At 36.9% G+C, this 1,097,117-nt stretch overlaps 1 protein-coding gene and 2 pseudogenes across 1 annotated transcript; 1 reads left to right on the top strand and 2 right to left on the bottom strand.

The window, feature by feature from the left end:
- Positions 1 to 136,711: 136,711 nt before the first annotated feature.
- KHDRBS2 (KH RNA binding domain containing, signal transduction associated 2) lies at positions 136,712 to 826,186 on the bottom strand. Its single transcript, XM_019931400.3, has 9 exons — positions 825,843 to 826,186; positions 727,869 to 727,996; positions 610,085 to 610,201; positions 507,370 to 507,516; positions 416,214 to 416,341; positions 410,630 to 410,828; positions 208,870 to 208,952; positions 161,984 to 162,042; positions 136,712 to 136,809 (listed from the first exon to the last, which is right to left on the bottom strand). Exons 1-9 carry the CDS (start codon positions 825,931 to 825,933, stop codon positions 136,712 to 136,714), a joined length of 1,050 nt encoding a protein of 349 aa, XP_019786959.1. The 5' UTR covers positions 825,934 to 826,186.
- LOC101323092 (SS18-like protein 2 pseudogene) lies at positions 228,502 to 300,263 on the top strand (annotated as a pseudogene).
- Positions 439,675 to 441,279, bottom strand: LOC101336695 (CAP-Gly domain-containing linker protein 3-like; annotated as a pseudogene).
- Positions 826,187 to 1,097,117: the final 270,931 nt, after the last annotated feature.

Here is a 1,097,117-nt window from a genome sequence, read left to right as displayed (position 1 = left end):
TCCCTGCTAGGTGCTCATCCCTCAGCAATCGTCGGTGAGCAAGCCAAACATATAGGAGGACTGGCCCCAAGCTAAGGTACCGTTTTGTTTCGTCCACAGATAGGCAGGCAACAGGTTCCAGGCAAGGCGTTTGTCAAAGCGGTACTTTAAGTGTAGGAAGCATTTCTGGTGTCTTAGGACAAACAGGTCTGCACTGGGATCCAAGGATAACACGAGGGACTGCCCGTCGCTTCTAGAGCTGAGAGCAGTGTTCGGCTGAGGACAACCATATGCCGAAAGAAGGGCAGTAAAGGCCTTCTTTTGCTAAACATCTGCATGTGGTAAGTGAAACAACTCAGTATCTCCGTTCTAAACGCACCTTGGGAGTACAAACTAGAGAAAGACAGAGCAGGGTGAATGCTCTGTGGGTCCCTTTTGAAAGTAATGCTGCGAGTGAAACTTTATTTTCCTCATCGGGATTTACAGAGCCGCGGGCTCAATTCTCCCCAAGAAACACTGTTGCTGCACAGCTTCTCTTCGTAACACAATTGCCCTCGTGATGACGTGAGTTTCTAGGCAAGAAACTTGGAGGTTGCCATCCCTTGGTAGGTGGTCAAACTTCAGTAGTCTTCAGGAATGGGCCCACCACATGGGCCTCTAGCCTCAAGCTAACGTCCAGGTGTTCTCATGACAGACTTAGGGAAGCAACAGATTGCATAGAGCCTTAGTTCCTGTGGTTCTTGAACTCTAGGAAACATATCAGCTCTCTTTTGGACTCGCGGTCAGGCTAGATTCGAAATGTACTGAGAAAGGACTGCCTGTGTCTTCGGGAGCCTGAACCATCTACCGTCAGGAACAGCTAGATGCCGACTACGGGCAGGGAGGGCTTCGTTGTGTAGACATCTGGGTTGCGATAGCTTGAAAGCAACCCACTTATCAACGTTCCATGCCTTCCTTCATGCAAAGGGTGTCTGCGCTCTGGAGGAACCCTGAGCTGCACTGGAAAATACAATTAGCCTACCACTGCTCCTGGGAGCTGCTCCATGACGTCTGACTACCTCAAGCGGCAACTACACTTTAAGTCCGCTTCAAAACCTACAGGTTTTCCCGAACTGGTAGATAGTCTAGAGAAGTACTGTCACCTAGGCCTAACTAAGCCCTCACCTTGATATCCTTACACCACAGTCAGGACTCCCGCATGGCAATGGTGACTAGTGTCACGAGCCACTGTGTCCACGGGATGTACAAGAGAGAGTCCGATGCGACTTGTTAATACGCTGCTTTGTCCTGCTGGAAAATGAGGCTTCCTGGGAGTGTTGATTTTCCTCATTGCAAAGTAGAGAGTTTGCGGCCTCAGGGTTACCTGGTAAACACTGTTGTTGCCCATCTTCTCTTTGCTGCACAGTCGTCTTTGGAGGACTAGTTATCTTCCATGAAAGAACACTTGGCTTTCAATTCCTGCCACGTCCTCATCCCTCAAAAATCGTTCGTGAGTACGCCCACAACCCCGGACGACTCGCCTCAAGCCAACGTTCTACTTCTCTCATCACAGACATAGGCGGGCCGCAAGCTCACGGCAGCATTTGTCAAAGCGGGTGCTTTAAATCTAGGAAGCGTTTCTGGTGTCTTAGGACACGGGTGTCTGCACTAGGATCCAAGATATAAAACGGACTGCCGTCCTTTCTGGGCCTTGTGAGCAATGCTCAGTGAGGGCAAGTATAGGCTGAAAGAAGGGCTGTGAAGGGCGTCTTTTGTTAAAATGCTAGGATGCGGCAAGTTGAAACGACTGTAGTATCTCCGTGCTATGCGCACCTTGGACGTGCCATGGAGAGACGGAAACAAGGGTGAATGCTCCGCGGTCCATTTTGAAACTAAGGCTTGAAGGGAAACTTTATTTTCCTCATTGGGATTTAGAGAGCTGCGGGCTCAGTTCTCCCTGGAAACAGTGTTGTTGCACAGTTGCCTTTGTGATGACAAGTGAGTTTCCTGGAAGGAAATTGATGTTGCTGTTCCTCGGTAAGTGCTCCTACTTCGGTTGTCCTCAGGGAAGGGGAGAACCACACGGGGCCTCTGGCCTTAAGCTAATGTTCAGGTTTTCTCATGAACGAGGTAGGCATGCAACAGACGCCATGCAGCCTAAGTCCCTGTGTTTCTTGAACCCTAGGAAGAATATCAGGTCTCTCCTGAGTTGCGGTCTGCAATAGGATCTGAAACGGACTAAAAGGGCCTCCTGTGTCTTCAGGGAGTTGTGAGCAATGCACCGCTGGCAGGAGCTAGATGCCGAGTCATGGGCAGTGAAAGGCTTCGTCGGAGAAACACCTAGGTTGGGATAGCTTAGAAACAGCCAGCTATCAGCGTTCTGTTCATTCCTTCATGCGAAACGTGTCTGCTTTTCTGCCGAACCTAGAGCACACAAAACGTACAGTGATTCGACCCCGCCTTCAGGGAACTCGCACGTGATGGAATTTAGCCCAGGCGGCCACAGGACATTCAGTGTAGCCTGAAAAATTTCAGGCTCTCCCTTGAAAGCCAGGTATTCCGGTGATACATTGTACACCCCAGCCTTCCTAACCTGACTTGCTAATCCTTTCACCATGATCATGACCCCGTATCACAAAGTGTATCACAAGTTTACTCACGAAGGGTCTAGGTGGTCAGCTGAACGTCCAGTAGGGAGTCAGGAACTGCAGCATAAGACGCTGTGCCCTCGCCTTGGAAACTGAAGCGTGATGGGAACTTTATTTGGCACACTGGAATGTCGACACGCGACGTACTCAAGGTTACCTGATGGACAGTGTAGTGGCCTATCTTTTCTTCATTGCAGAATTGCCTTTGTGTGGACAAGTGGTTTCCCCCCCCCCCACCCCGTGAGGCACACGTGGCCTTTCACTCCCTGCTAGGTGCTCATCCCTCAGCAATCGTCGTGAGCAAGCCAAACATATAGGAGGACTGGCCCAAGCTAAGGTACCGTTTTGTTCGTCACACAGATAGGCAGGCAACAGGTTCCAGGCAGCGTTTGTCAAAGCGGTACTTTAAGTGTAGGAAGCATTTCTGGTGTCTTAGGACAAACAGGTCTGCACTGGGATCCAAGATGTACACGAGGGACTGCCCGTCGCTTCTAGGAGCTGAGAGCAGTGTTCGGCTGAGGACAACCATATGCCGAAAGAAGGGCAGTAAAGGCCTTCTTTTGCTAAACTCTAGCATGTGGTAAGTGAAACAACTCAGTATCTCCGTTCTAACGCACCTTGGAGTACAAACTAGAGAAAGACAGAGCAGGGTGAATGCTCTGTGTGGTCCCTTTTGAAAGTAAGGCTGCGAGTGAAACTTTATTTTCCTCATCGGGATTTACAGAGCCGCGGGCTCAATTCTCCCCAAGAAACACTGTTGCTGCACAGCTTCTCTTCGTAACACAATTGCCCTCGTGATGACGTGAGTTTCTAGGCAAGAAACTTGGAGTTGCCATCCCTTGGTAGGTGGTCAAACTTCAGTAGTCTTCAGGAATGGGCCCACCACATGGGGCCTCTAGCCTCAAGCTAACGTCCAGGTGTTCTCATGACAGACTTAGGGAAGCAACAGATTGCATAGAGCCTTAGTCCCTGTGGTTCTTGAACTCTAGGAAACATATCAGCTCTCTTTTGGACTCGCGGGTCAGCGCTAGATTCCGAAATGTACTGAGAAAGGACTGCCTGTGTCTTCGGGGAGCCGTGAACCATCTACCGTCAGGAACAGCTAGATGCCGACTACGGGCAGGGAAGGGCTTCGTTGTGTAGACACTGGGTTGCGATAGCTTGAAAGCAACCCACTTATCAACGTTCCATGCCTTCCTTCATGCAAAGGGTGTCTGCGCTCTGGAGGAACCCTGAGCTGCACTGGAAAATACAATTAGCCTACCACTGCTCCTGGGAGCTGCTCCATGACGTCTGACTACCTCAAGCGGCAACTACACTTTAAGTCCGGCTTCAAACCTACAGGGTTTTCCCGAACTGGTAGATAGTCTAGAGAAGTACTGTCACCTAGGCCTAACTAAGCCCTCACCTTGATATCCTTACACCACAGTCAGGACTCCCAGCATGACAATGGTGACTAGTGTCACGAGCCACTGTGTCCACGGGATGTACAAGAGAGAGTCCGATTGACTTGTTAATACGCTGCTTTGTCCTGCTGGAAAATGAGGCTTCCTGGGAGTGTTGATTTTCCTCATTGCAAAGTAGAGAGTTTGCGGCCTCAGGGTTACCTGGTAAACACTGTTGTTGCCCATCTTCTCTTTGCTGCACAGTCGTCTTTGGGAGGACTAGTTATCTTCCATGAAAGAACACTTGGCTTTCAATTCCTGCCACGTCCTCATCCCTCAAAAATCGTTCGTGAGTACGCCCACAACCCGGACGACTCGCCTCAAGCCAACGTTCTACTTCTCTCATCACAGACATAGGCGGGCCGCAAGCTCACGGCAGCATTTGTCAAAGCGGTGCTTTAAATCTAGGAAGCGTTTCTGGTGTCTTAGGACACGGGTGTCTGCACTAGGATCCAAGATATAAACACGGACTGCCCGTCCTTTCTGGGCCTTGTGAGCAATGCTCAGTTGAGGGCAAGTATAGGCCTGAAAGAAGGGCTGTGAAGGCGTCTTTTGTTAAAATGCTAGGATGCGGCAAGTTGAAACGACTGTAGTATCTCCGTGCTATGCGCACCTTGGACGTGCCATGGAGAGACGGAAACACAGGGTGAATGCTCCGCGGTCCATTTTGAAACTAAGGCTTGAAGGGAAACTTTATTTTCCTCATTGGGATTTAGAGAGCTGCGGGCTCAGTTCTCCTCCCTGGGAAACAGTGTTTGTTGCACAGTTGCCTTTGTGATGACAAGTGAGTTTCCTGGAAGGAGATTGGATGTGCCGTTCCTCGGTAAGTGCTCCTACTTCGGTTGTCCCTCAGGGAAGGGGAGAACCACACGGGGCCTCTGGCCTTAAGCTAATGTTCAGGTTTTCTCATGAACGAGGTAGGCATGCGACAGACCCCATGCAGGCCTTAGTCCCTGGGTTTCTCGAACCCTAGGAAGCATATCAGGTCCTCTCTTGAGTCGCGGGGCTGCACTAGGATCCGAAACGGACTAAAAGGGCCTCCTTGTCCTTCAGGGAGTTGTGAGCAATGCACCGCTGGCAGCAGCTAGTTGCCGAGTCATGGGCAGTGAAGGGTTTCGGCGAAGAAACACCTAGGTTGGGATAGCTTAGAAACAGCTATCAGCGTTCTGTTCATTCCTTCATGCAAAACGTGTCTACTTTTCTGCCGAGCCCAAAGCACACAAAACGTACAGTGATTCGACCCCGCCTTCAGGGACCTCCCACATGATGGAATTTACCCCAGGCGGCCACTGGACTTTCAGTGTAGCCTGAAAAATTTCAGGCTCTCCCTTGAAAGCCAGGTATTCCGGAGATACATTGTACACCCCGGCCTCACTAACCCATGACTTGCTAATCCTTTCACCACAATCACGACCCCATATCACAAAGTGTATCACAAAGTTTACTCAATAAAGGGTCTAGGTGGTCAGCTGAACGTCCAGTAAGGAGTCAGAAATTGCAACATAAGACGCTGTGCCCTCGCTTTGGAAACTGAAGCGTGATGTGAAGTTTATTTGGCACACTGGAATGTCGACACGCGGCCTCAAGGTTACCTGATGAACAGTGTAGTGGCCTATCTTTTCTTCATTGCAGAATTGCCTTTGTGAGGACAAGTAATATTCTCCCCCCCCCCCACCCCGTGAGGCAAACGTGGCCTTTGAGTCCCTGCTAGGTGCTCATCCCTCAGCAATCGTCGGTGAGTAAGCCAAACATATAGGAGGACTGACTCCAAGCTAAGGTACTGTTTTGCTCGTCACACAGATAGGCAGGCAACAGGTTCCAGGCAGCGTTTGTCAAAGCGGTGCTTTAAGTGTAGGAAGCATTTCTGGAGTCTTAGGACAAACAGGTCTGCACTGGGATACAAAATGAACACGAGGGACCGCCCGTCGCTTCTAAGAGCTGAGAGCAGTGTTCGGCTGAGGACAACCATATGCCGAAAGAAGGGCAGTAAAGGCCTTCTTTTGCTAAACATCTAGCATGTGGTAAGTCAAACAACTCAAGTATCTCCCTTCTAACGCACTTTGGGAGTACAAACTAGAGAAAGACACAGCAGGGTGAATGCTCTGTGTGGTCCCTTTTGAAAGTAAGGCTGCGAGTGAAACTTTATTTTCCTCATCGGGATTTACAGAGCCGCGGGCTCAATTCTCCCCAAGAAACACTGTTGCTGCACAGCTTCTCTTCGTAACACAATTGCCATCGTGATGACGTGAGTTTCTAGGCAAGAAACTTGGAGGTTGCCATCCCTTGGTAGGTGGTTATCCTTCAGTAGTCTTCAGGGAATGGGCCCACCACATGGGGCCTCTAGCCTCAAGCTAACGTCCAGGTGTTCTCATGACAGACTTAGGGAAGCAACAGATTGCATAGAGCCTTAGTTCCTGTGGTTCTTGAACTCTAGGAAGCATATCAGCTCTCTTTTGGACTCACTTGTCAGGGCTAGGTCCCAAACGTACTGAGAAAGGACTGCCTGTGTCTTCGGGGAGCCTTGAGCCATCTACCGTCGGGAACAGCTAGATGCCGACTGATGGGCAGTGAAGGGCTTCGTTGTTTAGACACCTAGATTGCGATAGCTTGAAAGCAACCCAGTTATCAACGTTCCATGCCTTCCTTCATGCAAAGGGTGTCTGCGCTCTGGAGGAACCCTGAGCTGCACTGGAAAATACAATTAGCCTACCACTGCTCCTGGGAGCTGCTCCATGACGTCTGACTACCTCAAGCGGCAACTACACTTTAAGTCCGGCTTCAAAACCTACAGGATTTTCCCGAACTGGTAGATAGTCCAGAGAAGTACTGTCACCTAGGCCTAACTAAGCCCTCACCTTGATATCCTTACACCACAGTCAGGACTCCCAGCATGACAATGGTGACTAGTGTCACGAGCCACTGTGTCCACGGGATGTACAAGAGAGAGTCCGATGTGACTTGTTAATACGCTGCTTTGTCCTGCTGGAAATTGAGGCTTCCTGGCAAAGTTGATTTTCCTCATTGGAAAGTAGAGAGTTTGCGGCCCCAGGGTTACCTGGTAAACACTGTTGTTGCCCATCTTGTCTTTGCTGCACAGTCGTCTTTGGGAGGACTAGTTATCTTCCACGAAAGAACACTTGGCTTTCAATTCCTGCCACGTCCTCATCCCTCCAAAATTGTTCGTGAGTACGCCCACAACCCTGGACGGACTCGCCTCAGGCCAACGTTCTACTTCCCTCGTCACAGACATAGGCGGGCCGCAGGCTCACGGCAGCGTTTGTCAAAGCGGTGCTTTAAATCTAGGAAGCGTTTCTGGCGTCTTAGGACACGGGGGTCTGCTCTAGGATCCAAGATGTAAACAACGGACTGCCCGTCCTTTCTGGGCCTTGTGAGCAATGCTCAGTTGAGGGCGAGTATAGGCCGAAAGAAGGGCTGTGAAGGGCGTCTTTTGTTAAAATGCTAGGATGCGGCAAGTTGAAACGACTGTAGTATCTCCGTGCTATGCGCACCTTGGACGTGCCATGGAGAGACGGAAAGCACAGGGTGAATGCTCTGCGGTCCATTTTGAAACTAAGGCTTGAAGGGAAACTTTATTTTCCTCATTGGGATTTAGAGAGCTGCGGGCTCAGTTCTCCCTGGGAAACAGTGTTGTTGCACAGTTGCCTTTGTGATGACAAGTGAGTTTCCTGGAAGGAGATTGGATGTTGCCGTTCCTCGGTAAGTGCTCCTACTTCGGTTGTCCTCAGGGAAGGGGAGAACCACACGGGGCCTCTGGCCTTAAGCTAATGTTCAGGTTTTCTCATGAACGAGGTAGGCATGCGACAGACCCCATGCAGCCTTAGTCCCTGGGTTTCTCGAATCCTAGGAAGCATATCAGGTCCTCTCTTGAGTCGCGGGGCTGCACTAGGATCCGAAACGGACTAAAAGGGCCTCCTGTGTCTTCAGGGAGTTGTGAGCAATGCACCGCTGGCAGCAGCTAGTTGCCGAGTCATGGGCAGTGAAGGGTTTCGGCGAAGAAACACCTAGGTTGGGATAGCTTAGAAACAGCCAGCTATCAGCGTTCTGTTCATTCCTTCATGCAAAACGTGTCTACTTTTCTGCCGAGCCCAAAGCACACAAAACGTACAGTGATTCGACCCCGCCTTCAGGGACCTCCCACATGATGGAATTTACCCCAGGCGGCCACTGGACTTTCAGTGTAGCCTGAAAAATTTCAGGCTCTCCCTTGAAAGCCAGGTATTCCGGAGATACATTGTACACCCCGGCCTCACTAACCCATGACTTGCTAATCCTTTCACCACAATCACGACCCCATATCACAAAGTGTATCACAAAGTTTACTCAATAAAGGGTCTAGGTGGTCAGCTGAACGTCCAGTAAGGAGTCAGAAATTGCAACATAAGACGCTGTGCCCTCGCTTTGGAAACTGAAGCGTGATGTGAAGTTTATTTGGCACACTGGAATGTCGACACGCGGCCTCAAGGTTACCTGATGAACAGTGTAGTGACCTATCTTTTCTTCATTGCAGAATTGCCTTTGTGAGGACAAGTAATATTCTCCCCACCCCCACCCCGTGAGGCAAACGTGGCCTTTGAGTCCCGGCTAGGTGCTCATCCCTCAGCAATCGTCGGTGAGTAAGCCAAACATATAGGAGGACTGACTCCAAGCTAAGGTACTGTTTTGCTCGTCACACAGATAGGCAGGCAACAGGTTCCAGGCAGCGTTTGTCAAAGCGGTGCTTTAAGTGTAGGAAGCATTTCTGGAGTCTTAGGACAAACAGGTCTGCACTGGGATACAAAATGAACACGAGGGACCGCCCGTCGCTTCTAAGAGCTGAGAGCAGTGTTCGGCTGAGGACAACCATATGCCGAAAGAAGGGCAGTAAAGGCCTTCTTTTGCTAAACATCTAGCATGTGGTAAGTCAAACAACTCAAGTATCTCCCTTCTAACGCACTTTGGGAGTACAAACTAGAGAAAGACACAGCAGGGTGAATGCTCTGTGTGGTCCCTTTTGAAAGTAAGGCTGCGAGTGAAACTTTATTTTCCTCATCGGGATTTACAGAGCCGCGGGCTCAATTCTCCCCAAGAAACACTGTTGCTGCACAGCTTCTCTTCGTAACACAATTGCCATCGTGATGACGTGAGTTTCTAGGCAAGAAACTTGGAGGTTGCCATCCCTTGGTAGGTGGTTATCCTTCAGTAGTCTTCAGGGAATGGGCCCACCACATGGGGCCTCTAGCCTCAAGCTAACGTCCAGGTGTTCTCATGACAGACTTAGGGAAGCAACAGATTGCATAGAGCCTTAGTTCCTGTGGTTCTTGAACTCTAGGAAGCATATCAGCTCTCTTTTGGACTCACTTGTCAGGGCTAGGTCCCAAAACGTACTGAGAAAGGACTGCCTGTGTCTTCGGGGAGCCTTGAGCCATCTACCGTCGGGAACAGCTAGATGCCGACTGATGGGCAGTGAAGGGCTTCGTTGTTTAGACACCTAGATTGCGATAGCTTGAAAGCAACCCAGTTATCAACGTTCCATGCCTTCCTTCATGCAAAGGGTGTCTGCGCTCTGGAGGAACCCTGAGCTGCACTGGAAAATACAATTAGCCTACCACTGCTCCTGGGAGCTGCTCCATGACGTCTGACTACCTCAAGCGGCAACTACACTTTAAGTCCGGCTTCAAAACCTACAGGATTTTCCCGAACTGGTAGATAGTCCAGAGAAGTACTGTCACCTAGGCCTAACTAAGCCCTCACCTTGATATCCTTACACCACAGTCAGGACTCCCAGCATGACAATGGTGACTAGTGTCACGAGCCACTGTGTCCACGGGATGTACAAGAGAGAGTCCGATGTGACTTGTTAATACGCTGCTTTGTCCTGCTGGAAATTGAGGCTTCCTGGCAAAGTTGATTTTCCTCATTGGAAAGTAGAGAGTTTGCGGCCCCAGGGTTACCTGGTAAACACTGTTGTTGCCCATCTTGTCTTTGCTGCACAGTCGTCTTTGGGAGGACTAGTTATCTTCCACGAAAGAACACTTGGCTTTCAATTCCTGCCACGTCCTCATCCCTCCAAAATTGTTCGTGAGTACGCCCACAACCCTGGACGACTCGCCTCAGGCCAACGTTCTACTTCCCTCGTCACAGACATAGGCGGGCCGCAGGCTCACGGCAGCGTTTGTCAAAGCGGTGCTTTAAATCTAGGAAGCGTTTCTGGCGTCTTAGGACACGGGGGTCTGCTCTAGGATCCAAGATGTAAACAACGGACTGCCCGTCCTTTCTGGGCCTTGTGAGCAATGCTCAGTTGAGGGCGAGTATAGGCCGAAAGAAGGGCTGTGAAGGGCGTCTTTGTTAAAATGCTAGGATGCGGCAAGTTGAAACGACTGTAGTATCTCCGTGCTATGCGCACCTTGGACGTGCCATGGAGAGACGGAAAGCACAGGGTGAATGCTCTGCGGTCCATTTTGAAACTAAGGCTTGAAGGGAAACTTTATTTTCCTCATTGGGATTTAGAGAGCTGCGGGCTCAGTTCTCCCTGGGAAACAGTGTTGTTGCACAGTTGCCTTTGTGATGACAAGTGAGTTTCCTGGAAGGAGATTGGATGTTGCCGTTCCTCGGTAAGTGCTCCTACTTCGGTTGTCCTCAGGGAAGGGGAGAACCACACGGGGCCTCTGGCCTTAAGCTAATGTTCAGGTTTTCTCATGAACGAGGTAGGCATGCGACAGACCCCATGCAGCCTTAGTCCCTGGGTTTCTCGAACCCTAGGAAGCATATCAGGTCCTCTCTTGAGTCGCGGGGCTGCACTAGGATCCGAAACGGACTAAAAGGGCCTCCTGTGTCTTCAGGGAGTTGTGAGCAATGCACCGCTGGCAGCAGCTAGTTGCCGAGTCATGGGCAGTGAAGGGTTTCGGCGAAGAAACACCTAGGTTGGGATAGCTTAGAAACAGCCAGCTATCAGCGTTCTGTTCATTCCTTCATGCAAAACGTGTCTACTTTTCTGCCGAGCCCAAAGCACACAAAACGTACAGTGATTCGACCCCGCCTTCAGGGACCTCCCACATGATGGAATTTACCCCAGGCGGCCACTGGACTTTCAGTGTAGCCTGAAAAATTTCAGGCTCTCCCTTGAAAGCCAGGTATTCCGGAGATACATTGTACACCCCGGCCTCACTAACCCATGACTTGCTAATCCTTTCACCACAATCACGACCCCATATCACAAAGTGTATCACAAAGTTTACTCAATAAAGGGTCTAGGTGGTCAGCTGAACGTCCAGTAAGGAGTCAGAAATTGCAACATAAGACGCTGTGCCCTCGCTTTGGAAACTGAAGCGTGATGTGAAGTTTATTTGGCACACTGGAATGTCGACACGCGGCCTCAAGGTTACCTGATGAACAGTGTAGTGACCTATCTTTTCTTCATTGCAGAATTGCCTTTGTGAGGACAAGTAATATTCCCCCCACCCCCACCCCGTGAGGCAAACGTGGCCTTTGAGTCCCTGCTAGGTGCTCATCCCTCAGCAATCGTCGGTGAGTAAGCCAAACATATAGGAGGACTGACTCCAAGCTAAGGTACTGTTTTGCTCGTCACACAGATAGGCAGGCAACAGGTTCCAGGCAGCGTTTGTCAAAGCGGTGCTTTAAGTGTAGGAAGCATTTCTGGAGTCTTAGGACAAACAGGTCTGCACTGGGATACAAAATGAACACGAGGGACCGCCCGTCGCTTCTAAGAGCTGAGAGCAGTGTTCGGCTGAGGACAACCATATGCCGAAAGAAGGGCAGTAAAGGCCTTCTTTTGCTAAACATCTAGCATGTGGTAAGTCGAAACAACTCAAGTATCTCCCTTCTAACGCACTTTGGGAGTACAAACTAGAGAAAGACACAGCAGGGTGAATGCTCTGTGTGGTCCCTTTTGAAAGTAAGGCTGCGAGTGAAACTTTATTTTCCTCATCGGGATTTACAGAGCCGCGGGCTCAATTCTCCCCAAGAAACACTGTTGCTGCACAGCTTCTCTTCGTAACACAATTGCCATCGTGATGACGTGAGTTTCTAGGCAAGAAACTTGGAGGTTGCCATCCCTTGGTAGGTGGTTATCCTTCAGTAGTCTTCAGGGAATGGGCCCACCACATGGGGCCTCTAGCCTCAAGCTAACGTCCAGGTGTTCTCATGACAGACTTAGGGAAGCAACAGATTGCATAGAGCCTTAGTTCCTGTGGTTCTTGAACTCTAGGAAGCATATCAGCTCTCTTTTGGACTCACTTGTCAGGGCTAGGTCCCAAAACGTACTGAGAAAGGACTGCCTGTGTCTTCGGGGAGCCTTGAGCCATCTACCGTCGGGAACAGCTAGATGCCGACTGATGGGCAGTGAAGGGCTTCGTTGTTTAGACACCTAGATTGCGATAGCTTGAAAGCAACCCAGTTATCAACGTTCCATGCCTTCCTTCATGCAAAGGGTGTCTGCGCTCTGGAGGAACCCTGAGCTGCACTGGAAAATACAATTAGCCTACCACTGCTCCTGGGAGCTGCTCCATGACGTCTGACTACCTCAAGCGGCAACTACACTTTAAGTCCGGCTTCAAAACCTACAGGATTTTCCCGAACTGGTAGATAGTCCAGAGAAGTACTGTCACCTAGGCCTAACTAAGCCCTCACCTTGATATCCTTACACCACAGTCAGGACTCCCAGCATGACAATGGTGACTAGTGTCACGAGCCACTGTGTCCACGGGATGTACAAGAGAGAGTCCGATGTGACTTGTTAATACGCTGCTTTGTCCTGCTGGAAATTGAGGCTTCCTGGCAAAGTTGATTTTCCTCATTGGAAAGTAGAGAGTTTGCGGCCCCAGGGTTACCTGGTAAACACTGTTGTTGCCCATCTTGTCTTTGCTGCACAGTCGTCTTTGGGAGGACTAGTTATCTTCCACGAAAGAACACTTGGCTTTCAATTCCTGCCACGTCCTCATCCCTCCAAAATTGTTCGTGAGTACGCCCACAACCCTGGACGACTCGCCTCAGGCCAACGTTCTACTTCCCTCGTCACAGACATAGGCGGGCCGCAGGCTCACGGCAGCGTTTGTCAAAGCGGTGCTTTAAATCTAGGAAGCGTTTCTGGCGTCTTAGGACACGGGGGTCTGCTCTAGGATCCAAGATGTAAACAACGGACTGCCCGTCCTTTCTGGGCCTTGTGAGCAATGCTCAGTTGAGGGCAAGTATAGGCCGAAAGAAGGGCTGTGAAGGGCGTCTTTTGTTAAAATGCTAGGATGCGGCAAGTTGAAACGACTGTAGTATCTCCGTGCTATGCGCACCTTGGACGTGCCATGGAGAGACGGAAAGCACAGGGTGAATGCTCTGCGGTCCATTTTGAAACTAAGGCTTGAAGGGAAACTTTATTTCCCTCATTGGGATTTAGAGAGCTGCGGGCTCAGTTCTCCCTGGGAAACAGTGTTGTTGCACAGTTGCCTTTGTGATGACAAGTGAGTTTCCTGGAAGGAGATTGGATGTTGCCGTTCCTCGGTAAGTGCTCCTACTTTGGTTGTCCTCAGGGAAGGGGAGAACCACACGGGGCCTCTGGCCTTAAGCTAATGTTCAGGTTTTCTCATGAACGAGGTAGGCATGCGACAGACCCCATGCAGCCTTAGTCCCTGGGTTTCTCGAACCCTAGGAAGCATATCAGGTCCTCTCTTGAGTCGCGGGGCTGCACTAGGATCCGAAACGGACTAAAAGGGCCTCCTGTGTCTTCAGGGAGTTGTGAGCAATGCACCGCTGGCAGCAGCTAGTTGCCGAGTCATGGGCAGTGAAGGGTTTCGGCGAAGAAACACCTAGGTTGGGATAGCTTAGAAACAGCCAGCTATCAGCGTTCTGTTCATTCCTTCATGCAAAACGTGTCTACTTTTCTGCCGAGCCCAAAGCACACAAAACGTACAGTGATTCGACCCCGCCTTCAGGGACCTCCCACATGATGGAATTTACCCCAGGCGGCCACTGGACTTTCAGTGTAGCCTGAAAAATTTCAGGCTCTCCCTTGAAAGCCAGGTATTCCGGAGATACATTGTACACCCCGGCCTCACTAACCCATGACTTGCTAATCCTTTCACCACAATCACGACCCCATATCACAAAGTGTATCACAAAGTTTACTCAATAAAGGGTCTAGGTGGTCAGCTGAACGTCCAGTAAGGAGTCAGAAATTGCAACATAAGACGCTGTGCCCTCGCTTGGAAACTGAAGCGTGATGTGAAGTTTATTTGGCACACTGGAATGTCGACACGCGGCCTCAAGGTTACCTGATGAACAGTGTAGTGACCTATCTTTTCTTCATTGCAGAATTGCCTTTGTGAGGACAAGTAATATTCCCCCCACCCCCCCCCCCGGAGGCAAACGTGGCCTTTGAGTCCCTGCTAGGTGCTCATCCCTCAGCAATCGTCGGTGAGTAAGCCAAACATATAGGAGGACTGACTCCAAGCTAAGGTACTGTTTTGCTCGTCACACAGATAGGCAGGCAACAGGTTCCAGGCAGCGTTTGTCAAAGCGGTGCTTTAGGTGTAGGAAGCATTTCTGGAGTCTTAGGACAAACAGGTCTGCACTGGGATACAAAATGAACACGAGGGACCGCCCGTCGCTTCTAAGAGCTGAGAGCAGTGTTCGGCTGAGGACAACCATATGCCGAAAGAAGGGCAGTAAAGGCCTTCTTTTGCTAAACATCTAGCATGTGGTAAGTGAAACAACTCAAGTATCTCCCTTCTAACGCACTTTGGGAGTACAAACTAGAGAAAGACACAGCAGGGTGAATGCTCTGTGTGGTCCCTTTTGAAAGTAAGGCTGCGAGTGAAACTTTATTTTCCTCATCGGGATTTACAGAGCCGCGGGCTCAATTCTCCCCAAGAAACACTGTTGCTGCACAGCTTCTCTTCGTAACACAATTGCCATCGTGATGACGTGAGTTTCTAGGCAAGAAACTTGGAGGTTGCCATCCCTTGGTAGGTGGTTATCCTTCAGTAGTCTTCAGGGAATGGGCCCACCACATGGGGCCTCTAGCCTCAAGCTAACGTCCAGGTGTTCTCATGACAGACTTAGGGAAGCAACAGATTGCATAGAGCCTTAGTTCCTGTGGTTCTTGAACTCTAGGAAGCATATCAGCTCTCTTTTGGACTCACTTGTCAGGGCTAGGTCCCAAAACGTACTGAGAAAGGACTGCCTGTGTCTTCGGGGAGCCTTGAGCCATCTACCGTCGGGAACAGCTAGATGCCGACTGATGGGCAGTGAAGGGCTTCGTTGTTTAGACACCTAGATTGCGATAGCTTGAAAGCAACCCAGTTATCAACGTTCCATGCCTTCCTTCATGCAAAGGGTGTCTGCGCTCTGGAGGAACCCTGAGCTGCACTGGAAAATACAATTAGCCTACCACTGCTCCTGGGAGCTGCTCCATGACGTCTGACTACCTCAAGCGGCAACTACACTTTAAGTCCGGCTTCAAAACCTACAGGATTTTCCCGAACTGGTAGATAGTCCAGAGAAGTACTGTCACCTAGGCCTAACTAAGCCCTCACCTTGATATCCTTACACCACAGTCAGGACTCCCAGCATGACAATGGTGACTAGTGTCACGAGCCACTGTGTCCACGGGATGTACAAGAGAGAGTCCGATGTGACTTGTTAATACGCTGCTTTGTCCTGCTGGAAATTGAGGCTTCCTGGCAAAGTTGATTTTCCTCATTGGAAAGTAGAGAGTTTGCGGCCCCAGGGTTACCTGGTAAACACTGTTGTTGCCCATCTTGTCTTTGCTGCACAGTCGTCTTTGGGAGGACTAGTTATCTTCCACGAAAGAACACTTGGCTTTCAATTCCTGCCACGTCCTCATCCCTCCAAAATTGTTCGTGAGTACGCCCACAACCCTGGACGACTCGCCTCAGGCCAACGTTCTACTTCCCTCGTCACAGACATAGGCGGGCCGCAGGCTCACGGCAGCGTTTGTCAAAGCGGTGCTTTAAATCTAGGAAGCGTTTCTGGCGTCTTAGGACACGGGGGTCTGCTCTAGGATCCAAGATGTAAACAACGGACTGCCCGTCCTTTCTGGGCCTTGTGAGCAATGCTCAGTTGAGGGCGAGTATAGGCCGAAAGAAGGGCTGTGAAGGGCGTCTTTTGTTAAAATGCTAGGATGCGGCAAGTTGAAACGACTGTAGTATCTCCGTGCTATGCGCACCTTGGACGTGCCATGGAGAGACGGAAAGCACAGGGTGAATGCTCTGCGGTCCATTTTGAAACTAAGGCTTGAAGGGAAACTTTATTTTCCTCATTGGGATTTAGAGAGCTGCGGGCTCAGTTCTCCCTGGGAAACAGTGTTGTTGCACAGTTGCCTTTGTGATGACAAGTGAGTTTCCTGGAAGGAGATTGGATGTTGCCGTTCCTCGGTAAGTGCTCCTACTTCGGTTGTCCTCAGGGAAGGGGAGAACCACACGGGGCCTCTGGCCTTAAGCTAATGTTCAGGTTTTCTCATGAACGAGGTAGGCATGCGACAGACCCCATGCAGCCTTAGTCCCTGGGTTTCTCGAACCCTAGGAAGCATATCAGGTCCTCTCTTGAGTCGCGGGGCTGCACTAGGATCCGAAACGGACTAAAAGGGCCTCCTGTGTCTTCAGGGAGTTGTGAGCAATGCACCGCTGGCAGCAGCTAGTTGCCGAGTCATGGGCAGTGAAGGGTTTCGGCGAAGAAACACCTAGGTTGGGATAGCTTAGAAACAGCCAGCTATCAGCGTTCTGTTCATTCCTTCATGCAAAACGTGTCTACTTTTCTGCCGAGCCCAAAGCACACAAAACGTACAGTGATTCGACCCCGCCTTCAGGGACCTCCCACATGATGGAATTTACCCCAGGCGGCCACTGGACTTTCAGTGTAGCCTGAAAAATTTCAGGCTCTCCCTTGAAAGCCAGGTATTCCGGAGATACATTGTACACCCCGGCCTCACTAACCCATGACTTGCTAATCCTTTCACCACAATCACGACCCCATATCACAAAGTGTATCACAAAGTTTACTCAATAAAGGGTCTAGGTGGTCAGCTGAACGTCCAGTAAGGAGTCAGAAATTGCAACATAAGACGCTGTGCCCTCGCTTTGGAAACTGAAGCGTGATGTGAAGTTTATTTGGCACACTGGAATGTCGACACGCGGCCTCAAGGTTACCTGATGAACAGTGTAGTGACCTATCTTTTCTTCATTGCAGAATTGCCTTTGTGAGGACAAGTAATATTCCCCCCACCCCCACCCCCTGAGGCAAACGTGGCCTTTGAGTCCCTGCTAGGTGCTCATCCCTCAGCAATCGTCGGTGAGTAAGCCAAACATATAGGAGGACTGACTCCAAGCTAAGGTACTGTTTTGCTCGTCACACAGATAGGCAGGCAACAGGTTCCAGGCAGCGTTTGTCAAAGCGGTGCTTTAGGTGTAGGAAGCATTTCTGGAGTCTTAGGACAAACAGGTCTGCACTGGGATACAAAATGAACACGAGGGACCGCCCGTCGCTTCTAAGAGCTGAGAGCAGTGTTCGGCTGAGGACAACCATATGCCGAAAGAAGGGCAGTAAAGGCCTTCTTTTGCTAAACATCTAGCATGTGGTAAGTCAAACAACTCAAGTATCTCCCTTCTAACGCACTTTGGGAGTACAAACTAGAGAAAGACACAGCAGGGTGAATGCTCTGTGTGGTCCCTTTTGAAAGTAAGGCTGCGAGTGAAACTTTATTTTCCTCATCGGGATTTACAGAGCCGCGGGCTCAATTCTCCCCAAGAAACACTGTTGCTGCACAGCTTCTCTTCGTAACACAATTGCCATCGTGATGACGTGAGTTTCTAGGCAAGAAACTTGGAGGTTGCCATCCCTTGGTAGGTGGTTATCCTTCAGTAGTCTTCAGGGAATGGGCCCACCACATGGGGCCTCTAGCCTCAAGCTAACGTCCAGGTGTTCTCATGACAGACTTAGGGAAGCAACAGATTGCATAGAGCCTTAGTTCCTGTGGTTCTTGAACTCTAGGAAGCATATCAGCTCTCTTTTGGACTCACTTGTCAGGGCTAGGTCCCAAAACGTACTGAGAAAGGACTGCCTGTGTCTTCGGGGAGCCTTGAGCCATCTACCGTCGGGAACAGCTAGATGCCGACTGATGGGCAGTGAAGGGCTTCGTTGTTTAGACACCTAGATTGCGATAGCTTGAAAGCAACCCAGTTATCAACGTTCCATGCCTTCCTTCATGCAAAGGGTGTCTGCGCTCTGGAGGAACCCTGAGCTGCACTGGAAAATACAATTAGCCTACCACTGCTCCTGGGAGCTGCTCCATGACGTCTGACTACCTCAAGCGGCAACTACACTTTAAGTCCGGCTTCAAAACCTACAGGATTTTCCCGAACTGGTAGATAGTCCAGAGAAGTACTGTCACCTAGGCCTAACTAAGCCCTCACCTTGATATCCTTACACCACAGTCAGGACTCCCAGCATGACAATGGTGACTAGTGTCACGAGCCACTGTGTCCACGGGATGTACAAGAGAGAGTCCGATGTGACTTGTTAATACGCTGCTTTGTCCTGCTGGAAATTGAGGCTTCCTGGCAAAGTTGATTTTCCTCATTGGAAAGTAGAGAGTTTGCGGCCCCAGGGTTACCTGGTAAACACTGTTGTTGCCCATCTTGTCTTTGCTGCACAGTCGTCTTTGGGAGGACTAGTTATCTTCCACGAAAGAACACTTGGCTTTCAATTCCTGCCACGTCCTCATCCCTCCAAAATTGTTCGTGAGTACGCCCACAACCCTGGACGACTCGCCTCAGGCCAACGTTCTACTTCCCTCGTCACAGACATAGGCGGGCCGCAGGCTCACGGCAGCGTTTGTCAAAGCGGTGCTTTAAATCTAGGAAGCGTTTCTGGCGTCTTAGGACACGGGGGTCTGCTCTAGGATCCAAGATGTAAACAACGGACTGCCCGTCCTTTCTGGGCCTTGTGAGCAATGCTCAGTTGAGGGCAAGTATAGGCCGAAAGAAGGGCTGTGAAGGGCGTCTTTTGTTAAAATGCTAGGATGCGGCAAGTTGAAACGACTGTAGTATCTCCGTGCTATGCGCACCTTGGACGTGCCATGGAGAGACGGAAAGCACAGGGTGAATGCTCTGCGGTCCATTTTGAAACTAAGGCTTGAAGGGAAACTTTATTTTCCTCATTGGGATTTAGAGAGCTGCGGGCTCAGTTCTCCCTGGGAAACAGTGTTGTTGCACAGTTGCCTTTGTGATGACAAGTGAGTTTCCTGGAAGGAGATTGGATGTTGCCGTTCCTCGGTAAGTGCTCCTACTTCGGTTGTCCTCAGGGAAGGGGAGAACCACACGGGGCCTCTGGCCTTAAGCTAATGTTCAGGTTTTCTCATGAACGAGGTAGGCATGCGACAGACCCCATGCAGCCTTAGTCCCTGGGTTTCTCGAACCCTAGGAAGCATATCAGGTCCTCTCTTGAGTCGCGGGGCTGCACTAGGATCCGAAACGGACTAAAAGGGCCTCCTGTGTCTTCAGGGAGTTGTGAGCAATGCACCGCTGGCAGCAGCTAGTTGCCGAGTCATGGGCAGTGAAGGGTTTCGGCGAAGAAACACCTAGGTTGGGATAGCTTAGAAACAGCCAGCTATCAGCGTTCTGTTCATTCCTTCATGCAAAACGTGTCTACTTTTCTGCCGAGCCCAAAGCACACAAAACGTACAGTGATTCGACCCCGCCTTCAGGGACCTCCCACATGATGGAATTTACCCCAGGCGGCCACTGGACTTTCAGTGTAGCCTGAAAAATTTCAGGCTCTCCCTTGAAAGCCAGGTATTCCGGAGATACATTGTACACCCCGGCCTCACTAACCCATGACTTGCTAATCCTTTCACCACAATCACGACCCCATATCACAAAGTGTATCACAAAGTTTACTCAATAAAGGGTCTAGGTGGTCAGCTGAACGTCCAGTAAGGAGTCAGAAATTGCAACATAAGACGCTGTGCCCTCGCTTTGGAAACTGAAGCGTGATGTGAAGTTTATTTGGCACACTGGAATGTCGACACGCGGCCTCAAGGTTACCTGATGAACAGTGTAGTGACCTATCTTTTCTTCATTGCAGAATTGCCTTTGTGAGGACAAGTAATATTCCCCCCACCCCCACCCCGTGAGGCAAACGTGGCCTTTGAGTCCCTGCTAGGTGCTCATCCCTCAGCAATCGTCGGTGAGTAAGCCAAACATATAGGAGGACTGACTCCAAGCTAAGGTACTGTTTTGCTCGTCACACAGATAGGCAGGCAACAGGTTCCAGGCAGCGTTTGTCAAAGCGGTGCTTTAGGTGTAGGAAGCATTTCTGGAGTCTTAGGACAAACAGGTCTGCACTGGGATACAAAATGAACACGAGGGACCGCCGTCGCTTCTAAGAGCTGAGAGCAGTGTTCGGCTGAGGACAACCATATGCCGAAAGAAGGGCAGTAAAGGCCTTCTTTTGCTAAACATCTAGCATGTGGTAAGTCAAACAACTCAAGTATCTCCCTTCTAACGCACTTTGGGAGTACAAACTAGAGAAAGACACAGCAGGGTGAATGCTCTGTGTGGTCCCTTTTGAAAGTAAGGCTGCGAGTGAAACTTTATTTTCCTCATCGGGATTTACAGAGCCGCGGGCTCAATTCTCCCCAAGAAACACTGTTGCTGCACAGCTTCTCTTCGTAACACAATTGCCATCGTGATGACGTGAGTTTCTAGGCAAGAAACTTGGAGGTTGCCATCCCTTGGTAGGTGGTTATCCTTCAGTAGTCTTCAGGGAATGGGCCCACCACATGGGGCCTCTAGCCTCAAGCTAACGTCCAGGTGTTCTCATGACAGACTTAGGGAAGCAACAGATTGCATAGAGCCTTAGTTCCTGTGGTTCTTGAACTCTAGGAAGCATATCAGCTCTCTTTTGGACTCACTTGTCAGGGCTAGGTCCCAAAACGTACTGAGAAAGGACTGCCTGTGTCTTCGGGGAGCCTTGAGCCATCTACCGTCGGGAACAGCTAGATGCCGACTGATGGGCAGTGAAGGGCTTCGTTGTTTAGACACCTAGATTGTGATAGCTTGAAAGCAACCCAGTTATCAACGTTCCATGCCTTCCTTCATGCAAAGGGTGTCTGCGCTCTGGAGGAACCCTGAGCTGCACTGGAAAATACAATTAGCCTACCACTGCTCCTGGGAGCTGCTCCATGACGTCTGACTACCTCAAGCGGCAACTACACTTTAAGTCCGGCTTCAAAACCTACAGGATTTTCCCGAACTGGTAGATAGTCCAGAGAAGTACTGTCACCTAGGCCTAACTAAGCCCTCACCTTGATATCCTTACACCACAGTCAGGACTCCCAGCATGACAATGGTGACTAGTGTCACGAGCCACTGTGTCCACGGGATGTACAAGAGAGAGTCCGATGTGACTTGTTAATACGCTGCTTTGTCCTGCTGGAAATTGAGGCTTCCTGGCAAAGTTGATTTTCCTCATTGGAAAGTAGAGAGTTTGCGGCCCCAGGGTTACCTGGTAAACACTGTTGTTGCCCATCTTGTCTTTGCTGCACAGTCGTCTTTGGGAGGACTAGTTATCTTCCACGAAAGAACACTTGGCTTTCAATTCCTGCCACGTCCTCATCCCTCCAAAATTGTTCGTGAGTACGCCCACAACCCTGGACGACTCGCCTCAGGCCAACGTTCTACTTCCCTCGTCACAGACATAGGCGGGCTGCAGGCTCACGGCAGCGTTTGTCAAAGCGGTGCTTTAAATCTAGGAAGCGTTTCTGGCGTCTTAGGACACGGGGGTCTGCTCTAGGATCCAAGATGTAAACAACGGACTGCCCGTCCTTTCTGGGCCTTGTGAGCAATGCTCAGTTGAGGGCGAGTATAGGCCGAAAGAAGGGCTGTGAAGGGCGTCTTTTGTTAAAATGCTAGGATGCGGCAAGTTGAAACGACTGTAGTATCTCCGTGCTATGCGCATCTTGGACGTGCCATGGAGAGACGGAAAGCACAGGGTGAATGCTCTGCGGTCCATTTTGAAACTAAGGCTTGAAGGGAAACTTTATTTTCCTCATTGGGATTTAGAGAGCTGCGGGCTCAGTTCTCCCTGGGAAACAGTGTTGTTGCACAGTTGCCTTTGTGATGACAAGTGAGTTTCCTGGAAGGAGATTGGATGTTGCCGTTCCTCGGTAAGTGCTCCTACTTCGGTTGTCCTCAGGGAAGGGGAGAACCACACGGGGCCTCTGGCCTTAAGCTAATGTTCAGGTTTTCTCATGAACGAGGTAGGCATGCGACAGACCCCATGCAGCCTTAGTCCCTGGGTTTCTCGAACCCTAGGAAGCATATCAGGTCCTCTCTTGAGTCGCGGGGCTGCACTAGGATCCGAAACGGACTAAAAGGGCCTCCTGTGTCTTCAGGGAGTTGTGAGCAATGCACCGCTGGCAGCAGCTAGTTGCCGAGTCATGGGCAGTGAAGGGTTTCGGCGAAGAAACACCTAGGTTGGGATAGCTTAGAAACAGCCAGCTATCAGCGTTCTGTTCATTCCTTCATGCAAAACGTGTCTACTTTTCTGCCGAGCCCAAAGCACACAAAACGTACAGTGATTCGACCCCGCCTTCAGGGACCTCCCACATGATGGAATTTACCCCAGGCGGCCACTGGACTTTCAGTGTAGCCTGAAAAATTTCAGGCTCTCCCTTGAAAGCCAGGTATTCCGGAGATACATTGTACACCCCGGCCTCACTAACCCATGACTTGCTAATCCTTTCACCACAATCACGACCCCATATCACAAAGTGTATCACAAAGTTTACTCAATAAAGGGTCTAGGTGGTCAGCTGAACGTCCAGTAAGGAGTCAGAAATTGCAACATAAGACGCTGTGCCCTCGCTTTGGAAACTGAAGCGTGATGTGAAGTTTATTTGGCACACTGGAATGTCGACACGCGGCCTCAAGGTTACCTGATGAACAGTGTAGTGACCTATCTTTTCTTCATTGCAGAATTGCCTTTGTGAGGACAAGTAATATTCCCCCCCCCCCCACCCCGTGAGGCAAACGTGGCCTTTGAGTCCCTGCTAGGTGCTCATCCCTCAGCAATCGTCGGTGAGTAAGCCAAACATATAGGAGGACTGACTCCAAGCTAAGGTACTGTTTTGCTCGTCACACAGATAGGCAGGCAACAGGTTCCAGGCAGCGTTTGTCAAAGCGGTGCTTTAGGTGTAGGAAGCATTTCTGGAGTCTTAGGACAAACAGGTCTGCACTGGGATACAAAATGAACACGAGGGACCGCCCGTCGCTTCTAAGAGCTGAGAGCAGTGTTCGGCTGAGGACAACCATATGCCGAAAGAAGGGCAGTAAAGGCCTTCTTTTGCTAAACATCTAGCATGTGGTAAGTCAAACAACTCAAGTATCTCCCTTCTAACGCACTTTGGGAGTACAAACTAGAGAAAGACACAGCAGGGTGAATGCTCTGTGTGGTCCCTTTTGAAAGTAAGGCTGCGAGTGAAACTTTATTTTCCTCATCGGGATTTACAGAGCCGCGGGCTCAATTCTCCCCAAGAAACACTGTTGCTGCACAGCTTCTCTTCGTAACACAATTGCCATCGTGATGACGTGAGTTTCTAGGCAAGAAACTTGGAGGTTGCCATCCCTTGGTAGGTGGTTATCCTTCAGTAGTCTTCAGGGAATGGGCCCACCACATGGGGCCTCTAGCCTCAAGCTAACGTCCAGGTGTTCTCATGACAGACTTAGGGAAGCAACAGATTGCATAGAGCCTTAGTTCCTGTGGTTCTTGAACTCTAGGAAGCATATCAGCTCTCTTTTGGACTCACTTGTCAGGGCTAGGTCCCAAAACGTACTGAGAAAGGACTGCCTGTGTCTTCGGGGAGCCTTGAGCCATCTACCGTCGGGAACAGCTAGATGCCGACTGATGGGCAGTGAAGGGCTTCGTTGTTTAGACACCTAGATTGCGATAGCTTGAAAGCAACCCAGTTATCAACGTTCCATGCCTTCCTTCATGCAAAGGGTGTCTGTGCTCTGGAGGAACCCTGAGCTGCACTGGAAAATACAATTAGCCTACCACTGCTCCTGGGAGCTGCTCCATGACGTCTGACTACCTCAAGCGGCAACTACACTTTAAGTCCGGCTTCAAAACCTACAGGATTTTCCCGAACTGGTAGATAGTCCAGAGAAGTACTGTCACCTAGGCCTAACTAAGCCCTCACCTTGATATCCTTACACCACAGTCAGGACTCCCAGCATGACAATGGTGACTAGTGTCACGAGCCACTGTGTCCACGGGATGTACAAGAGAGAGTCCGATGTGACTTGTTAATACGCTGCTTTGTCCTGCTGGAAATTGAGGCTTCCTGGCAAAGTTGATTTTCCTCATTGGAAAGTAGAGAGTTTGCGGCCCCAGGGTTACCTGGTAAACACTGTTGTTGCCCATCTTGTCTTTGCTGCACAGTCGTCTTTGGGAGGACTAGTTATCTTCCACGAAAGAACACTTGGCTTTCAATTCCTGCCACGTCCTCATCCCTCCAAAATTGTTCGTGAGTACGCCCACAACCCTGGACGACTCGCCTCAGGCCAACGTTCTACTTCCCTCGTCACAGACATAGGCGGGCCGCAGGCTCACGGCAGCGTTTGTCAAAGCGGTGCTTTAAATCTAGGAAGCGTTTCTGGCGTCTTAGGACACGGGGGTCTGCTCTAGGATCCAAGATGTAAACAACGGACTGCCCGTCCTTTCTGGGCCTTGTGAGCAATGCTCAGTTGAGGGCGAGTATAGGCCGAAAGAAGGGCTGTGAAGGGCGTCTTTTGTTAAAATGCTAGGATGCGGCAAGTTGAAACGACTGTAGTATCTCCGTGCTATGCGCATCTTGGACGTGCCATGGAGAGACGGAAAGCACAGGGTGAATGCTCTGCGGTCCATTTTGAAACTAAGGCTTGAAGGGAAACTTTATTTTCCTCATTGGGATTTAGAGAGCTGCGGGCTCAGTTCTCCCTGGGAAACAGTGTTGTTGCACAGTTGCCTTTGTGATGACAAGTGAGTTTCCTGGAAGGAGATTGGATGTTGCCGTTCCTCGGTAAGTGCTCCTACTTCGGTTGTCCTCAGGGAAGGGGAGAACCACACGGGGCCTCTGGCCTTAAGCTAATGTTCAGGTTTTCTCATGAACGAGGTAGGCATGCGACAGACCCCATGCAGCCTTAGTCCCTGGGTTTCTCGAACCCTAGGAAGCATATCAGGTCCTCTCTTGAGTCGCGGGGCTGCACTAGGATCCGAAACGGACTAAAAGGGCCTCCTGTGTCTTCAGGGAGTTGTGAGCAATGCACCGCTGGCAGCAGCTAGTTGCCGAGTCATGGGCAGTGAAGGGTTTCGGCGAAGAAACACCTAGGTTGGGATAGCTTAGAAACAGCCAGCTATCAGCGTTCTGTTCATTCCTTCATGCAAAACGTGTCTACTTTTCTGCCGAGCCCAAAGCACACAAAACGTACAGTGATTCGACCCCGCCTTCAGGGACCTCCCACATGATGGAATTTACCCCAGGCGGCCACTGGACTTTCAGTGTAGCCTGAAAAATTTCAGGCTCTCCCTTGAAAGCCAGGTATTCCGGAGATACATTGTACACCCCGGCCTCACTAACCCATGACTTGCTAATCCTTTCACCACAATCACGACCCCATATCACAAAGTGTATCACAAAGTTTACTCAATAAAGGGTCTAGGTGGTCAGCTGAACGTCCAGTAAGGAGTCAGAAATTGCAACATAAGACGCTGTGCCCTCGCTTTGGAAACTGAAGCGTGATGTGAAGTTTATTTGGCACACTGGAATGTCGACACGCGGCCTCAAGGTTACCTGATGAACAGTGTAGTGACCTATCTTTTCTTCATTGCAGAATTGCCTTTGTGAGGACAAGTAATATTCCCCCCACCCCCACCCCGTGAGGCAAACGTGGCCTTTGAGTCCCTGCTAGGTGCTCATCCCTCAGCAATCGTCGGTGAGTAAGCCAAACATATAGGAGGACTGACTCCAAGCTAAGGTACTGTTTTGCTCGTCACACAGATAGGCAGGCAACAGGTTCCAGGCAGCGTTTGTCAAAGCGGTGCTTTAGGTGTAGGAAGCATTTCTGGAGTCTTAGGACAAACAGGTCTGCACTGGGATACAAAATGAACACGAGGGACCGCCCGTCGCTTCTAAGAGCTGAGAGCAGTGTTCGGCTGAGGACAACCATATGCCGAAAGAAGGGCAGTAAAGGCCTTCTTTTGCTAAACATCTAGCATGTGGTAAGTGAAACAACTCAAGTATCTCCCTTCTAACGCACTTTGGGAGTACAAACTAGAGAAAGACACAGCAGGGTGAATGCTCTGTGTGGTCCCTTTTGAAAGTAAGGCTGCGAGTGAAACTTTATTTTCCTCATCGGGATTTACAGAGCCGCGGGCTCAATTCTCCCCAAGAAACACTGTTGCTGCACAGCTTCTCTTCGTAACACAATTGCCATCGTGATGACGTGAGTTTCTAGGCAAGAAACTTGGAGGTTGCCATCCCTTGGTAGGTGGTTATCCTTCAGTAGTCTTCAGGGAATGGGCCCACCACATGGGGCCTCTAGCCTCAAGCTAACGTCCAGGTGTTCTCATGACAGACTTAGGGAAGCAACAGATTGCATAGAGCCTTAGTTCCTGTGGTTCTTGAACTCTAGGAAGCATATCAGCTCTCTTTTGGACTCACTTGTCAGGGCTAGGTCCCAAAACGTACTGAGAAAGGACTGCCTGTGTCTTCGGGGAGCCTTGAGCCATCTACCGTCGGGAACAGCTAGATGCCGACTGATGGGCAGTGAAGGGCTTCGTTGTTTAGACACCTAGATTGTGATAGCTTGAAAGCAACCCAGTTATCAACGGTCCATGCCTTCCTTCATGCAAAGGGTGTCTGCGCTCTGGAGGAACCCTGAGCTGCACTGGAAAATACAATTAGCCTACCACTGCTCCTGGGAGCTGCTCCATGACGTCTGACTACCTCAAGCGGCAACTACACTTTAAGTCCGGCTTCAAAACCTACAGGATTTTCCCGAACTGGTAGATAGTCCAGAGAAGTACTGTCACCTAGGCCTAACTAAGCCCTCACCTTGATATCCTTACACCACAGTCAGGACTCCCAGCATGACAATGGTGACTAGTGTCACGAGCCACTGTGTCCACGGGATGTACAAGAGAGAGTCCGATGTGACTTGTTAATACGCTGCTTTGTCCTGCTGGAAATTGAGGCTTCCTGGCAAAGTTGATTTTCCTCATTGGAAAGTAGAGAGTTTGCGGCCCCAGGGTTACCTGGTAAACACTGTTGTTGCCCATCTTGTCTTTGCTGCACAGTCGTCTTTGGGAGGACTAGTTATCTTCCACGAAAGAACACTTGGCTTTCAATTCCTGCCACGTCCTCATCCCTCCAAAATTGTTCGTGAGTACGCCCACAACCCTGGACGACTCGCCTCAGGCCAACGTTCTACTTCCCTCGTCACAGACATAGGCGGGCTGCAGGCTCACGGCAGCGTTTGTCAAAGCGGTGCTTTAAATCTAGGAAGCGTTTCTGGCGTCTTAGGACACGGGGGTCTGCTCTAGGATCCAAGATGTAAACAACGGACTGCCCGTCCTTTCTGGGCCTTGTGAGCAATGCTCAGTTGAGGGCGAGTATAGGCCGAAAGAAGGGCTGTGAAGGGCGTCTTTTGTTAAAATGCTAGGATGCGGCAAGTTGAAACGACTGTAGTATCTCCGTGCTATGCGCATCTTGGACGTGCCATGGAGAGACGGAAAGCACAGGGTGAATGCTCTGCGGTCCATTTTGAAACTAAGGCTTGAAGGGAAACTTTATTTTCCTCATTGGGATTTAGAGAGCTGCGGGCTCAGTTCTCCCTGGGAAACAGTGTTGTTGCACAGTTGCCTTTGTGATGACAAGTGAGTTTCCTGGAAGGAGATTGGATGTTGCCGTTCCTCGGTAAGTGCTCCTACTTCGGTTGTCCTCAGGGAAGGGGAGAACCACACGGGGCCTCTGGCCTTAAGCTAATGTTCAGGTTTTCTCATGAACGAGGTAGGCATGCGACAGACCCCATGCAGCCTTAGTCCCTGGGTTTCTCGAACCCTAGGAAGCATATCAGGTCCTCTCTTGAGTCGCGGGGCTGCACTAGGATCCGAAACGGACTAAAAGGGCCTCCTGTGTCTTCAGGGAGTTGTGAGCAATGCACCGCTGGCAGCAGCTAGTTGCCGAGTCATGGGCAGTGAAGGGTTTCGGCGAAGAAACACCTAGGTTGGGATAGCTTAGAAACAGCCAGCTATCAGCGTTCTGTTCATTCCTTCATGCAAAACGTGTCTACTTTTCTGCCGAGCCCAAAGCACACAAAACGTACAGTGATTCGACCCCGCCTTCAGGGACCTCCCACATGATGGAATTTACCCCAGGCGGCCACTGGACTTTCAGTGTAGCCTGAAAAATTTCAGGCTCTCCCTTGAAAGCCAGGTATTCCGGAGATACATTGTACACCCCGGCCTCACTAACCCATGACTTGCTAATCCTTTCACCACAATCACGACCCCATATCACAAAGTGTATCACAAAGTTTACTCAATAAAGGGTCTAGGTGGTCAGCTGAACGTCCAGTAAGGAGTCAGAAATTGCAACATAAGACGCTGTGCCCTCGCTTTGGAAACTGAAGCGTGATGTGAAGTTTATTTGGCACACTGGAATGTCGACACGCGGCCTCAAGGTTACCTGATGAACAGTGTAGTGACCTATCTTTTCTTCATTGCAGAATTGCCTTTGTGAGGACAAGTAATATTCCCCCCACCCCCACCCCCGGAGGCAAACGTGGCCTTTGAGTCCCTGCTAGGTGCTCATCCCTCAGCAATCGTCGGTGAGTAAGCCAAACATATAGGAGGACTGACTCCAAGCTAAGGTACTGTTTTGCTCGTCACACAGATAGGCAGGCAACAGGTTCCAGGCAGCGTTTGTCAAAGCGGTGCTTTAGGTGTAGGAAGCATTTCTGGAGTCTTAGGACAAACAGGTCTGCACTGGGATACAAAATGAACACGAGGGACCGCCCGTCGCTTCTAAGAGCTGAGAGCAGTGTTCGGCTGAGGACAACCATATGCCGAAAGAAGGGCAGTAAAGGCCTTCTTTTGCTAAACATCTAGCATGTGGTAAGTCAAACAACTCAAGTATCTCCCTTCTAACGCACTTTGGGAGTACAAACTAGAGAAAGACAGAGCAGGGTGAATGCTCTGTGTGGTCCCTTTTGAAAGTAAGGCTGCGAGTGAAACTTTATTTTCCTCATCGGGATTTACAGAGCCGCGGGCTCAATTCTCCCCAAGAAACACTGTTGCTGCACAGCTTCTCTTCGTAACACAATTGCCATCGTGATGACGTGAGTTTCTAGGCAAGAAACTTGGAGGTTGCCATCCCTTGGTAGGTGGTTATCCTTCAGTAGTCTTCAGGGAATGGGCCCACCACATGGGGCCTCTAGCCTCAAGCTAACGTCCAGGTGTTCTCATGACAGACTTAGGGAAGCAACAGATTGCATAGAGCCTTAGTTCCTGTGGTTCTTGAACTCTAGGAAGCATATCAGCTCTCTTTTGGACTCACTTGTCAGGGCTAGGTCCCAAAACGTACTGAGAAAGGACTGCCTGTGTCTTCGGGGAGCCTTGAGCCATCTACCGTCGGGAACAGCTAGATGCCGACTGATGGGCAGTGAAGGGCTTCGTTGTTTAGACACCTAGATTGCGATAGCTTGAAAGCAACCCAGTTATCAACGTTCCATGCCTTCCTTCATGCAAAGGGTGTCTGTGCTCTGGAGGAACCCTGAGCTGCACTGGAAAATACAATTAGCCTACCACTGCTCCTGGGAGCTGCTCCATGACGTCTGACTACCTCAAGCGGCAACTACACTTTAAGTCCGGCTTCAAAACCTACAGGATTTTCCCGAACTGGTAGATAGTCCAGAGAAGTACTGTCACCTAGGCCTAACTAAGCCCTCACCTTGATATCCTTACACCACAGTCAGGACTCCCAGCATGACAATGGTGACTAGTGTCACGAGCCACTGTGTCCACGGGATGTACAAGAGAGAGTCCGATGTGACTTGTTAATACGCTGCTTTGTCCTGCTGGAAATTGAGGCTTCCTGGCAAAGTTGATTTTCCTCATTGGAAAGTAGAGAGTTTGCGGCCCCAGGGTTACCTGGTAAACACTGTTGTTGCCCATCTTGTCTTTGCTGCACAGTCGTCTTTGGGAGGACTAGTTATCTTCCACGAAAGAACACTTGGCTTTCAATTCCTGCCACGTCCTCATCCCTCCAAAATTGTTCGTGAGTACGCCCACAACCCTGGACGACTCGCCTCAGGCCAACGTTCTACTTCCCTCGTCACAGACATAGGCGGGCCGCAGGCTCACGGCAGCGTTTGTCAAAGCGGTGCTTTAAATCTAGGAAGCGTTTCTGGCGTCTTAGGACACGGGGGTCTGCTCTAGGATCCAAGATGTAAACAACGGACTGCCCGTCCTTTCTGGGCCTTGTGAGCAATGCTCAGTTGAGGGCGAGTATAGGCCGAAAGAAGGGCTGTGAAGGGCGTCTTTTGTTAAAATGCTAGGATGCGGCAAGTTGAAACGACTGTAGTATCTCCGTGCTATGCGCATCTTGGACGTGCCATGGAGAGACGGAAAGCACAGGGTGAATGCTCTGCGGTCCATTTTGAAACTAAGGCTTGAAGGGAAACTTTATTTTCCTCATTGGGATTTAGAGAGCTGCGGGCTCAGTTCTCCCTGGGAAACAGTGTTGTTGCACAGTTGCCTTTGTGATGACAAGTGAGTTTCCTGGAAGGAGATTGGATGTTGCCGTTCCTCGGTAAGTGCTCCTACTTCGGTTGTCCTCAGGGAAGGGGAGAACCACACGGGGCCTCTGGCCTTAAGCTAATGTTCAGGTTTTCTCATGAACGAGGTAGGCATGCGACAGACCCCATGCAGCCTTAGTCCCTGGGTTTCTCGAACCCTAGGAAGCATATCAGGTCCTCTCTTGAGTCGCGGGGCTGCACTAGGATCCGAAACGGACTAAAAGGGCCTCCTGTGTCTTCAGGGAGTTGTGAGCAATGCACCGCTGGCAGCAGCTAGTTGCCGAGTCATGGGCAGTGAAGGGTTTCGGCGAAGAAACACCTAGGTTGGGATAGCTTAGAAACAGCCAGCTATCAGCGTTCTGTTCATTCCTTCATGCAAAACGTGTCTACTTTTCTGCCGAGCCCAAAGCACACAAAACGTACAGTGATTCGACCCCGCCTTCAGGGACCTCCCACATGATGGAATTTACCCCAGGCGGCCACTGGACTTTCAGTGTAGCCTGAAAAATTTCAGGCTCTCCCTTGAAAGCCAGGTATTCCGGAGATACATTGTACACCCCGGCCTCACTAACCCATGACTTGCTAATCCTTTCACCACAATCACGACCCCATATCACAAAGTGTATCACAAAGTTTACTCAATAAAGGGTCTAGGTGGTCAGCTGAACGTCCAGTAAGGAGTCAGAAATTGCAACATAAGACGCTGTGCCCTCGCTTTGGAAACTGAAGCGTGATGTGAAGTTTATTTGGCACACTGGAATGTCGACACGCGGCCTCAAGGTTACCTGATGAACAGTGTAGTGACCTATCTTTTCTTCATTGCAGAATTGCCTTTGTGAGGACAAGTACTATTCCCCCCACCCCCACCCCGTGAGGCAAACCTGGCCTTTGAGTCCCTGCTAGGTGCTCATCCCTCAGCAATCGTCGGTGAGTAAGCCAAACATATAGGAGGACTGACTCCAAGCTAAGGTACTGTTTTGCTCGTCACACAGATAGGCAGGCAACAGGTTCCAGGCAGCGTTTGTCAAAGCGGTGCTTTAAGTGTAGGAAGCATTTCTGGAGTCTTAGGACAAACAGGTCTGCACTGGGATACAAAATGAACACGAGGGACCGCCCGTCGCTTCTAAGAGCTGAGAGCAGTGTTCGGCTGAGGACAACCATATGCCGAAAGAAGGGCAGTAAAGGCCTTCTTTTGCTAAACATCTAGCATGTGGTAAGTGAAACAACTCAAGTATCTCCCTTCTAACGCACTTTGGGAGTACAAACTAGAGAAAGACACAGCAGGGTGAATGCTCTGTGTGGTCCCTTTTGAAAGTAAGGCTGCGAGTGAAACTTTATTTTCCTCATCGGGATTTACAGAGCCGCGGGCTCAATTCTCCCCAAGAAACACTGTTGCTGCACAGCTTCTCTTCGTAACACAATTGCCATCGTGATGACGTGAGTTTCTAGGCAAGAAACTTGGAGGTTGCCATCCCTTGGTAGGTGGTTATCCTTCAGTAGTCTTCAGGGAATGGGCCCACCACATGGGGCCTCTAGCCTCAAGCTAACGTCCAGGTGTTCTCATGACAGACTTAGGGAAGCAACAGATTGCATAGAGCCTTAGTTCCTGTGGTTCTTGAACTCTAGGAAGCATATCAGCTCTCTTTTGGACTCACTTGTCAGGGCTAGGTCCCAAAACGTACTGAGAAAGGACTGCCTGTGTCTTCGGGGAGCCTTGAGCCATCTACCGTCGGGAACAGCTAGATGCCGACTGATGGGCAGTGAAGGGCTTCGTTGTTTAGACACCTAGATTGCGATAGCTTGAAAGCAACCCAGTTATCAACGTTCCATGCCTTCCTTCATGCAAAGGGTGTCTGTGCTCTGGAGGAACCCTGAGCTGCACTGGAAAATACAATTAGCCTACCACTGCTCCTGGGAGCTGCTCCATGACATCTGACTACCTCAAGCGGCAACTACACTTTAAGTCCGGCTTCAAAACCTACAGGATTTTCCCGAACTGGTAGATAGTCCAGAGAAGTACTGTCACCTAGGCCTAACTAAGCCCTCACCTTGATATCCTTACACCACAGTCAGGACTCCCAGCATGACAATGGTGACTAGTGTCACGAGCCACTGTGTCCACGGGATGTACAAGAGAGAGTCCGATGTGACTTGTTAATACGCTGCTTTGTCCTGCTGGAAATTGAGGCTTCCTGGCAAAGTTGATTTTCCTCATTGGAAAGTAGAGAGTTTGCGGCCCCAGGGTTACCTGGTAAACACTGTTGTTGCCCATCTTGTCTTTGCTGCACAGTCGTCTTTGGGAGGACTAGTTATCTTCCACGAAAGAACACTTGGCTTTCAATTCCTGCCACGTCCTCATCCCTCCAAAATTGTTCGTGAGTACGCCCACAACCCTGGACGACTCGCCTCAGGCCAACGTTCTACTTCCCTCGTCACAGACATAGGCGGGCCGCAGGCTCACGGCAGCGTTTGTCAAAGCGGTGCTTTAAATCTAGGAAGCGTTTCTGGCGTCTTAGGACACGGGGGTCTGCTCTAGGATCCAAGATGTAAACAACGGACTGCCCGTCCTTTCTGGGCCTTGTGAGCAATGCTCAGTTGAGGGCAAGTATAGGCCGAAAGAAGGGCTGTGAAGGGCGTCTTTTGTTAAAATGCTAGGATGCGGCAAGTTGAAACGACTGTAGTATCTCCGTGCTATGCGCATCTTGGACGTGCCATGGAGAGACGGAAAGCACAGGGTGAATGCTCTGCGGTCCATTTTGAAACTAAGGCTTGAAGGGAAACTTTATTTCCCTCATTGGGATTTAGAGAGCTGCGGGCTCAGTTCTCCCTGGGAAACAGTGTTGTTGCACAGTTGCCTTTGTGATGACAAGTGAGTTTCCTGGAAGGAGATTGGATGTTGCCGTTCCTCGGTAAGTGCTCCTACTTCGGTTGTCCTCAGGGAAGGGGAGAACCACACGGGGCCTCTGGCCTTAAGCTAATGTTCAGGTTTTCTCATGAACGAGGTAGGCATGCGACAGACCCCATGCAGCCTTAGTCCCTGGGTTTCTCGAACCCTAGGAAGCATATCAGGTCCTCTCTTGAGTCGCGGGGCTGCACTAGGATCCGAAACGGACTAAAAGGGCCTCCTGTGTCTTCAGGGAGTTGTGAGCAATGCACCGCTGGCAGCAGCTAGTTGCCGAGTCATGGGCAGTGAAGGGTTTCGGCGAAGAAACACCTAGGTTGGGATAGCTTAGAAACAGCCAGCTATCAGCGTTCTGTTCATTCCTTCATGCAAAACGTGTCTACTTTTCTGCCGAGCCCAAAGCACACAAAACGTACAGTGATTCGACCCCGCCTTCAGGGACCTCCCACATGATGGAATTTACCCCAGGCGGCCACTGGACTTTCAGTGTAGCCTGAAAAATTTCAGGCTCTCCCTTGAAAGCCAGGTATTCCGGAGATACATTGTACACCCCGGCCTCACTAACCCATGACTTGCTAATCCTTTCACCACAATCACGACCCCATATCACAAAGTGTATCACAAAGTTTACTCAATAAAGGGTCTAGGTGGTCAGCTGAACGTCCAGTAAGGAGTCAGAAATTGCAACATAAGACGCTGTGCCCTCGCTTTGGAAACTGAAGCGTGATGTGAAGTTTATTTGGCACACTGGAATGTCGACACGCGGCCTCAAGGTTACCTGATGAACAGTGTAGTGACCTATCTTTTCTTCATTGCAGAATTGCCTTTGTGAGGACAAGTAATATTCCCCCCACCCCCACCCCCTGAGGCAAACGTGGCCTTTGAGTCCCTGCTAGGTGCTCATCCCTCAGCAATCGTCGGTGAGTAAGCCAAACATATAGGAGGACTGACTCCAAGCTAAGGTACTGTTTTGCTCGTCACACAGATAGGCAGGCAACAGGTTCCAGGCAGCGTTTGTCAAAGCGGTGCTTTAGGTGTAGGAAGCATTTCTGGAGTCTTAGGACAAACAGGTCTGCACTGGGATACAAAATGAACACGAGGGACCGCCCGTCGCTTCTAAGAGCTGAGAGCAGTGTTCGGCTGAGGACAACCATATGCTGAAAGAAGGGCAGTAAAGGCCTTCTTTTGCTAAACATCTAGCATGTGGTAAGTGAAACAACTCAAGTATCTCCCTTCTAACGCACTTTGGGAGTACAAACTAGAGAAAGACACAGCAGGGTGAATGCTCTGTGTGGTCCCTTTTGAAAGTAAGGCTGCGAGTGAAACTTTATTTTCCTCATCGGGATTTACAGAGCCGCGGGCTCAATTCTCCCCAAGAAACACTGTTGCTGCACAGCTTCTCTTCGTAACACAATTGCCATCGTGATGACGTGAGTTTCTAGGCAAGAAACTTGGAGGTTGCCATCCCTTGGTAGGTGGTTATCCTTCAGTAGTCTTCAGGGAATGGGCCCACCACATGGGGCCTCTAGCCTCAAGCTAACGTCCAGGTGTTCTCATGACAGACTTAGGGAAGCAACAGATTGCATAGAGCCTTAGTTCCTGTGGTTCTTGAACTCTAGGAAGCATATCAGCTCTCTTTTGGACTCACTTGTCAGGGCTAGGTCCCAAAACGTACTGAGAAAGGACTGCCTGTGTCTTCGGGGAGCCTTGAGCCATCTACCGTCGGGAACAGCTAGATGCCGACTGATGGGCAGTGAAGGGCTTCGTTGTTTAGACACCTAGATTGCGATAGCTTGAAAGCAACCCAGTTATCAACGTTCCATGCCTTCCTTCATGCAAAGGGTGTCTGTGCTCTGGAGGAACCCTGAGCTGCACTGGAAAATACAATTAGCCTACCACTGCTCCTGGGAGCTGCTCCATGACGTCTGACTACCTCAAGCGGCAACTACACTTTAAGTCCGGCTTCAAAACCTACAGGATTTTCCCGAACTGGTAGATAGTCCAGAGAAGTACTGTCACCTAGGCCTAACTAAGCCCTCACCTTGATATCCTTACACCACAGTCAGGACTCCCAGCATGACAATGGTGACTAGTGTCACGAGCCACTGTGTCCACGGGATGTACAAGAGAGAGTCCGATGTGACTTGTTAATACGCTGCTTTGTCCTGCTGGAAATTGAGGCTTCCTGGCAAAGTTGATTTTCCTCATTGGAAAGTAGAGAGTTTGCGGCCTCAGGGTTACCTGGTAAACACTGTTGTTGCCCATCTTGTCTTTGCTGCACAGTCGTCTTTGGGAGGACTAGTTATCTTCCACGAAAGAACACTTGGCTTTCAATTCCTGCCACGTCCTCATCCCTCCAAAATTGTTCGTGAGTACGCCCACAACCCTGGACGACTCGCCTCAGGCCAACGTTCTACTTCCCTCGTCACAGACATAGGCGGGCCGCAGGCTCACGGCAGCGTTTGTCAAAGCGGTGCTTTAAATCTAGGAAGCGTTTCTGGCGTCTTAGGACACGGGGGTCTGCTCTAGGATCCAAGATGTAAACAACGGACTGCCCGTCCTTTCTGGGCCTTGTGAGCAATGCTCAGTTGAGGGCGAGTATAGGCCGAAAGAAGGGCTGTGAAGGGCGTCTTTTGTTAAAATGCTAGGATGCGGCAAGTTGAAACGACTGTAGTATCTCCGTGCTATGCGCATCTTGGACGTGCCATGGAGAGACGGAAAGCACAGGGTGAATGCTCTGCGGTCCATTTTGAAACTAAGGCTTGAAGGGAAACTTTATTTTCCTCATTGGGATTTAGAGAGCTGCGGGCTCAGTTCTCCCTGGGAAACAGTGTTGTTGCACAGTTGCCTTTGTGATGACAAGTGAGTTTCCTGGAAGGAAACTGGATGTTGCCGTTCCTCGGTAAGTGCTCCTACTTCAGTTGTCCTCAGGGAAGGGGAGAACCACACGGGGCCTCTGGCCTTAAGCTAATGTTCAGGTTTTCTCATGAACGAGGTAGGCATGCAACAGACCCCATGCAGCCTTAGACCCTGTGTTTCTTGATCCCTAGGAAGCATATCAGGTCTCTTTTGAGTCGCCGGTCTGCACTAGGATCCAAAACGGACTAAAAGGGCCTCCTGTGTCTTCAGGGAGTTGTGAGCAATGCATCGCTGGCAGGAGCTAGATGCCGAGTCATGGGCAGTGAAGGGCTTCGTTGGAGAAACACCTAGGTTGGGATAGCTTAGAAACAGCCAGCTATCAGCGTTCTGTTCATTCCTTCATGCAAAACGTGTCTGCTTTTCTGCCGAACCCAGAGCACACAAAACGTACAGTGATTCGACCCCGCCTTCAGGGACCTCCCACATGATGGAATTTACCCCAGGCGGCCACTGGACTTTCAGTGTAGCCTGAAAAATTTCAGGCTCTCCCTTGAAAGCCAGGTATTCCGGAGATACATTGTACACCCCGGCCTCACTAACCCATGACTTGCTAATCCTTTCACCACAATCCTGACCCCCTGTATCACAAAGTTTATCCACTAAAGGGTCTGGTTGGTCAGCTGAACCTCCAGTACGTAGTCAGAAACTGCAGCATATGATGCTCTGCCCTCGCTTTGGAAACTGAAGCGTGATGGGAAGTTTATTTTCCTCACTGGAATATCGATACACGGCTTCAAATTTACCTGATGAACAGTGTAGTGGCCTATCTTTTCTTCATTGCAGAATTGCCTTTGTGAGGACAAGTGATTTTTTCCATGAGGCAAACGTTGGCTTTCGTTCCCTGCTAGGTGCTCATCCCTCAGCAATCGTTGGTGTGTAAGCCAAACACATAGGTGGACTGGCCCCATGCTAACGTACTGTTTTGTTTGTCACACAGATAGGCAGGCAACAGGTTCCAGACAGCATTTGTCAAAGCGGTGCTTTAAGTGTAGGAAGCGTTTCTGGTGTCTTAAGCAAAGAAATTCTGTATTCTACACAGTGTTTTTTTTAAGAATACAAGTGATAACCATTCTATGGTGAGTGTATTGTTGAAAAAAATGAAATTTTCCTCTGCCGTTCTAGGTTCTTTTGGCTGGTCTTAGAATTTAACTGACATGAGACAGATTAACAGGAGAAAATGATACGGAAGTTTAATAACGTTTATATACGGGAGAGACCCAGGAAAACTAGGTAAATTTCCAAAATGGCTGAAACCCTAACCTTAGATATCATCTTGAGCTGAAGTCATAAGAAGTTGTCAGTTGTAGTGGTTTAACATCATAAAGGGGAGGAAGGCATTTGTCGTAGAACTGGAAAAGAAAATATTTGGTAAACAATTTTTTTTTGCTGGGTCATGAAAAGACAATGGGATGAAGAAGAATTTTAATACAGACTTTTCTAGGTTCTTCTCATCTATATATCTAATTTAACCATTGTTAATTATGGTGATACGTCTGTTCCTGGTAAAGGTCCTATATCTAAATTCTTTAGGCAGATGGGGGATGGTAAAAATGTCTTTTTGATTTGATGGCCCTGATTATTTTCAGCTCAAAATGATCCACATGCTAGAAAGATATTTAAGGGTGGCAAATTTGGCTCCCCTAGTATAGTGAAGTGTTTAACAAAACTTTGAATAGAGAGTTTCTTAAAAGGTGTTTGCACAATATCATTGCACTGAGTCCAGGAGATACCCATTTTGTGTGGTTTACCTATTGCATTTAGTAAAGTCTTTTAAAAACCTCTAATATAAAGTTTTTACAAATAAATTCCTCACTGTGTTCTACATATAATCTCTTTGCAAATGCAATTGATACCACTCCCACCCCCCTGGCCTGAGTGAGCCTAAGCCCCCTAATCAGCTACTCCTTTAACCCCATACTGTCTGGGGGGGAACAGGCGCCCTCAGGCGACCTACACACAGAGGTGGGGCCAAATCCAAAGCTGACCCCAGGAGCTGTGCGAACAAAAGGTGAAACGGAAATTTATCCCAGCCACATTAGGAGAAGTGGATTAAATCTCCACTGTCAATTTGATGTACCCTGCATCTGTGGAATACCTGAATAGACAATGAATCATCTTAAAATTGAGGTGGTGGACTTTGGGAGCAACTGTACACTTGGGGGTTGCTGTATGCAACTGACTGGTTTCTGTTTTTAGGTTTATGTTAATTTAGTGTTCAGAGTTTATCATCATTGGTAGATTTGTGTATTGATTTGGTTGCTGTCTTCCCTTTAAAAAAATATATAGACTTTTTTTTGCTTTTTCTCTTTTTGTGAGTGTATATGTGTATGCTTCTTTTGTGATTTTTGTCTGTATACCTTTGCTTTTACCATTTGTCCTTTACCTCTAGCCTGAAATAATGGTACAGTTTTTCTCTCTTTTAAAGCTAGATGTTTTAAGCATTCATTGGACCCTGAGAAAATTCAATGGTAAAACACTGTTCTAGTGTTCCCCATATGCCTGGCTCACTATGACTTCCTCTCCCTGGAAACACACAATGTATCAACTGTGTTTCCTGTGCCTTGCAAGAATCTAGAGAAATATGCTTTGCGACCAAATGTTTAAACATGGATAGACCCGTCAATTCATAGATTTTATTTTCAAAGCTAGAATATCCCAGTGTCAAATCTACCTTTAAAGTACAGTTATTTCTGTCTAATGTTCACTGCATTGCTGTGCACTTGTAGTGAAACTACTTACACTTAAGTGTGTTCTTTCCAGATATTTGGTAATTTGAATTTTTAGAGTTGTGATAGGGTGGGTTGGATGATGTTGGTTCTTTTTAATATCTAAATTATCTCCTGGTATAGTTGGATACTGAAATATTAAATACTGAACATTGCCTTTCTTTTGCAAGGAAGTTAAATGTGTCTGGGGCTATGTTCGGTACCACACTGATGTTTTTTTAAAAAAACACATGTTTTTAGAAATAATTATTGGTATTTATTTGCTAAAGAATGTTAATAGTTTATAATTGCTTACTTTGTTTTTCACTAGAAATTAAGGCTTTTAAGAGTTGAGGATTATAATCTAAATATGCAATTAAGGCTACTAAAACAATAAAGAAAATATTTCAGTATACAGCAGGAAAGTAAGACATGTTTTGAATTGTTTAGAAAAAGGAGTTTTATACATGGTCAGGCTGAGATTAGATTAAACTTAATTAGGTAAATGGATTTTGTTATTAAAAGTAGGCTTATACAAGACTTCATTTGGTCCCTCTCTGCTATGAGAACAAGTTTACTTAAAATTCTGCTTTTGATAACAGATTATGTGGACTTCCTTGCCTTTAAGTGATCTGTATTTCCTTTTGAGATCTCTTCTCACATTGGTTAAGAAATAAGTATCTTACAGTGACTTATGATCCTATTTTACCAATTTTTTGAAAGTTCTTGACACACTTCCCAAAGGTCAAATTTTAATTAAAGTTCTTTTGACCCCTGGGTGTCTTTGGGATGCTTTAGAGGGCCCCTGAGGCATCTCAGAGAGTAATACTTAATTAGTATTATTTGGTATGTTGAATCACACAGAAAGCATTGCCAAATGAGTGATAATCCTCTTCAAATTATATGGTATGGATAAATGTCACTATAGGTATTCTAGAAATTATATAAAATTTCTGAAATGTTGATATGTCCTAGTATAATGGTATCAGTAATAAATCTGGTTGTCATTTTAAAATGTTGTATATCACAGCAACTTGATCAAGCCTCTTTTTCAACACATTGTAATCAGTTCTTTAACCTTGCCTTTTTGACTCTAACAGACGGTTAAGTTGATGCTTTTCAAGTGCTTCATCTTCAAGAAGATTCATAGGAAGGACTTTTTGACAAGTGCATGTCTCTGATAAATTTCAGATTATATCACTGAACTGGGTAAGTAAACATCCTAATGGAAAACTGATGGCTTCATAAAAGGTTAACAAAAGCGTTGGTTACTGAATGAAGTGGTGAATATCATTAATAATATTTATGGTTTTTGTCTGGAATATTACTGGTTTTGATATGTGTTTTCCAGCTATAGGCAAGCTCTTCTCCTCAAGTTACTCATGACTTACAGCAATTTGATAAATTATACCTTTGTGAGTAAACTTGAAATATTTTTCCGTTCTCTCTGGCTGGTCCCTCCAGAAACTGGAGACTCTTTTGTTCTGAGCAGCCTTATCAGGTGAATGGGAAAGACTGTCTCCTGGCATCTCAATATTTGGAGAACTGAGAATTCCACTGTGGCAGAATATGATGGCAGGATTTTGGCATGGATTTCCTGGCCTTGAGAGGCCTTCTGGGAATTCAGTCTGAGACTTCTGAGGAGTTCCACCACAGCCAGTTTGGAGAAGCCTAGGTAGTCAATTGACCAGATTTATTTTACAAACAAATTAGTCTTGATGTGGTGTGTTTGTGGAGATGAAGGTAATGTTTTAGAGAACAAAAGATTATGTTTTAATAGACATTGAATTCTAGTTCTCCAGTTTCTGGAAGTCTGTATTTATGAAAATTACTGTGTTAGCCACACATTTGCCCTGATGTTCAGTAGGAAAGGAAAATTATCTAGCGGAGTTGTCTCAGAGTGTAAGCGGAGTTGTCACAGAGTTTAACTACTCATGATGTATCACTGTCTTCTTTAAGTCTATTGCTGAAAGCACATATACAATGCTTGTGTGACAATTAGGTATAAGTGGTAAAATGTATGACTTACAAAGTGTTTCCCCATTAACGTACCTCTGAGCCTCTTGACACTATCTGATCAGTTTTCCCACAATGTGAATATCTAGGTAAATATAAGGGAGGTTTAGCACCAAGAGACAAGATCTAGATCTAGGGCAAGCAACTAAAATACCCTCACATTGAAAGGAATGTTTTGGTCTGTTAAATCAAAAGGGGAAATGGGAAATCTGCATATATTTTCAGGTATGGTGAAGTCGTTCTGGCTGATACATGGTTTAACTTGAATTTTACTGACCAGAGTGGCTTTTTTATGACTGTTTGAACATGCATTTTCCATCTGCCTTGGACATTGAAGAGGATATTACATTTGAAAGTCAAAAATGGAATAGCTGTGGTTCAGACATCCGAGGTAAAACTAGGTGGCCATGGTGGATGTGATTTCAGATGCATTCCTGTATTTCTGAGAACTTGAGTTTTCTGAGCTGTGTCATACTTTGGATGCCACCAGCCATTCTCAAAGCAATGTCTGCTGGCAGATGGCAGCTGCAACATTATGACCTCAAGGTCTCGTCTTGTAACAATTAAATTTTTAAACAATAAAGTTGTTTTAGATGAGATGTCAGCAGAAAAAGATGTGTTGTGTCCAAAACTCCTGTTATCCATATGTTAATACCAAATCAGAAGTTAAAACCTACTTAGATTAAAGTAGACAACTGGCTACCTGGCAACAAGTCTCCGCCAAAGTGCAAGGTCCAGACTGGTTTTCAAGCTTATTCTCCTGAATTCCTCACGGGATGAGATCTTTATTTTACAAGACTCAGACCCAGGATTTGGAATTTGGAAATATTTCCCACTTGGTGTCCACTCACCAAATTGAGGTAGGACAACACCCCCATTTCAGCAGGAAGTAGCCAGAGCAGTTGTTACCCCATTCCCTGAAAGAGTTGGGGAAGGATGAAACAGGATTGGAAGTTGAAACTGAGTCCCTCTAAAACAAAGTTCCTCTGCCAAGTTTATGATTAACCTCTCTATTCAAAACATTATTCCCCTTCTTGTCCAACACCTGTTCTCCTCAAGATTGAGGAGTATCAAAGAAAAAGGGACATTGTAATAGGGAAGAAATCTGACTCCATATTAGATCTGTTCCTTTTACTTTAACCTTACTTTAACCTTTGTGCTCTGTTGCCCGTGCTTAGTCATGCTGGCTCTGTACATTTTGTAAAAGAATGTTGCGTATAGCTTGAAATATACAGGAACATCATGAGCTGAACGTGACCTGACCTGAACAAAGAACATCATTTTTCTTGTTGGAATTATGCACAGAAATGTCATGACCTGACCATGACATGATCCACATGGACAACTGCAAGAACAAAGACTTTTACACTAATAAATTTGCAACAACTAACTACATCCCTCCTTCACCTTGCCTTTAAAAGGGCTTTGCTGAAAGCCTTCGAGGAATTCAGGCTTTTTACGGTATAAACAACCTCTCTCCTTTCATGGCCCTGGAATAAACCTTCTCTGTTCCAAATTCCAAAATTTTGGTGTTGTTTGACCTCACTGGGCATTGGACACACAGACTTGCATTCAATAACAATTGAGTATTGAGATACATTTAATTTCTGATAAAATAATATAGTTCACAGATTAAATGATCTAATTTAGTACATGGCATAGCTGTCTCATGGCAAGTGGTGAGTCAATGATTTTATTGTTAACATCATTGACATAACCTTCAGGAATCCAAAATAGCTTCATTAAAAGAGTTACTGCAAAAAGCTAGTAAAAAGTTAAAGAAAAAATGATAAAATGATAGGTCTGACTTGACCCCTACTGCTTCCCTCTTTCCTTTTAACCTGAATACCCATGTTTTACCTAGTCTCTGTCTGAAATTCTTTTCTACTGTGAAGAAGGTATTACTACACAGTAATCATTTAAAATAAAAATAAGTTTACAGACAAACCCATTAAATTGTCTTTCACGCTTAGTCAAAGTAACTTCTAGTTGTCCCATGTTGCATCCCCCTAAAGGACCATTATCAAAACGATGGTCCAAAGATAAATGACTCAAGTGGGACAATGGAAAAGAGATTGCCCTCAAAGTTCTTTGGCTTACAAGTCTGTTAACCACTAGAATTGCATGCATCACAAAATTGATATGACTTGGGATCACTTAAAAATAGTGTGGTATGCAGTTTACAGGAAGAAGGTAAGAAAGACTTTCTTACAGTTTTTTTAACACTACATTAGGCACATCACAAAATGTTTACCACCTGCATTTACAGAAGGAACACTACATAGAACTCAGTTAAAAATTAGCTTCTAAAGCACTTTTGCTTACAAAGCATGTTAAATGCTTCTCCAGGAGTATCACAGATACTTGCATTCACAAGTATGCTTGCATTCACAGAAAGAACACTGTAGGGGATGCCGTGGAGGAGAGTGAAACTTGTCTCCCCCAAATGTCTCTTTGCATGTGGATTATTTTGAGCTGAAACTATCAAGGCCTAAACAACTAAAAAAGAAGCTGACTTTTCCCCAATTGCCTAAAGAATTTACATAGAGAACATGTTCCTGGAATAGCGATATCACCAGAGATATCTGCAAAGAATGTGGATTAGGTATAGTGGAGGAAACTCAACAAGGCCTAGAGATCAGAGTCCACTGTGTCCCATTGTCTCTGTTTGGCCCAGCAAACATTTATTGATCAAACATTTGCTTTTCATTTCCATATTAGTTGCCTTCCTCCCTCTTTGAGGTCCTAGACACTGACCCCCAACATCTTTTTTCTTTAGCTGAAAATGGTATTTAAGATGCATTTTGGTGAGTTATTCTCAGTTTTCCTAGGTCTCTCTCTCTCTCCCATGTATACATGTTATTAAACTTTTGAGTGATTTTCTCCTGTCAATGTCTCATGTCAATTTAATTCTTAGTCCAGCCAGAAGAATATCCTTTATAGTTACTCTGGTGGGACCCATCATTACTAGCTAGACACTACTTGCACCAAAGCTGCTGCAGATAAGAGATCCTGGGACACCTTATAAAAGCCTTCAGGAGGTGATAATTCTTTTTTCTTTGGATGTGTCATGTTTGAGGGGGATATTAGTTCCCTGATCAGGGATCGAGCCTGTGCCCCCTGCAGTGGCAGCACAGAATAATAATGACAGGACCATCAGGGAAGTCCCAAGAGGTGATAATTCAGTCAGTCTCCAGAACCTCTGCCTGCAAGGTTTGTCAAAAATGAAAGTGGTAAGATATATTTTTTTCTTTTCTAAAATTATATCAAGAGGAAATATTTTTGGTACTAGCTCCTTGAACTCGGAGACTCTTGGTTTGTTGATCTTTTTCCTCCCAGAGATGCTCATTATTTTTCTTTGTCTCTGTCTTTTGTGTCCATTGTCCTTTTGTGTCCAAGGAGGAAAACCATTGGTCTGATTGGGTTTTCCTTTTGTCTTGTTCTATATCTTGAGAGCCTGACTTTTTAACCAGTCTCTCTAGTCTCTGCCATCAAGAAGGTACACATACTGATGTAAATTTTACAGCCAGTCAAATAGACTGGAATTCAGAGCAGTTAATTTGTCTGGCCATGCCAACTCTCAAGGGAATATGTTATAAGTGGTCTCAGTCATAAGGGATCTTCATTGTCTCAACTTTTCTTGCTTTATTAGCTATGCAACAAAGTCTTTACTTTCTGACACTATTTTTGGAAATGAGCCTTTGGATCATGGGGTTTATATCATCTGTGTCCTCACCAGAAATGCCTCTTGTGTCCATGGTACTAAGCCTGGAAAGTAACCTCTAGGTCTTTCCATAAGAATTTGAGTTGCTATTGATATCCTACTTGTCAATGGCCAGACAGTGGATCCTTTGAATTGAAAAAACTGCTAAATTGGTAAGAATTTCTGAGAGCACTCATCATAAACAGCTATTTTACTTGTACTGATGGAAAGATCAAATTAAAAGGTAGATACAGAGAAATATAAGAGCTGACCTTAAGAACGCTTGTAAATTAAAAAAAAAAGAGTTTGGGGGCTTCCCTGGTGGTGCAGTGGTTGGGAGTCCACCTGCCGATGCAGGGGACATGGGTTCGTGCCCCGGTCCAGGAAGACCCCACATGCCGCGGAGCAGCTGGGCCCGTGAGCCATGGCCACTGAGCCTGCCTGTCCGGAGCCTGTGCTCCGCAATGGGAGAGGCCACAACAGTGAGAGGCCCGTGTACCGCAAAAAAAAAAAAAAAAAAAGTTTGGGAAACATTATTGAATTTGTGGTCTCAGTTTCCCCTCAATGGGTCTATGGGTGCTAATAAAACCATCAGGTTAATTAACAAGAAAATAGGAAGAAAGTGAGTGGAAAGTCAAGAAATTCTTCCCAACAAAGTGGAAGTTCCAAAGGGTTATTTTTAAAAAAGGTAAATAAAGCAAATATTAAAAGTGACAAAATAAAGAGGAATTGAAAAGGGAAGAAACACAGAACTTATCCTAAAAGGATGGAAATATTCAGATAGCTAAGAAATGAGATAATTAAAACAGACATTTATAGGGTTAAAACAATAGTTTTAATACAACAATACCTATGATGGGGTGAGCCAGCATTTGTCCCTCTAAAGTTAAAAGGCCCCAGATAAGTCTGCTCTGTTTACCCAAGTTTAGAAAAAAATTTTAAAGTCAAAAGAAAAAATTACATTGGGAAACCTGACCAGCAATTACGCAGTTGCAACACGTAGGCAAATTAATCAAGGTAAGGATTGACAAAGAGATCTGGGTCCCTTGGCTTGACACCTCACCTGGGACCCAAAGTCTTTTACACAGGACTGGGTAAATGGCCAGGAGATTAAAAGAATAAGATTCTGGAACTCCTTGTAAGACTAAAACTTGTTGATGTGGCCTTAATGGACGTGATTGATAAGAGATAAAAGAGTTAATAGAATTTAAGTGAAAATTGATGTATTTGAATGGGCTTTATAAATGATTGCATCGCTTTTCCTGATTGTATTGTGGAAATGGACATTGCTTTACATTGGGAAATATTTCCTCTGCATGTATTGTAAGACAGAGTATGTAAATTCTACCTTCAGGCACTGTTAATTGAACATGCTAAAAGAAGAAAATAGGGTTGCCTGAACCCAGGCAAATGTAAAAGTTGGGGGCTAATATTTGGGGCTAATATGGGCAAGAGTGGAAGTTTTTTGTCCCTAAGTTGAATTGGTGTAGAGTTACTGTGTGTGCTCAGAAAGAGGGCCTCCATGTCCTGGCTATTGTAAATAGAGCTGCAATGAACATTTTGGTACAGGACTCATTTTGAATTATGGTTTTCTCTGAGTATATGCCCAGTAATGGGATTGCTGGGTCATATGGTAGTTCTATATTTAGTTTTTTTTTTTTTTTTTTCGGTACACAGGCCTCTCACTGTTGTGCTCTCTCCCATTGCAGAACAACAGGCTCCGGATGTGCAGGCTCAGCGGCCATGGCTCACGGGCCCAGCCACTCTGTGGCATGTGGGATCTTCCCGAACCGGAGCACGAACCCGTGTCCCCGGCATCAGCAGGTGGACTCTCAACCACTGCACCACCAGGGAAGCCTTATTTTTAGTTTTTTAAGGAACCTCCATACTGTTCTCCATAGTGGTTGTGTCAGTTTACATTCTCACCAAGACATGGAAGCAACCTAAGTGTCCACCAACAGCAGAATGGATAAAGGAGATGTGGCACATATATACAATGGAATATTAGCCATAAAAAGAAACGAAATTGAGTTATTTGTAGTGAGGTGGATGGACCTAGAGACTGTCATACAGAGTGAAATAAGTCAGAAAGAGAAAAACAAATACCGTATGCTAACACATATATATGGAATCTAAAAAGCAAAACAATGTTTATGAAGAACCTAGGGGCAAGACAGGAATAAAGACACAGACCTACTAGAGAATAGACTTGAAGATATGGGGAGGGGAAAGGATAAGCTGGGACAAAGTGAGAGAGTGGCATGGACATATATACACTACTAAATGTAAAATAGATAGCTAGTAGGAAGAAGCTGCATAGCATAGGGAGATCAGCTCTGTGCTTTGTGACCACCTAGATGGGTGGGATAGGGAGGGTAGGAGGGAGGGAGACGCAAGGGGGAAGAGATATGGGGATATATGTATATGTATAACTGATTCACTTTGTTATAAAGTAGAAACTAACACACCATTGTAAAACAATTATATTCCAATAACGATGTTAAAAAAATAAAAGAGGGCCTTTGTTGAATGCCACATGCAAATTTTTTGAAGGCATGATACATTGAACCCTGAAGTTCTAGAACACAGAAATCTAGTTGGAAATCTTCCTGACATAAAGAAGCAAATTAAAGAAAGTGTAGTTGGGCAGATTAATCTTTTGATATCATTTAGTAGGCAGCCCAGTTCTTTGGAGAATTGAAAGCAACTGTCTTTGTCTTCCAAATCTTTGCAAAATCAGAAATGTAGACACAGCCCAAGATGGCCTAAGACTGAGACAGGTGGAACATGAAACCAAGTGGAATAAAAGGGCAGAAAGAGGTATTTTTAAAAGAACAACTGCTGGAAAGTTTCCTTCACCCAAAATCTAATTCAAAGATTCCTTAAGTGTTTATCAGGGACAAATACAAATCGTAAGTGTTTCCCATAAATAGTAAAATTCCTTAGCCATCTCAGTTGGTAAATGTAACTTATTCCAACTGTCACTTATAAGCTAATGAGTTCTCTATTGCAATACCTGGTTCATGACAAGTTTTAAAATGAAAGTTGTGAGATCTTAGGTTATGTTTATCTGTATGTATGTACATTATAGATATCATATTTTTATACCTCTGGATAATATTACCAAAATTAATTCATAAAAGAGTTCTGTTTAATTGGTTTAAGAGTATGCTTATGAATTAAATGTTTTGAAACGTAATAGAAACTAACTCAAATACTTCTCAAGTTCATGTGATGTAGGATTAATTTTTAGTAAATAAAAGTATATTTAAATTTACTGGTTAGGGACTTCCCTGGTGGCACAGTGGTTAAGAATCTGCCTGCCAATGCAGGGGACATGGGTTCGATCTTGGGGCTGGGAAGATCTCACATGCTGCAGAGCAACTAAGCCCCCATACCACAACTATTGAGTCTCTAGAGGCTCTAGAGCCTGTGAGCCACAACTATTGAGCCCACATGCCACAATTATTGAGGGCTGTGTACTCTCAGGCCCATGCTCTGCAACAAGGGAAGCCACTGCAATGAGAAGCCTGCACACCACAATGAAGAGTAGTCCCCACTTGCCACAACTAGGAAAGCCTGCACACAGCGACGAAGAACCAATGCATCCAATAATAATAAAAATAATAAAAAGATAAAAAATAAATTTATTGATTAAATTAAAATAGGCATGTCTTTAGAGTTATCAGCATTAAATATAAAACTTTTATTCTACCTACTTTTACCAAAAATCAAATAAGTTCAAGTTATCTCAAAGAGAGATATCAAGCTAATTAGGCTATTTGGTATTTTATATTATACAGTATGCATTGTCAAGTGAGTAATGATAAACCTTAGGTTACATTGTATGGGTAAATTGTATTACTATAAGTGTTCTGGAAATTATATGAAATTCTTAAAATGAGGATATGTCCTGATATAATGTTATCAGTCATAACTCTAGCTATAATCTTAAAAAGTTGTAAATCACAGAAATAACCAAATTTATTTGTTAATTACTTGTGATCTTGACTTGAATGTCATATTTGAGAGGAACATGCAGAGAGTCAGGTTAAGGAGCTAGGGTTATGTTATGGAGCCAAAAAACCCCTTGGAAACACAGGCTGGTATTTGTTTACAGGGTTCCCAGCAGTCTTGCCAGGTGATTTGTAAAGGTCGCTTCTTGGTAAATGCAATAAAACTCAGGATATTTTGGAGAACTCAAGAAAAAAGGAATTAACCCAAATCTATAGGTATTACAAGTGAGTCAGATGGAAAGTTTTGCTCTCCTACAGCATTAGCCATTAGCTTGCAAAATAATTTTGCTTAAAATTCTTGTTAAACACTTTACTTCCATGTATAATAAACTGTGGATGGCTTGGATTCACTTACACAAGACAGTATAGTATGACACTTACAAGTGGATTGTAAAAAATATTTTACTTCAAGTTTTGTTAACATGACCTGGACCATCACAGACTATGGCCTGTAATCACAGGAAAAACACTGTATAGAATACAGTTAGCAATTAGGTTCTGAATAACATTTGCTTACTAGTATGGTTAAACACTTCTCTAGGTGCATAACAGTTTATTTTTTTAAAACATTATTAGGTACATCACAGGATGGGTATTGCCTGCATTTACAGAAAAAACACAGTATAGGATGCAGTTAGAAATTAGCTATTAAAAATTATTTGATTACAAGTCTTGCTAGACACTTTGGTTCCATGTATTTCAGAATAGGTATTACATGTTTTCACTTATAGACCACAGTGTAGTACACAGTTTGCAAGTAGACTATAAGAACAATTTTACTTCAAGTTTTGTTGACACTTTACTAGGTCCGTCACACATGGGTATTGATGCGTTCACAGAAAGAGCACTGCATACAATGCCGTCAGCAATTTGCCTTTACAATACCTTTTTCACATCTTGTTAAACACTTCACTTACACATATCACAGAATGGGTATGATTTAGATTCATTTATAGAACACAGAGTAGCATCCTGTTTAAAGATAGATTAAAAGAAACATCTTATTTATTACATCTTGATAAACATTTTACTACCATCATCACAGAATGTTTACCCTTGGGTTCACTCAACACAGTTTGCAACTACTTTGCAAGAAACAAATAGAAGTCCTGTCAATAGTTAACTACATGTGTTGCAAAATAGATAAAGGCTGCATTCATTGAAAGAAGACTGTATTGAATGCAGTTTGCAACTGGCATGTAAGAAACATTTTCTTACACTCTTGAGAGTAACTTCACTATTCATATCACACAATGAGTATCACTTACATTCCCAGAAAGAAGTCTGTGCAAAATGTAGTTAGCAATGAGCTCCTAATAACATCTGCTTGCAAGTCTTGTTAAATACTTACACATATCACAGAATTATTATGGTTTAAATTCACTTAAAGAACAGATTTTTAGAAATATTTTATTACAAATCTTTTTAACATTTCACTATATGCATCACATAATGTCTATGACTTGGATTCACTTAAAAGCACAGAGTAGAATGCAGCGTGCAACTAGAATGTAAGACATTTTCTATCAAATATGGATTTTCACTACACACATAGAGTGTGTATCGCCTGCATTCATTTGAAGACACAAAATTTGGTATTCAGTTAAGTGTATTAAGAAACATTTTCCTGTAGGTCTTCTTAAATATCTCATTACAAGTAACACAGAATAAGTATCAGCGATTCTTATTCTGATTCCTATCCCTAAGACTAGGAATCAGTATAAAATGCACTTTGCATCTATATTGTAAGAAAAATTTATTCAAAAATTTGTTAAACTCTTAATTACATGTCTCACAGAATGGGTATCTCTTGGATTCACTGAAAGGACATTGTGCAGAATTCATTTAGCAACCGACTTGTAAGATACATTTTGTTACAAATCTTGTTAAACACTTTACTACACACAACTCAAAATGGATATCACTGGATTGACTGCAGGAGGCAGTTTGCAACTAGCTTGTAAAAGACATTTTTATAGTTTTCCAACACTTCACTACATGCATCACAGTATGTATATATAACACTTGCATTCACAGATAAAACACTGTAAAATGCAGCTAGCAACTAGCTTCTAAAATAATTTTATTAGTGGTCCTGTGAAACACTTCATTTTGCACATAACAATGAATAGCACTTGCATTCACTTAAAGAACACAGTGTACTATTCCATTTGCTTGTAGATTCTAAGAAACACTTTCTTACAAGTATTGTTATTTTGCTACTCCAATCAAAGAATGGTTATAGTTGCAGTCAGAAAGAACACGTGTAGAACTCAGCAATTAGCTTCTAAAAATCATCTGCTTACAAGCTTATTGAACACTTCCATAAACACATCTCAGAATGGGATAACCTTGGATTGAATTGAAGCACCCTGTGCAGAATGAAGTTTGAACTAGCTTGTAAGAAATATTATATTAGAAATTCTGCTCAATCTTTTATATACCCATCACAGAGTGGGTATCCTTTGGATTAACAAAAGGACATGGTGCAGAATTATGATTGCAGTTAGCTTAAGAAATACATTTTTACCAGTCTTGTTTAACACATGTGTCTCAGAATCAGTACTGTTTGGATTTACTGAAAGAACCCTGTGTAGAAAACACTTTGCAACTAGTAATAAATATTTTGTTACTTACAAGACTTGTTACTTCACTGAACTCATTAGGGAATTGGCATCATTTGCATTAAAGGACAGAAAACTGTAAAACACATTTAGCAACTAACTTCTAAAACATTTTGTTAGAAGTCTTTTTGCCCCCCCCATTTCTTTCCTCCCCCTACCCCCTGCCCTTCTGGCAAATAGCTGCCTATGTTTTCTTCTAGATGTTTATGGTTTCAGTTCTTATTTTTAACTCTTTAATCCATTTTGAATTTATTTTTATGCATGTTGTGAGAAAGTAGTCCTGTTTGATCTTTTGCATATAACTGTCCAATTTTCACAACACCATTTATTGACGAGGCCGTCTTCTCCCAATTGTATATTAAAGTCCCTTATTGTTATTGTGTTACTGTCAATTTCTCCTTTTATATCTATTAATATTTGCTTTATGTATTTAGGTGTTCCTATATTGGGTGCATACCTATTTACAATTGTTTTATCTTCTTCTTTGATTAGTCCCTTAATCATTATGTAATTACTGTTTGATATCTTGTTATAGTCTTTATTTTAAAGTCTGTAAAATTTCATATGGAATACCTTTTCCATCCCCTCACTTTTAGTCTGTGTGTGTCTTTAGATCTGAAGTGAGTCTCTTGTAGGCAACATATAGACATTTTTTTGTAATCCATTCAATTATTCTATGTTTTTTGATTGGAGCATTTAGTCCATTTATATTTAAAGTAATTATTGATAAGTATGTTCTCATGGCCATTTTGTTAATGGTTTGGGGGTTGTTTTTGTTGTTCTGTTTTTGTTCTTTCTTCTTCTTTTGCTCTATTCCCTTGTGATTTGATGAGTATGTTTACTATTATGTTTTGATTCCTTTCTCTCTTTCTTTTTTGATTTTTGTCTGTTTATAATAGATTTTGATTTGTGGCCACTGTGACTTTTATATACAGCAATATATATATATATAAATATATATGTAATACACACACACATATATATAATATGTATATATAATGTATATTTTGTTATTTTAATTTGCTGATCTCTTAAACACAAATACCTTTCAACAATCTTGCATTTGTACACCACCTACAATGTTTACTGTTTTTGACATCATATTTTACATCTTTCTGTTTTGTGTGTACCTTAACTGCCTATTTTGGTTATAGATGATTTGACTCCTGTTTTTCTTTTAACCTTCCTTCTAGCTTTATTGAACACTTGATTACCCACATCACACAATGGGTAACATTTGGTTTCACTTTAAGAACACAGTGTGTATTGTATTTTGCCAATAAATTGTAGAAAACATTTAATTAGATGACTTGGTAAAACATCACTATGCACAACACAGAATGATCATCAATTGCATTCACTGAAAGAACCCTGCATAGAACACGTTTTTGACTATCTTGTAAGAAACATTTTATTAGAAGTCCTGTTAAACACTTCATTGCATGCATCACAGAACTGATATCACTGGTATTCACAGAAATAACACCGTAAAACACAGCAATTCTCTTCTAATAAACCTTTGCTTACAAGTCCTGCTTAACACTTCATTACAAATATCACAGAATTGATATGACTTGGAATCACTTAACACAGTGCAGAATGTATTTTGTGACAGGTTTCTAAAATATATTTTACTGCAAGTCTTTCTAAAGAGTTGACTATACCCTTCACTGAATGGCTATCGTGTAATACCTGTAAGAAATGTTTTCCTAAAAGACTTGTTATATACTACATATATTTCAGTATGAGTATCCTTTTGATTCACTGTGCAGAATAGCTAGCTTGTAAGAAATATTGTCTTTCAAGTCTCTTTACTTTATGCACATTAGAGAATGGGTATTGAGCACTCATTTAAGGACACAGTGTAGGGACTTCCGGGAAGATGGCGGAAGAGTAAGACGCGGAGATCACCTTCCTCCCCACAGATACACCAGAAATACATCTACGTGTGGAACAACTCCTGCGGAGCACCTACTGAACGCTGGCAGAAGACCTCAGACCTCCCAAAAGGCAAGGAACCCCCCACGTACCTGGTTAGGGCAAAAGAAAAAAATAAATGGAGACAGAAGGATAGGGACGGGTCCTGTACCAGCGGGAGAGAGCTGTGAAGGAGGAAAAGTGTCCACACACTAGGAAGCCCCTTCACGGGGGGAGACTTCGGGTGGTGGAGTGGGGGAGCTTCGGGGGCAGAGACTGCAGGTGGCGGAGTTGGGGAGCTTGGGAGCCGTGGAGGAGAGCACAGCAACAGCGGTACGGAGGGCAAAGCAGGGTGATTCCAGTGCAGAGGATCGGGCCGACCGGCACTTACCAGCCGAGAGGCTTGTCTGCTCGCCCGCCGGGGCGGGCGGGTCTGGGAGCTGAGGCTCCGGCTTCTGTCGGAGCACCGGGAGAGGACTGAGGTTGGCGGCGTGAACACAGCCTGCAGGGCGTTAGAGCACCACGGCTAGCCGGGAGGGAGTCCGGGGAAAAGTCTGGACCTGCCGAAGAGGCAAGAGACTTTTTCTTCCCTCTTTGTTTCCTGGTGCACGAGGAGAGGGTATTAAGAACGCTGCTTAAGAGAGCTCCAGAGACAGGCACGAGCCGCGGCTAAAAGTGCGGAGCCCAGAGACAGACATGAGATGCTAAGGCCGCTGCTGCCGCCACCAAGAAGCCTGTGTGCGAACACAGGTCACTATCCACAACCCCTTCCGGGGAGCCTGTGCAGCCCACCACTGCCAGGGTCCCGGGATCCAGGGACAACTCCCCCGGGAGAACGCACGGCACGCCTCAGGCTAGCAACGTCATGCTGGCCTCTGCCTCTGCAGGCCCGCCCCACACTCCGTGACCCTCCCTACCCCACCCCACCCCCTCCCGGCCTGAGTGAGCCAGAGCCTCCGAATCAGCGGCTCCTTTAAACCCACCCTGTCTGAGCAAAGAACAGACGCCCTCTGGCGACCTACACGCACAGGCGGGGCCAAATCCAAAGCTGAGCCCCTGGGAGCTGTGAGAACAAAGAAGAGAAAGAGAAATCTCTCCCAGCAGCCTCAGAAGCAGCGGATTAAAGCTCCACAATCAACTTGATGTACCCTGCATCTGTGGAATACATGAATAGACAACGAATCATCCCAAATTAAGGAGCCCTGTGGATGAAAGGCTTTTGGTGCTGCAGCCAGGAGTCAGGGCTGTGCCTCTGAGGTGGGCGAGCCAACTTCAGGACACTGGTCCACAAGAGGCCTCCCAGCTGCACATAATATCAAACAGCGAAAATCTCCCAGAGATCTCCATCTCAACGCCAGCACCCAGCTTCACTCAATGACCAGCAAGCTACAGTGCTGGACATCCTATGCCAAACAACTAGCAAGACAGGAACACAACCCCACCCATTAGCAGAGAGGCTGCCCAAAATCATAATAAGTCTACAGACACCCCCAAACACACCACCAGACGTGGACCTGCCCACCAGAAAGACAAGATCCAGCCTCATCCACCAGAACACAGGCACTAGTACCCTCCACCAGGAAGCCTACACAACCCACTGAACCAACCTAAACCAGTGGGGACAGACACAAAAAACAACAGGAACTACGAACCTTCAGCCTGCAAAAAGGAGACCCCAAACACAGTAAGATAAGCAAAATGAAAAGACAGAAAAACACACAGCAGATGAAGGAGCAAGATAAAAACCCACCAGACCTAACAAATGAAGAGGAAATAGGCAGTCTACCTGAAAAAGAATTCAGAATAATGATAGTAAAGATGATCCAAAATCTTGGAAATAGAATAGACAAAATACAAGAATCAGTTAACAAGGACCTAGAAGAACTAAAGATGAAACAAACACTGATGAACAACACAATAAATGAAATGAAAAACACTCTAGATGGGATCAATAGCAGAATAACTGAGGCAGAAGAACGGATAAGTGACCTGGAAGATAAAATAGTGGAAATAGCTACTGCAGAGCAGAATAAAGAAAAAAGAATGAAAAGAACTGAGGACAGTCTCAGAGACTTCTGGGACAACATTAAATGCACCAACATTCGAATTATAGGGGTTCCAGAAGAAGAAGAGAAAAAGAAAGGGACTGAGAAAATATTTGAAGAGATTATAGTTGAAAACTTCCCTAATATGGGAAAGGAAATAGTTAATCAAGTCCAGGAAGCACAGAGAGTCCCATACAGGATAAATCCAAGGAGAAATATGCCAAGACACATATTAATCAAACTGTCAAAAATTAAATACAAAGAAAGCATATTAAGAGCAGCAAGAAAAACAACAAATAACACACAAGGGAATCCCCATAAGATTAACAGCTGATCTTTCAGCAGAAACTCTGCAAGCCAGAAGGGACTGGCAGGACATATTGAAAGTGTTGAAGGAGAAAAACCTGCAACCAAGATTACTCTACCCAGCAAGGATCCATTCAGATTTGATGGAGAAATTAAAACGTTTACAGACAAGCAAAAGCTGAGAGAGTTCAGCACCACCAAACCAGCTCTACAACAACTGCTAAAGGAACTTCTCTAGGCAAGAAACACAAAAGAAGGAAAAGACCTACAACAACGAACCCAAAACAATTAAGAAAATGGGAATGGGAACACACATATTGATAATTACCTTAAAAGTAAATGGACTAAATGCTCCCACCAAAAGACACAGACTGGCTGAATGGATACAAAAACAAGACGCATATATTTGCTGTCTACAAGAGACCCACTTCAGACCTAGAGACACATACAGACTGAAACTAAGGGGATGGAAAAAGGTATTTCATGCAAATGGAAACCAAAAGAAAGCTGGAGTAGCAATTCTCATATCAGACAAAATAGATTTTAAAACAAAGAGTATTAGAAGAGACAAAGAAGGACAGTACATAATGATCAAGGGATTGATCCAAGAAGAAGATATAACAATTGTAAATATTTATCCACCCAACATAGGAGCACCTCAATACATAAGGCAAATACTGACAGCCATAAAAGGGGAAATCGACAGTAACACATTCATAGTAGGGGACTTTAACACTCCACTTTCACCAATGGACAGATCACCCAAAATGAAAATAAATAAGGAAACACAAGCTTTAAATGATACATTAAACAAGATGGACTTAATTGATATTTATAGGACATTCCATCCAAAAACAACAGAATACACATTTTTCTCAAATGCTCATGGAACATTCTCCAGGATAGATCATATCTTGGGTCACAAATCAAGCCTTGGTAAATTTAAGAAAATTGAAATTGTATCAAGTATCTTTTCCGACCACAATGCTATGAGACTAGATATCAATTACAGGAAAAAATCTGTAAAAAATGCAAACACATGGAGGCTAGACAATACACTACTTAATAACGAAGTGATCACTGAAGAAATCAAAGAGGAAATCAAAAAATACCTAGAAACAAATGACAATGGAGACACAACGACTCAAAATCTATGGGATGCAGCAAAAGCAGTTCTAAGAGGGAAGTTTATAGCAATACAATCCTACCTTAAGAAACAGGAAACATCTCGAATAAACAACCTAACCTTGCACCTAAAGCAATTAGAGAAAGAAGAACAAAAAAACCCCAAAGTTAGCAGAAGGAAAGAAATCATAAAAATCAGATCAGAAATAAATGAAAAAGAAATGAAGGAAACGATAGCAAAGATCAATAAAACTAAAAGTTGGTTCTTTGAAAGGATAAACAAAATTGATAAACCATTAGCCAGACTCATCAAGAAAAAAAGGGAGAAGACTCAAATCAATAGAATTAGAAATGAAAAAGGAGAAGTAACAACTGACACTGCAGAAATACAAAAGATCATTAGAGATGACTACAAGCAACTCTATGCCAATAAAATGGACAATCTGGAAGAAATGGGCAAATTCTTAGAAAGGCACAACCTGCCAAGACTGAATCAGGAAGAAATAGAAAATATGAACAGACCAATCACAAGCACTGAAATTGAAACTGTGATTAAAAATCTTCCAACAAGCAAAAGCCGAGGACCAGATGGCTCCACAGGCGAATTCTATCAAACATTTAGAGAAGAGATATCACCTATCCTTCTCAAACTCTTCCAAAATATAGCAGAGGGAGGAACACTCCCCAACTCATTCTACGAGGCCACCATCACCCTGATACCAAAACCAGACAAAGATGTCACAAAGAAAGAAAACTACAGGCCAATATCACTGATGAACATAGATGCAAAAATCCTCAACAAAATACTAGCAAACAGAATCCAACAGCACATTAAACGGATCATACACCATGATCAAGTGGGGTTTATTCCAGGAATGCAAGGATTCTTCAATATACACAAATCAACGTGATACACCATATTAACAAATTGAAGGAGAAAAACCATATGATCTTCTCAAAAGATGCAGAGAAAGCTTTTGACAAAATTCAACACCATTTATGATAAAAACCCTGCAGAAAGTAGGCATAGAGGGAACTTTCCTCAACATAATAAAGGCCATATATGACAAACCCACAGCCAACATCATCCTCAATGGTGAAAAACTGAAAGCATTTCCACTAAGATCAGGAACAAGACAAGGTTGCCCACTCTCACCACTCTTATTAAACATAGTTTTGGAAGTTTTAGCCACAGCAATCAGAGAAGAAAAGGAAATAAAAGGAATCCAAATCAGAAAAGAAGAAGTAAAGCTGTCACTCTTTGCAGATGACATGATACTATACATAGAGAATCCTAAAGATGCTACCAGAAAACTACTAGAGCTAATCAATGAATTTGGTAAAGTAGCAGGATACAAAATTAATGCACAGAAATCTCTGGCATTCCTATACACTAAGGATGAAAAATCTGAAAGTGAAATCAAGAAAACACTCCCATTTACCATTGCAATGAAAAGAATAAAATATCTAGGAATAAACCTACCTAAGGAGACAAAAGACCTGTATGCAGAAAATTATAAGACACTGATGAAAGAAATTAAAGATGATACAAATAGATGGAGAGATATACCATGTTCTTGGATTGGAAGAATCAACATTGTGAAAATGACTCTACTACCCAAAGCAATCTACAAATTCAATGCAATCCCTATCAAACTACCACTGGCATTTTTCACAGAAGTAGAACAAAAAATTTCACAATTTGTATGGAAACACAAAAGACCCCGAATAGCCAAAGCAATCTTGAGAATGAAAAACGGAGCTGGAGGAATCAGGCTTCCTGACTTCAGACTATACTACAAAGCTACAGTAATCAAGACAGTATGGTACTGGCACAAATACAGAAATATAGATCAATGGAACAGGATAGAAAGCCCAGAGATAAACCCACGCACATATGGTCACCTTATCTTTGACAAAGGAGGCAGGAATGTACAGTGGAGAAAGGACAGCCTATTCAATAAGTGGTGCTGGGAAAACTGGACAGCTACATGTAAAAGTATGAGATTAGATCACTCCCTAACACCATACACAAAAATAAGCTCAAAATGGATTAAAGACCTAAATGTAAGGCAGAAACTATCAAACTCTTAGAGGAAAACATAGGCAGGACACTCTATGACATAAATCACAGCAAGGTCCTTTTTGACCCACCTCCTAGAGAAATGGAAATAAAAAAAAAAAATAAACAAATGGGACCTAATGAAACTTAAAAGCTTTTGCACAGCAAAGGAAACCATAAAGAAGACCAAAAGACAACCCTCAGAATGGGAGAAAATATTTGCAAATGAAGCAACTGACAAAGGATTAATCTCCAAAATTTATAAGCAGCTCATGCAGCTTAATAACAAAAAAACAAACAACCCAATCCAAAAATGGGTAGAAGACCTAAATAGACATTTTTCCAAAGAAGACACACAGATGGCCAAAAAACACATGAAAGAATGCTCAACATCACTAATCATTAGAGAAATGCAAATCAAAACTACAATGAGATATCATCTCACACCAGTCAGAATGGCCATCATCAAAAAATCTAGAAACAATAAATGCTGGAGAACGTGTGGAGAAAAGGGAACCCTCTTACACTGTTGGTGGGAATGTAAATTGATACAGCCACTGTGGAGAACAGTATGGAGGTTCCTTAAAAAACTACAAATAGAACTACCATATGACCCAGCAATCCCACTACTGGGCATATACCCTGAGAAAACCATAATTCGAAAAGAGTCATGTACCAAAATGTTCATTGCAGCTCTATTTACCATAGCCCAGAGATGGAAACAACCTAAGTGTCCATCATCAGATGAATGGATAAAGAAGATGTGGCACATATATACAATGGAATATTACTCAGCCATAAAAAGAAACGAAATTGAGCTATTTGTAATGAGGTGGATAGACCTAGAGTCTGTCATACAGAGTGAAGTAAGTCAGAAAGAGAGAGACAAATACCATATGCTAACACATATATATGGAATTTAAGGAAAAAAATGTCATGAAAAACCTAGGGGTGAAACAGGAATAAAGACACAGACTTACTAGAGAATGGACTTGAGGCTATGTGGAGAGGGAAGGGTAAACGGTGACAAAGCGAGAGAGAGGCATGGACATATATACACTACCAAACATAAGGTAGATAGCTAGTGGGAAGCAGCCACATAGCACAGGGAGATCAGCTCGGTGCTTTGTGACCGCCTGGAGGGGTGGGATAGGGAGGGTGAGAGGGAGGGAGACGCAAGCGGGAAGAGATATGGGAACATATGTATATATATAACTGATTCATTTTGTTGTGAAGCTGAAACTAACATACCATTGTAAAGCAATTATACTCCAATAAAGATGTTAAAATGAAAAAAAGAAAAAAAAAGAAAAAAGAAAAAAAAAGAACACAGTGTAAAAAAATCGTAAAATTTGTATGGAGACACAAAAGACCCCGAATAGCCAAAACAATCTTGAGAAAGAAAAACAGAGCTGGATGAATCTGGCTCCCTTACTTCAGACTATACTGCAAAGCTATAGTCATCAAAACTGTATGGTACTGGCACAAAAATAGAAAAGTAAATCAATGGAACAGGATAGAAGCCCAGAAATAAACCCACACAGCTATGGTCAATTAATCTATGACAAAGGAGGCAAGATTGTACAATGGAGGAAAAACAGAGTCTCTTCAATAAATGATGCTAAGAATACAGGACAGCTTCATGTAAAAAATGAAATTAGAACATTCTTGAATACCATACACAAAAATGAACTCAAAATGGATTAAAGACCTCAATGTGAGATGGGACACTAGAAATATCTTAGAGGAAAACATAGAGAGAACACTCTGACATAAATCCCTGCAGTATCTTTTTGATCTGTCGCCCAGAGTAATAGAAATAAAAACAAAACTAAACAAGTGGGACCTAGTTAAACTCAAAAGCTTTTGCACAGCCAAAGAAACCATCAACAGAATGGGAGAAAATATTTGCAAATGACGTGACCAACAAGGGATCAGTCTCCAAAATTTACAAACAGCACATGAAGCTTAATAACATCAAAACAAACAACCCAATCAAAAACTGGGCAGAAGAACTAAATAGACATTTCTCCAAAGAAGACATACAGATGGCCAAGAGGCACATGAAATGATGTTCAACATCACTAATTATTAGAGAAATGCAAATCAAAACTACAATGAGATATCACCTCACACCAGTCAAATGGCTATCATCAAAAGATCCACAAACAATAAATGCTGGAGAGAGTATGGAGAGAAGGGAAACCTCTTATGCTTTTGGTGGGAATGTAAACTGCTACAGCCACTGTGGAGAACAGCACAAATATTCCCTAAGAAACTAAAAATGGAGCTACCATATGATCCAAGAATCCCACTTCTGGGCATATATCCAGAGAAAAACATGTTTCGAAAGGATACATGCACCCCAATGTTCATTGCAACACTCTTTACAATAGCCAACACATGGAAGCAACTTAAATGTTCAATGACAGAGAAATGGATAAAGAAGATGTGGTACATATATACAATGGAATATTACTCAGCCATTAAAAACAATGAAACAATGCCAATTGCAGCAACATGGATGGACCTAGAGGTTGCCATACTGAGAGAAGTAGATCAGACAAAGACAAATATCATGTGATATCACTTACATGCAGAATCTAAATAAGAATGATACAAATGAACTTATTTACAGAACAGAAATAGACTCACAGACTTAGAGAATGATCTTATGGTTACCAGTGAGGAAGAGTAGGGGGAAGGGATATTTAGGGAGTTTGGGATTGACATGTACACAGTGCTATATTTATTAAAAATAGATAACCAACAAGGACCTACTGTATAGCACAGGGGAGTCTGCTCAATATTTTGTAACAATCTAAATGGGAAAAGAATTTGAAAAAGAATAGATACGTGTATATGTATAACTAAATCACTTGCTGTACATCTGAAACTAATACAACACTGTTAATCAACTATACTCCAATATAAAATAAAAAGTTAAAAAAGAACACAGTATAGCATGCAGTTTGTACGTAGACTGTAAAAATATTTTATTATGTTTTGTTAAACCTTTAACTGCAGGCATCATAGAATGAGCATCACTTGGATTCAATAAAAGAACTCTGCACGGAATGCAGTTTATAACTAGCTTCTAAGAAACAGTTTATTAGAAGTCTGGTCATGCACTTAACTACATGAATCACAGAAGAGTTATTACTTGCATTCACAGATAGAGCACTGTATAAAACACAGCAATTGGGGTTCCCTGGTGGTGCAGTGGGTGGGAGTCCGCCTGCCGGTGCAGGGGACACGGGTTCGTGCCCCAGTCTGGGGGGATCCCACATGCCGTGGAGCGGCTGGGCCTGTGAGCTGTGGCCGCTGGGCCTGAGCATCCGGGGCCTGTGCTCCGTGGCGGGAGAGGTCACAGCAGTGAGAGGCCCACGTACCGCCAAAAAAAAAAAAAAAAAACAACCCCAAAAAACAGCAATTGTGTTAGAACATTTTATTTGAAGTCTTTTAAACATTTAACTACCTGCGTTACACAATCAGTAACACTTGCTTTCATGTTAAGAAAGCACTTTATAATGCAGTTTCCAAATAATATGCAGGAGGAACTTAATTAGAAGACTTTTGAAACACTTCACTACATGTATCACAAGTGGATACAATTTGGATTCCCTGAAAGGACATAGTGCTGAATGTAGTTTGCAGCTAGCTTTTGAGAAACAGTTTTTATAAGTGCTGTTACTTCACTACATGTGTCATAGAATGGATATGACTTGGATTCACTTAACACAGTGAAAAATTCAGATAATTAAAACATTTTATAAAAGTTTTTTAAACACAACTACAGGGGTCACAGAATGAATATTGCTTACATTCAATGATAGAACTTTATGTAAAACACACTTTGCAATTAGCTTGTAAGAAATATTTTATTAGAAGTCTTGTCAAGCACTTTACTATATGCATCAAAAAAGAAGTATCACTTGCCTTCACTGTGTAAAATGCAGTTAACAACTAGCTTCTAAAACATTTTATTAAAAGTCTTTTTAAGGATTTTATTACTTGCATCACAGAAAGGGCATTACTTGCATTAATAGTCAAAATACTTATAAAATGCATTTAACCACCAGAATCTAAAAACATTTTATTAGAAATCTTCTTAATCACTTCACTACATGCATCACTGAATGGGAAATATATTGGTTTCACATTAAGAATTATCTATATAATGCAGTTTGCAACTAGCCTGTAAGAAACATTTTATAAAAAGTCCCAATGAACACATGAGTCACAGAATGGGTATTACTTGGATTCACTGAAAATATATTGGGCAGAATGCAGGAGGAAACTCACTTGTAAGAACCATTTTGTTACAAATTATGTTAAACACTTCCCTGCACACATCACAGAATAAGTGTCACTTGATTTCACTGAATAAAGCTGTGCAGAATGCAGTTTTCAACTACTTTGTAAAAAACATTTTATTAGAAGTCTTGGCAAATACATCACTACATACATCAGAAAATGGGTATTACTTGCATTCACAGAGAGAAGACTGTGTAAAATACAGTTAAGAACTAGCTTCTAAAACAGTTATTAAAAATCTCGTAAAATTCTTCACTACATGGTTTATAGATTGAGTACTGTTTGGATTCGCTAAAAGTACCTTGTGAAGAGTGAAGTTTGCAACTACCTGGTGAGAAACATAATCCAAGGAGTCTTGTTAAACTTTACATGTATTTGAGAATGGGCATCAGTTAAACTCACTGTAAAAACGCTGTGCGGGATGCATTTTGCAACTACGTTGTTAGAAACATTTTCCCACATGTCTTGTTACTGTACTACACAATCACAGAATGGGTATTACCTAGATTCATTTAAAAACACAGCATAGAATGCAGTTTGCAAGTACATTGTAAGAAACATTTTATTAAAAGTTTTGTCAAACCCTTAATTAGAAGCATCACAGAATGGGTATAGCTTGGATTCAATGATTGAACTTTGTGCAGAACATAGTTTGCAACTAGCTTGTAAAAACATTTTATTAGAAGTGTTGTCAAACATTCAATTCATACATCACAAAATGGGTATAACTTGCATCCATAGAGAGAACACTGTGTAAAATTCAGCTACCAATCAGCTTCTAAAAACATCTTATTAGAGGACATGTTAAACATGTCACTACATGCATTACACAATGGATGTCACTTTAATAGACTGAAAGAACATGTGTGCAACAGTTTGCAACTACCTTTTAAAATATTTTATTAGAAATCTCCTTAATCACTTCATTACATGCAACAAAAATGGGTATTCCTTGGATTCTCTGAAAGGACACTGTGCAGAATGCTGTTTGCAACTAGCTTGTGAGAAACATCTTCCTACAAGACTAGTTAAATTATTCTGGCACATCACAGAATGGGTATTGCATCACCTGCATTCACAGAAGTGCCATTGTATAGAATACAATTAGCAATGAGTTTCTAAAAAACATTAGCTTACAAGTCATGTTAAAATTTCAAAAACATGTATCAAAGAATAGGTATCGGTATGACTTGAATTCACTAAAAGAATACAGTGCTGTATGCAGTTTACAAATAGATTATAAGAAACTTTTTTTTACGTCTTGATAAACATTTCGTTACAGGCATCAAGGAATGGTTATCTCTTAGATTTACTAATAGAACCCAATGTAGAATCATTTTACAACTACATTGTAAGAAACATTTTCATAGACGTCCAGTTCACAATTCAGTACACCCACCACAGAATGAGTATTGCCTGTACGCACAAAAAGAAGTCTGTGTGTTATGCAGTTTGCAACCTGCTTGTAAGATACATATTTTAACAAATAGGTTAAACACTTCACTTACATATATCTTAGTGTGTTACTTGCATTCACTTAAAAAGAAAAACAAAACCTGTGAAGAATGCAGTTAGCAATTATATTCTAAAAACATTTTCTTACAAGTCTTTTTTTTTTAAACATCTTTATTGGGATATAATTGCCTTACAATGGTGTGTTAGTTTCTGCTTTATAACGAAGTGAATCAGATATACATATACATATATCCCCATATCTCCTCCCTCTCATGTCTCACTCCCAGCCTCTCTATCACTCCCCTCTGTGTAGTCAAAAACACCGAGCTAATCTTCATGTGCTACGCAGCTGCTTCCCACTAGCTATTTTACATTTGGTAGTATATATAAGTCCATGCCATTCTCTTACTTTGGTGCAGCTTACCCTTCTCCCTTCCCGTGTCCTCATGTTGATCCTCTACGTCTGTGTCTTTATTCCTGTCCTGCCCCTAAACTTTTTCTTCTTTTTTTTACATTCCATATATATGTGTTAGCGTATGGTATTTGTTTTTCTCTTTCTGACTTGCTTCACTCTGTATGACAGACTCTAGGTCCAGCCACCTCACTACAAATAACTCAATTTGGTTTCTTTTTATGGCTGAGTAATATTCCATTGTATATATATGCCACATCTTCTTTATCCATTCATCTATCGATAGACACTTAGGTTGCTTCCATGTCCTGGCTGTTGTAAATAGAGCTGCAATGAACATTGTGGTACATGACTCTTTTTGAATTATGGTTTTCTCAGGATATATGCCCAGTAGTGGGATTGCTGGTTATATGGTAATTCTAGTTTTAGTTTTTTAAGGAACCTCCATACTGCTCTCCATAGGGGCTGTATCAATTTACATTCCCACCAACAGTGCAAGAGGGTTCCATTTTCTCCACACCCTCTCCAGCATTTATTGTTTGTAGATTTTTTGATGATGGCCATTCTGACCAGTGTGAGGTGATACCTCATGGTAGTTTTGATTTGCATTTCTCTAATGATTAGGGGTGAGCATTCTTTCATGTGTTTGTTGGCGATCTGTATATCTTCTTTGGAAAAATGTCTATTTAGGTCCTCTGCGCACATTTGGATTGGCTGTTTGTTTTTTTGATATTCAGCTGCATGAGCTGCCTGTAAATACTGGGGATAAATTCTTTGTCAGTTGCTTCATTTGTAAATATTTTTTCCCATTCTGAGGGTTGTCTTTTCATCTTGTTTACGGCTTCCTCTGTTGCGCAAAAGCTTTTAAATTCCGTTAGGTACCATTTGTTTACCTTTGTTTTTAATTCCATTTCTCCTGGAGGTGGGTCAAAAAAGATCTTGCTGTGATTTATGTCATAGTGTTCTGCCTTTTTCCTCTAAGACTTTTACAGTGTCTGGCCTTACATTTAGGTCTTTAATCCATTTTGAGTTTATTTTTGTGTATGGTGTTAGACAGTGTTCTAATGTCATTCTTTTTCATGTAGCTGTCCAGTTTTCCCAGCACCACCTATTGAAGAGGCTATCTTTTCCCCATTGTATACTCTTGCCTCCTTTATCAAAAATAAAGTGACCATAGGACTGTGGGATTATCTCTGGATTTTCTATCCTGTTCTATTGATCTATATTTCTGTTTTTGTGCCAGTACCATACTGTCATCTGCAAACAGTGACAGCTTTACTTCTTTTCCGATTTGGATTATTTTATTTCTTTTTCATCTCTGCTGTGTTAAAACTTCCAAAACTGTGTTAAATAATAGTGGTGAGAATGGAAAACCTTGTCTTGTTCCTGATCTTAGAAGAAATGGTGAGGAAATGGTTTCAGTTTTTCACCCTTGAGAACAATGTTGACTGTGGGTTTGTCATATATGGCCTTTATTATGTTGAGGTAACTAACCCCTATGCCTAGTTTCTGGAGGGTTTTTAGCATAAATGGGTGTTGAATTTTCTTGAATGCTTTTTCTGCTTCTATTGAGATGATCATATGGGTTTTCTCCATCAGTTTGTTAATATGGTTTATCACATTGATTGCTTTGTGTATATTGAAGAATCCTTGCATTCCTGGGATAAACCCCATTTGATCATCATTTATGATCCTTTTAATGTGTTGTTGGATTCTGTTTGCTAGAAGTTTATTGAGGATTTTTGCATCTATGTTCATCAGTGATATTGGCCTGTAGTTTTCTTTCTTTGTGACATCTTTTTCTGCTTTTGGTATGAGGGTGATGGTGGCCTCGTGGAATGAGTTTGAGTGTGCTCCTCCCTCTGCTATATTTTGGAGAAGTTTGAGAAAGCTCGGTGTTAGCTCGTCTCTGTTTGATAGAATTCACCTGTGAAGCCATATAGGTCTGGGATTTTGTTTATTGGAAGATTTTTAATCACAGTCTCAATTTCAGTGCTTGTGTTTGGTCTGTTTATATTTTCTATTTCCTCCTGGTTAAGTCTCAGAAGGGTGTGCTTTTCTAAGAATGTGTCCATTTCTTCCAGGTTGTCCATTTTATTGGCATAGAGTTTCTTGTAGTAATCTCTCATGATCCTTTGTATTTCTGCAGTGTCAGTTATTTTTCTTTTTCATTTCTAATTCTATAGATTTGAGTCTTCTCCCTTTTTTTCTTGATGAGTCTGGCTAATGGTTTATCAATTGTGTTTATCTTCTCAAAGAACAAGTTTTTAGTTTGATTGATCTTTGCTATAGTTTCTTTCATTTCTTTTTTATTTATTTCTGATCTGATCTTTATGATTTCTTTCCTTCTGCTAACTCTGGAGTTTTTTTTTTTTTCTTCTTTCTCTAATTGCTTTAGGTGTAAGGTTAGGTTGTTTATTTGAGATATTTCTTGTTTCCTGAGGTAGGATTGTACTGCTATAAACTTCCATCTTAGAACTGCTCTTGCTGCATCCCATACATTTTGGGTCATCATGTTTTCATTGTCATTTGCTTCTAGGTATGTTTTGATTTCCTCTGATTTCATCAGTGGTCTTTTGGTTCTTTAGCAGTGTACTGTTTAGCCTCCATGTGTTTGTATTTTTTACAGACATTTTCCTGTAATTTATATCTAGTCTCATAGCATTGAGGTCAGAAAAGATACTTCATACAATTTCAGTTTTCTTAAATTTGTCAGTGCTTGATTTGTGACCCACGGTACGCTCTATCCTGGAGAATGTTCCTTGAGTACTTGAGGAGAAAGTGTATTGTGGTTTTTGGATGGAATATCCTATAAATATCAATTAGGTCCATCTTGTTTAATGTATCATTTAAGGTTGTGTTTCCTTATTTATTTTCTTTGTGGATGACCTGACTATTGGTGAAAGTGGAGTGTTAAAGTCTCCTATTATTGTTGTGTTACTGTTGATTTCCCCTTTTATGGCTGTTAGTATTTGCCTTATGTATTGAGGTGCTCGTATGCTGAGTGCATAATATTTATAAATGTTATATCTTCTTCTTGGATTGATACCATGATCATTATGTAGTGTCCTTCTTTGTCTCTTTTAATAGTATTTATTTTAAAGTCTATTTTGTCTGATATCGATTTGCTACTCCAGCTTTCTTTTGATTTCTATTTGCACGGAGCATCTATTTCCATCCCCTCACTTTCAGTCTGTATGTGTCTCTGGCTCTGAAGTGGATCTCTTGTAGACAGCATATGTATGGGTATTGCTTTTTTATCCATTCAGCCAGTCTATATCTTTTGGTTGGAACATTTAATCCCTTTATATTTAAGGTAATTACTGACATGTAAGTTCCTATTACCAGTTTTGTAATTGTTTTTGGTTTCTTATTGTAGATCTTTTCCTTCTCTGTGTTTCCTGCCTAGAGTAGTTCATTTAGCATTTGTTGTATAGCTCGTTTAGTGGTGCTGAATTCTCTTAGCTTTTGCTTATGTGTAAAGGTTTTAATAGCTGTGTAGAGTAATCTTGGTTGTAGGTTTTTCCGTTTCATCACTTTAAATATATCCTGCCACCCCCTTCTGGCTTGCAGAGTTTCAGCTGAAAGATCAGCTGTTAACATTATGGGGATTCCCTTGTATGTTATTTGCTGTTTTTCCCTTGGTTGATTTTGTTATTTTTTCCTTGTATTTAATTTTTGATAGTTCGATTAATATGAGTCTTGGCATGTTTCTACTTGGATTTATCCTGTATGGGACTCTCTGCTCTTCCTGGACTTGATTGACTATTTCGTTTCCCATTTTAGGGAAGTTTTCAACTATAATCTCTTCAAATATTTTCTTAGTCCTTTTCTTTTTCTCTTCTTCTTCTGGGACCCCTATAATTAAAATGTTGGTGTGTTTCATGTTATCCCAGAGGTCTCTGAGACTGTCCTCAATTTTTCTCATTCTTTTTTCTTTATTTTGCTCTGTTGTAGTTATTGCACTATTTTATCTTCCAGGTCACTTATCCCTTCTTCTGCCTCAGTTATTCTGCTGTTGATTCCTTCTAGTGAATTCTAAATTTCATTTAATGTGTTTCATCATTGTTTGTTTGCTCTTTAGTTCTTTTTGGTCCTTGTTAAACGTTTCTTGTATTTTCTCCATTCTATTTAGAAGATTTTGGAGCATCTTTACTATCATTATTCTGAATTCTTTTTCAGGTAGACTGCCTCTTTCCTCTTCATTTGTTTGGTCTGGTGGGTTTTTTTACCTTCCTCCTTCTTCTGCTCTGTGTTTCTCTCTATTCTCATTTTGCTTCACTTACTTTGTTTGGGTTCTCCTTTTCCCAGGCTGCAGGTTCATAGTTCTGATTGCTTTTGGTGACTACCCTCAGTGGTTAAGGTTGGTTCAGTGGCTTGTGTTGGCTTCCTGGTGGAGGGGACTAGTGCCAGTGTTCTGGTGGATGAAGCTGGATCTTTTCTTTCTGGTGGATAGGACCATGTCCAGTGTGTGTTTTGGGGTGTCTGTGACATTATTATGATTTCAGGCAGCCTCTCTGCTAATTGGTGGGGTTGTGTTCCTGTGTTGCTATTTTTTTGGCATAGGGTGTCCAGCACTGTAGTTTGCTGGCCGTTGAGTGGAGCTGGGTCTTAGCATTGAGATGGAGATCTCTGGGAGAACTTTCTCTGTTTGGTATTACATGGAGCTGGGAGGCCTCTGGTGGACCAACATCATAAACTCAGGTCTCATACCTCAGAGGCACAGGTTTGACACCCGGCCTGAGCACCAAGACCTTGTCAGACACATGGCTCAGAAAAAAAGGGAGAAAAAAATTGAAAAAAGAAAGATAAAATAAAGTTATTAAAATAAAAAAAATTTAATTATTAAAAATAAAAAACCTTAAAATGAATAAAAACAGAAAGAAGAGAGCAACCAAATCAAAAAAACATACCTAATCTACCAATTATAACAAGTGCTAAAAACTATACTAAAAAAAAAAAAAAAAAGGACAAGCAGAACCCTAGGACAAATGGTAAAAGCAAAGCTAAACAGACAAAATGACACAAAGAAGCATATACACACTCACAAAAAAATAAAAGGAAAAAATATATATATACAGTAAAAAAAAAAGAAGAAGAGAGCTACAATATCAATAAACAAATTTACCAATGATTATAAACTTTAAATACTAAACTACGATAAACATAAAACCAGAAACAAATTAGATTCAGAAGAAAACCCCATGTCTACAGTTGTTCCCTAAGTCCACTGCCAAAATTTTGGGATGATTCGTTGTCTACTCAGGTATTCCAGAGATGTGGGGTACACCAAGTTGATTGTGGAGATTTAATCCGCTGCTCCTGAGGCTGCTGGAAAAAATTTCCCTTTCCCTTCTTTGTTTGCACAGCTCTTGGAGTTCAGGTTTGATTTGGTCCTGCCTCTGTGTGTAAGTCGACTGAGGGTCTCTGTTCTTCACTCCGATAGGACAACCCTGTCCTATAGCAGCAACTGATTAGGGGGTTCTGGCTCACTCAGTCTAGGGGGAAGGAGAGGTAAGGAATGTGGGGAGAGTCTGCAGTGGCAGAGGCCGGCATGATGTTGCAACAGCCTGAGGTGCGCCAAGTGTTCTTCTGCTGAATTTGTCCCTGGGTCATGGGACCCTAGCTTTGGTGGGCTCCACAGCCTCCTGGAAGAGGAGGTGTGGATAGTGACCTGTGCTTGCACACAGGATTCTTGGTGGCTGCAGCATCAGTCTTAGCGTTTCATGCTCATCTTTGGTGTCCATGCTGATAGCCGCAGCTCGTGCCCATCTCTGGAGCTCATTTAGTCGGTGTTTTGAATCCCTTCTCCTCACACGCCTGAAAACAATGGTCTCTTGCCTCTTAGGCAGGTCCAGACTTTTTCCCAGACTCCCTCCTGGCTAGCTGTGGTGCACTAGCCCCCTTCATGTTGTGTTCTCACAGCCAACCCCAGTCCTTTCCCTGGGTTATGACCTCCAAAGCCCGAGCCTCAGCTCTCAGCCCCACCAGCCCCGGTGCGTGAGCAGACAAGCCACTCAGGCTGGTGAGTGCTGGTTGGCACCAATCCTCTGTGCAGAAATCTCTCCGATTTGCCCTCTGCACTCCTGTTGCTGTACTCTTCTCCATGGCTCCGAAGCTTCCCTTCCACCCAACCCCCTCTCCACCAGTGATTCTTAGTGTGTGGAAACTTTTCCTCCTTCAAAGCTCCCTCCTAGAGGTGCAGGTCCCATCCCTATTATTTTGTCTCTGTTTTTTCTTTTTTCTTTTGCCCTACCCAGGTATGTGGGGAGTTTCTTTCCTTTTGGGAAGTCTGAGGTCTTCTGCCAGCATTCAGTAGGTATTCTGTCGGAGTTATTTCACTTGTAGTTGTATTTCTGATGTATTTGTGGGGAGGAAGTTGATCTCCACATCTTACTCTTCTACCATCGTTTTTTTTCTCACACACACACACACACACACACACACACACACACTGTATTTTATTTTTACAAGAGATAAATAAACTGACAGCAAGCATTGTAAATGGATGACCACAACAAAAGCAACAATGATTGCAATTACCAAACAAATCACACACTCATACTATGCCATAATATTGACATTCAGTCCATTAGTCCTCCACTGTAACAGGTCGTTTACTTTGCAGTGAAAATTGATGTGTATTTTTTGCCTCTGAGTTCTTGTGGAATTTTTTTTAATTCAAACAAAAAGTCACAAAAATTATAATCATCCTCATCAGTTCACTCAGTCCCATGTAATTAATTTATTTTAAATCTTGATCTTTTGTTAGCACTTTTATGAATTCATCATCCTCTAGCATCTTGAAGGTCTCTCTCCTTACAAGTTTTGTTACACACTAAACTTACATCTGTCACAGCATGATTATGTCTTAGATTCACTTAAAGAGCACAGTGTGATATAAGAAACATTATTTTACAATCTTCTTAAACATTTATACCAGAATCAGAATATCACTTGGATTCACTGATAGAGCTCTGTGCAGAACAGTTTGAGCTTCTTTGTAAGAAATATTTTAATACGTTTTGTTAAACTTCACTGCACACCTCAAAAAATGGGTATCACTTGTATTCACAGAAGGAAGCCTGTGCAGAATGTACTTTGCCAGTATCTTATTAGAGACATTTTCTTACAAGGTTTGTGAAACAATCCACTGAGTGCATCTCAGACTGGGTATTGTCTAATTTTACAGAAAAAAGCCTGTGAAGAATTCAGTTAGCAATTAGCTTCTAAAACACATTTGCTCACAATTCTTGTTAAACACTTCACTTACAAGAATCACATAATGGGTATGACATGGAATCATTTGAAGAGAAGAGTGGTCTGCAGTTTACAACTAGAGGATAAGGAAATTTTTCTTACATGTTGTGTTAACACTTCACTAAGCCCATCACAGCATGTATATCTCTTGGATTTTTTCATAGAACCTACGCAGAAAGTTTACAAGAAACATTTTAAGAAAAATTCAGCTCCCACTTCAGTTCATGCACCACAGGATGAGTGTGTTACATTCATAGAAAGAAGCCTGTGTAGAACACTCTTTGCAGCTAGCTAATAGGAAACATTTTCTTAAAAGTCTTGTTAAACACTTCACTACATTCCTCTCAGAATGGGTATCACTTGGATTCACAGAAATTACATGGTGCAGCTGCAATTAGCATGTAACATCTAAAATATATTGTTAGAATTGTTATCAAACATATTATACACTCATCACAAAACTGGGTATCACCTGTATTCACAAAAAATACCTCTGTGTATAATGCATTAGCAATTAGCTTAAAAACTTGTTTTCTTAAACCTTTTGTTAAACTCTTAACTGCAGTTTTTATAGAATAGATATATCTTGGAATCACTAAGTACCTTGTATAGAAAGTACTTTGCAACTAGACTTTATGAAACATTTGCTTACAAGTCTTGTTAAACACTTCTCTACTATATCAGAGAATATATCTCATTTGGATTCACTTAAAGAACACAGTGTAGAATGCAGCTTGCAGTTACATTGTTCAGTCCTTTTAAACACTTCACTGCATGGTTCGTAGCATGGGTATTGATTGGATTTGCTAAAAAACACTGTGCTGAACGAAGTTTGCAACTAGCTTGTAGAAAACTTGCAAAAAGACTTCACTACACAATTCACATAATAACTATTGCTTGCATTCAGTCAAAGAACATTGGCTTGTAAGAAACATGTTTACTAAATTCTTATTATACATTTCACTACATGAACTACAGAAGACATATGGTTTCCATTCCCTGAAAGAACATTGTGCTGAATGAAGTTTGTAACTAGTTTATGTTTCTTCATTACTGGATTTGTGAAACCGCTCAGTGTATGTATCATAGAATCAGTATTACTTTAATTCCCTGAAACAACACTGAGCTGAAAACAGCTTGAAAGTAACTTTTAAGAATCATCTTTATTATAAATTTGTTAAGTGCTACACTACATGTATTATAGAATGAGTATAACTTCCATTCACTTAAAGTTAACTGTGTTGAATGCAGCTTGCAAGTAGCTTATGTTAAACAAAAAAAACACAGGTCCCAAATGGCATCTGTGCTAAAACTCATGATACCAAACTTAAACTTAATGCCTAACCTAACTAAAGTTTCAATCTTCACCAGAAACATAAACTTAATTAAACATTCTGGAATTTTTACTGGCAGCATTAATGAGGTAATCTGCCAGGTAGGCCCTCTCCATCCTCCAGAGGAAGAGGCAATCTGCATGATCAAACTATGCCCTTCCTTTCCCCTTAAAAATATATCTTGGGCTAAAAATAAACCCTGTCTTTTGTTAATAGCCCCTACCCTTCTTCCTGTCAACATCTTTCTTTTTGTATAACCCTTTAGAACACCCTTCTGGATGGGATGCTGGTTGATTCATGTATCATCTAAAAAAGCCCATTGGATCTTCACATTTGCTTTGGTTGAATTTTTTTTTTTAACAGATGGGCAGCAGCAGTAGGATGAAAAGTGAACATGCTGATACAACAAGAAACACAGTTCACTGTCTTTCTCACCATTTAGAGGGCTTTTGATATGTATCTCTCAGTTGAACGCCACTGTTTCTGTGTACTAGCTCTTTATCTAACTGGCTTTTTAGACCACAATTCCCCGGTGTAGAAACCTAGTCCTTAGATCTGTCCCTGGATTCCATTTTCCATCTGTGTGGAACACTTCCCCTGATTCCACATTGGGAACTGTTTGTGTGTCAGCTACAGTTTTCCAGTTGTGTGGAACCAGTCTTAAGTTCCTGTTCTTTGATGTCTGCTGGTTTAACCCTTTCCCCCAGTCCAAAGTTCCATGGGAACTGTTGGTGATTACCAGCCAAAGTTGGACTGCATCCAACTTAAGAACCAAACTGGGTCCAGGATTGAATGCGGTTGGATTTGAGCTGGACTCAGCCCAGTGGGAGTTCTCAGGTAGATATTAAATAAGGGATAGTTGCTACTAGAAATCTCAGATAAACCTGGGAGCTGATTAGTTTGGCTCCAAGAATCCCAAAGGTCTAGCTAAAATAAAAGACATCCTTTATATCCAAAGAATTAAGGACAACACCCCGGCACACCTGCTTATTTTATGTTTAGCAATTATAGTTGCAACTATCTAACAAGATGGCAAGATTTTGATAAAAACAACCTAGAATTTCAGTGGCCCCTATGGGGATCAAATAAAATTTTTTTTTAAAGAAGTGCACTTGAGAGTAAGAGATCCCAAATTGTAGAGACATGATAAATGGAATGCCTACTTTAATTGGTACACAGACACTTACAAAAGGCAAAACAGTCTAAAATAACTTCACTACATGACACAAAAGGACTTAAAAGATGACAGGAATGATGTGACCCCTACTGCTCCTCACCTGACTTTTTCACCTGAGTACTCATGTTTTACTAATTCTGTCTGGATTGCCTTTCTATTTTGAATAGACTGTTACACAGTTAACACAGTTAAAATAAAACTACTCAATGTTGCAGACAAACCTTTTCTGGTATTTTTCACTCCTTGGTTAAAGACTGAACTAGGAGTTATAGTTAAAAAACTTCCTAAAGGTAGGTAAGAGACCCAAAAGCTTTTTGAAGAGTTTAGTGTTGTTTTGGAGACCTATGACCCCAGGCTGCTAGATCTTTGTCAGCTTGTGCACACATTACTAGGACCTGGGAGCTTAGAAATTCAGTGGAGAGGGAAGTCCATCACAATTAGTGGAGCTGAAGCAATTCACCTGGTTGTCTAATTTTGGGAGAAGAAAATGTAGGCCTGGTGTGAAAACATCATAAATTCTTGGCAAGAGGCCATGGCCTAGGACTGGAAATGGAAAGAATTAGAAGTAGTGAAGACAAGGAGGTCTGGAGTAGAAGTTTGTGGAAGATTTTTGTATCATAATTCAATGCCAACAAGAAATCCACTGCAGAAGCACAGAATTATCAAGTAGACAAAATGACTTGGCTAATGACTTTAGCCATTCCAGAACTGGCATAATGGACATATGAACAAAGTAGTCACAGTAATAGAGACAGAAGCTGTACACTGACCCTATAGCAGGGATTCCCAAAGGCTGATCTGCCACCTCTGAAAGTTTAGCCCCCAGAAACAGATAACAAGTGAACAATTGTTGACAATTCAATTACATTGGGGTTGCTCCATGCAATAAGGGCCAGGATTTCACCTTCACAAGGATAGATACCAATTATGAGTATTGGTATTCTTATGGGTTTGACTTTCTTTTCTACAGAGTTTTAAACAGTACCACTTTCTGGAGGTTTACTAAAAGTCTGATCCACAGGTATGGAATCCTTCATAACAGCATCCAACAGGAAAACCTCTTCACAACAAATGTAGTGTAGACGGGCCAATGACCCACTGATCTACTGATTGAATGACATCACTCACCCTTCACAGGCAGCTGGTGTCACAAAATGTTGGAATAGCTTTCTAATGGCATAGCTGGATCACTAACTTGATGTCAGTACTGTGCAAAGATGGATTGCCATACTTCAGGACATAATATACACACTAAGTCATAGGTCTAAACAAGAAGAATATATGGACCTAAGAAGCAAGTGGTAGGAAATGAGTCATGACACTTACCATCTAGTATTACTCCTGATGACCCACTGTGGGACTTTGTGCTTTTCATTAGAGGTCCTAGTCTGAAAAGGGACAAACTCTTGCCAGAGGAAACAGTAGAAGTCCCATTAAGCTACAACTACAGCTGTCACCTGGATAGTTTAGATGCTTCATGTCCAGAAACCACCAGGTAAGGGGAGGTATCACCATCTTTGCACAAGTGATTGAATCTGATTTCCAGAATAAGGTAAGCCTGCTTTTGCCATAAGAGGGACAGAAAGGAATACGTGTGGAATCCAGGTGATCCAGTTTGATACTTTGTGATGTTCCCTTGTTTAATTTATATAGTGAGTGAACATATGCAGCAATCCTAGTTTGATAAAGGTATGATTTCCTAGTGCTTAAACCCATCAGGAATGAGTTTTGAGGAACCTACACTTATCACTCAAAAACTGACTGTAGAGACAGGGCTAAAATTTGTCCTCCTAATGTCCCAGTTTTAAAATTTCTGTCAGCAAGAGACATACACAAAAATCATGGGATACTTCCTGAAAATCTCTGGAGGAGAGACTTTATGAGACATACAAAGGGTAGACTGTGATGGCCATGGAGGTGTACACTCAGACATCCCTTCTAGAAAACCTGCTGCAAGAAGAATAGTTGGCAAATAACCTCTAGTTCCTACACATTTAAGATTCACCATAGTGTTCATGCTCTTCCTGGGCTTCCCCTGGCCCATAACTGAGAACAACAGAGGTACTAGATCTAGGCAATTCTTGCCTTTTGTAGCACTCTACTTATGGGAAATTTTAACTTTAGCACCGTACAGCTCTCTTACCCAGCTTTCTTTCTTCCTTCTCTCCTTTCACAGATGTCGGACATATATCAGAATCTGCAGGCTTTTTCTGATCCTGCTTTTCCTCTTTATCTTCTTCAGTCATTTCCCCCAGAAAATAATGTATGCATCTAATTCTGTCTTATCATCTGTTTCTTACAGGATTAAAACTGAGACATTAGATAATGTCTGTGGAAGTTTAAATCATTGTGATTCAAACTAAGCACTCAAAAATGTTTTAGGAGGATCAAGATGGCAGAGTAGGAGAACACTGGGCTCACCTTCAATCATGAACACATCAAAATTGCAACTATATATAGAATGATTCTCGTGAAATCAATCTGGGGACAAGGGAAAAGTTCTTCTACAACAAAGGCTGTAAAGAAAGATCCACACAGAGTCTGATAGGAAGGGAGGAGAAATGACCTGTTCAAGACCTACACCACTATTGAATATCACAGGCGTAGCGATCCTCCCTGGGGAATGAGATGTTTGAGTCACAACTTAGGCACCCCAGCCTTGGGACCTGACACTGGAAAGTTGAGCACCCTTAACTGGTTTGAACACCAGTGGGGCTTACTGGAGGACTGTAAGAAACCAGAAGCCCTCTTGAAGAGCACATGCATACACTTGCTTACTCTCAGTCACAGTGCAGAAGCAGCAGATTGAAAACTGCCTTGGGCTCTGGCTGGCTTGCCAGGGCTGCCACAGCGTGGCCCCCAGCGTGCACAGGGGCCCTGCGCCAGGTCTTCTAGCTTCTGTACTGCTCCCCACCAAGGGGAGATGAGAGTGTGTACACTTGGATAAAGCAGGACTGGCTTAGACCCAGGCCCTGCCTTTGACAAAGGGCAGGGGCAAGTATTGCCAGTTCATGCATCCCTGCACACCCTTCAGAGAAACTGAAGGTAGCTCCAGGGGGGAGATTACCATTACCAGAGGGCAGATCCCTGTGCACATTTGGGAGAGAGTGGGGCCAGCTCAGTGGTGGTGTGGCACCAAACCCTCTGTCCCAGACCCAGCCTCTAACCAAGTTGAACACACCAGGGAAAAAGTGAAAATAACACAGAAGTGCAGTACCAAGTCCTAAGGCCCTGTTCACATACCAAACCAAGGTGGAGACTGCCTTCATGCTTGGGAGAAACTCAACTCCCTCAAGGCACATGTTCTAGACCTTTGCCCCACCACCACCATCACCCCCAATAGGACGGTGACAGGCATTGAACACAGGAGAAGCCCCAGCTTACCTGACTGTGGCTGTAGCCCTTCCACCTCCAGCCCTACCTTCCACCAAGGCAGTGGTTGCTAGCACAACCAGGGAAAGATGCAGACTGTGTGCGCTTCAGATCCAGCTCTCCTAGCATAGCCACTGAGACATGAAAATGACATAGGGATGCTCCTATACAAGGATATGCCTTCATGACTGGGAGAGGTAACTGCATCACCTAATTTCATAGAGTAAAATAAAATGAGAAAGCAGAAGGATTTCCTTCAAACCAAAGAGCAAAAACAACAACAATGAAAAAGCCTGAAAAAACAACTAATAAAACTGAAAAATAATTGACCAGATAAAGAGTTCAAAACATTAGTAGTAAGAATGCTAACTGAATTTGGGGAAAGAATATATAAATACAGTGAGATTTTAACAAGAAATTAGAAAATACAAAAAGAACCAGTCAGAGCTGAAGAATACAATAACTGAAATTGAAAATACACTAGAAGGGGACTCCCTGTTGGTCCAGTGGTTAAAACTCTGCCCTTCCACTGCAAGGGACACAGGTTTGATTCCTGGTCAGAGAACTAAGATCCCTCATGCTGCATGGTGTAAGAAAGAAAATTTTTTAAAAAAGAAAGAAAATACACTAGAAGTAAATAACAGTGGACTAGGTGATACAGAAGAATGTATAACTGATCTGGAATATAGAATAATGGAAATTACCCAATCAGGAAAGGAAAAAGAACAATTAAAAAAAATAATAGTTTCAGGAACCTTTAGGACAACATCAAGCATACTAACATTCACATTATGGGGGTCCCAGAAGGAGAAGAGAGAGAGAAGGGAATCAAAAATGTATTTGATGAAATTATGGCTGAAAAACTCCTAAACCTGAAAAAGGAAACAGATATCAAGGTACAAAAAGCAGAGTCCCAAACAAAATGAACCAAAAGAGACCCATAGCAAGACATGTCATAATTAAAATGGCAAAACTTATTGAAAACCACAAGGGAAGAGAGTAAAAGAAGAAAAAAAGCAATAGAGAAGAATTATGAAAAACAACCAGAAAACAAATTTTTAAATGGCAATATGTACATAACTATCAATAATCACTTTAAATATCAGAGGACTAAATGCTCCCATCAAAAAGATATATGGTGGCTGAGAGAATAAAAAACAAGACCCATCTACGTGTTGCCTACTAGAGACTCAGTTCAGAGCAAAAGATACGCATAGACTGAAAGTGAGGGGATGAAAAAAGATATTCCATGCAAATGGAAATGAAAAGAAAGCTGGAGTAGCAATACTCCAGCTTTAAAAGGAAGTCCATAGTAAGAGAAATAAGGGACTTTTTACTCGTTAACAAATATGCACCTAGTACTTGTTAACAATTATGCACCCAATACACAAAGCAACTATTAACAGCCATAAAGGGAGAAATAGTCCATAACACAAAAATAGTAGGGGACTTTGACACCCCACTTACATCAATTGTCAGATCATCCAGACAGAAAATCTATAAGGCAACACTGGTCTTAAATGACATAATAGACCAGTTAGATTTAATAGGTATCTCAGGACATTCCATCCTAAAAAAGCAGAAGACACATTCTTCAACAGGGTATGTGTGATTTTTCACTTATTTGTTTGAATCCAAATTTTCGCACCTGAATCTCCAAAGTCAACAAAGGCTCACATTTCCCACAATGCAATTAAGCCAAAAGTGCACTTGCAAGCATAACAGGGCAGCCCTCACTGTTTCTAAACAGGGAAGGAACCATGTCTCAAACACTATTTAAGCAATAGAACATTTTAGGCAGTTTACAATCCTTAATTTGGCATATCTTCTTATCTTACCCAGTGCCCATATATAATTGAAAACAAAATATTGTCATTCTTTAAGTTTCTTATTTTGTGGCAAAGAGAAGAAAAACAAGATTCCTAGCTCAGTAATCAAAAATGATACACAATTTAGCATTCATTTAACAGAGAAGAAAATGCTTTGGGAAGAAATAGCAATTTTGCGAGGAAAACAAAAAAACCTTAAGAAACCTCAAATCCTAGAAGTGATGCAGGGAACTTTCTAAGCTTTTCAGGCAAATGGGTTCTGAGACATTAGGTCTACACTTACTTTAAAGAGGTTTGTATGTTCTGAGACAATACTGCAAAACTTGGTTGTTATAAAGCTGAATTTTAAAGTACAGCCCATAAAATTTGTGAATAAAGATGAATATGCTTGAAAATAAAGATAAAGGGAATAGTGAAAACTTATTTCTCTGAAAAGTATTATCTAATAAATTTCAAATTTTTACATAAGAGTCCATATTATTTTTACTCAGAGTCAATAGAAATACATTTTTACAGATGTTGCTTTGTCAACTATAGTCTTGTAGTGGTTCCATATTTCTAAACCTAGGTGAATGATTCCTCTCAAATAGTACTTTCATTTACAGGTCTGTGGGTAAATACACATTAAAAATCACTCAGCAGGATTTAAAAAAAATAACTTCCATCAACTCAAAGGGATAGCAAAACTATGTAGTGATATAATGGTCTATAAAATGAGATGGTGACTGAAACGTTCAGTTATTTTTACTTTCTTAATCTTGCCCCTTGAATTAGTGTTAAGCATTATATTGAGCTGGTAAGAAATCAGACTAGTAGAAAGAAACATAGACATGTACATATTTTAAAAACCTGTTTATTTTCAAATTTTACAGATGTATGATACTGTCTGGTAAATAAAGATCATATGTGGACAAAAGTTAATTTTAGCAGTAAAAGACAGAGCCAAAACAGGTGAATGACTGCTTTCTGGTGAAGGTCTCCAGCTCCAACTAATGGAGGTTCACAAAACCCCTATTCTGGCTTATGCATTCTCCTAGGCAGTCAACTCCTGGAAAATGGGGAGCTCTGTCTTATACACCCTCATGTGCCCAGTCCCTTGCATTGCACTTAACACATAATGTATCAACAAATGTTTGCCAAATGTAAAAATGAGGGGAAAAAATTGGAGCCCATGGTCAAGTCTTTATAAATAGAGTATATATTAATGTATAGATTGAGATACTTTTAAATTAATCAAGTGTTTAACATAGATGAATATGGTCACTGATTATGTTTAAATATCCTTCCAAAGAGAACTTATATAAAACTCATTTTTATCACCTAACAACAGATGATAAAACACTCTCTCACTTCATCCCAGCTTACCTTTGGTAGTGTATATATGCCCATGCCACTCTCTCACTTCATCCCTGCTTACCTTTTGATAAGTGAACATCTGGATTATTGTAGCAGTCTCTTAACTTGTCTCAATTATTCAAGTTTCTTTTTATTATTATCCATTTTATATCTAACTGCTGAAAGGAAGACCTCTCTTTTTAATTTCCACCATATTTAATTCCCTTTTATAAAAAACTAGAGTTTGATCATTTAACAAAATCAAAATTCTTGTATGCCTGAGATTATATTTTCTCCATCAATTTCCCAAGGTTTTCATTTATTCAGAGCCAGTTATTCTCTTATTACTTCACTGCATCTGTATTTTTCAAAAACTACATTTTAATTGCTTACCAAATGTAGTTATCTTAGAAATGTAAGGTTAAGTATTTCCGAAATAAATATACTAGCCTGTTGACAAACAAAAAATAGAAGGCTTCCGTGACTTTAGAAAATGCCCCTTTCTTAGATCTAGGTCAGAGGTGACTTTGGGCAAGAATGGAAGAAGATGTGGGTGTGAACAGGTCTCTCTGACATTACTTCCTTTTCTCCCTATTTTTAATACCATATCATCTGTACATGCAAGATTTTAATGTTCAAACAGATAGTAAATCTTTTCAGAGCAAATGAACAGTGTAGTTCAAGAGTACATATTTTAACCCTTTAGATGGTGTTTTCAGGGATTTTTAGTATTACATTTGTATATCATGTGAAATTGAATTATGTTCTGTCCTAACATTATATGTTCCAAATGGAGATAACATTAGATCAAAACTCTCAAAAGTTATAGGAAAGGTGAAGAGACATTTAAAGTCTACTTGTGTGGTGAGAACCTCAATGTGTATAAAAGTCATTCAGCAGACAAGTACTGAACACTTTCTCTGTGCCAGGCCTTGGAATTTGATTACTTTTCTTCAGCAAAATTATTTAAATTCTTTGATTCATAATTTATATGTCACTGTAGTTATTTTGAGAATATCATCTTTGTCTTCACAACTCTGCAATATCAGTTACAACTTTCCAGTTCATGGATTCTAGAGAATCGAGGCACATCTGCCAATCAGTTCTATTATGAAGTGTCCACTCTACTGTGAGAAAACAATTTCAACAAAAATTTTTGAGAACAAACACAGAAACAAGTTATAGAGTTTACTTCTTTTCTTGATTTTCCTCTTTCATCCCATGTTGGGAAAAACATATGTCACAAATATTTTCTCCAATTTCTGCCAAATTATGTCCTTAGCCAGACCAAAAATAAACTCTCATTTGCCCGTCATTCTTCTCAGAACTGTCATATTAACATTTCCAAACTGATACTTTTTTCATTTCACCTACATATTAAAATGGCATCTATATGAAATGAAAAGCATTCTCTTTATTTTATATTCAAGGACCTCTATAATTTGATTGCTTTTTATTTTAGCAGTATTTTCTCTACTAACCATCTCCTGATCACCACATGCTATGTGACCCTTGAACATAATTTATACTTATTATCTTGGCTTTCCATCTCCAGGTTAGCCCCTTTCTCATTATCTTCTCTATCCCTGAAGTACTCTCCTCTTTTACACTTACTCATATTAGCAGCCTGCTCCTCTGTGGACTTACTTTCGTTTCTCCAACAAGAAGTTTTTTCACTAGCAAATTGCACATGGGACTATACATTGGTTCAAAACTGCAGGTGATTTTTCACTGAGTCCTCAGGGGACATTTGGCAATAAGTGGAGATATTTTTGTTTGTCACAACTGGGATGGTGCTATTGGCACTTAGTGAGTAGAGGTCAGGGATGCTGCTAAACATTCCGCAATAACAGGATGACTCCTTACCATTAAGAATTATCTGATCCAAAATGTCAATAGTGCTGTTGTTGGAAAACACTAAATCTACTTTGACACCTCTATTGTAATCCTATTATTTTACTTGTATATGTATATGTTTAATCATTTGTACTAGAATATAAGACTCTGCAATACCAAGACCACATTTTATGCAAAATCATATTCCCTCAAAGGCTTAATACAAAGTCTGGTATATGTGGGCACTCAAAAGTATTTTAAAAAATCTATGATATGGAATACCTGGATCACCATTTATTAAAGAATAAGTATGCAAGAAGAAAATGCTTACCAATCAAACTACGTTGTTTGATGTATACTTTCTTGGAAGGGTTTGGTAATTCAGCTCTCATGTGAGGATTTTTAATGATGAAAATCAATTAGCATTGTATTGGTAGAGAGAAAATTTATGTGTTAATATACATTTATTGTTGATAGGCAACAAAACAGACACATTACAAAGTGTATTTTCATAGCAGATGAAAAACAGACTTTGAGGTTTGCAGAGCTAGTGTTTTATATATATATATTTTGTATATATATATATACACACAAGTACATGTACATGCATATGTATATAGATATATATGTATATATACATATATATGTATAAAGATACATATAGTAGCAAACAGAATCCAACAGCACATTAAAAGGATCATACATCATAAGCAAGTGGGGTTTATTCCAGGAATGCAAGGATTCTTCAATATACGCAAATCAATCACTGTGATACACCATATTAACAAATTGAAGGAGAAAAACCATATGATCATCTTAATAGATGCAGAGAAAGCTTTCTACAAAATTCAACACCCATTTATGATTAAAAACCCTGCAGAAAGTAGGCATAGAGGGATCTTTCCTCAACATAATAAAGGCCATATATGACAAACCCACAGCCAACATCGTCCTCAATGGTGAAAAACTGAAAGCATTTCCACTAAGATCAGGAACAAGACAAGGTTGCCCACTTTCACCACTCTTATTCAACCTAGCTTTGGAAGTTTTAGCCACAGCAATCAGAGAAGAAAAGGAAATAAAAGGTATCCAAATCGGAAAAGAAGAAATAAAGGTGTCACTGTTGGCAGATGACATGATACTATACATACAGAATCCCAAAGATGCTACCAGAAAACTACTAGAGCTAATCAATGAATTTGGTAAAGTAGCTGGATACAAATGTGCCTCTTCAATTGAGTTACTTCACTTATAATCCCTTGAACAAATCTCTTACTTTCTTCACCTCTAAGGTTTATGTTATGTTTCTCCAAGTTTTTCTATTATATAATGTACTCTCTTTACCCCTTTCCCAATGCAACTGCCTCTTGAATCACTTGTCACTGCAAACCATCCATCTCACATGCCAACTTCTCTAAAATCACTCCCTTCATCTTCCAAACCATACCTCTGCCTTTAAAACTATAGCATTTTATACCACTTAATTAACTTCTTTTGCAATGTTGTTGTGTATTATTATTTTTCTTTTTCCTCCAGATTGCAAAGTTTTAGCAGTAGAGACCATGATTTACTGACATCTTTGAATCACACTCAGCACCAGCACACTGTCCTATGCATAGTAATTGTTCATTATGCAGTACTTGAAAAAATGTTGAGTGAACTGTGGTTTTGCTTTAGAAGTAGAATATATTGTGGCCACCTGGTTATAAAATATGAAATTTGTTTTTCTAATAAACAAGTGTCAAGAAAATGAAAAGAGGATGATTAAAGACATGATAACCAAAAGTGATGTGTGGACCTTGTTTGGATACTGGATACTGATTTGAACAAACTTACTGTAGAGGAATATCTTTGACATAACTGGAGAAATGTGTATATGGAATGGGTAATAGATGATATTAAGGATATAGAATATGACAAAAGTATGCTCATTATGTCAAAAATTATTATTAGTTAGAAATGCATACTGAATTTTTTACAAATGGTATGTTTGATATTTGATTTTAAATACTCTAATAAAAAGTATGAGAGATAATTTAAAACGTTGGCAAAATTTGGCAAAACACTGATCATGATTGAAGTAGAATGATGGATATGGAAATAAACTTTCAGTCATTGTTACAGTAGGAAAGTAATCTTTCAGTGATTTAATATATTAACTATAAGAGACTCTATTCACCTGAATAAATTTTCATTTTACAGTGTTTAACTCAACACTTAGAAACAATTCAACATGTAAAATATCACTTTAGTTGTACAATGTCCTACCCCGTTTTATTGCACAGAAGACTATTGGGTGCTTAGTGAGTCTGGCTTTTTCCACTTCTCTAAGAACCCATTTTTTATTATTCATAACTCTCTAGCTTGAAGGAAGTTAGAGTCAGCATAATAGCCAGCCACTGACCCCAACTATCTTATTCTCTTATCCTGAGAATGGCCAACAAATCTGTCAAAAGCAAAGAATACTTTTTGTTTTCTTTGCCAACTGAACTGGATCCACTCATTCTCAATGTCATGGAAGAGAAATAAGTGAAGAAAACTTTCCTTTAATAGACATACCGGGTATTAGGGAAGTAGATATAGAAATTGTGGGCATTACCAAGTCGTAAATACCAAAGAAAGATGGGAGTCATAGACAGAAAACAGATGGATTGGTGATTTTAATACTAGAATTTGCCATTGTCATCTTTCTCTCACACTTTTTCTTGTTTTTCCATCTTTGTTGTCATTTTCTTAAATAAGCTTCTCTTTACAAATCCTTCAGGTGATGATTCAAAACTTCTTGGCCTTGGTTACCTCAATTAGCATGTCCAAAACCACCCCCAAAATCATAAAATCTAAGTTATATTTTTGTGCGTGTTAAAGTGACACAACCTCCAAAGAAGTCCTCTCCCATCCCAGCTTTCAATCACCCCACCTTCCATTGTCAAAGGTGCACTTTCATTTCCCTGTGGGTTACTTCAACAGCTTTCCTATTGTTCTTTTTCTTCTATTTTTATCTTTCTCCAATAAAGGTGCTTCCAGATTAGGTTTCCTAAAATATGGCACTTATCATACCACTCCCATGTTCAAAAGTTTTCAGTGGCTCACTACTTCCTATCAAATAAGGTCCATTCTTGTTCACCCAGCATTTCAGGCCTCACAGTCTGGAGTTTACATTCTAATTGTGATTTCTTTTAAGCCCTTGAAAGTATAAACCAATGGATCTAATTTCACTTTCCTGAAAATACTCTGTACTTTTGGATTTCCATTCTTTTAACTTATTAATGTTCCTATTATTTTCAAGCATCTCTTTACATACATTTCTACTTGAAACCCCTGCAATTCCTCCTTCATCATCTCTTAGCATAAAGTCTTTCCTGGTCCTTGTTAGAATCAACCTCTTTCTCTGTAAAGTTTGACAGTGCTTCTTGTGTGTCTTTCTTGAGATGTTTCCTCTCACCGATTTTCCAACATGGTGTGAGCTCCATTCATCCAATCAGCCATAGCTTTTGAGAACACAACTTATCTATTTCATCTTTTCATCCCTAATCTTTGGCTCCCTAATCTCTGTACTTAGGATATGTTTAGTATATGTTGGTTAAAGTGTTGGTAGAAATCATACTAAAGCTTTATGCAGAGGCAATTAGAGATCAAGGCAAAACAGTGCTTTCACAAATTTAAAAAATTATGTTTTTTATTTAAAAGAATTTTTTTCTCATTTTTATTAGAAATTATTTTTTAAATTTCTATTTATTTACTTTTATACAGCACATTCTTATTAGTTATCTATTTATACACATTAGTGTATATATGTCAATCCCAAATTCTAAATTCATCCCACCACCACCCTTCCCCCCCACTTTTCCCCCTTGGTGTCCATACTTCTGTTCTCTATATCTCTATTTCTGCCCTGCAAACCTGTTCATCTGTACCATTTTTCTAGATTCCACATATATGCATTAATATATGATACATGTTTTTCTCTTTCTGACTTACTTCACTCTGTATGACGGTCTCTAGGTCCATCCAGTCTCTACAAATGACCCAATTTCATTCCTTTTTATGGCTGAGTTATATTCCACTGTATATATGTACCACATCTTCTTTATACATTCATCTGTCAATGGGCATCTAGGTTGCTTCCATCTCCTGGCTATTGTAAATAGTGCTGCAATGAACATTCGGGTGCATATGTCTTTTTGAATTATGGTTTTCTCTGTGTATGTGCCCAGTAGTGGGATTGTTGGACCATATGGTAATTCTATTTTTAGTTTTTTAAGGAAACTCCATACTGTTAACCACAGTGGCCATATCAGTTTATATTCCCACCAACAGTGCAAGAGGGTTCCCTTTTCCCCACACCCTCTCCAGCATTTGCGGTTGTCGATTTTCTGGTGATGCCCATTCTAAACCTGTGTGAGGTGGTATCTCACTGTACTTTTGATTTGCATTTCTCTAATAATTAGTGATGTTGAGCAGCTTTTCATATGCCTCTTGGCCATCTGTATGTCTTCTTTGGAGAAGTGCCTATTTAGAACTTCTGCCCATTCTTTGATTGGGTTGTTGCTGCATGAGCTGTTGATATATTTTGGATATTAATCTTTTGTCTGTTGATTCATTTGCAAACATTTTCTCCCATTCTGAGGGTTGTCTTTTCATCTTGTTTATAGTTTCCTTTCCTGTGCAAAAGCTTCTTTAAATTTCATTAGGTCCCATTTGTTTATTATTTTTTTATTTCTATTATTCCAGGAGGTGAGTCAAAAAAGATCTTGCTGTAATTTGTCAAAGACTGTTCTTCCTATGTTTTCCTCTATGAGTTTTATTGTGTCCAGTCTTACATTTAGGTCTTTAATCCATCTTTAGTTTATTTTTGTGTATAGTGTTAGGGAGGGTTCTAATTTCATTCTTTTACATGTAGCTGTCCAGAGTTCCCAGCACCACTTAATGAAGAGACTTTCTTTTTTCCATTGTATATCCTTGCCTAATTTGTCATAGATTAGTTGACCATAAGTGCATGAGTTTATCTCTGGGACTTCTATCCTGTTCCATTGATCTATATTTCTATTTCTGTGCCAGTACCATATTGTCTTGATTACTGTAGCTTTGTAGTATAGTCTGAAGTCAGGGAGTCTGATTCCTCCAGCTCCGTTTTTTCCCCTTGATATTGCTTTTATTATTTGGGATCTTTTGTGTTCACATACAAATTTTAAGATTTTTTTGTTCTAGTTCTGTAAAAAATGCCATTGGTAATTTGATAAAGATTGCTTTGAATCTGTAGATTGCTTTGGGTAGAATACTCATGTTCACAATATTGATTCTTCCATTCCAAGAACGTGGTATATCTCTCCAACTGTTTGTGTCATCCTGGATTTCTTTCATCAGTGTCTTATAGTTTTCTGAGTACAGGTCTTTTACCTCCTTAGGTATGTTTATTCCTAGGTATTTTATTCTTTTTGTTGCAGTGGTGAATGGGAGTGTTTCCTTAATTTCTCTTTCTGAAATTTCATTGCTAGTGTATAGGAATGCAAGAGATTTCTGTGCATTAATTTTGTATCCTGAAACTTTACCAAATTCATTGATTAACTCTAGTAGTTTCCTGGTGGCATTTTTAGAATTTTCTATGTATAGTATCATGTCATCTGCAAACTGCGAGTTTTACTTTTTCTTTTCCAATTTGTATTCCTTTTATGTTTTTTCTTCTCTGATTGCCATGGCAAGGACTTCCAAAACTACACTAAATAAAAGTGGTGAGAGTGGACATTCTTGTGTTGTTCCTGATCTTAGAGGAAATGCTTTCAGTTTTTCACCATTAGGAATGATGTTTGCTGTGGGGTTCTCATATATGACCTTTATTATGTTGAGGTAGGTTCCCTCTATGCCCACTTTCTGTAGAGTTTTTAGCATAAATGGGTGTTCAATTTCGTCAAAAGCTTTTTCTGCATCTATTCAGATGATCATATGGTTTTTATTCCTCAGTTTCTTAATATGGTGTATCACATTGATTGATTTGCATATGATGAATAATCCTTGCATCTCTGAGATAAATCCAACTTGATCATGGTGTATGATCCTTTTAATGTGTTGTTGGATTCTGTTTGCTAGTATTTTGTTGAGGATTTTGGCATCTGTATTCATTAGAGATATTGGTCTGTAATTTTCTTTTTTGTAGTATCTTTGTCTGGTTTTAGTATCATGGTGATGGTGGCCTCGAAGAATGAGTTTGGGAATGTTCCTTCCTCTGCAAGTTTTTTGGAAGAGTTTGAGAAGAATGCGTGTTAGCTCGTCTCTAAATGTTTGATAGAATCCACCTGTGAAGCCATCTGGTCCTGGACTTCTGTTTGTTGGACGGTTTTTAATCACAGTTTCAATTTCATTACTGTGATTGGTCTGTTCATGTTTTCTTTTTCTTCCTGGTTCAGCCTTGGAAGGTTATACTTTTCTACGAATTTGTCCGTTTCTTCCAGGTTTTCCATTTTATTGGCATACAGATGCTTGTAGTAGTCTCTTAGGATGCTTTGTACTTCTGCGGTGTCTGTTGTAACTTCTTTTTCATTTCTAATTTTATTGATTTGAGTCCTCTCCCTCCTTTTCTTGATGAGTCTTGCTAAAAGTTTATCAATTTTGTTTATCTTCTCAAAGAACCAGCTTTTAGTTTTATTGATCTTTGCTATTGTTTTCTTTGTCTCTATTTCATTTATTTCTGATCTGATCATTATTTCTTTCTTTCTACTAACATTGGGTTTTGCTTGTTCTTCTTTCTCTAGTTCCTTTAGGTGTAAGTTTAGATTGTTTATTTGAGATTTTTCTTGTTTCTTGAGGTAGCATTGTATTCCTATAAACTTCCCTCTTAGAACTGCTTTTTCTGCATCCCATAGGTTTTGGATCTTCATGTTTTCCTTGCCATTTGTCTCAAGGTATGTTGTGATTTCCTCTTTGATTTCTTCAGTGATCTCTTGGTTATTTAGTAACGTATTGTTTAGCCTCCATGTGTTTGTGCTTTTTACATTTCTTTCCCTGTAATTTATTTCTAATCTCATACTGTTCTTGTTGGCCAAGATGCTTGATATGGTTTCTAATTTCTTCAATTTACCAAGGCTTGATTTGTGAACCAAGATATCATCTATCCTGGTGAATGTTCCATGTGCAGTTGAGAAGCAAGGGTAATCTGTTGTTTTGGATGGAATGTCTTATAAATATCAATTAAATCTATCTGGTCTATTGCATCAATTTAAAGCTTCTGTTTCCTTATTAATTTTCTGTCTGTATGATCTGCTTATTGGTGTAAGTGAGGTGTTAAATTCTCCTACTATTATTGTGTTACTGTCGATTTCCTCTCTTAGAGCTGTTAGGAGTTGCCTTATGTATTGAGGTGCTCCTATGTTGGGTGCATATATATTTATAATTGTTATATCTTCTTCTTGGAATGATACCTTGATCATTATGCAGTGTGCTTCCTTGTGTCTTGTAACATTCTTTATTTTAAAGTCTATTTTATCTGATATGAGTATTGTTACTCCAGCTTTCTTTTGATTTCCATTTGCATGGAAAATCTTTTCCCATCCCCTCACTTTCAGTCTGTATGTGTCCTTAGGTCTGAAGTGGGTCTCTTGTAGACAGCATATATATGGGTCTTGTTTTTGTATCCATTCAGCAAGCCTGTGTCTTTTGGAAAGAGCTTTTAATCCATTCACATTTAAGGCAATTATAGATATGTATGTTCCTGTGACCATTTTCTTAATTGTTTTGGGTTTGTTTTTGTAAGTCCTTTTCTTCACTTGTGTTTCCTACTTAAAGAAGTTCCTTTAACATTTGTTGTAGAGCTGGTTTGGTGGTGGTGAATTCTCTTAGCTCTTGCTGGTCTGTAAAGTTTTTGATTTCTCTGTCAAATCTGAATGAGATCGTTGCCAGGTAGAGTAATCTTGGTTGTGGTATCTTCCCTTTCATTGGTTAAAATATATCATGCCACTCCCTTCTGGCTTGTAGAGTTTCTGCTGAGAAATCAGCTGTTGACCTTATGGGAGTTCCCTTGTATGTTATTTGTTGTTTTTCCCTTGTTGCTTTTAATAATTTTTCTTTTTCTTTAAATTTTGTCAATTTGATTACTATGTGTCTTAGTGTGTTTCTCCTTGGGTTTATCCTCTATGGGACTCTCTGCACTTCCTGTAGTTGGGTGGCTATTTCTTTTCCCATGTTAGAGAAGTTTTCAATTATAATCTCTTCAAATATTTTCTCGGGTCCTTTCTCTCTCTCTTCTCCTTCTGGGACAGCTGTAATGAGAATGTTCGTGCACTTAATGTTGTCCCAGAGGTCTCCTAGGCTGTCTTCATTTCTTTTCATTCTTTTTTCTTCCTTCTCTTCTGCAGCAGTGAATTCCACCATTCTGTCTTCCAGGTTGCTAATCTCTTTTTTGCCTCAGTTATTCTGCTATAGATTCCTTCTAGTGTATTTTTCATTTCATTTATTGTATTATTCATCTCTGTTGGTTTGTTCTTTAATTATTTTAGGTCTTTGTTAAACATTTCTTGCATCTTCTCAATCGTTGCCTCCATTCTTTTTGTGAGGTACTGGATCATCTTCACTATCATTATTCTGAGTTTTTTTTCTGGAAGTTTCCTATCTCCACTTCATGTATTTGTTTTTCTGGGGTTTCATCTTGTTCCTTCAACTGGTACATAGCTCTCTGCCTTTTCATCTTGTCTATCTTTCTGTGAATGTGGATTTTGTTCCACAGGCTGCAGAATTGTAGTTCTACTTGCTCCTGCTGTCTGTCCTCTGGTGGACGCGGCTATCTAAGAGGCTGTGGAAGCTTCCTCATGGGAGGAACTGGTGGTGGGTAGAGCTGGGTGTTGCTCTTGGGCAGAGCTCAGTAAAACATTAATCTGCTTGTCTGCTGATGGGTGGGGCTGAGTTCCCTCCCTGTTGGTTGTTTGGCCTGAGGTGACCTAGCACTGGTGTCTGCAGCCTTTTTGGTGAACCTAATGGCGGGCTCTGGGAGGGCTCATGCCAAGGAATACTTTCCAGAACTTCTGACTACTTTGTGTGTGCCCTCCAAGAGTGGAGTCTCTGTTTCCCCATCCAGTTAAAGTCCTGCAATCAAATCCCACTAGCCTTCAAAGTCTGAGTCTCTGGGAATTCCTCCTCCTGTTGCTGGACCCCCAGGTTGGGAAGCCTGATGTGGGCCTCAGAATGTTCACTCCAGTGGGTGGACTTCTGTGGTATAATTGTTCTCCAGTTTGTGAGTCACCCACCCAGCTGTCATGGGATTTGATTTTATTGTGATTGTGCCCCTCCTACCATCTCTTTGTGACTTTTCCTTTGTCTTTGGATATAGGGTATCTTTCTTGGTGAGTTCCAGTGTCTTCCTGTTGATGATTGTTCATCACTTAGTTGTGAATCTGGTGCTCTCGCAATAGGGAGTGAGCGCCCATCCTTCTACTCTGTCATCTTGAACAATTCTCCAAATCATTATAGTTTTTAAATTCTAGTTATTAAATAAATTATCAGCATTTAATTAGGCATTAGGCTAGTGCATTCTTTCCATTGTCACATTGTCTCAATTCAATAACTTTCTAGATGAGGAAAGTGAGACTTAAAGAGATTTGGTAACTTCTTTGTACATGATTTTTCTGGTTCAAATTCAGGTCTACTTGCAGTTAAACCTCATCACCTTTCTATTATTAAATGTTTCAGGGAAACCCTAAGGTTTAGAATACATAACCCAAGGACACCTCAAGAGACGAAAAACAGACTCAAACAGATGATACTCCCCTTCCCCATTCCCTACTTCAATATCAGAAGCTTCTCTGGCTTTTTGTTTTTACAGTGAATGTTTTTATTTTTACCTACAAGGTGAGACACTCACTTTCTTATTTTCATTATTATCTGTTTTTCTTATACCCAAGGATTTTACATATTTAATTTGCTTGAAGGCATTAAATATATAACCCTCACTTAATGTAACAAGTTTTATTTACTTCCCCAAAGAAGGCAAGTCATGAGCCTACATGCATATTTGACTCCATCATATTCTAATACATATGTTCTAATCCACTTTCACACTGTTCTCAGAACCAGTTTCTAAGTCTCTTAAGAAAATCAATTTCATTACTTGATAGTCTCAATTTCAACTTGCTCCAAAGTGTTTTGATACATTCCAGAAATTCTTCAACCTTAAAAGGATGAGAGCATCATGAGGATTCTTAAAACATATTTATTTATTTATTTTATTTGAGATATAATTAACATACGACATATTAGTTTCAGGTAGACAACTTAGTATTCAATATTTGTATATATTGCAAAATGATCACAGCATGGTAACTATAATTAATAATACTGTGTTGCATATTTGAAATTTGCTAAGAGAGTAGATCTTAAACGTTCTCATCACAAGAAAAAAATCATAGCTATGTAAAATGTAGTTCTTTAATCTTTAACTTTAAAGCCAACTCCAAAAAGAAATTAAAAAAATTATTTGGGTGATTCATGGTTCCTCATTGGTGGCCACTTAAAAGAGACTTTATTTGAATGTGTGAATTCTAGTGTGTGTATTCTGATATGTATACATATGTACATATGTATATATGTGTATATATATATATTTTTTTTAAAAAATATATAATATTTTTTAAAATTCATATTTCCCTGGTTACAGTTATATCATAAAAATCAACTGACTACTATATATCAGAAAGTTTAAAAATGATTTGAAAAAGGAAATTTCTTCTGGGGATAAGGGAAACAGGAAAGTTTCCATGAAGGAAATGTGGTACTTGAGTAGTCCATGGAGCTTTGGCATAGGTGGATGAATAAACTTAGGATATTGCAGAGTTAAGGTTTTCCAAAGCATTTCCTAGAATGCTCTTCCCTTAAGATGCTATTACATGCAGAGTGTGGCAGAAGGGAGAGCTGTGATCAAATGTGTTGGGAAAACTACATCCCCTCCTGGAGACTGATGGAGTGTATCAAAGATTCAGAAACACTTGTCAGGAAAAAATGTTTAACTTTTTGTTTCCAATTCATTTGATAATGCATCACCCATATTTTCTTATATAACCTTTGATAACACCCCCAATATCCCATGTAAGCAGAACTGAGCTACTTAAGCTGATCATTATGATATTCCTTCCAATAAACACACATGTTTTTGTGCCTTGAACAATTTCCTGTGTTTTTATTTAGCTTAATATTTATAAGTTGTATGATTATGGAAAGTTATTTGATCTCTCTGAGCCTCAGTCTCCTTATTGGTAAAATAGGGATACCATAGTACCTATATCATAATACCTGACCTATTGAGAAGGTTTTGAGAGGACTGAATGAGTCAGTCCCTGCAAAGTGCTTAGCACCGTGTTCAGTCACTCAATAATGGCAATGATATTGGGTGATTCCTATAGACCAGCTAGGAAAGAGTAATTCCATACAGTTGCAATCTTTCTTTTCGGTAGTTTCCAGTTTCAGGAATGTTATGTAAATGAGCACACAGAGCTGTAAATAGAGGTATTAATTCCTACAATGCACACTGAATAAGCTCCCAGAGCATCAAGTGCCTTAAAACAGTTTTTATTCTGAGGAGAAGGCAGGTGTCTTCAGGACCAGACGTGCACAGTGTCTGTGCCTCAGAGGACGACTATCCTTTTTCTCCTTTCTGTGGGTTAAAAAAAATACATGAACTTCTTCTCACCTCTGGAGGGTCATTTATTACTCAAGAAAACAAGAAATTTATGTAGGCATTATTCTGGGTGTGCAAAAACTATAGCATTTGAAAAATTACAGAGAAATGATGCAAAACATATTATTGATTTGTCCATTATTAAGAAGATAATTATTCTGGTTTCTTGAATTTATAAAGTTGTGGCCTTTGTAGTCTGACATTCACATACATTCAGAAAATTCCCCGATGTTCCTTGGCAACCATAATTCCAACTTCACTTTCCAGAAAAACACACTTCATTTACCTATTCAACCAAAAGGTTTATTAGGTATTTGGATCTTTTTAAATTTTTTATCAGGAAAGAACAAGTAGAAAATGAGTGTTAAAATGTGCAATCTCTATTGCCTTTATAACCTCTACTGTTTTGGATCTAAGGATAAAATAAGAATGCTGAGAAATGATTGCAAAAGCATTCTGTAAATGGAAAATCATTATGAAATGTGTTTACTGATAGCAACAATAATAATTAGTGTCTGGGGATTTTCCTACTTAAGTCTATAATTTTACTTGTGGGGATTTTCTTACTTAGGTCTATAATTTTACTTATTTTATATGAAAGGAGGGATCAACCTTAGTCAGTATTTTCACAGATATCAATAAGTAAATAAAACATAATATTTATGTAAGTTAATATGTAATTACTTACAGTTATATATAATCATAGATAATTACATAATGTAAATACAGAATTCTGAAACTTTTTTAACCATTGCTTCCTGCCATAGAAATGAATTTAGTTCAGTAGTCAGTTGTGACTCACAAGGTTTTTTTTTTTAACATCTTTATTGGAGTATAATTGCTTTACAATGTTGTGTTAGTTTCTGCTGTATAACAAAGTGAATCAGCTATATGTATACATATATCCCCATATCCCCTCCCTCTTGTGCCTCCCTCCCACCCTCCCTATCCCACCCCTCTCTGTGGTTACAAAGCACCGAGCTCATCTCCTTGTGCTATGCAGCTGCTTCCCACTAGCTATCTATTTTACATTTAGTAGTGTATATGTGTCAATGCTACTCTCTCACTTCATCTCAGCTTACCCTTCCCCCTCCCCATGTCCTCAAGTCCATCTTCTATGTCTGCTCTTTATTCCTGTCCTGCCCATAGATTCATCAGAACCATTTTTTTTTTTTAGATTCCATATATATATGTGTTAGCATTCAGTATTTGTTTTTCTCTTTCTGATTTACTTCACTCTGTATGGCAGATTCTAAGTCCATCAACCTCACTACAAATAACTCAATTTCTTTTCTTTTTATGGCTGAGTTCCATTGTATATATGTGCCACATCTTCTTTATCCATTCATCTGTCGATGCACACTTAGGTTGCTTTCATCTCCTGGCTATTGTCAATAGTGCTGCAATGAAAAACCGTTCAAAGACAGACTTATTCAATTTAAAATTTTGAAATCAGGGTGCTTCTCATAATCAATGTCCAAAAATTGCAGCTCTTTCTCTTTTATACTGAAAAGCTTTCTTGAATTTTGTTTCATAGTTAAAGAAGTAGAGGATGTTGTACCACCACATCTAGAGAACTTTTGTGGATGTAATTTTATATTACTTGATTGGCCTCTACGATCTTTTTTTTTGTGGTACGCGGGTCTCTCACTGTTGTGACCTCTCCTGTTGTGGAGCACAGGCTCCAGATGTGCAGGCTCAGCGGCCATGGCTCATGGGCCCAGCCACTCCACGGCATGTGGGATCTTCCCAGACCGGGGCACAACCCGTGTCCCTGCAATGGCAGGCAGACTCTCAACCACTGTGCCACCAGGGAAGCCCTCTATGATCTTTTATACAGTCTATTTTTTCTATGAAGTATTTATGAATGCTTATTCTACCTTGATCATTAAGTTCTGTGAGGTCACAGACATTTCTAATACTAGTTAGTCTTTTTTTTCCAAAGGCCAAATTGTGAATGATGAATATGTCTCTTAGTAAAAAAATATATGGAAGCAATGATCTAACAACTCCATACATTCTTGAACCAGCTTTGTGCCCTTAAATGAAAGTGAAAAGCAAAAGCACTGAAGTCACAAAAAGAGAATTTAATGAGAATGGAAAACTATCTCAAAAGTGACTCAGATTCAGATCTTATACAACGTGACCTAAAATGCCATTTTTTCTTTTTTTCTTCTAAAGAAGTAAAACCAAATTAATATAATAGTATTATAGGATGTACTTTAAACTGGCCCAAAATATTGTGTCATCTTGAGTTTTTAATGGAACTAGCTGCATTTCTAATTACTTGAAATATTTTCACATTACTCCTTTATGTCTACATATGGGTCCTATGATACAATACATATGAGCCTTATGTCTTTACTTAGGGTAAGAGTTCAATTAACTTCAGATGGAGAAAGAGGAACAGACAGCAGTACCATCATCATGAAACGAAAGATGCCAGGCATGGGAAGTCCTCTGTGACCACCACATGAGAGTCACCCTTTTCACTCTAATACAGATTATGTGATTTGTTCATTTGTTCAGTCATTATTTAGAACATATTTATTGCTCTGTGTCAGGTGCTGTGGTAGATCCATGGAATTTAGAGATGAACACATGTTCTGCCTTCAAGGACAGCCCCCTGTGGAGACAGACGAATAATAAACAGATACATTCAATAACGTGTGGTATAGCAATAATATAGGAAAACCACAGGAGCATAAAGAAGTCAGTCATTCTAGCGCAGCATGGCTTAGCAGGGGAGGAGGCAGGATTTTGTCCTATAGGAACCAGTGTCTGGACTTGTTGCTGAAAGCCCAGCCTCTGTTCACCACTGCCCAATAGAAACGCAGAGACAGGGCTTTGGAGGAGTAGAAAAGAGTAGCTTTATTGCTTTGCCAGGCAAATGGGGCCATGGCAGGCTCACACCTTCAAGACTGTGCCCTGCTTCCTGGGAAATAGGGAGGGGTCTTGTAGTTTCAGGGTGGAAAATAGGGCTGTAGATAAGGATCATGGCTGTTTTGGTCTTGCACTCTTCTTTCCTCCTGGAGACATTGAGATTGCCAGGGCTGGCGTCAGGTGGTTCCAGAACAGGTTCTGGTGGTCCCTGAGGTTATTGTTCCAAGATCTTATTTCTGGAATGAAGAATGCTCACAAAGGACAGGAGTGTTAAGGAGTGTGCTTAGTTAGCTAGAGGGCAATCATTTTCAGAGTGCAATCAAGCAAGAAAGAAAGGGGGAGAAAACATCTGTAGGAGACCAGTTGAATGGGTGGAAAGAATAAGGGCTGAATAAAAGCTAACATAATGGCGGTGTCTCAACTAGTTTCTGCTACAGCCTGAGTGATAGAATAAAAGAAGGAATTGACCAAGTGGTTACATTTGTATGTTTCCTCCCATTTACCAGATTTCATATTTTGTAATTTCAGATTTAGTTCTGGGCCCTCCTGCTTTATTTCTATATACTCCTCTTGTAATAGTATCATTGATTCTCATCACCTTAATGCCATGTCTATGCTAATTATTTCCAGGTAGACTTCTGAAGGCAGATCTTCCCTTTAAGCTTCTCTAGGGGGTTGCAGGTGATTTTGCAAGGAGATAGATATGACAAGAGAGATAGGACAAGGTGGCAGTAGCACACAAACTTTACTGGGAGCTGCTGTGACAGGTTCACAGGTGAGAAAGTCCTTCACAGTAGTAGTCTGTCCAGAGAAGAAGGCTCAGGGCTGCTACTCAGAGGAAATGGAGTCAAGGGAAATCCCAGGGGACAGAGTGCTGGAGAGGTGCTTCCGTGTGTGGGTGGTGTCATCCAACAGCGCTGCAGGCAGTCTCTCTCAGTCAGAGCTCAGAGGGCAGCAGTGTCTTGGTGTCTTTAAGGCTCTTTTAGAGCAAAGAAGATGGAATAAGCATGATCTTCATCATTAGGTATTTAAAAGGTATAGGAAGAAAACATCAATTAGGGTAAGAATTAAGGAAAAACTTTATTAAGAGGACATAACAAAATCCTAGATTCTTGACTTTCTACTATGCCTTTTGTTTTTTCTAATGCACCTATGACTGCATTCCCCTTTCATACTTAATGTTATTTATGTGTACATTCTCTATTTTTCCCTTGCTCAGTCTTAATGAAAATTTATCCATTCTACATTAGAAGCAAAACTGTCTTAATTTGGATATGGTGGCAAAAATAATAATACAAAGAATAAGAATATGATTAGTTAACATTTATGAGTGTTTTTTACTTGTGAAGCATTATGCTAAGGACTTTACATGTTCTAACTAATTTAATCCTAATAAGTTCAATGAGTTAGGTACTATTATCATCTCCTTTTTACAAATGAAGAAATAGTAACAAAGCAAGACGACCTAACTCTCCTGTGATCTCAGTGCTAGAAAACAGTAGACCCAGGGCTTGAAACCAGGCAGTGTGGCTCACAGTCCTTGTCAATTCCTGCATTCTGCAGCTACTTCTATAGTTACGTCCCACTCTTTCTTTGTAGACCTCAGAATTTTTATTTAGGAGAAAGACATGCACATGCTATAAATGTATTCTAAAGATAATATGTTTGTGCTCATATAGAATAAATAAAAGTAAATAGTAAAGCATCCAATTCATTTATTGCTACATTATTTGGAAATCATTAGCTTTTTGCTAAAATATCAGTAGTTTTTATTAGTGAGTAGCATCAACAATGGACAGCAGAAAATTTCTTGCTTTTCTCTTTTTTCCTCTGTAGATAAAAACAAATTGAGAAGTCTGAGAACCTCTTTCTCAGAGGAGACATTATAAACCTATGAAATTTTGAAGTAGAGAAAAGAATATTGACTTAGTTCTCTCCTCTTTTCACTTTGTTGTCAGTAAACTTAAGATCTGATGTGACTAAAATTGGAAATAATTATTTGCTTTCATATTTTCATTTGGGAATGAACATTCACACATTATTTATTCAACAAATATTTATGAGTACCTACGAGATATGTCAGGCTTTGTGTTACGTTTGGGTGTTAAGCGGTGAAGCAAGTCATTTAGAAGAAAATCTGTGGGGGTAAGAAAAAATGAAAACATAAAACACACACGTATGTACACAAACACATGGGTGTTTTTGTATATATTACTTATACATAATAAGCATATATTTTATATCTACTATATATTTTACAAATTTATGTAAATTTAACTTTATTTATCTTGTGTGCTTATTCTACACATACTTCCTATTGTACTAATTATCACAAGTACCATGAAGGAAATGAATAGGTTCAGCGACAGAGAACAAACTATGAATGGTGGGAGAAGTAGCTTAGGGACATTTCTGGTTCCTGGTCTAAAGTAAAGTGGCAAAGGATCTTGAAGTCTTTGTGTGCCCAGTCCACAGATTCTGGTATGGAATGAAGGAACCATTCAGAGCTGTGTCCTATGCGGGTGACTAAATGCCCATGAGTCCAGCTGCACAGTGAGCACACCAGCGTTGTCATTCAATGAGGAGCTAAAAATATTAGCACAGATATTGATGAAATTAGGAAGACATTTAGTCCACAGTCCTACATTGTGAACATGCTATGAGGAGATGGAAAAGAAAAAGTACCTCCCTCTGCCAAGCTCTGAGTCTAATTGGGTAGAATAAGCAGATGCCTGAGAAATGACACCAGAGTCAATGGACCAAAATGTGTAAAGAGAACCACTATAAATTGAATAAACAGAGCACAGTTGAGGTCCTTTTCAAAGGAAATTAGTTAGAGACACGGTATTTACTTAACTGACAGTGGAGGCAATGGGAATATACTTAGATGGACACTGAAAATAAGGGCTTAAATTTAGGAAGACACAGAAAGAGGATGCAACTTCTAATGAAGGAGAACATAAACAAGAGAAAGATTTGAGAATTTTTGTTCTAAACTTGTTAAAGTGCTATGTTGGACTTCGTGGGAAGAAACAGCACCAACCTCCTACAAACTTGCATCTTTATTAAGTGTTCTCATACATCTGTAACTGCATTTGGTGCTTTGTCTCAGTTTTAGACAATTCCTCAATCTCCTTTTCCAGTTTATATATATCCATAATATTCTTAGCATTCTCTTCTTGGATAATTCAAACTATTTCCCTAGTTATCAAAGTTGTTCAACAAAAGTGTAAGTACTTCTATATGTGGGGCACAAACACTAGGCATTTTGTGACATAACCCCTGGCTATTACATGTTGTTAGTAAAATATTCCTAGTATAAAAAATCAAAGCAAACCTTCCATTCCAAGATCCAAATATTAATTTTTTGTCCAGCATGAGAAGCCTTGGAACCCTTAGAGTATTGTTCAGAAACAGTTAAATATGTTTTGAATAATTCCTAAGTACCAAGGAAGTTACAGAGCACTAGGTCTACAAAGATGAAACAGTGCTTTCATTATAGAGCTTAAAGTCTAACTGGAGATAGAGACATAAATACATTTCACACAAATCATTTTGGGGCATGAACAGGGGTTAAGTGAGTAGGAAAGTTCAGAGAATACTCCTGGAAAGATGGTTATTTGATTGAGAATTCATAGCAAAACAAAAGAAAATAAAAGGAAAAAGAAGATCATTTCAGGAAGAGGGAGCAGCACAGGCAATGCATTAAGATGGAGTGTAGGGAAACATGTGAAAAATCTTTATAAAATATTATTTTTAGAAACTCAGCATTAATGTATGTTTCAGAGTCCAAAATAAGTTAAACGAACGCATGGGCGTATAACCCTAGCTTGATACTTTTGGATTAAGAGTAGATTTATAGAGCTAATTTGAACTCCCTAAGACCAATTTAAGATATGGAATTGTTTTGTGACCCAAATTTACTTCCTTGAAAAGAAAGCAGAAGGGATATAATTTTAGAATGGTAACAACTCACAGATCCATATTCTAGTCCTATCATCACATACATGGAAACTATCTGGAGATTCTGTCATCATTTGTGACTTTCTAGGAAGGTTACTAATATCTGAGAGAACTGCCACCCATAAGAGAATTTGAGGGGTGTGGCCTGAAGAAGGGGCAGGCTAGGCTAACAAGTGTAATGGCTGAGGGTCTTGTGACACTGATGTTAGCAGAAACAACAAAAATTACTTTTTCTCTGCCTCCATCTCAGAGATCTGGCCCAGAGCAGGCTCGAAGTAGAACGGTCATTTAACTAAAGGGAAAGAGCTACAAAGGGAAGAGTGACTGCAGGAGTTCATGCTCCAGAAGGGCCTTTGAGACCTTTGTGATGGGTACAGAGGAACTGCACTTTCAACAGTGTCACATGCCTGAGAATTCAGTTGAGCAGGTGGCCTGTGTTAGATCTTGGGCCAATCAGGGTCCAGTCAAGGTGAACAGGATTCACCTGGAATACTTAAATGTTGGCTTCTCAAGCAGGGAACTGATTAAAGCACAAAACAGGTGCTGAAAGAGATAGATGAAGCCAAACAGAGAAAAGTGAGGCAACTCAGAAATTAGCAACAGGGGCAAGCCGTAACCAATCCCAAGCTGGAGGGACAAAAGGACCAGGAGGTGCTACCGCAAAACAGGAGCCTTGGGTTACCTGATGAGAGCGGCAACTGTGCCAGCCTCCAGCAGTGGGAAGTAGAGCATGAAAGAGACATAGCTGCTGCCTGAGAAGGTGCAGGAGGCAAGCTGGCTGTTGGGAGAAACAGCCTGGCTCCCTGCTTCCCCCCCAAACCTTTAGTCTTGCACCATCGCCCCAACCCCCAGCCCCCATCAGCAGAGCCAGCTTTGGGGGAGAGGAAGCCTCAGGGATCAGATCTCCCTCCCCATCACTGAGCCAGGGGATCCTGGCAAACCTACCCAAGACTCAATTAAGAGAGATCACAGGACTATGTGGCTGAAGAAAGGAAGCCTGCACTCCAAAGACTGGGTTTCTTAGAAGTTTTGAGTGTAAGAAAATATATTTAAAACACGTTTCCTCTCTTTTTCTGCAGTGCTTGGCTAGAAGGTCAACATAAAATGGGAACATCTGCATGTACACCCCAAAATTGGTTTTAATTTGCCTGGAAACAATCATCAGAAAAGATAAACTAATTTTTTTCTCTAAAAGAAATTGCATTTTAATATCCTATTTTGCAAAACTTAGTCTACATGTAAGATTTTCTGTTTGTTGTGCTAGTGCAGTCTACAAATCAGAAGATCCTTGAATTACCAAACAAAGGCTTATTTGCCTAAATTACCATACTGGCCTGACACTGAGATGTGATTTGATTTGATTTGAGTCTTTGTACATTTAGTGACCTGCGGTATTTTGATAAATGCCATTGCCTAAAACTATTCAGTAGGAGGTTTGGGCACCATCTGTGTTTGTTTCTCTAGGAACAGTAACAACCTAGAGAAAAATCTGATGCTCATTTCAAAGATGCAGTATAAACAAAATTCAAGATGATGCCTTTTACATATTATTCCACCTTTCATTACATATTGCTTTATGCATTTCAAAGTGATTTGATGTGCTTTCATTTAACTGATCCTCACGAAATATTTAGAAGGTGGGTAAGGGCTTCTAAAAGATACAAAAGCTCAACAAAGAAAAGAACACAATTTAGGCAGCCTTTTATGCGAGGACTGTAAACAAACATATAGTTTCATCTCCTGTTAATACTAATTGAAAATACTTATTGAGCACCTTCTCTGTGCTGGGCACTTTCTAAAGTGCATCACATATATTAACTCATTTAATCAGCAGAACAATTCCATGAAGTAGGTATTATAATGTTCTCATTTTAAGGGTAGGAACACTAAGACACAAGGAGGTTAATTGATGGCTAATAGCAATGTGAGCCTTGACAGTCTAACAAAATACCATTTCTTTTAAGCAGTGTCTTTAAATATTTACCCAGCAAGCAATATTCTTAATTACAAAAACGTGTTTATATTAGGTCTCTTCTAAAATGTGCATGTAACTCAGTGGTTTGCTGGTTAACTGTCTCATTGGCTCTCTATAAAATAAAAATAGAAAGCCCTGATTTGCAGAATGCTATGGTCTGAATATTTGTGTCCCACCCCTGCTAAGTTAACTTATTGGAATTCTAATGCTCAATCTGATGGTGTTAGAAGGTGGGGCCTGTGGGAGGTAATTTGGTAATGATGGTTGTACCTTCTTGAATGGGATTAGAGGTCCCACAGGGATCCTTAGCCCCTTCCACCACATGAGGATACAAGAAGTTTGCAACCTGGAAGAGGGCCCGCACCTGACCATACTGGCACCTGATCTCAGATGTCCAGCCTCCAGAACTGTAAGAAATAAATTTCTGTTGTTGATAAGCCACCTAGTCTCTGCTATTTTGTTATAACAGCCCAAAGGGACCAAGACATCCCATTTGCCAATTTCTGTGGTATAAAATTCCCACCAGGGTCCACTTCAAGCTACCAAAGTGAGGTGACTGAAGGCCTGGTTGAGGAAAGATGCAGGTATTTGGATGTCATGGACCTGTGGCTCCAGCACACCCCTGTCTAATGAAAATTACTGGTGTACCCAAGATGACATGTAGGCCATGAATGTGATGAGCCAGTCTTGAAATATTATTAAAACATAAATTCATTTTACTTTCAGCTGTTTTGTGAAACTAAATGTGAATTAAACTGTTTAAGATATATTCAGTTTCAATCCTTATAACTAATTATGTAATCATGTTTATTTTTGATGTTTTTCACTGATGACAATGAGGCTTGTCTGGGATGAGGTGATCATGAGGCAGCTGGAGGGGCCAAAAAAGTGCAACAGTATGATGGTCAGTAGATATAGATATATGACTTGAGCCAGGTACCAGACATTTTCAAAATCATAGTTCCTGAGGTCATTTTGCAGCCAGTATAGTTACTAAGAGTCCAGTTAGTAATTTGGAAGTCTTGAGTTTTGGTCCAACTAAGAATTCCACGTGTTTGTTATATTGATAGAATGTAGTCACATCAAGAGTTCATTCAATAGTTCTTTAGGGAAAAGTGGCCATTTGTTTAAGCCCCTCCAGCTTACAGCCATGTCAACTGAACCATAACCGGTCAATGGGACAATGCTGGACTTCTCCTGAATGACACCAAGGCTGAGCTCACAGGCATCCTGTATTGTGACAGCTGCTTCTGCCCAAGCTCCCTCTTCTGGATGCTACCCCTACTTTCTCTAATACCAGCATGAGTGTTTATCCTTATTATTAAAGCTGTCTCATACTAAACATATTTTACAAATACATGTCCATAACTAAACACTGTATGATGCCTTCCATTTTCTTCCCCTTTATTCTCCAAAACATGTATATGAATAATAGAATCAAAATCTTCTGTCAACAGCTTACCATACTCTTCTTCCATCTGTGTATTGTTTTCTGTCCATTCTTTCTTCTTCTCCTTATTTTTCCCCCATGAAACTGTTTCCAAAATCATTTATAAAATTACACTGAGGAAATATGAATATCTTCTGGCATTTTTTTCTATAACAACAACGGCACTGAGGAGATGTAATGCAGCAAGATATTCTTAGTGACCTTTCTGGCTGTCATGCCTTTACAATTCTATTAACAATCCAAACCAAAACAATGACAAAATTGGGCAAGCTGGGGAGGCCTTGCTCCTTCCCGTTGACAGGTTGGTGACTTTGCTTGCTCCTCCTTCTGGAGAGACTGGTCTGAGGAGAGGGTTTTGACAGTTGGTGTAGGCATACACATGGATGGAGAACTCCCCTGGTGTTAGCATGCTTGGAACTCTTTTGCCTTTTCCACTTTTCTTCTTTCCCTTCAGTCTTTTCATTGGGAAAGAAAAAGCCTAAAAGCTAATGGTTGTTGAAAGTCTTTGCCAGCTCATTGGTTATGGATCAAGAAAGAAACAAAGAAACCAAAACCTTTATAGGTAAAATTCTTGATCTTGCAAATGGAGGTTATTGAAATCTGCCCCACAAACAAGATGGAATGAATAAACCGAGTAAATCCAAATATTTAATTCATTCAACAAATATATGTTATTCATCTTCTAGATATCAATCCCTATGTTAAAGATCTAAGAATCCAAATTTGAATAAAACACCAAAAGGCAATTTGTATTCTAAAATGCATTTACTAATTGTGATAAAAATTTTGAAATTAAGATATTAATGCTAATCTATAGAAATTTATGAACTTTTAAGCAAGCCTTTTACCTGAGTTTCATGTAACCATATCATGGATATATTAGAAGATAATTGAACATTTCCAGGTATTTATTGTTATAAGTTTTATTATCTACTCTAGATCAATCCAATTAGGAATCTGAAATGTAGAAAAAATCCTTAAAGGCACTTTTTTATTTTGAGCTAAAAAGTAACAGAAAAACATCTGTTTCACCTACCTTCTGTCATGTCTCATCTTTCATTCAAATCTCATCTCTTCTATGAAGCCATCTTTTAAAACCTAGCTCAAATGAACCTCTTCTTTTTTAATCTGCATAATTAACATATTAATGTTAATCCAGTGGTTGTTATTCATAGTGCATTTCAGAATCACCTGTGGAGTTTAAAATAATTCATTTCCTACCTTAGAAACTTATTTGGTCAACACATGTATGGTCCTGGAATCTGTATTTTAAAAACACACCATGCATAACATATTCTCAGTTAAAAAGCACTGTTCAACTTATACTCTACTATTTGGCATTTTCTAATAGTACCTAATCTATATTTGTGCATTTATATTCTTGTATCCCCACTGAACTGTGACCATTGTTTGGGTACAAGCACAGACTCATATTTGCTTTGTTCTCTGCAGCACACAGAACTTACTCTGCACTAATGAGAATTTCCACGCTACTTGTTTGAAAAAGTAGCCAGGAATTTCCTTTCAAAAACCTCTATATTATACTATCACATCTGTTTTTCTATGCATGTTATTTATGCAGTGGTGGAACAAATTATATCATGAGCAAACACTATTTATTCATTTATATTTAATATTGATTTTCAGAAAGGTTCCTAAATTAGGGCAAATGCTAGAGAGTCAGAGAAGGATACTTTCTCTATCATAGTGGAGTTAAATTTACATTGGCTCAAATTCAGATTCTCTTATTTGGCTTATGGTGAGGAAAAAAACAAAAAAATAAATAAAAGTTTGTAAAATGCATGCCCCTAGTAAGCACTCAATACATGATAGCTAATATAAATATAAGGTGTCTCTGCCCCCAAGAATATTCCTCAGCATCCAAATTTTATGCCTTATATACTGATAATCAGTTACTCCCAGAGAATCTAATCTAGTCAGAGTTGGAGAGCCCTGCTGAAATTATTTAATCCCCCAGACTTCATTTTAAATCTCCGAAACAATTTTGGGCTAAAGAAATTCATACACATTCATTGGGTACAGATGTTCTGCCTCACAGAGCTGTTTTAAGGGTCAGTGAGAGAACACAGGGAAAATCCCATGTGCAGTGCCTGGCATAAACTAGTTACATAACAAACCATTATTATTATCACTAACTTAGTAGTATACTGAACTACAATCCAGCTGACTTTTAGTTCAGTTTGGTACTCTTTTTCTGCCTCTTAAAATGAACAGTAGTTATAAAGTATGTTTATAACAGCTAGGAAGTATAACAAATTAGAAGTATTGGTAATCTTTGAATGTATTAAGTAAAACCAAATTAATCATATCAACCAGCAAATAAGAAGATAGTATATCATCTTCTGGCATATGTTGTTATAGAATCAGACCTTCGTCTGGTGTCAGGTTTGCCTGCTATGAGAAGAAGCCATGCTATTTAATTCTATCCATGTTTTATCTCATTTTTTCCTCAACTGTGAAAACCTCTTTTACTGGGTTATTTAAAAGAATTCATTATACATGAAAGCATTTCAGTCTGACAAATAGCAAGCGTCCAATAAAGGTTATTTTATTAGCATTTCATTATTATTTATAGATAAAGTTACCATAATTTGTCATCTCTACTGGGACACCTCTGAGAGTGAAAGGTGGTGTTATTAATAATTACACTGGAACAGGATGCATGGTCACCTTATCTACAATATATTTTCTAGCTCAAAACAAACTTCTAAAAGAGTGTTATATTATACAGGAATATTTACATGAGACTCTTTAGAAAGATGTTATGTCTTGTTCAGATTCAAGATGGGCACAAAATATGGTGCTGCCTCCTTCGAAACTCCTCTGAGACATAATGGAAGGAGGTGAGATAGTTCTATAGTATTTATAACTTAGCCTTTCCTTTTTATAGCTTAGTCTTTCCTAGGGTATCTTTAAAGGTCAGGTCTTGGGAGATACACTTTAATTTTAAAAAAATTAAGTACTTTCAATGAAAATTTCTGAAATCTTCTTTACAATTTCCTGTCTCACTAAATGAACTATAATTTATATTTTCTAAATAAGTTCTTTTTTTAATAAAAATATGTATAAAGAGGAAACAGAAACTTCTAGTGTGAATCATCTGTATCACTGACCACTCATCCAACCATCTATTTATTTTTCTTTATTAATTTTTAGAACAAATTAGGCTTTTAGGAGGGAACAAATATGCATGGTCCTCGTCTATCATGTTCTTTTCCACTCTGCTCTATTCCAACCCATTTAATTCTACAAACATGTATTTGGAAGCACATTGTATATTGACCCTCTCTCCAATAAAACTAAACTTTCCCTCTAATACAAAAATGGCATATTGGGAAGGATGACTATACTAACTCTTTATACAAAGGCTCCATGAATATCTATCAGGTATGGTGGATGAAATTTCCTCTCTTCAGGAACATTTTGTCTCCTACCACCACTTATTATCAGAAATAGTGTGAATATTCATCACGTTCTATCAAAAGTATATTTTCTTATTAATTTTTTTATTTTTACTTTAATAAAGAAATTCATAACCTCAAGTTCTTGTGATTAAGACATATGAAATCATGTGCATATAAGAATCAATACATTACTGCCATGTTGCTACAATGTAGAATGTAGAATAAAACTAAATGTTTCTCACTTGTTTGACATTAATTTAATGTCCATTTATCAGATATAAAGAGATGCTTCATCCATTTAAGCATTTCTTTTCGGGTCCATAAGGAAATGTTCAGTACCTGTCTTGTAAAACAGAGTGCATACATGAAATCACAAAGTGATAAGGGGACTCACCTCCACTGTCAAAAACATTGAACCTCCAGTTAGTGTCAGATTTATTCCAGCTTTTGGTTTTTCTATCACACATCTTCACCTATATTCCCAGATGAGCAGAAGAACTTTAAAGCATCATGCAATCACACATACAGGCATCTATTCCCATATGGAATATCAATTAGGTTCATGGCAAGTTTGACGAGTAGCAGTTGTCAAACATAAAACAAAATAAATTATTCATCCAACTTCTTGTACTAAGTGCTTTTTATATTCTGGCTTAGAAAACCGGTTTAAGTAGTATTCTAGCTATGATTGGTCTCTCCTGAGGAAGTATTTTATGAGATTGATGAAGATAATGACAAACATCAGTCACTGCCATTAGCATAAGGCATGAGGCACACTATAATATTAATAAGCAGCTAAGCCACGACAGTCAAAATATGACTTCCTATACCCCAGGTAGGCTTCTGAGCACAGCTGTCTGCTATTCAGTGAAGTGTGCATCTGGGCTCAGTCTGGTAGGAACACAATTGATGGCATATTCATCATAAGACCTAATTGTTTTTGACCACAGGGTCCCTATCAGCCAAAACCAAACAATCTTACTGCTTAGTGGTTGTTGAATTAATTTTGTGTTACTTTTACACCCTGAATTATTTGATGGATAAACTCTAAGAAGCTATTTGAAAACTAGGTTTAATGGAAACTCAATTATTATTAAAAATTTCCACGTTCTAGAGTAGCTCAAACTATCAACTAGGGACTATAGAACATACATAGATATTCAAAAATCTTCTATTCTCCTATAAGAATGACAAGTCAAAAGTTTGGAAGGAAATGATCCATGTAGCTTGAGCCTTGCTGCCTTCAAATTGAAGATCAAAATAGGGTTAGAATAGAAATGGCCCAGTCAAACCAAGTCAAAATATGAAACTTTGAGAAAGGCTCAGCTTTTGTATTTCAATTGCTTTCTTAACTTTTAACTTCACACCTATCATATAAGACTTAGCAGAAAGCACTATTTGATTGAATGTATTAATTCAACACCCTTCCTTTGGTAGAAGTTTTGTAAAATTACTGAAAATATATTTTCACTGAAGGATTGTCATTTTTGAAAAAAAAAATGACTTCTGGCCTTTGTAGTTATTTGGATATAACAGTATTATATTCCTTCACTATTTTTCATTCTAATATAAGAGCCCTGATGTCTCTGACACAAGGGCAATTAATTAGTAGTGTCCCTTATTGTCCCAAATTTGTTGGGTACCACTAGACACAAGAAAAAGAAAGAAAGGTTTAAAAAAAAGAAAAAGAATTCAGGAAATGAGAGACATCACACATTTCCTATTGGAAATTAAGGGTCCTTTTATTCCATGCATGATATTTGCAAATGCTGATGTATATATTTTCATAGAGCTGTGGCTGTCCTCTTCTTCCTGTCCTACAGTTTAACATATCAACATGAGGTTCATAACCAGCGATAAATGAGATAGTAAGTTTTAAAAATGTCAACTGGTCCTGACAACTTCCCATTAAGAACAAGTGAGACACGACAAACTTGTCACCTGGTTGTTTGAAATTTAAAGCTCACTGCTTTTGATTGTAAGGTGATGAATCTTTGATTTTTTAGCTTGTGATTCTTAAACACTCTTTCACTGAAATGTATGTAATTGAATTGGTTTGAACTTGATTATTATTGGTAATAAATAAAGGTGCTCTATGGTGTAAAAGCACATTAAGAAACATTTTAGCAGAGCAATCGATTTACTTTCATTATCATTTAAAAATGTATCAGTACTTGATATTGTAATCAAATATATTGCAACTTAACTGGATACATTTTTCTAATTCTACATATTGTTAGATACTAATATTCTAATTAATGTCTAGTTTAATTTTGAAGCCACTGAGCATGTGACAGAAGTAACATGTTATGTAAAAATTTGAATGTGTTGGATGGGCTTTAGGTAGATAAATGATTAGGAATGAAATAATAAATCCCAAATTTTACTTCCAATTAAAAATCCATATGGTATGTTTCCCAGTTATTTTATAGCTGATTTTCATATGTCAAAAATTCAAGTAGAGGAAAATATTTTTGGAAATAGAACAGTAGTAATAAGTCTTGGGTGTTATTATGTTAATATGAGGCATAAATCATTGGTGTTAAGTGCAGTCAGAACTATTACATGATACTTAAGTGTTTTGTGTTATACATATTTTCTGTTAACTCCATTATAAGGGTATGTTTTGAAATGTGAGAGGAATTGCATCACTTATAAATAATGCTTACATTCTCCACAAATGCAAAGTGGAGAAGAGAGTTGACAGCTTGTTGGGTAATTTTGGCAAAAGTCCTATTTTGGATGGCTTATCAGTTCAGCAGGTAATACTTATTTCTAAACTTCATTGTTTTAAAGCAGAAAATAAAATAAATTTTCTGAACTGCTCAATTAATAAAATTGGAGGCTGGGTAAGTATACAATATGGAAAATAAAAAATGTACACAAATTCAATTAAAGTCTGAAATAAGACTCATCTATTTAAGTTCTGATAAGATTTGAATATCTTTTGAAGGAACAAGTATACTCAGAATTAAAGATATTGTAAAACTTATATTTTATACAATATAAGCAAGACTTTATTTTATTATTTTTAAAAACCATAAAGATGATTCATAGTTTATGTTGTGCTCCAGTAATTTGATTTTGAAATTTAATTTCATCATAATACATAGTCATTGACAAATTAACAGACTGGGCTTGTCCTAAAGCTCTGCTCTTAAATTCTGCTTTCTTGCCATTTATGGAGCCAAATCCGGCCTCTGTACCTGACACTGAATTAAATCTCAGAGACAGAGTTTTGGATGAAGTAGACAAGAATAGCTTTATTGCTCTGTCAGGTAAAGGGGACCACAGCAGACTAATGCCCTCAAAACTATGTCCCAACTCAGGGTGGGTTATGAGGAATTTTATAGTCAAGGGGCAGGGTTGCTGATAACGAACAGGATGCATGAAGGGCCCACATTCCTTCAATCCAGAGATATCTGGCATCAGGTGTTGATGGGCAAACTATGACCTTCTCTGGAATGGAGTGCTTCATCAAATAGTAAACATCTTCCATTTGTGGGGGTTTTAATTCTACAGAAGAGCTCAAACATACTGTTATGTATATCCCTTGAGGGGGAACCAGGACCCTGCCCCCAAGACTGCACTATTGTTTCTTGACTGCTCTTCCCTTTTCTCCATATCCCCTCCCTTCCCTACTTAGCAACAGTTTGAACCTGCCCTTTGGAACTCAGGGAAGGGGACACAGAAAGGCTTTTGTGCGCAGGAGCTTCACAGGGTCCTGCTCTGTTTCAATATCCCCTTTTCTCTGATACTCCTCAATCATAAGGAAAACAAGTGTTGGACAAGAAAAGGAATAATCATTTTGGATAGAGACATTAATTATAAACTCATCAGAACTTGGTTTCAGGGGACATAGTTTCAATTTCCCCCCGTTTTTTTTTTTAACCTGCTCACATCTTTCAGGAAATGGGGTAATGCTTGCTGTGGTTATTTCTTGCTGAAATGGGAGGTAATCCTGCCTAAATTTGGGGGGAATGGATACTGAAGTAGAAATATTTGAATTCCAAGTCCTGGATCTGAGTCTCATATGATTAAGGTCTCAATCCTTTGTTCCACCAATTTTGGTACAGCAGATCCAGTTAGAAGTGGTTGGAGGAATGACAACTGGAACTTTAAGAGGCAAAATAGATCTCATCCCTTAGTAATTCAGGAGAATAAGCCTGAAACCTAGTCTGGACCTGGCACTTCAAGGTAGACTTGCAGCCAGGTAGCCAGTTGTTTAATTTTACCTGAGTAGGTTTTAACTTCTGATGTGGTATCAACATATATATAATAGGAGCTATTGGCCACTACACATCTCCTCTTTTTGTTAATATCTGATCTAAAGCAGTTTTATTGTCTAAAAGTTTAATAGCTGAGAGGAGACCTTGAAAATGTAAGGTTGCAGCTGCCATCGCCAGCGGACACTGCTTTGAGATTGGCTGGTGCTCTTCCCTGGTCTGACACAGCTCAGAAAATTCGAGTTCTCAGCAATACAGGAACGTGTCTGAAAATCCACAATGGCCACTTTGTTTTACCTTGGAGGTCTGAACCACAGTTAACTCCATTTTTGACTTTTAACTGCATTTCTCTCCTGAATGGCCAAAGCAGATGTCAATGTTAATGATTTCAGTGCTTTTCTGGATATGAGAAGATACAAGAATTTGGGCTCATAAAATCTTTTCCTGAAAGTTTCTAACTACCTGAAGGTCTGTTGTTCCAGTTTTTCCCAAAGCACAGAGTGCCTCCTTCCTGATCTCCACCCTGAACTCCTTTCAGGGAATGTTGGTCAGTGGCTGCAGTGACCATTGACTTAATCCTTGCAGAGGTAGATGGCAAATGCTAATTTTCAGTTGGCAGGACCCCTTCAGGGTCATAATTTTGACCATGGTGTGGGAGGCATTTCATGGCCATTTTGTCCCATGGTGCTAGGAATGCTCATTCCCAGGTCTGGCAAAGATTTTGTTGATAGGTCACTCAATGTGCTATTATTACTGGACTAGGCCTTTTTAACAGTAGCCAAAAGTCTCCAGACCACCTGTCTAACTAGTCTCTTATGGTCCAGGAAAATATTCCCTCTTGTTGCTTCTTCCCATATTTAGAGTTACATTATTACAGTCACTGATCTCATATGGAACTATATATCATCATTTTATCAGGGACTCAGCACACATTTGGTAATGCAAGAAACAGCAATTTTGTGAAACAGGCAATATAAAAAATAATATAACTAGCAGTGTTAGTAAGGTCACAAGAAAGAATTTAAGTCAAGAACTTACATTAAATTCAGCCCAGTATATTCCAGATCGTCTGACTTAGTCTGTTCTATACCAGTCCTTATCTTTAAGGGAAATTATATACTGGCATTGTCCATAAGGCACCCAGCTTGCTTTCCTACTGTTATTAGGCTGGTTATCCATAGTATGGTTTAACTGTTCCCAACATAAGGGAGCCTTTAAATTTAAATGATGATAGACAAGTGTTAATCTCCTGGTTGCAGATCATAGAGCATCTGATCTTCATCCATAGAGAGATTGCTGAGTTTAGATACAATTTTAGAGTGTACTTTCAATAATTCAATTAAACTCTGCAACAATATAACAGCAAGGAACTATCTGGGAAGTAAATCTTAGTGAATACAGACCTCAATAAACAGAATTAGAATTTAACATCCACTGAAACATAATATTGTTCTCTCTAAAATTACCCTCATCTCCGCCAATCACAGCTAATCAAATCTAATTTGTTTGCAAAATATGTCTGGTTAATTGACCATATAGGCTCTTCCACATTGGCTGTGGTGGAATTCCTGAGGAGTCTCAGACTGAATTCCCAATACGCCTCTCAAGGCCATGAAAGCCATGCCAAAGACCTGACATCTGGCTCTGTCTTGGTGGATTTTTTCTAGAGGTCCCCCAAATACCGAGATTCCTGCACATGCCAGGAGACCGTCTTTCCCATTCAACTGATAAAGCTTGTTGAAACCCAGGAGCCCCCAATTTCTGGAGAGCCCAGGTAGAGAGAAAAGAAAAATGCTTTAATCTTACCCACAGGTGTAGTTTACTAAATTGCTATAAATCATAACCAACTTGAGGGGAAGGGCTTCCCTATCTGGAGAACACAGATCAAAACCATGATGAAGCCACCTTAATGAAGCCATCAGATTTTCACTTAGGATGATTTAATTTCTTACTCAGTTCCCCAGTATAATCTGAGATTTATCAGAGTACAATGATAATTGCCTATAAATCACAGAAAGACTTCAAAGGTCACAGTTAAACATTTGATCACAATATAATTGACAAAAGAAACAGCTATTGCTGTGACATACATTTTAAAATAACTGCAATTATGACTGATAACATCTTATCAGAACATACTAGACTTTTAGGAATTCCATGTAATTTAACATGCTAATTAAATATTTCTCTCTGAGGTGCCTCAGGGGACTTCTAAAGCAACTCAAAGTTAGCTGGAGGTCAAAAGAACGTTAGAATCCATGAAAGGATTACAAAAGCAAATACAAGTCACTTAAAGACAAAGAAACTTTAAAAATCTGTTATCAGGGACAGATCAACATTTTAAGAAAACTTGTCTTCTTAACTGATAAAAGTCAAATTCAAGTTTTGCACCAGCTTACTTTTAAAATTCATTTACTCAATTAAATTTATTCTAAACTTAGCCAGTCTCAACCATACCCAAAACTCTTTTCTCAGGGTCCACTTCCCACAAGTCTTCCATCACATTCTGCATCCATAGTAGCCTGTCCCCTATTTTTCCACCCCAAAACAACCAACTCCAAGACAGACTCACTTTCTTTTTCCTAAATGCAATGCAGTTCCATTCCTCATACCTTCTTTTACTGAAAACATGCATCCTACTTTCTTTAAGAAACCATGAACTGTCTTCTTTATCAACACTCTGTAGATTGGTGAACATAAATACCAATCATTTCTAAAAAATATGTTCTTTCTCATAAAGAACATCTTAGGGTGGCACTGAACACATTCATCAATAGCCCTAAATACCCTTAATTTCTCTGCAAAGGGAAGACAATGTTCAGTAATTAATGTTTCAGTATCTTATTTTATTTGGAAATGACCTATGTATTTAATAAACTTCCATCATTTAACTTAATTTAACAACTCTAAATTTTAAGTTACCAAATATCTGGGTAGATTATTCTTAAGTAGACATTCCTAAAATAGTTATTCCTAAAGAGTTCACCCAAAAGTCCTTCACTCATCTGCATGTAATTTATAAGAATTTCATTATATCAAGTTAATTATTGTTTTTTCTTTCTGCTGAAAATAAGAATTTCGTTAAGAATTTCATTATATCAAGTTAATTATTGTTTTTTCTTTCTGCTGAAAAACTCTGCAACAGGAGTGACATAAACTTATTGAACTTCAGTAAACCTAGGTACAATATATATTAATTAAATCAACTAACAAGACACCTTTTAATAGCAGATATCAATTCAGTACTGAATATTTCCCAGATCCTGTGGGCCTGAAACTCATTTCAGCAAGTTTCCTAAATAATTATATTAAATTTGTAACCACTTTTAAGTCAATTAGAGTTCATTTACAAATTAACCCCAGCAATATTATCCAAGGCAAAGATACATACTAAGACATACATAAATCCATAAATCATTGTTTCATCTCAACCTATTTTCTCCAGAGTCTAAAGAATACTGTGGTCACACAGTGTTCCCTATTCATAGGTTCATAGCTATAGGTGTACCAGTCTGTCAGAATGTTCCTTAAGGGGATATCAGATGGAACTGAAGAAGCACTTCATATATCTGATTGAAAAACACTCACATGTGGACTGAGAACAAACCAGAACCCCTACCAACAGGTGGAAGCCTTACATCCAAAAAACACAGACAGCACAAAGCTCAGAGTGGCCAATTCCAAGTCCCACTAAGCCAGTGACCTTAATCCAAGTGGTGCCTTATAGGTGGGATTTCCAAAACAGAAAATCCCCAGAAAGGAACTGAATGTTCCCCAGATGGAACTGAAAGTTTCTCAGAGGGACAAGGTCCAAGGGGTCTCAGACTATATGCCAAAGGATTTACCCAGGACAAGGTCCAAGGGGTCTCAGACTATATGCCAGAGGATTTAACCAGGTTCTGGCAGCAGTGTTGCAACATCAGACACTATCTTTCTCCTTCCCCCAGATAATTCCTCAGAGTAGGAATTTCAGGCTGGCTGAGACAGGAGGAAGAAGGGCATGTCCTCAAGCCAAAGGTGGCCTTGGCAGCTGCAAGGATGGTCCATCTTCTGCTTCTTACTCCTGCCTCAGAGTTCTGACTACCAGGATCAGGTATGACCAGGACTTAGCCTTTCCAGGCAAGGGTCACAGGTGATCTGCCCTCTAAAGGAATTCTCCTACTCTCTGCTCCCTCAAAAGAGGCTGGTGTGGAGAAAACCTCGGGGCATCCAGTCAAGCCAGGGGACCCTTCTGGGGCCATCCCTAAGTCAGCCCCATGTTGGGTGCCAAAATTTGAAGCCAAATCCAACCTCTGTACCCCTACACTGAATAAAATCTCAGAGACAGAGTTTTGAGTGATGTAGTAAAGAATAGTTTTATTCCTGTGCCAGGTAAAGGGGGCAGGCTAATGCCCTCAAAACTGTGTCCCAACACAGGAGGTTTTGTGAGAGGTTTCATAGTCAAGGGGTGGGGTTGCTGATGAGGATCAGGGTGCATGTAGGACCCACAGTACTTCAATCCAGAGGTCATCTGGTGTCAGGTGATGATGGGCAAACTGTGACCTCTGGAATGAAGAGTGCTTCATCAAGTAGTTAACATCTTCCATTTGGTGGGGGCATTAGATGTGCAAAAGAGCTCAGATATTGTTGTGTGTATCCCTTAAGGGGGAACCAGGACCCTGCCCCAAGGCTGCACTATTGTTTGTCAGCTGCTCCTCCCTTGTCTCTGCATCCCCTTCCCTTCCTCATTAGCAAATGTTTAAACCTGCCTGTTGGTACTCAGGGAAGGTCATGAAGCTGAATGAAGCCTATTTCCTGTAATCAAAGAAATGAGGGACACAGAAAAGCTTTTGTGCCCAGGAGCCCCATAGGGTCCTGCTGTGTTTTATTTGTACATTGAAGGCAATTAAAAATAAATAAAACAACTACTATATTAAGGAACAAATAATCTGATAAATTAATTATATTTTTGTGTTGTCTGTGGTCTTACTAAGAATAAAAATATTAGTTATAAATACAAATCATTTAAGAATTGAGGTATGTGTCATTTCTATAAAATTTCTATAAAATTGACTAAATACAGCAGTGATATATTAATGCTAACAATCATGGTTACTTTGAGTGATAAGGTATATTTCTACTGCAGTAATAATGAAGTCTAGTTAGAAAATAAATAAAATGAAGCATTTATAGTATATCTTAGCAAGCTAAAATCAAATTCAGCCAAAAAAGAGAAGGAAACAATGCTCAATTGATATTTACTAAATATCATTATCAAATAATCTATCTGTATAAATAAATACATGTCTTAGAAAAACTGCAGCATAGCGTAATTTTACTTTTTTTGGTGTGGGCATTGCAGATATAATTAAGGTCATCTCTCATTTATTCTGCATTTCTAGACCCTTCTTTCTTTTACATTGGGGGAGGGAGGCAGCAAGGATCATCTCATCACAAACATATGTATTCAGTTCACTGTTTGCAACTTTGGTGCCATATCTCATTTATATAATGTGCACTAATATTTTAATTAGTCGCTTATGCTTAATAAAAAGGTGCATTTCCTGATCTCAGCAGTGCACCAGAAATCTGCGATGTCTGAACACACCACAACAGGAAGTGTATAACACAGGCCAGCTATCTGACCACAGAAACAAGATTTCAGGAACTCATATCAAATTCAGGAATGAGGTTTGACCTGAAACAGAGTAAGCCTAAGACTCTCAAATATGCTGGTATTTTATTGGAAAAGTAGTTAGAATATTTTCTGTACAATATAATGTAACAGATTAATTGAAAAACAGTAAAATCTGTACTGACTGGCCATGCATTAAAGGAGTTAGAATATTTTCTATACAGTGTAATGCAGCAGATTAATTGATAAACAATAAAATCTCTGTTGACTGGCCATGCATTACTTCAAGAGTGGGTCTGTGACAAAGAGATATTCCTGGGTCCATTCAGTACATTTTAATAATAAAGGTGGACAGAGATAAATTGGACCAAATATCAGAATCCTTCAAGATGACTACATTCTATGGAAGAATCCCAACTCTTTGCACAGTTAAATGAAATTGTTTATTAAATTAAATCAAGATCAACTGCTGAGGGAGACCTTCAAGATGGCGGAGGAGTAAGACGTGGAGATCACCTTCCTCCCCACAAATACATCATAAATACATCTAACTGTGGAACAACTCCTACAGAACACCTACTGAAAGCTGACAGAAGACCTCACACGTCCCCAAAGGCAAGAAACTCCCCACTTACCTGGGTAGGGCAAAAGAAAAAAGGAAAAACAAAGACAAAAGAGTAGGGACAGGACATGCACCTTGTGTCCTGTGAAGGAGGAAAAATTTCCACATACTAGGAAGCCCATTCACTTGCAGACATGGGGTTGGGGGTGGGGGAAGCTTCAGAGCCACGGAGGAGAGTGCAGCAACAGGGGTGCAGAGGGCAAAGCAGAGAGATTCCCGCACAGATGATGGGAGTCAACCAGCACTCACCAGCCTGAGAGGCTTGTCTGCTCACCTGCCAGGGCAGGTGGGGGCTGGGAGCTGACGCTCGGGCTTCCAAGGAAAGATCCCAGGGAGAGGATTGATGTTGGCTGCCTGAAGGGGGCTAGTGCACCACAGTTGGGCGGGAGTGTGTCCAGGAAAAGTCTGGACCTGCCTAAGAGGCAAGAAACCATTGTTTCAGGGTGCGCAAGGAGAGGGGATTCAGAACACCCCTAAATGAGCTCCAGAGATGGGTGCAAGCTGTGGCCATCAGTGCAGACACCAGAGACAGGCACGAAATGCTAAGGCTGCTGCTGCAGCCACCAAGAAGCCTGTGTGCAAGTACAGGTCACTATCTACACCTCCCCTCACAGGATCCTGTGCAGCCTCCCACTGCCAGGGACCCATGATCCAGGGACAACTTCCCCAGGAGAACACATAGTGCGCCTCAGGTTGTTCCTACGTCACTCTGGCCTCTGCCACTGCAGGCTTGCCCTGCATTCCGTACTTGTTGCTCCCCACTGGCCTGAGTGAGCCAGAGCTCCCTAACCACCTGCTACTTTAACCTAAACCTGTCTGAGCGAAGAGCCTGCACCCTCAGGCGACCTACACACACAGGTGGTGCCAAATCCAAAGCTGAACCCCAGGAGCTGTTTGAACAAAGAAGAAAAAGGGACATTTCTCCCCGCAGGCTCAGGGGCAGCAGATTAAATCTCCACAATCAACTTGATGTACCCTGCATCTCTGCAATACTGTACAGGCAATGAATCATCCCAAAATCGAGGCAGTTGACTTTAGGAGCAACTGTAGACTTGGGGTTTGCTTTCTGCCTCCAATTTGTTTCTGGTTTTATCTTTATCTTAGTTTAGTATTTAGAGTTTATTGTCATTGGTAGATTGGTTTATTGATTTGGGTGCTCTCTTCCTTTATATATATATATATATATATTTTTTTATATATATATATATATTTAGATATATATATACCTATAGATATATATATAGCTATATATTTTTTCTTTTCCTGTTTCTCGTTTTGAGAGTGTGTATGTATATGCTTCTTAGTGTGGTTTTCTCTGTATAGCTTTGCTTTTACCATTTGTCCTATGTTCTGTCTGCCTTTCTTTTTTTTAGTATAGTTTTTAGCACTTGTTATAATTGGTGGATTTGTTTTTTGGTTTGGTTACTCTCTTCTTTCTTTCTTTCTTTTCATTTATTACTTTTTGATTTTTTAATTTTTAATAATTTTTTACTTTTTATTTTAATAAATATTTTAATTTTTCTTTCTTTCTTTCTTTCTTTTTCTTTCTTTCTTTCTTTCTTTTTCCTCCCTTTTCTTTGGAGCCATGTGGCTGGCAGTGTCTTGGTGCTCTGGCTGGGTGTCAAGCCTGTGCTTCTGAGGTGGGAGAGCCGAGTTCATGACATTGGTACACCAGAGACCTCCAGGCTCTACATATTATCAAACAGCAAAAGCTCTCCCAGAGATCTCCATCTCAGTGCTAAGACCCAGGTCCACTCAACGACCACCAAGCGACAGTGCTGCACACCCTTTGCCAAACAACTAGCAAGACAGGAACACAACCCCACCCATCAGCAGAGAGACTGCCTAAAATCATAATAAAGTCACAGACACACCAAAACACACCACCGGATGCAGTCCTCCCCACCAGAAAGACAAGATTCAGCCTCATCCACCAGAACACAGGCACCAGTCCCCTCAACCAGGAAGCCTACACAAGCCAATGAACGAACCTTAGCCACTGGGGGCAGATACCAAAAACAATGGGAAATACGAACCTGCAGCTTGTGAAAAGGAGATCCCAAACACAGTAAGTTAAGCAAAATGAGAATGCAGAGAAACACACAGCAGATGAAGGAGCAAGGTAAATACCCACCAGACCAAACAAATGAAGAAGAAGGCAGTCTACCTGAAAAAGAATTCAGGGTAATGATAGTAAAGACAATATAAATTTTGGAAATAGAATGGAGAAAACACAGAAACGTTTAACAAGGACCTAGAAGAACTAAAGAGCAAGCAAACAATGATGAGCAACACAATAAATGAAATAAAAAATTCTGTAGAAGCAATCAATAGCAGAATAACTGACATAAGAATGGATAAGTGACCTGGAAGATAAAATAGTGGAAATAACTACTGCAGAGCAGAAGAAAAAAGCATGAAAAGAATTGAGGAAAGTATCAGAGATCCCTGGGACAACATGAAATGTACTGACATTCGAATTATAGGGGTCTCAGAAGAAGACAAGAAAAAGAAATACACTGGGAAAATACTTGAAGAGATTATACTTGAACAATTCCCTAATATGGGAAAGGAAGTAGTCAATCAAGTCCAGGAAGTGCAGAGAGTCTCATACAGGATAAATCCAAGTAGAAACATGCCAAGACACATATTAATCAAACTATCAAAAATTAAATGCAAAGAAAAAATACTAAGAGCAGGAAGGGAAAAATAACATACAAGGGAATCCAAATAAGGTGAACAGCTGATCTTTCAGCAGAAACTCCACAAGCCAGAAGTGAGCAGCAGGACATATTTAAAGAGATGAAAGGGAAAAACTTACAACCAAGATTACTGTACCCAGCAAGGATCTCATTCAGGTTCAACAGAGAAATTAAAACCTTTAGAGATAAGCAAAAGCTAAGAGAATTCAGCACAACCAAACCAACTTTACAACAAATGTTAAAGGAACTTCTCTAGGCAGGAAGCACAAGACAAAGAAAAGACCTATAATAACAAACCCACAACAATTAAGAAAATGATAATTCGAACATACATATCAATAATTACCTTAAATGTAAATGGATTAAATGCACCCACCAAAAAGCATAGACTGGCTGAATGGATAAAAAAACAAGACCCATATATATACTGTCTACAGTAGACCCACTTCAGACCTAGGGACACATACAGACTGAAAGTGAGAGGATGGAAAAAGATATACCATGCAAATGGAAATCAAAAGAAAGCTGGAGTAGCAATTCTCATATGAGACAAAATAGACTTTAAAATAAAGACTATTACCAGAGACAAAGAAGGACACTACATAATGATCAATCCAAGAAGATATAACAATTGGAAATATTTAGGCACCCAACTTAGGAACACCTAAATATATATGGCAAATGCTAACAGCCATAGAAGGGGAAATCGACAGTAACACAATCATAGTAGGGGACTATAACACTCCACTTTCACGAGTGGACAGATCATCTAAAATGAAAATAAATAAGGAAACACAGCTTTAAATGATACATTAAACAAGATGGATTTAATTGATATTATAGGAAAGTCCATCCAAAATCATCAGAATACACTTTCTTCTCAAGTGCTCATGGAACATTTTCCAGGATAGATCATATCTTGGGTCACATATCAAGCCTTGGTAAATTTAAGAAAATTGAAATCATATCAAGTATCTTTTGTTACCACAACGCTATGAGACTAGATATCAATTACAGGAAAAATCTGTAAAAAATACAAACACATGGAGGCTAAACAATATGCTACTAAATAACCAAGAGATCACTGAAGAAATCAAAGAGGAAATCAAAAAATACCTAGAAACACATGACGATGAAAATATGATGACCCAAAACCTATGGATGTAGCAAAACAGTTCTAAGAGGGAGGTTACAGCAATATAATCCTACCTCAAGAAAGAAGAAACATCTCAAATAAACAACCTAACCTTACACCTAAAGCAATTAGAGAAAGAAGAACAAACCCCCCCCAAAATTAGCAGAAGGAAAGACATCATAAATTTCAGATCAGAAATAAATGAAAAAGAATGAAAAAAACAGTAGCAAAGATCAATAAAACTAAAAGTTGGTTCTTGGAGAAGATAAAAAAAATTGATAAACAATTAGTCAGACTCATCAAGAAAAAAAGGGAGAAGATTCAAATCAGCAGAATCAGAAATGAAAAAGGAGAAGTAACAACTGACACTGCACAAATACAAAGGATCATGAGAGATTACTACAAGCAACTCTATGCCACTGAAATGGACAACCTGGAGAAATGAGCAAATACTTAGAAAAGCACAACCTTCCGAGACTGAACCAGAAAGAAATAGAAAATATGAACAGACCAATCACAAGCACTGAAATTGAGACTATTAAAAATCTTCCAACACACAAAAGCCCAGGACCAGATGGCTTCACAGGCAAATTCTATCAGACATTTAGAGAAGAGCTAACACCTATCCTTCCCAAACTCTTCCAAAATATAACAGAGGGAGGAATGCTCTCAAACTCATTCTATGAGGCCACCATGACCCTGATACCAAAGCCAGACAAAGGTGTCACAGAGAAAGAGACTACAGCCCAATATCACTGATGAACATAGATGCAAAAATGCTCAGCAAAATACTAGCAAACAGAATCCAACAGCACATTAAAAGGATCATACACCATGATCAAGTGGGGTTTATACCAGGAATGCCAGGATTCTTCAATATATGCAAATCAATCAGTCATAAACCATGTTAACAATTTGAAGGAGAAAAACCATATGATCATCTCAATAGATGCAGAAAAAGCTTTGGACAAAATTCAACACCTATTTATGATAAAAACCCACCAGAAAGGAGGCATAGAGGGAACTTACCTCAACATAATACAGGCTATATATGACAACCCCACAGCCAACATCATTCTCAATGGTGAAAATCTGAAACCGTTTCCTCACCATTTCCTTTAAGATCTGGAAGAAGACAAGGTTGCCTACTCTCACCATTATTATTCAACATAGTTTTGGAAGTTTTTCCACAGCAGTCAGAGAAGAAAAAGAAATAAAAGGAATCCAAATTGGAAAAGAAGTAAAACTGTCACTGTTTGCAAATGACATGATACTATACATAGAGAATCCTAAAGATGCTACCAGAAAACTACTAGAGCTAATCAATGAATTTGGTAAAGTAGCAGGGTACACAATTAATGCACAGAAATCTCTTGCACTCCTATACACTAATGATGAAAAATCTGAAATAGAAATTAAGGAAACACTACCATTTACCATTGCAACCAAGAGAATAAAATACCTAGGAAGAAACCTAAGGACACAAAAGACCTGTATGCAGAAAGTATAAGACAATGATGAAAGGAATTTAAGAAAATACAAACAGATGGAGAGAATGACCATGTTCTTAGATTGGAAAAATCAACATTATGAAAATGACTATACTACCCAAAGCAACCTACAGATTCAATGCCATCCCTATGAAACTACCAATGGCATTTTTCACAGAACTCAAACAAAAATTTTCACAATTTGTATGGAAACACATAAGACCATGAATAGCCAAAGCAATCTTCAGAAAGAAAAATGGAGCTGGAGGAATCAGGCTCCCAGATGTCAGACTATACTACACAGCTACAGTAATCAAGACAGTATGGTGCTGGCACAAAAACAGACAGATCAATGGAACAGGATAGAAAGCCCAGAGATAAACCCATGCACATGTAGTCACCTTATTTTTGATAAAGGAGGCAAGAATATACAATAGAGAAAGGACAGTGTCTTCAATAAGTGGTGCTGGGATAACTGGCCAGCTACATGTAAAGGAAAGAAATTAGAACACTCCTTAACACCATAAACAAAAATAAACTCAAAATGGATTAAAGACCTAAATGTAAGGCCAGACACTATCAATCTCTTAGAGGAAAACATAGGCAGAATATTCTGTGACATCAATCACAGCAAAATCCTTTTTGATCCACCTCCTAGAGGAATTGAAATAAGAACAAATATAAATAAATGGGACCTAATGAAACTTAAAAACTTTTGCACAGCAAAGGAAACCATTAACCAGACAAAAAGACAACCCTCAGAATGGGATAAAATATTTGCAAATGAGGCAACTGACAAAGGATTAATCTCAAAATTTACAACCAACTCATGCAGCTCAATATCAAAAACACAAACAACCCAATCCAAAAATGGGCAGAAGACCTAAATATACATTTCTCCAAAGAAGATATATAGATTGCCAACAAACACATGAAAGGATGCTCAATGTCACCAATCATTAGAGAAATGCAAATGAAAACCACAATGAAGTATCACCTCACATTGGTCAGAATGTCCACCATCAAAAATTCTACAAACAATAAATTCTGGAGAGGGTGTGGAGAAAAGGGAACCCTCTTACACTGTTGGTGGGAATGTAAATTGATACAGCCACTCTGGATAACAGTATGGAGATTCCTTAAAAAACTAAAAATAGAACTACCATACGACCTAGCAATCCCATTACTGGGCATAAATACTGAGAAACATAATTCAGAAAGAGCCATGTACCACAATGTTCATTGCAGCTCCTTTTACAGTAGCCAGGAGATGGAAGCAACCTAAGTGCCCATCGACTGATGAATGGATAAAGAAGATGTGGCACATATATACAATGGAATATTACTCAGCCATAAAAGGAAACCAAACTGAGTTTTTTGTAGTGAGGTGGATGGACCTAGAGTCTGTCATACAGAGTGAAGTAAGTCGGAAAGAGAAAAGCAAATACCGTATGCTAACACATATAAATGGAGACCAAAAAAAAAGTTTCTGAAGAACGTAAGAGCAAGGCAAGAATAAAGACACATACATAGAGAATGGACTTGAGGACACGGGAAGAGAGAATGGTAAGCTGGGACAAAGTGAGAGTGACATGGACATATATACACTACCAAGTGTAAAATAGATAGCTAGTGGGAAGCAGCCGCATAGCACAGCAAGGTCAGCTCGGTGTTTTGTGACCACCTAGAGGGGTGGTATAGGGAGGGTAGGAGGGAGACGCACGAGGGAGGAGATATGGGGATATATGTATACGTATAGCTGATTCACTTTGTTATAAAGCAGAAACTAACACACGATTGTAGAGCAATTACATTCCAATAAAGATATATAAAAATAGAAAGATCAACTGTTGATCTCTTTAATTTAGGCTCAGATAGTCTGGAATCTTTTCCTCAAAACAAGGTGCTTGGTTTCAAATTATGAAATTTCAGTGACTTTTTGGTCTTTGCAAACCAAGCCAAAATTAGATTTTGAAACTCGCATGGCATTTAAAAATCTCAATTATCCAATATTCATAAAGTCCATTTTTTTTTAAAAAAAGTAAGATGGATGGACGATAATACACTAATTCTTATCTAGTGGTGGAATAATTACTCATTTTTTTGTATTCAAGTTCTTAGAATCAGAGATGTTAAGGAACTGGAGTCCTCTTGATATATTATAAATAAAAAATTAGAATGCTTCTATTGATTTTTCTTAATTTCAATCCATCCTCTTCCAACTAAAATCAGAAAAATCATTACTTAATTTCAATATTACCAATTTACTGTACACTTTTTTATCCATTAGGCTCTTGATTTTGAGTAATTTCATATGCATCAGACACCAATATGCTGTTTTTTAAATTATTTAATATTTTGGCATGTTTTTAGGAGAAGACATCTAATTGTTAATTATTAAAGTTCTTAGTAAATATTTATATATAGGTAAATCTCAAAAATTTTGGTTATGTTAGAATGTGTTTTATTAAAAGATGCTTAATAATTACTCCACATGAGCAGTGTCCTCTCTCATACAACTCGATCTCTCTTCCACCACTGGACACAACCACTTACAAAAATGAGATGGTTAGTTATTTTGGAGAGGTTAATGTTTCAGACCAAGTCATGTGGTTTTGCACAAACCTCTTAACCCATCGAAGTTTTATTTCCTTATATTTAAAATAAGAATAGGAAAATTTGGCCTGTTTTCTTCATAGAGCTGTTGTGATAATTAAATCTATATTATCTTAAATTTTTTAAAGTAGCAATGAATATAAAGGTAGATATACATATGTATATATGTACATATGTCATATACAATATTAGCATTTTACAAATAAATCAATATAATTTCCATATATCATAAATAGTACATAAGAAATATGATTAGAAAAATATAGAAGCAAATTGATATTTATTCACTTAGTTGTATTTACTAAATGCCTCCCATCTATTTTGGATCAACATATTAGATTGATCCAAAGATTAAAAAGTTAAGCCTTTTCTTATGAGGGCTTCAATTTTTGCTACAAGAGAGGTAAAGCCTGACTGTTCTTTCCCAATATATTTCTTGAACATCTTCAAACCAGGATGCTGCACTTGATGACAGTTTTTCTTTATGAGGCAGCTAGCAATGCACGTAGCTCCGTGGACTATTTGGCATTCACTGAATATGTTTTAGCCGTAAATTGTCATAAGGCCACTTTCTTTTGAACCTATTTCATTTAGTCACAGGCTCTAATTTCTAGTCTCATTTTCAGGTAAAAGTGTTTCCTTGAGGGATGTAATTAACTGGTAGATTTAGAAATGGAAAACTATATGGATTTGGTAAGTCATTTGGATATTACTAAAAATACAAAAACACCTTGGACTTAAATCCTGAAAGAATTAATTAACGGTCTTCTCCTACTTCTGAGCAATCAAATCAACTCATGACCAAGTTTTAATTATTAGTAATTAATGTGTATGATGTCCTATTTTAGATATCTCCCTAACAATCTTAATACAAGAAACAAACAATTCTTATTGAGAAAACATATGCTTCCAACAGGGTCTATTGTTTTGCTCATAGTAGATAGTATACCAAACTACAGATTTCTTAAAATATAGGTTGAAAGACAGTATCTCTCAAACATCAATATGTTTGAGAGCAATGTGATAAAACTATTTTGGCATACCCTTGAATTATAGATTTAGTAGTCCTATTTTTTTAAATATCTCTGAACAATTCTAAAGCTCCATATATGTAATTTGTAATTTTCTAAAAGCACAAACTGGTACAAATTTTTGTTCTTTACTCAACATTGGACACATAGAAGTTTTCTTGAAGTGGTAAAAAAAAAACTCTGCTGGTGGAAGTGAAGGGAAAATGCAATAGTCCACAAGGGTGACTGTTATGAGACAGACAACAGACATTTCAGACACATGCAATAGCTAAGTATTCTGTATTTGCTGTAGAAGCAAGGCATGTTTTTAATTTCTAGTTACTGCCTTATGTGATAAATTGCACATGATTGTGACATGAGAATTTTCAGATGTCAAGACACTCCATTCTTTAAGGTTATAAGGGGTGGGTTATCTTTTGTTTTTCATGTTGCTAGCTTTTTTGTCATAGCACTTCTAATGGGTCTTTCTCAGCCTTTCAGCTACATTTCTTTCTAAATCTATTTTTTCCTTATTCTCATGTTCATTTTCATTTTGGTAACCTATTATTAAGTTTAATAAAATATAAATACATTATACATTTAAATGGTATATATCACCTATATAGGACAAGATATAGTAAAGGAAAACTACATTTTATTTTTGCAATCACACAGATTGAGACAAATCAATACAATAGAGCATGCTGTTAGTAAACAAGTAAGTGACCATGACTATTTTTCCAGTTTATTTTCATTTTTCATTGAAGTTTTATGTCAACCTCCATGAAGGCTACATTCTATACTTAGATACACATAACTTCCATTTAATCAATGGTAAGATGTGCAAATAAATATAGTCAGGCACAACCTATATAGAGTTAAAGTTATTATGCAAGACACACTTTTTAGATTATTCAGGAAAAAGAGATATTCTGAATATTTTGGCTTATGCATATAGAACCATTTAGAAATTTATCATCAGACTTCAAATTTAGTACTGATCTTGGCAGTATTCATAGAAAAAGGGTTTATTCTAATTCCTTTTTACTAGCTTGATGAATGAATTACATATCTGCATTTTGGTTTCCTCTAAAATTTAGTTTACTACATAAAATGTGGTCAAAGTCAGAAGGGACAGTAGAGTGTAGGAATTGAGGATGAAATCTCTGGGTTTAGAGTCCAAGCCACTGGCCAGTGTGACCTTGGGTGGGTTACTTTGCCTCTCAGGCTCGGTGTCCTCATTCAGAAAATGAGAATGCCCTAGAACTTATATCATAGTGTTGTTGAGAAAATATATGAAGTAATTCCTAAAAATACAGTGTTTGATGTGTATTATGTATCCATTCCACTTTTGCAAATACCTCTTTATTCACATTATTCTTACTATTGAAACAGTTATACAAACATGGCTAGTCTTTTGTTTTTAGCTGTATTTCAATGTGAGCAATATATGTACAACATTATAATAAGATTCTTGTGTATAAACATATAATACGTGTGATGAAGATACCCAATACATGCTTCCTTATGACTATAATGATGAGCATTTTTTTTTTTTTTTTTTTTTTTTTTGCGGTACGTGGGCCTCTCACTGTTATGGCCTCTCCCGTTGCGGAGCTCAGGCTCCGTATGTGCAGGCTCAGTGGCCATGGCTCACGGGCCCAGCCGCTCCGCGGCATGTGGGATCTTCCCGGACCAGGGCACGAACCCGTGTCCCCTGCATTGGCAGGCGGACTCTCAACCACTGCTCCACCAGGGAAGCTCCTGTTACCAATTTTTAAGATGGCTCATTCTGTACTTGTTTTTGGTAAAGGCAGAGAATCTAGTTGTTGTTAAGACATCCAGTGGTGTATGAATCAGACAACTTCCTCTCCTATTTTCTCAATTTCTCTCACAGTAAAGTGTAAGAGACTGAGATATAGAACAGCATATCAAGAAGAGTGACATTATTACCCACTGTAAATAATCTTTTGAGTACCAATTAATCAATTCTAAGTAAAGAGACTAGAAAATTAATCTTCATGATGGATATTGAAGACCCATGCCTGCCAGTCAACAAGAACAACTATCTTACTGTTAACTCAGATATGTTAATAGAAAACTAGAATGTTCAGGAAAATGCCACACATTATATTGACAACAGGAAATGCTTTGTTTTAAAATATTTAACATTGAGTGATAGCCTCACTTTGTGTTCTTAACACATGACTGCATGGTTTATACAAAGATATTTCTGATTTGGATTGACTCTCATACTTTAAAGCAGAGTTCTGATTTACAGACTGAAGAATAAAAGCCTGAAATTTCTTTTATGCTTATTTAACCACATGAGGGTTTTTTAATGTTAAAATAGAACTTAGATTATAAATGAATCCATTTGTTTTACAAAAGACTGTAGCATTCACCTCTATTTTCTATAATGGAACTTTTGACAGAATGACAAATTTGAGGAAAGATCAAAGTAGATGAACTTCAAGCTAAAATACTTTATCATATATATATATATATATATATATATATATATATATATATATATATATAAGTTAGGATTCATCAAGTTGCTACAGAACAGAAATTATGCTATGGCTACCTGAGATTTTAGATTCACTTTTTTTTAATATATCTTTATTGGAGTATAATTGCTTCACAATGCTATGTTAGTTTCTGTTGTACAACAAAGTGAATCAGCCACATGCATTCATATATCCCCATATCCCTTCCCTCTTGAGCCTCCCTCCCACCTTCCCTATCCCACCGCTCTAGGTTGTTGCAAAGCACCGAGCTGATCTCCCTGTGCTATGAGTCAAATTCATTAAAAGTTGGAAATCATGATAGCATTTTGGAAAATGTATGGGTTATAAAATTTTGTTTTAAATATTGGTTTTCCTATATACTAGTAGTGTGACATTAGCTAAGCCTCTGAACTTCAACTTCCTCTTCTATAAAACAGGGTTAACTGTGCTTCCTTTGAAAGCTTGTTGTAAGGATTACAGGGGTTCCATGTATGTCTTTATGTGAAAATTCTAGTACCTTGCCTGGTATGTATGCTCAGAAAACTGATGGCTTCATTATTACTATTGTTATTATTCTTTGGCCTCATACAGAACACAAATAATATAATCAGTTTTGTAAATTACCACTCAATTGGATATTTGCAATTATTCACTGCATTATTTTTTGCAGTAAAAATTAAACCTTTCAATGGAATCTGCAAGAGTGGCAAACAGATGAAGTTTTCAGTTAACAGTTTTTTGATATTGAAAAAATACTTGATATTCAACCAACTTGACAGATTACTGATCACTGTTTTGTATTCCCTTTAAAACCCCCAAAAGTAGACAAACTTCTATATTACATTAACCAAGAGACACAGAGATAAAGATATAAAGAAAATGCTATATAATTAAAGGGTTACATTTTTAAGGGACATTTGTGGTTTCAAAGTATAAGCCTATATACTTTTAAGTGAAAAACTAAAGAAACAAGAGTAATATTTTAATAATATAGTTTAAAAAGCAATTTCCTTTAAAGGAATTCATGAAAACCTTTAACATGTCATTCAGTGACAAATTTAGTTAAAAACTGTTAGTGCTTCAATTGTTATTAAGCTAAATGGCCTTAGTTCCATTAATATACTGAAAGTGAAAATTATCTAAATACTAAAAATAAGACCTAAAAGTACTATTTGGTCTCATAAATGGCATCAAACTGGATCTGATTTAATCATACTGGAGTGTAATAAAACTTTTTTTGGACATATATAAGCAGGCATAAAGACTTTCTTACTCACTAATGTCTACTGTCCAAACTAGTGACCTTTGTTGAGTTCCCTGTTGTCATAGGATCATTATAGTATACCAAGAGCTACAGCATTATCTGAAAGAATGTCTGGAGTATGCACACGAATAACGTCAACTGCAATTTAAAAACCTTATGCCATGTAACTTGCACAGGTGAATGTCAGAAATGAGAATATCTATACAGACACTGGCTCTAGAATTGCCATGGTACCTGTTTCTGCCATCTTTGGGAGCCAGCATTTTGAAATTAGTTAGAGGGGACATGATTTCATGAAGGGATCCAATGGGACCAGTGTCACTGACAAGAGAAGAAAGCTCCCTCCAATTGAGCAAATGTTCACTGTTGGGGCCACACTGAACAGTTTTCATCCTATCAAAGGTTTCTGCTGAGAGGCCACTAACTTTGGGAAATTCTCATTCCCTGTTGCCAGAGAAACCTACTGTATTCACTTCTGATTATTTTATGAGTTGGGAAAGTTATGAAATAAATGACTGCAATGTATACATAATTATATTTTTCTATACCTCAACTTGATTTCAATCTCAAGTCCCCATACTGCCAGTGGAGAAAAATTATCTGAGCCAGTTCAGATTAATTTTGGTCACGGGTTCCCTTGTCAACTCAGGAATTTATTTTCCTCCTCTCTTCTTTTCTGGGTTGGATTTAAATTTTGGAGGTGTTGGTAGCAGGGAGCAGCTGATCTTCTCACCTCTCCACATATATGTCTGCATTCTGGTCAGTGTTGGTCCGAGCTGATGCTACTGCTCTCTCCCCTGGCTTCCTGCAGAGGGGACTGTGAGTGGTTCTCTGCCACATCTGCTCCACTCGTGCCAGCGTGGAAAAACATTCTATAAAAGCATTTTTTCTACAGGATTTCACCTAGAACACACTGAGGTGGGGGAATTCAGTGAAGCCTCCCCAGGCTCCACTTTAGACAAATATTCCCTCTGTGTTCTAAACCTATGGGAGGCTTTTATTGGATAATTGATTTAGTGTACAGACTCAGACTCAAGACCACACTAATGTCTGACACTAATATCTTAGATATTGTTACCTCTTGAACTTTCTTCTCAGCCTGAACAATGTTTATCTTGTAGATATATGGAGGCAGGTGGACAGGAGTCTTTATTTATTTTTTGATAGGAGTCTTTTAAATCTACCGTTTTGTGTCCTACTCAGAACCTACTCAAAACACAAGCTTCTGAAACTCAAAATCCCCTTTCTCACAAATCGTGGTTATTGAACTTCAAAAACTCTTAATTTAAACTCAATAGCCAAGAATGTTCTCTTCTCTTATTCAGCACTGGTGTTTCTGCTGTGATAGCCCTGCTCTGAGTTAATGCATTGAAAGATTGAGTCTGAATGGTGAGAGACCCATGGGTTATAAAGCAACAATAACAGAAATGATAAAATAATTACAATGGACACAAAAACTTATAGATTAATGTATCAAAATAGTAACAAACTGCGAGTGATTTCTCTGTCATTGCTATACAAGATCAAGCTTATTGTTTAAAAAGGATCAAAGGAGAATAGTAAGCAGGATACCTGGATTACAGGTTTTTTCTCCCCTTGGAGCCTGCTTCCTGAACTGTTTGGACTCCAAGACCTGACTCAGCCTGTTCTCTTGCCCAGGCGGCCCTCCCCTCCACCTCCATGCATAGGCTGCTCCTCTCAGTCCATGGTTCCCTCAGTCTCTGGCCTCCCTGTAGTCATGAGGAATCTCCAGGCTCTCTCATCTCTCTCCTACGGCATTTGTTTAACTCTACACTGTATTAGGGATATCTGTGTAGTGATAAGAGGACCAGACCTAGAAGGAGAAAACTTGGATTTTATCCCTGTTTCAAACATCCTGGCAAGACTATTTCAATTCTCAAGTCTGTCTGTGGATCTCATAACTGCCCTTGCATTGTTGTAAGTCTGAGGTTTATTGGCTAAAGTTTTCAACTCCTTGTGTATAGAAATCAAGTCTCAATTTCCAGTAGTGCTTTGTACTTAGTAAATATTTGCTGAATCAAATAGAATGGCAGATGAGAAACAAGGAATTTACTGATAAATCTAATGGGATAAATGGGGAAAATAATGATAAGTTTATTTTAGTTGACTAAATAAATATCATCTTATTGACAGAGGGTAGGCAAGGGATTGGTTATGAGGCTCCCTTTCCCATCCCCTCCATCTCAGTCAACAATTGTGATTTCCTTTTCTTATGTCTGCAGAATAAAAGTTTTAATACTCTTTCTCTGCACAATTAAGAAGACGTAATATATAGTAGTTCATTGCAAGGAAAAGGGCTGCAGATTAACTATGAATTCACCTTTCTGAATAAGCTCAGAAAGCCTTGCCAGGTAAACACCAAGTTAGATCACTTTCTTTAAAAGAAGATACAAACAACTCAGTTTCTAGACAACAATCTAAACCTTTTTAGTATTTCAACAAGTGGCATTTGGTGTTTTAGCTTACTACATAGCTTCATGTTGCTAAAGATTATCTATGTCAAGATAAAAATAAGCTTACCTCTCTCCTTAGCCCATCACACCTGCTATTCAATTATGTGCTCTTTGCTTGTGGGTACCTGAAATAGTAAGAAAGAATAGAACACAAATTAAATATAACTCAATAGCATTTTGTGAAAGGCAAATATTACAAATTTAATTGATGACAGACACACACCTCATAAAACTATTAGCATGCAACTCCAGCTGCAAAAACTGAACAACAATATGCCTAAACTGTTTAGCAGCAAAAAAGTAAACCAATTACATTGACAAAAGCCACCATAAACAAAAAACTGTATTTAAAAGATGAACAGTTTTGGCATTCATCCCTACCATCGAGTCTTTCACATTCTTTTTTCCATCAAAATTTAGCTTACGTTTGATGTTAGCAAGAATTGCATTACTATTATTGCTAATTTTAGTTCTGTTTATTACCTTGAGGGTTATATATTGTAAAATAATTTTGGTGCCTCTAGTTAATGTTAATTAGTTGTTTTAATAACCTATAGACCTATTTGTTATGTTTTTGTAGGTTTACTTTTTTAACTATCAGGAACTTAATAACTGAGAATATTTAACATTACTGTTGCATAAGCAAAATTACAGAGTTACTATTAGTGTTACCTGTTTAACGTTTAGTCATCCTTTGAGTCCTGCGACATATTTCCTTAACAATCATCAGCCATCAAGTCTGATAGTCTCAAAAGAATTATCAGCCCTCTAAACTGCCTTCAAGGGCGGTGATATTTAGCACTGAAAATTACAAATAAAGTTTTTGAGGTTGAATAGCAACAACTGGCCAGTGACACTGATGATTTGTTTGTCAAAACAAATTGTTATAAACTACGCAAATGAAGTCCACACACTCCTTTGAGTGAAAATAAAGTGAATCTACACAATGCTTACATGTTGGATGGGATATTTAATGTGCGGGAAACTCAAAGGTTGAAGAACTAGGCATTTAGACAGTGGTAAGTGGTAATCTTACCTCTTTATACTCCATTACTCTTTCTCACGAGAGACATGCTAATGCAAACAAGTCAACCAGAATTTGTGTTTAGCAAGATAAAGCTTAGAGGATAGTTTAAAATCCATTTATTATTCTAAATCCATTTTTTTCCATTAACATGTTATACATTAGTGTTTACTAACCATGATTCATGTAACAGTTTAGTTTGTTAACTTTTAAATTATTTAACAACCATAAGTTATTAATACACTTTTAAAGTATTACACAAATATCTTAAAACAGGCTTGGGTTCATTTTTGTAATTTTTAAATAGAAAACATTTTAGGCATCTCTTGAAAAAGAAATAAAGCAGGCATTTAAAGCTAGAAAACAAGTAATTCCAAATTTAGTTTTTACAAAAGTTTTCAGCTTTATTGACAAATTATGGCAAACATATTTGACAAAGTGTGGTTTCCTATTTAGAGAAGCTTACACATGGAACTTTATGTGTGTGTGTTTTTCTTTTTTAACAAATACAGGTTAAAACACTAAACAAATTCAGTTAGCTACATACATACAGTAGCTGCTTGTTTTCAACCCCATTAAAACAGCATTTAAAATTAAATTTACAAATTTAATATCGAACAGCTTCAACTAACTAACAGTTATTAAAAGACAGGTTAAAACATCTTATCTACAACTTTATTATAGCTAGTTCAAATATCGTGTTACAGTTTTTTAGCAACCCTAAACAAAGTTTTTGCTAGTTGTTAAGACTCAAAATCTGTTAACAGATTCATGCTCTTTCTTTAAAAAAAAAAAGAGAGAGAAAAAAATGATTACACACAACAATGAAAACAACCAAGAGAATATCATCCTACTGAATGGTTTGTAGACAATGCTTGCCAATGCTTCTTTTAGTCTGTTTCATAAAATAATACTAGTGTCAGTGTCACGCCAACAGTATCAGGGAAATACAACAAATATATGGGAGCAACCATGAGCAGTTATCCCTAGAATAGGAACAAAAAAAAGGACTATTACTTGTCATGTTGCTGTTTATGTGGAGACCACAGGCTATGAATTGTCTTTGAGGTGAGGTCACAGGCGAGGAGAACCCTCAGTATCTACTATAGGGGTGCTCCCTGTATCCCCCTCGGGCTGACCTTGGTGGTGGTGCCTTCAGGCTGGAGCGGGTCATGGCCCATTCTTCTGGTGCTATGAACAAGAGAAAGACAGTAGCATTCACTTGGCTTCACAGTTATCAAAAACAGTTGTTTAAGATGCAATAGCCGAAAAGAGAATAAAGGATCTTAACACTGAGGGCTCTAGACTTACTACATTTTCCATATGGTGAGATCATACAAAAAAGTATATATTTTGAAATACAGCCACTTGGAATTAAACTTGCAGGGCATTTTTCAAAGCAGAGAAAGTTAAAGTCCATTTATTATGTGTTAAATAGAAAGAAGAACATCAAGGTAAACCGCCCCTCCCTAATCCTTTGCACAGACTCCTAAAAGAAACTGGATATAGGAAACCAGTGGTTCTCAGCCCTTGATTAACATAGAAACTCTACAGGGTGAGACCTAGGGTTTGGTATTTTTTCAGTGCTTGCCTAGATGACTCAGCGTCCAGTGTTGAGGTTCATTGTGCTAAACTATCCAAGTCAGTGAGACAGAAGAGGATATGGAGTAGCAAAATCAGTAAAGAAAAATCTATCAGTTTTTTGAAAAACAAGTTGGAAAATAAAGAGGTATTAGTACACTAGGAAAATTCCTCATTTACCTGTTAATCTGACTTCCAGTAACCTCAATGCTCTGGGACCTGGCCAACAGACAAGAAACAAGCAGCCAACCTTTTGAGTGTTGTGGAAAATAGCTTTCTTAAAGTCTATGTATTCAGAAGGGAAATGTAGTGCTCCTTCAAAGGGCCAAGTGGTTTATGGTGACTTAAGTGGTTCCAGAAACTAGGTTATCTGGGTCTTTCAATCAGAAAGAATTCAGTTCTTCATTAGAAAGCAGATTTTATGCATTGGGCTACGGAGGGAGGAAGTATGGATATAAGAAAAGGGATTACTAGAAGTAGACAAACTGACATTGATAGCTGGTGTACAAGGTGGTGGTAATGGAAGTAACTGTAAAATCACTGCAGATTGAGGCCACTGATGTAGGGCATATGCCCCTGGATAGTTCAAGTGCCTCTAAGAATGTTTTTAGCAAAAACAATAAGAAAAATTTAAATTGTACTTACTATACTATAAGGAAAGGAATAATGATCTATAATATAGAAAAATGAACAAAAGTTAGATCAATATAGGGGAAAATAGCATTAAAGGGTGAACATTAGGTTTCTGAGGATATCCTTCAACAGGATACTTTTATTACAAGTGATATCTGATGATAAATGAAAAATTACATCTCTTTCACTATTTAAGGTACATGCTTATGATTATTTCAATATATGATAGGACACAAAATAGAAGTGAGATCCTAAATAAATATGAGACGTGTTACCTTCAGTCAGAATACAGATCTACTTAGATCAGGGGTTGGCAAACTAAGGCCTTTGAGCCAAATTTGGCCAGCCGCCTGTTTTCGTAAATGAAGTTTTACTTGAATACAGGTATGCTTACTTATTAACATATTGTATGTGGCTGCCTTCACTCTACAAAGGAAGACTTGAGTAATTGTAACAGAGACCATACTGCCTGCAAAGCCTGAAGTATTTACACTCTGGGCTTTTACAAGAAAGGTTTACAGGACCCGCTCTAGATCATGTTGCCTTTTTTGGGGGGAGATTATAGATGTTGGTCTTTTTCATGTGATCTCTTGAAGACAGCAATTTACCCCTAAGCTGCTAGACTTTCTCAACAGAGACATTTTGGAGAAGAATTTTATGTATGTACTTGACTGGAAATAAAGAAAAGTTTCTCTAATGTACTGGAAGGGAAAATGGATCTTGTTTGAAAGCTAGAAAGTACCTTGTCAGCCTTATATAATATGAATTTTACACTTTGTCTATGAATAATCAAGAATATGTCAGTGCCTTTTTCCTCTTGGAGGTAAAATCTACCCCGTTTTATTACTAATTTTTAGCAAAGGGAATGCACCACTTTTTGCTTCATTTGTTCTAGAGTGTTAAAGATCCCTGGGTTGCAATCTATGGGCTTTAGGAGCTGCAATGATATAGGTTTCAAGTTTTCCCAGGGGATGGAAGTCCTGGATTGTTTCTGAGATCTGAATGTTCCTGTAAAACAGTGAAACAACAGTAGGCAGAGTGACAGCCTTACCTGCCACATTTACCCCCAGATTTGTCAGAACTTTTAAACTGGCATAATCTTGGGGAATTGCCACCAAGCAAATAAATATGCCTAATGAAAACTCACTGACTTGGCTTTATTTGACTTTACCTAAAACTCCAGGGCAGCAAATTGATGGACTAAAACCTTACTTTTTTTTTTGCTGTACGTGGGCCTCTCACTGTTGTGGTCTCTCCCATTGCAGAGCACAGGCTCTGGACACGCAGGCCCAGTGGCCATGGCTAACGGGCCCAGCCACTCCGCAGCACGTGGGATCTTCCCGGATGGGGGCACGAGCCCGAGTCCCCTGCATCGGCAGGCGGACTCTCAACCACTGCGCCACCAGGGAAGCCCAAAACCTTACATTTTTAAACTGTTGACCAACATTAAAATGGACAGTGACACTGTTCACTGCTGTATCCCCAGCACCTGGAAAAATATGCAGTGCATAGCGGATCACATAATCCACTAAATGTGGGAAGTAGGAGGCATAAAGAGCTTCCAATGACAATCTTAAAAACACTAACAGTTGGGGCTTCCCTAGTGGGGCAGTGGTTGAGAGTCGGCCTGCTGATGCAAGGGACGCGGGTTTGTGCCTCGGTCCGGGAGGATCCCACGTGCCGCGGAGCGGCTGGGCCTGTGAGCCACGGCCGCTGAGGCTGCGCGTCCGGAGCCTGTGCTTCGCAACGGGAGAGGCCACAGCAGTGAGAGGCTCGCGTACCGCAAAAACAAAACAAAACAAAACAAAACCACTAACAATTGAGCTGAAGAAATTCAACATTAATTTTAAAAGTTCTATAAATAGGAATCTTATATATTTGTTATGAAGTCAGACTTCTTACTCACGAGGTTTAGTTAGCTAAATATCAAAAGTATTTCACTATTAGATTCAATGAAACAATCATAGCGGAGTCCTATTACAAAAAGTGTTAAAACTTTTTTCATTGCACAAAAATATGCTCTTTCATAACTCTCTATTGGTATGTGAATTAATACTATGCTCTTTCCTCCTTGCTGAAGGCTAGGGAAATGGGAAATACTATTAGCCCAGCATAATAGTGATACTGAGCAGGGCCCTGTGGGGCTCCTGTGCCACAAAAGACACAAAAGCCTTTTGTGTCCCCCATTTGTTTGACTACAAGAAATAGGCTTCATTCAGCCTCCATGGCCTTCACTGAGTTCCAAAGGGCAGATTCAAGCAGTTGTTAATTAGGGAAGGGAGAGGATGCAGAGACAAGGGTGAAATAGTCAAGAGAAACAATAGTGCAGCTTTGGGGCAAGGTCCTAGTTCCCCATCAAGGGATACACACAGCAATATCTTTGAGCTGTTTTGCAGATACTGAAACCCCCACGAGGTGGAAGAAGTTAATAGTTAAAGATGGTATGCTGCCCACAAGCACATAGACCCCAGACCAGTTGGAACCTGAATGTTGATGATATTGACTCCTACTTACCTCACCACCAACCAATCAGAAGTATGTCCACAAGATGATCACTCCTCTTGGAACCATTACTATAAAACTTCTCATTACCCTCTCCAAGTTGGTACACACAGTTTTGAGGGCATCAGCCAGTTGTTGCCCCCTTTGCCTGGCAAAGTGATAAAGCTATTCTTTTCTACTTCACCCAAAATTTGTCTCTGAGATTTAATTTGGTGTCGGGGTACAGAGGCTGGATTCAGCTTCAGTAGTAACCAAAAAGGCAGCTAAAATGAATTCCTAACCAAGCAAAGTAAGTTTTAGATTTTCTAAGATTCCTTACCATTAGCAGAGGAAATAAAGGATTAATTTCACTTAATTCAGATCTTGGGCCCATTGTTTACATGTTCTCAATAATAATTGAGATCAGGGAAATACTATTTCTATTTGTGCCAAATTTCCTTGGTCTATATTTTTCCTAATATCATAATGTTTATATTTAGACACACATTTAAGTCACCACATTACAATACAAGCCAGCTTCTCTCAGTGAAGTTATGGTCTTTGTGTCTGGACTGGAGAGCACTGACTCGAATGTTTTTCCTTTGTCATGAATCTTATAGTGTGCCATTGAGCTTGTGTGGTCAGCCAATATCCTCACTGCTCACCAGAAGCTCTTGGATTACTTCAGAGATAGAAGTGATTCTTAGAAATCCAGAGGGATTCTAACTTGAGTCCATCATGGAACCTTGCACATAGGAATAGACAAATCATTATAAAGACTTGATGATGGGAATTCTCTAAAATGTGAAGTTATAAAGGCCCAGGAATGGACTTAGAATTTATCTGTCTTCTTGGGCTTCAACTATTCAGCAAAGTGTATTTAAATGTTTTGGGACTTCATACAAATTTTGGAGTCCTGGCCAATTGTTTCTATTCCCATGAAGGACGTCATTAAAGAAATCATTACAAACAATAAGGTTTAGAGATATTTCTTTTTACTTTCGGAAAATGATGAAGTAAGATTCTCTCAGTATCAGGATGATTGTCATCTGAGAGACACTAGGTAGTCTATGCATGTAAACAGAGCAAATAAATACATTATTCCTTAGAGAAGGTGCAAAATAACTGTTTGTCAAATTGGAAATTACTGGAATGGTTTACAGAATTGTGGATCTGGAAAAAGCAAATGAAGATATGAAAAATAGAGTTCAACTGACTTGATTGAATTTCCAATTCTGGGTTTCCCAATCCAGATTTTAATGTGCCATATGGTATATGAATAGGAAGGAAAGGGGTCAAATAAAACATTCATTAGATAACATTTTCTTGTTTTTTCTTCACTAAAGATCTCCTATACCAGTCCTTGTATTAAACCCTGCATATGAAGATAGTTTAAGGAGCCTTAAGGAGATCACAGGACAACACTAACATGAAATGTCATAGATTATAGCACAATTGTAACTGATATTTGAAGAAAATGCTGAGGAAAGCGTAGAGAAGGGAGCTACTAACTTCCATCATTCAATTGAACTTGGATAGAACTCTAACACTGAATCATTTCAAAGAAGTAATTTTCTGAGCAAATATATGGCATAACTAAGAATTCAGGTACTGTTTAACCTATTTAGGAGAACTCACATTCTTTAGAAACTTTCCTGTATTAATTATTTTGTATCATCTGGTCTGGTTTTTTAAACTGGATTCTAAGATCTATGAAAGGAAAGACTTTCTACAGTGACAAAGAAGTAGTAAGGACACCATAAATACTTGTAAGCTACGTATAAATAAATGATGTTATTAACTAAAAAGGAATTTAAAAATCAGTTATGCAAAATAAGTAAAACAGGACTCATTCAGAAACACATTGTTAGAATTAGGTTATAGTGTTTTATATATTTGAAATATATCAATATTTCTTTTAAAAAATTATCCCATCTCTGTTATTTTAAACTCAGACTGATTTTTTTACCCAGTTGATTCAAGTTTTACGGAATGCATAGTGTGTAATCTCCATTACATGCTAATAAGCATCATCGAGGAACATTTTATTTTGATAAAGTGGTGTAAATTACCCAGCTAACTCTTCTTGTGCATTAAATGTTACTCTAGTGACTTAAAAAGCTATTGCATTTCAAATATTCTGTTCTCAGCAGAATCAGGACTATTAAGTGGCATTTATATCTCAATGTTCTCTCATTCCTGCCATGGGACTAGATACTTTGGGGAGCATTCAGAGTGGGAAAGAAAAATCTTGATGATTTTTAAACTTGCAAAATGGTGTTCTCTGAGTGCTCCAGAGATACTATAAACATTGAGGTTGTTGGGGGAGAAAAAATGAAGCACAAGAACAAGGCACCAATTTATGAAAAGTCAGCATTATTTATCTGGAAAGCAAACTTTTAATGCTTATCTATCTCTCTGGAAATAGGTTTAACATGCCACCTTCAAAATAAACTAACTTTAGAGAATAGTTCAGAAAGGATATGGGGTGTCATAAAGATTACCGAGGACATAGCTCTTATGCTCACACTTTGCTAGACCTAGATAGCTAGTTATTTATATTTCTGAGATCTGAAAAAGAATCTCAAAAAAATTTTTTTAATCACACTACAACAAAAAAGGACAGCTCTTGCTATTTATTTTTGGTATACTGTAAACCAATTTGCAAAAAACACAACTAATGTAAGAAATCTAAATTAATCTCTACTATTACAAGCCACTAGTGTCTTTGGTTTTAATCATTTAAGAGCATTACAACAGGTTGATTAACGTTCACACTGGCTCTGAGCCACTCAGTTTGTTGGGCTCAGGTTTCTCATTTCTTAGAAAAATATCTTTCTATTTAAAAGCATATTTCAAATATTTAAGTACATGTTGCTTTATGGCTATTTATTCCCAAAGGGAATATGTTAGGTTAGATGTTTTGTAGTTGCTGTTGTAACTCACTGAAATAACAATGTCCATTTTCTTTAATTTTAAAATACCTATCCTACCTCAAAAATGAAGATACTTCTAGGTGTCAAGCATACTGCTAGGCATTTTATGTGTATTATTAGCTAATAAAATTTTCTTCCAAGATGGGTGCTAATGTTGTCTTCTTTTTAAAGATGAGAAAACTATAGCTCAGAAAGTTTAGTTGTTGGGAAAGCCCAGAATTTTTATTTGTAATTGTCTCACCATCTTTCCACTATCCTTTTCATCTGAAAGAAGCTGCTGATTTCCACTCTTTTTCCTTTTCTTTTCTTGGTTAGAAAATAAGACAATTTATTTTACTCCCTTCTGATTATATAATAATTGGTGATGCCAGGACTTTTCTGGTGGGGCAGTGGATAAGAATCTACTTACCAATGCAGGGGACATGGGTTCAATCCCTGGTCCTGGAAGATCCCACGTGCCACAGAGATACTAAGCCTATGCACCACAACTACTGAGCCTGTGCACCTAGAGCCTGTGCTCCAGAAGAGAAGCCACCGTAAGGAGAAGCCCAAGCACCGCAATGAAGACCCAACACAGCCAAAAGTAAATAAAATTAAATCTTAAAAAATAATAATAATAATAGTTGGTGATTCCAACAACAAACAATTGATTAGCTAAATCAGGAGATTGTAGCTTTAATTTTGTTAGCAAAAATGTAGGCTGCTTGAAGTGAATTTGCTAAGGTGCAAATCTAAGTGTTTAAAGTGGAAGGCAGGGTTAACTGATCTGCTCTGAGCATCTTTAGATATTAATGGAATATTAGAACCTAATGGTTCAACAATTTCATCCACACAATTTGTATTGTCACTATATGTAATTGCAGAGTTTATTGTTTTACGATGCAAAGGGTAAAACAGAATAGTACTGAAGGAGAAATATGGATGATCAACATTTCTTTTCAGAGATGAACATAATGAGTTATGTTCTAAGAAGAGTGAAATTTCAGTTCTCTATCATTTATACTCTCTGAAAATTCAGGCAGCATCTGGGAAGCAATTACAGCTATTACCACTGTCACGAATTTTTAATTAGACATTCCCTGTTAGAAACAAGTAACACTTGAGATAACCCATTTAGAGAATAATAAAGGACTGTACTCCATTCCCAACTCTGGAGTTTTAAGACACACATGACAGGTACTCAGTAATTACTTATTGAATAAATTAATTAAATTTAAATATTTTACATCTTCATTTTGTACACAAAAAGAAGTTGTAGACCTCCCTCAGATGGATCCCTTCAGTTTGAATGGAAGTCCTATGAGTCCTATAGCCAGGAATGCTTTTGAGTTCTAGTTCTGCCTCTTTCTTGTTGAAAGGCCTCTTTGGCAAGTCAGCAAGTCTCTTCATCTACATACTGATGGCACATTTTAATTGTCAGAAACTATTCTGAGCTTCTGACATGCATATCTAAATGCCTGTGGGATATCTCCTCAAGTTTCTCAAACTCAACTTTTTCAAAATTAAACATCTTTTTCTCCATGCTACTTAATACTCTAAGTTTCGTATTTCAGTGAATAAGGCTATTACCTACAACTTACCTAGTTATACATCGAAAACCCTTGGCATCTTCTCAATTTTACTCAGTAGATCTAAGCAATAATAAAGTTTTTCTTTTATTCCTTAATATGTGTTTCACTCACTCATTTCTTCCTATCTCCACTAATCCTATTCCCTGGCAAGCCATTATCCTCTTTGCCTAGAGAACTCAGCTACCTTGTTATCTTTTGTGTTTTTCTATGATTTTAAGCATATATACACATATATATGTATATATATATGTATATATATGCCATAATGTATATATGTTCTATTGTACATATACATATATATATTCCCTACTGTGTGTGTGTATATACATGTGTGTGTATGTATACATTCCCTACTCTTCTCCACCTTCTTGAGAGAGGAACTTGTCCAAATGCAATTGATTAGGCCTGTTCACTTGCTCTTGTAGCATACTCAAGATCAGTCCAAATTTTTTAACAAGGAATTCCACACAAGGCCTAACATGGTCTGAACCTTGACTTCATTTTAGACATTAGAGTTGATGACTGGTGATCATCTAAAGTACAAGTATTCTATGTTGTTTATTGAAAAAAATTCTTGTGTTTCAAAACACAAGTAATGTTGCTGATAAATTTAAGACTTCAAAATCTTTTTCTCAAAAGGAAGGTCATCTTATTTTTGCATGGAAATGGACCAATTAGGAGAAGGAACCAGTAAAACAAACCAGTTTAAGGTTTCAAGTACAAAAGACCCAAACTTTAGATACCTGTTAAATTTTGGCAAATTAATGATTTTACACTGTTTAACATACTGAGAAAAACTTACATTTTCCCTAACAATGAGTAAATGCTTACGGATTAGATTTTTTGATCACTCACTATTTTGATTCATTTTAAGAATGATGATGTTTTCTGGTAGTGCTCCCACAAGCCAGAGATGGGTTTGGTCATTGGGACTTTTGAAGTGCTTCTCTTGGTTACTGGGGAACTTGTCCTAAATACCAAAATTTTCCTCAGAGTGGTGAGATCCATTTTAGTCCTTGAAGATGTTCTTAGGTGAAGTCCCTAAGTGGCTTTTGAAAGTATGTATTTCCAACCGGCTATATGGACCATGAAACAAATAAAATCTATCTCCAAAGTCCAAACTTAACATAAACAACAAATATGAATGTTTAAAATGTGGTACATATTGAAAATATACATGGGTAAATTCAGAAAGACAGTTGATAAATATATGAATAATCTATAATGAGGAACATTGTAGAAACTTTGAGAAAAAATTCTGAAATACATTTGTGGCCCAATAGTTCGTGCTTGATATTTCTCTATTAACTTAAATTCAGCACAATGGAATGTGTGTCTGTGGCCATGGCTGGTTTTTATAATATGAGAATTAAATCCTCTTCCAGTTTCTTTTTTCAGTCTAGATATGGAAATCCTGGGGCATTTTTCTTAACTTTACTGCATTTTTATACATACCCTTGTTTAGTACCCACAAACTTACTTCATGTATATACCTAATTTCCAAATAACAGTGTGGTTTTGCAATTTTATCTTCTGTGACTAAGATTAAGTTATTTGAACTACTGCTATTCTGTAAGCTCCAGGAGGGTTTAAAAAAATGCCCAACAAACTTAAGGCTGTGCCAAGAAAGCATTCCAAGTAGTTTAACATGCAATGAGTGTTTTTTACAAGCTTGTATGTTACCAGGTGAGGCCACCACAATTTGAAATAAGACTCACACTGTAATTTAAATATGCTGTGATTAGTATAACACTCCTCTCTTTGGTGGTGGTGCTATTTATTTTTATTTTATTTTTTTAATTTATTTTTTTATTTTTTATTTTATATTGGAATATAGTTGATTTACAATATTGTGTTAGTTTCAGGTGTACAGCAAAGAGATTCAGTTAAATGTATACATATATCTATTATTTTTCAAATTCTTTTCCCATTTAGGTTGCTACATAATATTGAGCAGAGTTCTCTTTGCTATACAGTAGGTCCTTATTGGTCATCCATTTAAAATATAGCAGTGTGTACATATTAATCCCAAACTCCCTAACTATCCCTCCCCGTCATCCATCCCTCTGGTAACCATAAGTTCACTCTCTAAGGCTATGAATCTGTTTCTATTTTGTAAAAAATTCATTTTTATCATTTTTTTAGATTCTGCATATAAGTGATATCATACAATATTTCTCTTTCTCTGCTGGACTTACTTCACTCAATGTGACAATCTCTAGGTCCATCCATGTTGCTGCAAATGGCATTATGTCATTGTTTTTAATGGCTGAGTAATATTCCATTGAATGTATGTACCACATCTTCTTTCTCCATTTCTCTGTTGATGGATATTTAAGTTGCTTCCATGTCTTGGCTATTGTAAAGAGTGCTGCAGTGAACATTGGGGTGCATATATCTTTTCAGACCATGTTTTCCTCTGGATACATGTTGAGGAGTGGGATTGCAGGGTCATATGGTAGTTGTATTTTTAGTTTCTTAAGGAACCTCCATACTGTTTTCCATAGTGGCCACACCAATTTACATTCCCACCAACAGTGTAGGAGGGTCCCCTTTGCTCCACACTCTCTCCAGCATTTGTTGTTTGTGGATCTTTTGATGATAACCATTCTGCTGGGGTGAGGTGATATCTCATTGCAGTTTTGATTTGCATTTCTCTAATAATTAGTGATACTGAACATCTTTTCATTTGCCTCTAGGCCCTCTGTATGTCTTCTTTGGAGAAATGTCTATTTAGGTCTTCTGCCAGTTTTTGATTGAGGTGTTTGTATTTATGATATTAAGCTGCATGAGCTGTTTGTAAATTTTGGAGACAAATCCCTTGTCGGTCACATCATTTGCAAATATTTTCTTCCATTCTGTGGGTTGTCTTTTCGTTTTGTTTATGGTTTCCTTTGCTGTGCAAAAGCTTTTGAGTTTACTTAGGTCCCATTTGTTTATTTTTGTTTTTATTTCCATTACTCTGGGAGACAGATCAAAAAAGATATTGCTGCGATTTATGTCAGAGAGTCTTTTTCCAATGTTTTCCTCTAAGAGTTTTACAGTATCTGGTCTCACATTTAGGTCTTTAATCCATTTTGAGTTTATTTTTGTGTATGGTGTTAAAGAATGTTCTAATTTCATTTTTTACATATAGCTGTCCAGTTCTTCTAGCACCATTTATTGAGGAGACTGTCTTTCTTCCATTGTATAGTCTTGCTTCCTTTATTGTAGATTAATTTACCATAGGGCATGGGTTTATTTCTGGGCTTTCTGTCCTTTTCCATTTTTGTGCCAGTACCATACTGTTTTGATGACTATAGCTTTGTAGTGTAGTCTGAAGTCAGAGAACCAGATTCGTGCAGCTCCATTTTTCTTTCTCAAGATTGCTTTGGCTATTCAGGGTCTTTTGTGTCTCCATACAAGTTTTAAGATTTTTTGTTCTGGTTCTGTGAAAAAATGTCATCAGTAATTTGATACGGATTGCATTGAATCTGTAGACTGCCTTGGATCGAATAGTCATTTTGACAATACTGATTCTTCCAATCCAAAAACATGGTGTATCTTTCCATCTGTTTGTGCCATTTTCGATTTCTTTCATCAGTGTCTTATAGTTTTTGGAGTACAGGTCTTTCGTCTCCTTAGGCAAGTTTATTCCTAGGTATTTTATTCTTTTTGTTGTGATTCTTTTGTTTCCTATTGAAACAAACAATAGAATTGTTTCTTGAATTTCTCTTTCTGATCTTTTATTGATTTTGTACAGAAATGTAACAGATTTTTGCATGTTAATTTTGTATCCTGCAACATTATCAAATTCATTGATGAACTCTAGTACTTTACTGGTAGCATCTTTAGGATTTTCTATGCATTGGATCATGTCATCTGCAAACAGTGACAGTTTTACTTCTTTCCCAATTTGGATTCCCTTTACTTCCTTTTCTTCTCTGATTGCCAGGGCTAGGACTTCCAAAACTATGTTGAATAAAAGTGGTGAGAGTTGGGCTTCCCTGGTGGCACAGTGGTTGAGAGTCCGCCTGCCGATGCAGGGGACACGGGTTCGTGCCCCGGTCCAGGAGGAACTCACATGCCGTGGAGTGGTTGGGCCCGTGAGCCATGGCTGCTGAGCCTGCGTGTCCGGAGCCTGTGCTCCGCAACAGGAGAGGCCACAACAGTGAGAGGCTCGCGTACCACAAAAAAAAAAAAAAAAAAAAAAAAGTGGTGAGAGTGGACATCCTTGTCTTGTTCCCGATCTTGGAGGAAATGCTTTCAGCTTTTCACTGTTGAGTATGATGTTAGCTGTAGGTTTGTCATATGTGACCTTTATTACATTGAGGTAAGTCTCCTCTATGTCCACTTTCTGGAGAGTTTTTATCATACATGAGTGTTGAATTTTGTCAAAAGCTTTTTCTGCATCTATTAAGATGATCAAATGGTTTTTATTCTTTGAATTGTTGATATGGTGTATCACACTGATTTCTGGTTATTGTAAAATTCTTGCATCACTGAGATAAATCCCATTTGATCATGGTGTATAACCCTTTTAATGTATTGTTGGATTCAGATTGTTAGTATTTTGTTGAGGATTTTTGTGTGTATGTTCATCAGTGACATTGGCATGTAATTTTCTTTTTTTGTGGTACCTTTGTCTGGCTTTGGTATCAGGGTAAATGTGGCTCATAGAATGAGTTTGGGAGTTTTCCTTCCTCTGCAATTTTTTGGAACAGTTTCAGAAGGATGTGTGTTAACTCTTCTCTAAACGTTTGATAAAATTTCCCTGTGAAGTCATCTAGTCCTGGACTTTTGTTTGTAGGGAGTTTTAAAATCACAGTTTCAATTACAGTGCTTGTGAATTGTCTGTTCATATATTCTCTTTCTTCCTGGTTCAGTCTTGGGAGATTGTACCTTTCTAAGAATCTGTCCATTTCTTCCAGGTTGTCTGTTTTATTAGCATACAGTTGCTCATAGTATTCTCTTATAATCCTTTGTATTTCTGTGGTGTCTGTAGTAACTTCTCTTTTTTCATTTCTAATTTTATTGATTTGAGTCCTCTCTTTTTTTCTTGATGAGTCTAGCTATAAGTTTATCAATTTTCTTTATCTTTTCAAAGAACCAGCTTTTAGTTTCACTGATCTTTGTTACTGTTTTCTCCACCTCAATTTATTTCTGCTCTGATCTTTATGATTTCTTTCCTTCTACTAACTAGTTTTTGTTTGTCCTTTCTCTAGTTGCTTTAGGTGTAAGTTTAGGTTGTTTATTTGAGATTTTTCTTCTTTCCTGAGGTAAGATTTTATTGCTATAGACTTCCCTCTTAGAACTGCTTTTGCTGCATCCCATAGGCTTTGGATCATTGTACTTTCATCTTCATTTGTTGCCAGGTATTTTTTTATTTCCTCTTTGATTTCTTCAGTGATACATTGTTGTTTAGTAGCATATTGTTTAACCTTCACGTGCTTGTGATTTTTACATTTTTTTCTTGTAGTTTATTTTTAATCTTATAGCATTGTGGTCAGAAAAGTTTCTTGATATGATTTCAGTTTTCTTAAATTTACCAAGGCTTGCTTTGTGACCCAGCATGTGGTCAATCCTGGAGAATGTTCCATGTGCATGTGAGATGAATGTGTATTCTGCTGCTTTTGGATGGAATGCTCTATAAATTAAGTCCATCTGGTCTAATGTGTCATTTAAGGTCTATACTTCCTTACTGATTTTCTGTCTGGATAATCTGTCCATTGTTGTAATTTGGGTGTTAAAGTCCCCCACTATTACTCTGTTACTGTCAATTTCTCCTTTTATGGCTGTTAGTATTTGCATTATATATTGAGATGCTCTTATGTTGGGTGCATAGATATTTACAATTGTTATATCTTCTTCTTGCACTGATCCTTGATCATTATGTAGTGTCCTTCTTTGTCTCTTATAACAGTCTTTATTTTAAAGCCTATTTTGTCTGATATGAGTATTGTTAGTCCAGCTTTCTTTAGATTTCTATTTGCATGGTTTACATTTTTCCATCCCCTCACTTTCAGTCTGTATGTGTCCCTAGGCCTGAAGTTGGGTCTCTTGTAGACAACATATACACATGTCTTATTTTTGTATCCATTCAGCCAGTCTCTGTCTTTTGGTTGAAGAATTTAATCCATTTATATTTAAGATAATTATCAATATGTATGTTCCTATTGCCATTTTAATTGTTTTGGGTTTGTTTATGTAGGTCTTTTTTCTTTCCTTCCTCTCCTCTCTTGTGGTTTGATGACCATCTTTATTGTTGTGTTTTGGTTACTTTTTATTTGTATGTGTGTATCTATTGTAGTTTGGGGGTTTGCTGTTCCCATGACATGTTGACATAGCAGTCTATATATGTACAAAGATTTTTAAAGTTGCTGGTTTCTTTCCCACCTAGAGAATTTCCTTTAGCATTTGTTGCAATGCTGGTCTGGTGGTGCTGAATTCTCTTAGCTTTTGCTTATCTGTGGAGCTTTTGATTTTGCCATCAAATTTGAATTAGAGTCTTTCTGGCTAGAGTATTCTTGGTTGTAGATTCTTCCCCTTCATCACTTTAAATATATCACCCCACTCCCTTCTTGTCTGCAGAGTTTCTGCTGAGAAATCAGCCAATAACCTCATGGGAATTCCCTTATATGTTATTTGTTGTTTTTCCCTTGTTGCTTTTAATATTTTTCTATGTCTTTAATTTTTGTCAATTTGATTGCTATGTGTCTCGGCATGTTCCTTCTTGGGTTTACCCTGCCTGGGACTCTCTGCTTCCTGGGCTTGAGTAACAGTTTCCTTTCCCATGTTAGGTACATTTTCAGCTATTGTCTCTTCAAGTATTTTTGCAGGACCTTTCTCTCTCTTTTTTCCTTCTGGGACTCCTATAATGTGAATATTGGTAAGTTTATTGTTGTCCCAGAGGTCTCTTAGACTGTCTTCATTTCTTTTCATTCTTTCTCCTTTATTCTGTTCCATGGCAGTGATTTTCACCATTCTGTCTTCCTAGACACTTAACCGTTCTTCTGCCTAAGTTATACTGCTATTGATTCCTTCTAGTGTGTTTTTCATTTCAGTTATTGTATTGTTCATCTCTGTTTGTCTGTTCTTTAGTTCTTCTTGGTCACATTTCTTGCATCTTCTTGATCCTTGCCTCCATTCCTTTTCTGAGATCCTGGATCATCTTCACTATCATCATTCTGAAATCTTTTTCTGGAAATTTGCCTATCTCCTCTTCACTTAGTTGTTTTTCTGGGGTTTTATCTTGTTCCTCCATCTGGAACATATTCCTCTGCCATTTCATTTTTTCTTTCTCTGATTGTGGTTTCCATTCTGCTGGCTGCAGGATTTTATTTCTTCTTGCTTCTATTGTCTGCCCTTTGGTGGATGAGGCTATTAAGAGGCTTGTGTAAGCTTCCTGATAGGAGGGACTTGGGGGTGGGTAAAATTGGGTCTTGTCCCTCTGGCGGCAAGGCCCTGCTCAGTAAAACTTTAATCCACTTGTCTGCTCATGGATGGGGCTGTTTTCCCTCCATGATAGTTTTTTGGCCTGAGGCAATCCAGCACTGGAGCATGCAGGCTGTTTGGTGAGGTTAATGGTGATCTCCAGGAGGGCTCACACCGATGAGTACTTCCCAGAACTGTTGCTGCCAGTGTCTTTGTCCCCACAGTGAGCCACAGCCATCCCCCCACCTCTGCAGGAGACCTCCCAACACTAGCAGGTAGGTCTGGCCCAGTGTCTTATGGGGTCACTGCTTTCTTCCCCTGCGTCCTGGTGCACACAAGACTTTGTGTGTGCCCTCCAAGAGTGGAGTTTCTGTTTCCCCCAGTCCTGTGAAAGTCCTGAAATCAAACCCCACTGGCTTTCAAAGCCAGATTCTCTGGGAACTCCTCCTCCTGTTGCTGGACCCCCAGGCTGGGAAGACTGATGTGGGGCTCAGAACTTTCACTCTTGTGGGATAATTTCTGTGGTATAATTGTTTTCTAGTTTGTGGGTTGCCCAACCAGTGGGTATAGGATTTGATCTTATCGTGATTGTGCCCCTCCTACCATCTTGTTGTGGCTTCTTATTTATCTTTGGATGTAGGGTGTCTTTTTTTGGTAGGTTCCAACATTGTTTTTGACAATGGTTGTTCAGCAGTTAGTTGTGATTTTGGTGTTTTTGTAAGAAGAGGGTGAGCTCACATCCTTCTACTCCACCATCTTGAGCTAATCAGCTGGTGCTATTTATTTTTAAACTGTCTAGTCTGTTTAACTCCTACCCTGCACATTTTACATATTATCATATTTAATAATAACTTGATTCTATGTGTATTATTGTATTTCTAATTATCACCCCTTGATTATCATCCCCTACAAATTGCATATGTAGCTTGAAATTTTAACTTATATTTTATTCTTGACTCTGCTGTACAATATCTTGCTGCTGTAGACAAATAAAGAAGTTCTCAATATTTTAAATTAAGTTTGTAATGTTTTTCTTTCTTTGGAGTTAAGATCCCATCTAAATTAAAAGGAAATAAATAACCCAGTTAGAAAGATTTCCAAAAAAACAATGGTGAATGATAATTGGACACAATGTAGAAGCTTCTCTGACATGAGCCAAAAACAATACTTCAATTATTGTTGAATAAAATTCTGAACCGATCAAAACCTGCAGAATTTGGTCATAAACTTTTTCTTTTAAAATGCACATAAGGGCTTTATGAGAAATAATGGAAGGAAGAATAAGAATGATGATAAAAAATAATATTTTATGATCCTTTTCTCAAAGAAGTCCAATAACGTCTTTAATTCAGTGAAGACAGTGGGCTTGGTGGCATACCTTTGTAGACAGAGACTGAACCTGTAGTTTCTGGATTTCCTTACACATGCCACCCCCCACCCCCACTCACAACATCTGTCATTTCTATACTTGATAATAGAAATGAGCCCAGATTGTATTCTCAGACCAACTACAAGTTTGGGGAGTTAAAAATACAAATCAGACTTTAAACTCAGCAGAATGCTACCCTCACTGCTTGACCAGCTCTGGCTCCCTCTGATTTTGCCCCACAAGCCTCTGCCTGCTTTCTCAGATTGGTGCCCTCATCTCAACACTTGTATGAAAACAATTTTGGCCACCTTTGTCCCTGGTTACCACAAGGTAACCTTTAAACTCTGGAATTTCCTAGAGTAAGTGGAGTGTCTTGGTTATGCATGGTGCACCCCTCTGACCACACCTGACCTGATAGTTTATGCTAACAAGATGACTCAGGCTGGGGGGTGGTCATGCCAGAAAGATCAACTATGAGATTAGAGGGTTTGGGCCTTTACCATGTGACACCAGTCCACCCTGGGGAGGATACGAGGCTGGAGATAAGATGATCTAATCCATCATGCCTATATAATAAAACTGATAAAAAACTCTGGGCACTGAGATTTACATAAGCTTCCCTAGTTGGCAATACTTTTCATTGCTACACATCAATTTTGCCAGGAGGATAACACTGCCTTGAAGGTTTTGAAAGCTTCACATTTGGGATCCTTCCAGACCTTGCCCTATGTGTCTCTCCCTTTGCTGGTTTTGCTATCTCTCCTATTGCTATAATAAAGTTAACTGTAAGTATATCACTTTCCTTAGTTCTATGAGTTATTCTGGCAAATTATCAAACCTAAGGAGGTAGTGGGAACCTCCAAATTTGTAGCCAGCTGGTCAGAAGTAAGGGTGACCTGGGGTAACCCAAACTTGTGTCTGTGTGTAAAGTGAGGACACTTTTATGGAGAACTGTGCCCTTAACTGGCGAAGTTTGGCCTGACTCGGGACACCCACTCTAGTCTCTTTGTTTGCTCTTCCTGGTCTTCTCAGCAATGTGAATCTTAGCTCTTTGCCCATGACTGGACCTATCCCTGCTGGAACTTCCAAATGCTGAAAGCCTCCTGGGTGTCTGTCAGTCCCCTGAGACTGAGGGGGTTGCCCCTGAAATCTTCTTCGACAATGACCAGACACCAGAGAGATTGACCTACTCTTTTTTTCTTCTTCTTGGCATGTCTTACAACTGAGCTAAATGTTTGGTAAGGTACCAGTATGGTTAAGTAATTTGTTCAATACAAAAAGACATCAGTTATTAGTCATCAATAATTAAAATTACATTTTCAACAAATGGCATAGTTTTTCAGCAATTCATATATATCAGTTCCCATTGAGTCATTCAATAAATTATGACATATTTGATAAATGAAGTGTAACACACTTATTTTAGAACAATGTATCTTAGTCTTTTTTATAAATCCATGCCCTCTTTTAATAAACATAAAATCTCCCTAAACTCTGGAAATTCTATGAAGACACACTAAGGTGGCATAGCTCCTGTATGTATATCTTCCTAGTTGGTGTATTTCCATGTTGGCAAGAAAATGTTCTCCCAGCTTTTAATTTTATACTCTGTACTTTGTGTTTTTTAAAAATATTCTTTTTGTACATTCGAAACACAAATCTATATCATATAGAATATATTTTTTTGTACGTGATCAGTTCATTTCAAGATTCTGACAATAAATCACTCAACTTTTGCCTCCCATTCAGTTAAAATGATTGTATTATTAACTTAGCAGAAAGTTAAGTAATGAAAGAACTTTCCTATGACTTGTTTTATTGGCTCCTCAAGAGAGTTGTTAAATGCATGTGGATTATAATTTTTTGTGGACTTTCGATTAGGTGAATTTTAGACAAAATCAAATTTGAGATTTAACTGTTTAAACACACTTGTTCAAAAAGGCACTGTTTGTTCAAAAAAAGGCTAAATTTTATTTTCCATTATTTAAACATAGTTTTTTTTTTAATGAATTTAAAATGCCTGGTTCTATAACACAATGTTTTCTTATAAAATCCCCACTGTTCTAAAAGTAGACTGTACATAACTTGTGTGTTGCCTTCAAGAATGCAGATGGCTGGCACAGTTTTGACCTTTCATATTAAGACTGTAGGCCGCTTATCAGCATGCTCCCATGTATCCATCTAAAACTTATTCTCAACCTGAGCGTCCAGGAAGACCACCCAGGAACTTTTAACTGATGCCTAGTTCTCATCTTCAAAGATTATGATAGAGCTGAATTGCGATGGTAACTGGACACTAGTATTTTTAAAAATTCACCAGGTGATTCGAAAATGTATAATTAAGGTTAAGAATCTCTGATCTAGGGACTTCCCTGGTGGCGCAGTGGTTGAGAGTCTGCCTGCTGATGCAGGGGACACGGGTTTTTGCCCCGGTCAGGGAAGATCCCACATGTCGCGGAGCGGCTGGGCCCGTGAGTCATGGCCACTGAGCCTGCGCGTCCGGAGCCTGTGCTCTGCAGCGGGAGAGGCCACAGCAGTGAGAGGCCTGCGGTAAAAAAAATCTCTGATCTAAAATACTGAAATGCAGGTTCCAGTATTATCTAAAATTGTTGAACTCAAGAGTGCATGATTTAAAATAAAATTGAAACCACTGTTAAGTATATCTAACTTCAAATGAGCAATGCAAGTAGTGAAGTGGTGGTGCCATGCTCATTTTGGCTGTTTCTTGCTGAAGCAATATAATCTGAATTTATTATCAAAACTAGCTGGATTAGATATCCATTTCATTGCAACCTCTGAAATAGTAAAGAGCAGAAAATTAGCTTCTCCTTAAAGTAAGTTTACAACTGGCTATTAAAATACTTCAGAAGCAAAATTTCTTTAGTTCTTCTTTCATTAAAAATAAAGTTTAGGGCTTCCCTGGTGGCGCAGTGGTTGAGAGTCCGCCTGCTGATGCAGGGGACACGTGTTCGTGCCCTGGTCTGCGAAGATCCCACATGCCGTGGAGCGGCTGGGCCCATGAGCCATGGCCATTGAGCCTGTGCATCCGGAGCCTGTGCTCCGCAATGGGAGAGGCCACAACAATGAGAGGCCCTCGTACCATAAATAAATAAATAAATAAAGTTTAAAAATCTATTTTAAAAGCTAAATTGAATACATCACTGTGATTTTTTCTCAATATTTCTCAATAACAACTTTGATATTAATCCTATGATAAATACTTTGTATACACTACTATTAAAATTGACTGATAAATTCTTGCCCATATTAAGAAAACCCATCTCCATTTGTAAAATCAATTTCCTCAAATTTCTATTTCTATTTACTATTGCAGATGAACTGTGTTTGCTCTTGAATAACATGGTGGCATGATTGCCAGGTAGCTTCATTTTCCTTTGCTGTTTTCACAGCTTAATCAAAGCAGGGCTTATTTTCACATGGGGATAATAATCATTCCAGCTCCTCATCACAAAATGAACGCATTTGTGTTCTGCAATCAACTTGAAGTGACGCACTCAAATGCCCTAGAATAGGGTACAAAAATTCTTTTTGATTTCATTCATTTCAAGACAGTGTATTAATATTACCCTCCTTGATTCCACACATGTGTCATCTAAAATGTCACTACAGAATAGACCTATAATTAGCTCTTCAGTTCATACATTAAATACATTTTAATAAACAGCTCTCTTCTCTGACAATAGACTATTACTGTCCATTCTTAGCTATCAATCTCAGATTAGAGGGTGTTTCTTATTTGAAGTATTGATAAGACAAGCTGATCTGTGCACTGTACTTAAAATGCACCCTTATTGAATTATGAGCTATTCAGACTTATCCAAAACAGTTATAATGACTCTGATAAGGTAGGAAATATTTTAAAACTGCAAAAACTGATTTGGGATTTCTGTAAGTCAAATATTCATGTTCCAAAAAGTTTAAGTTATCAGAAATTTAATACTTAAATATTAATTTAATAATAATTTAACATTAATGAAATGTTTAATAATCATTAATACAATAAATAATATAAGTAAATTATTATATATTATATTTTATATATGAAGTAAATATAATTGTATCATATTTTCATACTATTTATTTAAAATACTTAATATTTAAAATTTTATATTTACATCATTGTAAGAAAATAGTTTAATATTTGATATTAAATTTTACAAAAATAACTTGAATAATTTAATTGCAATGAAGCCCAAAGGGATACATGATATTCACAGAAGTCAGCATATTTGTTACTTCACCATGAATTATGGGCCCAAAAGAGACAAATACAATTTCAATCTGGTGATACATGAAACATGATGTATAAAGATTCAGATTGAAGTGTCACACTGAATGACTGGATTTTTACTTCTACTGGTTTATTTCAAACTATTTTTGAAGGAATCCTGAATGAGAGATTCCATCCATGAGTCTTCGAATGCAGGACACCGTTATTCTGGAGAGCATTCCCTGTTCCTCTCCCACAGCTCTTTCCTGAAGCCTGAGCAGCAAAGGAGGTTCTGGGGCAGCTGATTGTGAGCCTCCTCACACACTATCTAAGTCTGGGTGCTCCCAGGAAACTGAGAATTGGAGCTGTTTGTTTTATAAAAATACAGATCTGTATCCATGGCACAACCAAAATGTAACAGAGAGGAATTAGTAATTCAAAATATAAGTGAATAAGCAGAGATACAAGATTTACAATTTGGAGTAAATGTTATTAATTTAAAAGATTGTGCACAGTTCATTAAAGATAAGCTATAAATGGATACTTGTTAACATGTGAGGTATGGAAAATTAGTGAAAAACATCAATCTATAATTGACATGAGTGGGTCCTCAAATCACTGCTCCACGTGCATATTTAAATGTTATCATCTGCCCATTTGGACGTGACAGGCTGAGCAACCTATGGAGCAAGAATCCTGAACTTAAAGTACCCTTTACATAATCACCTAATACCAAAATCTGAGGGCATATAATGCATATTAATTTAATTAGGCTTTATGATGCTGAGCTCTATTTCTCATCATTTGACCTTTTTCTATTTTCTGTATAGAATATGGGAATATGGACACTCCCCAAATTTATATATCATGACTATACAGATTTAAATATCCATATCCATATTTAAATATCATGACTATATGGATTGACATGCAAGCAGTTTCTTATTTTCTGTTGCTATAAAAGGAGTGTCCCTTTTCAAATCTACATATTTATGGTTAATTATAATGGCACATATGAAAATATATTAAATTCTGCATTTTGTCAAGGTATTATCCTAATGATTAAGAACTGAAAAAAAAACTTTTATGGTGGAAAAATCTTATAGGAATTTTTATAAAGCAGTCTATATCTTTTTAAATAAGATGTGTATCATGATGGATTTAAAACTTGGTAAAATATGTAACAAACAGTAAAGAATGAATGAATATAGGAGTGTAATTTAAATTTCCTTTTTTTAACCTAAATTTTCTATAGTGTATTATTTTTAGAGTAAGAAAAAAAGACTTATTTTTAGATTAATCATACCTATGTATCTACTTAGATTTCTTAACACCTGTGGCAAAAAAAAAATTTTTCTAAAAATATATAATTACTTTCACATGTGCATCATTTAAAACAGTCGCTTTTGTTCAGAGTTCCTGACTGCATTCTGTGGCCCAGTGTAGCAGAGATGAGTCACAGTGAGCAGAGAGGATTATGGGGTAACGGAAGGGGCCCTGGGCTGCTGGTGGAAGGGGCCCTGACTTGTGAGCAGCCTCCTTGCTGAACTCCACTGTTTCCTATGAGCTGCACCATGAAAAAATGTTGCAATGTGTTGGTTAGATTTCTTTGCCTCTGTCCCTGGAATGTCACCTCCTGACCCCCATTAAATAAGTAAATAAATTCTGTCCTGAAAAATTACCCTTCTGATGTGAAAATCAAGAGGCACTTTCCAAATCAGAATGCATAGAGGGCTGATATATCAACATTTACAAGCAAAGAGTGAAACCATCTTGAATGTGAAGTGTATTCTTGAATTAATGCTTGCTCAATGATGCCAGAAAATGGCCACAGATCCTGGTGGCCAAAGAAAAATTTAAGACCCTAAAGCGAAGTCTACTTGTAGGCATAAATGTGTCTAATCTTTCAACATTAAGAATATGGCCAATTTGGCTGAAATTTTAGGTAGTAAAAGTTATTACTTAAAATTTCCTGCCTAATATAATTCTTACTCTGTCCAGACAGTCAAACCACTATCCACATTTTCTTCATTACTTTATTGAAAAGATTTACCAACTGCTTTCTGTGTGCAGAGAATTGCTTGTTGGTAAATTTTAATTTAACCCAGAATAAAAGCTAGTGCTTATGAGCAGGAGTAGCTTATAAAGTGATAGAGGCTGTCTCTAGACTTGGCAGCAGCAGAAGAGCTCAACACCCAGGAAAGCCCACAATAGGTAACAGAGGTGAGCCCAGCTCTCCTTATGATGACTCCTGTACCTCCATTAGAAGGTCTGAGAAGTAATAGTTTGTATTCACACATTTTTCCCTATTGCCTTAATTACATGGCATTAACATTTTAAATGTAAATAATTGAGAAATAGATTGCCTACATGGGAAAAGAATCTAAAAAAACCCAAAGAGTGGATATATGTATAACTGATTCACTTTGTTGTACACCTGAAACTAATACAACATTGTAAATCAACTATACTCCAATAAAATTTTTTTTAAAAAAACAAGAAAGAATAAAGAAATATGACAACTAAATGCAATGTAGTACTCTTGATTGAACCGTGGGACAGAAAGAAAATATTGATGGAAAAAGTAGTAAAATCTAAATAAACTCTGGAGTTTATTTAAAAAAATAAAAAAAGAAATATACCCTATTACCAACTATGCAGTCAGATATCATCAAATTCATCCCTGCCATTGATTTCAGTGCATGCAATTCTGTAGAGTAAAGCTCATAGGGGATTTCCCTCAAATTTATGTGCCATGTGTAAAAAACAATGACTGTATTTTGCAAATAAAAATTCCATTTTAAAAAGTGATTTATAAATAAAAATATATCTTCTCATTAGAATGTAAGCTTTAAGTGATTGTTCACTGCAGTATCTCCAGGATTGAGAACAATGACTTACATGTGTTAGCCATTACACAAATATCTGTTACATGAGTAATGTTCTCTGACCTTCTACTGAATCACATGGTTTATAGTCTGGCACAATTTTTATATGTAGGAATATGTTTCTCAACAGTAGACAGCAGGAACCAGGGAGGGACAATATCTATCATGTACACCATCATATTCCTGGAGACTGACAATACCTTTGCGCACAAAAGACAAATGTGCATTTTTACTATAAAATGGAGATAAAATACTTCAAATTTCAATATATTATAAAGAAAAAAATAAGAAAATATACGTAGGTACTCAGCTTATGGATAGCAGTGATTGTGATGGTGGCTTATTTTTATGCTCCTACTTCTGAGTTGGCCTCATGAGAGTCACCAGAGAAGTGAGTTGATTTAGTACCTCTGGTTCCAAGTAGGGTGCACTACTTTTTCTCTGATGTCTGGACCTTCCCTTCCCTGTCCTGATGGAGCACTACACCATCATGTGGAGACCTGAACACAGGAAATGTTCATCATCTCCTTTACTGCTCCTCATAAAGAGGAACAGAGTGGTCTTGGTATTATTTTAATAAAAATCCAGGACTTGGGAACATTTAAATGAATGTTATTTTTCAAGGCAGTCAACTGGTGATGCTGCACATATATTTTCAGGAACCAGAAACTACACTTCTAGAGTGATGTACTATATTGATATATCATAGGCACTCAATAAATCTTACTGAATTGTTAACTTTAAGTGGTTTTTAAATTAAACAATGTAATTTTGAAATTAATTTTATAGACTGATATTTTTATTGACTATTAATTCTTATGAGTCAATCATTATTTAGCACTTTCAGGAACTATACATGCTATAAAAATAACTTAAAAGTTACAATTTCTGCCCTTCAAAGTTTTTAAATCTTTTAACTGTATGATCATTGTGATAGCAGAAAGACAGCATTGCTGTCATATCAATGAGTCAGACAATGGACACAGTGAAACATCTAAGAAAGACACTACTCTTAACGTTCACTGTTGCTGTTGAAAGTTTTCTATGATTGTGATTAATTGCTTTTGAAATTTTGATCAAAATGGATCAGTCCAAGTTTCTGCCCCTGGCTCTCTACATCAAACCTCACCCTGGAATTACATAAATCACTGTAGTCTAGACTTCTGTAAAAACTGGGGGAGAGAAAGATAGAAGTAATTTCTGAGTTGTCAGTGACTGATGGATGTTTTGATTTCACAGTTTTAGTAAAGTAAAGGTCTTACCGTAGCTGTCATAGGCATCCTCACTTACTCCATGACCATAGTCATAGTACTCAGGCACACTGCAATAGATTTAGACAGCGATCAATGTTACTGTATTCAGGAGGAGTCAACCCAAAAACTTATACGGAATTTGAATGCAAAATGTGTGCTAAGGTAATATTCCAAGAATCTCTAGGCATAAATCACATATTTGAACATAAATAATAATAGAATAATATCGAATAATAGAATTCAAAGAAGAATATTCAGTAAGAAAAATACAGGTAATTGACAAAGAGTGCTATGATTTTCTCACCCCACCTCAGTACTTTATCTCTATCCTCCAATTATATAAATCAAATTTCCTCTAAAGCACAAGTATGATACTTTAAGAGGAGAGTTATAAAAGGTCTATTTCCAAGAAAAGTGCTACATAAGATGACAATCTGGTCAATTGTGTATGGGTTTTAATGCAATTACCTTAAGAAATATACATCAATTTCATCTTCACTTCCAAACACTGAAATTATATTTATACTCCCTTCCAACTCTTCCACAGTATGTCCCTAGGCTTCTCAAATACATAAGCTATTTCTTCTCACTTAATATCTTGTTAGATGCTTAGCCTAATGTTACCAAGTCATAATTTTAAAAAACACTATACAAAGAGTGGAAATTATTTTAATTTAGCTTAGTATTTGGATAATTAATGCATATTTTAATTTTATTTAGGGATCTACAAATATTTGTGATACACTGTATTTTTCACTCAAATAAGCTCATTCATTTAAAGTTCTCTACCTCATCTATACAATGGAATATTACTCAGCCATAAAAAAAAGTGAAATTGAGTTATTTGTAGTGAGGTAGATGGACCTAGAGTCTGTATACAGAGTGAAGTAAGTCAGAAAGAGAAAAACAAATACCATATGCTAATACATATATATGGAATCTAAAAAAAAAATGGTTTTGATGAACCTAGGGGCAGGACAGAAATAAAGACTCAGACCTAGAGAATGGACTTGAGGACATGGAGAGGGGAAAGGGTAAGCTGGCATGAAGTGAGAGAGTAGCACTGACATATATACACTACCAAATGTAAAATAGATAGGTAGTGGGAAGCAGCTGCATCACATGAAGAGATCAGTTTGGTGCTTTGTGACCACCTAGAGGGGTGGGATAAGGAGGGTGGGAGGGAGATGCAAGAGAGAGGGGATATGGGGATATATGTATATATTTAGCTGATTCACTTTGTTGTACAACAGAAACTAACACAACATTGTAAAGCAATTATACTCCAATAAAGATGTTAAAAAAACAAAGGAGATGACTCCAATGGAATAAAAAGAAAATGTTCAAATTCTTTTACAAAGTAATTAAAACAATGAATCAAAACCTGACAAAAGTGCAAAAAAGAAATGGATAGTTCAAATCAGAATCTGATCATATTATTGAATTCACTGGACTATCAGAAAATAAGATGAAAAGATGATTAGTTAAATTTTTTTTTTTTTTTTTTTTTTGCGATACGCGGGCCTCTCACTGTTGTGGCCTCTTCTGTTGTGGAGCACAGGCTCCGGACGCGCAGGCTCAGCAGCCATGGCTCACGGGTCCAGTCGCTCCACGGCATGTGGGATCTTCCCGGACCAGGGCCCGAACCCGCGTCCCTTGCATCGGCAAGTGGACTCTCAACCACTGCGCCACCAGGGAAGCCCCTGTTTAATTAAAATTTACATCCATTCTTCCTTTATTTTATTTTTTTCTGGATTTAATGAGGTATAATTGACAACTAAAAAATTTTCTAAATGTAAGTTTTACATCATGATGTTTTGATTATATATACATATATATGTTGTGAGATGATTACCAAAATTAAGTTAATTAACATAGAAAAATAAAGTTCTCTGCCTGAACCTTATTTATAAGCTTATGTATTTATACATATATATTTACATATATAATTTGTATATATAAATTTATAAATTATATCAAGATATACTAATTCCTCTATGTATATAAAAGTGTGGCAAGAAAATGGCTTAATATCAAATTGTATAAGGGCTGAGGGTGGGTGATAGATGCCAAAGAGTTAGGTTGGAAGGAAGAAAGAAAGGTCTAAAATTATTTGGTTGTTATTATCCTTCAAGGCAATCCCATATGTCTCATTATATTAAATACTTGAGATTTCATTGATAGTAAGGAAAGAGAAGCAAAAAATAAAATAAAAGTCTGTATATTAGAGATGAAAAGAGAGATGGACAGAAGTTTGGCCATTTTTATCTTTCTGGGAGGCAATTGATAATGCACTAATTCAATTTCAGTGTAATGTAGCTGGGATAAAAAAAGATAACCTGGGCTTCATTGCCCAGGATAATTATATAGAAATTCTCTAAGAAAAATATGGTAGTAAGTTTTTCTCTCCATCTTTCTAAGACTTGAGATTGCAGAAGTCTAAAATCATTGGCTGGTGGCTGGATGTTTATCTTAATAGAAATGATGCAACCCAATTGAGAACCCTCACATATGTATAGCCAAGTCCTGAAGTTTTTTCACTGATTTCCGGGATGATCAAGAATTGGCAGTCATGAGAATGTGATTAACAAGCAGCATTCCCATGTATCAGGATGAAGAGAAAATGAGGACACTGAGAGTAGCTGTTCCCTGCCTTCCTCACAATCAGTAAATTTCTCATGAGTAAGCCTGATTATGTTTCCCAAAGTGTGTTGTATGAACACCAGTAGCAAAAAACATTATCTAGTAGCATTACTATGTTTCTAAATGGATTTCAACTTTCATTTCAATTGATGAAGCTGAGAGGGAAAAAGAACAGTAGTGAGAAAGATCATGACAGGGAAGCTGTTATTGTCTACCATAAATGATACATACACACCAAGAGGGAATTTTAAATTTCAAAACTCTAAAAGGGGAAAATGAAACATACAAGACATTTGTAAAATAATGGATAATGCAAAATAATGGATAACAATCTTAATGGACTCTTCCAGAGTCCATACCTTTGCTTATCCAAATATTACTTCTCATTTCTCCCAGAAGAAAATATTTTATGTGGACAAATGGCCACACAGTGAGTGAAATATACTCCTCAGCCATGCTTGCAGCTAGCTGTGCCCTTGTGGCTGTGTCAGGAAACACGGGATGTGCACAGAAGTGAGGGTATCAACCTTGAGTTCATTTCCAAATGAAGAACAAGCTCCTCATCTTGGACTTGTTCACAGTCACCTCTTCAGATGGTAAAATGCACTCAAAGTGATGATCTAGTATCTACCATGCAAATACAGATAATGCTAGAAAGTCCTGCACTGTAGCATGGGAGGAACTTGTGTCTAAATGGTCACGTTGGAGCAGACTTACTCTAAATCACTGCCTACCTCAGGGATTGTTATGAGGGAAAAAATAACTTTTTCTCTTTTTTGAGTCACTGATTTTTGAATCTCTGTTACAACAATTTAGTCAAAAATAAAAATAAGTATGTAGGGGTGTAGAACTGCCATTAAAAATCTCAAAATATGGGCTATTAGTTCACTGGGAGGGTGGAAAGTGTAAGGAAAAAAAATACTGTAGGATGGAAAGCTGATGACTTTTGTCATGCCATCACCAGTGAAAACCTGAAAGGCAGGCTATAAGCCTAGATCTATTTTGGCACTATGGGAAAAAGCTGGACAAAGCCCAACTGTTGACAATCCTTGCTGCTTTTAAAAAAGGTTTAAAGAAGTTATGAGCTCAAATAAGAATGGGCCATTTTTCCAGAAGAAACAAAATTGAATAGAGCTTTGCTAAGGGAAGTTATCTCTGCCTAATTTATGTGTTAGTTCTATAATTTAAAAATGGGAGAAGGTTCAGAAATTTAGGGCTTAACAGGATTAGAGAAGTCAACTGTTTCTGCATTCCAATAGCAAGAGACAATGAGTGTTGTTCAAAGATGCCCTTACATCTTCCCATTAGACTTTGCTACAATATACAATCCCAGGGGCAACCCTCAGGTCCCCAAACATGTATGGAAGCATGTTGCAAAAATTGTGAAGTCCCAATGAAGGCATGCTCTACTTTAATCATTTCAGATATGCCCAGAGATAAGACCATTTATCCATAAGGATAAGGAAGGACCTTCTGCTAAATCTGGCTTAACTCCCAGAAAAGAGAACCAAGATTGCCAGATGTACTCACCAAAAAATTTGTTTCAGTGCTGTTGCTTAGATGCTTCTTAACCTCTGCTTAGCAGGATTTTGTAACTGTTATTGCCTGTGGAGTGTTTCCCAAAGGACCTTTCTATTGTAGTTATTCTGTTCCTTTTACACTAATTTATATTGCATATTTTGTATGGGGAAGAAGGTCAAGAACAAGAAAGATATTCTGTCTATCATTTTATAGGTTGTGAGACTTGAAAGAACCATATGAAGACCTAATCTTCCCAGACTCTAGATTTTGATCTGGTTGCAATAATTGGAATTGAACTTGGATTTTCTCTTTTAAGCAGAATGTAGGTATTTTTTTTATGTTTCTTTGTTTGAATGAGAAGACGGGTATTCACTCATATTTGGATGATGAGAGGGCTGGGCCCCAGAAGACTTCAAGCTGTTCCAAAATCCATTTGGCTCTTCTTTCAATAAGAGAGACTGACAATCTCAAGACTACATTTTCTAGTATTCCTTACATTTGAGTGTGACCATGTGCAGAATTATGTATACAAATTATTCATGATTTTCATAAAGTTAAATTCACTGTCCTCTACTTCTTCTCAGCTTTCATGTAACTGGCTGCAAACGTCAATGATTGGAGCCACTTTGGAAGACATTAACGATGGTGTAATGGACAGTATCTTACTATTTTCCAAAATTTGTTTGTTGAAATCTCAATACCCATTGTGATGGTATTAAGAGATGAGACATTTGGGAATTAAATTAGATATGGAGGGTGGAGCCCTAATGAATGCATTAGTGCTCTTAAAAAGCGGGACCCCCAGAGAGCTCTCTTGCTCTCTTTCTACCATGTGAAGATACAAGAAGACAGCAGTCTGCAACCCAAAAGAAGGCTTCACCAGAACCCAGCCATGCTGGCACCCTGGCCTGGGACTCCCAGCCTCCAGACCTATAGGAAATAAATTTCTCTTGTTTATAAGCCACCCAGTCTATGGTATCATGTTATAGCAGCCTGAACTAAGACAGATGGCATTCCACTAACCTGGAAGCCTGAACGGTGTCATGGAGTAAAGTCCACCTACTTGCCTTGCTTTATTATGTGTGAAGGAGATAAATGTTTCTCTTGTTTGGGCCACTGAATTGTGGATCTCCTTATAATGGAAGCTTATCCCATATCCCAAATAATACAGTTGGCAATTAAAGCAATCACTTGAAGATGAACAGTTATTCAGTAAATATTTGTTCAATGAATAAATGATTAAATAAAAGAATTCAAAATAATAGAACATTTTGCTAAAATATCATTATAAAATTTTGTGTACGCTTCAGAAGTGATGTTTACCTACATCAACAACAATGGGAACAATAAAGAAGAAAAACAAACCACAGGGACAATAGCCAAGATATGGAAGCAACCTAAATGCCCATTAACAGATGAATAGATAAAGAAGATGTGGTATATATATGCAATGAAATACTACTCAGCCATAGAAAAGAATGAAATTTTGCCATTTGCAGCAACATGAATGGACCTGGAGGGTGTTATGTTTAGTGAAATAAGTCAGACAAAGACAAATACTATGTTTTCACTTATATGTGGACTCTTGAAAAAATTTTTAAAAAACAAACAAATACAACAAAACATGAACATACTCACAGATACAGAGAAAAGACTAGTGGTTACCAGAGAGGAGAAGCATGGGGTATAGGCAAAATCAGTGAAGATTATTAAGAGGTACAAACTGATGTAAAATAAGTGTAAAATAAGTTACAAGAATGTAGTGTTCAGAAGATGGAATACAGTCAATATTTTATAACAACTTAAATGGAGTAAATCTATTAAAATATTGAATTACTATGCTATATATAAATTGAAATTAATATAATATTGTAAGTCAAATATAATTCAGTAAAAAAAGAAAAATAATCGCTCTTGTTTTCTGATATGAATGAAATTCAGGTTAAAAGTTTAAAACTATTGTAACTGACGTATGCATGTGTAATTTTTATATTGTTATATTATTTTCAATTTTAAAAGCATATATGACTTGGCTAGAAAAAGTAAACTATGGTATTAGCTCTATGACTTTCATTTCAATTTCATAAAGCCATATTGCCTTACTTTTGTTTTAATTTATCATGTTATTTAATTATGTTACGTACAAGTTAAAAGTGGTCAAATGAATTCAAACACAAGTTATTTAATTTGAATGGACATTATTATTCCATTTTATATTTTAGAAACTATAGCAATCAAGGTTTGTAAACACACTGTTACAATTAGAGAGGTGTTAATTAAAATTATGACAATTATTTGTGGTTTGGAATATAATTACTCTGGTAGTTAGATATAATTTTCCTAGGAACTGGTGTATATATATAAAATCAGGATAGAACACGTTAGCTGCATTAACTCATTAATCCATGTCTAGTTATTCATAAAAACTTCTACACAACATTTTGGCTTTTTGAAATCAAGACTTAGACACTAATAAACATTTGGAAAAAATAAATAAAAATTTTGGCAGAAAAAAATACCAGATTAATTAATTAATGATTGATTGTAAAATTTGAAAAAATCAGAGATGGAAATTTTCAGTTCTTTTTTGGAAGAAGGGCATTTTACCTTAAATAGGCTATGTTAGCAGTTTACTAAGACAACTAATTAAATGGAAATGAACACAATAGAAAAAACTAGAATGAAATTTGGTTTCTAGGAAACCAAATAATACCTTCACCATAATCAAGCTATTTTTGAAGAAAGTGAGTCTGCCTGTGCCATGTTGACACTGCCATTTCCATCATGCTTCTCATCCAGCACTTGGTGCTCATGTTTCTGTGGTCACAGCACTGATGTTGGGACAGACCTGTTCACAGGTCAGTCAGACTAACCAAGCTTGTAAATGAAATCTTTTAGATGTTCAATTATTGCAAAAAGAGATATTGGCAGTAATATAAATGAGATCTCTGTTCCATAGGATGTGCTCATATAATCAAACCAGTTAGACCTATAAAGTGTGGGGGGGGAACAGAGGAGGCAATTTGTTAAACAGCAACACTTTGCTTAATTTTTTTTAACTATCTACTTTGGTAGCATATAAAAATTATCAGGGATGATTAAACACTTTACAAATACACCAGAGATTGTTGTGGCCTGGTAAGATTAAAACTCTCACATTAATAGTTTCCAGTTTATTTTGTTTATGCATTGTGTCCTTCATTTCAACCTTTTTCTGATTCTTGACTAAGCTGTAGATTTTGGGGTATGAAAGTAGGACAAATAGATGAGTGTGAGTTTCAATTAAAGCTTTATTGATTATTTTCTGAATTGAGGAGAAGTAAAAATTACAAAATAATATTTCAGAGGAAAGGATAAAGGGATTTAATTACTGTATTAATATGAAGGAAACATAACTACCCAACTATTCTTAGCACTTAAGTGGGTTCTCTTAATGTTTGTTCTCTTAAGCATTTGATCTGCAACTTTGTTATACTGTGCATTTACACTGTATTTCCAGAGATATTTGTTAAGTAAAGATAAATTTACAGCCCAGCCCCCACCCTCAAATTGCAAATTGATAGTTCATTTTTTAAATCCACTTATATGATGATCAAATCCTTCTGTTAAATTTCATAAATCTTCATGAAAGTTCCATTTACAAAGCTGGGAATCTAGTGTGTAGATTAATGAGGGCAACACATAGGTTCATGAATCACCACCAATGAATCACCACCAATGACAACCTCCCTCAGTGTTATTCAGGACATTAACCAAACATTGGTGGGAAGGAGGCATGAGAGACCCTTCACCAAACAGCTCAAGACTCCACAGCTTTCTTCAATGTCATGTTACCTACTAATTCTCATAGCTGTTCCCAGATCTTCCCTGGGGGTAGGGGAGACATCTCCTAATATTACCAGCACTGAAAGTGAAGCTTGCCAAAATAGGATCAACTTTATGCTTACATTAGAGAATATGACCTATTTTCAAATAGGTTCTTAAAAATGATTTTCATTTGTCCATATTTTCTAGGACAAACCTTACCTTCCCATAGAAACTAGCTGCATTGTCTCTCCTCTCTCACTTCTCAATATATTCTTTCATTTTCATTATTCCTGGCTACACATGTAACAGTACAATAACGATTAAAAACACAGCAGATACATATAGATATTCAGTCTATTTTGTAAAACACTAAAACTCAAACAGGTGGCACTGAAGTAGCCCTCATGGAAATTACAGTCAAGCAGAAAAGCAATTACACAAGTGATAAGGAGTGACTCACTTTTTTTTCATTCATCAAACCTTGAAAAGAAAGAGAAATTAACTACTCAAGTGAAATGGAATGAAAAAGACTGACAGGTATGGCATCAGCACTAATCAAGTCTCAGAGGCAAGAAAAAGCATGACCTGAGCAGCTACTACTTCAGAGCAGGAGGGGGTGAGTGTGAGTGAGACAGGACTCAACAACAGATATGATAAATAGGCAGGGGTCACATCTTGAAGGACCTTTATTAGTCATGGTCAGGAGTTTGGATTTTACCTTACAAGGCATTGAAGACAAGGAATGATTTAAGAAGGAGACAGGAGGAGCTTCAAGATGGCAGAGGAGTAAGACATGGAGATCACCTTCGTCCCCACAAATACATCAGAAATACGTCTACATGTGGAACAACTCCTACAGAACATCTACTGAACCCTGGCAGAAGACCTCAGACCTCCCAAAGGGCAAGAAACTCCCCACATACCTGGGTAGAGCAAAAGAAAAAAGAAAAAACAGAGACAAAAGAATAGGGACGGGACCCGCACCAGTGGGAGGGAGCTATGAAGGAGGAAAGTTTTCCCCACACTAGGAAGTCCCTTTGTGGGCAGAGACTGTGGGTGGAGGAGGGGGGAAGCTCTGGAGCCATGGAGCAGAGGTCAGCAACAGGGGTGCAGAGGGCAAAGCAGAGAGATTCCCGCACAGATGATCGGTGCCGACCAGCACTCACCAACCCGAGAGGCTAGTCTGCTCACCTGCCGGGATGAGTCGTGGCTTGGAGCTGAGGCTCGGGCTTTGGAGGTCAGATCCCAGCGAGAGGACTGGGGTTGGCTGTGTGAACACAGCCTGAAGGGGCTAGTGCACCACAGCTAGCCGGGAGGGAGTCTGGGAAAAGGTCTGGAACTGCCAAAGAGGCAAGAGACTTTTTCTTGCCTCTTTGTTTCCTGGTGCACTAGGAGAGGGGATTAAGAGCACTGCTTAAAGGAGCTCCAGAGATGGGAGCAAGCCGCAGCTATCAGTGCAGACCCCAGAGACAGGCATGAGATGCTAAGGCTGCTGCTGCAGCCACCAAGAAGACTGTGTGCAAGCACAGGTCACTATCCACACCTCTTCTCCTGGGAGTCTGTGGAACCTGTCAATGCCAGGGTCCCGTGATCCAGGGACAACTTCCTTGGGAGAACACATGGCGTACCTCTGGCTGGTGCAACGTCATGCCAGCCTCTGCCATGGCAGGCTCGCCCTGCACTCCAAAACCCTCCTGGTCTGAGTGAGCCAGAGCCCCCGAACCAGATACTTCTTTAACCTCGTCCTGTTTGAGCGAAGAACAGACGCCCTCAGACTACCTACATGCAGAGGCAAGGCCAAGTCCAAGGCTGAATCTCAGGAACAGTGCAAACAAAGAAGAGAAAAGGAAATCTCTCCAGCAACCTCAGGAGCAGTGGATTAAATCTCCACAGTCAACTTGATGTACGATGCATCTGTGGAATATCTGAATAGACAACGAATCATCCCAAATTAAGGAAGTGAACTTTGGGACCACCAATATATATATACATATATATTCCCTTTTTCCCTTTTTGTGAGTGTGTATGCATATGTTTCTGTGTGTGATTTTGTCTGTACAGCTTTGCTTTTACCATTTGTCCTAGGGTTCTGTCTGTCCGTTTTTTATTTTGTGTTTTGTTTTAGTATAGTTTTCAGTGCTTGTTATCATTGGTAGATTTGTTTTTTGGTTTGGTTGTTCTCTTCTTTTTAAATTATTGAAAAAAATTTTTTTTAATAATTATGTTTTGGTTTTTATCTTAATAACTTTTTAATTTAATTTTATTTTATCTTTTTCTTTCTTTCTTTTTTGTTCCTTTTATTCTGAGCTGTGTGGATGACAGGCTCTTCGTGCTCCAGCAAGGTGTCAGGGCTGTGCTTCTGAGGTGAGAGAGCCAAGCTCAGGACATTGATCCACCAGAGACTTCCCAGCTCCACGTAATATCAAATGGAGAAAATCTCCCAGAGATCTCCATCTCAACGCCAAGATCCAGCTCCACTCAACGACCAGCAAGCTACAGTGCTGGACACCCTATGCCAAACAACTAGCAAGACAGGAACACAACCCAACCTATTAACAGAGAGGTGGCCTAAAATCATAATAAGGTCACAGACACCCCAAAACACACCACCAGACGTGGACCTGCCCACCAGAAAGACCAGATATAGCCTCATCTGCCAGAACACAGGCACTACTCCCCTCCACCAGGAAGCTTACACAACCCACTGAACCAACCTTAGCCACTAGGGGCAGACACGAAAAACAACAGGAACCACGAACCTGCAGCCTGCAAAAAGGAGACCCCAAACACAGTAAGTTAAGCAAAATGAGAAGACACAGAAACACACAGCAGATGAAGGAGCAGGTAAAAACCCACCAAACCTAACAAATGAAGAGGAAATAGGCAGTCTACCTGAAAAATAATTCAGAGTGTTAGTAAAGATGATAGAAAATAGAGTGGAGAAAATACAAGAAACGTTTAACAAGGACTTAGAAAAACTAAAGAGCAAATAACAATCATTAACAACACAGTAAATGAAATAAAAATTCTCTACAAGGGATCAATAGCAGAATAACTGAGGCAGAAGAACAGATAAGTGAACTGGAAGATAAACTAGTGGAAATAACTACTGCAGAGCAGAATAAAGAAAAAAGAACGAAAAGAATTTAGGACAGTCTCAGAGACCTCTGGGACAATGTTAAATGCACCAACATTCGAATTATAGGGATGCCAGAAGAAGAAGAGAAAAAGAAAGGGACTCAGAAAATATTTGAAGAAATTATACTTAAAAACGTCCCTAATATGGGAAAGGAAATAGTTAATCAAATCCAGGAAGCATAAAGAGTCCCTTACAGGATAAATCCAAGAAGAAACACACCAAGACACATAGTAATCAAACTATCAAAAATTAAATACAAAGAAAAAATAGTAAAAGCAGCAAGGAAAAAGCAGCAAATAAAAAACAATGGAATCCCAATATGCTTAACAGCTGATCCTTCAGCAGAAACTCTGCAAGCCAAAAGGGCCTGGCAGGACATATTTAAAGTGATGAAAGGGAAAAACCTACAACCAAGATTACTCTACAAAGCAAGGATCTCATTCAGGTTTGATGGAGAAATTAAAACCTTTACAGACAAGAAAAAAACAAGAGAATTCAGCATAACCAAACCAGCTTTACAACAAATGCTAAAGGAACTTCTCTAGGCAAGATACGCAAGAGAAGGAAAAGACCTACAATAACAAACCCCAAACAATTAAGAAAATGGTAATAGGAACATACATATTGATAATTACCTTAAATGTAAATGGATTAAATACTCCAACCAAAAGACATAGACTGGCTGAATGGATACAAAAACAAGACCCATATTTATTCTGTCTACAAGAGACCCACTTTAGACCTAGGGACACATACAGACTGAAAGTGAGATGGAAAAAGCTATACCATGCAAATGGAAATAAAAAGAAAGCTGCAGTAGCAATTCTTATATCAGACAAAATAGACTTTAAAACAAAGATCATTACAAGAGACAAGGACACTACATAATGATCAAGGGATCAATCCAAGAAGAAGATATAAAAATTGTAAATATTTATGCACCCAACATAGGAACAACTCAACACATAAGGCAAATACGAACAGCCATAAAAGGGGAAATTGACAGTAACAAAATCATAGTAGGGGGCTTTAAAACCCCACTTTCAACAATGGACAGATGATCCAAAATGAAAAGAAATAAGGAAACACAAGCTTTAAATGACACTTTAAACAAGATAGACTTACTTGATATTTTTAGGACATTCCATCCAAAAACAAAATAATACACTTTCTTCTCAAGTGCTCATGGAACATTCTCCAGGATAGATCATATCTTGGGTCACAAATCAAGCTTTGGTAAACTTAAGAAAATTGAAGTTGTATCAAATATCTTTTCTGACCACAGTGCTATGAGACTAGATATCAATTACAGGAAAAAATATGTAAAAAATACAAACACGTGGAGGCTAAACAATACACTACTAAATAGTCAAGAGATCACTGAAGAAATCAAAGGGGAAATCCAAAAATACCTAGAAAAAATGACAATGAATACATGATGACCCAAAACTTATGGGATACAGCAAAAGCAGTTCTATGAGGGAAATTTATAGCAATACAATCCTACCTTAAGAAATAAGAAACATCTCAAATAAACAACCTAAACTTACACCTAAAGCAACTAGAAAAAGAAGAACACCCCCCCACAAAGTTAGCAGAAGGAAAGAAATCATACAGATCAGATCAGAAATAAATGAAAAAGAAATGAAGGAAATGATAGCAAAGATCAATAAAGCCAAATGATGGTTCTTTGAGAAGATAAACAAAATTGATAAACCATCAGCCAGACTCATCAAGAAAAAATGAGAGAAGACACAAATCAATGGAATTAGAAATGAAAAAGGAGAAGTAAGAACTGACACTGCAGAAATACAAAGAACCATGAGACATTAATACAAGCAACTATATGCCAATAATGGGCAACCTGGAAGAAATCAACAAATTCTTAGAAATGCACAACGTTCTGACACTGTACCAGGAAGAAATAGAAAATATAAACAGACCAATCAAAAGCACTGAAATTGAAATGATTAAAAATCTACCAACAGGGCTTCCCTGGTGGCGCAGTTGTTGAGAATCTGCATGCCGATGCAGGGGACACGGGTTTGTGCCCCGGTCCGGGAAGATCCCACATGTCGCAGAGCAGCTGGGCCCATGAGCCATGGCTGCTGAGCCTGTGCATCCAGAGCCTGTGGTCCACAACGGGAGAGGCCACAACAGTGCGAGGCCCGCGTACCGCAAAAAAAAAAAAAAATCTACCAACAAAGAAAAGCCCAGGACAGGATGGCTTCACAGGAGAATTCTATCAAACATTTAGAGAAAACTTAATACCTATCCTTCTCAAACTCTTCCAAAATATAGCAGAAGGAGGAACACTCCCAAACTCATTCTAGAAGCCACCATCACCCTGATACCAAAACCTGACAAAGATGTCACAAAAAAAGAAAACTACAGACCAATAACACTGATGAACATCTTTGCAAAAATCCTCAAAAAAATACTAGCAAACAGAATCCAACAACACATTAAAAGGATCATACACCATGATCAAGGGAGATTTATTCCAGGCATGCAAGTATTCTTCAATATAGGCAAATCAATCAATGTGATACACCATATTAACAAACTGAAGGAGAAAAACCATATGATCCTCTCAATAGATGCAGAGAAAGCTTTCAACAAAATTCAACACTGAGTTATGATAAAAACCCTGCAGAAAGTAGGCATAGAGGGAACCTTCCTCAACATAATAAAGGCCATATATGACAAACCCACAGCCAACATCATCCTCAATGGTAAAAAACTGAAAGCATTTCCACTAAGATCAGGAACAAGACAAGGTTGCCCACTCTCACCACTCTTATTCAACATAGTTTTGGAAGTTTTAGCCACAGCAATCAGAGAAGAAAAAGAAATAAAAGGAATCCAAATCAGAAAAGAAGAAGTGAAGCTGTCACCCTTTGCAGATGACATGATACTATACATAGAGAATCCTAAAGATGCTACCAGAAAACTAGAGCTAATCAATGAATTTGGTAAAGTAGCAGGACACAAAATTAATGCACAGAAGTCTCTTGAATTCCTGTTCACTAATGATGAAAAATCTGAAAGTGAAATTAAGAAAACACTCCTATTTACCATTACAACAAAAAGAATAAAATACTTAGGAATAAACCTACCTAAGGAGACAAATGACCTGTATGCAGAAAAATATAAACACTGATGAAAGAAATTAAATATGATACAAATAGATGGAGAGATATACCATGTTCTTGGATTGGAAGAATCAACATTGTGAAAATGACTCTACTACCCAAAGCAATCTACAGATTTAGTACGATCCCTATCAAATAACACTGGCATTTTTCACAGAACTAGAACAGAAAATTTCACAATTTGTAGGGAAACACAAAAGACCCCGAATAGCCAAAGCAGTCTTGAGACAGAAAAACGGAGGTGGAGGAATCAGTCTCCTGGACTTCAAACTATCCTACAAAGCTACAGTAATCAAGACAGTATGGTACTGGCAAAAAAACAGAAATATAGATCAATGGAACACGATAGAAAGCTGAGCGATAAACCCACACACATATGGTCACCTCTCTTTGATAAAGTAAACAAGAATGTACAATAGAGAAAAGACAACAGCTTCAATAAGTGGTGCTGTGAAAACTGGACAAGTACATGTAAAAGTGTGAAATAGAACACTCCCTAACACCATACACAAAAATAAACTCAAAATGTATTAAAGACCTAAATGTAAGGTCAGATACTATAAATCTCATAGAGGAAAACATAGGCAGAACATTCTATGACATAAATCACAGCAAATCCTTTTTGACCCAGCTCCTAGAGAAATAGAAATAAAAACAAAAATAAACAAATGGGACCTAATGAAACTTAAAACTTTTGCACAACAAAGGAAACCGTAAACAAGAGGAAAAGACAACCCTCAGAATGGGAAAAATATTTGCAAATGAAGCAACTGACAAAGGATTAATCTCCAAAATTTACAAACAGCTCATGCAGCTCAATATCAAAAACACAAAAAACCCAATCCAAAAATGGGCAGAAGACCTAAATAGATATTTCTCCAAAGAAGATATATAAATTGCCGACAAACACATGAAAGAATGCTCAACATCATTAATCATTAGAGAAATGCAAATCAAAACTACCATGAGATATCATCTCACACCAATCAGAATGGCCATCATCAAAAAATCTACAAACAATAAATGCTGGAGAGGGTGTGGAGAAAAGGGAACCCTCATACACTGTTGGTTAGAACGTAACTTGATACAGCCACTATGGAGAACAGTATGGAGGTTCCTTAAAAACCTAAAAATAGGACTACCATAAGACCCAGCAATCCCACTACGGGGCATATACCCTGAGAAAACCATAATTCAAAAAGAGTCATGCACCACAATATTCATTGCAGCTCTATTTACAATAGCCATGACATGGAAGCAACCTAAGTGTCCAGCGAGAGATGAATGGATAAAGAAGATGTGGCACATATATACAATGCAATATTACTCAGCCATAAAAAGAAACGAAATTTAGTTATTTGTAGTGAGGTGGATGGACCTAGAGTCTGTCATACAGAGTGAAGTAAGTCAGAAAGATGAAAACAAATACCGTACGCTAACACATATATATGGAATCTAAAAAAAAAAAAAAGTTCATGAAAAACCTAAGGAGAAGACGGGAATAAAGACGCAGACCTACTAGAGAATGGACTTGAGCACCCGGGGAGGGGGAAGTGTAAGCTGGGACAAAGTGAGAGAGTGGTAGTGTATATATGGATATATATACACTACCAAGTGTAAAATAGATAGCTAATGGGAAGCAGTTGCATAGCACAGGGAAATTAGCTCAGTGCTTTGTGACCAGCTAGAAGGGTGGGATAGGGATGGTGAGAAGGAGGGAAATGAAGTGGGAAGAGATATGCGGATATATGTATATGTATAACCGATTCACTTTGTTATAAAGCAGAAAGTAACACACCATTGTAAAGCAATTATACCCCAATAAAACTGTTAAGAAAAAAAAAGAAAAAAGACAGACATACGTATATTTTGCCTTAAACAAATTCTTCTGTTGGTGGTGTCTTTTGTTTTAGTTGTTGTATCATCAGCACCACCTACAGTATCAAGCACGTATAGGCACTCCACAAATAATTATTGGATAAATGAATGCATGTAGAATGGATATTTCTCTTCACAATTGCTGTCTTCCTTGTGTTTTTCCATCTCTATTTCTTTTATATCCATGAGCTTGGGTTTTTCTGTTACATGAAAACATGTGTGAGCAAATTCAGATATTAAGATAAATTATTTGAACATAATTCACAATTTATTTCATTTCATTAGATGTCACATTCAGTATCTGCAGTCTGAACTGCTAAATGTGTAACTTTTTTTTTCTTCCAACTTTGTAGAGATTAAAAGGAAAGAAAAGAGGATAATTATGGGTTAACCTCAGTCAGCAGTTTAAAAAAGTATTTTGGAAGATTTGGTGGATCTTGAGAGCAATACATAAATTAAATTGGACGTTTTGGAGGCCCAAACTCAAATGCATAGATTATAAAGTAGCATGACTTGCTTAATTCCCTTTTTGCTAATGTTTTGATAACATTTGCAGTGAAAGACAGAATCAGCATCTATTAAATGCTATCAATATTTCTTTATTGATTTAAATCTTCTTTTCTAACTTCCTCACCACTTCCACCACCTGATTTTTAGAACTGAGACATTTAAAATGGAAAGGGGCCTTAAACAAGAAATTAGGTCCTTTGTCTCTTTGAAATTCTTCTCCTACCTCTCCCTCCCAAAGGAATAATGACTCTAATAACCATAAAAACATACATCTAATACTTTTGTAACACTTAATACATTCCAAATACTGCTAGGAGTTTACATACCTTGTCATATTTAATCATCACAACAATTTTTGAGTTGGTGGTGTTGGGCAAAATACAGAATAGGAAATCTAGGTTTATCTGATTAAGTTACTTGTCCTAAGCTAACCAGGTCTTTGGTGGTAAAGTTGGAATTTGAACCTTGGTGTATCTAATGACAGATCTCATGTCCATTATATCTATTCAAATAATCATTATCAAATTTATCTACATAATACCAGACAAAAAGAAAGGAAATAATTTACTTAACATATTTTGATCTTGAACTAACTGTGATTAGGAAGATCAGATGCGTTATGAGCACCCCTCTACATTTACCTGTCCTCCTTCTTCTCAGAAAAATCCCAGCTATGGTCAAGAACAAGAGCCTGACCCAAGCACACTAAATTCTTGATGCTCTCTTCATCCCCTCCTCAATTATTTCCTCCTCTAAGAAGCATTCTCAGATCCCAAATAACCCTACGATGTGTTCTCACAACTCTATTTACCTCTCACATATAGCACTGTCATTTTTGCAATTTCACTTTTATATGTGCTTTTATTTACTTGTCTCTCTTCCCAATTAAGATATGATTTCCAATATTCACGGCTATTTGGACTATTATGTATTTACAGGGAGTAACCTAGTGCCTGACTCATAGTAAATGCTCTAGAAATGTTGGCCAAATGAGTGAATTGATGTCTTGGAACTGATGAGCTTTATCTTCATTCCAATTTAAACAGCTACCTTCTAACAGGTAGGCATCATCCAACAATCCATTGCATTGGTTACCATTAATCATTCCCTGTGTACTCACCCCTTGACTCCCCTTTCTATTTGGAGAACCTAATGCTATCATATTCTACTGAGCCCTTAGCATTCAGCTCTATTTAGAACAAGGTCTCCAACTTCCTTTACCAATTTCCTTGGTCCTTCTTTGACATAACTTTGATTAGAGTTTATCTATTTGTCTATCTATCTATCTATCTATCTATCTATCTATCTATCTATCTATTTATCATCATCTAGCTATATACCTAAAGGTTTTGAGAGGTTTGTATCAGGAAAAGTAGATTTGGTGTTTACTTAGAAAACTTCTAGGTAGCATAATAAAAGATTCTACTCACCTACAAAAGAGTAGAACACAGGTCAGGGGACTTAGATATGATGACTTTAAGCCATGCTAGTCAGTATAAGCCTGGGGTTTTAAATTATAGAGATTTTGAGTTTATTATTCTTCTTTTCAACTTCTTATGGGACTGAGGAACAAAAACGTTGCCTTCTATTTACTTAGAAAATTATGACTACATGAAATCATTCAATAAATATTTACTGAGTACCAGTACCATCCTGGGGATTCAAAGAGGAAAGTTACATTAACATATTACTTAGATATGTCATAATAATAAATATAAGCACTGCAAGAAAGTATAAATAGATCAATACTGTGGATATTTTCAACCTACTTTCTCTCCATTTATCAAAAAAAATCTACTGAGAACTTATCATGCACCAGGCACTGTTCTAAGTGCTAAGGAATACAGCAGTGAACAAAATAGACAAAGAGGCCTGTCCTCATGGAGTTCAGAAGTAAAATAAAGGCTAAGTTAAATAATTACAAGTGCCAAGGAGAAAAGACTAAAGTGGAAGAAGAACAGCAAGTATTTGAATAGGGGATAGAGTTAGAGTTAAAGTGGTCAATAAAGGCTTTACTGTTACATCAACATTGAACAAGCACCTGAAGGAGATAAAGGAGCAAGACAGAAATTTAGGGGAAGAGGATTTCAAACAATAGGAAAATATAAAGACCATGAAGTAGGTGTGTGCTTAGGGCATTTGAGGAATGGCAAGGCAGCCAATGTGTCAGGGCAGAGGCAAGTTTCAGGAGATGAGGTGGGAAGGAACAGGTTCATACTCGCCCCTATATGTAGTCTTTCCTAAGGCTGTCTCCTGAGCTCACTTCCTTGTTTTCTAGATTCCTCACTTTTACTTCAGATCCATTCCCAAGACTCCACTGATCACAAACTAAATAATGTCTATAAAGAAATTCATAATATAAAAAAAGCGATTGTTAGAATCTCCACATTAACATCAAGTAGCACGACTGTTTTAAAGTATTAGTTATAATATCGTAAAGGTTAAGATGTATATCTTCATCCAAATATTAAAAGCTAATTATTTAATTTATATGTAAAGTAACATAGTGATTTAGAGAAGGCATTATTTGAAAGCAACAAAATGTGCTTGAATTTTGATAACAAACTGTATAAATGAGTGGTGGTCTTGGAACTCACTATCGTGAGTAATACTGTAAGTAAATAGGAGTGAAGACATAATATTTATTGCGTTGCTACCAACTAATTTCAAGATTTTAAAAATGAAATACTCTTAATTATTAGAACAGATGTATATAAAATAGTTTGATACATTCAGTCATAACGCAAAAGAAAGCATAGAAAAGAAAACATACACCACATGTAACTGAAAATTATGAGGGAATTCATATATAGTTCAAAACTCTTAATCTCACAATTTTTAGAATTAAAATCACAGGTACCAATACCATTGGAGTTAGTAAGAGATTTAAATATGAAAATTGTAGAGTTTAAATTACTTAGCCACCATTATGTGTACATATTTTATACATGTCATTTTCCATTCAAGAATTTTTCAGCTTAGAAATTGGCCTTCATTCTGAGGACAACAGGAGAATTAAAACATACAAATTAACCTTTCTGAAACTAGAAATTTGTGTTCACAAATATGACTGTTTTCTTTGTTGCAACTTCACTATCAAAACTTGGTATAAATATAAACCATATCAAACCCTTAAACTCTTCTGCATATCTTTTATTTCATACATTTTATGTACAGAAATAATCAAAAAAGATTTTTCAATGAAACTCAAAATACTTTTATTCAAAAATTGGAACATGTTGATCATTTTCTATGTGCACTCAAAATATTAAATGAAATATATTCCTTTTTGTAAGTCTGCATTTCAGCTAAAATGCAAATACCCTTTTCCACATTCTAATATCATTCTAATTTTCACAGATTTCTAACATAGGGAAAGAGCAATGTCTTAGATACTATATTTCTAAAATATCTTTGAAAATCCATCAATATTCCATAAATAGTTTTAAAGTATCTTTGAAATTTCCATTGTATTATTTATTTGTTTATTCATTGCATTCAAACAATAGTGTTACACAGAAAACAGTTATAAAGCAGCCATGTTTGTGTATAAACATAGTATAAATTTGTGTCTTCTAAAATTAATCAGTAAACTAAATACATTAAACATAGATGTATAACACATAGATAGATAACACAACAAAGCTCTGCAGTTGTTTTTCTGACCAGTTTGTTTTAAGAAAGTCACGGCTATCAGTATGCCACTCAAAGGTAACTCATCATGAGACAGAAAAAGTCACAAATTTAAGAGTATAGAAGAGTGAGGTATCCATTCTCTGATCCATTTGGAGGAAAATCAGTATGTCTTATCAAAAATGATACAGAATACAGAAAAATAAGATATTTGAACTGCAAACCAAGAGCTACTATTTTTCGTTCTTATTGAGTGTGTCATATTGGACAAGTCAGTTAATCTCTTTGAACTCCAGTTTTTTCACCTTTATGGCAATAATGATATTTACCTCAAGTATTAATAAGAACCTGTGACAGCCCCATGATAAGTGCCTAGGACATGGCAGGTGCTCAGTAAATACTAATACTGGATGGTTGCCCAATCAATGAAGGCATAGATATAAAGACCCTCTTTTTCATATTCATAAATGTTACAGTGCTGATAGAGATTCCATCTTCTTCAAATATGCTGAAACATGAAATAGCCACATATACCCTCTTAAGTTTCAATTGATGGTGTTTACTGTTCACAGAGTAAAATATAGGATGATTATTCATGAGGGAAGTGACATATTTGTTCTGCTCGTAAGTTAAGATAGATGATATATATAAGGCATCTAGTGTAGAATTATGATCAGCTTTGCAATGATCCCCTTTATAGAAAATGGATCTTTTGAGAGTGCAGCCTCATGCCCCAAATGAGAGAGAAAAACATTTAGATAATATTCTTTTATTTTCATGATTCAGCTCTGTGCATAAATTTGTGCAAATGGTCTTTTTTATACACTCTTTAATCATTTTTTTTCTAATTCAGCTTATATTTTTGCTTACTTTGACCCTTTATTACATAAATGAGGGGTGAGAAATTTTGTAAAAAAAACATTAATCTTCTGTTTTATTGTGTGGAATTATCATTAGAACATAGCAATTATTTTCTATAACTAAGACCTTCAACTGACTAATTAGGCTCAGTGATACATGATATTAATAAATGAACTGTTATATTCTTTTGGTACAAATACACAGAACCCTAGCTTGAAATGGACATAATTTTCACGGTACACATTTATTTTTTGGTTGAATCATAATTCATGAATATCAGTAAGATTTCAGTGTTGTAAAAATCAGTATAATTTCTAATTATTTCAATCCTTAATCTAGTTGACTGAGACAGAATTCAGTAGTGTAAGCTGCACTATGGTTATACATTAATGATGATTTATATTCTTCTCTACTCAAATCACAAATGAAATGGTACTTGCTTTGTGTAATGTTCCAGGACAACTTGATACTTATTAAATTATTTTCATGCACCAGACCTTGGAAATTCAAATAAGTAATAGAGTCTGGGGAAAGACTATATGAATTGATAACAAGGATTCTACTTTTACAAGTCTTTTCTTTACATGAGGAAGCAAGGCCACATTCATCCAGAAACTCTAAGCACATAACATAAGTGAGGTGCTGTCTCCATGCACCATCAGTGTGGCATGCTTTAAATTGAATTATAATTATGTATTTTCATGTCTTCCTATTCTCTAATTCTTAGACTGTGTGTGAATGGAAATTCCTTAGCACAGTACACAAGTCCATTTTCTATCTATGTTCTAATGATCTATGCAGCCTGTTCCCTATTACCATGCCCCATAACCTGACATGGTAGAGTGTCTCCCAAAGTCACAAATCTTTTCAGGACTCCATGCCCCTGACCAGGGTTATTCTTCTATCTAGATGAAAATTCCTCTACTTCTTCACATAGGAAGGTATTCATCCTCTTCCTGGGATCCAGTTCAACAGTCAGCATCTTATTAAAGCTTTACTCAAACTCCCAGGCAAGGTGTCAGCTCTCTCCAATTGCCTTCTGTAAGAATTTCCTCACATCTTCATGTAGAACAACTCTCATTGTGCCAGAACTCCTTTTTTTTTTTTTTTTTCAGATCTCTCTGTTTCTTCCTCTAGCACTATGGTTCTCAATATCTAGTGTGCATAAGCATCACAAGGATATTGTGCTAAAAATGCACAGTATGAGCATATTATGAGCCCCATTCTTCATATTCTGAATCAACTGGCCTCAGCAGGGGCCCAGAAATCTGTTATTTCACTTATAGGTGTTTCTGATGCAGAAGTCCAGGGTCACACTTTGTAAACAAACAAAGAAACAAACAAAAAATACCTACACTAATTGTGAATAAATCAACGTCTAAGCAATGTTATTTGTTCTGAATACATAGTTCCAGAAGAGTAATGTTTAATGACTGTTCATTGAATAAATGAATGAGTAGTTTTAAAATACTACATAATTTCTTTGTGAATAATTTGTAAGGTACTTGACAATACAGCCATGTAGTTTCGTGGCTATGTCTACAATTGTTCTCATGGAGTTTTAATTAGTGGTCAATGTCAACTTAAAGTGTGTTACTGAATTTTTGTCCTTGGCACCGTATGTTTTTCCAAATTTTTTTGAAAAGTACTTAATAAAGTAATACAAGATGTGCTAGGAAGTATAACTAATATGCTGGTTTTAAGAATTAGTGTTCAAAAAAGTAGCTAAAAATCAACAACAGAAGGCTAAAAGCAAGGTGAACAGTCACAGAGATCAATGTACATTTCTGCATTTATTAAAAAAAATTAATTCCAAAGATGCAGGATGGTGTTAGAACTGGCTCAACAACAGTTCATTTAGAAAGAACCTAGGTTTTCAGTTGAAAACGAATTCAATAAAACCCAGTAATGTGACATAGCCACTTAGGAAAGCCACATGGTCAGATGATGTTGAAGAGCTTTAAAGCAAAAAGCACAGGATATAATAACATCATTTCTTTGTACCAGTCAACTCTCATCTAATAAAATGTACCTCAAGATCACTGTGCCACACTTTAAGATGAACACTTGGACAACAAGAATGTTTTCAGAAGAGAACAACTAGGGTATTTGGTGAAATAAGAATCATGATACACAAAGAGCAATTGAGGAAAACATGCCTGTGTGGTGGGCATTCATCCTGGATACTGGCGTGTTACTGGTACGATAATATTGCTTAACAAACAATCATAAAATGTTAGCTTTACACACAAAAATAAGCAATTATTTAGCTCTTGTGTTTTGGCTTGGCTGGAGGTTTGCTGCCCCTAGGCTGGACTTGTTGGGAGCTCTGTTCCAAGTTGTGTGTGCGGCTGGGCTTTGCCTCCCTGAGGTCTGGGCTGTGTGTGTTCACTCTGGAGCTCAGACTAAGGGCACAGCAGTTACCTGGGGAAGCTTTTCTATCACAGCAACAAGAGGGCAAGTGGGAAACACACAGTCCTCTTAAGGTCTAGGCTTAGAAATGTCATTATTCTGTTAGACAAAGCAAGATACATGATGGTGAGGAATCAGGAAAACGTATTCTGCCACTTTTTTGAGAAGGCCTGAAAAATCACACAGCAAAGGGTGTGAACACAGGAGGTGTGAAGAACTGTAGTCAAGAATGCACTCTGCTACACCCTGGATTGGATATCATTAGAGGAACATTATCTTCATAAAGAAAGGCTGAAATGTGGAAGAAAGCTAGATTCACTATGTGTAGCTTCGCAAAACCAACTAGTGATCAGTGAATATAAATAGAGATTACAGGATAGGAGATGTTACTTCAGTTTAAGAGTTTCCTAATAAGCTGAAATGTTTAAAAACTGGAGTTAAAGGGAAACAATATGGCATTAGAATAAGGGTCCAGTCTTTGGAATTGAACAGGAATCAGTTCAAAACTTGGATCTTTTGGCTATTAAACTATAAAGTCCTGGGAAAGGTAAACATTCTGAGTCTTAGTTTATTTACAACATGAAGATAAAACTATCCACCTCATTCACTAATATTTATGTAGTACCTAATAGAGGCATCTACACATAGCAACTGCTCTGTATTGTGGCTATTATAATTATTATTATTAGAGTCTTACTATCTTTAGAAATGGTCAAGTGTTCCTTGACTAGCCCTTCGGACTCTTCTCTTGCCTCTTTGCCACATCTCCTATAATTCAATATTACTAAATATTATACAATATAAGAATACAAATCCACAATTACACTTGAATTCTAAATCCAAGAGCTTTGACATCAAAATTTTTTTCTTTAATTGGGTGTGTGAAATCATTAAGTAACAAAATTCTGACCTAAAATAAAATCTATTTAGAGCCATTTATATCCTGCTAAGTTTAGTTATTCATATTTCAATACAATAATATATTTTTGGCCTAGCTGTCACTGGGGGTGATATGCAATATATAGTACATGCACTGTATTGCCTTTTTAAAATACAAACAATTCTGAATATGAAACATCTGGTTCACAGAATTGCAACTATAGGATTGTGAACCTGTATTTAGATGCACCAAATTGTTTACTATTCTACTTCCAGCACCTAGAAAACAGCAAGTCCTTAATAAACACATTTAATGAAACAATAAAATAAGATATTGCAAATACTATACTAATTATGAAAAATGAATAATATCTATATCTTATTTTAACTCTATTTCACATGCATCTGAGATAAATTCTATTCCCTTTTCTGAAGTCTTCCCAGGATCAAAAGTGTTTTGTTTTTGGTGTTCCCACCCTATAACAAAGTTCACAGATCCACATTTTTTTATCTTGACCATGGTATTACAAGAAAAATATCTCCCTTCTTTCATTACTAGTGTGCAAGTGCAAAAGATCAAGACCTGGAAGGTTTTTGTTTTTGTTTTCTTTTAAGTGCAAATTGACTAAGAAACCAAAGAAAGCAATGAAAGAACACAAACGTTTTTCAGGAAAGGGGCAAAATAGCAACAAATGGAGAACCTACTGACCGTAAACGACCAAATCAGCCTGATGTGGAAAAAGGATGATCATAATTTTCTCCAAAGTTGACTAACTTCTAGATTTGATGACAAACCCAAATTCTAACCAAATACCATTCTTTTCTTATTTCTATGTGCCATATCCAGGCTTTCCTGTTCCCTTTCTATCATATTAGCTAAATGCCCTGCCACTCCCAACTATTTTATAATCTCACCTGAAGGACATGTGATCCTTTACTAATAAATCATATTTTCATTTCTTTGTCTTTGCACACAAGGATAACCTTGCCTGAATAAAATTTATTTCCCTGGTTAAATGGCAGCTTGGCATCAGTTCTTCTGAGAAGACTTTTGGTACTTTTTCTTAACCCTACAGTTAGATGGCCTCCTATGTACTCTCAAATCCTCTGGCACATCCTTCTAGCATAGTACTCATTACATGCTATGCATTTATTTGCATGTCTATCTTCCCTAATCGTCTCCAAATAGACCACTCCTGGATTTTAGAACATCTGTGAACAGACCATATACTGCTCTCAGTTAGCCGTTCTGAAGGACTCCGTGTTACTGTGCCCTTGGAAGCATTTTCTGGATATAACTTCTTCTCTATCTTGATTATTTGGCATAGAGCAGAATTTAGAAAAAATGGCCATGGCTACCTAACACTAGTCTCTAAAGTGTTTAATTTAAAAACATTAGTTGCCAGCATGTAAAAATTAGGAAAACATGATGTGTCAAGCTATATTTTCTGAAAATGTCCACAATAAAATTTTTCATCCTTGAACCATGCCAGTAACCATTGTATGGTGATGGCTAACACCCCTTCTCTTGAATCTGGCTGGACTTGTGACTTGCTTGTAACTAACAAGTAACAAACAAGGATGAGGCTATGTCATAAAAGGCAATGTAACTTCTATTTTGTTCTTTGGAATACTTATATATGCTGCTCTGAGCTGCCATGCTATGAGGAAGCCTACGTGACATGGAGAGCACTAAACATGAGTATTCCAAACAGCAGTTCCAATTAAGATATCAACTGACATCTTGCATCAACTGCTAGGAGAAGAACCTCCAGATGATTTCAGCTCCCAGCCATTGAATTAACCTTACCTTTTTAGACTTCCCAGCTGAGGCTCCAGACATAGGAAAGTAGAAAAGGTCACGCCTATTGTGCCTTGTTAACATTCCTGATGCACAAAATTCTCAAGCATAATAAAGATGGTTAACTTGTACCACTTGGTTTTGAGGTGGTTTGTTATGCAGGAATAGTAACAAGAAAAGCTATATTTCCAGATTTTCTTTGGGGGAAAAAAAGAACACTACTAGGCCCTTTACCGAATGTGGACTACATGGCTACAATATCCTAAAGTTGAGCAGAAGATAGTTGTTTTAGGCAGGGCACACACTTTCCAGTTTACCACAGGCTTATTTTAATACCTTGATAGTTACATACATTCATGAACATTCATGACCCTTAAGTATGTTGATTAACTATCTGTTAAATATATTTCTTTCTTTTGGTGGAACTAAACTTCTTTATCTACCATGGAGTCAGAATTTCATGTTGGGGTCTTTAACTCGCCTTAACACTAGGCCTTTTGCAACATGTCAGGTCCTTCAAGAGTCTAAGGTGATCTAACACTACCCATTTCTGAAGCTCTGATTGTATGTGATTTGCCTAATACTTTCCTGTTTCCTGTTGAGGGGTGTCTACAGATCTAAACGAATTTACTGAGGAGAAATGCTGTCATGTCCTGATCTCAGTAAATAATTGAGCAGGTTTCAGTTACTAACTGGACACTTCTTTAAGTTCTTTTTTTAATGTATTAAAAAATTCTTTATCGAATTTGTTACAATATTGCTTCTGCTTTATGTTTTGGTTTTTTGCTGCGAGGTATGTGGGATCTAAGCTCCCCAATCAGGGACGGTACCTGCACTCCCTGCATTGGAAGGTGAAGTCTTAACCACTGGACCACCAGGGAAGTCTCCCTTAAGTTCTATTGGAAACTTGTCATTCAAATGATCAGGGAAAATGATTTTTCTAACTCTTCTTATTAGAGTCTTATAAAACGTACTTTAATGTATATTTTTATTTTTTACTTATTTATTTTTAGCATCTTTATTGGAGTATAATTGTTTTACAATGGTGTCTTAGTTTCTGTTTATAACAGAGTGAATCAGCTATACATATAGATATAACCCCATATCTCCTCCCTCTTGCATCTCCCTCTCACCTCCCTAACCCACTCATCTAAGTGGTCACAAAGCACAGAGCTGACCTCCCCGTTCTCTGCAGCTATGCGACTCTGGGACTACTTCCCACTAGCTATCTATTTTACATTGGATAGTGTATATATCTTCATGCCACTTTATCACTTCATCCCAGCTTACCCTTCCCACTCCCCATGTCTTCAAGTCCATTTTCTATGTCTGCATTTTTATTCCTGTCCTGCCCCTAGGTTCAACAGAAGCATTATTACTTTTTTTTTTTTTTAGATTCCATATATGTGCATTAGCATACGGTAGTTGTTTTTTTCTTTCTGACTTACTTCACTCAGTATAACAGACTCTAGATCCATCCACCTCACTACAAATAACTCAATCTCGTTTCTGTTTATGGCTGGGTAATATTGCATTGTATATGTGTGCCACATCTTCTTTATCCATTCTGGAGATTAATCTTTTGTCAGTTGCTTCATTTGCAAATATGTTTTACCATTCTGAGGGTTGTCTTTTCATCTTGTTTATGTTTTCCTTTGCTGTGCAAAAACTTTTAAGTTTCATTAGGTCCCATTTGTTTATTTTTGGTTTTATTTCCATTTCTCTAGGAGGTGGGTCAAAAAGGATCTTGCTGTGATTCACATCATAGAGTGTTCTGCCTATGTTTTCCTCTAAGAGTTTTACAGTGTCTGGCCTTAAATTTAGGTCTTTAATCCATTTTGAGTTTACTTTTGTGTATGGTGTTAGGGAGTGTTCTAATTTCATTCTTTTACACGTAGCTGTCCAGTTTTCCCAGCACCAGTTATTAAAGGGCTGTCTTTTCTCCATTGTACATTCTTGCCTCTTTTATCAAAAATGAAGTGACCATATGTGCCTGCAATTATCTCTGAGCTTTCTATCCTGTTCCATTGATCTATCCATCTGTTTTTGTGCCAGTACCATACTGTTTTGAATACTGTAGCTTTGTAGTATAGTCTGAAGTCTGGGAGCCTGATTCCTCCAGCTCCGTCTTTCTTTCACAAGATTGCTTTGGCTATTAGGGGTCTTTTGTGTTTCCATACAAATTGTGAAATTTTTTGTTCTAGTTCTGAGAAAAATGCCATTGGTAGTTTGATAGGGATTGCATTGAATCTGTAGATTGCTTTGGGTAGTATAGTCATTTTCACAATGTTGATTCTTCCAATCCTAGAGCATGGTAAATCTCTCCATCTGTTTGTATCATCTTAAATTTCTTTCATTAGTGTCTTATAGCTTCCTGCATACAGGTCTTTTGTCTCCTTAAGTAGGTTTATTCCTAGGTATTTTATTCTTTTTGTTGCAATGGTAAATGGGAGTTTCCTTAATTTCTCTTTCAGATTTTTCATCATTAGGGTATAGGAATGCAAGAGATTTCTGTTCATGAATTTTGTATCCTGCTAGTTTACCAGATTCATTGATTAGCTCTAGTAGTTTTGTGGTAGCAAGTTTAGCATTCTCTATATATAGTATCATGTCATCTGCAAACAGTGCCACTTTACTTCTTCTTTTCCAATTTGGATTACTTTTATTTCTTTTTCTTCTCTGATTGCTGTATCTAAAACTTCAAAACTATGATGAATATTAATAGTGAGAGTCGGCAACCTTGTCTTGTTCCTGATCTTAGAGGAAATGGTTTCAGTTTTTCACCATTGAGGATGATGTTGGCTGTCGATTTGTCATATATGGCCTTTATTTTGTTGAGGTAAGTTCCCTCTATGCCTACTTTCTGTAGGGTTTTTATCATAAATGGTGTTGAATTGTGTCAAAAGCTTGTTCTGCATCTATTGACATGATCATATGGTTTTTCTCCTTCAATTTGTTAATATGTGCATCACATTGATTGATTTCTGTATACTGAAGAATCCTTATATTCCTGAGATAAACCCCACTTGATCATGGTGTATGATCCTTTTAATGTGCTGTTGGATTCTGTTTGCTAGTATTTTGTTGAGGATTTTTGCATCTATGTTCATCAGTGATATTGACCTGTAGTTTTCTTTCTTCGTGGCATCTTTGTCTGGTTTTCATATCAGGGTGATGTTGGCCTTATAGAAGGAGTTTGGGAGTATTGCTCTCCCTTGTATATTTCAGAAGAGTTTGAGAAGGATAAGTGTTGAGCTTCACTAAATGTATGATAGAATTTGCCTTTGAAGCTATCTGGTCCTAGGCTTTTGTTTGTTGAAATATTTTTAATCACAGTCTCAATTTCAGTGCTTGTGATTGATCTGTTTATATTTTCTATTTCTTCCTGGTTCAGTCTTGGAAGTTTGTGCTTTTCTGAGAATTTGTCCATGTCTTCTATATTGTCCATTTTATTGGCATATAATTTCTTGTAGTAATCTGTCATGATCCTTTGTATTTCTGCAGTGTCAGTTGTTACTTCTCCTTTTTCATTTCTAATTCTATTGATATGTCTTCTCACTGTTTTTCTTGATGAGTCTGGCTGATGGTTTATCAATTTTGTTTATCTTCTCAAAGAGCCAGCTTTTAATTTTTTTGATCTTTGTTTCTTTCATTTCTGTTTCATTTATTTCTGATCTGCTTTTTATGATTTCTTTCCTTTTGCTAACTTCAGGATTTATTGTCCTTCTTTCTCTAGTTGCTTTAGGTGTAAGTATAGGTTGTCTATTTTAGATGTTTCTTGTTTCTTGAGGTAGGATTGTATTGCTATAAACTTCCCTTTTAGAAGTGCTTTTGCTGCATCCCATAGGTTTTGGGTTGTTGTGTTTTCATTGTCATTTGTTTCTAGACATCTTTTGATTTCCTCTTTATTTCTTCAGTGATCTCTTGATTATTTAGTAGTGTATTGTTTAGCCTCCATTTGATTGTATTCTTTACAGATTTTTTCCTATAATTTTATCTAGCCCCATAGCATTGTGGTCAGAGAAGATACTTGATACAATTTCAATTTTCTTAAATTTTCAAAGGCTTGATTTGTGACCCAAGATATGATCATCTATCCTGGAGAATGTTCCATGAGCACTTGAGAAGAAAGTATATTCTCTTGTTTTTAGATGGAATGTCATATAAATATCAATTAAGTCCATCTTGTTTAATGTGTCATTTAAAGCTTGTGTTTCCTATTTCTTTTCATTTTGGATGATCTGTCCATTGTTGAAAGTGGGGTATTAAAGTGCCCTACTATGATTGTATTACTGTCAATTTCCCTTTATGGCTGTTAGCATTTGCCTTATGTATTGAGGTGGTCGTATGCTGGGTGGATAAATATTTACAAGTGTGATATCTTCATCTTGGATTGATCCCTTGATCATTATGTAGTGCCCTTCTTTGTCTCTTGTAATAGTCTTTATTTTAAATATATTTTGTATGATATGAGAATTGGTACTCCAGCTTTCTTTGATTTCCTTTAGCATGGAATATTTTTTTCCATCCCCTCACTTTCAGTGTGTCAAGTGGGTCTCTTGTAGACAGAATATATATGGATCTTTTTTTGTATCCATCCAGCCAGTCTATGTCTTTTGCTTGGAGCATTTAATCCATTTACAGTTAAGGTAGTTATCGATATGTATGTTCCTATTACCATTTTCTTAATTGTTTTGGGTTTGTTATTGTAAGTCTTTGACTTCTCTTGTGTTTCCTGTCTAGAGGAGTTCCTTTAGCATTTGTTGTAAAGTTGGTTTTGTGGTGCTGAATTCTCTTAGCTTTTCCTTGTCTCTAAAGGTTTTTATTTCTCCATTGAATCTGAATGAGATCCTTGCTGGGTATAGTAATCTTGGTTGTAGCTTGTTCCCTTTCATCACTTTAAATATGCCCTGTCACTCCCTTCTGGCTTGCAGAGTCTCCTGCTGAAAGATCAACTGTTAACCTTATGAGGATTCCCTTGTATGTTATTTGTTGTCTTTCCCTGGTGTTTTTGTTATTTTTTCTTTGTGTTTAATTTTTGATAGTTTGATTAATATGTGTCTTGGCATGTTTCTCCTTGGATTTATCCTGTATGGTACTCTCTGTGCTTCCTGGACTTGATTGACTATTTCCTTTCCCATATTAGGGAAGTTTTAACTATAATCTCTTCAAATATTTTCTCAGTTCCTTTCCTTTTTTCTCTTCCTCTGGGACCCCTGTAATTCAAATGTTAGTGTATTTAATGTAGTCCCAGAAGTCTCTGATACTGTAGTCAATTCTTTTCCTTCTTATTTCTTTATTCTGCCCTGTGGTAGTTATTTCCACTATTTTATCTTCCAGGTCACTTATCCATTCATCTGCCTCAGCTATTCTGCTATTGACTCCTTCTAGATAATTTCTAATTTCTTTTATTGTGTTGTTCATCATTGTTTGTTTGCTCTTTAGCTCTTCTAGGTCCTTGTTAGATGTTTCTTGTATTTTCTTCATTCTGTTTTCAAGATTTGGATCATCTTTACTATCATTACTCTGAATTCTTTGTCAGGTAGACTGCCTATTTACTCTTCATTTGCTTAGTGTGATGGGTTTTTACCTTGCTCCTTCATCTGCTGTGTGTTTCTTACTCATCTCTTTTTGCTTAACTTACTGTGTTTGGGGTCTCCTTTTCACAGGCTGCAGGTTCACAGTTCCCATTGTTTTTGGTGTCTGCCCCCAGTGGCTATGGTTGGCTCAGTAAGTTCTGTAGGTTTCCTGGTTGAGGGGACTGGTGCCTGCGTTCTGGTGGATGAGGCTGGATCTTGTCTTTCTGGTGGGCAGGTCCACGTTTGGTGGTATGTTTTGGGGTGTCTGTGGACTTATTATGATTTTAGGCAGCCTCTCTGTTAATGGGTGTGGTTGTGCTCCTGTCTTGCTAGTTGTTTGGTATAGGGTGTCCAGCATTATAGCTTGCTGGTCATTGAGTGAGCTGGGTCTTAATGTTGAAATGGAGGTCTCTGGGAGACCTTTTGCCATTTGATATTTCATGGAGTCAGAAGGTCTCTGGTGGACCAATGTCCTGAACTTGGCTCTTGCACCTCAGAGGCACAGGCCTGACACCTGGCTGGAGTACCAAGACACTGTTAGCCACATGCCTCAGAAGGAAAGGTAGAAAAAGAAAAAAAAAATAAAGTAAAATAAACTTATAAAAATTAAAAAATTATTAAAAATTTTAAAAAAAGTAAAGAAAGAGAGCAACCAAACCAGTAAACAAATCCACCAGTGATAACAAGTGCTAAAAAATTTACTAAAGCAAAAAAAAAAAAACAACAAAAAATGTACAGAGAGTACCCTAGGACAAATGCTAAAGCAAAGCTATACAGACAAAATCCCACAAAGAAGCAGACAGATAAACACTCACAAAAAATCGAAAAAGGAATGAAATGTATATATCTCTCTCTATATATATAAAAGGAAGAGAGCAAACAAATCAATAAAGAAATCTACCAATGATAATAAACTCTAAATACTAAACTAAGATAAACATAAAACCAGAACAAATTCCATGTAGAAAGCAAACCCCAAGTCTACAGTTGCTCCCAGAATCCACCATCTTGATTTTTGGATGATTCGTTGTCTATTCAGGTATTCCAGAGAGGCAGAGTACATTAAGTTGATTGTGGAGATTTAATCCACTGCTTCTGAGGCTGCTGGGAGAAATTTCCCTTTCTCTTCTTTGTTCACACACCTCCTGTGGTTCAGCTTTTGATTTGGCCCTGCCTCTGCATGTAGGTCACCTGAGGGTGTCTGTTCCCACCCAGACAGGACACATTTGAAGGAGCAGTTGATTAGGGGGCTCTGGGTCACTCACACCCCACGGGGAAGGAGGGGTACGGAATGCAGGGCTAGCCTGCTGTGGCACAAGCCAGTGTGACATTGCAACAGCCTGAGGTGCACTGTGTGTTCTCCTGGGGAAGTTTTCCCTGGATCACGGGACCCTGATGGTGGCGGGCTGCACAGGCTCCCAGGAGGGGAGGTGTGGATAGTGACCTGTGCTTGCACACAGGCTTCTTGGTGGCTGCAGCTGCAGCCTTAGCATTTCATGCCTGTCTCTGATGTCTGTACTGGTAGCCGCAGCTCCCGTCTGTCTCTGGAGCTAGTTTAGGCAGTGCTCTGAATCCCCTCTCCTTGTGCACCCTGAAACAATGGTCTTTTGCCTGTTAGGCAGTTCCAGACTTTTTCCTGGACTCCCTCTCAGCTACGTGTGGTGCACTAGCCCCCTTCAGGCTGTGTTCATGCAGTCAACCCCAGTCCTCTCCCTGGGATCTGACCTCCGAAGCCAGATCCCCAGCTCCCAGCCCCCACCTGCCCTGGCAGGTGAGCAGACAAGCCTCTCAGGCTCGTGAATGCTGGTCAGCACCGATCCTATGTGCGGGAATCTCTCCACTTTGCTCTCTGCACCCCTGTTGCTGCACTGTCCTCTGTGGCTCTGAAGCTTCCCCTCCACCACCCCCCATCTCCACCAGTGAAGGGGCTTCCTAGTGTGTGGAAATTTTTCCTCCTTCACAGCTTCCTCCCAGAGGTGCAGGTCCCATCCCTATTCTTTTGTCTCTGTTTTTTCTTTTGCCCTACCCAGGTACATGGGCAGTTTCTTTCCTTTTGGGAAGCCTGAGGTCTTCTGCCAGCATTCAGTAAGTGTTCTGTAGGATTTGTTCCACATGTAGATGTATTTCTGATGTATTTGTGGGAAGAAAAGTGATCTCCACCTCTTACTCCTCAGCCATCTTGAAGGTCTCCCCTTAATGTATATATATATATATATATTTTTTTTTATAATAAGAAAAGAGTTTTATTTGAGCCAAACTAAGGACTAGCCCAGAAGCCAGCTTCCCGTATTACTCTGAGAAGCTGCTCCAGAGAAGCATGGTTTCCAGCACAGTTTTATATCTTGTCAGAACAAAGAACATTAAACAAGTCAGGGATACATTTCTTCAAGGCTTCAAAAAACAAAACAAAAAAACAAAAAAAAAACACCACCACCAACAAAAATCACACAGATAAGCATTTATATAGCAAGTCAGCATGGCCTTGGCATCTGGGAAGGGAGTCTTATCATCAAAGGAGGAGTACTAGCACTCGTGTCCTGGGAAGAGAGGAATTTAAACTTTATTTTTAACATGGACATTCTTTACTTTTGGTCAACGTGCCCTTTTCTTTAATAATTAAAGCAGATGTACAATGTATGTTTGATAGGCCATAAACAGGATATTTTAGTTAGCATAAAATTCAAGTTAACTCATACATAAGCCAGAATGGCTTCTCTGTATCTCAATATGTGAAAATTTCTTTTATCACCCCTCAGAGTGGCATTTAACTTCCCCATGTGTGTCTAGTGATCTAGCTGTCTAGAGACAGCTCTAGTGACCTCTCATCACCAGTGGAATGTGGGAGCAGCAATGTGCCTGACGTGGGAGAGGAGGCCAGAAAAACCCATTCGGTATTCTCCTGGTTCTCTTGGAATGCTCAGTCTTTCCTGGGACCCAGCGGTGAGCTCTGAGAAGCCCAAGCCACATAGGCCACATGCCGGCCCTTTGGTTGACAGTCCCAAACAAGCACACCTCGAGCACCAGTCATGAGTGTAGAAGACTCTGGTCCAGGTTCCGGTATTCTGAGTCCTCCCAGCCGAGTGTCCTGTCCCAACTGCTGACGCACACCCCGTGAGCATAACTAAACAATGGTTGGTGTCCACAACCCTTTCTGTGATGCAGCATGGACACCTGAAACAGGGCCCATGGGCTTCATCAAAGTGGTCCAAGGCAAGAGCAGTTCTTAACTACAATATTTCTTGGCTGGGTCTGGAGATGCCAGTGCTGCTGTCTTGACCTTGCCACCCTTAATGTATATTTTTAAATACAAGTTGACTATTTAGGCAAGCAGTTAAGATGTCATCAAAATTAACTTTAAATTAACAAAGAATCAACAAATACAATGAATGTCTAATGAATAATTTGAAGAAACACATTGTTTCTTTCTAAAACTAACAGTTAACTTAGATACTTAAAATAAGTATGTCAAATGAGAATAAAAAAAGAATAGTGTGCATCAAGAGCTGAATTCCCACTCTGTTAAGGTATCTTCAAATAATACCAAATCCACTATTTGTGCAGAGGTCTGTGGATGTGTGAGAAAGTCACAAACTGAACTAGTAGATTAACTATGGAAAATATCTCACATCCAATAACCATCTGCAAATTCAATCTCATCATTGACTATAGCTTGAGGCATAAGAGAATTGAATCACAAAATGAGGGTGAATCACTTTATAGCAAGTTGTGACACTTAAATGAATAGGACAAGATGTTATATTACAACTATTATTAAATTACTGGGTAACTGCAGTGCCTTATATGTAAGTTTACATTAGAATTGTTTTTGTAGACTCTTAGTATCAAATACAAGGGCTCACATTAAACTTATCACCTAAAATAAATAGTTAAGTAATTTCTTTTTTTTTTTTATCCTGCCTAGATGTATCCTTTGGTCAGAGACCTTTGAAAAGCATGCATATAACTCACTACATTTTTATTACATTATATTATATTATATTCCCTCTGGATTGTTCAGGTATATAACAAGTCTGTTGAATCAATAAATCTATTTAGATTTTTCAGACAGTATTTATTACTGTTGAAGTCTGAGGCCTCTGGAATTAACAAATGTGATTTTGAAGCCAATGTTTACTACTTGAATGAACATGAGGAAGTCATTTAATATTTTTAAGCTTCAATTTTTCTCTGCCTCAAATGTTATTGCAAGGATTAAATGAGATAAATATCCTAAACAATTAGCATAGCGGCCAGCACAAAACTAATGCTAGTTACCATGAAATCATTAGGGCCAAGCAGCCTCTGAACAACAGAGCAGTGTTTCCCGCTGTGGGGACTCTGACCCTCAAGGACCTAATTTATGTCAGGGTGTCCAAGAAGCTATCTCTTCAAAAATATATATTTATATGTTCATGTATATTGTAACTTTTTTATTATAAATGCTTTCTCATTAATGAAATACAAATTAATTTAAAAGCACTGCTGTTTCCATAGCAAATGTATGTCATTTTTTATATCTTCAAGCAACTGACACTAATATGTACAATGACTGGTCACTGAGGTTTGATAATTATTTTGGATGTTGTGCAGGATCTCTTTCCATTTGCCTTCCCACTTCCACCCTTCTCTCCAGCCTGCTCTATACCTGGAATGACTAATCGCAACTCCATCTACTCAATTTCTTGTCCTTTGCCTCCTAATGGGTTCAGCCAATGGGAAAAAAGTGAGGTCGGGGTATTAACTCCTGAGATTCCTCTTTGTGGGCTGGCCTCCGCTACCATTCTCTTTCAAAGGAGAGGCCTCTTTCTCTGTCAGAAGGTCTCTGACAGCTTTCTATCTTCCTTCCATTCCTAGTTTTTGGTGATAAACACATTGCCCCAGGGATACTAGCCCTGCGCGCTACATTTTCCCTTGTGGTTTCCTTATACTCTGAAAAGAGTTCCATTATTAAACTCTCTTCAAATTATCCTAATTTAAGAGTTTCATTTTTCACCTGCTGTGTAGACCCTGACAATTATAGATATTCCAAGAGAGTCTTCATTCTAGAAAACTTTGGGAACTACTGCCTTATATACAGAAGGACCTTTATCTTTCCTCCCCCTAGCACATTCCTCCATTAACATACAGAAGAGAGGATTATTTTCCAGGTTGTGTGAGTCACACACCTGATTCATGCTTCAAGGGAAGTGAAGCCTTCCTTTTTGATATTTGTTTATTACAAATCTGCAGTTAGAAATTTAAATTGGAAAATTACAAATTCTTAATATTTCACATCCAAGTTAAAATCCTGTAAGAATCAAAGATCAGAATTGGTCTTTTGACTTTCATCTGCAATATTACTATTTGTCTCTAAGTACATGAAAGTCACTTTTTTCTATGTTTATGATTTGGATTGGTATAGAGTCTTGCATTGAAAAGAAACAATTTGTTGGTAAAGACTTGAGAATTTATGTGATTTTAGAAGATTGATCTCTGAAAATGTTAATGACTTTGAGCAGTACATAAAAAAATAGGATATCAGAACATGAACCGAATTTAATATTTGGTCCAATTAAAGGTGTTTATCACAAGATGTAACTTGTCATAAGCCAAAGACTGCCCTGCAATTTAAAAGTTGCATAATAAACTCATCAGTCTATTTCATTACTTTTTCTCCTCATAGACACAGAGCAAGAGAAAAAGATGGTCAGAGACACCTCATATCATTGTCATCTTTACCAGTCCTTAATGTGTCATTTAGTTGAGCTGCCTCCTAAGGAATTTTCAGCAAAGTCCCTTTTCTGATCCATTTGAAATTTTCCACAACTATCAACACCTTACAAGACAACTGGGGATTAATTAAAGTTGTTATAGTTTCTGAACTCTAGGTGAACCTTTGTAGGGTTGTTACCTTGTGAACTTCCTTTAGACTATTAAAGATGAAATAATTATTCCATTTAGACACCTGCCAGATCCTACTTTATAATTTCCACAAATTCTGTATTCACTTGTGCTGACAAACTAGTCATTTAAAGACCCTTTTTTTTTTTTTTTTTTTTTTTTTTTTTTTTTTGTTGTTTTTTAATACAGAATCACATTTTTTTTTTTTAACATCTTTATTGGAGTATAATTGCTTTACAATGGTATGTTAGTTTCAGCTTCACAACAAAATGAATCAGTTATATATATACATATATTCCTATATCTCTTCCCGCTTGCGTCTCCCTCCCTCCCACCCTCTCTATCCCACCCCTCCAGGCGGTCACAAAGCACCGAGCTGATCTCCCTGTGCTATGCGGCTGCTTCCCACTAGCTATCTACCTTACGTTTGGTAGTGTATATATGTCCATGCCTCTTTATCGCTTTGTCACCGTTTACACTTCCCCCTCCCCATAGCCTCAAGTCCATTCTCTAGTAAGTCTGTGTCTTTATTCCTGTTTCACCCCTAGGTTTTTCATGACATTTTTTTTTTAAATTCCATATATATGTGTTAGCATACGGTATTTGTCTCTCTCTTTCTGACTTACTTCACTCTGTATGACAGACTCTAGGTCTATCCACCTCATTACAAATAGCTCAATTTCGTCTCTTTTTATGGCTGAGTAATATTCCATTGTATATATGTGCCACATCTTCTTTATCCATTCATCCGATGATGGACACTTAGGTTGTTTCCATCTCTGGGCTATTGTAAATAGAGCTGCAATGAACATTTTGGTACATGACTCTTTTTGAATTATGGTTTTCTCAGGGTATATGCCCAGTAGTGGGATTGCTGGGTCATATGGTAGTTCTATTTGTAGCTTTTTAAGGAACCTCCATACTGTTCTCCACAGTGGCTGTATCAATTTACATTCCCACCAACAGTGTAAGAGGGTTCCCTTTTCTCCACACCCTCTCCAGCATTTACTGTTTCTAGATTTTTTGATGATAGCCATTCTGACTGGTGTGAGATGATATCTCATTGTAGTTTTGATTTGCATTTCTCTCATAATTAGTGATGTTGAGCATTCTTTCATGTGTTTGTTGGCACTCTGTATATCTTCTTTGGAGAAATGTCTATTTAGGTCTTCTGCCCATTTTTGGATTGGGTTGTTTGTTTTTTTGTTATTAAGCTGCATGAGCTGCTTATAAATTTTGGAGATCAATCCTTTGTCAGTTGCTTCATTTGCAAATATTTTTTCCCATTCTGAGGGTTGTCTTTTGGTCTTCTTTATGGTTTCCTTTGCTGCGCAAAAGCTTTTAAGTTTCATTAGGTCCCATTTGTTTACTCTTGTTTTTATTTCCATTACTCTAGGAGGTGGGTCAGAAAGAATCTTGCTGTGATTTATGTCATAGAGTGTTCTGCCTATGTTTTCCTCTAAGAGTTTGATAGTTTCTGGCCTTACATTTAGGTCTTTAATCCATTTTGAGCTTATTTTTGTGTATGGTGTTAGGGAGTGATCTAACTTCATACTTTTACATGTAGCTGTCCAGTTTTCCCAGCACCACTTATTGAATAGGCTGTCCTTTCTCCACGGTACATTTCTGCCTCCTTTGTCAAAGATAAGGTGACCATATGTGCGTGGGTTTATCTCTGGGCTTTCTATCCTGTTCCATTGATCTATCTTTCTGTTTTTGTGCCAGTACCATACCGTTTTGATAACTGTAGCTTTGTAGTATAGTCTGAAGTCTGGGAGCCTGATTCCTCCAGTTCCTTCTTTCGTTCTCAAGATTGCTTTGGCTATTCGGGGTCTTTTGTGTTTCCATACAAATTGCAAAATTTTTTGTTCTAGTTCTGTGAAAAATGCCAGTGGTAGTTTGATAGGGATTGCATTGAATCTATAGATTGCTTTGGGTAGTAGAGTCATTTTCACAATGTTGATTCTTCCAATCCAAGAACATGGTATATCTCTCCATCTATTTGTATCATCTTTAATTTCTTTCATCAGTGTCTTATAATTTTCTGCATACAGATCTTTTGTCTCCTTAGGTAGGTTTATTCCTAGATATTTTATTCTTTTTGTTGCAATGGTAAATGAGAGTGTTTTCTTGATTTCACTTTCAGATTTTTCATCATTAGTGTATAGGAATGCCAGAGATTTCTGTGCATTAATTTTGTATCCTGCCACTTTACCAAATTCATTGATTAGCTCTAGTAAAGACCCTTTTATCTAAACCTTTTTCCTTTTATCTCAGTTCTGCTAAGTCACACAAAACATATTGTTTTACCTTCAAGTTTCTAAATCAGTATATCTTCTGATTTGACCACTTTAATGTTGAAATAATACACTGTTTGTAAGTGATGGAGAAGTTTTATGTTCACATATTTCTCTTTATTTCACTTCTTTAAAAGCTTTCTCCATTTCCCTCCATAAGTCCAAATAATACTTTAAAAAGTCCAATTAAAGAACCACCACTTGAAAAAGAAAAAATTCCATACTGATTCTTGTAGAAAATAAACTTTCTTTCACTTCTAATTCCTAATACTTGATTACTCTATCGTAGTTGTTTTACTTAATTTAAATATACATGCAGCTTGCATATATGACTCCTCCACCAACAAATTATTAGGAGAAAATGTTAAAATATATTTAAAAATTGAAAAATATGTATTGTGACTGTATGGTGAGCATACTCTCTGGCACAAGTAATCATTTAATAAGTGCTTATTTAACTAAACTGTTATTTACATCTTCTGTTGTCATAGTTGGATCAATAGAAGTAATCTAAAAGTAGATATTTAATTCATTATATAATAAATTTTCTCAGTTTTTATCTATTTCTATTACAAATCACTATGATATTTAAACATTTTTCCTCACAGAGTTTTCTGAAATAATAGTGCTAACTTCATTCATTCAATAATGCATTCATTTATTTTTTATTCATTTATTCAATAAATATTGAGAACATCTTGCATGCCAGACCGTATCCTAGTATTGAGTATATGTTTTTACCAAAATAGCATCTTATAATTATTATAATATAGAGTATTAGTATTGTTGTAACTAACTTCATGACATTCTTTCTTTATCCCTTCTGCTTTAGCACGAAGATACCTCAGAAATAAATATATATTTTGTCAGTAAAAATGATATATAAAATTCTGAATATTGTATTCTCTTTGAGTGATGAGGCTCTTATTTTTTTATCCCCATCATGTAGGTACATATTAGGTCTGACATTCATGCAGTCAATGATCATCTGTTCAGCACATACCCTATGAAAGCCTCAATGTTAGGTGCTGTGAGGGACATGAGGGTGTATCAGACTAGGATTCTGGGCAAGTTAAGGTTGACAAGGGACAAATACACAAATTATTCCAACACAAGACAGAAAAATAAAGTGCCGTAGAGAAATAAAGATATGATGCTGTTGGAATTCAGGATAGAAACAGATTATTCACAAATATAGGATTAAGGAAAGACTTTCAGAAGAGTTGGATTTTGAGGTGGATTTAGGAGGATGGGAAGAATTTAGTCACAGAAAATTGAATGGATAAGAAAGGGAAAAGAGAAGGTAGCAGAGTGCATAGAAAATATACTTTTACATATAAATTATACTTCATTAAGTCAAGATAAAATGTGTTTTCCAGATTATTCTATAACACCATTAAATTTTATACATAATTATGTTCAAGTATCCTAGTATTCACTTTTCAAATATTCAAGATAAGTTATTGTAATCCCCAATTTTTCCTTAGGGTGAATCAAACCCAGTTAAATCTAACCAGAATAAAGATGCAAAAAATTCCTCACTTTCAGAAAATTATTCCCAAATCTCTACAAATTGAATGTAGCTCTAAAGCTACATCAAGAAATGATTTTACTCTATTCTAGCAGTGCTTGTAGAGTGTGATAATTGTGTTTCTTCCAAATAGTTTCTGAAGCAAGTTACAGAACTTTATTATCACTATTTTTATGCACTAATATATAATGATGAGATAGAAGTTTGATTGAAAATATTAACAAATGTTTTAAATACATAGCCAATTTGCATACTGTACTCTATTAGTGTCTGTGATGTGACACAAAACTTTCCTGCATCCTAAGTAGCTGTGCTGTGTTCCAATATGTAACTGGAACAGTTAAGAGAGCAGAAGCTCTTGGCTTTTTTATTTACCCTACTACAAAGTAACCAAAGACTCAAAGTAAAATGTTCATTTCCATAATTATATCTTAATTTATGCTGAGCTTTAAAGGTATCTGTTCACATGAGTTTTTTTTTTTTTTTTCTAATTGCCTAGAGTGGTTTCCCTAAATAGAATTCCCTTTCACCCCTTTCACTATGCTGTCCCCCAGGCCATGAAAATTTCACACTCATGCAATATGATGTATAGATGTCCTACACTCCATAATGACCTTAAAGTGGTTTCTTTCTTTGCCAGTTCTCTCCTCCAAATATTACTTAATGCATTCTTGTTGGCATCTTTGGGTGCCAATAAGTTGATCAGTAAATGGTCAATGTTATGATTTTGTTTTTGTGACAATTAGTCCTATTGGTTTCTGAGAATCACATATAGGGGCAGATCATTTAACTAATTATCACATGGGTTCCTTTCCTATGAAATATGTAACTTATTTTCAGAAAAAATACTTAGGCAATTTATTTTTCTAAAGATGTATTTGTTTTATGCCGACTTTATTCATAATAGCAAAATATAGGAATAACTCAAATGTCCTTCAACTGGTGAATGAGGAAACTGTGGTACATCCATACAATGAAATGCTACACCATAATAAAAAGGAACAGAATACTAATACACACAACAACATGAATAGATATGGAATTCATAAGAAGCCAGACTGAAAATGCTACACTTTGTAATGTTTCTACTTATATGACATTCTAGAAAAGGCAAAACTATAGTGGCAAAAAGTGAACCATGGTTCCCAGGGCCTGGGGTGGAGGCCTAAAGAGCAATAAGGAAACATTTGGGGCTGATTAAATAGTCCTATATCATAATTTTGGTGGTGGTTACATGATAGTTTGTATTGGCCAAACTTATACAACTGTACCCTAAATGGGCAAATTTTACCATATGTAAATTATACTTCAATAAATCTAAATTTTAAAAAGTAAAAATTCATTAGTATCACAAATTTTGAGCCTATATAAATTTATTCAATAATCTCTGAGATCCATTAAGAAAGGAAAGAAATTTTTTTTTGCTTTTTTCATTTGTAATTCACTTTTTTTTTTTTTTTTTTTGCAGTACGCGGGCCTCTCACTGCTGTGGCCTCTCCCGTTGCAGAGCACAGGCTCCGGATGCGCAGGCTCAGCGGCCATGGCTCACGGGCCCAGCCGCTCCACGGCATGTGGGATCTTCCCGGACCGGGGCACGAACCCGCATCCCCTGCATCGGCAGGCGGACTCTCAACCACTGCGCCATCAGGGAAGCCCTGTAATTCACTTTTATCTTTGATGATCTTCCCCCACCTTCATACCATATTTTATGAAAACATTTTGCTTCTATATAAGGATTGCAGGTGGTTTGAACTCAAAAGTGAGGAAGAAGGGCTTGGAGAAATATGATTTTCATAGACCGAATGTTTGTGTCCTCCCAAATTTCATATATTGAGCTTGTAGTTCACTTAAAAAAATTTTTTTATTTTCTACTGGAGTAGAATTGATTAACAACATTGTGTTATTTTCAGGTGTACAGCAAAGTGATTCAGTTATACATATACTTATATATATTCTTTTTCAAATTCTTTTCTCATTTAGGTTATTGCAGAATATTAAGCAGAGTTCCCTGTGTTATACAGCCTTGTTGGTTATCCATTTTAAATATAACAGTGTATACATGTCAACCCCAAACTCCCAATTTGTCCCTCCCACCTGTGCCCCTGGTAACCATAAGTTCATTCTCTAAGTCTGTGAGTCTGTTTCTGTTTTGTAAATAAGTTTGTTTGTACCACTTAAAAAAATTTTTTAACCTATTTATTGGAGTATAATTGCTTTATAATGGTGTGTTAGGTTTCTGCTCTATAACAAAGTGAATCAGCTATACACATACACACGTTCCCATATCTCTTCCCTCTTGCGTCTCCCACCCTCCCACCCTCCCTATCCCACCCCTCTAGGTGGTAACAAAGCACCAAGCTGATCTCCCTGTGCTATGTTTCAACTAGCTATCTATTTTATGTTTGGTAGTGTATATATGTCCATGCCACTCTCTCACTTTGTCACAGCTTACCCTTCTCCCTCCCCATATCCTCTAGTCCATTCTCTAGTAGTTCTGTGTCTTTATTCCTGTCTTACCCTTAGGTTCTTCCTGACCTTTTTTTTTTTCTTAGATTCCATATATATGTGTTATATGTGTTAGCATATGTATTTGTTTTTCTCTTTCTGACTTACTTCACTCTCTATGACAGACTCTAGGTCCATCCACTTCACTACAAATAACTCAATTTCATTTCTTTTTATGGCTGAGTAATATTCCATTGTATATATGTGCCACATCTTCTTTATCTATTCATCTGTCATTGGACATTTAGTTTGATTCCATGTCTTGGCTATTGTAAACAGTGCTGCCATGAATATTGTGTTGCATGTATCCTTTCAAACCATGGTTTTCTCTAGATATATGCCCAGGAGTGTTGCTGGATCGTATGGTAGCTCTATTTTTAGTTTCTTAAGGAACTTCCATAATGTTCTCTATAGTGGCTTCACCAATTTACATTCCCACCACAAGTGGAGGAGAGTTCCCTTTTCTCCACACTCTCTCCAGCATTCATTGTTTGTAGACTTTTTGATGATGGCCATTCTGATCTGTGTGAGGTGATACCTCATTGTAGTTTTGATATGAATTTCTCTAATAATTAGTGATGTTGAGCATCTTTTCATTTGCCTGTTGGCCATTTGTATGTCTTCTTTGGAGAAATGTCTATTTAGATCTTCTGCCCATTTTTTAATTGGGTTGTTTGTTTTTTGATATTGAGCTGCGTGAGCTGTTTGTAAATTTTGGAGATTAATTCTTTGTTGCTCACTTCATTTGCAAATATTTTCTCCCATTCTGTGGGTTGTTGTTTCATTTTTTTTATAGTTTCTTTTGCTGTGTAAAAGCTTTTAAGTTTCATTAGGTCTCATTTGTTTATTTTTGTTTTTATTTCCCTTACTCTAGGAAATAGATGGACAAAGATATTGCTGTGATTTATGTCATATAGTGTTCTGCCTATATTTTCCTCTAAGAGTTTTATAGTATCTGGTCTTACATTTATGCCTTTGACCCATTTTGAGTTTATTTTTGTGTATGGTGTTAAAGAAGGTTCTAATTTCATTCTTTTACATGTAGCTGTTCAGTTTTCCCAGCACCATTTACTGAAGAGACTGTCTTTTCTCCATTTTCTCCATAGTCTTGCCTCCTTAGTTGTAGATCAATTGACCATAGGTGCGTGGATTTATTTCTGGGCTTTCTATCCTGTTCTATTGATCTATGTTTCTGTTTTTGTGTCAGTACTATCCTGTTTTGATGACTGTAGCTTTGTATTATAATCTGAAGTCACACAACCTGATTCCTCCAGCTCGATTTTTCTTTCTCAAGATTGCTTTGGCTATTTGAGGTCTTTTGTGTCTCCATACAAATTTTAAGATTTTTTCTTTTAATATTGATTCTTCCAATCCAAGGACATGGTATATCTTTCCATCTGTTTGTGTCATCATCCATTTCTTTCATCAGCCTCTTATAGTTTTCTGAGTACAGGTGTTTTGCCTCCTTTGGTAGGTTTATTCCTAGGCATTTTATTCTTTTTGCTGTGATGATAAGTGGGATTGTTTCTTTAATTTCTCTTTCTGATCTTTCATTCTTAGTGTATAGAAATGCAACAGATTTCTGTGTATTAATTTTGTATCCTGCAACATTACCAAATTCATTGATGAGCTCTATTAGTTTACTGGTAGCATCTTTAGGATTTTCTATATATCTGATCATGTCATCTGCAGTGACAGTTTTACTTCTTTTCCAGTTTGGATTCCCTTTATTTCCTTTTCTTCTCTGATTGCCAGGGCTAGGACTTCCAAAACTATGTTGAATAAAAGTGGTGAGAGTGGTGGACATGCTTGTCTTGTTCCTGATCTTGGAGGAAATGCTTTCAGCTTTTCACCATTGAGTATGATGTTAGCTGTAGGTTTGTCATATATGGCATTTATTATGTTGAGGTAGGTTCCCTCTATGCCCACATTCTGGAGAGTTATTATCATAAATGTTGAATTTTGTCAAAAGCTTTTTATGCATCTATTGAGATGATGATATGGTTTTTATTCCTTAATTTGTTAATATGGTGTATCACATTGATTGATTTGTGTATACTGAAGATTCTTTGCATTCCTGGGATATATCCCACTTGCTCATGGTATATGATTCTTTCAATGTATTGTTAGATTTGCTTTGCTAGTATTTTGTAGATGATTTTCGCATCTATGTCCATCAGTGATATTGGCCTGTAATTTTCTTTTTTTGTGGTATCTTTGTCTGGTTTTGGTGGCCTCCAGAATGAGTTTGGGAGTGTTTCTTCCTCTGAGATTTTTTGGAATAGTTTCAGAAGGATAGGTGTTAACTGTTCTCTAAATGTTTGATAGAATTTGCCTGTGATACTGTCTGTTCCTGGACTTTTGCTTGTTGGAAGTTTTTAAATCACAGTTAAGAAAGGAAAGGAATTCTTGATTCCATAGTATGTTTAAAGAATTTTCTTCTTTTTAGAGCACCAATAACATTTCCCTATCTTTTGTTTTAAAAATGAAAATTATGTTTCTGGGGAAAAAAATCCACACTGAACAAGTGCTTTGTTTTTATTGTTATCTTAATTATGAATTCACCAAAATAATATCTAAAAATAACAGTATTTTTATTAAATACAAGCTTGTTCAATGAGTTGATTGGTTATGATAATCATCTAGTCTTAAAAGAACACACTACTATTTCATTATTAGCAATTGCAAGATTATTATATTTTACATCTCACAGTCTAGTAAGCAACTGAGTAATTCAGAAGGACAACGAATAAACCCAGTGCTAGAAACTTTCACATAATGTAACTGATATTCAGATACAAGAAACAAAATAGCAGAATTAGAAGTCATCCTGAGAAGGATGTGTTAAACAATGTATACCTTACCTTTGTGCTTGGGTGGCATAGCTATTGTCATAAGTCTCATATGTCTGGTCATCGTATTCACCCCCATAGCCATCATCATAACCCTGAAGCAGAAAATGGTAGAAAGATGGATTAGCAATCAATTTAAGTAACTATGATCTGTTTTTGATTAATGAGATTTTATATCACTTTTCTTTTTTTTTTTTTTTTGTAGTACGCAGGCCTCTCACTGTTGTGGCCTCTCCCGTTGTGGAGCACAGGCTCCGGACGTGCAGGCTCAGTGGCCATGGCTCATGGGCCCAGCCGCTCCGTGGCATGTGGTGTCTTCCCAGACTGGGGCACGAACCCGCGTCCCCTGCATCGGCAGGCGGACTCTCAACCACTGCGCCACCAGGGAAGCCCATTATTGAGATTTTATATAAGGTGACCTTAATTTAGTTTTTATGTGTGGTTACTCTGCATCATATTTTACTAGATTAACAATTTCCATACAACATTGAATAAAATTTCATCTCTCAGATTTTAATATTTAATAATTAAACTCAGCATATCATTGAAGTAGCAATACCTACTTCTGGATTTATTTAGAATTTTGAGCAATACTAATGAAAACAATTTTAAAATTTCAAAATATATATTTTTTGAAAAACTATGAGTAGATAAGAATAATTATGATAACCTAATGGTGACACTAATCTATTTGTTACAACCCTACTGGGATTTTTTTCTTCCTTAATAATAATCAAAATCATAATTAGGATTGTAACTAAAATCTGGATTCCTCAGTAAAGAAGATGTAGTAATTATTGTTTGAAAAAAAAGAAAGGAAAAATGTAAAGAAGAAAAGAAGGAAGAAAAGGGAAAAGGAAGGAAGAGAGGAAGGAAAAGGAATGAAATAAAGACTTTTCACTTAGTTGTGCGTTCTACGGCTTTTAAATCTCATGAGTAAAATTATGTTGTGTGGTGGTTTAGTTATCTGACTAAATTCATGCTAACAAAGTTAATGCAGATTTGTGATTCTAGAATGTGCAAGCAAGCTAGCAAATATACACTCCAGTTATACATTGCAAAACATTGATTTAGTTTTATTTCCCTTTGTGGTCATTGACTTTATTCTTAATCATAGCCATCCATCTTGATTACTCTCAACTTCTGAGAAAACCTTTAGCTCTTCTGCTTCTGTATCTTTGTTGTTGTATCGCTTTCCTTGGAATGTACTTCCGTCCCACCGTACCAATTCTGTAATTCCATTTCAATCTGGAGGCTTTCAAATCTCTCTCACTGTGTTCAGAAATTTAAAGAGAAAAAAGTGCAGATGTGAAAGTTTCCATATTAATTTTGACTAAGACTTTTGAGTCCATTTAATCTGAAGACTAATATTTTTCATCAACTTAAGGAAGTTTTAAAAATGTTACTTCTTTATTACTTCCACATATGGTTTACCCATTATATAATGTTATTTTGAGATTTTCTGTCTAACCTCATTTTCTTGTATTTTTCCATTAATGATTTCCATTTCATCATATTTTTGCTCTGCAGTATGGAACAGTTTCTCCATTTGATCTTTGAATGTTCTAATTAAGTTCCTATTGATGTTTTAAAAAATTAATCTAAACTTAATTTTTGTATATGAAACTATTGCATAGAGATTATTTTAAAAGAGTACTGAAAGGTTTATGTCCAAAAATCAGCAGCTACTTGTCTTGTCCCTCTCCAACTTCCAGTTCTCATTTTGCATTTTTATCTATTATTTTAGTAGTATTTAAGCATTTATTTTTGTGTTATTAAGTAATATGTTTACATTTATGTTGTTTGATTTATGAATTTTAGTGGTCTTTCTATTGACTGGCAATTCATGTTGTGAAGGATTTAGTTCTATTGTAGACTCCTCCCAATATGTCTCCCTATAACTGTCTTCCTAATATAGTTTCATCATAATTTTTCATTAACTAGTAAATGTCTACCTTGTTACTGAGTAATAAATAATTATTATTCATAAATGATCCAAATAGATTAGTATAATTCTGTTTTATTTTCATATCTTTTTGTTTCTCCTAAAGTTTGTAATTGCTCATTCACTTTACTATTTTCTTGGTTTTCTATATTAGAATTATTTGTCTTCTATTGTCCCAATAGTTATCCTAATCTAGCAATAATATTTCCAAATATTCCAAAACATCAGATAATCTCTCACTTCCTTTTGTGCTTCATAGAGACCAACTCCCACAGGACCAGATCATTGCACTGGTCTAGACTGCTGAACTCCTGGGCCTGAAGGCAGAGTAGTTTTTCTCAAACCTCCCACCCACCACTGTTTGCATGGAATTCCCTTTTACCAAATTCCATCTTCTGCTTGTTCTCATTTCTTCCTGAAACATCTCTTTCAGTAAACTCTATTAAGAGGTATATTGGAGAGAAATATTTACATTCTCTCTCTCTCTCTCTCTCTGTCTCTCTCTCCTCTTTAGCTTCACTCTCCCTCCATAACTAGCTTCTATATTTTACTTTTTTGGGTGAAGAATTTAAATTATACAGAAAAGTTAAATAATAGTACAATGAATTCAACTACTCTTCATCTAGATATGCCAATTTTGTCCCACCTACATTATCTCACTATATATATGTATGTATATATATATATATGTGTGTGTGTGTGTGTGTGTGTGTGTGTGTGTATGTATAAATATTCTAAGCCGTGTGTAAGTCTGCTCCAGAAATATATTTCATCACTAAATAGCTCAGCTTGCATCTCCTGAGTATAAGGATATGCTCCTACATAGATACAATATTATTACTCCCTCAAAAAAGTTCACAATAATTTCATAATATCATTTACTGTGAAGTCCATAATTAAAGTTCTGTTATTATTGTCAAAAACAGGACTTTTATAGCTTTTAAAAATTTATTTATTTAATTTATTTATTTTTGACCATGTTGGGTCTTCGTTGCTGCACACTGGCTTTCTCTGGTTGTGGTGAGCGGGGGCTACTCTTGGTTGCGGTGCATGGACTTCTCACTGCGGTGGCTTCTCTTGTTGTGGAGCACGGGTTCTAGGTTCATGGGCTTCAGTGGTTGTGGCATGTGGGCTCCATAGTTGTGGCTCACAGCCTCTAGAGCACAGGTTCAGTAGTTGTGACAAAGGGCTTCATTGCTCTGTGGCATGTGGGATCTTCCTGCACCAGGGCTTGAACCCATGTCCCTTGCATTGGCAGGCGGATTCTTAACCACTGAGCCACGAGGGAAGCCCCTATTTTGTTTTAAATCAAAATCCATTCAAGATTCATGAATTGCATTTAATCATTATATATTTAGTCTTTTTGGAACTAACATAGTCTTCCAGCCTTTTATTGCTTTTCATAACACTAACTTTTTGTGTAGTCTGGACCAGTGTTTTTGCAGACTGTCCCACATTCTGAATTTGTCTGATTATTCTCATAATTACATTCCCACTGAATAGTTTTGAAAGAACACTACATATGTGATATTGTGTGGAACATTTACAAATTTAAAAATTCTAGTTCCACACGACTGATTGGTTGAGTATAAAAGTTGAGGCTGAAGATTATTTTCAATCAAAATTTTGAGGGCTTTGATTCAATGTTTTCTATCATTACATACCTGTGGTCTTGAGAATTCCTGCTACTTGTATGTGACCTAGTTTTGTTTTGTCTCATTTTATTTTTTCCATTTCTAGATGTTTTTACATTTTTCCCTGATGTTTTGAAATTTCCCAATGTTGTGCCCATGTGTGTGCATTTCCTTTTATTCCTTGTGCTGGGTACTTAATAAGCTCTCTCCACTAGTGAGATGTTGGATCTTCTGGATTGGCGCATTAATTTTATCTTTATGTCCTATGTGATATCTCTTATTTTTTATTTTACTAATGAGAGAATTCTATAAATTCATCTTCCAACTATTCTATAAAATATCCACACATACGTTCTAATAACTATTAGGGTGTGGAGAGGAGATTTCCTTGTATCAGCATCCTATCCTCATCCCAAGGTCTCATCTCCTCTCGGGTAGAATAAGAGTTAACAATGCAGTTAGAATTCTCAGTGCTGCAACTGGCAGTGCCTGTTCCCAGCTCTCTATCCTGGGCATCCACCTGGGTCTGTAACTGGGGAATTAATGATATTTGCCACACGTGTCTCTTTTCTAACACCCAGGCTATTGTTCTTCTGCCAAGTTTGGAAAAATTTAGCTTCTTTCATCTCCACGTCCTACTCAGGACTCAAGAGCTCTAACTTCCAACAGGAGGCAAGCAAGTTTTGTTTTGTCTTGTTCCTTTTTTTTTTTTTTTTGCAGTGTTTGTGTTCTATAGCAAAGGGATAGAATAGCCATGAGTGGCAGGTGCAGATCTTTGAGGCCTTCAGCCTCTTGAATTCCCTTCCTTTCTCCTATTTCTATCTGTTAAAATGCTACTGATTTCTAAAGCCTATTTACATTACGTGATTTCAGGAAGATTTTCCTGCTTCTACCAAGCATAAGGTAACCCTCTGCCCTCTGAATTTAATAGCCTGTTGTTTTCTTCTCACTGTTACCCACAATGTCTAAACATATACCATATTTATTTTTCTATAATTTTCTCTTTTTAAATGTATGCTCCTGAAAAGCAAGTTAGTCCCTTTTTGGTGCCTTGTGATGCTTAGCATAGTGTATTCCATAGAGTATTCATTCAATAAATATGTATTGAATTGTTAAATTAGTACAAAGGAGACTATTCTCATCCAGTGTAGATATGGATTGACTCAAATCAATCAATATTCCCTGAAAAGGGAATATTACAAATGATGGATAGAGAGTAGTATTATATCTATTTATGAAGAATAGTTTTACCATTTGGCCTGTGGAAGAGTATTACATTTTCTTTCCTCATTTACACTTTCACTTTTTAAATATTAACACAGAAAATCCACAGAATAGGTGGAAATCTTTCCTGACAACCCACAATTTCCTAAAGCATATAGTGAAGTTGTCCATAAATACTTGTACTTTTGTAAAAGAGAAAGTAAATGTGGATACTGATACTTAATCTATTATTGTTTTCTACAATTTGATGTAAATATTTATTTGGTTTTCTTAGGACAGGTAAAAATATAGATCATGCTGGTGATGTTCTAAGGTAAATCACTAAAATAGATATGCTTCCAAAAGGACCAGTCACTATCTGCAAGAGATTCAAATTAAGTAAGGGTATTCAACTAAAATATCAAAGCATAAAAGATCAAAAATTCTAAAAATTTTTCCCACTTTTGCTCCATTGTTTCTGCTGTTTCTTTTGAAGAAATTACTGGGGTATTATGTCCCAGCCTATTAACACATTTGTACTAATAAAAAGACTATTTTAGAAGTTACTTATTCTATCACAGTCTCAAAGTAGAATTTCCTAAAGAATAGAGGGTACATCTGATGTCCCAGTGAAGGAAAAACCTCCCTCTACAACTAAAAGTTTTAACTCTATTTCCTTCTAGTTGAAGACAGATGATTTGGCATCTCTCACAAAAAAGAAAATGCTCAAGGCGATAAGGTTCATTTCTTTTGGAGTCATGAAGAATATCCCTATTATCTAGAATTTCTTCATATTTATGAAGTTTTAAATTCTTTAGTTTTCTATATTTGAGCCAAATAAAAGCAGATCCTCATCGGATCTTGGCTATTTTCCAGATCTTCACCAGGTCCTGTGCAATTTACATAAGGTCCAATATAAAATGTAGACCTGACATGAAGGCGTGAGAAATAATGAAAGAAGAGGACAAGTTCTCTGCAGTGTCCTGTGAATTTTAGATCACTTTATACATCTGAGTACTGGGCACAGCAACATACAGGATACATGCGTATTACTATAAACACATGTTTTACAAATCCAGCCCTTTTCAAAGCTACTTTGGAAAATGTATTTCTTGGCACAAATATGCCTACTAGTTTTTTTAATTTAAGGAGGTCATTTTGATCTAAACATCCCTTCCTGAACTATAATTTCTGCACAAATTTTGGGTTTTCAAAAGGAAATAATATTGGCTCTACAATAAGCTTAAAATAATAGTAATTCAGCAGACTTTATAAATATTAACCACTGAATTACCTATTATTCCTAGCAATAGAGACAAAAGAAGAATAAGACATAATTCCTGTCTTTTAGACATTCTCAACCAGTGATGTTTGAAAAAATTGTATGCACGTGTATGTATGTGTGTGTGCATGTATAATGTTATTATAAATTTTAGTGACATAAAGCGCAGTATTTACAAATAAAAACAAATACATTTAATTTATATTTAAAATTTATATTTCATTTACATTAAAAATAAAATTTATAGCACTCAATTTAAAGATAAAATATAGAATTTATTGTAACTTCTGTACACATATAACTTCAGTGTGACTTGCTATTTCTTGAAAAATTCACTATCAATTTTTATAATTCTGTTGTTACAATAACACCACTATAAATCACAGCACAGATAAGATAAATACTTGATTACTCTTTGATTCATCAGAGACAGCCCTGTATTGATGAACATGTATAAATCTGACATTAATGTCACTTGAAATTTTCATTTATGTTGACAAGCAAAATGAAAAGGAAGCCTCAAATATGCATGTCAGAACTTTACTCATTTGTCATTTTTGTGAGCAACTTTGTTCTGAATTGGACAATGTTTTTTACACACTAGAAGGATATTTCCTCAATTTCGTGTTCTGATCACAATATAAGGGCTACAGACATAGCAGACTTTTAAGTTAAATCTGCTTTATTAACATTTTCTCCATCATTTTCTTGTCTACATAATCACAGTAACAAAAAATCAAGTCCTGGTTTTTAGCATTTGCCAGTATCTGTGGTGTAAATATTCTTTCTATGGCTGATTTCAAGATAGCAATATGATATCCTTAAAAAGAAATTTGGGAAGAGGTAAACAGTAGCACACCATATATTATTTCTGCCATACAGAACAACAGACATAACCTTAAGCATAGAGTGTAATGAAACAATTAGATAATAATGAGCTTTTAAATATTAACCCTTTGTCTTTAATATAATTTATTTAATTTTAAGTTTATGAAATTTAATTTTTAATAATGGCTGTGTTTAACAACCAATTCATGAAATTCCTGGAAATTTTACAAGAGATCTTGTGAGCCAGCACAAGTCAGCTCTAGCACAGCGCTGCTCTCAGCTTACTAGAGGAGATCAACTGGTATATAAAAAAAAATTGAAATAGAAGTGGAAAGTGCTTCAATAGATTATATAATAGGGGCTATGACATCACATTGGAAGGAATGCATAAATCTGTCTGGAGATTTTAGGTGGAAATTATCAGGGAAGGCCTTATTTGAGATGGTTATTTGTGGATAAATATATTTTCTAGAGGGACAAGTGGGTAGTGGCAGAGCATTCCAATTTCCAAGTGTGAATGCATGGCAACATGAAAGAAAATACTGTTTGGTGAACCACTAGCAGTTGGATCTAACTAAAACACAAATGCCTAAGAAATGGTAGGCAGTTGGGCTAAAGAAGTAGGTAGGAGTCAGGTCTGAAGTGCTTCCTATGACACAACAAGGATTTTACTTTTTATCCTATAGGGAAGAAAGCCATGGAAAGATTTCTTCCCTATAGGCCATGGAAGAAAGATTTCTTCCCTATAAGCCATGGAAGAAAGCCATGGAATGACAATATATAGATCTATCTGCATTTTGTTACATTCATTTGACTCTTTAAAAAATTCCAAGTCTTTTGGAACTAGGCTCCATTTTTCCCATTTTCTTGACTAAGTTAATCATAGTTACTATAAAACCCCTGGATGATAACTCCAATGTCTGAAACACTTGTGTCTTTATTTTTCCTCTTGGTTTCCTCATGCCTTATAATTTTATTTACTGAATTCTTGATATTGTCTATGGAAATTTGTGAAGGGTTTTGCCTGATAATATTTTCTTCCAAAGAGGATTAAGTGTTCCCCTGGCAGGCAGTTAGGATAGCAGCAGATAACCTTGATGCCATGGAGAGATGGTTTTAGGCAATTGTATAGAGAAGTTGGAAGCTTAGGCAGTCTGGGCTAGAGATATAGCTCTGGAAGTGATCAACATACGGATGACAGTTGAAATTACAACCGCTATTCAGGGTGTCTACTGAGAGGAGAAATTTAGGCTACACCATGCCCTACATGAAGCCAGTGTTACGAGAGCCCCCCTTCCCATGTTTAATTGTCCTTTATCTCACTAGGAAATAAAGGCACAAGCTGTTATAAATATAATCCTGTTTTCTTCAAGAAGATCCCACTTTAGAAAGAAAATCAATCTTGAATTTATAAAAAGATATGATATTTCCCTAAAGGCCTGTTGTAAAATCCCCATGCCAGTGTATGTTTTGGACATTAACCTGTAAGGATCTCTGGCTGTTCCTGGGTATACATTACCACCTCACAGATACCAAATCAAAAATTCTTCCAAAAATGGAAAAATAAACAGAATATGTATTAAATTTCCTCTAGATACAGAGTTTTTCTAATCAACATGCATTTATGAAGTTTTTGAAGATTTTCTGTAACTAAGAGAATCATCATACAAAATAGTTCAGAACATTTCTTACCATATATTCTGGAAAATGCACGTTTCCAAAATATTATGTTACTGAGAGTTTGGCTAACTGCTATTGTACTGGATTTACCTATGTTAAAAGTTCAGTTGGATCATATAAAATTGCCATTTTTGTAGATACAAAAAATATGTATTTGAACTGTAGTTAAACCTAATACTAACACTAGAAACTATAAAACTGACATGTTTTTGTCAACTAAAGAGAAGCAAAAATATCTTGTGATGCTAATAAGTTATTGTGGCTTTCAGAAGAAAATTTTTTTTGAAATTTAAATAATATGAAATGTCATCCTGACTCTGCTTTGTGCCCACAGTTTCTTCAAAGACTTTTCAATTTAATAGGCCTTGGTGACAGGTTTAGAATTTGGTCATTATTTTCATTTGGGGTTTTATTTCTGTAAAAGGTCAGCAGGTATTAAAAGAAAATAAATGAAAATAATGCAGAATTTTCTAATAAAATTGAGAATTCAGCAGATATTAAAAGAAAATAAATGAAAATAATGTGAAATTTTCTAATACAATTGAGAGAAAAAGAAAATAAAGTCGAACATGCAATCAAAAACCATAAAGTATTCCAGAATTAAGTAATTTAACTATGAGGGTCAAGATCATAAATTTGTCACCAAAATCTAAAATTCTAGGCACAGAAGAAATTTGCAAATGCTGCCCTTTAACGTTATTGAATACAATTAACAGGTCATATGAGAACTTGACATTTAACTTTCTTTATGAAGTGTGGTTAATTCTTATAAGCATATGTTCCTTTCTGGATGAGTTAAACCATAAAATGTATAGCATGTCCACTTCATATATATTTCTTGTTACTACAAAAGCACTTCATGGTAATAATTCAAATTAAAAAAACATATCATGAAATATTAAAATAAAATCTGTACATGAAATGTCAATATTTTAATAGTCAATATTCTCTTAGCATGTAAATGATCAGTGTTTATGACACGTATCTGATTGATCATGGATTTTTATACTTTCTCATGTTTCTTTTCTTAAAGGTTTAATTTTTATGTGAATATCTCCCTACATTTTTATCATACATTCTCTGCTTGATATATGGATGAGTTTCTTGTAAAATAGAATGATTTTAATAGTATCTCCCATCTCTTTTTTCCACTAAAAGAATAGCTTCCTATTATGGATTGCTGTCTTGTGTGGAACAGTGTGACAATGGATAAACTGCCCCCCCACCCCCAGCTTTTGTTACTGATGCAGCTTGCTCACTCTCTGTGGGAAATCATTATCTGTTCAAAACCATCCTAAGCCTGAATGTGTCCACACAGTGAATGGGGAAACACTAAAACTAATAGTCTAGCTTTACAATGTGGCAATACTTAATTTTCTGAAAGTTTTATATGGAAAACAATAAATAAGTCTCTAATAAATGGGGAATGTATTCTATTATAGCTTCATCTGCTATGGGGTTGCAGATATGTGTTTTATATTGCTATTTTAGGCTACAAGAAACCAAAGCATGAAAAGTCGTTAACATCATCATAGCTATCTCATTCAACCTGTGCATGGCAGGGATAAATTAGAAAAACAAAACAAAACAAAACAAAACAAAATAAAAAAGAATCCAATAATTCAACTTCCCATAATGACTCCTGCCACACTTCTTGGTAATATTATTTTTGTTGCTGAAACAGGGATTTTATAGTTTGTGCAAGACTATGATGGCATGATGTATCTATTTAATATTTTTCAATATTTCTTTCCCAAAGTATCTTTACTGGCACTTTTCAGTTAGAAGGCAATTTAAGAATCCATCATTTTACATTCATAAATACAACAATTTTGGCATTTTGTTTTACATAATTATCATTTTCTAATAAATTATGCATCAGGCAAATGTATATCAAAATGAAATAATAATTTCATATAAACCAGTTGAGTAATCTTCATTCTTACAATGGCTTCTTCCCTGTTATATGGTACCATATCTAACAAAAATTCCTTTATTATCCTGAGAGGAAGACATTTCTGATCTCTTTGCAATTTCTGTGATTAGAAAATACTAAGATATGACAATGCCCTTTATTCATCTTTAACCTTTTGACTTACAAGTGAAAAACATGAGTTGTCTTTTAAAACTTGGTCCTGCACTGAGTCATGACAGCATTACTAATTTTATTTTTCTGGAATGTTTCGTTTCAGTAGTGCTTAGTTTCATGGAGAAAATGTAAGTATTCAAGTTAACTATGTCATTAATAATTGTTTAATTCAAGTTAACATCGTTTGAATAGGAAGGGGGGTCTCATTGCTAAATTAGGTTTAGTTTTGATTTTTAATCTTCTTTTGAAACTATTCTCTCCTACTCTAGTCAGGGCCTGCTTTATTTGTTTGTTTGTTTCCACATAGCTCAGGCTCTCCCGTGGGGCTGGTGACTCAGGGCTTCCTCCAAAACCAGCAGCCCTGGAGGCAGGCAGTACGAGCAGGGAGGGACCCTTCATCTCTACTGCAACCACACAAGCTATAGTTTAAGTTTACATGAGATTTATTTGAAAAATTTAGTCTAAAAATGTTACAAATGTGTTGGTGTACAGCATTCTGCATTATTAAACAATTTTACGTGTTCTATTATTAAAACTAACAAATGTAAGCTACTGAGGCCAGAAATATCAGTTTGCCATTTAAAACCCCAAATTTCCATCAAAGGATAATTCAAATTGCCATATTATTCTATTAACTATTCATTTTCTCTGTGGTGATTCATTTCTTTCCAAATTTAATATTGTGTTGGCTTATAATGTTATAGCTCCTATTGTATTTCCTACATGGAGGCTTCATACATACTAGGGCCATGCAGTCCAATAGATCTTTCTGTGATGATGGAAGTTTCCATGTTCTGTGCTGTCACTGGTCAGACGTGGCTTTTGAGCACTTAAATGTGGTTAGGGTAACTGAGGAACTGAATTTTTAATTTAATTTAATTGATTTAAATTTAAATTTAAGTAGCCACATGTAGCTGTTGGCTACATGGATGCTTAAGCACTTGTGAATAAACATATTTGAAATACTCAGCTGTCCAGAGATTTTTTACATGTCTTTTTTTTCAGTTTGAGACAGGCTGGGACCTGGGACACTTTGCACCTGGACAAACCTCTCCTCGAGCAACAAAATACAAAGAAACTGTATGGGACTAAAAATAACTGCATGCATGTGCAGTTGGGGCAAATTATGGACAAAAAGATACAAAAAGACTAAAAATAGTCAACTGCCACTTCTGAAGATCCAGGAGAAAAAAAAGGGTGTTGGGAGCAAAAGCAGGGTACTACACATGCCCTCTGCACACAACACCACCTAAGGGGTGGGCAAGCCACCTAAGCCACCTCTCCAGCCCAACCCCTGGACACACCCCTACCCTCACCCCATATAAGGAACAAGCTCACTGCCCCGCCCAGCGAGTGAACAATCAAGTGAACCTGTTGTTTGTTCTCGCTTCCCCCTTCTGCAGGAGGGTTCCCAATAAAGCCTTGCCTGAATTTCTTGTCTGGCTTCTAGCCAATTTCTGTTGACTAGGGAAGGCCAACAACCCTGGTTGGTATCAGATTTATGGCACCCAATGTGGGTCAGTTGTCCCCTTCTTGGGAGAGGATCTGGGTACCTCCAGGACCACCAAATAAAGCTTCCCCATGGGTGACAAGTGGCCACCTGAACCTCTTGTTTCAGTGTCACTGGATTTGGTAAGTCTGCCTTCCTGGCCCCTGGGGACCTCAGTACCCTCATTCAGACTACACTTTCCCCTCCCCCTTGTCTTTTCCCTCTCCTGAAATCTCTCCACTTCTCCTCTCTCTGTCCTCTTCTCTCTCTGTCCTCTCTTACCTCTGTCCCCCGCTTCTGAGAGACTGGATATTGGCAGCTACAGCCTCACTCCTCTCAGCTTGTGAGACCATGCTCCCTCTGGCCGGCAAGGGCTCCCCTTGATGGTTACAGAGGTGGGAGAGGCGTGCCTCACACCGTGCAGACCCTGGTCCAGCAGCCTCTCCCTGATAGGAGATTTATGAGAGTGATAGGGGGTTAAACCTCATATCATGAACTGGCTGGATGTCCTATCATCCCAGTATTCTCACCTGTATTTTCCTGCTGTCTCTTTCCCTTTTTCAGTCTTTTCTGTCCCTCCCCCGCTTCCCCCTCCCTGGATCCTTATACCTGAAGTCTCTGCCAAAATTGTGGGCATGGTGGAGCATTTAAACCTTGAAATACAAATGCAGTGCACTTTCCCTGAGATTCCATGCTTGGCTTACTTGGTGGGATTTTAAAAAACAAAAAAGAAAAGAAAGGAGCTTGCATTTTTCCCTCCTCTGCTTTTGCAGTGTAACTATTCTTTCTGCCTGAGCTCTAAGGTCTTGCATCTGTCTCTTCTGCTTTGTAGTGTAACTATTCTGCCTGGGCTTTCAGGAACTACCTGATTCATCTGTAGTCTCCCAGACCAAGGGAAAAAATGGGCCATTTTAAATTCAAGTGGGAAACTATGAGGTCTCTGGTTCTGTATTTATGGAAAAATTAACTTGTAAATGATCTGTATTTAATTGGTTTAAGGAAATGGAGTGCTTATACACATTCTCAGAAACATAAAGGAGGCTTACCAGAATACATTTTGGGTTAATGTGATCTGGGAAATATTCAATATCTAATTAATCTCTAGTATTAGACATAGCTTAAGCTTGTGGGTTTAATTAATGCAAATCTGTCTTTAGAGTCATCAACATTAAGTATAATACTTTTATTGTACCTATGGTTTTACTGAAAGTCAATAAGTGCATATTGTTTCAGTTATAAAATCTGTTAATATGGAAAATAACCTGATATGATTAAACTTTTAAGTAAATGTTACTGAGACAAGAGCGTTTTGGTAAACTCTATAGGAATAATTATGTTTTGGAAACGTCCATTTAAATAGTCCCTCCAAACTTTGTAACTTAAAACTAAATTAAGTTAAATGATAGGAATTCATTGAATATCCAGGCCATTTCAAATAAGATAAAATATTGGGAACATTAATTGTTAAACAGGTCTAAATTTACCTACTTTTGTCTTCTTGTGAGAGAGAAACTAAAGTTATTTGGTGTCACCTTGAGATGTTCTCTACCAATTTATAGAATGCTAATGTAAATGACAGTTCATGGTTGCTTAAGGAAAGTAGGATGTGTGTTTTCAGAAAGAAATGTATGAGGAATGGAAATATATTTTGTTAATGGAAAAAGGGTGAGTTTGTTCCAAAGCTGGTTATTTCTGAATGGAAAGAATAAGAGACTTTCTGGCTACAGAAATTTGCAGGTTTGTGGAAGAGGAGTATTGAGAAAAGCATTTTGTATGTGGTCAGGACTTTCTAAGGTGGGATTAAATTTAATTAGGTAAATGGATTTTATTATGAGTAGGCTGATGCAGGACTGGATTTGGTTTCTCTCTCTCAAAAGAGAACAAAGTTTTCCTGGAATGCTGTTTTTGATAACAGATTGTATGAGTTTCTGTGCCTTTAAATGATCTGTATTTACTTTTGAAATCTTTTTTTTTTTTCACCTTAGTCTAGGAATAATGGTTTCACAGCCACCTATGATTCTAACTGACCAAGTGTTTGTAAAGCTTTTTGAAATTTTTGACAGACATCCCAAGTATCAAATTCTAATTAAAGTTCTTTTGAGCCCCCCCACCAGCTAACTTTGGGGTGCTTCAAAGGGCCCTTGGAGAATCCTAAAGAGAGGTCCTAAACTAATTGGGTTCATTTTGTATGTTAAATTACATGGGAAACATTGTCCAAACTCACTGTTCCTTGTGTCAGATGGAATCATCAGGCTCTCCCCAATTTTTATCACAGCTGCCAAACAAATAGGAGATAGGGTTTTGGGTTCTTCTGCTGTCTAGTCTCTCACCTTACTCTATGCACAAAAAATCCCCTGTGGGAATACTCCTACCTCTAGGCCCTCAGGTCCTGACCCCTGTGGCATTTTCCATTGCGCCCAACTCCAATTCCTCCAGGAGTTCCTTTTTGTACCTCTAGGACCCCCTTCACTCTAGGCCTTGGCAGCCCATACCTCCTTACAGACTACCTATTGGGCTGGCCACTTCCAAGCAGCCCACATCCTTTAATAAGGCTTCACAGATGCTCAATCTCGAGGAATACACCCTGACATAGGAAAAATTGTTATAGGACATAAGCATTATGGACACCAGATCTCCATCAAAGAGAGTCCTGTCAATGCACTGGCACTGGTTCAAACATCCCCTATCGGGGTCCCCTTGTGCGAGGGACTGGGTTAACCAGAGATGTCTGGTTAGGCTATGGGAGAATAGAGGGCCCTCAAAATCCCATTAGGTAAGATGAGAATTTGGAGGACACTCTAATCCCCTTCTGACAAAAGCCTCCTAATAAATGTCTCTGAGATTACAGACTTCATTTCTAGGAGTGCTCTTGGTTGCAGGTTACTCAACATAGGAGGATCCCCTTCTAAGCCAGAAGAAACACCTCTGGAATATATTCTTAAAAATTGGAAATTTAAAGAAATAGAAGGGCTGGAAAGGGAAAATTTTTAACTCTACTAACACTGCCTGGCCTTTATATAAGTTGGGGGATAGAGAAAAATGGCCTGAAAATGGGTCTCTAAATTACAGTACCATCTTGCAATTGGATCTTTACTCTCATAAGATGGGAAAATGGACTGAGGTTCCCTATATCCAAGCCTTCACAGTCCTTTACCAAAACCCCACTCTATGAGGCTCCTTAATCAAAAGCCAGGGTAATCAGAAAACACTCCCAACATTTTAGATGATCTCCTTCTAATCTTCCCCAATTTTCAGGGAGGGGGGAAATCAAGTTTCCCCTGCTTCTCTAGAGCCACCTGATTCTCCAGAGCCACCTACTTACCTGGAGGCACCTACTTCTTCAGATCCCTCTGACCAATCTCAAACTCCACCTCCCTATGTCCGTTTATACCCTCCATTACCCTAGGAGGGAGAGACAGGTCTCTCCAGGGTAACTCATAGTGGAACTTCCTATCACCCAAGATCAGGAAAAATAGGCCCTATTAGGGAAGTGGTAAATGGTGAAGGGACAATTAGAGTACATGTGCCCTTCTCTTTAACTGATTTAGCCCAAAGCAGAAGAGACTGGGCTAATTTTCTGAAGACTGTAGTATGTTTGCTGAAGGGTTTCAGACCCTAACTCAGGCCTTTGATTTAACTTGGAAGGATGTCCAAATAGTCCTGTCTACTTGCTGTAACCCTGAGGAGAAACAGATTTGGGGCAGCAGCCCAGGGGCACGGTAGCCAGCTTGCCAATCTCAACATTTTTTTAAGGGTGGAGACGCAGTCCCAAATCAGGAGCCCTGTTGTAATTATAATTCCCAGGATGGAACAGAGGGCAGGAAGCACATGATCCAATGTGTATTAGAAGGGATGAGAAAGTGTATCAAAAAGCCAAAGGGTAAAGGAGTGACCCAAGAAGAAAAAGAAAATCCAGCCCTCTTTCAGGGATGGCTTGTGCAGGTTTTTGAAAATTTACTAACATTGAACCATCCACTCCCTAGGGTCAATCCCTGCTGGGAAAACATTTTATCAGCCAGTCTACCCCTGATATTAGGTGGAAACTCTAAAAGTTACAATTAGGCTCACAAACACCAATGCCCCAACTTCTAGAGGTGGCCTTTGGGGTATTTAATAATCGAGATCTAGCTGAGGAGGAAGAGAGAACCTGACATGAAAACAAGCAGGCCAGGGCTCAAGCTAAACTCATGGCCACAGATGTCAGCCATGCCTTGAAACCTCAGGACAACCCAAGGGGGCCAAGGAAGTTTAACCATCTGCCTGGAGGTAAAGCCAGCAAGGGAGGATGCTTCAAATGTAAGTCAACTTGCCACTGGGCCCAAAAGTGCCAAAAAGAGCTCTCTGGCTCATGCCCAGTCTGCAAACAAACCAGTCATTGGAAGTGGGAATGCCCTCCATCCTGAAGGAGAAGGGGGGCTCCCAATTCCGAGATGGCCATGTTGGGTGACTGACATGGCTAGGGGATTCTGGTGGCTTCCCCCCATGAGATGTCTATCTCCATCAAGGAGCCCTGCATAGTCCTTGATGTGGCAGGTAAGAAAACCATTTTTTTAATTGATATGGGAGCCACTTACTCTTTCCTGGTCTCTCATGCTGGGCCTCTTTTCTCCAAAAGCTGTACTGTGACTGATGTCAACAGAAAACCTTGCACCCATTTCCTCACTGGGCCTCTCACTTGCCAATTTGAACAGCGTTTGATCTCACATGGCTTTTTGGACGTGCCTGAGTGTCCTACCCCACTACTGCGGAGAGACCTTATGGGCTCCCTTGGAACCACATTACAATTAGGAGGCCCCAAGCAGTCCTTTTTCTTGACTCTGACCAAGACAAATCAGCTGGAAGAACAAGGGTCTATTCCCAACCATATTCTACACACAGTAAACCCAGCAGTTTGGGACAAAGGAATCCCTGGGAAGGCTATAAGTGCCTAACCTGTAAAAATTAGCCTTAAGCCAGAAGTCACTTATCCTAACAAGAGACAGTACCCCATAAAGTTGGAAGCAAAAAAAGTTTGCAACCTCTCATAGATAAATTCTTAAAACATGGCCTCTTAGTGCCCTGTCAGTCTCCATGCAATAACCCCTATTCTGCCGGTTGTTAAGCCAAATGGGAAATATCGAATGGTACAAGACCTTAAATCAGTAAATGATGTAGTGGTCCCTATACATACTCTTGTGGTCAGTCCTTATAATATATTAATCCAGATTCTTGGAGATGCCAAATGTTTTACTGTGCTTGACCTCAGGATGCCTTCTTTTGCATCCCAGTTCATCCCTCATCACAGTATCTGTTTGCCTTCGAGTGGACTAACCCCCGCTATGGACAAATGCAACAATATACCTGTACAGTATTGCCCCCAGGGGTTTTAAGACAGCCCCACTTGTTCGTCCAGGCCCAAGGAAAGAGCTAAGGGAAATACACATAAAAGAAGGGGCCATTCTACAATATGTAGACATATTAATATGTAGTCCCACCATGGAGGCCTCAGCTCAGAATACCATTGAAGTCCTTAATTTCCTTGGGGCCCAGGGCTACAGTGCCTCCCAGGGAAAAAAAAAAAAAGCACAAATCTCAAAACAAGAGATTATATATCTGAGATATATTATAAACCCTGGAAGTAGACAGTTCTCGCCAGATAGAGAACAAGCTATTTTAGGCCTAAGCTCCCAAAAGACAAAATAAAACTTTGTACTTTCTTAGGCATGGCAGGATTTTGCAGAATTTGGATTCCAGGATTCAGACTAATGGCTAAGCTTCTATGCAAAGCCACTAAAGGCCCAAATACAGAACAATTACTTTGGACTGGAAAACAAGAAAAGGCTTTTAATAATATCAAACAGGCCCTCACCAGAGCTCCTGCTCTGGGTCTCCCCAATTTAAAAAAAACCGTTTGTGTTGTACATAGCTGAAGAACATGGAACAGTTCTGGGGGTCCTTGTTCAAAAGCTAGGAGAAGTTCCTCAGCTTATAGTCTATTTTTCCAAACAACTAGATTCCGTGGCCTGAGGTTGGCCTGGCTGCCTCTGGGCAGTAGCTGCCACTGCTTTATTAGTGGAAGAAGCTAACAAACTTACCTTTAAATAGCTGCTGGAAGTCCAGACCCCTCATCAAGTACAAGGGATTTGGAGATTAAAGGCCACCACTGGTTAACTGGAGGCTGCGTTACTAAGTACTATGCATTACTCCTTGACTGTCCAAAGGTAACCCTCAAAACTTGCCACACCCTCAACCCAGCTATAGTAATGCCCACAGAAAGCCCAGAACTAACACATTCCTGTCTTGAAACACTTGACCTGGTTTATGTCTGCAGGCCTGATCAAACAGACCAGGCCATAGAAAACACTGAGGAAGAATAGCTTATTGATGGCAATAGTTTTGTTAAAGATGGAGTCAGGAGGGCAGGGTGTGCTACTGTGAGTGTTCATAGTGTTATGGAAGCAAAACGTTTGTCACCCAACACTTCAGCCTAGAGGGTTGAGCTTACAGCCCTAACTTGAGCCTTAACCTTAGGGAAAGGAAAATTATAAATATATATACAGATTCAAAATATGCCTTCCTTGTTTTACATGTCCATGGAGCTGTCTGGAAAGAAAGAGGACCTTAAAATGCAAAAATTCCCCTTTAAAATATGGGGCTGAGATTTTACATCTCATAGAAGCAGCTCAAAACCCAGAACTAGTAGCAGTCATTCACTGCCATGTGCACCAAAAGGAAAATTCTCAAATTACCCAAGAGAACAACAGGGCAGATGGAGAGGCAAAGAAAGTAGCCCTGATGCACATACCATGTAGAAACCAACATTGACAAAATTCAACAACAAGCCATTTGGCTTCAGCAGACAATTAACCACCAATCCTCGCTAATCAATATGGGCAGGGAAATTGAAAACGGTTCTCTAGTTTGTTCTCTTGGAACCCACAAGGTTTAAAAAACTTTCTGACAGGAGGTTTTCATTTTATTACCCTTTTCTTTTCAGTCATATTTTTTCTAGTACTGCATTGTCTTCCCTACTCTTGTAAACTTGTGACTAAGACTTTTTGGTCCAAGAAGTAGACCTGGGACCAATAGGTCCAGACCTTTCATTCGGAAAATAGAGAAACATATTAAACATTAACCCTGAGATTAACAAAAATATATACCCAAGCAGAATGGCTTCTTGGCAGGAGTAACATCGCCTCCTCTGTCTTGTCAACAGTTAAAGAAGCCCTCCCAAAGTTAACCTGGTTCCTTCCCTTTCTAGGCCCTTTAATGGCTATTGTTTAGTCTTTTTTTTTTTTTTTTTTTGGCTGTGCAGCACAGCTTGTGGGATCTTAGTTTGCCAATCAAGGATCAAACCAGGGCTCCCTGCAGTGGAAGCAGAGAGTCCTAACCACAAGACTGACAGGGAAGTCCCTTTAATGGCTGTTGCTGTTCTTCTCCTTTCTAGCCATTGTTTTTAACCTTTTTATTGAGTTTGTGTCTTCTAGGCTCCAACAGTTTGAAGTAAGGCTCGTGATGGCTCAAGGAATTCAGCCCATTCCAGCAGAGAGTGCCCCAGGTCCCTACAGGTCCTTGGGACAGTCAGCAAGGTACTTCTATGCCTCTGAGGCAAGCTAGGGTCTGTGGCCCCTGTCCAGCAGGAAGAAGTGTCAGAAGAAGAGACCTTCAGCCCCTTACTCCTTAAGAATACGCGTGTAGAGTCTCTCAGGGGCGCATGAGACAGGCTGGGACCTGGGACCCTTTGCTGCAGTGCTGCAGTGCTTGCACCTGTACACACCTCTCCTCAAGTAACAAAATACAAAGAAACTGTATGGGACTAAAAATAACTGTGTCCATGTGCAGTTGGGACAAATTCTAGACAAAAGATACAAAGAGACCAAAAAACCCAACTGCCACTTTTGAAGAGCCTGGAGCAAAAGCAGGGGGTTGAGAGCAAAATCAGGGTATAGCACATGCCCCCTGCACACAACACCACCCAAGGGGTGAGAAAACCACCTAAGCTACCCCTCTGGGCTGACCCCTGAACACATCCCTACCTTCACCCCATATAAGGAACAAGCTCGCCCCCTCAGGGAGCAAGAAAGCAGGGGAACCTATTGTTTGTTGTCACTCCCCCAATGCAGCAGGGGTCCCAATAAAGACTTGTCTGAATTTCTTGTCTGACCTCTAGTCAATTTCTATTGACTGGGGAAGGCCAAGAACCCTGGTCGGTATCAAGTTCATAACTTAACCATAGATGGAGAAAAAAAAACTATGGACTTAGATTTCATAAATGATGTCATTTTGAGAGCAAAAGGAATATGTATTTTGAATCTGCCATCCACTCCCCCTTTACCTTTGTCCCCTTGTGGAAATTAACTTTGATTTTCTCTTTTGTGATTTTGAGTGATGTTGCTTTCCAATGAATGGGATGGACTGGAAGCCTGGAAGGCATTTTCTGTAGACTACTTCCTTGAGAGTATTTGAAAATACATTAATGTGACATTAATGTCACAATAAGCTTTAACAGTTCTGAGAAAATTCCAATATGCAAACTTCCAAACAACAGTAATGAACAATGAAATTAGGTAAAATGAAAAATACTTCTTGACTCCGCACTTATCCTTCTTATTATCATTTTAAAGAATCAACAAAGGACAAATATGCCAGAATCTTTGATGATTTAAAAACTGCTATTTTAAAGTAGAATCTTATGTTGTCAGTTCTGCTTTATTGTTTTTTTTATAAACTAACAAGTGACCTCTGGGCTTTATGCTTAAGGAGGATTTCAACACTCACAAAAATTGATCATGAAGAGTTATTTTAAGAATATACAAGATTGCTGTGTGGAAGAAGGTAGAAGACACCAGAAACATTTTATGTGTAATTTTATCCTTTTTTTTTTTTAAAGAACAACAACAACAAACAACATTATTGTCACAAGGAGTAACTTAAATATAGGAAGAAGAAAAGAGGGACTTAAAAAAGCCTCACAAGAGATGAAAGGTCAGTGTTTCAAAGTGTGTGGTATCCTTAAATCTGAGGTCAATGAATAAAGACTTACTTTTGTTCCAGTGACAAACACTAACAGAAATGAAAGAAGCAGAATGATGGTGGTGAGGCTTATACACAATCAGTCAATACAGAGAAGCACAAGCCACAGTCTACATGTTCAGGCTCTTTCTGCTTGGATTTCCATTAACCTTCCTTGATTAAGACTCTTCTAGCATGTAGTACACTGTGGGCTTTGTCTTTCTGAACTTATGCTGTTCTTCACTGTCAGTTACGCCACTCACCTTGCTAATCCACCAGTGGTATTCTGCTCACCATCTCTACCTCACCTCTTTGGAAAGCAATCAAGTGTTCCCAGACAAACCCTCTTGTGATTCTAGCTCTATCACTCCTTTCTAAGCTGTTAATGTTTCGGTATTTCCCTCTCTCATATTTTCCTTGTTCACCAAAAGGTAACTGCATCTCTTCTTCTCATTTACGATCAAAAGAGGAAAAAAAAACAAACTAAGAGGCAATAAATTGTCACAGGGAGAGTCCAATTTGCCAAATGTTATAGTTCTTTCCAAGGTCGAATTCCTATGTTTCTGATTTTATCTGATTTTATTTTATCAGAGTAGCATTGCATATAAATTGTGTAATAATATGTCTGTATCAAGAACAAGGTAAACAATGTTATTAATTATAATGTTTTTGCTATTATAACCATATACAACCCAAAATATACAAATATATAATTTTATATTATGTCATAGTATAGTAAACTAATTTTGAGTGACATATTCTGGGACCTGTGCAAACACTTTACATAGATTATTCCATTTATTATTAGGAGGCAGCCCTAAAGATGCAATAAATGCACCATTCATGTCTTTCTTCTTCACTCTGTCCCCCTGTCTCTCTCTGTCTCTTCCTTGGCTTCTACTCTTTCAATTTCTCATCTCTGTTTTTCAGGCATCTCCACTCAGCAGAGAACATACCCACCAGCTGCTCTATGGTCACATTACTTAGCTAATTGTCTAACCAAAGAGAGAACAAAGTTTCTCTCTCAGCTTCAGCTTTCAAACTCCCAAAGAAGAACTGTGATCAGCATACATCACCTGGTCCTCTTTGTACCTTTCATTATTGCACGGGGAGGGGGTAAGGGGTCATGACTTGAATGATTTGACACCCCACAAACTACATGAGCCCTTCTCAGAAAGAAGAGGGTGATATTTTAGACAGGTAAAACTGTCCAGTAAAATGGATATAAACATCTTTAAGCAGAGAAAAAAATGTAACTCATGGTCAGCCCCATAGTCAATAATGGTCATGCTAAACAAATTGTGGATTTTTGCTTATATGTGTGTAGTGTTGGGACTTTTATTTTCTTCCCCAGGGTTATATGGAAAGAGAAGAAATTATGGAGACAGGAGGGAGGATAGTGATAGAACAGACATGCAGAAAGGCTTCCAGTCTGTGATCTAGCCCTACACTTAACATGTTGTAAAATGGTGTGGTAGGCTGCTAATGCCCAGAGAGATGTCCATGTCCTAATCCCAGGAATCTGTACATGTTCCTTCATTTGGAAAGAGGACTTTGCAGAAGTAATTAAGTATCTTTGAGATCAGGAGATTGTCCTTCATTACCTGAGTGGACCCTAAATACCATCACAAGTGCTTGATAGAGACAGAAGGAAATCACAAACACACACACACAAAGCAGAGTATGATGTGAGCAAGGATGCAGAGACTGGAGTGATGCAGTCACAGACTGAGGAATGCTGGCGCCACTAGAAGCTGGAATAAGCAAGGAAAGATTTCCCCCCCAGAGTTTCTAGAGGAAATGAAACCCTGCAGACTTCTGGCCTCTAGAACTCTGAGAGAATGAAGTCCTATTGAAAATACCAAATCTACAAACTACCTTCCACAGGACATTGCTCATGGTTTTTACAAATCTTTGTAACTGATCATTGGAAGACTCTTTTCTTCAATGTCTCACCTGTTGTTAATAATCCCATACAGTTTTTCATCTTACATTTTGTAATTATCATATCTAGAAGTTTGATTTATGTCTTTTCTTGTAACTTTCATGTCTCCACCTTATGTTTTAAACAACTATAATTTAGTTATAACAATTGTTTTTACAATTCTAACGTGTCAATTATGGGTAAGTTTTGATTAGTTATTCTCTTTTATTACATGTCATGTTTTCCTATTTCTTTGCATACCTGGTATTTTGATTGGATGCCATGCATTGTGAATTTCACATTTTTAGATATTATGTATTTTTGGTTTTATATAAATACTCTAGAGCTTTGTTCTGGGATTTTAACTATATTAAAAACATTTCTTTTTCTTTCCTCTTGCTTCTAGTATTTGTTAGGTGGGACCAGAGAAGTGCGCATCGTAGGGCTCATTATTCCACATTACTAAGTAAGATCTTTGCATGTACTCTACTCAATGTCCCATGAATAATAAATGATGTTTTCCAGTATGCAAATTGGGAACAGGCACTATTCTTGTCCTGCTTCAATGTTGGCACTATTACCACTGATACTTTTTTTTTTTTTTTGGCCACATTGCACGCCATGCGGGATCTTAGTTCCCCGACCAGAGGTTGAACACAAACCCAGGACCTCAGCAGTGAAAGCATGGAGTCCGAACCACTGGACTGCCAGGGAATTCCCAATCACTGATGCTTTTAGGTGGTGATCTTCTTCCCAAACTCAGGTATTTTTCTTCACATATACATGCTAATAAATATGCTGCGGATTCTAGAATTCTCTGTGTATCTCTCTCCTGTCCAGTACTACTACAATCTCTGGCTGCCTTGGTCCCTCCAGACTTTCAGCTCTGTCTTCTCAGTTCAGGGAGTTTTCTGAGTCCCTTCTCACCATGTCACAGCCTGGAAACACTCTCGAGGCTGTGAACTGGGGCAAGTCAGGACTTAGCTTATTTTTTTCCCTATTTCTCAAAGATCACTGCCCTTCACTCCCTAATGTCCAGTGTCATGAAACTGTTTTTCATATATTTTGTGTGCTTTTTGTTGTTTTAGATGAAAGAGTAAATGTAGTTCATGTGCACTCCAGCTGGCCACGAACATGTGCTATCTGAACTACATTCTGCTTGTAAGGTAATCTTGTATCTCTCTCTTTCACAAGATCGTGAGTCTTGACAGGTAGATTCTTTGTGGGTTTTCATCTTAATCTCTGCCCCTCATTGTTAACACAGTGTTTTGTATATATTAAGCATTTATTTAATATTTGCTGACTTTTGAACAGCTAAACAAAGCTCCAAATTGAGATTTGTTGAATGTTGTACACGTTTCCATAAATTACAAAGATGGAAATTTAGCTTCCCTCACCCCTTAGCCTCATTTTATAACTATGGCAGATATGGCCCACAAGGGTCCTTTCTAATACTACTTAGAGTCCAACATAAAATGCAGTTCTGTGTTTGACTTTAAGAAAATTACTTAATCAGCCTGTGGTGGATGGTTTACATCCATCTATAAAATGGATATAATAATACTGGCTGTAAATAAATGACTGTTGTGTGGCTAAGATGAAGACTCAGTTTGTGGGTAATAGAGTACCCTCAGCAACTTTCTAAAATATTAATGAAAACAATAATTTTGCATATAAATAGTTTGAGCAAAGGATTCAAATGCTTTCAAAGAATTCAAAGGAAAAAGCATAAGAGAATAGTCACTATTTCATGTTCAAATGGAAAACACAACTTTCTTAACTAAATATCTGCTGTATATGCAGGTCATCAATGTTTATAACTATGATGATGATATAACCAACACAGCTAACACTGCTACCCCAAAAGACTCATACTCCCACACTGCTGTATCCATTTTTTGTGTGTAACTCCATCCGTTATGTGCTTCTTAAAAACACAAAAGTTAAAATGCTATGCCCATTCCTCCCATATAGTACTTTTCTAAATACATCACAAAAAAAGCAGTTTTAATAATAATTCTTACCTTCTTTAAGCTCATAATTTAAAATATTATAAAAATATTATTAAAATGGACTTACTGTCCTAATTCTCTTTTTCATTTTTTTTAAAGATAGATAAGAATTTTGTTTAGTCTGCTAGTATTTACAGGTACCCCAAAAGTTAGCCAGCTCTCCTTCTAAGTAAAGATGAAGTCACTAAGCCACTTGCTCCAAGGTAGTAACTTCAGCATTTCTAAAACACCAAACTATTTTGGAAAGTATAAGAGCTCTTTCATTTCCCCTAGTAGCACACTTCAGCCTCAAGTTATGATAAACAGGCAGACAACAAATTAATGGGCATCATAATGTTAGGATTTGGCTAATCAACAAAAATTAAATGAACACAAGCAGCCTAAAGGAAGCAGAATGTGTGCAAAGGATTGTCATTTCAGCTTTAATTAACTTGGTCTTCACACAGATCATGCTGTCTTTTAAACCTGGCCAAACTCTTTTAAAGGTCTGAAGCTTTGGACTGGCTCTAAATGGCAAACCTGATTTACTGGAGAAGATTTCAGTTCACTTGCACTTGTTTACTTATTCAGAAAATAAGTTGAAAAAAAACAACATGCACATAAATTTTTAAAAAGTCCTAATGTTGAACTTCATCTAAAAAAACGATGAGCTATTTAAAATGCATGTTATATTATTTTTAATTGGAAAATTCAATTATACATGGTCTGCTTAAACATTCTGAAGTTATTATAGGTGAGAGAAATTCAATAAATTTATACTTGTTTTTCTGAAAGCATTTGTATTGTTCCCTTAGAGAAAGTTTGTAAACAAGTGTGGAAACAACAGCGAATAAGGCCTCAAACTGTTCTTGACACCAGTAAACCAGTACTCTGGAGAGGACGATTTCTGAAGGAAAAGTCATTACTCACAGAATAGAAAATGATAAGTTTTAGGACTATCTTACGACACTCCTGGTTTTAACTTATTTCATATGGAAATAAGGAATCATGGAAATTTATGGAAAAGGAATAATTTGGCAGAGCACTGCCACAATAAAATAAAAATCTATAATATGTTGACAGATATAACGCAAATACCAAGTGACACCTTGGGAAGTGCCATGGAGAAACGCTTGAGTAGTTTTAAAATTTTCTTTGATTATTGAGGAGCAAAGATTATTGTTTTGAATCATATGTTATTTATTGTTAATATTAAAGATAATTTGGTGGTGAGATTCAGACAAATGGGGTTGAAAGGTAGAAGAAATGACATTTGCAGCAGCTTTGCTTTCCGAATATTTTTCCTAAGTGTATTTTTACAGTGGACCAGTTTCATATGCTGTCAAAGAATAGCTACTTCTGTTGTCTTTTAGGGAAGGCTTTCCAGAGAAACTGCTTTTAAGCTTTAAAATGTGTGGCCAGTGAAAAGATGAAATGTCTGTATAATGCAATAAGGATGCAGATTAGAGAAAGATGTCAATCACAGTGGCTGGCCTGCTTTGGGATTAATCAGGCTGGTTAGGTTTGAATTTAACTGACATTTTGACTGTTACATATTTTAGAAAACAAGTACATGTCTGCTTAGCAATTCCTATAAACACCTATTTGACTTTTGTGCCACTGACACAACAGTATTTGTTTATGTTTCTATTATAATAATAATATGCTGGTGATACCAGTTTATTAAATTCTAATGGTTCATTTTAATCTGTAAGATTTTGTATATTCCAACTAAGTGGTATATATGTGTCCCTGAATACCTAAAAAACAAATTTTCAGATCATTACATTAAGGTATTTGGAACTATTTGTCTGAAGACTAACACTTATAAGTGTCAAATAAAGATCACCTAGCACAGATTCTTTCAACCTGCTGATGGAAATTCTATGAAATAAATGCATATTTAAATGGAACTATCATCGCACATGCAGGTTACAAAAAGTTTGGAAGATTAGCATGATGCACTAGAAAACTATGACTTTAAAAGCAGATTAACTGTTTGAATTTTGGTTGTAACATGTTTCTGTTTTGCCAAATGGTGATACATTGTATTTTGGTGGGGGAACCTCACTCACTACTTTTTAGATTTAGGTGGAAACCTTACACCATTTTATGATTATCCTTCCAAGATAAGTGCAGATTAGAATTTCTACGCACAACTGGGTGGATAGAGACTATCTTTTTGTTCATACTTCTACATCATACTCCAGGTGTGCCTTGGTTTGCTTAAAAAATTTCAAAAACTTAAAACCTACATTAAATTTAATTTTCAAAAAACTAGATTAAATGTAATTAATAAAAGGAGTAATTTAACTTTTTTAAAGTTTGTAATTTAACTTTTTTAAATTAAAAAAGTTATTTCTCAGTTGTCAACGAGAGTACAGAGAATTTAATATGGTGAACTCATTAGTTTTAAAATTTGACTGAACTAAAGAGAATTTAGAAGGAATCTAATTTATTTTTAATTCAAATTTTATATGTTTCATTCTCCTCTGAAAGTGAAAGAGTCATATTGCTGAAACTCTCCTTTCTTCAGTCTTTGGTGGTTTTTATTTATAACAAAGATAAATGCTCATATAAAAGGCATGCTATATGTAACGATTTTTATAGTTTGATATGCTGCTTCATTTTAGGTTGAAATAAAATATTTATGATTTAAAAACTATACTGGGTTTGATAAAATATAAATTTCTAGCTTTATTTTTAGAAGAGGACCTGAATAAAGGGAGGAAGAGTGTATCTTGCCATGCTGCACTGTTAACCCACTGACAAAGATGGGTTAGAAGCTGTTAACACAGAAAGAGAGTAGTGAAGTTGTTTTGCTTATTTTGCAAATAAATACTGAAGGAGAGAATGCTGAGAAACCATGGGAAAATATTTTTTAAAGTTTATTCTATTACTTACTCAACTGGGAAAGAACAGAGTGGAATTATAAAGTGACACACAATGAAAGTATCCAGAGAGATACATGTGCAGAGGAAAAGAAATTACCTAGGATGTCTATGCTCTCTGGTGATAGAGACCTCAAGGGAAATACCCTCTTCAATTTGGGAAAGAGCATCACAACATATATTTGGTATCTTTCTGAGATTTCAGCTTTCTTATATTAAGGAAATGAAATATAATAACACACAGCTGTAAAAAGAGAGATTGTATTTAAATTTTATATCAACTGCCATATTGTTTAATACAAGTCATTTACCAGTGTATGTGTTTGAGACAATGAGCAGCTATTAACATATTGAATATATTAACACCAGCTCCAAAAGTCAGATTTTTGAGGATTTCTTTAACTTCATAGACACAGGGCCTGGCACTAAGGCAGCTGGGTCAAATTGGTACTACCTATTGTGCCTGGGACAATGCGAGGTGGTTTCTCATCCTTCATCTCATGTGTAACATCCTATCATAACTTGATGAAACAAGTTATTTCTTCCCTCAAATTACAGCTGAAGAAATTTAGAAAGGTGGTGATAATTTACCCCAGACCGCACAGCTGGGTAATCTGACAGTGAATTCAAGTATGTCTCTCCAAACAGAGTGAATATGACTTACAGAAGAGAATATTATAAAATAAAATGGGCAGCTAAAAATAAAACAAGAAAAGCCAGATTCTATGGATGGAGGTGTCATATCTCTAAAGGACAGTTTTCTAAAGTCAGACACAGCACTGGCGACTCCTCTTTGCTGAGACACAACCCTACCTGCGACAAGTTGCTTTTCTGTGCATTCCTTCACTCCACTGTCAGTCCTAAATGAAACACTCCACCCCCTCATGTCAAGAGGCATTAGATTATATTTTTGATCTCTTTGTTCAATCAGTTTAAAGGACAAGATGTCAGAAAGATTGGCTATTGACTGGAAGCCCAAACCTTCTGCCTTGATTTCGGACCCTTAGCAATTTGGTTCCACCTATTTTTGTAACTGCACTTCCCAGTGCTCTGCTCACCAACAATCTACCACTCATTTCCTGACTAACTCCTATTCATATCAGATTCATTTCCACATTGGTGTTTCTATTCCCCCTGTTAAGCTCATTGACCACATGTGCTCCAGGTTCTAACCACTTTAAGAAGGAGAAAGGGGGTGCTTAGTTTACTTGGCAGTTGGGATATTGTAGACATATTCTCAAGCACAACTTCAGCATCTAAAAATATCTACCCATCCATCAACAAGAGTAGAGCAAATTCCTCTATTTAACAACACTAATTTAAATATATAAATGTAATATGAGAATTCTTTTTAATTTATTTTTTATTGAAGTATAGTTGATTTACAATGTTGTGTTAATTGAGAATATTTTATTTTAGTGACACGAAAAATATTTATATAATCTTTCTTGAGTTCACCTCCTAGCACCCCACCCACTAATATCTCACTAATATCTAAAATCCCCCAACTCAGAACTCTCCTCCATGGGGACCATAAAAGTTAGACTATGGTGTGGCATAATAAAGCTAGAAATTTGTCTTAATAAATATGTAGCAATAGGGACTTCCCTGGTGGCCCAGTGGTTAATAATCTGCCTGCCAATGCAGGGACATGGGTTCAATCCTTGTGGGATTGAACAATCCACAATCTTCCTTCAATCCAGGAAGATCCCACATACCATGGAGCAGCTAAGCCTGTGCGCCACAGCTACTGAGCCTGTGCTCTAGAGCCCGTGAGCCACAACTACTGAACCAGTGTGCCACAACTACTGAAGCCCACCTGCCTAGAGACCGTTCTCTGCAACAAGAGAAACCACCTCAATGAGAAGCCCATGCACTGCAACAAAGAATAGACCCCGCACAGCAACGAAGTCCCAACGCAGACAAAAATAAATAAATAAAACATAAATAAATTTATAAAATAAAATAAAATAAATGTAGCAATACTATAAGGATGAAGACAGTATGGGAACATCTGAATTAAAAGTGCTGATTTTTAGATGAGACAATTTTAACTAGCATCACAAGAAGAAAAAAACAGGGTAATCTGTAGAAGATAGTGGCAAACAATACTTTTAAAAATTATTTATTTATTTATTTGTTACATATTTGGCTGCACTGGTTCAGGTCTTAGTTGCAGCACATGGGATCTTTAGCTGTGGCACGCAGACTCTTAGTTGCAGCATGCATGAGGGATCTAGTTCCCTGACCAGGAATCGAACTCAGGCCCCCAGCATTGGGAGCGCAGAGTCTTAATCACTGGACCACCAGGGAAGTTTCCAAACAATACTTATCTTGAATGGATTAAATTGGGAAATAAATTAAAGAGTAATTAATTGACAACAACATTTTACCAAAAAGTTTGTAATATGCTTTAATTTTTAAACCACACAATGGCAATGCAAACGACAAGTGAGTTAGACTTAAAATTTATATTAATACTAATAAAAACTAACATTCAATGGATATGGTGTTCCAGGCCCATTGTTTACTTTAACTATCATAGTTTACATTAACTATCATAATTTGTTTTGACTGTAACCCCAAGATGTAGGTACATTCCCATTTTACTCATCATAAAACTAAGGCAACAAAGTCCAAAACTACACAGCTAGAATGTGTCCAAGCTAGGAACTAAATCCACGTCCATCTGACTCTAAAGCTGATTGCTTAGTGTTCATAGATAAAACCCAATTACAAAATTCTATTGAGAAGAAACTCACCAAACTTTATTTCCTCTCCTGGGTTACATTTCAGTACACTTACTCCCTGTACATCTTATAATAAGAGGCAACATGTTAGAGGTGTTTTTAAATGCATGATGTAGCCTCTGCCCATTTTAATCTATAAAATAGAGAATTTTATTCAATCAATGAGATGGAACCTGTTATGATCTGACTTTAAATCCTCTTAGTGTCTCACTACGGAAACTTTTTCACATCAGGGAAAGAAATTAATTTTATCCAGGGAACACATACATGATACTGAGCACTAAGAATTTCTGTGTGCTTAATTTAAGAATTTTGGACCAATGTTGGGAGGGGCACATTGAAGGATGTATCTCCAGGAAGGGACATTAGAAAGTGTTTTTTGGTTGGTTGGTTGGTTTGTTTGCCTGGTTTTTTGTTTTGTTTTTATTTGTTTAATTTTTTTAGAGTTGAAAATACAGAGTCTCTATCACATATTAGGAAATCAAAGTCTCTGGCTACTATTGGTTGTGCTGTTTGTCTGATAATATTTGGGCCCGTTGGGCTGGGTATTGTATAGGCAACAAGCTGCCTCTGCTTGTTTTTTCCAGGAAGTGGTCTTGCTGTCTAAACAAAGCATCAGTTAATCACTGTTTTGGCAGGATTGAGATTTGTACCCCTGTCATCAGCTTGGGTGGCCAGGCCAGAATTTTTCACCTTATGAGTTTCAGATCAATCAATTGATTTTAGTTGCTAGTTTTATTCTGTTATATACTATGAAAGGTCATTTCTGAAGAGCCCCAATATAAGCTTTCTGCACTAGAACCTTTGTTTTTTTAGTGCCAGGGGAATTACATGAGAGTTTAATATAATTTATAAAAATTTAGATAAAGCAAATTCTCAAAAAGATATTATTTAAAGTTCAGATAAAGTTCTTTCCTCCATTCAGAATATTCGTGTTGACCACCAACATGGCAGCACTGGCATTCAAAATTGTGTATTAGTAGATATTGCTGCATTATAAACACCACAAAATTTCAGTAGATACAACAATAAGCACGTGTTTCACTCAGTGTCCATAAGCTGTCTGCATGTGGGCTGCTCTGGTGGGAATGGCTGGGTTTACCCCAAGCTGAGATTTGTGTTCACATGTGTCTCATCTTCCTTGGCCCAGAGGGCTTCTCAGGCCGTATTCTTCTCATGGAAATGGCAGAAGCATAAGAGGAGGTAAGCACATTGCATGCCTTTTCTTACTATATTTCCACTATATCACATTGGCCAAAGCAAGTCACATGGCCAGGGCCATAGTCAAAAGATGGAGAAGTATACTCTGTTCTCTACACTATGGTAAAAATATGGATGTATAATGCTACTACAGGTGAGTGAAGATTGGATACATAACTTGAGATCGAAATGAAATTTCTACAAAATAAAAATAACTTTGTTGGAGAGAATAAATATCCTCAACCTTCATCATCATAAATTTGTTTGTAATCAACTGCTTCCTATCACTCATTTCCTGTTCATTCCAACACCTGGCTCTTTCTCCTAGAATGTTTTGCTTCTTCTTCTTAACCTGATATATTTTTACTCATTTTTTAAGCTCAACATATGCATCATCTTTTATTAGCAATTAAATTCTGACCATTCTGGTTGAGGTCAGGTACACATTCATGCTCCCCAGCATGACACTTACCATGCTGCACTGTGATGATACATATGCCAGACTCCCCAGAAGGCTGAGAGCTCCTTTAAATCTTTTGTTTCTAACATTGCACCTAGGATGTAGCAAGAGCTCATTATACATTTATTGAATGACACAAAAAATGAAAACAAAAGAAGAAAAGACAAAACGAATCTCTGCCTTCAAACTTCTGTCCTATGCTCTAAAAAAATATTTTTTCCCAATAGTTTTATGCAAGTGAATTTGATTTAAGAAACTTATATTCTTGCAGAAATGAAGTAACATAACTATTACATTCCATTTACTGTTATCACCTTTTAAACAATGCAACATGTATTTATTCTCTAAAACTAATTGCATTTTTGTTTTACATACAACTATGTGTAAGAGATCAATATGAGTAGGCATTACGTATACAAGTTTGGGCTTGGTTACTAATCATATGCAAACAACTGAATTGCTACACTGGAAAGGAAATACATCATTTAATTATTATGAGTGGCTGTTAAGGACTACTTGATAATATCAGGCATCATTCTTTTAAATTATAAAATGGGAATCATTGAAGCAATTAAATCAAAGTACTCAAAACTCATTAAAGAAGTATGAAAACAAACCTTAGAATGACTCTATCAAGTAAGTTTCTTTTATTCAGTAAACAAAAACAAAACAAAACCTGTTATTAAATCTAGCAATAAGCATAGATTTCCCAGCTAGGAATAATTTTTGAAAATAGTTATCTAAACCAGAATTACGTTAATATTTAGTCCCAGAGATTTACTAAAATATGAATCATGGGAGGGAAGTAATGGCACCGGGTGTGAATGTTGGTCTGGAGACATTCAAGATGGTGGAAGAGTAAGACAGGAGATCAACGTCCTCACCACAAATACATCTACATGTTGAACAACTCCTGCAGAACACCTACTGAACACTGGCAGAATACTTCAGACTTCCCGAAAGATATATATATATATATTTTTTTTCCTTTTTCTCTTTTTGTGAGTGTGAATGTCTATGCTTCTTGTGTGATTTTGTCTGTATAGCTTTGCTTTTACCATTTGTCCTAGCATTCAGCCTGTCTGTCTTTTCTTTTGTTTGTTTTTTTAGTATAGTTTTCAGTGCTTGTTATCATTCATGGATTTCTTTTTTTGTTTAGTTGCTCTCTTCCTCCTTTCTTTTTTATTACTGCTTAATTTTTTTTAATAATTATTTTATTTTAATAACTATTTTATTTTATTATGTTCCATCTCTCTTTCTTTTTCTTTCTTTCCTTCATTCTTTTTCTTTTTTTCTCTCTTTTCTTCTGAGCCTTGTGGCTGACAGGGTTTGGTCCTCCAGCCATGTCAGGCGGGTGCCCCTGAAGTGGGAGAGGTGACTTCAGGATATTGGACCACCAGTCATTTCCCAGTTCAACATAATATCAAGTGGCTAATGCTATCCCAGAGATTTCCATCTCAATGCTAAGACCCAGCTCCACTCAATGATCAGCAAGCTACAGTGCTGGACACCCTATGCCAAACAAATAGCAACACAGGAACAAAACCCCACCAATTAGCAGAGATACTGCCTAAATTCATAATAAGGTCACAGACACCCCAACACACATCACCAGATGTGGTTCTGCCCACCAGAAAGACAAGATCCAGCCTCATCCACCAGAACACAGGCACTAGTCCCATCAACCAGGAAACCTACACAACCCACTGAACAAACCTTACCACTGGGGGCAGACATCAAAAACAATGGGAACTACGAACTTGAAGCCTGCAAAAAGGAGACCCCATACACAGTACGTCGAGCAAGATGAGAAGACAGAGAAACATACAGCAGATGAAGGAGCAAGGAAAAACCCATGAGACCAAATAAATGAAGAGGAAATAGGCAGTCTGCCTGAAAAAGAATTCAAAGTAATGATAGTAAAGATGATCCAAAATCTTGGAAATAGAGTGGAGAAAATACAAGAAACATTTAATAGGGACCTAGAAGAACTAGAGAGCAAACAAACAATGATGAACAACACAATAAATGAATTAAAAATCCTCTAGAAGGAATCAATAGCAGAAAAACTGAGGCAGAAGAATGGATAAGTGAACTGGAAGATAAACTAGTGGAAATAACTACTGCAGAGCAGAATAAAGAAAAAAGAATGAAAAGAATTGAGGACAGTCTCAGAGACCTCCAGGAAAACAAGAAACACACCAAGATTCGAATTATAGGGGGGTCCCAGAAGAAGAAGAGAAAAAGAAAGGGACTGAGGAAATATTTAAAGAGATTATAGTTGAAAACTTTCCTAATATGGGAAAGGAAATAGTCAAGTCCAGGAAGTGCAGAGAGTCCCATAGAGAATAAATCCAAGGAGAAACATGCCTAGACATATTAATCAAACTATCAAAAATTAAATACAAAGAAAAAATATTAAAAGCAACAAGGGAAAACAACAAATAACATACAAGGGAATCCCCATAAGGTTAACAGCTGATTAACTTTGGCTTGTTGAAACTCTGCAAGCCAAAAGGGACTGACAGGACATATTTAAGGTGATGAAGGAGCAAAAGATACAACCAAGATTACTGTACCCAGCAAGGATCACATTCAGATTCAACAGAGAAATTAAGACCTTTAGAGACAACCAAAAGCTAAGAGAATGCAGCAACACCAAACCAGCTTTACAACAAATGCTGAAAGAACTTCTCTAGGCAGGAAAAACAAGAGCAGGAAAAGATCTGCAATAACAAACCAAAAACAATTAAGAAAATGGTAATAGGAATATACATATTGATAACTACGTTAAATGTAAATGGATTAAAAGCTCCAAGCAAAAGACATAGACTGGCTGAAAGGATACAAAAACAAGACCCACATATATGCTGTCTACAAGAGACCCAGCGACACATACAGACTGAAAGTGAGGGGATGGAAAAAGATATTCCATGCAAATGGAAATCAAAACAAAGCTGGAGTAGCAATTCTCATATCAGACAAAATAGACTTTAAAATAAAGACTATTACAAGACACAAAGAGTGACACTACATAATGAACAAGGGATGAATCCAAGAAGAAGATAAAACAATTGTAAATATTTATGCATGCAACAGAGAAGCACCTCAATACATAAGGCAAATGCTAACATCCATAAAAGGGGAAATCGACAGTAACACAATCATAGTAGGGGACTTTAACACCCCACTTTCAACAATGGACAGATCATCCAAAATGAAAATAAATAAGGAAACACAAACTTTAAATGACACATTAAACAAGAGGGACTTAATTGATATTTAAAGGACATTCCACCCAAAACAACAGAATAACTTTTCTTCTCAAGTGCTCATGGGAAATTCTCCAGGATAGATCATATCTTGGGTCACAGATGAAGCCTTGGTAAATTTAAGAAAAATGAGATTGTATCAAGTATCTTTTGAGACCACAACACTATGAGACAAGATATCAATTACAGGAAAAATATCTGTAAAAAATACAAACACATGGAGGCTGTACAATACACTACTAAATAACCAAGAGAACACTGAAGAAATCAAAGAGAAAGTAAAAAACTACCTAGAAACAAATGACAATAAAAACATGACTTCCCAAAACCTATGGGATGCAGCAAAAGCAGTTCTAAGAGGGAAGTTTATAGCAATATATTCCTCCCTCAAGAAACAAGAAACAACTCAAATAAACAACCTAACCTTACACCTGGAGCAATTAGAGAAAGAAGAACAATAAAACCCAGAAGTTAGCAGAAGGAAAGAAATCATAAAGAGCAGATCGGAAATAAATGAAACAGAAATGAAGGAAACAATAGCAAAGATCAATAGAACTAAAAGCTGATTCTTTCAGAAGATAAACAAAATTGATAAACCATTAGCCAGACTCATCAAGAAAAAAAGGGAGAAGACTCAAATCAATAGAAATAGAAATGAAAAAGGAGAAGTAACAACTGACACTGCATAAATACAAAGGATCATGAGAGATTACTACAAGCAATGATACACCAATAAAATGCACAATCTGGAAGAAATGGACAAATTGTTAGAAAAGCACAACCTTCTGAGACAGAACCAGAAAGAAATAGAAAATATAAACAGACCAATCACAAGCATGGAAAATGAAACTATGATTAAAAATCTTCCAACAAAACAAGCTCAGGACCAGACGGCTTCACTGGCGAATTCTATCAAACATTTGGAGAGGGGTTAACACCTATCCTTCTCAAACTCTTCCAAAATACAGCAGAGGGAGGAACACTCCCAAACCCATTCTATGAGGCCCCAATCACACTTATACCAAAACCAGACAGAGATGTCACAACAAAAGACAACTAGAGGCCAATATCACTGATGAACATAGCTGCAAAAATCCTAAAAAAATACTTGCAAACAGAATCCAACAGCACATTAAAAGGATCATACACCATGACCAAGTGGGATTTATCTCACATATGCAAGGATTCTTCAATATACGTGAATCAATCAATGTGATAGACCACATTAACAAATTGAAAGATAAGAACCATATGATCATCTCAATAGATGCAGAAAAATCTTTTGACAAAATTCAACACCAATTTATGATAAAAAACCCTCCAAAAGTAGGCATAGAGGGAACTTACCTCAACATAATAAAGGTCATATATGACAAACCCACCGCCAACATCATTCTCAATGTTGAAAAGCTGAAACCATTTCCTCTAAGATCAGGAAAAACACAAGTTTGTCCACTCTCACCAATATTATTCAACATAGTTTTTGAAGTTTTAGCCACAGCAATCAGAGAAGAAAAAAAATAAAAGGAATCCAAATCAGAAATGACGAAGTAAAGCTTTCACTGTTTGCAGATGACAGGATACTATACATAGAGAATCCTAAAGATGCTAAAAGAACCTCTTGCAAAGTTCCTTAAAAAAACTAAAACTAGAACCACCACAAGACCCAGCAATCCCACTACTGGGTATATACCCTGAGAAAACTGTAATTCAAAAAGAGTCTTGTACCACAATGCTCATTGCATCTCTGTTTACAATAGCCAGAACATGGAAGCAACCTAAGGTGCTTTTTCCATTCATTGACAGACGAATGGATAAAGAAAATGTGGCACATATATATAATGGAATATTTCTCAAACATAAAAAGAAACGAAATTGAGTTATTTGTAGTGAGGTGGATGGACCTAGAGTCTGCCCTACAGAGTGAAGTAAGTCAAAAACTGAAAAACAAATACCATATGCTCACACATATATATCGAATCTGAAAAAAAAGAAATGGTTCTGAAGAACCTAGGGGCTGGGCAGGAATAAAGACGCAGATGTAGAGAATGGACTGGAGGACACAGGGAGGGGGAAGGGTAAGCTGTGATGAAGTGAGAGAGAGGCATGTACATATATACACTACCAAATGTGAGATAGATATCTAGTGGGAAACAGCTACAAAGCACAGGGAAATCAGCTCAGTGCTATGTGACCAGCTACAGGGGTGGGATAGAGAGAGTAGTAGAGAGACACAAGGGGGAGGAGATATGGGGTTATATGTATATGTATAGCTGATTCACTTTGTTCTAAAGCAGAAACTAACACACCATTGTAAAGCAGTTACAGTTCAATAAAGATGTTTAAAATAAAATTTATACGGAGAAAAAAAAATTTAAAAAATTAAAAATAAATAAAAATAAAAATACTTTCACAGCACCATCCAGATATGTTTGACCAAATACCTGGATACTGTGGCTTAGCCAAGTTGACACATACAATTAACCCTCACAATATCTGAGCCATAAAAATTAAATACCATTGGCCACATTGGGAGAGAAAATTGTGCTGAATAGGAAGGAAAGATTTGTTAGAAAATGCTTAACATTTCAGAACAAAACTTTAACCATGGTGATGCCTCTGATTTACCACAATTAAAACTATGTCTTAAGTGTTATGTTTAAATTGTTCTTTTCTCCTAAGAATCTTGAATTTACCCCAGTGTAGTCATACCATATGTGTATTGTTCTTTGTTTTAAAGGTCATTAAAATGAGTACATTGCTTATAAAAAAAATATGTCATGTAATTTAAAAACATATATATGTAACCCTAAAGATTTTCAGTGTTTTAGCAATCTTAGCTTCATGTTTGTGTCATAGCTTCTCATTAAGAATTTGAAAAGTATTTATTACTTTAATCATTATAGTAATCAAATAATAACTTTAAAATTTTCTATTTCATTTGACTTTATCAAGAAATGCACATTGTTATTCAAGTAATTCTATGAAGATTATTTCTGTTCAATTATTTTGAAGTAATAAAATAAAAAAAATCTATACCAAGAGTATACATGTGTGAAAAATAACTCAAAATATAAGTTTTTTAAATCAGAATATGATTCCTTTCATCACATACCAATTTTGTTTTATAAATTGATTTAATCTAGAATTTAGCATGGTGGGTATTGTACATCTTTCAAGTAATAAATGGTGTGAGTATTTAATACACTTAAATGAGTATATATGAATTGTTTCACATTAATACTGTTCATATAACTTTTCTTGAATATATTAGGTTGAACCATATGAAGTTGATAGTAACTGTTGAGTTTTTTCACCTACAAAACTGACAATTTTACATGGTTTAACCTATAAAAATGTGTATTATTAGCAGAACACTATACATGTATGTATATCCATACAGGAATGTTACTGTTTCATTTTCTAATTATTACCAATATCAGGATTTTTAAGTTATTATAAATTTTACAAGCTTTAAAAATATATGCATCAACAGGCAATCAAAGAAAATAAACTATAAATGCATGTAAGAGATGCTACTCTAAATCTAATATTCAGAGAAAGACAAATTTTAAAACATGAGAAATCATTTTTATTTGTCTTTCACATCAACAAAAATTGCAAACAGCTTTTACTATTCATGATGTAGGAAAAGTAATATTCCTTTTCTTCGATTGTGGAAGTACAAATTTGTATAACAATTTTAAAGAGTTGTTTGGCAACATTTATTAAAATTTAATATTGTGCATACCCTAGGCATATATATATACCTAGATATATCTATTCCACAACTTTCATTAAGGTGAAAGTGCAATTGGACACTTTTTTGGAAAAATAAAATTCGTATATATGTGTATACATACAAAAATCAGAAAGATGTAAAAACTGTTAAAACTAATGTTCTATGGCATTTGTATAGGGAAGAAATTTTCTTTTTTAAATTATATATTCCAACCAAAAGCGAAAATATTAGGATCATTTAGCTTCTTACTTTTTTGTTTCTGTTTAAAAACATTGTCTATATTGAAATTGCTTTAGAACATTAAAAAAATGTTACCCATCTGCCAGCTCCATAGGCAAAAAGGGAAAAGAAGGGTATATATTTTGTGACTATATAATAGCAGTAACAGTATGGACTGAGCTTCCATTATCTGATGTGTTGAACCTGTTTCTCTCCTCTCAATTTTATTCAGTTGAACATATTCATGTAGATAAAACCACTAATTACTTATATTTGTTATCCTGCTGGCTGTATTGATAAAATCAAACAAAGGCACACACACACACACACACACACACACACACACACACACACACACATTTGGAATGCACACTTTGCCACAGAATTGTTTAGCACAGAAATAGGAAATTATTTTGATTGATCTTAATTCCACAATAAAAAAATCCCAATAAAATTATTATTTTTATTTTTTAAAGACTGGAATATTTATATTAACATCTTTCCATATAAATAACCCAAGAAAGTTTAGTTGCTTTTTTGGTTTGTTTCTTTTTTTATACTGCAGGTTCTTATTAGTCATCAATTTTATACACATCAGTGTATACATGTCAATCCCAATCGCCCAATTCAGCACACCAGCATCCCCACCCCCAACATGGTTTTCCCCCCTTGGTGTTCATACGTTTATTCTCTACATCTGTGTCTCAACTTCAGCCCTGCAAACCGGTTCATCTGTACCATTTTTCTAGGTTCCATATACGTGCGTTAATATACGATATTTGTTTTTCTCATTCTAACTTACTTCACTCTGTATGACAGTCTCTAGATTCATCCACGTCTCAACAAATGATTCAGTTTTTTTCCTTTTTATGGCTGAGTAATATTCCATTGTATATATGTACCACAACTTCTTTATCTATTCGTCTGTTGATGGGCATTTAGGTTGCTTCCATTACCTGGTTATTGTAAATAGTGCTGCAATGAACATTGGGGTGCATGTGTCTTTTTGAATTATGGTTTTCTCTGGGTATATGCCCAGTAGTGGGATTGCTGGATCATATGGCAATTCTATTTTTAGTTTTCTAAGGAACCTCCATACCATTCTCCATAGTGGCTGTATCAATTTATATTCCCACCAACAGTGCAAGAGGGTTCCCTTTTCTCCACACCCTCTCCAGCATTTGTTGTTTGTACATTTTCTGATGATGCCCATTCTAACTGGTGTGAGGCAATACCACATTGTAGTTTTGATTTGCATATCTCTAATAATTAGTGATGCTGAGCACTTTTTCATATGCTTCTTGGCCATCTGTATGTATTCTTTGGAGAAATGTCTATTTAGGTATTTTGCCCATTTTTGGATTGGGTTGTTTGTTTCTTTCATATTGAGATGCATGAGCTGTTTATATATTTTAGAGATTAATCCTTTGTCTGTTGATTCGTTTGACGATATTTTCTCCCATTCTGAGGGTTGTCTTTTGGTCTTGTTTATGGTTTTCTTTGCTGTGCAAAAGCTTTGAAGTTCCATCAGGCCCCATTTGTTTATTTTTGTTTTTATTTCCATTACTCTAGGAGGTGGATCAAAAAAGATCTTGCTGTGATTTATGTCAAAGAGTGTTCTTCCTATATTTTCCTCTAATAGTTTTATAGTGTCCTGTCTTACATTTAGGTCTCTAATCCATTTTGAGTTTATTTTTGTGTATTGTGTTAGGGAGTGTTCGAATTTCATTCTTTTACATGTAGCTGTCCAGTTTCCCCAGCACCACTTATTGAAGAGACTGTCTTTTCTCCATTGTATATCTTTGCCTCCTTTGTCATAGATTAGTTGACCATAGGTGCGTGGGTTTATCTCTGGGCTTTCTATCTTATTCCATTGACCTATGTTTCTGTTTTTGTGCCAGTACCATATAATCTTGATTACTGTAGCTATGTAGTATAGTCTGAAGGCAGGGAGTCTGATTCCTCCAACTCTGTTTTTTCCCCTCAATACTGCTTTGGCTATTTGGGGTCTTTTGCTTCTCAATACAAATTTTAAGATGATTTTTTTCTAGTTCCATAAAAAATGCCATTGGTAATTTGATAGGGATTGCATTGAATCTGTAGATTGCTTTGGGTAGTAGAGTCATTTTCACAGTATTGATTCTTCCAATCCAAGAACATAGTATATCTCTCCATCTGTTGGTATCATCTTTAATTTCTTTCATCAGTGTCATAGTTTTCTGCATACAGGTCTTTTGTTTCCCTAGGTAGGTTTATTCTTAGGTATTTTACCCTTTTTCTTGAAATGGTAAATGGGAGTGTTTCCATAATTTCTGTTTCAGATTTTTCATAATTAGTGTATAGGAACGTAAGAGATTTCTGTGCATTAATTTTGTATCCTGTAACTTTACCAAATTCATTGATTAGCTCTAGTAGTGTTCTGGTGGCATTTTTAGAATTCTCTATGTATAGTATCATGTCATCTGCAAACAGTGACAATTTTACATCTTCTTTTCCAATTTGTATTTATTTACTTCTTTTTCTTTTCTGATTGCCGTGTCTAGGACTTCCAAAACTATGTTGAATAAGAGTGGTGAGAGTGGGCATCCTTGTTTCATTCCTGATCTTAGAGGAAATGCTTTCAGTGTTTCACCATTGAGAATGATGTTTGCTGTGGGCTTGTCATATATGGCCTTTATTATGTTAAGGTAGTTTCCCTTTATGCCCACTTTCTGGAGAGTTTTTATCATAAATCGGTGCTGAAATTTGCCAAAATATTTTTCTGCATCTATTGAGATGATCATATGATTTTTATTCTTCAATTTGTTAATATGGCGTATCACATTGATTGATTTGCATATATTGAAGAGTCCTTGCATCCCTGGGATAAATCCCACTTGACCATGGTGCATAATCCTTTTAATGTGTTGTTGGATTCTGTTTGCTAGTATTCTGTTGAGGATTTTTGCAGCTATATTCATCAGTGATATTGGTCTGTAATTTTCTTTTTTGTAGTATCTTTGTCTGGTTTTGATATCAGGGTGATGGTGGCCTCATACAATGTGTACGGGAGTGTTCCTTCCTCTGCAATTTTTTGTAAGAGTTTGAGAAAGAAGGGCTTTAGCTCTTATCTAAATGCTTGATAGAATTCACCTGTGAAGCCATCTGGTCCTGGACTTTTGTTCGTTGGAAGATTTTTAATCACAGTTTCAATTTCATTACTTGTGATTGGTCTGTTCATATTTTCTATTTCTTCCTGGTTCATTCTTGGAAGGTTATACCTTTCTAAGAATTTGTCCATTTCTTCAAGGTTGTCCATTTTATTGGAATAGAGTTGCTTGTAGTAGTCTTTTAGGATGCTTTGTATTTCTGCAGTGTCTGTTGTAATTTCTCCTTTTTCATTTCTAATTTTATTGATTTGAGTCCTCTCCCTCTTTTTCTTGATGAGTCTGGCTCATGGTTTATCAATTTTGTTTATCTTCTCAAAGAACCAGCTTGTAGTTTTATTGATCTTTGCTATTGTTTTCCTTATTTCTATTTCATTTATTTATGCTCTGATCTTTATTATTCCTTTCCTTCTGCTAACTTTGGGTTTTGTTTGTTCTTCTTCTCTAGTTCCTTTAGGTGTAAGGTTAGATCGTTTACTTGAGATTTTTCTTGCTTCTTGAGGTAGGCTTGTATAGCTATAAACTTCCCTCTTAGAACTGCTTTTGCTGCATCCCATAGGTTTTTGATCGTTGTGTTTTCATTGTCATTTGTCTCTAGGTATTTTTTGATTTCCTCTGATTTCTTAAGTGATCTCTTGCTTATTTAGTGACGTATTGTTTAACCTCCATTCATTTGTGTTTTTTATGTTTTTTTCCCTGTAATTCATTTCTAATCTCATAGCGTTGTGGTCAGAAAAGATGTTTGATATGATTTCAATTATCTTAAATTTACTGAGGCTTGATTTGTGACCCAAGATGTGATCTATCCTGGAGAATGTTCCGTGCGCACTTGAGAAGAAACTGTAATCTGCGGTTTTTGGATGGAATGTCCTATAAATATCGATTAAATCTATCTGGTCTATTATGTCATTTAAAGCTTCTGTTTCCTTGTTTATTTTCATTTTGGGTGATCTGTCCATTGGTTAGGTGAGGTGTTAAAGTCCCCCACTATTATTGTGTTACAGTCGATTTCCTCTTTTATAGCTGTTAGCAGTTGCCTTATGTATTGAGGTGCTCCTATATTGGGTGCATATATATTTTTAATTTTTATATCTTCTTCTTCAATTGATCCCTTTATCATTATGTAGTATCTTCCTGTCTCTTGTAACATTGTTTATTTTAAAGTCTATTTTATCTGATTTGAGTATAGCTACTCCAGCTTTTTTTTTTTCCATTTGCATTGAATATCTTTTTTCATCCCCTCACTTTCAGTCTGTATGTGTCCCTAGGTCTGAAGTGGTTGTCTTGTAGACAGCATATATATGGTTCTTGTTTTTGCATCCATTCAGCAAGCCTGTGTCTTTTGTTTGGAGCATTTAATCCATTCACACTTAAGGTAATTATATGTATGTTCCTATAATCATTTTCTTAATTGTTTGGGTTTGTTTTTGTAGATCCTTTTCTTCTCTTGTGTTTCCCATTTAGAGAAGTTCCTTTAGCATTTGTTGTAGAGCTGGTTTGGTGGTGCTGAATTCTCTTAGCTTTTACTTGTCTGTAAAGCTTTTCATTTCTCCATCGAATCTGAATGAGATCCTTGCTGGGTAGAGTAATCTTGGTTGTAGGTTCTTCCCTTTCATCACTTTAAGTATATCATGCCACTCCCTTCTGGTTTGTAGAGTTTCTGCTGAGAAATCAGCTGTTAACCTTATGGGAGTTCCCTTGTATGTTATTTGTCATTTTTCTCTTGCTGCTTTCAATAATTTTCTTTGTCTTTAATTTTTGCCAATTTGATTACTATGTGTCTCGGCGTGTTTCTCCTTGGGTTTATCCTGTATGGGACTTGCTGTGCTTCCTGGACTTGGGTGGCTATTTCCTTTCCCATGTTACAGAAGTTTTCAACTATAATCTCTTCAAATATTTTCTCTGGTCCTTTCTCTCTCTCTTCTCCTTCTGGGACCCCTATAATGCGAATATTGTTGTGCTTAATGCTGTCCCAGAGGTCTCTTAGGCTGTCTTCATTTCTTTTCATTCTTTTTTCTTTATTCTGTTCTGCAGCAGTGAATTCCACCATTCTGTCTTCCAGGTCACTTATCCATTCTTCTGCCTCAGTTACTCTGCTATTGATTCCTTCTAGTGTATTTTTCATTTCAGTTATTGTATTGTTCATCTGTGTTTGTTTGTTGTTTAATTCTTCTAGGTCTTTGCTAAACATTTCTTCCATCTTCTCGATCTTTGCCTCCATTTTTTTCTGAGGTCCTGGATCATCTTCACTATCATTATTCTGAATTCTTTTTCTGGAAGGTTGCCTATCTCCACTTCATTTAGTTGTTTTTCTTGGGTTTTATCTTGTTCCTTCATCTGGTACATAGCTCTCTGCCTTTTCATATTGTCTGTCTTTCAGTGAATGTGGTTTTTGTTCCACAGGCTGCAGGATTGTAGTTCTTCTTGCTTCTTCTCTCTGCCCTCTTGTCCAAATAAAAATTTTAAACAAATTTCAATACCCACATTTTCTTTTACATAAATCTGTATACATTTATATATAATGGTTATATATATATATATATATATATATATATATATATATATATCAAGCAAGCTATTTTCCTTTTTTTTTTTTTTTTTGCAAAGAAATAAGATTTTATTTGGGGTATGATAACTGCAATTTAACTTGCAGTCAAAAATGTATTCCATGGAAGAGAGAAATGTCAGTGGTTTATAAAGACAAAGAACTGCAACATTGCAAAACTTCTTTTAAAATTTGGTGCTGGCAAGCCAAAGCTATGCTTATCTTTATATGGTTGGTTGCTAAATGCTATCACTAGCGGGAGGTGGAAGTCCAGTACAAGTTACAGGTGTTCTTGAGTTTCCTTGGCATTGTTTTTCTTCCAGTGTTATTGAGATATAATTGACATACAGTACTTTTTAAGTTTAAGGTATGCAGCATGATGATTTGACTTGCATACATCATCAAATACATTAAGTCTAGTGAGCATTCATCATCAAATATAGATGCAAGATTAAATAGATAGAAAAAAAATTTTCCTCGTGATGAGAACTCTTAACATTTGCTCTCTTAACAACTCTCATATATAACCCACAGCAGTGTTAATTACATGTATCATATTATACATTACATCCTGAGTACTTATTTATCTTTTAACTGGAGACATACTTTTTGACTACTTTCCTCAAATTCCCCATCCAGCCACCTCTTGCCTCTGGTAACCAGAAATCTTGTCGCTTCTCCTATGAGTTTGTTTGTTTGTCTGTGAAGTATAATTGACTTACAACACTAGGTTACTTCCTGATACACAGCATAGTGAGTCAATATTTCTATACATTTCAAAATGACCAGAACAATAAGTCTAGTTACGATATGTCACCATACAAAATTATTACATAGTTATTGACTATCTATATTCTCCACACTGCACATTTATACCCATGATTCACTTATTTTGCAACTGGAAGGTTGGATCTCTGAAATATCCCTCACCTATTTCTTTCTTCCTCCCATCCCCCTCCCCTCTAACAATACCTGTTGCTTCTCTGTGTCTGTAACACTGTTTCTCCTACGTTTGTTCATTTGTTTTGTTTTGTATTTGTCTTTCTCCATCTGACTTATTTTACTTAGCATAGTATCCTTTAGGTCCATCCATGTTTTTGCAATGGCAAGATTTCATTTTTTATGGCTAATATTTCATTGTATATCTATACAACATTTTATTTATCCATTCATCTACTGATGGGCACTTAGGTTGCTTCTGTATCTTGACTATTATAAATAATGCTACAATGAACATAGGAGTGCATATATCTTTTCAAATTAGCAATTTCAGGAGTGGAAAGAATAGACAGAATGGTAGGTTTTTGTTTTTGTTTTTTAAGATTTTGAGGAACCTTTGTACTGTATTCCACAGTAGCTACACCAATTTACTTTCCCACCGACAGTGCTTGAGTGTTCATTTTCTCCACATCCTCACCAACACTTGTTATTTTATGTATTTTTGATAATAGCCATTCTGACAGGTGTGAGATGATATCTCTTGTGCTTTTCACGGCTGGCCCTCATGTACCTTACACCAGGCACCAGAAAAGGCCCTCACTAGGGCCATATCTTACATCCAAGGCTACTGGCTTCCCTGTGCATTTGGTGTCACCAGGGCTCCCACCATCCAAGCAGTCATGCCACCTCTGCACCATGTCCTCCCTGGGGCAAACCCAAGAGCTCCAAGGCAGCCTCAGGACTAGACCCCTGTGGGTGGACCACAAGGAGAGGTGGGGATAAAACCAAAGCTGAACCCCAGTGACAGGGAGATTAAGGAAGAGGATTGAAAATCTTTCCATCAGCTGTACAAGCTCCAGATTAAATCCCTGTGATCAGCTAGACCCTGCATCTATGGAATATCTGAGTGGACAATGAGTGTTCCCACAAATGAAAATTGTCTTGCTTTGGCAGCTGTGGACTTTGTGGGCAAGCACACGCAGGAATTGGGCCACATCAGAGTCTGAGTGGTGTCCCAGGGCCCACAGCAGGTCCAGAGACCAGCCCAGAAGCAGAGCAAGACCATTTGGGGAGGGCTGTGGCTCACAGCATATGCAAAGACACTTACAGCTGAGACCCCAGGGAAATATAATTATTACTATTAATTTTATTGTGTTTTGATTCATTTTGTTGTTGGTTCTGGCTTTTTGTTTGTTTTGTTGTTTTAGTAATTTTTTATTTGGTCTTTTGGGATGTTTTATCACATATTTTTTATTCTTATTTTTTTATATATTTCTCTTTTTACATTGTTTTTCTATTATTCTGCTTTCTTTTCCCTTATTTTTTCTTCTTTTTCTTGAACATATTTTAAATTTTTTTAATATTTCCATTTCTAATTTGCTTTTCTGTTGGTCTGTTTTTTTTTTTTTTTTGTGGTTTGTGGGCCTCTCACTGTTGTGGCCTCTCCCATTGTGGAGCACAGGCTCCGGACGCGCAGGCTCAGCAGCCGTGGCTCACGGACCCAGCTGCTCCGCAGCATGTGGGATCTTCCTGGACCAGGGCACGAACATGTGTCCCCTGCATCGGCAGGCAGACTCTCAACCACTGCACCACCAGGGAAGGCCTGGTCTGTGTGTGTGTGTTTTTTTTAATCATTTATATCAGTTGTTCTCTTTCCCTGCTTTATTTTTCAGTTGCCACACTGCTTTGGTTTTGTTTTTAGGTATTGTGTCTCTGTTAGTTTTGATTCTAATTGTTTGATTTCATTTTTGGGTTCTTCTGTTTGTCTGGTTGTTCTCTTGCTTTTTGTTTTATTTGGTTCAGTTTTTTTTTCTTTTGTGTGTGTGTGTGTTTCCTTGTTTCTGTTTTTGTTTGTCTGATTTTACTTTTTACCATTTTTCTGGGGTTTTGTTAAACTTTTTTTTTTTAATCACCTTTATTGTTTGGACAAGATTTGTGCGGTCTTGGTTCCTTGACTGGAAGTTGGGCCTGAGGTTCTGGGGTGGGAGCACCAAGTCCAGGATGCTGGACCTCTAGAGAATTCCTGGCCCCAGGGAAGATTAATTGTTGAGAGCTCTCATGGAGGCCTCTACCGAAATCCTAGACCTGGGTCCACACAAATGCCTGCAGCTCCCAGCACTGGATACCTCACACCAAACAACAAATAAGACAGGAACAAAACCCAACCATGAGCACACAGAATACCTAAAGTCATACTAAGCTCACAGACAAGCCGAAACAAACCACCTGACACAGCTCTGCTCATCATAGGGAAAAGACTCAGCTCCACCCACCAGAAAACAGGCACCAGTCCCTCCTATCAGGAAGCCTATGCAAGCCACTGGAATAACCTCATCACCAGGGGCAGAGAACAGACGCAAGAAGAACTACAACCCTGAGGCATAAGGAAAGGGGACCTCAAATACTGTAAATTAAACAAAATGAGAAGACAGAGAAATATCTTGCAGGCAAGGAAGCAAGATAAAAACCCACAAGACCAAATAAATGAAGAGGAAATAGGCAAACTACCTTAAAAAGAATTCAGAGAAATGATAGTAAACTCAGAAATGGAATAGAGAAAATACAAAAAAAAATGTTTCACAAAGACCTAAAGAACTAAAGAGCAAACAAACAGTGATGAACAACATATAACTGAAATTAAAAATACTCTAGAAAGAATCATTGCAGAATAACTGAGGCAGAAAAATGGATAAGTGAGCTGGAAGATAGAATGGTGGAAGTTACTGCCACAGAGAAGAATAAAGAAAAAAGAATGAAAAGAATGGAGGAGACTCTCAGAGACCTCTGGGAAAATGATAAGTGCACCAGCATTCAAATTATAGGCATCCCAGAAGAAGAAGAAGAAAAGAAAGAGTCTCAGAAAATACTTCAAGAGATTCTAGTCGAAAAGTTTCCTATTATAGGAAAGGAACTAGTCAATCAAATACAGGAAGTGAAGAGAGTTGCATACAGGATAAACCCTAGGAGAAACACACCAAGACACATATTAAACAAACTAACAAAAATTAAAAACAAAGAAAAATATTAAAAGCAGCAAGGGAAAAGCAACAAATAACATACAAGGGAATCACCATAAGGTTAACAGCTGATCTTTCAGCAGAAACTTTGCAGGCTAGAAAGGAGAGGCAGGATATATTTAAAGTGATGAAAGGGAAAAACTTACAACCACGATCACTCTAACCAGCAATGATCTCATTCAGATTCAATGTTGAAATAGAAATCAAAAGCTTTACAGACAAGGAAAAATTAAGAGGATTCAACAACACAAAACCAGCTTTACAACAAATGCTAAAGGAATTTCTCTAGGCAGGAAACACAAGAGAAAGGAAAGACCTATAGAAACAACCACAAAACAATTAAGAAAATGCAAATAGGAACATACATATCAATAATTACCTTAAATGTAAATGGATTAAATACTCCAACCAAAAGACACAGACTGGCTGAATGGTTACAAACACAAGACCCATATATATTCTGTCTACAAGAAACCCACAGCAGACCTAGAGACACATACAGACAGAAAGTGAAGGAATGGAAAAATGTATACCATGCTAATGGAAATCAAAAGAAAGCTGGAGTAGCAATATTCATACCAGAAAAAAATAGACTTTAAAATTAAGACTATAACAAGAGACAAGGAAGGACACTACATAATAATCAAGGGATCAATCCAAGAAGAAGATATAACAATTGTAAATATCTATGCACCCAACATAGGAGCACCTCAATACATGAGACAATGCTAACAGCCATAAAAGGGGAAATCGACAATGACACAATAATACTAGGGGAATTAAATACCCCATTTACACCAATGGACAGATCATCCAAACAGAAAAGAAATAAGAAACAAAAGTTTTAAAAGACACATTAGACCAGATAGACTTAATTGATATTTATAGGATATTCCCTCCAATAATAACAGAATACAATTTCTTCTCAAGTACGCATGGAACATTCTTCAGGATAGATCACATCTTTGGTCACAAATTAAGCCTCAGTAAATTTAAGAAAATTGAAATTGTATCAAGCTTCTTTTCCAACCACAACACTATGAGACTAGATATCAATTACAGGAAAAAAAACTGTAAAAAATATAAACACATGGAGGCAAAACAATACATTACTAAATAACCAAGAGATCACTGAAGAAATCAAAGAGGAAATCAAAAAAATACCTAGAAAAAAATGCCAATGGAAACACGATGACCCAAAACCTATGGGATGCAGCAAAAGCAGTTTTAAGAGGGAAGTTTATAGCAACACAATCCTATCTCAAGAAACAAGAAACATCTCAAATAGACAACCTAACCTTACACCTAAAGTAATTAGAGAAAGAAGAACAAAAAAAACCCAAAGTTAGCAGGAGGAAAGAACTCATATAGATCAGATCAGAAATAAATGAAAAAGAAATGAAGGAAACAGTAGCAAAGATCAGTAAAACAAAAATCTGATTATTTGAGAAGGTTAACATAATTGATAAACCATTAGCCAACTCATCAGGAAAAAAAAGACAGAACACACTCTCCAACAGAATTAGAAATGAAAAAGTAGAAGTAGCAACTGGCACTGCAGAAATACAAAGGATCATGAAACTACTACAAGCAACTATATGCCAAAAAAATGGACAACCTGGAAGAAATGGACAAATTCTTAGAAAAGTACAACCTTCCAAAAATGAACCAGAAAGAAATATAAAGTTTGAACAGACCAATCATAAGCACTGAAATTGAAACTGTGATTAAAAATCTTCCAACAAACCAAAGCCCAGGGCCAGATGTCTTCACAGATGAATTCTACCAAACAGTTAGGGAAGAGCTAACACCTATCCTTCTCAAACTCTTCCAAAATATGGCATAGGGAAGAACACTCCCAAACTCATTCTATGAGGCCACCATCATCCTGACACCAAAACCAGACAAAGATGTCACAAATAAAGTAAATTACAGGTCAATAACACTGACGAACATAGATGCAAAAATCCTCAACAAAACACTAGCAAACAAAATCTAACAGCACATTAAAAGGATCATGCACCATTATCAAGTGGGGTTAATCCCAGGAATGCAAGATTTCTTCAATATACACAAATCAATCAATGTGATACACCATATTAACACATAGAAGGATAAAAACCATATGATCATCTCAATAGGTGCAGAAAAAGCTTTTGAGAAAATTCAACACCCATTTATTACATAAACTCTGCAGAAAGTGGGCATACAGGGAACCTACCTCAACATAATAAAAGACACACATGACAAAACCACTAACATCGTTCTCAATGGTGGAAAAACTGGAAGCATTTCCTCTAAGATCAGGGACAAGACAAGGTTGCCCACTCTCACCACTATTATTCAACATAGTTTTGGAAGTTTTAGCCATGGTAATCATAGAAGAAAAATAAATAAAAATAATCCAAATTGGAAAAGAAGTAAAACTGTCACTATTTGCAGATGACATGATACTATACGTGGAAAATCCTAAATATACCACCAGAGAACTATGAGGGCTAATCAATGAGTTTGGTAAAGTAACAGGATACAAAATTAATATACAGAAATCTCTTACATCTGTACACTGACAATGAACTATCAGAAAGAGAAATGAAGGAAACTCTCCCATTTACCACTGCAACACAAAGAATAAAATACTTAGGATTAAACCTACCTAAGGAGGCCACAGTCCTGTATGCAGAAAACTATAAGACACTGATGAAAGAAATCAAAGACGATACAAACAGATGGAGAAATATATCATGTTCTTGGATAGGATGAATCAACATTGTGAAAATGGCTATACTACCCAAAGCAATCTACAGATTCAAGGCAATCCCTGTCAAATTACCAATGGCATTTTTCACAGAACTAGAACAAGAAATTTTACAACTTGTATGGAAACACAAAAGACCCCAAATAGCCAAAGCAATCTTGAGAAAGAAAAACAAAGCTGGAGGAATCAGGCTCCCTGACATCAGACTATACTACGAAGGTACAGTAATCGAGACAGTATCGTACTCACCCAAAAACAGAAATACAGATCAATGGAACAAGATAGAAAGCCAAGAGATAAACTCATGCATATGTGGCCACCTTGTCTTTGACAAAGGAGGCAAGAATATAGAATGAAGACAGCGTCTTCAATAAGTGGTCCTGGGAAAACTGGAGAACTACATGTAAAAGAATGAAATTAGAACACTCCCTAACACCATACACAAAAATAAACTCAAAATGGATTAAAGACCTAAATGTAAGGCCAGACACCATCAAACTCTTAGAGGAAAACATAGCAGAACACTCTATGACAAAAATCACAAGATCCTTTCTGACCCACCTCCTAGAGTAATGGAAATAAAAGCAAAAGGAAACAAATGGGACCTAATGAAACTTAAAAGCTTTTGCACAGCAAAGGAAACCTTAAACAAGACCAAAAGACAACCCACAGAATGGGAGAAAATATTTGCAAATGAAACAACTGATAAAGAATTAATCTCCAAAATTTATAAGCAGCTCATGCAGCTCAATATCAAAAAACAAACAACCCAACCCAAAAATGAGAAGACCTAAATAGACATTTCTCCAAAGAAGATATACAGATTGCCAAGAAACACATGAAAATATACTCAACCTCACAAATCACTAGAGAAATGCAAATCAAAACTGCAATGAGGTATCACCTCATACCAGTCAGAATGGCCATCATCAAAAAACCTACAAGCAATAAATGTTAGAGAGGTTGTAGAGAAAAGGGAACCCTTTTGCAGTTTTGGTGGGAATGTATATTGATACAGTCACTGTGGAGAACACTATGGAGGTTTTCTAAAAGACTAAAATAACACTACCATAAGACCCAGCAATCCCAGTACTGGACATATACCCTGAGAAAACCATAACTCTAAAAGATTCATGTACGACAATGTTCATTGCAGCTCTATGTACAATAGCCAGGATATGGAAGCAACCTGTCCATTGACAGATGAATGGATAAAGAAGATGTGGTATATTCCATATACCATGGAATATTTCTCAGCCATAAAAACATATATAATTGAGTTATTTGTAGTGTGGTGGATGTACCTAGAGTATGTCATACAGAGTGAAGTAAGTCAGAAAGAGAAAAACAAGTACCATATGCTAATGTATATGTATGGGATCAAAAAACGGTATTGATGAACGTAGTGGCAGGGCAGAGATAAAGACACAGACATAGAGAATGGACTTGAGTACACAGCAGGGAAGGGGAAGTTGGGACAGAGTGAGAGAGTAACATTGACATATATACACTACCAAATGTTAAATTGATGGCTAGTGGGAAGCTGTTGCATAGCACATGGAGATCAGCTCCATACTTTGTGACAACCTTGAGGTGTGGGATAGGGAGTGTGGGAGGGAGGTTCAAGGGGGAGGGGATATGTGGATATATGTATACACATAGCTGATTCATTTTGTTGTACAGCAGAAACTAACACAACATTGTAAAGCAATTATACTCCAGGAAAGATGTAAAAAAAATAAAATAAAGAGGTATTTTATGAAGCTAAAAAAAAAGAAGAAAAAAAAAGAATTAGAAAGAGAAGAACAAACAAACCCAAAACCAGCAGAAGGAAGAAAATAATAAAGATCAGAGAGGAAATAAAAAAGAGATGAAAAATAACAAAATAAATAATCAAGAAATCCAAGAGTTGGATGTTTGAAAAAATAAATGAAATTGACAAACCTTTGGCCAGGCTCACCAGGAAGAAAAGATAGAAGACCCAAGTAAACAAGATAAGAAATGAAGTGGGGAAATAACAACTAATACTGCAGAAATTAAAAAAAAATAATTAAAGAATACTATGAACAGTTATATGCCAAAAAAATTGGAGAACCTAGAAGAATGGAGAAGATTCTAGAAACATATGGCCTGCTAAAACTGAGTCAAGGTGAAACAGATAATTTCAACAGACATCACTAGAAGTAAAATTAAATCTGTATTTTTAAAAGAAGTTCCCTGCATACAAAAGTGTGGTACCAGATGGCTTCAGTGGGGAAATCTACCAAACTTTCAAAGAAGAACTAATACTGATCCTGCTCAAAGTATTCCAAAGAATTGAAGAAGAGGGAACACTCCCAAATTCATTCTATAAAGCCATCATCATCATGATACAAAAGCCAGACAGGACACTAACAATAAGAAATTTACAGACCAATATATTGATGAATAAAGATGCCAAAATTGCTCAAAAAATATTAGCAAACAGAATCCAACAACACATAAAAACTATAATACACCATGATCATGTTGGATTCATTCCAGGGTCAGACGGATGGTTCAACATATGCAAATCAATCACAGTGATCCACCACACTAAAAAAAGGAAAGGCAGAAACCATATGATGATCTCATTAGATGCAGAAAAAGCATTTGACAAAATTCAACACTTATTCATGATAAAAACTCTCACCAAAGTGGGTACAGAGGGAACATATCCTAACATAATAAAAGACATTTACAACAAATCCACAAGTCAACATGATACACAACAGTGAAAAGCTGAAAGCCCTTCCACTAAATTCAGGAACAAGACAAGGATGCCCACTCTTACCACTTCTAGTCAAATAGTAATGGAAATCCTAGCCACAGCAATCAGACAAGAAAATGAAATAAACATTATCCAAACTGGAAGGGAAGATGTTAAAATGGTCACTATTTGCAGATGACATGATACTCTATATAGAGAGTCCCAAAGTCTCCAGACAAAAATTATTAGAACTAATAGATAAATTCAGCAAGGTAGTAGGATACAAGTTTAATATGTAGAAATTTGTTTCATTTCTTTACACTAGTAACAAAATATTGGACAGAGAAAGTAAAAAAAAAAATCTCATTTAAAACCACACACAGAAAATAAAATACCTAGAACAAAGCATAACTAAAGTGAAAGACCTGTACCCTGAAAACTTACAGAACTTAACATCTTATGGAAAAACCTGAACGAACTTTTTGGCCAGCCCAATATAAAACACAGATAAAGGAAATTGAAGATGATTCAAAGAAATTGAAATATATCCCATGCTCTTGTATTTGAAGAATTCATAATTTAAAATAACCATAATACCCAAAACAATTTACAGATTTAATGCAATCTCTATCAAAATACCCATGACATTTTTCACAGAAGTAGAACAAATAATCTTAACATTTATATGGAACCATGAAAAACAGAATTGCCAAAGCAATCCTGAGGAAAAAGAACAAAGCTGGAGGCATTAACCTTCCAGACTTCAGACTATACCACAAAGCTACAGTTATCAAAACTGCACAGAATTGGCATGAAAACAAGCATATAGATCTATGGAACAGAATAGAGAGCCCAGAAATAAACTCACACTCCTACAGTCAATTAATCTACTACAAAGAAGGCAAGAATATTCAATGGAAAATTGTGTCATACCTTATATTTAGGTATTTAAAACATTTTGAGTTTACTTTTGTATATGATATGAGGGAGTGTTCTAATTTCATTGGTTTATATGTAGTTGTCCACCTTTCCCAACACACCTTGTTGAAGCGATTGTCATTAAAACATTCTCTGACATAAATCATTTCAATATTTTCTTAGATCAATCTCCCAAGGCAAAAGGAAGAAAAGCAAAAATAAGCAAATGGGAGCTAATCAGTGCAAAAGCTTGTGCACAGCAAAGGAAACCATAAACAAAATGAAAAGCCAATATACACAAAGAGAGAAAATATTTGCAAGTGATGCACCTGACTAGGGGTTAATATCCAAACTATACAAAGAGCTCATACATCTCGATATCAAAAAAAGAAAAAGAAAAAAAACCCAATCAAAAAATGGGCAGAAGAACTAAATAGCCCTTTTTCCAAAGAAGACATACAGATGGACAACAGGCACATGAAAGTATGGTCAACATCACTAATTATTAGAGACATGCAAATCAAAACCACAATGAGGTGTCACCTCACACTGGTTAAAATGGCCATCATCAAAACAATCTACAAATAATAAATGCTGGAGAGAATTTGGAGAAATCCAACTGTTTTGGTGGGAATGTAAGTTGGTGCATTCACTATGGAAAACAGTATGGATGTTCCTTAAAAAAATTTAAAATAAAGCTACCATAAGATTCAGCAATCCCATTCCTGGGTATGTATCCAGAAAAGATAAAAATCTAATTTGAAAAGATACATGCATCCTAATGTTCATAGCAACACTGTTTACAATAGCCAAGACAAGGAAGCAACCAAGTACCCATCAAGAGATAATTGTTTTAAGAAAAAATGGTGTATGTATACTATAGAATATTACTCAGCCATAAAATAAGAATGAAATATTGCCTTTTGCAGCAACATTGATGGGCCTAGAGAATAATTTACTTACTGAAGTATGTCAGATAAAGACAAATATTATATGATATCACTTATATATGGAATCTAAAAAATAATACAAATGAATCTATATACAAAACAGAAACGGACTCACAGACATAGAAAACAAACTTATGATTACCAGAGGGGAAAGTGGGGGAGGAATAAGTTAGGAGTATTGGATTAACAGGTACAAATTATTACAAATAGAATAACTACATTCAATATCTTATATTAACCTATAATGGAAAGTAATCGTTTTCTCTCTCTCTAAAACTTGATATAAAAAGTTTTATACATATATAAAGCTTTCACTTTGCTGTACACCTGAAACTTACTCAATATTGTAAAACAATTATACATCAATTAAAAATAAAACAGTAAAATCCTACTACTTTTAGCTGTTAGATGAGATTCAAGTATTATTTCTAGTCATTATCATTTGAAACAAATCTTTTGCCTAATACCTTTGTATTTTAAAGAGAGTGGGAGAATAGTCTTTTTTTTTTTTCTATGCTGGAGCTGAAATGTTGCTTTATTTTACTGTGAAAAATATCAGCATGAGAACAATTTTTTGGTATACATTTGACATCTGTGTGGTATTTAGGTAGTATCTCAAACACATTTCTATTTTGCTTTTGTAAAAGAGTCTTTCATGCTTTATGCAAATACAATATTCCCTTGTTCTAAAAAATAGACAGTACATATCTAATTAAGTAAAACTCTATTATAGATTAAATTCAGATGGGATAATTTTATTTAAATTTAAATATCCCAATTTATTTTTTTTATAACCTTGCATGCTGATTCTAGGAGAATAATTTTCAGTTAGAAGTTTTACTAAAATCAAATTGCCTGGAGTTTATACAAAATATCCCATTCCTGATAAGCAAAATGTTCATAGATTATATCTGCTGAAATCATATATCATGATGTTTGAAAAGAAGCACATGAAATTTTCCCTTAAATATATTTTTACATATTAAACCCAATATACATGTAAAATTTGTGAAGACAAATTAGAGATGCAGTAAGTTGAATTTAAGAGTGGTGTTTCTAAACTCAGAATTCTTGGTTCAAGTCACAGATACCACTTAGTTACTCAGCAAGTTCTTAATCTCTCTATGCCGCAGTCTTCTGAGCTGCAAAGTGGTTAGGGAGTAGTGTTTTGTTTTGTTTTTTTTTTGTAAGTTATATAAACAGAACACTGCTGGACATCTTCAATAAATTATGTTACCATATTAGTAGTAACTTATTTTGAAAAGTTGCATATTCAGTTATTAGTTAATATTTGTTGAAAACCCAAAGTATAGAGTATTGTAGATATCAGCAATTTACAAAGATACATTGAAAAGGCAAATCTTGAGTATGTAAGTTTAAAAAGGTTAGTAGGAGAAACGCATGGGCATAGTGAGAAAGTAGATAAAGTTATTAAAGCAATTGTCAGTGAAGGCAAAATTCAAAAATATATAACACAGTCATTTTATTAAATATGAAAGATTAAGGAAATGAATTTAAAAAGTGAAACTGCTAAGCACACAGACATGGAAAGAAGGAAAATACAGTGTCTTAGTATTTTGAAAGGAATTATCTGTATAGGCAGGTAACATATGTTTTGAAGACCTATGTATGATGATTAGACAAAAGAAAACTCAAAAGAATCAAATAAATTAGATACCCTGGAAATTATGTTTCTAACATTTTATTTTGACACACAAGGCAGGCTTTTGGACTGCTCTTATAGGAATGGTGCTGATATGCTATAATTATTTTACTCTTAAATGTGATGAGGAGAATAACTTTCAAGATAGTTCTTTGGGGTTAGAGTTTCAGCTTACTTAGTTAATGGATGCATGATCACATCTACATTAGTAACCAGTGAAATTTTACTTAAACACATTTATCTCACGGGCATCTGATAAAGGCACCATTATGCTTATTTTATTGTGGAGGAAACAAACTTATTTTCTTCATGTGCTCAAAGCCCCAAAGTGGCAAAAGAAATATTCTGAAATCCTGTCTGACTTCTAAGTTGATCCTTTTTCTTTGGAAATCACACTGTCTCTATAAAACTTGAGGAAAGACATTAGATAGGGTAGATATCATAGGGAATTAGAAAGGAAAGGGAAAAGGAAAACATTGACAATTTTATAAACAGTTTTCATTTGAAACAAATGCATAGATAAAAATGCATGTGGTGGAGGCACATTTTTTTTGAAACTCTGAAGAGAGGAGAGTGTTAAATAAACAAAAAATGCAGCCAACAAAATATTTTAGTCATCATCCACTTCCATAAAACAAAAAGAGTAGGTCCCATTGTTAATTAGGAGTTGTAAACTTCCATGAGATTATTACAAAGTTAATTGAAATTCTTGAGAAATGATATTTTAGAAAGAGGGAGTATGAATAATTATCTATTGTTCATGTTGGTCTGGGTATTACTGAATTGATTCAGGCATATATCAACACCTCTTGTAAAATCAATGGCATTTCATATTCAGAACAAGACTATAGATTTTACTGACCAAAGTGAGTAATGCACTTTCAAAAAATATCTTTATTAGAAACAAAATACAAATACTTGTAAAAGTAAAATACTACCAGGATTTCCTCACTAGGTGCTCTTTATATTTTCCTCTTCTTATTTTGAAGTTTTTTGCCCTTTAGTTTCATCAAGATTTCTAATCCATTATATTTGAAAGATGCGTATGTGAGTGAAATGTAAAGCAGCAATTGTTAAAGAAATTAATCAAAGCTCTCACAATACCCCTTACTTATGCTAAGAAAAAAAAAAAAAAGGCAGAAACAGACAACAGCCTGAACCAGCAAGAATATTTTGTTTTAAGATTTTTTTTTGATGTTGACCATTTTTAAAGTCTTTATTGAATTTGTTACAATATTGCTTCTGTTTTATGTTTTGGTTTTTTGGCCAGGAGGCATGTGGGATCTTAGCTCCCTGACCAGGGATCAAACCTGCACCCCCTGCATTGGAAGGCAAAGTCTAAACCACTGGACCACCAGGGAAGTCCCAAGAATAATTCTTCAACAGCAATTCAACTTAAAAACACCCTGTTCTTCTGCACTCTTCCACCTAGTCCTCAAAATAACTCCAAATTAATAATTTGAATTTTTTCCTTTAATCTCTTCTTCAGATGAGTTCATTCATTGATTTTTAAATTAAACTATTCTGTGTTCTTGGGATAAACCTAATTTTTCCATGGTACATTTTATTTTAAGTTACTATTATCATTGCTACATAGTTTACTGATATTTTGTTTAGGATTTTTTGCATCTGTGCTCCTCATGTCAAAAGTCTTCAGTAATTTACCTTTCATGCATTGCCCTTTTCAGGTTTTGGTGTCCAAGTTATACAGTCAAAAGATAAATTCTTGAAAAGTTTCTGAATTTCTATACTCTGGAATAGTTTGTGTAAACATTGACATTTGTTCTTTGAATGTTTCATATAAAACACCAGAGGAGGCTTTATATTAGAGAATTTTCTCAGCAGTTTTCTACCAACTGGTGCTCTTGCAATGCTTTTTTTTTTTTTTTGGTTGCATGGCATGTGGGATCTTAGTTCCCCAACCTGGACCAGGGATCAACACTGGACCACCAGGGAAGTCCCTATTTTTAGTTCTTGAGCCAATTTTGTCACATTATACTTTTCTGGGAATTTGTCATTAATGTAAAATTTGACATTTACTGACATGGAAGTTGTCAATAATATACTTTTTTATTAGCATATTTGTGAGTTTTGGTAATTTGTGAATTTTCTCTCTTTTATTCGTTATTTAAATCAGAGACTTTCCAAATTTATTACCCCCCCTTTTCTTTTAAAAGGATTAATTTCTGGCTTTTTTGCTTTCTTTTGAGCCTCTCTCCCAAATGTTTCTGCTTCATCAATCTGTTATTCTTCTACATTTTATCCTGGGAACATTTTTCTTTCCTTTCTCTCTCTCTATCTTTTTTATTTTTTTATGTTTGCTTGTTCCATTAAATTTTAGCCTATATTCTTTATTAATATGTTTTTAAGGTTCTACATTTCTTTCTAAATACTACTTTAATTACATCCCCAAGTTTTAATTTGTAGCATTTTCATTATCACTGTCAATGAATTATAGATATATTTTTTAATATTTATGATTTCTTCCTTAAAACATGGATAAATCAAACACATTTCATATTGCTTTGTAAATTAAATACAGTGATGTCAGAGAAAATTCTCTGTAGGTTCAGAGTTCTTTGAAGTAGAATGGATTTGTTTTAGAATCTTTTTGCAATAAATTTTTATATATAATCTCATGTGTCTAAAAATAATGTAATCTTGCAGTGGTTAAGTATAATGCAAAAATTTTAAATCATTACAACTTACAGGTGAATTGATGCTTTTATTAAGTTACCCAGTCTCTAGTACTTTTTTTTTTAACCTGTTGCTCTGCTCAGGTGTTAACATAACTGTGTTTTCTTTAATAAAAACAACTTATATATATTTCCATCCTTTCCCTTTATGATATTTGTCTTTTCATTTAGTCCATTTATACTTATTATAATTATTAATATATTTGAATTTAATTTCTACCATCCTATATTGTTTCTTGATTTGTCCTTTGTGTTCTGTGTGTTCTTTTTTATTCTATCTTAAATTGGCAAAAAACCTTTTTTCTCCTTCCATGTTTTACTCTCTACTAGTTTGGAAATTAAATTGCCTGCTTCTAGTTATAAAGTATTTAATTTGTCATAGTGCACTTAATTCATCAAAGTCTAAAGTTAATAACTATAAATTTCTTAAAAAATTGCACATAAAATAATTTTGTTTATATCCACTGGTCCAATGTCCAGATGCATATGATACTCATTTAACTCATTTATATACAAAGTTATATTTAGATTTAAACATTATACATTATTTTTATTCACATAAGATATTATGTCTTACATAGTAAAATTTATTTGCTCTCTTTTTTTTTTTTTGTGGTATGCAGGCCTCTTACTGTTGTGGTCTCTCCCATTGCAGAGCACAGGCTCCGGACATGCAGGCTCAGTGGCCATGGCTCACGTGCCAAGCTGCTCCATGGCATGTGGGATTTTCCTGGACTGGGGCACGAACCCATATACTCTGCATCGGCAGGCGGACTCTCAACCACTGCGCCAACAGGGAAGCCCTATTTGCCCTCTTTTTAAAACATATTTTAATATTTTAACCATTCTTGAAATTAATTTCCATCTGGAATCATTTTTTAATATTCCAAAATTTTATTTAATGAGGATCTGCTAGTGGATATATCGATTAGTTTTACTTTGCCTGATAATCTGGATCTCACATTTAAAAGATTAAATTTGAATTTCTATACAGTATATATAGGGCATATAGTTCTAGACTGACTGTTTTTTACTTTTGGCACTTTGAAAGTATCATTCCTGTCACCTCACTTGCATTTTTTCTGATGAAAAATCAGAATGAAAACAACTAATTAGAAAATGTAGTAAAAATTTAAAATACTCTTCCCATATCTATAAGCTATTATCTATAGCAAGGAGTAAGTATGAATGTAGTATAGAAAATTCTAAATGAAATAATATACAATGTTCCTGAATATAAATATTCAATATCATAAAGATGTCTGTCCTCCTTAAATTAATCTATAAATAAAATATGATTTTAATCAAAATTCTAAAAGTTTTGCATATAACTGTAGGTAAATTCTGAAATTTGCATGGTGGTATAAACAGACAATAATAGCCAAGAAAATTTTGAAGAAGATTAAGAAGAGTAGTGTGGGGTTTTCTCTACTTATTTTCAATATTTATTACAAAATTTGGGTGATTGATATCTTTGAATTTTTATAGGGGTAAAAAGACCTGAATACATTTTTTCTGAAATAGTGAAGGCTATCATATTCTACTATCATAGAAGCCATGAATGTGAGATTGTTCAAAAGGAAGTGAAGGAAAAAGAACCAATGACATAGCTAGTGGCTAAGAATATGGAATTTGGAATAAGTGAGAATCTCAATTTTTGTCACTTTTAACTGTAACCTCAATTTTGTTCCTCATTTGGAAAATGAAATTATAAATAAGGTTGCTCTAAGATTAAATAATATTTAAAATCCCACTTTCTGGAACATAGAAAATACTAGTATTTCATAATTCCACTAATTTACTGAGATCCCCATAATTTGGCTTTTTATTATTTCAGAAGTGGTGTAAGACAAATAAGTAAGCTTGAAACATGTTATTCAACTCTTTTCCACTAGAATAAATAGATAGTTGGCTTTCTTTGCAGCGTCTGAAGAATTTTCAAAATATGTAATAATTTTTTAATGTAACCTATAGTATTCAACATATATCTTTCAGTGTTTCATTTATTCAACAAATATTAACTGAGTTCCTATTATCAGCCAAGCATGATTCAAATGATGGAACTTGGTATTAAACAAAGCAAGCATAATTTTATACTTACAAAACTTGCTTTTGAGTCTATTCCTCTTAAAGTTTGAATTAAAACAACATTGTAAATCAACTATACTCCAATAAAAATTTTTAAAAAGAAGATGAATTGGTATATATTTACAATGAAATACTACTCAGCTATAAAAAAATTAAATAATGTCATTTGATATCACTCATCTGTGAAATCTAATTTTTAAAAATGATATAAATGAACTCTTTTACAAAACAGAAAGACTCACAGATTTTGAAAACAAACTTATGGTTGCCAAAGGGGAAACATGGAGTGCGGGATAAATTAGGAGCTTGGGATTAACATACACCCACTGCTATATATAAAATAGATAACCAATAAGGACCTACTGTATAGCATAGGGAACTCTACTCAATGTGCTGTATAACCTACATGGGAAAAGAATCTGAAGAAGAATGAATATACCTATCTGTGTAACTGAATCACTTTGCTGTACACCTGAAACTAACACAACATTTTAAATCAACTATACTCCAATAAAATTTTAAAAAATAGAAGTTATTAGTGAGCAGTTTTATATAAACAAGTAAAATAGTTATATAATTTAAAAAATAATATTGTGTATAATGACAAAAGAATCCAGACAAATGCTTAAGGAACTTGAAAAAATTTTAATACATAGCATGGCTGTAGTTTAGGTTATGTACAAGATTACTTTTGGGCTTCCCTGGTGGCACAGTGGTTGGGAGTCTGCCTGCCAATGCAGGGGACACGGGTTCGTGCCCCAGTCTGGGAGGATCCCACGTGCTGTGAAGCAGCTGGGCCCATAAGCCATGGCTGCTGAGCCTGCACATCCAGAGCCTGTTGCTCCGCAACAGGAGAGGCCACAATGGTGAAAGGCCCGTGTACCGCAAAAGCAAACAAACAAAAAAAAACAACATAAAAAGATTACCTTTATACTTAGAAAGCATATTGGATTTATTTAAAAGGAGCCAATATACTCAATTTCCATAGACTTTTAAAAATGTACCTTAACACCGTATATTGTATGCTGAAGTAATAGTTTATAAGAACAGATGGTCACATTTGAAAATATGTCATGGAGTATGAGGACTGCCCATTATTTAATGAGAATTCATTACTCTATAAAATGCAGATAATGACCTTGAATTTCCAAGCTACTTATATTTTATGTTTCCATATAAACATATATGGAAACATAAAATATGCAGAAGAAAATCACTGAAGCTTTCTAAATTATATAAGTGATAATAAAGAATAAAACTAAGAAGTTGCTTTTTATAGAAAGAAGCTTCTGCTTTAATATAGCATCAGATGTAAATGTAAACTGTAAAGTAAGAGAAAATTAAAAATAGTACAAGGGTGGGGCCTTCAAGTAGGCAGAGGAGTAAGATGTGGAGATCACCTTCCTCCCCGCAGATACATCAAAATTACATCTACATGTGGAACAACTCCTACAGAACACCTACTGTATGTTGGCAGAAGACCTCAGACTTCCCAAAAGGCAAGAAAATCCCTACATACCTGAGTAGGGCAAAAGAAAAGTGAAAAAACAGAAACAAAAGAATAGGGACAGGACCTGTACCTCTGGGAGGGAGCTGTGAAGGAGGAAAAGTTTCCACACACTAGGAAGCCCCTTCACTGGCAGAGACAGGGTGTGAGTGGGGGAGGGAGGAAGCTTCAGAGCCATGGAGGAGAGCTCACACAGGAGTGCAGAGGGCAAAGTAGAGAGATTCCCACACAGAGGATTGGTGCCGACCAGCACTCACCAGGCTGAGATGCTTTTCTGCTCACCCACCAGGGTGGGTGGGGGCTGGGAGCTGAGGCTCAGGCTTCGGAGGTCAGGACCCAGGGAGAGGACTGGGGTTGGCTGCATGAAGACAGCCTGAAGGGGGCTAGTGCACCACAGCTAGCCAGGAGGGAGTCCAGGAAAAACCCTGGACCTGCCTTAGAGGCAAGAGACCATTGTTTCAGGGTGCCCGAGGAGAGGAGATTCCTTCCCTGTCTGCCCACAGAAGGCAGAGCACCACCTAAACAAGCTCCAGAGATGGGTACAAGCCACAGCTATCAGCTCAGACACAGAGAGGGGCAAGAAACCCTAAAGCTGCTGCTGCAGCCACCAAGAATCCTGTGTGCAAGAACAGATCACTATGTACACACTTCCTTGTCCCCAGGAGCCTGTGCAGCCCACCACTGCCAGGGTCCCAGGACCCACAGACAAATTCGCCAGGAGAACACATGTGTTTCTCAGGTGTTGAAACGTCAGGCCAACCTCTGCCACCACAGGCTTGTCCCACATTCCAATTATAACTACTGTACCCCTCCCACCCTGCGACCTGAGTAAGCCAGAGGCCCCTAATCAGACGCTGCTTTAACCACCTTCTGTCTGCGTGGGGAACAGATGCCTAGGGCAACCTACATGCAAGGGTGGGGTCAAAACGAAATATGAACCCCAGGAGCTGTGAGAACAAAGAAGAGAAAGGGAAATTTCTCTGTGCAGCTTCAGGAACAGGGAATTAAATCCCCACAATCAACTTGATGTACCCTGCATCTGTGGAATACTTGAATAGACAACAAATCATCCAAAAATTGAGGTGGTGGTCTTTGGGAGCAACTGTAGACTTGGATTTTGCTGTCTGTGACTGATTTCTTTCTGATTTGTATGTTTATTTTCGTGTAGTTTCTAGTGCTTGTTACATTGGTGGATTTGTTTATTGATTTGATGGCTCTCTTCTTTTATTTGTTTTAATTATTAATAATTTTTTATTTTCTTATTTTAATAATATAGTTCAATGTTTTTAAAATTAATTTTTATTTATAATTATTTTTTCTTTCTTTACCTCTCCCTTTTCTTCTGAGCTGTGTGGTTGACAGCGTCTTGGTTACTCTAGCGGGGTGTCAGGCCTGAGTTCTGAGGTGGGAGAGCCGAGTTCAGGACATTGGACCACCAGAGACCTCCTGGCCCCACATAATATCAGTTGGCGAGAGTTCTCCCAGACATCTCCCTCTCAACACTAAGACCCAGCTCCACCCAATGGCCAGCAAGCTACAGTGCTGGAAGTCACATGCCAAACAACTAGCAAGAGAGGAACACAACCCCACCCAATAGTAGAGAGGCTGCATAAAATCATAATAAGGTCACAGACACCCCAAAACCCACCACTGGACTCAGTCCTGCCTACCAGAAACAGGGAATCAAGGCCCACCTAACAGAACAGAGGTACCAGTCCCCTCCAAAAGGAAGCCTGCACAAGCCACTGAACTAACCTCACCCACTAGGGGCAGGCACCAAAAGCAACAGGAACTACAAAACTGCAGCTGGCAAAAAGGAGGCCCCAAACACAGTAAGTTAAAAAAATGAAAAGACAGAGAAATATGTAGCAGATGAAGAAGCAAGGTAAAAACCCACAAGACCAAACAAATGAAGAAGAAATAGGCAGTCTACCTGAAAAGAATTCAGAGTAATGATAGTAAAGATGACCCAAAATCTCAGAAATAGAATGGAGAAAATACAAGAAACATTTAACAAGGAGCAAGAAGAACTAAAGAGCAAACAAACAATCATGAACAACACAATAAAAGAAATTAAAAATTCTCTAGATGGAATCAATAGCAGAATAACTGTGGCAGAAAATGGATAAGTGACCTGGAAAATAAAGTAGTGGAAATGACTGCCACAGAGCAGTATAAAGAAAAAAGAATGAAAAGTATTGTGGACAGTCTCAGAGACCTCTGGGACAAAATTAAATGCACCAACATTTGAATTAAAGTGGTCCCAGGGAAGAAGAGAAAAAGAAAGGACTGAGAAAATATTTGAAGACATTATAGTTGAAAACTTCCCTAACCTGGATAAGGAAATAGCCAATCAAATCCAGGAAGTGCAGAGAGACCTATAAGGATAAATCAAAGGAGAAACATGCCAAGACATATTAATCAAACTATCAAAAATTAAATACAAAGAAAAAACTATTAAAAGCAGCAAGAGAAAAGCAACAAATAACATATAAGGGAATCCCCACAAGGCTAACAGCTGATATTTCAACAGAAACTCTGCAAGACAGAAGGGAGTGGCAGGACATATTTAAAGTGATGAAAGGGAAAAACCTACAACCAAGATTACTCTCCCCAGCAAGGAACTCATTCAGATTCGAGAGAGAAATTAAAACCTTACAGACAAGGAAAAGCTAAGAAAATTCAGCCCCACCAAATCAGCTTTACAACAAATCCTAAAGGGACTTCTCTAGGCAGGAAACAAAAGAGAAGGAAAAGACTTACAATAACAAACCCAAAACAATTAAGAAAATGGTAAGAGGAACGCAAATATCTATAACTACCTTGAATATAAATGGATTAAATGCTTCAACCAAAAGGCATAGAGTGGCTGGATGGATACAAAAACAAGACCCATATATATGCTGTCTACAAGGGACTCACTTCAGACCTAGGGAAATATACAGACTGAAAGTGAGGGGATGGAAAAAGATATTTTATGCAAATGGAAATCAAAAAAAGCTTGAGTAGTAATTCTCATATCAGACAAAATAGACTTTAAAATAAAGACAAGAGACAAAGGACACCACATAATGATCAAAGGATCAATCCAAGAAGAAGATATAACAATTGTAAATATTTATGCATGCAACAGAGGAACGCCTAAATACATAAGGCAAATGCTAACAGCCATAAAAGGGGAAATTGACAGTAACACAATGATACTAGGGGACTTTAACTCCCCACTATCACAAATGGACAGATCATCCTAAATGAAAATAAGGAAACACAAGCTTTAAATGACACATTAAATAAAATGGACTTAATTGATATTTATGGGACGTTCCACCAAAAACAACAGAATACACTTTATTCTCAAGTGCTCATGGAACATTCTCCCAGATAGATCATATCTTGGGTCACAAACTAAGCCTTGGTAAATTTAAGAAAATTGAAATCGTAGCAAGTATTATTCTGACCTCAAGGCTATGAGACTAGATATAAATTACAGGAAAAAACCTGTAAAAAATAGAAACACATGGAGGCTAAACGATACTCTACTAAATAACCAAGAGATCACTGAAGAAATCAAAGAAGAAATGAAAAATACCTACAAACAAATGACAGTGAAAATATGATGACTCAAAACCTATGGGATGCAGCAAAAGCAGTTCTAAGAGGAAAGTTTATAGCAATACGATCCTACCTCAAGAAAGAAGAAAAATCTCAAAAAAACAACCTAACCTTACACCTAAAGCAATTAGAGGAAGAAGAACAAATAAAACATAAAGTTAGAAGAAGGAAAGAAAGCATAAACATCAGATCAGAAATAAATGAAGAAGAAATGAAGGAAATGATAGCAAAGATCAATAAAACTAAAAGCTGGTTCTTTGAGAAGGTAAACAAAACTGATAGACCATTAGCCAGACTCATCAAGAAAAAAAGGGAGAAGACTCAAATCAACAGAATTAGAAATGCAGGGTTTACCTGGTGGCGCAGTGGTTGACAGTCCTGCTGCCGATGCAGGGGACATGGGTTCACGCCCCAGTCTGGGAAGATCCCACATGTCATGGAGTGGCTGGGCTCGTGAGCCATGGCCACTGAGCCTGCACGTCTGGAGTCTGTGCTCCACAATGGGAGAGGCCACAACAGTGAGACGCCTACGTACCGCAAAAAAAAAAAAAAAAAAAAAAAGAAATGCAAAAGAAGAAGTAACAACTGACACTGCAGAAATACAAAGGATCATGAGGCACTACTACAAGCAACTATATGCCAATGAAATGGACAACCTGGAAGAAATGGAAAAAATCTTAGAAAAGCACCAACTTCCGAGACTGAACCAGGAAGAAATAGGAAATATAAACAGACCAATCACAGCCCTGAAATTGAAACTGTGACTAAAAATTTTCCAACAAACAAAAGTCCAGGAGCAGATGGCTTCACAGGCGAATTCTACCAAACAATTAGAGAAGAGTTAAAACCTATCCTTCTCAAACTCTTCCAAAATATAACAGAGGGAAGAACATTCCCAAACACATTCTATGAGGCCACAGTCACCATGATAGCGAAACCCGACAAGGACATCACAAAAAAGAAAACTACAGGCTGAAATCACTGATAAACATACATGCAAAAATCCTCAACAAATACTATGCTCAAGTAGGGTTTATCCCAGGAATGCAAGGATTCCCCAACTTACATAAGCCAATCAATTTGATAAACCATATTAAGACACTGAAGGATAAAAAACATATGATCATCTCAATAGATGCAGAAAGAGCTTTTGGCAAAATTCAACACTGATTTATGATTAAAATCCTCAAGGAAGTAGGCATAGAGGGAACTTACCTCAACATAATAAAGGCCATATATGACACACCCACAGCAAACATCATTCTCAATGGTGAAAAATTGAAAGCATTTCCTCTAAGATCAGGAATGAAACAAGGATGTTCACTCTCACCACTATTATTCAACATAGTTTTGGAAGTCCTAGCCACAGCAATCAGAGAAGAAAAAGAAATAAAAGGAATGCAAATTGGAAAAGAAGAAGTAAAACTGTCACTGTTTGCAGATGACATGATACTATACATAGAGAATCCTAAAAATGCCACCAGAAAACTACTAGAGCTAATCAATGAATTTGGTAATGTAGTAGGATACAAAATTAATGCACAGAAATCTCTTGCATTCCTATACACTAATGATGAAAAATCTGAAAGAGAAATTAAGGAAACACTCCCATTTACCACTGCAACAAAAAGAATAAAAGACCTAGGATTAAACCTACATAAGGAGACAAAAGACCTATATGCAGAGAACTGTAAGATACTGATGAAAGAAATTAAAGACTATACAAACAGATCGAGAGATATACCATGTTCCTATATTGGAAGACTCAACATTGTGAAAATGACTATACTACCCACAGCAATCTGCAGATTCAATGCAATCCCTGTCAAACTACCAATGTCATTTTTCACAGAAGTAGAACAAAAAATTTCACAATTTGTATGGAAACACAAAAGAACTCGAATAGCCAAAGCAATCATTAGAAAGAAAAACAGAGCTGGAGGAATCAGGCTCCCTGCCTTCAGACTATACTACAAAGCTACAGTAATCTAGATAGTATGGTACTCACACAGAAACAGAAATATAGATCAATGGAACAGGATAGAAAGCCCAGAGATAAACCCACACACATATGGCCACCTTATCTTTGATAAAGGAGGGAAGAATATACAATAGATAATAAACAGCCTCTTCAATAAGTGGTGCTGGGAAAACTGGACAGCTATATGTAAAAGAATGAAATTAGAACACTTCCTAACACCATACACAAAAAGAAATTCGAAATGGATTAAAGACCTAAATAAGGCCAAGCAGTATAAAATTCTTAGAGGAAACTATAGGAAGAACAGTCTTTGATATAAATCACAGCAAGGTCTTTTTTGACCCACCTCATAGAGAAATGGAAATAAAAACAAAAATAAACAAATGGGACCTAATGAAACTTAAAATCTTCTGCACAGCAAAGGAAACCATAAACAAGACAAAAGACAACCCTCAGAATTGGAGAAAATATTTGAAAATGAAGCAACCGACAAAGGATTAATCTCCAAAATGTACAAACAGCTCACACAGCTGAATATCAAAATAATAAACAACCCAATCCAAAAATGGGTAGAAGACCTAAATAGACATTTCTCCAAAGAAAATATACAGATTTCCAAAAAACACAAGAAAGGATCCTCAACATCACTAATCATTAGAGAAATGCAAATCAAAACTAGAATGACTTATCCCCTCATACCAGTTAGAAGGCCATCATCAAAAAATCTACAAAAAATAAATGCTGTAGAGGGTGTGGAGAAAGGGGAACCCTCTTGCACAGTTGATAGGAACATAAATTGATACAGCTATTGTGGAGAACAGTATGGAGGGTCCTTAAAAAACTAAAATAGAACTACTACACGACCTAGCAATCCCACTACTGGGCATATACCCTGAGAAAGCCATAATTCAAAAAGAGTCATTCACCACAATGTTCATTGCAGCTCTATTTACAATAGCCAGGACATGGAAGCAACCTAAGTTTCCATTAACAGATGAATGGATAAAGAAGATGTGGCACATATACACAATAGAATATCACCTCGCCTTAAAAAGAAATGAAATTGAGTTATTTGTAGTGAGGTGGATGGACCTAGAGACTGTCACACAGAGTGAAGTAAGTCAGAAAGAGTAAAACATATACCATATGGTAACACATATATATGGAATATAGAAAAATTTAAAAATGTTCTGAAGAACTTAGGGGCAGGACAGGAATAAGATGCTGACATAGAGAATGGACTTGAGGACCTGGGGAGGGGGAAGGGTAAGCTGGGACGAAGTGAAAGAGTGGCACGGACATATATACACTACCAAATGTTAAATAGCTAGTGAGAAGCAGCCACATAGCATAGTGAGATCAGCTTGGTGCTTTGTGTCCACCTAGAGGGGTGGGTTAGGGAGGGTGGGAGGGAGCTGCAAGAGAGAGGGGATATAGGGATATATGTATATGTATAGCTGATTCACTTTGTTATACAGCAGAAACTAACACACCATTGTAAAGCAATTATACTCCAATAAAGATGTTAAAAACTATAGCAAAAAGATATCTAGCTGAATATATATTTTTTATCATAAAAAGAAGAAAAACTCAGTGTGCTGTTTCAATGTTGCATTTGGGCGAGGCAAGAAGGAAATTGAGTGAAGGGGGAAATGTTTGTTGAGCCTGAGATGACATACCCTGCCACGCACAGCACTACAGGATTCCCAGGTGCATAATAGCACATCCCATGTGTCTGAGATGTGTCTTATTTCAATTATTTTTATCAAAACCCAATAAAATAGGTATTCATATTTCCATTTTAAAATATTTTATTGAGGTATAGTTGATTTACAATGTGTTCATTTCTGCTCTACAGCAAAGTGATTCATATATATATGTATATATATAGATATAGATAGATAGATAGATAGATATTCATTTTCATATTCTCTTCCATTATGGTTTATCTAGCAGGACCTTGTTTTTTATCCATCCTTATATAATAGCTTGCATCTGCTTATCCCCAGCTCCCAATCCTTCCCTCCCTCACCACTCCTCCTCTTCCTTGGCAACTACTTGTCTGTTTTCTACGTCTGTGAATCTCTTTCTTATTTTTAGATAAGTTCGATTGTGTCTTATTTTAGATTCCACATATAAGCAATATCATATGATATTTGTCTTCCATTGGCTTTGCTTAGTATGATAATCTCTAGGTCCATCTATGTTGCTGCAAATGGCATTATTTCATTCTTTTTCATGGCTGAGTAATATTCTATTGTATATCTAAATATATTCATTATATATATAAAGATATACAGTATATATATATATATATATATATAGGTATACATTATGTGTGTGCATGTATGTGTATATATATATATATATATATATATCACATCTTTATCCATTCAGTGGATATTTAGGTTGTTTCCATTTCTTGGCTATTGTAAATAGTGCTGTTATGAACATAGGAGTGTGTGTAACTTTTTGCATTATTGTCTGGATATACACCAAGGAGTGGGATTGCTGGATCATACAGCAACTCTATTTTTAGATTTTTGAGGAACCTTCATACTATTTTCCACAGTAAACTGGCTGAACCAGTTTACATTCCCACCAACAGTGCAAGAATGTTCCCTTTTATCCTCACCCCCTCCAGCATTTGTTATTTGTAGACTTTTTAATGATGGCTGTTTTGACCAGTGTGAGGTGACATCTCATTTGGTTTTGATTTGCATTTCTCTAGGAATTAGCACATATCTCCATTTTTATCCACAAGGATATATAGGCTCAGTGCCTTTTATTGCAAGAAATGAAAGAAGCATGAGCATGCCTGTTTATAAAGAAAAATGGTAACTGATCTTTAAGGTTCAATCATGTTCATTCCACACACATATTAAGGCACCTGGCAAGCACTGGACATGTTCCCAAATATACTGTGCTCTTTCCTTTCCACTGCTTCTCTTTGACCTGTCTGGTTCAGTTTAGGAAATGTCAATTCCTTCCCTCATTTGTTAAACCTCATATGCATTATCTAACATTGCCCGGTTTTAACATAATTTTATCCTAAGTAAGAACAGCTCGATGACCTCACAAAATAACCTGATGATAGCATGTCAGTAATGGACACACACACACACACACACACACACACACACACACACACACACGTAACTACTTAAGATAAAAGTGCCTAACTTGGTAGAGGGGATTTCAGTCTTTTCCCTGAAATAAGAAATATCTCATGCCTTGAGTAGGGAAAATATCTCCAGGCAAAGTGTTCATTTTGTAAAATTGAAATATAGCATTGTGTAAGTTTAGGGTGTGCAACATGTTGATTTGATACATTTATATATTGCAGTATGATTATCTCCTTCGCATTAGTTGGCACCCCCATATCATCAAATAATTATCATTTTTTTGTAGTGGGAACAATTAATGTCTAGTCTCTTAGCAACTTTGAAGTTTATAACACTGTACTGTTGACTATGATTATTATGCTCTGCATTGGCTCCCCAGGACTTACTTATCTACTACTCAGTTTGTCCCCTTAAACAACCCAACCTCAATCCCCCACGACCAGCCTCTGGTAACCACCATTCAGCTCTTTGTTCTTATGAGTTTGGCTCTCTTGATTATACATATTAAGTGATATCATACAGTATATGTCTTTCTCTGTCTGACATCTCACTTAGCATGAAGTCCTCAAGGTCTATCCACGTTGTTACAATTGTCAGGATTTCCTTTTTTCTTGTGGCTGAATAATATTCCATTGTGTAAATATACCACAACTTTCTAATCCATTCATTCATTGATGGACACTTAGGTTATTTTCATGTCTTTATTGTAAATAATGCTGCAATAAACAAGGGAGTGTATATAGCTCTTCAAACTTCTGTTTTCATTTCCTTTGGATATATAGCCAGAAGTGGAACTACTGGATCATATGGTAGTTTTATTTTTAATTTTTTTGAGTAATCTCTATACTGTTCATAGTGGCTGAACCAATTTACATTCCCACCAACAATGCTGCCCAAGTGTTCCCTTTTCTCCACATCCTTGCCAACACTTGTTAACTCTTGTCTTCTTGATGACTGCCATTCTAATAGGTGTGAGATAATACCTCACTGTGTTACATATTGGCCATTTGGATGTCTTCTTTGGAAAAATGCCTATTTTGTTCCTCTGCCCATTTTTTTTAAACCAGATTGCTTATTTTATTGTTATTGAATGGTATGAGATCTTTATATACTTTCTATATTAACCCCTTATCCAATACATGTTTTGCAAATATTTTCTCCCATTCTGTAGGTTACTGTTTCATTTCTTTAGACTGCTGCTTCTTCATGGTGCCTTTTGCTATGAAGAAGTTTTTAATTTTGATGAAGTCTCACTTGTTGAGTTTTGCTTTTGTTGCCTGAGGTTTCTGGTGTCATATCTGAAAAATAATTGCCAGTCCAATATCAAGGATTTTCTTCACTGTTTTCTTCTAGGAGTTTCATGGTATCAGGTCTTATGTTCAAGTCTTTAATCCATTTTGAGTTAGTTTTTGTGAGTGGTGTAAGATGGGGGTCCAGTTTCATTTTTTTGTGTGTGGTTATCCAGTTTTCCCAACACCATTTGTTGATGAGACTCTCCTTTCCCCACTGAGTGTTTTCTTGGCTTTTCATTTGTTGAACATACAAGTGGAGGTTTAATTCTGGGTTCTTTATTCTGTTCCATTGGCCTAAAGGTCTACTTTTATCCCATACCATATTGTTTTTATTACTATAGATTTGTAGTATACTAGTTTGAAATCAGGAAGTATGATGCCTCTGGCCTTGCTTTTTCTCAGAATTGCTTTGGCTTATTTGGAATCTTTTGTATTTCTATACAAAATTATGATTGTGTTTTCTATATATGTGAAAAATGCTATTGGAATTTTGATAGGGATTGTATCAAATAAGTAGATGTTTTGAGTAGAATGGACACTTTACAATAATAATTCTTCTGATCCATGAACACGGTATATTTTTCCATTTGTTTGCATCTTTTCAATTTCTTACATCAAGGTCTTGTAGATTTTATTGTATAGATCTTTTATTCATTGGTTAAATTCGATCCTAAGTATTTTATTGCTTTTGATGCTGTTGTGAATGATCGATGAGATACAATTTATTTATTTAATTTTTGCTGTTCCTTTGTTAGTGTATAAAACCACCACTGATTTCTGTATGTTGATTTTTATATCCAGCAACTTTACTGAATTCATTGATTAGTTCCAAGTGTTCTGGTTGAGTCTTTAGGATTTTCCATATATAAGATCATATCATTGCAAATAATGACAATTTTACTTCTTGCTTTTCAATTTGGATTCCTTTATTTCTTTTTTCCCCTAACTGCTCTAGCTAGGACTTCCAGTACTATGTTGAATAAGAGTGGGCATCCTGAACTTATTCCTGATCCTAGAGAAAAAGCTTTGAATTTTTCACCATTGAATATAATGTTAACTGTAGGTTTGTCATATATGGCCTTTATTATGTTGAGGTATATTCTTTCAATACCCAATTTGTTGAGGGTCTTAATCATGAAAGAATATTTTATTTTTCCAAATGTATTTTTTCTGTATCTGTGGAGATGATCATATGGTTTTTGTCCTTTATTATTAATGTGGTATATCATATTGATTGATTTGCATATTTTGAACCATCCTTGCATCCAGGGATGTCTCCCTTGGCCATGATGTATAACCCTTTTAATGTGTTGTTGAATTAGGTCTGCTAATATTTCTAAGAATGTTTATATCTATATTCATCAGGGACATTGGTCAATATTTTTTATTGTAGTGTCCTTATCTGGATTTGGTATCAGGATAATCTAGCCTCACAAAATTAGTTTGGAAGTGCTCCTTCCTCTTCAATTTTGGAAGGGTTTGAGAGGGATTGGTGTTAATCCTTCTTTAAACACTTGGTAGAATTCACCAGTTAAGTTATCTGGACCTAGGCTTTTCTGTGTTGAGAGGTTTTTGATTACTGATTCAATCCCCTTCTTATTATGTGCTTATTGTACCTCTCCTTTTCTTCTTGATTCAGTCTTGGTAGGTTGTATGTTTCCAGAAATTTATCTATTTCTTCTAGGTTATCCAATTTTTTTGGCATATAAATATTCACAATAGTTTCTTAAGATTCTATGCATTTCTGACCCCCTCCCCCTTCTGGGTATCTGGAAATCTTGGGCCCAGGAGCCAAAGCTTGAAAGGGATGTGGGCCCAGGCTGCTGCAGGAAGCCAAGGATAGAGTATTACATTTAGTCTTCATGTCTCCATAAGCTCCTCTTGACTGTGACAATTTCTCACGCTTTCCTCATTTTTGAAAACCTCGACAATGTTGAGGAGTACTACTCAGTTCTAAAGGCTCAGACTCTTCTGCTTCAGTTGACAGAAAGGGAAAGAGACAGTGGAGGAGTCACTTCAAATTAATAAAAACCACACATTAGAGGTAAAGATCAAGATTCTCCATATGAATAGCTAATTATTTCTCTGCTATTAGTTGAAAAGACTTTCCTTCCCTCCATTGAATTGAATTTTTGCCCTTGTTGGAAGTCTTTAGAACATATAAGGGAACTGTCCATGCTTTTGTGTTTCTGATATGGATATTTCTGAAGGAGACCTCCTCTAGCACCCAGTGCTAAGGCAACATTTCCAATTTGAATATTCCATTGGTCAGGCTGCTGCAGGCGGCCTGGCTTTGGGAAGACCTGCCAGGTGGCAGGCAGAGTCTTGGTTCACCATCCGGGTGTCAGGCCTGCGCCTTTGAGGTGGTAGAGCCGAGTTGAGGACATTGGTCCACAAGAGACCTCCCGGCACCACATAATATTAAATGGCAAAAACTCTCTAAGAGATCCCATTCTCAAAGCTAAGACCAGGCTCACTCATTGGCCAGCAAGCTACAGTGCTGGACACCCTATGCCAAACAACTAGCAAGACAGGAACACAACCCCACCCATTAGCAGGATGGCTGACTAAAATCATAATTTCACAGACAGCCCAGAACACACCACTGGACATGGTCCTGCCCACCACAAAGACAAGATGCAGCCTCATCCACCAGAACACAGGTACAAGTCCCCTGGAGCAGGAATCATACACAACCACTGAAACAACCATACCCACTGGGGGCAGACACCAAAAACAATGGGAATTATGAATGTGCAGTCTGAAGAAAGGAGATCCCAAACACAGTTAGTTAAGCAAAATGAGAAGACAGAAAAACACACAGCAGATGAAGGAGCAGGGTAAAACCCACCAGACCAAATAAATGAAGAGGAAATAGGAAGACTACCTGACAAAGAATTCAGAGTAATGATAGTAAAGATAATCTAAAATCTCAGAAATAGAATGGAGAAAATACAAGAAACCTTTAACAAGGAACTAAAAGAAATAAAGAGCAAACGATGATGAACAACACAATAAATGAAATTAAAAATTCTCTATAAGTAATCAATAGCAGAATAACTGAGGCAGAGGAAGGTATAAGTGACCTGGAAGACAAAATAGTGGAAATAACTACTGCAGGGCAGAATAAATGAAAAAGAATGAAAAGAATTGAGGACAGTCTCAGAGACCTCTGGGACAACATTAAACGCACCAACATTCGAATTATAGGGGTCCCAGGAAAAGGAAAGGGTCTGAGAAAATATTTGAAGAGATTATAGTTGAAAACTTCCCTATTATGGGAAAGGAAATAGTCAATCAAGTCCAGGAAGTGCAGAGAGTCCCAGACAGGATAAATCCAAGGAGAAACATAACAAGACACATATTAATCAAACTATCAAAAATTAAATACAAAGAAAACATAATCAAAACAACAAGGGAAAGGCAATAAATAACCTACAAGGGAATACCCATAAGGTTAACAGCTGACCTTTCAGCAGCAACTCTGTAATCCAGAAGGGAGTGGCAGGACATATTTAAAGTGATGAAAGGGGGGCTTCCGGCAAGATGGCAGAAGAGTAAGATGCGGAGATCACCTTCCTCCCGACAGATACACCAGAAATACATCTACACGTGAAACAACTCCTACAGAACACCTACTGAATACTGGCAGAAGACCTCAGACCTCCCAAAAGGCAAGAAACCCCCCACGTACCTGGGTAGGGCAAAAGAAAAAAGAATAAACAGAGACAAAAGGATAGGGACGGGACCTGCACCAGTGGGAGGGAGCTGTGAAGGAGGAAAGTTTTCCACACACTAGGAAGCTCCTTCGCGGTCAGAGACAGCGGGTGGCAGAGGGGCAAAGCTTTGGAGCCATGGAGGAGAACACAGCAACAGGGGTATGGGGGGCAAAGTGGAGAGATTCCTGCACAGAGGATCGGTGCCAACCGGCACTCACCAGCCCGAGAGGCTTGTCTGCTCTCCCTGCCGGGGCAGGCGGGTCTGGGAGCTGAGGCTCGGGCTTCGGTCAGAGTGCAGGGAGAGGACTGGGGTTGGCAGCGTGAACACAGCCTGCAGGAGGTTAGTGCACCACGGCTGGCCGGGAGGGAGTCCGGGGTAATGTCTGGACCTGCCGAAGAGGCAAGAGACTTTTTCTTCCCTCTTTGTTTCCTGGTGCGCGAGGAGAAGGGATTAAGAACGCTGCTTAAAAGAGCTCCAGAGACGGGCGCAAGCCGTGGCTAAGAGTGCAGACCCCAGAGATGGGCATGAGACGCTAAGGCTGCTGCTGCCACTGCCAAGAAGCCTGTGTGCGAGCACAGGTCACTATCCACACCTCCCTTCCGGGGAGACTGTGCAGCCCACCACTGCCAGGGCCTCGGGATCCAGGGCCATCTCCTCTGGATGCATGCATGGAGAATGCATGGCATGCCTCAGGCTGGTGCAACGTCATGCTGGCCTCTGTTGCCGCAGGCTCACCCCGCACTCCGTGCCCCTCCCTCTCCACGGCCTGAGTGAACCAGAGCCCCCGAATCAGTGGCTGCTTTAACCCTGTCCTGTCTGAGTGAAGAACAGATGCCCTAAGGCGACATAAACACAGAGGCGGGGCCAAATCCAAAGCTGAACCCCGGGAGATGTGAGAACAAAAAAACGAAAGGGAAATCTCTCCCAGCAGCCTCCCAGCAATCCCTCCCGGAAGCAGCGGATTAAATCTCCACAATCAACGTAACGTACCCTGCATCTGTGGAATACATGAATGGACAAAGAATCATCCCAAATTACGGAGGTGGACGTTGAGAGCAAGATTTATTATTTTTTCCCCTTTTCCTTTTTTTGTGAGCGTGTATGTATATGCTTCTGTGTGAGATTTTGTCTGTATAGCTTTGCTTCCACCATTTGTCCGAGGGTTCTATCTGTCCGCTGTTTGTTTTCTCTTAATAATTATATTTTTATTGTAATAACTTTATTATATTTTATCTTTATTTTATTTTAATTTATCTTCTTTCTTTTTTTTCTTCCTTCCCTCTTTCCTTGCTTCCTCCCTCCCTCCCTCGTTCTTTCTTTCTTTCTTTCTTTCTACTTCTACTAATTCTTTCTTTCTACTTTTTCTCCCTTTTATTCTGAGCCGTGTGGATGAAAGTCTCTTGGTGCTGCAGCCAGGAGTCAGTGCTGTGCCTCTGAGGTGGGAGAGCCAACTTCAGGACACTGGTCCACAAGAGACCTCCCAGCTCCACATAATATCAAATGGCGAAAATCTCCCAGAGATCTCCATCTCAACACCAGCACCCAGCTTCACTCAATGACCAGCAAGCTACAGTGCTGGACATCCTATGCCAAACAACTAGCAAGACAGGAACACAACCCCACCCATTAGCAGAGAGGCTGCCTAATATCATAATAAGTCCACAGACACCCCAAAACACACCACCAAACGTGGACCTGCCCACCAGAAAGACAAGATCCAGCCTCATCCACCAGAACACAGGCACTAGTCTCCTCCACCAGGAAGCCTACACAACCCACTGAATCAACCTTAGCCACTGGGGACAGACACCAAAAACAACGGGAACTATGAACCAGCAGCCTGCAAAAAGGAGACCCCAAACACAGTATGATAAGCAAAATGAGAAGACAGAAAAACACACAGCAGATAAAGGAGCAAGATAAAAACCCACCAGACCTAACAAATGAAGAGGAAATAGGCAGTCTACCTGAAAGAGAATTCAGAATAATGGTAGTAAAGATGATCCAAAATCTTGGAAATAGAATACACAAAATGCAAGAAACACTTAACAAGGACCTAGAAGAACTAAAGATGAAACAAACAACAATGAACAACACAATAAATGAAATTAAAAATATTCTAGATGGGATCAATAGCAGAATAACTGAGGCAGAAGAACAGATAAGTGACCTAGAAGATAAAATAGTGGAAATAACTACTGCAGAGCAGAAAAAAGAAAAAAGTATGAAAAGAACTGAGGACAGTCTCAGAGACCTCTGGGACAACATTAAACGCACCAACATTTGAATTATAGGGGTTCCAGAAGAGGAAGAGAAAAAGAAAGGGACTGAGAAAACATTTGAAGATATTATAGTTGAAAACTTCCCTAATATGGGAAAGGAAATAGTTAGTCAAGTCCAGGAAGAACAAAGAGTCCCATACAGGACAAATCCAAGGAGAAATATGTCAGGACACATATTAATCAAACTGTCAAAAATTAAATACAAAGAAAACATATTAAAAGCAGCAAGGGAAAAACAACAAATAACACACAAAGGAATCCAGCTGAACTTTCAGCAGAAACTCTGCAAGCCAGAAGTGACTGGCAGGACCTATTTAAAGTGATGAAGAAGAAAAACCTTCAACAAAGATTACTCTACCTGGCAAGGATCTCATTCAGATTTGATGGAGAAATTAAAACCTTTACAGACAAGCAAAAGCTGAGAGAGTTCAGCACTACCAAACCACCTCTACAACAACTGCTAAAGGAACTTCTCCAGGCAAGAAACACAAGAGAAGGAAAAGACCTACAATAACAAAACCAAAACAATTAAGAAAATGGGAATAGGAACCTACATATTGATAATTACCTTAAATGTAAATGGACTAAATGCACCCACCAAAAGACACACACTCAGTGAATGGATACAAAAACAAGACCCATATATTTGCTGCCTACAAGAGACCAACTTTAGACCTAGAGACACATACAGACTGAAAGTAAGGGGATGGAAAAAGATATTTCATGCAAATGGAAACCAAAAGAAAGCTGGAGTAGCAATTCTCATATCAGACAAAATAGAGTTTAAAATAAAGACTATTAGAAGAGACAAAGAGGGACACTACATAATGATCAAGGGATTGATCCAAAAGAAGATATAACAAATGTAAATATTTATACACCCAACATTGGAGCACCTCAATACATAAGGCAAATACTAACAACCATAAAAGGGGAAATTGACAGTAACCCATTCATAGCAGGGGACTTTAACAGCCTACTTTCACAGTGGACAGATCATCCAAAGTGAAAGTAAGTAAGGAAACACAAGCTTTAAGTGATACATTAAACAAGATGGACTTAATTGATATTTATAGGACATTCCATCCAAAAACAGCAGTATACACATTTTCCTCTAGTGCTCATGGAACATTCTCCAGGATAGATCATATCTTGGGTCACAAATTAAGCCTTGGTAAATTTAACAAAATTGAAATTGTATCAAGTATCTTTTCCAACAACAATGTTATGAGACTAGATATCAATTAAAGGAAAATATCTGTAAAATATACAAACACATAGAGGCTAAACAATACTCTACATAATAACGAAGTGATCACTGGAGAAATCAAAGAAGAAATAAAAAAAATACCTAGAAACAAATGACAATGGAGACACAACGACCCAAAATCTATGGGATGCAGCAAAAGCAGTCCTAAGAGGGAAGTTTATAGCAATACAGTCCTACCTTAATAAACAGGAAACACCTCGGATAAACAACATAACCTTGCACCTAAGGCAATTACAGAAAGAAGAACAGAAAAACCCCCAAAGTTAGCAGAAGGAAAGAAATCATAAAAATCAGATCAGAAATAAATGAAAAAGAAATGAAGCAAATGATAGCAAAAATCAATAAAACTAAAAGCTGGTTCTTTGAAGAGATAAACAAAATTGATAAACCAATAGTGAGACTCATCTGGAAAGAAAAGGAGAAGACTCAAATCAATAGAATTAGAAATGAAAAAGGAGAAGTAAAAACTGACAGAGCAGAAATACAAAAGATCATGAGAGATTACTACAAGCAATTCTATGTCAATGAAATGGACAACCTGGAGGAAATGGACAAATTCTTAGAAATGCACAACCTGCCAAGACTGAATCAGGAAGAAATAGAAAATATGAACAGACAAATCACAAGCACTGAAATTGAGACTGTGATTAAAAATCTTCCAACAAAAAAAAGCCCAGGACCAGATGGTTTCACAGGTGAATTCTATCAAACATTTAGAGAAGAGCTAACACCTATCCTTCTCAAATTCTTCCAAAATATAGCAGAGGGAAGAACACTCCCAAACACATTCTACGAGGCCACAATCACCCTGATACCAAAACCAGACAAAGATGTCACAAAGAAAGAAAACGACAGGCCAATATCACTGATGAACATAGATGCAAAAATCCTCAACAAAATACTAGCAAACAGAATCCAACAGCACATTAAATGGATCATACACCAAGACCAAGTGGGATTTATTCCAGGAATGCAAGGATTCTTCAATATATGCAAATCAATCAATGTGATACACCATATTAATAAATTGAAGGAGAAAAACCATATGATCATCTCAATAGATGCAGAGAAAGCTTCTGACAAAATTCAACACCCATTTATGATAAAAACCCTGCAGAAAGTAGGCATAGAGGGAACTTTCCTCAACATAATAAAGGCCATATATAACAAACTCACAGCCAACATCGTTCTCAATGATGAAAAACTGAAAGCATTTCCACTAAGATCAGGAACAAGACAAGGTTGCCCACTCTCACCACTCTTATTCAACATAGTTTTGGAAGTTTTAGCCACAGCAATCAGAGAAGAAAAGGAAATAAAAGGAATCCAAATCGGAAAAGAAGAAGTAGAGCTGTCACTGTTTGCAGATGACATGATACTATACATAGAGAATCCTAAAGATGCTACCAGAAAACTACTAGAGCTAATCAATGAATTTGGTATAATAGCAGGATACAAAATTAATGCACAGAAATCTCTGGCATTCCTATATACTAATGATGAAAAATCTGAAAGTGAAATCAAGAAAACACTCCCATTTACCATTGCAGCAAAAAGAATAAAATATCTAGGAATAATCCTATCTAAGGAGACAAAAGACCTGTATGCAGAAAATTATGACACTGATGAAAGAAATTAAAGATGATACAAATAGATGGAGAGATATACCATGTTCTTGGATTGGAAGATTGAACATTGTGAAATTGACTCTACTACCCAAAGCAATCTACAGATTCAATGCAATCCCTGTCAAACTACCACTGGCATTTTTCACAGAACTAGAACAAAATATTTCACAATTTGTATGGAAACACAAAAGACCCCGAATAGCCAAAGCAATCTTGAGAATGAAAAACGGAGCTGGAGGAATCAGGCTCCCTGACTTCAGACTATACTACCAAGCTACAGTAATCAAGACAGTATGGTACTGGCACAAAAAAAGAAAGATAAGTAAATGGATAAGGATAGAAAGCCCAGAGATAAACCCACGCATATATGGTCACCTTATCTTTGATAAAGGAGGCAGAAATGTACAGTGGAGAAAGGACAGCCTCTTCAATAAGTGGTGCTGGGAAAACTGGACAGGTACATATAAAAGTATGAGATTAGATCACTCCCTAGCACCATACACAAAAATAAGATCAAAATGTATTAAAGACCTAAATGTAAGGCCAGAAACTATCAAACTCTTAGAGGAAAACATAGGCAGGACACTCTATGACATAAATCACAGCAAGATCCTTTTTGACCCACCTCCTAGAGAAATGGAAATAAAAACAAAAATAAACAAATGGGACCTAACGAAACTTCAAAGCTTTTGCACAGCAAAGGAAACCATAAACAAGACCAAAATACAACCCGCAGAATGGGAGAAAATATTTGCAAATGAAGTAACTGACAAAGGAGTAATCCCCAAAATTTATAAGCAGCACATGCAGCTTAATAAAAAAAAACAAACAACCCAACCCAAAAATGGGCAGAAGACCTAAATAAACATTTCTCCAAAGAAGATATACAGACTGCCAACAAACACATGAAAGAATGCTCAACATCACTAATCATTAGAGAAATGCAAATCAACACTACAATGAGATATCATCTCACACTGGTCAGAATGGCCATCATCAAAAAATCTAGAGATAATAAATGCTGGAGAGGGTGTGGAGAAAAAGGAAAACTCTTGCACTGCTGGTGGGAATGTAAATTGGTACAGCCACTGGGGAGAACAGTATGTAGGTTCCTTAAAAATCTACAAATAGAACTACCATATGACCCAGCAATCCCACTACTGGGCATATACCCTGAGAAAACCATAATTCAAAAAGAGTCATGTACCAAAATGTTCATTGCAGCTCTATTTACAATAGCCCAGATATGGAAACAACCTAAGTGTCCATCATCGGATGAATGGATAAAGAAGATGTGGCACTTATATACAATGGAATATTACTGATCCATAAAAAGAAACGAAATTGAGCTATGTGTAATGAGGTGGATAGACGTAGAGTCTGTCATACAGAGTGAAATAAATCAGAAAGAGAGAGACAAATACCATATGCTAACACATATATATGGAATTTAAGAAAAAAATGTCATGAAGAACCTAGGGGTAAGATGGGAATAAAAACACAGACCTACTAGAGAATGGACTCGAGGATATGGAGAAGGGGAAGGGTAAGGTGTGACAAAGTGAGAGAGAGGCATGGACATATATACGCTACCAAACGTAAGGTAGATAGCTGTGGGAAGCAACCGCATAGCACAGGGAGATCAGCTCGGTGCTTTGTGACCACCTGGAGGGGTGGGATAGGGACGGTGGGAGGGAGGGAGATGCAAGAGGGAAGAGATATGGGAACATATGTATATATATAACTGATTCATTTTGTTGTAAAGCAGAAACTAACACACGATTGTAAAGCAATTATACTCCAATAAAGATGTTAAGGAAAAAAAATAAAGTGATGAAAGGGAAAAGACTAAAATGAAGATTACTCTAAACAGCAAGGATTTCAGTCAGCTTCAATGGAGAAATGAAAACATTTACAGACAAGCAAAAGCTAAAAGGATTCAGCACCACCAAACCAGCTTTACAACAAATGCTAAAGGAACTTCTCTAGGTGGGAAACACAAGAGAAGGAAAAGACCTACAATAACAAACCCCAAACAATTAGGAAAATGTTCATAGGAACAGACATATTGATAACTGCCTTAAATGTAAATGGATTAAATGCTCCAACCAAAAGACACAGACTGGCTGAATTGGTAAAAAAACCAAGATCCGTATATATGGTGTCTATAAGAGACCCATTTCAGACCTAGGAACACATACAGACTGAAAGTGAAGGGATGGAAAAAGATATTCCAAACAAATGGAAATCAAAAGAAAGCTGGAGTAGCAATTCTCGTATCAGACAAAATAGACTTTAAAATAAAGACTACAAGAGACAAAGAAGGACACTACATTATGATCAAGGGATCAATCCAAGAAGATATAACAATTGTAAATATCTATGTACCCAACATAGGAGCACATCAATACATAAGGCAAACGTTAACAACCATAAAAGGGGAAATTGACAGCAACACAATCATAGTAGGGGAATTTAACACCCCACTTTCATCAATGGACAGATCATTCAAAATGAAAATAAAAAACGAAACAAAAGCTTTAAATGACACATTATATAAGATGGGCTTAATTGATATTTATAGGACATTCCATCCAAAAACAACAGAATACACTTTCTACTCAAGTGTTTATGGGACATTCTCCAGGGTAGATAATATTTTGGGTCACAAATCAAGCCTTGGTAAATTTAAGAAAATTGAAATCACATCAAGTATCTTTAGTGACTACAATGCTAGGAGACTAGATATCAATTACAGGAAAAAAAATCTGTGAAATGTACAAACATGTGGAGGCTAAACAGCATACTACTCAATAGCAAGAAATCATTGAAGAAATCAAAGAGGAAATCAAAGAATACCAAGAAAAAAATGACAATGAACAAATGATGGCTCAAAACCTATGGAATGCAGCAAAAGCAGTTCTAAGAGGGAAGTTTATAGCAATACAATCCTACCTCAAGAAACAAGAAACATCTCAAATAAACAACCTAACCTTATACCTAAGGCAATTGGAGAAAGAAGAACAAAAGAACCGAGAGTTAGCAAAAGGAAAGAACTCAAAAAGATCAGATCAGAAATAAATGAGAAAGAAATGAAGGAAACAAGAGCAAAGATCAATAAATCTAAAGGCTTGTTCTTTGAGAAGATAAACAAAACTGATAAAGCACTAGTCAGACACATCAAAAAAAAGGGAGAATACTCATATCAATAAAATTAGAAATGAAAAAGTAGAACTAACAACTGACACTGCAGAAATACAAAGGGTCATGAGAGATTACTACAAGCACTATATGCCAATAAAATGCACAATCTGGAAGAAATGGACAAATTCTTGGAAAAGCACAACCTCCCAAGACTGAAACAGGAAGAAATAGAAAATATAAACAGACCAGTCACAAGCACTGAAATTTAGACTGTGATTAAAAATCTTCCAACAAATAAAGCCCAGGACCAGATGGCTTCATAGTAAATTCTACCAAACGTTTAGAGAAGAGCTAACACCTACCCTTCTCAAACTCTTCCAAAATATAGCAGACGAAAGAAAACTCCATATCTCATTCAACAAGGCCACCATCACCCTGATATCAAAATCAGACAAAGATGTCACACACACAAAAAAAAACTACAGAACAATATCACTCATGATCATAGATGCAAAAATCCAACAGCACAAGAAAACAGTAGCAAACAGAATCCAACAGCATATTAAAAGGATCATACAACATGATCAAGTGGGGTTTATCCTAGGAAATCAAGGATTCTTTAATACATGCAAATCAATCAATGTGATACACCATGTTAACAAATTGAAGGAGAAAATCCGTGTGATCATCTCAATAGATGCAGAGAAAGCTTTTGACAAAATTCAACACCCATTTATGATAAAACATTGCAGAAAGTAGGCATAGAGGGAACTTACCTCAACATAATAAAGGCAATATATGACAAACCCACAGCCAACATCATCCTCAATGGTGAAAAACTGAAATCATTTCCACTAAGATCAGGAACAAGTTTGCCCACTTATTCAACATAGTTTTGGAAGTTTTAGCCACAGCAATCAGAGAAGAAAAAGAAATAAAAGGAATCCAAATCAGAAAAGTAAAGCTGTAACTGTTTGCAGATGACAGGATACTATACATAGAGAATCCCAAGATGCTACCTGAAAGCTACTAGAGCTGATCAATGAATGTGGTAAAGTAGCAGGATACAAAATTAATGCACAGAAATCTCTGGCATTCCTATACACTAATGATGAAAAATCTGAAAAAGAAATTAAGGAATCACTCCCATTTACCACTGCAACAAAAAGAATAAAAGACCTAGGAATAAACCTACCTAAGCAGCCAAAAGACCTGTATGCAGAAAAGTATGACACTGATGAAAGAAATTAAAGGTGATACAAACAGATGGAGAGATATTCCATGTTCTTGGATTGGAAGAATCAACATTGTGAAAATGAGTTTACTACCCAAAGCATCTGTACATTCAATGCAATCCCTATCAAACTACCACTGGCATTTTTCATAGAAGTAGAACAAAAACTTTCATAATTTGTATGGAAACACAAAAGACCCCGAGTAGCCCAAGCAATCTTGAGAAAGAAAAAAGGAGCTTGAGGAATCAGGCTACCACACATCAGACTATACTACAAAGCTACAGTAATCAAGACATTATGGTATGGGCACAAAAACAGAAATATAGATCAAGGGATTATGGTAGAAAGCCCAGAGATAAACTCACACACAAATTGTCACTGTATCTTTGATAAAGGAGGTAAAAATATACAGTGTAGAAAAGACAGCCTCTTCAATAAGTGGTGCTGGGAAAACTGGACAGCTGCATGTAAAAGAATGAAATTAGAACACTTCCTAACACCATACACAAAAATAAACTCAAAATGGATTAAAGAGCTAAATGTAAGGCCAGACACTATAAAACTCGTACAGGAACACCTAGGGAGAACACTCTATGACATACATCACAGAAATATCCTTTTTGACCCACCTCCTAGAGAAATGGAAATAAAAACAAAACAAAACAAAATGGACCTAATGAAACTTAAACGCTTTTGCACAGCAAAGGAAACCATAAACAAGACCAAAAGGCAACCCTCATAATGGGAGAAAATATTTGCAAACGAAGCAAGTGATAAAGGATTAATCTCCAAAATATACTAGCTGTTCATGCAGCTCAATATCAAAAAAACAAATAACCTAATGCAAAAATGAGCAGAACACCTAAATAGACATTTCTCCAAAGAAGATATGCAGATTGCCAACAAGCACATGAAAGGATGCTCAACATCACTAATCATTTGAGAAATGTAAATCAAAACTACAATGAGATATCACCTCACACCTGTCAGAATGGCCATCATCAGAAAATCTACAGGTCGTAAAGGCTGGAGTGGGTGTAGAGAAAACGGAACCCTCTTGCACTGTTGGTGGGAATGTAAATTGATACAGCCACTATGGAAAACAGTATGGAGGTTCCTTAAAAAACTAAAAATAGAGCTACCATACGACCCAGAAATCCCACTACTGGGCATATACCCTGAGAGAACCATCGTTCAAAAAGAGTCATGTACCACAGTGTTCATTGCAGCTCTATTTACAATAGCCAGGACATGGAAGCAATCTATGTGTCCATTGACAGTTGAATGGTTAAAGAAGATGTGGCTCATATATACATGAAATATTACTCAGCCATAAAAAGAAACGAAGTTGAGTTATTTGTAGTGAGGTAGATGGACTTGGAGTCTGTCATACAGAGTGAAGTAAATCAGAAAGAGAAAAACAAGTACCATATGCTAACACATATATATGGAATATTAAAAAAAATTTTTTTCCTGAAGAACCTAGGGGTAGGACAGGAGTAAAGTTGTATACGTAGAAAATGGACTTGAGGACACAGGGAGGGGGAAGGGTAAGCTGGGACGAAGTGATAGAGTGGCATGGACATATACACTACCAAACGTAAAATAGATAGCTAGTGGGAAGCAGCCGCATAGCACAGGGAGATCAACTTTGCGTTTTGTTTCCCCCTAGAGGAGTGTGATAGGGAGGGTGGGAGGGAGAAGCAAGAGGGAGGTGATATGGGGATATATGTTTATGTATAGCTGATTCATTTTTTTATACAGCAGAAACTAACACACCATTGTAAATCAATTATACTCCAATAAAGATGTTAAAAAAATTCTATGTGTTTCTGTAGTAACAGTTGTAATGTCTCCTCTTTCATTTCTGATTTTGAGTCTTCTCTTTTTTTCTTAGTTTATCTAAAGGTTTGTCAGTTTTGGTTTTATTTTAAAAAAATACAACAGCTCTTAGATTTGTTGGGTTTTTTTCTATTGTTTTTTCTGGTCTCTATTTCATTTATTTCTGCCCAGATCTTTATTTTATTCTGTCTGCTAACTTAGGGGTTCATTTGTTCTTTCGTTTCTAGTTCCTTGAGGTGTAAAGTTAGGTTTTTAAATCTGAGATCTATTTTCTAATTACATGCATTTATCACTGTATACTTCCCTCTCAAAACTGCTGTTTGAGACAAAAACTTACGGGTTTTGTATGCTGTGTTTCCACTTTTATTGATTTTGAGATTTTTAAATTTCTGGTTTTGATTTTTTTTTGCTTAATTCATTGGTTGTTCATGTGAGTGTTAATTTCAACACATTTGTAGATTTTCCATCTTCTTCTTGTTGATTTCTAGTTTCAGTCCATTGTAACTGGAAAAGATACTTAATATGATTTCAATTTTCTTTAATTTCCTAAGACTTGTTTCATGCCCTATTTTATGGTCAATCCTGGGGAATGTTCCAAGTACACTTGAGAAAAAACTGTATTCTGCTTTTGTTGGATGGATTGTTCTAAAAATGTCTGTTGAATCCATTTTGTCCAATGTATTGTTCAAGATCATCGTTTCCTTGTTGATTTTTTGTCTGGAAAATGATGTATCCATTGTTGATAATGGGTATTGAAGTCCCCTACTCTTACTATATCTTTGTTTTTTCTCCCTTCACATCTGTTAGTGTTTACTTAGCATGTTAGGTGCTCCTATGTTGGATGTATATATATTTACAACTGTTATATCTTCTTGATGGATTGACCCTTTTATATTACATGATGACCTTCTCTGTCTCTTTTTGCAGTTTTTGGCTTAAAGCCTTATTTTTTCTGATATACTTATTACTATCCCTGCTTTCTTTGGGTTTTCACTTGCATGGAATTTTTTTTCCACCCATTCCTTTGAGCTTATAAGTGAGTCTTTTGTAGGAATTATATATTTGGGTTTTGTTTATTATTCCATCCAGCTGCTTTGTGCCTTTTGATTGGTGAATTCAATCCATTTACATTGAGTTTCTATTGATATGGGAGGACTTACAAATGCCATTTTATTAACTGTTTTGTATTTTCATTGTTTCATATTTTCCCTCTGTTTCTGCCTGTCTTTGTAAATTGGTGATTTTCTGTGCTGGTATGATGTTTTTTCTTCCTTTATCTTCTGTTCATCTGTTCTAGGTTTTTGCTTTGTGTTACCATGAGGCTTACAGAAGATATCTTATTGATTAAACAGTCCATTGTAAGCTGGTAGCAACTTAACTTCGACTGGCTATAAAAGCTTTACTCTTTTAGCTGCTGGTCAGCTCTGGTCTAGTTGCTCCCAGGTCTGCAGGGCCTGAGGCCAGGTTCTAACCTGTCAGTGACCTTCATACTGGACTGGCTGAGAGGCAAGGCAGAAGTTAATCAGGATACAATCCAGCAGCTCCTGGAGGAGAATGACTAGCTGTATCATGATACTAGCTGTATCATGATCTGCTGTATCATGGGGTATCAGAACAAGAGTCTGGTGAATGAGTGTGTCCAGTACCAGTGTGTCTTACACAGAAACCTCATTTATTTGGCTACCATCACAGATACCAATCTAACCAGTGCTTCAAAAGCAATGGAATAATCTTCCAGTTGGCTGTTATGAGGAGTAATTGAATGTAATCTATTTCCTATGAAATGGGAACAAGATCTTTACCAACTCAACTGCTTAGAACATGAATGGAATATCTGTGGTTCTCAGTGTAAATATTTATTTTAATAATTAAGTGGATTCCCTCAAGTAAGTTGACTCCAGGTGTCCTCCTTCCTGAAATAAGTGTGTTTGGATAGCAAAGACATCACAGACATCCTCAAGTCTACCTTTTTAGTTTCAACCTGAAGAGGAAACTGAGCAAGTATTGAGCAAGCCTCTTGACTGACACTCTCAAATGGACATGTAACTGTACTCCATTCTACCAGTTTGTGGTTGTAGACCCCCAGACTGCTCTTTTCAGGTTGCTTTGGCTTGCCTTTCCACAAAATAAAAAAACTTCACCCTTTTCACTCTGGCCCCCCTTTTTTTGATGTCTTATTTACCTCTTTTATATTGTGTATTCATTAACACATTATGGTTGCTATAATAATTTTGAATACTATTTTCTTTTGACCTTATACTACAGTTAAGTGGCCATTGTATTACAGATTTAGAGTTTTCTACATCTGACTGTATGTTTAATTTTGCCTGTGTGTTATAAACTTTCTTATATTTTCATGTTGCTTGCATCATTCAATTTTAGCATGTTTTGCAGGCAGGTCTAATGGTGATGAACTCCCTTGGCTTTTGTTTATCTAGAAAAGATTTTATTTCTCCTTCATATCTGAAGGATAATTTAGTGAAATAGTGTATTCTTGGCTGGTAAATTTTTTTCTTTATTTCTGTACTTTGAATATGTTATTCCTCTTTCTCCAGGCCTGTAGGGTTTCTGTTGAGAAATCCACTGACAGCCTAATGGGGGCTCCTTTGTAGGTTACAAGTTTTTTTTAGTATTTTACATTTATCCTTGATTTTTGACAGTTTCATTATAACCTGTCTTGGAGAAGGTCTTTCTGCATTGAGATAATAGGGTGATCTACTGGCTTTGTAAATTAAGATGTCCAATTCTCCTCCCAGGTTTAGGAATTTAACAGGTATGATTTCTTTAAATACATTTTCTGTTCACTTCTCCATCTTTTCTCCTTCTGAAATCCCAATTATTCTAATGTTTTTAATTTTGATGAAATAATCATTTAGACTTTTTTATCCTTTTTCATTCTTTTTTCTTTTTTTCTCTTCTAACTGGATTATTTCAAAACCCCTGCCCTCTATTTCACTTATTCTTTCTACCCTTTGCTCCGCTTTACTTCAGATTCTCTTTATTACATATTTTACTTTATTCATTGAGTTCTTCAACTCCAGAATCTCTGGTTCTCTATTATGATTTCTATATCTTTGGGAAAATCTCATTTCAATCATGTATTTTTCCCCAAGATTTCATTGTACTGTCTTTCTGAGTTTTCTCATAGCTCATTGAGTTTCTACAAAACAGTTATTTTGAATTCTATCAGTGACATTACAAAGTTAGCATTTTTGAGTTTGGTTATTGGAGAAATATTATTTTCTCTTTGTGATGGCATGTTTACTTAATTTTAAACATTCTTCATAGTTTTGTGCTGCTACTTTCACATCTGAAGTAGCTGACCCCCTCTTAAATCTTTGCTTATTGCCTTCAGATGGGGTATTCTATTTGGTGGTGTCTTTATTATATGGGGTTGTACTGTATTATATAGGGTGTTGGTACACCCTTTCTACTATACTTTTTCTCTCTTTTGGCAGGATCCTTAAGTTTTTATGTCTTCTCTCGTTCTTACAAGTCACCAGGCAGGCTACTGCGGACCTCTCTTATGTTTCAGAAGATGGTTTCTCCCTTGCCCACAGACCATGGTCTGTTTCCGGTTGCACTCTCTGTCTATAGGAGGTCTTTTGCTCCTGCACTCAGGAAGGTACACTAAGAGCCAGCAGCCGAATAGGGGGAAGGGCAGGGTTAGCCATCTGAGACTTGCCTACAGACCTGTGGAGTAGGTGGGGTGGTACCAGGCATGGTACTCCCAGAGGCTCATGGGTGGATGTCTTGCTGAGTACAGTCAGCAGGAAGCAAGTCCCTTATCTGCCTCTTTCCAGATCTCCTCCCTCCCCCCTGTCATGGAGGTCCCACCTCAATACTCTTGGTGCTGCTGGAAGGAAGTGGTTTTCTCCAGCTGTGTCCTGAACACTGCAATAGCCAGGCAATCACTGACTGCTCTCCTTTTCCTCTGCCGGAGAGGTCAGTGCTGCTAGAGAGCAGTCCAGTGCAGTTACCCTGGGTGAAGGCAGCACTGGGAACATTTCTCTTACTACTGCCTCCCCTGTGACCAAACTCACATTTTATTTCCTCCACTGGTGTGCTAGAATCTCCTCTAAGGAAGGCTGATTTCTGCAAATTCTCAATCATGTGTGAGTATCTGCCCAGGTCAGCACTCTCCAGGTTTTCTTTTCCCCAATCTGGATGAGAGGGCTTTGGACATGTTCACTCTCTCCCCTGGTTCCACACTTTGTACTGAGGTCTGTCTGCTTATTACTGGATGCATAGGTGAGTGAGACTCCTCCCAGGTCCCTTGGCGTATATATGGTGCTAGATCCCACAACACCCACAAGGACACTTTTGTTTGTGGGTGGATATCTATTTTGTTGTTTAAAAAAGGGAGATAAAAAGGAAGAATGTCTAACATTACCATGATGCTAATATCATTCTCCAGAGTGGTCATTCTGACGCATCCCTATCACATTATTACAAGCCTATGTGCACAGATCATTTTGCATACGAGTAGAAACATACAAATGCAGAAACAAAGATCCCTGTACAATGTGAAATATTTCATCTTTATGTTTTCGAGCATGAAGGTGCTTAATCTATTCTCTTACTACCAAAACAGCAAAGAAGATACAAGGCCACATTTTGTACCAGTGAAATGTACCAGCCATGTAATATCATTAGAAAAGAGTGATTAGTTATGTTTAGTTTGGTCAGAGAGTAGTATAGTTAGTCCATAAGTATAAAACATAAATGTTTTTTCAGTATGAATGCATTTTATATTGTCTGTTACAGTAATCTTAAAAACATTACAGAACTTTATGATATTAGAATGAGTTCTAAATTGTAAATTTTACAGTTCTTCTACTTGGTACCGCAATCATGATAAAAGCAAATAATTATCTTTTCTTTCTTATTATGTTAATGTCTTGGGTAATGAAGCATTTTAGCTTATTTAATATTTAAAAGATAAAATTGGAAACTATACTTTTATGGTTTTCAGTTATTATTCTGTAGTTTTATCTTAAACAAAAATCTCTATACATTTTGAAGTATTATATACCTGCAGTGTATAGAGACATATACTAATGTATGTATAAGACCAAAAAAAAGGTATTCAATATATTTGTTTAAGTAAATAGTCAATAGTTATAATGTTAAACTGTTAAAATTCACTGAAAATGAATAGAAGGATGAATTGACGATGAAGACTGATACCTTACTCTCAATTTTTGTGGAATGTTTGAAGCCATCAAAAATAGAGTCAAAGGACAAAGTGGACAACTAACCTGTACTTGAAACGTTTTCTATGAGACTTGGTATTCTTTTACTGGACTTTGCAGCATCAGTCATGAATTATGGTACAGTAAGTTTTTAACACTACAGTATTTTGTTCCCAAAGTATCTTTTCCAAGACACTATACATTTTTTTTAAAAAGCATTAAATAAGCAGTCGGAGATATAAGGAGTCATAGATATAAGCTATAGAAATGTTCCTTTTTCCTTTCTTTTCAACATTTTGAATATCTTGAGGGCTTTTCATTGCAGATTCCCACTGCTCTAACCTAAAAAAAAATACTTTTATTTCTAAGCTTACTAAGTATTTTTCTTTTTCGTGGTTCATGGTTTTGTGAATAATGTATATATTAAATAAGATAATCAAGAGAGAGTACTATCATTACGACACCTTAAAGAAAAAAAGCAATGACTTAGAATTTCTAAGATGAAATCACACTTTTTTTTTTTTTTTTGTGGTACGCGGGCCTCTCACTGCTGTAGCCTCTCCCATTGCTGAGCACAGGCTCCGGACACACAGGCCCAGTGGCCACGGCCCACGGGCCCAGCCGCTCCGCGGCACGTGGGACCCTCCCAGACCGGGGCACGAACCCGTGTCCCCTGCATCGTCAGGCGGACTCTCAATCACTGCACCACCAGAGAAGCCCAAATCAAACATGTTTTAAGGCACATAATCACAAAACCTCTTTTGGTTGATTATCTTTCCATTAATTCCCTTCCAGTTAGAGTTTCTCAAATAAATCTCTTGACATATAAATCCAAAGTGTTCATCAGCACTACTATGATTCTATTTCTTTATACTTTTATATCCATTCAGGCATGGAATGTACTAATATAATGTTAGAAGGAAAAAATAGTTGAATAGGCAGTAAAGATGGTTTTAGTATATAATCCTTATTTTGTTCATCCCTCTACCTCCATCTCCTTCTCTTTTCAACACTTTATAATTCCATTGTGGCTCAATACTATTATGAAAATGTTATTTATGAGTGTTGATTATTGCCTGTGGAAGTTATAAAGTAGTAAGTTATGTGTATTAATCAAAATATATGAGTATCTATGTTATGTGTGTGCCAATATATACACACACATCTCTAAGTAATAAGATTTCCTTTATAATATACCTATAAGAACGACGGCAAAAGGGCATTTTTAATATCCTGAACTCAAGTTCGGAATTGTGCTGATGCTGCTTGGACTTGTGCTAAAGAACTAGGACAAGTTCTTTATCCTAAGTCTCTAAGTTCTTTATCCTTTGAGATAAGAAACAGAGTTCTTGGTCCCTGATTAACCTTGGCATAAACCTTTTACAAAGGGAATGATTAAGAGGTTAATTTAATGTTTTTTTTATTCAAATCCTATTCAGATGAACTGCACACAACTACATATTGTATTGTTAGAATAGAAAGTCAAGTGATCTTGTCTAAAAATATGTTTTAAAGGCAGTTTCTCTCACCATTAACACAAGGAACTTCAGTAAGGTGATCACAACTCTTTCTTCCCACTGGGCCTTTTCTCCCCAGTTCCTTCCCCATGAGCAGCAAAGTAAATGCTACCTGTGTCTCAGAATCCTTATGTTCAAAATTAACCTGGTTCTACACTAGACAGTTATGGAATAGTAGTGTAGGCTGTACTGCATTCCCCTCCTTTAACATTAGTTTTAATTGGAAAAAATCTTACTCTGATGTGCTGATTTCAGGACCCTCATGATTCTGGACCTTTCTCAACTTAACAACTGGATCTACTAATTTCTTCAGATATGGGGCCCATCCTGGCTGTAGGTAGGGGACAGAGCTTTCATGTGTCCACCCTTGTTGCTGACCTAGGCACCTCTGTCCCATATCCTGGTATGGAAGTTCATTTTTTAAATTGTTCACCCATAGGATTAGGACACCATCTTTTTCTTGCCAGTCCCTCACACTTGGACAGCACTCCTGCTTCTAAACACCTGTGACTATGGTCCTGTTTCCTGATGCAGATTGCTTTCATGGATATCTAAATATCATGAGCTCCTAGATTCTGTTGCCATAGCACACTCAACTGCCTGTTAGGACATCCTGGGTTCATGTGCTGGATTTCCTTCATGTCAACTACTTGTCTGCAGGAGTACATCTATTTAATAATTTAATAATTTCAAAGCATGTTTGCTCTACCAGGACATTTCCTGGGGATGATAGGCATTTGTTTTATCCTTAAGGAGTCCAAATGCTACTTGGAGAACAAAATATGTTAAAAGTAGATGGTCCTAAAAGAATACAAGTGTTCCCGAATTAAGATGGGATAGAAGAAAGGAGGAAATGGCAGCAGAGCTTGCTAGAGGAGGTGACCGCACTTATGTAGACGATTAATGATTGAGTATTATTTAAAACAATGTCCAGTGGAATTATATCTGCCTCCATGTTTCTCTACTTACACTGATAATTCAGAGAAATTATATCTGATAAAGAAAGAACACCAATGAGCAGCTCTTTAGTCTTATTCAATTTGTCTGCATTTCAGCCGAAATTGATTTAAGGTGTCACTGCTCCCCCTCTTCTCTTGGTGATGATAACTGTGATGACAACAATGGTGATGATGATGAGTGTTCGTATATTCCAAGAAGTTTGCTAAACAGCTTTATAGCCTTGCATACCAGATCCCATTTGGTCCTTGTAGTGGGTAGGATTTTAAGATGGCCCCTGATTCCTGGCTGCTGGTGTACACACAACTTCTCCTAATATTCAATCAAACACTAATCTCGGTACTGCCATGAAGGGATTTTGCAGCTGTAATTAAGGTTTCAAATCAGCTGACCTTAAGATAGGGGTATTATTCAGGTGGGACTGAATTAATCATATGAGTCCTTTTTAAATCTGATCACAGACACAGGAAGCCAGAGAGATCCAAAGCATGAAGAGGATTCACTGCTGGCTTTGAGGAGCCACATGGTAAGGAAGTGGGTGGCCTCCAGGATCTGAGAGTGATTCCTGGATGACCATCAGCAAGGAATCAAGGACCTCAGACTCTATTCAACTGAGAAACTAAATTCTTCCATGACCACAGGAGCTTGAAATAGGACTCTGAACTCCAAATGACATCAGGGCCTGGCTGATACCATGGTTTTAGAATTGTGAGACTCTGAACAAAAAACATAATTGAGCCCATCCAGGCTTCTGACCTACAGAACTGTGAGATAAGAAATGGGTATTGTTTGTTTGTTTTTATTTTTTATTAGGGTATAGTTGTTTTACAATTTTGTGATAGTTTCTACTGTACAGAGAAGTAAAGTAGAGTTCTCTGTGCTCTACAGCAGGTTCTTATTAGTTATCTATTTTACACATATTAGTGTATGTATGTCAATCCCAATCTCCCAATTCATTCCACCCCCTTTTTCTCACCTTGGTGTCCATATATTTGTTCTCTACATCTTTGTCTCTATTTCTGCCTTGCAAACAGGTTCACCTGTACCATTTTTCTAGATTCCACATATATGCATTAATATGATATTTGATTTTCTCTTTCTGACTTACTTCATTCTGTATGACAATCTCTAGGTCCACACGTACAATCCATGTCTCTACAAATGACCCAATTTCATTCCTTTTTATGGCTGAGTAATATTCCATTGTATATATGTACCACATCTTCTTTATGCATTCATCTGTTGATGCACATTTTGTTTGCTTCCATGACCTGGCTTTTGTAAATAGTGCTGCAAAGATACATGCACCACAATGTCCATTGGATATTGTTTTGAGGTACTAAGTTTGTCATGCAAAAATAGAAAACAGATACAATTGTCCTAACCAATAAATTAGTAGCATCATCTTACTCATTTTAAGGTGAGAAAAGTGAAATTTTAGGACTTTACCTGTTTTGCTCATATTTACCATGTATCAGTATGGCTGATAATGCAAAACACAGAACTACAATATTGTGAAGATAATACTTTCAAATTATACTAGTTTTATTTTGATGTTATGACTAAGAATTTTTGCCTGCTAAATATATGCACAAGAAATTACAATCTTTTCACCCTAAGTCTAGTTACAAACATGGACAAAGAAGTCTGAAATGACTTTTATGTCCTTAAGTGCAGAAGCAATATTTAGAAAATGCTCCAAATTTTATTTAAGGTGAGGAAATGTCCTTTCTTCAGCATTTAATCTATAATTTTACACATTTTTCCAGGTACAGTTTGTAGCCACAGGATTCAGGAAGATCTTTCTCCTTAACTAAGGCCTGGATGGGTCATGGAAGAGAAGCCTAAAGAGAGCTACGTTCATGCCTTCACCCTCTCCCATCTTGGAATGGCAGAAGAATGAGGAACAGATGGCAGGATGAATTATGTGTGTGTGTGTGTGTGTGTGTGTGTGTGTGTGTGTGTGTGTGTATGAGAAAGCGAGCAACTGAGAGAGAGAAATGGCAGAGACAGAAAGTTATGGCTCTCCACATCATGATAAAGAGCACATGTAGGTCTTCCCTGGTGGCACAGTGGTTGAGAGTCTGCCTGCTGATGCAGGGTATGTGGGTTCGTGCCCCGGTCTGGGAAGATCCCACATGCCATGGAGCGGCCGGGCTTGTGAGCCATGGCCGCTGAGCCTGCGCTTCTGGAGCCTGTGCTCTGCAACGGGAGAGGCAACAACAGTGAGAGGTCTGCATACCGAAAAAAAAAAAAAAAGCACATGTAAAGATTTAAGACAATTATCTCAAAAACATATAAGGGTAAAAAGGGAAATTAGAAGGATTTCTTGGTTTAAACTCTTTTGACTACAACACTGATTATTTAAATCCTGACTTTGTTTTCACAAATTTAAAATATATTTTTTGAATTATGGACTGAATCATGCTTCCCTGCTTCCACCTCCTCCTCCTCCTCCTCCTCATTCTTTAGTTGTTCTATACAATGGGAACTGAGAACAAAACAATTTGTCAATTGTTTGCAGACACAAAGACAAAATTCTTTTACAGGTAGTCCTGTTGCCTATGGAAACGATATTTATTAAGAAGCATAAGAATCAAGGTCGGGGGTACCTTCAAGATGGTAGAGGAGTAAGACATGGAGATCACCTTCCTCCACACAAATACATCAGAAATACATCTACATGTGGAACAACTCTTACAGAACACCTACTGAACGTTGGCAGAAGACTTCCCAAAGGCAAGACACTCCCCACGTACATGGGTAAGGCAAAAGAAAAAACAGAAACAAAAGAATAAGAATGGGACCTGCACATCTGGGAGGGAGCTATGAAGGAGGAAAAGTTTCCACACACTAGGAAGCCCCGTCACTGGAGGAGACAGGGGGTTGCGGGGGGTGGGGGGAGCTTCAGAGCCATGGAGGAGAGTGCAGCAACAGGGGTGCACAGGGCAAAGCAGGAAGATTCCTGCACAGAGGATCAGTGTTGACCAGCACTCACCAGCCTGAGATGCTTGTCTGATTACCCACTGGGGCAGGTGGGGGTTAGGAGCTGAGGCTCAAGCTTCTTCGGAGGACAGATCCCAAGGAGAAGACTGGGGTTGGCTGTGTGACCACAGCCTGAAGGGGGTTAGTGCACCAAGCTAGCTGGGAAGGAGTCCGGAAAATGTCTGGAACTGCCTAAGAAGCAAGAGACCATTGTTTCAGGGTGCACGAGGAGAGGGGATTCAGAACACTGCCTAAACGAACTCCAGAGACGGGTACAGGTGGCTATAAGCATGGACACCAAAGACGGGCATGAGATGCTAAGGCTGCTGCACCAAGGACACTGTGTGCAAGCACAGGTCACTATCTACACCTCCCCTCCCAGGAGGCTGTGCAGCCCATCACTGCCAGGGTCCTGTGATCCAGGGACAACTTCCCCAGGAGAATACACGGCACGCCTCAGGCTGTTGCAAAATCATGCTGGTTTCTGCCGCCACAAGCTTGCCCTGCATTCCAATTATAACTGCCACACCCTTCCTTCCCCCTGGCCTGAGTGAGCCAGAGCCCCTTAATCAGCTGCTACTTTAACCCCATCCTCTATGGGTGGGAAAACTCCAGTGACCTACACACACAGGTGGGACCAAATCCAAAACTGAACCCCAGGAGCTGTGTGAACAAAGAAGAGAAAGGGAAATTTCTCTCAGCAGCCTCAGGAGCAGCGGATTAAAGCTCCACAATCAACTTGATGTACCATGTATCTGTGGAATACATGAATACACAATGAATCATCACAAAATTGAGGTGCTGGTCTTTGGGAGCAACTGTAGACTTGGGGTTTACTTTCTGCATTTAATTTGTTTCTAGTTTTATGTTTATCTTAGTTTAGTATTTAGAGCTTATTATCATTGGTAGGTTTGTTTATTGATTTGGTTGCTCTCTTCCTTTATTTAAGAAAAATATATATCTTTTTCCTTTTTCTCTTTTGGTGAGTGTGTATATGTATGGTTCTTTGTGTGATTTTGTCTATATAGACTTGCTTTTACCATTTGAACTAGTATTCTGTCTGTCCTTTTTTTTTCTGATATAGTTTTTAGTGCTTGTTATCATTAGTGGATTTGTTTTCTTGTTTGGTTGCTCTCTTCTTTTTTTAATGTTTAATAATATTTTATAAATTTTTTATTTTAATAATTTTATTTTTTCTTTCTTTCCTTCTTTTTTTTCTCCCTTTTCTTCAGAGCCATGGGGCTGACAGGGTCTTGCTGATCCGACAGGGTGTCAGGCCTGAGCCTCTGAGGTAGGAGAGCCGAGTTCAGTACATTGGCCCACCAGAGACCTACCAGCCCCACATAATGTCAAACGGTGAAAGCTCTCCCAGAGATCTCTATCTCAATGCTAAGACCCAGCACCACTCAATGAACAGCAAGCTACAGTGCTGGACACCCTATGCCAAACAAATAACAAGACAGGAACACAACCCCACCCATTAACAGAGAGGCTGCCTAAAATCATATTAACTTCACAGACACCCCAAAACACACCACCGACGTGGTCCTGTCCACCAGAAAGACAAGATCCAGCCTCAACCACCAGAACTCAGGCACAAGTCCCCTCCCTTTTCTTCAGATCTGTGTGGTTGACAGGGTCATTGTGCTCCAGCCAGGTGTCAGACATGAGCCTCTGAGGTGGGAGAGCCAAGTTCAGGACATTGGTCCAACAGAGACCACCTGGCCCCATGTAATATCAAGTGGTGAAAGCTCTCCCAGAGATCTCCATCTCAATGCTAAGACCCAGCAGCACTCAATGTCCAGCAAGCTACAGTGCTGGACACACTATGCCAAACAAATAGCAAGACGGGAACACAACCCCACCTATTAACAGAGAGGCTGCCTAAAATCATAATAAGTTCACAGATATCCCAAAACACACCACTGGACACGGTCCTGCTCACAAAAAGAAAAGATCCAGCCTCAACCACCAGAACACAGGCACAAGTCCCCTCCACCAGGAAGCCTACACAATACACTGAAACAACCTTCCCCACTGTGGGCAGACACCAAAAACAATGGTGACTATGAACTTGCAGACTGCAAAAAGGAGATCACATACACAGTAAGTTAAACAAAATGAGAAGACAAAGAAACACGCAGCAGATGAAGGAGCAAGGTAAGAACCCACCAGACCAAACAAGTAAACAGTAAATAGGCAGTCTACCTGAAAATGAATTAAGAGTAATGATAGTAAACACAATTTAAAATCTTGGAAATAGAATGGAAAAAATAAAAGAAACATTTAAGAAGAACTAAAGAGCAAAAAACAAACATGATGAACAACACAATAAATGAAATTAAAAACTCTGTAGAAGGAATCAATAGCAGAATAACTGAAGCAGAAGAATGGAAAAGTGATCTGGAAGATAAAATAGTGGAATTAACTACCGCAGATCAGAAAAAAGAAAAAGGAATTTAAAGAATTAAGGACAGTCTCAGAGACTTCTGGGACAACATTAAACACACCAACATTCGAATTATAGGGGTCCCTGAATAAGAATAGAAAAAGAAAGTGTCAGAGAATATTTGAAGAGATTATAGTTGAAAACTTCCCTAATATGGGAAAGGAAATAGTTAATCAAGCCCAGGAAGAACAGAGAGTCCCATACAGGATAAATCCAAGGAGAAACACACCAATACACATATTAATCAAACTATCAAAAATTAAATACAAAGAAAAATAGTAAAAGCAGCAAGGAAAAGGCAACAAATAACAAAAAATGGAATTCTGATAAGTTTAACAGCTGATTTTTCAGCAGAAACACTGCAAGCCAGAAGGGAGTGGCAGGACGTATTTAAAGTGGATGAAAGAGAAAAACCTACAACCAAGATTACTCTACCCAGCAAGAATCTCATTCAGATCGATGGAGAAATTAAAATCTTTACAGAGAAGCGAAAGCTAAGAGAATTCAGCACCATCAAAGAAGCTTTACAACAAATCCTAAAGGAACTTCTGTAGGCAGGAAACACAAAAGAAGGAAAAGACCTACAATAACAAACCCAGAACAATTAGGAAAATGGTAATAGGAACACACATATCAATAACTGCCTTAAATGTAAATGGATTAAATGCTCCAACCAAAAGACACAGACTGGCTGAATGGATACAAAAACAAGACCCGTATATATGCTGTCTACAAGAGACCCACTTCAGACCTAAGGACACATACAGACTAAAAGTGAGGGGATGGAAAAAGTTATTCCATGCAAATGGAAATCAAAAGAAAGCTGGAGTAGCAATTCTCATATCAGACAAAATAGACTTTAAAAAAAGGAACATTACAAGAGACAAAGAAGGATACTACATAATGATCAAGGGATGAACCCAAGAAGAAGATATAACAATTGTAAATATTTATGCATGCAACATGGAGCACCTCAATACATAAGGCAAATGCTAACAGCAAAAAAAGGGAAAATTGACAGTAACACAAACATAGTAGGGTTATTCAACACTCATTTACACCAATGGACAGATCATTCAAACAGAAAAGAAAAAAGGAAACACAAGGTTTAAATGACACATTAGAACAGATAGACTTAATTGATATTTATAAGACATTCTATCCAAAAACAGCAGAATACACTTTCTTCTCAAATGCTCATAGAACATCCTCCAGGATAGATCATATCTAGGGTCACAAATCAAGCCTTGGTAAATTTAAGAAAATTGAAATTGTATTGGGTATCTTTTCCGAACACAATGCTGTGGGACCAGATATCAAATACAGGATAAAATCTGTAAAAAATACAAACACATGGAGGCTAAACACTACACTACTAAACAACCAAGAGATCACTGAAGAATTCAGAGGAAATAAAAAAATCCATAGAAACACATGACAATGAAAACACGACGACCCAAAACCTAAGGAATGCAGCAAAAACCGTTCTAAGAGGGAAGCTTATAGCAATACATTCCTACCTCAAGAAACAAGAAACATCTCAAGTAAACAACCTAGCTTTACACCTAAAGCAATTAGAGAAAGAAGAACAACCCCCCCCAAAAAAATTAGCAGAAAGAAAGAAATCATAAAGTTCAGATCAGAAATAAATGATAAAAAATGAAGGAAACAATAACAAAGATCAATAAAACGAAAAGCTGGTCCTTTGAGAAGTTACCAAATTGATAAACCATTATCCAGACACATCAAGAAAAAAAGGGAACAGACTCAAATCACCAGAATTACAAATGAAAAAGGAGAAGTAACAACTTACACTGCAAAAATACAAAGGATCATGAGAGATGACTACAAGCAACTATATGCCAATAAAATAGACAACGTGGAAGAAATGGACAAATTCTTAGAAAAGCACAACGTTCCTCGACTGAAACAGGAAGAAATAGAAAATATAAACAGACAAATCACAAGCACTGAAATTGAAACTGTGATTTAAAATCTTCCAACAAACAAAAACCCAGGGCCAGATGGCTTCACAGGCGAATTCTATCAAACATTTAGAGAAGAGCTAACACCTATCCTTCTCAAACTCTTCCAAAATACAGCAGAGGGTGTATTATTGCATAGGCATAACTACATCCCGTTTTAGATATTGAAGCAGTGTGGTTCAATTTGTGCATGGTCATGCTGGTAGTTAGTGCTGGAGCTGGGAACACAAACCCATGTAGTCAGCCTTCAGAAACTGTGCTCTAACCACTGGTGTTGACAGAATTTATTTTCCAAAGATGTTTGCAATAATATTCCATATCCAACTTGTTTTTCTTACAAAGCACTATTGGCATACTTCCCCTTAGCCTATGCTACTTTTTCTTAAATCTGAGCAAGTTTGGGACTAAGTTAGAAATGACACTATAATATTCAAGGCCATGTAATAAAGCTTTTCTGATTCTCTGTTGAGCTGTACACTTTTGGAGCCCTGAGCTGCCATGTAAACAGTGTGACAACGCTGGCATCAACACGGTGTGAAGAAGCCCAATTTCATCAAGATGAGAGACCATGGAGAGGCCCTGAGTCTTCATGAAGATGGAGAGATGGCCAGGAAGCCTCCAGTGGCTTCAGTATCTGTACTACTGCGGCTCCAGCCTCCATCTGAATTCAAACATATGTGAGGCCTGAGGCAGAACTGCCTGGCCCAACCATTCCCAAATTTCTAACCCCAAAAGCCTGAGACAATGAAACAATTGTTGTTTGAAACATAACATTTAGGGTGACTTGTTACATATCAATAATGACTGAAACACCCTTTCTATAGAAGATAAGTGGACTCAGTTAAAAATGAAGTACCTGTAATTACTATATATACTACTTAAAAATGTGTTTTAATTGTAAGTTTACATCTTGGTATATGTACTGGTTTCTCAAATAGAAATAGTCTTACTATGATATCAATTTTAAATTAATAGTATTAAAAAATTTTTATTTTATATTGGAGTATATTTGATTAACAATGTTGTGTTAGTTTCAGCTGTACAGCAAAGTAATTCAGTTATACACATACATGTATTTATTCTTCTTCAAATTATTTTCCCATTTAGTTTGTTACAGAATATTGAGCAGAGTTCCCTGTGCTATACGGTAGGTCCTTATTGGTATAAGTAGTGTGTAAAACTTGTGTGGAGACACAAAATAACCTGAGTAGCCAAAAGCAATCTTGAGAAAGAAAAGTGGAGTTGGAGGAATCAGCGTCCCTAACTTCGGACTATACTACAAAACTATAGCCATCAAAACAGTATGGTATGGGCACAAAAACATAAATATAAATCAATGGAACAGGATAGAAAGCCCAGAAATAAACACATGCACCTATGGTCAATTAATCTATGACAAAGGAGACAAGACTATACAATGGAGAAAAGACAGTCTCTTCAATAAATGGTGCTGGGAAAACTGGACAGTTACATGTAAAAGAATAAAATTAGAACACTCCCTAACACCATACACAAAAATAAACTCAAAATAGATTAAACACTTAAATGTAAGACCTGATACTATAAAACTCTTAGAGGAAAACATAGGCAGATCACACTTTGACATAAACTGCAGCAACACTTTTTTCAATCCGTCTCCTAGAGTAGAGGAAATAAAAACAAAAATAAACAAATAGGACCCAATTAAACTCAGAATGTTTTTGCATGGAAAAGGCAACCATAAACAAAATGAAAAGGCAACCCACAGAATGGGAGAAGATATTTGGAAATGATGTGACTGACAAGGGATTAATATCCAAAATTTAGACACAGCTTATGCAGCTCAATATAAAAAAAAAAAAAAACCCAATCATAAAATGAGCAGAAGGCCTAAATAGACATTTCTCCAAAGAAGACATACAGTTGGAAAACAGGCACATGAAAAGATGCTCAACATTGCTAATTATTAGAAAAAAAAACTACAATGAGATATCACCTCACACGGGTCAGAATTACCACTATCAAAAATTCTACAAACAATAAATGCTGGAGAGGGTGTGGAGAAAGAGGAAACCTCCTACACTGTTGGTGGGAATGTGAGTTGGTAAAGCCATGATGGAGTTTCCTTAAGAAACTAAAATAGAGGTACCATGTGATCTAGGAATCCCACTCCTGGGTATATATCTGGAGAAAAACATGGTTCAAAAGGATATGTGCACCCCAATGTTCATAGCAGCACTATTTACAATAACCAAGACATGGAAACAACCTAAATGTCCATCAATGGAGGAATGGATACAATAGATGTGGTACATATATACAGTGGAATATTAATCAGCCATAAAAAAAGAATGAAATAATGCCAATTGCAGCAACATGGATGGACCTGGAGATTATCATACTAAGTGAAGTAAGTCAGACAGAGAAAGACAAATATGATATTGCCCAAAAAAAGATACAAATGAATTTATTTATAAAACAGAAACAGACTCACAGACCAAAGGGGAAAGGTGGGGGGGGGGAGGGATATGATATCATTTGAATCTCAAAAGCTGGTTTGATCCAATTTTCAGTTTTGTTTTGTCATCTATAGTAGCTAGATTCTAACAGTTCCACCAAATTTTAAAATAAATATAATTTACCTACTCTCTTTCCTATGTCAAATCATTTATTCAGGATGAAAGTACTCTACATACCTTAAAAATATCTCTTTTTTGTGAAACATATTCTATTTTATGAATAAGATACCACAGATCAGTATAAATAATCCAGCCAGAAGACTCCTACTGGATAACAATATTAAATCAAGTGTCCTATTAAGGGGAGATTTGAAGAACAAATTAAATTCCCATTCAGTCACTCAAATAAAGAAACTGCTTGAATGCTCACCCAGTAGGCATCATCACATCACTCTGTGGGCATCTTATTTGAGAAGGACTATCCCACTGGCAAACCTATTTACTTCATATCTTTAAATATATATGTCAAGTAAATTGTGGGAACATGAGTAGTTTGATTCATCTTAAATATTTGAGGATAGAATTCTTTCCAGGGGACAATCACATTAAGTACCTAGTTTTGGTGTATGCCTGGTAGAAAGATACAGAGAGTGATATTAATACATTAATATGAACTTGGAGTATCCAAATGGGCCCTAAAATAAAATATACCACTGAGATTTTACATGATGTTAGTTATAAACATGAAACAACATCCAGAATTCTAATTCCAGTTCCATTAAACAAGTTTTTATACTAGAAGTCAATGTAATTACAATGAAATGGAACTTCAGCATTATGTTTCTAAAGAAGTACTGACCAAAGGGCAAATGTGATTTCTCTCAGTGACATGATCTATTTTCTCCTAAATGTACTGTAAAATGGCACCAAAGGAGCCATTGTCAGATTCAGATCTTTGGAGTGTGTGTGCTCATTAAGTATAAAACACTGAACAAATATAAATGAGAAATGCATTCTTTTCAAGATTATGTTGGATATGAATTACAGTCTAAATTTCTATATTTCAGTTAATGTAACTCTAACTAGGGAAAAATAGGATATTTTAGGGTTTGAAATGAGGTAAGAGATTACAGGAATGTGAAAAAATATCCAAACTGCCATTTTAAGCTCTTCTTCTAATTAAATCCTATTTTTTCTCTTTTGATGTTATCTATATAGATTCAAGAAACATTACAAATTCTTCTTTTCTAAAAGGAATGAAGGAAAGAAAAAGTAGAAAATTAAATAAAATTTAATTAAATTTGGCATAAAAACAACTTGTTAAATGCAACATCTATTTCTTCATTTCCAGGATTGAAATAAAAATAACCTTTTAATAATGATTTCCTGAATATGTTTCTTATCTAAGTTATAGCTAGTAGACTACACTGGGAAAAAAAGGTAAACTATGAAGCAACTGTGTCACATTTAATCACTAGCCTCCATTTACTATATTTGCAGAAGTCAAAATGTACTAATAACCAACAAATGTTCTGGAGTCCCTTCATGTAGTTGGTGGCAGAGCAGGCATAAAAATCAATAGAACAAATTTTCACAGAAGTAATGTGACTTCTGTTGTTCTGCTTTTCATTAAAGACAGTGGAAATTGAAGAAAACCTATTACTGCATCCAGAATTTTTAATTGCTACCAATTAGTTTACTGTCCAAGTATATGCTTTGACACTTGCTTAGCTAGAAACTTGGACAACTTTTCGTGCAAAAGAATATTACTACACATAAGTCTGAAATACTTAGTTATTCTAATGTCTGAGCCAGTTATAGAACAACTACCTGCAAAATATCTTAAGAAAACATTGACCATCAAACTCCATTTTCTTCTGAGCTGATATCAAATGAGTAAAGAAACTTAAAGCCAATGTTATATTGATATCTGAACTAATATGGTTTTAAAAAATTATTAAGGTTTTCAAACCAATTTCAGGTTAAACTTTTGTACCCAGAAAATGTCAGCCTCAAAAAATTGTCTGACAAATGTGATGGAGCTTCATTGACACATTCTCATAAAAACCCTACTCTGATACCTGCATCTTTCCAAATAATTGTATCAATTTTTATGCTGTAACTAGGATTTTAGCTGTATAAATCATGTGGGAAATCCTGGTGTGTTGGTCATTGAATATTTTTAGTTTTATTATTATAAAGAAAGATTTATAATGTAAAGAAAATTTTGTAAAATATCATAGAGAAAAATCTATAACTTATGGATCTCAAAAAATCATGTTAAAATGAATACTAATGCTCATATACATGAGATTTTAGATTGATTATTAAAAAGATACTGTTTATTACAAATTTAAATAAAACATAAAGACATGGCAAAAATACTGAGTAAAGAAGAAAAACCTTCTACAACATTTAGAGTTTTTGAGAGTTAGATAAAATAAGCTACTTCACAGGTTGCTTTATGGAAGAGAGGCTGGAAGAAGTTGCTGCTGCAGGCAGCTTGGCTTTAGGAAGACCAGACATGCAGAGCAACAAAAAACTTGAGTAGCCTGACATGGATGTTTCCAGCTGAGGTTGAACAAGGTGATGCTCTGCCTTCTTATTTTACCTCTCATATGGTAAATAATTTTACCATCTAAATTTATATTCCTGAGAGACCTTCAAGATGGTGGAGGAGTAAGACGTGGAGATCATCTTCCTCCCCACAGATACATCAAAAATACATCTACATGTGGAACAAATCCTACAGAACACCTACTGAATGCTGGCAGAAGACCTCAGACTTCCCAAAAGGCAAGAAAATCCCCATGTACATGGGTAGAGCAGGGCAAAGGAAAAAAAAAACAGAGACAAAACAATAGGGACGGGACCTGCATCTCTGGGAGGGAGATGTGAAGGAGGAAACGTTTTGACACACTAGGGAGCACCTTCACTGGTGCAGAGAGGGAGTGGGTGGGAGGGAAGATTTGGAGCCATGGAGGAGAGCGCTGCAATAGGGGTGCAGAGGGCAAAGTGGAGAGATTCCTGCACAGAGGATTGGTGCCGACCAGTGCTCACCAACCTGAGAAGCTTGTCTGCTCACCCACCGGGGTGGGTGGGGGCTAGGAGCTGAGGCTCAGGCTTCAGAGGTCAGACCACAGGGAGAGGTCTGGGGTTGGCTGCGTGAAGACAGCCCGAAGGGGACTAGTGCACCACAGCTAGCTGGTAGGGAGTCTGGGAAAATGTTTGGACTCGCTGGAGAGGCAAGAGAACATTGTTTCAGGGTGCTCGAAGAGAGGGGATTCCTGCTCCGTGTGCTCACAGAATACAGAACACCACCTAAGCAAGCTCCAGAGACAGGCATGAGCCATGGCTATCAGCTCAGACCCCGGAGATGGGCATAAGCTTCTAATGCTGCCGCTGCTGCCACCAAGAATCCTGTGTGCAAACGCAGGTCACTACCCACACCCCTTGCCTGGGAGCCTGTGCAGCACGCCACTGCCAGGGTCCTGTGATCCAGGGACAGCTTCCCTGGGCGAATACACAGCCCACATCAGGCTGTTGCAATGTTATGCTGGCCTCTGAAGTTGCAGGCTCGACCCACATTCCAATTCTGACTACCATACCTCTACCTCTCCCCAGTGTGAGTGAGCAAGAGAGCCCTAATAGGCTACTACTTTAACCACCTCCTCTTTGGGTGGGGAACAGATGCCTGAGGGTGGCCAACAAGCAGAGGTGGGGCCAAAACCAAAGCTGAACCCCAGGCGCTGTGCAAACAAAGAGAAAGGGAAATTTCTCCATGCAGCCTCAGGAGCAGCAGATTAAATCCCCACAGTCAACTTGATAAACCCTGCAGCTGTGGAGTACCGGAATAGACAACAAATGCTCCCAAAATTGAGATGGTGGACTTCGGGAGCAACTGTAGAATTGGGGTTTGCTTTCTGCATCTAATTTGTTTCTGGTGTTATGTTTATCTTAGTTTAGTATTTAGAGTTTATTATCATTGGTATATTTGTTTATTGATTTGGTTGCTCTCTTCCTTTTTTTCAATGTATAGATATACATATATTTTCCTTTTTGTGAGTGTGTATGTGTATGTTTCTTTGTGTGATTTTGCCTGTTTAAGTTTGCTTTTACCATTTGTCATAGGGTTCTGTTTGTTCATGTTTTTGTTGGTGGTGGTGTTGTTGTTTTTTTTTATGAGTGCATGTATGTTTCATTGTGTGATTTTGTCTGTTTAGCTTTGCTTTTGACATTTGGTTTGGGGTTCTATCTGTCTTTTTTTCCCTTCTTTTTCTTCCAAGCTGTGTGGCTGGCAGGGTCTTGGTGCTCCAGCTGGGTGTCGGGCCTGAGGCTCTGAGGTGGCAGAGCCGAGTCCAGGACGTTGGACAATCAGAGACCTCCCAGCCCCAAAGAATATCAATCAGCAAGAGCTCTCCAGACATCTCTGTCTCAACACTAAGATCCAGCTCCACCCAATGGCCAGGAAGGTCCAGTGCTGGATGCCCCACATCAAACAACTAGCAGGACAGGAACACAACCCACCCATTAGCAGAGAGGCTGCCTAAAGCCATAGTAAGTCCACAGACACCCCCAAACACAGCACTGGAGCTGGCCCTTCCCACCAGAAGGACAAGATCCAGCCCCGCCCACCAGACAACAGGCACCAGCCCCCTCCAATAGGAAGCCTACAAAAGCAACTGAACCAACCTAACCAACTGGGTGGAGACACCAAATATAATGGGAACTACAAACCTGCAGCCTGTGAAAAGGAAACCCCAAACACAGTAAGTTAAACAAAATGAGAAGACAGAGAAATAAGCAGCAGTTGAAGGAGCAAGGTAAAAACCCACCAGACCAAACAAATGAAGAGGAAATTGGCACTCTACCTGAAAAAAATTCAGAGTAATGATAGTAAAGATGATCTCAAATCTCAGAAATAGAATGGAGAAAGTATAAGAAACATTTAGCAAGGACCTAGGAGAACTAAAGAGCAAACAATGATGAACAAGACAATAAATGAAATTTAAAAATACTCTAGAAGGAATCAATAGCAGAATAACTGAGGCAGAAGAATGGATAAGTGACCTGGAAGATAAAATAGTGGAAATAACTGCTGCAGAGCCGAATAAAGAAAAAAGAATGAAAAGAATTGAGGACAGTCCCAGAGACATCTGGGACAGCATTAAATGCACCAACATTCAAATTATAGGGGTCCCAGAAGAAGAAGAGAAAAAGAAAGGGACTGAGAAAATATTTGAAGAGATTATAGTCAAAAACTTCCCTAACATGGGAAAGGAAATAGTCAATCAAGTCCAGGAAGCACAGAGTCCCATACAGGATAAATCCAAGGAGAAACATGCCAAAACACATATTAATCAAACTATCAAAAATTAAATACAAAGAAAAAATATTAAAAGCAGCAAGTGAAAAGCAAAAAATAACATACAAAGGAATGCTCAGAAGGTTAAGAGCTGAACTTTCTGCAGAAACAATGCAAGCCAGAAGGGAGTGACAGGACATACTTAAAGTGATGAAAGGGAAAACCTACAACCAAGATTACTCTTCCTAGCAAGGATTTCATTCATATTTGACAGAGAAATCAAAAGCTTTACAGGCAGGCAAAAGTTAAGTGAATTCAGCATCACCAAACCAGCTTTACAACAAATGCTAAAGGAACTTCTCTAGGTGAGAAACACAAGAGAAGAAAAAGATCCACAAAAACAAACCAAAAATAAATAAGAAAATAGTAATTGGAACATACATATCAACAATTAGCTTAAATGTATGTGGATTAAATGCTTCAACCAAAAGACACAGACTGGTTGAATTGATACAAACATAAGACCCGTTTATATGCTGTCTACAAGAGACCCACTTCAGACCTAGGGACGTATACAGACTGAAAGTGAGGGGATGGAAAAAGGCATTCCATGCATGCAAATCAAAAGAAAGCTTTACTAGCAATACTCATATCAGATAAAATAGAGTTTAAAATAAAGACTATTACAAGAGATAAAGAAGTACACTAAAAAATGATTAAGGGATCAATCAAAGAAGAAGATTTAACAATTGTAAATATTTATGTATCCAACATAGGAGCACCTCAATACATAGGCAAATGCTAACAGCCATAAAAGGGAAAATTGACAGTAACAAAATAATAGTAGGGGACATTAACACCCCACTTTCACCAATAGACAGATACAAAATGAAAAAAAATAAAGAAACACAAGCTTTAAATGATACAGTAGACCAGATAGACTTAATTGATATTTATAGGACATTCCACCCAAAAACAAGAGAATAACTTTCTTCTCAAGTGTTCATGGAACATTCTCCAGGATAGAACATATCTTGGGTCACAAATCAAGCCTCAGTAAATTTAAGGAAATTGAAGTCATATCAAGTATCTTTTTCGACCACAATGCTATGAGACTAGATATCAGTTACAGGAAAAAAACTGTAAAAAATACAAACAAATGGAAGCTAAACAATATGCTACTAGATAACCAAGAGATCACTGAAGATATCAAAGAGGAAATCAAAAAATACCTAGAAACAAATGACAATGAAAACATGACCACCCAAAACCTATGGGATGCAGTAAAAGCAGTTCTAAGAGGGAAGATTATAGCAATACAATCCTACCTCAAGAAACAAGAAAAATCTCAAATAAACAACCTAACATTATGCCTAAAGCAACTAGAGAAAGAAGAATCAAATTCCCAAAGTTATCAGAAGGAAAGAAATCACAAAGATGAAATGAGAAAGACATGAAAAAGAAATGAAGAAAATAATACCAATGATCAATAAAACTAAAAGCTGGTTCCTTGAAAAGGTAAACAAAATTGATAAACTATTAACCAGACTCATCAGGAAAAAAGGATGAAGATTCAAATCAACAGAATTAGAAATGAAAAAGGAGAAGTAAAAACTGGCACTGCAGAAGTACAAAGGATCATGAGAGACTACTACAAGCAATTATATGCCAAAATATGGGCAACCAGGAAGAAATGGACAAATTCTTAGAAAAATACAATCTCCAATACTGAATTAGAAAGAAATAGAAAATTTGAACAGACCAATCACAAGCACTGAAATTGAAACTGTGATTTAAAATCTTCCAACAAAAAAAGCCCAGGGCCAGATATCTTCACAGGTGAATTCTATCAAACAGTTAGGGAAGAGCTAACACCTATCCTTCTCAAACTCTTCCAAAATATAGCAGAGGGAGGAACACTCCCAAACTCATTCTACGAGGCCACCATCACCCTGACACCAAAACCAGACAAAGATGTCACAAAATGTAAACTACAGGTCAACATCACTGATGAACATAGATGCAAAAATCCTCAGCAAAATACTAGCAAACAAAATCCAACAGCACATTAAAAGGATCATACACCATGATCAAGTGGGGTTAACCCCAGGAATGCAAGATTTCTTCAATATACACAAATCAATCAATGTGTACACCATATTAACACACTGAAGAATAAAAACCATATGATCATCTCAATAGATGCAGAAAAAGCTTTTGAGAAAATTCAACACCCATTTATTATATAAACTCTGCAGAAAGTGGGCATAGAGGGAACCTACCTCAACATAATAAAAGCCATACATGACAAAACCACAGACATTGTTCTCAATGGTGAAAAACTGAAATCATTTCCTCTGAGTTCAAGGAAAAGACAAGGTTGCCCAATCTCACCACTATTATTCAACATAGTTTTGGAAGTTTTAGCCACAGCAATCAGAGAAGAAAAAGAAATAAAAGGAATCCATATCAGAAAAGAAGAAGTAAAGATGTCACTGTTTGCTAATGACATGATATTATACATAGAGAATCCTAAAGATGCTACCAGAAAACTCCTAGAGCTAATGAGGGAATTTGGTAAAGTAGCAGGATACAAAATTAATGCACAGAAATCTCTGGCATTCCTATACACTAAAAATGAAAAATCTGAAAGAGAAATTAAGGAAACACTCCTATTTACCATTGCAAAAAAAAGAATAAAATACCTAGGAATAAACTTACCTAAGGAGAGAAAAGACCTGTATGCAGTAAACTATAAGACACTGATGAAAGAAATTAAAGATGGTACAAACAGATGGAGAGATAAACCATGTTCTTGGATTGGAAGAATCAACATTGTGAAAATGACTATACTACCCAAGGCAATCTACAGATTCAATGCAATCCCTATCAAACTACCAATGGCATTTTCACAGAACTAGAACAAAATATTTCACAGTTTGTATGGAGACACAAAAGACCCTGAATAGCCAAAGCAATCTTGAGAAAGAAAAACGGAGCTGGAGAAATCAGGCTCCCAGACTTCAGATTTTATTACAAAGCTACAGTAATCAAGACAACAGGTTAGTTGCACAAAAGCAGAAATGTAGATCAATGGAAAAGGATAGAAAGCCCAGAGATAAAGCCACGCACATACGGTCACCTTATTTTTGATAAAGGAGGCAAGAATATACAATGGAGAAAAGACAGCCTCTTCAATAAGTAGTGATGGGAACACTGGACAGCTACATGTAAAAGAATGAAATTAGAGCACTCCTTCACACCATACACAAAAATAAAGTGAAAATGGCTTAAAGAACTAAATGCAAGGCCAGACACTGTAAACTCTTAGAGGAAAGCATAGGCAGAAGACTCTATGGCATAAATCACAGCAAGATCCTTTTTGACCCACCTCCTAGAGAAATGGAAATAAAAACAAATGGGACCTAATGAATCTTAAAACTTTTGCACAGGAAAGGAAACCATAAACAAGATGAAAGACAAGCCTCAGAATGGGAGAAAATATTTGCAAATGAAGCAACTGACAAAGAATCTCCAAAATTTACAAGCAGCACATGCAGCTCAATGTGAAAAAGACAAACAACCCAATCCAAAAATGGGCTGAAGACATAAATAGACATTTCTCCAAAGAAGATATACAGATTGCCAACAAACACATGAAAGGATGCTCAACCTCAGTAATCATTAGAGAAATGCAGATCAAAACTACAATGAGGTATCACCTCACACTAGTCAGAATGGCCATCATCAAAAAATCTACAGACAATAAATGCTGGAGAGAGTGTGGAGAACAGGGAGCCCTCTTGCACTGTTGGTGGGAATGTAAATTGATACAGCCATTGTGAAAAACAGTATGGAGGTTCCTTTAATAACTAAAAACAGAACTACCATACAATCCAGCCATCCCACTATTGGGCATCCCTGAGAAAACCATAATTCAAAAAGAGTCATGTACCACAGTGTTCATTGTAGCTCTATTTACAATAGCCAGGACATGGAAGCAACCTAAGTGTCCATCCAACAGATGAATGGATAAAGAAGATGTGGCACATATATACAATGAAATATTACTCAGCCATAAAAAGGAATGAAATTGAGTTATTTGTAGTGAGGTGGATGGACCTAGAGACTATCATACAGAGTGAGGTAAGTCAGAAAGAGAAAAATAAATACTGTATGCTAACACCTATATATGGAATTAAAAAAAATGTTCTGAAAAATCTAGGGGCAGGACTGGAATAAAGATGCAGATGTAGCCAATGGACTTGAGGACACGGGGAGGGTTAAGGGCAAGCTGGGATGAAGTGAGAGTGGCATGAACGTATATATACTACCAAATGTAAAATAGATAGCTAGTGGGAAGCAGCCACATAGCACAGGGAGATCAGCTCGGTGTTTTTTGTCCACCTAGAGGGGTGGGATAGGGAGGTTGGGAGGGAGACACAGAGGGAGGAGATATGGGGATATATGTAAATATATAGCTTATTCACTTTGTTATAAAGCAGAAACTAAGATACCATTGTAAAGCAATTATACTCCAATAAAAATGAAAAAAAATTCTGACATCGTTTGCAATCAATAGGGTTTAAATCCCTGGTAAAACATTTTAAGGCTATCATCAAATATCATATGTTCATATAAATGTATTTGGGTGAATTTTGTTTATAATCAAATGTTAATGTAAAAGGAAATAAGAAAGAAGTGAAAATTACAAGAAAATAAAATACGAAAATAAATGAAGAATTTAGAACTGAAAAGATGTGATATTTTGAGAATGGCATAAAGGAAGAAATGAAAGATGATTCAAGATGAGTAGGCTGAAGTTACTTAAGTTAATGAGGCAGATACTACTCAGATGAAATACTCTTTCACTGTGGACAGTATTTTGCTTGTAATTATCCTTGCCATTATATTATGAAAGCCTATGAGCAGTAAGCATTCAACTGTAGTCAAGGAAAATTAGGTTCATTAAGCTTGTTGTTGCAAGGGTCACTACATAACTAGGAAAACCATTGAACTGGAAAGTATTAGAATTTGTAAACCAAGGAATTACTAAAGCCACATGTGTGTGAGAAGTTAGTTTTCAGTCATTTTTGTATCTGAATGAGCTGATTTAAAAGAATTTGATCTTTTATAGTTTGTCTTCCATGTCATTATTTGGTACAGTTTCATCTCTTTTGAAAATTATAGTTCAATCTTTCAAGGTGGTTTCTATTTGAATTCTTAGTCCCCTGCTCATCACCTAGCTACTAGCAGAACTGCTTTTACTTTATTAATGAAAGAAAGCACTAAATTTATTTAATTTTTTATGAAGATCTGGCTGAAAATTTACACAAGCAGACCTTCAAGTTCCATTCAAATGAGAATTTCTATGTTTCTTTGAAGACTGTGGCAAAATATGTCAAATGGATTCTTCAGGGTGAAACTGTTGTTTACTTATTCACCAAAAATCAGAACTTTGAACTGCTATTGCTTTCTGTAATAATATAACAATCCACCATGATTGAAATTAAAATAAATGACTACACTCCAGTCCATAGGCTAAAGTAAATGAGAACTATTAAAAGTTGTATGCATAATGCTAGTACAATTTAGCCTTACCTAAAATTTGGAATTATGAGTATTTGTTCAAGAGACTGTGGTGGAGAGTGAGCATAAATAACATGATGAAGCCTCCAAGTGCCATTAGTTGCCCGTAAGTAGCTAATTACTTTAACTTGTAACTTTAACAAAGGTTATGGATTCTTGATGATATATTTACAGTGGCCTCATGACTCTGAATCTCCAAGAGGTTGCCTGGCACTATCCCCATGGTCAATGGCCATGGACATGAGAGAAAGTATCTGGTCCCCAGGGTGACCAATTCCATGACCTTGGTATTACTAGAAGACTGGTGTGGACTTGATATCCATAAACAGTTCTGTCTCTGAAGTAATTATTGAGGGAAAGTTTTTTCTCTTGCTTTTAATGAGAAAACGTGAAATCAATCTACTCAACCATGTAAATGAGCTCTGCACTCGCACTTTAGGGGCCTTCTTCTTCCTTGGCCAGTTTACATAAATTCTAGGCTTTGTAAGACTTGCCCTGCATACCCACCCTGAAACCTTATCTGATGATAACCAGCACCTTGAAAATTCCTGCTAAATGTATTTTTAATATGTTCTAGTAGAATATTTGTTCATCAGAATCAATAAACCAAACACAGATTTTATTATAAGAAGGACTTTTCAACCATGCTCTTCAATTAAACAGAGCTTTCACAAATATTGAAACTTCCTCAGTGAACCAAAATCTCACCTTCCCCACTTAAATTCAAGATGATGAAATAATGTATCTTTCAGACTTGTTATCACTTGCCATAACAATAAATGAATTTCAGTTAAATAATTATACTTAAATCTTCTTATTTGGAAAACACTTCCACAAAACAGTTGTTACGGGTTGAATTTTGTTCCCTCAAAAGATATGTTGAAAATCTCACCCCTGGAACCTGTAAATGTGACCTTATTTGGAAACAGGGTCTTTGCAGATGTCATCAATGTAAGATGAAGTCATTAGGGTATGAACTATTCCAATATGGTTATAAGAGAATCCACAGGGAGAATTCCATGTGTCCACAGAAGAAGAGAGAGAAGTGATGTGGTTGCAAGCCAAGGAAAGCCAAGGACCTACAGGCACTGCCAGAAGCTAGGAAGAGGTGAGGAAGGATTCTTGCCAGAGTCTCAGATGGAACACAGCCCTGCTGACACCTTGATTTCAGACTTCTAGACTCTAGAACTATGAGAGAATAAATTTCTATTGTATAGGGCACCCAGTTTGTGGTATAATCAAATTTGCCAAAGAAAGACTAGTTTGCTCTTGAAGAATAAACCTAGTAAAATGTGGAATGCCATGATCTTATTTAATGAAATATAATTAACTCATCATATTCATAAGCAAAACCATTTAGAACCCTCCCACATGAATTTTTAATACTAATATTTTTATGTGCAAATATTCTTCTTCAATCTATGGAAGTTGTCCTAATTTAATCACATATTTTCTACAACTGATATCATAGCTAGAAGTTAGTAGATTTCAATTTTCGTGCTACTACTTAAGACAATTTACCTGATATTTCTGTCATGGTCTCCATAAACAAGGATCATGGAGGTGGCTTCTGAGATGCTAAGTAGAGGCATAGGGGTATGAAAAAAGTATTTATCCCTGTGGATAATATGCACCTATTCTGAAAAAATTTACTAAACATGAGTTCTCTTGTTTCTCTACAAAAAATGTAAATGTTGACCCCTTAATATTGACTCTACTGCAAAGTGATAAAGATATTTCTTGAGAATTACATTTAACAGTAATGAAAACCAGCATTACTGATGATGGTGGTCAAGTTTTTTAAAAAGGCACTTACTTTGGTGAACGATAAGATGAAAATCAGGGCTTTATGATTTTCTCATGTCTGCGTAGCAGTCCAGAACTATCTTCATGCACATTAGCCTTCTTTATCCCCTACTTGTCACTTCTGTTGTCAAATATTGCATTAAATGCATTGTGATAGCACAGAAGAGTGACAATTACAGAACTTCTAAGCACTATATTAAAAATTTCACAGTGTGTCAAATATCCACTGGTATATAGACCTTTTTTTTTCTTTTTTTTTTTCTTCTTTTTTTTGCTATAGAAAAAATCTACATAGGTCTTCTGGAAGAAAAAAAATACATTGGGGGGAGGAGGAAGATGGTGGAAGAGTAAGATGTGGAGAGCACCTTCCTCCCCAGAGATACATCAGAAATACATCTACACATGGAACTGCTCCTATAGAACACCCACGGATTGCTGGCAGAAGACCTCAGACCTCCCAAAAGGCAAGAAACTCCCCATGTACCTGGGTAGGGCACAAGAAAAAAGAAAAAACAGAGACAAAAGAATAGGGACAGGACCTGCACCAGTGGGAGAGAGCTGTGAAGGAGGAAAGGTTTCCACACACTAGGAAGCCCCTTCACGGGCGGAGACTATGGGTGACGGAGGGGGGGAAGATTCAGAGCCACAGAGGAGAGTGTAGCAAAAGGGGTGCAGAGGGCAAAGCAGAGAGATTCGCGCACAGAGGATTGGTGCCGACCAGCACTCACCAGCCCGAGAAGCTTGTCTGCTCACTTGCTGGGGTGGGCGGGGCTGGCAGCTGAGGCTCCGGCTTCCGTTGGATCACAGGGAGAGGACTGGTGTGTAAACACAGCCTGAAGGTGTTAGTGGACCACTGCTAGCCGGGAGGGAGTCCGGAAAAAAGTGTGGACCTGCCGAAGAGGCAAGAGACTTTTTCTTCCCTCTTTGTTTCCTGGTGCGTGAGGAGAGGGGATTAAAAGCGCTGCTTAAAGGAGCTCCAGAGACGGGCGCAAGCCGTGGCTAACAGCGCAGACCCCAGAGACGGGCATAAGATGCTAAGGCTGCTGCTGTAGCCACCAAGAAGCCTGTGTGTGAGTGCAGGTCACTATCCACACCTCCCCTCCCGGGAGCCTGTGCAGCCCGCCACTGCCAGGGTCCCGTGATCCAGGGACAACTTCCCCGGGAGAACACATGGCGCACCTCAGGCTGGTGCAACGTCACACCAACCTCTGCCAATGCAGGCTCGCCCTGCCTCCGGACCCCTACCTCCCACTTGGCCTGAGTGAGCCAGAGCCCCCGAATCAGTGGCTACTTTAACCCCGTCCTGTCTGAGCGAAGAACAGATGCTCTCAGGCGACCTAAATGCAGAGGCGGGGCCAAATCCAAAGCTGAACCTCGGGAGCTGTGTGAACAGAGAAAGGGAAAGTTCTTCCACCAGCCTCAGGAGCAGCGGATTAAACCTCCAAAATCAACTTGATGTACCCTGCATCTGTGGAATACCTGAATAGACAACAAATCATCCTAAATTGAGGAGGCTTACTTTGAGAACAAGATATATTATTTTTCCCCTTTTCCTCTTTTTGTGAGTGTGTATGTGTATGCTTCTGTGTGAGATTTTGTCTGTATACCTTTGCTTTCACCATTTTCCCTAGGGTTCTGTTCGTCCATTGTTTTTTTTTTTACTTAAAAAAATTATTTTTATTAATCATTTTTTATTTTAATAACTTTATTTTATCCTCTTTCTTTCTTTATTTCTACTTTTTCTCCCTTTTATTCTGAGCCATGTAGATGAAAGGCTCTTGGTGCTGCAGCCAGGAGTCAGTGCTGTGCCTCAGAGATGGGAGAGCCAACTTCACAAAACTGGTCCACAAGAGACCTCACAGCTGCACATCATATCAAATGGCAAAAAACTCCCAGAGATCTCCATCTCAACGGCAAGACACAGCTTCACTCAACGACCACCAAGCTACAGTGCTGGACACCCTATGCCAAACAACTAGCAAGACAGTAACACAACCCCACCCATTAGCAGAGAGGCTGCCTAAAATCATAATAAGTCCACAGACACACCAAAACACACCACCAGACGTGGACCTGCCCACCAGAAAGACAAGATCCAACCTCATCCACCAGAACACAGGCACTAGTCCCCTCCACAAGGAAGCCACACTGAACCAAATTTAGCCACTGGGGACAGACATCAAAAACAATGGGAACTACAAACCTGCAGCCTGCAAAAAGGAGACCCCAAACACAGTATGATAAGCAAAATGAGAAGACAGAAAAACACACAGCAGATAAAGGAGCAAGGTAAAAGCCCACCAGACCTAACAAATGAATAGGAAATAGGCAGTCTACCTGAAAAAGAATTCAGAATAATGATAATAAAGATGATCCAAAATGTTGGAAATAGAATAGAGAAAATGCAAGAAACATTCAACAAGGACCGAGAAGAACTAAAGAGGAAACAAGCAAAGATAAACAACACAATGAATGAAATTAAAAATACTCTAGATGGGATCAATAGCAGAATAACTGAGGCAGAAGAATGGATAAGTGACCTAGAAGATAAAATAGTGGAAATAACTACTGCAGACCAGAATAAAGAAAAAAGAATGAAAAGAACAGAGGACAGTCTCAGAGACCTCTGGGACAACATTAAACGCACCGACATTCGAATCATAGGAGTCCCAGAAGAAGAAGAGAAAAAGAAAGGGACTGAGAAAATATTTGAAGAGATTATAGTTGAAAACTTCCCCAATATGGGAAAGGAAATAGTTAATCAAGTCCAGGAAGCACAGAGAGACCCATACAGGATAAATCCAAGGAGAAACATGCCAAGACACATATTAATCATACTATCAAAAATTAAATACAAAGAAACATATTAAAAGCAGCAACAGAAAAACAACAAACAACACACAAGGGAAGCCCCATAAGGTTAACAGCTGATCTTTCAGCAGAAACTCTGCAAGCCAGAAAGGAGTGGCAGGACATATTTAAGTGATGAAGGAGAAAATCCTACAACCAAGATTACTCTACCCAGCAAGAATCTCATTCAGATTTGATGGAGAAATTAAAACCTTTACAGACAAGCAAAAGCTGAGAGAGTTCAGCAACAACAAACCAGCTTTACCACAAATGCTAAAGGAAATTTTCTAGGCAAGATACACAAGAGAAAGAAAAGACCTACAATAACGAACCTAAAACAATTAAGAAAATGGGAATAAGAACATACATATCCATAATTACCTTAAATATAAATGGATTAAATGCTCTCACCAAAAGACACACAATCAGTGAATGGATACAAAAACAAGACCCGTATATATGCTGTCTACAAGAGACCCACTTCAAACCTAGGGAAACATACAGGCTGAAAGTGAGGGGATGGAAAAAGATATTCCATGCAACTGGAAATCAAAAGAAAGCGGGAGTAGCAGTTCTCATATCAGACAAAATAGTCTTTAAAATAAAGACTAAAGAATAAAGAATAAAATAAAGATAAAGAAGGACACTACATAATGATCAAGGGATCGATCTAAGAAGAAGATATAACAATTGTAAATATTTATGCACCCAACATAGGAGCACCTCAATACATAAGGCAAATACTAACAGCCATAAAAAGGGAAATCGACAGTAACACATTCATAGCAGGGGACTTTAACACCCCACTATCACCAGTGGACAGATCATCCAAAGTGAAAATAAGTAAGGAAACACAAACTTTAAATGATACATTAAACAAGATGGACTTAATTGATATTTATAGGACATTCCATCCAAAAACAACAAAATACAGATTTTTCTCCAGTGATCACGGAACATTCTCTAGGATAGATCATATCTTGGGTCACAAATTAAGCCTTGGTAAATTTAAGAAAATTGAAATTGTATCAAGTATCTTTTCTGACCACAATGCTATGAGACTAGATATCAATTACAGGAAAAGATCTGTAAAAAATACAAACACATGGAGGCTAAACAATACACTACTTAATAATGAAGTGATCACTGAAGAAATCAAAGAGGAAATCAAAAAATACCTAGGAAGAAATGACAATGGAGACACAATGACCCAAAACCTATGGAATGCAGCAAAAGCACTTCTGAAAGGGAAGTTTATAGCAATACAATCCTACCTTAAGAAACAGGAAACATCTCGAATAAACAACTTAACCTTGCACCTAAAGCAATTAGAGAAAGAAGAACAAAATACCCCAAAGTTAGCAGAAGGAAAGAAATCATAAAGATCAAATCAGAAATAAATGAAAAAGAAATGAAGGAAACGATAACAAAGATCAATAAAACTAAAAGCTGGTTCTTTGAGAAGATAAACAAAATTCATAAACCATTAGCCAGACTCATCAAGAAAAATAGGGAGGAGACTCAAATCAATAGAATTAGAAATGAAAAAGGAAAAGTAACAACTGACAGTGCAGAAATACAAAAGATCATGAGAGATTACTACAAGCAATTCTATGTCAATGAAATGGACAACCTGGAGGAAATGGACAAATTCTTAGAAATGCACAACCTGCCAAGACTGAATCAGGAAGAAATAGAAAATATGACCAGACAAATCACAAGCACTGAAATTGAGACTGTGATTAAAAGTCTTCCAACAAACAAAAGCCCAGGACCAGATGGCTTCACAGGTGAATTCTATCAAACATTTAGAGAAGAGTTAACACCTATCCTTCTCAAACTCTTCCAAAATATAGCAGAGGGAGGAACACTCCCAAACTCATTCTATGAGGCCACCATCACCCTCATACCAAAACCAGACAAAGATGTCACAAGGAAAGAAAACTACAGGCCAATGTCACTGATGAACATAGATGCAAAAATCCTCAACAAAATACTAGCAAACAGAATCCAACTCATTAAAAAGATCATACACCATGATCAAGTGGGGTTTATTCTAGGAATGCAAGGATTCTTCAATATATGCAAATCAATCAATGTGATACACCATATTAACAACTTGAAGGAGAAAAACCATATGATCATCTCAATAGATGCAGAGAAAGCTTTTGACAAAATTCAACACCTATTTATGATAAAAACCCTGCAGAAAGTAGGCATAGAGGGATCTTTCCTCAACATAGTAAAGGCCATATATGACAAACCCACAGCCAACATCGTCCTCAATGGTGAAAAACTGAAACCATTTCCACTTAAATCAGGAAGAAGACAAGCTTGCCCCCACTCACCACTCTTATTCAACATAGTTTTGGAAGTTTTAGCCACAACAATCAGAGAAGAAAAGGAAATAAAAGGAATCCAAATTGGAAAAGAAGAAGTAAAGCTGTCACTGTTTGCAGATGACATGATAATATACATACAGGATCCTAAAGATGCTACCAGAAAACTACTAGAGCTAATCAATGAATTTGGTAAAGTAGCAGGATACAAAGTTCATGAACAGAAATCTCTGGCATTCTATACACTAATGATGAAAAATCTGAAAGTGAAATTTAGAAAACACTCCCATTCACCACTGCAACAAAAAGAATAAAATATCTAGGAATCATCCTACCTAAGGAGACAAAAGACCTGTATGCAGAAAATTATAAGACACTGATGAAAGAAATTAAAGATGATACAAATAGATGGAGAGATATACCATGTTCTTGGACTGGAAGAATGAACATTGTGAAAATTACTCTACTACCCAAAGCAATCTACAGATTCAATGCAATCCCTATCAAACTACCAGTGGCATTCTTCACAGAACTAGAACAAAAAATTTCACAATTTGTATGGAAACATAAAAGACAGCGAATAGCCAAAACAATCTTGAGAACGAAAAACGGATCTGGAGGAATCTGACTCCCTGACTCCAGACTATACTACAAAGCTACAGTAATCAAGACAGAATGGTACTGGCACAAAAACAGAAATATAGATCAATGGAACAGGATAGAAAGCCCAAAGATCCACGTATATATGATCACCTTATCTTTGATAAAGGAGGCAAAAATATACAGTGGAGAAAAGACAGCCTGTTGAATAAATGGTGCTGGGAAAACTTGACAGGTACATGTAAAAGTATGAGAAGACAACACTCCCTAACACCATACACAAAAGTAAGCTGAAAATGGATTAAAGACCTAAATGTAAGGCCAGAAATTATCAAACTCTTAGAGGAAAACATAGGCAGAACACTCTATGACATAAATCACAGTAAGATCCTTTTTGACCTACCTCCTAGAGAAATGGAAATAAAAACAAAAATAAACAAATGGGACCTAATGAAACTTCAAAGATTTTGCACAGCAAAGTAAACCATAAACGAGACCATAAGACAACCCTCAGAATGGAAGAAAATATTTGCAAATGAAGCAACTGACAAATGATTAATCTCTAAAATTTACAAGCAGCTCATACAGCTCAATAACAACAACAAAAAAAAACACAACACAATCCATAAATGGGCAGAAGAACTAAATAGACATTTCTCCAAATAAGGTATACAGATTGCCAACAAACACATGAAAGAATGCTCAACATCATTAATCATTAGAGAAATGCAAATCAAAACTACAATGAGGTATCATTTCACACCAGTCAGAATGGCCATCATCAAAAAATCTACAAACAATAAATGCTGGAGAGGGTGTGGAGAAAAGAGAATACTCTTGCACTCCTGGTGGGAATGTAAATTGATACAGCCACTATGGAGAACAGTATGGAGGTTCCTTAAAAAACTACAAATAGAACTACCATATGACCCAGCAATCCCACTGCTGGGCATATAACCTGAGAAAACCATAATTCAAAAAGAGTAATGTACCAAAATGTTCATTGCACCTCTATTTACAATAGTGAGGAGATAGAATCAACCTAGGTGTCCATCATCGGATGAATGGATAAAGAAGATGTGGCACATATATACAATGGAATATTACTCAGCCATTAAAAGAAACGAAATTGAGTTATTTGTAGTGAGGTGGATGGACCTAGAGTCTGTCATACAGAGTGAAGTAAGTCAGAAAGAGAAAGACAAATACTGTATGCTAACACATCTATATTGAATCTAAGAAAAAAAAATGTCATGAAGAACCTAGGGGTAAGATGGGAATAAAGACATAGACCTACTAGAGAATGGACTTGAGGATATGGGGAGGGGGAAGTGTAAGCTGTGACAAAGTGAGAGAGTGGCATGGACATATATACACTACCAAACGTAAAATAGATAGCCAGTGGGAAGCAGCCGCATAGCACAGCTAGATCAGCTTGGTGCTTTTTGCCCACCTTGAGGGGTGGGATAGGGAGGTTGGGAGGGATGGAGATGCAAGAGGGAAGAGATATGGGAACATATGTATATGTATAACTGATTCAGTTTGTTACAAATCAGAAACTAACATACCATTGTAAAGCAATTATACTCCAATAAAGATGTTAAAAAAAATACATCAGATTTGAAAAATAAAAAGCTATATTTTTAGATAATAATAAATACATATGGTTCGGGGAAATTTCAGTTTAGAAAACCTCTCTTTATTTATACCAGGAACTGTGGCTTTGCATATATATTAGTAGCAAGTCAAAGCTGTGCTTTTGTGCGCAACACCCTGAATGCCCACCCTACGAACCTTTACATAGACTATAAGACACTGGTGCATAATAAGTATGGCCTCCAGTTTATATTTTTAACCCTCATTTGGAAAACCAATTACCTCTAGCTCTGTTGAACAAATTGAATAGCAAATAAATCAAGTGTTAAAACATTGGTGATGAACCAGACTTTCTGTAATTAGAGTGCTGATATGCCTAAGGCTGGAGCTCTATATTTCGATTGACACCTTCCACAGACTAAAGGTATTAATTTTTTTTTAAATACAGTGCTGCTATGCCCCATCTTGGAACCCAGAGACCTGAATTACAGGAAAAGAAAATTCCTAAAAATGCCACACGATTTACAACAGGAATTTCACTTACTATTTCGTAATCATCTGGCCAAGATAATATCTACTGTGATAATTAAGGTGCAACTGTTCTCATATCAGTACCAATTCAGAAATGACATTTTGCTGCCTGGTTTAAAAGACATTCCCATTGTTAAGATCAGAATATTAGGCAGGGAAAGCATGTTGAAGTAAAAGAACGAGACAGCAGGCAACAGAAAGATAAGGGATGAAGAAAAGGATGAAAGAAAGAAGGATTTTGGGGACACTTAAGAAGATGTTAAAAATTGGCATAAGATGAGGAGAAGGATGACTAAACAGAGAAGTGGAAGTTCCAACAGTAAGAACCAGGGAATGTGAACTCTGCACTGATCTTGAGAGTATGAGTAACCAGCATCCAGCAGATGGAGGACCACAGTCTCTGGATGGGTGTATATGGCTTGGGCTAAATGCATATGGTTTTATCAGGGTCTAGATGAAATACACCTCAAGACTGTATACCTAGTTTTGCTGGTATACATCTTCACCAGATGATTTTGACACTGGACGATGGAAATGATGTGATGATCATTGAAAATGTGTGCCTCCCTTTGTAAAGTACTAAATTGACACTTATACGTTCAGTCCTTTATTTTGGGTTTTGTTATTCTAAGCTACTTCTCTAGAACATGGGAAGTAATAGAAGGGTAGTAAAACTGGGCTTCTAGATGCACAAAGTGAGCAAAATAAGCATAAAACATTGTACCATGCAGTGTTGTCTCCTAATAATTTTTCCTGTATTTTTTTAGCAATTGTTGTCTGAGATAATGTCCCTATAGTCTCAAAGAAAATATACATCGTTATATATGTTACTATGAATTCCTTTACTGAACCCCATAAGGTTTGGGAAAATCTATAATATCCTTCATAGTAAATTTAGTACATAATTGAATTAACTACTTCCTCTAAATTTCTCCCTTAATTTTTCCCAATATCTTTTTCTTTTAAAGAAGTTTATTTTAGCTCTAATGTTTTAATGCATTTTAACAATTGAGAAACTTTTAGCCCTTTTCTAAGCCAGGCAGTATTTTTTTTTTTTTTTTTCGGTACACGGGCCTCTCACTGTTGTGACCTCTCCCGTTGCGGAGCAACAGGCTCCGGACGCGCAGGCTCAGCGGCCATGGCTCACGGGCCCAGCCGCTCCGCGGCATGTGGGATCTTCCCGGACTGGGGCACGAACCCGAGTCCCCTGCATCGGCTGACAGACTCTCAACCACTGCGCCACCAGGGAAGCCCAACCAGGCAGTATTTAATTTGTAAAATGTAAAATGATGGTTTTATTCATACAAATGATCTGAGGGAAACAAATGTGATCGATGAGGCCATTAGAGGGCATAAGGTAATAAGGAATTGAAGGCAGATTTTTCTCATCCTGTTTTCATGGGTAATTTAAATAAAAACTTTTAAATATTAATTCTTCAAAATATTGTCTAATACAGTGTAACTTAAGCAAATAAAACAAAATCCTGGAGCTCACTTTGTCCCTACTGTGATTTTCTTCCTCTTTCTCTCTCCTTGAGAGATAACCAAAATTCTGGGTTTGAAATGTCTCCTCTTCCATGTTTATGCTAGATACAGATATATCTATAAATAATATCAACATTATGTTTTCAACATTTTGTTTTGGTTTTCCTGATTAGTAACCGAGGGCACTGCTTTTCTGTGGATTAAATGAGATCCACAATCTCTTTTCTTTATTCCAAATAGGACTTCACAGTAAAGTTGATTCCTGCCTGTCAGTACTATTTTTGGTATTAGGAAAAGCAAAGCTTCTACTCCCCTAAGACTTAGGTGAAGAAATATAGGAAAATAAACAAATGAACATGGCATTTACTGATGAGGTAAATAAACCGGCTGGTGAGGGAAGATATTTCTGAGGGGCTGACTTCCAACTGAGACCAAATGATAAGGAGGAGATGGCCAAGCTAAGATCTAGGAATGAACACTCCTGGTAAAGAAAACAGCAGGGGCCAAAGTCCTGAAGAATGAACAAATGTGAGCTTTTTAAGAAACAGAAAGTATTCCCAAACCCCTCTGAAGTACATTCCATTTTATCATTTATTTTCAGGTGAGGTGCAGGAAGGTTCATTAACTTGCCCAAGCTAGAAAATGGTAAATCCTAAAAAATGCAAGCCTAAACAATCCACCTCCAGAAACTTGCAATTAATACACATACAGCTAATAGGCTGAGCAAGCAAGATAATTAATGGACACTTGTAGGAAAGGTAGCAGAAGGCCTTGGTTTGCTGGGAAAGGATATTGTATTTTGTTTGTTTGTTTTTCAAATTGCAAGGGGAAGACATTGAAGAGTTATAAGCAATTGAGCTATATCTGATTTAGGTTTGAGAAGAATGATTCCTGCTTCTGGGAAAAATGAATTATTGGAACAGGTTAGGAGTGAAAGCCATTAGAAGACTTTTATGGAATTGTAGGCAAGAAATTATGATGGCTCAGATCAGGCTACACAGATGGGTGTGGAGGGAGATGGGGAGGTTCAGGATGTTTTGTAAATGTAACCAACACAACCTTCTGATAGATTTGATGTGGGAGGCGAAAAAAAAGAAAATATATGGAGACTACATTTTTGGCTTGATAAATGGGTGAATGAAGTTACTATACAGAAGATGAAGAATACTGGAAAAGGGATAGGTTTGACAGGGCTTGAGGTTGTACAAGAGAAATTCTAAATTAGCTATTTTGCCCAGGAAGTTAGAGTGACAAATCTGGATCTTGGGGAGTGTTTAATTTTGGAAAATCAATTTAGGTTAGATGAAAGAGAATCTATTTAGAGGGTCAAACCAATCTATGCTTCCTGTCAGGAGTTATTTTTGCCCTTATGGACTCTCTGGCTTCACATTTGTATCTGTAACTGGGTAGAAATTTGTGTATCACAAACTTACACAATCCATTTATGCAGAGGGATGACCTTTCTTTCTTTCTTCATTGAAGTATACTTGCTTTAAAATGTTGTGTTAGTTTCAGGTGTACAGCATAGTTGTTCAGTATTTTTGCAGATAATATTCCATTATAGGTTATTATAAGGTAATGGGTATAATTCCCTGTGCTATACAGTAAATCATTGTTGTTTACCTATTTTATATATAGCAGTTTGTATATGTTAATCCCACACTCTTAATTTTTTTCTCCGTCATCTTTTTTCCCTTTGGAAACCACAAGTTTATTTTCTATATCTGAGTATAATTCTGTTTTGTATATTCATTTATTTGTATTACTTTTTAGATTCAACATACAAGTGATATCATATATTTGTCTTTGTCTGGCTTATTTCAGTTAGTATGATAACCTCTAGGTCCATCTATGTTGCTGCAAATGGCAGTACTTCATTCTTTTTTTATGGATGAATAATAATCCATTGTATATATATTCTACATCTTCCTATTCCTGTTGCCTGTTCATTGGCACTTTGGTTGCTCCCATGTCTTGGCCATTGTAAACAGTGCTGCTATGAACATTGGGACATGTGTCTTTTCAAATTAAAGGTTTCATTTTGTCCAGATATAGACCCAGGTGTGGAGTTGCTGGACATTTTGGCAGTTCCATTTTTAGTTTTTTAAGGAATCCATAATGTTTTCCATAGTGGCTGCACCAATTTACATTCTCACCACAGTGTACAAGGGTTCCTTTTTCTCCACACTCTCTCCAGCATTTATTTTTTTGTAGATTTTTTTTGTAGATGTTTTTATAATGGCCATTCTGACCCATGCAAGTTGACACCTCATTGTAGTTTTGATCTGCAATTTCTCTAAGAATTGGCAATGCTGAGCACCTTTTCATGTGCCTGTTAGCCATCTGTGTGTCTTCTTTGGGAAAATGTCTAGTCAAGTCTTCTGCCCATTTTCTTCATTGGATCCTTTGTTTGTTTTTTGATATTGGGTTGTGTGAGCCATTTGTATATTTTGGATATTAACCCCTTGTCTATTGCATCATTTGCAAATGTTTTCTCCCATTTCATAGAGTTGTCTCTTCATTTTGTCAATGGTTTCCTTTGCTGTGTAATAGATTTTAAGTTTAATTAAGCCCCTTTTGTTTATTTTTGGTCTTATTTCTTTTGCCTTAGGAGACATATCCAAAATAATATTGCTACAATTTATGTCAAAGGCTGATCTGCCTATGCTCTCTTCTAGGAGTTTTATGGTTTCAGTTCTTACATTTAGGTCTTTAAACCCCTTTGAGTTTATTTTTGTATATGGTGGGAGGGAATGTTGTAATCTCATTGTTTTGCATGTAGCTGGCCAGGTTTCCCAGCACCACTTATTGAAGAGACTGTGTTTTCTTCATTGTATATTCTTGCCTCCTTTGTCATAGATTAATTGACCATAGATGCATGGGTTTATTTCTGGACTCTCTATTCTGTTCCATTGATCTATGTCTGTTTTTGGGCCAATATCATGCTGTGTTGATTACTGTAGCTTTGTAGCATGGTCTGAAGTCTGGGAGTGTTATACCTCCAGGTTTGTTCTTTTTTCTCAGAATTTCTTTGGCAATTCTCAGTCTTTTGTGGTTCCATATAAATATTAAGACTATTTGTTCTAGTTCTGTAAAAAGTGGCATGGATATTTTGATAGAAATTGCATTGTCTGTAGATTGTTTTGGGTAGTGTGGCCATTTTAATAACATTAATTCTTCCAATCCAAGAGCATGGGATATCTTTCCAATTCTTTGAATTGGCTTTCTGAGTGTACCAGGTTGGTAATGAATTCTTACAGAGAATTGCTCTCTCATTCAGACTCTATCTTCATCCTCCAAGCTATGACGGAGGCTTTAATCCCAACCTGCAATGTTCCCTTTCCTATCATCTAAGAGATCAATATCTCTTTCTATGTATCCATGAGACCTTGTGTTATTTCCATTGCAATCCTTGAAACAGTCTACTATAATTAGCTGTTTGTGTAACTCTGTATTCCACCAGTTGGTCAGCTGCATGAGGACAGGCACTATTCCTATTTATTTTTTAACTTTTTCACTGTTGTATTTCTGGTGCCTGAAATCATGTCTAAGTTAAAATATATGTGCTGAATGGGTTTACTAAGCTGAGGTAGATTCTAAGCCTCTAATGAGTCAGCAGTTGAAGTTGGCAAAGGGGCAATGAGGATGGATTAGCCATGTCTGCCATGGATAAGAAGGTAGCAGTAGTGAGACATACACCACACAGTTGCCATCCCATAGCTCTCACTAAGGGTTCCTACCAGTGCCCTAGGGATAAGAAATTAGGAATTTATATTAGAATACTCCATGAGTGGGACTTCCATGGTGGTGCAGTGGATAAGACTCTGCGCTCCCAATGTCGGGGGCCCAGCTTCGATCCCTAGTCAGGGAACTAGATTCCACATGCATGCCGCAACTAAGAGTTTGCATTCTGCAACTAAGAAGCCTGTGTACCACAACTAAGGAACCCACCTGCCACAACTAACACCCAGTGCTACCAAATAAATAACTAAATATATAAAAAAAGAATCCTCCATGAGTTGTATATAACTTTTGATATTAAGCTAAACTATTTTAAATAATTTTTGATAAAGCATGTGAGTTCAGTCTTCATCATTGTTATTCTTTATACAATTCTTATTTTAAAAACACTTTTCTAGATGTAGAGATTGGTTAGAACTTCTCTGATGGTTACACATAACAGTCCAATGCCCCAAGAGAGCAAACTCAGAAACAGAATGTCCCTTCCAAAATGTCCTAACAAAGGTATTTCTCTCAGAATGTGATGCACATTAGAAGCAAACTAATTAAACGATTGTATTCATCAATGGGTAATTGTGTCAAAATGGTTTTCCATTACTTCTTTCCCTGACTAATGAGAGGTATCTATGAAAAGACACTTCCTCATGACACAGTTTGCTTCCAGAGTATTTATATGTGCTTTCGTTGACTTTGTGTTGGATGTAACTGTTCCAAGACAAAAAATAAGTGGCTACTACAAAATCTGGAGATTACAAATTAAAACTGAGAAAGTTTGGGCTAAGAAAACACGTATATGGGTCTCTTAATGAAGAAATGGCCTGAAATAACATGTTCCAAAATGTCAGATCCGTAATGCAATTTAAATCATGTAGATATGTTTACTTTCAATCCTTTCTTAGTTTGGTGATATGAAAAGCATTTAGTTTTATCTTCAAAGTTTTCCCAGAAAGATTTCCCAGTTTTCCCAGAAAGATCCTTATTTTAATAATACAAGAGATGCCTGACTTTAAAAGTCCAAAGGGTATTTTAAGAGCATCGAGCACATGGGTTTATGGCAATAAAGCTCTGAACTGAGAAAAGCTTATGCTCCTATTTTTACTTATCTTGTCTAAGCAACTATTGAAAGCATAGGACTCCACTTCATGCTAAAATCTGAGCACTGGAAGATATGCATTTTAGAAATTCTACTTTCAGATATATCAGGAAAATTAAGGTGCCTGAAAATTCATACAACAGATGTAACGGGGAAGGAGACCTGATTTTGAGTTTTAATAGTAAGATATTAAATCCTTTATGTTTTTTTCTTTTTCTCGTTAATATTAAATACTTTAAATTTTGATTGTTTACCTATATATCTTTAAAGTTATATTCAAATAAAATCACAGTTTATGATAAAAATAGCTTTCTAACATCATTACTAAATGGAACAACTGGGATAATTTCAGCTCAATTACATTCAAAATGGACAAATTCTAATACATCTCTATAATTCAACTAACCTAATATATAGCTTTTAAATTAGTATTTGTTATTGCATACAATGTTGTAAATACATTAATGAAAATAATGGAAACATTATAAAGTATTGAAGGTTGCAAGATATATTATCAAACCATTACAGATGGATAAAATAGTAATTTTATGTGCTACAAATGGCAAAATGCTAATAAAAACAATTGTATTTCCTTGAGCCGAATCATTATTAAAGCTCTGCAAGCAAGATTTAAATATATTGTTTTAATGGTGCTGATTATCTTTAGATTTGTAACTTCTCCCTAATGATAAGAACAATATGCATGACATCTTTCAATAATAATTATAAAAATACTACTAATTATTACTAACATATATTAAGTGGTATCCAGGTCCAGCACTAAGTACTTTATATTTAATCTAATTCTAATTTAATCTAATTCTCACAATAACCATATAAGATAGGCACCATTATTTAATGCATTTTTCTTTGAATTTTATTTTATTTATTTATACAGCAGTTTCTTATTAGTTATCTATTTTATACATATTAGTGTATATATGTCAATCCCAATCTCCCAATTCATCCCACCCCTACACCCACCCCCACCTCACTTTCCCCCCTTCATCTCCATACATTTGTTCTCTTCATCTGTGTCTCTATTTCTGCCTTGCAAACCGGTTGATCTGTACCCTTTTTCTAGATTCCATATATATGCGTTAATAGATGATATTTGTTTTTCTCTTTCTGACTTACTTCACTCTGCATGACAGTCTCTAGGTCCACCCATTATGTTTGTTTTAAGTGATACTATGATGTGGTCCAAATTCAGTTGTTTAGACTGTCTGCAAATGACTGCTTATGTAAATTGCTAGACCTTTACTGGAAACCTACACTTCCTAAAAATAAATTTACTACCTAGTTTTAAAATGAAGTTGATGCATTAATCATAGTCATGTCATTCAAATGGTTGATTGTCCACTTTGCCAATATCAAAACTGGGCAGATTTATTGTGCTGGGGATTTTAAATCTATAATTTCATAGCTCTTATTTGGAAAAAAATCATATAGACTCATTATTTTATTATAAATTTAAATCAGTGTTCACTTTAATATTCATTTTATTTTAGCGAAATCAAAGGATAAATTATTTAATTAGCCAAAAGCATGTGGAAATAGATATAACTTATGTTCTGAAAATTGAATTTATTTATGTTAAAAGGGTATTTTTATAAAATGTCATTGAGGCCTTTAAAAGTTATATTTGTCAATAATTTTCATATGACAATGCTAGCATCTTCTTTCTTATGAAAATCAATGAATTATCAACATAAATAGTGTTTCCATAGTGGGAAACACATTCTGAGTCTTTGGGATTGATGACATACATGTTGGATTTGGTCATATTAATAGCTTCTATACCTCTGAAAATTATGAAAAGGGGAACGCTCACTGGTAAAGGCAAAAACAATAAAGGTAGAATAGTATCCACATACAAATTACTAGGAAGGTTAAAAGACAAAAGTAGTAAAATCATCTGTATCCATAATCAGTCAGGGGATACACAAAAAAATTAGATGTAAAATATGATATCAAAACCAGTAATTGTGAGAGGAGGAGAGTAGAGGATGTTTAAAATGCATTTGAAATTAAGAAACCAGCAACTTAAAGCAATAATATATATGTATATACTGCTATATCAAAATCTCATGGTAACTGTAAATGAAAAATCTATAATAGATACACACGCAAATAAGAAAAAGGAATCCAAACAGAACACTAAAGAAAGTCAACAAATCACAAGAGAAGAGAACAAAAGGGGAAAGGAAGAAAAAAACCTCCAAAAACAAATCCGAAACAATTAACAAATTGGTAATAAGAACATACATATTGATAATTACCTTAAATATAGATGGATTAAAAGTTCCAGCCACGAGACATACACTGGTTGAATAGTTACAAAAACAAGGCCTGTATATATACTATCTAGAAGAGACCCACTTCAAATCTAGAGACACATACAGACTGAAAGTGAGAGGATGGAAAAAGGTTATTCCATGACAATAGAAATCAAAAGAAAGCTGGAGTAGCAAGACTTATGTCAGAAAAATAGCAGACTTTAAAATAAAGACTGTTACAAGAGACAAAAACGGACACTACATAATGATCAAGAGATCAATCCAAGAAGAAGATATAACAATTGTAAATATATATGCATCCAACATAGGAGCACCTCGATATATAAGGCAAATGTTAACAGACATAAGAAATTGACACAACAATAGTGAGGGACTTTAACACCCCACTTACATCAGTGGACAGATCATCCAGACAAAAAAATAAATAAATAAATAAGGACACACAAGCCTTAAATGATACGTTAGACCAGATGGACTTAATTGTTATTTATAGAGCATTCCATCCGAAAGCACTGAACACACATTCTTCTCAAATGCACATGGAACATTATCCAGGAGAGATCATGTGCTGGGCACAAAGTAGCCTCAATAAATTTAAGGGAACTGAAATCATATCAAGCATCTTTTCTGACCACAATGCCATGAAATTAGAAATCGACTACAAGGGGGAAAAAAAGGCAAAAACCACAAACACATGGAGGCCAAACAATGTGCTACTAAACAACAAATGGATCACTGAAGAAATCAAAGAGGAAATCAAAAATACCGAGACAAATGAAAATGATGATCCCAAAGCTATGGGATGCAGCAAAAGCAGTTCTAAGAGAGAAGTTTATAGTAATACAAGCTTACCTTAGGAAACAAGAAAAATCTCAAATAAACAACCTAACCTTACACCTAAAGCAAATACAGAAAGAGGAACCAAATAAAACCCAAAGTAGAAGTTAAGAAATCATAAAAATCAGAGCAAAAATAGAGATAAAAAAGTAGAAAAGATCAATGAAACTAAAAGTTGGTTCTTTGAAAAGGTAAACAAAATTGATAAACCTTTAGCCAGATTCATCAAGAAAAAAAGAGAGAGGACCCAAATCAACAAAATCCGAAGTGAAAAAGGAAAAGTTACAACTGACACCACAGAAATACAAAGGACTCCAAGAGACTACTATGAGCAACTATATGTGAATAAAATGAACAACATAGAAGAATTGGACAAATTCTTAGAAAGGAACCATCTCCCAAGGCTGAAGCAGGAAGAATTAGAAAATATGAACAGACCAATTACCAGTACTGAAATGGAATCAGTAATTTAAAAACCCCCGACAAACAAAAGTCCAGGACCAGATGGCTTCACAGGTGAATTCTACCAAACATTTTGAGAAGAGTTAACACCTATCCTTCTGAAACTATTCCAAGCAATTGCAGAGGAAGGAACACTTCCCAACTCATTCTATGAGGCCACCATCACCCTGATATCAAAATCAGAAAAAGATACTACAAAAAAAAAAAAAAAGAAAGAAAGAAAGAAAGAAAATTAGAGGCCAACGTCACTGATGAACATAGATGCAAAAATCCTCAATAAAATACTAGCAAACTCACTGCAACAATACATTAGAAGTATCATACACCATTATCAAGTGAGATTTATTCCAGGGATATAAAGACTTTTCAATATTTGCAAATCAACCAGTGTGATATAACAAATTGAAGAATAAAAACCTTATGAATTTATTTATTTTATTTATTTATTTTTGATCGTGTTGGGTCTTTGTTGCTGCATGCGGTCTTTCTCTAGTTGCATCAAGCAGGGGCTGCTCTTCATTCCACTGTACAGGCTTCTCACTTTGGTGGCTTCTCTTTTTGCAGAGCACAGGCTCTAGGCTCGTGGGCTTCAGTAGTGGCTTGTGGGCTCTAGAGTGCAGGATCAGTAGCTGCAGTGCACAGGCTTAGTTGCTCCATGGCATGTGGGATCTTCCTGGACCAGGGATTGAACCCATGTCCCCTGCATTGGCAGGTGGATTCTTAAACACTCACCACCAGGGAAGCCCCAAAGAATAAAAAACTTATGATCATCTCAATAGATACAAAAAATAACTTTTGATATAATTCAACATCCATTTATCATAAAAACTCTCCAGAAAGTGGTCACAGAGGGAACATAACTCAACATAATAAAGGCCATATATGACAAACCCACAGCTAACATCATAATCAATGGTGACAAGCTGAAAGCATTTCTTCTAAGACCAGGAACAAGACAAGAATGTCCACTCTCACTACTTTTATTCAACATAGATTTGGAAGTCCTAGCCATAGCAATAAAAGGAGATAAAGAAATAATAGGAATCCAAATTGGAAAATAAGTAGTAAGACAATCACTGTTTGCAGGAGACATGATACTATACATAGAAAATCCTAAAGATGGTACCAGAAAATACTAAAGGTCATCAATTAATTCAATAAAGTTGCAGGATACAAAATTAATACACATAAATCTGTTGCATTTCTCTACTCTAACAACAAAATATCAGAAAGAGCATTTAATGAAACAATCCCATTTACCATTGTATTAAAAAAGAATAAAATGCCTAGGAATAAACTTACCTAAGGAGGCAAAAGAACTGTACTCTGAATACTGTAAGATGCTGATGAAAGAAATTGAATATGGTACAATCAGGTGGAAAGATATACAGTGGTCTTGAACTGGAAGAATCAATATTTTTAAAATGACCATACCACCCAAGCAATCTACAGATCCAATGCAATCCCTATCAAATTACCAATGACATTTTCACAGAAGTAGAAAAAAAATGTTAAAATTTGAATGGAAACACAAAAGATCCTGAAAAGCCAAAGCAATCTTGAGAAAGAAAAATGGAGCTGGAGGAATCAGGCTCCCTGACTTCAGACTATACTACAAAGCTACAGTCATCAAAACAGTATGGTATTGCACAAAAACAGAATTATAGATAAATGGAACAGGATAGAAAGCCCTGAAATAAACCCACTCAGTTATGGTCAATTAATCTATGAAAAGGAGGTAAGACTATATAATGGAGAAAAGACAGTTTCTTCAATAAGTGGTGCTGGGGAAAGTAGACAGCTACATGTAAAAGAATAAACTTAGAACATTCTCTAACACCATATACAAAAATAAACTCAAAGTGGATTAAAGACCTAAATGCAAGACTGGATACTATAAAACTCCCAGATGTAAACATAGGCAGAACACTCTTTGACGTAAATTGCAGCAATATGTTTTAGGATCCGTCTCCTAGAGTAATGAAAATAAAAACAAAAATAAAAAAATAGGACTTAATTTTAAAAGCATTGGCACTGCAAAAGAAACCATCAACAAAATAAAAAGACAACCTAAGAAATGGGGGAAAATAATTGCAAATAATGCAAACACCAAGGTATTGATTTCCAAAATATAAAAACAGCTCATACAGCTCAATATCAAAAAAAAAAAGAATCAAAAAATGGGCAGAACATCTAAATAGACATTTCTCCAAAGACAACAGATAGGTGGCCAACAGGCACATGAGAAAGTGCTCAACATGACTAATTATTACAAAAATGCAATCAAAACTACAATGAGGTATCACCTCACATGGTCAGAATGGCCATCATCAAAATGTCTACAAATAATATATACTGGAGATGGTGTGGAGAAAAGTGAACCCTCTTACACTGTGGGCAGGAATGTAAATTGATACCACCACTATGGAAAACAGTATGGGGGTTTCTTTAATAACTAAAAATAGAACTACCATATGATCCAGCAGTCCCACTCCTGGGCATATATTTGGAAAAAACATAATTTGAAAAAATATATGCACTCCAGTGTTCATTGCAGCATTATTTACAATAGCCAGGACATGAAAGCAACCCAAATGCCCATTGACAGATGAATGGATAAAGAAGATGTGGTACCTATATACAATGGACTATTACTCAGTCATGAAAAAGAATGAAATAATGCCATTTGCAGCAACATGGATGGACCTAGCAATTATCATACTAAGTGACAGAGAAAGACAAATATCATGATATCACTTATAAGTGGAATCTTACAAAAAATACAAATGAGCTTATTTACAACACAGAAATAAACTCGCAGACTTAGAAAACAAATTTATAGTTAGTAAAGAGAAAAAGGGGGGAAGGGGTAAATTAGGAGTTTGGGGTTAACATATACACACTACTATATATAAAATAAACAACAAGGACCTACTTTATAGTACAGGGAACTATACTTAATATCTTGTAATAATCTATAAGGGAAAAGAACCTGAAAAAGAATATATATATATATATATATATATATATATATATATATATCTGAATCACTTCGCTGTACACCTGAAACCAACACAACATTGTAAATCAATTTTACCTCAATAAAAAATATTAAAAAATACAGTTTGAGGGCTTCCCTGGTGGTGCAGTGGTTGGGAGTCCGCCTGTCAATGCGGGGAATGCGGGTTTGTGCCTTGGTCTGGGGGGAGGTCCCACGTGCTGCGGAGCGGCTGGGCCCGTGAGCCATGGCCGCTGGGCCTGTGCGTCCGGAGCCTGTGCTCTGCGGTGGGAGAGGCCACGGCAGTGAGAGGCCCGCGTACCGCAAAAAAAAAAAAAAAAAAAAATACAGTTTGAAAGCTAAAAAAAGAAAGCTGCCATACCTCTGCATCTAATCACACTTAATCCTCCAATGTCCCTCTAAAATCTGCAGCTCTGACAAACAGCAACCGATTTGTGCGTACTTACATCAAAATATTCTTGAATAGTTTTTATACTGGGTTTGACTGTGAGTAGAAAATGCATCTTCTCTAAAGTTCCTACAAACAAGTCATTATGGTAGAGAGGGTTGCAAAAAATCACCACCTCTGATCTGTTGATATGGTCATCCATTTAAAATTTATTTGTACTGGGAGTTTGGTCATGGAACAAGTCCCCCATAAAAGTGGTGACACACTGTGGGGTTTAGGAGCATGGACACTGGAGCACAGAGCTGTTTAAGGGGCAGCTCCACCACCTCCTATCTGTGTGAACTTGGCAATCACTTCATTTCTTTGGGTCTTAGTGTCCTCAGATACTGAATGTGACCTATCCTAGGTCACATTACCATATGAGGATTAAATTAAATAAATCAGTATTTGCAAAAAATTTTAGAGCAGCATCACTCACATAATAAGCACTGTAAAATCAACTGTAAATTACATTTTAAAGAAATAGTGCTAGGTTAGGATGTCACTAATTAAAACATTTCTCTCCCTTCCAAAAATAGGAGACAGGACATCCTTAACCTGACAAAATAATGTAAAAAGCATGCAAACAATGAAAAAGGGATTTTTTCCCCCAAATGTTCTGATTATTTTCCAAATGATCCTAACTTATCTTGAGACTTGGCCCCAACCTTCATATAAAGAATTCTGGCATTTTTAGGGTTATTGTGACAGTTATTTTTGTTTGCCTTCTCATACCACTACTTTTGCCTTCTTCATTCTGTTCTGTGGCCCAGGAGGCTGACCTCTACAGGCTGTGTCCCTCAGGCTTTCTTGCCACCTGGTTTTCTCTTGGGTTAGGCCCAGGGGAGGCACTCACAAGAAATCAGAAGACAGAAAGAGAAAGAAATGAGGATGTTCATCCCCGTACCCTGCTCTCTTCTGCTGGACCCAGGTTTGACAGTGGCTCCTGTAGGAAGCCCCTTTCACATTGTGTGACTGCTTTCATAGATTCCATCACAGTGTCTTCTATTTGCCCCTTCAGGGTAGTGTTTTAAAGACTTCATGCTGTTACACACTGAACCCTTGGCTGCTTCACCATTCCTAGTTGAAGTAGTCCCTTCATTGTGTTCTCTTGAATTACCTCTGTGAGTGTGTCATCTGGCCAATACTGGCAAGCTGGCCCATACAGGCAGTATTCATACATTAGTTATAAATTTTTCCTTTCTATCTTTTAAAGAAATTCTTGTTGAATTTTCAAAGTAATTGAACAAACTACATCAAAATGTTTATTTACATAAAAATTCAGTGTTTTTTTGTGGTGATATTTTCTACCTTTTTACAACACTTAACTTAAAATTTGGAAAGGTTTTGAAAGCAGAATAATTTCATAATTTTTCTAGTGTGAGTCACAGAACCCAAAGTAATTCTAAAAGTCTTTACTTAGAAAAATAAACAGAATCAAGGAAAGATAAATTGAAGAAGCTTAGAAATCAAAAAGATCAGATGAAAGAAAATACATTAATCATATTTATTAAAAAGTGTTTACCTATGGGTCTATTAAGCACTGTGGCAAAAAAAGTTATATAGTTATATTGTAGGTAAGGTCAGAAGCAAAGTAGAAAATGCTCCACATAAAACTTTGCAGGTAGAAGGGAGTGGCATGATGTATTCATAGTCGTGAAAGGGAAAAACCTGGAACCTAGGGTAAGGTACCCAAAAAGAATATAATTTCAAATAGATAAAATAATTTTTCAGACAAAGAAAGACTAAAAGAATTTAACAATACTAAACCTACCTTAAATGAAATATTGAAGGATCTTCTCTCAATAGAAAAGAAGAGTCTATAGGAAAGAGAACATCTCAATAGGAAGGGCAAATATATAAAAGGATTGAAGAGCACTTTAAAAAGCCAGTAAACAGATTAAAATGATAAAAAATTGTAAAAGTGATTATAAGTACAATTAACAGCAAAAGAATAAGCATGGGGATGTAAAATAGGACATCAAAATCACAAAATGTGGGGGAGGAAATATAAAAATGTAGGTCTTTTAGAATATGTTTGAACTTGTCTGACCGTCAGTTTAAAATAAGTATATATAGTTATGGGGCAACATACTTGGACTCCACAAATGAAAATCAACAAGAGATTCACACACACACACACACACACACACAAAACCAGAAAAAGGAATTCAAGCAAACTCCAAAAGAAAATTATCAGACCACAAAAGAAAAACAGAAGAAATGAACAAAGAAGAACTACAAAAACAAATGGAAAACAAGCTTTAAAATGAAAATAAGTACATACCCATCAATAATTACTTTAAATGTCAGTGGACCAATGGAATAAATGCTCCAATCAAAAGACATAGAGTAGCAAATTGGATTAAAAAAACCAAGAAGCTACAATATTCTGCCTACCAGAAACTCACTTCAGAGCAAAAGACACACACAGATTGAAAGTGTGGGGATGGAAAGAGATTTTTTTCATGCAAATGGAAATGAGAAGAAAGTGGGGATAGCAACATACATATCAGACAAAATAGACTTTAAAACAAAGGCCATAAAGAAAGACAAAGGACATTGTATAATGATAAAGGGATCAATAAAAGAAGAAGATATTACACTCGTTAGAATATATGCACCCAATATAGGAGCATTTGAGTATATATAACACAAATATTAACAGATGCAAAGGGAGAAATGGACAATAGTACAATAATAATAGGAGACTTTAACACCCCACTGACATCAATGGACAGATCTTCCAGACAGAAAATCAATATGGTCACCAAGGTCCTAAATAACACAATAGGCCAGTTGGACTTAATTGATATTTGCAGGATACTACATCAAAAAAACCCCTCAGAATACACATTATTTTCAGGTGCACACAGAACATTCTCTAGGATAAGACCACATACTAGGGTCACAAACCAATTCTCAAAAAATTTAAGAAGATAGAAATCATTTCAAGCAAGTTTTCTGACCACAATGGTATGAAACTGCAAATCAACCACAGAAAGAGAAACAGGAAAAGAACAAACACTTGAAGACTAAACAACATGCTACTAAAACACCAGGGGGTCAATGATGATATCAAAGAAGAAATCAGAAAATACCTCAAGACAAATGAAAATGAAATCACAACCTTACAAAATCTATGGGATACATCAAATCAGTTCTAAAAGGGAAGTTCATAGCAATACAGTCCTTCTTCAAGAAACAAGAAAAACCTCAAATAAACAACCTAACCTACCACCTAAAAGAATCAGAAAGAGAAGAACAAACAAAACACAGAGTCAGCAGTAGGGAAATAATAAAGATCAGAGAGGAAATAAATAAAATAGAGATCAAAAATTACAATAGAAATGATCAAGAAAATCAAGAGCTGGTTCTTTGAAAAGATAAGCAAGACAGACAAATCTCTAGCCAGGCTCACCAGAAAAAAAAGAGAGAAGACCCAAGTAAATAAGATAAGAAATGAAAGAGAGGAAATAACAACCAATACTGCAGAAATACAAAAAATCATTAGAGAATACCATGAACATTTACATGCCAAAAAATTTGACAACCTAGAAGAAATGGAGAAGTTTCTAGAAACATACAGCCTGTCAACACTGAGTCAAGAAGAGATACTTTTAACAGACTGATTTCTAGAATCTGTAATAAAAATTTAAGTAATTAAAAAGAAAAAAAAAACTTGCTCCAAACAAAAATGCAGCCGTAGATGGCCTCACTGAGGAATTCTACCAAACATACAAAGAAGAAATAATACCTATCCTGCTCAGATTATTCCAAAGAAGTGAAGAAGAGGGAACACTCTCAAATTCATTCTATGAAGTCACCATAACCATGATACCCAAACCAGACAAAGACACTACCAAAAAGGAAAATTACAGGCCAATGTCTTTGATGAATATAAATGCAGAAATTCTCAATGAATCATTAGCAAACAGAATCCAACAATGTCTAAAGAAAGATCGATCATACATTATGATCAGCTTGGATTCATCCCAGGGTCACAAGGATGGTTCAAGGTACACAAATCAATGTGATACACCACACTAAAAAAAGGAAAGACAAAAACCGTATGATCATCTCGTTAGTTGCAGAAAAAGCATTTGACAAAATTCAACTTCTACTCATGATAAAAAACTTCTCATCAAAGTGGGTATAGAGGGAACATATCTCAACATAAATAAAAGCCATTTACAATAGTACCACAGAGAACATACTATTCAATGGTGAAAAGCTGAAAGCCTTTCCACTAAATTCAGGAACAAGACAAGGATGCTTACTTTCACCACTTCTATTCAAATAGTTTGGAAGTCCTAGACACAGCAATCAGACAACAGAAAGAAAGAAAAGTTATCCAAATTAGAAAGGGAGATGTTAAAACTGTCACTATTTGCAAATGACAGGATATTCTATGCAGAGAACCCTGAAGTTTCCACACAAAAAACCAATAGAACTAATAAATGAATTCAGCAAGGTAGCAGGATACAAGATTAATATGCAGAACTCTGTTGCATTATTTTACAATAATAATGAAATAGAAAGAGAGAGTTAAAAAAAATCCAATTTAAAATTGCAAAAAAAAAAAAAAATACCAAGGAATAAACTTAACCAAGGAGTTGAAAGACCTATATGCTGAAAACTATAAAATATTGATAAAGGAAATTGAAGATGATTCCAAGAAATGGAAAGACATCTCATGTTCTTGGATTGGAATAATTAATATTGTTAAAATAACCATAATACCCAAATTTAATGTAATTAAAATTTTAATGATTTAAAGCAATCCCTAGCAAAATACCCATTACATTTTTCACAGAACTAGAACAAATAATCCTAAAATTTATATGGAACAACAAAAGACCCAGAATTGCCAAAGCAATCCTGAGGAAAAAGAACAAACCTGGAGGTATAACACTCCCAGACTTCATACTATACTACAAATCTACAGCAATCAAAACAACACAGAACTGGCACAAAAACAGACAAATAGGTTGATGGAATAGAAGAGAGAGCCCAGAAATAAACTTACACAACTACAGTCCATTAATCTATGACAAAAGTGGAAGAATATACAATGGAGAAAACGCAGTCTCTTTAGCAAGTGGTGTTGGGAAAGCTAGCAGCTGCATGTAAATCAATGAAATTAGAATACTCCCTAACATCATATGGGAAAGTAAACTCAAAATGGTTTAAAGACATAAATATAGGACATGACACCATAAAACTCCTGGAAGAGAACACAGGCAAAACTTTTTCTGACATAAATCATAGCAGTATATTCTTAGCTAAGTCTCCCAAGGCAGAAGAAAGAAAAGCAAAAATAAACAAATGGGACCTAATCAAACATAAAACTTCTGCACATCAAAGAAAACCATCAACAAAACAAAAAGATAACTTAAGGACTGAGAGAAAATATGTGCTAATGATGCAATCAACAAGGGGTTAATATCCAAACTATACAAACAGCTCATACAAATCAATATCAAAAAATTAAAAAAATGGGCAGAAGACCTAAATAGACATTTTTCCAAAGCCATACAGATGGTTAACAGGCATATAAAAAGATGTTTAGCATTGCTAATTATTAAAGAAATGCAAATCAAAACTACAATGAGGTATCACCTCACACTGGTCAGAATGGCCATCATCAAAACATCTAAAAATAATAAATGTTGGAGAGGGTGTGGAGAAAAGGGAACCCTCTTACACTGTTGGAGGGACTGCAAATTGTTGCAGCCACTATGGAGAACAGCATGGAGTTTCTTCAAAAAACTAAAAATACACCTACCATATGATCCAGCAATCTCACTCCTGGGATATATATAATGGAATATATATGACTGAATAATATTGCCATAAAAAATAAATGAAATATTGTCATAAAAATAATGAAATATTGCCATTTGTAGCAACATTGATAGACCTAGAAAATATTAGTGAAGTGAGTCAGACAGAGAAAGACAAATATTATATGATATCATTTATATGTGTTATCTACAAAATAATACAAATGAATCTATATACAGAACAGAAACAGACTCACATAGAAAAAAAACTTATGGTTACCAAAGGGGAAAGGGAAGGGGGTATGGACAAATTAGGAGTATGAGATTAACAGAAACACGCTATTGTTCATAAAATATATAAACAACAGTGACTTACTGTATAGCACAGGAAATTATATCCATATCTTATAATAACCTAAAATGGAAAATAATCTGAAAAAATATATATCTATAACTGTGTCACTTTGCTATACACCTTAAACTAACACAGTATTGTAAATCAACTAAAATTCAACAATAGAAAATGATCCCTATAAACTTACATACCAAATCATTTTAGTAAGAGTCCATAGCTATGCATCAATTTACAACTGGAGTCATACATGATATACTCAATGTTTAGTTCAATTAAAAATGGTCAGAGCAAACATTCAACCCATAGTTTGGGATCTTAGAGAGATTTCAGCCAGAGTGAAAGAAAAAAAAGTTGCTGTGACTGGATGAGCCCAGCTGGGCAGCAACGTGGAAGTTAGGACCCAAATTTTAACATGTGCTTTAATCTTTTATTTCCTATGCCCACTCATAAATTCCAGAGAAATTGCAAGGGGATTTCTTACAATTTCTACTTAAGTTGACTCCTAGTTTGAATCTGCTCTGGGTAAGTGGGGGAAAAAAAGACATGTTTATGCTGCATATAGATAACATCTTAAGAAGCTTGAAGGACAAGAAATATGGAATATATGCTATGAGAAACCACACTTCCCAAGTCCTTTCTAATTAAATTCTTAAAGCAGATAATACAAGAAGCTTGAGTGTATATTTGTGAGTGTGGAGCCAGGTCTTAGGATATAGGAATGTGTACTCCACCTCAGCCTAGTCAGGTTTTGAGTAGTTTCTCTTTTTTTTTCCTGCTTAGAGAAAGTCCACAGTGAAGTACAGGAATGATATACTGAGAGCAATAATTTCAGGAGTTGTTGTTAGAGATCTGCTCTAACACCTATACAAGTCCTCTCCAAATTTGTCCTTCCCCAACTCACTTTTTGAAAGGAAATTGAAAGGAATAACTGGTGAGCAATAGAGAATTTTGGCAGCCTATCTGCAATTTTTCCCTAAAGTGATGGAGAGAGATATGAATGCTGAAATCTCCATTTATTATTGAATTCTGCATTTCTGTATCCTGTACAGAATTTATTTTTTGAAGCTTTTAATTCTGTTCCCTCTCTCTTCTTGTTGACATAGAAGCTGGCAGTACAGCTTTTCTCATCAGTCTGTCTGCTTTAACTTGGCACTTGTGTCCCTGGCTTCTCATTTGCAGGTCTAATGTCATGACCTGCGTCCCCGTTAAAGCTTGCTTGCCATTCAACCTCTGAGCCAAAGGGTAAATAGGAGTTGAAATATATGCTTATTAATTGGTGACAATATACTCTAAAGCCTTGTTATTAGTTTCATTTCATTAGTTTGTTTCATTTTATTAAATAAATCTAAGGTAGTTATAAGAGAGATCATAATTTTATGTACCATTAAGGAAGAAAAAAATGCTCCAACTCTTGACTCTAAGATGAACCTCTTTTCCAGGGATATTAGAACATAAAAAATATGCATCTGAAAATTTGAGCAAAACTGTAGTTGGATCAGATTTTTTTTTTCTTAACATACTTAAAAAATGCACTGAACACAATGACAGGTCAGAGGTTCAGTGATTTCCCTCTTTTTAAATTTAGTAAACCTCTTTTATTAGCTCCTTAAACCATTGTATGACATGTTCTGTAGTTTCTATACTGAATGAATTCTTAGCCTTAAAGAACATCTAGCAATATCATTTTGCTGTTTTAATTCTGGAAGATTATCAAATTACTGGCTTGTAATTAGTATCTTACTACATTATAGACTAAAGAACACAAATAATCAACAAAAGTGACATACCTATTTACATTTAACGTACCACCAGTTGTGCAATTCCTGAAGGCAAAAGGAAGGAAAAATATGTGTGTGTACATTAGGGATTAGAATGTACCCCTAGTTTTAATTTACAAAATATTATAGGTTTCTACCAATTATTATTTATTTTGTTTCCTTCATCTATACTGTGACTTAAGAGACCCTTGAAGGGTATCCTGAGATCCTAGCCAATATTTCTGATATTTATCAAAGAGAAGTTGAATTCCAAGCAACTGATTAATCCAAGAAACTTTGTAATATAACTCAATTAAAAGTTGGGAGATTCCTGTATTTTTATGAATGTAATTAATAGATCAGTACACATTAAATGTATATAATATGGTCAATAGATTTATCTATAATTTGTCAAGTATCTTTTAAAATCTTATAGTGTTGATATAGTTTTGTTAACAAAAAATTCCTTATTGTCAAACCCAAATGAAATTTTATAGCTATTCAAAATACATCAAAATAAAATAACTTAAGGAATAATTTTATTACATAATAATTTTCCATACAATTTCCAAGGGCAATCTTAATCATAATCAACTATAAACATATTCTAAGTATAATTAGGGATAATAAGTCATTAAATGAAGTGAATATATTTGTACATTAATAAAGTGGGAAAATATTAAATGTTTTTAATTATTTCTAAATATTATGAATAGATACTTCACTCAGGGCTGGCTTTAGAAATAAGGCCACTTAAATCATGATTTGGAGTGTGGCATGAATGCCTTCTTATTTAAAAGTCTCCTCCCTCTTGTCTTCTTTGCATGTCTCAAATCCTCAAATAGCTTCAAAATGTTAATAATATGATAAAGTAAATAATGGCTACAATTTGACATCAGGAAATCTGAACTCAGCTGCCATTTCTGCATTGGAAAACCTCCAGATTTGTTTTTCTCAAACCAGATAATTAGAATACTCATCTCAAAGTATTGCTAGGAGGAACAGAGGAGAAAAAGTTTACAAGAGCCTGTTTTAAACTGCAAAGTGTCATGTTCAGCAACTAGCACTTTGTAAGAGATTAGGGGCAGCTGATGATAACCAAGCCCATCAGAATGATTCCAATCGAGAAAGAGAGTCATGAACTGGCTGCTGCTGACCCTTGGTATATTTGCAACCTAAAAGACCTGTGGGACAGAATGGGAGTCCCACAGTCTTCTGTAGCTAAATGGTTTTGTATGATTGAATCGTAACATTTTTGGATTTACGTCTATAGCAAAGAAGATAATTCTTAAATGTTTTTGAAGATCAGATTTAGGTTCCATATTTTTATCTTTAAAATAGCAATTTGAAATTAATAGCAATTTAAAATTAGTAAATAGTAAGTTGAAATTAAATTTTGTTCATAATAAATTATAAACATCTAGATCAGATATATGCAATATACGCTGATCTTCATTTATATACACTAGTCACAACTTGACAGTTTCTTTTTGTTACCACTTTCCAATAGAGCACCATCTCTTCTTTAATATTTCAATGGATTTACCAGAATAGATGCTTAAAGGACAAAATGGGCAGGCCGTTTGTATTAGATATCTCGGTATACCTATGAAATTACAGTTTATGGGGCTATTATTGACATTAGTATGAAGGATCCTGTAGCACAACCACGAAAATTTGTTACCAATGCTTTCTGGCCTGAGAGACAGTTTTTACATTATCTACATTCTTTATCCTGGAGTCTTTTCAAAGCTCTTACTGTTGATTAAATTCTAGGCCAGGCAATTGTTAACATCTCCAAAATGTAATATTTCTGAAATAGTTTTGAAAATGCTATTTCATTCACACATTCTGGAAGAGCTTCTTTTTCTATATAATACAATATGTTCAGCTTCTATCATATATTCCCAATTCAAAAAAACCTACTGTCTTATGATGTGTCATATCAATCAACAAGGTGTTTATTTGGAAGACATTTGGTCGTGAACTATAATATTCCTTCCAGATACAAATTAAATGAAACCCAGCATACAGCTGTCCATCATTTGTCATTGGAGGTAGTTGGACAAGGCAGGCTTCAATGACTTGAAAAGCTCTTCCAAGGGCAAGTGCAGCTCTAAACATTTCGGTGTGAAAAACACTATGGTTACACTGAACTTGTGCCCAGTTTCTCTCCAGTAAAATATATTTCTGGGACTTTTTGAGAAAACTATTGAAAGAACAGAATATCCTGAGCAACTCTCAATGTCTTTAAAATTAAAAAGAAAACTCTCTCTCCATCTCTCTCTTTCATCTGGCCTCCCTCCCTCCCTCTCTATTTTTCTTTCTCACCTCCCTCTTTTCCTCTACTCTTCATTTGAACTTTTTCAAATGATTGTTACAAGTGTTTCTATACAGCAACCATTGTTTGGCTGAAGATTATACATGGACATAAAATAGAAATGGACAAACATCTGATAAATACCGATGACTTGATCTATACTTGTTAGTAGATTTTATAAATAGAAAATCATTTTACTTTTCTGTGCAAGCAAGCTTTTGCCTATACTGCCACTAACCTCAGGAGTATTTCTGTTTTGTCTTTGTTTACCAATCATATTATTTCTGTTTATATTATTAAACATTAATAACTTTGAAAAAAGAAATGCTCTTGTGGTAGAATTAATCAAACAAAGATTATGTGCAACCAAATGTATTCTCCTAGATTTTGGAACTGAAAAGTTTTTTTGATATTGTTATTTAAAAAAAATGTGCTTAATAAGCATATGAATTATAAGATACAATGAAACTACATAATGAAGAGAACATGTAAATGTAATTCACTTAGCATCATAAAACCAATTAACAATAGAGAGGATGAGATTTTTTCACCTTTGGTAATTTTGATTCTGTTTTAATTTTCTTTATCATAATTGCTGTAAAGAATATTCTCCAAAGTTAATTCCTTTTGGTTTAAGGGCATCTATTGTATTTGCATTCTTTATGTCTATTACACTAGATGCAAATACAAAGATGTTACTATGTTAACATCTTAGCCGATGAGAATCATAAGGTAGAGTTGCCTTCTCAGGATTGTTAGTAGAGTTTACCATTCACTTCTTCTTATTAGGAAGAGTATACTGAAAACAAGTTTAGTTGATTCAATCTCAGTGCATATGTGTCTTTTTGTAAAAAATTTAATAGAGAAAGTACAATTCTATTCTATGTTTACTTATAAATTTTATTCATATTTACTTATCACAATTACTTATCACAGTCATATTCCTTCCTTCCTTCCTCCATCTCTCACTCTCTCTCCCTCTTTTTTTCAGTCTTCCTTCTTCTCTTTCAAACATTAAGCTCCCACAATGAGGAAAGCAAAGGGATGCAAAGTGCCTCTTTATTCAACAAGCCCTCTAACTGGAATTCTTTCTGCCAGAATAATGCCTTCACTATCACAGATTTTACTCTCATCAGATTTTTAAATTTGCCAATTTGATTAGGAAAGTGAGAAAAGCTTGAGCTTCATCTTTTGAATATTTGAGCTTTTAAGTCTGTAGAGATACAGCCAAAATATACTGCTGACATTTTGCCTAAGGCAGATGGAGATAACAATTTCAGACTGTATCAGTTGCAGAAGGTTCTCTAAAAATACTCCTTTTATGCCTGCATATTACTTCCATATTAAACGTTTCTTATTCATATTAAAGTGTTTTAAATGCAAGAGCAGTGAGGTGTAAGAAAAGTCGTTGAGTAAGTGTCAGGGTCTTTTACTAATCAGTTGTGGTGAGAACCCAGGACACAGCTCATTAATCACTGTGCTGCATTTCTCCCATGGCACAGAGACATTACCGTCAGCTAAGCCCTCTCACAGTGTCATTACCAGGATCTACTGAGAAAATGAATATGCAAAAGCTTTGAACGGGATAGCAAACTGTAGAAAGACAAGGACTTATTATTTCAATAAGAGTATACATGTGTGTAGATTGTATGTGTACATGTAAAACACATCCCCCCTTAGAATAAAATAACATTTGTATTGACATCATTTCTAGATTCTAAAAATATATATGTAAATGTCAGTCACTGCATGTAATATATATAATACTTCTAAGACAAACCCTATTAGGAACAGTTAATGTACTAAGAAAATTAAGAATATACTGCAGCCTTATCAATGAATTAGTCAGTTTTGCAAATCTAATGACCATCATTTATTTCCTAAGCCCTTCATGCACATACTGAGAACTTGTTTATCTCATTATTTTTTCCCAGAATGACAACATTGATTGTGAGCAACCATCTATGTTAATCTGTGCCCAGTTCTAAAGTGGTCATCCTGAGGTTCATGAAGGATTAATGCTACACACAAGGTCACCTGACTCAGTGAGAGTAGAGCTGGAATGATAATGTTTTCTAATTCTGAATTTCTTTTTCCTTTTCACCATCTTCCATATGGAATCAGAACTGTTTAGCGGATTAGGTGTTTGCCCGATAATATCAGCTAGCATCATCTGTTCTCTGCCACCATTTTGTTTGATGCACAGTGGCAATTCAGACTACTCTGGAATCTTCCTCTCTCTGTGTGGCTGTTTTGGTAGGCAATGTAGGATCTTAGCTCATGCATTCCATACATATTCCCAGATTTCCCTTACACACAGAGTCTACATAAGGCAAGTTTTGTATTTTTTCCCCATGAGACCTGGATGCATCTTGGATGGAAGCATGCACCACACATGCTGACAAAATGACAGGAAGATCAGACAGCCTGACTTTTTTTTCATTTTATGAAATTTTTCATGTTTTATTATCTATCTACTCAGATAAAATTAGGTAGGACACATTTTTAATGCTTCCAATAAATAAGAAAAATGTGCCTGCAGCATGAAAAATCCTGTAACTGCCTTATTTGCAAAAGATGAATCTGATTTATATTCAGACATCAGTGCTATAACTAACTAGATAAATAAAATAGATGTCTATGACCTCTCTTCAATTATTTAGTAAGGATGAAGTGTCAATTGGCTAAAAATAATGATGCTGTAGCTATATTTAGTGTTACACCTATTGGATAGAAATTCAAGATGGAATGTGCATATATACACACAAATACATAAAATAGATTAATAGCACCAAAGTTTAAGCAATCACCATATTACTTTTAGGAGACCAAAGTATTTATACTTTAATTAGTTGGTGTTGACAAGAGGCTTAAAATTCTTCTATCATATTATGCAGATAGAATTCTATTTTTTCTTTAAATATTTATATATTAGAAAATACATTATTGAAGTTTAAGAATTTACCTATTGAGCAGTAGTAGCAGAATGCATTCATCCATGACACAGTCCCACTAGACCAGGGATATAAGGAGTCTTACAAAGATCTTAAATGTATAATAAGGTGGACTAAAGCAGATAGATGGAGAGCACCATTCCGGGTTTACCCTAAATGCAGGAACTTTTGTGTCCCATACACATTCTCAGATTTTCCTCATGCATAGACTCTGTGTAAGGCAAGTGTAGTATTTTGAAACTTGCTTGCATCATTGGATTGTAACTTTTAAGTTTCAATAAGAAAATATAATTCACAAATCAGAACATGCTTTATTCTATCACTAACTAAAGACAAAGCATTAGTATTTGAGTGTCACATAACTATTCAACATGTCCAATATTGTTCCACATTTTGGTAGCTACTGAAATAATAGGGAATGTGTGGAATATAACTTTAACACAGGATTCTGCATGCTTTCCTGCCTCTGTTGTCACCAAACTTTTTTCCTCTAGAGACCACCCCTTCCTTAAGCACCAACAGCTAAGACACATGTTAGCTACTCTTTCCGTGGAGAAGAGGGTCACAATAAAACCCAAAATCAAAGGCAATGAATCCATGACTCTGGAGTGAAGAAAACAGCCAGACTTAGTGTAAGATAGAAACAAGAGTGAATATTCCTGCCCTGTTTCCTCTTTCCTTCAATGTTGTGATTGTATATTGGTGGGAACATGTGAGGAGTGACCATATTGGCAGGGATGACTCCTGACTCAATGATTAGTAGGGTCACCGTGCCATTTTTTGCCAGCACTAGAGACCATATGGAAACTGTGTTAGTGACCAGTTACAACTAGTTTTTTCTTCTGGTTGGACAACAAATTAACAGCTTGCCTGATGTACAGGAACACCCATTCTGACCAATTTCTGTGAAAAACCCTCATTCAACAATTCAGAAAATCTATAGCACCTGTCTACTATCCAAACCACACATGGAGGTGAAGAACCTGGACACCTTTAGGAGTAGAATGAAGCAGATGCCCTGTCACCTGACCATGGAGGGGAGAACTCCCATTAATTCTAGATAATGGCAAAAAGATCCTCTTCTGGTACAAGAGTCAAAAAAAATTTAAACACAGTACACTTTTCTTTAGAACTAAGGAAAGGCAAGGAGAACAATTTGCAAAAGGCAGAAAGGACTCACACTAATTTGACCATATTTTTTTCTCCCTGTATGTGGTTTTTTCCATAAGAATTAATGACAGATGGTCTTGGTTCAGTGTTGACATGTAATACTTCTATTAAGTTACACTTGTATTTGAGTAATGCCTGTCAAAGATACAAAAAATTAAAGAAAGGACTATCATATGACTCTCATAAACAAAGGACATGATGTTTTTCTTATTCTTAATATTATTTCATATATCTTTGAAATGTTTCTTCTATATACAATTTACCTCAAAAATAATTATATATACCATTGTCATAATACAATAATGAAAACACCTATTGTTTCTTCTAATAAATCAAAGCTATTTAACTTATATTTCTTTCTTCATCTGTAGATGGTATAGAATGCAGGAAAGATATAAAGGAGACACTAAAACCTAGAATGATTTGTGATTTATTCAGGCTTCTGTGATTGCTTTTAAATAGAAATATACCTGAATCCACCTACTTTTCACCATCTCCATCATCACCACAGCAAACCAAGTTACTACCATCTTTCACTTGGACTACTATCATGGGTTCATAACTGGTCCCTATTTCTTCACTTGCTTACCTCCAATTCATTTTCTATGCTGCAATTAGGGTGGTCTTTTAAAAATCCAAATGTGTTCATATATTCTCTTGATTCAAAGTTTTCTTATTGGATAAGGTAAAAACAACAGCAACAATAAAACCTTCAACGTGAGTAAAAGTGGCTGACTAATCTAGCTCTGCCTACCTCCCCAGGGTCATTTCTCACCTCTCTCCTCCAGGCTTACAATGTTCCAGCAACTCTAGATTTCTTTTAATAGACCAACCCTTGCCGACCTGAGGGATCTTGCAGATGCCTTTCCTTTATCTGGAATGGTGTTCCCATTGCTATAAATGGCTAATTTTTCACATCCTCCAGATCTCATCTTAAAGCCCTTTCCTCAGGAAAAAAAAAGAAAAGAAAGCTTCACAGAGTTTCCAGTGTAAAAGAGTCACTCATATTGTCTCATGGCAATATCTATCTTTCTTACATAGCAATTGGATTATAATTTGTAGTTATGTGTTTATTTCTGTGATTATCTATGTGATTTCTCTATCACCTCACTGTACTTTGTGACCATTTTCTAGTTGCTTTGCATTGGATACCCTGTGCCTAGCAAGGGCATGGCTAGAAGCAAAGGAATAAATATAACTATTTGTAAGGGAGTGAATAAATGACTGAAGAGATGGACAAGTGGATGAATGGACAGAGCTCAGGGCTAACATCTAAGGAGGTGAAAGTGTACATGGTCCATTGTTGTTGAGGTTTAAATCCCAGCTTTGAGGTGGAGTCAAGATGGCAGCAGGGGAGGACATGGAGTACATATCTCCCCACAGCTAAGGCACCTGCCAGACAATGGTGGGGGACCTCGATGCCCAAGGAGATGGGAGGAACTCCCAAGTGACCACATAGGATGTGGGGGGAGTGAGGGGGAGGAGAAGGTGGTGGTCAGACAGGACTGCTACCCCTGAGAGGTAGCTGGGAGGGGGCAGGGTTCCCACTCCTGGAGGGACCTTCCAGGCGGCTTGGAGAATCAAGGCGGAGTGCACCTAGTGTTTCCCCTGCCCAATCAGCTCCAGGAAACCTGCAGGGCTCCTGGACCAGGTCCTCGGCCCTCCGAGGCCCCCTACAGGCTGCGTTGGTCATGGGGCATAGGAGGGAGGCAGTGAGGGGGAGGAGAAGAGGAGAGGCAGGTGGGAGGGGCCCTCTGGGATCAGAGGATCAGGGGAGGTGTGGAGGGCGTTTTCCCTGCCCACTTGGGACCCGGGAAACTTGCTGGGCCCCTGGACCTGGTCCTCCATTCTCTGGGGCCCCCTCCAGCCTTGTGGGTCCTAGGAGTGTGGGAAAGAGGGAGGAGGAGAGGCAGACTGTGGGGGGGACCCTCCAGGATCAGAGGATCAGGGGGCAATGCACCTAGCATTTCCCCTGCCCACATGGGTCCAGTGAGCCTGCTGGGGGCCTCCACCCTCCAAGGCCAGAGGCACTCCTGGGCTGCTCCTGCTGGAGCCTAAGCTCCTGTTGAGCCTAAGCCCCATCCCTCATGTCCCCAGGGCCTTTTTAAGCCCTGTGGGTCCTAAGCATAGCCACAACCACAACCTAAAACCCGTCGTTGCCTAAGCCCTGCCCTTTGCTAGCTTTTTATTTTCTCCTCTTTTTTACCTTGTGGTTCTGTTTTACCTTCCAATTGTTGTTTCATCTATATTTTTATTTTTTTTATTCTTTCTAACATATCTGTTAGTTTTCCAATCCTATTTTATTTTTTACTCTTTGTTATTGTTCTGTTCCTTTTTTTTTCTCTGCCACCCTGCATGACTTATGTGATCTTGGTTCTTGAGATGGGGGTCAGGCCAGAGCTCCTGCAGTGGGAGCTCTGAGTCTGTACCACTGGACTAACAGAGAACCTTGGACCCCAGGGAATATTCATCAGACTGAGGTCTCCCAGAGGTCCTCATCTCAGCACTAAGGCAGCTCTACCCAACAGCCTACAAACTCCAGTGCTGGAAGCCTCGGGCCCAAACAACCAGTAAGATAGGAACACAAACCCACCAATCAAAAAAAAAAAAAAAAGAAAAATGACACAACAAAAAATATATCACAGTTGAAGGAGCAAGGTAAAAATCTTCAAGACCAAATAAATGAAGAGGAAATAGGCAAGCTACCTGAAAAAGAATTCAGAATAATGATAGTAAAGATGATCCAGAAACTCGGAAATTGAATGGAAGCATGGGTTGAGAAACTACAAAAATGTTTAAAAAAGATCTAGAAGAACTAAAGAACAAACAAATGGAGATGAACAACACAATAATTGAAATGAAAAATACACTAGAAGAATCAATAACAGAATAACTGAGGCAGAAAAATGAATAAGTGAGCTGGAAGACAGAACGGTAGAAATAACTGCTGAGGAGCAGAATAAATAAAAAAGAATGAAAAGAATTGAAGATAATCTCAGAGACCTCTGGGACAACACTAAAAGCACCAACATTCAAATTATAGGGGTCCCAGAAGAAGAGAAAAAGAAATGTTCTGAGAAAATATTCAAAGAGATTAAAGTTGAAAACTTTCCTAACGTGGAAAAGGAACTAGCCACCCAAGTCCAGGAAGTGCAGAGAGTCCCATACAGGATAAACCCTAGGAGAAACACACCAGGACACATATTAATCAAACTAATAAAAATTAAATTCAAAGAAAAAATATTAAAAGCAGCAAAGGAAAAGCAAAAAACAACATGCCAAGAAATCCCCATAAAGTTATCAGCTGCTTTTTCAGCAGAAACTGCAGGCCAGAAGGGAGTGGCAGGATATACTAAAGTGATGAAAGAGAAAAACCTACAACCAAGATTACTCTACCCAGCAAGGATACCATTTAGATTCGATGGAAAAATCAAAACCTTTACAGACAAGCAAAAGCTAAGAGAACTCAGCACCACCAAACCAGCTTTACAACAAATGCTAAAGGAAATTCTCTAGGTGAGAAACACAAGAGAAGAAAAAGACCCACAAAAACAAACCCAAAACAATTAAGAAAATGGTAACAGGAACTTACATATTGATTATAACCTTGAATGTAAATGGATTAAATGCTCCAGCCAAAAGACACAAACTGGCTGAATGGATACAAAAACCAGACCCATATATATGCTGTCTACAGAGACCCACTTCAGACATAGGGACACATACAGAATGAAAGTGAAGGGATGGAAAAAGATATTCCATGCAAATGGAAATCAAAAGAAAGCTGGATCTTGCTGTGATTTATGTCACAAGAGTGTTCTTCCTATGTTTTCCTCTGAGAGTTTTATAGTGTCTGGCCTTACATTTAGGTCTTTAATCCATTTTGAATTTATTTTTGTGTATGGTATTGGGAAGTGTTCTAAGTTCACTCTTTTACATGTAGCTATCCAGTTTTCCCAGCACCACTTATTACAGAGGCTGTCTTTTCTCCATTGTATATTCTTGCTTCCTTTATCAAAGATAAGTTGACCATATGTGCATATGTCCTGTTCCATTGATGTATATTTCTGTTTTTGGTGGGATAGGTAGGGTGGGAGGGAGACACAAGAGGGAGGGGATATATGTATACGTATAGCTGATTCACTTTGTTATACAGCAGAAACTAACACACCATTGTAAAGCAATTATACTCCAATAAAGATATTTTTTAAAAAAAGAAAAAAAAAGAAACCTGGTGTTGCAATACTCATATCAGATAAAATAGACTTTGAAATAAAGACTGTTACAAGAGATAAGGAAGGACACTACATAATAATCAAGGGATCAACCCAAGAAGAAGATATAACAGTTGCAAACATATAGGCACGCAACACAGGAGAACCTCAATACATAAGGCAAATGCTAACAACCATAAAATGCGAAATTGACAGTAACACAATAATAGTGAGGGACTTTAAAACCCCACTTACACCAATGGACAGATCATCCAAACAGAAAATAAATAAGGAAAAATAAGCTTTAAATGACACAACAGACCAGATAGATTTAATAGATATTTATAAATCATTCCACCCGAAGTGGCAGAATACACTTTCTTCTCAAGTGCACATGGAATGTTCTCCAGGATAGAAAACATCCTGAGTCACAAATCAAGCCTTGGAAAATTTAAGAAAATTTAAATCATATCAAGCATCTTTTCTGACCACAGCACTATGAGATTGGAAATCAGTTATAGGAAAAAACTGTAAAAATCACAAATACATGGAGGCTAAACAGTGTGCTACTATATAAACAAGAGATCACTGAAGAAATCAAAAAAGAAATTAAAAAATACATAGAAACAAATGACAATGAAAACCCAACAACCCAAAACATATGGGACACAGCAAAAGCAGTTCTAAGAGGGAAGTTGATAGCAATTCAGTCTCACCTCAAGGAACAAGAAAAAATCTCAAATAAACAATCTAACCTTATGCCTAAAGCAACTAGAGAAAGAAGAACAAAGAAAACCCAAACTCAGTAGAAGGAAAGGAATCATAAAGATCAGAGCAGAAGTAAATGAAATAGAAACAAAGGAAACAATAGCAAAGACCAATAAAACTAAAAGTTGGTTCTTTGAGAATATAAACAAAATTGAGAAACATTTAGCCAGACTCATCAAGAAAAACAGGGAGAGGACACATATAATCAAATTAGAAATGAAAAAGGAGAAATCACAGCTGACACTGCAGAAATACAAGGGATTATAAGAGACTAGCACAAAAAACCAAATGCCAATAAAATGGACAACCACAAGGAAATGGACAAATTCTTAGAAAGGTACAATTTTCCAAGACTGAAACTGGAAGAATTAGAAAATATAAACAGATCTATCACAATAATGAAATGGAAACTGTAATTAAAAGTCTTCCAACAGGGTTTCCCTGGTGGCGCAGTGGTTGAGAGTCTGCCTGCCGATGCAGGGAACATGGGTTCGTGCCCCGGTCTGGGAAGATCCCACATGCCACGGAGCGGCTGGGCCCATGAGCCATGGCTGCTGAGCCTGCACATTCGGAGCCTGTGCTCCGCAATGGGAGAGGCCACAACAGTGAGAGGCCCATGTACTGCAAAAAAATAAATAAATAAATAAAAGATCATCTCATAGATGCAGAAAAAGCTTTTGACAAAATTCAACACCCATTTATGATAAAAACTCTCCAAAAAATGGGCATAGAGGGAACCTACTTCAACATAATAAAGGCCATATATGACAAACCCACAGCAAACATCATACTCAATGATAAAAACCTGAAAACATTTCCACTAAGATCAGGAACAAGACAAGGATGGCCACTCTTGCCACTCTTATTCAGCATAGTTTTGGAAGGCCTAGCCACAGCAATCAGAGAAGAAAAATAAATAAAAAGAATACAATTTGGAAAAGAAGAAGTAAAACTACCACTGCTTGCAGAAAACATGATACTATACATAGAAAATCCTAAAGATGCCACCAGAAAACTATTGGAATTAATCAATGAATTTTGTAAGGTTACAGGATACAAAATTAATGCACGTATATCTCTTGCATTCCTATACACTAACAATGCAAAATCAGAAAGAGAAACTAAGGAAACAATCCCATTTACCATCGCAACAAAAAGAATAAAATACCTAGGAATAAACCTACCTAAAGAGGCAAAAGACTTGTACTCAGAAAACTATAAAACACTGATGAAAGAAACCAAAGATGACATAAACAGATGAAGAAATATACCATGTTCTTGCATTGGAAGAATCAATATTGTGAAAATGACCATACTACCAAAAGCAATCTACAGGTTAAATGCAATCCCTATCAAATTACCAATGACATTCTTCACAGAATCAGAATAAAAAATTTTACAATTTGTATGGAAACACAAAAGACCCTGAATCACCAAAACAGTCTCCTTTTTTTTGTCTTCCTGTGACTGGTTTATTTTACTTAGCATAATGTCTTCAAGGTTCGTCCACATTGTTGCATACTGCAGATTTTCTTTTTTAAGTTTGTATAGTATTCCTTTGTAAGTTTATACCATATTTTCTTTTTTTTTAACATCTTTATTGGAGTATAATTGCTTTACAATGGTGTGTTAGTTTCTGCTTTATAACAAAGTGAATCAGCTATACATGTACATATATCCCCATATCTCTTCCCTCTTGCGTCTCCCTCTCTCCCACCCTCTCTATCCCACCCCTCTAGGTGGTCACAAAGCACCAAGCTTCTCGCTGTGCTATGTGGCTACTTCCCACTAGCTATCAGTTTTACATTTGGTAGTGTATATATGAACATGCCACTCTCTCACTTTGTCCCAGCTTACCCTTCCCCCTCCCCGTGTTCTCAAGTCCATTCTCTAATAGGTCTGCGTCTTTATTCCTGTCCTGCTCCTAGGTTCTTCATGATCTTTTCTTTAGATTCCATATATATGTGTTAGCATACAGTATTTGTTTTTCTCCCAAAGCAATCTTGAGAAAGAAAAACGGGGCTGGAGGAATCAGGCTCCCTGACTTCAAACTATACTACAAAGTACAGCAATCTAGACAGTGTGGTACTGGCACAAAAACAGAGATATAGATAAATGGAACAGGATAGAAAGCCCAGAGATAAACCCACACACATATGGTCACCTAATTTATGACAAAGGAGGCAAGAACAAACAATGGAGAAAAGGCAGCCTCTTTAATAAGTGGTGCTGGGAAAACTGGACAGCTACATGTAAAAGAATGAAATTAGAATACTCCGTAACACCATATACAAAAATAAACTCAAAATGGATTAAAGACCTAAATGTAAGACCAGACACTGTAAAACTCTTAGAGGAAAACATAGGAAAAACACTCTGACATCAACTACAGCAAGATCTTTTTTGACCCACCTCCTAGAGTAATGAAAATAAAAACAAAAATAAACAAATGGGACCTAATGAAACTTAAAAGGTTTTGCATAGCAAAGGAAACCATAAACAAGATGAAAAGACAACCCTTAGAATGGGAGAAAATATTTGTAAATGAAGAAATGGACAAAGGATTAATCTCAAATATATACAAACAGCTCATGGAGCTGAATACCATAAAAACAAACAACCCAATTTAAAAATGGACGGAAGACCTAAGTAGACATTTCAATGAAAGAAGACATACAGATGGCCAGGAGGCATGTCAAAAGATGCTCAACATCACTAATTATTAGAGAAATGCAAATCAAAACTACAGTGAGGTATCACCTGACACCAGTCAGAATGGCCATCATCAAAAAATCTACAAACAGTAAATGCTGGAGAGGATGTGTAGAAAAGGGAACCCTTTTGCAGTGTTGGTGGGAATGTAAATTGATACAGCCACTATGGAGAACAGTATGGAGGTTCTTAAATAAACTAAAAATAGAACTACCATATGACACAGCAATCCCACTACTGGGCATATACCCTGAGAAAACCATAGTTCAAAAGGACACATGTACCCCAGTGCTCATTGCAGCATTATTTACAATAGCCAGGACATGGAAACAACCTAAATGTCCAACGATAGATGAATGGATAAAGAAGATGTGGTACATATATACAATGGAATATTACTCAGCCATAAAAAGGAACAAAATTGGGTAATTTGTAGAGATGTGGATGGACCTAGAGTCTGTCATACCGAGTGAAGTAAGCCAGAAAGAGAAAAATAAATACTATATGTTAATGCATATATGTGGAATCTAGAAAAATGGTACAGATGAACCTATTTGTAGGGCAGGAATAGAGACATAAATGTAGAGAATGGACATGTGGACACAGGGCGGTAAGGGGAGGGTAGGAGGAATTGGGAGATTAGGTTTGACATAAATACACTACAATGTGTAAAACAGATAGCTAGTGGGAACCTGCTGTATAGCACAGGGAGATCAGCTCAGTGCTCTGTGATGACCTAGATGGGTGGGATGGGGGTTGGGAGGGAGGTGCAAGAGGGAGGCGATGTAGGTATACATATAGCTGATTCACTTCATTGTACAGCAGAAACTAACACAACATTGTAAAACAATTATACTCCAACAAAAATAAATAAATAAATAAATCCCAGCTTAGCTATTTATTTTCTTTGTGAGATTGAACAAGTTAATAAACTTTGTAAGTCTTTTTTTTTTTAAGTTTATGATTTTGGTTTTACTATGATAGTAAAATTGAAATGATTTGTTGAATGAGAAAGTTAGCCAAGAGATAAAAGTGACAAAGATATAGAAAAAACTGATACATTAGTAAGTTACTGAAAGTCAGTGAAAGATCAAGAACACACGTGTTTGGATAGTCTTACAGTAGAAAGAAGCAAAAATATTGCCTGAAAAGAGGACACAGCATATCATATGGTTCTTGAAAGAAGGATGTAAGTGTAGATGATGAAGAAACATAGAGAAGGAAAGAAGTGTAGAAGTTCATTATTGGCGCCTTCTAGTTTTGCCATTTCTCCTCCGCTGGACAGAATATTTATTTAAGAACAAAAATATCCACATATTGTCTGTGCATTAATTTTAAACAAATATTTTCAGTGAAAAAAATCTATCCAGGTTTGTGTTATCTTTACATAGTAATATTTGTCCTCAATTATTACTAGGGCAAGAAAAAACAAATATCGTGAGTAGAAACAAAGGGCTATTTTCACAGAACTTTCAAATGAGTGTTGCAACACTGTTTTCAATTCAAATCGTAGAAAATTGAACAAAAAACCTAAATTTACATTGCAAAATGACATTAAAATAGCTTATATTTAAGTATATAATGTTTGCTATGTCAAACTAGTAGCAAGGGATCTTTTTTTTTCTACAGTATTACAAGAAATGACTTTTGACATCGTAAAAGTAGACAATACAAATATAATTTTGTTTGGTTGCTTGCAATATCTCAGTTCCTGTAGTCAAAGATTCAACTGTAACACACAGTCCAGTCCCTTTAAATAAAAGCAATATTCTGTTAAAAATTGATGTAGCAAAAAATAGTTAAAGCTTCTATCAGTTCGTTGGACATGTGCTTCCTAAAAACAAACAAAAAAAAAAAAAAAAGGAAAGGGGAAACAGTTTGAAGCTTAAAATCCTCTGCAACAAAAACAAGGAGCTAATAGATAATGATAAATACATGAGCTGATTCTAACCGGTTTATGCTGAGCTGGCTTTCTCGCAGAAATCCTGGGCACCAAGAGAGACAAAAACAATGATGGGTGCTCACAGAGACGGAGGGAGAAGTCACCTTCTCATCCAAGGTGGCAAGGCTGGTCTGGTCATACTGGCAGCTTCTGCTCCCACCTCATTCCGTCGTGAACCCTCAGTGTTAGCGCCCCAGCTGAGCTCATTAAGCTCAGAGGTTTGACCCAGGGAGAAATGAAATTCTCATCCTGCTTCTTTATGGGAGGAGAAAAACAGCTAACTCTGTCTAAGCTCCCATCTTTCATTGCCTGATGACATAGAAAATGATCTTTATAAACTGAAACAGACATACAGCCCAAACAATAGGCCTCAGTGACTCTTGGGGACCATCTGTTTCATATGGATTTATTATATTCCGGAATTAAATTTGAGAGTTAAACTTTTTATCAAAATAAATCTGAATTTGTGCCTTATAGTAGCTCTTAAAACAACTTACGGTCCAAAATCTCAGGGCATCTGAGTTCTGCTAGTACTAATCACAAGAAATGGTAGTTTTCTTATTTTTAAGGTAAACCACACATCTAAACAAGCTTTCACTGGAACTAACCAGTCTCAGTTTTGAATTTTTTTCTAGCTTACTCTCCCTTACTGCTATTTAAAAACTCTGAAAATAGGTAATAAAATAAATACACAGGCATTGTTTTGCATGGTTTCTAGCAGGATCCATGTCTTTAAATTTATCTCTTTTCCTATAATGGTGGTTTTCATATGGAAACTATTCAGTAAATACATTTATAACACAAAAGAATTGAACCTTTAAAAATTTCATTATTATGTTTAAAATAAAGCAGCAGATTAGTTATAGATAGTAAACAAGATCAAGAAGATTAATTTGGCTTTACAAAGATTAATGTTGCTCTCTGATTTTGTAAGCAATCTCATTAATAAATATTTATTGTGTCCTTACTGATGACAGGCCCAGGTCTTGGTACTATGGATTAAACTCTTGCTATTTCCATGCACTCTGCTGGGACAGGCTTGACTGCATCTTTCCAAATGAGCCCCACACTTGCATCTTCCTGGGAACAGTATGAATCATTTACAACAGTTGGCACTGAAAAGCACAGTTGATGTGGTAGCATTTATTATAAAACATACTCATTTGAAGTGGTAATTATTCTGCTACCAGGGCACAACCCTTTATAAAATCACTTAAACAATTTTTTTATGAAGATGGAGCTTTAATTTTTTCAGCATCTATCAAGTGCAATCCTTGAGTACCTTTCCTCATTTGTTTTTCATCATGTATCACTACCCAGAAGCAATCATTAGCTAATTTGCTGATTTATGGTTGCAGTTTATGAGCTTTAAACAGTGCTAAACCATTTTTGTTTCTTCCTCAGTGCATTGGCAGGTGAAGAATGTCCATCCTTTATATTCTTGTCCGTGTAAAGAAAATTCGCCTCGTCCTATGTGTTCTTGGCTTCTATGACATCTGAAATTGCTGCCTTATTACTTTCCTGCTTGATCTTAAGCAAAAGCAGTGTTTACCTAGCCACCAGTGTTAAAGCTGCTAAGGTATTTCATGCTGCCACCTATGACAAAACAAGGTCAGAACACCAGGTTAGCATAGGAATCTAACAGCTATTACTTATGCAGTTTTCTAGTGACATACACACTGAAAAGAAAAATTGGTTACCGCTGTGCAGGGGGACAGGGCCTGGCATCCCAGCTGTGTGAGGCATGGTTTCGTTATTCAATGAGACACAAACATTCACATTTAACACTTGTTTTGAATAATGACAGTCTACATTACCTTTGCATGTGTGACCCAAATTTCACAGTAAAGAGGGGAGAGATTTTGAATGCTTCCTGATATTGACCTGGTGATTGTGTCTTACATGTCTAAAGAGCTAGAAAGACCACACTGTGAAACAGCATAAGCATGCTTCCAAATTTGCTGACAAAATACACATATTAGCTGGACAGTAACAGTGCTGGCAAGGATGAGGAGTAATTGGAACCCTCAGACATTGCTGGTGGGAATATAAAATGGTGCAGCTGCTTTGGAAAACAGTTTGGCAGCTGCTCAAAAGAGTTAAACACAGTTATAATATGACCCAGAATATACCCAGATAATCGAAATCATATGTTCACACAAAAATTTGTACACAGATGTTCATAGCAGCTTTATTCGTAGTATGTGAAAAGTGGAAACAACCCAAATTTCCATCAACTGAAGAATGGATAAACAAATTGTGGTACATCATCACAATGAAATATTGTTCAGACATAAAAAGGAATAAACTACTGATACACAATACGAACAGCATGAACCTTGAAAACACTATACTGAGTGAAAAAGCCAGACACGAAAGGCCACAGATTACGTAATTCCATTGTTATGAAATGTTCAGAATCAGCAAATCCATAGAAGCAAAAGGTAGATCAGTGTGGGCCAAGGGCTGGGGGAAGAGTGGGTGGAGAGTGACTAATAACGGGCACAGAGTTTCTTTTTGTAGTGAGAAAAATGTTCTGGAATGAGGTTGTGCACAGCTCTGTGAATATACTAACATCCACTTTAAAAGGATGAAAGGTATGGCATTTGTATTATATCTAAAAAAATTCACTTATTATTGACATCTCCATGTGATATTATTATTGACATCATTATTATTGACATCTCCATGTGATATGCATCTTCTTATTAGACATTATTAGGCCATTATATTTTCCACAAGCAAATAGAAAGCTTATTTGGATGACTTTCTTTTAAGAAGAGTTTCAATTATAATAACCACGATTCTACATTTTTATCAAAAAGCCCAGGATTTATTTTTTAATATATAATTGTCAGTGTATCTAATTATCATTTGACCTATCACATTTAATATTTTCACTTCTCTTTTCATTGAATGAACCCTTAATGAACCCTTAATTTTTTAAAAAATTTCTTTAATGTGTTTAATGTGTCAATCTTTTCTGTTTCAAATAATGAGAATTAAACCATTGTTAATATTCACACTGGTTTAAAATCTGAGCTTTTTTTGGATTTCTCCTATTGCCTTTGGGTAAGGGGATGAAGGAAGGGAATGATGCCATTTCTAATTTGTGATTCTATTTCTAAAAGTCTACTGGATATAGAGTGCTATCTCTCAGACAAAAATAAATAAAGGTTTCAAATCACCATATTTATCAAAATCTTTTCCATGATTTCAGATACTTTATTACCTTTCACCTGGACTATAAAAGTGATCTCAACTAGCATCAGCGGACTCTGGCCCGACCTCTCTCATTTATCATCACATTTAATCCTCACCAAAGCACCTTCGGTTACAGTGTTCTCTCCTCTAAAACCTTCAGTAAATACCACTTTCCTATTGATCCTACTGGTGTTTCAACTCCTCTTCTCACCTTAAATTCTACTAATTCCTGTATGTACCTTACACTCCAGCCAAATAGTTTCCTTCCTATTTCCTATTTTCTCACACATTTTTGCCAGGATCCTTGGATTTCCCACTGCCTGGAAAGATTTCACTTCATTTACCCTTATTGATATTCCATCCACTTCTTAAGGCTATAATCAATCACATGTAACAGGGAAATAGCCTAAGAGCAGGAAATTTGTCTTGTTCCCTAGCTTAACCCCAGTGACCAGAACATTGCCTGCACAAAGTAGAAATTCAAACAATAAATAAGCAAATAAGTAAAAATAAATTTACACTTAAATGAAGGAATGAATAGCTTCTGTATACCTTCCTGATAGCCCAATTCTCTCTCCTTCTAAAATCATGTAAAACTTTTTCATTGTACTCAATATCCTGTTGTAGATTTATCTGAGTATTTATCTTTATATTCCTTGTCTCTTATTCATTTCTGCATTTTATTATATCTCACCTTAAACTTAGTCTCTGTTCAGTCAATACTGGCTGAATTAAATCAATCAACAGAGCCCAATATCCCCACTTTGGAAACTCTATCTGCTTTGCATTTTTCCCCGGCAAGCTGGTTTACATAAATATTACATGCTTAGAAAGAGAAAAAATTTACTTAACAATGAACAAGGAAAATTCTCGGAATTTTAATTATTTAGTTTTTGTTTAAAATGATACACATCATGATATTTTCAGGGGAGAAATTTTGAATTTTTATAGAATGTCTTTTTTTAATTTTTAATTTTTATTTATTTATTTATTTTTGGCCAAGCCCTTAGTTCTCTGACCCAAGATTGAACCTGTGCCCTTGGCAGTGAAAGTTCAGAGTCCTAACCACTGGACCACCAGGGAATTCCCAGAATGTGTCTTTTAAAAATAAGTATGACTGACATATGAGCCCACGTAAATAAAAGTCATTCAAAACACCTGTAGCTTTTAAAGGCAAACATGGATATTAAAAGTATTTTCCTACATTACGAATAGTCTGATGTTAAAGATTATCATTTCCCAATTCTGATTCACCTATGAGATCGGAGTTGATCTCAATGGAATTTTAGAACATTTCTCACTAACTGCTACTGGGAGGTTGTGATGATGGTGGACGTGGGGAGACTAAATCTGAGAAAGCCTCTCTATCTACCAGTTTCTCAAAAAAACGTAGTATTTCATAGAAGATGTGCACCCTCATTTCCCTACTATTACTTTAATTACCATTTTTAGACAAAGGCAATATAGACCAAATTACAGACTATGGATCAAATTACATTCTGCATGAAGAATATTTTGTATATCAATTTATAAGTCAATTTCTGATATAATAGATACTCTAAACCACAGTTGCTACCCTTATTTACCCCAAAGTGGCTACAATTTCCATAGAATAAGTCATATAGACATGTTGCATGTGTACTGTTGTACACTGCCTTCCTGGTTGGTCACAGTGCATGACTGGTGTCTACCTCTTGGCAATGAGGTCAGAAAAATCTGACCTGAGCTGGGTTTTGCTCTATTTTAAATATTTCTCTATTTGAGTATATTTCCATATGAGAAACTAGAGTTAAAACTTTAAAATATTATGAATAAATTATTTGCATATAGAGTTTTCTCTATCCACTAAGAAGTCCTATAATAATTACAGAGATTTATAATTCAATTCTCAAAATTAGAAGATATTCCTTGTAGGCTTTAAATTGTTGCATGAAGTAATGACTCCAAAAATAAACACTGCAGAATCTGGTGGTTCTAAAAATATAAGATAGAGCCCTTGCAGAAAAATATACCTGATAAGCATAATTTATTACATAATAACAGTAAAAGATCTTTTAAATTGCATTTATAATAAATTTTCCTTCAGTGCCTTTTAAAAATAGAAAGAAATGTTATAGATATATCTCATTTTATTGTTTCACTTTATTGAGCTTTCCAGATATTGCGTATTTTACAAATTGAAGGTTTGTGGCAACCCTGCGTTGAGCAAGTCTATCAGTATCGTTTTTCCAACAACATTATTTTTAATTTAAGGTCTGTACTTTGTTTTCTTAGATATAATTCTATTGCACACTTCAGAGACTATAATATAAACATAACTTTTATATGTGCTGAGAAACCAAAAATTTCATGTGACTCCCTTTATTGTGGCATACGCTTTATTGTGGTGTTCAGGAACCAAACCCACAATATTTCTGAGCTGTACCTATATTTTGTTCCAGAAAATGATCGTTATGACAATTCATGTATGATGGTTTTCAGTGTTGTAGAGAAAGAGAATAAATAAATTATAACTATCATAAATTTTCCTGAGAAATATACTTTTGTCATAAATTTACTGAGTAAATATTTTATTTAATGTAAAATGTATTGTGGTCATTTAATACAAACAACAAGCATTTACCTACCTGGAGAAAGTGGTTCTAATTTTATTCTGGGTATGCTCAATCCCTTATATAAAATGATGTAGCATTTGCATATAACCAAGGCACATCCTCCTATATAATTTAAATTATCTCTAGTTTACTTATAATACCTAATACAATGTAAATGCTATGTAAACAGTTGCCAGTCAGTACTAAATTCAAGTTTTGCTTTTTGGAACTTTCTGAAATTATTTTTTTTCAAATATTTTTGATTCTCAGTTGATTGACTCCTCAGAAGAGGAAACTGCAGATAAGGAGGGCTGACTGAAATTTAGAAAACTTGTGATTATAAGCACTTTCTCCTCTCTTTGAAATGTATATAAATCCTTTTGAAGACTAGATAGGCCTTTTGTCAGCTTTATGACCTGAAGAAAGACTTGGAAGCCATCTCTTTGAAATGCAAGCATCAAGATAAATAACACCCCTACCTCCCAGTTTCTGTTGGGAGGTAGGAGCCTAACTTTGGTTGGGGCCTTGCTCCAGGTTGTAAAACTACTTCCTGTCATAAAGATATGGGTTTTTTCTCCTCTGGATAAAGCCAATTAGCCAATACAGATGGTTACCCCAATAACCAGATAAAGTTAGGATGAACTCTGTGTGACGAATGATGCTGTCAAATCCTCTTACTTGAGGACTAGCTATTGTCCATCTTGAAAACGTATGTGGAATGGGTTGTATTGGTTGTATATAAAAGGGTAAGATTACTTTCTGGTTTTATATTCTTTTAGTGGTTTGCCTGTGTTGCACATATCATTCTTGTTTAATGCTTATTCAATAATAAAACTATTTTCTTTCTCTACTACGTTTGTGGAGAGGGTTTCTGGATTGGGAGAAGATTTTGCTTTTAATTATATTTCCCCAACAATTTGTAAGTTATTTACATATATAGGTATGTTATTTCAGAGCAATGAATATAATCAATTAATTGTATTTTACAGGTTAGAATATATTTGATAAAATTCTTTAAAAATGACTGCTTCTGCTTAATGTTATAAACTGATGTTATTGTTGTTAAACTGAGAAATCACTGCCTTTCCATAATTGATATTTGTTATATACTTTTGCATTCCTCTTCTCCTTAGTTTCCTCACTGGTACACTTTTGGTAATCTCTAATCCCTTAGCGAAACATCTGTTACCATACTAACTCCTAAAGTTCAGTTTAGAAAGTAATTGCTTACATATCATGATGTGCCTGACTATACACAGGGACTGTGGGTACAAGACAAGGCAAGATGGTCATGGAGAAGTGGCTTCAGGAAACTGCCTTTTAAACAAGCCTCTTAATTCTGATACAGGTGATCTGGAGCTCACACTTTACGAAACACCATTTTTGAAACTGACTACCCTGCCTCTATTTCCTCCACATCCAAACTCCAAACGCTTAACATATCTATAGAAAATTGCTTAATATATATACAAATGAACAAGCAGGTCACAATATTATATGTACAACATTGTATAAAACTCCCCATATAGAAATGAAGATAGAAGGAAATCCACCAAAAATTATATACTGAGAGAGATAGAGGTATATTTTCTTTTTACCAGATTCCATGAGTCTCATACATCTTATCTGTTTTTCAATGTCACCTCTTTAAGGAATTTCCCTGATCACCAAGACCTGAAATCCCTGGAGCACTTCAGAATCCTACCATCACTCATTCATATATCTTTTATTGCATTTATTATAATACACTGTATACCTATTTGCTTCCCTTTTATACTGTAAACTATTTGCAGACAGGAAAATTTTCTTATTTATACTTTCAGCCTATGTTGAGAGGAAAAGTAGACACATATAATTTTGAATATTTAAATAAAGGTATCTGCACACAAATTTGCATTTAAGCATTTAATTGCCAGAAAGATTATTCAAAACTTAGAAAAAAAGCAACCAGATGGGCAGCATCATCCTTAAATATCACATATGAGCAACAGCTACCCAAGGATTGTCCAGGGAGGAATTTGGTTCCTCTCACTGTTACTCTTCATTAAAGGTCCCAGACTTTGCTTGCTAATTTGTATTCAATAGATTTCCTCCAGTAGAGATGCAAATTATTTCTGTCTGGTGGAACAGATAACTATAATGATTGATGGCCTGTTAGATACTAACCAGTTTGTATCTAACTAACCATTTGTATACTATCTTAACATTTCTTCATTAAATTACCTATAAGTACCCTAATTTCCTAAATGCTCCTTGAGCCAATCACAGTATCACTGCTTCCCTCATTAATTAATGGGTTAAATAGAAACTTTGACACAGATTTCTGTAATATTTGTCTGAGAGGAATGATTTTACCTCTTTGAAAACTGAGCTTTAATAGTAATACTTTTTTCTATTAAAAGAACTATTTCTGTTTTCAAACATCACGTAGAAGTTATTTACATGTTAATAACATCAGGCTATTTTAAAATAATTTCCTTATAAAAATAAACTAAAAAGTATACAAACTTAAATTTTATTCAAACTAAAAATCTCTTTAATGTGCTCTAAAATAGAGAATTTAGCATCCTTCTTAGGATTATCAATAATGGGCTTATTTTAATAATCAAAGTGCCAAGTCTAAGATAACGTACCTGTCCTCAGCGTTGACTTTGGACGTCAATGGCCTGACAAGTAGTGTTCCTCAGAGAAATTAGGTATTTTTTTAAACTAAATCTTTCCCAAAGACACAGAAGGAGCTTTCAACAAGATTCATAAAATGTTATTAATTGGCACATTGTTGTGAATCAACTATACTTAAGCTAAAAAATGCAAATATGAATCATAGACCATGATTACCATCTTCAGAATTTTATAGTGGATAAAGATCTCTTAAGCTCCCCCTTGTGCTTAAAGGTTTATTAGAACTAATCTTAACCTTATGGCAGAAACAGGGACCAGCATGCTGCAATACTTTCACTGTGGTAGGACTCACGACTCACTGGCTGAGGTGGCAGTGCTGGTACCCACGGGCCATCTTAATGTAAATAAATTTACTAGCATCTCAGTTAACTTAGTCTGTCTGAACTTTGAAAAACAAAAGAATGTTCAGATATGAATGCTTCCTAAAATCAAAGCTCCTCAGCAGGGCAGGGTAGGCTTTGTCACCCAGAGACCTCGGTCAAATCTAGGTCTTGATGCTTACTAACTCTTCATCCTTGAGTAACCTTCAGAGCCTCAACCTCCTAACAGGAAGGATGCAGATACAAACCTGCATTTCATATCGTTAACTCCCTAGCACAGAGCTCCTGTCAGTCCAGCTTAGGCAGTCGCTGAGGGCAGGCTGAGGCAATGCTCTTTAAGGGAGTGTGGGGGCTCTGGAGGTGGGCAGCTAAGAGGACCCAGGACAGCAGGGATGCTTTAGAACTTTGCCCTTCCACCATATCATTGTTGTCACAGCCACCATAACCAAAGGTTTTTGTTATATCCTCCAGGCCTGTTCTTGTTGGAGAAGGTTGTAGATAACTTGTCTAAGAATCAGAAAATGCTTCCTGAATAGTTCTCTTGCCCTGTCTGCTGGCTACAACATGGTTGAGAACCTCAAGGTTACCTTCCTAGGCTGTTCCAAGAGTCTTCCAGCTGGTCACTCATTTCCATTTTTTCTCTAATCCAGCCTACCTTCAACAATGTTGTTAGGATTAACTATCCATGAAACAAATATTATTTTAACTTCCTTGTCTAGAAACCTCTTCAAGAAAACTGAGTAAAAAGTATCCCCTACTTGCTTTACAAATCCCATCTTTCAGCATTTGGATATTATAAGCTGAACTGTGTCTCCACAAAATTCATATTTTGAAGTCCTAACCTGGCCCAGTACCTCAGAACGTGAATGTTTTTGGAGACAGGGCCTTTCAAGAGGTAATTAAGGTGAAATAAGGTCATGTGTGTGACCCTTATCCAATATGACTGGTGATCTTATAAGAAAAGATTAGGACACAGACAACACCCAGACTGAGGGGTGAACATGTGAGGACATGGAGAAGAGGTGACCATGTACAAGCCAAGGAGAGAGGCTTCAGAGAAAGCCAAACCTGCTGACAACTCAGTCTTAGATTTTCAGCCTCCAGAACTGTGAGAAAATAAAATTCCTGTTGTTTAAGCCACCCAGTCTGTGGTATTTTGTTAGGGAAACCCTAAGCAAACTAATACACATGTCTTAAAAAATATTCACTAAGTTTTGTCCCTTATGTACTACTGCATAAATAAATTGGATTGCATTATGTGTTTGATAGATAGGCAAAGGATATTAATACACAATTTATTGAAGAAGAACTGAAATTAGTATATAATTGTAAGAAAATATCTACTTTCTGTATTAATCAAAGAAATGTAAATCTGAATAACATTGATTTTGTCACCCATCGAACACAGATTGTTTTCCTTTTAATTATTTCTGATAATACTCAGTGTGATTAAAGAAGAAGGTCAAATCCATTACTGGTAGAAGTCTTATTTGCTAGAACTTTTATGGAAAGCGATTGAGAAAATTTTATAAAGAGATTTAAAAAAACATAAAATGGACTGTGGCCCAGCAATTCCATTTCTCCTAAATGATTCACGGAAGTAATCTCAAAAATTGAATGCCTGTGTGTGTGTGTGTATGGGGTTATGTTTACTTTTCTTTATTGAAATATCATTTATAAAGAAAAGTTAAAAGCCACTCACAAATGTGACCATGGTATATTAAGGATCACTTTCATCTTAACTCTGCCTGCCACACCTAATCACTTAAGCAAAAACCTACTGAAATGCCAAGGCCCTGTTCCCGCCATCCTTGTACCCATGCACATGCTCACACACACACACAGGCACACACATTTTTGGGGGTACTTATCTGTTAGGATCCTGCCCTTGAGCTGTGAGCTCCTGGCTGTGACCACCTCTTGCCCTGCCATTGGCCTTTACAGAGCTGGTAGTGTTTGATGGTTTTATGTTCTTTGGCTGTGGGTTCCACCCTCCTCTATAGATTCAGCCTTTGTATCCTCTGCTCCTCAGGCTGTATGTTGTTCCAGTGAGTTCTTACTACAGCCATCTAGAGCCTATCCCCATATCTGGTCACTGAGTTTGTTGCCTAACAAAACTATTCTTACAACTTCACACTTTATAACCTTTACATTTACTTCCCATATACTTTAACAACTTATAGCCATTAAAATTTATGTGTTAAGACTATGTAATACCATAGAAAAATAATTTTAAAATTGCATAAATATAATAACAATTATGTGACTAAAAGCCTAGTCATTGGAAAAAAAGACTCAAAGGAAATAAACTAAAATATTAACAATGATTTCTGTCTCCTACCTTCTTTCATCCTGCATCAGTTGGGAATATAAAAATGTCTTGAAAAGCAATGGCTACTCAGAGAACTTCAAATACATATATATGTGTATATATATCTCAGATGTAAACCAATATATACACTGATATATATATCAAATATACATCAAATATATGTGTGCATATATATAAAAATGCTAATTGATATAAATCTGCAGCAACAGTAGCAACACTTCGTATTTGCTGAATTTTGTCTCTATATCCAGTAGGATTAGGTTCAGCAGCAGGAAACATAAAGACCCAGAGATATTTTAAATATTGCTTTTCTGCCTAAAAGTCAAGGTGGATGGTTTAGGTTTGATGTGGTTTTCTAAATGTCAGCCCCTTCTATTATTGCTGCAGGACTTTGACCCCAAGGTCTACTAGGGGTGGCATCTGCCTTTCTGAGACTGGATGAATGAAATGGAGACGAAGAGAAAAAAGATCTCATATACTGTCTTAAGAAAGATTTTTAGAAACTCCGATAGAACATTCTATACTGGCCAGAACCTATTCACAGGTCTCCCCCTATCTGCAAGGATGTCCATGGTCCCAGCTAGCTATCTCTTCTATGAAACACAGAGAAGAGTTATTGAAAAGAAAACTCAGCATTTCTGGCAGTCTCAATAATTCTGCAAATTTCAAAACATAATAGTTGAATTCAAGTTGTGGAATGTTCTTCTCTCCATGGCAATTTTACTATATACTCTAATTTTTCTTCTGCCTCCTTATTCTATTAATATAGCCTTTGACTTATAGCATCTTGATTTGAATTTGTTAATTATTTCAGAATTTTATTCATTTTCTTTTCTCCTTCTTTAAAGTAGGCCTTTTGTAGCTTAAATATTTGCTCAGAACCAGACATATATGCCTGAGGTTTGGTTGTTGCTGTTTTCTCCTGAAACCTGGGGAAAGCACTCAGTCCACACAGGCACTCAGGACTCTGGGGACAGCATTTCATACATTGTCCCAACCCCCCTTTCCTTTGGTGAGATGTCCCTGAGGTGTCTTCCACGTGGCCCTGTAGAGGGCACCAATGAGAATGAGCCACAGTAGTAACCAGTTCGCGACACACCTTTTATGTCTTTGTGTCCTCTTTTCTTTCAATCAGCCTACTCCTTAAATTTTGGTTATTGGGTAAACTACCTACACCTATATCCTCGTAAATAAACCATCTGTAGCCAACTCCTTGTTTCCAGCTCTGGTTTTGTCAGAACAAAAATTAAGAGCAATATTACCATTCTCGTGTTCAGTCTGAGCTACATCTGAGGTTTCTGTCCACCACCTTCCAGTCTCACTGCCATTTCCCTTCTCTTGTGTATAGTGAGTTTTTACCCAGTTAATTTTTCCCATCTCGCTCATGTTTGATGTTAAATTTTCACTTTGTATTTTAACTCTCCATTTAGTATTTTAATTTCTCTGCGCCTCTCCTTCCTGCCCCTTTATTACACTCACGATCCACGCTGGGATACCTGACACTCATGTTCACACTTTAGTGTCTGATCTTCACCGCTAGTGCAGTGAAGAGCAGATGACGCTGATTCAACCGAAACCTGGTGGTTGGCATATTGCCCTGCTAATAACAGAAACAAAGCCACCTTCGTTTTTACCTCTTTGTGATCGTCATAAAGGGCAGAGGACTGAGTCTGAAGGAAGTTCCCCAATCTTTATAAATCTTTTAAAATGCCTCCTGGTTTTAATTTACCTGAACATAGAAGTATATTGTGGGGTATGATGAAAAGCCCATGTCACAGTCACTTTATTTTGATAGATAATTGTGAACTTTTTCTTATTTTAGAGGTAAGTTTTATTTTGAAGAGTTTCCTTTCCTTCTTATATTAGAAGATCGATCTAGAAGATTCTGTCCCAGGTTACTGAGTTAGTGTGTTGTTTTGTAAAACCATCATTTTTTCCTTGTGCTTTTCCCTAGGTGTATACGTGTATTTTCTGCTGATACTTCAAGAGCAGTGCCTTTTGAGACTTACAGGTGCTTGAAGAGGTCCAAGCACACTCCTGGGATTTCTGAGTGAGACCAGCAGTACAATGCAGTGTTTGTTCATCCTTCTGTGTTTTTGCAGTTTTTCTGTCCAGAATATGAGAACAATCATGAGAGGCAATAACCTGGTCTCCTTCAAATATTGTGCTGATGAGCACAGCTCTAATCTTGCTTTGGGACACATTTAATAATACAATTTAGTAATGATAATATTGTCAAATAGACTTTCATTAAGTGACTAGCCTTCCTGAAGTTGACTCCCCCACCTTATTTTTCTTTAAGACTCATGGATTCCAGTAACTTTCTAATTACGTCTTTAAGAAATACATGGAAAATGTATTCTAGATGAGTCTTGGATATAATAGCACACTCATTTCAACTTATGAAGTGAAATACATAAATTGACTAAAAAGAATTTGAAAATATAACTTTCACTATATAGGTTAAAAGAATGATTAAAATTTTCTCTTAAATTTCCATCACTTTTTCATGGTGTCCCTTTTTGTATGTCATCATTTAACTATAACTATAGCTTAAAAATTGTCACATATGATCAACTAGCATTCATGATAAAGAATAGGCACTCATAGTGAAGAAAGAAAAAAAAAATCAAGGCTGGCATAACAATCTGATTTTCCTCTGGAGCCTGACAGCATCTATAATCAATCTTTCCATGGATAAAGGAAAATACAACTATTTATTACACATTTAAAATAAATAACAATTGAAATTGTCACAGCACCTTTAAGAAAAAGCCATGTTAGTAACATACTGCAGGTAGCTTACCCAATACCAGAGTGAACCCCAGCAACTTATATACATGGAGCTTCCCTTCATAGCTTTTGGAATTGATTGAACAGTATGATCTCATAAACCTCAAGCAGGGCAATGCTGATGAGATTATAAATCATTTGTGGCAACTCCTGCTCTCTGTAAAACTTTAAAATTCTTGGTGTCTGATAACTTCATTTATTAAAAATAGTACAACATGACATGGAGATTTTACTGTCAGAATATAGCACACATCTATGTATATGACAAATCTATTCAACTTGCTAAATGTATTATTTAAATTTATACTATGTTAAGTCTTATTATGACACAGTATGTCATATTTTAATATATCAAATCATATCATACCATATTATATTATAGTTGTATAAATCTGAAAAATTCCAGAGTCCACCAGTACTCATAGGTCAAGTAACATGTACTGACTGTGCAGAATTAAATGCACTCAAGATTGGTATCATGGCATGGATTTAAATTAACCATATTGCCAAATAACCAGACTTATTTTGTTGATTTTTTTATCTCTGAAACAACCAAATGAGCACTTCAGAAGCATTTATTCCTACTTGCTATTTTACATTCCCTTAATAGACATTTGTATTTGAGAAACTTAATATTTCACTTCCAAGAATCTTCCTTTCCATTTAAAAAAACAAAAAAAGATATGATGTAATACAACAGTTTTGTTTCTTTATAATTTGTAAAGGCTAAATTTACTCATAAGGGAATATATGATTCAACATTGAATCTTATTATTTCATTTTCTATTTTTATCAATTTTGTAAAAATTATTAACTTTGTAATATTATATATAATGGCTAGTTTCTACATAAGAGCTGTATATTGACCAGATTCTCTAAGAACCTATGCAAGTGACATAATCTATTTGATCAATACTCATCTCATCATATATATTGTAATGTATACATTTAAAATTATGTATAGATGTGGATAAAGACTTAAAAAAAAAGGAAAAATGAAAGTTATTTCCTTCTGGATATTGGATACTATGGATGAGAAATTCAGTAAAAGCTTTTAGACCTAAACATGAGGGACATAATATATTAGACCAAACATATTAGACCTAAACAAGAGGGACAAAATATATTTTAAAATTTTTTAAAATTATATAGGTGAGTAGATATAAAAATAAGCAAGCCTCAAATGGTTAGAAAATGTTATTTCAGAAAAGTTAAAAAGCTCTGTGGCCAAAGGTATGGAAGCAACCTAAGTGCCCATCAACAGGTGAATGAATAAAGAAGATGTGGTACATATATGCAATGGAATACTTCCCAGCCATAAAAAAGAATGAAATTTTGCCATTTGCAGCAACATGGTTGGACTTGGAGGGCATTATGTTGAGTGAAATAAGTCAGACAGAGAAAGACAAATAGTGTATGACATCACTTATACGTGGAATCTAAAAAAATATAACAAACTAGTGAGTAAAAAATAAAAGATGCAAACTCACAGATATACAGAACAAACCTGATGGTTACCAGTGGGGGAGGGAAGTGGATCAGGGCAATTTAGGGGTAGGGGGAAAAAAGGTTTTATTACATGAAGTCATGTGTGTGAAACTTTTGAAAATTGTAAAGCACAAAAGAATTTAAAGACTCTTTAATTCATATTAAAAACAAACAAACAAACCACTATGGCCAAACTTTTTCCTTGGACAATCTACTTACACATGCTGCCTAATGCTTGATTTTTAAAAGCCTGCATGCATACCTGGGGTGGAGATATAGTACCTTTTAGGACTAGAAAGGTAAAAATCAGATAAAAGAACTGAAAAAAATTTAGGACTCCTTTTAGGATGACACATTAGTTGGTAAGTAAGGGAAAAAGAAATCATCTAACAGAGAAAACCAATGCAAATACCTTCCTGAAATGATGTTATCTCTGAGTGAAAATGAAAAAAAATTCCCATTCATGTGGGATTTGGGACTATGTTCATAATATCAATTGGCCCAAAGCCCTTCAAGCCAAAAATTTGGTTAACTCATCCTGTTTGGCAGTGCTCCCAGAAGCCTGGGAAGCATCTTTGGCCTCAGTGTAGTTCCAAGGGTTCTGAGCTCACACTTCATCAAACACATGAGAGAATAAGCCATCATGAGTATGAATCAACACAGACGTCAAAGCACGGAATGACTTTCAGAAAGACTTCAGGTATCAGAATTGCAGAAAGGGTGTATGTGTGTTCAATACATTTACATAGATAGAAGAGGATAACTGAGAAGAAGTAGAAGGCAATAGAATCTGATTGGATTGAAATACAGAATGTTTATAAGTTAAAGATATAATTATTAAAGTAAATCAAATAACATTAAATGAAGTAAACTCAAAGAAATATCTGTGAACTTACACAGATTCATGCAAATGAGAGGAATAAGGGACAATATTTAAGAGCCACAGTAAAAAAACAATGAGAAAATTCCATATATTATAATCAGTGTTTGAAAATGACATAAAAAATGGAATAAGAAAAGGACATTTTTGTAATTACAAGAGCTTCTAGAATTGTTGAAAAAATCTAGCCCACAAATTTAGTAAGCCTAAAAAATCTAAAGTAGAATACATAAAAATAAAACCACATTTAGACACTGCAGGGTAAAAACAGTAGTACATCAAAAATGAAGAGAACATCTTAAAAGTAACCAGAGGGAAACAGATTCCCTACCAGTCAAGGCTGACTTCTGAATAACAACTATGGAAGCAAGCTGAATATCTTCAACATAATGAGAGAAAATATTTGGCGACACAGAATTCTATGTCACGTGAAAGTATCTTTCAGTGAACAAGGGTAAAATAAAAACATTTTAGACAGATAAAAACTGAGAGAATTACTACTAATAGGCTGACAAAATTAGCTTTTAAAGAATATATTTTAGACAGAAGGAAATTTATCCAAAGAAGGTCTGAGATCAAGAAAACATGAAGAATTCAGAAGTAAACTGAGAAATTACTGGAAAGTAACATAGGATTTGAGAGGGACATTGCAATTATTTAATTCTGCATTCCTTGTGTTATTCAGGAGGAGTTTTAAAACATTGAGAGACTGTATATTTTGTTAAGTTAAATGTAATGCACACAGCTCTAAATTTCTAGACCCAAAGACCCTTCAGACAAATTATTAGAATTAGGAAAGTTTTGTAATATTGCTGGAAATTATGTTAATATACAAGATTTAATTAAATTACTATACAATAAAAAATCACTTAGAATAATTTAAATTTTAAAAATTTAACATGTATTATATAAGCCTAAAAGATGGTAAAGACTAATATAGAAAAACATAAAACTTTTTGAAGGAAATTAGGGCAAAGTTAAATAAATGGAGAGATATGCCATGTACCAAGATAGTTAACTTAATCTCATAAAGATGTTAATTCTTTCCCAAATAATATATCAATCCTATTTATATGAAGGAAAACAGGCTCAAAGGAATCTAAGATGGTCCTGAAGAGGGAACAAGAGGACTTGGATGACTACATGTTAGGACTCAATGAAAAAGTTACGAAAATAAACTGGTGTTGTATAGGCTTGCAGAAAGAAAAATAGGGACCAGAGAACTTGGAAATGGATCTGCCCATGTGTATACACAAGCCTGACACATGATAGCATCAGTATTGCACACATGTAGGCAAAGAACAGACTGCTCAATATATTGCACTGATTTAATTGGTGATCATGAAGGGGAAAAAAACTCTTTTCACATACCATACATGAAATCTGTTGCTGGGCAAACGATTTGAAAGAAAAACAATATCATTTTTAAAAGAAACCTTATGGGAAGATTTTTACTATCTCAGAGTAGGAGAGGATTTCTTAAATAAAACACAAAAATTATATTCTGTAAAAGGGAATCTAATAAATTCTACCACATTCAAAGAATAACCTATATTCACCAAACATCATAAAAGAGGATGAAAAGATAAACCACAAACCAGGGAATGTTTTAAAGAATAAATATAAATGACAAAAGGTTACTAACATATATATATAGAGAATTCTTACAAATAAACGCAAAAGACAACCCAGGAGAGGCAAAAATCATGCAAAGATTACCCAAAAGAGAAAATAGCGTCAATAAATATACAAAAATATAACAAATCTCATTAGTAGTCATAAAAATGCAAATTCAAAGCATAATCAAATTTGATTTCATTTTTGATTAGTTGGCAAGAGTGTGGAGTAATAAGGACTCTAATAATATACTGGGTAATTTATCTGAAAAAGTTGAATGTTCCCTATGCCACAGCTCCAGGAAACAAGCATAAGAATGTTCATAAAAGCAAAAAATGAGAAACTATCCAAATGTTTATACATGGTAAAATGAACTTTTAAAATTCTGGTATATTCATCAGTGAAAATGAACCTGTATCAATATAAATATACCTTAAAATTAAGAATATGCATAGTCTGTGTATAAAGTTTAAAAAGAAACAAAACTAAACTGCATTTTTTAATACATAAGTGAATAAGTGACAAAGGAAAAGCAAGGTGATGATTATCATTCAGTTCAGCCTATTACATGTGAAGGGGGTATGACTGCATAGGGATGCGTGGGGAGCCTGTAATGTTTCATTGTTTTAGTCTCTGTGTTTTATGTGTATTTATTTTATGAATAATGTTATTCTTTAAACTACACATTATTGATATAAACTCTTATATACATAAAAATTTTCTCAGAAATAAAGAAAAATAAAAGCAGTTTAGGATAATGGGATTATTGCATTTTTAAATTTTGAAAACTGCCTTTGATTTTATAATGTTGTCTTTATATTAAATACCAGAGGAATTGATTCATTTGTGTGATATTTTTTCAGATAAGAAATAGTAACTAACATTCATTACATGTATACAGGAAACATAACTTTAAAAATAAATGTCTTGGGGCTTCCCTGGTGGCGCAGTTGTTGAGAGTCCACCTGCCGATGCAGGGGACACGGGTTCGTGCCCCGGTCTGGGAAGATGCCACATGCCACGGAGCGGCTGAGCCCGTGAGCCATGGCCGCTGAGCCTGTGCATCCAGAGCCTGTGCTCCGCAACAGGAGAGGCCACAACAGTGAGAGGCCCGCATACCGCAAAAAAAAAAAAAAAAAGTGTTCACCAAAAATAAATGCTGATAAGTAATTTTTTCTAAGAAATCTAATAATTGAACCCTTTCCACAAAGTGCTTCATTTAAAACATTTGTTAATATCCCATATAAGAATTCATACTGATTAAACAGAATAGCTGGCAAAACAAACAAAAAAGTAGTCTCTAATTTACATCAGGAATTAACTGATGTGATTTAGCCCCCTTCTACCTAAATGTCTATACTTTTTATTTTCCTCCTTCTCCACCCAAACCAGTAATTACTACTAAGAAATACTTTACCTAATCAGTAACTGGTCTAAATATTTGTTCAGTTGCCTCTTTATTATTTATACCTGCACCACAACATTGACCCTGCTAGAGAAAGTGGTGTCTTACAAGAATATATAGCTTAACACCAGTGACAGGATGAGCACCTCATCTAGATGCATCTGAAGATCTCAGGGATGAGAGTCAAACACCCTCTGAACAATCGAAGAAACTTGGTAGATGGCAGCCTAGTTGTACATGGCCCAGCCTTTTCCACCACACCTATCCCCAAGTCAGTCCTATAGTCCAGTCAGAACTCCTGATGCCACAGTTTAAAAGCCTCTTGGGATTTTTACATCATTTTATCCCCTCTCTGGGTTTTCACATCTCTTTTCAACTGACTGGCTAGATTGATAAAAGTCATTCGTTTAACTGATTTTTTTTATTGCCCACTTATTATTTGCAAGTAGTGTAGGAAATAAATGAGAATAAGCCCTACACTGTCCTCAATGGGTCTTACAATCTAGCAGAAGAGATGCGCAAGTAATTAATTATATTAAAGGCAGATCGTATCAAGCATCACTTTTCAAGGTGCTAGTTAAAGGAATGCTGGTGTGAATTCTGAGTTGAGAACCTGGAAGTTTGAGTAGACCGTGTCATGTGTAAATGTTTGTGTGTGTGTGTGTGTGTGTGTGTGTGTGTTTTAAAGTTAGAAAGAATTACATACAGAGTAAATGCAGGAGATGTGAAAATGCATATTGTGTTCTGGGATAGTAAATACATCGGGCTGAAGCTAGGGTTTATAGGATCAAGATGCAGGGGAAAATGAAGCAGGAAGTCAATCTTACAATGAAATCCCAGATCCAGGGTAAACAAAAACACCTTATCATATAAGCCTGTAACAGGTGCCAATAAGTAAAATCCTTCCAATCTGTTTCACTCAGACCCCACTCTTGCTTGAAGGTGACGCTCTTCAGAAATTTGCAATCTACATTGTCAGGACTGATTCAGGCTTAACTTTGAGAAATTGGTTGCAATTACATCTCTATAGCTGCCTGTCCTTCACAGACCACAGGGAGCCTTGAACAAGGAACTTTCCACTTTTCCACAAAGTATTACATCACTCCTTCCATTGAATTGTGTCATGACTATTACATATGCCATAAAATCAAGCTTCTAACAGGCATCAAGTACAAATATGAATTTTTCACCCCCTCTTGTCAACTTGATAATTATTTTAATCTCCATGCCCATAATAGATTCTATATTACTTTATTTCTGAAGTCAAACTAGCCTATTTTGTTATAACTCTCCAAATTTAAATTTAATTATAATCATCTTATTGTGCTTATTTATTAGATTATTATATTCTTTTAAAAATCATTTGCTAAATGATTCTGTGTTATCCTGCCGGTCCTCTGTTAAGATGGAATAATCTTAAAAGACTCAGGTCTATTCCCCTCAGATTAAAAAAATGCCAGAAAGGAAGACATTATTTATTTATTTGTTTGTACATGTGGAGTACCCTAGAGCAGTAGCAGGTGACAAATAAATGACCAACTTGAAAGATTATGTTTGTAAGCTGTTCCAATTTCTCACCTTATGGCCTCAGAACTATTACCTTGAAATTCAGTTGTCCCCTCTCTGCCTTACTGATTGCTGAAGTCTCTAAGTGGCCTTAATGTCAAATCTAAGGTTCTAAATTTTATAACAAGATCAATTTCCACAACATTTTTATTGCCAAATACATTTTTTAAAGGATGCATTAAATTTGACTCTGTCTGAGGTACGATGGCGAACAGGTTCTTTCAGGATAAAACAAGTAGTGCACTTGTGTGAATATTTATCTGACTGCAGCTTACAATATTGGATTATTACAAATGGCGGGGACATAGCACCACTAGTGAGGTTACACCGGAGAATTTATCATCAGGAGTAGGTAGCTTTATAGAATATTGGTATTACTGTACCTACATTCTTCTTAAAAATATTTGGATCGAAGCTCATTTATCATTTAACAAGACACCTGCACAGTGCCTCCACGCCCCCACCTTCAGAAACTCTGCTGAAAATGAGATTTTTTTTTTTTAGTGGTATTTAGCTGTTCTTGTGAGCTTTTTGGCAGTGTGCTACATCACACTTGCATCTTTTTTTTTTTTTTTTTTTTTTTTTTGGTACGCGGGCCTCTCACTGTTGTGGCCTCTCCTGTTGCGGAGCACAGGCTCCAGACGCGCAGGCTCAGCGGGCCCAGCCGCTCCGCGGCATGTGGGATTCCCCCGGACCGGGGTACAAACCCGAGTCCCCTGCATTGGCAGGCCGACTCTCAACCACTGCGCCACCAGGGAAGCCCCACACTTGCATCTTTAAAAGGGCAGGAGGGGCTTGAAATGAAATTAATTTTATGCAAACCACTATCTCTGAGAACTGATGGAGTAAATTCTATATGGTTTGATGTAATATCTTACACCTCTTCTTTGGTGGGCAGCTCCTATGAGAACAGGAGTGGCCTCAGATAATTCACATAAACTAAAACTCCAGAATCTTCCTTTTGCCACCATTGCAGAAATATGTTTCTTGTAAATTTGGTTCTGACATTTGTCATGGGATAAATACAAAATGCATTGGATGCTATACATTAAGCCCATGGGCCAAATCAGCCCCACCACCTATTTTTGTAGGTTTTATTGGAACACAGAAGTTGCTCTCACTCATTTGTGTGCTGTGCATGGCTGCTTTTGTGCTACAACAGCAAAATTGAGTAGTTGTGACAGATACTGTGTTTCTCGCAAACCAAAAATGGTTACTTTCTGGCCCTTTATAATTAGAGCTTGCTGACCCCTGAGTTGGACCAGCTCTGTTGTGCACTGTCTAGATGTCCCAGTGGTTCTGGCTGAAGGACCTGAAGGAACAGAAGGAAAGGTAGGGAGCCAGAAGGAATGCAAATGCCTAGAAAATACACTGGGATAAAGACAGTTCCACAATCCCTAAACATTGAAATGTTCTCCTCAGAGTAGAAATAAAACGTAATGGAGGTGATGTGGTAGAGGAAGGGGGTCTTTATTAGTCATCAGAAAGTCCTGGCTTTCCTTCCCTCCCCTTCCTCACCCACATCACTTCCTCTCTCAGACTGAGCCCTGTTCCTCCCCTCAGAGGTCACTGCTCGCCACCCCACACCATTCCCAGAGGGGCTTCAGAGGCTCTGCAGAGAAGTGACCTCTGACACATAATAAAGATTAAACTACTAAACAGAACTAAACAAAACAGAATACTCTTTCTCCACTATTATGCAACCAGAGCAAGGGCTAAAATTGCCTTTGACAGATGGGTGCTCTAAAAAGAATTAATGTAAAAACCGTGGTGTTACAGTAATATTATGTTTAAAACATCACTTCAGAAAGTGGTTCAAGCATTGGGCTGAAACAAAATCTATAGTCATTATAGGACTACATTATATTATTTTACTTATAGTAAAAAAATGAATATCATTTTTCTTTTCTAAATCTCTTTTCTAAATCTCATTTAAAGATTGTGGTTTTCATAAACAACTGTCTAAAATGTGTCCTAACTGAAGCTTTTATCACAATGTAGATAAATTGGAAAGCAAGATTTACAGTAAAAAAGGGTGACAAAAAATAATATTGAGGGTGGGGAAATGGGAAGATATTGGTCAAAGGGCATAAACTCCCATCTAGAAGATAAATAAGATTTATGGTTACTATAATTAACAATACTGTGTTATATACTTGAAAGCTGTTAAGAAAGTAGATCTTAAATGTTATCACCATACACATAGAACTATTGTAATTACGTGAGAGGATAGAAGTGTTAACTAACCTTATTGTGGTAATTATTTTGCAATATATACTGTATCTAATCATCACATTGTACACCTTATACTTGCATACGTTTTATGTCAATAATATCTCAATAAGGCTGGAAGAGAAACTAATTGCCATATTTATAAATTTTGAAGAGACATTTTCTATAATAAACTATTTTCAAGATGAAAAAAGGAAAAAAGAAATAATATTGAATAAGATTTTATTTTTGGATTACCTAAAATGGTTTGCAAGGCTGAAATTCTGGAATTAGTTCCAGAGCTCCTAATTAATTTACTATGTCCTTCATCGTCCCCTCTTTTCTATTCCACTCCTGCTGAGATCATGACATAACGCTTTTCATGGTGCTTCCGGCCTCTGGTGTCTGCCTGCCTCAGTCCCTGCTGATGTGCACAGCCACATTAATCCTCGGATGTCTCAGAAATGGTCACCCAGTCCCCACTAACAGTCAACTTAAATACTACATTTTCTTCCAGGCATTTTTCTCACAACTCATTTTATTATTTTGCTCCAACTCACGATCAAGCCTTCCCTCCTCGCCCCATCCCCCACAAGTCCTTTATTTTATTTGTTCACTATAGTCCAGGTGGATTTACTAGGTGGTTTTTTGAAGTATTTCACTAATTTCTTTTCCATTGGTATCATTTGCAACTAATTTTTCAAATGACTTTTTTTTTTGCTAGCTTACCCAGAGACATCAGAGCAAGGTGAGGTGGATTGGAGCCAGAAGGTTTGAAATCCCAGCTCTGTTTCTGATTACCTGGCTGATGTTGGTCCAGCTATTCAATCTCTCCCTGCATGTAAGCTTTTATTTCTAAGAAAGTAATAGTACCTAACTCATAGAGGTGCCAAGAGGGTAACTTGAGTCTATGCATGTAGAGTACTGAGGCAAGCACCTGCTGTGTATTAAGCACTATGTTATAGCTTGGAGAGTATGAGCACTACCCTTGGACTTCTATGAACCCTTGCACTGTTGCTTACTGGTCTTGTAACTTTGGGAATACTACTCACCCTCTTTAAACCTCAGTTTCTTCAACTGTAAAATGGGAATAATACCAACCTAATAAGATTATTGTAAAAATTCAATGTTGAAGATGAAAAAGTTTGCATAGTGTCTGGCTCATAATAAGTACTTAATTATATTAGTTGTTTCTACTATGAGTATCATCATTATTTATTGCCATCATTGGGCTTTTTTGCTACTTTTAATATTCTATAGTTCCAAAGAACTTGAGGATGTGCCTAACTGCCCTAGTCTTTTCTATCCTACTACTATAAAGTTGAAGATTATTGGTCACATTTCCCCCTAAATTTTTTAATTTACACTATATCAAATAGATAGCATTAGAACAAATCAGTTCTTTAAACTTTCTGAGTGCAAGAAAAGCAAATAAAAAATTACAGGTATGTTCAGTTAATGGGATTTCCAGCTGATGTCATAACTACTTTAAACCCAGTTTGTGAAGTAAGTCAGGAAAATATTAGCATATTTCTCACAATGAAGTCTTGAGTCAACTCTCACAAATTATACTCTGCCCTGAACCTGTGAGTTTTGGGGTTTTTTTTTGTCCAGGTGTGTTATCTGTTGCCCTTTTAAAGCCAGAAGATTTGCCTTTTACATATTCATATCAAAAAAAGATGTTAATTTTTAAGACAGAGCTGTCTGGCTCTGCTGTCAGACAGGTCACTGATAAATTTCTCTAATCTTCTGACCCCACAATTCCCTAATGGAAAAGCAAGGATTATACCTCTTACCCTTTATTATTGTTGTGAGATTATGTATCTAAAAGTCCTAAAATACAACAGCCACCTATTAAAGGTAACTATATATTTTTTATCTCTCATTGCCTCTTCCTGTGGAACTTCACATAATATAAAATGGGCATTCAATAAATGATAAGTTAAATTGAATCAAATAGCACAATACATTTTAATAGTTTAAGAATTATAAAGATGCTGATAACTGGATTGGCTACATAAATTTAGAATTTTTCTCTCTTGCTTGTTCATTTATTTTATTCATGGTCAAAATCTCATTTGAAAATGAAACACAGTTAATAGCAAGTAAGCTCATAAAATTTAAGAACTTCATCTTCTAATAAAATTAGGAAGTTGGAATTTTATTCTTCAGGCAACAGGGAGAGATTGATGTTTTCTAACAAAGAAGTGACGTGATGAATTTAGTATTTTAGGAAAACAAAAGTGAATTTAGCATTTAAAACAAAACCAAGAAGCAAAAGATGAGTATATTTTTTGATGTTCAACTAAATAGAAGGAGACAAATCAGGAGGAACCCTGAATGGAAAAGTCCACAAATAGTTGGAGCCTCTCAAACAAGTAGGTCCATAGCGACAGTCCAAGTTTAAGATAGTTTTGGAGATGAAAACTAAAAATGTGATGTTATTATAGCCTTGTAAGGAGCTTAGAATAGAAAAGGGGGAATACAGCTAGATGAAACTTGGTAGTTTGGGAAGAAATTTTAGTGGAGATTTTTTTCATGGAGGAAAGGGCTTTGGTAGATTTAGTTTGGAATGATATTTGCTGCCTAAGTTACATATGAAAACTATAATACAATATGGTTTCATTTAAAGGGAAATACAGTTTCCCATCTTCAATAATGAAGAGAAATTACCTTAATTCAAATAATGAGATTATTAAAAGTTATTGCAAAGGACATTTGTAGTTTCCCCAGTAAAAGCCTTTAGCTCATATGACAAAAAATAATCACAAAAATCTGTAACTGATGGAAAGATTTAGCAGCCACTATTTTCCACTGAATGGAGAATCCATAGTGGAAGACAGCCAAAATATGGACAAGGACTTAATGCAATGTAACCATTCCTATTTGGAAAAGCCATTGATAATCAAGCTACCCATGCAAGTCGTATTTAATTAAGTTTTCTTTGACAGAAAATTATGAGAGAGGTGTTGGTAAAACACATAAAACAATGCTTTTCAACCAGCAAAAGAAAAAATGAATTTTGGGATTCTTAGGTATGCTTAGGTATTTGTCACCCTATACTGGGTCTTAATTTTTCAGTGGGCATATAATTGGCAAACTCATAATCAACTCAGAAGAAAAAAATGATATAGAAACTATTAACTTGTACCCAGCACAGCCTTTTAAGAACATACCTATAGAAATAAAGTAATGCTCAACTCACTTTCATTATTAATCCTTAAGCCATGCTGTATATAAACCATAGATTAAAAAAAACTAATACATACTAATAATGTAAAAAACAAGAGAATGGGGCTTCCCTGGTGGCGCAGTGGTTGAGAGTGCGCCTGACGATGCAGGGGACACGGGTTTGTGCCCCGGTCCAGGAAGATCCCACATGCCGCGGAGCGGGTGGGCCTGTGAGCCATGGCCGCTGAGCCTGCGCGTCCGGAGCCTGTGCTCCGCAACGGGAGAGGCCACAACAGTGAGAGGCCCGCGTACCGCAAAAAACAAAAAAAACAAAAAAAAAAAAACCAAGAGAATGGTAGATCTCCTCAAGGCTGAGGTGGCATTTTTTGCTCTCTTCCCGCTTGTCTATAGCAGACACTACAAAAAGATCACAGCTGCAGAGCCTGGAGGAAACTTCAAAATACACTGTGATATAATATTTTCCATCAGCTAAAATTCACCTTAAAAAAGCTTCAGAGAGAAAACCTATGTTCATCCTCGTAAGTGTTGTAAGTGTTAAAAAAGACCTTAGTCATCATGGTAATTAAGGTACAGGTTTGGATACAACCGTTAAGTGTGTGGCCAACAGAAGAACCTGCATCTGTTCTAAAATGGCTTAAACGTGTAAAACACGATGCTAGAAGAAGGATGGCTTAATCAAGCTTCAACTTTAGAAGAAAAATACACACAATTTTAAAAGACACAATCTTATATTATTTGGGCACATAATTTAATATTTTAATAGTGTTTAAATACCACTAACTTTCTATGAACATTTGAACCACAGGTAGTATTATGCCCATTCTATAGTTTCAAAAAGTATTTCATTAACCTTACATGTGTTGGTTATTGTAAATATTAGTAACATTTCACAAAACAAAATCCTACAACACATTCTGGTAAATTAGTTTCTGCTAAGAGGAGACTTGAGCATGAAACTTAAACAAGACTGTTTAATGGAATACAAATATCAATCTAGAAACTCTAATAAAAATCTCTCTTTGCTGGGTGAAGGCTCTTAGCTTTTACACAGAAAACCACATGTGGTGCCCCTCGAAATGCATTATAGATCAGGCTCATAATCTTTCCTTCCACAAAAATGGCACAAGAATTGATTTCAATTATCATTCAATACTTATTTCCCTCTCCTGTCAAAAAAATGTTCCATACACTTGAAACTGAAGGTTGGCAGCCTGAATTCATTTATGGAACTTTTAAGTGCTATTGAATTACAGTGAATTTTCTAGTCCTCTCATTGTTACTGGGAGGATGCCTCAGAGTCTGAAATATATGGTAGGATGTGCTACAGTGCCAACAGGCTTAGTAAGACCGATGGGAAGAAAAGCTTCTCAACAATTTGTCAAAATGAATTTCATAAATTAGGCTAACATGACTGATTATACATGACCAGCACCTCTCCTGCAGAACTGAGCTGACATCTCTCTTTGCTTTGTTTGCCCCCATACAAGTCCCTGTCTGGGTATGAACTGTTGGAAAAACCACGAGGTAATTTAAAAATAATTTTAAAATATTTTAAAATTTAAAAAATTTTAATTTTTAAAATTTAAAAAATTTTAAAAAATATTTTAAAAATAGACCTATGTCTTTTGAAACTAGAAACTATTTTGCGTGTCTGAGGGTTTTGGTTTGTTTGTTTTCATGCTATACCAACACATAAGATGCAAGAGAGTATTTATGATGTTGTCAGTATGTTTTCATACAGTGTGATGTTCTGGTGGGCACTTCCAGAAGTTGTGTGCCTTTACTTGCACGTTCAATTCTCCCACAAAACTTTTGTTAAAAGGACAGCATTTCCACAAAGGAACAGCATACTTATCAACAGTACCAGCATGGTTGTAACTAAGGACAGTGGAACAGACTTGCAGTACTAGAAACTAAGGTTACACAGTTCTTTCTTTAAGCAATACCCCACTGGACCCCTCCAGCCCTATATATAAACTTTCCTATAAATGTTGCCATTGTTTTCCTCTACGAGATTATGGGTTTGAAGGTTATATAATTTTGCATTCTATCTTTAAGAAAAAGGTTACAAAATTATTAATATAAGTTAAGCATGAGAGTGAATATTTATTTTGAACGAGAAAAGCAATCAGGACCAATTGCAAAATTTTAAAAGCTGAAAATACTACAAATATCACAAATTCCCGAAAATAATATAGTATTTTTATTAACTGCCTGATGTACCCCTAAACGACTTTTCCCTATTTTTTGAAGCACAGGTTTTTATCACCTCTAATATGACAATGATTTTATAATATTTTCTATAGAGAGCTGAAGAAATTCAGTTTTTTCCCTCTAGCATGGTTGATAGAAAAACATTGTTAACACTGATAGTTTTGAAACATTTCTTTCAGTTTCACATCTCATTGATGGTTAGTTATAGACTGTTAGAATTGTCACATTTGGGGAAGCCCCTATCAAATTTCTTTCACAGTTGAGCTAAATGACATAGAAGAGTTTTTGACAGAACATTTCCAGCCCCAAACCATTCAGTTCCGGTTCCTCCAACACTAAGCACGCGTCCCAGCACCAGTGCCGAGGGCACGACTAAACAGCAGACTCAGATCTCCATCCATGAATACATCGGATGAGCCAGGAAGAGTATCCCCGGAGTTACTTCTACAATGCAATGTTAGCAGTACCTAACTCATACAAGTAAACCTAGTCGACTAAACCCAAACTTAAAGAATCTCCAACACAAACTCCACTTGGCACGCTCTCACAAACAGCCTTATCCACTCCAACACGACCCCACCCATGGGAAAGTGTGACAGGTAGGCAAGTGATCGCAACTGATAGCACGTAAAACACCTTACTTTTGCAACAAAGGAACATGACTGTGTGAGCACTTCCCCGTGCCTGGAAGGTCAGTTCTTCCAGCACGGCCCTCCCTCCTCCTGCCCCCTGCGCACACACCCCCACACAACACACCTCTGCCGAGCCTGGGCTGCCTGTCCCGACTCCTCCCTCATCCTCTTGACAGCAAACCTTAGTGTTTCCATCTTCAGTGTTACCTTTGCCTTGATTCTTCCAGTCACTTTCCTGTGCTCATAGTCAAGGCCACCTCTCACTAAGTTTCACCATTGTAGTCGAATCCCTAAATCCACCCTAACCAACTGAGAATGATAAAATTCCCCCAAACCTTAGTTTATCCTCTGCTTAAAAACCTTCATGTGGCCCTTTATTATACAATCAGTGGCATTATAACCTCAGCCTTTGAACTCATCTGTAACCCCAATTATTTCCCCTGCTATTTTAAATGAACTCTCTTTCCCCAAATTATTTTCCTGTATTCTTTGGGTTTGCTTTGAAAAGTCCCTCTTCTTGCCTTCCCCTTTATCATTCCTTTTTGCATGGAGCATCCTTCCTCTTCTCTCTAATTCTCAAAGTAATACTTATTCATCTTGGTCTGCTGTTGTTTTGCTTACCGTCTTAGAGGTTTTTCTAAATACCCATAGTTGTGAAAATAATTATCTTTGCTGGAGAAGGTATAGTCTCTATTTGACACAATATATGCTATGTTGTACCTTCATTCAGTTATTGTTTACATAGAATGTGTATATGTATGGAACTGTGCATGTGTATAACATCTTTCCAACAATATCACAGGTTTAATTTATTTGCTATTACCAAGCACATTACTTAGAACTGCAAACATAAGATAAATGTAAGAAACAGTTTCTGCCTATAGGATGTTTAAATCTTGTAAGTGGGAGAAGATAAGAGTGACAATTATAATAGAGTAAGATAAGAGCCCCACACAGCAATTACATATTATATGTTAATCGTTAGACTTTTGGACCCTCCCACTAGAGCCATGCTTTTGAAAGTTGAGGCAGCGTCTCTTTAATCACAGTTTTAATTTTTTTTATTTTTTTATTTTTTTGCGGTATGCGGGCCTCTGTTGTGGTCTCTCCCGTTGCGGAGCACAGGCTCTGGATGCGCAGGCTCAGTGGCCATGGCTCACGGGCCTAGCCGCTCCACAGCATGTGGGATCTTCCCAGACTGGGGCACGAACCTGTGTCCCCTGCATTGGCAGGTGGACTCTCAACAACTGCGCCACCAGGGAAGCCCCACAGTTTTTATTTTTCCGACACCTAGTTTCTAGATGTATTGAGTTCTCTATAGTTGTAGATGCTCGTGTAGGGGCTGGGAGATGTCCTAAACATTGCTGAGGGGATTCAAACACTGACTGATGATCTGGATTTAAGGTATGAAGTACAAATGACCTGTATACATGTGTTTGAGTTCTTTGTGAGACAAGTACTATGTAGAATATAAAACTGGGTACAAGCCTCAGTCTACTATAGCTGGTTGGTAGTGTTATCATGAGATTAGTGACGGGAACCTAGTAGGTATTCAAAAGTTTAAGTTTATTTTACATATTATCCACTGATAGAACTTTATATTTTGTTGTGTGGGAGCATTTTAAAAATCTATTCCCCAAATCTACTTCAATCATGATGATGGAGCTGAAAAAAGTAAATGTACTCTTCTTAGCAGAAAGTCAGTGAAGAGAAGCTTTAAAATATTTAAAGTCTGGATTAGGACATGTAACAAACTAAAGTTCACATTTTTAAAAAGATTCAACTAACGCTAAAGATGGTTTTGAACAGCAGTCTCATTGACGGTGAGCTGTTTCAGGTCGGGCAAGCAGCCACAAGAAGATCTGATCACCTGTAGACAGTCCACGTGGTCAGAGCCTCAGCAGGGAAGGAAGAAAGGTCTGAAGAGTGAATTGCCCCATACTGTCATTTATAATAAAGGGAATCTTGTCTAAGTAATTTTATCTGAAAGTTAAGAACCCCTTGATATTTTCACAATCAACTCAGCATGGTGCTGTTATTTTGCTACTGAGACACTTAAACTTTTGTTTTTCTTACCTCTTACAGAGGAACGAATTATTTAAAATTTAGGATTTCTGTCAAGTTCATAATATTTTTCTCCTTCTCTGGAAACTAATGCCTCTCCATATGGTCCTTGGGGCTGGGTACCCAGGAAGCATGCTTATGTTGTGTGAATGTCACGCCTACACCACCCACATCACTGGTAGCTGATGAGTCTGTAGATCCCAGATCTGATTTCAAGAGACACCTGCTCTACAGTCATAGACACCTGGCAAGCCCGAACGAACACAATTCTCCCACCTGGGGATCCAGATTAGGGCTGAGAGATGGCCAGCCAGTCAGTATCTGTAGGTGAGGAGAACTGGACTTGGATATGTAAACTTGGCAGCACCATGTGCTGAGTCATGTTGATCAGCGTAGCCAAATATCCAGTTTGTATGTTAAAGTGGAATGAAAACATATGCAAAAAAACCAGAGAGGAAATGTGGGGAGGGATTCTAGTGCCTTGGTTTAGCTATTTCTTAAGGCCTGATGGCATTCCTATTACTGGACTTCATGATGCCTAATACAGGAAATTTTTACATGTTGAGATGTGGGGAAGTCATTCTGGCTTATACATGAGTTAACTTGAATTATATTCTAACTAGAACAGCCTGTTTGTGGCCTATAAAACATACATTGTATATCTGCTTTAATTATTAAAGAAAAGGTTCATTGACCAGAAGTAAAGAATGTCCATGTTAAAATAAAGACTAAATGCCTTCCTTCCTGGGACGCCAGTGCTGGTACTCCTTTGATGATAAGACTCCCTTCCCAGGTGCCAGGGCCATATTGACTTGCTGTGTACATGCTGATCTGTTTTTTTGAAACCTTGAAGGAAAGTATCCCTGACTTGTTTGATGTTCTTTGCTCTGACAATGCATAAAACAGTGTTGAAAACCCTGCTTCTCTGGAGCAGTTCCTCAGAGTAATCCGGGAAGCTGGCTTCTGGATTATAGTCCTCAGTTTGGCTCAAATAAAACTCTTTTCTCTTCCTGTTATAGATTGTTTATTGATTTTCATTTACAGAGTCCCCCACCCCAGGTTTGTTTGTTTACTTATTTACTGCTAAAAGAAGATGACATAGCTTCTCCTATTTGCAAATAATGATGCCCAATTAATTCACAAAAAGTAGCTAAATGTCTGTGACTTCAATGGGTTCATAGCTTATCCCAGGGAGAAATTTAAGAGTATAATACATGATGAAATTTTGTGTAATAGTCATTTCTTATTGACTGTCTATAATGTTCGGGGTACTTATGCATGCTTATGTTTTAAGTGCTTATGGATGCTTATTCCTAACATTCATTGCAGTCTTGTGAGGCTGAAATGATTATCGCCATTATATAGAAGAGGAAATGCAAGCCGCAGAGTGTTATAAATTACACAGCTAGTGACACATTTCAAATTGTGGGATGCTGCTTTCTGTTTCAAAAATCGGGTGGTGTTCACCCAGCAACACAACAGACTTTCCTGAAGGCCAAACTTTCCAACCCCCTGTCTGTGTCACTCCGTACTCCTCATTTCAACAAATGACACCTCAGTTTTACCTGGTTGTTCAGTCCAAGGTTCAGTTTAACCTTCACTTCACAAAATTATCTTTTACTCTTTTCTTTTTTCCCACCTCCTCCATCTATCCCATCATCAAATCCTACTAGATCATTTCCACAGTTCACTCAGAATAGACCTCTTCTTACCCCTCTAAGCCTCGTTTTGTCGATGGGGATGCCGCCAGTCTCCTTATTTCAATTCTTGTGCCCACCTCACCACATATTCTGTTCTCTGCAATGTATACAGAAGAAACCTTTTAAAAAATAAATCTGCTCATGTCACTTTCCTGCCCCAAACTCTCCAATAGCAACATGAATTGGCCTGTCCATCCCTTGACCTCATCTGGTCCCCCTCACACACTCTCTCCAGCCTTGATGTCTTCCTTGCTGATCCCCAAACACTTCCAGCATGTTCCTCCTCAGTGCCTTTCTGCTTGCTGTTTCCTTAACCAGGGATGCCTTTGTATAGAGGCAGCCCCTTGGCCTAGACTCTACCTTTAGTTAGACACTTGCTGGAACCTCTAGGTCAGAGAGACCTTCCCTAACAGCTCTTTTGATGGTGGTGCCCTCCTGCCACCTCCCTCTGGAGCCCTTATCTCTACCTGACTTTACTTTATTCATTTCTTTATATATGTTTGTTCCTGTCTTCTCCCACTAAAATGTAAGCATTATGAAAGTAAATATTTGATCTGTTTTGTTCACAGCTACATCTCTAGGACCATTAGAACAGTGCCTGAAATAAGATAGAGGCTCAGTGAAGGACTGAGTGAATGAATTAAAGGGCCTGGATACTTTAAATCTAAGTTTTAAAAATCAGATTTATATGGCTTTGCATTTTCTTTTACTTACTATAAAAGAACCACACTCCTCTTAAATTTTCCCATTCAGAATATACCCTTTATCGGAATATGCCCATACTTCCATAAACTCTTTATTCCTTTGTAGCTTACTGTTTTTTGCCTTGCAGTCCTTGATCTATTCATTACAAATTGGAATGCATGTGAAAGATTACAATATTTTTGGAGCTACATGAAAAACTACAATGCTTTTCTAATCTTGTTCTCTTTCACTGTGCCCTATAAGCCCTGTAAATTATTTGATTAATAACAATGTTGACCGCTATTTCTCTTTTAATTTTTGAAATAAAGATTTGACTGTTTAGGCTTCTGTTTGGAAGACAAATACACCATAGTGGCAAAGCACATAAAGATGGTAGACCTAGTTCCTCAGAGATAAAAAACAAAAAGAAAAACAAAAAACAATCCCACCTTCCCTGTTGTGGATTATTCATTCATTCAACAAGCACTTATTTCCTACACAGTACATCTCACGGAAGAGATGGTAGAACCAGGACCAGGGTTTGTGTTTTCAGATCAGTGGTCTTGTTCAGAGGGTAGAATATGTTTTCTGCTGCAGATGTTGCAATTTTCAGACTAAGATTTTAAATACTGATACCTGATGTTGTACAAGATACCTGAGATGAACACATTTCCCCTTTTCTCACAGAAATGGATTTTTAAACTTAATTTTTTTTTTTATCAAACGGGAATAAACTTTTATTAAACATATACAACACCAGGGGCACAAAAGGAGAGTTAGCACTGAAATATAAACTAGAAGCGTGAAACCAAACTCACGTGTGGTTCAGAACTTATCGACTGGAGATTTTCCAAGGGAGGAGAAAGGATTTTTTTGCATGAGACTTGAAAAATGTAGATAGGAGCAAATACACAAATGCATGAAGTTAAAATAGGCCATTTCCGTGTTTTTACGACTTGTTCTATCCTGAGATTCTGTCGCGCAAGTTTTCCATATTTGATAAAAAGGCGACACGCCCTGGGCACAACCGGCCTAACCTCTCGTGGACCCTAACCTTGGTCTTGGAACTTACCGCCTCACTGCTGAGCATTTTACAGAGGCCATGATTTTCAGATACACAGACGTGCGTACGAAGTAGACGCGAACAGCATCAGCCTTTCAGGTTTAGTAGCAGCTTTGAGGTTTCGGCGACCCGGAAGCATTTCGGCTCAGAATGTGATTTTTTTCGGGACGCTAAGCACATGTGGGGGACCGCGCGGCGGACCGAGTTTTGTCGATTCCTCGCTGGGTTCGGCCCTGGAGCCAACGAACCCGGACGCGGCGACGCCTCTCGGCCGTCCTTCGGGGGCCGCGGCGCACCGGCTGCCTGGGAACCTGGGCCGCCGAGCACGGGTCGGGGAGAACTGGGGCCGGGAACCGCGGCCGCCGCCACTCACGGGCCGGGAGCCGGAGCCGCCCAGCACGGGCCGGGAAGGCCGGAGGGACGGCCGGTCGGCCGGCGTCCGCGGGGTGCGCTGGGACAGTGTGGAGGCCCCAACTACCTGAGGATGTTGTGCCGCCTCCATGCTCCGGTTCTGGTTGCTCGAGCGCACCACCGCCACCCGCAGCCACGACGACGGTCCGTGACTCCCGCTGCCGGACTCCCCACCCAGCCGCGCCGCTTCCGCGCAAGATTAAACTTAATATTTTTTTCTTCACTCTTACAGATATTAGTCAGTGTTTCATATTTAATCAGTAGCGTTCCTAAAAACTAACATGCTTTAAGCATTAATGTGTTCTTAGTGACACCTATCAACCATTTTCACTTTGTTTTAAGATTACATTTTTCTTGGTTATTAACCAGTCCATAAAACAGTTATATGTTTTGAATGCACAGAATGTGACGGTAACCGTCCTTGAAGAGTTTATATTAGTAATCATTCACAGAGGACATTTGAGAGAACGGCATGTCTATGGATGGTTGAATGAAACAAACACCTAGATTAGGGGACGGGCACCCTGGAGAGGTTAAAGGCAAAATGTATCTGTTTCATAGGACTATGATCTGGCTTGCATCAATTCAATTGAACATTTAGAGTGGACTTAGTATGGTTATACAAGTGAATAGAAAACTGCCCCTTTTTACAAGTTTCACAATCTAGTAGGAGAAATAGATACAGGGACTAGAATATATGACCAGTGGAAAGCTAACAACCTGGATGAAAGAGGTCAAAGGGAGTATAACGTGATACAGAGGACTGGAAAGGGAGGAGGTGCTTAGAGACACTGCACTTCTTCTGTTCAGTCTATATTTTTTGAGTTCTGAATTCTTACCTGCCAACTCCATATCTTTTATATAGTGAGAGAGTAGGATATTTAAATGAAAAACCAACCACATGGTCTTAAATTATTAACAAAGTTTATAATATAATCACATTATATTTGTCAAATACTTCTGAGTTATGTTAATCTTTATCATGTCCCAGGATAATCTTCTAAATACATGACTATTCACATTATGTTTATAATTATTTCCATTTTGAAATTGATTGAGTGTTCTAAAGATAAGAAAACCTGAGGATAGTTTGTTTCTTAAAATCTAAGCTATTTAACTGATACTAACAACAATGATGGCACCTGTACAATGAAAGATTTTCTCAAAATGCCCTCATTTAGGGCTTCCCTGGTGGCGCAGTGGTTGACAGTCCACCTGCCGATGCAGGGGACACGGGTTTGTGCCCCGGTCCGGGAAGATCCCACATGCCGCGGAGTGGCTGGGCACGTGAACCATGGCTGCTGAGCCTGTGCGTCCGGAGCCTGTGCTCCTCAACAGGAGAGGCCACAACAAGTGAGAGTCCCGCGTACCGGAAAAAAAACCAAAAACAAAAAAATGCCCTCATTTAAAATGCACTGCTAAATTCTGTTGCAAATGACATTTGTTTTCTGCAACAAACATTATTTGCTATATTCGTGGTATATGAATGTCTTTGAAGTTTAACTTATTCCCCATCAAACTTAACTCCTCCTAATTAACTGATTTCTCAAGAGTACTTACATACTCTTCATACCCCTCATGGGCTGGAGGAGGGGGTGCCCTGTATCCTGGCACAGTGGGTGATGCCCGTGCTCGCGGGGCAGGGACGCCTCTTGCTACAGGGGGCACTGGAAGAGCACCACGGGTCACAGTGGTCCCTCTAGGGGTGAGAACGCCTCGTCCAGGTGGTGGGGGAGGAGGAATGGCACCCCCACGGCCCCTAGGAGAAACAGGTCACATACAGATGAGAAACAAGTAATGAGAGCAGGCAAAGCTCTCATCGTATAGCCTCTATACAATGGGAAGAAAACACATTTATTTCTGCATGTCTGAGTGTTGTGAGTGTGTGTGTTTAATGGAGATTCTTTAGGATATAAAGCATTTTGACCTCCACAGAATAAGTTTTGTAAATATTGGTTATGACTTAGTTATCATAAAAACCATGTAAAATAATTTGATATTTTCTTTTATAACACTAAAAATTCAAAGCAAAGCAAACAGAAATCAACCCACTCTGATTTTTATTCCAAATTTACCAAAAAAGTCTCAAATGAGAGCAGTGTCTAGTACATGACTCACTGTACCATCCATAGCTGCTAATTGTCAATGTCTCCTCCATGCTGGAGGTTATTGACAGTGATGGGCAATTTTGTCACTTACAAAAAAAAAAATCTGTCTGCACTTCGATAAAATGTGGAACTCTAACCATCATGATATCATTCTGCTTATTATAGTAGCTTAAGTTTGAGGTCATTGTTACTGATTTATCATTATGCATGTAACCCCCTGAACTGGTACAGTCCCTGATAAAATTTATTTCCTATTGTAACTATGGTGCTAGTGAAATACATGAGGGCTCTGCAAAAAAAATAACACACTGAGTACTTGGTACTGCAGTGCTTGACACAAAATTAACTTGTATTAAAAGTGTAAGATCAAATGGTTGCAGTAAACTCTTATGGTATTCTGAGGCCTTTGGAAAGGTTGAGTGTTTGTCTAAAGTTTTTGGGCAAAAGCATGGTTATTTCATTTTTTATTATGTCTGAAAGTTTGGCCTCTAGAAAGTACTGCTTTCAGCAAGAACGCTAAAGCTTTGGGGGAAATAATGATCACGGGATGTGAACCATCACACTGTTTGGCTGCACCCACAGATGGGGTTGTAGGTTATGCTTTCTGCTATGAGGAGCAGTCAGCTGGCTCTTGCAGAAAATGAGCTTGACGAGTGAACAATAAGAATGCTGGTAAAGCTTTTAAAAGTTTTAAATAGATTATAGAGCTGATGAATAGAGAGATTATTAGAGAACTTACTGTGAGTCTAATGTACAGAGAATGCTCTCCTGCACTGGGAGACCCTAGAAGGCCCTGTGCCCACTTCAAGCACAATGTAACTGAGACCACAATATTCTACATTAGCATGATAATATAAAAGCTGATCTATAAGATGGATATAAAGAGTAATTTTACCTTCACTGGATCTCCAAGCACCTTATATACAGGGTGTGCATACATCCAGGTTTGCCCAGAATAGTTCAGAATTACAACTGTTGTCCTAGTTTAGCTTTTTAATACTTTCAACAGTGTCCCTGTGTGGGTGGTAAGTTATATGTCACCTTACTTTAAGCTATATTCACAAGTTATATCTATACCACTGAATAATCACAGGTAAGTGTTATAACTCCCTGAGCCTAAGGTAGATTATTTTTCTAAAGTGTAAAATAAGATTTCTGAATCTGTAGCCATTCTTCCTGCTTTAAAATTATATGATGCTCAAATCAAATCTAATTTCTTATCCCATTCCTTCATCAACTGTCTCCCAGACAGAGCCCTGGAAAATCTGTCTCTTGAATCTGACTCATTACCTCCTACACATTACATCCCTTCCCTGGAATATTAACCCTATATCTCTCTTCAACTCAAGTCCTCAATTCAACTCAAGATTCACATCACCTATTTAGAATGTAGTGTCCCTGGCTGAATCCACTCTACAATGTTCTTTCCTTTATTTTTCTGACTTCTTGAAAGTTTTCTATCCTTAATTCTTCACCTCCTGCTCATTCCTGAATCAAATGCAATCTAGTTATTGCTTTCTCCTCTTTATTGAAAATATTCTTGACTGGTATCACCAGAAGCCTACTGGTTTCTAAATCCACTGGAAATCAGTCCCCATTCCACTGTAACTGTTATATTTATCACTATGGGTTACTATCTGGAAAACGCCTTCTTTGAACTTTTATGACTCTGCTTTTCTCCATATTTCTTCCTCCCTCCTTTATATTCTTCAGGCTCATTCATTGACATCTACTCCTGGGCCCACCTTGGAATGTGGCTATCCCCATTTTCTTCCCCCCACCCTCCTTCTGTGCCTCACGGTGCACCCCTGCAGTCTCTAACCCTGATGGCTGTTATCTCTTTCCTTCCTACCACACACCATACCCTGGATCATGTCTCCTTAACTGGTCTGCATATTAGAGTCACTTAAAGACCTTTGAAAACCTCCAGACTCCAGACCGTACCCCAGGCCAATTAAGTCACAGTCTCTAGCAGCAGCGAGCTTTCAGTGATTCCAATGTGCAGACCAGTTTGGGAACCACTGCCTTACATCTGTCACCTAACTTAAAAATCTTGACAACCTTGTCATGTAGCCATTTCTAAGCTATTTTAAAGGTTGAGAACCAAGTCACAGAAAGTACAAGTCACCTTCCCAAGGTCACACTGGCAATCCATAGACCTAGGATTAATTATATTCTTCATTAAATTTGGTCCTTCACCTAATTTTAGTGGATGATGTCATTAATCTCTAACCAGGGCAGACATGAGAGAGCTATACTGTCTAGGACCACTCTCTTGTCTCCAACATCTAATTGGGCACTAATTTGTATAAATTCTAATCTCTAATCTAGTCCTTTATCTCTCTAACACTCCAAGTGGTATTCATTTCTGTGTTGGATAATGAACTTGTATTCTCCCTGGCTTCCTTGCCACACACCTCTCTGTCTGTCTTTCTCTCTTTGCTCTAATTCTTCTCTATCACTCACAGTGGTGACTGAGTAGTCTTTCTTGGAGACAAATATGATTAGTCCCCTCTTTAAAAAGCTCCATTAGATTCTATCTATGTATTAGTTCTCATTGTAGTAAACAAAACCTTCAAAGTCTGCCTCAAATGTTTTATTTTCCACTGTTCACTCTCATTCAACATGTAGCAGTGACGTGTGTGAAGATCTTAATTCTTCAATTACATAATATATATTATTATAATATATAGATGTAATACTTTGTTTTCTGGTATGCATTATTATTGGAAGATTAGATAGTTTTCATAGATATGCTTGTTGAAACATAAATTCCTTTAATTAAAGAAATTTTCAACAAATTAAAGTTTTAAAAATATACCAGGTACCGTTCTTTTTGAATTTCAGTGTAACTGAATAACTTTAAAAAGTCACAATTTCATAAATATGTACAAATCAGCATCCATTAACCCATGTGTTCAAGAACTTTCTGATCAATATGATCTTCTGTTTTGTGAAGCTATTTTCTTATTCTTATTTAATTGCAGATATATTTCATCATGTGGTTTGAAACAGAAGACAACAGAGTTCTGCTACATTTACTTTTATTAATGTTAATACATTAATTACATCAAGATAGCATTGAAAGTGAGGTTTAATTTTCAATATTAATTTTCTTTTTTAACATATGCAGTATCAGATTGTATGATATATGGAATGTTAAAAAGCAAAAGCTTTCAATCAAATTTTTCTTCTAAGATATTTAAAAGTCTAGATTATAATGCACTCTTCTTTATTAAATAATTAAAGAGATTAATATTTTACATTAAAACTTCACTGACATTGAAATCTTATATGGTCCACTCAAATATGACAAATGTATTATTACCTTAAGGAACACCAATAACAAAACAAAATCTTTTAATATGATGATTTTGTAATCTTAAAAGCAGGTTAATGCATTATTCTTTTAAATGGTCCCTATTCCAAGGAATATAGAATAGAAAAAAACTTGTTGCCTCTATAGTCATTCAATACATACTTAGGTTACACCATATATAACTGCCAAAATTATCATTTTTTGAACTACAAAAGTGACAATTTCATTATTAAAACCCTATGATTTAATCAGTTTAAGATTGCCTGCAATGGTGTCATTTCACAACCCATCATGCTGAAGTTAATATAAAGGCTTTGTAAAAGGCTGATTCCATTAAAAATAGTCCATAAAAAATGTTATGTCACATTAATTTTTAGCAATAAACTAATGTTCCTAGGTAGCATTAGAAAGCTCATATAAAAAAAAATTTTTTAAGAAAAAAATGTGAAAATAATCACTGAAACATTTTCAGAAGTTTTTCCTTTAATCAAAGTAATTTCTATAATTGCCACATTTTACCTTTAGTCAATTATTTCCTTGATATTTTATTTGGAAATTGATCATTCTTAACTTCTTTTCTGATAGTGTAAAATTTTTTGAGGTGTCTGTGACTTAAATGTTAAAAACAGTGGTGTTTTGAAAGGTGGTGAAAATATTTGGGAAGTAATTTTAAAAATAAATTGAATCAGCAAAGTATCTTAGAATCTCTTAAGATGGTTTCTATGCAATATATGAAATAGTATTCTAAATCTAAGCCGTTTAGAGATTTGAAGGCCAACTATAACAGGATAAAGAGAATGACAGAGTTACACAGTCTGTGTGTGAAGGCTATGAGTATTTTTCACTTTACCTCTTTGCAAAACAATGCTTTCTCTTGAAAGCTTGGCAAATGTAGAATCCTACAAAACAAATTCTGTTGCAGAAAAATTCCAATTTCTTTGCAAAGTGAACAATATCAAATAAAAACTTCTCTGATGACATTGCAGAGTCAAATATAACTAAGCTTTAAATATTCTTACCATCAGCCATGTAACAAATGTGCTTCTGGCTTTCTGGACTGGTGGTGTGTGTGTATATATATATATATATAAAAATGTGTGTGTATATATATAATACACATACATATAATATATATATATAATCTACTTATCTATCTAAATATCTATATATCTACCGACCTACCTATATCTATCATTATCCTCATCTATCTGTCTACCTATCTGGCAAGACTGTATCAATTCATGGGCCATTTAAGGCATAGATAATATTTGTAATTTTCTCTTCATTCAAGGTCATCCTGGTTCAAAGATGCATATGATTGAATCATCTGCATGTCCTAATCCTGGGGGCAAAACCAAAAAGTAGAAACTCTTAGGTTTGCTCCTCTTATTTTCTTAGGAAGCTGTTAAGAGCTCAAACTCTGAATTCTAGAGTCATACTACCTGTGTGTCCTCAGGCATATTGCTTACATCTTTATCAGTTGCTCACCTGTAAATAATGCTTAACCCTACTATGGAGGATTTGATGAGTTAATAACTTATATAAAGCTCTTACAAGCTATGTAAGCATCTGTTGTTATTGCTTTTGTGGTGGTGGTGGTTATTGTTGCTGATATTGTTGTTGTTTATTCCTAGCTGTGATCATGACACAGAACAGGCCAGCAAAGTATTGCCATCCTTATTGGCTGTTAATTTATTTAAAGTAAGAACAAATGTACCTTGAAGGAGTTGTGGGAGCTATTCTGATCCCTCTGCCTTTAATACCTCTGCCACGACCAGAGTCCTCTGAGCCATTTAAGTAAGATAATTCACGTAGTTGTTCCTGACGAATTTCATCATTGTAGTCCTAGAAGAAAAAACATGACCTGATGAGCTAAAATGGAGCATGGAGTTCTTAGAACTGAACAAACACAGTAAGAAAGGAAATGTTTCACTTATTTTTCTGGTATACAAAAATCTAAAATGAGGTAAAAGTAAATATAATTTAAGTTCCTAGTTTTATACAGAGAAACTGAAGCTGCTTCTTTTACCAAGGAAGTACTCAGCAGGAAATCAGATGAGATTTGCTGGGATATCACTTTATACGTTAGCTAGAAAAGGAAAGGTAACAATATAGAACAAGATCTTGGAAGGTCCCAAGGTCATGGTTGCTAATAAGAGGATTACTGAAAAACAACTTTAGTGGCATAAGTACGTGTAGATTGTTAAAGACTGCATAATACTCAAATAGTTCCTGATGCATAAACTGAAAAGGGGCAATCCCAAGGACCAAAGTAGATACTGTGTTAAAATAATTAAAAAGTGCAAAAAAATATCAGTTTCAGACAACTGGGAAGCTATGCAATCCAACTAAAAAACTTGAGGGGCAATGTTTAGAAATAAATAATTTTCTATGTGTTCTAGCATTGGGCTGATGGAGAATGACAGCCATAGCAGAAGACACACTTCACAGTAACAGCCAGAGATTTGGTCAAAGTCAAAGAGACGATCTCTATCCTTCATCAGTGGAAATGTATCAGTCATTTCAATAGGACCAAAGAGTGGATCTGAGTCACTGAATATGAATGCTATCTTCAAAAAACAAGTGTCAGTCTTACCTGTTTCTCTTTTTACTAACACACACATGAATGCACACACACACCCTGGTAGAACAGTACAAAACTGAGTAATTGGTAGTTTTGCCTAATGGGCAATCCAAGTAAATTCTTTTTCAGTAAAGATGTGTTTATGTGAAAACCATGAGCTGTCTAGGAGTTGAGACGAGAAATATTTGTAGAAATATCTGGGTTAACATAAATGATGTCTGAGGTTTGGTAGTGGACACTTGAGCCAGGTTAGCTCTGCACTTGTGAGTTATAGTAACAGCACATGGAAACCGTGCACTCACCTGCACAGCCTGGTCTAGAAGATGGAGGGGATGCATTCAGCCTACAAGCTTTTCTAAAGCACAGCTTTACCTCATGGTCCAAAAACTGCCTTGTTCACAAGCAAAAGTACTAGTCACTCCAAAGCACTTACTTTCTATTTTTAACATGTTGCTTTCACATTTATCCCGTTCAGCACCTGATTATAGTGGTAATGGGCTCAAGACAGTTGATTGACAGAAGAGCTATAGTAGAAAATGATAGTTTTTAACAACTACTCAATTTATACCTCTTAATTTTCACATTCAAGCAACAACCAAACTGAAGAATAAGCATGTCTACTATTTTATTAGGTACAGGGATGTGATGAATTGCTACTTCTGACTGAACTGAGCAGCCACCATGAAAATGAAAAATTAATTCCATAATTTTCCCATGTAATATTCCTAATTTGAAAGCAGATCTTTGCAGCTTCTTATCTAAGAAAAATCCATGGACTCCTAAAGGTCTTTATGAATTATAAAAAGAGATAGATTCTCATTTTTGGCAACATTGAGGGTTGAGATAAAAATTAACAAATAGCAGATAAATTCATACATGTAAAATTTACTTTAGAGAATATCTTTATGTCAGAATTAGAAAATATATTATTGTGGATATTAGCATGAATATTTGACACTACAGGTTAAGTCAGTTCTTACTGTAAGCAAAATACTACTGTTAGTGTATAATCAAGTTTCTTATGAGCTCAGCTAGATATACTCTGTTTTAAGAACTGGATCATCTTCCAGGGTTGTGGTGGTGAAGTGAATGCAGAACTCTAAATACAGGTGTAACTGACTTAGAATATGAGTCGCTCTGTTCTGAAATCATCAACTCCCAGTCAATGACCAAATGTGGTTGAAATGCTAAAATAGGCCCATTCTTGGGAGTCACAGTTCTCCTCTGCCCGTGCCTCAAGGATTCCTAGACAGCTGGGATGAATTTCCCTTTAATACCATTGCTTCTGGGCTATGACCTCTTTCCTTTGGGTCAGATATTCTAGTGTGAAGGCTCTCCAGTCTTCCCTGGCTTCCTCATTTTATTTATTTATTTAGTTAGTTTTTTGTCACAAGATCATTTTTCCTAATGAACTCCTTACATGTTTAATCTCAACTAATCCTGATTCTGGGAGGAACCAAACTAACACACAGAATGTTGACAAAATCAAGTTCCTAAAATTACAAGCTGAGAGATTTTGTAAATCCACTGATGTTAATGCTGGTGGAACCTATTCTGTTCAACATACCTTATACTCTGATTAATTGGAGTATTTGCCATTCTCTTACTTTAAAATGGTTACATACAGATTAAACATGGAACTGATTACTGACTAGCAAAAAGGGTAGTAATCAATGTTTATTTTAAGAAAGTAAATTGTATGTTGCCCAATTTTCTAAATCACTTCACTTAATAAAAATGTATGAAAGAGTCAGACATAGAGTGAACAAACATAAGGCATGTTTTGGGCGTTGGCTGACATAGATGAATTGTGGAAAGAGGGAGAAGGCTGGTTGGTGTGTATATGTGTGTGGTGAAGTGAGATAGAGAAAGAGAGGTTGGGCAACCACATGCTATTCAAGAGTGCCTTAGTGGAAGTTATACTGTCTGACTTGGGAAGGTAGGAATAAAAGAAATTTTAAATGCAGAAATGGCTAGAAATATAATGACGCCATTAACCAAAGAAAGAAAGGAATGAAAAAAGTTTAGAGGTAGAGAATTTATATTTTGTCTTGATAATCTTAAGTTTAAAATGCCAAGGAGACATTAAAATTTATCTTAGAAATTCAGATCTAGGTCAGGGGAGTAAATCTGAATGTCATTTGCACACACTTGTGATAAATGAAACATGGAGATTGCCTAAGAGAATAGTAACATAATGTAGTGACAAACGTTTTCTAATCATACTTCATACTTCTAATGCAAATTTATATCACTGAAGAAAATCAGTTGACTTATTACAATATTATGATCATTAAATGACCAGGTCTTTAATAAACTCAAGTTTTTCTAATTAGACAACTAAAATATATATACCACTGTATTTATAGTAATGAAGCATCTAGCTGTCTCAAATAAATACAAAAGAATTTTAAATGCCCAAATGTAGAGATACTGAAATTCTAAATATTCTCTAGACTGAATATATCCTGTGTATTATTTTTATGACATAGATATAATTTTCTAAACCCCCAAATCTTTAATTGTATATTATATGCTTATATCCAGCTCTTCATTAAGCACAGATCTAACTTTGAATTAATGTTTCATCACTAGGACATGAGTCCATCCTGTTGAACATTTAATTGTGGCATATGTTGCTGATGCTTCAGTTACATAGAATCTTAAAAATACTCATAAACAAAATATTCCAAGATTGCCTTGTAAATGTGATCTTATTAGAAATATACTACAGCCTGAGTTGGAGACTAGATGGTGGAGTAGAATGACTTGAGTTCACCTCCTCTCAAGAAAACACCAGCATCACAACTAAATGCTGAACAACCATCGACAAAGAAGACTGGAACCTACCAAAAAAAGATATTCAACATCCAAAAGCAAAGAAGAAGCCACAATGAGATGGTAGGAGGGGCACATGTGCGATATAATCAAATCCAATATCCACTGGGTGGGTGACCCACAAATTGAAAAATAATTATATCACAGAGGTTCTCCCACAGTAGTGAGATTCTGAGCCCCACATCAGGCTCCCCAGCCTGGGGGTCTGGCATTGGGAGGAGGAACTCCCAGAGCATTTGGTTTTGAAGGCCAGCAGGGCTTGATCTCAGGAGCTCCACCGGACTTGTGGAAACAGGGACTCCACTCTTGGAGGGCCCACACAAGTTCTCGTGTACACTACCCAGGAAAAAAGCAGTGAATTCATAGGAACCTGGGCCAGACCTACCTGCTGGTCTTGAAGGGTATCCTGGGGAGGTGGGGGGGGGGCAGCTGTGGCTCACTGTAGGAACAAGAACACTAGTGACAGAGGTGCCAGGGAGTACTAATTGGCATGAGCTCTTCTGGAGGCTGCCATTTTGATGCCAAGACCTGGACTCACCCAACAGACTGTAGGCTCCAGTCCTGGGATGCCTCAGGCCAAACAACCAACAGGACAGAAACACAGCCCCACCAAACATCAGACAGGCTTGTGAAAGTCTTACTGAGCCCACAGCTGCCTATAAACACACCACTTGACACAGCCCTGCCCACCAGAGGGACAAGACCCAGCTCCACTCACCAGTGGGTAGGCACAAGTGAGTGGAGGAAGGAAGGAAGCCTTCACAAGCATCTAGACCAGCCTCACCCACCACGGGCAGATAGCAGAAGCAAGAGAAACTAGAGCCCTGCATCCTGTGGAACAGAGACAATGAAAACAGGCAAAATGAGATGGCAGAGAAATATGTTCCAGATGAAGGAATAAAATAAAACCCCAGAAGAACAACTAAATGAAATGGAGATAGGCAATTACCTGAAAAATAATTCAGAGTAATGAAAGCAAACATGATCCAAGATCTTGGAAAAAGAATGGTGGCACAGACTGAGAAGATGAAGAAATGTTTAAAAAAGACCTAGAGGGTATAAAGAACAAACAGTGTTGAAGAATACAATAACTGGGACTTCCCTGGTGGTGCAGTGGTTAAGAATCTGCCTGTAAATGCAGAGGACATGGGTTCAAGCCCTGGCCCAGGAAGATCCCACATGCCATGGAGCAACTAAGCATGTGTGCCACAACTACTGAGCCTACACTCTAGAGCCTGCATGCCACAACTACTGAAACTCGCATGCCTAGAGTCCATGCTCCACAACAAGAGAAGCCACTGCAATGAGAAGCCCACGTGCCGCAATGAAGAGTAACCCCCACTTGCCACAACTAGAGAAAGCCTGCGTGCAGCAGTGAAGACCCTATGCAGCCAAAGATAAAAAAATAAATAAACATTTTTAATAAACAATACAATAACTGAAATGAAGTATACACTAGAAGGAATCACTAGCAGAATAAATGAGGCAGAAGAACAGATAAGTGACTTGGAATTTAGAATGGTGGAATTCACTGCTGCAGAACAGAATAAAGAGAAAAGAATGAAAAGAAATGGAGACAGCCTAAGAGACTTCTGGGACAACATTAAACGCAACAACACTCGCACTATAGGGGTCCCAGAAGGAGAAGAGAGAGAGAAAGCACCCAAGAAAATATTTGAAGAGATTATAGTCAAAAACTTCCCTAACATGGGAAAGGAAATAGTCAATCAAGTCCAGGAAATGCAGCAAGTCCCATACAGGATAAACCCAAAGAGGAACACACCTAAACACATTTTAATCAAATTGACAAAATTAAAGACAAAGAGCAAATACTAAAAACAACAAGGGAAAAGTAATAAATAATATACAAGGGTTATCAGCTGATTGTTCAGAAGAAACTCTGCAGGCCAGAGAGGAGTGGCATGATATATTTAAAGTGATGAAAGGGAAAAACCTACAACCAAGAATACTCGACCCAGCAAAGGCTTTTGTTCAGATTTGATGGAGAAATCAAAAGCTTTACAACGAACAAAAGCTAAGAGAATTCAGCACCACCAAACCAGCTTTACAACAAATCCTAAAGGAAATTCTCTAAGCTAAAAAGAAAAGGCCACAACTAGAATTAAGAAAATTATGAATAGGAAAGCCCACCAGTAAAGGCAAATATAAAGTAAACGTAGGAAATCAACCATGCACAAATATGATATCAAAACAAGCAATAGTGAGAAGAGGAGAGTACAAATGCAGGATATTGGAAATCACTGGAAATTAAGAGACCAGCAACTTATAACAATTTCGTAAAGCAATCTTTTATATATACTGCTATATAAAAACCTTATGGAAACTGCAAACCAAAAAACTATAATAGATACAAACAGAAAAAAAGCAACCCAAACACAACACAAAAGATAGTCATCAAATCACAAGAGAAGAGAACAAAAGAGGAAGGAAAGAAAAAAGACCCACAAAAACAAATTCAAAACAATTAAATAAATGACAATAGGAACATACATATTGATAATTACCTTAAATGTAAATGGATTAAATGCTCCAACCAAAAGACATAGACTGGTTGAATGGATATAAAAATAAGACCATGTATATGCTGTCTACAAGAGACCCACTACAGATCTAGGGACACATACAGACTGAAAGTGAGGGGATGGAAAAGAGCTATTCCATGTATGTGGAAATCAAAAGAAAGCTGCAGTAGCAATGTTCATATCAGACAAAATAGACTTTAAAATAAAGATGACTGTTACCAGTGACAAAAAAGGATGCTAAATAAAGATCAAGGGATCAATCCAAGAAGAAGATATAACAAGTGTAAATATATTTGCACCCAGCATAGGAACACCTCAATATATAAGGCAAATGTTAACAGCCATAAAAGGAGAAATTGACAATAACACAACAATAGTGGGGGACTTTAACACCCCACTTACATCAAAGGACAGATCATCCAGACAAAATCAATAAGGAAACAGAGGTCTTAAATGACACATTAGACCAGATGTACTTAATTGTTATTTATAGAACATTCATCCAAAATCAGCAGAATATGCATTCTTATCGAGTGCTCATGGAACATTCTCCAGGATAGATCACGTGCTGGGTCACAAAGCAAGCCTTTTAAAATTTAAGACAACTGAAATCATATCAAGCATCTTTTCTGATAACAACGCTATGATTTTAGAAAGCAACTACAGGAATTAAACTTTATGAAACACAAACACGTGGAGACTAAACAATATGCTACTAAATAGCCAATGGATCATGTAAGAAATCAAAGAGGAAATTTAAAAATACCTAGAGACAAGTGATAACAAAAACAAGATGATACGAAACCTATGAGACACAGCAAAAGCAGTTCTAAGAGGGAAGTTTATAGCAATACAAGCTTACCTTAGGAAACAAGATAAATTTAAAATAAATAACCTAACATTACACCTAAAGCAACTAGAGAAAGAAGATAAAACAAAACCCACAGTTAGTAGAAGGAAAGAAATCGTAAAGATCTGATCAGATATAAAAGAAGTAGAGATGAAGAAAACAGTAGAAAAGATCAATGAAATTAAAAGTGGGTTCTTTGAAAAGATAAACAAAATTGATAAACCTTTAGCCAAAGCCACCACGAAAAAAAAGGAGAGGGCTAAAATCAATGAAATTAGAAATAAAACCAATCCAAAAATGGGCAGAAGACCTAAATAGACATTTCTCCAAAGAAGACACACAGATGGCCAAGAAACACATGAAAAGCTGCTCAACATTACTAATTATTAGAGAAATGCAAATCAAAACTACAATGAGGCATCACCTCACACCAGTTAGAATGGGCATCATAAGAAAATCTACAAACAACAAATGCTGGAGAGGGTGTGGAGAAAAGGGAACCCTCTTGCACTGTTGGTGGGAATGTAAATTGATACAGCCACTATGGATAACAGTATGGAGGTTCCTTAAAAAACTAAAAATAGAATTACCATATGATCCAGCAATCCCACTACTGGGCATATACCCAGAGAAAACCATAATTCAAAAAGACACATACACCCCAATGTTCATTGCAGCACTATTTACAATAGCCAGGTCATGGAAGCAAGCTAAATGCCCATCAACAGACGAATGGATAAAGAAGTTGTGGTACATACATACAATGGAATATTACTCAGCCATAAAAAGGAACGAAATTGAGTCATTTGTTGAGACGTGGATGGATCTAGAGACTGTCATACAGAGTGAAGTAAGTCAGAAAGAGAAAAACAAATATCGTATATTAACGCATGTATGTGGAACCTAGAAAAATGGTACAGATGAACCAGTTTGCAGAGCAGAAGTTGAGACACAGATGTAGAGAACAAAGGTATGGACACCAAAGGGGGAAAACCACGGTGCGGTGAGGATGGTGGTGTGCTGAATTGGGCGGTTGGGATTGACATGTATATACTGATGTGTATAAAATTGATGACTAAGAAGAACCTGCAGTATAAAAACGCAAACAAACAAACAAACTAATACTAAACTTTCTTTGGGTTATTTGTATGGAAATATGTTAATATAAATGTTCCAGACATTACATGAAATTTCTAAAAATATTATATATTCTGGTATAATGTTATAAGTCATAATTCTAGTTATTACTTTAAAATGTATATCTCAGAAATAACTAAATTTCCTTGTCAATTGCATTATTATGAACATTCATCAGATCTTTAACCGTGGTCATTTTTAAGTCTTTTGTCATTTACAGACAGTTCTGGGTGTACTCTGATGCTTTTGCAAAAATGTTCCTATGAAAGGGTTTCATCTTCAAGGAATTCATGGAAAAGACTCTGACAAGTACAGGTTTCTGGTAACAGCCTATACTGTTGAACTGAATGAATAAACATTTTCAGAACTCTAATGGAAAACTGATGAATTCATATGAGTGCTAACAAAAGATCAAGTTGAAAAAAAATTAATTACATGGGACTGAGTGAACTGATGAGGATGATTATAATTTTTGTGACTTTCTGTTTGAATAAAAAAATCCTGCAAGGGTTCAGAGGCAAAAAATATACAAATCAATTTTCACTGCAAAGTAAAGGAGCTGTTACAGTGGAGGATTAGTGGACTGAATGTCAATATTATGACATAGTATGAGTGTGTTTCGTGTTTGGTAATTGCAATCATTGTTGCTTTTGTTGTGTTTATCCATTTACAATGCTTGGTGTCAGTTTATTTATCCCTTGTAAAAATAAAATACAGTGTGTGTATGTGAAAAAATAAAAAATAAAAGAATAATTGATTCCAAAAAAGTTGCACTTTGTGCAACTACTGAATTTCAGACAACAAGCTAGAATCCATCTTCTAACTCAGATAAAAGTTCTGGAGATATATATATATATATATATATATATATATATATATATATATATATATATATAAGAACATATTTATATATATAAAAATAGGAGGTTGAGGGAGTATCTAACAATATTTACAAAAACAAATCTATCCTGTAACTGGATTTGCTTCAAAATAATGTGAAGGAAAAAGGATATAGATGAAAACAAGAGTGGCCAAATAGTTGGAAGATATTATGACCAGGTGATAAATACAATGCGGTAAATTTTTTTATATGCTCTTATTTTGATGTATGTTTGAAGTATCCCATAATAAAAATTTAAAAACAAACAAACAAAAAAGAAGTTACAACTGACACCACAGAAATACAAAGGATCATGAGACTACTGCAAGCAACTGTATGCCAATAAAATGGACAACCTAGAAGAAATGGACCAATTCTTAGAAAGTTACAATTTCCCAAGACTGAACTAGGAATAAATAGATAATGTGAACAGGTGAATCACCAATACTGAAATTGAAACTTTGATTTAAAATCTCCCAACAAACAAAAGTCCAGGACCAGGTGGCTTCACAGGTGAATTCTATCAAACATTTAGAGAAGAGTTAACATCTATCCTTCTGTAACTGTTCCAAAAAATTACAGAGGAAGAAACACTCCCAAACTCATTCTATGAGGCCACAATCAACCTGATACCAAAACCATATAAAGGAACCACAAAAAGGAAATTTACAGGCCAATAGCAAAAATCCTCAACAAAATACTAGCAAACCAAATCTAACAATTCATTAAAAAGATGATACACCATGATCAAGAAGGATTTATCTCAGGGATGCAAGGATTTTTCAATAACCAAAAATCAATCAGTGTGATACACCACATCAACAAACTGAAAAATAAAAAAACATAAGATCATCTCAATAGAGGCACAAAAGGCTTTTGATAAAATTCAACACCCATTTATAATAAAAACTCCAGAAAGAAGACATAAGGGTATCCTACATCAACATAATAAAGGCCATATATGACAAATGTACAGCTAACATCATACTCAGTGGTGGAAAGCTGGAAGCATTTCCTCTAAGATCAAGTACAAGACAAGGATGTCCACTCTTACCACTTTTATTCAACATAGTTTTGGAAGTCCTAGCCCTGCCAATCAGAGAAGAAAAAGAAATAAAGGGAATCCATATTGGAAAAGAAGAAGTAAAACTCACTGTTTGCAGATGACATGATACAATACATAGAAAATCCTAAAGATACCACCAGAAAATGAAAGCTCATCAATGAACTTGGTAAAGTTGCAGGATACAAAATTAATACACAGAAATCTGTTGCATTTCTATACACTAACAATGAAAGACCAGAAAGAGAAATTAATGAAACAATCCCATTCATCACTGAATCAAAAAGAATAAAATACCTAGGACTAAAATTACCTAAGGAGGCAAAAGACCTTTATTCTGAAAACTATAAGATACTAATGAAAGAAATCAAAGATGACAGAAACAGGTGGAAAGATATACCATATTCTTGGATTGGAAGAATCAATATTGTCCAAATGACCATACTACCTAAGGCAGTCTACGTATTCAATGCAATCCCCATCAAATTACCAATGGCAGTTTTGTTGATTTAGAAAAAAAATCTTAAAATTTGTATGGAAACTCAAAAGAGCCTGAATAGCCAAAGCAATCTTGAGAAAGAAAAACAGAGATGGAGGAATCAGGCTCCCTTACTTCAGATATAATACAAAGCTACAGTCATCAAAAGAGTATGGGTCAAGATGGTAGAGTGGAGGACACGGAGCTTTTGTCTCCCCTCCACTAGGGCACCTACTAGATGCTGGTGGGGAACCTTGACACCCAAGGAGACAGGAGGAACCCCAGAGCAACTGGGTAGGACATGGGGGGTAGTTAGGGGAGAGGAGAAGTGGAGGCCAGATGGGACCAGTGCCTCTGAGGGATGGCTGGGAGAGGGGATGTGTTCCCATGCCTAGAGGGACACCCTGGTGCTCAGAGGATTGGGGGGGAGAACAGCTAGCATTTCCCCTGCCCAATCAGGCCCCGGGAAGCCTGCTGGGATACAAGGCCAGGTTCTCCACCTTCCAGGACCCCCTCTAGCCACATTTGTCCTAGGGGCATAGGAGGGGTGAAGAAGAGGAGAGGTGGATTGGGAGGGGCCCTCTGGGATTGGAGGATCAGGGAGAACACACCTAGAATTTCCCCTGCCCACTTGGGTCCTGGGGATCTTGCTGGGCTCCCATGCTGGGTCCTCTGACCTCCGAGGCCCGCTCCAGCCACTTGGGACCTAGGGGCAAAGGAGGGAGGGAGGAGGGGGGAAGGGGGACAGAGGTGAACGGACAGGGACCCTCTAGGACTAGAGGATCAGGGGAAGCACAGCTGGCATTTCCCCCACCCACTTGGGCTGCAGGAAGCCTGCTGGGCTCCCAGGTTGGGTCCTCCACCCTCCAAGGCCCACTCCAGCTGCGTTGGTCCTGAGGGCATGGGGGGGGGAGAGGAAGGCAGATGGGGAGGGTCCCTATAGGACCAGAGGATCAGGGGGGGTAAGGCTGGCATTTCCCCCACCCACTCGGGCCCTAGGAAGCCTGCTGGGTTTCTGGGCCTTGTCCTCTGCCTTTCAAGGCCAGAGGCACCCTGGGCCACTCTGGCCATGCTGAGCCTAAGCCCTGCACCCCACCCTCCCAAGGGCCTTTTCCGTCCACATGGGTCCTAAGCCTAGACCCTACCCACCACTTAAACCCCACCCTGCCTAAGCCCCACTCCCTACAGCCAAGGCCTTTTCCAGCTTTTTTTTTTTCTCACTTTTGCCACTGTGGTCCTGTTTTAATTTCCAATTCTTCCAGTTGTTGTTTCATCTGTATTTTTATTTTTTCTAACATAGCTCTTAGTTTTCTAATCTTATTTTATTTTTTACTCTTTGTTATTGTTCTGCTCCTTTTTTTCTTTTTTATTTTTTTTACTGCCACTGCATGTGGCTTGCAGGATCTTGGTTTGCAAGCCAGGGGTTGGGCCAGAGCTCCTGTGGTGGGAATTCTGAGTCTGAAGCACTGGATTAACAGAGAAACTCAGACCCCAGGGAATATTCATTGGAGTGAGGTCTCCTGGAGGTCCTCACCTCAACATCAAGACCTAGCTCTACACAACAGCCTACAAACTCTGGTGCTGGAAGCCTCAGGCCAAACAACTAATAAGACAGGAACATAACCTCACCATCAAAAAAAAAAAAAAAAAAAAAAAAAAAGATGATAGAAAATATGTTACAGATAAAGGAGCAAGGAGAAAACCTACAAGACCAAATAAATGAAGAGGAAATAGGTAACCTATCTGAAAAAGAATTCAGAGTAATGATAGTAAAGATGATCCAGAATCTCAGAAATAGAATAGAGGCATGGATTAAGAAAACACAAGAAATGTTTAACAAAGATCTAGAAGACCTAAAGAACAAACAAACAGAGATGAACAACACAATAACTGAAATGAAGAATACACTGGAAGAAATCGATAAGAGAATAACTGAGGCAGAAGAATGAATAAGTTAGCTGGAAGACAAAATGGTGGAAATACCTGCCAAGGAGCATAATAAAAAAAAAAAAAAGAAAAGTGTTGAAGACAATCTCAGAGACCTCTGGGACAACACTAAATGCACCAACATTCAAAGTACAGGGGTCTCAGAAGAAGAACAGAAAAAGAAATGTTCTGAAAAAATATTTGAAGAGATTATAGTTGAAAACTTTCTTAACATAGGAAAGGAAATAGCCACCCAAGTCCAGGAAGTGCAGAGTCCCCAGAATAAACCCTAGGACAAACACACCAAGACACATATTAATCAAACTAACAAAAATTAAGTTTAAAGAAAAAATATTAAAAGCAGCAAGGGAAAAGCAAAAAATAACATACAAAAGAATCTCTAAAAGGTTATCAGCTGATTTTTCAGAAGAAACTGCAGGCCAGTAGGGAGCAGCAGGATATATAATAAGTGATGAAAGAGAAAAACCTACAACCAAGATTACTCTACCCAGCAAGGATCTAATTCAGATTCAACAGAGAAATCAAAAGCTTTAGAGACAAGCAAAAGCTAAGAGAATTCAGCACCACCAAACCAGCTTTACAACAAATGCTGAAGGAACTTCTCTAGGCTGGAGACACAAGAGAAGGAAAAGACCAATGAAAACAAACCCCCCAAAATTAAGAAAATGTTAATAGGAACATACATATCAATAATTACCTTAAATGTAAATGGATTAAGTGCTCCAACCCAAAGAACAGACTGGCTGAATGGGTACAAAAACAAGACTCATATACATGTTGTCCACAAGAGAACCACTTCAGACTTAGGGACACATACAGACTGAAAGTGAAGGGATAGAAAAAGATATTCCATGCAAAAGGAAATCAAAAGAAAGCTGGAGTAGCAATACTCATATCAGATAAAATAAACGTTGAAATAAAGAATGTTACAAGAGATAAGGAAGAACACTACATAATGATCCAGGGATCAACCTGAGAAGAAGATATAACAATTGTAAATATTTATGCACCCAGCATAGGAGCATCTCAATACATGAGGCAAATGCTAGCAACCATGAAAGGGGAAATCAACAGTATCACAATAATAGTAGGGAACTTTAACACCCCACTTACACTAGTGGGCAGATCATCCAAACAGAAAATAAATAGGAAAAAATAAGCTTTAAATGGCACAATAGAGCAAACAGATTTAATTGATATTTATAGGGCATTCCACTTAAAAGTGGTGGAATACATTTTCTTCTCAAGTGTACATGGAACATTCTCCAGGATAGATCACATCTTGGGTCACAAATTAAGCCTCATAAAATTTAAGAAAATTGAATTTTATCAAGTAGGTTTTCTGACCACAACGCTATGAGATTAGAAATCAATAACAGGAAAAAAACTGTAAAAACACAAATACATGGAGACTAAACAGTGTGCTACTAAATAACCAAGAGATCTCTTAAGATATCTAAGAAGAAATTTTAAAAATACATGGAAACACTTGACAATGAAAACCCAATGATCAAAAACATATGGGGGCTTCCCTTGAGGTGCAGTGGTTGAGAGTCTGCCTGCCGATGCAGGGGACATGGGTCCGTGCCCCAGTCCGGGAGATCCCACATACCGTGGAGTGGCTGGGCCCATGAGTCATGGCCGCTGGGCCTGCGCATCCGGAGCCTGTGCTCCGCGGTGGGAGAGGCCACAACAGTGAGAGGCCCACGTACTGCAAAAAACAAAACAAAACAAAACAAAACAAAACAAAAAAACATATGGGACACAGCAAAAGCAGTTCTAAGAGGGAAGTTTATAGCAATTCAATCTCACCTCAAGAAACAAGAAAAATCTCAAATAAACAATCTAAATTTATGCCCAAAGCAACTAGAGAAAGAAAAACAAAGAAAACCGAAACTCAGTAGAAGGAAAGGAATCATAAAGATCAGAGCAGACAGAGCAGAAGTAAATGAAATAGAAACAAAGGAAACAATAGCAAAGATCAATAAAACTAAAAGTTGGTTCTTTAGAAGATAAACAAAATTGAGAAACATTTAGCCAGACTCATCAAGAAAAAAAGGGAGAGGACATATATCAATCAAATTAGAAATGAAAAAGGAGAAATCACAGCTGACACTGCAGAAATACAAGGGATTATAAGAGACTAGTACAAACAACCAAATGCCAATAAAATGGACAACCACGAGGAAATGGACAAATTCTTGGAAAGGTATAATTTTCCAAGACTGAAACTGGAAGAATTAGAAAATATAAACAGACCTATCATGATAATGAAATGGAAACTAATTAAAAATCTTCCAACAAACCAAAGTCCAGGATGAGATGGCTTCACAGGTGAATTCTATCAAACATTTAGAGAAGAGCTAACATCTATCCTTCTCAAACTCTTCCAAAAAATTTCAGAGGGAGGAACACTCCCAAATCTGTTTTATGAAGCCACCATCACCCTGATACCAAAACCAGACACAGACACTGCCAAAAAAGAAAATTACAGACCAATATCAATGATGAACATAGATGTGAAAATTCTCAACACAATACTAGCAAACAAAATCCAATAACACATTAAAAGGATCATACACCATGATCAAATGGGATTTATACCAGGAATGCAAGGAATCTTCATTATATACAAATCAATTAATGTGATACACCATATTAACAAATTAAGCAATGAAAACCATATGATCATCTCAATAGATGCAGAAAAAGTTTTTTACAAAAACAGCCATTTAATAAAAACACTCCAGAAAATGTGCAGAGAGGGAACCTGTGCCCATATATGACAAAGCTACAGCAAATATCTTTCTCAACAGTGAAAAACTGAAAGCATTTCCACTAAGATCAGTAAGAAGAGAAGGATGTCCACTCTCACCACTCTTCTTCAACATAGGTTTGGAAGTCCTAGCCAAGACAATCAGAGAAGAAAAAGAAATAAAAGGAATACAAATTGGAAAAGAAGTAAAACTGTCACTGTTTAAAGATGACATGATACTATACATAGAAAATCCTAGGACTTCCCTGGTGGTGCAGTGGTTAAGAATCCACCTGCCAATGCAGGGGACACAGGTTTGATCCCCGTTTGGGGAAGTTCCCACATGCTGCAGAGCAACAAAGCCTGTGCATCACAGCTACTGAGCCCACCTGCCACAACTACTAAAGCCCATGAACCTAGAGCCTGTGCTCCACAACAAGAGAAGCCACTGCAATGAGAAGCCCCTGGACTGCAACAAAGAGTAGCACTATTTACAATAGCCAGGACGTGAAAACAGCTAAATGTCCAAGGAGAGATGAATGTATAAAGAAGATGTGGTATATATAACCAATGGAATATTACTCAGCCATAAAAAGGAACTAAACTGGGTTATTTGTAGAGATGAGGATGGACCTAGAGTCTGTCATACAGAGTGAAGTAAGCCAGAAAGAGAAAAACAAATATCATATATTAATGCATATATGTGGAATCTAGAAAAATAGTACAGATGAACCTATTTGCTGGGCAGAAATACAGACGTAGATGTAGAGAACGGATATGTAGACACAGAGAGTGAAAGGGAGGGTGGGATGAACTGAGAGATTAGGTTTGACATAAATACACTACAATGTGTAAAATAGATAGCTAGTGGGAACCTGTTGTATAGCACAGGGAGCTCTGTGCTCTGTGACGACATAGATGGGTGGGATGGGGGTGGTGGGAGGGAGGTCCAAGAGGGAGGGGATATAGATATACATATAGCTGATTCACTTCATTGTACAGAAGAAACTAACACAACATTGTAAAGCAATTATACACCATTAATTTTTTTTTTCAACTCTACAAACAAGAACTGCTGGAGAGGGTGTGGAAAAAAGGGAATCCTCCTACACTGTTGGTGGTAATATAAATTGGTACATCCATTATGGAGAACAGTATGGTGGTTCCTTAAAAAACTAAAACTAGAGCTACCATATGATCCAGCAATTCCACTCCTGAGTATATATCTGGAGAAAACCATACTTTGAAAAGATACATGCACCCTGATGTTCATTGCAGCACTTGTTACAATAGCCAAGACATGGAAGCAACCTAAATGTCTGTCGGCAGATGAATGGATAAAAATGATGTGGTACATATATACAGTGGAATATTACTCAGCCATAAAAAGAATGAAATAATGTCATTTGCAGCAACATGGATGAACCTAGAGATTATCATACTAAGTGAACTAAGTCAGACAGAGAAAGACAAATATCATATGATATCCCTTATATGTGGAATCTAAAAAAATGGCATAGATGAATTATTTATGAAACAGATGAGACTCACAGACACAGAACACAAACTTATGGTTACCAAAGGGGAAAGGTGGTGGGGGAGGGATAAATTAGGAGTTTGGGGTTAACATATACACACTACTATACATAAAATTGATAATCAACAAGGACCTGCTGTATAGCATAGGGAACTCTATTCAATATTCTGTAATAACCTAAACGGGAAAAGAACCTGAAAAAGACAGATATACATGTATGTATAACTGAATCACATTTCTGTATACCTGAAATGAACACAACATTGTGAATCAACTATACTTCAATATAAAATAAAACTTGAAAATAAATATATACTACATATTAGTTGACTTGAGTACTACTGAGTTCTAAGATTTTGGAGTCATAAAATAATTATGCATATGAATGGGTAGTTATAGTTTTATAGCATTTATAATTTTTATGCTTAATTTACTAAAACAGATATTCACTGAGAAGTAAAAATATAAGTTCAGAAGTAGTAATAATAATCATCTATATTTTTCTGATACTATTTTATTATTATTTTATTTACTACTTTAATGTTAAAAGACCCTTGAGGGATAAAGAGATGCAGATAGAGAAATAATCACATAAGCTTGTGAAAACTTTCATAAGGGACAAAGACAGGTAAAGTTATAACAATTCAGGGTGAATATATGTGAAAAAATTAAATTCCAGTCATTTAAAATAAATAAATAATAAAAGACAACTTAATATACATGTTTAATTTGTATGCAAAACTGGATTATTCCAAAGTTTTTATAATAAGGCCAATCCATAGTATGAAGACAACGTTCTTGTCAAAAAAATAAGTTATACTTACACATGAATTTTAATATTATTTTAGATAGGATTTGAAATTATTGGGATTCTGCACTTCAAATAATAAAGAATGCTTTACTACTTTGGGGTATATTTGCAGTGAATAAGACATACACACACTAATTTACTCCTTACATTGCAAGTTGAATTATAAATTTATGTTAGAATTGCTGATTGGTTTGATCTGCAGGTTTGGCTTCAGATAGAAGGGTTTAAATAATTAACAGTGAATCTGATAGGAGTTTATCAATGCTTAAATAATACATGCACATCAAAGACCTTTTAAGAATTAATTGAAATTTTAATTTTATATTTCCTGTGATGTCCAAAAATTGTCTTTTTTGCTACCAAAATCAGTTTTTAAAATTTGCTATCATGAAATAACAACAAAGATATTCACAGCACTGGGCTTCCCTGGTTGTGCGGTGGTTGAGAGTCTGCCTGCCAATGCAGGAGACCCGGGTTCGTGTCCCGGTCCAGGAGGATCCCACGTGCCGCGGAGCGGCTGGGCCCGTGAGCCATGGCCTCTGGGCCTGCGCGTCCGGGGCCTGTGCTCTGCAACGGGAGAGGCCACAGCAGTGGGAGGCCTGCGTACCGCAAAAAAAAAAAAAAAAAAAAGATATTCACAGCACTGTTATATGTTCCTTTTTCTCAGGGTGATGCAAACTGTCCCTATGAAACAATTTCCATGAAATTCATGACCTGGACAAAAAGACCTGGGACTTCCTCAGCCCCTACAAATAGTTAGGTTAGGACACTTTGACCAGCTTAATAAACAAGAAAGTATGGGAGAGAATGGGTCTTGTGCCAATATCAAATCTGTAGCGAGTTGGAAAGGGTAGGAAGCTATTTCAGAAAACAACTACTGCTGTGCTAGACACACTATTATTTAGCAAAACATCTTAGGCTATTAGATAACAGCTCTTAGCAAACACAAGGTGAGTTTTAACCAGCCCAGGGTAAGGACCAGAAAAATTCATTAAGAAAATGTGGTCAGAGAACAGTTAATTAATATTTACTAAAAATCTGCTCAATGTATCACTCTGCATAAGGTCTGTATAAAGGCTTTATAAAGCATATTTATCAAAGGGGATTGAATATCACAAAGTTAAAATGTTGTGGACTTGAACTACTAGTGATGGTGATTTGTTACTCCAAACTGTTTTCTCTTCTTTAACCATTATTAAAGTCATACTGCACAATATGTAAAAATCACCAAAGAATAAGATAGCAACTATATAGATTTTATGTAGATATTCTGCAGGATTATTGGGAGGGTGTATATTCTATCTTCTTCTATTTTACCTTAGTAAACATTAGCCACTGATATATGAGGTCTAGGAACCAAGACCTTTAGAATGAGCATGAAAGACTCATGTGTTTAGTCTTATGCCTTTGCCAATCCTAGCTTATAAAGTCAGCCACGACCTCAGGTTAGATTTAGGGTGTTAGATAAATATTTATATAAAACTAAATGAGAGACTTCAGTTGTTATTCTAAAAATACCAAGTTCCATTTGTTTAGGTAGAGTCAAAGTGACTAAATTTTCTTGACAACTTACTGTGCACATGATATAGGAGCTCTATCTGCATTTTAAGTTGAAATAGGCAATACAGTAAGTCCCCTACATACGAGCATTCAAGTTGTGAAACTTCAAAGATTCGAATGTACGTTCGCATGTCCGATCACGTAAGTTAGGCCATGTGTCTGGCGTACATTGTCACGTGTATGCATCCTCTACAAGTGGTTGTGCTTTTGTGTACTTTACTGTACAGTACTGTACAGAGTTCAGTAGTACAGTATCTATTTCAAGGCCAGAATGTCTGGAAGCAAGTGTAAAAACAGCAGTGATGTAGCTGGTACTGCTAAGAAGCGCCAAGTGATAATGATGGAAACAAAAGTTAAAATAATTGAGAGAGTGGAGTGAGGTGAAAAGTAAGTGTCGCTTCTTCTCATTACATGAATCATTCAACCATCAGCATAATTATAAAGAACAAGAACAACATCATGGAACATGTGAAATCTGCTGTGCCAATGATGTCGACAATAATATTGAAGAAGTGTGGAAAAATGCTGAAGGAGATGGAGAAATTTCTCAGTGTGTGGATGCAGGATCAGGATCAGTGTCCAATCATGCTCAGCTTAATGATGATTCAAGAGAAGTCTGAAAGCCTTTATGAAGACTTGAAGAAGAAACATGGCAAAGAATCAGAGGTGCATCTTTTAATGCCAGTCATGGCTGGTTTCATTGGTTCAAGGCTAGAACCAACCTTCGCAATGTAAAAGTAAGTGGCAAGGCAGGCAGCATGTGCATATATGGTAGATGCCCAAGAATTTCCTGAAATGCTTTGAGAAATTATTGATGTAGGTGCATACATTGATGTAGGATGACACATGACTGTACTGGAAGAGGATGCCAGACGAAAGTTACACCTGTTAAGGAAGAAAAGTTGATGCCAGGCTACAAAGCAGCAAAGATTAGGCTAACTCTGTTGTTTGGTGGCAATGCTTCTGGCGATATGAAGCTGAAGCATCTTTTAGTTTACCATTCAGAGAACCCAAGAGCCCTTAAAAACATACCCAATGGCTCTCTTCCTGTTGTGTGGAAGAGTAACCCCAAAGCCTGGGTTACACAGGCCATTTACCAGGACTGGTTTTTCCGCCAATTTATCCTGGAGGTAGAGAAATATTGCTTGGAGAATGATGTCCCATTCAACATCCTTTTGCTGCTTGACAGTTCTCCGGCTCCCCACCCCCACCGCGCCCTCCATTCACGGACGACTTTCATTCCAACGTCAAAGTAGTGCATCTGCCACCTAATATTACATCGCTCATCCAACTATGGACCAGGGAGTTAGAGCGACTTTCAAGAAATATTATTTACATCACACTTTTTGTCAGGCAGTAAAGATGAGTGATGAATCAGGAACAACCTTGCAACTATTTTGGAAGGACTATAACATCTACAAGGCCATAAAAAAACATTGACTTTGCTTGGCGTGAGGTTACAGTCATCAACATGAATGGGGTTTGGAAGAATATTTGACCACAGTTTGTTCATAATTATCGTGGATTTGAGAAGGTGGATAAGGATTCCAAAGAGGTCTTCAGCAATTCAATGACCCTCAGTGAGAAGCTGGAGCTAGATCTGCAAGAGGATGACTTCACTGAACTCCTTGCTGTGCAACATGAGGAGGTTACTAATGAAGACCTGATGGAATTGGAGGTCGACAGAAAGGATGAAGAGAGACAACAGGTAGAAGAAGTAACCAAAGAACTGAAGAGATTCACAACACGGGAAGTGGCAAGGGGATTTTCTTTATTTGAGGAGGCACTGTTAGTTTTTGAGGCACAGGACCTGAACATAGAATGATACATGAAATTTGCAGCAGCCATTCAGAACGCAATCCAGTGCTACAGTGTCATCTATGAGGAGGAAAAAAGAGCTACTACCCAGTGATAGCTACTACTATCATTTTTTCAAGAGGGCAGATAGAATTGAATCCAGCAAGGAACCAGAACCTGTGCCATGAACATCAGCCATGAGTGAAATTGCAGCTTGCCCTCCATCTCCTATTGCCGATGATCCTTCAGTTCTACCATCTCCCATCTCCTCTCCCTCTTCCATTCAGTAACTCTTCTTGCCTGTTCATTGGATACCAGCCCCTGTATGCCAGCTATTGTACTATCTACTGAACTTTTCAAGGTACTATACTGTAAGATTGAAAATGTTTTATTTTACGTTTGTTTGTTTATGTATTATTTGTGTGAAAGGTATTATAAACCTGTCACAGTACAGTACTATAAGCTGACTGTGTTAGCTGGGTACCTAGGTTAAATTTATTGGACTTATAAACAAATTGGACTTACACTCTCAGAGTGGAACTGGTTCATATGTAGGGGACTTACTGTAATTTAATACTTTGGCATATAATATATACCTTAATTTACAAGTATGAAAAATGAACTCTTGGTTAACACAGAACTGATGATAGTTATTGGTACTGATACATTGACCTAAGGGGCCCAAATTCTTAACAAAGAAATCATCATGATGAGGATATGTTTAAAGGAGAGTGCAAATTCTGCATATGAATACGGTTGATAGAACATGGACTACATGGGTGATTTTTATCAATAATCTTGCAATTCCAGTCCTTCCCTGGACATGAAAAATTTATATATTCAAGATAGTAAAGCATCTAACCAGCTGGAGTTTTAAAAGTGCCTAAAGAAGTTTTCTTAAAATAAATCATCCATTTATTTATTAAATGTATTTTTTTTATTTATTTTTTTTGCGACAGAAACATCTTTATTGAAGAGAGTAGGGGTCATGCTGAGTTTGGAGACATGCAGTGAAGGGACATTCGTGAGCTGTCCTTGGTTTCAGGGTCTGCCCTTGACCCCCTAGGTCTTCAGGATCTCCATCAGGCTCTTAGTCTGGCCAGGGTGCTGTGAAGTCCTTCAGTGCCAGTAACTTAGGTTTGGTGTTTTGGAACTGTGACCAGAATGTACATTGAAATGGGGGGTTCAGGATTTGGGATCCCCTCAAGGCCTTGGTGCCCCTCATGTATTAGAGATGTAGGCTCTTGGAATTTTGGTGTCTAAAGATCCATGGACTCAGGGCATTGAAGTCCTCTGGTTTCCAGAGATGAGAATTCCTGTTTGTTGTCCCCTAGTGCCTACGAATAGGGCTTGAGGTGCCCCGGGAGCCCGGGATGCATATCTGGACCACAGTCTCCTCCATCCCAGGCACAAGGACCTCCATAACTGGGGTTTCCCAGAGGCTTGGATTTTTTAAATTTGGGATTCCTGGGGGATGTGGTGTTTCCATGATTTGGGGGTCCTGGGAGTTAGGATTTTGGAGCCTCCTAGGGGTTGTGGGACTTGAGGACCCAGGAAAGTCTGGGACATGTACTCTGGAGTTTGGGATCCTCAGAGTCCCAGAATGGGGCCTTCAAATTTTGGGGTTCCCCAAAGGGGGAAATAATTACTTTAAAAATAGAGAATTTTCTGGGAGCCTGGCCAGCACAGGTGCTGTGGGCTGAATGGGGTGGGCTTCATACAAGGTACTGGGGGTTTCTTGAGAGTGCAGAGGACAGGAAGACTTGGTGGCCCTGTAATTAGCACTTCCAGGACTCTTCTGGGGCCTGTAACTTGGAGGGGACAGTGGGCTGGTTGATGTAGGTCTCTTCTTGAGGGGTAAGAGCAGGGTTTGTTTTTAATGGAGGGAGTCTCTGATTGCGGTGTAAGCGTTTGGGGGTGACCATGGGGGTCAAAATATCTTGAGGGGACTGATGTTAAATGTGAGTCTGTTACTCTGTTGCTTTAGAGGTGTTTCTTTCAAGGAGACTTGATGGGGGCGTAGGGGGAATCTTTGTTAATAAGGAAGGGTTCTGAGCCAGTGACTCAGGAATGTTCTGCTGTAGAGCATTATGTAGAGAAAGTTACCGTCATTTGGGGTGATGTGGAAATCTGTTTTTGGGGGGTCTGATCTGAGGAGTTGGGACTAGCCTAAAGGTACTACACTCAGGGAATCTTTTTCTGGGTAACATAGGGTCTATATTTGGGGGGTTATCACGGGGGAATCTGTTAATAATGGGGCCTTAGTGAGCGAGGGCTGGCTAATGGGGTCTCTCTTCTGGATACGTTACTGGGAAACGCTATCTCAAGTGACTGGGGGGCTCCTTGTGTCAGGAGATGCTAGAGGGGGCTCTGTGTCTCTGTGGAATGTCCAGAGCCTCTAAGACTGCATCTCCGCCCTCAACATCCAGGGAAACCAGCAGCAGAAGAGCAACCTAGAGATGGAGCTCTCTGATGTGATGTCCTTTGGGGTCCAGACTGTTGTGAAGGTGTTTTGGTCTGCATCATTGTCACTTGATTCACTTTTGGCTCCAACACTGTCCCCAGGGGGGTTAGTGAATCCACCAATCCTCTGAATTCCAGATGCTGGTACAAAGACTCCATGCCGAGGGGAGCAGGTGAAGTACCAAACACTGAAGACAGAGCCATCGTGCTTGCTGATGGTCTAGCTGGATGCCATACCAGTAAACTGGGACCAAGTCTGGCTTCCTGCAGAAGTGCACAATCCCTTGCTTCTGGCCTGTGATGAGGACTTGGTCTCCAACATCAGCCTTGGCTCCCTCATGCTGCTGCAGGCCACCCAGAGTCAGGGCTGACGGGGGCCTCTTCTTACCTTTGCGTTCCCTGCGATCTTTGCCAGTGACTCGGGAGAAGTCCATCCAGGGAGTCCGAGGTGTGGAGGTGACAGATCAGGAAGGTGCGCCCACTGCCTTGGAGATCTTGGACAAAGAGGCAAAGCGACCCTGCTTGGGAGGGCAGATGAAGTACCTGACACCCCCATCATTCTTGCCCTCAGGTTCATCAAGCTGCACGCCCACCCACCAGCCATTGGCAAACTCTGAGGTCTTGCAGAACTGTAGCTGTGGGTCTTCTGGCCATCCAGTAGCATGCAGTCTCCCAGGTGCAGGCCCAGTGTGCTGAGCATAGCATTGCCTGGGACGTTGTCATAGTTAGGTAGCGTGACCCTAGGGAGGGCGCAGGAGAGCGGCACAGCCTCCTCCAGTAGCATCCACAGCTCCTTGGCCACCAGCGCCCCTCGGCCTTGTCCAGGGATATGTTCATGGGACAACTCCTCTGAGACAACCTCCGCTGGCACGAGTCCCTTTCTGTTCCGAAGTGCCGGGTTGGCGCCATGTTCCAGCAAATTATTTGGCCGCACCAAGCCCTGCAGCGATGTGCAGGGCTGAGCCGTGGCTGAAGTCACTGCACTTGGAGTTCACCACTCGGGGCCGTACACCCTTCAGTAGTATGTGCACGAGACCAGGCACGTCGAAATAGGCTGAGTAGTGAAGCATGTTCATGTTGGTCCAGCAGCTGCGCAGGATCACGTCTGCGCCCAGCGCCAGCAGCTGCTGCAAGAGGCGCACAGCCGTTGCGGGGAACTCGACTCTGTGGGCCCCAGCCTTGCAAGTATAATGGAGCAGTGTCATGTTAGGTCAGCCCATCACGTGGCAGCCTCGTCGCAGAATCTCATTGCCAATGACATCGATCTTGTACTGGACTTGGGGCACCCACTGGTGCACAATGGTGAACAACTCAGCGATGGTGGTCTGCGGGTCATACAGAATCTCTTGAAAGGCAGGGTCGTTGGGGTCAAAGAAGGTGAAGGCATAGTCCTGGGAGTGGGGGGGCCGTGCTGAGGAGTAGGCTTCTGCCAGCGCTCCTGGGTGGGGCTGGGGGGCTCTGGGACAGGCTCATAGTCCTCCTCGTCTTCTTCCTCCGCCCTGAGCGGTGGGGCCATGGGGGTGGGCCCTGTCTTAGTCATGGTCCTTAGTGGCCCTAAGGGGACAGGTGCAGAGTTGGGGGTGGCCTTCAGGCAAATCCTCGGGTGAATGGGGCTGAAGACCAAAGCTGAAATCGGGGAAACTGGAGTAACTGGGTGTCGGTGTCTGGGGAAGTGATCAGGAAGAAAGAAACTGAGAGAAGGGGACGAGGCACAGAAGCAGATGGGAGATGGGGTGGAGAGGACTATTCAATGTATTTTTGAGCAGCAAGTAGTGCCAGGCACTGAGGTAAGTGCTGAGGACACAGTACAGAAAAGGCCTGAACCAGTGGAGCATAAGTGAGTGTAGATACTGCATCCCTATACTTGTTCAGGAAATGTTAGAGCAAGCAACTTTCAGCAACATACCTGGGCAAGGACAGAGGGCTTCTTAAAACCCTCTGAGTCACTGTTCACCCAATTCAACTTTGATTCCTTCTGTTGGTTTAGAAAATTGTTTATTGCCAATGTTATGCTAATGTTTTAGTGGCTGCTACTCTTTTGTTATATTTACTAGTTTGTTTTATTTTTATATTCTACATATAAGTAATATCATACAGTATTTGTCTTTATCTGTCTGACTTATTTCACTAAACGTAATACTGTCCAAGTCCACCCACGTTGCATGTATATTTTCAACTAGTGTTTTTGTTACTTTTGGATATGTGCCCAGGAATGGAATTGTTAGATCATATGGTAGCTCTAATTTTAGTTTTTTGAGAAACCTCCATACTGTTTTTTCCACAGTGGCTGCCCCAATTTACATTCCCACCAACAGTGTACAAGGGTTCCCTTTTCTCCACATCATCACCAACATTTGTTATTTGTGTTCTTTCTGATGATAGCCATTCTGACAGGTGTGAGGTGATATCTCTTGGTGGTTTTGATTTGCATTTCCCTGAAGATGAATGATGTTGATCATGTTTTCATGTGCCTGTTGACCCTCTGTATGTCTTCTTTGGAAACATGTCTATTCAGTTCTTCTGCCCATTATTTAATCTGGTTGTTTGTTTTCTTGATGTAGATTTGTATGAGTAGTTTAAATATTTTGGATATTAACCCCTTATTTGTCATATCATTTGCAAATATTTCTCCCATTCAGTAGGATTTTGTGGCTGCTACTTTAAAATTTTGTTTTATTAAAAAAAGTTGAACTCTAAAGTAAAAAAAAGTATTAACTGAGGAGAGCTATGTAAATATCTCATGAGAAAATCTCTCCTAGAAGTTCTCCTTTGTTTTCTCCCAAATGAAAATGCTGTGATGATTTCTTCTGAGTTATCTTTTAGTCAGGAAACAACAACCCACTCAGTCATGATAACTTTTTAAAAGTTATTTGAAAAGAGTATAAAATATGCTTTGCCTGCCTTTTGAAAAAATGTTATACTTTTATTGGGCTTGCAGCTTCTAGCTATCTCCACTATAATCATAAAAACTCATTGCATAATATTATTCCTGAATATTTAATCATATTAGAATAGAGTAGTCCTTAAAGATAATTAAAGTGCTACTTTTTCAAACAGTGTATTAGAGGAGAGCAGAATTGTTTGCCAGATGGGAAAGGTGAATCTGGCACAGAAAATGAGAAAAAGTGAGCTAGAATGAGAGTATCCAGCTACGGTGAAGGATGCTGAGTGAAAATTCCAGCTACTGAATACTTAAGAAAGGAAAAGAAGAGACAGTTGATAAAAAACTTTAGTTCCATAGTCAGTAACTGAAGAAATAGGCTTGTTGTGGTATATGAGTGCAATACAGTAAAAGAAGTATTTGAAAAAAATATGTCAAAATAGGATGTGAAAGTTTCTAAGTAGCCTCGTGAAATAAATCAGAATTGCAAAGTGAAAGAACACAGATTTAGAGTTTGAAGACCTCGGTGCTGTCCTTTATTCCTTTCCTTGCTTCATTGTTCTTGCCTCAATGGGAACCGCCTGTTGGATTATTCAGCTGGGTTTCCCTTTCTCAATTTGGTAAGGTCTTTCAAATGGATGGTAAATGGTGTTTGCCTATCTGCAAGGTGGATTTTTTTCAGCATTCAAAAAGTTCTTGTGCTCGAGCCTCTTTGTCAGGGGCAAACCTCTAAGCAAGGAAGACTTGGATTGTTCTGGTGGGCATGCAGGGGGTGGCAGGCTGGGCTGACCCTCTGAAGGGGGAATGGGACATCTCTCTGTTCTCAGGCTTCCCCCAGGACTCAATCCCACAGGACATCTGTATAGCTATCCTCAAGGGCACTAGAGTCAAATGCATCAGGCAGTTCCTCTCTCCTTCCTCCACAAAATGAACATACACAGCGAGTAGTCAGAGTCAATCCAATTCTGCATGTTGCTGAAGGGATTCACTGCAGGAAGCCACCAGATGCTCTCAGCCATCAGGGCATTGATGGTCCTTTTCTAAGGCTCCTTTCAGGGCTTGGATATCCACCTTCCCTAACGCTGCATCTCAAAGGTTAAAAGTAATGCCTGCTTTCTTGGAATCACGTCCAACATCAGATAGTTTAAGACCCTACCAAGATGCTTGTGTCTGTCAAGTCCTTTCATCAAAGACATGGAAGAAGCATTGGGTTGGCCAAAAAGTTCATTTGGGTTTTTCCGTAACATCTCAGGGAAAAACCCAAATGAACTTTTGGCCAACCCAGTAGTATCAAGAATTGGCATTCAGGTCATAATCTTTCCCCAGCCCCCTTCACCGCTCATTTAAAACATTTATTCTGCAAACGCTGGTTGGGAGAAGGTAAACATTTAATTGTTCTATAAGAACAATGTTCTAGGATCCATTAGCATTAAGTCTGTTCTCTGTAATGAATGTTACCCTTTGATTTGTTTTTATCCCAATGAGAGAAATTGTAGGCTCTCAAGAGCGGAGATCAGCCAAAGGAACTTCAGTTTTCCTTTAGTACCTATGAAATGCAGGGTCAGGCAACATCTGGATACTATCTACAATGCTCCTGTCCTTTGCCTGAAAATGGGCTTTTTACTTTGTTCTAAAGATCCAGAGTACCAGCAAAGCTCATAGCACTCAGTTCTGGGGACAGAAGGTGATTGTTTCTACTGAAACTGTACAAACATAACATGGCCAGGGCCAGGAAGGGAGCATTTGGCACTCTCTTACTGCCTTTCTCGGTGAAGAAATAGATTATTATTAAATATGTTAACATTATATAGATTAAATAATCAAATATGCTTATTTGTTATATATTTGTTCCAGGTTCTAAGAATACAGTGAACAAGATAGCCCTCATTGAGCTTAGATACTAATGTGTGGGAAGAGATAAAAAAAAAAAGCAAAGAAAGGAATAAACAAGCTCATTTCAGACAGTAATATGTTATGAAGAAAGGAATCAGGGCAACAGCACTGAGGGCCTGGGGAAGCAGGTTTAGAGGGGACGTCAGCCACAGTCTCTCTGAAGAGGTAACAAAGGACTGAGATCTGAATGAGAAGGAGCCTGGAGCCCTGGTCTTCTAGGAGCTGGAACATAAGGCAATGAGCCAGGAATGAGTTGAGCCTTTTTAAGGGACAGAGATAATGTCAGTGCATATATATCATGACTTTAGTGAACAGCAGAGAGAGTGATATGAGGTCAGATAAGCAGGCAGGGGCTGAATCATAGTGGTTCTTCTTGGCTTTATTCTAAACATAATAGAAGGCCTAGGTAGTATTTATCTGGACAGTGAAATAACCAGTTTTATATCTTAAAGGGAATATTAGGGACATAATAAGGAAAATAGTTTAAAATGGAACTAGACTGGAAACGGGACAGGGTTGGGACAGTGTTGAGCAGTGCACATACCAATGCTGTCGTCTGTGCTGCCACAGTGAGAGAGGAGGAGAGTGAGCATGGACTCAAGGGTGATGCTTAGATTTCTGACTGTGCAAAGGATTTAATCGTGGTGTCGTCACTGAGATGGGAAAGGTAGTGAATGTGAGTTTCCTTCTTGTCTCTCTTCTTAAAAAGGAAAGCACCCTGTTTAATAAAAAATTTAAAAAGGCAAAAGACAAAGACAATCATAAAAAGGAAAATAAATACATTTACATGAAGGTACCTAGGGATCAAAAATGAAGAGGTAGAAATTTGTTAGTTTGAGGTGAAAAAGAACAACCCAGGAAGATTTCCATGTATAAAGTGATGAAGCCATGACAGAAAATTGATAGGGTTAGGGAAGAGCTAATAATCCAGTTTTCCTAAAGCATCACATCTGAGGTGGACAGTAAACAGTGTGTGGATGGAACACAGATTGGGATGCAGGGCTTGTGTTCTCAAGACAGTGAGCACTCACAGAATGACCTCACCAAGCATCGGCTTTGGAGAGACACTCAGGTATGTGGACGAGGGATCTGAGTCAGGGGTATGCTACTTAGCTGTTCTACTAAAACCTGATCATGGTAAGATCTTTCATAGCAGTCCAGACGTGAGACAAGAAAGGTTGAATGAGGGCAGAATTCAACTTTTGCTTTTAACTAGTTTTTGTCCCTTTGCACAAGCCATTCCTGGCCTTATTTTCACATCTGGAAAATGAATAGGTAGTTGCAATCCAACTTGTGGAAAATGAACAACTTGATTAAAAAATGGACAAAATATATGAAAGACACTACACAAAAGAAGATATACAGGTTGCAAAGAAGCATATGAAAAGGTGATCAACAACCTGTGCCATTAAGCAAATGGAAGTTAAAATAATGAGATATGAACACATACCGATTAGAAAGGCAAAAATTCAAAACACTGACAACACCAAATGATAGCAAGGCTATGAAGCAGCAGAAACTCTTATTTATTGTTGGTGGGAATGCAAAATATGGTACGGCCACTTCAGAAGACAGTTCGGTAGTACCTTACAAAACTAAATATACTCATCGTACAATCCAGCAATCATGCTCCTTGGTATTTACCCAAAGAGGTTGAAAATTAGTACGAATGTTTAGAGGAGCTGTATTCATAATTACCAAAATTTGGAGGCAACAAAGAAGTCCTTCAGTGGGTGAATGGGTAAATAAACTGGTATATCCTGACAGTCGAATATTATTCAGCGATTAAAAACTGTGAGCTATCAAGCCATGAATAGACATGGAGTGAACTTAAATATATATTACTAAGTGAGACAAACCAATCTAAATAGATAGTATATGATTCCAATTATATGACATTCTGAAAAAGGCAAAACTATGGAGCCAGTAAAAGAATCAATGGTAGCCAAGGGTAGTGGGGAGGGAGGGATGAATAGGTGGGGCATAGAGGATTTTTAGGTCAGTGAAACTGTTCTGCATGATACAATAATGGTGGATATATGTCTTAGTCATTGAGGCTGCTATCACAGAATACTGAGTGGCCTATAAACAACAGAAATTTATTTCTCACAGTTCTATAAGTTAAGTCCAAGATCAAGGAGCTGTCATATTTAATGTCTGGTGAGGGCCTACTTCTTGGTTCATAGATAAACTTCTTTTTCTCTGTGTCCTCAGGTGGCAGAAGGGGTGAGGGATCTCTGATGTCTCAAATAAGGGCTCAAATTTCATTTTATGAGGGCTCCACCCTCAAGATTTAATCACACCAAAGGCTCCTACCTCCTAATACCATCACATTGGAGGTTAGGATTTCAACATATGGATTTTAGGGGGACTCTGTAGGAATACATGTCACTATGACTTTGTCAAGACTCTTAGAAAACATCCCCCACCAAGAGTGAGCCCTAATATAAACTATAGACTTTGGGTGATAATGATGCTTCAATGTAGGTTCATTAATTGTAACATCTGGTGGGGGATGGTGACAATGGGGGAGGCTATGCTTGGGGGGTGGGGGGCAGAAGGTGTATGGGAAATCTGTGTACCTTCCTCTCACTTTTGTTGTGAACCTAAAACTGCTGTAAAAAGTAAAGTTTATTTACAAAGGCAACCAGGATATGGCATGATGCTATGATATAAAGACCATTTTTATCAAATTGAAACAGCTCATGCAAGCTTAACAAATTCTGGTGCTAGATAAGTATGTCTTTGCTCATCAGAGGTAGGAGGCTGCTAAAACCTCCTCTTTCTGGGCTGCCTGGTCCTATTCATGGCTCCCCAGTGAGTGATGAGGGTGGAAGCTCTATTACCCCTATTTATAGACTCACAGGTTAAGTAATGAATGTGAGGCAAATCACAAGTAGGAATTTAGTAGTAGAAAACATTTTAAATGCCTCATATTTCTCATCTTTATCCCAGTTAACTTACTCCTTTTTTATTTTCCTCTTGTCTGAGATCCTGTCAGCCTAGACCTACTCAGAAATTAAGCATGCTGGAATCAAACGAGCATAGATTTCTGAATCAGAGCTCCAAGTCCCTTAGTCTACATACATTATTATAGGCTGTATGGGGGATGCCCTTCCAAATCCATGTGTTCTTTTTGAAAACAGAAAAGGCAGTCAAAGAATATCATTCTGCCCTTGTTGCTAAACTGGTATTATTGCTGTTGCTGTTGGTGGTGGTGATGAAGTTGAGTTTTTGACATGTGTGTAAAGTGTGTTACTGGTAGCTATCTGACTAAGGAACTGAGACTAGTGAAGCAAATGATTAGATAAATGTAGACATCAGATAGGCAGCTTTCTAGGCCTAAAGACAGACATTCTGAGCTCTAGTTTGGATTCTGTCTGTGTGACATTACAAAAATCAACTTTCCTCTGTCTACTACCTATTTTCTTATCCATAAGTGGAGTAACAGAAAACCTGACACCACTTCTGGAGATCCGAAGAAAACTCAAACTACTCTAGGTAGTGAGCCTCTAGGTAACCACATTTACATGCATGTGTGTCTGTTATGTGTACATTAGAAAGAGAACAAAAACTGAGGGCAAAGGACCAGGTAAAGGGAAAAGCAGAACATAGAGCAGCCTGATATTCATATGAAATATGTTATTGTGCAGAAATTTTAAAACATACAGAAGACATCTAAAGGAGTCAGGAAAGGGTTAGCAAGAACAACAGAAGTGTGACTCAGGGCACAGAGAAATGGGGTTGAGTAGCTCACATTATAACAAAATGGGCAAAAAATGATAGCATAGTCATTGTCGGTATGTTGGAAATTGACTTACAAAGCTTGATGAGATCTAAGTTCACAGTGTGAATAGATAAAACTGTTATGTCAAAATTATTCATGTAAACCATCTAGCTCATAAGATCTTTTTATTCCAATTCTTATGAACTGGCTAGTTTGGGCATAACTTCTATTTGTAAAATCATGACTACAACATGATCTTTCATTAATGTCTCCCTTCTGAAAGGTAGTCTTTTGTCTAATTTCCTCATTTCAAATTATTTCCAGCCATGTTCACTGGCTTAAAATCTAAAAAAGAATAACCACCAAATAGTCACACCTTTCCAAAGTTTGAAAACCACTGGCTTATGTATGAGATAAGAAGAAAAGACCTACCCTCTGTCTGCAGGAGCTGTAAGATCCCATACTTTCACATGGGGCCCGGCTCTGACTGTTTCAGAGGATAACGGGGTGAAATATCAGTTTAGTGCCTTTCTCTCCCCTTTTACAATTCTAAGAGTAGTGTGAGAAAATCTGTTTTTATGTATCTGACTTGGAATAAAAATAATTTCCTACTTCAAAAAAATAATACATCAAGAGCTTAAAGGAGATATAACACATGATTGTGACATTACTGTACAATGGTAGGATTTAGGTTGTTTAATTTCATGATAAAAAAAATTTAGGGGACATGCCAATTTTATGAAGAGTTTAGTTTTAAAACTGTGAGCAAAAAATAAAATTATCTGTATAGAACTCTGGAGACACTACGTTATGTAGCAATTATTATTGTGAATGTGTGGTCCCATTCCCTGGGTCAGATTCAGGCATTGGTGCTTATTATCTGTGTGGCTTAATGTAAGCATTCAAGGCCATGAATTCTCTTATTGATAAAATGAAATTATCAATAGTAATAAACAAAACAGTATGGCTGGTTGGATGATTAAATAAATAAACATATGTAAGTTGCTTAAGATAATGCCTCACACACAGGGAGCACATATTAAATGTTAGCTATTGTTTTTTCCCATGCAGATTACAGGATCTCCAATTCTGATATATTATCTATTTGAAATCATCAGGCAAGTCTATTATATCCACCTTATTTTATTTCTTTGAAGAATTTTAGTTAAAAGAGAAATCTTCAAGTGTTAAATGTACATGAATACATTTTATCCTACATTTTTCTAAAGTGGTAAAGACTCTCAGGACAATACTAAATTATGAAATATGAAAAACTTGCTATTGACTATTTATCCTTGAAAAGTTAAGGCCTTGGGTGAAAATGTGTTATAGAAAAACCCTGATTTGATGAATTAAAGAAGATTCAGAACCATGAATCAGTGTTGAGCTGCTTTTATTGTATGGTACATTTAACCAGCAGTCAAGTCTGAAGCCAGCTTTGACTGAATATCTGGAAAAGATATAATCCTAAAAAGTCTACAGCTAGAGCATATTTAGACTTAGTGATCATAATATCATTGGTATGAAATGAAGGTCTATGGAAGAACAATAAAACAAAATACTGACTTTTAAAAGAAGGTTTTGTAGAAATGCAACTGGAAAGAGAAAAGTGAAATGCTTGTGATGAAATAGAAGACTCATGTAAATCACTCCATAAAAGCAAAAATTAATAAAATATCAACATAAGCCAAAATATTCAGGGAGTGTGAGGAGGGACATTACCCATCTTAATTTTTAATATAAAAGAAAACTAAAAAGGCCAAAAAATTTTAAAGAAAAGAAATACTTAAGACAAACGTTTTAAATTCAATTCATTTAGAAGAGATGTATAAATAAGGAAAACATAAGATATCAGTTCATTAGTTCAAATCAGTAGTCTCACTTCAAATTACATGGTAATATACTTGGTCAGTGAGCAACACAGGTCAAAGTTAGAGGATATGTTGAGGTTCTTCTAAATGTTCCTGCCATTTCTAGTGCCTTATTTTCATAACAAACGTTAAATTGTACCCATCTGCAAGTGTTCTTATATCATTTATCACTAAGTAACTTCTCTTGCAATTCTATATAACAGTATATTCCATAAACTTCCCAAGTTTCATTACATACATATTAAAGTGGACTTCCTTATTGATTTTCTTTCAATATGTGTGTAAATATTTTAGCAAATTATATTGGACACTGATTGGCAACATTCTTGGGATTTTCAAATTATTCTTAATTTTTTTTAATTTTGAAAGCAATATTTGCTTAGTACAAAAAGTAATATGATACAAAGATAAGTAATAAAAAAGTTAATAAACTTTTCATGACATCTCTCCAGCACACCCTCCTGAAGGTTAAAAAATAGGATGGTGTTTATTTTCACTTTTTCCACTGTTCTTTTATTTTTTCTATTAAAAAAGGATTATAGTATTCATGTTGCTTAGAGAGCTTCTCTTTTAACTGAACAATATATCATGGTCAATCCTCATGGTCAATGAGACAGAACTCACTCTTTTTAGTAGCTAATTATTTTTCCATAGAATATGGAATATGCTATGTATATATGTATAATTTACTGATACATTTGACCTTTCTATTTATGGAAGTTTAAAAGCAGTCTGCTGCTTTGTGACTACAACTATGATAATTATTTTATTACATGGCCTTTATGTTGAAGTTAGATTCTCTGAAAAGGATTATTGTGTCAAATGATGTGGATTTATTTTTTATTGCCAGACTTTCCAAAATGGTTTGTATTAATTCACAGTTCTGCTAACAGGATATTAAAGTGTTTATTCCCCATAACTTTGCTAATGATAGTAAGTCATCATTTTTTAATTTGCTGTCTATATGGGTAAAAAATTGTATCTCACGGTAAATATCTTCTTATTAGTCATCTGGATCTCCTTTCTGAATACCCTATTCACTTTTCTATCAGGTTATTTGTAAATATTAAGACTCTATTTGTAATAACTTCTGTTTCAAAGCATGATGGGATAACTGGGAGCAAATTTACCCTCCTGTCTGACAAAAACAAAAAAGTGGGAAATAATTTTTTAAAACTCCAACATTTTCAAAGTTGTGGAATGAAGGCAACTCAGGATCATCATCTTTGAGTGATGGGAAACAAATGAGGTAAGCCCTATGATTTACTGCCTTGAGAAAGTCTCCAAGCCATGACATAGGGAAGAAAAATTCAGGCAGAACCCAGAAAACTTCCTGAGTTGCAGAGACATTGTTGAGGGTCCACGGAGACCAAGGTGGTTAGACAGAGTTTCCAGGAAAGAGTAATGAAGAGCTGCAAAATTAGACAACTCTGCAAATCTAAAGAGGATCCATTTTGAACATTCAACAGAGTCCTTTTCATTGCCTGTGTGAGAGGAAACTACCCAGGGCCAAGAAAAAAGCAACACCAGAAAAGACTAGAAGAAGCTGTTGTTGTTGCTCACAGGGGATCAGGAGTGGAGACTGATCAACTACACTGGAAAGCTTCTAATCATGAGGATGCTGGGTCGGGTGCTGAGAGGGTCTTTCATCAGTGTGGGGAATGACTAGCCCTGGATTAAACAGCTCTATGTAGTTGTCTGACAAATCTTAAAGGCAAGACACAGTAGGATCAATCTGTTTATAAGCAACAACCACATTCCAGAATAAAGTTCAACAATATATAGTAATAAAAACATAAAAATTCACAATGTCTAGCAACAATCTAAAATTACCAGGCAAGCAAAGAAGCAATAAGATATGATCAATAATCAGGAGAAAAATCAATGAATTGAAACTGATCCAGAACTGTTACAAATGTTAGAATTAGCTGTCAAAGGTTTTAAAATAGTTATTAAAACTGTATCCCATTTAATGAAACAGTTAAGTAGACCTAGTGGGGAGGCCTAACTTGAATTTCTAGAGATGAAAATCACAATGCGTGAAATGAAAACTACACTGGATAGGATCATAACAGATTAGATCCTGCAGAAAAAAGATAAATGAACTTGAAAAGATGGCAAAAGAAACTGTCTAAAATAAACACCTGAGATAAATAAGAATTAGAAAAAAAGGAACAGAAAAAAAGAGAACATGAGTTACTAATATCAGAATCAAGAGAGGTCATATCAGTATAGATCTTACAGATATTAAACATAATAAGGAAATATTATGACCAACTTTATGGCAATAAATTCAACAACCTAGATAAAGTGGATAAATTCTTTGAAAGACAAAAGCTGCCAAAATTCATTCAAGATGATATAGATAATAATTTTTCTTTTCACAAAGAAAAATTCATTCTTGGATGACTTCATTGATGAAATTAACCAAGTGTTTACAAAAGAAATATTACTAGTCCTCCACAAAGTCTTTCAGAAATTTGAAGAGCATGGGATATTTGTCTGACCAAAAAATAAAATAAGCCTCAGCAAAATAAGAATAGAAGCAAACTTTCTTAACCTGATAAAAAAGATCTATGTAAAACCTACAACTAATATCATATTAATGATGAAAGACTGAATTATTCTGCCTCAAATCAGGGAAAAGGCAAGCCTACTCACATCGCTACTACCTAACACAATATTGGAAGTTCTGGCTAATGAAACAGGACAAGGAAAAAAAAAAAGACATCCAAATTAGATAAAATGCTTTTGTTCACAGATGATGTATTTGTCTATGTAAGGAATCTAATGGAATTTACTAAAAAGTTAGTAGAAGCCATTAATGAACAAACTGAGGAATTCTGTAAGATATAGAATACATATAAAATAAATTATATTTTATGTACTCACAATGAATAATTAGAAATTAAAAATACAAAAACATATCCTTTATAATACCATCAAAATATGAAATAGAGATACTCTTGTAAAAGATGTAAAAGAACTTTACACTGAAATTTATAAAGCTGGTGAGAGAAATTAAGGAAAATCTAAATAAATGGAGAGATAAACCATGTCATGGGTTGGAAGGCTCAACATGGTCAATTCTCCTCAAATCAGCTTATTTCTTTAATGAGATCTAATTTATAGTGTCATTCTGGGGACAGTAAGTGGGCCATGGGGATCGGTGGGAGGAAGAGATTTTTTACAAAGAGCCATAAGGAAACTTTTGGAGTGATGGAGATATTAATTATTTTGAGTGCAGTGATTGTTTCACAGATGTATACATATGCCAAAATATCAAATTGTCCACTTTAAGTTGGTACAATTTTTTTAACAATCATATTATATTTGATAAAAATTTTATATATTTCTTTTTTATTATGAATTTTAATCCTTAATGAACATTATAATTTTTGAAGTCTAACAATGGTCTTCAGATTTTATTTATGACATCTTTTATTTTATTGTTATATAGATAAATATGTCTAGTCAGATAAACATCTTTTATCATAAAATCTAGGACTTGGGTTGTATTAAAATGTCAAAAACTGGGCTTCCCTGGTGGCGCAGTGGTTGAGAGTCCACCTGCCGATGCAGGGGACACGGGTTCGTGCCCCGGTCCGGGAAGATCCCACGTGCCGTGGAGCGGCTGGGCCCGTGAGCCATGGCCGCTGAGCCTGCGCGTCCGGAGCCTGTGCTCTGCAACAGGAGAGGCCACAACAGTGAGAGGCCCACGTACCAAAAAAAAAAAAGTAATAAAAAAAATAATAAAAAAAAGTCAAAAACTAAGGTTATGTAAATATTATCTCATATTCTCTTTAATATTATTTATGTTAATTTAGATTTTATTCAATTTAGAATTTATTAGTTTATTAATTTATTAATTCTAAGTAGATAAAGATATGTTAATTATACATCATTTATTATAAGTAATGGTTGTACAGAAATACATGTTAAAACTTGGAACATAATAGTTAAGCTTAATTATCCTTGCATTTCTTTTTTTATTAATCAATTAAATCATTTATTCAGTATTTATTGAGAGGCTGTAATGTATCAGTATAGGAATTCAGGAGTGAACTAAATTGACAAAAATCCTTGCCTGAAGTGAGCTAAAATTTTGGTGTTGGGGAGTGATGGGCAAAAAATAAAAAAGTAAAAAAATAATATTTGATGAAGTGCTGTATTAAATATTAAATATGTGATGATATTGCTATATTAAGAATATGTGATGATATGTGTTATATGAAAAAATATAAGAAAAAGAACCAGAAAATGCTGGAGAAGGTGGTAGTGATCTCAATTTTTAAACAGGGTCAACTCAGGAAAAGTCTTGTGAAGTTACTTGTGAGCTAAGACTTACGGGGGTGAATGGAGAGGTCTGGGGGAAGAGCTTTAGGGAAGTGGAGAGAGCAAAGGCAAAGGTTTTGTGGTGGGTGTATACCTGCCCTGTTTGTGAACATGAGAAAAGCCAGTGTGGCTAGAGCTCCCAGTAAGCTAGGAGTCACTGGGGATTTTTAAACAGAAGAGTGCCAAGACATGACATATGATTCAAAGGGATCACTAGATGTGCTGTGTTGAGAATAGGCGATAAGCGGGATGGAGGCCCACAGAGGACTAGGCAAAGCAGTTAGAGGCTTGTTTATTGTAGCCTAGAAACATGGTACCCAGAAAAATCAGGCACATGGGAAAGAAGCCAAACAAGGAGGAACACCTCTTTCCATGTGTTCAATACCACTCAGTGTTTTTCTGTATAATCGCAATTAGACCACTCTACTGACCTCCATACTGGTAACTGGGTAGGGTGGTCATTAATAGAACGGATTAAATAAACCACGACCATGATAGGGGCTTGGGTTTAAAACTGCTAATAGTAACATTAAGCCATTTAATCCTTTCACTTAAATTAACATCTTTTTTATAAAGTGGTGCCCCAAACAACATTCAGGCTTGTAACTGAGTTGGTTGATATTAGTAAATACTTGCAAAATTAGTTTGGTAGAAGAGTGACCACTAAGATTTCCAACTAAAGGTAGAACAGTTGAATGGTGCTGCTTCACAGGTATATGCTGTATGCAGTCGTTTGCAACATGCTTTAAATAACTACTTAACAGTGATTACATCATCCAATTTACATTGGTATTTGTACAATCCATACTTTCTGAAAAGAGAAACAGGATTAAAAATTAGTGCCATTGAAGCGTTAAGGAATAATAACTAATTTGTAAAAATGTATTGAGCACATATTATGTGCCAATAATGATGAGATTTCTTGTAGTTACAAAGATAAATATTATCTTTTCTTCAAGGAATTCATAGTTTTGTGGAGTAATAAAATTTCTAATAGGGATAAGCACATGAATATTACTCAGAATATTTATTGAGCACTCACTGTGTGCTGGACATTTTGTTTTGCATGTATCATATCTTCAATTTTACATACCTATAAAGTAGGCAGTAATGTCATTGCCATTTTAAGAATGAGAAAACTGACACAGATTAAATGACATGTCTATAGACACAGGGAGTATAAAAAATTATGAAAAATTTTTCATATAGAAATAATTATAAAAAGTGTTTTGGTGTTATAAAAAGGTACTGTGGGTTTATAGATGGAGGTCCAAGGGTATGCAGGAAGCATAGCAGAAAAAGAAAGTAATGTGTGGTTCTGATTCTGGGTGACAGAAAAGAGGCCACATGACAAAAAGAACCATAAATGCAAAGGGACATGTATTTTTTTTTAAAAAAAGAATGGTGTGAGAGGCATTAATCTTTGCTGGTATGGGGGTGGGTAAGCTTAGGAGGAACAGGACCTGAGCTTGGTAAGTAGTTTGAAAGCAGATTGTGAAAGTACCTTTCTTAGGAATTTGAAACTGATCATGTAGACAGGGGAGTTTCTAAGTGTTTTAAAGTAGAATACAAGTGCTTTAGAAAGACAGTGCAGTGAAAGGGCATAGAATCCTCTCCTGAGTTAGTAACTGTATAATATGATGATAGTGGAAAGCAAGCAAGGGAAAGTTTGGAGAACAAGTTTGGAAACAAACCAGGAGACTGATGCCACCAGACAAAGGCTCAAGTCCAGATCTGTGCACTCAAGGGCTGCAGCAAACTCTGGTATGATCTGGGCCAGAGACCACCTTTGAGGGGTCTCATGAGGCAGCCAGGATTTGAGATTATTTGTCATGGAAATTCTTGGTAAAAGGTGGATGGGCACTGAGTCTTTTGAAACTCAGGAGAGAATTCGAAGCAAGATGTTTTGGTGTCATCAGCAAACTGGTGGGATCAGGCAGGAGAGTGAAGAATGTTGTCCAGGAAGAACAGCAGGATTCTTCTTCTTATTTTTTAAAGTCATCTCCCATGTCTGTATAATGGAAAGTTGTGGGACAGAATGTCAAACCAGTCTCTGGCTTCCTGACTTCATTCATCACCTCCTTCATCCTTAACATCCATCATCTTTTTCCAGGAGCAGTATCTATTTGACCCAATGTAGCTCAAAAGAAGCTGCCTAAGATTTGGAATATGATAGACTTTACATTACTGACTTTGTCATGAATAACTGGGCAAACAGGGAAATGTGCTTAAAGTTTAGAGAAAACAACAAGAAAAAGTAAAACAAAAATAATAAAAATATAGCCTACCTTATAGAGTCTTTAGGAAGATAAGTAATAAACATAAAGCACTAAGTAGGCACATGAAAAGTCTGTAGACTTACTTTACAGTAAGTATGGAATAACTACTATATGCTAAATATTGAGGTTATAGTTACAAGCAAGTCACCTTTTTTACCCCTAAGAAACATAAAAATCTCAATTATAAGCTGCTCTACAAAACATTAAAGAAGTTATATCAATTTTACTCATTAAAATTTGAGAATTATACTCAACTGGGTACTGACAACTTCAGAATAGTACTGCCTGTTACTCAGAGGATTATAAAGAATAGAAAACATCTCCTTCTTTTAAGTCTCCAAGCCAACTATCTCAGGGCTATCACATTTTAGAATAAATAGAATTACGACATTCTCCCACCTCAAAAGCAAAAGTTAAGAATTGATTGCCCAAACTGCCCAATCTGTCCTGTTAACACTCTAACAATTTGGTGGTCCAAGGGTGACCACATTCATAATCCATCACTTTGAAAACACAGGTTGATTCAACTCACAATAAATAGATGAAAATATGCTGTAAAGCATAAACTGTATGATGTACATCTGTTGCTCAGATATAGAATAACAAAAGGATGAGATATTTATTTCATATATTACAGCTGAGTTTTGCAATTAACTATAAAATTGTAGCATGTGATAGTTCTGTATCTACAAATAAAATAGACTATGAGAGCAAATAATTATTAGGATTTGTTTCACAAATGTAGAGATTGACACCATTGACCTTTCCCCTCTGAGCTCCACCCAATCTTGGATACTCCCTACGCCAAAGTGCTTTCCAGCATCAAAGGAGATGCTGGCAGGGTTCTACTCACTGCTTGCACAGGTGAGCAAACCATGTACTTGTGTTTATCTCAGTGTATAAAATGCAAAAATTTCCACAGAAAAATGGAAGTTTCCAATAGAAAACAATATGATTGTTACCAATTTACATTTTGATTGCCTATTCAAATTCAGTATATAATACAGCAATTCTTTTTGGCTTCTATATTCAAATTTATACTTAGTATTTGTAGTCCCTGGAACTTATTTAGTGTAAAGTGTCAAGCAAAGCTGAATGAATTCTCTGGACTTCCCTGGTGGCACAGTGGTTAGGAATCCACCTACCAATGCAGGGGACATGGGTTTGAGCCCTGTTCCGGGAAGATCCCACATGCTGCGGCACAACTAAGACCATGTGCCACAACTACTGAGCTGCGCTCTGGAGCCTGGGATCCACAACTACTGAGACTGCATGCTACAACTACTGAAGCCCATGAGCCTTGAGCCCATGATCTGCAACAAGAGAAGCCACCACAGTGAGAAGCCTCTGCACTGCAACGAAAAGTAGTCCCCACGCGCCGCAACTAGAGAAAGCCTGCACACAGTAATGAAGACCCAACGCAGCCAATAAATAAATAAATTTATTTTAAAAATATAAAATTGCTATGTGGAGACAGGTTAGTGAAGAGGAAATATGAGTCTGCTATTTGTATAATTCTCTATCTGTTGAGGCATGAGTATTTTATTTTATTTTATTTTTTTTATTTTTTTTATTTTTTTAACATCTTTATTGGGGTATAATTGCTTTACAATGGTGTGTTAGTTTCTGCTTTATAACAAAGTGAATCAGTCATACATAAACATATGTTCCCATATGTCATCCCTCTTGCGTCTCCCTCCCTCCCACCCTCCCTATCCCACCCCTCCAGGCTGTCACAAAGCACCGAGCCAATATCCCTGTGCCATGCGGCTGCTTCCCACTAGCTATCTACCTTACTACGTTTGTTAGTGTGTATATGCCCATGACTCTCTCTCGCCCTGTCGCAGCTCACCCTTCCCCCTCCCCATAACCTCAAGTCCGTTCTCTAGGAGGTCTCCGTCTTTATTCCTGCTTTACCCCTAAGTTCTTCATGACATTTTTTTTCTTAAATTCCATATATATGTGTTAGCATACGGTATTTGTCTTTTTCTTTCTGACTTACTTCACTCTGTATGACAGACTCTAGGTCTATCCACCTCATTACAAATAGCTCAATTTCATTTCTTTTTATGGCTGAGTAATATTCCATTGTATATATGTGCCACATCTTCTTTATCCATTCATCCGATGATGGGCACTTAGGTTGTTTCCATCTCCGGGCTATTGTAAATAGAGCTGCAATGAACATTTTGGTACATGACTCTTTTTGAATTTTGGTTTTCTCAGGGTATATGCCCAGTAGTGGGATTGCTGGGTCATATGGTAGTTCTATTTGTAGTTTTCTAAGGAACCTCCATACTGTTCTCCATAGTGGCTGAACCAATTCACATTCCCACCAGCAGTGCAAGAGTGTTCCCTTTTCTCCACACCCTCTCCAGCATTTATTGTTTCTAGATTTTTTGATGATGGCCATTCTGACTGGTGTGAGATGATATCTCATTGTAGTTTTGATTTGCATTTCTCTAATAATTAATGATGTTGAGCATTCTTTCATGTGTTTGTTGGCAGTCTGTATATCTTCTTTGGAGAAATGTCTATTTAGGTCTTCTGCCCATTTTTGGATTGGGTTTTTTGTTTTCTTGTTATTGAGCTGCATGAGCTGTTTGTAAATTTTGGAGATTAATCCTTTGTCGGTTGCTTCATTTGCAAATATTTTCTCCCATTCTGAGGGTTGTCTTTTGGTCTTGTTTATGGTTTCCTTTGCTGTGCAAAAGCTTTGAAGTTTCATTAGGTCCCATTTGTTTATTTTTGTTTTTATTTCCATTACTCTAGGAGGTGGGTCAGAAAGGATCTTGCTGTGATTTATGTCATAGAGTGTTCTGCCTATGTTTTCCTCTAAGAGTTTGATAGTTTCTGGGCTTACATTTAGGTCTTTAATCCATTTTGATCTTATTTTTGTGTATGGTGTTAGGGAGTGATCTAATCTCATACTTTTACATGTACCTGTCCAGTTTTCCCAGCACCACTTATTGAAGAGGCTGTCCTTTCTCCACTGTACATTACTGCCACCTTTATCAAAGATAAGGTGTCCATATGTGCATGGGTTTATCTCTGGGCTTTCTATCCTGTTCCATTGATCTATCTTTCTGTTTTTGTGCCAGTACCATACCGTCTTGATAACTGTAGCTTTGTAGTATAGTCTGAAGTCAGGGAGCCTGATTCCTCCAGTTCCTTCTTTTGTTCTCAAGATTGCTTTGGCTATTCGGGGTCTTTTGTGTTTCCATACAAATTGCAAAATTTTTTGTTCTAGTTCTGTGAAAAATGCCAGTGGTAGTTTGATAGGGATTGCATTGGATCTATAGATTGCTTTGGGTAGTAGAGTCATTTTCACAATGTTGATTCTTCCAATCCAAGAACATGGTGTATCTCTCCATCTATTTGTATCATCTTTAATTTCTTTCATCAGTGTCTTATAATTTTCTGCATACAGGTCTTTTGTCTCCTTAGGTAGGTTTATTCCTAGATATTTTATTCTTTCTGTTGCAATAGTAAATGGGAGTGTTTTCTTGATTTCACTTTCAGATTTTTCATCATTAGTATATAGGAATGCCAGAGATTTCTGTGCATTAATTTTGTATCCTGCCACTTTACCAAATTCATTGATTAGCTCTAGTAGTTTTCTGGTAGCATCTTTAGGGTTCTCTATGTATAGGATCATGTCATCTGCAAACAGTGAGAGCTTTACTTCTTCTTTTCTGATTTGGATTCCTTTTATTTCCTTTTCTTCTCTGATTGCTGTGGCTAAAACTTCCAAAACTATGTTGAATAAGAGTGGTGAGAGTGGGCAACCTTGTCTTGTTCCTGATCTTAGTGGAAATGCTTTCAGTTTTTCACCATTGAGGATGATGTTTGCTGTGGGCTTGTCATATATGGCCTTTATTATGTTGAGGAAAGTTCCCTCTATGCCTACTTTCTGCAGGGTTTTTATCATAAATGGGTGTTGAATTTTGTCAAAAGCTTTCTCTGCATCTATTGAGATGATCATATGGTTTTTCTCCTTCAATTTGTTAATATGGTTTATCACATTGATAGATTTGCATATATTGAAGAATCCTTGCATTCCTGGAATAAACCCCACTTGATCATGGTGTATGATCCTTTTAATGTGCTGTTGGATTCTGTTTGCTAGTATTTTGTTGAGGATTTTTGCATCTATGTTCATCAGTGATATTGGCCTATAGTTTTCTTTCTTTGTGACATCCTTGCCTGGTTTTGGTATCAAGGTGATGGTGGCCTTGTAGAAGGAGTTTGGGAGTGTTCCTCCCTCTGCTATATTTTGGAAGAGTTTGAAAAGGATAGGTGTTAGCTCTTCTCTAAATGTTTGATAGAATTCGCCTGTGAAGCCATCTGGTCCTGGGCTTTTCTTTGTTGGAAGATTTTTTAATCACAGTTTCCATTTCAGTGCTTGTGATTGGTCTGTTCATATTTTCTATTTCTTCCTGATTCAGTCTTGGCAGGTTGTGCATTTCTAAGAATTTGTCCATTTCTTCCAGATTGTCCATTTTATTGGCATAGAGTCGCTTGTAGTAATCTCTCATGATCCTTTGTATTTCTGCAGTGTCAGTTGTTACCTCTCCTTTTTCATTTCTAATTCTATTGATTTGAGTCTTCTCCCTTTTTTTCTTGATGAGTCTGGCTAGTGGTTTATCTATTTTGTTTATCTTCTCAAAGAACCAGCTTTTAGTTTTATTGATCTTTGCTATTGTTTCCTTCATTTCTTTTTCATTTCTTTCTGATCTGATTTTTATGATTTCTTTCCTTCTGCTAGCTTTGGGGTTTTTTTGTTCTTCTTTCTCTAATTGCTTGAGGTGCAAGGTTAGGTTGTTTATTCGAGATGTTTCCTGCTTCTTAAGGTGGGCTTGTATTGCTATAAACTTCCCCCTTAGAACTGCTTTTGCTGCATCCTACAGGTTTTGGGTCGTTGTGTCTCCATTGTCATTTGTTTCTAGGTATTTTTTGATTTCCTCTTTGATTTCTTCAGTGATCACTTCATTATTAAGTAGTGTATTGTTTAGCCTCCAAGTGTTTGTATTTTTTACAGATCTTTTCCTGTAATTGATATCTAGTCTCATGGCGTTGTGGTCAGAAAAGATACTTGATACAATTTCAATTTTCTTAAATTTACCAAAACTTGATTTGTGACCTAAGATATGATCTATCCTGGAGAATGTTCCATGAGCACTTGAGAAAAATGTGTATTCTGTTGTTTTTGGATGGAGTGTCCTATAAATATCAATTAAGTCCATCTTGTTTAATGTATCATTTAAAGCTTGTGTTTCCTTATTTATTTTCATTTTGGATGATCTGTCCAGCATGAGTATTTTAAATTCTGAACTATTCATACTGTTATTCACAATGGCCAAATATCTCATACAATTACTTCATTTATTTTATTTAATATGACTTTATTCACAATATATTTTCTAACATATCTTAAGATCATATAAACATAATAAATATGCATTTTAGTGGGGGGATACAATATGACATGGATTTAACAGAGGACTACATGCCTGTCATTATATTTTTGTACTGTAGGAAGAACAATTATTCAAACAGGCACATATATTTTGTTAGGTTCTATCATACTTGATATTTCTACCCATATTTTATGGTAAAAGTAATTTATGATCTATACCTTATTTATAACTGAAAAATAGATTTCATGATGTTTTAGAAAGATTCTAAAACTAGGATTGTTTGTTGGGCCATTATATCGATTTTCTGTCTGATTCTCTTTTCCATGTTACCACTATTTCTAAAGACTACTGGCAACTCTTTGGTAGTGAAATGTGAAAGTAAATAGTGCTACTTATTACAAAATATTTTATTTTAACAATTGCATAAAAATTACAAGTCTGCTACAAGCAAATATATTTCCTCTAAAGGTGGCTGAAAAAGGATCCAAATAAGGCAATGATCCTTTTTCAACCTATGGGAAGGTTGGATACAGTGCATTTTTGCTCCTGTGTGGTTCTCTATGTCACCAAAAATAGAGTGGGAAGAAGTGCTAATATAGGAAGCCATAAAGAAAATAATCATAGGGGGTTAGAAACTAGAGCTCAGGAGTTTGTCATTTTATTAGAATAACATGTGTCAGCTCTGTGGTTAAGTATGTAACAACTTTCCCATCTGTCATCAAATTATACCTTAGTGAATATTGATGTTTTATCATATGTAGTTTTAATAGTTAATATACAAATTTAAGTATTGGCCAACATTATTCTTTCTGTTTGTTTATATCTAGGAGGTATTATTATTATTATTACTATTATTTTGCATTACGCGGGCCTCTCACTGTTGTGGCCTCTCCCATTGTGGAGCACAGGCTCCGGATGTGCAGGCTCAGCGGCCATGGTTCACAGGCCCAGCCACTCCGCGGCATGTGGGATCTTCCCAGACCGGGGCACGAACCCCTGTCCCCTGCATCGGCAGGCAGACTCTCAACCACTGCGCCACCAGGGAAGCCCCTATTTTTTAAATATTCTAGAATAATCGTATTTTTGCCATCCTCACTAAATCAAACTTTTACAAAGTAACGTAAATTCTAAGTGCCAATAACATTTAATTTCTGTTGTGGTTTGGATGCCTTATACACATCATTTTGTGATATCCAATTGTATTTGTTATTTTTAAAAGTGTTGAAAGTAAGTTTTAAAATTAATCTTAAATGTTAAAAATATGTACCCTATTGATGTCATATTTTATCTGACTCGAGTGATTGTAAAGTTTTTTCTTTCAAGTAATTATCAGAAAAACAACTTTGGAAGAAGATTCTAATTTTACTGTAGTTACAGCTTACAAGTAAGTCTTTCAGATTCCTCATAGCTGTCTTTAACATGTGTGGCTCTAGGCCAATATCAAAAGCTAACATCAGTTTTTCTACCTGCATGAATTTTGCTTAGGAATCATTTTACCTAATTTCTATCACTTAGTCATGTTAATAGCAATATAACATGAGTCTGCCCAAAGGCCATTTTCTACCATCTGGATACCTGAGGGTTATTAACACCCCTCAATCATTCACGTTCAACTTACTGAGAGTGAGATACGGGGAATATTTCAGAAAGTTGGAATGCATCACAAGGAGAGAGAAAATTACTCACTCAAAGTGGATTAATTTATCAAGACTCCTTGATGTTGCTAAGTTCTTGAATGTTATCATGAAATATTTCAAAACCACACTGTGAATACAAATTTGATGACAAGCAGAAAACTAACAGTCTAAAAAGAATGTAACTGTCCTTTAACAAATATTTAAACACATTAACCTACATTTACTATAAATAGATATATCTTCAAAATTGTTGGATGAAGCTGTTATTTGTATTAACTTTTGGCATGAACTTAAACATCATTTCTCTGGGATTTTTGGTCTTCCCATCCACTAAATAAAGATCAAGATTATTTGACTTCTTAACCCTCTCCTCCCCAAATCTAACATCCTATAGCTTGACATTTTTATTTGTAAAGGCAATGAACACAGAAGTGTTGAGAAACAGCCAGGTTCTTATAATTGGCAATTCTTATAGGAAATGCTAAAACAGAGTAATTTCACCATTGTGTGCCCATGTGGACTTTCTGAATGAACTGGCAGGTGATAATGGACTCCATAAAACCCCTAAAGGAAGATGACTAGTGACTGTAAGTTTAATGAGAATATGTAGAGAGAGAAAAAAAGGAGAATCATAATGAAAGCAAGTGAAGGGGGAGTTAACTTAAGCAAGTTAGTTCATGAGTTGCCTGGAGGAAGCTAAGTACCAGGTTTCAGTAGTTTTGCTTCATTTCAGTGTTAAACTTAAAAAGATCAAAGAAAGATCATTCAAAATTAACACATGCAATTTTCTCACTCAGGTGGATAGAAATAATCTCTGACAACTTTTGTTTCAAAGAAACTATTCTTTTGCATATCTGAAATATATACCTCTCAATTTTACATAATAATATGAATCACCAAATAATTCAATCTTACTGCACACAAACAAAAAAATATTTTTCTTTATAATGGTGAAAATATACTCTAAAAATTACTAAAAGTTTTGCCTAGAATACCACCCATATGGATCTTCATTGGAAATCACTATAAGAAAATATGGTTTGATTCCTTTATATATTATCATATAACAGGGGTAAAGTTTGATATAAAGCTTATGGTCACAAATACATAAGCTTTTGATAGCCATTTGCTGAAATTTTCAAGGAACTGAACTTTTTATAAAGGTTGAAAGTTTTATAAAGGCCAAAATAATAATACTACCCAAAAAACCAAAATATCTGAATATTGGACTTAAAAACTTTTATTTGGAGAAGGATCTATATATCTATGAGGATTTGTATATAAATAGATACATAGATTTTATATAAAATCAAAGAAGTAGATTTAAGCATTTTTATATGCTCACCTTTCTAGTAATAGTTTTAAATATTAAAATTTCATGCTTTTGAGAGAACATTGCAGACTAACCAATTCTTGAATCTTACAAAAAAGTGAGATATCCCACTGGTATAAGCCATCATATACTGGTCACAATTGCGTCTCAAGGACATACAGAAACATATCTAACAAGTACCATCTAATTAAAGAGGAAGGTTCTCTTTTCTCTATAAATTGTACAGTCCTGCATAGAATGGATATATTTATTGAAATTTATTCTTGACTTTACAAAGGTAATTTTTCTTGATTAATAGAAAGCTGATTAAGAATCCCAGAATTTATTGTCTTAGAAAATAAAATAATTTTAATTTCAAGTTTCCAAAGATATATATATATATATAAATGCCCTCAGAATTCTCAAATTGGGCGATAGAAACTTGGAATTCAGTAATTCTTTCAGATTTACTGGGGCAAAGATTCAGGAGATTGAGAAAAATCATAGAAGATTGAGTAAACTCTCATGGGCATATCATATCTCTCTTTCTTTTGTTTCCTAAGATCATATTTTTTCATTAAAGGAATTTAGGTAGACTCTTGAAAAGAGGCTAATGAACAGACCTCTGAAGAGAGGACATGAGATAATAAATGTTGCCTGGGATTCATGATCCCTGGAACTAAGCAAAAAATCAGTGGATTTTGAATGAGAGATGTTTATAAAGTTTATTTATCCTTCTTTTGCCTATTGCCATTGTCAGTCTCACCTCTGTCAATTTTGTTCTCAGCTAGCAATAGGACAAGTTAGGAAGGGAGATAATGGTTGAGAAGTATCCAGGTAGCAGAAGATTAACTCTGTGGGGATCAGCAAAGAAAAGAGGTGAGAGAAAGTGCAGAAGCAACTGGAGAAAGGCAAATTATATGTCTAAACAGGGAGTTCTTCAGAGGCTGTTCTTGCACAACACATTGTGTTGTAGACTGTTAGAATAGCCAGGAATGATTAATATTTTATTACCTAAAAATATACATTCACAGAATATGATACCTGAGGTTTTACAATACCATAATAGTAATTAGCACATTATTCTGCAAAGTGGGAGCAAATTCCCTAAGTAAAATTGTTTGGTTCAATGTTGCTAAATCCTCAATATTATTCATATTCTGAACAGTGCATTAAGATTGAATGAACCATGATACACCACATTAAAAAAACAAAGGATAAAAACCATATGATATCTCAATATATGCAGAAAGAGCATTTGACAAAATTCAACACCCATTTATGATAAAAATTCTCAATAAAGTGTGTATAGCAGGAACATATAATTATGTTTAACACAATAAAGGCCATATATGACAAACCCACAGCTAATATCATACTCAATGGTGAAAACCTAAAACTCTTCCTTTAAGATCCAGCACAAGACAAAGATGTCCAGATGTCCAGATGGCTAAGAGGTACAAGGAAAGATGCTCAACATCACTAATTATTAGAGAAATGTAAATCAAAACCACAATGAGGTATCACCTCATGCTGGTTAGAATGGTCGTTATCAAAACATCTAGAAACAATACATGCTGGAAAGGGTGTGGTGAAAAGGGAACCCTCCTGCCCTGTTAGTGGGAATGTAAATTGATACAACCACTATGGAAAACAGTATGGAGTTTCCTTTAAAAAAACTAAAAATAGAACTACAATATGACCCAGCAATTCCACTACTGGGCATATACCTTGAGAAAACCATAATTCAAGAAGAGATATGTACCACAATGCTCACTGCAGAACTGTTTACAATAGCCAGGATGTGGAACCAACCTAAATGTCCATCCACAGATGAATGGATAAAGAAGGTGTGGCACATATATATAATGGAATATTACTCAGCCATAAAAAGAAATGAAATTGAATTATTTGTAGTGAGGTGGATGGACCTAGAGTCTGTCATAGAGAGTGAAGTCAGAAACAGAAAAACAAATACCATATGCTACTGCATATATGTGGAATCTAAAAAAAAAAAAGGTACTGATGAACTTAGTTGCAGGGCAGGAATAAAGAGGTAGACATAGAGAATGGATTTGAGGACATGGGGTGGGAGGTGGAAGCTGGGATGAAGTGAGAGTAGCATCAACATATATACACTACTGAATGTAATATAGTTGGATGGTGGGAAGCAGCAGCATAGCACAGGGAGATTGGCTTGGTGCTTTGCGGTGACCTAGAGAGGTGGGATAGGGAGGATGGGAGGGAGGCTCAAGAGGGAGGGGATATGAGGACATGTGTATGCATATGGCTGATTTGCTTTGTTATGCAACAGAAATTAATACAGTATTGTGAAGCAATTATGCTTCAATAAAGATCTATTAAAATAAAAAAAATATTAAGCCAGATAATACCTTTCAAAATAAACATAAATATGTTAGGTGTAAATAAAAAGAATTGATACTATCAAGCATAAAACATGAAAAAACAAGATAGGATTCCTAGAATCGTTTACATAATACATGCAATCTATTTATGATCCATAATAATAACCAGTTATTTATACAAAAGTAACTTTTCACTTAGAAAAGGACTAAAATTGCACACAGAATGTTACAATGTAGGTAATTAAAGAAATGGTAAATCTGCCTGTAGAAATCACATTAATTCTTTATATTTGTGTGAGTGCTTAAGCATACAGGTGCACACCAACAGAGAGAAAGAGACAGAGAGAGAGAGGAGAGATGATGCTGGCTCATTCTTTTACAAAGATACTAGGAAACAAACTAGGCAGATAAAAGAACCAGACATAGATTATCAGACACAATTCAGAAATATACTTACAGATCACAGAATCAATGCTTTCTATTACATTTAAAACAACTAAACATTATAAACATGTTTATACAACACCTCTGTACTTATTATAACTTAGGTCCACACTGATGTCCACTAGATTAACCACTTAGCTTAAATTCCATTAACATTATCATAATAGAAAAATATCACATATAAAAATGTACGGACTCCACATTTTAAGAATTACCTCTTTGCCCCTCTCCTTTCATGTTTTAAGATAGAATGGTAAAGAGAAAAACTGGTTCTTAAGAGCAAAATGAGGTAAAGCCTCAGATCACCCATGATGCCATCTACGACTAATTCTTTCTCAGTTGCTTTCAAATAGTGCAGAAGATTGTATTAAAGTCAAGCCTATCCTAAAATGCTTTAAGCCAATTTTTTTAACTTAAAGAGAAAAAAAAAATACTGTGTGAATCAAATCCTAACAAGAATAAAAAATTCACTTAAATGGTTCACATGAACAGATTTTAATGAAAAGGCTATTTGGAGATGCATGGGCTGGAGAGGATAAGCCATTCTGAATCCAGCAACATGGCAAGATATGATCATCACTGATACTGAAGGAGCAGGGGAGGAAGTAGCTACAGGGATGTTGAAACCATGGAGTGGGTACTTCCCAGTGGATATTTAGTCCTGGGGGTATGTAGATACTGGTAGACACATAGCTCCAGAGCAAGGAGGACAAATGGGTGAAACATCCAGACCTCTCACTTCCACCTCCTGCACCCCTGCTATTGCCTCTCCCTGGCCAAACTCGGGCACCCCACCTAGCCAGAGAGCTAGGAAGTTAGATAGGTACAAGATTCAGCCTTCCTAGACTTACAGAAGAAAAGAAAGGTGAATGCATATGCAGTGGGCAAATGGATAAAAATCCAAAAGAGATACCCAATCTTTTAAAATTGTATTCCTTTTTCACCCTAGAATTATATATCAAACCAAATTAAAGGGGATCAAAAATCAAGGATGTTTATGGTTTTCTTTGCTGTGCAAAAGCTTTTAAGTTTCATTAGGTCCCATTTGTTTATTTTTGTTTTTATTTCCATTTCTCTAGGAGGTGGGTCAAAAAGGATCTTACTGTGATTTATGTCATAGAGTGTTTTGCCTGTTTTCCTCTAAAAGTTTTATAGTGTCTGGCCTTACATTTAGGTCTTTAATCCATTTTGAGTTTATTTTTGTGTATGGTGTTAGGGAGTGTTCTAATTTCATTCTTTTACATGTAGTTGTCCAGGTTTCCCAGCACCACTTACTGAAGAGGTTGTCTTTTCTCCACTGTATATTCTTGCCTCCTTTATCAAAGGTAAGGTGACCACATGTGCGTGGGTTTATCTCTGGGCTTTCTATCCTGTTCCATTGATCTATACTTCTGTTATTGTGGCAATACCATACTGTCTTGATTACTGTACCTTTGTAGTATAGTCTGAAGTCAGGGAGTCTGATTCCTCCAGCTCCGTTTTTCTTTCTCAAGATTGCTTTGGCTATTCGGGGTCTTTTGCGTTTCCATACAAATTGTGAAACTTTTTGTTCTAGTTCTGAGAAAAATGCCAGTGGTAGTTTGATAGGGATTGCATTGAATCTGTAGATTGCTTTGGGTAGTACACTTATTTTCACAATGTTGATTCTTCCAACCCAAGAATATGGTATATCTCTCCATATACTTGTATCATCTTTAATTTCTTTTATCAGTGCCCTATAATTTTCTGCATACAGGTCTTTTGTCTCCTTAGGTAGGTTTATTCCTAGATACTTCATTCTTTTTGTTGCAATGGTAAATGGGAGTATTTTATTAATTTCACTTTCAGATTTTTCATCATTAGTGTATAGGAATGCCAGAGATTTCTGTGCATTAATTTTGTATCTTGTTACTTTATCAAATTCATTGATTAGCTCTAGTAGCTCTCTGGTAGCATCTTTAGGATTCTCTATGTATAGTATCATGTCATCTGCAAATAGTGACAGCTTTACTTCTTCTTTTCCCCTCAGAATGGGAGAAAATATTTGCAAATGAAGCAACTGACAAAGGATTAATCTCCAAAATTTACATGCAGCTCATGCAGCTCAATATCAAAAAAACAAAAACCCAATCCAAAAATGGGCAGAAGACCTAAATAGACATTTCTCCGAAGAAGATATACAGTTTGCCAACAAACACATGAAAGAATGCTCAGCATCATTAATCATTAGAGAAATGCAAATCAAAACTACAATGAGATATCATCTCACACCAGTCAGAATGGCCATCATCAAAAAATCTACAAACAATAAATGCTGGAAAGAGTATGGATAAAAGGGAACCCTCTTGCACTGTGGGTGGGAATGTAAATTGATACAGCCACTATGGAGAACAGTATGGAGGTTCCTTAAAAAACTAAAAATAGAGCTACCATATGACCCAGCAATCCCACTACTGGGCATATACCCTGAGAAAACCATAATCAAAAAGAGTCATGTACCAAAATGGTCATTGCAGCTCTCTTTACAATAGCCAGGACATAGAAGCAACCTAAGTGTCCATCATCGGATGAATGAATAAAGAAGATGTGGCACATGCATACAATGGAATATTACTCAGCCATAAAAAGGAATGAAATTGAGTTATTTGTAATGAGGTGGATGGACCTAGAGACTATCATACAGAGTGAGGTAAGTCAGAAAGAGAAAAACAAATACTGTATGCTTACACATATATATGGAATCTAAGGGAAAAAAAGGTCATGAAGAGCCTAGGGGCAAGAAAGGAATAAAGATACAGACCACTAGAGAATGGACTGAGGATATGGGGAGGGGTAAGGGTAAGCTGTGACAAAGTGAGAGAGTGGCATGGACATGTATACACCCCCAAACGTAAAATAGCTAGCTAGTGGGAAGCAGCCTCATAGCACAGGGAGATCAGCTCTGTCCTTTTTGACCACCTAGAGCTGTGGGATAGGGAGGGTGGGAGGGAGGGAGACGCATGAGGGAAGAGATATGGGAGCATATGTATATGTATAACCGATTCACTTTGTTATAAAGCAGAAACTAACACAACATTGTAAAGCAATTATACTCCAATAAAGATGTTAAAAAAAATCAAGGATGATTTCATCAAAACATCAAGGTAAAACTCTGTGTCAGTCTTTGTGGATTAAAATTTACCCACTGACACTAGACAGCTGACAATCATCTATTTCCTACTACTATCTAATATAAGACGTCTGCAAAATCGAGTTAGGTGCTCTCGTGTCAGTTAATGGGGATTGGCAAAGGAAATATCGACAGAGCTCAATTTGGAAAAGGCTGCACAAGGTAATCCAATCTCACTATTATCAACACTGCACAATTCATTTCTCACTCCCAGGACACAGACATTGACAATTCTGATGGATTCAGTTCCTGACACAGTTCCTGAAAAAGTGTAAAGCTCACAAAATACTTGTTGAATTAAGTTCTGTAGTATGAGGCAGAGAGATTGTGAATGAACAAGTGAGTTTTTTTGGTAGGGGGTAAAACATGAGTGGAAAGTGAAGGGAGAATGTGATTTTTGACTTTGCAGCCAAGAGTCCCTAATGGAAAACAAAAAACAAAAAACATTGCGGTCCGGGACAGTGTGGGTCACACATCAAGGGTGAAACAAAAATCCAATCTGGCAAGTTTTGACAAGCATTTGAAATAAAGAATGAAATAAAGAATGAATAGGGAAAATGTGAATTTTTGGTGTACAGTGCAAACAGTAAGCATATGTAGTATGGAAATTTTATTTCATGTTAGCATACATGAGTATCCTAAATCACAATATGTAATGCATATTGCATAGAAATGCAGAGAAAATAACTTTCTAATAATTCACCTAAGAAAAATATTAGAGAAAACAAAGGGTCTGAAGGCTTGCACTTAGTTAAATTTTATACTGCAAAGATACTTGGGAAGAAACTATTCTGGGAAGGCAAATGACTATAAGAAACACTAATTATATAAAATGCAAGCAAATATCAGGACATTTGTACAGATAAATGATATACGTAGCTAGCTAAATGGTCTTTGAGCCAACTTTTAAAAAATATTTATCCATTATTCTACCTGTGTGATTTGTATCATTGTATTTTTATAACCAATAACATTGAAAGAGTGATTTAAAATCAATAGTTCTCTTTTTTAGCTGAAGAAAATACTAGTCAATGTTAAAAATATATTTATACTTTTGCCATTTGATTGCCATTTCTTTAAGTTATAGAAGTGTCATCCTGGCAATTAAAGAATAGAAGCGATGAGTCTAGCATATCCAACCATCTATGCATCTCTGAGCGATTTCCCAAACTTTGTCATCCAATTAATTTTTTTGTAAAATGGAGATTCTAATTATTGCCATAAAGTGTCACTGTGAGGATTAAGTTAGAGATAATGCATGATAAGCAGTTAATACATCACACATTATAAGCCCTCACAAAAAGGTGGTTGTGGTGTTAGTGATGATAGTGGTGGTGAGAATAACAGCGTTGCAAGCCCTCACACCCCACTTTTCATGGTTCCATGAGGAAAGTCCTCAGTAAGAAGAAAACTCCTGGTCTTTCCACCCTCCACCACCTTGGGAGGTACAGTGACTTAGCTGATTTGTGAGACTGAACTAGTCTGTGGCTCAGCCCTTTCTTCTTTCCCTCTGTTGAGAGTCAGCCTTCCTCCAGGGGACAGCCTCACCTTTCCACATGACCAGAAGCATATTCCTCAGGGGAAGTATGGGATTGTCCTACTGCCCCACAGAATAGGTGGTAATTCTGTTTAATTAGGGGTGAATATTATCAAGCCCTTTTGGCTGAAGATTTCAAGCCACACAATTTGTCTTAAATAAAGCTGGTGGTATTTTAACTTGCAAATTGTTTCTCAATATGTTTTGAACTCAGGAGGAGGAGAGAGGGAGGTTTATTTGTCCCCTATATCCCTAAAAGTCACATTGATTAATATTCCTGTGTTCTTTGTACCATATATTTTATGTTTTTAAAAGTGGACACACGGAATGACCTTCCCTTAGTGAAAGACATTGTCTCAAATAGGAAAGTTGAGATCAGTCTGTTAGAAATCTATAGGTAATATTTCACAATTATGCAGTCCAATGTTCTTGTGTATTTATATTAAATTATTTAGACTACATCTTAAAAGAATAATCCATACCCCCAACAATTTATTTACATTCTCAGGTATAAATACTTTTCAGGTTTAACTATCTCTTTCTAAAGGCAAAAATGCCTATAAATTGTTTTATCAACCATTCTTCTACCTCATGTTTTAAACTTGAAATAGAAATGGTAATATTACCTATAGCTAGTTTTTTTTTTTTTTTTTTTTTTTTTGCGGTACGCGGGCCTCTTACTGTTGTGACCTCTCCCGTTGCGGAGCACAGGCTCTGGACGCGCAGGCGCAGCGGCCATGGCTCACGGGCCTAGCCGCTCCACGGCATGTGGGATCTTCCCGGACCGGGGCACGAACCCGTGTCCCCTGCATCGGCAGGCGGACTCTCAACCACTGAGCCACCAGGGAAGCCCAGCTAGGCTTTTTTTTTTTAATTAATTTTTTAAAATTTATTTTTGGCTGTGCTCGGTCTTTGTAGCTGCACGATATTTCTCTAGTTGCAGCGAGCTGGGTCTAGTCTTCATTGCGATGCACGGTCTTCTCATTGCAGTGGCTTCTTTTGTTGCAGAGCATGTGCTCTAGGCATGCAGGCTTCAGTAATTGTGGCACGCAGGCTCAGTAGTTGTGGCTCGCAGGGTCTAGAGCGCAGGCTCAGCAGTTGTGATGAACGGACTTATGTACTCCGCACCATGTGAGATCTTCCCAGACCAGGACTCGAACCCATGTCCCCTGCATTGGCAGGCGGATTCTTAACCACTGCACCACCGGGGTAGCCCTATAGCTAGTTTAATTGTTTAAAAGGACAATTTCTTGAATTGTTAAAAAAACCCACAAAACTCAATTTCTTGAGTTAGCAGGTTTATCAACAAAATATTCAAAACCAGAATGTAGTGTTCTATTACAGCTGAACAGCCTGAAAGGAATCAAACACACTGGTGCTTGCTATTGTTGTTATTTCTTTCAAAAAAGGAAGCCTAATAACAGAATCAGCAGGAAGGTGGGTGGCTGTGTTACTGAAAACTCTCGTATTTTGGAGAATTGCTGTCTTTGGCAAGCTCATTGGATGACAGCTGATATACTGTCAGAAAAGACTCTCTGTGTGAAAATTCTATCTTGTTGTATCTTAATTCTCTTCCCTTGGATACAGTACATCTCCAAGAGTTGAATGGCTTGCTATTTAACAGTAAGTGCTGATGTTGAAAATTCAATATATTGCTCTGGTGTAAATGATCGTATAGTAATCACTACTGATATCATCAACTTCCTTCTGAAACAGATGCTAGGAAATGAATTTACAGAATTAAGATAGTAGAGTGTTTAAAAGCTCAGTAAAAGTTAACATCCAGATGTTCCAAAACTCTTAAGCCTAGACATTTTTCTCCATATAGATAGAGCTACCGTCTGTTCCCCTGATCAATCAATGATGTTGATGCAGTTCTGAATTCTGTGTTAATATACTTCACACTGTTAGGAAAGTGCATATTCTCTATGAAACTGTCTCATCTTTATTTATTTCAGCTTTTGGTTTATTCCCCTCTCTGGGGTAGGATCATTTGTCTTTACAAGACTTAGAGTGTATAAGACAAGACATCCCTTGAGGATTTTAAGTGATATTTCCTTTAAGTTGATTTTCCCTTGAGGTGAGGCTAAATGTCACTGCTCCTTAGAGAAGGGAAGGAATCTGAGTTCCACTGTCATTTTTTTTTGTACCATTGTAGTTCTTTGTTTATGGATATATAAGCTTAAATATGCTGGGTACTCAGGTTAATTCTAGTGATGTTTATAATGAAATCTCACTAATATTGCCAGGCACAAATTTGGGGTGACTGAAGTAACAATTATCACAGGCATACACAAAGGCCCAGAGGTAAGCTGTCCATGTCTTTTGGGTTTTTCCCCAAGACAAGCATAAGGCATGAGGTGGCACAGAGATTTGTAGCAAATTCATGCTATTTCTGCTCTGTTCTATGCTCTTTTATCTGAAAGTATAAAACTGGAAGCATTATTCAAAAATGGGCAAAAATGAGTAAGAGAAACTTTGTTTTATATCAGTTAACCTGTACTGGGGGCAGTTTTTCATACCAAGAAAATTACTGTAGACAAAGTGTCTTTGCTGCCCTAAAAAAGTAGACGTGAAATTGAAAAATGGTTTCATGTGCAAACAGGAAGTAAATCCCTTTGGAGAAGAGGGCTTTGGAGGGACTTTAACAAGATCTCCAAAATATTGGGGGGTGAGGGAGTGACTGGATAATTTATAGTTATCAATCTATCAGTCACTTTAATTGACATGCAAAGCAGCACATTTCAGTTTTTAAAAATTAACTTTTTCTTCTGTACTAGCATTGTACTAAAAATGGTCTAGTATTGCTTTTTTTTTCATCAAAGCATTTCTTAAGAAAATACTTGAAAACTTGCTTCCTAACATAATGGTCAAGAATACAGGGCATTTGTACAACATCCTGCCATGCCCACTCACCAGTTCCTTCACTGTATTAGCTTCTGAGGAGTGTACTTTAAGACATTCAAAGTTAGGATTAGGAAATCAGCATACAGAGCAAATTACTGAATACCTTTACAGGATGCACCAATCTTGGGTTAGTGGCCATAAGGTGACCTTTACAGAGCTATCTATAGCCATGTTTAAAATGCACAGTTTAACCTGAAGTGAATAAAAGGTGTTTACCACATCAGTGTCTATATGAGTAATCCTTCACTCCCTTATTGAGGATTTTTTTTTTTTGGCATACCATCAGAGAAGTTAAAAATACACATTAGAGATGCTCTATAATTATAGTTTTTGCAGTTCAAACAGCCTTGCTAAAGTGAAGTAAAACATTACCTCTATAATAAAAGAAAACCGCTCCTTAGACCAATTCTGTTTACCAGAATTCTGTAATTATACCCAACACATTGTATTGGAGGGTTCCAACAATGCTATAATATACTATAATGGTATAATTATAGTATAATAGTATAATTGACTGCCATCAATGTTTTTGATGTTTATGACTAAGGCAAAATTCATAAGACTCCATAAACATTTTCCAGTTCATTTTTATTAACAGCTAATCATAAAAATATATAAGCAGAGCATTTTTTCCATTTTTTCATTTTGAGTGATGACTTAAACTAACTACTTTTAAAGTATTAATTATGAGAGCTTTTCAATTAAAAACACTGTATTGCAAAGGCCAACTGGGAGATATACAAGTCAGAAGCACAATGAGGGTTACCTGACTTGGGACAATGGGGTCAATATATTGAAGACAGGAATCATAAAACATTTCTGAATTTTCTACCTAATCTTTTTTCTATCATCTTGCTATGATAATTTTTAAAAATTTTTCTCAATTTGGGCTTTCAAGACTATTCATTGCATGCACTGAACACAAATTCAAAATTAATAATTACTGTTTCAATATTATTTTTATAAGTTCATAGACTATTCCATGAGATTTTTTTTTTACTTTCTCTTCTGATGTTTCATTATTAGTGTAAAGAAATGCAACAGATTTCTGTATATTAATCTTGCACCCTGCTACCTTGCTGAATTCATTTATTAGTTCTAATTTTTGTGTGGAAGTTTTAGAGTTCTCTACATAGAGTATCATCATGGCATCTGCAAATAGTGACAGTTTTACCTCTTCCCTTCCAATTTGGATGCTCTTCATTTCTTTTTCTTGTCTGATTGCTGTGGTTAGGACTTCCAATATTATGTTTAGTAGAAGTAGTGAGAGTGCTCCTCTGCCCATTTTTTAAACAAGTTGTTTGTTGTTGTTGAATTGAATGAATTCTTTTATTTTTTTAACATCTTTATTGGAGCATAATTGCTTTACAATGATGTGTTAGTTTCTGTTTAATAACAGTAAATCAGCTATATTTATACATATATCCCATATCTTTTCCCTCTTGCATCTCTCTCCCTCCCATACTCCTTATCCAACCCCTCTAGATGGTCACAATGCGCTGAGCTGATCTCCCTGTGCTATGCAGCTGCTTCCCACCAGCTATTGGTTTTACATTTGGTAGTGTATATACGTCCATGCCACTCTCTCATTTTGTCACAGCATACCCTTCCCCCTCCCGTGTCCTCAAGTCCATTCTCCAGTAGGTCTGTGTCTTTATTCCCATCCTGCCCCTAGGGTCTTCATGATCTTTTTTTTTTTTTAATTCCATATATATGTGTCAGCATGCCATATGTGTTTTTCTCTTTCTGACTTACTTTACTCTGTATGACAGACTCTAGGTCCATCCACCTCATTACAAATAACTCAATTTCATTTCTTTTTATGGCTGAGTAATATTCCATTGTATACATGTGCCACATCTTCTTTATTCATTCATCTGTCAATGGACACTTAGGTTGCTTCCAGGTCCTGGCTATTGTAGCTGCAATGAACATTGTGGTACATGACTCTTTTTGATTATGGTTTTCTCAGGGTATGTGCCCAGTAGTGGGATTGCTGGATCGTAAGGTAGTTCTGTTTTTAGTGTTTTAAGGAACCTCCACACTGTTCTCCATAGTGGCTGTATCAATTTACATTCCCACCAACAGTGCAAGAGGGTTACCCTTTCTCCACACCCTCTCCAGCATTTATTGTTTCTAGATTTTTTGATGATGGCCATTCTGACTGGTGTGAGATGATATCTCATTATAGTTTCAATTTGCATTTCTCTAGTGATTAATGATGTTGAGCATTCTTTCATGTGTTTGTTGGCAATCTGTATATCTTCTTTGGAGAAATGTCTATATACGTCTCTGCCCATTTTTGGATTGGGTTGTTTGATTTTTTGATATTGAGTTGCATGAGCTACTTGTATATTTTGGAGATTAATCCTTTGTCAGTTGCTTCATTTGCAAATATTTTCTCCCATTCTGAGGGTTGCCTTTTGGTCTTGTTTATGGTTTCCTTTGCTGTGCAAAAGCTTTGAAGTTTCATTAGGTCCCATCTGTTTATTTTTATTTCCATTTCTCTAGGAGGTGGGTCAAAAAGGATCTTGCTGTGATTTATGTCATAGTGTGTTCTGCCTATATTTTCCTCTAAGAATTTGATGGTGTCTGCCCTTACATTTAGGTCTTTAATCCATTTTGAGCTTATTTTTATGTATGGTGTTAGGAAGTGTTCAAATTTCATTCTTTTACATGTAGCTGTCCAGTTTTCCCAGCACCACTTATTGAAGAGGCTGTCTTTTCTCCATTGTATATTCTTGCCTCCTTTATCAAAAATAAGGTGACCATATGTGCTTGGGTTCATCTCTGGGCTTTCTCTCCTGTTCCATTGTTCTATATTTCTGTTTTTGTGCCAGTACCATTGATTACTGTAGATTTGTAGTATAGTCTGAAGTCAGGGATCCTGATTCCTCCAGCTCCATTTTTCTTTCTCAAGATTGCTTTGGCTATTCGGGCTTTTAAGTGTTTCCACACATTGTGAAATTTTTTGTTCTAGATCTGTGAAAAATGACATTGGTAGTTTGGTAGGGATTGTACTGAATCTATAGGTTGCTTTGGGTAGTATAATCATTTTCACAATATTGATTTTTCCAATCTAAGAACATGGTATATCTCTCCATCTATTTGTATCATCTTTAATTTCTTTCATCAGTGTCTTATAGTTCTCTGCATACAAGTCTTTTGTCTCCTTAGGTAGGTTTATTCCTAGGTGTTTTATTCTTTTTGTTCCAATGGTAAATAGGAATGTTTCCTTAATTTCACATTCAGATTTTTCATCATTAGTGTATAAGAATGAAAGTGATCTGTGCATTAATTTTGTATCCTGCTACTTTACCAAGTTCATTGTTTAGCTCTAGGACTTTTCTGGTACAGTCTTTAGGATGCTCTATGTAGAGTATCATGTCATCTGCAAACAGTGACAGCTTTACTTCTTCTTTTCCTATTTGGATTCCTTTTATTTCTTTTTCTTCTCTGATTGCTGTGGCTAAAACTTCCAAAAGAGTGTTGACTAATAGTGGTGAGAGTGGGCAACCTTGTTTTATCTTGATCTTAGTGGAAATGGTTTCAGTTTTCATTGAGGATGATGTTGGCTGTGGGTTTGTCATATATGGTCTTTATTATGTTGAGGTAAGTTCCCTGTATGCCTACTTTCTGGTGGGTTTTTATCAAAAATGGGTGTTGAATTTTGTCAAAAGATTTTTCTGCCTCTATTGAGATGATCATATAGTTTTATTCTTGAATTTGTTAATATAGTGTATAAAATTGATTGATTTGCATATATTGAAGAATCCTTGCATTCCAGGGATAAACCTCACTTGATCATGGTGTATGATCCTTTTAATGTGCTGTTGGATTCTGTTTGCTAGTATTTTGTTGAGGATTTTTGCATCTATGTTCATCGTTGATATTGGCCTATAGTTTTCTTTCTTTGTGACATCTTTGTCTGGTTTTGGTATCAGGGTGATGGTGGCGTCGTAGAATGAGTTTGGGGGTGTTCCTCCCTCTGCTATATTTTTGAAGAATTTGAGAAGGATAGGTGTTAGCAGTTCTCTTAATGTTTGATAGAATTCACCTGTGAAGCCATCAGGTCCTGGGCTTTTGTTTGTTGGAAGATTTTAATCACAGTCTCAATTTCAGTTTTTGTGATTGGTCTGTTTATATTTTCTATATCTTCCTGATTCAGTCTCGGAATGTTGTGCTTTTCTAAGAATTTGTCCATTTCTTCCAGGTTGTCCATTTTATTGGCATAGAGTCGCTTGTAGTAATCTCTCATGATCCTTTGTATTTCTGCAGTGTCATTTGTTACTTCTCCTTTTTCATTTCTACTTCTATTGATTTGAGTCTTCTCCCTTTTTTTCTTGATAAGTCTCGCTAATGGTTATCAATTTTGCTTATCTTCTAAAAGAACCAGCTTTTAGTTTTATTGATCTTTGCTCTGTTTCCGTCATTTCTTTTTCATTCATTTCCGGTATGATCTTTATGATTTCTTTCCATCTGCTAACTTTCGGGGTTTTTTGTTGTTCTTTCTTTAACTGTTTTAGGTGTAAGTTTAGGTTGTTTATTTGAGATGTTTCTTCTTTCTTAAGGTAGGATTGTATTGCTAGAATCTTCCCTCTTAGAACTGCTCTTGCTTCATCCCTTAAGTTTTGGGTCATCGTGTTTTCATTGTCATTTGTTTCTAGGTATTTTTTTTATTTTGTCTTTGATTTCTCAGTGATCTCTTGGTTATTAAGTAGTGTATTGTTTAGCCTCCAAGTGTTTGTATTTTTTACAGATTTTTTCATGTAATTGATATCTAGGCTCACAGCATTGTGGTTGGAAAAGATACTTGATATGATTTCAATTTTCAAGGTTTGATTTGTGACCCAAGATATGGGGTATCCTGGAAAATGTTCCATGAGCACTTGAGAAGAAAGTGTATTCTGTTGTGTTTTGATGGAATGTACTATAAATATCAATTAAGTCCATCTTGTTTAATGTATCATTTAAAGCTTGTGTTTCCTTTTTTATTTTCATTTTGGATGATCTGTCCATTGGTGAAAGTGGGGTGTTAAAGTCCCCTACTATGATTGTGTTACTGTCGATTTCCCATTTTATGGCTGTTAGTATTTGCCTTATGTATTGAGGTGCTCCTATGTTGGGTGCATAAATATTTATAATTGTTACATCTTCTTCTTGGATTGATCCCTTGATCATTATGTAGCGTTCTTCTTTGTCTCTTGTAATAGTCTTTGTTTTAAAGTCTATTTTGTCTGTTATGAGAATTGCTACTCCAGCTTTCTTTTGATTTCCATTTGCATGGAATATCTTTTTCCAACCCCTCACTTTCAGTCTGTATGTGTCCCAAGGTCTGAAGTGGGTCTCTTGTAGACTGCATATATACGGGTCTTATTTTTGTATCCATTCAGCCAGTCTATGTCTTTTGGTTGGAGCATATAATCCGTTTACAGTTAAGGTAATTTTCCATATTTTCTCAGTCCCTTTCTTTTTCTCTTTTTCTTCTGGGACCCCAATAATTCTAATGTTGGTGCATTTAATATTGTCCTAGAGGTCTCTTAGGCTGTCCTCAAATCTGTTCATTCTTTTTTCTTTATTCTGCTCTGCAGTAGTTATTTCCACTATTTTATCTTCCAAGTCACTTATCTGTTCTCCTGCCTCAATTATTCTGCTCTCGATTCCTTTTAGAGAATTTTTAATTTCATTTATTGTGTTGTTCATCATTGTTTGTTTGTCTTTAGTTCTTTAGGTCCTTGTTAAACATTTCTTGTGTTTTCTCCATTCTGTTTCCAAGATTTTGGATCATCTTTACTATCATTATTCTGAATTCTTTTTCAGGTAGACTGCTTATTTCCTCTTCATTTGTTAGGTCTGGTGCATTTTTTAACCCTGCTCCTTCATCTGCTGTGTGTTTCTCTGTCTTCTCATTTTACTTAATTTACTGTATTTGGGGTCTCCTTTTCGCAGGCTGCAGGTTCATAGTTCCCGTTGTTTATGGTGTCTGCTCCCATTGGCTAAGGTTGGTTCAGTGGGTTGTGTATGCTTCCTGGTGGAGGGGACTGGTGCCTGAGTTCTGGTGGATGAGGCTGGATCTTGTCTTTCTGGTAGGCAGAACTGCAAATGGTGGTGTGTTTTGGGGTGTCTGTGACCTTATTATGCTTTTAGGCAGCCTCTCTGCTAATGGGTGGGGTTGTGTTCCTGTCTTGCTAGTTGTTTGGCATAGGGTATCCAGCACTGTAGCTTGCTGGTCATTGAGTAGAGCTGGGTCTTGGCATTGAGGTGGAGATCTCTGGGAGATTTTCACAGTCCATATTATGTGGATCAGGGAGGTCTCTGGTGGACCAATGTCCTGATCTCGGCTCTCCCACCTCAGAGGCACAGCCCTGACTCCTGGCTGGAACACCAAGACCCTGTCATCCACACGTTAAAAGAGAAAACGGGAAAAAAAAATATATTGTTGCTCCCAAAGTCCACCACCTCAATTTGGGATGATTCGTTGTCTATTCAGGTATTCCACAGATGCAGGGTATATCAAGTTGATTGTGGAAATTTAATCCACTGCTTCTGAGGCTGCTGGGAAAGATTTCCCTTTCTCTTTTTTGTTCGCACAGCTTTGGAAGAAGCTGGTGTTCAGCTTTGGATTTGGCCCTGCCTCTCCGTGTATGTTGCCTGAGGGCATCTGTTCCCACTCAGACAGGACAGGGTTAAAGGAGTAGCTGATTAGGGGAATCTGTCTCCTTCAGGCTGGGTGGAGGGAGGGGTACGGAATGCGGGGTGACCCTGCGGCAGCAGAGGCCCACATGACATTGCAACAGCCTGAGGCGCCATGTGTTCTCCCTGGGAAGTTTTCCCTGATCACGGCACCCTGGCGGTGGCGGGCTGCACAGGCTCCCAGGAGGGGAGGTGTGGATAGTGACCTGTGCTTGCACACAGGCTTCTTGGTGGCTGCAGCAGCAGCCTTAGCATTTCATACCTGTCTCTGGGGTCCACACTGGTAGCCGTGGCTCACACCCATCTCTGGAACTCCTTTAAGCAGCACTCTTAATTCCCTCTCCTTGCACACTGTGAAACAAAGAGGCAAGAAAATGTCTCTTGCCTCTTCGGCAGCTTCAGACCATTTTCCAGACACACTCCTCGCTAGCTGTGGTGCACTAGCCCCCTTCAGGCTGTGTTCACACAGCCAACCCCAGTCCTTTCCCTGGGATCCAACCTCTGAAGCCAGAGCCTCAGCTCCCAGACCCAACCCATCCTGGTGGGTGAGCAGACAAGTCTCTCGGGCTGGTGAGTGCTGGTCGGGACTGATCCTCTGTGTGGGAATCTCTCCACTCTGCCCTCCCAACCCCTGTTGCTGTGCTCTCCTCCATAGCTCTGAAGCTTACCCCTCCTCCACCCATAGTCTCTGCCCGTGAAGGGCCTTCCTAGTGTGTGGAAACCTTTCCTCCTTCACAGTTCCCTCCCACTGGTGCAGGTCCCGTCCCTATTCTTTCATCTCTGTTTTTTCCTTTTTCTTTTGCCCTACCCAGGTATGTGGGGGAGATTCTTGCCTTTTGGGAGGTCTGAGGTCTTCTTCCAGTGTCCAGTAGGTGTGCTGTAGGGGTTGCTCCACATGTAGATGTATTTCTGATGTATCTCTGGGGAGGAAGGTGCTCTCCATATCTTACTTTTCTGCCATCTTGAAGCTCCCTCCTGCATGAATTCTTTATATATTTTGGATATTGACCCTTTATTGGATATATGATTTGCAAATATCTCCTCATTCATTTGGTTGTCTTTTCATTTTCTTAATGGTTTCCTTTGCTCTGCAAAAGCTTTTAGCTTGATTTCATCCCATTTGCTCATTTTTGTTTTTGTTCCTTTGCCTGAGGAGACATACCTTGAAAGACATTGCTAAAACCAACATCAAAGAACATACTGCACATGTTTCCTTCTAGGAATTTTATGGCTTTAGGTCTCATATTCAAATATTTAATCAATTTTGGGTTGATTTCTGTGTATGGTGTGAGATAGTCTTCTAGTTCCTTTTCCTTTTTTTTTCTTTTTTTTTTTTTTTGCATGTAGTTGTTCAGTTTTCCCAACACCATTTATTGAAGAGACTATTCTCCATTGTATGGTCTTTGCTCCACTGTCATAAATTAATTGTCCATGTATGTGTAAGTTTATTTCTTGGTTCCCATTTCTGTTCTATTGTGGAAAACAGTATGGAGGTTCCTCAGAAAATTAAGAATAAAACTACTCTATGACACAGATATCCCACTTCTGGGTATTTATCTGAAGAATACTTAAACACTAATTCAAAAAGATATATGCAGCCCCCCTCTGCTGCATTATTTACAGTAGTCAAGTTATGGAAACAACCTATATGTCTATCAACAGATGAATAGATCAAGAAGACATGATATATATAATGGAATATTACTCAGCCATAAAAAGATGAAATCTTCCATTTGCTACAACATGGATGGACCTTAAGGGTATCGTGGTAAGTGAAAAAAGTCTGAACTAGAAAGACTAATACCATATGATTTCACTCATACATGGACTATAAAAAACAAACAAACCAAAACCCAAAATAAATGAATAAAATAAAACAAAGAAAACAAACATGTAGATACAGAGTAGTAGTGGTTAGTAGAGGAGAAGGGGCAGGGGGGAGGACAAAATGGGTAAAATGATCAACAGTATGGTGACAGATGGAAACTAAATTTTTGGTGGTGAGCACACTGTAGCGTATACAGAAGCAGATTTATAATGTATAGCTGAAACATATAATGTTGTAAATCAATGTTACCTCAGTATAAAATAAAATAAATAATGACATAGACTCAAAGTTAAAAAAAAACCTATTCATATCTGGTATTATAACTTAAAAAAATTCCAAAATGTGTTATATATTTCATTCAATATGAAATCTTATATTTATCTAGTATTTTCAAAACACTTTCATGTATATTAGGTAACTGGAGATTCACAATGGCTCAGTGAAAGGTAGGAAAGTTATTATCATTTCTGTTTTATTCTTCCAGTTTTATTGAGATATAATTGACATACAGCACTGTGTAAGTCTAAGGTGTACAACATAATTTGACTACATGCATCATGAAATGATTATCACAGTAAGTTTAGTGAAAATCCGTCATCTTGTATAGGTACAACATTAAAGAAATAGAAGCAATTTTTTTTTCTTGTGATGAGAGGTCTTAGGATTTACTCTCCTAACTTTCATATATAACATAGAGCAATGTTAATTATCATGTTGTACATTATATCCCTAGTACGTATTTATCTCATAACTGGAAGTTTGTACCTTTGACCGCTTTCACCCAATTTCCCCTCCCCCCACCTCCCTGTCTCTGGTAAACACAAATATAGTCTCTTTCTGTATGAGTCTTTGTTTGTTTGTTTCCTTATGAAGTATAATTGATATACAACACTATGTTAGTTCCTGTTACACATCATTTCTGTTTTAAAGGCGAGTAAATTGCAGCTTAAGTGATACCATTCAGACTCCATATATTCTTACTTTGACCAAGCCAGTGTGACTTTTCAAACAATTTTGTGGGTTTAAAAAAATACAGTAGGGTTTCCCTGGTGGCACAGTGGTTGAGAATCTGCCTGCTAATGCAGGGAACACGGGTTTGAGCCCTGGTCTGGAAGGATCCCACATGACGCGGAGCAACTAGGCCCGTGAGCCACAACTACTGAGCCTGCGCATCTGAAGCCTGTGCTCCACAACAAGAGAGGCCACCATAGTGAGAAGCCTGTGCACCACGATGAAGAGTGGCCCCCACTTGCCACAACTAGAGAAAGCCCTCGCACAGAAACGAAGACACAACACAGCAAAAATAAATAAATTAATTAATAAACTCCTACCACCAACATCTTCTTTAAAAAAAAAAATGCCCACACTCTTAAGGAGAAGGCCATTTGACCACATTTTTTCATATGCTGTTTTCATAAGCCTTGTAGATGTATTCATTCATTTGTGACTTTAAAGTTTGGCCTATTCCAACAAAACATTCACTAATACAAAAGATTTCAAATAGCCATATGACAATCTCACCACAGTGCTGTCTACTTCTGTTCCACTTCAACACACATTCTTATGGTTACACTCTTGACCTTGTATTACTCCATTCACTTGTTAAACATTCCATTTAAGCTCCATCATTCCTGTTTACAAGTTTTCTCCTATTCTGTCTTAGGTGTTCTTACTTCTACAGCATTGTTCTTTTCTTAAAATTTAAAACCCTATTCTAATTTCTTCTCTTTATTGTAACCCTCCTGCCTTCTGCTTTACTCCCTCCTCTGTTGAGCTTTTGACCCCATAATCTGTGATTCAAATCATGACCTTAACAATGCTTTCAATTTTCTTGGCTCTTGGCTCTACCCCAAATCCACCTAACACAAACCCAACTATGGGCCAATATAAATCTCTACCCCTTAGCATCCACACTCAGGTTTCTGTGGCAGCTGGAGGGACAGACAGAGCTGCAGAAAGATGCACTTCAACATCAATGGTGTCACAATAACCTCACCTAATGCCACCCAACAGCATCTGGTTCTTCAAATGTTTTAGGGTTTTCCTAGTATCTCCTGCTGTCCACAAGTATTTCAAGTTTTTTACATCTCCCCAGTCTTCTGACCCAACATCTCTGCCTTTACACTTAACAGGTAATACACACTGCCTCCTACTTCACAGGGAATTATTGCATGAGATCCTTAAGAATGGAAATATTGATTTGGATTAAAAATATAACAGCATACTGTTAGTAACCACATCACTTGCCAATGCTTTCAACTACCTGCATTTAAGGACTGCCTATTGAAAATCATATTTAAAGCTATCAGTAGTTTCTTTAAATATTTAATCTTAAATGTCATGAAATTTCAGTTAATGCAAATAAGAAATATTGACTTGCAAAACTTCTTGAATTTAAATTTTATGGATACATCAGACATAAGTAAATCAAATTTGGTAGCTCTTAATAAAGTCAGACAATAGATGAAAGAGAAAAACACAGATTTCTTTTGGCATTAACAGGCAGTAAAATGAGCCACCACACACTGTCAAGCTGCAGAGTTCTGTAGACCAGTTCTGAAATGTGGTATGTAGTTTGTGGCAACCATCTGCTGAAATCTCTTTACTTCCTGTCATTCAGCTCACATGAAATTAAAACACCGATAGAAACAATTTCTGCAGGGAAATTGGAAAAGTCAATGGGAAAGTCAATAAGGGTTTCATAAGATTATACAGTCTATTTTCTTGATACTTCTACTATTCTTACATAACAGAATTAAGAATAAAATGTAACAGAAAGTAGACTCTGCCAAGTGCAAACAAAAATATGAGTACAGTTATGGGTTAGGCCAAATGCAGTACAGTATAAGATTCACCACAGAAATCAAGTCTGCTTTCAATGGCAGCTCTAATAGTAGGAAAATTAAAATAAAAAAGTAAACCTTAGGGCTTCCCTGGTGGCACAGTGGTTGAGAGTCCGCCTGCCGATGCAGGGGATGCAGGTTTGTGCCCCAGTCCAGGAAGATCCCACATGCCGTGGAGCGGCTAGGCCTGTGAGCCATGACCACTGAGCCTGCGCGTCTGGAGCCTGTGCTCCGCAACAGGAGAGGCCACAACAGTGAGAGGCCCGCGTACCGCAAAAAAAAAAAAAAAAAAAAAAAAAAAAAGTAAACCTTCGCTCTATAATAAAAAACTATGTGTAAATATCACGGTTAGGAACTTCTCGACTCCCCACCTCTGTGCTCACATATTGCAGCTTGGTATAGGTTTTGCCTTTTCAGTTGATCCAAGACTTAGTTCCCATTTCATTTAAAAAACACCAAACATAAGAATCCCTTGTCTCAGAAAACACTATGTCACTATCAAGATTGGTTGATAAATGTAGAGAACAGAATGAATGCTTAATTTTGTGACCCTGTTATCAAGTGTTTTTCTGCACCCTGCAGGCCTCTGACTTGGATTCACGGCTCTCTGTGATGATCCCAGGGCTCAGAAGCATCCTCTTTATAGCCTCCATTAATGCATTTTTTTGTCTAAGCTGATCTCCTGGACTCTGAAACCTACTTTCCTTCTTGGATCTAGAGTTCCTATTCTTTCTCACTTAGTCTGGTTATCTTTCCTGACCATTTATGGCCCTTAACTCTATAAACCCTGGATATCTTCCAGTCCTTCTGCCCTGGTCTCTTCAGACCTGTATCCTTCTACTGATGTTGGAACAACTAGCAAGAATTACCCATTCTAGAAAGGATTTATGGTAGCGTCACACAAAAACTATTGCAATAGCCCAGGATAATCAGCAGACACCAACTAAATTCTATATCGGGGTAAGACAAAAAAATCTGTAACTTAAAGTTATAATTTTAGTTCATTTACAACTGGACAAATGGTGCATGCATTCAAACTAATACAACTGATTCTATTAATCTGTCAATCATTATTTCATGCTGAAAATGCTAACTTAGAAGAAGAACATACTAATATATATATTGGACATATAACATTGGACAACATTCTTAGAGATGGTCTTTATAATTTTGAAAGTAGATTGTTTATTATAAGTAAAATTCAGAGTCAAAATAATGTGGTTAAACTTCCACTGAATATGTGTTTTTAAAAAGAAACAAATAAATACTTGCTAAAATATTTAAGATCTTTATAAGCCAATGTTTCCTGAAAAAAATCATCTGCACACCATGATAATTGTTATGTCGTGGAAGAATACCCTATAAAAGGAAAAGTGGGATCTTTGGAAATCGGTTGTGGTTCACTATTACAAAATGTTAAAGCATAATTATCTAAAGGATATTTAAAAGACCATAAGCATTGATCACCTTCTACTTGTTTTTGGAAAAATTACAAATTAGCATATTAAGATGGTTTTCTAATTTATATTTGTGAAGCAACATAGGGGAAAACTGCGTTTAAGCAGGGAGTTTTTATAATCAAGTAACTGATTGTTAATAATCACAATTATGTACAGTTTGAGGTTTCCCACAGCATTGCTGTGGTCATATAAAGTGGGATAATTCAGAAGCAATATACACATCGAACCTCAGACCAATAAAAACATGACTAGCTTACACTGATGTGTTTTATAAAGTAAATATAAAAGGTCAGAGCTGCAACATTTCAGCAAGAAGCAGTATGTCTCCATAAAATCACAACAACAGCAAAATTCAGCTACAGGTAAACTATTCTAAACATTTAAATAAATTTGCTGTATGAAAATGACCAATTTTCTTCCTTCTACAGAAGTTTATTTTTGATAAGGGTTATATATATTTGAGAGCAAATTTTGAGTCAAAAGTCTTGATCTTAATGAGGTAAAGAGCAGAAAAAACACATTGAGAGATTCTGGCTCAGGTCAGATGTGATCAGCAGGCTCTTACATTGTCTCTCCCTCTGCCAGGTGTGAAGCAGTTATTTGAGGACTCCAGAAAGAACCATGCATTTTGGGGGAGAACGTGAAATGACACTGAACTGGTGGGGGAGTTTTCTACTTTTTTAACCTTCCATTATACCCCAGCCTGGACTCAAGTCAGTCCATAACTTGGAAGTGGGCACTGTCACGGTTAAAGAGAAAACTGAGGGGAATTTTCCTTATGGGTTCTCAAGCAGGTGAACATTATATTAATGTTGCATCAACAGCCCTACAACAAATTTTCATTCAACGATTCTTTGGCAATTATTTACTGAGTGCATGTCATGAGCCAGGCATTTCTCTTGTCTCTGGTGACGGTCAATAAATAAAACAGACAGGGATCACTGGATCTTGCATTCTAGTAAAGGAAAACAGATAATAAACAATAAACCCAATAATTAAGCAAATTATAAGGTGTTTTAGAAGGTGATGAGTACTTTATAAAAAGATAAGACAATACAGCAGGGTAAGGGGATCAGGAGAGCCAGCAGGGGAAGCAAGATGAAGTTTCAAGTAGGGTTTTGGGAAGATTCATTGGAAAAAGTAACATCTGAACACAGATTTGCAAAACGTGAGGAAGTCTATGATGCTGAAATAAGGAGAGTGGGTTTCAAAAAGATGAACAGCCTGAATAAAGGTAAAGAGCAACGGTTAGAGTGGCTGAGGCAGAGGGAAAAGGGAAATCACAGAGCATGAGGTCAAGAGGGTCCTGAAGGCCATAATAAATTCTTAACTTTGACTCGGCCCAAAGCAGGGGCCATTGTAGGGCTTTGAGCACAGGATTCATATGAACCTGCTGACAGTTTAAAATGGATCATTCTGGCTGCTATGTTGAAAATAGACTATGTGGAGGCCATAGGATAAATATAATAACCACAATGACAATTTTATAGGGTTTTCTTATAAAATATTACTCTGTGATCATACACAAATATATGTGTATATGTATATACATATATACATGTGTGTGTGTGTCTGTGTGTGTGTGTATGTTCTTTGCCAAGAACCTACTAGGGACTCTGATCCATGGAAAACACTCCAGGAATAGTAATTTATGACTTTATTTATGATCTAAAGGCTAGCATATCTTATAGACAATCTTCAGTAAACATTATGTCTCAAAACTAAGCTTTGATAGGAATTGGGCAGGATCAGGCAGGATCTGAAGGGCAGGTCTGTTGTGTTGCCAGTCAAAGGTATAACCATATGATTTGAAAGTTTACAGTTAAGTTAAAAAAAACTGGTCTATGTACTAACTGACAGAGGGCTAGTTTGGCTTACCACTGATTTACAGAAGAATTGGTAGGGATGATAAATGGCAGTGAAAAGAAATAAGGGGTCTCCTTAGGATTCCTGTCTTGGTAGAAAGAAACATGACCTCAAGTCTCAATCAGCTTGTGAGGAGGCAGTAACTGCGGGCACCTCCAAGACTATCCTCATGAAACTGCTGTTATAACACAGACAACATAACACACATGCCCCCAGTTCTGTGCACCACTGCAGTCATTCCTAATCCATGGGCTGCAGACCCCAGGAGGTCAGATTTTTTGCGGGAGGTGTCAAGCTTTTGCAAAGGTGTCTGTTTATCTACATTTGCTTGTGAAATTAGTTTTCAATTACTGTAAAATTATAACTACTACATTGGGAAGATCTAGTAGATTACCCAAAGTTAAATATGTTTACTATATGGGGGGTTATTTTTATCATCAGAAAATAAGTTATTTATGATAAATATTATAGATATATGCCAAAAATTATTGATTTTCATCTCTGTTTTATGACAAAAAATAATGCCAGTTATTTAGGCCAGGTAACTCTTAGGTTGTGACAATAAACTAAGATGCTAATTTTATGAAAATCAGATGCATAACTGTTGTTTTGGAAACAGGTATGATTAAAGAGAAAAGATTCTCAATGGTAAACATATTTGTTGATCAATCTGTTCTTATTTCTCACAAAGATAACAGCCGACTCGATCATCAAATACCACTTGAGTTGGTTGCTACTTAATAGTGAAATAAAGCATGGCAGTAAATATGTTTGAAGGGGACACTGATGCAGTCAAATATGTGCACAAGTAGAGAATGTCCCATGTCAATCTGTTTTACCTAAGACTATGTTCTGAGCATGAGATGAGATGGTCTAAGGTGATGCTAAATTATGGCACTTAGTGTTATGTAATATGTTATGAATCTAAGAGAACACCTGAGAATACAGAAATTTCAGGATGAGATAAATACAATTGTTGTAAGGACTCACTTTCCATAAGCAAAGATACTTATATATAATGTTATCTGAAGTGTGCTGAGAATAAGCGAGATAATTTCCTAAACAAAGGGATACTTGGTCAAATAAATATTTCAAACTGGGTTAAAAAGTTAGTGAAGCTTCAGGACCCCTCAGAGCCTTTAAAATGGTAATATGGGTGTGAATCTCTAAGAAGGAAATACTGAAGGCAGCATTTTCTAAACTTAAGGGACCAAAGGGCCCTTCTAACTTTTTCTTTTCCCATAGATCACTGTGTAGAATGAATGTTTCACAGAATATTTTGCAAAATGGTGTTCTAACCCCTTCTAAATTAAGAGAGTTCCCTAATGTAGTCTGCTTGGGGCACACAGCCTGCAGAAACTTACAGCCCCCCCCCCATCCTCCACATTTTGATGTGAAAGCCTGTATATGAGCCCTGATAAATCCAAGTGAAAGGTTTCTTCTTGATAACCACACTTGTGATCTATAAGTTAGAATAATTTTTTAGCAATATGTTAAAAAGTAAGCCTGACAAAACTTTGTTTCCTCCAGACAGCTTTTAAGAATCTCATACTTTGCTCTATGGAATGGCCAATTTTATTTTTTTCAGTTGACTTTATGAAATGTAATGTTATCTAAAGACAGACTATGATCCAGATCCAGAAATGTACTCCTTTCCCTCTGAACACACTGCAACACAAAATGCCAAACCTCCTTGTATGGCAGTTCATTACCACATGGATCCATTTATAGAAAAAAATCAAGAGTGAACCTAAAATGTCTATTACTTAGGGTTCACTGTATCAAAATTGGTGTTATAGAGGGATAACACTGCTCTTTAGAAACCCACACATATCATATATACATATGTTTTTGTAGAAGAATTTCTTGTAAACATAAAAATTCAGTTAAACATTTTTAACCTTTCACATTGCAAGAGGCTACTTACACTACCAAACGTAAGGTAGATAGCTAGTGGGAAGCAGCTGCATAGCACAGGGAGATCAGCTCGGTGGTTTGTGACCACCTAGAGGGGTGGGATAGGGAGGGTAGGAGGGAGGGAGACGCAAGAGGGAAGAGATATGGGAACATATGTATATGTATAACTGATTCACTTTGTTATAAAGCAGAAACTAACACACCATTGTAAAGCAATTATACTCCAATAAAGATGTTAAAAAAATAAAATTTACTGAGACACTGCAGTGCATGTAGGGGTATCAGGCAGCACTGGGCTTGTAAAGTATAATCTAACTCTGATTTCTGACTTCAGGGAGCTGGGTTTCCAGGGGACAGGGGACATATACATGTGCAAATAACACATCCACTGTCAACTTGCACTTCTCTCCAGCATATTAGACCTGCACTAGCATATTGATCAAATTTTAATTTCTGAAAGTAGAATGACTATTTCTAAAAGATAAAATGTTTTTCTTCCTTGAAATTAACAACCATTACTTGTTGTGATTGGATTTTTGAAATTTTTTAAAAGTAACTTCTGAGGAACAATTAGCTAATGTGATTTATAGACATTGTGTTACCTAAAAAAATAAATTAAGCAATCATTGTCTTGGTCTAGATTTCAAGTGATTTTGACATAAATAACAGATGAAGGAGCTACATAGCAGTGGCAGAAAAATGCTTCAAAAGAAAACCACTTGAGCAGATTTCTACACAGGTGTTTAGGCAAAAATAGAGTCTGTCAACAGGATAAAAAAATCTTTAGTCAAATATGTGTACATTTTGTTCTACACATGAGTAAACATCTGGATATCTAGACATATTTAGATATTTTAGTGTTTATATTGCACTATATTATAAGTAATTCAGGAATATCAATGGATAACTGCAGAGAATTTGTTAATCACAGCACTTGGCTGAGGAGTGTAATTTAAGTCTTGTTGCTCTTTGGTAAAGGGGAGTTTGATGTTGAATACCTAGAGCTGAGATGGAAAAAATATAGGGAAAATGCTGAAATCAAATGATAAGAGCTCAGAGGGTTTTTCCACACCCTTCTGTGAGGGCTTAGGGTTCACCATGTGCTAGCAGCCAGGTTCAGGTTCACGGCCCTTGAAACATCTGCCCCCAGACCAATCATGCCCTTATGCCTGTGGAGCCTTGAAGGGCTTAAGAGGAGGCAAGAGGGCCCAGATTCCAGGCTGCTGCAGTGTGGCCTGGAGCCAGGCTTGGGAGGAGCACAGGAGGACATCAGGCCTCCTGCTCTTTTCCTATTTCTGAGTATTTACACTCAGATAATAAAAGTCAAGTGGGATTTGGAGAGATGTTTAGTTTTCAGGTCAACATTATTTTCTGCAGTTACCTTTGCCCCTGTAACTCCATCCTTGATGCATGTAAGTAGAGGCCACAAAGCAAGGGGGGATGGATGTTTTCCAGATTGGCTGGATGTGAGTTGTGGAAAATCTAATATCCTAATAATATCCTAAAAACAGTCACTCCAGTCACCAATACATGGAAACATTTCTTTCGTTATAATATTATACAATTATTTTTATTCCCAAAGAACCAGAAATAAGTAATAGGTACAATTTAAATTATGGATGCTCTGGACTGCAGGAAAACTTTCCTATTACAGAGAATGTTAAGGCATTTTCTTGAGAGGAAAGTAGAGAGCAATGGGGCTCCCAATATTCTGAGGGATAATGTTTAGAGAATCACTTCCAATGATGTGGAGGTTTGAGTGACTGCAATAAAGTAATCTAAAGTGTAATAGACAACACACAGTCAAATTTCTTCACTCGTGTATATTTTTATAGTGAACTACATTTCCTGATTTTATTACTTAGATAAGAAGTTTCGGGTCAGTTGGCAACAGTCAGTAAAACTTCACATTTATGCAGCGTATACAGAATTTTACTCCTGCTGAAAGTCTTATGATTGATATTGAGGGAAAATAAATCTCTGAATAAAGTACTTTCTAAATGTAATAAATTGATGTAGCATTTGTATCCTAATTAAAATGAAATTTGGAAGTGAGAATTATGCTGAAAAGTAATGAATTACAGTTTGGTCGTAAAATTACCTCATCATAAGATAAAATATTCATTCATTTAAGAAGATAACTGTAAGAAAACCTACATTTCTATTATAATTACCTTCAGGAAGTTTGAGGCAAAATGAGCTGTGCTTTTCAATATAAATCATTTAATTTTCTAATATAGAACAAATTCAACATTTTAATGGGGTTTTAGTCATGCATTTTTATAATTCCTTTTCCCATACTAAGCATTTGATGTTTCTAGCATAAGACCCTTAAACTTGGATCCATGATGTGGATCCCCTGGACTTTTGTGTAAAATATTAAGGTGACTGTGCCTTTTTCTAGGCAGAGTATCTGGAGGTTTCATCTGTTTCTAAAGTGACCTCAAAGTGAACAGTGATCTACCTAGCAGAAGAAAATGACACCGAATCTTAAGGAGCCAAAGTCTTTATGATTTCATAGGATGTGACAGCCTAAGTTTTTTTTTATGGTCTATAAATAACATAAATTTTGGTTTTTTTCCAGCTTTATTGAGGTATATTTGACAAATAAAATTGTAAGATATACAAAGTATACAATGTGATGCTTTGATATATTTGTACATTGTGAAAGAATTCCCCCCAACTGAGTTGTTTTACATCCATCATCTCACATATTTACCTTTTTTTTCCAAGTCTTAATATTGTGCTTAGCTGCATATGTGCATACTTTATAAGCATTCTAACCCTGACTTCATCTTTTTGGGAGGTGGATTTTGTGAGACCTAAGAGGCCATGAAACCACTGGAATAAAGTGAATATTCCTGGTTCAGACATTTTATTTTTTTCTTGCCTCTCCCTGTCCTGTATTTAAAAGAAACATCTCCCTAAATAGTAGCATAATCAGGTGTTTATTCATTCATATATTTATAATTTCTAAAAATGAAGCTAATTTAAGCAACACTAAGAACATATTTGGGAGATTTATCAAATAATTCATTTGATACATATTTATTATGGATGGCATAGTGTTATGAACTAAGGTCTATCAAAATTATGTATTTTCAATTGGAATACATTTTAAGGGAATTAGGATTTGCGCTATTTTCTTTTAAAATTTAAGAACTATCCTGTTCAGTTAAAGTCATACAAATATAGCAACACGTATGAAGTTATAATTGTAATTTTGTGCTATGTTTGAATTATTAGACTGTGGTAGGATTTCTCTCCCCTATGTTTACAAGAAATAAATAGATAAATACCTCCACTGAAATCTAAGAAAAGAAGGAAGAAAGGGAGAAAAAAGTGAAGAAAGAAATATCTTATGGTAACAGTATATCAGTGAAATATGAGGCAGAAAAAGATTAGGTTTTATTTGCAAGTGCTTTGATATTTAAGTCAATTTTCCAAGCTGTGCGCTTTGAATCAGTAATCACAGATACATGCAGAATGAGAATAAGGGGCACAGTGAGAGTACAACGGAAAGGAGATCCAAGGGGCAGAGAGAGAGGCAACACCATCTCTGAAGGAAAAACAAGCTTGGGAGGGGTCAGGAAGCCTGAGGGAGCAGAAGTTGGGGGAGGAGGGGCGGGGTTGGTAAATGAGACATGGAGGAGTGGCCAGGCACACAGAGAGGCGGGACGTTTTCATGTTCGAGGTACTTCTGGGATTCCCTGCAGTGCCCGGGACCACCCAGGATGCAGTTATTTGTGAGGTCTTATCGCTGTTTTTCCTGATTAGGATTTCCACGAGAATCTGCCTCCAGCCTCTGTCTCTGACTCTCAATCTCTCTCTCCCCCACCCCCAACTGTTTACTTATTTGTAAATGGTTTTATGATCTAATCTAAATGAATCATTTCTCATAGGGTCTAAATTAAACAGAACAGCCCTCCCCATAGTGAACACTGGTTAAATCTATAACTTCGTTTACTCAGGTAAGAGGACCGTTCATGAAGCAGTGGAATGGTAATTTCAAACAGCGCTTTGTTTTTATTCCTGAGAATAACCAGTGGTATATATTCGTTATTTTGGCAGTCCCTAAGAGAAACTATAAACAAAATAGGGAAAGAGATCATTATTAAGAGAAATCTCTGCCAAACATTAGGATTTGAAGATAGACTTAAAAACTGCCGTGTAATATTAGCATTTTTACAACAGCAAATTATTAGCTTCTGGTAATTATTTATCATATTGATCTTGGTAAATACCAAATGGTAAATACCAAATGAAAATATGCAAAGGTAGTATTTCCTATGTTTTTTTTTTTGCTGTACGCGGGCCTCTCACTGTTGTGGCCTCTCCTGTTACGGAGCACAGGCTCTGGACGCGCAGGCTCAGCAGCCATGGCTCACGGGCCCAGCCGCTCCACGGCATGTGGGATCTTCCCGGACCAGGGCACGAACCCGTGTCCCCTGCATCAGCAGGCGGACTCCCAACCACTGCGCCACCAGGGAAGCCCTCCTATGTTTTATTTAAATCTAGTTTATGTCACTTACCAACAGATTTGTAATCAAATACAGATGTTTAACCAGATTAAATCTTAGACATTCTATTCTGCTTTTATTATCCAAAGTGAGAAAGCCCTGGGCTGTCATGTCAGGTGGGTCTTGCTGCGCCGGGTGCTTGTGTAGCTACAGTTGGTGCTCAGTCTTGGTCTCCTCACCTATGTGATGAGCACTGCAAATCCTTCTCAGGCTTGTGAGGGCAACAAAAGGTAATGCCTATAAGCCACCCACCATATTGCCTAGCAGGTCAGAGATTCTAAACCAACACACTGTCCCTTCCCTAAAGAAAAATCTACAGGTGGAAGGTATACAAAGAGAGCAGAAATAAACCACTAGCATTCTAACTTTTCTAGTGAAAAACATATTAAAGTGAATTTTACCCTCAGAATTGGCTATTAATGGCAAATAGGAATTGTTACTGACAAATTTTTCATTTACATGAATGCTCTGAATTCCCAAATAGGTTATCATAATAATTCTGCCATTAGGGAAACACCTCCATTAGAACTCGTGCATATCAAATTGGTAACATCTATACAAAACATATGGAAACTACTGTGTATCTAGTCTTTACAGAGGTAGATGTTCATGGAATGCTATGCTTTTTCTCTGTGGAAAGTTTTATTATTTTATTTTAAATACATAATTTGTCACAAAATAAAGTACTTATCTTAGAAGTGTTGCATGATACACAAAGTTAAAATTTAAAAGCTATGGTGTCTATAAACTTACTTTGGATGCTTTTTTCCACATGCTAAATAAAAAGTGATTTCATTAAACTAAACTAACTGTGGAAAACAGTAATTCTGGGAAGATAGTGACCTAAATGCAACTCCCTTTTTTTTCTTTACCAGCTCTAAAGTAGCAGTATATTTTGGGGGAAATAAATGCTGACATCCTCAGAAGCTTATGTGTACGTCAGGCCTTGAAACCTCTGAGAGGCTTAGCTAACAGAATTGACTGGACTGGCCTTTTATCGCCTGTGGGCTGAGCGAGTACATGAAACCCGGTGTTGGATAACTCAGAATGGTCATGGTGGTGTGGATATTTGGGAAAGAGTTTGTCTTGCACGGATCTAAACCTCATCCAAGTGGAAAGCTGCCACAGACCCACTGGAGTATGTCTATTCTCCCTGGCAGGGAGGCCAAGAAGGACCAGAATGGGTGAGGCTTCAAGTCTGTGAAAGTGATGGGAGACTGGAGAACAAGATGACATTTTTTAGGTTCTCACCATGTTTTTGGTGGCCTGCTTAGTTCTGCACTTTTGGTCCATATGGGGGAGACTATTTCAGTTTCTAACACTTTGGAGCTCTAAAGTTACCCCAGAAAACTGACCTACATCAAGATGGGAAGGGAAAGGAGGAAGAAAAGGGAAAGGACATCGAGGGAAAGCAGAAAAAAGCAGTCAGAAAACCTGCCCAGTGAAATAAAGCTGCTGGAGAGGACAGAAATAAACCTGAACAGAAAAACAGAAGAACTACCTAGACAATGCAGTTATAGTACTTTCTGAAGAAATACAACAAAACAATATCTACGTGATGTCCAACTAAACAGTTCATCTGAATTTGTGGCTTAGAAGACTTTGGAGACCGTATCTCTGGAACACATGACTAAAATGATAAGAAGATAGAAACTGTTAGAAAAAGATTATTTGAAGAAAGATCCAGGAGACTTGCCAGAAGTAATAGGAGTTGTTACAAAAGAAGAAAAAAAGGAAAACATATAGAGAAAATATATAAATAATGGGGAGAGAATTGTCCTGAAAGAAAGACCTAACACTGCCAGTGGAAAGAGCTCACCAACGTCCCCGTGGGCAAATGAAGAAAGGGTGGGGCCTGCGCAGATCCTGGTGAAATCCTTCAATGCTGGGGACAGGTGCAGTAAACTTACACATGCTCAGAGAAAGGACAAAGCTCACCTGCAGTGCTGGGAGCAGGAGGAAGGCAGACCTGCAGCCGGAGGTACTGCGAGAAAAGAAAGCACTGCATTGTGAGAAGCTGAACTGCTCCCTGAGCTCACTCGGCTCACTCATATTTGATGATCAACAACAATTCCGTAGCCTATCATCCAAATAGCCCATCAGAGGAAAGTACATGAAGTACAACTCCAACCAACCAACCGAACTAACCAGGTTATTACAGGGTGAGTTTTACAGCCCATCTTTCTCCAATTTCTTAACATCTTCCACCCCACCTGCCAAGACCATCCACAAAGTTCCAGGAGCACCAGACCCTGCGGGGTGGAGATAGTGGCAGGAGCTGAATGAGCAGCTCACAGCTCCTTCACCACCGCTACGCCCCAAACCATAAATTCAGGGATGAGGGGAGCTTTGAACTGGATTTAAACTTGAAATCATAAATTGGAACTGACTGGACTTAAAACCTACATTGTGTAAATTAAGACTTTTCTTAAAGGAGAATGAGCATAAAGCTAAGTGATTTGCTCAAACTGTTGGTAATGAATAAGGGAGAAGGACAGTGGTTATAAAAAAATAAAACCAATTCCAGTGTACTATACTGAGCACAGACTATCTAGTAAGCCATTTGTAATTGTATTTTAAGGAATTGTATATGCATCCTTACATACACTACGTAGTGAGATTGGGTAGAATAGGCAGAGAAAGGGACAAAAGCAAGAATTAGAGATGAAATAGAAGATACATTTCTTGGGGGAATGAGGACTCTTCCAAGTTCCTTGGATATCTAAGTTGAATACTGTCTTGAGGAATCAAACATTTTCCATTGTAGCTTGCTGAAAGAAGCTTCAGAACAGCAAAATGAGATCAGTTAATCAAGGAAGGGCAATTCAAAATAAGCTTACATTGTATCTTGTGGAGCTGCAAGATAAGCTCTTTAAAAAGTAAGACCTAATTGCAAAAACAGAAGTTGAAGGCACATTTCAGGAATACATAATTTTGCAAAAATAATCAGTTTTAAAATATAGTATTCTCTATAAGTTTTTCTTGTTGCGTGAAAATATATGTTTTCAATATGAAATAGTGGGTCATCAACACTGTCAAGAAGCTAATCAAAACACTCTCTTTCTCTGCCCCCCACCACCTTCTCTCTTTTCACTTTCTGTCTCAATGAATAACTCACCATTGTCTGTATGGCAGTAGTCTTTGTCAACAGTTGATTTTTCTTGACTCTAGAAATAACACTTTCTGTTTGATCAGTGTTGCCTGATCTACCATCACTATTGTCCATACTGTCCTCATTCTCCAATCTGGTTTTCCATTTCCAACTCTCTCTGCAATATTTCTCCATAATATTTATCTTTTAAGTCTTGAAAACAGTTTTCTCATTCTTAAATTCTACAAGGGCAGTGGCTGATGTAATACAAATTGCTAGAATTGTGCTTGGCATACATTTGATGCTCAGAAATATTCCTTGAATTTAAACAAACTGTTTGCCTTGTACCATTTATGTTACTTATTTAAACAAACCTTTCATCTTTCATTAATTAACGCCATTTATTTTACTTATTTGAATGATTTACTCAGTTAAAATTTATATATTTTGTTTAACAGATTCTGATTATTGAGCTGTTTTTCTGCCTTGTTCCCTTCCTTTGGACCAAATTCTTCAGTAATCATGAGACATTTTGTCCATCTATAAAAGTATTTTCAGGGTCAGTGTTGGCATTTGTTTATTATGTACCTATGCATTTGGCAGGATTAGCATTCGGTAAAGTTTTGAATATAATATACATTCTATTGATCCTCTAAGACTTTCCTTAACACTAAAATCCTATAAAATTAAGAGGTGAGATTCTCCCCTTGGAGATCAAACCTGTATTCTTAGGAGCTACAATCTGTAACAACACAGATAACTTTTTAGGAATGCTGCTAAGCCTTCATGTTAATGACTACATATGGGATTGCAAAAGCAGTTCTTTTGATTATAACATCAGTTAGTGTGGAAGAAGTAACTCATCAAAATGAAATCAAGGTGCTAGTAGAGATGGGAGAATGATGCTCAGCATCTAAAAAGCAATCAAGGCTCATGGAGAGTAGCCTTAGAGAATTCAGAACAGTGGCATCAAATGAGACCAGAGATAATTAATGATAAATTGTTTCTTAAATAGAAAGCAGATGATCACATCCTGACCCTAGATTCATAAAGTGAACTTTTGATTATCTGTACTGGAGAGGAGTAAGACAACACTTGTATTAGGGTTTGTAGAAAAATCACACTCACAGAATCCACTGCTTCTTTCTTCTGTCTTTCAGGTTATGTCAATCAATTAGCAATGGTAAAGTGGCCTTGGGTGTCAATAATAATAATAATGTCATATTATTATTAATTATATAATTATTATTATTAGTTCTATTCTAAGAACTAGTAATAATTTTAATTCTTTTAAAGTCATTGGCCTATATTATCTACTACAACTTATCAGATAAGAATACTCAATATTAGATGATTATAAAATTCTGCAAGTATAATCAGAATATGATCATAGTGCTATAGCAATACAGGAAACATTTCTGTGCAAGTAATAATTACACGGATGCATGGCTTGTGCTTAGTGCTCTTAGCTACCACACTATTAGACTATAGTTAATTATGGGAAAGAAAAGGGAATTCACTGGTTTTGAAGATAGAAATCCGAGGAAACTCTTGACAACATTTTAACAACCACCACAACAATGAAGGAATGACATCCAGGTTCTGTTTCCCCCTCTGCATTGGATGTTATTGTTTTACTCTGTACCTGATCACTCTCTGGCCTGCCGGATGTTGTTGCCTTACATTGTGAACGCCTGCCATCCCCAGACAAAATGTATCTGCCATGCCCCAACTTGTGGTCTTTTTAAAAAAAATTTTTTTAAAATATTTATTTATTTATTTTTGGCTGCGTTGGCTCTTCACTGCTGCGTGCGGGCTTTCTCTAGCTACCACGAGTGGGGGCTACTTTTCATAGCAGTGCACGGGCTTCTCACTGTGGTGGCTTCTCTCGTTTCAGAGCATGGGCTCTAGGCGCACGGGCTCAGTAGTCGTGGCACGCGTAACTTGTGGTCTTGACACTTATCAATATTGCTTTTGCTGGCTGGTGGGTTTTTATTTAATACATTGTTTTCCTTATATTCTTTTCACCTGCATAAAAGCCTCCGACCAAATTTTCACTTTTTAATCAAATCATAGCATGAATTTCTATACATTTATATTACATCTATTTCTAGACATTATGTTTATAATCTTCTAAAACATTATAAATTTTTTTTTCAGTGCATGAATGTCTAGATCTTCTTCCATCTCCAAGACTGAAAATACCCTGCTTTTCTTTTTTATTTTCTTTATATCTACTTACTTTCCTGTATAATTACAGTTAGCAGCCTGTGTCATTTTCCCATTTCAAAGCTAGGATTACAGTCTTTGAACAGTCTTTGAAGAACAGAAAGCAAGAATGTCCTCTATTTGCTTTTACCATAAGGGGGAAAAGAGTTTTACTTTTCCTCTGTAGTCACACTCTTGGTAGGTTTCCTATATAGGTTTCTAATATTTCAAACTTGAAATTATATAATATGCCCTAATTGGCCCATTTCAAGAATCACATCTTTGTCCAAGATATTTATCGAATCTGATGCAGGAGAGAAATAACCTGGAATGAACCATTATTTTCCGTGCTGAATTGACTTAAAGTCATGTACGTGAGACTGATAGGACTAACAAAGGACACAGACACTGACACACACACACACACACACACACACAGATATAAAACTACATAAGTATAAAAGTTATATGTATGTGTGTGTGTGTGTGTGTGTGCGTGTGTGTGTGTGAGTATTCACGGCACTTTTGGTGTTACTATAATTGACATAAAAATGCTTCAAACAGCATGTTTTCCTTTCTGGCATTTAGGAGGAACTAAACATGGGAGGTTGGGACTGTCCCTCTGGATTTGCTAGTTTTCTATAGGACAGTGTTTTTGCTGAGATCTGATACACGCACACACACACACACACACACATCTTTTCTTTAAATGGTACAGACCTTTAGTGACGATCATCAGAGACAACTCAGGCAGGACAAATACTACTTTTCACGTTCAATAGACTCTGATAATCCCACAGTGCTGGGTCACATGCCCCCCTGGGAAAGTCTGAGGCCATCCGTGACAGAGTTGGTAGAAATGAGTGCTGTGATCTCTTAATTCTGTCAGTAACTAACTCTTAAGGAGGTAACAAAGTAATCTATTTGTTATTGTGACCTAAATCTAATTTCTTGTTTGTGTGGAAACTCCTCTTTTCATCTTTTTTTACTAAAGGATGTATAAATTCACATTCAATGGGCAGAATTTTGCTGAAGGCTTCATAAGTCCTGATTATGAGATAGTGTATTTTGTTTTAATCATGAGTTAATCATTGAGCATTAGTAAAACTTACTAATTCAACTTAATTGCTGGTGAGAGTCAGCCAATTTAGGAAAATTAAATATAGCCATTATTTTAAGGTAATCTGCTGACTAGGGTTGGAAAAAAGGAAGCTATATTTGGGGATACCAGGGAGTCCCATACACAAACTATGATGTATTAATAAATGTCGCCCCTAACATTGTGCAAGGCACAGTCTGCACAGCCTTCTGTGGCAGTCCTAGTGCTTGAACTATAAAAAAAAGACGTGTTACAAAATATAATAATGACAATGCTTGTTTACCTTTACAGCTTATAAAGGGAAGAGAAGGGCATTCACATTATTAATTTAGAGTTTTATAGCCCTTTTGTTGTTATTTGTCAAATAATTTATTTGACACTCCTAATCAGTATTTGCAAGACAAATTAGCTAATATAAGGAAAACTTTAATATAGCACCTTCTTAAAGCATTTAAGATTTAAAATTAGCAGCATTCACCAACAACCCCATTACTGGGTGTATACCCTGAGAAAACCATAATTCAAAAAGAGTCATGTACCACAATGTTCATTGCTTCTCTATTTACAATACCCAGGACATGGAAGCAACCTAAGTATCCATCGACAGGTGAATGGATAAAGAAGATGTGGCACATATATACAATGGAATATTACTCAGCCATAAAAAGAAATGAAATTGAGACATTTGTAGTGAGGTGGAAGGACCCAGAGTCTGTCATACAGAGTAAAGTAAGTCAGAAAGAGTAAAACAAATACCGTATGCTAACACATATACATGGAATCTAAAAGAAGAAAAAAGGTTCAAGAGCAGGACAGGAATAAAGATGCAGACGTAGAGAATGGACTTGAGGACACAGGGAGGGGGAAGGGTAAGCTGGGACGAAGTGAGAGAGTGGCATGGACATATATACACTACCAAATGTAAAATAGATAGCTAGTGGGAAGCAGCCACATAGCACAGGGAGATCAGCTTGGTGCTTTGTGACCACCTAGAGGGGTGGGATAGGGAGGGTGGGAGGGAGACACAAGAAAGAGGAGATATGGGGATATATGTATATGTATAGCTGATTCACTTTGTTATAAAGCAGAAACTAACACACAATTGTAAAGCAATTATACTCCAATAAAGATGTTTAAATTAAATTAAATTAAATTAAATTAGCAGGGTTCAAGTTATTGATATTTTATTGACCTGCCACTCTCCTTGTTTTGATAGGACTGAATGGAAACCACCAAGCTGGAAATTTCTCCCATGGCAATAATCATTCATTTGTCTTAACATATCACTTAAAGTACTAAAACTGTATTGTTTTCCAACATCTGACATCATTCAGACGTTACATGAGGAGTTGTACATTCTACAGTCGGGAGTCTTAGACGATCACAGCCCGTTGTAGGAGAAGTTGGGTAGATGGTGGATAGCATAGAGGAAGATGAAAGTTCTAACCATGGAAAGACGCTTCATTGTGTAGAGGAATTAGATGTCAGTGGACCTCCGTACTATTTGACATTAGCTTTCTATGTTGTTCTAGTTTGCCTCTTACTGGGTATAATTCTTCACCTGTAATGTTTGTAAATATTAATATCCTGATATGTGAGTATTTCTATGGACTTTAATATAAATGTCAAAATAAACCTGAATTACCAAGTGATTTCATATAAAAGAAAAAGAACTGACAGTTAATTTTTGCCCCTTGTGGTTCTGGTGATGAATGAAGCTGCCATCCTTTGCTTGGTGCTGAGGCCAGCAAAGCAAATGGGAAAAATTTACCAAGTAGAACGGCTTTCATTGACTGTAAAATTTACTAATTCAACAATGAGAGTTATCAGAGTATTTATTTTTTAAAAGCTTATTCATTCATAGAAAAAAATATTTATTAAGTGCTTCCTATGTGCTTGGCTATGTTCAAGGTGGGAGAATAAAGCAGTGAAATGATACAATAATCCATGTCCTCATGACACATATTTTACAGGAAAACCAACAATAAATAAGTAAAAAAAAAATATATATATATAGTACATATGAAGCTGTTAAGAGCTATGAGGAAAATAAATAAGTGAAGAGGGTCAGGGCATGATGGGACAGTGAATCACAGTGTTAAATCGGGTGTCTGGTGGTATCGTGGACAAAATATAATAGGGCTGTACAAATATAAGGATGTTACTTTAGACTGTGTAGTGAGGGAAGAATTTCCTGCAATGCTACCATGTGAGTTGAGACCTGAATGACAAGGAGATGGCTGTGTCAATATTTTTGAGAAGAATCTTCAAAGGCCCTTAGTGAAGAGGGAGCCTGAGGTGTTTGATGCACAGTGAGGAGCTGTTGGACAGACAGAGATAAAACCGAGAGGCAGCAGGAACAGGTCACACTGGCCAAAGGAAGGTTTTCCATTTTCCATCTCCATCTATATCTGTTTAGGGAGAGCATCTTGATTGTAGGGTACTATTCCCCAGACCACACGCAGATGAGGTTTTAATGCCCTGCATCATCCCCAGACACTCCCTCAGTCAGTCTATCAAACAAATACTTATTGTGCCAGGTATGACTCTAAATGATGGGAATATGAGAGACACTGCCAGCCCTACCCTCATAGAGCATATATTTCAGTGGAGAAGATATAAATGAAATGATTACAAGTATCAAGGGGTCTAAGAAGTAAGCAAGATGTATTACTGGTATTTATAATAAAATAGGGTTAACCTAGCGTACAGCCTAGGTCTAAAATCTATGTAGTAATGAGATAATATTTCATTTTATGTATTTCACCTCAAAAAGTCATTCCAAGATTTTATCTACTATAATAATAAGATAGATTTAAAACACCAATTTACTTATACATAATATATATAATAAAAAATATATATAGTGCTTTATAATTTTCTATGTCCTTTCATATGCATTACCCCATTTAATATTCACAATACTTATGACAGATGTCAGTCTATTATTATTACCTTCTTTTTAAAGATGAATAAGCTAAAGTTCTGAGAATTTAACTGACTTGTCTACAGTCACAAAATGAGTTAGTAATGTAGGCAGTCCTAGCCTTTTTCTAGATCACCTAGATCACCAGAGGTCTGGTCTGAGCTAAATATAGTAAAACTGTTTACCCAACAGAACCAGGCATTTAGTTCAGAAGTAAAAGGAAGAGAGAACATAGCATTCTCATTCTTAAGAAACATGGGATCTATTTAGGGAAGTGTTCAGATAAGTACCAGATAATAAATTGTGCAGAAATTCTGTGTGCATATAAAGTTATGGAATAATCAGAGTGGTATGGGATTATTCTATAACCTTGTCTTGACAGGAATTTTAAAACTGGGCATATAAATAGATTATGTGGTTAGATTTTGACGCTTTTCCATTATGAAATTCTCTGTTTTTTCCCCCATTATCAAAATCACTGCCAATCAATGAATCTTACCCACCATTTCCTCTGAGTTTATTGCTTAGTTTAGAAATCTACAGTGTTTCTTCATTGCACAGATTAATCTTAGCTATTCTCTCTTTCTCTGTCCACTGAAGACTCCTGCCAGGGCAATCCAGAAAACTTAACTCAGCATTCTCTTCTAATTATCTTATTCCCAGCTCCAAGCCTAATGCCAAGATTTTTATTCAAACAACCTCCTCCTGGAATGCTAAATTGTCGACCTTTAGGAAAGCTTCATTCATTTAACCTTCCTCTATTTCTTAGAAAATCAGTAGAGAATTCTATTCAGTATGCAACCCTGAATTTGCTCCCTTACTCTATGAACATTCTCTGTTTCCTTCATATAGTGCAATAAGTTTATTTTTCCAATTTTTGTGTAATGTCAACAAATGTCTAGTTTTATTAGTATTGATTATTTTACATTATGTTTTATAATGAGCCAGCACCTGACATACTATTGCATAAGATACATTTGATATTTTCAAACACTATTGTTGTCTTGTTACACATATTATGTTTAATCTTTTTCCCCTTCCACTCTACCTGAAGATATTCTCTACTAATTAAAAATTATGGACAATACATGTCAACTACTAAGTAATTAAGACACAAGAGAAAAGTATACAACTTCAGTTACGTATTTGTGTTTATGTGTTAACTGTCTTATTCTTCATGGCTACAAATGGGTGTGTGGCATGCAGTGTACTGAAGACAAATGCTGCTTCCAAACCACCATTATGTGGCACCAGGTCCTGTGCTAAGTGTTTTTGTATTCTTTTTAATTTTAATCTTCATGTCAACTCTACAGATAATTAGTCTGCAATACGTTTCTTTTCTAAAAAGTCAGTGAAAATCAAAGGCACATTTTTTAATAGAAACTGATGAGAAACATCTTTGTAAAAATGAAAAGCACTTACGGGAACCAGAAATTTTTTAATCTCTTCCAATGCATGACTCATACGTGAATAAGCTTCCCCAGGTGGAGCAAACACTTCAATTAATACATGAAGTTCATCACTCAAGTGTGCATATTTGGCTTCCCCACTCTTCCTTAGTTCTTCTTCCTGTGAAAAAGGTTATTTTTAGAAATACAAATCCACTCATTTTGCATTGATTTAACATTTACTGAGAAGATGACAGAGGGCATAATCTAAGCAAATTTTCCCTTAGTAGAAACTCTTTGAGAAATAAAAATCTGGTACAAGCCATTTTTGAGTGTTTGAATGATTCTTTAAAAAAAAAAATCTGGCATTTGTTTTTCTCTTTCTGACTTACTTCACTCTGTATGACAGACTCTGGGTCCATCCACCTCACTACAAATAACTCAATTTTGTTACTTTTTACGGCTGAGTAATATTCCATTGTAACAAATACCATATGCTAACACATATATATGGAATCTAAAAAAAAAAAAAAGGTTCTGATGAACGTAGGGGCAGGACAGGAATAAAGACACAGACGCAGAGAATGGACTTGAGGACACAGGTAGGGGGCAGTGTAAGCTGGGACGAAATGAGAGAGTAGCATTGACATATATACACTACCAAACGTAAAATAGATAGCTAGTGGGAAGCAATTGCATAGCACAGGGAGATCAGCTCAGTGCTTTGTGACCACCTAGAGGTGGGGATATGGGGATATAAGTATATGTATAGCTGATTCACTTTGTTATACAGCAGAAACTAACACACCATTGTAAAGCAATTATACTCCAATAAAGATGTTAAAAAAAAATCTGGCATGATTATCATCTACACCACATTTTAATCAGTTAAATAAAAATGCTAAATCCCTGAAAAGAAGTGACAGAAATGCCATTAACTCCTCAGTGGACTCCACTGGAAGGAAAGGATTGTTTTTGTGCCTGACAAGTAATCGTTTGCAGATAATAAAACCAAGATGACCATTGCTCTTTAAGAGAACCAGGATTTTCTAGATACTTTTTGAGAAGTGGTGAAAATGTTACTCATTCTCCATGAAAGTGAGCAAAACCGAGACTTCTCTCTCAGCCTCATGCCTGCAGGTGTAGGTCATCATTTGGCTCCTACTCACCACTTCGCTACCTTGGCCGCCTCACTTTGGTCAGTATAGAGGAGTATATTAAAGGGATGGCTGTTAAGCATTATGTTGGCCTTGATTCTGCGTGAGCTACATACCCTCAGATATTTTGTTAGTACTGCACCCAAGTCATTACTGGGGCCTGATTAATTCAGTTCAGATGCTGAGCAGATCAGCGTCTGATCCAGGTACTTTGCTCACGTGTGTTAGGTGTTTTACAGACACCTCCAATCTCACAATAACCTTGCACAGTATTCACATAATTCAGATTAGGAAATTGAGTTTAAAGGACTTTAAGTAACCTCAAGTTGGGATTCAAACCCAGCTCATTTTGCAACCAGATTTGCATTTGGATTTCAAGGAAGCAAAATTTAGTTAAAAATTAACATAAATAATATTAATTATATTTTACCTTTCTTGAATCTCCTCCCCCCAAACTAGCAATTGTTTCACTAAATTTCAAAGGATAAAAATTTTTAAAGTAATTTTTAGTTTTATGTGTGGATGAAATTGGAAGTGTAACATGAATACACCTAAACTGGATAAACAAAAGCAAATTTGCTATCTATTTCGTATGAGGTAACTGTATTACACATGTTAAAGTGTTTATCTGATTAGAAATGCCCATCATTTCAACACATGGAGGATCCATAACAGAGATGGAAAGGCCTGCTTGTTTTCCTGTGCCTCCCACACCTACTCAAATCTCTCACAGCAATACTTGTCAGCCCGGGAATACACTCTTACTTTCCTAGGCATACATTCTCTATCTAACTAGAGTTTTTACTTTTATTAAAAAGGTTTCTCTTAATGTCCAATTCTGACACTTCTCAATACTTCCTCAGCTGGTTTTCTGCTGGTTATTATGGGCTACTTACTAGCCAAATTTAATAAGGTCTGCCACTGGAGGTGTGGCATTGAGATCAGAATTATAACACTTGACTTCAGACTCTCAAAATAAGCCAGATGAGCTATCTTTGCAGTAGAACCAATAGGCTGTTGTTCATGAAAAATGCAGCTTTCTATTTAAAAACACATTTTCCTTTTTCCCAACATCCACCCTCCCCCAATCAAACTTTATATAAGCGTATGAGGAAACTGAAGTCTTCGGAGATTAATCAACTTCTTCAAGGTCAAGAGTGAGTCAGGACTGGAGCCAGGACTCAGTGCAGTAGGGGACAGCTCTGATAAAGACTTCAGAGAACCAAAGTTACCACAGCGGAACCTCCCATGAGCTACTGCTGGTTATTTTCAAAACCAGACTCATACCTTCAAAGGTGCTATATTTGCCCTTGCTCCTGGGGATGACTTCTGACAAAGCAAAATTTCCCAAGCTTTAGTTTCTTCATATGTGAAGTTAAGATAATAGTATGTACCTCAAAGAATTTTGTGAGTTTTGAGAAAATTGAAGAATATTTTGTATACTAAAAAATGCCATATGAATTTAATATAATAATGATAATAAATATTTCCAATTTCTCAAGTAGTATTTTAAAATAATGTTTGTTTTTTTCAACAGGGACCAAAATAAATGTGTTTCAAACAAGAAGAAGAGTTATTTCTCTTTAATGCAAGAGTCTGCGGCTACAGGCAGCTGGAGGAGCAGGTGGTCTTTCTCCGCACCCTTCTCCAGCCCCTAAGATGTTCCTCTCATATGTGTTGATGAAGGAGGCTGTCTATCACAACTTCTGGATTCCACTCTGTGGAAAAAAGAAAGCGTGGACAGCAAAAAGCTTCCTTTCAAGGACATGTACCAGAGGCTTCATATATCAACTCTGCTGACGTGTCTTTGGCAAGAGCGTGGTCACATGGTGGCCCTGGATGCAATGGAGGCTCTGTATGTGGATTCGGACCGAGCAGCTGTGAGGCCACCTAAAATGCGAGGGCTTCGTTTATGACAGAAAACAGTGAGAATGGATACTGCTTGATTATGAGCTGTCTTTGCCATTCAGTCCTCATTCAGGGTGAGTTAAAATGACACTTGATTATTATATCTAATTTTGATGAATACCTAGCCAGAGTCTGCCAGAGTGTTCAGATTTTATTTTCAAAAACAATACTTTACACCCTGGTTGGATTTATAATATAAAGCTCCAAGTTTCATTTGAATATAAGCAGACATCACAGCCATCCTGAAAAGCACAAGGGCCTGGACACCAGTAAATATATTTATAGTAATTTAATACAGTCTCTTGAGGTATTTCTTGAACAAGAGTTCCAAATATATTATTGGGAAAATGTTTATCTTTGTAATAAATGCATTACCTAGTAAGTCAATTATGAACTGGGTGGTAGTGTTTTCATGTTTCTGCCCCATCATATCTTGCATGTTTTGTAACAAAGATCATAGTGCCCTGGAAGCTTACACTAGTTAGAACAGGCACACAATAGCAAGAAGAGTAAAGAAAAAGATTAAGAAATTTAGAAATGCTAGAAAAATCTTAGGTGTAAACTGAAATGAATCATTCCAAAGTTAACACTAGGAACATTGGATCTCCATCTAATAAAGACATGGAAAATGGAAGAGAGAATAAATCAAAAGAATATGAGATGCACACACCAGAAGGTGAATTTACTTGACGTGATTCAAAATTCCATTTTAAAAGACTGGACACTCAGTCGATATTATTTAGTCTTCCATGTATAAAGGCATATGTATTCCACTGAGGACATTTACTTTAGCCACTGACCTTCAGAGGATAATTCATGGTGTTTAACTATTACAAAGGAATCACAAGCTAATTATTTTAAGTAAAATTATTAGTTGCTAAATATTAGAAATTGTTTACACAAGGTCATTAGGGAATAACAAATCCGGTGTTACATATCCCCAAATACTCTAACCCACACTAACCTTAAGGTAAACTATAAGTAAAACATATCAGTTTTTATCAGTTATCTTTTAGAGAATAGCACGGCACTAAAGAGAGTCTAATTTAAATTGCATTCATGTATTTAATTGTTAAAAGGATTTTAAAGGAAGCTTTCTCTTAGGAATTATCATTTGTATTTTGTCTTCTACAAAAGAATGTTTCTAACCCAGAAATAATTTGACAGCTGGGGAAATTTCCTCTTAATTCAAAATAGCATGTTCAATGGAGAAAACTTCAAAAAAAATCTCAACAATTACAAATGTATTTTTTTACTCAACAATCATACAATTCAAGATATACTGTTAACATTTTCAGTATATTTTCTTCAAGTCATTTTTTAAAACAACACCAGTAATGGAATAGATGTCATAATTTTGGTATTACTTCTTAGGTTATTAGGTATGCAGAGTACTTTCCATGGATTATCTAATTTTATCTGCAAAATTATATGCTAGATAATATTGTTCCCCTAATTTTACTGATGAGGGGACTATGGCACAGAGAGAGAAACTTATCCAGAGTTATACAGACTATGAATCAGAGAATAGGATCCAGTTAATCTCATAACAAAGGTCAAATTCTTAATCAGTATAGGTGTATTGCCGGTACACATACTTAAGTGTAAGTAAACATTTTATACATCCATATACCATGGATATCTCTAGTTTCTAAAAGACACTACACTTTCCTGGTATCCAGTTCTATGTAGCACTGTGCCCTGCACTGTGCCCTAGAGCAGGTTACAGGTCTTGATCCACCAAGCACTTATGCTGTGAATTTCCTTTCCCTCCCCCAAAGATTCTGCTTCCTTGGTAACTGTGTTATCAGTGCTGGGCGAAACTATTATTTTCAAGGTTCTCACTCAACTCCTATTTTATGAAGAGCTTACCTAAAAATGCTAGTGATCTCACATCACTAACTCTGTGTCTGTAATTCCCTAACTCTGTGTCTGTAACTGCCAGTTCCAAAGAAGGCATTCATCCAAAGTTTTTAAGGTTGAGCTCAGATTAGTTTACACAATTCTCATGGATATTGATATTGTATCCCTAAAACAGATGTGCTTCAGGACAGGTCATTTTTTATTTTCTTGAACAGTTTGCCCAACAGCAAGGGCAGGATGGTTAGGACCCGCCACCCCCAATTCTATTCTGGGGTAGACACTCAAGTCAGCTCACAACTAGGTAGTTTATCTTAGTTCAGATGATTCAAGACAACTTCCCCAAAATAGGACACAGGATTACATGTCCTCTTGTGCTTTGGTGAAGCCATTTGGTTCCTGGATTTGCCAACTGCAAATTTTAACATAAAACTCAAAATTTCTTAAAACATCCTATAAGATCCACTCTAAAAATAATTTATGGGTGACACTGACTTCATTTAAAATATCAGAGGGGCAGAAAGCAAAGAGTTCACATTGTATCATTGTAATGATAATCTCGTTACAGACAGCTCAAAAAAAATCCTCCTTCTCTTCTCCCCAAGCCCTTCCCTGCTTCATTACACAATTTTAATTTTTTCTCTTCTGTCTCTAATTTTTGTTATTACTCTGTCCTCCCACCTGGAATTTCCTAGGGAATTTCAAGTTATTTTCACCTCTATTAAACAGAGTAATTTAGTTACTGAGTGCTAATTCCCAAGCTTATATGTCCAGCTCATTATGGAGCTCAATGAAATAAAGGGGACGACAGTTATTTGGCCCTACTATCCTTAGAAGTCTCAGTGGTGATCATTATTTGTTACTTGGAATGACCCTTTAAAATCACATAAACACACACACAAATAGAGTGCTGTTTAAAGTGGGATTTTAGTGAAAGAAAATGTTTACATTTTGTCCAATTAAGAAAAACAGTCACCTGCTTTGGGTAATTTTTTTAGAATATGCTATAAATTGTTCATAATTTGATGTAGACGATGTATTCCTCCTTTGTGCTACTTCAGATTTTGTTTTGTCCTTCCATAGTCTCCTGAAAGTCACCAACACCAACAGCAGAGAGAACACCTAAGTAACTGAGTTGATGTCCTACTCACCATTTCTTTAATTGAAGTATAGTTGATTGAAAATATTATATTTTCAGGTGTACAATATAGTGATTTAATATTTTTATAGGTTATACTCCATTTAAAGTTATTACAAAATAATAGTTATATTTCCCTGTTCTGTACCATATATCCTTATTGCTTATTTATTTTATACATAGTAGTTTGTGTCTCTTTATCCCATACCCCTATCTCACCCCTGTCCCTGTCCCTTCTCCCAGTTGTAGCCACTAGTTTATTCTCTATATCTGTATGTTTCTGTTTTGTTATATACATTCGTATCTACATTCATGTGTTTCATTTTTTAGGTTCCACATATAAGTGATATGAGTATTTGGCTTTCTCTGCCTGACTTATTTCACTAAGCATGGTACTCTCTAGGGTCATCCACAGTGTTGTAAAAGGCAATTTCATTATTTTTATGGCCATGTAATATTCCATTATATATACCACATCTTCTTTATCCATTCATCTGTTGATGGACACTTAGGTTGCTTCCATGTCTTGGCTATTGTAAATAATGCTGCTATGAACACTGGGGTACATGTATCTTTTCTAATTAGTGTTTTCACTTTCTTTTGATATATACCCAGGAGTGGAATTGCTGGATCATATGGTAGTTTTATTTTTAAGTTTCTGAGGAAATTTCATACTGTTTTCCATAGCGGCTGCACCAATTTATAGTCATACCGACAGTGTACAAGAGTTCTACTTTGTCATCTTCACCAACATTAGTTATTTGTTGACTTTTTGATGATAGCCATTCTGACAGGTGTGAAGTGATATCTCACTGTATTTTTTTTTTTTTTTTTTTTTTTGCGGTACGCGGGCCTCTCACTCTTGTGGCCTCTCCCGTTGTGGAGCACAGGCTCCGGACGCGCATGCTCAGCGGCCATGGCTCAGGGGCTCAGCCGCTCCACAGCATGTGGGATCTTCCCAGACCGGGGCACGAACCTGTGTCCCCTGCATCAGCAGGTGGACTCTCAACCACTGCGCCACCAGGGAAGCCCTCATTGTGGTTTTGATTTGAATTTCTCTGATGATTGGTGATATTGAGCATTTTTTCATGTGCCTATAGGCCATCTGTATATCTTCTTTGGAAAAGTGTCTATTCAGATCTTCTGCTATTTTTAATTGAGTTCTTTGGGGATTTTTTTTATATTGAGTTGTGTGAACTGGTTATAAATTTTGGATATTAACCCCTTATCCGTCATATCATTTGCAAATGTTTTCTCCCATTTAGTAGATTGTCTTTTCAATTGACAGTGGTTTCCTTTGCTGTACAAAAGTTTTAAGTTTGATTAGGTCCCATTTGTTTCTTTTTACTTTTATTTCTTTTGCCTTAGGAGACAGCTCCAAAATCTATTGCTACAATTTATGTCAAAGAGTGTTCTGCCTATGTTCTCTTCTGGGAGTTTTATGGTTTCTGATATTATATTTAGGTTTTTAGTCCATTTTGAGTTTATTTTTGTATATGGTGTGAGGAATTGTCCTAATTTCAATTTTTATATGAAGCTGTCCAGTTTTCCTGGCATCACTTACTGAAGAGTCTGTCCTTTCTCCATTGTATATTCTGGACTCCTTTGTTGTAGATTAATAGATCATAAGTGCATCGGTTTAGTTCTGGGCTCTCTATTCTGTTCCATTGCTCTGTGTTTGGTTTTGTGCCAATACTATGTTGTTTTGATTACTATAGCTTCATAGCATAGTCTGAAGTCAGGAAACATAATACCTCTAGCTTGTTCTTTTTTCTCAAGTTTGTTATGGCAGTTTGGTTTTATGGTTCCATATAAATTTTAGGATTATTTGTTCTAGATCTGTGAAAAATGCCATGGGTATTTTGATAGGCATTTCATTAAATCTGTAGATTGCTTTGGGTTAACATGGACATTTCAACAATATTAATTCTTCTTATCCAAGAAGATGTGGTATCTTTACATTTCTTTGTATCATTTTCAAATTCCTTCATCAATATTTTATAATTTTCAGAGTACAGGTATTTCACCTTTTTCGTTAAGTATATTCTCAGGTATTTTACTCTTTTTAGTGTGACTGTAAATCGGACTGTTTCTTTAATTTCTCTTTCTGAGAGTTCATTTTTAGTGTACAAAAAAGCAACAGATGTGTATGTCAATATTTTATCCTGCAACCTTACAGAATTCATTTATTAGATCTAATAGTTTTTTGGTGGAGACTTTAGAGTTTTCTAAATATAGCATCATGTCATCTGCAAATAGTGACATTTTTACTTCTTCCCTTCCAATCTGAATGCCTCTTATTTCTTTTTCTTGTCTGACTGCTGTGATTAGAATTCCAATGCTATGTTAAATACAATTGGTGAAAGTGGGCCACTCTCATCACTTGTTCCTTGTCTTGTTCCTTGTCTTGTGCCTGATTTTAGAGGAAAAGTTTTCAGCTTTTCACCATTGAGTGTGATGTTAGCTATGGGTTTGTTAAAAATGGTTTTTATTATGTTGAGATATGTTCACTCTATACCAACTTTGTTTACAGATTTTAACATGATTAGATGTTGAATTTTGTTAAATGCATTTTTTTGTGTCTACTGAGATGATGTGAATTTTATCCTTCCTTTCGTTTATGTGGTGTATCACACTGATTGATTTGTAAATAATGAACCATCCTTGTATCCCTGGAATAAATCCCACATGATTATGGTGTATGATCCTTTTTATATAGTGTTGGAGTTGTGTTGCTAATATTTTGTTGAGGATTTTTGCTTTTATATTCATCAGAGATACTGGCTTGTAATTTTCTTTAATTTTTGTAGTGTATCTGGTTTGGGTATCAGGGTAATGGTGGCCTTGTAGAATGAATTTGGGAGTGCTCCATCTTCTTCAGTTTTTTGGAATAGTTTGAGAAAGATAGATATTAGCTCTTATTTATATGTTTGGTAGAATTCCCCTGTGAAGCTATCAGTCCTGGGCTTTTGTTTGCTGGAATTTTTTTAATTTCAAAATCAATTTCACTACTAAGTGACTGTTTTGTTCAGCTTGTCTATTATTTCTTCCTGATTCAGTCTTGGAAGGTTGTATGTGTCTAGAAATGTGTCCATTTCTTCTATGTTGTCCAATTTGTTGGCATATAACTGTTTGCAGTATTCTCTTATGATTTTTTTTTGTATCTCTATGGTATCAGTTGTTATTTCTCCTCTTTCATACTTTGTTTATTTGAGTCCTCTCTCTTCTTCTTGGTGAGACTGGCTAGAGGTTTATAAATTGTTTATCTTTTCAAAGAAACAGCTCTTGGTTTCACTAATATTTTTTATTGTTTTTTAGTCTCCATTTTAATGATTTTCTCTCTGATCTTTATTTTTTCTTTCCTTCTGCTGATTTGGGGCTTTTTTGTTGTTGTTGTTCTTTTACTAATCCGTTTAAGGAAGTTTAGGTTGTTTATTTCAGATTTTTCTTGTTTCTTGAGGTAAGCCTGTATCTCTATGAATGTCCCTCTTAGAACTGCTTTTGTTGTATCCCATAGATTTTGGAAAGTTGTGTTTCCATTTGCATTTGTCTCCAGGTATTTTCTGATTATCACTTTAATTTCTTCATTGACCCACTGGTTTTTAGTAGCATGTTGTTTAGTCTCTTTGTGTTTGTGCTTTTCCCATTTTTCTTCCAATAATTGATCTCTAATTTCATACCATTGTGGTAAAAAAATAAAAAGGCTTTATATAATTTCTATCTTCTTAAATTTGTTGAGACTCACTTTTTGGCCTAGCATGTGATCTATACTGGAGAGTGTTCCACGTGCACTTGAAAAGAATGTATATTCTGCTGTTTTTGGATGGAATGTCCTTTAGGTATCTATTAAGTCCAACTGGTTTGTTGTGTTATTTAACACCACTGTTGCCTTATTAATTTTATGGCTAGATGATCTGTACATCAATATAAGTGAGGTGATAAAGTCCCCTACTATTATTGCATTGTTGTCAATTTCTCACTTTATGTCTGTTAAAAATTGCTTTATATATTTAGGTGCTCCTGCGCATATGTGTTAATGAGTGTAATATCCTTTCCCTGTATTGATCTCTTCATCATTCTAAATATAGTGACCTTCTTTGTATTTTGTATAGACTTTGTTTTAAAGTCTCTTTTGTCTGGTATGAGTATTGCTACCTCCACTTTCTTATTGTTTCCTTTTTCATGGAATATCTTTCATGTAAACTCCCTCACTTTTAGTCAGTATGTGTCTTTAAATCTGAAATGAGTCTCTTGTAAGAAGCATGTAGATGGATTATGTTTTTTTATCCAATGAGCCACCCTATGTCTTGGTGTGGATCTGTTTGGGTTCATCTTGTTTGGAACTCTCTGTGCTTCCTGTACCTGGATATCTGTCTCCTTTAGGCTTTGGAAGTTTTCAGCCATAATTTCATTAAACACATTTTTGAACCCCTTCTCTCTTCTCTTTCTGGGACTCACATGATGCAAATGCTGGTACACATTTTATTTTCTGAAAGATCCTTTAAATTTTTTCATTTTAAAAAATTTGTCTTTTACTGTTCTGATTGGGTGATTTCCATTATTTTATATTCCAGATCACTTATGCATTCTTCTGTGTCACCTAGTCTGCTATTCATGCCTTCTTCTTTGTTTTTCATTTCAGTTGTTATATTCTTCAGTTCTGACTTGTTCTATTTTATATGTTCTAGTTCCCTGTTAAAATTCTTGCTGTGTTTATCTATTCTTTTCTTTAATTCAGTTATTATTCTTATTACTAATACTTTGAATTTTTTATCTGATAAATCTTTTATTTCTGTATCTTTAGTTATTTTTCAGGGGTTTTCTCTTGCCCTTTCAATTGAGACAAATTCCTCTGCCTTCTCATTTTGTTTATCTTTCTCTATCTCTATGAATTCAGGTGAAACAGTTACTTATTGTGGTCTTGAAGGAGTGTCCTTAAGTGAGAGTGTCCCTATACAGTCTTGTTTGTGCCCAGTGACTTTGTTAGGAGAGCTGGATTTGACATGAATACAAATCACATCTTTCCTTGAGTAGTGCTGGCAGCTATGACCTTGGTAGGAGGTGGGCCTGGAGACGGAGGGGCTAAGGCCAGAGCCAGGTGTGAACTGAGACTTCCCCTCTGCTTAGTGGCTATCTTTGCCCTATCGTGGGCATGTCCCAAGCTGCTGGAGCAGAAACCCTGAGGGTCAAGTCCAGGCCAGCTCAGTTCCCTTTAAGTGTTTGCTCTTCCCCTTCCCAGAATCAGTACCCTCACCCCAGAGGGGAACGGTGCTGAAGCAAGAGGCATTGGTGTGGGTATTCAGCAAAGGTGGGGGTACAAGGTGTGGTGGTCTGGCCACCAGAGCTCTTAACTGCCTCTGATGTACCACTTGTGCAATCTCCAGTAATGGTTGGCCCCTCCCTGCTCAGATGCTGCTTAGGGTTTGATCTGCTACAGCATCTCACGACCAAGTTTAACCTCAGTCATGACAGCCCTTGTTCCAGTGTGGAGCTGTAATGTGAAGAAAATAGTGCTGGAGCGTTCACTTGGCTCATCCTGGGGTGCACACCAGGGCAGTCATAGGAAATGATTCAAGGTTTTGATTTGCCTTCTCTGCCCTGCTTTGGGAGCAAGCAACCATTCACGTCCTCCTCATGAACAGAGTCCAGGCTTCCCTCAGCCATCCTTAGTCTCACCAGCCCTCCAATCAACCAAGGTACTTATATTCCCTGTGTCAGACTCCTGGGCTGGGATGTTATCTCCATTTTCCTCTGAGTCTCCTCCCAGTGGCACCAGTCCTGACCTGATTACTTCTTTTCCTTTCCTAGCCAATTATGTAACTATCTTTCTTACAGCCTTATTTATATACCAGTATTTATGCCAGTTTTCAGCAAGAATTGTTTCACATGTAGATATATCTTTCACGTGTTTGTCGGGGGAGGTGAGCTCTGCATCTTCTTACTCCTCCATATTGATCTGAGTTCTTTACTCATCATTTTGTAAGCACCTATGTGTTCATCTTAATGTATACATAGTAAGTGATGCTATATACATGTTCTTTTTTCTTAAATAGCTAATTACAAGAGAAGTAGTCTTTACTCTCACCCACTTAACTGACTCACTAGATTTATAAAATATTTACTCCCAGATAAATATTTAAGATAATGTCCGAGATAACCTGACTGTTATCCAGTGGTATTTGTTCCCAAGGTTGTTCATAACTGTTGTATTTGTTACTGTTATTGCACTTTATAATATTTTTTATAATTTCCCTTTAACCTTTATTTTCATTATCAAAGAACTTCCAGACCAAAAGCATGTAGGTTAAGGGAGATTTTACTGTATCATAAATTGCTTGTGTAATTACATTAATTCCTTCATTATGTTTTTTACATAATATTTTGTCCCTTGATCCATTATAGCATCATCATTCTATTTCAAAATTTATCCTTATGCATGTCTGTTTTATCATTTTCTCATCCCCCAAAATTATTTTTTATATACACGTATATCAGATAGGACATGTGGAAGATACTGAATAAACTCTTGATGAATGAATTACCCAAGGGTAAAAATCACACTGCATTTTTCTTCTATCATAGCACAATATCTTTACTCTACTGTCATGCTAAGGTTTTCTTTTAATGGTTAGCCATTAACTGTCCTGAGACCTTGGATTGGAATGAACTAATATGATTTTCTTTTTAGCTTAGGAAAAATGTCTCCAAATTATTATTACATTCACTATGTCTCATTAAATGAATAACAATGTATAGATCATATATATGAGTATTCAGTGATAATTTATTTTGTAATCAAATAATTATGCAATTGCAATTTGCACCACACCCAGTATTTGTTCTGTGATTATAAGAACAAACACAGTCTGTATAAGTAAAACAACAAAAGCTTGTAACTCAGTGCTGCTCATGAACAAGGTAGAATAAGCTACCTTTCTGACAGTGACCCATCCTATCTAGTCCCTCCTGTGGCTTGTCACCTTATTGGATAATGTGATTAGCAATTGCATAAGTTATTATTAGGCTATTTCAACTCTTTGCACCCAGGACTCAACCTTAGCAACCTTTAAAGTGGAGTCCAGACAACAACTGCCACCATCTTAGAGACTGGGATATATTTTTGTATTACTCTCTATGTATAGGGAAAAATATTTCAAATATCCTATGAACAAATACCACCCAGTACTTTTCTGTACATACCCTTCTGTAGCCCTGGGCCCAGGAAAACACCTTGGACCAGGTTGTAGAACATGCTGAGTGTAATGGCTCTTCTAGTCATGGCTCCACTCCTAACTGCAAACTCAGCAGTTTGCTCCTGTGGCCCCAGTTTCTTCGGGGTCTCATGGACCACCTTGGACCTCTCCCACCTCATTCAACCACATCAGCTCAACTTAGACCTGTTTATGTTTATTACAGAAATTACAGATATAAGAATGTTCCACAACCTTGCCAAACCAAAAACAACAGAGGGCATTAGATGTAATGCCACATGAGGTTTCTCATGGCTTTAAAATGTCACGTGACTTCCTTTCACAGGCATCCTCATCCTGCCAGTCATAAGTTTGGTATCAGAAAATGTAACTTTCCAAAAAGAGTGTCTTCTAAAGTATATTATTAAGAAAATTCAAAGTTCAAAAAGGCAACTATTCATTTTAATCTTTGAGCATCTACAATGAGGCTACTACTGCGTATTTTACATATATTATGTCATTTACTCTTCATAGGTTCCTTAGGTGGGCATTGGAAGCAGCAGAGAGCAGTGAAAAGTGAAAAAGGGTTTTGGAGTCAGAGAGATCTAGATTTGAGTTAACAGCCCTGATATTCATTATCTACAGTATTTGAAGAAAGTTACTCATTTTTTGAGATTCAGTTTCTCAGTTTACAAAAAAGGGAATTCTAGATGTCTCATGTAAAGGTGAAATGAGGTAATGTGTATAAAATTCCTGTACAGTGCCTGGCACACTATAAACACTCAAAAAGCTAAAGTTCTTCTCTCAAAGGAGCGAAGGAACTTTGCTCCAGTTAAGTAAGGGATTTAAATTTGCTGTGTCGACTCCAAAGCCACACTCTCACATTAATTGATATTTATTGTGAACATTAAATTCACTTGACAGAATATAATTACAAAAGTTTCAAATTACATATTGCTTTGATATAACCAACAGTGCATCATTTCGATGGTGGTTTACTTATTATTAAGTTAGTTTAAATGTACAACTTTACTGCAAGAGATCGTATATTTGAAAAATTACTCTAAGCCAAAGAGCTCATGTGTTTCAGAAGAAGAAAAAATTAAAATCACCATGTGTACTTTCTTGAATTTTAACTTTCAAATGAATCATAAATTTATTGTCAGACAGACCATATAACCTTTAAAGGGTACATTTCATATTAGCTTTGACAGGCCAGATTCTGATTGTGACGACCAGGGTTAAAATCCCAGCTCTTCCCCTCAATACTGTATAAATTTGGGCAAGTGACCTCACTATTTTGAGCTTCTGATTCCTCAATGGTAAAATGATGATACTAATAACAATAATAACACTAGTCAACTATGACTATTGCCAAATATTTTTATGCTAAATATCTAAGGTTCAAAGCAATGGAAAAATTAAATATGAACTAAAAAAGTCAATGTATTCAGAGATCCCAATTATTCTCCCAGGAGCTGTTCCAGTGCGATGAATAAGCTAAATAATAAAAAGAAATGTTGAAAACCCATAATAGAGAGTACATGCAAGTTTTACACTTTGGTTTTTACTTTAACAATTATTCTTGTCATATTTTATCCTCAGAGATATACTTTACTATAGTGCTTTTTGCAGGTTTTTTCCTCTTAATGTCCCAGGGAACTTTCTTTTAACATAAATCCTCTTCAGAAAAAAAAAGATGTCTATTGTCTGCACAGCTTTCTCGATCAAGAAATTCAAATAGAAACACATTTATTATTTGTACCTTGGACTGAATGGGATTTGTCTGAATCACAAATTTAAAAGCATTTTAAAATTCACATATGTGGGAATTATTTTTATGTACAATCTTTTGTCCAAAATTTATCCTTACAAAGGGATTTTGTACAAATGCATCTACATAAGTATGTGGTAGAGAAGCAACGGCTGATCCCGAAGGGCATCTCAAGTTCCTGTCACCTTCACCTACAACTCCCTGCTTTCCTGGGCTGAATGGGCAAGAACTCTCCCAGGTTACAGAATCCATGCCCCAAAGAGTCTGCTCTGGAGGGTAATCTTGTCAGAGCTCCACACCCAATGTAACACTTTCTAGATTCATGAAGAGTGAAGGACCAGAAGCATCAATGGGACTAAGAATAGTATTGTAAAATGTAGTTCAGGATTTTGAAATCAGAGAGGTAGATAGTGCCAAAGAGAAGGTTCTTTATGTTTTAATTTGGAAGTTGAGGGTTTACTAGAGGGTATGACTCTCAGTTCAGGACAATCAAATAACTTACTCTAGGAAACATCAAGGATGGTCTGACTTTTCAAACTCTGAAGAGGTTTTGTCCAAAACAATGAAGAGTGTCTCAATACAATAAAAGGGCTATTTCACTATTCAAGGGAATAAAGGTCATCAATCTTGATGTAATGAAACCTATAGGAAGGTTTGATCACAGGTCAAACTCCTGAATTTACAAATAAAGGACATTTAATTTAAAAACCATTTGCTTAATAACTAAGATACAAACATTTATTTTATGGGAATAGAATGATCTGGGAACGCAGTTACCTAAATATGCTTCTCTAGCATTTACCTTTCCAAATCCACTGTTATGGGGACATGAAAGCACTTGTAGGGAAGCGTTGGAGCCCAGTGGTGAGACACAGAAAGAGGGGAGTGGATCCCAGGAAGAGCCTGATGTCAGAGATCTGGACTTCGTGGAGGAAGGACATGTGAGTGTAATGGCTCTCCCTGACCTCAACAGCTGAGAAGTAACAAAGAAGTAGGTTCCACATGCTTTGCTTTGAGACTGGAAGAAATCCTGGAAACCAGGGATCAGCAGCCCACAGGGGTGATAATCACTCTGTCTTCCACTCACTATTTAAAGGACTTCATCACTGTCTGATTTTGACAACCATATCTAAGTTGACAAATAAAAATAACATGTAATACTCGCGGCCATAGACAGGAAAGTCACGCAGAACATCTGAACACATGTCACTGAACACAAGTCAACTGAATTGCAGGAAGAGAAAGAGGAACACTTGAATAAACACATTTTGGTCAACAGTTGAGGAAATAAAATGCAGGCACAAATATTTCATGGTTTAAAAAGATGTGATTTCCAAGGTAAAAACAAATACAAATTAAAAGTGAGACAATTCTTCCCATTGAAAATAAGGGAAGAGATTTCCCTCACTTCTTTTTCTCAGAGCATTTGCTTCATTTATTTATTTATTTATTTATTATTTTTTCAGAGCATTTACTTTTGAAAACTTGTAAGTACTTTCTCCTCTCTTTGAAAAGTACATAAATTCTTTGGAAGACATAAGATAGGCCTTTTGTATGCTTTATGATCTAGGAATGTCTTTCTCAAGGATGTGGATGCACCTTTGAAATGCAAGCATCAAGACAGATAACACCCGGGACTTCCCTGGTGGCACAGTGGTTAAGAACCTGTCTGCCAATGTAGGGGACACAGGTTTGAGCCCTGGTCCAGGAAGATCCCACATGCCACAGAGCAACTAAGCCAGTGTGCCACAACTACTGAGCCTGTGCTCTAGAGCCTGTGAGCCACAACTATTGAGCCCACATGCCACAACTACTGAAGCCTGTGTGCCTAGAGCCCATGCTCCACAACAAGAGAAACCACTGCAATGAGAAGCCCACGCACCACAGCGAAGAGTAGCCCCTGCTCGCTGCCACTAGACAAAGCCCACATGCAGCAACGAAGACCCAATGCAGCCCACCCAAAAATAATAAATAAATAAAATGAATTTATATATAATAAAAGATAAATAACACCTCCACCTCCCAGTTTCTGCGGGGGGGTAGGAGCCTAACTTTGGTGGGGGCCTTGTTCCAAGTTGCAAAATTACCTCCTGTCATAAAGATATATGAAGTTTGTTTTTTCCTTGGATGAAGCCAACCAGGTGAAGTTAGGATTCACTCTGTGTGACAGTGCTGTTGAGCAAGACCTCTTACTTGAGGATTACTTATTGTTTACTTTGAGAACAAGTATGTAATAGTTTGTATCTGCTTGGCTATTAAAGGGTGATATTTCTTCCTGTCTTTTCATCTCTTAGTGAATGACCCGTAATGCCCATCACATTCAGATTTAATGCTTATTCAATAACAAAAGTATCTTCTTCTCTAGAAAAAGAATCCTTTGTGTAGAACGATTCTCAGCTGGGAGAAGATTTTTTGTTATTAATTATATTCCCCCAATACTCCTTGTAACAGATGTTGTTGATACTCTGCCCATATCCACTTGCTTTATTATCTTCAGGCAACCAGCATTTACTTATCTTCTTGCCAGAGGCTTGGTCTGGCCTTGAGGGATAGTGCTGCTTAAGCACAGAGTGGGGAGGAAATGCCAGGGAGTCAACCCTCTAAGGAGCAGTTCTCAACTAGTGACTGGGGAGAGTTGGCTTATAAACACCCCAGTATACTCCATCCTTAGATGGGGTGACAGGCATGTTCTCCTTTCTTACAGTTGCTTAGGTTCAGTTGCTTAAGGTCAACTGCTGGGCTTCAGCTGCTTCAAACGAAGCTTATCGGTTGCACTAAAGCAATTGCTCTGTGCATAAGCAGAGATATGCCTTTAACCTGTTTGAGAATGAATGTTAGATGGGATTCCTTCATTTTCTTATTTTACTTCCTCACTCCTCTACCAAGGTTTCCAGAGATTTCCTTCCACATAAACTTCACATAACTAAATCTTTCCAAAACATCCTCTTCCAGGGAAACTCAAAGCAAAACAACAATTCAGTGGAATAAATTAAGGAGATGATGATTGAAATCAGAACTTCTGTACAGAAAGATTAAATGCAAAGAAAAGTACAAGAATAGATAAAGATCATGAAGGAAATATCAGCAACATGAGGATAGATCCAGGAAAACTGATATGTAAATAATAAGAATTGCACAAGGAGAAAACAGAACATAAGGTACAAAAATAAACAAATAATAGAAGAAAAATTTTTGTAGCCTGCATAATATAAGAGCTCACCTAATTCTACCCTGAACTGAAGAGAAAAAGAGCCATACTGAGGTATATCTCAGGAAAATCCCTGAATTTTAACAAAATAAAAGCAAGCAAGTGAACAAATGAACAACAAAAAACTCTTACAAGCCTCTAGAACTTGATCTACAAAGGGAAAAAACACAACTGGCAATGAACTTCTCATCTATAATATTTCAAATTTATCAGTAGAAACAAGGATAATATGTTTGCCAGCAAGTATGTACCAGGCCCTGTGCCAAGTGCATCTTTTTGTTTACTACCCCAGAAATGACCCAGGGCCTTCTGGAGCCCTTTTGGAACACCAAGAACTGCCTGACTTTATAGCTCCCAGGGCCATGGATGCTGATGATGTCATAAGGTGACAATTCATTATTTTAAATATTCCACTATAAATTATGGGATTTATTATGCTCTTCCAAGAAATACAATGTTTAGACTACCTGGAATTGGTCTGTTGAAATTTTTTCACCAATGAAAAAGACAAGGCCTATTTCCAAGAAGTGTCAGTAGTCTAGAATTCATGAGAACTTAAACTGTCCTGAGTGTATGCTGACTAAAGCAAAAAGCAAAACAAAGGATTCTTAGCAAGACATGGATAAAGATGGAAAGTATTGTACAAATCACTTTACTTGGCATGTGGATTATTAGGGTACCTGTATCCTGTTTCCCATTTTAGGAAGAGGCATCCTCAAGGATGAAAAGGCTTAAATAAAACATGGACAGGCATCTTTTGAATTGGAATAGGGCCCTGGAAGAAAAGTGTGCTGAAAAGAAACCTATGAACAAATTAAGAAGTGATGACAACTAGTGAGCTGGTAAGGGGCTCTCAGTACAGTCACCTTTCACCCGGTAGATATGGCCAGAGTTGCTTCTGAGTCTTATGATGCTGAAAGGGCAAGTCCTCACTGCCAGCCAATGATGAAAAAGCAAGTACAAGTGAATCCCAGTTGGCAGGGAGCAACAAGCCAAATGCCTGGTTCTGAAAGAAACCAGAGGTGTATTGTCAATTTGGGGGAGGTCATCATACACAACCATTCATGTTTGTAGAGGAGACAGTAATAGGATACCAAACAGCTCTGACAAGGGTGCTGAAGCCAGAGGAGAAAACAATAATAACAACAACAACAGAAAGGCCATGAAAGCGGCTGAAGATGTTCAGCAGACTCTAGAGATGCTGCCTTCCTCCCCGCAAACTCCCTGGAAGGCAAGGCAGCACACAGGCCAACTTGGCCCTTGAAGATAGGATACGGAAGGCTTTACTTTGGACAAATGCATTATGCTATTTATCAAGCATCCAGACTGAGAAGCAAACACCACTAGGACCTATAAAGTGGCTAACCAGCAAGTAGAATACACCTGGTATCAGTGTGAAAGGGCATCCAAATTTACAACATGGGCTCAAGGTCAATGAATGCCATGAACAGAAGAATATATATTGTTGCCACTTTTAGCTTTCTGTAAAAAGTTTTCCAGATCATACTAGTTCCTGCTTACAAGCCTCTGCTGATAACTTATTTACCTAAAATTCAACAATTTCAACATAGCATTGTAGGGCTTTTTAGTCTGGTGCTGGCTGAACTCACCAGCTTCATCTTCTGCATGCCCTCTGCAGACACTGTTTTTCACTCACTAGAAAATCCTCACCTTTCTTTGAAATCATCACCTGCTTTCAAACCCCTGTAGACCTTTGTTCTTCTTGCAAGGTTCGGAACAAACATATTCATCCAGACTCCACACAGACAGCAACACGGAAATGATTGTTCAACAGAACCTTAATTGTGACACCTTCTAAATATGATTATATCATAAATATTTGGTATTATATTACTAATATTGATAGTATCCTCCATCAGAACATTTGGTTTCATGGCTCCTCTAACACAAAGTGTTTTTCTGTAGGCATCGTGGTGTGTGTGTGTGTGTGTGTGTGTGTGTGTGTGAGAGAGAGAGAGAGATTGGAGGTGGGGGGGTGGATTAGGGCAGAGTATACGTAAGTGTGCTTCTTAGATCATATCTAAATCTTAATAAAATATATAATCTCTATATACTTTTATATTAATTGTTTCAGTCAAATAAATGGTTAAGTTTTCTTTTCTGTTACATGGTAATAAATACTTTCCAAGGGGGTAGGGGACATAGGAATTTGATCTTTTAGATGTTGTAATGTCTTATCATACCTTCATTTTCCCTTTCTGTCCTTCACATTGTTTTAGCAAAAATATACTTCATAATGTCTAAGAGGAACGTTGCTTTTATACTCTTGACAAAAGGATGGGGAGAGTAGGGATATTTTTATATTCTTCAAAGAATTCAATTACATGGAAAGACTACACTTGTAGTAAGTGAACGGTAACTGTATAAACTTTTTTTCTGATGTGTTCATCTCTGCTTCATTTTTTTTTTTTTTTTTTTTTGCGATACGCGGGCCTCTCACTGTTGTGTCCTCTCCCATTGCGGAGCACAGGCTCCGGATGTGCAGGCTCAGCGGCCATGGCTCACGGGCCTAGCCGTTCCGCGGCATGTGGGATCTTCCCAGACCAGGGCACGAACCCGTGTCCCCTGCATCGGCAGGGGGACTCTCAAACACTGCGCCACCAGGGAAGCCCTCTGCTTCATTTTTATAGACTTACAGAATGTTCTGTCAGTGCTGGAAAATACAAACCCAATACCAGAGCCTCCCGGAAGATGTAAGAGTCAAAGGACAGTGGAGGGAGGGTGTACATGTGCCCTCTGCAACTAATTTCCAAGTGCTGCTGTTTACCAGGAATCTGAACTTGAGCATATGGCACTGGAGCTACTACCAAATTTCCCTTGGATGTGGAAAACCCTTTTGCAATTTTTTTTCTTAAAGTCTGTGAAATTGATGTTTTTGGAAAAATTATAAAGAAGAGTAAGGAGCTAAGAACCTGAACTTAGACTGCTTATGACACTTTATATTGATCGGTGTGCATTCTGCCTCATATCACCCAGAAAATACCTTTTCATGGAAAGGAACTTTTCCCTCACAAATCCTGATACTTGTTATTTTCAAGGTAACATCTGAAAACCTTTCAGAACTACCTATGTATGTTTAAGTGGATTTAGACTCATTTTTTCTTTACCTCAGGGCAACAAGCATCTTTGAATGCTGCATAAACAGAAAAGTGGAATTATAATAGTTTGAAGAACTAGTGTTTGTCCTATAGCACTGATAGAGGATGGATATAAAAATATGAATAGAATCTGCAAAGTTTTATTCCAACCTCTTCTCAGTGCAAACTCCTCCCCGCCCCTGCTAGCCCAAGAGCAAGCATGTCCATGGTTGTGGAGTCAGCAAGGATGAAAACATCTAGAGAACACAGGTCAAGGGCAGGGGGGCTACAACGGCACTCCACTCTTTCAACCACACACACAAACACACACACACACACACACACACACACACACACACACTATATATATATATATGTATTACTGAAGTGAGAGATACCAGGGATTTCCCGACCTGTGATCTATTTAAGGCTCATTATAGGTTAACATTACCGGCATCTCAACTTATAAGGAAATGAAGGACTATTGCAATAAGGCAGACAACATTTTAGAAAATGGATTGACTCAAACACTTGGCTCCATCATCACTGTCAAGCCCACAGCTGATGATCATCTTATCCCATATCACAAAAATAAGGCTGGATTTTGACCTAGCTTCTTTTGCTGTTTACCTCACTGCCAGCTGTTAGAGGAACAAGCCAGTAGGAATGCAGAGGCTTTGGGTGCAGCAAGAAACTCTCCTTTGGGAACTCAAGGAAAGGTACCAGGTCAGTTACAAGTTCCCTGCTCTCAGCAGTCACCAGAATTCTAATAAGATCTCAATTCTCGAAGGAAGATTTCTGCCAAGAGGGATAATGCAAAGGTTCAGTCATCCCAATCTTCAAGGCCCTATTTGGGTTGAGAGTGGACACTGAGATAGAATTCACCTCTCAAAGCACAACAGAAGCTGACTCTGGTAAGAGGAAATCGAATCACTCATTTAAGAATACTTTATTATTCCCCTTTTGAAACAAACTGGATTTTTCTGAAAAATAAATATCAGGAAAGATTGCATTGGTGGTTCTGCACTAAATAATCACTAACATACATATTCATTTATTTAAGTAATAAATATTTAAAATACATCTTCATGTGAAGGCTCTGTGCTAAGAGTTTGGGGACAGATACCAATCTCAGAGAGTTCATTGTTTCCATGGAGAGAGAAGGCATCTACACATAATAAATTCTGGTAAGTGACAGAGCTAGAAGAAAAGTTATAGGAGTTTATTCCTGGACATGTGGATTCATTCAGCAATGTTTACTGGCCCTCCACCATGGGAGATCTAGTCCAACGTGGGGACACAGAAGTAACCAAAGCCAATCTGCCCTCTGAGTTCACATTCTAGTGGAAAGGGACAGATAATGAAAGGATGAAAAATGTATATGTATATTTCACATCATAAATGCAATAAAAGAAACAAAAGAGAAGGGTGGGAGGAGTCAGGAAGGGTAGAGTATTATCTAGGTAGGGTGGTTACGGGACTTCTCCAAGCTTGGTGCTGATGGCACAGAGCTGGAGGAGGAGTGGGGTGTAGGAGCAAAGTGAAGAGCCAGAGTAAGCGCTGCAGGCAGGAAATGTTGGCACATCTGGAGCAGAGAGAGAGCCAGGGTAGCCTTATTGTAGAGAATGAAGTGGAAAGTAAAGGCAAATGAGGTCTGAAGTAGAAGATGTAGGAAACAAATACAGGGCCTTAGAGACTATGGGGAAAACATCTAAACAAGGAGAGATGTTTTTGCAGTGGATATGTGTGTGTTGTCTCTTTAGGGAAGGAGAGGCTTTGTCCCTGAATTTTGTGAAAGTAGCCAGATATATTGCAAAAGCTGCAATTCATTGAGAAGATTAGAACAGTAAAGGCTCTTCAGTTTTCAAGTGATAAAATTGCTAATATAACATTTAAAAACATTAGAAAAAGAGTACTTCAGACTAGAAGTGACTAGTTTTGCTTTACTTTTCAACATATTTAATGTCTACTTTCATAGCCTACAAAGCATTATAGAGCAGCCATTGATTGAGCTGGGTTTTAAAGCATGGCTGGGATTTGAAAATGAGAAGGGCTCACAGACTCAAGGGGAAGGAGTGTCATGAATGTGATCTCACATACCTGTTTGCCTTAGAAAGCCCAGGCTCACCACTGTCTTCAACCAATAATTTATAACACCTCCTTTCCCTCTCCAGAGCATTAAAGTTTGGACAATACATTAGATTAGATGGTCCACCTTAGGACTTACAGCAAAGGCCTGGAGGCAGGTGTGCAAGGGTGCAGCATGACCTGATGTGGAGAGTCAGGCCCTATGGTCCCAGCTGGGGACTGGACTTCACTTCTCTCATCCAGGCTGGGACATGAGGGTATATGAGGAGGGTCATGTCAGTTAGTGCAGTGTTTTGGAGGAAAAAATTCAGCAGGCAGTTTATGAAATGCTGGATCTACCTGGTTTTAAGTTGACTTACAATCCTTCTCCCCAACAATTATCAATCTGGAAATAGAGAGGTGCCTTCAATTCATGTCTTTCAAACTCTCATGTTACATGGGGCTTTATAAATTGCTTTATTTAAAATAAAATTGTCTGTGGAAGATACATTACTCTATAAAGACTTCCATCAGTGCATGCTAGCTTGAGATACTTATAGGTCACCTAACAATAAGGGTCAAAAAATAAAGGAGACAAAGAAATCGAGCACACATGTAATTATTTCTGGAGATATGATCTCACAATTGGCTATGTAAACAGTCTTTTAAAGATTATGTTTAAACGCAATGCTATCATGTTTAATATTCTTAGAGGGCAAAGGTAAAAAATGTTTTAATGCGTTATAAAAGGCTATCTGTCATTTGGGATAAAATTTCCTATTAGAGCATCATATAGAAATTCAAAGAGTGTTGTATCACAAATAATTTACATGAGAATGAAAATGATGAGCTAAGGAAAGCAGTTTTGACATACTGATGTCAAAACTCTGATTAAAGACTTTAAACATATAAAATGAGTAGGAATTATGTCTCTGTATGCAATTTGGTATTATGCTACAAGTGAATATTTGGCTATTTTAAGGTATATTCCTAAGTTTTTATATTCAAGTTTGCTAAATATTTTCCCCCTCACCCCTGGACTTTCATATTAGAAAATTAGGTATTCACTTTATGTTTTAGATTGTATTATGTCAAGGAAGGGTTAGTAGGGAGCAAAATTGAAATGCTTTCCCTCTGTAAAAGCAAATTATTCAAATTCAGGGCACCCCTGTTTCTTAAAAAGTTCTCTAGATCAGGTTGAAAGCTAGAATTTTAAACTTCTATCTACTGCTATTTTTGCTCTCTTGAGTCGCACAGAATTTAGTATCTCTTTATTATGTAGCCTTTGAATTATTAAATAAATAAAATTTTATTTTATTGCTAATATTCTTCCTAAAGTGTAGCTTGTAAAACTGTCAACATTTTTTAAAAAGTGCTATTATACCACAGAGAAAAAAAGAAAAAATATTAAAACAGCAAGGGAAAAGCAACAATAGCATACAAGGGAATCCCATAAGGTTAACAGCTGATCTTTCAGCAGAAATTCTGCAAGCCAGAAGGGAGTGGCAGGACATATTTAAAGTGATGAAAGAGAGAAAACTACAACCAAAATTACTCTACCCAGCAAGGATCTCATTCAGAATTGACAGAGAAATTAAAACCTTTACAACAAGCAAAAGTTAAGAGAATTCAGCACAACCAAACCAGCTCTACAACAAATTCTAAAGGCACTTCTCTAGGCAGTAAACACAAGAGAAGGAAAAGACCTACAAAAACAAACCCAAAACAAGTAATAAAATGGTAATATGAACATACATATTGATAATTACCTCAAATGTAAATGGATTAAATGCTCCAACCAAAAAACAGAATGGCTGAATGGTTACAAAAATAAGACCTGTACATATGCTGTCTACAAGAGACCCACTTCAGACCTAGGGACACATACAGACTAAAAGTGAAGGGAAGGAAAAAGATATTCCATTCAAATGGAAATCAAAAGAAAGCTGGAGTAGCAATTCTCATAACAGACAAAATAGACGTTAAAATAAAGACTATTACAAGAGAAAAAGAATGATACTACATAATGATCAAGGGATCAATCCAGGAAGAAGATATAACAATTGTAAATATTTATGCACCCAACATAAGAGCACCTCAATATATAAGACAAATATTAACAGCCATAAAAGAAGAAATTGACAGTAACACAATCATAGTAGGGGATGATAACACCCCACTTTCACCAGTGGACAGATCATCCAAAATGAAAATAAATAAGGGAAAAAAAGCTTTTAATGACACATTGAACAAGATGGACTTAATTGATATTTATACAACATTCCATCCAAAGACAACAGAATACACTTTATTCTCAAGTGCTCATGGAACATTCTCCAGGATAGATCATATCTTGGGTCACAAATCAAGCCTTGGTAAATTTAAGAAATTTGAAATTGTATCAAGTATGTTTTCCAACCGCAGCGCTATGAGACAAGATATCAATTACAGGAAAAAATCTGTAAAAAATACAAACATATGGAGGCTAAACAGCACACTACTAAAAAACGAAGAGATCATTGAAGAAATCAAAGAGGAAATTTAAAAATACCTAGAAACAAATGACAATGAAAACATGATGGCCCAAAGCTTATAGGATGCAGTAAAAGCAGTTCTAAGAGGGAAGTTTATAGCAATACGATCTCAGCTCAAGAAACAAGAAAACTCTCAAATAAACAACGTAACCTTACACCTAACACAATTAGAGAAAGAAGAACAAGAAAATGCGAAATTTAACACAAGGAAAGAAATCATAAAGATCAGATCAGAAATAAATGAAAAAGAAATGAAGGAAACAATAGTGAAGATCAATAAAACTAAAATATGTTTTTTGAGAAGATAAACAAAGTTGATAAACCATTAGCCAAACTCATCAGGAAAAAAAGGTAGAAGACAAAAATCAACAGAATTAGAAATGGAAAAGGAGAAGTAACAACTGACACTGCAGAAATACAAAGGATCATGACAGTTTACTACAAGCAACTATATGCCAATAAATTGGACAACCTGGAATATATGGGCAAATTCTCAGAAAAGCACAACCTTCAGAGACTGAACCAGGAAAAAGTAGAAAATATAAACAGACCAATCACAAGCACTGAAATTGAAACTGTGGTTAAAAATCTTCCAACAAACACAAGCCCAGGACCAGATGGCTTCACAGGCGAATTCCATCAAACATTTAGAGAAGAGCTAACACCTATTTTTCTCAAACTCTTCCAAAATATAGCAGAGGGAGGAACACTCCCAAACTCATTCTACAAGACCACCATCACCCTGATACCAAAACCAGAGAAGGATGTCACAAAAAAAGGCCAATATCACTGGTGAACACAGATGCAAAAATTCCCAACAAAATACTAGCAAACAGAATCCAACAGCACATTAAAGGATTATACACCATGACCAAGTGGGGTTTATCCCAGGAATGCAATGATTCTTCAATATACACAAATCAATCAGTGTTATACACCATATTAACAAATTGAGGGATAAAAACCATATGATAATCTCAATAGATGTATGAAAAGATTTTGACACAATTCCACACCCATTTATGATAAAAACTCTCCAGAAAGTAGGCATAGAGAGAACCTACCTCAACATAATAAAGGCCATGTATGACAAACCCACAGACAACATTGTTCTCAATGGTGAAAAACTGAAACCATTTCCACTAAGATCAGGAACAAGACAAGGTTTCCCACTCTCACGATATTATTCAAAATAGTTTTGGAAGTGTTACCACCACAATCAGAGAAGAAAAAAAAATAAAAGGAATCCAAACTGGAAAAGAAGAAGTAAAGCTGTCACTGTTTGCAGATGACATGATACTATACATAGAGAATCATAAAGATGCTACCAGAAAACTACTAGAGCTAATCAATGAATCTGGTAAAGTAGCAGGATACAAAATTAATGCACAGAAATCTCTGGCCTTCTTATATACTAATGATGAAAAATCTGAAAGAGAAATTAAGGAAACACTCCCATTTACCACTGCAACCAAAAGAATAAAATGCTTAGGAATAACCCTACCTAAGGAGACAAAAGACCTGTATGCAGAAAATTATAAGACACTGATGAAAGATGATACAAACAGTTGGAGAGACATGCCATGTTCTTATATTGGAAGAATGAACATTGTGAAAATGACTCTACTACCCAAAGCAATCTACAGATTCAATGCAATCCCAATCAGACTAACAATGGTATTCTTCAAAGAACTAGAACAAAAAAATACACAATTTGTATGAAAGCACAAAAGACCCAAATAGTCAAAACAATCTTGAGAAAGAAAAATGGAGCTGGAGGAATCAGGCTCCCTGTCTTCAGGCTACCCTACAAACCTACAGTAATCAAGACAGTACGGTACTGGCACAAAAACAGAAATATAGATCAATGGAATAGGATAGAAAGCCCAGAGATAAATCCATGCACATATGGTCACCTTGTCTTTGATAAAAGTGGATAGAATACACAATGGAGATGCTTGGGGCAGTTTTGCATGTGATAAGCAGTCCAGCTGACACTGTAATATTGCAGGACTAGAGCTCAGATCTCCTGGCGACAAGGCTCACTGCTCTACTTGCATTCCCTGCTCTCCCTGCCTCCAGGTTCCTCATCCTTCACCCTCCCTGGGAAGGTGGCACTGATGAAAGCCAGCTCCCCACCCTGCCCCTGAGAGGGAGCCACTAAGAGAACTTCTTCTCTGGTGACAATGGTGATTTTTAATGGAGATTGTCAATAGCTTGAGAGGTAGGCAGAGGGACCATAGAGGTCCTATGTTTAAAATAGAAGTGTTATCATGAACCTGGATCCTTGAATATCTGCACAGAGCAAAGCTTCATCAACATTGGACAACACATCTTGAATTCTGTGTGGATGAAAGGCTCTTGGTGCTCCAGCCAGGAGTCAGTGCTGTGCATCTGAGGTGGGAGAGCCACCTTCAGGACCCTGGTCCACAAGAGACCTCCCATCTCCACATAATATCAAATGGCAAAAATCACCCAGGGATCTCCATCTCAATGCCAAGACCCAGTTTCACTCAACGAACAGCAAGTTACAATGCTGGACACCCTATGCCAAACAATTAGCAAGACAGGAACACAGCCACATCCATTAGGAGAGGCTGCCTAAAATCATGATAAGGCCACAGAAACCCCAAAATACACCACCAGATGGGGACCTGCCCACCAGAAAGGCAAGACCCAGCCTCATCCACCAGAACACAGGCACTAGTCACCTCCACCAGGAGGCCTACACAACGCACTGAACCAACCTTAGCCACTGGGGACAGACACCAAAAACAACGGGAAATACTAACATGCAGCCTGCAAAAAGGAGACCCCAAACACAGTAAGTTAAGCAAAATGAGAAGACAGAAAAAAACACAACAGATGAAGGAGAAAGGCAAAACCCCACCAGACCTAATAAATGAAGAGGAAATAGGCAGTCTACCTGAAAAATAATTCAGAATAATTATAGTAAAGATGATCCAAAATCTTGGAAACAGAATAGAGAAAATACAAGAAACTTTTAACAATGACTTAGAAGAACTAAAGAGCAAACAAACAATGATGAAAAACACAATAAATGAACTTAAAAATTCTCTAGAAGGGATCAATAGCAGAATAACTGAGGCAGAAGAACAGATAAGTGACCTGGAAGATAAAATAGTGGAAATAACTACTGTAGAGCAGAATAAAGAAAAAGAATGAAAAGAAATGAGGACAGTCTCAAAGACCTCTGGGAAAACATTAAACGCACCAACATTTGAATTATAAGGGTCCCAGAAGAAGAAGAGAAAAAGAAAGGGACTGAGAAAATATTTGAAGAGATTATAGTTGAAAACTTCCCTAATATGGGAAAGGAAAGAGTTAATCCAGTCCAGGAAGCACAGAGAGTCCCATACAGGATAAATCCAAGGAGAAACATGCCAAGACACGTATTAATCAAACTATCAAAATTAAATATAAAGAAAACTTATTAAAAGCAGCAAGGGAAAAACAACAAATAACACACAAGGGAATTCCCATAAGGTTAACAGCTGATCTTTAACCAGAAACTCTGAAAGCCAGAAGGCAGTGGCAGGACATATTTAAAATGATGAAGGAGAAAATCCTACAACCAAGATTACTCTACCCAGGAAGGATCGTATTCAGATTTGATGGAGAAATTAAAACCTTTACGAAAAGCAAAAGCTGAGAGAGTTCAGCACCACCAAACCAGCTTTACAACAAATGCTAAAGGAAATTCTCTAGGCAGTGAACACAAGAGAAGGAAAAGACCTACAATAACAAACCCAAAACAATTAAGAAAATGGGAATAGGAACATACATATCGATAATTACCTTAAATGTAAATGGATTAAATGCTCCCACCAAAAGACAAAGACTGGCTGAATGGATAAAACAAGACCCATATATATGCTGTCTACAAGAGACCCACTTCAGACCTAGAGACACATACAGACTGAAAGTGAGGAGATGGAAAAAGATATGCCATGCAAATGGAAATCAGAAGAAAGCTGGAGTAGCAATTCTCATATCAGACAAGATAGACTTTAAAATAAAGACTATTACAAGAGACAAAGAGGGACACTACATAATGATCAAGTGATCATTCCAAGAAGAAGATATAACAATTGTAAATATTTATGCACCCAACATAGGAGCACCTCAATACATAAGACAAATACTAACAGCCATAAAAGGGGAAATTGACCATAACACAGTCATAGTAGGGGACTCTAACACCCCACTTTCACCAATGGACAGATCATCCAAAATGAAAATAAATAAGGAAACACAAGCTTTAAATGATACATTAAACAAGATGGACTTAATTGATATTTATAGAACATTCAATCCAAAAACATTCTTCTCAAGTGCTCATGGAACATTTTCTAGGATACATCATATATTGCGTCACAAATCGAGCCTTGGTAAATTTAAGAAAATTGAAATCGTATCAAGTATATTTTCTGACCACAACGCTATGAGACTAGATATCAATTACAGGAAAAGATCTGTAAAAAATACAAACACATGGAGTCTAAACAATACACTACTTAATAACCAAGTGATCATTGAAGAAATCAAAGAGGAAATTAAAATATACCTAGAAACAAATGACAAAGGAGACACGACAACCCAACACCTATGAGAAGCAGCAAAAGCAGTTCTAAGAGGGAAGTTTATAGCAATACAATCCTTCTTAAGAACAGGAAACATCTCAAATAAAAAACCTAACCTTGCACCTCAAGCAATTAGAGAAAGAACAACAAAAAAACCCCCAAGTTAGCAGAAGGAATGAAATCATAAAGATCAGATCAGAAATAAATGAAAAAGAAATGAAGGAAATGATAGCAAGATCAATAAAACTAAAAGCTGGTTCACTGAGAAGATAAACAAAATTGATAAACCATTAGCCAGGCTCATCAAGAAAAAAAGGGAAACAACTCAAATCAATAGAATTAGAAATGAAAAAGAAGTGACAACTGACACTGCAGAAATACAAAGTATCATGACAGATTACTACAAGCAACTATATGCCAATAAAATGGACAACCTGGAAGAAATGGACAAATCCTTAGAAATGCACAACATGCTGAGACTGAACCAGGAAGAAATAGAAAATATGAACAGACCAATCACAAGGACTGAAATTGAAACTGTGATTAAAAATCTTCCAACAAACAAAACCCCAACACCAGGTGGCTTCACAGGCGAACTCTACCAAACATTTAGAGAAGAGCTAACACTTATCTTTCTCAAATTCTTCCAAAATATAGCAGAGGGAGGAACACTCCCAAACTCATTCTACAAAGCCACCATCAGCCTGATCCCAAAACAAGACAAAGATGTCACAAAGAAAGAAAACTACAGGCCAATATCACTGATGAACATAGATGCAAAAATCCTCAACAAAATACTAGCAAACAGAATCCAACAGCACATTAAAATGATCATACACCATGATCAAGTGGGGTTTATCCTGGAATGCAAGGATTCTTCAATGTACGTAAATCAATCAACATGATGCAACATATTAACAAATTGAAGCAGAAAAACCGTATGATCATCTCAATCAATGCAGAGAAAACTTTCACAAAATTCAACACCTGTTTATGATAAAAACCCTGCAGAAAGTAGGCATAGAGGGAACTTTCCTCAACATAATAAACGCCATATATGATAAACACACAGCCTACATCGACCTCAATGGTGAAAAATTGAAATCATTTCCTCTAAGATCAGGAACAAGACAAGGTTGCCCACTCTCACAACTATTATTTAACATAGTTTTGGAAGTTTTAGCCACAGCAATCAGAGAAGAAAAAGAAATAAAAGGAATCCAAATTGGAAAAGAAGAAGTAAAGCTGTCACTGTTTGCAGATGACATGATATTATACATAGAGAATCATAAAGATGCTACCAGAAAACTACTAGAGCTAATCAATGAATTTGGTAAGTAGCAGGATACACAATTAATAAATAGAAATCTCTTGCATTCTTATACACTATTGATGAAAAATCTGAAAGTGAAATTAAGAAAACACTCCCATTTACCATTGCAACAAAAAGAAAAATATGCTTAGGAATAACCCTACCTAAGGAGACAAAAGACCAGTATGCAGAGAACTATAAGACACTGATGAAAGAAATTAAAGATGATACAAATAGATGGAGAGATATACCATGTTCTTGGATTGGAAGAATCAACATTGTGAAAATGACTATACTACCCAAAGCAATCTACAGATTTAAGGTAATCCTTATCAAACTACCACTGGCAATTTTCACATAACTATAACAAAAAATTTCACAATTTCTATGGAAAGACAAAAGACCCCATATAGCCAAGGCAATCTTGAGAATGAAAAATGGAGCTGGAGGAATCAGCCTCCCAAAGCTACACTAATCAAGACAGTATGGTACTGCCTCAAAAACAGAAATATAGATCAATGGAACAGGATAGAATTCCCAGAGATAAACCCATGCACATATGGTCACCTTATCTTTGATAAAGGAAGCAGGAATATACAGTGGAGAAAAGACAGCCTCTTCAATAAGTGGTGCTGGGAAAACTGGACAGCTACATGTAAAAGAATGAAATTAGAACACTCCCTAACACCATACACAAAAATAAACTCAAAATGGATTAAAGACCTAAATGTAAGGCCAACACTATAAAACTCTTAGAGGAAAACATAGGCAGAACACTCTATGACATAAATCACATCAAGATCCTTTTGGAGCCACCTCCTAGAGAAATGGAATTAATTAAAAACAAAAATAGACTAATGGGACCTATTAAAACATAAAAGCTTTTGCACAGCAAAAGAAACCATAAACAAGATCAAAAGACAACGCTCAGAATGGAGAAAATATTTGCAAATGAAGCATCTGACAAAGGATTAATCTCCAAAATTTACAAGCAGCTGATGCAGCTCAATATCAAAAAAACAAGCAACCCAATCCAAGAATGGGCAGAAGACCTAAATAGACATTTCTCCAAAGAAGATATACAGATTGCCAACAAACACATGAAAGAATGCTCAGCATCATTAATAATTAGAGAAATGCAAATCAAAACTACAATGAGATATCATCTCACACCAGTCAGAATGGCAATCATCAAAAAATCTACAAACAATAAATGCTGGAGAGGGTGTGGAGAAAAGGGAACCCTCTTGCACTGTTGGTGGGAATGTAAATTGATACAGCCACTATGGAGAACAGTATGGAGGTTCCTTAAAAACCTAAAAATAGAACTACTATATGACCAAGCAATCCCACTACTGGGCATATACCCTGAGAAAACCATAACTCAAAAAGAGTCATGTACCAAAATGTTCCATTGCAGCTCTATTTACAATAGCCAGGACATGGAAGCAATGTAATTGTTCATCAACAGATGAATGGATAAAGAAGATGTGGCACATATATACAATGGAATATTTCTCAGCCATAAAAAGATATTAAATTGAGTTATTTTTAGTGAGGTGGATGGACCTAGAGTTTGTCATACAGAATGAAGTAAGTCCGAAAGAGAAAAACAAATACCGTATGTTAACAAATATATATGGAATCAATAAAAAAAAAAAAGGTCATGAAGAACCTATTGACAAGATGGGAATAAAGACACAGACCTACTAGAGGATAGACTTGTGGTTATGGGGAGGGGGAAGGGTAAGCTCTGAAAAAGTGAGTGAGTGGCATGGGCATATATATACTACCAAACGTAAAATAGATAGCTAGTGAGAAGCAGCCTCATAGCACAGGGAGATCAGCTCTAGGTGCTTTGTGAGCACCTAGAGGGGTGGGATAGGGAGGGTGGGAGGGAGGGACATGCAAGAGGGAAGAGATATGGGAACTTATGTATATGTATAACTGATTCACTTTGTTATAAAGCAGAAACTAACACACCATTATAAAGCAATTATACTCCAATAAATATGTTAAAGCAAAAAAAAGAATATAAATTGGAGAAAAGACAACCTTTTCAGTAGATGGTGCTGGGAAAACTGGACAGCTAGATGTAAATAATGTAATTAGAACACTCCTTAACACCATACACAAAAATAAACTCAAAATGAATTAAAGACCTAAATGTAAAGCCAGACACTGTAAAACACTTAGAGGAAAAGATAGGCAGAACGCTCTATGACATAAATCACAGCAAGATCCTTTTGGACCCACCTCCTAGAGAAATGGAAATAAAAACAAAAATAAACAAATGGGACCTAATGAAACTTAAGAGCTTTTGCACAGCAAAGGAATCCATAAACAAGATAAAAAGACAACCCTCAGATTGGGAGAAAATATTTGCAAATGAAGCAAATGACAAAGGAGTAATCTCCAAAATATACAAGCAGCTCACCCAGCTCAATATCAAAAAAAGAAAAAACCCAATCCAAAAATGGGCAGAAGACCTAAACGGACATTTCTCCCAAGAACATATACAGATTGCCAACAAAAACATGAAAGGATGCTCAACATCACTAATCATTAGAGAAATGCAAGTCAAAACTACAATGAGTTATCACCTCACACCAGTCAGAATGGCCATCATCAAAAATCTACAAACAGTAAATGCTGGAGAGGGTGTGAAGAAAAGGGAACCCTCTTGCACTGTTGGTGGGAATGTAAATTGATACAGCCACTATGGAGAACAGTATGGTAGTTCCTTAAGAAACTAAAAATAGATCTACCATATGACCCGGCAATCCCACTACTGGGAATATACCCTGAGAAAACCATAATTCAAAAAGATTTATTTACCATAATGTTCATTGCAGCACTATTTGTAATTGCCAGGACATGGAAGCAACCTAGGGGTCCATCAACAGATGAATGGACAAAGAAGATGTTGCACGTATATACAATGGAATATTACCCAGCTACAATAGAAATGATATTGAGTTATTTGTAGTTAGATGGATGGACCTAGATTCTGTCATACAGAGTGAAGTAAGTCAAAAAGAGAAAAACAAGTACCGTATGCTAACTCATATATATGGAATCTTAAAAAAAAAATGGTTCTGATGAACCTAGGGGCAGGACAGGAATAAAGACACAGACATAGAGAATAGACTTGAGGACACAGGGATGGGGAATTGTAAGCTGGGATGAAGTAAGAGAGTACCATTGACATATATACACTACCAAATGTAAAATACATAAAAATATATAGCTAGTGGGAAGCAGCTGCATAGCACAGGGATATCATCTCGGTGCTTTTTGACCACCTAGATGGGCGGGATAGGGAGAGAGGGAGGGAGATGCAAGAGGGAGGGGATATGAGGATATATGTATACATATAGCTGATTTACTTTGTTATACAGCAGAAGCTAACACAACATTGTAAAGCAATTTTACTCCAATAAAGTTGTTTTTAAAAAGTGTTATTTTATCACAGTAGAGGGAAAATAATTATCATTCTATTGGCTCTGGGTGAAAAGGTATGTAAATACCAGATAAGATAGGTAGTCCTACCATTGACCCCTCTTTAACTTGTAGTTAACAGAGACCTCCAGAACAATCTCACATGTGTTGCTGAATGCTCACAAGTAACATCATTGACATTTTGAAATTAGCTGTAAAAAATTTTAATGAAAAGAATCAGTCAAATGCAGCCCATTATTCAAATTTTATCTGCACATATCTGTCCCAAACATTTCTCTGCAAGTTCTATCTCTTGCAGATTTGCTGAGCATGATATTGACATTCCCATCTAAATCCTCTGATGAAATTATCTTGCCTCAATTTAGGACTTCTTCCAATTTAATCCTAATCTATTAGATTAGCACTTTTAGTGTTCAACAATCTATGAATCCTCCTAACCCTCAACAAATCCCTTTAATGTATAATGAGAGGTGATATATATCACTGACTCTGGAGAATATTCTCTCAAGGCCTTCTCCCCACTAACTCCCAGTGCAGGTTATATGTTCTTTTCCTAAGCTACAATGACGGTCATGTTCCAAAGATGGACAGCATTCTTCCACAAGATCAGCTCAGAATTACAGAAGAGACAAATGATGATAGCACATTCAGAAAGCATTAACTGTTCCTAAAAATGTCTAAGAAGAATGCTCTGGACACAGAAGTTGGAGCCCCAAATCGACTAGGATCATGTTTGACAGAGTAACTTAGTTTGGAGATACAGTAATCATAATTAATTTAAAAACTTAATTATAGGTATAAATTAACATAAAACAATTTATTGTGTACACAGTGGTAATAGAAACAAATTTACTCTTCAATATATTTAGTTAAATTAAAAACTTGCATGAAGAACCTCATTGAAAACTTCAAAGTATTCTGAAAGATCACGCACTAGTGAAAAAACAAGTCATTAAGGCAGTTTAACGCAGTTTTAAAGAATGAAAAGCAATTGGATTAATTCATTGAATAAGTACTTCAATCAACCATTTTGTAATCATACTTCATTGACAATTTTTACCTGTAATATATTGTTGCTATTGAAACAGTGTACAAGCCCCTCTGTCCTTGTCATGTTGCAGCAAAAACAGAAATAAGGTTTTTGGGTTTTTTTCTTTTCTGACAAACAAGGAAAATAAAGGAACCATGGGAAGGCTATGGAAACTACATAAACTGGCCTGAAAGAGTTAATCAATCCTAGATTTATTTTAACTGTTACTAAGCTGTAGTGTCTGTAACTAGATTTGTCCTTCACAAAAGCTAATCTCTAACACTCTCTGACACTATGTGAATTACATCATGCACCTACCACTCCCTAACTCTGTGTCAATTACATCCTGCCCCTAACATTCTCTGATCCCATGTGAATTACATCCTGCACCTGGTGTTTACACTCCCTGTACTCCCTTGTAGCAAATCACCCCTTGCAGTGCTCTGCATTTCAGAAAGAAGGTCGCTGGTCGATAACCCAGAGATGAATGGACCCAAATACCAGGCTGCCAGGCCCAATTACCCGGCTGTCTGACGCCAGCTGTGACTGTTTTGAAATAATTCAAGAGGAAGAAAAATGCAAGACCTTCACTACTTTGATCCGTATCACCTACCCCAGACTTTGAGCTCCACCTGTAAGACCTCTCCTGATTCCCCAGGGAAGGGGGCACAGTTCTTGAGGTGCTAGCCTACTGTATTCCCTCTTTGCCTGGTAAAAAATAAAGCTGTTCTCTCTTTTCCTCCAAAACTCTGTCTCCATATCTCCATATTTCTATTTGGCATTGGTGCACAGACAGCCAACATTTTTGGCATCACTATTTCTTACACTCCTGAAAGATTCTAGTCAAAAGTTTCTGGAAGGCTTCCAATTTCCTCTAACAAATATTGAATTTTTTTTTGGTCAGAGGATCTATATTTTTGCTTTAAATAATACTTAATTTCTTCTCTACGTTATGGACAAAACCAAATTGGCCAAACATGCCAAATTTGACAGAGGGTTTCCTTCCCAGAATGAAAAACAAATTTATTTATTAACCTTTATTTTTTGAGGTCATGGTATCAAACCAAACTACATTTATAGAATTTCCAGAAAACACAGTTTTGGTCTTCTTTTCTGGCATGTTTGTAAAATATATTATGTTTGTCTTCACTTTTGTGCTTTCCAAATTTATGCAAAGAATTAAACAGTCCACCTTGATTATAAAAATAAAAATTTAGGTCCATTCCAAATTGATCTGCAGAATACAGGATAAAATGGACACACTTTCCCTCCTCTTGAACTTTCCTACTTCAAAATTCACCTCAAATTCATATCAATTTCTATATGTTCATCTAAGTATAACTATATCATATATAAACATATGCGTGTACATATTTATTTTTTAACTGCATCTAACCAGCTTTAGGCTTAGTCATATTTCCAGAATCTACATTGTTTTGACTACATCTTCTCATCTATTTTGTTTCTGAACTTACATTTATGTATTTGCACTGACTAAAATTCTTTCTTGTGCTAAGGCAAATTATAGATCAATATGACAGTATTCATTAAATTAAAAAAACAAAACTAAACTAATCTTATAACTTGACCTGGAAAGTGATCTGACATCTTTACATTAGTATAAATGTCTGGCCACCAATTTCCATAGTTAACTTTTCTATTATATCTAGATCAACCACCTCCCAGCCAAATAAAAACATTCTTAAGTGATTTTTTAAGAAGTGCCTTCAGAAATGCAATATTTTATTTCTGTCTTAGCAAGTAAGCACTCTCATAAAGATTCCAATTAAATTTGCATAGTTACTGGAATTGACATTTTGTTATGTCAATGTCTATAACTTAAAATGTGGCCTAGCACCATTATTATGAGCAACAATATTGACGTAATTTAAAGATATTTTCATTATAACCCTTTCCTTTATACACATGTTGTGTTTATGAGACCAAAGGAATGGTCCTTCTAAATCTTACTACTGGTCTCTAAAGTGCTTAAAATTACAATTTTTTAAAATTATACCATATATTACATGGATTTCAGTCAACCAACTCAAATCAGATAATAAATCATTAGCCCAAGAAGGCTTTGGTAATACTAGAACAAACTGAATTTTAAAGCCAGTTAAAAACAATAAACCTATTAAATCAATGAAAGCTACATTTTCTTTTCAGCGTTGGTTTTTTTGTTTGTTTTTTGTTTGTTTTTTTCTGTCCATTGACCTCACTGTGGTGTCTGTTTGACAAAAACTTTATGCCAATAAAATAAAAAATATTAGGTCTTTATTATTAAAATTAAAAATTAGATGTCCCTTATATTATGGTAGAAATCAAAGGACGTTAAGTAATTATTTTCTCATAAATGACAAACACAAAAACAAGATGAACACCAATAAAACTTCAGCTGATGGAGAGATGATATAAATCTAAGTTGTAATAGAGGTAAAATGCAAATATAAGCTAAAAATTTAAAATATCTATAAAGGAAGCAGTTTTTAATTCTCACTAAAATATATGTTCTATGATTATAAGGTTCATGACCATTTTATTCCACACCTGTTTAGTCATTGTATAGCATGGCTTCTGTGCAAATTAATACTTTAAAATATTTTTAGTAAGTAAATACATCATTTGGACCTTATGACTCAGTCCAGAAAAGTTACATTTATGGAATATGTGTTTGCAAAATGAGATATGCAACTTTGAAAGTCCACTTTTATTGGCATAAATACTGAATATTAAGAATTAAAAATTGAAAAAAATGTGCCATTTTTAGAAAATAGTAGGACTTATGGATCTGAGATTAAACACATAACAAATCTTAAATTCAGTAAGACTTATAACAAAAAAATAAATTTAAGAAAAGAAATTTAGTCCTATGTTTTATCAAACTGCAATAAAGGATATCAACTTATTGGGTTTCAATTGACACTTTAAAAATGAAATAGAATGAAGTACAATAGAATAATAATATCAAAGAGCATGCCAGATTTGATAAAGTTTGATAAGTTAAATAAAAGTACACACACACACACTTAGTATAATTTGATAAAACTTGTTTCAATTATATATTATTATATTAGTTTCTTATCACTGGTGTAACACATTACCACAAACTTAGCGGCTTAAAACAGTACAGATTTATTCTTATAAGGTTCTTGATGCCAGAAATCTTAAATCAATGTGTCAGCAGGGCTGCATTCCTTCTGGAGACTTCAGGGGAGAAATATTTTCCTGCCTTTCCCATGTTCTAGAGGCTGCTTGCTTTCCTTGGCTTGTCTCCTTCTGTCTTTAAAGCGTATCACTCCGACCTCTGATTCTATCCTCACGTCCTCATTCCACATCTAAATTCACTTTTGTTAACTCTTAGTCCCCTATCTCTCCCTTATTTGGACCCTTGTGATTACACTGGGTCCACTTGGATATCTAGCATATTCCCATCATCTCAAGATCCTTAATTATATTTGCAAAGTCTCCTTTAAAATGTAAGGTTAACATGTTTACAGGTTCTGGGATTAAGATGTGGACATCTTTGGGAGGCATTTGCTACCATTTCCCCAGTTACCCAGCCATCATAAACTTCATTAATTGATCTCAATTTTTCCTACTAAGCTCAAATGCAACCTCAGAATCCTTCTCAACACATATTTCAAGAAAGTATTAGCTTCATTAGATTTGGAACGGAAGTGCAAAACCTTTTACCATTCCCCATAATTACACTATTGCTAAAAGAATGAGCAACAGTGGGCTCTAGAATTAAATGGAAAGGCTACTTATTACAAATCTGATATTGAAAAATGGAATGATAGGAAAGGAAGAGGAAAGTATCAAATCAAGCATCCTACAGATTTATGAGATCTAATCAGTGTCCTTGAAAAAGGTCAAATATAAGTCTAACAATTTTCAAGTGGTTCAAGTTCGGGAAAGCATGGTCTTTCAATAGCAAAAATAAAGTAAATTTGACTATTATGAAAAACTGGTACTGTTAAATCTGTCTAAACTTCAGCAGAAGCATATTCAATTGGCATAAGAGGAATAAATTTTTTTTTAAAAAAAGTCAAAGGGAATTTTGACTGGAAAAGTAACTTTTATGCATGAAGAATGATATATGGTGTTTGAGAGGAAAACTTTCTTTTTGGTTTCAGTCAGAATACTATTGGAGTAGTTTATTGTGTTTTGGTTTTTTTTAACATCTTTATTGGAGTATAATTGCTTTACACTTGTGTGTTACTTTCTGCTTTATAACAAATTGAATCAGCTATACATATACATATATCCCCATATCTCCTCCCTCTTACATCTCCCTCCCACCCTCCCTATCCCACCCCTCTAGGTGGTGACAAAGCACCAAGCTGATCTCCCTGTGTTCTGCAGCTGGTTCTGCAGCCACTAGCTATCTATTTTACATTTGGTAGTATATGTATATGTAGTATATGTAAGTCCATGCCACTCTCTCACTTCGTCCCAGCTTCCCCTTCCTCTTCCCCATGTCCTCAAGTCCATTCTGAATGTCTGCGTCTTTATTCTTTTCCTGCCCCTAAGTTCTTCAGAAGCATTTTTTTTTTAGATTCCATATATATGTGTTAGCATATGGTATTTGTTTTTCTCTTTCTGAATTACTTCACTCTGTATGACAGACTCTAAGTCCATTCACCTCACTACAAATAACTCAATTTCATTTCTTTTTATGGCTGAGTAATATTCCATTGTATATATGTGCCACATCTTCTTTAACCATTCATCTGTCAGTGGACACTTAGGTTGCTTCCAGGTCCTGGCTATTGTAAATAGAGCTGCAATGAACATTGCGGTACATGACTCTTTTTGAATTATGGTTTTCTCAGGGTATGTGCCCAGTAGTGGGATTGCTGGGTCATATGGTAACTCTGTTTTTAGTGTTTTAAGGAAGCTCCACACTGTTCCCCATAGTGGCTGTATCAATTTACATTCCCACCAACAGTGCAAGAGGGTTCCCTTTTCTCCACACCCTCTCCAGCATTTGTTCTTTGTAGAATTTTTGTGATGGCCATTCTGACCAGTGTGAGGTGATACCTCATTGTAGTTTTGATTTGCATTTCTCTAATGATTAGCGATGCTGAGCATTCTTTCATGTGTTTGTTGGCAATCTGTATATCTTCTTTGCAGAAATGGTATTTAGGTCTTCTGCCCATTTTTGGATTGGGTTGTTTGCTTTTTTGATATTGAGCTGCATGAGCTGCTTGTAAATTTTGGAGATTAATCCTTTGTCAGTTGCTTCATCTGCAAATATTTTCTCCCATTCTGAGGGTTGTCTTTTCATCTTGTTTATGGATTCCTTTGCTGTGCAAAAGCTTTTAAGTTTCATTAGGTCCCATTTGTTTATTTTTGTTTTTATTTCCATTTTTCTAGGAGGTGGGTCAGAAAGAATCTTGCTGTGATGTATGTCATAGAGTGTTCTGCCTGTGTTTTCCTCTAAGAGTTTTATAGCGTCTGGCCTTACATTTAGGTCTTTAATCCATTTTGAGTTTATTTTTGTTTTGGTCACCATACTTGAGAAGGACAATTTAAATGATTAGTGAAATGTAAAAGTAGATGAGCAACTCAAGGGCAAAATCCTTAAAGAACATGCAAATTAAGCTTCAGCCTAATTAGTGGAGTTAATGAGTTAGTAACCTCTGATTTAAAGTATAAAAACAATCAAAGGTACCCAGAGTTTCAACAAAGTAGATAAACACACTATTTTCTATGAATGGAGGATCACTAAGGAAATCTATTTCTTAAATTGAGGATATAAAATTTTTTTTATATATTGGGGCTCCTCTTACTGTGACACTATGGTTAGAAACACTGAATATATTAGAACAAATTAAACACATTTCAAAATAACACAAAATTTTGAGAGAGTAGTACAAAAAGGCAAACTTGAAATTGTCCAGAGTGGAAAAAAATTACAGAAAACCAAGATTCCCAACAGTAACAACAAAGCAAGATTCAGTAGTAGCAATTCAATTTTGGTTAATACGTTCACTTCTGAATGTAATGCAAGTCATTCATAAACTCTCTTCACATTACTTTATAATTTGGCCTTTCCATGAAACATGGCCATTGGGATCCATGCAAACATTAATGACACATACAGAAGATGAACTAAAATGACACTGGGATGAACAAATGTCAGAGGTGAAAAGTTTTTGGATTGTTAACACATCTATTTCATCCTTAGGTTGAGGAGAGATGGATTGAGAAATTATTTAAAAGAAGCAAGTGAACTTGTGAAGTAGAACAAAGAGAAAATTAAATTCTATCGTGTTATGGCACTGTACTAACTTTAGATGAAGCATAGGAGGTGTAATGCTCCCTGACCTCTGTAAGGTGTTTACCCCACAGAACATTTGCCTTCAGTAATCAGAAAATGAAGACTATGGAAACCATTCGTTTTTGTTGCTAAGTTTCCTTTATTGGCATTAAGAAGCTTAGTCACCACAATGATATATTTTTTTTAATTTGACTGAAGGTGTTTGATATTTTTCTTCATGAGTCCCCCAAATTTTCTAGTATTAAAAGATGGATCATGTGTAAAAGGAAATGATTCTATTCGGTGTGAGTGCTCTTCTTTGTTCATTGCTATTACTAGAAAAAATGAATAAAGTAAGAACTAAGATATTTTAAAATATCTGTTACTCAGTTGGCATTGGTGAATTTTTCTGATAAAAATGTATCTTCAAATATACTAATTAAATACCATAAATACCTTCTTTTCTACCATTTCTGCCTATAATAATTACTATGATAATAGGGGTTATAAAATTAGCTTTATCTAATTTCCTCTTTTATAGAAACATCTCTATTTTAACCTATTAAATAATACATCTTTTATTTTGTTTTGAAATAAATTATTTATCTGAAAATTTAAATTATAATATATAATTAAACAATATAACAATCATTAAAATTATTTTAAAATTGTATTGATTCAGTAACAATTGCAAAGAAGGAAATATAAATTGCTATTATAAAAGTCTCATTTAATTTATGTTTCTTTTTTTTTTTTTTTTCTTGTGGTACGTGGGCCTCTCACTGTTGTGGCCTCTCCCATTGTGGAGCACAGGCTCTGGACGTGCAGGCTCAGCAGCCATGGCTCACGGGCCCAGCCGCTCTGCGACACGTGGGATCTTCCCGGACCGGGGAACGAACTCATGTCCACTGCCTCAGCAGGTGGACTCTCAACCACTGCGCCACCATGGAAGCCCTAATTTATGTTCTTTTTGTGTGTTATATAATACTTTAGTCAGACACAAAGAAATTACATTATAAATAAAATTTCTTATAATTTAATTTTCCTGTTAGTTTTTTTATATCCTATATATTATATTAAAATATGAGATTCTATAAAGTATTTTAAAGATAATAACTTATGTAAGAAGAAAAATTGAGACAAGTAAAATTTTGTAACAAAACCATTTTGAGAATTTAATATATGTGCTACATCCTACCACCTACTCACATGTAAACGTTTTCATGGATAAACCTAAGGTATATAAAATCTTCTCCCTTTACTTTTTGGCTAAATTACACTCATTTTCCACTGATTTTCTAACTTATTTTCCATTGTATGTAGTCATACTGTAAATTAAGACAAGAGTCCTTGCCTATCTTAATAACACTGTCTCCAAGTAGGGGTTTCCTCCAAGTATTTGTGAATTAAAAAAAATTATCAAATGTATTAAAATATAAAGATAATAACAACAAAGCAAAATCATGTTAAAAAAGAAATTCCCCCAATCCAAAAGGAATAAAAAAATTAAGAAAATAAATGTGATGGAACACTTGATAGTTTTACTAGGGTACTAGCCTTCTTACCCATCATATTATCATTCTAAATAGTCTTTGGATGTTAGAAATTTGCTTACTTTGATGATATGAAGGATAACATACTAATTTAAAATAAAATACCACTCTTGAGAGAGTAATTATTCCAGATGTTATCAGTGAATAAAATAATAGTCATTCAGGTAGGTTCACTGAGCTAACATGTATATCTATTAATATGGATTATCTATAATACAACATTAATAGTGCTAGCCCTATTCTCCTCTGACCTGACCTCTTTATAAAAAGTTATATTAAATTTTTTCATGTAACTATGGAAATAGATGTAATGGAGAACATTGATTTAAAATCAACAATAAGAAAAGCACAACTTAGTAAATGTTGATGGAATTAATGTTTGCTGATGCTCTTCCCAATTTACAACAATCTATCAGTTGTTATATGTAGGATGTGTTCGTAGCAGAATATATCACTATTTGTTCCTACAATACCACCCTTCTATAATTTTTTAAGTTAAAAGTCAACATTACCAATGTAGAATTATTATGAATACTAGACAACATAGAGCTACTTCTAACACAATTAATAAACTTTGTAACCACATAAATGGAGTTTATATGGTGGAAAAGGAAAAAAAATCACTTATCCAATTAAAATATAATTCTTCTTAGTTAAATCAAAACAGTTTGAGTAGAAAGTCTTTCACATCCATGGTTGAGAATTGTGTCTGTCTTTTTCTTTAATTTAAGCAAAGGCAAAACACTTCCATTTTCAAAATTCACTAAAGAGATTTGAAGGTCTGATTACAATTTCTAAATGTTATTGGTGCATAAATCTGATAGTAATGGGGATTAATCTGGCTTTGTCTGCAAATATAGTAAATTTTTTTAAAGCAAATATTTTGTTTATTGATTTCTCACCTCCTTTATATCGAGTTTGAAAATGACTTAAGGGTGGTAAAATCACTTTGGAGATTCTTCATGAACAGTTTAGTTACTTATATTAAAACTGGGTGGAGGTTGGGGGGGATTACAATACATCACTTTTTTCAACTATGCATCCTCAGTTGAAATATCAAGTAAATTGTTTTTGAATCCACTCATATTCCTAATTAACAAAAGTTACATTTTTAAAAAGGGCTACATCAATGAAGGTAATAAGTTATATATTCAAATATAAATTCCACACATTGACATTATTGTTATTATTAACCTTTTCATTTGTATTACTATTTCTACTACTACCATCATCATTTTGAAGTGATTACAATAATCTACACTTTTTATAAAAGGGAATATTACAATTTACTTCTACTATGAAAAAAGAAAACCAAATCATCCCAGTACACTTTGGCAGTATGAAGCATTAGTTATTTTGAAGAACTGTCTCCCTAAAACATGAATTGTCCTCATAGAAGTAACAACAGGCATAATTTTCAATACATTTATATGCTTAGGAGAAAGGAAGGAAACTCTTTAATTACCAAGAACTTAATTCAATTAAATATTGAAAACATACAAAAAATAAGCTATTGCAAGTGAGTTTGAAAAAATACATATAAAAACAACAGTTTTTAGATCTATTATCAATAAGAATATAAAATAACTATATTTTGTAATATCCTAAATATAAAATATGAAGACAAAAAGAAAACCATACATATGGCTTAAAAAATAAACAATGATAAAGCAGATTTTAAAATCACAAAATAGAACTTTTAGAAATAAAAAAGTAAAATTGCTAAAATTTAAAACTCAATTGATAAAGCAATCTAAAGATGAGACACAGTGGACTTCCCTGGTGGCACAGTAGTTAAGAATCTGCCTGCCAATGCAGGGGACCTGGGTTCGAGCCATGGTCCGGGAAGATCTCACATGCCACACAGCAACTAAGCCTGTGCGTCACAACTACTGAGCCTGCCCTCTAGAGCCCATGAACCACAACTACTGAGCCCATGAGCCACAACTACTGAGCCCACATGCCACAACTACTGAAGCCTGTGTGCCTAGAGCCTTTGTTCCATAACAAGAGAAGCCACCAAAATGAGAAGCCCTCACACCGCAACTAAGAGTAGCACCCACTTGCCACAACTAGAGAAAGCCCGTACACAGCAACAAAGACCCAATGCAGCCAATAAATAAATAAATAAATGTTCCTTTAAAAACAAACAAACAAACAAACAAAAAAACCACAAAAAAAGATGAGACACAGATTAAGAGATAAGTAGATACTGAAGAAATTAACCAAAATGCAGCACAGAGACACAAGGAGATGAAAAAAGAAGAGCTTTTTATCATAGCTGCAGCCCGAGGGACAGGCTTTCAATGAAACACACACCTAAGGGCTGACTGTAAACTTTCCTGAGACCTCAGAGTGGAAGAGCTCTCTTTGCGCTTTCCCTCTGCTACACACAAGTGCCAGGATCTCTTAGAGGGAAGCTCTTACACATATCTGGAGCCCCAGATTTTATGAGTGGTGTGTGTTTTTTTGTAGCTGCTTCCCAGGGAATACCTCTTGATTGCCTGGCTCTAGTGGTCAGGAGTCCCTATGATCTTGGGTCCCACAGGACTATAACAATTGAAGAGACAGTTCTTGGTTGGCTGCCACCCCAGGGCACTGCACAGACAGCAGCCTGAAACACCCCCCCGCCCCAGCCTTTCTGTGAAAGAGAACTACTTGCTTCTCCTGGAGCTTAGGCCTGAAGGGCAGGCTTCAGGTTTAACACACATATAGAGGCTAAGGGGATGTCCTCCAGAAACACAGGCCAGAGGATGCCATCTTTGTGCTCTCCATCTGCCTCACTACAGCTAAGTAGTATCTTCTGAAAAGGAGCTCACACACTTGTCTGCTGCCCCAATTATAGTGACTGTCACCCAGGGGATATCAAATATTTGCATTCTTTAAAAGCTGCTGCCTGAGGATCTGGCTTCCAATCAGCCTAAATCTGGGTGCTGACTGAGATCCTATGCTTTGCCACACTGACTGTCTTAGCATACCCTCAACTACTGGGAGATATTAAAGTAAAATAGGTTGTTTGGACAATCACATAGGTTGAGAGACAACCAAGAGCTAAAGCAGGGTTGAATGATAAGCTTCATCTTCTATACAAGACCAATCCTACAAACCTGGCTGTTTCATTTAATGCATAGAAACAAACACAGGAAGTCAAGAAATATAAAGAAAGAAGATATGTTCCAAATGAAAGAATAAGATAAAACCTCAAAAAAGCCTTAATTAAATGGAGACAAGTAATTTACCTGATAAAAAATTAAAAGTAATAGTCATAAAGATGCTCATGAAATTGGGAGATGAACACAGTGAGAATTTTAACAAAGAGATTAAAAATACAAGAAAGTAGCAGACAGAAGTCACAGAGCTAAAGAATACAATTACTGAAATGAAAAATACACTAGAGGGGTCAACAGCAGACTAGATGAAGCAAGAGAAAGGATCAGTGAACTAAAGGGCAGGGCAGAAGAACTCACCCAATTAGAGCAGCAAAAAGAAAAGGAATATTTTTTAAAGTAAAGATAACTTAAGAGACTTATGGGACAAAATAAGTAAACTAACATTTGCATTATAGGAGTCCTAGAAGTAAAAGAGAGAGAGAAAGGGGCAGAAAACTTATTTAAGGAAACAATGTCTGAAAACTTCCCTAAACCGGGGAAGAAAACAGACATCTAGATCCAGGAAGCCCAGAGAGTTCCAAACAAGGTGAATCCAAACAGGTCCACATCAAGACACATTATAACAAAAATCTAAAAAGTTAAACACAAGGAGAAAATTCTTAAAAGTTGCAAGAAAAAGCAACTTATTACATACAAGAGAATCCCCATCATAATACCAGCAGATTTTTCAGCAAAAGCTTTGGAAGCCAGATAGAAGTGGCATGATATATTCAAAGTGCCAACAGGAAACAAAACAAAAATCTTCCAACCAGAAAATACTCTACCTGACAAAGTTACTCAGATTTGAAGTAAAGACAGTTTTCTTGACAAGCAAAACCTAAAGGAGTTCATCACCATTGAACTCTTCTTACAAGAAGTATTAAAGAAACTTTTTTAGGTTGAAAAGAAAAGGGGTTAATTAGTAACAAGAAAACATATGGAAGTATAAATCCCACTGAAAAAGGTAAATATATAGTTAAAGTAGTAAAAATATCTATAATTACAATAATAAGTTAAAGGATATCAAGATAAAAAGATGTAACATCAAAAACATAAAATGGGGGAGAGGAAACTGTAAAGCTTTAGACTGAGTATAGACAATATACATATAAGACATTATAAATATAAGTTTATAATATATAAATGCTTCATGGTAACCACAAGGCAAACACTAAGATGAGAAAGGAATCTAAGCATACCAATAAAGAAAGTCATCAAAACACAAAAAGAGAGCAAGAGAAGAAGAAAGGAAAAAAGAACATACAAAACTGCCAGAAACCATGGGTTTCTCTGGTGGCGCAGTGGTTGAGAGTCCGCCTGCTGAGGCAGGGGACACGGGTTCATGCCCCGGTCTGGGAAGATCCCACATGCCGCGGAGCGGCTGTGCCTGTGAGCCATGGCCACTGAGTCTACACGTCCGGAGCCTGGGCTCCACAACGGGAGAGGTCACAACAGTGAGAGGCCCGCGTACCACAAAAAAACAAAACAAAACAAAACAAAAAAAACCTGCCAGAAACCAATTAACAAAATGGCAATAAGTACACACCTATCAATAATTACTCCACATGTAAATGGACTAATTCTCTAATCTGGAGACATAGAATGCCTGAATAGGTTTTAAGAAAAACAAACAAAATGCAGATATTATGCTGCCTACAAGAGATTCACTTCACACATAAGAACACATATAGACTGAAAGCGAAGGGATGAAAAAAGATATTCCATGCAAATGGAAAGCAAAAGAAATCTAGGATGGTTATATTTATACCAGGCAAAGTAGACTTTAAAACAAAGACTTTAACGAGAGAAAAAGAAGGGCATTACATTATGATAAAGGGGTCAATCCAACAAAAGATTTGTAAATATTTATGCACACAACATAGAAGCACCAAAATGTATGAAGCAAATATTAATAGACCTAAAGGAGAAATAGACAGCAATGTAATGCTATTAGGTTACCTTAGTATTCCACTTATATCAGTGGATGTTTGGACATAAAATCAATATGAAACACTGGCCTTAAATGACATGTTAGAACAGATGAACTTAACTGACATACACAGAGCATTTTGTCCAAAAGCAACAGAATACACATTCTTCTCAAGTGCACATGGAAGGTTCTCCAGGATAGATCATAGTTATGCCACAAAACAAGCCTTAACAAATTTACAAAGATTGAGATCATATCAATACTCTTTTCCAACAAAAACAGTATGAAACTAGAAATCAATTATAAGAAGAAAACTGAAACATTTCACAAATATGTAAAGATTAAACAAAATGCTACTGAACAAACAAATGGCTCAATGAAGAAATCAAAAGAGAAATAAAAAAATATCTTGAGACAAATGAAAATGGAAATACTACATACCAACTAAGAAGAAAGTTCATAGCAATAAATGCCTACCTCAAGAAACAAGAAAAATCTCCAATAACAACCTAACTCTATACCTCAAGGAATTAGAAAAAGATGAATAAACAAAGCCTAAATTCAGTAGAAGGAAGGAAATAACAAAAAGCAGAGCAGAAATAAATGAAATACAGACTAAAAAGACAATAGAAAAGATCAATGAAACTAAGATCTGGTTCCCTGAAACTATCAATGAATCAACAAACCTTTAGCTAGAAGCAGAAAGAGAGAGAGAGAGGACTCAAATAAATAAAATCAGAAATGAAAGAGGAGACATTACAACTGACATCGCATAAATATAAAGGATCATTATAGACTATTATGAACAATTTTACAACAAATTGGACAACCTGAAAGAAATGGATAAATTCCTAGAAACATATAACCATCAAAGACTGAATCATGAAGAAACAGAAAATCTGAACAGACTGATTACCAGTAAGGAGATTAAATCAGTAATCAAAAACCTCCCAACAAACAGAGAAGTCTGGTACCAGAGAGCTTCACCAGAGAATTCTACCAAATGTTCAAAGAAGAGTTAATATCAATTTTTCTCAAACACTTTCAAAAAAGAGACAAGGAGGGAAGACACTTCCAAACTCACTTTAGGAGGCCAGCATTACCCTGATACCAAAATTAGATAAGGACACCACAGAAAATACGATTATAGGCTAATATTCCTGAGAACATAGATGCAAAAATCCTCAAGAAAATATTAGCAAGTTGAATTCACTATTAACAGGATCATAAACGATGATCAAGTTTGATTTATTCCAGGGATGCAAGAAATGTACCTCAACATGAAAAAGGCCATATACGACAAGCTCACAGATAACATCCTCAATGGTGAAAATCTAAAAGCTTTTCCTCTAAGATCCAGAATAAGATAAGGATGCCCGTGCTTGCCATTTTCAGTCAACATAATATTGAAGTCCTAGCCACAGCAATTAGACAAGACAGGCATCCAAATTTGAAAGGAAGAAATAAAACTATGATTATTTGCAGATGACATAATATATATAGAAAACCCTAAAGACTCCACCAGAAAACTATTAGAATTAATAAATGAATTCAGTAAAGTTGCAGGATACAAAATCAGTATACAGAAATCTGTTGCATTTCTATACACTAATAACAAACTATCAGAAAGATAAATCAAGAAAACAACCCCATTTATAATTACATCAAAAAGAATAAAATATCTGGGAATAACTTTAAACTAAGGAGGTGAAAGACCCAAATCCTGAAAACTATAAGACACTGATGAAAAAAACTGAAGGAGACATAAATAAGTGGAAAGATATTCTGTGCTCATGAATTGGAAGAGTTAATATTGTTATAATATTACTATTGTAATACTGCTTTCCTACCCAAAGCAATGTACAGATTCAATGCAATCCCTAATGAAAATTCCAATGGCATTTTTCACAGAAATAGAACAAAAAATCCTAAAATTTGTGTGGAAGACAAATACTCCAAATAAGCAAAGCAATCTTGAGAAAGAAGAATAAAGCTGGAGGTATTATGTTCCTTTATTTCAAACAATAATACAAAGCTGTATTAATCATAAAAGTATGGTATTGACATAAAATAGACACACAGATCAATGGAACAGAATATAGAGCCCAGAAATAAGTCCCCATATTAACTTATGACACAGGAGCCAAGTATATACAATGAGGAGAAGACAGTCTCTTCAATAAATGGTGTTGGGAAAACTAGACAACCACATGCAAATGAATGAAACTAAACCACTCTTATACCACACACAAAAATTAAAACAAATGGATTAATGACTTGAATATGAAACCTGAAATCATAAAACTGCTAGAGGAAAACATAGGGAGTATGCTCCTTTACATCAGTCTTTGCAGTAATATTTTGGATCTGATTCCAAACGCAAAGGAAACAGAAGCAAAAATAAATTTAAGTGGTACTACATCAAACTAAAAAGCTTCTGCACAGAAAAGAAACCCATCAGCAAGATAAAAAAATAACCTACCGAATGGGAGAAAATATTTGCAAATCATATAGGTGATAAGGGATTAATATCCAGATTATATAAATTATTCATAGAACTCAATAACAAAAAAAAAACGAACAATGCAACTTAAAAATGGGCAGTAGATCTGAACAGATATTTTTCCAAAGAGGACATATAGATGGCTACGGGTATATGAAAATATGCTCAACATTACTAATCATCAAGAAAGTGCAAATAAATACCACAAAGGAGCAACATTTCACACCTGTCAGAATGGCTCTTATCAAAAAGACAAGAAATAACAAGTCTTGATGGGGATGTGGAGAAAAGGGAATCCTTGTGCACTGTTGGTGGGAATGTAAATTGGTGCAGCCACTGTGGAAAACAATATGGAGTTTTCTCAAAAAATTAAAAATGTAACTACAATATGATCCAGCATTTTCACTGCTGGCTATTTTTCTGACAAAATTAAAAATACTAAGGTGAAAAGTTATTGCATAGTGGTGCAATATATGCACACCTATGTTCATTACAGCATTATTTACAATAACCAATATATATGGAAGCAAGAATGAATGGATTAAAAAATATGAAAGACAACATATGCTCTCACTTATATGTGAAATAAAAACAAAACAAAACAAAACAAAACTCACAGATACAAGGAACAGGTTGCCAGAGGTGAAGGAATAGGCCAAATGGGTGAAGGGAATCAAAAGGTACAAACTTTCAGTTGTAAAATAAGTAAATCATGGGGATATGACGTGCAGCATGGTGACTATAGTTATTAATACTGTATTGAATATTTGAAAGTTGCTAAGAGAGTACAGCTTAGAAGTTCTTATAACAAGAAAAATAATCTGCAAATATGTGTAGTGATGGATGTTAACTAGACTTATTGTGGTGATTCACAATATATGCAAATATTGAATCATTAGGTTGTACACCTGAAGCTAATATAATGCTTTATGTTAATTACACTTCAATTAAAAAAACAACAAACCTTTCTCTTTCTGCTTCTAGCTAAAGGTTTGTTGAGACACATCTTAAGAAATAACAAGACACTGAAGAAATGATCCCAAATACAACACAGAGAAGAAAAATTTGAAACAGTATTAAGAGAAATGGAGTACAGAGTGAGGCAGTCTAGCCCACGTCTGATTGTAGTGTCCAAAGGAGAAAATAGAATGAGGAAGAAGAAACATTCAAAAGGTTGATAATATCTAAGATATAATTCAGGAGTCAAAATGGATCATATGCAGGATAAATAAAAGATGTTCACTCTAAATATACAGTAGTGAAACTAAAGAAGAGAGAAAAAAAGCTTCTGGAAAGTAGCCAGAGTGGGATAAAAGATTATTACTTCTACACAAACTACAGCTAAATCAACACATATTTCTTAAAGGTAACGATGGAAGCCAGAGAGAAATGTAATAACAACTTTGAAATTCTGAGAGTAAAAAGTGGTCAACCTAAAATTATGCAAGCAAAAAATTACCTTGCATAAAGGTAATCAAGATAAACATTTTCAGATGAATGAAAACTAAGCCTCCACCAATAATGTTTCCAGGGAAATTGCTAAAAATATACTTCAAGAAGTAGGAAATGATCTTAAAATGAAGGCCAGAGATGCAAGGAGGAATGAGCAGAAATATGTAAACATATTGGTAAATCTAATCAAACATTACAACAATGACAACAATAATAATAATGCCTAAAAGATGGTTTAGAACACCCTCCCCCCCCACAGAACTAAAATACTGGAACCTGTAAAATATAGATCCAGCAGGCAATATTGAAGTGTCCTTAATTCCTTCTATTGTTTATGAATGGAGTTAAAATATTAACTTTATCAGTTAAGTGGGCATAATAAGCATTTCAAAGGTAACTAATAGAGTTTCATATAGAGTATATAATTTTCAAATACATTTTGGAAAAATTGAATAATAAAAAATTCCTAGTTGAAACTTAAAAGAAGATAAATAAGGAATGAAGTGAAATAAGCGAAAACAAATCAAGATAACTAAGAATAATGATAGAAGGGTTTAAACATACAAAAAACATAAATAATATAAAACCCCAAATTACAAGGCAGGAGTTGTCAGATTGTGTTAAAGAAAAAAAAAGTCCAGCTTTGTGATATTACAAGAAACCCAACCAAATTATTACAATACAATAACATTGAAAGAAACAAAAACATGGAAAGGGTTATGAAAGGCAATGTTAATCAAAATAAAACTTGTATATCTATAGGAATATAAAACAAAGTAGAGGTTATTTCTTTGATAGATAGGCTAGTTTTCTGCTCCTATTTCCTCCACTAAGGCCATTGGAATTGGGAACCTCCTTACCAAGAAAGATGAAAAAGGCATTAAATTTGTACAATAAGATACTTTAGATCTACACGTGGAATAACTCCTACAGAACACCTACTGAACGCTGGCAGAAGACCTCAGATCTCCCAAAAGGCAAGAAATCCCCCACGTACCTGGGTAGGGCAAAACAAAACAAAAAAATAAACAGAGATAAAAGGATAGGGATGGGACCGGCACCAGTGGGAGGGAGCTGTGAAGGAGGAAAGGTTTCCACACACTAGGAAGCCCCTTCACGGGCGGAGACTGTGGGTGGCAGAGGGGGAAAGCTTCAGAGCCAAGGAGGAGAGCACAGCAACAGGGGTGCGGAGGGCAAAGCGGAGAGATTCCCGCACAGAGGATCGGTGCTGACCGGCACTCACCAGCTCGAGAAGCTTGTCTGCTCACCCGCCAGGGTGGGCGGGGCTGGGAGTTGAGGCTAGGGCTTCGGTCAGAGCACCGGGAGAGGACTGGGCTTGGCGGCGTGAACACAGCCTGCAAGGGGTTAGTGCGCCACGGCTAGCCGGGAGGGAGTCCGGGGAAAAGTCTGGACCTGCCGGAGAGGCAAGAGACTTTTTCTTCCCTCTTTGTTTCCTGGTGCACGAGGAGAGGGGATTAAGAGCGCTGCTTAAAGGAGTTCCAGAGACGGGCGCGAGCCATGGCTAAAAGCGCAGACACCAGAGATGGGCATGAGACGCTAAGGCTGCTGCTGCTGCCACCAAGAAGCCTGTGTGCGAGCACAGGTCACTATCCATACCCCCCTTCCGGGGAGCCTGTGCAGCCAGCCACTGCCAGGGTCCCAGAATCCAGGGACAACTTACCCAGGAGAACGCACGGCGTGCCTCAGGCTGGTGCAATGCCACGCCGGCCTCTGCCGCTGCAGGCTCGCCCCACACTCCATGCCCCTCCCTCTCCCCCGGCCTGAGTGAGATAGAGCCGCTGAATCAGCGGTTCCTTTAACCCCGTCCTGTCTGAGCGAAGAACAGACACCCTCCGGCGACCTACACACAGAGGCGGGGCCAAATCCAAAGCTGAGCCACTGGGAGCTGTGAGAACAAAGAAGAGAAAGGGAAATCTCTCCCAGCAGCCTCAGAAGCAGCGGATTAAAGCTCCACAATCAACTTGATGTACCCTGCATCTGTGGAATACATGAATAGACAAAGAATCATCCCAAATTGAGGAGGTGGACTTTGAGAGCAAGATTTATGATCTTTTCCCCTTTTCCTCTTTTTGTGTGTATGTGTATGCTTCTGTGTGAGATTTTGTCTGTATAGCTTTGCTTCCACCATTTGTCCTAGGGTTCTATCTGTCCGTTTTTTGTTTTTTAAATTTTTTTCTTTTTTTTTTCTTAATTAGTTTTTTATTTTAAAAACTTTACTATATTTTATCTTACTTTATTTTATTTTACTTTATCTTCTTTCTTTCTTTTTTCCTTCCTTTCCTCCTTCCTTCCTTCCTTCCTCCCTCCCTCTCTCCCTTCTTTCTTTCTTTCTTTCTACTTCTACTAATTCTTTTTTTCTACTTTTTCTCCCTCTTATTCTGAGCCATGTGAATGAAAGCCTCTTGGTGCTGCAGCCAGGAGTCAGTGCTGTGCCTCTGAGATGGGAGAGCCAACTTCAGGACACTGGTCCACAAGAGACCTCCCAGCTCCACATAATATCAAATGGCGAAAATCTCCCAGAGATCTCCATCTCAACACCAGCACCCAGCTTCACTCAATGACCAGCAAGCTACAGTGCTGGACATCCTATGCCAAACAACTAGTAAGACAGGAACACAATCCCACCCATTAGCAGAAAGGCTGCCTGAAATCATAATAAGTCCACAGACACCCCAAAACACACCACCAAACGTGGACTTGCCCACCAGAAAGACAAGATCCAGCCTCATCCACCAGAACACAGGCACTAGTCACCTCCACCAGGAAGCCTACACAACCCACTGAACCAACCTTAGCCACTGGGGACAGACACCAAAAACAATGGGAACTATGAACCTGCAGCCTGCAAAAAGGAGACCCCAAACACAGTAAGATAAGCAAAATGAGAAGACAGAAAAACACACAGCAGATGAAGGAGCAAGATAAAAACCCACCAGACCTAACAAATGAAGAGGAAATAGGCAGTCTACCTGAAAGAGAATTCAGAATAATGATAGTAAAGATGATCCAAAATCTTGGAAATAAAATGGACAAAATGCAAGAAACATTTAACAAGGACCTAGAAGAACTAAAGATGAAACAAACAACAATGAAAAACACAATAAATGAAATTAAAAATACTTTAGATAAGATCAATAGCAGAATAACTGAGGCAGAAGAACAGAGAAGTGACCTAGAAGATAAAATAGTGGAAATAACCACTGCAGAGCAGAAAAAAGAAAAAAGTATGAAAAGAACTGAGGACAGTCTCAGAGACCTCTGGGACAAAATTAAATGCACCAACATTCGAAATATAGGGGTTCCAGAAGAAGAAAAGAAACAGAAAGGGACTGAGAAAATATTTGAAGAGATTATAGTTGAAAACTTCCCTAGTATGGGAAAGGAAATAGTTAATCAAGTCCAGGGAGCACAGAGAGTCCCATACAGGATAAATCCAAGGAAAAATACACCAAGACACATATTAATCAAACTGTCAAAAATTAAATACAGAGAAAACATATTAAAAGCAGCAAGGGAAAAACAACAAATAACACACAAGGGAATCCCCATAAGGTTAACAGCTGATCTTTCAGCAGAATATCTGCAAGCCAGAAGGGACTGGCAGACATATTTAAAGTGAAGAAGGAGAAAAACCTGCAACCAAGTTTACTCTACCCAGCAAGGATCTCATTCAGATTTGATGGAGAAATTAAAACGTTTACAGACAAGCAAAAGTTGAGAGAGTTCAGCACCACAAAACCATCTTTACAACAACTGCTAAAGGAACTTCTCTAGGCAAGAAACACAAAAGAAGGAAAAGACCTACAATAACGAACCAAAACAATTAAGAAAATGGGAAGAGGAATATACATATCGATAATTACCTTAAATGTAAATGGACTAAATGCTCCCACCAAAAGACACAGATTAGCTGAATGGATACAAACACAAGACCCATACATTTGCTGTCTACAAGAGACCCACTTCACACCTAGAGACACATACAGACTGAAAGTAAGGGGATGGAAAAATGTATTTCATGCAAATGGAAACCAAAAGAAAGCTGGAGTAGCAATTCTCATATCAGACAAAATAGAGTTTAAAATAAAGAATATTAGAATAGACAAAGAAGGACACTACATAATGATCATGGGATCTATCCTAGAAGAAGATATAACAATTGTAAATACTTATGCACCCAACATAGGAACTCCTCAATACATAAGGCAAATACTAACAGCTATAAAATGGTAAATCGACAGTAACACATTCATAGTAGGGGACTTTAACACCCCACTTTCACCAATGGACAGATCATCCAAAATGAAAATAAATAAGGAAACAGAAGGTTTAAATGATACATTAAACAAAATGGACTTAATTGATATTTATAGGACATTCCATCCAAAAACAACAGAACACATATTTTTCTCAAGTGCTCATGGAACATTCTCCAGGATAGATCATATCTTGGGTTACAAATCAAGCCTTTGTAAATTTAAGAAAATTGAAATTGTATCAAGTATCTTTTCCAATCACAACGCTATGAGACTAGATATCAATTACAGGAAAAGATCTTAAAAAAATACAAACACATGGAGTCTAAGCAATATACTACTTAATAACGAAGTGATCACTGAAGAAATCAAAGAGGAAATAAAATAATACCTAGAAACAAATGACAATGGAGACACGATGACCCAAAACCTTTTACATGCAGCAAAAGCAGTTCTAAGAGGGAAGTTTATAGCAATATAAGCCCACCTTAAGAAACAGGAAACATGTCGAATAAACAAACTAACCTTGCATTTAAAGCAATTAGAGAAAGAAGAACAAAAAAACCCCAAAGTTAGCAGAAGGAAAGAAATCATAAAAATCAGATCAGAAATAAATAAAAAAGAAATGAAGGAAAGGATAGCAAAGATCAATAGAACTAAAAGCTGGTTCGTTGAGAAGATAAACAAAATTGATAAACCATTAGCCAGACTCATCAAGAAAAAAAAGGAGAAGACTCAAATCAATAGAATTAGAAATGAAAAGGGAGAATTGACAACTGACAGTGCAGAAATACAAAGGATCATGAGAGGCTACTACAAGCCACTCTATGCCAATAAAATGGACAACCTGGAAGAAATGGACCAATTCTTAGAAATGTACAACCTGCCACAAGTGAATCAGGAAGAAATAGAAAATATGAACAGACCAATAACAAGCACTGAAATTGAAACTGTGATTAAAATTCTTCCAACAAACAAAAGCTCAGGACCAGATGGCTTCACAGGCGAATTCTATCAAACATTTAGAGAAGAGCTAACACCTATCCTTTTCAAACTCTTCCAAAATATAGTAGAGAGAGGAACACTCCCAAACTCATTCTACGAGGCCACCATCACCTTGATACCAAAACTAGACAAGGATGTCACAAAGAAAGAAAACTACAGGCCAAAATCACTGATGAACATAGATGCAAATATCCTCAACAAAATACTAGCAAACAGAATCCAACAGCACATTAAAAGGATCATACACCATGATCAAGTGGGGTTTATTCCAGGAATGCAAGGAATCTTTAATATACGCAAATCAATCAATGTGACTAACCATATTAACAAATTGAAGGAGAAAAACCATATGATCATCTCAATAGATGCAGAGAAAGCTTTCGACAAAATTCAACACCAACTTATGATAAAAACCCTGCAGAAAGTAGGCATAGAGGGAACTTTCCTCAACATAAAAAAGGCCATATATGACAAACCCACAGCCAACATCATCCTCAGTGGTGAAAAATTGAGAGCATTTCCACTAAGATCAGGAAGAAGACAAGGTTGCCCACTCTCACCACTCTTATTCAACATAGTTTTGAAAGTTTTAGCCACAGCAATCAGAGAAGAAAAGGAAATAAAAGGAATCCAAATCAGAAAAGAAGAAGTAAAGTTGTCACTGTTTGCAGATGACATGATACTATACATAGAGAATCCTAAAGATGCTACCAGAAAACTACTAGAGCTAATCAATGAATTTGGTAAAGTAGCAGGATACACAATTAATGCACAGAAATCTCTGGCATTCCTATACACTAATGATAAACAATCTGAAAGTGAAATCAAGAAAACACTCCCATTTACCATTGCAACAAAAAGAATAAAATATCTAGGAATAAACCTACCTAAGGAGACAAAAGACCTGTATGTAGAAAATTATAAGACACTGATGAAAGAAATTAAAGATGATACAAATAGATGGAGAGATATACCATGTTCTTGGATTGGAAGAATCAACATTGTGAAAATGACTCTACTACCCAAAGCAATCTACAGACTCAATGCAATCCCTATCAAACTACCACAGGTATTTTTCACATAACTATAATAAAAAATTTCACAATTTGTATGGAAACACAAAAGACCCCAAATTGCCAAAGCAATCTTGAGAACGAAAAACGGAGCTGGAGGAATCAGGCTCCCTGACTTCAGACTATACTACAAAGCTACAGTAATCAAGACAGTATGGTACTGGCACAGAAACAGAAAGATAGATCAATGGAACAGGATAGAAAGCCCAGAAATAAACCCACGCACATATGGTCACCTTGTCTTTGATAAAGGAGGCAGGAATGTACAGTGGAGAAAGGACAGCCTCTTCAGTAAGTGGTACTGGGCAAACTGGACAGGCACATGTAAAAGTATGAGATTAGATCACTCCCTAACCATACACAAAAATAAGCTCAAAATGGACTAAAGCCCTAAATGTAAGGCCAGAAACTATCAAACTCTTAAAGGAAGACATAGGCAGAACACTCTATGACATAAATCACAGCAAGATCCTTTTTGACCCACCTCCTAGAGAAATGGAAATAAAAACAAAAATAAACAAATGGGACCTAATGAAACTTCAAAGCTTTTGCACAGCAAAGGAAACCATAAACAAGACCAAAAGACAACCCTCAGAATGGGAGAAAATATTTGCAAATGAAGCAATTGATAAAGGATTAATCCCTAAAATTTATAAGCAGCTCATGCAGCTCAATAACAAAAAATCAAACAACCCAATCCAAAACTGGGCAGAAGACTGAAATAGACATTTCTCCAAAGAAGATATACAGACTGCCAACAAACACATGAAAAAATGCTCAACATCTTTAATCATTAGAGAAATGCAAATCAAAACTATAATGAGATATCATCTCACACCAGTCAGAATCACCATCATCAAAAAATCTAGAAACAATAAATGCTGGAGAGGGTGTGGAGAAAAGGGAACCCTCTTGCACTGCTGGTGGGAATGTAAATTGATACAGCCACTGTGGAGAACAGTATGGATGTTCCTTACAAAACTACAAATAGAACTACCATATGACCCAGCAATCCCACTACTGGGCATATACCCTGAGAAAACCATAATTCAAAAAGAGTCATGTACCAAAATGTTCATTGCAGCTCTATTTACAATAGCCTGGAGATGCAAACAACCTAAGTGTCCATCATCGGATGAATGGATAAAGATGTGGCACATATATGCAATGGAATATTACTCAGCCATAGAAAGAAACGAAATTGAGCTATTTGTAATGAGGTGGATAGACCTCGAGTCTGTCATACAGAGTGAAGTAAGTCAGAAAGTGAAAGACAAATATCATATGCTAACACATATATATGGAATTTATGGGGAAAAAATGTCATGAAGAACCTAGGGGTAAGACAGGAATAAAGACACAGACTTACTAGAGAATGGACTTGAGGATATGGGGAGGGGGAAGGGTAAGCTGTGACAAGGCGAGAGAGAGGCATGGACATCTATACACTACCAAACATAAGGTAGATAGCTAGTGGGAAGCAGCCGCATAGCACAGGGAGATCAGCTCGGTGCTTTGTGACCACCTGGAGGGGTGGGATAGGGAGGGTGGGAGGGAGGGAGACGCAAGAGGGAAGAGATATGGGAGCATATGTATATGTATAACTGATTCACTTTGTTATAAAGCAGAAATTAACACACCATTGTAAAGCAATTATACTCCAATAAAGATGTAAAAAAAAAAAAGATACTTTAAGAGAGAGAGAGACTACATTCACATAACATTCTTTACAGTATACTGTCGTAATTGTTCTATTTTATTATTAGTTATTGTTGTTAATCTCTTACTGTTCCTGCTTTACCATAGACATGTATGTGTTGGAAAAAACATAGTATATACAGGATTTGGTATAGTTTCAGGCCTCCAATGGGGGTCTTGGAGTGTATCCCCTACAGATAAGGGGGAACTACTATAGTTTCTCTTTCAGTATTTTGTCCAGATTTTATAATTATATCTGCAGGACAGGTAGATTGAAAGAGTCAGAGGAAGATTGTTTTGTTGTTTACAACTGTAATTTTTTTGTCATGTACATACTTCACATATTTTTTAAAAATTCATGAATTTTCTTCTCTGCCCAACTCATCAGTTGTATGAAAATTGATGCCCAGACCACATTTTATGTATGCTTACGGTCTCATGAATTTTTAATTTGTTGTATTATTTATTACCTTTCAAAAATAGAAAGTGAAACATATAATTAACATTCTGTAGAAAACCATTAAAACATACAGCTATGTTAATAAGGAACAAACACACACTACCTCTTCAACTCTTTAGGAAATATCAACTAAAATTCACTGCAGGTATGTTTAGTGGCTGTAAACTGAATGCTCAATCAATGGTGAAGCTTTTCTTTAAGTCAAACCTTTAATATCATACATTAAAAATTTAAAAAATTGCCAATTTATGTCTTCATATATTTATCATATTCTTAAAAGCATATTTGATGCTGGAGAAACAATGAAACTAAAATATATATGTCATGCTAACTCTACTGTGCAATGACAAAATCCAGTAGAGAATACCTGCAAAAGTAAATACCAGGCAGAAATAAATTCCTAATTTTGCATTAACAAATGCCAAGCATTGACTATAAATAGCCATGGAACTCTTCAAATGATATAGTTAAAAAACTTATACATTCTGATTGAAATATCATACAATTTTACTATTTGTTTCATCACAAAAGTTCTCATTTAAGACAATATTGCTTACATTTAGGGTCACCTAAAGCAAATAAAATATAGATTTTTAGCTAGATTTGTATTACACTTACCTTAGCAAGGTATAATAAAAAGTGTCAAATGCTTCAGTTTTTCCACTTAAAAGGAATGTTTTTTAAGCTTGAGTAACTTACCTTATATATTTTAGACTAACTTGCTTATTTGAAATGAGGATAGTTATAGTAACATCTCACTAGAAATTTTGTGAGGAGTAAAAGAAATATGTGTACAGAATTTACAATAGTGCTCAATAGTTAACTGTTATGGTTATCCTTATCTTTATTACAAGTATATGAATTTGAACTATAATCAATACAGAGCAGAATTGCATTTCTAAATAGCACATGGTGTCTGACTTAGGAAAGGAATCATCAAATGTTAAGCCCCTAAAATTGAAACTGATAAAAACAAGCCTACCTTCTATGGAGTGTTTTGCTGAAACTTTCCTTTTCCCTCAGATGCAATCATAAAATGTACATGCTACACAAAATATGATACTGAAAACCACATTAATGATTAATACAAACGAAAGAGTAAAGTCTCTAAAGGATAATAGTTTGTCAGAAAATCTTCACTTGAAAGTTTAAATTTCCCAGTTTAAAGTAATGAATTTCCATTCTGATTTACCAAACTTTTTGTATCAGCATAGAGGGCTATACTGACAAGACTTATAGTGGATTAAGAACACACCTCTGCATTTAAACACACTTGATTTTAAGTCCCAGATCTACCTTCCAGTAGTTATAACTTGACATATGACAAGTTAATGTTTCAAAAATCCTCAAATTCCTTCTCTGTAAAATAGGGCAATGATTCCCACCTCATCGCATTCTTGTAAGGACTAAAGGATACGCCTACACAATTACCTAAGTGCAATATTAAAGATTCGTTATCATAATTTTTCACAACCTGGGAAAATAGATAAAAATGGAAGACCTCTGTAATAAAACTGCAGAGTTAACATTCTCTGACTAGCAGCCACCTATCCCATAAGTCTGAACCTAAAAAAGGGAATATATCTCTCTTCTTGCACACATTAAATACAGCTGCTTCTTTCTGACGAGTTGTTATATAATACATACATCTAAAACATAACCTTCATCATCTAGAAGCTTACAGCTTTACTTTAAAAATTATGTAAAATGAATGAGTGAAAAAATAAAATTATAACAAGGAAACTACTATGTGACAGTACCTTTATGTGAACAGAAATGTATAGGAGGTAAAAATCAAAGTAGGTAAAATGCTGTACAAGGCTTAATGGAGACATCAGGAATTGCAATGGTCTGGAAGGCCTGGTATGGTGAGCAGTGGGACAGGGAAGATCAGGAATATCACTTCCTAAACCATCACCTGCAAAGCTATCATTTTGGAGACTTTTGACTTCACATAATTTTTCCCTAAAAGCAGTCCAGATCAATTGTATCAATCATTGTACGTTACAATAGAACTCATGACCTCATAGAATGAGAAAGTAGAGTTTTCTTAATCTTATGTGCAATTAACTTTATATTAAATCTAACAGTCCCTAGACCTCTTTAAAAAAGTAATCAAAGTCCTTCTTGAAAATTAATATATATCTAATATAGCTGATTCTTAGGCTTATGCAAAAAAGTGAAATATTTTATTAACAAATGTATATATAAAATTTGATTGATAATTGTAAATCAACACATAGGAAGACATGACAAAGGACAAAGATGAACAAATATTTTTACTAGTTTTCATTAAGTATTAATACATGAGTTCTGTTAAACTATTACACAGCACATAACACAAATAACTATTTTTGAAATTCACCTTTTTAAAAGTAATGAAGAAAAACCTATAAACAAAGAAAATGGAGTATTTAACTCCACCTCCAGTGTTCCAAAAATAAATACACCTGTCCCTGTTATTATAGATTCTCACTTTAAGGTTCTGTATTTTTGATATACCCATGCAGTTCTTCACTTTGTGGCTTCCAGTCAAGAGCTCATTATTAGATAATAAGCCAGCATATAAGGAAAGTAATGTTTTGATAATTTACAGTTCCTCCTAAAAACGTGCAACTAGGCTGGTGTGAAGGAAATGATTAGAATTGATCATAACAGGATGCTGAACTCAAGGAGCACCTAGAATGCAGAACAAGTCAGGTGGAAATGGATTTATCTTCCTGCAATACTGACCAAACCTGTCATGAAAAATCAAGTGACACTACTGACAAACACAGATACTATACTAAGAATCAACATTACAAAGCAATGACACAATACACATGAAAATAAACACTGAAAGTAAACAATTATGTAGCTTAGTGACATTCAACCAGTAACAAGCATTTCATGTAGACTGCTTTTTTAGTGATTTTCCAGATACAAAGTAAATTTATTTCTATTCATATTAAACTTAACATCCAATAAACTATCTTGAAATAATTAAAATTAATTTTTCTGTCAATCTCCAAAATCTTCTTATGACTCATATCATCCTGCTATATTAATAGGAGATGAGATAATTGATAACTTTTTATTTTAACACTGAAGTCCATTCAATCGTGTGGAAAGGGATAGTGACAGTGAGGAGAGCTCGCTAATTAATCAATAAGTAAGGTTCTTGTCCTCTAGAAACAAATGGAAAATATTTATTCACTTAATTATATGCTAGTCACAAGGCTAGGTCTGATTATCCAATAATACATATGAGATGGCCCCTGCTTTTCAGGGTAAGAAACATATAAGGATGTGACACAATCACACTCTTACATATAATAATATAAGAGTACTATCAATTGTAAGGCCTACCTATGTTTAATGCACCACTAAAAAAGAAAATAATGCTGCAGTTGAACCTCAAAACATTGCTTACTTCTTCCTCAGAATTTTTATTTTATATTATTGACAGAGCCCTTTTAGATTTATTTAGACAGATTTGTTTTAATCAGATTTGTAACAAATGCAAAATTTTCAATATTAACAAAATAAAGTGGTTAAGGTATTCCCAAAACTTTTTCACATTCAGAGATGAATTTTCTGAATAACTTTTCAACTCGGAATCATTGATATCTGTTTTTTTACCCATAAGTATCAGTTAGCTTTTGCTGAATAACAAACTGCACAAAACTCAAAGGCATACAACAGTAAACCTTTGCTGCCTGTACATCTGTACTCAGCTGGGTGCTGGCTAGTTGGCTTGGCTGATATTGGTTAGGTTTACTTAGATGTCTGGGGTCAGCTGGCTACTGGCTGGTAGAGATTGGCTTTGGCTGTGTGTGTGTCATCTCCACATGTCTCATCTTCCCTCAGGCTACACTAGGAATGTTCTCACATTGATGGTGTATATGCAAGAGAAGAGCTCCTCTTATTTGTAGTGAGGTGGATGGACCTAGAGTCTGTCATACAGAGTGAAGTAAGTCAGAAAGAGAAAAACAAATACCGTATGCTGACACATATATGGAATCTAAAAAAAAAAAAAAAGATCATGAAGAACCTAGGGGCAGGACGGGAATAAAGACGCAGACCTACTAGAGAATGGACTTGAGGACACGGGGAGGGGGAAGGGTAAGCTGGGACGAAGTGAGAGAGTGGCATGGACATATATACACTGCCAAATGTAAAATGAATAACTAGTGGGAAGCAGCCGCATAGCACAGGGAGATCAGCTCCATGCTTTGTGACCACCTGGAGGGGTGGGATATGGAGGGTGGGAGGGGGACGCAAGAGGGAGGAGATATGGGGATATATGTATATGTATAGCTGATTCACTTTGTTATACAGCAAAAACTAACACACCATTGTAAAGCAATTATACTCCAATAAAAATAAAGATGTTAAAAAAATAAATAAATTGACAAAAAAAAAAAGAAAAGAGAACAGCTCCTTTTCAAGCCTCTGTTTGCATCATGTACACTAATTCTCCACTAGTCAAAACAAGGGCCCAGTGCTAAAGTGGGGGCAGGCTAACACCCCCACCGTGGGAAGGCACTGCAGAGTGACATCGCAGAGGGAGTGCATGTAGAGAAGGGGAAGAACAGGGGCCATCGATGTGTCTATCCCACCACATGGTGTGCTCATTGTGCCATCAGGAATGTTTGATGACTCAGCATTTCCTAAAAGACTGCTTCGTTGCTGTCCCCAGGGCTTTCTTCCAAACAGGCATTCTGCAAGTTTTGAAGCTCATGGATAATAACAACTATATCATGACTGCTGCTTGCTTTTTCATGACTGTAATATTCATCAATTAGAAATGTGGAAATGTGAATATGCATGATAAAAATCAATGAAATATGGTGATACAATACTCCCTAAATAATACTTCATGTGGGAAAATCCTTTTATTATATAGTACTAGGAAAGTATCTCTCCCCCTTGAAGAACTGTTTTCTGCTTTTTGACCAGAAGAATTATGCCAAATATATTACTGGATACTCAGTTCCACATTTGGTCCAGTGACAGTGACACCAATAATAATCTTGGCTCACACACTTGCTCCTTTAGCTTCCTGGTCTTGATTTCTTATTTTTATTAGAAATTATGTTTTAGGACTGTTGTGATGACTAAATTTGGTAACAGACTTCCCAAGCACTTGTAGCAATGCCTGACACATATTAAGTGCTCAGTAAATGTTAGTTGTATATCATTTATTACTATTTGTTTTAGTTTATTATTTGCATTCCCTTCATAAACTTTCTCAAATGTATTATGAGAAAATGAGTTTAGCAAATATAAAGTTGTTAGAACTGTTTCTAAGAGTAGCACAGATTTAAAATGATGTAGCAACAGATTTAGGACAATATTTACATAAACATAAAGGAAGAAAGTGGTAAGGGATATTCACATAAAATAAGAAAATGGAAAATGACATCTAATAAATGTTTCTTGACTTGAACAAGGAACTGACCTGTCCCCAGATCTTTGGGCTCATATAACATTTCTATTCCAAACTCTTCTTTCTGGCTTAAACATCCTACTTGACCTCAGCCTTGCTAATGTCCTGACCTCATCTTGTAACACTTCCCTCTTTACCCACTACATTCAAGGAAAACTTAAGTGTCTCAGACACACCAAGCATGTACCTTCCTTTTGGTCTTTGCTTTAGCTCTTCCTCTACCTGGAATGGTCTGTTCCTGACCCTCAGGTGCTGACTCCTTCTTATGAGTCAGCCTGGTATCTCACCCTTCAGTGCCAAATCTCAGAGAGGTCTTTCCTAAAGACCTTTCCCCTAAATAGAGCATCCTTATCACATCACCTGACTTCCATTACCTACATAAGCACTTATCACAACTTGATGTGCTTTCTAGTCCATTTGCTTGCTTATCTATGCATTTAGTACAAAATGATGTACTAAAATGATGCATTTAGTACAATTTAAAATCAGAGCAAAGCCTATTTATCTATGTTATTAATAATTTAGTAGTAGTATTATAAAAATTAGTATAGTCCTACCACTTACTAGTTGGTGGCCATGGCTAACTTTCTAAACCTTTCTAAGGCTGAATTTTCACATGTTGTGTAATGGGAACATTTCACACAGGGTTCTGAGGATTAAATTGGATTATACACACATAGCATAGTCCCTGACACAGAAAAAACAAATGATAGACATTAGTTACTGTTATTATTACAGTATTTAAGGAATAGACTTAAAGATTAATGTAATAAACTTGTTTTGTAAAATATAACATTAATATAGTTTAGAAGGAATTAATTTAAACATTACAAATGAAACATTTGATTAATAGTAGTGGACTAAAATAGAAAACAGATCTGCATAGATATAGAGATAACCAAAGAAGAATGTTGTAATGATGGGGTGTAGAAACGGGGTTTAGGATGGGAGGACAGGTTGAAAGCATACCAAGGAGACAGAAAAGGAAAAATTTGGGGCCAAAATATTGTATCTTAAAAATGAATTGTTTTCATTTAAAGATATATTGGTTAGTTTTCAACTCAAAGTAGATACTTAAATAATCTGGATAATTCAGGTTAAAACATCAATTTCATAATAGAACTATTATAAAGAGAAATAAAAACCATGATCCAAACATTCAACAATTGAAAGTATTTTTAAAACATATTAGTTTGTTTAGGAAAGAGTTCTAATTTTGAATTTAATTAAAAAGCTATAGCTCATGTAGTGAATGTTGATAATAGTTTCAATTAATTAAAGCCATAATAGAATCAAGTGTTTATTTTGAGTGAAAATTACTTTTATCACATACATATCTTAATTTTAAATTGTCAGTAGGACCATATCTATATTTATAGATAGATGATTGATAGATAGATACATACATAGATGGCAAATTTCAGCAGCTTCATTATCAGCATTCCAGATGGTTTACTGCAAAGTGGTTCTTAAGCAGGTGGTAGCTACATCACTGGTTCTCTGGAAGGGTCAGTTAGCCCAGTGAGAAGCAAGCAGCCAGAACAATGCCCAGCTCACTGCAGGACTTTCCTGGTGAATCTGCCACTGCTGTCCACCACCCAGCCCTGACCACACTCACAAGGGATCGCCAGAGCCCTTCCACAGCCAACCCCCAGGTCAGAGCCCTCACCCCACCCCTGCAGGACATCCACCTCCTGCCCACAGCTGCCCCCACGCCCAGCTCCAGGGTGGATCTGACTGGAGGAACTGAGCTCGCTGCTGCAAGGGAGTCTGTGAGAGACTGGTTGCCTTTTCAGCCTCCAGACAGAAGGGGCTTGAAAAGGGTGTAGAGTGAGTCAACATGCCACCTGTCATATTTTGACAATCCGTGTCTTAAAACAATTTTTTAACATTAACAGCAAGAAGCCAAACTTCTGTTAGCCTATACTTAACACCTACAAAACACCTGAGGCTCCTCCAGTAAAATCTGTCTTTCTCTTTCCTCACCAAAATATTTCTGAGATTCAAGAGACACATTACATTTCTAACCAATGTTCGAAGTTCAAAGTCACCACCAAAGGAGATGCTTGGAATCATTTTTACCCCGTCTCTGATGACAGGGGCCTCGTGTGTTGCCCCAGCTACTTCAAATGTCCAAACTTCTCAGGATTCTAACAACGACAATGATGACACGAATTTTATTATGAACTGACTCTCAGATAGACATTGTTCTATGCACTGTTACAAATGTTATCTTGTCTACACCCTACAGTAACTCAGTGTGGTTGGCAGTCTCTGCCGGCAGTGCTCTGCTTATCGCCGGACACCTTCCCACGGTATCACCAAGCTGGAACTGCCCCTATTTGCATGAGCACAAAATACTAAAGATGCCACCAAAGCTCACTGATGCAGCAAGTGGCAGAGTAAGGTTTCAAAACCAGGAGCAGCCCAGGGAGACAGCAGGTCCCATGAGAAGGAATAAAGGGCTCCATGGCTGGTCTACTGCCCAGGTTACAGAGCTGTCATGTGGGCCCAGAGCCGCACTACAGAATTTTGATTGAGAAATCTGGAAAAATAAGTGGATTGTTGCAGTGAGATATAAATGAAACTGATGATTAATACTTTAAAGAAAATACTGTTAAAACATGGGATTAAATGCATGGTGTGTGTACTAATTCCAAATGTACTTTAATAAAATAAGTATTACTTATATTTCCATATAATTCTTAGGTGATATCTCCACTCTCAATGAGTTCTATACAGCTTTTTTCCCCAGTTTTCAATATATTCATTTCCAGTATGTTTAATAAGGATCAATCATACTTAATTTCTTCCTTATAGCTTCTCATAAATAAAGTATAAATGTACTAGAAGATCTTGCTTCATGTCCTTGTAGGGATAGAAGGGGGTTTTCTTTCTGGCTAGGCTTTTTTATTCAATCTTTTAATTGGGGTTTTAATTTTATCAAGAGAAGCTTACAACTTGTCAAAATGCAAGCTCCAAATTGTTCTGTGAATAACTATATGACAGTTAAGTTTCCTGGATGTCTAGACTGTTTCCTTTTGAACGTTTATAATATTATTGGCTAGAGAGAGTATGAGTGACAGAATAAAAGGGAAAAAAGATAATTTAATTCATATAGTAATTGAAAGATCTAAAATTGTAATTTATGTAACATGAAATCTAACTAATTTTACTAGCATAACAAAAGTGAGCCGAATAATCCCTTATTCTTAACTGATATTCAGTACTTAATTTGGATTCTAAAATTACTTCTTTCCTGAATGGAAAAATCTTAGATTTTACTTCTGTCTAGTCATACAATACGTGAAATATTTTCATTTGAATGTAACTATTTTTGGTAGCTGGTCATAAAACTGTCATACGTTTAATGAATTATATAAATCACATGGTACAAGAAAATAATGAGAATCTTGTTTCATTTAGGAAGATTCTTAATAATACACAAAGATGTATCTGCAAATCTACTCTCCTTTAGTCTCCCAATCTCGGTTTTCTTACTGTGAATTTCTGTTTTGGCAGAACACACCTAGAATGTACTCCACGAAGGCTAGAAATGTTTATGATGACACATCATCACAGCCATGAAACGCACACAGGGTTGACTATGCGGGACACAGACTCAGCAAGGGCACAATTAAGTGATTCTTTTCCGTTTTCTGAATAATTGAATAATTATTATATAACTAGTTCAATGATATTTAAAGCTGCTAAAATTATAGATTAATACACACATGGAATGCCTATGAGAACATTACAGAGTTAGAAAATTGTACTGTTTATGCAATTGGATGAATACAAAGTCACTGAGGCTTAGTGGTTTAAAAAATATTTTTAAAGTCACACAACTTGAAATCTCTAGTGTTCACCTAGAACCCACATCTTGGTCCACTTAGTTTTGCAAGATGTAAAGAAAAAGTGGTGCAGGCTTGGGCACGTGGATTATGTTGGTTGCAGTGTTTTCACACCCTGCCCCACTTTACTTTAACCAGCCCTACGTAGTCCATATTCTTCTGGTAAAAACATCTTATGAAAATCAGGATAGTTCATAATCAGTCTTTCATCCAAAGGTCCTGTGATCTCCCTTCTAATGCAGTGACAATTTCCAGAGCTGCAGACAAAACCTAGAAAGCTTTGTGTCCCCACTCAACTGCCACACCTCCAGCTTCATGGTCAGGTACTGAGACACACACAAAGGAGCCCACACAGATGGCAAAAACATCAGTTCCATCTAGTTTTAAAATGCTTGAAAACATAGGGAAAGCCTTTATATTTTTCAACCCTCCTGATGGCAGCCAGAACTATTATCCATAGGTCAGAAAATTAGATGGATTTCATGTCATTTCTGAGTTTCTCTTAAGGCAAGTACAATTAGCATTCCGTCTTTTTCTAAATTTTTATTTTATATTGGATTTAGTTATACATATACATGTATCTATTCTTTTTCAAATTCTTTTCCCAGTTAGGTTATTACAGAGTATTGAGCAGAGTTCCCTGTGCTATACAGTGGGTGCTTGTCAGTTATCTATTTTAAATATAGCAGTGGGTACATGTCAATCCCAAACTCCCAATCTGTCCCTCCCCCCTCCGCCTACCCTCTTGAATCACACAGGCTAAACTGTGTTAGGCTTTCTCTCTTGCTCTGATGATTTCATTCCTGTGGCAGCAAAGGTTGACAGTGCCATTTATGCTTAGTCATTAGCCGAGGTCCCCCAAGGCGGTCACCCTTCAACCAGGTTTAGACTTTCAATTATGTCTGTAAGTCAATCATTAATATAAATAGCCAGACCCAGAGAGGAAGAACAAAACTAGTGACAACTCAAGAGTCTTTCTCAAAAAGGATCTTTTCTTTCCCCCTTCCCTCCCTCCCCACCAGATATTTTAGTTTCCAGTGGTTCTACTGGCTTATATTGAGGAATTTCAACTTACAACCCAAGGGTATATTTAATGGTAGAATGAAGTAGAGGTGATCAAATTCAACCATTTTTAAACATTTCATCACATTAATAATTTCTGGAAATAATTTGGGAGGCTCAGTTATTTGTATCCATGTGCTGCTGTAGAAAATTTACTCCTGGTCATACTAGCAGAAATATAAGAGCATTGAACATATTGTTGCCTACATACTAAGGGTTTAGAAAATACTTTGGCTTTGGCAAAGGCCCAATAAACTACCTGGGTGAGAAGAAGATATATATTTACATATAGTTTTATATATAGAATGTTCACACTATAAACATATATATTATACCTAACAGGGAATGTCTGATCAAGAGCAACATTTAAAGTACTTAAGGGCCAGTAGAGCATGGGTAATGAGCAATCAGTGATGTGTCCTCACCAAATGCTCCTGGAAACTGAGTAATCCAGACACTCTGGCCATAAACGGTGGCCAGAAGTGTGTTCTCAGTAAATGTCAGCCTTGGTCTAAGGCAGTGTCTCTGACCCCAACACTATATGAATTCAGAGTAGAACCTTCCTTTCTCTTACTCACATTTTACTACTTGAAAGAATTTGTCGCAGTAAGAAATATTCAACAAATCACAACAAAACAATCACGTGAAAACAACTGTATATTGGTGGAACCAATTTACCTCTTTTTTTCTATAAAATAATTTTCATTCTCTAATCTCATTTCACTTTCTAACACTGATTTTTTTTTTTTTTTTTTTTGCGGTACGCGGGCCTCTCACTGTTGTGGCCTCTCTGGTTATGGAGCACAGGCTCCAGACGCGCAGGCTCAGCGGCCATGGCTCACGGGCCCAGCCACTCTGTGGCATGTGGGATCTTCCCAGACCGGGGCATGAACCCGTGTACCCTGCATCAGCAGGCGGACTCTCAACCACTGTGCCACCAGGGAAGCCCTGATTTCTTTTTTATAAGGTACAGCAAATGAACCAAACTAGCACACAAAAGCAAAGCCTTTCCCTAATCTTGCAGTTGATGGACCACACCTAGAAGTTCTGCCCAAAGTCACATGACAGTGGTGATTGTCAGCAGCACCTTGAAAACTTACAGGAGGATACAAACTGCTCTAGACAGAAACTGATTACATAATAAAGAAGAATGATCCCCCAAGACTTGTCACCAAAACATGACACAGTCTATAACAAGTATTATAAAGTTTTAACTATGAGCACAACATTTCATAGTGGAAATGTAAATCTGAAATGGAATTTTAAAATCTTCTTCCACAATCCTCAGAATTCAAACAAGACTGTTATATGAGGGGAAAAAAAACTACCCATTTATTGTCTGGGAACTACCTCTTAAAAAACTCTGAAATAGAAACTAATGAAAGGAAATGTCATAGAAAAATGTTATATTCTGATAAGTGGTATCTCTATTTAGCAACATGAGTGGCACAAACTGAAAAATCACTATCAAATGGGATTTTTTTTTTTACCAGAAGGAAAATCCGTAAAAATCAGTATTCAAATCTGCTTTGTATAGATTATAACATTTTTTTCTTCTACAAAGTAAATAAGTGGAAAAATAGCAAACACTTCCTAAGTGTTAGAATGTTCAGAACATTAACTTGATTTGAGCTATATAATTATAGAGGGCAAAATCATAGCTCTTTTTTTTTTTTTTTTTGGTGGTACGTGGGCCTCTCACTGCTGTGGCCTCTCCCATTGCGGAGCACAGGCTCCAGACGTGCAGGCCCAGTGGACATGGCCCACGGGCCCAGCGACCCCACGGCACGTGGGATCCTCCCGGACCAGGGCACGAACCCGTGTCCCCTGCATCGGCAGGCAGACTCTCAACCACTGCGCCACCAGGGAAGCCCCATAGCTATTTTTAATACATCAATTTACTTCTTATAAATATGATATTAAAACTTCTCTACTGCAAGTTATGAAAAGGCATGATTTTATTCTAGTACTTATTAATCCTAAAAATGAATCTATATAAGTCTAGTGCTCAGTTCCACTAGAAACATCATGGTTACAACAACTGAAAATAAATACCACTATAAATCAGCATCTTCAATAACTATAATGTTATATATATTAAAATGGATTATTTGTTACTGTCTATTTAATATAAATTAGCTCTTTGTGTCTTCATCCTTAAAGTTCAGTAGTGTCAGAGATAAAAATTTTTGTCGATTGCTGGAAGGAACTTAAATTTAGTTGATATTTAAAAAATAATATATACGTGGTCCAAAAATTATAACTCAGTAGCGTAATATTTTACAGATCACTTTTGGGACATTGACATCTTAACAATATTGAGTTTTTTTGCCCACAGACACTGTATATATTTTGATTTATTTATGTTTTCCTTAATTTCTCTGAGCAATGTAATTTTCAATATACAGCTCCTTCAAGATTTTACTCAGATTTAGTCCGAAGTATTTTTAATTTATGATACTATTATAAAAAATATGGTTTCCTAAGTTAAATATCTGAATTGGTTTTTGCAAGAATACAGAAAATGACTTGTGTATATTGTGTATCTTGGAATCTTGCTAACTTATTAGTTTTAGTTGATTTTTTAAAAAAATATTCCAATAGATTTTCTCAAAGCCAATCATGTTGTCCTTGAACAAAGACAATTTACTTCTTCCTTTCCAACCTGAATGCCTTTAATTCAATAGGCTTGACCTACTGCATTGTCCAGAACCTCCTACACAATGTTGAATAGAAGTGGTGAGAGCAGACATCCTATCTTGCTCCTAACTTGGTCGAAAGTATTCAGTCTTTCAGGATTAAGTATAATGTTAACTCCAGTTTTTAGATAGAAGTCTTTCATAAGTTTGAGAATGTTTGCTTCTATTCCAACTTTTAGTAGGAATAGAAGTATTTTTAGAAGGAATGAGTGTTGGATTTTGTCAATGCTTTTTATGGATCTATTGAGATTATCATATGTATGTGTCTTATTAATGTCTTTTTCTGGTTTTAGTATCAGGGTAATGCTGGCCTTATAGCATGGATAGGGAAATATTCCTTTATCTTCAATATTCTGACAGGTTTAGTGTAGAATTGATATTATATTTTTTTCTTATTTGATTAGTAGAATTCACCAGTGAAGCTATTTGGGCATAGAGTTTTGGGGAAAAGCTTTTTAGTAAAAAGTAAAATTCCTTAGTTGATAAAGGGCTATCAGGCTATCTAACATTTTTATTGCATTATAAACAACATACAATAATATATTAGTTCCAGGTGTACAACATAGTGAATTGATATTTTTATACATTATGAAATGATCACCACAATAAGACCAGTTACCATACATCACCATACAAAGTTGTTATATTATTGACCATATTCCCTCTATGTACATTACATCCCTTTGACATTTATTTTGTTGATGGAAGATTGTACCTATTAATTCCTATCAACTATTTTATTCATTCCCCCACCCCCTCCACTCTGAAAACTTCCAGTTTGTTCTCTGTATCTATGAATCTGTTTCTCTTTTGTTTCAAGTGTTCACTTGTTTAGTTCTTTAGATCCCACATATAAGTGAAATCATATGGTTTTTGTTTTTCTCTGTCTGACTTATTTCACTTAGCATAATGCCCTCAAGGGTTATCCATGTTGTAAATGGCAGGATTTCCTTCTTTTTTTGTGGCTGAATAATATTCATGTATACATATATATGTTATATATGTATATATATTGCATTTTCTTTATCCATTCATCCATCCATAGACACTTAATGTTGTTTCCAAATCTTGGATATTGTAAATAATTTGGCAATGAACATGGAAGTGCAAATATCACTTAGAGATAGAGATTTTCTCTCCTTTGGATACACACCCAGAATTTGAATTGCTGGATCATATGGTAGTTCTGTTTTTAATTTTTTGAGAAAACTCCATACTGTTTTCCATAGTGGCTGAATCAATTTACAATCCCAACAAGAGTCTACGAGGGAGGATTCCCTTTTCTCCACATCCTCACCAACACTTGTCCTTTCTTGTCTTTTTGATAACAGCCATCCCAACAGGTGTGAAGTTGTATCTCACTGTGGTTTTGATTTGCATTTCCCTGATGATTAGTAATGTTGAACATCTTTTTATGTGCCTGTTGGCCAGCTGGATGTCTTCTTTGGAAAAACATCTAGTCATGTCTTCTGCCCATTTTGATATGGAGTTATATGAGATTTTTATATATTTTGGACATCAACACCTTATTGGATATATTGTTTGCAAATACCTTCTCAGGTTCAATAGGTTGCCTATTCATTTTGAGTTTATTTTTGCACACAATGTGAGAAAATGTTCTACTTTCATTCTTTTACATGTAGCTGTCCAGTTTTTCCAGCACCACTTATTGAAGAGACCTGTCTTTTCTCTACTGTATATTCTTGCCTCCTTTGTTGTAGACTAATGGGCCATAAGTGTGTGAGTTTATTTCTGGGCTCTCTATTCTGTTTCATTTGTCTGTTTGTCTGTTTTTGTGCCAGTAACATGCTGTTTTGATTACTGTAGGTTTGTAGCATAGTCTGAAGCCAGAAAGCATGATACATCCAGCTTTGCTCTTTTTTCTCAAGATTGTTTTGGCAATTTGGGTTCTATTGTGGTTCCATATAAATTTTAGGATTATTTGTTCTAGATCTGTGAAAAATGTCATAGGTAAAGTATTTTTCTTCCTTCTTTAACCCATGCAGCATTCAAAGGTGTGTTATTTAATGGTCAAATATTTGGGACTTTTTCCAGAGATTTTTCATTATTGATTTCTAACTTAATTCCATTTTGGTCAAATAACATCCTTTTAACACTTGAATCTTTGTAAGTTTATTGAGAATTGTTTTATAGCAGAATACGGTGTATTATTTATTTATTTTTTTGGTAAATGTCCTGTGTATACTTGAGAGAAGAATGTATATTCTGCTGTTAGTAGGGAGAAATGTTTCTATAAATGTTAATTAGGTCAACTCTTTCTGACTGTCTGTATGTTCTAGCATACTAATGTATTCTGTAACTTACTGAGAGGGTATTTCTCAACTGTGGATTTGTCCATTTCTCATTGAACTAGCAACAGTTTTTGCTTTATGTATTTTTGAAAGTGTGTGATTAGGTGCATAAAGTTTAGAATTGTGTCCTCTTGATGAGTTGACCCCTTTATTATTAGAAGAGACTACCTTTATCCTTGATAATATTATTTTATATGAAATCTAAGTTATCTGATATTAACATAGCCACTCCAGCCTCCTTTTGATTGATGTTAGCATATCTTTCACTGTTCTTTTACTTTTAACTATTTGTTTTTCATTTTTAAAGTGTGTTTCTTGCAAGAATTATATAGTTGGAACCTGTGTTTTTATCCAACTTGACAATCTCTACCTTTTAATTGGGGTGTTTAGACCATTTACATTAGTGTGAATATTGACATGTTTAGGTTTAAATCTATCATTAAATAGTTTTCTATTTATCCCATCTGTTATTTGTTCCCTTTCACTTCTTTTTCTTCCTACATTAGGATTAATTGATTATTTGTTTTTTATTCTGTCTTACATCTTTGGTTGGCTTATTGGACCTAACTCTATTTTATTACTTTTGTGGTTGCTTTGAGGTATATAGTATACATCTTTAACTTATCAGAATCTGCTCTCGAGTTACATTATACATTCCATGACTTCTTGAGCATGTTACACCAATATGTACTAATATATAGAGTGCTGTTTGCTTACTAAATCATTTCATGTATTATTTCAGTGAAATGATTTGCAAACTTTGTTTAAATTTTTCACTCATTCCTTGGATGTTATTATATGGATTGAAGCTTGAGTAAGTGCATATAATCAGAAGGATAATTCCTAAAACACAAAAAATTATATAAAATTGATTTAGTGGTATATTAAGGGTTATATAATTATATTTTTCCTTAGCAAAACTTCTTTATTAATTACTTCTGGCCAGTGGAATGAAAAACTTTATTGAAGGGATTTATCACTCTCTACCTATATATTTATTCTCTTTTTTAGTCATGGTCTCAGTAGTGTATACAAATATGATTACATGAGTGTACTGTCACTTTAAATAAAGATAGAGCTACTCGTTTACATGGGAGCTGACTGAAAGTGGAGAATGCAGTCAAAAGCTTTGGATAATTCTGAATATGAAGATAAATTCATTTTATTTAAATCAAATTTAATGGCTATTTGCTACATAAGCCAAAGTGGTCGCACATATCTTCGTCCTCCCATACATTCTATTTTTAAACTGACAAGTTGTTTTTGTTAAACTGTCAGATGCTACGTTCTGTTAACATATTAGAATTTACTTTATCTGTTCTGGGAAAATGAATCCCTTGAGCCAGTGCTTATTTCACTGTCTAATTTAGAACACTGTTTACAGTCATCAAAATTACCATTTGCTTATATTGTCTTCTGGTCTTTCTTAATAATATTCTTAGAATGAAATTTTGCCCTTCCAATTTTCTCAGGAAAATCAAAGATACTTCAATAGCATTGCCAAATTTGGATTTATAACTAAAGTCATGTGAAATTAAAGAATAATCTTTCATGTTTGCAAACTCCTTCTTTAGAAAAGAAAAAACTTTATATCATATATTGTTCTACTGACTACTGATATAATTAATTTGTAAAGAAATTTAATGTGCTTTTTCAAAATTAAGAGAATATATGCATTAAGGAAAACAAGAATACTAGAAAAATATACAATTCACCTCAATATTACCAATTATTTTAAAATAATTTAATTTGAAAAATAAAAATGCACCTTGCCAACACTGAAATAAGAAGAACCAGAAAGTTCATCCATAATTTCTCTATGAAGAATAGTATCCCACAATGTATAAGAAAATAAAATGCAACACTGAAGAATTTATGACTTACACGGTATATATAGAAGATGTGAGGTTCTCAATCTCTTGAAATAACATGTGTGTGACAGGAAAATGAGTCATGACCAATAGAAGTCATCTACTTGCCAACCAAAGTCATACTTATTAATGTGACCAAAATGATGTCACCCTAAATGCATTACTATACTACCCTTTCATTTTGAAGGTTAAAATGTAGATGCAAACAAGTGAAATTCTAAAATGGGTTAACATAGCACATCATATATAATTCCTTTAACAGTCATTTTAGTCCCATTGATAGTACAGAGATAAAATTAGAGTCTCTGGAAGGAAAAGGAAGCTTTTCAAATGGATTTAAGGGAAAACAATAAAATCTTCTGAAGAAGGGAGGGCTCTTGAAGGAAATAGATAAATGATATTCAGAAAAGAGTAAGACAAGTACTCCATGAGGAAAACCCAAATTTATTCATGTGCTACATCAGGTTTGAAAAAACTCTCAAACAGTTTGTTAGGGTTTCACTTTGGAAACAGATTGCCCATTGGGGTTGGTAAAGAAATTTCTCTTCCTGAAATAAAAATGTTTAATTAGCCAATTGCAGTGGGAATTTATTGTATTCTAAAATATCCTCAGGTTTTCCAAAGGCAATAGACCTATTTGATTTAATCAATCTGTCTGTATTCAAATAGTAAATTTAGAGAATATGTTTATTTTGCTGTGTTTCAGTTTCTAGGTAACCACAAGTTAGCACAGTCTATTGATCATGTTAGTAGGTGAAGAAATTCTGGGTGAATTATTTGTATACTATATCAAAAAAACCAAAAATAATTAAGATTGTAAAGACAACTTAAATTATTTTTTATATGTTGCTTTCTTTATTTTCAGTTGTAATTTTTCATTAGAATTTTTTGCTATTTTAATTATTTGTTATCTTAATTAATTTTATTATCTTCTTTGGATTATTACTTCAGCTTCTAATTTCTAATTCAACATAAGCAACAACAAACTTCAACAGAAAGTCCAATTCAAGAAATTTATGGCTTCTTACTTCATCAATGTAATCTTTCTATAGCATATGCATGATATAAAAATTTCTCCTATGAGATAATGCTTGTTTTATTGCAGAAATCAAGTTCTTTGGTTTTTGTTGTTTTTCTGTCATCTCATCTCATCATATGATAAAAACAAAAACAAAATATGTTAACCTATGAACTAGGGGGAAATATCTGGAAACTATGCCACCAATAAGGGATTAATTTCCAAAATATGCAAACAACTCATACAGCTCAATATCAAAAGGCAAATAAACAAACAAAAACAAAAACCAAACAATCAAATCAAAAATAGGCAGAAGACCTAAATAGACATTTCTCCAAAGAAAACATACAGATGGCCAACAAGTACATGAAAAGATGCTCATCATTGATAATTATTAGAGAAACGCATATCAAAACTACAGTGAGATATCACCTCACACCAGTCAGAATGGCCATCATTAAAAAGTCTATGAATAGGGCTTCCCTGGTGGCACAGTGGTTGAGAGTCCACCTGCCGATGCAGGGGACACAGGTTCGTGCCCCAGTCCGGGAGCATCCCACATGCCACCGAGCGGCTGGGCCCATGAGCCATGGCTGCTGAGCCTGTGCGTCTGGAGCCTGTGCTCCGCAACGGGAGAGGCCACAACAGTGAGAGGCCTGCGTACCGCAAAAACAAACAAACAAACAAACAAAAAGTCTATGAATAATAAATGCTGGAGAGGGTGTGGAGAAAAGTGAACACTCCTACACTGTTGGTAGGAGTGTAGATTGGTGCAGACACTATGGAAAACAGTATGGAGGTTTCATAAGAAGCTAAAAATAGAGTTACCATATGATCCAGCAATCCCACTCCTGGGCATATATCCAAAGAAGATGAAAAAATACATGCACCCTGATGTTCACAGCAGCACTATTTACAGTAGCCAAGACACGGAAACAACCTAAATGTCCATTGATAAAGAAGATGTTGTGGGCTTCCCTGGTGGCACAGTGGTTGAGAGTCCGCCTGCCCATGCAGGGGACATGGGTTCATGCCCCCGTCTGGGAAGATCTCACATGTCGTGGAGTGGTAGGCCCGTGAGCCATGGCTGCTGAGCCTGCGCGTAAGGAGCCTGTGCTCCGCAACGGGAGAGGCTGCAACAGTGAGAGGCCCACGTACTGCAAAAAAATAAATAAATAAAAGAAGATGTGGTATGTTTATACAATGGAATATTACTCAGCCATAAAGAAGAATAAAATAATGCCATTTGCAGCAACATGGATGGACCTGGAGATGATCATACTAAGTGAAGCAAATCAGAAAGAGAAAGACAAATATCATATGATATCATTTATATGTGGAATCTAGAAAAATAGTACAAATGAACTTATTTACAAAACAGAAACAGACTCACACACATAGAAATCAAACGTATGGTCCTAAATAAGTAAAGATTTGATGTTTTTAAGAGATTAAAGAGATATTATGTTTATTATAATATATTTGCCATTACAGTAAAGTAACAACAAAAATTGTCAAAGGAAATAAATTTATGGTTTCCACAACATTTTGCACCATTATGTAAACTAAGTTTTCATCAGCAATATTTACAATGTGAATGAAGGGAGTAAGACTACAATCCTAGTAAGTTTGAGAATATTTTATACAATTATTATAATTCTTTGCATATCCGAATTTTTTAATTCTTAAAATATAAATATGACTAAAAACAAAGAACAAGATATTTTCACCTTACATTGCATTGTACTTTAAAATATACCATTACTTTTTTAGCATTTATGTAGCTGTTTGCATCTTTAAGTCATCAGACCATTATGTTCTAAAGTTTATTGATCACATACCTCTCTATTTGTTGAACATGCACTCTTTATGTAAGAAAATACAAAGATGCTATACATGTATATAATTTGAATTAACATATTATTTTAGAAAAAATTAATATCATCCTCATAAAAATTCAAAACAGAATTTATAGTATTTACTTTCCACTCCACCCATTGATCATCTCATTTAAATGTTAAGGTCTGTACAGGGACCATGAATATTAGTGTAGTAGTAGTAGTAGTAGCAGTAGTAATTATAGTATTGACATGTGATTGTAATGCACAAAGGAACTAGATCTTAATGTTCTAGGATGACAAAATGAATATTATTAACAATTTATCAACATTAACCTTAAACATTTACTTGGAAAGTATGTGTTTTATTTTCTTATAACATCATTTTCCATTCAATTTCTAAGCACATGCAAGGTAGCTGAAGCACAGACTGTGAAAATTCCTCTGAATAATTTTTTAAGGAAACCATAAATTATTGCAATTTTTCCATATGTAAGCCAAATTCATAACTTTAAAATTAAAATGATTCACTATAGATACATGTTGAAGGTAAAATATACTACTATAGAAATTTATCAAGATAAAATAATTTATAGACATCAGTCTTTTAAAAAGATATATCATTAATCTTTAACAAAGATATTACAGTCAAAAAGATCTTGTTTAGTTATCTAAATCCTGTTCATCATCTTTTTGGATTATGAATGAATCTAATTTCTCTGGGCTCTAAAGAACTGCTGCTTGGAACTTTTATTTTTTCATCATTCTATTTGATTGTAGCCCTGTAATGTAATTTAATGTAAATGCTGTCTCAATTGTGGCAATGTAAAATTTCTTGTAACAGTAACCCACTAAAGTATATTAAAAGTATATATCATGATCCTCACGAGGACCAATAACACAACAAATAGAAATCTGGGACACTATCAGTACAAATAATTCAGAAACTCTCCATCCATCTAGATGCAAAGAAAGCCAGAACAATAACAATTAAAGAATAAATAGGGGCTTCCCTGGTGGCGCAGTGGTTGAGAGTCTGCCTGCCAATGCAGGTGACACGGGTTCATGCCCCAGTCCGGAAAGATCCCACATGCTGCGGAGCGGCTGGGCCCGTGAGCCATGGCCGCTGAGCCTGCGCATCTGGATCCTGTGCTCTGCAACGGGAGAGGCCACAACAGTGAGAGGCCCGCGTAACGTAAGAATAAATAAATAAACAAAAGAATAAATAAAAATTTATTTTACAAATATCAATGAAGTATTAAAAATTAATCATTTTCATATCTAATAATCAGAAGAAGATCAATCTAATGAGCAAATTTCTCTAAATTTGCCAATATTGTCAATATCATGTACTTAGTGAAACTGGAATTAAATTTTTTTTTTTTTGCGGTACGCGGGCCTCTCACTGTTGTGGCCTCTCCCATTGCGGAGCACAGGCTCCGGACGTGCAGGCTCAGCGGCCATGGCACACGAGCCCAGCCACTCCGCGGCATGTGGGATCTTCCCGGACCGGGGCACTGAACCCGTGTCCCCTGCATCGGCAGGCGGACTCTCAACCACTGCGCCACCAGGGAAGCCCTGGAATTAAATTTGATGGGTACTTGTCTCAGTCTTACATTCTAAGAGACAGTCTGTCAATGGCATACAATTTTTCTAAAATAGTGTCTCAGACATCATTTTTCAATTTTGCGTGTTTCCCTCAATCATTATTTTCTCAAATTAAATACTATTAATTGTTTACAAGTTTGCTCTTCCTAACTTTTAATATACCATGAAAGTGCCTTTAAAGATATTGGTGTCTTTTCATCTCTGAGAGTATTTTATGAAATACTCTTTTTAACTATTTTTTTAACTTAGAAATTGCTTTATAACCTTATTTTGGGATAAAGAAAAATTGTTCTTCCATATAGCTACATTACTTTTCTTAAAAAGTATATCTCTATTTCAGTACGTATTCCTAAAGAATAGAAACTTAACAAAAAGCATAACTCCAATACTATTATCATCTATAAAAATCATCAATAAAACTTTTATTTAACAAGTATCAAGTTAGTATTCATTTATCCAACTATAATTTTTTACACTTCGTTCCTTAATACGAGGATTGAAATTAGGTGCATGCATTGTGATTGGTTCAAATGTTTCCTAAGTCTCTTTCATTTCCAGGTTGCCTCTCAAGCTCTTTGACTTCCTCACACTTCTATTCTTGTAGGAGATGCCAAGACACTTCTTCCCTGCAGGCTTGTGACAGTACAGTTTTTATTATATCACTGTTGTGCTGCTTAACATGTTTTTTCCTCTCGTACTTTCCATTAAAATTATATCAAATAGATAAAAAACAGACTCAACTTTCTAGCTAGTATTTTTCATTAGGTGGCATTGTATGCTTCTACCATGGAATGAAGAATATTTGATGTATTTCAATTCACTGGAATTATTGTCCTTAATGACACTCAAATTGTGCAGAGGGAACCATTTGAAGTTGGCTCCTGAGACCTACAGACCTAACCCTGAAGAAAACAGATTTCCTAACTTCTATTATGACGAGTGTTTTGAGCTCAAAGTTTATATTTAATTTTTTATATTTACACTCCACCTTTCTTATGTAAATGACAGAAATGCATACAGACTTTTTTCAACTGTGCTTTACCACTTAGCAATGCGCCATGGAGATAATTCAATAAACACACTAGATTTAGCCCCTGTAGTAAATTACTCAGAAATGACTTATGGGAACAATATTCCCATGGTTCTTCCTTGTTACTAACAATTGAAGGCTTCTATGTATAAAGGTCAGTACGACTGAATAAAAATTCCTGGTTCACATTATCTTTCCTTAAGTATCTTATGTAAGTTATTTGATTCTCTCTGGCAAAAACCATTGCTGAGGGTCTTCCCTGGTGGCGCAGTGGTTGAGAGTCCACCTGCCGATGCAGGGGACACGGGTTTGTGCCCCGGTCTGGGAAGATCCCACATGCCGCGGAGCAGCTGGGCCCGTGAGCCATGGCTGCTGAGCCTGCGCGTCCGGAGCCTGTGCTCCGCAACGGGAGAGGCCACAACAGTGAGAGGCCCACGTACCACAAAAAAACAAAACAAAACAAAACAAAACAAAAACCCAAAAAACAAACAAACAAAAAAAACATTGCTGAGATAGTCTGATTTTTTTTTTTTTTGCCCCCTTATAAGTTATTTGGTATTTTTACCTGCATGCTCAAAGGCTTTATTTTAAGTTTGTTTGTATTAGAATATGTGTAATAACTTATGGTCAATTTTCCTAAGTATATGGTGAGTACTTTCTATATATGTAGCTTGTAGTCTTGCTTTAATTTCTGGGAAATTTTAAAATTTTATTCCATTATGGCTTTTTACTTTTTACTCTGTTCCTTTGTTTTGTTTGTTTGTCTTTGAGAACTCCTATTATACATATGGTGGAGTTCCTTGCTTGTATTCTATACACATCATCCTCTCAAATTCTAATCATCTCTTTCTCTACTTATATTTGAATTTAAGACATTACCATTTGTCTTTAGTTGCATTTTTATTTCTCTTAATTTACTCTTTATTTCTGAAATTCATTTTACATTTATTTATAATTCTTTCATTGGTCCTATTACATTTCTTCATGAATTTATCTTTTCCCCAATTAAATCAATTTGAGGTTTTCTCTTTCTGAGTTATTTCATACATCTTCCTTTTTTTTAGCTTGCCATTAAATATGAGATTACATGTTTTGTTTTGTGTGCATGTCTTTCTGTTTCACTTTCATTTTGAAGCTTCATCATCCTTTCCTTAAAATAACTTCATATGAAATTTAACCAAAGTCTTTCTGTTGCTAATTTTTAAGTGAAATAAGCCTTTCTTTACTTTTCAGTAAGTGGGGTAAGGACGACCACTCCCTCTTTTGTTACTTTTCCAAAGGGATAATAAATATAGCCTCTTGTTTTCTGAGATATGCATTCTCTCTCAATGGCCCATTTAATTTCACTATTCCATTTATTTTGCCCCTGTTTTTTCTCCCTGGCTCAGTTTGGGGCAATTCCCAGAAGTTTCATTGTCTAGCTCTGCCTTAGAATTTCAAGAGTTCATAGGACCTAGACTTTTCCAGGTTGTTCAGATCTTGAAGTGAACCCAATGATTTTACCCATAAATTGAGGTCTAAAAACATGGCGTGGTTTCAGCTTCTGTTCTTAGATTTACCTGAAATAATATTGTTATTTTGGGATTTTACTGTTCTTGTGCCATCAGATACCACACTGCCTTTTTAAACTGCTTTTCCCACACAAATGCTGATAGCACAAGGATCTGGTAGTTTTCATTGATTTATCCCCATCCACTTGTATTTTGGGGTTTGTGAAGGGTAACTGTCAGTTTTGGTATAGATGGTCATTTGTTTGTGAGTATTTTGGTTTTTCTTCCTTATTTGACCTCTTTTTTTATTTGTTTTCTCTTTACATATATTACTTATCTCCTTTAATCTCCACATACCTCAAGGAGGATTTAAACTTTTAAATTGTATTTTAATAAGTGTGTATTTTTGTCTTCTTTTAAAATTAACTGCTGAATGACCAGCACATATGAAAAGTCTTTCCATATCAGAAGTACTCTCTCTCTCTCTGTCTCTGTCTGTCTGTCTGTCTGTCTGTCTGTCTGTCTGTCTGTCTCTCTCTCTCTCTCTCTCTCTCTCTATATATATATATAAAGTGAAAATAAAATAGTGAATAGCCTAGAATACCAGATACCACAGAAAAGTCTAGTACACTAGAGCTTAAGAAATAACTGCTTGCTTTGAAAATAAGTAGCCTACTGAATACTTTTTTCTTTCTTGCAATATGAATGCAGTGAGGGTTCAAAGCTGACTGCAGTGGTCTGTGTAGGTAGAATGTGTTGAAGAACATTATTAAGTTCATAAAACCATAGGAAAAAATGTAGCTTGTATTTTTAGTGCCAATTATATTCAATAAGTACCTATCTAAAAATTAAGTAATCAGAGAAATATGGATATAAATGTAATATATATTTTATTTTTTAAAACACTGTACAAAACTGCAAATTTGAAACAAAACTGAGCTGTGTATGGCAAAATCTGGATAAGACTTAAATCTATTTTCAATTCTTTTTTGAACAGGGTATTTCAATGAAAATATTTGAGAACCCAATACCTTAAATTGTAATCTGTATGTATGCGGACAGATTTGACCCTTTGCTGACTGTACGGTTAACCTGAAAATGAACTGCTTGTTTTATGTGGACTCTATGTGCCTACTTATGTAGTAACTGTAATATTCTTTTGGTTATTATATGATTAGTTATGCAATGTAAAAATCTACATTTACTCTAGAGCCACTAATTTCCATATATGTTTAGATTCACCATATATCTTTGGTCAAATCTTCCAGTCACATACTTTTAACATACTTTTTAAAAAAGAGCACATTTGAATGCTTGTGGGTATGTGTGCACAATGTCAAAATAGTAATGCTTATTGGCAACTTATTTTCTTAAAGGCGTCAGCAAATAACCTGCTTGAATAAATCAATGTTCAACTCTCAACTAATCAGTTTGGCAGACGTGAAAATTTGCTTGTCAACACATGGGACAATCCACAAGATTCTTTGCCTTAGGGTATTAACAGCATGTCTTCAAGATAACTAAATTGAGAAATGATGACTTTTTATTTTTCTCTTGTGTCTTGAAGTTACTTTTTCTGAACTACAACTAGAATTCTGTTAAAATATTTGGAAAAACAATAAAAATTGTAAGATTTTTATGTGCATATGGATGTGGCAAATTATGTCCTTAAACCAACTAGTTAGAATATCCTAAAAAGTTAACCATAGTCACTAATAGTAAAATTCCACTAAGTATGTATAATAGTCCCTTATATTTTAGAAATTTTATATATTAACCAAACATAATTTTTGATAATATCTAATTGAATAATGTTAAAAATATAAAAATACATAACCAAATTTTAGTAACAGGTGCAATAAAATATTAGGGATAGTGATAATACTCATTTTCCAACATTAATATGATCAACTAGCATGCATTACTTGACGTTTGGGGAAGAGTTTTTTGTTGTTTTATATATATATATATATATATATATATATATATATATATATATATATATTTATTTATTTATTTATTTTTTGCTGTACATGGGCCTCTCACTGTTGTGGCCTCTCCCATTGTGGAGCACAGGCTCCGGACGCGCAAGCTCAGTGGCCATGGCTCACAGGCCTAGCCGCTCCGCGACATGTGGGATCTTCCCAGATCAGGGCACAAACCTGTGTCCCTTGCATCGGCAGGCAGACTCTCAACCACTGTGCCACCAGGGAAGCCCTTGTTGTTATATTTTAACATCGATGATGTATGGCACTGAAGAAAACCTTCAAATAACTTTTAAGATACACCCAATTTATCTAACATCCTCTATGAAACTGTTTCACAAAATGTAGCAAATATTTTCTAATCAAATAAACTATGCTGTCATCTACTATAATGTCCCCCAAATTCATGAATAAGTAATATTATAAGGAAACATAACTAGATTTAGAATTTAACTTGTAACTCCATGCAATATGCCATAGAAGACAAACACTCCCCCGATTAACTATCTAACTACATCTGTCCTCCATCATATAAAAGAGCTGAGTTGTTAATCTGCATCAGAACAACTAACATAGCACAAGGGAGAAAAAAAAATCAGAACTCTAAGCAGCAAAGATAAAACAGAAGTGAGTATGGCATATTAACAGACTTGTGCATTTTCATAATAAATAAATCTCCTGGGTTTTCCCTAGTAAAGCAATCATATGAGATATTAAACTAATAGATTACAATGACATAGATAAAATTCTATTAATATTATACATTTTTATTTATTTCTAAGTGAATATGTATATGTAGATATAAAATACTTTAGTAAGAAAATTCTTTGAGTGAGAGAGAAACACAGATATTATCTTCTGGAATAAATCCTTCAATTTCCATTAGAGGAAAAGACTCCTTAGAGTCACAAGAAAAATATAAACATTGAATTTAAGGACTAGAGTTAATTTTACAGCAGAGGAGAAAAGAGAAGGCAGAATTTTTTCTGGAACAGCCACAGGAGATCCACTATTAACCTGTCAGCTGAGAAATGGGAAATCTGCTCTCATATCAGATGGGTGGGAGGAGAGAAGCCTTTCCGTATCCCCACTCTGCTGCACCAGCAACGAAACAGGGATCTTGGAGCATCTGTTCAAAGTCTGATGTAATCCTTTGGTGAGTATTCCCTTAGAACAATATAATTTTCTAAAGTATCAACCCTAGAGTGTGCAATTCTTCAGAGAAGATTAAATTTTCTTCTCAGTTATCGAGTTTTGAAAATGCCACTGTTAATTACATGGAAATATTAGACACTTCATGAGTCAATTTGGTAGAACTATTTAAACTGATGCAGATGGCTTCATTTATCTAACAAATCTAATCTCTCTGGCTAGGGAATCAGAATCTCCAGTTTGCTTCTGAAATTTGGTATCCTAACTTAGGACATTGCTGGAAAAATATTCTCTCAAAACTTAATTTAGAAATGATTATTTCCAGAATAAAAAATGAATAATAAAAAAATTCTTTCATAGAAATAATAGATGTTACTAATTGCAAGTAAACCACACCAAACAATCAGAGTAAATATACAACCAATATATTAGGAGTACTTTTAATTTTTTAAAAAATGTATAATCCTGTGAAAAATATATTGTACTACATTAATGAAAAAGATGATATTAAATGTCTTGTGCTTTAAGTTTTGATGAATAATTCCCAAATCTTCTATTGTGAAATTATATATCCATGCAAAGACTTATATGTGAATCTTCATATCAGCCTTATTTATAATACCTCAAACTATAAACAATCTAAATTACCATCAAAAAAAGAATGGCTAAACAAATTGGTGTAGCCACACAATGGAAAATTCTCAGTGATGTAAAAGAGCAAATTCTTGATACAGGCAACAACATGGATAATCCTCAAAAATCATTATTTTCAGTGAAAGAATGCGGGAGCAAGTCTATACACTGCATAAATCAATTCATGAAATTCTAGGAAAAGGCTAGCTGATAGTAACAGAAAGCAGATCATTGGTGACCAGAGACCAGAGGTGCAGTGGGGCCCAAACGAAATTTTTGGTGTGACAAAAATATTCTTTATCTTGACTGTGATAATACAAGCGTGACTACATATTCATTTGTATGCTTAAAAGTGGTAGATTTCCATGTACGTAAGTTACATCTTCATAAAAGTAAGGCAAAAAAAGTATAATGATCTAGCCCTGGTGGTTTTAATAAAACCAATGGTTAAGGAAAATGTCTGAACTAAAATGACATTTTTGGCTTATAATTTTAACAATAATTTATAGGAATGTGGAAGAAATTCTCCATTACATGTGCAGTTAAATACACTGTGATCAATTTCCTAACCTATAAAACTCTATAGGAATGATGAAATGAGAAACACTCTCTCCTCCTAAAAAGGAAGCTCTGGGCACCAGATTTTGGAAGGTTTCCTAGGGGAGCCCAGACTACCCCTCATCCTCCCCTGAGGACAGGGCTAGAGCTTCCCAGTGGTGACCTCACTTTTTGCACGTGTTGTCACTAAATGCAGACGACTCACCAAACCCCAGAGTACAGGCTGCTGACACGGCATCCCAAGCAGAGCGTGTTCCTCTCTCCTTTGCACTGAAATTCACACAGGGAGTGATAAAGAGGACAGAGGGTGGATCGTGGCATTTTCATAAATAAAATATATCGAAACTACTCAATTTTATAGAGGCCAGATCCTGAGAAAGAACCATGTTCAAATCAATCTTCTATATCCTACAGGTAATTTTATGTTATTTAAAGTAATTCGGATATATTTTCTGCTTATTTATTTTGGATGTAATAGTTTAAGAAAACATAATAAAGTCTATTTTTTTCCAATGATATGGTTCCTTGATACTAATATACTAGTTATAGCAAGATATATTAATGAAATTGGTCCTCACATTTATGTTCTCTTTTTTACATCTAGTAATTAAATATTTCCTTGTAATTTTCCAGCAATCTCAGGCAAATTATTGTCTCTTGGGCAATGATATATCTAGGCTATAAAAATGAGTGAGTTAAACTACTATCTTTATCTTCACTGCCAACTTTGAGACTCTATGAGCTGATGTACCATGTGCATGTGCACCTACGACACGGAAGACTGGTTAAACCTCCGACTGGCTGAATGGAACTAACACGGCCTCACAGTCATCATTACATTTTTAAGGGTTGATCAAGTTTAATTATTTTGGCCCAAATTATTACGTTAAAGCCATAGAATTACCAGCAAAACATCGTTTTGCCTTACTCATTTTATGAATCTTCCTTAAGACAAATGAAAATCATGGTAAAAGTTTCCACATACTTTCTTTTGGATTATTATTGCTTTTATTAGTATTAAATAAAGTGTGGATAAAAAGTTTTAATCTAAAACGTATAGAATCAGAATCTTGAAAATATTAACTCAGCACAATGAGTTAATCTATATCTGCTCAGTTGATGGCTACTATCTTATTCTTTCCCATTTGTACTTCTGGATTGTACGGGTGACTACAAATTAAATAGTTAATTTAAATAGTTTTATTTAAGTAAATACTATAATGGTGGTGGTGCTGAGGAAGTAAACATCTCTCACACATTCTAGTAATATCCAAGAAAACAGAAATGAGAGTTGTTCAGGATTCAAATGCTGAAGAAATTATTCTGACTTTTCAATTATTTTGGCTTAAAAATAATTTTTAAAGGTAGTTAAATGAAAAGAAGAAAATTAAGAAAGACTGGGGAAAACATTCAAAATGCTTTAGAAGTGCCAAATGATGGAAATAGAATATTTTTCAAAACATGAAAACATAAAAAAGGAAGAGAAAAAGAGAAAACAATAAGCCTACTATTGAGAAAGAGGAAGCAGGAAATAGAGGGCATTATAAGCTTAGAAATGTAAATATTAAAGCTTTGGGAGATATTCCAAATTCTCTTAATCATGGGCCACGTTTTGTTTGCCTGTTTTTTTTAACCCAGTAGCAATGCTAGAATTGTAGATGTTAGCAATCATATTCCTATAGGTTAGGGGTGCCTCTTCTCGTGTAAACCACAGGGAAGAACACGGGCACACCAGTTTACAGTCTATCTCAAAACTCTGACCTCAAAAAGCAAAAAAATTAAACATTAGTATTTTCAAAGTTTAAGCAAACGCTCCATTTGAACAAAAAATATACAAAGCAATACATATCTTTGCAGATAACATTTAAAAATAAATACATTTATAAGGAGCCTAGGTGATTTGTGATAATTAGATATTAAGAAAAATTACATGAAAAGTGTTTCATTTATTGACATTAGGTATGCTTGCTCCTGAAACTAGCTTAAGTGCTGGTGACAGAGAATGTCTTGTGACTGCATCCCTGAAAGTGTACAAAACATTGTCTTGGCTGCAAAAAGTCAATGGTACAATTGTGTTCATAGCAAAATATTGTGAAATAAAATTCATATTTTATGGCAAGACAAGAAAAATTTAAACATAAAAAATGTTCTCTGCCCTTTGGTCTCTTCTCTCCCCTGTACTGTGCATTATATCTACATTAGGCATTGACAAGACCTCCCCCATCAGCAGAAATACCTGCTCAACCATAAAGAACAACATTTTCCCAGCACCAAAGAGACAACTGAAGATATAATATTCCTTCTTAGGTTTGTGGTGTGACCCACCACAATAATGCTTAGATCTGAATTGTGTGTACTCTGTGAATAATACATCATTTAATGTACAGCCCTCTGTCTCAGAAACCTAATATAACTGTGTTTTGACCTCTAATGGGCGGAACAGTTCTTGGAGCTTTCTGAGATGCTGTTCCTGGGTTATAATTCTCTATTTGGCACTAATAAAATTTTCCATTTATTTCTTATATCGATTGATTAATTTTTCATCAACAATATATAATTTCATTTGTATCCTTGGCATTTCATTTTCCTTAGTCTTTTTGACTTCCTTAGACATTTTGAACCAATACACACAGGAGACAAAAGTGAGCTCAGGAATGTTGTTATTCATTAGACTAAGGAGCTGGTGACTTCTTTGTCTTTCTGTGGGCTCTATCGCATCAGTAACTACAGCCAGAAAACAGAGCTCTCTACTATTTTATTGTTCAAACAAATTTTCTGGTATTCATGATGATTCTACTCAGATAAGGAATATTCAGATATTTATGACTGATAAAATTACTATTCAACTTTTGAATGACTTAGGAAGTTCAAAAACTAATAAGGAGAAAGAATACTAAGTCAAATAAACATCACAGCAACTAATGAAATTCAGAACCTGAATTAGTGCCGATAGCGCACTTGGGTTAAGTGCAGTATGTCTCTCTAGCACGCCCACTCTGGGCCCATTATCCTCTCAACTCTATCTCCAGATGCCCCAAGCTGTGCTACAACAAGTTGTCCAAGTTTCTCTTCAAAGAACATGGCTTGTATTGGGGTCAAGTTTCAACAATTTAAAACACATTTAACAGCATCTTTCTAAAAACATGCAAATAACAACAACAACCTTTTCATCAAAGGCTTTTCTAAGAGATTAAATATGATTATGATTTGACTTTTTAGGTAACCATTACCACTCGGTTTGCTATTAAAATTACTCATAAAATTAAAAATGCATTATGTCTTACCATGAGCAAAATAAAACTATTTAGGAAATTTTTCTTTCTCATATCCAATTTTATTAAAGCAATGATATGTTCATCTGGGTCTACTACCTTGGTTACTAGGTATGTGGGCAAAGCAAAGATAGGGTCCAATGTGAAAAAGTAAAGTGAATATTGATATTTAAAATATATTTATACATATAACAAAAAACTCAGTTTACCCATTTCTCACCATACAGGGAGATAGACCACTAAATATATAATATATATATAGCACTAAATAATATAAAGTGTACTAATAATATATAAATGTATACCAGTACACAGAATCACCCCAGGATTCTGCTGAGAAATTCTTATCTAATATAGGAAATTAGTAAAAAAGAGATAATGTCAAAGGGTACAGATATTGCAGATAATCATAATGATGTATCATTTGCATAACTTGATCCCATGTCTAAATTCTACCATTTATAAAAAATATAGGAAATGAATGAGAAAGCAACAAACTCGGTTAAGGTTCTCAGCACAAAAATGTCAGTGGTCCTTTTCTTGGCTAAGACAAATCTTCAATGATTCAACTTGGTCAAAAAGAGGGACTAAGAAAGAAAACTGTCCCAATCTTGGTCTGGGGCAAAACTTTCAGTAGGGTGCAATTTACTTCCCCTTCTGAGAACCATCTAGCATCACTGATAAAATGCCAGAGCACTTGCTTTGTCAGGTTGTAATAAAATTAAGAAGGCTTACAGAGGAATTAGAATTACCTACCCAATTAACTATATCTGGTTTTATTAAACCAGATATTCAAAAGTGCAAAGACCTTAAACCAGCTTTATGACTAGCCTAATACTTTTTAACTAGAACATTCTGTTTTTGTGTCTGGTCCCTCATAAAATGCCCTACCAAGAAGAAATCACTAAATTTGCTTTCTTAGAAGCCTTTTCCTTTACTGGCAACTTTGAGATAAAACACTAATATGCTTGAACAAATTCAAAATAAATTGCAAGTAAAAGCAAACAAAACAAAGAGAAAGAAAAAAAACAGGCGAAAAACCAAACAAACAAACCCACACAAAAACTCAGGCGAAAAACCAAACAAACAAACCCACACAAAAACTCAGAAATTACCAAAGTCTGTAATAACTGCCACGAGAGGACAGTAGAAACACAACAAGAGAACAAATCTAGTATTTGGAAAATGGCTAACAAAGTTGAAAATCATTTAATTTTATAAATAAAGTAGTACGAATGTGTTGCAGTTATCTAGTGTTGCATAACTAACCATTTTATTTTTGTGCATGGATTCTGTGGGTGAGGGATTTAGACAGAGCACAACAGGGATAATTGTATCTGCTTCCAGATTCTGGGGCTGCAGACAGGAGGACTTGGGCCGCAGTGACCGCTGCCGTCATCTGTTGGGCGCCTTATGTGCACCTCCAGGGCCTGGACCACGATGAGGCAAAGGCTGAGCTCCTCTGGGACTTCCCATTGGCACCTGCAAGGCAGACTCAGGATTGTCAGCATCCTCACCAGGCAGCTTAGAGCTCCAAGAGGGGGTGTTCTTGCAAATGAGGCAGGGGGAGCACTGAATCCCCTTCCGCTCAGAAATCTGGATACAGCCCCTCCTCTGCAGTTACAAGCAGGTCACTAAAACACCCAGACTCAAGGGGAAGAGAATTAGACCCTATGCTTCTCTCTCTAAAAGCATTGTCAAAGATTTTGCAGCCATCTTTAGAACAGCCACAGAACATGGAATTTTAAATATTCCCTTTCCATATGGAGTAAATCTCATTTGAATTTTGGTTGTAATATTTCGAGGTGGAGAGTACAGCTCAAGATAAAAAGATAGGCCTTCCTCAGTAGTAGAAAAGATACATATCATTATAATTCTGGTTTATAAAATGTGAAATGTCTAGAAATTTCTCTGTCTTCTATTTTTTAATAGCTTAATACATTTTTTAAAATCCTACAGCATGGTGTGAGAAATTTTGATTCTGTGATTCCCTCATTTCAGTCCTCATGGGAAGAAAGTGTTGTCCCAATAACAAGTGACAAGTGACAATGGAGGGAAAATGACAGCACTAGTAACATTAAAAATGTATAATCCTTGGTTTATGGCTGAGACATTAGGTCCTTGAAAGTTTTCAAATAGCAGGTCTTAACTACAAAAATTATAAAATAAATCTATAAATTGGTCTAGTTGTGAATAAAGTTAGCCTAGATGAAATTAACAATTCAAAATAATATATAACTTTGATTCACAATACATAAAACATCACCACATCAGGCTCTGTCATTCCAGGGTGGACAAAGAATGTCACCTGCCATATCAGTAAACAAAGGATGTGCGGCCATCAAGCCATCAGCCACTGCAGCCGCCCCCGACTGTGCATCCTGAGGGGACTCAGGATGGAAAAAACAGAATATTGGCCCTAGATAGTTAAGGTGCATGTCAAAGGAATAATTTCATTGAGCCCAGACTCTTGTATCTTTCCATACATAGGCGATTGATAAATTCATTAACTTAAGAGGTCTGGTTTTACTTTAGTTAACAGTAATCTTTTGATGTTCCAACTACCTGGTTTTTGTTGCAAAAATTCCCATATAGCCTGGCTCCTCCCTTACCTCTTCAGAATGGTCCCTCAGAGATGTCTGAAAGGCTGACTCCCGGGCTTAAGTCCTCAGTTTGTCCACTGAATAAAACATAATTCTCAACTTTGGGGTTGTGCAATCATTTTTCAGTCAATACTAGCTTACGAAGAATTGAACCTGGACAGATCTATGGCTTTTTTTTTCATTCCAAGGTCAAAGCACAGTACAGTGAATGACAGACTATATATAAGAGAGTTGAAGATGTTAATATGAAAATATTATTTCTCACTAACATCATGATACAGTTCACTCTTCAACTCAAATCTAACTATTTTAATTGTTTGGTCACTTGGAATCCAAAATAGGTTGAAATAACCTTGTATTGGTTACCACTGAAACACAAGTTTCATTGCGTCCTCACAAAATAGGTATTTGTAATGAAATGTTCTTTCTCACATATGCTACTGTTCAGGGGAGGCTTTTAGTCTGGTTCTCCAACTTCTCAGAATTCAGATCAGAGAAACAGAAGAATGCAGAGAATAAATAAAAAATAAAATCGCACCTATCTATAACTTATGATACATTCCTTGTCCTTCACACACTCAAGTGATATTTAAGCAAAGTATGCATATTCCTCCATCTCTGTTCAGAAGCCAAGATGGGCTAGGCATTCTTTTCTGCAGAAAGGAGGCTGAGAAAGAAATGTTGTTGATTTACTGTGCAGTTTATTAGGGGCAGAGCTAAAATTACAATCAGAGTGGGGGCAGAGCTAAAATTAAAATCAGAGTGTCCAGACTCTTGATTTTGTGGGATTACAAACTGCTTTGTTGTTGGGGATATTACCAAGTTGAAAGAGGAGTTTACAGTCCCAGCCTGGCTGACAAGCAGTGAGCATGGTGTCACCTCTGTACTGTAGGATTTGGGGTTTGATGTGAGGCTCAGCCCGGAAGCCAAACAAGGGAAGGACACTGGGCCCAGGGTTCGCACCCACATTGCCCACCAGGCAAGCAGTACCACTTTGAGGGTTTTAGTTGATTTTATTGTTGATGAAAATCAATCTTGCCGTGAAATCCAAAAGGATTTACTAAAGTAGCCATCACCAAATACAGAAGATAGAGTATAAAATAGAAACTGCTCATGGTATTAGCACATCAAAGAGAGAAAGTCTTGCCTTCAGAATGATCACACATTTTCAAATAAAACTCTACCAAACAGCACTTCACTTTAAAAATATGTTTTAAGACCACACCCCGTAATTTCAACAAAGCTTATTAATAAAAATGCCAAAATATCTTTCATTACAACGAAATTTATTGGCAACCTGGTCATTTGTGATTTCCAATTAAGGACACTGAATACCTATGCAAGAAATTTGCTTTCCTCCTGTTACCTCACTTACCTGCATATGTTCAGGCTTTGATTTTCCCTAACCTCTCCTAACCGTTTTTCTTGGCGATAACATGTTTGTTTCTCACTCTTTTCAAAGATAAGCGTTTAGAACCACTGCCTCCTCTGTTCTCCCTCACCAGTCTCTGCCATCAGTATCACTAAAAATAGCAGCACTCTATCCAAAGCGCCACGGTTCCCCTCAAGATTTCACAGAAGCAACTGCTGGTGAGGCCGGCAGCTCCATGGTTACTGAGAACAGGCCATATGCTGCTTGGAGGACTCAGACTTCAAAGAAATTTCTGAACTGCCAGTTAACTTCCTGAGGTATTTTGAAATATTGCAAACATACTGTATATTTTTACTTTCTAGATTACTCTGAGAATACCTTTTATCATCACAATTGAAAAGTTAGCTTCTATTCAAGAATTCCTGGATTTTTTTTTTTTTTTTAATTTATAATGTGAGTTGACATATTCTGGGATCTGACCAGTATGGGAATGAAATATAAGGTAGGGTTTTGCTACTGGATATTACTGCATTTTGTTTTGTTTTGGTTTTTGTTTCCTTCCTCTTCTTATAGAGTTATTGGCTAGGTGAACTAAACTAAAATGAGTGTTTCTCTGCCAGAGTCAAAAACAAAATAACACAAATAAAAACATTAAACTTGTTAGAATATTCTTACTACACTAGACCACAAGAACTGTTTTCCATATCATTCTTTCCACCTACTAATTCAAAGATTTATACTTTCTTAAGGTTTTTTATTTTTTATTTTTTTAAGGAAGTGTTAGATCAGGATGTTTAATTTAATTAAAATTTCTGTGAGGGTTTGAGTCATGTCTAATATTGTCTTCTATGAAGCCTGATATTTCACATGTAGTTGAGCATGCAACAGAGATGGAAGAAATATTCTTGCATAGTTATTTTGTCCTGACTTAGATAACTATTCAAATATCTCCTTTTATCATAAAGAAAAACTCAAGTTTAAGACATACATTGTGTAGCACCTTAACAGCATAACCAATACAGAAAAACAATCTGCATTATTTCCTAGAAAGTTGAGGCAAGCTAGTCACTGCAAACAAGGCTATTAAACAAACACATTTGTCTACAAAGGCAGGTGCCTGACGCTGGGCCTGAGGAGCAGGCTGTGGGCTCAGGCTTTGCTGGTGGGCACAGAAGGGGCACCTAGTGATGCTTCAGGCATTTATTTATTTTTTCATTCAATAGAATGTGAAAAACAGGCTTGCAGTTTTGTGTTGATTTCCTTAATGCCTGCTGATATAAACTTTAAATAAACACAACTAAACTTTGTAGGCTTGAGCTACCAAGTATCACTCAATTGAATATGTGCTGTTTTTCATTTTCTATTTCTATGAGATTTACTTTTGAACAAACACAAGACAAAAAGAGAAGGTATCCTTAAATCTTGAGACTCCATGGCTCATAGCGTATTCACTGGGGCCCTAAAAGTCAACAAAGGTATCTCTCTTATTCTTTCAATCTCTCTCTCTCTCTTTCTCTGTATATGTGTTTATATTGTACTTTATATATAGGTAAGTATATAAATGCCATACATGTAGGTAAATAAATAATACATATATATTTCATTCATATATATATATATATATATATACACCTCTGTGTATAAATATATACACACATTTACATATTTGTACGTGTGTGTTTGGACAATTATATTTCAATGCCTATTAGACATTCACATAGACATGTTGAGTGTGTCGTTAAACACATGAATCTAGAACCTGCAGGAGAGACTGGGAGCTGGATGTACACAGATGGAATGAGATCATGAAGGGAAGAAAGAAGTCTGAAGACCAAGTCCTGGGCTTGGAGGTCTGGAAGAAGAAAAGGATCCAGTCACAAGAACTGAGGAGGAGACAATGAAGAATGAATGAGAGTGACCTGCACTGTTGGTGGGAATGCAAATTGGTGCAACTACTGTGGAAAACAGTATGGTGTTTCTTCAAAACATTAAAAATAGAACTATCATATGATGCAGGAATTCCACTCTTGGGTATTTTTCCAAAGAAAACAAAAACACTAATTCAAAAATATACATGCACCCTAATGTTCATAGCAGCATTATTGAGCAACAGCCAAGATATGGGAAGCAGCCAAGATATGGGAAGTGCTCATCAATAGATGAATAGATAAAGATGTGGTATGTAGATATAGATATATAGTGTAATATTACTCAGCTATTAAAAAAATGAAATCTTGCCATTTGTAACAACATGGATGGACCTAGAGGGTATTATGCTAAGTGAAATGACAGAGATAGACAAATACCATATGATTTCACTTACATACGGAATCTAAAAATCAAAACAAATGAACAAACATAACAAACAGAAACAGAGTCATAGATACAGAAAACAAACAGGCAGTTGCCAGAGAGCAGGGAGGGGAGAGTGGAGAGAAATAGGTGAGGGAGATTAAGAGGCACAAACTTCCAGTTATAAAATAAATGAGTCACAGGTATGAAATGTACAGTGTGGGGAATATAGTCAATAATTATGTCATATCTTTGTGTGGTGACAGATGATAACTTATTGTTGTGATCATTTTGAAATGTATAGAAATATGGAATTTCTATGTTGTGTCCCAGGAACTAACAGTGTTTCAGGTCAATTATACTTCAAAAACAAACAAAACAAACACCTAGAAAAAGAGATCAGATTTGTGGTTACCAGAGGCATGGGGTTGGGGAAGGGGGAACTGTAGGAAGGTGGTCATAGGTACAGACTCCCAGTTGTAAGACAAATAAGTACTCAGGATGAAATGTTCAACATGATGACTGTAGATAATAACACTGCTGTATGATACATAGGAATGTGAAGAGCATTAATCCTAAGAGTTCTCACCACAAGGAAAAAATAATTTTTCTTTATCTCCTATTTTATATATATGATATGATGAATGCTCACTTAAATTATTGTGATCATTATTTCATGATGTATGTAAGTCAAATCATTATCCTGTACACCTTAAACTTATACAGTCCTGTATGTCAATTGTATCTCAATAAAACTGCAAGGGGGAAAAAAAAGGCAAGATTAGGAGATTTTAAAAAGAAGTGATACAATTAGCCAATAAATGCATGCAACAGTCAACGTTATTAATAAATTAAAATTTTAAATTTAAAAAAAGGATGGATGAGAGCAACTGATTGCAAATAACATTCTCGAAGAATTTTGCTATGAAGGTCAGCAAAGAAATTGGGTGGTAGCTAAATGGGAATAAGTATGGTTATAAACAAAAATATGGCTACGGTTGCCAGGATAGTTATAAAGACACAGATTCTCCTTCAGAGCCATCACACTTGCATTCTCTCTCATTCTGATTTTTCTTGGGTTGGTTCCTTCTCATAATCCAGTGCTCTACTTAATCATCATACCAAACTACTACTCCCATCATTAACCTCTTTGCCATTCCTCTGTTTTATTTTAATCCATAACAATTATCAATGCCTGAAAGTAGAAAATTTATTTATTCACTTATTTATTGTCTGTCTCTCCCACTGGAATGCAAACTCCAGGAGGAAATTTTTTTCTCACATTTATTACTGTGAACCAGAACTGCAATGACACATAGTGTGACACATAATGTATTATTTGTAAATAATTACAAATATTTCTGTAATTAATACAGGAATATATGCCTGTGTCACTCTATAAATACACACAGACACATATATACACTTCCACTGCAGAATCAGATGAGTTTTACTTATTTGCTAGAAATATAAAATCACATAAAATATTCCTTTCTGTTCAGGTCACGTGGCAGAGAAGCAAAATAGCAGCATAGCAATAAAAGTTTTACCTAGGATTTATTTTTATCAAGTGTTTACTAAGGTAAATTTTTTCACACCCATGTCTGTGGTTTTATTTCAGCCATGTTGTCCTTAGCAGTTAAAGTCTTATCTACATTCTAAAAAGCATATTTTATAGCAGAATACATTATTATTGATGTTGTTGCTATTAAATGTTTTCATTTTCTTTTATGTTTTAAAGGAGCAATGAAAATACTCAAAGCAGAAACAAACATGATGGATCACCCAAAAAGTAATCAATATAGAAACAGGACTTTGTAATGGGTAATATCAGTAAATTAAACCTAATGGAAACTTAATAGAACCAAATTTTTTCTTGCTAGATTTTCAAATACTTATGCTGGTACCTAACATGCTCACAGGAAAGAAAGAAACCAGTATGAACAGGAAAAAATGTCCAAATACATGGGAATGAAAAATATACACCTATTTGCTTTAAAAAAATATGGAGAGACTACACTTGACTCTGGGTATGCAAAGCTGACTAGGATATTTCTCTGGCCCATGGAAGCTAACAGTTTAATGAGAGAAACAGAAAATTTCAATAAAATATGTTTATGGTTAAGGAAGGAGACCCTGCCTAATCTAAATCTTAAAGAATGTGTGAGGAAAAAAGAAAGTGTGAGAGAATAAATGCATGAAAAATGAAGTTTCTGTTGTAAGACTTTGAGATATCTGGAGAACATATAACAAAAAAAAAATTAAAGAATATATGAAAATACAGACATACTTTTTGAATAAATCTCTATAAATAGTTATTTTAACACAGAATACTAACACAGAGAAAATTGCTATCACTTTATAAAATGGGAAAATGATGTAGTTCAGATGCAAAATAAATCACTTCAAATATCCAAGTTGATAATAGTTTTTAGCTTATTTTTCTTTGGGGATCAAGTGAGTTGTTTAATATCACTGAAGCATTTCAAAAAATAAGTGAAATTCTCTTAGATTTGCAGATAAGTATTTGAAATTGCTTCAGGTAAGAGGATCTGAGTGAAATAGAGCAGAGAGATAACATGAGGGAATGATATGGTGGATGGGATCCGGTGATACAGCTGAAGAAAGAACAGGGATCCAGTCAGGGAATTAAAGAAAATGAGCACACACATATAGAAACATCCTATGGAGGACGCAGAAAAAAATGAAAAGATTTGACAGCAACCTACACAGAGGACTAAAAAGAATAAAAATACAGAATTACATGTTTTGGGAGAAAAAGACCAGTAATTGATTTTTTATGAAAATAGGGGAGACATCAGAAAGTGCAACAGAGTAATCCCAAAGGGTAAAATTCATGGGAAATAATTGGAGGACAGCTCATATGTGCTTGTAAATGTGACCATCCTGTTACAGGTAACTCCCTGTGTATGTTAAGTATCAAATTCAAAGTTCATACCTTTGCTTTATCTCTCATTGATCCTTTGCCCAGGATAGACATTTTAGCACCTGTTTCTTCCTGTAGCCTCTTCAAGGAGTTTCCTCTTGGTCCAAGCAATTTCCCCACAAAATTGAACTAGGAAACAAAATCAATAGAATGTCTGTTTTAAATAGAGAAAAGTAATAATTTACACCAAGCAAAACTGATGGGTTATGGGTTTTTCAATCTTTACCATGGAGAAGAGAGTTATGCTATTCACATACCCAAACACACAGACACAGACACAGACACACACACACACACACACACACACACACACACACACACAGAGAGAGAAAACCATCTCAGACCTCCGAGATCAGATCCACTTTTAAAAAGACACTTCTTTCCAAAGGAATGCCAAAGTCAGTAATATTTTGAACATATCATTTACTCATATAATCACATAGATAAATAAATTACTCAAGAATAAAATTAGGGAGAAGCACTAGGGTTTACAAAATTTTTAAAGGCTTTTTCTCTCCAATCAGATTATTGAAATAAAAAACAATTTTAACATGTCTATGCACATTCAAAATTGTAAAAGTAAATATTTTTAATTTTTTTTAAAGTAAAATTTAATATTTATGTTTGATAAGTATTGTCTATGCCTATAACATTCCATTCCAAATTTAATGATTGGAAATAAAGAGATTCAACTGTTCTTTGATCTTACCTTCTCTATGTTAAAGAGTTGTTCTAAGGATCAGCAAATAAAAGATGTGAACACATACAGAAAAGTTTAAAATGCTAGATAGAGCATATATACAAAACCATTTGCCTAAATGGAAAATTCTGGGAGTGGGGGAACCTATCTAATTTATTTAATAATCCTAAAATATGGTTAAAAACAAGGGAACTAAAAGCAGATATCAGAGTATGTTGCCAGCTACTAAAGGCACAGCACCACACCAAGTGACTCAGGCAATCACTCACTCATTAATTTTAAAAATACAAAAGTCTTAAATTGCACTAAAAACTATGTTGGGCACATGAAATGGAGAAAAATAAAATTAGGTAACTGTCTTCTAAATCAGAGTTATTCTATTTTTTAAACCTGTGATCCCAGAGTAAGAACTAAACCACATTTAATGGTAAAAGATTAAATGCTTTTCCCCTAAATCCAGGATAAAGTCAAGATACCTGTTCTTACCACAGCTATCTAGTGCTGTACTGGAGTGTGGATTGCCATATCTATAGGCAAGTAAGGTAAACAGAACAATATAAAGTTCAGAAAGACCATGCTTAGATGGTCAAACTGATTTTCAACAGAAGTGCCACATACATAATAAAGGCCATATATGACAAACCCACACCTAATAACATTATATTTAAAAGTGAAAAGCTGAAATCATTCCCTCTAAGATCAGGATGCCCACTCTCACCACTTTTATTCAACCTAGTTTTGGAAGTCCCAGCCACAGCAACCAGAGAAGAAAAGGAAATAGAAAGAATCCAAATTGGAAAGGAAAAAGTAAAACTGTCACTGTTTCCAGATGACATGATACTATACATAGAAAATCCTAAAGATGCCACCAGAAAACTACTAGAGCTCATCAATGAATTCTGTAAAGTTAAAGGATAACAAAATTAATATACAGAAATCTTTGCATTTCTATACACTAACAATGAAATATCAGAAAGAGAAATTAAGGGAACAATCCCATTTACCATTGCATTCTTCCTGGTTCAGTCTTGGGAGATTGTACACAACTCTGTTGTGGTTTAAGCCACTAATTTTGTGGTAATTCTTACAGCAACAGTAGAAAACTAATATACTAAGGAAAGAAGGAACTGTCAAATGTAGAGCATAACAGCCTCTCCATAATAAGAACAGTGAAATTGCTTTGTACACCATAGCAAAAAAATAAATACAGATGGATTATAGACTTAGGTCTGAAAGACAAATTTTAGAATTTCCTCATAAGAGAAATTATAAGGAAATAATGTCTAAGAGTTCTAAAACAAGATGTAAAAATATGCTAAGAGTAGAATAAAAGCCTGATTAAATTAAGAATATCTGTTTATTAAAATATACCATAAGAAAGGCAAAAAATATAAGCCACAAATTTGGAGACTATTTACATTATATGTTAACAATAAATTATTAGTTTACAATCCCAAGTATAAAACTGTAAGGAAAAGACAAACAAAAGATAATAGGTATAATCATGAAGAAGGAAGAGAATGGCCAAAGAAAAAGGGAGAATATTCAACCTTATTAACAGTTAAACAAAAATCAAATTAAGACCACAGTGAGATCCCATTTCACACACATTATGGTGGTAGAAATAAGGAGTCAGAAACCAAACACTGACCAGAATGTGGAGCCACAGAGACTCATATACACTGCTTGTAGGACTGTGAGTAAGTACAACCCTGCTGGCATCGTCCTGTAAATCTGTAAATGCATTTAACCCATGCCTCACATACCCATTCCCAGGTATATTCTCTAGAGAAATCTTAGCATGTGTACAAGAATGTTCAAAGTCTCAAGGCTTGTAGGAACAAAAATAACTGGGGAAAATCATCAATTCAGTGGTGGTGTGCCCTCACCTGGACACCACACTAACATGTGTCCACACCTCAGACACGTGCATAGGACTCCTTACGATGTGTTTCCTTTGGTGCTGGATTCTGCCAGTGACAGAAGGTTGCATGAGATTTAGAAGGTGAACATGAACTGCAGTCCATTACTCCTGGCAAATCACAGTGGTCAGACACGGCTGCTTACTGACCTCCACATGAGTCCTACTCTGTTGATAGGGCAGCCCCACAGACCACTCCACAGGCCCAGTCCCAGGTCCTTGCAGGCGTGGGGCTCAGATCTTCATGTCCCCTGGTGGCAGCCTTCCTAACGTCCCTTCCCCCATCTTCCAAGAGTCATGTCAGTCCTGAATTACACATTATAACTATTATGTAGAGAGTGGATTCTATTTTCCCATCAGAACCATGACTGACACAAATGAGTAAGTACATTGTCACATACCCATAGTGGAATATTTACAGCAGTGAACATAAATTACCCATAACTATATGAAATCTCATGAACAAATTCTAGAAATAAAACTTTGAAAAATTCAAGCTCTAGACATATGACACTGTTTTTATAAAACTCAACAAAGTTCAATAATTTTAAAATTATGAATATATGCATGAGTAGTACATCCAATTTTTAAATAACAGGTATAATAATAAACACAAAATTCAAGACCTTAGTAACTCTGGGAATGGAATGGATAGTAGGGAATGTGATCAAAGAGAAACAAACAGGTCGTGTCAAAGCAATAGGTAATATTTTAGACTGTTACTTAGAAGTTCATGAGTGTTCATTTTATTTTTTCACACTCTACTTGAAAATTATACATATACTTTGAATCGGTTGACAATTGTACAACTTTTAAAAGAAATCAAATAGAGCAATCCAGTTGAGTAAAATTTGATTGGACTTCTAGTACTCTACATAACCTTCTTGTCCCTTTGCAGGTAGTAGTAAAGCTTCAAATTCAAAAATACCAAAGCACTCAAAGTGATGTCTCCATTGGGGTGCTTATGACTCTGAGAGGAAGAGGTAGCATTTCAGGCAGTCTTGGCTGGAGACAGGTTATTGACAAAATATATACATAGTCCCAACTCTCAGAAGTTTGTCCTCTGCCTTGATTATTGTGACACATTTTTCAACATCTATTTCAATACAGTAGCTTTATTTTTAACCAATGTCCAATTTGAAACCAAATTGTGCTGAAGCTGTAAGAGAGACATCACCTTTAATTCTTTCACAAACTCTACTTTTTGGAATAGAATACAAACATCCAACAGAATGAATATGTTGTATAATCAGAGACTTAATTTCACAAATTAACAGAAAATATGTTTCTTGATTAACATTAATTATGTAACTTTTTAAAGCAATCAGTTCTTCTTTTAATATGTTTTTATAATTTATAAATGTGCAATCTACCATTTGCTTTTGACAAAAAGTATTTTATTTTTTTAATCATAGTTGAAATTTCCTGAAGTGATTTCATCTCTTCCCTAATATCTGGAGTTTTTAGAGCCAACACTGGGGAATGGCTCAGAGGACTTTTTTTTTAATACACAACTATTATTTGGATAAGTAAAAATGCCCCAACATCAGTGAATATGTAGAGCACAATTCTTACGAGCGTGTTTCTGAAGCCCGATTTCGTGGGTTTGTAAATTCACTAGCTGTACCAATTTGGCTATATTGCTTACATTCCCCTAATCTTCATTTTTCTTATCTGTAAATAGAGATAATAAAAATACTAATACATGCACAATAAGAGCTCGACAAATATAGGCTGTTATTATTACATTATTATTGTTTCGGTAGACTGTAATTGTACCTGACACCTCTAGTGAAGTTTGACTTTGGTAATCCTTAATTCTTTTATTATTTTTATATTGTTAATATTTTATTTTTTGTATTTATTATGTATTATATTGTTATAACTATTGATCTCTATTACTTGCTACAATTAACCTTTTTTGAAAGTTCACCATGTACCAAGCACACTCTGCTGAGTCCCCCACGTGGATGAGCTCATAGCGCATGCGCGTGGGGTGGCAAGAAGGGGCTGCCTATACCACAACCAGGGCGCCTCCCTCCAAACTCCCACAAAGAACACTGCCAGCCCACCTCTCTCCCTCTTCCTCGCTCAAGTGGACTTGTTTTCAGGAAAGCCTGGACACCATTTCTTTTCGAGATTTTAACACATCAGAAGTAATCGTGAAACTGATCACAGATTTTTGAACTTGTGCTTAGGTTTTGGAAATTTATTTTTAGATTAGTTCTGAAAATAGCCAGTAGAAAAGTTGTGTTCTGACAAGACATTGTCATTCCTCTGCTTTCAGTCTATGTGCAGTCCCCCTTCAAACAAAGCCAAGTAACATAATCATGGCAGGTGAATGGTCAGTTCGCTGACAACGGTTGGTCCTAACCTTTTCATTAGAGCAAATCTCTTTTGTACACAGAAAATAACTCAAGAGCTACACAACAGTGCCTTCAATATTTAGCCGCAATTTGGTAACTTGGGAATCTCTATAGAGTCTTAAGACTCAATAGAGTGAACACTCAATAGAGTGTTTTCAGTATGTTAGATATCTTCAAATAATTTCAAAGTATTTTATCCACATGTGTTTTAAGAAAATTAAATTTGTGCATTCATTTATGATTAATGTTGAAGTCATTAAGCTGTTGTTTTGTAATAATTTTATATTCAAAAATTCTTCTGAGCATTTTAATCAGATTTTTATTTTTTTTCCAAAAGCAAAAATTTAAACTGTGTCAAGTAAAATTAATAGAAAGAACATATTTCAGTGAGTTTGTAAAGTGACAAAACATAATTTCGGAAAAAGCAAGTGTTTATCATAAAACGAGAGACATTTTAAGAAAAATATTTTAGGAACATTTTTAACAGAGTGAATCCAAGAACACTTTTAAATCAGGTGAATATAAATTTAATAATATTGGGCATACATATTTCAATATTTACCAATTCAACCAGGATACCCTAGAATGTCTTATCTATAGACTCCCATTTGCTCTTTCCTTATTATTAATATATTTCCTCATGATTAATAATATCTGACGAATACTTGGATGAAATAAACCTGTTCACAAGTGGCATTTTTCTAGTCACCTGTTTATAAACTAACTCCAGCAACTCCATTCCTTCTCTACTAGGAGAGGTGCTGCACCTCATCTAGTTTTCTCCTTTGTGGGCACCATGTCTATACCTGCTTTGTGACAAAAGGCAGTGCTGACCATCTGGCCACTTGTGAAGAGTCTCCTGATGCCACCCCTGCTCCTTCTTCTTCTTTCATAGGACACAGCTGGACTTGAACGCCCTCACCTCCTGATCCTCAAATTCCTCTTGTCCTCATCTGTTCATACCTGAACACTATTTTTATCTCCATCCTAATCCTGATTTGGGGGTGAATCCCCTTCTTAACTGGTAAGACTTCACAGAGCTTCTGTTCTGCGCTTTGGGAACTCAACATTAAATCAGTGTTTACTAGTCTATCCTTGTGTTTGCTGCTGTTAAAAAAAAGTAAAGCAATTGGGGCAGACTGCACAAAGAGAGACCACAGTTGCAGATCAAAAAATAGCCTTCTTGTATAAATAGACAGGAAAAGACAACATTTCAGGTATTCACCACAGCAATCAACAAAGAACATTAGTAATCAAGGGAATAGAGATTTATTCAATCATAAAAATATCAAGCTATGTCTGTAGAATTAAATAACACAATTTGGAATTTACATAGGACTCTGTCAAAGAAAACTACTTTCAATTTAACAAAATAGACAATGATGAGTATTCAAGAACATAGGGAAGAAAAATAAGAATGTTTTATAGAAGTGGTGAGAGTGGGCATCCTTGTCTTGTTCCAGATTTTAGCGGAAAGGCTTTCAACTTTTCACCATTGAGTATTATATTGGCTGTGGGTTTGTCATAAATAGTTTTTACTATTTTGAGATATGTTCCCTCTATCCCCACTTTGGTAAGACTTTTTGTCATGAATGGATGTTGAATTCTGTCAAATGTTTTTCTGCATCTATTGAGATGATCATGTGATTTTTGACTTCTTTTGTTAATGTGGTGTATCACATTGATTGATCTGCATATGTTGAACTGTCCTTGTGAACTTGGGATGAATAAGACATGGTCGTGGTGTATGACTTTTTTTTATGTGTTGTTGGATTTGGTTTGCTAATATTTTTTTGAGAATTTTTCCATCTATAGTCATCAAAGATATTGGCCTGTAATTTTCTTTTTTGGTGGTGTCTTTGTTTGTCTGGTTTTGGTATCAGGGTGATGGTGGCTTCACAGAATGTCCTTGGCAGTGTTCCCTCCTGTTCAACTTTCTGGAAGAGTTTGAGAAGGGTCAGTATAAGTTCTTCTTTGTATGTTTGGTATAATTCATCTGTGAAGCCGTCTGGTCTTAGACTTTTGTTTGTAGGGATTTTTAAAATTACAGATTCTATTTCAGTTCTAGTGATTGTTCTGTTCAAATTATCTATTTCTTCTTGATTCAGTTTTGTTGGGCTGTATGTTTCTGGAAACTTGTCCATTTCTTCTAGATTATCAAATTTGTTGGCATATAATTGTTCATAGTATTCCCTTAGTTTTTTGTAATTCTGTGTTATCAGTTGTTATGTCTCCTTTTTCATTTCTTATTTTGTTTGTGTTCTCTCTCTTTTCTTCTTGGTGAGCCTGGCCAGAGGCTTGTCAATCTTATTTATCAGACAAGAAAAACAAATAAAAGGTATCCAAATTGGAAGGGAAGAGGTAAAATTGTCATTATATGAAATGGTATGATACTATATATAGAAAACCATAAAGACTCCACACAAAAACTACTAGAACAGATAAACGAATTCAGCAAGGTAGCAGGATACAAGGTTAGTATACAGAAATCAGTTGCATTTATTTACACTTACAATGAAATATCAGAAAGGGAATGCAAAAAACAATACCTTTTAAAATTGCAACACAAAAAATAAAATAGTTAGGAATAAACCTCCCCAAGGAAGTGAAAGACTTATACACTGAGAACTAAAAAACATTAATAAAGGAAACTGAAGATGATTCAAAGAAATGAAAATATATGACATGCTCTTGGATTAGAAGAATTAATATTGTTAAAATGACCATACTACCCAAAGCTATCTACAGATTTAATATGATCCTTATCAAATTACCCATGACCTTTTTCACAAAAGTAGAACAAATAATCCTAAAGTTCATATGGAACTATAAAAGACCCAGAATTGCTAAGGCAATCCTGAAGAGAAAGAACAAAGCAGGAGGCATAGCCATTACAGTCTTCAGACAATACTACAAAGCTACAGTAATCAAAACAGTGTGGTATTGGCACAGAAACAGACATACAGATCAATGGAACAGAATAGAGATCCCAGAAATAAACCCACACACCTACAGTCAATTAATCTTTGACAAAGGAGGCAAGAATATACAATGGGAAAAAGTCTCTTCAGCAAGTGGTTTTGGGAAAGTTGGACATCTGCATGTAAATCAATGATGTTAGAACACGCCCTCTCACCATACACAAAAATAAACTCAAAATGGCTTAAAGACTTAAACATAAGACATAGCACCATAAAACTCTTAGAAGAGAACATAGGCATAACATTCTCTGACATAAATAGTACAAATGGTTTCTTAGGTCAGCTTACCAAGGAAATAGAAATAAAACCAAAAATAAACTAATGGGACCTAATCAACTTACAAGATTCTGTAAAGCAAAAGAAACCATAAACAAAGTGAAAAGACAACCTAAAGAATGGGAGAAAATATTTGCAAATGATGCAACTGACAAAGGTTTAATTTCCAAAATATACAAACAGCTCATACGAGTAGACAACAAAAAAAACAAACAACCCAATCAAAAAATGGGCAGAAGACCTAAAGAGACATTTCTCCAAAGAAGAAATACAGATGTCCAATAGGCACACAAAAAGATGCTCAACATCGCTAATTGTTAGAGAAACGCAAGTCAAAACTACAATGAGGTACCACATAACACCATTCAGAATGGCCATCGTTAAAAACTCTACAAACAGCAAATGCTGGAGAGGGTATGGAGAAAAGGTGACCCTCCTACACTGTTGGTGGGAATGTAAGTTGGTGCAGCCACTGTGGAAAACAGTATGGAGGTTCCTCAGAAAACTAAAAATAGAATTACCATATGATCCAGCAATCCCACTCCTGTGCAAATCCAGACAAAACTATAATTCAAAAAGATACATGCACCCCTATGTTCATAGCAGCACTATTCACAATAGCCAAGACATTTGGAAACAAACTAAATGTCCATCAACAGATGAACGGATAAAGAAGATGGGGTACATATGTAAAATGGAATACTACTCAGCCATAAAAAAGAAGGAAATAATGCCATTTGCAGCAACATGGATGCAACTAGAGATTATCATATTAAGTGGAGTAAGTCAGAAAGAGAAAGACAAATACCATATGATATCACTTATATGTGGAATCTAAAATATGACACAAATGAACCTATTAATGAAACAGAATCAGAGACATAGAGAATAGACTGGTGGTTGCCAAGGGGGAGAGGGTGGGAGAGGGTAGGAGTGGGAGTTTGGGATTAGCAAATGAAAATTGGTATTATAGAATGGATAAACAATAAGGTCCTACTGTATAGCACAGGGAACTATATTCAAAATCCTGTGATAAACCATAATGGAAAGGAATATGAAAGAGAATATATATACATATACATTCTCTTTCATATTCAATTACTCTTGCTTGTCATAAGATCAAACAATCCCATTTCAGAAGGAAGTACTTGAATTTGAAGGAAGCATACACAGCTAGTGAAAAAGAATCCATCAGTATCAACTATAAACATGTGGGTCCTTTAATATGTGTTGGTGGGGTTTACCTTGTGCTTAATCAGTATTTGTCTCAAGTTTCAAAATAATATGATGTATGTTAAAGTCACACCATAGTATACATAATGGTTTGGGTTTCATAGAAATGGCAAAAAAAAAAACACCTTGAGAACATGCTGATAAAAACTGAACATGAATTTTTAAAATGTAAACACGCACAATTAATGTCCCATTAGTTCTGCTATAAATAATCCTTCAATATGTTTGAGCACTTGTATGTGCAAATCACAGTCTCCTTTCATAGGCAACTAAAGTACATTTGGTCATGTTTTAAATGTTTTTCATCCTGTGTGGAGTGTCTGGAAATGTCTCCTGAGCCCATCTTTGCCCCATTTATACAACTCTAAGGGCACCTTCCCCAAGCTCAAGGTATTATTATTTGAAAAGATTCGTTTAAAACTCTATTATTTAGTGAAAAGTATCAACATTAAGAGCCCTAATCATAATTACTACTACGATTCAAACCCAAACCCTAATTTGTTCAGTGTGTACAACTGCCAATAAAAACTGTTTCTAGAGCACCACACAGATGAGACTGCCATAGAGTCATGATGACTAAATGTTTTCTCAGCACAGTGACACATAGGTACATAATTCTTCTTTCATCCAAATCTTTGCAAATTTAATTACTTAACAGATACTTTTTTGGCCTTTTAAATAGTCACAAAAATAACAGCTTAATACTTGCTATATTCTTATATTTCAGAATTTTAAAAACCTTTAAATAAACCACAGTGGTGCCATTGTATAGAATCCTGAAAGTGTCACATATGTCTCTTATAAACTGCATTTACATGTCCAAAATAGTGATGTTTGTTCTTTACAAGTCTTCTTCCTCTCCACACAATGTCATGATGTCAGTATATGAGCTTATGTTTGATGAGGACATAATCATTCAAGAAGAATTTATTGAACATCTACTATGTGTCAGGCACGAGGAATGGAGAAGGGCATAAAACAAAGTTCCTTGACCCTATGGAGCCTACATTCCATTCCAATTATACATTTATTTTCAACTTAAACATAGTTAAATAGCCAACTGCTTTTCAGTTTCTGGGCTGGTATCTAGTTTTTTCAAGGTTTAGGCTGCCTAAAAATCACCTATTGTATTGTTTAGTATTTTATTGTATACAACATAATGCCAACCATCCTAAAAGGATATGCCTTAATTCCTAAGGTTAGATATTAATTCAGTAGCAGAGTGAAGAAAAAAGTTATTTTTTTTTCATTTGCTCATTAAATACCATCACTTTGATCAACATTAGTTAAAGGATTGGGTGCTGTGAGCAGACTTCTCAGTGTTGGTGTACTCTAAAAGGAGTCCCCCTAAAATTGAGTTCCCTTACCGAGTTTGTGATTAATCTCCATCCAAAACTTTATCCCCTTGCTTGTCCCCTCTGACCTCAGTCCTGTGCTCACTGACCACTAATCATCCAGCATCAGGTGACTAAAATTGCTGTTGTATCATCACATTTCATCATTAATGTACAAACTCGGGTTGCTTCTCCAGGGCAAGATGAGCTCACAGACCCCCAGGCCACGGACCACCTGGCCAGAGAATCATATACCAGAGACATCCTGACTCTTGAAACTGAGATTAAGAAATGAAACCGATGGGACTTTGCTGGTGGCACAGTGGTTAAGAATCCGTCTGCCAACACAGGGGACACTGGTTCAAGCCCTGGCCAGGAAGATCCCATCTGCCTCGGAGCAGCTAAGCCAGTGTGCCACAACCACTGAGCCTGCACTCTAGAGTCTGTGAACCACAAATACTGGGCCCGTGTACCACAATTACTGAAGCCTACGCACCTAGAGCCCATGCTCCACAACAAAGAGAAACCACCACAATGAGAAGCCCGCGCAATACAAGAAAGAGTATCCCCCGCTCGCCACAACTAGAGAAAGCCCATGCAGAGTGACGAAAAGTCAACGCAGTCATAACTAACTAACTATCTAAATAAATAAATAAATAAATAAATAAATAAATAAATAAATAAAAGAAATGAAACAGAAAGGTCACAAGATGATGAGTAATCCCAGCTTCTTTGTTCTTCCCCTTTAAACACCATACAGACATGATTGTTACCTTCAGTTTGACTCAGTTACCTTCAGAATTGTCCTAATTGACCAAATTGATGTCTGACAGCTCAATACATAGTAGGTGTTCTATTAAATAAATTGAAGGAAGAAATGAATTGTTGAGTGAATAAGTAATAATCTAGCGAGAGAAATAATATGTCGCAAAGCAATGTAAGATTGGGCACAAATGGAATACATGAGGAAGGCACAATATCAATAGGTATAGTGTCTCCTCTGATTAAAAAAAAATAATAAAATGTTTGTTTCGCTAAGTATCAATACTTTTACAACATAAGGGATAAAGCATTTGACCATACATTTGAAAAATACATGTCTAACATAATTACAATGGCATTTTTTGTTGTTTTCAGCAAAATGACTCAGTAAATGCTGGAAGAATATTTGCATGATGCCTTCTTTGTAAAATCACCTAAAGTAGTCTACAGCAATTTTGCGATTCACTCCAACCACATAATGCCTTGGCATATTTTATGAACATAAAGCAGCCTAAATGTGAATTCCAAGTGACTGAGGTTTAGAAATTTCTGGCCATGCTTTTGAATCCAATGATGATAATACTAAAATAATATACAAGTAATGAACAATGTTATAAAAAATGTTATTTTGAGGAGTATGTGTGTGGTTTCTTTTATCAAGTTTCTTAACATATTTATCAAAGGTTCACAGGTTTATCAGAGATTTAGAACATATTATTAAACATGTAAAGTGGTTTTGATTATTTAAATTATCAAGTTTTAAAACCCACAAATATGAGTTCATCCCTAGGTAGGTGAAGAATTTTTAACAATTTTCTCCAAAACAAAGATTAAAACTGATGATTATTTGACTTTTAAAAATAAAGTATCTTAATTTATAATTTACTCTTTATCAGAGGAAACAAAAAAAGGATCATTTCTTTGTTATCATTTATACCATAGAATTCATGACAGGAATTGAAAGGAAAGTTTACTAAATTCATGAAAGTGTGCATGAGATGTAATAATTATTCTATACCTAAGATCTAATATTCTGAAGAATATTATACCACAGACAGTATATTTAATGTACTTTAGTTTCTACTTCTGTGGTGTTAAAAGGTTTTAAAGTGCTTTGATGCAAAATGGCAAATGACATATTTTAGAAGTGGTCAATATTTTTTGCATTTGCTACTAAAAGGGAATATTTTTATATGTCATTGTTGAGAGACTAGCCCATAGAGAAAAAGCCAGCTATATTTTTTAACCAATTTCTTCTCAAAATCTTTATCATCATATCTTACTTCTCCATAGGCAAACTGCTTTCTCAACTGACTTGCAAGAGGTTGATAATCCATGTGGCAAAGTCTGTAGTAAAATTCTGCCCAGCATATCTGAACATAATTGCTTTAAATCATGAACTAATAAGCACAAGCAGTGATTCACTACAATCCAGAACAGTCTGTCCACTGTGAAGAAAGTATATCTTGGGTTTTCCTGTGTAAGGATATATGTTTCACTATACTTTTATTTAGTATGCTATGTTTTTTCTCTCATGTTTTAAATAAAAGGTGGATATTTTAATAAATTTGATATACTATTATTTACAGATTAACCCATTAACCATTCATGTAGAATATGACCATTAAAAAAGGATGGCTTTACTCTTCAATAAGTGGTGCTGGGAAAACTGGACAACTACATGTAAAAGAATGAACTTAGAACATTCTCTAACACCATATAAAAAAATAAATTCAAAATGAATTAAAGACCTAAGTATAAGACCAGAAACCATAAAACTCCTAGAGGAAAGCATAGGCAGAACACGCTTTGACATAAATTACAGCAATATGTTTTTGGATCCATCTCCTAAAGCAAATGAAATAAAAGCAAAACTAAACAAGTGAGATCTCATTAAACTTAAAAGCTTTTGCACAGCAAAGGAAATGATAAACAAAATGAAGAGAGACAACCTACTGAACGGGAGAAAATATTTGCAAATAATATGACCAATAAGGGGTTAAATATCCAGCATATATAAACAGCTCATACAACTCAACATCAAAAAAACAAACAACCCAATTGAAAATGGACAGAAGAACTGAGTAAATATTTTTCCAAAGAGGAAATGCAGATGGCCAACAGGCACATGGGAAGATGCTTAACATCACTAATCATCAGGGAAATGCAAATCAAAACTGCAATGAGATATCACCTCACATCTGTCAGAATGGTCGTCATCTAAAAGAACACAAATAACAAATGTTGGTGAAAATATGGAGAAAAGGGAACCCCTGTACACTGCTGGTGGGAATGTAAATTGGTGCAGCCACTTTGGAAAACAGTATCGAGTTTTCTCAAAAAACCTAAAAATAGAAGTACCATATGACTCAGCAATTCCACTCCTTGGTACATATTAAAAAAAAAAAACTAAAACACTAATTTGAAAGGATACATGCACCCCAATGTTCATAGAAGGATTATTTACAATAGCCAAGATATGGAAGCAACCTAAGTGCCCATCAACAGATGAATGGATAAAGAAGATGTGCCATATATATATATATATATATATATATATATATATATATGCAATGGAATACTACTCAGCCATAAAAAAGAATGACATTTTGCCACTTGCAGCAACATGGATGGACTTGGAGGGTGTTATGCTAAGTGAATAAGTCAGACAGAGAAAGACAAATATTGTATGACATCACTTATATGTGGAATCTAAAAAATATGACAAACTAGTGAATATAACAAAAAAGAAGCAGACTCACAGATATAGAGAACGAACCAGTGGTTATCAGTGGGGAGAGGGAAGGCAGGAGGGGAAATATAGGGGTAGGGGATTAAGAGGTGCAAACAACTATGTATAAAATAAGCTACAAGGATATATTGTACAACACAGGGAATACAGCCAATATTTTATAACAATTATAAATGGAATATAACCTTTAAAAATTGTCATCACTGTATTATATACCTGTAACTTATAAAATATTGAATATCAATTATATTTCAATAAAAAATGGAAAAAAATAATATAGATAAATAAGGATAAAAATTCCTAAATTGATAAGATGAAAATGCATATAATTTTACATTTTTCCTTAATTACTTTGTGTGATTATATTTTCTTATATTGGTCTATTACTAGCTTGTAAAATTTTCCCACTTGAATATGCAAATGTTAAAGTGCCAAAGTTGAATGCTGAATAGAAAAAAGGAACATGCAAAAAAGGATGGCTTTATTTAAATCAATAATCACCAGAATAAGAGTTAGAAATCCTGTAGGCATGCTAAGTGCTTTATATTAATTATCTTATTTAATTTTTAGGCCAAACCTCTGAGGAAGTGCTATTTTACAGACAGTGCTGGCATGGAGTTTTTAAGTAATGAACCCAGGCTCTGGTGGAATAATATCAAAGGACATTTCAAGGACATTTATTCTATTGGCATGAGGGTTCAATAAAATATGGTCTTTGTAATTATGGGCATTAATTTAGAGATAGCATATAGATTTTATAGAGGTATAACTGAGCCAAAAGTCCTGTAATGTAGCATCCAAGATATTGTTTCTCTCAATCAAGTATGAGATAAACCTTAAGTAGTGACTTGATGGTTATACTTTGTTGCAATAACCTGTACTGAGATGCTGTCCATTACCTATTGTTCGGGATGTTCTGCAGTGTCCATTCAGATCCCCTTCCTCTCCTTCTCTATCCTGTGCTGTGCCCCCAAACTTCTCTGTGGAGCCAGGTGTCTCTATGCTCCTTCCCTTTGGTATCTGGTTAGATTTGGTCAATAAGAAAAACTCAAGTAACTGGAGGGTAGGACAGAGAAATTGGAGTGCTTATTTTCCTGGCTTCCTCCTTGCTGCGCATTGGTTTGGCAGTGACTCTGTCCCTCTGTTATTGGACACAGCTCCTGTCTGGTGGCTCCTCTGTAGCTAAATGTCTCTTTCCTTAGCCCTTTAGTCTTTGGAGTAGCAAGGCTCCTCACTGTTACTATCCCTGGACATCTCACCATTCCTTGTTAGCTTCCCTTAACACGGACCACATTTTGTAAACAACCCCTTCAATAATCTCCTGTCAACCACCACTTTTGAGTGTGCACTTTTGAGTGTGCTTCTTTTGAGAATCTGACCAAATGTAAAGTTGATGTATTTTTCAAACCTATGCCTAAACAAGGCTTTCACTTTATAGACGACTATGTCACATTTATCCAGAGATATGCTAAGGAATAAAGCAAAATAATTGAAAAAGGAATGTAAAAATAGAGTTCCCTAGGGCAAAAGAAGATCTTAGATGAGATCATATCCAGTTGGAGAGGTTTGGAAAAGATTCTAGAAAAAAGTGAGGCTTCATGGTTGAAGAGCAGGGAGGATTAAAATGTTTTCCTAATATTGTACAATGAGCAAAAATATTTTTCTTGTATATTGAAATTGTTTCTAAACAGTAAATTTAAAAATTTTGAAAAACATAAGCTATCAAAGAGAGAAATTCAAGGCAACAAAAATTTACTGAAGCTTCTTAAATGGAACTATGTAAAACTAGAACTGAGTAAGAAAGAAGAATGAAATTGGGAATGAAATTAGAGATCAAGGAAAAGAAAGACTACAAAATCAGCTAAATGTATTAAATGGTAAAGTGTTTCAACAAGTTATTCAACCTAGAACATATTTTTATATAAATATCATCATTACTAATAATGTAAGACCATACAATCAAAAAGTTCCTTTGATTTTTCATTTATCTCTTCTTATTTGTAGCTACTATCAGGATGTTTATTGCTAAGATTTTAGATGTTTATATATTTTCATATACTTTTTAGGAGGAAATGAAGAAAAATAAATTTTAGATTATATATTTAAAGTTACTGGGCTTCCCTGGTGGCGCAGCGGTTGAGAATCTGCCTACCAATGCAGGGGACACAGGTTTGAGCCCTGGCCTGGGAATATCCCACATGCTGCGGAGCAACTAGGCCCGTGAGCCACAACTACTGAGCCTGCGCGTCTGGAGCCTGTGCTCCGCAACAAGAGAGGCCGCGATAGTGAGAGGCCCGCACACCGCGATGAAGAGTGGCCCCCGCTTGCCGCAACTAGAGAAAGCCTTTGCACAGAAACGAAGACCCAACATAGCCAAAAATAAATAAATAATAAAAATAAAGTTACTTATAATTTCTCCTTTTTTATGTAGAATCAGATATAAGTATCTAGTGTAAGAAAAATGTCAAGATAAATAGAAACTGCTATTGCCATTGTTGGAAATAAATAACTCAAGAAATTAAATTTCAATGTTGCCATAAATCACAAACACCAGAGGGTATTCATCTAATAATTTAGAATGAAACAAAATAGTTCTATGGCCAATGCGAATTAATCATTTACCATTAAAACAGCTACTAAAGGAGGTGACTGAATCAAAGTCAGACTCATCTCTTAAGCGGAAGCTAATGGAATTCCAGGACTGGAGCTGGATTGCTGCCTGTCAATCTGACTTCTTCTCTAAGAAAAGTTACTAAATAAATCATGAAAGATTATTAAAATCAATCTTCAGACAAAGAAAAAGGAAAAAATATCCCTAGTTTATTGAGGAAGTTAATATAATGTGTGTGTGTGTGTGTGTGTGTGTGTGTGTGTGTTAATAACCCAATTTACTGCACATAGAAGAAACACTGCTAGGGATATTTTGCATTTTTAATTATAAGAAGTGTCTCTGTCCTGGTCTGGGTTAGAAAAAAAAAAAGGAAAGATAAAGAATAAACATTAAGAATTTCTGGTGAATACACTTCTCCCTCTTTATGTTGGAAACTCCTTTGGGGGGACTATTTCATATTATGTCATTATCACATCTACCTTTGCACATTTGAATTATACAGGGGTAAACACTTGACCTAATCCATACCAGTCATGGCCCTTTCTTGGGGTTTTTTTTAGGCTGAAGTTGGGTAGGAGATCCTCTAGTGAGAGTTCTAAATATGAAACTCAGAGCTGAGAGTAGCCAAGGTAGAAGAACAGTGAACCCTCATTCTGCTTGAGTCCTGCCTACTCGTTGTTCCTGAGGCCCAGCTTGATAATACCGTGTCCTAAAATTTGAATGTTCAATCCTTCCCTCAAGTATGCAAGACACCCTCAGAATCCTCCTATTAAATCTCTTTATGATGAAGCTAGTCCAAGTTGAATTTCTGTCACTTGAGATCAAAAGAAGCCAGAAAAAAATGTAGATTCCCAGTGGTAAACTATTTATTATACAGAGGCTTATATTTTGTAGGCTTGAAATGGTCTATCACCAAAGTTCTTCACACATTAGTTGTTTGCCAAATTTAACATTGCCCTATTGGAGACAATTAGGAAGATAAAAATGGATATCATCAAGAAAGATCTAGAAATAATAATGTAATCATAGACCAAATTCCATGCTAAATAGAGCTCATTCTTATTTGTCATATGTTAGAGAAGGATATAAAGCAAATATTTTACTATTCCTTTCTTGTACTTCTCCAGTTAGTACAGATTTTTGTGTGGTCATATGGTCCCATACGGCGCAAATCTAAAGAGACTGGACAATGGGAGTTGCAAAGGATTCCTATCTACTTCTGGTATCTATTTAAATAATGCTTGGCTGAAAGAGTGGGGAGGATGATTTGTGAAAAAGAGGAGGAAAATGAAGGAGATGATTTGAGGTCTGCTCACCTTCAAGGACTGGCTTTTAGCTTTTGAAGAACAAGAGACCACATACAAAAAACAAAGAGATTTTTGGAGAATCGACATTACCCAATGATGCCGGAGAGTTCTGGTGATAAAGCTCCACCAGATGTGGTGACAGACATTTTCCCACATCTGGATGGAATAAAGCAGAGCTCCATGATGGAGTCAGTAAGGAAAAAAAGTCACGACACTTTGCTGCATGCACCCAGGAGAGAACCCTGTGATGAGTAACATTTTCCCGGAGAAACAACAGAGAGCCAGGAGAATTTGAAGATCTGAACTCAGAGACCAATTCTGGAAATATGAAAGATGTTTATACGAGTGTCTCCAACACATGATTAAAATGACAAGAAATAGAAGGGGTAGTATTCACTTAAAGGTTTCTCTGGAATCAACATAATTATTCTGAGCTAATAACAAAGACTGAAAAAATGCATGAAATTATTCATGTTGCATCATTAATGACAAATGTGTTTTCTATAAATAGTATCAATGAAGTATTGTGTGGATTTATCAGGATTTCTCACATTTCTCAAAATATCCTTCAGCTGAGAAAAGCACTCCTATTAAATGGTTCATTAAGTTTATTTCATCCATCACAGAAACATGATTTTTATGACAAATTAAATTACAACTATTTTCCCTTTTCATTCAAGAAAGATAACTGATTCAGTGAGTTCTGAATTCTTTTATCACGTGTAAATTAACACTAGTGCTTATAAAAATCACTACAGCAAAACAGTTAACTACATACACATGAAGCTCAAACAACTAACAATAAAATGGGATCATAAAATGATCTGCATATTATGAAGTTTCTAGAAATGTAAAATTTAGGTATTACTCTATTCTTTAGGATTCTAAAGTACTCTCCAGTACCTAGCCATCCTGAATTAAAGACCTATTAGGTTTGATATATATATAGTAAGAGTATTATGGTGCTTAAGAAATAGTCATGTTACTTATTTGAGACACAAAATGTCATGAGGCTTGCTAGGGAAAACTGTGTTAGCCAGATATGATGAAGCTCTGAAATAAGGCAATGAAGAATGTGGATAGGAAAAAATGGCACACATTCAGTGGATGAACAAGAGAGAACATAAAAGGCACAAGAAAGAAGGCTAAGGATCATCACAGTACTGTGGGATAGGGGTAAAAGTGGAAGAGAAGTGGTATCAAAGGGAATTGAAAAGGAATGGGGAGGAGGGGAAGAGTTACGCTAAGTAAACAAAAAGAGCTTCAAAAAGAGGGAAAGTTAATGGAAATACCTGCTACAGAAAATCTCAGTTCCTTTACATTTAATACATAATTAAAATTACTGAATCTATAGAAGTAAACAAACTTACGGTTACCGAAGGGGAAAGGAAGGATTGGAGGGGTAAGTTAAGAGTATGGAATATGGGATTAACAAGCATAAAATAGATAAGCAACAAGGATTTACTGTATAGCACAGGGAAATATATTCAATATCTTGTAATAACCTATAATGGAAAATAATTTGAAAAAATATATAAATATATATAACTGAATCATTTTGCTGTACACCTGAAACTAACAATACTGTAAATGAACTACACTTTGATTTTTTTAAAAAGTAAAGGATTTAATGTAATAAGTGAAATAAAATCTCACATTAAACACAATCAAAGTGCTGTGAAGCCCACTGAACCTAGCTCTTAGGAAACTAAGGTAGATACTGAGGAATGTACTTTCAGTAGAATAATGAGAGGTAAAGGCCTTATGGCAATGAGTTGGAAATAAATAGAAAATGAGGGGTAGAGTTAGAGTTAGGGTTACCCTAAGGCTGCATGGTAATGGAATGTATTACATATTGAAAATGCATGCAAGGGGAACATTGAAAATGAGGGTTGTGAAGGAAAAAAGAATATATTTTAATCAAGTTTGGGTCAGAAATAAGGAAAAATAAAATCTGATGATGTCTATTTTCTTGGGGAATTAGTGAAAAATGTGATCCATTAATAGTTGAAAGGAGTGGTTACAGGGCTTTTTTTTTTTTCTCTAATTTTTTAAAAATATTTTTATTTATGTATTTATTTGGCTGTGCCGGGTCTTAGTTGCAGCATGCGAACTCTTAGTTGCAGCATGTGGGATCTAGTTCTCTGACCAGGGATCGAACCCAGAACCCCCTGCATTGGGAGCGTGGAGTCCCAGCCACTGGACCACCAGGGAAGTCCCTGTTACAGGGCTTTTGAAGACTCATGATGATTTAGAATTTGCTATGGATAATTTGAAAAGATGCTAAATGGAGATAAATAGAAGAATTATCAATGCACATTAAAAACTCAACCCAATGTTTGAAAGAGTTTGGAAATTATGTCTCTAATGGTGTCTGTCAACCACATTTGCTAATTTTTAGTGATGCTTGATAGATATAGATATAAATATAGACAGATATATAGATAAAGAAGCATGAACATTAGCTTAAAATACAAATGGAACTTTGATAGGGATTGTTCAGAAAAAAAGGGCAAGAAACTAGAGAAAAGACAGCATTACTGCATATTTCAAAGTGATGGATTAATCCCAGGATTCTGACTACATAGAAAGGGATTTTGAGACATAAAAAATAGAAAGGAGTGGAGAGACTTGAAGATTTGATCTAGATGAAGAAAATATTTAATGAAGTGAAACAGTGGGAGATGTAAAGTTATAGAGAACGTGTAGGAGAAAATTGAGAAATTTGGGTTTTAGATATAAGAGATAAAGCAGAGAATTTTGAGGAGGTGGAGGCAGTGGTGGTGGCCTAAGTTGAAATCTCCTTTGATGCTCTGCTAAATACACAGTGGACAACTAGATGCAAATCCTAAACCACTAGGAAACACTCACAGCAAAACTAGGTAACAAAAATTCTCCAAGAACCACAGCACGTAAGTGGCTGTGACCTGTCTGGGGTCAGCATCTGTTGAGGATGAGGAAGAGAGGAGCAACCCTGAAAACAGGAGAACCCCCAAATAGTCAAACGGTCAAAATACAGGTGGAAAACATGGCAGGCCAATTTGAGATCGAGTCAAAAATAAGCTTTTCCCAGTCCAATAGCAGGTAGGTATAGGGCATCCACTGTAAGTTCTGAGGAGTATTTGTAGCCCCTATAACCTCTCAAAATTGACCAGTCAGGGATTCCTTTCAGGAGAGAGTATCACACGAGGAAAAATTACCAAGGATGGAATCAGCATTAGAACAGAAAAATGACAGTACAAACAAAAAAAAGAAAAGTTAAAAGATAGAGAAGGAATGAAAACTAGGAAATCACAAAAGCAATATATCATATTGTTTCACCGGGTTAAAAAAAACAGAATAGGGACTATGTGAATTTAGAAAACAGGCATGAACCATGTCTCTCTCTAAAAGATGAGAAAAATATGAATTCACATATAAATGAGCAACAGAAAAGGATCAGAGTCAAATCTCATGCAGTTATTATGACTCAAAAAGAGAATACAGATCCATATAAGGTTCCTACAAACGATAAAAGCATGCTAAAAACATATGGCCACAAAACATACCAAAATTGTATTTTACTATTTCAAATAACCTAAAAGACCTTAATAAAATCATATTAAAGTTGACAATAAATCAGAATTAGAAAAATTCAAAAATAAGACCAGAATAAAGAAAGAATTAGAAATAAAAGAAAAATTTTATATTTGGACTAATCTGGAAAGAACAAAAAGATGAATTAACACAATAGATAATGCCTTAAGAAAAATAAAAGGTAAAGATGAAACACTTAAAATAGATCACAAATAATTGAAAAATGAGATTAAATAAAACAACAGAAAGTGGTAAATATTGAAGATACATAAAGATTCAAATGGAATGATAAGGTTCCCTGAAGAACAAAACCAAAGCAATAGAATGGAGTAAATATTAAAAATTGTAATTCTAGAAAATTTTTCTAAGATAAAAGCAAGTAAAGCTACTACATATTAGAAGTGCATGCCATGTACCTGAGAATATCAACCCAAAACTATCAACATTAAAATGTCTTAATAAAATTACAGAACTTAAAAAAAAATCCTTTGGCCATCTAGTCAAGAGCAATGTATAAGGGAAGGAAAATGAGATTATCATGAGGCTTTTCAACAGCAACACTTTATACCAGAAGACAATATAGTAACATATTTAAGATACTAAAAAAAATGAGCCAAGGATTTAATATCTAGCAAAATTTTCAAGCATAAAGGCCATTATCACAGGTTATCAAAATGTAAGAACTTAACATGTAAGAACTTCCTGAAGAACCCATGGCGAAGTAATTTTGGATAACCAAAATGAAGAATGAGTCATTGATAAGAATTGGTAGTGAGTATTAAATAGATAGTTACATGTAGAACTTGGTTCTCCACAAGAGTTAAGAGAGCAAAAAGTAAACTGTGTAATGGCTGTATCCTCTGATGATGTAGGTATAGTACAGCTATTTCAAAATATGTTGGGGTCAGGAAACAGCATATGATTTCTTATTATTTATTTGTTACTATTTGCAATAATCAAACTGGCGGGTAGTATTAGAATTGTTATCCTAAGACTATTGCATATGTCATTTGGGATAAAGCAAGTAAGTTCGTCTGGGGGTGTATTAGTCTTGCATTGCTACATAACAAACTACCACAGAAGTATAGAGGCTTAAAACAAGCCTCTATTATCTCAGTTTCTGTGGACAGAAGTCCAGGCATGACAACCATATCCTCTGTTTAGGGGCTCATAAGACTACAATCACTTGGCCACAGCTGGGCTCTAATCTTGAAGGCTTGACTAGGGAAGGAGCCTCTTACACAGTCCCGTGGTTAGCAGCAGCAGTCAATTCTTTGCAGCTATAAAACTGGTAATTTTTTTCTTTTGCTGTCAGCCAGAAGGCAACCTCTGCTTCTAGAGGACACCTCAGTTCCTAGAAACCACCCAGGGTTCCTTGCCTCCTGGCTTCCTCAACTCGGTCACTTACTTAATCAAGCCTGTAGGAGAGTCTCTAAAGCAAGCCTGCTAAGAAGACTGCATCTTACGGTAAAAGATGCAATCACAGGAGCGAGGCCCCACCACCTTTGCTGTGTATACTGATTACAAACAAGTCTCACAGTCAAGGCAAAGAGGATGCACAGCAGAAGGCAGGGTTGCTGCGGGTCATGTTAAAATCTGTCCACCATACAGGATGATCCTGAAGAATCAAGCTTTGTGTGTGGATATTATCTTGACGTAACATAGAAGTTAAGCAAATATCCCACAGTCCTGGCTTGAGTTGAGGGTATCAGTGGAAACTCATGAGATGTTCACACCAGGTAGTCTGTGCTCTGTCCAGTGTTCAGTGTTGGTCTATTCAAAAGCCCCGGAAATGAGAACCAACATATGGGTATCCCCGGCACCAAGAATGTTGTATTGTACACCATCTTCCATTAAAATAAATCAGAGCTTATTGGACAAATAGCATGTTTTGGGGTGGAAAATCAACAAGATGGGTATAGAACACTGTAATTCTTGTCATAGTAGATAATGGGGAGGTTAAGAACAGCTACTAAGGTGATGTCCAAAGAACTCAGAAAGCAACATAAAAACCAAACAAAACTCTCCCTGGCCTAAAATGGAATAATCTGAGCTTCATTGGGGTGAAAACTGTAATGTATTGAAACCCTTCAAATATATTTTAATCCAAGAGTCCATAAAGATATTTTAAAATAAATGAATTTGCTGACTTTGACAAATGATAGGGAATCAATTCCTTATCTTGAAAACTGTTATAAAAATGAAAGAATGAAGCACTTATTCTGCAAAACTGTGGATAAGTAGAATCATTTATTTATAATAAAATTCCAATTAATAATAAAAAGCATTGATAGGTTTAACAAATTACCGATTTGCATCCCCCAGTGAATTAATAGATTCAGGCATTGGGTACCAACAACTGCTGACATCACAAAAACAAGGAGCCATACCACCACACTGCACAGCAGGTACTGACCTGTCGAAGGGCTTACACCTGAGTCTGGTAAAATTCCTACATCTAACCATCAATGAGCAAAAGTAAGGAAGCCAGAGGAATGTGTAGACTGTACCAGAAGCATGTAAGCAACAAAACTCGGCTGTGAGACAGATGAAATAGTCCTCCTCAACAATTAAATTATAAGAAAAAGACAGGGAGAAAACCTTGCCCATTAATTTGAGTGATAAAACTATAAAGAATTACAAGAAAGTAATAAGTATAAAATAAAGAAAAATTACTACAAAATTCAGAATAGTTAATTTGGTGGAAGGTAGGTGATTTTGATTGGAATGTGATACATGAACAGATTCTAGCAAAATTCTATTTCTTAAGCTGAGTGGTAAGTACAAGGTTTCAGTCACAATAATTCACTGAGCAATATATTTGTTTTGTGTAGTTTTCTGTATCTACATTTTATTTAACTCTTTGCAGTGATTATGTTTGTGAATGTGTATATATGAGTTCAATAAAATAGATGGGGAGCAGTTCCAGGTTTTAGGCATGAGTTCTGAGGTAGAGTAAACAGTGGTGATCAAGGAACCTGGCAGCCTCCTGTTGGCCACGTGGATGGAAACGGCTCCCAGAATAGTGGAAGCCTGTGGTGGTCAGGACAGAACTCCTCTAGGGGGAAATATATGGAAGACGGTTATGTTAGGAGGTGATAGTATAAGAGGTGAAGAAGTGACAGTCAATCAAAGACAACAACAAAAACAACAGCAAAACAAGAACAACCAGAAAATCCTTTTTTGAGTAATTTGAGATTTGAGTGGATATCAAGCCTTTAAATAGCTCCAAGAGGAGCTATTTAAAGAAATATCTCCTTAACTGTACTCAAGAAATTAATCCTTGAAAAGGTTTGAGATTTAAACTTTTTTAAAATTGAAGTATAGTTAATTTACAATGTTGTATTAGTTTCTGGGGTACAGCAAAGTGATTCAATTATACACATATATACATGTTCTTTTTCATAATCCCTTCCACCATGGCCTACTACAGGATATTGAATATAGTTCCCTGTGCTATACAGTAAGACCTTGTTGTTTATCTATTTTTCTAATTTAATTTTTTATTTTATATTGGCTTATAGTTGATTTACAATGTTGTGTTAGTTTCAGGTGTACAGCAAAGTGATTCAGTTATATGTACACATATATCCATTCTTTTTCAGATTCTTTCCCCATATAGGCATTATAGAATATTGAGTATAGTTCCCTGTGCTATACAGTAGCTCCTTGTCAATTATCTATTTTATATATAGTACTGTGTATATGTTAATTCCAAACTCCTAATTTATCTCTTCCCCCCTTTGGTAACCATAAGTTTCCCCTTTGGTAACCATAAGTTTCTTTTTGAAGTCTATGAGTCTGTTTCTGTTCTGTAAATAAGTTAATTTGTATCATTTTTTTTTAGATTCCACATATAAGTGATATCATATAATATTTGTCTTTGTCTGACTTACTTCACTTAGTATGTTAATATCTAGGTGCATCCATCTTGCTGCAAATGGCATTATTTCATTCTCTTTATGGCTGAATAATATTCCATTGTATAAATATACCACATCTTCTTTATCTATTCATCTGTCAATGGACACTTATGTTGCTTCCGTGTCTTGGCTATTGTGAATAGTGTTGCAATGAACATTGGGGTGCATGTAAATTTTCACATTATGGTTTTCCCCAGGTATATGCCCAGGAGTGGGATTGCAGGATCATATGGTAGCTCTATATTTAGATTTTTAAGGAACCTCCATACTGTTCTCCACGGTGTTTGTATCAATTTACATTCCCACTAACAGTGTAGGAGCGTTCTGAAAAGGTTAGGGCTTTTTAAAGAGATCATATACTTCTCATAGTTGCTAATTTTAAGGTCCCAAGAGTGGTTGGTTCTAAAGATAGTTATTGTTCATTTATCTCAAGAAAGCAAAAGAAGTTTACAATCATTATCAACTAATAGATATTAGTCAACAACTCTGTGCTTGGCAGTGTGAGTGCATTACATTGGCAGATAATTCGATGGCAAAGCACACCTCCTTTTGGTGCATAAATTGTGTAATGAGCAGAACTGTGTCTGCCAGTGACCCCCATGGATGCAGGAAAGCTACTGCTCAACATTTACTGAGCGCCAGTCCGGCCCTGCATGATGCTCCAAAGAGAACTGAATATGTTTTTGTGCCAGAGAGAAGAAAGGCACCAGTTTTATTAACCAAGAGTCTGATTTGAAAAGAAATAGAAGTTACTAAAATAGAATGCATGCTACAAATGTTAGCCTGCATTTAAATGGACATTTTCTCCAAGGAACTCAAAGTTCTAGGTTACTGACTTAATTTTATTTCAAGCTCACATAAATGAAGGGGAAAACATCAGGTACATGATTTTAGCAAGTGTCACAAAGAATGCTGACCAATGAGCACTTTAAGTATCACTCAGTAGGGTTAGAATGGCAGTTTCTCCTATGAGAAATAAAGTTACCACAGGCATAATATCATTCCCATAACCTACGGGTGACACAGTAATTGGGATGGCAGACATGTCACATCCTTCACTGCAACCCAGCTGCTGCACTGCCAAGGGGAAAGTAGCTGCAGAAACACATGGGTGTCTGTTTGGGTGCATGGAGAGCCCAGCACCATCTAAAAGGACAGGCATGACCTTAGCCCTGATCTCACTGACCAGTGCAGTTAAGTTTACTCTTGGGGTGGGGACCTTATGAGTGTGTTTGTAAAACCTTGGACCTAGAATTGAACTCAGCAGTCACTGAGTTCAAACACATAGATGCTAATCATGTAATTGTATCATAACACTCTACACTTTTTAGTTAGGTTGTATAACATACATAAAGAATTATAATTTTTCTAATAATTTTAGCATGAAACATCAATAATTATTTAATCACCTTGCTGCTACTCAAAAGAGAAATAAAAGTAATAGAATTTGAAAGTGTAATTCCCTCAGTATTTAATAGAAAGTTATCAAATTAATTTACTTAGATAAGTCACTCATTCCATGGTAATAGAAGTTGTTGACATTTTTCATTTTCTTTCCAGCATACTATGTCTTTCTAAAATTACTTAATAGCCCATATGATTGCAATTCATGGTTGCAAGTCAGCTGTCAGAATTACCAATTAATAATTGATACTAATTTTTCATCAGAAGAAGTACCAAGATTTACACATCATCTCAGAGTACAGAGGTGAAAATTACACATGCTGGAGCCATATGACTTGGGTCCAATTCTAACTCTGCTTCTTTAGTCCTTGAAGAAATCACTTATGCCCCCAACACACACACACACACACACACACATTTCTTCACCCAGAGCTCAAGGTTAATAATAACACTGTGGTTTGTTATGAGGATTAGATGTAAAAAACTAAGAACAGTGTTTTCCAATGCACACTGCATATTAATTATAATTGTTATCTAGGTTCTGGATTAATGAAATCTCAGTAAATCAAGAAGTCCCTTGGTATGTGCAGGGGGTAAGTTATATAGAGAGCCCACTGCAAAGACAGCATCAAATTACCCTCCTTGATGGCAAGGCCTGTGGTTGCTGCCCTCAGGTCACGTCCAATCACACATTCTTAAATTCTTGCTTCCTGTGTTCTCCGGGGTTTTTGCTTTTAATTTGTTTGTTTTCTTTTTTGCGGGGGCCACTCTGATTCCAACAGTCCTGTACTGCTCCCAGGACCTGAGGCTGCCTTGTTCATTCCCCACAGGTCAGACTCAGTGGATTTGGGGTTTGGCCCCTGACACCTCACTGCATAACTCACCCAAATGGCATTTGTAACCACAAAAAGGGCTGTGGAATCATATTCTTGAGAATGATTTGATGAACACAACCTGGAAATAGATAATAACTTAAAGGAAATTAAACATCTCCAAATAGGTGATCAGCTTCTAGCGTTTTATTTCATCTCACTGACATTGGAAAGTATGGTCATGACTGAGTCAAAATGTTACACAAAGCAACTTCACTAGATACTAAAGTTTCCTATAAAGTTGGTACGGTAAGAACTAATGTATGTTATTTATTTTGTTTTATTTCCCCTCTGGCTTCTGCCCATGGGAAAAACAGATATTTCATGCTAATCAAAAATGCTTACCTGACAGGTATAGAGGAATTATCTGTACTTTCTGTTCAGTTTTACTGTGAACCTAAAATTGTTCTAAAACATAAAGTTTATTAATTAAAAAAATTATCTACCTGATTCAAGGGAACATAATATTACATTGCAATTCTGCCTCTCTTATTACGTGTTTTCCTAAAACCTTCTTTCTCCGGAATAGATATGAATTTATAAATGACTTTATCTTAATCACTCTTCTCGGACTGCAATTTATAGGCAAAAGTGAAAAATGCATTGGAAGGGCAAGACAATCATTTAATTTCTATTGCAGAAAAAGAAATTCTGCTTTTAGGACCAATTAACAGTTAATATGTAAGGCATATGAATTCTGGATAAGGATAAAATGAAGAATGCCCACTTTCCTTCCTCTAGTTTTCATTAAGGTATTAGTTTAGAAAAAAACACCATGGACCATCAGGCAAGTTAATTTTGAAAGGATTGATGGCACGATTTGGAGAGTCGGAGTTTCTACATTAATGGATAAGGAAATTCTCTATAAACACCATTCCTCCCATCTAAGCTTTCAATAGGAATTAAATATCAATAAGTTTGAGGTTTTACTATTTGACAACACCCTGGAATTCAAGTAGTCTAGGTTGCTAAGGGCAGACCCACATTTTTTAAAGCTGAGAATAAACTGATATTCTCTTATTTAAAGACAGAATAATGGATACCCTGATAAGGACCCAAGTCTGAAGAGATGACCGGCTAACTTCTATATGGAAGTTGATGGAGAAAGAAAATAAATTCCACATTTCAATACCACAACTGACACTCTGAAATTCTAGGCCATAGAGCCCTGGTTTTCTCCAAGGTACCCCAGCCATCACCATGGATGATGAAGAGGAATAAATGGAAAAATTATGTTTACATAACTCTTTCTGCCAGGAGAGAATTGGGCCAATTATACAATTTTCTCTTAAGGTCTCTACTAAATTTCTGTCAACAAAACAACAAAGATATAATAGGAATATAAGAAAATGAATATGTATCTGGTATCTACAGTGTATGTAGTGTATGTGGGTATTGGGTGTGGTAGGGGGAGAAAGGGTACCTGTTCAAATCATCAGAAACAGAGTCCAGTCATTAAAGTTCAAATTCAAAAGAAGATAAGTTAAACACTTCTGCTTTGCCCATCTGAAAATTATAATTTCATCTGCACCACTCCTCCTTCCTCCACACCAAAACAAAACAAAACTCTTCATACAGATCATGACGCTAAAGAGAATTATTATTTAAGATTCTAGAAAAACAAAGGCTTATATTAAGTTTCCACATAGTCAAATATTAATTCTTGCTTCAATACCTTTTAAAAGCCTAGGAAAAGTTAGTGAATATCACAAATAAGTGTATACTTTTCCTAAAAGACTCCTCCTCAGGGTCATCATGAGTATTATACCATCAATAACAGAACAGACATGCTCAGTGCTTGCCTGTTCCTCACATAGGATATTATCTCAAAAGGCCAGATTTACAAAACTCTGAAAGAAGTTTACACTCATAAAATGGAATGTGAATTAATACAACAAGCTCAGAATTTGGAGGAAGGGCAGTTTAGAGAATTTTCATATTTAAAACAGAATAAACTATTAGTCTGGACATTCTTCATTCTATTGAGTGAAAACACTCAATAACAAGTCATTTTGTCTATGTCAATGATTTTTAATTACCATCTATGTGCTGATGACCACAAATTTACATTTTCAGTAGAGTCTTCTATTCTGAACTCCAGGTATGAATTTCCATTTGCCAATGGCCATCTCCAAATTTCATTTTCAAGAGTTTAAATTCAGCATATCTAAACCAGAACTCATAAGCAGCTGAAAATGCTTCTTTTCCAATAATCCATAATGCAGTAAAATGCCTTACACCCCACATACCACGTGGTTGTGAAGGTCCAAACCTACAAATCCTTCCTGAAATATCTATTTTGCAGCAATATTCAATTCTGCTGATTTTTTCTCTTACATACATCTAACCTCCTTTCACGTTTATCCATTTTAACCGTCACCGCCCTAACCCAAGAACCACCATCTCTTCCTGGCACACTGGATTGGCCTGCTAGCCAGTTTTATCACGTTCATTCTCTCCCTTTTAAAATCTGTAACACACATGGCTTTCAGTGTGACTACCTTTTAAAGAATAAATATCACTCCCCTACTAAAAATCTCTAAAGGTATGATAAGAATGGAGACTTCAATCCTTAATCCCTCCTACGAGGCCCACAGTCCCCCTCATCTGTCTCTAACCTCTCGCCCTTCACTGCTCTTTGCTCTCCAGCCACACCAGCCATTGTCCAGTTCCCACACACCTTCTTGTTTCAGAACGCCCACTGCTGTTTCTATCTGGCCACCTCAGCCCTCCTAGGCTTTGCAGGCTTATATCATTCTCACATTTCAGACCTCAGTTCAAATCTCACTTTCCCACAGAAGTTCTATCTGATTTTCTAGATAAGACTAGGTCCTGGTGATAAAGTCCATCAAAACCCCTATAACTAAATATTTCTATAACTATTTGACTACTGTCATTATCGCCTATAAGAATATAAAATATCTGAGGGCATGAATTTTATTTTGCTCACCCAGCCTTCTACCTCTGTTGCATAACAGGTGGAAAATAAATATTTGTCCTCTAAAGAAACAGATGAAGGCTATTGTGTCACAGCTGTAGATTTTTTAAAAGACTAACATATTGATGAGGATGGGGATGCACCACTCAGAGCAGTCTTCTAATAGGCTCACAGGCAGAAAATCTATCTCTAGTGCCTGGAAGAGTATGGATTTAAAAATCAGTTTTTCAGCAAAAAGAGAACTATAGCTCATTCATAATGTGACCTTGAGCTTGAAAGTTTCAGGTAGTTGATCAGGCAGTTGATTTTTATTTATAATGTAGGAAAAATAAAACATACAATGTATGAAAACCTAAGTTCCCACAATCAAAATCATCAAATTTATACCTAATATAACCCTGTCCTAAAAGTTATCACTCTACCCAGAGTCAATGACCAGTTCAGGTAATACTACAAAATGCCAACAAGCACATGCCTTGGAAGGCAATGAACTCAGAGGAAGAGAGTGAACTTGAAGCAGACTACACGGGCTTTCTAGGAAATTGTGAGGTCTTGGGCTTTTATGAAGTGAATCAGAGACTTCTGCAGGTTTTGAGCAGAGGAAAGAAACACTCCACTCTAAAAGATCACTTTGACTGCTGTGTTGTGAATAGATGTAGACGTACAGGAAGAGCAAGGAGATGAATTAAGAGACCATTGCAAGAATCCTGACGAGGAGCAGAGAGTTCAAACAAGGCTGGTGGCTGTGGGGAAACGGTCAGATTCCTCATGTGAACTAAAGGTAGAGCTAGTGGGATTTCTGGACTGACCAATGTGGGATGTGAGAGAAAGAGTGATCAAAGTTGTTCCAGGCTGAGCAAATGTAAGAATAAAGAGTAAAGGTAATTTTGAGGTTGAGTAGAAGATCGTGAATTCAGTTTTGGACATATTAACTGAGGGGATGTTCATTTTCATACATAAAAATGTATAAAAAATTCATACATTTCATACATTAAGGACCTAAAACTCAATGCAAGGGCCACATGGCTTTTCTTTTTTGTTTCTGTATCATTTTTTATTCCACACATCTTTAAAAAGTCAAAGAAACAATCATATTGATATAACTTGATGTTCTTACACTCCTCAAAGGTACACACAAGCATTACAACCCTGACATGAGGTTTACTCATATTAATGGAATGCTTTCCCTGAGTCCAAAAGGCCTGAAACACAAGCAAATGCACTAGTGATGTCATTGTCCCAGGTTCTCAGCAACATTAAATAACTAAATCTAATGTTTGCCTACACTTAATTTTCTAATTACGTTTATAAAATAATAGTAAAGCACTATATTCTAATAGTAATTCTTTAATAGGTCCTAAAAATGTAGAATCCTTTAACCTTATCAGTTAATAAATCCACAAACTTTGAATATAATTAAAGGGATTCTTCAAAACCCATTGCAATATTTAAATATCTATAATTGAGTGGTTAATATGTTATATATGTTCCTATTTAATTTTTATTTTTAGAGATTACATCATTAAACAATAGATTATTTTAAAATAAGTATATATTGGTTTGATTCAAATGTTTCCAAAATAAATAAAATAATTGAAACAAATAGTAATATAAAGACATCAGCTAACAGAATAACAACCAAACACAAATGCAGAGATAACACAAGTGCAAAATAACACTTGCCCATTTGAACTAAATTTATTCAGCCAATAATTTTAACCTTTTCTAGTATAATTTAATGAGATTGTACACAGAGATAAACTACTAATAATAGTTTCTGGTCTTCTATGAGAAAAAAAACAAAACTACTCACTGCCAACCATTGAAAGAAATGTAATTTTGAAATATGTCATGTAAGGTCAACTTAAACCAGTAAAACTGGGCAAACTTTGAGCTGTTGCATAATATAAGATACATCAAAATGAGCTATGCAAATGAAAATGCTATACAGATTTTGGTGTCTCAAATAGAAGTTTTCTTACATACTGAACAAGATGATTTTAGATGGGAAAGCTCCGTGAAAAATTAGAGTTAAAGAAGGTGGCTTTTCAAGTTCCAGGCAAGACAGAGAAACCAGGATTGGATTTACTCTCCTGACTGAAACTACCAAAAATAAATTAGAAAAAATATATGAAGGGGGAAAAAAAACACTTTTTAAGATATCACTTACCGGGTAATAAAGGAAAGATCCCCGAGAAATAGGAAATAAATTAGGTGAAGCCCAAGTATTTCCCAGTTTACTGCTTGCCAGGGTCTTAGGGAGTGAGGTAAGAAGGGAATCCAGGCAGAATGCAATGCATTCCCTGAGTGTAAGAGACAAAGCTGAGAGTCCAGGGAGACCAAAGCAGCTAGAATTCACAGGAGAGTGCTGGAGAAGAGAAGCCTGTACCACAAGAGAACATTAAGCTTTGCAGAGCATCTGCTCAAGATTCAGCATAATACCGATTAGCAAATGAATGCCAGGAAACCACCTAAGGTGAGGAAAACAAACACCTGAAAGGATTAAAAGGAACAGTGCCCAACACTGACAAGGGGCTAGGAATAGTGCTTGTTGCCATGAGTCAGCTTGGAAAAACTAAAAATTCACACGTATTGGATATAGTACCCAGGAAGATTGTGCTTCAGCAGTGGAGAATAATTAGCCCTAAATTGAGCACTGCTCCAAGACACACCATTAAAGCAAAACCTGAAAGAATCAGACTGTCTCCAAATAGCTCAACTGCAGCTCAGAAAAAAAGCTCCAGGATATTTATAGCAATATAAAAATATCCAAAACCCAACAAAATTAAATTTATAATCTGGCATCCAACCAAAAATTACCAAGCATGCAAAGAAGCAAAAAAGCATGATCCATTATGAGGAGAGCTATCAATCAAATGAAATGGACCCAAAACTAATGCAGATGATGGAATCAACAGACAAGGACATAAAAACAGTTACTCCACATGTTCAAAAATTTAGATATAGAAGATTTTAAGAAGACCCAAAGAACTTCGAGAGATGAAAGATAAAATACCTGGGATGAAAAATACACTGGATGGGATGAGTGACAGATTAAACACCGCAGAGCAAGAAATTAGTGAACTTGAAGACATAGCAATAGAAATGACAGTAATCCTCCATTTTTCATGGTTTCACTTTCCCTAGTTTCAGTTACCTGCAGTCTGAAAATTAAATGTAAAATTACAGAAATAAACAATTTATAAGCATTAAATTGCATGTCACTCTGAGTAGTGTAATTACTCCATCCTACCCACGATGTGAATCATCTCTTTGTCCAGCATATACAAGCTGTATACCTGCCCTTTAATTACTTAGTAGTCATCTTGGTTATCAGATTGACTGTCATGATACTGCAGTGCTTGTGTTCAAGTTAACACTTATTTTACTTAATAATGACCTTAAAGCACAAGAGTAGTGATGCTGGCAATCCAAATATGCCAGAGAAGCCTTAAAGTACTTCCTTTAAGTGAAAAGGTGAAAATCAACTTAATAAGGAAGAAAAAAAAGTCATATGCTAAAGTTGCTAAGATCTACAGTAAGAATGAATCTTCTATCTGTGAAATTGTGAAGAAGGAAAAAGAATTCATGCTATTTTTGCTTTCATACCTCAAACTGAAAAAGTTATGGTCACAGTGCATAAGTGCTTAAATTAAGATGGAAAAGGTCTTAAATATGTACAAAAAGATGTTTGAGAGAGAGACCACCCTCACATAACTTTCATTACAGCATATTTTTATAACTGTTCTATTTTATTATAGTTTTTGTTGTTAATCTCTTATTATGTCTAATTTATAAATTAAACTGTATCATAGGTATGTATGTACCTATGCAGTTTCAAGCATCCACAGGATATCTTGGAATGTTTCCCCCGGCAGATAAGGGAGGGCTACTGTATGTAAAATGAAACACAGCAAGAAAAAAATTAAAAATAAATTAAAAGAGTATCAGTGAACTATGAGATAACTTCAAGAGCCCAAATATTTATGTAACTGAAGTACCCAAGGTGGACCAAAACAATTTAAAGGTATTATTTTTCCAAATCTGTTAAAAGTATAAGTCCAAAAGGCAAGAAGTTCATTGCTCACCAAATACCAGAAACATGGAGAAAACTACACCAAGGTACAACAAAACTGAATTGCTCAAACCAGTGATAAAGAGAAAATTTTAAAGCAGTCAGACAATTAAAAAATGTTGGAACAAACAATAAGGATAACAGCACTTTTTTCATCAGAAATACATCAAGTGAGGAGAAAGTGAAACAAGACTTTCAAAGTCTTGAACAAAACTGACAACCTAGAATTCTATACAAAGTGAAGTATTTCCTATGAATGTAGGTGAAACAAAGTCATTTCTGATATGCTGAAAATGTTCATCAACAGAAATGTTGATATTACCAGAGCTATAAAGGATGGCCTCCAGGCAAAAGAAAAATGGTACCATAGGGAAATATAGGTCTACATAAAGAATTGAGGAGCACTGGGGATCATATCCATGTGAGAAAATACAGAAGATCTTTATTATTTAAATCACTTTTAAAGACAATTGATTGCTTAAACAAAAATACTAATGGTTCAAAAATCAGTAAGAAACTAGAAGACTTGAACAAAGCTATCAACCACTTCAACCTAATTGACGTCTTTAGAACACTCTATCCAACAACAGCACATATTCTTTCCAAGTATACATGGAAAATTTACCAAGATAGACTGTGGTGTGACCGTTTTTCAAGTCTTATTAAACTTAAAATGACTCAAGTCATTCAAAGTATATTCTCTAACCACAATGGAATTAAACTGTATATCAGTAACAGAAAGACATTTTGATTATCCCCAATATTTGAAAAATAAATAACACACTTCAATATAACATATGGGTCAAAATATAATCCAAAGAGAAAAAAGAAAGTATTCTTAACTAAATGAAATGAAAATAAAAACTCAACAAATCTAGATCTGTGGGGTCTCACCAAAGCAAGCCTTCAGGGGAATTGATGTCAGTATGTGCCTATAGTAAAACAGAAAGGTCTCAATGCAACAACCTCAGGTTCCAGCTTAAGAAACTGGAAAAAGAACAAATTCCACTCAAAGTAAACAGCAGGAAAAAAATCAGAGTGGAATTAAATAAAATAAAAAGGAAAAGATCATAATAATAGAAAAAAAATCAATGAAACAAAGATGTGGTTCTGTTTGAAGATCAATAAAAGTGATAAACCTACAGATACACTGGTCAGGAAAAAAGGAAGTAGGTACAAATTATAAATTGAAGGAATAAAAGAAGTGACATCATTACAGAATCTAGAGATATTTAAGGAAAATAAAGAAATATTATAAACAATGCTGTGTCTATAAATTTGACAATGTAGAAGAAATGGACAAATTCCTTTAAAATAATCTCATCAAGGGGCTTCCCTGGTGGCGCAGTGGTTGAGAGTCCGCCTGCCGATGCAGGGGACACGGGTTCGTAACCCGGTCCGGGAAGATCCCACACGCCGCGGAGCGGCTGGGCGCGTGAGCCATGGCCGCTGAGCCTGCGCGTCCGGAGCCTGTGCTCCGCAACGGGAGAGGCCACAACAGTGAGAGGCCCGCGTACCACAAAAAAACACACACACACACACACACACACAAAATAATCTCATCAAGAAGAACATGATAATTTGTATTGTCCTGTATTAACTGAAGAAAAGTATTTTTTAGCAAATTTTTTTCTAAAAAATAAAACCCTACATCAAGATGGCTTCATTGGAGAATTCTCTCAAACATTTATGGAGGAAATAATACTGGTTATACACAAACTCTTCCAGAAAACTGAAGAAGGGCAAAAATATTTCCAACTCATTCCATCAGGCCAGCATTACAATGATCCCATAAATAGACAACAATATTATAAGAAAACTCAGATCAATATGTCTCATGAACACAAATTCAAAACTTGTAAACAATATTTTAGTTAATAGGAACAAACAATATATTTTTTTAAAATAGCTAAGGGCTTTTTACCCCAGAAATGCAAGGTTGTTTTAACATTTGAAAATGAATCAATGTAATTAATCATAGTAATAATCTAAAAAAGAGAAACTACATAATCATTCCAATCATCTTATCAAGATGAAAAAATATTTGAGTAAATCCGACATCCATTCCTGGTAAAATAATGATCACCAAACTAGGAAGAGGAGAAAATTCGTCAGTCGTCTAAAGGGAATCTTCCAAAATTCTACAGCTAATATAGCACTTAGTGGAGTAAGAGGTAATGTACAGGATGTCTGATTTCACCACTTCTACTCTATCTTGCCATGGAGGTTCTAGCCAGTGAGATCAGGTTAATAAAAAGAAAGAGGGCATCCCTGGTGGCGCAGTGGTTGGGAGTCCGCCTGCCGATGCAGGGGACATGGGTTCGTGCCCCGGTCTGGGAGGATCCCACATGCCGCGGAGCGGCTGGGCCCGTGAGCCATGGCTGCTGGGCCTGCGCGTCCGGAGCCTGTGCTCCGCAACAAAAAAAGAAAGACATTCAGATTTGAAAACAGAAGTAAAATTTTTCATACAGAGATGATATGACCAATTGTGTAGAAAATCCAATGGAATCTACACAATAGCTACCAATAGGTGAGATTAGCTAGGTTACAGGATTTAAGATCATTATACAAAAATTTGCATTTATATAGTGGCAATGAACAATAGAAATCTGAAATTAAAATACCACTTAAAATTGCATCCAAAATAATAACTACTAAGATGTAAATTTGACAAAATACATACAGAACTACAAAATATTGCTGAGGAAAAATAAAGAAGGTTTACATAAATGGAAATATGTATTGTGTTCAAAACTCAGAAGACCCAATATTTTTAAGATGTCAATTTTCCCAAATCTATATAATCTACATTCATCTACAGATTCAACATAATCCCAATCAAAACCCCAGCAAGCTTTTTTTTTCTGAAAATTTAAAGGAACTGGAATATCCAAAACAACTTTGAAAAGGAAGAACAAAGTCAGACGGAAAAGACTATTTATTTTGAGGCTTACGATAAAGATGCCAAGATAGACAAATCAGGAGAACAAAACAGAGAGTTTAGGAACAAATCTACATATATATAGACAACAGCTTTTTCAAAAAGGTTTAAGGTCAATTTAGTGGAGCAAGGATAGTCTTTTCAACAAAAGGTGCTGGAAACATTTTATATCTATTTGCAAAAAAAAGGAAGGAAGGAGGGTGGGAGGAAAGTAAGGAGGAGGGAAGTGAGGGAGAAAGGAAGAAATGAAAAGAGAAGAAAAAAATAATTTCTATCTAAACTTTACATCACATATAGGAATTAACTAAAAATGGATCATATACCTGATGTTAAACTTAAGACTTTAAAACTTTTAGAGGAAAACATAATGAGAAAATCTGTGACCTTGGGTTAAGAAAATATTTCTTAGATATAAAACCAAAACAAAACATTGATGCATAGATAAATTAGATTTCACCAAAATTAAAATTTCTGCTCTTCAGAATAAACTAATGTAAAAGGATAAAAAGATAAGTCAGAGACTGGGAGAAAATATATTCAAAGCATATATCTAATAAAGAACTTATATACAATATATGTAAAGAAAATTCAATATTCAATAATAAGAAAGCAATACAATTTAAATAACAGGAAAAAATCTGAACAGATGGCCATCTAAAAGATATACAGATGACAAATTAGCATGTGAAAAGATGTTCTATATCATCAGTCACTGTGGAATTGTAAATTAAAACCACAGTGTGATACTACTATTCACTGAGTAGAATGCTTAAAATTAAAAGGAATGACCATACCAAGTGTTGGTGATGATGTGGAGGAACTCCTGTATACTGTTGATGGAAATATAAAATGATACAATCACTCTGGAAAATAATTAAATGGTTTCTTAAAATGCCAACATATAGCTTCCATACAACCCGGACATTCAAATCTTAATTACCCAAAATAAATCAATGTTTGTGCCCATACAAAGATTGCACACTAATGTTCAAAGCAGCTGTATTTGTAATAGCCAAACCTGGACAGCCCAGATGTTCATCAATAAGTCATGACTTACTATTACATAATAGAAGATGGGTGAATTTCAAAAAAATTATTTTGAGTGAAAGAAGTCAAAAAGAAGACTTCCCATCCCAAAGTTCACATACTGTATGATTCCATGTATATACATTTTGAGGATGTGTTAACTAATGTAGAGCAACTGAAAACAGAAAGGAGTTGCCTACAGACAAAGTGAGCAGTGAGGGGTGGGAGTGAAGGGCCACAATGGAATGTTATGGACAAGAGAATGTGGGGGTTGAAGGTCATTATCTTGATTTTAGTGATGGTTTCACTGGTGTATACAGATGTAAAAACTGAACAAGTTGTACATGTTATACATGTACAGTTTATTGTAGGTATGTCAATTTTACCTCCATAAAAACTGTTAAAAATAAAAGAGAAAAATGTAAAGCACATTTTCACAGCTTACTGAACTAATATTTGTATGATAAAATTTAGAACTTGCTTCTAATATAGTAGATCTTTATAATACCGCCATTAAATATATGAAGTAAGTGTTTACTTCTTCTGTGATGCTAAAGAACTGTAGCAATTGCTTACAACTTGGGAAGACCAAGTTCAGGATCAGATCAGCTGTTGCAATTTAATTCTATTGTATTTTCATACAGTATAATTTGTGGATATTTTATGCTTCTTTTTTCTTTTTTTCTTTTTTTTTTGCGGTACGTGGGCCTCTCACTGTGGTGGCCTCTCCCGTTGCGGAGCACAGGCTCTGGACGCGCAGGCTCAGTGGCCATGGCTCACGGGCCCAGCCGCTCCACAGCATGTGGGATCCTCCTGGACCGGGGCACGAACCCATGTCCCCTGCATCAGCAGGCGGACTCTCAACCACTGCACCACCAGGGAAGCCCCTTTTATGCTTCTTTTAGAAGTTAAAATATCTATTTACACACCTAGAATTTACAGACAGATCTATGTTTATTGCCATGTTAGTAAAAAATGTGTAATGTATGAACACTTCCTTTAAATATAGATAATAGCATTTAAATATGCAGAATATTGGATCTTTTTTTGGATTCTGAAATTAGTATACTACTATCAAACCTACATGAACTAGGTCTGCATAGAATTAGTTCATTCATTCATTAAATATTTTTGAATGTCTCTTCTATGTGTTGCCTCTGTCATGGTATAACTTATATAAAATCATTTAATGGTGAGGTCCAACAAGTATTCTGTGAAGTTGGACCCTGTGCTTAAGAAATTTAGACACTTCAGATATCATACCTAATTTTCCTTTGGTAAATTAGATGATTTATTACAGTGGTTCTCAACTGGAGAGTTTGTTCATAAACAGAGTTCTGGAGGTCAACCATGGAGATTCTGACATTGGAGGCCTGAGTTTATAGGGTATTTGCATTTCTAATACGTTTCTAGGTGAAGCTGATGCTGCTGGCCCAGGAAGCATACTTTGAGAAGCACTAATTTATCAGAAATTATTTTATAATTGCCATGTGAGTAATTAAGTATACAGTTTAAACCTGTGGAGTAATAAAGCCTAGGTGCCTCGATAGAAAAAAAGAAATATTACTTAGAAAACACCTATTATTCACTTTAAATCTCATCTCGTATATTGTATCATGATTATAAATGTGAGAGACTTTAATTAAAACTGAGCTAGCACTACCAAATTTTGGCATTTACACTTCCAATATTTCTTCACAGTATTGGGGAAAAAATTCTATAATTCCCAAATCTGATAGATTTCCCCATAATGGGAGAAATAAATTATAGAAACTTTGATGGGTCAAATAATTTTACTGTATGTTTGATCATTTTTGTGGCTTGAGTCATCTTTATCTCTACCTAAGAATAATAAAATATCACAGTGGTGCAATAGAACCAGAAGAAACCCTTTGGACACAAAAGATTCAGGCAACACTAAATAAACAGGGCATCTCCACTGGGATTTATACATCAGCAGATCTGTTCACTGAGTCCCCATGAGGAGGAGAGGAACTTAAATAGAAGGCAGGAACTTAAATAGAAAAAGGTAATAAAATCAACTCCATGTCTTACACAATGATCCTTTCCAAAAATGAAAAGAATTATATAATGAAAGTATGGTAGCAAAACCTAACAAGATGCTAAATTACTTTGTAAGCTTCCTGTGTATTTTCCCTCACTCGTATAGAACTACTTTGTGGTGACAAACAAGAATGATTGTCCACCAGAAAAATCAGCAGATTCTATGCCTTTAGCAAAGTAGTGCAATATATTTTTAGCATAACAGAGCAGCCCATGCTTCAAAATTATCTTTAGCCAGAGATCTTCTCTGGAATTCTCATATAAGTGGAAATATTTCACAGAAAAACTAAAACATGAGCCAAAGCTGTGATGGCTATCTCTATATCCATCCATTCGTCCATCTATCCACACACCAACCTACCTATATAGTTAGTTATCATTTCTTCTTAAGTACTATTTATTTCTTATGCATGGCATACAAAAATGCTTTGAGATTATTTGGTTAAAGTCAACAAAGTTGTCCAGTGGATGGATTGCCCCAAATATCTCATTTGGGATTTAATACAAGAGAATTGTGGCACTACAAGAATAGTACCTTACACTCTAAATCTAGGAGAATCCTCAAATTAAGAATGGACATTTTTTAAGCACATGCAATATTCAAGCTCTGTTTGAACAAATGCTTTATGGAATACATTGACTTCTATATAAACTCAGGGCAACCAAGATCTAATACATAATGAATCCCTGAGCAACCTGAATTACAGAATATTAATTTGGAAAAATGTTTTTAGGGATATACATTTAAGCTTAATCTTAAATATTAAAAAAGTATAATCAAAATTTTGCTTCATTTTGCTCTAAACTCTTTCAGATCATCATGGAAAGTTGTTTTTATGTGGAGATAAAAAAATATTGCCATCCTTTCACATTTCTGCAAATGCTGTTTTTTAAAAAAAGATTACACAGCTTCTGTGCTCATAACTGTGTAATATTGTAGACATTTGACCCTCTCTAGAGACTTTCTAAAATGTGTGAAACACCTTAGATATTTGGTATTTAACAGCTGAGAAAAGCTACCTGACAAGTTAGCAGCAAGGATCAGAAATCTGGCAAAATATATTCACTAACAGGGAATTTGCAAATCCCAAACTCCAACATGATCACAATTTAAACAATTGGTAATGACTCCTACTCTGTGGAGCATCATGCCTGAATAAGACATCCCTCATCCTGTCCCCCATTGTGGGAGCTGTGGATTCAGTGCCATATGCCAAGGGTCCCCTTCCCCTCCCTGTATAGGCATACAGACCTTGGCTCCCACTGGAGATTCTGCAGTGGCCCCTGAACTGACTCTAACCCCTCTCAGCCATGGTCCAGGAGCCTCAGGAAAACACTGTTTTAGACAATCACCCACAGACGAAAAAGCCTTTGTGGAAGTACAGGTGTTTCAGCAGAGAAGTTCCAGCACACCACTGAAGAAAAGAAATACAATTCTATTGCACTGGAGTGGGCAGGAGAAACAGTTTGAATTTACCTGCATCACCCCTCCAAGGCAGCACAGCTCAGGACCAAGAGAGAACTTATTACCCCATGATTTCTCCCGTGAAGGGAAATGACAGAGTGTGAGTGAGCAGCTGACTTCTCCAGCTGTGCAGGACGCTGCCAGAGAAGCCCATTTCTCTTGCCTCATACAGAGTACTGAACAATGAGCTGGATTACTGGGGACAGAAAGAAGTTGAGAAAGTGACAGAAGGGCTCTAGGAGGGTATTAAAGGGATGTGGATCCTACCAAATGTGTCATGGATTCCATCAAGACTCTGCCCACAGGCCACTGGGGATGCTTCACTTGCAGAACCCCCTAAATTGCCCTCTGCACATCTTGCCCACACATCCACATCATGGCTGGCTCCCTGTACCCACTCCCAGCAGTGGTGGTCAGAGAGATTTGACAGATGGCTAGTGAAGAAGTGCAGAAAGCTGGCCTGGATCTGCAGGCCAGGTAGACACCACAGACTTGAACTCTAGCACCACCTGTGGGAAAAGAAAAGGAGGCCATCAGCACCTGGTCTGTTGTACTGCAGGATCAACAGAAGATATACAAGCTAAAGAATTCTACCACAAAGGGAGCAAGAAAAGTGGAACAGATGTATCCATAGAAAAATTGAGAAAGCCTCAGAATCTCTGGCAAGATTGATGGAAGAAATTTCTCTCCCAAAAGGCTGTTAGTAAAGATTAGGAGGGAGGTGACCACTACTTCAAATGCAAAGCCAGCAATGCAAGATTTCGAGAAACATAAAAAAATCAAGGAAACATGACACGCCAAAGGATCACAATAATCCTCTAGTAACCAATCTGAAAGACATAGATACCTGCAATTTACCTGGTAATGAATTTAAAATAGCTGTTTAACAAAACTCGATTAGCTAACAAAAACAGGAAAACAATGCATGCACAAAATGAGATGTTTAACAGAAAGATAGAAATCATAAAAAAGAACCAAATAGAAAGTTTGGAGCTGAAGAACACAATGAATGAAATGAAAAATGCAACAGAGAGGGTGGTAGGGGAGGGGGAACTAGAGGAAGGTGGTCAAAAGGTACAGACTTCCAGTTATAAGATAACTAACTCCTAGGGATGCAATGTACAACATGATAAATATAATTAACACTGTTTTATGTTAGATATGACAGTTGTTATCCTAAGAGCTCTCATCACAAGGAAAATTTTTTCTATTTCCTGAATTTTGTATCTATATGAAATGATAGCTTTTCACTAAACTTACAGTGATAATCATTTCATGATGGATGTTAATCAAGTCTTTATGCTGTACACAAACTTATACAGTACTGTATGGCAATTATATCTTAATAGAAGTGGAAGAAAAAAAGAATTTTCCCATCTAAGCAATAAAAAAAAATGCAATAGAGAGCATCAACATCATAATGGATGAAGCAGAAGAAAGAATCTATGATTTAGAGGATAGAAACTTTGAAATTATCCAGCCAGAGGAGAACAAAGGAATAAGAATGAAAAAGAGTAAACAAAGCCTATATGAACTATGGTTGATATATGAACTATGGTTGATATATGAACAAAGAATTTGAGAATTGTTGGATGTCCAGAAGAATAGAGGCCTGGGAGCACAGAAAGATTATCTAATGAACTAATGGCTGAGAACTTCCCAAATCTGAGGAGAAATTTAGACACCCAAGTTCATGAAGCTCATAGGTCAACAGATGGAATCAACTTAGAGATCATCTCTAAGAAACATTCAAATAAGAATTGTCAAAAATCAAAGACAAAGAGAGAATCTTAAAAACAGCAAAAGAAAAGAAGCTTGTAACTTAAAAAGGACCACAATAAGGCTATCAGTAGATTTCTGAGCAGAAAACTTTCAGACCTGGAGAATGTAGGATAATATATTCAAAGCACTGAAAGGAAAATCTGCCATCCAAGAATACTTTATCCAGCAAAGTTATCCTTCAGAAATGAAGAAAAGATAAAGACTTTCCCAGAGAAAAGCTGAGAGAGTTAATCACCACTAGACATGCATTACAAAAAAATGCTAAAAAGGAGTTCTTCAAGATTAAATGAAAGGATGCAAATTAGTAACATGAAAATATAGGGAAAATATGACACACTGATAAAGGTAACTAAGTAGCAAAATTCAGAATACAATATATTGTAATATGGTAGTGTTAACCACTTAAATCTAGTATAAAGTTTGAAGGAAAAGAGTATTAAATATATCCACAGCTACAATAATTTTTTAATGAATACAAAATATTTTTCAAAAGGTAAATTGTGACATTAAAAACATAAAGGGGGGAGTAAAAGAGTAGTTAAATTAAGATGTTATCAGCATAAAATAGACTTTAATATCTATAAAATGTTTATATAAACCTCATGGTAACCACAAAGCAAAAATTTACAGTAGATGTACAAATGACCAAAAGAAGGTACTCCAAGAATACCACTATGGAAAATTATCAGTTCACAAAGAAAGGCAGCAAGAGAGAAAAGAAGGAACAAGGGAGCTATAAAATGGCCAGAAAACAATGATATGACATTAGTAAGTCCATAGCATATCAATAAATACTCTGAATATAAATGGATTGAATTCCCAGATCAAAAAGCATAGAGTGGCTGGATGGATTTTTTTAAAAAGACATGATTATATGAAGTCTACCAGAGACTCACTTCAACTTTAAGGAACACACGGGATCAAAGTGAATGTGTGAAAACACATATTCTAAGCAAGTGGAAATCAAAAGAGTGCAAAGGTAGCTATACTTATATAAGGTAAAACTGACTTTAAGCCAAAACCAGTAACAAGAGACAAAGAAGGTCATTATATACTGAAAATAGGGTCCATAATCAAGAAGCTTTTACAACTATAAATAGCAATATATATGTACCCAACATCAAAGTACCTAAACATATTAATCAAATACTAACAGATCTGAAGGGAGAAATAAACAACAATAAAACAAGAGTAGGAGACTTTAATATACAAATTTGAACAGTGGCTGGGCCATCCAGGCACAAAATCAACAAGGAAACAATGGGCTTGAACTAGACTTTAACCAAATGGCCCTAACAATGTATGCAGAACATTCCATCCAGCAGCTGCAGAATACACATTCTTTTCAAGTCCACAGGAAACATCCTGCAGAATAGCTCACATGATAGGTAACAAAATAAGTCTTAGCAAATTTAAGAAGACTGAAATCATATCAAGTATGTTTTCTGACCACAATATTATAAACTAGAAATTAATAAGAGAAGGAAAGCTAGAAATTCACAAATACATGGAAATTAACACACACACACACACACACACACACACACACACACACACATCTGAACAATAGATAGGTAAGAGAAGAAATCAAAAGGGAAATCAAAAATATCTAGAAATAAATGACAATGAAAACACAACATACCAATGGGATGTAGCAAAAGCAGTTCTAAGAAATAAGGTTATAGCAATAAACACCTACATTAAGAAAAAGGAAAGATCTCAGAAAAGTCCCTAATTTTATATCCAAAGAAACTAGAAAAAGAACAACAAAAATCCCAAATAGACCAGAAGAAAGGAAATAGCAAACATCAAAGCAGAAATAAATGAAATAGAGAGTAGAAAACTAATAGATAAGATTGATAAAACTAAGAGCCGTTTTTTTAAAAGATAAAAAATTTTGACAAACTTTTAGCTAGATTAAGTAAGAAAAGGAAGAATACTGAAATAAAAACAGACATGAAAAGCATACAAGATATATCAATATTATCACCTTACCCACAGAAACACTAAGGATCATAAGAGACTACTATGACAATGATACAGCAACAAAATGGATAACCTAGAAGAAATGGACAAATTCCTAGAAAAATACAAGCTACCAAATTGAATCATGAAAAGATAGAAAATTTAAAAAAAACAATTACTAGTAAGGAGATTGATTCAGTAATCAAAAACCTCTCAACACAGAAAATCCCAGGAACAGATGGTTTCTCTGGTGAATTCTACCACACATTTAATGAGGAATTAATGTCAATCTTTCTCAACTCTTCCAAAAATTTGAAGAGGAGGGAACACTTCCAAACTCACTTCAGGTAAGGACATTAGAGAAAAAGAAAATTACAGCCCAATACATCTGCTGAATATAAATTCAAAAATTCTCAAAAATATAAGCAAACTGATTTCAGCATTAAATTAAAAGGATCATACACCATGATCAAATTGGATTTATCTTTGGTATGCAAGGGTGGTTCAGCATATACCAATCAATCAATGTGATACACCACATTAACAAAATAAAGGATAAAAATATATGATCCTCCCAATAGATGCAGAAAAATCTTTTGCTGAAACTCAACATTCATTTGTGATAAACACTCTCAACAAAATGGGTATAAAGGGAATGTACCTCAACATAATAAACGCCACATATGACAAACTCACAGCTAACATCATACTTAACAGTGAAAGGTTGAAAGCTTTTCCTCTAAGACCAGGAACAAGACAGGGATACCCACTCTTAACACTTCTATTCAGCATAGTACTGAAGTACTAGTCAGAGCAATTAGGCAAGAAAAAAAAATAAAAGACATCCAAATTTGGAAGGAAGAAATAAAACTGTCTCTGTTTGTATAGGACATGATCTCATATATGGAAAACCCTAAAGACTCCACCAAAAAAATTGTTAAAACTAATAAATGAATTCAGTAAAGTTGGAGCCTACAAAAATCAATATACAGAAATCTGTTGTTTCTATACACTAATAACACACTATCAGAAAGAGAAATTAAGAAAACAATCTCATTTATAATTGCATCAAAAAGAATAAAATACCTAGTAATAAACTTTAATGAAGGAGGTGAAAGACCTGTATTCTGAAAACTATAAGATGCAGATGAAAGAAACTGAAGATAACAAACAGGTGGAAAGAGATACTGTTTTCATGGATTGGAAGAAATAATAATGTTAATATGTCCATTCTACCCAAATCAATCTACATATTTAATGCAATCCCTATCAAATTACCAATGGCATTTTTGACAAAACTGGAGTAACCAATCCTAAAGTTGGTATGGAATTACTAAAGACCCTGAATAGCCAAAGCAACCTTAAGAAAGAAGAACAAAGCTGGAGGTATCACAATCTCTGATCTCAAACTATACTACAAAGCTGTAGTAATGAAGAGTATGGGACAGGCATAAAAATACACACAAAGACCAATGGAACAGAACCAAATGCCCAGAAATAAACCTTCCATAAACGGTCAACTAATATTTGACAAGGGAGCCAAAAATACTCAGTGAGGAAAGGTTAGTCTCTTCAATAAATGATGATGAAAAAACTGGATAATTACATGCAGAAGAATGAAGTTGGACCCTTACCTTACATCATACACAAAAATTAACTAAAAAATGTATTAGTTTTAACATACAACCTGAAACCATAAAACTCCTGAAGAAAACATACAGGGTAAACAACTTGATTTTGATCTTGGCAATTATTTTTTTAACTGACACTAAAAGTAAAGGCAACAAAAGCAAAAATAAACAAGTGGGACTACATCAAACTACAAGGCTTATGCACAGCAAAAGAAATAATCAACAAAATGAAAAGGGAGCCTACAGAATGGGAGAAAATATTTGCAAGTCATATATCTTTTAAGGGATTAATATCCAAATTGTATAAAGAACTCATCCAATTCAACAGCAACAAAAACAACAAAAAAGAATTCTATTTAAAAAAATGGGCAGAGGATCTAAACAGACATTTTTCCAAAGAAGACATCCAAATGGCCAACAGGTATATGAAAAGATGCTCAACATCACTAATCATCAAAGAAATGCTAATCAAAGCCACTGTGAGATACCATCTCACACCTGTTAGAATGATTTATCACAAAAAGGCAAGAAATAGAAAGTATTGATAAGGATGTGGAGAAAAGAAACCCTTGTGCACTGTTGATGGGAGTGTAAATTGGTGCAGCCACAATGAAAAACAGTATGGACATTCCTCAAAAAATAAAAATAGAACTAGTGATCTAACTTTGGTTATATATCCAAAGAAAATGAAACCAGGATATTTAAGAGATATCTGCACTCTCATGTTCATTGTAGCATTATTCACAATAGCCAAGATATAGAAACAAGCTAAGTGTCCACTCAGGAGTGATTAGATAAAGATGTGATACACACACATGCATACACAAACACACAACTGAATATTATTCAGCCATGAGAAATAAGGAAACCCTGCCATTTGTGACAGCATGGATGAACCTGGAGGGCATTATGCTAAGTGAAATAAGTGAAACAGAGAAAGACAAGAACTGAATGACATCAATTATATGTGGAATCTAATAAAGCTCAACTCATAAAAACAGAGAATGGTGGTTGCCAGGGGCGGGGGGTGGGGAAATGGGGAGATGTCAGGCAAAGGGCACAAACTTCCAGTTATAAAAGAATAAGTTCTGGGGATTTAATGTTCAGCATGGTGCTTATAATTAACAATACTGTATTAAATATTTGAAAGTTACCAAAGAGTGTAGATCTTAAATATTCTCCCCACAAAAAAGAAACAATAATTGTGTGAAGTGGTGGAAGTGTTAACCAGTGCTACCATGGTAATCATTTTGCAAATCAAAATGTTGTATACCTTAAACTTACACAATGTTATATGTCATATATATCTAAATAAATCTGGATAAAAGACAAATGAAAAAAACTTTTAAAGATTCCAACTCTGTGGAATTAATGAGGGCCCATAAAGTGCTTCAGTGACCAAATCAAATGTTACTTGCAAGAAACATTTACTTTCCATAAAGGAAAATAAATAATGAGTTAGTAAGGCTTTTTTTTCTTCCATTGTTAGTTGACTAAAATGAAAAATATGTTTTCATGACCTACTTCTACAATGTAATAGTTTTGTGATGATGAGCATGTCACTAAACCTTTCTGAGCCTATTTTTTTCTTTATGTGAGAAATAAGGTGGCAATAGTATCAATCATAAAGTGTATTAAATTAAAAGCCTACAACCCTGTATAAATATTATTCATCACCTAATTATATTATGATCTAAATGATGCAAGTTGTAAGTCTTGGTATTATCGATAATGACAATGACACCTTACATTTAATATGCATTATCATCATATATCAGTCATTGTTCTAAGCATTTTATCATTTTAACTCATTAACAATCTTATGTCAATTTTCAGACAAGGAATGAAGGGAGTTGAACTACTGCACATTGGATCCAGAATCTGAATTCTCAACCACTTCAATCTTACTAATCCTAATTAAACAAACAAAAAACCTACAATAAGTCCATCATGATTGCAACATGTAATTATATTAAGTTTTTGAAAAAAATATGTTAAAATTTGAAAAATCTTAATATTGAGGAAACACTGCATTCAATATTTAGCAATTTCCAGATCTATAAATCCTCTTACATAGATAAATGTTTAATAGAAAATATTTATATATGCCTTTTGAAAATATTTCTCAGTTGTCAATCTATTTGCAATCATTAAGTATGGGAGTGGTTCCATCGGAGTATTAAAATAATTCTGAATTGCCACAGTTTCTCCCTTCTTTTAAAAATATCCACAAATAGATGTAAATTATGCATTTCAAAATTAATGTTCTGACTGCAGTCTGATTTACTTCAAAAGTCTGTTTTACTCCAAGTAAGAATGAGTTTGAATATAAAACAGAATTAAATTTTATGTTAAGGGTATCCACAACATGAGGTCATGGAGAAGAGGATCAAAGGCTACCATGTTGATATTCTGCTGAGCACCTGACACACAAATGGTCTCACTCACACCATGCTTACTACTCCCAATGTCATAATTAGAATGTGCTGCTGGGTGCAGCAGCTACTGTTATCTCGATTTTCAGACAGATTTATTGAAGCTTAGAGAGGGTAAGCAACTTCTACAAGGTCGGAAAGCCAAATGGCAAAGGTAAGATGAAAGACAAACTCCACAGTCTTAAGCACCTCTGTGAGCTTAGTTAATCTTACAGCTGTGAAATAGTCTTTCACTAAAAATAGAATAGCAGAAACAGCCAGAGGAAAGAGAAGCTATCTGTTTATATATGTATTGGCTTGCTTTCTGCAAGTGACTGGTCAACTTTCAAAACTGCAGAGAAATTATTGTTTTAATTAGCAAATTTCTTATTTTGTGAGGCTATTTCCAGGCTCCAATGATACAGTCAATCTGTCCTTACCCTTTATTCTCTTAAAACACCAGCATCCACTACCGGTGATGGCACACATTTTAAGCAAGAGCAGCTTCATCAGCATAATCAAACTATCTGAGGATAAACTCGAATTTTTTTTTTTTTTTTTCTGTACGCGGGCCTCTCACTGTTGTGGCCTCTCCCGCTGCGGAGCACAGGCTCCGGACGCGCAAGCTCAGCAGCCATGGCTAACGAGCCTAGCCGCTACGCGGCATGTGGGATCTTCCCGGACCAGGGCACGATCCCGTGTCCCCTGCATCGGCAGGCAGACTCTCAACCACTGTGCTACCAGGGAAGCCCAAACTCTAATTTTGTAAGTTTTCTAAAACATGCTACGAATTTATCTTGAACCTTAAATTCTTTCTTCTTCTTAGAATTATTGATGCCATAATATTTTTTACATTGCACACCACTCAATAAATTACATTTGCTCAAAGCTGGAGCATTAACTTTAAGGAGTATTAAGCCACAAAAAAGAACGTTTGAACCTTATCAATGATAGTACCTCCCAATGCCCTGCATTTTATACGCTTGCTTTTGGGCATGCAAATCCCACAGTGTTATTTGACAACACCCATAGTGTCTCCATCCTGTGGGCATTTATAAACACTATTCCCTTTGTTATTGTTTTTATGTTCTGTTTCGTTGGCAGATTTGCATTTACTAATTAAAATACAAATCAAGACATGTTCTTTGTAAAACAATTGCCCTTTTGAGTCTTGATAAGATGCGGGGTAGATAAAATATCACACGAATTCATTGATTTTTGTACGTGCCCTTTGGAGTGTGTGTGTATTTAAACTGCTTTGGCAAAGGTTACAAGTGATTTCCAAATTGCTAAATTTGATGGACACTTTTCTGTTCTCATCTTACCTGACTGTTTGTAAAGAGTTGGAGATTCTAAATATTGGTATCTCCAGGGATGAGCATGGCCACCTGAGTGACCTCGTTCACCTCCTTGGTTTCAAGTGTCACACAGTAAGTGTTTACCTGGAACCTCAATCCTGAGCACCAATGTCAAGCAATTTGCATCTTCCTATATGATAGAAGTTGCCCATGACTCCGCATTACTTGTAAGATAAAGTCCAAGCTTTTTAGGATGAATACATGGCTCTTGTGTGACTTGGTGGTCAACCCCCCCTCTCTCAAGTATTTCTCTGAACTTACACCACTTGGAACTCTGTGCTGTGAGCCAAAAAACACTTGGAGTTTCTCAGTATGCAAACCTGTATCATGCCTTATTCACATCTTTCCTTTTTCCTGGAATGTCCTTCTCTTAATTCCATAAAAACGTGCTCAATTTAAGGATCAATTCTATTACAAAATCTTTCCTGACCCCTACTCCTGATCATGGCCTCCTCTGTGCCTGGCAGCCACCACACCGGACTGCACCGTAAGTCTGCATGTGCCCCCTTGTTTCAAAGCAGGCAACTCTTTAAGGTCAGAGATTGGACTTTTATTTTTTTCTCTCAGAGCATGTTTTTCAGTATTACATATAGATGTTCAATAATTATAAAGAATAATGGTCACTGTGTTTAAATCTGGTACTGACATTTGATATGTGATATCCACATAAGCTTTGATATCCATAAAGGATTTGATTTGGTTAAAAATGGTTTTGTGTAAGTCTAGTCTGTTAACCATAAATGCATTTGTCTTTATAGTTTCTTTTGCATCACTCCTCTCCTCTGATTCATAAACTTTCTATTCACAGTTCAAGAGTATTTAATATTACCCTAACACTGACAACAATCACATAAGGTACCTTAATAAACCAGTCACCATTTACAGACCTCTGGCATATTTTGCCTCCTTCCTAAGAATAATACCTCTTCTATGAAAAACTCTTCTCTTCTCCCATATCACAAAGTTTTCCATTCTCTTACTGTTGTGGCCTCTCCCGTTGCGGAGCACAGACTCTGGAGGTGCAGGCTCAGTGGCCATGGCTCATGGGCCCAGCCACTCTGCGTCATGTGGGATCTTCCCGGACCGGGGCACGAACCCGTGTCCCCTGCATTGGCAGGCGGACTCTCAACCACTGAGCCACCAGGGAAGCCCAAACTCTAATTTTTAAGTTTTCTAAAACATGCTACAAATTTAACCTGAACCCTTAAATTCTTTCTTTTTAGAAAACAGTATAGCCAGACCCTTAATGCCTTAGAATTATTGATGCCATAATATTTTTTACATTGCACACCACTCAATAAATTACATTTGCTCAAAGCTGGAGCATTAACTTTAAGGAGCATTAGGCCACAAAAATGAACCTTTCAACCTTATCAATGATAGCACCTCCCAATGCCCTGCATTTTATACGCTTGCTTTTGGGCATGCAAATCCCACAGTGTTATTTGACAACACCCGTAGTCTCTCCATCCTGTGGGCATTTATAAACACTATTCCTTTTGTTATTGTTATGTTCTGTTTCGTTGGCAGATTTGCATTTACTAATTAAAATACAAATCAAGACATTATGTTCTTTGTAAAACAATTGCCCTTTTGAGTCTTGATAAGATGCGGGGTAGATAAAATATCACACGAATTCATTGATTTTTGTACGTGCCCTTTGGAGTGTGTGTGTGTTTAAACTGCTTTGGCAAAGGTTACAAGTGATCTCCAAATTGCTAAATTTGATGGACACTTTTCTGTTCTCATCTTACCTGACTGTAAAGAGTTGGAGATTCTAAATATTGGTATCTCCAGGGATGAGCATGGCCACCTGAGTGACCTTGTTCACCTCCTTGGTTTCAAGTGTCACACAGTAAGTGTTTACCTGGAACCTCAATCCTGAGCACCAGTATCAAGCAATTTGCAACTTCCTATAAGATAGAAGTTGCCCATGACTCCGCATTACTTGTAAGATAAAGTCCAAGCTTTTTAGGATGAATACATGGCTCTTGTGTGACTTGGTGGTCATCCCCCACTCTCTCAAGTATTTCTCTGAACTTACACCACTTGGAACTCTGTGCTGTGAGCCAAAAAACACTTGGAGTTTCTCAGTATGCAAACCTGTATCATGCCTTATTCACATCTTTCCTTTTTCCTGGAATGTCCTTCTCTTAATTCCATAAAAACGTGCTCAATTTAAGGATCAATTCTATTACAAAATCTTTCCTGACCCCTACTCCTGATCATGGTCTCCTCTGTGCCTGGCAGCCACCACACCGGACTGCACCGTAAGTCTGCATGTGCCCCCTTGTTTCAAAGCAGGCAACTCTTTAAGGTCAGGGATTGGACTTTTATTTTTTTCTCTCAGAGCATGTTTTTCAGTATTACATATAGATGTTCAATAATTATAAAGAATAATGGTCAGTGTTTAAATCTGGCACTGATATTTGATATCCACATAAGCTTTGATATCCATAAAGGATTTGATTTGGTTAAAAATGGTTTTGTGTAAGTCTAGTCTGTTAACCATAAATGCATTTGTCTTTATAGTTTCTTTTGCATCACTCCTCTCCTCTGATTCATAAACTTTCTATTCACAGTTCAAGAGTATTTAATATTACCCTAACACTGACAACAATCACATAAAGTACCTTAATAAACCAGTCACCATTTACAGACCTCTGGCATATTTTGCCTCCTTCCTAATGTCTCTTCTATGAAAAGCTCTTTTCTTCTCCCACATCACAAAGTTTTCCATTCTCTCACTGTTGTGGCCTCTCCCGTTGCAGAGCACAGACTCCGGAGGTGCAGGCTCAGCGGCCATGGCTCATGGGCCCAGCCACTCCGTGGCATGTGGGATCTTCCCGGACCCGGGCATGCATCCGTGTCCCCTGCATCGGCAGGCAGACTCTCAACCACTGCACCACCAGGGAAGCCCAAAGTTTTCCATTCTTCATGGAGCTAAACAGATTCCCTCACCTTCTCTTATCTTTTTTGGAATCCCTGAGGCTGCTCTTCTGCTATTTTTTTCCATCAAAGAGAAAATCTGCCAAACTAGCTTTGGGACCCTAATTTCTTTAACTTTATAAATGGGTTTCCCTGGCATAACAACTAGGGAATATGCACAGCCTTTACACCTTGAGTTCCCTGTTCCTATCCCTTCCCTTTTGTCCCTTTTGTCAAATCAGCCTTCCTCAGCATGACTGAATGAGCGAGTCATGAAATAGTGCTGGGGCATCTTTCACAATACGGTGAGGAGGTGTATGGTAATTGGGGACCTATATAACTCTAAACAGAGGGCTTTCATTTGGTGGGGTTTAGAGTAGAGGGAGGGTAAGAAGGGAGTCACCTTATTCTGATGCAATTAAAGATGCAAAACCTAAGGTACTGAAATAGAATGAAAACATATGCATAATGACATGTATATGCTGGAAATGTTTCTAAAATAGAAATATTCGTGCTACCAGTGTTCCTTCGACTTGTGTATTGAACCTCCCCTTGGAACATGGTTTTTCAAAAGAAATAAAAAACAAACCTTTAACATTATTTGTTTTTATTTTTACTTTTTGTAATCTTTTTTTGCAGTGTGAGAACATGTCAGTTCTACTCTTAGCAAATTTCAATTATCTAATACAGTGTTACCAACTAATCACTAGGCTTCACATTAGATCCTCAGAACTTACTTGTAGCTGAAAGTTTGTATCCTTTTACAAATTTCTCCCTTATTTCCCCCACCCACCAGCCTCTGGCAACCACTCTTCTACTCTCTGTATCTATGAGTTTGAATTTTTTTTAAGGTTCCACCTAGAAGTGATACCATGCAGTATTTGTCTTTCTCTGTCTGGCTAATTTCACTTAGCATGACGCCCTTGAGGTCCATTCATATTGTTGCACATTGCAGAATTTTCTACTTTCTCATGGTTGAATAATGTTCAATTGTGTACATATACCACATCTTCTTTATTCATTCATCCTTATACAGATACTTAGGCTGTTTTCATATGTTGGCTATTGTGAATAAATGCTGCAATGTGGGAAGGCAGCTATCTCTTCCATATCCTGATTTAATTCCCTTTGAATAAATATCCAGAAGTGGAATTGCTGGATCATATAGTAGTTCTATTTTTAACTTTTTAAGGACATTCCATACTGCTTTCCATATTGGTAGAACCAATTTACATTCCCACCTACAATGCACAAGTGTTCCTTTTTCTCCACATCCTCACCAACACTTGTTATCTCTTGCCTTTTTCATTATAACCCTTCTAAAACAAACGTGAGCTGATATCTCACCATGGTTTGATTTGCATTTCTTTGATGATTAGTGATGTTGAGCATCTTTCATGTACCTGTTGGCCATTTGCATATCTCCTTAGGAAAAAAATGTCTATTCAGATGCTCTACCCAGTTTTTCTTTTCATTTTTAAAAATTATTTTCTTTGCTTTACTGAGCTTCTTAGTTTGATGTAGTCCCACTTACATATGTTTCCTTTGTTGCTTTTGTTTTGGGTGTCAAATCCAGAAAGTTATCACCAAGACAGATATCAAGTTGCTTTCCCCGTATATTTTCTTCTAGGAGTTTTATGGTTTCAGGTTTCATGTTCAAGTCATTAATCCCATTTGAGTTTATTTTTGTTTATGGTGTGAGATAGAGGTCCAGTTTCATTCCTTTGCATATGGTTATCCAGTTTTCCCAACACCATTCACTTATTGAAGAAACTTCTTTCCTCATTATAAATTCTTGGCATCTTTGTCATAAATTAACTGACCATATATCCATGGGTTTATTTCTGAGATCTTTATTCTGTTCCTTTGAACAACATGTCTGTTTTCATGTCAATACCACATTATTTTGATTACTATAGCATTGTAATACAGTTTGAAATCTGGAAGTATGATGCCTCTAGCTTTGTTCTTTCTCAAGATTGTTTTGGCTAGTTGGGGTCTTGCACATTCTATGAATTTTAGCAAATATATAATGACAGGTATCCATCATTATAGTATTATATGGAGTATTTTCACTGTCCTAAAAATCCTCTGTGCTCCACCTATTCATCCTTCCCTCTCCTCCACCAACTCCTGGAAACTATTGATCTTGTTGTTGCCTCCATAGTTTTGCCTTTTCCAGAATGTCATATAGCTGGAATCGTACAGATGTCAGATTGGATTCTTTCACTTAGTAATATGTATTTACATTTATTCCATTTGTTTTCATGGCTTGATAGCTCATTTTTTGTTTTAGCACTAAATAGTATTCAATTGTCTACCTGTACCACAATTTATTTATCCATTTACCTACTGAAGGACATCCTGGTTGCTTCCACATTTTGACAATTATGAATAAAGCTGCTACCAACCTCCATGTGCAGGTTTTTGTGTGGACATAAGTTTTCAACCCCTTTAGGTAAATGACAAGGAGTGTGATTGCTGAATTGTATGGTAGGAGGATGTTCGGTTTTGAAAGATTGCCAAACCATCTTCCAAAGTGACTGTGTTTTCTAACATTATTAAACTCACCCTTATGCATTAAAACATTTTTAAGCACTTGAGAGACAAATGAAGCACTTAAAACTGACCAATTTATCTCTGAATGGTCAAATAAAAATTCTTACTCTAAAACCTCACTAATATATTAGTAGGTTACAAACTGATGGTCTAAAATATATGCAATTTGAAAAGAACTGAAGTTTTATTATACTAAGGTTTCTTCCATTTCATAAATTAAGATGCAAATGGGAATGACTCTTAGGTAAGTCTTTCTTATTTTATGTCAAATTTGCTGTGTTGTAATTTCTACTAATTTGTCCTACTTTTGCCCTCTGAGGTCATACAAGACAAATCTACCCTGTTTTCAATTATCTGAAAGATTTTTACTAGTAAGAAGGCTATTTTTATTTTAAGCCTAATATTTCTAGTTTCCTCATAACATTTCAAGATCCCTTGAACACTCTGGTTATGATTTTCTGTAAAGTCTCTCATTCACTAATCGATTAATTGACTGATTAATTCATTTATTCAACCTGCAATTATTACATGCTTAGACTCTGCCAGGCCCCATGGGTTGTACTGAGAAGCCACTGAAAATAGTTAATCACTAACATTTTTTTAAAAAGCAAAAAAACCCCAGTTTCTCTCTCATCTCCTCCCCATCTTTTATAGGATTAGAAACTTTTTCTTTGATTCTTTTATATCAGCTTACATAAGTCTAACCTATAACCAGTTACTTCTCTGCATTTAAATGCTTACAAATCTATTCTCTCCTGTTAGTCTACAGTTTCCCTCAGGGTAGGGACACTGTAGACAGTTAAGTATTTACATTGAGTTGTGGTTAAGGGGACAGTTAAGTATTTACATTGAGTTGTGGTTAAGGGGTCGAACTCACGAGCCAAACTAAGTTCAAATCATGCTCTGCCCCCTACTCCCTGAAGGATCCTGGGCAAACAACCCTGTGCTCCCATCTCCCCAGCTGTTAAGTGGGGATGTGATCAGTGCTTCACAGGGCTGCGTGGGGATTCCTGTTACTGCATGTTTCAATCCACTTCCTTTGGCCTTGTAGTTGGTAAAAAGATTTCTGTGATTCTGGATATAGATGGATTATGAGACCAATTATTCACTGTGTAATATTGTCTGTTTAGTGATGTGTTTTATGGACTATTTTAGTGGAAATGCAGGAGAGATGATTTTTAGGAGCTAGACACTACTTAAGGCAAAGACTGCAAATTTCTTTTAAATATTGCCCTTTATAAAGAATGAAGTATCCTAGTCTATTAAAATAATAACTACCTTTCAAATTTGTTTGATAAATGAACTGCATTAATTTTTTCAATCAGCTTGCTAAATTTAAATCTTTCTAAATATATCTCTAATATAGATCTTTATCAGCATGACAGAATTAATAACTTCCTTCAGATGAAAATAATTATAAGGACACATTAAGAACATCAATGTTTTAAAACCACATCCCAGCCAATAAACAATTATATAAATATAATATAAAACTTAATATAAAATTAAAGACAAATTTGAAGTAGTGATAGTCTGCTTATATACCTAACAAAATTATAATTACTTTATATTATATAATTATTACATAATAAGACAAAAGAGTTTCAGAAAATAACTTATTCCTTTATAGATATGATAAATATGATTCATGTGACTATCACTTCAGGATAAATAGAGCCTTTTTTAATTCATGAAGTTGGATGTCAAACTCAACTGAAAAATGTGTGTCATATTCAATGTATTTATTCCAAGGCTTGTTAAAATTACTCTATTTTGCTGCAGATGGATAAAATATCAACCACTTTTCTATGTTTTATGGATTAAAATAGTGTGAAATGATGGCTTTAAATTTCCTGTGTTTACAACTTTATTAAAACCCCACAACAAGTTATATACTTGATTAAAGATTTATGGAAGACACATTGCACTGCATTCTTAATAGGCAACTGTCACAATTTCATGGGGTACTGCTCAAATACTGAAGTACTCTGACAACATCCATCACAGCTGCAGAAAGGAAAGTTCCAATGTGGAAAAAAAAATGCAGTCATAAAAAAATATAACATAGGATCAAAAATAATAAGTCATTAGACACTGAATACATAAACCAACTACATTTTTGCTGCACTGGGTTAAGTTTAAATAGCAGTAAAAAGAGAGCCATTAATGAAGAAGGTCTAAATCTTGTTAATGAATTAAATATCTTAACCTCTTCCAAATTTAAAAAGAACACAACTCAATTAAAAATATAATTTAAATATGTCAACTAAAGAAGCAGTGAACAAAGAATGCTGTTAAGTGAGCTTTCTAGAACTGTGCTACCCAATATGATGGCCTCTAGTCACATGTGACTATTTAAATTTAAATTAATTGAAATTAAGTAGCATTAGAAATTCAGTTCCTCATATACTAGCCATATTTCAAGTGCTCAAAAGCCACACATAGCTAGTGACTAATAAGTGTGACAGCACAGACAGAACATTTCCATAATCACAGGAAGTTCTATTGGACAATGGGCATTCTAGAATTTTAGGGAAACACTACCCTGGAGAGTTGGGAGTATAGAACTAAATTATTATTATCACCTGAAGTCAATGTTCCAGATGTTTACTATGATATTTCAAAACAGGAAAATTAGCTGAGATCCTTTGTATGTAATTAGCTGAAAAAACACCTGTCCATTTTAATACTGGACACATCTGTCCATAACTACTAAATCCAGGTATAAAGAAACTAGCTTCATCACTTATGCTCATCATTGTTTAATGCCAAAATGCTTAGAAGAGTTACAACTCTGCCCATTAAAATTAACAAACAAAAACCCAAAAACACGTGGTATTATTCCTTTCACAGCCCTTGGCATGAAGAGGTAAACTAGGAATACTAGGGCCATAACCATGGTGAAATCATTCCCTTTATATAACTAGACACATGTGATTAGTGAGAAAACTGAGAGGCAGTGAGGCTGGGAACCTATTGGTAGTTTGCTGCAGTTCACTAAGAATGGTCAAAGGTCAGTTGCATAGTGAGGTATTCTAGAGCCTGGGCTCATAACCAGATACCTGAGCCATGCACTGAGGTATATAATCTGAGGCAAGTTACTTAAATTCTCTATTCATCAGTTCTTGATGTGTAAAAAGAGGGTAAGAATGATATATTCTGCATTATGACATTTATGAAGGTACCAGCTAATTGAGGACATAACAAATGTTAATTAGTAGTGGTATTTATAAATATAATGAGATTAGTATTATTAATATTATTATTTACAGAAAAAGAACTGGGCTTGTTCTAAGATACAGGTTTCTAAAATTTATCCTATATACTAGAATCAAAATTCTTGTTGATGGAGTTTACTTTAATTAATTAATTTTTTATTTCATTTTTAATTTTTTTTTTTTTATTGGGGTATAGTTTTACAAAGTTGTGTTAGTTTCTACTGTACAGTGAAGTGGAGTAACCTGTGCTACATAGCAGGCTCTTATTAGTTATCTATTTTATACATATTAATGTATATATGTCAATCCCAATCTCCAAATTCGTCCCTACCCCCCGCTTTCTCCCCTTGGTGTCCATACTTTGCTCTCTACATCAGTGTCTCTATTTTTGCCTTGCAAACTGGTTCATCTGTACCATTTTTCTAGATTCCACATATATGCGTTAATATATGATATTTGTTTTTCTCTTTCTGACATACTTCACTCTATATGATAGTCTTTAGGTCCATCCATGTCTCTACAAATGACCCAATTCCGTTGATTTTTATGGCTGAGTAATATTGTATTGTATATATGTACCACATCTTATTTATCCATTTGTCTGTCGGTGGACATTTAGGTTGCTTCCATGACCTGGCTATTGTAAACAGTGCTTCAATGAACCCTGGGGTGCATGTTTCTTTTTGAATTATGGTTTTCTCTGGGTATGTGCCCCGTACTGGGATTGCTGGGTCATATGGTAATACTAGTTTTAGTTTTTTAAGGAACCTCCATACTGTTCTTCACAGTGGCTGTATCAGTTTACATTCCTACCAACAGTGCAAGAGGGTTCCCTTTTCTCCACACCCTCTCCAGATTTATTGCTTGTAGATTTTCTGATCATTCCCATTCTAACTTGTGGGAGGTTACACCTCATTGTAGTTTTGATTTGCATTTCTCCAATAATTAGTCATTTTGAGCATCTTTTCATGTGCCTCTTGGCCATATGTGTGTCTTCTTTCCAGAAATGTTTAGGTCTTCCACCCATTTTTTGATTGGGTTGTTTGTTTTTTGACATTGAGCTGCATGAGCTGTTTGTATATTTTGGAGATTAATCTCTTGTCGTTTGCTTCATTTGCAAATATTTTCTCCATTCTGAGTGTTGCCTTTTTGTCTCACTAATGGTTTCCGTTGCTGTGCAAAAGCTTTTAAGTTTCAGTAGGTCCCATTTGTATATTTCTGTTTTTATTTCCATTTTTCTAGCAGGTGGGTCAAAAAAGATCTTGCTGTGATTATGTCAAAGAGTGTTCTTCCTATGTTTTCCTCTAAGAGTTTTATAGTGTCCGGTCTTACATTTAGGTCTTTAATCCATTTTGAGTTTATTTTTGTGTATGGTGTTAGGGAGTGTTCTGATTTCAGTCTTTTACATGTAGCTGTCCAGGTTTCGCAGCACCACTTATTGAAGAGACTGTCTTTACTCCATTGTATACCCATGCCTCCTTTGTCATAGATTAGTTGACTATAGGTACATTGGTTTATCTCAGGGCTTTCTATCCTGTTCCACTGATATATATTTCTGGTTTTGTGCCAGTACTATATTGTCTTGATTACTGTAGCTTTGTAGTATAGTCTGAAGTCAGGAAGCCTGATTCCTCCAGTTCCATTTTTTTTTTTCAAGATTACTTTGGCTAATTGGGATTTTTTGTGTCTCCATGAAAATTTTAAGATTTTTTGCTCTAGTTCTGTAAAAAATGCCATTGGTAATTTGATAGGAATTGCACTGACTCTGTAGATTGCTTGGGGTAGTATAGTCAGTTTCACAATATTGATTCTTCCAATCCAAGAACATGGTATATCTCTCCAACTGTTTGTGTCATCTTTGATTTCTTTCATCAGTGTCTTACAGTTTTCTGAGTACAGGTCTTTTACCTCCTTATGTAGATTTATTCCTAGGTATTTTATTCATTTTGTTGCAATGGTGAATGGGATTGTTTCCTTAATTTCTCTTTCTGAGCTTTTGTTATTAATATATAGGAATGCAAGAGATTTCTCTGAATTAATTTTGTACCCTGTAACTTTACCAAATTAATTGATTAGCTCTAGTGGTTTTCTGATGGCATCTTTAGGACGTTCTATATATAGTATCATGTCATCTGCAAACAGTGACAGTTTTACTTCTTTTCCAATTCATATTGGTTTTATTTCTTTTTCTTCTCTGATTGCCAAGGTTAGGACTTCCAAAACTATGTTGAATAATAGCGGCAAGAGTGGATATCCTTGTCTTGTTGCTGACCTTAGAGGAAATGCTGTCAGATTTTCACCATTGAGAATGATGTTTGCTGTGGGTTTGTCATATATGGACTTATTATGTTGAGGTAGGTTTCCTCTATGCTGACTTTCTGGAGAGTTTTTAATCATAAATCAGTGTTGAATTTTGCCTAAAGCTTTTTCTGCATCTATTGAGATGATCATATGGTTTTTAATTTTCAATTTCTTAATATGGTATATCACATTGATTGATTTGTGTATATTCAAGAATCCTTGCATCCCTGAGATAAATCCCACTTGATCATGGTGCTTGATCCTTTTAATGTGTTGTTGGGTCCGGTTTCTAGTACTTTGTGGAGGATTTTTGCAACTATATTCATTAGTGATGTTGGTCTGTAGTTTTCTTTTCTTACAGTATGTTTGTCTGGTTTTGGTATCAGGGTGATTGTGGCCTTGTAGAATGAGTTTGGGAGTGTTCCTTCCTTGGCAATCTTTTGGAAGAGTTTGAGAAGGATGGGTATTAGCTTTCCTCTAAATGTTTGATAGAATTCACCTGTGAAGCCATCTGGTCCTGAACTTTTGTTTGTTGGAAGGTTTTTAATCACAGTTTCAATTTCAGTGCTTGTGATTGGTCTGTTCATATTTTCTATTTCTTCTTGGTTCATTCTTGGAAGGTTGTACCTTTCTAAGAATTTGCCCATTTCTTCCACGTTGCCCATTTTATTGGCATATAGTTGCTTTTAGTAGTCTCTTATGATGCTTTGTATTTCTGTGGTGTACATTCTAACTTCTCCTTTTTCACCTCTAATTTTATTGATTTGACCCTTCTCTCTCTTTTACTTGATCAGTGTGGCTAAAGGTTTATCAATTTTGTTTATCTTCTAAAAGAACCAGCTATTAGTTTTATTGATTGTAGCTATTTTTTCTTTGTTTCTATTTCATTTATTTCTTCTCTGATCTTTATGATTTCTTTCCTTCTACTAACTTTTGGTTTTGTTTGTTCTTCTTTCTCTAGTTCCTTTAGGTGTTAGATTAGATTATTTGGTTAAGGTTAGATTGTTTATTTGAGAGTTTTCTTGTTTTTTGAGGTAAGATTGTATTGTTAAAAACTTCCATCTTAGAAGTGCTTTTGCTGCATCCTATAGAGAGAGTGGCATGGACATATATACACTACCAAAAATAAAATTGATAGCTAGTGGGAAGCGGCCACATAGCACAGGGAGGTCAGCTTGTTGCTTTGTGACCACCTAGAGTGGTGGTATAGGGATGGTGGGAGGAAGGGAGACACAAGAGGGAAGAGATATGGGAATATATGTATATGTGTAGCTGAGTCACTTTGTTATAAAGCAGAAAATAACACACCATTGTAAAGCAATTATACTCCAATCAAAAAAAAAAAAAACTTCCCTCTTAGAAGAGCTTTTGTTGCATCCTATAGGTTTTGGATCATTGTGGGTTTTTTTGTCATTTGTCTCAAGGTATTTTTTTGATTTCCTCTTTGATTTCTTCAGTGATCTCTTGGTTATTTAGTAATGTATTGTTCAGCCTCCATGTGTTTGTGTTTTTACATTTTTCGTGTGTGTAATTTATTTCTAATCTCATAGTGTTGTGGTCAGAAAAGATGTTTGATACAATTTCAATTTTCTTAAATTTCCTGAGGCTTGATTTGTAACCCAAGATGTGATCTATCCTGGAGAAAGTTCCATGTGCACTTGAGAAGAAAGTGTAATCTGCTGTTTTCAGGTGGAATGTCCTATAAATATCAATTAAATCCATCTGATCTATTGTGTCATTTAAAGCTTTTGTTTCCTTATTAATTTTCTGTCTGGATGATCTGTCCATTGGAGTAAGTGAAGCATTAAAGTCCCCCATTATTATTGTGTTACTGTCGATTTCCTCTTTTATAGCTGTTAGTATTTGCCATATGTATTGAGGTGCTCCTATTTGGGTGCATATATATTTATAATTGTTATATCTTCCTCTTGGATTGATCCCTTGATCATTATGTAGTGTTCTTGTCTCTTGTAACATTTTTTATTTTAAAATCTATTTTATCTGGTATGAGTATTGCTACTCCAGCTTTCTTTTGATTTCCATTTGCATGGAATATCTTTTTCCATCCCCTCACTTTCAGTCTGTATGTGCCCCTAGGTCTGAAGTGGGTCTCTTGTAGACAGCATATATATGGGTCTTGTTTTTGTACCCATTCTGCCAGTCTGTGTCTCCTGGTTGGAGCGTTTATTCCATTCACATTTAAGGTAATTATTGATATGTATGTTCCTATCACCATTTTCTTAATTGTTTTGGGTTTGTTTTTGTAGGTCTTTTTCTTTTCTTGTGTTTCACACTTAGAGAAGTTCCCTTAGCATTTTTTGTAGAGATGATTTGGTGGTGCTAAATTCTCTTAGCTTTTGGTTTTTTGTAAAGCTTTTGATTTCTCTGTCAAATCTGAAGGTGATCCTTGTTGGGTAGACTATATTTTGTTGTAGCTTCTTCCCTTTCATCACTTTAAATACATTGTGCCACTCCCTTCTGGCTTGCAGAGTTCCTGCAAAGAAATCAGCTGTTAATCTTAAGAGAGTTCCCTTGCATGTTATTTGTCATTTTTCCCTTGTTGCTTTTAATACTTTTTCTTTAATTTTTGTCAGTTTGATTACTATATGTCTCAGCGTGTTTCTCCTTGGGTTTTTCCTGCCTGGGACTCTGCATTTCCTGGATTTGGATAGCTATTTCCTTTCCCATGTTAGGAAAGATTTCGACTTTAATCTCTTCAAATATTTTCTCGGGTCCTTTCTCGCTCTTTTCTCCTTCTGGGACCCCTATAATGTGAATGTTGGTGCGTTTAATGTTGTCCTAGAGGTCTCTTAGGCTGTCTTCATGCTTTTTCATTCTTTTTTCTTTATTCTGTTCTGTGGTAGTGATTGCCACCATTCTGTCTTCCAGGTCACTTATCTGTTCTTCTGACTCAGTTATTCTGCTATTGATTCCTTCTTGTGTATTTTTCATTTCAGTTATTGTATTGTTCATATCTGTTTGTTTGTTCTTTAATTATTCTAGGTCTTTGCTAAACATTTCTGACATCTTCTTGATCTTTGCCTCCATTCTTTTTCTGAGGTTCTGGATCATCTTCACTATAATTATTCTGAATTCTTTTTCTGGAAGGTTGCCTATCTCCACTTTGTTTAGTTGTTTTTCTGGGGTTTTATCTTGTTCCTTCATCTGGGACATAGTCCTCTGCCTTTTCATTTTGTCTATCTTTCTGCAATTGTCGTTTTAGGTCCACAGGCTGCAGGATTGTATTTCTTCTTGCTTCTGCTGTCTTCTCTCTAGTGGATGAGGCTATCTAAAAGGCTTGTGCAAGATTCCTGATGGGAGGGAATGGTAGTGGGTAGAGCTGGGTGGTGCTCTGGTGGGCAGAGCTCAGTAAAACTTTAATCCACTTGTTTGTTGATAGGTGGTGCTGAGTTCCCTCCCTGTTGGTTGTTTGGCTTTAGGCAACCCAGCACTGGAGCTTACATGCTCTGTGGTGGGGCCAATGGCGGGCTCTGGGAGGGCTGATGAGTACTTCCCAGAACTTTTGCTGCCAGTGTCCTTGTCCCCACAGTGAGCCACAGCCACCTCCTGCCTCTGCAGGAGACCCTCCAACACTAGCAGGTAGGTCTGGTTCAGTCTCCTGTGGGGTCACTGCTCCTTCCTCCTGGTTCCTGGTGCACACACTACATTGTGTGTGCCCTCCAAGTGTGGAGTCTCTGTTTCCCCCAGTCCTGTTGAAGTCCTGTAATAAAATCCTGCTGGCCTTCAAAGTCTGATTCTTTGGAGATTCCTCCTCCTGTTGCTGGACCCCCAGGTTAGGAAGCCTGATGTGGGGCTCAGAACCTTCAATCCAGTGGGTAGACCTTCACTCCAGTGGGTGGACTTCTGTGGTATAATTGTTCTCCAGTTTGTGAGTCACCCACCCAGCAGGTATGGGATTTGATTTTATTGTGTTTGCACCCCTCCTACCATCTCACTGTGGTTTCTCTTTTGTCTTTGGATGTGGGGTATCTTTTTTGCTGAGTTCCAGTGTCTTTCTGTTGATGATTGTTCAGCAGTTAGTTGTGATTCCAGTTCTTTCTCAAGAGGGAGTCTGACAGAGCTTACTAATAAATATATTTTACAAATTCACCAGGTAGTCCTCCTATATACCAACATTTGAGAAACTTTAAGACCGGAAAGACTGCACACTTCAGAGTTAGGAGTTGTCTGGTTTTGGTATCAGGGTGATGCACACTTCGGACTTTGAATCTAGACACTGCCATTTCCTGAAGCCTTAGTTTCCTCATCTGTAAAATGGTAGAATAATATTTACTTCATTAGATCATCATGAGGGGTTATTATTACTTTGGATCCTAACAAGATTCACTGAAATTGTGATAATTCAAAGAGGGCTTACTTGCAAAAGGGCTATTTAAAAAGATAAAAGTAGCATATAGGGGTGGCACAAGTGAGTCTCTGCATGGAGCCTGTAGTACCCTAGAAGCTCTACCTCCAACAGGTCTGAAGGGAGGAGGGAGCAGAGTTGAGCAGGAGAGGGAGGGCTGCAGAGCAGGCTTCCATGAGAGGAAGAAAGCCATCCTGAGGAAATGTCCCAGAGAAAAACCAAGGCAGTAGTGATCCTCACCTTCTTCTCTATCCTCCCCCTGCTTCTGATTTCCTGCTGGGGTCCTGAATGGTGGAATCCAACAGGAAGCCAGATGCCATAGAAGGCTGTTGATGTGGTCTATGTCCACCAGTCTCTCATAGCAGAGAAGAAGGAGGAGACCAGTCAAGAGTGGGGATGGAGAAGTTAAAAGGGAGACCTATGTCATACATACAAGATGTCCAGTACATTATCTCAGGTTCTATAAACAGCTTACTCTTTTTAAGGTGGATTGTGTTCTGAATGAGTGCTTGGAAGGTTCTAATGATGCAAATCACACCTGTTCAGTAATGAGACACCGGGGATAAGCTGAAGTAGACAGATGTGAATAGAAATCCGTGACATGATCCAGCCTATTTTGGTGAATGACATTTCTAATAACTAGCTAATATTCTTGAAATGTTTGTAAAAGTCTTACATTTTTAACAGTAATTTTCATATCACTAAATAATCAATAATATTAATAACACTTTAAGGTAGGTAGAAATTCATCTCCACTATTTAATTATGAGAAAACTGAGATTTTAATTGGCTGATGAATACATGAGAGAGCCAGGATTCAGACTCAAGTTTTCACTGTTGCTTTAAAGCTTCTTTCCTTTGCTTTAAATGATTAATCTATTTGTCATCTAAAATCATTCTTATAACAAAATATACAAGTGAATATATCAAGTAGAATATTCCTTATTTTCTCATCATTGAGCAAATATCTTAATGTTGTGATTATCAAAGTGTGGTCCCTAAACCAAGCTGCTGAATCAGCGTCACTGGGGAACTTGTTAGAAATGCACATTCTTGGCCCTCCCCCAGGCTTACTGAATCAGAAATTCTGCGGGTGAAGCCCAGGCATCTGTCCAAGCTCCCCAGATGGTCCTGATGCAGCTAGTCTGAGAGCAACTCTTTCAATGGATTACTTTAAATCAACTGCAGGCAGCCATCATAGTTGAAACCTGAGTATCTGAAAAATCCAGAAGGTACTAATGGGGACTCTTCTACAGTTTTAGCCCGACTTAAGATGCTAAATGTCATCATGTTAACTTATTCAACATTATGTTTCTGTTTCCAGAAAAATAACTAGTAGAAACATAAAACACAGTAGTATTATTTTCATTAAGCCAACTGTTGTACTGTGTTTAAAAAGGACCAACTCTCTTATTCTCTTCCCTTCTAATGGGTTTTAGAGATTTCCCATAAATTCCTGCATCAAGACCAGAAATCATGTATCTTAACATGAGATGCAAATAGTTTTGAACCAGATTAACATGGCCTGCTTTGGTCTGATTTGCTCATGAAAAGTAATTGAGTATCTAAGGTATGGGTCAACATTTTATTTTCTGTAAAGGGCCAGATAGCAAATATTTGCGGCTTTTCAGATCACATGATCTCTTGAAATTACTCAACTCTTGTTGTAACACAAAATAGCTGTAGACAATACATAAACAGATGGGTATGGTTATATTCTAATAAAACTTTACCAAAACAGGCCATGAATTTGATACATGGGCCATAGTTCGTCAACACTTGTGGACTAAACCTCATGACAATACTCTACATGAAAATGGAACTAAGGCAGCTGAAAGATTTTATTCAAATCATATAGTTTAATAAGAGGGAGTTTCACTAAATGATTCCCAATCAGGAGATATGCTCCTTTAAGTATGAGGAGCTCATTATAACTAAAGACTCAGCACCATTCCATTACTATATAAATATGTTTAATCCATTATAGTGTATTCAAGATTATCTTAATTTTGTATGAGTACTGCATAAGTAATAGTGTTTGCTTTTGCTTAGGTAGTAGATTTGATTTGATGATGTTAAGACTTTGATTTTTTTCTCCCCTAGGAAAAAAACATTAGAAAAACAATTACAGTGTAAGACTATCACTAATGTTAAAATGTCACTGAGTGGTTACCACAGTGAAAAACCACAATCATGTGAGATTTATGGCTTCTGCCTGGCAAATGGTTGCCAGGCACTTTAAAAGCACAGCAATTTAGACACATAGTCTTTTAGTCTGTTCCCTGAGGCAAAGCTTATAGCTCTTTGGTGACACATGTAAGAACTTACTAATGGCACCGGCAAAGTCAGCCTGGCCTCTCTATTTGAAATGTGCTCCTCCCCTTCCCCACTGTCTGGCTGGAGCCCCTGGATGCTAAACCTCACCTGATAGACTTTCAGGTCTTTCTAAAATCAATGTAATGCTCAGATTTTGTGACTGATTGTTTCATCTTCTAGATTTATGGCATCTAAAGCAGACAATTTTCTGGGGATAACTCATGTTAAGCATGTAGGCCAGGTATAAATCAAAAAGCACTGCAACATTTATATTAAATGACCACTTATATTTGGCTTCAGAGTCAGTGAACAACAGAGAGTGATGGAGACTTAGGCAGACCGGAGGGGGCACAGCCTATCTAAGGAAAGAGTCACTATGTCTCACCAACTGATTAGTGACCTCAGGCTACAAAAGCCCAGTAGTATTCTCTTTTCCAATTTTTTCATAAAATAAATTTTTAATTCAATAAGCTTGCTATGTGAAATACCCAGGTTGAAATGCTGCCCGCTAATTCCTGTTTCTTAAATACTATGAGGATTGAACATATACTTCATGGGCTGCCACTTTAGAGACATGGACCTAAGGTTTAATAAATTATTTTAAATGTTTGGATTCATATCCTGATGTTCCCAAAGCTAAATGTGCAGTTTCCTCTAAGCAGTACAATTGTTCAATGGGATTTATTCATCTGGGATCTTCAAATCACATTGAATATCTACAGTGTGTTGTCCTGCCGTGTTTGTCACCCTGCACACTAGTTTTGCTGCCATGTTCACCTGTTCATGTCCTGTTCCCTCACTGGCCAGGCCCACAGTTGACAGACTTGTGGGCTGACATTTCTATGACCCAGGAGCACAACCATGATTGATCACCATGTTCTGAGTAAGACTTAGAGCCAAAGCAATAGCATGCAAAGGCACTCAATAACCTTCTGTCTGCTTGATTCCAAATACTGTATGCATAAATGTTATCGTAGCCTCTTCTCCAGCCATCTAGGTGATTTTGACAAGCTCTAATTATTCTGTAATTGCATCCGTTTTTCAACAGTTGTGCCCTTGGAATGCATTTGCTCTTTTGACTAATCAGATAACTAGAAGATGCAGCACCACTTCTGCAATAAAACCAATATAGATAAGAGTCTGCAATAAAACCAATATTAAAAGAACCATATTTCAGGAGAAAATTAGACTATCAACTGTGATTTATGTGAAATTCTTGTTATTTGTATAGCAAGTGGGCCTCTAAATTTCTACTTATGCAAAATTCAACCAAAAATGTTGTCTCTTACTACTTTCACCAATTCGAAGGCTAATAAAAAAAAAGTGATTCTAGAGTGAGTTGCTCATATTGCAATTTCACTTAATCCTAAAATAACAGTCTGTTGCCAAACAAAAGAAATAACAGGATAACTGAAGCTTGTCAAGACCATCTAGGAGGTTGATTAAACCTAGAAATGGTTCTGTGTGAAATTGACTGTAAACTATAATTTACGAACCCATTATACTTTGCAGATATGACTGATACAGATTACTCCCTCAAGAAAAATATAAGGAAAATGGAGATATGTCACCAAAAACTGTATGTGTTGCCATTACAACAAAGTATAAGGTCAAATATAAACAAACCTGCATAGTTAATGTTTTATCTTAACAACCTGAAAGCATGTTTTTACAAGAAGAGTGTAAAATTGGATATTAAATTATTCCAAGGCAGTGCATAAAATGGCCACTGGCAAGTCATAAGTAATTGTTTGCTGTGCACTTTTCCCTCAGAAAATGCAACGTAGTTCTTTTAATCCTGAAAAAGACAGTGCTAAAAACAAATTGACTCTTTTTTAAAGATGGAATACAATTTGAAAACTTAGTATTTAAAATCTTTAGATTTTATTACTTTTTAAAAATCCTTGACAAGAATTTTCAAAAACAGTATTTCACTAGATGCCACTAGAAAGACATTAGAGAGAATACATATTACTTTATAAAAATGACTTTGTTAATTTGAGTTTAAAAGTTTTTTTATCATTTATATATATTGACAAGTCTGGAAGAAATATAACTAAATTCTGAGGTTACACTTTATTGCCCCATCTCCTAAAATTGATTCAATCTACCTAGTTCTCATTCTACAGTACAATGTACACTTAATCAGAGTGAATAGAAACTGATGAGAACAATGACAAGGTCATTGACTTTTATTTATTTATTTTTTATTATAGTTTAGTTGATTTATAATATTACATTAGTTTCAGGTGTACAGTATAGTGATTCAGTAATTTTGCAGATTATATTTCATTATAGGTTATTACAAATGAATGACTTTTAAACCATTAGAGTAACATGACATATGTCATACCACTCACTAAATAGCAATCACAATGAGCGCTGCCATTAGCCCAGCTCCTCTGAGGATGGTTTATGCTCTGCCTCTGCCCCTAATGCTAGTTCCACCTCTCAACTTTGCCCTGTGGGATTTCACCTTTGCAACAGCTATCTTCACCTGGCTCATCATATTTACTTTCAAATATTCATTTAGAATATTTTAAGTGTCCAGATATAAACAAAAAATAACCCAAACTCCATGGTCTATTCATCTTATTCCATAATTATAAACACACAAAATTTCCAGAAAATCTTTTTCTTTAAATCTTTTCTTCCATATTTTTCTTAAGCTCCTAGCTTTCTGTAGTTTCCATGAAGAATTTCCAATCTCTTAATAATATGTAAAAATGATACAGTATTTAGAAATAAACAAGGTGAAAATAATTGATATAGTTTCTGGCCTGTAGCAGGCACACCATGAAAAATATTTATATGCAGGAAATGAAAAGGGATGAGGTAGGAAAGATGGGTAGCATACAAATAATGGGAAACATCCTACATGATATGAAGAAGCTCAGATATTGCAAGCAGATTTCCATTTTAGATAAATAATTCTGGCAGCTGAGTAGAGAATACATTTGTGGGGCAAGACTAGAGGCAGGGACAGTTGGGAGACTTCTTTAATAAACATGGAAAGAAATGACATAAAATTCTGAGTAGTTAGAGTTCTTCATCAGAAGTCCGTTAATGGGACTCACAGAATTCACAAGCCCTCTGAAATATATATATATAACTCCTTGTGCTTCTGTAATATACATGTTACCATCCACTAATTTATCTTCTCAGGACAAAATGTCCATATATATCAATAGAATCTCAAACAGATGTACAAATTAAAACCAAAAACGTTAAGGACCACTAGTAGTGTAAAATGTCAGATGCTACGGATAAAGAATGAAACCCTGATGAACACTGATATTTAAGGGGCAGATAGAGGGAAAAAGGCAAACAGGAAACCCATAAAAGTACTAAGGAGAAACTGGTAAATGAAGTGCTTTAGAATTGAAGGAAATATAAAGTTTTAAAAAGTAGATTGAGCTTAACTGTGTACAATGGAGCATGGAAGTCTTGCATAGAAAGAAATTCTATTGGTGTTTAAAATTAGAATGATGCTGAGGATCTAAGGGAACAGTTTTGAAAGAACAGTGATTTACAATCAGGGAAGATACTGTTACATCGGGGACATTTGGAAATTTGAATTTGACAGTGTTTTCTGATTGTCAGAACTACTGAAGTTTAATTCACAGGATCAAGGAATGCCAAACATTTTCAAAAGTGTGGAACAGTCTTGAATAAGGCAGAAATGAGCATGAAAGTCAGAATGAAGTGAACAGGGAAATTAATGGCAGTATAGAACTGAACACAGTGGGAATAGAATTATTTTGTAAAGCTAAACAAGAAAGAGGGGAAAGGTATTAGACAGCAGTTAGGTGTATACTTCCTTTTTAAAATGGAAGAGATTAGATATCTATATTGACTAAGAGGGAAAGGCCCATAGAAAATATGATACTGACAAATAATAATAACAAAACAATGCTCTAGAGGAGATTAATGGATGATGTGAGAATTGGCAAAAAAAAAATTGTGATTTGAAATTAGGCAAGGAAGAATAAACTTCACCCTATGTGACAGAGGAAGGAGTCAGCCTTAGGTTTCAGACAAGGGGGTAGATGAGGAAGATCCTGCCTGATGGCACTGGTTTTCTCAACAAAATAGGACTGAAGTTCAGTGCAGCGGATGCTTCTAATGTTTCTTCTATTTACTGTTGCAAGTCTCCTTTTCCCCAAAATATCTTTTTCTTATGCCTAACCATTTTTAGTATTTTTAAAGAATTGTATCATAGGCTTCATGATAATTGTATTTTATATAGCCAGTCTTGATATAAATATGCAAACAATCTGTAATTTTTTATTTACTTATTTGTTTGTTTGTTTTATGAGCACATAACATAAACCCACACATTACTCTGGTACATGTTAACAGATAGGGTAGGTGGATTTCCTTTGGTGCCTTTCATTTATGTGGGTACTAAAATAATTCTACCCTTAGATCCTAAGTTAGAAGGAAAGCTGATGTGCAAAGCTCTTAGTTAAATTTATTGTATCTAAAGCATGTTTTCCAGTGTGATTTCCCTGGGCTAAAATATTTGCCTTTCCTAATGCTTTATCAAATAGTACATGGAGTGGGAAATATCCCTGAGTAATTTTATGTAGTCCATATTTAACTCATCAAAAGCAGAGAAAGAAAAATGATAACCACCAATCCTAGGGCTCTTTGCATCTCTACTACCTTCCTCTTCTGTAGAACTTCTACACTTTTCTTCTGATTGTACTCAATTTGCAGGAATTACAGAAAGAATAGTATGGATTAGGGCAAGCAAGAGGGGTTGATCAGTCAAGATATTGTAAGATAGCAGTGGGTAAACATAGCTAGGTTTCCAGTTGGCAAAGGCCAAGGTCTACACAAAGAGGATATAAAATTGGAATATGACTTTTTTAAAAACTGCTGCCTTATTCCTGTTTAGTTGTTGTTTTGTTTCAGGTTTCTATTTGTGCTTTGGTGGGTAAAACGTGTCTTGTTGCCTGAAAGATTGCTGGTTAATGTTCCCTGAGTGTACAATTTTGCAACCTTGCATATCTTGGGATCTATTTACCTGGATTTCCATGAGAACATCAAGAAGCAGCTGTCTCAGGCTGGCCTGCCCTAAATGTCGACTCTGAGATGAAAGGCGCAGTGTGAGGGGGCCATCTGGGAGGGGATTCCAGGATGCACTAGGGAAGTGAGGAAGTGAGAAAACGAAGTGAAGAATGGCAAGAAAAGGCCTAACTCATCAGGTTACTGCTGTGAGCAACTGCGGCTCAATTCCCTTGGGACCTCTGTGAGACAGTGTAGACCGTCCCTCAGGGTTATCCACCCAAGAAGTGAAGAAACTAGGTAGTTGTCCCCAACACCTTTTGTCATTGGCAAGGGGCTGCTACCAAAGTCATTAATCCCTTGGCACCTCTGACATGATCTGTGTCTGGACTGAGAGAAAGGCCTCAAGTAGCTATTTGAAGATTCTTCAAGTAGGACAACGTTGGCACATACTGGATGGAGTGCAATCATCTGCTCTTGGATGGTCATATATCTGAAATGTTTGGTGTTGTATGGCAGGTATTATGATCTCATTCTTACATTTTGCCATTCTATCTATGTAGTCATGTAGTTTTAGCTAGTCAGGTAGTCAAAAGTTTATACTATTGTTTACTTGGTGTTTTCCCTACAGATAAGTTTCTTTTTTTTTTTAAACTATGAACATTACAAAAGTTCAGCTTTCAAAACAAGAAAAAATATTCCACCTGGAACAGAGACAGTAAAAATTCACCCTTTTTGTAGAGTAGGTAGTGATTATATTTTATTATCATTATTATCGTATGGGGGTAAGCTAAGTTGTGCTTAAAATATTAATTTCAAACTTTAGACCTCAGAACTTAGCCTCAAATTGCAAAGACAATTCTATCTGTATTTTAAAACATCCAAAAATATGTCTCTGAACATATCTGTTCTAATTGACCTAAAATTATTCTTTGATTTAAATTCCAATCATCTAAACCTGCATATGCTCTACAAGAATCCAGATTATTTTAGAGGATACAAGTCTCAGAAGTAGCCTCATTCCAAAGAAGTATTTGGTAGAGTGAACTCTTTAAATCTAGTGTCCATAAACACTATTAGCTCTTCTAAGTACCTAACCAAGGTGTTTGTTTTATATATAAATATGGGTGTATTTTCCATCAAAAATGTGGAATATGATTATTTTTAAGTAAATATCAGTACTGCTGTAAACTTAAGTAAACATCTAGAACACCACAATGGAATAAGCAACAAGAATGTTTGAAGAAATTTCAAGTTAAAGAGGAAATAGGACTACTTTAGGTCAGGATATACTATGCCCATGAACTTAGGAAGGAATAGACGGATGCTAAAGCTTCTATCAGCTATATGTTTATACTTTTTAAAAGAACTGTATTCTGAAGTCCTGTAATGAAATATCTACATATTACAAACAAGCAGGTGGTGAAATGCATCTAGGAAAGCGTTATATATACAGAGAGAGAGAGAGAAACAGAGACAGAGACAGAGAGGGTAAATTCCCAGTTCCAATGCACTTTCTTCTTAGGAGGTGATTTTGAGCAACTCTCGATCATATAATAGTCATTCTCGTCTGGTAAGTTTCAGGGTACTATTCTTTTCCCTCTATTTTCGAACGACAGGTTTAGAACAGAATATAATATTCTAAGAGTCTGATTAATGCAGAATAGAATTACTGTCTCACTTATTCTGAATAGCCTGCTGCTTTTAAAGCTGTCACACATTATGGATTTATATAGACAGTACTTCTGACATCTCTGTTGGGAACAAAATACACGTCCTTATAGTTATCCCTTTTTTAAGACAAAAAACATAGATCTTAATTCAATTAGTCAATACAAATGCCATTGAAAAAGCCAACAACAAAGTGTGGTGAGCCTACTCTTAGTGCCTCATATGAACCAGTGATAAAGTAACACACATATGTCCACAGCACACCACTAAACATGTCTTTCAAAACTGACAATTAAAACCAGGTACATTATTTCAACCAGGTACCAATCCTCTTAGTTAATTTTACCTGTGTCCTATATTTCTCTATTATATCATGAAGGAATTAGTAAAATGCCTCTCATAAAACAAGAATGTTAAGTCTACCATATTTTCTTGCCTAAAAAGTTAGCTTGACATGATTTACATTTAGAAACCCATGCAGGTTATTTCTAATTATACTTTTTTCCTGTTTTAGATATTAGCAAAATATGCATTTTTAAACAATAAATCCTTTCAAGGTAGCATTCAGGACTGATATCAGGTCAACCAGTTAGTAGTTTTATAAAAAGCATCCTCTAATGTTTTATGAAAATTAGTAGGCATTTACCCATCTTGAATCCCTCAGAACTCTTAATACTTATGTCTCTTTTCTCCAACAAACACTGATGGTGGCTCAGCAGTCTTATCTGCAAGCTTCCCTGATATCTGGATATGTATTTTCTATGTTCTAGGGGATGATGTTCATGTGAAATGGCTACATGCTCTTTAAGATTTACTGTTATTTGGATCTGAGTTTCATCTTACCAACCAATATTTACTCTCATTTTTTTGAAAGACACTACCTGATTTAGTTTGGAGCATTTAAGAACAGTTTCTTTGGAAAAATACCATTTAACCTAATATCTCACGGATAAGCAGTTTTTAGGTATGGTAAGTAGCGTGAAAAGAATATCCCAATAAGAAGATGCAGGGTATGTTAGGCTCTGAGATGAGATTGCATGTAACCGAATGTGCAGTGCATGAAGAACAATGTAAGGGAAGCAGCATGTCCGTGAATTTAGGAAGGGAGACCAGGTAACAGACCTTGTGGAGCACTAAGGATATTTCCTATCTGATGGGAAGCCATCAGATTGTTTTAAGCAGTATTCATGATTGGATTTATATTTTTAAAAGATCACCTGAATACCACCTGAAAATTGGATGAGAACGGGGGCAAGATTGGAAGGTGGGAGCACAGCTGTTGCATTAGTAAAAATTAGATTAGTAAAAATAAGATCTCAGAATGGGTGGAGAGAAATGGATAAATTTAACTATATTGAAGAAGTATAATTTAACTATATTGAAGAACTCACTGCGAGGGTTCATAAAGAAGAGGGTGTCAAGAATAAAATCCAAATATCTGGATTAGGCAACTGGAAGGCTAGAAGTGCCATAACCAGAAGTAATAAATATGGTGGAAGGCTATTTGTGCAGGGTAGTGCTGCGCATATTGTGTTTGAGATGATTGAGGGACAAACAAAAAGAGATGAGACTCAAACAATAGAATCAATTTTTCTATAGTCTATGCAAGTGGTATTTTTGGCCATGACAATAAACATAATGTGATGTGTTGGAGAGAGCAGAGACAGAAAAAAGTTGAACTTCAAGGGTTTCAACAGGGGTGTTCAATTACACGGAATAATTATTACAGTGAAGGACATATTAATTATATCACTAATGTTAATTAATGACATACTAATACTAATATAAAAATCTATAGGCAGTTTTTAAATAACAAAATGAAAATCAGTTATCTTTTTGGTATCTACTGTTACAGCCTAAATGTGATAATGTGGCTGCCTGAATGTTTACAAAAAGTTCCATGTAATGTACTGTGTAACCTACTGCTTACACTTAAAAATACATTGTCATGAATTTTCTCTGTCAATAAATACAGAACTATAGTATTATTTTTATAAGTTTGTAATTTTTCTTTTGAGAGCTATATCATAATTTATCAAATTTCCTAAACATCTTGGCTATTCATATTTTTCATTTTAAAAAGATTGTGAGGAACACCTTTATACATCCACCTTTTTGCCCTTGTATAATTATGTTCTTTTTCTCATTAAAAATCTTTTAAATGTATCAGTGTGGCCCATCAAAAAGTGTTCCAATTAGCATTTCTACCAACCATGTATAAATATGCTACTGTACATATTTTACCAAACCTGGGTTTTAACTTTCATTTTACTATTGTCAACTTAACTAAAATTTGAATTCTCTTTAGTTTGCATTACTTTCATTATTAATAAGGCTAAGCAGTTGTTTCATCTACTTACAGGTATTAGTATGTTTTCCAATTGCCTGAATGGCCCTTGTAGTGGTCATTAGAGGTGCTAAGAAATAGTCTAGCTCCTTCTAGGCATACACTGTACACACTGACTCCTGGGGAGCTAGGCTGGGCCTTGTGTGGCACTTTGGTCAATTAACTATGAACAGAAGAAATGTCACTACCAGGCAGAAGCTTTTAGAGCCAGTGTGTGATTCACTGTGTTGCCTTCCTCCTGCCCTGGTGATCGTGGGATTGTGGGTCACATGGAACCTCTGTCAGTTTGAGCTCATGAGTGACCATAATAAGCAACTCCACGCCCCCACCCCACCACCGGCCTACCAATAATAGATAGGTAATAGGAAGAAAAATAAGCTTCAATGTATTATCACACTGGGATTAGGGAGTTGTTCATTCCTGCATCATAATGTAGTTTATATTAATTTATATTTCTTTCTGTTTTCAACTAGGGATTTCATTTGTATTACTGATTTGTAAGAGTTCCTTTCATATGTTAAAGTATTTTTATTTTTATTTTGTTTATATCATTATTATTTTAATGCAGAAATTCTCAAAACATTCTTTTTTCATTAAGAGATCTGAGCTTAAGATTCTTGGAGGCCTTCAGTCTACTAAAATATTCAATCTAGAACTAAAAAATATCTAATTTTGTGTATTTAAAATTTCAATACACTAAGTTATACTGGAATAAGGTATGAGACAAAATAACTATTTCTACTGCAGCTACGTTATTTGTTAAATAAAATATTTCTTACAAAGAATTTGACATGCCAAATTTTCACATCATAAATTCTCACACATACTTGGGTCTATTTCTGCACTTTTCTAGACTGATCCATCGGTGTATGAAACAAGCATCATAGGTTTTTATTTTCAACTATTTTTTTACAGTGTATTAGATTTACCATAAAATTGAGAGGGAGGTACAGAGATTTACTATATACCCCCTGCCCCACACATGCACAGCCTCTCCCATTGTCAACATCCCCACCAGATGGTATGCTTGTTTCAACAGATAAACCTACACATCATAATCACCCAAAGTCCATGGTTTACAGTTCACTCTTGTATACATTCTATGGGTTCTGACAAACATAATGACATGAATCTCTCATTAGCATATCATATAGAGTACTTTCACTGTCCTAAAAATCCTCTGTACTCTGCCTAATCATCCCTCCCACCCAGCTCCTTCAACCACTGATCTTTTTCCTATCTCCACAGTTTTGCATTTTCCAGGATGTCGTGTAGTTGGAATCATACAGCATGAAGGCTTTTCATATTGGTTTATTTCACTGAGTAATATACATTTGTTTCCTCCATGTCTATTCATAACTTGATAGCTTATTTCTTTGTAGTGCTGAGTAATATTCCATTGTCTAGACATACAATAGTTTACCCATTCATCTACCAAAGAACATCTTGGTTACTTCCAAGTTTTGTCAATTATGAATAAAACTTCTATAAACATATGTGTGCAAGGTTTTGTGTGGATTTAAGTTTTCAGCTCCTTTGGGTAAATATCAAGGAACATGACAGTTGGAGCATACAGTAAGACTATATTTAGTTTTGTAAAAAAAACACCAAACTATCTTCCAAAGTGGCCATACCATTTTTCACTCCCATTAGCAAGTGAGTGATACTGTTGCTCCACATCATCTATAGCAGTGCATGTTGTCAGTGTTCTTGATTCTGGCCATTCTAATAGATGTGTTGTAGTATTTTTAATTGTTTTAATTTGCATTTCTATGATGACATATGATGTGAATCATTTTTTCATATGTTTATTTGGCATCTGTTTATCTTCTCTGGTGAGATCTCTTTAAGGTCTTGGTCCATGTTTTAAATGGGTTGCTTTCTTATTCTTAAGTTTTAAGTGTTATTTTTATACTTCAGATTTATCAGATGTGTCTTTTACAATATTTTCTGCCATTTTGTAACTTGTCTTCTAAGTCTCTTGATACTGTCTTTCACAGAGTAGGTTTTAATTTTAATGAGATCCAGCTTATTAATTATTTCTTTCATGGATCATGCTTTGGTGTCTTTTCTTAAAAGTCATCACCATACCCAAGGTCATCTAAATTTTTTCCTATGTTACCTTCTAGGATTTTTATAGTTCTGCATTTTATATTTTTAGTTAATTTTTGTGAAGGGTGTATGGTCTGTCTAGATTCATTTTTCTGGATGTGGACATCCAGTTTTACCAGCACCATTTGTTGAAGACAGTATCTGTGCTCCATTGTATTGCCTTTGCTCCTGTCAAAGGTCAGTTGACTATATTTATGGGGATCTATTTCTGGGTTCTCTATGCTATTCAGTTGATCTATTTGTCTAACCTTTTGTCAAAACCACTGTCCTGATCACTGTAGTTTTATAGTAAGTCTTGAAGTCAGGTAGTATCAGTCTTCCAACTTTGTTCTTCTCCTTCAATATTGTGTTGGCTTTTCTGAGTCTTTTGCCTCTCCATATAAACTTTAGAAAAAGTTGTAGATATCCATAAAATAACTTGCTTGGATTTAGACTGAGATTGTATTGAACCTATAAATTGAGTTGGGAAGGGCTGACATCTTGACAATGTTGAGTCTTCCTATCCATGAATGTGGATTATCTTTCAATTTATTTATTTCACCTTATTTGATTTTGTTCATGAGAGTCTTGTAGTTTTCCTCATAGAGATCTTGTGTTTTGTTAAATTTATACCTAAGAATTTACTTTTGGGAGGTGGTAATGTAAATGGTATTGCATTTTTAATTCTAAATTCCACTTGTTCATTATTGCTAGGTAGGTATGCAACTGACTTTTGTATGTTAGTCTTGTATCCTGCAATCTTCCTCTAATTGCTTGTTAAAGAGTTTTTTTGTCAATGCTTCTGGATTTTCTACATAATCACCAATAGATGATTATGATATCTGTGAATAAAGACAATTTTATGTCTCTCTTCCCAATCTGTATACCTTCTATTTTCTTTTCTTGCCTTAGTCCATTAACAAGGACTTTTAGTACAGCTTTGAAAAGGAGTGATGAGAGGGGACATCCTCACCATGTACCTCATCTTACTGAGTTTTTAATCATGAGTGGTTATTGGCTTTTGTCAAACGTTTTTCCTACATTTATTAATTTGATCATGTAATTTTTCATTTTTAGTGTGGTGATATAATGGATTACATTAACTGATTTTCAAATGCTGAACCAGCCTTGCACACCTAAGATAACTCCCATTGGACTATAGTGTATAATTCCTTTTATATTTTCTTCAGATTTGATTTGGTAATAATTTGTTGAGGATTTTTACATCTATGTTTACAACAGATACTGGTCTGTAATTTTCCTTTCTTGTAATGTCTTCGTCTGGCTTTCGTATTAGGTCATGTTGGCCTCATAGAATGAGTTAGGAAGTAGTCTCTCTGCTTCTATCTTCTGAAAGAGATTGTAGTCTTAGTTATAATTTTTTACAAACAGGTTTCTTGAGGTATATTTACATACCATAAAATTCACCCATTTAATGTATATAATTTAATCATTTCTAGTACATTTATAGTCTTGTGTGATCATCACCATCCTCCTTCTCCTCTTTATCCCATCATTCCACCCTGCACTCTTCTAACTAGTATTTAATTCTTCCCAAATGAAATTGGTTTGTGGAGGACACATGTATTAGTTTGCTAGGGCTTCCATAACAAAATACCACAGACTGGGTGGTTTAAACAACAGAAATTTATCTTCTCACAGTTCTGGAGGCCAGAAGTCCAAGATCATGTTGTAGCCAGGATTGGTTTCTTCTGAGGGTTCTGTCCTTGGTTTACAGTAAGCCACATTCTCACTACCCTCATAGGGCCAATAAACCTCTAGGCGCATAAATCCCTGGCAACTCTTGTTAATTGAAATTTACTCTTCTTATAGGGACACCAGTCAGACTGAATTAGAGCCCACCCTAATGGTCTTTTGTAACTTAATCACCTCTTTAGGGTCCTCTTTCCAAACATAGTCCCCAACTTACAATGGTTCAATTTATGACTTTCTGACTCTACAATGTAGTGAAAGTGACATGTATTCAGTAGAAACCATACTTCAGATTCTAAATTCTGCTCTTTTCCTAGGCTATTGATATAAAATCCAACCATTTTATATTCTTATGATGCTGGACAGTAGCAGTGAGCTGGAGCTCCCAGTCAGGTACATTGCCAGGGTAAACAACAGATACACTTTATAACCATTCTGAACCCAGACAAACCCTCTGTTTTTTTACTTTCAGTACAGTATTCAATAAATAACATGAGATATTCAACACTTTATTATAAAATAGGCTTTGGTTAGATGCTTTGCCCAAGTGTAGGCTAATGTAAGTGTTCTGAGTATGTTTAAGGCAGGCTGGGCTAAACTATGATGTTCAGTAGGGTAGATGTAGTAAATGCATTTTCAACATATGATATTTTCATCGTATGACGGTTTGGTTTATTGGAACATAACCCCATTGTAAGTTGAGGAAGATCTGTAGTCACAACTGAGATAATTAGGGTTAGGGCTTCAACATATAAATTTGGGGGAGACACAATTCAGCCCATAGCAACAGTTATTATTTCTTTTGAAACAAACACCCCTACTACTCAAGATAATAAAGGCCATACATGACAAAGCCACAGCAAACATCATACTCAATGGGAAAAAACTGAAAACATTTCCTCTAAGATCAGGAAGAAGACAAGGATGTCCACTCTTGCCACTATTATTCAACAGAGTCTTGGAAGTCCTAGCCTTGGAAGTCCTAGGCAATCAGAGAAGAAAAGGAAATAAAAGGAATCCAAACTGGAAAAGAAGTAAAACTGTCACTGTTCAGCAATCAAGACAGTATGGTACTGGCACAAAAACAGAAAGATAGATCAATGGAACAGGATAGAAAGCCCAGAGATAAACCCACACACATATGTTCATCTTATCTTTGGTAAAGGAGGCAAGAATATACAATGGAGAAAAGACAGCCTCTTCAATAAGTGGTGCTGGGAAAACTGGACAGCTACATGTAAAAGAATGAAATTAGAACACTCCCTAACACTATACACAAAAATAAACTCAAAATGGATTAAAGACCTAAATGTAAGGCCAGACACTATTAAAGTCTTAGAGGAAAACAAAGGCAGAACACTCTATGACATAAATCACAGCAAGATCCTTTTTGACTCACCTCCTAGAGAAATGGAAATTAAAAAAAAAAAACACACACAAATGGGACCTAATGAAACTTAAAAGCTTTTGCACAGCAAAGGAAACCATAAACAAAATGAAAAGACAACCCTCAGAATGGAAGAAAATATTTTCAAATGAAACAACTGACAAAGGATTAATCTCCAAAATTTACAAGCAGCTCATGCAGCTCAATATCATAAAAACAAACAACCCAATCCAAAAATGGGCAGAAGACCTAAATAGACATTTCCCCAAAGAAGATATACAGATTGCCAACCAACACATGAAAGAATGCTCAACATCAGTAAACATTAGAAAACTACAATGAGATATCATCTCACACCGGTCAGAATGGCCATCATCAAAAAATCTACAAACAATAAAGCTGGAGAGGGTGTGGAGAAAAGGGAACCTTCTTGCACTGTTGGTGGGAATGTGAATTGATACGGCCACTATGGAGAACAATATGGATGCTCCTTAAAAAACTAAAAATAGAACTACCATACAACCCAGCAATCCCAGTACTGGGCATACACCCTGAGAAAACCATAATTCAAAAAGAGTCATGTACCAAAATGTTCACTGCAGCTCTATTTACAATAGTCAGGACGTGGAAGCAACCTAAGTGTTCATCAACAGATGAATAGATAAAGAAGATGTGGCACAGATATACAATGGAATATTACTCAGCCATGAAAAGAAACAAAATTGAGTTATTTGTAGTGAGGTGGATGGACCTAGAATCTGTCATACAGAGTGAAGTAAGTCAGAAAGAGAAAAACAAATACTGTATGCTAACACATATATATATGGAATCTAAGAGAAAAAAAAAGGTCATGAAGAACATAGGGTCAAGCCAAGTATAAAGACGCAGACCTACTAGAGAATGGACTTGAGGATATTGGGAGGGGGAAGGGTAAGCTGAGAGTAAGTGAGAGAGTGGCATGGACACATATATACTACCAAATGTAAAATAGATAGCTAGTGGGAAGCAGCTGCATAGCACAGGGATAACAGGTTGGTGCTTTGTGACCACCTAGCGGGGTGGGATAGGGAGGGTGAGAGGGAGGGAGTTGCAAGAGAGAAGAGATATGGGGATATATGTATATGTATAACTGATTCACTTTGTTATAAAGCAGAAACTAACACACCATTGTAAAGCAATTATACTCCAATAACGATGTTAAAACAAACAAACAAAAAAAAAACTGTCACTGTTTGCAGATGCCATGATGCTACACATAGAAAATCCTAAAGATTCTACCAGAAAACTCTTAGAGCTCACCAATGAATTAGGTAAAGTTGCAGGATACAAAATTAATACACAGAAAGCTCTTGCATTGCTATATACTAACAGCAAAAGATCAGAAAGAGAAATTAAGGAAACAATCCCATTTATCATTGCATCAAAAAAAAATAGATAGGAATAAACCTACCTAAGGAGGCAAAAACCTGTACTCAGAAAACTATAAGATGCTGATGAAAATAATCAAAGATGACACAAACAGATGGAGAGATATACCACGTTCTTGGATAGGAAGAATCAATATTGTGAAAATGACTACTATCCAAAGCAATCTACAGATTCAATTCAATCCCTATCAAATTGCCAATGACATTTTTTACAGACTAGAATAAAAAATTTCACAAATTGTATGGAACCACAAAAGACACCAAATAGCCAAAGCAACCTTGAGAAAGAAAAAACACAGCAAGAAGAATCAGGCTCCCTGACATCAGATTATACTACAAAGCTACTGTAAACAAAACAGTATGGTACTGGAACAAAAAGGGAACTATAGATCAATGGAACAGGATAGAAAGTCCAGAGATAAACACATGCACCTATGGTCACCTAATCTATGACAAAGGAGGCACGAATATACAATGGAGAAAAGACAGTCTCTTCAATAAGTGGTGGGGGGAAAACTGGACAGCTACATGTAAAAGAGTGAAATTAGAACACCTCCTAACACTGTACACAAAAATAAACTCAGAATGGATTAAAGACCTAAATGTAAGGCCAGAAACTATAAAACTCTTAGAAGAAAACATAGGCAGAACACTATTTGACAAAAATTTCAGCAAGATCTCTTTTGATCTACCTCTTAGAGTAATGAAAATAACAAAAGTAAACAAATGGGTCTAATTAAACTTACAAGCTTTTGCACAGCAAAGGAAACCATAAACAAAACAAAAAGACAACCTTCAGAATGGGAGAAAATATTTGCAAATGAAGCAACTGACAAGGGATTAATCTCCAAAATATAGAAACAGCTCATGTTACTCAATATCAAAAAAATATACAACCCAATCAAAAAATGGGTGGAAGACCTAAATAGACATTTCTCCAAAGAAGACATACAGATGGCCAAACAGCCCATGAAAAGATGCTCAACATCACTAATTATTAAAGAAATTCTAATCAAAACTACAATGAAGTGTCACCTTATACCAGTCAGAATGGCCATCATCAAAAAATCTACAAACAGTAAATGCTGGAGAGGGTGTAGAGAAAAGGGAACCCTCCTACCCTTTTGGTGGGAATGTAAATTGGTACAGCCACTGTAGAGAACAGTATGGAGGTTCCTCAAAACTCTAAAAGTAAAGCTACCATTTGACCCAGCAATCCCACTCTTCGGCATATACCCAGAGAAAACCATAATTTGAAAAGATGCATGCACCCCAATGTTCACTGTAGCACTATTTACAATAGCCAAGACATGGAAACAATAAATGTCTATCAACAGAGGAATGGATAAAGAAATTGTTGTACATATATACAATGGAATATTACTCAGTCATAAAAAAGAACAAAATAATGCCATTTGCATCAACATGGGTGGACCTAGAGACTGTCATAGAGTGAAGTAAGTCAGACAGAGAAAGACAAATATCATATGATATCCCTTATATGTAGAATCTACAAAAAGGGTACAACTGAACTTATTTACAAAACAGAAGTAGAACCACGGATGTAGAAAACTTATGGTTACCAGTGGGTAAGGGGGGAGAGATAAATTGGGAGATTGGGATACAGACACTACTATATAAAAAATAGATAACTATCAAGGTCCTACTGTATAGTACAGGGAATTCAACACACTGTAATGGCCTATATGGGAAAAGAATCTAAAAAAGAGTGGATATACGTATATGTATAACTGATTCACTTTGCTGTACATCTGAAACTAACACAACACTGGAAATCAACTATACTCCAATAAAAATTAAAATTAGAAAAAAGGAAATTCCTACTTACCATGCTGCATCTATGGTGCAGCGTTCTCTCTCTTTTCCCTTCCTAGTTTATCCTTTCCCTCTCCAGGCTCTCACATCTGGGACCTTCCTCTCACTGTTTTGGAGGGTTAATTTTGCATTATTTCTTCCATCCTATTCAGAAACTCATCTTCCCTTCAGTTTCCATATTTTTAAGCCAGCAAAGGATGCTCAAATGGGTTATGCTAGTAATTATGTTGATGAAATAATGAAACCGGTACCTGTTTTTTCTGGGTCTCTACCACACCTCTGTTCTCAGATATTCCATATGCATACTTCTCCCCTTGAAAATTATCATGTAACTTCTCCTTTATTTGACCCACAAAGCAAAATTGCATGGCTACTACCCTCAAAGAGTCATTGATTATTATGAATTAATACTTCCCAGAAAAAGAAAAAAGTCCTCTGAAGTTTTTAAATTTTCCTCATTATCTCAGTTTCCAAAATCTCTCCCTAAATTCTTAGGTCATCCAAAATTGTACCTTGGATGACCAGTGTCCCAAACACCTAAACAAAACAAAACTTTGAAGAAATCACTGCTTGCTGACTGTTTTCTCAGCTATTCCTTACTTCATTAAGTCTTGCCTTTAAGTAACTACTTTATAAATATATTTTAAAAAAAGAAAATAAAAAGGTTTAAAGCTTCCCTTACATGCTTTTTTCAACTTGGGAGTATGGCTTATACATAAGTTTCTACAGACTTGATTCACATTCCTGTAAAATATATCCTCTATTACAATGCTTTCATTTTACTGTCAATGTCTCTTATCCACAGAGTAATCAATTGTTATCCTTAAGAAAAAGTAAAGGGGGCACATGCACAAAAACTCCATTTATGTGTCAACATGTGTGAAGTGACCAAAAGAAAGCTGTCTCCTAAATCATAATTACACCTTTCACAATTATTTCCAAATTGATTACCATAATTCAGCATGGGACTAAGCACAGCACTGTGCCCCTGTAGCAGAGAAGCACAATTTATCTCCTCTGCACCAGCCCCTATTCAAGGGTTAAGAAAAATGACATGTCTACACATCTATGACAATGCTAACTTTTTCAAATATCAGTAGACAAATTCACATGCAGATACAAAATTTTTTGTATAATGATTAAGCATAGGGTTCTCCACTGGTTAAGGGCCCCCAGCCTTTGACTAGTGAATTTGGTGATGTTCTCACTGTAAGAGGCTACATTTTTATGCACAAGTGCACACCCCAAGCAGTTATATTTACACTCGACTATTGAGATCTCTTCCTATTAAAAATGCTTTACAATATAAGATCTACAAAAGGACAGTCACAAGACCATATGCACACTTATCTAGCCCTCAGATTGGTTCCTCTTCAGCGATTACACTTCGGGCATCTGTCAGTTATTCTTGCCTATGGAGTTGTCTAGTCCCTTGAGTTTAGAAGTTTGCACTATGTTGCCTCAACTTCCCAAGAACAATCGATCCTAGGAATTCAAAGACTTTGGAGATGGCCCAATCTGAAGTAAGCAAGATTTTTTTTCTACCTCTTCTCAGAAATGTTTTACTAAGCAGAAGATCTTCCTTAAACCTGTCAAAAATAGAAGTATGTTTGGTAAGCTAGTATTTTCTTATCTTATAAATTACATTGTATCTTTTAAAAAGAGAGAGAAAGAGAAAATATCCCACTTCCCATAAGTCACTGGTCATTGGATGCTGCTTAATTTCACTTTGATCAGTTCCATCAGGGTTTCTTCTTTTTTCAATTAGGTAAGGCCATAGCTGTGATTCTTTCAAGACACTGCGAAAGAAGCTGCTACTCAAAGGTCTTTTACAGTAATACTATGTTAAAAAAGGGATGCATAATAACAAAGAACTCAAATAATTCTCAAACACTAGGAAGTGCCAACGTTTCTGAGAGGGTCTCAGGATCATATGGAAAGTACAGTGTCTGGAGGGGATGATAAATGTAATGATTAATCACTTACAGTGTCCTGTTAAGAAGGGGTGTGTCTGTGTGTGATAATGCTGACAGCATCTTTTTTCTTTACACCAAGGGTTCTTTGCTTTTCCCTATTCCTGGTGTCTGAGGAGGTCAAACATCTGGTGACTAAGTAATTCATTTCAGCACTAAAAGCCTGCATGTGAAAGGCTAACACAAAGCTCTTACAAGTGTTACCATTGTGGAACTAGGAGCAAATATACAAGGACAGACAGGCTCCACAGCATATAAAGAAAATGTTAAATGTTCTGAAGAAAGTAAACTGGAATTGTAAGTACTATTCATTCATGGCAAATGGGTTTAGATACATTTTTATTATTAACATTTACAGAACAGACTGACTTCATAAATTGACTTTGGAAATTAATAAAAAGTTGTTTGTAACTGGATTATCTTGGGGCATACTTTTTGATTATAGCCAATATACAAAAAAACCCAACATCCTGGTGTCTTCTTTTTAAACAGTCTATTCTCTGACCATAGATTAAATCTCTAGTTCTTATTATTTACCAATATAAACAGCAAGGCCCATGACATGGATATAAATTAATCCACCAAGGCACAGCTCACTGCCCCTTATGAACATGGACCCTGCTCAGCACTAAGAGGAAGGAGGTAAAGGGCATCCTTAGACTTGAGAAGCCCACAAGTCCTGGAGACAAGAAACTGTACGTTAACAGATGTTCACAGTGCATGCAGTGTGGTAAGTGTGACAACATAAGTAAGCACAGGGACCATTGTGAGAACTAAAAAAGGTAAATCCTCTCTTTTCAGTCAAAATTGCTTTAACATCACAGCACCAACAGGCCTCTGGGTGTTCACTTGTGACATCCAGAAGAATCTTACCCCTTCCTCACTGCCTCTCCCCTGTCCCTCCCTCTGCACATGTTAATTCACCAATGTCTTAAATCCCTTTCAGACCCTCTGAGGAGCCTTTGCTTACTCTGGAGTCCTGCACTGGGGCTACCTTCCATGCTTCCAACCCCCTGCAGCTCACCTGCGGTCCACACTGTGCTGTAGGGTCTGCTTATCTGTCTATTTCCCAAGCAGAAAGCTCTTTCAAGGAAAAGTGAGTATTTAAAAAACAAGTATTACTACTGGTATTTGTAGTTCCACTGTCTAGCGTAGTACATGGCAAAAGTAATTTTCTCGACAAATATTTATTAAATACATTAACTTATGGGGAATATAACTGATATAATACAAATAAAGCACTTTCTAAGAATTCAACAAACATCTGCTCTTGTAAAGCTAAGTATAACATGGTGCAGCATGTAAGAACTTACTGAATAAGTAATAGTAAAAAAAGAAAAAAAGGATTAAAAACATAACCTCCATTAAAGGTACACCAGAAACACTGTGATAAAGGCTACCTACCACCAGCACTTTCATCCCTACAGGCCTGTTGAGTTAGATAAAGCTGTGTTCTAACCTTTTACATCTAACGTGTCCTAGCACTGATGGTAAGCAATCTATCTAACTCAACTGAATTCAATTTTTCTCTTTCACATGTAAAGTGAAGTTATAGTGTTTACATCATAAATTGTTGAAAAGACTGAATGAGACAAAAGATGAGAAGCATTTAGCTCTGTGGCTGGCATGCAGTTCATCCTGAATCCACACTAATCTTCCTTTCTCCACTCCATATCCATGGTAAAAACAGCTTCTCCCTGGGGTCGGGGCAAGACCCCGCTAACCGCTTCCTAGAAAAGGGGAAACAGTACATTCAATCCAGCTATACTGGGCTGCTTCATTTGAGGCCACCTTCCAGGCTCACATGTAGGGGAGTAAATGTGGCTGGTCAGCAATAGCCCTGGTGATATGTGTGCTGCCACCATGTGGCAGTTGATACAGAGATCATGCTTGAAAGATGTTTAAAAAATCTTTAGAAATTATAGCACACATTGGGAGCTTGCTTACCACAGTCTAGAAGTTGTGTTAAATGTTTGATATGCTTTTTCTCATTTAATTTATAACAAAAGAAAAGAAAAGCCTGTGAGGTTGGTGCTACTATTTCCCTGTCTTAGAGATGGTCACAGGTCACTGACATGGGAAGGGCAGCCCCTTGCTAGCATCTGTGCTAGAGTGGTACTTGCATTCCAAGCAGTCCCATTTCAGTACCTAAACACCAAACCATAAGCTGCCCTTTCTTTCCAAATGATGTCCCACTAAATATTGAAATCTGAATTATTTAGAAAAGTATTTGCTCTAAATGAACAATTTTCAAAGCACCCTAATAAAAAATGCTGGTTCCTCTCTCTTCACTTACTTGGGTATTTTGCTTCAGTGTATAAGCTGCTTTTCCCACAAGGAGTTTGTTAGTCCTTTAGGATCTAGGGCTGGTCGTAGAAGTCTTTCTATTCCCAGAACCCAGTTGTTGTTTTTTTTTTTAATAAAAGAGACATCAAATCAGTATGTTAATGATTTTAATTTATAGTTCTGTAAGCAACTGACAGATCTCTATCTTATTGTTACATCAGATAAAGATAATACATCTTTATAATTCATGCTTGATCTTAATTTGGTCTCAGTTTTCCTAGAACAAATTTTCAGCTTCACTGGGTAACTTTCATTCTGCCCTCACCCCCCGTCCCCTGCAGTGATTTCACCTGCATCTTTCCTTACAAGGCAGCAGGGGAGGGGAGGGAGCACAAATGGGCTCTAGACTCAGACCCTCACATTCTGGTTTAGCTACACAGTATTGATGGAATCCCAAGATACGTAATTAATTTCCCTTAGCTTGGGTTTTCTCATCTCTAAATTGGGTATAAGAACTTACTATCTTCACTTTGTTATAAAGCAGAAACTAACACACCATTGTAAAGCAATTATACCTCAATAAAGATGTTAAAAAAAAACTTACTATCTTAACACAACATTATAAATCAACTCTACTTCCATTTAAAAAAATACTAATAGCTAAAATTAAGAAAAAGAGAACTTACTATGTCAGACTTGCCCCTTATTATACAGTCAATAGATACTTTCCCTTCATCTAGCACAAAAAACAAATAGAATTCACATACTGCCTCATAAAACCCATCTATTTCTATGTTTCACAATCACAGTCCCAGAATTAATCTTTTTCTCTCTGGGAATATTACTGAAATACTGCTTTTTAAAAAAATAAATAATAAGGTTGCTTCTAGATTTAAGATTTTCTTCTTCAGTGATGAATAGAGCTTCATTTAGAAATTATCTTAAACAAGAAGAAAAAGATTTCTAAGATTATAGAAAAGAAAAATGCTATTTGGTCTCCAGGCCTATATAATCTAAGATGGACAATGACACACATCTTGTAGACACAAGTCATCTAAACAAACACTGAAGAAAGTGACAGCAGGACACTCATGCTGATGGGGGGAGAACTGAAGTCCCTGTTAGCACAAGAAGATGGTTTGTGCATGTGCATGCACATATTTAAAATATATCAAATATATTTTATGCCACAAATATTAATCATATGGGTAAAAAGAAGAGATGAAAACTGTGTACAACTGTATAGAGCAGCTAATATAAACATGTGGACTGGAGCCAAGTGCCTGGGTTTGAGACCTACGTCCATATCTCGATAGCTATGTGATTAGGCAACATATTTTCCTTCTCTATGCCTTGTGTCTTCATCTGTTAAATGGGAATAATAATAAGACTTATCACATGGGATTTCTGTGAGGTTTAATTGAGACAACACAAGTTAAAGCAGTTAGCACAGTGCCTGGTACTCAATAAGAATTCACTAAATGTTAGTTCTCATGCATATTAAAAGGAGTTGAGTATCTTGCTTTAGAAAGGCATTATTTTATTTACTTAATAATCTGTTGACTCCCAAGAAAATATATAAATGACATAAAAACTCTTCTTAGTGTGATATATGATTACTCACTTAATCAGGTTATTTAAAAAGTCGAAGATGTAGCATTTTCATCAGAGACTGTCTAAAATATAATTAGAAATGATGATGGAAAATCCATAATCAAGTCCTGACCTCAGTTCCTCTCTGTATTCACTGATTCCTTTGCCATCTGCCTGCTTGCACAGAATGGCTGTGGGTAGTACCGGGGCTGTCCTCCACATGTTACTTCTGGGGAATGACTGAGAAGTAACATGTGCATGACAAGCAACCTCAAGGAATGTAACTCAGATCTGAGATAAACAAATTAATATCTTCAGCCCACAACAAGTTATTTAAACTGCATATTTAGAGCCCATGAACATAGCAGGGTAAAAGCTACAGGGTCCACCCAGTAGCATGGGGCTTGGGCTCACTAGTGATTATGTATGTGAATGAAGGGCTTGGCAGGGAATCCCTGGATTGGAAAACGGGATTTCACAGTTTATAGCTCACTCAATACGATAAACATTAAACTTCACATTTTAAGGTCCTGTCTCAAAGATGAGTTTCACTCTTTTACAAGTCTTAAATTCATTACCACAAACTATGAATGAACTGAACATTAGGGAATTACCTGCTTAGTGTTTTAAACAGAACACAATGAAATTTCAAATCCAAATTTGCTTGTACAATTCTAAAGCTGAGCAAATGATGAAAGTCCTTAATGCCTGTTTATTGTTAAAAAAAATCTGCTTAGTAATAAAAAATGAGTATAGAGAGTCATATTTTGGGAGTCCATGCATAGTTCATCTCAAATAGCAAAAGAGCACTTTCTTTTTGCGTTGTGCTATGGTTGGTGCTGTGATAAAATCGTAATGCAAGGCTCTGAGAAAAGCACAACATAAGAATTACGCACAATTCTGTGTTTACCTTATTTAATCCTCACAACAGCCAATGATATAGATATTGTCCCTTTTTTTAAAATTGAAGTATAGTTTAGTTACAATATTATATTAGTTTTGGGTATAGAGCATGTAATTTGATATCCTATAGATTATACTGCATATAAAGTTACTATGAAATATTGACTATATTCCCCATGCTGAACATTACATCCTTGGAATTTATTTGTCTTACACCCAGTAGTTTGTCCTTCTTAATCCCCTTGACCAATTTCCACCACCACTCCCCCCGCCCCACTCTGGTAACCACTAGTTTGTTCTCTTGTGAGTCTGTTTCTGTTTTGTTATAGTTGTTTGTTTTATTTTTTAGATTCCACACATAAGTGAACACATTACAGTTCCCCTTTTTAAAAGTGGATGTGTTTAAAGAGAAATGATGTAAATGTTCACTCTAATATTTATTTTTGTTGATATTATTTTAAAACATGCGAGAAATTAATAAAAGATGATCGGTGTTTTCTCCAAGGGCCATACTTACATCACAATGTGCTGGGCAGAGCATCTGGGAACTGAAAGCAGCTGCTGTCACACCCACTCAGCCCTCCTTTGGCACAACTACAACCAGTCCTCTTGAACCATGAGGATAGGCTCAGGGAGATTCTTTTGCAACCACCAGAAGTCCTCCATCCAGACTGTACCTGAAGCATTGATACCATAACTTTATAGGCAACAACCTCAAATTTCTCCCAGGCATCCTGCTTCATCATATCCCCACCCAACTGTCCTCAAGTCACAAAACAGACCTTTCTTAAGGAGTTTGGGGTCCAAGAGTCCTGAGCATTTGGCTTCTTTTTTTCCCTAGCAGAAGTTTCTTTTATCACTGGGTTGGTCATCTTGGTGGTAAAATGACCACAGCACTTCCTGGACAAGACAAAATGGGTGAAGCCAAGTCAGCACTGAGAGACTGCATCAGAGACTTTTGCACGGTCAAGTGCAAGGTCAGGGATGGTTGGCAGAGAGGTGGGACACACATGCCTGGGCTCCAGGACACGCCACCCCTCACGGCACTGGAATTCTGCCTGTGTTCTCTCCTGCTACTGCCCTCTTCCATTCCCATTTTCTCCTGCCTTATTTCATCTGTTGCATTGCTTTCTAACCTAGGTCTGAATAGAAGAAAAGGGGAATGAAAAGCCCTGAAACTATTTCACCAAAGTGACCTTATAGGACTTCTAGCCAGAGTATTTTGAGAATATATCAAAATTTAATTTTAAAATAGCAAATACAAGCCCTGGTGCTTAGCCTGTATATTAAAAAGAAGCAGTGTTCTGACATGTTCTCTCAATCTCTGCTAATTTTCTCTTTGTAGAAGGTTCATTTCTTAGTATCCCCTCAGTTTCTCCTATCCATCTTAATAAGTGAAGAAAAACAAAGACAAAAAAATGGAATTAAGGATTCATAGGAAAGGGGTTAAAATAAGATCATGGGAACAAAAAACATAAAATGGTAAGAGTATCACAAATAATGTTGAGGAGAAGAATGTCAAATAAACGTTCACTGTTTTAAAAATACAAGACCACACGCCTTTATTTTATTTCTATTTTAGTTATATAACCACATAAACTTTGAGTTTTGAGGATTAATCATGCCACAGATATACAAGAGATAGAAGCAGGATGATGGAAGGATTCAAGGGAAAGTGAACTATTCAAATCATACAAGAAGTAGCATAGAGACTGGATTTAGCCAGTGGAGAAACTCTGAAAGTTCTTATGCAGGAGAATGACATTGTCTAAAAATACTTACTCAAAATCCTTTGTGAAAAATACATCAGAAGGTGAAAGACTGAATTCTGCAAAACACATCAGAAGGCTCTTGTAGAAATGGATGTCAAGGCTGACGGTAGCCTGGAAGAAGGGGCGGCAGTGAGGCTGGGGAAACATGAATGTATTTGAACTGTGTTTAGGAGGTAAGAATATACAAGATTTGGTGACTGGAAAGTCAAAGCAAGAGTTGAAGATGCTACCCAAATTTCTATCTTTGCAACAAGGAGGATGGATGTGTCATTCATTGAAACAGGAACAAAAGAATGAGAGCAGATTCTAATGAAAAGAGCATTAGTTTTTGTCTTGCTGAGGTTGAGTTACCTCCGGAATATTCAGGTGAAGCTGTCAAATAATGAATACATAAATCTGGAGATAAAGAAAAGATATCTGATGAAGTTAAGGATTGGGAGTCATCAGTAAAAGCATGGCCCTGAAGATCGTGGGGCAGGAAACTGTCAGAGAACAGGATGGAGCCATAGAGGGGACCTGGGTGGAGACCACAAGGTCTGCATGTCCTGTCTCATTTGCAGACTTCAAGGCCACTAGGTCTGGCTCTCTTCCCTACACTGCCCAGAGTAGCAAAATGCACATGCATCATTTTATTCAGCTTCATTGCTAAGCTATTATTTTTCCTTAATGCATGAACACTGTTCATATAATAGAAAACAATTTTCCTCATATGGCTGTTTTTAGAAGCACAGAACAAGCTCTTCCCAGATCTGTCTTCCACAGCTTACAGAAAGACAAGAGTTCAAGTAAGTCATTTGCAAGGATGGAAATGGGGAAAAATAGAGATAGTTTCTCCATAATATTTCAATTTTTGTGAAGATTAGAGTGCGGTATCCCACTGGTGTGTATTGGAGGAAAATCCTGTCATAATTTCAGAGGACATAATGGGCTCAACCTTCTTTGCACACGTGTGAAATATGGTTGCAGCAATTTTTCTGTCTACTTAGACAACATATTGGTTGGCAGCAAAATGTTGTATGTTAATTTAATGCCTTTCCCCATACATTTCCCAGGGTATAGCCAGAAACAGTTCTATACATATTAAACAATAAAAGGTTCTTAATAATGCCATCAACACAATTATATCTGATAGCTGAGGTACAGAATCACTGCGAATATAAAAATGACAAACATTTGAAAAATGTTTCCCAAGTTCCAATAAACTATGTGCTTTTTTTGAGTCTTATACTATAATTTTTTTATCAACCCCAAAGTTACACATTTTAATAGTCAATTTCAGAGAGAATTTTTGAAGACTACATTGAATCTTACAATAAAACATTTCTTTAACTAGTTCAGTAGATTCAGATTGACCTAAAGCAAGATCAAATAATGGGATATATGATCAAATGTTGATAATAAAGTCAACTGCACAATTAGTATGAAACTGTAAAATCAAAAACTATTTCAAGACTTTGAAATTAGAGCCCAAAAGATAATCAAAACTTGCAAAAGTTTTCATAAATCTGAGCATTTTTTTTTTAATTTGAGAAAATTCAGGTGGGCCACTTCATAAATTAAATTTTCCTCATTACAACTTTACCTTAAAATATAAATTCCACTTTTGACCTAACATTAGTATTCTATTTGAATTGCAATAAATCAGAGTGTAGAAAGGGAAATACTCTTCTAAGCACTTTGCTAGATTCTATTGCTGAATTCATAAAACAAAACAAAAAATGTTATCAGCTTTTTGGCAACGAGAGTTACTCTTCCAAATGTTTATTTTGCAACTTTTTATGACACTGTGAAATTGACAATTTTCCCATTAGGTTAAATATACTACCTTACTCTAAAAGAAGAAAATAAAAATGAGGTAAGCCTAAGCCCAACATGGGTTATGATTTCTAATTTCATATTATACAGCCTATCATACTAATGAAGCAAAGTTACTATTGGCACAAGTAATAATGAAGAATTATGTGATGCTTCAGCACTTGCTGTGTAGTTCTGGAACCATGTGCCAAACATCCAAGTAACTGAAACACAGAGCTCTTCACTCTCAGTTAGTTAGTACATGAAATTAAAAATAGACTAGCAACAGCTCTAGCTCTAATTTCTACCTCTCAGAGATGTGTCTTCAGATGGCAACACAGGAAGTAAACAAAATATATTGTTGGGGGTGTACTCACATGTTTTAACACAATGTGGTATATAACTATGAGTAAAAATTATAGTATGTAAAATACAATAATAACAATATGATTTATTTAAACATTCATTTGATAATTTAATATTACACATAAAATATTCATTTTTCAATTTACAACATTTCACAAATTTCAATCTCAAATCTCAAACACTGAATAAGGAGGAGGGGTATACATTAAGAATGCTTTAGAATTGTATTTAAATAAACAAGGATGAAATTTACCTTGTAAATAAACATTGTAGATGTTGAAGATAACTTTCATGCCTAAGCTTTCTCTTCTTCTTCAATCTTGGTTCATTATTAAGTGTCTATGTAAATTTGAACAACTTAATTTTATCTGTGCCTAAATTTCCTCCTCTGTATAGTACATATTCCACAGAATATTAAGTGGCATAAATCAGGTAATAATATACATCACAGAAAATACTGTTTGATACATAGTAAACAGTCAACAAATAAAAACTTGTATTACCACCAACATAATTGTAATCCCCTTCCAATCACCTTATCTCTATTTTTATTAATGTATTATTGTTCTCCTTTTCAGGAATGAAGTTACAGAACTCTCAAGGAAATAAGTCCATCTCTCTGTTTTATCACACATACACAGAGCCTGGCAAAGGGTAGGTGCTTCCACACCAAAGAAGAGTATTGTTAAGTGGAACAAAAGAAGAAACTGATAATTACTCAGTGGTTATACATATACAAGCTTCCACTGTGTGCTGATATTATGCCAAGTATGAATACATATTCTCACGTATTCCTGATGAAGCCTCCAAGCATATGATAACACTCATGTTGCAGCTGAAAAACCTTGATGATGAAAGCATTAATGGAGATTTCCATGGTCATAGGTGAATAAAATTAAAACTGTGACTCACACTTAGGTCTATCTGGGTCAGAATTCTATTATTTTCCCATTATATTATACTGTCTCCTCACAGCAATCTTCAGCATCTCAAGCAATTCTACATCTTAATATATCCATACAGATTTCTTTCCAGAAACAGAGAAATGCTACAGAAGAAGCAGCCAGGCCTGAAAATTACCAAGATGAAAAAACAACCATATAAATAAAGGTTTCTCTATTGAGAGGACTTGACAGTAAGATAAATATTACCCTGATCCTACCCTCTGCACCACTCAACTCTACACTCCAAATAATACCCAAGCTCTCTTTCTCTTCTCTGCTATGTTTTTCAAATAATGGTCTAGCTTTTCTATAACCTTGGCTCCTTTTCATGCCTTAGCCTCTAAAATTTAACAAAAATTATTAAAGATGATCTAACACAGTCCCAAAGCTTCTGGATTCATCCTAGTATGAAGCCACTTTAGAACAACTGTTTAAATCTATTTCAGGACTTCCTGAGACCAGTGAAAGCATCTTTTTAATTTTACATTTATGAGTCAAATAAGTGATTACCACATAGATCCAATGCATATATCCTGAATGACAATGAATTGACAGGAATTAATATTTAGAACAATGATGTGGAGGCCTTGTAGGCTCTTTTGTAAAAGGTCAAATAATGTTTAACATACTGCACTTACTAAAAATGGATAATTAACTAATAAAACATGATATTCAGAAATAACTTGAAAGTAATTTGAGTTAACGTTTTAACTTCAATTAGAAAATATGCTAAAGCAAAGTAACCGATTATCTAGGCATTAAAATTGAGTAAAATTTTCACTGTAATTGCTTTCTTCTTGTACTTGGGCTCTCTGCTAAGATTAGCACTGAGGCTGGGATGAGAACAGTGATACAGGAGTCTCTTCCAGAGGACCTGTGATGTCACTGCGACCACTGTGATGGGTCCCCTGAAAATTCTGTAAGAAGAGGCAACAGGTGAGAACAGAGAGGTCCTTGTTCTGGATCACTCTACAGTAACTGCATTTCCTCCAGTAAGAGTGTCTTCAAGCAGAAGCTGTTTAATTACTCTATATCCACTCAGCAAATATTTATTAACCATCTGCCTAACTGTGTGCCAGGCACACAGGTGACTGGGACACATGACTGATCGAGAAAGATGAGACTTGGCATTTTGCAGTTGACATTCTAGTGTGGAAAAACCATAAAAATAACAATTAATAAAATTATGAAATACACTAGAAGGTGATACTTGCTATGAAAAAAAGCTAGAGAAGGGTAAAGGGACTGTGAGTCCCTGGGTAGGGAGAGGTGAAGGCATGTGTAGAAGCAGATCAGTTAGGAGGCCATCACAGTGGTCCAGACAAGAGAAGATGAGGACCCATGCTATAGTAATAGCAATGGAGAAGGTGTGAGCTCTTTGACTCTCAATGTATTTTGAGGATGTGTGGGAGAAAGAGAGGAGTCAAGGGGGACTCCACAGTTTCCGACCTGACCAAGTAAAAGGACGGTATTGCCAACAACTGAGACAGGTAGGCGACAGGTGAAGGACATGTGGGGTGAGAAGAATACCAATTGAACCTGGGCTCTCTAGACATCCACATGGTGATGTCAAGTAGGCAGCTCCATATAGAAGTCTTGGAGAGCAGTCCTGGTTGGATCATCAGCCATTTAAAGCCATTCGCACATAAAGCTATGCCACAGAGGGCTAAGGGGGTGTGAGTGCAGACAGAGCAGAGCACTGTGGACAATCTTAGGGACTCCAACATTATGAAGTTGTGTGGAAAAGCACAAAACAGCAGAGGAGGCTGAGAAATGGAACGATTTTTCTAACAGGAGAAAAATATAAATTATGGTATCCAGAAACCAAACAAAGACTATGTGTCAATGATAGTTCAAGCAAGACCATGGTTCAAGTGTTTCAAGTGGGTTCTCTAGTGACACAGAAGGCAGAACCAGAACTAATAGCAACTTTAAGGGATAAAGATCATACTTCAGTGAGAAAAAGGAATTGAACAGCAATGTCTAATTCTTAGATTCAACTGTATTATAATGTAGTGAACTTTCTTTTTAATCACTAGAGGTATTCGTAAACAGGCTGATGAGTATCACAGATATTGTAGAAATGATTCCTAAATTGAGTAGAAGGTTAGACCATAGAAACTATGAGATACACTCCAACTAATGAGCCTATCATTTCTGCCTCACTTAACACCAGAGGAGAAAGACATCTGCTTTTCCATCTGTGAACCTTTGCAATCTTAGCTGTCTGTGTCCAAAATTATCTCAATGCCTCTTCATATAAAATAAAGTGAATCACAACAATGGTTTAATTCAAAGAAGAGAGGCTCTGGTGCTAGCAGACCTGAGCTCCAGCTTTAACACTATCACTTAAATATTGTGTGGCTCTAGGAAAGTTCCTTCAATGTTTTTAAACCATAGTCTTCTTCAGAACTCACCCAGTGTTCTTGAGGGAATAAAACCATTCACTGTGCTTTGCTGGGTGTTTCATATACAGTGGGTACTCACAAAAACCTTAATTCTCTAGGCGTGAGGTCCCAGACTGAAGGACTATTTTATGATGCTTTAGTTATTTCTCTAAACTTGAGTTTTAGGCTATACTCTTCATTTAAGCACTATATCTACACATAAACCAGAAAAAGGAGTGTATGCTCTTTTTCATAAAAATAATATTTTCATCTGTTTTTTAAGTTCATAGTAGATTTTGATGAATCATGCTTGGGGTCAAATTTTCTACTGTATGTTTTAAGATGTCATTTGCTTACAGTGTAATAATAGAACTACACAGTATAAACAGGTAAAGACAACAGGCCGTGAAATCAGAGTTGCTGGATAGGAATCCTGATGGGCTGTTTCCTAATAATGTGATTTTGGCACATGAGTGCTTCTGAAACTCAGTTTGTCTGTAAAATGGGAAGGATAGAATTACTAGGATTTTTGTGACAATTAAATGATTTGGTATATGTAAAAAATATACAGTGTCTGATATATATAAAAACATTCCATAATCCTTAGTTTTTATTATTTGTTTCTCTATCTAGGAAAAAGATTTTAAGTAGAAACATTTTTTTTTCTATTTTAAATGTTTTCAATTAGCCCAAACTATTTTAAAAATATCTTTATTACTAGGAAAATAACGTGTTAGTATAACTAATTCAGACAGCACAAAAGAGCCTGCAACGGAAAAGGGCCTCCTACTGTTTCCTTATTATCTATCTCTATCTATCATCTTATATATATAAGTATACATATTTAATATAAATATATCCCTTTTATGCTCAAGAGAAATAAACTAAAATCTTTTATACTTTCACTTATATATATATCTGTGCAAATATATTAATTCTAAAATAAATTGCTAGATATCCAACTGATTCCAAAAGTCTGTGCCTTTGTGATTTTCACTGATTTTGAAAAACTGTTCCCTAAAATGGCTGTATCTCCATGCTCTGAGCAGCAGTTTACAGAGTGTATTATTCCCCCATACTCTAACACCATTAGTATTGGTTATAATCAAACTTTTTTCATCAGTCTGCTAGAGGAGAGAAACATTTCAAATTCATCTTAACTTGATTTTTCTGATAAGTGAGGTTCAGGGTTTTTTCTATTTGTTTTAAACAGTATATGTGTGACAACTGTGTTGGTATCATTGGCTTCTTCTTCAACTAGAAAAAGTGGGACCATTACATATAAATAAAATAAAGTGTCTGTCATGTGTTTCAAATATTTCTCAAATAGCCATGCCAGTTTAACATTTTGATTGTGACTTTTTATTTTGGTAATCATCATCATTATTTTTGCTTATACAGAGTTTTAGTTTTACGGTGTAAAATATTTTAATCATTTACTTATGGCTTCAAGTATTTTCCATCTTTCTTAGAAATGTTCTCCCCTCAAATATTATAAAATAAATTTCTCATAATTTATTCCAGTACTTTTAAAAAAATTTAATCTTAGACCCAGTTGAGATTTATGCTGGTGCAAAAGATGGGTTAGGGATTTAGTCTTTATTTTCTTTTGCCCTAAATGCCTCACTAGTTCCCTATCTAACAATTAATGAATAAACAATTTCTTCACACTGATTTCTAATATACACTCATTACATATGTTCATGTCATTTCATGAGGAATGGAAAATTGATGTTACCAAATGCCTGATTTGATCCTAAAATTCGGTAATTTAAAAAAAATATTTTAAAGTACTAAACCAGTCTTGCATTCCTGTAATAAAACTACATTTGTGTGTAATTTATTTTGCTTGTAATGTACTATTGAAATTCGTTTGGTAATATTTTTATAACATTATTATTATTGCAATAAAATGTATACAGCAGGGCTTCCCTGGTGGCGCAGTGGTTGAGAGTCCGCCTGCCGATGAAGGGGACATGTGTTCGTGCCCCGGTCCAGGAGGATCCCACGTGCCACGGAGCGGCTGGACCCGTGAGCCATGGCCGCTGAGCCTGCACGTCCGGAGCCTGTGCTCCACAACGGGAGAGGCCACAACGGTGAGAGGCCCACGTACCGCAAAAAAATAAATAAATAAATAAATTATATATATATATATAACATAAAATTTACCATTTTAACTATTTTTAAATGTGGAATTGAGTGGCATTAAGTACATTCACAATGTGCAACCATCACCACGTCCATTTCCAGAACTTTTTCATCATCCCAAAGAGAAACTCTATATCTATTAAACAATAACTCTCCATTCATCTCTCTCCACAGCCCCGGGTAACCTCGATTACACTTTTTGTACCTATGAATGTGCCTGTTCTAAGTACCTTTCATAAGTGGAATCATACAATATTTGTCCTTTTGTGTCTGGCTTATTCTCCTTATTAACATGATGTTTTCAATATTCATCCATGTTGTAATATGCATCTAAATTTCATTGTTCTTTACAGCTGAATAATATTCCACTGTGTGTGTATACCACATTTAGTTTATCTGTGCATCAGCTGAGGACATCTGAGTTGTTTCTGTATTTTGGCAATTGTGAATAATGGTGCTCTGAATACTGATACACAACATTTGGTAATATTTTTAAAGTTTTTGCATTGATATTCATAATAGAATTGTAGTGTTTATTTTTGTGATATATTTGTGAAATCCATGTATTTTAAGAAAATTACTTATAAAATGGTAGAAATCTAAATGTGTTACACAAATTTCTTTTAACAATTACTTAAATTTGAAAAAATAAATAAAAGTCACTCACAATTTTTCTACATGATTCTAAATTCCTTTCAAAAAGGTGGTTGTAGTTAGGTCTTAACTTAGTATTATAAGTAACAATAATCCCTTCTCTAGACCTTTCTGGAGGTGGGGAGGAGATGCATTAACTTCTATTTCCTGTATCCTTTCCAGAGGAAGTTTTTTCCTGCTATTCTCAAGGTATATTACAGTGCTTGAATTTATATCAAATTAATTTGGTTCCATATGTCAATATGTCCTCCAGGGTCAGTAATAATATGGGAATCCATTCAACTGATAATGTTGTGCCTCTCGATTTTAATAGTGATCTTTCTCCTCTACTCTCTTTAAGATCTATCTACATAAAAATCCATTTCTATTGCAACAACAAAATAAATGGCAGAAGGGCCATCTATGCTCTAATGGGTGTAGAGAAACTTATTGAAGGCTCACTGAATTAAACAAACAAATGAACGAACAAGCAAATAAAGAATGGTGAGATTAAAGAAGGGATGTGAGGTAGAAGATCTTTTGGCTCTCAAAGGACCCTTGAGTAAGGATACATGTTTGGACACATTTAAAAAGGCACTAGCATTTTAATGATCCATTTGAAGTAGTTCCCAGTTTTTCAGTTGAAGGTGAGTATGAAATACACTGGTGGGATAGAAACAGCAGGTTAAAACAGACTGAAGATCCCCTAGGGGGTCTAGACCTAGAAAAGAAGGTGAGATCATTTGGGGAAATGTGAGCACACATTTCGTGAGGGTGTGCTGAACTCCTAAAAAAGGATGGGGAGAGAAACACATACAATTCAGGATTAGGAATATATGGGTTATTGGAGACAAAAAAAAAGTTTGAGTGCCAAATGGAAAAATAATATTTAAATACATGGGATGGGCATTAATAAAAAAGTCATTGGAAAAGATAAGTACTAGACAGAATACCTCTGCAAATTTCCAAATTTTTCTGGAAAACATGGTAATTTCAGGTGCCACTCTATTAAAGAGAATGCATTGCACAAGCACTTTGGAATTATTTTCTTTCTCGTAAAAAAATGTGACACTTCTAGGAGTGTCATTATTTTCTCAATTGACTTTTTTTTTTTTTTTTGTGGTGGTACGTGGGTCTCTCACTGCTGTGGCCTCTCCCGTTGCGGAGCGCAGGCTCAGCGGCCATGGATCACAGGCCCAGCTGCTCCGCGGCACATGGGATCCTCCCGGACCGGGGCACTAACCTGTGTCCCCCGCATCGGCTGGCGGACTCCCAACCACTGCGCCACCAGGGAAGCCCTCAACTGACATTTAAATTCACAGGTGAGAGATTAGGAAACAGATATAAATGAAACTGAAATCACAAAGCCCAACAAATCCTCTTTTTCATTTCCTTTAGAAAAATAAAAAGCAAGCGATGCTATGAAGTGGTCTCTGGTAAAGATAAAACAAGCTTAAGATATAAGCTACAGAGTGGATTTTAGAAAACACATTGCTTAGAAAAATAGAGAGATGTCTCCAAGACTGTAAGTGGTAATGCTGGCTTTGAAGTGTCATAGTTTCCACAGTTAGTAACCTTGTGTCTCTATTAACTATTCTTTGTTTTTTTTAACATCTTTATTGGAGTATAATTGCTTTACAATATTGTGTTAGTTTCTGCTGTATAAAAAAGTGAATCAGCTATACGTATACATATAACCCCATATACTCACCCTCTTGTAGCTCCCTCCCACCCTCCCTATCTGACACCTCTAGATAGTCATAAAGCACCAAGCTGATCTCCCTGTGCTATGTGGTTGCTTCCTACTTGCTATCTATTTTACATTTGGTAGTGTATATATGTCAATGCCACTCTCTCACTTCATCCCAGCTTACCCTTCCCCTCCATGTGTCCTCAAATCCATTCTCTAAGTCTGCATCTTTATTCCTGTCCTGTCCCTAGGTTCTTCAGAATCATTTTTATTTTTTTTTAGATTCCACATATAGTGTTAGCATATGGTATTTGTTTTTCTGACTTACTTCACTCTGTATGACAGACTCTAGGTCCATCCACCTGACTATAAATAACTCAATTTTGTTTCCTTTTATGGCTGAGTAATATTCCATTTTATGTATGTGCCACTTCCTCTTTATCCATTGATCTGTCGATGGACACTCAGGTTGCTTCCATGTCCTGGCTATTGTAAATAATGCTGCAATGAACATTGTGGTACATGACTCCTTTTGAACTATGGTTTTCTCAGGGTATATGCTCAGTAGTGGGATTGCTGGGTCATATAGTAGTTCTAGTTTTAGTTTTTTAAGGAAACTCAATACTGTTCTCCATAGTGGCTGTATCAATTTATAATCTACCAAGAGTGCAGGAGGGTCCCCTTTTCTCCCCACCCTTTCCAGCATTTATTGTTTGTAGATTTTTTGATGATTGCCATTCTGACCAGTGTGAGGTGATATCTCATTGTGCTTTTGATTTGCATTTCTCTAATTATTACTGATGTTGAGCATCTTTTCATGTGTTTGTTGGCAATCTGTATATCTTCTTTGGAGAAATGTCTATTTAGGTCTTCTGCCCATTTTTGGATTGGGTTGGTTGTTTTTTGATATTGAGCTGCATGAACTGCTTGTATATTTTGGAGATTAATCCTTTGTCAGTTGCTTTGTTTGCAAATATTTTCTCCCATTCTGAGGGTTTTCTTTTCATCTTGTTTATGGTTCCCTTGCTATGCAAAAGATCTGAAGTTTCATTAGGTCCCATTTGTTTATTTTTGTTTTTATTTCCATTACTCTAGGAGGTGGGTCAAAAAGGATCTTGCTGTGCTTTATGTCATAGAGTGTTCTGTCTATGTTTTCCTCTAAGAGTTTTATGGTGTCTGACCTTATATTTAGGTCTTTAATCCATTTTGAATTTATTTTTGTGTATGGTGTTAGGACATGTTCTAATTTCATTCTTTTACATGTAGCTGTCCAGCACCACTTAGTGAAGAGGCTGTCGTTTCTCCATTGTATATTCTTGCCTCCTTTATCAAAGATAAGGTGACCATATGTATGTGGGTTTATCTCTGGGCTTTCTGTCCTTTTCAATTGATCTATATTTCTGTTTTTGTGTCAGTACCATACTGTCTTGATTACTGTAGCTTTGTAGTATATTCTGAAGTCAGGGAGCCTGATTCCTCTAGCTCCATTTTTCTTTCTCAATATTGCTTTGGCTATTTGGGGTCTTTTGTGTTTCCCTACAAATTGTGAATTTTTTTGTTCTAGTTCTGTGAGAAATGCCATTGGTAGTTTGATAGGGACTGCACTGAATCTGTAGATTGCTTTGGGTAGTATAGTCATTTTCACAATGTTGATTCTTCCTATCCAATAACATGGTATATCTCTCCATCTGTTTGTATCATCTTTAATTTCTTTCATCAGTGTCTTACAGTTTTCTGAGTACAGGCCTGTTGCCTCCTTAGGTAGGATTATTCCTAGGTATTTTATTCTTTTTGTTGCAATGGTAAATGGGAGTGTTTCCTTAATTTCTGTTTCTGACTTTTTGTTGCTAATGCATAGGAATGCAAGAGATTTCTGTGTATTAATTTTGTATCCTGCAAATTTACCAAATTCATTGATTACCTCTAGTAGTTTTCTGGTGGCCACTTTATGATTTTCTAAGTATAGTATCATGTCATCTACAAACAGTGACAGTTTTACTGCTTCTTTTCCAATTTGGATTGTTTTATTTCTTTTTCTTCTCTGAATGCCATAACTAGGATTTCCAAATCTACGTGAATAAAAGTGGTGAGAGTGGACATCCTTGTTTTGTTCCTGATTTTAGAGGAAATGCTTTCAGTTTTTCACCGCTGAGAATGATGTTGGCAGTGGATTTGTCATATATGATTTTTTATTATGTTGAGGTCGGTTCCCTGTATGCCCATTTTCTGGAGAGTTTTTATCATAAATGGGTGTTGAATTTTGTCGAAAGCTTTTTCTGCATCTATTGAGATGATCATATGGATTTTATTCTTCAATTTGTTAATATGGTGTATCACAGTGATTGATTTGCATATATTGAAGAATTCTTGCATTCCTGGGATAAACCCCACTTGATCATGGTATATGATCTATTTAATGTGCTGTTGGATTCTGTTTGCTAGTATTTTGTTGAGGATTTTTGCATTTCTCTTCATCAGTGATATTGGTCTATAATTTTCTTTTTCTGTGACATCTTTGTCTGGTTTTGGGATCAGGGTGATGGTGAACTCGTAGAATGAGTTTGGGAGTGTTCCTCCCTTGCTATATTTTGGAAGAGTGTGAGAAGGATAGGTGTTAGCTCTTCACTACATGTTTGATATGATTCACCTGTGAAGCCATCTGGCTCTGGGCTTTTGTTTGTTGGAAGATTTGTAATCACATTTTCAATTTCAGTGCTTTTGATTGATCTGTTCATAGTTTCTATTTCTTCCTGATTCAATCCTTGAAGGTTGTACATTTCTAAGAATTTGTCCATATATTCCAGGTTGTCCATTTTTTTGGCATATAGTTGCTTGTAGTCATTTTTCATGATCCTTTGTATTCCTGCAGTGCCATTTGTTACTTCTCCTTTTTCATTTCTCATTCTGTTGATTTGAGTCTTCTCCCTTTTTTTCGTGATGAGTCTGCCATGGCTTATCAATTTTGTTTTCTTATCAAAGAACCAGCTTTTAGTTTTATTGATCTTTGCTATTGTTTCCTACATTTCTTGTTCATTGATTTCTGATCTGATTTTTATGATTTCTTTCCTTCTGCTAATTTTGGGTTTTTTTCTTTTTGTTCTTCTTTCTCTAATTGCTTTAGGTATAAGGTTAGGTTGTTTATTTGAGATTTTTCTTGTTTCTTGAGGTAGGATTGTATTGCTATAAACTTCCCTATTAGAATGGCTTTTGTTGCATCCCATAGGTTTTGGGTAGTCATGTTTTCATTGTCATTTGTTTCTAGGTATTTTTTGATTTCCTCTTTGATTTCTTCAATGATCTTTTGGTTATTTAGTATCATATTGTTTAGCCTACATGTGTTTGCATTTTTCACAGTTTTTTCCCTGTAACTGATATCTAGTCTCATAGTGTTGTGGTCAGAAAAGATGCATTATACGATTTCAATTTTCTTAAACTTACCAAGGCTTGATTTGTGACCCAAGAATTGATCTATCCTGGAGAATGTTCCACGTGCATTTGAGAAGAAAGTGTACTCTTGTTTTTGGATGGAATGTTCTGTACATATCAATCAAGTTCATTTTTTCTAATGTGTCATTTAAAGCTTGTGTTTCCTTATTTGTTTTCATTTTTGATGATCTGTCCATTGGTGTAAATGGGATGTTAAAGTCCCCTACTATTATTGTATTACTGTTGATTTCCCCTTTTATGGCTGTTAACATTCAACTTATGTATTGAGGTGCTTCTATGTTGGGTGCATAAATATTTACAATCATTATATCTTCTTCTTGGATTGATCACTTGATCATTATGTAGTATCCTTCTTTGTCTCTTGTAACAGTCTTTATTTCAAAGTCTCTTTTGTCTGATATGAGAATTGCTGCTCCAGCTTTCTTTTGTTTTCCATTTTCATGGAGTATCTTTTTCCATCCCCTCACTTTCAGCTTGTATGTGTCCCTAGGTCTGAAGTTGATCTCTTGTAGACTGCACAAATACGGGTCTTGTTTTTGTATCCATTCAGCCAATCTGTGACTTTTGGTTGGAGCATTTAATCCATTTACATTTAAGGTAGTTATTTATATGTATGTTCCTTTTATTTTCTTAATTTTGGGGGGTTTGTTTTTGTAGATCTTTTCCTTATCTTGTGTTTCCTGCCTAGAGAAATTCCTTTAGCATTTGTTGTAAAGCTGGTTTGGTGGTGCTGAATTCTCTTAGCTTTTGCTTGTCTGTAAAGCTTTTGATTTCTCTATCAAATCTGAATGAGATCCTTGCTGGGTAGAGGAATCTTGGTTATAAGTTTTTCCCTTTCATCACTTTAAATATATCCTGCCACTCTCCGCTGGCTTGAAGAGTTTCTGCTGAAAGATCAGCTGTTATCCTTATGGGGATTCCCTTGTATATTATTTGTTGCTTTTCCCTTCCTGCTTTCAGTATTTTTTCATTTTGTTTAATTTTTGTTAGTTTGATTAGTATGTAACTTGGCATGTTTCTCCTTGGGTTTATCCTGTATGGGACTCTTTACACTTCCTGGACTTGACTTTATTTCCTTTCCCGTTTTGGGGAAGTTTTCAACTATAATCTCTTGAAATATTTTCTCAGACCCTTTCTTTTTAAATTATTCTTCTGGGACGCCTATAATTCAAAGGTTGGTGTGCTTAATATTGTCCCAGAAGTCTCTGAGACTGTCCTCAATTCTTTTCATTATTTTTTCTTTATTCTGCTCTGCAGCATTTATTTCCACCATTCTAACTTCCAGCTCACGTATCCGTTCTTCTACCTAAGTTATTCTGCTATTGATTCCTTCTAGATTATTTTTAATTTCAGTTACTGTGTTGGTCACTACTGTTTGTTTGCTCTTTAGTTCTTCTCGGTTCTTGTTAAATGTTTCTTGTATTTTCTCTATTCTATTTCCAAGATTTTGGTTCATATTTACTCTCTTTAGTAGTTTCAGGTAGTTTGCCTATTTCCTCTTCATTTTTTATTTATTTGGTTTTGTGGTTTTTGTTTTTTTTTGCGGTACGTGGGCCTCTCACTGATGTGGCCTCTCCCGTTGCGGAGCACAGGCTCCGGATGCACGCACAGGCTCAGCGGCCATGGCTCATGGGCCTAGCTCCTCCGCGGCATGTGGGATCTTCCCGGACCAGGGCACGAACCTGTGTCCCCTGCATCTGCCGGCGGACTCTCAACCACTGCGCCACCAGGGAAGCCCTGGTTTTGTGGGTTTTTATCTTGCTCCTTTGCCTGCAAGATATTTCCCTGTCTTCTCATGTTGTCTAATTTACAGTATTTGAGGTATACTATCCCTCAGCTGCAGGGTCGTAGTTCCTCTTGCTTCTGTTCTCTGCCCCCAGTGGTGAGGTTGGTCCAGTGGCTTGCTTAGGCTTCCTGATGGGAGGGACTGGTGCCTGCATTCTAGTGGATGGAGCTGTCTTTTCTCTCTGATGAGCAGGGCTGTGTCAGGTGGTATGTTTTGGGGTGTCTGTGAGCTTAGTATGACTTTAGGTCGTCTGTATGCTGATGCATGGTTTTGTCTTCCTGTCTTATTTGTTGTTTGGTGTGAGGCATTCAGCCCTGGGAGCTGCAGGCAGTTGGGTGGAGCTGGATCTTGGATTCAGATAGAGGCCTCCGTGAAAGCACTCGGTGATTAATCTTCCCTAGGGCAGGGAATTCTCTCATGGTCCAGCGTCCTGGACTCAGTGCTTCCATCCTGGAGCCTCAGGCCCAACTTCCAGTCAGGGAACCAAGACCCTGCAAGTCACTCATCCTGACAATAAAGGTGATTAAAAAAATTTTTTTTAAAACACTAACAAAACCCCAGACAAATGGTAAAAATTAAAATCAAAAAAACGGAAACAGAAACAAGGAAACACACACACACACACACACAAAAGAAACAGAGCCAAATAAAGCAAAAAGCAAGAGAACAACCAGACAAACAAACAAACCCAGGAATGAAATCAAACCATTAAAAAGAAAAGTAACAAAAACACAAAACCAAAAAAACCAAACCAAAGCAGAGTGCCAATTGAAGAATGAAGCAAAGAAACAAAGTGACAAAAATGATTTAAAAAAAAGAAAATGGGGAAAGAAGACAGAACAACAGAAAAGCAACATAGAAATAGAAATGTAAAAAAATAAGATAAAAAATATATTAAAGTAAAAGAAAGGAAAAAAAAAAAGACAAACAAGGCCCCAGAAAATGGTAAAAACAGAATCAAACAACCAAAAACAGAAACAAGGAAACACACACACATGCAAAAGAAAGAAAAACAGAACCAAACAAAAACAAAAACAGAAAAAAAACAAAACAGAAACAAAAAAACAAGAGAACAACCAGAGAAACTGAAGAACCTAAAAACAAAATCAAAGAATTAGAATCAAAACTAACAAAAACACAAAACCTAAAAACAAAACCAAAGAAGTATGCCAACTGAAGAATAAAGCAAAGAAACAGAACAAACCGATAAAAATAATTTTTAAAAAAGGGAAAAAACAAAACAACAGAAAAGGAAAGTAGAAATGGGAATTTTTTTTAAAATACAAAATATATGAAAGAAAAAGAATAAAATGAGAGAAAAGAACACAGAACAACATAAAAGAAAAGTGAAAACAGAAATATATAAAAAAATTTTTTAAACGTTATAAAACACGAAGATTCCCCCCCCAAAATAAACTAAAAAAAAAAAAGCTAGAACCAACAAGAGAATGAATCAAAATATAATAAAAGTAATAGTAATAATTATGTTTCCGTGGGGTCTCAGCTGTTAAGTGTCCTTGCACACGCCATGAGCCACAGCTCACCTCTGCCTCCCCAGGAGGTCCTCCTCTGCCTCTGGGCTGGTCCCTGGACCTGCTGTGGGCCCTGTGGGGACCACGCAGACTCTGATGTGGCCCAATTCCTGTGTGTTCTTGTCCCCAAACTCCACAGCTGCCAGAGATAGACTGTTTTCATTTGTGGGAACACTCATTGTCTACTCAGATATTGGATAGACGTAGGGTCTAGCTGATCATGTGGATTTAATCTGCAGCTTGTACAGCTCACGGAAAGATTTTCAATCCTCTTTCTTAGTCGCCCCATCCCTGGGGTTCAGCTTTGGTTTTATCCCCAACTCTGCATGTGGTCCAACCACAGGAGTCTGGTCTTGAGGATGCCTTGGAGCTCATGGCTCTGTCCCAGTGAGGACCAGGCACAGAGGTGGTATGACTGCTTGGATGGCAGGAGCCCTGGTGGTGCCAAATGTGCAGGGAAGCCAGCGATCATGGGTGCAAGAGATATGGCCCTAGTGAGGGCCTTTTCTGGCACCTGGCGTAAGGTGCATGAGGGCTGGCCCTGGCCGGGCTATTTTTGGTGCCCGGAAGCTGGCATGTGAGGGCTGGCCCTGAGAGGGCTTCTTTTATTGTCTGTTGGTGGGTGCCAGCATGAGGGGACAGAGAGGCTACAATAGTGGCTCCTCCCCCTGAGTGTGACTCAGCAGTAGTGCCTGCTTCCATGGCAGTCCGGTCTTCCTCTGTAGGCATTCCCTGCTGTGGATTTCTTCCCTCCTGTCCCCTCAGTCTGTCTTCCCACAGCCAACACCAGTTCTTGCCCCAGGCCTCTTCTCCAATCCCCATGCTCCAGCTCCCAGCTCCCTTGCACACCTGTGAACACACGTCCCAGTCCGGGGCACGTAGGGCCACAATACAGACTGTCTGTGTAGTTCTGAGTCTGCTGCATCTGTCACAGATCAGCCACTTCACCCTCTTCCAACAGCCTCAAATGCTTCCCTTCTGTCCCAATTGATTTCCCTGTCAGAAAAGGGTTTCCCCGAATCCAGGAATCTCTCCTCTGCTTCAGCTCCCCAACTGCGGGTGCAGGCCCTGTCCCACTTCCTCTCCTCATCCTCTACCTTTTTTATTTTTTGTCATACCCAGTTATGCAAGGATCTTTATAGTCCTTTCTGTTGTTCAAGGTCTTCTGCTAGCATTCAGCCAGTGTCCTGTGAGAACTGTTGCATCTATAGTTGTATTCCTGATGCATCTGTGGAGAGAGATGAACTCCACGTCCTCCTACTCCTCTGCCACCTTAACTCATCATCCTATTAACCATTCTTAAATGTTCTGATAATTACTTAAAAAGTTAGAAAAAATAACAGGTTTTGGTTTTCATCTTTCAAAGTACAGAGAAGGAAACAAGATTTGTGGGAGGACATGCCAGGCTGTGGAGAGTGCTTCCAACCAGGCACAGAAGGCAGCCCCTCTCTCTGGGACTGAGCAGGCAAAGACAAAATATAGAGCAAGTGTGGTGTTTTTGAACATATTTTGGAACTTTAATTTTCTGCATTAATCTACATAAGGAATTGATTTCAAAAGCAGCACAGGGGGACATGGCTGCATTTGATCTTAAAAGGGGCTAAATTTTGGGGGCCGATTTATGCTCCTGGCAATTTATTGCTTTAAAAGTTGGCAGTAGGGCTTCCCTGGTGGCGCAGTGGTTGAGAGTCCGCCTGCCGATGCAGGGGACATGGGTTCGTGCCCCAGTCCAGGAAGATCCCACGTGCCGCGGAGCGGCTGGGCCCGTGAGCCATGGCCGCTGAGCCTGCGCGTCCGGAGCCTGTGCTCCGCAATGGGAGAGGCCACAACAGTGAGAGGCCCGTGTAACGCAAAAAAAAAAAAAAAAAAAAAAAAAAAAGTTGGCAGTAATTTGGGTCGAGAAATAAAATGTGGGCCTTGGGGCAAATTTAATTGAAGAAGATGTCTGAAGTATTTTAGAGGATTCTAAAGGCAACATCAAAAAGGTATTTTTAAAAGACACTGAGAGGTTGAATTGCCCAGATGGACAAATAGGTACAATAGCAACAGGCAGGTCTCCAGCAGGTGGAGGCAGTACTGCCCCATCCTCTGACCCTCCTCACTGTGCCCATGCTTGTGACGGGCATCCTTCTGCATGGATGCCTGCTTGTGATAGTCATCCTTCTAGCAGAACAAAACAGAACACAGCAGCCAACATTATGTGTATCTTAGTTTCTTATGTCCTGTAAGGCACTTTTTTCTGCTTCTTGCAAGGATGAAGACTGTCTTCATTAATATGAAATTTATGCCCCAAGCTACAGTTCTCTTCTTTTTCTGTATATGTAATCTCCTAGCACATCAACACTAAATCATAATGCCCTAATACACTTTCAAAAGCAACTAAACTCAATACACATACTTCCAACACTACAAACAACTCAATATAAGAAGCCATGACCAAATTCACATGTGCAAAGTTTACAGACAAAAACAGTGAGTTATAAACACCACTTGCCTGATAGAGACTGTAAACTGATTCTGATTATAATATGCATAAGAGTTGGAAGTATCCAAATTTGAAAAAAGTAAATGTGTATTGGACTATAAAGTGCCGTGTGTGTGGATTCAGGGAGAAAGAGCTAATGTTAAAGGTGGTGCGTTTTCCACAATAATCTCAGGATTATAGAGGAACATACTGACCACGTTGCCTCCTTAGAGATTTGACCATCAAGACATAATCGCTCTGATTCTAAAACATTTGCAAATGTAAACAATAGATATACAAAGTCCATTTATTTACTAATCTTGTTACAAACAAAAAAAAAATTAAAACAAACAAGAAAAACTGTCCATTAAAATAATTTAATATGGCTTTTTCCTCCAAATTAAGTGATTAACTACAAAACACTAGATAAATCATTCTTAATGTGTGTGAAAAGTATTCTTATATTTTCTATAATTTAAATCTTAAATTTCTCTCAGTTCCTTGAATTAATTAAGTCAGCAAACTAACTTGAATTAGAGACTAATTGAAACAAAATCTGTCTGTAAAAGGTCAAGTAGTAAAATCGGGATGAGGTCATTTCCTCAAGAATTCCCATAATTCTATATTACTCTATATTATATTACTATTCTATATTATACTATATTATACTCTATATTATATTACTATTCTATATTATACTATATTATTCTATATTATACTCTATATTATATACTATTCTATATTATATTACTTTATTGGAGAGGATGATGTAAACACCACATGGACTGTCAGTCCACACAGCAGGCATCAAGGGCAGGGACAGCTGTGGGAGAAGACGTGTGAGGCAGGCCTTTCCCTGATGGACCCCTAAAGGGTGCATCACTTTTTATTTTAAAAGAGTAAACCTTGAACCCATACTCTTGTGTCCTGCTCAACAGTTCACAGGATCATACCGCACTACACGTGTTACAGCTCACAAATGCACAGCAAATACGGTTCAAGATTAGAGATTATAATATTAACACCACAGATATTCAGTCAGCAGGAGAGAAACACCACTTTTGAAAGTAAATATTGTTTTCAAAACGTTGATTTTAATTTTATTGTTATAGTATAAAAACAAGCAAAAACAAATGTAGGTCAACTTGATAGATGATTGTGTTTCTCAGTATTCTTTTTCTGTAAAAGGGCTCTGAGAGTTCTCTATGTGTGATAATTAGATGTATGAAATGCACATCACCATAATAAATAAAGAAGTTTGGCATTATATTCATTATATTCATAAAAATGGTAGATTTTATAAGGCATAAATTGTTATTTGATAATACTCCGTAAAACTATTAATCATTAGGAGCTATCGGTTTTAACTTTCTTCCACACTTTATATGAAAAAGTCATGTAAAATTTGAGCATTTTTAGTCAAGTTAAAAATGTAATGGTTCACAAAAAATGAAGAATTTTAAAATAACAGCAGCCTCGTGAAGCATTCCATCTAGAGCAAAGATTATTTCTTTGAGCAGTTCACAATTAGTTGTGAATTTTTTATGAGCAAGTCATAATTAGTTACCACATCTGTAAAATAGAAGTTTTATATATTCTGTGATTTCCAAGATTAGTCTCAGCTTAAGCATTCTGTGATTCTAAAAATTCAAGGGGGTACAATAATTTGCTAGTGAGACATGGTTTATTTCAATATGAATAATAGGTGGTTTTGTTGTTTAAAAACCTTCCTATAAATTATGAAATTAAATATCACACAAAAATTGACACCATAAAATATTCTTGTTTCAGTAGTCATCATTATGAATCAAGTGTAAACTACTACTGTAATATTCAGTATAACATCACTCACACCCATCACTTGGAGAGCTATCAGGACTTGAAACGCCAACACAACTTGGTCAGAGATATAGAGCTACATTTTATTGAGAAGCAGATACTGAGTCTATCACGAGCTTTCTCATATCCTAAGAATGGACAAGTATTATTCTGAGAAAAAGTATCAAGTTATGTAATATTTAAATATATGATTTAAAGAAGGACCCTGTACTCCATCTAGACTCTAAAGGTTTAATTAACCAGGTTCCTTAAAAAAGACACAATACCCCATCATATTTCTACCATATTTCATTACTAAGTAAAATTTTCATGTACATTTCTATGACAGCCCAATTTAATATTTTAAAACATAAGTGTAAAGTAAATTTCATAAAATTTAAATTATAAATATATATCTATTGAATGTACCTATCTTGCAATAGTGTAGGTCTAGCTCAAAATAAACACAAAAACCAAAAACGTGTATGCCCAAAAAACCTCATCTGAAAGTTAAATTTTATGGTTTGATGTGCTGTAACAGCTTATTCTGTTTGAAATAATTACAAACACAACCTTCTACTTAATTGTATTTACTAAACTTTATCATATTAGAAGACAATTGGTAAACTACAGCATTTATTTCTGTAATCTTTATTATTAGGACAATTATATGGTCTTTGCTTCAGATACACTCTTCAGAAAGTTAATTACCAGCTTAAATCTTTGAGTTTCCTTTTTTTTTTTGCTTAGGTAATTTACTTAAAAAAAATTAAAAAAAGAAACTGCTTTCAACCATTGGAATTTATGAATATAAGTAATGAAACCATGCTATTGAAATGTTATATTTTATAATAATGATTCTGCTGATAAAAATATCACATGATGACAAAGTGTCTAGTGAAAAAGTATTTTCAAGAAAATACTATCATAATCATTATATAAATGGACTCTGAATATAGAAGACTAGAGATTACAATCCAAGGGTCTAATAAAGACTATATTACCTTCCTAAATATAATAATTCTCTGCTGTTTGGCTAATGCTGTATATTGACAGTAGCAGTAATTCTACTCCCTTTTGCAATAAGAATATGCATTTTAACATGAACCAAAACATTACTGAGTGTGCATATTTGAAAAATCAAATTGTCAAATGATTTACACATTAAATAACTTATTAAAATATCTAGTTATGCTTCCCATATTCACAGAATAAAAATACAGCCATCAGTTGAAAATTATTGTACTTTCAAAGAGTTTTCCTTCTTCTATGTCAGTATCATATATTTGTGTATATTAATAAAATGAAGCTTTACACATTTATTTCATGAAAGACAATGAATAAACCATCAAGTCTTATTTTTATCAATTTTTTCTTAATTCTATGTGAACAAAGCATATATTACAGTACCTTTGGATACTGTTTGACAGGAATCAATACCCTTTCTGAGAGCTTTATGTTTTTGTTGCTGATGACATCAAGATATTTCTTTTCTTCATCTTCCTTTTTTCCATCAGAACCTTGAAATTTTTCAATTTCTGAAAAAAATTCACAAGAAAAACATTAAATGAAATAAGAAGTCATCATAAATACACTGACTGTTCTTATCACTCCCTTTCTTAAATAAGATTTTGAAGAACCTTGATAAAGGGACTGAAAGCTATGCTACTGTACTGTCTGTACAATGATCTATATCAACTAAAACCAAAAAGCAATGACTGAAGATACAACTGTCTTCTGTGAAACAAAGGATGCATTTAATTAACTTTTAACGTCTTCAAACAAAATTTGAGAAAGAATATTCCCTTTAATTATTTAAAATATCTAAGCAAACATAAATTTCCTAGGAGCAATGAATAGAACAAATATATTTTAACGTTAAATGTTTTGTTTTTAGTCAGAATTGTTCCTAAGGAAAAATAACTGAAAATAGAAATCATCCATTATCTAAAATAGGGTAGTAGAGATAAACAGTATGCTATTTTATATTCTCACAAACTTAAATCCAATTAAAAAGGGGAGTCACAGAAAAGTCACATAAAGGATTAAATCTGTAAATGATATCATTCATATTCATCAACATGAAATTACCTACATAGATGTTTAAGAGGAAATACTAATTTATCCTTATGAGAATCTTCCCAAAGTGAATTTTTTTTTTTATTTATTAAGTTTTGTCTGCATTGGGTCTTCGTTGTTGTGCACGGGTTTCTCTAGTTGTGGCAAATGGGGGCTACTCTTCATTGTGGTGCACGGGCTTCTCTTGTTGCGGACCATGGGCTCTAGGTGTGCGGGCTTCAGTAGTTGTGGCATACAGGCTCAGTAGTTGTGGCTTGTGGGCTCTAGAGCACAGCCTCAGTAGTCTGGTGCATGGGCTTAGTTGCTCTGCAGCATGTGGGAACTTCCCAGATGAGGGCTCGAACCCATGTCCCCTGCACTGGCAGGCAGATTCTTAACCACTGCACCACCAGGAAAGTCCTGAATATCTTTTAAGCAAACGTACACTATTTATCCTTCCTTCCTTTTTAAAATTAATTTATTTGCCACAGAAATACAAAGGTTCGTAAGAGACTGCTACAAGCAACTATAGGCTAATAAAATGGACAACCTGGAAGAAATGGACAAATTCTTAGAAAGGTACAATCTCCCAAGACTGAATCAGGAAGAAATAGGAAAAAATGAACAGAAATTGAATTCATGATTAAAAAACTCTCAACTAACAAAAGTCCCGGACCAGATGCCTTCACAGGCAAAGTCTATCAAACGTTGAGAGAAGAGCTAACACCCATCCTTCTGAAAGTATTCCAAAAAACTGCAGAGGAAGGAACACTCCCAAGCTCCATCACCTTGGTACCAAAACCAGACAAAAATACCACAAAAAAAAAATTATAGGCCAATATTACTGGTGAACATTCCTCAACAAAATATTAGCAATCTGAATCCAACAAAACATTAAAAGGATCACACACCATGATCAAGTGCGATTTATCCTGGGGATGTGAGAATTTTTCAGTATCCACAAATCAATCAGTGTGATACACCACATCAACAAACTGAAGAATAAAAACGACATGATCATTTCAACAGATGCAGACAAGACTTTGGAAAAAATTCAACACTCATTTATGATAAAAACTCTCCAGAAAATTACAGAGGGAACATACCTCAACATAATAAAGGCCATATATGACAAGCCTATAGCTAACATCATACTCAATGGTGAAAAGCTGAAAGCAGTTCTTCTAGGATCAGGAACAAGACAAAGATGTCCACTCTTGCCACTTTTATTCAACATAGTCTTGGAAATTCTAGCCATGGAAATAATAGAAGAAAAAAATAAAAAGAATCCAAATTGGAAAAGACGAAATGAAACTGTCACTGTTTGCAGATGACATGATACTATACATAGAAAATCCTAAAGATGCTGCCAGAAAACTACTAGAATTCATCAACTAATTTGGTAAAGTTGCAGGATACAAAATTAATACACACAAATCTTTTGCATTTCTATACACTAGCAATTAAAGATCAGAAAGAGAAATTCAAGAAACAATTCCATTTACCATCTAATCAAAAACAAAATGTACCTAGGAATAAACCTACCTAAGGAGACAAAAGACCTGTACTCCAAAAACTATAAGATGCTGATGAAAGAAATAAAAGACGACAGAAACAGATGAAAAGATATACCATGTTCTTGGATTGGAAGAATCAATATTGTCAAAATGACTATAGTAGCCAAGGCAATGTACAGATTCAATGCAATCCTTATTGGTTTATCCTTGTCACTCTGTCATAGATATAAATTAAATTTGTCTGACATTATTTGCTCTCTACAAAGCTACCACTTAGGCATTTTTAGACATTTGAAATTTGATCACTTGATGATTAATTCCAACAAGTTTTCCATCAAGAAATGGGGCTGGATGAAATACCATTTCCACTGATTTTTCTGTTAATTTCTATACTTTCCTTTAAAAATTTCTTTTCGTTTTTTCTTCTTTTAATTGGGGTATATTGCTTGACAATATTTTGTTAGTTTCTGCTGTATAGCGAAGTGAATCAGCCATATGCATACATATATCCCCTCCTTTTTGGATTTCCTTCCCATTTAGGTCACCACAGAACATCGAGTAGAGTTCAATGCTATACAGCATCGTTCTCATTAGTTATCTATTTTATACATAGTGTATATATGTCAATCCCAATCTCCCAAGGCATCCCATCCCCCTTTCCCCCCTTGGAATCCATATGTTTGTTCTTTATGTCTGTGTCTCTATTTCTGCTTTGCAAACACTTTCATCTGTGCCATTTTTCTAGATTCCACATATATGCATTAATATACAATATTTGTCTTTTTGTGTCTGACTTACTTCACTCTGTATGACAGTCTCTAAGTCCATCCACGTCTCTACAAATGATCCAACTTTCTCCCTTTTAATGGCTGAGTAATTTTCCATTGTGTATATGTACCACATCTTCTTTATACATTCATCTGTCGATGGACTTTTAAGTTGCTTCCATGTCCTACTGTAAATAGTGCTTCAATGAACACTGGGGTGCATGTGTCTTTTTGAATTATAGTTTTCTCAGGGTATATGCCCAGTAGTGGGATTGCTGGGTCATATGGTAGTTCTATTTTTAGTTTTTTAAGGAACCTCCATACTGTTCTCCATATTGGCTATATCTATTTACATTCCCACCAACAGTGCAAAAGGGTTCCCTTTTCTCCACATCCTCTCCAGTATTTATTGTTTGTGGATATTTTGATGATGGCCATTCTGACCAGTGTGAAGCCATTGTAGTTCTGATTTGCATTTCTCTAATAATTAATGATGTTGAGCATCTTTTCATGTGCCTCTTGGTCATCTTTATGTTTTCCTTAAAATAATTTTATATTTATTTTGCCCTTTTGATAGTTTCAGGGAATTATCTCATCTTCCCTGATGTATCTATTAATATATGACTAATAGATCAGTCATTGCACTTCTCGACTGTATAGTCACAAAGTGGTATATACCAAACTTGCCTGATTTTAAAACCATGGAAAATAAGGCATACACACTTTTCCTTTTGTAAATTTAAAAATTACTTTAAATTTTTAAAGTAATTCTTTTTTTACTTCATAATTAATGCATATTCATTGTGGAATGTTCAGACAATATAGATATCCATAAAAATGGAAAGGCACTGATTATCATCCAGCAATAACTAATCAGTTTTTTATAGAGATGTTGAGTCATTTTATATAGTTATTTTTTTATACAGTCTCTATTTAAATATGGCTTCCATATTATTGGAAAAACATAATACATAAAGGAAAGCTTAATTTTGTTAAAAAGTGTTAAACTACAAAGATTTTAATAGTTTTGTTTTTCTTTCACTGTTTATGTGTTAAGATATAGATAGATAGATATTTAGATAGGTAGATAGATTCAAGGATTTATTTTAGCATTCATTAACTTATTTTTAGTGGCTATCACCACAGTACACCATAGGGTTATGTGGAGATTACAACAGAGTTAAATGTTGGTATGCCTGTATACACCTTGCACAACTTCACTCATTGGTTTAAGTCAGATGGAAGGTACAGTAAGAAGGTATTCTCTTTATTATGGTAAAAACTACATAACATTATTTATCATTTTAGTCATTTTTAAGTGTATAGCTCAGTAGTGATAAGTACATTCACATTATTGTGCAACAGATCTCCATAACTTCTTAATGAATTGTCTAGAGTTTTAGTTTTGTAAGATGAAGAAGACATAATAAATATATATATATACCTAAAAAGGAGCACCAAAATATATAAACAATTATTAACAGACATAAAGGAAGAAATTGACAGCAATACAATAATAGTAAGGAAATTTAACACCCCACTTACATCAATGGATAGATCATTAAGACAGAAAGTCAACAAGGAAAGAGTGACCTTAGATGAAACATTAGACCACATGGATTTGATAGATTTGTACAGCACATTCCATCCAAATACAGCAGAATACACACTTTTGTCAAGGACACATGAAACTTTCTCAAGGAAAGACCATATGCTGGGACTCAAAACAAGTCTCAATAAATTAGAGGACTGAAATCAGATCAAACTTCTTTTCCAATGAAAATGCTATGAAAGTACAAATCAACTAAAAGAAGAAAACTGGAAAAATCACAAATATATGGAGACTGAACAACATGATACTGTACAACTACTGGGTCAATGAAGAAATCAAAGGAGAAATTAAAAAGTACCCGGAGACAAATGAAAATGAAAATGTGACATACCAAAAATCTATGAAATACAGAAAAGGTGTACTAAGAGGAAAGTTCACTGCAATACAGACCTACCTCAAAAAACAAGAAAAAGCTCAAATAAACAATCTTTACACTTAAAGGAAATTAAAAAAAGACGAACACATGAAAATATGCTCAACATCACTAATTATTAGAGAAATGCAAATCAAAACTACAGTGAAGTATCACCTCACACAGGTCAGAATGGCCATCATCAAAAAATCACCATCTGCATTGACGACCATCTGCATCGGCCACCTTTCACCTTTTCAGACATTGAGCCCAAACTACCTTTCTGAGTTCTAAAACTTCTGACTTGACATTTCCACCCTAAAATTTCCAAGAAACTTGAAACTCTAACTGAATTCAACTTAACTCTAAAGCTTATTCTTTCTGGTCACCCGAGAACAAGAAGAACCGGATCTTAGCCATTACCCATGAGCTGCTGCCTAACCCTCCTCACTGTGCAGGCAACAGTCACCGAGGCCCCTTGGTCCCACTGGGGCCCCTCAACCCCAGCCTCCACTCAGGGGCTCTCCACTACTCCAGACCCTTTCCATCCACTTCCACCTGTGGCAGCAGACTTTAAACTAGTTTCTTTGAAGACCATGCATGACTTATTTTTCACATCCTGGCTAGCTTTTTAAAACACAGATCTGAGCATTACACATTCCCCTTTTGTATAGCAGTATGGTATTTGTGTCATGTTTATTCCATGGCTCTACTGAGCATTCAGATTTTCTTTGTTGGATGAATGAGTGTCACTGCACTGACAAGTACCTGCTTCTCGCTGACTGAAGGTTAAATTCTTAATTTTTTTCCTGTCACTAATAATCAATCAGCCATTCCTTTCTCATCTCTGGCCACAGTCTAGTGTTGTCTCACACAGCGTTCCATCCTCACTCAGACCCTAAGCAGATTCATCCTTAGCATGCTTCCAAAGTCCTTAGTTTGCCACTCCTGATCCCTCCTGTGTCCTCTGATCGGTGAAGGGCTACTCTCCTGTCTTTAAAAGCTTGAACACTCATCTTGCATGACTATCCCATCCTGGGTCTCCCTTAATATTTTGTACTTTTTAAATACAGCACTTTTAATCACTTTGTACCGTTCTATTTACAACTGTTTTCCACCATTAAACTGTGACTTCCTTGAGGCCAGAGACCATATCACATTTATTATTATTTTTTACTCCCAGCACCCATTACAATAAATGATGAATTATAAACTCAAAATCGAACTACTCATCAGACTGTCCAAATAAGTTTTTCTAGAAAAAATGTCTCTTGGTATTTAAGTCAAAAACTTCATACAATATATGTGACTGTCAATACAATGATTTTTAGATCATTGCTTACATGGGAAAACTCATTTATTTCCACAAAACACAGCATTTTAAAATTCATATTTATTTCCACAAAATGCAATACAATAAATTTTATAATCTGGAGTGGTTTTAATCTCATGTTTGAATGTGCATGTTTGAAAGCCTAAGGGCAAAGGGACTGACATCTAAAAGAGGGGATGAGTATTCAAAACAACTACTTTTTACACCCTTATTGTTTAGTAAACATTAGGTGATATTATAAGCACTTTACAACCAAACATGATTTTGTTACTATATGTTGCTGTTTAGCTATAATTTTGGTTGTAGTTTAGAAAGTTGGCTGAAACTTTTGAGTTGACATGTAATGTATATAATTTTTCATATAAAATATTGAAAAATAAGCTCTCAAGATGGTCTTTTTTACTCAATATATTTGATTTTTTCCAGTGAATTACTAATGTTACATGGGAGCAGTCTGAAGTCATTAATAATTTACTTCTGATTTTCTCATATTCATAATCAACTATATTTCTAAAGCATGAGTAGAACATATGTCCTATGTTTGTGGGAAAAAATGAGAGACTTTACTTTTGCCAAAGGTATCTTGGGATACACCATCTTAATAAAAAGAAAACAACACATTTAAAATCAGCTGCTCAAGCTGCACTGTTTGTTCAAATTAAAATACTTTTTCTGAGCCTAATTTTACTGTGATAATTATCTAAATCAGAATATGTTCACCATTTTGACTAATTTTACAGAAATACTACACCCAGGTGTGTTTAAATTGGTTTTCATTTATTTTCAAGATGTTTAAAAGCCTAATTACATTAGGCACTCCTTGTGTTTAATTTTCCTGAATTGAATAAAGGTGGGCTATTATTCACTGGATTTAAAAATTCCTAACATGTCAACAGAAAAAAAGCATTTAAATAGAACTGAGTATGACCTGCTTCACATTCATCTGCTCCAGGGCAGAGTTTCTTCATCCAATACTTTCATCACTTAGCAAATGTTACAGAGATTGTCTTACTGTGTGTAAGTAACTGGGAGGGAGAAGAAGTAACACTCTGTGCTCAAGTGCTAACTATCCAGTGGCTTATAATTCCAAGTATCACAGTGAATAGTTTATTTTATTGTTGTTCATACCATCCCTAATGTGTTACCTATATATTTCAATAAGCCATACTTATGTAAACCAAATTCACAAGTTTATTAAATACATTTGCAGTATTTATGAATGGCACAATTAATAAACTGGGAACCCATCTTCAATGGGTCAATGCTATAGGAGCATTGATCTTGATGAATAATATATGCAAATGGTACCCAATTATGACACTGGTATATAGAAGAAATTCTGAGATTCCATATATATATATATATATATATATATACCCCTACCTTGTTGGATTGCTTTGAAATTAGCTAGGATATAATTTATGGGCTTGGTGTTTGTAGTGATTTCCAATCTTCAGAAAAAATTTACCAACATTTTCCCTTGACCCCAGTCATCTTTTCCCAACTAATAAAGAGGGAAGCTCCTATAATGAATCAAGGGCAAATAATCAAGGGCTATATTAGAAAATAAAATTTCTACAGTAGTTAAAGATGATTTTTTTTTTAGCTTCTTGGATCCATTCTACTTTCCATTTGTTCTTCCTATTCCTCTTTTTAGTTATCCCCATGCAGCTCTGATAAAACAGACTGGCCATATCTTATGAAGGGCCTCTGATCACCATGGCGTGGTGCTGAACAAATGCACACAAAGGCCTGTCTCTGGCTGCTCTTCTTTAGATGCAGTGAGAAAAGTTTTATTCTTTGAGTTTGCGTTCTTCTGCCTCTCCTCGCCAATAAAGCAGTAAATCCTTGAGGAATGAAACCATCCCTGGACCTAAGAGAAAGGGGCCAGTGTCTGGTTGCTACTCAGCCTGAATTTCATCTTAAGGTAGGCTTGATTCCATAGGTCTCACAAACGGCATAGCTTGTCATGATAAACTATAGAATTCTATCTCTATGGACTTGCCTCTTCTGAACTTTCCACACAAATGGAATCACACACCGTGTGGCCTGTTATGCCTCGCTTGTTTCACTTAGTGTATCGTTCTTGAGGTTCATTCATGTTGTAGCATATATTGGTACTTCATTCCTTTTTACAGCCAAATAATATTCTACTGTACGTATACATCTTTTTTTTTTTTTTAACCCCATTCATCAGCTGATGGGAATTTAGGTTGTTTCTACATTTTTGATAAAATACCTAGCGTTGTTTTGAGCATTTGTGCACCAGTTTTTGTGTGGATATTTGTTTTTAGTTCTCTTGACTAGATTCCTAGCGGTGGAATTAACTCAGTCATACAGTTTCTATATGCTTAACATTCTGAACAATTGCCAAACTACTTTCCAAAGTTACTGTATCATATTAAAATCCAACACTTGTTATTTTCTATCTTATTTTAGCCATCTTAGTGTGTATGAAGTTGTACCTCATTCTGACTTTGATTTGCACTTTTAATAACTATGTTGACATCTTTTAATGTGATTGCTGGTAATTTGCATATATTCTATGGAGAAATGTATACTCTAATCCATTGCCTATTTTTATTTAAATTAAGTCTTTTCCTATTGATTTGAAGATTTCCTTATATTCTTGGATACAAGTCTCTTATCACACAGTAATTTGCAAGTATTTTCTCCTATTCTGTGTGTTTTCTTTTCATTTCCTTGATGGTATCATTTGTACCACATAAGTTTTAATTTTTATGTAGTCCAATTTTTCTCTCTCTTTTGTGGTCACCTTTTATGTCATATCTAAGAAACGATTGCCTAACTCATGGTCAAAAAGATTTATTCCCATAGAATTTTATAATTTCAGTTCTTACATTTAGGTCTCTGATCTATGTTGAACTAATTTTCTGTATATGGTGTGAGGTAGGGGTCCAACTTCATTTTGCTGCATGTAGATATCCACTTGCCCCACCACCATTTATCAAAAGGACTATTGTTCCACACTGAATGTTCTTGGCACCCTTCTTAAGAATCTATAGTGTGAAGATCTATTTCTGCATTTTCAAATCTATTCTATTGATTTTTCTGTCTATCCTTATGTCAATACCACACTGTCAATACTACGCTGTCTTGATTACGTCAGTTTGTAGTAAATTTTGAAATCAGGAACTATGAGTTTTCCAAATTTGTACATCTGTTTCATGACTGTTTTGGCTATTTAGGTCTCTTGGATTCCCATATGAATTTTTGGATTAATTTGCCAGTGTATGAAAGAAAGCAGCGGGAATTTTTATAGGAATTGCAAAGAATCTGTATGTCAATCAAGGAATTTTGTCACCTTAATAATATTTAGTCTTTCAAATCACAGACATGGGATGCATTTCCCTCTGTTTAGGTCTCCTTTAATGTCTTTCAAGAATGCATTGTAACTTCATAAATTCCTTATACTTCTTTTGTCAAACTCAATCCTAAATAATTTATTCTTTTAGATGCTACTGTAAATGGAATTATTTTCTTAATTTCATTTTGGATCATTCATCTCTGACAGAGAAATACAATTTATTTGTGTATAATCATGTGTCCTGTAACCTTGCTGTATTTTTTTATTAGTTCTAATATCTTCGTGTAGATGCCTCAGGATTTTCTACATCAATTACATTTTGATATTTACATTCTCTTACCAATCTTTGTTTCCCACCACAAATTCTTTAGAAGAGAGTATCACTACATTATTCTTCCAAATCACTAACGTTTTTAATAAAATAAATTTAGGAAAGAAGACTGAATCAGAAATTTCTTAGTCACCAAACAAAAGTTCTCCCCTAGAAAAATAAATACATTTTGTTATAGAGCACAGATTATATTTTTATCCTAGTAAAATTGAAATTATTATTGTGAAATAATGACAGCACTCTGAAAATCTTTTCTGAGCTAAAGAAAGAAAAAAAGCCCTTGGGCAATGGATATTCAATAAATCTTCACTGAATGAATATAAAAATGAATGGCATGTATAAAAATATATGAAGTGTGCGCAGTCCAACTAAGAAAAATCCATGAATTCTCATCCCCAGAGGAAAGTCTTAGTACAGAAAAGGGTGCCTGAGCACTGATTCCCTGGTTTAGGCTGGACAGCACAGCCACTTAGCTCTATTTTATATGAACAAATTGGGGGGAAAAAAGAACAGGACTGAACATTAGAAATTATTTTTAATTTAAATTAATGAAATAATTGGGAACAATGTTTTGCATGTTGTTAAGCTGACTGTGACTAAAAATATTAAAACAGAGATCGAATAAGCATCTGTCATGGATTCTACAAAGTGATCTTCCATTCTAGGTAGGGGAGTGGACCAAGTGACCTCAAAGCTCCATGTAGGATCTATAATTATATTAATAAAAAGAACTCAAGTCCTTAATAAAAAGTGAATATTGTTTTCATAAAATGAAACTTGGAACGTCTGTCTAGACCAACTCTTACCATTTGCAGGGCCTGTAGTAATTGTGCAAATAGGAGCCCTTATACCATAAGGCTAAATATTTAAAAGTTACAAACCAAGTTAACAAAGTATTAAATAAAATAAGTTCTATTCTTCTACAATGACAAATACCCTTCCAACTTAATATTGGTATTACTATTCATTAGTTCCTAATCAGCAGACTTACACTTAGGTGTAAGACCTGATGGAATTTAGATGTCTCAGATTCCTTCAAGTTCTGTGCAAGAACAGATGGCATGGGAAGAGCCAGGTTACTCTCAGCTGTATCCAGTACCACAAGGTGAAGCCCACATCTGTGTGGACATCCATCCCACACGACCAAATTGCACAGAGCCATATATTAGAATTCTTTAGGTCTGGGGTGGGCACATCTGTGGTATGGTCTGTCCTTAGAAAGATGGACACTCAGCCCACACCACCAAGCTCCACCATACATCCCCTGCACACATTCTTTAGGCTTGGGGTATGCACCCCTGTGGCGTGGTCTGTCTATGGGAAGAGAGACACCCAGCCCACACTACCAAGCTCCAGCCATACATCCCCTGAATGTAGTCATTCCTTGGAAACCTTCAGGCCAGATGTTCATACACTAGCAATGAGGTCTGCCCTCAGGAAGATAGTCCCAAGAAATATATTTAAATAGGCCCTAGAAGTGGGTATGGGGTCAAATGGGCAGGGATTTGGGTGTTTCAGGTGTGTCTAGAATATGTTCTAGAAAATGGGGGTGGGGGCGTCAACTCTACATTGGCACAACAATTTGGTCCTATGAGGCTCCTTGCCACAGGGGGAGGTACAGCCAGAGAAGAACCACAGGGGGCTTCCACAGAGCAAAGCGCTCAGAGCAGGGCCCCTCTGGCCCAGGGTTAATTAAGATAGAACCATGTTGGTCATTCTATAACCTACTTTGTCCTCTTGCATTTTACCAAGCAGGATAAAAATCACAATGACAAAAGAATTTGTACAATAATTAGAGCGACTACTTAAGCTTTTAATCTTATGAGAAAAATTCAGAACAAAGATTCAGAACATGAACATTTCAATCAAAAATAAGGTATTAGATGATAATAAATGAATTTGTCATATACAGGTAATTTCAAGATCCCTTGGATATGTAAGCTAACTTAACAGTCTTATGTTTTCCCTAAAATGCCATCACAATCTGAGGCAAATGTGATAAAGATATATACCATAATATCAAGTTACAACTTATACACTCTATTGTGAACATAGATCAAACAGTATTTCTAAAAACCTGTATTTTCCTGTGGTACAATCAAATCAACATGAATTCTAACTGGTATCATATACAATACATGCTCAATCATTTACAGGAACTGTTCCTTAAGATTACTCTGAGAACACTGCTTCTAAGAAAATGGGTCCAGAAGGAGTTTACTATTATAGTAAGACATGTATAGCCAATTCGATTATTTATCACACTAAGCATTAAAAATGAGCTTTCTTGAGCTCCGTCTTTTAGACTAATAAACATGAAAGCAGAGCAGAAATAGAGACACAGATGTAGAGAACAAACATATGGACACCAAGGGGGGAAAGTAGCAGGGTGCTGGTGGTGGTGTGATGAATTGGGATATTGGGATTGACATATATACACTAATATGTATAAAATGGATAACTAATAAGAACCTGCTGTATAAAAAAATAAAATAAAATTCAAAAAAAAAAGAAAGAAAAGAAAGCCCTCCCGTGTGTCTAGTAAGGACAAAGTACATGAATTTATAAATACAGATTTTAGAGTAGAGATAAAACTTCTAAAGCTTATATAAACAGATGAAAGAAGTTTATATAAAAATAGAACAGAAAAGGTATAATTAAAATGTGGCAGATGTGGCAGACTTTTGAAAGACATTTTGAAAGTTGTAAGAAAGGGTTGTGAATGTTAAGATGCTTAGAACAAAAGTGCACAGTTCATATTAAAATGTCCAAGATACTTTAAGACATCACATAAATGGCGTCTAGCTAGTATAAATAATAGAACACAATGAACTATACGTAGAAAAATACATGCCTTTAACAAAACAATAAGTTTGTGAATCAAACTTTCAATTTTGCTTTGGACAAATGGATTAGAAGAATGAAACATTTTATCCTATAACCTTAAAACACTAGTTACTTTATAAGGTCATTAGTGCTTTAATGCCTTAAGATAGTGGAGAGAAGACTATTTCTATAAAAGACAGCCAATGTTCAGCAATATCAATGTTCACACATTTCAAAGTTATGCACTTTCGTAAAATTAAAGACATAAATGTTTCAAGGATGTGTAATCTATCTTCTTGGTTTTAGAAATCTTTTTTCTTATAGATATCCAAGAAGTCATCTTTAAATAACTCTTTGGGTCAAAAACTCTACATAGTTACTTAAATGCACATGCAATAAGTATTTGTTATTTAAGATGTAGTTTTCCAGCAATATGTAAAAGTAACTTTACTTAAAAATAAATCCATACTAAGTAGTATAGGGCTTGTGTTTATTCCAATTATACACTTCATACTAGTACACGCATTCGATTATAGTTGGAAATACTATTATAATACAGTTACACCATTTCCCAAATATCAGTGAATAAGAATTTTGCCATTAAATTTTCAGAAACTGTGTTCTTCAGATTCTCATACCAACTTTGACTAATAATTGACCATTCAATTCAACTTCATAATCTGTGGGTCAGAAGCATAGAAATGTGGCAACTCCCCTGATCTTTTATCTCTTTATCCCTTTATATCAAAGACATTACTCAGTCTTTCCAGTGTCCTTTCAAAATATTTTCAGGATACAAATATACATGCAAGTATATTCAAGTATGATATATCCATATTCAAGTATGAGATAAGAAGCATTATGCTACATAATACAATCACAGATACATAGAAATAGATATATGATTGATACACAGACACATAATAGAGAGATGGATGGATGGATGGATGGATGGATGGATGGACGGACAGATGGCATTGTTCACCTGACTTCCTGTCCTTACCTCACATGTAGACATACTGCTGTTGGTCTGACTTCTCCACATCCAGACATGCAAGGCAGTGTCTTGGCATATGCACCAATTAACAAGTCAAGGCTATAAATTTCCACCTAATGATATTTAACTATGTATCTACCTACCCACACATACATAAAACATCTATACTATATATGTAATAAATATGTTGTCAGTAGAAAAAGAATAACATACAAGTAAGCAAAGAGCAGAATGGAAAAAGATTAAATAATCCCACAGTTGCTACTGTCAAACTTTTATCTATGCATCCACATTTCAAACAAGATTTTGTATATTCAACAAACATTGATTATCTATTATGTGACAGACATTGTTCAAGGTGATTGGGACATATCAGTGAATAAAAACAAATTAAAGGACTCTGTAACCCATACTATAAATTTAGACTATCTAAATTTATATATATATATATGTGTATATATATATAAACACATTAATAACAAAAATTTAATTATTTTAAATGGTATAATTTGCTATCCAGACATGTATTCCAATACATGTTGTAAATGTCTGTTTTACCACCAAATCAAACTTACATGACTAGCAAGACTGCTGGCTCTGTCCTGTAAAGGAATGGGAGCGAGCATCCTTACATGACAAAATCCAATACCTATTTAGCCCTGAAGGGAGCAGGTAAATATTCTACCAATTTATCTCACAACATGCTTGAAGCCAAACTGAAAATCCATGTAAAAGTGGATTTTAAATTTGAACGAAGGTCTATATCAAATGAGAAGTACATATTACAAAACCCAGGGAAATTTAAAAGGAATCCACAAAACTATTGTTATCTAATCATTATCATATGAATTATGCTGTTTTTGACATCTGTCACCCCAACTGATTATCACATGGCTAAACGTAATGCCATCTCTATGGTCTGAGGAGCATTCCGTGCAAAGATTATTGTAAAAGATACTGGAGTTTCGACAGGAGGAAGTAGAAAAGGCAAAAAGTGTTTTCAACATCTCTCTCAGGGTAGGAAGAGCAAAAAGTGTTTTCAACATCTCTCACCCCTGCCACTCTCCTTTCCTGATATGTGAGAAAAAGTTAAAAGGGAAGATTTGAAGACAAGAATCAAAGACAGAGGCAGATCATATATTTTGTGAAAGTGGGTGAGCTTCATATTTGGTGATTTACAGAGCATTCCTCAAAGTATGGTATAAGGTCTTACACACCCCATATGTACATGGAATGCATGTACATATACACACACATTCACACACTCACTAACTACCACCGTACCATCAGATATTGAGAATACTACACAAAGTGCTATTTAGAGCTAATGTCTCATAAGCAAGAAATATTGAAAATAGTTTGGCTTTTATTTATCTGTTAAGAAAAATTATTATCAAAGAACCTCAGACCACCCACTTTATTGGGTGGAACAGTAGAAAATAGAGATGATATTCCTAATAATTCTCTGGTTAAATAATAAATTCCTGATAAACACTTAGGTGCTAGTCACGATAGAAAACTTAAAGCATATTATTTTACTATTCTTTACTATTTACTATTTTACTAATCTAGCGAATAGATTATCTCTTTTCTAGAAATGTTATATTTCTTCACGTGCTTCCACTTAAGAAATATTCACAAGACAAATTACTTTATCAGAGAAACATGAACAGGAATGGTTAACTTAACATTGATCCACAAACAACAACATAATCACTGATTTGTTTCAATGATTTTAAAGATGAGGTTAAGAAACTCTGCCAGAATTAGTCTCTAAAATAAAGACAGAGGAGAAAGTCAGGAAAAGGTACAGGTCACCAAGCCACTGAACTTTTCTTAACAATACTCTAAAGCAGGGGTCCCCCAAACCCCAGTCCACAGACCGGTACCAGTCCTCGGCCTGTTAGGAACCAGGCTAAACAGCAGGAGGTGAGTGGTGGGAGAGCAAGCAAAGCTTCATTTCCCACTCCCCATCACTCGCATTACCGCCCAAACCATTCCCCCACTTCCCCGGTCCATGGAAAAATTGTCTTCTATGAAACTGGTCCCTGGTGCCAAAAAAGGTTAGGGACCGCTGCTCTCAAGTACTACCAAGTTCCATCTACAATGAATACTTAAAAAAAAAAAAAAAACTTGCAAATTTCAAACCCAACCTAAATTCTTTCTCTCTTTCTCTAAATACACATATGCACAAACACACACAGTTCTAAAAGATCCTCTTCAGTTTAACTCTTATATTGGGGTAACTCCAAAAAACAAACATGTCATAAACTAAGCATCTGAATTCTTGTAAACATCAGTTAGTTGTTATCAAAAGATAATGTGTATTCCTCATCAAATAAAATCATCCCGTGACACTAAATTATGTTAAAAGAAAATACTATATATTGTGTTGGCCAAAGAGTGCCATCGGTTTTTAAGTAAAAATAAAAGACACATTTTTCATTTTCACCAAGAACTTTATTGAACAGCGTATTCACCCTTTTGTTTAACTAGCTTCTGTCATTTTTCAGGCAACTTCATAATTCCATCTTCCCAAAACTTTTTATCTTTTGGAGCAAAGAACTGTTCCAGTTGCCTTTTACAGTCTTCCAGGGAATTGAAATTCTTTCCATTAACAGAATTTTGTAAAGACCTAAATAAATGGAAATTCGAAGGCGCAATGTCTGGTGAATACGGCAGATGCATCAGAACTTCCCAGCCAAGCTGTAACAGTTTTTGCTTGGTCATAAAGAAACATGCAGTCTTACGTTATTCTGATGGAAGATTATGCATTTTCTGTTGACTAATTCCAGGCGCTTTTCGTCCCGTGCTGCTTTCAGTTGGTCTAACTGGGAGCAGTACTTGTTGGAATTAATTGTTTGGTTTTCCTGAAGGATCTCATAATAGAGGACTCCCTTCCAATACCACCATATACACAGCATCACCTTCTGTGGATGAAGACTGGCCTTTGGTGTGGTTGGTGGTGGTTCATTTCTCTTGCCCCATGATCTCTTCCATTCCACATTATTGTACAGTATCCACTTTTCATCACCTGTCATAATTTGTTTTAAAAGTGGAACGTTTTCATTACATTTATGTAGAGAATCACATGCAGAAATACGGTCAAGAAGTTTTTTTTTCACTTAACTTATGTAGAACCCAAACATCAAAGCGATTCACATAACCAAGCTGGTGCAAATGATTTTCAATGCTTGATTTGTACATTTTGAGTATGTTGGCTATCTCTTGCGTGGTATAATGCTGACTATTCTCAATTAATGTCTCGATTTGATCACTATCAACTGTGGAGCATCATTCAGTGAGAAATCTCCAGCACAAAACTTCGCAAACCACTTTTGACATGTTCGATCAGTCACAGCACCTTCTCCATATACTGCACAAACCTTTCTTGCATTTCAGTTGCATTTTTACCTTTCTTGAAATAATAAAGCATAATGTGGTGAAAATGTTGTTTTTCTTCCATCTTCAACATTAAAATGGCTACACAAAAATTCACCAATTTTGATAAGTCTCTTTTTATATGCTTGCTGATATGACAGCTGTCACGTACAATCTAACAAAATTGTTTTGAATGAAGTTAAAAACAACTAAGTGCTACAAGAGCCATCTTACGAGAAAAAAATGAACAAACTTTTTGGCCAGCCCAATATATAAAATTATCAAGGGAAGAACTGGCCCTTGATAGAACAGATTTAATAGAATCATACAGAAAAAAGAAGCCAGATTGTAGTCATAATATTTCAGAGATGAAATGAGGCTGGGAAATAATATCCTTTTTGTAATAGAAAATAAATGCCTTAAACTTCTTATTCTACTGCATGTGTGTTTGTTTTCTTAAATAGGTTTTAGGCCAAGAGACACAAGTAATGATGAAACACTTTGGTATTTAATATAAGAATAAAATTGTTTAGAAAATAAGTATCAACTGTGAGATTCTGTCCACAGCAAACTGGACAGTCTTGTCTTTTATCCCTTGCAGATCTTTCTCTCTGAAAGCTCAAATTCTGTTTTTTGCCTTTTGATGTTTCACTTGTTTACTTTGAGATTTGATTTATACTGCAGAAAATGCATTCATGGCAAAATTTCCTTGTGCAGAAAATACTACTGTTGGACTGTCGATATGCTTTATTTTTTTAACTCCACTATATACATTTTATACCATTCCGCCACATGAAGAAAAGGATTATATATCACATTAGAAGCATCACTCATGATTATAGAAATGCAGGTATGAAATTTTAATATATTATGGGATCTTTTCATACCAAATAGGATTGTGACCTCCAGGAACATCTCCCCAACAACGGTTCCACAAACAACTGTGCCTTATTATTTGAAATTAACAGCCCTTGCCGTGACTATTTCCGATTTCATTCTGGCACTCTAGAAAGCTGTAATAATATGACATTTCAGAGAATAAAACTTTCTGGAAATGGTAACTTAGGTAAATTATAAAGCCATACAAATGTTGACTGGTGGTAACAGTTGGGTAAGGTCATACAGACCAGTCCTCCCTCAGGTAACAAAAAATTAACACTGAACATAACAAAGAGAAGCAGCTAACTGAAGGCACTGAAGAAGGACCAGAAGCACGCCTGGAAATGGTGACATCATTTTCACTCACATCCCTTGAACCAGAATTCATTCACAGGACTGCAGCTTATCTGAAAGGGAGATGCAGAAAGGTAGTTTTCTCTTTTTGTCTGAGTGCCCAGAAAGAGGAAACTGGCTGAGCAGCAAGTCTCTGTCACTCTCAGATTTCGCCCACAGCAGCAAAATTTAGCTGGACAATAGGTACTGGTCACATATACTTTCCTCCCACCCCTCACAAAACACAATAATCAATTTCCTCTTATTTTCATTCAGTTCCATTTCTTCCAAACTTGAAGGGCTTAAAGCTTTCATCACTTTCATCAACAATCCCCCAAATACTGTTTTACCTTTAAATACAAAAAAACTTCAGAAAAGCTGACTTTCAAGTACTAGGATCACTGTACATAAAAACATCTACACCACTACATAAAATATTCAATGACAATTTGGAATCATTCAACAAAAGGTTGAACAATGTGATCAAGAATAAAGTTGAGTGATACTTCTAAATAAAACTATTGACATAATGATTTATTCTGTGGACCTTTAAAATCTCTCAACATATCTAATCTGTTTTATCATAAAACCTAAAATTCTTATGAAATACACAGAAATGTTTATATGTAATAAAAGCAGTACATCATTTAAAGGTTAGGAAACTAAAAGGGCTGAAAACACACCCTAAGCATTTAAAATATATTTATTCAAAAGGTCTCTGGGAGACTGAAGTTCCATAAACTACTATAATGATGCAGTGCGATGATGGTGGTCTTGGGAAGCAAAGCAAAAGTAACATAACTAAGGCTTGATCCACTTTCTTCCAAGAATTTGAACATATTTCTTTTTCTTCCTTCTTTCCTTTTTCTTATTCAGCACTTGCAGTTTTTTTCCCAGTGGAAGAAGAGAAGGATTCAAGCAGAACAAAGCATATCTGAGTAGACTTAAAGCCTGGATCCCTAAGCCTTGGTGAGTTATAAGAAGCCTGAAGTCTGCACCTGGACACGTTTGTCCAGACAGCTTTAGTTTTTAGTCCCTGGAGAGCCAAGTGCTATTATTAAAATCAGGGGCCTAAAACCTGTGACAGTGGTTACAGGGGCTAAAATCAAGAGCAGGTGGACTAACAGACTATGGAAACTATGTGTCCTGAAGGTCTTCATATCTTCTCAAAAAGAGATCATCTGATTTAAAAAAAAAATAAGGTGTCAAAGAACAAAATTTGAGACAATGTTCTTGTTATCTTCAACATCTCTCCTACACTGTTATTTATTCTGAACACGGAATCAATTCAAAGAGAATAATACATGTACTTAAATAATGCAGAAGAAATGTTTCTATGCCTTTTTCAAAAGAGAGGTGAGACTCTCTCACAAACCTAACATCACATGCTAAATGATAGTGAGATTATTTTTGATCAATCAACCCTATATTCAAAGGAGCAGAAAAAATAATGCTTAAAAAAATAAAGGAGCCTTTAATAACTGGTTTCTGGTTTTTATATTCAGAGGATTTTTTTGTATTTTTGATGTCATGTCACATTATTCTCAATTAATATTTCTGACTTAGAAGTAAAATTTTAATATATTTAAACATTTATCGTGCACTTACTAAATCTCAGATGCTGTGGTAGGCTCTGTGGATGCATATATTAACAGTATTCAGTCTTTATTATTGAAGAGCTATTTCCAAACACATAATTGTAACACAATGTGGTAAATGTGATAAGAGGAATTAGTGAAGTACCAAGAGAGCAGAGAACAAAAAATGAGATAGAGTATTTGGATATAGGCTCATAAGTAAAATGACATTTAAGTTACATTTTCTAGAAGAGTGACCAACTGATGTCTTGATTAGACAGTTTGATTCTAAAAGAATGTGTCATATTGTCCAAAATATGTAACATGGAAATATAACTTGTTTCCCATAATCATAAGGACTTATTTTTTAAAAGCCAAAGGAAAAAAATATAGTAACATAGAAGCATAAATTATCGAAATATAGAATCTGGAAAGTTTAAGTAAATGAAGTTTTAAAATGTATTACTGATTGGTATTGGGAGAGGGATTCTGCTTTTACAAATAACAGACTGGATAACTTGAATCAATCCTCCTACCGGATTTAAGACTTACAAAATCTTAAAAGTCTAACGAGAGAGAGAAGAATTTCTAGGCCCACATCCAACAGAAGGGTGAAATCTGAAGCGGTCGGTCTAGCATTTAGGTTTGCTTTGGCTCTTGGGGCATCTGCCAACACAGAAGAGACCACACAGGAACCAGGCTGATTGTCTCTTGAGCTACACAGACAAAATGTGGAATCAGGGTGGGTAAAGGGGAAAAGGAGTAAGGGAACACTCAAAGAATGGGTGGAAGCCAGGACACTAGTCTGAGGAGTCCAGAAATACCTCAGGCCCTAAAATATGACTAAAGTGATTTCTGAATCTCTAGTATCCTGGGCACCTGACAGAGAAAAGGAATATCTTCTTTGGAATAAGACATCATCATCCTAGAAAAATACTGATTTCTTCAAGTAATTTTTAAATAACAACGTCCAGCAACAAATAAAATCATGTACACAGATAAAGACAATATGAACAGAACACAAACTACAGAAATAGCCACAGACTCATAAGAAGTACAGCAATGAAAATTATAAGAAATAGACAAATATTCAATATTTATGGAGATGATATCTGGAACTAAAAAATTCAGACAAGAATTGGTAACATTTAAAAATTTCAAAGAGGGCTTCCCTGGTGGTGCAGTGGTTGAGAGTCCGCCTGCCGCTGCAGGGGACACAGGTTCATGCCCTGGTCCAGGAAGATCCCACATGCCACGGAGCAGCTAGGCCCGTGAGCCATGGCCGCTGAGCCTGTGCATCTGGAGCCTGTGCTCCGCAATGGGAGAGGCCACAACAGTGAGAGGCCCGTGTACCGCTAAAGACAAAAAAAAAAAAAAAAATTTCAAAGAGAATATTCAGAATATAAATATTCAATAATAAAATACAGAAGGAAGCATGAAGGAAAAAAAGAAAAAAATATACGAGAGTATAAGAGATATAAAAAGCAGAAGGGTTTAATATAAATTTAATTAAAGTACCAGTGAGAAAAGAGAAAATGAAGTAAAAGCAAAAAATGAAGAAATAATGGCTAACAGGTTTCCAAAACAGATGATACACATCAACCCACACATTCAATATTACTATCAATCTCAAGAAAGATAAATAAAAATAAACATGTCTGATTATATCAACATGAAGTAGCAAAATTAAAGATAAAGAGAATATAGTATAAGTAATTAGAGAAAAAAAGTTGTACTGGAGGGGAACATGAGATAAACTGACAGATAAGTTCTCAAAAACAGCAATGCAGGCCAGAGCACAGCTGAATGATGTCTCCAAATATGTGAAGGAAAATAACTAGCAACCTATAATTCTATACCAAATAAAAATATATCTTCCAAAAATGAAGGTAACATAAAGACAAATCAGTCGAAACCAAACTGAGTATTTGCAAACACAAGCAACTGAAATATTGAGTTTTCTTCAGAAGAAAAATGACCTCAGATGGAAGTACAAACGTGAAATGACAAAAAGCAGAGCAGCACAAATAGTAGCTACAGGGGGAAATCCAAATGACCCATCATCTTTACAAAATGATAACAAGATTTTACTGTGGATTTTATATAAATATAAATAAATATATGTAGACATGAATACACATATATAAACAGGCAATATATACACACACAAACACACAGGTACACATCTATATACACTTATTTATATATACAGATATGTAAAATACATGTGTGTACACATACATGAATAACTTATACAATAAAAGTGGCATATAAGCCCAGAGGGATAAATGGATTTGAAGTGTTCTAAGAAACTTATGCTCAAGAGAAGAGTGGAATTAGCAATTAACATTAGACTATGTTAATCATCCAACTTTAAAAAATTATATATTGCAGTTTCTAGAGCAATGGAAGAAAGAACAGCATAAGAATATATAGGCTTCCAACACAGTAAAAATGGAATAATAAAATAATCAAGAAAAAATAATTCATGAAAAAATATAGTTACTTCTAAGAAGACATATAGAAAGCATTTAGATTATAATAGATTTCAAAGCAAATATATTGGTGATTACTTTTAATAGAAATGAAATTAAAGCTCCAATTTAAAGAAGAAGATTGTTGGATTAGAAAGAAACACAATTATTTGCTGTTTATAATAAACACAAATTAAGGAAACAGAACAGTGGAAATAAAGAGATGTATGTATGAAGACATACTACACACACCCTAAAAGAAAAGAAAGCTGGAATAGCCTTGCTAATATCACAAAGGCACATAAGAAAAATTAGATTAAAAGTCACTTCATTGTGATGATAGGCTTAATCAGAAAGATAAAAAGCTCCTAAATTGGGCTTCCCTGGTGGCGCAGTGGTTGAGAGTCCGCCTGCCGATACAGGGACACGGGTTCGTGCCCCCGTCCGGGAAGATCCTACATGCTGCGGAGCGGCAAGGCCTGTGAGCCATGGCCGCTGAGCCTGCGCATCCGGAGCCTGTGCCCCGCAACAGGAGAGGCCACAACAGTGAGAGGCCCACGTACCGCAAAAAAAAAAAGCTCCTAAATTAATAAACACTTAATTGCAACATAGACAAAGCAAAAACTGATAGTGCTACATATAAGAGAAAACAGAAAAATCCACTATCACAGCTGCAGTTAAACTTGATTCATCTCAATAACTGACAGATCAATAAGAAAAAAAAAGGGAATCAGTACTTTGAGCAAAAGAGTTAGAAATTTAAATTTATGGGCATATAAACCACTAATTTGTATTGATGTTGCTAAAAGAATATTCTATTCAACCACACACTAAAAGTTCACAAATTTACAAAATTGACCCTTTACTGGGCTAAAAACTAATTTTTACAAATTTTAACAAATAGAAATATTACAGTTTGCAGTCTATTAATATAATTAAGTTAGAAACAAATAACAAGATAATAAAATAACTAGAAATCCCTGAATATTTGGAAATTAAGAAATATACTTCATAAGCCGTTGACTAAAGATTTCACAATGGAGATTAGAAAACATTTTTGACTGAATAATAAAAAATGTAAAATTTGAAACTGTGTGAGAGGTAGTAGAAATGGGTTTTCTTCTCATTACATTAGTACTTTGCAAATCTGCATGGCTGTGGTATGTATGCATGTGTGCACGCTGTTGTGTGTGTGTGTGTGTGAAGGGTGTAGGTATGCATGTGAATATGACTTTCTAAACATAACTCTTTCATCTGGTATTCACATGAAGAAATGGCTAAATATTCCCTAATATTGTTGAAAACAGTGTGTAGGACTCACTGACAGACTGAATATCATTTTTCAACATGGCATCATTCTATGGATTTTAAAAATTATTTTGACATACACAATTTTCTCCTTACATGCTGACATTAGAATTTATCCCTACATAATATTTAATCATGAGTCAGTCCAATCCATCTCTGAAATTACATACGACATTAAGAGTATAGTGTCTAAAGAAAAAAAATTTTAAAGTGTACAGTGTTTAGGAATGGAAGCATGGCTTAAGTTTTTACTGTTAGTGTCTAAAAATCAGCTATGTGCCATTCTGTGACATAGTATCTGAGTTACAATGCCAAAGAATAAAATGATAAAATAATTCACTACCCAAATATCAACAGAAGAAAAACTTGCATACTCAAAGATACCCATATCTGATATATCACTATAAAAACAACATTTCCTGGTGGCTTGCCCATCACCTCCATTTAGTCTATTCTTATTCTTGGTTTTGATACTCTCTTTAATATTGGCAAATCTAGTAATTCTCAATTGAGGGTGATTTTACCACCCCCCCCAGAGGTATTTTTTCCTTCATAACTGAGACTGATGCCACCAAAATCCAGTAGAAGACAGGCAACCTGGTAAATGTTCTATAGTACATAGACCAGACTCACCTAGCCCAAAAAGTCAATAGTACCACGCTGAGAAACCCTCATCTAATCTGATCAATTCAGCAGGGTTTTCTCACCCCTCTGATCTCTGTGTGACATTTATTTTGTTGTTTTCTTTCATGCTTTCTAAATTGGATGGAGATCATCCTTAAAATAAGGAATTAAAATTTTAAATTTGTCAAAACTTTAAGGTATAAAGATTAGGATATACTTATTGTCTGTAGACTCCATGTAAATTTACTTATATACAATTTTATTTTATGATATAATTTTATAATTACTATTCACACTTCCATGAAAGAATCTTTTAATCATATATTTGATTAGGAGAGGAAATATGATTACTCTGTCAATTTGGAATATGTTCATTTAAATAAGGATTTAATTTTTTTTTCATATTTTACACATTGGCATTAGAAACCTAATGATCTTCATGAGACCTGGAGATGTCCTTTATGTATGCCTAGAGACCATGATTCTGAAATTGGTATGTTTGCAGAGGACAAACTCACTCCTTGCTGAAAATCTGGATGCATCTGTGTCCTTCAATATGAAGACCTGAAAGAGCCTACTTTGCTTTATCTTCATATATTACATTAATTTCAATTCCTCTTTTATTTTTGGCAAGTCTACAAATTATTAAAGCAAAAATGTTTCATAAGACAACATAAAATGGTTTTTTGGTGAATTTTGAAGCTAATTTAGCAGGAAATTAAATGGCAAATACAACAGTAGATAAAAGATGACCAAGAATGAAATATCTGCAAGGTTCACACACAATTAAGTGACTCGCAGACTCTCTAAATTGGTAAAGTTGTTAGAATTAAAACATAAGGAAATTGTTAAAAAAAAGAAAACAACTGAAACTCCAAGATTCAGCTGGGATTTCCAATTTGTAATAGGCAACTATCTTTCTTCCTAAGAAAGATCGTTTTGAATAACTATAGCCATATAGCACTGTAATGACCATCACTGAATTTAGAGCCAGATCAAATCCTAGCTCTGCCAAATTAAAGCAAATTAAGATCATTTACTATGAAGAAAGTGATTAGAATAGCTCCTAGCACTTAAAAGATATTCCTAATCATTATATTTTAATCAGTGTATAAATATTATATTTACTCAATTCACTATCCTGCAAAACTTTCTGAAAATAAAGGAAAAGAAAGATCAACTCTGAATCCAGAGGTCAATTAAAAACTCAAACTACTACATTTCAGTTTGACTAAATCAGGCAATACTGCTACAATCAGATATTTAACAACCATACATGTTAAGGGCCTGATAGGTTTGATTATTTTGCTTTTCTGAATAGCCCAATACCCTAACCACCATACAATCAGCAGCTCATACAAATGTGCGATGACTGTAATTGACTGGGGGTTGTGTCAAAGGAAATCAAAATGCTGTTCTAAGTCACAGAATAATCCAGGCTCCATAAGAACAAAGGCTCATAGCCCAGTCACTGTTTGGGAGGTCCAAACATAAGCACAAATTAAAAGTTTCCCCACCAATATCAAACATGCCAATAATATTCAACAGTAAGAAAAATGAAATCACCAACTGTATTTAGCATCCAGCCTAATAAATTATGTATATCTAGGTGCACCTGAAAACTAATTGGCAAATATTATAAAATATTGCTTGTAGTATATTTTAATTTCCAAGGAACACCTTTAATATCTTTCACTTTTCCTTTGCTTTTGCTTTCTAAAGAACTGGTTTTCTCTGGGAGCATTTCCTGGCTGTGTTTCTTTGAGAAAAGGTGGACTGAATGGCTGACCTAGTGATGATGGACTCAGGATGCCATCCGTCCTGATTGCCTCTTGATCGATTCTTATGACATGCCATTAAAATATTACTTATAAACATTAATTCATCATTGTTCATAGTAACAAATTAATACACAGTTCCCTAGATTCATATGTTTTAAATAATTTGTCTTTCTAATGTATTCCTTTGCTGTATTCTGTGAAGGTGTTTACACTATTGAATGTTGGTTACACTGTCATTTTCATTTATGAAGAAAAGAAATTATTGGATTGAATTATTATTCTTAGAAAGGAGAGAAGGTTTGATTTTTACTTAAATTTCAAACTGACATGAACAGTACAGGAACTATAACATTGTAATTCAGAGCATTTGTGTGGATCTAGACTATAAGCTCCATGAAGAAAAGAACTGTATCTATCTTGCTAAGACCTCTATTTTCAGTGCTCAAAATAGTACCTGGTAAATTTTGTCACTTAACAAGTAGCTGTTGAATAAGTAAATAAGTCTAATTGTCCAGTCTGCATGTAACTGAGAAGAATTTTCATCAGACAAAATCTCAGTATGTGTCAAGGGAAAGGATTACAAGCAAACCCCCTTTAATTGAGCTTCGTGTCCAGCAAGTTTATTGCTGTCATTTTTCCAACAGTATTTACTCACTTCCTCTGAGTCACATTTTGGTAATTCTCACATTTCAAATTTTTCATTATTTTTATATTTGTTATGGTGATCTGCAATGAGTGATCTTTGACATTACTAGTCTAATTGTTTTGGGACATCATGAACCACGTCCATTTAAAATGGTGAAATTAATTGATAAATGTTGTATGTGTTCTGGCTGCACCACTGACTGGTCCCCTGTCTCTTTTCCTGTCCTCGGGCCTCCCTATTCTGAGACACAAAACAATATTGCAATTAGGCCAATTAATAAACCTACAATGGCCTCCAAGTATTCAAGTGAAAGGAATAGTTGTACATATCTCACCTTAAATGAAAAGTTATAAATAACTAAGCTTATTGAGGAAGGCATGTTGAAAGCAGAGATAGGCCAAAAGCTAGGGAAAACAGTTAGCCAAGCTGTGAATGTAAAAAAAGTTCTTTCAGGAAACTAAAAGTGCTACTCCAGTGAACACATGAATAATAAACAAGTGAAACAGCCTCGTTGCTGTTACAGAGAAAGTTTTAGTGGTCTAGGTAGAAGATCAAACCAGCCACAACATTCCCTTAAGCCAAAGCCTAATCCAGAGCAAGGCCCTAACTCTTCAATTCTATGAAGTCTGAGAGAGGTGAGGAAGCTGCAGAAGAAAAGTCTGAATCTAGCAGAGATTGGTTCATGTGGTTTAAGGAGAGAAGCTGTCTCCATGACATAAAAGTGCAAGGTGAAGCAGCAAGTACTAATGTAAAAGATGCAGCAAGTTCCAGAAGATAATTCCTAAGATAATTCATGAAGGTGTCTGCACCAAACAACAGATTTTCAATGTAAATGAAAAAGTTTTCTATCGGAAGAAGATGCCATCTAGGACTTTCATAGCTGGGGAGGAGAAGTTGGTGCCCAGCTTCAAAGCTTCAAAGGACAGGCTGACTCTCTTGTTAGGGGCTCATGCAGCTGGTGACTTCAAGTTGAAGCCAATGCTCATTTAAAAAATCCTAGGGCGGGCTTCCCTGGTGGCGCAGTGGTTGGGAGTCCGCCTGCCGATGCAGGGGACACGGGTTCGTGCCCCGGTCCGGGAAGATCCCACATGCCGCGGAGTGGCTGGGCCCATGAGCCATGGCCGCTGAGCCTGCGCGTCCGGAGCCTGTGCTCCGCAACGGGAGAGGCCACAACAGTGAGAGGCCCGCGTATCGCAAAAACAAACAAACAAACAAACAAAAATCCTAGGGCCCTTCAGAATTATGCTAAATCTACTCTTTCTGTGTTCTATAAATGGAACAACAAAGCCTACATGACAGCACATCTGTTTACAACATGGTTTACTGAATACTTTGAGCCCACTGTTTAGACCTACTGCTTAGAAAAAAAGAATTCTTTCAAAATGTTAGTGCTCGTTGACAATGAACCAGGGAACTCAAGAGCTCTGATGGAGATGTAGTGAGATTCATTCATGTCACTTTCATGTCTGCTAACGCAATATTTATCCTGCAGCCCATGAATCAAGGTTTAATTTCAACTGTCAAGTTTTATTATTTAAGAAAAGTATTTCATAAGGCTATAGCTGCCATAGATGGTGATTCCTCTGACGGATCTGGGCAAAGTGAATTGACACTCTTCTGGAAAGGATTCACCATTCTGGAAGCCATTAAGAACATCCGTGATTCACAGGAAGAGGTCAGAACATCAACATTAACAGGAGTTTGGAAGAAGTTGATTCCAGCCTTCATGGATGACTTTGAGGGGTTCAAGACTTCTGTGGAGGAAGTAACTGCAGATGTGGTGGAAACAGCAAGAGAACTAGAATTCCAAGTGGAGCCAAAAGTTGTAACTTAATTGCTTCAGTCTTGTGATAAAACTTGAACGGATGAAGAGGTGCTTCTTATGGATGAGCATAGAAAGTGATTTCTTTAGATGGAATCTACTCCTGTGAAGACGTCATTTAGACTGTTGAAATGACAACAAAGGATTTGGAATATTACATAAGCTTAGTTGATAAAGCAGTGGCAGGTTTTGAGAAGATTTACTCCAATTTTGAAAGACTTTCTGTGGGTAAAATGTTACAGAGAAATCATTCACGAAAGGAAGAGGCAATCAATATGGCAACTTTACTGTTGTCTTATTTTAACAAACCGCAGCAACCACCCCAACCTTCAGCAAGTACCACCCTGATCAGTCAGCAGCCATCAACATGGAGGCAAGAACCTCCACCAGCAAAAAGATTAGGACTTGCTGAAGGCTCAGGTAGCAGTAAAGTATTTTTTATAATTAAGTGTACATTTTTTTTAGAGATAACACTATTGCCCACTTAATAGACTACAGCATAGTATAAACATAACTTATCTGCACTAGGAAACCAAAACATTCATTTCACTCACTTTACTGTGCTATTTGCTTTATTGTGGTAGCCTGGAACTGAACCCACAGTATCTCAGAGGTATGCAGGTGTATCTTTTTGACCAAGCCATTGCCCAATTATGCAATTAAGGAAAATGAGTTCAAAACAGGAAAAGGTACCAGTCACTTTCAAAGTGAAACAAAACACAATCTGAAACACACACACACACACACACACACACCTGAAATTTATACAAACTTACTTGAAACAGGCACACATAACTGAAACCTGCACACCAGAATCCCAAAGACTACACTGTGTTCAATATTTTATCTAAATGTACCTCCTCAGACTGAGCCAGGAAAATAGATTCCTAATTTCTTTTGCTCTGCTTTTTTTCTGTTACTCTGTTTTTTATTCTGAAACTTTTCTATCAAAATGTCTTATAAGAATCAGTTAGGTTGGAAGAATTTGTGTCATTAAAACATACTACCCAAGGAAATCTACAGATTCAGTGCCATCCCTATCAAATTATCAATGGCATTTTCACAGAACTAGAACAAATAATTTTTAAATTTGTGTGTAAACACAAAAGATCCCAAATAGCCAAAGCAATCTTGAGAAAGAAAAATGGAGTGGAGGAATCAGGTTCCCTGATTTCAGACTATACTACAAGGTTACAGTCATCAAAGCAGTATGGTATTGGCACAAAAACAGATACATAGATCAATGGAACAGGATAGAGAACAGAAACAAACCCATGCACATATGGTCCATTAATCTATGAAAAAGGAGGCAAGAATATACAATGGAGAAAAGAGAGCCTCTTCAATAAGTGGTGCTGGGAAAACAGTACAGCTACATGTAAAAAAAATGAGATTAGAACATTCTCTAACACTATATACAAAATAAACTCAAAATGGATTAAAGACCTAAATGTAAGACCAGGTAGTATAAAACTATAAAACTCCTAGAGAAAAACACAGACAGAATGCTCTTTGATAGAAATTGCAGCAATATTTTTTTTTTGGAGTCATCTCCTTGATTAATGGAAACGAAAGCAAAAATAAACAAATGAGACCTAATTAAACTTCAAAGTTTTTGCACAGCAAAGGAAACCATAAACAAAACAAAAAGACAACCTACAGAATGGAAGAAAATATTTGCAAACAATGCAATCGATAAGGAATTAATTTCCAAAATATACAAATACCTGATACAGCTTAATATCAGAAAAAACCAAACCCAATCAAAAAATGGGCAGAATATCTAAATACACATTTTCCCAAAGCCATACAGATGGCTAACAGGTGCATGAAGAGATGTTTAGGATTGCTAATTATTAGAGAAATGCAAATCAAAACTACCATCAGGTATCACCTCATACCAGTCAGAATGGCCATAATAAAAAATCTACAAACAATAAATGCTGGAGAGGATGTAGAGAAAAGGGAATCCTCCTACATTGTTCGTGGGAATGCAGCCACTATGGAAAACAGTACGGAGGTTCCTTAAAAAACTAACATGGAATTAGCATATGATCCAGCAATTCCACTCCTGGGCACATATCCGGAGAAAACTCTAATTCGAGAAGATACATGCACCTGAATGATCATAGCATCACTATTTACAATAGCCAAGATATAGAAGCAACCTAAGTGTCCATCAACAGATGAATTGTTAAAGAAGATGTGAGATAGATATAGATAGATAGAGAGATAGACAGTAGATGTATATATATATGTGTGTATATGTGTATATATATGTGTGTGTGTGTGTGTGTACATGTACACACAATGGAATATTACTCAGCCATAAAGAAGAATGAAATAATGCTATTTGCAGCAACATGGATGGATCTAGAGACTATCATACTAAGTGAAGTAAGTCAGACAAAGACAAATATTACATGACATCACTTATACATGGAATCTAAAAAATAGTACAAATGAACTTATTTACAAAACAGAAATAGACTCACAGACATAGAAAACAAACTTATGGTTACCAAAGGGGAAGAGGGGGATAAACTGGAAGTTTGAGATTAACACACACACACTACTATATATAAAACAGATAAATAAGGACCTACTGTATAGCACAGGGAACTATATTCAATATCTTGTAATAACCTATAATGGAAAGAATCTGAAAAAGATTCATATATATATATAAATATATATATATATATATAAACTGAATCACTTTGCTGTACACCTAAACTAACACAATTTTGTATATCAACTATACTTCAATAAAAAAGAAACTAAAAAGATTAAACAAATCAATTAGGTTGGTTTTAGCTTATAGTAACAGAAAACAAACTCAAATAAGTTTCAGTAAGGAAATTGAGTATTTGACATATTAAGATATCAAGAATTAAAGCAAGCCAGCAGGGACTAGAGTCTACCAAGAAAGCAGAACTAGGTCACAGAGAACTTAATTTTCCCTGCTTTGCCACCCAACCAAAGAGAAACACTTAACAGTCCTGGCTCCTTGCCACATCTTACGTAAAGAGAAAGAAACCCCTCTGGGAACCATGACCATAATCCTTCCTTTCAGTTTTATTGGAATATATTAGGTTGCCCACAGTTGCTAGGAAAGTGTCATATGATAACTGATTTAGATTAACTGAGATCCAGCCTTGAAGCTAGTGGGAAGAGTGGCTTCCTCATAAATGCAGAACGATGTGAAGGAGGCTCAGATACCAGAGCAAGTTCTGGCTTCTGCTGGAAAGAAGACATAATGGGCTAGAGGCAATATCCCCACCCAACAGTCTCCTCCTCAGCCCCTCCACCTGAAAGTCTAAAATAGGAACTTAATAGTTTCTCCAAAAGCTATCAATATCACAGAAACTAAAGATTCAAGTTTTCATATCCAATCAATACAGTTAGCTGTTAAGTTTTTAACATTTAAAAGAAACTTAATATATGGTGTCTTTAAGAACAGCATTGTTTTAAAAAATCTAGTCAACAGCAGTGACATATGACCAGAATTTAGCTTCCAGGTTGATAACTGCCTATAATCATTATGAAGTCAAGTCCTGTTGGATCTCCATGGGATCCTCAAAACACAGCACCTTTCTTCCATGCTCAGTTACAATCAAGAGGAACACTAAATAAAGATTATAAAGATCAAAATACCACCTTTATTGCGATGGGGCCAGGTTGGAGAATTCAGTTTGAGTCTGTTAGTTAAATGTGCTTGTTAACCCACATGGAGCTTCACAAAGAGATCCATCCCATGGGAAATCGATCTGGATGAAACAAGGATGGATGGGCTGAGCATTCACAGGTTTATGAACCAAATCCGTGAGTCCACTTCCAGAGGCGGAGTCCACAGAGGTCCAGGGTTACACCAGACTACCAGCAACGACAGCTGTTCTCTATCGTGTATACACTTTGTTATGCAGTGATCGCCAGGATAAAAAGTTAATTGGAAACGTGTCAAATTATAATGCTGTACAGCTGAAACTTACATAATTTTTAAAAAGTAAGTTGGAGATAAGTGTTTTATATATAAGGAATTCACCATGGATTAGATTATGTTCTAATGAACAAAGCAAAGAATTCAATCATGACTCACACCATATATATGTAAGCATTGTAAATATTTAAAGGCAGGTTTATTTCTTATATGACTATATAATTTTGGAGGCAGTTAGGGTTTTGTTAGAAATTATATATGTATTCCAAATCTCTAATTTTATGAATATAAAATAATGCATAAAATGCAGTTAAGTTAAATGTCTGGCTCAAAATAGTTTGACTGATAAATAGCAACATTAAGATTAAAGTCCCAGGTCACCAATCTCCTAAACTAGCTCCTATGGTTTGGAGAAAAAAGGTTCCAGATACAGACTAGATATGAATCCCAGTTTGCTACATACTAATTGGGTAACCTTGGGCAAGAGATTGGACTTCCCATAGGTCCTATTTCTCCTGTGTGAAATATAGGTTTATTACTAACTACAACACACTTCTCTTGTGAAGGCTAAGAAACTTGCGTACGTAGAAGTCAATACAAATGAATCAAATAATGTATTAATTCAGCAAACAAATATTTACTGAGCACTTTTTATATGCCATGTACTGGGGACACAATGAAATGCTTTTTAATTTAAAAACATTGTGTTAAAGTAAAAAGTGCTAGCTTCTAAAGTCTAACTTAATAGCCACATTCTGTTCGATAGAAAAAATAGACATTAATGTCATCAAAATCTTCAATGCTCCTTTGGCATCAACTGTCTCCTTCCCTGATCTGACACAAGAATGTTGTGTCTATTTTGTTTTATCCTTCTTTTCTCATTTCTCACTTTCAGAAAAGTCATAGATTTGCCATTAGAAAAAAAAGAACAAAGTCTTTTTTGGTTATGAATCTCAAATGAATATGTTGGTAGAGTTATTTTCAACCTACTCCAAAAAAAGTCATTTTTTGTGTCTTGTGTCTTCTTACATATTTTCTCAGAACATATAGTGTTATTTTAATAAAGTAAAAGCACTTCATTAGACATAATATTTTTAGGTCATCACCTAAGAAAGGAACAAAATGAATAAGTTGATTAAATTACTAAAAAAAAATTGTCTGGAAAGTTTGGAAGTTTCTTCTAAAGTTACAAACACACTCCATGGTACTTACCCAAGTAAAATGAAAACTTATGTTCAAACACCTATAAGAAAATATCTAGAGTGATTTATTCACTATTGCAGCAAACCGGACAAAATGTAGGCAAATGAATAAACAGGCTGTTATGCATCCATGTCATGGAATACAACTCAGCAACAGAAAGGAACAAACTACCGATTTACGCAAAACAGGGATGGAACTTAAATGTGTTTTTCTAAATGAAAGAAACCAGAACCCAAAAGCTAATGTTGTATTTTCAACTTAGATGATATTCTCGATGACACAGAACTATAGGAATCAATGTTTTACATGGTTTAAAATCAATTAAAAATGAAAATTCTAAAATCTCATACAAAGAAACAAATATGCCTCATAGGATATCAAATTTAATAACATAAACATAACCATAGAAATAATTCAAGCTACTTTACATACAATGTTCTCATAACCTGCCTTTCTTAGATATACAGTAGGAATAAAAAGAACTGCCAAGGGTCGTCCTAAAATTAGAAATAAAACCCAGAAATGAATCAGGGTGGTCTTGAAACAAAAAAGGCAGCTTTACTGTTTGCAGGTTTGCAAACTGGGGATGTACAGACTTGTACACCTCCCTGGAGGTGAAGAGGCAGTGGGGGGTTTAAAGTCAAAACCCCAGAAGCCACCACTGGAAGACTCTAAGGGGGCGGGCGGTGACCTTTACAGCCTGGTCGCAAGTCCTCACGGTGAGCTGTTACCCCGCTTTTTGTTGGGGATTTCCAAGCAGAAATCCTGGCAGAGGCAAGAGTTGCCGCGGCTACCTCTGTGGGGTTTTTTGTTTTGTTTTGAGGGCACAGAGCAGTGATGAAGCCCAGGTCTGCCCTCGTTGCAGGGCTGCATCTTGGTCTGGGCCCGGTTTTTCTATCAACGTGTTCTTTCCTCAAGGGTATTTTCCTTTATTGTCACACAAGTAATTTTAACTTTGATTAGTAGGGATTTTAAAATTAGTAGAGAGTGACATCAGTGTAGAAATTCTGCAACTAGTTTATATACACTTAAGTATAGAGCAAATGAGTACGTATACTGATGTTTGGGGAACCAGAACTTTCACTGTGGGAGGAGGCAGACGCAGGCATGAAATGGGGGAATGGGGTGTGAACTCTGAATTGTTAAATTTGAATTACAACTGTGAAAATGATCTCCTGTTATTTCAATACACATAGACACACATGTATATATTCAAATATGTGTGTCTCATGCAGGCATGTGTATGTATACATGTGTGCATTTCACAGCTATGTACCCTAAAAGTCACCCCAGTAACAATAAACAGACCCATCACCCTGAATTTTATTTCTAAAATAAATTAGAGAAAATTCTAATATTTTGAGAGACATGTTTGATTCCAGGGTTCTAGTGGATAAGGTACAAAAAGTGAGCCGCAAATGTCTTCTAGTGCACATGGCTCCTACTGGCCAAACTCGGGACAACTTGAATAGAAAGAGAACAATGGAAGGAACTGAGTATAAAATGGGAAACAGAAATTATTCATGAAATCACAGAAATACCCAAATACAACAAGTTTAAGAGGGAAGGGAAAGCTCTTATTTAAAGAAGATTGCAAGTTACTAAATGTAGAAAAAAATGACAGAATTATAAAATAGCCAAGGTAATAAATAATTTATGCAATGATCATCAATGCATGCTAAGACCATCAGGTAAAAGATTTGTAGGAATAGGTTATGTATATATAAAGTCCCAAACTACAGCCCCAGAGATTACTTATGAATTACAGTGGGGAAATATTATTTTAAATTAATATATCTGCAACACCTTAATCAAGTGAAGAAACTTAGCAGAAGTAATAATGGGATGAATTGAAATCATGTGCCTTCTACTGTGATACGATGGGAAATTCACATCTCCTATGTAGTATTTTGCCAAAAACGTTTAACCTGAATCTAATCATAAGTAAACCATCCGAACAACGTAAGGATACAATAAAATAACTGAAATGAACTGTTAAACAAATTCAGTGTTATGAAAGACAAAGAAGGCAAGGGAACTCAGAATAAAGGCGGCTAAAGAGACATTTTAACCAAATGAAATACATGAGGCTTGATTCCATCCTGATTCTTTTAAAATAAACTGTATGAATTACATACTATTGAATCAATGTTGAGTTTCTCTGTGTTGATAGTGGTACTGCTGTGTAGAATGTCCTTGCTCTCAGGAGTACATGCTGCAGTGGTGAGGGGAGGGTAATTGTCTTGAGGTCAGTAACTTACCTTCAAATAGTTCACAAAAACACTTATACCCACACACGTTCTAACACACATATTCAGAGCACAAATCAAGATGACAGGTATATTTTTTCAACTTTTTAAACATATTATTTTAGAATAGATTTAGTGTAGAAAAGGTGTGAAGGTAGGACAGTTCCTACATATCATACACCCAGTTTCGCTAATTTTTTTAATTAACTTCTTCTATTAGTATAACAAATTTGTCACCATGAATGCACCAAAACTGATTCACTATTATCAACTAAAACCCATGCTTTGATTCCTTAGTTTTTGCCTAATGTCCTTTTTCTGTTTCAGGATGCCATCCAGGACAGTACATTACATTTAGTTGTTGGTCTCCTTAGGCTTCTCCTGGTTGTGCTATTCTCTTAGTTTTTCTTTCTTTCCTTGATGACCTTGACAGTTTTGAGAGGTACTAGTCAGATGTTTTGTAAAATACCCCCAATTGGCATTTGCCTGATGTTTTCCTCATGATTAGAGTGGGGTGATATGTGTTAGGGTGAAATGACATTCTCATCACCTTATAACAAGAATACATACTATCAACAGAACTTACCTCAACTGATGTTGACCCTGATTACCCAGCTGAGGTAGCATCTGTCAGATTTCTTCACTGGAAAGTTACTCTTTTCCTCCCTCCATACTGTGCTCTTTGGAAGGAAGTTATCATTCACAGCCCACACTTAAGAGAGGAGTTTGCTTCACCTCTTTCCTCCTTGAGGGCCAAGTATCTGCATAAACTATTTGGAATTCTCTTGCACAGGACATTCGTATGTTTTCCTCATTTAATTATTTATCAATTATGTCAGCGTGGACTCACAGATATTTATTTTATATTTGGGGTTATAATCCAACACTACTTCATTTATTTCTTTATTCAAATTGCTCCAGATTGCTGTTGGGAGTTCCCTCAATGGACTCCTGTATCATTTTGACATATTCCTGTCATTGCGGGCTTTTTTTAAAAAAAGAACTTCCTTACTTTCTTGAACTACAAGATGCTCAGGCTCACCTACTATATACCCTGCCCCAGTCCTACAACAAGCAATTTCATCAAGGACCCTGGTTTCTTTTATAATAAGCAGAAATGTACTAAAAAGCAGAATCTGGGTACTGAGTACACTCACACTCCTGGGGTGTCACTTCTTCTAGGCTCAGCAGACAGAGCAAGGAAATACATGTGTGTATATTAATTGTGTATATACAACACATATAAAGCCATATACAATGGAATATTACTCAGCCATAAAAAAGAACAAAATAGTGCCATCTGAAGCAACATGGGTGGACCCAGAGATTATCATACTAAGTGAAGTAAGTCAGACAGAGAAAGACAAGTGCCCTACAGTATCACTTATATGTGGAATCTAAAATATCCATATTTTAGGAACTTATTTATGAAACAGAAACAGAATCACAGTCACAGAGAACAGACTGGCGGTTGCCAAGGGGAAGGGGGCTTGGGCGAGGGATGGATTGGGAGTTTGGGATTAGCAGATGCAAACTATTATATATAGTACGGATAAACAACAAGGTCCTACTGTATACCACAGGAAACTATATTCAGTATCCTGTGAGAAAAGATAATGGAAAAGAATATTTAAAAAATAATATAGGGCTTCCCTGGTGGCGCAGTGGTTGAGAGTCCGCCTGTCAATGCAGGGGACGCGGGTTCGTGTCCCGGTCCAGGAGGATCCCACGTGCCGCGGAGCGGCTGGGCCCGTGGGCCATGGCCGCTGAGCCTGCACGTCCGGAGCCTGTGCTCCGCAATGGGAGAGGCCACAACAGTGAGAGGCCCGCGTACCGCAAAAAAAAAAAAAAAGAGAGTATATATATGTATGATTGAACCACTCTGCTGTGCAGCAGAAATTAGCACAACATTGTAAATCAACTATAGTTCAATAAAAAATGTTTTAAAAGCCATCTATGTAAACTAACAGAATGTAACATCATATATACTATACGAAACATGAGTTCATACTATGGCTTCACCTGAATCTGTTGCCCTGGGATCATCCTGGCCATCTCCCCTCTCGTGTCTGCAGCCTCTCATCCAACAGCGAGCATCATGGCCCCATCCCCCCCACACACACTGACCTCACGGTCCAATCCCAGCACATGACTGGTTTCACAAGTATGAACCTGTCTCCATCACACACCTTCATCGAGAGAACACAGCACTCGTGTGCAGTTGCTTCTACCTTTGATCTGCACTTGTGTCCAAAGTTACCTAGATCAGCACCTTTTCCCCCATATGGGTGTTTTTCTTGCTGTGTCTTTCTGTAGGTTTGACATATATCAGAATAAAAAACTGTTGAAAGAATAAAGTAAAATCATCTTATTTCAGAAAGTTTATAAAATAATAAAACCATAGGAACATGTTGCTAGGGGTCCTACCAGAGTCTTTGAAAAGAACATATAAAAGACAGACCCTGAAGCTTAAGCTTTATTAACTTCTTAGTATCTTCATGGTACCTTTATGAGGAAAAACTAAAGATGAAGATGAGACTACACATCACATAGGATGCAAAAGAAGATGCTCATCAAGAATTAATAGAAAACCCCAATAACTGTTTTTTTTTTCCTTTTTTTTTCCCTGTGACAAAAGTATAAGGTCATATATTTGAAATAAGAAGCTCTGGATAAATTTTAGGAAAGTGCTGAAGGCACTAAATAGTTCATCTGAAAATAGAAGGAAAAAATAAAATAAATTGGTTACTAAGTATACCAGCTGAGGTTGGAAAGTATATTTACACCTGTACTAGTCCACACAATTCTGTGTGATTTTCTTCTAACAGTGCTGTTATCACGAATATGAATGTCGAAGGCAGGTATCTGTAACCAGAGAGGCAGCATGCCATCGTGGTTAAGAGCACAATCTCAGTCCCACCATTAACTAAGAGTGTAACTTTAGATAAATTACTAAAATGCTGCGTGTCTAATTTTTACTTGCAAATCGGGATGATTAAACGTTTGTTATGGTGTCTTGCACATAGTTATTGCTCAAAAAGTGTTAGCAATCATTATCATGATTATTTATCAACAGAATCTCAGACTTGGGAGCCAAGTGCAGCAGAAAGACAAAAACAGCCCTGACTACCAAAATTTTTAGTCACGTTATTCTTTTTTCTTGATGATCCCTTCTTCCCCACTTACTGAAATTAAAAATCAGAATACATTTTTGAGCAGGGCTTCTCCACTCCTGACGTTCTGGGACAGTAGTATTTTGTCATGGTTCTGGCATATTTAGCAGCATCCCTGGGCTCTACCTACCAGGTGCCAGTAGCATCCAGCCCACCTCACCCGCCCACCCCCGCTGGGACGAATAAACAGTCTCCAGACACAGACAATGGCTCCTGGAGAGAACAGCAACACCAGCTGAGAACCAAACCTCGAGGAATGGTAGTTACTGAATTTAAATAGGAGATAATACAGCAAAGAAGAAAAGTCTTTGTTAAAGAGAGCTTTTTTCTAGGAGTTAACAGACTAAATTTTATTCCAAAACAGAGTCAACCTCCGTAGCACTGAAGAAAAAAGAAAACTACGTCTCTTTTGTAAATCACATCCTCACAAGTAGAGAACTGAACAGTGCACTGTCTCAGAACCAGCGCTTTTCTTGTTTCTTTAAAGACATCTGCCCTTATGGCATCGACACGATTGAAAATTCAATCCAAAGCCGGCCTGCATGTTCGCTTACAGGACATGCCTCTTTGCTTTTATACACTTTGTCAGGTGCCACAACCGTAACCCTCACAGAATGATGAAAGATCTGGAAGAAGCAGTGTGTGTACTCAGATCATTTTTTCAGAAACGCCTTTCCATTCTGTGAGCTATGCCTCAGCTCAGTCCCCAAGTCTGAAATTAAAAGGAAGTGACACAGTGGCCAAAATACAAGATGCAGTGCTATCTGCGTGGGCACGGACAAGTGGCTCTAGCAATACACATCTATATACAGCGTAATTTTTTTAAAGAAAATTTTAGTGTTTTTTAAGGTAGGAAACATTCAGTTTCTATGCGCTTCTACAATGGGCAGAGAACTCTTGGTAAAGATTGACATGATGCAGTTACATGTACTTGTGGATCAACTTCAAATTTATATGTAAATATTACTCCAATATAGTAGTCTCTAAGACTCAGTAACCTCAACATAGAAACCTAACGTGAAGACAATCCGGCTGTGAGTCGGGCTTGAAAATCAACTGCAGAAGTGAGAGGTGATTATACTGAGAGGTCCACCTCCAGAGTGGTCTTCTTAGATTTCACCTTTACTCTGAAGTGTAAGAAAACACAATGTTCAGCAGACTTGAAAATAAGACATAATAACTATCTGAAAAATTAAAATTAAAACAAAAACGCATTCTAATGGCACAGAAAAAATTTACCTACCAGGGACAGAAGTGCTATAATAAGGGACTAATGGCAAAGTATGGACTTTGGGGTCAGACTCTGTGGGTTCAGACCTCATCTCTCAATGCATAATCCTTTTGGTCTTTGTATATAAAATAAAGATATCATTGCTGACCTCGCCAGACTGCTGGGAGGATGGGCTAGGAGGTAACCAAAATGCCAGGTATGTAAAATGCTTGACACAACAGACGTTCACCAAATGGTAGATGTGAGTCTAGAAGATGAAGGAAGTCTCCTATGCACAGTGTACTAAGAATCCATTACAGTTTTTTGAATGCCTTTTTGAGTTTTTGAATGTATTCCATGTATTCTTTTCCCCTTTAATCAATTAGTGTGATAAATTATATGAATCGTATTTCTAATTTATGAATCACACTGTCATTCCTGGAACAAAACAGAAACAAAATATTCTTTGTTCCTGTCACCTGCTATTTTTCTTTTAATTGGGGTATAGTTGCTTTACAATGTTGTCTTAGGTTGTGCCGTACAATGAAGAGAATCAGCTATATGTATACATATATCCCCTCCCTCTTCAACCTCCCTCCCACCCCCATCCCACCCATCTAGGTCACCAGAGAGCACCAAGCTGAGCTCCTTGGGCTATACAGCAGGTTCCCAAGGCTATCTGTATTACACATGGTAGTGTATATATGTCAATCCCAATCTCCCAACTCATCCCACCTCCCCTTCCCCCCGCCTTGTCCACATGTCCATATTCTACGCCTGCATCTCTATTCCTGCCCTACAAATAGATTCATCTGTACCATTTCCCTAGATTCTGCATATATGCGTTAATATACAATATCTGTTTTGCTCTTTCTGACTTACTTCACTCTGTGTGACAGATTCTAGGTGCATCCACATCTCTACAAATGACCCAATTTCATTCCTTTTTATGTCTGAGTAATATTCTATTGTATATATCAATATGCACCACATCTTCTTTATCCATTCATCTGTCAATGGACACTTAGGTTGCTTCCATGTCCTGGCTATTCTAATTAGTGCTGCAAAAATATTGGGGTGCATGTGTCCTTTTGAAATATGGTTTTCTCTGGCTATATACCCAGTACTGGGACTGCTGTGTCATATGGTAGTTCTATTTTTAGTTTTCTAAGGAACTGCCATACTGTTCTCTATAGTGGCAGTATCAATTTACATTCCCACAAAGAGTGGAAGAGGATTCCCTTTTGGCCACACCATCTCCAGCATTTAATGTTTATAGATTTTCTGATGATGCCCATTCTAATGGGTATGAGGTGAGATTTCACTGTAGTTTTGATTAGCATTTCTCTTATTAGTAGTAATGCTGAGCATCTTTTGATGTGCCACTTTGCCATCTGTATGTCTTCTTTGGTGAAATGAATATTTAGGACTTCTGACCATTTTTGATTGGGTTGTTCATTTTTTTCATGTTGAGTTGCATGAGCTGTATGTATATCTTGGGCATTAATCTCTCATCAGTTGCTTCATTTGCAAATATTTCTCCCCTTCTGAGGGTTTTCTTTTCCTCTCATTTATGGTTTTCTTTACTGTGCAAAAGCTATTAAGTTTAATTAGGTCCCAGTTGTTTATTTTTGTTTTCATTTTCATTACTTTAGGAGGTGGGTCAAAAAAGATGTTGCTGTGATTTATCTCAAAGAGTGCTCTTTCTATGTTTCCTCTGTTTTATAGTGTCTGGTTTTACATTTAGGTCTTTAATCCATTTTGAGCTTATTTTTGTGTATGGTGTTATGAAGTATTCTAATTTCATTCTTTTACATGGAGCTGTCCAGTTTTGGTACCACCACTTATTGAAGAGGCTGTCTTTTCTCCATTGTATATTCTTGCTTCCTTTATCAAAGATAAGGTGACCATATATGCGTTGGTTTATCTCTGGGCTTTCTATCCTGTTTCATTGATCTATATTTCTGTTTTTGCACCAGTACCATACTGTCTTGATGACTGTAGCTTTGTAGTATAGTCTGAAGTCAGGGAGCTCGATTCCTCCAGCTCTGTTTTTCTTTCTCAAGATTGCTTTGGCTATTCAGGGTCTTTTGTGTTTCCATATAAATTGTAAACATTTTCCTTCTAATTCTGTGAAAAATGGCATTGGTAATTTGATAGGAACTGCACTGAACCTGTAGATGGCTTCAGGTCATTTTCATAATACTGATTCTTCCAATCCAAGAACGTGGTATATCTCTCCATCTGTTTGTGTCATTTTTTATTTCTTTCATCAGTGTTTTATAGTTTTCTGAATACAGGTCTTTTACCTCCTTAGGTACGTTTATTCCTAGGTATTTTATTCTTTTTGTTGCAGTGGTCAATGGGATTGTTTCTTGAATTTCTCTTTCTGATCTTTTGTTGTTAGTGTATAGAAATTCATGAGATTGCTGTGCATTAATTTGTATCCTGCAACTTTACCAAATTCATTGATTAGCAACAGAAATTTTCTGGTAGCATCTTTAGGATCTTCTATGTATATCATTTCATCTGCAAACAGTGACAGTTTTACTCCTTTTCCAATTTGGATTCCTTTTTTTCTTTTTCTTCTCTGATTGTCATAGCTAGGACTTCCAAAACTATGTTGAATAATAGTGGTGAGAGTGGACATCCTTGTCTTATTCCTGATTTTAGAGATAATGCTTTCAGCTTTTCACCATTAACCTGTTGGCTGTAGGTTTGTTTTATATGGCCTTTATTATATTGAGGTATGTTTCCTCTATGCCCACATTCTGGAGAGTTTTTATCATAAATAGCTGTTGAATTTTGTCAAAAGCTTTTTCTGCATCTATTGAGATGATCGTATAGCTTTTATTCTTAAATTTGTCAATATGGTGTTATCACATTGATTGATTTGCGTATATTGAAGAATCCTTGCCTGGGATAAGTTCCACTTGATCATGCTGTACGATCCTTTTAATATGTTGCTGGATTCAGTTTGCTAGTATTTCACTGAGGATTTTTGCAACGATGTTCATCAGTGATATTGGCCTGTAATTTTCTTTTTTTTCTGACATCTTTGTCTGGTTTTGGTATCAGGGTGATTGTGCCTTTGTAGAATGAGATTGGGAGTGTTCCTTGCTCTGCAAGTTTCTGGAAGAATTTGAGAAGGATAAGTGTTAGCTCTTCTCTAAATGTTTGATAGAATTCACCTGTGAAGCCATTTCATCCTGGACTTTTGTTTGTTAGGAGTTTTTTAATCACGGTTTCAATTTCATTACTTGTGACTGGTCTGTTCATATTTTCTATTTCTTCTGGTTCAATCATGGAAGGTTGTAGCTTTCTAAAAATTTGTCCATTTCTTCCAGGTTGTCCATTTTATTGGCATATAGCTGCTTGTAGTAGTCACTTATGATTCTTTGTGTCAGTTGTAATTTCTCTTTTTTCACTTCTAGTGTTATTGATTTGAATCTTCTCCCATTTTTTATCTTGATGAGTCTGATTTGTCAATTTTGTTTATCTTCTCAAAGAACCAGCTTTTAGTTTAATTAATTTTTGCTATTGTTTTCTTCCTTTCTATTTCATTTAATCCTGCTCTGATTTTTATGATTTCTTTCCATATACTAACTTTCAGTTTTGTTTGTTCTTCTTTCTCTAGTTGCTTTAGGTGTAAGATTAGGTTGTTTATTTGAGATTTTTCTTGTTTCTTGAAGTAGGATTTTATTGCTATAAACTTCCCTGTTAGAACTGCTTTTGCTGCATCCCATAAGATTTGGGTCATCACGTTTCCATTGTCATTTGTTCCTAGGTATTGTTTCATTTCCTCTTTGATTTCTTCAGTGATCTCTTGGTTATTTAGTACCATATTGTTTAGCCTCCAGGTGTTTGTATTTTTTACAGTTTGTTTTTTCATTAATTGATATCTAGTCTTATAGTATTGTGGTCAGAAAAGATACTTGATACGATTTCAATTTTCTTAAATGCTCGACTTGTGAAACAAGAAGTGATCTATCCTGGAGAATGTTCCATGTGCACTTCAGAAGAAAGTGTATTCTGTTGTTTTTGGATGGAACATCCTATAAATATCAATTAAGTCTATTGGTCTTTTGTGTCATTTAAAGCTTGTGTTTCCTTAGTTATTTTCTGCCTGAATGATCTGTCCATTGGTGTATGTGGGGTGTTAAGGTCCTTCACTATTACTGTGTTACTGTCAATTTCCCCTTTTATGGCTGTTAGCATTTGCCTTATGTACTGAAGTGCTCCTATGTTCGGTGCATAAATATTTACAGTTGTTATATCTTCTTCTTGGACTGATCCCTTGATCATTATGTAGTGTCCTTCCTTCTCTCTTGTAAGTCTTTACTTTAAAGTCTAGTTTATCTGATATGACAATTGCTACTCCAGCTTTTTTTTGATTTCCATTTGCATGGAATATCTTTTTCCGTCCCCTCACTCTCAGTCTGTATGTGTTTCTAGGTCTGAAGTGGGTGTCTTGTAGACAGTATATATACAGGTTTTGTTTCTGTATCCATTCAGCCAGTCTGTGTCTTTTGATTGGAACATTTAATCCATTTACATTAAAGGTAGTTATCGATATGTATGTTCCTATTACCTTCTTCCTTATTGTTCTGGGTTAGTTTTTGTAGGTTTTTTCTTCTCTTGTGTTCCCGCCTAAAGAAGTTCCTTTAGCATTTGTTGTAAAGCTGGTTTGGCAATGCTGAATTCTCTTAGATTTTGCTTGTCTGTAAAGATTTTGATTTCTCCATCAAATCTGGATGAGATCCTTCCTGGGTAATCTTGGTTGTAGGTTCTTCCCTTTCCTTACTTTAAATAGTTCCTACCACTCCCTTCTGGCCTGCAGAGTTTCTGCTGAAAAATCAGCTAATAACTTTATGGGGATTCCCTTGTATGTTATTTTTTGTTTCCCTTGATGCCTTTAACATTTTTTTCTTTGAACTTAATTTTTGTTAGTTTGATTAATATGTGTCTCGGCGTGTTTCTCCTTTGATTTATTCTGTATGGGACTCTCTGCACTTCCTGATTTGATTGACTACTTCCTTTCCCATGTTAGGGAACTTTTCAACTATAATCTCTTCAAATATTTTCTCAAACCCTTTCTTTTTCAATTCTTCTTCTGGGATGCATATAATTCAAATGTTGGTGTGCTTAGTGTTGTTCCAAAGGTATCTCAGACTGTTCTCATTTCTTTTCATTGTTTTTTCTTTATTTTGCTCCTCAGCAGTTATTTCCAACATTCTGTCTTCCAGGTCACTTATTAGTTCTGCCTCAGATATTCTGCTATTGATTCCTTCTGGTGTATTTTTCGTTTCCATTATTGTGCTGTTCAACACTGTTTGTTCTTTAGTTCTTCTAGGTCCTTGTTAAACATTATTCATATTTTCTCACTCCATGCCTCCATTCTATTTCTAATATTTTGGATCATCTTTAGTATCATTACTCTGAATTATTTTTCAGGTAGGATGCCTACTTCCTCTTCATTTATTTGGTCTTCTAGATTTTTACCTTGCTCCTTTATCTGTAATGTATTTTTTTTTTTTTTTGATGGGAGAGGCTGTGTTACTGGTGCGGTTGTGTTGCTAGTTGTTTGGCCCTAGGCATCCACCACTGGATTTTGCAGGCAGTTGGGTGGAGCCAGGTCTTGGTATTGAGATGAGAACCTCTGGGACACCTTCATATACCAGGAAGGTTAATATTCCCTGGGACCTGAAGTTCTCTGTTAGTCCAGGAGCTTGGACTCGGCACTCCCACCACAGGACCTCAGGCACAATCCCGGGCCTGAGAACCAAGACCCAGCAAGCCACATGACACAGGAAAAAAAAAAAAAAAAGCAACAAACAGAAAAGAGCTGAACAATAACAAACAATAAAACACAAAATAAGCGACCTTCAAGACGGTGGAAGAGTAAGACTTGGAGATCACCTTCCTCCTCATAAGTACATCAAGAATACATCTGCATGTGGAACAACTCCTACAGAACACCTACTAAACACTGGCAGAAGACCTCAGATTTCCAAACAGGCCAGAAAATCCCCACGAACCTGGGTAGGGCAAAAGAAAACAAAAGAGACAAAGAATAGGGACTAGACCTGTGCCTCTGGTGGGGAGCTGTGAAGGAGGTAAAGTTTCCATACACTAGAAAGCCCCCTCACTGGCTCAGAAGGGGAGGGGGGAGCTTTGGAGCCACAGAAAAGAGCACAGCAACATGGGTGCAGAGGGGAAAGCAGAGAGATTCCCACACAGAGAATCAGTGCTGACCAGCACTCACCAGCCTGAGATGCTTGCCTGTTCCCCTGCCAGGGAAGGTGAAGGCTGCGAGCTGAGGGTCAGGCTTCAGAGGTCAGAGCCCTGGGAGAGGACTGGGGTTGGCTACGTGAAGACAGCCTGAAAGGGGTTAGTGTGCCATAGCTAGCAGGGAGCGAGTCCAGGAAAAAGTCTGGACCTGCCTAAGAGGCAAGAAACCATTGTTTCAGGATGCGCAATGAAAGGTGCTTCCTGCTCCATTGCCCACAGACAGCAGAGCACCACCTAAGCAAGCTCCAGAGATGGGCGCAAGCTGTGGCTATCATCTCAGACCCCAGAGGCAGGCACAGATCTCTACTGCTAATGCTGCCGCCACTGCCACAAAGGGTCCTGTGTGCAAGCGCAGGTCACTACCCACATCCTCCTGGGAGTCTGTGCAGCAAGCTACTGCCAGGGTCCTGTGATCCAGGGCCAACTTCCCCAGGAGAACACAAAGCATGCCTCAGACTGTTGTAACTTCATGCCAGCCTCTGCCACCGCAGACACTCCCACTTGTGACTACCATACCTCTCCCTCACCCCAGACTGAGTAAGAAAGCCCTAATAAGCTACTATTTTAACCCCCTCCTGTCTGGTTAGGGAACAGACGCCTTGTAGGGCAGTCTACAAGCAGAGGTGGGGCCAAAACCAAAGCTGAACCCCAGGATCTGTGTGAACAAAGAAGAGAAAGGGAAATGTCTCTGTGCAGCCTCAGGAGCAGTGGATTAAATCCCTGAAGTTGGCTTGGTAAACTCTGCATCTGTGGAATACCTGAACAGACAACGATTCCCAAAGTTGAGGCAGTGGACTTTGCGGGCAACTGTGGACTTGGAGTTTCGCTTTCTGTGTTTGATTTGTTTTTGGTTTTATGTTTATCTTAGTTTAGTTTTTAGTGTTTGTTTCCATTTGTGGGTTTCTTTATTGGTTTGGTTGCTCTCTTCCCTTTTTTTTCTTTTTGTGAGTGTGTCTGTGTATGTTTCTTTGTGTGATTTTGTCTGTTCAGTTTTGCTTTTACCATGTGGTTTGGGGTTCTGTCTGTTCTTTTTTTTTCTTCCTTTTCTTCTGTGCTGTGTGGCTGGCAGAGTCTTGGTGTTCCAGCTGGGTGTAGGCCCTGAGCCTCTGAGGTGGGAGAGCTGAGTCCAGGACGTTGGACCACCAGAGGCCTCCCAGCCTCGTGTAATATTAATTGGCAAGAGCTCTCCCAGAGATCCCTGTCTCAACACTAAGACCCAGCTCCACCCAACGGACAGCAACCTCCAGTGCTGGACACTCCATGCCAACAATTACCAAGACAAGAACACAACCCCACCCATTACCAGACAGGATGCCTAAACTCATACTGATTTCATAGACAACCCAAAACACAGCACCAGATGTGGCCCTGGCCACCAGTGGGACAAGATCCAGCCCCACCCACCAGAACACACAAACCAGTCACCTCCACCAGGAAGTCTACACAAGCCACCAAACCAACCTCACCCACTGGGGGCAGACACCAGAAGTAAGAGGAACTATGAACCTGCAGCCTGCGAAAAGAAGACCCCAAACACAGTAAGTTAAACAAAATGGGAAGACAGAGAATTATGCAGCACATGAAAAAGCAAGGTAAAAACCCACTAGACCAAGCAAATGAAGAGGAAGTAGGCAGTGTACCAGAACAAGAATTAAGAGTAATGATAGTAAAGATGATCCAAAATCTTGGAAATAGAATGGAGAAAATACAAGAAATATTTAACAAGGACCTAGAAGAACTAAAGAGCAAACAAACAATGATGAACAAAACAAAAATTGAAATTAAAAATATTCTAGAAGGAATCAATAGCAGAATAACAGGCAGAAGAACAGATAAGTGACCTGGAAGACAGAAAGGAAATAACTGCTGCAGAGAAGAATAAAAAGAAAAGAATGAAAAGAATTGAGGACAGTCTCACAGACCTTAGGGACAACATTAAGCACACCAACATTCAAATTATAGGGGTCCCACAAGAAGAAGAGAAAAAGAAAGGGTCTGAAAAAATAACTGAAGAGATTATACTCAAAAACTTCTCTAACTTGGGAAAGGAAATAGTCAATAAAGTCCAGAAAGTGCAGAGACTACCATACAGGATAAACCCAAGGAGAAACATGCCAAGTCACATATTAATCAAACTATCAAAAAATAAATACAAAGCAAAAATACTAAAAGCAGCAAGGGAAAAGCAACAAATAACATACAAGGGATTCACCAGAAACTTGAAAGCTGCTCTTTCAGTAGAAACTTGGCAAGCCAGAAAGGAGTAGCAGGACATATTTAAAGTGATGAAAGGGAAAAACCTACAACCAAGATTACTCTACCCCGCAAGGATCTCATTCAGATTTGACAGAGAAATCAAGTTTTACAGACATGCAAAAGTTAAGAGAATTCAGCACCACCAAACAAGCTTTACAACAAATGCTGAAGGAATCTCTCTAGGAGAAAACATAAGAGAAGAAAAAGACCTACAAAAAAACCCCCAAAACAATTAAGAAAATGGTAATAGCAACATACACATCGATAACTACCTTAAATGTAAATGGATTAAATGCTCCAACCAAAAGACACAGACTGGCTGAATATGGAATATGGAAACAAGACCCGTATGTATGCTGTCTACAAGAGACCCACTTCAGACGTAGGGACACATACAGACTAAAAGTGAGGAAATGGAAAAAGATATTCCAGGCAAATGAAAATCAAAAGAAAGCTGGAGTACCAATTCTCATATTAGACAAAATAGGACACAAGAGACAAAGAAGGACACTACATAATGATCAAGGATCAATCCAAGAAGAAAATATATCAATGAATTTGGTAAAGTAGCAGGATACAAAATTAATGCACAGAAATCTCTTGCATTCCTATACACTAACAATGAAAAATCTGAAAGAGAAATTATGGAAACACTCCCATTACCATTGCAATAAAAAGAATAAAATACCTAGGAATAAACCTGCCTAAGGACACAAAAGACCTGTACTCAGAAAACTATAAGATGCTGATGAAAGAAATCAAAGATGACACAAACAGATGGAGAGATACAGCATGTTCTTGGATTGGAAGAATCGACATTGTGAAAATGACTATATTACCCAAAGCAATCTACAGATTCAGTGCAGTCCCTATCAAACTACCAATGGCATTTTTCACAGCACTAGAACAAAAAATTTTACAGTCTGTATGGGAACACAAAACACCCCAAAGCAATCTTGAGAAGAAAAAATGGAGCTGGAGGAATCAGGCTCCCTGACTTCAGAATATACTACAAAGCTACATTAATCAAGACAGTGTGGTACTGACACAAAAACAGAAATATAGATCAGTAGAACAGGAAAGAAAGCCCAGAGATAAACCCACGCACATACGGTCACGTTATCTTTTACAAAGGAGGCAAGAATATACAATGGAGAAAAGACAGCCTCTTCAATAAGTGGTGCTGGGAAAACTGGACAGCTACATGCAAAAGAATGAAATTAGAACCCTTCCTCACACCATACACAAAAATAAACTTAAAATGGATTAAAGACCTAAATGTAAGGCCAGACACTAACAAACTCTTAGAGGAAAACATAGGCAGAACACTCTATGACATAAATCACAGCAAATTCCTTTTTGACCCACCTCCTAGAGTAATGGAAATAAAAACAAAAAACAAAAATAAACAAATGGGACCTAATGAAACTTAAAAGCTTTTGCACAGCAAAGGAAACCATAAACAAGATGAAAAGAAAACACTCAGAATGGGAGAAAATATTTGCAAACAAAACAACTGACAGAGGATTAATCTCCAAAGTATTCAAGCAGCTCAATATCAAAAAAACAAAGAACCCAGTCAAAAAATGGGCAGAAGGCCTAAATAGACATTTCTCCAAAGAAGATATACAGATTGCCAACAAACACATGAAAGGATGCTCAACATCACTAATCATTAGAGAAATGCAAATCAAAATTACAGTGAGGTATCACCTCACACCAGTCAGAATGGACATCAATATAAAAATCTAAAAACAATAAATGCTGGAGAAAGTGTGGATAAAAGGGGACACTCTTGCACTGTTGGTGGGAATGTAAATTGATACTGCCACTATGGAGAACAGTGTTGAGATTCCTTAAAAAACTAAAACTAGAACTACCATATGACCCAGCAATCCCACTACTGGGCACATACCCTGAGAAAACCATAATTCAAAAAGAGACACGTACCATAATGTTCGCTGCAGCACTATTTACAATAGCCAGGACATGGAAGCAACCTAAATGTTCATCAGTAGATGAATGGATAAAGAATATGTGGCACATATATACAATGGAATATTACTCAGCTATAAAAAGAAACGGAATTGAGTTATTTGTAGTGAGTTGGATGGACCTAGAGTCTGTCATACAGAGTGAAGTCAGAAAGAGAAAAACAAATACCATATGCTAATGCATATATATGGAATCTAAAAAAAAAAAAAGGTTCTGATGAACTTAATGGTAGGACAGGAATGAACATGCAGACGTAGAGAATGGACCTGAAGATGCAGGGCAGGGGTGGGAGGTTAAGCTGGGACGATGTGAGAGAGTAGCACTGATATATATATACACGACCAAATGTAAAATAGCTAGCTATTGGGAAGCAGCTACATAGCACAGGGAGATAAGCTCGTTTCTTTGTGACCACCTAGAGGGGTGGGATAGGGAGGGTGGGAGGGAGGCACAAGAGGGAGGGGATATGGGGATATATGTATACATATAGCTGATTCATTTTGTTGTACAGCAGAAACTAACATACCATTGTTAAGCAATTATACTCCAATAAAGATGTTAAAATTTAAAAAAAAAAAGCTAAAAGGCAAGACAAGCTTTTATTTCACATTCCTTTACACGGGTAAGACTTTTCTATTTTCCTTTAGATTCCTCTCTTGACTTCTGAAGTTACTCCACATACAACTTTAAGAGAAAATAGAAACCATTAGTTATTTACCTTCAGCATTTATTCATGACTTCATTCCATAAATATTTACTGACCTCTAACTAAGTGTCATGTGGAGACTAAGCCCTGGACAAGGAGATGGAATATGAAGAAAGCAGCTCCTGCAGAGGAGAAGCTTTACAAACCCAGATGTACGTAAATGTTTCCAGTACAGAGTGGTATGTTCTGAGCTTGTATACTGATTGTTAAAATGGTGAATGCATCTGTACTGATTAACAGGTAGACAAAAAGATTATTTAAAACATTGCAGAGTCAGGATTCAAGCTCAAAATGCCTGGAAGAGCTCACACTATTAACCAATATAATACTCAGCCTCTCATTGGCCATGAAGTTCTAACTAATTAAACCTTACATTCCATTGAATAATTTTTGTGACTTTATCTATAACTAGACATTGAACATATGAGTCTCATATATTTTGTAAGGCTTAGAAATAATTTGGATGTAATTGATTTAGTTCAACAAAAACACCATGAACAATATCATTGCTGTTGAGAGAAATTTTCCAGCAATTAAGGTTATAAGTCACTTAATAATGAACAGTTTGAGGGAAGAGTCTGATCCTATGTCAAATCATGACCCAGGGAAGGTATCCTTTAGCTTGGGAAAGCTGCTTTAAATAAAAGATGACATCAAAACAACATTTTAGGGCTTCCCTGGTGGTGCAGTGGTTGACAGTCCGCCTGCCAATGCAGGGGACACGGGTTCGTGCCCCGGTCCGGAAAGATCCCACATGCCGTGGAGTGGCCTGTGAGCCATGGCCGCTGAGCCTGCGCGTCCGGAGCCTGTGCTCGGCAAAGGGAGAGGCCACAACAGTGAGAGGCCCACGTAGCACAAAAAAAAAAAACTCAAAAAACAACAACAACAAAAAAAAAAATTTTTAATTAAAAAAACAAATAAAATTAGAAAAATAAAAATATATTAGAAAAAATAACAATAAAAATGAAACAAAACAAAACACAATCACCACAGCAAATAGAAAAAATAAGAATAAAAGTTTAAAAATATAAAATTAAATAAAAATTTAAAAATTAAAAAAAAAAATTCCCTGGTGCCTGCACTATCAGTGTCCTTGCCCCCATGGTGAGCTACAGCCTACCCCCGCCTCTCCAGTAGGCCTCCAATACCTCTAGGTAGGTATCTGGAGCCGCTGTGTCAGCCCCACCTCTGTGTGTGCTCCTTTCACCAACGTCTGTTGCTGAAGCTGGCCCAGAGCACACGTGCCCATGCAGGCCAGCTGGGGTGCAGGCCTCTACAGGCTTGCCCACAGGGGCCAGCAAAACGAAAGGAGGCCTTGGAAGGTGGTGGCGCTCAGCCCGCCTGGACCCACACGGCCAGAGGAGGCCCTGAGGGGGCGGGGCTCAGGCCGGGTGACCCACAGAGTAGGAAGAGGCCTGGGGGTGGTGGTTGGGGCTCAGGCCCAGGGCCCACGGAGCTGGACGGGGCCCAGGGGTGGGGATTCAGTCCCAGGACCCCAGCAGGCTCGCTGGGGGCCGAGCTGGTGGGGGAGACTCTGGCCACATTCCCCTCTGGTCCCTCAATCCCCTGAAGGTCCCTCTCCGTCTCTGCCAATCCCCCCGCAGTGAGCGGGACCTTCCCAGTGTGGGAACCCCTCCCCTCCCCCAGCCGCCCCTCAGGGGCGCTGGTCCCATCCCACCTCCACTTTTCCTCCCCCATTCTTTTCCCCCCCAAGCCCTACCTGGTCACATGGGGATTCCTCCCATCCCCTAAGGTGTCCATGGTCCCCCACCAGCGCCTTGTAGGTGTCCTAGTTGTGAGGAGATTCGAACTCCACATCCTCCTACTCTGCCATCTCAAGTCCCAGGAATCCCCTCACCTGCTACTTTTAAAAAGAGGGGTTTTCCATCTAAATGTATACATGAAATTATCCTTTTGGTTTGCTTTACCAGTTTCTTGTGTTGCGTTTTGCTAGCTAGCATAGATACAAGTTGAAATATTTCCATACTTTTCTATGTTAGGAATGTCTTTATATATATATAACTTATGCTTTGTTTTATATATAAACTTTTGCTCTTTATTTTATATATATAATATAAAATATATACTATATATAAAATAAAGAGCATAAGTTCAAGGAAAGTTGGATTGGATTAGTCTATTTTTATTATTTATTTATAATAAATTTATTTTTTTATTTTTATTTTTGGCTGTGTTGGGTCTTCATTTCTGTGCGAGGGCTTTCTCTAGTTGCGGAGAGCAGGGGCCAGTCTTCATTGCGGTGCGCAGGTCTCTCACTGTCGTGGCCTCTCTTGTTGCAGAGCACAGGCTCCAGATGCGCAGGCTCAGTAGTTGTGGCTCACAGGCCCAGTTGCTCCACGACATGTGGGATCTTCCCAGACCAGGGCTCGAACCCGTGTCCCCTGCATTGACAGGCAGAATCTCAACCACTGCGCCACCAGGGAAGCTCCTTGGATTAGTCTATTTTTAAATGGCTCCTTCCATTGTTAAGCAGCTGTGGTTTTTAAAAAGAATTTAAAAGCATTTGAAATCCAGCTGTCTGTAACATCTCCACAAAGACTCAATCTGTCTTAAAAATCAAAGGCAGAGAAAGCAGTGACGGAAGGGTAACATGTCAACACTATGGTAATAAAGGAAGCACAGAGGCATTGTTAAGTGGCGATTAAAAGATTATTTTCAGAATAAATTAAAGACAGTGAGCTGGACCTCAGGGGAAGCATAGCTCAGGTATAAAGAAGAAATATGTTTCACTGGAAACATAGTCAATATTTTATAACTTTGCATGGTATGTAATCTATAAAAATAATGAATCATCATGTTTTCTACCTGAAACTAATATAATATTGTTAGTCAACTGTATTCTAATAATTGTTTGGTTTTTTTTTCAAAAGAAAGACATGTTTTTTTCTGACAGCCAACATCTAAGTGGGTAGGTGAACTGAGTGGCCATGTTATCAATCCAGTGTCCCACTGTAGATTGATTAGTAGAAATAGACTAAACAACAAATTTCATCTGTTTCTGAAGATCTCCGTTACAGATCTCTGAACTGGGCCTACTTTCATACAAACCCCATGTCTCTGAATGTGATCTCTATGGAACATGGCAGTTGGCACCTGCCTTGCCATGTTTCAGCCCTCACATCTGGATCTGTCTGTGCCTATTCAATGGACTAACGGGCAAAGCCAGCCAGACAATATCTGCACCTCACAGCCTTGGGTCTGCGGTCCCCTGGGCCACATGGCCCAGTCCAACCCTTGCTCACACCAAGGAAGTAAAGGTGACTTTCTGCTCAGGAGGCGATGGGAATTATGGCATTTTATGAGTTCTAAGGCTTCTTCCCAAGATTCTCATGTACTAGAAAACTAAAAACAGCCAACATATTCATGCAGCTGGAAGGTTTTCTGAGGACTATTACCAAATATCTGAACACAGGGTGGGAAGGGCAATTCAGAAATGTTCCTCATCCTGTTACTGTTTACAAGAAGGCTGTGTTCTCTTTGTTTTTGCCATTCTTGGTTACTTTTAAACACATTTTTTTGGTTGATTTTCTAGGATTTTAATCTCATAAATGTCATCTCTGTGGCCCAGATATCTTAAAAAGGAAATTCTAATTGAATGTTCTAGTCCTATGCAGGTTTCACAAAGAAAATCTTAGCCTCACTGCTCTAAAAGACACTTTATTGAATATTATTTTCAGTGTAGTTCCTCTCAATTCAAAACTGTGGCCAAACTCTTTAGAAAACTCAACATCACATAATTACATTTGATTTCATTTCTGTTTCTACTTTAAGCACTTTCAGTTGAAAGCAAAGCTCTGTCCTAAATATATGTGATTATTGAAATAACTGCTGGCAAGAATCAGCTCAATGTCTATTTACATCTTAAGAGCCAGTCTATATTTTAAATACAAACTAGAAATTATGTGCCAATACCTCTCTGTTGAGAAGAATTTCTAGAAATGTGACAGTCACAGCATTCACATACACATAGATGGACTCATGGCTAAAAAATATGCTCTAATTGGAGACTTTACAAATCTTAGTATAATTATTTGATACATAAAGATAAGTGTTAAAATTGCCACCATAAGCTATTATTAACCTGTCTGATCTGTAAAAACAAGTTTCACCAAAGTGGAGGAATGAATATTACAATAAAGGGTTCTTGTTATAGTGAACTGCCTGCAAAAGAGGACAAGGGAGTGTAACACCCAGAGGACCAGGACAAAGAATCATTGCCAGGCTCAACAGATCCATGATATGGACAAGAACTTTTTTGATTATTCAGCAAGTTACATAAGCTAGCTGGAGTGATGTGATTTGGCACCTTTGAAAACTTACTGTCATAGCTAAAATAAACTGGAGAAACCTATATAAGAAAAACCTCTACTCCCCTCTCTTTTCTACCCTAAACAGTTAATTTTTCAAGTGTGGCTTCCCAGATTTTCTTATCAGCTAGACTGGAAAGATGTGTAACAGGAATTCTGTTCTTGTTCTTTGCAATCTACAGCATACAACTTTAAATATCCTATTTTATAAAGTAAGAAACTTTTCAGTGCATTGTACATAGGGCATTTAATCAAAGTCAGCTTTCAGAAGAAAGATGTAGAGTCATTTTCAAATGCTGACAAAGTAGGAAAAGAAAAATGAACCCTCATGTATCTTTAATGAAGCTTTCTGGGGAAATATATCTATACATATCTTAGTGACTTCTGAATTTTGAAATATTCTTCCTAATTTGGTAAAGCAAAATATTATACTGTCATGCCCCCCCTCAAATGATTTCAATTTTAATCAAATATAAAGCATTTTTTTAAGTAAAATAAACATAATTGATCAGGCAAGTCATAAAAAGTGGCAACACTAGATAATTGACTGATGGAGAATTAAGTTTTTCTGAGGAAATTTGTAGACCACTGAGTCCTAGGCCAAAAGATTTGGTTGAGATAACTAAAAAAAACAAGAAAAACCCCAACTCTTTATAAAGATAAAGGCTGGCTGATCAATTGCCAAACATATTCATACACAGAAACTGGCTGGTTGATCAATTGCCAAACACATTCATACACAGAAACTATCTCCTGGGAGAGAAGGGAGAGAGATTTCCTCTAAAAGCTTAGGAAACAGCCACTCGCTCTGCTGTGACTCCTCTGGTGAATGGCAGCATTGTGCTAAACATTTCTGGTACATTTTAAAATCTACCCACTAGGGCCAAAACTCTACTATGAAGTTTAGGTTCTATTTCCATGGATATTACAGTACTGATTACACCAAATAGAGCATATGCTTACATTTCAAATCATTAACACAAACAAGAAATCTCTAGCTTTGGAAGGGAAAAGAGAAAATTTTGTAGAATTATACTAAAATAATATGGAATATCTTAGAGAAATCAACTGCACTAAATATTTTACAAATATTATATTATACATAACAGAGTTAGTTAGAATGCAGACTACTGGGGTCTGCAAACCTGGATTCTAGACCTTGCTGTTCCATTCACTAACTTTACCCTAGGTTCTCCATACCTCAAAGTCCTCATTTGAAAAAGAAAGCAAAGGATTGTTCTTATTTCACAGAGCAATTCCCAGTATGAAAACAGACAAAAGGTATAAGCACTGCGCACAGTAATTGGTACAAAAACAGTGCTTAAAAAATGTCAGCTAATACCACTAAATAAATAATTGTAGTCAATTACAATACCATCATTCCTTTTGTCAATAAAGAGGCTGTAGGTAAGGTATTAATTCCTATTTGAAGGACTCTACAGAGAATAACTCCATTTGTCAAATTCAGTGAAGATGAAGAAAAGCTTTCCTACAGTGTTGTAAAATGAGTCTTCCGTTATATTTTCTCTGATGGAATACTATCCTGAAACGAATACACAACTTCAAATCTCAGTGTCTAAATTATTTTCAGACAGAACTGCTAACTGGGAAATAAGTTACACAAAATTAATAATTCTCAGTTATTGGCCTGCATTAGAGCTGTTAGCTCCACTTTGTAGCTGGTTTGTAGTCACAGGACAAAGTTAATCAGATTACCATAAATTATGGTTGCATCTATGCTACCTTCCATTATCTCTATGATTTTTTTTTAAGTAGTTACTAACACAAGGGCATGTGTAATTAATAGAATTAGCTAAAACTACTAATACAAAGAAGATTTTTTTAAACATGGACCAAGCAAGATGTTTGCTCCAGTCTCATTTTTATTGATGGCATTATATCTTCAACTTCAAGGAACTGATACAGAGCTCAACTGAATTGCTTGATTTTAGTTTGAGGAAAACCACAAAGGGCAAAAGACACTACAAAATAATCACAAAGTAAGCACAGTGTACCACAGGGGAAACGAACACAGGAGAACTGAAATCTACTAAATAGACCATAAAGAGTGTTCTGAAGAGAGTGGGGGCGTATAAATTTGAGGACTTGGGATAGAGAGAGAAGACAGAACAAAACCAGCTTCACTGCTGGCATCCGTGAATGTAACATTTTTGGTTAAATAATCCTTTACATTTCAACATGTACACTTAGCAGAAAATGTAGAAAAATTGAGACATCAATCTTTTATAACTCAGTGCTGAAAAATCTGTTTTAAAAGATTAAAAGGTGAATTTAAAAGATTAAAAGATGAATCAAGAGTGTCCAAGGGTTAATAACTACTGAAGTTTGGTAACAGATGTTAGAGATTCAGTACATGATGCTCTCTATACCTTTGTATATGCTGGAAATTTTTCATAATAAAAAGTGAAATATGCAAAAAGACCAAAGGCTTCCTAAAATAAAACAAACAAACCCAAATGCTTCCCATCACCCATCACGGTCAGAGAGAATAAAAGAGGGAAGGAAGGAAAGAAGAAAGAAAGGAAGAAAGCTTTAAACATGTCCATTCAGCCATTTTTATATAAATTTTCTAAAGTAACTGATAGGTTAAATGTATAAAATTTCTCAGTGAAAATGTTCCACTATTGCTTAATTGCCATACTTATTTATATATGCACATGTCACTACACATTTATTTGTAGTCACAATGATCAAAAATACAGGACATCCATATATCCTTAAGGGAGATCTCAACCTGGATGCCTCCCTCGGCATATTCAGTAAAGCACACCATAAAGTACATTTGGAAAAGCACTGAGGGCCACCTCAACCTGAAAGTTACTTTTAATGTCTATTTCTAAGGAAATACACCGAACACTACATTTGTCATAAAACACACATATTAATGCACTAAAATCTTATTTAAATAATGATATAGTTAACAGATACTCTAGTTTTTCAAAAGCAACCATGCAATATTGGAAAAATATTAATTTGTCTATTTTTCTTATCCCTCAACTTATAAATAAATATATTATAAAAATAAGAGTATATGACAATCACCTATTTAGGAAATATATATTATAATAAAATAAAACCAAAGTTTCATTTTCACTTCACACCCCCCTACAGTTTGTGGGAAGCAGGCTGACATTTAACCCAAATTGAAAATTGCCATCTTGTTGTCCATGTACAAACCAATACATTACACATGTTCTATTTCTCTATCAAGAGCTTATTTTCCATGTGGAATAATTCAGAAATGTGGCTTTCAAATTTATGAAAAGAACATGTTCTTCCACTCTCTACTAATGATTATGTCCATGCTGCACATTTCCATAAAAAAGCCTTGCCTCAAATAACTAATATGCTAAATTTATTTAATTAAAGTTCACATTCAAAGAGGCAGTCTCCTCTGATGTTCAGAAGTTCCACTGAGGTACCAATTTTATACACATGTTGTCTTTTAATGACCTTTTTATTAACTATAGCACTCTATTCTTGCACTGAGGACTAGAATTAAATTAGAAGAAAATACTTCTGTTATTGCTTAAGATAATAAATGGAATGGTTCCAGGGGCAAAGGTCTGTCACCAGAAAACCTTCAAAAGTCAACCCCAGGGAATATAAAATGCACACTGATTCCCCTGTCCGATGAATAAAGATTTAGTTATAAAAGAGGACAAAGTACTTCCTCAAGATCAGCCGCTGTTGATGAAACACTGTAATTATAAAGCACGCTCAGATTTGTTTGGGCATGTACAAAATGTCCTCTCTTGGTGATACCCTCTGTAAACAAAACCATAAACTGCAAACTTCAGAACACAACTAGCCTTAATTTATCTAAGTATAGTTAGACAAGTGTCTTATAATTTCATTTAAATAGATAATTTCTAATGAGGAATTCTATAACTTAATTTAGGAAATATATAAAAACTCTGATTTTAAATGTGGAAAAATAGAGTTCATATAGGAAGGGAGGGAGGAAGGGAAACAGAGCAGAACCCTGTGGGGCTCCTGGGCACAAAAGCCTTTCTGTGTTCCCCATTTTCTTGATTACAGGAAATAGGCTTCATTCAGCCTCCATGACTTTCCCTGAGGCCCAAGGAGCAGGTTCAAACAGCTGCTAATCAGGGAAGGGAGGGGATGCAGAGTAAAGGGAGGAACAGTTAAGAGAAACAATAGTGCAGCCTTGGGGCAGGGTCCTGGTTCCCCCTCAAGGGATACACATAACAATAACTTTGAGCTGTTTTGCAGATACTGATACCCCCACCAGGTGGGAGAAGTTAACTATGCTGCCCACAACACAAAGACCCCAGATGGCTGGAACCAGAAGGCTGATGATGGTAACTCCCACTTACCTCACCACCAGCCAATCAGAAGAGTGTCCACGAGCTGACCACGCCCTGTTCCTTGAACACTATAAGACTCCTCACTAACCCTTCTGGGGCAGAACACACAGTCTTGAGGGCATTAGCCTGCTGTGGCCCCCTTTGCCTGGCATCATAGTAAAGATTTTATCAGATGTGAGTTATCAATGGATGTTAAATCTAGAGGGACCCTATACTTGACCCAGGTCAAGTATAATTTCCATTTTACAGAAGAGAAATCAGCCACAGACTGCTTATAGGCTGCAAGGGAGAAAAAAATAATTGTACAGTAAACAAGGAAGATTCCATTTTTAAGGCAGGGCTGGTGGCACTGTATTCTTCAAAATGTCAGTCATCAAAGACAAAGACAGGCTATGGAAATGTTCTGGATAAAGGAGGTTGAAGAGACAGACCTCTTCAACTGAACACCTGACCCTCAACTGGACCCTGTCCTGGAGGAGGAAAGGCTATAAAGAACGTTACTGTGTCCACAGAGACAAGTGTATGAAGAATGACAGATGACATAAAAGCACTACATCGAATTTCAATTATTGAGGTTGACAACCGAAGTGTAGTTATAGAACAGAATGTCCCTAATCCAGGATAATATGCAGTAAACTATGTAGGGGTAAAGAGACATGATACATGTTAAAAATATGTGAATTTGGATAAAGGGTATACTTGTGTTTCTTGTACTATTTTCATTTTTACAACTCCCCTGTTAAGTTTGAAATTATTTTAAAATAGAATGTTAATAGAACACATGGCACATGGATGGGCATTTGCTTTGCGCATTTATTTTTTTCATTAAACAAACAAATGAAACATTTACCAAGTGCTCCAGCTTAATAGCTATTTGCTCATTTAATTCTTAAGACAGACCTTTGATATATGTACCTTCTTTTCACAAATAAGGAAACTAAGGCACAGACAGGTTTGCCACTGCCATGTAGCTCATAAGTGACAAGCCTAGATTCAAACCTAGAGTCTTGAGTCCAAAGTTCCTACTCTTATGACAAGTCTATGTTTCATTGAATAATAGAATATTAGGTCAGTAGAAATAGCCAAGGAAGCTCAGGGATTTTAAAAAACACAGACGCCAATGAAGTAATACAATTATCCCCACAGATGGCTTAGAGGATGCCTACTTCATAACAACTCCAGGTACTAAAACCCTTACCTACATAAACACTTAACACTTTAAATTTGATAAAATCACACATTATGGAAATCCTTTTCAAAACCAAAATAATAGATGATATTTCCTGCACCCATGCAGGGCATCACCTTTTTACTTAAAATTCACAAATATTACGAAGGAAAACAGTAAATGTAGTTTAAAAGGGAAGAGAATAAAAATATTTAAAGTTGCGAGAATATTAAGATTCCTATTAAATTAAATTCAAAGTAATTTAAATTCCGATTCCATTACCATTTAAAGTCATAGCAGTTTTTTTGTTTGTTTTTTGCCGTACGTGGGCCTCTCCCGTTGCGGAGCACAGGCTCCGGACGCGCAGGCTCAGCGGCCATAGCTCATGCACCCAGCCGCTCCGCGGCATGTGGGATCTTCCCGGACCGGGGCACGAACCCGTGTCCCCTGCATCGGCAGGCGGACTCTCAACCACTGTGCCACCAGGGAAGCCCCCATTACCATTTATAATATCTCAAAGTGGGATATTGTGAACATCGCTGAATAGCTTACCTGTTACCAAGGAGGAGGACACTCTTGGCTCAGCACCTCACATAATAATACTTATCAACTGAATTCATAAGAGGAGAGGTATAATAAATGTCTTAGAAATGTGTTCATCCCCTCAGGTTTTGATATTTCTAATAGGCTCTGACAAACAATAAAGATCATATTCATTGCTTGATGCCACCACACAATGCTGAGCCCCAGACACCCTCTGTGGAGTGTCGCAGGGTCAGGTTCACAGCTGCACTTCCTGCTTTCAGGGCAACTCTGCTCCCACTGTAGCATCATGCCAGCCAGAGACATGGCTGTTTCTCTCTGCTCATCCCTTAAAATAATCTAGCCTCTTTAAATAAAACTTTTCCTGACTATTTCAGACTCAAATGCTTTCATTCATTTATTAATAAATACCAACTTCTAGCATGCCTTCTCATTAATTTGAACAGATTATTTAAATCTTATTGTAGAAATTGGAATTTTTTTACCAGTTTTATCATTTCCAACCAAACTGATTATAAACTCTTTGAGACCAGGGCCTATGTAAGATATCTTTGCATTAATCATAGTGCCTAATAGCCTCTGGATGAACCAATTCAATGTTTATTTACCGATTTTATTTTTGATTTGTCCCAAAGTTTCATACAGAAAGTTAAAATGACTTTAAACACTGTTTGACAATACTACTGATTACTTAAAAGAAAACAAATGGTGAGAACATTCCTCTTCTCTCTGGTTAAAATATTCAGTTTCTTAAAAACCCAGTTCAAAGGAAGGCCTCATAAAATGTTCCAGATATAAAGAACGGACTTGTGGTTTCGAAGGGGGAGGGGTGGGGGAGGAATGGATTGGGAGTTTAGGACTAGCAGACGCAAACTATTATATATAGGATGGATAAACAAGGCCCTACTGTATAGCCCAGGGAACTATATTCAATATCCTGCGATAAACCATAATGGAAAAGAATATGAAAAAGAATATACATATATAAAAAACTGAATCACTTTCTTCAATAAAATTTTAGAAAATAAAAATTAAAAAAAATAAAATGTTCCAGTTACCCTTTGTCTTCTCATGGTTGGGCTGTTGACAGTTTGAATCTCTATACTTAAAGTATGAAATAATAACAACAAACCAAAAAGTGTACATAAAATATGATCACAACTATAAAAAAAACTTATACTATAAAGCAACTAGAATGGCACATGTAAACATATTATGAGTAGCAGTCTTAAAATGGTTAAATTAAATTGGTAAACTGAATCCTTAATAAAATCCTGCACTGACACAGATTAAAAGAACTGAAGAAGACTCTCAGACTTTCAACAGCAGCTACAGGGGGCACCTCTGGCTGGGTAATCAGAGGGTACCATCTGTTACTGTTTGGCCCAGTTTCTTACCTGCATCTACTTTTGAAGAACTTTATTTTTTTTCCACAACTGCAAGAGGGGCAGCAATGCTAATCCAGCAGTCAGGGGAAGGGGCCAAAGCAGTCACTTCTGTGAACTCAGGATGCACAAGAGGAGAAACAATATGGAATATAAGGACGGAAAATACTGGATTCAGATAAATTGGGCAACTGTAGCCTAGTTATTTATGTTCTTTAACCCTCAGTCTCCCCAAATGGGGCTATGAAAGTATCCACCTAATGAGGCTGTTGTGCAGATGAGTAATAACAAGGTCGTGGGGAGGGGAAGTAGCAGCTACTTCACTAGGCGTGTCCCATGCGTCATGCACTTTATCAGTGATGCAGACGGATCTACCCTCAGAACTACCACAAATGTCAGGTCAAGTATAATTTCCATTTTACAGAAGAGAAGATGAGACATGCAGAATGATAAGAACTTTCTCCAAGGTTACACAGAGTGTAAGCATGGCCACTGGGATCTGAACACCGGCGTCTGGATCTCAGTCCCAATCTTAACCACTAGGTGTAGCACTCTCCTCCACAAAGAGCACCAACAAAGTGCATCTCCCCATCATCAACCCTCCTGTCGGGCTATTAGATGGGTTAAGGAAATGTGAAGCACTAGAACACTGACCTGCAAATAACCAATGTTTCATATGCTAATTGCCTTCTCTGTTTTGCAAATAGTGTATTATCTGTTTGGATCTATTAAAATTATCAAAGGTCAGATTATTGAAATAAATATGAAAGCAGATAAATTTTAGAGAAATGTGAGGCAATTAACCCTCCTACAATAGACATTTGAATCTGTTATTACCAATTCTTATTTGTCCTTTAATAAATCACATTATTTTGAAAACTCACTGTGAATATTAAGTTAGTGCCAGAAAACCTTCAGGCAGTTTATCCTCCTCAACCCTCGGCTTATTTTCCCACTAAATAAGATCAGGACCGCATTTTTCTTGCTGACGAGCAAGCATATTCTGCATATTCCCCCTCTTTTCCTGACCTGCTCAAGAGTTTCAAACCTCTTACTCAACCTGGTCTCTAACAAGCTTTTTTTTTTTTTGCAACAGTTAAGCCATGGAGCAAGCATCTTGCTTCTTCCCAGAAGCTTAACTCACACCCATCTCCTAGTCTTTACCTGATTACAAGAAACTTTTCTGCTCTGTAATGCCTGGGATGACCTGGCTTGGCCTCAAGCCTAAGGCAGATTTAACTGGTTAGCAAATAATTTATGGACATGAGTGGTGTTCCCACTGGTGGCCCTGGGAAGTTGGCTCTGCTCTCCCACGTCCCATCAGGGTAACCTCTCAGGTAAGGCAGCATCCTGGATGGTACCAGTGTGAGGGCAGAAATGGTTCTTAGGTGATCAGGTTCAATGCCTCCTTTCAGAGAGTTAAGGAGCAATGGGGAAGTGGATCTTTTTTCAAGGTCCCAGGTACCAAAGCACAACCCAGGAGAGAAGCCATCTCTGCTCCAACAGAGAGGAAGGGGACCTGGATGTGTTTCAAGCACTAGCTCAAAGCTTGAATATCTAAGAATACTTTTCTGATTCTAAAAAAAATACACGGTCACTAGAAAATTTGGGAATTACTAAAAATATAACAAAAATAATCATGGATAATTCCAGGATTCAGAGAGAACTTCTGGTGTACACAGTCCAATGTTTATGCCAGGGGCACACTGCCTATGAAGTCTAATTTCCAAGGCAGCTCTAAGGGGTCAACATCACACCGGGGAGTCTGTTACCTGTCAGTGTCGGTGAATGACTGGGCTGCCCAGCTGCCCTCAGGAAGACCCTGCAGTGCTTGGCAGGGAACCGGGGCTGCGCTGTCCAGTGGGTCTGAGGTACAGGCAGAGCGTGGCCTCTCTGGCCTGGGCTCCAACGTCAATGAGATGCAAACACTGCTATGGATCTTGCAAAGCTCCATTTGAGGCTCAAAGTAATATGAACTTTAATCTTATAAAAACTCAGATTTATGTACATTGTGCTTCTGGAAAAAAGGGAAGAATGACTTTCTCATCAAATACAATTCTTGGTCCCATTACCCAAATCTGATTGTCAGAGGAGCCTGAGCTAAGCTGTGTGTTTAGACTGAATGGAACTCAGTGGTGGCCACCTTCTGCCTCTTGCTAAACCACACCAACCACACTGCTTGTCATTCCCAGTGCTTCAAAGAAAATGAAGATTCTACCCTGCCCTCACGCAGTTATCCACCCAGCCCTTAATCTGGGCTTCTCTTCTCCTGTCCAGAGAAAAGGTATCTGGCCTTTTCAACTGAAATGGCCAGCGACCCCTTTTAAGACTGACTTGGAAACTATATTCTACAGGAAATTCATTTTAAGAACAGTCTCAACCTCTCCGTGGCAAAACTGATCATGAGAAAAGTTCTCCTCAATTTTTAGGTCTGAGCATTTCCACTTCTATTGCTTTACCACCTTTATTTTAATTATAATGAGTCAGCATAATACCTACATAAATTTTTCAGAACCAGACAAAATTAAGAAATACTTTATGAGAAAAAGTAATTTAGTGACAATTCATAACAGAGTTAGTGTAGCTTTTGTTTTCCAGTATCCTATTTTAAGGACTTTATTCCCTTTTCTCACAACCAGAGTTCTCTCCTGAAAGCTAGACACTGGCAATACATCTAATTCTAGGCTACAAAACAGAAACACTTGCTCTTATTAGTCCATACTGCTAGCTTTTCATGTGAAAAATAAAAGAGACTCCAAATTAATGTGCTAAAGTTATTTAAGTAGCAGTGTTTAAGTAGATTTAAACACATTAATAATTTTGCTCTTGACTTAAGATCTATAATTGCTCCTTTTTACTAAAAGAATAAATGTTCAACTCATTAGGGCATAAATTTCTTCATGACTTTGTCCCTGTCAGCTTCTCTGGTCTCACCTGTTCCACAGGTGCCTCTATGTTCCAGCTCCATGGACCTGTTCACCAGTTCTAAGCTGGAAGATCAGAATTAGCAGCAGCAGCATTTTTTCCATTTGATAGAAGCCCACCTGTCTCAATGAGTCACAACTAGTTAGCTCCCTTTTACAGTATGAAAAATGTGTTACTAAAATGATACCAAAAGTCATTATGCACAATGAGTTACAACTAAGGAAATGTAAGTATGTTCTACACAATGCTACTAATGCAGCTAAAAGTGAGGAGGCCTCAGAAGAAGAAAGATGAATGAACCATTTTCCATTACTGCAGAGTTAGACAGCAAGTGTTCTTAAAGCAGAAAGCAAGCAATTTTCTTTGTTACTATTTTAAATAAATCAGATGAGATTGGAAGAAATAACATTTTAAAATCATATATTACCCATCTACACCACAGGTAATTGGCTAATAGTATAAGAATTTCTGGATTTAGTATTTTAATCCAATAAATATTAATTCTAAGATCTTTATTGTTATCTTGTACATGGAGTATTAAATAGCTTATAAATTGGATAATTCTGAAAATGCTTATGTGGCAATGAGATTTTTCTCTACCCCCAAATGGCCAAAACAATCTTGAGAAAAAAGAACAAAGTTGAAGGCACCATGCTCCCTGATTTCAAAGTAAACTACAGAGCTACAGTAATCAAAACAATATGATATTGGCACAACAACAGACACATAAATCAATGGAACAGAATAGAGAGTCCAGAAATGAAGCCACACTAAAATAGTCAATTAATCTACAACAAAGAAGGTAAGAATACATGATGGGGAAAAGGCAGCCTCTTCAATAAATAGTGTTGAGAAAAGTGGACAGCTACATGCAAAAGAATCAACCTGGACTACTCACACTATGCACACAAATAAACTCAAAATGGATTAAAGATTTAAATGTAAAACCTGAAACCATAAAAATTCTAGAAGAACACATAGGCAATACACTCTTTCCCTTGGTCTTAGCAGTATTTTTTTTTTTGGCTCTGTCTCCTCAGGCAAGGGATTTTTCCAAAGAAGACATACACATGGCCAACAGGTACATGAAAAGATGCTGAGCATCACTAAACATCAGGTAAATGCAAATCAAAACCACCATGAGATACCACTTCACACCTTTCATAATGGCTGTCATCAAAAAGTCTACAGATAATGAATGTTGGCAAGGATGTGGGGAACCCTTGTGCACTGATGGTGGGAATGTAAATTGGTGCAGCCACTGTGGAAAACAGTATGGAGGGTCTCAAAAAATTAAAAATATAACTAGCATATGATCCAGAAATTCCACTCCTGGATATTTACCTGAAAAAATCAAAAACACTCATTTGAAAAGATATATGGACCCCTATGTTCATAGTAGCATTATTTACAATAGCCAAGATATGAAAGCAACATAAGTGTCCATCAATAGATGAATGGATAAAGAAGTGGTATAAATACACAATGGAATAATATATATTCATAAAAAATATGTAATTTTGCCATTTGGGACAACATGGATGGACCCAGAGGGTACCATCCTATGTGAAATAAGTTCAGACAGAGAAAGACAAATACTGTATGATTTCATTTATATGTGGAATTTAAAAAAATTAAAAATGAATGAATATAGCAAAATGGAAACAAGGTCATAGATACAGAGAACAAACAGGTAGCTGCAAGAGGGGAGGGAGGTGGGGAAAGAGAGAAATTGGTGAGGGAAATTAGGGGGCACAAACTTCCAGTTACAAAATAAATGAGTCACAGGTATGAAATGTACAGAGTGGGGAATATAGTCAGTAATTACTTAATACCTTCGTATGGTGACAGATGGTAACTAGACATACCTTGGTCATCATTTTTAAATATACAGAAACATTGAATCACTACATTGTGTAACAGGAGCTTGCAGGTCAATAATACTTCAAAAACAAACAAACTTATAGAAAAAGAGATCAAATTTGTGGTTACCAGAGGAACAGGGTAGGGAGAGGGGGAACTGGATGAACGTGGTCAAAGTTATAAGATAAATAAATACTAGGGATGTAATGTACAATATGATACATATAAATAACACTGCTGTATGTTATATATGAAAATTGTTGAGAGTAAATCCTAAGAGTTCTCATGAAAAGAAAACACTTTTTTTCTAGTTATCTTTGTACTTATATGAGATGATAGTTCACTAAACTAATTGTGATAATCATTTCACGATGAATGTAAGTCAAACCATTATGCTGTACACCTTAAACTTATACAGTGCTGAATATCAATCATATCTCAACAAAACAAGGGGGAAAAAAAGAGATCAAAATTTGACCATGAGTGTAAACATAAAAGTTATATGAAAGAGAGACTTCCCTAAGGTCCAGTGGTTGAGACTTCGCCTTCCAATGCAGAGGGTGTGGGCTCGATACCTGGTCAGGGAGCTAAGATCCCACATGCCTCATGGCCAAAAAACCAAAACATAATACAGAAGCAATATTGTAAAAAATTCAAAAGATAATTTAAAAAAATGGTCCACATCAAAAATATATATATATATACGAAAGAAACCTGATATTCATAAATGCCATACACTGTATTTGCCAAGGAATTGCAAAGAAAGGGCTCATTAGTAACAGAATTTTATATCTGCATCTTCTACAACACTTGTGGTAAGTATATTTTCTTCAACCTAATTTTTAAAAGCACATTAAATGAAATGAAATTTCCATTGGAAAAAGATCTAGTCTACTTTCTACAGTAATTTTATAACATTTCTTACAAACGTATAATTCAACACAAGATGTACAATGTTTTTTATGCTTAAAAATGCACAATCTCTTTTAGGTATTTTTAGAATTTAGAAGGCTGTTGTAATATGAACTCTTTTTTTTTCATTACACAAATTATCAATTATATTTATTGAAAATATTTTTTAAAACAAGAGTTGCTGCATTTTGTCTCAACCAACCATTACTCACACATGACTAAGGTCCACTGCAGTGAAAGCAACATGTATTTTTGTTTAGCAAAACGATAATGTCTTAACTCCAACTAGAATAATTAATACCAATTGTTTTCATATTTTAGCATTTAAAAATATAACTGCATCTTTCAAACAACTGCAAATACACACATATTTTTTTCAACTACTCTCTATAACGCAACTTTACAAATGTATATAACTAATGGTTTCTTTAACTTGTGAAACAAGATTTCTTTAAATAACAATATCTATTGTTATCTTAACTACCACTCATATTCAATACTTTACAAAGATTTGCACCAAGCCTTGAGTGAAATGGCCTTCCCTCATTGGTTTTACATCCTGCCTATAGAGTAACATTTATAATGAATTCATGCACTAAGCTGAGTTGTTCAAAACTGCTCAAGTCAGAAATTAATTTCAGAGATATAATCTGAACCCTCAGGATGAAAATCACAGGACATCACTGTCCTTCTTACTACATATAAAAGCACCAAGGGAAGCTTTCTTCTCAAAAAGTACACTCAGATACATAGTTACATACATAATGCAATCAGAAAACATCACCATGATATTATTCCTCATTTAAAGTAAACCTGACTTCATATGACAACTTAATTGGATATCCAGATGAAGAAATGGAAAGATGTTAACAATATGTATTCTTTAAAATCACCTAAAATCAGGGTGTAGAATGGTGTGTGCTCACCCCTTCTTACGAGAACACTGGAATCATAAGCAACTGCTGAACAACCATCAACAAAAAAATGCTGGAACCTACCAAAAAAGATACCCTACATCCAAAGACAAAGGAGAAGCCACAATGAGACAGTAGGAGGGGCACAATATCAATAAAATCAAATCCTATACCTAATGGGTGGGCAACCCACAAACTGGAAAACAATTATACCACAGAAGTTCTCCCACTGGAGTGGACATTCTCAGCCCTATGTTGGGCTTTCGAGTCTGGGAGTCTGGCAATGGGAGGAGGAGTCCCCAGAGAAATTGGCTGTGAAGGTCAGAGGGGTTTGATCACAGGACTTCCACAGGACTGGGGGAAACAGAAACTCCACTCTTGAAGGGTGCACACAAAGTCTCGTGCACACCAGGATCCAGAGGAAAAAAGCAGTGACCTCATAAGAGACTGGGCCAGACCTACCTGCTAGTGTTGGAGGGTCTTCTGCAGAGGCTGGGGGCAGCTGTGGCTCACTGGGTGGGGGAGGGGGGGCGCAAAGGCACTGGCAGCAGCAGTTCTGGGAAGTACTCATTGAAGTGAGCCCTCCCAGGGGCCACCATTAGCCCCACAAAACAGCCTGTATGCTCCAGTGCTGGATCACCTCAGGCCAAACAACTAACAGGGAAGGAACACAGCCCCACCCATGACCAGACAAGTGGATTAAAGTTTTACTGACCATGGTCCTGCCTGCCAGAGGGACAAGACCCAGCTCTACCCACAACCAGTCCCTCCCATCAGGAAGTTTGCACAAGCCTCTTAGATAGCCTCATCCACCAAAGGGCAGACAGCAGAAACAAGAAGAACGACAATCCTGCAGCCTGCAGAAGGGAAACCAAAATCACAGAAAGGTAGACAAAATGAAATGGCAGAGGATTATGTCCCAGATGAAGGAACAAGATTAAACCCCAAAAAACAACTAAGTGAAGAGGAGATAGCCAACCTTCCAGAAAAAGAATTCAGAATAATGAGAGTGAAGATGATCCAGGACCTCAGAAAAAGAATGGAGACAAGGGCTGAGAAGATGCAAGAAATGTTTAACAATGAACTAGAAGAACTAAAGAACAGACAAATAAAATGAACAATACAATAATTGAAATGAAAAATACTCTAGAAAGAATCAGTAGCAGAATAACTGAGGCAAAAGAATGGATAAGTGACCTGGAAGACAGAATGGTGGAAATCACTGCCACAGAACAATAGAAAGGAAAAAGAATGAAAAGAAATGAAGACAGCCTAAGAGACCTCTGGGACAACATTAACTTCACCATTTGCATTACAGGGGTCCCAGAAGGAGAAGAGACAGAGAAAGGACCTGAGAAAATATTTGAAGAGATAATAGCTGAAGAATTCCCTAACATGGGAAAGGAAACTGTCACCCAAATCCAGGAAGTGCAGAGAGTCCCAGGAAGGATAAACCCAAGGAGGAACACACAAAGACAGAGAATAATCAAACTGACAAAAATTAAAGACAAAGAAACAATATTAAAAGCAACAAGGGAAAAATGACAAATAACGTACAAGGGAACTCCCATAAGGTTATCAACTGATTTCTTAGCAGAAACTCTGCAGGCCAGAAGGGAGAAGCATGATATATTTAAAGTGATGAAATGGAAGAAGCTGAAACCAAAAATACTCTACCCAGCAAGGCTCTCATTCAGATTTGACAAAGAAATCAAAAGCTTTACAGACAAGCAAAAGCTAAGAAAATTCAGCACCACCAGACCAGCTTTGCAACAAATGCTAAAGGAACTCCTCTAAGTGGGAAAGAGACCAGCAACGTAAAACAGTGTTGTACGTATATAGACTGCTATATCAAAACCTCATGGGAACAGCAAACCCAAAAACTACAATAGATACACACAAAAAAAACAAAAAGCAACCCTAACACAACACTAAAGATGGTCATCAAACCACAAGAGAACACAAGAGGAAGGGAAGGAAAAAGACCTACAAAAACAAACACAAACCAATTAAGAAAATGGCAATAGGAACTTACATATCGATAATTACCTTAAATGTAAATGGATTAAATGCTCCAACCAAAGGTATACACTGGCTGAATGGATACAAAAACAAGACCCATATATATGTTGTTTACAAGGGAACCACTTCATACGTAGGGACACATATAGACCAAAAGTGAGGAGATGGGAGAAGGTATTCCATGCAAATGGAAATCAAAAGAAAGCTGGAGTAGCAATACTCAAATCAGACAATAGACTTTAAAATAAAGGCTGTTATAGGAGACAAAGAAGGACACTACATAATGATCAAGGAATGAATTCAAGAAGATATAACAACTGTAAATACATATGTACTAACATAGGAGCACTGCAATATATAAGGCAAATACTAACAGCCATAAAGGGAGAAACACAATAACAGTAGGGGATTTTAACACCCCATTTTCATCAATGGACAGATCATCCAGACAGAAAATCAATAAGGAAACTCAGGTATTAAATGACACACTAGACCAGCTGGACTTAATTGATATTTATAGAGCATTCCATCCAAAAGCAGCAGAATACACATTCTTCTCAAGTGCATATGGAACTTTCTTCAGGACTGACCAGAGGCTGGGCCACAAAGCAAGCCTCAGTAAATTGAAGAAAACTGAAATCATATCAAGCATATTTCCTGACCACAATGCTATGAAATTAGAAATAAACTATAAGAAAAAAATGTAAAAACATAAACACGTGGAGGCTAAACAGTATGCTACTAAACAACAAATGGATCACTGAAGAAATCAAGAGGAAATCAAAAAATACCTACAGACAAATGAAAATGAAAGCACAACGATTCAAAATCTATGGGATACAGCAAAAGCAGTTATAAAACGGAAGTTTATAGCAATACAAACTCATCTCAGGAAAAAAGAAAAATCTCAAATAAACAGCCTAACCTTACACCTAATGCAAATAGAGAAAGAAGAACAAATCAAACCAAAAGGTAGTAGAAGAAAATAAATCATAAAGATCAGATCAGAAATAAATGAAAAAGAAATGAAGGAGGACACTACATAATGATCAAGGGATCGATCCAAGAAGAAGATATAACAATTGTGAATATTTATGCGCCCAACATAGGAGCACCTCAATACATAAGGCAAATACTAACACCCATAAAAGAGGAAATCGAAAGAAACACAATCAAAGTAGGGGATTTTAACACCCCACTTTCAACAACGGACAAATCATTCAAAATGAAAATAAATAAGGAAACACAAGTTTTAAATGATACATTAAACAAGATGGACTTAATTGATATTTATAGGACATTCCATCCAAAAAAACCAGAATACACATTTTTCTCAAGTGCCCATGGAACATTCTCCAGGACAGATCATATCTTGGGTCACAAATCTAGCCATGGTAAATTTAAGAAAATTGAAATTGTATCAAGTATCTTTTCCGACCACAACACTATGAGACTAGATATCAATTACAGGAAAAGATCTGTAAAAAATACAAACACATGGAAGCTAAACAATACACTACTTAATGACAAGGTGATCACTGAAAAACTCAAAGAGGAAATCAAAAAATACCTAGAAACAAATGACAATGGAGACACAATGATGCAAAACCTATGGGATGCAGCAAAAGCAGTTCTAAGAGGAAGTTCATAGCAATACAATCCTACCTTAAGAAACAGGAAACATCTCAAATAAACAACTTAACCTTGCACCTAAAGCAATAAGAGGAAAAAAAACTCCAAACTTAGCAGAAGGAAAGAAATCATAAAGATCAGATCAGAAATAAATGAAAAAGAAATGAAGGAAGCGATAGCAAAGATCAATAAAATTAAAAGCTGGTTCTTTGAAAAGATAAACAAAATTGATAAACCATTAGCCAGACGCATCAAGAAAAGAAGGAAGAAGACTCAAATCAATAGAATTAGAAATGAAAAAGAAGAAGTAACAACTGACTCTGCAGAAATACAAAGGATCATGAGAGATTACTACAAGCAACTCTATGCCAATAAAATGGACAACCTGGAAGAAATGGACAAATTCTTAGAAATGCACAACATGCCGGGATTGAACCAGGAAGAAATAGAAAATATGAACAGGCCAATCACAAGCACTGAAATTGAAACTGTGATTAAAAATCTTCCAACAAGGTCTTCCCTGGTGGCACAGTGGTAGAGACACAGCATGCGGATGCAGGGGACACGGGTTTGTGCTCCGGTCCGGGAAGATCCCACAAGCCGCAGAGTGGCTGGGCCCGTGAGCCATGGCCACTGAGCCTGCACATCCAGAGCCTGTGCTCTGCAACGGCAGAGACCACAACAGTGAGAGGCCTGCGTACCGCAAAAAAAAAAAAAAAAAAAAAAAAAAAAAAAAAAACTTCCAACAAACAAAGGCCCAGGACCAGACGGCTTCAGAGTTGAATTCTATCAAACATTTAGAGAAGAGCTAACACCTATCCTTCTCAAACTCTTCCAAAATATAGCACAGGGAGGAACACTCCCAAACTCATTCTACGAGGCCACCATCAACCTGATACCAAAACCAGACAAAGATGTCACAAAGAAAGAAAACTACAAGCCAATATAACTGATGAACATAGATGCAAAAATCCTCAACAAAATACTAGCAAACAGAATCCAACAGCACATTAAAAGGATCATACACCATGATCAAGTGGGGTTTATTCCAGGAATGCAAGGATTCTTCAATATACACAAATCAATCAACGTGATACACCATATTAACAAACTGAAGGAGAAAAACCGTATGATCATCTCAACAGATGCAGAGAAAGATTTCGACAAAATTCAACACCCATTTACGATAAAAACCCTGCAGAAAGTAGGCATAGAGGGAAATTTCCTCAACATAATAATGGCCATATATGACAAACCCATAGCCAACATCGACCTCAATAGTGAAAAACTGAAACCATTTCCACTAAGATCAGGAACAAGACAAGGTTGCCCACTCTCACCACTCTTATTCAACATAGTTTTGGAAGTTTTTGCCACAACAATCAGAGAAGAAAAATAAATAAAAGGAATCCAAATTGGAAAAGAAGTAAAGCTGTCACTGTTTGCAGATGACATCATACTCTACATAGAGAATCCTAAAGATGCTACCAGAAAACTACTAGAGCTAATCAATGAATTTGGTAAAAAACAGGATACAAAATTAATGCACAGAAATCTCTGGCATACTTATATACTAATGATGAAAAATATGAAAGTGAAATTAAGAAAACACTCCCATTTACCACTGCAAGAAAAAGAATAAAATATCTAGGAATAAACCTACCTAAGGAGACAAAAGACCTGTATGCAGAAAATTATAAGACACTGATGAAAGAAATTAAAGATGATACAAAGAGTTGGAGAGATATACGATATTCTTGGACTGGAAGAATCAACATTGTGAAAATGACTATAGTACTCAAAGCAATCTACAGATTCAGTGCAATCCCTATCAAACTACCACTGGCATTTTTCACAGAACTAGAACAAAAAAATGTCACAATTTGTATGGAAACACAAAAGACCCCTAATAGCCAAAGCAATCTTGAGAACAAAAAATAGAGCTGGAGGAATCAGGCTCCCTGACTTCAGAATATACTACAAAGCTACAGTAATCAAGACAGTATGATACTGGCACAAAAACAGAAATATACATCAATGGAACAGGATAGAAAGCCCAGAGATAAACCCACGCACCTATGGTCACCTTATTTTTGATAAAGGAGGCAAGAATATACAGTGGAGAAAAGACATCCTCTTCAATAAGTGGTTCTGGGAAAACTGGAGAGGTACATGTAAAAGTATGAGATTAGATCACTCCCTAACACCATACACAAAAGTAAGCTCAAAGTGGATTAAAGACCTAAATGTAAGTCCAGAAACTATCAAACTCTTAGAGGAAAACATAGGCAGAACACTCTATGACATAAATCACAGCAAGATCCTTTTTGACCCACATCCTAGAGAAATGGAAATAAAAACAAATATGAACAGATGGGACCTAATGAAACTTCAAAGCTTTTGCACAGCAATGGAAACCATAAACAAGACAAAAAGACAACCCTCAGAATGGGAGAAATTATTTGCAAATGAAACAACTGACAAAGGATTGATCTCCAAAATTTACAAGCAGCTCAAGCAGCTCAATAAAAAAAAACAAACAACCCAATTCGAAAATGGGCAGAAGACCTTAATAGACATTTCTCCAAAGAAGAGATACAGATTGCCAAGAAACACATGAAGGAATGCTCAACATCATTAATCATTGGAGAAATGCAAATCAAAACTCCAATGCGATATCATCTCACACTGGTCAGAATGGCCATCATCAAAAAATCTGGAAACAATAAATGCTGGAGAGGGTGTGGAGAAAAGGAAACACTCTTGCACTGTTGGTGGGAGTGTAAATTGATAGAGCCACTATGGAGAACAGTATGGAGGTTCCTTAAACAACTACAAATAGAACTACCATACAACCCGCAATCCCACTACTGGGCATATACCTTAAGCAAACCATAATTCCAAAAGTGTCATGTACCAATATGTTCACTGAAGCTCTATTTACAATAGCCAGGACATGGAAGCAACCTAAGTGTCCATCAACAGATGAATGGATAAAGAAGATGTGACACGTATATACAATGGAATATTACTCAGCCATAAAAAGAAACGAAACTGAGATTTTTGTAGTGAGGTGGATGGACCTCGAGTCTGTCATACAGAGTGAAGTAAGTCAGAAAGAGAAAAACAAATACCGTATGCTAACACATATATATGGAATCTAAGGAAAAAAAAAAAGTTCCTGAAGAACCTAGGGGTAAGATGGGAATAAAGACACAGACCTGCTAGAGAATGGACTTGAGGATATGGGGAGGGGGAAGGGTAAGCTGTGACAAAGTACCAGAGTGGCATGGACATATATACACTACCAAATGTAAAATAGATAGCTAGTGGGAAGCAGCTGCATAGCACAGGGAGATCAGCTCGGTGGTGTGTAACTACCTAGAGGGGTGAGATAGGGAGGGTGGGAGGGAGGGAGACGCAAGAGGAAAGAGACATGGTAACATATGTATATGTATAACTGATTCACTTTGTTATAAAGCAGAAACTAACACACCGTTGTAAAGCAATTATACTCCAATAAAGATGTTAAAAAAATAAAAAAGAGCTAATCAACATACACACACAAAAAAAGAAATGAAGGAAACAATAGCAAAGATCAATAAAACTAAAAGCTGGTTCTTTAGGAAGATAAACAAAATTGATAAACCACTAGCCAAACTCATCAAGAAAAAAAGGGAGAAGACTCAAATCAGTGGAATTAGAAATGAAAAAGGAAAAGTAACAACTGACAGCACAGAAATACAAAGGACCATAAGCGACTAGTACAAGCAACTGTATGCCAATAAAATGGATGCCCTGGAAGAAATGGACAGATTGTTAGAAAGATACAATATCCAAAGACTGAACCAGGAAGAAATAGAAAATATGAACAGACCAATCACAAGCACTTAAATTGAACCTGTGATTAAAAAACTTCCAACAAACAGAAGTCCAGGACCCAATGGCTTCACAGGTGAATTCTATTAAATATCTAGAGAAGAGCTAACACCTATTCTTCTGAAATTGTTCAAAAAATTTGTAGAGGAAGGAAACCTCCCAAATTCATTCTATGAGGCCACCAACACCAGACACCAAAACCAGACAAAGATACCACACAAAAAAAGAAATTACAGGCCAATATCACTGACAAATATTCACGCAAAAATCCTCAACAAAATACTAGCAATCCGAATCCAACGATACATTAAAAGGACCATACACCATGATCAAGTGGGATTTATCCCAAGGATGCAAGGATTTTTCAATATCTACAAATCAATTAGTGTGATACACCACATCAATAAATTGAAAAATAAAAACCATATAATCATCTCAATAGCTCCAGAAAAAGCTTTTGATAAAATTCACCACCTATTTATGATAAAAACTCTCCAGAAAGTAGACATAGAGGGAACCTACCTTAACACAATAAAGGCCATATAAAACAAACCTACAGCTAACATCATACTCATACTGGTGAAAAGCTGAAAGCGCTTCCTGTAGGATCAGGAAAAAGACAAGGATGTCCACTCTTGCCACTTTTATTCAACATAATTTTGGAAGTCCTAGATATGGCAATTAGAGAAGAAAAATAAGTAAAAGTAATCCAAATTGGAAAAGAAGAAGTTAAACTGTCACTGTTTGCAGATGACATGCTATTGTATACAGAAAAGCCTAAAGATGCTACCAGAAAACTACTAGAGCTCATCAATGAATTTGGTAAAGTTGCAGGATACAAAATTAATACACAGAAATCTGGTGCATTTTTATACACTAACAATGAAAGCTCAGAAAGAGAAATTCAAGAAACAATCCCATTTACCACTGCATCAAAAAGAATAAAATACCTAGGAATAAACCTACCTAAGGAGGCAAAAGACCTGTACTCAGAAAACTATAAGACACTGATAAAAGAAATCAAAGATGACACAAACAGATGGAGAGATATACCATGTTCTTGGATTGCAAGATTCAATACTGTGAAAATGACTATAGTACCCAAAGCGATCTACAGATTCAGTGCAATCCCTATCAAACTACCAATGGCATTTTTTATAGAATTAGAACAAAAAATCTTAAAATTTGTATGGAGACCAAAAAGACCCTGAATAGCCAAAACAATCTTGAGGGAAAAAAAACGGAGCTGGAGGAATAAGACTCCATGACTTCAGACTATATTACAAAGCTACAGTGATCAAGACAATATTGTACTGGCACAAAAACAGAAATATAGATAAATGGAACAGGATAGAAAGCTCAGAGATAAACCCACACACCTATGGTCAACTAATCTATGACAAACGTGGCAAAGATATACCATGGAGAAAAGACAGTCTCATCAATAAGTGGTGCTGGGATAACTGGACAGCTATATGTAAAAGAATGAAATTAGAACACTCCCTAACACCATACACAAAAGTAAACTCAAAATGGATTAAAGACCTAAATATAACACCGGTCACTATAAAACTCTTAGAGGAAAACATAGGAAGAACACTGTTGGACATAAATCACAGCAAGATCTTTTTTGATCCACCTCCTCGAGAAATGGAAATCAAAACAAAAATAAACAAATGGGACCTAATGAAACTTAAAAGCTTTTGCACATCAAAGGAAACTATAAACAAGATGAAAAGACAACCCTCAGAATGGGAGAACATATTTGCAAATGAATCAATGGACAAAGGATTAATCTCCAAAATACATAAACAGCTCATGCAGCTCAATATTAAAGAAACGAAAAACCCAATCCAAAAATGGGCAGAAGACCTAAACAGACATTTTTCCAAAGAAGACATACAGATGGCCAAGAGGCATATGAAAAGCTGTTCATCATCACTAATTATTAGAGAAATGCAAATCAAAACTACAATGAGGTATCACGTCACACCAATTAGAATGGGCATCACCAGAAAATCTAAAAACAACAAATGCTGGAGAGGGTGTGGAGAAAAGGAACCCTCTTGCACTGTTGGTAGGAATGTAAATTGATACAGCTACTATCGAAAACAGTATGGAAGTTCCTTAAAAAACTAAAAATAGAACTACAGTATGACCCACCAATCCCACTACTGGGCATATACCCAGAGAAAACCTTAATTCAAAAAGTCATACACTTGTTAGAATTAATTATTCCTAGACCTCAACGTAGACTTACAGAAGCAAATATCCAGAATTAGAACCTGGGAACCTGCTTTTCTTATAGTTTCCCTGTAAGAATCTTAACATCAGTTTACTGAATGCTGCTAGTCTGTCTTTGCAAGAATACAAGATACAAAAGTATATATAAACTTCTATAAGTGGCCACAAAGTGACCATTTCTCAATCACTAGTTAATTTCTGCAACAACCCCCCATTTCACAGTCTATATCCAAAGTTGGTCTCCCCAGTCAGATAAACTTAAATATGGGTTTGTTATTAGTTGCTGATAATTAAATTATTATTTTTTGAGAGAAATTACATAGTAATGATATATTCAAAAGGAAGTCCATGAAAGATTAGAGACAGATACAGAAGTATTATGGGTGAAAAGAGATGCTAGATCTGTGTTTAAAAAGTGGATAGAGACTAAATTACATAAGATTGACACAATGCTGTATGTTTTCAAACTGTATACATTAAAGTTTATTATACTACATTCCTTACTTTTATCAATGTTTGAACTTTTCTGAAACATACTTTATAAAGCACTAAGATTGTTGGTAGTAGAGGTATCTGTTCTTACACTTCTTCTTGGTTCAGCAACAGACTATGCTTTCCAGCCCTACTGCAGTTTAGGGATGGCCATATAATTAAATTCCTAACAATGAAATATGAGCAAAAGTTATCTTTGTTGTGTTCCTGGTCTAGGACTTTAAAGAGAAAACGTCTCCTTCCTAGTTATTATCTTTCACTTTTTTCCCTGCTAGAACCTGGGTGTGGTGAGCCAGTCTCAACAAGGCACCCTCCATGGCAACACCCTATGATGCTGTTGGAGTCCCCAAAGGAATGACTGGGTTTTGATTGAATGATTGGAAAAGAGTCATCCTCAAGTCTTAAAAAAAAAATCAAAACCTTGAATGGTTATGTGAATAAGAAATAAACTAATTTTGTGTTAAGCCATTATACTTTTGAGTCATTTTTATATCAGTTTAGCCTATCCTAATGAATATCATGAGAATTTGTTGTGTATGCTTTTCTGAAAACAAAATAAAGCTAATTTAAAGGTTAGAAATTTTTAGGGAAAACATTAAATATTAATCCAAAGTAATACTGATAGAGTAATTAGATTATTTACAAATTATTTACAAAAGTCATAATATCTCTTGAAATATAAATGTAGCTAATTGTAGGTAATGTTAATGTTCAAAGAAGGAAATGTGTTAATGAAGATGTACTATTAAACTAGTTGTGATAAAATTACATGATCAAATTATTGTATCGTTATTGTGTTGTGTAGGCTTTTGTTATAAAATTAAAATTATAAAGTTCATGTTCATAGTATATAATCTGCTGTTTTTAGGAAAAGCTAATGTTAACAAGGCATAATAATAGCTTATGTAGTAATTATATTATATTTGTTATTCATTTACTCTAAATATTTTATTGAACACATACTGTAAGCAAATAACTGATCATTCATCACGCAGTCTATTAGGAAAAATGAAAAAAATTAAATATGCAAATACAGTACAAAGGATTTAGTGCCACATAGGGCTAAATGCAAGTGACCATGAGCTCAGTAGTCAGATAAATTGGGGACTTGGTGTGATAAGTTTAATTATGTTCCATCCAAGAAATGAGTGCACAGAATTTTTGAACATTTCAGTGATGTGTATGTATATACATATATATGTGTACACACACACACAGCAGTAATGAAAAGCATCTTAGTATCAATTTTATCTGGATCCTCAAAACAATAGATGCTATCAATAAAATCCAAAATGAATGTAAAACCATCACACAGAACTTCTCAGGTTTGGTTGCTTGGTAATAGATTCCCTGATGGAGTTTCATATGCAGGATATTCGTTAGGGATAACTCTTGTGGAAAAGGGAAATGAAGAAGGACTGGGAAGAAGTTATCCTGAAATGAAGGCCCTGCAAACCCTCAGTCAGTCCCATCAAGAGCTCTGTAACAACATGGCTTGTCAGAGGTGTCCTGCAGAGGCTCAAAATAGCTGCATTTTTATAACTGGCTAATGCAGGCTGTTTAGGGAAGGGACCCGTTGGTAAAAGTGGTTCTATCAAGTTAAGACAAACCTTGAAATAGATAACAGCTGGAAAATGTATTGGTACCTGGCACAATTTCTTCCCTTTGTCAGGGATCTAGGGGTCAAATCCCCATGTTCCCTTGAACTTGGAAGATATAGTGAACTAGGGTCTTCCTCTGAACTAATATGATTTAAAAATGTGAATGCTTTATAAATGAACCGGCTACGAAAGAAGGAGAGGTGGCTGGGTTAGGACTGGTCCCATATCCCATGGTTTGTCAGAGCAAAGGATGCTTAGAACACATACCCCATGTACCAGGTAAGAGCTATGAACTGTAGGGAGCTAGCATGGGGTGCACAGAACTCTTCAAGACAGCTTGCTAAGGGGATGAGAAACCTCAATAGAAAGCACCTAGAGGTGTACCTCCAGATATCTAGGCATCAACTAAGGAGTTGAAAACAACAAGCCAGAATAAAGATGCATGTTAATTATTGAACTCAAGTTGTCTTTATGACTAGAAGTACCTAAAAATCTCTTTTATTATTTGATAATCATCAGAAGAATATAGAATGCATCCTAGTTTTCTTCTAGAAAGACGGAAAAATTCATCTTGCAGAATAAGATAAATGGAGAGTGATAGAAAAGTTTCAGGTTCTTTTCTCATTATTTTCTGTGCACCCTACTTGTTCAACAAAATAGTGAACTCACACTGATTTTTATGCTTGCTTACATCATTTTGCTTAAATTATGTGTAAAAAATATATTTTCTAAAATAGGAAGTAAGGTTAAATTAAAAAAAAAAGAGTCATGCACCCCAATGTTCATTGCAGCACTATTTACAATAGCCAGGTCATGGAAGTAACCTAAATGCCCACTGACAGACAAATGGATAAAGAAGATGTGGTACATATATACAATGGAATATTACTCAGCCATAAAAAGGAACGAAATTGGGTCATCTATAGAGACGTTGATGGACCTAGAGACTTTCATACAGAGTGAAGTAAGTCAGAAAGAGATAAACAAATATCGTATATTAACACATATATGTGGAATCTAGAAAAATGGTACAGATGAACCAGTTTACAAGGCAAAAACAGAGACACAGATGTAGATAACAAATGTATGGACACCAAAGGGGGAAGCGTGGGGTGCGGGGGTGATGGTGGTGGGATGAATTTGGAGATTGGATTGACATACATACACTAATATGTATAAAATAGATAACTAATAAGAACCTGCTGTATAAGAAAGGAAGGGAGGGAGGAAAGAAGGAAGGAAGGAATGAAGGAAGGAAGGGAGGGAGGGAGGGAGGGAGGGAGGGAGGGAGGAAAAAAAAAGGATTGCTATTATCCTAAGATCAGTTCTGTTTTCTCTTAGTCAAAGTTATTTTGGTTGCAAATAACATAAAACAATCAGAGCCACCTTAAATAATTATCAGAAAAGTGTATATCTTGGAAAAATCCTGGGGCTTCTCAAGGAAGTTAGGTTAGCTGGGGCCCTGGAAAGACCTCCTTGGAATGGCCTCAGTCTGTGTATCTGTTTTGTTCTGAAGAACAGACTTAGAACCCCAGAGTCTACTTTCCCCCTGTATCAGGAACCAACCCAAACTGGGTGACCTCTTTCCTTTAATGCCAATTTCTCACCAGAAAAAGTTGGGAGGCTGCTCTGATCCCTTTGGCAGCAGCCAAGTGAACAAGGGTGAGTAATTCAGTGCCCTGAAGAAGCAGGTCAGGGTTTAAGAGAATATGGGTCAAAACAAACTTAGAGAATCCTGTGAAACATCAGTTATATGATATCAGTCATCAGGAACTAGAAAGTGAATTGCATCTAAGAAAGTTGTACTTATTTTTTCATTTCTAATTGGAAGTGGTCAAAATGAGCTACTAACAGTAAACATCAGACACTTCAGAGACTTTTTTTCTCTCCTTATTCACCTAATGTGGATCTTAAAACTAATACTGTGAAAGTCTGATACATATATAAAAAAGACATTTCTTTCAGGGGTTTAAATATATCTATAAACTATTATTTAACATAAATCATACACTCTAACATTTCATCTTCAGACAAATTTCAAAAGCAGTTTTCCTTTATGGTAAATAAAGAATTATTGTCCAATACTATGAAATTTTTAAAATGAGATAAAATTGATATTCATAAATCATCTAATCCAAACTTCCATTTCCAAGGAAGTATCAACATATATCTTTTGAGAAAAACAAAATAGTTCTTTTTCCTTTTCTCAATTTTCTATAGGAGGTTTTAAATACCCCCACAGGAACAGACTTCAGTAATTCACAAGGCTATCTCACTTTATGGCATGTAAATTCATTTTACTTCTTGTCCAGATCCAAACAGAAATTGCCCACTACATCCCTATTTCTAAAACCCAGAACACAACCATCTTCCTTCAGGGAGTAGCCTTCCTGCCTGTATAAACACACTCCCCCAAGAATTACCTTGTCAGAATCCAGCACTGATGTACTGTGTCAGTCTGGATCATTGTTAAATCTTTTTGGCTATTAGTGTTGAAACGATGGGCACCTGCGTGTTTACGAAGTCATAGTGGTATGGTACCTGTGCTTTAGGGATTAATCTAAAGTCAGCAGTCACTTATGCCCTCGGGCAGTTTTCAAAACTATGTCACATTTCAGGGTAATTGCAATGCTATCTCTTAATATGCCACTGATGATCAAGAGGTATCAATGGGCTATCACTGTGGATGGAGATGTTGGTCCCAGTTGTTCATCTGCAGGTGTACCTATTTTACCCAGGGTAGATTTGTCAATTCTGTACAGTGTATTGTTTCTGTACAATATATTTTTTACCTGCAAAAATAGAAAAAGCATATAACCTACTATCTAAAATTATATGGTCTTTTTTTTAAATAAAATGTTTAATGCATCTACTTTACGCACTATTTTGTGATTCTAGAACTTACTTTGCTAGTGAGGACAGGGCAATAGTTCAAATTTTACTAGATATCACTACTGCTGAGTAGCAGCAAGTACCTTACTTCTTTATTGAAAGAATGCTATCCTTGTCATAGTCAGTAAACTTCAAGGCCTCTGGGATGGCTAGTCTCCTCCTCAGTTACAGTAAGAAAGTGTATTCATAATGTTCTTAAAAGATTATGTTCTAAATTCTGAGGAAATGGCAAAAAATTCATATAGCTATATATAATTTTAAAGCACAGTCCAAAAACATGTCATGCTTAATCATTCTAAGGCAGCCATTGTTCCCTTTGTATTGGAACAAACATACTGAGGGACAATATTGCAGACAGTTCACATATACTTAGACACTATGATCTTTATTTATCTATATTTTATGTGCTTAAACATTATACTATGTCTTTTAACACTTTAAACATGATAATGAGCAAAAAGTATATATTTTCAGTAAATGATACTGAATATTTAAATCTTAAAAAAAAATAAGAACTTTGACCCTATCTTGACACCATATACAAAAGTTACCTCTAGATGTGTCATAAACCTATACTTAAAAGCTAAAACCATAAAGCCTCTAGAAAAAAATATTGAGAAGACCCTTTGTGACTTTGAGGTAGGCAAAGATTTCCTAGGGAGGACACAACACTAAAGTATAAGAAAAAAAAAACAATGAATTAGACTTCAGAAAAAAATTAACTTCTGCTCTTCAAAAGACACTTAAGAAAATTAAAAGCCAAGCCGCATATTGGGAGAAAATATTTGCAGTATGTATATTTCACAAAGGATGCAAATCCAGAATATACAAATTACTCCACCAACAATAAAAAGACCAACAATCCAATTAAAAGTTCGTCAACATTCTAACCAATTGTTTCAAGTAAGATAACAGATACAAATGGCCAAAAAGTATTTGAAAACATGTTCAACATCATTAATCATCAAGGAATTGAATATTAAAAGGGGAAAGGGGGGGATAAAATAGGAGTTTGGGATTAACATATACACACTACTATGTATGAAATAGATAACCAACAAGGACCTATTGTAGAGCACAGGTAACTATACTCAGTATCTTGTAATAACCTATAATAGAAAAAAAATCAAAAAAACATATAAAAATAACTGAATCACTTTGCTGTACATCAGAAACTAACACAACATTGTAAATCAACTATACCTCAATAAAAAATAAAATTTTAAAAAGATTCAAACAAACAAACAAAAACTACAATAAGTTACCACTTGAAATACTAGAATAGCTGTTGTTAAGACTGAGAACTTCAGGTACTGGCAAGCAAGTAGAACAACCAGAGTTTTCATACAATGTTGGTGAGAGATAAAACAGTGCAACCACTTTAGGAAATTATTTTGCAATCCCATATAATATAAATAAGGTTTACCATATATACACATACACACACATTCTAAGACCCAGCAATTCTGTTTTATGTAAAGAGAATGCATGTCCACAAAAATCTTGCACATGAACATTCATAGCAACCTATTCATAATAAGCATAATAAGCTATCCCTGAAAACAGCCCACATGCCCATTCACAAGAGACTGGATAATCAAATTGTGAGATAGTGATACAATGGAACATTACTCAGCAAGGAAAAATAAACTATTGATAAATGTAGGAACATGGATAACTTTCAAGACTATGTTGAACTTAAGAAGGAGGAAGAGTGCATACTCTTTGAGCTTCTGAGTCTTTCCTAATCCCGCATCTATCGTATGCACCTACTTTTTTCTTTGAGGGTTCTTAGGACTTGTGGTCACATGTGACTTTGTTGACCACTGACACCTTCTTGATACATTTTCCCCATGAATTTGTGATTCTACAGTCAATGTAGAAATTTACTGCCTCCATTCTGATCAGTGATCCACAGTGAGCATGAGATTGGCACCAGAATGTGCTGGACATTTAGATCCTTTAAGCTTGTATTATGAGCATTTCTCCGCACTAAGTGACATTATAGTGTGAAAAGATGTATGTATTATCTTTCCAAGATTTGTTTTGGCACTGGAGGAAATATTAACTATGTTGGATCTGAAAGAAGACATTTGCATATGCAAAACTTTATTTATTTTAAGGTTAAGCATTACTTCATGAAACATTTATTTTGTGTGTGTGTGTGTATGTGTGTGTGTGTGTGTGTGTGTGTGTGTGTGTGTGTGTGTGTGTGTGTGTGTGGTATTTCTTACCCTGGAATCTGATAAAAATTATTTGAGAGCTACTGTTATAATAGAAAGAACACAGTAGGTGATGTCAAAACACTAGTGTTTGAATCCTAGATCTGCCATTTGGCTGCTTTGTGACTCTGGGCCAATTTCTAAATCTGTTTGAGCCTTTGCTTCCTCATCTATGATACAGGCTCTTGTCAACTATACCACGGATCAATCATCAATCATCTCGTGAATCCTCTGCAAGTTTACCTGCAGTATTTATCCAACAGCAGAAATCAATGAAGATTCTTTTCTTTACTCCACTTTTTTTTAAAAAAATAATTGAGGCAAATCTTATGAATAGTGAAATGCAGTTTTTAGGTTTACAATTTGATGAGTTGTGATAACTGTATAGGCTGTATATGCAGGGCTCTTGACAAGAATAGAGAACATTTCCATCAGCCCAGAGACTCTCCTTATACAGCTTTACCATGACTCTGCATTCCTTTGGCAACCACTATTCTGATTTCTATCATCATAAATCACTTCTTTCTTCAACTTTATATAAATGTTCTTTTAGACTGTGCAGTTTTTACAGTCGACAAGTCCAAACTTCTTAACGTAGTTTACAAGACATGTGTGATAAACCACTCTCTTTAGACCCACTTTTCTACATGCTTTCTCTTTTGCTGTATTTTCCAAGCATATTTAATCTGTTTGGTTCCTGGACCCATTTCCAACGACCCCTTTCCTGTGCTTCAGATGACAGTTGCAAGTCCAGGCTGTTACCCGTACTTCTAACCTACTGGTTGTAAACCAGAGGTTTCCAGGGTCCCCCCTCTCCTTGGGGACAATTAATTTGCTAGAGAAGCTCACAGAACTCAGAGAAGCATCTTACTTACTAGAACATCTGTTTATTACAGAGTGATACACTCAGGAACAGCCAGGTGGAAGAGATGCACAGAGCAGGTCTGGAAAAGAGCGCAGAGCTTCCAAGCCTTTTCGGAGCTCAGCATTCTCCCCAGATCTCCATGTGCTACCAATCTGGAAGAAATCTGAATCCAGTCCTTCTATGTTATTATCAAGGTTTCATTACATAGGCATGATTGATTAAATCACTGGTGACTGGCAACTGATTCAAGCTCTAGCCCCTCTCCCCAAAGGTCTGGGGGGTGGGAAGGAGAGGTAGGACTGAAAGTTCCCACCCTCTGATTACCAGTTGGGTTCCCTGGCAACCAGCCCCCATCTTTAAGTTACCTAGGGGCTTTTCAAAAAGTCACCTTATTTACATTACAAAAGACACCTTTACATCTCTCTTCACTTAGAAAATTCCAAGAGTTTTCGGAGCTCTGGCCAGAAACAGGTAAGATGATCAAATATATATATATATATATATATATATATATATATATATCTTTTTGTAAATCATAATGTCACACCTAACTTCTACCTATTCAAAAAAATGTTCTCTTTCTTTTCAGGCTTTGGAGATGTTCGCTGTATCTATGTATCATTCTCCCATATTATAACCCCTTCTTCACTGAATCTCCACCATATCCTACTTCTGTGTTAGATCTCAACTAACATGGCCCTTCCCACTGAGGCCGCCCATGATCTCTGTGGGCTCCTAAAGCATCATCTATTTGCCTTGTCATTGCATTTCTCAGATCCTATGGAGATTGCGTATTTAATTGCCTGTAACTCTGTCCTCTCCTCCACCTAAAAGCAGGTCTCAGATAGTAATACAGAATACAGATAATAGCAACCAATTGGACCAAGTCTGTACTGTTTCTCATTTATCACCTGTTTTGTATATGCTTAACACACACACACACACACACACACACACACACACACACACACACAGTCTGCTCATTTTACTCAAAGAGAAACCATTTGGCTTATTGTACTTCATTCCAAATACTTATCATCTCATCTAATTCCATTAAATGGCTTTTAATTATCATAATTCTTTCTTCTACCAGATTTTCCTTATATGGATATGATATAATTTCCAATCTTTCACTAATTTCAGAATCCTAGCTTACTACAGAGTCATCTATCCTCATGAAGTCCATTCGAAAACAACTGCATATAACAAATTGCCATCTGCCTCAGCACATCAAATGACTTTCATCTTCACAGAATTCCTTAAAGGCCCCCTCTTGCACCAGATCTTAGATGGATTAAAAGGCAGCTTCTAGTTTTTGGCTTCTAAGAAGAAAAACAGACTATATGGAGATATGGATGATACTTAATTTAACACTCACATTTACATGCCTAAATATACAGTAAGAACTGTATTCTGTTATGTATTCATGCTACTGTTTTCATTTTATAGTCTTCTTTTATACAATGAGTATATTGCTACATGTAAATCAAATTTCTAAAAATCAAATTCCTTAAATTTCCTAAAGGAAATTATTTTAAAGGAAACAAATTCTCTAGTAACAGATATTTAACTCTCCTAAAAGTTTTTCAAAGCAAGATCTTGGTATTTCCTTAAACCAGTCATATTCTCCAATACTGTTTAGTGTTTCAATGTTTAATGGTTGCTTTTTGAGACTTTCACATTATAGTTAGACATTTACTTAACCTCTGATTTATTACTTAAAAAATCCAAATGGATTAGGCTATCCTCTAATCTGAATCTTTATCTTTCCCATAATATAAGGACAATATTACCTGCCTTTTTGGATATAATGTAAGGACATGACCCACAGTATATGTTCAAGAAAAGTAGCTATTACTCTAGTCATCCCTTTCTTCTCAAAATGTACAGATTTCTTCTCCTTCAGCCTCTACTGAGTTTCCATCACCGAGGCTCTGTCTCCTGAGTTGCATCAGGGTCTATCATTTTCTGACATACAATGAACCTGCTAAAAATAGCTATACTCGAGAGAAAACATGTTCATTCTGCTTTTCTATTAGAAGGTAAAATCTAATCTTCAATGTTTTGAAGGAAATGGACATCAATTGTGCCATTCCTGATAAAAGTGTAATAACACAGACCAATCTGTTTCAAAGTAATTAAATCCTAAAGCCTCATTACCTATAGATAACATTTGTATCAGGCCATGCTGGTGAAATGGGTTCTCAGTTTCTGACCACATGTGAACTCTGCTCAACTCCCAAATTATAAACAAAACTGACACTCCCTCAAGACACAAGAGAGGATCTATGGTTGTTCTTCCTTCCTAGAAGAATTGGGCAAATATAAGCAGTTCTCTTAAAAAAAAAAACATGGAAAGAAAAAGTCTCAGCAAATCACACAAAGGTCTCCAATCCCTCTTTTGGATCCAAGAAAAGAAAAAAAAGTGTTCTCCTGCTCTTTACCATCTCACAACTAAACTCCCTCAGAAACAACAGTCAATGTAAGACACTGAAAATGTAGGCTCCCTTGATAATCCTTAACCCAATTCTGTACTAAGGTAAATTTCGCATTTATAAATGTATTTGCCTTTTATATACTATACTTATTTAAAGACACTGGGGAAGAATTCATCCAATACTTGCATTCAGGAACATATTTAAGAAGTGAATGATGACCACCACGCTGATCTCCTCAAAGTACTTTGCATGTTAATATCTGAACTTCCTGCAAAGCCTGCCTGAAGCAGTGTCTCCCACGGGAGACAGGATGCTGTAACCAGTACACCTGTCTCTGGGTAAGAAAGCCTGGGTTTCAGCTTTATAATTTATTTGCTGTGTGATCTGAGATAAATTAACTTCTCTAATTCTTAATTTTTCTCATTTGTAAAATAGGGTAATGCTAGTAACTATCTCATAGGATTGGCGAGTGGATGCATTGTGGTAGGTGTGTCAGCATCCAGTACACTGCGTGACAAGGAGTATCTCCTCACCAATGCTGACAGAGTGACCACGAGAATGAAGAACTACAATCACAGTGACCTCCTTGGAATCTCTGTGACACCAGCAGTCTGTAAACCCCAGCAGCTCTTACCATGCACTGTTATTTATATCTTATGTATACTGTTAAAAACTAATAAATTAAACATCTGATACCTCTTCATATACCAATAACACATACTGAGGACCGGTGTTACCAACTCACATTCAAGGGCACATGCAATCACATAGTCAAGGATCACTGAGTCCTTGCCCCACAGAACTCATCCCCCAAACTGTAGCTAAACTACAAGTTCATCTATAGTAAAGGACCGAAAACTTTGTCATCCAGGTGTTCTTGAATGTTTATTCTCTCTCTCTACTGCAAAAATTTTTTGGAAGTAGTGCTCCTGAGGGTAAGGTAAGCAATGGAGGATACGCTACAAATGATTTGCTTCCCAAAACAGTTAAAAATATTTGTGCAACAAGATACTTGGCTGTGACCTCTCAACTTTTTGACAAATAAAACATGCGGTTATTTCAGAACTCTCCTCTGGAGAAAATGAAGAAGTCATATAACACGAGTATCTGCTAACATTCCTTTGGGAGATCAGCTATTAACCAGTACTCTATTATTTTTAAAAAATATATATTTCTATATCATACTTATTTTACTGAAATTCACCATTTCTGTAAGAAAAGGATCATATTACAATCTATTAATATATTAAGCCTTACACTGTTTATAGCTTTAAAGAAACCAACTGGTGTCAGGATATAATTCTGATTAAGCTACATTTCTTATAATCTGTATTCAGACAAGAAAAGGGATCAAATCAAATGTTCAAAAAATAAGGACATAGGAAAGGCTGGTGATACTAGAGTCATCTCCAAGGGTTTCTAAAAACCATCTCTAAAACTTCCCTCCTTCTGCAGCTGCCATGAGAACACAGAGCTCCAATCTAGATTGTATACTTAATAGAAACCAAAAATTTTGATCAGATATTGTGTTCATTATCCAGATGGATTTATCCTGGTCATGCTCATTCTTACATAATTAATGAAATATTAATGTACAAGACTGAACCTGCCTTCAAAAGAAAATCTTATAAAGAAATAAATTAAAACACAAATGAATGGAGACTGGATATTATATATAAAATAAACACAGAAGACTTTGCAGAAGGGGGCAGGAAGAAGGCAGGCTGGCTGGGTACCATGTGACTCAGGCAGTGGTTTTGCTAGTTTTTCTTGTGTTTTATATATGCCAAAGTGGCAGCTGGAAAGGTTGGAAACCCAGGAACATTAACAGAAGGAGACCAAAAAAAGGCTCAAGCAAAGCCTGCTCTCTCCGGCCACAGGACTAGAAAGAGGGCAACCTTGCAAGACAGAAAACTTTTAGACAACAAACATCCTTCCCCAGCCAAACAACAGAGAAAACAAAACAAAACCCAAAAACCGGTGTCTCAGGCTCACCCCCACCAAGAAAAATTAAATAGGGAGCCTGGGTGTCCAGCCTCCCTCCACTGTGAAGGGGCACTCCTTCTCTCTGGGGGGAAGGCAGGGGGACTGAATAGGCAACAGCACTTCCGTACCACCAGCAGTGGGGACAGAGGCTACGTGGAGACCCGGATGTCCACCCCCAGGAGCAGGACCAATGCATCCTTCCCCGTCCAAGCCGGGGGTGTCAGAGAATCTTTCACTCCTGCTGGAATTCCTCCCTACCCCTCTCGGTGTCACTAAAGACCACACGGGAACAGCAAAAAGGGGCTCCCTCCCTCCCCTAGGCACCTGGGGAAGCCTGGACTCTCCCTGCCCCAGAAGCATCCAGGCAGGCAGCATCCCCTCCCTCTGCTGGCCTGCTGTCAGAGATGGCCTGCCTATGACAATAGCATTTAAAGGTGTGACATGGTCACACTCTGATCTTGAATGAACCACTCTTGACAGGGTGTGTGTGTTGGGGTGGGGAGGAGAGAGAGGGAGGATGGTGAGCCTTGGTAAGAGAGACAGAAGAGAAAAACCAACAGTGTGTAGTGCTTGTAAACCAAGGGAGAAGCCAAGAAATTGGGAGAAGAACAATAGTGGAAAGTGCAGCCAAGTGCCCTGATGAGAGGTCAGACACATTTTACTGGATTGGGCAATTAGATGATTCTCACTGGAGCCTCTGGTTTCAAGACAATGATGAGGACTGCAGCGAGATGGAGGACCTGTGGAAGGTAAACTGAGAAAGTAAGCAGCTGTATGGACTCATGTCATCAGAAACTTGAAGGAAACAAAGGAGAAAAATTGTCAAGAGAGGTTATTTTTATTACTTTCAGCAAGTGAAACAAGTATTCTATTTTTTTTAAGTGATTCCGATTGAATCATGTTTATAGGCTGCTCCAAGGAAAGCTGGGGATGAAGACGTTGGAACTACTGAAGAAAGGATATAATAGGCCAGACCTGGAGGGGATGATGGGTGCTGGGATTAAGGATGCTGTGAACAAGTCAGCCTTGAACAAAAAAATTAATTTCACCTTCTGGGAATGAAAGGAGTATGGAATTTTTTAAGTGGTAGGAGGCTGAAGAACTTCGGAAGACAGAAATCCACTTCCCTTGAGGAAAAGGAGAATGCAGCCAGCTGCCCAGAGTGATGAACATGTGGCCTGATGAGGAGGCCAAGCAGGTGCAGAATGAGCCTCGAGAGATCCAGGTCCTGGGCTAACCAGGCTCAAGTCAGACACGGGCAAGCGACCACTGATGGAGGGAACACGATATTTTAAAATCTCTCATTGGAATCATCTTTTATAAGATAATCTATTTCATAATTTGGTGTATGAGTTCAAATTTCACTCAGCAGTGATTCAGAGAGTTAAGTCAGTGCTCATTTTATTACAAAATCAAGCTTCAAGTTGAGGTCAAGTCCACAATGCCATTAAAACATTAAGGAAAACCTTAAACACATCATCTTATATTTGTAGAATTTCTGCTTATGTTTTTGTTTTAGTTGTACAAATATTCCTATTTTAAAATACAGCTTACATAGTCACAAACAGCATTTTTTAACATTAAAAGAACTCTGGCTGGTGGATATTCGTTTTGCTGTTTTACAGGTGAAGAAACTGAGAATCAGAAAGGAAATAAATGAAATATCCTTTATTTCACAGTTGGCAGGGGTGTCAACACTCCATCCCAAGTGTTTTGTTTGCTAAAGCAGAATTTCTCCACTATATGATAAATGTGTTTTAACTGCAGATCAAAGATACCTTTAACTTAGTTTTTTTTTGCCAATTTTTATTTTTATTCAAGAAACATAAATAAGGTTATCCCAAATTTATTGGGAGAGAAAAGAGATTACATCAATCAAAGGAAAAGTCACATGAATACTATTTTTTATCAGAAGTTGGTTTTAGAAATTATACCAATACCTTTCTTTAACTTAAGAACTCACCATGTTTTATGGAAAATATTTCAAGGAACACATTCTGAGTTTAAAAATGATCCTTACTGAAAATCTAAATGTAGTTGAATCACTACAAGTCAGCATTTGTGATAAATTATTAATCCATGTTCCTCTCATTCATCCACACCTGCAAACAGGCCAATTCTAGATGGAAGGGCAAGCTTTTCACCAAAATTTGAAAAAAGCACCCAGAGTTTTTTAAAAATCACTTGAACTGTTGGGATATTTGGCAATATTTGACTTCATCATATGATGAGTCAACCAAAACAATGATGAACCTACCAATATTTGTGAATAATTCAGGTTAGGAAATCTTGCCAGCCAGAGAACCCAAAACACTCTCAATTGGACAAGAATTTATTAATCCTCCTAAAGGTATGGAATTGCCATAACTGAATCTATAAATTTGAACAGATCTATGTCTGTCAGCAGACAGGCAGGCTTTACTGCAAACAAGAATATTTCCATGCATATACATTTTTAGCTCCCAAGCCTTGAGAATGGTTCAGTAAATGTAAATCTGTCCCCAGTACCCAAAATAATGTTTATGCTTCAAATTGCATTATAATGCAATAAATGTATTATTAATCATTAAACTAAGAAGGAATGAAAAAAGCTTCCAAAATATTTAGCCACTGATTTTGGTATTCTGAATACACAAACACCACTCCTTTGCACCAGCAGTAGTCCCAGACTTCATTAGAATTACAAAGAAATCTAGTCCAACTCCTCAATTTGAGAGACTGGTTCAGGGAAGGGAAATTTACCAAGATTCAGTTTAGGCAAAAGTGGAATTAAAATCCAGGTATCTGGATTCACAGTTTAGTGCACTTCCCAGCAGTATCACAGATATAAATAACCTCGTCTAATTTCATCTGGCAAGCAAATTCAGAGGCTGAGTGGAACTTCAAGAATCATGCTGAATTTGCTGTTTTATCATACTCCAAAGCACCTTCCATACAAATAGGTAATTAAACAATATTATCATCACAGAAGAAAATTCTTTTAACTGCTCAAACATATTATACTATTCAAACCATATTATTCAAGATTTTTCTAAGTAACAACACAATACATAAAATGTTTGGGCTCTTCCTTTAACTTTCTCAGAATCATTCCTACTGAAAGTACACAGCAGGAACAAGTGAAATAACAAACTACAACAAAAATAACAAAATAACCAACAAACTAGCACTTTTAACCCTATGGCCTTCTATTCTAAGTGAAGTAGTCACAATTGAGCACTGATTTGCATCTACCACCAATCAAAAAATCAAAATAAATCACTGTGAAAGCTCATTGGTTTACATCACTGCCCTTGTATGTATTAGCTTCCAGAAAATCATTCCGAAGAACTGAATCATCTGGATCATTTTTATTACTCACTCAGTCTTGAGATGGTCTGCACAGTGCTGGCTGAAATGTACTTCACTGAGCACCTTCTTTCCAAATGAACATCTGTGTCAGGTTTATTTATAGCCGCTGCCTTCAATCAGTACATTTCCAGGGATGAGAAATAAAATTATCTCAACAACACTCTCCTATAGATATCCGAAACAAGACTTAAGAATCTAGGCAGATGGCCTTTGAAAAGATAATGACAGATCTATAATGTAAAATGTATGTTAAGGTTTATTAGAGATTCAAAAGGACACTCTTCAATAAGCACACATAAAGAGCCTCAGGTACAATTAGAGAATTTAAGTCTTGTGTCTCTTTTGGCCTATCTCTTTATATACTCAAGATTATTATCATCACCTCCTCCATCCTCTTTTCCTCATTATGTTTCCTCTGAAATTTGGACACCTCTCTCTGTTTCTTACTTAGATGTTTTTCTCTCTATTTAGGAGCTTTTTCCTCCTAATTCTTCACAAAAGCAGAACATGCTTCCCCCTACTGGGAAAAAATTAAATTACAAAGTACATAGGAACATGTTCCTAAGTATCAAGAAACGAAGTTCCTGAGAAAAATAAAATGTTAAGGAACCAGGTGCACAGCCTTCTCTGACTGTTTTATCAGCGGCAGAAATACTTGCACTCTCTATTTAGGGCTCCTCACACGCATTGCTGTAGTTTGGCAGTTTTCAGTACACTAACTCTCATTAATGACTGATGAATTAATCAAGTCTGCTGTCCCCAAAAGAAGTCCAATTAGCAGGTCTGAGAAAATGATCAATTTGTAACTTTTTTCCATTTTAAAGTATTATCAGCTAAATGAAGACACTTCTGGAAAATATATTGAAGTAAATGATTTAAGAAGACTTTTAACTGCATTTTTAATCATTTTGAACAATCTTAATCATTTACCCATTAATTTACAATATTTCTATTATTTTTATGTAGTTATCTTTATTTTTTAATAGAGTAGAGGGAGAGTTTAATTTTTTAATTGACTTTCATTTTCAACTTTAGGTTCTATTTATTTTTTTTCATACAGTAACCAAGAAAGTAGTAAGCATGATTGCATTTTCTGTCCTAAATCCTCCATAAAACCAAACTTGTTCCTTGAAAAACAGTTTAGTTGTTTCACACATTCAATATTTCGATTATAAAGCTTTTCTTAATTACTTAGTATACAAAATAGAAAAAACACCTGACACTTTATTGTTGTAAATAATAATCCATCAACAAAACATTTAACTAAACCTAATGACTATTTGACTCATACATGGAGGATTAGAATTTTTCCTTCTATGTACAACTAAATCTTGAAAAAGAAAACATTTCCTTTAATGCTTAAGGGCTGAGGAAGAGAAAGTTTTAACTTTTAGTTTTACCATAGGTAAGTTCATAAGAACCTAAGCTACAAAACTGCACTGTAGTCAATTTGATGATGAAGCAGTTTATTATTAATGAGGCATTCATCAAGAAAAAAAAATCTGGAGTTGTTTTTAAAAAGACAGGTGTAGACTGCTACAGATATCTTGAGTACCTTTAGCAGTTAGACGGCATTATTTCAAGATAAATGAAGTAATTTGGTTAATACTTCTGTCATACAAAAGTTCATGTTCGTGTGTGTGTGTGTGTGTGTGTGTGTGTGTGTGTGTTTAAACGACCTTTCAAAAGAACGCAAAAGACGACATTTCTGTTCCTCTGGGAATGAAATCTCTTTTAACATTACAGGTACACAAAAGAAAATGCACACTTGGTAAAACAGTTGATCAGTTGTGGAGCGTTCCCAGAGATCAGCATCTCCCAGAGCACGCAATCATCACACTTCAAATAAACTGATAAGCACTTTAACCTCTTCCACGTTCACAAACATTGAAGAACACGCAGAATTTAATCTAGGTTAATTCTGACTTTCCATAGGAAAGACTGTAATTAGACTAAAGAACATCAAAATCGCTTCCCAAGCAGAAGAGAAAAGAAAGAAAGAAAGGAAGGAAGGAAGGAAGGAAGACTGATTTGTAGCTAAGAAGCTGTTAAAACACTACATTGATCACCATTCACTCGAAATTGATTTCCCTTCCCTCTGCGGAGTGAAAATATCCCCGTGGACCGCGTAGCTCCTCACTTCTCTCCATCAACGATCCTAACAGGGCACGTCTCCACCGCCACAGAGCTCGCAGCTCCGGGCTCCCCAGATTCAGCTGCGGAGGGAGGGAGGGAGGGAGCATCCGCCGCCCGAGGACCTGCTCTGTCCGCAGCTCTGGGTCGAGCACCTTAGGGGACAGTCTCCGCGAAGGAGACGGGCGTCCTCCCCAACTCCGCTCCCCGAACCCCGCCGCGGTGACAGGGGCCAGCTGTCTGTTTCCACCTGGGGAGCAAGTCCTACCTTCGGCTAGCAGGCGCGAGGCGTGCACAAAAGATGGATCCAGGCTATCTTTTTCTGCCATCAGCTCAGGCAAGTATTTCTCCTCTTTCATAGCGCGGACTTCGGACCGACCCCGGCCAGGCGCAGGGCTCCGCGCGCTCGGACGTAGGTCTCCGGCACCCTGCTCGCCCGCCTCCCGCCTCCCGCCTCCCGCTTCCCGCCTCCGCTTCCCGCCTCCCGCCGCCGCGGCCCGGGGTCTGGCGCCCTCTCCGGTCCCGCGCCGCGCCCGCCCCCGCCGTCGGGCTACGCGGCCCCGCGCCTCCCGACCCGTCCTGCCTCAGTCCCTCGCTCGCGCCCAGCCCGGCTCGTACCAGCAGCCTGAACAGGAGAGGAGGGCACAGGGCGCGTCCCGCCTCCGCCCAACGCTGATTGGAGAGGGTGTCGCGAGAGGCGGGGTCCCGCGAGGCCGCGGGCCCTTACTGGACCTCGCCGCAAGTCGGGTCGCCTGAGTGGCAGGACGCGGCAGGAGAGGGGAGGGCAGCGCGGAAGGTGCAAGCGCTTTCTTCTCGCAGCCAGAGCCCGCCCTGGTTATTAGGCATGCCCAGTTGTGTGGAGCCCTCCTTACTGCTGAGGTGCCGAGAGAGAGCGGGAAAAGCACCGGTTGAACAGAGAAGCTGGGGTCCATGACGGGACGGCAGATGGTGATGAGGAGTGCGCGCGGAGGGAATGGGAGAGCACTCGGGAAAGCCTCGGGAAGGTAGATGGGGCTTTACCTGCGTCGCTAAGGCACAGGTGCTCCTCTCCGTCCTGCAGCTCTTACGCACTCCAGTGTGCAGGAATCAGCTGTGCACCCGGCCTGGAAATATGAAGACTGCATGTGATCGGCGGCTGGTATTTCCAATGAGCCTGACCTACATCGCAGAGACGCAGTAGAATGTTCATTGATAAACAAATAAAGCGGCTCCCGAGCTATATTCTTGCACAGCAACACGCCTCCCCTGTGCAATCATTGGAGTATTGACATAGTTCTGGTTGTCCTCCATCCATGCCTCCTCCCCCAATCCCTATCTAAGGAAGGGATTCTGGGAGGTGGCTGAATTTTAAAACTAAAAAGCAACATAATCAGTAAGTTTGTGAAGGAATTAGGAAAATATGTGGAAGAAGGAAGAGACTAGGAAACAGGTAACTACGGTTGCTCCAATCTCCCCCTTTCTCCTTTATTTAGTTTTTTTTTAACATCTTTATTGGAGTATAATTGCTTTACAATGGTGTGTTAGTTTCTGCTTTATAACAAAGTGAATCAGTTATACATATACATATGTTCCCATATCTCTTCCCTCTTGCGTCTCCCTCCCTCCCATCCTCCCTATCCCACCCCTCTAGGTGGTCAAAAACCACCTAGCTGATCTCCCTGTGCTATGCGGCTGCTTCGCACTAGCTATCTATTTTACGTTTGGTATTGTATATATGTCCATGCCACCCTCTCACTTTGTCACAGCTTATCCTTCCCCCTTCCCATATCGTGAAGTCCATGCTCTAGTATAGTAGGTCTGTCTTTATTCCCGTCTTACCCCTAGGTTGTTCATGACCTTCTTTTTTTTTTTTTCCTTAGATTCCATATATATGTGTTAGCATATGGTATTTGTTTTTCTCTTTCTGACTTACTTCACTCTGTATGACAGTCTCTAGGTCCATCCACCTCACTACAAATAACTCAATTTCATTTCATTTTATGGCTGAGTAATATTCCATTGTATATATGTGCCACATTTTCTTTACCCATTCATCTGTGGATGAACACTTAGGTTGCTTCCATGTCCCAGCTAATGTAAATACAGCTGCAATGAACATTTTGGTGCATGACTCTTTTTGAATTATGGTTTTCTCAGGGTATATGCCTAGTAGTGGGATTTCTGGGTAATATGGTAGTTCTATTTTTAGTTTTTTAAGGAACCTCCATACTGTTCTCCATAGTGGCTCTATCAATTTACATTCCCACCAACACTGCAAGCATGCTCCCTTAGCTCCACACCATCTCCAGCATTTATTGCTTCTAGATTTTTTGATGATGGCCATTCTGACTGGTGGGAGATGATACCTCATTGTAGCTTTGATTTGCATTTCTCTAATGATTAATGATGTTGAGCATTCTTTCATGTGTTTGTTGGCAATCTGTATATCTTCTTGGGAGAAATGTCTATTTAGGTCCTCTGCCCATTTCTGGATTGGGTTGTTTCTTTTTTTGTTATTGAGCTGCATGAGCTGCTTGTAAATTTTGGAGATTAATCCTTTGTCAGTTGCTTCATTTGCAAATATTTTCTCCCATTCTGAGGGTTGTCTTTTTGTCTTGTTTATGGTTTCCTTTGCTGTGCAAAAGCTTTGAAGTTTCATTAGGTCCCATTTGTTTATTTTTGTTTTTATTTCCATTTCTCAAGGAGGTGGGTCAAAAAGGATCTTGCTGTGATTTATGTCATAGATTGTTCTGCCTATGTTTTCCTCCAAGAGTTTGATAGTTTCTGACCTTACACTTAGGTCTTTAATCCATTTTGAGTTTATTTTTGTGTATGGTGTTAGGGAGTGTTCTAATTTCATACTTTTACATGTACCTGTCTTGTTTTCCCAGCACCACTTATTGAAGAGGCTGTCTTTTCTCCACTGTATATTCTTCCTTCCTTTATCAAAGATAAGGTAACCATATGTGTGTGGGTTTATCTCTGGGCTTTCTATCCTGTTCCATTGATCTGTATATTTGTTTTTCTGCCAGTACCATACTGTCTTCATGATGGTAGCTTTGTAGTATATTCTGAAGCCAGGGAGCCTGATTCCTCCAGCTCCACTTTTCGTTCTCAAGATTGCTTTGGCTATTAGGGGTCTTTTGTGTTTCCATACAAATTGTGAAGTTTTTTGTTCTAGTTCTGTGAAAAATGCAAGTGGTAGTTTGATAGGGATTGCATTGAATCTGTAGATTGCTTTGAGTACTATAGTCATTTTCACAATGTTGATTCTTCCAGTCCAAGAATATCGTATATCTCTCCATCTCTTTGTGTCATCTTTAATTTCTTTCATCAGTGTCTTATAATTTTCTGCACACAGGTCTTTTGTCTCCTTAGGTAGGTTTATTCCTAGATATTTTATTCTTTTTGTTGCAGTGTAAATGACAGTGTTTTCTTAATTTCACTTTCAGATTTTTCATCATTAGTGTATAAATATGCCAGAGATTTTTGTGTATTAATTTTGTATCCTGCTACTTTACCAAATTCATTGATTAGCTCTAGTAGTTTGCTGGTAGCATCCTTAGGATTCTTTATCTATAGTATCATGTCATCTGCAAACAGTGACAGCTTTACTTCTTCTTTTCCGATTTGGATTCCTTTTATTCCTTTTTCTTCTCTGATTGCTGTGGTTAAACTTCCAAAACTATGTTGAATAATAGTAGTGAGAGTGGGCAACCTTGTCTTGTTCCTGATCTTAGTGGAAATGGCTTCAGGTTTTCACCATTGAGGACGATGTTGTCTGTGGTTTTGTCATATATGGCCTTTATTATGTTGAGGAACGTTCCCTCTATGCCTACTTTCTGCAGGGTTTTTATCATAAGCCAGTGTTGAATTTTGTTGAAAGCTTTCTCTGCATCTATTGAGATGGTCATATGGTTTTTCTCCTTCAATTTGTTAATATGGTGTATCACATTGATTGATTTGCGTATATTGAAGAATCCTTGCGTTCATGGCATAAACCCCACTTGATCATGGTGTATGATCCTTTTAATGTGCTGTTGGATTCTCTTTGCTAGTATTTTGTTGAGGATTTTTGTATCTATGTTCATCAGTGATATTGGCTTGTAGTTTTCTTTCTTTGTGACATCTTTGTCTGGTTTTGGTATCAGAGTGATGGTGGCCTCGTTGAATGAGCTTGGGAGTGTTCCTCCCTGTGCTATATTTTGGAAGAGTTTGAGAAGGATAGGTGTTAGCTCTTCTCTAAATGTTTGATAGAATTTGCCTGTGAAGCCATCTGGTCCTGGGCTTTTGTTTGTTGGAAGATTTTTAATCACAGTTTCAATTTCATTGCTTATGATTGGTCTGTTCATATTTTCTATTTCTTCCTGGTTCAGTCTAAGAAGGTTGTGCATTTCTAAGAATTTGTCCATTTATTCCAGGTTGTCCATTTTATTAGCATAGAGTTGCTTTTAGTAATCTCTCATGATCCTGTATTTCTGCAGTGTCAGTTGTTACTTCTCCTTTTTCATTTCTAATCCTATTGTTTTGAGTCTTCTCCCTTTTTTTCTTGATGAGTCTGGCTAATGGTTTATCAATTTTGTTTATCTTCTCAAGGAACCACCTTTTAGTTTTATTGGTCTTTGCTATCGTTTCCTTCATTTCTTTTTCATTTATTTCTGATCTGATCTTTATGATTTCTTTCCTTCTGCTAACCTTAAGGTTTTTTTTGTTTTTCTTCCTCTAATTTCTTTAGGTGCAAGGTTAGGTTGTTTATTTGAGATGTTTCCTGTTTCTTAAGGTAGGATTGTATTGCTATAAACTTCCGTCTTAGAACTGCTTTTGCTGCATCTCATAGATTTTGGGTTGTCCTGTCTCCATTGTCATTTGTGTCTAGGTATTTTTTGATTTCCTCTTTGATTTCTTCAGTGATCACTTCGTTATTAAGTAGTGTATTGTTTAGCCTCCATGTCTTTGTATTTTTTACAGATCTTTTTCTGTAATTGATATCTAGTCTCATAGCATTGTGGTCGGAAAAGGTACTGATACAATTTCAATTTCTTAAATTTACCAAGGCTAGATTTGTGACCCAAGATATGATGTAACCTGGAGAATGTTCCATTAGCACTTGAGAAAAATGTGTATTCTGTTGTTTTTGGATGGAATGTCCTATAAATATCAATTAAGTCCATCTTGTTTAATGTATCATTTAAACTTTCTATTTCCTTATTTATTTTCATTTTGGTTGATCTGTTCATTGGTGAAAGTTGGGTGTTAAAGTCCCCTAGTATGATTGTGTTCTGTCAATTTCCCCTTTTATGGCCGTTAGTATTTGCTTTATCTATTGAGGTGTTCCTATGTTAGATGCATAAATATTTGCAATTGTTATATCTTCTTCTTGGATCGATTCTTTGATCATTATGTAGTGTCCTTCTTTGTCTCTTGTTGTAGTCTTTATTTTAACGTCTAATTTTCTGATAGGAGAATTGCTACTCCAGCTTTCTTCTGATTTCTATTTGCATGGAATATCTTTTTCCATCCCCTCACTTTCAGTCTGTATGTGTCCCTAGGTCTTAAGTAGACAGCATATATACGGGTCTTGTTTTTGTATCCATTCAGCCAGTCTGTATCTTTTGGTGGGGGCATTTAATCCATTTACATTTAAGGTAATTATCAATATGTATGTTCGTATTCTCATTTTCTTAATTGTTTTGGGTTTGTTATTGTAGGTCTCTTCCTTCTCTTGTGTTTCTTGCCTAGACAACTTCCTTTAGCATTTGTTGTAAAGCTGGTTTGGTGGTGCTGAACTCTCTCAGCTTTTGCTTATCTGTAAAGGTTTAATTTCTCCATCAGATCTGAATGAGATCCTTGCTGGGTAGAGTAATCTTGGTTGCAGGTTTTTCTCCTTCATGACTTTAAACATGTCCTGCCAGTCCCTTCTGGCTTGCAGAGTTTCTGCTGAAAGAGCAGCTGTTAACCTTATGGGGATTCCCTTGTGTGTTATTTGTTGTTTTTCCCTTGCTGCTTTTAATATGTTTTCTTTGTACTTAAATTTTGATAGTTTGATTAATATGTGTCTTGGCATGTTTCTCCTTGGATTTATCCTGTATGGCAATCTCTGTGCTTCCTGGGCTTGATTGACTATTTCCTTTCCCATATTTGGGAAATTTACAACTATACTCTCTTCAAATATTTTCTCAGTCCCTTTCTTTTTCTCTTCTTCTTCTGGGACCTCTATGATTCGAATATTGTTGCATTTAATTTTGTCCCAGAGGTCTCTGAAACTATCCTCAGTTCTTTTCATTCTTTTTTCTTTAGTCCGCTGTGCAGTAGTTATTTCCACTATTTTATCTTCTAGGTCACTTATCCGTTCTTCTGCCTCTGTTATTCTGCTATTGATCCCTTCTAGAGTATTATAAATTTCATTTATTGTGTTGTTCGTCATTGATTGTTTCCTCTTTACTTCTTCTAGGTCCTTGTTAAATGTTTCTTGCATTTTGTCTATTCTATTTCTAAGGTTTTGGATCATCTTTACTATCATTATTCTGAATTCTTTTTCAGGTAGACTGCCTATTTCCTCTTCATTTGGTAGGTCTGGTGGGTTTTTATCTTGCTCCTTCATCTGCTGTGTGATTTTCTGTCTTTTCATTTTGCTTATCTTACTGTTTTGGGGGTTTCCTTTTTGCAGGCTGCAGGTTTGTAGTTCCTGTTGTTTTTGGTGTCTGTCCCCAGTGGCTAAGGTTGGTTCAGTGGGTTGTGTAGGTTTCCTGGTGGAGGGGACTAGTGCCTGTGTTCTGGTGGATGAGGCTGGATCTTGTGTTTCTGGTGGGCAGGCCCATGTCTGGTGTTGTGTTTTGGGGTGTCTGTGGCCTTATTATTATTTTAGACAACCTCTCTGCTAATGGAGGGGGCTGTGTTCCGTCTTGCTAGTTGTTTGGCATAGGGTGTCCAGCACTGTAGCTTGCTGGTCATTGAGTGAAACTGGGTCTTGGTGTGGAGATGGAGATCTCTGTGAGATTTTTACCGTTTGATATTATGTGGAGCTGGGAGGTCTCTTGTGGACCAGTGTCCTGAAGTTGGCTCTCCCACCTCAAAGGCATATCACTGACTCCTGGCTGTAGCACCAAGAGCCTGTCCTCCACATGGCTCAGAATAAAAGGGAGAAAAAATAGGAAGAAAGAAAGAAAGAGGATAAAAGAAAATAAAGTAAGATAAAATAAAATAAAGTTATTAAAATAAAAAATAATTATCAAGGAAAAAAATTTAAAAAGTAAAAAAAAAAAAAAAAAGAAAATGGATGGGCAGAACCCCAGGACAAATGGTGAAAGCAAAGCTATAAAGACAAAATCACATACAGAAGCATACACATGCACACTCACAAAAAGAGGAAAAGGGGAAAAAACAATCTGTGTTGCTCCCAAAGTCCACCTCCTCAATTTGTGATGATTCATTGTCTATTCAGGTATTCCACAGGTGCAGGTACATCAAGTTGCTTGTGGAGCTTTAATCCAATGCTTCTGAGACTGCTGGGAGAAATTTCCCTTTTCTTTGTTCACACAGCTCTGGGGGGGTTCAGCTTTGGATTTGGCCCCGCCTCTGTGTGTAGGTCGCCTGAGGGCATCTGTTCCTCTCTCAGACAGGGCGGGGTTAAAGGAGCAGCTGATTCAGGGGCTCTGGCTCACTCAGGCCCGAGGGGAGGGAGGAGTACGGATGCTTGGCGAGCCTGCAGTGGCAGAGGCCGGCGTGACGTTGCACCAGCCTGAAGTTCGCCCGCGTGTGTTCTCCCGGAGAATTGTCCCTGGATCACGGGACCCTGGCAGTGGCGGGCTGCACAGTTTCCCGGGAGGGGGTGTGTGGATAGTGACCTGTGCTTGCACACAGGCTTCTTGGTGCCTGCAGCAGCACCGTCTCATGCCCGTCTCTGGGGTCCGCACTTTTAGCCACGGCTCGCGCCCGTCTCTGGAGCTCCTTTAAGCAGCACTCTTAATCCCCTCTCCTCGCGCACCAGGAAACAAAGAGGCAAGAAAAAGTCTCTTGTCTCTTCGGCAGGTCCAGACTTTTTCCCTGACTCCCTCCCGGCTAGCCGTGGCGCACTAACCCCTTCAGGCTGTGTTCACGCCACCAACCCCAATCCTCTCCCGGCATCCGACTGAAGCCCGAGCCTCAGCTCCCAGCCCCCGCCCACCCCAGTGGGTGAGCAAAACAGCCTCCCGGGCTGGTGAGTGCTGGTCGGCACCAATCCTCTGTGCGGTAATCTCTCCGCTTTGCCCTCCGCACCCCGGTTGCTGTGCTCTCCTCCGTGGCTCTGAAGCTTTCCCCCTCAGCCACCGCAGTCTCCAACCGCGAAGGGGCTTCCTCGTGTGTGGAAACCTTTCCTCCTTCACGGCTCCCTCCCACTGGTGCCGGTCCCGTCCCTCTTCTTTTGTCTCTGTTTTTTCTTTTTTCTTTTGCCCTACCCAGGTACGTGAGGGAGTTTCTTGCCTTTTGGGAGGTCTGAGGTCTTCTGCCAGCGTTCAGTAGGTGTGCTATAGGAGCAGTTCCACTTATAGATGTATTTCTGATGTATTTGTGGGGAGGAAGGTGATTTCCACGTCTTACTCTTCCGCCATTTTCTCAAATCTCTCCCTTATTTAGGATGTGACAGTCTCTTTCACCAGGTGTTGCTGCTCGGCTACTTTGTATCTATTCCTCTTCTGTTTTAAAGGAGAGTTAAACCCTCCGGTATCACCAGCACTGCCCATCCTTCTTTTACAATTGGGGCATGAAAATGCAGCTTCCGTGCTTCAGATACTACAAAACAATCTTTCTACCGTCTCTTTTCATAAACAATCATTTTCCAATTCACCTCTCCTCCACCATTTTTGTTTGTGGAAAAAATGGAGGCTAATTTTCCTACAAATAAAGCATGCTGAAACTTTCCCAAGTTCTCTTACTGTATTCAAATTTTTCTTATTTATTTTTCAAGATAAGGTTGGAGATTATCTCTTACTTATATATTTTTTAAAAAATTTAACATGACTTGACATCCATTATCTCAATTTGTCCTTACTGAAGCAGTCTGAAAAAACACAGGCATAAGTATTACTTTCTTTGTTTTATAGTTGTGGAAACTAAGGCAGAGACAGAGAAGCTCAGTGACCCAGAAGTAACAAATATGACCTCATTTGGCATCAGTCACCTTCACCCCACCCAGAAGCTAAGCCTATGCTACCACGTGACCAATGGGAAGGGGCTATGTCACTAACACATGTGATAGAAATGTTAAAAGTTCATGAAATAAGCTGTGAGAACCATGACTCATTGATAATTTTGTTTTTTGACTGTAGGGAAAAAATCACATTTTTTCAGGAATTTTTTTTTAAATCAAGAGCTTTCCTATATAAAATATATAACACTTTAAAATGATCTGTGTTCCCTACAGTGTTGTTACCCTAGGCCTATAAGAGTATCTTGTGATAAGGGGGTGGCCAAAATGTGTGAACGTTGTCAAAACGTACAAGCTTCCAGTTATAAAATACGTAAGTCCTGGGGATGTCATATATAGCATGATGACTATAGTTAATATTACCATACTGCATAGTTAAAAGTTGATAAGAGAGGAGATCTTAAGTTCTCATCACACGAAAAAAATTTAGCATTAAACTAGTTAATGCTAAAGTGAGATTAAAATTCAAGTCTTTTAGATACCATTTACACTGCTTTAACCTACATTTTTGTACATTAAATATTTAATTTATTTATGCATGTATGCATTCAATAATGTTTATTGAATATTAAAAAGAGCCTAGGGAGAAATTGGAGAAAAATTGGTGGATGAGCTACAAGCATTCATGCTCTGTCATCATAGAGATGATTTTCAAATGGGGAAAGACAAAACCAAATACACAAGAGAACAGGTAATTGCTGGCTGCAATAAAGGCCAAGAGGGAACCAAGCAAGGAGTTAAGGAAGAGAATAAGGGAAGGCCTCATTTTTTTGCCAGGATAGACATGCAGTCTTGCTCAGGAGTTGACATTTAAAGCAAAATCTAGTGGAAAGGAAGGAGCTATCTGTGTGAAATGAACAGAGAAAGGCATTCCAGGCAGCTGGGTTTGCCCATGTGAAAGCCATGTGATCTGAAAGAGCTTGGCTTACTCCTGGAACTGACTAGCCTACCAAGCCTTTTCATCTAAAGCATATGGTGCTGACGGGGGACGTGCACAAATCCAGTTTCATGAATCAAAAAATGCAGTAACTCTTGTTCTGTCCAGCAACAGCATTTACATTATCCATTCATAGTCCTGTTTCCCACAGTCCTGTTTTCCAGTGATTAAAGGTGCACTAAGGAGATACCATGGAGAGCTGTCCAAGGGGTGACTTTATCATACAGTGTCTCTGGATATCCAAGTCATTAATAAATATGGTAAGCTAGCTAACTTTTACTTTTCTTACTTATTATCAGGAAATATTTATAATTTTATTTTCTCAGGTAAACACTCAGCAAAGCCTAAAATGCATTCTAACAGAAAAAAAAAGTGCATTTATGTGTCTTTAAAAAATTAAAAGAAAATGAATGTTAACCTAATATTTAGAATAGTTCGTATATTTAACACATAATGGGCATTATAGAATAAAAATATAGAAGCTACATTGGTCCTTAATAATCAATATGCTTCAGAACTTACTCACAAATATTGCTTATTTCCAAACAGGATATGGCTGAATAAAGGCAGATTCTCCAAGTGCCCTACACATACACTTATCCAGCATCAAATTCATGTGTTTTCAGTAGATGACTCTATGTCACTGTGTGTTCTCCATTTACTTCACATATAAATATTTAATAGGTGCCACAACTGTTTAGTGGATTTTCTCAGGGCAACCTTAATAATGCAAAAATTTAATAAACATAAATGTAAATAAATTGAGAGCCGTCTATAGATCATTGTTGAATTGAGAGTATTATGTGCCTATACATGAATAAATTATAATTACTGGTAAAACTACCACCTCTTCTAATGGTGTAAATAACTTAACCAAACTCACCACTGAATTGATTCACATATCTTAAAGATTTATCTTATTTTAAACATGAGTTCTGGTCCTGAAAGGCTTTTTTTCAATGGCATTCTATTTACTGCACTATAATTTCAACAACGGGATATTATGGAAAATTTTGCACCAACCAAAGTTGGTTTTGAAGGATGAATAAGGCATGCACTGAAGAATATGTCCTGTAGTTAATTCAATACTTTCACAAACACTTATAGGTAAGGCCATGTTGCAGGGCATTTAATCAGGCTTATCTTTGCACACTAATAAAAAAATACCCAAACTGTATTATCAAGTACAACATGCAGTTTCTATATCAGAGTTCTCATCAACTTTAGGGATACCACACTAACCTACTTACTCCAAGGATTAGTAGAACTCACAATGAGAACTATGGGTTAATAAAATTGTAGCAGCCCAATCATTTATGTAATGACTCTAGGGCACAGTATACTGAAGGACCAAAATACTGACTCATTTTCACCTACTGAAGAGCTTGACAGAGCCCATTACACAGAAGTTGCTGCTTTAATATTTCTATTAATTTCAGTCATAACTTCCATGATATGTTTTAGGGTTGCAAGAAGGGAAGGGAATGGAGAGTTGGCTCTGTTGACAGCCAAGCAGTAGTGCATGTGCAGTAAAATATCTATCATATATAGTGTGTTCAGAGCCAAAACTGATGCTATAAGCTAATATGCCACAGCACAAAATGAATATTCTCCAGTCAAAGCTGGCCTATATATCTGTGTGTGTGTGTGTGTGTGTGTGTGTGTGTGTGTGTGTGTATGAAATAAGTGTTTTCTGATTGCAAAGCTTTAAAATTAACATATTGTATGGGATTTAAGCTGATACAACTGTATAATTAAAGGGCAGAAGAAGAGAGACAAAGGAACTGATATTTGTTGAAAGCTTACTATTGTGTTTGGAATACTGCTATTCTGAATCCTCACAAATGTAAGCTCTTCTTAATTCTAAAGTGGCCTAACAATTCAAACCATTTCTGATGTTGAAATTATCTCTATTTGGAAAACTGACCAGTTCATCTTGTTGTATCTCTGTGGACATTCACTGCACTGACACACTTGTGCTGGCCTTGACAGCACCCGAAGAGCAGTCACTGTGTTTTGGGGAAGGGAAAGGAAGCTTTTGTTCCAAGGTGAAAGTTATCGACAGTCTTGTTAAAGTTAAATCTTTGAATTGTTGAATTGTAGCTCATATATTGATTAGTTCTGGAGATCAATATATTAAGGTAAAAAAATCACAGTAAAATATTTTTCATACACAGCAAATAAAGATTTGATGTCTGTTGTATTTAGTATAAAATAAATAGATGAAACAGTCTTCAAGTACACTAAAACTTCTGCCACAGACATAAAACTATAAGCAATTGTATATCATGATTAAAACAAGGGAAAGAAGAGTGGATTCAATTTCAGTTGGAGGGATTTTAAAAAAAAAAACACTCATGGAAAGGATTAGTTAATATTGAAATAGTACTTTAAGAGAATATCATTCCATTCAAGTTTTTAAAATACTGCAGATGCTTGTTTGGTGTAATTTTTTTAATCATCCTGTTCTCTCATATTAAATGATATTACCATATAGGAAACATTCATTATGAAATCCTACTGTATAAAATAGTTCTTATAAAGCAGGTGTGAGCCATTTGAAAAGAATGATAATGAAATTAGAAAACACAGTTCCAGAGCCAAGATTTCATCGGCCCAACACAGGAGAGACAACAAATAAAAAAATCAAAGACACAGACATTGTGTAAGATGTTGGGTGATACCATAACCATCCAACCAGCAAGGAGCTAATAAGTATTGTGAAAAGTATCTCAATACATGGCAACTAAACACAAAATGTAATTCTAGATTGGATCCTGGACAAGATTTTGGTTTTATTTTATATTTATTTTTTACCATAAAGGACAGTGATGGGATAATTGGCAAAATGTGAATAAGGTCTATTCTTTTAGTTTACAGATTTTGCTAATGGTATTGTGATTTTACAAGTGAATGTCTGTGTTTGAACATAAAGTATTTAAGGGATAAAAGGGCATTGTGTATGTAACTTTCAAATAATTAAGGGAAAATATATGTACATACATGTATATACAGAAAAAGGGAAAAGGAGAGACAAAGATACAGAGAGAGAGAAAAAATTATAAAGTGATAGAGCAAATGAGGCAAAATATTAACATTTGAAGAAATTGGATGAAGGATATGTTGGAATTTTCTCTATTATTTTAACACTTTTCTGAAAATCTGAAATTACTTCAAAAAAAAAAAAAAAACCCCAAAAATCTAGATATGGGACTTCCCTAATGGGGCAGTGATTAAGAATCCACCTGCCAATGCAGGAGACATGGGTTTGAGCCCTGGTTCGGGAAGATCTCACATGCTGTGGAGCAACTAAGCCCATGCTCCACAACTACTGAGCCTGCGCTCTAGAGCCCGCAAGCCACAGCTACTGAAGCCCATGTACCTAGATCCCGTGCTCTGCAATGAAGAGTAGCCCCCACTCGCAGCAACTAGAGAAAGCCCATGCACAGCAACAAAGACCCAACACAGCCAAAAATAAATAAATTAAAAAAAAGAGTTTATTAAAAAATATCATTAAATTACCCCTAAATAGTGGGAATTAAAAAAAAAATCTAGATATGACCAAAAATAACTTCAAAGTATCTTATCCAAACCCCAGTTTACTAGCTAGCCATGAACAGCCATACTTACATCATGTAGTCTTTGTCGTAGCATGCATTGAATTAATTAATTTGGCCACAAATTACCAAACTTTTTAAACAACTTTACAAATCTCACTAAAAGTACAAAACACTTATGTGTGAATTACCAGCTTATTTCTTTCCAAAGAAAAGTAATACAATAATTATGTTGGCTCAATTATTCCTTTTAAAATAACAGTTGCAGATAGTTACTACACAATTAGCCATTTTTAAAGAATTAGTCAATGAAGAACTGTCTTCTTTTTAGGTGAAAATAATTTTTATGTATGATATGACCATTACATCAAAAAAGTACTCATTTCCTGGGGGCAGGGTAATGGCCTTCAAAGGCTTTTTCCTTTCTTAAAATTCTCTGATAAGTCCTCCATAAAAAGAAAAATTATTTGTACAAAGCAGCCAAATGGAAATGTGACTGAACTCAAAATATATTCTCACATGAATACTAATAATCTTTCATTAAAAATAAAATATAGCTCAGCTAAAAGGACTGGCAGTGCACTGTTCTACCAATGTCCATAAAGTGCTCTTTGGCATAAGTTAAAAAAAAAAGGGACTGAAGTCTCAAAGACAGCTTGTAGAAAGTAAAATGAGGATAAATTTAAATTTCCTGCAAGGCAAACCAAAAGAACACATGAAACCAGATTGATAAATGCAACAAAAAAAAAAAAAACTGAGAAAAATCCAAATGGTAGACCAACATCATATGACAAAAAAATCTTTAAATAAAATTAAAGACGGGGATAGCTAAGAGCACTAAGAACAATCTAATGTTATTCAGGATGAATATTGGCTTCAATTAGTTTTTTATATTCATTACTGAAGATAAAAGTGTCATTTGGTGAAAGGCAAAACATGACTATTGACAATGGAACACAAAACAAGTTTAAGAGAGATGTTTAGTATTGACAAACTTTCATAAGGTATGCAGGTATTCATCCAATTGGATTGATTTCTAGGAAAAATAGGTGATTTTATATTCAGCAGAATACTTTCATGTTCATTACTGTACAGGCAAAAGGCCTTTTAATGTATTTTACTTCCTTACAAACAATTATAGTAGCAGACAGGGCACTTTATAAGACATTCATGAATTTAATCCCTATATTTCTGTTCCTGGACTTGCAGAGAAGTCTGTTAGTCTTGACCCATAAACATGATTACAAAAGGTATGCAGAGTATTTTCTTGGGAGGCAGTATCTAAACATGATTTATAAAATTTCAATTTACCTGTTTCATTTTCACTTGGAGAGTTGAATCCAGTGGATATGGATTTCAAAACAATATTTTAAGATCAATTCTGATTGTTTTCACATGTAAGAGCAAATTATTCACTCAGTGAATATTGAACTGAATGTACTTTTTTCTGGACTGTAACTGTGAGACCAAAAAATGGAAAAATGACTAAGAGGAAGATAAAAGGCAAACCAGCAAGCATTCCATAAAGGTTAGCATCCCTGGGTTTTCGAAAGAATTTATACTTTCTATCTTCTTTCCTTAATCCCTTCCTTTTTTCCTTTTCATTTTTTCTTGCTAATACTTATTGGGCATCTACTGTGTACCAGGCATGTACACTGAGAAAAAAGAAACATAGTCCCCACCCGTATAGATCTTTTAGACCAGGGGTCCCCAACCCTGGGGACGCAAACCAGTACTGGGTCTGTGGTCTGTTAGGAACCGGGCCACACAGCAGGAGGTGAGTGACGGGAGAGCGAAGGAAGATCCATCTGCCACTCACCTCACCACCACTCCTCATCGCTCACGGTACCACCTGAACCATACCTCCCTTCCCTCCCCCTACACCGCCCCCTCCCGTCCATGGAAAAATTGTCTTCCACGAAACTGGTCCTTGGTGACAAAAAGCTTGGGCACCACTGTCTTAGACTAGTGGATAAGGTAGAGAGAAATCAAGAAAAATAACAGATACATAAATGTCATTGGTAATTAGTGTCATCAAGGAAAAAACTGGGTTCTCTGAGAGAGAGGAATAAGGGGGTGATGGAAGGAGACAACTTTAATTGGATTTTCAGAGAAAAGCTATCCAGAGAAGTGATACTAGAGTAAAACCTGAAAGATAAGGCGTTATCAGGGGAGGAATGGAGTTAGAAGCCTCTGAGCAGAGAACACAATGTGTGCTAAGGCAGCAGTCCTCAACCTCTTGGGCACCAGGAACCGGTTTAGTGGAAGACAATTTTTCCACGGACGTTGTTGTGGGGGACGGTTCAGGCAGTAATGCGAGCAATGGAGAGCGGCAGATGCTTTGCTGGCTTGCCCGCCGTTCACCTCCTGCTGTGCAGCACAGTTCCTAACAGGCTGCAGACCAATACCCGACCGAGGCCCGGGGTTGGGGACCCCTGTCCTAAGGCACACTGTGTGGGAGGTACTTTAGTACATACCTAGATACCTGGGGGCATAGTTGGAGTATCCTACAGCCTTATGTTGGGGGGAGACAAGAACCAGATAGAAGCAACCACAGCTATTAGCTGATCACATTGACTTCAAGACATTTTCCAGTGAATGGAACTAGTGACCTGTGGGATTAATTTCTGGCCAATGTAGCCACAAATCGAAGTGTCATGTGTACTTTTAGGTAGTCTGTAAAGAAAAGAAGGGTGTCCTTCTGCCCTCTGTCTTCACACTGCTGCTAGCCTGGCTGGAGCTCTGGCCTTCCTCATGGACCAGGAGCTGGAGGATTGCACCTACATGGTGCACAGGAAGCAACTGGGCTCTGTGGCAGCTTCGTAGAACTAGTGGCAGCTCTGGGCTACTTAACTCTGTTTCTTTTATCTTAGGGGGGAAACAACTGACTTTTTTTTTTTTAACATCTTTATTGGAGTATAATTGCTTTACAATGGTGTGTTAGTTTCTGCTTTATAACAAAGTGAATCAGTTATACATATACATATGTTACCATGTCTCTTTCCTCTTGCGTCTCCCTCCCTCCCACCCTCCCTATTCCACCCCTCTAGGTGGTCACAAAGCACCGAGCTGATCTCCCTGTGCCATGCAGCTGCTTCCCACTAGCTATCTATTTTACATTTAGTAGTGTATATATGTCCATGCCACTCTCTCACTTTGTCACAGCTTACCCTTCCCCCTCCCTATATCCTCAAGTCCATTCTCTAGGAATATTACTCAGCCATAAAAAAGAAACGAAATTGAGTTATTTGTAGTGAGGTGGATGGACCTAGAGTCTGTCATACAGAGTGAAGTAAGTCAGAAAGAGAAAAACAAATACGGTATGCTAACACATATATATGGAATCTAAGGGGAAAAAAAAAAAGTCATGAAGAACCTAGGGGTAAGACGGGAATAAAGACACAGACCTACTAGAGAACAACTCACTTTTTAAAAACATTAGTTACTTTGGGTGTTTCTGTTATTGCAACCAATACCTCATTCAGGAGATTGATGTAACAGTTCAAATGGGAGATGACAATTGCTTGTTCTATAATGGCAGTGGATGCAGAGAGAAAAGGAAATATTCAAGATATATTCTGCAGGCAGAGAACAAAATGGCTTAGCAGTAGACTGGATATGGCAAGGTAAGGGGACTAGAAATGTCACCACTAATCCAGACAAGTGCATGAGAAACCACTTGGTAGATGGTGTCACCGTCCCTGAGTGGGGATGAAGCAAGGGGGGCAAATAAAGACTTCATTTTGGATACATTTCAGAAGTAGTAAGTTCTTCCTTCATGTTTATTTTAAATCTGTGCTAAATTCATCAAGCAATATATATATATAATACACACACACATACATATACCTTCAGAAATGAACATATTTGTTAAATGCATTATAAAATTCATAATTATTTATAATTTTACCAGTAGATCTATAGCCAGTTTAGTAATTCTCACTGAACCTGGGTTTTTTTTTTCTCTTTATGTTACGCATAAGTAGATTAAGTTGCTGTGCAAACATGTCATTTTCTTTTGGTTGTTATATATTCTAGAGAGGGAAAAAAAAAGACAAGAGGACCTATATTTAGACCAGTAATTTCTCTCATTTTTCTCTAAGAGGAATACTAATGTTTTTGAAGGCTAGTGATTTACAATGTTATATAACTCAGACCTTAGTCACAGAGCTTGTCATCATCATTTTCCAGATGGGTAACTCAGAGAAGTTAAGTAATGTCACCAACGTTACATAGCCAGAAAAAAAGCAGAACAAGAATTCGAAGCCAGATCTGCCAAATCCCAAGGCCTGAGTCCTTACTACTAAAAAGTGCTTCCTTTTTGTATGTGAATCCTATAAATAAAGCCAAACAAATTCCAAGATTCTATCAATGCTAATTAGCTATAATGATGAAAATTACTTTTGCAAGTTTATTTACATATTTATTCACACATATTCATGTATATATATATACTCTGCAAAGTTTCCGATAAAGAACAATATATAAAGAGTTCAACTAGAGTAGAACTTTTCATGAGAAGCCCTATATCTCTGGTAGCCTCTGGCATTGATTAAATTGAAGTTTAAAAAAATCATAATTTTATTCCATCTTTAGACAGGCCATTATCGAAGCATAATGCCTTTCAAATGAGTTGAAAAAAGCCCATAGGCAGTACAAAGTAGTAAAATCAGGAGTGACAGTCTAGTGCATGATATTTAAATGAGAAGTAAGAGGAGTAAATAAAAGGGCGCTGCCAATTCCAGCCAAGGGAGATGACAGTGCAGCTCCCGGGGAGAGGCTGTAATACATTTTTATAGAAAAAATAATAATTTAGTGATATAGAGAGTTCTTTCCCCTAGATTCCTTCTTTTTAAAGTGTCCTGCTTTTCTTTAGCATGTCAATTGCTCAGTGTCCTGGAGTTCAGGTATTGTGAGATATGTATATATATAGTGTAAACCATCATGAAAACTATCCTAAGCATTAGATTGCTCATCCTAAGTATTAGATGCAAATGTAAAGAGGTTATATCAAAACACAAACTATATCACTCTTACAGTCGTTGGAAACTCATTATATGAAAGGATTTGCACTAAGTGATGAGTGGATACAAAAGAGAACTTAATTGTTTGTTACTTTAAAGAGTTCATATCCCAGTGAAAGTAGTAAACATACACACACAAACTGTATTCAAGTGAAGGCTGTCAGTATGTGTATACTGTATCTCTAAGTTGACAAAAACAAGCTTCACTGTTCATGAACTTACTTGGTATATAGTTCACTGCTAATGGTTGTGTGAGAATAATACACAAAAATTTAATATCAAATAAATTATGTATCTTTATATTTGGTCTTCACATTTCACTCAGTTGGCATATTTGTACATTGTATATTGAAAACCCAATCATTTTAACTCTAAATGAGGATTTTTTGAGACAGGCTGGAACCTGGGACCTGAGACCCTTTGCTGCAGTGTTTGCACCTGGACAAAAGTGTCCTCAAGCAACAAAATACAAAGAAACTATAAGGGACTAAAAATGACTGCATGCATGCTCAGTTGGGGCAAATTATGGACAACAAAATACAAAAAGACCAAAAAACAAACCCAAACCCAACTACCAATTCTGAAGAGCCGGGAGCAAAAGCAGGGTGTCGGGAGCACCAGCAGGGTACTGCACATGCCCCCTGCACTCAACACCATCAAAGAGGTGGGCAAACCACCTAAGTCACCCCTCTGGCCCGACCCCTGGACACACCCCATGTAAGTAACCTGCTCGCTCCCCTTGGGGAGTGAGCAAGGGAACCCGAACTTGTTCTCACTTCCCCCTGTTGCAGCAGGGGCCCAAATAAAGCCTTGCCCGAATTTCTTGCCAGGCCTCTGATCAATTTCTATTGGTTAAGGAGAACAAGAACCCTGGTCCAGCCGACTCCTGAACAATTAGAGCAACACTTTACCCACCCTCCTCCCATTCTGTACTTTTCCTTCCCAATGATGTTTTCTAACTTATTTTGTGTTCCATCAGGCCATACCCCTCCTATTCTACCCTTTATTTTGAATTAGGAAACTACACACTTTCTGTGACAGGTAGCCTTTTTTCATCTGCACCTTCCTTGTTGTGTCCCTATTAATTAATTGAGAGGCAAGTTCCAGGCTTCGTTCTCGCTAGTATTGAGGGAATAAGAGAGGCCCATGACTTGATACCTGGGGATTCTGTGTTTCCCTCTTGAGCAAAGGTTACTTAGCATCCCTTACCCTCTCCCAAATTTAACCCCTGATTTATCCAATCTTGACCCCAAACTTCCAGATAGACATTTTAATTTTGTATACTTGAAGTTACATTACTGTTTGGTAATAATTGTAGTCTTTTTCTTAGTACAGTTGTTTCTCCATGTTCTCATTTTTTCTATTAATTTATCTTATTAATACTTTTTTTTAAAAAAAAAAAACAGCAAACATTTATTTCCCACAGTTCTGGAGGCTGGAATTCTAAGATCAAGGTGCCAGCAGAGCTTGTGTCTGGTGAGGTGCTTTTTCTGAAAATAAGTACATCTTATAGGAACTTACTATTTTGATCAAAACAGAACTTACAATATTTTTCAAGTAAAGAGAATTAGAGTTCACTGCTATCTTTTGGTATATTTTAATGCATTGGGAATAAAAGCAAACTTTGAGAGACACCTGTAAAAGTACAATTAATGTACATAGGCATTCCTTTTAAGTATGACAGCTATTTAAGTTTGATAGATATTTTTAAAATGTTTTTCTAATTGTCTGACATTTAGATATATTTTCTTTCTAGTTCTAAAGAAAATATTCCTAATTTGAAATACAGAAATTCATTTTAAAATCTCAATAAAAAGTAATTTTCAGTTTGAAATTAAATCCTGTATTGCATACAACATGTAGTTTACAGTTAAAATTTTAATACAGTAGACTGATAGTAATATATCCTTATGTGTTAATATAAAACATAATATCCTGGGAGGCTTAAGCATATAAAATAATTATGTTTACTCTATGAAGGTAGATAAAAGCTTTATTAAAGCAGAACACTGTAGTCCCACACTGGATACCCTTTCAAATAAGTTAAGGTCAATTTACAGGTGAGATAAAAAAAATTTATTTCACAGAGAAAGTTTCTAGAATATCAGCAAGCAAATTCTACTTTTTCTAGTTACAAAAATATAAGTTCAGAATAATTCTATGGGAAAATATATTTTACCAAATGTGGCACAAGGAAATTTCACAACCTGAATAAAGGATAGTCAGGTAAGAGGATGAAAATGAGTTGAAGAATTACCTCCTGAAATTTCCAGTCTGAGGGTGTTATACAGGTGAGTTCAATCCCCTTTCCTAGAGCAGAATTATTCATATTCTGTACCACATATTTCACAGTAAGAAATAGGGCACTGCCATCATTTTAAGAATATTAGTGAACCAAAACTTTATTTTTAACACCCCAATTCCAGTTGTAGACAAAAATGTAAAAATCATAAGTTAAATATAAGCAAATATGCTCATCACTATATTAAAATATTTTCTATTCATCAAGTGAGATTCTCAGGCTTGCAAAGGTAGTATAATAAGAGAAAATATAAATCTGTGTTTAACAGAGGATTTGAAGACTAGCTCAGCTACTTAATGGATATTTAACTCTGTCAAGTTAATGAAACTTACCATGCCTCACTTTCCTGATCCATGACATAGGGCTAACGTTATGTATCTCAGACAAGTGTTGTGAACATTTAGGTTGGTTAATACTGTTAAACACTTAAGAGAGTGTCTGGAAAATTGTAAGAGTTCAATATTTGTTTATTATTATTAGTAGTAGTGATTACTACAGTTATATTTTTAGGAAAAGGATTAATAGTAATTCAACACAATGTATCATTGGAAAAAATAAACAAATATAAGCTGGAAAGGCATTACATAAAATGCAATACCTATTACTGAAAACTTAAAAAACAACAGTTAATTTACTTAACTTGAGAGAGAATATAAAGTTTAATGATTTATATAATATTGTTGTTGTAATTTTATAGTCGTTTATTCCAACACCCTCATTTATCCACTTCCCCTGCCCACAGGGCACTGTGTTTTAAATACCTGTATATAGATAGAGGGGTGGAGCGTTTAGGAATCCAGCACATCACTTCTGCCCACATTCCGCTGATGCACAGACTCAGCCACATGCCCCATTTAATAATAGGGAGAATAAAAACATAGTGTGACCAAGAGGAAAATAGTATTGGTGAGCACATATGAGTGTCTTAGCCACACACCTACTGATGCACATTTAGGATGTTTTCAATATCTTATTAATATAAACAGGGTATGTTAAGTCATTTTTTATGTATATGAACATATCTCTAATGTAATTTCCTATCAGCAGAAAATAGATATTTAAAATATTGAGAGATATTTCCAAATGAGCCTCCATTTCTTTTTTCTTTAATAACGATTTTAAAATTTTTTTAGAGCAGTTTTAGTTCACAGCAAAATTGAGAGGAGGGAACACAGATTTCCCATACACCCACTGCCCCCACACATGTATAGCCTCCCGCATTATCAGCATCCCCATCACAGTGCTATCTTTGTTACAATTGATGAACCTACGCTGACACATCATAATCACCCAAATTCCATAGTTTACATTACAGTTCAGTATTGGTGTTGTACACTCTGTGGATTTGGACAAATGTATAACTATGTGAATCCATCATTATAGTATCATGGAGTGTTTTCACTGCCCTAAAAATCCTCTGTGCTCTCCCACTCAGGTCCTGGCAACCACTGACTTTTTATTGTCTCCATAGCATTGCCTTTTCCAGCATGTCATATAGTTTGAATCACATAGTATGTAGCCTTTCAGACTGGGTTCTTTCACTTAGTAACATGCATTTAAGTTTTCTCCATGTCTCTTCATAACTTGATAATTCATTCCCTTGTAGTGCTCAATAACATTTCATCATCTGGTTGTGTTACAGTTTATCCATTCACCTAGTGAAGGACGTCTTGGTTACTTTTATGTTTTGTCAATTATTAATAAAAACTATAAATATCTGTGTGCAGTTTTTTGTGTTGACTTAAGTTTTCAACTCCTTGGGTAAATATCAAGAAACATGATTGCTGGATCATATCATAAGAGTGCATTTAGTTTGTAAGAAACCACCAAACTATATTCCAGGTGGTTGTACCATTTTGCATTCCCATCAGCAATGAAGGAGGGTTTCTGTTGCTCCACATTCTTTAAAGCAGTTGGTATGGTCAGTGTTCCATATCTGAGCCATTCTAAAAAGTACCCTCCATTCCTCTATTACTGTTTTATGCTCCCACCAGTAATGTATCAAGTTCCTGTTTCTTCATACTTTCATGAAGACAGTGTGTTGTCAAGCTTTTGGATTTTTGCTAATTTAATCGTAGATGAACCGTTACATCAGTGTTATTTGAATTTGTGTTTATTTTATTATGAAATAGATTGAGCATCTCAGTATTTATGAAAAATTTTCATTTACTTCTCTATGAAGTATGTTCATGTCAACTGGTGATGGTAAAAAGATGCTGATAGTGTTTTTTTATGTATTCATAGATATACTTTATATATTAAAGAAAATGCCAACTGTGTTAGGAGATTCAAGTAGTTTCACAGTTGTTAATGGTTGTTTTATATTTTAACTTTTATTGACATATAATCTACATAGAAAAAATTTTACAAATCTTAATGTACAGGCAAATAAATTTTCACAAACTGAACACACATGTAAAACCAACATTTAGAGCAAACAGCAGAACTGTAGTAGAATCTCAGACAAATCTTTTTAAATTTATCTTGTCTCTAATCAATTTCCAAGGCTAACAATAATTCTTTTTTCTAATATTATAGAGTAGTATGCAAGTTTTAAAAATTTAAACAATTTTTATATCTCGTTCCTTATGTTTGCAATATATTTACAATATTGTTTCTAATATGTTTTAAAATGTCCTCCATGTTTTGTGTAGCAATTGATCAATCATTCTTATTTCTGTATAATATTGCATTATTTAAATATACCAAGTTCCCTTCTTGATGGATATTTGGGGAGTTCAGCTTGAGCCTACTAAAAATTGTTCTGCTATTACCATTCTTTTGCTTGTCTTTTGGTAAATGTATGTACGTATTTCTGGAAAGTCCCTGTACTGGGTTCTAGCCAATCTCTGCCACAGTCTGCTAACAGTCCTCCTGGCATGGGAACTTGTCAGGAGATACTCCCACCTATGTCCCAGGGATCCTGAAAGTGCCATGTAACAGGCTCCCTCACAGCCAAGTCCACGGGCAGTCCTGCCAACACAGGGACCCAGTGGAAGATGCTCACACCTACACCTCAGAAGACCTTGACGAGCTCTACGCTAGGCTCCAACCCCTCCAGTCATGGTCAAGGAGCAGTCCAGCCCACCCAGGTACCTGGCAGGAGACACATCCATCCATGCCTCCAGAGCCAGATCTGCAGACCTCAGTCCTGGCTGTGAAAACCAGGGCCAGGTTTTCCAGCCCAGCTTATCCAAGGCCCAGGGCCCAAAATATATATGGAACTCATATGACTCAGTGGCAAAAACAAACAATCTGATTAAAAACTGGAAACAGGATCTAAATAGACATTTTTTTCAAAGAAGACATACAGATGGCCAACAGGTACATGAAGAGATGCTCAACATCACTCATCATCAGGATAATGCCAATCAAAACCACAGTAAGACATCACCTCACACCTGTCAGAATGGCTATTACCAAAAATAAAGAAATAATGTCACTGAACCATGTGTGTTGCCTGACTCACAGCAAGCCAAAACACTGAGACACCAAGGTTTGCAACAAAGAGAGCATTCGAATATTCGAAAGGCAGCCAAGCGAGGAGATTGGAGAACAAATCTCAAAACTGCTTCCTGAAGGCAAGGGGCTCAGGGTATTTATGGGATGACAAATAGGAAGCAGGGCAGTCTGAAGCGGGAGTGTGGGGAGCCTGGGGAAAGGGGATGGGAAACAGGTGTGGTGATGGTCATTTTGTGCAGGTGTAACTAAGCTACAGGCCTCTGATGGCAAAAGGTCCTGGAGCACATGCCTAGTTGGAGGGTGGGCAGTTCCATCCAGTCTTAACTGGCTCAGCTCAAACTAGATACAGCTAAGCCAAGTTCACAGAAAATAACTTAGACAAAGATCTTATTGTTTAGGCTCCGTGCAGCCTGGAGGATAGGCAAGTCTTAAAACCTTGATTAGCGAAAGTAGGTGGAATGGATTTAACCCACAACAACCAGTTTCAACACTGGTTTCAACATCCAGTGTTGGTGAGGGTGTGGAGAAAACGGAAACCTATGCACTGTTGGTGGGAATGTAAGTTGATGCAGTCGCTGTGAAAAAGAGTATGGAGGTTCCCCAAAACATTAAAAATAGAGCTATCATAAGACCCAGCAATTCCATTTTTCAGTATAAATCAAAGGGAATAAAAATAGGATATTGAAGAGATATCTGCACCCCCCACGTTCATTTCAGCTTTATTCACCTTAGTTAAGGTGTGGAAAGAATGTCTTCTTAAATATAAAATATATTTAAATTATATATTAAATATAAAATATATATAATGTAATACTATTCAGCCTTTTTAAGGAAGGAAATCCTGCCATTTGAGACAACATGGATGGGCCTTGAGGGCATTATGCTGAGTGAGATAAGTCCGACAGAGAAAGACAGATGCTGTAGGATCACATTTACACAGAGAATCTAAAAAAAGCCAAACATGGTGGAATGTTTAGAATGGCGGTAGGGGCTTGGGATAGGGAAAATTAGGAGATGTTCGTCAAAGGGAAAAACTTCCACTTATAAGATGAATAATTTCTAGGGATGTAATAGCCACGTGACTATGGTTAACAATACTGTTATATACTTGAAAGTTGCTGAGAGAGCAAATGGTAAATGTTCTCACCAGACACAAAATAATTATGTGAGGTGAGAGATGTGTTAAATAACGCTATTGTGTTCATCACTGTGCAAAATATATGTGTATCAAATTGTCACACCTTTATCTTATATGATGTTATGTCTCATGTATAATCCAATAAAGCTGGAGAAATAAAAAGCAAATAAAAAATGAGCACACACTCTGAATTAATCTGATCCTGTGAAATTTATTTATGGTAATTTATTACTTAGCTTCTAGTTTTTTGGTAAGATTCCTTGTATTCTTACAAAGTTTGTAAATGCTTATTGTTGGTTTCAGTATCCTATAAATATTATGTCAAGTTTGTTCAAGTCATTTGTATTCTTACTAGTTTTCTTATCAGTTTGTTCTATAAGCTCTTGGGAGAGTTATGTTAAGATTCTCACTAAGATTGTGGATAATTACCTTTATATTTTTAGTTCTATTTTTTCTCTATGTTTTGAATCTTATTAAATTATTGTATGAATATAAATTTATGATTTATCTACCTGATTGATCAATAGTATCTTATCACACATTTAAATGTTTCTTTGTGGAGTTATTTTTCTCTAGCTAAAAATTTCATCAGTATTTCTTTTAATGCAAATCATCTATATGTGTTTATTTGAAGCTATTTATTGTCTTTATTCTTAAAAGATATGTCAGTGAATATGGTACTCAACATTGGTGGGATTCTTTCCCCTGGCACTTCAAATATGTCATTTCAATGTTTTTGTTGTTGTTTTACATCAACTTTATTGAAGTAAAATTTACATACAAGCAAATTCACACATTTTGAATGTCGTTTGATAAGTTTATTGCCTTTTCTAAAATTTTATATGCATTGAATTATATATTACATAATTCACTGTATTTTATTTCTCCAGATCATAGAATTTGTTCATATAATTGGATATATCAGTACTTTATTCCTTTCTTTGCCCTACTTCCTTATACCAAAATTTGGTTACTCATTCACCTGTTGTAGGATGCTTGGGTTATTTCCAGTACTTTATTATTATGAATAAACCTGGTATGAGATCCATGTACAAGTTTTTGTGTCAATATGTATTTTCATTTCTATAGGATATATTCCTATGAGTAGAATTTCTCATAAAATGGTAAGTTTTTAACTTTGTAAGAAAATGGAAAAGCATTTAATAAAGTGGTTTGTACAATTTTACATTCCTGCCAGCTATGTATAAGAATTCTAGGTGCTCCAAATCCTTGTCAACACTTGATATTGTCATTCTTTTTAATCTTAGCCATTTTAATGAAAGGGTAGTAACATTGTTTGTATTTAAATTTACTTTTCCTGATAACAAATGAGGTTGAGCATTTTTATATGTTTATTGGCCACTTGTGTACCTTTGTTTGTGAAGTGTGTGTTCAAAGTTTAGTTCATTTTTTTGATTTTAGAGCTTTATTTTTTCTAATATAAACATTGAAGTTGTAAATATTACAAAGCAGTGCTCTAATTGAATCTTACTGAATAGTATCACTGCTAATTGTGTATACTGAGTTGTCATTTTCATTTAATTCCTATTATTTATAATTTACTTCAAATTCTACTCATGAATTATAAAGAAGCGTGTTATTTACATTCCAAATATTTGAAGATTATTGGGATATTTTTCTGCTATTGATTTCTAAATTGATTTTGTTATGATAGAGAATGTACTATGATGTAAATCATATTATATTTGTTGAGGCACATTTTATTTCTGAGCATAAGTTCTATCTCTGTTAATATTCCCTGGGTTGTTGTTGGGTGGATTGGGATGTGTGCTATATATGTGATATTGGAGATATATATTAATCTAGGTGTGATAAATGGATATCTATCCTCTATCTATCTATCTATCTATCATCTATCTACCTATTTATCTATACAGATGTGATAAATGGATATCTATGAGATGATAGATAGATAGATAGATAAATGGGAAGCAAATGTGATACATTAAGCTCTATAAATTATTCTTCAGATACTTCAAAGTTTAATTGTTCAATCTCATACACATTTAGGGTTTTCATAGCCTATTGATAAGTTGACTCCTTTATCACTATCATTATGAAATGATAATGCAATGTTGCCGCTATAGATGTCTTATGATTAAGGTTTTCATAGTTTCACTTCAGCATTTTTTAATTTTAAAGTTGGGTTACTTATAGACAGCATAAAGTTGGGTCTTATGATTTTATTGTCTCTGACAATTGGAATAATTACACCATTTATGTTTAATTTAATCATCAATATATTTGGGCTTATATCTACCTTCTTGCTAGTCCTTTTCTGTTTTTCCATATTCTTTTTTTTCCCTTTCCTTGCTTATTTTTTTCTTCTTCTACACTTTGTCAGGTGGTTCTGGAGCATTGCTAAATCTGGGACTACTTATTCTCCATTTCCAGGGTGAGACTTCCTGAGTACTCTACCCAATATCCTATAAATTACGACGGATTATTTTCAGTCTGGTTGGTTGGAATGAGCACTGTTATTGGTCCTCCTGGATTTGGGGCACTGGTCCCTTTAATACTTCCAGATGTTTTTTTCCCTAGGCCTTGGGTATTCTCCTCACATGTGTGGGTTATTCAGCTTTCTGTTGAAGACTTGAGGGGGACCCTCTGCAGGTCTCCACTCTGTGCTCTGCCTTGTGAACTCTAGTGTCCTCGATGTCTCCACGCTGTCACCTCCATCTCCAGTGGCTGCTCTCCCTGTGCCTTGGCTTAGAATCTCTTTCACAGTAGTCAAAATGTTGGTGTAATCACAGAATTCACCTTTTTTGTTTTCTATCTCTTGGGGATCATTGTCCATCACTACCTGATTTTTCATTTTTCAAATTTTTATTGTTTTAGCAGCAGGATAAATCTACTCCCTCTTTCTTTATCTTGGTGGAAAGCAGAATTCTACAATTAAAATTTTAAAATAAAAAACTGAATATACCCATTTCAGTCAGTGTCCCAACAGAAGTGGACGGCAAACAAATTAGAAAAATTTAAAGAATGTTTATATTCAAAGGGGTTATTTACAGAGATTTGGTGGCATATGAGGAGGCCACAATAAACAGTGTAACAATCCTAGGCTAATAGCAGCAGAGCTGTCACTAACCCTAGTCCCTTGGGGGAGGATCTGGCTGAGAAGTCTTCCTGGAGATACACTGACTTCACTCTCTTCCATCCTCCTTTCTTCTGCCTATGGGATAAATCTAAACCAGAGGCCAAAGGCAAGGGAGAGTGTGGAGCAGTTTGCACAGGTCAGCTTCTCAGAGTACAGAGTGAAGTGGCTTTGCAAGGGAACTGAGAGAGTCTAGCAGAGATGCTGACAAGCATCCCTCGGTCCACGTGGTCGTGAGCCCTGGTGACCGCGTTTGACTCTCCTGTCTCTCACCTCCCCGTTCCAGGTGGCCACTGATTCTGTAGATTCTATATTTAATATGTTACATATTTATTGCTTCCTCTTCAACATACTACTGCCAATGTCTTAACGCTGTCACTGTGCTTCCTAGCGCATTGTCATAACTTCCTGAATACTCCCTGTTTCCCAGCTCTATTCTGTCTGTCAGTCCATCCAATTCTTTAGAGATAATGGGATTGTTTTTCTCTTTTTAATTCAAATCTGATCACCTTCCATTTCCCACCTTTACATTTTCCAGTTGTTCAAACTTTTCAATGTGGGTTTCAAATGATCCATTTTCTGGCTTCTATCATTGTCACCATCTTAAGCGAGAGGAAGTCATAATAAAATTTAAAAAAAAATAAAGTTCATTGGTTTCTCTTAATTCCCTATTTCCTTGTCCTTTGAATGTCACAAATATTTTGTTACAATTGTTACTATGTTACCATTTCTCCACAGTGGTGAACTGGTGTCCTATCTCAACCGAGTGATGCCTCTTTAGCGCTCATTAAACTAAGAATTACTTCTATTAATCTTATATTATTTCTCTTGATAAAAGACTACTTTTTATGTAAGGTATGCCTCATATCAAATTCAAATGTGAACTAGTTTCTCACTCTTAAGGTATTCAGAATCAATACTTAACTCACTTTAATTCAATTTCACTTAATTCACTAGTGAACCATCAATTAATTCAGTTTCTAATCCAATTTTTATTTTATGTGCACAATTAAACACTTTATATAGTATCTTAACATTTTAAAATCTTGGCTGCAGAGAATACATTTGAGCCATTTTTCTGTATCTCAAATAAATACCCAGGAATATTGTTCCAATGACACTTCATTTACCTACATCATTCCAGGACTGTAGAAGCCATTTGCCGTGTTCAGAAGGGAGCAGAGGACTTGGTGAACAGCGATGGTAAAAAGCAATGTGAACATACAGACCCAGCTCCTTATCACCTCTCCCCATTGCAGTTCCTTCTTCACTAAAATTCCACCCCTCACAACGTTACTCTCATCTTCACATTCTGTTCCCTCTGAAGTTTAGTCATTTCTGGACTGTCTGTGTTTTCATCTGAGTCCACTTATTACACTTATTAGACTGTGACCTTGAACAATTCTTCTTTGGATCTCAGTTTCCTCATTTTTTAAAATTTTTTTGTGGTACGCAGGCCTCTCAACTCTTGTGGTCTTTCCCGTTGCTGAGCACAGGTTCCAGACACGCAGGCTCAGCGGCCATGGCTCACGGGCCCAGCCGCTCCGCGGCATGTGGGATCCTCCAGGACCGGGGCACGAACCCGTGTCCCCTGCATCGGCAGGCGGACTCCCAACCACTGCGCCACCAGGGAAGCCCTCAGTTTCCTCATCTTTAAAATGTGAATAATAACTCCTACCTCAGGCAATTCTGTGAGAAATGACTGAGTTAATGCATTAAATGCTTAGAGCAGGGTTTGGAATCTAGGAATCAACCTACAATGTTGTTATTATTATTAAATCAAATATAGATGCTCACTCTGTCCTTCCTCCTCTCTAAGGCCAACCTGTTAACCTGATCTGTGCTCTTGCTGCTCATCAATTTACACCTCATCCAATGTCTCACTCTCATTAACTGTCAAAATTCTGGTCCTGGGTTGAGGAGGACTTGGGCAACCCAGCTGATCACCTGAAGGCAGGAATAGAGGGGCCCTGACAAAACTGCAGGTTGGTCTCTCCTGATTCCTTCTCAGGGCAGGGGATACCATGTATCTTTTCTCTGTGTGGGCTCAATTCAGTGGCTGTCATAGTGCATGAACCTGCAAATATGAATGAAAGATTGAAAAAATTAATATAAAAGGCAAAGGATTAGTCACAAGAAATAGGACAGCTATTTAGTTAATAGAACTTGGGCCTAAAGTCAGTAGGATTAATATATGGTTGATTTTAGGCTGACTTACTGAGCTGCAGAGCTTCTTAATTTGCCTACTTAAAATAGGAAGGGGCAAAGCATTGCCCAATTAAAGCCATGATAAAATAAGAGAGCAAGGGGCTTCCCTGGTGGCGCAGTGGTTGAGAGTCCGCCTGCCGATGCAGGGGACACAGGTTCGTGCCCAGGTCCCAGAGGATCCCACATGCCGCAGAGCGGCTGGGCCCTTGAGCCATGGCCGCTGAGCCTGTTCATCCGGAGCCTGTGCTCCGCAACGGGAGAGGCCACAACAGTGAGAGGCCCGCGTAAAAAAAAAAAAAATAAGAAAAAAAAATAACAGAGCAAGGACTAAAAGCCTGGAAGTTCATTTCAATATAAATGACCTTTAAAAAATATTATTGTCTAAAGATCTTGTTGATTTGCTGGTGAAGAGAAGTACTCACTGACCCCTCTGATCAATGTTTGTTATATGCAGGTGTGGGTATTATCTACAAAAAAGATGTAATCATATGATATAGAAAATAGTTTTATAAAAATTAAAGTGTATATGGTTAAATTGAAAGACAGCCTCTAGAAGATAGAAAACAAACAACAGATTAATGTTCAGGAGGAAGTTGTGATCATTAAGTAAGAAGATAGCTTTTTATTGTAAAAAAATGGTAACATTTTGAGCTATTTGAATCATTATCTTCCTAGTCAAATAGACTTATTTTCATTACAAGCAGCTGCATTTGAATATTAACATAATACTTTTTTAGAATTGTCATTTTATTAGTTACTTTCTCCTCTCATCTGCAATTTGGCATTTAATTACTGTATGTATATGCCTATACTAATTAAAATATATAATTTAATTGTATTATATATTTAATTAATATGTATGTACATATATATATCTTACCTCTATAAAATATACTATTTAATAAAATTAACAATATAGTGCAAAAATTGACTGTGTGTGTGTACACACATGCAAACACACACACCCCTCCACCTTATTTATTAAAAATCTATGTCCAACATTAACTGTTTCTATGCAATTTTTTGTAATGTTTTATGGTAAAATGTTTCTTAACTGTTGTAATGTCTAAGTGTTTGGATAAAAGTAAGAAAATCATGTTGACTGGGTTCACTAGGATTGACTGTATCTTCCTTCAGGTGGGTCTCATTGCTGCAGATCAATATTTTCATTCATTTTTTTTGGATTCTTATCTCTTTCCCCATAGAAGATACTGTAAACTTGTTCCCTTCTCCTTCAGTCATGAGCTTACTCTTTCTTCTTTAACCCCAGAAGATGGCTTTGTTGGCAATTTATTGGAAAATTAAACCATCTGGTGTGAGTTTCACACATTTCTGTTTTTCCCTAAAAATATCTCCAGCCTAACACTCTTTGTACTGCCACAGAACATCCTGGTAGCATCACCCACTAATTGTACTTTTCCTCCAGCCTACAACTGACATTGCCCAAGACCGTACCAGGATAGGGCTGCATCACTGCCCTGCCCTTCCTGCCTTGGAGCCTCTATGCCACTTATGACTCCAGCCTCCTTTAAACGTTACCATTTCTCTTGGCCTTGCTGCTCTTCACCTCCGCTCAGTTATTTCCCTCAGCACACACCTTTCCCTCACCCTTCTATCAGCTCAGTCTAATTCAGTATATCATTCATTAGCTGTTTAATTAATCATTGTGTAAAATAAAGATGGAAATGACTAGTAAGGCCAAATTCTGGTGTTAAGGAATTTATTCTCTGATAAATTGAATAGTACCCTTGCACAAGTGACTACCATGAAACTGAGTTAAAGGATTTTAGTGATGCAGAGACCAAGTACAACAGGGGCCCAAGAGACAGAATGCCCCCCTACAAAGGCTTTATCAGGAGCATATTAATCATTATGATTTCATTTCAAAATGTCTTTAAAGACTTAGGAGGAAATCAGTAGGGTGGCAATCAAGATAGAAGGAACTACAGGCACTGAGCCATGGTATCAGAAAAAATACAGAGATTGCTTAGGAATTGTTAGGTGGGAAAAACAGAAAGTAGTAAGGAGAAAACTGCAGACTATGGCCAAACCATGAAAGTTCTGGAATTGAGGAGAGTTTTACCTAACTGTGTAGGCAATAGACAGCCATCATGAGTTCTAAGTGAAGCTGACATACTTGGAGTTTCACATTATCACAAAATTTTTCTGATAGCAAGTTTAGGATAAATCAGTGTTGAGAGTGACTGTGCCAGAGGACAGGATGCAAGCAGGAGTCTGTTTAAATGTCTCTGTGGAAGGCAGGTGAGCACATGTGTAAGATTTGGGTTTCTGGAGCTGGGCTGTTGTCACTCAACTCCTGACACTGATGTCAGCATGTGAGAAGACCTCGGTCCTTGTCTTCTTTGGAGAAAGGATTTCACAAAGAGATATTATAAAGCAGTCACAGAGTTTATTGGAAGCACAGTACGTGCAAAGAACAAAAAAGCAGTCTACTTAGAGCAGGAGCAAAGCAGAAATACACACCCAGAAAAGAGTGCAGGAGTCCTCCCTAATGAGGGGCACACCAGAGAGGTGACTTAAATCACTTATATGGGGGCAGTTTTTCTGGGTCTTTGCTTTCCTCTGGCCAATCATCTTGCTTCACTTATCACATCTGACCTGACCCAGGGCCCTTTCTGACATGCACACGCATCATTTAGCCAAGCTGGATTCCAACGAGGGGGTCTCTGGGGGATTGACAGAACTTATTATGAACTAGCGTCCCCTCTCTTTTTGTCCCCCAAAGAGCCTTTTTGCACATGTGTAGGTGGGGAGGTCTCCGTGACCTCAAGAATGGAAGATGTGGTCATCTTATCTTTTTACTCCAGCAGAGCTCAGCTCCTCTATGTTCCTGCCATTAACTTTGTCCTTGAAGTGCTGGGGGAAACAAGTTCCAATTTACTCCACTTGACAAACTCCAGCTGCTCAGCCCACGGGCCCATCTACCTCCTACCTCAACTCCATTGTTTATTACTTGGTGACTTTAAGCAAATTATTAAATCTCTTTGAGGACCACTTTCCTCATATGAAAAAGAGAAACCACACCAGTACCTCCCTTTTGGACTACTTGAGGATTGCAGATGGTAAGCCACCTCACTCACCAAATAGTCACAGCTGTTGTTGTCACCAACAGTGTAATTAAACCATGGTGGGAGGAGGGAAACTAAAAGCAGAATGCAGAACTAGAAGCCATTTTGGAGGTAACTGAGGATTTTTTAACTTATCAAGTGGAAATAGGAAAGAGTCAGAGATGTCTCAGAGATCCCATTCTGGATAAGTCAGAGACTGCTCGTGCCATTAATCAAAACACACAAGTCACCAGGAGTTGCTGCTTTTGTAGCCAAAGCAATAAATTTGGGTTTCCTCCTGCTGATTTCAAGGTACAAGTAGGTCACACAGGTAGAGCAGTTATTGTGCAGTTGAAAATGCATTTTACAAATCAGGGATAGAAATACAAATCCTAGAATTGCACAGACAGGCTGAAATCTTGAGAGGGAAGAAAACCCCTCCCAGAATAAATAAGTTTCAGAAGCGAAGGAATCACACCTCAACCACCCCCAAGTCTTCCCTCTGAACTGTGAGCTCACACAGGTTTTGTGAGCGAATCCTCTTGGTTTCCCTGAAGTGGGGCCACCACTGTCTGCACATCTGCTTTAGTTTGTTAATTCATAAGTCATTTTTCTCTTAATGCCAAAACCCCCAGCCACCTGCATCTGCGTGACTGTGTTTGCACAAAGCATTTGGAGGAAATGAGGACGCCTTTCTTGATTCGATGTCAATGGACCCGCTCTCGGGATTCGCTCCCCTTCCCCGACACTCAGAGTTGGACCAGAAAGTCACTCACGTGGACTCTTTTCTTATGATGAATAGTTTCCTAGGGGATTCTGAAGTCCATACTATAATTTTTAATTCATCAATTCAAATAGACATCCTGGGCCCAGTGGAATTTTCCCAGTTTTTTCTGTTTCCTGTTTCGTACTTTTCTTTCTGGGCGTGAGCTCCCAGATCACTTCCATACTCTGAAAAAGTATTTATTTTGACCTCATAGCTGCCCAGGTATATGGAATGTTCTTTTTCTGTTCCCAGAGGTGTTTCCTCAGGACTGCAGGCTGCCCCTTCCTGTCTAGTTTACTGCCCTGGAGGTATCCTTTGCAATAAGCGTGGTTTGTGAAATTGAATGTTGAACAACTTTATTCTAGAAGCTCTATTTGGGACTCCTTGTAATTGAAAAATTAGCAACTCAGAGACCAGCTGCAAACTGTCTTAGCTTGGGTGAGAGGCAAAAGCAGTAATACGAGGCTGAACACCTTAAAATAAAAAAAAAGACACAAGAAAATTAATAGTATTTGGGGACCTTATATTTCAAAGAGATTTACTTATCTATTTCTAAATATGATGGACCCCAAACAGAGATTTTACATGTCCCCTTGGTCTCTGTCTGAGATATTCAAGTCATGGTTAAAAATTTTCCTTATAATTTTTAACATCTTTATTGGGGTATAATTGCTTCACAATGGTATGTTGGTTTCTGCTTTATAACAAAGTGAATCAGTTATACATATACATATGTTCCCGTATCTCTTCCCTCTTGCGTCTCCCTCCCTCCCATCCTCCCTATCCCACCCCTCCAGGCGGTCACAAAGCACCGAGCCAATATCCCTGTGCCATGCGGCTGCTTCCCACTAGCTATCTACCTGACGTTTGTTAGTGTGTATATGTCCATGACTCTTTCTCGCCCTGTCAGAGCTCACCCTTCTCCTTCCCTATATCCTCAAGTCCGTTCTCCAGTAGGTCTGTGTCTTTATTCCTGTCTTACCCCTAGGTTCTTCATGATATTTTTTTTCTTAAATTCCATATATATGTGTTAGCATACGGTATTTGTCTTTCTCTTTCTAACTTACTTCACTCTGTATGACAGACTCTAGGCCTATCCACTTCATTACAAATAGCTCAATTTCGTTTCTTTTTATGGCTGAGTAATATTCCATTATATATATGTGCCACATCTTCTTTATCCATTCATCCGATGACGGGCACTTAGGTTGTTTCCATCTCCGGCTATTGTAAATAGAGCTGCGATGAACATTTTGGTGCATGACTCTTTTTGAATTATAGTTTTCTCAGGGTATATGCCCAGTAGTGGGATTGCTGGGTAATATGGTAATTCTATTTGTAGTTGTTTAAGGAACCTCCATACTGTTCTCCATAGTGGCTGAACCAATTCACATTCCCACTAGCAGTGCAAGAGTGTTCCCTTTTCTCCACACCGTCTCCAGCATTTATTGTTTCTAGACTTTTTGATGATGGCCTTTCTGACTGGGGTAAGATGATATCTCATTGTAGTTTTGATTTGCATTTCTCTAATGATTAATGATGTTGAGAATCCTTTCATGTGTTTGTTGGCAGTCTGTATATCTTCTTTGGAGAAATGTCTACTTAGGTCTTCTGCCCATTTTTGGATTGGGTTGTTTGACTTTTTGTTATTGAGCTGCATGAGCTGCTTGTAAATTTTGGAGATTAATCCTTTGTCAGTTGCTTCATTTGCAAATATTTTCTACCATTCTGAGGGTTGTTCTGTTTATGGTTTCCTTTGCTGTGCAAAAGCTTTGAAGTTTCATTGGGTCCCATTTGTTTATTTTTGTTTTTATTTCCATTTCTCTAGGAGGTGGGTCAAAAAGGATCTTGCTGTGATTTATGTCATAGATTGTTCTGCCTATGTTTTCCTCTAAGAGTTTGATAGTTTCTGGACTTACATTTAGGTCTTTAATCTATTTTGAGCTTATTTTTGTGTATGGTGTTAGGGAGTGATCTAATCTCATACTTTTACATTTACCTGTCCAGTTTCCCCAGCACCACTTATTGAAGAGGCTGTCCTTTCTCCACTGTACATTCCTGCCTCCTTTATCAAGATAAGGTGACCATATTTGCGTGGGTTTATCTCTGGGCTTTCTATCCTGTTCCATTGATCTATCTTTCTGTTTTTGTGCCAGTACCATACTGTTTTGATGACGGTAACTTCGTAGTATTGTCTGAAGTCAGGGAGCCTGATTCCTCCAGCTCTGTTTTTCATTCTCAAGATTGCTTTAGCTATTCGGGGTCTTTTGTGTTTCCATACAAATTGTGAAATTTTCTGTTCTAGTTTTGTGAAAAATGCCAGTGGTAGTTTGATAGGGATTACATTGAATCTATAGATTGCTTTGGGTAGTATAGTCATTTTCACAATGTTGATTCTTCCAGTCCAAGAACATGATATATCTCTCCATCTATTTGTATCATCTTTGATTTCTTTCATCAGTGTCTTATAATTTTCTGCATACAGGTCTTTTGTCTCCTTAGGTAGGTTTATTCCTAGATATTTTATTTTTTTTGTTACAATGGTAAATGGGAGTGTTTTCTTGATTTCACTTTCAGATTTTTCATCATTAGTGTATAGGAATGCCAGAGATTTCTATGCATTAATTTTGTATCCTGCTACTTTACCAAATTCATTGATTAGCTCTAGTAGTTTTCTGGTAGCATCTTTAGGATTCTCTATGTATAGTATCATGTCATCTGCAAACAGTGACAGCTTTACTTCTTCTTTTCCGATTTGGATTCCTTTTATTTCCTTTTCTTCTCTGATTGCTGTGGCTAAAACTTCCAAAACTATGTTGAATAAGAGTGGTGAGAGTGGGCAACCTTGTCTTGTTCCTGATCTTAGGGGAAAGGCTTTCAGTTTTTCACCATTGAGGATGATGTTGGCTGTGGGCTTGTCATATATGGCCTTTATTATGTTGACGAAAATTCCCTCTATGCCTACATTCTGCAGGGTTTTTAACATAAATGGGTGTTGAATTTTGTCAAAAGCTTTCTCTGCATCTATTGAGATGATCATATGGTTTTTCTCCTTCAATTTGTTAATATGGTGTATCACATTGATAGATTTGCATATATTGAAGAATCCTTGCATTCCTGGAATAAACCCCACGTGATCATGGTGTATGATCCTTTGAATGTGCTGTTGGATTCTGTTTGCTAGTATTTTGTTGAGGATTTTTGCATCTATGTTCATCAGTGATATTGGCCTGTAGTTTTCTTTCTTTGTGACATCCTTGTCTAGTTTTGGTATGAAGGTGATGGTGGCCTCGTAGAATGAATTTGGGACTATTCCTCTCTCTGCTATATTTTGGAAGAGTTTGAGAAGGATAGGTGTTAGCTGTTCTCTAAATGTTTGATAGAATTTGCCTGTGAAGCCATCTGGTCCTGGGCTTTTGTTTGTTGGAATATTTTTTTTTTTTTTTTTTTTTTTTTTTTACGTGGGCCTCTCACTGTTGTGGCCTCTCCCGTTGTGGAGCACAGGCTCTGGACGCACAGGCTCAGTGGCCGTGACTCACAGGCCCAGCCACTCCATGGTATGTGGGATCTTCCCAGACCGGGGCACAAACCCATGTCCCCTGCATCAGCAGTCGGACTCTCAACCACTGCGCCACCAGGGAAGCCCTGTTGGAAGATTTTTAATCACAGTTTCAGTTTCAGTGCTTGTGATTGGCCTGTTCATATTTTCTATTTCTTCCTGGTTCAATCCCGGCATGTTGTGCATTTCTAAGAATTTGTCCATTTCTTCCAGGTTGTCCATTTTATTGGCATAGAGTTGCTTGTAGTAATCTCTCATGATCTTTTTTGTTTCTGCAGTGTCAGTTGTTACTTCTCCATTTTCATTTCTACTTCTATTGATTTGAGTCTTCTCCCTTTTTTTCTTGATGAGTCTGGCTAATGGTTTATCTATATTGTTTATCTTCTAAATGAACCAGATTTTAGTTTTATTGATCTTTGCTATTGTTTCCTTCATTTCTTTTTCATTTCTTTCTGATCTGATTTTTATAATTTCTTTCCTTCTGCTAACTTTGGGTTTTTTTGTTCTTCTTTCTCTAATTGCTTGAGGTGCAAGGTTAGGTGGTTTATTCGAGATGTTTCCTGCTTCTTAAGGTGGCCTTGTATTGCTATAAACTTCCCTCTTAGAACTGCTTTTGCTGCATCCCATAGGTTTTTGGTCGTTTTGTCTCCATTGTCATTTGTTTCTAAGTATTTTTTGATTTCCTCTTTGATTTCTTCATTGATCACTTCGTTATTAAGTAGTGTATTGTTTAGCCTCCATGTGTTTGGTTATTTTTACAGATCTTTTCCTGTAATTGATATCTAGTCACATGGCATTGTGGTTGGAAAAGATACTTGATACAATTTCAATTTTCTTAAAATTACCAAAGCTTGATTTGTGACCCAAGATATGATCTATCCTGGAGAATGTTCCATTAGCACTTGAGAAAAATGTGTATTCTGTTGTTTTTGGATGAAATGTCCTATAAATATCAATTAAGTCCATCTTGTTTAATGTATCATTTAAAGCTTGTGTTTCCTTATTTATTTTCATTTTGGATGATCTGTCCATGGGTGAAAGTGGGATGTTAAAGTCCCCTACTATGAATGTGTTACTGTCGATTTCCCCTTTTATGGCTGTTATTATTTATCTTATGTATTGAGGTGCTCCTATGTTGGGTGCATAAATATTTACAATTGTTATATCTTCTTGGACCGATCCCTTGATCATTATGTAGTGTCCTCCTTTGTCTCTTCTAATAGTCTTTATTTTAAAGTCTATTTTGTCTCATATAAGAATTGCTACTCCAGCTTTCTTTTGGTTTCAATTTGCATGGAATATCTTTTTCCATCCCTTTACTTTCAGTCTGTATGTGTCTCTAGGTGTGAAGTGGGTCTCTTGTAGACAGCATATATATGGGTCTTGTTTTTGTATCCATTCAGCCAATCTGTGTCTTCTGGTGGGAGCATTTAGTCCATTTACATTTAAGGTAATTATCGATATGTATGTTCCTATTCCCATTTTCTAAATTGTTTTGGGTTCATTATTATAGTTCTTTTCCTTCTTTTGTGTTTCTTGCCTAGAGAAGTTCCTTTAGCATTTGTTGTAAAGCTGGTTTGGTTGTGCTGAGCTCTCTTAGCTTTTGCTTGTCTGTGAATGTTTTAATTTCTCCATCAAATCTGAATGAGATCCTTGCTGGGTAGAGTAGTCTTGGTTGCCGGTTTTTCTCCTTCATCACTTTCAGTATGTCCTGCCACTCTCTTCTGGCTTGCAGAGTTTCTGCTGAGAGATCAGCTGTTAACCTTATGGGGATTCCCTTGTGTGTTATTTGTTGCTTTTCCCTTGCTGCTTTTAATATGCTTTCTTTGTATTTAATTTTTGACAGTTTGATTAATATGTGTCTTGGCATATTTCTCCTTGGATTTATCCTGTATGAGACTCTCTGTGCTTCCTGGACTTGATTAACTATTTCCTTTCCCATATTAGGGAAGTTTTCAACTATAATCTCTTCAAATATTTTCTCAGTCCCTTTCTTTTTCTCTTCTTCTTCTGGAACCCCTATAATTCGAATGTTGGTGTGTTTAATGTTGTCCCAGAGGTCTCTGAGACTGTCCTCAGTTCTTTTCATTCTTTTTTCTTTATTCTGCTCTGCAGTAGTTATTTCCATTTTATCTTCCAGGTCACTTACCCATTCTTCTGCCTCAGTTATTCTGCTATTGATCCCATCTAGAGTATTTTTCATTTCATTTATTGTGTTGTTCATCATTGTTTGTTTCATCTTTAGTTCTTCTAGGTCCTTGTTAAATGTTTATTGCATTTTGTCTATTCTATTTCCAAGATTTTGTATCACCTTTACTATCATTATTCTGAATTCTTTTTCAGGTAGACTGCCTATTTCCTCTTCATTTGTTAGGTCTGGTGCATTTTTATCTTGCTCCTTCATTTGCTGTGTGTATTTCTGTCTTCTCATTTTTCTTATCTTACTGTGTTTGGGGTCTCCTTTTTCCAGGCTGCAGGTTCGTAGTTCCTGTTGTTTTTGATGTCTGTCTCCAGTGGCTAAAGTTGGTTCAGTGGGTTGTGTAAGCTTCCTGGTGGAGGGGACTAGTGCCTGTGTTGTGGTGGATGAGGCTGGATCTTGTCTCTCTAGTGGGCTGGTCCAGGTCTGGTGGTGTGTTTTGGGGTGTCTGTGGACTTATTATGATTTTAGGCAGCCTCTCTGCTAATGGGTGGGGTTGTGTTCCTGTTTTGCTAGTTGTTTGGCATAGGTTGTCCAACACTGTAGCTTGCTGGTCGTTGAGTTAAGCTGGGTGCTGGTGTTGAGATGAAGATCTCTGGGAGATTTTCGCCGTTTGATATTATGTGGAGCTGGGAGGTCTTTTGTTGACCAGTGTCCTGAAGTTGGCTTTCCCACCTCAGAAGTAGAGCCCTGACTCCTGGCTGGAGCACCAAGAGCCTTTCATCCACACGGCTCAGAATAAATGGGAGAAAAAGTAGACAGAAAGAATTAGTAGAAGAAGAAAGAAAGAAAGAAGAAAAGAAGGAAAGAAGGAAAGAAAGGAGGGAGGGTGGGAGGGAGGAAGGAAGGAGGGAAGGAAGGAAAAAAGAAAGAAAGAAGATACAGTAAAATAAAGTATAATAAAGTTATTAAATTAAAAAAATAATTATTTAGAAAAAATAAAAAAGGGACGGATAGAACCTTAGGACAAATGGTGGAAGCAAAGCTATACAGACAAAATCTTACACAGAAGCATACGCATACACCCTCACAAAAAGAGGTAAAGGGGAAAAAATCATAAATCTTGCTCTCAAAGTCCACCTGCTCAATTTGGGATGATTCTTTGTCTAAAGGAGGGAAGGAAGGAAAGAAACAAAGAAAGAAAGATAGAAGGTAAAGTATAATAAAGTTATTAAAATTAATTATTAAGAAAAAAATTTTTTAAAAAAAGGACAGATAGAACTCTAGAAAAAAAGGTGGAATCAAAGCTATACAGACAAAATCTCACACAGAAGCATACACATAAACACTCACAAAAAGAGGAAAAGGGGAAAAAATCATAGATCTTGCTCTCGAAGCCCACCTCCTCAATTTGGGATGATTCGTTGTCTATTCATGTATTCCATAGATGCAGGGTACATCAAGTTGATTGTGGAGCTATAATCCACTGCTTCTGAGGCTACTGGGAGAGATTTCTCTTTCTCTTCTTTGTTCTCACAGCTCACAGGGGCTCAGCTTTGGATTTGGCCCCGCCTCTGCGTGTAGGTCGCTGGAGGGCGTCTGTGTTTTGCTCAGACAGGACGGGGTTAAAGGAGCCGCTGATTCGGGGTCTCTGGAACACTCAAGCTGGGGGGAGGGAGGGGCACGGCATGCGGGGCAGGCCTGCGGCGGCTGAGGTCGGCGTGACGTTGCACCAGCCTGAGGCCCGCCGTGCGTTCTCCCGGGGAAGTTGTCCCTGGATCCCGGGAGCCTGGCAGTGGCGGGCTGCACAGGCTCCCCGGAAGAGGGTTGTGGATGGTGACCTGTGCTCGCACACAGGCCCCTTGGTGGTGGCAGCAGCAGCCTTAGCGTCTCATGCCCGTCTCTGGGGTCCGCGCTTTTAGCCGCGGCTCGCGCCCATCTCTGGGGTCCGCGTTTTTCACTGCGGTTCACGCCCGTCTCTGGAGATCCTTTAAGCAGCGCTCTTAAACCCCTCTCCTTGCGCACCAGGAAACAAAGAGGGAAGAAAAAGTCTCTTGCCTCTTCGGCAGCTCCAGACCTTTTCTCAGACTCCCTCCCGGCTAGCCGTGGTGCACTAACCCCTTCAGGCTGTGTTCGCGCAGCCAACCCCAGTCCTCTCTCTGCTGTCGGACCAAAGCCCGAGCCTCAGCTCGCAGCCCCGCCCGCCCTGGCGGGTGAGCAGACAAGCCTCTCGGGCTGGTGAGTGCCGGTCGGCACCGATCCTCTGTGCGGGAATCTCCCCGCTTTGCCCTCCACACCCGTTGCTGTGCACTCCTCCGCGGCTTCGAAGTTTCCCCCTCCGCCTCCCGCAGTCTCCGCCCGCGAAGGGGCTTCCTAGTGTGTGGAAACCTTTCCTCCTTCACAGCTCCCTCCCACTGGTGCAGGTGCCGTCCCTATTCTTTTGTCTCTGTTTTTTCTTTTTTTTCTTTTGCCCTACCCAGGTACGTGGGGGAGTTTCTTGCCTTTTGGGAGGTCTGAGGTCTTCTGCCAGCATTCAGTATGTGTTCTGTAGGAGTTGTTCCACGTGTAGATGTATTTCTGGTGTATCTGTGGGGAGGAAGGTGATCTCCACGTCTTACTCTTCCGCCATCTTCCCCTCAGCTTCCTTATATTTAATAAATTTGTTATTTTTGCTTTATACTATTCCAGCAAGCATTTGTGTGAATATGAAGACGGTGTATTGACAATCATAACTCTTTTTTTTTCTACGCTAAATAAAAATTTGGTTCATTTTCTTCCTAGCCCCAAAGTGATGTATTTGACCCAAGGGTAGAATGCAGTCAACCTTTGCTATGGGCGTTGTGAATGCGGAGCTTAGGGTTCTGTGTACATAACGACCCCTTAGAGGGTCACCAGCACCTGAGGCTCCATGCAAACCTCAGCCACAGATGCAAACACCACAGGAAGACCCAACGCACCACAGCCAGGGTTGTGCTTAGTTTACTTTCGGAAAGTAAAGTTCTGTGCACCAATACCAGCTTTTCCTTGTATTGTACTGTTTGCTTGTCTTGAGATTTGAAGAAAAAGAAAAGGGAGAAGTTTTTCCAGATTCTAAAGAACGCCCCAGGAGTAGCGGAGTGAGTCACAGCACACAACTGTATAAACCAGATACAGCCTTGGAATCCAAAAATATTTGATTTAGGGTTTAAATTTTTTTTTTCTAGTCAGTTCTATTGAAAGTGGGTGAAAGACAAATAATCAATTTACATTATGTTTAGCAAATACCAAAACATCTGGTCAAATAAAACTTTTAAGTAATTTCATAAGTTTTATTTTAACTTCATTATAAAATATTTCTTTTGTTTTTGTCTCCAAGTGTATAATTCAGTTTTCTACACAGAATGGTGACTCAATAAATGCTATAATGTAGTGATATACCCTTGATACATATTAATATAGGAGGTGATATAAACAGAAAAATTATCTGTATTAATATTTTTATAATTTTGATGTTGTACAGATATTTATTGTCTATTTTATGCCAGATATTTACAAGGCCTTGAGTATACAATACTGAAAAAACAAACATCAATCCTTGACTTGTTGGAGTGGTAGTCTGACGTGCAATTCTTTTGAGCATTTATTCTGTGGAGTGATCTGTGGAGGGAAGTAAATTTTGTTATAGGAGCTTAGCCCAGAGAAGCCAAATCTACACCCATAGATCAATCACAGTTCTCAGTATTAAGAAACACACTGTTCACTGGGGAAAGCAATGCATAATAAAAGTTGAATAAAACTTAGCTTTTCAATAGGATTTTACTATTTACAAGGTGATTTTCAATTATGACTTTAAAGGAAAGGAAAAGATTTTTACAGATATATAGCTGTATATTGCTAACCATTAATGGTTACTTATTTTCTGATTCAATTTATTTTTAGCTGGAATACTGTACTTTTTATAATCTAAAGTCATAGCTCTAACTCTTTGAATCTAGTAATTCATTGCTTTCAATTCAATTTACTAAACATTTATTCAACACTTTCTACCTGCCAGGCACGTAGTCAGTGTTGAGACTACAAATATACCAAAGGCATGCATTTTACTTTTTTTTTTTTTTTTGCGGTACGCGGGCCTCTCACTGTTGTGGCCTCTCCCGTTGCGGAGCACAGGCTCCGGATGCACAGGCTCAGCGGCCATGGCTTACGGGCCCAGCCACTCCACGGCATGTGGGATCTTCCCGGACCGGGGGCACGAACCCGTGTCCGCTGCATCGGCAGGTGGACTCTCAACCACTGCGCCACCAGGGAAGCCCACATTTTACTTTTAAGGAACTAACAATTTAATATGTACATGACCTTCTAAATGTTTCTAAGAGTTATTGGTTTCAGTAATAAATATTTAGCCAATCCTAAAATACAATGCTAAAATTAAAATTTAATTTATAATGTTTAATGACCCAGTGAAAATACTAAATTCATATTGTTTGTTACAATTAGATTGTAGGCAAAGAAAAAAGACCCATAGTGATAAGTTTTGTAAATGTAATTAATTTAGTTTACTTATTTCAATAACAGATTTAGAAATTACTAGAGCACCTAAAGATTTTCATCTACTTATTGACTATAAGCTAATTATTAATGAAGCTTACAGTTGAGTGCTGAAGCTTTCACTTATTAATATTCAACTGTGAAAGCACAACAAAGTTTAAAAAAACATTAACACTAATTAACTAATCACTTGAAGATTACCTTATGAAGCTCTCCCTAAACTTCAGTATATCATTGACAGTTCCATAATCACAGTAAATCTCTTCAAGTTATAGAAAGTCTAATATCAATGCTGGATTTTGGCAGAGGACTGTATCTGGGGATTTTAAAAAATTAACTGAGGTATTAGGGAATTCCATGCCTTGATAAGATTCTGGTTATTTATTTGTCTCCTCTGATAGTTGCCCTAGGACACCTTTCCATAGGTTATTGCTTTAATAGAACCCTAGGATATGGAAACAGAAAATACCAGTTGCAGTGAAGGTATGGGGGTCCTGCCAGACAGTAATGGGTACAGCATACATCTCCCTCCAAACCTGTTCTACCTGCTACAGGGAACAGCTGTGGTACCATGGACAGAACACAAGGTGTGTACTCAATAAGTTATTGCTTATTTACTTAGTAAACTTTGACACATGAATTAGCCAACTTGCAAAATATTAAAATAGTGTAACAGCTATTTTGCCTAGATTACAGGGTTGTTGTGAAGATTAAATGAGCTCAGTTATGTAACTGCAGGTGGAAATCTATCAAATGTTATACAAATGCAAAGTTTTATTATTATTTCTCTTCCCATGGAAACCTCATTGGTGCTTTGTAGCTAAGTGTTGATTTAATATTACCTCAGCCATAGTCTCAATATGTGCTCCACAAAAATTAATGCAGACCTTTTAGTAACAACTTGCATTACATTTATTTCCACTCTAATACTATGCATCATATAGATAATAGGAGCCTGGCAATGCATTAAAACCTGTCAACCTATATGCTGAGCCACCCTTTACATCTAAGATGTATGCCAGCATCTCCAGGGCTGAGGTAGGGAGGTAAGAAATGTACCTCTAAAAAGCCCCACTCCCTGCCATGACCTTACCCCCACACAGGGCCATATCGTGGAAGTAACAGTGCTGATCTGCCTTTGGATCCTATTCTCTTAGTATGACCAGTCCTCACTCTACAAATATATGGCAGAAGCCAATCCACTTCAGGTCTGCCTTTGTGTCATCTCTCTTTTGGAATTAGTAGCTAAGGGGTTAAACTTGCAAGATAATTTTGTCTGAATCTAGTTAGCTCATAGCATATTTCTAAATTACCCAATTTTCAGTCTTTCCAGTCATCTGTATTCCTTATTTGGGCTTCCACCAGGCACCAGGTGCTGTTTTGAATATTTTCCGTGAGCATCTAAGAAACCCATGGGGGTGAGGGGTGGGGGTCAAAAACCGCAATGCTAATGATGTTATATTGATATTACAATGTAGCCAAGGTTACTAGTGGGTAACTCGAGACCCCTTCTGCACATGTGTCAGGCTGGGAAATCCTCTCCACTACGGAAATGAGGGACTGCGGTTGGCTGCTTTTGTCCTTCACCCAAACAGGGCAGATCATTTCTTTTGGTTGTTTTTCTCAGGAGGAGAGCATGAAACCGGCTGCAGCAGGTTAACCCGAGGCCTGTCTATATCCTACCTCATTTTGCAGCATGAAAATTTTAATTTTGATGGAATTCAATTTATCTAATTTTTTTTTCCATTTGTTGTTTGTACGTGTGTTGTTATGCCTACGAACCCTTTGCCCAAATCCAAGGTCATGCAGATTTGTTCCTATGTTCTAAGAGTTTTATAGTTTCAGCATTTAATTCTTATTTTCTCTTGCTGGGATACTCTTCCCTTGTCTTGTAGTCAGCTCTTTAATTCCTCAGTCTTGTCTCAAAAGTCATGTCTTCAGAAAGGTATTCCCTAACCACTTCTCTCTCCATATATTTCTCTATCACAACCATTATGGTTGTCTTCATAGCAGCTTCCATAATCAGAAATCACACCATTTATTCTTTCATTCATTCACTATTAATTTGCTTACTTACCCTCTTAGTTATTGTCAGTTTCTGGCCACTAGGATATAATCTCCCAAAGTGCTGTGTTACTCCTGAGTTAATAGTGCTCAATAAATAATACACTAATGAATAGCAAGTGATAAAAAGGAAAAGTGGTACAGGGTTCCAGATCAGAAACAGGAAAACATTCCTGGTGAGTCTAATAGTGAATAGGTGAGTCCATGGCTTGCTTTGATATATACCTCTCTTAATCAGATATTTCAATTTTGGATTCTACCTGTATGCACATGTCAGGGTCAGTCACTGGGATCAGGATCCAAACACAAGTTCAGGAAAAAAAGAAATATATAAGTAGCAGAGATTACGATACAACAGGTCTGCATTTTCTTAGATTAATTTTGTAACAGTTAAAAAAAAATTAAGTTGATTGGAAAGTTAAAAAATGATATCCAGAAAATGAGGCTGATATTTAAAGATCACCTTGAGACTATTGATCTAGTCACAAAAGGTCAACTATTTGAATACACAAGTGATTTACACAAATTAAGTGCATTTAAATGCATCACAACCTGAAATGATTTCCACATTTTAATGTGTATGCCCCTAGAATTTTAATTAAAAAATAAACTATAATGAAACTGATCTTTGGATACCAAATCTTGTTTTTTTCTGAGAACTTGAGAAATCCTCCAGCTTTCAGAAATGTGACTGTGAATACTTTTCTTTGACCTCCTCTCAGAGAATTATTCCATCCTGAAAGGATATTAATATCCAGGTTTTTAATATCCAGTATTAATATCCATCCTTGAGATTTTGGAATTATTTTTTATTATATTTATTGCATCCTGCCTGTACACATCTCCATCCAGTATCAATTTAGGTATTTGGTTTTCCTGCTGTTCCCACCACAATATTTGCTGAATCATTTTTAGCTTTACTTCAAAAACTACCAGCCTAGCTCCCACATCAGCTGGATTTCTACATATTTCAGCCAGTATTTCTGTCTCTAGATTTTCTCCACTAGTCTCTTCCTCTCACTCTCACCTGAAACATCTTTTAGAAACATCATTTCATTGCTTTCCTTCGTCATCAAGGGCTTAACATAGCTCTTCCTTGGATAGAATTTGAAGCTCTGCTATGAATTAAGCCCAATTTTTCTTTCTCTGCTAATAAAGGTTAATGACTTTACCATCTGCTGGACTTGCCAGTGATCTTGGAGAGACAGCAGTAAGCAGTCCTGAAGTAGGATCTTAGTTCCCTGCCCAGGAATTGAACCTGGGTAGCCTGGATGAAAACCAGGAATCCTAGCCACTAGACCATCAGAGATGAGATGCTAGAAGCAAAGATGCTCTGGATCTTGCCTTAATTTGAAAACAAGAATGTTTCAAGGAGGCAAAACCTGTAAAAATAGGTACAAAGTTTATTATTAAGGACACAGCACAACACGTGGGAGAGCACACAGAGAAACAGTCTATTTATTTAAGACAGAGCAAGGCAGAAATACACACCAGGAGAGAAAAGGTGTGGGCATCCTTTCTAATGAGGAGAAGTGCAGTAAAGAGGTGGTTAAATCATTTATATGGGGCAGTTCTTCCAGGTCTTTGTTCTCTTCTGGCCAATTATCTTGCTTCTTTCCCACACCTGACCTGTCCTAGGGCCCTACCTGATATGTATGCACATCTTTTTGCCAAGATGGATTCCAGCACAGAGGCCTAGGGGAGATTGACAACACATTTTATGGGGTAGCACCCCCTCCTTTTCTAACCTCCGAAGAGCCTTCCTGCACGTGTCCAGTTGGGAGGTTTCCTCTACCTCAGGAGTGACAGATGTGGTCATCTTATCTCTTTACACCAGCAGAGCTCAGCTCCTGCCATTAATTTTGTCCTTGGAGTGTCCAGGGAAAACAAAGCTCCAATTTATTCTGCTTGACGAACTCCAGCTCCTCAGCCCAGGGGCTCATATACCTCCTATGTCACCAGGACCAATCCTCCTCTGCCCATTCTATCTCCTCAATCTAAAACAACCCTGTCCTTTCCTCTACAGTCTAAACACCACTTTGTTTTTATGACTTTTGCCAGTTCAGGTCTTCCCCAGTCTCAATCCTTACTTCCGTGCAGCTGGGACCACAGGTATCTTAATTGAAATGCTCAGTCTCCTTCTCACCACTGATCCAATCCTAAAAAGAGTGTTTTTTAAACTCTTTGTTTTTTAAACAAATGTTTAAATCACATCAGTTTCAAAACAGCATAAAGCAAAGAATAGGAGCTATTTAAGCATGTTTTTATGTGGAAGAACAAACAGAAACTAGAAAAGAAAACAATTAAGCTTACAGATGAGAGACTGTGTGAGAGGAGACAAGTAATAAAGAAGTTGGGGGTGGCCATGGTGGTGATGGTCAAAAGAGAGAGGGAGAGAGGACACATTATCCACCTTGGTTAAACAAGAAAGGGGACTATGTGTGTTTCCATTAAGAGAGACTCGAGGCTGTGAAAAAGTTACAGAAGCTTTTGGCAAGGCTGTAAAGCTTAGAAGCCCTGATGTGAGAAATGCACAAAGTAGTAAAGTGGAGAAGATTATGTGTATCAGGCCAAAATGGAAAATATCATTAAGGTGTGCCAATCTCTGGAAGTCTCTGAAATTAGGTTTGCCACATTGATTATGGAGACAAACAAAACTTTACTTTATTCTTATTGACTCAGTGCTCCTGGACAAGCAAGGTCACTGGACTAGACTCAGTGTCCTCATCTGCTAATTGGGTCTTTGTGAGGGGGGTGAAGTAGTGGATGTGAAGCACATAGCACAAGGGCACGTGGCTGATACACAACGGATTTTGCTGCCATTATTAATCAGCCGATTTGTCTGAAATACTGACAATTCCCTGAAACATTTGCAGAGTTATTTTGGTGAGAACCAGAGGAATCCAGAAAACATAATTATAAATACATTAAGGAAAAATTTCCTACTTGACAAGAGATGGACAAATAAGAAAGGTACATAACTTGAGTTTATGCTTTTGCAGTATGTTTAAAGCTGACTCAGCCCTCTTCATTCTAATTGCCATTTCTTGGTAATTATATGTGTAGGAGTCTTTTATTTATAGTATTATTTTTCAGAGAAAATATTTGTTAAAATGCTTGTTGAAATTCTAAATTTCTTGAATCAAAAAGAAAACAAATGTATGCAGGACATATTCATGACCAATGGCTCACGGGCAACATGTCAAGCCAAGAAAGAGGAGTTAATTTTTAAAGCAAGTGGTTTTGAAATTTTATTATATTGGGGTCCCGTGATTCAATAGACCATGGGAATTATCAACAAGGATATCAGAAAAATAAAATTAATAGTTTATGTCTCACAGAGAGGAACACTACAACTTGATAAATAAGTGCTGGGAATTATCCAAATGCTGAAAGCAGCACGCTGAGGCTCAAAATTAGTTCTAATGTTACCAAAACCACTACAGTAAGATGCATCAATTTGTTCAAAATAAATGGAATAAACAGACGATACAGTATTTATTGGAAGAGAGGGACCCTAGAGACAGAAGACTCAACAGGGCAGCCATGCTCTGGGCTGAAATAATGAATCTTCAAATGTCTGGAGAAAATGGCTTCATTATTTTAGCACTTGAAAAATATATCTCTCCAGCCAGTCCGTGTCTATTCTGGCCCTGAAAATCTACCAGACCTAATCAGGAAGTGGTCATGTTTGCTTGTGAGATATTAAAGAGAATATTTTTAATGACACAGGTTTTCTACTGACACTGAAGTAGATGGACAGTGGGGATGAGTTTTTAACCATGACCACAAAACCCAAGAGCGTGTCTGGCTTCGTGCAGCCCAGCCTGGCAACGCACCCTCCCAAACCCAGCTAGGCCTGCACAAACCCTCTCAACTCCTGCCTGGCCTGTAGAAACCCTCATGGGACATTGGCCAGCATGGCCACCCTAGACCAACAGGCAGTGGAAGTCAGTTCTGAGGCACTCAGAATATAGAATTCTTCAGAAGGTCTTGCGGTATTGACCACCTGTCCGTCCAGGCATTTGCCTCCTTGGGGCACCGGTGCTTGGATTCTCACCTCTTCCCTTTTACTCACCTGTCCCTCACTCTTCCTGCTAAGATTACATTCCCCAATAAACCACACATGGGCCACTCTCTTGGGCTCTGCTTTGTGGGGACCTAGACTAAGAGACAACAGTTGTTTCTTCCTTTGTTGTAATAGTTAAAACAATTTTTTTCTTTTTCAGAAACTGATCAAAGTCTGCTTGCCCAGATGTACAGCCTTACTACATATTTTCTCTGATTGGTTTATCTGTTTGTTCAAAATGGCAAATGATAGGAAATAAAGTTAATTTAAGCTTACTTTAGGAGGAGAAAACTGAAAACTAGCACCAGTGTCTTCCTTTCTGTGAACACAAATTTCACCCATCATGCACGTGTGATGGTTAGTTTTATGTGTCATGTTGTTATAGCTTCCAGTTACACAACTGCACACAGGTCTGGGTGTTGCTGTGAAAGTATTTTGCAAATATGGTTAACATCTACAATCAGCTGACCCCAAGTACAGGAGATTATTCTGGACAATGTGGGTGGGCTTCATCCAATCATTTGAAAGCAAGAACTAAGCATTCCCAAAGATGAAATTCTGCCTCAAGGCTGTAGCATCAACTCCTGCTCAAGAAATTACAGCCTGCCTGCCGCCCTGTTGCAGACTTGCCAGCCCCCATAGTTACGTGAGCCTATTCCTTGAACTAATGCTCTCTCATTATGTATAGGTATGTGTGTATATGTATATAAGCATATATATATTTATGTGTAGGTATATTTATTATCTTATTTGTTCTGCTTCCCTGGAGAACCCTGACTGATACATCATGTAATATTCTAAAGTTAACATATTGTATAATACATAATATGAAGAAAAAGTTTGCAATCAAGATCATATTTACTTTGAATAAATAAAGGGGAAAGAAAATGCAAATCTTTCTTACAGATGAATTCAAAATCATATGTGTAAATACACTCCCCTCCAGGAGGGTGGGGTGGACTTAATAACTCACTTTCAAACGACTGAGGAGGGAAAAGGAAGAGCAGTGGCTTTAAAGTGGGGAAACCTCGAAGACACTGCCTCGACCAAGTGATGAAGCCCAGCGCCATGAGTGGTGCCGTGTAGTTAGCACGTACTCCCAATGTGATGTGACAAGAAAAACACCTCACCTCTCTGTTGTTCTTTTCCCAAAGACTATAACCCCAGCCTAAGCATAGGAAAAATATCAGACAAACCTAGACTGGGGGACATTCCACAGGACACGAAGACAGGGCTTCTCAAAACTGACACAGCCTTGCCGCAGACCAGAGGGTAGTGGGGAGATATAATAATTAAATGCACTGTGGTACCTTGAATTTAATCCTGGAAAAGAAAGAGGACATTAATGAAACACCTGGCAAAATCCAAATAAAGTCTGGAGTTTATTTAATAGTAATGTAATAATATGGTTTCTTAGTTCTGACAAAAGCACCATAGAAATGTAAGGTGTTAAAATGGGGGACAGTGGATGTGAGGTATACAGGAACTAATTTTACTATCTTTGCAACTTTTCTGTAAATCTAAAATTATCCCAAAATAAACATTTGCTTTAAAAAGAGAAAATATTTACTTATATTCACTGTGTCCTAAGTCATGACAACGTATAATAATTCTAAGAAACATTGTTTTAAATTACAAAGGCCCTCTTTTTTTTAGCTCTTTTATTTTTTTATTTTTAAACATTTTTTATTTTCTTTATTTGGTTGCACTGGGTCTTAGTTGCGGCAGGCAGGCTCCTTAGTTGCAGCACGTGCGCTCCTTAGTTGTGGCCCACTGGCTCCTTAGTTGTGGCATGCAAACTTTTAGTTGCAGCAGCATGAACCCAGGCCCCCTGCAGTGGGAGTGCAGAGTTTTATCCTCTGTGCCACCAAGGAAGTCCCTTAAGAAGCATCTCTGACATAAACGTTTTGAAATTTTTTCAGAGGTTAAACTATTGCTATTTAATAAGAAAGACACTAGTGTTTAATAATCATGAAAGTTACAATATGCATACAGAGAGAAAAACCTTAATATAAAAGACAAATTTGACATTAGCTGAGTTATAATTTCTCAGCTTTTAGCAGAAAGATTCTAAAGACATTAAAATCGCAGAGAAGAATATAATACGATTTTTCTGCTTTCATTTCATCTCACTTTACTCTGTAAGATAAGTTTTAAATCGAAATTTTATGAATGATCATATATATAAATTCTGTTATATTATTCATAATAATAAAAATGATCTATAAACAAACCTGATATTTTTGTACATATTTGTGTTAAGTTTTGGTTACTTACAACATATTGAGAATAAATATCTATTTTGATATCAGAAACAGGTTATTTGAAATAAAGTTACAAAAGCATAAAATTTAACAAAATAGTAGTCTCTACATTTACATCATTGTTATTTTAACATGCATTGGCAAAATATTATGTTCCATGAGAGAACTAAATATATTTTTGGAACATTTGCTTTTTATTTTATATCTTTAGAAGACAGTAAGAAAAATAGCACATTTTTGGTTAAGTAATATCGATCTGGCTCAGTTCATTTCATATTTGACTCATAATGTTACCAAAATGTGTAGAAATAGTATATAAATAAATGACATGATGAAAAATCATTTCTGTTTGACTATCTTCTAAATTCACTAAGTCCAGATTCTACATCCACCCTCTGTCTTTTCTTGCGACAGAAGAAACAAGACCTTACTTGCTTCCTAATTAATACCTTTTGTCTGCTTTTCTTGTTTAGGGCAACATGACTAATGAAAATGCAACTCTAGGCTGCCTTGGAATAAGGGGTGGATCTGGGACTTTGCTGTGTGCAACAAGACGTAAACAGGTGTATACAGAAAACAAAATTCCAGGAACACAGTTTCTTTAATAAAGAAGAACGTCTTAGCCATCCTGTGTCCTTTGTTCTCTGCCCTTTTCTCTTTTCTATGCCTGGGACATTGAACCAAGTTCTCGAGGTAGAACAGTCATCTTGAATCACTGAAACAAAGTGCACATGTCTGGGAAAGTGGAACAAGAATCTTGAATAAATCAAAATCTTTGCTTATTTACTTAGGCAATTTATACAGCTCTGGACAGCCTACTTGAAAATTTCTTATAACTGATAAATATAAACCACTATTTTGTCAAAATACTATTGTTAAATTTCTGTTGCATGCAAATGCATCCTGTGTACCATCTTCTGTGCCAGAAATTTATTATAGATCATATTCTCATTCTTAGTTTGAAATTATAGCCCATTTGGTTATTGAATCTCTTGATCATCCAAAAAGTGGGGAAAAGTTTTGTAGTATCTTTCACTGTGATTGGTAATTTGAGAACTATAGTGGCAATTCCTCTCCAACACATACAAACCACATGTACCATTTCAATTCTTTCTCTTGGTTCATTTGACATGGAAATTTTCAAAATTGTCACCTACTACTTAACAGTGCTTATTTATTGGTATATATAATTGCATTTTGTCTCCCTTCTATATAATGTTGTTGTTATACATCCTTTAGTGTTTTTTATATAACATTTTTACATTTGGATACGTATCCTGTAATTATATAATTTCACGCAATCACAACAGTTGTATATCCTCGATAAAACATAGTTTTTTTATATGCTAATCATTCTTCTTAATTATTTTATATATTCTTAGGAAGAAGTTATAGAGTGTATGGTATTCTCTGTTTTACCTAATGTTACATATTTCCATGTTTGTTGTTCAGGATGAAGTTTGGCTGAATATGGCAAAAAAAACCTGTTCCACAGAAATGGCATAAATATGATGAAAATCTCTCATGTTGAGAAAGTCTGGATATAGGCAATCCAGATATATTATGGTAGCTTTATGTTGACATCAGAGTAAAGTCTCTGCAGTAGACAGTATCTGTAGTAAAGAATTTGGCAAGAGAGAGGTCTGGCTTTTTTCTTTGACTCCTGGTAGGTAATTTCTAAGCAGTCAGAATACTCTGCCTGATAGAAATGCCTTTGTTTGTCTCAGGATCTTGGACCAGTCATATGCGAGAAGGTGATTTAGACTGAAATATTTGTGCTACACAAATAAGGATATGATTTATGTTGGTGACCTTGAGTCAGACCAGATATGAACACAGTGATTTGGGGGCTTTGGGTCATGTGCTATCAGTGGACTTCCAAAGGAATTGGGGCCTGAAGTTGGCCACATGGGTGTTCAACAAAGTTTACATCATCCAGTCCTTGACCAAGGCTCTGGTGAACTTCCTGGTTGGAATACCCCCATGCATCTTGTCACACATCACAGCTGGGAGGGCAATACCATCTACAACTCCATCAGGAGAGGACAAAATACTGGCAGCTGGAACCCCAGGTGTTTGAAACTTGCCTGGGGTCTGTCCCGTGTGCCTCTTCCTTACACTGATTTTAATCCATACACTTTAACTGTAATATACCATAATCATGAGCTTTCAGTGAGGTTTGAGACTCCTTCTGGCAAAGTATCTAACCAACAAGAGATCTTGGAGACCCCTGCATTTGTAACTGGTATTGGAAGTGACAGTGTTCTTGTGGCCTGGTCTCTCCAACTTGGCAGGGACCCAACTCCTATTTTTTGTTCTTTCCAAACACAAGGCTTCTATCTTCTAGGTTACTTTAGGGCCCAAGAGGTCTGCTGATATCCCAGAAATTATATCATCGTTGAAGACTGAAAGGATCATAAAGGTATAATTGTAAGTAGCTGTCCCTCCAAGCTTAAGTAAACTTGCCGTAAGCATCTTCCCCCAAATTCCTAACAGCATGTCTAGTTACCACTCCGGCTGGAACTTAAATCACATGGCCACATTTAACTGCAATGCAATTTGGGAAGTCTTGATTCAGTGACAAAGTACTTAGTAAAAAATTAAAATTCTATTACTTAAGAAAGAGGGAAACATGAAGTTTGGATTACAGAACTACTGTATACTTAATGTAACATAAACTATACATGTAAATAAACTCCCTGCAGAATAAAATATTTTTAATATCATTTTGATTCTGGAAATAAAATATTTGAACATTGAATAGCTGGTTTTAAAAACAAATTATGTGAAGGTACCTAAGAAAAATAAAAACATAATGTCCACATGGACTCATGTATAAACCATCATGTTCATGATAGCCAAAAACTTGAAACAATTCAAATGTCTATCGGTGAATATATGTTTTTAAAATATAGTAAATCCACACAATGGAATACTATTCATCAATGAAAAGGAACTAACCATTGATACATAATATAACATAGGTAGATCTCAAATCATTATGCTGAGTCAAAGAAACCAGACAAAAAAATATCACACGGTGAATGATTCCATTTATATGAAATGCCCAGAGAAAGGAAAAACATTGAGACAGAAAGCAAATAGCAGACTCAAAAGGGCATAAAGAAACTTTTTGGGTAATGGACATACCCTAAAGTTGGATGGTGATAACGATTACCACGATTTAATAAATTTACCAAAAAGCCTTGAATAGTATTCTTATGTACCTTACTGTATGTAAATTTTTACCTCAGTAAAATTATTTTAAAATAAATAAGTTTTGTGAGCTTCCAGGGAAGATGTGTCAGAGAACTGCCCTAGCAAAAGTATAGCTGTGTGAATGTGTTTTGTAGTATCTGATGCAGTGATTCTTAAATGTAGCCTAAGGACCCCTCTTCTTTAGTATTTTATAATGAAGTTTGGTACAGATGTTCTCGTACTCCACCCCAGCACTGTAGGTTGGAGCTAGATAAGTTTAAGCTCAGTGAGTTCTTCAAATGATTATTTTTTCACACTATCATTTATAAATGAGTCCCTGGTCAAAATAGATAAGTAATTCAGGTTAATGACATCAGACATTAAGGATTTGGATGAGGGATAAATGGAGAATGGATATTTTTAAGCTCAACCAGGATTTCATTTTTATAACATGATGCCATTATTTGTATCAAACATTTAAAGAAAATCATATGTTTTTCACAATAATAGAAATAAATTTCTCTCAAGTTTCAAAATGAAAATACCTTATGAAATAATACACTATAAGCTTACAGCATAAGGTAAAGGCCTCATACACAATAAGTGTTTTTGATTTAATGGAGAAAGGTTGAGAAAAGGAAAGAAAGAATTTGGGTGGGAATGGGTGGGATTAAATTACAACAAATCAAAGGGAAGCTTCTTAAGTTGTTGATATAGTTCTCTCTTAAAATATCAGAATATAAGTCAAAGATTCTAAAAGTAGAAAAACAAATTAAGAACAATACAAATTAACACTAATTTTGTCTGTGCTCAAGGGAAAAATATGTAGAGTGTAGTTTCAGAATAGAAGCTTAGTTTAATCAAGGTTAAGAGTAAGTATTGATGTTGTTTTATGACTAGGTATATAATCTATAATCTTCAAAAAGCAGAAAAAGTGCATCCACTTTTGGAGAGAAACTTGCCAATTCAAAGAGGGAAGACAGAACAAATTTTAAAATATGATAACTGTGATCTACTCATGCATGACTTGATGGATAATGGTAGTTTAGAAAGTGATAAAAAGTGAGTTAGGGAGTTAAAAAGCTTTGGGGAGCAAATAATTCTTCCTCAAAGAAAATCAGTGATAAATGGGGTTGCTGTTTTTTCCATAGAAAATTCCATGTCATTCTGGAGAACAGAGCAAATGACAAGCAATTCCTTAAGATTGAAAATTCATCTCTTAAAAAGTTCTTTGCTTGAAAATGCAATTAGTGAAAGGTTAATTATTACCTCAGAATGGTACAGAGAAAGTTCAAGTGTTCAGGGAAGGCACCTAAAATGATCTGGATTCCAATACTTCATAACTATAAGAACTTGGACAAATAAGTTTATTCCTTTGTTTTTATTTCTTCATTCTGTAAAATGGGGCTGGTAATACTAGCTAATTCAAATGATTTGATGAGGGTAAAATTGGATGATAGATGCAAAGTACTTGGTGCAAGCCTTCAACAAATGTTATTATATAGTATTATATATTATGATATATAATATAATATGATATTCTACATATTATGTTATTATATTTATATGTTATTATATATTATATTACATGTCTATATTATACGTAATTATTATTATACTTATCATGACTGCTGTTCTAAAGGTCATATTTCTTTAAGATGTCTAACTCAAAAGAAAAAAGCAGCCATAGTTTTTTTAGTTATCAAATCCTAAGAGATTAGAAATACTGTTCTTTCCTTGGTGCAGGTTGAGAATGGTTTTCTTTCAGCACACTTGGACTGTCAGTTGTGCCCAGCCCAGTTGATTCATGCTGCCCTCTGCTTTTAATCACGCTTTCTTCTCTGCTTGGAATTTCCATTCTTCCAGCATCTCCCCTCTCTTCTAACTGCCTAGATTTCCCTTGTTTTCTTACAATCTTTTCTCACTAAAAGCCATCTCTAACCCTACTGTCACAGGTAAGTGCTCCTCTTTAGGGCTCCTGTGACAATTTTGTGTAAAATTACCATGTTTCATCACACTCTTTTTAACACTGTTTATGTCAGCCCACTTTCTTAAGGCAGAGGCTGCTGTTATATCTGTGTATGACACAGCCCAGAATAGAGACTGGTTTATCATAAGCACTTGGTAAATATTATTTCGATTTGATTGGCTTGAATCAGTGTGTGGAATCTGTTAAAGCTGTGATACAAGTTGAAAATATTAATAGGTTCAAGGAGCATTTGAAAAATACATAGAAGAATGACTTATAAGAAACGAATAAAGTAGCATATATTTATTTAAATATTATTTTCATGAAGAATATTGCCCTCCAGGCAAACATCCCTGCCATCAAGTGTGCTTGGAACATTTGATTAGATAAACCATGTGTCTTTCTCATCTTGGTATTTCTTAAGTCTGGCGTACACTTTGTGCTCCTTTATTTTCTCTCTACTAATTTCTCATTCATTAGCCAAAATCAGTAATAATCAAACAAAATTACCTAGGATTAAATAACCCTTTGATTCTTTATGAAATAAAAGTTTGCTTCAATAATGTTTTATTGTGTCCAAAATTATTCTTGTTTGTAATTGAAACTTGTAAAAGTTGCAATTCCTCCATAATTTGAAATGTGCCCAACAAAACATGAAACGTACAAAATGATTCACTACTTAAAGGGTTTTTACTTTTAGTAACCGTAATTCATTTTATTGGGCTTCATAGATATTGCTTTTTTTATTTACAAGTTGAAAGTTTGTGGCAACCCTCCCTAAAGCAAGTCTATTTGTGTCATTTTTCTAACAGCATTTCTCACTTCATGTCTCTGTGTCACATTTTGGTAATTTTTCCAATATTTAAAACTTTTTCATTATTATTATATTTGTTATGGTGCACTGTGATCAGTGATCTTTGATGTTACTGGTGTAATTGTTTTGGGATGTCATGAACAACACCCATATAAGATAATGCACTTAAGGACTGTTGTGTGTGTTCTGACTGCTCCACCAATAGGCCATTCCCCCATCTTTCTCCCTCTCCTTGGGCCTCCCTATTCCCAAGGACAAAACAATATTAAAATCAGGCCAATTAATAACCCTACAGTGACCTCTAAGTGTTCAAATGAAAGGAAGAGTTTCACATTTCTCACTTTAAATCAAAAGCTAGCAATAATTAAGCTTAGTGAGGAAGGCATGTCAAAAGCCAAGACAGGCTGAAAGCTAGGCCTGTACCAAACAGTTAGCCAAGCTGTGAATGCAAAGGAAAAGTTCTTGAAGGAAATTAAAAGTGCTACTGCAGTGAACACATGAATGATAAGAAAATTAAACAACCTTATTGCTGATATGGAGAAAGATTTAGTGTCTAGATAGAAGATAACACCAGCCACAACATTCCCTTAGGCCAAAGCCTAACCCAGAGCAAGGCCCTAACTGCCTTCAATTCTATGAAGGTTGAGAGCAGTGAGGAAACTGCAGAAGTTTGAAGTGAGCAGAAAAATAAGCCATCTCCATAACATAAATGTGCAAGGTGAAGCAGTAAGTGCTGATGAAGAAGATGCAGCAAGTTATCCAGAAGATCTAGTGAAGATAATTCATGAAAGTGGCTCCACTAAACAACAGATTTTCAATGTAGGTGAGAAACGTTTCTGTTGGAAGAAGATGCCATCTAGGACTTTCATAACTGGAGAGGAGAAGTCAATGCCTGGCTCCAAAAATTCAAAGGACAGGCTGATTCTCTCACTGGGGCTAATGCAGCTGGTGACTTCATGTTAAAGCTAATGCTCATTTACCATACTGAAAATCCTAGGGCCCTTCAGAGTTATGCTAATTCTACTCTTACTCTGTTCTATAAATGGAACAACAAAGCACAGAGGACAGCTCATCTGTTTACAGCATGGTTTACTGAATATTTTGAGCCCCCTCTTGAGACCTACTGCTCAGAAAAAGGAATGTTTTCAAAATATTATTGCTCATTGAAAATGAACCTGGTCACCCAAGAGCTCTGATGGAGATTTACAACTAGATTCATGTTGTTTTCATTGTCTAATAACACAACATCCATTCCATAGCCCCTGGATCAAGGAGTAATTTTTTACTTTCAGGTCTTATTATTTCAGAAATACATTTTTTAAGGCTACAGCTGCCATAGACAGTGATTCCTCTGATGGATTTGGGCAAAGTAAATTGAAAACCTTCTGGAAAGAATTCATTATTCTAGATGCCATGAAGAACATTCATAATTCATGGGAGGAGGTCAAAATATCAACATTAACAGGAGTTTGGAAGAAGGTGATTCCAACCCTCATGGATGACTTTAATGGATTCAAGACTTCAGTGGAGGAGGTAACTGTAGATGTGGTGGAGACAGCAAGAGCACTAGAATTAGAAGTGGAGCCTGAAGATGTGACTGAATTGCTGCAATCCCAGGATAAAGCTTTAATGGATGAGGAGCTGCTTTTCATGAATGAGCAAAGAAAGTGGTTTCTTGAGATGGAATCTACTCACATGAAGATTGCTGCAATGACAACAAAGTATTTAAAATATTACATAAGTTTGGTTGATAAAGTAGCAGCAGGGTTTGAGAGGACTGACTCTGACTTTGAAAGAAGTTCTACTGTGAGTAAAATGCTAACACACAGTATTGCATGGTACAGAGAAATCATTTCTGAAAGGAAGAGTCAATTGATGTGGTAAACTTTATTGTTGTCTTATTTTAAGAACTTGCCACCCCAACCTTCAGCAACCACCACTCTAATCAGTCAGCAGCCATTGACACTGAGGCAAGACCTTCCACCAGCAAAAAGATGATGACTTGCTGAAGGCTCAGGTGATGGTTAGCATTTTTAAGTAATAAAGTATTTTAAAATTAAAGTATGAACATTTTTTAGACATAAAGCTATTGCACACTTAATAGTCTACAACATAGTGTAAATATAACTCTTGTATGCACTGGGAAACCAAAAAATTTAATGTAACTTACTTTATTGCAATATTTGCTTTAATACAGTGGTCTGGAGCAGAACCCACAATATCTCTGAGCTTACTAAGCCTGCACTAATTTGCATAGCAAACCCCAGTTTTCCTCCTTTCTTTATAAAAATTCTTTCTGGAGCATTTTCCATTTAATTGATGTTGAAAATTTTAATTTATATTACCTTCAATCCAATTAGTATATATTTATTGATTAAGGCAGAAGTAACTGCAATGTGGTCCTGCTTTTATGTAATATCCAACCTAGAGAGAAAGATGTTTATTCACTGACATAATATTTTATCCTAAACAACCCTCCCCCCCACCAAAGGATTTGAAGTGTTCTTAATGGAAAATATCTGTACCAAAAAATAATAATAATAAAATAGCAATTGAAATAGTTTCAAGGCAAGGGGAAGAGAAGAAAGCAATGAAATATGATGCAAGAGGAGAATGAAATAATACCATAATAGACTAGGCGGTGTTGGAACACAAAATAGGAAATAGTTGCTTCGAGGTAGGAAGAGATGAGGGAAGATTTCTTGGAAGAGGTGGGGTTTGAACTTGAATTCGATGGACAAGAAAATATTTATAAATGGATAAAGGAATGTCAGGTCAAGGGGATAGCTACAAAATCACAAAATTCTATGAAATTAGTATTTTGGTGATGTGAGTGTGTAGAGTACATGGGAGGGATGTTGGGAAAGGTGACGACTGGATTCACATACTAAGAAATCTTGGACTTTGCACTAAAAAAGTTTAGGGCAAGTTTAGGGAAAGAGGGAAACAAAAATTTTGAGCAGAATGTGACATGAAAACTCAGGTGGTTTTAAGTAGAAAGAACTGGATGAAGAAAGAAGAGCTACATAAACATTGTAACAGTCAAGGTAAGAAAACATGAATCAGAACTAGTTCATTGGCAATATTCTTTAAGAGTAGAACTGCATTTTTTATATTTCATAAAACCTAACAAAATGTCTTGCATAAAATTACTGCTTAAAGATTATTTGTTGATAGAAAGATGTAATTGTAAGTAAACTCACCCAGCTCTTTATTCTCTTTTCTGTGTATGGTAGGACTTACTTCATGATGTTATGAATTAACTTCTAGTATCTTCCTATTTTCAGGAATAATAATTGATTCCTGGAAAATTGAATAGATTAACTTGTATACGTTATTGAAATAATGTGGGCTGCCAATATGAACTTGAATACAAAATTTAGATTGTTAAGTCAAAAAGCTGAAAGTATCCTATATAGAGAAGTAATTTACTTCAGTTGCTCGATTTTGAAAAAGACAAACTATCCAAAGGAATAATGTCAATAATATAATATATTTCAAAAAACAAAGATTGTTAGATTTATTTGTTGCCAAATGTACAAAATGTAAGAATCACATTGCAGAATAACTGATTGCAAGGAACTTTTTCTGAGTATATCATATAATACTATTTCCATTTTATCTATTTTTTACCTATCCTATCCGTTATTAAACAAACCAACAAACTTCGTAATCCAGAAAACGCAAGTATTTATTTTGAGTTCCAGTCTCAAGGCTGAGTTAATTTTGCTGTTAGATGTTTTATCTGAAATATTATTCTCTGGAATTCCCGAAACTACTAGGAGCAGCCATGCAGACCTCACCTCGTGGTTTGGACGACTTCCTTAGTCTGCCTCCTTACTGCCAATAGCACCCATTTGCCCACTGTAGATAAGAGCAACTGGGATTTTAGTTTGGATATTGGTGAACAGAAGCTGTCAGCAAGAATTTGAGCAGTTCAGCGCTCCCGAAATGTAATATTTCCCCTTCTTCCTAGCCCTCATTATCTGTACTTACCATATCCACTCACAGGCATCTGCGGCCCAGTTTTGAAGAAGGCTGTCTCTGCCTCCTGTGAAGTTTAGAAGCTGTACAAATATCATCTATACTTTTTCTAATACTCCCGGCATAATCTCTTCAACCAAGACCTTTTGAGAGCTCATTATTTAAGAAAAGTATATTTTATTTATTTTCAACCTTTATATTTGTTTTCAACCTTTTATCTTCTCTTCTAATTTTGTTTTTCTTCCTATTTTATCAAGATTGTGGCTCTTAATTATTTTGTGCTACAAGGAGCTCTTTACAATAAAGATTAAAGGCAAATATGAAAAAGCCCAATATTGAACTGGCCCTTCAGTAGGGAACACAATGTTTATATGTTACATCATATACATGGAAATAATTACATTAAAGTTGAAAAGTGGGAAATCCCTTGTCAATGAAAACCTGAACTTGTATATTAAGTTTCTGGGTAGGGGGGCAGACCGTGGAGATTACTAATCAGAGCAATGTGCTTTCAGCTTTTCTTTAAAAATAAACAGAACCCTTAAGCTAAACTCTTCCTCTTTAGAAAAGGCTCAATTGCTTCGTTTCATTATCTGAAAGCCACCGTTAATATTCAAGTTGGCTTTGGATAAAAGATGAATGCTGTGTTATTTTTAGAAATATAGTTTCTCAGTGGAAAGGTTCTTAGGAGCCTAGAAGTTAAGGCTGACTCCGACAGGTCTGCAAACACACCTATCTGCCTCGTACAAGCTGCAGCCTGAAGGCGGCGGGGTGGGGTGGGTACATTCTGTTACATTTCAAAATCCCAGCATCATGAAAGTGGTTAAACACCAAGAGTAAAGTGATTTTACATTTAAGAACTTGATATAAAGACACACTCAAGAATATATGTAGTATATTTTATTTCAAATATAAAATTATGAAGGATGAAGTATTCATATACTTGGATACATCAATGTCCCCTGTTTTCTCTTAGTCTCTTTCAAGGAATTCACAAAATATAACAAATGGAGAGCTTATACTGATCTATGGAAAATTGAAAGTAACAGCAAATTTAATTCAGGATACAGCTTAAATTTATGGCAAGTATTGCCAAATGTAAAGGATAATGCTACCAAGTTTCTCATTGTCTGTTTTTTTTTCTGCCTCTAATTAAATGCCACTCAGATTTGGGGAAAAATAATTCCTAAGATATAGTGGCCTTTTGTCTTGGTACATTTCTCTTTTAGGTTGAATTTTCCTTTGTATTTAAGTACAGATAGGATTGTTTAAATTATTACAGATCAGGGAAAGACTAATAAGATGTGTCTGTTCAGTTAGACTCTGAAGGTTACTTTGAAATGATCAAGAAATAGAGCAATAAAATCAGTTTTCAATCCAATCAAAGTACAATAAATATTACTTAATATAGAATATAGGGAAATTGAAATTATTCATCCAAAGATTGCAAACAAAAAATAAATATTTATTTAAAATTGTTTTGCCATGATTACTTGAAAGCCACCATTAATGTTTAAGTTTACTCTGCATAAAAGAGGAATGTCGTATTATTTCAGAAAATACATTTTCTAAAAGACCCTTTTGAGACATATTTACGATGAATTTTTATTTTCTGATATACTGTATATAAGTAATATATATACATATAATACATATATACATATTATGTGCACACACGCACACTAGGAAGAAGTAAAGGCCATTAGTGTCCACAAAGAATATGAAAATGTCCTAATAGGTGTAGATGCCTGAATATATTTACTGATAAAAGGGATTTTATCAAAATCTATGACTTAACAACCTATAAATGAATGGCAGATGCCTAAAGATAAGTGCAGGGTCCTTACTCTTCATAATTTGATTTCTGAGGAAAGAGTTCATACACACAGGTGTAGGTTAATTGACATTCCCCTCTGTGTTACTACAGCACTCATATGTTTAAATTTTGGTCTTAATTTTGCCTAAATCCCCATGTGCAACACTTCAAATGTTTCTTTTAAATTTTTGCTATTTCTCCAATGAGATTTATGCATAGTTACTAAATAATATTGATATTTTTTAGACTTTGTTAGAATATTTATTTACACTCACACTTGAATCACTTTTGTTTTCATTCAGTTAATTTTCAGGTTGGTTGTTTCAGAGTCTTCCAAATGCCTGGCTTAACCCTGTATAATAGGAGAACATATTTTATTTTGGTGTTCTGTCCTTAGCTTGCCCCTATTTTCCTCAAAATCATAGTGATACCAGGGCTTTTGATCTTTCCTGACTTCTGGGGGCTGCTCTCACACTCTCTCATGCAACCACTGCCTTTCCTCTGGTTTCTCTTTTGCCTTTAATATTGCACAAGGTCTCAATTCAGATTTAAAATATCTTTGCTTGACTCACAGATGATTTGTGTTATTTTTCTCTTTTTTCTTTTCATTTCAAACTTCTGGAAAGAATAATCTAAAAACTCAGACATCATTTACACATACCATTTCATCCCTGATCTTTCTAATGTGGATTTTGTGCATGTAAATGAATCCAAATTGCTCTCTTGCCAGTTTTAGTGTTTTTGTCTCAATTTTCACTTTTTAAAGTTCTCTGACTTATGGGACAATATACTCTCATGGTTCTCTTCCTACCCCTATGAGAGAAACTTCTATGCTAATTGTTTACATGACCTTCTTAAATATTAAATGTGAAATGATATTTGGTATTCTCCAAAGGTTAATCTTTAGAGCTATACATTTAATAATTGTTTTTTCCTGGAGAATTCATTCATCATCATGGAATTAATGTTATTTTTTATCTCTCAAACTTCTTTTTTTTATACTGTCAGTGCTTCATCTGCTAAGATTATCATCATTTGTGATATACTTGTTTACTTGGAAAACCTAAGATCATCAAGTTAAAAAAAAGTTATGTAAAACAATGGGAGAATTTGGTCAGATGTGTGTTGACAAGAATGATGGGCCATTTACAATAGTGATGACAGACTTTTTGTAAAGAAATATAAAGCTAAACATCAACTTCATCTCTATAACCAAATAAATTCCAGATGGATCAAAGATTGAATATAATAATGAACCCATGATTTCTAGGAGCAAATCTGGATAAATTTATTTGTGATGTTAGAGTGGTGAAACAAAATTAGAAAAATTATAAGATACATGATAAATGAATCAACAATTACCTTGTAAGGGAGTTTACAAGTAGTTATGAAAATCAATGTTATACAAGTCAATAAGAAAACAAAAGGGAGCAAAGTAAATGTATAGGCAATGTACTGAAAGAGAAATAGAAACACAAATGTTAAATGAATAAATATGAAAAAATGTTCCATTTCGTAACTAAAGAAACAAGATACTAGTTTCTATCAATGATAAATAATACCTGATTCTGGCAAAGGTGTGTGTGTATGATGGGGGAACATTTTTGTGGGTTTGTGATAGTGTAAAGTACTATAAAAGTTTTGAGGGGTAATTTGAGTGTATCTATAAAAATTAAAAATTTGCATCATTTTCATACAACTGTTTCACTATTAGGAGTTTGATTATAGACATGTATGTATGCATATATAAGATACATCTATAAAGGTAGTATTAGCAAGAAGAACCATAAATTTTCATCAAAAAAGCATCAGTCAAATTAAATCTTTCATATCTGAATAATTTTTATTCTAAATAGAGTATATTTTTTAATATAGAAAGAACTCTAAAATAAAAAACTCTAAAATGTATTATTAAATTAAAAACAAGATATAGATCACACTTATTAGTTTGAGTCACATAAAACTGCTGGTCAACAATTATTTCATATGTTTCAAATGTTTCAAATTAATATGTTTCATATTCACATGTTTCAAATTAATATACTCCTATGTATAACAAAATGTAATATAACACAAGAAATTCTTAAAGTGGCTATGTCTGGAAGAGAAAATGGGTGTGGTTTTGAGACAGCGTTTTACCTGTTATTTGCTAAATTTTCTAATTATATGGACTTTTAACTTTCATTTTAACAAATTAATATAAATTGCCTGGTGATGGGTTTATAGATAATTTTGCTGTTTCCTTTTATACTTTGTATATGTGCATATATGTATATATATATATATTAGTATTAAATATTGTTTTAAAAATAATTTTTGCTACTAGAAAACTGCTATGGTCACTGGAATTCCAAATCAGTTACTCATTTTGAATATTGACTTTTCCACCAAAAGATTTGTTAGCAAGCTTTACTAGTGTATTTAAATATCATTTTATTGTCATTGAACATATTTGACAGAAATATACATGTAATCTTATTTTTAAGCCTTTGAGTTATCTAGTTTAATGGGAAATAAATAGCTTTATTAAAAAGTAAACATTAGGGCTTCCCTGGTGGCACAGTGGTTGAGAGTCCACCTGCCGATGCAGGGGACACGGGTTCGTGCCCCGGTCCGGGAAGATCCCACATGCTGTGGAGTGGTTGGGCCCGTGAGCCATGGCCGCTGGGCCTGCGCATCCGGAGCCTGTGCTCCAAAATGGGAGAGCCACAACAGGGAGAGGCCTGCGCACCGCAAAAAAAAAAAAAAAAAGTAAACATTAAAATATCTATTAAAATTACAGGTGGATTTGAACTGACATATTAATAAAAAGGAATTTTCCTGTGTGTGATGCTTTTAAAAGGAATATAGTAAACACTAATCTGCAATGTGGGGAGAATGCGTTATTATTAGGGAAGTATTATACTACACCACGGATTTTCTTATCTGACTTCTTGTTTAACTACAGACTCAATTACAAATACTTGAAAGTTAACTCCCCCACTTAATACATAAATGCTATTTAAATGTTTACAATCTACCATTGTTATTATCTATTTACCATTTGTATCAGAATCAATTCAAATCAGTAATTTTATATGTTTTGACTAAAGATGAATTAGGGCATAGTGACAACATGCCTAAGGCAATGGAATATTTTTATAAATATATTTTAATTATTAACCTCTCTTTTATCCAGATTTTTACTTAACAAGTCATGTAGAAGAGAGCTTACTAATCTTTGAAACTTCCCATTCTTGTCAGAAAGCAGTTCTATATCAGATGGATCTCACCTGTTATGGACTGAACTGTGTCGTCCAAAATCCGCATTTGGAAACCAAAGCCCCCAATGTGACTGTGTATGGAGTTAGGGCCTTTACGGATTATTTCAGGTTAAATGAGGTCAAAAGGATGGGGTCCTAATCCGATTGTACTGGTGTACTTACAAGAAGAGGAAACGACCCTGGGAATCTCTCTGTCTCCAAGCACACAGAGGAAAGGCCATGTGAGGCACAGTAAGAAGGCAGCTCCTCAAGCCAGGAAGAGAGGTCTCACCAGAAACCAGCCCTGCTGGCACCTTCATCTTGGACCTCAAAAGCCTCAGAATTGTGAGATGATAAATGCATTTTTTAAACCAACCATTGTGTGATATTTTGTAATAACAGGCTGAGCAGACTGAGACAACACCACAATTTTTTGTTTATAGTCAAGTAGTCATGGATATTGTTACTTGTCCAAGAGGGAGGGGATATATGTATACATATAGCTGATTCACTTTGTTGTACAGCAGAGACAAACACAACATTGTAAAGCAATTATACTCCAATAAAAAAAAATTTAAGTAATAAAAAAAAATAAAAGCACAATTTTTACCACCTTATCTTTGATTTTAGAATTTTTATGAAAGTTTGTAGTATAGTAGTTGGACCTACAAAAAGTCCATTATTTTCCAAGAACTGGTAAATCCTCATTTCAGAACTGATTATGTCTAAAGCCACCTAATCAATTGTTTCTTAGGATACAAACTAAAGTGCAGGTCAGGCTTAAAATAGAGCCTGCAAAATGGACCATTCCAGGTCATCATTGTCCCAGATAATGTGGCAAGGACTAAAGATGGTCTGAGGTCAGTCCGCTCTGTGATGATAACAGCTGACATTTGTTTCTCAAGACTCCCAAGGTTGCATCGAACTGCATGTAGGATCCCAGAAAAATCTTGCCCACCCTGTGTTCTAAAAGCCCAGTACTTTGTCAGCTTTTCATCTGAAAAGCAGCTCCCTGCCACTGTTCTTTAAACCCGAGGCACCACCATCTCATCTCTATGCCCAGTAGGATATGAGATTTTGCTAAGCTTACTTTCTATACTTTACTATAATTGGTTGTTTTGGGAAAAAAGAGTACAATGTACAAGAGGAAAATAGCAATTGTTTTGTGTGTATATTGGACGTATTATTAAATATCCTATGCTTCTTAATCAATAGAAACATTCCCAGTAAAGTTTCTTTTTAAAAATTTTTAATTTTCTATTGGAGTATAGTTGATTTACAATGTTGTGTTTCAGGTGTACAGCTAAGTGATTCAGCTATACGTGTACATATATCCATTCTTTTTCAGATTCTTTTCCAGTATAGGTTATTACAGAGTATTGAGTATAGTTCCCTGTGTTATACAGTAGGTCCTTATTGATTATCTATTTTATATATAGTAGTGTGTATATGTTTAAAGTTTCTTATACCATAACAATTTGGGGATCATTTTTGCTTAAAATAAGGTGATTATCCCATATTTTACATACTCATGGCAGAGAGATCATACATATATGGGATATTTATAGAATCATAGTATTCCCAAACAAAACATTAGAAATCTGGCAGATTATTTCAGTGTCTTGAAGAAATGTAATTTTGAAATGTGTCTAGTGTTATCTAGGGCATGGATTATTTACAGTATCTCAAAGACAGCAATAAAGATGGATATAAATATAAAAATTAAGACATTCTTAAATTCCAGCACTTTGGCTTCTATCTCTACTGAACTTCGTTGCAGAGTTACTGCATTTGGTTACTGATTTCAAAGATCTTTTAATCAATCTTCACGTCTCTCAGTATTTATATCATTGCATTTTCCCCCACTTCTTCTGTCTTGACACTCTTTCCTCTCTCATCTTGTGTGACAGTGTTTTCTCCTGATGCCTGGGGGCCTCTCTGTCAACTGTTTTTCTTGTTTCCAGTGTCTCTTTTTTATTACTAAATTCATCCTGGGCTTATCTCTGCTTCGCTTATCTTTTGCTTCTTTCCTACTCATTTTCTCCTATCTTCCCTGCACATTCACGCCTGTCAAGTCTGTCTTCTGACCTCCCGTATCTCCCCCAGGTTCAAGGCCATGAACCCCTCTTCCCAGAAGTTTTTTCAGCACGTCAAACTCTGTGAGGGCAAAACGAGGGCATTTGGTCCTATCCAAATCTGTCAAGGCTCCTTTTTCTCTCTTCTGCTCAGAGCGTCACTAGCGAGACGCATGCGCAGACGCGCCCAGTGAGCCCGCCTCTCCCTGTTCCCCAAGTAACATCGCCTGCAAGTCCTGTTCAGTTTACTCCTCTTCTTCAAATACATCCCTACTTCTCCATTTCTTTTGCATAGGACTTATTAATTCTCAGTTGAAATATTGTTACCACTTCTTGTCTGACTGATGTCTTCACTTCCATTCTCTTTTCCTCCTTAGTCTCTCATATTTAACATTATCTTGGTTAAAAATATGATGCTGTATTTTCTGATACAATCTTGGGATGTATGAACTGGTTAATTATCTTTGTACCTCCTCAACACTTGGAATCTTCTCTTGAGGAGGAAATACACATTCTGAAATGTTGGAAAATTTGAAATATATCAACAATTTTTTTTATCCAGACAACAGAATAACTGCTATGGGGTCTGTCTTTAAATATTTGAAAAATATGTCGAGCTTGTAATCAGTATTATGCCTTATATCTGTTCAGAGCAGGGCCTAGAATGTTCTGTTTCTACCCTATTTACACCCGAGGAGACTTAAGCTTGAAAGAAGTTAATGAGTTCTACACAGTCCGAGTTCTATTAAGATGTGAGACAAGGATTGTAAACAAATCACTCTAATTTCCAAGCCCTGACTTGTATCCGATATTCTGTAATCGTGTTACTTAATAGATCTCCATTGGAGGAACTGAGATGCTATATTGAGGAAGATTGCAGGCAGGGCAGGCTTATTAGGAAAAATCAGAAGTTCAGATTTAGATTCATTAAGTTTATGAATAAAGGTCTTTATAGCCATTAGGAAAAAACTCTGTCAACAAAAATGAATACCATAATGTGATTATACTTATAATATTACCTTTTTACTTAATTTATCACAGAATATAACCTCTAGACAATGGGAAAAGCTGAAATAATTACATATGGACTACAGCAAACTCTGAAATGAGAATGCTCAGTACAAACAATGAAGAGTTAAGAGGAGGGCATAGTACTCATGAATAAGATGAAAAATTAAACACAGTTAATTTTTTTTTTTTTTTTTTTTTTGCCATACGAGGGCCTCTCACTGTTGTGGCCTCTCCCGTTGTGGAGCACAGGCTCCGGACACGCAGGCTCAGCGGCCATGTCTCACGGGCCCAGCCCCAGTGGCATGTGGGATCTTCCCGGACCGGGGCACGAACCCGTGTCCCCTGCATCGGCAGGCGGACTCTCAACCACTGTGCCACCAGGGAAGCCCAACACAGTTAATTTTTAAACCCTAGAGGTATAAAATTGTTGGGGAAATAAAGGAGCTTAAAAATCTAGGGGGTCCTCATGGAAAGATGCTCAACATGACTAATTATTAGGGAAATACAAATCAAACACACAATGATATACTACCCCATGCCCATTAGGAAGACTACTAATGGCTACTATGAAAAAAACAAAAAATAAGAATTGTCGGCAAGGATGCTGAGGAATTAGAACCCTTGTGCACTGTTAGTGGGAATATAAAATAGTGCAGCCACTGTGGAAAAGTATGGCTGTTCCTCAAACAACTAGAAAATAGAATTTCCATATGATCCAGCAATTTGACTTCTGAGTATACATTCAAAATAATTGAAAGCAGGGTCTCAACAAGATAATTTGACATCATCCATGCATCACTATTCACAATAGCTCAAAGGTGGTAGCAACCCACATGTCCGTTAATGGATAAATAGGTATAGAAAATGTGATATACACATACAATGGAATATTATTCAGCCATAAAAAAGAGAGAAATTCTGACACATGTTGAAAGTGAATGAACCTTGAGGATATTATGGTAAGTGAAATAAGCCAGTTACAAAAACACAAATACTATATGATTCCACTTATTTGAGGTCCCTAGAGTAGTCATTCATAGAGACAAAAGTATTGGGTGGGCCAAAAGCTTCATTCAGTTTTTTCCATAAGATGGCTCTAGTAGCACTTAGTTGTCTTTAACTTCATTCAAAACAATTTTATTAGATTGTATGTGACAGCTGTCATATCCATGTGCATTTAAAAAAAGACATCAAAATTAGTGAATTTTTGTGTAGCCATTTTAATATTGAATATGGAAGGATAAAAGCAACATTTTTGCCATATTGTGGTTTATTATTTCAAGAAAGGTAAAAACGCAACTGAAAATGCGGTAAAAGATTTTTGCAGTGTATGGAGAAGGTGCTGTGACTGATCGAACATGTCAAGAGTGGTTTGTGAAGTTTCATGCTGGAGATTTCTCACTGGATGATGCTGCACAGTCCGGTAGACCAGTTGAAGTTGATAGCTATCAAACCGAAACAATAATTGAGAACAATCAACGTCATACCACTCAGGAGGTAGCCGACATACTCAAAAATATCCAAATCAAGCACTGAAAATCATTTGCACCAGCTTGGTTATGTGAATTGCTTTGATGTTTCGGTTCCACATAAGAAGTGAAGAAAACCTTCTTGACCATATTTCCTCATGCGATTCTCTACTGAAACGTAATGAAAATGTTCCATTTTTAAACAAATTGTAACAGGTGATGAAAAGTGGATACTGTACAATAACGTGGAATGGAAGAGATCTTGGGCAAGTGAAATGAACCACCACCAACCACACCAAAGGCTGGTCTTCATGCAAAGAAGGTGGTGTTATGTATATGGTGGGATTGGAAAGGAGTCCTCTATTATGAGCTCCTTCCGGAAAAAACAAACGATTAATTCCAATAAGTACTGCTACCAATTAGACCAACTGAAAGTGGCACTCGACGAAAAGCATCCAGAATTAGTCAAGAGAAAATGCATAATCTTCCATCAGGATAACACAAGACCATATCTTTCTTTCATGACCAGGCAAAAACTGCTACATCTTTGCTGGGAATTCTGATTCATTCACTGTGTTCACCAGACATTGCACCTTCGGATTTCCATTGATTTCAGTCTTTACAAAATTCTCTTAATGGAAAAAATTTCAATTCCCTGAAAGACTGTAAAAGGCACCTGGAAGAGTTCTTTGCTCAAAATGATAAAAAATTTGGGGAGATGGAATAATGAAGTTGCCTGAAAAATGGCAGAAGGCAGTAGAACAAAAGGCTGAATACGTTGGTCAATAAAGTTCTTGGTGAAAATGAAAGATGTGACTTTTTTTACTTAAAAAAAAAACGCACTTTTTGGCCCATCCTATAGAATGATGGTTGCCAGGTGCTGGGAAGGTGGGAATTTGAAGTTATTTTTAAATGGATATAGAGTTTTTAGTTTTATAAGATGAAAAACATTTTTGAGGTAGATGGCAGTGATCATTGTATAACAATATGAATGTATTTAGTAACACTGAACTGTACAGTTAAAAATGATTAATACAGTAAATTTTATGTTTTGTATATTCTATTATATTAAAAAAGAAATGGAAAAAATGTAGTGTGTCCTAAATGAAGAAATTCAGGCTCAAGACATTTCTTGCTATATCAAATTCATTCCTTATGAATCAGTTTTTGTCACTCACTTGACGAATCAACCACAGCAATTTGTGTGTATGGACCCAGACCTAACTTGTGAGTAAAAACTAGTTTATATTGAATTTTCCTATAAAGTAAAAAATGAATGCACTAAATTATGACTTTCATTGTGGGAGATTTTTTTTTCTATTTTAAGCTAATTAAGCAAAATGGTCTTTTTAATTCAATAGACAGGGCTTCCCTGGTAGCACGGTGGTTAAGAATCTGCCTGCCACCGCAGGGGACATGGGTTCAAGCCCTGGTCCAGGAAGATCCCACATGCCGTGGAGCAACTAAGCCCATGCACCACAACTACTGAGCCTGCGCTCTAGAGCCCATGAGCCACAACTACCTAACCCACGTGCCACAAATACTGAAGCCCGTGTGCCTAGAGCCCGTGCTCTGCAACAGGAGAACACACTGCAATGAGAAGCCCTCACACCACAACAAAGAGTAGCCCCCACTCGCCGCAACTAGAGAAAGCCTGCGCACAGCAACAAAGACCAAATACAGCCAATATTAAATAAATAAAATAAATAAATTAAAAAAAATAAAGTTCAACAGACATATGTACTTAAAGGTATAAATAACATTCTCTAGACTTTTTTATAACCAACTGTAATTATACTTTTAGAAAGTTCTTGTAAGATTTTCATAACTAATAACCATAGTCTTCCTCACGTGATCCAGTGTATTTTTTTTCTGAGCTCTTCTGAAGTCTAGTTGTGTGGGTGTATTAAGATACATATGCATGCACTTCTGGGGGAAAAAAATGACAGTTACATGGAAAAGCAGAAAACTGGAGATACTCTAATTATCTTCCTATTCCTTTCCAGGAATAGGAAGTGATGGCTTATCACTTCTCAGACACCCAGGGGTAAAAGCACCAGACAGTTTAAAAGAGCTGTGGTACATTCTCTAGGCACCTAAAGGATTTATTTGCAAATTTCCATTAGCACTAATGAGAGTTATTATAGATGACTCATACTTTAAAGAAAATAAAATAAAATTTGGTTTCTATTTTGCCCACCTTGAATGAATCTCTCCTTTTGTTTTGCAAAATTCATATGAAAAGATGAGGAATAAACATCAACAATTGAAATATCTCAAAAATAACTGTGAATGGTGCTCTTTCTGTTTGATCAATTTCAAATGTCAGTTTTTGAATTCTCATCAGTATGCCCCTGGACTCCTTCCTCATTTCTGCCAGGGCATAGTTAGGCAGTGAAGGCCAATTTTAATATTAGGTTGATATACTGCTATATACTGTCATATAATACATGACAAAGGAGTTTTTGTTGTTGTTACCTGAATTTTGAGTCTAACTAAAAGCAGAGTATCATCTAGCAATCATATTATTATCTACTGGGAACCTTCAAGGTACTGAACTAGATTGGGATGAAAATGTTTATCTTTTCTTTGAAAAGTCTGTGGTTTCGTAGTAAAACAATTGTAGGTTGATACAGGAACACAGCTTTCCCCAATCCCTTCCCCCAATATTGCCTCACATCATATGACTTTCCTCCTTTGGGTCAGATAGGACTTCGAAGATTCATCTTAATGCTGATATTCTGTAGTTTATGATGATATAACCCTGAAAAATGATGTTGAAGTGGAAGAAAATTGATTGCATATAGGTTTACTTTTAAGGCCAATTTAAACACGTATCCTCTGGAATATGCTTACTAATTTTGGCGACTCATTTCCATTTTATTTTGAATTAAAAAAGTTTTCTCACATAAACTAGACTACATTCTTCTATTATTTTATTATGTTAGCTCACAGAATGGAACGCATGTCCATTTACCTTGTTTCAATGAATATTTCAATCTTAGGACTAAACAAATCTCTAGGATTTTTGCTTATATGATGGCATAACACCAAGTTTATAGCTTTGTTGAGGAGCTTACACACGGCCTTTATCTACATGCAAATGAGCAGAAAAACTTTTCAGAAAAGCAATCATTCTCACAGACTGCAATTTCCAACATTTCTTAACAAACTCTTAAGTAATGGTTCAAAATGCATGCTGATCTTGATGACATATGCGAAGATGAGTAAAATCAATCTTAGCCCAACGGGTACAGGTCGAAGTTTTAGATCAGTAGCTGGTGTAACAAGGAGACATGGCTTTTTGCAAATTTTCTGCTCTGAGAAAAGCATTTGTGAGTTAACTGTCTGGTTTCAAGTGAAGTTCATAAAAAGTCAAAGAAATAAACTTAGAGATAAACAAAAAAGAAATAATGTGTGCACCATCAAAACAAGTTATACTGGTTTTCAAGTGTGGAGATTAAAATGCCCAATGAGGATTGAATTATACTCTTGGATTTGGCTTGTATATGCAAGATACACTTACATGTTTCCTCAGTATTTATATTTATATCTTGATGATGACTGACACGAAGCTCTTATTAGAAATAATTTGATGCAATTCAACAAATATTACTGAGCACTTTGTATTTTCCAGATATGGTGCTGGGCATATACAGATGAATGACAGAATGCCTGCCGTAAAAGAGCTCGTGATTAAGAATGAAGTAGAATATAGACATAGTCACACATGTGCGCACTGTGTGTGTACGTATGCACACATGTGGTTAATGAATGTATGGATTTATAAAATGAAGCGTAGAAAGCGTGAGGAATAAAGTGAAGTGGAAACTTTAAAAGAGGGAAGTGGGGAGTCAAATGAGATGGTGTGGATAAAACCCTCCTATTTTATAGGATACACTTGACAACTCTACCCTTTTTGTAAAACTCTCTTATTTTTTGCAGCAGCAGATCACACTGGCTACTCCTTTTAGACTCCTTTTCCAGCTATGTTACTTCTACACACAATCTAAATGTTGGCGAGCCTCAGAGGTGAACCCTAGGTGTCTCTTTCTTCACCACCTATTCTTGGTTTTAATTGCCATTCATATTCTGACAACTCCTGTTAGACCCAGGCTGGCATATCCTCCTGTCTACTTGATATCTTTACCTGATTATTATATCAGTGCTTTAAGAATATAAAAAATGTTAGTTTAGAAATATTCCTTCCCCTTTGCCAGCAGACCTGGCTGCACCCAAACTTCCCCAGTTCAGTGAATAGTGCTAGCACTCACCTTGTCCCCAAACCCCAAACTGCAGAGATCATCAGGAGAGATCATCGACCTCTCCTCTCCTCTTGTCCTTCAGATGCAGCCCAGGTTCAAATCTCGTTGTCTGTCCAACAGAGCAGCCATATCCACTCACCTCTACTTTACCTGCCACTAACAGAGTTCAAGCCAAATGAGCAATTCACAAAAAACCTTGTTTTTTTTAAATAAACAAATTAACATAAAGTCAATAGTCTGAAAGCCAATACATAAAAATCCAGTAATCAAAAGTGCAAATTCACTGAAACACATTTATATTAAGTATTTATATAGTTTCCATTATATTGTAGTGCATGGATGGTTTCAAGAGATTTTGAGAATTTTTAAGATTGTCTCTGAGTTAATTCACAGTAGTTTTAATACTGCTAAATCTTACTTCACTTGTCTTGCAGTGAATTTGTATACGTTTATTTAAATGTCTATTTTAAGAGTGATTCACATTTCAGTCCTTAAGAAATTCTCAAATATTAACTTGATTGAGCTTATTAATGAATTTATGACTAAATATATTGAAAAGTAGAAAATTATTCTTTCATTTGAAAGTCCCAATATTGAATATATGCCCAGGACTGGTCATTGAAAATACAGACACTTCTCATTCCTAAACTAGGGTTTGGTAAAACAATCAGGAAAACACTAGATTTTGGCTGCCAGAGTGAAATGGTTCATAAAAAATGAAGAATAAAATAAATATAAAAATAACAAAACAAATTGCTTGGCTAAAACATCTTGGAAATCATCAAAGTTCATTAAAGCTATCCGTTTCAACAAAATATCTTTAAACTTTATGAATAAGTAATGTTTTCCAGTAAATTGGTAAATTTGGCAAATTCATCATTCAACATATTTATGAATTATTTTTAAAGATTCAGTCATTTTGAAACTGATGCATGTTTTCTCATGGGCAAATTGAACTAAAATCATTCATTCATTATACCTTCCTTGGAATATAATGAATGGTCCTAACTAGTCTTTCCTCCTCCTGCTCTCCTCCCCCTCCTCCCTTCCCCCTCCTCTACCACCATCCTCCTCCTCCTCCTCCTTCTTCTGGGCATTCTACCAGTTCTCTCTATTTATGGCAATCACTTTAAAATGCTATGATGTGGTAATGCATATATACAATGGAATATTACTCAGCCATAAAAAGGAATGAAACTTGGCCATGGATGGACCTAGATACTGTCATACAGATTGAAGTAAGTCATAAAGAGAAAAACAAATATTGTATATTCACACATATATGTGGCATCTGAAAAAATTGGTATATACAATCTTATTCACAAAGCAGAAATAGAGACACAGATGTAGAGAACAATCGTATGGATACCAAGGGGGGGGGAAGAATTGGGAGATTGGGATTGACATATACACACTATTGATATTATGTATAAAATAGATAACTAATGAGAACCTACTGTATAGCACAGGGAACTCTTCTCAATACTCTCTGGTGACCTAAATGAGAAGGAAATAAAAAAAAAGGGGGGGATATATGTATACATATAGATGATTCACTTTGCTGTACAGTATAAACTAACACAATATAGTAAAACAACAATACTCCAATACAAAAAATTGCTATGATCACCATATCATTGCCCATTAATGGAGCCCAATTTACACAGTAAAATATAATCTCCTCCTCAGAAGCCTTCAGTCTCTTGGTGATTTGACTCCTGACTACATTTTCAACTTCACCTTATGCTGCTCTTTCCCTGTTTACCACATCTTAGTCACCTGGGTCTTTATCCCACTCCAGAAAAGATAAAATATTTTCTGTCCAGGGTCTTTGCATAGTTTTCTCTGCCTTAAAATTTATTTTCCTGATTCTTCATTTGGCCCCTTTTAATCTAAAGTATTACTCCCAGCAATCCCACTCCTGGGTATATACTCAAAAAAAACAAGAAGACTAATTCAAAAAAATATATGGACCCCAATGCTCATAGCAGTATTATTTACAATTGCCAAGACATGGAAGCAACCTAAGTGTTCATTAACAGATGAATGGATATAGAAGATATGGTACATATATACAATGGAATACTACTCAGCCATAAAATAAAGAATGAAATTTTGCCATTTGCAGCAACATGGATGGACTTAGACAGCATTTTGCTAAGTGAAATAAGTCAGACAGAGAAAGACAAATATTGTATGATATCAGTTGTCTGTGGAATCTAAAAAATACAATAAAACTAGTAAGTATAACAGAAAAGAAACAGACTCACAGATATAGAGAACAAACCAGTGGTTACCAGTGGGGAGAGAGAAAGGGGGGCAGTGATATAGGGGTAGGGGATTAAAAGATACAAATTATTATGTATAAAATAAGATACAAGGATATATTGTACAACTCAGAGTATTTATTAATTCAATGTTATCAACCTGGAGAAATTGCTCAAGGTGTGTACTATAGGATTATATATTGGTTTTATTCTATTCAACTTTTTTAAAATTAAAAATATTTCTAAAGATATATAAAACATTCAGTCAATACTACAAAGCAGGATGGATTGTTAAAATATTCACTGACAGGATCAGAAGAAAAGTATATGAAATTAGGCTAGAATAATGAGCTTAAACAGGGCAGATAAAGTTTATTAAGAATAGGTATAAAATTTTGTACTTATATTTGCAATTTAAAACATAGATATTAGGTGAGAACCGGTGATGCTTCAGTGGAATTTAAGCATAACAAGAAGTCACTCTCTTGTGGTTGTGAAGTTGAAAGTGGAAGGTGAAAAAGAACTTATACTAATAGAAACAGAGAGATTAGTTCCATCCTAATGCTCACAAGTCCAACCATGTAAGGTATAGTGTATCTAACCATGGGCTCCACATTCTGAATATGAAATTGAGAAAAAACTTACCTAGAAGGTAAAAATGCCTGGGAACTGTTCTTTAAGCAATAGTTACATGAAACTGTAAACTAAAAGACTAAGCAGGCACATAATATGAAAAAAAAGTTTGGAGGATTGATAACCTTTAGGTTTTATCCCAAAGGTAAATTTTCTGATTTTATTATAGCTAAAAATTACCTTTAAAATATTAAGCAAAGAAATGAGTATTAGCAGTGATCCCATGAGGAATCGGGGTCTTGTGATGACAAAAGCTGTCATTTATGAAGCATTTATGTGCCATGCACTATGGAAGACAGTTTACATGTGTTATCTCATATAACTCACACAGAATATTCTGGAAAAATGGATATTATTGTCCTTATCATATAATTAGGAAATTGTGAAACAAAACCATTTAATAATTTTCCCCACAGTTCAGAGTAAGAAAATAGACATATTAATATTTGAGCCCAAATATGTTGGACTCTCCAGTCTATAGCCTTTCCAAAATAAAAGGCTGTCTTTCAGCTTACTTACATTTTATTTATATTTTATGTCATTATAATGACTGTGGGTTACTCTGATGAAGAGAAATGTGTTTAAGCTAAAACAATTAAAATTCACAAAATAGTGGGTTATGTTGAGAGCTTTGAAATAAAAGCAGAAAATGGCTTGCAAAAGGCCAAAGAAAATTTTTTGAAGAAAAAATATATTTTTACTCTTAAAATTGTTATATTCATTTGTCTTGATTTCATACATTTTCTGTAGTGATTAAGGGAGTGTTTCTTATATCTAGAGTAAAATAAATATGGTCTTGTGTTCTTGCAGAAGATAGTTTCAACTTCAGAATTCATACCATCCTCAGAAACCATGAGATAAGCTTACTATTAAATTAACAGCACTCAGGTTTTTAAAATCTTTGTCAAAAATTTCCACTATTTGATTCTTACAAAATCCTTCTTCATTTCAGAGGTAACAGAAAATCAGAAAATTAAAGTGAGGCCACAGAGGATGCAAGTGGCAGAATGAGCCTAGAATCTGATACTTCCGACTCCAAATTGTTTGTTGTACACCACATAGACTCAACACTGTAAAGGAAGGGAAGTGTGTATAAAATAACACAAAATGTGGTACACCATAAAAGCAACATTATTGACAGGAATTTATCAACAGTAACAGTAATGATGCTGAGATTTTGAGTCTTAGGAGGTAGTCAGTCCTGGGTTGGTGCCCTTGTCCAGTTGAATATTCTCAAAACCCTACATGATCACAAATGGAAAATCTGTGTCATTTTCAAGGCCATCTTTATTTTACTCACCTTTTTATTTTACTCATCTTTTTATTTTACTAGTAATTATATTCTAGGAAGAGAAATAAAACTTTAGCCATGTTTCTACCTGAAAAAAATTCTGTACTGTCTTTTTGTACAGATTGGTTTTGTTACAACTAAATTGAGCTAATTTATCACCAAGGCTGTGGTGAAAATGTGCCCTTTATAGAAACATGGTTTAAAACTTTAAGTGAGTAAATATAGTTTTATATAATAAATATCACATTTATTAATGTGATTTCTTATAACTTACATCCTCTACAGGTTACAAATCAATAATTCTTGACAATTTTAAGGCTAACGTTTTCAACATTCCAGGAAAACTCTTTGCCATCATTAATGAATGGACTTACATGGAAACTCAAATTTATGATTCCAAGATACAGAACGTATTTAAATTTAACTTAAAACTTAAGGTAAAAGTAAATATATCTAACCTCTTTTTAAACTGTTTTTCAACAAAATTAACTGTTTAGCTTGTGGGCTGCCCACTCAAATTACCTATGTCAAAAGTCTACTATTCTTTTAAGGATTTTATTAACCAATGATAAGTTATACTTCCTAGTCATGGCCAAATTAAAGAACATAAGGATTGTAATTCTGTCTCTCCACATCTGAAACTAGTCTCTTAAATTTAATTCTAAGATACTCCTGGGGAGTGGTTGAGCATAAATTGGAGATAGGTGTATTTGAGAGTAAGAAAAATGACTTAGCAAATTATTTTTAAGGTTTCAATTTGAATGTATATATGCAAAGAATGTGAGTATATAACTTCATATGATGTCTAATCATCCTATTACTTCCCTTGTGTCCTCACTGTTTTTTCCCTTTATTCTTCACTGTTGCCAAGAGTACCATGTAAAAATTAACTTTGGGTAGAAAAAAATAATTTAAAGAATTAAATCATCTGATTTAAAAAGTCAAAATCAAAACTCTCCTCTTTCCTTTGATTCTGTATTTCTCTTTAAAAGGATCTTACTTTAATGAATGTTTAGGGATTATTATTCAATAATGAGTCTGAAGTCCATCAAAGTGGGAGATTGCATCACAGCATAAGAACTTTATTGGAGATGAAAAAATAATTATTGAATGTTACTATTTTGGCAAAATATCATTAAACAGCATGCCATTCAAGAAATAGAGAACAGAATAAAGCCAGCATGTTCCCAGAAAGGCTAATTGGCAAAGTATGACAATAACAGAGCAAAATTCTCTTTCGCAGAGCTACTGGCCCCAGCGTGGCTGTAGTGTGCGATTTGTAATTGACAGTAAGGCATAGATTTTCGCAGATGTGAAATGTCAGTCCTTCCACCAGGTCACAGTGAAAGCAGCGTAAACCCTTAGATGTAACCAACAACTGTGTCACCATTGAGACACATCTTAAGTAAATAGTATGTCACACTAAAACAGATTCAGGGATCATGCCGTTTGCTCAAGTCAATGAGCAGTACGGGTATCGCAAGGCTAGGGTCTGCCATTAACAAGATGAGTCCCGGCTGTTGTAAATAGAGTTCAGTGAACATTGTTGTACATGACTCTTTTTGAGTTATGCTTTTCTCAGGGTATTTGCCCAGTAGTGAGATTGCTGGGTCTATGGTGGTTCTATTTTTAGTTTTTTAAGGAACCTCCATACTGTTCTCCATAGTGGCTACACCAATTTACATTACCACCAACAGTGCAAGAGGGTTCCCTTTTCTCCACACCCTTTCCAGCATTTATTGTTTGTAGATTCTTTGAAGATGGCCATTCTGACTGGTGTGAGATGATATTTCATTGTAGTTTTGATTTGCATTTCTCTAATGATTAATGATGTTGAGCATTCTTTCATGTGTTTGTTGGCAATGTGTATAAAGCAGAAAGTAACACACCATTGTAAAGCAATTATACTCCAATAAAGATGTTAAAAAACAACAACAACAAAAAAAAAAAACATGACGAGTCCCCACAAATCCTGAGCCAGTGAGATCTTTGGGACATTCAATTCTGCTTCAGTCAAAGAAAGTCAGTGTAAAAATGGATTACTGCTTTATGCAAAACTGAGAACAACCAAAATCGTGGTAGAAAGATAAAATTCTATGAGGACATGCCTAAGCATAATTTCAAGAAACAGGGCATAGCCAATCGCTGCTGGGAAACCATAGCAACAGGAAGACCAAGCTAGCATGTTAGTGATCTGAACTGGGATGGTTCTTGTGAAAGGAGGAAGCTGAACTGGAAGCAAGATCAAGACTGTAAACATAAAACGAGCACACTTTCTCTCTAACAAGGAAAGTAGCCTTGTTATTTACAATATTCTAATAGATGACAGCAACAGAACTGTCATTAAATAAGAATCATACTGGAGCCTCCTATACCTTTAGAATCCATATATCAGGACTACTTTATAATGAAATAATTTTGGCAATTCAGTAATTTATTCCTCTTGGATGCACTTTGAGAAAAATTTTATTAATCAAAAACAATAATAAAGCATACTAGACAAGGCTCTAATATATATCATCTAAGTTAAATTGCAAAAATTTTATTTGGTGATCTACATTTAGAAATTCAGGATGTACCAAAAGTGCTATAAGCGACAGCTTTTTCAGATGGGATATGGAGATTCAAAAATGTAAGTCTTCTGTCAAAAATGGAACATAACATTTTCTCCATATAAATCCTGAGAACACAAGGAAATATAAACATGCAGAAATGGAAACACTAGGATTCATTTTATATTTTTGCAAAGGAAAATACTTTTCTTCTTTTCCTTAGATACCTACTATAAGGTATCTAATCTGTAGCATAAGGTAAAAAAACCACTGACCGCTAATAAGATGTAAGGTGTTCTCAATATTTCTTCCCGTTATTACTGTCTTGAATATTTATAAAGCTGGACTACACATTTTCCTGCATGAATTAGCTGTAACTCTCCAGTCATATTTCAGCCAAGTAAATACATCTTAAAGGCAAGACCTTTAAAGAAGGAAAAAAATGGGATTTTAAAGCCAAATTTTTTTTTAACATCTTAATTGGGATAAAATTGCTTTACAATGGTGTGTTAGTTTCTGCTTTATAACAAAGTGAATCAGTTATACACATACATATGTTCCCATATCTCTTCCCTCTTGCGTCTCCCTCCCTCCCACCCTCTCTATCCCACCCCTCCAGGCGGTCACAAAGCACCGAGCTGATATCCCTGTGCCATGCGGCTGCTTCCCACTAGCTATCTACCTTACGTTTGTTAGTGTGTATATGTCCATGACTCTCTCTCGCCCTGTCACAGCTCACCCTTCTCCCTCCACATATCCTCAAGTCCGTTCTCCAGTAGGTCTGTGTCTTTATTCCTGTCTTACCCCTAGGTTCTTCATGACATTTTTTTTCTTAAATTCCATATATATGTGTTAGCATATGGTATTTGTCTTTCTCTTTCTGAGTTACTTCACTCTGTATGACAAACTCTAGGTCTATCCACCTCATTACAAATAGCTCAATTTCGTTTCTTTTTATGGCTGAGTAATATTCCATTGTATATATGTGCCACGTCTTCTTTATCCATTCATCCAATGATGGGCACTTAGGTTGTTTCCATCTCTGGCCTACTGTAAATAGAGCTGCAATGAACATTTTGGTACATGATACTTCTTGAATTTTGGTTTTCTCAGGGTATATGCCCAGTAGTGGGATTGCTGGGTCATATGGTAGTTCTATTTGTAGTTGTTTAAGGAACCTCCATACTGTTCTCCATAGTGGCTGAACTAATTCACGTTCCCACCAGCAGTGCAAGAGGGTTCCCTTTTCTCCACACACTCTCCAGCATTTACTGTTTCTAGATTTTTTGATGATGGCCATTCTGACTGGTGGGAGATGATATCTCATGGTAGTTTTGATTTGCATTTCTCTAATGATTAATGATGTTGAGCATTCTTTTATGTGTTTGTTGGCAGTCTGTATATCTTCTTTGGAGAAATGTCTATTTAGGTCTTCTGCCCATTTTTGGATAGGGTTGTTTGTTTTTTTGTTATTGTGCTGCATGACCTGCTTGTAAATTTTGGAGATTAATCCTTTGTCGGTTGCTTCATTTGCAAATATTTTCTCCCATTCTGAGGGTTGTCTTTTGGTCTTGTTTATGGTTTCCTTTGTTGTGCAAAAGCTTTGAACTTTCATTAGGTCCCATTAGTTTGTTTTTGATTTTATTTCCATTACTCTAGGAGGTGGGTCAGAAAGGATCTTGCTGTGATTTATGTCATAGAGTGTTCTGCCTATGTTTTCCTCTAAGAGTTTGATAGTTTCTGGCCTTACATTTAGGTCTTTAGTCCATTTTGAGCTTATTTTTGTGTATGGTGTTAGGGAGTGATCTAATCTCATACTTTTACATGTATCTGTCCAGTTTTCCCAGCACCACTTATTGAAGAGGCTGTCCTTTCTCCACTGTACATTCCTGCCACCTTTATCAAATATAAGGTGTCCATATGTGTGTGGGTATATCCCTGGGATTTCTATCCTGTTCCATTGATCTATCTTTCTGTTTTTGTGCCAGTACCATACTGCCTTGATTACTGTAGCTTTGTAGTATAGTCTGAAGTCAGGGAGCCTGATTCCTCCAGCTCCTTTTTTCCTTCTCAAGATTGCTTTGGCTATTCGTGGTCTTTTGTGTTTCCATACAAATTGTGAAATTTTTTGTCTTAGTTCTGTGAAAAATGCCAGTGGTAGTTTGATAGGGATTGCACTGAATCTATAGATTGCTTTGGGTAGTAGAATCATTTTCACAATGTTGATTCTTCCAATCCAAGAACATGGTAGGTATAGCTCACCATCTATTTGTATCATCTTTAATTTCTTTCATCAGTGTCTTATAATTTTCTGCATACAGGTCTTTTGTCTCCTTAGGTAGGTATATTCCTAGATATTTTATTCTTTTTGTTGCAATGGTAAATGGGAGTGTTTTCTTCATCTCACTTTCAGATTTTTCATCATTAGTATATAGGAATGCCAGAGATTTCTTTGCATTAATTTTGTATCCTGCCACTTTACCAAATTCATTGAGTAGCTCTAGTAGTTTTCTGGTAGCATCTTTAAGATTCTCTATGTATAGGATCATGTCATCTGCAAACAGTGACAGCTTTACTTCTTCTTTTCCGATTTGGATTCCTTTTATTTCCTTTTCTTCTCTGATTGCTGTGGCTAAAACTTCCAAAACTATGTTGAAAAAGAGTGGTGAGAGTGGGCAACCTTGTCTTGTTCCTGATCTTAGTGGAAATGCTTTCAGTTTTTCACCATTGAGGATGATGTTTGCTGTTGGCTTGTCATATATGGCCTTTATTATGTTGAGGAAAGTTCCCTCTATGCCTACTTTCTGCAGGGTTTTTATCATAAATGGGTGTTGAAATTTGTCAAAATTTTCTCTGCATCTATTGCGATGACCATATGGTTTTTCTCCTTCAATTTGTTAATATGGTTTATCACATTGATAGATTTGCGTATATTGAAGAATCCTTGCATTCCTGGAATAAACCCCACTTGATCATGGTGTATGATCCTTTTCATGTGCTGTTGGATTCTGTTTGCTAGTATTTTGTTAAGGATTTTTGCATCTATGTTCATTAGTGATATTGGCCTGTAGTTTTCTTTCTTTGTGACATTCTTGTCTGGTTTTTGTATCAGGGTGATGGTGGCCTCCTAGAATGTGTTTGGGAGTGTTCCTTCCTCTACTATATTTTGTAAGAGTTGGGGAAGGATAGGTATTAGCTCTTCTCTAAATGTTTTGTAGAATTCGCCTGTGAAGCCATCTGGTTCTGGGCTTTTGTTTGTTGGAAGATTTTTAATCACAGTTTCAATTTCAGTGCTTGTGATTGGTCTGTTGATATTTTCTATTTCTTCCTGATTCAGCCTTGGCATGTTGTGCATTTCTAAGAATTTGTCCATTTCTTCCAGGTTGTCCATTTTATTGGCATAGGGCTGCTTGTAGTAGTCTCTCATTAACTTTGTCTTTCTGCAGTGTCAGTTGTTACTTCTTCTTTTTCATTTCTAATTCTATTGATTTGAGTTTTCTCCCTTTTTTCTTGATGAATCTGGCTAATGGTTTATCAATTTTGTTCATCTTCTCAAAGAACCAGCTTTTAGTTTTATTGATCTTTGCTATCGTTTCCTTCTTTTTCATTTATTCATGATCTGATCTTTATGATTTCTTTCCTTCTGCTAATTTTGGGGATGTTTTGTTCTTCTTTCTCTAATTGCTTTAGGTGCAAGGTTAGGTTGTTTATTCGAGATGTTTCCTGTTTCATTTTGTTTTTTAACATCTTTATTGGGGTATAATTGCTTTACAATGGTGTGTTAGTTTCTGCTTTATAACAAAGTGAATCAGTTATACATATACATATGTTCCCATATCTCTTCCCTCTTGCGTCTCCCTCCCTCCCACCCTCCCTATCCCACCCATCCAGGTGGTCACAAAGCACCAAGCTGATCTTCCTGTGCTATGCGGCTGCTTCCCACTAGCTATCTACCTTACGTTTGGTAGTGTATATATGTCCATGCCTCTCTCTCGCTTTGTCACAACTCACCCTTCCCCCTCCCCATATCTTCAAGTCCGTTCTCCAGTAGGTCTGTGTCTTTATTCCTGTCTTACCCCTAGGTTCTTCATGACATATTTTTTCCTTAAATTCCATATATATGTGTTAGCATACAGTATTTGTCTTTCTCTTTCTGACTTACTTCACTCTGTATGACAGACTCTAGGTCTATCCATCTCATTACAAATAACTCAATTTTGTTTCTTTTTATGGCTGAGTAATATTCCATTGTATATATGTGCCACATGTTCTTTATCCATTCATCAGATGATGGGCCTTTAGGTTGTTTCCATCTCCGGTCTATTGTAAATAGAGCTGCAATGAACATTTTGGTACATTACTCTTTTTGAATTTTGGTTTTCTCAGGGTATATGCCCAGTAATGGGACTGCTGGGTAATATGGTAGTTCTATTTGTAATTTTTTAAGGAACCTCCATACTGTTCTCCATAGTGGCTGTACCAATTCACATTCCCACCAGCAGTGCAAGACTGTTCCCTTTTCTCCACACCCTCTCCGGCATTTATTGTTTCTAGTTATTTTGGTGATGCCCATTCTGACTGGTGTGAGATGATATCTCATTGTAGTTTTGATTTGCATTTCTCTAGTGATTAATGATGTTGAGTATTCTTTCATGTGTTTGTTGGCAGTCTGTATATCTTCTTCAGAGAAATGTCTATTTAGGTATTCTGCTCATTTTTGTATTGGGTTGTTTGTTTTCTTGCTATTGAGCTTCATGTGCTGCTTGTAAATTTTGGAGATTAATCCTTTGTCAGTTGTTTCACTTGCAAATATTTTCTCCCATTCTGAGGGCTGTCTTTTGGTCTTGTTTATGGTTTCCTTTGCTGTGCAAAAGCTTTGAATTTTCATTAGGTCCAAATTGTTTATTTTTGTTTTTATTTCCATTACTCTAGGAGGTGGGTCAGAAAGGATCTTGCTGTGATTTATGTCATAGAGTGTTCTGCCTATATTTTCCTCTAAGAGTTTCATAGTTTCTGGCCTTACATTTAGGTCTTTAATCCATTTTGAGTTTATTTTTGTGTATGGTGTTAGGGAGTGATCTAATCTCATACTTTTACATGTTTCTGTCCAGTTTTCCCAGCACCACTTATTGAAGAGGCTGTCATTTCTACACTGTACATTCTTGCCTCCTTTATCAAAAATAAGGTGACCATATATGCGTGGGTTAATCTCTGGGCTTCCTATCCTGTTCCATTGACCTATCTTTCTGTTTTTGTGCCAGTACCATACTGTCTTGATTACTGTAGCTTTGTAGTATAGTCTGAAGTCAGGGAGCCTGATTCCTCCAGCTCCACTTTTCGTTCTCAAGATTGCTTTGTCTATTAGGGGTTTTTTGTGTTTCCATACAAATTGTGAAATTTCTTGTTCTAGTTCTGTGAAAAATGCCAGTGGTAGTTTGATAGGGATTGCACTGAATCTATAGATTGCTTTGGGTAGTAGAGTCATTTTCACAATGTTGATTCTTCCAATCCAAGAACATGGTATATCTCTCCATTTATTTGTATCATCTTTAATTTCTTTCATCAGTGTCTTATAATTTTCTGCATACAGGTCTTTTGTCTCCTTAGGTAGGTTTATTCCTAGATATTTTATTCTTTTTGTTGCACTGGTAAATGGGAGTTTTTCCTTGATCTCACTTTCAGATTTTTCATCATTAGTATATAGGAATGCCAGAGATTTCTGTGCATTAATTTTGTATCCTGCTACTTTACCAAATTCATTGATTAGTTCTAGTAGTTTTCTGGTAGCATCTTTAGGATTCTCTCTGTATAGTATCATGTCATCTGCAAACAGTGACAACTTTACTTTTCTTTTCTGATTTGGATTCCTTTTATTTCCTTTTCTTCTCTGATTGCTGTGGCTAAAACTTCCAAAACTATGTTCAATAAGAGTGGTGAGAGTGGGCAACCCTGTCTTGTTCCTGATCTTAGTGCAAATGCTTTCAGTTTTTCATCATTGAGGATGATGTTGGCTGTGGGCTTGTCATATATGGCCTTAATTATGTTGAGGAAAGTTCCCTCTATGCCTACTTTCTGCAGGGTTTTTATCATAAATGGGTGTTGAAATTTGTCAAAAGCTTTCTCTGCATCTAATGAGATGATCATATGGTTTTTGTCCTTCAATTTGTTAATATGGTTTATCACATTGATAGATTTGCGTATATTGAAGAATCCTTGCATTCCTGGAATAAACCCCACGTGATCATGGTGTATGATCCTTTTAATGTGCTGTTGGATTCTGTTTGCTAGTATTTTGTTAAGGATTTTTGCATCTATGTTCATCAGTGATATTGGCCTGTAGTTTTCTTTCTTTGTGACATCCTTGTCTGGTTTTGGTATCAATGTGATGGTGGCCTCATAGAAGGAATTTGGGAGTGTTCCTCCCTCTGTTATAATTTGGAAGAGTTTGAGAAAGATAGGTGCTAGCTCTTCTCTAAATGTTTGATAAAATTCGCCTGTGAAGCCATCTGGTCCTGGGCTTTTGTTTGTTGGAAGATTTTTAATCACAGTTTCAATTTCAGTGCTTGTGATTGGTCTGTTCATATTTTCTATTTCTTCCTGATTCATTCTTGGCATGTTTTGCATTTCTAAGAATTTGTCCATTTCTTCGAGGTTGTCCATTTTATTGGCATAGAGTTGCTTGTAGTAATCTCTCATGATCTTTTGTATTTCTGCAGTGTCAGTTGTTACTTCTCCATTTTCATTTCTAATTTTATTGATTTGAGTCTTCTCCCTTTTTTTCTTGATGAGCCTGACTAGTGGTTTATCTATTTTGTTTATCTTCTCAAAGAACCAGCTTTTAGTTTTATTGATCTTTGCTATTGTTTCCTTCATTTCTTGTTCATTTATTTCTGATCTGATTTTTATGATTTCTTTCCTTCTTCTAGCTTTGGGGTTTTTTTGTTCTCCTTTCTCTAATTGCTTGAGGTGCAAGGTTAGGTTATTTATTCTAGATGCTTCCTGCTTCTTAAGGTGGGCTTGTATTGCTATAAACTTCCCTCTTAGAACTGCTTTTGCTGCATCCCATAGGTTTTGGGTCATCGTGTCTCCATTGTCATTTGTTTCTAGGTATTTTTTGATTTCCTCTTTGATTTCTTCAGTGATCACTTCGTTATTAAGTATGTATTGTTTAGCCTCTATGTGTTTGTATTTTTAACAGATCTTTTCCTGTAATTGATATCTAGTCTCATGGCATTGTGGTCGGAAAAGATACTTGATAGAATTTCAATTTTCTTATATTTACCAAGGCTTGATTTGTGACCCAAGATATGATCTATCCTGGAGAATGTTCCATGAGCACTTGAGAAAAATGTGTATTCTGTTGTTTTTGGATGGAGTGTCCTATAAATATCAATTAAGTTCATCTTGTTTAATGTATCATTTAAAGCTTGTGTTTCCTTATTTATTTTCATTTTGGATGATCTGTCCATGGGTGAAAGTGGGGTGTTAAAGTCCCCTACTATGAATGTGTTACTGTCGATTTTCCCTTTTCTGGCTGTTATTATTTGCCTTATGTATTGAGGTGCTCCTATGTTGGGTGCATAAATATTTACAATTGTAATATCTTCTTCTTGGATTGATCCCTTGATCATTATGTAGTGTCCTTCTTTGTCTCTTCTAATAGTCCTTATTTTAAAGTCTATTTTGCCTGATATGAGAATTGCTACTCCAGCTTTCTTTTGGTTTCCATTTGCATGGAATATCTTTTTCCATCCCCTTACTTTCAGTCTGTATGTGTCTCTAGGTCTGAAGTGGGTCTCTTGTAGACAGCATATATAAGGGTCTTGTTTTTGTATCCATTCAGCCAATCTGTGTCTTTTGGTGGGAGCATTTAGTCCATTTACATTTAAGGTAATTATCAATATGTATGTTCCTATTCCCATTTTCTAAATTGTTTTAGGTTCGTTATTATAGGTTTTTTCCTTCTCTTGTGTTTCCTGTCTAGAGAAGTTCCTTTAGCATTTGTTGTAAAGCTGGTTTGGTGGTGCTGAACTCTCTCAGCTTTTGCTTGTCTGTAAAGTTTTTAATTTCTCCATCAAATCTGAATGAGTTCCTTGCTGGGTAGAGTAGTCTTGGTTGCAGGTTTTTCTCCTTCATCACTTTCAGTATGTCCTGCCACTCCCTTCTGGCTTGTAGGGTTTCTGCTAAGAGATCAGCCTTTAACCTTATGGGGATTCCCTTGTGTGTTATTTGTTGCTTTTCCCTTGCTGCTTTTAATATGCTTTCTTTGTATTTAATTTTTGACAGTTTGATTAATATGTGTCTTGGCATATTTCTCCTTGGATTTATCCTGTATGGGGCTCTCTGTGCTTCCTGGACTTGATTAACTATTTCCTTTCCCATATTAGGGAAGTTTTCAACTATAATCTCTTCAAATATTTTCTCAGTCCCTTTCTTTTTCTCTTCTTCTTCTGGAACCCCTATAATTCGAATGTTGGTGCGTTTAATGTTGTCCCCGATGTCTGTGAGACTCTCCTCAGGTCTTTTCATTCTTTTTTCTTTATTCTGCTCTGCCGTAGTTATTTCCACTATTTTATCTTCCAGGTCACTTATCCGTTCTTCTGCCCCAGTTATTCTGCTATTGATCCCATCTAGAGTACTTTTAATTTCATTTATTGTGTTGTTCATCTTTGCTTGTTTCATCTTTATTTCTTCTAGGTCCTTGTTAACTGTTTCTTGCATTTTGTCCACTCTGTTTCCAAGATTTTGGATCATCCTTACTATCATTATTGTGAAGTCTTTTTCAGGTAGACTGCCTATTTCCTCTTCATTTGTTAGGTCTGGTGCATTTTTATCTTGCTCCTTTATCTGCTGTGTGTTTTTCTGTCTTCTCATTTTGCTTATCTTACTGTGTTTGGGGTCTCCTTTTTGCAGGCTGCAGGTTTGTAGTTCCTGCTGTTTTTGATGTCTGTCTCCAGTGGCTAAGGTTGGTTCAGTGGGTTGTGTAGGCTTCCTGGTGAAGGGGACTAGTGCCTGTGTTGTGGTGGATGAGGCTGGATCTTGTCTCTCTAGTGGGTAGCTTCATGTCTGGTGGTGTGTTTTGGGGTGTCTGTGGACTTATTATGATTTTAGGCAGCCTCTCTGCTAATGGGTGGGGTTGTGTTCCTGTTTTGCTAGTTGTTTGGCATAGGTTGTCCAGCACTGTAGCTTGCTGTTCGTTGAGTGAAGCTGGGTGCTGGTGTTAAGATGGAGGTCTCTGGGAGATTTTCGCCATTTGATATTATGTGGAGCTGGGAGGCCTCTTGTTGACCAGTGTCCTGAAGTTGGCTCTCCCACCTCAGAGGCAGAGTCCTGACTCCTGGCTGGAGCACCAAGAGCCTTTCATCCACACGGCTCAGAATAAAAGGGAGAAAAAGTAGAGAGAATTAGTAGAAGTATGAAGAAAGAAAGAAAGGAGGGAAGGAAGGAAGGAAGGAAGGAAAGAAGGAAGGAAGGAAGGAAGAAAGAAAGAAAGAAAGAAGCAAAGAAGGAAAGAAGGCGAGAAGGAAAGAAAGAAGGGAGGGAGGGAGGGAGGAAGGAAGGAGGGAAGGAAGGAAAAAAGACAGAAAGAAAGAAGATACAGTAAAATAAAATAAAGTATAATAAAGTTATTGAAGTAAAAAATAATTATTTAGAAAAAAAAGGGACAGATAGAACCTTAGGACAAATGGTGGAAGCAAAGCTATACAGACAAAATCTTACACAGAAGCATACGCATACAGCCTCACAAAAAGAGGTAAAGGGGAAAAAATCATAAATCTTGCTCTCAGAGACCACCTCCTCAATTTGGGATGATTCGTTGTCTAAAGGAGGGAAGGAAGGAAGGAAAGAAGGAAAGAAAGAAAGAAAGGAAGGAAGAAAGAAAGAAAGAAAGAAAGTAAAGTATAATAAAGTTATCAAAATTAATTATTAAGAAAAAAATTTAAAAAAAAAAACCATGGACGAATAGAACCCTAGGACAAATGGTGGAAGCAAAACTATACAGATAAGATCTCACACAGAAGCATACACATACACATTCACAAAAAGAGGAAAAGGGGAAAAAATCATAGATTTTGCTCTCGAAGCCCACCTCCTCAATTTGGGATGATTCCTTGTCTATTCATATATTCCACAGATGCAGCGTACATCAAGTTGATTGTGGAGCTTTAATTCACTGCTTCTGAGGCTGCTGGGAGAGATTTCCCTTTATCTTCTTTGATCTCACAGCTCACAGGGGCTCAGCTTTGGATTTGGCCCCGCCTCTGCATGTAGGTCGCTTGAGGGCGTCTGTTTTTTGCTCAGACAGGACGGGGTTAAAGAAGCCGCTGATTCGGGGGCTCTGGTGCACTCAGGACGGGGGGAGGGAGGGACACTGCGTGCGGGGCGGGCCTGCGGCGGCAGAGGCCGGCGTGACGTTGCACCAGCCTGAAGCCCGCCGTGCATTCTCCCCGGGAAGTTGTCCCTGGATCCCGAGAACCTGGCAGTGGCGGGCTACACAGGCTCCGCGGAAGAGGGGTGTGGATAGTGACCTGTGCTTGCACACAGGCCCCTTGGTGGCGGCAGCAGCAGCCTTAGCGTCTCCCGCCCGTCTCTGGGGTCCGCGCTTTTAGCCGCAGCTCGCGCCCGTCTCTGGGGTTCCTTTAAGCAGCGCTCTTAAACCCCTCTCCTCGCGCACCAGGAAACAGAGGGAAGAAAAAGTCTCTTGCCTCTTCGGCAGCTCCAGACTTTTCCCCGGACTCCCTCCCGGCTAGCCGTGGTGCACTAACCCCTTCAGGCTATGTTCAAGCCGCCAACCCCAGTCCTCTCCCTGCGCTCCGACCGAAACGGAAACCTGAGCCTCAGCTCGCAGCCCCGCCCGCCCCGGCGGGTGAGCAGACAAGCTTCTCGGGCTGGTGAGTGCCGGTCGGCACCGATCCTCTGTGCGGGAATCTCCCCGTTTTGCCCTCCGCAACCCCTGTTGCTGTGCACTCCTCCGCGGCCCCAAAGCTCCCCGCTCCGCCTCCCGCAGTCTCTGAACGCGAAGGGGCTTTCTAGTGTGTGGAAACTTTTCCTCCTTCACAGCTCCCTCCCACTGGTGCAGGTGCCGTCCCTATTTTTTGTCTCTGTTTTTTCTTTTTTTCTTTTGCCCTACCCAGGTACGTGGGGAGTTTCTTGCCTTTTGGGAGGTCTGAAGTCTTCTGCCAGCCTTCAGTAGGTGTTCTGTAGGAGTTGTTCCACGTGTAGATGTATTTCTTGTGTATCTGTGGGGAGGAAGGTGATCTCCGCGTCTTACTCTTCCGCCATCTTCAAAGTCCCCCCTCAAGCCAAATTTTAAGTACAGCTCCCTAGATAGTATTTTATTTGAGACACTTTGCTCTGCTATAACATAGAAAATCCCTTTGAGGATGAGCATTTGTATGAATTGCAGCTAGGTCCATACTAGTTTCCAACAGGATAAAAGAAATTTCATAAAATTTTTTGAAAACCTGATCATATTAGTTTAAGAAAATCACTATTTAAAAAAGTACTATTAAAAAAACTTAATTGGTACTAAAAAGTAATTATAAATGCAGATCTAAACTTGACAATATGAAGATATTTTTACTTTCTTTGTGTCCATTGACTCCTCTCAAATAAAATAAAAAGAACAAAATATAGACAAAGAAAACTTTCTTTAATGAAATCGAAAAGAGATCATAACCTCAAAGCATAAATTATATTAAAAAACACTGTCAAGTATGCTGAAATTAGCACCAAAATATAGAGGGACATGAAGAGCTTACCTGTACTTCCTTAGATATGAGGAGGCAAGAGGGGGTTAAGAAGTCCCTAGTCGTATACATCAGGTTTCTAAGAAGTGAGTCCAGTGACTGTAACACAGAGACGGGTGGTCATAGAGGAAATATGGGTTTTGACTCAGTTTGGCACATTATAAGTTCAGTGGAAATTAGAACTGAAGGAGAGACTATAACAGCCATCAGATTTTAAAATTTGAGACAGTTATGTACTGAAGGAGATTGTCAAAATGAATTGCAACAATGGAGGGAAAAAAACAGTTATCATAACATGAAGACTCCTTGAATGAAGGGGCTTTATTATGTGTCATATCAACCAGCTGAATATAAACAACCCAGAGTGGCCATGTCTTGAAGGATAATGGGCAGAAGAGACTTAGTGCTCCAGACAACAATAATGAATTAAAATTGTGGCTGTCACCAGATGTCTGCCCTCCACACTACTGTTCAGGAAGTGGCTGGCTTGAGTCACAGATGGGTAATAATAAGGAAGGAACTACCATGGCATATGTATATATACATATGTATATATCTATATCTATCTATATGGATATGACTAAAAGTCAAGGGGTGGAGAATGGGAAATCAATACAATTAAGGTGAAGAATATGGTAAATCTAAAGAGAAAGAGAAAGAATTTAGTTAATATAGTTCTCCTTAGTTTTTATGTAATAATACACTGCACATCTTCCATAAAGAATGGATCCTACAACTGCAACAACAGCAACAACTAAATGTAACAACAAAAAAATAGAAGAGAGCAGCTTGAGATATAAGGCAAGGAATTGCAATTAAGGAAAGGCAGAGCTGAAGGTGGCTTAGACTAATATATTAATGGTGTGTAGAGTGAGAAGATGTACATTTGACCCTTGAACATGGGTTTGAACTGCACGGCTCCACTCATCTGTGGATTTTTTCAATAGTAAATACAACAGTGCTACACAATGGATGTGGAAACCGTGTATACGGAGGGTTGGCTGTAAGTTATACATGGATTTTTGGCTGTGCAGTGTTGGCCACCCCTAACCCTGCACTATTCAAGGGTCAACTGTATTTAGACTAGAGATAGATATTGGGTGAGAAATGGGCAGAATTTTAATGGATCCAAAATATTTTGCAAAAGAGTAAGGTGAATCCTGTTGACTATTCATAGCATCCATTTCTCTGGTCCTCCTGATGTCACAATGCTGCTTTGATTCCTATATTTCTCTGTTCCCCAACTAGCCCATCTGATATCCAGGAAGCTGGCTCCATTTTCACTTTAAGACTGATACCAATTAGTCATAATCAATTATGTTAGTACTTTACTCCTTGCCAGATACAGGATTCCAGTTTTAAGCAAACCAGTACTTGACATTTTCCTGATTAAAGATATTGGTTCTTTAATGTAATCACGTGACAAAATTTGGTCCAATCATACTAAAGTAAAAGACATTTTCAGATAAGAAAATAAATTCATCTTCCACAGGGTGTGAATATATTATGTATGTTGATTAAGCAGTTAAATAAATGAGTCTGTTTTAATATTAAGGTTAAATATATTAGACCAAAAATCAATTTCTTATATGTACCTGGTATGTTGAATAAGATGAACATATAGGATTGATTTGTAAAATGAACTTTATTTTATTTCCAGTATCCTTTTACTCATATACTATGACCTTCCTAATTAATGTTAGGCAATAGAAAAACCAGTAGTTATTTAAGACCCAGCACAGTCTTTAATTTAAATTTAACTTTGGGCTTCCTTGGTGGCGCAGTGGTTGAGAGTCTGCCTGCTGATGCAGGGGACATGGGTTCGTGCCCCGGTCCGGGAAGATCCCACATGCCACGGAGCGGCTGGGCCCGTGAGCCATGGCCACTGAGCCTGCGTGTCTGGAGCCTGTGCTCTACAACGGGAGAGGCCACAACAGTGAGAGGCCCGTGTACCGCAAAAAAAAAAAAAAAAATTAACTTTATCAGTTAGATAAATTCACTCCTTTCCTCCCTCACTCCTCTGCTGGCCCTTTGATGTGAGTTGGAGGGTGCCTCCACTTTTCCTTCTCCCTCTAAGCCCACTAACTGTGGTTTCAAACCAGGTCCCATCAGGAAGAGGGAGCTGAATTAAGTGGGAAGGAATGTTCTTACACAGGTTGATAAATTTCTAAGATGGATTTGTGTTCTCTGAGTCTGATGTATATTTAAAGATGACTTTTTTTCCTCATGGATACTTTAAAAGTTTCTTTAGGGCCCCGCTTGTGATGTCTGACTGCACATAATGGAATGCAGGGCATGCATTTCCTGCATCTTTCTTCATAATTTCACTCCACTCCTTCCTAAGTTGCTCTTCCTTCTCTGGAAACCTTCTTAGAGGGTGGAAATTGGCCTCGGGTTATCTTTCCTTCCTCACTCGCCTCTGATCCATGGAAAACTCTCAGGTATTTTGTCTGGACAATTTCCAGGAGCCACGCAATTCCAGTGCAGCAGTACCTCCCCTCTCCTCCCTCACTCTGTAGTCAACCAAGTCTTCTTACATTCGCAATCAGGCCCTAGATGGAATCAGGCACCAGTACATTTGGCCCCACTAACTTCACCAAACACATATTAAACTCTTAAACAGGATTAATGAAAGTACCATTTATCAGATTCAGGAAACCCAACAAATATCAATCAGGAAAAATAAAAAGAAAGACATAGCTAGATAGCTCATGGCGAAACTGTTGATTGTCTCTTTCTTATGTCTGTACTTTTGTCTCAATATCCTATGTGCTATATAATTTCTTCAGATATAACTTCCAAATAACTAGTTCTCTTTCAATGGTGTTTAATTAAAGTAGTAGCATAAGAGTGAAGGGTACATCTCTGAGGCCAACATGGTTGGATTAAATTCTAAATCTTCTGTTTACCAATTGGGGGCAAACCCTTGACTTTCTTGGTTTTACCTTTTCTTATTGTTTTTGGCCTTAGAAATGTTTTCCTTCATTTTCTTCCAATTCAGCTTTTCATAGATATAGATAGATAGATGACAGAGTTGGAGATTGATATTTAAAATTTAGTAGTGGGAAGACCTAAAGATATATAAGAAAATAAATAATATGATTAGAATCACACAGAAGAAACATTTACCTGTAAGCAGTGTGCTGCCTGCACTGGTGTCTGGACATCTTCTAAATGGTGACTTCAATTAGTATATAGTCTATGCTAAGGAATATTTAAAAATTCAGACAAGAAGTATTAGGAGCTTATTATGTTATTAAGGATAGGACTGGAAATGGGATGAGTCATTTAAAGAACATTTTTGCATAAAAATGTATAAAAGGAGGGAGGGGCCAAATATTAAGATTTGGTACAAAAGAACCTAAGAAAGAAAATGTGCTTAGTTTGGGCACATTATGTTTGAAGTCCCAAGATGATAATCAGGATAGTGTGTCCAGTATGGCATTATATGTGTAGATTTTTAGCTCAGAATGAGATAAAAGAAACACAGAAATAATAGCTAACCCTGTGAAGGAGGAGAGTGTCAAGAGGGAAAAGTCATGGACAAAGATGATAGGCATATGCCAAGAAGTTAGTGATGCTTAAGCTTTTGAGCTCATCACTTGCACGGACCCCTTCCAAGGCCATGGACAGGTCCCTAGGAATATCTTCACATGGTCACATTTTTTGGAAACTTTGTAAAACTAAACTTTTTTGTTATTTTCTTTAAAGAGGGCTCCCCTCCCCAATTCTCAATGTGCCATACCTTACAAAACATATATCTGCTTATCTTAGTTTGCTTTCTCTTGAGAGCAGAAGACAAAGACTAATGCAGGTCATTTATTTGGAAGATGAGCCCAGGAAGCAGGAAAGAGGGAACAGGAAAAGTTGGGCAGGGAAGAAGGAAAATCATTATCAAGATCATTGTTGTAAATAATAGGATTCAGTTCCACCAGGACTTGCAAGAAACAAAAATTATCTCCTAGAATTCTCCACCTAAAAGCCAGAGGCTAGAGTATTTAGCTACTAGTTCCTATAACCCTCTAAACCATTGGTAAAGGATAGCTCCCAGAGGGTAACTCTTGCTGAATTTCTGGGCTGCTTCCTGAGTTAACTACCCAATTCTGAGAATGCCTGAGGCAGAATGCTGAAAGTCAGGCACATGAAGGGGACAACAACAGCCAGAATGGGTCTGAAGATGCTCTGAACTGTCTCTGAAAGGTGGGCTGATTGCAGGGAACACATTCATGAGGGAAGTCCACGTCAATCCCCTGGATCAGAGCATAAATGCTAGAATGCCCTTCTGTTGGGTGCGAGACAAGGAGAATAACAAGAAAATGGGAAGAGCTAAATCAAAGCAATGTTAGAGAAGCAAAGCAAAGAAAGAATGTCAGAAGGAAGTCTGATCAAATATGACATTTTTGAGGGTACTCAGGAATTATATGTTTAAAAACTATTGAATGGGGTTAATGAGAGAAGATAATTGACTTTACAGGGAAATTTCATTGAAAAGTGGGACAGAAAGGCACATTAAAAGACATAATTACTTTCTTTTCTAGCATTTCTAAGAGTTGATCCTTTTCCTGAAAATCCTCCCACTAAAGCACCTCTGTTTCTGTGAGCTTTGAGTGAGTTAATACATGTGTAAAGGGATTACAACTATGTCTAACCCATCGTGGGCAATATGGAACTGTTTTCTGTTATTATTTTTATTATTTAGAAGACTTTAAATACATTGTGAACAATGTAATAAATCAAGTAGAGATCAATTTAAAGATGGTTAAGAAAATAGCAGGTTCTTCTTGAGTCAAAGAAGATTATCTTATGGTGATATTAAGAGTGCTTGGGAGCTTAGGATGACAAACCCCACACACACCCCAACACACACACACACACACACACACACACACACACACACACACGATGATCAGGGAAATACAGATTCTAGGGACAGAAGCCAAGGTCTGGAAGAGGCTCAGAGGTTACAATAGCAGGGATGGGGAAGGGTAAAGGCTGCCTATAGCTGATCAAAGATCAGGTAGGCAGTTAGTTAAGAGGTGGAGCTATGAATATTGTCTTCAGAGCAGAATTGTAAAGGTAGAATATTAGAAGTAGAACAATTCTAACATCCATAAGCATAGGTGTAGCTGGACCTGATATCCAAGTGGAATGAACATTTCAGAATTAACATAATGATAACATAATATTATGCTTTACAGAGATTGTTCAAGATGGTGGAGTAGAAGGACGTGCACTCATTCTCTCTTGCGAGAGCACCAGAATCACAACTAACTACTGAACAATCAATGACAGGAAGACACTGGAACTCACCAAAAAATATACCCCACATCCAAAGACAAAGGAGAAGCCACAATGAGATGGTAAGAGGGGCACAATCACAATAAAGTCAAATCCCATAAAAGCTAGATGGGTGACTCACAAACTGGAGAACAATTATACCACAGTCCACCCACTGGAGAGAAGGTTCTGAGCCCCACATAAGGTTTCCCAACCTGGGGGTCTGGCAATGGGAGGAGGAATTCTCAGAGAATCAGACTTTGAAGGCAGCAGGATTTGATTGCAGGACTTCAACAGAACTGGGGGAAAACAGAGACTCCACTCTTGGAGGGCACACACAAGTAGTGTGTACACCAGGACCCAGGGGGAAGGAGAAATGACCCCATAAGAGATGGAACCAGACGTACCTGCTAGTGTTGGAGGGTATCCTGCAGAGGTGGGGGTGGCTGTAACTCACCATGGGGACAAGGACACAGGCTGCAGAAGTTATGCAAAGTACTCCTTGGAGTGAGCCCTCTTGGAGTCCACCATTAGCCTCACTAAAGAGCCTGTGGGCTCCAGTGCTGGATCTCCTCAGGCCAAAAACCAACACGGAGGGAACCTAGCACCACCCATCAGCAGACGAGCAGATTAAAGTTTTACTGAACTCTGCCTGTCAGAGCAACACCCAGCTCTACACACCACCAGTCCCTCCCATCAGGAAGCTTGCACAAACCTCTTAGATAGCCTCATCCACCAGAGGGCAGATGGCAGAAGTAAGAACTACAATCCTGCAGCCTGTGGAACAAAAACCACATTCACAGAAATGCAGACAAAATGAAAAGGCACAGGACTATGCCCCAGATGAAGGAACAAGATAAAACCCCAGAAGAACAAATAAATGAAGTGGAGGTAGGCAACCTTCAAGAAAAAAAATTCAGAATAATGATAATGAAGATGATCCAGGACCTCAGAAAAAGAATGGAGGCAAAGATGAAAAAGATGCAAGAAATGTTTAACAAAGATCTAGAAGAATTAAAGGATAAACACCTAGAAGAATTAAAGAACAAACAAACAGAGATGAACAATACAATAATTGAAATAAAAACTACACTAGAAGGAATCAATAGCGGCATAATGAGGCAGAAGAACAGATAAGTGACCTGAAAGACAGAATGACGGAATTTACTGCCATAGAACAGAATAAAGAAAAAAGAATGAAAAGAAGAGGAGACAGCCTAAGAGACTTCTGGGACAACATTAAATGCAACAACATTCAGATTATAGGGGTACCAGAAGGAGAAGAGAGAGGGAAAGGACCGGAGAAAATAATTGAAGAGATTATAGAAAAAAATTTCCCTAACATGGGAAAGGAAATAGCCACGCAGGTCCAGAAAGTGCAGTGAGTCCCATACGGGATAAACCCAAGGAGAAACGTGCTGAGACACATAGTAATCAAATTGGCAAAAATTAAAGACAAAGAAAAATTACTGAAAGCAGCAAGGGAAAAATGACAAATAACATACAAGGGAACTCCCATAAGGTTAACAGCTGATTTCTCAGCAGAAACTCTACAACCCAGAAGGGAGTGGCATGATATACTTAAAGGGATGAAAGGGAAGAACCTACAACCAAGATTACTCTACCCAGCAAGGATCTAATTCAGATTCGATAGAGAAATCAAAAGCTTTAAGGACAAGCAAAAGCTAAGAGAATTCAGCATCACCAAACCAGCTCTACAACAAAGGCTAAAGGAACTTCTTTAAGTTGGAAACACAAGAGAAGAAAAGGACCTACAAAACCAAACCCAAAACAATTAAGAAATGGTAATAGGAACATACATATTGATAATTACCTTAAACAGGAATGGATTAAATGCTCCAACCAAAAGACACAGGCTTGCTGAATAGATACAAAAGCAAGACCCATACATATGCTGTCTACAAGAGACCCACTTCAGACCTAGGGACACATACAGACTGAAAGTGAAGGGATGGAAAAAGATATTCCATGCAAATGGAAATCAAAAGAAAGCTGGAGTAGCAATACTCATTATCAGATAAAATAGACTTTAAATAATGTTACAAGAGACAAGGAATGATCAAGGGGATCATTCCAAGAAGTTATAACAATTGTAAATATATATGCACCCAACATAGGAGCACCTCAATACATAAGGCAAATGCTAACAGCTATAAAAGAGGAAACAACAGTAACACATTAATAGTGGGGGACTTTAACACCTGACTTAAACCAATGGACAGATCATTCAGACAGAAAATTAATAAGGAAACAAAAGCTTTAAATGACACAATAGACAAGATAGATTTCATTGCTATTCATAGGACATTCCATCCAAAAACAGCGGATTGCACTTTCCTCTCAAGTACACACGGAACATTCTCCAGCATAGATCACATCTTGCATCACAAATCAAGCCTTGGTAAATTTAAGAAAATTGAAATCATATCAGGCATCTATTTTGACCAAAACGATATTAGATTAGAAAAAAATTACAGGGAATAAAATGTAAAAAACACAAACACATGTAGGCTAAACAATATAGTACTAAATAAGCAAGAGATTGTGGAAGAAATCAAAGAGGAAATCATAAAATACCTAGAGACAAATAACAATGAAAACACGACGATCCAAAACCTATGGGATGCATCAAAATCAGTTCTAAGAGGGAAGTTTTAGCAACGCAATCTTACCTTAAGAAACAAGAAAAATCTCAATTGAACAATCTAAACTTATACCTAAAGGAACTAGAGAAAGAAGAACAAACAAAACCCAAAGGTAGTAGAAGGAAAGAAATCATAAAGATCAGAGCAAAAATACATGAAACAGAAACAAAGAAAACAAGAGCAAAGATCAATAAGACTAAAAGCTGATTCTTTGAGAAGATAAACAAAATTGATAAACTTTTAGGCAGACTCATCAAGAAAAAGAGGGAGAGGATTCAAATCAATAAAATTAGAAATGAAAATGGAGAAGTTACAGCAGACACTGCTCAAATACAAAGCATCCTAAGAGACTACTACAAGCAATTCTATGTCAATAAAATGGACAACTGGGAACAAATGGACAAATTCTTAGAAAGGTATAACTTTCCAAGACTGAACCAGGAAGAAATAGAAAATACGAACAGAGGAATCACAAGTAATGAAATTGAAATTGTGATTAAAAATCTTCCAATATAAAAAAGTCCAGGAACAGATGTCTTCACAGGTGAATTCCAGCAAACATTTAGAGAAGAGCTAACACCCATCCTTCTCAAACTCTTCCAAAACATGCAGAGGAAGGAACATTCCCAAACTTCTTCTACAAGACCACCATCACCCTGATACCAAACCCAGACAAAGATACTACCAAAAAAATTACAGAGCAATATCACTGATGAATATAGATGCAAAAATCCTCAACAAAATACTAGCAAACAGAATCCAACCACATATTAAAAGGATCATCCATCATGATCAAGGTGGATTTATCCCAGGGATGCAAGGATTCTTCAATATATGCAAATCAATTAATGTGATACAGCATATTAACAAATTGAAGGATAAAATCTATATGATCATCTCAATAGGTGCAGAAAAAGCTTTTGACAAAATTCAACCCCAATTTATGATAAAAACTCTCCATAAAGTGGGCAAAGAGGGAACATACCTCAACATAATAAAGACCGTCTATGACAGACCCACAGCAAACCTCATTCTCAATGGTGAAAAACTGAAAACATTTCCTCTAAGATCAGGAACTAAACAAGGATGTCCAGTCTCACCAATATCATTCAACATAGTTTTGTAAGTCCTAGCCACGGGAATCAGAGAAGAAAAAAAAAACAAAAGTAATACGAATTGGAAAAGAAGAAATAAAAGTGTCACTGTTTGCAGATGAAATGATACTATACATAGATAATTCTAACGTTGCCACCAGAAAACTGCTAGAGCTCATCAATGAATTTGCTAAAGTTGCAGGATACAGAATTAATGCACAGATCTCTGGCATTTCTTTACACTAAAAATGAAAATCAGAAAGAGAAATTAAGGAAACACTCTCATTTACCATTGAAACAAAAAGAATAAAATACCTAGGAATAAATCTACCTAAGGAGGTAAAATACCTGTACTCAGAAAACATCATCTTTCTTTGATGAAATAAATCAAAGATGATACAAACAGTTGGAGAGATATACCATGTTCTTGAATTGGAAGAATCAATATTGTGAAAATGACTATACTACCCAAAGCAATCTACAGATTGCTACAGGCTCTAACCGACACTTACTTTTAAATTAGCTTGTTAATTTTTGGCTCATTGTGTTCCTATGCATTGTTGATGTCGTTTTTATAATTTTAAATGTTCAATGAGACCTCTCTTAGGTTTCTCTTTCGTCTGCTTTATATTTCAAATAATGAATTCTCATCTGTCACAACCGAGCCCATTTTGGTCTTTACAGCAGTTATCTCCATACACTCTCAGTGTCTGTGTAAGAAATATACGCTACCTTTTTTCCCCATCAGTTAGCAAATATCAGAATATTGAAGATGTCTCTCATTTTACTACACAGAATTTCACTAGCACAGAACATTATACTCAAAGATACATTCACTTCAATGCCTTCCAGTTTTCTCAAAAGATTCTTTCAAAGTGTAATTGTTTTATACGAAAGAGTGAACACTCATATGTTACCATGGTATTGACTGTTGCAAATCAATATGTACATACTCTTATGTATATACTCTTACTGTGCAATCAGGAGTGGCACATTGTGCTCCCAAGTGGGCAGCGAGTGCAGAACAAATCTTCACCGCAGAAGACTAACTTTATATGAATTAGTATATGAATCAGTTACTATCTTCTACTAATGCAGAATATTTTATGGAACTATCTCTTCCAGTATCTTTGAGCATAAATCATCAAAATGAAGAGCAGAAAGACATCTATTTTATTGTACTAGAAAAAGAAGAAAATGCAACTTTATTATCCTTTGGAGAAATTTTTAACAAAATGTTTTAAAGCCCTTTTTGGAAATTTATTGAATTTACTCTATTCACCTCAACAAATCAGTAGCAAAATAAGGAACTGCTCTGATAAGAAAATACCTTTCAACTTAGAGATCAATGAGATGATCACTGTTTTATGATCCTAAGAAGGAAATTCAATGTTCGCTCTTTAATAGGACTGTAATTTGAATTCAGTGAAGTTATTATTTGTAAATGTCCTCATCTAATTAAACACAAAAAAATATATCTTAATTCATGTCCCCAACAGAAGTAATCCCTTTGTATCACAGTTAAGTTCAATGTTTCCAAAAGATTTAAATAACTGAGAAATGTGCTTAATTAAAAATAGCTGGTTATTCCAATTAACTTTCTGTTAAACATGAATGATGCTTTATTTCCAATGTTCTGTGCTATAAATAGTGACAATTACTTCATTTATTTGTTAGTCAACCAATAAGTACTGAATAACCACTACCTACATGCATAGAACTGCTCAACTTTGGCAGTTAAAAACTTTCCAGTTATCAAGGAACATAAAATCTAATAGGAAATAAAAAGTATATACATAAATAACTAAAATAAAATATAGTAATTTTTAAATTGATAATTATATTCCAAAATGAAAAATAGTATCTTAATTTTATGTTTCTCTTCATCATCATCATCACTATAATACATTTTATTAGACCTTTAGTTTTTGAAAATTTAGTTGACGTATTCTTGACAGTATCATACTCTCAGTGACGATGATGGTGGTGGTGATAATGGTGATGACATTAGCTAACAGTTATTTGACATTATTGCCAGTCACTGCTCTAAGTAGCTAATATGTATTAACTAGGTAAAGCCTCACAACATCTCTATGAGTTAAACGCGATGATATTCACCATCTATAGAGAGGAAACCTGAAAGTCACAGAGGTTAAATCATCTGTGGGCAGCTGGGAAGCAAAATTAAGCTATATGATTCTAGAGATCAGATTGTCAACCATCACACAATATTTTCTCTTAAATCATAGAACAAATAGTTATATAGTTATAACTATATAAAAATATATATTCTATAGTAGGAGTTGAAAAACTTTTCCTGTATAGAGCAAGATATTTTAAGTTTTCTGGATCACATAATCTCTGTTGCACATACTAAACTCTACTGTTGTAATGCAAAGTAGACATCAACACTATGTAAATGAATGGGTGTGGCTGTGATCCAATAAAACTTTAGTTACAAAAACAGGGAATAGGTTGGATTTTGTCCATGAGCAGTAGTTTACTCACAAAACATCAAGTGACAAAATATTAGATATGGCAGAGTTTTGATTAATTAAATATTTTTATTTATTTTGATTCAATTGCTATTGAAATGTTTTCCTAAATGTAGATGATTAAGAAGACTTTTAAAATAGTGATAAATTAATTGAGCTAGACATCCCAAAATAAAAAATGTTATTCTCTCACATCTTCAATCAGTTCCTTGCAATCACTCTTAGTAACCTCTAAATACTTGATGAACTGCTTGTACTCCATCTGCTGTGTGACCCTAGAGAAATTAATGTTTAGAGAATTTAGGAATTTTTCCAATATTTAAATTGGAGTTAAAAATAAAATTGTCATACTTAAGCTCATATTTCCATGAAACCCAGATTTTTAGAACCTCCTTTATCAGATCAAAATTGTCCCTTAAATTGTATTCTTCCAAAATTGGCATTCTTTTCTTAAAACCAATTTTATGAAGCATAATTTAAATACAATGAAATGCATTATATAAGGTATACATTTTGATGAGTTTTGACAAGTTATATACCAATATAAATAGCATGGCAGTCAAGATATAGAACATTTCCATCACCATATATAGTTTTTTCATGCCATTTTCTAAACGATCACCACCTACCACCAGGCAGCTATTAATATGCTTTCTTTCACTATAGATCAGACATTTTCTTTCCTACAGTTTCATGTATATGTTTACACACAGTATGAAATCTTATGTGTCTTGCTTCTGTTCTTCTGCAAAATAATTTAGAATTTCATTAAGGCTGTTGCATATAACAATATTCATTCTTTTGGTTTTGAGAGATATCCCATTGGGCTAATATACCAGAAAATTTTTAGTCATTTATTTGTTGGTGAACTCTTGGGTTGTTTCCAGTTTGAGACTTTTATATATAAAACTGCTATGAATATTCATATACAAATCATTGTGTGAACATATGTTTTCATTTTCCTAAAGTAAAACTGGGATTATATGGAATGTCTGATTTTGACTTTATGTAAGAAATGTCCAAATGTTTTTAAGTGTCCAAATATAGACCATCAGCTATATTTGAGTTTTTCAAATATTCTACCTCCTCACCAACACTTGATATTTTAATTAGTGTGTAGTGGTATCTCAGGTGCTTTTAATTAATTTCCATTACCCTAATGGCTAATGAATCTTAACGACTTTTCATGTACCTGTTTGCCATTCACACATTTGAATGTCTTCTCAAACTTTTTGTCTATTTTATTAACAAGGGTTTTACTTTAATCTTATTGAGTTGTAAGAGGTTTTTATATATTCTGGATGTTCATTTATGCAGATTCAAGTTTCTGTTTCATATATTTCTTCTGCTTGCAGAACTTTGAACATTTCTTGCAATGCAGGTATACTGGTAATAAATTCTCTCAGCTGTTAATTTTTTAAAAACTCTTTTACTTCTCCTTTAATTTGAAAAGAGATTGTCCCTGGATTACAATTCTATATTGAAGATTGTTTTTCTGTATTGAAAATTGTTTCTTTTTTGTTCTTTAAAAGATGCCAATCAATTTTCTTCCTGCTTGTATATTTTCTGAAACAATGTTTGCTATATATTTAATCTTTTTGTTTCTCTGTATATAATGTGTTCTTTTTCTCTGGATACTTTCAAGATTTCATCTTTACCTTTAGTTTTCTGTTCTTTGAATATGAGTGTGCGTGTACTCATCCTGTTTGGAATTCTCTGAGGTTAGAGCTCTAGCTAGTGTCCTCCATTATTATTGTATCATTCTTGGTCACTATTACTTCAACTACTCTCCATTATCACTTCAAATTTTTTTCTCTACTCTTTCTCTTTTCCTTCTGAGATCCTAATTATACATATGTTAGACCATTTCATATTGTCCTACAGCTTTTTTATACTCTGTTCCCTCTCAATCCCCTCCTCACCCCCGCCTGTCTCTCTTACCTCTCTTTGTGTTTCAGTTTGAGCAATTCCTGTTGACCTTCCTGCAAGTGCACTGTTTCTATCCAATCCAAGTCTGTGTCCCATATACTGATGAGTTAGTTGAGGCCATTATTCATCTCTGTTACCATATTTTTTCCTAACATTTCAAATGGACTCTTTCTTGTAGTTTCCATCTTTCTCCTGACATTACACATCTTCTATTGCACGTTCTATATCTTTTCTACCAGAGACTTTAACACAATAATTATGTTTATTTAACATTTTTTGTCGAAGCTTCCAACATCTGGGTGACCTCTCAATCTGTTTTTCTTTCCAGTGGGTTGTTTATCTTTCCATTTTGTGTATCATGTTTTGTTGTTGTTGTTGAATTTTAGTCATTGGGTATGTGATAATAGTGATAGAAATAAGTTATTTTCTAATCTGGAAACAGCCATACCTCTTTCTAACTGTGAGGGTAGAATCAATCTAGTCATATGTTGAGGTGGTTTGGGGTTTTGTTGTTGCTATAGTTACTCTTAGTGTACTTCCAGCTTCAAATTCCTCCACTTTTACCTTATATTTAGAGTGAGGACTTGGTTGCTGGAAAATTTGCTCTGTCTTCCTATTTCATCTTCACTGCTTCCTGAACTCTTTCCAGACATTTGCTACTTCCCGGAACTAACAGCTGACACCAGCTTTCTTGGTGCTGGTTAACCTGGCATTGCAAAGTAGGGTTCTGCTCTGATGGCCTGGTCCAGTCTCTGTCTTAAGCAGGTGCTGTGTCTGTGTGTTTTCATGGTGGGGCTTTTGAAATAATAGTCCATCCTTCAGCTGTACAAAATTTCTGATGGTCTTGGCTCAGGATGATTTCTTGTTCCTTTCTCAAGGATAGAGAGGTTTTTCCTATTCTCCTCTTCAGAAACAATGGGTCTTCACATGTGCCTTAGGGTAGTGTTTGCTGCCTTTTCCCCAGAAGATGAAGGCTTTGTTCTGTAGGAAATTAGGATCCAAGTTGGGTTTCCCAAGGTGACAAATGCTCTATTCCTCTAAACCTTCAAAATCGGGGCAGTTTCTTGGGTCAACCGTCATACTGTCACTTTTTTCATGTAGAGGAGGCACTGAATGAATGCAAACTTCCATATGTCTTCAACGTACAGAACTTCTAAACTCTGACATGAGCCCACACAGAGCCTTTTGTATTCATTAAAAGTTTTAGCCGAATTCTTTCCCCCCTGTATAGAAGCTTCACTTTCCTCCATGGTCTGCCTTATATAAGCCAGCACTCATGCCCTTCTTCCACATGAAATTGTCTGCCTTGGATAACAGACTGGTTAATTTCCCTACAACCTGACCCCTCTGATGGTTTGAAGGAAAGTTATGATTTATGTAGATTATCTGTTTTCCATATGTTAAGCAAAACCCAGAAGTCTTGCATTTTATATACATTGTTATTAATCTTTACTAAAGCACTGAATCTTTTTTACTACTATCATCTCCATATTATATATAAGGAAATTGAGTTGTAGAGAATTTAAATCACTGTGCAATACCATTTAGCTACTAAATGACAAAACCTAGTTCTTTAGTTTCAGGATCAGTTCACTGTATAGAGTTAGCTATACCATTGGTTAGAAATGCTATAAAAATGAAAAGTAAATACAAATAATATTTTACCATAGTCCAGTGTGTCTCCTGGGGGGATTGAAACTCCATGGATTTCAAAAAATGAATATTTCAGCTTTCCTCCCATATTGTGCTAGTGATAACAAGAAATTATGCTAAGCAAAAAAAACCAGGCATATACCGTATAACTGCATTTATATGAAGTTCCAGAATAGAAAAACTAAGCTCTGGTAATATAAATAAGAACATCAGTGGCCTCTTGAAAGGGGAAGGTGGGTGCAGAATGTCAGAAAATGGAACAAGGAAAATTTATTATATGATAATTTCCTTTATATTGACTTTTAAGGTGGTTAAATGATATACATTTTAAAAACTCAGGGTACTATACATTTAAAATATGTGTATTTCATTATAGATAAATTGTACTTCAATATATTTCAGCTATATGCAGATAAAAAAAAGGAGACAGGTTCAGGTTTAATGATCTTGAAATATGGTGTGGTCCATAGAAAGCTTTACTTCTAAGTAATACGTATAATTTTAAAACATTTTAATGTGCATTATTTTGTTTAATCTTTATACAGGGAGGTGTTTATTATTATTATGTCCATTTTGTACATGAGGTCTTCTGACTGCAAGTTTAGTTCTGTTGAAAGAGTTGGCTACATTGTGAGTTAGAAATATTACAACAAGTAAAATAAAAGCATTAATACCTTACTGTAATCAACAGCACTATGTGAGAGGTTTGCAATTCCCATGTATCCACTTTTTTCCCCCTATTAATTCAGGTGACAATGAAGGTCCCACCTTCATCACAGAAACCTCCACACCCTCAATAGATATGGAAATGTTATTCTTGAGTAAGTGTCTGCAATAAAAATGCATTATTATAATTTCCCTTTTCAAGTTAAGTGACAACATTTTTGGCCAGTCAAACTGAGTTTTTCCAAAATGCCTACCACACAATATGCCTGTCCTGTTACCAGGTTAATGAAAAATATTTATTTGATTTTTACTTTGTTCATTTACATACCATCTGTTACCAGAGTGTTTGGAGTACTTTGATAGGATTATTTGCACATAATTTATAATGAGATGAACTAACCCTATAATTATCCAAATAAAACATAAAATCAATAAATTAGAGACCATTATAAAATAAATGTGGCTATCACAAGGGTTGGGCAATGAGTCACAAAATATGGGTATGTTCAGTGGATGCTATAATTACAGTTTATAATATGGTTTTTAGTCCTGACCTTCCATTAAGACAAGGTATTATTGCTTATTTATGTTCCCTTTGATTCAATGTTCACACAAAGCCCTGGCTCTCAAAAATGATCTTAAGTTCCAATATGGTAATGGAGGTCCATTTGCAGTTTCAAAGGTACAGGACCATATCCACATAGCTGCTTACTGACTGCAACTCATGTTTCACAGTCCAACAGCCACCACTCTCACTGAATATTTACAAGACTTGTACTTTCCCTATCTGCTCAAAGGTGGACCTGTGCGCAGAGGTGCTGATGGTGACTCATGGGAATTCAACTTCAAAGGCTGAGCCCTAATGTGTCCCATGGATGGCCACATAATTTAGCTCAAACTGAGCTTTCTCATTTCCAGTGGGTGCACCCTCTAGTCCTGGCTCTCACTGTTGTTATGTCCGAGTTATTATTTGCTCAAAATGTACTTCCTCTTGCCATTTGCCCTCATCTTGCCTGCCAGGCTTGAGATTGATTTGAAAGCAAAGCTAAATGGAAGTAAACATTTATTTGTTCAATGTCAGTATATTGACTACCTCCCAAGACATCATTATTTCAAGATCTCCCTAATATTTGGTGCTGATTATAGTATCCAGGGCCACTGGCAAATTATTTTCAGAAGAACCATATGGCTTTATTGTCCAAGTAAGTTTTATACTATAATTGGAAGGTACCCTTAAAATGATTTCAGGGCTGAAAGAAAATGGTTAAGTAGTTGCCAATTTCCTCTCTGACACTATTGCTTAAATTTTATTTACTTTAAAAATCTGTTTTCTATTCTGGTCTCATAATATAATAAGAGAGAGAGGAAATTAAGGGGTGGTTGTGATTCTTGAGATGACAAACCTGGGCTTCAACCTCCTTGGTTAGACAGCAGATAGCCAATGCCCACTGAAACACCAAAGCCGCTATCTCTTGGTGTGATACTTGGGAACAACACTCTAGACAGAATTATCTTCCTGTCTTGAGTTTCTTGGTTCCTATTAGCTTCCTCATTAATCAGTACAATGCTGTAAGTGTTGATGAGATAGTAAATCAAATAATAACATCCCTTTCTGATTTGCCATCTTAGACTGTTTGTTACTCATAAGAGCCTGGTTTTTGGAGTTCTATATATAACTTGAATTACTTATTGAATTAAAGAAAAAGAAATCTGCAAGTTTCTGCAAGCAGAATGTATATTTCTCTTGATTCTTTTTTTCTGAGACATTGTAATCAGATACTACAGGCCATAAGAAGCAATGACAAAGCAGAAATAGAGTTATCCTAAATGAGACCGTCACACATGTGAAACCTGGCTTCAGATTGTGTTTCAGTCTCATGCTCTGGGCAATGAATAATGAAAGTGTATCCATCATCAACCTTTCTGCCTTTGTTTTTGATGGCCAGTAGTTCATACAGGTGCTTCCCTAATGAAACCAACACGTGATTTTTCAATGTTTTCAAAAACATTTGTTCAAAAGCCAGCATATACATGTTTTCCAAAGTCCAAGTCCTGTGTCTGTGTTTGGTTGAAACCTTGAGAGGTATATCCTTCACCCCTTCATGCTGTGGACATAACTGTGACGTATGAGAAAAGGTATTGATACCAGTCCTGAAGTGGACCTAATCTCAAGTTCCCTGCCAAACAGTTACTAACTACGTGATCTGAAATAAGGTGAATAACATTTGTGTGTTTGAAATCCTTCTTTATAGAATGGGAAAAACCCTTGTCTCACAGGTTATTTGGGGAATGGAATGGTGTGAGACATTGTGCTCTGTAATTAGTTATCTATCAGACAAAGATAAGGTTTGCTATAATAGAATTCAACTTATAAAGAAAATAATCTCATTGCAGTGGAATGTTAGCTAACTATTCTTATAACCATGAGGATGTGATTGATAATAATATAACATATATTATGATTATAGATTGCCCTTTGTAAGAAAAGAAAGATAAGCCTTCTTTAATACTCAAGTGTTTTGTTTGCTTATTGGGTTTTGCTTTTTTTTTTTTTTTTTTTTTTTTTGGTATGTAGTGATAATCAGGATATTGAAAGTTCCCAGAATCCCAAGTGTTGCCATCATGGTGAGAGAACATCATCTCCAGCTCGCACTTCCACAGTAAGCCAATAGTTCCTGGAATAGTGCTGACAGTAATTTAAGTTGATGTCACATCTCTGGTGACACTTTTTGGAAAATTATAGGATGTTGTGTTCCATTTGTTTCAAATTTGGTGTTAAGAGATGGCAGAAATGCTAGTGTTACTACCAGAAAACCACTTTTCTGCTCTGTGGCAATGAGAAAACCAGCCCTGTTCCTTAGAGGCATAGGTGTGATGATGACAATCTGTCAATCTGAGACGTTCAGAAAGCACTAAAATACTGAAAAGGTATGTTTTCCTTCACTTTGATTTAAACTTCTGAATAGTTTTCCTTTGCTTAGCTGCTGGTGTGATTTGTTTGAGTTACAGTAGATGGAATAAACTTTTAAATTTATTACACCTAAGTATTTCTAACTAGATAGTTGCAACTTAAAATATTCACATAGAGAGTAATCATTTTAAGAGCCATCACAGGAAGCAACTGTAAGATGCCTATATTTTATATAATTATATAGCTCATTCTTTGTCTTTCTCAAGAGAATTTTGTATGAGATAATAATTTCAGAAAATGATATTAATATATCTGATGCCAGAGCTATTACCAATAATAATTTGTACCTTTCATGCTACTTTGAATATTTTATTTATGCTGAAATGTCAACTATGCAACTGAAAATGGCCCCAAAGGAACACTAGCCATTCATCTCTTTGGGTATAATGGCCCCATATCATCCCTGACAATATGAAATACTCTAAGATACAGGTTTGCATACATTTTGTGTTTATAGATGATTGCAGAGGATAGAAAATCCCATAGATAACATATCCCTATTTTCAGGAATCTCCAACACAGAGGTACACTTATATGTGGTTGTAAGGTGGTACTGGTTGAGATCCACGTTTTTGGTGGGTGTGGGAGGGTGGCTAACTCAAATCATGCCGTGATTAATGTGCAGATACCAAAGTTCCTAAATGCTCCAGTCAGAAGAATACTTAGATCTTCATATAAAATTCTTGTGCTCCCTGGTATAGGAAAGAGATTAGATTCTTTTTGAACTATGAAGAAATACAGTAAGTACAGACATAGAAAAAAACCTTATAGTTACCAAAGGGAAAGGTTGGGGGAGAGATAAATTAGGAGGTTGGGATTAACATATACACACTACTATATATAAAAGAGATAATCAACAACAATCGCTGTATTGTATAGCACAGGGAACTGTACTCAGTACTCTGTAATAACCTATATGGGAAAAGAATCTTAAAAAGAATGTATATATGTATAAAAGAATCACTCTGCTGTACATCTGAAACTAACACAACATTGTAAATCAACTATACTCCAATATAAATACATTTTCAAAAATTTTTTAAAAATAAGTAAACCGGGAATGAGGATATGTGTTCTTTATAAGAATATAGTTATATAGCAACCAGCATCCATGCCTTTTCTTCCAACTGCTTCACTAGAAAATGCCTGAAACATGTTTTTCCTAAGCTCCAATAAGTGATGCCCTCTTATTAGGAAACTGCTGAATCAGGAAGATAGCTCAGTTTCTTCTGCTACTTGTGCACAGAGAGAGGAGACAGCTGAAATTAGACCCTAGACCCCCTCCACTTATAATAGCAAAGGTAAATACCATCCATGGATCCAGTGGACCTTTTGCATGGTTGCAGCATCTTAGACATTCTTGCCAATATCTCCAAGAGGGCCAGTTCCTGGGACAGGACCTCAGCTGCCCTAAGCTGTGGGGTACACGGCCTGTAGCAAGGCCTGGAAGGGGAGAGAAAAGAAGAGGTTGCATTTCAAGAGGCTTTCCCAGGCCAGCAGATGATGTGGGGGAAGATCCAGTCCTTTGATGAACCAGCAAATGCACCCACAGGAGACGGTGTTAGGACCACAAAATATGAAAGGAACAAAGAACTAGTAACTAGCAGGCAGAGAAATAATAACAACCAGCATTGTCACCACAACACCCTCAGCATCCTCCACGTGTGAGGCCTGGGGCTACGCACATTGTCCTGTCAACAGACACCAACACCCAAAGAAGTGCCTGTTCACCCCTCCTCCCGGCCCCAGGGAGGAAGAGAACTGGGGACACTGGTGGAAGGGGAAGACCACGCCCTCTCCAGCCCCATGGTGGGAGCACTCAGCCTGACAGTCCTGGCAACAGGGACAAGGAGGGTTTGGAGTCAAATGTGAAATTTAAGTATTTAAATGAACAAGACACAAGTTTTAATTACTGAAATGAAACTCTTTTCATAACTAAAATAACTAAAATTTTACGAGCTTGGGCTAAGATATGCCAAACAGAGGAAAGAGACAGCTATAGAGAGCTTAGTGGTGGCCTTTGCAGAAAAACTAAAGATAATTATTTTCATCAATGAATCGAGACTCCTAATTTAAACTGGTAATACATTTTTAATATTCCAGCTAGGAATTTTGAAAGATTTTGCAAAAGCGCAATTATCATCATGTCTTTGTGCATAAACCTAGAGCCTTCTTTTGCAAATTTCTTTTGTTTTTGTTTTTTTACATTTATCTGTCTACAAGGCCCAGTTCATTAAAACTTCATATTCATATATTGTGAGATATAATAAAATTGTTGGTGTTTTAAGCCATGAAATTTAGGGGTAGTTTGTGCAATGCAACAATATTTTGGGATAATATTTTTTGTTTGTTTTCTTTTCCTAATAATACAAGCCCTTTCCTCTGTCAGGTGGTTAGGGTGACAGCTGATCATTCTGATTCTTCCTCAACTGAACTGTGGCTGGAGTGAGTTCACCTGTGTTTGTGGTTCAGCTGGACTGTGCAGGGGCAGCAGTGTGACATGGTTTTTTTCACCTTACATTTCAACTCTGGCCGAGCCCTGGAATCAAACGCTCTGAGAATGTGTGAGATTAAGAAATTGCTCTGTGTGTGTAGAGAAAGAATGGTTTGGCCATTTGATTTGCTTTTGCATCTGAGCTTATCCTAATTGTGTTCCATTCTGTCTACCCACACCTCATCTAGGGCTCAGTTGGTTTCTCTTTGTCCCTGCAAAGATGCTCCAGGGCAGGGCCACTCCTCAAGTAACCTGGAAGCACAAATGTCTGTCCTGGGTGTGGAAGTTGTAGCTCCTATTACTCACATCAGGAAGGCCTGTTTTTCTCTGCAATTAAGTTCTTCAAGGTTTTCTTGAGTCTCCTGCTCTTGCTGGCCACATAAACTGTATAGTTATAATTTGTTCATTTTTTTTTGTTATCATGAGACAAATATATTTCCCACTCTCTGCAGCCTAACTAGAAGAAGTATAAACATTTACAGTTAGGGCTATTGTTAGCTATTTCATGTTTTGATTCCTCCTGCTAAAATAAACTTTTGCATTATAACTTCTACTTGAATGATGATTTTGTTCCTTCTTTGATTCCGAAAGTTGTTATTTAATTTGATTTTATGTCTATTGCATTGGATAGAACTTCTAAAATGGAACAAAACAAAACACGTACAAATAAAATATGATGCTGGTAGTGGTAACACCAGCAGAGTTTCCCAACAAAATACAACACTGGCTGTTAGGTTATAACAGAAAATTTTCATCATATTAAGGAAAGATTCTCCCATTACTTTTAATTTTAGGAGGTCTTTATCAGGAAAATTTGTTATATTTATACCATCATTTGAGAGACTTACATTGTTTCTTTTTTGGATCTGTTGATGTGATAAATTATATTAATAGATTTCCCAAGATAATATCATTCTTTGATTCCTGGAGTGAGCACATTTTAATCATAGTAGTTGATTTTTTTCTTCTGTAGTCTTGAAATTGATTCTGATGATGTTATATGGAAATTTACATCCATGTGTTATTTCCAAATAGTTTTTTATAGCAAGAATGGGAAATGTCATCATCTGTAGAGCCACATGTGTACATGGCAGATATTCTAATTGGTGAAAGCAAATGAGGGTAATGATTCATTATTTACATAATACTTGTCAGCAGCTACTACTAAAAAAATCAGAGTTGGAGTGAGACCTGAAACTTGTTGTCATTAATCTGTGCTGCTCGTCTTTTCTGTTCTCATTGTCAGTTTTAGCACTAATTTGCATAATATTCCCTCTTTTGATGCTTTACCACGAGTATCATGTACGTTTCCTATTTCTAGAAAGTTTAAAAATGTCTGTTCCAGAGCCATTTTAGGAGGTGATTTCTTAACTTTTTCAGTGTCTTCTGTGGCTGTTGATTTATACAGAATTTTACAAATTGTTACTTGGTTTATTCTTAGTAAGCTTTACATCATCAGAATATGGGTTAAGTTATACTTTTCTACTATTGAGATAAAGACGATCAGTGAGTGGCACTAATTTTTTAATGTCATAAAAATGAGATAATGGTACTCTACATTCTCACATTTATATACTTACATTCCAATTCTGGCCAAATATTGTCTTTCAAACGTATTTCAAATAATCATCTTTTGTATTTAAAAAAATATTTTTCTTAATATTTTTTATATTCTTGAAAATGCTTTGTATTGTCAACTCTTTAAGTGGAATTTTGCATTAGTCCTTTAGCTCAAACTTGTATAATTCTCCTAAATTCTCACTAATTTTTGTCCAGTTACCAAATCTGCCACTTACCTAGTAAGTATGTTAAAATCTCACACTATGTTGGTGAATTAGCTACTTCTCCCCATAATTCTTTCAGGTTTTCCTTTATGTGTTATATAATATGGTATGTTAATGAGTTATACACATTTTGATTTGTTATAATTTTCTGCTGAATTGAAATTTTTGAAAAAACTTTTGGTGACTATTTCATATTTCATCTTTAGTAATGACTTTTCTTTAAAGTCTATCATATTTGAGATTATTATAGTTACACACTTTTTTATTGTTTACATTTGTCAGTTAAATTTTTGAATTTTGAATCTCATTAATATTTTGGGATATTAACATTTTATGTGTGTCTTTTTTTAACAACATATTGCTGGGCTGAAAATCTTTGCTTTTAGCTAGAACACTTGAGATTTATATATACTCTCTCTTATTCTGTCACATATATTCTATTTGGATCTCTCTTCTTCCTTTTCTCGACATCTTTGGGATCAGTTGAGTAAATTGTCACATATTTCTCTTTTCCACATATTTGGAAATAATACACTTATTCTTTTACTGATTTTATGCTAGATTAGCACACATCAATATTGAAGTTAATACCTCTTTCTTCTCTAGAAAAGTATAATCACCCTAGAATATTTTAATTCTAAATATTCTGTCCCAAATTACATACTAACATTTTCCAGTATTTAAATCTATCTTGGTTTTTTGTTACTTGAATCTCACCTATATGACATTATTTTCATTGTCTTAGTTAATGCTTATTTAATTTGGCAACACACTTATCAATCTTTCTGCTCAGTGCCTCCATGTGGGATTATTTTCTCTCTAGCCAAAGTACTCATTTTAAAAGTCTTTCAATGAGAATCTGTTAGTTACATAGTCTCTCAGGTTGTGTATGTGTGTGCGTGTGCGTGTGTGTGTGTAACAAAATCCTTATTTAAATTCATTTAAAACTAATTTTGGTGATTGGTTCAAGATAGAGGAGTAGAAGGACATGCTCTCACTCCCTCTTTCAAGAACACTGGAATCACAACTAACTGCTGAACAATCATCAATAGCAAGACACTGGAACTCACCAAAAAGATACCCACATGCAAAGACAAAGGAGAAGCCGCAATGAGGCAATAGGAGGGGCACTATCACAATAAAATCAAATCCCATAACTGCTGGGTGGGTGACTAACAAACTGGAGAACACTTATACCAAGAAGTCCAGTAACTGGAGTGAAGGTTCTGAGCCACACATCAGGCTTTGTAACCTGGGGGTCTGGCAATGAGAGGAGGAATTCCTAGAGAATCAGACTTTGAAGGTTAGTGGGATTTGATTGCAGGACTTTGGCAGGACTGGGGGAAACAGAAACTCCACACTTGGAGGACGCACACAAAATAGTGTGCACATTGGGACCCAGGGGAAGGAGCAGTGACCCCATAGGAGACTGAACCTGCTAGTGTTGGAAGGTCTCCTGAAGAGGCAGAGGGCAGCCTGTGGCTCAGCAAGGGACAAAGACACTGACAGCAGAAGTTCTGGGAAGTACTCCTTGTCATGAGCCCTCCCAGAGTCTGCCATTAGCACCTCCAAAAAGCCTAGGCAGGCTCCAGTGTTGTATCTCCTCAGGTCAAACAACAAACAGGGAGGAAACCCAGCCCCACCCATCAGCAGTCACGTGGATTAAAGTTTTACTGAGTTCTGCCCACCAGAGCAACAGTCAGCTCTACCCACCACCAGTCCCTCCCATCAGGAAACTTGCACAAGCCTCTTAGATAGCCTCATCCACCAGAGGGCAGACAGCAGAAGCAAGAAGAACTACAATCCTGCAGCCTGTGAAACAAAAACCAAATTCATAGATAGACAAAATGAAAAGGCAGAGGGCTATGTACCAGATGAAGGAACAAGATAAGACCCCAGAAAAACAACTAAATGAAGTGGAGATAAGCAACGTTCCAGAAAAACAATTCTGAATAATGTTAGTGAAGATGATCCAGGACCCCAGAAAAAGAATGGAGGCAAAGATTGAGAAGATGCAAGAAATGTTTAACAAAGACCTAGAAGAATTAAAGAACAAACAAACAGAGATGAACAATACAATAACTGAAATGAAAACTACACTACAAGGAATCAGTAGGAGAATAACTGAGGCAGAAGAACAGATAAGTGACCTGGAAGACAGAATGGTGGAATTCACTGCTGTGGGACAGAATAAAGAAAAAAAATGAAAAGAAATAAAGACAGCCTAAGAGACCTCTGGGACAACATTAAATGCAACAACATTCAGATTATAGGGGTACCAGAAAGGGAAGAGAGAGAAAGGGCCCAAGAAAATATTTGAAAAGATTAGAGTTGAAATGTTCCCTAACATGAGAAAAGAAACAGCCACCCAAGTCCAGGAAGTGCAGTGAGTCCCATACAGGATAAACCCAAGGAGAAACATGCCAAGACACATAGTAATCAAATTGGCAAAAATTAAAGACAAAGAAAAATTACTGAAAGCAACAAGGGAAAAATGACAAATAACATACAAGGGAACTCCTATAAGGTTAACAGCTGATTTCTCAGCAGAAACTCTACAACCCAGAAGGGAGTGGCATGATATACTTAAAGGGATGAAAGGGAAGAACCTACAACCAAGATTACTCTACCCAGCAAGGATCTAATTCAGATTTGATGGAGAAATCAAAAGCTTTAAGGACAAGCAAAAGCTAAGAGAATTCAGCATCACCAAACCAGCTCTACAAAAAATGCTAAAGGAAATTCTCTAAGTGGGAAACACAAGAGAAGAAAAGGACCTACAAAACCAAACCCAAAACAATTAAGAAAATGGTAATAGGAACATACATATCGATAATTACCTTAAACTTGAATGGATTAAATACTCTAACAAAAAGATACAGGCTCACTGAATGGATACAAAAAAAAAAAAAGACCCATACATATGCTGTCTACAAGAGACCCACTTCAGACCTAGGGACACATACAAACTGAGTGAGGGGATGGAAAATGATATTCCAAGCAAATGGAAATCAACAGAAAGCTGGAGTAGCAATACTCATATCAGATAAAATAGATTTTAAAATAAAGAATGTTATAAGAACAAGGAAGGACACTACATAATGATCAAGGGATCAATCAAAGAAGAAGATATAACAATTATAAATATACATGCACCCCACATAGGAGCACCTCAATACATAAGACAACTGCTAACAGCTCTAAATAGGAAATCAACAGGAACACAATAATAGTGGGGCCTTTAACACCTCACTTACACCAATGGACAGATCATCCAAATAGAAAATTAATAAGGAAACACAACCTTTAAATGACACAATACCAGATAGATTGAATTGATATTTATAGGACATTCCATCCAAAACCAGCAGGTTACATTTTCTTCTCAAGTGAACATGGAACATTCTCCATGATACATCACATCTTGGGTCGCAAATGAAGCCTCATTAAATATAAGAAAATTGAAATCATATCAAGCATCATTTCTGATCAGAATGCTATGAGACTAGAAATCAATTACAGGGAAAAAAATGTAAAAAACACAAACACATGGAGGCAAAACAATACGTTACTAAATAACCAAGAGATTACTGAAGAAATTGAAGAGGAAATCAAAATATACCTAGAGACAAATGACAATGAAAACACAACAATCCAAAACCTATGGGATTCAGCAAAAGCAGTTCTAAGAGGGAAGTTTATAGCTATACAAGCCTACATCAAGAAACAAGAAAAACCTCAAATAAACAATCTAACGTTACACCTAAAGGAAATAGAGGAAGAAGGATAAACGAAACTCAAAAGTAGCAGAAGGAAAGAAATCATAAAGATCAGAGCAGAAAAAAATGAAAAAGAAACAAAGAAAACAAGAGCAAAGATCAATAAAACTAACAACTGGTTCTTTGAGAAGATAAACAAAATTGATAAACCATTAGCCAGACTCATCAAGAAAAACAGGGAGAGGACTCAAATCAATAAAATTAAAAATGATAAAGGAGAAGTTACAACAGACACTGCAGAAACACAAGGCATCCTAAGAGACTACTACAAGCAACTCTATGCAAATAAATTAGAAAACCTGGAAGAAATGGACATATTTTCAGAAAGGTATAACTTTCCAAGACTGAACCAGGAAGAAATAGAAAATATGAACAGACCAATCACAAATAATGAAATTGAAACTGTGATTAAAATGCTTCCAACAAACAAAGGTCCATGATCTGATGGCTTCACAGGTGAATTCTATCAAGTTGCAGATGAAGGAAAACTCCCAAACTCATTCTATGAGGCCACCATCACCCTAATACCAAAACCAGACAAAGATATTACAAAAAAAGTATATTACAGTCCAATATCACTGATGAATATAGATGCAAAAATCCTCAGCAAAATACTAGCAAACAGAATCCAACAGCACATTAAAAGGATCAGACACCATGATAGAGTGGGATTTATCCCAGGGATGCAAGGATTCTTCAACATACTCAAATCAATCAATGTGATACACCATATTAAAAAATTGAAGAATAAAAACCATGTGATCATCTCAATAGACACAGAAAAAGCTTTTGACAAAATTCAACACCGATTTATGATAAAAGCTCTCCAGAAAGTGGGCATAGAGGGAACCAACTTCAACATAATAAAGGCCATATATGACAAGCCGACAGCAAATATCATTCTCAATGGTGAAAAACTGAAAGCATTTCCTCTAAGATCAGGAACAAGACAAGGAAGTCTATTCTCACCAGTATTATTCAACAAAGTTTTGGAAGTCCTAGCCATGGCAATCATAGAAGAAAAAGAAATAAAAGGAACACAAGTTGGAAAAGAAGAAGTAAAATTGTCACTGTCTGCAGATGATATGATACTATACATAAAGAATCCTAAAGATGCTACCAGAAAACTACTAGAGCTAATCAATGAATTTGGTAAAGTTGCATGATACAAAATTAATGCACAGAAATCTTTTGCATTCCTACACACTAATGATGCAAAATCTGAAAGAGAAATTAAGGAAACACTCCCATTTACCATTGCAACAAAAAGAAAAGAACACCTAGGAATAAACCTACCTAGGGAGAGAAAAGACCTGTATGCAGAAAACTATAACACACCGATGAAAGAAATTAAAGATGATACAAACAGATGGAGAGATAAACCGTGTTCTTGGATTGGAAGAATCAATATTGTGAAAATGACTATACTACCCAAAGCAATCTACAGATTCAGTGCAATCCCTATCAAATTATCCATGGCATTTTTTACAGAACTAGAACAAAAAATCTTAAAATTTGTATGGAGACACAAAGGCCCAGAATACACAAAGCAGTATTGAGGGAAAAAACGGAGCAGGAGGAATCAGACTCCCTGACTTCAGATTATATTACAAAGCTACAATAATCATGACAATATGGTACTGGCACAGAAACAGAAATATAGATCAATGGAACAAGATAGAAAGCCCGAGATAAACCCACACAGCTATGGTCAACTAATCTATGACAAAGGTGGGAAGGGTATACAGTGGAGGAAAGACAAACTCTTCAGTAAGTGGTGCTGGGAAAACTGGACAGCTACATGTAAAAGAATGAAATTGGAACACTCCCTAACACCCTGCACAAAAATAAACTCAAAATGGATTAGGGACCTAAATGTAAGACCAGGCACTATAAAACTCTTAGTGGAAAACATGGGAAGAACACTCTTTGACATAAATCACAGTAAGATCTTTTTTGATCCACCTCCTAGAGAAATGGAAATAAAAACAAAAATGAACAAATGGGATCTAATGAAACTTAAAAGCTTTTGCACAGCAAAAGAAACCATAAACAAGATGAAAAGACAATCCTCAGAATGGGAGAAAATATGTGAAAATGAATCAATGGAAAAAGGATTAATCTCCTAAATATGTAAACAGCTCATGCAGATCAATATTAAAAAACAAACAACCCAATCCAAAAATGGCAGAAGACCTAAATAAACATTTTTCCACAGAAGACATACAGATGGCCAAGAAGCACATGAAAAGCTGCTCAACATCACTAATTATTAGAGAAATTCAAATCAAAACTACAGTGAGGAATCACCTCACACCAGTTAGAATGGGCATCATCAGAATATCTACAAACAGCAAATGCTGGAGAGGGTGTGGAGAAAAGGGAACCCTCTTGCACTGTTGGTGGGCATGTAAATTGATACAGCCACTATGGAGAACATTATGGAAGTTCCTTAAATAACTAAAAATAGAATTCCCATATGACCCAGCTATCCCACTACTGAGCATATACCCAGAGAAAACCATAGTTCAAAAAGACACAAGTGACAGACTCTGGGAGGGCTCACACCAAGGAGTAGTTCCCAGAACTTCTGCTGCCAGTGTCTTTGTCCCCATGGTGAGCCACAGCCACTCCCCACCTCTGCAGGAGACCCTCCAACATTAACAGGGATTGTGTCCTTGTAAGAAGAGGAAGAGACACCAGGCATAAACATACAGAGAGGAAAGGCCATTTGAGGACACAGTGTGAAGATGGTCATCTACAAGCCAAGGAGAGAGAAACAAAACTTGCCAACACCTTGATCTGGGACTCCTAGCCTCCAGAACTGAAATGTGCATTAATATTTCTTGCCCTGGATTTTTTGGGGAAGATGGCAGAAGAGTAAGATGCGGAGATCACCTTCCTCCCCACAGATACACCAGAAATACATCTATACGTGGAACCACCCCTACAGAACACCTACTGAACGCAGACAGAAGACCTCAGACCTCCCAAAAGGCAAGAAAGTCCCCATGTACCTGGGTAGGGCAAAAGAAAAAGGAATAAACAGAGATAAAAGGATAGGGACGGGACCTGCACCAGTGAGAGGGAGTTGTGAAGGAAGAAAGGTTTCCACACTAGAATCCCCTTTGTGGGCGGAGACTGCGGGTGGTGGAGGGGTGGGGGGAGGCTTGTCTGCTTACCTGCTGGGGCGGGCAGGGCTGGGAGCTGAGGCTCGCGCTTCGGTCGGAGCGGAGGGTGAGGACTGAGCTTGGCAGCGTGAACATAGCCTGCAGGAGGTTAGTGCACCACGGCTGGCCAGGAGGGAGTCCGGGGAAAAGTCTGGACCTGCGGAAGAGGCAAGAGACTTTTTCTTCCCTCTTTGTTTCCTGGTGCGCAAGGAGAGGGGATTAAGAGCGCTGCTTAAGGGAGCTCCAGAGACGGGCGCGAGCCGCGGCTAAAAGCACGGACCACAGAGACGGGCATGAGACGCTAAGGCTGCTGCTGACACCACCAAGAAACCTGTGTGCGAGCACAGGTCACTATCCACACCCCCTCTTCTGGGGAGCCTGTGCAGCCCGCCATTGCCAGGGTCCCGGGATCCAGGGACAACTTCTCCGAGAGAATGCACGGCGCACCTCAGGCTGGTGCAACGTTACGCTGGCCACTGCCGCCGCAGGCTCGCCCCACACTCTGTAACCCTCTCCCCCCGGCCTGAGTGAGCCAGAGTCCCCGAAGCAGCTGCTCCTTTAACCCCGTCCTGTCTGAGCAAAAAACAGATGCCCTCCAGCGACCTACACGCAGAGGCCGGGGCAAATCCAAAGCTGAGCCCTGGGAGCTGTGAGAACAAAGAAGAGAAAGGGAAATCCCTCCCAGCAGCCTCAGAAGCAGTGGATTAAAGCTCCACAATCAACTTGATGTACCCTGCATCTGTGGAATACATGAATAGACAACTAATTATCCCAAATTGAGGAGGTGGACTTTGAGAGCAATATTTAAGACTTTTTCCCTTTTCCTCTTTTTGTGAGTGTGAATGTGTATGCTTCTGTGTGAGATTTTGTCTGTATAGCTTTGCTTCCACCATTTGTCCTAGGGTTCTATCCGTCTATTTTTTTTTTTTCTTTCCTTAAAAAAAAATTTTTTTTCTAAGTAATTATTTTTATTTTAATAACTTTATTTTATTTTATCTTACTTTATTTTATCTTCTTTCTTTCTTTCTTTCTTTCTTTCTTTCTTTCTTTCTTTCTTTCTTTCTTTCTTTCTTTCTTTCTTTCTTTCTTTCTTTCTTTCTTTCTTTCTTTCTTTCTTTCTTTCTTTCTTTCTTTCACTTTTTCTCCCTTTTATTCTAAGCCCTGTGGATGAAAGGCTCTTGGTGCTACAACCAGGAGTCAGTGCTGTACCTCTGAGGTAGGAGAGGCAACTTCAGGACACTGGTCCACAAGAGACCTCCCAGCTCCACATAATATCAAATGACAACAATCCCCCAGAGATCTCCATCTCAACACCAGCTCCCAGCTTCGCTCAACGACCAGCAAGCTACAGTGCTGGACACCCTATGCCAAACAACTAGCAAGACAGGAAGACAACAACGCCAATTAGCAGAGAGGCTGCCTAAAATCATAATAAGTCCACAGACACCCCAAAACACACACCAGACATGGAGCTGCCCACCAGGAAAACAAGATCCAGCCACATCTGGCAGAATACAGTCATTAGTCCCCTCCACCAGGAATCCTACACAACGGGAACTACAAACCTGCAGCCTGCAAAAAGGAGACCCCAAACACAGTAAGGTAAGCAAAATGAAAAGACAGAAAATCACACAGCAGTTGAAGGAGCAAGATAAAAACCCACCAGACCTATCAAATGAAGAGGAAATAGGCAGTCTACCTGAAAAAGAATTCAGAATAATGATAGTAAAGATGATCCAAAATCTTGGAAATAGAATAGACAAAATGCAAGAAACATTTAACAAGGACCTAGAAGAAATAAAGATGAAACAAGCAACGATGAACAACACAATAAATGAAATTAAAAATACTCTAGTTGGGACCAATAGCAAAATAACTGAGCACGAAGAACGGATAAGTGACCTGGAAGATAAAATAGTGGAAATAACTACTGCAGAGCAGAATAAAGTAAAAAGAATGAAAAGAACTGAGGATAGTCTCAGAGACCACTGGGACAACATTAAATGCACCAACATTCAAATTATAGGAATTCCAGAAGAAGAAGAGAAAACGAAAGGGACTCAGAAGATATTTGAAGAGATTATAGTTGAAAACTTCCCTTATATGGGAAAGGAAATAGTTAATCAACTCCAGGAAAAACAGAGAGTCCCATACAGGATAAATCCAAGGAGAAATATGCCAAGACACATATTAATCAAACTGTCAAAAATTAAATACAATGAAAGCATATTAAAAGCAGCAAGGGAAAAACAACAAATAACACACAAGGGAATCCCCATAAGGTTAACAGCTGCTCTTTCAGCAGAAACCCTCCAAGCCAGAAGGGAGTGGCAGGACATACTGAAAGTGATGAAGGAGAAAAACCTGCAACCAAGATTACTCTACCCAGCAAGGATCTCATTCAGATTTGATGGAGAAATTAAAACCTTTACAGACAAGCAAATGCTGAGAGAGTTCAGCACCAAAAAACCAGCTTTACAACAAATGCTAAAGGAAGTTCTCTAGGCAAGCAACACAAGAGAAGGAAAAGACCTACAATAAAGAACCCAAACAATTAAGGAAATGGGAATAGGAACATACATATGGATAATTACCTTAAATGTAAATGGAATAATACTTGACCAAAAGACACAGATTGGCAGAATGGATAAAAAAAACAATATATATGCTCTCTACAAGAGACCCGCTTCACACCTAGAGACACATACAGACTGAAAGTGAGGGGATGGAAGAAGATATTCCATGCAAATGGAAACCAAACGAAAGCTGGAGTAGCAATTCTCATATCAGACAAAATAGACATTAAAATAAACACTATTAGAAGAGAAAAAGAAAACACTATATAATGATCAAGGGATCGATCCAAGAAGAAGATATAAAAATTGTAAATATTTATGCACCCAACATAGGAGCACCTCAATACATAAGGCAAATACTAACAGACATAAAAGGGGAAATCGACAGTAACACATTCATAGTAGGGGACTTTAACACTCCACTTTCACCAATGGATAGATCATCCAAAATGAAAATAAATAAGGAAACACAAGCTTTAAATGATACATTAAAACAAGATGGACTTAATGGATATTTATAGAATATTCCATTCAAAAACAACAGAATACACATTTTTCTCAAGTGCTCATGCAACATTCTCCAGGATACATCATATCTTGCGTCACAAATCAAGCTTTGGTAAATTAGAGAAAATTGAAATTGCATCAAGTATCTTTTCTGACCACAATGCTATGAGACTAGATATCAATTACAGGAAAAGATCTGTAAAAAATACAAACACATGGAGGCTAAACAATACACTATTCAATAATGAAGGGATCACTGAAGAAATCAAAGAGGAAATTAAAAAATACCTAGAAACAAATGATAATGGAGACACGACGACCCAAAACCAATGGGATGCAGCAAAAACAGTTCTAAGAGGGAAGTCTATAGCAATACAATCCTACCTTAAGAAACAGGATACATCTCGAATAAACTACCTAACCTTGCACCTAAAGCAATTAGAGAAAGGAGAACAAAAACCCCCCAAAGTTAGCAGTGGGAAAGAAATCATAAAAATCAGATCAGAAATAATTGAAAAGGAAATGAAGGAAATGATAGGAAAAATCAATAAAACTAAAAGCTGGTTCTTTGAGAAAACAAAATTGATAAAGCATTAGCCAGACTCAGCTTGAGAAAAAGGGAGAAACTCAAATCAATAGCATTAGAAATGAAAAAGGAGAAGTAACAACTGACACTGCAGAAATACAAAAGATCATGAGAGATTACTACAAGCAACTCTATGCCAATAAAATGGACAACCTGGAAGAAATGGACGAATTCTTAGAAATGCATAATCTGCCAAGACTGAATCAGGAAGAAATAGAAGATATGAACAGACCAATCACAAGCACTGAAATTAAAAGTGTGACTAAAAATCTTCCAACAAACAAAAGCCCAGGACCAGATGGCTTCACCGGTGAATTCTATCAAACTTTTAGGAAGAGCTAACACTTATCCTTCTCAAACTCTTCCAAAATATAGCAGAAGGAGGAACACTCCCAAACACATTCTATGAGGCCACCGTCACCTTGATACCAAAACCAGACAAGGATGTCACAAAGAAAGAAAACTACAGGCCAATATCACTGATGAACATAGATACAAAAAACCTCAACAAAACACTAGCAAACAGAATCCAACAACACATTATAAGGATCATACACCATGATCAAGTGGGGTTTATTTCAGGAATGCAAGGATTCTTCAATATACGCAAATCAATCAACGTGATACACCATATTAACAAATTGAAGGAGAAAAACCATATGACCATCTCAATAGATGCAGAGAAAGCTTTCAACAAAATTCAGCACCCATTTATGATAAAAACCCTGCAGAACGTAGTCATAGAGCAAACGTTCCTCAACATAATAAAGGCTATATATGACACACCCACAGCCAACATCGTCCTCAACGGTGAAAAAGTGAAAGCATTTGCACTAAGATCAGGAACAAGACAAGGTTGCCCACTCTCACCACTCTTATTCAACATAGTTTTGGAAGTTTTAGCCAGAGCAATCAGAGAAGAAAAAGAAATAACAGGAATCCAAATCGGAAAAGAAGAAGTAAAACTGTCACTGTTTGCAGATGACATGATACTATACAGAGAGATTCCTAAAGATGCTACCAGAAAACTACTAGAGCTAATCAATTAATCTGGTAAAGTAGCAGGATACAAAATTAATGCACAGAAATCTCTGGCATTCCTACACACTAATGATGAACAATCTGAAAGTGAAATCAAGAAAACACTCCCATTTACCATTGCAACAAAAAGAATAAAATATCTAGGAATAAACCTACCTAAGGAGACAAAAGACCTGTATGCAGAAAATTATAAGACACTGATGAAAGAAATTAAAGATGATACAAATAGATGGAGCGATATACCTACCATGTTCTTGGATTGGAAGAATCAACATTGTGAAAATGACTCTACTACCCAAAGCAATCTACAGATTCAATGCAATCCCTATCAAACTACCAGTGACATTTTTCACAGAACTAGAACAAAAAATTTCACAATTTGTATGGAAACACAAAAGACCCCTAATAGCCAAAGCAATCTTGAGAACGAAAAATGGAGCTGGAGGAATCAGGCTCCCTGACTTTAGACTATACTACAAAGCTACATTAACCAAGACAGTATGGCACTGGCACAAAAACAGAAAGATAGATCAATGGAACAGGATAGAAAGCCCAGAGATAAACCCACGCACATATGGTCACCTTATCTTTGATAAAGGAGGCAGGAATGTACAGTGGAGAAAGGACAGCCTCTTCAATAATTGGTTCTGGGAAAACTGGACAGGTACATGTAAAAGTATGAGATTAGATCACTCCCTAACACCATACACAAAAATAAGCTCAAAATGGATTAAAGACCTAAATGTAAGGCCAGCAACTATCAAACTCTTAGAGGAAAACATAGGCAGAACAATCTATGACATAAATCAGAGCAAGATCCTTTCTGACCCACCTCCTAGGGAAATGGAAATAAAAACAAAAATAAACAAATGGGACGTAATGAAACTTAAAAAGCTTTTGCACAGCAAAGGAAACCATAAACAAGACCAAGAGTCAACCCTCAGAATGGGAAAATATTTGCAAGTGAAACAACAGACAAAGGATTAATCTCTAATATTTATAAGCAGCTCATGCAGCTCAATAACAAAAAAACAAACAACCCAATCCAAAAATGGGCAAAGGACCTAAATAAACATTTCTCCAAAGAAGATATACAGACTGCCAACAAACACATGAAAGAATGCTCAACATCTTTAATCATTAGGGAAATGCAAATCAAAACTACAATGAGATATCACCTCACACCAGTCAGAATGGCCATCATCAAAAAGTCTAGAAACAATAAATGCTGGAGAGTGTGTGGATAAAAGGGAACACTCTTGCACTGCTGGTGGGAATGTGAATTGGTACAGCCACTATGGAGAACCATATGGAGGTTCCTCAAAAAACTACAAATAGAACTATCATATGACCCAGCAATCCCACTACTGGGCACATACTCTGAGAAAACCATAATTCAAAAAGACTCATGTAGGAAAATGTTCATTGAAGCTCTATGTACAATAGCCTGGAGATGGAAACAACCTAAGTGTCCATCATTGGGTGAATGGATAAAGAAAATGTGGCACATATATACAATGGAATATTACTCAGCCATAAAAAGAAATGAAATTGAGCTATTTGTAATGAGGTGGATGGACTTAGTGTCTGTCATACAGAGTGAAGTAAGTCAGAAAGAGAAAGACAAATACCGTATGCTAACACATATATATGGAATTTAAGAAAAAAAATGTCATGAAGAACCTAGGGGTAAGACAGGAATAAAGTCACAGACCTACTAAAGAATGGACTTGAGGATATGGGGAGGGGGAAGGGTAAGCTGTGACAAAGCGAGAGAGTGGCATGGACATATATACACAACCAAACGTAAAATAGATAGCTAGTGGGAAGCAGCTGCATAGCAGAGGGAGATCAGCTTGGTGCTTTGTGACCACCTAGAGGGGTGGGATATGGAGGGGTGAAGGGAGGGAGATGCAAGAGGGAAGACATATGGGAACATATGTATATGTATAACTGATTCACTTTTTTCTAAAGCAGAAACTAACACACCATTGTAAAGCAATTATACTCCAATAAAGATGCAAAAATAAAAACAAAAAAACCCCAAAAAGACACAAGCACCCCAGTGTTCATTGCAGTAGTATTTACAATAGCCAGGTCATGGAAGCAACCTAAATGTCCATCAAGAGATGAATGGGTAAAGAATAAGTGGCACATGTATACAATGGAATATTACTCAGCCATAAAAAGAAAGGAAATTGGGTCATTTGTAGAGACATGGATGCATGTAGAGACTGTCATACAGAGTGAAGTAAGTCAAATAGAGAAAAACAAATATTGTATATTAATGCATATATTTGGAATCTAGAAAATAATAGAAATGAACTGGTTTGCAGAGTAGAAGTTGAGACACAGAAGTAGAGAAAAAAAGTATTGACACCAAGGGGGGAAAGTGGCAGGGGGTGGGGGTGTGTTGAATTGGGAGATTGGGATTGACATGTACACACTGATGTGTATAAAATGGATGACTAATAAGAAAATAAATAAATAAATAAACAAAACAAAACAAAAAAGAAATGAGATCAGACAGATGAAACATTACTGGCTTTGAAATTAATGAAAGGAAACCAGAAGCCAAGGAATATGAGCAGCCTCTAGAAGCTGGAAAAGACAAGGAAAAGGATTCTCCCTAGTGCCTCCAGGAAAGAACACAGCCTTGCCAAATATATTGATTTAAGCCCAGTGAGACCCATTGAACTTCTGACCTTCAGAACTATGAGGTTACCTTCATTTCACTTTCAAATATTTGGGGAATTCTTATTTGAAAGGTAAACGACTGTAGGTGTCCTGCTTTTATTCCACAATGTCAGTGACAAACTAGGTATGTTGAAATTTTAGTGCTTACAATAAAACTCGATAATTTAAAAAATTTTGCCATGGAAATACTTAAAAGATTCATAAAAGGGCTATGGAATCACTATGTTTTCTTATTTCCTTAAAATTCTTGACTGGTAAAGAAATATCTGATGCTTAGTTTTATACATTGATAAAGTATGTTTATAGATTTTCATATTGTCACTGACAGAGTTCTTTATTTTAAACAAAAAGGCATGACAAAATGCTTCTCGTTTTTTAACCACTGGCTTGTATCAGCCCTTAGCTAACATAGGTTTTAATTTTTTTAAACCAGCTTGATGTGTAATAGGTAAAAGTGATTTCTGATGATACATGGCAGTATTTACTGTCTCCTTATTATCCAAACACTTCATTGGGGTTATTTCCTTTTAGTTTTCTAGCTTGTCTTCTCAGTGTTCGTTGCCCAGACTTCTATATTTGCTTCCTCAGAATTTGTCTTCTCACTTTACATTATCCTATGAAATCTCTCTTTTAGCCACAAATACATTTAGTATCTATACACTGATGACCCTCAAAAATGCACCTGACTCAGCACTTTCTCCTGAGACCTAGCCTTTATATCTCTCTTTTCACACCTGAACATAGGTGAGAGTCAGTTTGGTCTAACTGAATGTGCCCACAAGAGTATGACCTTTGCACTTAATGGTGAAGATCTTTACTCCACCTGTGGTTTCCCACCTTAACAAAGAACATCAGTGTCCTTGTGATTCAACTTAGGAACCCGAGAGACACCTTAACTTTCCATTTTCCCTCCCTGCCATCCCCTTCTGCTCCATTTTCTGAATCACTAAATCCTAGTACCTCCTAATCCATCTATGACTCTTAGACCTTGCTGTAATTGTCCTCGTCTTAAGGACACAAACCCTTATCAGCTTTTGCAACAGTTCTCTATTCATTATTTGTATTCACACTTGACACATCACCCCCATAGTCTTCTCTGAATAGCCTGAGTGATGGTTATTACATGAACAATCTGTTATTCATTCTCTTGTTTAAAATTTCTACGTTAATTTATTTTAAAATTATTGTGAAATACAGCTAGCATACTAAAGTGTATAAAACCTGAAATAGAGGTAAAGAGTAACAATAAAATAAACAGCTGTATACCTACAACTAAGTTATGGCGTAGAACATTAAATGCAGCTTCCAACATCCACTTACTGATCACTTCCTTTTTTCCCTCTCCTCAAATCAACCACCATCTTGAAACCTATGCCCATTCCTCTCACATTTTCTATCTCCTTCATTATCCAATTATGCATCCGTAATTAAAACTCTATCAAGTATTGTGTACTTTAGACACCATAAAACTGGCAATCATGTTTTGTTTATCTTCTAAGACAGACTTCCTTCACTCCAAATTATGCTTCTGAGAATCAATGTTATTAATGCATGAGCTTTTATTTTATTTTTTTCTGTTTTATTGAATATTCCACTATGATTTATCCATTCTAGATAGATGTACATTCTGATTGTTTTCAGTATTTTACTATCATGACCATTGTTACTCTTGACTCTTGTAAATGTCCTGGTACACATGTGCAAGAGATTTTCTCAGTTACATGCTCGATAGTGTAGGTCCTGCATTGTAGAGAATGGTTGTGCTTCTCAAACAACATTGCACTTTAGAATCACCTGGGGAGCTTCCAAAGCTCCTAACGCCCACGTCTCATCAATTAAATCAGACTGGCTAGAGGTGGAGCCAGGAACCAGAAGCTTATAAAGATCTCCGGATGATTCCTTCGTGCACCACTTTGGGAGCCACAAGGTTAAGGGTGAATTTTACGAGGTGATGCCAAAAGTGCATTTCAAATCGGTCACATTCCATTCTTCAACTCCAGCGGCAGTGGGTGAGTGTTTCTGGTATTCTATATCTTCAACAAAGTTTTATATTATCCGATTTAAAAAATTTTTATCAAGCAGTAGATGAGAAATAGCATTTACATGGGGTTTTACTTTGTATCTCCTTTGGTTTCTTATGAGGTTAAACGTTTAACTTTTATGTGGGCCATTTCTGTTTTTTCATCTGTAAAAATTCTTTTCAGGTTTCTGCTTGAAATTGTATAGGTTTATTTTTCTATCTTTGATGTGGTAGAAAATATTTGTGTTTTATTGAAAATCTTTTGATATTTATCCATTTTTATCTGGCTTTCAGAGTTCTGTCCTATTCCTAGCTTGTTAAATGCCCTCCCTTTCCAAATTTTGAACTTTATCAATTTTGTGGAGACAGGAGCATTTGTTGTGTTGATTACAATGTTTTCCCCCCTCAATGGAGTCTAACATTTTAAAATTGAACTATCCATATGTTCTTTGAATAAGTCTTCTGTGTCTGTCATATTATTATTCAATATACAGCTAAGTTCAATTTGCTAATAGTTGGTAAACTTGCATCCATTATTTTGAAAAAAAATAAAAATAATTTTGGTGTTTTGCTAATTACAGGGGGACAGTTGTTTTCCTGTTGTAACACTGAATATTTTGTTATGGTCTCAAAAATGGTCACCCAGTGAATGATGTCTTCCAGTATTTATACTCCTGTGTAGACAACTCCCTTTGAATTAGGACTGGCAATATGACTAAATTTTTACCAAAACTGTGCAGAACAATTGATGCTGTGTCATAAGAAGACTAGCCACTTCTGCTGAGGTCTTAGAACACTTGCTCTGGAGGGATGTCAGCCCACTGTAGGAGGTCTGACCACCTTGGCCACCATGCTGTATGTGAGCCCAGGGTGGTCTCATGGAGAGAGGGAGACTCCTAGCTGAGTTCACTCAACCCACAAAATTGTGAGAGGTAATAAAATGTTTCAAGCCACAAAATTTTGAGCTGGTTTATTATGCAGCATTAGATAACTAGCATAAAATTAGTTCACCTCCTTTTGGTATTTATTTTGTTTTTGAAAAGTTTTTTTTACTAACCTAATTGATATTATTTTATAGATAAAACAGAATAAATGGTGTATGCAAGAATTAGCCAACTACAAAGTTTGAGGGTACAGACCACATAAGACCATCTTCAAGTGCATGTTCAGGAGTTCTTAAAAGCACTCTCAATTTTGAAAATTTTCTAGAAGTACTCACAGCACTCTGATGTTATGTTCGTGGTTACAACGTATTTCAGGAAAAGAATACAGATTAAAGGCATCCAAGGAGAAGAAAGGTAAACTCCAGGAGGGTTCCAAACACGCAGCTTCCAAATGTCCTTTCCCCATGGAGTATAGGCAATGGTAATGATCTTGGAAACAATATATAACAACACACATGGAGTACTTCCAGCCAGGGAAGTTCAACTAAGTTGTAATGTCCAGAGATTTTATTGGGGTTCCATTACATAAGCCTGGTTGACTGTCCAAGTGGCTTACTTCAGTCTTACCTAATCAGTCTCCAGCTCCTTAAGAGGTTAGCAGATCCCTCAAGACCCATAGCCCCCAACTTGTATCACATTTAGGGTTTAGGCTTTGAGCCACACCAACAACCATATTGGTAATATCTGGTTGGCCCAAGGCCTCCAGGCAAAGATACTCTTATCAGACATGACAATTCAGGGACTTCTTAGAGATTATCTCCCAAAAGCCAAAGACAAAAGCCGAGGACATCTTTGGGGAAAGGTTAAACTCTTTTCTATACAAAGAGTGTTCTAGCTTTAGCGTTTTAGCAGAATTTTCCAATACATTCTATTAAACTGCTGCCTCAAAGATAAACACACGGCACTATATCTGCATAACCCCAACCCTAACCATCAATTCACTTCTTTTCCTTCTCCTCCTGCCTAATTGTAGGACACAATAATTTCCAAATATTCTGAAGATCATGGAACAACTTTTCATATACTGCCCTTAGGCATCAGAAAGAGTATGATGGTGCTTGATGCTCATAGTTTTAAGAGAGTAGGTTATTCTGAAGGAAATAAAAGATCTAGTAAATATCTATTTGTTATAATACGTTCTAAGATAACTCATGCCTAGAGTTGCCAGATTTAACAATTAAAAATATGATTCCAATTTAAATTTCAGAAAAATGATTAATTTTTACAAGTATTTCCAAATATTACATACATACTTATCCTAAAAAATTATTCCTTGCTCATCTGAAAATCAAATTTAAATGGGTGTCTTGTATTTTATCTGGAAACCCTGCTGTCAGCAATTCTTTCAACTCAGTGATCATGAACTAAGAAAACACATAATCATTGATTTTAGCTTAAAAAAAAACTAAGGTATATAAAAATGTTAAACTAAATATATATATAAAGTGTTATTTATTACACCAAATGTGAAAAAAAAAGTAAACTCACTACAGAGTTGGTTATCCTCTCAAAGTTTTAAATTAACTATTCAATATGGCTAATTTCAACACTAATTCATGGTTTCTACTATGATTTCTTAATGCCTAAATAAATAAGAAAATGTCAACATGTGATGAGTTCAAAAGTTGCCTGTACTTTGAGTATCTCACAGCTGATCTTATTTTTCCTGCACTCTCCTAAAGTACCCAAACAAATGAAGCTTTAGAAATTTACCTGATGATTTAGAGCTTTGATATCAAACAATACTCATGGCTAAGTCTGTGAGCTAAGCTCTAGCCACATTAAGTGTTTGATTTAAAATGATGCATAATTAACCATAGCTTATTTAATAACATTATGCTATGTTTTGACAACGAAATAGTGAAACTTCACTGTGCTCAACTTCTATTTTATTGGAATCAACAGACAGAAACCAAAAATAATTGTTACATGCCCTCTGATAGTACCAATTAGTTAACATCATAAAGAAAAATCTGTAAACAAGAACAGTGTTCCAGCCTGAGTCATGAATTATAAATTTAAAAATTGATTTTCTTATGCTTCTCCATTGACTTGAACCTTAAAAACATGTCATTGATTAAACAGGTCCTATATTGTACATGATGATGGGAAAGAAACACAAAAAGACAGAAACAACAAGAAGTATAGCAATCCATTTATCTTAACAAGAACTATTGGTAAAGGAATCTACTTAGTCACCATTTTTCTAACCAATCCAATTATTGGAACTCATCCATTATACTAAGCCATAATATATGGTAAGTTCCAAGAGATTTTGTGAAGGCAGGGAAAATCTTAAGAGGTAAGAGTGAACTGTAAATTAGTCTATTTTTGTCTCTGCAAAAATTATAGACACAAGCAGTACTTAAAATTCTCTTCCTAAATACTTCCTGTGAAAAATGTGGCTTTCCATTATTTTCTCCCTTTATACTCATGTCATGTACTCACTCATTCACTTATTCATCATTTTAAATATGGATTGGATTCTTAGTACAATACCACACAGAATCTATGTGCTGACTATTGTGAGATGAACAAGTAACAATACCTTCTTTCAATGAACTCATGAACTAGTAAAGAAAAATAGATGAGAAAATCTATTATTGTAACAAAATGTGCTAAAAGCAAGAAATACATAGTGAGAATAAAGATAATTTTTCTCAGCCTGTCTGTATGTTGGTGAAAGGAAGTATATTAGAAAACATTTCCACCAGAAATCCAAAGCTAAATAATTATCCTATATTCCTATTGAAAACTATTTTCCTAAATATCTATGGTGGAAGAGAATATTGGTGTGTAGAACCCAAACATGAGATGGGATAAAGGTGAGGGAAGTGAAAACATATAGATGGCTGTTAGAACTTCCACCCCAGATCTCAAAACATATTATGTGGGACATAAAACCTTTAAAAGTAGGCTAAAATATAGGTCATGAGTTGAGCAAGCAAAGCAATATCTTTCATATGAGTTCTAAACTACTCAATCTGGAGATAAAAATATTTAAAACTCATACATCTTAAATTCTTCTCTCATTAGCTTATATCCAATAATATCTTTTTCATTTATTCAGTTAAAAATTCAAATCAGGGCAAAAGATAGAAATTTTTTCTCTAAAAACCATCCAAATTTCTTCTGAGTGTTAATTCTGACTCTTGCAAACACTTCAAATTAGCTCCAAAATTTGTCCTCAACTGATAGACTCAAAATACATGGGCAATTCCATTTTAAAGATCCACAGAGTGTTTTCATTGTATTATTCTGGAGTTCTGCTTAGTTAGTGACCTTTACTTATGCTGTTAAAATCCTAAGTCTGGGCTATCCTATCCAATATTATGCATGGGGAGCAAGTGGACATGAAATATATTTATCGTTTTCTTAATCTCTGTTTCAGCCTTTTTTTTATTATTTGAAGAAGGACAAAGATTGTAGGCAGATCATTGGCTTGCTTTCAAGTTCAGGATATGGACAAGTATGTTTGTGGGTCAAGACGCAGAAATTAATGTAGACTTCAGTCTGGATGGTCTTATGCAAACTGCATTTAAACAGCAATGTGGAGTCAGAGCAGCGAGAGTGAGTGAGCAGATAATTGGATGGTATTCCTTCTTTTGGAATTATGCTCAATTACTAGAATTTAGTTTTGTAAGTTATGGGAAGAATCTTATTATCACAAACCAAGAGAATCTTCAACTTTTTTTGAGGTATATAACTACTTTATACAAAATATTTTATGCCATATATTTCAAAACTAAATGTATGGGGCTTCCCTGGTGGCGCAGTGGTTGAGAGTCAGCCTGCCCATGCAGGGGACACGGGTTCGTGCCCCGGCCCGGGAAGATCCCACATGCCGTGGAGCGGCTGGGCCCGTGAGCCATGGCCGCTGAGCCTGCGCGTCTGGAGTCTGTGCTCCACAACGGGAGAGGCCACAACAGTGAGAGGCCTGCGTACAGCAAAAACAAATAAATAAACAAACAAAACTAAATATATGTTTCTAACAAATATTATTCAAAACTAAACTGATATATATATTTTATATATATATATATATTTTATATATATATATATATATATATATATATATCCAACAACTACATATAAAAATCAGCTTTCTTTTTTTATTTGGGGTTTATTGTAACTACTCATTTTAGTAGGTTCACAGAGTCCTAAATTCAAGATAATCTATGAAAAGAAGACTGAAACTTTTCAGGAGCTATAATGACTTGTAATACCATTAAATGGAAGCTGGTATTACCTTTCATAAAATTTGTGAAGTCAAAATAATTACAGGCATAATATTTACTAATCACTTCTCCATGTATTAGTGTAGATGTGGAATTGTTTTCCATTTATTTTGGTTAAAAGTGTACTTCTTATACATAAAATTTGTCATTTGATTAGAACACCAAGGATTCATATTTAACCCTTTTATGTGCTGTAATAATAATAATAATATAGTCTTTGAGCACTTTATATCAGGTGTTCTGCTAAGCATTTTGCAAGCTATATCCATTTATTATCATAAAGAAAGCAGGTACCATTCTTTCCCCTGCTTTAAATATGATGAACCCGAGGTTTGGAATGGCAAAAAAGCTTATTCAAGGTTGTATGGTTAATACATGGCAGAATTGAAATTACTACCTGGTAGTCTGACTCCAGGGTGACACTCTGAACTTTTATGAATAGTGCCACCTTTTTCAACTGCCAAGACCTTATACCCATAGAGGGAAGGGAAAACTCTTTGTAGGGATAGACATTCTGAGAAACATTAGTGAAAGCTTATTTTTCTTGTTTCTGTCTCTCTGTGTTTCTCACTGTTTCTGATTTTTCTCTGTTTCATTGTATCTATATCTTTTCCTTCCTTCCTTCCTTCCTTCCTTCCTTCCTTCCTTCCTTCCTTCTTTCCTTCCTTCCTCTCCTCCTCCTCCTCCTTCTTCTTCATCTTCTTCTTCACAGACACACAAGCACACACACACACACACACACACACTTCATGATGTTTGGATCATACAGGTGGATATGTAACAAGATTACATAAAGAAAACTAAATGAAGGGAAAATGTATTATTAAATCTTTAATTTTCATATTAAAGAGGTTCTGGAAATGGATGATGGCAAAGAATATTGATTTAATCACATGCTGTTCTTTCATTGTCGAAATAATTCCACCATTAGCAAGTTAAAATACAAAAAAAATTAAAATTTTAAGATCAAATAGTTTACAATGAAGTTTCAAATAAATATAATTTTTATTTAAGTTAATTTATTACTTATTGGAAATCTAGGAGTCTATGATAACTACTAGTTTGATTAAAATGAGATATTAAATAATCTATACATAAAAAGTGTTTTTCAGTCCCATAGTCCTTTAGAAGAAAATAAATCTCAAACATGATTACCAGGGATAATTCCAAGGTTAAAATATAGCAAAGTATAATTCATTTTGAGGATGAGTTTATTTTTTATGTAGATATATATCTTATTCATTAAAAATATATGGTGAATGGGTGGTTGTTTCATGTGAATTAAAGGGTGTTGAATATTCATTCTGGGAAAAAATCAAAGAAATAACAGTTGAACCATTGTGGAGATACATAGCACAAGTTCTGGTGTCAGAAATAGCATTGCTTTAAGGGAATGCTAGTGAGAAGTAGGAGCACACATCCATTTTCTTCTCTTTGTTCACATGGAAAACTGGATGTTTTAGAAAAGGTCAAGTGATTACTTTCAACAGAACCAAAATGCAGCAACTTCAGTAAGGACTTTTTAGTAAATAAAAGTTCTGTTTAGTTCTTTCTCATCATAAAATATTCAGCTCTACTTTTAATCAGAACATATCTGAATATATAATTTTGATTTGTTATTATATATAATTATATTTTATATAAGCAGATTAAAAAGCTTTTGTGATAAGTAATTACTTAATACAGAAAAAATCAAAATAAAAATTTAGACCCCCTCCAAAAAAAACCCCAGAGATGGCTCAAATAAATTTAGGTGGCTTAAATGCTCATTCATTTCTTATCTTGTTAAGCTATTTGTAAAGTATTTTACAGAAATATTTTCACATTTAAAAAGTTCAACTTCAAAAACTTACATGAAAAAAACACAAGATAATTATGAACAATTATATTTTAGGAGGTTTAAAACTTATCCCTGGAAGTAGAATTAGGACAATTATATGTATTTTCCCCAAGGCTATTCTATTCTAGTGAACACTTACTCTTTTTGGTAGTGAAAACATGACCCTGGAAAGGGAAATAAATTTGCAGTAATTTATGCACATTGTTTTAATTTTCTCTTATAACAAGCAGTTGTAACTATAGTGATATGGTATGATTTGAGCTTACTTTTCCTGTCTGAACATAAAGTTTGTAATTATTCACACGTTTTTATAACTGGCAAAAAAGTTTACAACTAAACAAGATTTGAGTTAACTGTATTAATAAAATTAATAAAAAGAAACTCTTAGCATTTGTTGTCACGATTATGTAAACAAAGAATGTTGCGCATCATTCAAGTTCTACAAGGAACAAGCCTTCAGCCACTGCAGTTGCCCACTGACAGTACACCCTGAGAGGAATTCAGGATGGAGAAAAAACAGGAAACATTCTGTGTTTTGGCTATACTGGCCCTAGATAAGATGCTTATCTAAGGAATAATTTCAGTGAGCCCAGACTCTTGCATCTTTCCATACATAGAAAAGCACTAAAATCATTAACCTGAGGTGTATGTCCTTTCTGATTAGCAGTAATCTTTTGGTATTCAACTACATGTTTTTTTATTCCAGCAAAAAACTCATATATATATCCTGGCTCCTCCCTTACCATCTCAGAGCTATCTGAGAGGCTTATTCACAGGCTATATTCCACAGTGTGGTCCTTGAATAAAATTTAACTCACAACTTTTATGTTGTGCATTTTTCTTTCAGTGACAATTAGCAACAGAATTTGTGTGGTACATGTATGTAGGGGAGGAAAATAATCTTCTCTATACCCTTCTAAATTCTTGGCTGAGATCACGCCCCACCCCTGGTAATAAAAGGTAGATTAACAGGAGAAAAAACCCAGACATTTAATAACATGTATATGTTGGGAGGGGAAGAAATTCTCCTCTACCCTTATATATTCTTCTGGCTGGTCTAAGAATTAACTGGTTGAGACAAATTAACAGAAAACAAACAAACAAAACTTAATAATATATGTACATGGGAGAGACCCAGGAAAACTGGGTAACTCACCAAAATGGCTGAAGCCCTCACCTTAAATACCATCTTTAGTTAAAGAGAAAGAGGAAGCTAGGGTAGTGGTTTGGGACTTCAGAGCAGAGGAAGACAATCGAAATGAAGGTGGAAAAAGCAAATGTTTGGTGACAAATATTCCCTGGGCCAGACAGAGACAATGGTACCCAGAGTGGACTCTGATCTAGAAGAGTTCCCCCCACTACACCCAGCCCATATTCTTTGCATGTATCTCTGGCAATAGCTCAATTCAAGGAAAAAACCCTCTATCTAAATTCTGTTAGGCAGCTAAGAGGTAGGTTTAAAAAAAAAAAGACTTCTTGGGTCTTCTGTTTTTTATAAATAAACAGCCTAAATAAGTCATTATGACAAAGAGACACATTTTGGAGTGGAAAATTTTGCTCCCTTACAACATTAGAGAACAATAGCTAGGAGTAAAATGAATGATCTGAAACATGAATTACTGAAATTTTGAAACTGAGCAGAGCAAGACACTGTAGGGCTGGACTGGGTACAAAAGCCCCTCCATGTCCCCTGTTTCTTGCTAGTAGAGAAAAAAGGCTTCAGTCTCTTAGGCCTTCCCCAAGTTGCAAAGAACAGTCTCAAGCAGTGAATAATTAGGACAATGTGGTCACAGGACACCTAGTTCCTTCTGAAGTGAGGTAGATAACAACTTGATGCATACCTTTGAGTTGTTCTGCAGAAATTAAGACCTCCACCCAGTGGAGGATGGTGACTACATGCTGACCACAAGCATGAAGACCCCAGAATGGTAGTAACTGGAAGGTTGAGATTCCAGAAACATCACCCTATTACCTCACCACCAACCAATTAGAAGAAGGTCCATGAGCTGTTCACACATCCTATGACCCTTTCCCCTTAATAGTGTCTCTAAAAACACTTGTCTGGAAACCACTGGGGAGTTTGGGTCTTTTCAGCACAAGCCACCCATTCTCCTTGCTTGGTTCTTACAATAAACTTTTTTTTTTTTTTTGCTATAAACTGACTTTTTGATTTGTTTGTCTTCCTTGTGCATCAGGCACATAAACTTCAGTTTGATGTTTGGGATGTAGGGTAGAGAGCAAAGGATTTTAACGGGTAAAGCGTAGCTGAATTTTCTATAATTATTGAAGAAAAAAATCAGTAGAATCTAGCTAAAATTGACAAATAAGAAATATTGGTATCCAAGATGGAGAAATATACCATGGCCTTGGATTGGAAGAATCAACATTGTGAAAATGACTATACTACCCAAAACAATCTACAGATTCAATGCAATCCCTATCAAATACCACTGGCATTTTTCACAGAACTAGAACAAAAAATTTCACAATATGTATGGAAACACAAAAGACTCCAAATAGCCAAAGCAATCCTGAGAAAGAAAAATTGAGCTGGAGGAATCAGGCTCCCTGAATTCAGGCTATACTACAAAGCTACAGTAATCAAAACAGTATGGTACTGGCACAAAAACAGAAATATAGATAAATGGAACAGGATAGAATTCCCAGAGATAAACCCATGCACATATGGTCACCTTATTTTTGATAAAGGAGGCAAGAATATACAGTGGAGAAAAGACAGCCTCTTCAATAAGTGGTGCTGGGAAAACTGGACAGCTAAATGTAAAAGAATGAAATTAGAACACTTCTTAATACCATACACAAAAATAAACTCAAAATGGATTGCAGACATAAATGTAAGACCAGACACTATAAAACTCTTAGAGGAAAACATAGGCAGAACACTCTATGATGTAAATCACAGAAAGATCCTTTTTGACCCACCTCCTAGAGAAATGGAAAAAACAACAAAAATAAACAAATGGGACCTAATGAAACTTAAAAGCTTTTGCACAGCAAAGGAAACCATAAACAAGATGAAAGGACTACCCTCTCAGAATGGGAGAAAATATTTGCAAATGAAGCAACTGACAAAGGATTAATCTCCAAAACATACAAGCAACTCATGAAGCTCAATATCAAAGAAACAAACAACCCAATCCAAAAATGGGCAGAAGACCTAAATAGACATTTCTCCAGAGAAGATATACAGATTGCCAACAAACACATGAAAGAATGCTCAACATCAGTAATCATTAGAGAGATGCAAATCAAAACTACAATGAGGGTTTCCCTGGTGGCGCAGTGGTTGAAAGTCCGCCTGCTGATGCATGGGACACTGGTTCATGCCCCGGTGTGGGAAGATCCCACATGCTGCGGAGTGGCTGGGCCCGTGAGCCATGGCTGCTGAGCCTGTGCATCCGGACCCTGTGCTCCGCAATGGGAGAGGCTGCAACAGTGAGAGGCCCGCGTACCGCAAAAAAACAAAAAATCAAAACACAAAACTACAATGAGCTATCACCTCACACCAGTCAGAATGACCATAATCAAAAAATCTAAAACAATAAATGCTGGAGAGGGTGTGGAGAAAAAGGAACCCTATTGCCCTGTTGGTGGGAATGTAAATTGATACAGCCACTATGGAGAACAGTATGGAGGTTCCTTAAAAAACTAAAACTAGAACTACCGTATGACCTAGCAATCCCACTACTGGACATATACCCTGAGAAAACCATAATTCAAAAAGAATCATGTACCACAATATTCACTGCAGCACTATTTACAATAGCCAGGACATGGAAGCAACCTAAGTGTCCATCGACAGATTAATGAATAAAGAAGGTGTAGCACATATGTACAATGCAATATTACTTAGCCATAAAAAGAAAAGAAACAGTTATTTGTAGTGAGGTGGATAGACCTAGAATCTGCCATACAGAGTGAAGTAAGTCAGAAAGAGAAAAACAAATACTGTATGCTAACACATATATATGGAATAAAAAAAAATGGTTATGAAGAACCTAGGGGCAGGATGGGAAAAAAGACACAGACCTACTAGAGACTGGACTTGAGGACACGAGGAGGAGGAAGGGTAAGCTGGGACAAAGAGAAAGAGTGGTATGGACATTGTACACATTATGAAATGTAAAACCGACAGCTAGTGGGAAGCAGCCACATAGCACAGGGAGATCAGCTCGGTGGTCTGTGACCACCTAGAGGGGTGAGATAGGGAGGGTGGGAGTGAGCGAGATGCAAGAGGGAAGAGATATGGGGATATATGTATATGTATAGCTGATTCACGTTGTTATAAAGCAGAAACTAACACACCATTGTAAAGAAATTATACTCCAATAAAGATGTTAAAAAAATAAATTAAAAATAAATTCATTAATTAAAAAAAGAAATATTTGTATCCAAATTTAGACAGAAACTATTGGTAGTGTCTGGTTTTGAAAATATTTGCACAATTCTGATAAAAATAAAAAATGATTAAAAACAAAAGAGGAAATTGATTGCTTTGTGCATTTGTATCGAGCTTGTCAACTATCAGAATATGCAGAAGGTTAGCTGTCAGTAAGCCATTTTTAACACTGCTTCCAGATCTTCCCTGCTGATCTATAGGGAGAACCAAGTTGATAAAACCTTGGCTGGAACTAGAGTGGGATGAATGAGGCATTGCCTCTGGCTCAAAATTTAGGGTGGTGATGAAAAACTTAGTAATCAAAATAATTTTAATGCAATATTTGTTAAAATCAAAATTAAGCCAAAATCCATGGTGGAAAAATATCAATATTTTTAATAAAGACAGGATCCAAATCTTTACTTGCCTCAGTTGGCCACACTCACTCTCCTCAACTCACCTTAATTCCTGCCCTGGATAAATCTAAGCTAAACTGTCCTATTCCTTCCCTGAGAGAGGGTCTGCTTTCCAAAGAGAGTAGCACTTCATTTTCTCTTCTTTGGGAAAAGGGATTTTATTGAGGTGAAAGGAGGGGGAACAATTTTCTATTTAAAAATTTCAAAATAATACTGTTTTCAGCCCAGTTTCTCATTACCTGCTCATGGTCTGGAGCCTCTCTGTGAGTTTGTCAGGTAAAATGACATATTGGTTAGGATAAAAACTAAACTGCTTTAACAAAGACTCTCCAAAATACATTCTTTTAAATAAAGAGAAATTAATTTCTTTCTTAACATGAAGACCAGGGGCTTGTGGGTAACACAAGACCTATCCTCACATTATCCATAGATGCCCCAGCTATTGGACAGACTTTGCTACACTTGCCACATAAATTGTGTCTTGGGCCAAGGAACTCCTTTAGTTGTTGCCACTTTCCTGCCAATCTAAAAAGGGAAAGAGGAAATAGAATACAATCATTTTTCTTTTTAAGAGTTTGACCCTGGAGTTTTACACATCAGATTCTGCTCACATCTCACTGGTCTGAATCCAGTCACCTGGGTGTATTCAGGGGAAGCTGGAATGGGTAACTGTAGCTGAGCCACATTCCTTGCTAAGAATTGGAGGCTGAATGTCAGTTATCTCCAGTTAGAAAAAAGAAGAAAGGCTGAATGGATACTGGGGGAGATTAGCAGCTTCTGCTACAAATTGTCCCTTCTTTGGATTTATTGTCTTCTGCATATTGTTCTACATACGATTTCTTTCCATTTGCTTCATGAGTCAACACTCTTCCATCAGCTTTTCTTTTTCTGGAAGTTTGATAGAAATCTCACTGAATAATATCTCTCATTTACCTTTTGTTATGAATATATATCTTTAAAAATTATACTTCCGTGTCATTATATTGAATTCTCATTATGAAGAAGAAACACATATCCCCAGATTTAAGCTTGAATTGGTAACTATCATTTTTAACAGCATATGTAAAGCTTCCTTAAAACTCATATTTATGAAAAAATATGTTTAGTATGTTACAACTTAAGTGTTTCTACCATAAGGAACAATGAATGGAACTAAAAGCCTTGTGTTAATAATGATGCCTTTGTATGTTCATTATAGTAAAATGAAAAATTTTCGTATGTACCTGTTGTATATGTCCCTTGGTGTGTATGAATGGGAAGAGCTGGGGGAGTTAGAAAATTCAGGAAGCTGATTTGCCCAAACATTGTGCTGTTGTTGAAATTATCCCATATCTAACTATTATCCTACCTACACTTGACTCTAGAATCCTGGAATAGAGAAAGAGTGAAATTAAAATATTTTAGCAGTTTTTTACAGTAAAGGTACGGTTAGATAATGGTTATAAACAGCAATCTTTTTGTTTTTAGAGAGTTTTGTCTGTAGGATTTTTCTAGAGAGCTGTACATTTTTACTAACACTTTCATATACCCTCTCATCACAATCAGAAGTATTTATCACAGTACTTAACTTTAAGATGCTTCATTATACTAACAAGAGTTTGGTATAGATCATTTCTTTATTCTCACCAAATAAATTACAAGACAGTTTAATAATATTATCACTTTATTTTTTGAAGAGATAGAGAAAAGGGCACAGAGCTGTTAAATATGTTACAGATGATTACAAGGTCAACGTAAGGAATTATACCAAGGTTCTTCCACAGGGAACGTTGCCTCAAGCAGAGGAATGATAAATTCTCTTCCTACAAAAAGCAAACTTTATATTTCATCCATCCATCCATGACTCACTGACTGGGAGCCGTGTGTACCACTGTTTGCTTTATATAGGTCCCAGCTAGTAAACTTTTCATTTAAATTGTTATACTTCTCAGCTCTATAATTTCCAATTTGTTCTGATTATAGTTTCCATTCCTCTATGGTTATGCATTATTTGTATCTCATCATTAGCATATTATTTAATTCTCTGAACATATTTATGACAGCTGCTTTGATGCTTTTGTGAGCTAAAATCAACACTGAAGTCCAATCAATTTCTATTGAATCCTTTTATTTTCATGAATTTTAGTTACACTTTCCTATTTCTTCATAGGCTTACTAATTTTTGGTTGAAAACTGAACATTATAGATAAGACATAGCAGTCTTATCTACAATGGGTTTTTGTGTTATTCTTCCAAGGGATTTTATTTTTATTGACTTGCCTGAACTTAAATGTAAACTATCTCCTTTACAGTATATGATCATTCATGTGTATATATACATATACATACATACATATATATGTATAATATATAAGCTTATATATATGTGTGTGTATATATATATATATATATATATACTCCCACTTTATATATTTGTCCCTTGAGGAGTTTCCTTTGCATAGTTCAGTTTACTGGTCAGCCAATGATTTGGATAGAGGCTAAGAGGCTAGTATCAGACATCTAGAGCCTGTAAGACTCCCATCCCCTGCCACCTGAGCTGTGTAGGTTGCATAGTGTGTTGTATAATGCAACAGCAAAGATGCTGCAAACTCCATAGTCTCAGTGCTGGTTGATGTCAGCCAGACCTCCAGGAAAGGGAATAGGGGCTGGAGACTGAGTTCAACCCTATGGGCAATCAATCAATTAATCAATCAGGGATGGGTACTATTCTTTATTTTTGGTACTTTGGTAATTTTATATAATAAATTTTTTTTAAATTCATTGTTCATAGTTTCCCATTTGAATTAGGAAGATTCAAATGAACACAAAATTTAAATGAACTATTATTTATTTACTCATTCTATTACTTTAAATATAGTAATCAGTATTTTGATAGATAACAACGGTAAGGGAAGCACTATGAAATTGTGCATAGTTGATTTTTGTTAGTTTTTATAAATTTTCTTTTGTTTTCCTAGATCATATTTATTTAATGTTAGATTTTTTGGTCAATTTGTTTTATTTCCTCACCATATCAGCTTTTTCCTGAGCATATTTAATCAATCAATTCTATTTACACTTCATTGGAGTGATCAGATTACTCTGAATAAACACAAAGGAGTAACTAGATTATCTGAAAGGCCTAATATGAAGTTAAAGAAAAACTCCTTCAAGAGAAAAATCCCCAGGCTTTAGGGCTTTGTTAGTAGACATCTGTTCTGTATCACTCAGCACCCGCAGAGGTGGCTGTGTGGGCACCAGCGGTCATCAAGTGGCCGACAATGAGTGAAAGGGGCCTGAAAGGTCTTCTCTGGTCGGTAGATCAACAGAGCTCATCATGAACATTTCAGTAGGGACTGCTCTTAATGAGAGTTGTGCATCGTGCATTGAATCACCTGGGGAACTTTCTTGGACTTCATTGCAGATCTTTTGAGACAGTAGATGCAGAGTGGCATGCATAGGTGCTTTAAGAACCTTCCAAGGGGCTTTTGACATGCATCACAATTTATGAACACCTGACTTAAGGATATTACCCACATTTGCTGACTGAAAACTACCTCTATGTTCCCCTTTTAAAAAAATATAACAATAGGGGATTTGTTTCATTCTAATGGTAACATATGTTTTAAAATAAGATGACTTTTAGCTTATTGATTATATATTCATGTATAGTAATTGACAATATAGTTAAAAGCACTGTTGCTCTTATCATAATTTTCTTTTCATTTATTATCGCATGTAAATCCTCATGTATAGATAACCTTAAATAAAGAAATCAATCTGCTCCATCACATACACACACACAGACACACACACAGACACACACGTACATTTTTGCACATCATTTCTAAAAAACCTGCAATTTCAATTTCACCTTTCAAAACTTCCCTTCTGCCTTCTGTCAAATTTCACTATCTATGGGCCTTTTCAACCTGATTATCTATCTAGTCTGAAAAGAATAGGAGCTGTAATTTCTGGTATGGAAACTGGACTTGGCTATGTTTCTCAATAGCTATTTAATTCATACTTCGAGGAAAGTTGTACCCGAGTGAGAAAATATTCTGCCTTATAAAATATGGCTTTTTCACAAGCAGAGAAAGGTATGTCTTTTGATACTAAAGGCAACACAGTAGAAAGCATTTTGGAACATGATTTCAGCGATCTTCTTCTAGATTTGACTTTGTCACCAACTCTGTGACCATAGGCAAGACTGTTTTTGTTTTTTTTTCTATAAACTTTGTTGTCTTCATATAAATGATGAGGAATTAATTAAATGTTGTCTCCAATCCCATTATCTCTATGAATTTACTCATTTATTCATGTCAGGGCCAGTCTGTCTCTGCATTTCTACTTTGTATCAGCAGAATTTGCCCTAATTCATTCTGATGTAACTTTGGGTCAATCTGACCAAAAATAATTCTTCTATATACAGTAGTGTAGAATAATCAGTTTAAGTGATTATTTGCAAGCCTTCTTGATAGAATATAAGTCCCCAGGGTCTGAACATGGGAAGAAATATTTTGCTGATAGGAAAAAAATACCAGTTTTTCTGGAGAGAGGACATAAATATGAGGGGTATGATGGAAATATGAGGAGTGTGTAGTCAGTAATATCACAGAAGATTATTTTGCTCTATTATTTGATTTTCATTATTTCAAAACCTTCAGAAAATTTACTAAGTGAGCAAATTTACTGAGAATGTATTTTTATGGAGCCAACAGAGGAGCCAACTTCCCAAACAGAATGATATTAGTAATATATCAATATGTTACTGATATGCTGGTTATAAAACTAAACATTGTAAAGGTCTCTGCTTCCAAATTTCACACTGTGGTACCTTCAGAATTCAACTTAGGAGCAGAGACCAACTGAGAAAAAGGTAGAAACACCCATCAACTTTTGAATTGTGAATCACTGGATCTATTTCAACCAGAAAGTTGTACGGATGTTTATTTATTATGTCTTCCCAGCCCCTCTGATCCGTGAACTTTTCAGATTCTGTTAGTTTACTCTCTTCTAACCTTTCTCCTTTCCTGTCATCTTTATATAGCCAATCAATACAGAAACTTCAAGAAAACAAACTGCAAGGAAACCACTGAAGGTGCATAAAGAGGGGATAGAGTGGTGACTATATTGTTTTCTGAGAAGAGTTAAATCTTTATAAGCAAAGAAAGGTTGAGCAAAATATGAATAAACATGCATATATTTTTATGATGAACTTCAAACATGTGGAACATTAGAGAGAACAGTATATTCAGTGTATAGTACCCAACTCTGGCAGTTAACACATGGCCAGTCATGTCTTATCTGTACACACTTTCTCTTCCCTCATCCCAGACTACTTTGCAGGACATTTGAGATATCACATCATTTTATCTGAAAATATTTCAGAGTCTATCTTTAAATTCAAAGATTTGCAATTATTTTATCACACTTAAAGTATTAAGATACTTTTCTAAATATCATCTGTGTTCACATTTCCACAATTGTCTTATTTTTTTTTAGATTTTGTCAACCAAGTATACACAAATTGTGATGGCTGATATAAGGGAATATACTTCTTAATTCTTTTTAACCTGAACCTTATAATTTTAAAATCTGTAATCTATAATTGCTTTCTCCTGTTTAATTCCATTGGCTAAGGTCTTCAACTAAATGTTAAATAGTAGGACAGAGAATTGATATTTTTTATCTTTTTGTTGACTTAGCAAGAAAGTTTCTGTTACTTTCTCACTAAGTAACATGCTAGCAACTACACTGAGTGATGCACATTTTACTATGTTAAGGGAATATCCATAAAATCCTATTTTATGCATGACAACATAAATGGGTGTTGATTTTAATCAAATGCCTTTTCTAGTCTCTGTGAAGATAATCCCATGATTTGGTTTCCTTTAATTGTTCTGTAATATTCAAACCAGTCTGAATCAAATTGTCAAGAAGATTATTGTGGAACTTGACAAATAATAGAAAATTTTCAGAAAAAAATTAGCTATGAAAAGAGTCACTTAGATGCTGGAAAAGAAGATTAATCAAGTGGGACAATTAAACTCTAGAAGATGTTGAAATTGATTTAAAAACAGAATAATTAAAACAATTTCTATCTAATAGGACTAGTTGGGCTATGGATAGGAACTGAATGGGAAAATACAGAAACAAATTCAAGTCAGTTTGGGAACTTACCTTATAATAAAGTTAGCATTTTCTCAGTTGACAGAAGATGATTTAAAAAAAAAATTTGTGTTGGAGTAACTGGTTAGATGTTTTGAAAAATGTCTAATTATTGGGTTGTATATATTCAATAATCTTTTTCATACTGATTGTTAATGATATTTTTCACCTATTAATATTTTTCACACTAATTAGTTGAAAATCTAATTCAGGGAATGTTTGGGGGGATTCTAACAACATAAAGAACTGAGGACTAAAGAATGCTTTTTTTTTTTTTTTTTTAAGAGCATGAGAGAGTAAAGTAAGGTAACAAAATAAAAAAGTTTGGCATGATATTCAAGTTAACACAAAACTATACAAATACCCCTTAGGAATGTCCAACTACTTAGGTTCTGGTCCTTGTGAGATTAATAATATAATGAAGAAAGTAATGGGTAGAGAACCACTTGGAGGAAGAAATGAGATAGAAACAGAATTGGGGTGGCATTAGGAAAAAAATTGTAAAGTGGACTATAAATTAGGTGATGAAGAAATGCATTTGGGATCTAAACAAATTTTTAAAAAAAAGCCCTGAAGTGAGCAGAAAAATTTTAAGACTTAAGGGTTAAGGAGGCAGATCTATTTATCTTATTGCTCCCTCATTTAGCTAGTCAATGTAAATAAGTTAAACATTCCTGTGACAATGTTGTCTCTTGTTCTACTTGTGAGTGAGGATAGGTAGAAAGAGAAAGCTCTGGGCTTGTGTTATAGTTATGCCTTTTCTGTGTAACAAGACACACCAAAAACTTAACTGCTTAAAGCAACAACCATTTATTAGCTTATGATTCTGTGGGATGGCAATTTGGGATGGGCTCAGCTGGACAGTTCTTCTGATCATCTCAGTTCGGGTAATTTACACTTCTGTGTAGACTGCCAATCTGTATGTTCACCATCTTAAGACATTTTAAGGAGAATATGAAGAGCAATATCTATCAATATCAGGCTATTATCGATATCTCTTCCTCTTCCTCCTTCCCCTTCAATGTTCCTCCTCCAGAGACTTTTTCTTTTGTCTGTTTTATTTAGTTAGTTTTGATTGGTTAATTTTTGTTTTTATTTATTTATTTGTTTGGAAAGAGAATGTGCTTGTTTGGTACATTATACTTAAATATGAATTTTAGAAAATAAAATTTTAATGGGTTTATATAATATTCCAGACATCTCTTTGATAATACTATTTAATCAGTGTAACATGGGATAAATAGACTTTTAAAAAGACTTTGTTTCTGATACTGAACTTTAGTTATTTTTTAAATATTAAAATATATGTAATTCTACCATTGTACATATTAAGACTATTTGGTGTGGATGAATAGGACCTTAAAAATTAAATTATCTGACTTCATTAAACAGAGAGAGTCAGACAATGGTAAAGGAGTAGAGTGTTTTCCAAGTGATTCAATTGGCAATGAGATTGATACTAGGGCACCATTTGTTCTAAACCACAATGCCTCACAAAGTTAACTAACTTTATAAATTTTGAGGGCACCACTTTCAAAAAGTGTGACCAATCATAAGGTGAGAATTCTAATTGTAACACCTTAGAATTTTCAGAAATGTTAAGTAATTCTTCTTAATTTCTCATCATTACCTAACAAATTATTACAGATTTATCCTGATTACTCATGTTCTATTTTAAAGTATGTGTGTGTTTTAAACCTATTGTAGGTATGGCCTATAATTCATTCTAATTCCTCCTCAAAAGTCATCTGACAGCATGAAAATTTTAATAAATGAATATATGTGCTGTCACATAATAAAAGGGAGAGTACTTTTGGCTGGTGTATTTTGTCACAAGATGAACTGAGTTGAGGAATATCAAAGATATCTTTGATAGCTAGAAGTTTGCATCAGGTACACCAGAGGTACTGAGAGAATGTAGGACATGTAAATAAGTTCAAGAAGGAAGCTAACACTGTCATAGACAACTTGTGGTAGGAGATAGATGGGCTCCAGGTTAGACATTTACAACTGGCCTTCTGTTTACATTTCATGGGGCAGGAAAAAGTGGGCTTCAGGCCGGACACTTACAACTAGCCTCCTGTTTGCATTTCCTGAGACAGGAGATAGGTGGGCTTCAGGTTAGACGTTTAAAATCAGCCTCCTGTTTACTCTCCGAAATGGAAGCAATGACAGCCACATGGTAAATAGCCAAGCTTTGTCTCTTGTGGAGGCCTTAAGGTAAGAGTCATGGCCAGATCAAAGAGAGACAAAACCTTGTTTGAGTAAAGGATCAAGGGATCTCCACTCCCCACCTCATTGGGGCAAGGGAGATACTACATATGAGCAGAAAGGCTCCTTGTGAGTCAAATGTCAGGGGACAACTCCAGGCCATGGTGACTCTTGCTTCTCCCAGATGACTTCACGTCGGGGTCCATCGTAGCTAAGAGGTGTGTGTGCACCTAAGGGGAGGGTCCTGAGACAGATTAGCCAGGGGGGACAAAGCAAGATGATTGGACAGAAGGGAGACAAAGACCCAGAAAACTGCCCCCTTATAAAGGATTTAAACTTCCCAAAGGCGCAACTCTCTCTCTCTGAGTTTGCCCATGCATCTTTCTGCATGTATTTTGCTTTTCCAATAAACTTTTTACGTTTCTCTTTACCTTCTGCCTCCTCACCTGAATTCTTTCCTGACAAGGCAGGCAAGAACTAGGGGTCCAGGCCCTAGCTGCTGTCCCCTGTGATCTAGTGGTTAGGACTCCCGGTCTGGGAAACCAAGATCTTGCTTCCAGCTACTGCTCGCTGCTGCTTGCTGCAAGCTGCTGTGTGCGTCTGAAATCAATCTGATTGCATTAAAAGTATGCTCTGGGTCTGAATGTTGGCAAATACTGAGTGGTATTGTTGATAGTTTCATATGCACTAGCTTTGAAATAATTACCTTTAACTGATGCCTGTTGTAATGCAACAGAAAATTTCAATTCAGGTGAATATGTTGGTAAACCTCATCATTCAATACACACACACACAAATGGACTAGTGGTAGACCCTCCCTGACACATCAGCTGTGCATACCAGGATACATGCAATCTTTAACTTGGCAAAAGTTATACGGTTCATCACTGGAAGTTGAGACTCCATTAGCAATGTGATCACTAAGAGAGGAAAAGATCCACTTAACTCTGTGGCTTAAGTATTTCCTTTTGTTCATAAATTTAGCTGCTTAGACTCCCAGACTGCTGAGCAAAGAAATTATTGGGAGATGCCCCTTTTGTGGAAAAGAAAAGTAGTCACTAAAGTGAGTGCATTTATTTAACTTCATATTGTTTTAAAGGAGAAATTCAGTTTATTTTATTGTAAGATTCCTGTTAAATACCAATCAAAATTTCTTCACTGACTTTGTCTTCAAAGAAATGGACAAAATCAGAATTAGATGTTTTAGCAAATGAGGGACTTTGGATTTTAAGAAGCACAGTAAATTCTTTGTAACTTCTTTTATTAAAATGATCAAATGGAACTTAAAAGTGTTCTCATTCAAAATTCAAGAAGAGCATGAACACATTAGCTCTTAGTTCTTTCTAATTAAAATCAATGTTTCAGCATTTTAAATATTAGCTTTTACTTGTACAGATAATCAAAATTATTAAATTTTGTGCTGGCTTGATACACCCTTCCGGCTCAGTAGATCCCAGCATAAACATTGCCCCATGATTCTCCCAATTCCTACTCTTCATTGATTGTGTACATATGTGTATTTGAGTATATTTTAATGTACATGTACATTTTAATCCCTGGCAAGTGAAGTCTACACATCACCAGTATATGTGGATTAGAAAACTCCAATCCTGTAAAATATGGGGTCACATTACTAAAAGGTTAGAGAAATGACTAGAAAAGTAGGCTGTGAATGAAGATTGCAAATATTATCATATTCAACTTTGCTTTATTTGTGTTTGTTTTGCTTTTGTTCTTCTGTGAAGGGAGTCACCAAACTTTTCCTATAAAGGGACAGATAGTAAATATTTTTGGTTTTATTGGCCACACATTTACAACTACTCAACTTTTTTGTTCTAATATGAATGCAGCCATAGACAATGTCTAAATAAATGGGTGCAGCTGTTATCCAATAAAACTTTATTTATGGGCACTGAAATTTTAATTTCATGTAATTTTCATGTGTAATTTTCATTCTTTTTTTGATTACTTTTAAACCAATTTTAAAAATGTAAAAAAGGTTCTTGGCCAGTGGGCAATGAAAAATCAGGCAGTAGTCAGGAATTGGCTTTTAGGGAATATTTTGCCCAACACTACTGAAGACTAGTGTCCTTCTTTCTCACAGCTTTGGGGTAAAGTCACTACAAATGTATAGCTAATTTAAAAGATAGTTATGGGGCTTCCCTGGTGGCGTAGTGGTTGGGAGTCCGCCTGCCGATGCAGGGGACGCAGGTTTGTGCCCCAGTCCGGGAAGATCCCACATGTCGTGGAGAGGCTGGGCCGCTGAGCCTGCGCGTCCGGAGCCTGTGCTCCGCAATGGGAGAAGCCACAACAGTGAGCGGCCCGCGTGCCGAAAAAAAAAAAAAAGTTATAAATAAGAACTTCCCTGGCGGTCCAGTGTGGTTAAGACTCCTCGCTTCCACTGAAGGGTTTGATCCCTGGTCAGGGGACTAATATCTTGCATGCTGCATGGCATGACCAAAAAAAAAAAAAAAAAAGTGAATAAATGATAGTTATAAATAGATAGTAATAAATATCTATTTGTAATATATCCTTACCTATGTATACTTATTCATTCATTCAAGATATATGTATTATCTTCCTTACGCAAAGCATGTATTGGATACAAGGAATGATACAAAGAGTATGACACAATTTCTAACTTAGGAGGCATAAAGTCTATTAGATGTTTCGAGTTCTACTCTACATAAAAAATTATAATACAAGACCACTTGGGACAACTACCAAAGTTGAAAGATATGTAAGGACCATTCCCCTCAGGAGACGATTGCTGACATCTTAGAAGTATTTTTATGACATAGAGTGCCTTTGGCTGACTCAGTGGATGGAAGTATGTTTACAAGCAGATGGTAGAGAATTAAGAAGATGAGATAAACTCTAGGTAAAGAAAGGCAGAATTATCAGCCAACATCTTACAGAGAGGTAAACTTTTTTTTTCTTTCTTTTGAGAATAGAGATAGTTGCCTAAGTAATTTACAGAGGGGAAATTCTCTAGCTCCAAAAGAAATATTGTTCTCTTTAAGGTGCAATTAATCCAATAATAATTTTCATCTCTACCATGTATCTCTCACTGGGTTCTCTTCCAGGGTTACAAAATTTAATAACACATTGTTTCTGTCTTTGAGAGTTTTGCAATCCAGTGGAGGGTTGTAACTTTAAACCAATAATTTTATCATGGCATAAGGAGTAGTAGAATATTATATTCTATAAAATGATAAGGGAACATTGCAGATATTGATATCTGATTTATTCTAATGGGGGGTGGAGTGGTGAGGGAAGATTCTACAGAGGTTGTAATGTTGTTTTCTGAAATTAATGACATTAGGAATTTTCAAAGAAGAGATGAGGTAAAGGGAAAATAGAGTGCCAAAGGACAATAACTAAACCCACAGAGGTATAAAGAAACAAGCTATGTTTTCCAGGGTAGAGAGGCACAAAGGAAGGGAAGAAAGAGGATGTTAGTAGGAGGTGAATTTAGAAATTCATCCCCAACTCATAATTAATTAGGCAATGTTAATGTTTCAGAGCATGTTTGTCAACTGGTGGTTTATATCATTTGAATTAAACTTTTGCTTTTTTAAAAAAAATATTATTGAAATATAGTTGATTTATAATGTTGTATTAGTTAATGTTGTATTAGTTTCAGGTGTACAGTAAAGTAATTCAGTTATACATATATATAGTAAATATATATATATATATATATATATATATATATGCTTTTTATATAGTCTCTCTCATTATAGGTTATTACAAGATATTGTGTATAGTTCCCTGTGCTATATAGTAGGTCCTTGTTGGTTGTCTATTTTACATATGGTAGTGTGTATACTTTAATCCCAAACTCCACATTTATCCCTCTCCCCTGCTCCACTTTGGTAACCATAAGTTTGTTTTCTATGTCAGGGAGTCTATTTCTGTTTTGTAAATAAGTTCATTTGTATAATTATTTTTAGATTCCACATATAAGTGGTATCATATGATATTTGTCTTTATTTGGCTTACTTACTTCACTTAGTATGGTAATCTCTAGGTCCATCCATGTTGTTGCAAATGGCAATATTTCATTCTTTTTCATGGCTGAATAACATTCTATTGTATATATGTACCACATCTTCTTTATCCATTCCTCTGTCGATGGACACCTAGGTTTCTTCCATGCCCTGGCTATTGTAAACAGTGCTACAATGAACATGGGGTGCATGCATCTTTTTGGATTATAGTTTCCTCCAGATATATGCTCAGGAGTGGGATTGCTGGATCATATGCTAGCTCTATTTTTAGTTTTTTAAGGAACCTCCATATTGTTCTCCATAGTGGCTGTATCAATTTACATTCCCACCAACAGTGTAGGAGGGTTCTCTTCTCTCCACACACTCTCCAGCATTTATTATTTGTAGACTTCTTCTCTAAGATCACACACAAAAGTAGGCTCAAAATGGGTTACAGATGTAAGACCGGATCTATAAAACTCCTGGATGAAAATATAGGCAGAACACTTTTTGACATAACTTGCAGCAATATATTTTTGGATCTCCCAGAGTAATGGAAATAAAAACAGAAATAAACAAATGAGACCTAATTAAGCTTAAATATAATCTTAAAATTAAATTAAGCTTAAATATATAAGGTTTTCAAATAGAAAATGAAAACCTTGATTTAAGGAAGGCCCCAAGCCTCAGGCTAAGCAATATGCTCAAGGTCATTAAACGAAGAAGGAGATGAAATTCAATTCAAACGAGATTTTGCATCCCCCAAATCACTATATTGCATTACCTTTGAGTATTACTCTGTGTAAAACCCACCAACAATATGAGAAGATAAGGCCTTATGATAAGATATCATTTTCCCCCCCTTCTCTGAACTTGCCTCCTTCAAATTCCGGTGGCCAAGTTCACTTCTGCTCCAGACTTTGCAACACTGTTCCTCTGTTGGGATGTCTCTCTACTTTCTTAGATAGAGCATGACCCCTCTTCTCTGGGCACTCAGACCTCTGCCCACCTCTCTCCCCAACAGAGAGGCTGTTTACTTGGGTTGCAATCACTTTCTATTCTTTTAGCCTGCTTTACATTTTCCATACCATGTGTCTCTGGCAATTGTAGTATTCTCTGCCTAAACTACATCCTCGTAAACTCCATGAAGGTTGGGATTTTGTTTTGTTCACTATTTTATTCTCAGGGCCTAGAGCAGTCCTGAGCTCATAGTAGGTACTCATCAGACACTTGTAAATGAATGAATACATAATTCAATATATCAATTGTTGGAGAGAAAGACATGTGGAAAAAAATGCCTAATTGTGAAACAGAGAGAAATACATACCTTAATATTATAATTAGATCTGTAAACAAAATCCTGTGGGATTCCAAATAAGAAAACAATTATTTCCAGTTTGAGATTTGTAGAAGGCATCATGAGTGAAGAGAAATTGGAGTTGTCTTGGAAAAGGGATATTTCAGAATAAGAAGCATGATGAGTATAGAGGCAGGTGAAAATAAATTACAGGGGTATGGTTTATGAAGGATTCTTAAGGAAAACGAGGCTGGAATTACAAGTTTTCCTCCAGTTTCATGGAAAACCGATTAGACACCTGCAAGCAGAGGGAAGCTTCATTGAGGAGATGAACGCCTATCATACCAACTGGCTCTATCTGGCACCAACTGGCAATCTGCTAATCTCAGAGACAAGTGAACAGAAGTAGGGTCTTAATGACTCTAATTTCTTGTTTATTCATTTGATTTGTTGAGAATACTAGTTCTGGTCTTATTTGAAATACATTTGCTTAACTGAAGCTCACTGATTCTATTTAGTTGGTATGTAATGGCACCTACAATTATGTCACATTATTTGATTGAATGTAGAGGTTTTGTCAAGTCTACGACTATATCACAAAGAAAAAGACAATGGAAATCGTTCTCTTCTCAGTCAGGAGATAGAAATTCCAGGGTGGTCTCTATCAATAGTTTAATACATGAAGTAAACTCTGTGCCTTGATTTCCTTTATATTTAAAATGAAAATAACCACTACCCTATACTTCTAATCCTAAGAAAGGGAATAAGTTATCTCATATAAAGTATTCAGTTGTAAATATCAGTAAACAATACAGACAATAAGATACATAGATGCCAAGGCAAGTGCTTTTCTTGATATTTGCTAAAGAATATATTTTATTCTTCTGTTTTTAAATGATCAATATTCATATTTATTTTTATTTTATTTTTTTGTTAACATCTTTATTGGAGTATAATTGCTTTAAAATGTTGTATTGTTTTCTGCTGTATAACAAAGTGAATCATCTATATGTATACATATATCCCCATATCCCCTCCCTCTTGCGACTTCCTCCCACCCTCCCTATCCCACCCATCTAGGTGGTCACAAAGCACCAAATTGATCTCCCTGATTGTTTTTATTACCGATGGAATATCTGCACAGGGCAGGGACTCAGACTTGAGTGGGTACCTGCAGCACCCTAGTGGCCACTCTTTATAAATGCAGAAACACTTTGTAGTAAAATAAATCACAGTGGATGACAGATGTTCCTGAAAATGTCTGTCGTCTGTTCTCTTAATTCAGGATTGAAATTAAATGTTATTCTTGCCATGTGAATAATTAAATTTAAATTAATGTACTTATTAATTTCCATTTTTCTCAATGCTGCACATTTTGGAGGATGACACTTGTGGGTACAGAGGTACACTGAGATTCAGGAGCTCATTCAAGTCAAAAGCCACACAGAGGCTAGTCTGGAAAGATGCTTTGGGGGTCAATATTACTTAGAATTATAAATGAAGGTAGATTAATAACTTCATAATCCTAGAGTGAAATTTTGTGTCCATAACAAATAATTTTGTTTGGCTGAGCCCTCAAACTTATAAGAAAAAAAGTCTGTTGGAGAGAACACCATCAGTGGTCCACTTCTAACATTTTATCAAAGATTTTATTTGACAAAATATGTGATAAGTATAAGAATGGAGAAGGACAAGTGGGGGTTTAGGGGGTAGCATAAGTTGTGCAAGGAATCAGTTAGAGAGAACTTATATTAAATGAGAACATAAATTACATGGTAGGAATTCAGACTTAGAGACCTGTAAGTGGAGTCTAGGTACAAAGTAAGCTGCTGGTGAAAATGGACATGTATCTATCAAATCATGTGTTTATCTATCAAAAGGATGAGTTTGGTTAATTTGTAATTATTGTCTTCTTTCATTTTATCCATGACTGACTTTAAAATTCCTGAAAAGTAATGATTCTTGAAAAACATGTCTTAAATAATTTATCAACTAAAAGTTAAAATGTCACTCTTGCCATATGATAAAAATTTGGTAATAAAATGTAAGTTGACAATTGGGTAAATGAAATAATGTTTAGACAAGCTTCTCTGTGTTCTTCAGCAGAAATAGATGGATAAAATTGTACTTTATTCCATAAATGATATATACATGTTTAAAAAATTCACTGAGCTGGAAAAGAGTGCCACAGACTGTCAGAAAAAATAAATATAGCATTTTATTTTCAATTGTTTTACTTTCAATCCATGATCTAAATTTTTTAAAAATTTTTTGAAAGATTATTTTAACCTTAAGGATTCCCTTATTAGGGTCTACATGTGTACATGTGCACAAGTCAAATAATAAAACAATAATTCTAATGCCAACACTTTAAAAAAAATCAAAGTGTCTTCGTCTGACATATGAACACACAGTTTAGATGAGGTAAAATAATAATATATAGTTTCTGAGGCGTCTTTTTACACAAGCATAGAAAAATACATAACATTAAAATTATTCCACATAGTTGCTGATATACAAATAAATAAAGGTTAAAATAAATGTGACTCTATTCAAGGTCAATAATAAATTCATTATTGTTGGCATTTATATAAACCCTGTCTATATAATGATCAGATAAATGAAAACTAGTCAGGATATGTTTTAAAAAATAATTTCTCAATTTGATTTCAGGATGCATATGTAAATGGAATTGATTAGATTCAGTTCATACTTTATCTGCTATAAATTGTTGAATTCAGATTAAATATTTATACACAGATCATACACGATATATGTCAAAGTCATCTACATTAAGTACTAACCTTTTGTTAAATTAATTTTCAGAGTAAGTACAAACTATGCTATTTAAAACAAAGAAAGATATTTCATAATTTCAAATCTCATGATTTGCATGATTAGATTATCTTTATTTTCAAGGGCAAGAGTGGAAAAGTAACAGTGGGTGAATGAGTTGCCTAAAGTCAATGGCACATGTTAAAGAAAAAGCTATTCTGACAACTCTGGTAAGAAAGACTTTAACAGGACTATTGCAATGAGGGATAGAGCTTGGTCTTAACTCCAAATTCAGTAGAGACTGCTATGGGATGCAGCCAGAGAGCAGAGCGAGAGGGTCAGTGGGTGGAAAATTACCAAGAGGAGACATCAAGGGTGGGAGATTCTTTCTAAACTGACCTCACAGGATTCTTGCTGAGGGCCAGCCTGCGTGATCAGATATCAAGGGTGATCAGATATGGAAGGTGTTCAGATATCAAAAGTGAGGGATTCTTACTAAACTGATTTAGCAGGATTTTTGCTACAAATGGGTTAGGCAGGCCCAAGGACACGGCTTAGTCAAAAAGAAAACTCAGAGAAGCCTGTCTGAAGTTGGTCAAGGAGAGAGTCTTTTATCACTTGCAAAATCATTTTGAAGGAGATTTAATTGCTGTCATTCATTTATACACACTGAGAACTCAAAGCACAAGGATGCGACAGACCATGCCTGTTCCATATATACTATTTTAAGGTATCTGAAATATATAACACACTTGGACATTTGAGTTCATGTGTATCTACCTATATAATTAAATTAAACCATAATTCTCAACAAATCTCAAAAATACCACTTAGCAAGAAAGATGGGGAGGAAAGTCTTGAGGTTTTACACAATATTGACTAAAACAAGCACCTGTTATGCTCAATCCCAATCCTTTTTTGGTTCTATTTACCTCACTTTATGGTTAATTCATTTTTGAGATTTTTTGATAAACATCTGCATGATGAAGCAAAGACCACATCTGTTTGTTCACCATTTTACCCCCAGCACCTAGGGTAGGGCTTGACTGAGGAAAACACAGTACTCCCCCTTATCTGCTGGGGATAAGTTCCAAGACCCCCAATGGAGGCCTGAAACTCTGAATACTACTGAATGCCATATAAACTATGTTTTTCCTATACATACATAACTAAGATAAAATTTAATTTATAAATTAGATATGGTAAGAGATTAACAATAGCTAATAATACAATAGAACAATTATGGCAATGTACTGTAATAAAAATTATGTGAATGTGGCCTGTCTCCAAATATCTTATTGTACATATTTAATGCCTTTTCCATGGTTAAGCACTTATCACAAACTGTGGCCACAATCTTTGAAGTTGGAGGTGCAGAATTTCTTTCATGAATTTCTTTTTCCTCCACCTCCACATACAATTTTTCTTCTCTCTCTATTAAGTCAAGAACTTTCACCTTTTTACTTAAGGAAGCACTTTCCAGCTGCTTTTTGGAATTGCCAAATTGCCAGCATCACTTCTTGCACTTTGGGGCCAGTATTAAGTAAAATAATGTTTACTTGAATACGAGCACTGAGATACCTTGACAGTCAGTCTGACAAATGAGCCTGCTACTAAGTGACTAATGGCCGGTAGTGTATACAGTGTGGATACACTGAATGGAGGATGATTCAGATTCCGGCTGAGATGAAGCAGGATGGTGTGAGATTTTATTACACTACTTAGAATGGCAGAATTTAAAACTTATGAGTTGTTTATTTCTGGAATTTTCCACTTAATATTTTCAGGCTGCAGGTGACAGTGGGTAACTGAAACCATGGAAAGCAAAGCCACAGTTAAAGGGGATACTACTGTTCAGAAACCAGAGCCACAACAGGAAAATATAAGCTGCAGGTTACATGGGCTTTTTCCTTATGGTCCTGTTGCAGTAGACAAATCAGCTCTAACTAATTTGTATTTTTATGTCCTTTGACTCAAGATTAAAATGTTCTGAAAAGAGACTTAAATTGTTCTGGTCTGCATCCCTTGTCTAATTCTTGGGAACAAGAACACAGGTATTTTGATTGACAGCCACAGAGCCTATGTGGAATGCAAGAGTAGAAACTTCTTACAGAAAGTATAGGTGCTATTACCAGATCAGAGTACAATGAAAGCAAAACTGAGAGATTTTCAGTATAGAGAATAAACAGTTCTATACTTCTAACAAGCGTTTGACAACAGCAGCTCCAGAAGATCTGCAAGAAGTTTTAAATTCCCTTTAATGTCAGTCTCACCTTAGAATAATCAACAGCAAATTAATTAATCTTCTATTAAGATTTATATTGGCAGCACATATTTTGGAAGATCACATATCTGTATGTTTGTTTGTTTGTTTTTTGTGGTACACGGGCCTCTCACTGCTGTGGCCTCTCCCGTTGCAGAGCACAGGCTCTGGATGTGCAGGCTCAGTGGCCATGGCTCACGGGCCCAGCCGCTCCTCGGCATGTGGGATCTTCCCGGACCAGGGCACGAACCCGCGTCCCCTGCATCGGCAGGCGGACTCTCAACCACTGCGCCACCAGGGAAGCCCTGTTTTTTTTCTTATACCAGTTTAAGTTACTTTATTTGGGAGAGGGTCTAGAGGTGCTAGTAATTTCATAAGAGATAAGCTCTCAAAGTTAAAATTTTCTAACTCAGGAATAGTTCACAAATGGTAACACCATGCATATTGCTACCTCAAGGCCTTTGCACTAGCTGTTTGCTCTTCCTGAATATTCTTTTTCTTTAAATTTTATTTCTTTATTGAAGTCTAGTTGGTTTACAATGCTATGTTAGTTTCAGGTGTACAGCAAAGTGATTCAGTTATATAATACATATATAATATAAAATATTTATATTTTATAATATGTATATATTCTTTTTCAGATTATTTTCCCTTATAGATTATTACAAAATATTGAGTATAGTTCCCTGTGCTATATGGTAGGTCCTTGTTGTTTATCTGTTTTATATATAGTAGTGTGTATCTGTTAATCCCAAACTCCTAATTGATCCCTCCTTCCCCTTTCAGCTTTGGTAATCATAAGTTTATTTTCTATGTCTGTGGGTCTATTTCTGTTTTGTATATAAGTTCATTTATATCATTTTAAGGTTATTTTTAAAAAACTAATTGTCAAGTGTATTTTCCCTTAGATTGCTACTCCATGAAGGCAGGAACCGTTTGTGCATTTATATATTCTTAGCACATGCCAGAATCTGGTACAAAATAGATACTCAAAAATTATTGAATAATAAACCAAGGAATGACCATAAGGAGTTTCTAACTATGTACAGACCTTTCTAATAGCTTTCCCTTATTAGAAATAAAAACAAGTTGTTTAAGTTTGAAATCATTTTAAGAAGCATATTTATACAAATACAAAATCCAAAAAAGCCAACCTAGGTCTTCAAAAAGAAATCTCTGTTACTTTTCGATTAAGATCAATTTAAAACTCACAGGACATTTTAGGAACATAGAGATGATGTAAGTTGATCTTGTGGTAGTTTATCCATGCTCTAAAGCAGAAAAACAAACCTTCAAGGATAAGTCTGAGGACTTAAATGCCTACAAAATAATTCTAAAAGTATGAGGACTAGATCTTGATGTTAATTCATCCAGTGCAGTATTTTTTTCCAGAAATAATCCTCCCTGGCAACTAGCCATGAGAATCTATCAGATGGACATTCATCTTCATCTATTACACTTTTCCCATTGACATCTTCACTAGGTAATACTGCTCATTCTGTTCAAAGTGCAATTCCTTCTCAGTTGTCCTACCTACTGAGGACTGAGATACTCATATTGACACTTGTGCACATTTTATTTTTGATAACTCTAGAATGTGGTTTTTTTGAAGGAAAATAAGCTTTCTCACACTAATTCCTTGATGTTCTGGTTTACTACTCTACAGACACTTCTTCAGAAGAAATTCTTTGATTGTGATGTGTCCTTGGTCAGATGAAAACCTGTTCAACCTTCATGTTGGTAATCATATGGCAGCTAGGTAATAGAAGGAGTTCTGTCCTGAATTAAAATTCTGGCACTGATAGTTATTGGATGTGTACTGTTCAGAAAAATACATATATCTTTTCAGAATATTTGAACCTTTGTCTGTAAAACGAGTGCAAGAATACAAGTAGCAAGTCTGCTCTATGAAATGGGGTAGCATATGAGAATGGGTAATACACTGACTCTTGACAGTATATGAAAATGGTTATTTTCTTCCTTTGTTTGTAAACAGGAGATGGCTACACTTTTTCTGACCTAGGATATAGACTAAAAGTTTCATTTTTCTATAAGGAGGATATGCTTTATAATAAGGATCCTAATCAGTGAAATGGATGTGTGTGGAGAAATCCAATGGAAGTGTTAATTCCAACTCCAGTCAAGGGTTGACATGAGTTAGTATGTCTTTGTCTATCATATACTTGTAAATGGTTATATTAGATCAGAAATGCCTATTGTCTCCTTATCTGGTATATCTTGTCACTGTATTTGTAACTGGAATGACAAAAGTAAGGACTATAAATATCATGAAGCCAGAACCATAATTATTTTATGTAACCAACATGTAACCATCAACTAACACAGTGCCTAGCACCTACTGGATGTTCCTTAAGTATATATTGAGGGAATGAATAAATGAATGAACAGGAATAAGATAAATGATTTTAAATGATAAGCATTTTCCTGTGTCTATAATGAAATATCTAAACATACTTTTCAAATTATCCTTTAGAGAGGGTCTCACTAACAACCACATACCAACAGATTATATACATTTCAACACAGTCCTTTACACCAAGGATAGGATTGATAGTACTAGGTATGTTGTTCAATAATGTCTACCACTTAATAAAATACAACAATCACACATAGTAAATGTGACACTGTAGCATGTGCTATCTGATACTGTTTATTTTGCCCTAAATGTTAATGACATAGTAAGACAACTTTAGCATTGTTTTGTATAGGATGTTTTAAAAAAAAGTAAGGTGGTTTCATGGTTATCAATAAACTAATTTTGGGAAAAGCTTTCTGTATGTAATGTTTGTGTGATCTTGGACAAATGAGGCTGTCTGTACCCCCCCACTACACAGACAAAAGGCAGAATGTAAGAAAAATGTTACTGGGCACAAAGAGGAGTGTGACACCAAAAACAGTGGACTGGATTGTTTGTTGGAAGAGAGGTTGTCCAGTCAAATGTTATAGATCAGGCAAACTTTGAATTACATAAAGAATTTTTCCAGGGAGAAAGCCTTCCAGGCAGAGGAAGCAACATGGAGAAAGGCATGAAATGAAACAAAATAAAACCCAAAAACACAAACACAAGAGAATATAAAACATATCAGAAATGCAAGGGATTGAGTGTAGCTGGATAGTTGTGTGATGAGCCAAACTCATTACAGGACTGACTAGTTAGGCTAAGACATTTAGATTGTGAACAAAGTTAAAGAGAAGACATTAAGAATTTTGATCAAAGAATGACATCAGATCTGTATTTTAGAAAGATCTCTGTGGCAGTGATGTAGAGAATGAATTGGTTGAGGGGATGGGGTGAGACACTAGGTACAAGAAAAGCACTTAGAAGGCTAAAAATAATGCACTAAGTAGCAGAAGAGAAGATGGGGCAGATGAGAGGGATTAAAGTGATATTAAGAAGCTATTTTTTGGAGACAAACTGTTTGAATTGAAGAGGAGAAGGGGTGCTTTTTCTCAGAGACTAAATGAAAGGAAGGAATAATATAGCAAATTTGTCAACTTTGTTATTATGATTTTGAACTTGAAGGAGTTCATGGTTAATGAATTCAATTTAACCCAAGCATTTAGAGCTAGAGAAAAAAGCCAGAAAGTCTACCAAAAATAAGTGTGGTGAGTTGTGAAAAGACCTAAGAAAAAGGCAAAGCTTGGGGAGATGACCGAAGGGAAAGAATGAAATAGTGGACTCAGTAAGACACAAAAGGATTTTCAAAGAACACAGAGGATTCGGCGGAGGTTAAAGACTCTAGATTTGCAATGGTTCTGACCTACACGGTTATGTTATTTTCCCCCCAGCAGTTACTCAATCTTTTAGGTATTGTATATATTGAAGTCAGATCACAGTGCTAATCGGGAGATTTTTCAGGGGATGCAGCAAGGTAAATGTGTGAGGTAGGCAGGGTTTGAGGCGTGAAGATTTGTGAAAGTGATCCAAGCCATGAGGAAGAGTAGGGAGTGAGGAAGGCAAAGTAGATAAAAACTAAGGGAAAAGAAATAGGTTTTGGAAATCTTGATGATGTCAAAATCACAGACAGAGCTAGTGCTGGTGCAGGAAACATGCAATAGGGAAAAGGGTAATTAGGATGCAAAATATGTGTGTCCTCACTCAGACATGGAGAAGTGTGGAGCCATAGGAATATTAAAGAAGCAGTGCACCACTCATTTGTAAATAAGTGGTTAAAGGGTTGCAAGTGGTCAGAAGGAATGAAAGTCAGAAGACATAATCTTGGAGAAAGGGACACCTGAGCTCGAAAGAAAGACTGAAAATTAACGTAGGCAGAAGAACAAACTGAGAGAATATCTCCACCTCTCCTTGGAATTGCAAGAAAGTGGTGACAGCATGCATTTGCAGGACTTGAAGTTTTTGTTAAAGCAAAGAAATTCTTGAAAGACAAATATAAAAAATAAAACAGGAAGCATTGTTAAAGACAGAATTCAAGAATTTGATTGCTTGGGCAGTGCTGTTAAGTTAAAGACATATTGATTAGGGCTTCCCTGGTGGCGCAGTGGTTGAGAGTCTGCCTGCTGATGCGGGGGACGCGGGTTTGTGCCCCGGTCCGGGAGGACCCCACATGCCGCGGAGCGGCTGGGCCCTTGAGCCATGGCCGCTGAGCCTGCGCGTCCGGAGCCTGTGCTCTGCAACGGGAGAGGTCACAACAGTGAGAAGCCCGCGCACCGCAAAAAAAAAACAAAAACAAACCAAAAAAAACATATTGATTGATTAATAAAATTTTAATAGAAGCTCTTCAAATATTTTTATCTGCATTTTACTCAAACCCAATTAATTTCTAAAAATATGCAACAGAATTATCAATTCAAAACATCAGATTTTCCTGAGTTTCTCAGGAACTAAACTTCACCATCAGTTTGATGACTTTGTAGTATTTACAATAGACTTAGCATCAATGTGACTTAAGGGCTAATTGATTGTTAAGAAACAGAGACCAAATTTATGTTCACTATGACACTTCAACTGGGAAATTTTCCTAAGAACATATTATCAATCTCATTTATTTAATTCTCTGGTGAAATGTGCATTAAATTGGTAATATACTTATAGAAATATCATATTATCTGACAGTTTTAGTATCTAGTATAACTTTGTTATCTGTTCTAAAGTTAAATTTTTTATTATATAGGTTATATGCTATTTTGTAATATCTTAACAAAACACATATAACTAGAATTGTTTATAAAATAATATTTTAATATATTTTATAAATAATGTTTTATGAACTTATTAAACAGTTATTACAAAGATTTCATTTCTTTTGGTAAAAATTGTGGTAGAAAAATATTAGATCATATTTGTTATTTTGTCCTCTAGCTTGTCTTTTAAAAAAATCCCCATATTTTTAATAATGTTTAAATCAACCAAATGACTAAAAAATAAAGATAAAAAATACTTAAAATCAAAATGAATTCAAAATAGAATAAATATTCTCAGAGTAAAAGAGAAATAATTCAGTAAAACCAAGAACCAACATTTTCTTAAATTGAATATAAATATGTAATCAACACTGAGTAACCAAAGAGTAATCCCACAGACTGATCATACAAACATCAGGAACAATCAACTTATATTCATAACTTAATAAATATTTCTGACCTCTTAGTATTTTTGAAGAATCTAGATAGCCTCTCTGTCCTCAGTTAATTTATACAATAATTAGAAAATTTAGTCAATTTGATTTATAACTAAAATGCAAGATAGAAAGCCGAATATAGTATAAAAAGTGCATATGTAATTTCTTATGAGCACTGATTCATTTATTTTTTCTAGAAGAAAATACGGCACAATATGAAAAAGGGGAAATGTGAGTTTTCTCAAGAAAAATTTGAAAACACACCTTTTATTTTCCCTTTTTTGGAGAAATTTTAATTTATGGAACTGCAAGCATATAGACTTAAATTGTCTTTGCTAGAGAAGGGGAACATTGACTCTCTGATGTCAGTGACTCCTAGATTAGCTAAAGGAATTGGGATAAAGGGAAACAGATTAATTTTAGAAAATCTCCATAATTAATCTGAATAATTTCATTTCAATTCCAGGCATTTATAATAGAAATATTAGAATGCGGTGGGATTTAATAGCAAACACCAAGGGTGACCCCCAAATGTCTAACCTGGTTAATCATTCCTGGCCCCAGACAAAAACAACCTCATAACCAAACGTTTTTGGGTTACTACAGAGTTAATAGATTCTCTGGCTTTGAGTTTATCCTCTTTCATCCCAGGGGTTTCTGTTTGGGAGTTGTTGGTGGCAGGGTAGGGGAAGTTGTTCAAAGAAGGGTTAAAGCAAAAGGTGTGAAAGAAGATGGTCAGGAAGCAGCAGATCTAGGTTTTGTGTGGCATGAAGCTCGTATGATTTCCCATACCCTACTTACACAAAAGAACACAATAGGCACAAAATGGAATGTTTATATAAAATGAGAAAATATTTCACAAAATACAAATTTTCAAGCTGATAAGCATCCAAATCATCACAAAATCTCAAAAAAATCCCCCAATATTTTAATTATTTTACCACCTAATCTATCCTCTTAATAATATTTCAATTTTTCTACATTTGTTGGCTGCAGACTTTGACAGTTTGTTCATTAAAGTAACAAGTTGAAAGAATAAAAAGTAATTTTTCTCTAGCATAATTGATCAAAATTTCTTACTATTTCTTACTATTGATAGTTTAGAAAGTTACTTTCACCTTAACAGCTCACTGGTTGCCATAACAATTAAATATTTAGAACTGTCATCAAATTACTTTCACATGTAATTTGGGAGGCCTTCTGCAGATCAGTTCAGGCTCCAGGAACTTCAAAGCCTATTTCTCTTCCACTATATACCTAAGTGAAAATAAATAAGACATTCTTCTCTTGTAAAAAACATAGATCATAATCAAAATCAACTAGGCCTTTAGAAAAGGAAAAATTTTATCAATTATATAGTAGGATATTAAGCTAAATATTTTTTCAAAATAGTATCCATTTAAATAATAATATCAGTGTGACTGAGTTTTAAAACTAATGTTTTGCATGTAATTGAAATCTATATAAAAAAACAGAGTGCTGGTAATGGAAATTACATGACTAATTGCAGAGAATAGTATAACTACATATTTCCTTTTTTGACTTACTGAAAAAGTAATTGGGTAAAATGCAGGGCTTAGGGGCACTGACCCTCCACGCAGTCAAAAAGTCACATATAACTTATAGTCTGCCTCTGTATATGTGGTTCTGCATTCGTGGATTTAGCAACTGCCAATTGTGTAGTACCATACTATTTACTGTTGAAAAAAATCTGTGTATAAGTTGACTCACACAGTTCAAACTCATGTTGTTTGAGGGTCAACTGTGTAACAATAATAGTATAAAAACAGGAAAGAGTAGTTGGAGCATTATAAGAGTAAAATTTCTATATTTCACTAAAATTAATTTTGTATAAATATTAAGTTGATATTTATAAATTGAGGTGTATATTGTAAGCCCTGCAGAAACCACTGAAAATAATTTTTTAACATATTGAAAAACTCATCAAAGGAATCTAAATATTGCACTAGAGAATATTCACTTAGTCCAAAATAAAATAGTAAAGTAGGGACCTAGGAACACAAAAGACCTGAGACATATATAGAAAACAAAACCTAGAATGGCAGATGTAAATTCAATCTTATCAATAATAATATTAACTGTGAATGGAATAAACAATCCAGTCGAAAGGGACAGATTATTAGACACAATGAAAAACTAAAGATCCAACTATATGCTGCCTACAGGAGACAATTTAGATTCAAAGAAGTGGATTCACAGATGCAGAGAACAAGCTAGTGGTTACCAGTGGGGACAGGGAAGGGGAAGGGCAAGATAGGGGTAGGGGAGAGAAAAAGGGGTTATTATGGGATTATATGAAATCATGTGTGTGAAACTTTTGAAAATTGTAAAGTGCTGTAGGATTTAAAGAATCTTTCTTTCAAGAAAAAATAAATTTAAAAAAAGATTAACAAAATCAATGAATACAATAATAGACTCACATATAGAAAAAAGATGGAAAAAGATATCACACAAACAGTAAGCCACAAGAAATTTGGAATAGCTATACTAATATGAGACAAAATAAATTTTCAAACAAAAAAATGTTACAGGAAATAAAGAGTGAAATTTTATGTGAAATAAGGATAACTCCAGCAGGAAAATATAACAATTACAAACATGCATGTACATAAAAACAGAGCCAAAGATACATGAAACAAAAACTGACAGAGTGAAAGGGAAAAATAAATAACTTAACAATAAGAGTTGAAGTCTTCAATATTCTACTTTCAATAATGGATAGAACAACTAGACAGAAAATCAACAAGAAAATGAAGGATTTGAACAACATTTTAAACAAACTACACCTAACAGACATTTGTAGAACATGACAAAAGCAGACCATATTCAAGTGCATATGGAACATTCTCCAGGGTAAACCATATACCAGGCCATCAGACATGCTTTGATAGACTTTAAAAGAATGGGAATCACACAAAGTGTTTATGACAGCAATGAAATTAAATTAGAAAAAAATACAGAAAGAAATTTTGGAAATTCACAATTATTTGGAAATTAACCAGTCTCCTAAATAATCAATATGTCTAAGAATAAATCACAAGGGAAAATAGAAATAATTTTGAGATGAAAGAAAACTCAAATACAATACACCAAACTTATGAGATGCAGCTAAAGCAGTGCTCAGAGGAAATTTGTAGTTGTCTATTTAAAAAATTTCATATCAGTAACATAAATTTCCACCTTAAGAAACTAGGAAAAGAACAAGTAATAACCAAATGAAGCAGAAAGAAGGGAAGAAATAATAAAATTGGAGTGAGAATAAATGAGACTAAAAAAAGAAAAAAATATCAACCAAATCAGTGTTTAGTTTTAGAAAAGATCAACCAAATTTAAAACCTTTCGCTAGACTGAAGGAGAGAGAGAGTCAGAGAGAGAAAGAACTCAAATTACTAAAACAAGGATTAAAGGAGGGACAGCAATGCTGACATTAAAGAAATAAGAATTCTAAGGGAATGCTATTAACAACTATTTCAAATTAAGTAGTTGAGATAAAATGGAAAAATTCCTAGAAAGACACTACCAAAACTGACTTAAGAAGAGATAGAAAATATGAATAGACTTATAACAAGTAAAGAAGCTGAATTGGTGATTTTAAAATCTTTCCACAAAGAAAAGTCACAGGTCCAGGTGACTTTATTCATGAATTCTACCAAACATGTAAAGAAGAATTAATAACAATTACTCACAAACCCTTTCAAAAAATAAAAGAGGAGGAAAGACTTTCAAATTCATTATATGAAGCCAGTTTTATTTTGACACCAAAACCAGAAAAAGACATCACAAGAAATGAAAACTAAATATGAATATCTCTTATGAATATAGATGCAAAAATCCTCAGCAAAATATCAATAAACCAAAGTAATGAACATCTAAAGAGGATTAAACACCACTACTAAGTAGAATTTGTCCCAGAAATGCAAGGTTGTTTTAACATCTGAAAATCAACCTATGTAATACACCATATTAAAGAATAAAAAATAAAATCCACATGATCTTTTGAATAGATGATTGTGGTGATAGTATCATGGAAGTATCCATATGTTTAAACTCAGCAAAAGGTATACATTAAATTGTGTGTTTTTTTGTATATCAACTATCCCTTAATAAAGTTAATAAAATAAAATAAAATGAATGGTTAGGACTAATGAAAAGGTAACCCATGCAATGGGAGAATATATTTGCAACTCCTCTGTCTGATAACAACTGTATCCAGATTATATAAAAAACTCTTACATTTCAGTAATAAAAATACAAGTCATCTAATTCACTATGGACAAAGGATTTGAACAAATATTGCTTCAAAGAATATATACAAATGACCAGTAAGCACATGAAAAGAAGTTCAACATCTTTAGTCATTAGGGAATGCAAATTAAAACCACAATGAGATACCACTCCATACCCATTTAGATGGCCATAATTAAAAAAAGAAAAAAGATAAGCAATAACACATCTTATTGAGGATGTGGAGAAACAAGGACCCTCGTTCATTGCTGGTGGAATTGTAAGAATATGGCCACTTTGGAAAAAAGAAAAAGTTTGGTATTTCCTCAAATGTTACACATTATTTTAACATATGACCAAGTACTCCTAGGTATACATCCAAGAAAAAGAAAAACACATGTCCACACACATATGTATGCATGAACGTTTATAACAGCATCATTCATAACAATCAAAATGTGGAAACAATCAAAATGACTATCAACTCATGAATGGATAAACAGCAATACAAAAGAGAGTTTCACTTGGCAGTAAAAAGGAATAGAGTTTTAACACATGCTACAACATAGGTCAACCTTGAAAAAAATATTTTAATTTAAAGAAATGAGTTAAAACACCAACATATTTTATGATTCCACTTATATGAAATGTATTGAACAGGGAAACCTATATAGAGAGAATGTAGATTAGTGGTTGCCTAGGACTAAAAGGCAAAGGAATGAAGAGTGACTGCTAACAGGTACATTTGTAGGGTGGTGAAAATATTCTAGATATAGATTGTGGTGATGGTAACACAGTTGTGTGAAAATAATAAAATTATCTAACTGTATACTTTTGATGGGTGAATTTTATTATATGTGAATTAGATCTCAATAAAGATATTTAAGAAAACAATAATAGAGAAGATTCTTGCCCCTAAGAAGAAAAATCTGGTAAGGTTTCTGGAGATTGTCAGTATCCCAGTAATGGAACAAGCTTTTATAGGAAACGATTATGTTAAATGGTATTGAAGACAGAAAATCAATTGTGTATTGTGGCCAAATGTGGAGATGCAAGGAAGTTGTGGTTTTTTGGCCCTTCAAAAGCACTGGACTTGCTCCAAGTCAATAAATTGTGCTAGCCTGCTACTTTGGCAACACCCAATAAACTAAGCTTCTCAGTATACACATAATTGTGTAGTTTTTTTCTCTTAAGTCTGTGATGACCACGTGACCTGCTTTAATCAATACAGTATGGGGAGTAAGAAATGCTCAGCCAATTCTGAGCATAAAGCTTAATAAGGTCTGGGAGCTTCTACTTTTATGCACTTGGAAACCAGTATCATGATGTAATGTAAGAAAAGCCCCAGGCAGCCCCAGCTGAACTCCCAGTCAATAGCCAACAGCTATTGTGGTAATCTACCTTGGATATTCTGGCCCAGCAGAGCTTCCAGATGACTGCAACCCAGTTGACAACTTTTGGAGAAGAACTTCCCAACTGTGCCCAGTCAATTCATAAAATTACATAATATAATAAAATAGTTTTTGTTTTAATAAGTTAAGGTGGTGTGTCACACAGATAATTGAATTATGGAGCATAGTATGGCTCAGACCTACTTGCTGGTGAGGGTGTGGACTTATTAACTTATGACATGTTTTGGTGTAATGTGAAACAGATAAGTGTGCAGTTGATTCGGAAGTTAGTTACTAGTTATCTATCCAATACATATGGCATGTAACTTTGGATTCTAAATAAACCATTCAGGTAATCATTGAAAAGATTCAAAATCCATGTTTCCTTTTGATTAAAACAAGAAAATATCAGGTTTACCTTCAGTCACTTAGTTAATAAATATCTATGAAATTCTTATTTTGTCCTGGGTAATGTGCTAAGAACAGAACACAGCCTTGATTGAAAAAGGATAATTTTACTGCCTACACAGAGCTGCTGGCTTTGGAGATTATGATAACTCACATGAGATATGTGGTGCCCTGAATTTGGTAGAAAATAACATGGGAGATTGAAAGAAGTGGATAGTTCCAAGATATGTATAATAGAAATGATGTAAAAGTTTCTAATTAACTAAATCTGGCATGAGAGATAAAAGAAATTAAGGTTAGCTCTTGGGTTTTCAGCTTGGGAAAATAGTACAATTGGAGCCAGTTGACTTTTTCTGTTTTATTGACTTTAAGATTTCCTTGGGATAACTAAGGGAGATATTTAGAATGGAGTTAGGGGTATGAGCTTAAATCTTATAAAAGAGGCATGGGCTAGAATTACAGTTTGCAGTTGTCATAATATGGATGCATATATGGGGAAGACTATGGCTGCCCAGAGAATATTTCAAGGTGAAAGACAAGAGATTTTGAAAGAGAAACAAGGGCATTTAAAGACCTGACAGAGGAAAAAAGGATCACCAAAGAGGAAAAGATGTAGACAAGAGTAACAGGAGAGCCAGAGATGTATGACATCAGACTGCCAAATGCATCTAAGAGAATACACAAGATAAGAACTATAAAATACCAACTGGATTTACAAATAATTCACTTTTTGGTGACTGAAAAAGCAAATTCAGTAGGATAGTATAATTTCAATGAGGAAGCAAATACACTGATCATAGAAAATACTTTCAAGATGTTTGTCTGGGAAGGAAAAGCAAGATATAGGGGAGTAGAATAGATGTAAAGAGGTAGTTGGCAGAGAAGGCATTCTGGCTATGATCTTGCATTGCCTGTAGAGACATGTGAACAATAGTAAAATTGACTAAACCTTTCTGTCAGAGCAAACCACTTATTTACACTATACATTGCATAAGAAAAGTAAGATGAGGAATTAGAGAAGCATTTATGATTTGCTTTATTTGTTTATTTGCTATTATAAGAAGGAAAACACATGCATCTGTAGTTAGCCATAGCATTCACCTCAGCTTGACTAAAACTTTAGACAGGTTTCTTCTCTCTTCCAGGTCTCCCTTTTTTTAGTGCATTTATTTGAGAAAAGTTGTAATTGCACATTTTTTCTCTGCCCCTTTGACATATAAATACTTTTAAAAGCCTCTTGCTAGTTTTATAACCCAGGACTGTCTCTCAAGGACCTGGGAACAATCCTTTTGAAATGCAATCACCAGGGAAGATGGCACCCTATTTCCCAGTCTCTGTGGGAGGGTTTGGAAGATAACTGATGGGTCCTGCTTCAAGTTATAAAAGTACTTTCTATCCTGATGATATCAGAAACTTTACTTTTCCTTTGGGTAAGTTCAATTAGCAAATGTAGATGGCCTATAATCCTCCTATCCCAGTTCCTAAAAACTATCATGTTCATTGTTTCAGCAGAGTTAACACTGTTTTGATCTCTTTTCTCTATTGCATTAGCCTTGATGAAAATTTTCCTTACCTGTTTATCTTTATGAGTGCATTTTTTGCTTTGACAGGAAGAAATGAGTAGAGTCTGTAGATTCAGGTGAGTGAAGAGCTAATCAATAGAACAGAGTTTCTAAAAATAAAAATCGGATAAAAGATATATATAAAGATTTGCTTTAGCCTAAAGTACAGACATCCTGTGGTTTGTAATCTACCCAATATTCTCCAAATGACTTCAGACTAAATTATATTGACTTTCTGTTTGGGAGTAGGTAATGACATTTATTCTTTGACAAGAAAGTGACTATTTGACATCTTTGTGTTATGTTGACCTAAAACAAATAGACTGCCAGTTATTTCTCCAGCAAAAATGGGTCTGCGACCATGGCAAGCCACATGTAAGTGCCTGCACAGAAGGGGAAGGGGAACTTTTTTAAATAGAGAAAAAAAGGAAGTTGGGAGGGCTATTGTTAACAAAGAGTCAATTAGAAGACTTGAGAGTCCAAACTACAGTGGCTTTTCACTGGCTAAGTTGTGACAGTCTCTTATTGGTTGAGCTCTTGCCAGTCCAGGCAAGAAGAGGAAGTTTTTCTTCTTCCTGTTGGGCTCTGCTAACATTGTAGGGCAAGAGAGCTCCCCCTTCTGGCCTCCCAACTCTATTTTAATTGAAGTTTCTGTTTATTAATGTTTACATTTCTGCCTTTTGATCTAGATCTTTCTCTGAAGGCATTGCTGATGAAGAGCCTGGTTTTCCAGTTTCAATTGCTTTTTTTCCCCTCAATTGGAAACATATTGAGACTACACTCAAGTAACAAGAAGGGGTAGAAGGGAGAGGTCTCAGGTACTTTTAATTTAAAGTTCATATGTCATCAAGTTCATAGACAGTGGAGGTTCTCTAAAGCATTATGACATCATCAAAGCTTTGATGAAAAACTTCCAACAAGCCTGGTCTGGACATCTTGGGAAAGCTGTCTCATCAGATGTTGTCTGCTTCAATTCTAGAAAAATTTTATTTTCAGATGACCAAATGATGTGCAGGTCCAGTCAGGATTTGGTGCTTTCTATAGATGGGTTGTGTGAATCCAAGAGTCTATTCACTGGAGTTTGGCAACAAAAGGGTTTGTTAGCAATATTTGGCAGTGAGATTGAAGAGAGTTCTAATGGAGGTGTCTTTTCCAATAGATGAAATCTCCAGGTTGCAAGGTGTGATGTTTAAGGTCTTCTTTTCCTGAGAACACACTGTGGAAAGATTGCCCTGCCAAAACATGATTATTTTTAATAGAAATAATTAGGCCTTTGCAATGTTGGAGTATTTCTCCTTTTATCAGTTGTGGGTCAAAAGAGGCAGGAGCCAAGTGCATTAGATATCCTGTCACTATCTCAAAGGCTGAGAGTTTATGAGTTTCAAAAGGGATGGATCTGAGACTTAGAAGGACCAATGGCAATGCTTTCGGCCAAAGAATTTGGAGGGCCTCTACAAACTTTGCCAGCTGAGTCTTAAAATTGTTGTCACTGCATTCAACTAAACTAGAGACTGAGTGTGGTAAGTGCAGTGAAAATGTTGTAAAACCAGCCAAATAGCACAGACTTGTCAAAGTACCTCGCCAGTAAAATGGATTCTCTGTCATATGAAGTTTGAGAGAGTTTCCCAGGTAGGGAAAACCATTTCCAAAGGACTTTAGCCACAGAATAGGCAGTAGCCACAGAACAGAAAAAGCTTCACTCAAGTGTGTAAACATACACACCATGACTAAAATTTTTATATCTATGATAGGAGGAACTTATATTAAATCCATTTGCCAGACTTCGAATGGTCCATTAGGTAGCTTAAAATGTCAGGGGGCTGTACTAACAGGCTTCCTTTCATTGTATTTTGGACGAGTGGGACAAGTTATGTAGGCAGTTTTTGTGGCCTTGTTAATGTTTCCCCGTCAGCACTGATTCATAAAGGCTGTCATTTTGTCGGTAGACCAATGGTTTAATGCATGTAAAGCAGGGAGGAGTGGGAATTTTAGAATCTCTGGGAAAACTGGGTTGCTATTTTTTCCAAACCAGAACTTTCTCTTTTTAACAAGTCAACAGTTGTTGGATTTTTATTCTTGTTTTTCCTTTTCTGAGGTCAATTGTTGGATTCTTTAGCCAGTTTTTTCCTAAGTTGTCCTTTGAGGAAATATCTTTTTGGACCATGACAGAGATTTAGCTGCTGTTGGTTACTTTAAGGGTAGTATTCATTGTGGAAATGTCGGCAAGTTGATTTCCCTTAGCTTCAAGAAAGTCAAATTTAAATGCCCTGGAATCTTAATAATAGTTTAAGTGACAGGTAAAAGTATTTCACCCATTAATTCCTGAACATAAGAGCCATTTAAAGTTTTATTTCTGCTGAAAGTAAGGAAGCCACATTGCTTCAGTAACATCCAAAATCATGAGTTACTCTTGAAAGCATACTTACTATATTGGCAGTTTTGCACTTGGCTAAACTACAAACCCATGTAACAGTGTATAATTGAGCCTGTTGGGCCAAAGTAACCATAGTTAAAGGTGCTGCCTCAATAACATCAAAGGGAGTTGAATAAGCATGTCCAGGATATGTGCCATTGTCACATTTTAAATAAGAACCATCAGTGAACCAGAAGTCAGCATTACCCAAAGGCATTTCCTGCAGATCATTACAAGGAGTCAAGAGATGATGTATCAGTGTTAAGTAGTGGTTAGGTACTGACTTGGTGACAGAAGGGAGAAGAGTGTTAGGGTTAAGGTTATTGTAATGTAAAAAAGTTATGTAAGGACCAGTTAACAAAAAGACTTCATAGGAGGTGAGGTGGCTGACTGAGAAATGTTCAGCGTAATGAGAATTCAGGAGAGCTTCTACTGTATGAGGTACAAAAATGGTTAAAAAGGATCCCTCAAAGATTTTCTTGGCAGCCTTAACCAAAAAGCATGGTTCCAAGGCAAAGGGGATCCCTGTGCCACAGGCCCCAGCTGCTGGCTATTAAACCCTATGAGTTGATGGCACTCCTCAAGTTTTGGAGTGAGTACCCCAAGGGCATTCCCTTCCTTTTCATATACAAAGGGGAAAAGAGAATCTGATAACTAGGATGGCCAAGGGCAGACAGGTTCATTGAACACTTCTTTAAGGTCTTAAATGGTACATTATCTGGTTCTTCCTGTAAAACTCAGCTGGGAGTATTGTTCTTTAGTGAAACATGCAGAGGTTTGGCCATAAGAGTGAAATTTGGAATCAAATTTCAGGAATAACCCACTAACCCAAGAAAACCTCATGGTTGGCACTTGTTTTAGGGTTTTGGAAAACTTAGGACACCATGAAGCCTATCTGGACCTACATGTAGTCCTTGTTATGATAACAGATGCCTTAAATATCAAACTTGGGTTTGGGCAAACTGCAATTTTTCCTTGGCAAGCTTATGTCCATTTAAGGCTAAAATCTCTAGCAAGTGGATTTCATCTTCCTGTGAGGAAGCTTGAGAATGAAAATAAAGAAGCATATCACCCACATACTGCAGCACAGTGGAAACTCTAGAGAATTTTATGTCACCCAGATCAGTCCAGGATTTGTGAGAAATAAGAACTCCCAGTAAAATCCTGAGGCATTATGGTCCAGGTGAATATTTTTTCCTTCCCAAGTGAAGGCAAAAAGATACTAGCTAGCTTCATCAACTGGAATACTAAGGAACACACTGGATAAATCAATTACAGTAAGAAATTTACTTCAGGTGGGAATGGATGTTAGTAACATATGAGGGTTAGGGAAAACAGGGTGTCGAGGGATAACAGTGTTTGTCTATTTCTTGCAGGTACTGGACAAACCTCCAACCTCAGCCCTTAGGTTTTAGGTTTTGTCACTAGTAAAACAGGAGAAATACAGGAAATAGTACAAGGGACAATAAGACCTTGAGCCTTGTAATCTTCTATCATGGGCTTTATACCTTGAAGAGATTCTTTAATTTAACTTGACTATAAGGTATTGATTAATTCTGGGGAGAGGTTTTGAGGGATCTATTTGAATCTTGACGGGAGGTGATCTGTAAATTTTGCCAACATCATTTGGAGATTTTTTCCCTTAAGGAGGGTGGTAGCTGATTCAAGAAGGACAAATGACAAGAGTCTCCAGAATCTGCTGTAGTATTGTCAGAGACAGAGCAAATAAAATGTGTCAAAGTATCATTTAATTCACCTGGTTGGTTACTTGATGACTACTGTCAACTTCTAGAATTACTTCCTGCTTTTGGGAGAAAGACATTCTGGCATGATAATTTTCTACATCTCAGCCTAAGAAATGGATAGGAACCAAGAAGAAAAGGACCTAAACAAAAGAGACTAAGTTGAGAAACAGAAACCTCTTGAGGTTCTTTAGAGATCTCCACTATTTCAACTGTTTTAGTTCTCCAAGGCAGGGGCTGCTGGACAGTAGGGGGGTTGAAACCTGAGAGTGTGGCTCTGGTGTCAATTAGGACAGGAAGAGATTCATCCTCAATCTGGAAAAATGTTTCTCTGAGCCAATTAATAGGGAGAGTTGGGGAGAATCCCTGTGGTTCCTCAGAGCTCCATCACTGAGAACTGGGTGGACATTGGACAACCTGGTTCAAGGTGCCTGAAGTGCTCAGATATGTAACAGTCTCTTGGAAGCCATTTTATATTTAATCATTTGTTTGCCTCAGTTAATCTTAAAATGTTACCTTGCAGAGAGGCAATTTTAGGGTCCTGATGAGATCTGGAACCCTCAAAATTGTTTCTGTCAAGACTGTCTCCCATTGGCTGAACTCTTCCCAGGCAAGGAGAGGAGTCTTTCTTCATCCTGTTGGGCTCTGCTGTCATCTTAGAGCAAGAGAGGTCCCCTTTCTGTCCTCTTGACTCTATTTTAATTGAGTTAATTATTATTAATTTTTACAGTTGGATATCTAAAATTAACCAACAGCATATATGGACATTTGTTAAATTTGCAGCCACAGTTTTTACTGTTATCTTATGTCTCTTCAAGTTTTGTTTAAGTTAGATAATAATTGAGGGAAAACACTAACTGATTGTTTCTTTTCTTACCATTTACTCTCAGTTTATTTTTGCATATTTCAAAGCATATTTAACAAAGACATGGATAGTGTTTATTTCATTGAATTGAACCCTTACTTTTAGTTGAGACATCACAGTGAAGTACAAATACTTTTGTATCTTGAATAGCAAAGGAATTCATTATTGAATTCAGATTAAACATTAGATTCTTTATTCTTTAATAATAGTCAATATAAGACTTGCTCATTTAGATAATATTTCTGCTCAGTAAAAGGAAGAATTTTCTCATAATTAGACTTTTCAACAATGGGATTATTTGCTTTTCAAAGGAAAGAAATCTCTGTCCCTGAAAGTGTCAGGTGTCTAGAGAAAGATTAAGCTGTGATAGAAAGGCCCTTGTTTCTGTTTTCTTGGCCCTGCCATTGCATGCACCCCCACCCCTCAGCTTTGTCTCCTGGCTGTCCTGCAGAAGAAGAGGCAGAACTAACCTGCCATCAGGTCCCTGAAGTGATGCTTCTGGGAAGCTGGTCAGGCCTCTTTTGAGGGTCTGTGAGATCTGGGAGCCCACCTTGTTCTGGTACTTCCTAAGGGGTGTGAATTGAACACATTACCTAGTTTTACTGGGTTTCAGTTTGTTCATAAGTAATTTGCTCACAGGCTATAAAGTTGAAATAAACATATAGCTTATTTTGAAAATTATAAATAAATATATGAGCAGTCAGTGTTTCATCAATAGTTACCACTATAAATTTGTTTATGCAAATAGACTGTTTCAGGTGATGAAATAAACCAGTACCCTAACTATGATATCCAGCTTTCAAGAGACACCAGGCTCATTTCCAGCCACTATTGGTGCTGGATACTGCATGTGGTATCAATCATTCATCCTTGACTTCTTTTACTAGTGTTTTCTGAAAATGCAGGGAAAGTGGGGTTCTCAGAGTTTCCAGGTGTGTCTTAAGTTGGCGTTATTTCAACAATCTTACATGTACATTCATGGTAGAGCAGAAGCAAGAGAGGCAGGCAGTACAGGTGGTGACATTTCTTCTAGAATAAAGTTTCCCATTGCTGAGAGAAGAAGTTCTCACTAAAGGCACTAAGAGCCTATATAAAGAGTCATGGGTTGATGCACTCTGATAATCTTACTTGATTTTTACTTTGAGAATATACCACAGTGTCTCATTAGTTGAATTTCCCAGTCATGCCTTTGAATAAGGAATATGCAACTCTGGCAGCAGGATGGGAGTGATGTTAAAAAAAAAAAAAGGTAAATACCCTCCATCATTCTTAAATAATTTCTACTAAAACTGTACACCCTTCCCACAACAGAGAGAAAACATGTTGATATTCAATTAAAAATGAGTTGAGACATCCTAGCCTCGTGAGGATCCAGGTGTTTGATTATAGACATGAACTAGTGTTCAAAGAGATAAACTAGCACCAAAAAAGATGAGGAAAATAATTAGCTGAAGGATAAAAAGTTCAATGGCCATTTTGTCCTTCAAGAGGAAGGTAACTATAAGAAATAATTACACTTTGGAGACCCAGGTGCATTAGATAACATATTTTAAAACTGGAACTGCAACTATATTTAAAGCCTCCCGGTGAAGGACCAATTGTCTCGCTTTTCCCTCTTATCTTGTTAGAATTTGTTTAAGGTGAACTCAGCTGGTTTGGGTACCAAAATCATTGGAACTCTAAAATGAAGTTTGACATCTTACCTGTGTCAAGGTTGATTCTGCTACATATCTCTAAATAGCCATTTACAGATAGTGTATGACAATAAGATCTCATGGATATTGCATTCTTCCTCACAAAGTAGTCACCAGGTATGGCCATACACTTATTTCAATAATAATGACATTGTCCTCAAATTTCCCTCCTATATATTGGTGGTGTTAATAGAAGGGGAGTAATGTCATGTGTAAATGCTAATACTAACTTTGTAAAATAACAAATTCTGAGGTAATTTTTCAAGTTTTCAAAAGAAAAATAAGAACCTTAATATTGATAGGTTTTATGAAGAAAAGTTAAATAAATATTACAGAAGATTAAATTTGGGTTACCAATTGTGAATTTTATGTTGGTTATCCTCATGCTTTTTTCTTTCTTTTTCTGTATTGATGGCAAATATACCTACATTTGCCTTTAATTTTGTAAGCCATATATAATTGTATATCCAGCCAGTACCATTTCATAATTTGTAATAAACCATTCATTTTTTCAGTATTAACTATTCTTGTTATTTATTTGAAAAACCAAGTAATATCAAAATCAAAAACTGTTGAAGTTTAGGAAAATTAATATTGGTATCAAGTAAATAATACCTTTTTTTTTTTTTTTTTTTTTTTTGGTACGCGGGCCTCTCACTGTTGTGGCTCTCCCGTTGTGGAGCACAGGCTCCGAATGCACAGGCTCAGTGGTCATGGCTCACGGACCCAGCCACTCCACGGCATGTGGGATCTTCCCGGACCGGGGCACGAACCCGTGTCCCCTGCATCGGCAGGCGGACTCTCAACTCTTCCTTGCACCACCAGGGAAGCCCAAATAATACCTTTTCTTTTATTCCAACTATATAATGTGTTATGAATCTTCTCTGGTAGATATTTTCTTATACCCTATTTGCAAATATTTATTCTAGGCTTGCTTTCTGCTGTATTTAAATGCATGATAGAATCATTTTATGAGTATACAACACTTCTAAAATTTTATTATGCTAATTTAAGACATTACTTTCTATTTAAATTTTGTCATATGATACCAAATAGTCCTTGTCTTCTGTTCATTAGGGAGGGAAACTAGTAAAGGATAAAAGATAGAATTCAAACTGGATATGGTGCTCAAGAAAAATTTGAAACGTTTTTGAATGAAGGCACCAATTTCAATCCAGTTCACGAGTTTGACAGGATAATCTATTAGTTGAGAGAGAAGGAGTACTATGCAAAGGCTCTTGGATATGCAAATTAACAGTATTAATTTGCTCCAGCAGCTATATATTTTAAGTTTAAGTGTTGGAACTTAGCTAAGGCAGTAAGACCAAATCAAGTCTCAGTAATTTACATTTTTGTAGTTCTTCTTAAAGCAATCTAAGATTGACTGTTATTGCCAAAAGAAGGCATCAACTAGTATGTAAAAGGCACTGCACTCTAGGCTATGTGGTTAAGTAAGATCTCTTGTCAATTTCCAAGATTTCTGCTTAAGCTGGTAATATTTTAATAAGTCATACTCTTTTCTGGGTTGTTACATGATGGTAAATAGGATCTCTGAAATCAGGTGACATTTTAAAGTGACCAGAGTATTTCATTTTCTTTGAAGTCTGTTCATTTTCTCTAGCTGTCTCCATTTTCATCCTTGCTGTGCCCTTAAGGCACAAACCAGAGTCTCCTTTAGAAGCCGTTTAAACTCAGCCCCAACATCAAAGCAAATGAGGAGCCAGGGCTGAAACCAGCTTTAAATGTGTCCTTATATTTGTTTTTCAGCTGTTTCTCAGAGTTGGTAAGTCACACTCAATCATTTTGGATGTAATGTTATCCTATATAGAGTTTGAAGCCATTGAAAATAATATTTCAATATTCACTTTGGCTATGTCAAGAATTTAGAGAAAACTTATTTGAAGTGGTTCACTTCACAAAGGTAAAAAATTCTGCTTCATTCAGCCCTGCTGCATGATTACAGAATACTCATTTTCTCCTAGAGAATCCTGGTGATTATATAGGGGCAGTTATCTGCAATTACCTATCACAAAAAGACAGTGTTAAGAGGGTACACTGCTCTATTCCAGACAGGCAATTTTCAGGAGTGTAAGTCCCTCATGGATATTTCAAAGGATGGAGCTTATTAAAGTGTATCTTGAAAAGGCTTATTTCATCTCACATTATTTTTGCGTACTTTAAAGCAGACTCCTTACCTCTGAGACCCCTGTAAGTGTGGCCTCATTTCCCACACATTTAGTCCAAATTACTGCTGATGGGATAAGGTTAAGCCAACCAGATTTCATAGCAGTGGACTACCCTGGATAAATATCAGTCGTCAAAAAGGAAATAGCGACACCAGAGCCATGATTCTAAGAGTGACGTGGAAGAGACATTAGCAATGAGCCATGGCTTCAATGCATTGCATTATGCAGATTGTGGATTGCACTATTTCAGGTAATTTCTTTTCAACAAGCACATTTGAAGCCGTAAGACAGGGAGGAGGATAAGCCATCTGTCAGAATCCAGTTACTTCATTTATCTACATTTATCTTCATTTATCTACAAATACAATGAGCCATTTCCTGTGTATTTTTCCTAAGAGTCTAAGACATAGGTGTGTCTTAAAATATTAATTGTGAGAAGTAAACCCTCCCTACCACAGGACCACTAGTGTACTGGTTTATGTCAAAAAAGGTAAGTTGCTTGTTTTCAGATTTTCTATAGCTACTATTTCAACCAGTTTTGAGTGTGCCTTACCTGCAGCATCTCTGGCTTACAAAAAAATTTCTATTACAAAATCTCTGGTTAACATTATACTTTAAAATCGACCCACCAATTCTAACACCCGTGCTCTATTCCGAGGCTTTGAGAATGATTTTGTATGTTCTCCTAGCACTTTCTGTCCACATTCACTGTCCACATCCTCCTTGTTTCATGGGCTTGTAGTACTAGTAACTGAAAACAAATTGGCCTGAGTCACCAACTGTAAGTTCAGTTGGGAGCTGGATATATTTTGTCATTTACATGCACTACAGAGGAGGGTCATGTGGTCTGATGTGGAGTCAGCAATGGCTGTCATATTCAACACAGAGTCTTGAGTGGCAAGGAAGATTTCCCAATATTTTCCTCTTTTCACTCACAGACTGTTCCAAGATATCCTCTATTGCAGCAGTCCCCAATGCTTTTGGCACCAGGAACCGGTTTCATAGAAGACAATTTTTCCATGGACTGGGGTGGGGTGGGGGTTGGGGATGGTTTCAGGATGATTCAAGTGCATTACATTTATTGTGCACTTTATTTCTATTATTATTACATTGTAATATATAATGAAATAATTATACAACTCACCATAATGCAGAATCAGTGGGAAACCTGAGCTTGTTTTCACTTGCCACTCATTGATAGGGTTTTGATATGAGTCTGCAAGCAATTGATTTACTATGGTCTCTGGGCAGTCAAACCTCTCTGCTAATGATAATCTGTATTTGAAGCCACTCCCTAGTGCTAGCATCACTGCCTCAGCTCCACCTCCGATCATCAGGCATTAGATTCTCATAAGGAGCGCACAACCTAGATCCCTTGCATGCACAGTTCACAGTAGGGGTCATGCTCCTATGAGAACCTAATGCCACCACTGATCTGACAGGAGGCAGAGCTCAGGAGGTAATGCGAGCAATGGGGAGTGGCTGTAAATACAGATGAAGCTTCACTTGCTTGCCTGCCGCTCACCCACTGCTGTGCAGCCAGGTTCCTAACAGGTCATGGACCACTATCAGTCCATAGCCCCGGGGTTGGGAACCCCTGCTCTATTGTGTTTCCACCACTTCCTCCCCACTTACTCACTTGAATAGTTTACAGTTCAACACTAGCCTTAAAAATTGACATCTGAAAAAGCTCTCTTCTGGCAAATAACTACTTACAAATTGTCAAATTTTGCACCTCTCCTAAGTCAGTCCTTACTGTTTATTTGCCAACTTTTTGCTGATTTGGTTTGGGTTCCCCCAGAAGAAGATCTTGAGACAAGGATTCAAGTGCAAGTGGTTTACATGGGAAGAGGAGGAAACCCTGGCAGAGGAATGGGGACCTAGGACAAGGAAGGGAAGTGAGCCACTAAAGTGTGAATCATTAAACCAGCCAACACTGGCAATGAGAACTCACACATGGAGAAACTTGGAGAGGTAGTGTAGAATGCATGTCTTGGAATTATTCACCCAAGAGGGGAGAGAACTGAGGTATATATATATATACACCAACTCCCCAACAGGTATGAAGTGAGGAATAATGGAAGGACCAGGACAGATGTTAATTCACGAACACTTCAGCCTGTCATAAACACATGTTGAATGGCTTGGGCAAAAGGCTTTGGCACTGGAAATTCCCCAGCAGACACTGAAGGGACTGTGGCTAAAAGTATGGATGGGGCCCCATAAGTCTTCTTACATCTGCAACTGACACCATTCCTTGTTCATGACATGTTTTTCTTCCACAGAGGAGTCTTTTACTAATTTTCTCTCTCTATATATCTTCTTTAGGTCTTCTTAAAGTTTATATTATCTAGGTTTCCATGTTTGGCTATGTTTTCTGTACTCTTCTTTGACAGGACCCTAAAAGCATCAGTTACCTATTCCTCACAGATGACTCCTCAAATTCTATCTACATCCCAGCTTAAATGCTACTACCTGCATGACAGTTCCTCTGATATTCACTCTCCCCTCATCAGTGAACTCACTGTTTTTGGCTTACAAAGGACTTTGCTCTATTTCTCTTATGTATGCCATTCTCTGAAGTGATTTCTGGAACAGATTAAATTTAAAGTAAGATGAGTAGAATTAGCTCATTTTCTTGGGAACAAATTTATTTTCAGAAGGATGTAAACTACAGTGTTTGTCATAAACAATCATTTAACCACAGTAACTTCTTTAGTTAAAAAAAGTCACTGTAACATGATGATAAACATATTTTCATGTACCTTGCAGGTTTTTGAATTTTGCTTTTTTAATAGTGATATTATACCTATTTTTAGTTTTTAATTATATATATAGTAAAAGTAAATTTATGAGAAAATTGAATAGATAATAATATGAGAAATAAAGTAAAAATCACTTGAAATCTTAGTAACAAGAGATAACTGCCATTAACTTGTTGATCAGCACTATCTTATGTAGATATTTATGTGTATAATCATAGGCATCAATATCATCATTACATATGTAATTTCTTTGATGAGATCTTTTAAACAGTCTTTTTTCACATTCTCAAAATATTATAAGAATGTAATTATGCTTGTGTAGAAACTAGATTTTTCTCAGATATTCTATTAAAAATGACATCCTGTATAATTATATTTCCCATTTGATTCTAGTAAATAAAAACACTAGTATTGTATACTTAATTTTTCCTCCAGTAAACTTACTCAGTTATTACTTGCTCAATTATTAATTCCAATAATTTATTTAGAGCTTTTTGTCATGTTTTATATGCAAATAACAAAAACATCTGCAAATAATGATAATCTTGAGCATCAATCTTTTTTTCTCCTTGTTTTACTGTACTGACTAAGACTTTGCAGGTTGAATAAAAGTGGAAATAGTAGACTTTTGTCATTTGAGTGATAATATTTCCAAAGGTTTCTAGTATATTCATGTTACCATATTTGGCTATTAGTGTGAGAATGACATTTCCTAATTTCCCACTACTCAACTACTGAATTCCAGGATTAAATTAACTTTATCATGGTATACCGTCTCTAAGGTATGGGTGCATTCTGTATAAAGACATTTTAAGGTTTTTGCATTTATGTTCATGAGTCATATTTTTCTATAATTTTTCTTTTTTGTATCATTTTGTCTGGTTTAGAATCAAGGTTAGATGAGTCACATATTATAAGCTGTGAGAATATTTGCATATTTGATTCTAAACAGTGATAAGCTTCTGTGGTTTGGAGCCCCTTGGAGAGTCTGATGAAATCTTTCTGGAGCTTCCTGGTTGGTGAACATGTGGAGGTACAAGAGAATGTCACACCCAGAAAGGGCAGGGAAGCTCCACACACCCTGCCCTCTGCATCTCTTCCATTTGGCAGTTCCTGAATTGTATCCTTACATGATAAACTGGTAATCTAGTAAAAAGAAAGAAAGAAAGAAAAGAAACTGGTCTATGCTTTGCCCAGTGAAAACCACAGAAACCAACACAACTACTTTCATACATACTGTTTATTGCCCTGCTTGAGATTTTCCATTCAGGATTAAGGGTGCCTATCACGTCCCTAGGTCAGTGTCTCAGTTCAGGATTATAAAAGTAAACTCAGGGGGTGTCTTCAAGATGGTGGAGCAGTAAGACCTGGAGATCACCTTCCTCCCCACAAATACATCAAAACTACACCTACAGGCTTCCCTGGTGGCGCAGTGGTTGAGAGTCCGCCTGCCGATGCATGGGACGCGGGTTCGTGCCCCAGTCCGGGAAGATCCCGCATGCCACGGAGCGGCTGGGCCCATGAGCCATGGCCGCTGGGCCTGCACGTCTGGAGCCTGTGCTCCGCAACGGGAGAGGCCACAATAGTGAGAGACCCGCATACCGCAAAAGACAAAAAAAAAAAAAAAAAAAAAAACACAAAAAAACAAATAAAAACTACACTACACGCAGAGCAACTCTTACAGAACACCTACTGAACACTGGCAGAAGACCTCAGACCTCCCAAAAGGCAAGAAACTCCCCACATATCTGGGTAAAGCAAAAGAAAAAAGGAAAAACAGAGACAAATAATAGGGACGGCCCCTGCACCTCGGGGAGGGAGCTGTGAAGGAGGAAGTTTCCACACACTAGGAAGCCCCTTCACTGGTGGAGATGGTGGGTGGGTGAGGGGGAAGCTTCGAAACCACAGAGGAAAGCACAGCAACAGGGGTGCAGAGGGCAAAGCAGAGAGATTCCCGCACAGAGGATCGGTGCTGACCAGCACTCACCAGCCTGAGAGGCTTGTGTGCTCACCTGTCGAGGCAGATAGCAGCTGGGGGCTGAGGCTCAGGCTTCAGAGTTCAGAACCCAGGGAGAGGACTGGGGTTGGCTGCATGAACACAGCCTGAAGGGGGCTAGTGCACCACAGCTACCTGGGAGGGAGTCCGGGAAAAACTCTGCACCTGCCTAAGAGGTAAGAGGCCATTGTTTTGGGCTGCATGAGGAGAGGGGATTCAGAGCACCACCTAAACGAGCTCCAGAGATAGGCGCAAGCTGCAGCTATCAGTGCGGACATCAGAGATGGGCATGAAACACTAAAGCTGCTGTTATAGCCAACAAGAAACCTGTGTGCAAGCACAGGTCACTATCCACACCTCCCCTCCCAGGACCCTGTGCAGCCCACCACTGCCAGGGTCCCGTGATCCAGGGACAACTTCCCCGGGAGAACAAACGACATGCCTCAGGCTGTTGCAACATAATGCCAGCCTCTGCCACCGCAGGCTTGCCCCACATTCTGTACTCCTCCCTCCCCCAGCCTGAGTGAGCGAGAGCTCCCTAATTAGCCGCTCCTTTAATACCATCCTGTTTGGGTGGGGAACAGAAGCCCTCAGGCGACCTACATACAGAGGTGGGGCCAAATCCAAAGGTGAACCCCAGGAGTTGTGTGAACAAAGAAGAGAAAGGGAAATTTCTCCCAGCAGCCCTAGGAGCAACGGATTAAATCTTCACAATCAACTTGATGTACATCTGTGGAATACCTGAATAGAAAATGAATCATCCCAAAATTGAGGCAGTGGACTTTGGGAGCAACTATAGAATAGGGGTTTGCTTTCTGTATCTAATCTGCTTCTGGTTTTATGTTTATCTTAGTTTAGTATTTAGAGTTTATTATCATTGGTAGATTTGTTTATTGATTTGGCTGCTCTCCTCCATTTTTTTATTTTATACACACACACACACACACACACACACACATATATATACACACACACACACACATATATATATTACTTTCCACTTTCTCTTTTTGTGAGTGTGTATGTGTATGCTTCTTTGTGTGATTTGTCTGTATAGCTTTGCTTTTGCCATTTGTCCTAGGGTTCTGACTGTCCTTTTTTTTGTTGTTGTTTTGTGTTTTTTGTAGTATAGATTTAGTGCTTATTATCATCAGAGGATTTGTTTTGTGGCTTGGTTGCCCTCTTCTTTCTTTCTCTCTTTCTTTTTAAATTTTTATATCTTAATAATTTTATTTTATTTATTTACTTATTTTTTTTCCTCACTTTTCTTCTGAGCCATGTGGCTGACAGGGTCTTGGTGCTCTGGCCGGGTGTCAGGCCTGAGCCTCTGAGGTGGGAGAGCCGAGTTCAGGACATTGGTCAACCAGAGACCTCTTGGCCCCACATAACATCAAATAGCAAAAGCTCTCGCAGAGATCTCCATCTCAATGCTAAGACCCAGCTCCACTCAATGATGAGCAAGCTATAGTGCTGGACACCCTATGCCAAACAACTAGCAAGGCAGGAACACAATGCCACCCATTAGCAGAGAAGCTGCCAAAAATCATAATAAATTCACAGACACCTCAAAACACACCACTGGATGTAGTCCTGTCCACCAGAAAGACAAGATCCAGCCTCATCCACCAGAACAGAAGCACCAGTCCCCTCCACTAGGTAACCTACACAACCCACTGAACAAACTTACTCACTTGGAACAGGCACCAAAAACAATGGGAACTACAAAACTGCAGCCTGTGAAATGGAAACCCCAAACACAGTAAGTTAAGCAAAATGAGAAGACAGGGAAATACACAGCAGATGAAGGAGCAAGGTAAAAACCCATGAGATGAAACAAATGAAGAAGAAATAGGCAGTCTACCTGAAAAAGAATTCAGAGTAATTTTAGTAAAGATATTCCAAAATCTTGGAAATAGAATGGAGAAAATACAAGAAATGTTTAACAAGAAGCTAGAAGAACCAAAGAGCAAACAATGATGAACAACACAATAAATGAAATTAAAAATTCTCTAGAAGGAATCAATAGCAGAATAATTGAGGCAGAAGAACAGATAAGTGACCTGGAAGATTAAATAGTGGAAATAACTACCACAGAGCAGAATAAAGAAAAAAGAATGAAAAGAATTGAGGACAATCTCAGAGACCTCTGGGACAACATTAAACGCACCCACATTCGAATCATAGGGGTCCCAGATGAAGAAGAGAAAAAGAAAGGGTCTGAGAAAATATTTGAAGAGATTATAGTTCAAAACTTCCCTAATATGGGTAAGGAAATAGTCAAGTCCAGGAAGCTCAGAGATTCCCATACAGGATAAATCCAAGGAGAAACACACCAAGACACATATTAATCAAACTACCATATGACCCAGCAATCCCACTACTGGGCACATACCCTGAGAAAACCATAATTCAAAAAGAGTCATGTACCACAATGTTCACTGCAGCTCTATTTACAATAGCCAGGACATGGAAGCAACCTAGGTGTCTATCGACAGATGAAGGGATAAAGAAGATGTGACACATATATATAATAGAATATTAGTCATCCACAAAAGGAAACGAAATTGAGTTATTTGTAGTGAGGTGGATGAACCTAGAGACTGTCATACAGAGTGAAGTAAGTCAGAAAGAGAAAAACAAGTACTGTATGCTAACACATATATATGGAATAAAAAAAAAAAAAAGCACAGGATCTGAAGAGCCTAGGGGCTGGACAGGAATAAAGATGCAGACATAAAGGATGGAGTTGAGGAGGACATGGATGGGGGAATGGTAAGCTGGAACGAAGTGAGAGAGTGGCGTGGACATATATATACTATCAAATGTAAAATAAATAGCAGTGGGAAGCAGCCGCATAGCACAGGGTGATCAGCTCGGTGCTTTGTGTCCACCTAGACGGGTGGGATAGGGATGGTGGGAGGGAGATGCAAGAGGGAGGAGATATGGGGATGTATGTATACATATAGCTGGTTCACCTTGTTATACAGCAAAAACTAACACACCAATGTAAAGCAATTATAGTCCAATAAATATGTTTAAAAAAAAAAGTAAACTCATGGTCAATTTTCTAGAGTTCATCATTATTATTAATGTCTGACAATATTTAAATATTAGGCTTTTAATTTTATTCATCATCAAATATCATGAACTCCACCAGTATAGTGTAGGAAAATAACTTCTAACTAAAGGCTAACTAAAGACAACTTTTAAAATGCAATGAGAACAAAGTTAAGAGTATTATAGATTGTTTTGGGTAGTAGAGTCATTTTCACAATGTTGATTCTTCCAGTCCAAGAACATGGTATATGTCTCCATCTATTTGTATCATCTTTAATTTCTTTCATCAGTGTCTTATAGTTTTCTGCATACAGGTCTTTTGTCTCCTTAGGTAGGTTTATTCCTAGATATTTTATTCTTTTTGTTGAAATGATAAATGGGAGTGTTTTCTTGATTTCACTTTCAGATTTTTCATCATTAGTATATAGGAATGCCAGAGATTTCTGTGCATTAATTTTGTATCCTGCTACTTTACCAAATTCATTGATTAGCTCTAGTAGTTTTCTGGTAGCATATTTAGGATTCTCTATGTATAGGATCATGTCATCTGCAAACAGTGACAGCTTTACTTCTTCTTTTCCGATTTGGATTACTTTTATTTCCTTCTCTTCTCTGATTGCTGTGGCTAAAACTTCCAAAACTATGTTGAATAAGAGTGGTGAGAGTGGGCAACCTTGTCTTGTTCCTGATCTTAGTGGAAATGCTTTCAGTTTTTCACCATTGAGGATGATGTTTGCTGTGGGCTTGTCGTATATGGCCTTTATTATGTTGAGGAAAGTTCCCTCTATGCCTACTTTCTGCAGGGTTTTTATCATAAATGGGTGTTGAATTTTGTCAAAAGCTTTCTCTGCATCTATTGAGATGATCATATGGTTTTTCTCTTTCAATTTGTTAATATGGTGTAACACCATATTATGGTTGATTGATTTGTGTATATTGAAGAATCCTTGCATTCCTGGAATAAAATCCACTTGATCATGTTGTTTGATGCTTTCAGTGTGCTGTTAGATTCTGTTTGCTAGTATTTTGTTGAGGATTTTGACATCTATGTTCATAAGTGATATTGGCCTGTAGTTTTCTTTCCTACAGGATGCAGCAAAAGCAGTTCTAAGATGTGAGTTATAGCAATACAATCTTACCTTAAGAAACAGGAAACATCTCGAGTAAACAACCTAAACTTGCACCTAAAGCAATTAGAGAAATAAGAACAAAAAGAAAAGAAAAACACCCCAAAGTTAGCAGAAGGAAAGAAATCATAAAGATCAGGGCAGAAATAAATGAAAAAGAAATGAAGTAAATGATTGCAAATATCATTAAACTAAAAGCTGGTTCTTTGAGAAGATAAACAAAATTGATAAACCATTGGCCAGACTCATCAAGAAAAAAAGGGCAGAGACTGAAATCAATAGAATTAGAAATGAAAAAGGAGAAGTAACAAATGTCACTGCAGAAATACAAAAGATCATGAGAGATTATTACAAGCAACTCTATGCTAACAAAATGGACAATGTGGAAGAAAAGGACAAATTCTTAGAAATGCACAGCCTTCCAAGACTGAACCAAGAAGAAATAGAAAATATGAACAGACCAATCATAAGCACTGAAATTGAAACTGTGATTAAAAATCATCTAACAAACAAAAGCCCAGGACCAGATGGCTTCACAGGGAAATTCTATCGAACATTTACAGAAGACCTAACACCTATCCTTCTCAAACTCTTCCAAAATATAGCAGAGGGAGAAACACTGCCAAACTCATTCTACAAGGCCACCATCACCCTGATACCAAAACCAGACAAAGATGTCACAAAGAAAGAAAACTACAAGCCAATATCACTGATGAACATAGATGAAAAAATCCTCAATGAAATACTAGCAAACAGAATCCAACAGCACATTAAAAGGATAATGCACCATGATCAAGTGGGGTTTATTCCAGGAATGCAAGGATTCTTTAATATACGCAAATCAATCAATGTGATACACCATATTAACAAATTGAAGGAGAAAAACCATATGATCATCTCAATAGATGCAGAGAAAGCATTTGACAAAATTCAACACCCATTTATGTTAAAAACCCTGCAGAAAGTAGGCATAGAGGGAACTTTCCTCAACATAATAAAGGCCATATATGACAAACCCACAGCCAACATCGTCCTCAATGGTGAAAAACTGAAACCATTTGCACTAAGATCAGTAACAAGATAAGGTTGCCCACTCTCATCACTCTTATTCAACATACTTTTGGAAGTTTTAGCCACAGCAATCAGAGAAGAAAAGGAAATAAAAGGAATCCACATTGGAAAAGAAGAAGTAAAGCTGTCACTGTTTGCAGATGACATGATACTATACATAGAGAATGCTAAACATGCTACCAGAAAACTACTAGAGCTAATCAATGAATTTGGTAAAGTAGCAGGATACAAAATTAATGCACAGAAATCTCTTGCATTCCTATACACTAAGGATGAAAAATTTGAAAATGAAATCAAGAAAACACTCCCATTTATCATTTCAACAGAAAGAAAAAAATATCTAGGAATAAACCTACCTAAGGAGACAAAAGACCTGTACGCAGAAAATTATAAGACACTGATGAATGAAATTAAAGATGACACAAATAAAGGGAGAGATATACCATGTTCTTGGATTGGAAGAATCAACATTGTGAAAATGACTATACTACCCAAAGCAATCTACAGATTCAATGCAATCCCTATCAAACTACCACTGGCATTTTTCACAGAACTAGAACAAAAAATTTCACAATTTGTATGGAAACACAAAAGACCCCGAATAGCCAAAGCAATCTTGAGAACAAAAAAAGGAACTGGAGGAATCAGGCTCCCTGACTTCAGACTATACTACAAAGCTACAGTTATCAAGACGGTATGGTACTGGCACAAAAACAGAAAGATAGATCAATGGAACAGGATAGAAAGCCCAGAGATAAACCCATGCACATATGGACACCTTATCTTTGATAAAGGTGGCAGGAATGTACAGTGGAAAAAGGACAGCCTCTTCAATAAGTGGTGCTGGGAAAACTGGACAGGTACATGTAAAAGAATGAAATTAGAACACTCCCTAACACCATACACAAAAATAAGCTCAAAATGGATTAAAGACCTAAATATAAGGCCAGAAACTATCAAACTCTTAGAGGAAAACATAGGCAGAACACTCTATGACATAAATCACAGCAAGATTCTTTCTGACCCACCCCCTAGAGTAATGGAAATAAAAACAAAAATAAACAAATGGGACCTAATGAAACTTCAAAGCTTTTGCACAGCAAAGGAAACCATAAACAAGACCAAAAGACAACCCTCAGAATGGGAGAAAATATTTGCAAATGAAGCAACCGACAAAGGATTAATCTCCAAAATTTACAAGCAGCTCATGCAGCTCAACAACAAAAAAACAAACAACCCAATCCAAAAATGGGCAGAAGACCTAAATAGACATTTCTCCAAAGAAGATATACAGACTGCCAACAAACACATGAAAGAATGCTCAACATCATTAATCATTAGAGAAATGCAAATCAAAAGTACAATGAGATATCATCTCACACCAGTCAGAATGGCCATCATCAAAAAATCTAGAAACAATAAATGCTGGAGAGGGTGTGGAGAAAAGGGAACCCTCTTGCACTGCTGGTGGGAATGTGAATTGGTTCAGCCACTATGGAGAACAGTATGGAGGTTCCTTAAAAAACTACAAATAGAACTACCATATGACCCAGCAATCCCACTACTGGGCATATACCCTTAGAAAACCGAAATTCAAAAAGAGTCATGTACCAAAATGTTCATCGCAGCTCTATTTACAATAGCCCGGAGATGGAAACAACCTAAGTGCCCATCATCGGATGAATGGATAAAGAAGATGTGGCACATATATACAATGGAATATTACTCAGCCATAAAAAGAAACGAAATTGAGCTATTTGTAATGAGGTGGATAGACCTAGAGTCTGTCATACACAGTGAAGTAAGTCAGAAAGAAAAAGACAAATACAGTATGCTAACACATATATATGGAATTTAAGAAAAAAAAATGTCATGAAGAACCTAGGGGTAAGGCAGGAATAAAGACGCAGACCTCCTAGAGAACGGACTTGAGGTTATGGGGAGGGGGAAGGGTGAGCTGTGACGGGGCGAGAGAGAGTCATGGACATATACACACTAACAAACGTAGTAAGGTAGATAGCTAGTGGGAAGCAGCCGCATGGCACAGGGATATTGGCTCGGTGCTTTGTGACAGCCTGGAGGGGTGGGATAGGGAGGGTGGGAGGGAGGGAGACGCAAGAGGGAAGAGATATGGGAACATATGTATATGTATAACTGATTCACTTTGTTATAAAGCAGAAACTAACACACCATTGTAAAGTAATTATACCCCAATAAAGATGTTAAAAAAAAAAAAAAAGAGTATTATAGAAAGATGTCCTAAAAAGAAAAACAAAAATTTAGGAAAGAAAATAATCAATATTAATAATACTCAATCACAGGAAAATGCAAATTAATGTAATATGATATTATTATTTGATCTTTTAGGATAGTGAACAGTTTTAACATAATAATTGTTGCAAAGGGAATGGCAAATGGCACCTTCAATGCTACTGTTGGAATTGTAAATCAATAATCCTTTTGAAGTCAGTTTTTCAGTATCTATCAAAGCCTTTGCAATTCACCTGGACTCAATGAATTTATGAACAAGTACCTTCACTGCATCCAAGTTTGTAGTAGTTAAAATTGTATATAACTTATATTTCCCTCATTGAGGAATGATAACAAATGTAGTATATGTACAGTGAAATACTGAGCAATAATTTTAAAGAAAAGCATATAGACATGGAATTATTCTATGAATATTAGGATATATATTCCATGGATATATTATAAGTTGAAAGGCAAGTTTCACAATAATATTTAGTAGTTTTCATTAAGGGAAAATATGTAAATGTATATGCATATATATTCATGAGTAAAATCTTAACATAATTTAGGTCTGTAAAAACAAAAAACAAACACATTAACAATGTTTATATCTGGAGAAAAAATAAAGTACATGTAGGCTACAGTGAAGGCAGACTTTCTGTTCTATATTTTCTGTATAATTTGACATTTTTGAAAAATTACATATTTAGCCATAATTTGTATAATTCAAAACACATTAAAAACTGGAAAATTTAGGGCTTCCCTGGAGGTGCAGTGGTTGAGAGTCCGCCTGCCCATGTAGGGGACGCAGGTTTGTGCCCCGGTCCTGGAATATCCCACCTGCCGCGGAGCGGCTGGGCCCGTGAGCCATGGCCGCTAAGCCTGCGCGTCCCGAGCCTGTGCTCCGCTATGGGAGAGGCCACAACAGTGAGAGGTCCGCGTAACGCAAAAAAAAAAAAAAAAAAAAAAAAAACTGGAAAATTTAGATAAAACTCATTTTATTACATTATAAATTATTTTCTTCATTTATGCTTGTATAGATTGTTGTTTTGACTTATATATCATCATATTTATAAATTAAGCTAATAAACCTATTCACATTAATGCTGCACAATACTACTACTATAGTTTTCATACCACTATCTTAAATTTATAAATTACCTATAACTTTAAACACATATCAGTAAGAAAGTATTTTCTTATTGATATATATATATATATCAATAAGATATATATATATATATATATCAATAAGAAAGTATTCTTTTGAAAACATCGTTGCCTAAATTAGAGAAAATTGTTATTCTCAACACTTGCAGGTCTTCATTTGCTTTAAAATGCTCTCAGAGAAATAAATCTGTTAACTTCAAGAAAATCATTTTTCTGTATCAGAACAGGTTAACATTTCTGGCCCTCCAGTTGCATGTGTGTGAATTCACGCTTGAGAGGGTATGACTCTGCATAAAGTATACAAAAAAAACAAAGGCTCTGCTTTGCAATATCCTTGAGAAATCCGACCCAAATTCAGGTTCTTGATTTTCTTTAAAATTATTCAAACTCTCACAAGATGTAGGTCTAAATCTGGAAAAATAAAGCCTTAGGCCACTGACCCACTAAAAGTATATTTATTTAATATTGCTCTCAATAGAACAGCTTTCTGTATTACAAATTAGTTAGCAAATGCAGTTAATTTTTCAGAATCTATTTTTAAGACTTAATTAAACCTTTGTCTTTGTTTTCAATATTACTCTGTCTTTGGAAATAAAGTTATGGAAAGATTAGTCTCTTTCTAAGATTATTATGAATGTGAATCATTAGCTTGCCATAATGCATTATATAGATGTTAGACTTTTCCTTAATTGAATTTTTAACAATTACCATAAATACTCTTATTTAATTTGTTCTAAAGTGTCATTAAATAGCCCAAAGGTGTTGACTTACTATAGAGGTGAATCAAATTTTTAAACCGTGATTTAGTTAAAAAGAAGGAAATAAAAGCAGCATGAAAAATATTTTTTTGCTTGTAGTTGTTTTTTCTTTTTATGTAATTTCAAACGTATGGAAAATTTCAAGAACTCCTAAAAAACCTAAACTCCAATTGACCAACTGCTTACATTTTGTCATATTTGATATTCTCTCCTCCCCTCTCCTCTTCTCTTCTCTCCCTTCTCTTTCTGTGTCTCTCTCTTATTTTGGCGATCATATTTTACTGCTTGCTGTTGCCTGACAGGTCACTGAGGCTCTATTCACTGCTTAGAAATCTTGTGTTTTCCTTTCTGTCCTTCGGGAAGGATAATTTCTATTGCTGTATTACCAAGCTCACTCACCCCCTTTTGTTTCTATCTCCACGAGGTTATTAAGGCCATTGAGGGAGGTCTTGTTCCATTTCATATACTTTACTTTTTATTTATTTTATTTATTTTTATTTTTAAGAGCGCAAGGGCCGCGACCGGCCGGGAACCCCGGCCCAACCCCCGCGCCGAGGGTGGCGGAGCCCGACTCGGACGCGTCCGGCGGCACGCGCATGCCGCTGCCCCTCCGGCCCCGCACGGCCCCCCCGGGAAAGGGGCCTACGGGGCCGGCCCTGCGACGCCCCCGCCTCTCGGTCCGTACCCGCCGCCCCCACTTTCCCCATCCCAGCCTCTGGACGAGGCCCACTGCGTGGTGGGGAGGAGGCGCGGCGCGCCAAGGCCGGGGGGCCGCCGCGAGGGCCGCCCCCTTCCCTCTCGTCCCCCTTTTCCTCCGGCGGATCGGGCGCCTCCCCCTACCGACCGGCGTGGGCCGGTCCGGGGACGTGCGCGCCGAGACCCGCCGCCACTCCCGTCGCGCGGATGGTGGGCAGCCACCGAGGTTGGGCCGAGGACGCCGACCTCGGGGTGCGGGGTGGGGGACTCCGGAGAGCGAGGGAGGGAAGGAAGAAACGGATGCCGAGCCCCGCCCCTGGGCCCCGCCGCCGCCACCGGGGCGGCGGCGTGGGCGACAAACCCTTGTGTCGAGGGCTGACTCTCTGCTCTGCTACGTACGAAACCCCGACCCAGAAGCAGGTCGTCTACGCATGGTTTAGCATCAGGTTCCCCACGAACGTGCGGTACGTGACGGGCGAGGGGGCGGCCGCCTTTCCGGCCGCACCCCGTGTCCCAGGACGAAGGGCTCTCCGCACCGGACCCCGGTCCCGACGCGCGACGGGGGGCGCCGCGCCGCGCCCCGGGGGACGCGGGCGGCGGCCCACCGGCGGGGACGGCGGGGAACCGGCTATCCGAGGCCAACCGAGGCTCCCGCGGCGGTGCCCTATCGTTCCGCCTGGGCGGGATTCTGACTTAGACGCATTCAGTCATAATCCCACAGATGGTAGCTTCGCCCCATTGGCTCCTCAGCCAAGCACATACACCAAGTTTCAATTAGTTCTTTTAATGGTATATATTTCACTGCTGAGATTCTCAATCTGTTTATTTTTTACCTCAGTATTTCCCTTTAAGTTCAAATGTTTTTATAATTGCTGCTTTGAAGGTCTTGTTTCTTAATTTCAACTTCAATATTTGTGTAATTTCAGCGTTGGTTACTATTGATCACTTTTTCTCTTATCTACTTGTCTTATTTTCCTCCTAATTCACATGTTCAGTGTTTTGTTTGTTTTGTTTTGGTAACTGGACACTGAATAGTAAATTGTAGACACTTTGAGTTAGCTTCCTTTGAAGGCTCTTGAGTTTTATTCTATCAGGTAGTTAATTTGGCTGAACTTAACTAAACTCTGTCTCTTCTGAGTGAGGAAGCAGGTAAAATCTCTGTTCAGTGCTTTTAAGCTTCCATCCATTGCTGTCTGCAGAGCACCTTTAATACTCTGCTCTGTACACATAGTTTATGGAAGAACCAAGGAGGTAGACAAAGTGTATACACAAGTTTTGAGGCTGTCCTTTCTGTGGATACTCTTTTGCCAATAGCCCCCTGATATTTTAATTCCTTTGATAAATCTGAACTCTGGCCTAACCTTTGCAAACTAGTTGGACTCCGACTTTCTGCTTATATTCAGGCTACCCCACACTGTATGAAGAGAAAAGTCATATAAATTCAAATATCACCGATATTTTCAAGAATCATCTACCCTCCAGTTCTGCTTGATTTAGATATATAGATATTTTCAGTAGGTTTTTTTTTCATATTTTTCCCACAGTTTTAAATTTCTGTCTATAAACGGATGTGTCATACAAGTCACTACACCATTATCAAAAGTAGAACCGCTTTGTTATTAAGTAATCAATCAAATTTGTTTTCAGTTGTGCATTCATTACCGTTTGAGACACTGAACACTGATTCTGTAAATATTTTACACAAGATTTTAGCTCAGCATTTGAATCATAAATAATTAAGCCTTAAATCCTTTTACTCCCCCGCCCAAAGGAGTAAAGTAAAATAGAAGCTCAACATAGGGATCATTATTGCACCATCAACTTTGAAATCATTAACAAGCACCATATGAGGTGATTACTATTATTTTATCATGAGTAGTTGAGGTTCAGGACTTCGATATCTTGCACAAGGTAACAAGATTGCTAGACTCTATCCCAAATTATTCATTCAGAATTCCAGAATAACCTAAACATGCTAAAATTTCAATTAAAAAAATTGGAAATAGAGCTCTATTTATTTTAATAAAACTACATCTCAAAACTGAAATCCCCTAGAAATTCCAAACAAAAAAGTTATTATTGACTAATAAAGAAGTGACGTAGTTTTTCCCAGTTTTACTGAAAAGTAATTGATATACATCACTGTATAAGTTTAAAGTGTACAGCATGATGGTTTGATTTACATGTATTAAAAAATGATTACCAATAGGTTCAGTTAACTCCCATCATTTCACCTAGTTACAACAAAAATGAAGAAGAGAAAAAAGGAAAACAATTTCTCCCCATGAAAAGAAGTTTTAGGATTTACTCGCTTAACTTTCCTGTATATAATATAGCAGTGTTAGCTATACTCATCATGTTGTACAGGTAGTTTTTAAATTAGAACACCATGGAAGCCATATGAAATATCCTTTGGCATTAATATGAATGACCAAAAGTAAGTTATTCATTTAAATTCATGATAGTTTTTATTCTTCTAAATTTAGCCCACAATTTGTCATCTTTTTTAATGCTTACAATATTGGTGTCCAAATGAAGAAATTAATGAGCTGACTCATTATGAATCAGCTTTTAGGCTAACTCCTATCAAAGTTTTCAGAAGTAATTGTGGCTTATTTGAGAAACAGTTTTGTTGCACTTTTGGAGTGAATCCCTCTATACTAGCAAATATAGGATCTGGTTAAAAACCATCTCTAGATTTCCACATCTGCTTATCTCAGGAAAACTTCTAATTTCATCATCATCACAGTCATAAACTCAATAACAGGCTGTCAGGAAGTCAGGTTATCACCATCTCATCTAACTGAGCAAACAAATTTGTTCATAACTTGGGAAAGTTTAAATTTGAGTATGTCCAGTCTCAACTCAATGTTTTTTATTAGATTGGGGACAAGGGCTCAATGGAATGATCAATCATCGATTTTTTTCTTTCTCTCTTTCCTACACACATACACACACACTGCACAGTATCATAAAAGATATATGGATTTAATTCTAATATTATTAAGGAAATCAGCAGAGGTAGTAATTAGTTTTACCTGTAAATATCACTAAGGTAAAATTTAAATGAAACTTTAAAATGAGGGGAGTTGATCATCAGTAAAGGAAAAGACATTTATTCATTTATTCTATGCAGAAAGAAAAACATGAAAGATGGCATGAAGTTATCAATGAACAATGAGAATTTGAGGCAGAAATCTTTGCTAATTATAGGGTGCTGAGGCATATAAGGCAGGAACTAATGCTGCGCATAGAAAATGGGATGGCATTGTGCAATGTCTTGAATGCTACATTCAGGTATTTAAAAATGTCCCCAGAGTCTATGGGACACCATCTCAAGATAGTCTTCTTACTGTTTTCCAAAATGGAAAAAGGTTTATAATTGGTCTTTCTAATTGTAAATGTGATGTATACTTTTTGGTTAAAACATAAAATAGCAAAAAACATAAATGAGAAATAAATGTTTAAAATCCCACTAAGCAGATAACAACAGGCAACACTTTCCTGTATGCCTTCCACATATGTTCATCTTATATCATAAAATAGTTCTACCAATCTTTTAGAACTTGTTAAATGTGTAATAGGTTTCATAGGCAAATAGTAAAAAATTCAACAGAAAGGTATCATCTTACTATTTTCCCATTTTGCCAAGTTCATTGTCCCCAAATTACAAATCTGATACATAATTTCAGAAATGGCTATGCATATACAAGGATATCTACATAATTATGTTCCCCTTTTAAACATATTGTAGCATATTATAAACACGTAAAGCAAAACACTACACTACACCTTGTTTTCTCACAAACAATTTCCCCTGAAAAGTATTAAATATTAAAATTGACATTTTGAAGTAAAGGTAGAGAGAAGTGAGAAGTAATATAAGCATATGAATTATTCATTTTTTCCTTGTCTTACTGATTTTCTGACAAATTTGTTGGGTTTTTTTACGTTATAAGCAAAGCATATTTGTAGCATTTTTTTCTTTTTTTAAAAAATACTTCTTTATTAGGGTATAATTGCTTCACAGTGCTGTGTTAGTTTGTGTTGTACAACAAAGTGGATCAGCAATATGCATACATATATCTCTGTATCTCCTCCCTCTTGAGCCTCCTTCCCAACCTCCCTATCTCACCCCTCTAGGTCATCACAAAGCACCAAGCTGATCTCCCTGTGCTATGCTGCTGCTTCCCACTAGCTATCTAATTTACAGTTGGTAGAGTGTATATGTTGATGCTACTCTCACTTTGCCCCAGCTTCCCCCTTCCCTCCATGTTCTTAAATCCATTCTCTATGTCTATGTCTTTATTCCTGCCTTGCCACAAGGTTCATCAGTACCATTTTTTTTTTTTTTTAGATTCCATATATATGCATTAGCATACGGTATTTGTTTTTCTCTTTCTGACTTCACTCTGTATGACAGACTCTAGGTCCATGCACCTCACTACAAATAACTCAACTTCATTTCTTTTTATAGCTGACTAATATTCCGTTGTATGTATGTGCCACATCTTCTTTATCCATTCATTTGTCGATGGACATTTAGGTTGGTTCCATGTCCTGGCTATTGTAAATAGTGCTGCAATGAACTTGTGGTACATGACTCTTTTTGAATTATGGTTTTCTCAGGGTATATGCCCAGTAGTGAGATTGCTGGGTCATATGGTAGTTCTATTTTTACTTTTTTAAGGAACCTCCATACTGTTCTCCATTGTGGTTGTATCAATTTACATTCCTACCAACAGTGCGGGAGGGTTCTCTTTTCACCACACCCTTTCCAGCATTTATTGTTTGTTGATTTTTTGATAATGGCCATTCTGCCCGGTGTAAGGTGATACCTCATTGTAGTTTTGATTTTCATTTCTCTAATAATTACTGATGCTGAGCATATTTTCATGGGACTCTTGGCCATCTGTATGTCTTCTTTGGTGAAATGGCTATTTAGATCTTCAGCCCATTTTTTAATTGGGTTGTTTGTTTTTTTAATATTGAGCTCCATGAGCTGTTTGTATATTTTGGAGATTAATCCTTTGTCTGTTGTTTCACTTGCAAATATCTTCTCCCATTCTGAGGGTTGTCTTTTCATCTTGTTTATGGTTTCCTTTGCTGTGCAAAAGCTTTTAAGTTTCATTAGGTCCCATTTGTTTATTTCTGTTTTTATTTCCGTTACTCTAGGAGGTGGGTCAAAAAAGAACTTGCTGTGCTTATGTCAAAGAGTCTTTTTCCTATGTTTTCTCCTAAGAATTTTATAGGGAGTACTCTAATTTCATTCTTTTACATGTAGCTGTCCAGTTTTCACAGCACCACTTATTGAAGAGGTTGTCTTTTCACCATTGTATGTCCTTGCCTCCTCTGTCATAAATTAGGTGACTATATGTGTGTGGGTTTATCTCTGGGCTTTCTCTCCTGTACCATTGATCTATATTTCTGTTTTTGTGCCAGTATCATACTGTCTTGATTACTGTAGCTTTGTAGGATAGTTTAAAGTCAGATGGCCTGATTCCTCCAGCTCCATTTTTCTTTCTCAAGATTGATTTGGCTGTTTGGGGTATGTGTGTTTCCATATGAATTGTAAAATTTTTTGTTCTACTTCTGTGAAGAATGCCATTGGTAGTTTGATAGAGATTGCATTGGATCTGTAGATTGCTTTGGGTAGTATAGTCATTTTCACAATATTTATTCTTCTAATCCAAGAACATGGTTTGTTTCTCCATCTGTTTATGTTATTTTTTTTATTTCTTTCATCAGTGTTTTATAGTTTTCTGAGTACAAGCCTTTTGCCTCCTTAAGTAGGTTTATTCCTAGGTATTTTATTCTTTTTGTTGCAGTGGTAAATGGAATTGTTTTACTTTCTATCTCTGATTTTTCATTGTTAGTGTATAGGAATGCCAGGGATTTCTGTGCATTAATTTTGTATACTGAAAACTTACCAAATTCATTGATTGGTTCTAGCAGTTTTCTAGTGGCATCTTTAGGATTTTCTATGTATGGTATCATGTCATCTGCAAACAGTGACAGTTTTACTTCTTCTTTTCCATTTGTATTCCTTTTATTTCTTTTGCTTCTCAGTTTGGCTAAGACTTCCAAAACTATGTTGAATAATACTGGTGAGAGTGGACATCTTTATTTTGTTCCTGATCTTAGTGGAAATGCTTTCAGTTTTTCACCATTGAGAATGATATTTTCTGTGGGTTTATCACATATGGCCTTTATTATGTTGAGATAGGTTCCCTCTATGCCCATTTTCTGGAGAGTCTTTATCATAAATTGGTCTTGAATATTGTTGAAAGCTTTTTCTGCATTTATTGAGATGATTGTATGGTTTTTATTCCTTAATTTGTTATTATAGTGTATCACATTGATTTGCATATATTGATGAATCTTTACATCCCTGAGATAAATCCTATTTGATGGTGTATGACCCTTTTAATATGTTGTTGGATTCTGTTTACTAGTATTTTGTTCAGGATTTTTACATCTAAGTTCATCAGTGAAATTGGTCTATAATTTTCTTTTTCTGTGATATCTTTTTCTGATATTGGTATCAGAGTGATGGTGGCTTCATAGAATGAATTTGGGAGTGTTCCTCCCTCTGAAAAATTTTGGAAGAGTTTGAGAAGGATCAGTGTTAACTCTTCTCTAAATGTTTGATAGAATTTGCTTGTGAAGCCATCTTGTCCTGGGCTTTTGTTTTTTGGAAGATTTTTAATTACATTTTCAATTTCATTAGTTGTGATAGGTCTGTTTATATTTTCTAATTCTTCCTGGTTCAATCTTGGAAAATGGTACCTTTCCAAGAATTTGTCCATTATTTGTGGTTGCCATTTTATTGGCATATAGTTGTTTGTAGTTGTCTCTTATAATCCTTTGTATTCGTGTGGTGTCAGTTGTGATTTCTCCTTTTTCATTTCATAAAGTTATTGATTTGCATCTGCTCCCTTTTTTTCTTGATGAGTCTGGCTAAGGATTTATCAATTTTGTTTATCTTCTCAAAGAACCAGCTTTTAGTTTTATTGATCTTTGCTATTGTTTCCTTCATTTATATTTCATTTATTTCTACTCTGATCTTTGTGACTTCTTTCCTTCTACTGATCTTGGGTTTTCTTTGTTCTTCATTCTCTAGTTGCTTTCTGTGTAGGGTTATATTGTTATTTGAGATTTTTCTTTTTCTTGAGCTTCCCTTTTAGAATTACTTTTGCTGAATTCAATAGGTTTTTGGTCGTCTTGTTTTTGTTGTCATTGTTTCTATATCTTCTTTCATTTCTTCTTTGATTTCTTCAGTGATCTCTTGGTTATTTAATAGTGCACTGTTTAGGCTCCATGTATGTGTGTTTTTTACTGTTTTTTTTTTCCTGTAATTGACTCCTAATCTCATAGCATTGTGGTCAGAAAAGATACTTGATAAAATTTCAATTTTCTTAAATTTTCCAAGGCTTGATTTGTGACCCAAGATGTGATCTCTCCTAGAGCATGTTCCATGTGCACTTGAGATGAAAGTGCATTCTGGTGGAATGTTCTATAAATATCAACTAAATCTATCTGGTCACTTGTGTCATTTAAAGCTTGTGTTTCCTTATTTATTTTCTGTTTGGATGATATGTCCATTGGTGTAAGTGAGGTGTTAAAGTCCCCTACTATTATTGTGCTACTGTCAATTTCCCCTTTCATGGTTGTTAGCATTTGCCTTATGTATTCAGGTGCTCCTATGTTGGGTACATAAACATTTATAATTGTTATATCTTCTCCTTGGATTGATCCCTTGATTATTATGTAGTGTCCTTCCTCATCTCTTGTCACAGTCTTTATTTTAAAGTCTGCTTTAGCTGATACAAGTATTGCTACTCTAGCTTTATTTGACTTCCATTTGCATGGAATATCTTTTTCCATCACTTCACTTTCAGTCTGTATGTGTCCCTAGGTCTGAGATGGGTCTCTTGCAGACAGCATATATATGTGTCTTGTTTTTTTTATCATTCAGCCAGTCTATGTCTTTTGGTTGGGGCATTTAATCCATTTACATTCAAGGTTATTTTCAATATGTATATTCCTATCACCATTTTCTTAATTGTTTTGTGTTTGTTTTGTGGGTCTTTTTCTTCTCTTGTGTTTCCTGCCTAGAGAAATTTCTTTAGCATTCATTGTAAAGCTGGTTTGGTGGTGTAGAATTCTCTTAGTTTGTGCTTGCCTGAAAATCTTTTGATTTCTCTTCCAAATCTGAATGAGATCATTGCTGGGTAGAGTAATCTTGGTTGTAGGTTATTTTTTCATCACTTTAAGTATATCCTGCCACTCCCTTCTGGCCTGCAGTTTCTGCTGAAAATTCAGCTGATAACCTTATGGGGATTCCTTTGTATCTTGTCATTTTTCCCTTGATGCTTTTAATATTTTTTCTTTGTAGTTAATTTTTTGTTAGTTTGATTAATATGAGTCTTGGTGTGTTTCTCTTAGGGTTTATCCTGTATGGGACTTTCTGCACTTCCTGGACTTGGGTGAATATTTCCTTTCCCTTGTTAGGGAAGATTTCCACTATAATCTCTTCAAATATTTTCTCAGACCTTCTCTTTTTTTCTTCTTCTTCTATGACTCTTATAATTTGACTGTTGGTGTTCTTAGTCTTGTCCCAGAAGTCTCTGAGATTGTCTTCAATTCTTTTCATTCTTTTTTCTTTATTCTGCTCCTCAGCAGTTATTTCCACTATTTCATCTTCCAGCTCACTTATTGGTTGTTGTGCCTCAGTTATTCTGTTATTGATTCCCTCTTGTGTATTTTTCATTTCAGTTATTGTGTTGTTCATCTCTGTTTGTTTGTTCTTTAGTTCTTCTAGATCTTTGTTAAACATTTCTTTTATTTTCTCAATCCGTGCCTCCATTTTATTTCCAAGACTCTGGATCATCTTTACTATCATTACTCTGAATTCTTTCCCAGGTAGATTGTCTATTTCCTCTTCATTTATTTGGTCTTATAGGTTTTTACCTTGCTCCTTCATCTGTGACTTATTTTTTTTTGCCATTTCATTTTTCTTTTTTTGATGGGTGGGATTGTATTCCTGTCTTACTGGTTGTTTGGCCTGAGGCTTACAACACTGGAGTTTGTAGGCTGCTGGGTAGAGCCAGGTCTTGGTGCCACAATGAGGAACTCCAGGAGACCTCACTCTGATGAATATTCCCTGGGGCCTGAGGTTCTCTTTTAGTCCAGTGGTTCGGACTTGGAGCTCCCACAGCAGGAGCTTTGACCCAACCCCCGGCTTGTGAACCAAGATCCTGCAATCCATGCAGGGTGGCAAAAAAAAAAAAAAAAAAAAGAGAGAGAACAATAACAAAGAGTAAAAGGTAAAATTAGACTAGGAAACTAAGAGATATGTTAGAAAGTATATAAACATAAAGATATAGATGAAACAACAAACTGGAAGGTAAAGCAGAACCATGATAGTAAAAAAGAGGAGAAGGGAAAAAAAGAAGGTGGAAATGGCCTCGGCATTGGAGGGTGGGGCCTAAGCAGGGGCAGGGTTTGTGTGGTGGGAGAAGCCTATGCTTAGAACTCACAGGGATAGAAAAGGCCCTGGGGAATTTGGAGTTTGGGGCTTAGGCGCAACAGAAGTGACCCAGGTGTGTCTCCATTCTCAGAGGATAAGGGGCCCCACCTGGGAACCCAGCAGGCTTCCTGGGCCTGAGCAGGCAGGGCAAATTCCCTCTGCTCCTCTTCCTCTCCTCTGGTCCTGGAGGGCCCCTCCTCCCTGCCTCTCCTGTTCTCTTAGTGTGTTCAACATATCCAAGATGCATTAGTTAAATGTTTTTAGATTTATTTTGAGACTAAGGATATATTTCTTATAACAAGGAACTATATTCAGAATCTATAACTGGGGTGAAAGAGACTAACATTTCCTGAATACCTGTATTGTACTAGATACCTCAGGAATCTGAGAAGTGGAAAGGTGGGGCTGAAAAATGGTGGTGGTGGGTGTGCATTGGGGAAAAATTTCTCTAAAACCTATGTTACTAGCATTAAATCAGACAGTTTTACCCATGATGTCATTTTTTTTACTCACTGCTATTATTTTTTCTTTCTCCTGGGTACTAAAAGGTTTGTTAAATGAACATCTAGACTAATTCCCATTTTATGTCCTTTGTATACCCATTCTAGTGATTCATTTCTATCACACAGACTTTCTGTCCCAATCACTCACTTTTGTTTTTCCTGAAACATTTTGATACAATAGAAGCAATTTTCACCTATTAGTGTCCTGTGGCACTTATAACAGATTACCACAAACTCAGTGGATTAATACAACACACCTTTATTATCGAACAGTTATGAGGGTAAGAAATGTGACAGAGATTTATCTATGGTGTCAGACTGGTGACACTCTGTTTGGAGGTTCTAGGGAAAGAAGCTTCTTTGTCTTTCTAGCTTTTACAACCACATCCATTGCATTACCTGGCCTATAGCCCCTTCCTCCATCTTCAAAGCTAGGAATGTAGCATCTCAAATCTCTGCTTCTGTCTTTACATCACTTCCATCCATCTGATCCTTCACCTTCTTCTTATAAGCATCCCTGTGATTACATCAGGTCTACCTGCATAATCTAGTGCAATCTCCCCACTCAAGATCTTCAGCTTGACCATATCTGCCAAGTCCCTGTTGCCATGTGAGGTAGCACTCATAGGTTCCAGGAATTGGCAAATGGACATTTTAGGGGGTCCATTTTTCAGCCTACCACACACAGTTTATGCTTTTAAGCCATTATACTACCATGAACAGAATAAAGCTTGAGTAACCTCACTTGAAAAAGATATATTTTTTTTAACGAGTAGGAATTGAAAAGCTAAATACAGCTTTGAAATCACCAAACGTATGACATATAATTATCTTCAATAACATATAATTATTAGATTTACTCATAAACCAATTCTTACGTCATGATCAACATGACGTAAATATCAGTATATTAACTTGCCATAAATTTCTCTCAGTTACTAAAGAGTTTATTGATCCTCTTGTAAGTAGTTGGCATTCTTATATACTTTTAAGATAAATATAAAATGTATTTTGAATATAGTATTAAAATACTAATCAAATTAGTACTTAGATTTATTTTTTTGGAAAATTATCTGATTGAGATTGAAGTCAATTGGCTGTGCTTTATTCACGATTTCCTACACGTATTCCCTCAGTACACAGCAGGGCCCAAAACCTGTGACACTCAAAAAACTTCCTAGAAGGAGTTACCTTTCACTAAAACATGGATGCAGAATTTATCAGCAACAGAGTCATGACTGGTGGACTACTATGTCAAATTTTTCAAGAATAGGAATGTCTATTCTTAAATAGCATTGCCTAGTGTCTCCTGAGACAATCTATTTTGAGTTCCCATTAAATTTGTGAAATGATTCTCAAAATGGTGAGTGACAAAAAGTCACATTACCAAAAGCCATGACTGAGGGCCTGTTCCCAGAATTAAGGAAAAATTTTCACCCCTTAAAAGACCAAAATATTGGATTGAAAAATTTACCAGAGACCACATATATTTTAGTTCATGTCAAAGAGTCAAGAACAAAAATAAGTCTCAAACAAAAGTAGGAGGATACACTATAAATTCCCTATTCTCTGATCCCTGACTCAAATATTGCATCTGGTATGTGGCTAATGTTTTTTGAAGAATTTGATGTATGCTTTTAACTTTATCAACATTTTATACTTTGCACCATCTTGGAAAATAACTGGCAGAGGTTGGGAGAGTGGTAGAGTGAATCAGTGCTTCCCAAACAAAGTTGGTGCTTACAATGTGGTCACTGAATGAATGAATGATTGTATTTATTATCATACAAGCAAAGCAGTCTTGGTGTAGAAAGAGAAAGAAATAGTCCCCAAGGAGTATGTGACCATTAGAACTGCATTCAACTTAAAATACAAAAATATCCAACTTACAGTGGTTTCATTAAATAGGAGCTATTTTTCTTGTAAAGAAAAAAATTTGGGAGTCAGGCTCCAGTGCCTCTGATGTCCAAGACCCAACTTCAGGTAGCTTCCAAAATGCCTCCTCAGTTGGTGGCTTTCATTCCTAAAGCTTGTGGTGGTGACACTCCTCACAAGATGGCTATTAAACCTCCATTGTATCTACATTCAAGAATTGGGCAAAAGAAAAACCAGTCTTATGTGAACTTTTTATTAGAAAAGCAAGACTTTCCCAGAAATCCTTGCAACAGACTTTCCATTAGGTTTCACTGGCCAGAACTGAGTGTAGGTTTGCATCAGATCTTGCAAATAAAATTATAAGGGTCCCAGTTAAATTTGAATTTCAGATAAACTACAGCCAATGTTTACTATAAGTATGTCCAATGTAATATTTGGGATGGACATAAAAATTAGTAATTGTTTATCTTAGATTCAAATTTAACTGGACATCCTGTACTTCACCTGACAATTCTAACTGGGTCATACAGATACTCTATTCCAAGAGAAGTTGGGAAATCAATTAATACCATCATGACTATCTTAAGCCAATTATGATTCGTCATTATTTAGGGTCGATCACATTGTCTGTCTGGAAAAAAAAAGAAATTTTTTTTTCGAGAAAAGAGAGGGGAAAGAGCGAAGGCAATTAACAGTGGCTGACAGAGGCTCCTAGACTGGACTTTCCATCAGCTCTAAGAACTGGCCTGGTACAGAGGGTGAATTGCAGAGGACTGGGAATTGGATACTTTAATATAATGCTGTGTAATATAGATCTACAAACAACCAAGTGGACACTGACTAAACCAAAAGGAAAAAAATCCAGTAACCTACCCTTTGATCTATTAAGGAAAATATATAATTACTTTTTTTTTCCAAAATAAAAGTACAGAGGAATATTTAACTGATGTTGAGATAGGGAAGATATTCATTAAAATAAAATCAATAGGAGTTACAAAGAACCAGAGCAATTGGCTTAAATTGGGAAACATTTTGCAATAAACAAAACTGGCAAAGGGTTAATCCTCTTATTTTTAAAGAATTTCTAAAAGTTATTAATTAAAAATATCACTAATATCCTAGAAGGTGTGAACAAAAGACACGAACAAAGATTCATACAAAAGAAAATGTGCATGGCTATTAAAAGGCTTAGAATAAAATCCAACAAATTGATAATGAAAAAAAAAACCAAAATCAAGTGAACCAAATGTAATTTTTACCTATCACATTTTCAATCCATGATAACAAAGCTTTTTTTTTTTAGATGAGCATCCTTGTATACTAAAGGCAGAGGCAAATGTTGATGCTAAATTCCTGGAAAGAAATTTGAAATACATATGAAACAATTAAAAGATATACACATTGAACAAGCAGTTCTGAGTTCAGTAATCACTCATTAGAAAATAATCATTTCATAGATAAATAATTCTGCAGAAACCTCATTTCTTAATTTGAAACAATAAGAAAACTTAAGATAGGAGTAAAAATGATGTTACCCATTTACTTGACATTCTGGAAGAGTCAAAGCTATAGGAGCAGAGAACTAATTAGTAGTCATCAGGGATCAGAAGTACAAAGAGGGCCTGAGTGCAAAGGGGTAGGAAAAAGGAATTCTTTGGGGTGTGGAATTGTTCTGTACTCTTTTGGTGATGGTGTTTACCAGCATCTATGTATGTGTTAAAACTCATAGAGCACTATATCAAGGAGGAGGGGGAAGGGGAGAGGGGGAAGTGTTAAAACTCATAGAGCACTATATCAAGGAGGAGGGGGAAGGGGAGAATAATTTTATTGCTTGCAAATTTTAGAAAGTGTTTAGAAATTTTAGAAAGTATTCTTTAGAAAGAAAAATATTAGAAAAGAAATTTAAAAATCACTCACTTCTTAGTACTCCTTCTTCAAGGTAGCACAATTAACAGCTAGATAAATTTCTGTACAGGTTTTACTCTATATTTGTGTATCTATATCTATGGATTAAATCTATATATTTGGATCATGTTGTATTTAGTATCACTCTTTATCACTTTATAAGATAAACATTTTTCAATATAATTACTTATTTGATGTACATGTCATGTAATGGTTGACCATCTATCATGTAATTAGCTAACCATGTTATATACTTCATATAATGATTAAATATGATCTTTACTTATTCTATTTATATATAAACAGTAAATAGATATAAAGTATATAACTATTTTAATCAGAATGCATATATTTTTTAATAAATGCATGACAATATTCTTAGAGAAGAGTGATTTTGTGTTAGGTATAAACAAGAGTCTTAGGGTCTTGTTATGTTCCTTCTTCACACTTGTCAAGGTGCTGCCAGGACAGCCTGTCTGGCATGATATGCTGTCCTTTCTCTTCTTTTGCTGTAAACTACAAATGTAGTGATTGAAGCAAAATTGTTTAATACTTTTTGCACACTCAGTGGATTTAGAAAGAACAGTGAAATACCCATTAAGATATATGAGTCTTTGAACCTTGTCAAAATACAGAATCTGAAAGCTCTAATATTTGCATATATGATATATTTTTAGATAATTTAAATTCTGTGATATATTTGTAAATTTCTCATGCTTCAACAGTTTAAAGACATATAAGAACCACTACACTGTTAGAAGAGGCAGATCTTTGAAATGTATGGTGTATTTCATTATGATACCAAAGTAAGAGAGACCAGGGAATCAATGTACACAAAACTCAATAGCAAAGTTTGTTTAATTCAAGATGGTGCTCAGAATGGAAAACAGAGATAAGTCATTTCTATACATATATGCATGAGTACTTCAGGCAGTAACTCAGATGTCAGGAGAGGATGAGGTTTCCACAATACACTGTCCTACTCTCCAAGTGTAACTCAAGACCAGAGGGCCACCCCGTAATGTCCAAGGGGAAAAGGGACACATCAGAAGTGGATATTGATTGTTGGAGCATCCAGTTTAAATTCCAGGACATTAAAACGTCTACAGCTTTGTTACCATGTCCAAGCAGCAGAAGAAGGAGCTGGACTCAGGGTAACTCTTTTGCTGAGGATAAACTATGAAGTGATGAAGCCATTCCTAGACAGCAATGTGATGGCTACCTGGGCTGCAAGAACCACTACTCCAGGTGCTAGTTTGCCTTTCTCCTCTTCAGTGGATCTGGCTAGTAAGGATATAGTGTCCTAGAGACATCCAGACAGTTTATTACTTACAGCAACAGGAAAATCTGTATGGTGTCAACTCCCTGTGTTCCAAGTCCCACAGGAAGACATCAAACTGAAGGTGCCAGAAAACAGGCAGTGATCACTCTGTCACTGAAGAATCAGCTCTAAACTCAAAGCCAAGGGGTGTTAAAGCCTATAATTTTACCATAAAGAAGGCTATGGTAGAAAGTCCTGTGCTCAACTGAAACTAGGGACATGGAGTGGAAACAGCCTTGTGGCAGTTTCCCCAAGATAGGGAGGTGGCCCTGTGAGAATCAGTCCTGTGGCAAGGTCTAACCAAGCTCCTCATCTTTATTTGCTCCATAGAAATCATAGGGTATTTCACAAAGGCTTGGATTAGACTGCTGTCCATCCTTGCCTGCAAGGTCTACGTGGACACATGCAAAGCTGGCTCAGAACTGCAGTTGCAGCCCCTCAGGCCCTCTTCTTCCCCCAACCAAGGTGAAAACAGTCATCTTTCCAGGGAGAAGGCCAACACCCTCAGGGCTCCTGCTCCATCCCCTTGGGCCCCAGCCTGCCCCCTGCAGGGCAGCAACTGCCATCAAGCCCAGAAGAAGCCCCCACTCACACTGGACACCAGCTCTATTTCCTCGACTCCAACCAAACCTCCCACCAAAGCAGTGGCTGGCAGCTCATCCTGGGAGAAGAGGAGGCCAATGCTCACTTCAGATCCAGCTCTACCACCAAAACCCCTGGGAACAGCAGACTGCGTAGGGACAGTCCCACACAAGGACACACCTTCAAGACTGGGATATGTAACTGTTTCACCTAATTTCATAGAGATAAAAAGAGAAAGTCAAACAAAATGAGAAGACAGAGGAATATGTTTCAAATTAAAGAACAAGATAAAACCCCAGAAAAATCCTGATAAAATGGAAATAAATAATTTACCTGATGAAGTAACAGTAATAAAAATGCTCACTGGACAAGGAAAAAGAATAGATGAACACAGTGAGAACTTCAACCAAAAAAACCTAGAAAAAAAAGAAAATAACCAATCAGGGTCAAGAAGCAAAACTGCCACTCTGCTTCTGTAAAAAGTGGGGGAAAGACAATGATGGGAGCAAGGAGGGGAAAACTGGGTGTTTATCCTGCAAACCTCAAATCTTCAATTTTATCCATTACAGGAAGCAGAGGTTAATTTTTCTTCAACAACTTTGCTTTATCCTTGTGATAAGTGTGATTCATTATCTTTATGCACAATGATCTATTGCTTCAGTAAGCCAGGATATCAGAGCAGGAAACTGAGACATATGCTTTAAGGTTTATTTCCCATCTAACTATATCTTGACTGCAATAACTGGGAAGTGGAGCTCAGTATGAACATGCCATTCATGATATACACACTTACAATTCCCCTGTAACTGCTAATGTGCAGTACCTGAGAAAATGTTCCACAGCCCTACACTGTTCACTTCAGAGAGAGCCCTAACCACGTTTGGGGGAAAATGTTTTATACCTGTGATCTTAATGACTTCCTTAAACACCCTCCATCACAGGAACGCTGGCAACCTCCCCAGATCCATTTTAAGGAATTAAATGCTTTTGATCATATCTGTTAGTAGCTTCTGAACTTTTTATAAGAGAAGCTAAAAGACAGTAATTTGGAAGGAGGGGGTGCTGGGAGAAGCAACTTTCAAAATTTTTTACCTCAATTTACTGTAATGGTTATTTTATTTATTTCTCATTGTGACCCATTACAAACATATGTGTAACATGCATAAATATATACACACAAACATGCAATCATATTACTAAAATAAAAGTTTTATAAAACCATAAAAAAAACAATAAGAGCTGAAGAATACAATAACTGAAATGAAAATTACACTAGAAGGAATTAATAGCAGATTAGATGATATAGAGGAATACATAAGTGACCTGGAAGATAGAATAGTGTAAATCACCCAATCAAAACAGCAAAAGGAAAAAAAAAATAATGAGAATAGTTTAATGGACCTCTGGGACAGCATAAAGACTAACATTTGCATTATAAGCGTCCTAGAAGGAGAAGAGAGAGAGAAAGGTGCAGAAAATGTATTTGACAAAATTATGACTATAAACTTCCCTAACCTGAAAAAGGAAACAGATATCTACATCCAAGAAACACAGAAAGTCCCCAAGAAGATGAGCCCAAAGAGATTCACAACAAGACATGTCATAATTAAAACAGCAAGTTTAAAGAGAGAATTTTAAAGGCAGCAAGAGAGAAATAAAGAGTCATATATGGGGGAACCCTCATAAGGATATAAACTGATTTTTTAGCAGACCCTTTATAGACCAGAAAGGAATGGTATGAAATATTTAAATTGCTGAAAGGAAAAAATCTACAACCAAGAATACTTTATGTGGCAAGACTGTCGTTCAGAATTGAAAGAAAGATAAAGAGTTTACCAAATAAGCAAAACTGAAAGAGTTCATCACCACTGAACTGGTCTTACTAGAAATGTTCAAGGGTTTTCTTTAAGTGAAAAATAAAAGACTACAACAAGAAATAAGAAAATATATGAAGGGGAAAATCTCACTGGTAAAGGTAAATATATAGTAAAGGCAGTGGATCAAGCATTTAAATAAGCTAGCACAAGGTTAACAGACAAAAATTGTAAAATCAACTATAATTACAATAAATAGTTAAGGGATAGACATAAAGATGTAAAATATGACAAGAAAACATAAAACGGGGGGAAGGGGAGTAAAAAAAAATGTAGAGCTTTTAGAATGTGTTTGACCTTAAATGTCTATCAGTTTAAAATAAGTAGATATAGTTATAGGTCAATATATGTGAACCTCATGGTAGCCACAAATCAAAAGCCCACAATAGATGCTCAAAAAACAAAGGAAAGGAACCCAAATATAACAACAAAGAAAGTCATCACTGCACAAGGGGAGAGACGAAAAGAAGAGAGAACTACAAAAACAACTAGAAAACAAGTAACAAATAAGTAGATACTTAGCAATAATCACTTTAAATGTAAATGGACTAAATGCTTCAATCAAAATACATAGGGTGGCTGAATGGATTAAAAAAACAAAACAAACACAAGACCCATCTATATGCTGTCTACAAGACACTTCAGTTCTAAGGACACCCACAGACTGAAAGGAAGGAGATAGAAAAAAAGAGATAATTCATGCAAATGGAAATGAAAAGAAATCTGGGTTTCAATACTTATATTAGACAAAATAGACCTTAAAACAAAGTCTACAACAAAAGACAAAGAAGGCCATTATATAATGATAAAGGGGTCAATCCAAGAAGAGGATATAACATTTGTAATGTTTACAAATATTGTAATAACATTTGTAAACATATATGTACCTAATATAGGGGCACATAAACCAAATATTAACAGACATAAAGGGAGAAATTGAGAGTAATACAATAATAGAAGGGGTTAACACCCCACTTATATCAATGCATAGATAATCTAGAGAGAAAAATCAAAAAGGAAACATGATCTAATGGCACATTATACCAGATGCACTTAATAGATATATATGGTAGATTCCATCCAGCAGAATACACATCCTTTTCAAGTGCACATGGAACTTTCTCCAGGATAGATCTCATGCTAGGCCATGAAATAAGTCTCAGTAACTTTAAGAAAATTGAAATCATGTCAAGCATCTTTTCTGAGACTAGAAAATAATTACAAGAAAAAAGCTGCAAAAAATACAAACACATGGAGGCTAAACAATATGCTACTAAACAACCAATGGGTAAATGAAGAAATCAGAAAATACATTGAGGTAAATGAAAGTAGAAACACAACTTTCCAAAAATCTATGGGACACAGCAAAAGCAGTTCTAAGATGGAAGTTTATAGTGATACAGGCTTTCCTCAAGAAACAAGGAAAACCTCAAATAAACAATCTAATTTTCCATCTAAAGGCATTAGAAAAAGAAGAACAAACAAAGCCCTAAGTCAGCAGAAACTTGGAAATAACAAAAATAGAGCAGACATAAATAAAATAGAGACTAAAAAAAAAAAAAAAAGGAAAAGATCAATGAAACTAAGAGATCGTTTTTTGATAAGATAAACAAAATTGATAAACCATTAGCCAGACTCCTTAAGGAAAAAAAGAAAGGCCCAAGTAAACAAAATTATAAATGAAAGAGAAGTTACAACCAATATCACAAAAATACAAACAATCATAAGAGAATACTACAAGCTGTTATATGCCAACAAATTTGACAAAATGGAAGAAATGTATAAATTCTTAGAAAAATACAATATTCCAAGACTGAATAGGAAGAAATGAAAAAAATGAACAGACATTTTGCTTGTACTGAGCTTGAATCAGTAATCCAAAAACTCCCAACCAACAAAAGTCCTGGACAGATAGCTTCACTGGGGAATTCTACCAAACATTTAAAAAAGAGTTAAAATATCAAAGAAGAGGGAACACTTCCAAACGCAAACTTTGAGGCCAGCATTGCCCTGATACAAAAACCAGAGAAAGACACTATAAAAAAAGAAAATTACAGACGAATATCCTTGATGAACAAGGATGAAAAATCCTCAATGAAATATTAGAAACCAAATTCAACAATATAAAGAAAGATCACACATCATGATAAGTGACATTTATTCCAAGGATGGAAAGATGTTGCCATATTCACAAATTAATCAACATGAAACACCACCTTAACAAAACAAAGGATAAAAATCACATAATCATCTCAATAGATACCGAAAAAGCATTTGACAAGATTCAATATCAATTCATAATAAAAACTCTCAACAAAGTTTGTGTATAGGGAGCATATCTCAGCATAATAAAGGCCATTTATGAAAAACCCACAGTTAACATCATACTCAGCAATGAAAAGCTGAAAACTTTTCCTCTAAGATGGGGAAAAAGACAAGGGTGCCTAATTCGCACCATTTCTATTTAACAAAGTATTACAAGTCCTAGTCACAGCAATCAATAAAAATCACTGCTGGATATTTATATGAAGAAAACAAAAACCTTCATTTGAAATGATATATGCACCCCAATGTTCATTGCAGCATTATTTACAATAGCAAAGATATGGAAATAACCTAAGCATCCCTCAACAGATGAATGGAAAAAGAAATGTTACACACACACACACACACACACACACACACACACACACTACAATGTTACTCAGCCATAGAAAAGAATGTAATTTAGCCATTTGCAGCAACATGGATGAATCTGGAGGGTATCATGTTAGTGAAATAAGTCAGACAGAAAAAGGCAAATATGGTATGTTTTCACATATGTGGAATTTGAAAAATATAGCATACAAACAAAATAGCAAAACAGAAACTGACTCATAGACAAAAAGAACAAACTAGAGATTACCAGGGGGAAGAGGAGTGAGACAAGGCAAAAAATAAGTAAAGGAGAGATATAAACTACTAGCTATAAAATAAATAAATTACAATGATGTAGTGTTCAACACAGAGAATATGGTCAATATTTTATAATAACTTTATATGTAGTATAATCTATAAATATATCAAATTACTATCTGTATACATAAAACAAATATGACATTGGAAGTTAACTGTACTTCAATTAAAAAAATGTATGCCAATGATACTGCAACTATCAGAAGCAGCCATAAAAATAAGGTTTTAGTGATTAATTACCTGCCAGGGGACATGGTATCTTCCTTTCCTATACCAAGTTCTGACCTTGACTCTTTTCCCTTCTTAAAATTATCTACTTAAATTTATATCATGAACCTCTGAATCTATCTATTTAGTCAGCAGACATATATTAAGCAATGCTGAACACCATTGTAAATTTCTGCCTTTTTAAATTGTGTATTATGTAGGAGACAAACAATCAACAACTTAATAAAGATAATTTCAAGGAGTCAGAACCGCAGTGAAGGACCTGAAATCAGTGACCTGACAGAGTTTCCACAGGGCGTCCTGTCTGGGTTTCAGGATCTTCAGTGTCAGCAACTAAATCTCTTCACAGGAAGAACAACCAAAATAATGAGACTTTTATACAAGTAGAATTTTATATGTTGCAATTTTCTATTTAAAAATACTAACTCAATTTATCTAAAACATCTAGAGAATATTGTGGGTCTATTGAATATAAGAAAACTTATAGAAAAGCCTGATTTTACCTATTGGATCAAAACATGAACCTATTTGAATTTGCGTGCTTTCAAGGTGTATTGAAATTGTCTTCATTTTTATAATCGTACAGAGCAATAATCATCTTTCCCTTTTCTTTAACCTTGACAATTTGTACACATTTTTCAGAGTCATTTTAAATTCCATTTTGCAAGCAAACCTTTCCTGTTATTCCAGTTCTGTTTAAACTCCAAGCTCCCCCTCTATATTTTACTCATCTCTGAGGACTCTGTGTTCCTGACTAGACTATGAACTCCACGTGGGCAGCAGTGGCCAGCCATCTGTCAGGGATAAAGGAAAACATGAATCAATGATGAACTGAACAATGTGGGAGGTGACGTGCCATCTCACAGATATAGATAGAGCTAAATTCTTAAACTAGTACTGGAGGCAACTACATGTGTGACTAATGTTAAAAGTTTAAGTTGCAACTCAAAAACTATATGTTTCATATCTACCAAAAAAGTTTTAATTATTTTTATTTAAAAAAAATTATTTCTTTTAAAATTAAAGTATAATTGGTTTACAATCTTATATTAGTTGCATGTGTACAACATACGGATTCAATATTTTTATACATTAAAAAATAATCACCACTGTAAGTATAGTTACCATTTGTCACCATACAAAGCTATTACAGTATTACTGACTATATTCTCAGTATAGAGAATATAATGTAGTACATGTATTTTCTACATTTACGATGTAGTCCTCATAAATCTGTTTAGCGTTTTTCCCATGACATTATCTCTATGCTGAGAATATAGCCAATAATATATTGACTAATATAATCCCCATGATTATTTATTTTATAACTGGAAGTTTGTGCCCCTTAATCCTTTTCACCTATTTCACCCATCCACCTACTTATCCCCTCTGGCAACCACCAGTTTGTTCTCTGTAGCTATGAGTCTGTTTCTGTTTTATTATGGTTCTTCATTTGTTTTGTTTTTTAGATTCCCCATGTAAGAAAAATCATATGGTATTTGTCTTTGTCTGACTTATTTCACTTAGCATAATAACCTCTAGGTCCATTCATGTTATTGAAAATAGCAAGATAACACTATTTTTTATGGCTGAGTAATATTCCTTCATATATCTATACCACATCTTCTTTATTGGTTAATCTGTTGATGGACACTTAGACTGTTTCCATTTCTTCTCTATTGTGAATAATGCTGCAATGAACACTGGGGTGTATATATCTTTTAGAATCAGTGTTTTCATTTTCTTCAGATAAATACCCAGCAGTGGAATTGCTGGATCATTTAGTAGATCTATTTTTAATTTTTTGAGGATCCTCCATCCTGTTTTCCATAGTGGCTACAACAATTTATATTTCCACCAACAGTGCACCAGTGTTTCTTTTTTTCCACATCCTCAACAACACTTAATTATTTCTTGCCTTTTTTACTGCAACAATTCTGATGGGTTTGAAGTGATATCTCATTGTGGTTTTGGTTTGTATTTCCCTGATGATTATGATAATGAAAACTATGTAACTAACAAATTTCCCTTTTTTTTTTGACTTTTAGGGATAATAGATACAAATTTGTGGACTTTATGTTTCCCTGGTCCTGATATTTTATTTATGTTTTACTGTTTTGTTGGATGTGTTTTTACAAGCCATGTAAATCATTTGTGGGTTAACTAAGGATATAAATAAGCTACTTGCTCAAAACTGTCCTGAGTACACTATCTGTACCATCTCTAAACCACATGAATTCTAGGATTTTTTTTTTCTCTCAGCTTTTAAAGTTCTATTTTTTTTCTCTTAAATTTCTCTTGAAGAAATAGTAAGCTTAAAAACTTCGTGCATAGAGATTACATAATTTTACTTGTGAAAAAAAGAATTTAAATGTTAAACACTACTAAATTTCATACTCTTAATTCTAAACCACTCTCAAAAAACCCAAGACATTTTTTTATTATCATTATCATTATTTTTATTTGCATTTCCTCAGAAAGTAGCCCAAGATGTGGTCTTCTTTTTTTTTTTTAACATCTTTACTGGAGAATAATTGCCTTACAATGGTGTGTTAGTTTCTGCTTTATAACAAAGTGAATCAGCTATACATATATATATGTTCCCATATCTCTTCACTTTTGCATCTCCATCCCTCCCACCCTCCTTATCCCACCCCTCTGGGTGGTCACAAACCACCAAGCTGGTCTCCCTGTGCTATGCAGCTGCTTCCCACTAGCTATCTATTTTACGTTTGGTAGTGTATACATGTCCATGCCACTCTCTCACCTTGTGAAGGCTTACCCTTCTCCCTCCCCATATCCTCAAGACCAATCTCTAGTAGGTCTGTGTCTTTATTCCCATTTTATCTCTAGGTTCTTCATGACCTTTTTTTTCTTTTTCTTAGATTCCATATATATGTGTTAGCATACGGTATTTGTTTTTCTCTTTCTGACTGACTTCACTCTGCATGACAGACTCTAGGTACATCCACCTCACTACGAATAACTCAATTTCGTTTCTTTTTATGGCTGAGTAATATTCCACTGTATATATGTGCCACATCTTCTTTATCCATTCATCTGTTGATGGAGACTTAGGTTGCTTCCATGTCCTGCTATTGAAAATAGAGCTGCAATGAACATTTTGGTACATGACAATTTTTTTTTTTTTGGTGATACGCAGGCCTCTAACTGTTGTGGCCTCTCCCAGAGCAGAGCACAGGCTCGGGACGTGCAGGCTCAGCAGCCATGGCTCACGGGCCTAGCCGCTCCATGGCATGTGGGATCTTCCTGGACTGGGGCACAAACCTATGTCCCCTGAAATGGCAGGCAGACTGTCAAGCACTGTGCCACCAGGGAAGCCCCATGACTCTTTTTGAATTATGGTATTCTCAAGGTATATGCCCAGTAGTGAGATTGCGGGGTCGTATAGTAGTTTTATTTTTAGTTTTTTAAGGAACATCCATACTGTTCTCCATAGTGACTGTATCAATTTACATTCCCACCAACAGTGCAAGAGTGTTCCCTTTTCTCCACACCCTCTCCAGCATTTATTGCTTCTAGATTTTTTGATGATGGCCATTCTGACCGGTGTGAAATGATATCTCATTGTAGTTTTGATTTGCATTTCTCTAATGATTAATGATGTTGAGCATTCTTTCATGTGTTTGTTGGCAATCTGTATATCTTCTTTGGAGAAATGTCTTTTTAGGTCTTCTGCCCATTTTTGGATTGGGTTGTTTGTTTTTTTAATATTGAGCTGCATTAGCTGTTTATATATTTTGGAGATTAATCCTTTGTCAGTTGATTCATTTGCAAATATTTTCTCCCATTCTGCAGGTTGTCTTTTGGTCTTGTTTATGGTTTCCTTTGCTGTGCAAAAGCTTTGAAGCTTCATTAGGTCCCATTTGTTTATTTTTGTTTTTATTTCTATTTCTCTAGGAGGTGGGTCAAAAAGGATCTTGCTGTGATTTATGTCATAGAGTGTTCTGTCTGTGTTTTCCTCTAAGAGTTCGACAGTGTCTGCCCTTACATTTAGGTCTTTAATCCATTTTGAGTTTATTTTTGTGTATGGTGTTAGGGAGTGTTCTAATTTCATACTTTTACATATACCTGTCCAGTTTTCCCAGCACCACTTATTGAAGAGGCTCTTTTCTCCACTGTATATTCTTGCCTCCTTTATAAAAGATAAGGTGACCATGTGTGCGTGGGTTTATCTCTGGGCTTTCTATCCTGTTCCATTGATCTATATTTCTGTTTTTGTGCCAGTACCATACTGTTTTGATTATTGTAGCTTTGAAGTATAGTCTGAAGTCAGGGAGCCTGATTCCTCCAGCTCTATTTTTCGTTCTCAAGATTGCTTTGGCCATTCAGAGTCTTTTGTGTTTCCATACAAATTGTGAAATTTTTTGTTCTAGTTCTGTGAAAAATGCCAGTGGTAGTTTGATAGGGATTGCATTGAATCTGTAGATTGCTTTGGGTAGTAGAGTCATTTTACAATGTTGATTCTTCCAGTCCAAGAACATGGTATATCTCTCCATCTATTTGTATCATCTTTAATTTCTTTCATCAGTGTCTTATAATTTTCTGCATACAAGTCTTTTGTCTCCTTACGTAGGTTTATTCCTAGATATTTTATTCTTTTTGTTGAAATGATAAATGGGAGTGTTTTCTTGATTTCACTTTCAGATTTTTCATCATTAGTATATAGGAATGCCAGAGATTTCTGTGCATTAATTTTGTATCCTGCTACTTTACCAAATTCATTGATTAGCTCTAGTAGTTTTCTGGTAGCATATTTAGGATTCTCTATGTATAGGATCATGTCATCTGCAAACAGTGACAGCTTTACTTCTTCTTTTCCGATTTGGATTACTTTTATTTCCTTCTCTTCTCTGATTGCTGTGGCTAAAACTTCCAAAACTATGTTGAATAAGAGTGGTGAGAGTGGGCAACCTTGTCTTGTTCCTGATCTTAGTGGAAATGCTTTCAGTTTTTCACCATTGAGGATGATGTTTGCTGTGGGCTTGTCGTATATGGCCTTTATTATGTTGAGGAAAGTTCCCTCTATGCCTACTTTCTGCAGGGTTTTAATCCTAAATGGCTGTTGAATTTTGTCAAAAGCTTTCTCTGCATCTATTGAGATGATCATATGTTTTTTCTCCTTCAATTTCTCCTTTAATTTGTTAATATGGTGTATCACGTTTTTTGATTTGCGTATATTGAAGAATCCTTGCATTTCTGGAATAAACCCCACTTGATCATGGTGTATGATCCTTTGAATGTGCTGTTGGATTCTGTTTGCTAGTATTTTGTTGAGGATTTTGCATCTATGTTCATCAGTTATATTGGCCTGTAGTTTTCTTAATTTGTGATATCGTTGTCTGGTTTTAGTATCAGGGTGATGGTGGCCTCATAGAATGAGTTTGGGAGTGTCTTCCTTCTGCTATATTTTGGAATTGTTTTAGAAGGATAGGTGTTAGCTCTTCTCTAAATATTTGATAGAATTTGCCTGTGAATCCATCTGGTCCTGGGCTTTTGTTTGTTGGAAGATTTTTAATCACCTTTTGAATTTCATTGCTTGTGATTTGTCTGTTCATATTTTCTATTTCTTCCTCGTTCAGTCTCGGCAGGGTGTGCACTTCTAAGAATTTGTCCATTTCTTCCAGGTTGTCCATTTTATTGGCATAGAGTTGCTTGTAGTAATCTCTCATGATCCTTTGTATTTCTGCAGTGTCAGTTGTTCCTTTTTTATTTCTAATTCTACTGATTTAGGTCTTCTCCCTTTCTTTCTTGATGAGTGTGGCTAATGGTTTATCAATTTTCTTTATCTTCTCAAAGAAAATCCAAGACTTTTTAATTTATTATGAATTATGATTTCAAGGGCTTATCATTCTCACCTCATTTTTCTTTTAATTTTCATATTTGCATTTATGAATTCTATTATATTTTTTCCTGGATATGACTGATTCGTTCATACACATAAAAATGTGTATCACTTATTTAATAGGATCTGGTTTGACCGTAACAAAATAATTTAAAACAAAATACAGAAAATAGCTTAGGAGCGAATGATATATTTGCATACATAAATTTTAAACAGGTGTATGGGAAAATAATCTCATAGGAACTTTCAAATGACAAGAAAAAATCTGGTAAAATTAATCAATTCACATGGTTAACTAAGGGAGAATTTCTCTAATACATGAACAGCTTTTGCAAATTAGTAATAAAAAGACTAATAACTCAATAGATAAATAGTCAAAGAATGTGTAGATGGAGGTCACAGAAAAATAAATAAATATATGGAAAAATGTGTAAGTTTATGATAATAAAGTCAACATAATTATCAATAACCATGAGATATCATTTTTTATGTATCAGATAAGCAGAGATTAAGATGTTTGATAATAATGAGTTTCATCCAGGGTACCAAGAAATAACCCCTCTCACATGCTGTTGGTGAGAGTACATACTGTTGTGAATTTCAGACTGCAATGTTTATCAGCATTTTAAAATGTATTTATTCCTTGGATAAAGAAGCTGTGGCACATATATACAATGGAATATTACTCAGCCATAAAAAGAAACAAAATTGAGTTATTTGTAGTGAGGTGGATGGACCTAGAGTCTGTCATACAGAGTGAAGTAAGTCAGAAAGAGTAAAACAAATACCATATACTAACACATATATATGGAATCTAAAAAAAAAAATTTCTGAAGAACCTAGGGGCAGGACAGCAGGACAGGAATAAAGACACAGATGTAGAGAATGGACTTGAGGACATGGTGTTGTGGGGAAAGGTAAGCTGTGGAGAAGTGAGAGAATGGCATGGACATATATACACTACCAGATGTAAAATCGATAGCTAGTGGGAAGCAGCTACATAGCACAGGGAGATCAGCTCAATGCTTTGTGACCACCTAGAGGGGTGGGATAGGGAGGATGGGAGGGAGATGCAAGAGGGAGGAGATATGGAGATATATGTATATGTATAGCTGATTCACTTTGTTATAAAGCAGAAATTAACACACCATTGTAAAGCAATTATACTCCAATAAAGATATTAAAAAAATGTACTTATTCTTTAATCAAGCCAATTAACTCCTGGAGATTTTTTTACACATGTATTTGAAATGTAGAAATAATAAAAATGTTAATTCTGGTATTACTTGTAATCTCATGAAAACTAGGAAGAATATTTACCTAAGGTAAATGAATTTGGTCATTTACTCAGTAAGTAATTATTGTCTGTTATATGCCAGGTTTAGTTCTTATTAACCAGGCTTTGTAATCCAAAGTGAACAAGATAAAAATATACATTAGTGGGGGTCATGGAAAATGAATGAGTAATGAGTAAATACATCTATATACATGTTCACATACATATCAGATTGTAATACATGCTATGAAGAAAATAAAATTTAGGAGCATGACTGGGGAGTTGGGTGGCCTGTGTTAGGGCAGCCAAGGAAGCACTCTGAGGAGATATTTGAGGCAGGGCACAATCCCTGTGGTAAAAAGGGGAAGGGGGTCTGGCAAATTCATACAAACTGCCATTAAAAAGTAGGGAGACAGATCCAAAAGGATCCTTATAGAATGTGTTCTATAATATTTCTTTTTAAGAAGCTGTTAATCACTGACAAATATGACAGAATACATGTACTATAGAATCCTATTTGTTTAGATGAATTTGTGCAACTGTGTTTGTGTTTCATGTGTATATGCATATGTATATTCATAGAAAATATATAAAAAATACCCCCTAAAATTGACAGTGATGGTATTTCCAAGAGCTAGAACTTAGATATCAGGGACCTTTAATTTTCACCTTATACCCGCACATTTCATAGACATCTTTATTTTAAGAAATGTTATTTTAAAATAGTAATTTTAAAGTTAATATATAAGTTTGTATATGTAAAATTGTATGTAGGACTAAGAGATACAGTCTTGAAACAGTTTCTTCTGAATTCCATTGCAGATTTTCAGGTCTTTCTTAGCCCCGGTTTTATTACTTAATGAACCTATCATCAGCCTATTTGCCAGTTTACACTTGGATAAATCTAGTATTTATAAACTCAAACTGATAAATTTCACCATCTAATTTACTGAAGTGATATTACATTTTATGTCTAGTATATCATTATTGCTTAAGAATTCATCCTTGCATTTAAATATAATATTAACATGGTTGTGGTAAATTGATTGCTTTAATGAACTGTAGCATTAACCTTGAATAAGAATCAGTTCTTTTAATCACCTATTAACTGAGTCTTGATCAAAGAAAGACCACCAGAAAGCTCTTTCTAAATACTTTGTCAGTATAAACATCTTTTGCAAAGCACCTCTACATTTGTTTCACTTTGGAGTCACTTCCTAGGTGAGTCCATTTCTGATCCACCCAGCCAGAATTAATTCTCCCCTCTGTAAGGGCACACTGTCTGGGCTCCATTGTTGACCTTGCTCTATTATTATAGTCTATGCTGATTGTATTGTTTGACAGACTCCCCTAGAGTACTGTGAGCTACCATAGGAAAATTGGTATGCCTCTTACAACAAAAACAAGTTATACAAAGGTCTATTTCCTTAAATCAAAAGTTCTTTGAGTCTAAAGAAGCTAAAAAAAAGATAAAAACAGGTATAATCCCACAATGAAACAAAATACTGCTATTTTTTCTCTACATTTTAAAATATTTTTAGACAATTATAAGTTTTATATACCTAAAAATATTTTCCAAAATGTTACATTGTATTTACTCTTATATAGTCTGCATTTATGGACTAATGAGTATATCATGAATATGTTTTCATAGTAAAGTATGGCTCTACAAAGGTATTTAATAGGTATACAATTTCATTGTGTATGCATCAGTATTATTTTAATCAATCCTCTAATATCAGAATTTTGCATTTTCTCCATTTCTTTCCCTGTAGAAAATGGTTAGGTTAGATTTTTTTTCAAGATTAATGTTGAGAATAAAGAGAAAACCTATGTGTGGCAGTAGCTAAGAGCTGTCTTTCCACCATTCAATATTTTGCATCTTCTGAACTCTACCCTCCACCCCCACCTTCCCAACCCAGGACACCCACCCCAGATTTGGTCGTCTCTGGGGTCTCTTCTGATGCGCTAAGATCTACTTCACTTCCATTCCTTTACATGGCATCATAAAATCCCAGCTGTCTCTTTTCCAGGACATGATCAGGGTGGGTGTTGTCAAAGTTATAGTTATTTAAGCCATACACAAAATAGTATTTAATGTCTTTACTCTGTAGCTTGCACAAAATCCTGGGAAAATCTCTCTTGCCTTTGGCTTTTCCTGGGCTTGAAGTAGCAGGCACTGTAACTCCTTTTAGATGATTGCGAGACTCCTGTCTAATTAGTAAACTCTCGCCAAAACCCAATTTTGTTCCAATGATGAGAACTGGATTAAATTAGAAAGCTTTCAGGTAATTGAGTTGATGAAAGAAATTTTCACATATTGAGGTAGGGGGGAAGTCATTCTGGCTTTTACATGATTTGGCATGAACTTTATGCTCACTAAAACAGCCCATCATATGGATAGTCAAACATGTATTGTACATCTGTTTTAACCAATAAAGAAAAGAACGTTGCCCACCATTCAATTATACAAAGGGTTAAGTTGCACCCCACTGCAGTAGTCCACAAACAGTGTGCTCTGAGGGGAATTCTGGTGAGAAAAAGGATGAGGCATTCTGTGTGCTTGAAATAAACAGCTCCTTGCTAGTTAAGATGGATACCTCAGGAAGAATTTCAGTGACCTCAGATCCTTGCATCTTCCTGTACACAGAAATGTACTAAAATTATTAATTTGAGTTGTCTGTTCTTTGTGACTAGCACTAATATTTTACCAAGAGGTGTGCTTGACTACAGGTATTTCCTAGCCAAAAAAAATCATGTATATACTGGCTCCTCCTCTCCTTCTTTGGAGCAGTTCCTCAGACAGAGAGACTGCTTCTCAGGCCATAGTCCTCAGTTTGCTCTTCTATTCTTATTATAGATTGTTTACTGATTAAAACACACTCTTCTGTTCTTATTATGGGTTGTTTACTAATTATTTGGTCCTCAGGATGTTGAGATAACATACTTGAGCACCTGGGCTTCAATAACAAGAACCTGGACTATTTTGCCCAAAGAGGCAGTCTCTTCAGCCCTCTCTTCAGAGAGTTGATGTAGCAGGGACAGGTGCATCAGTCATTGTGATCTGATGACTTAAGAGACCAAACGAGGAAGATCCTGCACCTGGGGGCCTGAGAGCTGTCAGTTCACCTTATATCTCTCTACATTTAGCTGCACCATCATATTGTGCTCTTCTTATTAGAGGCAATAAAGTAAACTTGAATATATGTTTGTTCCTTGTCACTCGATAAAATCTAAAAGCAAAGAATAAAATTTATGCAAATGCCAACCTGTAATTTAGGATGGTGGCTTGAGTGCCTCTTCATGCAGACGTTTGTAATTGGAGGGGACCTCAAATAGCAGAACGATGTACCCTTACTGCCCCATCATCAGAGGTGATGAACAGTTTCGAGAAGTGGCAAAGAAGGAGACAATATACTGTGTCACCTGGACTGTTCAGGCTGAGAGAAAGCAGGATGGGTACTCTGGACTGGTCAGGTTGACTTAATGCCGGGTCCTGATATAAGTGTAAAATACCCTCATAGCCTTGACATCTGGACAACTACTCTTTTATCTTTATGTCAGAACAAGTGAAACTGATTCTTGGCATATGGAAGACTTTTCTATTCAGTAAGACTGAAAGATCAAAAGTTGGCATTTAACCAGTTTTTCAGGGCAAGGCATCACAGAGAAGGGCTAAATCATTTTGAGTTGTTTATGTCATAGTTACAGCACAGATTTTCCCAAATGAGGCATTCCACTTTATATTGCATTGTTAAATAATGACAAAGCTGACTTTTTTTTTTCTTTCACTTGGACCATACTATCTTGGAAACATGAACTTTTATTGAAATACCCACTCATTTATCCTCTTTGTCTTGTTTTGAATCTACCCATCTCTGTTAAAAACAAATATTCAAAGTAGATGTTTTGGCAGCATCCTTAGATTACCAAGATTTTCCAGGTAAGGCTTACTGTTGTAAATTGTTACAAAGTGCACACATATGATTAGTATTTGCAAACTCCTATGTACTGATCCCCAAATCATGTCACTCATGTATATTCACATTTGCAGACCCCACAGTGACCTTTAGAGCAGATATTCCAACCTAAACTTCTTGATTCCTGAGGTTCTCTGTTTGAAATAATAGCATTTATATCAAAATTTCAGAAGTGGGATGTGCTATATTCCACAACCTTACCCCCAACGCTTCTGTGGGTGTTGGTGATATTCTTGTCTTGCTAACTTGAGTAGCACAGGTTCCAGCTTCTTTTTAGATGCTGCTGCATCACTTTTACATGCTGCTCTATTATTTTACAGGTTGAAAATGTATAGGGCCAAGTTCATTTAAAATAAGGATATGCGTTTCAATAAGATTGACAGTGTTATAATAAAGGGTTAATGACTTTTTATCTCTTTGAAATCCTATTCTGAGGAGGTCTATTATCTCAGAAATATGGTAATAGCAGAAGATTTTTAAATGGTGAGAAAATGTTTCAAGGTAGACATTTTTTTCTGTTTCTACTTTTAACTAATTTTTTTATCTGTCCATATATATTTGTATGCTTTACTTCCTTCTTAAAATATGTCTTTCCGGGAGATTGGGATTGACATGCATACACTGATGTGTATAAAATGGATGACTAATAAGAACCTGCTATATAAATAAATAAATAAATAAATAAATAAATATATAAAATGATAAGTAAATAAATAAAATAAAACTCAAAAAACAATGTCTTTCCTTTAGATGAAATATAGTTGCTTTAATTTTAAAGTCAATATACTTTAATGAAATTAATAGAGCTGAATATCACATATTCAAATATGTTCAGAACACGATCTGGTTTCTGCTTAACTCAATTCTAGAATAACCTCAACTAAACCACAGCAAAGAACGTATTCGCCACCTCAAGCAACATGCTTTCTGAAGAATAAGTGTGTCCTGGACAAAATTACTAGAGATGTCTTAGATATTCTCCATCTTCTTTTTAACGTATTTTTCCATTTTTAGATTTTCTTTCCTTCTTTGGAGGTGTGGTATTCTCATTCTGTATTCCTTGAGGAAATTTTCCACCCAGGAATCACTTCCTGTCTGGAAGCATGCATAAGTTGAATTCCTGGCTTATGCAGAGAACTTTCATTTTTTCAAGAAGGGCTGCCAAGGATAAGGCAAAGTTTAACGCAAAAGAGAAAACACAGCATTTTGAAACAGCAAACACTACAACAACTTGATATTTCAATATTTGAAAGAACAGGAAGTCTTTCTATTCATCCTGCAAATTCATACTGCATTAAGCTGCATTTCATACCCTTGATGAAGTACATATATTTCCCAAATATTAAGATTTGTTTAAGACTATAGTGCTAGCTAATGAGAGAGCTAAGTTTTTCCTTTGATTATACCATACTACCTCCCAAACATGAAAATTTATTGAAATCATTATTCTTTTGTATCTAATTTTAATCATTTTTTTCTCCTCTCCACCTACTTATCTACAAATTTTCATTAAAAATAAATATCCAAGGCAGGTCTTTTGACATCATATATATTATTGTTGTTATTATATATTATTGCTATTCTTTAAGTATGTTTTTATATTTTGTCTGCCTATCAGCAATGCTGGATGGATGGGCCTAAATCTAGGTTTGAAACATCTGAAGAATAATAAAGATTTTCACTTCAGTGTTAATATTGTCACTATAAAGTTATTGTTAACAGTTTTAAACAAGAATTCTAACCTTGTACAGAAAGCATACTTATTTACAGAATACTTATTTATGACTACAATGACAATTTTAATATGATGATCTTACAGAAGGTTAACATTTATTAGTGTCTCATGCACTGACTGTTTTATGTCAAGCTTTTGTTGTTCATTGATATTAAACTCTGAATATAATTTGAACTTCGTGATATGGTTGTAAGTTTTGTCATCATGGAAGTCTTACTATAATAAATTTCTCCTAAGGATGCCTTTTAAAAATCAATCCATTATTTTTTGGTATTTATTTCAATGGCTTTAGTTTTACATGAAAAGACACTTGTAATTTGAATACTAATAAAATACTTAGTTAAGTTGTACCATCCCCAATAGTTCCCTAAGTTTGGATTTATTCTTGTTTTATGTTTTCAGATCTATCACGTCTCTAGTCTTTGCTGAATTCATGCAGCCAATTATTAGCAAGAGTATCATTATTATTTTCCAGGGCAAATTATTTAGTAGTATGAGACAATGTATTCTGGAGATGAGGACTGTGTCTCAGTAAACTTAGAAGTTCAGAGAAATTTGGCAAAGTTCAAAAGAAAGAGTCTCAATGAGACATGGGAAATTAACAACAAGGGTAATGGTACAACTTTCCTGTTCTCATTAGTACTGCAAGTCAGTATTTTGGGGAAAGAAAATAAACCTTCTGACTAGATCACTTTTTTTTTTTCAATCAATTCATCCATTTATTTATGGCTGTGCTGAGTCTTCGTTTCTGCGTGAGGGCTTTCTCCAAGTGCGGCAAGCGGGGGTCACTCTTCTTCACGGTGTGCGGGCCTCCCACTATCGCGGCCTCTCTTGTTGCAGAGCATAGGCTCCAGACGCGCAGGCTCAGTAATTGTGGCTCACGGGCCCAGCCGCTCCGCGGCATGTGGGATCCTCCCAGACCAGGGAGCGAACCTGCGTCCCCTGCATTGGTAGGCAGACTCCCAACCACTGCGCCACCAGGGAAGCCCTAGATCACTTTTTAACTTAGGATCGTCTTGCTAAATTAGCAAGTGGTGTTTGTTACTATTTGTTTGAAGATTGTATCAGACTATAATAAAAGTGACTTCTGGTTTAGTTTTTACTATTTGCAATAAACAATGATGGCTAATGTAGTTTTAAGAAATATTTAACCTATGGTGTGCAAAAGCTTTTAAGTTTAATTAGATCCCATTTGTTTATTTTTGCTTTTATTTCCTTTGCTTTAAGAGACAGATCTAAAAAAATATTGCTACGATTTATGTCAAAGAGTGTTCTGCCTGTATTTTCTTCTAGGAGTTTTATAGTATCTGGGCTTACATTTAGGTCTTTAATACATTTGGAGGGTTTGTTTTTTTTTTATGTTGGTGTTAGAGAATGTTCTAATTCCATTCATTTACATGTAGCTGTCCAGTTTTCGCAGAACCACTTACTGAAGAGACTGACTTTTCTGACTGACTTTTCTCCATTGTATATTCTTGTCTCCTTTGTCATAGATTAATTGACCATAGTTGCGTGGGTTTTATTTTTATTTTTGGCTGCATTGGGTCTACGTTGCTACATGCGGGTTTTCTCTAGTTGCAGCGAGCGGGGTCTACTCTCCACTTCAGTGTGTGGCCTTCTCATTGTGGTGGCTTCTCTTGTTGAGGAGTATGGGCTCTAAGCTCATGGGTTTCAGTAGTTGTGGCACACAGGCTCAGTAGTTGTGACTCATGGGCTCTAGAGATCAGGCTCAGTAGTTGTGGTGCACAGGCTTAGTTGCTCTGCAGCATGTGGGATCTTCCCAGAACAGGGATCAAACCCATGTTCCCTACATTGGCAGATGGATTCTTAACCACTGTGTCACCAGGGAAGTCCTGGTACATGGGATTATTTCTGGGCTTTCTAACTTGTTCCATTGATCTATGTGTCTGTTTTTGTGCCAGTACCATACTCTTTTGATTACTGTAGCTTTGTAGTATAGTCTGAAGTCAGGGAGCCTGCTTCCTCTAGCTCCATTTTTCTTTCTCAAGATTGTTTTGGCTATTTGAAATTTTCCCTGGCATGGATGGAACTGGAGGATATCATGTTAAATGAAATACGTGAGACAGAAAGGCAAATACTGTATGATATCACTTATATGTGGAACCTAAAAAATACAACAAACTAGTGAATATAACAAAAAGAAACAGACAGATATAGAGAGCAAACCAGTGGTTACCAGTGGGGAGAGGGAAAGAGGGGAGGGGTGATATAGGGATAGAGGATTAAGAGGTACAAACTATTATATATAAAATAAGCTACAGGGATATATTGTATAATGCAGCAAACATAGCCAATATTTTATAAATGGATTATAATCTTTAAAATTGTGAATCACTAGTACACTTCTAACTTATACATAATATTTTATGTCAACAATACTTAAATTAAAAAAAGGAAAAAAGAAAAGAAATTTTAAAAAAGGAAAAAAGAAAAGAAATATTTAGCCTAGAAAACCACCATCCTGGGATTAAGAGAAGGGGACTGAATTCTTAACTAAGGTTTGCCACTGTCAAGTTTATTACCTTTGACAAATCATCAATAGCTCTGATATTTAATATGTTTTTTTCTGTAAAATGAAGGGAACAGACTAGGTGGTATCTCTACTTTCTGTTAATAAGGAGCCAGATTTTTATGTATGTAAAGAAACACTAATATAGACTAATTAATGTAAAAAATAACTTTAGAAACAGTGTGTGCAAAGGCCAGGAGGTTTTCATTCTGTCACCCACCTCTGTGAGGGCCCTCACAGCTGGGGGGCTTCTCCATGTCTTCTGAGGCAGTGTCACGGTTGCTGGCAGGAACCATGTCTTGTGGGAGAAGCAAAGTCTTTGCACTGCAGGAACAGCTGCAGTGGCAGTAGGGAGAAGAATTAAAGTTCTTTGAATGAAGGTTAGCACAGGCTGTGTTTACTGGGGAAGTCCATCTCAGGCTTTTCAGGCTACATATTAGACTCACCCAGGGAGTTTTAAAATACAGTGACGCCCAGGCCACAGCCTGGAGCACTGAAGTCTGGCAGACAAGGTTGACAGGTGACTGTCAGGTGCTTCTAGCATGTGGACAAGACTGAGAACCATTGATCTCAAGCATGATTGGCAAATTTACTTTCATTTAAATTACTTATTCAATCCAATTGTTGTGGGAAAATATAGTAGCAATGGCTGTACCAAGAATGGTTCTGCTATCACAGCTCTACTCAGTGTGAGGAAGCGGGTCGCTGTGTCAGCAGGTGTCCTGGCAGAGGAGAGCTGAGAGAGGGGCTGCCACACATGGGCGATCCCTGCACTAGGGTTTTATGTTGGTCGTGGTGTTTGTTTTATGGTTTTTTCCTGCATGAAAATCTTCAAGGCAACAAGTGATGTCTGTCATGGAGAACTTTATGGAATATCCGTGACTGCTTTAGCACCTACTATGAAGTAGTAGTTTTCACCTCTAAACAGTTGAGAGCAGGTTGCACAAATTTTGATCCAGAAACCTCCCAGGAACAGCCAAATAGTTGAGAATGCATGGAAAGATCACAAACTCACTGTAAACAACAAACAAGTCCTCAGGTTTATGGTGGCTTTGTAGACATTGGTCCATTGATTCTCATGAAACACTTTAAAAATAAGAGCTATGCTCATGGTGAAAGGCTGAAAATCAATGCCCACAATATAAGCGAGTTTTACAGTTTACAGTTTAGAATTTACATTTTCTTCTACTTTATTTTATTTTTCATGTTCATAGATGTAATTGTAAAGCAAAATCTTAACAAATCATATTAAAATGTATCAAAAGCTTAATGTATTATATTATCTTTTGAGGTTTATCACAGTAGTTCAGAATCAGTTTAATATTTGAAAAACCAACATAATTTACCATAAAATACAGTATATATGTAAGTTCAATAAAATACATTTAGGGCTTTCCTGGTGGCAGAGTGGTTGAGAGTCTGCCTGCCAATGCAGGGGACACAGGTTCGTGCCCCGGTCTGGGAGGATCCCACATGCCACAGAGCAGCTAGTCCCGTGAGCCATGGCCACTGAGCCTGCGCATCCAGAGCCTGTGCTCTACAACAGGAGAGGCCACAGCAGTGAGAGGCCCGCATACCAAAAAAAAAAAAAAATTAAATTTGAAAATAAGAAGTAAATCTGCCTTTTTTTGCAGGTAATTGTAGTCAGTTATATAGAAATTACAAAAATCCTACTAGATCTTAAAAATGAGTTTAGGAGTGTTGTGGAATATAAGAGCAATATACACAAAATCAATTGTATTTCTATATATAAGCAACAGGCAGTTAAAAATAAAATCATAAAATATATCACTTTCAATAGCCTTAAAATTATTAAATGCTTAAATATAAATATAACAAAATTTGTACAAATTATGTACAAAATAATTTTAATTTTGGACCCTTTACATAGTGTTGGGATACTTTCTTCCCTTAGTATTTTTCCTATACATTTTTAAAAAACTTTAACTGAGTAGGTAGTTAATATAAGATAAACTGCTATTAATCTGTTTTATTAAATTAAATTAAATTTATTTTTTATACAGCAGGTTCTTATTCATCATCACTTTTATACACATCAGTGTATACATATCAGTCCCAATCACCCAATTCATCACACCACCACCCCCACCGTCCCGCAGCTTTCCCCCTTTCATATACATATGTTTGTTCTCTACATCTGTGTCTCAACTTCTGCCCTGCAAACCATTTCATCTGTACCATTTTTCTAGGTTCCACATACATGTGTTAATATACAATATTTGTTTTTCTCTTTCTGACTTACTTCACTCTGAATGACAGTCTCTATATCCATCCACATCTCAACAAATGATCCAATTTCATTCCTTTTTATGGCTGAGTAATATTCCTTTGTATATATGTACCAATTCTTCTTTACCCATTCGTCTGTTGGTGGACATTTAGGTTGCTTCCATGACCTGGCTATTGTAAATAGTGCTGCAATGAACATTGGGGTGCATGTGTCTTTTTGAATTATGGTTTTCTCTGGGTATATGCCCAGAATTGGGATTGCTGGATCATATGGTAATTTTAGTTTTCGTTTTTTAAGGAACATCCATACTGTTCTCCATAGTGGCTGTATCAATTTACATTCCCACCAACAGGGCAAGAGGGTTCCCTTTTCTCCACACCCTCTCCAGCATTTGTTGTTTGTAGATTTTCTGATGATGTCCATTCTAATTGGTGAGAGGTGATACCTCATTGTAGTTTTGATTTGCATTTCTATAATAATTAGTGATGTTGAGCAGCTTTTCATGTGCTTCTTGGCCATCTGCATATCTTCTTTGGAGAAATGTCTATTTAGGTCTTCTGCCCATTTTTGGATTAGGTTGTTTGTTTTTTTAATATTGAGCTGCATGAGCTGTTTATATATTTTGGAGATTAATCCTTTATCTGTTATTCATTTGCAAATATTTTCTCCCATTCTGGGGTTGTCTTTTGGTCTTGTTTATGGTTTCCTTTGCTGTACAAAAGCTTTGAAGTTTCATTAGGTCCCACTTGTTTATTTTTGTTTTAATTTCCATTACTCTAGGAGGTGGATCAAAAAAGATCTTGCTGTGATTTATGTCAAAGAGTGTTCTTCCTATGTTTAGACAGCATATATATGGATTTTGTTTTTGTATCCAATCAGCAAGCCTGTGTCTTTTGGTTGGAGCATTTGATCCATTCTCATTTAAGGTAATTATTGATATGTGTGTTCCTATGACCATTTTCTTAATTGTTTTGGATTTGTTTTTGTAGGTCCTCTTCTTCTCTTGTGCTTCCCACTTAAAGAAGTTCCTTTAGCATTTGTTGTAAAGCCAGTTTGGTGGTGCTAGATTCTCTTAGCTCTCGCTTGTCTGTAAAGCTTTTGATTTCTCCATCAAATCTGAATTAGATCCTTGCTGGGTAGAGTAATCTTGGTTGTAGGTTCTTCCCTTTCATCCCTTTAAGTATATCATGCCACTCCCTTCTGGGTTGTAGAGTTTCTGCTGAGAAATCAGCTGTTAACCTTATGGGAGTTCCCTTGTATGTTATTTGTCATTTTTCCCTTTCTGCTTTCAATAATTTTTCTTTGTATTTAATTTTTGCCAATTTGATTACTATGTGTCTCGGCGTGTTTTTCCTTGGCTTTATCCAAGGAAATATGTATGTATGGGACTCTCTGTGCTTCCTGGACTTCGGTGGCTATTTCCTTTCCTATGTTAGGGAAGTTTTCAACTATGATCTCTTCAAATATTTTCTCTGGTCCTTTCTCTCTCTCTTCTCCTTCTGGGAACCTTATAATGCGAATGTTGTTGTGTTTAATGTTGTCCCAGAAGTCTCTTAGGCTGTTCTCATTTCTTTTCATTCTTTTTTCTTTGTTATGTTCCAGAGGAGTGAATTCCACCATTCTGTCTTCCAGGTCACTTATCTGTTCTTCTGCCTCAGTTATTCTGCTATTGATTCCTTCAGGCAGCTTCATCAGCTGCCCTGAGATCCTAGCTGTGTGCTATCATGTTTCTCCTTGGTGGCTGGCAGCGGGGGATGCCTGCTCATCTGGCTCTGTTCTCATGGTACTCTTCCTCTGGTGTGTCCCTGCATGGCTCCTGCAGCTTACAGAGGCCAGCATCACCTCTACTCCCTCAACTGGTTTCTCTGTAAGTGTCACTGGCCTGGCATCACCCATGTAGGGTCTCCCAAACCCTCTCAGGTGGCTGTGCATAAGTTCCACTGTGTAGTACTTCCCTGTGGGCAACTTCCTCTGGAACACCAAAAGGCATATTCCAGAGTGCACCATCAGTACGGACCTTAGTAAGGACACAACCATATCTTCTCCAAATAGGCCTCTGTCTCACCCCTGGAAAGGGTCATCACCAGATCTGCTCCTCCCTTGGGTGCTCTGTATCAGCACTGAGCCCTAAGCACTTCATAAGTACTAAGAGTGGTGGCTGCCCCTGTATCTGTTGTTCCTCTGTTCTTTAGCATTCTCTCTTATTGGCAAACTCCAATTACTCCAATTTGCCATTAGTTAATAATCCTCCATAATAAACTCTCCCTGATCAGATTATCATATATTTTCTGTCTCTTGCTTGGACTAGGTTGTGACATCATCTAAACAGGTAATCAAAGCTGACATCACCAGCACTAAGACATTATGACCTCATGGACTTTCCATTTGTTGCCTCTGTCTCCTCAGGGAATCATATCACTTTGTAGTGTTCTTGCCAAAAGTGAATAACCTAAATTTAATCATGAGGAAACATCAAATAAGCCCAAATCAAGAGACTTCTTAAAAATAACTGACCAATATTACTAAAAAGTGTGAAAGTCAAGAAAGATAAGTATTTAAAGAAAAAAGGAATAATTTAAGCCCTCTAATGGTTTCTTATCATACTTGCAAATGCCCCCAATCCTTATCCTGATTTACAGAGTTCTGTGTGATCTGGCCCATCTCTTATCTCTGACCTCACCTCATATCACTCTTCTTCCTTCAGCGTGCTCTGAGTACCTGGCTTTTTATCAGCTTATACACTCTGTCTACCCCATCACCCTTTATCCCTTTATGCTGCTGTGTTCACATCTTTTGTGCTCAATAAATCCACAATCAAATGTAATCTACCTCAACTAAGCTCTCATTAATAGCCACTCCTCTAGAACGCAACCTCTAAGAAGTTCAGTCCTTATCTCCCTCAGCTCTCTGGCACACCCTAAGTACTAAGTATTTTCTGCATTGATTGTTTTGGCACTCATGACTTCAACTGGTAATATCAAGTTTTTTTACCTACCTGTTATACTGTGGTATTTGACTCTGGGGGTTACTCTTATCTCCTTCAAGTCCTACTCTTCCTTGGCTTTTGTGCCACTGCCCCCCTTCTCTTCTCACCTCTCATATTCCTTTCTCTTATCCATGGCTTTGTGCTCCCCTGCTCTCCACTTCAATGTTTTCTGCAGAGTTGGTTAGGCTAGGAGGGCAGATTGTAAGTGCAGATGCCTAAATTTGGGAATATAATAAATGGCTAAAGCCCACAGAACTTACAATGTGACATGTTCAATCTATTTAAAAATCTCATCTGCCTTCATATCTGTGCTGCAAGAATTTTCACCATCTTTTCTATGATTAATTAAGGCAACATTAGTTGTTGTAACAAACAGCCCTCGATGTCATTGCATAAGAGTGTGTTTCTTGTTTATATTTCAGTAGATTGTTTACATAACTCTTTTCTTGTTGGAGCTCTGACATCCTCTAGTATCTTGGAATCAGATATGTAAGGTTAGTGAATGGAGGAAGATCACAAAGGGAGATACTACACATAAAGTTAGAAGTTATTTATGGGCCAGGTTTGAAAGTACCTTGTATCATGTTGGCTTACAGGGCACTCAGCCACATGCAAGGAGTCTGGGAACACAGCCACACTGTGGGCTTGGGAAGGAGAGGACACAGGCTTTGTGAACAGACAGTGGTCTCGGTCATACCCTACATGGAAAGACAGTGGAAGCTTACAAGGCAAACATGATACTATTTGGTAGTTAATCTGATGTAAGAGGAAGCAATAAGACATAAATATTGTGGGCATGTTTTAGTGCTCAGGGAAAACTCTTTGCTAGGACAGGAATGACTTTTGTGGAAATAGTTGAGCTCTTTGTTTTCAATATTCCTAGTTGGTCATTAACTTACACTCTGACTTGGGGATTTGAGAGCTACGTTTATGGAGAATGTTATCTTCCCACCTCCCAGGGCCCCCTTGGTTTAGAAATGATAGCATTGGGTTTCCCAAATTTAGAGGCTCCTCTGACTCCTCTCTCAGATTTCAAAGGCCAATGGTTCTTTTTTTTTTAATTTCTGTGATTTTTTTATTGAAGTATAGTTGATTTATGACATTGTGTTAATTTCTGCTATACAGCAAAGTGATTCAGTTATATACATCCTTTTTTTATGTTCTTTTCCATTATGGTTTATCTCAGGAAATTGAATATATCAATAGTTCCCTGTGCTATGCAACAACCTTGTTGTTTATCCATCCTATATAAAATAGTTTGCATCTGCTAATCCCAAACTTCCAATACTTCCCTCCCTCATTCCCTCTCCCCTTTGGCAACCACAAATCTGTTCTCTATGTCTGTGAGTCAGTTTCTGTTTCCTAGATAGGTTCATTTGCATAAAGGCCAGTGGTTCCTATGTGTCTTGTCAGCTTCTTCTTCACCCAGGCCACAGTGTAGCTGTGGTCCAGGCCCAGGACTAAGAGACTCCTCTTAGCAGATTTTCTTTGGTCACCTTATTTATCTGTACACTGTCCATCAGCAAGTTCAGAAATAAGCCCAGTTTCAAATATTCTCTGTGCTCTCATGACATGCAAATTTATATCCAGAGTTTCTTGAGCTTTATAGTTTATAGTTATTTTCTGAATATTCTAATGTAGATGTTGTATTTGTAGTGAAAGATGTGAGCTATAAAACGAAATAGGTCTTGGATCCCTGACCTGTCATTTAATAGCATTAATAATCTTAGAGAATTTACTTTACCCCTCAAAGCTTGAGGTTTCTTACCTGAAAGAAAAATTGAGATGTGATAGAACCTTTTGCTGTTGTTAACATCATCCAATCAAAGTAAAACCTGTGGATGATATTTCCTTTCTGTATTTCTTATTCTAATTAAAAAACATAAGTACCCACAAAATTGCCCAAATGAGACTCTGTCATGCTGAACATTTTTCTTGTCACACTTCTCCACATTTAATTAGTTGATTTTACCCTTATGAAAGAGGCTGGTCATAAAAGGGCATCTGGCTAGACTACATTTTCCAGACCCTCTTTGGTTACAGGTGGTCCTACAACTGACCTCCAACCAGGGAAATGTGGGTGGTGGGTAGAAGTGATATGTGCCTTTCCCGGCATGGCTCACAAGGAATTGCAGATTTGATTCACCATACTCTTTCTTTTCTGACTGCTATGTTTGACCTCCATACTGACCTTTACATAATGTGTTCAGGAAATTGAACTTACATCACTGTGGGTCTGTGAGGACTGTGGAACAGAGCACCACCCCACTGCTGTCTTCTCAACCCTAGTTAAGTTAGCTCTGTCTTGGAGGAAATGGTCTTTTCAAGTGAGCAAGAAATATACTTGTGGTTGAACTGTCAAATATTTGGGGATCTATTTGTTATAGTGGTTAGACTGCTTTTAAAATCCTTTAAGAACTCTCTGTTATCTACAGGATTCTATTTATGGTCCCCAAGGCCCTTCATAATTATCACATTTTCTGTTCCTTCAAACTCTGCTCCCACCATTCCCCCTGTACACATAATGCTGTGTACATATACGAAACCATCTCACTGATACAACAGTGAAGCATGTGTTATTTTCCCTTTTTAGGCTATCCCTGTCCCTAAAGTGTCACTGCCTCCTTTATCTATATAAAGGATTCCCATTAATATGCAAGAGCCCAGAAGCCACCAAAACACTACTAGAACTCATTAATAAATTTGGTAAAGTTGCAGGATAAAAAATTAATATACAGAAATCAATTCATTTCTATGCACTAAAAACAAAATATCAGAAAGAGAAATTAAGAAAACAATCTCATTTACAATCTCATAAAAAAGAATATAATACCTAGGAGTAAAACTACCTAAGGAGGTAGAAGATATGTACTCAGAAACCTACAAGACACTGATGAAAGAAATTGAAGACAACACAAACAGATGGAAGGATATACCATGTTCATAGATTAAAAGAATTAATATTGTTAAGATGACCATACTATTCAAGGCAATCAACAGATTCAATGCAGTCCCTAGCAAAATACCAGTGGCATTTTTCACAGAAGCAGAAAAAATAATTCTAAACTTTTTATTGAAATACAAAAGTCTCTGAATAGCCAAAATAATCTTAAGAGAAAAGAACACATCTGGAGGTATCATGAGCCCTGATTTCAAACTATATTACAAAGTTACAGTAATCAAAACAGTATGGCACTGGCACAAAAAAACAGACACATAGATGAATGGAATAGATAGAGAGCCCAGAAATGAACCCACACACTTATGGCCCATTAATCTATAACAAAGGAGACTAACATATACAATGAGGAAAAGGCATTCTCTTCAATGTCAGTAAATGGTGTTGGGAAAACTGGACAGCCACATATAAAAGAACAAAACTGGACTACTTTCTCACACCATATACAAAGGTACACTTAAAATAGATTAAAGACTTAAATGTAAGACTGGAAACCATAAACATCCTAGAATAAAATATAGGCAGTAGCTCTTTGACATTTGTCTTAATAGTATTTTATGGATCTGTCTCCTCAGGCAAGGGAAACAAAAGTGAAAATAAACAAATGGGACTACATCAAGCTAAAATGTTTTTTCACAAGGAAGGAAACTATCCACACACACACACAAAAAGCCACCTACTGAATGGGAAAAGATATTTTCAAGCAATATATCTGATAAGTGGTTAATATCCAAAGTATACAAATAACTCATACCACTCAACATTAAAAAAAAAAAAGATAACCACCAGCAAAAAAAAAAAAAAAAAAAAAAAAAAAAAAATTAAAAAATAGGCAGGGGGGCTTCCCTGGTGGCACAGTGGTTGAGGGTCTGCCTGCCAATGAAGGGGACATGGTTTCATGCCCTGGTCTGGGAAGATCCCACATGCCACGGGGTGGCTGGGCCCGTGAGCCATGGCCACTAAGCCTGCACATCTGGAGCCTGTCCTCTGCAACAGCAGAGGCCACGACGGTGAGAAGCCCTCATACCACACACACAAAAAAAAAAATAGGCAGAGGATCTGAATAGACATTTTTCCAAAGAAGACATGCAGATGGCCAACAGGCACATAAAAAGTGCTCAATATCGCTAATCACCAGAGAAATGCAAATCAAAACCACAATGAGATATCACCTCACATCTGTCAGAATGGCTATCATTAACAAGACAGCAAATAACAAGTGTTGATGAGAATGTGGAGAAAAGGGTATCTTCATGCACTATTGGTGGGAATGTAAATTGATGCAGCCACTATGGAAAAAAGTATGGAAATTCCTCAAAAACTTAGAATAGTTCCAGCAATTCCACTCCTGGTTATTTATTCAAAGAAAACAAAACCACTAATTAGAAAAGATATATGCACCCTTATATTCATTGCAGCATTATTTACAATAGTCTAGATATGGAAGCAACCTAAATGCCCATCAATAGGTGAATGTATAAAGAAGATATACACAATGGAATATTATTCAGCCATGAAAAAGAATGAAATCTTGTCATTTACAATAACATGAATGGACCTAGTGGGTATTTTGATAAGTTAAATAAGGCAGAGAAAGAAAAATACTGTATGATTTCACTTACATGTGAAATCTGAAAAATAAGAAAAAATGAGCAAACATAACTAAACAGAGTTATAGGTACAAAGAACAAACAGGTGATTGCCAGAGGGGAGAAGGATAATGGGTGAAAGAAATGTGAGAGAGGTTAAGAGGTACAAACTTTAAAGAACCTAGGGGTAAGACAGGAATGGAGATGCAGACCTACTAGAGAATGGACTTGAGGATATGGGGAAGGGGAAGGGTAGGCTGTGACAAAGTAAGAGAGTGGCATGGACATATATACACTATCAAACATAGAATAGATAGCTAGTGGGAAGCAGCCGCATAGCACAGGGAGATCAGCTTGGTGCTTTGTGACCACCTAGAGGCGTGGGATAGGGAGGGTGGGAGGGAGTGAGACACAAGAGGGAAAAGATATGGGAACATGTGTATATGTATAACTGATTCACTTTGTTGTAAAACAGAAACTAACACACCATTGTAAAGCAATTATACTCCAATAAAGATGTTTAAAAAAAAAAAAACAAAACATAAACAAAACAAAATAAATGAGTCATAGTGTGAAATGTACAGTGTGGGGAATATAATCAATAATCACATAATATTTGTGTATGGCAACAGATGATAACTAGACTTATCATTGTGATCATTTTGAAATGTATAGAAGTATTGAATCACTATGTTGTGTACCAGGAATTAACATAGTGTTGTAGGTCAATTATACTTCAAAAACACAAACAAACAAACTCATAGAAAAAGAGATCAGATTTGTGGTTACCAGAGGCAGGAGCTGGGGGGAGGGCAAATTGGATGAAGGTGATCAAAAGTTACAAACTTCCTGAAATAAGATAAGTAAGTACTAGGGATGTAATGTGCAACATGATAAATGTAATTAACACTGGTGTACATTATATATGAAAGTCGTTAAGAGAGTAAATCTTAAGAGTTATCATGAGGAAAATAATGTTTTTTCTATTTCTTTACTTTTGTATATGAGATGATGGATGTTCACTAAACTTATTGTGGTCATCATTTCATGATGTTTGTAAGTCAAATCATTATGCTGCACACCTTAAACTTATATAGTGCTGTATGGCAGTTATATCTCAATAAAATTGGAAGGAATTAGAAAACAAAACCAAACAAAACCAGAAACATACCAGAAAAAAAAAACACACAAAGGTTAATCTGACTGTCTCTTTCTCTGATTCTTCACCTCATCCCCACCTCCCACTTACAAGATCTGTTTTCATCTCTTCTCCTATTATACTCTGTACATTTCTCTAATATTGCTCTTAGCAGACAACTGTGTAACCATTTCTTTACCTATTATTATTGTCAGTACTAGGGTGTCAGTATTTTCATTTAAGACTAGGGATTTTGCTGTATTTTGACATGGTCATTTTTGTATTACCCAGAAGGCAGTAATATTTTGAATGTATTTATTGAATGAATGAATATATTATTCCTCTATTGTTGAATAACAAATCATCCCAATGTTTAGCGCTTGAAACATCCATCTTATTTTGTTTACAATTTCAGGGGTCAGAAGTATGAGATGGGATTATTTGCACAGTTGACCTTTGATCCTGAAGGAATCAGCTGGGGCAGTAGGGTCCTCTCCCAAGATGGCTGCTTCACTCGCATCTCTGAGCCTCAGAACTCTTTGGTTTCTGTGTGTGTGCATCTCTCTCTCTCTCTCTCTCTCAATGTCTCTCTCATTCTCTCTCTCTCTGACCCCCACCCTCCACTTGATGTCTCATCCTTTAGAGAATCTCCACTTGTGCTTGTCACATCACGGTAGTTCAGAGTCATTGCGCTCCTTCATGACAGCTGGCTTCCAAGAGGATGTACAAAAAACAAGTGCTCCTACAAGTCTGTTTGTGATGTGGCCCCAGATTCACAAGACACCACTTTCTCTGCATTCCATTGACAAGTAAGTCACAAGGCACCCTGGTTTCAGGGAATGGGGAATTAACGTCCATCTGTCAGCATCTTCAATCTATCACAATAAATAAATGGGTATACTAGGTTTTCTCCATACACAACATCAAGATCTGAGTAGCTAACATATCAATAAATAAAAACTTAAAACAATTCCATTGGAAAGTTAAAATAGTAAATATTCAAATGTACCAGGTACCACATTAATTAGGTGAACTAAATGATCTGAGGGTTTTGGGGAGTCAAAATCTGAAAGTGGCTGTGTATGTAAGTGAATCATAGTCCCATTCAATGTACAAAGAGAGTACATTATTTTATCTAAAATAAACTTAGTAAAAGACCAAAGTGAAAATGTTCAGAGAAACAAAAATTGTTTTTAACATTAGCTAATGTGTTTAGGTCTTTAAAAAATAGGTAGCTTCTTAAATCATGGAAAACACGGAAGAATAAGTGTGTATATAAGAAAGCCCCACTTTTGTTGGGTGAGTAGGAACTAAATTTTTGTGGCTTAGGATTTTGCCAACCATCAGGCACAAGGTTATAATTCCAGTTTGTCAAGATATGATAATTATGAGTATAAAGGAAACAGAGACTAAGAAAAATGGATACTTTTCATTTAAGAAGTGTGTGTATGTCAGTTTCTATCATGATTATCTTGAGGATATAGGAAAACTTGTGAGTGGGCAGTTGGGTTTCAACTGAAGGGAATTTATGCTGCCATTGAGAGCTATGGGGGGGGTTATTTCTAGGACAATTAATGAAATAGGTTTTTGGAACTGTGGTAGGTTGAAGTAGCAGGTTTCCTTTTCTCTTTATAACCTGGAACTAATAGGTCCCTGATTATGAGATTTTACGTGTCCCAGAACTATTTCAGTGATGATATTCAACTGTTCCTCACCAGTGAAAGCAGCTTGGGAATAAGGTTACTAAGTGAGTATACAATTCATCGATGATGCCAACAGCTGCAAACTAGTGAAAAGAAGCAGAAAAAGTCTCTGAGGCAGCCAGGTTTGGGCAGCCATGAGCAAGACTCCTAATGAATATCTGTCATAGTTCAGTTGCAGGAAACAGAACCATTCTAGTTATTTTTAAGGAGAAAGAGGTTTAAAACAGGAAGTTGTCATAAGAACTATAGGCTGAGTGTTCAGGAATGAGTCACCAAAACATGCTGCTTAGCTGGTCCCCTAGAAGAGCTACTACCAGTGTCACCATGAGGATGAGGGCAGTCTGGAGGTTGTTCCTGACACCGTCGGGCTCAGGAACTCACTTATGGAGTGGAGATCCGGTGGACCTAGGTCTCATCAGCCCCAAAGCTGGAGGCCATAACTCTGCTGCTGGAACCCCACTGCCAGAATCACCAGGTCACCACCACCCTCAGCCAGCAGTTACAGTAGCTACAGTGTCACTTCTGTCCACCGCATCCGTCAGGAATGCCCGTAATCGGCAGGCACTCACGTGCATCTATAACTCTGCTACAAGGGAGTCTGTTGTCAGCTTTCCAGCCTCCTGCAGTTAAGAAAGGAGGTTGAAATGGCTGATGATTGACCTGCACCTCATCCACCACAGGGCGCCCCTGAGCCCCTGTGCTGAGCAGTAAGCGTAGTCAGAAGAGATGCACACATGGGAGAAAGACTGGTCCTCTCCCTGAGGCTGTGTTGGGAAGACCAGCATCCATCCTGAGAAGTCAGCGCCAACAAACCCACCCCTGCCCCCAGGGCCAGGCAGCTGGAAGCGGCAGCACAATGGCAACCAGAGAACTGTGGGTAGGGAAGGGCTGAGGACACAGTTCTCAGATGCAGCCGGAGAACGGACGAGGGATCGTTTTCTCCAATTGAGCTAGTGGAAGGCTCTTGCTCTAATAACTTGTTTATATGAAGGAAAGACAATTTGATTTTGTTGTTATAGATTGACAAGGCCAGGGATATATGGGTTAGAGTACAGTTCCTACACTTATGAAAAAATCTAAAAAGGAAATTTTGAGCCCAAACTTCGACAGCTCTCAAATGAAGCTGTAACCGAATCTGTTCTAGATGTCTGTCTAAAGCCTGGCCAAAACAGGGCTATAAATGAAAGCTCAGAAAATTTTCAAAACTCATTTCCAAACATTAAGGAAATTACACATGTTTCTTATAAGGATTATAAACTTTTTCTAGTGTTTTCACATAAAGCAATTGTTACTTCGAGCCAGTACTGAAACTAAATGGCACAATTTTGCTAAGTTATGAGAGCATACAATGGGTAATTTTAAAATTAGGTGACACTGGATTACCTTCTAAGTGTAGCACTTGGCATAAATGATGAATACGGGTGATGAAGTTGCAATGAGATTGACATCACCTGGGTGTCACTGAGATGAATCACATCTACAGCTGTAAATGTGAGCCTGTGGATTGTGCTGCTTTGTGGGTAGGATTAAAAACAAATTGATAAATAAACTTTCTCTTGAAATAAGAATGTACTCCTATTTTAGCTATATTATTAGGTTTTCTTTTCATGAGAAAACTAATATCTAAAAGTTCTCTAATTGTCCTCAACTCTGTTGTTGCATTTGGTATAGATAGAGCTTTAAAAATGAATATTCTTTCACATTGGTAAAACAATGTACATAAATGGGACTTATTACCAATTAGCTAGGGATTATTTTATATAAGTAAAAGTAATCATATAAACTCTCTATTGAACTGAAGTCCAGACTCTAGCCTCATACTCTGTCAAGTTCTTACTCTGCCTTTCACACAATCACCCATTCTTTCTATTGCATCTTGTGTTTCCCTCTCTTGTAGCTGTTTGTCTGGAATGTTGACTTTTGGTGTGAATTCCTGTCTGCATCTATAGACAGTGCTCCATGAGGTCAGTGTTTCTGTTTTATTCTGCTTTGAAGGCCAACATCAAAAGCATAGTGTCTCACATCAAGTAGGTGTTCAATAAACATGGGCTGAATAAATATCTGGGATCACCTATGCCTTTGGCTTCCTTATTCAGTTCCTCCCCTTATGTTCAATGAGAAAATAAGATACTAACAATGCTGTACAATCTAATCTATGTGATAGATTCAGAACTTCAGTATAACAACTAAGATAATTCAAAGAAAGGACAGACAGTAACAGATATCTGTGCAGATAAACAATAAAATTATTTCTGCATGGAGAGGTCCACTGAGGTAACTGGTCTAAGTAGAGATTCCTCAAATTTTTACACTGGCAAATATTTGCTTTGCACCCACTGGGGAACGTGTCATGTTTGGTTCCATAACTAATGTCAAAATATAGAAACATGGTTCTCAACTTACAAAAGGTAACCTTCTAGAATTCTCAGGAATAAAAGGAGGTAATAAAATTGGAAATGTTGGGGACCCTGAAATACTGTTGCAGAATTTGTTTCTGTAAAGCTCTGCTCATGAATTATGCATGTTCCTGAGTGATCCCCAGAAGAGGACTGAGTTATTACCAACACAAACAGCTTCTGTCTTGACACCTGAGGAAACATCAATTCCTGGTTAAAAGCAGACACCTGAAAAGCAAGTAATAGACTAAAAAAATGAGGTAGAACTCAAGGTGGAAAAAGGCTGAATGTTAATAATGACAAAATTATTAAACTAGGTTTATAAGGAATTAGTTGCATTATCTGAATTAGATATTTTTCTTATTTGAATTTTAGGTATTTGACTAAAGTTAAAATTAGTATAAACCTACACTAATTAAATTTTAGTTTTACTTCACTTTATTTCACTCCATCTTCCTTTCTACCTCCTGAAATACTTTGAAAACAGTAAAGAGCCAATGCAATTAACTTATTCAAGATTGCATATTAAATCAAATAAATAATGTGCGATTAATTTTTCCTTGGATACTAACTTTCAGGTCATTACTTTCTCCCTTAACTTAGTGACATAGAATATTCTTAAGTAGCATCAATATCATTACCAATGAATTGAATTACATACAGTATGTATGAGTTTGAATAAATTCAATCTCTATTTGATGATTAAAGGAGCATAGCTGAAGAAATACTGGGAAGATACATAGTGATAAAGCCTTCTACAGAATCTGAAGAAAATGGAAATATTGAATAGAAAACTCCTCTGGCAAAATAGCTTGATCTGCATTTTCAAAGAAAATTGAAACTATACCTCTAAGTATATCAGATATTAATCACTAAAATGTTACTATACACAAGAAAATCATTCTTTTTATTCTTCCCACACCTGAGGTTCCATGTATTTGCTAATTTGCAATGCAAAATGGTTTCCCAAATGAGCCAGTAAACTAAATAAGATACGATATCTTTATGGAATATTTTTGAGTTATTATAAAGTATTTTGAGTGAATTATTTGAGTTTGGTTTTACGCTACCTAAGAAACAAAATTCACAATGTTATGAAGATGATGTAGTACTCATGAACAGATCATAGGTCCCCTGAACTTGTTTAAAGGAAGTGACTATCTACTCATTTTAAAAATAATCTGAGGTTTTAAAATAATTTTGAGATTATGTGGCTATTTTAATCTTAGAAAGATTTTGTTGTTTTCTTTTCCTAGAAGTATAGAAAATTTCGCTATTACCAAGTAGGCTGCCTTTCCTTTTCTTCTTAAGAGCATCTTACTTATTTTTCTCTTGTTAGAAAAATAATAACTGATCATTGTAGAAAATGTATAGTGAGTTGATGGCTGTCAGAGGGTCAGTGAATCTTCTGAAACAGTGTGAGAAATGCTCCATGTATCTGCTTATATGCTTCATTTTGGTCCAGATTCTTACAGATTCTTAAACTAGTTTGTGGAGGGAAAAAAAAAAAAGTTCACTGGCTCTCAAGCCACTGATTAGTAAATACTCTTAATGTTTAAGTGTTTATGCTTTCTGGTCTTCATCTCATATCCATTTCCATTTCTGTCGGTCTGTCTCTCTCTGCACCTATCTTTATAGTTATTAATGTCAAGTGTGGCAAGGTAACCATTTGTAGAAAAGAGAATAGTAGCATCTATTCACATTTTCTTGCTTGCATATTGTTTATGTATTTGTAATTTTAATGTATGTTATATGTATGCATCCTTGAATATTCATTAACTGATTTATTTTTTCTTTCACTTCCACCTACTCTTTTATGTAAAGACCGTTGGTTGTATTTCATAGTATAATGTAAACTTTAGTTTGCTGAATATAAAAGATGGATATTGAATGAACTAGAAAAGAAATTAACATCACACAGAGATGAGTATGGAAACTTCTGGGTCCTTGTATTTCCCCTTTATCTGAGAGCAAATTAATTTGTACAAGAATACTTGCCTTATTAGGTTAAAAGCATGAAGTGCTTCTGTATTCTGTGTATGAAAGATTAACATGGGTGCAATGGTAAAAATAAATGCTCAAGAGATATAGAGATAAATCATCAGGTCCTTACTGGCTCTCAGATTCATTCCCATCCTTCCATGCTTTTTTTTCTGAACAGGAGGCTGGAAGCCAGCAAACCACATACCCAGATTCCCTTGACAACTGACTCCCAGTTATCATCTATTAGTGGGAAGTCCTGGTCTGAGTACAAAATGTTTGAAGTGAAAGTGATTTTTTTCTGCTTCTGGGGTGCCTCCAGCAGAAGCAGGAGCAATGGGCACATCTGGATTTCGGGGTCATTCTCGAGCAGTAGAGTCCTAGTCACCATGGCGGCAGGAGGGCCAGAGCGACCCCGGCAGTGCAGAGTCCCAGGACTTTGGCCATGGCCGAGGTAGTGCTGGTTACAGGTGGGTCAGGTCTTCAGGCTTCTGCCAGTGAGTGTAGACACGTGAACAGCATCTTCGTAGGCTGCAGGTGGAAACATGTTCCTCAGTGAACTGTGCAAATAAGAGGGATAGAGAAACAGACCAAGACAGCCAGCTTAAACTTAAATTTATAACCCTGCAGTGTTTGTTCAAATCGGTGTGCTAGTTTTTATGTATGGTTTAAGTGCATAAAATCTAGCAAAAAACGATTTGAAAAAGCATTTCAAGGTTATATATTTACAAAAGAAACCTTTTGTAATGATACAGTAATAAAGTCAGACTAACAGGCTTTATATAATTGTGGGAATCACATACAAAATTAATTGTGCCCTAATTAAGTTAAGAATTTAGTTCAGAAGAATGTTTCAAGATGCGGAAACAGGTTGCAAGTTGCACTTCTCAAGAACAGAATCATACAATGAATCATTTTTATAGAATGAAAATTACCTTAGAAATTGTCAGGTCAATACCCTTTTCTTTCCAAGTGAACAAAAGGATAGCTCTGACAACTGAATTGCTAAAATTTGCAAGAGTGGCTGGTGATAAACCAGGAAAAGTACCCAGACTTCTTTCTGCATAATTGGTACGTTGTTGCTATAAGCAGAGTGGTCAGTATGAAAGGACTCTGAACTTGGGTTGGTCTGCTGTAATTCTACAGACACATGGACCCTGCAGTCCTGCTAGGACACCAGGGAGTGGAGAGAAAATGTTGATGCTTTGGGAAATCTATGAATTCACACAGATTACAGACTTTTGATGACTGTCTTTATTTTATAAATGACTTTAGGTAATTTCATATGTCTGTAAATTTTCCCTTGCTCAACAGATGTTCTTAGGTGATTTTGTTTCAGCTTTTAGGAACCTATTTTGTTGAACTTTTTGAAATTGCTATTTTTTAGGCCCCAAATTGTCAAATATCTGCAATTTCATATGGTTCCACCTAATAAAAAGTTGTTGGTATTCCCAACAACTTTTAGACATTTTTGATTTAAGAAAAATTCAAGAGTTTCCAAGTGCTTCATGTATCAGGAGACTTTGTGAATATTATCTTAGAGGTAGAAATTCTCTGAGGTCTTCAAAGACCTCTTGGTTTTCACGCTTATCCTCTTACCCTTTATCAGGGGACAACCAATCTGTTTACCAAATATTGAATCAATTGTAATAAAGAATTTATTAAGGATATGAGTAGGGAAACATCCCAACTAGATGCTAGATGACAATTGGGACACACACTCTCTAGAATCCAATGGGGGGCTTAAATGATTAGGTCTTGGTATGGGTTCAGGCACAGCCAAAAAAAACTGGGGAGGGAGCCCCAAGGTGGATGCCAAGGTCCAGGAGACAAGACCACAGAGTTGAGGTAATTTGTAAAATCAATAATTTATGTAACTTTTCCCTGATGTATCAAATAAGTAAGTTTATAAGGTAAAATTGCAAAGAAAATCTCCATGTCCACTGACTCTATTTTCTTTTTTTTCCTCTCTCCCCTCCCTTTTCTTGTGTGTGTTGAAGAAACTCTTTATCACAGATGATGTTAAACTGCACAAGTCTTGAATAGATAAAGCCCAAAATGCAGACTGATCAGAGACACTGAGAAAGGTTACTTGTCTAGTCAAACATATCAGTAGAGTTCAAGATACAGGTAAATGTGTTCATTATAGTTCAGTCTAAATGGTGAGTGCAAATCTATCTGGTAGATAAATCTGTATCTGGACAGTCCCTTAAAAAAGGCATTAACAATTTTAAATGCATCATTGACCATTTTATTACCCATACCTATTGGTTTGAAAATTCAATAAGTAGGGAAGAAAAATATCTAAATTAATACACATTTCTATTTTGTAATGTATGTGTATTGATTTAGTTTTAGACTAATTAACAATTTTTTTAAATGTCAGGATCAGCAATATAGAATTATATGTCTCTAAGTAATTAAACATGTTTTATGGAAGTTAATTTTTTTGTTCTTTCTTAACTCATTTTTGCTGTGATTTTGAATACATGTTAATTAGAAATATAAGTTATAAGGAAATAATATGCTTGAAATTGATAATAAGTTTAATATATTAATTTAGGAATGTATTACAAGAAAATTATAATATTCATATTTTCTGAAAGCTAGATATAAAGAAAAAAGATATTATTTTATGAAAGTGATGTGGAGTTTTACATTATTTATTCCTAATTCTATCAGTTAGGGTTCAAGTAGGCAAATAGAAACCACTTTAACTCTTCAAATCATGAGAAACTGAGTAAAAGAAACTGATTATTCAGATAATGGAAAAACTGTGAAGCCAAAGAGAGAACAGTGACTGAACCTGGGGACAATGAGGCAGGCCCACAACACCCCTACAGCAAAGCCCATTGCAAACACAGAAGACAGAGTTCCCTCGTGCAGCCCAGAACAAGACAGGGGCCACCCAGAAATCTCTGGGGCCACAGACAGAGGGGCTGTCTCCTGGGAAATGAAACCACAAAAGAGATGCAGCTGCTGGTGGAAAGTCAGCCAAAAGTAAAAGAAAGGGAGGACAATCCCTTGGCACCCCTGTCTCCTACGAGTATCCCACCAGCGCTTTCCAGGGGCTGAATAGGGAGCCTGGAAAATGTGTTTGTGGTAGCCTTGCTGATGGAAGGAGGGCAAGGCCTACGGCCTCAGATACTACCCTTCTGGATCTACCCCTCTATTTGAACCACATCTCTGGAGGGCTGTACGCAGCCAACTGGCACAGAAGAGGTACTAACACAGGCCCATTCTGCAAGATGTGGGACTTTTTAAAAACATGACTGCAGGTAGAGGATCTCCGCACTGTCCTAGGCAAGCTTCCTGTGCACTGAACTGGGGTTTACCGTCTTACAGACACCATCAACTTCTGAAGGTGCCCCACCTTCTCTGGCTTCCTCCATTTTTTCCTTCACCCTCAATAAATTTCTTTCATGTATCTTTGGTAGCTTACAAAGAGGGCTTTATCTCCTACAGTGAAATATTTGATGCCTGAGCAGGACTGGGGTTCTAATAATTAGGCTCAAAGCTCTGAGGACATTTAAAAGCTCATTCTGCTAAGAAAACCCGGGGCTGTAAACCACAGGATGGGGACACTGATGTGGATACCCCTGAGCTGAAAAGTCAACTCCCTTCCCTGCTCAGAGCTGGCAGAGTTAGTGTTAGGGTTAGGGATAGGTTTAGTATTTCCCATGCTGGGAGACTGCAGAGGCCTTGTCCCCACAAGCTAATGGGCATCTGCTTTAGGGGTGACACCTCTCATTCTCCTAGATGACAGACCTATAACTACTGTAAAATACCTACATAACTGAGAAGTCACTGTGCCTGAAAAGAATGGAGAGTATATGCCAAAGGAGCTATAAGTACTCCTCATAAGTAAGTATGCACCTGCAGGAACCAGTGGGGGGACTGAGGGTACTTGTTCAAGGGGGCTGAGATGTAAGACTGGATACTTGAGGATTCATTAACTTAGGGGTGCATCTCAGGACCTAGGACTTGATACTCTGGAAAATATCCCAGAGGGTGGGGTCAAATTCGCTGAGAGGTGACTCTTAGAAGCCTGGAGGAATGAGGAGCCACTGCTGAAGCATGAGTGCCTGAGTTTCCTGGTAGACTCAGAGGAAGGAGTGAGGGCTGAGGGAAGAGGCTCACAGGAATGGATGGATTGTGAAAGGCCACAAGGCCAGCGGAGGGTTATGCTCCAGTGGAGAGCTCAGACTACACCCCTTTCACCAAGGCCACATGCTAGTAAAAACAGCCTGGGTATCACTGTGGGTCGGGCCAGGGATAATAGTAGGAGAGAGGATCACACAGCTGGACTCATAATATGCAGGGAAATGATGCTTACTCCCCTCTCCCATCTCCCAGTCACAGAGGGCAGGGGAGATCATTCCCCTTGCCAATGGACACATGGGGCCCGGAGGTACTAGGACAACTGGCAAGATCAGAGGGGCACCCAGGGACCAGAGCAGCATGGCATTGTGCAGAGGATTAAGAGAGCATGGTGTGCCTCAGGGTGAAGTGGACAGGCAGCAGGAAAGATCACCACTGAGGTTTTAGAGCCAGAAGGAGGAGCAGGGAGCCCAAGAATGTCTCCCCAGTAAAAAGTCATGATGCCTTTTTCCCTTTCATTTCGAGGGCTGAGCCATTTCCAAATCCAAATCACATGTGTGGACCCACCAGTTGTCATTTATAACTGGTACTGCCGTATTAGACAGTCAGAATAACCTCCGCATCATGTCCTTCACATTTATATGGTAGGGAAAGCCAAGCAGAAACCTCTTAAACTACCCTAATCCCCTTGGCCAAAAGAGAACTCAAAAGTGCTATTGCACCCCATCTTCTAACTCTGGGCTCTCATGGCTAAAACTCCTGGTGCCCTAAGAACTGTAAGGACTATAATTTATGGACCTGCTCCCAGAGTAATCTGGATTTCTTGTGTCCAGGGATCAGCAGATATAAAGAAGAATCACCATCTTCTCAGGGGTAGTTGGCCCTGATAAGCAGAGAATCTAGGGATGCTGGTACACTACAGGGTAGGGAAAGGATGTGTGAACCACAGGTGGTCCACTGAGAGACTCTGGTAAATCTTTGCAGCAGTGTAACTGTGAATCGATACATGCAGAAACTCCAGCTTGCAAAGCTCATTATTACTGAGGCCTCAGACTCTGTAGAGATGACAGTTTGGGTCACATCACCAGGGAAGGCATCAAGACCTGCCAAGGTGATGGCAAACTTGAGGGCATTTAGAATGGATAATGGGAGAAAGAGTACCATTTGTGCTCTGAGACCAAGGCCATTGATGAGACTGGTAGTTCATCCCAGTAACTGGTCTCTTCTAAGACTCTGCTCAGGAAGAGAAGCCCACAAGAAACACAAGGGAAGACATAATTTGTGGAAGTAGTTGCAGGCATTTTTCAGGAGGGACTGTGGCAGCCAGGAATATGCTTTGTTCACGTCTCCTGCTTGGGCGCACAGCTCACTGACAACCCCAGCTGCTGCCTTCTGGACCCGTTTGACCCCCACTTGTACCACATCTCATGAGGGTTCTCCCCTTGTCTAGTCTTTTCTGAAAAAAGACTGCAAAAGGCTTTAGGACATTTATTATTTTTTAAACATCTTTATTGGAGTACAATTGCTTTACAAAGTTTTGTTATTTTCTGCTGTATAAAAAAGCAAATTAGCTATATGTATACATATGTATCCATATGTATACATATGTATCCCTTTTGCATCTTCTCCTCGCCCTCCCTACCCCACCCCTCTAGGTGGTCACACGGCACCCAGCTGATGTCCCCATGTGGTACAGCTGCTTCCCACTAGCTATCTATTTTATATTCGGTACTGTATATATGTCAATACTACTCTCTCACTTCGTTTCAGCTTACACAACCCCCTCCCCGTGTCCTCAAGCCCATTCTCTATGTCTGTGTCTTTATTCCTGCCCTGCCCCTAGTTTCATCAGAAACATTTTTCTTTTTTTTTTAGATTCCATATATATGCATTAGCATACAGTATTTGTTTTTCTCTTTCTGACTTACTTCACTCTGTATCACAGACTCTATGCCCATCCACCTCACTACAAATAAATCCATTTCATTTTTTTTATGTCTGAGTAATATTCCATTGTACATATGTGCCACATCTTCTTTATCCATTCTGTTGACGGACACTTAGGTTGCTTCCATGTTCTGGTTATTGTAAATAGTGCTGCAATGACCATTGTGGTACATGACTGTTTTTGAATTATGGTTTTCTCATCATATATGCCCAGTAGTGAAATTGCTGGGTCATATGGTAGTTCTATTTTTAGTTTTTTAAGGAACCCCCATACTGTTCACCATACTGGCTCTATCAATTTACATTTCCACCAACCATGCAAGATGGTTCCCTTTTCTCCACACCCACACCAGCATTTATTGTTTGTAGATTTTTTGATGATGGCCATTCTGACTGGTGTGAAGGGATACTTCATTGCAGTTTTGATTTGTGTTTCTCTAATGATTAGTGATGTTGAGCATCCTTTCATGTGTATATTGACAATCTGTATATCTTCTTTGGGGAAATGTTGATTTAGGTCTTCTGCCCATTTTTGGATTGGGCTGTTTGTTTTTTTTGATATTGAGCTGCATGAGCTGTTTGTATAATTTGGACATTAATCCTTTGTCAGTTGCTTCATTTGCAAATATTTTCTCCCATTCTGAGGGTTGTCTTTTGGTCTTGTTTATGGTTTCCTTTGCTGTGCAAAAGCTTTGAAGTTTCATTAGGTCCCATTTGTTTATTTTTGTTTTTATTTCCATTTCTCTAGGAGGTGGGTCAAAAAGGATCTTGCTGCGATTTATGTCATAGAGTGTTCTGCCTATGTTTTCCTCTAAGAGTTTGATAGCTGCTGACCTTACATTTAGGTCTTTAATCCATTTTGAGTTTTTTTTTTACATATGCTGTTAGGGAGTGTTCTAATTTTATTCTTTTACATGTAGCTGTCCAGTTTTCTCAGCACCACTTATTGAAGAGGCTGTCTTTTCTCCATTGTATATTCTTGCCTCCTTTATCAAAGATAAGGTAACCATATATGTGTGGGTTTATCTCTGGGCATTTTATCCTATTCCAATGATCTATATTTCTGTTTTTGTGCCAGTATTTTGTGCCAGTCTTGATTACTGTAGCTTTGCAGTCTGAAGTCAGGGAGCCTGATTCCTCCAGCTCCATTTTTCTTTCTCAAGATTGCTTTGGCTATTTGGGGTCTTTTGTGTTTCCATACAAATTGTGAAATTTTTTGTTCTAGTTCTGTGAAAAATGCCATTGGTAGTTTGATAGGGATTGCATTGGATCTGTAGATTGCTTTGGGTAGTAGAGTCATTTTCATAATATTAATTCTTCCAATCCAAGACCGTGGTATATCTCTCTATCTGCTTGTATCATCTTTAATTTCTTTCATCAGTGTCTTATAGTTTTCTGCATACTGGTGTTTTGTCTCCTTAGGTAGGTTTATTCCTAGGTATTTTATTCTTTTTCTTGCAATGCTAAATGGGAGAGTTTCCTTAATTTTTCTTTGGGATTTTTCATTGTTAGTGTATAGGAATGCAAGAGGTTTCTGTGCATTATTTTTTTATCCTGCTACTTTACCAAATCATTGATTAGCTCCAGTATTTTCTGGTGGCATCATTAGGATTTTCTATAGATAGTATCAGGTCTTCTGCAAATGGTGACAGTTTTTTTTATTCTTTCCCAATTTGTATTTATTTTATTTCTTTTTCTTCTATGATTGTCATGGCTAAAACTTCCAAAACTATGTTGAATAATAGTGGTGAGAGTGGGCACCCTTGTCTTGTTCCTTATTTTAGAGAAAATTCTTTCAGGTTTTCACCATTGAGAATGATGTTGGCTGTGGGTTTGTCATATATGGCTTTTATTATGCTGAGGAAGAGTCACTCTCTGCCTATTTTCTAAAGAGTTTTTATCGTAAATGGGTGTTCAATTTTTGTCAAAAGCTTTTTCTACATCTATTGAGATGATCATATGGTTTTTATGCTTCAGTTTGTTAATATGGTGTATAACATTGATTGATTTGCATATATGGAAGAATCCTTGCATTCTTGGGATAAACTCCACTTGATCATGGTGTATGGTCCTTTTAATGTGCTGTTGGATTCTGTTTGCTAGTATTATGTTGCATCTATGTTCACCAGTGATATTGGCCTGTAATTTTCTTGTTTTGTGACATCTTTGTCTGGATTTGGTGTCAGGTGGATGGTAGCTTTGTAGAATGAGTTTTGGAGTGTTCCTCCCTCTGCTATATTTTGAAAGAGTTTGAGAAGGGTAAGTGTTAGCTCTTCTCTAAGTGTTTGGTAGAATTAACCTCTGAAGCCATCTGTCCCTGGGCTTTTGTTTCTTGGAAGATTTTTAATCACAGTCTCAATTTCAGTGCTTGTGATTGGTCTGTTTATATTTTCTATTTCTTCCTGTTTCAGACTCGGAAGGTTGTACTTTTCTATGAATTTGTCCATTTCTTCCAGGTTGTCCACTTTATTGGCATAGAGTTGTTTGTAGTCATCTCTCATGATCCTTTGTATTTCTGTAGTGTCAGTTGTTACTTCTTTTTCGTTTCTAATTCTCTTGATTTGAGTCTTCTCCCTTTTTTTCTTGATGAGTCTGTCAAATGGTTTATGAAATTTGTTTATCTTCTCAAAGAACCAGGATTTAGTTTTATTGATCTTTTCATTCATTTCCTTCATTTCTTTTTCATTTATTTCTGATTTTTATGATTTCTTTCCTTCTGCTAACTTTGGGGAACTTTTGTTGTTCTTTCTCTAATTGCTTTAAGTGTAAGGTTAGCTTGTTTATTTGAGTTGTTTCTTGTTTCATGAGTTAGGATTGTATTGCTATACACTTCCGTCTTAGAACTGCTTTTGCTACATCCCATAGGTTTTGAGTCATCGTGTTTTCATTGTCATTTTTTTCTAGGTATTTTTTGTTTTCTTCCTTGATTTCTTCAGTGATCTCTTGGTTATTAAGTAGTGTATTGTTTAACCTCCATACATTTGTATTTTTTACAGATTTTTCCTGTAATTGATATCTAGTCTCATAGCATTGTGTTCGGAAAGTATACTTGATACGATTTCAATTTTCTTAAATTTACCAAGGCTTGATTTGTGACACAAGTTATGATCTATCCTCGAGAATGTTCCATGAGCACTTGAGAAGAAAGTGTATTCTGTTGTTTTTGGATGGAATGTCCTATATTATCAATTAAGTCCATCTTGTTTAATGTATCATTTGAAGCTTGTGTTTTCTTATTTATTTTCATTTTGGATGATCTGTCCATTGGTGAGGGTGGCGTGTTAAAGTCCCCTACTATGATTGTGTTACTGTTGATTTTCCCTTTTATAGCTGTTAGCATTTGCCTTATGTATTGCCGTGCTCCTATGTTGGGTGCATAAATAGTTACAATTGTTAAATCTTCTTGGATTGATCCCTTGATCATTATGTAGTGTCCTTCTTTCTCTCTTGTAATAGTCCTTTTTTTAAAGTCTATTTTGTCTGATGTGAGAATTGCTACTCCAGCTTTCTTTTGATTTCCATTTGTATAGAATACCTTTTTCCATCCCCTCACTTGCAGTCTGTATGTGTCCCTAGGTCTGAAATGGGTCTCTTTGTAGACAGCACATGTACGGGTCTTGATTTTGTATCCATTCCACCAGTGTATGTCTTTTGGTTGGAACATTTAATCCATTTACATTTAAGCTAGTTATCGATATGTATGTTTCTAATACCATTTTCTTAATTGTTTTGGGTTTGTTATTGTAAGTCTTTTCCTTCTCTTGTGTTTCCTGCCTACAGAAGTTCCTTTAGCATTTGTTGTAAAGCCAGTTTGGTGGTGCTGAATTCTCTTAGCTTTTGCTTGTCTGTAAAGGTTTTAATTTTTCAGTTGAATCTAAATTAGATCCTTGCTGGGTAGAGTAATCTTGTTTGTAGGTTTTTCCCTTTCATCACTTTCAGTATGTCCTGTCACTGCCTTCTGGTTTGCAGAGTTTGTGCTGAATGATCAGCTGTTTACCTTATGGGGATTCCCTTGTATATTAATATTTTTTCCCTTGCTGCTTTTAATATGTTTTCTTTGTATTTAATTTTTGATAGTTTGATTAATATGTGTCTTGGCATGTTTCTCCTTGTATTTATCCTGTATGGGACGCTCTGCATTTCCTGGACCTGATTGACTATTTCCTTTCCCATATTAGGTAAGTTTGCAACTATAATCTCTTCAAATATTTTCTCAGCCCCTTTCTTTTTCTATTTCTTCTGGGACCCCTATAATCAGAATGCTGGTGTGTTTAATGTTGTCCCAGAGGTCTCTAAGACTGTCCTCAATTCTTTTCATTCTTTTTTTCTTTTTTCTGCTCTGCAGTAGTTATTTCCACTATTTTATCTTCCAGGTCACTAATCGATTTTTCTGCTTCAGTTATTCTGCTATTGATTCCTTCTAGAGAATATTTAATTTCATTTATTATGTTGTTCATCATCGTTTGTTTGCTCTTTAGTTCTTCTAGGTCCTTGTTAAATGTTTCTTGTATTTTTTCCATTCTAGTTCCAAGGTTTGGGATCGTCTTTACTATCATTATTTTGAATTCTTTTTCAGATAGACTGCCTATTTCCTCTTCATATTTTTGGTCTGGTGTTTTTTAACCTTGCTCCTTCATCTGCTCTGTGTTTCTCTGTGTTCTCCTTTTGCTTCACTTACTGTGTTTGGGGTCTCCTTTTCACAGGCTTTAGGTTCGTAATTCCCATTTTGGTATCTGCCCCCAGTGGGTGAGGTTGATTCAGTGGATTGTGTAGGCTTCCTGATGGTGGGGACTAGTGCCTGTGTTCTGGTGGATGAGACTGTATCTTGCCTTTCTGGTGGGTAGTACTGCATCTGGAGGTGTGTTTTGGTGTGTCTGTGACCTTATTATGATTTTAGGCAGCCTCTCTGCTAATGGGTGGTATTGTGTTCCTGTCTTGTTAGTTGTTTGGCATAGGATGTCCAGCACTGTGGCTTGCTGGTCATTGAGTGGAGCTTGGTCTTAACATTGAGATGGAGATCTCTGGGAGAGGTTTCCCATTTGATATTACATGGAGCCGGGAGGTCTCTGGTGGACCAATGTTCTGAAGTTGGCTTTCCCACCTCAGAGGCACAGGCTGGACACCGGGCCAGAGAACCAAGACCCTGTCAGCTACACACTCAGAAGAGAAGTGAGAAAAAAAGAAAGAAAAAATAATAAAGTTATTAAAATAAAAAATTAAAAGTAATTATTTAAAAAAAATGAAAAAGAAAAAGAAAAATGAAAGAAAGAAAGAAGAGAGCAACCAAACCAAAAAAGAAATCCACCAATGATAACAGGCCTACAATCCATACAAAAAAACAAAAAAAAAAGACAGACAGAACCCTAGGACAAGTGATAAAAGCAAAGCTATACACACAAAATCACACAAAGAAGCATACACATACACATTCACAAAAAGAGAAAAAGGAAGAAAAAATATATATCTTTATATAAAAAGAAAAAAAGAAGGAAGAGAGCAACCAAATCAATAAACAAATCTACGAAAGATAATAAACTCTAAATACCAAACTAAAGTAAACATATAGCCAGGAACAAATTAGATGCAGAAAGCAAACCCCAAGTCTACAGTTGCTCCCAAAGTCTGCTGCCTCAATTTTGGGATGATTCATTGTCTATTCAGGTTTTTCACAGATGCAGTGTGCATCAAGGTGATTGTGGAGATATAATCAGCTGCTCCTGAGGCTGCTGGGAGAAATTTCCCTTTCTTTTCTTTGTTTGCACAGCTCCTGGGATTCAGTTTTGGATTTGGCCTCGTCTCTGCGTGTAGGTCTCCTGAGGGCATCTGTTCTTCACTCAGACAGGATGGGGTTAAAGTAGCAGCTGATTAGGGGGCTCTGGCTCACTCAGGCCACAGGGAGGGAGGGGTAAGGAATGCGGGTGAGCCTGCTGTGGCAGAGGCCAGTGTGATGTTACAACAGCCTGAGGCATGCAGTGTGTTCCCCCGGGGAAGTTGTCCCTGGATCCCTGGACCCTGGTAGTGGTGGGCTGCACAGGCTCCCAGGAGGGGAGGTGTGGATAGTGACCTGTGTTTGCACACAGGCTTCTTGGTGGCTGCACTAGTAGCCTTAGCATTTCATGCCCGTCTCTGGTGTCCACGCTGATAGCCGCGGCTCGCACCCACCTCTGGAGCTTGTTTAGGCAGTGCTCTGAATCCCTTCTCCTTGCGCACCCCGAAACAATGATCTCTTGCCTCTTAGGCAGTTCCAGGCTTTTTCCTGGACTCCCTCCCAGCTAACTGTGGCACACTAGCTCCTTCAGGCTGTGTTCATGCAGCCAACCCCAGTCCTCTCCCTGGGATCTGACCTCCGAAGCCCGAGCCCCAGTTCCCAGGCCCCGCCCACCCCGGCGGTTGATCAGACAAGCCTCTCGGGCTGGTGAGTGCTGGTCGGCACGGATCCTCTGTGCAGGAATCTCTCCACTTTTCCCTCTGCACCCCTGTTGCTGCACTCTCCTCCGTGGTTGTGAAGCTTCCCCCCCTGCACAGCCCCCGTCTCTGCCAGTGAAGGGGCTTCCTAGTGTGTGAAAACTTTTCCTCCTTCACAGCATCCTCCCAGGTCCCATCCCTATTCTTTTGTCTCTGTTTTTTCTTTTTTCTTTTGCCCTACCCAGGTATGTGGGGAGTTTCTTGCTTTTTGGGAAGTCTGAGGTCTTCTGCCAGCATTCAGTACGTGTTCTGTAGGAGTTGTTCCACACGCAGATGTATTTCTGATGTATTTGTACATGTATGTATTTGAGGAAGATGATCTCCACATCTTATTCCTCCGCCATCTTGAAGGTCTCCTGTCACTGTCCTCTTGAAAGGAATGTACATTTAGATTATTGTTTCCGAGGTTGTAATAATTTCCTTGATTTCTCTACTCAATTCTACATAATCAATGCCAATTATCCGATGTTGAATTTGAAGTCTTAGATCCTAGAAAGTGGCTATTAGAGGAGGGAATCAACATTCATTAACATTTTATTTTATAAAGCAGAGTTACACAGTTCTGTGCATGAGCTAGAACTATTCCCAGTAAAGGGAGGTATTTGAGAAACCTCATTATAGAATGTTGGACATTGTTCTAGCAGTGTGGAGACCACTCTTCCATCTCTTGCCTTGACCCCTAATACTTTCTTCCCGAAGTTCCTATAACAGCATCCAATGATGCCCAGGCATTCTCTGTTACCAAATCAAGCTAAAATTAAATAACCCAGATTTAAATGTTTGAGATCTGGCTGTTTAGTGATGACCACCAAGCTCTGGAGTGATATCAGGTGGATTTTTACAGCCAAGACCCTGGACCAAATAGTTCAGGGAGCATACTTTACGTGTTGTGTTACTTCCATAGTTGTTATTTACCCACTACCACCACCCATCCCCCAAACCTCCTTGACCCAGTCCTGCCTCCAAATACACACCCTCTCATTTGCTTAGTTTAAAGAACCAAAGACTAGACACTTTTCTACTTCCCCTTCTACATTCTTCCCCACTTTTTACCTGGATATGTCAAAATGCCAGGTTGAGGAGCTTTATCCAAGTCTTGATTTTATCCTCTTCTTTCAAGAAACAGAACCTAGCCCTGTACCTTAGCCCAAGGCTTACTTACTAGAGTAAGATCTAGTTTCACTTCATGAATTCCTATGGTATGGATTCCCTGGTACTATGCTCTGCTTATAATATTAATTTTTTCTTATTTTGGACCATCCTCAAATTAAGACTGAGATAGTTCTGCCTCTCTAGAGATGGGGCCCAGTCTCTGCAGCCACCCTGAGGCTAATCTTTGAAAAGAGTCTGTTCCTTGGACCGGCACTTCTGCACAGGCCTGCTTACTGCTCCCTCACATGCTTATCATAAGGGATGAAAATAAAAAACTTGAATACAGTTTATTTTTCCTGAAATGGAAAAGATGCTATTGATTATACACCATTAAGGAAAGTACTAAATTTAAATACTGATTTCAATAGGTGACAGAGGGAAAAAAATATTCAGTGCTTAATTCTACTTAATCACCTTTTTATATCTCACAGCATGAATATATTCATGACTGACTCTTTAAAAGTAATTATCAGGAAAAATTATTTCATTTTGATACTAGAAAATCATCTTTTAAATTATTAAAATCTTCAAGCAAATGTAAAACCTATAATTATGCATTTAAAAATAAGGCAGAATTTAACAGCCATCAAGACACCTTCCCCAAAGGAAGTAAGTAGAGTTTCCATTATTCAGGCTGTAAAACACAGGACAGAGACAGAACCTGGAGAACCATAAGAATTGAATACACAGAAGAAGATTTCTGCATATTCAATTGAAGTGTGGTTCAAACAGTTGATCCCAAGTCCCACATGGCTAGTTGAACTGACAGACAAGTATTAAAAGGGTAAAACCTTCCAGATTATCCATGCCAAGGAAATATGGAATCTGAGCAATTCAAGTTGAATCAATTCCTTCTGAAGTTAAGTGAAGAGACCACAAGACCTCCAACATGTGTCATATTCTAAGGATTACATATTATATTTACTTTCACCACTTCTTCATTCTTTACATCATGTACAGAAAATTATTTTTAATGGAGGCAAATTGTGTGGCATCCTGAGTGTGTCATTTTCTAGAGGAGCATTTTAACAGTGTTTGAACAGAGTAAGTGTTGTAGAAAAGTATTGTGACCGATTGACAGTATACATTTACAAATTAGAAAGACATTAAAATGTGTAACATATCTAGAAAATCTTTCAATAGCTAATCCAATCTATGTAGAAATTTTACCTTTTTAATAAAAGAATTTAAAATATAGTGAAAAAAACATATTTTCAGTAGCAGGATTAACAGACTAAGGGAAGTACAAATAAAGCTGAGGTATATACAACAGTTTTAGTTTAGAAAATTTTGTATAGTCTTCCTAATACTAGCCATTGTTATATAATTATTTAAATTGAAAACAATATAAAAATATTTTCCATGTTATGATTTTGTTGGAATTTAATCCAACCAGCAAAATGAGTATAATTATGCTATATTTTACCATTTCTCGAAACTTTAACAGCTAAGCCAAAGGAAGAAAATTATTTCCTCTTTTAGCCAGCATACCATATAAAAAGCTAGTAGAATTTTATTTCATAAACAGACACAAAACATTTTGACCATGTATTGCATTTTCACCCTTTTAAACATATGCCTGGGATCTATTTGGTATTTCTGATCTATACTGCTTCATTTACCTGTGTTTTCTTTCCTTCTTATTAAAAACCATTTTGGAAGAGTCAGATATAATATGGGAGTAGGCCACTAAAAAAATGGAATTGAGGGCTTTCCTGGTGGTGCAGTGGTTGAGAGTCTGCCTGCCGATGCAGGGGACACGGGTTCGTGCCCCGGACCGGGAAGATCCCACATGCCGCGGAGCAGCTGGGTGCGTGAGCCATGGCCGCTGAGCCTGTGCGTCCGGAGCCTGTGCTCTGCAACAGGAGAGGCCACAACAGTGAGAGGCCCACGTACCACAAAAAAAAACAAAAAAAACTAAAAACTAAAAAAAACGGAATTGAGAACAAGTACTAAGTGAAAGGGATTGCTGTGGGGACAAATTTGGCTGGTTCATAGTTGTGCAAGGGGTGACTACTTAAAGCTTTCTAGTATTGAGAGAAGAGGATGGAGCAATTGCCAACTGAAAGTAGAATCTATGAAGTGGTTG

This window comes from Tursiops truncatus, chromosome 10, assembly GCF_011762595.2.
Source record: "Tursiops truncatus isolate mTurTru1 chromosome 10, mTurTru1.mat.Y, whole genome shotgun sequence".
Lineage (NCBI taxonomy): Eukaryota > Metazoa > Chordata > Mammalia > Artiodactyla > Delphinidae > Tursiops > Tursiops truncatus.
The sequence above is the reverse complement of the archived record's forward strand: the minus strand, read 5'-3'. Positions and strand labels throughout refer to the sequence as shown.

What these genes read in the sequence shown, in the direction of transcription:
- KHDRBS2 (XM_019931400.3), bottom strand. Translation starts at nt 825,933, where the DNA reads ATGAAAGAGGAGAAATACTTGCCTGAGCTGATGGCAGAAAAAGATAGC. An exon ending in CTCGCGCCTGCTAGCCGAAG is followed by an intron (nt 727,997 to 825,842) that starts GTAGGACTTGCT and finishes AATTTTTTTCAG; the next exon opens with AAATTGAAAAATTTCAAGGT. An exon ending in CAATGAGAGATAAAGCAAAG is followed by an intron (nt 507,517 to 610,084) that starts GTATGAACTTTG and finishes CCTTTTTCACAG; the next exon opens with GAAGAAGAACTAAGGAAGAG.